Raw genomic sequence first — 1,040,875 nt, 5'->3', positions numbered from 1 at the left:
ATGCGCGCTTATTGCATGGAATCTCCATAATTCAGTTTGGTCGGTTGTTGGTCTTGGTAAAAGCGAGGAGCACTCCGTGTTGTGGGTCGTCGGATCGGTGAAAAGATAAATATGCTTCCTTACTTCGGTGAGCATACGTTTTTCCGTAGTGTAAGCGTCGTTATGCAGATTTATTGAGAGCGTTTTTTTTTACAGGGTATACGACTTCTATGTGCTCTCACCCGAGTGTGTAACATCATGAAGTTATTTCTTCTCTTATGTCAAACATAATTTTTCCCTAGGATATATAACATCCGTAGCCTACGAATGAAAAAATAAGTTCGTGGCCTATTAAGTCATAACAATGCGTTTCAAACATGATTTGGGTGGCAATGCAAATTACAGCAATGTTATTATATGTATAATCTCTATTATTCGGACTAATTGGAAACCTCTTTCCTATTCTTTCTAATTAGTTGTATAATTATGAAAACATTGTTTGCCGGTTATAATAATTGCTAATGCAATGTAATAACGTACTCGTAATAAGACCATCGGTGTGAGTTCTTCAATTTCAACTACGCTCAAACTTACAATTATAAATCTGTCATTATTTTCTATTTATTTTCTTGCGTAGCCATTAAATGATTCCCAGGAGTGCATAAGATTTGATTAAATGTTATTTTTCTGTCATGATCTTTGGTCTTCTGCTGAATCTCATGATATTAATTTTTTTAAATACCGTAAAATAAATACCGCATCATTATTCTACCACCAATATCTGTGATTATATCTAGTTTTTTTATTCTATAGGGAGAAATGCTAGAATTTTTAGATGTTATTATATGAAGCGTTATAATTAACTGAAGAGGGAAGTCCACTACGGGAGGGAAGGAGAGACAGCCAGAATATTTCTTAAATTCAACATGCAAACCCATCTTACCGGTGAAATACTTCAGTAATTATAATCATCGAGTGTATTTAATCCCGTTGCATTTCCTGGGGAGCTATCACTTACGAATCATTGACTGCCTTCGCTGCAGAGCATCTCAAGATCCGTTTTAATTGGTTAATTTTGGTGATCTACCTATAGCATTAGCCGCAAGTATAACTTGGGGGAAAATCAATTTGCGAATTTATCTCGAGATATGGTCCATTCCGATTTTTCGAGTAATAATCTTCGTTTTACTGGGTGCTCTCATGCAATTTTGACCTATCGAATATAAATGTATTACGAAACCCTCATATGAAAGTTCGTCAAATTTTAGTGACAGCAACGTTAAATATTAATTTGTCAATATTAATCTATAGTGTGGATATTAAGCTAAACGAACGAATTGAACGAGTTAACTAGCAATCGAGTACACGGTAAGAGTGAAGAATAAGAAACATTTGTTCTCGTGGTACAATGTTATACACTGCATTCGATTACTTTCATCTCACAAATACACCATTTCATTTAATCGCAACTTGAAGCTTTTACGTGGTGGAAGGGCTCCATATTAGCAATGAAAAACACTTCGTTACTTCCACAATTTATTTGAAAAGTACAAGTACAGCTCGGCTGTTGCAACACTATCATACGTATACTCAGCACGCTGAATTATTTGTGCACTTGATAATGACGTAACGCGGAAACCGGTTGTACTTTTTAAATAAATTATGGAAGCAACGAAATGTCTGTCTTTGTGAACACCATTTCGTGCCTATATCGTTCATCTTTAAAGGATCAATTGTGACTCTAACCTATTCTAGCTTGGCGATTTCTGCCGTGGTAACAAACCCCATGTATTCGTAAAATTCAGCTCTCCTTTTTTCATTCCTCTCTCCTTCACCTCTTTCCAATTCCTGCGTCGCTCCGAGCGTTCGGAGGGGCTCTAGAAGGTTGGAGTGGTGCGATGGAATGGGATGAGAGAGGAGAGAGGGGAGTTTGTGGCCGGCCAGCTGTTCGAATCGATCACGTCGGCAGCGACCGCCGCTATGCGCTGCCGCTCCTGCCGCTATGCTGTCCCCCGTCACATAATCCCGCCGAGAAAGAGTGGAGCCAGATGCCCCATCGACACGCTGACCCACTCTCGCCGTGTTTTTCCCCTTGCTTCAAGCGCGGCGCTATCGTGCTCCTTAGCGGATCCATGCACACGGTTTTGCATTGCCGCCACTGCGCTAACGCCTGAGGCAAAGAAATAACTACGCCACAAATTGTACTCTAGTATGCCGTAAAATCATCGAACCATTCGCGCAATCAAATAAATAATCGTGGGGAAATGTATACTAAGTATTTACGTTGAGAATGATAGATTTATCTCCATTGTAATTGTAAAATGTCAATACTTTACTTCAGTAGTCCATCCATTATCAATAATTAATTTCAATGTATCTGACTCAAAGTCAAAGGCATAATTTATAACCCAAAATATACGCTTGAACATCCGATTATAAATATTGAAATTTACTATAATAGAAATGGATTGACTGCCAGAATACTTCTTAAGTATTCCATGGTAACGTAATCGGTATAAAACTGTAATAATGGTAAAAGTAATAATAGCTTCCAATAATTTTAGGTGACTCAATCCTTGCTTCTTGGAAAACTTTGGTTCTGTACCTGTTCAAAGAAACATTCTAGCCACCATGACGGAATCATGAAAAATGAAATCGCTCGTGTACCAAAAACTTTCAATAATCACTTCGAAAGCTCCTTGAATATGCCTTTATAAACTTTTACTCTTGTATTTGCATTGCATTTAAAATTGTGTATCGGAGTGTAGATTCGTTGTTCCCTATTAAATTCTGAAATGAATCTGATAAGTGTGGCAATAATTGGGTGAAATAGTTCCTAATAGTATTTTTCCCGTCAGAACAATGAAAACTTTGGTGTAAAGTTCCTTCCAAGGGGCAGGTTGGTTTCCGAAGAATCCGTGATCTGAGCGCGCAGCTTTTCCATGCATACTCGCGCTCTATATGTGTCATATAACCCAATAGGGTGGTCCTTATTTTTCGATTTTTCGAATTTATTTCGGGACGCCCCCTCATTTTGTGCCAAATGGTGTAAAAACATATCCTTTAAAATATTATTGCAATTGGATAACAGGAAAAAGTGCCGCATCGCACTCAAAGTTGAGAAATTTTGGTATTTTCGGATGTTTTTCGGATATAAATGGCGATAAGAAAGCGCTGGTTTTTTTCAACTGATTTCCTATGGTAACTAACAACACACTGGACATTTGGAATGCTGCTCCTAAAATATTTTCCAATTGTGACCAGTGGTTCCCGAGATACGGCCACAAGAGTGAGCGCGCCCCACCCCAGGCAGACATTTTTGGTGCCACGCGGGTTGCTGATGCTCAACATTTGTTGAACATTCACACTCATCGTAAAACCATAAAATTCTTTAGATAAACTTTAAAATTCGTCAATAGAACCTTTAATGCTATATTTATCACTGTTTATTGCCAAAACAGGCTATTATTGGACTTAGTGATTTATTCTCCATAGGTTTTGAAATATTTTAATCAGAGGAACATTAGTGTCCGACGACTTCCCGATCTTCGCGTCGAAGACACTTTTTAAAACCAGCTTGTATGTGTAGTGCCGGCATGGTAGAATTTGGAAATGTAAATCATAAACGTCGATCTAATATTCTTAATTGGTCATTGTGAGAACATATTGTCGGCTATAAGTTGCTATGCAATGGACAAGTGCTAAGTTTTCTTTTCTATTACTTTCTAAATGCAATTTTAAATTTGCGTGCTTGCTCTAGGCTTCCATAGAATATACACATCGTATATATTCAGTTGAATTGACCGCTGTCCTTTCGCGAGCGGCTGTGGCATTTCGAGACCAAGTTTTTTATTTCATTCCATTTCTCTCATCCACTCGCGCCCGAAGCCTTCGCTTATGAAAACAATGACCCCATTGTGCAGGGGAGCGCGATGTATGGATGTGGATTATCTACGCAAATTCTAGCGGACTGTGTCAAATGGAATATTTCTGTGCGCCCCCAGCGGTTAAATGGCCACCGCTGCCGTCGCCGCCCATCGGCTTCCCCGTTTCCATAGTTTTTTTTCGCCATCATCATCCGCGCAGGACGACAAAATTGAATTTTCGCTTCGCTCACTGACTCCTGTAACCCTCTCTCTCTCTCTATCAAATTCGGTTGGAATTGGACCCCTGCCGGATTTCTCGTCTTCTTTTAAAGAGGCATGCCTAGTTCCATCGGCGGAGACAATGTGTGAGGCTACATCTCAAGTTTCTCCACCCGGTGGAAGCTGTCGTCGAAAGAAAAAGTAACTGAAAAAAGTAGGATTTCTTCCGTTGTTTCAAATGTTTCCAGTTTTTTGCTTTCTATACGTACAACGGTTTTAATGAAAGATTTTGTGCATTCCTTCCGAATGGACTGCGTGAAGAATTCTGAGGACTTCTGATGCGAATGGACCACCGGAGTGTGACTGTGTGTAAGCAGGACAAAATTCTCACTCGGCACTCAATAGCGAAACGTCGGCAGTAATGCAATTCCTGACCCGGTGGCGATCCCGCGAACTATTCACGCAACAGTTTAAATTTTTTGACATGCTGCGCGGTATGGTGGACGTTATTCATATTAGTCAAATAAGGTATTGCAATGTTTCCTCTGAATTCATTTTCGCACGGCTTTGTTACTACAACATTTTCAACTTGAAAATGGTCTTAAAAATTATTTTATAACCGCGAAACACGTCGTGCGAAAATAAATTCAGCGGAAATATTGCAATGCCTGATGAGAACTGACAGTTTTAATTTTTCTGTTGAATATCTGTGAATCGAATACTTCTTTTCGTTTCTGTGTACCAAACCAGTGTTTTTCCGTCTGTTTTAACTTTGGCATGGATGAAATATGAGGCAGAACGTGGACTTAAATAAATGTTCTGAATTGAGATGCAATAACCGGAGAAGAATCAACGTGAAAATCCGTTATTTTACTATTATCCAGTTATTGCAGCTATTTTTGTACTTCCGCTAAAGTGACTGCAAAACTGAACGTCTTCTTCACACTAAGACTTCATTCCACGAGCAATATATTTTCCTCGATTATTTTTAAGTGCGTAGTATCTTATTTCTCACTGGTTTCTCAATTTTGGTTATTTCGTACTGTTTCCCTAAGTTCTGTTTTTTTTTCTTAGACTCAGTTATTCCTTAATTCATTTTCTTTTGTGTATGAATGAAAACCTAGTGGATCTGTGCTTGGAGCTCAGCATGCAATTTGCTGTGGTGATACAAGAGGTGGCACTCTTGAGCGTTTGTAAAGCTTTGAGAAATTTTCTGAGTTTACATGCAATTAGAGGCAAAAATCACAGAACATGAAAAAGGGACGTTTTCTCTGTCTGCCTTGTTATTATGGCATTATGTGCAATGTTTACAGAAATATACATGTAGAAGGATCGGGTTGGTGTGTTGGTGCTAAAGTGCTACTTCTCACCTCCGAAGCTCAGGTTTCAATCCGGGCGGTAGTGGAGAATTTACGGAGACCGCCCAATCCCTACTTTGATGTTATGTGGAGAACATTTCAAGTATAGCACTTCACCCGTCCGATGGGACGCTAAGCCGTGATTCCCCTTGGTGCCTTTATTTATTAGCAGACTAATACCAACGCCGGGTTCTTTCCAACCTTCCTTCCATACCCTTTCCTCATAGAGCAAATGTACTCAGCTGTCGGTAGCCTCCTCCAATACCATACCATATCTTTAGAATTATTCGCTGACTTGATTTCCTATCCTCTTTAAAACATCCTGCCCAGACTCTGTCCCTCCAACGAAGGCAATTATTGGGGCAGCGCCACAGTTTCCATCCAAGCCGTTCTAGCTGTCGTCGAAAAAATTACAGCTATGAAAGAGGCGTTACTCATTTTTCTTCTTAGTGTACTGTAATGGATAACTTTGTCCCCATTTGTGTACACATGATGAACGCGGGACGCTGAATGTCGCGTTAGAATTACCGTAGAGTGGAAAAAGAGACTGATCTGACTGATGTTCAAAACTGACTGCACCTTAAAAGTTACGTCAGTCATGCTAATCAAGAATGTTCAATATTAAAAAATGTACATAAGGTGGATGAGGATTATTCCGTAACATGGGTGAGTTAATACTTTTTTCATTTTTGTAGGCTGAAGAGGATTGATTTAACTAACGTCCATTGAAATCAATCCTTTCATTTATTTGCGTTAACTCGTGCATGTTTGCCTACTTTAAAATGACATGCATGTCTTGAAATTCGATCGTGAGATATGTTGTTTTTTAAGCCTGGCTGTGGACTGAAGGAGGTTTGTATACAGTAAATAAGGAACTTCTCAGGTATTGAAAACTTAAGATCATATTGAATCTCGAACGAAATGTTTGATCGGCATCGTAGATATTCTTTTCTAGGTCAGTCGTGCTGTGCGACAAAGCAAACTGTCGCTTGCACTTTGGTCTTCATCGCTTGAGAAGGACGGGTTTTCTGTTGTCTTGTCAGGAAAGAGCTGTACTTGCAGGAGAGGAAGACCCGGAGATCGCGAGAGACGATTCATGTAAATAATGTAATGGCCGGTCTGTAGAACTTTCCTCATTTTTCCACTATATTTCAAATTGCTTTTGGGAAATAAAAAATGCTTATGATAGAAGACGTTTTATGCGGATTCAAGCTGGAATAGTGAAGAAATGAAATAATAAGCTAGAATTTTCTTTTCCTTTACAACTATAAAAAGCATTCAAAATTATTACGAGGGATGCATTCCCTCCTGTCATTGTTAACTTTAGCTCGAAATGAACATGATGCCGCCTAATGTTAGGAGAGAGAAAGTTGAATATTGGCTTTAATACTTGTGATAATGTTTCGATGTCGACAATTGGATATGATTTTGGTGAAATATTACCTTCTATACGCTAATCACCCTGTATTAGTGATAAAACTATGGGATTTTATTTTTTGTCTACATCTACATACTAACCCGAAAATAGGCGTGTGACGGGGGTTGATTATTGAAGAATTTGAGAGCAAGTGAAGCGCTAAAATGTATCCAGTGCCTCTACGAAGGGTGGGATAAAAAGTAAGTCTTCTTGAAACCTTAAGGTGAATACTGGACAACTTAGTTTGCTATATTATGAGGTAATGGTCTGATCAAAGGATCAGAAAGTCAAGAAAAAGAAAGGGGAAGAAGGGCAAGGGACCACCGCGAATAAATTACATCGGACAGGCTGTAAACGATGTAGTAGAGAAGAAATGCGTCACTATGAAAAGGCTAGCGGATAGGAGAGAGGAATGGAGAGCTGCGTCATACCAATCTTAGGATGGTTTAGTCATGATGATGATATAAATTCAAAACCAGTGGCGCCGACTTCATGGGGCCTGAGGGGGCCCGAGCCCCCTCAAAGATTCGTTAGGGGGGGCGGAGCCCCCTCAATAATTCAAGAAAATAATTAAGTTATATAATGCTTTGGGAAGTCACAGAAATATATTGGTATTTTCCCATGTTTGACGATAGATACCTTTTAAAATACATTCAATATTGTGTTAAAACAAATAATTTTTAGGTAGTAAGCAGGTTAACTGAAAACAAGTGGTGTGAATTATGATAGTGTTACGCTGCTGAGACACACTTTGAATTTAACCTCTTCCCGGGGTAAGACCCTCGATATGGGCCCCCCCAATATTTTTTATAAGTCAGCGCCCCTGTTCAAAACTGTAGGCGTTCGAGATGTGGGTGTGGAGGAGAATGGAGAAGGTAGAGTGGGCGGAAAGAAAAAGCAACGACGAAGTGCTGGACATGGAGGACTAGGAATAGAAACTATTGGAGATAAGGAGGAGTCAAAGGGTTTGGATGGAGCGAGTGCTCAGCGGAGCGGGGAGGGGATGATAAAATCAGTGTAGGTGGGAAGAAGACAAGGTAAGCGGGAAGGGGTAAAGGATTATTGGTATTAGGGATAGAAACATTATGAAATTAGCCGCATTGGAAATAGAAGAGGGCAGTTCAATTTTGGAAGAAGGTGTGTGCGGTTTCGATTCTCAAAAAGCACCATATCAACATACTTTAACTAATGGAGTACCTTTAACCCATTAGTGCCCATAATTCCCTAGTTGTTATATTTGAACAATATCTTCAAAAAATGGTCTTAGGAGTTTTTGAAACAACATATATTAAATTTAGCACTCAATAATAATTTTTTCATTGTTTTCTGAAGTGGCAACTTTAGTTGCCGACGGGCACTAGCATAGTCAAAATATGCAAACTTCATTCCATCTTCGCTATTTTTCAGTTTACCAGTGGTTTTTTGAGGTTAACTTCTTCAAAATAAATGCTGTGCTCCTATTGCAATGCAATAGAGGAGATTATGAAATATTTGCATTCGGGCACTGCTATTTTATAATATTCTTACCATTTCCTCACACAAGAATGGGATGTTATTCTGGCAAGATGGGTAATGATTTTCTGTGAATTCGATAACCTATCGCGACACTTTTAAAATGTTCTTTTGAACTTTATTAGCTTAAAACAATTGTTAATATTGCACATATATTTTTCAAATAAATCGCATTTACAAAAATGACAACACTTGATATGTTTCATTTTTACAAACAAATAAAACTTATTAACACGGACTGGCAGAAAAAACTCAAGATCATATACATTTTCAGAAAAAAAATGAAGCACAGTAATTTTAAGATGTAGTTTGTGCAATAGATTATAGAATGAATATATTGAAAATTTGAACAAAATGTATTACTTTCATTTCTTTCACAACAATGCGCCCAAAGGAACAATAGGAAATTAAAGAAACACATTTTACACACTACGAATGAAAATCTCCGAAAAATTTGTTAGCATGCAGTGGTGCATCACATTTTGTGCAAAGATACTGTGTTCTTTTTTTACAAACACGACATCGCCGATACTTTGAATTCCCCCTCCCAATTATGTGATCTTTGTGATCTCGGCGAAAATTATTTCTCGGAGAAGACGAAAATGGTGACCGCACTCCTGGTGACAACGGGGCAACAGCAAAAGATTTAAGGAGAAAAATTGCACACTGGCGCCTGAATTCAAGTTGGGGCATTTCATTACCAAATAATCTTCTATAAAGAAGCCATCCTTGGACCACTGAAATGTCTACCGCCCAGGCAAAGAATGGCCACCACCATTTCTTTGTCCTGATTGCTGTGCGATAGGTTTCAACAAATTGGTCGCAAATATCCACCCCGCCCATATTTGCATTGTACCTAGCGATTGTACCTGGAACATCAACAAACTGAATCTTTTTTTCTGCCCTGGAATACCGAGTTGATTTTTTCATAGGCTCCATGGGTTCACAATTTGAGAGAACGGTGACAACGGCGTTATCATTCCACCGTACCGCAATTAGATAAGAAGAAGTGGAAAAACCGGTAGAACCCCTGTTCGTCTTTTTCCAAGCCCTCTTGTCAGGTAGCTTCATATTTGATCCGACTCTGTTTTCTCGCAATGTCCCTGTTCCTCCCAATCTTTTTTTGGTCAACTCAGTTAAAAGTTCAACTGACGTAAATAGGTTGTCGAAATCCTCTGCTAAACCTAACACAACGTCCCCCCCCCTTGGCCCAACCCAGTGTCAGGAAGACGAGTGGATGAACCGCAGTAAGGCTCAGCATGATGTATGTAGCCTGTTGGATCAGCAGCAACCCACAGCTTGAATCCAAAGCGAATGGGTTTTCCTCTAATAAACTGTTTGCTCCCATGCCGGCCGTAATAGAGAATCATGCTCTCATCGATGCTCAAACTGTTCCCCGGTTCTATTTGTTTGAATGCCTGGTTGAGGAAATCAAACAAAGGACGTACCTTGTACATTCGGTCACTCCCATTGTTAGCATCATTATCTGCCAGGTGAAGGTAGCGAAGTAAATTTTCAAACTTGTTTCGCCTTATTGCATCCGCAACTATTTTCACGTGGCAATCCGGGTCCACCTTCCAATACATTCTCTTTTGAGAGAGGCGGTGGTATCCTGACAAAAGCATTACCCCTATTAATGAATGTATTTCGTCACTTGTTGCCTCTAAACCATGAACAAGATGTTGGGCGGCATACCGGTTGCTTTCTATGACTATACGATTCACTAAACATTCCGAAAAAATTGCTTTGAAGGCATCAAATGGGGAGTTCACAGTTTCGCGCAAATGGTCTTCCGCATTGGGGAGATATTTTGGCGATACATTTTCAATTTTGGAAGCAAAGTCCTGACAGTTTTCCTCCCAACATCGCACGGGGTAACAACGCTTTCGCTTCTTGGGCTTCTTCACGGTTAGCGTTACCGAGGTTTCACACATTTCACTGAAATTACCCCGTCCATTCTGGACCAATCTCTCCTCAGCCTCCTCGGAGAAGTCAGCATGAACCTCTGACTGCAGAATACGAGCCGGAAGATGGCTGAAGTCTCCTTCCACCTCCTCGTCAGAAAGATCGGAATCCTGATCGCTTATCATTCCCTTCTCTTCAACGGGAGGGCAAATGGCAATGCTTTCCGGGGAAACATCGTCCTCCAATAGGGCATCTAGAATTTCATTCAGGCGCAAGCCTCGTTTAATACAATTCCTATGGGCCCTAAAAGCGAATTAATAAACAATGGTGTGTAACATAGCAAATGAAACCGACCTTATTTCGATAGAATTTGCAAATAATAGTGCTTTTTCCCAATGCCAAAAAAATGGGCAACCTGCTATTTAATCAAAAATATATCGATATTTTAGGAAGATTAGAAGAACAAAACACCGAATAATGCATGAAAAGTTCAAAAGTACTCAATAAAGTTTTAATAGCTACTGTTTAAGTACTTATACTACTTTGAAACTGAATTAAATCAAAAGAATACGAATATTTGCAATTTTTGACTACGCTAGTGCCCGTCGGCAACTTAAGTTGCCATCACTTTTTACATTGGCATAGAAAAAAAACAAAACCATATTTCTACGTAATAATTTGGATAGTAATTCATTAAAGCTTTCACTATAAGTTGAAAAATAAATATTAGTGAATATAATACGGAAAAAGTCCTCAGCTAACATGATAAAGAAGATAGTCACCAGTCGTCGGCTGAACACCTGGAGGAGCTGCAGTAATCCGACCAGTACGCGAAACGCAATCGAACTGACGAGGAACGAGCAGCGCTGGCCAACAATGTAAGGTCTAGTAAAAGCACACACGAAGAATCATATGAATTGACTACTTGGTAAACGTTGTATGAGACAAAATGTAGCATGGCAACTAAAGTTGCCGACGGGCACTAATGGGTTAATAGTAGTTAGCGTGTGCATGCTTGTGTTACGCAAGGTAAAAAATAGTAAACAACCTTTTCTCGTCATCTTTTAAGACGAACTAGGTATTAGGATCATTAAGTCCGATTCGTATTAGCCCAATAAGTAGATCCCACGCATGAACATATTCGATGTTTATTACGCTATGTTGTGGATGTGCAAGCGAGGGTATGGAAAGTTCAAATAAGCTGAGAGATCCTTTCGTATTCTGCTTCACTCAACTCTCTGCTGCGTGGCGGTTGGAGGGTTGGCCCGGGGCTCAAAACTCAATTGTCACACGTGGAAACATGCTGCCTTCATTTCGTCCGCGACGTCTAACGCCCCCTGCCGTCTCCGGGGCGCAAATTCTTCCAGCAGGAGTTGGGGGCGGCAAAGGAGTGTGAGACACATTTGCCGATTGTGCCTCCGGAGTGCCACGGAGGAAACGTTACATTTGTCATCTCCCACGGGTTGTCGCGCCCACGCATTCGCTTTTCTCTCATTGCCATCTGCTCCGCACTCTCTGTACCCAATATTCTCATCATTCCCAGTTGACGATTAATCTGATTTAGTTTATTAACATCTGCTCACTAAGTGAAAGACTCGCGTGGATAATGCAGTCATTAACTTTTAATATGCCGAGGATCTCTCAGGCTTCATCTTGAACTTTGTAAGGTTTCCGACTTAGCTTTGAAGAAGAATATCATTATTTTTTAAAGTATTATTCCGATTGAGGTAGATTTCCATGGCGTATTCAAGAAGTACTCCATTCCTTATGTCTCCTCCGTATCTCATCTAGAAGCTGCCTCTACTCACCCACCACATCCAGCACTTCTTCGTTTTTCCTCCTCTCCGTTCACTTCACCTACTCCATCCTTCACTTCACCCACATCTCGAACGCCTACAATCTTCTCTCGTCCTCCTTTCTAAGTGTCCATGAGCCCGCACCGTGAAGCGCTACACTCCAGATTAGACTATTCACTAACGTTTTCTTAAAAGTCTTACATAACTATCCTCTCTTAAGTGGAAGCATTATATAGGGAAACATAATTATCTTGTTACGCTCCGCTCTGAAATATTAACTGACACCGACCATGTTTTCGATGCTTGTATCATTATCAAGAATAGTAATTAGTATGGAGAGGGGCGAGGTCCTTTCTTAGCTTATATGAACTTCCCCTCTTCCCTCACCTGCGCTATGTGCCTCACATACTGAATGAATGCCAATAAACCGAGCCTCAAATAGAGCGTGCGAGGTTCAGGCTTGATAATGACATAAGTGTCGTAACCATGGTCGGTGTCAGTATTCATAGTGGATCTCACGAAGTGGTTTATATATTCATAAAACGTAGAACTTTATTGACCTTAAACTAATTGATATCCGTTTCACCTTGCAGTATCCGCAAAGGTTTGTTTATTCCTTAAACATGTTTTTCCCTATTTCCAAATAGAAAAGACTCCTCGCCCTTTTAGTTATTATTTGATTAGTCCACGGATAATTGAACGCTACCAGTCTGTAGTAAATTAGAACTTGTGGAGTTAAAATAAGTTCAAAAACTTTCAGGCATAGCATAACTACGCATGTCCACGGAGAAACGTGTACAAATTAACGAAATTTGTAATTATTGCGCTTTTGTAAAGCCGTGTTAAGTTCTTTAATATGAGTACTTTTTTATAATACTTTTCTTGGTGCCTATGGTAACCTAATTGTGAGATAAATATGTCGAATGGTTATTCTGTGAAGTTTCCAAAATATTTTCACCAAGTTACACCGCACGCTGCTATTTAAAAAAAATATTTTATAGTTGCTTGGAATGGCATGTATATGAGCTTAACCTTCAAAAGCTGATTATTTTTCCGTTTAGTTTCGTGCACGATGGTGAATGTTTATTGGGTTAAGTCAACTGAAAATAATGTATGGCTCATAATAGCATCAATTTCGTCACTAATCCTCAGCATCGCTGCGAATTAACTGCAAAAATTTTGAAAACTTAAATGAATGGAACATAATTTTTATATCACGTGGAAATAGAAAATCCGTCACAATGCGCTGTCTTGAAGAACAAGAAATTTTCACTTTGTTCGACAGTGATTTATTTATTTTATTATTTTAATTAATGTAAAGTATTAATTAACCATGGTAATTCTGCTCATGCTTTTTTTTACTTAAGTCTCTCTACCGTTAAGGTGCGGGAAATGTTCAACATCCCTGTATAAAGTAATTACGTTAATGAACTCTTGTTTTCTGTTTAAATAAATAGTTTTTTAGTTACCGTGGTGATTCAGTTTTGGACCTAGTAGTATTGTATTCATAATGAATTTGAGGTAGTAATTTTTATCAAATAATTATGAATGATCAAATTCTCGAATCTTCCTCTCAAACTTGTTCTTCTACGTTTTCTCTCGCAGTACGAGCTTAGTTCCCCTCCACTTACGTTCCCTTTTACTGCTCGCCTCCCCATCCCCATTCCATGTGCTCAGTATTACATATGTAGTACGTAGCTCGTCTCTTTCCTTCCCTCCCGTTCCCAAACCTCCCTCCGTTCCATATTTCACTCTCGCCATCTGCCGCTAATAGGATTAATTAATGTTCTCCGACGTACGGTCCCAGCGCGGAGACAGACGCCAGTTTGAAGAGCCCTTTCGGAGGAGGAGTTGGGAGATGGAACAATCCATAAGGCCACCTAATAATAGTTGGAGAGTTGGGAGGACAGTAATGGATCCAACTGGGATAGTTTCGCTCATTGTCTAGGGGGGTCACTGGCTGTAATCCCCTCTTCCAAGTTGGTGATTGGTTTTTGAGGGCGATGCTGCTTGATCTTTCAATGGGTATGTTTCACCAGGGATCAATTCCGCTGGCAACATAAGTTTCTATTCCCGCTGAGCCTTCTACCTTTTATCGTGATTTACAATTACGTGTTATTGCACCTATCACGTCATACATATTATACGGATATTTATTATTTCGGTTCGTCGTATCACTCAGTGATTCCTGTGCGTATTTAAATAATGCATGTATTTTTTATGTTTAAATTCAATGAGTAAGTATTTATAATGTTAACTCGACCATTTCATTCTGCGTGGTTTCATTTTCCTCTCATTATTTCTATGTCTGACTGATTATTTCACCATTGCATTTGTGGGCTTTCATCAAAGCGGAAATTATTTAAGTAACCTCTGCCTCCTTTGAGAGTTTTTTTAGGTTAATTTTAGGTAGTGTATGTTCCAAAAGCCAGTCAGAAAAGGGTGGCTGGAGGAGGGGGTTCGATGCAAAGGGTCTTACAGGGGTTATATAACCAGTAGTTTTTACAAAAAAAGCTTTTAAACATTTACAGGTCTATTATACTTCCTTTATTCGAACGATTTTCGAATGCGGGCCTTTGAAATATTGAGTGAAATGTGAAGTGAAGTGTGAAGAAAATTGAAAAAGTAATGTGGAAAAATTAAAATGAAAAGTAGAAACAATTTACGAAAAAAGTAGTGCATCCGAGAATCGATTCTAGAACTTCTGGATAGAAGTCGAACACCGTAACCACCCGGGCTACGACTCCTCCTTGAAGTAGGTCCATTTCTAAGGGAAGATATTAGACCTGTAAATGTTTTACTGCGTTCTTTGTTTTAATTATTGGTTATATAACCCAACCGTATATGGGAGTCGATTCGTGGACAGCTCCCGATGGACTACAACTATACTAAGTTTGATTGAAATCTGAGACCGGTTTTCGGACACTCCCCTTGTTAGTGTGATATTGTTAGTGAATGTAGGGAAAAGGGTGGGAGTAAGGAGTCGTGGAAAACACCCTTTAATTCAACTCTTTTCCGTATGAAGGCTGAGAATACTTCAACGGAGATGGAAAACGACATCATGGCGGTAATTATGGGACTGAATACCACAGAATGAAAAATCTTCACCCGTGCATAAAGTCTCGCCATCACACATCCAGCAATGTTTGAAAGGACTTACAACGCGCACCAATAAAATGTATTGAAAACGTATTCTTCTTCGAAAGTATTGCCAAGAGAACATAAGAGTTTGGATTGCATTGCGAATCGGATGATCTATTTCTTGTATTCTTAAGCGGCAGTTCTACTACTTTATTGAGCGAAAGTTCCAATTTGAAATTCCCATCTTTCATCTTTTTAATTCATTTTTAAAAAAGGAAAGAGCAAGTACTAGATATGGTGGGCGAGACAGACGGTTTGGTTGGAGCGAATACTTGGCTTGGAGGTGGTGCTGATACAGTGTCTGACGGAAGAACGTTAAATAAAATGGGAGGGGACGGAAAAATCGCAGGGTTTGTGGGTAGAAATATTGGAATTAGGGCTTATTGGGAATTGAAGAGGGAAGTTGAATGTGACAGGTGCACAACACGGGATCATTCGTAAAATGATAAATGTGAACCTACCCTAAGCAGTAGAATACACTATATAATCCTCGTCATAAGACATCAATCAAAGAATGCCTCGATGCAACTTTTCACTCCGCTCTCTCATCTGTTAACCATTTCTTTCTTAAGTATTTCCTCTCTTTACATCCTTCACTATTTCTTCTGCTCGAATGACTCATTCTGGGACATCGTTTTCCTTTTTCCCCAACTGTATGATGTGAGTGATAATTAGAAGCTGTAGATGGAAGTAGTGAACTGGTTCCAGCTAATTTATTGTTAGGCTAACGTCATTTTGTTGAAATTATTGGTGGATGTCGATACTTCGTGGCAGTTCATTCATTGTATGATATAAAGTAAAGATACTTTGCTCTTTTTGCATAAATACTTTTGTAGAAAACGGCAAAGTATCTTTCCTTCATATCTTAACGTCATTTTATCGTCATGGTTGCATTAACTCATCATTTTTTCTATTTCAATCGACCGTTTATTTTTTTGTTTTATGCTTCGTATCGGTGACTGATGGACTTGGCCTTGCCACACCCCTTAATTCGATCGAGTATCCGGGATGGTTTGGTGCTGAACAGGTTGCCAGCCGTATTTTCGTCCTGCGGTTGTTTCGGCCCGTAATTAATCGTTGTCTGCCCCCCTCGTCCCCTGCGTCCCGCGTCGCGTGTTAGCCTTCCGCACTCCACCAAGCAAGCGAGCCACCCCGCGTGATTTGCATTTTATCGTCCCTTCCGATTTAATTAATGTATGCATGTGCAAAAAAAAGAACACACAGCATAAACTCTCCTATCGGCTGGTTTCCGGAAAACGTCCTCGCATCACCACTTAGCTCTCCATCGACGTAATTGATTTGTCTCTTACATTTTTTTAAATTCAATAATATCTATGTTTTATGTAGAACTGATAAAGTGAGTTTCCGAGCGGGGAGGGGATGTTGAAAACAGTGTTAAGAGGGTAGAATTTTGGTAAACGAGGGAGAGGTAAGAAAAGGATTTTTAGCCAAAATGGAAGGGAGTTGGCCTTATCGTGTATTAAAGTGAGGGATGTTCACAAAGTGAGGGATGACTGCCAGAATATTTCATAAATAATCCATGAAAATCTAATTCTAAAACCTTAATCAATTGAATACATAAATACAGGATTTTTTTTGCATATTTCCAGGATGAATTTTATGTTTTGCTCGGTTGATGTAAGGATTTTCCCTGGAGTTTCGAAGGTACGATGTTGGAAATGTGTTTTTTACGTCAGTTCAATGCGAAGTGGTGCTAACAAATACTAAGCTACGTGCAGGACAAAAATTCTCTCGTGAAATTATAAAAATTAGTGAATTAACCATCTTTCTCTGAAATTACCTTGCATTTTTTTTTCTTATACGCCATGATTTATTTTTTGCATAAGATAACTTGACGGATGATTTGTGGAACAGTAATGTGAAGTTCTTTATTATGCTAGTTTGAAGTGGTGTAACGAATTTGAATACTGAGTTCTTTTATCAATATGTAGATTGTTTTCTTGAAAAGTCTGAGTTTTTAATGAGTTTACCTTCTTGTACTTCACGTGATGAGCGTCAATCTTTTTTACTTTGAGCGCTGGAAAACACATTTCCATGAACTCTGTGTATGTTCTAGTCGCTGAAGTCTAAATTAAAACACTTCCACAGTCAAGAGTGAAATCAAAGTTGAAACACTCAAAATTAAAAATTCTTTTATTAAGTTAAGAAAATTCAAATTTTCCATTTCTTCTCAAAATATTTCAACTTATGGAGACTTCAACTTTTGGCAGTTTTGACGTACCACAGAATTTAGCAGGTTTCTCAAGTTCTTTGAGGTTTGAAGACAACAATTTAGCCGCAAAATTCATCACTGCGATATCTTAAAAGGACGTATATACCCAGCTGTTTTCATGTGACGCTGGGACCAATAGTTGTAAACGAAGGTAACAAACGGCACAGCGAGAGGCGGCGAGAGTCTTGTTATCTTGCGGGAGGTTGGAATGAGCATCACTTGAGGGCTGTTTGGTATACATGTGTGTTTGATGAAGCATCAGTGAGGGAAGATATAGTGTTGGTGTGGTTATGCTGCGTATGCTTTGGATTATTGATGGCTCAAACATGAAAGAAGGGAAAAATATACATGGCCTATGCATTGTATGAAAGTGTGGTAAGGAGAAGTGTTTGTATCGTGTTTCATTATTTTAGAATCGCATCGCTTGAGGGAGATTTCAAATATTGTGCATTTGAAGTAATTTGCGTGAAGAGAATTGAAGAGTTGTCTGTATTTTTGGTTAAATTTAAATTGTAATCAGGGAGGAATTTCATGTATATTACCCCATATTGAATTTTACTTCATGAATTATTATGAGGCGGTGGCAGTTACTTTCTATGCTTCTGTGATGCTGCTGTAGTACTTTGGGCGCCGTATGCCATCATATTTTCATCATCATCATCAAATCTTGACAATGAATGATTCCACTCTCTCTATGCACACACCCGGCTTCAATTCATCAAACCTAAGTGAATCACTGGTATATTGGTCTTCCTCACCGGCATATTGTTGTGAAAGTTCCCCCCCCCCCCCCCGCCGCCCCCTAGAGAACTCAGGGTTTCAAGTTTCCTCCTAGTTCTAGGCCCTGATTTCTCCGTGAGAGGGCGTCCATCCACATTTCTCGGGTTTAGTTCCGCTGGGAAATGTCAAACTTGTCCCTGACACTTACATGCCGTCTCCTCGCGAACTTAAACTCGGCCCCTGCTCGGCTCCTTGCGAGGAAACTTGTGTGACATCGGCCCCCGTCTGAGAGCGCTGTCTGCGGCCCCCTTGTGATTCCTACTTCCACGCCTTGCCAATATTCGATTGTGCCCTCTGGGCCAACATTTCTCCGCTCCAACATATTCCTGTCATTCCCACTTACTGCCGGAATCACCTGGGGAAAACATTTTTGTTTGTATGAAAGTGTAGGCTCTCTCTTCGTAGGATGTCGTGAGGAGGCTGCTTTGCTGTGATGCTTTCATAGTTAGGACTGAGAAATGCATGGCAGCTTCATAGTTTACTCCGATTTTCAGTAAGGACGAAAAATAATAAAGCATCAAAGAATTAGTTGTGTGTATTTGGTGCATGATGCGGAAAAGTTAATGAGCCCTGTAAATGGCATTCAAAAAAACTATTCATTTTCTGTACTTCGGATTTTGTTTACACAAAACTTGTTACCCTTTCATTCAATGTTTCGTCGTGAAATAATGATAAAAATTAGGTCGAAGTACTTACGCGTCTCATATATCCATAGTGGGATGGGTAATACGAGTGTGTGGGAAGGATATTTGTCAGGATCACTTCAAAGTGTTTCTTGAAGAGATAAGGCGCGTCTCATTAATTAAGGACAAACAGTTCAATTACTTGGAGGTAATCCATTTTAGGAGTTGAAATATTGGAACGATGCCATGATAAACGCCGTTGATGATGACACAGATTTAGGTTTTTAGAACTCTAGTGTACGACACTATTTACTCTGTAAAGTTTATTGGAAATAAATGGTTTAAAATTACAAGTAATTTGGATGTGGTTTATGAATGCATTGGAGTTATTTAATTCTAACAAAGATTTGGCGACAACACCCTTACAATCTCGTCATGTAAAATAATAAAATTGTTCAGGTAGTCTGGATCTTTATAGATACGGCTTTCATCAATTTTGCAGTTTTTGTCTGTTCTTATTCTGTTGTTGTTAACATAGAAGTGATATTTAATGCTAAAACGTGGTCGCGAGTAAATATAAATCGCAATTTCCTATTTTTTTCCTATTCGTTTCTTGTATTTCTTAATCTCTTAAATATGTTTTCAATTATATATTCAATCCATCAATTATTGATCAGCTATTGTTCAAATTTACTATAATACTCAAGTATTTCAAACTTAACGAAATGATTTTTTTCGAACTATTGCACATTTTGTGCGCTTTTCTGCGGTTTATCTCAACTATATCAATAAATATCGGTTTTTAACACATCATTGAATGGTAGATGCGATGAAATTTGGTCAATGCAGACTTCATTTTAGAAAATTATTTATAATTATCTATTGTTATATAATTTGCTTTGGCCCGAGAAACTAAATATGAATCACTCTTTATTATTTATTGTCTCTGCAACGAGACGTTAGGTTTTCGCTGGACATGCACTGCTTTTTTTTACTACTTCTCTAGTTTGCGTCTGGCCGTCCTTTTCCATTTTTATTCGGCTTTCTATCTTCTAATGCATAGCGAACCAAATGAAGCGAGTCAGCTTTCAAAGGCTATTACTGTTCTTTTGCCTTTCGCATACAAGATTTCCGTTTCAAAAGAATTTCATAATGTGTAAGAGGACGAGTTTAGGTCTTGTTCCGGGTTATCAAACAAACAGCTGACAGCTGTCTCATAGGTCTTGTGGCTCAGGGTTAGTTTTCACTCCCTACTCTAGTTAACCTATCACTGTTTCAGCCCATGTTTATTATTTAAGTATTCTACCGATTGAGGTAGGTTCCCACGGGCTGCTTAAGAAGCATTCTGGCATGTAACTTCACGTATCAATCTTCCTGCCGCTGATGAAAAATTAGTGATCATCGCGAGATGTTTACAATTAAAATAGTATTGCTAAGTCGTGACAAAATGCCTTCGTCGGCCTCGGTGGCAGCCAGGGTTTAAGTCCTCGCCTGCCAAACCGAAGGTCACGGGTTCGAGTCCCGCCTGGGTGGGTTGCACCTATCCTGGGCATGGGCGTTTGTGAATGTCCGTCATTCTTAATTGTTATTTCCCTGTTGTCAAGGCCGTAAATGTACTGTTTACGGGGAGATGAAAAAAATAGCCAGCACAATTATCTAACTTTAGAAAGATTCAAAATATTTGACTTGAAATTGCCCAAATTAGCATACGGTAGTTATGTTGCGGTGTTTGTTACACCTGTCACCACCAGAGACGCTGAGCTCTGTGCACTACAAGTCTAGACAGGTAAAATTACGTGGAATACTGTAATTGTAGGAGATGTGTTATTAAATTCTGGTATATTCCCTCCCCTCGAAAGTCAGCGGGATTTTTTGCTCGTAAAGAATAAATGAAGACTTTTAGCGCGAGAATGGCGGTGAGGAGGGGGATTGTTTTCCTTTTCCGAGGTTTACGAATCTGCATTAGAGTGCATCGCAAAGGCGTCGTTATTCCGCGCGCAAGCAATTAAGTGCGCTCATCTCTGTGCGCGAGTGAGAGAGCCTTCCATGGCTATCGGATGCGACCCTGGGCTGTAGTGCTTTCCGGCTTTTCTTTTTATTTGAATCTCTCTCGGCTGCTTCCTTCCTGTGCTCTCGGAGTGTCCTTCCGCCGTCAGGACTTACGCCGTTGCTACTTCGAGTCCCGTCCGCTCGTTAGGCCGTGGCGCTGCCGCAGCTTCCGTTCGCTGCTGCGCGAGAAATCCCCCTCGAATAGGATGGATTTAAGTCTCTCCCGTCTCTTTTCTTGCCCGTCTCACTGCCAGTATGCTCTATTCCTACTCCTTGTTTAACCCTGTAGTAAGTACTCCTACGCTCATGTATTTTCGCCGTGCATTTCCTAAAACGTGGACTGAGTGCTGGATTTTGGTGGCCATTTTTTGAACTAATCCCCATACTCAATTTTAATTGAATAGACAGATAAATAATTGGAAATGTATTGTTTTCATAATTTTTCCTGGGGTTTCAGACAGTTTTAGAGGGGGTCTTCATAATACTTTTTTGTCGGATCACGTCTCGTTCACCCCAAACATTTGTATGAGTGAGTGAATGAATGAAAGAATGAATGAGTGAGAGGTCGTTAAGGGGCTTTATAGTATATAGATGAGATGAAGAATACCCTGTATGATTTCTATAAAAGATTTTTTTTTAGATTTAATGGCCTGGGAAGCGTGGTAGCCCAATGGTTGGAGGACTTATCTGCTGTAGTTATGATCGCTCACCACGAGAGACGGTGATCTCTGCGCACTGCAAGATTCGACTGGGAAAATTTTATGTGATTACGGGGCTTTAAAGGCTGTGTTATTAGTCTCTGATCTAAAATCACATTTTTTTTAGCAGGGAAGAAAAAGTATCTTTGTTTAGCATTAAAAATTCCATTTTTTTTCAACTGCTTTTGGATTTTCATCCCTACCAAAACTTCATGTTAGTAAATGTTTCCATCGCCATTGTTGGGTGATTGACGTGCAAATATCAGTCTTTTTCTGTGCAGTATGGCATGATTATCACTTAAAGGATGAGCTCAGTTGTTCAATTATTTACTTGTATTTATTTATTTCTAATTTTTAAATGCATATGAACGGAGGTCATCCGAAGGGAAAATTTTGCGGCGAAGGAAGAAAACCCATCTGGAAGACCTCCTGGCTTGACCATATCTGAAACAAGGATGAAAACCTAATCTCGCCTGCGTGCCGAGAAACCGGATATGAAATATATTAATCATTATTACTCTTGAAAAATACTTAAACTAGGTAAAATAGCCCTGGCCCAGGGGAAAAGAGGGCCGGATTGTGGCGTCATCCGGGCTAAGCTAAAGAAACAAAAGTCAAGTCTCGCCGATTACGAGTCATCAGTTGGCGGTTTGCGGATATGGTCCGTTGCCAGCTGCATTATGTTCAGCTGGGCCCGAGTTATTAACTATAATTTAATAAAAGTAATATATTATTAATTATAATTTCTTCTCCGTTTATGTGTGATTGACTTGCTAGTATCAGTCTTCCCGATTACGAGCCATCAGTTGGCGGTGTAGAGAAGGCCCGTCGTCGAGCACAGTATGTTCAGCGGGGCCCGCGTCAAGTTGCAGTCTCGTCAGCGAGGCCGGGAAGATTCAAAGGGGAGGAGGGCGAGGCCTATCTCTTTTCGTCGGCCACTCCGATGCGGGAAGGTCGAGTCTCTTGAAAGGAATGCTCGCCTTGTTTCGCGTCCCCGTCAGGTATTCAGCTCCAGTGTCAGCGCCTCCGTCTTTTGTGTCGGCTCGAGGGAGGATTTTGCGGAGCGCAGGGCAGAGGGGGGGGGGGGGGCGGTTGGAGCATTCCGGGATGAGAGAGCCAGTCTTTCGCTTCAAAACCGAAGCAGCGCCTCTTTCTCTCCCCTCCTGCGTGCGACAGGCATTCTATCCGCCCTGGAACGCCAGCGACCCAGCCAACCGTCCCACCACCCTGCTTTCTCAGTGAAGAAGAAAAAATATTTATATATTTTAACTCCCCCACCGAGTTCCGCGGGGCTACATACTGTCCTTAAAATAAAGAAAGTCGACCGAGTTTGAGGAGCTCTATATCCCGACAAAAGCAACCAATTTCAATTTTAGAAAATCATGAAAGAGACCGTTTATTTATATGTACGTTGGAACTTACGAATGTATAAAAAACCTTCTGCCCTGTTGTCTTTCTTCTACGTAATATTCCTCAAAAAAGTACATCCAATAGAGAATCTTGAGGTGACAAATTTCTTCGGTGGTAATGCTGCTACTTTTTGACTGTATATATCTGACTTTGTGGCTGAGACACGGAGGAAACTAAATATGGATGGAGAGAGTTTTAAGCGAGGAGGGAATATTGAAAACAGTGTTTTAGGCTTGAATTTTGGGTAAACAAGTTCGAGGAAGGGAGAAAATGGGATTTTTTTGGTAGAATGAAAGGCACTAAGCTTTACTCTGAATTGAAGAGGGAAGTAAATATAGGGACTGCCAGAATTCTTCTTAAATACTCAATGCAAACCTACCTTATTCGGTAGAATACTTTAATAATAAATACTGTAGCTTCTTCTTCCTGCCACTCGCGCGCGGCCATCGCGACGAAGGAATTCTTGCCTCTCGTCCCCCGCACCCTCCCTCTCCTTCTCGTCTTCCACCGGTTCACTACTCCTCATTCTCCTTTCGCTTTTTTTTCACGCGCCACCTTTTTATATTTAATAAAAGACAACAGCTTCTCATCCTATCCGCCCACTCGCGTAGCAGGAGTGCGGAGGGGAAGGAATAGCACAAGCCGTCCCGATTCCATCCCTCCCCGCTCACTTTCCCCCCCACGCGTCTTGTACTCGACATTTTCCAACGGGCCTGCTTGAATTTTTTCCTGAAGATCTGCGTTTTCGACGAGACACAACATGCCAGACCTGACGATAGAGGTTCGGTTCGTGTCTGGTCCGGGCTCTTGTCGTTTACTCACAATCAGATGTGATATCGAGTTTCATTTATAGAATGATGTTTGGGATAGATGGGTTCAAACGAAGTAAAAGTCTTTCTCATTCGACTATTTTCTCTAAAATCTTAATGAAAAAAAAATCGACAGTTGAGGCCCGTTTTTCGTGAGCTGGTAATTTCCTTGGAGTTTTGGGCTGTTAAGAAGTCGTTCATAGAGACTCATTCCATGGCGGAAATAATAGCTATTTGGGTTTTAAAAACATATAATGTGAGGTGGATGTAGGAGTCCAAGGAATTGTACAGATGTGTGAGCTGTTCTGACGTGAGTGAGTGTCAGTGACGCCATCAACTCACCTGTGAAGGTCGTTGATTTTTCGTCGCGAATGACTAGATAAGTAGGAGAAGAATGAGAAAACGAAAAAATAGCGTGACTAAAGTTGCCAAACTGTCGAAACCGATATTAAAATAAAATTGGTGTACGAACCCATTCTTGCTTCCTCATTACGCCCTCTCCCTCCCGTCCCTCACCGTTTCACCATCAACTCATTATGTTATTACTATGATAACCTGATGGCAACATAATGCATTGAAACCCGGGTGGAAATTATTTTTTTATCCGTGAAATCCACAATTCCGACTTTTATCCGTGATGGAGAAATTTCGCTGGATGAATCCTGTAACATTTCGTGTTGTTAATCCTTATTCTTACGCTTTATTTGATCCTATATCTATATTGTTCATAAATTGGTGTTTATAAATGAATATCGGGGTTAGAGGTGGGTTAAACTGTTCATTTTTATGAACCGTTCACTTTGATCCTGTTCAGTAAAAAGAGCAGTTCAAAATATCGGTTCATAGTGAACGAGTAGGGTCATTCGGTAGAAAATATTGTTTATCATGCGTTTAGAGTACATGAAAGAAACGATTAAACTCCTAGTTAGATGATGCACCTGAAAAAACTAAGTCCAAAGGCTTTAATTGTTTCTTAAGTTCATGAATCGCGTTTTAAACAACATTTTTGGAGATGCATCCACATTGCACAATACAGCGCACTTAAAAACTTAAAATTTCATCGTAGGCGCCAAAAACTAAGTCCAAAGTTCATCTTGGTAAAGGGACCGAAAAAAATGTTCCACAATAATGAGTTCAATCGTTTCCTAAGTTCATGAATCGCGTTTTAAACAGTATTTTTGGGGATGCATCCACAAATCCACAAATGTTCAAAATACGAAATCAAAATGAACGCGATATCCCAACTGAACGCCCCGAGGAAACTATTATTTGATCTAATATTTCGAAAGGTTCGAATGAACTGATATTTTAAATATCAGTTCAAATATTAGTTATTTCGAACGGTTCGAAAGAACTAATATTTTAAATATCAGTTCAAATATTAGTTAGAACGAACCGTTCAGTGGCTATCCTGTTCGTTTTCGTCGACGGAGGGGAATAGTAGAGAAAGAAGGGGAGGGGCTCGGTCGTCTACGACGCACTTCGGCGGCCTTGGATGGCCTCCCTCGTAACCGCCATCTGTTGTACCCACAACGCACTTGCTCGAGTAAGCTGCAGTTCAAAATGCCTCTTGATGATCATACCTACTGTACCGAGTACGCCGCAATTGTGCAGTGCCGACATGAACAGTGAACAGGGTGATTTAGAGAACGGTTCATTTTCGAACCGGTTCATGTCAGTGAACAGTTCGTTTTGGCAGTTCGGTTCTTTTTGACCCATCTCTAATCGGGGTGAGTAAGTCAAAGTCGTAAGGAGTAAGTGATGAACGACCTTTCACCTCAGTAGACATGTAAACACTCATAATGTGCGTATCAGGGGTTACTGTGCAACACACGTTGCACATTAACTACAGATTCAGTCTTTGCAAACTGTAAAACGCAAAGCGCTTTCTGTTCATTAGTCGCCATCTTTGCTACTACCGCTTCCTAGCGGATCGCAGCGGAAACATTTCACGCACCTGTGCATTGCTGCTAAGTAACAAAACGTTTTGAGTTGCTCTTTCATTTTACATATAATTTATAGCTTTGAGTATAATGTATTCAATAGTATAAAGCGTCAAAACCCTGATATTCATTTATAAACACCCGGTATACTTCATACAAGAATGCAGCTTCTCATCCTATCCACCCTCTCCCGTTGTAGGAGTGCGAAGGCGAAGGAATTAAAATTCAATCCGTCACGAATCCGTCTTTCTACGCCCTACTTCCCCGCTGGCGCCTTTTTCTCGAAATTTTCCGTGATGGCAGCTTGAATGTATCTAGCAGTTATGCGTCCTCTATGAGGAAAAACGTGGTCGGCCGTAAACTAGGAAGGCATTCGCATTAGAGGCTCGGTTTGAGTTTGGAATAAGGTCGTGCATTCAGTTCGGATATCGCTCTCAATTATTAGAACTCGTTGGTTATAAACCCCAGACATCTCAAAGTCTTCTGATATCGTTTTCATATTAGTTCATTTAGAATTATGGAAAATGGACTTCCTAAAGCAATACTTCTCTCTTGCTCTACGCTTGCACCGTATACCTCACTACCGTGTATATTTTTCTTGCATATGCAGTGCGTTCAATTCCTCGTAGCAATATGTCTGTATGCAACGCTCCTGGAACTGCGAATAGGACCAGGGTAAGGAAGTGCCCCCCCCCCTATCCTGAATGTGTTATATTCGCATGCCGGGGGATAAATCTGAGATGAGTACCCGTTCTTCTCCATTTAGCACTCTCTTCAATCAGCTTAGTAAAACCACTTGTCTGTTTCCACACACTTTTATTTAAACCGACCATGGTTTCGGCAACTCGTGCCATTATCAAGGTTACCTTAGTGATTAACACTGTGGTATTCCATTATAAATTTTCCTGGATGTCACACAATTACTTATAACACTTATATTTTACAGAGAGCGACCCGGGTTTCAGTGAATTATCATCATCTTCAGGCGCAAATTAAAGATTAAAAAAATATAAATAACAAATTAAAAACTTGCGCCTGAAAATGATGATAATTCATTGAAACCCGGGTCGCGCTCTGTAAGAAATAAGTGGTATAAGTAATTGTGTGATATCCAGGAAAACTTAGGATAGTACAACTTTTTTCTTTGGATTTGGATTGTCGTACAGCTGAGGCTCCATCGTAACTACTTCTCCGCTAAGCCGTCCGTTCTGCATATCGACAGTCCTTTTTGGTCTCCTGGGGATGTGAGTCCTGGGCGGTAAAACGTGAAATGATTTGTGAAAAATCTTTGAAGGTTTGCGCTCAAAAGAGGCATGAGCTGAGTGGGTTCTATTAATCAATCCCTTATCGAATGCCGTGTATCTTTGATGAATCAGATATGTCAGCGTTCGCGTATCAGGGCGCTACCGTTTTCCTAATCTTCTCTTTCCGCGTTTCGGCGTGATTAATCGCGCGAAAAATCTCTTTCGCCGCTGACGCCTCGTTGTCTTAGGAAAAATAATTTAGTTAAAAATTGGTATCTCGTCGAATAGCGTTCACTATTTCCCCTGCCAATTAAGAGTAGTCTGTACGGTAAATTTAGATTTTAATGAATTTGTTTCTTAATTTCCCGTGTACGATTTAGTAAATAGTATAGCTTTCAATCATGATATTTATTTTTCAAATGCTGCATATTTTGAAACTTTTCCCACCAGGCGGAAAGCTTAGTACTTTAATGTCAACACCGCACCACATCGTTCGTCAAAACAAGATAGTAAATTAAATGTTACAAGTAAATTTCCTCAAATACTTTTAACTTCGCTTTACGATCGGTTTCAAAACGTTATTTATTATCCTCTGCATTACCTTACCATATGTTTTGCATTATCTCATTGCAGATAGTACAAAATATGTTGAACACGGCCGTTAAGTGAAATTAAAGTATTTTCGGAAAATTGCCCGTAAATTTTTATTTACGAACAGTTTAGAATTGCATCGGGTAAAGCCTTTTAACATCTTTAATGGTCGTTAAATCAAATTTAAGCGCGGGGCGAACATATTTTTTACTGCGTGTTCTTGCCCGTGTCAAAACTAAATTTTACAGGCCATTAATTCTCTTGTTATAATAAGAGATAGTGTATTGATCGGTGCAAATACATTTATTTGCATCTTCAAATATTGATTTTTCTTTGCAAGTATTTTATGCCGACAGCTTGGCTATTTTACATGTTTCCTCATTAGCTAGGCTCACGCAACATGCTGGTATCTCTGCGAAGCAAGTGCGATGAGATAGTGACCACAATGAGGATTGTAGTACGTCATGTTTTTCTGGTGCATCACGTTTTGGACCATTGGACATAGGAAACTCATGAACTTTAAACGCATGGTTAACTGTAGCTGACTTCAATTGCCCTCCATGGCGCTGTAACTCGCGAAAGTATTCTGAGAGGTGGGGAGACGCTATAACTTAGGTCTACGTTGAAACAACGAAAGTAAAGGGGAAGAAGAGATATCCCTATCGTCCAAAAACCTCCTGCATTCGTTATCACGAAAAATAATAATTTTTTTCAATTCCACACTTTTTTATCTCTTGGCCTATTTTCGACTATTTAATATAATTTAACTTAAATGAAGACTGTGAGAGTCTCTTTGCCTTCCTGTAGTTCTTTACGGTTGCCAAAGCTGAAGCACAAGAAAATAATACTTAAACTTGCTATTAGTTTTTGAGAGGCGGGTGCTTAGGGAAATATATGGTCCTGTCCGGGACGAATTTAATGGAGAATGGAAAAAACGGCACAATCAGAAACCATAAAATCTTTTTGGGGACTCTGCGATTGTAGGATTATTAAAAGGTGGGACATTGGTTTGGATAGGACATGTGCAACGGATGAATAACGAAGGGTTTCTTAATCTCCATCTTGAGTTGGTTAAATTTTCGATACCTGGGTCGTAAAATAAACAAGTGTATTATTTACTAAAAGTAGTATTTTTCGTGGGAGTGAAGGGATCAGAATTCTACAAAGTTAATGATTCGATGCTTTCTGATACTAAAAAGCTCATAGTTGGGCGTCTTGCGTGTGTTTTCATTAATGCCAAGCTCGGGTTTTCAAAAATCGTTCGTTCACCATTTCTTTCTTATTCCCACTTTCTTGTAAGCCAACCCTTCATTAATCCCAATGGAGTTTAAGGCGGAAGGACGGGTGGGGTGAATGGGATCCGAGCTTTGAAAGGAATACTTTCGAAGGTTGAACCCTTTGATTTCCGTGCAATCGAAATAGCGGCCGGGGCTTTTAATTTTTTTGATAATTTCTTTATTAATTTTTAGTATTGTTTTTGTGTGTGAATTTTTGTTTGATGTGGCGGGAGGAAGGTGGTGGCCAAGTGTGTTTGACTGCTGTTTTAAGGGTCCAGGGTCAGGTAAAGGGAAATAAAATAATTATATTATATTATAAAAGTTAATGCTTCGTAAATATTTCTAAAATTATGTACATTCCAATACAGATTCAAGCTTATGGGTACATGAGTCTTTTGCCTGTTGTTGGCATCACTTTTCGTTAAATAATAATAATGTTGTATTCCTACAGATCATTTAATTGAATAAACATTATTTTAATGAAGAATCTGAACATATTACTGCATTACAAAAATTTCTTCCCAATGGAGCCCAAATGTTTCGATGCATATACTTAACAAATTTCCACAATTCGTGACGTGTCAAACGATGGTAGGCTTTACTTCGTAGTTTTAACAAGAAGAATATAGAAGTCTCTTGCGTGACCCGTGACCGTAGGTGGGTCAGTTGTTGAACCTTCAAATAATTCCTGTATTTGATCAAATCTCTGACGTCATCCCAATTTGGAAGTACGGAATAACCCCTGTGTATGGGAATCCTGTCATTTGTATGACTGTGAAAGGATTGGGTGTTAGGGGAAGAAAGGGTGCACGTCACTCACAAGGAACTTCCTTTTTCGTGAAAAGGCCACGTTGAGTGGCATTCGTTGCCCTATTCATACCGTCTGCTTCAGAGGGGTCCTTCACCTCTAATCTAAAGCAACCGCCGCTCTCTCTCTCTCTCTGACCATATGCGCCCACCATTCACGCCTCCATTCACGTCACTTTCCTCTTCTCTTTCCCTTGCTCGAAGGGTTTTTCTTTCCTCTCATCGATCTCTTATGTAGCACGGCTTCCCTACGTTTCAGTTGCCACGTATCACTTTGAGTTTTCTTGATACAATGACGTGTACTCTGGTGTGTCCTCCAACCGGGAAAATCTGGAATACTCAGGGAATACGGTGAGTTTCCTAGATAAATCAGCTACTGCCGCATGCAGCGTCTGGTGAAAAATGGCCTAATGTGTTGAATAATCGCGACTTACTCAGAGGAAACACTGAGAGAAGAGCAAAAAATAAAATCCTCTTCCGGTAACTTGTTGTTAACCTGCCACTTGTGGATGGTTGTTTGGAGGAGGCGTCTGAAGCTGAGGTTCCGTGTACTCTCTACTGTTGTAGGCTCTCCTAGACTTACGAATAGGATACGTTCCAAATGCTACTTCGTAGATCGGATTGATTGTAAGTCATAGATGGCGTACACCGGGATCAAAAAATCTACAAGCCCAAATCTGGTTTTACCACTATGCTAAGCCGAATGACTTAGATTCGCTTTGTGAAGTACACGTAATTTTTATGCTCGAAACTTTTGCCTAAAAATTACGAAACAATTAATACTAAATTAAAACAAAAGAAAGGACTGCTGAGAATGAATTCGTGATTGCAATGCGTAGCCGCAATTTGCGTGCGATTGTCGAAGAATTTACAGGAGAAGAAATTTTAGGGATATTTGGAAACTAATTTTTCAATAGAATCTTGGTCGTAGCTTCGGATGTTCGTATGTCATATTAACGATCCTTAATAGGGGGAATATCTATGCATGCATTGAGTACGTAGGGTAGGGTAAGTATTTAGGGTATGGATAAATACTTAGAGTGATAGTGCAATGTAATTCGAGCAGCGATAGCAGTATCAATAAGCTCCTTAACTAAAATCGCATGCCCCTCGCATTCATAGATTCATAGTATCTGGATAATGCCTCAATTCTCTCTCCCTTGGATATTACCCTGCGCACGGTTCCGGAATTCTTGGAATTTTCTAGTGTCGCTATTGACTTAAATTTGGCTGCGTGCTCTCGAATATTTTTAATCATGCCATTTAAAAATCTGGTATTCGTAGAAGCTGAGACGCTACGCCCACGAAAAAGCCAATGCTCCACCAACCTGTATTGCCTTTTCTTGCTCATTAAGAGCCCTGACTCTGCAGAGAATCGAAATTTGAAAATTTTAATTCCCTCTCGCCAAAATGTAGCCATTTTTTAGTTTAGAAGGGATTTTGGAGTAAATTCCGACAACCTCCTTAATTACTTGATGTCTAAATACATTTTATTGCGCCAATTCAACCGAAAGACGTGAGAAAATTAATTTTTGCTGTGTTCAATTCAGTTCTTTTGGAACATATCTGGTATCGTATTGCTTTTTGAGTATTTATTGGCGCTAATATTCGGTATTTCATATACATCTGCATGCCACATGTACATCATAACCTGCTAGCCACCTTAATAGACATCTGGCGGTAGGTGTTAGGACACCAGATGTTGAAATATTCGAAAATACAAAGAATAACTTGGTACCCGTTTTTATTTTTGACTTCTTGAGTTTGACATAGCATTTCTTGAAGTCTTTTATTGTTTGACGGAAAACAAATACCTATATCTTTCCGTTCAGTTAAATACAGGATGTTTCAAAAAGAATATACGTATTTCGAATGCATATCTTTATTGAACTTTAACACTATGATTTTTTATATTTTAAGAATATGGAACTTTGCACACTTATTTACGAACTTCAAGATTAGTTTAAGTATACCGGGACTAGCCATGGTGATAACTTTACTCGAGTCACCCGCTCTGCACAAATAGTGCGAAAAATCCACATGAGAAAAAATCATTCGCCTTTACCGGGATTGGAACCCGGATCCCCCTATTTCTGGTCGATTGATTTACCCATTTAAGCTACCGATTCATCATTCCTCCCTTCACAAGGAAGAGTGACGCTTCGGTAGCTTAACTGGCTAAAGTAGTAGACCGGAAATCGGGGAGGGGGGGATTCGGGCTCGAATCCCGATCAAGGCGAATCATTTTTTATTCGCACAATTCTCAAAATTAAATTATAGATGTTCAAGTTGTCCTCCATCAGAAACACGAACAATATCACATCGATGCTCAAACTCATCCCAATCTCGGGCAAGCATATATTTCGTTATTGTTGTTATGGCAGTACGAATCCGGTTCTTCACCACTTCCAGGTTCTCGTGGATTGGTGGTATATAAATGTTATCTTTAACGAAACCTCCAGGGAAGAAATCACAGGGTGTCAAATCCGGAGACCGTGGAGCCCAGGTGAGCAATGCTAAGTCGCCAGCTCCTTGATGTCCATGTCAGCCCCGACTACCCTAAAATGCCCTGATTGCATCCCCCATTTCTTTGCCAAAATAGTTAGAAATAGAGTCCCTCATTAACGCATTATGTCCTCTGATGCTGTATTGTCTTCTCTTTCATTGTCCAATCTGCACAATCTCAGACTTAAAACGGACTTCAAATTTCTACATAACATCTTAAACTTTACTTTCTACAAACATCGTCTTCTGACTGCCCTGAACTCTCTAAAATCTCTGTTGAATTTTAGAATACTAACTCAATCAACCCGCTCGCTCTCCCAATACCCAGAATCTCCCTGACCAAGCGCTCAACTTTATATCGCCTCTCCTCCCTTCTAAATTCGCTCATAATCTCACCTTGTAGCATAACCAGAATAGAAGTGACATTGACCGCATGTGTTCGTCTTTGTAGAAACAGTTTCGCCGGAAATCAGCTGGCCTCATCAGGTTGTTATGGATTGGTTGATTGTTGAAGGTTTGCGTGGATTTCTTATTCTCTATCGGTATCCCATTATCCTTTCTTCTTACTTTTCAATCTCGCCCATGTTCTCATAGATATCGTGATCCTCCTGTCTATCTTCTTTCCTTTATCGGTTTCATCCTTTTTCTCTAACCGGAATGTTTACTTTTGCGTCCAACTCCTGTACGTTTTTTTCCTTCGATTTTCCTGCCATATTTCTTGATGGAGTCAGTCCATGGCTCCCCCATTACGTATCATTGCCCTATCCCATCGCTGAAATTCGTTTTGTCGAATCCTCTCTTTTTTATATTCTCGTTTTATTTTCGGGCCGTCATTTCTTTACTTGTACCACCTTCCATATTCAGGCCAATCACTCTCCTGCCCTTTGAATTCTTCGAGCCCGCACCAATATATTCTTCAACTCTTTTCAAATCGCCGCTTCTAGATTCTGGAATTCCCTACCGATAAATATCCCTTAAATCCTTTGAAGAAAGGTCATGCTGTTATTTTAAGTCTCGTATTTAAGTTTGTCCACCATTTTTCGTTTTTGGTGTCGTTAAAACACTCTGTTTGCATGTGTGTTTGTCACGATTTATTTAAACTTCTATTTTTTTATTACTGGTTTTTAATTATTTGTTGTGCTGTTGTCAAAGTATTTTAGTTAGTGTTCTTTATCATATTTTTAAAACCTAAAAATCATATTTTTTATCTCTGACATTGACAGTTTTGTTAAAAATAATATTTAATAATTTCTACGATGTGTAATTTCTTTTATTAGCTCCTACTGGTTACCTTTAGCATTAAAACATTCGTTCTTTCCATGTTTATTTCCCCCCTCCAGTCTTTGAGTTTCGTGCTTCATTTTTCTGTGCTTCTCTGCTTTTTCTCTATTAGTTATATCTCTGCTTTTTACTTGAAATGGCAGAGAGTATCCGTTGAAGATCAATTGGTAGTTAAGAATGAACATATATATCTTTGCAATCATTGAAGTAGTGCTTAACTGTTGACAGTAGGTTTTGCGAATATCATTTAAAGTGTATGAGATCACTTTTAAATATATATTGAACGAAATTTTAGGTCTACTTCATATACCCCAGGATTTGAGTACCAAGCAAAATCTATGAAATCGCTTTTGAATGATTGCCCTTTCATGCCTGGAGCATAAAGGAAAAGCGATTGAATTTTCTAATGTTCGAAAAACTTATATAAAATAAACTATTTAGAGAAAAATGCTGGAAATTGCATTATTTGTTTACGCCTGGTTGCTACGGTTGATTTCTATTGTGGAAAATGGATTAAAATTGATAAATTTGGATCTAAAAATGCAGTAACAAACAGCAAACCTTTTAGCATAGAAGAATTGAATAAAAATATAAATATTGCCTCCATTTTGCCGGTCAATCCTATAAATGTTCACTTAATATTTCGTGTGGAATTAACTTTAAAAAGTGGCATACAAACAATTTGAACATATTTTCATGCCTTTTTTATGAGAGCCTTAACTTTTAAAATTGATGGGGTAAAAGAAGCACCTGCAAACAATGTTCCTCGCAAAAAAAATCGTTTTTCTTTAATGTAAGTAGATATAAATGTCGCAAAGAATATGCCCCGAAAATTTCGTGTCCGTATCTTCAGCAGTTTTGGCCGTGCGTTAAATGAGAGAGCGAATCCGTCTGTCAGTGTGACAGGACACGTTTCTTTATAAAAGAGATACGTATGCAAATAAATACGTTTCGACGGAAACACATGCATACAGACATACATATACATGCGAGCGCTCTCCCGTCCTCCGCTGTTTCCAATTCCCCGGATCCATCTCGCCATTTTGCCTAACAAATTCGATTTCGATATTTGCTGCGTATTCCTCTCTCCTCGTGTGGGGAGCGTCTGGGCCCATAACCCTCTCCGAATCCCTTTCTCATTCTTCCGTCTTCTCACCCTCTTTATGCCTTCCCTTTTCTCCCCGCATTTCGGGACCGAACGGTGTTTTTGTCACTGAGTTTGGGGGGAGTTACTGTTCCGTCGGATCCGACGTTTTATAGCTCTTAAAGAGGAGTAGGCTGGAGTTTACGGCCGTCATCCAAGAGCCTGCTTAAGCAAGTTGAGAGCTAAGTTAGTTGTTATGAATCGAAACTTCTTTTTTTATCTGTGCTAAGATTGTCCTCCTTGACTCCGACGTCCAGATGAAGAGGTGAATTTTACTGTACCGCCTGATGTCATCGGTGATTTTTAAACAATTGGATGAAAGTAAGGAAATGCTGTCGTATTTAATCTTGTTAGCGACATTCTCTTTAGTGTCACGTTTGATTCCGCTTCAAGTACAATTGTAATCCGTTCGAGTAAATATTTAAAAAATAATTAAAGGAATGATGCTGAAATATGTGGTAAGTAGTAGATTATAGTAGGGACGAAATGTTTTCGCATTTCCACTATTTTTATTATAATATTCTATGTATTATGCCATCGCGTTACCGTCAAGTGCGGGTGAATTGTAATATTTTTATTTTTATTTTAATTCAAGTATTAACTCTACTCGAGTCATGTCAGTCTTGCTACAACTGGTCTTAAATACGTTATCCAGGGTTACGGAATACTTACTTTGAAAATCCTTTGGAAATTGATGTATATTTATGTATGCCGTCCTGTTGAATTATGAACATTTTCACTTTCAAAAATTTTAAATCTCGTGCCTCATGAATCTTGCATTACAAGGCAATATGATGTGAAGAATGTTGATACTTCTATTGAAAAACTAGTTTCTTTAACTTTTCGTCATCTTCAGGGAATGCTGAGGCCGCTAAGGTCGTCGAAAACAATCGTAAGTGGAGTAAAAAAAAGTCGGCTCAATCAATTTTAACTCCTTCTTTGATGCCGTTACTCATGCTTAAGCCTGGAAAATAATTTCAATTATATAACTATTGCGCCTTTTTAGGGTCTTTCTTTTTGGCAACAAGATGTATAGTTACGCCTCACTAACGAGCCAAAGAAACAGCTAAGGCCGCGATTAAGATCATCCTCACTTCACGATGTGAAAATGGTTAAAAAAATTCAATTGTAGAGACCTAATTACATTATTAGTTATTGTCCGTTGTAAGTATTGTCGTCCTACATTTTCGCCAAAAAAACAAAGTTAAATTTGGCCTTATATCGAAGCCAGGTATAAACGGTTTGGCATAAATATTAACCATTGAAGTTTGTGTTTAAAATCCTGCTTAATTGCGACTAGATTAGTGAAATTTTGCCGTAAAATATTTATGCCGAGCTGTAATCGGTTTGGTCTAAATGGGAAATATTTCATCAAATGTAATCTCACTGTTAACCGGGGGACAAATGCAGGATCAACGGACAATCATAAAATTATCTCCATATTGCTCTTTGGAAAGGCAGAAAATTTTCCTGAAAGAAACTGACATTGATCGTGGAGGAAGCAATTTCTGTGCATTTTTGTGCATTTCTAACATTAGTTCCGAACCAAATTAGTGTGGTTGGCGAAATTTTGTAGAACCTTGTGACAGGTAACACGATTGCAGAAAACCGCTTGTACGGTCCGTATAATTTTATTCTCTAGGTTTCAATAAATTATGTCATTTTCAAGGTGAAATATTGAAAGTGTAATGGAGTGCACCGTCAACCCTCTGGATCATGAAAATTTTGAAGGAAGGTTTTCCCGCCTTTGATTGTACTTTTGTAATTTGAATATTGAACGTGTATTTGGAAAGGAAAACATTACACATAATAAGAACACCTAAAAAGTCCTTTTTAAAAAAACTACTATTGTTTTATAGTTCAAATGAAAGCTTCATTGATGAAAACTTTTGTCGGGATTCCCACCGGCTGCGGTATTGGGTTAATTCTCCTAACGTTTCAATGGCTGAGTCTGCCATCGTCTTCAGGGGTTTACTCTTAAACTTAAACTTCAGGGGCTTAAAAGAGTAAACCCCTGAAGACGACGACAGGCACAGCCATTGAAACGTTGGGAGAATTAACCCAATACCACACCCGATGGGAATCCCGAGAAATTTTTCATCAATCTATACGCCGGAAAACCTAAAATTTTACAAAAGCTGCATTGTTTCACTTGGCAATATTACAGTCAAGGAAGGGCGCGGAATACACCCTCCGATTATTTCTCTACCTCAGCTCATGATTGTGGTATCAAGTTCGAGCGAATTATCAATTTTGTCGTCATAACGACTATCTTAAAGGGTATGGTGGTGGTATTTCTTTTATTATTTTTGATGGAAGTGTCTGGCGAGGGTTTTTTTTTGAGAGGGACGTGGCTTCCTTCCTTCCGTCTGCTTTTAGACGTGTGCTCCAAAGGGTGTGGCCTGGCTGGTGCTCTCCGATGGTGCCTGGTGTGTGTGTGTGTGTGTGGTAATGTGTCGGGAGTGTTGCGGATGTGCGGGAATGCGCGGCCCTGAACACGGCACTCCACTCCGCTCCTCTCCCGATCCCCTCCCCCGCACTCGTCGCTACAACGGACACCGCCGCCGCCGCCGCCGCTAGAATTGCGTCAGAGCGTTCCCAACCGGTTTGTGTCACGTACGACGGATAAGTTCCAACTCCTCAACGCCCCCCTCCCTCGCCCCCGCACCCCAACACTTGCTGCCTCCGAGCAGAGTGAGCTCCACGCGAGTCGAAAGTGCTTACGAGTAGTGCGGCGCGAATTCGCGTGCTTAAGTTGTATTTAAGTCCCGAAATGCTTCAGTCTCTCACAATATCTCTCCTTCAACCCTACTCACCTCAACCCTACTTCAGTTATTGCGCCTGTTTTTGTTCTCATTGTGCAAGTTCCCAAAAAGATGGGCCTGATTCTAAATGTGTTTATTCTGAAACGTTTTCGACATTTTTGAGAAGTGGTTTCCCGATGAAATACTGCAATGAAATCATTTATGACTTTATGTCATTCATTAACATGATTCATGGCATACAATAATCATCAGCGATAATGGAATGAAATAATAGGCACCCTAGAAGAGTGGTGAGGTTGCCATCCGATGCATAAGGCAGTACAGACACAAAAATATCTAAAAATCAAGGCAATTTTATGCACAGAAAAGTATTTATAATTAGAAAAATATTAAAATAATTGCTTGGTAGTAACAAAATTGAAATAATTTTTCAAAATAATTTAGTGGATACTTAAATTGCCAATCAAACCATACCTATCCTAGAGTTTAAAAACTTTTAATATTCTTTTTCATAAATAACCCTGCTCTCGGGATCCCCGCCGAATCAAGTCTCCATATCTACTGACGTTTGGGTGGAGTCGTTCTTTTTCGTAGTTTTCAGGGCTTGTTGATCATAGATCTTCTCCCGGTTGTAGGTTCGCATGGAGTCTAAAGCGAATCTCCCCTTCTGTCGCTCATCTCCAAATTTTATTTCTCTCTGCAAAATATCATGAAGGCATTTTCAATTCCATTCTTTCTATAAATCCTTTTTTCTTCCTCCCTATTCCTTTATTCTGACTTGGATTTAAACATCCCCTCCCCGCCTAATAGTCGGTCCTTGAAGTAATTATTTCCTTATTATGAAAATTTATAAATTTCTTTCACCTCAAAGCTTAATGATCGATTCTTGATAAGTTCCTCTTTGGGTGGGAAGCATATGTTTTCATTAGTATGAATAGGTTCCATCTGCAGACCATGTAATTAAGAATACGGCTTTGGTAACTGGCAGGAATTTTATTCAGGACGCCGTCAACTCAAATTTACATTGCGGAAATAATATTATTCACTTTATCTTTTCCGACTTAGAACTGGGAGAGTGTATTTGACACAAGGATCCAACATCTTATCAGATCTTTATTGCCTTTTCTTGCCTAGCCAGGCTCTTGTCTACATATATTTACTCCTTAGTACCTCGGCCAGGTACAGCTCCGGTGGTCACATCGTTAGTATTTTTTTCATACGGTCAAGACGCACGCTTTCGGATTTTGGAGGATATTACGCCGCGATATTTTCATGCTTGCAGTGTCATGCGCCAACTCCCATTATTTCGTTCTTTTTTTGGAGAACAGGGAGGTGCTGTACATTCTGATATTTTTTCCAATTTCCTGAGTGTTCCGTCGGTTCCACCAGTAAAAGGTCACTGGTGTTACACATTCGCCTAAAATAAAAAAGCTGAAAATTTTTCATGCATGGCATTTTTGAGATTTGAACGTCTGAGCTATGATTATCGTCCGCCACCTCTAAATTTGAGAGCGCCGAAATTCTGTTGAATATCTGAGAAGCAAAATTAAGTAAAGAAAATATCAAATCAATAATATATATATATCACTTTTTATCCTTTGTCATTATTCCGATAAAGGCACTGGCTGTTTAAAATTCAAGAAATTTGAATTAAAAATCAACCGTTTCTTAGGAATGTTCATTATATTCGCGTCCTCATATCTATGCTTTGACCCAGGCATTTGGCCGTAGACATCTGTATTCTATAGGAAATAGAAATAGAAGGAACTTAAGCCGAGATCCTTGCCTTTCCATCAGTAGGTAAATATTTTAGATGAACAAAGCTAAGCCAAAAACCGGATCTCGACCAATTCCCTATCACTAGCGTCCCTTTATAACAGCGGACAGTTTAGGTTAGGTAGTGAAAATTGCCTTGAGTATGGTGTACGAGTTGCTACCCGAAACGTTGGCAGTATTAAAGTCACTCACCCGGTGTACAGCTCGAGAAGATTTTATCACTGCAATTCGCCGGGAAAGCGTGAATTCTTAAGCAAGGGTTATTTATTTTTCCTCTCCATCCGTTTTCCCAGAGGTATCCGCTCAGCGTCTGTGAGAGAGCAGGCGGCTGGGCGCGTTGGGTTCTTGGGCGCTCAACAGTTCGTCGCTTTTAATCTCTCTCGTGGGCCGGTCCCTATCGTAAACTCCGCCGCTCGGCAAATGTTTGATATCTCGTTCCGAGTGCGCGCGCCCCTTCCGATGGAGGAGATGCCGAAGCGGGAGGAGGAAGAATATATATGTGCGGAGGGGGAGCAAATCTCCTTAATGCCCTCTCGCATTCAAATTGATTTCCTCGCTTGGATACACATCTTGAATGCGTATGCATTTCTGGGAATTTAATTCGGAAGCATCTCTTGGCTTTTTTCCTTTTTCCTTAGCTTCCATAGAATATTCTTAGGCTTCCAATTTCACGTTTTATTTCCACTTTACATCGACCAACGGAGATAAAACAGATATGCGTGTATACATACATACCGGAGGTAAAACGTGGACTCAAAAAGATGAGCTTACGGTGTATTACAATGAAAGTCATAAGTATATCGCTAACAAGAAAAAATAGTTCACTTGTTAATTGGATATTTATGGTAAAATAAAATGATAAAACTAATTGTACTGCCTTGTCTTGGTTTATTAATAAAAACAACTCGTTTCGAAGCTTAGCGTCGCCATCGCGTCAAATAGAAATAACAAGTGAGTACCGCCGCAGCTGCGACGATGTTGTGTATAATCAGGCTTAGAGGAGGAGGGGGTTAGAAAATTTGTAATATTGTTAAACATTATATTATATTGGTTATTATCGTTAAAAGTTATATTTTTTCGGTTAGTATTGTTAAAAATTATGTGGTATTGTATATTTAGGAATTTTAATTCGAGTAGGTCTTAGTGGTGTGATTCCAATGAAATCGTGCTGGTCGTAAGGTCAACGCCATATTTCATTGATCCTTTTAGTTGCGAAAGAGGATGTGCTCGTGGATTGATATGGCTAACCGATATGGATGTAGTGCTTGGTTTACCTCGATAAGATTTGATTTAGCTTTTTTGTTATTCCTGTCTTTTCTCTAATTCAGATTGTATTTGCCCTGATAAAAAATTAAAACTTGTAAAATACCGAAAGGAAATCGGGGTCTGATATTTTTTGCAGCCAAACTCATAGGCCCCCTTGTAATTGTGCGAATGAACACAGTAATTCGTTCTAATGCGCTGTCATAACGCGCTCCCGATAGTAAAATGTAGAAATAGGCGAGCGAAAAAAAAAGGTTTTTCAAAGCTAAAACTTTTTGTTACCAGTATAGAATTTAAAAATATCCCACAGTGAATACGGTGTGTAGACCTTTCGTGGATATTCCGGCCCTAAAAGCCTTTCAGTAATGCATTCTCCTATTTCCCCATGGCTATTATACGGCGTCCTTGCGTTAAACAAAAGCAGTGCTATAATCGCTCTTGTGTCGAGCTAAAGGTCGCCTTTCTCCAATGCTGCCCGTGATTTCAAGCCGGATCGCATTGCTCGGGTTTTCCTCCTTCCCACCCTTCCAATTTCGCATCATTAAAATTTTCCTAATGGTCAGCAGGCTCTCGCCCATATGCTCGCTGGCTGGACTGCGGGATATCATTCGGCATCCAAATGCAACGGCGAACATCATTAAAAAAAAAAAGAAATTCGTGTGTGTGTGTTTGGGTGGTGTTATCTGAGTGCACGTGTATAATTCTCGTAATGGCGTGGTATAACATGGCCCCGCATCGGTGCAATAAGCTCATAGCGTGTTCTAAATTATAGGAGTGAACTATGAGTGCCGCCTCATGGCTATTTGTATGTGAAAACCTGGGATAATTATCATTTGGCGAATGCAAATTTTTTAATATTCTTTCTCCCCCGATGGGTAAGGGTAGGGTACTTTTTTATTTAAAGCATTGGTTGAGTCTTCCGTCTCCAGTTTTTGCGACAATTTGCCAATCTCTAGAAAATATATGGCAAGGGTATCTATAAATTATCCAATAATTCCACTGAATTTGTTCCTGATTTTGTCTAAAGTGTTACATTATTTGAAAACTCATTTATAATATAATTTAAAATTTATCTGGGAACCGATGTGAAAATAACGATTTCGGTGGCATACATCATCTGCATATTATGATTGTCTCTTTGCGGATTTCGTTTCACTCTCTGATTCAACTGTGTGTGAGGTTGATTTGGATTTGTTTGAGCCCTAGTTGAAGCTTACTCTAGACTATTCCACAGGCGTTTGATATCACACATTCAGGGTAGGGGGACCTGCTCGTTACCATGGGCAACCTCGAGGTTTTTTTTGGGAGTGTCCGAAGTCTTCGGCAAATAAGGACATTAGGAATATTTGTTCTCATGTCCCATGTGTCTATATCTTCCCATGTGTTCTAGTGACTAGGCTATCTAGTATGTAGGCCTGGGTTCGATTCCCGATATGCCAGCATTTTTATTTGTAGATCCCGCTGAGGGATAATGAATTTTTTTCGTCGTACATATATGTCTTTACCAAATGATTGTTACAATTTTTGTTGAGCCTAAATGGCTTTAGATAAGCCAATGTTAATAGTTCCTAGTCTCCAACTGGCATTTTATAGAATGATAGTCAGTATGAGTCATTCCTGTAATCGTTCTTTTCAGACCGTAGAGTGGGTTTTGTGAGAAAAAGCGAAGGTCGGGTTAACTGTTGCCAGGTCTCTTCGTTGACTTACCATTTATATCCAGTAATAAATGTGCAAATGTCGACGTTGGAATCGGATATTTTACATCATATCCCCCCGGTGGCCTGGTACTTTGAATAGGAGCTTTACTCGTGGCGTTCAGTGCACGCGAAGAAAGCAATACAGAACGGGGGGGATACACTTCACTTTCTCCGTTACGACCTCATTTGTTTATGGCTTACTTAATTTTTTCTATAATTGTGGGTCACGAGGCGCCAACCAGACTTTTGTGTGACTCTCGACCTCCTTTTCGCGTGGCGTCTCGCTTTTGTTTATTTTTCCGTTTCCCTCCGGCAGAGGCGCGGGGAGCACGTCAGGGACGTGGTTGAAGCACCACGGGCGCGGCGCGGCGCCCGGGGCGGAACGTGCCGCGCCTCGGAGTGCCGGATGTCGCTGAAGGGGACGGGGAAAGCACGAACCTTTCGGTTTTTCTCCCGCGTGCAGCAGGAGCATTTAAAATGGATTGGATGTCCAGTCCTCCCTCGCGACAGGAACTTCCTATGAATAGACTGGGATCGTTATCGTGTTTTTTTCCGACCACCGCAGATTGAATGGGTTTTGTGCACGACTCCGTTTAAAATTAAGGAAATGTGGAGTATTTTTAACTTCCAAAGTTATAATAATACCCATACAATCGTAGTGAACTCAAATAATAAGTCATGTAAAAGGCGAAAGAAGGGTGAGAAAAAAAACACTCCTTGGGGTATTTAGGGGAGGAGAGGCACGTGACGTTTACTCCCCCCGAGACGTTTAAAACAATTGACAAGATTTTTAATATGGTTATTTTTTTACGGTTGATGGCGTTCGTTTTATTTTGTGTATTACGGAGCCTCAATCTTTTAATTTAATATTTATTACTTTAATACCAAAATCAAGAGAATATTTTCTACAGTAATTGTTGTATTTTTTTTAAATCTCAAATATGAGGTGACCTGTCAGACCCTTGTGCCCCCCCCCCCCCCTCCGAGAAAATAGTCCTGGGTCCACCCATGAAAACACTCCTGTATTTCTCAGCATCAACAGTCATAACGGTGAATTGAAGTCCAAATGATCACCGTATTATTTCGTTTGACGTTTGGCTGTAGTTACATATGTAAATAAATGGACCTTTGTTGGATATTTTGAGCTGAATTGTAACGGCTGGAAATGAATGGGGCCATCAAGTAAATGACTTATCATTTGAAACACCTCAGGTTATCCTGGTGAGTTGAATGAAACACTTTTTGGCTTCCAACCGGGTCAGATTTGTATCTAAGTTCTGAATCGACGTTTTGACAGCTTGTTCTGCTATCGTCCTCGGTGAATGAATTTGAATAAATTGGTACGTAACAAATAGTAGAGGACGATAGCAGAACAAGCTATCAAAACGTCGGCATGGGACCAAATCTAACCCGGTTGAAAGCCTGAAATGTTTCGTATCACTTACTTATTTCATTAATTCTCCAATTCTGCTTGTGAGGTACATGCAGTACACCTATTTTAGTTTTGTACTAGTTGAACTCGGGGGTCTTCAGGGCGAGTGAAACGTCGGCATTATGGAGATTTCCACCCGGTGGACAGCCCGTGTTCAATTGCAAGACAGCACTCGCTGGGAAACAGCGAGATCATACCTATTTTAGTCGTTTTTTTTTACAATTTCCGTTGTACCCACGCCAGACTGTTTCTTGATCGCGATGATGCTTAATGGGTGGTTCGTCGTGTCTCTTCGCATTCCTATCTGCGTGGTCCTTTATCATCTTCCGCTTTCTCCTGTTCGGCTCTGTTTGCGCCGAGTTGCTGGCGGCGGTGGGTGCGGCGACAGTCGACTGGTGAGGCGCATAAGCTCTCGGAGGGAAGTTGTTAATCTTTGCGAAATGGATCGCTCTTAGTCCCCGCTCGTGTGGCCTCGCTAAGTCCACGCCACCCGGAGTTGAGAAAGGAGCTCAGCCCCTGGATAAACGCTGCGGTCCTCTCGCTAGGTGGCAGTTGCGTCGCAAGGGGCGGGGAAGGGCGTGTACACATATACTTCTCGCTCGAGCGAATTTGTGGCCAGACCTCTTTTCTCTTGCTAAGAGTTTCCCACCCTGAAACCTAAGTGAAGAGAATTTTGTGAAAATTTCTAAATTTCTTTTTCTTCCAGTTATGTTCTACCCACTGGTGAGGAAGGAGACGCTGCTCTAACCGGAGTGTTCAAGCAATGCTTCAGGAGGTGGAAGGGAGACAATTTTATGCATCCTTTGTCTATAAAGATGGGGTGGCAACTTCTTATTTACTGAGCTATGGCAGCGCAAACATATTTTTCGATGCTCTTTGCAGTAGCCATGGTAACGGTTTTTTTGGGGCTTCAGCCTTTTCGACATTTTATTCAATACTCTGGATTTTTGAGGACATTTTTTAGTTGAGTGTGGACGAAAATGTGCGATTATAATTGACCGAAACAATTATTCCCAAAATAGGTGAATCAGCGCTGTTGATACGCACTCAAAGCTATCGTTTAATTAAATTCAAAGATTAATTGTTTCAGGCAATTATAATAGCACACTCTCGTCCAAACTCAATTCCTTAATGTCCTACAATATCCGGAGTATTAAATAAAATGTCGAAAAAGCTGGATACCCAAGAAAAACCGTTTTCATGGTAACGGCAAAGTGCATTCAAGTAAATGTTTACGTTTATGTAATAGCTCGGTAACTAAGGAGTTGCGACCCCATGTACGATATCGATACCTCCACTGCATAAACGCTCAACAATCGCCCACCGAATAGAATTCGCTCATCTAGCTAGCCCTTACTTATAGTACTAGATGAGCGGATTCTATTTGGTGGGCGATTGTTGAGCGTTTGTGCAGTGGAGGTATCGATATGGGCAAAAAAAGGTTTAAAATTGTCTCCCCTACCACATCTTGAATTATTTCAGATTCCTCCTGAAACTGCCTGTGTATTATGAAAATTTTATCTGAAACTCCGAAAATGTCCTCAATCTTTGATGTATATGTTTCTTTGTGTGTTAGAAAATGTTCTCTACTACGTAATTGTGTGTGTGTGCCGTTTTGACGAAAAGAAATTACCCAGAGTAAATCTTCACTTGATGAGTGTGATAAAAAATACATTGAAACTCCATCATGCTAAGCTTTTAGTAGTTAAAGGCTTAAATAGAGTCATTGTGCTATGATTAAACCAAATGGAGAGATCTTAGGCTACTGTGGCAGGAAAAAAACTATTCATTTTAATATTAACCCATTAATTTCGATGTCATTTTAATCAAAACATTAATTTCATAGTAAATCGTAAGTGGAAGAAGTAATTTAAACTATTATTTTGAAATGTTGTCATTTAGAATTAATTTTGAATCAAGTAGTCACGGCAGTACCTCCTAAACGTGTAGATCAGTACTGTAGTAGTAGTGTAACGTTCTCTTACGCTGGCTGGGATGTTCGAGTGTCAAGTATCGCACGATGTGGCCTGTTGGTCGGTGCGTTTATGCACGTGAGAAATGGCTGGGTTAAAGGTGGAACTTGTTGTTGGTCCCATCCATTTTCATTTGGGTTATGTACAAGGTTAAACCCCCGAAAGCAGCGGAGAACAGCCAGATTATTCCCCTTGAATCGTTGGCTGCCGCATTTCGTGAAATCTTATCGCCTGTGAAATAGCGCAAAACGTCAAAATGAGACTTGTTTAACAACTTAACTGTTCTAATGGATTGTAGGTTGGAAAGAATACTCTTTGTTACGAGTAAAGGTGTGGTAGGTCTAATTTTTTGTGCTATTCAGTCTGTTCAGAGTTGATTTTTTCGAGATTTGAAACGATTCTCATTATAAATTCTTCATAAAATTCAGCCCAATCGAAAGGGAAATTTTTAAATTCATCCCGGTATTTGAATTAGAAAACGCGAAAATCACGTGGCAGAGAGATTTCTATCCGTCTATACCTTCTTTTATCGTAAAAATTAGTATTAAAATTCGCAGGTATCGAATCATGATTTATTTTCTCATTGGCCTTTGTTGTTGTATCAGTGTCCATTCTTTATCGACATTACCTTCGATTATATTTGCCTATGTCACGTAATAATCCTCCACTTCAAATCCAGATTCACTCATTGCTGTCTCCAGGGTACCTTCGATCTTTGCTATTTGCGTCAAGGTTCTCATTTTTACCCTAAGCAAGTTCCTTCAATTATCATTCAGCATCTGCATGATTACCCTCAAGCCACGGCAAGAGTGGTGCAATGTGCCGGTACCATTCAGGGAAAAATACAAACATTCAATGTCGTGGTAACACGAAAGTTCGCCATAATTCATGGAGCATATCTTTGGAAAAGGTAAATCGAGAAAAGAATATCTGTGGGAGATCTTAGCAGGAAGAGGATACAAGGGTGTTAAGAGAGCAATTTGGATGCTCAATAACCTTTGTGCTTCGGAGAAAAAGAAGACATCGTAAAAAAGATGAAATATTTGAGCATTTTCATGCCTTCAAATAAACGCTGCTTACCGTGATTTCCCAGGTTGTTCTAACGGTATGCAAGGAGGTATCTTGTGTAGGCTATAAATGAAGTATTCCATCGGGATTCAAACTCTCGCCCTCGGGATTTGAGGTCTCTCAGCATGTCCCCCAAGTTTTCCTTTTGGTTATGGGCTGAGGGATGGGAGGTGGTGGTCCATGCAAGGATCATTTCGGGGAAGGAGACGGGTTGGCGTGTCTGGCCCTTCGTTGGTTGGCTACTTGTTTGCAAGGGCCTCTCTCGTGTGAGGGCTTTCTTGCGAAGGGTGCGAAGGCGGGGCGAGGGAGTGGCGAGATAAGACCAACCAAGTCAACCAACCCTCTCACTTCCTCCGCACCCCCGTCTCGACCTTCGCAAGGCAAGGAAAGGGGTGGGTTTCGGGGTGGTGGGGGGGTAGGAAGAGTCTCGGATTTCGGGTAGTTGGCACGGAAAGGCACTAGAGTTTTGCTGTGGAGTTCACTTTCGCTGTTTGGTGGCCCCCGCTGGATCGTAAAAGGGGTATTTTTTCGGTTTTAAGGAGGCGGCGAAAAGGGTTGGAAGGGTGTGGGTATATGGCGTGATGTGGACGGAAGCAGTTAAGTTGGTAGGTATATGGGGAAGGCGACGGACAGCTTAGTTCATTTGTTACGTTGGTAAGAGTGGGGGAGGAAGGAAGGGGGGAGCGAAACCCGGCGTCAGCATTAGTCTACTCTTAACGGAGGATGCAGAAGAGACCTCGTCTTAACGTCTCATCTGACAGACGGACTTCTGCTCTTTGAAGTGATAACCACGAGGCAATCGAGGTATTTGGAATAGGCGACCTGCAGTTCTTATGATTTGCTCAATAGGAATATGGCTGGTGTGGAAGTAATGATCGACGAAGATGTCGTATTGCCCACAAATTTTATTATAAAAAGGCACTATTCGTGTATCAGGTACTGATGATAATTGTGTAACAATTGAAACACATGTAGTAAACTGTTATAATACAATTTTTGGGCAATACGATTTCTTCGTTGATCATTAGATAAATTGTTCCTCGTTGGTATTAGCCTCTCCTTAACGAATAATTTCAAGGGGTTACCTCTTCCCATACGGCAACTTAGTGTTGCTTTTACTTGAAGTCCCCTCCACAAAGCAATCAAGTTAGGGTTGGGGCAGTCTCTGAAAAATATCTGCTACCTCCGAGGTGTGAACTCTGTGCCATTTGGTGGGAAACCGACTCCCAAGCCACTGCAACAACCCTATCGCATAGATTTCAGTGCTGGTGATATAAATAGGGAAGGTTATATTGGGAGAAGTGGAGACGAGGAACGGAAAGGAATGAAGATGCTTCTTTAAAGAATTAAGATTATCTTAAAGGCCCGAATATTTCCAGATTTTGTAGAAGTTTGTAACCATTTTGTTAGATCTATTCAAAAGTATTTTTGAAGAATAATTTCTTTTTTTTATTATAATGAACTTTTTGGGGTCCTACCAAGTAATTTTGCTGTCCTAACTTATCGACCCCTTCTTGTCGCTTCTTATGAGAGTTAGTGATTTCACCACATCCCCTTAGGAGAATAATCGAGCTACAGCAAAAATTTTGAAGTTACCTACATTAAGGCCTCAAAAAGTTTATTTATGCGAAGAAAGATCTGGTGCTTTCCCGACGAATAAACTGACTTTTTTTCGGGTTTCCATCCGGCTGAGAGTGTCCATTTTCTCCAATGTTTCGAGGTCCTATCCTCGTAATGAGGGAATGATGCTGGTGGCATGACCGAGGCCAGTATTTATACATTTTATCGCAGTTGTGGTCTCTTCTCATTGGTCGGCACCGATTTTCGTCCTCCAATGTACGATATTTGGAGGAGGCGACCGACAGCTGAGGTCATTTGCGCCATGTGGGAAGGGTATGGAAGGAAGGGTGGAGAGAAACCCGGCGTTGGCATTAGCCTGCTCTTAACGAAAGGCGCCAAGGGGACCACGGCCTAACGTCCCATCCGACGGACGGAGTGTTGCGCTTGGAATGCCCTCCACACAACATTCAAGGATCGGGCAGTCTCTGAAAATTCTCTGCCACTGCCGGGATTTGAATCCGATCCCGCCGGGTGGGAAGCCAACACTCTAGCCATCACACCAACCCGATCCCCCTCGTCCTCCAATGACGTAATAGTTATTAGCCCCCGACGGTTACTCAACGCGTACCTATATTTGTTTGATTTGTGATGGACCCTTTCCCCGACTATAGTGTCTGGGTCCGTGTGTGGAATCTCAGTCAACGCCGGGGTTTGAACCCGGAGCCACGATGTGGGATGCCACGCCGATTCGAACCGCACTCCCAAAGGCTTAAGGGATGCGAGGGTGGGTAAGGGTGTAGAAGAGGATGAGAGCACTCCAGTAACCACAGCAGCCCGATCCCCTTGGTGTGCTGGAAGGAGGTGGTTTAGTTTCCCAGGAGATTGTGTGGAAGTTGGGTTTTCTTTCGCATCGAAAGGGATGAGGAAGGATGTAAGGGTTCTCAAGGCGACCGCCTTTAGGAACGAGGAAAGGGTTTTACAAGGAAGAAGGGTTTTATGTCAGACCCTGTGGAGCCGCTCCCCCTCCCTGCGGGCGTTGACCGCATTTTCAATCCCGACTGTGCGCTTTGAATCGCTGTTCAAACCGTCGGGACGGACGGAGGAGAGCTTTAAATGTGATTGGCTTCGTGATGGATTAGTCATCAGTTCGGAAAGCCGTTGGCGGGATGGAAATTTGGGAATGATTTGTGGATTATTGCCGTGCGAATGTGTTTTGGCCGCTCTAAGCCACTCCATCGGGATTATTAATTTTGAATCGGTTTGTCCACTGAGGATTTATTTTCCTAAAAATAATTAAATCGAATAGCCACATTTTAAGGTGTGGTCGCGCGAAAGATTTTTCTCGTAAATCAACTTCTGTAACTTCCCCGCCATCCGCATAAATTGGCGTTTGGTGGGTGTCACATGCCAAATACGTGTGAGAGAATTCAGAAAAAGGGAAGTAGGTGGGCATTCAAGGTGCTAGTGAGTTCTACCAGGCATGTAAAGGGATTATTAAAGGGAAAGTTATTCATTTCTGTTACGTATCGATAATTTTTACCCTAACTTTTTAGGTCAAAAAATAATAATTTCTAATGTGAGATTAATGTATTCCAAATGTAGGAGAGAGATATTTAATATCATTGATTTTTTGTTTGAAAATGTTCTGACTTTTCCTTGACTTATAGTTATCACCTCAATACTACCTTCCAAGCCGCGTCGCGTCGGCGTAGTGTACCAGGACAGGGTGAGGGCAATTTGGACATTAGACGTTGGTGAAAAGAGAATAAAAAAAGAAAGAAAAATTTGCGTGTTTTCCAAATTTGTTTGCATGCATAAGTATTTCTAATTTCTGAGTCGGCTATATGATGCGACTACTTATTGTTCTTCTTGCTGCACTTCAATATTCCCCTATGTTTTATGCACTGTTGAAACCAATGGTCGTTTGTTTGTGAAAAAATGTGAAGCCAAAATGTGCACTGGGTCCCTTGTCGTATTTATTGAAGTCGTTTGTTATTCAAGGGAAAAACGATACCCTACACCTGCCTGTTCGGCAAAGTATCTCTTATTTGGTCGTTTTTTTCGGACCTAGAAACACTGTTGGGTTCTAATATAATGCTCTCCTAGTCTCTCTGAATGATATCTATTCTTGATTTATCTAGAAAATTAAGCCTATGCCGTAGCATCCGAGTCTCTAGCGGCTCCCATGAGCTGGCTGAAAGCGAAATATCCCACCACTCACCTCCAGGAACACGGTTCTAATGGATTGTGATGGGCGGGGTTACATAGCTACCAATCAAGTAAGATACAAATATGGCAGATTCTAATGATCATTCAATGTCTACTTCACTGATTCTATAAAACTAAATATGATTATGAATCATATTTGTAGACGTGAAAATATTTTTATTCCGATTCATAGTCCAACTTTTGGGTCACATTTTGGTGGAGTATGAACCTGAAGTAAACCTTAGAGTCGTTCTTGTTCGCTGAAATATTTTCCTTTTTAAAAGTGATTACATTGTCATAATAACGAGTACAAAATAAATAGAAATCGGCGCAAAGAAATTCTTTCTCCGTCAATTAGCCTTGACGGCGCAATTTGCCTTCCATTATCACGACTCTTACTTGCATGCACTGGCAAATATGAATTTCATATTAATTTTCCGATCTCAAAATTTCTTTTCATTTGTATGTCTCCTATCCCTCGGAACTAACCCTGGAATCTTTCCCTCCAGGCAACGTCATAAATTGGCTGTTCCATTCTAATATTTTATTTCACTGTTGAATTTCATTTGATCCATTCCAATTTATCGGCAGTTCATTAAATTATCGGTTCTTGGATTCTGAAGTGGGATTCTATTGCATGGCCTGTCGAAGAGTATAAATCGTTTTCAGCCGAATTCAATTTGAGTTGAGCGTAATGAATAATTCATAAATTTCAAACGAATCCTTGAGAACGTGTAACTTCGATTTCGCCAAACAATCGAGCTTTGATGAACAAAATAGACTCTGATTGCTATTAAGTATTCATTATTCGTGAGGTTAGTAATGGCACCAGAAAAATTTCCTTCTCTATTTCGTTTCATGACAGTATATAGGACACTTTTGTTTTCTTGATTGTTTGGAAATCATCCTCCACTTTTTAGAGTTCAAATTTAGGGCATTGCATCGTTTGAATGCCTTGGACTTCATATTTCACATAGAGAGAACTCTGGCCCTTCTCGATGTGAAGGATATTCTATGTTTGGATTTCTTTGCTCACTGTAATGAGATATGGGTGGTTTTGAATACGAAGGATGATCAACTGTGCAAGATCTGAAAGTAAAGGAGCTTAATTAACTCCATCAACCCTTACTCTTTGTGACTTTTGTGGCGTTTTAAATTGGGTAAATATGCGCATTTTTACTCTGTCTGCATTTGTACTTAGTGACTGATGATTTTACATCACATCATACCGCATGTTGCCTGTAAATGTGAACCATGGAATATTACCAACGATTTCTATCACATCTCTATATTTTAATTGAGTACTTGACGATTTGATGTGTATGCATGGTTTAAGTATCGTACATCATTGAAACAGCGTTAAAATAATAAACTTTAATGAATTAGAGACAGGATTTGGCATATTAATTTTTTGGAAAGATTATGCGAAGTATTGGTAGAGCTAAGTATTTAATATTTAACGTTTTACTACCATTTTTAATCAGAATGGAGCCTTTATCATTTGTCATTGGCCGCTGTGGGTTGTAAAATGAAAATATTAATTATTATTAATAGGAATGGTGGTTGGAATGTTTTGCTTGTATAGTTAGTGGTATGATTTCCTTGAAGCATATGTATTTAATCGACTGCTCCAGTCAACAAATCGAATTTAAACGTCTTGTTAGCATTCGTGGTAGGGAGAAATGAATATTCGGTTGCAGGTATAGGGTTTATTTGTTAGAATACTCTCTTTCATATATAGTCGAGGAAAGATACGCAAAAATAAAGAAATTTTTGCGTCCTGGACGGATCGGAATGCGGTTTTTTGCATTCGCTTGCAAAAATTATTTGTAAAAAAGTTACCATATTTTCATTTGGGAGAAACCCTTAGTTGCATTGTTGCAGGCCAAAATGCACTCGGAAAATGCAATTTCTGAGACGCCCTTTGGAAAACGTAATAACTTTGTAGAAAAGAGTCAGAACTGGCCCGGAACGGGTACTCGGGGGTTTTTGAGGTCGCTGATCACGATTATGATGTTCAAATTGACACCCGGACCACCTGGGACTCAGGAACACCGTCGAACGTCATCTCCGTGGAACTGTCCCAGAGTTCATGCGGGAAAGGAAAAACAAGCGGCATCCGGGGTTTTTTTGGGTCGCTGAATTCAAATATGGCATCGGCGAACCTCCCCCGGACACCTGGTGCACCAGAACCTGGACCTGGACGTCATCCCCAAGAACTTTCTTGACAATATCGACAAAAACAACCCGAAAATTATCGGAGGCGTGTTTTTTTGAGGCGCTAAATCCACCTGGTGCGATGACGGAGTTGATAGCGATGACTGTGGTGTAAGCGATGACGGCAGTGAAAGTGATGACGGTGGTGATGGCAATGACGGCGGTGAAAGCTATGACGAAGGTGATAGCAATAACGTCTGTGATAGATATGACGAATGTGATAGCGATGACGTTGGTGATAGTGATGACGGTGGTGATAGATATGACTTTGGTGATAGCTATGACGAAGATGATAGCGATGTCTGTGTAGATAGCGATGAAGGCAGTTAATAGTGATGACGGCGGTGACAGTGATGACGTAGGTGATAGCGATGACGAAGGTGATAGCTATGACTAAGGTGATAGCGATGACGTTGATGATAGCGATGACGTTGGTGATAGCGATGACGTAGGTGATAGCGATGACGTAGGTGATGGCGATGGCGAAGGTGATAGCTATGACTAAGGTGATAGGGATGACGTCGGTGATAGAGATGACGAAGGTGATAGCGATGACGAAGGTGATAGCTATGACTAAGGTGATAGCTGTGACTTAGGTGATAGCGATAACGGAGTTGATAGCGATGACTGTGGTGTAAGCGATGATGGCTGTGAAAGCTATGACGAAGGTGATAGCGATAACGTCTATGATAGCTATAACGAATGTGATATTGATGACGGTGGTGATAGTGATGACGGTGGCCGATGCCATATTTGAATGCAGCCACCCGAAAAACCCCCGGGCGCCGAGTTTCTTTCCTTGCCCGCTAGAATTTTGGGAGAGCCCCACGGAGAAGACGTTCGAGGCCAGGGTACGGCGCACTAGGTGGATTTAGCGCCTCAAAAAAACACGCCTCCGATAATTTTCGGGTTGTTTTTGTCGATATTGTCAAGAAAGTTCTTGGGGATGACGTCCAGGTCCAGGTTCTGGTGCACCAGGTGTCCGGGGGAGGTTCGCCGATGCCATATTTGAATTCAGCGACCCAAAAAAACCCCGGATGCCGCTTGTTTTTCCTTTCCCGCATGAACTCTGGGACAGTTCCACGGAGATGACGTTCGACGGTGTTCCTGAGTCCCAGGTGGTCCGGGTGTCAATTTGAACATCATAATCGTGATCAGCGACCTCAAAAACCCCCGAGTACCCGTTCCGGGCCAGTTCTGACTCTTTTCTACAAAGTTATTACGTTTTCCAAAGGGCGTCTCAGAAATTGCATTTTCCGAGTGCATTTTGGCCTGCAACAATGCAACTAAGGGTTTCTCCCAAATGAAAATATGGTAACTTTTTTACAAATAATTTTTGCAAGCGAATGCAAAAAACCGCATTCCGATCCGTCCAGGACGCAAAAATTTCTTTATTATAGCCTTTTTTCGCGTATCTTTCCTCGACTAATAACTCCTACCGTTATTATTCAAATTCAAATGTTATTTTCTATCGAGCTGTAAAATAACATATTTGCCCGAGCATAAAATAATGGACCAATCCCAGCCATCATTATTGTTGAAAATCTCGCTTCAAATGTTTTGATATCTAGATTAAAGCAAATTATTGAGTGAATGAGATTGAAATGCTAATTCGGTTACATTCACTCATTTGAAAAACGGGAAAATTAAATTTAATCGGCGAAACATTTTTGAGCACGACCGCGATGCGGTATTCATTTTTTTCCCAGTTAAATGGCGTATTTTCGAATGCGGCGGTTCTAACTGCTGCAGTCCGCCGGTTATAACAGGTTGGCCTCGGGTAATTTTGCGTTTTCTATTGCGGGATATGTACTCCGTAATGGAATTTTCTGTGGGGAATATGTACGGTTTGATTCATTACGTTTAACCGCACCGACTTTAATTTCGTGAATGCTGGATGAATTAATTCTTATTTTTCATTATCACGCTTAATAATTGCGGTGGCCATCGAGGCGAATGTTTACCGTTTGAATTCATTTGAAACATTTTGTGGGAGTTTATTTTTTTTTGGTTCCATACCTATCAATTGCCATTATATGTGCTGGCATTGAAAGTCTTCGTTTGGTTTCTCATTCATCGCACCCTTTCCCTGGCAAGTGAAAATTCAGAAATTATTGGAAATCGTGCTCAGAGAATGAATTATGAGTACCATTAATCACGTATTTATTGCGTTCGATTTTGCGCGGTGGCAAATCAAGCCGCGATTAAAGAGAAAATCAGAGGATTTGGGGGCATAAATGATATCTCGTTGCATAATTTAATGCTTTTACCGCGAAGGACGAAAATTCTGCTCTGGTTAAATTTTTCGATATACCAATTTATGGCACGCAATTAACTCATCCATAATTCATCGATAGTCTTCTTTATGCATACTCATACCAGTCGAATTTAAAAGTATTTTAGTATTTTTATCGTTAACGTGTCGGTCGTGGGATTGTATTAGCGTAAGGTATTAACGTGACTCGAATAACAACGCGGATATTTGATGTGCATATTATTTTTCGGGGAAATTAATGTCACGCATATGGTGGGGTATAATATCTTGTCCATTTTTCTATTTTTACCCAAAAATTTCTCTTCGCAATGTGTATTCTTTGAGTTTTTGATTTTGTGCGGCGAAATAGCATTGCGTGTTTTCATTATTCACGGCGATGAATGTGCGTAAGAGGTGGCTGACTTCTCTCCCGCATTCACAAACTCGGTGACGGCAGCCTCCTCTTTCTACCAAAGAAAAAAAGCGTGTAACTATGAGATTGCAATCAATTACGATTGTATTGCTTTTCCAGTGAGCAGAGTGTTTTTTTATTGTTCTCGCTACTTATTTTTCGAAATTGCACACTCTTCTAGGTTACTTTTCAAATAGGATGTATACTCTTCCTCTGTTTTACTTCAAAAAAGTAGTTTGCGCTATCAAATTTACTTTTGAACCAAAAATAAATGTTTTCGGGAGAATTTCTGGTGAGAATTCCCTGGACTGTTTATCAGAAAAATGTTTTTTCTGTTTAGTTTGTTGAGAATGTACATTACCAAAAAAAGAAGACTCGGAAAATGTTTTGCGGTGATAAAGAAATTGATTTTATGTAATTTTTTTAGATGTCTAATGTAGGCTTGGACGTGGACTTTAGCAGGAATCTTCAGAATTTGCGCTAAGATGTTTGTGTATGCTAGTCTTGGTAGTTGAAGAAGTTAAGGAAATCAGTGCACTTTTGGAACACCCTGGTTGAATTAAAGTAAAATCTTTTGTGGAATTTCTGCATTACAATTATAAATGGGAGGATCAATTTGAGTTTCTTAGATGGGTAGTATATGATTTTACTCTATAAAATAATTGATGGTAAAAAGAAAGTTAACGCCTGAATGCGTAATCAGTCTTTCTTTTTTCGTAGTGAATAAAGTGGTGTTCAAATCATGCACCCTTATTCCACAAGCTGTATTGCAAGCATCTCCAAATCCTAAGTGAATCCTAATGGTTCGCGGAATTGACTGCGAAATATTGTTTAGACAATAGAACGACGCAGTGGAAATCTCTGCTAGCGGCGGAAAAAATAGCCTGTATCGAGTTGGTGGTTTTGAAACACCTGTGATGTTTACATTTACTCTGATTTTTGTTGTATAGCTACTGAATATAGTGTATTCTTTGATAGATCACAAGGTATATTCTTATATTGCTTGGAAAGATTTATGTTGCAATTCAAGTTGCTGTGAAACATTTTGAGGAGATGTTATTTTTTTCGTACCTGGGATATTTTGGAATGAAAGAAAAGGGATTTGGAAAACAGTTTTATGAATTTTCCGTTCAATAAATCCCAGATCTGAGAGAAAATAGATTCCAGTTTTCCTTCAGAAGAAAAGACAGACGAGTTCCTTTTTTGTCGCCTCATTTTTTTGTCTGCATTGATCATATCTTGTGTCAAACTCAATTTCCTATCCCTAGTCCGTCTACTTTCATCCCTTTCTTCCCTATGCCATTTCGGGGATCACAGGGAAGAAAGACTCCGGCTCTCCGTGTATTTATTATTTCCCCTGGAATCAAGACTAAGATTATGTCTCTTTTTTTAGAGAAATTTCTAAGATTACTCCAACGCTTTGAGCTAAACTGCACTCTGAGCTCTTATCAGGTGTAAATATTGAGGACATATTCAGCCAGGTTTCCACCGTGTAAGTGGCTTTCAATGTTGGGAGAACACCCTTGTAATTTGAATGTGGGTTTCGAAAAAGGGATATAAAGTAAACAGCGATTCAAAATAAGCTTCTATCTTCTTTTCAAACTTCTGCATTTGAATCCAAAGCAGTTGTGAGTAACATCATATCGAAAATGAAATAGTTGTTCATGAAATTGGTAATTTATTTTTTGTTTTTCAATTAGAATGCCGGACAACACTTTTCTAAGTTCTTTAAACGGTGAGTTCCTATATTATCTACCATTCATTATTAGAGTTGTGCTTAACAACTCATAACATAAACGCTGCGAGTGACTCTTAAACTATTTTGCTTGACTTAAATAATCGTAAAAATCCTTAATTTTTACTGGTAATTTTTCATTTTTTAATAATTGCATCTTTATTCCTTATAATATAACTATTATATTGAACGTACTCGATCATGTGGGTAACTGATAGATATTCGACCGTTGGGTTTTCAGGGCATTTTTTGATGCAAGTATTTATTTGAATATAAGTATTTATATAAGAATTGACAATAATGTGCTGCGGTTGGCTGTCTTGTGTGCCTTCTTTCAGATATCCCAATTTGGTCGGAGTTCAAGGGGGTGTTCTGTCGTATAAATCCACGCTAGAGTTAGGTTTAACTAGACTGCGTGACGCGATTCGTTAACCGGAATAAGCGAAGAGATGGCTGGCTGCATGCGTAGTGTACGGACGTGAGAGACGGCCAAATTCTCTTCAAGTTTATTGTTCACAGAAAACCAATCGGGATCCCTATATACATGAAGATACACCATTCGAAAATAATAGAAGATACAAGGAGGAAGATTACCGAGTAGAGAACACATTCGTCCACTTGAGAAGATTTTTATAGGATTTCAATATGTAAGAATTATTGTTTCAGAATATGTTAATTAAGCTTTCGTTGCATGAATACTTATAAATTAATATAATAAAATGTATTATTATTTAAAAAACTTACAGAAGTCTAAAACACATCGCTGCGTCTTCATCCAATTCTCCGGACAAATTATTCACCAACCGAAGTAAAAGATAACATGTCCACATTCTTTACATAAGCTATTGCTTGGATTGAACGTCTCGCTTAACGACAGTCAATTATTCCAGGAGTCGTGGGCCGTGGCCAAAGTGATCATCAACACTGCATCAATCAAAATACAGTGAAATACAACTAAAATCACTTTCAACGATAATTCAGGTGACATGAACCTAGATAACAAACCGATAAAAAACCGATATCTTCACAGGAAATACGTGACCCGTAAACCGCGAACCGGTGGAGAACTCGAGACTAATTCTGGCAAGTTATAAAATATGTAAATAAAAATTTTCCCGCTGAAACGAGGACACACTTGAGGCTTTTGAGGTGTGGGCATTGTGGCATCCCACACCTTGCTCGCCCGGATATCTAGATAGAACCGGGGGGAGATGTCTCAAAAAAACAAAAAAATATATAAATCCGCGTGGATCCCTCCCGCATGGGACCAACGGGACAAGCCTATGTCACTCTTTTCGTACAATTGACGGACAATGAAAATATTCCCCTTCTTAGGAGATAACTGCGGGTGGGGGGTCCCCGATCTGACCTTAAGGGTAACGTTCTGACGCTTATGCCATCATACACAGCGCATTCCAAAAAAAAAAGAAAAATGACCGGGACGAAAGGAACGGCAAGGGATATTGAAGGTGACCCGTGAAGGAGTTGAAAAAATACACAAAACTTTCAGCGAAACAAAATATAATTTAAACAATAACACTGCATACAACAAACAAACCATAACCCTCTTATGAACTAATGACGTATGAGTGGATGAATACAATTTATGACAAATCAATGATAAAACACAACAATATAAATTGATTTTCGAGATGAAATAATTGAAATGGAAAACAATAACAACAAAAATAGTTCAATTGTGAACACGCAATGAATGATACAAATTGCTTTTAGTTATTTTTTGTAGGGGAGGAAAATAATAGTCCATCCCAACGAGTGTTATAGAGCGAGTACTGAGCGGGAAGGGTATGTTGAAAACAGTGTCAAAGGGAAGAATGTTGGGAAAACGAGGGATAGGAAGGAAGAGAAAAGGATTTTTAGATGGATTGAAAGAGAGTAGGCCTCATTGTGAACTGAACAGCGGAGTCCATGTAGGGAGAGGAGATTGCCAGAATACTTGTTAAACATTCCATGGAAACCTATCTTAATGTGTTGACTAGTTTAATAGGGGATCGGGCTGGGGTGGTTGCTAGTTTGTTGGCCTCACACCCCGTAGGCTCGCGTTTAAATCCCAGCGGTGGAAGACAGTTTTCAGAGACTGCCCGATCCCTGCTTGTATATCTTGAGGAGGGCATTTCAAGCGCAACACTCCGTCCGTCAGATAGGACGTTAAGCCGTGGTCCCCTTGCCGCCTTTCATTAAGAGCAGGGTAATTCTGACGCCGTGTTTCTCTCCACCCTTCCTTGTATACCCTTCGCTCATGGCGCAAATGACCTTAGCTGTAGGTCGCCTTCTCCAAATGGTATACAATATTAGTTTAATAAAATACCTCACTTGTTGCCTTCGTGTACTTTGGAGTGTTCGCGAGATCGGTTTATTTTTCGCTTCAACCCTTTCCCATCGCAACCGTTTTGACTGCTACTTGGACGATTTCTTTGGGATTGTTCTGGCTACTCCACAGCTCTTCTCGTTCGTCCTTCTGCATCTTCATCTCCTTGTCACTCCGTTCCTCACCTCCTTTATCATCTTTGCCGACTCACCCGAAAATACCTTTTTCCAATTCCCTTCCACCTATATCCCTCCATCCCTCGCTTCTTCATCCATCCTTTCGTCCTTATCTTCTTCTCCCTCCTCTTCGCCGTGAAAGCCCTTCTCTCTCCTTTGGAACGAAAGAGGTGAAAGTTTTTTCTTCTCTCTCCCTCTCTCCGAGCCCCTCCTCGAGAACTTTTTCCATCATCATATTTTTTCATCGAGCAGGAGCCGCTGAAATTGTTATTTTTTTTCTTCCGCCCCTGCCACGATAAGTTAAGAGGGAGCGGTGAGGAATTTTTTCATATGTGAGGAATGTGTTTTCTCGCACAGTTATGCGTTTTTTTCTCACCCTACTATTCTCATTCTTCTTCTCGACTACTTTTTTTTACATATGCCTATATGGTGTTGTGGGTGTTCAGGAGTTGTAATGCGTTTTCCTTTTAAAGTAAGTTTCAAGAATATTTTTTCGTGCAAACTCGAGATACTATGACGTGTATAGAACCAGCTTTCTTTTCTTGCTTTGGTGCTGATGAGCTTTTGCACTAAGTGATGTTAAGTGTCCGTTCTCCTCTCTTCACGCCATTGTAAAAAGCAATCTCTCTATTTCACCGGTAGTTGTACTCTGATTACGCTTTTCAAATACATTAATTATTCCCATTTTCACTTACATTCAGTTTAAAAATGACCACCTTAGTGTTTGCATTGATTGAATTGTATGAACTTCATACAATTAATTTTTGGGGTAATTCGCGTCAGAACTTTAAAATGGCCGACGTTTCTTCTCCAATGCCGGAGACCTCCTCAGGGTAAATGTTAATGAAGAGATCTTCGACATAGGAGAGGAAGCGGTGGCCATTTTAACCCTTTCAGTGCCAACCGATTTTTTTTAGATACTATGCCAAAAGTGCCGAGGCAGTTTTGCTGATTTTGCAGTAGGTTAGGGAAAAAAATTAGGTCTCAAAAACAAGTAAAGGTATATGTTCAAAAACTTTAGGAAATCTTTATTATATGTGGTTTCACCTTTTTATTATATTATTTGACGAATTTTTGGTAATATGAGTTAATTTTTCTAATTTGAAGAAAATAGTTAATGCTAAAATAAAATGAATATTGACAATTGAATGATTAATTAATTATCAGCATCTTAGTGAGACATTGCATGAGGAGCGCTATAGCACTCCTGGTACTTTTCACGAGAGAGATAGGAGGAGCGGGATCGCGCTCCCCGGCACTTTAAGGGTCAATGTCTTGACGTGGGTTACCCCAAAAATCAATCGGTCTATAGGTTACAGACGCTGACTGTAATATCAGTGGATATCTTCATACCTGCGTATGGGAGAGCTTAAAAATTGGCTCTAGTGAAAATTTCTGAATGCAGGACAATCGATTGTCAATTGAAGTTGAAAATAATAAGCGTACGGACGCGGTAAGAACCCGAAGGAAATTCATGGATCATCTTTCTTAATAGGTTATAACATTTGGAGACTTAAGATTTTGACAGGCATTATGATTCACTCTTTGGAGAAAGTGGTCAACTCAATGCTCACCAAGGTCAAAGAGATGATAAGGTGTGGAAGTAGTAGAATAGAAAGTAGACTCTGTTAAGGGCCTTGTTGCTTCGATTGGATGAGTCGGGACGTCAAATAGGAGGAAGATTAAAGCTAACCAAACGAGGCGTTAGAATTGTGGCCTATAGGAGGGATTTACCAGACGCCCCTTAAAGCTGTCGGCAGGGGGGGATTAATAATGCCCAATCTAATTTAGCACATTACTGCCAGTGGAATTAGCAAAGCTAAAAATCCGTGTATTTTCTTATCCCTCGAATCCAGCTCAGTGATTCGGATACAACCCTCCTTTGATTTGGCATTCCACGAGATAATCCTTCTTTCTCTTAATAGCCTTCGCATGTTCCTTTGAAGGTCCCACAATGCTTCTATCAGTGATGAGGAGATTTATGGCTACACCACGCCTAAATATCGGTTTTATGCGGGCTCTTGGATTACCATCATTCGATCTACCATCTCTACTTAAATTATTGAACCATGTTTTGTTGTCGAATTGTCGTTGTGTGGCCTACAATAATACTAATTACCGTAGATTTTCGCTTAATGAAATGTAACTTTGTATGCAGTCACGCGCACGAATTGTAAGAAATTTACACCGCTGATGAAATTGGCCATGTGAAAATCATTGGCCTTAGTCGGGATTCGAATCCGCATCTTCCGTTAGCCGGTCTGGTATGCTACCAGTCACAAATCCATCTTCTTCTGAGGTGAATCTCATAATGTGTTTACCGAAGTAAGTGCTGACGCCTCAATTCCACACTGTGGCAGAGGAGACGGAAGTCTTGCTTAATAAGCCACTGTCGGAGAACGTCTTTAACACCATTTTCGGTAAACCCTGACTGAAATTCGCATTTGAAAAAGATAGCCTGGCAGTGTAACTGGTGGCATACTTGATCGGGAAATCCGGGTTCTAATCCCGAATTAGCCAAATGATTTTTCTCGGCGAATTTTATTCTTGGTGTGTATCACGCAGATTTGATTTGTTCAGTGACAATATTTTGACGTTACGGCTTTTATTTGTGTAGAAAACGACGGCTTTTCAAATAAACAATTGCGTTTGGTACCTATAATTTAGTATATTCGTTACCGAAGGAACAATATAATTTCAAATTCTAAGACTTCGTGAAATTGGTGAAGATATACCTCGCGGGTTTTATATAAATCTACTAGCATTCATCCAATAACATCAGGATTTTCTTTTTAATACCTTTGTATGGAAATATAAATATTCCGCCTCCCATTATTCACCCTTTAAGTTTAGTGTTTACTTCAATTCGATTGACGTTGTTACGAAATCCGGGTGTCGTCCACTGACCATAAAATTTATGCCTTCTTAAGTGTAATACATTTTAAGATGCATAAATTATAACGAATTGGTGTATATTTAATGTATTTTTCAAGTTGTTATTGAAAGTCATTGTAAAGAAAATAGACGTTATTTTCAAATTGGGAACACATAGTGCAGTATCATATTTTAAAATAAGAGATAAATTAGCCTCATTAGAACTTAATTTTATAAATGCATCTGCTGTTGTTTTTCGATTTATGTTCTTCCAAACTTTTTCTCACCTTATATTTGATAAGTTGGAATTGTATGGAAGCAGAAAATTACATGTCGCATCTGAAGCTTCAAAGCACTTGAAAGGCGTAATAAATGTATGTGTGCGAAACGTTTTAAGTTCTCTAGGTAGCAAGTTTTAAAATGACTAGGTTTACCTCCTTCGTAATATCTTCTCGCCAGTAACTTCTATTCTTTTCGGTTCCGGAGCACTAGCTTGCGGTGAGCTTATCCCTGAAACTTGTGTACTTTCTGAGAGCTTCGGCATCTCTGCCTACTTTCGTGGTTCAAAGGATTGTGAATCCACCTCTTTCTCGTCGGAGCTGGAGATTCCGTGACTCCGTCAAGTGGTGATCCACTTCGAAAACTTATCCCCTGCTCCGAGTAAGCGGGATGATTATGCCTACGGCAATCCAGGACGTCACTACGCGGAAAGCTTTATAAAGTTCGCACCTGCCTCCAGTTTTCTCGAGAATCGGCTTTATCGGTGGCTGAAGAAGTTCAGTTGAGAGTGTTGCGGTGTATTGCGTTAAAAGAGCGGAGTTGATATGGTAAAGTGCGGGGATAGGCTTCAGGCATTCCTAGCTGGTGAATAAGAAGTACTCTCTTATTCGCCAGTACGTGTAGATAGTGTATGATAGTTTTAAAGTTTCTCCACATCGAAATAAGAGCCCCAAGCATGTGGGTGTACCTAATACATGTTCTTCTCCCAGGCCTCCTGCTAGACTCTTGGGTATATTTCAGTGGTTGAGCTCATTTTTTTCAATTTTCACGTGGTTACATTTTTTTTACTGTTTTCCCTTTTCCAAGGAGGGTGATAGCGCAGTGGGTCGAGTGTTAGGCTGCTGATTGAAGGACTCTGGATTCAAATTCTTTTTTAAGCCTACGGGAATCCCTTCGCCCATAAATAAAATCGAAGGGCGAGGTGGCGAAGGAAAAGGAACTGGCCCCCTTTTACACGAGGCGGATTTTGGGGTAGTATTGGAATGTGGAGTGGATGAGCATTCAAAAGAATTGTATCTTTTGACAGTCATATTATTGTGCCGTCATTTTTTGGATGTGACCATTGAGCTTCCGTACAACAGATACAGTTACCTGGAACTATACTTATCTGCAAATCTGTTCACTTGCTGAAAGCGTTATAAAGTACAATAATCAAGTAGGCAGTGAAAATTAATTATAATTTAATCAGGAATATCAATATGGACTAAGTGGCAACGATCTAAGACTGTAGTAACTCTTGATGTAAAGGAATTGAGGATATTACTATATATTTAAATCCATCCCTCGGTGCGGAGTCTGAGGTGATATCATTGTCTGAATTTATTATTGTCATTATTTTTCTTGTTTCAATGTGCCTAGAAGGTTTTTATTCAAGCAGATAAGATTTTGCTGGCTCTCGTTTTTAATAATCCTTTGGTTAATTATTAAAATATTCTACCGATTAGAGCAGGTGTGCATGGAGTATTTAAGAAGTATTCTGACAGTATCCCCTCCCTTCATGGACTTCTCTTTTCAATTCACAAAAAGGCCTACTCGCTTTCATTGTATCTAAAACTCCTATTCTCTTCCTCCCTCTCCCTCGTTTACCCACCATTCTATTCTCTAACACTGCTTTCAACATCCCCTCCCCGCTCAGTTTTCGCTCCATTCATACCTTCAGATTCGTCTGTGTCTCAGCTACTATCATGGTTATTATTATTATTATAGTATTCTACGGATTAAGTTAGGTTTCCATGGAGTACTAAAGAAGTGATCTGGGAGTCTCATTTTCCTTCCAGCGCTGCCTTCTTCAATTCACTGTAAGGCCTAATCCCTTTCAATCTATCTAAAACTTTATTTCCTCTTCCCTCGCCTTGCCTTTCCTCGCCAACCAGTTAGAGATTCAGTAAAAAGTAGTCAAATTCGTCTCCACCCCTGGCTCACTCATGCCACTCCACCTGCGGTACAATCGTACGGTGAGGATTTGGGAGCGATTGAGGAGGAACTGCTGTCGATGAGTCCATTTGTCTTCATGCTGCTAAACTGTGTTCCCTGCAATCTAGGCACGTCATTCCGTCAGCCTTCCTCTCTCTGGTCAACACTGTTCTTTCCAAAGCGGATTCCTTGGCAGGTGCGTCTCTTCCGGCTGCTGTATATCTACCGCGCTTCGCCCATTCGCAATCTGTGTCTTTGACGCTCCGCGGAATGGATTCACGTCCCGCTCCATTTGTCTGCCCAAAAGGTTTTCGCTTTCGTGTCAAGACGACGATGGAGGGCGATTTTTTACTATTTCTATACATCTCTCACCGCTGCTGGGGGAAGGGGAGGAGGACGGAAATGAGACGAAGTGCGAAGTTTTCGGTACATGCAGTCCACAGTCCACGTTCGTGTTTTCCTGTGCGAATTTTCACACCCCAGCCTTAGTATTTCGCGGCCTAATTCATTTCTTGTAAAATGCAAGTCAAGCCGTTTTCAATTCCGTCTGCTCCCCGTTATAGAATTTAATCCCAGCACTAATTCGGACCAGTGACGCCATGTGGCAAATAATTATGCGTGTAATTCGTCACCTATTCGAAAAAGAAACACTTTTTCTCAAACATGTAGTGTTTTGTGAGGGAGCGGCCTACCCTTAATATTTAAATCAGTCACGTGATTGCGAACGATCACAATGTGCCATATTATCTGCATAATGTAGAAATCTGTTCGCAAGAATTATTCCTTAATTTGAATTCGAGTATATTTATAACATCTCGACGACGGTGTGATGTAATAGCTATCTTAGGTCACCCAAATATTTCCTTAGATTAATGCATGCTTGTTTCATGGCTTGTCCATCGATGGTAATTACTTGTAATTTATGACCATTTAATCACGAAACTATCGATAATTCAGTTTGAAGGTCAAGTTTTGAAGTGCTTGAATTTCTTTAGTTATTGATCACTTCTTCCGTTACCTAACCTCGGCGAATATAAGCTAAAGTAGAATATAGTGACAGAAATTAATGCATGGTTTCTTTGGGTTTGATTGATGAGGTCTGATTATGAGAGGACTTCCGTACTAGCTACCAGGTATCCTCATTCATTTTATGCTACTTTTCTTTCCATTTAGTTTAGTGGTTCGTAATGGCCTCCCTGGGAAGGTATTGTCGATCTCATGCAAAAATCCCTTCGTAAATGTTCATGTATTGGAAGCTCTCATCTATGTTTTATCGCACTTGCCGTTGTATGTATTGAATAAGACAGACGTTTCTTCTTAGTGTCTGTCTGCTCGTGTTTGTTTAGCTCTCGTTGGTATTATTTTCTGTCCCGCCATTCTCATAAAATTTACCATAAGATAATTTGTGAAATATTTGTTTTTGCAACGAAATATGATCCTTTTCGTGATCTAAAATCTTTCATTTTTTCATTAACTTATTCGAATTTTCATTGATAAATGTTAGATTTATGTTATATTGATTAATATTTTTTTGTTTTATGATTTTTCAGGTGAGTGGTGATTATGTTTCCACCATGATGGCCCCTGCTGTTTCAGTGAGTGTTTAACTTTATTTGTCTATGAGCACCACTTTTCTTGACGCACAAACTTATGTTAACGGAGTAGATGTATTTATTTTGTGTCGTCCGCTAACTTACCAACGGAGCTTAAACCCTGGAATTTGCTGTCCATTTTATCCTAGAATTAACCTCTTGGATGTTTGTTTCACCATGATTTTGTCTGACCCTGCTGGTTTCTCATCATATCCAAGGAAATACAAACACTAATTATGTTATTATTTCTAAGAATATTATTTATTTACGGTGTGATTCATAAAGACGAAGTGCCTCGTTAAGCGCCGTGATTTCAGGCAATCCGAATATTTTTATGCCCAGTGGGGTTGCATACACTCCAAGGTTGGAGATTGACTTTGAAATTGGCATTGGTCTTCACATGTGCTCCTGGCTAAGTGCTCCAATATACCCTCTTTGGTGTGTGATTAAATATGTGAAAAGCCTTTCATAAAAATATTGATTTGTTTTCAGTGGAAAACATTGAGTTTCACTGCGTATATTTTCCGTGAAGTGGGTTCAGTTGCTGTCGATAACTACTCATCATGATCAGAAATCGCCCGATTTCCGCAACTGTTCAGTATGCCGTAGTTTCAAGGGCGTGAGATTGTTGCTATCTTCAATCGCCTTGAAAGCTCAATGATTTTCTACTTTTTGTATTATTATATATACTTTTTTGTTGGTAAAGTACTAGTTTTTTGCATCATAAGTTTTTTAGTCGACATTAAAGCACATGGATGAAGAATAGCAATAAAAGCATAATAGTAATAAAAATAAATAATAATAATCATAATCATAATATTTGTTAATATAGGTGCGATAAAAGAATTGGCTACGTATTTAATTTTATTATTATTTTTTAAATATATATTTTTATTTAACTAAATTTATTACAACAATGAGACTTAGCAACCAAACATTGAATAAATCAATATTCAGCCCTGGTAATGAGTGCCGAGACGGAACTTGAAACGTTGGCCGTTATAAAAACATTAACCCGGTGGGAATCCCGAGAAAAGTTTACCCACATTATTCGCCGGGAAAGCATTAAATCATATTTCATTAAAGCACATCTTTACATGTTTGCAGTGGTTCATCGGATATATTTTTCGAATTTTCCCTTAAGTGGCTTTCGGTGCCGTTGATAGATTTTCTGCAATATCAAAAGTCACCTTGATACCATGATTTTTACATGTGCCATAATGTTAAGGGCGTGGGATCATTAATTGTCTTTAGTGGACTTAAGTTATAAAAATATGTTTCGTAATTGTATTAATTACTATATACTTCTCTGTTGGTTGTGTACTTAAATTTTAAGTACTATTGTTTAGGATAATTAAATAGCAGGAACGAAAAGGGTATATCATTCATACATATCCCCCTTCCTCTTATTTGTCCTACTACTAACCAGTTCTGATTCGATGAATACAAAATGAGTCAAGGGGCCGTTTGAGCCGTTATTTTTATTATCTCCGTCGCTCGTGATTCCCGTGGTGACCTTGAACTCCGATGACCTCAAGAATGCCACGAGTGGCTGTCTTAGTAACGACTAACATCCGGTACTTCCGCTTTTAGTTGCTTTTTGGAAGGTTTGGGAATATAAATCGATATAGACGTTGCTATAAAGCTTCCATTTTTTTAGAGAATAATCAATTAATATAGCTTTATTTTCAGTGCTTCAGGAAATTGCCTTTGATTTTGAGGGTTTCATTTAATTGGTTTGGGCTTTTAGAAATAGATTGTCAGCGTCCTTGATTCTTGCGGTGTTACTCATTATATAATATTCATTGGTTTGGTTTCCTTATCTTCCTAAATTACTTTTTCTTAGTGATGTTTTGTGAAAACAGATGTAATGGAGCTAGTCAAAATCCATTTTGTTGGCACATTCAAACTTGTTTTTATTTGCAAGATATAGAATTCAAGTGACATTATCTTGATAATGATATTATAATCATTAAAGTATTCTATCGATTATGATTGGTTTACGTGGAAAGTTTTGCTAGTACACGCGCTACCTTATGATTTTCCGTTGATCATCAATCATTGCAACCCGGGTGATATTATTACGTCTTTACTTCACTGTGGTGTTGCTATTAATTTAATGCTAGGTTAATACATTTATTTAATATTTGTAAAAGGAGTATCACTAAGTTACAGGAGGAGTGCAACATGCATTTTGTTGGCAGAGTGGCAAAAATCTAGTTTCAGACTCTCCAATGATCATGAAGCGATTACCTAACTCAATGATGCGTGACCAAATTTTTAAATGAATCAAATAAGAAGCCAGATTTCGGAATTTAATTTTTCTAATTTAATATTATGTAAATGTTTTTATAAGCCTTCTCACGTGTTGCCTTTGATCGCATTCCCTTTGTCCTATCACGTTAAATATTTTATTTTGAATTTTTTAGTATTCTCATTGAATTTCATTTGGGCGGACGTGTAATCTACTCATTATTTTTTTCTTTTCATTTGTTTTCAAGTATTCATTAAAATCGTCTGATCTCATTTTAATACCTCCTTTCTGAGTTGAAGGTGCGTTTTTCTCTATATTAATGTAGTGGATTAGAGGAAAACAACCATTCTGTTGTCCCTAACAGATTTGTCTCCTCATAATGTCCTTCTTGTCATGAATGTGACGTTACTTTTTTTACTCAAACTCCATTAGTAACATTCACCGGTCTGTGCCCCAGGTCGGAGAGGTCTACGCTGAAACTGACAGTGGACGTGGATGTTCCGAGCTTTTGAAAGATGTTAATCGTCGAATAGAATTTGCGACCGTGCCTTTGAATCTTAGCTAATACCTTGGATATGAGAAAATCCTTTTGATGTTCTGCTTTTATTTTAGTACTGCTTATTTGTCACTTCCAAAAGGTCATTTAATAAAGTTAGACAATGAACGCTTTCAGATGTTGAATACTGTCAGAGACTTTAGTACTCATTATTAATTTTTCCTCCAATTACGTTCTTGAGTGGAATCTGATATTATTTTTTTCATTTCAATCTGGTATATAGTTCATCTTAGTGTAGAGGTACATGTTATTAAGTGATTTTTTATTCATCCAGATGTTATTTCGGTCTATCTTTTCAAAAATCACTTGAATGAATATGCATGGTCCTAAAAATGTGAGGGATTGTTTATATTTTGTGTACAGAGACAGAGTACTCTCTCTCTTAGGTATCCAATTGTGGTGCGGTCCCTATAAAAACCCAAACCTAGGCTACGCCTTCTAGAATTAACATAGCGTGTGAGGGTAGGATCGTCAGGTAACAAAATATTTCTGATGAGGAGGCGAATATGAATGCAATGAAACCCAACGTCAAGTCTTGAAAAGACTTATGAGCTGAACTTTTGAGGAAACGCTTGAGGCGATGGATGGGAAGAGGGTAGAGATTTTTTTTAGATGGAGTAGAGCATGGAGACGGATGAAGAAGCTGCTAGTAGGAGGTTCAAGGTGTATCAATGTAGATCGTGCATTGAAGGGTGAGAGAATGTTGATTGCTAATGTTGAGGCAAGAATTTTTGGTGAACGGGGATGGTATGGAATTAGACTCTGGGTCGTGGATGGAGAAAAAAGGGAGATAGGTCGTTTAGTGAGCCTACGAGAGGTACAGCGTTGGAAGGAAGCCTTTTGGAAGAGATCGCTGAGGTAGGCCATTGCGTCTGCATGGAAATCTAAGGTATACGATGTACCCGGAGTACAGTCACAAAACGCATTGATGCCTATCGCCGGAAGTGTCGTTCACAATTTTTAATCGTCATAAGTCCAACGTTTTTGAAGTGTTCCCAAAATATTTAAAGTATCCATCTGTATGAACCCTACAGTACGCCATACATGCATGCATACCAATTGAATTCATCTTAGATTTACCATAGAAAGTATGGCAGCCCTGGAACTATGAGTAGTCGGTTAAAGATAAGTGTGGTTGAGTGTAGACCTATGGGGATGGGCTAATACTCCAGTGAAATCTCTTCTATGAAAATGGCCAACTTAAGTGAAAGTCAGGTGATCCCCAGGAATATATGCGGGATACATGATTAACCTACGTCAACTTCTGAGCTTAATTCCTCACGGTTAACAGAGGTAGAACTTCCAAAGAATTAAGTAGTTGCAAAGATAAACAAACAAAATCAGTGTACATTATATTTTCAGCTATACGTGCTTCATTATTCAATGTGGTATTGCATTCTCGTTGCCCAAATAAATCAATTCGTATAAATGTATGACCAATTTTTCACTTTGGCAACACTTAAATTTTACTGTAAGAATATGACTTGTGCCAGGACAACAGAGTAAACTTACAATCTACCCAGACGTACGTACTGGGGTGACCTCCGTGGAGGAATGAAAAAGGAGTTTCAAACAAATAATGATGCAATAAAATATGCAATTAAATATTTTATGACAATTAATTGCAAATATAGGAAACTCATTCGAATCATGTAGGCTATGCGCGGAATCCAACCCTTTCCTTTTAAGCAATAAAATTTTTCTGGATCTAAAAGTCACTGAAAAAATATGAGCAAGCAAATGTATTAAGTATAAAGAGTAGAAGCACATAAAACTCGTATTTAAGATATTATACGGTGACCGAAATCCTCCCAATATTCAACTGGCACATCATCTCATGGGAAACTAATAAAGATACAATATCATAGCTTCCAGACACATATTTTTCGGGTTTTTGGTCCCAGCAAGCACTCAAGTCTCATAAAAGCGAAATACAGATATCATTCCAATAATGGCGAAAACGTGTTTCGGGGATCTTAGGACGAGTATTCCCCCTTACGCGACTGAAATCCGGATTTTTCTTGGCAAGAAAGCGATACTTTTCCTCCGCACTGCGTAAGGAGAAAGTGGATAGTAATGGGAAAAAATGCCATCGGCAAAACGCACGAGACACTCTCGCTCAAACCACATTGCCTTTCCGATGCTTCGCAAGAGGGGAGGACTGTGTGGATGGCATTGGGACACTTGCTTTAAAGGCATTCCGACACGACTGCGCAATTCAAAATAGATACGCACTTCCCCCACTTTTCCTAGATTTTTAAAACTGTTTTTAAACGTGGCGTCCAATGACAATAAAGATCATTACAAAGATAGATCTATCTTAATAATATAAATATCTTATCTACATATATAACGAATAATCGATAAGTCTATTTTTCATCCGTGAAGGTGGGTTCGAAAGTCGAAGTTGGCAGCTATCGAAGTCGATTGTTTGGATTGACTCGTACGCGTGGACAGCGACAACGAAGCAATGTTATGAGAGCACGAGTCGTTTGTGTTCTTTAGTCTGTGTACTCGTTATCATCATGACTAGAGCGCGGAAAAAAAGTCTTTCGACTTTTTGGAAAAGTGGGACTTTTGTGGTTTTAAATACAAATCTTTGCCAATCTCATTAAATAAAACCGTTTTTAATGATTTTCTTAGAGACTTTTTGGGACTTTTTTGATGTGGCGTGACTTTTCCGATTAAAAGAGACTTTTCTGGGACTTTTTATTGAAAATACTTGCCAAAGTTAATATTTGGCTGTTGTTACCTCACTTGTTCAACTTTGTGTCGGACAAATCTTGTTAATTATGCGGTGCATACTACACGAAGCAGATATTTACCGTAAAATGTAAGCTACTAACAATTGCTGACGCGGAATTTTATTAATAGCTCCGGAAACTGCAATGAATTCTTTCGATTACTCCACCGTTCATGAAGTAAACCCATGCAGTGCTTCAATTCGAAGGTTGTTTGGTTATGTGAGGGTAGAGCTCACCACGTACTTATCCAATTGCATGTTAAATTCTCATATTGTTTCTTTCCCTGGGCCACCTCACCCTTTTTTTGCTAAGGGTGTCCAGAGACTTCACAAAGGGACATTATGAACCAACTTATTTGAACCCGGGTGGTCTGCTGACAAGGGGACAGCGCTACACTGTATGCTAGCTATCTACCTATGCATGCTTTCTACATATGTATACTATCTACACTCTACTTGTTTGCAGGAGATTAGTGAAATAATGAATAAAGTTAGTGGAAATACAAATATATGAAAGGTTATCAATAATTTCCAACGAAGTGAATGTCTCACGTTGAGTGTAGATGGTTACGAAATGAGCCTACATTGTAGAGAGGCAAACAATGCGCTCTTGGCACTCGGTCGAAGAGGAAAAATGAAGGCTCAATAAGGACTGGTGAATGCATACACATTGTATGAACACAATTCTATACGCACAAATTGTGCGAAAATCCACAGACGAAAAACCATTTAGCCAAAAAAAGTTATCACCGTGGCTTGTCCCGGTATACTTGAATAACAATTCTATATATTCGAGTAAGCCGCGTAAAGTTTCAGTCATTTGCTGAGGTCCCCAAGCGTCGCTAGACCATCGTCCGCTCGTTTGTGCAGCCCAGCCCAAGAAAATGTACAAGGTGAAAGGACAGACGTCTTCAGAAGCCAAGCAGATCGCGTATGCTTCACTATGCAAGTACCTGCAAGTAAGCTTCCTTGTTTGGAGATAATAATGCTAGAGAGAATTTACTACTTCTCCTAACCGGTGGAGCGGCGTACATGGTTAAAGCCGCCAATGTTTTGGTGTTTTTCTACCCTAAAGTGATTCACATCACTTGTAAAGTGCATGATCTTCACAGAGTATGCGAAGAAATTCGCAAAATATTTCCCACTGCAAATAAGTGGGTCTCTACTATTAAGAAGGTAGGTACTAGCTGTTAAAAAAATAAAATAAAATTTCCAATATATTACTGCAGAAATAATATTTAATATTTTCGTAGGTATTTTTGAAAGCACTATCTTGCGTGGAAATATACAAAACATTTTGCTGTGATCTGCCATTGCCTCCGAATCCAGTCATCACGAGATTTGGAACATGGCTGGAAGGTTGCGTGTTCAATGCACAACACTTCGAGAAAATTAAGAATGTAAGCAATTATTTGTAGTTATGATTGTGACTGATGAATCAATTTCATTATACTAAATAGAATTCCTGCAATTTGCTCAGTTAAAAATAACTACAACTACACGTTCTAAATAAGAAGAGGAAAACTGTCAATTTTTTACTTCAGTATATACAAAATATTGACCCTGAAGACGATGCAGAATGTATAGAAAATGCTCTAGAACTCTTTGAAGATAGAACACACCCATTGAGTATGATATGTATTTCAGCATCCTTTGGGTTGTTGGTAGAAAAAATCAAATATCTTGAATCTTTCATCCTGAGCCTCAGTGATTCGGTGTCAACAATAATGGATGAGAAGAAGAAACTTGCATGTGTAAAGGGTGAACAAGCCGTAAGTGTTTATGGCAAATTGTGCAATGTTTTGGATAAAAACGAAGGCTTCAAGTCAATGACTGGTATAGCTCAGATTCTCAACGGAGAGGTCAAGGGGCAGGCATCTAATGATTTACAAAAACTCACCTTAAGTGAAGTGGCTACGCTGCAATATGCTCCTATTACAACATGTGAAGTAGAGAGATCGTTTTCGACGTAGGTATAAACTTATTTTCACCGAACGTCGCACAACATTTACCATGGAAAATATAGAAAAATACCTTATCTATCACTACTTCATTAAATAATTTTTTGGTAATACAACTCAAAGTGAATGAAAATAAGTTTTTTTCCTTTATTTTATATCATGCAATTAATGAATACAATCTGTTATCCATAGCCTTTAACTTGACTTTAATATCCCTATTTCAAAATGAAGATAGCTATTGATCAGCTAAATAATTACAGGGGTCAACTATATTCTTAAACAATTGCTGATCATAAAAGCAAGTGTTATTCAGAATTTAACAAAATATTTTGTAAATTATGGTGATCTCCTGTCTTAAAAGTCCATAATATAACACGAAAACCCACGAATCCGCATCCATACCCTCTTTTCTCCATTAATTCAGTTAAATTCAGCCACTTTCTCATGAAAATAACTCAGACTTTTCAAGAGACTTTTTTCAAAAATATTGACGACTTTTTAGGCGACTTTTTTTGAAAAATTGGAGACTTTTTTTCCGCGCTCTAATCATGACTGGTCAACAATCCTTAGAATGGTTTGACGCAGCTCTCCACTTAATTTTCCTATCAGCTAATTTTTACATCCTTATGCAATTCTTCTTTTTCACGTCCCTTGTTATTCCTCTGTTATTAATGTATTAATTCAAGCTTTCTCTTTCCGTTTTTGCCATCTAATTGTCCCTCGACGATTGTCTTCATCAGGGCATCATGCCTCAAGATGTGGCCTATAAGGTTGTTCCGACTTTTTATCAATGTTTTCATGAGGCTTTTCTTCTCTCCTACTCTTCTTAGCACTTCCTCATTACTAACTCGGTCGATCCATTTGATTGTTACCATTCTCCTGTAGCACCACATTAATGTATTGGAAGCAGTTTAACTACGAACGCAGTTGGAGTTGATTACTGTGGATGTATCTCAAGCGGCCATTGTTGATTTTGATACTCAGGCAAAGAATGTGATTGCAGAGGGTTTTAAAAAACAGTTTGTTATTAGGGCTCAAGGGCACGCCAAAAATTTGCTTTCCTTCACAAGTGCCCCTTGGCTGGCTTTTCCTCCTTTGCCATCATGAAAGGCACTGGCACTGAAATGGACACCTCTGTGTAGATAATAAAGTCTAGATGTCGTTTTTGAGCCACAGAAATAGCAGTCTACTTCGATAGGTCAACGTATTAGTCCACTCCTGTGCCATTATAATTCGATGAATATACCTGATTAGGTCACCAAATATAATTTATAATATCCAGGAAAGTGTTGATTAATGAGTCGCATGTGCGATGACTGCTAATTCAGGCTCATCTCTTTTCAGTTTTTTGTCGAACATCGCTTAAATTCTATTTGTGATACACTCACATTATTCAGCGTGTAGAAAAACTCTACCATTAGAGCCAGCATTAGTTTGTGAGAAAATAAAGAGAGAGCCCAATTATTGAAATATCAAACCCGAGAAATATGCCGTAGAAAGCCCAATCGTTTAAACCGCAGCAAAGTGTAGTATCCTTTGAATTCGCAATATATGATCAAATTTACTTCTTCTCGCCGTTTTACATCATTTAAAAAGCAGAATGTAAATCAGACGGATTGAAAAAGTAAATTATGATGGCGTTGAATTCATTGAGAAGCAGAAACAATCGTGCAGAAAAAAACATTCTAGTGTACAAAATGCACCCCGCAATACCTCTGCGTGAGAAATTGAAAAAAAAAACAACACTAACATTTGATGATCTCTATCACTGGGTATCTAATGGTGGGACTTTGACAACAATAAGTATAAGCTCACAAGCTTTGAAAACTAATTATTCCCAAACTATTAAAGTGGCTTAAAACTGTAAGGTGTTATTGATTAAAAAAACATGAATTTTATGGACATGGCTGAATGGAACTGCAATATTTACGTATATTCTTATATACGCAGAGCTGAATAATTGTGCTCTCATTTTACTTAGATGACATATCTAAATGTAATATAAGACACGGTCTCTGGCGTTACTTTTCGGAATTGCTTCATCATAGAACAAAATAAAATTACTTTGTTCTATTCTAGACTTTATTTTAAATAGCACGACCCGGGTTTGCTATTTAAAATAAAGTTTGGAATAGAACAAAGTAATTTTATTTTATTCTATGATATCTAAATGTAATCCCGCAGCAGGCTTATTGAGATCTTTAAATGTTCCTATATGTATGGCGAACGGTCGGGAAGGGTCCTCATCTTTCCCGTTTGTCGAGGGCATTGCCCTTTCCTGGCCAATGTGTTTTTTAAGGACGTGGAATTCCCGTGGATACGATGCAGGCGAAGCGAGAATGCCCGCGCGAATTCCTCTTCCTTCCTCCAAATCCCTTTGACGCCGACCTCTTCTCCTCCTTTTAGTGTCGCAACGAAGGGTCAACCCTTTTGAATGCAGGTCAATGTCCCTTTCCCGACTTCATGTGGTTAATTATTTACGTCTCCAATCCAACTGTGTCCCTCCCCTCTTAAATTATCGCAAACTCTTGATACTACTCTTACCAGAAATCATTTCTAGTAACGGCATCTAAATTTTGGAATTCTCTCCCTGAGGATCTAAAACTGAAGGCCTCCAACCATTCATTTAACTATAAATTATACATGGCTTTACTCAATGGAGAGCGAAAAAAAACTTTTGCATAAAATACAGCCAACATATTCCGTGTGTTGTCAAATTTCAATCCTTTTTTGCGTGTCATTTCTTTATTATTTGTGTATCAAACAACTTTATAGTTATTACTTGATATTTTCATGAACTTTGTGCTTTTGATGAGCCAATTATTGTAAATTGTGTTTTGCTCCTAGGGGATACCAAGAGCATCAATAAATATCTATTCTATTCTATTACCCCTGTGACCATGTAAACTCAACATGGTTTTTGGCCTCTTCAACGACCCGCCTCCTCTGTCTGCCGTAATTCCTATTTCTATGTCTTCATACATCATCATTCATTTCTTGGTCTATCCAACACAAGTCTTCCTAGAGGTCTTCCACGTTTGAGGCTACCATTAAAAACCTGTTTTATCTTGCTGGTGCTGTCCCTTCACGATATGTAGCCTAATCATCTTAAGCGTTTGCTTTTTATTGTTGCAATTATATCCGGCTCACTATAAATATCTCTCATTTCTATATTTTTCTGTTTCTGCTAACTCCTCTTTCATAAATGGGTCCCAATATTTTCCTTTATGTTTTGTTTTCAAAGGTTTCTTTGTTGAGACTTTGCCAAATTTCGAAGGTGTTGAGTATCCTAATAGATCGTGATTATGGTTTTCTCATAAATTTTTCTGCTTAGAAGCGTGTTTAGGTCCCAGTAGCATCGACTTGCGGCTTTAATTCTATTTAGAACTTAATTTCTTCTCTTGCTGTTGATATGCTCTGAAAATTTTAATATTCAAATTCAAAATAGTTTTTAATTGGGAGCTAATGTTGGAGTTCATATTGTATTTAACCTGTCTCTGTTGAACGATATGATTTCGCCTTCTTCAGTATTAAATAAATAACTAAATTATGACAGATAATTTGTAAATTTCAAAGTATTTTAATCGCAAGTGTCATAGTTATGTGTAAGACTATGGTGACTTTCTGAAGGTGTTTAAAGGAACCCTAAGTTAAACTTACGTTAATACAGTATTTCATGAATAGGGAACATTTTCGCCCTTACCAATCTCATTATCAAATGGACATGGCTACATGATGCGTAATTTAGATTATTTTTGCGAAAATACTTAATGAAAAAATTATCTAAATGCTTTAATTAGGAAAATATATGTATATCGGTACATGTTTCGTTGTTAACATTATATTTACGAAATATTTTCACAAAGAAGTAAATTATGCGCTATATATTTAGAAATTCTATTTCTCCATTGCTTTTTTGTAACATAAAGTGTTACAATATTTATAATTAGCTAATAACAAAAAAATGTAGTAAATCGAGGTACGCGAAATCGTTTTGGAGATCGCCTGCAGTCATATGGTTGCCGACTCTTACACTGTATAGGTCTTTGAATGCGTATTTCGGAGTCTAGGCTTGGACATCTGATAATATTCCAATTTCTCCTCCCTTTTTAGGGTTATTATTATCATCATCTCCTTTCGCTCGCAGATGCTCTCCTTTTTCTCGACCGACCCTTTGGTCCTCCTCACACAGCCAGGGCCTTTTTGCTCGCGTGCCCCTTCTACCATCAGAGAGACCCCTGGTGACGGCCCAAAGGACCTCTCCCTCTCTTGAGGTCCTCCCCCCCGTCCCGTGCTGATGGGCCCTTAATTGAATTCTCGGGTTTCCCGTCCTTTGGCCGTCAGTTCATCCGTTAAATTGGACGATTCGTGTTTTTTTTACCCTCCTCACCCCCCTTAAATCTACGTCCTACCATCTCTTCGTTCCGATCTCTCTCTCTCTCTATATATATTTTTCCTATTCCACCCCCTGCCACCCCCCCATTCCTCCGACTAACCCGTCTACTTACTCCCTCAACGGTCAACTGTCCAGCTGGTCCGTCCGTCCGCCCCTGACCATTTTGTGCCCTCCTCAGTTAATTATCGAGAGCTCAAAAGTTCAAAAGGGTCGTCGCTCGGGTTTCGATCATTTATTTTTTTTCTCCTCCGCGTACCCGTTTCTCCTTCCGCGGGTCCGAATGTGCTCAACCCTTAAAGGGGTCACATGAGAAAATCTCTCTCGCAGCTCAGGAATAAAAGTGGTTTCAAGTTTCAGGTCGAGTTCTTCCTTTGCCCTAGGAATGTGGACTGGGTGATCACCTATCGGTGCATCAATGGCTACATTCTGTTCCGTTAATCGGCTCAATGGGTATACAGTGGGATGGTGGTACTCTAGTATTTAACCTGAAAAATACAATTATAATTTAAGATGTTGCATAAGTTTTAATATTGTATTTATTAAGTATCCGATGCGAGATTTTACTTTATTAATTATTCCATTTATTATACGTTACATTTTTTAAGCTTCGAAAATATCTCAGTTTAATGTCACCATTGTCGCACTTATCTTGAAGGCATGCAATTACCTTAATATATAAATATGTATGAGAAAACCGTACTTTCAAATAATTTAATCTCTAAATATTTACTTGGTTGTTTTTGCATTAATCTTGTGGAGAAAGAAACAATTTTTCTTGAATTATGCGGTTGCGGAACAGTTCTCAGCAATTATTCACGTAAAAAATGTGAACAAAAACGGAGAAGCAAAAATGAATTTGAACTCTCTGTGTAGGAACCTTTTTTATTTAATTTAAAAAAGAAATCCAATATTCTTGTCCCTTCCGCGCGAGGTCAGCATATTAATCTTTCGCGGCTTTAGAGGATTTTTCATTACCGACCCCCGACAAATGTGTTACCCAATCGCGAAAGGTATGAGCAAGTGCCGTCCTTCTGATGAAATACCGATCCTTGCACGAGGCCCTTATTGAGGTCCCCGGGGGGGGACGCCTTCCATCCCCCCCCTAAGGATTCTTTCAGCTCTACGTCCCTTAATTTTCCGTGTTACGTCTCTCGTCATTCATTTCCTCCCCAGTGACAGGTAATCAAGGGCATTCTCGCTTCGCAATCTGCGCGGAATTTAGGTGATAATGGCTAAGGTGTTATAATCCTTCAACCACCCCCTATTCATAGATGCGACTCGGATTTTATTCACCAATGGTGTAGCGCTCTAATCTAATAATAGCTATGCTAATTTGTAATACCAGTGTTGGCTCGTTCTCTCCGTAACTAATGTGGCACCACTTGTTGCCCATCAGTTACTTTTGCCGTTCTTTACCTTGCGGATATTATTATTTGAGGAGTTAGGATGATGGAGAATAGGAATAAGGAAATACTAGGATGGTAGGATGGATGAGAGAAGATGATTTATGAAGGACTTTGTATTCGGTGGCTGCTAAATTAATCATTTGGCAGTGGCCAATGCCTGCAATAACACAGTTCTACCCATAGCTTTAACAATACCCTGCTCAGAACTCCACCCTCATTATTTACGTATTTGCTCGTGATTTATTTAAGCTCCTACATCCTGAAACGGCACAAATGATCAAGGAGGCACAAGTGTGTCTCCTCTGAAAGTGGTAAGTAGGTTTTGCTACCATTTTAACCCCTTTTTAATTCTTTCTGTTGCCTCGTACTTCGTCATCCCTCTATATCTCACTGTCTTTAACGTTTCATTTCTCGTACCATTTTTGGCTGTGCGATGCTATCACCATTGATGGCAACGCATTGATTCATGATTGATTGATGGAAAATAAGAGGTTCTCGAATTACGGCATGGTATCATAGAGTACCGTTGACGATCTATTTCACTGGAAATCGACGTATCATTATACAATATCGCGGCCTAAAGGATTTTTTCTTTTCTTTATAAACGAAAAATAGATTACAATTAAAATGATAGACTTCATTTTCTTCTCGTAGAACATAATTGCAAGTAGAAGCGTGAGAAATTGATTTGGACCCTCCAAACCCCCAGAAATTATAAAAATGATAGTAAGGGCACATTTTAGGAATGTATTCATTTGTACAGAGTAAAAAACATTGTAAATTTCACATATGACTTATTTATACAATATTTTATTTAATTTTTTTTTATTTAAAACGAAGACATTTCACCAAGTCACGCCTCAAACGATCAATTTGTACAGAGTAAGTTAGGCGACTAAAAGTTGGTCCATACATTTGTTACCATTAGGTCCATTTCTTAAAAAGTTTTAACAAATGGATCTTGGGTATCCTTACCTATTTCAATTACAGCATAATCTACAAACCTGCGCACATCATTAATTTTTTAATTTTATGACATTTGTTACGTTTTATTATCAATAAAAATGTTGTTTTGGGAGGAGAGCCTAGGCTAACCAGTCTATTCGCGCCAGCAACGGACGATGTGCAGTCGTGTCTGGGGATGGTCTGGTCTCGTTGGCTGGTAATGGAAACCTCGCATGAACCCACGCACCAACGTTATTTCCCTTGGCTGTTCCAGTTGCGGTAGCACATACGTTTCCCGTTCTACGCGTGAGTTTTTTGAGTGCTGGTGTAGCCATAAAGATGACTCCCGTTTCCACCTCGTTGATTCACTTCCCTGGCAAATGAAACTGCGCTGCAATTCGTGGAAACAGTTGTATATGCGGAGTTGATGATTCCACCAGAGTACTCTGATTGCTGTCCACGTTCGCCACGTGTCCGTGATGATTACTTCGGGGAGGGCTATCCATTCATGAAACTATCACCCCCGTACAATCACAGGGCTGATATTTGCTCAGCCGTCTCCTTCCTACATTGTGGCGTCTAGGTTCCGTCTTCGTGGATAAGTAGGAACTCACCTTCTGCAATCCATCTTTTTTGTGGGTTACCTTCCCAGGACTTCGTGCTCTTCCCAAAATTGGATCCCGTGTCCACTTTAGTTAGTGTAAATATTCCTTGGAACAGTTAGAGATGGTATCGAAATAAACGATTTCATGAGGGACACTTGGGCTGTGCATTATGAGAATTGGATCCTTTATTTCTTCCCTCTTTATGTTTGTGTTGTTCTTCAAGTATACTTTTTTATACTTATATACTCCATCCATTGTTCCAAAATGAGGAGAAGACTAAGGGTTGCGTTTTTTCATCTTATGGAAGGTATCCTTCATTATGGATTTTGATAGAAAACCTTTGCTGGCCCATACACATCCTAACATTGCAATTTTTTATTTACTTGCGTGTAATTTAAGTCAGTAAGACATCAGAGAACAGTAATCCTCTCTCGTAATTTACTCTGCAATGATGAGTCACAAGAATAGATTAAGGCGTGTGTAAATCCGTCCAAAGAAGATACATGTTATGACATTATGAAACTAGTGCAAATTATGACAGCTTGTTGAGTACGTTTCTTAGGTAACACTTTGGGTGAATTGGTGAGATAATAATCAAATCAGGATTTTATTCATAATTTTTAAAACTGCTGGTTATTGTGATCAGTAAATGTAGCGTTGAAATAAATATTTATTATTTAATTAATGCGCTTTACTTTTAGATGCCTAAGTAAAATATTGGATGCATTTCAGTGTGATAGATATAGTGTGAGATTGACCTGCGGCTGGCGTTATTTGCGCTGGTGTCGTGATTTTTGGGTGTATTATACATTCTTGCCAATAGATTTCGCTGTTGAAAGCCATTTGGATACCCAACTCATCACTGCCCTATATCATTATGGGGCAACAAGGTTTAAAATCTTACTCCTAAATTTCGTTTCCGCCTTGACTTGCTGATTGGATACATCTAAACCTCCTATTAATAATTTTGCCTTAATAACCTAATAATAATTGCGCCTTTTCGTCGGGAGTTAGAAGTATCTGGCGTTAAATATGCAAAAGTAACTGTGTTTTTGGGTATTTATGGGAGGGATTTAAAATACTGGCGGGGTTTGTGGCATGCATTTCTGATGTTCTAAATCCCTGATTTACTTGAGTGGGAAACGGTCAAAATGTATTTAAAAAAACAAATCTTACCCAAACCGTTGCCTTTTCTATTGCAATCCAGAGTTTTACACACCCCACTAACCCGATTCCAGAAAATTCTCTTCTTCTTTTAATCACTCAACTTCGCCATGTCCTCAATGTGAGTGTTCATCTTCCATCTCATTTTGTTGTCGACGAGTAATCTATTTACGCCAGTCCTAGTCCTCGGTGGCTTACTTTCGTCCACATCCAATTATATCTATCTTTTTAATCTGCCATGAAGCTTAGGATATCCCTCTGTGGGTCAGTTGTGAAATATTATTCTGCGGATAAACCACTCGCTCTGCACGAGAATATTAGGAAATATATGATTCCATGTAACGTCGTAGATTAGGTTGACGCTTCCCGGAGTAGATATCATAGATATCGACCTTCCGCCGTGCGTGAAACATGGTATTAATTATATATTATGTTAAAGCGAAATATTCTATGGCTATAAAAATTCTCATCTTCGAAGAGATTTTACTCTAAAAAATATCGATTTATTACACAATTTATATCGAAATTTATTTATGTCAGGATAAATAATAATGACTCACTAACCGCAAACATTTTTAATAATTTTAGAAAATTCATTCGCCATCAAAGCTCGGTTATGAATCATAGAACAATCTACTTCTATTTTCATGTCGTTTCACTGTCATTTTATTTCAATCCTGTGGTGCATTATGAAGGCAAGTGAATAGATACTCAAAATCAGCAGGAACTATGGCGTATATTATCAAGAAATATAGAGTTAAAAGTGCAATTTTGCTGTCGGAGTAGATTTTCTTTCTTCTGTCGTAATATCTTTTACGCCCTCCGCAAAATTTCATAGGTAAACGTGGTATTTTAATGGTTAAAATGCCACTAACTGTTGTAATATGTAAATTATATTTTTTGTAGAGCAGACTTCTTTACGATGTAAGATTCAAACTTATTATTTCTTTTGCTCTGAAATCATGAGCTTTAGTCCCTTTGTATTACGAACATTCTGGAAACGTGCCGATTTATTTTTCATGTTCAAACCTTATTAACGTCCCACCCCCTCGCTCAGGCTTTATTGTACCACTCATTTTTTAATTTAATAAACTTTAAGAATTCAAAATATATTTTTCATAAACGTCTGCACATGTGTTTTTATGATATAATAAGAACCTCAAGGTGTCATATTTATAAAAATTTCATCTTATTATAATAATTCGTACAGTTTTGGTCATTATTCTTAACTTTATTCTTACTGGAAAAAGTAATTCCTATTTCAGTATCCCTCATTTTTCCTATTTTTATGCACAACATAGATTTTTGCTCGTTTCGCCTACGTGAAAGCTGCACGAAACGTGTCGAAATTTAGGTTAAGAATAAAATATGCCATCAGGAAATGGTATAATTTTTGGCTGCATAATATTGTATAAAGATTGATAAGACTTTTGCCGTGTCTAGTTCAATAGCCGTACGAGCGGGGGTCCGCCTTTATCCCCAACTACAGCAAGCATCTGATTCTACCCTCTTTCGTCGCCCCGGCAGTAACGACATTTCCTGGTTTGTGCTCGCAATGTTTTAGCGTTTTTCCCCGGGAGAGATTTCTGCAAAGGCCGAAGATTGATGTCACAGGCGATCAATCGAGTCACGAGGAAGCCAATTCCTTCCCCTCTCCCCTTTATCTCCTTCCTTCCCAGCAAACACCGCGACGTAGCCCCGTCGAGAAGATTGTTGTTACATCACCAATCACATCAAGGTCGAGTGGGAAGTGAACTTGCAGTGAGAAAAAAAATGAACGTCGATTCTTTTATATCACAAACCAACGCGGACTCATTCCGATACCAGAACGTAGCTCACCAAGTTTACCAGTATTCGCGAGTGCATTCAGGCAAAAGCTGTTCGCCTTCATAACTTCCTTCCACATAACACACTTATAGAAAAATTATGGGATTACTCAGTTCATCGGAAACGCTCTATAAGCAAAAGGTACCCAATAGAAATATTAATTCCGTTGTACCGACTTCTTTCCTGTGTCTTCGATTAAAAAAATTATCATTGCTTAAATTGATCATCATATTTATTGTGGTTTTTGTTACTCTTGGTGGCCGGCCCTCAGCCACTGCTTACAATCAATTTAAGAGGAAAAAATGTAAAAACACAGAAAAGGAGAAAATTTTAAAATAAGAAAAAATGAAAATAATAGCAAAATGGAGAAAATGGAGACTGACAGAATACTTCGTAAATACTCTATGAAAATCTACCTTGATATGCAGAATAAATTTAATAAAAAAATTAATATGTGCGTTAACTTCTTGTGAAATGCGCTCAATGCCATAAGGATATGCAGTTGAAGTCAAATATATAACATGATAGCTGAAATTAAAATGCTAATCTTTTTCAAGAAACCATTTAATTAAGTCTGTGACTTTACTTGGTGTTTTATCCCCCTGGAGGTGACAGGAAGGTAATGGAATTAACTTCTTCTCGTCTGTTTCTCCCGAGGATCATGTTTTATCCTGTTGGAATGTTATTAGCTAAGAAGAAGCCCTATGTTTCCGATACCGGTCAGATCGAATTGGTTATATCTAATATAAACTTATCCATTTATCAATCAGGGTATTAGAACTCAGGGTATGAACAGTGCTTGGCTTGCACGATACCATAGGTTCGTGAGAAACAACAAAGAAGAAAAGATCGATTCTTTACGTAGTGGCTTGGATGGTTAAAATTTTCTGTCGTTAAGCTTAATATAAGGGAAGCGTCAAAATTTAGGGAGCCATTCAGATATGTATCTCCTGAGTATTGATGTATCTCCTGAGTAGAAGGAGTGGAAGTATTAATCGAAAATTTCCTTTGGAATCATTTTTGGCTTATTCGCAAATCTTGTCTGTCTTGGAATTATTAATTCTTAGCCCGTGGTTAAATCGTTGAGGTAAGCGCCGCATTCACCAATCTTTAAATTAATAACACCTGACTTCACGGACCTCGGTAACATGGCATTGGGAAACACGGAAAAAATAGGATCGTTGTCTGCCTAGTGCCTCGTAAAGCTAAAGGTCCGGGGTTCGGTTCTCGACACTCCAACGTATTATCTGCCCACAGGATTTGTTCCATTCAGTTTTCCCTTCCAACCTTGACTAATCATGGTATTTTCCGAAAGTCTCGCGACATCATCTATCTGTCATCTCAGCCTATTTCTTATCTATGCTGGGGAGCAATTGCGGCTTGGTAGCTTAACTCGCAACGTTTTTTACCCAAATCCTTTCGGCGCATACTGCATCATTATCAAGGGTGAAACTTAACCGTACCTTTGAGAATGAACCAGTAAGTGTCGAAACCTCTGGCTTAATAAATTTGTGTTAAAAATTACAGATTCGTTATGACTTCCATCATCTCAATGAAAATGTACACCTCTTGCAATGTTTGAATCTTATTCCTCTTAATATTCCGGCGATTTCAGGTGATACGTTTCGTTTTCTCAGTGCTATGCTTTTTCTCATCCTTTCCCGTATCCGTTTCCCTTTCATCCGATTCTTCACTGGACCAAATGCGTTTCTTAAAAATCTGTCTTCATACTTTTATACAGCTCATGAGAAGCTCCTTATTTAAGAGATTTAAGAGTGATGATGAGTTTAAAGGAAATGATGTTGAGAATGATGCGTTTAAAGGAAAGTCTGTGAAAGAAGGGAAAGTGAAGAGTGATGTGAAAGTCTGATCTGGGGTGTAGCGCTTTAAGCAGCGAAAATACGAACACTTAGCCAGGAGAACGAGAGAAGACTGGAGTCTTTCCAGACGTGGATATGGAAAAGAGTGGAGAAGGTGAAGTGGTAGAAGAGGAGGAGAAATGACCTAGCGGTGGACATGGTGGGTGAGGAGAGGCAGCTTCTAGAAGAGATACGGAGGAGACAGGAGGTATGGATGAAACGAATACTGAGAGGGGAGGGGATGTTGATAACAGTGTTGGAGGGGAGAATGTTGAGTTATCGAAGGAGAGAAAGAAAGAGAACAGTTTTTTTTTAGATAGAATGAAATTAAGAGGGTATTATTGTGAATTGAAGAGGGAAATCCATGAAGGGAGGGTAGACAGCCAGAATACTTCGTTAATATTCCATGGAACCTTACGTTAATCGGTAGAATATATACTTCATTAAAAAAATTGAATTGGAATCAATTTTATTAAACCCTGTTATTTGTGTCTTTCCTGCTCCCGTCACACCCTTCCTTCTCCACACATTCCTTCGTGTCGTAATCCGCAATCACATTCCAGTCCGCAATAATTGTGGTCTTCTCAGAGTTACGTCTCCCCTGAAATTGCTCCTCTAAGGCCCGTAATATACATCGCGGATTAAACTTATGGCGATGGGCCGATCGTCTCGGTTTCCTCACTCGCGTTCGCCATCGAGAGAGCGGCTTAACGAGCCCTAATGAGACTCACACACACACTCACTCACAGACAGTTTGGGGGGGGTCACCGTCGCATGCGTGGTGTGGGTGACGAAAATGATCGCGTGTTAATTAGCGGCTTGCCACGTCCGTGATTTAGGGCCACGGGACCCGATTCGCTGGGATGCGCTCTCCGGACTAACTTAATTCCTCCGACGCAATTCGCCGTCCATCGGGCTAAATGGTGCTCGGCTCATCTGCTTGGGCATGGTTTCTTTTTTCACTCGTTTAAGCCGTAATTCTTTCCTGTAATTCGTGTTAACTGTGATCCTACGCATTGACGAGCAAAATGCCCTCACCGTTAATGATAGCGCAATAGAGAACACGATGTGCTAATTTCACTAATCACTCCCTCAACTCTCCGTTTCCATAGTGAATTTAATTCTGTACTAATGTTTGGCTTAAGTGACATGCCCTAAGGCTAGATAATCTAAATGCTAAATTACTGTGGGGAAAGGGTTATCTCCCTGGAACTGCTTTTTCAATTTACCTGGCAATCATCAGCGGAGAGTTGAAATTGCCGAGGTTCGATCCTGGGACATCATCATGACGGTCGAGCACCGTAACCACTAGACTGCGGCTCGTATATTATTTTTTTATTTAGGAATGATTTGTACTGCAAATGTTTAAATTGTGTTTTTCGCGTCAACTATTGGTTATATAACCCCATATGGGGGTGATTCGAGGACAGCTCCCTCTGGACTATAACCCCACAAAAGTTAATTGAATTCTAAGGTCCGCTTTTGGGACTCTCCTTTTGTAAGAGATTAATAAAATCTTTTCCTTCCATTTTTGGAATTATGATGTGTTGTCTGCGGGCATTTTTTACCTTCTTCATATTCCTCCTTAAATCTTTACTCCTACAGGATATTGCCATCCTCCTTCCTCCGTGTCCAATTGCCTACACCGTATAACGCCATGTTCTGTTGCTGACTCCTTTGCTAGATCTGTATTCGCTCTCTTACCGCAGTGTTCCTCGTCGACTTTTTCTTGTTTCAAATCAATGGCTCGCGAGTTCACTTTGTGGTATGGTGACATGATGGAATCAGAAATAAACTTTGTTATATTCCACACAGTATTTAATTAAAAATATCGCCTTCGACATTTTCAGGCCATTATCAGGAGGTAACAGAACTACATGTTTCTGTCACCTCTTAAGGCTGACCTTAAAAGTTCGAAACCGGTATAGTGTTTATAAATACTGTTTGGAATTTCACAAAGTTAATTTTTTTTCAAACCTTTTTCTTGCTTATTTGTACCTTATTTTCTTATGATATTCTCTTCCTAATGCCCTCCATTTAAATGGCCTTCATTCTGTGTTCATTTTCCTCCTACGCACAACTCAAATAATCAAATCGTTCAAATTAGTCAAATTTCCTTTCAAACGATAACTTTGTTTAATTATCAATGATTTTTATCGTTTATCTCCTCTCTCAAAGTAAGACTAAATTAATTAAGGTCACATTTTGGAGGAGCTGTAATGGGGACGGTATAAAAGTAATGAAATGAAAGACGTCCCTCTTAATTTGTTCGAACTAGGATTCGAAATAAAATCCAAAGAAATTCCGAATCACCGCGCAGCGACTAGCACGTGTGCTCTGCTCCCGACACGTGTATATACAGTTTGCTTTCCTTTTTCTCAGTAAACCGGAGAGGTTTGTTGGAGGGTAACGGATCTCCTGGCTCACGCGAGTGTCCCGTATGGACAGAATAGGTAGTGTGATGGAAGAGGGCGATTGCTGACTGGAGAGGCGACGGAGGAGGAAGGGGGTGGTTTATTTCTAACCCCTTTTATGGGTCAAGGATTTCAAAGCCAGCCTGCCTCCCCTTCCCCTCTCTGTGAGTGCCCAGTGCACTCTAGACCAGAGAGGCAGCTGCATTTGATGTAAAAGCTCGCCTCCTCTCATGACTTCATCCCCCGCCCCCGTCTCCTCACCCCCTGCAATTGCGGTCTCTCTCTCTCCTGTTCTGACTTATGCGACTACTCACCCCCAGTTTAATTTGTGTGCGCTTCCCTGATTAATGGAGGGACATTCTGGGCCGTGTATTAATATGTTCAACCGAGCCTTTCAATTATCTTCGTCCGTTTTTTTTTTGCCGCGTGGGGTAGTGTGCAGTCAGAGATGATACATATGTGCTTATAATGTTTTTATGAGTTAGGAAATGCTTCAATTTTTAGAAGGGATTATAACATAGGCCATTAAAATAGTGAACAATGTCTCCCAGATGGGTATTTCCTCTGATTTAGTCGGATATATATTGGTGTATCCATCACACATTTAGCTTTGAATTCCACTTCCAATTACGTCTCTATAAGTCGGTCGAAAAACACATTTCGGAGATTTTTTATGTCCTTTTGTACTCCTCTCCTTATTTTTCCGTCGGGGGAATAACTTGAAGTTAATCAGCAGCACTATCTTTCGGGAAGTGATAGGTTTCCTCACTGTGTCCTGCATTTTGATGTCCCCATTTCATGGATTTTCCCTGCGGAGTAGTCTTCAGTTGATGTGCTCGCCAGGATTCCACAAGGCACTTCAAGTAGAAGAGTCGTTTCCGACGTTTCGCGTGCGCTGGCCCTGACTCTCTCTCAACGCTGCTCAATCATGATTGGTAGAAAGCCTTCTTTCCGTATTTAAATTGCCATTTTATGTACTTCATTAGTATCGACAGTACAACGTTTGTAATACTTAAAGTATTTTCCACCTTTGGTCAAGAAGAGAATTGCGCTAGCAAAGGTGACGCTCATGATCAGGAAAGAGCGTATGAGAAGATCTTTATGTAAAATTTTAAAGAAAAGGCCAGTGAAGAGTCTGATTTGGGGCGTATCGCTCTACGGTGCCGAAACGTTGACAATTTTGATAAATGAACGAAATAAGACGAGGCGTTCGAGATGTGGAACTGGAGAAGTATGGAGAAGAGGAAGTGGACAAAGTGCTGGACATAATGGGTGAGTAGAGGAAGCTTCTAGATGAGATACGGCGCTGACAGAATGTATTGATGGAGTGTGTAATGAGCGGAAAGTAGCTGTTGAAAACAGGTTGAGAGAGTAAAACTTTGGGTAAGCGAGGGAGAGGAAGGAATGAAATAGGATTTTTGGTAGAATGAAAGGTAGTAGGCCTTATTGTGAATTGAATTGGGAAGTCCACTAATGGAGGGGAGACTGCGAGAATAGATCTTAAATACAAATAAAACACTTAAAATCTGCAAACCTACCTTGTTTGGTAGAATACTTTAATACTAATAATTACTTTACTAAGAGTGTTAAGAAAAAGATTGTGTAGAGCCTGATCCATGGTGTATTAGGTTCGCGGGCTTGTTAGGTATAACACGATTGGCTTCCCAAGTCCTGCTCGAGTATATTGATTTTCTGGCCATATCCGTAGAATGTATGCAATTATACGCCCTGGATTTATGGCTCTAGGAATTTAGGGGGAGGCGTTAGCGGCCTCAAGCATTTTGGTGGTCAGAACAGCGGCGAGTGATGGATTTGATACTGCAGATTATTCGGAAACTTGCGCTTGGAAGTACTTGTTCATGAAATATAAATACTCTGCCATGATAATACAACTTAGGCTTATGGATATTATTTGATTGTACGAGTGACTTCACTCATTTGCTGTTCGGACTTATGGATAAAACTCTGTGCACTAGAATTGATACATCAAGGCGTAGCTAACGAAAGCTATTGGTATTCTATCTCTCAGTCATTCAACCCGGATATTGGGTCGGATAGATGAGGGTAAAGCTCACCCCAGACTTAGCAAAAGTTGTGTGAATATCACTTATTCAGGGTAAGGGGGGCATTGTCTTTCACTGGGCTACTTCGCATTTCGAGGATTTCTTTACGAGGTGCCCGAAGGCATTCAACCTTAGAGCCTCTGTTCAGCTCTCAACCCTTTTGGCAACCACGCAGCCACGCAATTGAATGAAAGCTAAAGTCTCTGCTGCTCCGTCTAAATGATTCTCTACTATATTTATTTTAACTAGGGTTTTGTATAAGGGATGTCGTTGGGGCGGAGGGATAGGAAACCTGGATTGAGGACTTCAAAAAAAATAGTTGACTACTTCCCAATCTATCGCAGTATTTCCCAACTACGATATACACATTTTATGACAAAACTAATTATTTATCTTAATTTATTTTTGTTGCAAGGCATCAATAGTATTCCTTCTGCAAAGTTACTTAACCTAAACTTCGAGTAATTTTGGCTGTCCCCCTTTTACAAGCAGATAATCTTTTTAACCTGCGGTTATTGACTGTCGTCGATAGGAAATAACGAGTATAAGGGTTAAGCAGTTGAATTTGTTACTGGGAATCTTAGTTTTCCTTCTTTTAAATTAAATCGTTTTTTTTAAGCAAATGGTTGAATTGCATTTAACATCCATTACATTACCGCTCCCTACTCCCAAAATATAATCTTAATGTATTTTTAAAATAATAATGCTGACTTAGAATATATGGTTGCTTGTGTTGCAAAAAATACGGTATGCTTCGAAGTCTAGTTCACCTTTAATTTTGTATTCCCTATTTATGAAAAGAATGGAGAGAAAATTTGACAAGGGAATTCCTTGTTCTGCTTCTAAGATAGTGCATTTCAAGGTGGTAATCCAGAATTTTCAAATTATTATCTTAGAGTAAAATAAAATTACTTTGTGGATGATAGCACCACCTGATGATAGCATTAGATGCTGAAACCCGGGTCGTGCTATTTAAAATAAAGTGTGGAATAGAAGAAAGTAATTTTATTTTATTCTATATTGACGCAATTCCACGAAACAACACCCGAGATCGTGTCTTAAACTATTATCTCTTTATTGTTTGAACATTCGTTAAAATGTTTGAATCATTCATTACAAGCAATAATGGGTTACAGTAATGCATGTTATTATCTAGGTAGATAATCGGGGATAAGTGTTATACCGGTTCTTCCTTGGAGTCTTGGAATTGGTGGATAGGCGACGGAAAGACGGCCGCTGTTTTGGAATGGAAGCCGTTCATGGGCCGACCCTGGAAGAAGGAGCCAAGGGGTAAAGGGTTTGAAGGAGCAGGGTATGGGGAGCAGGAGTGCGCAGGGGTGTTGTAAAACGGAGGAACTGAATGCACGGCCGGGGACTTCTCGCCGCGAGGCTCCAACCCGAGAAAGGAAAGGAGGGGGATATATACCGCCCACCGCTCCTGCCACTCGTGTCGAATTTATGACCGCTCAGCTCCGGACTGCCGCGCCGCGGGTTTTGTCTGGCAGGAATCGGTGGGCTGCCGAGTAAATTCGTATCCCACCTTCTAACATTCCTGTGAATAAAATCGAAATCAAAAGCTATGACGGCTTGGAGGAACTCCGTGCTAATTTGAATGAAGGACACTTACTGTACGCACGATTAAAATGACATCACCTTTCTTTGACCTTACGCGCCAACTATGGCCATTTTCCCGGTGGTTACAGTTTTTTTTAATGTTCCTGTTGGTCTCTGCATTTGTCAGTGGGCCCCCGAGTAAATTCGTGTCCCGCATTCAAATAATCCTACGAATGATATCGAAATGAGAAGTTTTGACGTGGTGGAAGGATGTTAATTTGAATAAAATACCCTTCCTATATTCTTCATTTAGCTGTCATCACCTTTCTATGAGTTTGCGTGCCTACTATGGCTATTTTCCTTATCAGCAAGAGGGCTACTGTCTTTTTGCGATCAGTGGTTAATTCTGTATAAATTGGAGAGTACCCGCTAGGCTTAGTTTGCCTAAGCAATTCAGTATGGATTTATTTGAGAGATAAAAGGAGAATCTCACTAGATTTCCAAGGCCGAAAGAAGCGATTAATTAAGAGAGATGTTTTGCCGAACGGACGGATATGGGAATTCGTTTTTCCCCGAGCCGTGAAGGGATTTCCATAAATGTTTGGCAGAACTTTGTTAAAGCGTTTCCTATTTATTTGTTTGCAGCTGTTGTCCTTACACCCCGCGCCACACGCCTATTGAGGCGGCTTGCGCGGTCGTATGCAGATGTAGATGTGGATGTGTGCAGTCTTGCGCATACTTTAATACGGAGAAGAGCTTGCGCATTTATATTCCGCATGCATCATCTTAAACGATTGGTTGGAAATGTAGCTCGTATAACGATTTCCTTGCCATGGCATGATCTTGTTACATTTTCAGAGCGGCCTTCTTATTTCTTGGGTTCGTGCATCGCTGAAATTTGAGAGCCTTCTTTTCCCCCTCGGGGAGCGTACTTTGTGGAATAGGAACGGTAAGTGTAGGTACGATCCCACTGCCGTTCCTGTGCTCCAACTGAATTCGAGATGTCTTGGTGGGGCGTTTTATGACTGGAGCGGGTAATCCTCTTTAAAAATATGCCTTCGCGAATGCTCCTTTCCGTGCGATAGAGAGAGAGAGAGAGACTACGGCAGCGCGGCTGCTCACGAAACTCGAGAATTCGAACCTAATTGTGCGAATAATCTCTGGAGAGACTCGAGGTGGAAATCGTGTCGCCTCCATTCCCTTACCCCCCTTTCCCAACCCCCCAATCCACTGCTGCTCTTGGGGGAGGTGTTGCCTCTCACGCCATGCAAATTTTCTCGATCTGGAAACACGAATACGTTTCGTTGAACGGGGGGGGGAGGAAATTCACTCGATCTTTTTGTTTCGCCCCTTGACCGCTATTGGACTGAGGGCGCGGGGATCTCGAGTCTATAGATGAGAGGAGCCGGGAGTTGAGGAAGTGAGTTGGAATAGTCTGGGTGTCCCTCTGCCAATTTCCTCTATCCGGGAACACGAATGTATTTCGTTGACCAGGAGGAGTGGGAAGTCACTCGATCTTTTTGTTTCGCGCCATGACCACGATTGTGAGTGGAAATAGTCATGGAGCGTCCCTCTGCGGAGATGATTAACTGATATTCAGCCTATGTCGACTCGGGAATCCTAATCCATCTCGCTATCTCCGATATCTTCCTAGTCTATTTTTTGAAGTATGTTTCCGGTCGTATCCCAGTCTCTGAGTACTTTTGGAGAGTACTTTTTGTGTGTTAGTGTTACTTTTTTCGGAGGAAATAACGCCAGTTTTTATTTTATCGCCGTAATCCTGTAATGGTCATTTATAACGGGCATTTGTGCCTCGTAACCTTCGCCTGATGAATTATAATTTTAATCGTCTACTAGAGCTTAGGATTATAGATAGTTGCTTCAAGCTCAATGTAATGGCATTATAACGTTTTTAAATGAAAACGTACTGTAAATAATCCTCAAATACTTCGATTTTTTTACGCAACTGGTTTCAACACATTTTTATTATCGTTAACTGACGATATCTGATGATAAAAAATGTCTGGAATCCGGTCGTGCGAAAGATATGAAATTACTTGTGTGAAATTGCCAGTAGGTTTTAATTTACATATAGCCATGTAATGTTTCTATTACTTATTCTTAAATATTCACCGAGAAAATTAATTACATTTTTTTCCGAATAAATTGATGTACCATGGTGTGGGTTTAATTGCAGCGTGAGCATTTGTAGTAACGCACTAACATATTAGCAATCCTGGATACATAATATTAGCAATATATATTAGAATGACTAATTAGAGGTACCTTTATCTTATGTGAAAATATCATTTACTCGTAAAGTTTCAATTGGACTACGTATAATAATTTCGGGCTTATCATCCTGATAAGTTCTTATGTACTGGTTATGTAAGCTAGAGATATATTTGATGAAAATTTTTTCGGGATTCCCACCGGGTGTGGTATTGGGTTAATTCTCCCAACGTTTCTATGGCTGAGTCTGCCATCGTCTTCAGGGGTTTACTCTTAATGGTACTTTTTTTACGGTACTTATGTATTTATTAAATAAATACATGAGTACCGTAATTTACCATAGAACTTTTTCATCAATCTATACGCCGGGAAAACCTAAAATTTTAGAGATATATTTGTTTTAATCCCCGAGACATGGGTTTCCTCACCCCATTTCACCCTCATCAAGCGTCGCATGTGGATCGCCGGTGTTCAGGAATTCAAGGGATCGCCGGGGGGGGGGGGGGGGGGGGGGGGGGGTGTGTGGCCACACAGAAAAAGGAACGACCGGGGGCACGTGCGATCTCTGGTGGTGAGGTCAGGTTGCTGTTCAAGGTCACGGATCAAGCGCACGCGAATATTTTATCATTGGTCAATGGACGAGGTGTGCTCAGGAAATAGCGAGAATATTTGAAAAATATATATTAATTTATTCATCTACATTAATGTTGCCTCCTCCAAAAGAGTCCCTCCCATTTACATATTTGAACTTGTGCCAGAACTTCTTCCAATTCTCGAAACTCTTCTCAAACTCGATCTTTGGGAAAGCCTTTAGCTCTGTCAACTATTTCTTGTAATGTCACCAATGCTTGTATAATGAATACCTTTTAAGGTTCTCTTTATTTCTGGAAATTTTCATGCAGAGTCACGTTTGGCGTGTATGGAAGTTGGAGCATCGCTACCGTTAATTGTTTGGCCAAAACTTCACGAGCAAGCAATGAAGTACGAGCCGATATTGTTCTTCAATGATATGCGTCTATTTACGTGGCACGTGATATCGACGGATATTAAAATGAACGAGAAAGTTCCTGACATGTTGGGTGAAGATAGTCAAGAGAAGGGGGAAATGTAGATTTAGTTAGTAAGTACAGTGAGTTGCTGAAAACAGTGATAGGTGTAGCGGGTGTATGGGGATGAATATACCATGTTACTTTCATTTACGTGAGTATTTCTCCGGAGTTCCACCGGTTTTAATTTTTACATATCACCAATGTTTCAACGGGTGACTCATACTTCGTCGTCAGTGTAAATGGATTAGTTATCGAGAAATTGGTTAATGAACGATTAAAATATTCGTACTCCAATTCCATAATTTAATAAAGATTATGTATAAACCAATTAAATAATAATTACCATATTCATTCGACTCTATGACTATGGGCGAGCCGTCCGTTGAAACGATAATGATATGTAAAGAATTGAACTAGTGAAAATCCCGAGATATCTTCATCCAAATTATACGCCTGGAATGAATTACACCATATTTTAGGGTACATTCGTGTTCAGAATGAAGATTAATGGGCCATAGACGCAGCAGAAAGAAGAAATTCAATGTGGGAAAGGAGACAGGCGGAGATATCAATAAAATTGCTGTCATTTTCCATGTAAACCAATCTTTAATGCTAGATTTCTCATATTGGGGCCACCCAAATCCCGAGTTTTGTATGGTCTTAATTCCCTGATTAAATATTCAGTGTCTATAATTAGCTCAATGTTATCACAGCACCGAAAGTATTGCTTTGTCATTTTTGATTCGTGGTCGCTGACCAAGCCACCCGATGACTCGGTTAGATCTTCTTTAACCCACATCGAACCGGCATTAATCAAGCCTCTCTTTCGTGCCTCGGGGGCAAGGCCGACCCAATTTGCATTTGTTTTCCTGGAAGATATGCGATATGGCCGAGAATGTGTGTTCGGAGGAATTACGAAAAAAGAAAGACATTATCGATTTTCGGATCGATTCACCCTTTTTTTCACATTTATACATTTTCCGAAGGGAAACCTTTTTTTATTGAAATAAATTTGCGACGAATCCATCTCAATTGAATTGAGTGTCGCAATGTTTCGAATATTTCCGAATCGATAGTGCTTTGAGCTATCATTATGATTTGACTACCACCGACACGCTTCTAGGTTTTTTTTTTCGTTTGACATCATTAAAACCATTTCTACTCCAAAATGATTCGGTGAACCTAATAGAAAAATGCGGGGTTGGGTAAACCTTAATAATGGTTTCCCCGAATGAGGGCGATGTTGGTGTTTTCCTCATCGTAATTGAGAAAAAGAATGAAATATGCAATTTGCGACGTTGTTGTAATCCTGTTTTCATGTGGGCAAGAAGGAATTTTGTTTTCAATAATTAACACAAAATATTTCAGGAGGAATCTGCAGTACTTCTGGAGGTGGTTGGGTAGACAATTTCAAGCATTGTTTTGTCCTACAAGCATGGGGTCGCTGACTTGAGGTATTGCAACGCACACATTATTTTGGATTTTTTAAAATGATATTTCTTGCCAAGAAATATCATAAAAAGTTATTAAACAAGGTCAAGAATAGAAGAGGAAAAGTAATAATAATATAATTATTTTGGATGCAATTTGCCGTTACCATGGAAACGGTTTTTCTTGGATATCCAGCCTTTTCTACACTTTATGGAACTCCTTATTTTTTAAGGACATTAATTGATTTAATTTGGAGGAATATATGCGATTATAATTGACTGAAACGATTAATCCCAAATAGGTGAGATTGCGCGACCGCAGTGTTGATACTCGCGCAAAATCTTTTTAAATTAGGCACAAAGTTTAATTGTTTCAGACAATTTGAAATCGCACGTTTTCATTCAACCATGATTAATGAATGTCCTTAAAAATCCAGAGTATTAAATAAAATGTCGAAAAGACTGGATACACAAGAAAATGTTTTCACAGATACTGGAAAATTCATCCAGAAAAATGTTTCCCCTCACCTTAGCTCAGTAACTAAGGAGTTGCGACCCCATGTTTATGTAAAAAGAAAGGCACAAAATTGTCTCTCCCACCACTTCCTGAAGTATTGCAAATTCCTTCTGCATATCTTGTAGAGTGATGTGAAATAAACTTTGGCGTCATGTGTGCTTGAAAATGTGCTGTAATTACAACTTCCACGCATGCGTCAGCGTGATAGGCTCCTCGGCCTCGATCTATAACGATAGTCTATCCGCATCGAATGGAATTCTCAATCTGTGAAATGTTAAAAAAAATGACATGGTCGCATCCGTCGCAATCCATCCTAAGCAAATCATATTTAACCTGATTGAATAGACAGTGTTGGAAAGTAGTGGGACTTATTATTATATCTAAATTCTTTTATCCGTGTGAAAGAAATTACATAATACGCAGGAAGTCAGGCCGCGGCAGTAATGAGGTGTAGAGCTATGCACCAAAATAATAATGATCCTGCGTGATTTCTGCGCGAAGACGAAATCCAAGAGGGCGTCATTGAGTTGCGTGATTGATGGCGTCATTGATTGATGCCACAAGAAGGCGTGATTGATTGGAACAAAAGATATTATTTTAATGTAATAACACACGTACGTGGATACTTCGTGGGAACACTTTCATGAAGAATGGAAACGAGGATTCTTAATTTCTGTGTTCACATTTCTGTTCCTATAATTACGCGATAAAGCTCGTCATTATCACCGAATTGGGATATTCCAATTCTTTCTAACAACGGGACAATTCATTTAGGTGCAGGTAGGGCTCAACCAGGAGTGGCTTACAGGCTTGTGACTAATTTTCAACTCATTCAGGGTTTGGGGCGCTAATACCTTCACCTGAGTCACCTCATGCTCCAAGGATTTTTGTGTGGCGGGTTTTAGGGATTAATTGTTAAATCCTCATGGTAAAAGAAAGATTATTTCCGCTTTTAAGCAATAGATACTGCCAGTTATATTCATAAACTTTTTGTCATTTATTTATAAATTTATTAAAATAAAATATTAATACACTTTTTCGTAGTCATTTAAATGCGTACGACGCGTTTCGACTCACAGAGCCAATATTTGGTTCAAGAATTCATGTGTACAAGATATTTTTTTGTCTCGTACGAAATGATGGTTCTGTATTAAAATAATTGTGGGAAAGTGCAATTACATTTTACTTAAATATGTCGAAATAACATCAATCTTGAATCGAATAAAATCGGAAGATCAGAAGCGTGATGGGGTGAAATGTTTCCATATTGAAAAAATACATCCAACTTTTCACGATCATAAAATTTTATAACTAATTAAGCTTGGAGATGATGTGGTAACATTGGAATCTTGGTCATAAACTTAGGTGGAAAATTGCTATTATTTTCTTAAATCCTTAAGCAATTGAATGTATCATTTATAGAGTATAATTATATTCTCGTGATTTGTGCATTGAAGTGATTGTTTTAATATTGTGATAAACGCAATCGAGTATTCTTTTCTTTATTGGTCCATTTTTTTTGCTGCTTTGGGATACTGGAGGGTTGACACGTGCTTGTAGTTTTTCATTTTTTTCCTCCACGGTCGGTGGTTTTGGTCGGTGGCGAATCCTCTGTCCTTTTTTGACCGGGCCCTGTCGAATTGATAGCGGTCGTCGTTCAGGGAGGAGCGGTTGCCTCGTGCGGGCGGCAGTTCGATCGACGGGTGGCTTTGAAGGGATATTTTTCCAACGCGGAGGGAGGAAGCACCGCGTCGATTGCCAGAGGTGCGGGCAGCCCCCCATTCCTTTTGTGAGGGGATTTGGGGAAGACGGACGCACAATAGCGATAAATTACCCCTCAAATAACCTAGAGTCATGACATAAAAGTTCAATTTTAGTCATTTCCACTGCGTAATGTTGTCAAAAGTCGTGTTGGTATATTTGCTTCACCACCGCGTAATAATCAAATCGAAAGGTGTAGGCGAACCGATCACTGGTCACAAAGGCGTGGACAATTCGACTGTCAACTGCTAACTTAACGGTAATTTATTTTTATATTCATGATTTTGAACATTTAAAGGCGAAGTTATTAGCCTCAATTTAAGTATAGGATAGCACATAAATTCAGTTACAAAAAGTCACCGTGTGTTCAATACATTTTTGTGGATAAAAATTTAACGGGAAGTAAGTAAATATTTTGAAGTGAAATGTATTGATTTCTCCTTCGTAATTTGTTGATAAATTATTATTGTTAACTCATGTAACTGGAAGGAATCATAATCGTTTTGCATTCTATAATTCTTCGAAGCTCTAAATGGAGATTAGAAAATGAATCGGTGACGTAACAGTTTCAAAGACGTCGCTCCAATAAAATTCGGCATTGCGTGGGGGGTTAATATGGCCAATTTTCGCTCATAATAACGAGTGAAAAACAAATTTGAAGCACCAAGTTGAAATATATATTTGATATAAGATTAAAATTTTCTAGTTAACACTTTGGTAACTTGTGTTTTTAAGTACTTGGAGTTCAATATGGCCAATATTCGCTCATAATAGCAGATGAACAAGCTTGAAGCACTTAACCCATTATAACCCAATGTTGCCTCCAAGTATCATCAAACATGTGTACATTTTCAGCTCTATTCAGTAAAGATTTAAACTATGTGGTCTTTTGTGCTGTTAAGTTTAATGGCGATATATGTAGCTGCCACAATAAAGGATTAATGAACCTGTAATTATGAATGATCAGAAAATTTTGATGATGAGAAGTCTTGAAATTTAATTTCTCACAGAAGCAGCTCTGGGTTATAAAGGGTTAATAAAATATATGTTTGCAATTAGATTAAAATGATAATGTTGACACTTTGGTAACATATTTTCTATCTACTTTAATAAATACGTGCTCATATTTGGAGTTCATTACGTATTTCTTTTTGTCTACCTGCTCAAGGGTTTGATCTCACCCCGTGTCGAGTGGTAACGAAGGCACGTGGACTTTATTGGCCGCAAAAGGGGCGGGTATTCTCGAGTTGGGGCGAGTGATGAGTAGTGGGCGTTTTGATGGGGAGTAGAGGAGTGGGAATTATTTCGCGTGTGGACGGTGGGAAACAAGAGAAGGGAGTGTAAGTCGTGGGATTTCGTTGCATATGGTCAAGCATCACGCGCGGTCGGGTCATTCGGTACGATTTCTCACCCCAGTGCCTTTAACTCGTGCTCGCCGTCTGCATTTATATCTGGACACACCCTGTTCCTAAAGCTCTGATTCTTGTTTGTTCTTTTCGGTATCTTCGGTTTCCACATGCCTCTGCCTACCTCTTCCTCATAACATTTACCTACCGAGTGAGATCCCTTCTGCTCAAATCATTTTCATGGATTATATCGTTGTTTCACCCCACTGTCATTATTACTCTAGTGTCAATATTACATTTATTTAGTTAAAAAGTTATAAATATTTTTCTTCAAAAAAATTATTCTTCTGTATTTTATTGTATGCCCTTATTTGTTATCTTTTTGTGCTTACATTTTATTCTCGTCATATGTTTTTTCTTACGTGTCATATATAATGACATATTTGCTATGCATAAAAATTAATAATTTTTGTGACTAGCATTGCATTTAACCTTATAAACGTTAGCCTCCATGCTGATGTTAACCACTTAGGTTACCTGTAGGTCCTTCATTTTTTGTTATCGAAGTTGTTAATTTCGGACATTGTCGAGTAACAAACCTTAATATTCTTTACCGTTCATTGTATCATTAAACTATTTTATCACATGAGGTAGTCCTACATGAAGCATTTGACGAATCCCCACGCCTGTCCCTCATCCGGAACTTTTCTATTAAATTCACCATATGGCCTACTCTCTTTCATTCAAGCTGAAAACCGTTCTCTGGTGCACATAAAATTTTCTTGATCGTCACGAGTAAAATAATGACGATAAAAATTATGAATCCTAATTATACAGGATTGCAGTGTACTCTGAAGTAACTATACTCTTAAACTCATATGCATTTGTAGTTTAAAACATGTTTTGTTCCATTTCATCGCTGTAATAGATATTATAGTGATATATTTTTATTTCTAAACCTCTCTCCTATGTTTTCTTAAATAATTTTTAATAAATATACCCTCGCTTTACGTGAATAGGAAAAGATGTGTTAACGGAGAAGGCAAATCAATTTATTTTTTCGAGTAATATAATTTATGGTTATGCAAGGATAATCTCGATGCAATGCATTCCGTGCTTAACGTCATTTTGTGAATTATATGACGCAAGGTTGTATTAAAATTGATAGATTTTCCGAAATACAAATACCCTGGCATTGGTGTCAAACGGTGAAATCCCTAACTTTGGGAAGCGAGCAATTTTTGCATTCTTATTTCACGTGCTCACTTCAAGTACCTGCAACGTGGCATCTTTTCTCCTCTTCCGTTAATGATATTTCTTTGCCATACTTATCTTCTCAGTCATAATATTGGAAACCTTGGGAATAAATCGTACTTTATATTCATATTCATTACTCCACTCCTGCCTACCGCATTATTTTTCCCTTTCTTTGTTTTCATTTATTTTTTTATCGAGTGTCTACTTCGTCGCATATATACATTCTTTCCCAACCTATTTTCGGCTTGTGTTCGAGACTCCCCATGCGGAGTGTGGTGGAGTGAGTGCCTGCGCCTCGAGGTAAGAAGAGGTCTATTGGCCGGTTTGCAGTGGTGAATGCATTCGAAGCAGCTTGGGAGGAAGGCAATCACGTTAGGGGAGAGAGAGAGAGAGAGAGGGATGGGAGTAAAATTGAAGAGTTCAAGGGCCAAGGTCGATCTGTGGAGAAAATGCGGAATAGGGTCGCGCGCCCCAGAAGGGCCATTACAGTATCGGGGAAGCGGTGTGGGGATGAGGAGAGAGGGGGGGGAAATAAAAGGTGAGGAAGGGGTGGGATTTTGTAGGTCGTCGTCGGTGGGAAATAAGATTTGGTTCGGCTGCGTCGCGACGCGGACGGCGGAGAGATGGCGGGGGTGGGGGTAGCCGTGCAGAGGGTAGTACTCAGCGTCGACGACGTCGAACCTGTCGTCTAAGCAGGATTAGCGACAGCGTGTGAGCTCTCGAGTGTGTGTGTGTGGGTTCGTCTGTGAGGAGTGGGAAGGTCTTCGGAGGCATTTGGAGGATGCTCGATCCGTCCACACACGAGCGACGATGTAATGGAGTGGGCGGAGGGCTCTAACCCCCCACCCCACGATAGATAGGGCGGCTTAGGAGGAGTTGTGGCGAGGGAGAGAGTCTCGCGCGCTCGACGGACTGAGGTAACATCCGCGTATTCAAGGAAGGAGTGGTAATCAGGGTGTGGGAGAGCGCTCGCGTTAGAATGGAAGACGGATTATGAGAAGTGCACGCCGCCGGTCGTCTGTCCATCTCTCTACGTATGTACTCCGTCCAGTTCGCTTCATTAGAGCTGGGCGTTGCCCATTGGACGGTTTCGTAATCTGCTTCACTTTCGAGTGAGCATCGTGTTAACCCACTTACACTTGCTTCCCGATTCAGGTAGTTCTTCCGAAGATCGCTTCCCTGATACTTCACCCTTCAGCTGATCTGCCAGAATCTATTAAGTGGCATAAGAGTTCTCCTCATCCTTCATTTTTTATGAAATAATTACATACATTACCCTTGACCTGACATCAAACGAGGATTTCCCGTAGTCAAGTTCGAGTTCAGGCCAGGTTGAAACACTTTCCTGTAAAAATGCTTTGGGGAATTTAAATCTCTTGGCAGTTAAAGGTTTTTGCTAAAGCCAAACTTTTTGCTTACGTTCTCATGTCATTTTAACGTCTCGTTTTTGTATATCACTATCTTCTTTCTTAAACTTCAGCACTGCCATTATTTCTCTTCTGTTTTTTGACTATTCCCTCTGCAATCTCGCATTGAAACTTATATCTTCTTCCTTTCGGAGTAAATAACCTTTCTCCACTTCCCACTATCAAGACAATAGTGATTTAAATTATAATAGTGATTAAATGATAATTTTTTAAACAATATATCTTTATCAATATTCTTCTAAAACGACTCTTTAAAAATGTCCGCGTATTTATATTGTTTTTATCATTTAAGTTTCGTTCCTTATCTTCTATAACTTAACCATCGTTCACTTTAAGGAACTTAAATGCGATTGTTTTCAATTTTCAACCGCATGCGAACCCGTGACCCTCAACTATCTCTATGTCTGCTCAAACCACTTGCAAAGCTCATTCCTTACCTGCAGTTTAAAGCACTTCCCCCTCTCTCCATCCTTGCAAATTTTTTCAACCTCACTTCCTCTTGGCTTGCTCAGGATCAAAGCTAATTCGGCACCTGCTGATTCCGTCATTCTACGTCCATTGACGAGGATAACGAGGTCTCGTTCTTCGACTTGAGGGTTAAGGGGTTAAATATCGTCCACCTGATCAACCTCACCCGAGGATGGAAGGCGGCCTTTTCAATTCTTTTTCTTTTTTTCTCAACTCTCCTTCGACGTCGGCGTGGGCGATCGGTAGGCAGGCCACCTCTTCCGTAAGGGTCCTCAGAGGACGTCTCGGGGAAACCCCTATCGTCCGTCAGGGGCGCAGTGGAGTCATGGGGAAAGGCCGAGGGGAAGGAGGAAGGGAAATTGTCCTTCTCCCCTCCTCCCCCATTCCACCCACCCTCTTTCCCCCACCGCGTCCACCTCCTTGCCGTCGAATCGCGGATTATGTGACGTGTCCCTCCCGCCCTTCGTGACGGCTTTTTGCGGGCCGAAGTGAAGGAGGAGGGGGGGGGCTGAGAGACGGGCGAGTAGGGGGGAGGTAGGGTTGTAAAAACTAAAGAAGGGAGGAGAGAATATAAGGAGGAGGTCGCCGGAGGTGATCCTGTGGGAAGGAGAGAGGTGGTGGGCAGTTTGGGAAGACGGCGGGGGACATTCGGGTGCCGGTAGTAAGCCATCCCGAACGGGAGAGAGAAAAGTGATATGTGTTCACTGCAATGAGGAAGGGTGATCGAAAGTAGTGTTAAAGGTCGAGTATGGGTCACTGGGAAGGCTGAAGCGTGGATAGGAGTCACGGTCGTGTATCCTGGGGTGGTTGAGATGGGAGGAGGCAGATAAGTAGGCCTAGGTCGAGTGGAGAGGGTGAGCTGACAATCCTATATTCTCACCTGGATGGTTTTTAGCTTTTCCCTCGCGGGCGAGGGTGTGTTTGTGTGTTTCGCATGTGGTGATAAGCGGGGAATAGGCGAGGATTGTGTGTTCCCAGGTTGAAGGGAGGCATAGCCAAGAGTGCGGGGGGGAGAAGGAAGTCAGTCTTTGAGGGAACGCGGAGGAACCTGGGTTGTGATCGGACGCGGGGAGACACCAAGCCAGAGGCCAACCGTCTGCGGGAGAGAGCCATCCACAGTTAATATCCTGATTTGGATAGTTTGGGGAGCCTGGAGTCATACTGCCGATTCTCTACATTGTGTCGGCGGAAATTGACGCCTCGTCAGTTCGTAATTGTTGCCTGTACCCCTCAGAGGAAGTGAAATTGTGGCCAGCTGGAAATCCGTTCGTCGTCTGGAGGTATTCTTTGAGCCTAATAAGCTGGTTTTTGACGCATGAAATAGAGACATTTTGATCTCCATTTCGTGTCAGGGTGATAATACCTCCGAGTAACTTCGAGGGACATCATCCATTATCCTCGGAAGGAAGTGAAGTTGGGTTCGGAGTGCCTGTCGTGGTGTGTGGAGTGCCTACGAATTACGAGCGTCTGTGCTTTGAAGCTTAAGTTGCTTGGGGATTCACTGTAGTCCTTGTTTCTTGCCAGTGGGTGACAAATACAGCAAACTAGTTCAATGAAAGTTATCCCATGTCCACAGAGGGAGGTGAAGGCGGTGTACACTGTTAAGCGAGACCAACGGAAGTCGCTTTCCGAGTGGAAGGACTCTGTCAGTATCAATCTCCTGTTTTGGGAAGTGCTGAGCGTTGCGAGATTTTCTGTCAGATACATTTCGTGTCAGCCGGTGACATAGTTCAATGAACGTAGCCTGAAATCCGCTAAAGGATGCAAAAAAGTTGTAAGCAGTGGTGAATTTTGCGAGATTGGAGCTCTGGCATCGTGAACACTAGGAGATTAACGACAGTTTTGTGTCAGCAGATTATAAATCCCCATTGGCAGTTCGATGGAAATTACTCGGTAACCTCAAAGGCAGTTGAAGGTTGTCAAAAGAGATCGTCAGAATCGTGTAATCTATTAGTCTCCAGATAGTGAATTGTAAACCATTTCCAGACATTTTGGTTCCAAATAACAATTCCGGTGGGATAACAATTTCGATAAGCGTTGCTCAATATCACCGAAAGGAGCTAAAGGTCTCGGAGTCATATAAAGAACCCTGGAAATTCTTTAATCATATCCCTGTAAACTGGCGATTTCTGTTTTATGAACTGTATATATTTTGGTAACTGACGATCATATACGTAGTTTTATGGTAGGGCTGATACACTCGTGAGAAAGTTCGATAAACCCTTCCCCATCCTCTTGAACAGGCAGTGAAGGGGTTTTAAGTCAGTTCGAAGAGATCACGGAATTCAGTAACTCTGTTGCCCTCGCATTCTGAAGTGTGGGCTACTTGCTGGTTTACTATCTTCTCTCGAATTCTGTGCCAGCGGGTGACATATCCACCGAAGAAGTTCAATGAACTTTGTCCGTTGTCCGGTTTCTAAAGTGTAGGCTGTTTGCAGGTTTACTATCTTCTTTCGAATTCTGTGACAGCGGGTGACATATCAGCCGAGGAAGTTCAATGAACTTTGTTTGATACCCTCGAAGGGAGGTGAAGGTGGTTTAGTCATCGTTCGTATATCGTGCCCCCCAAAACGAGTGTAATGATGATGGCCTCAGAAGTCGACCTCGACAACATCTCGGTCCACCCGGGCCAGCGGTTGGCACAGCAGCACCTCTACGTCCAGGCGGTACCGGTGGCTGCCCTACCCGTTGCTTCCCAGGACGCTCCCCGGAGGAAGTATAGCGACGGGTGGTGGACCGGCGTCGGCCGCCAGTCTCTCTCTCGAAGGCCCCCCGGGCCCATCCCGGCTCTTCTGCGCCAGAGCGACCTCTGGGCGAGGGCCGTGGCGGCGGCTGCTGTCGCCGAGGCCCCTCCTTCGCGGTCCGCGGCCATCAAGGCCCGTCTCCGGGCGATGATGGGGCCGACGCCGCCCTGCGTGAGGCCCAAGACGAGTCCATCTGAGACTTCTCCCCGCGCGGAAAAGGAATCGCCCCTGGTCTTGGAAAAAGAAGGCGGCGGCGCCTCGCTGAAGACGGTGTACGGAGGTTGCTTCGGGATCGTAGACGGCTCTGGCAAGGTGTTGGGCAAGATAAAGGGCAAAGCGGAGAAAAAAGGCGTCGATTTGGACTTGGTGGAGTGTTGCGCCGTTCCGAACGGCAGGACATTCTGGTCGAGTTCAGAGAGGGTTCATAGTTCTGTGGAGAAAGGTGGGAAGGCTCCCTCCAAGACCGCCCGTCCAGCCGACAGCGGCGACTCCGATGGAAAAAAATCCAAGCTGAAACCGGGACAGGTCAGTGAATGGCTGCGATGACTACTATCAACTCATTTTATGCCCTGTTTACTCGGGTTGTCTCCTAATATCGCATTCATGGGTATTCTAATGGAAGGGAGGGCCAAGAAGTATGTGTCTTCTAAGCTCCCAATATGCCTCAATTTTTTGAAAAGTTCGATATCCGTATGTGTATTCGGATATTAAAGCAAGCCTTAATCTTCATTTCACTGCATACTGATTTTTTGACAGCACTGGCCATATTCCTGAGGCATACTCTACCTGTCAGCTTTTATGCTCCGTAATGGTATATTTGCTATACTTGGTGTTGAAGGCATTTTGGTGTGATTGTCTTTGTTGGACGGCATTTTTTCATAAAAGATTTAAGGGTAATATTTCTTTGTTGCGGTGGAAAAGGATTATGTAGCTCATCGGGGAATGACATTTCATTTGCAAAGTATTATATGTATGCATATTTGATCAGTAAATTATTACCTCACGGAGTTGAGCTACGACGTATTCTCTACAAGTCATTTCAGGATGGATTACTTCTAGTGTACAATATCTTTTCTGTCCATGGCGCCAAATTATGCTTTTATATTCTCTCCTGTGAGACTAGGCCCTTTCGACTCTCCGTAGAGTGTGTATTGGGATTGATTAACATAACTAGGTCTCAATGAACAGGGTATCGAAGGTCACCATTAAAGCTTCCCTCTAAAAGGTGTGCTTATGTGTTTTTAGGGCTTCCCAAACATGCTTCGGTGCAGAAATTACGTTACTCGGGATGTATTGGCCGAAGAAGCAAAAACATGGAATTTGGAAGAAGAAAAAAAACCGACCTCGTATTCACGTGTGCAACCTGTTGACTTGAGTAGTTAATGGTGCACAATCGTTTTTTATCAAAGGAAAGGAAGGATAAAGGAAGTCTTAGGAAATAAAATGTTAGTAATGAATCGATATATGTCATTACTCAGAATGAACAATTCTCCATCTTGTTAAATGAAACACTACTAAGTAGTTAGTTTTACTTCTAAGTTAAAAAAAGTATTTTCTAAGTTCTAGTAAAAAAATCATGTCTTTATTAAACCAATTCCATGATAAGAATGTCATTATATCTTGCAGTGTCGCTCTCTTGGTCTGCTTTCCACAATGCATCGAACTTGTATCGGGAGAACTGAATAGAATAGGCAAGAAAGAATTGGCCAAGTGTGTACAGTGTATTTCTTTACATTGGCAGGCAATATATGGCACTTTTTAGTATCTCTTTCTGTGTTTGTTATTGATTGAAAGTAAATATATCACCTTCTAATACAAGTTTGGCCTGCCATTGTGAAGTTTCGTGAGATATTTTCGTTTAACGTTTAATATTTTTCTCTTGTCATTTTTTTCAGACTACGACTTTGAGATATGGGCAGTTCATTCGGTTTCAATCTTTATCTAGGCTCACTCACTCAGTTCTGCCCCTTGTCTTGAATTATATTGTCAGTTTTGGCGTAAAACTGGGATCAATAAACGATTTCCAATGCCTTATCGTCGTAGAATTCATTGGAATTTTTGTCCAAAATAACTTTGAGGTCTCGTCATCTCCACAAAACAGAATGTTCTAGGTTTTATTTGCGCAATTTGCTATGTAAATTCCATGTGTAACTACTTCTGTATTTAGTTAGGTGCGTGAACTTTGATACGTGTCGATTATTGGGAAACATTTCAGCATAAATTGGAAACTGGGGGCTCTCAAAGCAATTATACCGATGAAAAATATTATGCTTGCTATGGAAAATTGAGGTACTTTTTGAGAAATTGCATTCCTTATATTTCGTAATTATGAATGTATTTCGCATTCCGGAAAACCCGTGCTTTTGCTTCTCGCAAAGCTTTATTTGTGTGGAAATGTGGCTCTATTGGAATTTAAAGTTTCGAACTGTTGGTCGAGTTTTTAATGCAATGAAACTAGTTTGCCCTGCAGTAATCATTGGTGCATTGTTATTTTAATAATTATTGATGAAGTGTTATAATGCTCTAAAAATAACTTCTGGTATAATCACAAAAGAATTTCAAGTTCCAAATAATACCCAAGATTTTGTAAAATTAAGTTCCCTTCGAAGTATTCTCAGCCGTCGTTTAGATTCCAGAACATGATTGTTTTTTTTGTAGTTGCTCCGTTTATTTTAGAAAATGTCAATAACGTATCTGTTCGTTTCTTTATAGTTCGTTCGCTTTTCGTGTAGTGCAGACCTATTTTATATTCATTATTCATCGCATTATATTCCCGCTGATGGAATCTGATTTCAAAATGCCTTCGGGATAGCTTGATTTTTTATCATGGTCTCGGTGGATGCAGCGTCGCTTTCGTGAATTGAATGAGATTACTTTGTTCACGAGGAGTTTATTTCCTCTGCTATGCTCGAAGTTTGCAGAGATTACTCGATTCAATTCCTTGCTTAGCCGGAAGAGACTTACCCTCTAAGGATCCATTTTTTTTCTATTTTCCGTTGTTGTATTTTTAAGCGAAACCGAAGTCGAAGCTAACGCAATTTTCAGAGTACCAAGAAATATGTTTCTGTTCCACTAATGAAATTTTAAACATGCTTTTGTATGGCCGTAATTTAATCTTTTTCAGTGTGTTTTGTCTCAATTTTTTGCATGATTTTACTCGTGAATTTTCCTCTTCCGGCATGAGGAGAAATGTGCGAAAGAGGATAAATGCTATGAGTATGAGGATAAATGCTATTCAAACATTCAACGAACGATAACATTGAATGGCAAATAGTTACATAAATTCCATGAACTCAGATTTTTATCCTCAGTTTTAATCCTCTACCTCTGTGCGTATCTTTTAAATATACAAAAACATGCGTTCGTCTGCGTTACCAGCGTAACTCTAAATTCTATCTTGGCGCAAATGCAGCTTTTCATAGTGTTTACGTCAATATCATTTTTCTATGTAACCTAATCTATAGTAATTTGACGATTCCGAATTTATATGCTCATTGAAACTTTGCCTTATATTTTGCGTAACTGATGCTATATTACATTATCCCATAAGTATGGATATAGGTAGATCCGTGCGTGTTGGGGGTGAAGAATCTAGTTGGGAGAACTTGTTCTGAGCATAATGGTATGCGAAAATTTTAATTTTTAGTTGCCTACAAAAATTGCTTTCATTGACTTTGAGTTTTTATAGCGTTCATCTCAAGTAACTGGCAATAATTTGTCAATTTTACTGGCGTTGCCATTATATTTAATATTATTTTCTATTCCGACTGTAGCAATTTTTTATACATTGTTGTTACGCGTAGAAATTCAAATTGAAAGTAGAGCATCAAAGTTTGATACCAGGAGCTATCCATACTGATAATTCTTATTTCTCTAGCGTTTGCAGAAAAGCACTCGTTATCAATATGAATTCGCGATACTTCCTCCATATCACGTCAGTTAAGTTTAAATATGTATACACCTAAAACGTAGTCAGTGCATTTTGCTTTTTATGTCTATTCATTACGTCTTATTAGTTAGTCTGCTCTTTTCAGTATGGTATCAAACGTTTTTAAGCCCCAGCGTTCTCCAATCTCTGCGATCCAAGCGAAACTTCCCAATCATAGCAATACTGGTAGACTGAGAAGAGGCATTTCTCAGTCAATCATTCCTTAGCGACTCAAAACGTTGCGGAACGCAATTTTCCATTTAGTCTCCTTAGTGGTAATAGTTCCAACCGAATTATTTTGTCGTATATGTAGCCCATTCAAATTTGAAATCGATGTCTCGTTCAATGTTCTGATTTTATCTAACTCTGAGCTCTCTCTTTTCAGGTAAATATTCCCGTTTGGAACTTCTGTCTTACTTGTTAATCGAATGGAGCGAGGAAGCCTGTGCCTCCTGATTGGTGAGTTTCCTCCTCTCCGATTGAGTGAATGCCGTGGAATGTAGATGAGGGCGCTGAAGAGGCTTAACGAATGCCAAATGATATTTTAGGCTCTCACGCCGATCGTGATGGGGCATTCATTAGAGCATGCGGTGTAAATGCTTATAGGCGTTCGAGACGAATTCACCTCCGTAGTGAATGACGTTTGCGGAGCTTCTCTTTCGTGTGTGATTTGTAAACGCTCACTCTTCCCTTACGGAGAGTATGAGCTTTACCTGAAGAAGCTTTTCAATCTATGTATTTTGAATTGAATTCAAATATCTATCTACGGTTAAATTTGAGGTCGGTGCGTTTCGTTTACCCTTCGCGAGTTCAAAATCAATGGATTACTTTCATGCATGCAGTTTCGAATATTTTTCGAACGTACGTTTCTCTACGTACCTGTCTTCATTGAAAGAGAGTATAGCGCCTTATTTATCACCTTAGGTATTGATCCTATGGAAACCCAAATCATCTGAGGGAATTCCGCGAACAACGAAAATACATGAAACTTCGAGTGAGCTTTTTAAGCAAACTTTTCTGTTTGGTCGTTTCTCTTAGAAGCTCGTGTGGTATTTCTTTGAGAAGTATGCTTTCCACTCGACTTTATCTCTGTCGAATAGCGTAATTTCTTTTTGTAATTTCCCCGGGGGAGAAATCATGCGCCTTGTCGGATGTGATAGGTATCAAATGGCTTTCCTTCGTTCTTATCATGGCATCGTTTCCTCTGACGATTTGCAACATATTTCCCATGCATGCATTTCTTTGTAGTTACATTGTATTTAACTCAGAGGCTTTAGTACGAGATTTGAATTTCACTTCGATTCTCTTAGCTACACCCTCGTTAAAATTTTTACTGGGAGTTAATTTATTTATTTTTAAATAAATGAATGCGAAAACTTTTATTCCACTTAAAATTCCGCGATAGGTCACCCTATGCCCTCGCCTGCAAGTTGAAACATGTCGAAAATAAATTTCATGTGGAATAAAAATGTTTTAGCATTCATTTATGTAAATTTTGAAGCACACTCCACAAATCTTTCGCTTGACTCATTCAATTCTTACTCAATTCAAATATATTATATATAATTTCGTTGTGTTTTCTCTGATATAAGCTGAGTCATTTCATGGTTTACTATTCTTTCTTGTGATGATAAATATCCGTTTATGTATGTAAGAGTAAAATAACAGCAAATGGCATAGGTGTTCAGCTTATTCTTCTATTAAGGATTCTTGCCATTTTGGTTTACCTTCCTTAATCGGTACTGTTTTTCCACTTATAGTAATATCGAATGTAGTTGCGTTAAGTGCTTGGCGATACTCACGAAATGTTTGTATGGAAGAACTCCGACCAGAATTTTATCGAATGGAACGGTGTGTTTGGGTTTATAGGAAGAACGTGAACTCCGATGTGATATAAAATCATGCGAAGTTAAGAGGAGAAAATTGGACAGATCCCGGGCCTCAGCAGAATCAGTTGTAAAAAAACAGTGTAAAAATCTTTTTTAGCTGTGATGGACGGTAAATATTGTGGTGTTAAATAAAATTGTGAAGGAATACATTACGTAGTCGTGAATACAATTTTTAAACTACATTGTACCAATCAATGAATGGTGATGATTACCTCTCTTCATTGAAAGGTAGGATTGCGCCTCATTTATTTTCTTAGGTGTCTGGAATTGTTAGTTAAAAGCAGATTGCTTTTGACATTTTTAAGTGATCTTACTGTCGTCTCTAGGATCCAATCTCTCTCAAAGTATTTGGACGTCTTTTCCTTACGGTATTTTTATCACCCTTTCTCTCCGGGCCGTTAAGGATCTTCCTTTGCTTTTCCTTGGAGGAAACATCTGCCGGGATTCTCGCTTATAAGGTCGTGGCGTTGCATAAAATTCTCGTGGCAATAAATGTTCAAAAAAATATATATGATCCCTTTACATCTAGAGTGACCTTTCATTAATGAAAAGCGAGTTTTATCATCCAAAGGTTTTCATTTTTCCCTTTGCCTTGTGCTGCGGCTCTGCGATGGAGAGCCTGGATAGCAAATTGATAGAAGCATCGTAAAAATACCCATTACGGTCGATTTGATTGCTAGCGTCTCTGATGATGGATCCCTTTCGGTCCAAAGCAACATTTCGTGTGTCTCGTTTTTCCATCCGATGGGTTTTCTTCCTGTGACGCATTAAAGGGAACTTACCACTCATTTACCGAATCGCACTTTTCTCTTGACTTGTTATTTTCATCCGTAGATCCCCTCTTGTTATCTCCTCTGATTAAAAGCTTTCCTTGGCATCGTGGCTTTTGTCGTTTCTTACTTGATTTTAATCGACCCTTGAACGAATGACTTCTATTGAGTTAAAACTGAGAGATTGTATCTTCATTGCGCGTGTTTGTACTTTAAAGACATTTATAATAATAAATTCATTCAATGGCTTGCAATCACTCTTGTTGTTAACTGGGAGAAAAATACTTGGGGGAGTATTGCCTCATTCACATTACGATAGTTCTAGCCATCGCACAGTGGGCTGAAATCGAAAAAAGCTGGACAAAAGTCCAAAATGACGTTTTTTGAGATAGAGACTTCGAACTTGGCGTAAATACTTATAAATGATTATCAACTATAGATGTATGTGCCATTTTACATCAATACGATCCGTTACTGAGATACAGTGGGCCAAACATGACCAACTTTTTCAAAACACGCGTGGTCTCGTTTTTCTTCAGAAACCTTTGAATTTAAGCAGGTGGTGTTGCGTTGGCATGATTTTTATGGAATAAAAAACGCAATATTCCTTTGACTTTATGCTTTGCCTATACTTTCCATGAATTTTGATGATTTTGGTTTACATTTGACTGGTTTTACAACGCAAAATGGCGGACCCGTTTTTCACGTGATATTTGACATAAAGTAGACATTATCTTTCGTTTACGAAATATATAACTCAGGAAACTCACATCACGGTGTAAAGTAGAGATTCCTCAAGACTTCTAAGCAGAAATCTTGGAAAAAAGTCTGCGACGAAGGAAATGAGAGTGATTTTTCGATCGCGAGTCAAGGCTGAGCTACACGCCGCGGGACCCTGAGGCTCGGTAACCGAGGTCGATGTTTCAAGTTTTTTGAAACTTTATTCTTGAAAATCGTCATTTTAAGCACAGAACCTAGTCATTAATGACCTAAACACTATACTGATGACATTAGCAACGATTATGGATCGACCGAATTGACCATTTAACGCGTTACTCGAGTGGAAATGCTTGGGATTGGATATTTGTCGGAACCATTCCACGAATAAGAAATATGCTTCCGGTATTGAAGTAGGGTTAAAAGATTGAGTTGGTATACTAAAGAGTGAGAAAAACAGACTGTTTTCGCGAAATGCAACTACCGTTACCCTTTTCTATTCAGACCCTCGCCGAGGTGGGTCGCGCGCAAAGGGGCGTTTTATGACGGCGTACAGCCTTTGAAGGTATTTAACAGATTCTTTCCCCAGTGGTTTTTATTTTTTAATCGGACCAAGATGTATACAATAGGGGAATGTTTTAGTGAAAATGAAAAAACCGATAAATTTAAATTCATTATTTTATGTTATTCTAAAATATATGGTGAAGAGTTAACCTGACCAGGTAAAATTTCACTTTCGGTCCTCCATCTTAAAGACAATATACGTGCCACCATGTCCAATAAATGAAAATTCAGAATCAAATCATACATATGCACTGGAAAAATGTTTGATAATGTTTGGCTCTATCCGTAAAGGATATTTAAATAAAAATACAATATACCATCAATGGAAATCCACGAATTACCTTAAACTTACAAATAAAATCAATCCGGAATCATAAATTGCGATATAAATAGAATAGATGTATTGTATGTCACACACAATTTTTCTTCCTTAAAGTAACTGAATTGTATTTGTTTTTTTATAGAGTTTCTACCATCAATCCTCCGATGAATTTTTTCCGTCACGAGCGTCTGATCCCTCTTCTACACAATCATAAAAAAATCAGCAGATCTCTTTAATCTTTTGGCATTTCCTTCGGACTCGACGGACTTGATACCAGGATAGTGAAAAGAAATGTATCAGACGTTAATAACAGTCGTTTAAAAAGGTCTTGATTCGTGCCCCACCTGGATTGCTTTCTGTTGAATCTCAGGTGGAATTTACGCATTTCGTAATCCTTCTTTAGATAATTGTCCCATAGGAAGAATCAACTCTTTTGCAAAATCGCTTCTATGCCTAAGCAGCTTATGTACCGTGATTGTTATGTAATATCAGGGATACATCTTAGTGAATAACTCCACAGTTCTCTGGCAGTAGTCCGAGAAATCTGTATAATTTAGAGTTATTCCACTTAATATTGCCCTCAGAATGATGGAAAAATGTTTGATTAGGTCTACATTGATACCTGTAATTATGAAAAATTAATTTTCTTCTGATGGTACATTACACTTTCCTATGAAAACATATAATTTAGATGAAGTATTTAACCATTTCATTAGCAAACACGCGTGAATGTTACACTTGCTTTACAGTGCATGGGTTACATATGCTATTGCAGTCTACATTTACTCAATTGACCGTCAAATCAGCGGCCAAGTCTGAGGAATCGAAGAGACGTCTTGCGGTGTTACCGTCATTCAAGTTCCCTGATACAGGCCTTGGAACATAACAATATACCACAGACTATAGACTCAGGACTTGCATTCACACGGCTAGTTCGGTCAACTATCGTTAGGACGACGGCTCGGACGATCGTAATGTGAACGAGGCATATGACTTGGCACATTTCCGGAGAGTAGCGTTAATGGACTCCACACGGGAAGTGAAGGTAGCCGACGCGACGCGACGTGCCCATTGTTGTGACGTTAGCCCTGAAGAGGTCTCCAGCAGAGGAAAGGAAACGTCATCATTTTACTGAAAGACGCAGGTTAGTCAAAAATTTTCAATTATTCAATTATGGACCGGGAAAGTTTTAACTATTTCACTCATAAATTAAATAATGTAATAAAATATGGTTTTACCCTGTAATCTAGAAAGTTTCGGATGCTTATATTGGTAATATAATATTCTCACTCGATGGTGGAAGCAGTCAAAATTTCTAATTCTGTCGTCGGTGTCATTTTTACTGGAAAAAACATGACATGTGGATGTAGAATTCGATTTTTCTCCGGTTTATAGTTTGAAGGAATAATTGTCGGGTTTACCACACGGTGTGTTTTTGGGCAACTGTCCCAACGTAAAAGGCTTGAGTCTGCCATCGTCCTCAGGGGTGGAATGAGGAGCGAAGTTCTTGTAGGTATTATATTCATTTATATCCTTAAATAAATAAATATGGGCTTAAATACTAACCGATAATCCCTTAATTTCCTCAGCACACTCTCTCACCAACACAGCACACCCTTTGGACCCTACCTCCCTACTATTTCCCCTTCCCTCGGCTATCTTTCATCCTTTACCCACTGTCTCCTACCTAACTCTGAGGAAGGTGGTAATGTGCCACCGAAAATTTAGTACTGTGAGTGTTTTTTATCTTTTTTGTGTCCTTTGATTCTGCCCAACCTGGGGTATTTTTATGTTATGTACTTATAAGAATAAATATATAAATAAATATACCGATAGGATATGAATGAAAATAATACCGAAAAGATTTAGCTCCATATTCTATCCTTGAAGACGATTGCAGCCCTCGAAATTTTGGGACCAATTACTCAAAACTACACCCGGTAGAAATCGCGAGAATTGTTCCTTCAATGCAGGATGGAGTTTCTTTAGAAAATTGGTGGGGGTGAGCCTATCTATCTCTTGAAAGAAAGATGTTCGTTTACATACGTATGAGTAAAGGTGGCGAACACATGTCTGTTGGGGACGAGGAATATCCCCTTCTCTCTCCGGATGGGGGCTCTTGCTCTCCCCCTTCACTCCGTGAGGATTCGGACGATCGCCTCGGAAGCGCCGGACGCCGCCGCCGCGTCGAGATGACGACGACATGGGTAGCACGACCCAACCACATCAACAAGTCCCTGGACCAGCTCCGGAAGGATTTCTTTTTTTTTATCGACATCGTTGACGGACGCGGAAAGATAGCAGGGGATAGAAGGGAAGAGTAGCAGGGTCTCCAAGAGAGAACGTTGAGGAAGGGAGTAAGGGTGCAACATTTGGAGAAGCGTCTTCCAAGTTTTGATGCTTGCTTTTTATAGTCAAGCTTGAATCACACAATCATTTGTTCCGTACATCTTTGTGATCGCTCGCTTTTCGCGACCGGAAAAGTGATCGCTCGAGTGATCGTTTTTCTGAATCACACGGTCCCTCCCGCCGTCGCTTTTCGCATCATTTGCGATATCACAGCTCGTTGTCATAGGACCCGTATCACGCAAATATGAAGCGTGTTTATGTTTACCTATGTCGTTCCCACGATTGTCAAATTTTGCACAACAATCGCTCCATACGGGCATGCGTTCTGATTGGCTCATTATTTGTTTTCGTGACGGTTTCAGCGACGAAAAAAGCGACCGGAGGAGTGATGAAAAAAGTGATGGGAATCCTCATCATTAGAGTGATCGCGAAAAACAATTGCGCGCGATGATTCCAAGTGATGGCTTGAGTGATCACTCGAAAATGACGGGAAAAAAATGATCGTGTGATTCAGGCTTTAGATATTTTATGAACACCGAAGAATGAGGACAGTTTTCCATAAAATATGTCCCGACAGTGTTGAGGTGGAGAAAATCGACGTGGATAGGAAATATTTTTCAGCACGCGCAAGATAGCGAGGTAAATAAATAAAATATCACTGCATGAGTGAGTAAAAATCTGGGATCTTTACTTGATTATTGGCCTCCTACACGCGGTGTTACCTATTCCGGTGTTCATCATTACACTACAAGCAGTGAAGAATATGATCAAATGTAACGAATACTGTGTCACTGAAAAGATGAGTTCTCCTTTGGCAACAAAAAAACATCGAATAAAAACTGAAGAGAAAAGAAACAAACTTTAATAAACGAGAAAAAATCTTCAATGTTGATTTTCATTCATAGTTGCGTATGTTAGGCTGGGAACGAATTTATCTCTTTGGTTGAATTTCTGCCTATACCAAGCTAGCTTTTATACCTCCCTGAGGCTTTTCTTGCCAGCATGCTTAATCATCTCGATCCTAGGTGTATGTCTATTGGTCGACCTCTGGGGAGTATTCTTTAAGGCAGTATTTTTCGTATTCCTCGGAGGTATTAAATATTCTAGCTAAACTAAATGAAATAGATTTCTCGTCTTAGCTTTAACGCCGCTTTGTTAGTGTACATTACCGTGGGAAGAATTTCGTCTTTCTGGTTCATTTTAAGAAAGAGGAGCAATATCAACAATTCCTTACATGAAAAGTTCGGAAATGTTTTTTCCATATAACATACGTAACTTCGATATTCGTGCACTTTTATACACCTCGGAAATTGAAATCTATCTTACAATCATTAAAAAAAATGAAATAATGTTAAAGTAAAATTTAATTTGAAAAAGCTATAAAGGCCGTTTTACACGGGGCACGGAATTGCGTAGGTTAGAGCTGCATTAATTTCTAAAATGGCGCGGAGACGCGCGAATGCCTGAACGAAATTAGAACGGGCTATTTTGACGTCACGCATCCACGCATTCTCGCATGTGTTCTAGCAATTCACCGCTTTACACGACGCAATTTTGATTGCGCCTTCGCACGTACGTCAGATTGCGCAATTCCGTTTACCGTGTAAAACGGCCTTAAGACTTCAAAGAAAAGGTTAGTTAAGAGTTTGATTAGGAGTGTAGCTCTCTATGGTGCGGAAACGTGGACACTGAGGAAAGAAGACGAGAGAAGATTGGAGGCATTCGAGATGTGGGTATGGAGAAGAATTGAGAGGGTGAAATGGACGGAGAGGAAAAGGAACGACGAAGTGCTGGATATGTTTGGTGAGGAGAGGCAGCTTTTAGATGAGATACGGAGGAGACAGAAGGTATGGATGGAGTTAGTGCTTAGCGGGGAGGGGATGTTGAAAATGGTGTTAGAGGGTAGAATGTTAGGGAAACGAGGGAGGGGAAGGAAAAGAATAGGATTTTTAGATAGATTGAAAGGGATTAGGCCTTACTGTGAATGAAAGAAGGCAGTGGTAGAAGGAAAGGGAGGCTTCCAGATCACTTTTTCTCTCTGTTTACTAATCTCAGCGAAGAAAGTAACAACAAATTGCAAGTAACAATGAACTCTTCAATGCGCTACATTTATGACCTAAAAAAATGGGATAGGATATTTGATACTTACGTTCGATTACGTTGGTTGAAACTAAAACAGCGTCGTTTTATACCATGTGATCCTGCTTACCTATAAAATTTTATCCACTCGTAATCCCTGTCTGCTAGATTTATCAGTCAGTTATTCCGCAGTATGATATTTTTCCTTGCGTTAATATTGTTTTGCCGAATTGTCTGTATGTTAACGGCGGTTTGCAACTAGTGAATCGTTTGTATTTCTTTCCATTTTTTCTTTTCTTTTATGAATTTAATGTCACGCTGAACCTGTATAAGTTGTACATTAATCTTCTCAAACATATTATTGGCTCAAACATATTGTTGCAGAAAATTGAGTTTAAAATTGTGTTAAATTAGAGTGTGTTATACCAATCTGTCATTTATTTGTTTGAAAATATTGTTTGTGTGACACTATTGTCATAATAAATTGTCGCCTTAATTTCTTGTAGTAATTAGTCAGTTATATCGCAGTATGATATTTTTCCTTTCGTTAATATTGTTTTGCCGAATGGTCTGTAAGTTAACGGCGGTCTGCAACGAGTGAATCTTTTGTATTTCTTTTCATTTTTTCTTTTCTTTTATGCATGTAATGTCATGCTGAACTTGTAAAAGTTGTACAATAATTTTCTCATGGGCCAAAAGGCCCACGAAATAGAAAATTTATTATTATTATTATTACTTCTTGAACACTCCATGGAATCCTACCTTAATCGGTAGAGTACTATAATAATAATAATTTTTAATTCGAAGACGTCGTTCTCTACATAAAAAAACAATGAAGTGTACCTATCAAATATTTTTCCCGTGACAAATTGAAGAAAACGACCGCTTCGCCGTTTTCATTGTTTTTCGCGTGCTCTTCTTCAATCTTTCAACCGTGGGAGTTAAACTTTTATGTTTAAACAATTTTTTATGATTCATTGTTGCAGTAGAATAAACAATGAGTAAAAGATACATTAAAGACCCCAACAAGCTTCGGCAGAATTTCATAGAAATGCTTAAAGCTCAACGTTATACCTTTTTTGCACCGATAGTAGAGCTTTGCGACTATTCTCTTATTTACTGATTCTTCGGCAATTCGCGTTACGCTTCGTAATAATTCCTTAATGTATTTTGGCCCTTAGCTTAATTACATGCAGCTTGCTTGCATGATTTATCAAATGCTTTCCTTCCATACGCTTTTATACTAGTTAAAAAAATAACGTGCTGCAGTGGTGTGGTGTTCTATCTTCCGCATCGTAATTTGTGCGGAAAATTTTCAACGCATATTATTCTTTGTGCTAACCTCGTGTATATTATGAGTTTCCAAGCTAAGCTGCTGGCTCCCTGCATGTTTTGATGAGCCAAACTTTTCCATAAATGCACTCTGTTATTCGATGCTAAAAATTCAGAGGCTATTTATCACATAAATAAGACGCGTATTTTCATCTCTTTTTAACTCCGTCGTGTTGTTAATCATAATCGTGAAAGAGCTCTCTCGTGAATTAGAATGGCTGCATCTGAATATCCATTTTTCGCATTAATATTCCCTTTTCATCCCATTGACACCGTTAAAATAATGGCCCATTGGAACTTCGACGTGCTGGAATTTCTGGGGGAGCTGTTGATATCAGCAGTGGGTAAACTTCCTGAATAATATGCCCTGTTGCGGGTTAAGCCGTCATTTCGATAAAAATCTCCCGCATAGAGAACTCTGCAGCGGATAGGAGTCGGGTTGTAAATTGGTGCGGATTTCCAATAGGCGATAACGTAGGAGCGGATTCTTTTATGCTTTTCTCCCCCCTCTCTATCTCTCTCTCTAAACAAAATAAACCAAGAAAAAACACGTGCCGTATAGCTGCAGTAAAATGAAAGCAGTAAATAATCAGGGAGAGAGAGGATGGGGCCAGTCAATCCATTCGTCTATCTAGCCTCTTTTTTTTATTTTATAGACTACCGCGGTCTTTCATCTAGTCCTTTGGATCTCTGTGAGAGATCAGCGAGTCCATTCCAGCTGATTGGCTTTTCTGCTGCGCCGGGATAGGAAATTCGACCCACGCGGAGTTAATCCTGAGGTTAATACCTTCGCTCTTCTTTCAGTGGCGGAGACCGCGGTTCTGATCCCGTGTGACGGCTCACGAGAATGCGGCTGGGCCGTCAGTGTTTCCATCGCAACGATACCTGTTTGCAAACGAAGGCTTTTACTTGTTTCCTAGGGCAACTTCCCAGACAGAATCGCTCTGAATACCGTTGTAAATTGACTCAATTGATTAGCCGTTTTAATATACTCTTCATTTGCATATTGAATTAATTGAGTTTTTCCTCATTACCTCATTTTTCAACGTTCATTAGTGTCTTGGAGTGTAGGTTTCTTAAGAATCGCATGCAAAAATTTTTACCAATGTTTCGATATATTTTTATACCTTCTTCAGGTCTTTTTTGGCAATGAATATGATTTGTTTGTGCCTTCATCAGGGATTTATGGATTTCAGGGATCTGGATATATGCATCGAATAACAGAGTGCATTGATGGAAAATATGGGTTCATCAAAACATGCAGAGAGCCCGTAGCTTATTTTGGAAACTCATAATATACCCTAGGTTAACACAAAGAATGATATGCGTTGAACATTTTCGGCACAAATAACGATGAGGAGGATAGAACACACCACTGCAGCACGTTATTTCTAACGAGAATAAAGGCGTATGGAAGGCAAGCATTTGATAAATTATGCTATCAGGCTGCGCGTGATTTAGCTATGGGGCAAAATAACTTAAGGAATTATTACGAAGCATTATGCGCATTGCCGAAGAATCAGTAAATAAGGAAATAATCGCAAAGGGGTGCAAAAAAGGTATACAGCTGAACTTTAAGCATTTTTATATAATTTTTTTGAATGGTTTTTTTTTAATGAAAATGATTTTTGATTTATAAACGAATAATTTTCATTGCAAAAAAGACCTAATGAAGATATTAATCATACCGAATCGTTCGCCAAAAATTTTGCATTTATTTCTTTAAGACCTACACTCCAAGGCACTAATAACCCTTTATGACCCAATTTTGCTTTTAAGCAACATCAAAAATGTGTAAACTTTCACCTCTATTCAGGAAATATCTAAACTACCCATTATTTTGTAGTGTAAATTTTAAAGACAAAATAGTTAGCTGCCACGATAAGTATCATTGGGTGTAAAATTTTCAAGTTTTCAAAATTAATAATTTTGAAATTTGATTTCTCCGAGAATCAGCTCTGGATTATAAAGACATAAATGTGTAGCTTTAATATCCGATTTACGAAATTACTGATATCAACAATCGTTGCGTTTAAACCCAAGGGTCATCGAATTTCTATGATACAAATTTCTCGTGATCTCGTGCTGGCTATTACTATAACACTAATGTCGGCGTTCTCGTCCTGCGGTAGTGTTTTTATTCACCTCAAGATCTAATACATGTACATATGCGAATATTTTTCATTTTGAAAATTGTGACACCTTTACGTTTCAAACGTGATTTGTCCTCGGGGAATCCAATTCGGGGTAATATTGGAGTTCACAAGTATTTCAGAGCCTGATACACTCCAATGTTATTGTGGTGGATTCTACAGTCGTCCCCCGAATGCCTTGTCTCCCATCGCGTATTTAAATGGGTCTAGTCGCCACTCGTTTCGCTGACGCTAGGGCGATCCGAATTTAAAATTAATTATTAAAATGGAAATATAATGTATTGAAGGCATTTAACTGGAAATTGAATTGATATTATCTATCTAATTGATAACTTTTCGATGCCATTCCACGCCGCTTGCAAGTTCTCTGTTGCATTCATTCAGGATTAGTGGATCGGTCTGCCCTCAACACGGCGATTGCCACATTTTAGGAATCTGTTTATATTAGTGGCGGCTTACGTCAAGCCAGAGTGTGGCCTCCAATAAGTGATCTTCTTTCTGGTAAGCATCGAAAAACGCTTCGCTTTGATCATGAAGCCACGTTAATTATTTATTGCGGTAGGCAGCTTCTCCATTCTATTGCGTCAGAGCATTACTTGTACCGTTGCGGTTAGGATTTTATCAGTATCATTTCCGTTTTATTCAGTTTGCTTTTGACATGCATTAATTACTCTCATGCCGGTTTGCGTTGTTTCTTCTTGGATATATATATATCCTTAGACTGCTTTCTCTCTTCCCTAAATACCTTTTTTTGTCGTGATTGCCATTCCAACGGAGCCGGAAGACTTTAGCGAGCGAAATCGGACCCAGGGGATGGGGGATGAAACGAATTTCCGACGTTTGCGATGCGATTGTGTGCGTGGGGGAGAGCGGAGAAAGTTCATGGGACGGATGGGAAGGCAAAGCGGAGAGGAATGGTCGGCATGTTGTGGGAATGGAGGGAAGGAAAACAGAGGAAGGGGGAGGCGATAAGGGAGGGGCAGGAGAGAAGGGAGATTGAAGGAGTAATTAGGGGGCTCGTTGAAGGACGTGATTGATGGCTGGAAGATTTGAAGGGAAATGAGGAAAGGGCATGCTCTTGTTGGTGGGAGGTACGGCAGTGGCGAAGTGAAGGGGAGACCAGGCTGCACCCTCCGAAATTCATGTAAATATGGAAAAACCATGACATAAGAATGATAGACGGTAGTAAATTTCCACACAAGTTTCTCGACCCGGTTTAGACACTTGCGTTAGTGTCATTATCAAGCTCATGACGCAGAGCGTCGAAATAGTGACACAGTGTCTAAATGATAATGACACGAAGTCTCAAAACGCGGTCGGTCATCATTGAAACTGTATGGAAATTTACTACTGTCTTTTATAAAAGTAACAGAAATGTAGTTGAATGACATCCTGTATGTATTAAAAGAAAATAGAGTTGGCACTTTTCCACAGGTTTATTGATAGGTTTATATATTCCATTGGTTTATTGATATTGATGCTGTATATGTATGCAGTCAATAAACAGTAAATACGGGAAGCTCTTGTCTAAACATTTAACAGACCTTTAATCGACTAAATACTTCGAAATAACGTTAGGAAAATGGTATGTAGGCTCTGAAGAGCGGCGAAGGCGGAGTATGTAGCACTATCAGGGCTCTAATCTCTTAGCAATGCATCGCAGTCACTGTTCGCAGGTGCAAGATCAATCAATTATTATCAATCATCTCTCTTCGCAACATTTGTCTAACGCATTCAGCGAGAGGGCTGCAGGCTCTAGCGGATGCATTAGACAAGCAGAGAGTTTGTCATGAGGAGATCAAGGTTGACATGGTAGAGTTTGTGTTATTTGGGCTGCACGTTAGAAGAAAACAGATACAGTAGTAAGGACATCAGGAAGAGAATTGCTTTAGCAAAGGTTGAACCCATGAACTGGACGGAGCTTCTGAGAGGATCGTCATGTGAGAGTTTAAAGAAAAGGCTAGTGAAGAATCTGATCTGGGGTGTAGCTTTTTACGGTAAGGAAACGTGGAAACTAAGGAAGGGTGACGAAGAAAATTGGAGACGTTCGAGATGTGGGCCTGTAGAAAATGAAGTGGACGGAGAGGAGGAGGAACTAAGTGCTAAACATGGTGGGTGAAGAGAGGCAGCTTCTATGTGAGATATGGAGGAGACAGAAGATGTGGATGGAGCAAGTACTGAGCGGGGAGGGGATGTTGAAAACAGTGTTACAGGGAAGAATGTAGGGCAAGCAAGAGAGGGGCAGAAAGAGAAGGTGATTATTAGATATAATGAAAGGGAGTACGCCTTTTTGGGAGTTGAAGATGGAGGTACATGAAGGGAGAGGGTACTGCCAGAATACTTTTTAAATAAAGCCCAAAGAATTTTTTTTAAATCTTGTGGTCTCGAAAGTAACTCAGTATTGTTGTTGGGTTGTTCTTGTTCTTGAATATATTTTCCCTCTCGCGTCCATATGTCAACCCTATTCGCTAGTTTGCTCGTCGACTGCGCCACGGGTGTGGTCCATGGGGCCCCCTCCCTCTGTTCTACTTGTGTCTCAGCTCCATTGTTCAACCCGCGTCTCGCCCTGGTCCAGTGATCTACATTTACAGCCTGGTCGAACATTTCACGAATGACGTAGAAACACAGCTGCAGCGGTTTAGAATACCACATGTCCTCGAAGGGCTCGAAAGCCCGAAGAAGGGAAATGCTATATAATGCAAATTAAAGTTTGTGGAAATAATATCTCCTCAAAATAGTGGTATTTTCTGATTTTGTAGAGTACTGAACAATTTTATGGTGTCGATTATAATTCTCTATGACGCCAAAATGTTTTATGATTACCATTACTCAACGTGGCCAACATAGCTGATGACAATTACTCTGGGAAATGTATGTGATCGTTTCCGGCTGGATGCGGTGGAAATACGATATATCCGTGATGAAATATGAAACACCACGAAGAATTTCGACGCTTAAATACAGTGATAATGGATTTTGTATTAAAGTGTAGAAAGCAATTTAATTGTTTAAGTTGCTGATGATATTTTATCAAAGCTGTTTATAGGAAAGTCTGGATACATCATAATGGTGTTCCCTGGCTTAAAAAAAGACTATGTTTACATTCATCAAATGGCAGCGATGTGATTTTCTGTGTGCTCGTTTTGACATTATCTGAAAATTATCTCAAAAATGTTGCAGTAGGCTGCTTTTTGTGTTATTCCCTCAAAATTAGCAAGTTTAAATATAATCCTCACGTTTTATCGCAAAATTATTTACGAAATATTCGCTTAGAAATGAAGAGAAAGAATTCAAAATGCAATTTATTCAAAATAATAAGTATTTCGTCTGTAAAACTTGAATATTTCTGGAGATTTTCAAAAGCCTTGCTGCTGGACAACTTGACGAAAAATTTTTAAATTGTTTTATGTGGAAAGTATTTTATCATATTCAAGGATTTTATTTGATTTTAGCTCCGTATAGAATCATATTTTTCAGCATTTTTTTTCGGAAAAACTGATAAGAAAAGTCTTAAGAAAACTCACTTTTATTGTTTGATATGAATATTCTTGGCGGGAATGTTATTTTGGTTCACTGCCAAATGTTGCAAGAAATTTCATTTGATGCCTAATTTTTGAGCTTTTTCCATTACATTGTTGAAGTTCTTTCATGCAAAGTTCAAAGAAGTCCGTAGTTGACCAGAATTTAAGTTTGGTGCGTGCTTTTTTTTTCGTCCAAGAGTCCTCCATCAAAACAGTGCGGTAAGAGGATGCCAGGCTATCAAATGAGGCAGTAACCCAGGGAATGACGATAATATTCATTCAGGTTAATCGACCTATTTAATTAGAGTTTAGAAGAATTCAATTTCAAGAAATACTTTCTGCACTGAAATAGCTGTTTCCCAAGTTGAGTTTCATCCACTTTTCCATGAAAATATTTTCCTCCCCTTGATAATGGTAGATCCAAAAGTACTCCGTAAATAAAGCTTGAAGTAATCCTACTTCAAGTGGAATTGAATGAAATATGTATGTAATTGGAATAATTGGTAGCCAACTTGCGAAGGCATGCATTTCGTTCTAGGCATTTTTGTAGAATAAGTAAGCCGAGTTTTCCCGACTATCGGATAGCCATCACCCTCAACAATGGACGTGTGATTGCGGTATGAGCTGCACTGAAAAACGAACGGTATTCAGGGCGAATTTTGTAAATATTAAGTCCTTTTCCTTGAATTAGTCGTAATTTTCCATCCCACGCAACTTGAGGAGGACTAGTTTCGAAGCCAAATTGGATACGAATCTTTTGCCTCGCTTCGAAGTAAGCATGCCTCCGGAATCTCTCGTCGCTTTCATCTAGCTTCATTAGTGAAGCGCCGCTCTCCTTTTCATATTTGTCGTCGCGCTGTCAGAGGGAGAAAAAAATGAACGTGTTCTTTCCCTTGCTTCTCTGTAGTGTCTGTAGGCGTTCTTCCCGTTCCATTCGTGGAACCGTTCTAATCTCAAGCAGCTGCAGTAGGTAATGCCAACTCCCAAGGCTTTCATCCCCGCTCAATTGCACTGCCCCTGTCTACCCTATTTAGGCGCCATTTAATTTACTCCGGAGACGCAATCATTAAACTGGCCCAACCAGGGGCCGTAATTTCCCTTTGCTCCGACCGAGTACGTAATTGGTTCGGTTATTTAGCCAAATACTACTCGAGGACTTAACTTCCACTTTGCTTCTGCATCAGTCTATGCACTTCCTCGTCCATTTTTACTTCCCCGATGTACTTGCGCTACTTCTAGGCTCTGGCCGAAAAAAATTAGGAATGATTTAGGAGTATTAGAACGTAGGTTTCCGCGGCGATGGTTTGATCTCTGCATTTCTTCAGGGTTTTCTTCCGCGTCAGCTTGTTTGTAGACAACAGTTTGACCTTCGACCTGAAGACGCTGGCAGGATAGCTAGCGAAACTATTGTCTACAAACAAGCTGACGCGGAAGAAAACCCTGAAGAAATGCAGAGACCATGATTCAGGAGTTTTCGGTGCCGGTATTTTTTTGTGGAATATTCGTCTTTACATTGTATTTTAGAAACAAAACTAAGGGGGGGAGGACGTCTGCATGCTTGTAATGCATAAAAGCAAAGTTTAAACGTCTTTAATGAATCATAGAAAACACTGTGATGGGATGTAAATATTTAACGTAAAAAAAGAAAAATTTATTATGCAAACTTAAATTCAAATCTTCAAAGAACAATATATTTTTTTAAGATGGCGGTAAGGATGGTGATGATGTGATCTTAACCGTTAGAGAATTCCAATTTTTTCGGTAATTTGGAATGCATTCCAAAAGTCTGGTTCCGCGAGATACCCATCTTATTTCGAGCGTCCTCGCTTCGCGCAGTTGTCACGGAAACCGCCAACGTCACAATCCCTCGCCTTGTTTATCCACCGACCGCGGCGTGCCCAGCCGTCGTGAGTGTGCGCGCCGCCGCTTCGCCGATGTTTTTCCGACCTGCTTGCCTTCACTGCTTATTAAGTGGGTCGCCGAAAGAGGAAGAGGGTAGCGAACGCTCTCCCTCAATAATAAATTTCAATCCTTCCTAGAGAGAGACCTCCTTGGAACGAATTTACGGTCGTGCCGTAAATCTCCGAACATCTTCCCCGCATTCCTCCGAAAGGCCCTTCCCCTAATCCATGCTCACCTTTCTATCCGCACCTTCCTCCCCTCTTTTTCCACGCCGCAACCCATTCCTCTCTGAGAAAAAACGCGGCTTTTTTGTTGAATCTACACAATTGATAAATCTACCATGTTTTGGAATTTCCACCACGACATACCCTTGCAGGTGCTTATGTTAAAATTTCAGATAAAAGCTTTTGTAAGGTATTCTTAAGATTAAGTTGGCATGGAGTTCTTCAACTTCTTATTTATTTAAGTACTGTAGAGATTAAGGTAGGCTTCCATGGAGTATTTAAGAAGTATTCTGGCTGTCTCCCCTCCCTCCCTCTTCAAATCATTATTAGGCCTGTTCCTTTTCGTTCTATCGAATTATCTCATTCTCTTCCTTCCCCTCCCTCGTTTCCCTAACATTCTACCCTCTAACACTTTTTTCGACATCCCCTCCCCGCTAAGTACTCCCTCCGTCTATACCTTCTGTCTCCTCCGTATCTCATCTAAAAGTTCCCTCTCCTAATCCACCATGTCCAGCACTTCCTAGTTTCTTCTCTTGCATGAAAATTAAACCATGTTTTTCCACGTAAAATATTTGTTAGATCATGCAAAGGATGACGTAGTGCGTTGAAAATATGGTAGTGATTTAATAAATACTTTATATGGAAAAAATAGTTTAATTTTCATTCAATATGAATAAATTCCATAAAGTATCGCTTCAAACCATCAAGTTCATTAAGTTCCTTCTCCTCTCCATCCCCCAGTCTTCTCTCTTCCTCTATCCTACGTGTTTACGTTTCCACACCGTAAAGCCCTACACTTCAAATGAGACTCTTCGCTAGACTTTTCCTTAAAATAATTTTATTGCTAGTGAAAATACTTCTTTCGCTTAGTACATGCTTCGATGTTAAAAATGCTACATTTCGCCATCAAGCGTGAAAGTTATTCAAGGAATATATTTTTCTAATCGTGAATTTTTCCAGCAGTATTTAAGTAAAAGAGAAATGAAAATGGCTGAATTCAAGTGTTCGTGTGTTATGTGTCTTTTGGAATGCCATCCGTTATTCTTATTGCTACGCTGCAGTAAATCATTTTTCTACGCTTTACGAGCTTGATAATTCACACGATATGTAGATATGCGATGAAAGTCAACCTAAATAAATTGGTAGTTAATGTGATGGTATTTTTACCCTATTGCATGATCGGCAGTGGAATCCGCTATTGATGCCTTTTGAAAAATTTCACCAGCACCGATATCGAACCATGAATCTTCTAATTTTCGGGCAACTGCGATGATCCGTATGCTGTTAAGGTTCTAAAAGCCGTGGTTTCACTCTTGGTACAGTGGTTGTTTTTTCCATGCAAAGGATTGTGATTAGTTTTTAGTATTAGCCGAGTTTATATTTTTGTCATTCACAACTTTTTATAGCTTGATTTGGTTATAATCTCCTGTAATTCATAGATACCGTGCCTAGTATTCGACCTTTCTGTTCTGATGTAGTTTTATCCTCCCTAGCTTATTGGAATTTCGGTATTTGAGTCCATCTTAATATTAATTCTTCAAAGCTATTAAATTGCTATGGCCATAACTATTTGGCCGTTATGATTTGATGGCCTGAACATCGCGGATAATTTTCTCAGTTTGAGTTATTGGCATGTCGTTGTATAATTATGCTTATGCATAATCCATCATAGGGAAATAGAAATTTCGTTTTAAAATGAACATTTCTGTGGCTTTGATTTCAGATTAATTTTTGTGACTATGCAGTGTGACCGTACATCACTATGTCACGTACGAATTATTTTCGGAGCATATTCTCTGAGTTCATTTTATGGTAAACGAAATTATTGGTTTATGTATTTCTCCATTGAAGGGATTTACCTGAATGTGTGGGCTTAGGTTAATGATTGAAAATTTATTGCCTTGTCTTTGCCGCTGCCGAAATATCGATATTTATCGAAATGAAGTTACTATATTTTTTTACTTGCTGTTTTCCTCTGAATATACGTTGCGAGAGGCATAAAATATGGATAGACGGGACAGTTTTCATTTTTATATTTGATTTGACCCCCGTGGTGAATGAAATCTATGATATTGAAAATGCATAGACTCTTATGCAATGCTTCGCCATAGCTTTCCTTGCAATAATTTACGCTCAACTTATCATAGCCTTTCAAATGAAAAATATCACAGCGTTTATCGATGCTTCATAATTGTTGAGCTTGCAGTTTATGGTGTAATAGTTCTTAATTACTCTGTAGCTGAGGAAAAATCTGGAAGCATTGAATGAATCTTTGAAAACATTTTCGCTTTGGTTATCCCTGCAATTGTGAAGATTACTCGTACGTGATATATTTCTATAGCCCATATTATTAATGAGGTTGCAAATTTTCTTTGATTTCGGATGCTATATACGTAATTCCCTCCTCCTATGCGTAAATTAGTCCTTGATCGCTTAGCCATTAATAATGCGAGCTATAATTTTGATCCCATTTGTTTTTCTATGGAACACTCCTCATGCAATTAGCTAATGAATTAATACCGACAAAAATCTTCTCCGTTACAACGATGAAATATTTTCATTTAGCTCATGTCTTTTATTTTCGAATACGTTAATGTTTGAACTGTGTCCGCGGGCATTTTAGCTCGTAAATTTGTTTTTGTTTTTATCATAGTTGATGATTTACTGTCTTCGTTTTTCTTTGTCATTCCTCACTAAATATGCTTTGTTACATTTTTATCCAAGATTTAAATGCTGAGTAGCGAGAAATATGCTTTATTCCCGTAGTTTTATATCTTTAGCCAAGATTTCTGGAGGGGAATTGTGTGCGTGGATGGACGAATTTCGATTAATTAAAGCAAAAATAAATTTTGTTAAGATTTTCAATGTCAGTTTATTTTATTACAGGTGTTAATTGATTTTGGTATATGAACCATTTATTTGAAAAGCCTTATTCTCAAATTAACATCATGATCTAAAATTTCGGCGTTGTCAAAATCAAAAACATGGCCATTGTTTAAGCTATGGCTAGCAAGAGCCCACAGTGTAGAAATGGATCACATATCTAAATCAATGAAAAGCTGTAATAAAAAAACCGACATTGAAAACCGTAGCAAAATTTATTTTTATTTAATTAATCGAAATTAATGGTAACTAGGTTTGATAATAGCTTAGTTACCTGCTATCAATAAATATGTGAAAACTAAGGTATGTCAACATTTTTGTGCATTCTTTTCTAATATTTTTTTACTATATTATTATAAAAAACTCTTTTGTGACCTTTATTTTTTGTAACAATATTGTTTATAATTGTATTTTATTGTATTCTCATCTAACAGTCTAACAAATTTTTTGCATTTTATATGACCTATACTCCAAGAATTATTTTATCATTAATTAAATGAGTTCAAGATAGGAGGAAAAAGAAAATCTAATTTAAAAATCTTTAATGTATGTAAAAACCCATTTTCCTAATAATCTCCGTAATGTGACGTGAGACCCCGTATTTTGAATGTAAGTGCTCTCATTCCATGAGCTGGATGGCTTTTCAAAAGCGGCGCTGGCTACATCTGCAGCAGCATTCTCCTGGTGGTTGCAACCCTTTTCCTCTGAAACCCGATTTCCTCGCTTCATCGATTGCCTCTGCTTCGACCCCGAGCGAGCCTCTTACCTGGTTCCACTTTTGTTATAATGGGCATCTGTGGCCTGATTCTCCAAGTTGCGCTCAAAAGTCGTCCGACGTATCTTGAATCGACCCAACGCCAAAGATGAAAATGGAAGATACATATTTATGCGGAATTTGAGACGCTGACATCAATTTTTTTACTGCCAGCCCTTTTTTTGATTACGCTTCAATGGAAATAAAATGTTATTTTTTTCGATTATTATGTGGCAGTATCAAGGCGGCTTTAGTGATATTTTAGCGGCTTTAGTGATCTCAGTAAATATACCCTTATTAGAAGGATGTTACCACTTTCCTTATTTTTTAAGCTATTAGTGTTTTTGCGTCAATGCTACATTGTCATTGTGCAGTGTGTCCAAATTTTATTGAATGATTTACATCCTCCTCAACAATGTGGTTAGACGCAACTATTTGGTAGTAAATATTGTCATTTAAGTATTGTACCAATTGATAGATTGGTTTCCATGGAGTATTTAAAAAGTATTCTGTCTCCTCTTCCTTCATGAACTTGTCGCCTTTCGTGGGCACCAGTTTCGTGACGGTGTAGCCTCCAAAGTCTCGCGTTGGCCGTGGGTGAACGCAAGAAGAGAAAAATCAAAAAAAGGAAAATTGGGCGCTAGTACGAGATTGGAGATTGAGGAATCCTTCCGCTCGCACACGGAAGAAGGAAGATGAGAGAAAGGGAATTGGGAAAAAAGAGTGATTCCCTCGAAATACTTCGATAATGCACCAGTTGTGTCACTTATTCCATCACCGGAAATCGGAACATACAGATAGAACCGGAGATGTTTAATTTACAGTAGGGCGGCGAAGGAAGAGGAGCGGCAAGGTTTGTTTGAAAGGGCTCAAACAGATAAAATAAAAAATAAATACATCATCGGATGAAGTTCGCCATGAAAAAATAATTTACTTTCCCGGGATTCGAACCCGGATCTCCCGATTGCCGGTCAGGTGCGTTAGCCAGTTACACCACCAAGCCATTTTCTCAGAGCTAACATAGCTTGTTCCTGGAGTGCTTCAAAATAAAAACTGCGGAACGGACTCACTTTCAGACCACCAAATTGGAGGTGAGAACACTTCCGGCCAAGCCGCTACCGCTGGCCGACCTCTCATGTCAGTCGCGTTGCCTGAAACTACCGTCCCCTCGGTAGCCCGACGTATCGCAACCCCCGCGTCCATGACAACGGCGACCTCCCCGGTTGCCCAGTTAAATAAAAACAAAACCTATTCGGCGGGCGCAGCCGACCCGTCTCACATATTCTACCATACCATTCCAATCCAAGTAGTGCGGTGCTTTGCATGTGTGCAGCTGCTGTCCCATTTTATATCGTTACGGGACAATCCCATCTCTAACCGAGCACCCTCGTTTTTAGAGCCGGCTTGTAGATGTAGATTTAAAAGAAAGAATTGTTGAGGAAGTCCCTGTCTCCGCTGCCAACTCCCTTCGCTCCGCAATATTTTTCCGCGTGCTCAGTTCCGCAGCGCTCCTGCGGGCTCATTTGTTTCTTCTTTGTCTCGGTCGAGGAACACGGCTGGATGTGTCTCGGGCCGGAAAGTCATCCGCCCACGCCGGAACATAAGTCTCCCGTAGCTCCGCAGCGACCGTTTCCCCTCGAGATCCCACATCGCCAAGGTATTCCTCCTCCCGCTGCGACAGATTCCCCATTTCCTCTTCGTCATTCGTTTTCCCTCCATTGTCAGAACTACCTTCTTGGTCTCTGTGTGTCTGTTACGGTTAGAAGTTTGCCATCGATTTTAAACCAACTTCTTGTTAAGTTGGAGCTCTGATATTTTCAATCAATTATGAAATCGTCTCAGGATTGACTTGGTGGAAATGCGATATATCCATGGTAAAATATTATTGATTTCTAGAATGACATTGACATAGATATTTTACATTTTATGGACACAGGGCTTTTTTGATTATTTTTTGTATTAGATTAGATTTATGAGCGATTTTGAAATTTTTAATAGCCCTGATGGACTTTTTAATGATGTTTTATTTTATATTGACTAGCCTTTGTTTAAGTTTAGCCTCCCCAAGGCATACAACACGTGGTAAGTTCATGATGAAATTGCCACTTGTAGATTATATTTTATCATGGATTTAAATTCAAGATCAGTTCTAGATGACCAATCAACTTTAAATAGTTTCATCTTCATCCGATCATTATTTCTCAAAAATTAAAAAAAAAGTAATTAGAGCCGGCTTCAAACGTAAATGTAGCGCTGCAGTAAAAAAATATAATCCAATTTCATAAAATAATTTGAAATCGATTTTGAATTGAAACTCTAAGAATCAGTTGGAAATCAGTATGAAAATGTAAAAGAAATGCACGTAAAAATGCAACGACTTACGATTTTTACCTGTTAGACTCTGGACTGTTGAGCTGCGTGGGATTGGCGGAGTTTCAATGTATTAATTTGGCAGTTTAAAAGCGCGGTGGGTGGTAGAAAACCTTATATTCTACTGAAGATCCCCATGTAGTAATATGCTTCCTTTGCAACTTGAATTATGAGGAAATGATTTAGAAATTAGGGGGATATAGTATTGTTGATGGGTGAAGCGCATTTTTTTAAACTTATCTTAACCAGTTTATTAAATCGGCAATAATTTTTACACACACCTTCCCTTTTCGCCTGCCTGCATTACGTCATCCTTGTACTTGGTCCTGGAACTGTAGGTGAAAATTCTTAGTGGGAAGAACCGAGAAGGATTTGTTATTTTTGATGATTGAAACGTATTGATCGCCTTCCATTTAAATTTTTCTTGACCAATTTGTTAAGCTATGCATTTATTTTTAAACATATCGAAGAGTTTTTTTAAGATATTATATATGAACTAGCATTCGTGCATTATTTTTTCATTTGTCAATTGAGTGTTTTTGCAGAAACTTTTATATGAATATTTTGTATGATTAACCTCTTATAAATTGTAAAATGGAACTGTATATGGAACAAGTAAAGAAGGATGTGAAAGAGAAGAAATACGTAGGTGTGAGGACATAAGCTGATGGGAGACTGAGTGGAGAGTTGCGTCAAACCAATCCTAGGATTGTTGACCAGTGATGATGATGCAGTTTGTTAAAACTATTGTTCAAAGAATTTTTCTTTTTTCCAAAACCTAATTGTATATTTTGAAAAAGGTTAATTGAACCCGTAATCAACTTTGTTATTGAATGAAGGTATACAACCTTTGTAAATATGTACTTATTTTTATTAGGTACGACACGTTTCGATGCAATGGCGTCGTTTTCGTGTTCGTGGTTGTTTATTCCCGCGCCAAATGTTTTCTCTCCTTCCCATGGCAACGGCGTCGATTCTGCAGCGGGGGACATCATTGTCTGCATTCAACGCTCTGCGATCCATGGACCCAAAGACCTTTTCCGCCTGCCATTCCGAAAGAGTGTGGCTAAATCGCGAATTTTTTTTGTTATTTTTACCATCGCGACGTCCCGTTTTATTTTTCGCCATCCCTTCCTCCGGCAATGAATCTCTTCTCCGGTCGTAAATTACCGAAACATTTTGCGTGCCGAAGGAGGAGTTAAATGGCGAATATGAGTTGTGGCCCATTTGGGGGAGGGGGTGGGGAGATGCATTGAACGGCCGTACTTAAAGGAGCGAGGTTTATTTGGCGATAAGAGTCGAGTGGTAGAGCGGGAGTTATGGGTTTTCCGGCGTCAGTTTTTAGGTCGAAGATACTTTTGTGCTCCCCCAATCGGTGGACATTATCCCTCGCTGATATAGTACCTATGAATGCCTACCCTGAATTAACCCATGTGTTAGTATTCATGGCTGCGCTTTGGATGTTTTTCATCGTTATTTATGGAAGTACTCAACCGATCATGGTATTTTTGCATTGAGTATTTACGTGGTAGTATTTTCGTGGTAATCTGGCAATTTATCCTTGGCAATGTCTTGGTAATCCTATGTACTTCCCTCTTCAGTTCACAATTCCCTCAAAATTCACAATAATTAAAACTCACTGTCTGCTCACTGGCTCAAATCTCGAATGCCTCCAGTCTTACCTCGTCCCCCTTTGTATGCAGATTTTACATATCACTATATAAAATAAAAACAAAGGGTTTTTTTCATTCCAAATGAAATTTATTTGCCGCCGGTTTTGTTCCATCATTTCTCCCCAATTTTCGTGCGTGTTCATAGCGAGTTAATTGTCTTCTTGAATTGTGCCTGGTGCTAACTTGATCGCATAATCGAATCTGGGTATCAATAAAGTTGATGCAGAATGAACAATATGTCGCTTTCGTTTTTTCTTAATTGGGTGAATGAGTTCGTGATGTTGAATGCGAATTTCGCCCAAGTTTAATAGGTCTCATGCCATAGCTCCATAGTCACTGCGGCGTCGGAAGCGAATCCTGGTTACTCTTCAAAGTAAAGTACCATTAAAGGATTCAGTCCTCGACTTGAAAATACACTTCATCGCCTCTGGAACTAACGTCGGCTGAGCGTTAGCGCTGAGTTCAAGAGCTCCCATTCCCTCACGCCTGTATCAAAGAGATATATGGCGAATGCTAGGATAGACGAGGCTAGAAGGATTCTATACCGGTCTTGTGCGAAACCTGATTTGTAGTAAGTAAAATTTTTAACAGCGCATCCATCTGAAAATTCAGAGGTGCACAGGAGTGACATAGAAAATAACCATACAACATGGGCTATTTTTTTTAGAAAAATCAGTTTTTATTTAATATTGTTTTAATTTTTTGGAACTGATTAATAATTATGAATAAATTGGAAGGAATTTTCGGATAAAATTCATGGCTCTATTTTAATTGCGAAAGTGTCATTACTTCTACTAATCCAGGTTTCTTTTAGTCCATATTTTCTTCGTCCAAGCATAATTTTTGTAAATTTCAGATTTTACTTGCAGGATCATTGATTTACTACTAAATTATTTGGTTTTAAAAATGAGTACTTCCGACTCTTCTTTCTGAATGCGATGATACATTCTAGGATTTTACAGGATGTAGAAGACCAAATTTTCAGCTAAATAAGCACTCTTCTAAATCCAACTTCTAATTTTTACCTTGGTGGCATGGGTACCATTATCGTGAGCTTCTTTTTTTGCAGAAAAAGAAGGATCAAAGTGAAAAATTACACATCTCAATGCTCGATCGATATGATTCTTGCCATGATTTTATGAAGCTATTCTCTTTGGAAATTTGAATATTTCTATGTAATTATTTTCTCATACAGCTATTGTAAAACTTTTGCTCCTATGAAAGGAAACTATATCTTTTTTTTATACATGATAAATGCTTTAGGAATAAATACAAGCTACGGGGTGGATTGCTTCGTGAAGTCCCGTGGTTAGATTCCAGAACATTTATTCTGGCTATTATTCGCCGTGGCTTACTCAAGTTAGCGAAAATATTTAGCAACTCCCGATACGATTCTTCTTTTTGCTGGATAATGTTTGCAGAAGATAACACTAAGCGACAAAAGAGGTAGAATTAAACTCTGAAATCTTGAGGGTTATGTTTTCATGGCAATAAATTTTAGCATTGCCGTCTTTAACTTTTGTTTACCAAGGATTAGCCTTTTCCCTATTCAAGGCATGAGTGTTTGTGATCGTCCTGTGTTTTTGTTCGCTAGACTCCTCCACTGTAATGACCTTAAATGCGCTATTACGTGCGCGGTGTAGATTAATAAACTAAAAAAAAAATCATTAGTTGTCAAAGCTATTCCTCGCAATGTCTAATACTACTGCAAAATATTGGGAAAGACATTGGATTCCAGTGCAGTCATTGCAATGCTGCGGACAATTTTGAAAACCGATCATAAAGTGAGCGAAGTGGCAAAAGGAATGAGCCTTTTTGGGATTACAATGTGGCCTCCTCTAGTATGTAGCCGTCTTGTTTTTTTCTCTCTCTCTTGCCATCGCTCTGGCTAGGGAGACCAGGGCTGCAAACACTCCGGACTGACGTGGATACGTTTCCTCCGCGGTGGAATCGCATTTGCCTAGCTTACCTGGCCTCGTGTGTCACTGTGCGCGTGGTCTGTTCGCCGAGAGCACTGCTCCCAGTGGTGTGAGGCCTTCTAATCTCATTAGCGCATGGGGAGGGCATTATGACGGCCGCCGGTCTGGTCGGGGGGTGCGGTGGACGGGGCTGAAGTTTGGGGCGGAGGAGGAAGCCCCTTCGGATGGCGGGGTGCGGGGGTAGGAGGGGATTCCGAGGGTGCAGCGGGGCGGGCATAAGAAGATATCCCTCTCTCCCGCGTCCGAAGGGGTGACTTAAAGAGCAGGGTTGGTCACCCGTGAAGAGGGCGTGACGACTCACTGCCATTCCACCCCTCTCACCTCTCAAATCAAAAGCATTAAAAAAATGTTCTTCCTTTGATAGTTTAAAAATTAAATATTATAATGTCATTACTCTCTGACCACTAAAATTTCTTATTTTGCATATTGCAGTAATTATCTGTAGTGTTTGTGTTTGCATACTTAATAATAGTATTTTAGGAAGTTCAACAGATTCAGGCTTCAATTGGTGTAAATTAGACATATTTAAATAAATGAAAGATCGTAGCACATTTCCACAAGATTTTTTACTGCGTACAACGTGTTTCGGGTCACTGGGCCATTATCTGGAACAAGATGATACCAGTTGTACTTACCAGTAGAGATACCAGTCTTGTACCAGATGATGGCTCAGTGTGCCGGAAGGCGTTTTACGCAGTAAAAAATCTTGTGGAAATGTGCTACGATCTTTTATTTATTCGTTTAAATAGTATTTTAGTGCTGTTGCAGTATTTATGTTGCTCAAAAATATATAGTTTTATTGTTTTTAAGGGATATAGCCCCTGGGAAATTTATAAATTTCACTCATTCTTATCTCTCCTTTTTCCCGGACGTATTACTCGACGAATATTACAATGGAGGATTCTCGGTCGGCCGTAGGCCGCCAAACATGGCGTCAATCGCCGTGCACATGAAATAATAATAAACCAGGATATTGCCCTCAGTAGCCGCAGAATTACCAAAATAATAAAATTTATATCTAGTTTTAAATCCTTGATAGCACTATGATCTTCACTGTATGTTGCATTGTATGAAATTATTGTTAAATATGGAGTTTTAACAGAAATCATTGCATTGATTGCAATAAAAACTATAAATCCATGTATTCACTCCTTAGTGGCTGTTTTTTGTGCTTTGGGTGCGTCGAAAGATACGTTATTTTCTTCTTGGCAATTAATGATACTAAATGGTAAACGTTAGGAGACCTTATGTGTGTCATCGTTCCGAATTTGGCTCTTTACTTACTGCCATCTTCATAATATTGCGATTATTCCCATCGTAACAGTGGAAATACAACGAAGGACATAGTGAAGGACGTAATGATTTATTGGCTTCTGCGTGGCAAGTCGTAAATAGGGATAAAAGAGATTTGTTATGAAACTTAAGCGACTCCATTTACGCTTCGTGGAATTCTTTCAAGCGTCGCGTGACTCCTTTGCTATGAGGTTTCTGTCATTGCATGGTAAACAGAAGCTGGGAAGTAAACATGGGCTACGTTCGAAGTACATAATAGGAAAACAAGGTGTTCTCTTTGCCGATCAAAATTAAAAATTATAAGTGCAATTGGGGAATGTGGTCTGCAGCGCAGTTTTTACTTTTTAACTGTACTTTTACTTACATTGTATTAAGTCTTGAATAATTAATTTCTTTACAGTTACTTTAAACAAGTGATATTATAGGCCCTAGTAATCTAATTAATCTGATAGAGGTTTAAACTGAAGATATACTGTATACATTGGCTGGTTTTTCTTCAACCTACGATGGGCTATAAATAGAATGCAAAGTGAATGATTTAAAATCATTTATTACGGAATATTAAGTTACATTTCGGCATAGTCGCATCGGCGATTGAGAAATTTGACGAACCTGTGTACAAGTTTTACTCTTCGTAGAATCTTTTCGTCAATTAATTTTGCCGTTTTCTTCATCTCATCTTCCGTTTGAAAACACTTCCCTTCTAGTCATATTCTAATTCCCGCGTAAAGATGGAAGTCGTGCAGCGCTATGTTGGAATTTCACGGTTGGTGATGAAATTTTCCCTTTGTTATTGCTCAAGGAGCAGTTGGGATAAGAGGAGAGGCCTTATTATGGCTCAGAACACTTAGAGAAGTGTCTCTTCTCTTGTTTTGAAAGGCTCCGCGCGACCGGCAGCGTAATGTTTCATATTGAGCAGCAGCATTTATCGTTGGCCCCGGCTTTATGAAATCCACTAGCAGTTGTAATCAATTATTTCGGAGTATTGCACTTTCTCGTCAATCGTGTGCCATCTCTTTAAGGTTAGCCCCACCGATGAACCCCTGATTTCTTCTCCCTCTACCTCGCGTATCCAGTCACGATACCCCTACAGTATCTCCTCAGTACACCCTCCATCCACACCCTATCTCTCCCCTTAATATATTTTGCAGTTTTACAGTATCTACTCAATACTTTCTCCATCCTGTTTCTGTTACAAATTACCAATCGTAGATAGCGCATCCTAGTATGGCGGTCAAATGCTTCGCTTATATTTTTGTATATTGTAAACAGATTTTTCTCTTGTAGAACAAAGATTTCCGCGGTGTGTGTTGAATTTTCTGTTACTATGGCGTCGGTTGCTGTGGTGAAGACAACAATTTTGCTGGCAGTAGTACCGATGTGGTAGTATCCGAAAACGAAGAACTTCAGATTTTCTATTTGATAATTAACAATGCGTTGAAATCATTTTGAGCAATTCTTTCAGTTGTGTAAAATGTCTTTTGGGTATCATTGCTGTTTTATCCTCCCCATCCCCTGCTCACCAAACCTCCAACCCTGAGTCTGAAATTTTTAGTATCCCCTAAATATACGCTCCACCAGCTCCCTGTATCCTCTAAGTATCCGCTTCATACGCACCCTCTATCCCCACTTTATCTCCATTATCATCCTCCTCGTTCTCTTCGGCTAGCTCTTCCCGAGCATGGCGGTTAAAAGATCTCTTCGCTTTGGCACACGTTCCGTACGTAACTTTGCGGATGTCTTCGAGGACAAAGTCCTCCTCCTCCTTCGAGCAGACTCTCGACTCCTCCGAGGAGGGCTTCCGCATTAATTCAGCCGAATCGCCCTTTTTTCCGAATCTCACTCCAACTGCTCTCATCCGCTTGTCATCTCTCCTTAAAGGAAGCGTCGAAGGATATCGCCCGGGATCCGTTCCTTTTGCGTCTCCCCTCCCCCCCCCCCAGCACCTCCCCCTCCACTTTTCCTCCGCTCTCCTCAAACAACAATTTCTGCGGAAATCCGTTTTCTACGACACTTGAGAGAGAAGGAGATGAGAGAGCCGAAGACGCGTGGTGAATCCCAAAATAGGAATTATAATCTCTTAAAAAGTCCCACTCTTTTCCGGTCGTGACACATTTTTATATATATTTCTCTCTCTCTGTCTCCCCCATTCTTTTTCGTCTCTTTTTTATATGTACATCCAGAAATGAACCCCCTCTAGCGGAAGAATCTTTCTTTTTTTATTATCGTCCCTGTCATCCCTCTCGGCTTCCTTCACCAATGGAGCAAAGAGCTTTTCGGGTCAAGAAATTGAACATCCGCGACGGAAGTGCGGAATTTCTCGAGGAAATGTCTCCTTTTCGGTTGGAAGAGATTTGTTTTTTTTTTTTAATCATTCATGGATTTATCTGACGAACCTAGATCAGCGAATAGGTGCAAGTTTTATTCGCTATCGAGTCCCAATTAGAGCGTCCTCATCAACCCCACTGAGTTCCCATAATTCCAGATGCGGGCGCCATTCAATTTTCCGTCGTCATTTTCATCAGCTGAAACGAATTCATTTCTTTGCCTTAAAATTGTGGTGGTTATTTTTTTTTGCTTTGATTTGCCAGTTATTTTTTTTAAAGAAGATTTCTCTCGGACCTTTTTTTCGTTTCGCTATTTATTGTTTACTTTTGCTTTTCCTCCTATTATGAATGTTTCCTGTTTTCCTTGAATTGAAATCTCCTTGAATCAAAATTTTAAGGTTACAAATGAAAATCAGTGTACAATCAATTAAAATTACTTACCTTTTGCCTTGGAGGTCAAGGATTAAATACACGCTTTCTTTAAGTTTATATTTCGCCGGCATCGGTGGCGGCGGGTTAAAGTCCTCGCCTGCCAAACCGAAGGTCGCGGGTTCGAATCCCGCCTGGGTGAGTTACCCTTTCCCAGGACATAGATGTTTGTGATTATTAAATGTAAAGGCCGAACAGTGCTGTTTTCGGTGGTGTGTGAAATAAATAAATAAATTTAGTTGTACCCGCAGTACCACGCGTGTGCATAATTTTGTACGTACGTGAAATCTTCATTGTGTGGAAAATAATGGCGAGGGTATAGTAAAAATTATTTTCGCATGCCTTGTCATGCTTCGTTAAGTGAAATTGTCTCTCAGTGGATGGGATACTAACGGTATGAACTTTTAATTTGCTCAATCGGGAATTCGGAGAAACAATAAATTAGCTATCAATTTAAAAGTAATTTAATGGTAAATTATTGAATAAAAAGGTATAATTAAATTTAATTGTACCTTTTTATGTAATCATCTATCTGCTGTATGCATTATTCATCCACCCAAAATGAATTTTCGGTATTTTCCCTGCATACATCACTCTATCCTTTAATTTTTCTTGATGCAGGTGGCCATTGAAATGACAAATATTGATTATTGGAGTGATCGAATGTGTATTTTCCCGTGAATCATTGCAGTTTACGAGAATATTTTTTCAGCTAACGCTATGGATTGTTGCAATTCATTGGTTTATTTTTACCTATTAAAAAATGTATTAGCTCCGGGCTGATTGCTAATTTTTTAATTGGATTCGTTATTCAATGGAATTACGATGTTCCTGAGGGTATGCTAACACGGTTAAATGAAATAAAATCTACAGTTTCCCGCATTTAATTAGCGTCAAATTTTAATAATTCGTTGCAAATGAGTTGAATATTCATGATGGCCGTTTGTTATTTTTATTGTACTTTATAATCCCCGCAAGTTGGAGAAAATTTCATTTTTATGTTTTATATTTAGCTTGAGTTACCGGATATCTTCCGTGTAATTTTCCCAGAATGTATTGGAAACTTTTTCGCCAATTAATTGCCTTTTTTCGTGCTAAATTTTTAGGTGATATTTTTCGCTCAAAGTGGAAGCGAAAATACCTTTAAAGCCCTCGTTTATTTTTAGCAATTTTCCCTCACGATCAGAAAAAGCTTTATGCGAATACCTGCTCTCGTAACTGTAAATTTGGATTCGGCTCATAACGTTGGATTATAAAATACCAAATGCATTTCCGTCGAAATTGCACTAAATTCCTTCCATGCATCATCCCTATCTCTTCATCGTTGCGAACGCCGAAAGGTTTCAAAAGAAATTAATGGCATGCGTGGATCGGCAACGATTGTTCGTGGGAATATAGAAATGGAATTAATTTTTCTTTCAGTGTTTCATGTTCGAATATTGAAGTAACTTTGCATAAAATTTTCATTATTAACGTATTTTATTACCTTTTTTCCAATTTTATTCCATAACATGGGCATAAATTTTGGATTACAATAAATTATGATTGATATTTCATGTATGTGTACTTAAAAATTCTATGCAGATTACCAAAAGTCATAAATTTAAAATCGGGCGTAAAGTTGTTCTTGTGTTTTTTATTTGCCATTCATCGTAAAATATGCAACAAATTTCTCTTTAGTTAATTAATGGGAGAGTTAGAATCGTGAACTCTTAAAAGCTGTTAAAATTTTCTTTAAGTACTCATATTTTTTATCAAATATTTGTGCCAAGAATACGTTGCAGGCCTGGCATCACATTAAAATTTTCTATTTAAAGGGCTATTTGGGGGTAATTTTCTTAAGATCCTCATTATTCTATGCCGTTCATCTTTTATTTACTTGTTTATTTCGTTTCCAATGCCCGCAATTGCACATGCGACCAACTACGTTATAACCTGGGCAATTTTTCGTGGTATTTTTGCGTCAACGGAAAAATATGCCATCTTAGGGTCATTTATTGCAGAGGTAGCTAGGCAATAGGTGGGTGTTCCTCATCATCCCTATTCCCGAGGTTATCACTCGTTTAACTCTCACTTTTCTTAGCCTCCCCTCACTTCTTAATTCCTCTCCTCCGAACTTTGATCCCTTTTCCCTATCCCCCAACCTCCTCACAAACTTGTGTCTCCCGTACGATTATCAATAGCGTCACCTCCTATACATTTTCTAAGAGATCTTGCCAATTATTTTTGTTATATTCTATTTATTTTATTGTTAACTGACCACTGCAAATTGGCTATCTGGCTGTATGTGGAAATTTTGCACGAAATAAAAAAGAATAAAATGAATAATTTATCCCTTAAAGGTTTCAAATCGCGTATATTTACACTCCGTGCGTTGGTTGTGGGAGAACTGGGAGGCTGGGTGTCTCGTTGCGTCGTACATTTTGGATGGCGGTCACGACTCAGTGGATCCCTTCGTGTGGATGCCTGGGGGACAGTGGAGGAGAGAGTGAGTGAGTCAGCCGCTTAGGGGTGGATGTTGGGGGCGCTCTTTGTGGGGGAGGGTTGAGGAGGAGAGAGGATTGAGGGCGAGACAGAGGAGAGAATGAGAATTTAAGGGAAGCGACAGCAGTTTAATACACGATCAGGCGACAATCTAGGAGACAATGACATTCCTGAAACAGAGAGTTAACATTCACAGAGATGATGCTGTGATGATAAACCTATGACTATGTCCTACGACGCAGACAAATAGTTGTCTTTAATCTTTTTTATATTTGGTCGTAATATCTGGAATTCCTAGTCGTTATCTATAAAAAAAATCTTCTCTATTTTCAAAGAGATCCTATTTTAATTGTTACCTAAGGGAGCACCTACGTCAATAAATTAAAATTATTTTGATGTTATGTCATTGCAAATTATCTGGGAAATTTTTGTCTGATTTTTCTCTTTCTCCAGATATTTACTTTATGTTCTCATCATGTACTTCGTGTAATTTTCCTTCGGTGTAATGTTTTTGCTTCTCCTTAACAAGTACATTTTTCCAGATACCTTTTTTTATGCTTGAGCGGAAATTATTATTTGTTTTTGATGTTATAAGGAAACACAGACCCAAAATCTACTTCATGGATTCATTATAATCAGAGTTGAGTAGTAGATGAGTTACTGGTAATGATACGTTTCATTTCATTTTTACTCGTAATCGTAATATTTGTAAAATATCAGTCTTAACATAACTAACCGTTGTTCAATTAAGAATATGGTTACCATTACTAGAAGCTAAGCGTGCTTTAATATTCATCTGGCACATGAATAATTTCATAGGCTCGGTATCCATCTTACTTTATTGCAATCAGCAGTCGTTTTTTCTTCTGTATTTTCCAAATTATACACCATAGTTGCTTTTTTGTAAACCATTCTTTCATATTCTTGTTTAGTTTAATTATTTTTACTATACAACTTAACAAAATAATTTACGGTGTGAATTACTATAAGTTACGTTATTAAAATAAGTAAACTACCATCTCTGGTCCTCAGTAATTGCTTCTCAAATTGAGTAGTTGACGGTAGCTAATTTGAATCGCTTTATTACGATAACTTCCAAGCGTTTAGTATCCTCCAATCTGCCTCCGATACATCAAATTAATTTGGAAGAGCGAGCCTAATTACAATCGTTAAATAAATATTTGAGCCCACCATAAATTTAACTTTAGGTAAATCCTGGTCATAATGTTATGCGTATTACTAATTCTTCTTGCGTTGAAAAAAAATAATGACGGCAGATTCATTTTCCTATAACCTTTAAACTCCAGATCTCTTCGTCAGTAATTTTGGGATTTTATCCCCTTTGGTGCTTATCTTTCAGTAAGGACTCAATTTGTATTGATTATTTTCTGCATATTTAAATGCCCGTAATTACGATATGGCTGAGCTTTCATATATATCCTAATTTTATTTTCGCAGAAGCTGTCTTCTTTCGTAGTAATACTGTTTAAGGGGTTTAAACGTGGCAGATTATATTTTTTAATTAAGGTATCCGAGAATGAAGGTGTGTTATTGAGATTTTAAATTTGAATAATTTTCAAGTTTGAGTTTACTTCTCTCACTTGTTATTTGGGAAATTTTCGTCTGCATCTTGATATGCATGCATTTCCACCAGCCGTCTCAATGGTCGTGCGGCTGTGGGCATTAGGTCACCATTTGTTAACAAATATAAAGGAAATGCTCTTACGAAGTTCTTCCTAGAATTTATGAAAGTCCTTTATCGTGCGGGGGAAAAACGAATTCCCATTCATATCCGTTCGCCAAAATATGTCTCAATTTATCGTTTCTGTCGGACCTGGGAAGGAATATAGTGAGTTTCTAATATATTTGGACGAGCTTTGTTTCTAATATGTATCTTTTTCAGTTTAGCTGGGAAAAATATACCTATTCTCAATTGCTCAAGCAATCTAAGCCTAGCGCGCAGTCTCGTGACTCTAGCAGCTCTCAGCCTAATTCGCTTATCTGTGTAACCTTTTCTGTTCGCCCGTGGCTGTTTTTGACGAATCGCGCAGCTTGCCATAGTATTTTACTAAGTTCACGGATTAAGTCTCTCTGTGCTGGCTGCATATTCAAGGTGTGGTCGAACTAGTACGTAATAGGACCTCTATTTTACACTCTGGTCCGAAAAGCTTCCTTCAATACGCTTGACGAATCCTAGCTTCTTCATGGGTCTGTCACAATTTTTCTTGCATGAGTTCCCCACGATATGTTTGAAGTTATCGTAGCTCCCAAACACTTCACTTCATCTGTCGCTTTTATGTTGACGCCTTCCTCAACATGTATCGTAGGCAAGAATTGTATCGCCGTGCATTGACGCTTATAAACTTCTGGTTCCCATTCCTGCCTCCACGCATAATCGTTGTTCAAATCCGATGACAGAATTTCAACGTTAGAGTGATCACTTATTTCGTGATAGATGACAGAGCCGCCAGAAAAGAAACGTATTTTACTGCCAATTCATAAGTATAGGTCAAGTATGTATATAAAGAGCAAAAGGGGGGCTATTACGCTTCCTTGTGGGACTCCTGATATTACTTTTAAATTACATCGTAGCCGATTCAATCAAGAACTACTTTTTTCTTGCGATCACTCAGAAAGGCGCCTATCCAGTTTACAACTGTTTCGTTCAACCCACGTGATTTCTTTTTGTTCCTTAGCGTGGCATCAACTCTGCACCTCATAATCTCTAATCCTCCCAAACGCTGACATAATCCTGTGCGAAGTGTGTTTTGAGCGGTAGATCTCAGTCCTTTTTTTCTCCTTCCAAGGGTCTAATAGGTCCGCATAGATACAAAAAATGGCCTCCATTCAACTCCCTATTGCAACGACATAAAGAGATACTGAAAAAAAGGGAAGAAAGGGAAATGTTCATTTTTTTAGGGAAACTCGTGTTTTTTGCTCGTCGTATTCGTTCACGGTTTTGTTCGCGCCATAAAGGGGAAGCGTTGACCCCTCTTGAGCTGCTGGAATCGAAGCGTGAGGGAAGGGACGGAGATTGCGGGTAATCTTCCCATTTCGCCGCGTCCTATGCCTGTCATTTGTTTTCATTTGATCCTTCATCATCGATTTTATATATTTTTTTCTCTATCCTTTCTCCCCAGCAGGGGCTCCCACCCAGGGGTCCCCGCTCGCCTTACGCCTATCTCCCTCGTATCGGGTCCTGGAGGAGAAGTGGAGGAAGGGAGGGGGCTGAGGGAAAAAAGTGCCACATTCTCTTTTTTTTCTCCCCCGCGTGCTTACCAATCCCTCGCTTTCACCCCGCTGCTCCGACACGCCTTTCTCCTTTCCCTGTTTCCCAGAGTCCCGCCTCTTTCTCGCGGTGTCTGTCCCCGTCGAGAAAATCCGCGTTTACTCCTCCGCACCCCCAAGGCTTTTCGCACCCTGCTCTATCCGTCCTTTGGTGGGGGGAAATCCTCATTTTGCACTCCGTTCTCTCGTTGCTTCCTTCCGGACTTCGCTTCCCCATCCTCTTCCTCCCTTTCCCTGGGACGTTCAAAACCTTTCTCTCGATAGCCAATTCGCGAAACCCATTTCGGTGTGATTTGGTGTTGAAACAGTCTTCGGGCGAACTTCGAAATTTTTTATTAGGATACCAATACTGTGGTCCTAATGTGTAGGAGAGAATGGGAATTTTAGATAGAATGAAAGGGATTAGGCAATATTTGAACTGAGGAGAGAATTCCATTTAGGTACAAGAGGCTGCTAGAACACTTCTTATGTACTCCATGCAAACATACCTTGATCGATTAAAATAAATAAATAATAATAAGGAATCAACTATAACTCCCATGAGAAAAGGCTTTTTTTCGTTTACGAAGTACTATTTGTATTTGTAAAAGTTAGCAATCGAAAGATTGGTTCGATGCTGCTCCCCTTTTCACAAGCCTTTTCATAGTGACCTATTTCTTCTCCTTTACATTCTGAAAGACCTTACCAATGTGACTCATTCGGGGCAGTTCCTTTGCCTTCCTTCCCATCTCCTTTTTGTATTTCCCAGAGTCCCCTTGTTCTCCCTCTTTCCGTCGCCCTGTCTGTCCCCCGGCGAGAAAATCCGCGTTTTCTCCTCCGCACCTCCAACCCCATTTTCGAACCCTGCTCTATCCGTAGGTAAAAATCCCACTTCTGCTCAGCGTTCTCTCGTTGGTTCCTTCCGAGACATAGTCACCCCATCCTCTCCCTCGGACCCTCAAAATCTGCCTCTCGATAGCCATTTCGCGAAACCCATTATGTTGCGATTTTGTAGTAATAGTGTGGCGCACTTCCCTCTTTTTTATTGCGTTAATACTAACGCAGTTCAACTTAAGGCTGGATGGCGGTACTTGGTGGAACTTGGTGACAGGAAACATAATAAAAGACATACTGCCCTCTCCCCCTCCCACCATTACCACCTCATCCCTGTCTTAACCCCCCCCCCTCCCTGGTATATATAAGCTCGCAAATTTATGTATATTCACTTTTGAAAATGACATAGTGTATTTTCGAAACCTGGGTCTGCTTTAAAACTTCTGTGGAACATACAACAGTGTATCTTTTATTGTGTTTACTAACGAATTTGCCGTATACAGAAGAGAATAGGATTTTTAGATAGAATGAAAGGGAGTGTACCTTATTTGAATTGAAGAGGGAAGTCCATGGAGGGAGAAAAGACTAGCGGAATACTTCTGTATGACTCTATGCAAATTTACATTGATCAGGAGAATTCTTAAATAGCAATTATTAATAACTTTAGCTCTCATAAGAAAAGTATTTTTTCATCTACTTTCATTTCATTAATTTTCATCTACTATGTACATCGTTTCTCATCCTCAGCATTAGTCAGCAATTTTAAGATTGGTTTGATCCAGCGTCGCTCCGTTTTACTGTTCATAATGACATTTATTCTCCAATACTTCCTTGAAACTTTCCCTATGTAACTCATTGGGGGCCGTCCCTTGCCCTTCTTCCCATCCCCCTGTCCTTCCGCGATTGTTTTCATTAGGCCATCATATTTCATGATGCGTTTTTTGAACGTAAATCTATTATTATAAAATATGTTGTTCTAATCGCTCGCAGATCTTAATTAGGCCTATCTTGCTGGAGCTTCAAAATTGGGGACAGCGCGTATCCTCATTCAGAACGACATAAATCTGTCTGACTTGACCTTACATAGCTATTATATCTGCAATTAGTACTTTCTCCTTATTTCAACCCATAGAAATGAACACAGTAACATCTCTATACAGTCACAAAAACTATTTAAATTCCTTTCTATCGATTACTATCAATGAAAGTAATTGACAATCACCCTGCGCCTCGTTTGAGATCAGCTGAAATCACACCACGACCTCCCAAAAATGCCTGATATACATTTAATGCCAGCGGGTGGTATATCTTGAGATTCAGTGATATTCAAAGATACCTTATGGTCATGTGTTTTATATTTATTTATTTAAAACCATATTTCTCTTACAAAAGGAGCGCTAATTTACAGGGAGACATTAAGAAATGAGACAGAATGAAACAGGCATGAAATGAGACAGAATGGAACAGCAATATGAAAAGCAACTACGAAGACACTGGTGGAGGGGGGAGAGCATGCAGTTTTCTGACAGATGGGACTTCTTTTGTAGGGTGGAATGTTTTCATGATAAAATAAGGTGATCTATGAAATGAGACATTGAATTACGCATTTAGGATAGCTCTGGGTTAGAGATATCCTGGGAATTGGTGGATAGAGCAAGGATTGCGAGCAGTTGGATCGAGTTGGTATTTTAAAGTCGAACAGAGAAGGGAGTTGAGGGTAATCAGTTGTAGAGTTTAAGGTATTTTGATTTAATTTTAAATCTATTTTAGGTCTTATATTATATAGGTTACTTGTTGAGAGATGAGATAGCACAGCTTCAGGGGACATATTGGGAAATGTGCATAATTTGAGTATTATGATTGTGCTAGTTGTAGTGGTTATTTTCTGATATCTTTGTCGCAATCTGGAAAACTGTTGATTGTTATGTGCGCCGAGAGAGCATCTCTAAATGGGATTTATATCCCATGGATATGAAATGAGAGGAATACTCAGAGTTCTTTCTTATGATGGCTGGATGCGCGATTTCTTAGCTTCGCTCGAGGATGGAGGTTTCGTCTGGCATCATCAATACTCGATTGCTTAAAGTGCATTTTGAATATCATAATCATGATTGATAAGAGTTACTGACTGTGTTTGGTGGCGTATTTCACTAGATGGCTCAGGGTCAAAATTATCCTAATTTAGTCGTAGTGAACCCAACGAGGTCTCAACCGCTCCGACCATTTTGACTTTATCATTCGTTCCTGCTTTCAACACGTATTTTTTTACACGTCCATAACGATGCAATTAAATATTAATTTTTCTTAAGTTTTATGAAAAGGGTGAATTGTATGCGTCATTCATATTCTTGTTGAACTTCTTCTTCGCTTTGTGCTTATACTGTGTGTATAAATTTTACATAGATATTCAATGAGGATATCAGGATTGGTACCTGACACGCAGTCTAATCTTTCACGGATATTGCTGGTAACCACGCTACCAGCACCAAAACCTACGTATTATAACTCTATAATTTTCGTCTGGCTATTTTCATGCATATGCTAAAATGATGGACGCCCATACTTCATTATAAAGATAAGAGTAATCCATGAATGTTAATTCGAAGCGTGATTTTGCGTGCGAGTGTCGAGAGTAAAAATTAATCGATTGACTGTGATTTCCATTGCATGTTACGAGAATTTTATTCCAGTTTTTAATTGCCATCCGATTTCCAAGTGTAATTAGGGACTCAATTGTTGTTTGATTGTCCATAGTTGCTCGTTTTTTGACGATCACTCAATGTTTAATGGCTTTTCGGTTGACTGAATGAGCAATTGATTGATGATGCTCAATATTTAATAATCCTTCCACTTTTGATGTCTATGAATTTTCTATTGCGCTCGATGGTTGTTGACCTTGATTGTGAATCGTTTTCTCTCGTACGTGGCTTTAAAATGGCCCATTATTCATAGCCCTTAATATGACATTTCATGGGAATTGAGGTTGATGATAGAATAAAAAAATTAACTTCGTGTTCAACACAGTGTTATTAAAAACTACCGATTTTGACCTTTTCAGGTCATTATGAACAAGCTACAGAATATTGAATTAGTTCTGCTACCTCGTTTTAATGACCTGAAAAGGTCGAAACCGGTAGAATTTTTAATAAAAAACTGTGTGGAATATAACATAGTTTATTTTTGTCATGTCACCATTGCACCAAGTTAACCGGAGAACCATTGACAATCTCAGTTCATTTCACCGCAAAAACTATTTCCCATCAAGTCAACTAATTCAATGGTTCCTCTCTCCTCTTATTTATTCCTTGTTTGTTTTCATGTCTTAATGTCATTTTTTCCATTTGATGTTGGTGTTAAAATGGAAAAGCTGCTGTATTGAAGAATGATTTAAGTAAGTTAATAAACGAATTTATTTCCCTAACCTTTTCTGTTGAGCCAAGGTGATGTGTGTTTGTTGCCATGGGTTACGTGGAGAAATACGTGAAATCAATGGAGCGAAGTATTGCTTGTCTGCCCCATTCTTCTGAGCCAATCCTGATATAATTGATAAGGTGCAGCCAGTATATTATTATCTATTCCTTCGACTGGCAGTTTCCACTAATTTTGTAAGCCGTATTATTGTAGACAACGTTTTCCATCGGACTTCCGCTCCAGCAGCATTTTCGTTCCCATGAATTTTGCCACCGCATGATCTTACAGGGAGGATAATATTATCCTGCTTTCTGGCTGAGGCAATTACTCATCCATTTTCATGTAGACCAAGCACAACATTTCATGTGAAAAGGCCTGTTTTTATCGAAAAAAAAGGTCATATTGTTTTAAATAAATATAATTGTTTCCTGTAATCGATATATTAAAATCAATTATTTCTTTCTCTTTTCAGGTATGTGATGCTACACTTGGTATCACCTTTGAATTTTGAGGCGTCACACATTTTTCGACTGAATTTTGTAAGTGCGGCTTTTTCTACTATCGCCATGTAGTTTAATGGATTTTTTTATTCTTTCTATATTGTGCCGGGACACGAAAATCATGCCTTAAAAGTAATATTTCAGTAATTTCAAATTTAACTGATTTTATTCTGTCGTAAGTTCTGTGGAATAAGTACTTTAATTATTTCATAAATTAATTGATCGTTAATCATTAAGAGGTAGCCGTGGTTGGGCGTGCTTATACTCTTTCATTAATTACGAGCAGTATCTGAAATTCTTAGAATTCTTATCTGAAATGCTTTGAATGGCACCGTTAGGTATGGAATTATGGAAGATTTATTTTTATAATTAAAATAATGGCTATTTTTGCTTAGGTTGACAAAATCTGCCTAGATTATGTACGGAATCAGTCATTTATACATTTGTGCGTTAACTCTTACCCGGGCGAATAACTCCATCTCGGTCGACGTTTCGATATTTGTCTCCGCAAACATCCTCAGGACTTCCATATGCCGTAATGCTGTCTCCTCCGTCTAGAACCTGGTGTCTACTGATTGGTCGGTGGACCCCCCTGCCCTCCTTGATCTTCTCAATGGTCGTTATCCAGGTGCTGCTTTGCTGGTAATCTTGATTTCTGTTGAGTTTGCTCATGAGTAGGTGGGTTACAGTGGACTCTTATGCTAGTCTATTCCAGTAGCCTCGTGCTCCGCAAAGATGATCTTCCGTGGCCCTCAGAAACGTCGACGGAGATGATATTGCTCACTTGGTGGGAGGCTAGAGAAACTTATACGCGATTTTTTCGTCGGGAAATTACTAGAAAAGTATTATTTATTAATTATTTTGCGTTCTTTTATATGCCTGCCTCTGAAATAGATGTGGCACTTTTGGATCTTCAATGCAATGGTTTTGAAAGATTGACAATTGAGTTCATAAATGATTATTGAACAATCAAGGGAATTAAGCGTCAACCGATTGTGCACCCATACCTTCAAGTCGAGTACAGTTTTGTGGAGCTCCACTGAATATAAACGGCACCGTTGTACTCATGCAGCTGACAATAAATTCCGTGGTGTTCCATATCGTTGGTGTACACGAGAGAGGGAATTTAAGTGATGAAATAAACGATTCTAAAAGATGAAAAGGAGATGATTTTATTAATGGAAACCTAAAAGAAATGTGAAAACACAATCGTATCAAAATGCCACCTAGAAGTCTCTTGGGATATATTTAGTTTAGTTTGAAGCTGCTCTGTTCTCTGTGGTGGAAAAAAGGGCAACCTGATCTACTTTTTTAGTCATATTCGCACGCGTTTAGCATCCTCTGGGTACTAGTTGAAATTCCATGTGGCGTGCGGGATAACACGATGGTAAAAATAAAGGGAAAAATACAAATAACGAAGCCAGAAACAATCAATGTGACCCAGCTATGCTGTACGATGCAATTAGAAGGGATGCGCTATGTTGTGTTCTTTTGTTTTAGAGTAATTTTTTCTGCTCGGGATATTTTTTTTCGTTTTTCTTTTTTCCTCCGACGAAATACGAGCTAGACTCGTTGGGATCCAAGCCGAGGCGAGTGTTTGCCAAATTTATTTACTCCTATCATTCCATTTCTCTCCCTTTTTTATACACACCATGACTATAATTGCATTTTACTTTTCCTCGCTAGAAATTAAAAACGCGTTTCGTTACTTCTTTTTTTTTCAAACCCCCTCCGAGCGAGCCGTTTAATTCACAATGTTTTTTCATTAATTCTCATCTCTGCGAGACACGGGAGAGGGAGGTGGTTTGTTTGCGTGGAAAAGAAGAAGAACTGTGTGGATTTCTTCTCTCTTTCTCTTTCGTTGCTGTGATAAAAGGAGAGAGACAGAGAGAGAGAGAGGGGACGGCGCTTGTAGTTTCGTGGGGGTGAGAGGAGGGCGAAGAAATGGAAATAAATTAAAAAAACTGATGAGGACTGTTTCGCTCCACGCTTTTAAGGTTATCATTTGGGGAAGGAGCGCGGATTATTGTTGTCGAGCCCCGTTTCCACAGTTCCCGTTTCCACAGTTCCCCTCTCGAAGTTTCGAGTTTTAATGCGCAGTCTTCGTGCAGTAACGTGAGGAGCGCGAGTATGTAAGTGGGTCACGGCCGTGACTCCAATCGCTTTCTGCGCCTGCCTTACCTTTCCGATGATTCGTTAACTTTGTGCGAGGAGAATTGGAGTAAAGAAGGAATGCAGTGACAAATTAATACTATCAAAATATTCAGCCAATTAAGATAGGTTTGCAAGTATTTACGAACTATTCTGGCAGTCTACCCTCCCTTCGATGACTTCCTCCCTCAATTCACAGTAAGGCTTACTCTATTTCATTCCATCAAATATTATCCATTCCTTTCCAACCTCTCCCTCATGTAACCAACATTATACCCTTTTAATACTCTTTTACTCAACATCCTCTCTATGCTCGGCACTCGCTCCATCCATACCTTCTTTCTTCTCCGTATCTCATCTAAAAGCTGCCACTCCTCAGCCACCATGTCCAGCACTCCGTCGTTCCTCCTCCTCTCCGTCCACTTCACCTCCTCTATCCTTCTCCACACCCGCATCTCGGACGCCTACGGTCTTCTATCGTCCTCCTTCTTAAGTATCCATGTTTCCGCACTGTAAAGTGCTACAATCCAGAGCAGACCCTTCGCTTCTTCGCCTTTTCTTTAAACTCCTACATAACGATCCTCTCATCAGCTTCTTCCTATTGCGTATGCTTTGCTAGCGTAATTCTCTTATTCGTAATCCATGCCCTTAAGACTGCATCCGTTGTCATCTAATGTGCTGCCCAAGTACTTGAATTGCCCTACCTGCTCATTTTTTTGCCCACCTACTTTATCTTGGCTTTCACATTCTTAGCTTGCGTTTTATTTTACAGAGCCGCGTAACTGTGGATATTTACTAGGTTGAGTAAATTTTTTGTCCAATTCTCTACCCTCAAAACCACCAATTTCCCTCGTTCCATTAATTATTTAGCAAATATTAATATTTTTGATGTATGTACACTGGGTAATAAGTGAAAAGTGTGGGAGATGAGAAGGTAGAGGGGAGTATAGGGATAGTGTGGAGTGGTTTGCTGAGAGAGCTGCGTGATAGCTAAGAGAAAAACGACGTTAATACGATTTGGCGAGAGAGCTTCTTGCATTTATCCCTTGAAAATATTTCAGTATTTCCCAGAAAGGGCTCTTGAAAGATAACATTTCGGATTGTGCTCACGAATAAGTACTCCAACCGAGGCACAGCATAACATTTTATCTTTCTGCCGGTTTCGGACTAATTCTGTTTCCCTGATGTAGTATTATAATCTTTATTTTACTATCCAAAGAATACTTCTTTCGGGTTCTATATTCCGGAGGAATCGAAACTGTTTACTTATCAGTCAGTAAGGGGAAGCATTAAGAGGTGTTTTTCGTTAAATTTGTGTTTTATAGGACATGGGTTGTTCTTTTCTTTGTGGCTCACTCTTGTGGTATTTATATCACTTAGTCGAAATGTATACGTGAAGCTTCTAATTTTCGTGGAAGAAATTCTGAATTTAAGAGTCAGCCTCGGGCTGGTGAGGCATTAATCCGTAAGTTGCTTGTTAGTGTGAGTTTTTAGTAGGAACGTTTTTATAATTAAGATAAGTGACTGAACCTCGTTCTCAAGAGCTACGCGATATCGATGGCTAAGTTCTAACAACACGTATCTCAAAATAGCAGGTTTTAAGGAGAGCAAAAAAACGATTAATATTTGTTACTTGCACTTGAAATTAAAAACAAAATGTTCATAAAATTGAAAAAGAAGCATTAATTTGCAAGCAAAGAGTTTTTTGGCTTTTATCTTATTTTTTAATGTTATTACGCTTCGTTTAAGATACCTGTCTTAAACTGGCCGAATTTGAGATAAGTGTTAGAACTTAGCCATCGATATACTGTATTTACTTATTCCAAACTTTCCCACACCTTACTTTCATACGCAATATAATGTTCTGCTCTGATGTCCTTGCGTTATGTTCATTTTTGATTGGTATAGCAATAGCTTCGTTTTATTTCCTCCGTTGTGTCACTGCCTGGAAATCATCCTTCGCAGAAATGTGATACTTCCTCACGATACAGAACGGTCGTACGGCCTACATACATTCACGGGGATGAGTAGAAGTTAAGACTGCTATCCTTTTTACATTAATTTGTGTTTTTAATTATGTTAGCGTGCTTTCTATTACAAATATTATTTTGCTGTAAATAATTATAAAATATTGCGCTGGTATTAAAATGTTACTGATTATATTGGCTATGACCTCAAAAAGTTTTAATTCGTCATATATGATAATTAGGTTTTATTCCTAACTAAGGCATAAATGCCTTACTTTATCGAGTATGTATTAGGAAATAAATTGTCATCGATAGTTTAGTCATAGTGACGGAAGTAGCTTCTGAATTTAAACTCCTTCAATTTTGACATTATATTTTTTTTTTAATTCGTCATTGTGCTTCTCTAGTTGTGATAGCATGTCACGTAGGCCATTCTTTCTTCCCTTGACTCAATTGTATTTTTTTAATGCTTACTGATCTTGGTCCATGGATATTTCTATATTATTTTAAAGTTTTTCGTGTGTGTCCATTGGCTCTGGATTGTTTTGTCTTCCTTAATTATTTTTTGCTTTTACCAATACTGGTAAGACTAGAGGTCAAATAAATTTGAAACGATAGCCTGATTTTGAATTTTACTAATTGCTCTATGGTAAGGTAAAAGAAATTGGAGTTGTTTTATCCTCTTGAATCCTAAAAAACCTAATTTGCGACCAGAGTTTCGACGTCCTAAACAGGCATATTCAAGACATCATATTCAAGTTCATATTACAGTGATTGAGAAACTGGCATTGGGTCTTTCTAAATGCCAAGTACGTTCAGGTAATCTTTCAGTCCGTAATACAATGATAATTGGGGCGTTTCGGTGAATATTCTCCCTTTATTCTCAATTTTGCGAGCATCCTTTCATGGTGCCCTCTTCCCTTGAAGTAGACTTATGAATGGTACAGACTCGCAGTGCACCGCACACGTGTGACTATTAAGATGCCGTTCGTTTAAATCTTCGCCGTCGGCGGTGGAGAAGGGCTTCATTGTTACGCTCCGTCGTTATGTTATCATCCGGAGTCGTCCGGGAGAGGAATGGTCTCCATGCAGCAGGAGGTGGGGTACTGCCTCATTTCTTCCGCTAACCCACTCCCCCCGCCCCACAGTCGTTTCCTCTTTCCGTGATGTCGTGAAGGCACATCTCCGCTCTTATTTCCCTTCATTCCTACTCTCCTGCGATTTGTGTTACGCAGGTACTACTTCAATTTTTCCTTTCTAATTCCGGCAAGAAAATGAGAGCGAGGAAATTTATAAAGGCGTGCTTTTATTTCAGTGCCCTGATCGGCATTAATGGGTTCCTACCATCCGCACATGGCCGACTCTAATGTATTTTAAATGGCAAAAATGCTCAAAATTTGAGTTAAGCGAGAGTGAATTTTGAGGAGAAAAAGCGTTCGTTTGGTATACAAGTAATTTAAATTCCAAGTCGTAACCTATTCCAAATTTGTAAGCTGAGAAAATATTCTAAGCTGCACGATTTACTATGTTTTCAAAAGGAGCGCAATTCCCGAAGTCCTTCTCCATATGGCCAGATGATTGATATTTTGGGTCTACAAGGTAAGTGGGTACAAACAACCACCGTTTACAGTTCATCGGGGTCTATTATACTTACCTCCCTCAAGAGAAAGTCACAGTACTTGTGCTCATAAGGCAGTTTTCGGGATTAATTTGGTGCTTTTCCTATCAATGTATGTGATTCCAAGTTGGGAATGGAGCAAAGCCTAATGGAAGTTGTACGAAGCTTAGTCGATAGGAGCTGCAAAACACCCCTCTTATGCTCTAAATTTTATATGTGATTTTCGTGCTTTCTTTGCGCTACTTAGGTGCAAAAACCCTCTGTGGACACAAGGGTTTTCCATCTCTCTATCAGTGCTTGTTGCAAGCTCATGACAGCGGTTCCGGAAGCTATTCTACCTCCGTCTGCCTGGTGAAGCAAGTCACTTTGACCTGGGGCTCTAATGTCTCGGTAGGATGGCTTCCGAAAGCGTATTTCGCCAGCAAGAAACAAAGCGTGGGTGGAGAACTCGGAAAGCCCCAGTTCCCATTCGCATTGCCACGGAAACCTTCGAAATAAAACCCTTCATTCTCTACCGCTGAACTATCGTTTTATAATTTCAAGTCTTCGGCTTATGACTATGATCATTGTTATAATTGATGGTAAGAGCACAATTTTATTGGATAGGAAGGATATGATGTTTGTTATTTGAGTGAACTTATTTTAGAAAGGCCATCGGGATTTAAGCGATTTTCTGGGATTAGTTAGAAGCTGGTATTGTTGATTTATTTGACTCAATGGAACTAATGTAATGAAAAATTACTGATCTTCAAAGTAAAGTTGAAAGTAGGTTTTGAGGGGCCTTATCATCGTTTTGTATTTTAAATCCTTTCCTCTTCCTCCAGCAATTAAACAGCTTTCACATTTATCCTCGTTGAATTCTTGGTATAGAGTCCACAAAGGGATTAAGGATTTTATTACGAACGTTTCTCAGGTATTTGACCGAAAAAATAAAAGGCCTTATCCTGAGGAAAGATATCCTTATTTTCTCCCCTGTGATCATAGGATTTTGCACTTAAATAGCAAAAATAAACTACGATAATTATAAAATTTAGATTATAAAAGGGGCCTTTTGTAGCTCCTATGAACTAAGCTTTGAATCATTGTAATTCGGCTCGACTCCAATTTCAACTTGGAATCAAATGTATTGGCACAAAAAGTACCTCATCCTATGAAATGGTTTTAAAATGTTGAATAGAGCTGAATTGGAACGTGTTTTAAAATCGGTTTGAAGATGATGGAATTGGATCAATCAGAAAGATTACGTGCAGAAAGGTTTCTCGGGTTTTCCACCGGTTGATGTCGTCCATGTCTCCCGACGTTTCGATCTGCGACTTGCTGATCATCCTCAGGGGATCTTCCGAAGGAAAACCCGAGAAACCTTTCTGCAACTGATACGCCGGGAAAATCTAAGATCATACAGAAAGATTACGTCTTTGTTTACTCCAATCGCGATGTTTCCCTCGGGCCATTTATGCATTTGTTTTCACGGAGCTTTATTAAGCCCCTCTTATTAATTAGTGTTCCCCTCTATCTGCCCTTCTTTTTAGTAAGCTAATCCCACTCCCAGTGTATTCTCGTGCGCGCTCTCTCTTCCACTTGTCTCCTCACATTCTATTTTCCTCCATCCGCTCATATTCTCTGTTCTGAGAGTCGTTAAGCCTTCGCGGAAACATCCAGAAATACCCCTCTTACTTTTCCTGGTTAGAATTTTCCGGCTATTGTCTAATCTCTCTATAGCCGCCATATAATACCACTACGGTAAAAACAAATTATGGCCGGAAGACAATGTCTAAACCTTATGTTTGCGAACTGTTTAATCTCTATCACGTGAATTCGCGATTATGCTTCAACTACTTCCTTTGTATCGCACATTCGTTATTCTTGCGACGTTGGAGAGTTCGGCGCGTTTTATTTGCCTTTTATTTTTGTCTTCCTCTCATCATCTGTGACAAGTAGGTGTTGCACCTCATTGTTGAGTTTGATTGTCGTGACTACAAGTGCCGGCTTAGCAGTGAGTCCATCAAGAATGCATTTGGGCGGTTAGCGGGTATTTCTGAATTTCCCACAGTGACATTTTTCAACTTATTCCGAATATTTTAGTTGATTCGCTCTAGAGAGCAAGTTTAATAGTGTTGTATTGATTAACATTCGATTAATGCCTTTTTGCTCAAATATTATTCGTGCATAAAAAGCTGCAAAATCAATAATTTCGAATATATTATTAATTTTCATTGTAATACATGATATTTATTGTGGTAAAATCGGTTTTTCCAATTTATTGCAACTTTTCAATAAATATTTATACTTTTTGATCTCCTTACACATTATATGGATGCCGAAAGAACGTAGCCAACGCAGACTGAAACTTGGCTTATTCACGTATTTCATCGCTTTTAACTCTTTTTGTTTCTCTATCTTTTTTTTGATTTAATTTTATGCATGATTTCTTGAAATGCTGGGAAGATAGCAGCCGTTGGTGTACCTCCTCTAAGTGAACATCCCCCCTCCCCTTTATTATTTCTCTAGCTACAGCCTTGCGCTGAAGGAGCCATTTTATCCTTAAGAATGATCGCAGCCTTTCCCGGCGTGTAGAATCGTGGAAGGCTACTCGGGATTTCCACCCGGTCAAGTTCTCCAACTCCATCTCGGCCGACGTTTCGATGCAAGAGTTGTCCATCGTCATCAGGGCATTATGCCCGGAGAGCTTGACCCGGTGGAATACCCGAGTAGCCTTCCACCATTTTATCATGAGTATGAAGTACCAAACAAAAAAAAAACATAATTATAGTATGATGTGGTGGAAGTTATTAATTATATTTAAAAAAGACGTTGCAATGTTTCCACTCAATTTATTTACATACGAATCGTTTCATTGCCGCAGCATTTTCAAGTGCACGATTTGCATTTAAGCTCTTCTAAGTTCACGCTAGAACTTGGCTGCATATGATAATCAAAATATTGTTGAAACAACGAATCCCGTCATGCGAAAATAAATTCAGTGGAATTGTTGCAACGTCGTTTTTAACTAAGAAAAATAAAACACAGCTTCACCAATTTTGGAGCAAATAGGAGAAAAATTTACTTCATGCCGGCATTGTGTTTGGTCATGGCCACGATGTGCACATTCGGGAGTCCTCTGATATCAGTTGAAGGTTGAAAAGTTATGCGAGCTCTTCTGCAGTTAAGCATCGCGTCCTGGTCATGGGATACGTTACCTGCCCGATGCCTTCGGCGGACGCTTGAGACTAATGTGTCGGGGGTGCTTTGGTCGTCGGCGACGTGCATTAGGCATTCATTCGCATCCGTGCAGCCTGGTGAGTCACGTGAGTCGCTCCTTAATCTCTTCTACTTGTGTTCTCTCTGTCGCTCGGCCATCCTAAATTGATCCCGGGATGTTCCTGCGCATCCTGCGAGAATGGAGCCTCGCAGGAGGGACAATGGGATGAAATTAGGGCAATGTGTTGGCGCACGTTGAACTGTACTAAAAGAGGGATAAAGACGTATGGGGGGGGGGAGGAGGAATGAATTATGAGAGGAGGACGTTTGTCAGTGGAGTATCTGAATTACAGGAAGTTCTCTGGAATTAATCAAACGGATCATGTACGCAAAGTCTTATCGGAATGTTACTGGTTTAATTTGCTGCTATAGCTACGCTAAATGAATTTCTCACGAAATTGCTGTAGAGGAGTATTTATTATCACTTCAATATACAGACTGCCTGGGCAACCGAGATGGATTGTTTTTATATTGGCGGCGAAGTCTCTGGAACGCCGAAACTCCCTCGAACGTTGTGGAATTTATCTGGAACAGAACGAAGAACTACCGGCCGGAGCCGAGATTTGAACGCGGGCCGTCCGGTTGGGAGTCCAACGCGTGTCCACCGGGCCTACACATTGGCGTGGCACACCATGCGCTACACTACTCCCCCCCTAAAAAAGAGAGAGAGTTGCATATCACCAACGTTTGAGCAGACTATTCGCCAATCGTCATCAGGGTGAATGGATAGTTATGACTGAACAAAAGAAAAGTTGAAATGTAGCTGAAAATATTCACAAAAATCAGGTGACTCCTGATCACCAGTGAAGATCTTGCTGGGCTCACACTCAACCATGAAAGCCTTAAAACCGTGAATTAGCCGTGAAATTCGTCTGCCGTGAAAAAAAACTAGAAAAAGCCGTGAAATTCGTCATAAAACCTTAAAAACCTGTCAAATTTGATTGTAGATCTACGATTGATGGATCGAAAGAAAAATCGATTTTTCGATCATATTTCAAGGTCAGTCACTCGCAGACACTGCCCACGCATTCATCTGCACGCGTATATTCGAAGCGCAATTATTGGTCCGTGTGAAATTACGACACACAGACCTTAAGGCTGTGATTGGAAGACAGGTAACCGAAGTGATCATCATTAACCCTGGCGAGAAATCATACACCTCTTCGCTTCCCTGTCACCCTCCATTTTCTCACTCGCAACCTTTAGCCAGACCTCAATTTTGCTAATGGTAGGCGACGTCATAAAGGCCGTTTTACACACGGAATTGTGCAATCTGGCGAAGGCGCAATCAAAATTGCGTCGTGTAATGCGATGAATTGCTAGAGCACATGCGAGAATGCGTGGATGCGAGACGGCAAAATAGCCCCTGTTCTAATTTTCATGCATTCGCGCAATTCCACGCCATTTTAGAAATTAATGCAGCTCTAACCTGCGCGATTCCGTGTCCCATGTAAAACAGCCTTAAGAGATTGCACTTTCATTGCTGCGTTTGCACTCCCGGCGTTTATCGCGTTTGCTACATTTTTAGTTAACGTGCGGCCAGTGATCGTTATTTGATCAATATTTCTTCCTAAAATGGTTTATCAAAAGACTACGCAATTTTGACCGTGAAAACATGGAAAAAACCGTGAATTTTGTATTTTATTTAGAGTGGGAACCCTGTCTTGGTGAATTCGAATATAAAGAGGACTTTCTGTCATTTTTTATTTAATCTAAGTGAGATTCCACGCATTGTTAATGTTATACCCTGTGTCTCGATTAAAAGTATTTTTTATTAACTCTGATCTCAGTGGCCTCCTTCTCAAGCCTGTCCCAGAAGTTGTATGAACGGCAGATTCATTTGGAGCTGTCGCATTTTATCTTGTGGTCCCTGTTGGTTTTGGTTGGTTGGTCACCGAACATTTTTCAGTCACACCAAAATTATCGGGCTGCCCTAGTCTTAAATGCCTCTGATTCTCTTTAATCCTGGTGGCTATCTTTCTACCGGTATCTCCCATTGAAAAGAAAAGAAATTACTTCATATTTCCGGTGTAGGTAGGTTTACGGGGCGGAATTTTTACCTAAGAGTTCCGGCAGCGACGTGGTCAATGGGCTCCGATAGGCGCAAATATTGAAAAACTTTCTTCAGCATACCTTCCTATCCAGTCATTAGTTTTAATGTCTTCTTTCTGTTCACAGTATGGTGAAAGTAATTTATAGTATGTTAGAAGTCTTCTTCTTGGAGGTCATCCATGGAGTTCTGGTAAACAACACTTTACGTAAGAGCCTTGAAAATGAAAAATAAATTCGCGGAATGGTGAACTGTCATGTATTTTATCAGCTCATTGAAAAGACATTTGCTATAAGAAGATGAGTGAATATGAATCGCTAACTGCAGAAAGGCATCGTGTCCAAGCCGGACGTTTATCTTTTTTTAAATTAAGTTGTCGCTTGATGCAAGACTAAACATTTTCTTCTAAAAGGAAGCATGCACCGAGCATGTTTCCAAAACATGTTTCCTTTCTGAAGGAAACGTTGAGTCTTGCACCTAGCAGCAACGTTAAAGATGATAAAATAAAAATCGTCCAATTTGGACTTGATGCCTGTTTGCAGTTTGCGATTCATATGTAGTAGAGACCAAGAAGAAATCTCATTACATTATGCATTAGTGATTTGTAGGTATATTTTTAATATCTCTTTGGGATTTTTCAATGAAACAGTATACTAATTCCTCGCCAGCCTTTCGAAATCAGCATTACCCAGTACTTCAATTTCTATGTGCAGAAATTACAATAGAGCTATCTTATAATTAGTTTTAAATCTAATTTATTCTTTAATTCAAGGCCTTGCAGAGACCCCATACAATGAAAATGGTGTCATGAATGTGAGCAATTCATGTAACTTATGGTTTCTAATTCTTGTTCCTTATCAATCTCAAAGAAAATGTAATTTTCGGAGACTTGTTAAAGAAAAACCATCAGTTCTATTATTGTAGTTATCAATTTATTTTTTTAATTGTGTAGCATACCTCTGAACATTTTAGAGCAGTCTTAGATAGCTTTGTACCTAACTTTTTTGTAAATATTCTTACAAATAGAAAGCAAATTGTATAACTCTTGCTAGATGAATATCTTTCAGTGATTACTGGTCCTTTTGAACTTGCCGTAGCTTCGACTTAATGCCTATTAGCGTGATTTCTAATTTTGGGTCATCTTATTCCGAAAAATGCTTAAGGTATCGCACAGAGTATCACCTCTTGTTTTTTCTAAAATCTTCTCTCGAGTTAAGGATAAAGCCCTTTTTATTTTAATTACGTCCCTAATCATGTCAAATTTTCCCTGTAAAAGGCTTCCATTTAAGGAATTAATTTCAGCTAACATTTTTATATTCGCCCCATGAACATTTCCTTCCCTGTGTAGCTTCTTTAATAAATGCCCATTAATTTTAAAAAAACATTCATTCTCTTCTTCTCATCTTGTTGTTTTACCTTTAAACCTAAGCTTTGGAGTAAAAAAAAATGGGCTAATTTATTTTCGCTAGTAAGGGGCATTATGAATTATGTGTTGCCTTATATTCGAAGGAAAGCAGAGATTAGGCATCGGTATTTCTCTATTTTTAAAATCCAAATTCTCCCGAAAAGCTCATCTTTCAGTGTCCCTTTTCCCATCCTAACTTTGTGTCAGCTTCGTATGTTTTTACTTATTTTTATCCCATTTCATTTATTTAATTTATGAATTACTCGTGTGTTCCGTGAACCATTCCACACTTTTGTGAAGCCTTATTTCGGGGTAATTCGTCGGCTCTTTTTCTCTCTGAGGAATCTCTTGTCGTCCTTGCTTTTCAGCTTGTAAGATGAGGAGATGATAAGAGGGGTGTGAGTAGAGACGGGAGCCGGAGTAAAAGTGGGGAGAATGGTGTTAAAATAGACGAGGTTTGCTGATGATCAGGTGTCGATTACATAGTCAGTAAGAGTGCAGCAGACTTCAGTGGATGCGTTGGACAATCACTTGGAGGAATACAGTATGAGTACACCATAGATATGAGCTTTGTAAAGCATCGCGATTTAGGCATGTGAGACTCAGGGTGAAAGTATGTGGCCACAAACTTCAGCGAATGGAGAAATTCAACTCCTTTTTTTTAACAGCTATCGTTCTTGTGTGTTATTAATATCAAAATTAAAATTTGTTTCCTCAAGACGTGGATTTCTCTTGTGATTTCCAGCGTTTTTACACTTCTGCAACACATCCAAAACATTCCAAATGTAAATCGAGTCAGTAACCTCAAATCGAAGTGTTAAATCTAATGGAGTACCTATGTTCCTTAATACATATGTACAACCTGTGGCGCAACTATGATTATCCTTTAGGGGTGACGTGGTCTTGGGGGGGGGGGGGACGGTGACCCCTCTCGAACGCGGGGTCCGGGTCCGAATTTGTTTTTTAAATGACATGCATGGAAATATATACTACATCATTTTTGCACTTAGTAGCAGATGCAGTTATAATATGTCAAAACAAGACAATAGTTTTTGAATATTTTTTTTATTTCTCTGAGGCTTTGGGGGTGGGGGCATCTATCCCACTCATCCCCCCCCCATAGTCACGCCACTATTTATGACTAAAAATTGTAACTGTGTGTGAAATGAACGTTGTTATTAATTTTGTATGATATTTCTTGGGATAGGCTGGTCTGGCATAAGCCACTGAATGTAAGCATTATCCGAATGTCTCCGAGTGTGATAGCCGCAGCCGTCCTCTGGTCTAATCCCCCTTCCCCTTTTTAAGCGCAACCCCCTTTCCCACCCCTCCCCCCGTCCGCCCCCTCCCGCGTTTCGTCCTTGCCCCACATGAGGGCCGCAGTACTTGCCCCCTTTATTCCGCTCCCTCGGCTGTGGACCCTCGCTCACTCTCCTTCATTTACCGCTTTGCGCATCTCGACACGGTCCCTCTCCCCTTACTTTCTTTCGTCCGAGTTGTGGAAACCCTCATGTTCAACCTACATCCAAGCGCTATTCTTCAAGCAAGGATGTCAAGGATGCGTGGTCGTAGAGATGAGAACACAGAATCACCATATAATTCAAGGAGGATGTCAATGGAGGAGGGATATTTTCAATTTTGATGCATAACATCCCATCCGACATGAGGAAAGGTCTTCAGTTATGATATTACTTTGTTTATTTATTTTGATTATATTTTATTCTCAAACCACCGGATACAGCTCTTATTGGCCATTTTACACCGGGGTGTTCAACAAATGTAACAAGTAAACGTACACAAACGACCATGCCCGGGACCGGGGAAACCTACCCAGGCGGGACTCGAACCCGCGACCTCTTGTTTGGCAGGCGAGAATGTTACCCTGCCGCCACCGAGGCCGGCAAGTTAAAAGACTAGGGCCAATAAAGTTTACCTATCGTTCTCTTGAAGTGTAGGCCTGCAAATAAGCACCTCAATACGCCAGTGTTCCGAACATTTATTTTTGTTCCTCACAGCTTATAATGAATTATATTACCAAACGGGAGAAGAAACAAAATTCTTGCTCGCAGTATATGTGTGTGATGTTACGTTATTATAGTTTACTTAAATTTGAAAATAGTACTTTATACATCTCGAATAATTTGGTGTACATAGTCATTTTTATACCAAAATTAATCTGTGACAATATAATTTAGCAACCAAAATATTACTCAATCGCATTTTGATTAATTTATATGGATACATTTGCTGATCAAAATTTTTATAATACTATTATTTTATTTACGTAAATTCTAATTTGTGATATCACTCATAGTGACTGTTTTCTTCATGCAGTGAATGTACATTGTGACTAATCTTTCATTCCACAATGTTTACATATAATCCCTAGAGGACGAATAATTATCGTTCGAAACGCTGGAATACTGAAGTGTTTTACTCATAGAGTTCTTCTTTGTTGTGTGGGTATGCAGTTCACTTCCTCCTAGCTGCTGAGTTGGCCATTTTAAATATTTTACCATGATAGGAAATTTAAAAAAAATATCTTTTAATTATTAGGTGTTTTCTTCGACAGGTGTTATTTTGAAGTAGAGCAGGTATATTAAGCTATTAATACCCTACCATGGGTCGGAAATATCAAGGGTGTCTGTTAGTTGTAGATAAAAATCGAATTCTGCGATTACTTAATTTGCATAAAAATGGTCCTACGACGATAGGCGTGCATTAAAAAAATGCGTATTCATTGTGTTTGCTGCAGATACTATCTAGCTCTTATTGAATACAAAATTCTACTGATCGGTAATCGTAATTGAATTACTCCTTGTTTTCCTTACTTTTATCATTTAGTGAATTTCATTCTCGAATTCCATTTTTTTTTGCTTCTTGCAATAAAGTGAATCTAATATTATTAAACGTAAAGTGATGTCGTATTTTTTTTTACTTCATCTTTGCAAATGTACACCGACAAAATAAGCACAGATAGGCCTCAATAGTAACAGGTCTCTCTTATCAATTCATGCGTAATATTTTCCCTAAAAGCTCCGCTATATGCGGCTAATCGGATTACTGGTTTTCAAAGAAGGGCGTGTTTTCCTCAAAAGTCTAGTGTATGGAAAATGTGTGGGGCTGCATGCGATCTGCTGTTACTTTTTATTACCAATTGAATCAATTACATTTAATGGAATTAAATTTGTAAAGACTGCTGCGGGCGGGACGTTGCAGCAAAAAGCATGGGAACATTAGTTTTGTACCCTCGCCATGAACGTGGAGAATATTTACGAAACATGATTTTAAAAATGGAGTCAAAATGTACTTCTCTGTCAACCTCTTCAGACCCCGGGAAAAAAAATCTGGGGATAAGTTTATATTTTTAAATTCAATAGTGTCAGGCGAAACGTGATGAAACTCTTTCGGAAAGGAATGGCAATGGCAGGTTCAACGTCTATTCATTCATACGACCGCTTTCGATACAGGGTACCATCATGGGGCTCTTATTATAGTCGTGACTTACGTATATACTGCGTGGAGAAAAATCTTGTTTCGAAATTTTCACCCTGGATAGCTTGATATCAATATGAACCAAATTCACTGATGAGTTTTAGGTCGAAAATGCACCATTTTTAAAACTGCTGACACTGTGAGCCAAGCGCTCCGGTTAGCCGCGAATATGCCCTGTTGCCGGATGCTCTGGACAATTGATGACTTCGAATGCTATCTCTGCCGGAGATGGCGATGTATTCGCGACATACCCAACATGGCAAGCTTGCAGCCAATCGGAACACTTCCCTCAAAGTTTCCGTTATTCAAAAATGGTGCGTTTTCGGCCTAAACATAAATAGTAACTTTGGTTCCTACGGGCATTAATTGTCCAGTGTTAAAATTTTGTGACACAATTCTTCTCCTCCTAGAGTATACGTAGTAAGATTCGGAAGGGGCGTTATTATTGAGTGGTGGGAGGTGAAGAGGCGGATAAGGAGGATTGGCTAGTGTTGATTTTGTTAGGTTTATTAGGACGACAGGATATTCAAGTTGATCAATTTTAATAATACTTAATCAGAAACAAAATGGAGAACGTCCTTAAAGGAAGACATCAATCAACAGCTTCAACAATACGTTAAGAAGAAAAGATAAACACAACGGAATGACAAGAATAAATAAACAAATTACAAACGATTTCATTGCACTTAAAGTAAGAGAAATTGCTCTGTACAACAGTTAGCAGCGTCAAGTGAGGGACCCAATAGGGGTGATGTGATCGGAGTTGTGAGGGACACTTGCACAAGGGGAGGGGCAAGTTAGGATCTTTGGATGACTGTGGCGGGTACCTGCTTTGTGGGAATGGCATGAGAGAAGGGTTTAGAAAACACATTAAGTACAGAAATTCAAGGAACATAATTGTTCGTTGACTTTTGTCACAGACTCGTAAGTTTGGCCCTGAAGAATTCCCAACTTCTCCTAAGGGTCGATTCTGTTTCTTCCCTTGTGAAGAATTTTTGATTTAAAATTACTCTCATGACCGCATTCTATAAAATTTCTGCCAAAGTTTGAGGAATGATCATTATTGATAAAACATTAAGCGGTGCATATTGACCCCAGTGTCGAAGTTTCTCCCAGTTTTACGACTGCAGATACCATTGCAATCGCCATGCCTCCGGCCACGGTGGCGGCGGGGTGTAGTCCTTGCCTGCCGAGCAGCAGGTCGCGGGTTCGAGTCCCTCCGGGGTAAGTTACCCCTATCCAGGGCATAATTGCTTGTGTACGTTAAATTGTCATCATGTTAATAACCCCGATGTGAAGGCCGTATAGAGCTGTTTTCGGTGGTATGGAAATAATAGTTATAATAAATTATACACCAATTGGTATACTACGCTTCACGTAATTTTTCTGATTCTATCTTTGGTGTAGCACAACAAGCTGCCTTAGGTTCTCAAGCTATAAAAAAACTGGGTTCTTGGGTCTTCGAACATAATTTTGCCAATTTCGATTTCTCCCCAAGTTATGGGATTCTGCGCCGCTTCACTTTGTCTACTTTTAGATAAGCATGTTTGGTTTATGGCGAGACGTTTCACATTTTTCTAGTGCATTCTCTCTATCAGTTTTTACGACTACCCGTTGGTCGTAGCAATTATTTCGATGGTTTTCAATGCCATCTTGACGGTGGTGCTCGACACAGATATCACAAGTAGTCTATCAAGCCTGGAGTGGAGGTGATAGTTTTGTATATTTCGTGATATTAGTCCCATGAACTTTTTAGTTTATTGTTACTTAATCTAATATAAATGACATTATCAGTGGGTTATGTCCTCCAAGGATACATTGGGCCCCATTGATATAAATTCAGTTCAGCTATTCAAATTTTTATGAGAATAATTATTTAAAGTATGTTACGGCAAAACGTACAATTTTCATATTTTTGTCGACTTACTTTTATAATGCTATAAACGAATAGTAACAGTGGAACTCGCGGAAAGACTGGATTAATGATTTAAAATTTACTGATTTCAGTGCTAGTAACCGTGGAATCAGCCATGTTTATTTCAAACCGAATTCTTCTACGAAAACCTATTCCGTAATGACGTTTGTACACTCTTTTCAGAATGTGCTGCATTTTGTGGCGAAAGTCGTACCGAACATGCTGTGATGTGACGAATAAAAATTGCCCTTATATGACTACCCATGATAGTTCCATGGTTCTCAGGAGGATATTTATTTTTTTGATTTAATTTTGTGAGTCATGTTTACCCTTTTTCTCGTCTCAGCTGTGTTCCGCATGTTTTGTGTACTCGTATGTCGAATTGGTTGTGCACTCGTGAAATACGCACCCTGTGTAGTTTCATTCAAATGGTTTCAAAGTCTTTCTCACTATCCCTTGTTTTCTCTGATTTTAAAAGGGATAAATCCTTAGTTGATACATTTAGTTTAAAAAAATATAATGTTTTGATTTTTCCATTGCTCTTAATTGTATTCATTGGCAAACTGAAAGACGTGGCAACGGTGGAAATTTCCAGTTAATGGAGTGTTATAAGGTAAATATTTTGTCGTGGCATACGTCAGTTCCATTCAACTACTTTTAACAGATCATATAATTTTAATTTTGGTTCTTAAAAGAACTAAAATGGTCAGTTCATACAGTCCAACTTGAAGTGTAAGTTCCACAGTAAATTGTGTTCAGTGTTGAAACTTACAGAAAGTAAATAGAACGAATTACGATTTAAGTAAATGTAGTTTCGCCGATATGACGAGTGTAATCTGTCAAGAAGATGTGGGACGATGGATATCGTTCATTCCAATTGCACCTATCGTCCCGGGAAGAATGTCACAATTAATGCTAACCATCTATCGGAAAGGTAATAAATAAATCATCTTTCGGAATGCTGATCGTCTTTTTTTTCTTTTCCTTCCGCTCGCACCTTAAAACTCGGCCGTGACAAGAGTGGCCATTAATTGCTTCGGCCGCAGCGCGACGTCGCGAAAATTCAATCTTCGGAAATTTGTTTCATCGCTGAAGATTTTAATTTCTTTCCGGGACCAATTATCTCTTCAAAAACTCCTGCTTTAATTAAAAGTCGTCACTCTTGTCCTTTCCACGCGCCAACCAAATTAATGAGATTTCCTGCACACGGGTGGGTCTCCAACCCGGAGAGGCGTTTTTTTTTTTGACTGCTTGCCACGATGATATATCCGAATTCATTCATTTTTCATGTTCCCCTGCATCCGAGCGGCGAGATTACTCGACCTTGGGGGCGGAGCATCTCTGGGAAAACGAGGTCATGTTTTCACTTGTAATGGCAAAAGCAATGGTTGCCTACTTTCGAATTCCGGGAGGCAATCTTATTGGAATATGGATTTCATGCATTTCTGAGGAACACAGGGTGAAAATGTGAAATTTTCCCATCGTTTGAGATGAATTCCACCGGAATCGTGCCCTCTTGTTTTTACCGCCAGAATTCCGAGGGCCTTCCTAGGTTAATTTATGGTTAAATGTTCTGTGGTACGCATAGGTAATAGATCCCTTCCCAACGCTGAAGTATTTTACAGAATCTATTTTGTTACTTTATAAAGATCTATGTACTCCGTGTCGTTGCGTCTAATTTTGTTGGTTTTTCTAATGAAGATATTATCTAGAAAAAATACAATCTAGAAAAAATACAAATTTTCGTCTCTAATGTGGGTACCCAAATATTTCAATTTCATTTCGGGAGAGATATGTCCCCTTAATTTAGTTACTATATTGACTTCCCTCTTGTTTCTTCTGCCTGTGGTTGCGATCACTTACAGCCTAGGATAGTGGAATAAAGAGTTGTACATGGAAATTAGCTAGCATTTTTTCGTGCACACTTTGGTTCACGCTGCTGGATTCAATAAGTTTCGTGTAGTTGTCAGATGGAAGTACGAAATGTATTGAAACCAGTCGTGTGAATATTAGTGCATATGGAAAATTTCTAGTAAGTTTTAATTTGCAATATTCCACCAGAGTAAGCCTGAATCAACAAATTGTTAAATGATTCGACGGATTGACGTAGGTTTCCTTTGAATATTTTAGAAGTATTTTGACAGTCTTCCCTCCTTTCATAAGCTTTCCTCTTCAATTCACAATTAGGCCTACTCTCTTTCATTCTATTTAAAAATCCTATCCTTCTCCTTCCTCTCCTTTGATTACCCAACAGTCTACCTTCAACACGGTTTTTAACATCCCCACCCCGCTCAGTACTCGCTCCTGCCATGCCTCCTATGCCCACCGTCATATAGAAGCTACCTCTCCTCACCCACCATGTCCAGCACTTCGTCGATCTTCCTCCTTTCCGTCAACCCCACTTTCTCCAGACCCACACCTTGAACATCTCCAGTTCTTCCTCGTTTCAGCGGGAAAATTTCATTTATTAACATATTATAGAACTTGCCGGAATTAGTCTCAGGTTCTCCACCGGTTCGGGGTTTTCGGGTCACTTACTTCCTTTGAAGACATCTCCTTTTTTTTCGATTCTTCACCTGCCCCATCTTCCACAATATTCATAAAAAAAAGAAAAAAATGAGCCCTTGTGATGATGCATTGGGGAATGGAAGCAGATGGTTTTATGTCCAGGCGAGTGGAGAGTATATCCCTAGTTCTCTTTTTTTTCCTTTTGGCCGGCGATTATCTTCTTCTCTCGTTACGGGCAGTACATAAATAACGCTTTGGGGAAACTTTTTCCCGATCTGCTGCTCTCCTTAGGAATCCGGGTGCTGCCTTTGCTCCGCTCTGCCGATGGAAAACTCCCATGATCTTCGCTCTTTCTTTCCACTTGGGTCGGCGACCCTTGCATTCAACGAACCCCTTTGCTCCGTCCTCTGCTGAACACCTACGCTTTGCGCGCGCCCCTGAAAATCAATAAATCACTAGCGAGCAGCACTCTGCCAAATCAAGGGCTTTTCTCAACAGCGACACATTCCGATATCTATTATTCCAGCCTTCCTTCAGTCGCAGGCGAGTCTCATAAATGCCTCCCTCTCTGCCTCCTTTATGTGTGTCCTTTTGTCTCCACGAATTAATTTAAAACTTCCTTGAGGGGCCTCGTGATATTTTCTGATTCTCATCAGGCCACTGGGATCCTTAACATTCCAGCCCTTTTAAGCTGGAATCGTCATCCCGTGGCAAAAATATCAACATTTGCGTAAGTACTTGGAAGATCTTATGTTTTCCCGTCAAATAATATTCGTGAATTGTTCTCGGTTTTGTACATGGGTAAGTTCATTTAATTTTACGGATACCCAATTTTTTGTAATACAGGAGAACTCGTTGTGCTTATAATAAATTAGGTGAAAAAAATTGCAATGTGTTTCTCAAATTATATAAATAATTTCTGACATCTATCGTACCGCGAACCATGCGTTATATATTTCTTGTCTCTGTCTTCCCCTTGCCATCTGAATCACACTAAATGCCCTCAGGTCGATAGTCTGTTCCCTACACCATTAACCATGTTCTCGTCATCATCGAAGGTGTTCTCCTGATGACTATTACCCCCCATTAGATTTTCGGCTGCACCGTGCGTTATTTAGACAGATAGATAGACAAATAGCTGTTGTTCGGGAAAAAGTCCATGAGTACAAAAGTAATTACAAATTACGTAAATAACTGACAGTTTTCTAGCACATCAAATACAAGATAGATGATTACAATGATGATAAACTTAAATTTTTGAAATTTCAATGCTTAATGTGATTCCATTTCATGACATAACCCAACATGGCAAATGCATGTAATGTAATTAAAAAACTGCAAATAGAGGTATGCATCAAATCGTACTTCATTTAAACACAAACAAAAGTCACGTATTCTTAACTAAACAAGTAAATAATAATACTACAGCAAAAAAATGAACCATAATAACCAGAACGCAAATTTGAAAAAAAATAAGAGCAACTTATGCTATTACCGAGACAGTAAATAATAATAATAATAATAATAATATTTAAGTTTAAAATTTTTAACAGATCTGCAAATTTTAAAATTTGTTGTCATCTTAATCCAAATACGACAAGCAGTAAAAAGAAAAGATTTACCATAGATAGTAGTGCGATTCCCAGGGATATATTACATATTAGGATCAGACCTGGTGTACATTGTAGAGATAGGGACAACTTATGAACAAATCGTTCAGATACCTCGGTGATTTGTTTTTTAAATAGAACAAACAAAAAGGGAGAAATAGTTGTTGCTTTTAGGCATTTTTTCACATGCCCATCCCAGTTTTTATCGTTATACAAACTGACATCCCGATGGTTTAAACCCTAACGTATCAGTCACTTTCTCTTTATCTGCAAAGAAAAGTCGTCCAATTTGTGTAGTTTGTCCCATTTTTTTAATAAGTCCCTTCCATGCAAAAGGTATTAATAATTTCTGACACATTCCTTGTTGCCGTCTTCGCCTTGCCATCTTAATCACACTAAAAATATCCCTCCATAGTGTGTTACCTACCTGGGTACTCTTAATTGCCACCCGGCGAAGGTATTAGCCTGATGGCTAGTTCGTCGCGTTAGATTTTCGACTGCCCCGTATGTAATTATTAGAAATCAAAGTAGCATTTAGATAATATTTCACGTACTCTACTTCATCTCATTCCTTTTTATCACTATGCAAACACGCATCCTGATAATTTAAACCCTAATTTACAGGTCACTTTCTCTTTATCTGCAAAAAGGGTCGACCAGTTTATCTAGCTTGTCCCCTTTCTTATAAAATAAGTTTCCCGACACCCATGTAATCATATTTTATTCTACACCATCCACTGCACACTTCAATCCGAATCCTACATCCATTCCCCCGTTCTCTCTTCATCTGCGAGACGGGTCAAATGTGTTCGGGTTTTGTCGCGCTCCTAATTGCGGTGCTAAAGAAACGAACTCGCCGAGATGGAGGCGTCGAATCATCCCGCCACTTTTTTCTCTCTCGCTCGCCTGCCGTCCTTCTTTTGTCTCCGAGCAGAACGAGGCCGCGTGCATTATTTTGTCATCAGGAGGGATCGTTGGCGAAGCCCGGCTCTCGCATTTCCCCGATGGGTGGCGCTCAGGCTCTCCGTGGTCTTCGCCCTCCCCCTCCCCCCCTGTGTGCACTCTTGCATCGAATGGCATTGCTCATCAGCGCGTCGATGTTTCAGCGCCCGTTGAATTGTAAATGCGTTTCAAAACAGCGTTCTCGACATGACATTACCCGGAGACTTAGAGGGAGGGGGCGTTTCGAAGTCTACATGCGCCACAGTATTTGCAAATCAAAGATGTTTGTACGCTATTACTTGGAGTACATCTACTATTTAAGTATTCTACCGTATTGTTAGTAGGTTTGCATGAAGTAATTAAGAGGTATTCTGACAAGTCTCCCATCTCTTCATGGAGGTATTCAATTCACAATAATTCACAACTACTCCCTTTCATTCCATCTAAAAACCCTATTCTCTTCCTTCCTCTCCTTCGTTTACCCAACTTTCTACCTTATAAAACTGTTTCAACATCCCCTCCCTGCTCAGTACTCGCTCCATCCATACCTTCTGTCTCATTCGTATCTCATTAAGCTGCCTCCCCTCACCCACCAAGTCCAGCACTTCGTCGGACCTCCTCCTCTTCGTCCACCCCGCCTTCTCTATTCTTCTCCACAGACATTTTAACTCTGTTGATATACATCAGGTTTATCCTCTAACACTATTTTCAACATCCCCTCCCCGATCAGTAATCGCTCCATCCATACCTTCTGTCTCATTCGTATCTCATTAAGCTGCGTCTCCTTGCCCACCATGTTTAGCACTTCGTCTTTTTCCGTCGTGCTCTTGATCATGGCTTTTATGTCAATAGTATCGGAGGCTCAAGTTTTCTATGTTAGCTTTTCCAATGATCCACTTTTATGATGCAGTGCAGTGCATTTGACCTTAAGGAGTTATTGTTTAAAAATGCTAGAAGATGAGGGCGATATGGATACTCCCTAACCTTAAGCATCATTTATGTTGATGCATTTTAACTGTTTGGGCAGCATAGTAGATAAAAATGAAGACAAGAATATTTGGAAGAGAGCGCCTGAGCGAAGGGAGGTTTTCACGAATAGAAAAGAAGTTAAAATCTTTGTCTAAAATATTTAATGAGGTTAGTGAAGGGTCGTATGTGGAGGGTAGTTCTTCAGTGCGTGAAACTTTGACCCTAAAGAAAAGGACGAGAAAGGACTGGTGGTATTCGAGAAGTAGGTCTGGCGGAGAATGGAGATAGTGAACGGAGAGGAACGAGTAATTAGGTTTTTCTTTGGGTGATTCCATCCGTCTTCCTGCTACATAACTATTCCATACTCTGCCCACGATGGTCATGGAGCCTCATTTCATCCCCTTTTCCTTCTTTTGAGGTTGTCAGTAATATTTGAAAAAGAGATAGCGAAGCAGGAGATCGTGTTGATATGGTGGCTATTGTGTTGGCATCTCATCCTGTGGGTTTGGGTTCATATCCAGGGGGTAGTGGAGATTTTCGACAAAATGCCCGATCCGTGTCGGAGTACTTAATGGAGGGCACTTTAAACGCAGTCCTAAATGATATGTAGATAGGAAGCCGTGGTTGCCATGGCGCCTTTAGTTTAGAGCCAGGCTGACGCCCTCGCCGGGTTTTTTTCTAACCTCGTCCGTCCTTCGCTTTCTCCAAGTACTTTACTATACGATATCAAATAAATACATTCGCAGGTGGAGCGTGCTGATAATGTGGCAGGGAATGAGATGTGCCAGTTTCGTTATCGTCGTAAACGGCGTAGGAATGCAGATGCAATAAACGCCTCTGCTCCCTCTCATGCTTTGTTATAGCGCTCCCTCTAGCTTTCTGTGGTTTAGAGGACTCATTATTGTCGACTAACGGATCTGACTGGTCATGGATGAAATATCGAAGCAAATGAAAATTGAAAATTAATGTCACTTTTTAATAACCATATGTGCATTCATGATGTGGTTAACTATGCGGTGAAATTTTTATTCCAGGTTAAATATAAACTAAGTGAGTGGTTTTTAGAATAAAAGAATGTGCATCAAGCAGTGAGGGAGTTCTGGGCATGTCACTTTATTGAACAGGACTGCAAATTTATACCCGGAAAAGCAACTTCTAACAATCCCTCCAGACGTCGCCAAATGCTATAGTTACCTTTTCACTTTATTCGTTAGTGTTTGACATTCTTTTTCCTCATGGCGTGGGCACGAATGATTTAATTACTCTCTTTTGGGTTGTGGAACTATTTCATTACTGATTGAGTGATATAATTTACCTTAAAATAGGAAGAGCCTACCGTCATAACCAATTAATGATGTATCCGTAAGGTGTTCACTGTCAGCATATCAGTGAATTTTTGCGCTACCAAGTGGACCATGGCTTGCTACTTTACAGAGTAGGTTATTTCTTCATATTTTTATTGCGTGTATTGTTAATTTATTTTCAGTCCGCCAGTGGTGTAACGCGATTATTATCCTTATGGAAAATTACTGCGTATTCGTTAGTTCGCATTTTATTTCATGCATACGAATGAACACCGTGATTGTAAAGGGCACAGCTAGCATAAATATTCATTTCATTCTGTAAAATAAACGCACCCTGGGGCAATTCCTTTGTGAGTATTATTCGCCACCCATGCTCTGGTTAGTAATCTCTTCACTTCGGTGAAACAATGAGTGATATTTTTTAAAAAAGTCTCCTAACGTTTAGTTTGGAATGAAATCCATTTTTTTCGGACTGCGTGCGAGGAGATTCATTTTTTTGGTCAGATTTTTATCTCACGGTTCCATTCCCTCACGTACCCTCTACTTTTCCAGTCTATGGGAGTAGGTTCTTTTTTTCGTGAAAAAATACGGAGGGGCTGATCTTTTTTTGTTTTTCATCTCTCTCCCTCTCTCTTGAGTTGGTCTTTCTCCATACCTGCATCTTTTCTCTTTTGATCATCGCCCCTCTCCCCCATTATCTTTTCGAGGCCCGTGATGCTCGTGCATGCATAACCCGCACCACGGCGATGTCGTTTTCGCAGTCATCCCGAGCGTGGTGCACGGCGTCAAAGGAGATGAATAAAGAGCAACGCACTCCGCAGCTATTCTCCCGTGTGTAGCACTGCCGGTGGACGAGTTTTGCGGCTGTGGGGGTACGGTTTAACGTTATCATTTGTATTTCGCGAGAATCGTATAAGTTGCCTTTGATACCATCGCTCCCTTGTCTTTCCTCTCGTTGTTTCAATTAAAGATAATAAATCTGAGCGTTATATTTTGAATGAGTTTCATCCTCGTGGAGGAAATATTGACAATGAGTGCGCATGCGATGCTCAAATTTTTTTCCTTTGTCTTTTTTTTCATCATTCAAAGCTATAAACCTTGGTCTTCTTCTCTTCATTCAGCGCGCGTTTTGTGTCAATAATAGAAGTGCCTAGCGACACCATGTTATCGTGACTTCTCTCTTTTACAGAGCAGGCAATCGATGTGGTTTTAGCTCTCTGGAACGTGACTGTGTTTCTAGTTCAGCCTTTCTTTTTTATTAAAGGCTCTCACGTTTGATTTTTCGTGTATCCAGTGATGCGACCGATTGGTAGTTTTTCTCTTTCTTGCTTAATTTAAGTTTAACAAGTGTCTATGACAGTGGGTCCGAAAAAGTATTCCCAGAAGCGTAGTGCATTTTATTTCAAATAGATGAAGTGGTTATGTATTGAAGTGGATTAGAGGGTGGTCTCTTGTTCCGTTATTCCGATTATTTCTTTTTTAATTGCCTTCTGAACGCCGGAAGACGCTGTACTGCTGCTGTTATTTTTGAAAAACGTAGTCGGAATAGAGAGAGGGAGAGCATTTTAAGTGATTCATAATTTTGCAGGGGTGTACTTAAACTGTTGTTGTACAGTTTTACGTACCGAATTGATTAAAAAAAGGTTTTTTTCACAGTCAAACATCGCTAAAGTTGGTTCGTAGAATTTCGACATGCCGGCGTCATTGTTAGCATATCTAAGTGGAAGTTATAAGACTTGGTAACGAAATTTGAATCCTGTGACTGAATTAAATTATTTTTTTATCGCGGCGAAATTCTTCCTTTGCTGTCTGCGTAATGTGTTAATTTTTAACTTCAACGAGGTCAATTCACTATCGGGTGTCATGCATTTTTTATATTTCTTAGATTCCTGAATATTTTTTAACTGTTAACTGTTGTATCGTAAGGAACCCTTACTCTAACTCTTTGTTTTATATTTCCTTCTAAGACGGTTTGCGTTCTTAAGGTGTCTTCTTTTTATTAAATTCAGTGTTTCTTGGCTTGAAATTCAACTCCTTAAAAAGCCTACGACTCCCCAAAATGATTGTACTAAAATTCATCCGACCGGGTCTCTAAGTCGTTGATCAAAAAATAAAGTAAGTAAATCTTTCTTGAAATCAAATTATTTAATCAAATAGCTGTATTTCAAATTGAGAAAATGCGATGCCGTAATATAAGAATTGTATTAGTGGGTGTAAAAATTGTTTTTATTGCTGTACTGTTAAGTTATTAGGCCGCTATGGGTAACAAATTGAATTACTGGGTTTTGCTGGTAGTCTCCCTTTAAGTAATTTCAATTCGTCCATCACGATTAATATGGCGTGCGAGCAATTTTTTACCCCTCATCAAATCTTTCGGGTGCATTTATTCACCATGTCTGGGGACTGAGACCGCTATATTTATGCTCGCGTCCCTGGAAAATGTTTGGATTTTGTTAGTCGCTGAATATTCAGCACACACAAAAAATAATCAAACGAGCTTTTTCTCGCCTCTATTCGTCGTTAAAACTATTAATGCCGCGTGAATAATTTTAGGTTCGTCACTCCATTTCCGTGAGCCACATTCTCGCTGCTGGAAAAAAATATTTTTTTCCTTAGTGTTCAATTGAAACCTTCTGAACAGGCTAAAAAAATAATAAAACTGAAAATCTCCGCGCCCTGCATTTGGAGAAAAGAATTTTTTGAAAAAATTCCGGTTACTACGTGGTTTTTCCCCTTCAAGGTTCGCTCTTTCCCCAGGATATGACTCCTCGGGAGAAATTTATTTAAAAGCGTTCGCGTCGCCCGTAACACCACCCCCTCGCCCCCCCCCCCCCCCGCCATACTCCTCCTCCTTGTCTCCGTGTCACGTATCCTAGCTGCCTCACTCGCTCGCTCCTATTTGGAAACCGCAGTGACCTCGCCTCCCGCGATTCATTTTTTTAATATATATATATATATTGGGGGAGGGTAAGGTATCTTTTCGCCCACTCCTCTCTCTCTTCCGCGTCGTCGCCGCTTCCTCGCTGGCCGTGGGCTTCGTCCCTCGCGAAACCTCCTTAACTCATTATAACCCGATGTTGCTTCTAAGCAACATCAAAAATGTATGTATTATATGCTCTGTTTAGAAAAAATATCTAAACTACGCATTATTTTGTGGTGTTAATTGTAATGACGAAATATTCAGCTGCCACCATAATTATGATTGATTGAAAAATTTTCAAGTTTTCATAGTGAAAAATCTTGAAATTTGAATTCTCCCAAAAGTACCTCTGGGTTAGAAAGGGTTAAATCCCATCTTTTTCCTCGTGTGAGCACTGGCGCATTTCGCGTCACGATTGTTTCCTCGACGGGAAAAAAGCCGTATTCATGTGAATTTGTCGCCTTTTTTTATACTTGTAATCCATTTAATGTCGCGAAAACGTTTTTATCATTCATTGATCTCGGCGGAAAAATACTCATTAATGCTTAAGGGGCAGTCTCACTGTGTCTTTGATTCTGGTGACAAAATTGTCGCCTGCTTTCTTAGTAGCGTTCGGGTCAGAAGTGATTTTTACTGGGATTAGGTGGTCTTTTATAGATCGATGCTGTTCTCTGATTGGCCCGTTAATTTTATCGAGTTGGCGCTATGTTTCCGGCAGGATCCATTCTTGTCATTCCTGTGCGAAATATCTTCTTCCAACAATGACAAAGGCATTATCCATCCTCGCAGTTGAAGTTTAGATTATGTTTGGATATCTCTGTTGGCTTGGATTTTCTAGCAATAGGCAAGAATCCAGAGTACTGAGAGACGCTAGTAACGCCTTTATCTTCAAGTATCGGTAGCAATATCTTGCGGAAATTCGTGGCAGACAACTTGGTTACAACAAATAACGCCATTTAGTACTTTTTCTCAGACGACCTAACTTGCAGTTTCGGCATGCCATGTTTCAAAATGTGAGACTGCCAAATAAATAGTTGTTGCGAAACGCCTGAAGGCCGCTATGCACGGCGAATGATTTCATTCGCATGATCATTCAGCATGATCATGCGCATGATCATTCACCGTGTATGACGGAACAATTCGCGAATGAACCTTCATGCGCATGATCATTCAGTTAAAATAAGAATATCTTCTATTTTGCTAGCATGATCCTGTGAATGATCACGTTATCATTCAGCATGATCATTCGCATGATCATTCACCGTGTACAGCGGCCTTAAGTTCCTCCCTTACTGACTATTACTTAAAGGTGAATGGGATGAGAACGTCGGTAAGAGGATTGATTTGATTTATAAGTAATAGTTCCCAGTATCCAAAACTAAACAAGAGATACATACGTAATCCAAAATGCCAATAAATACTCATCATTGTAATGTTAAAGCAAATATAACGTATATAAGGACAAAAATTTGTTTGTGAGATTATTTAAACTTTTTAAAGTTACACGTACTGCAAGAATTCCAAATTAAAGTGTACCATGAAAATAAAACTCCTCGAAGCGTAAATGATTGCAACATTGCAACAAGAAATGAAACATTTCCGTGGGTCCAAAAACCATCGCTTGTTGTGACGGTGGAACCTCCGTAAGACCAACATTTTTGCGCTAAAGCGCGCAGCACTGCTCCAGTTTTTGTCGACTGCTCCATCCGCTTCAAATTGACCGTTCCGGGCGGACAGAGGAATTCTCGTCTGTCCTCTCGTTAAGCGCGGATTCAACCACAGCGACGGTGGCGGTGGCCTTCGTCCACATACAAAACGTCACTGCTGTCTCGGAGACTCGGGACCGTTAATATTTTTTCTATCCCCTCCACTCAAAGCATGGGCAACAACCAACAACCCCTCAAACGCTTTCCTTTCCTCGGCAGCAGCGCAGGAGGACGAAATAATGGGCCGAAAAATGCAGCGGAAAGCAAGCCGATTTCGTGTGGACGGCAGAGAAGGGGGGGAGTTAAAAATACGGCCAAGGCTTTCCTCGGGCACGAAAACAATGGCGTGGATGATGGAAAAAATGTATAAAATGCGGTACGCTGCCTTGCCCAGGGGCTCGGTGCATGGCGGACGCATCAGCCACGGAGGAGGGGCTGGAGGAGGCAAATGAAGGGAGAGTCGACGATTCCGCGTCGTGAAAAACACACACGAGAACACCAATGCCCAGAGAACACACGATCAAGGAAATGCCACATTGGGTACAAAACATCGAATGCTCCACTTTCCGATGTTTCTTGGGACATCGCGAATCTGGGCTACTTAAAAGAGGTCTTCTTGAATAATTTTGAGTACAGGGTGGAAAATGATTTAACTCCATGCCATTAAAGGACATTTCGATGGCTAAGATCTAACAACGCGTATCTCAAAAATAGTAACTTTTCAGGGGAGCAAAAAAAAAACGATTAATTTATTTTTTACTTGTACACTGAAATTAAAAACTATGTTCATGAAACTGAAAAAGGAGCATTAATTTGCAAACAAAGAGTTTTTTTGCTTGTATTTTAATTTTTTAATGTTAATACGCTTCGTTTAAGATACCTGTCTCAAATCGGCCGAATTTGAGATACGTGTTGTTAGAATTACACATCGATTTGGAAGGGATTTGCGCAAGCAAAGGAAGCGTTCATGAACAAGAGGAAGCTCACGAGAGGATCGATATTTAAGGGTTTAAAGAGAAGGCTAGTGATGAGGCTGATCTGGAGTGCAGCGCTCTATGGCATGGAAACGTGGACACTTAGGATGGATGAAGAAAGAAGAATGGCGGCGTTAGAGATGTGGGCCTAGAGAAGAATGGAGAAGGCCAAGTAAACATTTCCCTCTTAATAACAAAGAAAGCACATATTCAAGCTGAACTTATTGCATAGCAAAAAAAGAAAAATAGTGAGGAAATAATTGCATGTTAAAGTTTCGTCTAATGAATGAAAGCAGTTACATGACAGTAATACCTTTAAGGTTACTAATACCATTAATACCTGAATCGCGTACCCAAAAATATTTAGTATATTATACTCTTTTATTGCATTCACCGCATTCAATATCATATTAGATAACTCTCTATGTCCCAATTCCCAATACCCAAGTCTTAGACCAATTATCAATACATGATATCAATTACACTTAAAAGAGAATATTTGGTCAATGAAGGCCATCTTCAGACATTGCTAAACGCTTAATTTTTGTTTATTATTTATAAATCAATTCGCAATATTCATAAATTTATTGCATAATAAAAAAGGTACAATATATCACAAGTTTACCTTTCATCTTTTTATTTCTAAGCAAACATTTTACGAGAGGATGAAAAATATATTTTTCATATAGTGAGTGAAACTAGGAATTTACATCTATCGAGGAATATTCCGGCCACCGAAATTTTACAAATTATTTCGGAGATTCCTTGTCAGTGAGCTCGCATTCTCCCGCCAGTTTTCCTCTTTCGATGTTTTATATTGGACGACGAAAAACATCAGAGTTTTTCCGATACATCGACGTCGCAGCAGCATCCTAACACACCACACGCGGACGAAATGGAGAAAGATTATAAAAGAAAAAAAAACACGGGCTAACACCACACGATGACGACACGGCGTGAGAAGAGGGGCATTGTTGCCCTGGGGGTGGGGTAGGCGTGGAAGCAGCATGCGCTCGTTAGCGCATCTCGAAGGAATTCAAATCATGGCATGCAGGGAAGTTGGGGACGAGACGACGGGCATTTTGGAAAGGGTTGGAGGGGGAAGGAAATGGAGATGGGAATATGGGTCAGTCGAGTAACCGAGAAACCCCAGTGTGAATAAAACGACATGGGGACATGAGCCTGGTCACCGACCGACGCGAACAGTCAACCATCGCAAGCGCAACATTCAATTACGTATCGCCACGCTCAAGGAGATTATTCGGTACCTAAACGATTAAATGACATGAGGATGAAACAAAAGTAGACCAAGGTTATACGGTTTTGTTAGGTATCGAGAGCTAAGAATGTGGGACTCATGATAAAATTAAGTGGGGAAAAACTTGAGCAGGTAGAGAAATTCAACCTTTTGGCCAGCACATTAGAGGAAAACAGATACAGCAGTAGGTTCATAGGGAGGAGATTTGCGTTAGAGAATTTGGCAGTTCAGCAATGGGGTGGGGGGCATCGTTTAGCAATGGGGTTCATGAACACTGAACAGGGAGGAGCTTATGAGAGGATCCGTAGATAAGAGTATAGAGAGATGGCTGGTTACGATCCCATCTAGAAACTGCTTCTAGTCACCCACCATGCCCAGCACTTTGTCATTCCTCCTCTCCGTCCACTTTTCTTTCTTCATTCTTCTCCAGACCCACATCTCTAATTCTTCCAGTCTTCTCTCGTCCTCCTTCCCAAGTGTCCATGTTTGCTCACCGTTAAGCGCTACACTCCACATCAGACTCTTCACTAGCCATTTAACTAAACTCTTCCTTACCAATCCTCTTATAAGCTCCTTCCTGTTCATGAACGACTCCTTCGCTAACGCAATTCCCATCCTGATGTCCTTAACGTTTAATTTCCTTTAATTTCTCTACCTTTTCAGGTTTTTCCGGCCTACTTTTATCTTTCTACACACATCCGTCGGAGGTAGTCGTCGTCTCAGTGTCTTCCCTAGCGTTTTCCATTCTTTTCCTCCTTATTCGGATTTCAGGTTTTTTTCTCCATGATGGGAATAGGTAGTACCCGTCTTACGTGGTGGAGGTGTTAGTGGATTTCATTATCTCTTTCGCTTCTCTAATGATGTGTGGATAAGGATTCTTCTCCTTGGCAAATACTTTTGCGTTGTCATAGTCAACAGTGTGAATAGGTCCACTCTAGGTGTGCACAGTAACTAGTCACTGCAACATGGTGCTAATGGGTTTTCTTTCATTCTCATGTCATATTTTTCTCCTGGAATATCGAGATTTGAGATGAAATATTAGCTTTTTCTATTCTTTTCCAAGCCCGTGGTAGATCGCCGCGAAAAACTGGTTCACCCCCTACGAAATCTGAAGTAGGGTTTCTTCGGGTAAGAGGCATTTATAAATCACTTTTCCACTTTATTTTCCGTAACTTTTTCGTTTCGTTGATGAAATTATTTTTTGTCGAAAATATACTGTGTGGTGAGTGCCCAATTGGAGTCTGACGTATTCTGTAAGAGACAATATTTATTGATCTTAAATTAGTTTTTATTTTTAGTATATTTCCTTACCCTTTAACAAACATTGACATGGTAATATTTTTAGATTATTTCTCCATACAAAGTACAATTTAAATTATTAATATTAGAGTTGCGAAATTTCCAATGTGCGATTTGAATGTTAGACTGCTGTTTTACCTATTATGGCAATTGTTCCCTAAATCAGTGATGTTTTTTCCGCTTCAAACCATTTATATAGATTTCATAATCAGTTTCCCATCCTCGTTGGATCAACTCCAGCATGGCGTAGTTTTTCTTCTGGTGCATTTTACTGTAGTAAGCGTGGATGTGTTGTCCCTCGGATAACACGATTAATTACTCATGTAACCGAGCTTATTTAGTGAGAGTTTGTGCTGTGTTTACTAATGATCTCCGAATTATTCTGCAATTGCCTAAATTACTTGGAACGCATGTCGCCGTAATGGTTTTAATTGTCATAAAGCGGAAACTCTCCCATCTCTTACTTTCAGGAATCTGCTTTCGTATGAACTATCCGAATACAGGTATCGAATACCCGTATCGGTTAATAATTCAAATTTTGAGTTGAAAATGTTCTTTTAAATTTAAGCACTTGAAGTAAATCATAAAGGAAGGCACACGTATAGTAATTGAATCAAAATTTGCAAAAATATTGGTTTAATTATTATGTTATGCCACGTATTTCCTGAGATTCATTGCCTATTTTGGCTAAATAATTGGTGAAAAATAAATTCAAATAGACATTAGACGGAATGGTCTGGGCTTCCACTTTTCCATGAACATTAAATAAATTAGACAAAACTCATTAATTATTCTCGAGGTAATGATCTGCTTGCTGTAATGTTAAAATTCATGAATCATCAACTTAGATCGGAAAAAACTCAAATAGATTGCGGTAGTTTACTATAGCTTAATAACACGTGTTTCTTACGAGATACATCGCTCTAAATGCAAAGGAATTAGTCTCTTAAGTTATCCAGGTTGAATGGTACATTGCATGAGGTATACTGGCTAATAAAGGGTTTAAAAAATTCGAATTCAAGGACCCATTTATGGAAAATAAGATAGCTTGAAACGTAATTTAACTAGAGTGGGATCTGAGAAGTCAGATTTTGGAAGCGAGGAATACCTCTTAGTCACATGCATCCGCTCATATATATATTTCAAAATTAAAGGCTGTTCCTGAGTTATTTTAATTTTTTTTCATAATTTTGGCCACCGTTTCAATATAATAGCTTTTCAGTGGCAGTAATTCACCCCTTGTTCCATCACGGTGCATTCGCCTTATATTTTAAGTGAAAATCCTCTTTTGGCCGTGCCGGAACTCCCGTTCAATTTCCTCTTCTTCGGCGATGTTCATATATCATTAGTTTTCCCATCAATAATGCGCTAGCGATTTTCGTAGGCATCTGAAAGAATGTGTTTTTTTTCCTCCCTTGTGCCCTAAATGCCGTCTGATATGGATTCATAACTCGTCGACTGAAAGAACGCTTTTCGTTCCCAATAAAACGCCCATCGCTTTGACAAGAAAGCTGTTTAAAAAAAAGCCCCATTGTGCTCTCAAAACGACTTCGCAAAAGAAATGAATCTGACGTTTCGACGTTTTTGCACCGTTTTATATGCGACCCAGGCGAGGTCTGCGGAATTACATCTTCTTCTTCAACGAAGAGCGTCGTCTTTTGTCCTTTCTTTTTTTTCTTCCGTCTGCTGCACCTTTTCCTCCAACCCATCCACGACTCCCTTACTCTATACAGTCACACATCTTCTCAAGTACTTTTCTGCGTCCCCTCAGTGTACGCCTATACGTTTACGAGTCTGACGAAATAAATGGAGGAGCAGAAGACGTTTTCTTCGTAGGTGGCTTTAAGTTAAATCACTTCACGGCCCAGAGCCACCATCAGGAGGGGGAAAATAAGAAAGACGAACCTATTTATAAACACAGTGCATTTGTTCGTGTTTTACTCTCTGCCGCTGTTGCGGGGATCTTATCCAAGGCTCCTACCTGATGTCGGTATTTATTTTGCGTCACCATGGAAGCTTTTGGAATAACGCGAGGCATGATTCTTGTTTGGATAGTTTCGCCTCTCATGACCTCCTAATGTTTGGCTTTGGATGGAACCTGAAGACTTTCTTGCGCGCCCGATCTCTTTATATGTATACTCACGGCTCTTTGATTCCGTTCTTAAAGCGATACCAGTTTATTCTGTGTTGCATATCGTGGGACGTCGTCGTCTGTGCTGCGGCTCCGTTAGGTTGCGCTGTTTGGGTTCACATGATGATGGCTTCTATAAATGTTCGTTTCCGTCGTTCCGCGAATTTTTCTGCGACGTCTCCAAGTTTGTATTGTATTTTTTTAAAGATAGCATCCCGTAGTATGTATTAGTTAGCTGCTTTTGATGTCAAATCGGCGCTCCAGTGGCATCAGACGTATTGCATTCATTTGCGAAAGTTTTTCTTCCTGCAACGGCATTTGGTAACTGCAATATGAAATAGCATTTACCAAAATACTCATAAATGTTGCATTCCCATCTAGTTTTCCGTGGCTGAGAATTATAATGAGGCTTTCGCGAACTGTTAATGAGATTTTATGGAGACATTTTACTATTCTGTCATAAAATTAGGTTTTCCTCCAAATTTTAATGACTTGTACAGAGAAATTCGGTTTTCCCCGAACAATTAACGCTTTTTAACCCAGAGATACATCTGGGAGAAATCAAATTTCTTGACTTTTCAAATTGAAAACGGAAAAATTTTGCACTCAATCATAATTATCGTTCCAGCTAAATGTTTCGTCATTACAATTTATAACAAAAAAATAATGAATAGTTTGAAAATTTTCACGAATCGAGACGAAAGTCTATACATTTTTGATGTTGCTTAGGATCAACATTGGCTTATAATGGGTGAAGAACTTCAAAAAATGCTTGGAAGATCTCCCTTGTTTGTGTAACTGCAGGTTTCCTAGCTCTCCCCACCACACTCTTATTGAGGCGGCCTGCGGGGTAGTGTGTTTAAGTAGATGAAAGTTAAACTTTAGGAGTTAATATTTATTGTGTGTCACATGGTTTTAGGTGATCGACAGCGTGGGATTGTTGGCCGTGATGAGATGGGAAGGAAACTAGGAATTTGTTGTAATCGCTCGGCAGAAGTGAGATTTCAACGGAAGGTGGTGGAGAGATGAATGCTCGCATCCCATCTTACGAGCGGAGGTCTCTTAATGAAGTCCCGCAACACTTCGGAAGAGGTTGAAATATACCCGAAAAGCATCTCTCTCCGCTCGGAATTGAACTCGGGCCTTAGGGATAATAGAGAAGGCAACATGCAACTCTAAACCGATTCCAAATAATTGTTACTTGCCAAAATATTACGATATAGGGCAAACTGAAACGTGGCTTTTGCCTGATCACATATCTTCAATTCCCACTTGGCGTCACGGCAGTGGATAATTAAAATCGATTGTTTCAGGCGTACCTTTGTGAAAATCCATTGATAACAATGAAAAGGTATGGTACTTATTCACACAATTTATTTAAGACGACCGGTTGGACGAGTTGAAGATTATAGGAAGCACATCAGGAATGGACTTTTAGCAAATGAGAATATTTTTGTCAACTATTCCCCCCCTGTTGGAAATTCCCCTGAAGTTGAGTAACGCTCCAACCCCAACGCAACTCACCCCTACCGAAGCGTAATTTATTTATTATAGTATTCTACCGATTAAGGTAGGTTTCCATGGAGTGTTCAAGAAGTGATCTAGAAGCCTACTTTTCCTTCTAGCACTGCCTCCTTTAATTCACTGTAAGGCCTAATCCCTTTCAATCTATCTAAAAATCCTATTCTTTTCCTTCCCCTCCCACGCTTCCCTAAAATTCTACCCTCTAACACCATTTTCAGCATCCCCTCACCGCTAAGCACTAACTCCATCCATACCTTCTGTCTCCTCCGTATCTCATCTAAAAGCTGCCTCTCCTCACCCACCATCACTTCGTCGTTCCTTTACCTCTCCGTCCATTTCACCCTCTCCATTATTCTCCTTACCCACATCTCAGCAACCAAATAAACAACAAAGTAAGTATGAAAATAACGATTTTTGTACTTGAAGATGTCGCCTCTGCGACGAAACCGGTCGTCTTAAATAAACTGTGTGATAAAGTACCATAACTTTTTATTGTTTACAATGGATAATTAGTTAATATCGCTCGTGAGCAAAGCGCTGTGTGATGCGGTATTGTGGACGAGAGGGAGAGAAAATTACTCGGCTGTTCGGGTATGGAGGAAATAATGAGGAGGAAAATAGCACGCCCTGGCTTAAAATAGAAAAAAAAACCTGGTGCATTGTGCTGGAAGAAGTGCCAAAAATCCATCGAGGTAATGAGGAGCGCTGGGAATGAGAGGAGTGAAGAAGGGGATGAAGTCCCTGGAGAATAATTAGTTGGAAGATGGGTGGGAGGGTTGGACGCCTGGCATAAATGATGGAGGGGCAGATGGGAGGGTGTATTTATAGCGCCTGCGATCGGAGGAGACGTTAGATTAGGCGATGGCCACGACCGTATGCGGGCAGCCCTAGGTCCCTAGGGTACTCTATTTCCACATGTAGTATCTACCCCGCCGTGCGCTTCAGAAGACGTATTGCGGGGATTATTAGGACATTACCCGTTATGCTGACGGAGAGATTAAGGTTTGCGAGGTAGGGTTTTTGAATTTGGCAAAATTTTTTTTCAAGTCCTTTAACGCTCGCGGGAATTAAAAACAAATTTCAATACTTATCCGTTTGGCAAAGCATCTATTGCATTTTATTGTGACCGTCCGATATAAAAGTATAGTGCGGTCTTAAAATTAATCGATTTTGGAATGATAACGATATTGAACTAGGGGCAATACTTTCTCATGGCACCTACTAAATCTTAAAGTTGAAATTTCCCGAGGTTCCCTAAATTTTCTCGACTACTTTGGCAGTTCTCCTAAGTTTTAGGTAGTTTTATTTCTGGAATATTCATCCATATAGACGATAAAAATATAATGAAAATAGAAAGCTTAGTAAAGGAGATAAAAATATTTTACTTACTATCCCCCAAGCCTCCTTAGTAGGCTTTTGGCTGATGGTGTTAAGACATTAAAATAATACGGAAAAGTGCAATTTTTTCATTTACTAACAACTGTGTATCTAAAGGACATCTGATCGTAGATTTTCAAACAACTTTAGTGTCTAGCCGCTCCCAACCTCGCATAATATCTGCGAAATGCTCTCTGTTTGCACGACGCGTCGTGGCGGTGTTTGCGGCTGTTTGCTCTTCTTTCATTTATTCACAGGGAATTCTTACTCATCGAGTTAGAATAATTTATGAGAGCATGAAGGCTTTTAAAACGAGACTCGATTCCCCCTAACACTCTCTTATTTGTTTATGCAAACTCATACTTTGTTTAATGTGTATTTGTGAGCATATTTAAACTTTTAACGAAATGGAAATGTTAAAGATATGAACTAGACTTATTTTTAGGGCCTAATGCTGCCTATTGTTTCTATTTCCCACAATAACATCGGCTTTTTTCCAGAGTCGCGTGTTTTCAACGTAAATTTCAGGTTCGGTTACTTAAGCCTGAATCACACGATCATTTCCTTTCGTCGCGAAAAGTTATCACTAGAGCGTCGCGTCGCGAAAAGCAATCGCTCGAGTGATCATTTTTCTGAATCACACGGTCCCTCCCGCCGTCGCCTTTCGCATCACTTTCGATATCACAGATCGTTATCATGGAACCCGCATCTCGAAAATATATAGCGTGTTTTGATTATCTATGTCGTTCCCATGATTGTCAAACGTTGCGCTGCAATCGCTCCATACGGGCATGCGTTCTGATTGGCTGATTTGGTGTTTCAGTGACGGTTTTAGCGAGGGAAAAAGCGACCGGAAGTGCGATGAAAAATAGTGATGGGAATCCTCATCGCGATCGTGATCGCGAAAAACAATTGCCGGCGACGATTTGCGAGTGATCACTCTAGTGATCGCGATAGTGATCACTAGGAAATGATCGATGAAATGATCGTGTGATTCAGGCTTTAACAATGAGTCTGGCGCTCTTGTTTACATTTACTCTTGAGGTCAGGCGTTGCCGTGCAACCGATTGGGTGTTAACATCATTCGGGTGGCTAGGGGTCAGTCTGTGTCGTCCGGCTGTGGGAACGCGGAGGGCGTTGGTTTCGTGAGGTCATTTCTTCTGCTGTGGGGGCGTTTTGGGAGGGCGGAAGGGCAGAAGATAACAGCGATAGGGAGGGAGGGATGGGGGCGTGAAAGAGAAGAAGGAGCGCATTGGAGAGAAAGATTAATGAGGCGACGCCCGCCCCCGCACCTCCCACTATTTATTTCATCCCCCTCGCTCCAGTCCACGCTGCTATTTTTTCAAACTCTCTCTCTCTCTCTCTCTCTCTCTTCCTACTCTGCCGTCTCTGTATCTTTCTCCCCCTCCTTACTGTCACCCTAGACATTGATGTCTACTCGAAACTAATTTTAAGAAACAGCGACGAAATTGGCCTGCGATTTATCTTTTAGGCATGACGGAGTCGCATATTAGTATTTTTTTCATTATTAAAGTATTCTACCGGTTATGGTAGTTTTGCATGTAGTATTTAAGGATTATTCCGGCAGTTCTCCTCTCCCTTCATGGAGTTCCTTCTTCTTTTAAAAATAAGGCCTAGTCAGGAAGAGCAACGAGCTTTATTCCAATCTTGGATAGCGATATGATAGAAAAATAGATCTATTTTGACGCTTGAAGGCAGCATAGCGTGTAAATCAAATCTCATTTTAATAATAGACTTATAATTAAAGTATTCCACCGATTTAGGTAGGCTTCCATGTAACATTTAAGAAATATTCAGGAAGTCTCACCTCCCCTCATGGACTTCCCTCTTCAAATGACAATGAGGACTTCTCTCCTTCTTTTCTAATTAAAAATCCTATTCTCTTATTTCCTTTCCCTCGTTTACCCAAAGTACTACCCTCTAACCACAGTTTTCAACATCCCCTCCCCACTAAGTACTCGTACTCGCTCCGTCCACATCTTCTATCTCCTCCGCATCTCAACTACAAGCTGCCTCTCCTCACCCTCCATGCCTAGCACTTCGTCGTTACACCTCCTCTTCCACCGCCACTTCCCTTTTGGAACAGTACTTTGTGTTTTGATTTTGTCCTACCATAAATACTTTTTTGTAAAAGCTCATAAACAATCATAATGCGTCTATTCAATTCAATTCAAATTATTCAGTCACCATAAGCATATGAATTATGCATGGATTTGTAAATAATATTACATGTTTTACACTTCATATGAAAAAAAATATTATGCACAATATCAAAACAGATGAAAAATAAAAATACATACAATTTACAATTTTTTGGGATCAACACGTTTCAATTATACATTTAAATTGGTTTGCTTTAGAAAATCATCTGCACTATAGAATAACTAACATAAAAGTAGTTTTTTCTCGACACACTTGAATTTAACGGAACTTTTTGTATTTTTAATATAATTAGGCAATTTATTGTACATAAGTATTCCCTGATGATCTATCCCTTTAATCGTTTTATTTACTCTGTGCTGACTTACATGGAATGCATTATGAATTCTCGCATTATGGCTATGAAGGTCACAATTTTTAATAAACATATGACTCTTAAACTGTGTCCGAAAATACGAATTTGTCTGCATGTTATTCGTTAATGCTCTCAGGTCATTCTTGGTGAAGTGCTTAAAAGATTTGATAGCTCTTGTAAAAACGAGTATAAGCTTGGATGAAAAGTATTTGTCCTTATAGCTCAAATCCGAAGTCAATTATAGTGTACGAATATGAATGAAATTAATTGATCTAAATCGATTACGATATTGGGAAAGGCAAAGTCAAATTGAACTTAATTGAAGGTTCACGCAAATGCAGGTACTCTAGGAGGGTATAGATAGGTAGGTAAGATTGGAGTATCTCGATTTATGCGATGCCTCCTCCACTATCCGTGAAAGACTCGCTCGCTCTATTCCATTCTTTCGCGTGCGCATGTAACCCTTGCATTCAGCAGCTTCCTCCCACCCATGCCCACTTTTACGCCCTGCCTTCATTATTCATGCCTTCGCTTGACTTTCGGGCGTCGTTAACCAGATTTCGCTCCTTCCTCCTCGCGTCTTCATCTCCGTCTCCTCTTCGCCCGATTATATATTTACAGCGCTAGAGCGACGGCTCCTTCGTCTTTTTCCCCACACAACCCCTCTTCCATTCGCGGGAAGCAAGCGATCCGCGCCCGCTATTTTTGCCTCGCTTGTTTTCCGTCTCCTGCAGTGCGTATCCATGCATGCGTAATACGCTGTGGCCCACTTACAGTTGCGATCTCACGGAGTTGGACTAGCGCGGACGAACTTTCGCAGCAGGCGTTGTTTCGTAGGAGTGATGTTGTCGAAATGGTGAATCACGACCCGTCCAGATATATCCCGGCACGTTGAAATTTAATTATAAGTTTTCTCTTTCTTTTTTTCAATTGAAAGTAGAACGTGTGTGACGGCATCGTGGGAGCATTTCAATATCATCTTTTTATAAATTACTTACTTTAACGTTTGCAGACCAGATTCACTTCATTTTGTAGTAATTATTTTTTGCTACAATCATTTTTAAATGATATCTCTATGAGAACATACTCTAATAGGTGGAGAGGCGTTGTTTGCTGTTTCATCAAATTCGTTTTACTGGATTCCCTGGTCAGATTTATTCTTCACATGCTCTTAGGCATTCCATAACACTTTAACCTAGACTCAATAAACTACTACTTTCATGTGCCACTTTATCAATTAACAATGCCAGTCAAGAGAATGTATTAGATCTTCATGATCAGGCCTTGTATTTTAAATTATTTTGTGTTAAAATATGATTCTTGATTTAATCGTGTTTACAGTTGTCGGAGTAGTTGGAAAATAAATAATCAAATTAATGAAAATGCTATCGATTGATTAGATTGGGAACGCCGTAAGTGCCGTAACTAGGAGTTTTGTCGTGGGGGACAATGATCAGTTTACCGCACCCTCCTCCCCTGATTCACCTCGCTCACTCCACCCCTCTCCTCCGCCACTACAATATAAATCTCCGTTAGCTATTTTTTTTAGATGGGGTAGTTGAAATTAGACGTATATTTGCTATTAAGAAGTTTCATTCATATTATTGTTCACGGATTTAATTGAAATCAATAATTATTTTAAAATAATTTAATTATAAAAATGAAGTAACTTTTTAATAAACTTAAGTTTTAAGTCCGAATAGCCTTTTTCGAATATATTCGCCGGGAAAGCATCAGATTTTACTTCAAACTTTTAAAATATTACCGCCCCCTGGAATCTGCCGCCCGTGACAGATGCGGGTAATGCTTAAGCGCACTTAGTATGGCGTGTGCAGGATTTAACGGGAAAAGGAAATCTCAGATGCGTCTCATCGCCTAGCCAATCTTTAGACGAGACTTCAAGTGGCCCACTCTGCCTGTGCCTGTTATATATATCCAGGCCGCTTCTCGCGCACCTTTCCCAGCCATTTCGCCACCCGCTTCCTCCACGGCCCTCCTGCCTTCTTCATCTTAGATTCTCGATCACTCCACCATCACCCCAACGGAATGCCACTCCTTAATCCAAATCCCCTTCCCTCCCCCTTCCAAAATAAACCCGCCCCCATATCACCCAACCTATACACCCATGTCTCATATAGCGCAATTTCGATTAGCGCAATTTCGATATAGCGCAAATTCGTTCCTCGGGGAAACATTGCAACGCAGTGTAGCCTAATGAAAAATTTTAAACGCTCTCGTGATAAAACGTGAACTTGCGCTAAGTACACACGTAATTTCTATCAATTTACGCATATTAATATTATTTCTTGCCTCAAATCTTCTTTTTTGTTTATATATTAATCGAAATTCATTGCTGTGCAATTGCCAAAAGTATTACTCGTCAATTTATCTCGTCTCCTTAACAGAATGATAATAAATAATTTAGATCGTTAATTAAGCGTGGGGCTAGTGGAAATGAGTTTTTTTTTCAGCAATACGGTTTGAGACGTATTTTTGCCGTCGTAGGTTACCGGGCGATTGACTTCGCCCTTGGGGGTCTACGCTAAAGCCTTCAAGGTCATCGGTATTCACGGGGGGAGAAATGGAGCGGTGGCCGAGTTGCGCATGAATAGCATCAACACATAAAAGGGTCCGCTATAGAGTCTCAAACACAATGGCTTCGTTCCCTCCCCGCAGTCATAGGCCTTCTGCGTCTCAGGAATACAGTTCAGCAGAAGAAGGTGATTTAGATAGAGCCATACAGAGTAAAAACCAAGAGAATATGGCAAAAAATAGGAATGCGTGTAGAAAAATCAAGAATTTATCAAGAAAAACCATAAACCTAGAAGAGGACTTTAGAGAGGTCAATTGCTTTGAAAATGGAGAGCGTCAAAGCGATATTGCGTGGAAGTTTAAACTCACGATGCCTTATTTTGAATAAAGACGAAGCTAAAATATCAGTGACCTCAGCCGCACTAACTTCAACCAAGCGGTCTACACATACGGAAAGTTCATGGTGAATCAGTACAAAAAGACGAGAGTGGTAATCGCTCCGAGACATTTAGTGAAAGCGGTTGGTTCCAGAATTTAAACGGCAAGCAGGTATTTTCAGTGCGGCGATATCAGGTGAATCTGCAAGTGTTGATAGCGCAGCCACCACAACATTTTCTGATGAACTCCAAGCTGTTATTGAAAGTGGCTCCTTTCCCCCTCAACCAGTTTTTAGTGTTGACGAGACGATATTCTTTTGGAAAAGAATGCATTCTCGTTCATTCATTTTCAGGGAAGGAAAACCTGGGTCAGGTTTCAAGGCATTTAAAGACTGTTTCACGTAGCTGCTATAAATGACTCGGAGGACTTCAAATTAAAATGATTTATCATTCATAAACTCCGCTAGCTATGAAATGTCATTTAAAGTAGCATTTTCCTGTCATTTCGATGAGCTACAAAAGGGCCTGGGTGACACAACAGTTGTTTTTAGACTAGTTTTAAAAATCGTCAACTGCCGGCAACGCATTACGATCCCCTGAGATAGCAGATGTTAGCCCACCCGCACGACAGGATGGAATTTCGAAAGCACGTAAGAATATTTTTTAACGTGAATAAAAGTCTTTGAATGCGTGAATACTATCTTTAAAGATGTTTTAAACTATAAATATTTATAGAAATAATGTTTTCTAAGGCTTTTTATGGGAATATAGATGTTTTAGAGGAAATTCAATACCAAAGACCTATGCTACCTGGAACGCATCCCTATCTTCCCTATGTTAAAACGCTCTCGTATAACGCAAATTCGTATAGCGCAAAGACCCCAAGGAACGCATCCCTTGCGCTATACGAGACATGGGTGTATTACCTCCATCAGGCATCCCCTCCCCCCAAAATCGACCTATCTCCCAGCCAATCGTTTTTGCTCAGTCCTTCTCACGGATGGAATTTCATGGCTGTGAGTCTAAGCATGAAACGGCAAGAAAGGTTGATCGTGGCTATTCTTGCAGTTCGTACCAGCTCACTTAAGATCTAAAAAGCAAAATTAATACTTAATAAATCCCTGGGCATAGATATTAAGGAAAGTTATTACATAAATACACAATGGTAGATGAGAAGAAGATCATGGATTTTTGATCGTAGCATAATGGACTAATTTTTGAGCTGTAAAAAGTCTATGATATCGAATAAAAAATCCCCTTTATGTGCACGATTTAAGTATTTTTGTGTTTCTCAATATCCACGGAGAAAGAATTAGTATATTGCGATTTGCTGGCGACTTAGCAGTTTTGAGCAGAGAATGATTTGAAGAAGACTTCGACAAATATGGAAAGACCAATGGCCGCATTTCAGCTAAAAATGCAGCATGTGTACAGCAAAATGGTGTAGGCTAGGATAGAAATTAAACTAGGGAAGCGAAAGCCAGAAGAGGAGAACGAGTTTTATTTCCTGGTAAGGCGAATAAACAACGATGGATTAAGCTTGGAAGAAATAGTAAGTATAGAGTAAGAAGTTGTCAGTAGGTTTATTTAAACTTTTCTCGGGTGCATGCGCGGGTAAGATATTTGAAGAGCATCGACGTTTCGGGTTCCGATTCGTCACCCATTCTCAAGGCTACAACATTGAAAATTTTCTCGGAAACCCGGGAAAAGTTTAAATATCCAGTTCGCCGGGATATTATAGAATCATACATGAGTTGTTAGGTTTTTTGATGGTTTGGGGAGGAGGAGTATGAACCGTAATGAGAGATATTTAATTAATAGAATTTCGCTAATTTTTTTCGTTCCTCACGTTTAGCTATTTTTCGAGAAGTCTTTTTCATACATTTGTGTTAACTATTATTGTGAATGCATTCCTCCGGATAATGTTAGTTTGCATTTGCGAATTACTCCGGCAGTCTCACCTCCCATTGTTGATCTTCATTTTCAATTAACTTTTAGGCGTATACCACTTCTTTTTGATAAATTCTTTTCTCTTCCTCCCACTACCCCACCTACGAAGTCTTCTTTCCTCTAGACTCTTTCGACCCCCCTTCCCAGCTCGGCATTCGCTCCATCCAAGTCCTATGTTTCCTTCGTTTATCATGCATGGGAAATACGTACTCGTATGCATGCTGTGTTTCAACACTGAGGTTGGTCTGGATACGAAAGGGTAAAGTTCACTTAAGAAAAAACCACCGACATGAGCATGTGATACAATCAGTTTGGAGGAGGAAATTCCTTTGCTTCGAAAATGTATGCTGGGGGTGTCACAAGGCTTCAACAGAGGCCCTGATTAATATATATCCACCTTAATAATGGACCTCATTTGTTCTTCTCTTGTTACATCACGTCCAGAGCTTTTGTCGGGATGTATCATACCGTTCCATGGTACCTGCAATACATTCCGGTACTCATTACATATTGAGAGGGTTCAACGATTCTCTTTTTAAATTTTATGTTTGTTTAGATCATCAGTTTTCCAAGAGAGCCTTTCTTTTAGGTGTTACGGTTTCCGATTGCTCTTCGCAAACTCTGTCGACTTATTGATTTCGGTCCGACCTTTCCTCAATTATCACTGCTAGATTTCCTGGTAGAATTTTGTTCATAGGTTTCCTTTGAGAATATTATATCCTTGTGTTTATTCGAAATTATCTCCTTTAAGAGCCGCTAAACCCTTTCCCCGAATATTTTTCAGGGTGGCTCGTTATTGGATTTCCGTTCTCAGAGTTTGCATCGCTTTTGTCCTGGAATTTTCAAAAGAAAAATGTAGACAGGCTTCGTAATTATTTCATAGGTAACATTATCTGCATAATGATTATATGAAAAAATCTTCGATTTCGCTTTACGAATGTTTTTCATTTCTGTCTGTTTGGCAGTGCTCTGATATAAACGTATTTTGGTGCGGAAACGTGAAATTTTGGAAATAGTGTTGAAAATGATTGAGGATTTGGGTAAATATTTATCTTACATCTATTTGTAAAAAGAATAAATACGCAATGAAGTTTTGTTGGCTAGTTGAAATGCAAAATATTGCACCATATAGAAATCTTATCGATAAAAATGTCATGGGCACAACTTGCTACGTACCTGGAAGAAGTTAGAATGAAAGATGATTTCAACTTTGAAAAGTTTGAATCATCGAAGTTAAATTGCAGTATACCCCATTAGTTCTTTGGCTAGACTAAATTCAATTTCATTTTGAAAGAAGGTACTTTTTAATGGAAGTCAATTTACATTTGCCCTTGTAAAAGTGAATATGATCCAGCAATTTTTTTTAAAGGGAAGAATATTTATTAAGCCCTGATGACGGTTTCAATGAAGGTTTTAGTTTAAAGAAATTGTAGTTGCATTTTTAATTGAAAAAATACCAACCAACATATCAGAATAAAGGATAATTTATTATTTTATAGTGGCGAATGAAAATAGTGCTGTATAATTAGTATGTCAGTATTTTTGTTGCTTTCCACCAGGCCAGCTTTTACTTATGGTATCGACATTAGGTTCTTCCGTAATTGACACTACTGTATCCCCAGTCTTTAAACTCTTAATATTATGAACATGTTGTGATACTATCACGTGCGATACACGCATTGCCAAAGCACCCTTAAAATCAATATTAGGATTGCTCAACAACTTAGTTATCCTGAAATTTAAGGCATGTTGGACAAGACATTAACCCATTATAACACAATTTTGCTTCTAAGTAACGTCAAAAATTTATAAATCTTCTGCTAGATTTAGGAAATATCTAAATTACGCATTATTCTGTGGTGTAAATTGTATTAACAAAATATTTAGCTCCCATCATAATTATGATGAAGTGCAAAATTTTCAAGTTTTCAAAATGAAAAATCTTGAAGTTTGATATCTCCCAGAAGCAGCTCTGGGTTAGAAAGGGTTAATAAGTTTGTTAAGTCTTGTCCAACAAGCCTTAAATTTCACGATAATAAAGTTGTTGAGCGTTCCTAATGTTGATGCTGAGGGTATTTTGGCATTGCGTCGATCGCTTGCAACAGTGTCTCAATAATGGAGTGCCATCACCCATTGCATTGTAGGTCTTAAAATTTCCTCTGCGCTCAAATTGTCTCCATTGGAGGGAGTTGATCCAGAATGCAGGCGCTCCACCCTGAATGGTCTTGAGTATCGGTGCACTTTCGAATGACGATGATTCGACGTTGCACCTCGGGCGCCCTTTGTCTGCTCGCCTATTTCCCTTCGAACGATTACACCTCGCCTGAATAAACCCTCCTCACTCACTGGTAATCGAGCACCTGGCCCTGCGAAATCTTTCTGCGCCCGGCCAACATCGCCGTATTCTCCTCGGTTGACGCTCTCAATGGGATTTGTGGATTGGTAGACGAGTGCGGTTGGGTTTGTGCAGGTGGGTGGGTACCTTTATAATAGGAAGTCCCTGGGTAGAGAGAGGAGCGTGTGTGGCCGCGCCATTCAGAGATGGCGCTGCAGTGTGTGTGTGTGGGTGCGGAGGATTTTCTTCCGCCCCACGTGTGTGGGCGTTCGGAGAACTCGTCGGTGAGTGCGGAGGCGAGTGGAGGACAAAAGAATGGAGAATTGCGGGAGGGGTAGAACAAGAGGTCTGCGGGTGCAATCTCCCCCCCCCCCAACCCAACCTCAATCTCATCCCCCATTCGACCTTTCCCCTCTCCCCCCTTCCCCCTAAATGTGGCTATTCATCTCGGTAATGGAAGTGACAGACCCGATCCTTGTCCTCATCCAATTCCTGTCCATCCCTCCCCAACATCACCTCCGCCGTCTCCATCTCCACCCTTTTCTCTCTTTCATTCGCTTAAGGTCATCGTTGTCCAGGGTTACAATTCTTCGTAATCCTGGGCAACGCTGCCGTTGTCGGCCGGCCAAAGTCGTCATTATTATTATTATTGATGTATTCTACCGATTAAGGTAGTTTTAAGTGGAGTATTTAAAAAGTACCTTGCCATCCTTGATGGACCGCAAGGGCCTAAAATTGCCATTACAAGAACCAAACAGCGTAGTGGTTTGCGCAGTGGCCCAGCGAGGACAAGGTCCCTGCTTCGATTCCCCGTATTGGGGAATTTTTTCCCATGGCAATAAATGCGGAAATTCAATTTGAAATAGAAAATGCGGTCGACCGCAATCGAGGTACGAATCATAACTCTGGTTACATCCACTAGGCTTCTGTATTGGGTTGTTAGGTTACGAAGGGTGAAAATCGTAGAGGAAGCGCCAGTCACATATATCTACGGCTCCATATATATTTATGAATCTTAAGATTGGTCCGAGAAACTAATTTCGATATTTTTGTTTAATACAACCTTATAATCAAATGATGATGTCTGGCTACATGGGTTTTGCCGTTGGTTTAATGCCCTTTCTTCGGTTAAAATCATTTCCGTATTTGTTTTCATTTGCGTTCTTGATCTATTGCGTTGAATTACCTTTGCGCTGTACATCTTTCAGCGTTTCATGATCTTTGTCGCATAGGAAGTCACTGGGTGCGATGGTCATGTTACCTATCATCCTTCGGTTGTAAAGCCTGTGTTGCTCTCTTGTGGTTGCAAGGTATTATTCTCTAGAGGGTATGACGGACGAATTGATTAAGTGGTCGAAGGAGTGTTATACTGATGAGCAAGTTTTACTAATCGTGGTTGAGAAGTGGATATTGCTCCTGCACTATGACGTGAAAGTGAGGCAAAAGCCGTGGATGCATAGATGTAATAATTATTTTTTACGCAGAATGTAAATTTTCAGCAGAATGTATATCTGATCCCAATGACCAATATCGGTCCATTCCATGCCCTAGAATGAAGTGCTCACTTTATGGCTATGCATAAAATCTACTAATATCGTGTTTTGCAAGTTCCACGGTATCCACGTTAGTGATTTGTAGTAGTCATTTAAGCATTAATTTTTGAAACGATTATTTTTAAGCATTAGGGAATTGGTTATTAGCCTCTCCTAACCCACCATGTCCAGCACTTCGTCGTTCCTCCTCCTCTCCGTCCGCATCACATTCTCCATTCTTCTCTAAGCCCATATGACAAACCCCTTTAGTATTCTGTCGTCCTCTTTCCTAAGTGTCCACGTTTCCGCACCGTAAAGCCCTACACTCCAGATCAGACTCATCCCTTGACTTCTCTCTCGTTTGTCGTTTTGAATGATGGAAATTTCGGGGAGAAATTTTTGTGTACAATTCATTTGGTGATGTGCCTCGAATAACGAATGCAGGTGCGTTCCGTGCATTCGCGGTCCGTTGTGAAAGAAATTCACATCCGTGCATTAGATCTTCTGCTCCCACTGCTACCTCACACCTCTTGGATTGCATCTCGTCATAATCGATTCCTTTCTCATCCCCTCGCTTGCATCCTAGCTCCTCTTCCATTCCAAGATTTCCTTTCTCCGCTGGCGTCACATCCCCGTGGGCGATTATCAACGCCCCGTCCCACTTTCGCCTCTAGTCTCGCTCTGCACTGCGTCACACCTGTCCAACGATTGTTTTATTTTTTCTTCCTTCCTTTCATTTTTTTTGGAGTCCCGTCGAAGGGGACAGCGCTCTCCACGAGTGTTGAGGACGCGTGGCGCGCCTACGTCTTCCCATCCTCGGGGCCTCTAAAGAAAGAAGAAATATAAAGATTGTCACACGGAGAGACTTAAGATTTCATTCTTTCCTGAGACTATTATGGATTAAAACTGAGAAGAAATTCGCAGAAAATCTCGCTGCTTCCCATAGAACGGCAGGAATCATATTTTTCTCTATCCTTTTCATTATTTGACTTCATTATTTTCTGGTTATAAAACACTTTTTTCCTTAGTTCGTCGCGTTAGTGCTTGAATGGCCCGACCAATGTTGGTCGCTTTTTCAAGGGATTTGCTAAGAATGGATTCTTCTTCCCATCTATATAGGTATCGTACGTGGCGGAATGGATGGTAAGGGTGGTCGACGGTTTGGATATTGATGTTTCATGATAAACAGTTGCCACTATCGGCTTATTTTTAGGACAGTGTTCCTATTAAAATTGGTATATTCCCCCTTTATTTTTAGTTTGATGGTTTTTCTCACAAGTCTTTGCTGAAATAATTTTTATTTTCTGACGATTTTCGTATTATGCCACTCGATTTTTATATTATGCAATGTGTCCCAGCGCTACGTGGTCGGCTGCTTGTTTTTTTTTAATATATGTAATTGAGATTGTGATTCTGGTCAGGTTTCAAATTAATCTAACGTGATTGAGAGAGGATTTGGGATTATTCTTATTCAGATTCGTATTATCAATTTTGAATTCAAAGTATGAAAGGTAAGGGGTGTAATCCGTCAGAAATTATTATTACCTTAATGATTCAGCTTCTCTCTCGTATGCCAAACGCAGATATTCGCCTAGGTTCTCGATTTCTCTAAAAGTCGTACGAAATTGAGAGCAGGACTGCAAATTGTAGCCGTTTTTTTCCCTACCTCACTTTACTGGGAAATAATAGTCCATTTATGTACATTTTTGATTGCATTTTTCCTCAAATATTCTTTTAGCAACTCGCAATTTACGACTATCGCGGCCCGTTCTCCCATATATATTTTTTCCCACGTTTTTGGATAGTCTCCAGCTACCCTTTTAACGTAAATATACGGTTTCCAATTCACTTGACTCAAAATTTTATTTATCCAATATATTTTACACTTTCATGCAGGGAAATGTTTCTTCCTTTTACCAAGAATTCATTGTTACGAGTGCATCCAGCTTGAGGTGCTATTTTAGAGGTAGTTGTTGCGAGATGTTTTTTTTATTCCTATTTACCGAATTAATCTCGCTTCTAGTGATTGGAAAAATAACGTGTATTGAGTACTCACGTTTGTGATGCCTCCTTCTCTATTGCGCAACAACTGTGGGTGTAAGTGTAGGATATTAATAATACATGAGATGTGCGTGTATCCTTCAGTAAATATCACCTCATCGTCGAAAATGCTTCCGCGAGTTGAGGCTGGTATTTACGCGTAAACACACGGAAAATGGTGTGTAAATATTTGGGTGGAAACGGCTGAATAGGCACGGTCATTATATGACTTTCGTTTTCTCGTCAGTAAACTTCGTGGTGGTGTAAGCAGTAGGAATGAAAATTGTAATTGGAGTGAAGCAGCAAACACTAATAGCCGTGAGCACTTATGGACGGGACAGATGTAGGAGAGGATTTTCACCTTTAAAAAAATTGAATCGCTTCTCTGTAAAGAAATTGAAGCAGACGCTCAAATTAACTTTTATGGGACATTCTCGGTCTTGGTGGATGGTGCAAATACACTTCATTGCAATGATATTCTTTGAAAAGATTATTTCTCATAACGATATACTTCTGCGGACCTTGGGTGTCCGTTTCAGTTTTTGGTGCGTAAAAAATGGTTATTTGTTGCATAGATTTTTCTAAAACTGTGGAGCATTGCTTACAATTCCTTGGTTTCCTTCCCAAAAGAACAGGTGTAGAAAATTTTACGTTAGTCGCATTTCGTTGTTTTTTGTATCAGTGTAAATTTTACTCCCGTATGCAAAACGCTTGTTCGAATCCATCTGTCGTGTGAAAATCATTTTCATTATTCTTGATCTTCTTTGTTGAATTACTTTTACGCTCGTCTTCAAATATTTGCTAGCTAATTTTGTGAAACTTCCTCATGGCTGTAACTGTATTGATAACTTTGTTTATACCATACTATAAGAATTGCTACAAGTTTTTGAACAAATGTGGAATTCGTACCAAATAAATCTGTGTGAAATAGAAAGAAAAGTTATCCATATATTTCCTCACTAATTACGCTTTTCGTCTTTCAATGTTTCGCTATTAAATGTAGCTTAGAAATAAATTCGTCATAAATTTTTCATCCTCGCCAAACGCATTTACCGTTTGTTAAAAGCGGTTCTTTCAATGAAAATCATTTGTGTTATCATTTTTCGTTTTTTCCCGGCGAACAATCGCAGTAACGTAAATAATTGCTGCGAAACCCAAGAAAACTTGACTGCAAAATCATTTCTGTTTTTCTTTGTGTTCTTGATCTGTTGCATTGAATTACTTTTACGTTGATCTTCCTCCTGCGTTTCATGATCCGTGTAGCTTAGAAAGATATGTTGTGTGGTGTGAGAGGGACTCGAGGAGCGGTCTGTCGCCTTTGAGGGCGCCCTGAGGCATTGTCCCAAGTTGCCTTTGGTGGCCTGGTTGGCCTGAAATTGCCGCGTTCCCATGTGGTCGCCCTTGTGCGCTTGATCCCTTGCCGAGGGCATGAGCTGCGTTCACCGGGAACAATTGAGGGCGGCGGAGGGGGCGAGCCGAGGATCCAAGGCGGGGCCGGGGTTATTCCATCCCCTGCCTGTCATCAATTTACCACCCTCTGCCCTGCGCCCTTACCACTTCCTGTTCCACGGAACTCCGAGACGTTGCTCCATCGATGTTATGGTGGATGTGATTGTGAAAACAGTTTATCGTGAGCAAATGGATTGAATAGAATTATGAATCGTTTTTCGCCCTTCTCCCTTATACATAAGGACCCTGTGCACTGGTAAATTTACTTCAGGGAAAGCGGTGTATAAAGCATAGAACAAGTGTTGCAAAAATCGCTCATTTTATGCCTTCGCGGTGAAAAAGAAATGTTTAAGTAGGTTAGTATTTTTCAATTTAGAAAAGTGAAGACCCATATTTATCCGAGGAAGGATTTATAGAATCAATTCCATCTAATACTCATTGATAATTTACAGAATGCTCGCAGGGGTATTTATTCGAATTTCGCTAATTTTTTATTGCATTTTTTTTAAATATTAACGTTTTTAGTGAGTTCAGAAGTATAACAGAGGCTCGTTTGATGTTTTCAGAGAAGAGATATTAGGTAGGGTTTCCAACTACCGAGGCGTTCATGAACAGGGAGGAGCTTCTGAGAGGATCGTAATGTAAGAATTCAAAGAAAATGTTGGTGAAGAGTTTGATGTGGAGTGTAGCTCTCTACGGTCCGGAAACGTGGACGCAAGGAAGGAGGACGAGAGAAGATTGGAGGCATTCGAGATATGGGTATGGAGAAGGTGAAATGGATAGAGAAGAGGTGAAACGAATAAGTGCTGGACATGTTGGGTGAGGAGAGGCAACTTTTAGATGAGATACGGAGAAGAAGACAGAAGGTTTGGATGGAGCGAGTACTTAGCGGGAAGGGGACGTTGAAAATGGTGTTAGAGGGTAGAATGTTTGGTAAACGGGGGAGGGGAAGGAAGAGAACAGGATATTTAGACAGATTGAAAGGGAGTAGGCCTTACAGTGAATTAATGAAGGCAGTGCTGGAAGGAAAGGGAGGCTCCCAGATCACTTCTCAAGTACTCCATGGAAACCTACCTTTATCGGTAAAATACTATAATAATTCCCACTTCCATTCCAACAGTGTTTTTTTACGTGATACAGTCACGTGGACTACCTTCCATCTGGTTCCTACCCTTCGACCTATCTGGCATGGGTGGCCCTACCGGGAATAATTTAGAATTAATCCCGCCAGTGCTGCTCGAGTGGCCATAGGAACGCTCAGACCTTTCCTCCGCAGCAAGGTTGTAGTCAAACGAAAAGGTGTCCTAATTTTAGCTTGAAAATGTAAATTTATTACGGCTGCGGCAAAATTACAAATTTAATGCCTGTATAAGAAAATTCACGAAAAAAAAACCTTGCGCGAAACATTAGAGTCCCTGCCCAGACCGTATTGCTACACTCAGCGTTTTGTCTATTTTCCCATTTTATTTGAGCTCGAAATGCACCTTTGTGAAGGAGCCTCGCGTTTTAGGCTCTTTGAAGTGCATATATCCCTTTTTCATGGCCTAAAATTGCGTATTTTTTATGACGATTTGGTATTTTCTCTTTGTATTACGCCAGTTTATGGCTATCAGACTGTTACCTCTTTATTGAAAATTCAGCACCATTTTTGTTATTATAAGCTCTAACTATTTCAATTCAAAGATAATTTAGCGTTCGAGCTTATAAGATATTTTCTACTCTTTTTCTCGCGCTACTTGATCACCTTTGCTAAAAATAGGTCAATCATTTGCTTGGAAAATGTTTGTAGAATTACATTTTCTTTCTTCCTATTTCAGTTCTGTTCGCAGGTTTTGTAAAAGTTGATTTGTCTCGGAAAGTGCGACTTTAACTTTCTGGCAAAGAGAATTCTCTCTCTTCCTCTGAATTTTTAATTCTATTTGATTTTTATAAAAAACCTTTTTACTATTTTTTATATTTACAAATTTTGATTGTCCTTTTTTGTACCCTTTGCTTTTAAATTGTTGAAATTTGGCATTTCTGCTTTTCGAATGCTGGTCTAAATTCAAACTTGTTTTTATTTGTTTAATTCTATAGAGGTTTCCGCATGTATTAAATACTGGTTACCTATGGAGTAAATGATAAATTTCTTTTTTTCGTGTAAAATATGCGTCAGTTTTAATAGTTTTCTCTTTTCCTTTGCAGGTAAGAATCCGACTTCTTGTTCTTCGCTTATTTCACTTCAACTGTCGTCGTTTTAATTTGAGTGAGTACAGTCGTCTACTGATTACCTCTGTTACTATTGTGCATTTACAACCATTCCAATAACTGTTAATTTTTAAAAAAATATGTCCGCCTTTTTATAGTAAGGATGCATCTGGCAGTTATACAATAAATAGTTTACTCAAACGAAAAAGTGCTGGCGAAAGTGGGTCCCTAAGGTAAAATATATTTATATCAAGAGTAATTGATTTGATTCGAACGTTGTCGGTAAGCTACTCTGGTTTTTATCTCCTGTATTCGTAATTATAGTTTGCTGTGCATTTAATTCACACGTGAAATCGATGCTGCTAAACAAAAGCTAGCTAAATCCCTTGCCATTCCATTCAACTACTAGTTTAACTGAGGTTACGGCATTAGCTTTTTTAATATCTCAAGGTAAAATTTTTTAGTCCATCAATTTCAATTTTAATGCCGTGCGCGGCAGACCAGCTGTCGGAAAATCGCCATTGGGAATTTGCGTTGCGTTGCACCCTACCCACGATGGCAGGCTATCAAATTCGTATTGCAAGCCATCCATTCGTAGCCATAAAATTCGGCTTGACTTGTCCTTTGTTGTCGCCCGATGACGGCTTTACCTCTGCGAACTCCCAATGTTTAATTGAAATTTCCGCAAATACGTATATCGTGATGGTGCTGATACGGGGTAAAGAAATGGAAGAGTTCTTTGTATGAGATGTGCTGTTGTTGTTAATTGCTTTCAGGTACAGCTATAAATGTCCTATTTTGTTTAGAAAAATATATTAGATCACAATGCGAATGTGGTGTTTATTAGTTCTCCATTTCACAGCTGAACCTCCTCAACCTAATAGACTCGTATGCCTTGTGCTAGGATAGGATTGCTTGAGCTTATAAGAACAGGTATGTTTCACAGTGGCACAAAGATTATCATCTCGTAGAATGATAAATTAAGAGAAATATTTTGCCGATCGGATTGGTCTGTGAATTCGTTTTCCACCCTATCAATAAAGGACTTAATAATATTTTGTGGAACTCATTTGTCTGATCATCTCAACTTGCATCATCTTTTATATATTTTTTAAATACCTGGTGTCCTGACACCCCTTGCCTTGTCGCCTATTGAAGAAGCTTGCGAAGCAGCTCGTAGATGTTGATAAATCCTTTCTACTTCTTACTTCATAATAATAGTCTGAATAGTACCCTTCCCCTTTTCACTCTTATCAGCCATTGAAAGGCTTCATTTGACATTCTCCCGCCTCCGCATAAATTTGGGGAGACTCGCTTCCCTTTCGTACAATCCCTCCTGATTTCTTTTAATCTCCACGATTCGATTTTGCCACCCTAACTTCTCCCGGCGACGTCCTTCCCTCAACCACTTTCGCCACTCCTAAGGTTTCCTCCCCCGATTCCCATTGCCCCGTGTGCCAAAAGTACAGGCGCTAATGACTTTCACGTTTAACGAACCAATTCACTGAAGCAGCGCGCTTATGTCGGCGCCCTCCTTATCTTCAATTCCCTCAAAGAATCGAGAGTAAATATTCAAACCTCACCGTTGGGCTGGGGGAAGTCTTAGGAAGCCTTGAGAAAAGCAGTCTTCCTGATCTCGTCGAAATTTAAAAGGACGCAAAATACCGCACTGGGAGAGGAATCAGAGGTTTGCACGACTGGTACAGTCCGTTTAAAAGTAGATGGTCCCGCGAGGACGTATGTTTTTTTATTATTATTATCATTATTATCCTTTAATTTTCTTCAGTTTTCGCTGAGTTGTTTAGTGTAAAGAGCACGGGTTCTCACCAAGGTAACTCTTTACTGTTGAATTGCGTTTAGAAATTTTCTCGTGATATGACAGGTTGAAATTATTACAGCCTTTTGCAATTTGATGTATGTATTTGGATGGAGGTTGAGTATTTTGAAAATACGATTTTGTATAATGTATATATTTTGGAATGATACCGGTAGATGAGATGAGAATTTGAGCTATATAAACCTGTTCATTATTCCATATTCTTTTTATTTCTATTGTCAGTTCTTGGTACTTATTTATTTTTCCGGCTACTGTATTTTCGATGTTATGCGACAGTGGCACATCAATATTAACTATGTTGCAAGTTCTATATTTCTTGTCAATCAATATTATATCTGGTCTATTATTAACTATAGTTTTATCTGTTTGGATAGGCAGATCGTAGTAACTTTTAAATGAGCTGTTTTCAAGCACTGTCTTAGTATCTATTAACTTGTGTTAGTGGGCCAGTTTTTAGTGGATACTTTTTGCAACTTTATTATGTCTACTTAAATATTCTGTATTAGCTAACATCTTACAGCCAGATATAATGTGCTGGATTGTTTCTGGCACTTGAAAACATCTTCTCCATTTGTCATCTGTTATGCATTTATCACCAAGGATGTACTTTGCATTATCATTATTATTATTATCATTAAAGTATTACGCGGGACGGGAAATACTGAGCGGGGAGGGGATGTTTAAAACAGTGTTAGGGGGAAGAATATTGGGTAAACGAGGGAGAGGAAGGAAGAGAATAGGATTTTTAGAAAAAACGAAAGGGAATAGGCCTTACAACGAATTGAAGAGGGAATTCCATGAAAGAAAAGGTTAAAAATAGAATATTTATGAAATAATTCATGAAAACTTAACTTAATCGATAGAATACTTTTCAAAAATCATTTTTTCAGCATCTCCTTTCTCTATGAAAAGTAAATCGTACTTAATTAACCCTTCTCATTATTTGATTATTTGATTTGTGGACCATACTCGGGAATGTGAACGACATGTCATGGAATGAACACGGAATTGTAGTCATCGTTATTTAATGATGGGAAGATGAGTTGTGATAGACTGTATCTTGAAAACAGCTTTAAAGGGTAGAATGTTGGTTAAGCGAAGGGAGAGAATAGGATTTTTTTAGATAGAAAGAAAGTGAGTAGGTCTTAAAGTGAATTATATTGAATGACTTAGATGTATTGCATCTACTTTAATCGGGAGGATACTTACGTAAAAACAACCTCCGGGATTATTCCTTGTATTCACTAACAGGTAGAGGGGCAGTGGCACAGGACCGTGTGCATACCTGTGAAAGGATGATTTTTTTATAAATTTTTCGATAAATGTAAATAATAATAACAATGTGAGTGTCAACACACTGGCTTGCAATTGGTAAGAACAGCCTTTTATTCATCTTTGTTTCGTTGAAAAATTATGACATGTATCCTGACTATGTTCAGGAATTACGCCTAGTAGATACCTCGTCGCCATCACCAAAAATACGCTGGGTGGGTGTGATGCTGTGGGATTGAAAAATAAAATAAATAAAAAGATTTCGCGGCTCTTTGGACGGATGATTGCGTGGGTGCGTGTGAAACCTTTTGTCCGGAGTGCGAATGGCAAAGAACTTTTAAACCCGTTATTATTTCCCCCCACTCGTGAGCTTATGTGTGTGTGTGACTGTGTCCTAAATTTTGAATCGCAGGATGAAACGCGTCGACGTGTTTGCGCATCTGAATCACTGAATCCTCTCATCTTCCCCCTTTTACTACATTCGCGCCTCTACAAAAGGGATTTTATGGTTATTAATAAAAATAAGTTTATCCGTCGCACTAGCCACTACATTATTTAATTTCATGAATCACGCAGCTGTTACTCTCCGAGGAATTACTTCCCAAATTACTCTTTTCGGCAGTTTATTTCCTTTAGCTTCCCCTCATGGCTCAATCTATTACTGTGCAACGGTAAACGAAGGGCGTTTTTCGCATCATTAGCGGAAAAATACATCACCACCTTCCCTAATAAATCAGTTGTCCTGATCTGAATTAAATGTAGAATGTTGTGAAAGACTACTCGGACGTACAGTCTGATGGACTTCGTCTTTGTTCGCTAGGGAAAATCCTAGCCCCTTAAGTAATCTCTATGTTTCGTCCTTAATCATGGATTTATATTCTGGAAAACTTTTCTCTTTCATTTTCTTGCTATGGTAGTATAAATATTCCGATCGGAACGTATTTGTAGACAAAGTGTCACGCGTAACACCTCTTTCATCTCTTTACATTGTGAAAGCGCTGGCGGTAGCGGGATTACCAATCCATTAGAATGAAAGTGTAAATTCGCTGTAGGTGAGGAAAAAAACACTACCTACTGGAGCGAACGATTTTCCCTTCGCTGTATATTCACACAATACGCATTCTATGCCTATGCCTGCGTTGGACGTAACTAAAGGGCGCATTATCCGTTAAAAAAAAAAAGAACTGTTGTTAATGCCTTGCATACTCACTGTTGTTTGTCCATCTACGGCCCACGGCGTTAAACCGTACTGAGATTATTTAAAACGCTAAAAAGTATTGCCGTTGGTAGGAGGAGGAAAACATTTTAATGATAACATTGTGCACGGTTCGCTGCAGATTAGTGTAGAACGTGAAGCTCAAGGGCTTGGCGTTATTTTGGCGGGTCATTGTTGGCAGCCATTATTGGTCCGGGAGAGGGCGTTTGGTGTACACCGCTTTAAAGTGGAATTATCGCTCATTTGCATGCTATCTAGTTGCACGAGTGTAATTCGCACGGAGTTTGTTTATGCCGGGGCAGAGGTTGCTCAGCTATTATTACCACGATGGCACTGAAATGGCCATAAAAGCCGTACGCGTTTTTTCCCCTCTAACTGTATTTTTCATTCATTTTTTTATGGCGTTGTGACACTACGTTTGCAATCGAACTCAAACCGACGCAGTATTCGTACCGAGGTTTATTCTAAGGATTAGTTAAATAAGATATTTTCACTGAATTTATTTACGTTGTCACAACAACATTTAACCACGAAACGCGGAAATAAAATCATAGGAAATATTGCAATGTCTTATTTAACTAACATTAAAACTTTAACCACGTCGTGACACATGTCATGCAAGATAGTTTGATAAGGATGTCCGCGGATTTGCTTTAGCTACAAGCAAAACAGGTCGTTAGTAAAAGATAACTGAAGTACAATTAAAACAGGCCGCTAGTAAACGGCCACATTTCACAAGTTATTTCTATAGCTGCATGAGTAGTAGGTTATCGTTTGTATTTTTTGTGTTAAACAATTTTGTTGATAATAGTGATTAGTTGATTAGTGATATAGTAATTCGATTTCTTTTTATTTACCTCAATTATTCAATGCTGATTGACGTCTCGGAAATTAGCTCTGAGAATGCTATGCAAAATTGTTTTTCAACGTTACGATACATTTTTTATATCATCTTCAGGGTTATGAATCATAATGGATACAATAAATTAACACATGAAGACATGAAAGATGGTTACAATTTTCTTACAATGATATAATGAAAAATATATAGAAATAATTCAATTTTACACAAATGAAAAAGAAGAGGCAAAAATTTGATATGCCTTATTTGCAAAGATTTGTGTGCCTTATTTGCAAAGTTTATCGATTGTGATTAAGCTAGTACAACATCATAGTTACCATCGATTTGGATTTATAAAATAATGATCAGTAAAATGTGTTTTTATTTAATACATTTTATTGAATAAGCTCATTACAATTTTACATATACTCTGACCTATACTCCGTGACGTTATTCATCATTAAGTAACTGAGGTCAAGAAGGAGAAATCGATTTATTAAATATTTATGTTACTATTCATTCGCATCCCTGAAGGAGGTATAAAAAATATAGTATCGAAACCTTGGAAAACAATTTTACATATCATTCTAAGACCTGTACTCCGAGACGTCTATAAACATTAGTGAGGATATCATTTAACCGCGAAAATTCCTCCTCGACCCATTTCAAACATGTAACTCCTCCTCTCATCCCCCATTCCACCCCCCGCACTCAAACTTTTTCCCGGCGATCGCATTCTCTTCCCTCGGCACGTACGACGCCAACTCTCCTTCCATCGGCCAACTTTATCGCGCGAGGCCTCGAACGAGGTTGCCTTCTCCTCTTCTCCCCTCACACGAGCATGTTCCATGCCTTCACCGCAAGATTCTTCCACGCCCTCCCTCTTGCGGAGGAGAGAGGATTTGATAAAAAAATAAGTAAGGGGTGAACGGGATAAAAAAGAGGAAGGCAACCATCCGAATCTTTTGGAGAGGAGTTTTTCTTCTTCTTCTTAGTTCGAATTCCTTCGTTCTCATCGCTTTTGCTTTCTCATCTCCGCATCCAATCTTCCCAAGTGAATATTTCGGCGTGCTCGGGTGAAAAGCTTAACATAAGAGAAGAAGAACTGGTGGAGAAAAGTAACTTTTTAAATGTTCTCGCACTAATTGACGAATGAGAGAGATTAAGAGGGAAGCAGTTACATAAAGAGTGTGCAGTGATACAATAATGGAGATGATGTAATTGGAAAAAGATATAGTCGACGAGGTAGAAAGGAAGCAACTACTCTAGTTTGGTATTGTTTGTAGGATGGATGACACCAGATTGACCAAGCGAATATTGGATTGGAGACCTCCGGAAAACTGAAAACAGGAAGGCTATGAGTGAATTGGAGACGGGAATTGCAAAGAGAAATGGGAAAAAAAGGTTGAGAAAGGTGGAGTGCCATGACAGATAGAAATTCAATCTGAGTGCAGGAAAGTGATAAAAATCGTAAACGACCTGATATTTATACAGAGTGTGTCCCATTTATCTTGACCACCCGAAGTAACGTTTTGTCCAGGTGCAAATTCAAAAATGTTTCAAGCAAATGTTCATTATCCGTCAGGGGGACATTAATTAGAATGGTTGCCTTCCTTGTAGCTTTGTTATTTACAAAGATATGAGCAGCGGTATTTTTTTTAATGGCGCCCTATATTTTTATTCGGTAATTCTCTTCTAAAGACTTATAAATGTAGCACAGTGGACTATTAACATAAACAGAACGTTATGAAAACATAAGAAACTCGTCCACTTACTGGAGTTAGCAGTAAACAAATGACAAGCCCTTCAAAACGTAACACAAAAGTCACTTTGAGCCCGGGACCACAACCGCGTCCACGTCTAGGGTGCCTTTTAAAAAAGACATACCGCTCTTCATATCTTTGTAAATAACAAAGCTACAAGGAAGGCAACCATTATTATTAATGAACATTTGACGGCTAATGAACATTTGCTTGACACATTTTTGAATTTGCATCTGGACAAAAAGTTATTTCGGGTGGTCAAGATAAATGGAACACCCTGTATATTTGTCCGACCGCGATCAAACATAATCTCCAACAAAATATCGCAAAGGATTAATAACATTAACAGGTTGGTGATATCGGGGCAAGACGGTGATTTCAGCAATCCCTGTCCCTGGAGGGTCCTCGGTTCAAATCCCGGGTGAAGTCTTGTGACATCCTCAAGCAAAAATCCTTGTTGTAGAAGTCTTGTACCCTGACATTTTGAAATCGTGCACCAAACGCTTTGTCAGGGATTAGTTCTACCCTCACCTATCCAAACACATCCAAATTAAAGTTTCGTTATTCTGGGATTAGCTGAAAACAAGGAGGCGAGTATTGTGCATTTATTTGATATAGTTACGATGAATTTTGTGATGTTGAGTTATTGGACGGCCTCGGTGGCGGCGGTATTAAGTCCTCGACTACTAATCCGAAGGCCACGGGTTCGAGTCCCTCCGGGGTATGTTTATTCTATCCAGGATATGAGTTTTCGAGCTTGTGAAGTTTTTGATTGTTGTTATCCTCGATGTAAATACCCTTGAGAACTGTTTGCGGGATATGTGGAAATAAATATCAAGCTTGACCTGGTTTTATTCTAATATGGGTAAATTAAAAATCACTTGCGATTTTCCACTTATACCTCTATCCGCGGATGTTTTCGCGGAAAATTACCGGTTACTTTTTAACACTGGGTGAAGATAATTTTTTTCACGCAATTCTAACCCACGCTAGCTAATGCCAGTATGAACCAAAATTAATGATGATAATTAGGTCGAAAATGCGCCATTTTTGAATTACAGAAACTTTGAGGCAAGCTGCACAAAGGGTAAGAAAAAGACTTTGCTATTCCACAAATTAAAATATATTTGCGACCGGGGTAGGTACGGCGTATCATCATCGCCAGATGGTGATACACCGTATCGAAACCGGTCGCAAATATATTTTATTTTGTGGAACAGCAAAGTCTTTTTCTTACCCTTTGTGCATCATGAAGGAGCTCCACCATGTTACGCCACCCACTATCGCATTTTTTTAGGCAAGCGCTCCGATTGGCTGCGAGTTTTGCCTTGTTGCCAGGTGCCTTGGATACCTTGTGATCTCGGGCAGGCAAAGCATTCGAATTCATCTGCTGTCCTGAGGATCCGGCAACAATGCAAACTGGCGGAAAATCAGAGCGCTTGGCTCAAAGTTTCTGTTGTTTAAAAACGGTGGGATTTCAACGTAAACATCATTTAGTGATTTTGGTTCATACTGACATTAGCTAGCGAGGGTTAGAGTTACGTGAAAAAAAATTTCTACGCTCGGTGTTAAAAAGTAACCGGCAATAATAACATTATTGGTCATTTCTGTTCCTAATGGCATCAGATATCCATCATTAAAATTTTCTGACATAATTTTTCTCCACCCTTAATGTTAGAATGCGCTGAAAATGCGATACTAGCTTCGTTTTTGAAAGAGATTTAAGCTCAAGTTTCTTTTTAACCGTTCGATCATCTTTTCCCTCCCTGTTTTTTGAGTGAATCTGAAGTCCTATGAAGATGTTGGCTTCCCTTTTCTTTCTCCAGTGTCATCTTCATCTTCCCCTCCCTTCCATTTGACCCAATCTCGATCACATCTTCCTCAGCCCCCCTGTCGTCTCCTGTTTCTCTACCCCTCTAGTTAAGCGTCTTCCGCACGCTTGGAGGAGCGATGGTGGTGCCATCTGTTTCCCTCCGGGTTAAAGAATCTTGTTACACGCACTCCTCCGAGACGTGCGAGTAATATTTTTCCGACCCTGATATGGCTGAATTAAAATGCCTCCCTGATACCGTTTCAACAGGGCTGCGTGTCTGGTTTGACAATGTACGAATTGTGGATTAATTCATTTTCTCGTGTAGCAGAGTCCTGGGATGATTTAAATAATATTGAATTGATATATTGTTCGTATGATTCATACTTGTCTCAAATTCTTCCTTTCCACTTTGGTTAGGATAAAATATTAGGGTGTTCCTTATTTTTGAAGTTTTCGAATTTTTTTGGGACGCCCCACAGTTTTGTTCCAATTAATGAGGAAATTAATCATGAAAATTATTTTTGCTATCGAATACCGAGAAAGCGTGCCGCATCGCACTTAAAGTTTTGAAATTTTGGAATTCCTTTCATCGCCCACCATGTTTCCGCACCGTTAAGTGCTACACTCTAAATCAAACTCTTCATTAGCCTTTTCTTTCAACTCTTAGTGAACGATCCTCTAATCAGCTCCTTTATTTTCTCTTCCTGGTTTCCTTTCTATCGTATTCGTTTTTCTTTAAATCGATGCGCAAATTGTTGAGCTCCTCAAGATTTTGAAGTTGTCAGCGTATGCATAGCTACCTATTTTTAAGATTCGTTAATTATCATCAGTCAATAATTCTAAGATTGGTTTGACGCAGCTCTCTATTCCTCTCTATATTCCACTATCATTTTCATAGCGACGTATTTCATTCCCTTTACATCACGTTTAACGTCTCCGATGTAACTAATTTGGGCCGTCCCTTGCCCTTCTTTCCTTTCACGTGTCCTTCTACGATTATCTTCATCAGGCCATCATGCCTTAAAATGTGGACAACTAAGTGGACCCGTCTTCTACTTATGGTTTTTAAAAGACTTCTCCTCTCTCCCATTCTTCTTAGCTCTTCCTCGTTACCTACACGGTCGATCCATTTTATCTTCATCATTCTTCGGTAGCACCAAATTTCGAATGCTTCCACTCTTGACTTATCTGCTGCTGTCAACGTCCAAGCCTCGCTTCCATAGAGGAACATGCTCCATATGTAGCATCTGATGATTTTTTTCGTTACTTCTATGCTTTTATTCTCAGCTGCAAGAAGTATTATTTTCTTGCAGTATAGTTATGGTATTAAGTATTGCTTGTATTCTTTTTTGAAAGATTTTTATGATTATTGCACCGAATAGTTATTTCACATGTGGGATATCCGGTGTTAATATATGAAGGTATTGCTGCCGTCAGACCTTTCTATTTCGTCCGCTTCTCAATTCTTCCCCACACCCGCTAATTTCATTTAGCTCCATATTTTAGGGGATAGTTATTGGGTATGATTTCCCACATCCATTCCAAAAGTGTTTTTAACGTGACCAAATCGCATGGACTACCTATCGTCTGTTCCTCCCGCCAGTACAGCTCTAAGGGTCATTGTAATGCGCTTGCCTCTCCACCGCCACAGGATTGTAGCTCAAAGAAGAATTTTTATATGAGCTAATCATTATTATTAGGTTGTAATCGCGTGATAGTAGAAGCGCCCGCTATCTAACAGGTGATGAATCTTCAGGTAGTCTTCGGCGAGTGCACTGAAGAGCGAAATATAAGCAGGGGAAAATTTATTCGCCTTGACCTCGAGTCCATCCGATATTCGTGAGCATACCAAATACTCTTTATCTACCTTCCTACTCGTGTTCACTCACACGTGATGCTAGTTCAGCCATTCAGCAAAGACTTACCGTACTTAAGGTCGTACGTATTATTATTACACCTTAACAGTTCTTTTTTCGTTATAAATTACATAGATATTTAAAATGATGCTCTCTGCTTCCGTCGAAAGGTGGTGCCGATGCAATTTATACGTCTGCATCTTTTTCAGCTGGGAGGATTCTGTCATAATTTACATTTTATGGATATTTTATTGCCGTTTGTATGTAATTTTATGTTTACAATTCTTCAATAATCTGATACAATGTTGTATTAAGGAACTCTTTGTAAAGTTAGCCTCTTTCTCAACCTAAAAACTTAATTTTTGTTATATGTACAAAACATCGAGCACTTTAATATGACCAAATTTTGAAATAATAAGATATTAATAAAGTAAAATCAAAACAGGATGTTGTATACCTTTCCCATGCAATAAATAATATTAATATCTTATCTTGCATTTTAATTATGTGGCATAAAAAATTCTTGCGTGTTCATAGATAGTAGTTGTACTTTTTCTTAGATAAACTGTCGGGAAACTCGCCATGGAAGGCCTAGAACTTGGTAATCGATTATTTTTAACAGTAGAAAATAATTTAAATATTAATCCTTGGGGCCATCGTTGAGCGTTTTCGAGAGATATTGATAGCTCTTTTTAAGTACTTAAGTCTTAGATTGGCCTTAAAATAGCCCCACCAGGGCACTTTAAACTTTAGGTGTTGAGTTAAGGAATCGAGAACGTTTACTTTGCCGATGAGTTGTGATAAATATTCTCCGGGCGATTGGAGGTTGAAGGGTTGGTTTTATTTTCAAGGAAGAGCGGCGGCGAAAGGAGAAGGAGCTTGGGACCTTAATTTCTTCACCTCAGCCGGGAACGAACCATTTTCCACCAACTAAGCCGGCGAAAAGTTTTTTTTATCCTCGTCGCCCGCGCGGGGACGAAAAAAGGCGTGCAGAGAGTGGGCGAGGAGAAGAAAATTGGATAGTGTAGGCAATGATGACGATGATTAAAAAATCCGGGGGAAAATACGGAGCTCCGGAGAGAGAGGATCCAGGGGACACCAGATACACCTCCACCCCTCTGCCCGTGTCCCTATCTCCATGACGATCAACCCTCTCTTCTCTTCTTCTGCACTCCCCCCCCTATATTTTTTATTCAAGAAAAGGGAAATTTATGCTCCCGGCCATTTTTTTTCCTTTTTGTTTCATTAGAAACGATAACATCTTGCGCTCTCGTTTCCGGCCTCTTTTTTTGTCCTTCTTCCTTGTCTCCTCCTTGATTCTATCGCTTGTTTTCATTTTCTCTTTCGTCACTTCTCTCCCGTTCATACCGAGGTATTAGAGGTAGTAGTACGTATATTGTATTCATAATTTAACTTGAAATGATTGCCGAGTGCCGACTTCATATTTCTTCGGTCGCCCTTTGACAGGAATTATTGCTCGCTTCCTCCTCATATTCTCCTTTTTTATTATCAGCAATGAGTTTTTCTTAACTAAATGTAATTTTGAAAGAAATCTGAAATCTTTAAAAGTAAATTTTGGTCAGATCGATTTTATGCTTACAAAATTTCCTATATCCATAGCATATACCAGAAGTCACGGGACTAGTTTAAAGAATATGACGTAAGACACAAATACTGAAAGGAATAGAAGTGAGGTAAAGACTGATGGCGAACGGAAGGGTAAGAGGCGCGAAAAAGCCATATCCGGTGCATTAAGAAGGAAAAAGACTTAAATATTTGCCTTAATTTGTTGAGATTAACAAAGGTTTTCTTAATTATCTGCTATTTTGAGAAAAAATAGTAAATAATTTGCTATAGAAGAAAAATATTTTCATTAATTATTTATTTTTTTCTCATTACCATGTAATGCATGCAAAAATTTCTTAAATTAAATTATTTTTTAATTAATGTGTTTTATTTATTTTCATTTGTTAGCGTTACTTGAGCATTTTATTGTGGCAAAATTCTAAATTACTGCTCCGAATGAATCTTAAAATATTTTTTTATCGCCAACCATGGATTTGTTTACTTCCGACCTCTGTCGATTGTTTTGCATTTATTTGAAGTAGTACTACGCCGAACCCCCATTAATGCACGAATCATGTGTTTTTCATTCTTATTTCATTAGAAACTCCTTGTAATTTAGCGTTTCTTCTCTTTTTTACATCATCAATATGTCATCTTTCACTTCGGACCCTGTAGCCTTCGTCTCTCACGCCATCTTACTTTCATTAATTTCGTGACATTGGATTGTATTCGTAATTCCACCTCTCAGTGCTTAACCTTGGTACCGGCTTAATATTTGCTTGCGGGAAGTTATTGATCGCCAATATCTTCGTTTTTAATAATCGTAAAAAGTTTATTTTTAAAGTATTTGTTATTTAATTTGAAAAAATTGTAAATATTTAATTTTATAATGTAAAACTTATTCGGATATAATATATAATGTAAAACTCATTGCGACATTCTCTTACATTTTTAATACGAAAACAACATAAATTAAAATAGTCCTTAAAATTTTAATTAGTTTAACTGTTATTTTTAAGACTTACTTTGATGTATTATTTTGGCGGTGTCCGTAATTACTCAGATTCAAAGTAAATTTGGAATTTTTGATCTAAGTTATTATCTTTTGCTGCCAACGCCTGATAATTTTCTTCCCACGGTTGACGGGTGGCTCACTGTATTTGCAAGTGCCACTTTGCTGGCCTCCATAAGAGCACAGTTCCAAGCCTGGCTCATTCATGTTCTGGCTCTTCGCAGCCGCGTCTATTTGCATGCATGTATAGAGGACCGTCTTCACACTTCACGGGCCGTTTGGCTGTTGTTTCTTGTGCCTGTCACGTATCCATCGGCTCTAACTGTGACTGCAATAGGTTGCAGTCTTAAAAGAGGCTTCCCTTGCTTTCCTTTCAGTTCCATAACGAGCGCCGCACAGTGGGCGGAAATCGGAAAATGCCGGACAAAATTAAAAAATGGCCTTTTTTGAGTTAGAAATTAACGGCGTGCAGTTGCAAACAAGAACGCCCTAATCTCCGCAGCACACATGAAATGGAGTCATACCCTTTTTGGGCGGAAATAGGTTGTAATTTTTCGCTCCATTTGTCTCCGTGTCCCTAGTTTCCTTTCCTTTTAGATGTCGTCTTACTTAGCAATACGATATACCCTATTCCATCATTTTATTGAGTCAAAGAACCGTATGTAATACGCAGTCGAGCATAATTATATTTTGGAGCGAGTTTGCTATCCAAATCAAACAGGACTTTGTTTCAACTTCTCGCATGCATAGTTAAATACTGTCTTTAACAAATGACTTCCACCTCTGATAAATAATGGAATAAGGGTATGTTTATGATACAGGATATTTAACGTATTTATTACTTAATGAACTCTGCCTCTTTCTTCGCGTCGGTAATGTTGCCATTTTAATTTTGCCATCGTTATATTACTTAAATGACAATTTTAATGATTTAATTCTTAATTAAATGCATTTTTTTTCCAAGCGTTTTTGTCATCAACCATGATATGTCGCCCATTTTGTATTTTTGGATTTTGCCATTAGATGTGAGAATTTCATAGCTAAATGTACTAATTACAATAAGTTCAACAGATTCAGGCTTCAATTGGTGGAAGTTACACATATTTAAGTAAATGAAAGATCGTAGCACTTTTCCACAAGAATTTTTAATGCGTACAACGCGTTTCGGCTCACTGAGCCATCATCTTGCCAGTCTTGTACCAGATGATGGCTCAGTGAGCCGAAACGCGTTGTACGCATTAAAAATTCTTGTGGAAAAGTGCTACGATCTTTCATTTACTTAAATAAGTACTAATTACAGGCTATAGATATCTTTGGTGTTTTAGAAGAAATTTATTTAATCTATATTTATGCCCCTAATAACCGTTTTAGTTCAATTCCACCGTGGGACAAAAGGAGCCGTTTAACATCCACCACAGCGATGAGAAATAGTTTTTCGAATTCTCTGAGAGAGGCATTGTCAGGTCTGACTGCGATCCATTAACATTTTCATGTCTTGCTAGTTTTTAGAAAAATTGCTTTTCAAACTCCGTAAGTTTCTTAAGTACATTACGAAAATGATTGTCCAAGCCTGGAACAAATTTTGATCCCAGCTTTGAAGTGAATGGCAGTTTGAGATAAAATCGGTAGAAATTTTATTTTAACATTATAATTGTTAATCAAACAAAACGTTGGTGCCTCCTCATATTGTTCTCTGAATTATCTCGAAATTACACTGTCACTGAGGTCAGCTAGTTACAAATAGCCCTAAATCCGGCTAAAATTGCTATTAAGACAATGTTTACTGTAATTATTATCACCTGAATAATATTCTATGTACTGTTTGAGTGGTGTACACGATGGATTTTAATTGGGAATCCGTATTTTTTTCTGGCAAAATTTACGAAAATTTGGTGTTGAGCATTTGTTGTGTACTGCGTAGTCACGGTAGAGCAATCTTGTTCGTGGAAAGGTGATTTCGTGAATGGCTTCGGCTGTAATGGAATGAGTTTTTTTTTGGCGTTTGCGAAAAAGCTATAAACATTTGCTGGGGCCATGAGTTACCAGCAATCAATTTCCATTAAGCCTCGGGGTAAAAAATAGTGCCTGGCGGAGCGGCCTCTTTACGTATTCTCTGGAGGTTTTTCGGGTTGCGCCACGGCATTCGAAAAAGGGAAGTAGGAGAAAAGAGGTGATTTTTTTTATTCATTTATCGCTCGCAGCGTACTCAACGGGTTTGACGGTTCGCGAGGAAATTCTTTTAAAACGATGTTGACCGCGTGGTGCACCCCCATTTGAGGATTCACATTGAATCCTTCGCCAAACGCTCACGGGAATCGCGTTGGGAATGAAAAAAATGAACGGCGCGGCGCGCGAGAATGGAATTCACATCACCAAACGGGATGAAATGATTATTAGGTCGTGTTTTTTTTTCGTAATCGTTTTCACCTCGCCGCATCCAACCGATGGAAGCAGTGATTACTTTCCTTTTGAACTTGATTCAAATTAAGGGCCCCCACGTACGTGCTTTAAGTCATTGCAAATACCATCAGTGATCGTGTGGGAAGTATCCCACAGGTGAACATTCTCAGTGAAAGTGACGTGAACGCGATGGTTTGGTAGCGTTTATCCGTAGTGGTCATTCCACGTCACATCAGCGTTGAGTTGACCCATTGGGGTCTCCGATTCGATCATTTATTTTTGCACGGGTTTCATAAGTGATTGCATGCGAAAGTCTGAAAGTGTTGAAAAAATGACGTTTTCAGAGATTTAATCAATCAATCGTCGATATTTGTGCGCTGAGAATTTTTTTTTCTTTTTGCTATAAGTATCTCCTAAACGATAATGTGAAATCGAGATTATTAGAAACATTAGTAAAAATAAGCTGAGGCAGGTTTAATATGTATGAAACCTTAAACAAAACTGTTAATGTATGTATTAAGCGTTTTGGTTTTACTTTTTCGAATCTTCCCCACAGGAATTCAAGTAGTTTTCCAGTAATTAAATGAATGCTATCCTCGGCGTGTGCTATTTAAATGCAATCGTGGTAAAAAAAGCTATATTGGTACCAATTGATCGATTTTTTTGGTGAGTACCAAGTCGTAATTTATCCCAAAATAATTTTCTTTTCATTTAGAGTCCTTCGCGAGAACGAAGATTTTTGTCGATGGATATGAAAGTGCCTGACGTTTCACTTATTTATTTTACTTCTGCCGCTATTTCTCGCCTTGGGAAAGTGTGTTTGTGGATGGATATTTTTGCCTCGTGTTTTGAATTGGCATTGGGAGCTAATGTGGATGTAACAAAGTGTAACGATAAACTCGTTTATCATCCTTTTCTCATATTTATTTGTCGAAGAAACATTTTTGGAAAGGAAGGGCTCTTGTTTTCTTGGTAATGAGAAGTGTTGAAGTGCACGTGTAGCTTTGCTTTTGCCTACCTCTTTTAACGTTTTACCGAATTATGATTTTTTTAACTTGTAATCGTGTAAACGATGCGCGAGCATAACATCTTAATGTCGGTCACGGAAAACTTGACCCCATGGTGAATCCCAGAAGAATTCCTGGAATTAGTTTCCGGGAAAGTCCTCGTTCATATGCATACTACCCCGCAAGCCGCTTCAACAGGCGTTAGTTGGGGATTGCTAAGATACCAACCGTTTACCCATAAAAAGGAAATGCACTTACGAAGTTCTGCCGAGCATTTATTAAAGACATTTGTTGTTTGGTGAAAAAACTAATTCCCATACCTATCTGCTCGTCAAGGTATCTCTCACAATTTAACATTTCTGTCGGAGCTGAATGTATAGCGGGGTTGTAATATGATTTCCTCTATGTCGCGCTGATATATTCCTTATATCTTTTCTTAATTAATCAAGCAGTCTGAGCCTAACGCGTATCCTGCGAGTCTCTAGCTGATCCCTGCTTAATTCGTTTAACATCTGCGTAACGCTTTGTGTACGCCCGAAATTTGTCTTTATTTCAATAGCAGAATTAAGAAAATACACTGATGACGTTTTTCATTTTTTCATTTAGGTTTTCATTTTTTGCATCGAGTACGTTTTCCTGTTTCATTAGCCTTTCATCGCCTGAATTTCTGCTTCAAAAGTGTTTTCTCCCGCCCTTTTGCTATTTCCCCCTTCGCCATTCACCCCTGATTCAACCTCAAAACCACCCGCTTTATTTTCCTGTGCCTTTTTTGCCCGACCGCACTTAGCGACGGATTCGGTTTTACGACGATCCGTTTATCCAATCCGCGGCTTTCCTGTGTTTGCTCGGGAACATTACGTCGGCTCTTAGAAATAAATGTGCGCCAGTGAAATGCACGCAAAAAAAACTAGAATCACTCCATGATAAATACATCCGTTCCATCCTAGGCCTCACTACAGTAATCAACATACCATATGTCAGAAACTCCTACGAACACTTAAAGAATTTAATTTTGCATCTCATTAATAATTTTTAATCCAGGCTGATTAGGGAACTGATGAGACACTTCTTACATACATTGGAACTACGGCCAAATATCCCAACTACACATACACTACCTTCATAATAATACATATACACTACCTTCACAAATAACTCTTATAGGAGTTTATACTGAGTCAAAACCTGCTTTTAATCTTAGGTGTGTAAAAATTTTATCATGGAAATAAAGTGGGAAAAGAAACAAATACGAAATTATCTTCAATTCTAGTTCAACTAAAATTTAAATTGAACACCGAAAGATAAAAAAAAATCAGTTTGGGTATTTGGGAATGTTTTAGAAAAATATTGAAAATGAAAATAATCAACTTATAATGATCAACCGTCTTTAAAAAAATAATTAAACTGCAATTTATTAACCTTTCTACATTTTATTCAAATATTTTGTTGTTCAGGTGTCAAGTTGTTGCATTTAAGTTTACTTAATCTTTCTAACCTCGTTGACGCCGACAATACCAGCAAATGCGTGAAGTATCATTCTTTATGTAAACTGGCTGGTTGGGGTGACTTCATTGGACTCGCCGTGACGGCAATTTCGAATGCCCCTTCGGCGCCATCATGGAATAGCGAGTGAATATTATATCACTAATGATGGTGTTTAGATATCGAAAAGGTTCAAAAGAATTTTGTAAGAGTTCTGACCGAATTAAGGGAGAAAATGGGTTCCGTAGGATTCCATCCACATTGAAGAGTTTTTATGTTAATTTATTGGTGATTTCCATTGAATCCTCTGTAATTGCTAGCTCAACATGGATTTTAATTGAAATTTTTCCATTTAATTCTCTTTTGATTGAATATTCAATAAAATAAAATATAGTTTGACAAACTGAATTCCATTCTAATTTGATGAAATGGAATGCCATCCATGGATGGACATGTTCTTAATTTAAACTCCTCTTTAATTGAAAATTTACGTATTTTCCTGCTGGGGATTTTATTTTATCACCTGTCCATATCTATTATTGGTTGTTATTTCCAGGGAAACGAATGAAACGAAGAAATAAGCGAATGCATAATGGCTAATATATTGTTTCGCGGCGATATTAGTTGGCTGTCATAGCAGTGGCCTGTGTCATCTATTGACACTTTTCATATTTCTATTGACATATTTCTGTTTCCCTGTGGCAAACGCCTTAACATTTCATATTACCCATGTCTTTTCCATGTCTTCCTTTTCCAAATTTGTCGTCATCTCCTGTGGCACAGATTTGAGTATTACCCAATCTCTCTGTAATTTTATGTTCTATACACGAGAGTTGAGGTAAACTCGAATGCTGTGTGAAGATTTGATCATCATCATTCGTCAACAATCCCTATATAGGTTTGACGGAGCTCTCAATACAATTCTTGTATCACCTAATCATTTCACACCTACGAATTTCTTCTCTTTAATATCCTTCTTTCCTCTTCTTTTATTTTTTTCGAGGTCTTCCTTTTCCGTTCTTGCCATCCACTCGTCCCTCGACGATTATCTTGTCTCGAGATTTGGCCTGTAAAATTGCTATTCTTCAGGAATGATATGTTATGTTCCTTCTCAAGATCACACGCAAATATAAATTAATTAACTAGTCATTGGACCAAAAGGAAGAATATTGAACATTGAGTCGAGAATTATTTCAGTATGGTGGTCATTAGATAAAACACTTGAAGTCCCATAGTTTTTCAATTTTTTTCATGCAGTTTGTGGCATGCGGTGGATAATTAATCTCTGATTGTAATCGGTGATGAGTTGGCAGAAAATCTTTCTCAATAACTCACGTTTTTCAACTCAAACGATGGTGGGGACATGTGTGGGTAGAGCTCAACCCAGACCAAGATGCAGGTGTTCGAATTTTTTAGTGGGCCAAAATCTTTTTATAGGTTTTCACACTATGTGTAGGTTATAGTAGGAAGAATTAAATCCATGATGAAGATTATCCCTTTCAAAGTAATTATCAATTTTAGCCCTTCCCTTAATCTTGTAAATATGTTTCATTCTTTAAACTTATGCATGAATGATATATCAGCGATTTCACTGATGTCGTGCCTATGCCAGTTGTGATTTTTTTTACTGCAATGTTCGTTTCGCTAACATTTTCACTTTCTCTTTACAGGTAAGATCGTTTGTCGTGCAGCCATAATCCAATCAAATCCGAGACTATTAGCGCAATTAGGCTGCTTTGCTTTTAGTCGCTTAAAGGTATGTAGTACGTGTCGCATTACGGATTCTCATTTGGAGGGCTTAACCATCAAGCCTTTGTTTCAAAACACGGTTTCACTCTGAGGTATGGTATTACCATTTGATTTTATTTCTCCTCATTCAGCCTCCTTCCTTGGTCTCTGTTTGCACTAATTGAAGCCTCATAAAAGTGAATGAATCCGAACATTTTGTGGTTAAAGCCAAAGCCGGAAGCCATGACCTTTGGAACAGTTTTTAAACGTCAGTGATACAAATCTTCTTCTTCATGAAATACCTGCTTTATAGTGACACTCGTTTATTAGTTTCGGCAAAGTTGTAAATCGTGTGCTCAGTTTTTAAGGCAAAGCACTAGAAAATGCTGGCGTATCCGTGTGTTTTCCAGTGAAAACATGTTGTGGTGTAAATATGAGGAGACGGTTCTGATTCGTCCAGAAAAAAAAGGGTTTTGACTTTACGGGCATCGTACCTAGGTCTCCCATTTCGCAACCCCCAAATGCATTTGGTGGTGCATCTGTCAGCGCAAGTGACTTGTAATGACAGATATGGTTTTGGAATCCCCGTCGGAGCAAATTATTTTCTTTATCCTCAGCTTATTTGTACTTCATTGCATCCATCGTATTTGTATCAACTATATCCCTTATTTTTGTGACGGTGATAAATCTTTTGTTTCTGTAATGATCCTTATCCTGTACACTCCGCGCGCGATGCATATTGCTAGTGTTAACAAGTCGCAATAAATCATTTTTCCTCCTAAATTTATCGCCTCTCGCGCTATTATCTCGCTAAAATTTCCCCTGGATTATATGATAGATCGGCACTCGAGGCACTGAATCATTCTTTGCGGAAGGAGGCTTTGAGCAGACTTTAAGTCTTGTATATGAGCTTGGTGAGAAGAAATATGGATGCGCTGATCTGAATAGTGAGGAAGGAGAAAGTGTGTTCAAACTACGATAGGTTCGGAAAGGAGCTTGGTGGTGGAGGTACGCGGTCTATGTCTACGACCCATGAAAGTTGGGAAATTGTTATAGATGATATTTGTAGAACAGTATGTGTACTTGATACCTGAATGCTGTAGATATTACGCTAAAATTTGGGAAAAAATGGATCGCAACCTTCTTTGTATATAAGCGAATTAGCGTATTTAACGTGCATTTATTCAGTTAGCAATGTATTCTCTTCGTTGCACTTATTGTTGTAAGATATAATAACTGTAGAGTAATTGAAGCAAATTTAGCTTTCAAAGCCCTGTTAACAGGTTTGTGCTTTTTCAGTCTCTGAATTTTCCCCGCTGTTCACTGGGATAGGCATTTTGCTAAGTTGAACGATCTTTCGGCTTTTCTAGAATTTAATTTTTGTTGATTTAAAGACTGTATAAATTTTAGCGAATTAGCGTATTTAACGTTATATTTATCCAAGTAGCAATTGAGGGTGCAAGGAAGCCTTCCTCAAAGTCTTCCTATGAGTTAATGTTTGACCTCTTACAAAGCACTTCAGTTTTGCATCGCTCATCCCCAGCTCCACATATATCTACAGTGTCTCTCTTGCTACGAAGACATCTCTTTATATGACGTAGGCACCTCATCGTGTTTTCCCTGTAACGGTCCTTCAACGATTGATGCCTCGATTTATCAGCTATTAAAGCTTCATTAATTACTTGAAATGACAAAGAAAAAATATATTTGAGCGTATTTTGTGAAATCGATATTCTGAGGAAAATCGATGGGACCTTTCAATTCGTTTTCTGAATTACACCTCCTGAATTCATAATTGAGCCCATAGAAGAACCTAGATGAAGGAATGGCCCTTATTATATGCCGCTTTTATCCCATGAATGTTAATCGGGGCATTGCGTTCTATATCTGCTGATTAATCATGAACAGCACCGAGGTGAAAAATGGATTATGAGCGAGTGCATAGCAGCGAATGAACATGGCGGAGCGGTGGGTTGAAAAAAAAAGAGGAATAGAGGTCGAATATTATTCTCTCCAACAATACGGGACGCCTCCCATTAAAGGGAGCCTAATTACATAAAAAGGGTTTCAGGGTTCTTATAGGGAAGAAAGATAAGGGAAATAGATCGGGGAGGTTCCCGTGGAAGATTTAAAGGCGCCGTTCATTTGGTTCCAAGAACCGAACGTGAGCAGAATGGAAGGCGGAGTTAATGTGCCTCTGCCCCGAGTTGGGAGATTCTTATTCAGCAACGTACGATTTTGCGCCTACCTGGCGAGTTTCTCTGCTGATAGCCCTTCCTTCGTTTTTTATATGTATATACACTGCACTTCATTCGGCTCTCTTTTGTGATCGCATCTAGCGGTGAATCGGTAGGAGTGATCAGTAGGTGCATAAAGGACATCGCTTTACGAATATCCTAGAAGTGTGTGTATTCTCTTTTATCCTGTGTATTCTCTTCTAAATGAGTCCACTATATCTTCGTTTTTGTTTTATTACTCGCTAGACTTCATCGGTCTTGCTGTGGTATATATTGGTTTGCGTCGGAGGGAGTAATGTATTGTTGTGCCTTTCATTAAAAAAAATCTCGTGCGTGCGATAATTCTCTTTTGAGGTGGTCGATGTAATTTTTTCAACTAAAATCATAGATATCTTGTATAATTTGAGGCGCGATATGGTGGAAGTTCATAATATTAGTAAAATTAGATATTGCAATATTTCCACTGAGCTTCCAGTCAGTGGAAATATTGCCAGTGGGATGGGGACCGGAAACTGACGTCACCATAGGGAATTTACATGGAGTTCTGGACTTAGAATTATCTGAGGACTTTAAAAGTGAATTTCCCGTACGCTCATAAGTTATTCTAGTGAGCGTACGGGCGAAAAAATTTTCTAAGTCCAGAGATTTCAAGATGGCGCTGGGCGCAATAACAAATGACAACACGCTATGCGCATGGAAATGAATAAAAGAAAATAATGGAATAAACTATTTATTAACCTTTAACATAAAATTGTACATCACCAAACACACCAATGGAGGCAGTATCTGGGGTCAAATTGCTTTTACAAAATACAATTAAACGATCTTCAGGCTTCAACTTCATACACCTCTTAGATGTCAAGACATTCGAAGAAACAGTTGTACAATGCCCCTTCTGATAAGATTGAAAATTATTCATTTGAATAGTTTTAAAACACCAAACATCAGATGTAGGAAAACTCTCCAGGCAACCAATATTCATTGTAACATTATTAGGTATCCTTGCAAATAAAATAGTGAGCCAATAAGATCCTTGGACATTGTGATCATTACCAACAGCAAAAGTAAACTTAAATCCAAAAAGAGTTCCAATGGTATCAGCAACCCACACGTTCACAGCTCCAGAATGATTGGCCTTCAAAACAGTACAATCCTTAATTATTTTCTCCACAGGTCTACGAGGAGCCCCTCTTCTTTGAGAACGATACTTGGGCATGTTGTACCAACACTGACGTCACATGTGACACTCAGCTCTCTCACTGAGAGAGGCCACTCTTATCGACACCGGATAGGACTGAATTTTTGTATGGTTTGGAGAATTTATCCAAATTGGCCAATGGGACACCAGCCTCACGCAATACTTAATTATTCTGAGTATGTAATTGGTTTACAGTCGGTTTGAGTCAGATGAAATAGCTATCATTGATATTTGTATCCTGTCAATTTATACTAAATTACATTTTGGGTGAATTCGAAAGCAGGCGCTCTAGGTCGCATTTCCCATTCCAGAAATCTCTCTTAATAATATTCTGCTTAATTTATCGCCTTGATATTTCATCTCATTACTTTATTTTTCGTTTGATAAGGATACTAAACATTCCTGTTTTGCGTTGCTCCTTATCGAGAATGTTAGGATTGTTCACGTGAATATCTGTTGTGAAAAATTAAATTAATCGAGGATATCATACGTAGCACTTCCATTAGTTTTTCTATACTTTTTTGTCCTGACAAATTATAGGCTCGCAAACGTGAATCATTTCAAATATTTTGGAAATGCATTCCAGGAAAAGGACACACAAGTATGGGCATCAGGAAAATAATACCTTCAACAAAGGTGGTGTCTCTGAACAAGAAGCAGCTGATGATACGATCTTTGAGTAAGAGCACAAGAGAAAATGCAAGTAGTGTGTTCTTGGAGTGCAGTGCTTTGCGTTGAGGAGATGGAAGTAGCAGGAAAGAAGACTGGAGGTGTTTGAGATGTGGGTGTGGTGAAGAATGGAGAAGGTGAAGTGGACGGAGAGGAGGAACGACGAAGTGCTGGACATGGTGGGTGAGGAGAGGCACCTTCTAGATGAGATACGGAGGAGACAGACGGTTTGGAGGGAGCGAGTATTAAGCGGAGAGGTGAAGTTGATAACCGTGTATAAAAAAGTGAGTTAAGCCAGGAAGGAGGAAGTAGAGAATGGGATTTTTGGATATAATGGAAATCAATAAGTCTTATTGAGAATACAGGTGGAAAACTCAATTTGGTTATGGGGGAAGGTGTTACGCCCAATCATTACTTAAACCTATCTTTCCAGTACAATGCCGTTAATAATGTTGAATAAACTCGAAGCCATAATGGGCATTTTTTTCAAAATAGGTTACCTTCCAATGCAGCGATGCATGACAAATATATGCTCGTGCTCAACTTATTTCGGCGGACATTTCGCCATCTTTCGCATCAACCCCTTGCGCTCAAATGACGAGTCTAGTTTGAGGTGAACTTCCGGTGCCAAATCTCGCAATTGGGAGTGTGAAACTCGTCATCAGATTTTCATAGTTTTAAGACTGTTTAGGGAAATAAATATTTTGAAATTTTTAACAATATAAAAACATTCATAATGTACACAATGAACTCATATTTCATCAAATATGATGCATTGGAAGGAATAAAATGATGTGATAGGGTAATGATAGCTGTGTTTTCGATGTATTTAACTAAATACTTAACAATATGAAAAAATAATCACTTTTTATTTCAATTTTCTACGTTGATTACAAACTACAAATGTCATTTCATTATCTACCATTCCATTTAAAAAGAACCACAGACAAAATAAATAGAGGATAGGAGCACAATACTTAGAAAATAAATTGAACTAGAAGGGGTTAATACTTCTTTCCCTCTTGCTTTGCCTCTCCTTGCTTCCTCTCAACATATTCACGGGAATTTCCCAGCGGGGCACAAAGGCGAGGCCATTACGCGGGTCATTCCTTGAAAGATTTACAACTGAACACCCTTCCAGAGATTCTCCCCGCTCGCTGTCTTGCGCGTTCTTGAAATATGAGTGAATCTTGCTACGCGGTGGCATTGGTCCGTTTGGTATGGGGTCGAAGGATTTGGTGGAAACTATTGCGAATTACATACCCAACAACACTACTCAGTTTACTGTATTTATCCCTGGTCACATTTCACCTTTTATCTTTTCCCTATTCTTTGCCATGTGCATTGCCGCTTGAAGTGGGTTTTCACTGAGTATTTTGAAGATTACTCGGGCTCGTCTGCCCTCCCAACTTGGTCTTTCTTCCGCAAATTCGTATTAAGTCCTGCTCCCTTTCAATGTATCTATAAATCTTATTCTCTTCCTTTCTCTCCTTTGTTTACCCAACATTCTTTCCTCTAACACTGTTTTCAGCATCCCTCCTCGCTCAGTGGGTACTCTCACCATCTTTACCTTCCTTCTCCTCCGTATCTCATCTTTAAGCTATCTTTAATCACACACCATGTCCAGTTCGTTCTTCGTCGTTCCTCCTCTCCATCCACTTCACATTCTTCATTCTTCACCAAACCCACATATCGAGCACCTCCTGTCTTCTCTTGTCCTCCTTAAGTTTCCATGTTTCCACACCGTGAAACGCTACACTTTTTCACACCATCTTGACTTAAATCGGTGTGACTATGGAGTTGAAAACCAAAAGAGGGAGCCGATATTTATACACACTCACTCATTGATAGAAACGTGAGATTTTTTGGATACGTGTGGGTAGATCAGACCCGGACTACGTCTACTCATAGATCACCCATTCGGAGTAGGGTGGTCAGCTTTACTTAAAAAAATGTGGGTATGGAGGAGAATTGAGGAAGTAAAATATAGAAAGAAGAAGTTAGGAAGTGCTAGACGTGGTGGGTGAGGAGACGCAACTTGCGGTGTAAATACGGTGGAGAAGGAGGACTTGGATGGAGTAAATAATATGCGGAGAGGGGGTGTTGAAAACCGTGTCATTGGGGTGAATAGTAGTGAGGAGAGGGTGGATGATTTAAAGATGAACTGATAGACAATAGGCCTTGTCGTGAATTGAAGATGGAAGTTTAATGTGGGGATGAGGAGCAGACGGAGTTGAAAACTAAATAAGAGTGTAAGTTAGCCCCAGTGGCGACGGGTTAAAGTCCTCATCTGCCAATTCAGCGGTCGCGGGATCGAGTCCCACCTGAGTGGATTTTTCACCACTCAGGACGTAATGCAAAATCAAGCAACATAAAAAAGAAGTAATGGCTTCGCCTTTTAGAATTCTGGGAAAAAACGGACCATGAAAAAAACGATATATAATTAAAAATTAATGTATCATAATTAGTGAAGTTACGTCTGTTCAAATTATTGTGGAACGAATCTTATCTTTTCCAATCTCTTTCTCGCGTTGCTGTGTGCGCATATGATCATTATATCGTCACGATCGGCGTATTATTTTCTTATCCTCTTGCTCCTCGCGTTCGAAAACTTTCATCCCTTACTTATTTTTTTACCTGTTTCTGCTTCTGGAAGACGCACGAGAAAAATGAAGAAGAAACTTGTCTTTTTCAGGCCTGGCTTCTCTTCTTGGAAGAACGATCAAGAATATTTCTCGCCTCTCCTTGTCAGTTACAGCCGAGGTTAATACGTCGTCGTCGTGGTCGCTTTTTATTTCCATTGTAGTTCTCACTCGTGGACTTCATTGAAACTGTCGATGTATCACGGAAATTTGCGCCCTAGGGTGTCCTTCAGAATTATGGCCAGGATGAATATTTCGAGTTTACTACGAAAACTCAGTTTTGCACAATTTTGAAAGGGCTTCCTCAAAATAATGGGAAAGCTCAGGAACGTGGTTGAATGGACGAGTTCTCCTGTTCGTACATTAGCTTTGATAGTCTCGAGTGAAACTTATTCTTTTTTGCGTTCTAAAGTTTTGGAATGGAAGTTTGCGGAGAAATGTAAATTATAATCCGTGATTCTATTCGCTAAATTCATTGGCTTTCTTTATCCACATTGATATATAAATAGATAATCTTAAAAAACTATCACTAGAAGACCGTATATTTTGTAGACAATGGCACGTCAGCATAGACAGAATAAAATACATTTCCTTCGCTTTTAAAGGAATTTGTGTTCCCAACGCCAATCATTTATCATTCAAAAATGCGCAAACAGCTTTACCATCAAATTATTAATGGAATAGGAATATTGCTGTGAACAATTCGATTTAGGTAGTAATGCCTATTATCTCTTCACTCCAAAGGAATAAAATACGAGATGAAAGGAATAATATGTATAAATTTGTATACCGTATTTCTTGCATTAAAAGTTTTGTAATTTACTACTGTGAAGTGAAAAATTAATCGGTGATCTTACTAATGGCTCCAGCCACCCTCGCTTTTCATTTTATTTGTTACTATATTCTCTAATGTAAACTCGGAATGGTGTTCCCATTTCAGACATGAGGGTTAGAACTGAAGTCTAGCGGGAAAGGAACAAGTCTTGTAATGTAAAGGTAGACGGGCATATGCGAAAGCAATGAGCAGGTCTATTAAAGTAATTTTATTCACTATACTTAAGAAAAAATTAAAATTATTACTATTGTTAAGCCGACGCTGGGTTGCCCTCCACCCTTCTCTCACGGCGTAAATGTCCTCAACCGTCGGTCGCCTCCCTCAATAGCCATACTAGAAAGCAGCTAAATACACGAATTAATGATCATTGAGGAAAGTTCTAGGCTATCTCATTAAATTTTGTCCGGTTACATTCACGTTGAGTGTTCATAGCTCTTTCGCTGCAAATTACCCGTGGAGAATCGCGAATTATTTCGGGAGTTGATTATACATACCGAAGTGCTCATCACATCGATTTGGATTCCCCGGTTCTGTGGTTTGGCCGGTGAAATATTTGACGAGCTCCTCTTGCAGGGGGATGGAGATGTTCTGCGCACACCCTGGTGGGACATTTTGGTGTTAGTAACTCGTTATGTGTAAATAATTTAATGTGGTCCTCTCGGTGGTGTCAGAATGTCAAAACTATCCCTGGATTTTCTATTCGCCACCTTTTTTCTCTTTGCTTTGGGGAAAAATCATTTGAATGTTTAATATATATGTATATGGAAGGGTTCTAAAGCATAAATGTTGCACGTGACATCTATGCAGGTGAAAGGGAAGTCCAAAATGAATATAACTAGAAAAATGCACTGTAGATGTTAAAATAAAATTTAATTACAATTTTTACTCAATTATTTGAATTCATGCGATGCATTTCGACTCACGTGGCTATCATCCATAATCTAATGAATAATGAGTCCTTATTATTGATTTCATCATTTCTTCGAGATAATGCGTTTCTACTTCGAGTAAATGGCATGAACTTTGGCCTCATACCCCTTTTCCATGTTCCTTTGTATCTCGACTACATTTTTCGAGTGTTGATCACGTCTCGTTATCATTAATTCTCTGTGAAATTTTCGTCCTTGTATGTCATCATACACTATTCTTATGGAAAACTTGAGGCGTATGTCACAACTTTGTTTGCCTTTTTTGTCATTCTATTCACTAACAAATTAATGGCTGCTCGTGGTTGAATTTTTGACGTGTACCTTGTTATCACCTCTTAATAATAATATCAGCAGTTTATCAACTTTCAAAGTGCAAAAGTGAGCAATAAGTATGGTCGAATCTGATGCGTTTAAATGCCGTGCGATAAGGAATTACAACCACGGAACATCGGACGAAATGCTTCCATAATATGTTTAATGATAATCCTTCAGGCATTTTATGTTTTACTTCCTTGAGTAGTCAATTTTTGTTCGGCGGAAAGCCTTTCCTAGGTACCCTTCTTTATTGTAGTTCTTCATTCAGCTGTAAAGAGAGTGAATATCTTTTGCTAGAATTCTGAGGTAATTGGGAGCAAGCATGAATTTTATCTTGGTACCACTTACGTCTCATTTAAGTGGAAATTCATCACGAGTCCAAGCATACATATAAGGCAAAACTCTCTTATTCCGCCATAAATGTAACTAAAACCAACCCCTTCAACGCCCAACGTATGCAAAATTAGCAGTCTGACATTACTAGCGTAAATATTTTCGCTAAATGTTCGTTTTAGCATTTACGTTGACCAATTTTACATTCACTTCCTCGCACAGGCCGCAGCGATACCGGGTCGTGACGTAACGCGTGGGATCTCCGATGACATTGTGTTTTCAAGCAGCCGATAAAGAGTTATTCTAAAAGACTGATATCACAGTTATAAAATGCCATTCATCCGTGAAATTTTCGACGAGTTTATTTTGGGTGGAGACCTTCTCATTCTATTAGTTTTAAAAATTGTTCATGTTCCCCATTGTCCTAAGATTTTTGTCCATTATCGATCCTGTAATTGGTTTCTTCATACTGTTTATGGCTTTATATTCAGGAACATGGAAGTGATACTAAGGTCCGTATTTTTAGTGGACCCTGTTGGGTCAACCGACCCTAGATACGTCATCAGACCCTACATAAACCGATCTCGCACTCCATATGGCCGTTTTTGGAACCAAACGGGCCCTGCTTGATTTAGGCCCGAACCAGCCCTACACCCTTCAAAAACATGGCGACCAGATGTCGTCTGCTGATCACTTCGATTAAAGAATCTACGCTACAATGGATATTAAGCGAGACGAGCTCGCACAAACCATAATTATACTACCACTTTATAGCCACCATGTTAAATAAATTATAAAATTGACTGAACTAATAAGAACAATATAGCGGCATAGAAGCATCTTGTTTTTACGAATATATAATAATATTTTTCACGTTTGGCACTCGGTATACTTTTGGAAAACCAATACTTCGTTTACGTATAACCATAGAAACGTATTTTCATGCCACTATTTGCCACATAATAAACTTAACTACGGAAGGTAAAAGTGAATGACAAACCTTGATGATACAAGGCAAGTTCCCACGTCAATGATTATATTTGCTCCGTACTTATTACTATCTTGTACAGACCGCTTTTGAAGTAATTTAAAGACAATAAGGTTCTGCTTTTGGCTCGATATGAGAGTATTTGCAGCGATAATGAAGGTACCGACACGACCTGGCGGACGATACCGATTGTTTATTTACCTTGAGCCGTTGCCCTATCAATACGCCCGAAAATTATCAGATGTCTTTTCTTAGTTTCATTGTTAGTTCCCATTACGCCATCAGAGTGGAAAATTGGCGCTGCGCCATCATCTACGTCATCTCAGAGAACTTGACGACGGAATCACCCCCACCACTTATGTAGGGTCGACTGAGAAACGCATGTAGGGGCCCTTTGTTACGTAAGGACGGATATCTTGGGTCGACTAATAATACGGTCCTAAGCTTGTGTTGCCATGGAAGCACGAGTCCTATAGTCACGTGATCCCCATACACAGTGCGGTTTCGGTCGCGTTTACCATTGCACGTTTGTGCTTGGTGCTCACTCTTCCAATATCTTTTCCATGATCTCAACCGGTGGATTTCCTCTTGTCAGTATTAATAGGGCCCACGCAGTTTCCTGCAACTTGGGAGCGCAGAGCAAGAGTTGTCGCCGTGTAATCCGTCTGCTGGGTGCCCAGTGTTGAGTGGAAAAAGGGTCAGCCTCGGGACCTGGACTTCGACGTGGGCTTCCTTCTCTCTGTGGGTGCATGGCGATATCTCAGGGCATTGCACCCGACCCGTTGGCTCTTTCGAAAACCCTTATCAATGTTGCTGCATTCAACCTTTCGTTCCTTCCATCCCCTCCCTCCAAACCTCCCCCTTCCCTTCCATTTTCCCTCCACCCATCCGTCTTCATCCGTTATTTATTTTCCCTTCCCATCGAAAACACTGCATTCGTGGGCGGTGTCCATCGGTGGCGACTTGTTAAATTATGCCGAAGCAAATCCACACCCGGGGGATGAATTATTCACGTGGTTTGTACCCCTCTCCCCGGACCACCCCCCTCTAACAAACCCCCACCCTTCTACCAATTCCGTTCACTGCCGTGTTTTTCCCTGTGCGCACAGAAACAACCCAAGTTCAATGTTGCGGATCGAAACTGGAAACATGGCGGTCGCTCTTATGGAAAACCGGGAAAGTCAAGGAATTTAGTGAGAATTCTATGTCTTGATTATTATTAAAGTTTTCTACCAATTAAGGTAGGTTTCCATGGTGTATTTAGAAAGTGTTCTTTGTTGACTTTACTCTTCAATTCACCTAAAGGCCTACTCCCTTTCATTCTATCTAAAAATCCTATTCTCTTCCTTCCTATATCTCGTTTTCTCAACATTATACCCTCCTAAATGCTGCGTCTCCTCACCCACCATGCCCAGCACTTCGTCGTTCCTCTTCTCTGTATATTTCACCTTCTCCATTTTTCTTCATTATCATTATTTATTCATCTATACATTTCATGAACGTCTCCATCTTTTTCTCGTCCTCCGTCCTAAATTTCCGTGTTTCCGCCCCGAAAAGCGCTACAATCCTCTATGCCTTGATATAGCGGGAGATCCACCTTTTATTTCAGTATCTCTTGGTATTGCTTGATGTTTCAGATGCTAACTATAATTAGTAGGTGTAATATGTAAAGTAAAATATTTTTAACGTGTTCTTAAGATTTTAAATCTATTTTCGTGAGAAAAAAATACCTCGTACACCGAGGAATCCATTTCTTCGGGTTGAAGCCGGAAACGTGGTGGTCAGGGAGGCTATGATAATGGTAGGTAGATTTCTGTGACTTGGTGTTAATTTGATATTTCTGTGGTCACCGTGACAAATGGATAGGCGTATCATCAGTAGTTAACGTGCAGATAATTTCATTCGGATTCCCATTTATTTATTCCCGTGGGAATCGATTCCTGTTGACTGGTAATCGAACCCAGGGCCATGCGCAGAACACTACAATGTCCAGTTTCCTTAATTCCCAGACAATACAAATTTAAAAATTACCTCATGACATAGTGCATGTTTCTCTGCAGTGGCCGGTAAATTTGATGACGCGCACTTCGATTCCCTACCGAAGAGAATTTTTTCTCGTGGAAATACAATTTATGAACTTATAAAATATTAATGTTTTTGCCTGTAATTTTTATATATTTTTTAATCCATCACGATTAGTTAAGCTTATGCTTATTAGCTGTTTTAATCCGTTTTTTGGCTATATTCCACTTTATTCGTGTAACGGCTGGTATTTTCGAGCGATTTTGATTGTAAGTAATTGGATTTTTGAACAATACGTTGCATCCTCAATAATCGCCCAGGAAACCTCTAGAATGACCATTTGTTTTTCATTATTTTACAGAATTCTTGTCCTATAGGCATCCATTCTCGGCGACGCTCGGGCCTGTCTTGACCCCTTTAGATATTTCAGTAGAATTTTATGCTTTGGCCACCAGTTTTTTCCGCCTATTGGCGTATTCTATTGGAGGCGTTAGATAAAAATAGATTATACCAGATTATAAATTTTTAAATAATGGTGTTACGTTGAGATATTGAGTTACGAAATGATAATAATACTCTTTATTTAATAATATTTATTTTATAGATGTTTCCTTATTATAAAAACTTTTTATTCATGTAATATTAAAAGACGGTGTGGATGGAGCTAATACTGAGCGGGGAGTGGATGTTGGAAACATTGCTAGAGGGTAGAATGTTGGGTAAACGAGAGAGTGGGAGGAAGAGAATAGGATTTTTTTGATAGAGTTAAAAGGGGTTTGCCTTATTGTGAATTGAAGAGGGAAGACCATGAAGGGAGTAGAGACGACCAGAATATTTCTTAAACACTCCATGTAAAACCTACCTTAATCGGTAATGTACTTAAATAATAGTAATAATAATATAGTGAGGTGAAAACTCATTCAGTTTATCTTGATTTGACTCTTCCCAGTCCTTCTCTTGCTGCCCTAGTGTTATTTACTTGGAAAGGGTACCGGAATATCTGTTTGATGACGTCATCTATTAATTTTTCGTCGAATCGGGGACGTTAATTCTCGAAATGCGTCGTTCCTATTTCCCAGTACCATTTAATCCCTTCCTGCCTGTCTGCGTTCTAGCATAAAGGCCGTTCTTGTACTCCACCTCCCCGAATATCCCTCAGGGTTTGATGGCAGATGTCTCAATCTCGTTCCAATGAAGGCAGACCATTAATATAATTTACCTAACTTCATTCTCTCCGTTTCTGACTTCAGCATTCCGATCCCTCCCCGGAACGTCCCTCTGAAACTGCTCCCTCAGCCCTCGCGTAATTTCATCCATTTCTGATCCTTCCTTGCCCAAAATGAGGAACGCGCTACCGTTCATCCTAATTTTCTTACATCATACACTTCCATCATACTCCTCACCCTTATTTTAAACCGTCTCTTTTTGCTAGATTAAAAAAATAAACTTTATTATATTTCGCGCAGCATTTACTGAAAATCCAACTGTAGTCGACCTTTTCAGGTCGTTACCAAGAGGTAACAGAACAACTCGATAGTCCTAATATAGTTTTTGTTTTTTTTCCGGCGAGCAATTGCATCCATCGAAACGTTGGAAGGAGAAATGGAGGACCTGATCCGGTGCGAAACCCGAGAAAACTTCATTTTTCAGTAAATACTCTGTGGAATATAGCATCGTTAATATTTGAATCTATCATACCACGAAGTGAATTCGCGCACCATTGATTTTATGTCTCTAATTCCTTCAAAAAGGCAGGTGATTGTTGCAAGATATATTTGTTATTTTATGGAATTAAGTGGATAGAGCACTTACTGATACTATTAACGAGTGCTATAAGTTACTTGAAAAGGGTACCGGAACATTACTGTCCGAAGGGTCCCGGATGGAGCCTTAGGACGCCTCCTAACATATTTCTCGTGGGGAGAGGTGGCCCAGGTAAAGGAATTGCCCCCCATATCCAGAATTTGTGAAGTTCACACGCCTGTGGCATATTTCGAAGTGATCTCAACCCTATCCCAACCAACCTTTGGTTTGAATCAATGATTGTGAAATTCCTTGAAGATAGCCAGAATACTTGTTACTTAATGGGTGAAATTCTGTAATAAATTAATAAATATTAAAGTTGTAGTTAGTGTGATAACGTAGTGGGTTTAGCAGCTGTTCGAATGATTTCAGGTTGAAATACGGGGGAAGTCCTTCGGATACACCCAAATAAATTCATCGATTGTTGATGAAGGAGGCTTCGTAAATGTATTGGCCCCCCTTCCTTGAATTTATCAGATTCACATGCCTTCGGTGTTGTCTGAGATGAGCTCTGCCTTTCTTAATCAAGCTTTGAGTTGAATTGCTTAGTGACCGGTACAGATGGACCATGTTTCGCTTGAAAATGGTTTTTTAAGTTGAATCATTATTGCTTCTTTTAGGGCGCATTTCTACCTTTTATTGTTTTTAGGGGCATATCATGGCCCATAATCCCATGATATTTGGAACAGTCAAAATTCCGTTTCTTACTAGCCAATGTGTCCCCATTAGGGAATTATGACTCTTGTTGGAATATTCTTAATTTGAGTAATAATGACCTAGTAATTTTCTACTGTAGGTTTATTTAATCCAGCCAGCTTGAAGACTCACTGTGTCGTACTCACGGATAGCGTTTGGGAATTTTATCCTCATGTATTAAATAGAATGGCCTCAGAAACCAGTTCGGTTTTATAGAAGCTGCGAGAATAAGTCTTTGTTCACTCAATCCCTCATTTAGTCTGAAAAAAATGTTTAAATAGGTTTGGGTTGAGCTCACCCCAGACTAAGCCCTAGGTGTGTGAATATTAATCATTCCGGTTTGGGCGGCAATTCCCTTTCCCTTCCCTGAGGGGTAATTGGGCGGCAATTCCATGAGGATTTTGCTTGAGGGTACCCTAAGGCTAAAACGGGATTTTAACCCTGGACCCTTCGGTTATTAGTGAAGAGCTCTACCCACTAGGCTACCACGCTCAGTTTTTACTCCTGATAACATGTGTATATTCCGCAAAGTGGAGGCAGTTACGATTTAATCATTCTTCCTCTCATCGATGAATTTCATTTTGCCCAAATATTCATGTGCTCAGGTGGTGTAGTTTGCAATTGCTTCCGCGTTATGCTATGAAACACCGATGGGAGTTGAAAATTGTTGACGAATGTTTCTGTTTGTCATTGCTTTATTGGCCGTGTTAGCTAGTGCATTCCGCGATTTCTTCGCGCCATTTCACGCGATTTAACCCTCCGGGCCGACGTCATTTATGAGCGCAGCCGAAGCTCCGTTTATTGCTTATTTATTGCGGACTCCGATCGTCACAAATGGGTGCTGTTCACTGCCGTTGTAAACTGTACCCAATATTTTTACCCGCATGTTTATACGTCTCTAATTTTCTGTGCGCGACGTATGAACAGGTTTTACTATTCGAGTAGTAGTTTTAATTTTTAATGATTTGCGTCTTAATTTTAATTTTTACCAATTTGAGTGGTAGTTTTTCCATTCACTTTTTTGAGCGTTCTGCGATATTATCTCTCTGCTGATATTTACTATTCTTAAGAGCATTTTGCCCTAGGGGGTCGAGCGTTTGGCTGCTAATCCAAAGGTTGTTTGGTTCAAATCTCGGTTGAAGCCATCAAACACCTGTAAAATCCTCTGTCAGCGACCTCAGATCTCACGTAGGCTGAATCAATAACTGAGTGATGAATGGAATTTACCGGTTCATGGAGGTTATGACAAAATATCTTACACCTACAGGCTGCAGAATGAAGTGACTTCTCTTCTTTCCAAAATTTGTCCCGCATATTGTCAACGCATCCAAGACCCTTGTCCTCGTCTTTATAATGCGCATTAGTCTTCACTTTGTGGTATACATCAACGTCCTTCCGCCTATCAGTAAAACATCCGACCTCACAATTTTTATTTGTTGAATTACATTAAGTGTGCAATGTAAATCTTATTACCTTTACGCTTTCAATGTTCCCATCGCAACGCGTTTCAGTGTTTCTCGCAATCAACTTACACCCGCCATTTTTGTATGCATGAAAGGAAATATTTTCGTTTTTTATTTTATGCTCTCCAAATGAACTCCAATAGTTTTTGTGTGTACCAATCTGTCTTTCTATTTTGCTGTGTAAACGTATATTTAATTTCGGGGCGAACGCTACTTTTCTGACCATATTCATCCTTCCGTTGAATTAAATTTTTCGCCTTTCCTCTGGAAAATTATTTTTTTCCTATTTTTCTGATACACGGTTGGATCAAGTCAAGACTGGCCTTTTTTGGGCTGCGAATTATTTTGTTGGTAGCGGAAAAAAGGGAGCTTTCAAACTCCCAGCTTTGGTGGGAGTCCTGCATTCTCTCCCGCCTTCCAGATCGGCTTTGCTGGAACCTTGACATGCATGTACCGCTCGCGTACCTGAATTCACGTCGCGGCCAGTCTCTTTTAGAACGAATAAGGCGCCGCTATCGTGCTTGGGAGGCGAGTTACGGAATGGGGTAGTGCGGAGCAGGGGAGTTTGCGGAGACCGGGGAAGGGATGAGAGAAGTTGGGCCATGTACGGGTCTGTATATATTCTATGGGTCTGGGTTTGATGTCCTTCTAGAAAAATCTAGATACACGGGTTGGTAGTGTTGTCTCTCGGTAACTACTCTATTAGTTTTTTATGTAATAGGCTGGAAATAAAGGGAATTTTATTTTTAATTTTTTTAATCGCCAAAAACCCATCCATACATTGAGACTTTTTAATCTGGCTTTTTTGAATAAAGTACTGTTTTTAACGTTCGGACGGCAATATTTCCGCTTTAATCCTCATTTTTTCTAGAACTTCTCTATGAATTGAAATGAGAGTAAACGCACTGAGAGAACGGACTCCAACAAATGCATGCTCCAGAGAAAAATCTTTCTAGTGATTGTAGGATCGCCAGAAATTGTTCGTTGGTAGGGCAGAAAGAAGAAAAACTGGGATAAATTGTTTATGTTAGGAAAGACGAAGTGCTGGACGCGATGGGTGAGGAAAAGCAGCTTCTGGATGAGATGCAGAGGAGAGAGAAGGTCACCCATCGAGTACGGGGGACATTGGAATCAAGTTATAGGGTATACTGTTGGATATACGAGGAAGAGGAAGGAAGAGAATAGGATTTTTATGTGGAATGAGAGGGAGTAGGCATTATTTTGAATTGACGAGGGAAGTCTATGAATGGAATGGAGACTTCCAGAATAATTCTTAAATACTCTATGGAAACTTATAATATTTGGTAAAATTATTTAATAATGATAATAATTCCTCGCTGTTGTAGGGCCATTATTTTTGGAACAGCTTAGGCGTAAATAAAAGCCTAAAGTGGGCTAAGAGGAACGGCGAAGTACAAGATTTGGCGGGCGATGAGAGGCAACTTCTGGATGAGATGCTGAGGATGAACATGGGAGGGATTGAATGGAGTGACTACTAATAGGGTGTTTTCCTATTATTTTTTTATTGCCTAAATCGAAAGATTATTACTCCTGGAGTACGCATTTTACAATTTTAAATTTTTAAATGACGATATCTATTTTTCGCGATTAAATGGAAAGTGAAAATTTTCAAGCGCGCGAAAACGCGACGGCTAAGTATGAATGCTGGGAAAACCCCGGCGCCGCCCTGTGAGGTGACCTTGGGGCGACGCTTTGAGCGCTAATACGATGCTGGCTGCTAGCAGGTAGCAGAGTACCTTGCTAGCAGGTAGCGCTTGGCTTAAATAAGGATTATTAATACCCTATCAAACGAAGAAAACTTTCCGACCATAGGCAGTTTTAATAGTTGATTATTAAGGAATGTTTCCCTGAGCTCTGTGCCTCATGCATGCATTGGTAATCTCAGACGACGTAAAACTCATATCTACTTGTATAGAAACTTGGCCCCTGTGACGTCACGTGGAGTGGCATCGCATGGGCGCCAATCTGAACCTTTTCAAATCCGGTTAAACTTGACCGTTGCCATTCGTCTGAACTGGGATTTCTAAAACAAAATAATTTGTAAATTATCAATATACTAATGGTGGGTAACGAATCGCAATCAATGCTTTTTGTTTCCTTTGATGAAGGAAACTACCCTATTGTAAGCGCGAAGGGAAATATTTAAACCTTTATTAGCCGTTGGAAAAGAAATTAAAAAAAAAAAAACAGGCCACCAACGGCCAACGTAAAGGTTTGTCACTCCCTCTTCTGATGCGAAGACTCGGAGACACTAAAAACATAATAAGAAAGCAGAAAAGGCCACCAATCAACATGAACAAAAACTTATCCTCGTAGCGATTCTCTTCAACGGTGAATAAGTGATCGAAATGCGAACTTTCGTCGATGCCCGTCTCAGCATCTGACGAGGCGAATTAAGGGGCGCAATGAGTACAAACATTCTATACTCCGGACCGGGACAGTTAAAAACACTTTTTATAGCCGTGACGCGCTCGTTTTGTAGAAGTTAGAAAACCCTCAGTTATTATAATTATTTTTATTTTTATATTTATTTTATAATAATTGTTTAATATTCCTGTATTTGTCGCATCATTGTCCACGATGTCGAGGGAGGGAAATGAAACGACTCTCTGTGGTTGTCATAGCTCCATCTCCTTGAAACGCCGGAGAGGCTTAGCTCAAGGAAATCGTAGGTGAACGCCTCAGGAAAAAGAGGTTATCTCGTTGCGGACTCGGGGTGCGCTAAACTGCCGAAGATTGGCTCCCCGAGACGCGGTCAACTTTCCTGCTATCACTTTTGCTGCCTTCCGGCGGCGGGGAGCGCGTAATACATAAAATGGGATCCGTTTGGGGATCTCAGGAGGGATCGGAATTGCATCCACCTCCCGTCGAACATCATAAACATTCTAGAATACGTGGTTCGGATGCGTCGACTTTTTGCGGCCGGCGTTTCTTCCGAGAGTTTGTCGGGTTGAAATACTGAGGGGCGCATCGCGGGCATAGGAATTGCGCTAAACTACAGCCGCCCCTCCGAGTTCGCGGCGGAATGCATCTTCCTTTTTGTGGCCCTACGTGTCCTGCGGGGATCAACGGCCAAAGAGCTCCCGCTGTAGAAAGCAAGGGTTGAATGCGAAGTGAATTGGCGAGACGGTTACGGTCTCTTAAACACGCAAATAATGTCGCAACGAAGAAAATAATTTTTCCCTGCAAAATTATCTGTCGTGACTGTCTGGAGCTACAGAGCTGTCACGAATGATTGTAGGGAAACAGGTGGTACACTTGACGGATATGAAAAGACGGTGAGATGTCAGTAAAAATACAGTTATTTCATCCAACATATAAGTGAGCGTCTATCCAATTGGTCTATCCTAAGCAATTATTGACGTACATTAACCTAACCGTGGTCCCAAGGAACCATATTTCTGCGGACTTCGCGCCCTGCACCCCTGATTTGCCTCGTCAGGGTCAAATTCACTTTTTTCGTCCACTTCTCGCCCGCGTGTTGTTATTTCTAACCGTGAATCGTTGAAGAAGACAAAGAACGTGGAAATAATATGGAGCTGAGAATTAAACTCTGGGAAAGAAATCGATGCGGCTGCGAAATAGATCTATTTCAATACCTCGTTATCTTATGTGGGACATTTTGCTGTTATTGTTCAGCAGAAGATCAATGGTGGCATTCAGTCCACGCCAATTTTTTTAAAAAGATTGATTTATTTTTTTTATAAACCGACCTCGACATGGGTATCAAAAGTTTTTTTTAACTGTCCCATTCCGGAATCTAGCGATTTGATCGTTGGATTATTCTTCCTCGTAAGATAATCCTCTAAAATTGCTGATACAGTAATGGCTGACGCCTGGTTTCGCTATTTGGTGGGCCCTCTTCGCATCTAAAGCGTTGAGGTGTTTTTTTTATCCCCGTCCCATCCCTTCCAACCCTTTCCCTACCCCAGAGGCGTCGTCGGGCTCCTATCGCGGCGGCGCCTCTTTCCTTTTCCCTTCCCCTCCAGCCCCTCCGCGGGTGATCGGAGTATAGAATTTTTGTATTTATCTCCTTGTCAGGTGTTGAGGCGGGCATCGACGAAAGTTCCCATTTCGATCACTTATTCACTGTTGAAGAGAATCGCTACAAGGAGTAGTTTTTTGCATGTTGGATGATTGCCTTTCCTGCTTTCTTTTTTTGTTTTTACTGTCTCCGGGTCTTCGCATCAGAAGATGGAGTAACAAGCCGTTACTGTTAAATTATTCTACCGATTGAGGTAGGTAGGTTTGCATGGAGACTCACGAAGCATTCCCGCAATATCCCCTCCCCTCATGACCTTCCCTCTTCAATTCAAAATAAGGCCTATTTTGAATATAAGTAAGTTCAAAATAAGAAGAATTTAAAATTCCTATTTTCTTCCATCCTCTCCCACCGTCAGGGAGAGGATATATTAGGGCGCACGAAAAAGTGAATAGAAAAACTAAAAACTACCACTCACATTAGTAAATTTTAAAAACTGCCTCTCAAATTATTAAAAATTAAAACTGCCACTCACATTAGCATCGTTCTAGCCTCTAAAACTATTTTCACATCCCCTTTCTTAATCGGTCAAATGCTTAAAAAATAAAAAAATACTTGATATTCTGTTTACTGGTTTGCTAACTAGTGGCCGAGAAGAAGGTTACAAGGAGCATAATCATAGGTTCACTAATATTGTATGTTTTTAGGTTGCGAGGCTATGCACTATAACTTAAGAGAATGACATGCTAATGTCATTCTCATAGTTATAGTGTAGTGTCGAAGCCTGGGTCCAATCATTAAAATAATTGTGGTACACACAATATTAGTGTACCTGTGATTAAGTTGCCTGTTACACAGTTCCACTAAATATCGTCATCCTCCCCTGAGAAGGTTACAGAATAATAGTAGCGTAACTGTCTTGTCAAGTGTTCAAACATGATTATTGACGAAGGCACCCAATTCCTTCGCTTTTGCACTCGCGAAGAGAATCGCAACGAGCTGATTTCAGTGCAAGGTGAGGGAGTTCGCTGCATTCGTCCCCTATATAGAAGAAGGGTAAAGAATTATTGTAGCGTTATGTCCGGAGACATGTGTTGAAATAGGAATATTGACGAAAGTACCCGATTCTCTTACTTTTGCACCCTTGAAGAGAATCGCAACGAGGTGGGAAAAGTGCAAGATGAGATAGATCGCAGCATTCGTTCCTTATATGGAAGAAGGGTAAAGAATAATTGTAGCGTAACTGTCCCGAGACATGTTTTGAAATAGGAATATTGACTAAAGTACCCAATTCTCTCACTTTTGCACCCGTGAAGAGAATCGCAACGAGGTGAGTTTAGTTCGGGGCGTTCGCTGCATTCGTCCCCTTCTCGAGTGTCTCTCTCCCGAGGCCTCGCATGTGAAGAGCGCCGAGTGGTGGGGTTGGTTGAGTGGCGGGTGAGGGGCGGAGGGAGGAGGGGGCGTGGCGGGCGGGAGGGAGGGGAGGCGGAAGGGAGGGGGGCGGGGTCTCCTCGAGCGCGCCTCGCCCACAGTAGGCGTCCGCCCGACTCCGAGAACGAACGTACCCAGCCGCTCCTCACTCTCTCGCCGCGTCGTCTCGTTCCCGCCCTCCCCCGCTTACCCTCGCGGCCCTACGCGGGGGGGTCGTGTGCACCCCCTCTACAATTCCCCTCTAGCCTCGGAAACACGGCCGACGAGGTGTTCCATCTCGTGTGCAGGCGCACCTTCCAAGTGGCGGCGTCTCCGCGCGAGAGATCCGTTGGCGGGATTCATGTCTCCTCGAGAAGATCTCCTGGGAAGGACACACTGCCGCGGAGGAAATTTTAACTGGTGTTCCCGCCCGGCCTGGTGCCCGGGCGCCTTGGTGTTGCGTTGGTGCCAGGCTTAAGAAGAGTGCGCGTCTCCTAGGAAGGAGCTACTGGGCCTTCCAACTGCACTTCTTTCCGGAAGCGGCCTGAGTGTTGATTCTCGCACGGGCAGTTACGTGAGCTTTGACAGTGGTGATCCCTACTCACTCGCTATCTATGGATCTTGGACATTATCATGGGTCTTGATGACAAGATTTGGCAGACAGTGTTTGTTTCCTCCTAGCCTGTCTTTATGAGCTCAATTTTCCTCGGTTCAGAACCCGTGAACCACAACTGGTGGTAAATTCATCCATTTCGGCAAGGTCTTTTTTGAGGCCATTCGCGGACTGACAACGATTGATGAGCCTTCGTCTGGAATACATGTGGAGCCTCGCACAACTGTATTCCGTTTCCGCAAGGCTTGCCTAGCCGTGATTGCTTCTTTGCATAAACACTCTAGTCACAAATTGAGTTGCCGTTGTGAAGTATACGTTGACATTTGTGTGAAATCCATATCATAACTCTTTGGCTGAATTTCTTCGTGTGCTACTTGTTTGGAATTCTTCGGGCTGGTGTGAACTGCACCTTTGAAATCAAGTTATTCTGCCACCAGGAAGCAGTTGTGATTTTCTCCGTGAAAAACAAAACGTCTGATTTGGGAGTGACCGCCCCGTTATAAATTGGTCATCCAATTTTTCCAGTTATCCGGTGTCCTGACGTGATTTACCTTTTCTTTCCTCAGCAATTTGATGACGTTCCATTGTTACCTAAATTATCCACGAGCTGAGCTACGTGTTTATCTTACATCTGGTTGCGTGGTTGGTGGTTGGAAAAACATTCATTCAATTACACCTTGCTTATTTCCCGCGCGCTGTAGCTTGGTCCCCACTTTCGCGGAGCTGTCCCTGAAAGATAATTTGACGAGAGGTCTTTAGTCTCTTCGTTCTCCCTGCTGAGAATCCCTCTTTCACTGCGCCGCGAGGGGAATTTTTAAACGCAACCATTTTGAGGGAAATGAGAAGGAGGCCGTGGCAGACGTGACTCGCTCAAACGGTTCCTTTGGCCTTCATGAGGAGGCGCACCTTCTCATGCATCGGCACCTGGGGTTTTTCACCCCTTTATCCCATTAAGGGTTTTTCTCGGAGCGTGAGTCGACGCCCTCTGCTGTTCCCAATCCCCGTTCCGCACCACGAAGGCCTCGCTCCCTCCACCGTCTTTATTATGTGCTTTCACTCTCCACCGCAAGTCTTAAAAGCTGCTTCCCACTTGAAGCGTCGCCTTGCATTTTAGTTATCCTCAACCCTTCGCTTCCTCAAAGAAAGGGCCCGTCCCTGTTTGTATCATCTTCACGTCGACACTTCCAAGCGAGAGAAAGCCCCATTTTCACGCCGATCTCTCTACATACACCTTATGCCTTAGAGAATATTTTCCCCCCTTTATCGTATTTTTATTTTCCCGCACGCTTCGAACTGTGCGCTTCCCTTTTCACGCACGCGTGTGCCGTGCGCTGCTCCTTTAATTCATCCGACACGCGCACGCCGCTTTAAAGCGGTTTTACCTCTTCCCCTGCGTGTCTGCCTCTGCGGTGCTGGCGGTGTTTCCCCACATCGCCTTCGCTATTATCCCTCCCTCTTTCCGCCTCTGTCCTTCCTCCCCGCGACCGTTCGGGCTCCTCGCCTGATACAACAACGCACACCGCGGAATATATATGGGGGTATCCCTTCTTCCTCTTGCGGAAACTTTCTCGGGGGGCTGTTTTTAAGATTCCTCCCTTCGCCTATTCGCCCCGCGATACGATTTTCCCAATCTCAAGCCGCACAAAAGGGTTTGTATCCTTCCTCTCCTTTGCCTTATCTTCACCGCGATCACCCATCCCAACCGAACCGCGTTTTTTTTCCTCCTTCAATCCTTCCTCCCTCTCACCTCCCCCACCTTTCGTCTTCCCGACTCCATTTCCCCTCCATCCACACGCACCGCCAACATAGACCCCGGTCTAACCTCCATATCCCCCCTCTCGTTTTCCCCAAGCCCAAATATATATACCTAAAGCCCTTCTCCGAACCGGAGCGACCCGCTTCCATTTGCCGACTTTGGGGAAAAGTTTTTCCAACTCGTTTTCCAGAGCGGGGTTAACGATCGTAATCACCGGGATATAATCCTTCGCCATCGACGGGGAAAGTCAAGCCCCGAATTTCTTCCTCTTTATATCTTATCAAACTCTCTCTCTCTCTTTCATTCCTCTCCAAGCATACACATTTTCTTTCCCACATTAGTTGGTCCCCTCCCATCTTTACACAAGTTTTCCTTGATAGCAGGGCACCTTTTTCTCTGTTTTCTCTCGTAACATCGTGCGTCGTTTTTGAGTCTTAAGAGGGAGCGTGGTGAGGAACTTTTTTCCGCGAATCGAGGTGTTTTTCAAAAACGCTAAAGGAGTACTTTTCCCATCTCTCTTCTATCGGACTGTCTCTTTTTAACAGTTTTCTTCGCCATCGTTAATTTAGGCGAGGCGAGAGTTTTCTTCCGACGCGAAATAGCACCCTTTTTCCCAATAAACCGATAAAATTCTCCGTGCACCGTTCTTTCTACTCGCGGGCGTATAAGCATCCGCGTCGCTAAACGTCGTCCCTCTTTCCAAACCTCTTCGCTCCTACCTTGTTCAATTCTTCCCCTCTCCTCTTCTTCCTTGTCAAGTGCCACCACCGGCGTCTCTCGCAGTCTTCCCATATTCCTTTTTTTTGCCCCCCCCCCCCCCCCAACCCACTTGAAGGCTTCCTTTTCTCTTCTTCCTCTTTCTCCCTCTGTTTACTTCTTTAAATATTCAATCTCCCTTATTTCGCTCGCTTTCCCTTTACTTCCCCGTAACATCTCCTCTCCTGCCGGCAACGGCGTGCCGACACGCTTTGCTCCTAGCAATAATACCGCGTTCCTTTCCTCTGTGTCTCACTCACCTCCTCTCATTTATTCCTTGCCTCATATCCGTGCCAAGTATTCAGAAATAAAAGTCTCGCTCTGCTCGCTCATGCCTTTCGGAAAGTGAAAGGGGTTTCGTTTTGATGGATATTTTAATATAAAACTCGTGTACGTGTCCCGCAAGGCATCTTTCCATCCCTCAAACGATTGTCGAGTGTTGAGGATCCGTCGGTCCGACAGTTTATTCTTTTTTTAACTTTATTCCGTGACTTATAGTTTTCCCTACTTTCCCGAGTTTTTCTCGTGTCCAAATCTCTCTCTCCCCGTACGCCTTCGTCCACTACTTTCTTCCTCTTCTCTTGTGTCTTCTCACTGTCTCATTCGTTTTCCTCCATTTCTTCCCTATCTTTCTCCAGTTTCCTTCACGAGTCCCTCTCTCTTCTCTGCACCACCCTTATTCCCCAAGGGTCGTTCCTAGGTCCCTTCTCGTTTTCTCCGCGGTCTAAGTGGAGCCTAAAGCGGTCGCCCTTTTTTGCATCTCCCCGTGGCCTTTCTTGTGAGGCCGAGCGAGGATTAGCGAAGGAACGCTCTCTCCCGCGTCATCTTCCTCCTCCTCCGCCGTCTTTCTCGTACACTTTCTCTCCGCCAATCTTCCTCTCTTTTCTTCTTCCTATAATCCGCCACTCTGGTCCTCTTTGCTCCTTCTGAATTCTTGAATTTTGCCTCAACATCTTGCCTCTCCTACCAAAGACAGCATCTCCTTCCTTCTTTTCGGCATCTGCTTCCCATCCGCGACATATCCCACTCCCCCCGCTCGTTCATTTTTTTTTGCTCTGCCACCCTTGAAGGTTACTTTTTCTCCCTCCAAGTTTTTCAGCCAATTGAGCTCTCTGCTGTATAATATTCTCTCAACTCGCTTTCATTCTCCTTTAAATCTTATTCGTCTTACTTCCTTCTCCATCCCGTGCATAAATTCTCCTTCAAACCCAACCGCTCCTTCCCTTGTTACAAGTAGCTCCGTTAAATAAGGTATTTCTTTTTGCCATTCTTGGCCTCTTAATTGTCTTTGACCAAGCATTGTTGTAATTCCACTCTCTGTGTTTATCCCGTGTTTCATTCCCTGCTGCGTATTTGTTTTTTTTCGCCGTCCGACGTAAATACATTTCCCGCCCTCACTATATTCGTTCCAGCGTACTTCTACTCTTGCGGGACAGCCCTCCTTTTGCCGAGTACGCGACGGTAGCAATCCGATTCCTCCCGCCCAAGACAACCCCCTCCTCACGTATTTTTTCCCCTCCGCAGAGAAACCAGTCCTCCCTCCACTCAGTCGCGCAACGACTGAGTCGAGAATTCCTATTCCGTCTTCGCTCCGTGTGTCTCTCGTTTTGGCGTTTCTCGTCGTCATAGCGACGGATATCCTCTCTGTGTCGTCCCCGCTATTCCTTTGTCTCACACCGCTCGCTCCTACTCCTCCTCCTCCCTAACGCTGCACAATCCCTCTCCACCCTTCTTCTTCCCTTCCTCTCCCGCGGTACCGTTCGTCCCTCGCCGAGTTCATCGGCGTCTCGGCCACTTACTCCTCCGGATGACGTCCTAAGGGTCGATTCATTCCCACTGTGCGTCTGCCCACAAACTCTCTTCAACGTTTTGGCGGAAGAGTTTGCCCTCTTTAAATTAGGTGAGCGCATTCTTAATACGGTATTCTCGTTGTCTAATTCCTTAAACCCTTCTATCTGAGAGCCTTTTTGCTAGTTTGACCCTCCTACAAGAAAACGCCAGATATTCTTAAGTTTATTTTTTCTCGTTAGTATCTTTTGGTGATACCGCCACACTACTCCTCTACCGGGGTGCTATCTCGTAAGTGAAATATATTGTGTCATTTAAATAATTCTCCACGGGAAACTTCTGGGAACAAACATCCTTACTTATTTTTACCTCTTTCTTGGTCCCAACATTCCAACTTGATACGAGACTTTCTCCCGATTCCTACCATATCTCCCAGATTAAGGAAATTTCCTTTGGGTTCTCCATATTTTATCTTCCTCGCCGCTCTCTAGCGTAATTGAAGTTGTTAAACAGAGTAAGTTGATTCGTCCGCATTTAATTTAAGGGAATTTCCTTTGAGATTTTCCACCTGTTCCGTGTATCCACGCGTTCTTTCGGATAATTGAACGCGTCCACCCAAAGGGAGGGATCCTTGCATAATTTTTCATCCTCTTTCTCAATCTCGGAATTGAGTAAACGTTTCGCTCGCTTTCTTCCTCGTGTTCTTTACCCTCCGAGACCGACTCGTCTCTTCCTCCCTCCATCGTCGCTCATACCTCATCCATACTATATCTCCCCAATTCCGCTTCACTTCGTTTCATCTTTATCCTCCTCCGTCGGATGATTCGCGCGCTCAAGGGGCGGGGATCCACTCGTGCGTGAACTCCGCTCGTCATTTCCCGTTCTTGTGTCTTCTTTTTCCGCGGACAGTCCCCGCTCTCCTTCCCGCCGATCATACTCCCGTCCTCCGCCCGAAGAGCCGTCACTCCGCCACTGCCTACCTGCCGCTACCCAGTCAGAGATATAAGTATATTGCTCTTTCCTCTTCCTAATCTCATTTGCGAAAGGTTCACCTCCTTTATCAACATATCATAAAAATCTCTGAAGGCTATATTCTGGCCAATAAAAGTGCGCGAATCCACATCGTAATTCCCCATTCTAACAAAATCTTTGTGAGGAAATTCGTAATATTTCCGGTCCTCCTTTCTCTACGGTCCCACTCTGATTCTTCTAACACGGTCGTTTTATTTTAAAGAAGCACATTGTGTGGTTCTTGCGTCTTTTTATTTTCCCTCACCATAGTTTGAATATTAATTTTTCTGTCCCTGGATCACTTTGTTAATGTTTAGTGGTTTTACTGTGCTTCGACTGAAAATACGTCTTCATCATTCCCATAAGGTGTCTTTTTATTGTCAGCTAAGGTAGAATAACCCCCCAATCGTACAAATCCTTTCAAGCCCCTATTTACTTCGTTTCCTTTTGCAAGCGATTCCTCGGTTTGCTCTTTGTAGTGTGTCCTAGGGATATTGCTACTTGAGTTCTCTTCGGCTGATAAGTGCTACGGGCCACACGTGTCACTCCCAATCCTCGTCACTCTTTCCCGCCCGTCTCCTCAGCTGCGTGTGATCAGCCCGGAACGAGTGCGCCCCGAAATCTTTTCCGACGTCTTCACATCGTCCTCCCATCGCACGGGCGTCAAGAAAACGAACTATTTCTGATCTCCAGAGCAAGAGCAGCGGATTTCTGCACCGTCTCCGTTACGTGTGTGCTCGGCAGTGTTGTGTGTTTGTGTACAAATTTGATGCAGAAAAACGTCTTTGACGGATAGGATTGTGACAAATATTTGTTTTCCCCGTCGAAAGGTTGTCTTACTCTTCGGGAAAATCTTCCACCAGCCTGTTGATTGTTGTTATAAGTAGCCATCTAGGGTGATATTACCTGGTTTTACCCGACCTTGTGCACCGTTTTCTCAAGAATCCGCTTACGAAAGGCGATCGGGAAAGGTTAATGCACGGCGAAGCCCAATAAATTTGAATAGCTAGAGAAGAAAGAGCCGACAAAGTTCTTTGAAGCTGAATTTTTCTCGTCTCTCAAGCCCCAAAGTGAATTGATCGCCCTTTTTATGTGGCAATTATCAAGAGAACGAGATTATATATAGAGCTCAAAGCGTCAAATTGGGCTGTATTTCAGTGACCCTTCTTCGAAAGAAATATCAAACGACTCTCGACGTGTGAGATATTTGTGATTTCTTCGAGTGTTCAAGCGTGAATAGCTTGATAAAAATCCTGCAGCAGCTCCTTGAGGAGAGGAGTTGTGCTCACTCCTGTCATAAATTCCTCGTTTTTTGTGTGCTGTGCGGAAGGAGTGAAGCGCCGTTGGGTGTCTTCCCTCCGTGGGTGAATTCGTTGCATCTGAAGAGCGCAAGACAGCGTCCAAGACGGAATCTCCAAGGCATAGGCGCGCGGTCGAAGAAGAGGGAGTCATGGCTAACCAGATCGCAGAGGTGGGTCACTTGTCAGTGGTCTTTGTTTTTCACTTTTGCGTGATTATAGATGACTTTTTAGCGAGGACTTCGTAGAACAAGTTAAATTTATGGATATTGAAATGAAAGTTAATTGCACTTTTCCACAATTATTTTAATTCGTACGCTGCGTTTCGACTCACAGAGCCGTCATCTGGTTAATAATTGGAACTTTAACATCGTCTTCAACCAGAAGTGCCAAAAAATATACCCTATAAACGTGATGTTCATATATAATGCAGTATCTTGTATCATATGGCTCTGTGAGCCGAAACGCGTCCCACGAATTAAATTATTGTGGGAAAATGCTTCTACCTTTCATCTCAATCTGTCGAACGTTCACCATATCGCGCCGGAATCAGTTGAACTTATGCTTGTAGAGTCGTTACTCGATTACTATTCTGTTTCTTTGCTTTGTGATGAGTTCTTACGTTTCAATGAGTGAACGTTCTACGTATTTGTTGCACCTGAGCGAAATAATTCCACAAGGCCGGGAGCTATTGCGTGTTTGTGTCTTCTTTTGTCCATTTTCAAATTTTTTTATTTCTCTCTCCCTTTTACAGAACATTTTTTAGACCGTATTTCAATCAATTCTTTGTATTTTCGTACCCAATACTTTTATTTTAATCATTCACTTCCTTGACCACGAATGAGTGCGGCCTTGGGGAATTATTTCACTCCAATGAGTTCATACCACTCTAAATCAAAGTCCCCCGAGACAGTAAGTAAGCTGCTCCAACGCCAGCCGATATCCAGGGAGTTTGTGGGTTCAGGTCTAAGAAAGGGGATATACTTCAGAAATTATAATGTGTACTCTAAGTATTGTTCTTGTGACCTGAATTTATTCTGATCCTTCATTGTCAGTGAAAAAATTAATTCTCATGCTAATGATTTTGGACTAATCTCTTGTATCTTTTCGTATCCATGCGAGCTCGATGTGTTGTGGTATCTAGTTGTCACGTGAGAAGACGTGTATTCCCTCTTGATAATTAATTAATTCTCCTAGGGAATGGGTAATGAAGAGGAAGATAGCAGCTTTTACTGATAAATTATGGACAAGATGTGCCATGTGCCAAAATAAGTATAACAAGAAAAAATAAGTTTTTGGTAACTTTTGAGTCCTTGCATTCATGTGATCATGCCTTAACTCGGTGGATGATGAATGAGTTAAACTATTCCACGTGTGACTGGTTGGAACATTCTTTCGATATAATAACAATATATTTGTTCTTGATCGAAGCATATAATTTTATTGGATATATAGCGTGTAGATATGGCATATGATGAGTTTTCACTTTGGTGTAATATGTTGTACTTCGCTAGCAGGACCCGAATTTTGGATGTCCGAATATGGTCGTCAGATGAAAAATACAGTTCTGTCCTACAATATCAGTGGGAAATTTAAAATCTGAGGGGGAGGGGGTCGGTAAAGAAAAAGAGAGGGTCATGACGGATTTTGGCTTCTACATTGGATGATTGTCTTCATCAAGCCGTGTCTCAAGATGTGACTTATCAGGTTGTTTCGTCTTCTTGTTAAGGTTTTCATAAGGCTTCACTTCTCTCCAATTCTTCCTAGGACTTCCTCATTACTTTCCGGCCAATCCATTCGCTTTTCATCATTCTTTTTGTTGATTAGTCGGTAGAATTTGGATCTCGTGCTATTAATGGTGTGGTTTTTTCCAATACATTTTTTATTTGTCTGCCGTTGAGAACGTCCATTTGATAGCTGAGCAATGCCGTCCCTTTGGAATATAGGTGTGTAGGTCAGAGACAAGATGAAAGATTGAGGGCAGATATATGAGTTTTGAGTGTTCCATTCGATGGCGTTAGGGAGAATGGTGGCGGGCGTTATTGGGTGTGAAAAGCCATCATTACATTTCCGCCCGTCCCAGTAATCTCTTCAGCTTTGTCAAGTGGGCTTAGAGGCGAAGGAATGGACGTGAAAGAAAGAAAGATTTTTGAAGGAGGAGATTAAGGCCCTCACGAGGCTGGACCGACGCTCTCCTCCTAATATTCTCTCTAGTCATTCCCTCCGAATTCCGATCAATTTCCTTCCTCACTGTCATCCAGCGAACGAACGGTCTCCTTTCGACTATGGATGGATGTCCGGAGATCTTGAAGGAGGCGTCGCTGCTGCGTCTTGGGGTAATCCTCGCCTTATCACTGACGTTCCCCTCATTACCCTGAGAGAGATTGCACGCCTTAACGATAATAAAGTTTTGTGAAAGGTTGAGAAGAAATAGCATCTTTTTACTTGCATTTATAAGAATTTTAGAGGTATACTCATTTTTAATGGGCTTTTTTTGGACATATTATTAAAATAAGACATTGCAATATTTCCACTGAGTTTTATTATTAGACAACGCGTTTCGTCGTTACAAACGACATTATCAAGTGTGGCAAGTCTTAAAGAGTTCCTCCTTATATATACCTTGGTGCTTGAAGGGAGGGGGTAAGGTGTAGGATGGGGTTTGGGTGACGAGAAGTGAGGATATTGAAGGCTGTGGGGGGGGGGAGGGGGGAAGGGTCGTGTTTTAGGGTCTCGAAGAGAGGCAGGGTTGGGGGGAGAAAAGAAAGGTTCCAGGATGGGTGAGGGTACCACGCACGCCTTCACCGTCTTCTTTCGCGTTGTGGTCGTCCGGATGGAGTCCTCGTCGAGATGATCTTCTTCTCCTGGGTAGTTTACCCCGTGCCCTTCTTCTATTGTTCTTCTATAGTGTGAAACGGGGGGGGGGGGGGGTTGCTGTGTAGAAAGGGTTTTTACATGATTTAAAAAACCTTTGGATACTAACGAATTTTTGGACATGATTATCTGCCAATTTTCCGTATATATTCACCCGGGTCTGTTCCCCTTCCCACGTTGAATTTCGTTCTTCAGTGCTGCACATACCATATTCTATCCTTGTGCGCTGTTGGCCTCTTCTACATTATTCGCTTGCCCAATATCCTTACCCTTTCCCCTAAGGTGAGTTATAAATTCGACCGTGGAATGTTTCATCCTCATCATCATTAGTTAACTTCCCTGAAGAAAAAATCATTCGCCTTGACCAGGATTCTGGTCAAGGCGAATTAATGTTTCGCACTACTTGTGCATTGCGGGTGACTCCCGTAAAAGTTAACACCGCGGCTAGTCCCGGTATTCTTAAACATCCCTAAGATTGGTTTGAAGATTGGCTCCATTCCCCTTTTTCCTATTGGTTAGCCTTTTCATAGAGACCTATTTCTTCTCTTTTGCATCATTTATAACGTATCCTATATAACTCATTCGGGATTGCCCTTCTTCCCTTCCTCCGGTCCTCCTACGATCGTTTTTATCAGGCCATCTTGTATGATAATGTGGCCAATTAAGTTGTCTAGTCTTCTCCTTCTAGGTTTTTTTGAAAGACTTCTCTTTTCTCCCCCTCTCAGCACTTTCTCATTACTTGGCTCGGTCGATCCATTTTATCTTCATCATTCTTCTGTAGCACCACATTTCGAACGCATCGACTCATGACTTCTCCGCTGTGGAATGTCTGTAGATCATGAATAAATGCTATCAACGCTCTTTGTTATTCTTGACAGGAGGCACCAATCAACAGGGACGAGTCATTTGTGAGCACAGTTTTTTAACGTTTACGCATAAGGAGTGAAGATACTCGTTGACATTTAGCCGAACAATTTCTATTCATGCGAATGACAAACGTGTTGAATCGGGGGTAAAATGTGTTACCTAGCACACATTTCCTCAGATTCAACACTTTCCACTTTCTCAATTACGGGAGTCGATTCTGTTTCCATAAAGTTAGGTTCGAAGATATGTTTTGTTAGCTCTTTTTCTCCAGCTCCAGAATTGGAAGAATGTGTTACTTCCATGTTGACCTCATGCTTTAGGCCTGATCTCTTCGGCAATAGATTTCAAAGGGAATGAGTTTCAAATTCTGAATTTCTCTATCGTGATTCTAGCTTAGGTTTTGATGAGAGGGTCTCATCCTGATAAAATAGTAGTACCTTACCTTAACCCTTTATAACCCAATCTTGCTTCTAAGCAACACCAAAAATGTTTAAACTTTCAGCTCTTTCCAGGAGATATCTTAACTACCTATTATTTTGTAGAGTAAATTTTAATGACGAAATATTTAGCTGCCAGTATCATTATCATTGAGTGTAAAATTTTCAAGATTTCAAAATGAAAAATTTTGAAATTTGAATTTTCCCAGAATCAGCTCTGGGTTATAAAGGGTTAAGCCAGCGTCTATTTCCTCGCCTACACCTCTGGAAATCCTCACCGATGACCATCGTGGCATCTCTGTCAACGTTTCGGGGCCAACGCGTAGATCGTTGCTGTGAGAGAATGCGCTATGGCGCCATTCGCTTGGCCGCAGGCTTATTGCTTGCCCGAGGGTCTGAATGCGTCTGATTTAGCTCGTATATCTCCGCCTGTGAACGCGGTCTTCTAAGTGAACATCTATGATGCAGAATTGATGTTGTATCTTCGAAGCCGGCCTTTGTTTGTGGTCACAAAAATTTCCATCGAAGTGATGCGTATTTGATTTGATGGGCTTCTGAATATTTCCGTGAATTGATATTTTTTCTCTTTGTGTCTCTTAGTTGGTAAATGTAAACTAAATCCTGTGCGTTACGCAAAAAATAACTCATCATGTGATAATTATAATGACGATATGGCATCATTAACTATATTCTAATTGTGTTTTATACCACGCATACCCAGCTGCTAACTATTATGACCCTTAGTGACTATTATGCCTTCAAAGGCAACTAGGAGGAATAAATGTTATAGGTTTACGTGGCTAACGTTAATTTTGTGTGATTTCATTTGAACATGCCACGTGGAGAGAGATGGAATCTCTTGAATACTCATTTATATCCTTCATTCTGGTTCCTTATATGCGATATTCGAGGCAGAAAACCTCACGGTAAATATGAATTATAGTGCTCAAAATAATGCGCTACAGCCAAAACCGTGGGACAACGTTAATGACCCGCAAGTCCGCAACTTATAATGAAAAAAATTTGTTAGCAAAATGAATAGTAATGAATATCTTTTAAAAAGTTCCGAGACCTCTCCTTCTTCATGGGTGGTACATTTGAATGAGGGAAATAAGAGTGAAAAAAGAAACTAACGCCATCAGTGGAATGAGCCCCTCACACCAATCAAAGATCACTTGATTTGGGGTTATTTCATTTCAATTTTAGTCGCATGCGCGCAAGCCGAAAATCGCTCCGAAGATTAAACAGGCAACCAAGGGTGATCTCGTCACTGTCCGCAGGGTGAATGTGTATCTAAAAACGTTGGTATTAATTCTTCGTTGGGAAATGTAAATTAGAGTCAGGACTGCAAAACCGATCATGAAAGCCTCTCTGGTTTCATCCATGCTATTTACCGGGAAAAGCGCAGATTCTTCAAATACTATCATTCTTTTCTTTGACAAGCCACTTTCAATTAGCTAAACAAAGCTTCTCGTGACAAATGCACTCGGTCTTTGGTAGCCAGAGGAACCTTGGAGATATTCGCAAGAGGTTTAAAGGTTTGTAATCTGCTGCTCACTGTGGCGAAGATCCAGTATTTGATTTATTCACGCGCATAGCGGTGGCATGCATCCTAGACTCAATTTGGTCATGACCTCGTCTCCTGGCGAATTATATTTCTTCCTCAATGTCGTTAACGTGCTGGTACCGGTTTCATTTCGCCATTTGTTGTATTTTAAGAACAGTACACTCAAATTAAATGAATGCAACAGGTAATGAAGGCTATGAGTGAGAGATAGTGCGAAAGCGTGTGAAATCTAGCTGGCCTGAGAACTGAGTGGAAAGTTGCGTCTATTAGTTTTTGTTATTGTTGACCTGAGGTGATTTTTTTATATTCTTCCGAATATATTGCCGTCAAACCTCACATGTTTGCCGCAGTGCTGTCGTCCAAATTCAATGTAATTTCAAGCTTCCTCAGAATATACATATGATTATAAAATTTATAATGTCCTAGTACGCTCCCGCGAATAATGTTTCTCATAAATGATTGAATTAAATACTATCGGTTTTCGTTTGTTTGGTTTATATGACATTATAGTATAACCTAGTATTATTTTAGTCAAGAAAACGTACTTAAACTTCTGTTATCCCACGTAATAAGTCAATAAATACCATCAATGGTCCTGTTGGTATAGGTAATAACATAGCAGTAATAATAAAGAGCTCAAAAATCTATCTATCGTTTATGCCCCGAGAAATTTTTATAAAAGGAAAAAAATTGATTATTATGAAACACTTAAAATGTACATTTTCATAGACATTATATCCTATGCTTATTTTATCTTCCGTCCGCCATTGCCGTTGGTTGTTGGGTGTTGAGAATGTTATGATAATTTTGGCACACATACAGGGTACAGATAATCGCATGAAGGAGCAAAGTTAAAGCAAAAGTGCACTAATTATATGTAATCCTTGTGAAGGCTTTCGTTGAGTGGTGAAGATTCAGCGGATAGGTTTTCGTTTCGCAGGTGAATGAAGTCGATGAAGTATTCATAGACATTAAGAATCCTTATGCAATGCCGGAGAAATTGTTTTGTACACTGATGGACTTTCTTGGGGTATACCTCGTATACTTTGCGCTGAAAAATTCAATATTCTATCAGGAAAAAATAAAACTTCACTAGTTCCACAATAATTTATAAACTCGCGATAGGGTTTCGATACAGTTTATTATCTTCTGGCGTTAGTACACACTTAATGCACAAAGATTTTACACCTTATCTACACGTGTGTTAATCGCGAGTGAATAAAATATTGTAAAAATGAGTTTTTTTCTTTCCTAATAGTCTTTAAGGAATTCCATCAAGTAATGCCTCAAAACATTGCAATTTAAGATGCTTTAATTATCCCACTTCATAATATCATACCTTTGATTTACTCGAATACAACTCGAGCAATTCGACATCCCGCTTCCGTGAATTTAATTTTTTTTAATCATTTTTATGTTAATGCCAGATGTATATGCTAAATGATCCGGATGATACTTTAATGAGCGTTAAGCTGAAGGGAAAAAGATCCCTTTTGTAATTAGCCATATCCCAGTGTATCTTAATTGGCCCCAGAAGGCTTTTGTTCCCATCGTGCTGCGCTAGTGCAGAAGAACGGAGAGATGAATGTGATTGTCTCCGCGTCTCCTTATAGGAACTCCTCACGCATGAAAATATATATCGTGGGAAACGTAAATCATTCCGCTTTATTTCCGAATTTATTATGATGTTTCGCCAAAGGGGTCGCTCGTGTGCGTGTGGGCGCGCCGGGGAATTCTTTCGTATCCCAATTAAGCGTTTCCGCAGCTGGACTCTTTAATCTTTCCAATTGCATTCCCTCGGAATTGCTCATTGAGACTTGCATTGAGAAATTAACGAAGGTGAAAAAATATTATTTTTGCGTCCCAAAATGACGATCGATCATTATTGAAGTATTCTGCCGATTGAGTTAGGTTTCCATGGATTATTTAGGAAGTATTGTGGTAGTCTCCTCTCCTTTCGTGGAATTCAATTCATTCATTCAATTCATAATTAGGCCTATTCCCTTTCATTCTATTAAAAATCCTATTCACTTCCTTCCTCTACGGAAAGTAGTAAAATTTAAAAAAATTTAAATTATAAAATCTGAACGTAGTGAATCATAACTACTTCGTGTATGAAGCTTCTCTCATTATAAATTAAGGTTTTCGTTTTTAGTGTGGGGGCCATAAGTTACAAATTATTATTATTATTATTATTTAAGTATTCTATCGATTAAGGATGGTTTTCATGGAGTATTTAGGAGGCATTCTAGCTGTCTTCCCTCCCCTCATGGACTTCCATCTTCAATTCACGATAAGGCCTCTTCCCTTTCATTCTATCCAAAAATAATCCTATACTCTTCCTTCCTTCTGGAAAGTAGTTAAATTTAAAAAAAATTGAATTATAAAACCTGTAACTTTGTGAATAATCATTACTTCGTGTATGAAGCTTCACACATTATGATTTAAGTTTTTCGTTTTTTTGTCTGGGTCATAAGTAACAAATTATTACTTTTAAAGTATTCTATCGATTCAAGTAGTTTTGAATGTAGTATTGACGAAGTATTCTGGCGCAGTATCACCCTACGGACTTCCCTCTTCTATTCACAAAAAGGCCTACTCCCTTTCATTCTATCTAAAAATCCTATTCTTTTCCCTCCCCACCCTCGTTTCCCTAACATTCTACCCTCTAACAATGTTTTCAACGTCCCCTCAACGCTCAGTACTCGCTCCATCCATACCCTCTGTCTCCTCCGTATCTCATCGAGAAGCTGCCTAACCTCACCCATCACGACCAGCACTTCTTCGTTCTTCCTCCTCCGTTTTATAAAATTCTTCTCGGTAGTGCATGCTAAAAATATAGCTACATCCCCTCTAAGTTTCAGTATGTGTTCAAAATTAAAATTAGATATATGAAGTAAATCGCAACCTTGAGTTTATTACTCTAGTAACTAGAGTCACTGGCTACTGACTGAATATTCACGAGTTATTACTGCCGATGCTTCCTCCTATCTATAATCCTCGCGTACCAAATTGCCCTGGAGAAGGAACTGACCCATGAACCTTCAATCCTGAATGTTTTACGTTCACACTTCGTGCGGATTAGTCCGGAACGAAGTTTGGAATTAACAATATTGAAATTCAACAATTAAAATCAACCGTGTACGTATTGTAAATAATTATATTATATAGATGCAACTATCATTTTTACGTTAAAATTGTTGATTAACCAATTCATAACTAAGTTCACTTAATTTTCGTTAACTTTTGGTGCATGTAGATCTGTTCGACTTTAGGCTCGAAGTTTCTCCGACAGTCAATGGGATGAATGAAACGATATCTAAGAATGCATAATTGTTTGGTATTCGTTCAAGAATGCAATGAATATACCCTGGGGTATTGATGCGAACGGAAGAGAGGTGACGTCCAAGTTTCAGATCGTTTCCTCACACGATAATACTCGAAAAAAAATCCAAAGACTCAAGCGTTTTGGAGTGGAATGTTTCCATGTTGAAATAAATACTCTCAATTTTTCAAGATTATAAACGTGGTAAATTGCAGGTATTATTTCAACAATAGAATGCATGAGAGCACTCGAATGCAATGTCCACATTGACGCAAATGCCTCCTTGGTGACATCGCCTGCCCGTTGAACATGAAAGATGTATCACCGGAAGTTTTCTATGGTATAGTAATGTTTTCAAATTAATCCTAAATCATTAACTTTTTAGGAAAAGTAACATTTAGCTTTAACAAGTTACATTGAATCGAGACGAATTGTAATCAATTCATTTTGTTATTAGCTTTCTCTGCTCTGGTTGGGTATGAAATCAACCCTAACCAACCCATTGGGTTTCACCGAGTCAATTCGGTTAGCACACAGTGAGCGAGTCCCCATTTTTCGCTCGTATATTCATCGAGGGTAAAATGGACGAAGGAATTAGTCTAAGTCTCGGTTTAATAAAGTCGTTTTGTTATTTCAATTGCTACATATTCTTTTCTGTGGATAACGAGGGGTACTGGTCCAGAGGCTTGGGAGTTTTTATTCAGGTCTAGCGTCTCCATTCGCATTTATTTTGGTCGGATCGTCGCTAATTACAGTCGCTGCAGTGTGAGCCACTTAATCATTTCCTTTACGGCCGTTTTACGTCGGGACATTCTCCGCGACACGATGGCGTTGTCTGGGCGACGCGGTATTAATGCGAGGCCCCGCCGCTAAGCGCGCTAAGTCATTTCCTTATTTCGTCCCCATTATGCTTTTCCCGGGATCTCAGCTTAATATCACGAATCACTCCCCCACGACCGGTCATTTTTCATGGAATATAACTTATTTGAAACTTAAACAAATTTTATAAACATGCAGAGAGGAACATTTTCAACATCGTCTCTATTTGTGTCATAATGTGTCATTTCACCTCTCGATTCAGCAAAATTGTTTTCTCTTAAGATCTCAGATTTCGATTGAAATTTCTGTTTGTGTCTATATCAAACTAAATCTAAATACTCTACGACCCTTTTGCGAAAAAATCGTGCGTTTTATGCGAAAGTTCACTTTTTCGCATTTTTACAATAAAAAAGCCGTGCCCTGAAATAATCTTAGGCAAGCAGGGGAGGGGAAAGAAGAGAATAGGATATTTTGGTGGAGTGAAAAGGAATAGATCTTATCGTGAACTGAAGAGGGAAGTCAATGAAGGGAGAAAAGACTGCCGGAATACTTTGTTGATAGTCCATGCAAACCTACGTTAACCGTTAGTAACCTGAATAATGATTATGACAAAATTCGAAATTGATTTTTCGAATCGCTTTGTCGTGACACGGCCACTTTAATCTCTACTGCGCTATGCAGGGCGATTGTGTGACTCGATTAAGTGACGGTATGTAGTGTATGAATTTGCGTAGTACAATGGCTTCTAGTAGATTCTATGCCCTCATATATTGTCCGAATGCACGACCCAGATCTCGGGCAATTGCAGTACAAGGCCTGTCTTTGAATTGAAAATACCTCCCGGTCCCATCCGTAATATTTATTCCCTCATTCGTGACGTATATTTTGTGTACGGTCCCGTCGTCACGCAGCTATTACCACGAGAGAAATACGTGACTAGCATAGCAAATTCAGTCATTTCGCCCGTGCAGATAAATTATTTCTGCAAATATTTTATCCCGCATATATATATGACCCTACGTTTGTGGGTTATATTATAGTTTATGAGTAGTTTTGGAAGTGAAAAATATTGTTTCATATTATTTGTATTCAATCTGGGATTTTTATATGTTTAATATGTTAAGCACGTCTAGCGCTTGGAAGTTCGGCGCCTCTATGAATTTAGGAGGTATCATTGTTAAGCCTTATCCTCTTTTATCTCAGATTTATTTATATCTTTTGAGTAGAATGTATAACACAATATTTCAAGCAAGAAAAGTTGTATTGATGTGAATTTAACCGTTAACGATGGATATCAATGTTAAACGAGCACAATTTTTCAACATTATTTCAATTTTCTTGATTCTTTTCCATAGTTTTGTCGTAGTAATAGGATTATACTCATTGTGGGTTTACCATTTTATTTATATGTATTTATTCAAGTTTAGGACGACGCATTCTGTAAATACTACGCATACCAAATGACTACGCATAATTTTTCTGAGGCAAATATTATTTGTCAGTATATTAATAAGACGGTATGAATTCTGAATTAAAACTAAATATTTTATTCTCTGCAACCCCCGTTGCTTGTTTTTATGTCTATTGCTACAGAATTTGTTATTAAGAAATATTTCTGTAATCTGAAGTAGGAAATATTATGAGCATTTTAAAATGTAGATTCAAACGTTTTAGTCTTGTTTTGCGATGACATTTGGTGTGAAATAGTAGTAGTACTAGAGGTACGTGGAAATGCAGAAATTGAATCAAGTGCGAAGCATTGTGTCTAACTGTGAGTGTGTAATAGTTAACCTTACCTATCATTTACCTATCTATCGATTGATATTTGATTGTATTCAGTTCCTAACATTAGTCCTGCCTTTAAACCACATTTGGAATTTTGTCTCAGTAGCACACCCTTATTTCAGCTGAAAATTAAATCATCATTAAATATTTCCATTTATCGATTGAATTGGGGAAAAAGTCAAGTTTTTATGAAGTCCCTTTTTGGAGCCAAAATCTAAAGTCGAATGATACAAATTTTTTCTGGTTAAAAATTTCCAGTCAGATACTTAATTGAATTTTGAAAATAGAAAATATAGATAGAAAATGTTACTTAAGCTAGTTCTCTTCACTTTCATTTGAAATTGCATTGGATGATAAAATAAATATTTTGTACTATTTTTTGCTATTTCTTCCCCTATATAAATCTATCACCTAGCTACTAGCTCATCAGTTAAAGCTTGAAAAAATGTACGCAAAATGTTTCGCATCCAAGTTTTCAATATCATAAGAAAAAAGGCGCTTTAGTATGGACTTTTTTTACCCACTGCTTGGAGGTTTTTGTAATGCTGAGGTAAGAATAGACCGCGCTATTCGCGTTTCAATTGAATTTTTTGTGCTGTCTCCACGCTCGTCTATCGAATAGAAATTAGCGTGCGATAGTGTAATTGAAAAAGTTGGGGGCAATGCTCTGGTTGGATGATGGGGCGGGGGAAAAAGTTCATTGCGTTGTGATATTACGCGGAAGAGGATGGGGACTTTGACTCCAAGGAGGCAAGAGTGGTCGAGAGGGGAGATATACCGGTTTTGCGAGAGTCTGTGATCGTCGGAAGAATGTTGAAAGGAAGCGGGCGGAAAGGACGGGAGAGAGACACTTTGAAACGCTTGTTAGCCACCGGTGGAAGTAGGAGAATCTTAATGAGAAAATTGCGTGGGACGGATCTGGCTCGGAGTTACGTGATTTAAAATCCTGCAAAAAAAATGAAAATGCCTTTCGGAATGAAAATGCCGTTGAGGAAGTGCTCGGAAAGATTCCCTGCACATGTAGTGGAGTTAATCTAGCGAAGCGTCGACACGATTGCTTCTAGGTTTTCTTTCTTTTTTGGTTATCCCTCTTAATGCTTTCATCAGTGAAGGTTAGCGCATTCGCTATCTGCTTGATTCGGCACTTCTAAAAATACTATTTTTTATCGTATGTTCGTCCTATCTAATCGCCGCAAGGTAAGTAAATATATTCGTAAAAAATTAAGAAGATTGGAAATGGAAAATTTTAAGTTGAAACACTTCTTGATAATTCTTTTATGATATTTATTTTCTCAGTATGGTATGGTATTTGGAGGAGGCGACCGACAGCTGAGTTCATTTGCACCATGAGGGAAGGGTAGGTAAGGAAGGGTGGAGAGAAACCCGGCGTCGGCATTAGCCTGCTCTTAACGAAAGGCGGCAAGGAGACCACGGCTTAACGTCCCATCCGACGGACAGAGTGTTGCGCTTGAACTGTCCTCCATACAACACTCAAGCAGGGATCGGGTAGTCTCTGATAATTCTCTGCCACCGCTGGGATTTGAACCCGAGCCTACGGGGTGGGAAGCCAACACTCTAGCCACCACATCAACCAGATCCCCTTTATTTTCTCGAATGGTCAGGGTGTTAGAAGAATATAAATGTAATCGTAATGTATTCTTTATGTGAAGTTAAACATATTTCTGTTGTTTATTCGCAATTCAGATAAAAAATGGAGAAGCTATGGGTGTGGATGGAGCGTGTACTTGGCTGGGAGGAGATGTTGAAAACAGTGTTAGAGGGTGGAATTATTTGTTGAAATTGATTGAAGAGGGAATTCCATGAAGACAGGGGAGACTGCCGGAATACTTATAAAATACCCTATGGAAACGAAATACCCGAAGTCGGTAGAACACTTTAATTATAACAATCGTACACAATTCTTCGTTAATGTTATAGGTAAGCATGGAAAAATTAATCTTGAAATTCGATCATTTATTAATACCATACATATATTTTCTTTAATTCTGAAGAGCAAAGATATACTTGCATTTTTTTGGGCAGAAAAAACTGGCCTCATCAATTTTTCTACCCGTTTGCTCCTTGCCAAAGTTGTAGTCAGTCCAAAAGTATAACTTTTTTGTTACGATATCAATGAATTTTGTGTATGCGTAATGCTATATTATTGGTTCTATGCTTCAATCCGCGCCAAACTCCATCTGCTGCTATCGAAAATTTCAGCTCCCTAAGCCCAAACAAAGTTTTGTTTGCCTGTGATCGTTTTTGAGGGCGCTGGTTTACCCTTTCTTTGCCTAGCCCTCACCCTCAGTTGTCCCTTATCCCCTCAGGGGGTCGCGAAATGGCGTTAAAGGTTGACGAAGCGGCGCAATGGTGGTTCCGCCCCTTGGGGATCTCGAGAAACATTTAATGCGGGAATAGTTTTCCGCCGCGTTTTGACTGTTCTGGGCCCGCTACTCATTGTTGGTTTGAGTTTCAAAACGTGGGTGTTGAGGACGTCGAAAATTCCCACAGTGGTGGTTGAGTTCAGAGTTGTATTATCTCAACATAGCTCGAATCGATGGGGCAAGGCCTCCAAAATTTTCCGTAAAAAGGCTGTCAATATCGTGATGATGAAGTTTCGGAATTTTGTTTTCTTATTGAAAGGCCTTATGCACGGAGATGTCATTTTGTTCCATTATATTAAAGATGAGGGCCTTTCCATTTGTCGTCAGTTATATCTTTTGATATTATGGGTGACGCTGATAAATGAATCTATCGAAAGATTTTATGGAAAACGTTATGGTATCTGATTTCTAAAATCTGCTTTACTTAAGCGTAAAGAGTCAGGATCTTTTTATGCAATTCATCAGTGTCACTAGCATGCTTATTGTTTCTTAATTACATTTCATAATTCTATTTGGGACATTGAGCTAACGAAATTCACTAACTCTTGGTTAACTATGTGGTATTCCATTATTTCCTGGATATAGACAGTTACTTATACCACTTATTGGTATAAGTAACTGTCTATATCCAGGAAATTGAGCAAACGCTTCAATTAATTTCAAAGTAAGAATAGCACGATTAATTTAAGCCTAAGACCATATCTAGTCTTCGAAAAAATATTTAATATTGCTTCTTTCCGTTCTTTCTCAATTGCAAATGCCTGATAAATCTATCTTCCTAAACATGCAAATTGTTTTTATGCGTCATTTATTTTGTCGAGCAGAATTGACATTCAGGATAATAAATGTGAAAGCTGTTGAGCTTTTCAGAAATTGTCAATTATCCCTCGTCTGTGGGTGGTTGGTTTTTGGACCGTGTACGTAATACATTCAACCTCTTTATACTAACAGCCCGCCAACCCGAGGGTCTCTGGTACCAGTTTTTCCTGGTTAGATTAATTCCTACCATGGCATAGGTAATTTATTTTAGTGATTATGACACTGGTATTAGTGCCTTATATGTCCATGTAATTTATATATTTCGGGAAAAAATAGCACAATGAAACTAGAATATTCCTTTTCACAAATTACCTGTTATTTGTTAAGTTTTTCTGCAGTCTTGAAATAATTTACCTCGGCGAAGTCCAATCATTTTAACAAAATCTATTTGCGGTGGAAGAGTGCCTTTCCCACGTCACCTTCCCGCTTTATTGTTGGGTGAACGAGTGATAGGAAGGCAGAGAATTAGATTGTTTTAGATAGAATGAAATGGAGCAGGCCTTACTTTGAATTTAAGAGGGAATTCCATGAAGGAAGGGGAGGCGGTCACAATACTTCTTAAATAATATACGGAAACCTATCCGATATTTAACAAAATAAAAATAAACATTATAATCAGTAAGCTAATCGAAAAAACAGTGGTCCATCATATAATTGTTTTTTTTCAGTCTTGGCATGTCGACTGTTAAAATCTGCATACGCTCCCCTTGCTGTCGATATTTAGGGCATCTATCTGGGTGCGGTCAGAAAATGAGAATGGCGTTTGAAAGACTTTCTCGTCCCGGGGCGCTGTCCTCGTCCGTGTCTCCTCTTGCGCGAGTAAACGCCGCCCGTTAATATCAGGGCGCTCACCTCCAGGAGCAGCAATCAATTCACACTCGTTCCATGCCTCATCATCACAGCCACCCGCTCATCGCATACGCTGCCTCTCTCATCTTTGGTTCTTTCTATTCTCTTATTTTCTGCTGCTGAATTTAATTGATATATTAGGGCTTTTAGGTTTGAGCCTAGGGTTCTTTCGGGCGTTTTTTTTAACTTACTCCATCATTTATTTTCCATTACCTTAGATATCTTACCAACCGGATCACGCAATTTTTAAGTAGAAAATTTAGCATTATCTCTCGGTGACTATATTTTTCCTCTATCGTAGCAAGGTCTCAATAGCTTCTCTATCAGATCTACGCACTCTACGATTTCGGTATAGCTTGGTATATAGAGGAGGCGACCGATAGCTAAGGTCCTTTCTGTGAGAAAAGTGGAGAGGACCTCCACTTTTCTCACAGATTCCGGCATTAGCCTTCTCTTGACGAAAGGCACCAAGGGGACCACGGCTTAACGTTCCTCTAATATGCTGCCCAAACAGTTGAATTTGAATTTCAAAAGGAAGTGGAAATTGTGATGAGACGCAGATCGGGCTAATTTGCAAAAAATGTCCTTTTTATAATTCACAATAAGGCATATGTCCCTCCATATCTAAGATGGCTTTTCTTCATCGTGCGATATCGCTTGTATAGACTTAAGTGTTATTAAATACGCATGAATTCTATTATTAATTTGCTCTTTGAATAACCTTTGTAAGCGGAGTGATGGATTGGAATTCCAAAACCGTCAATGCGTGCAGCTAAATATGAAAATTATCTTACCCTAGTACATTAATGGCTCTATATGGTGAATTCTTGCCTTAAATCTCACTAATTATGAAATATTTATTATTACGGGAGTATAACCCAGATCCTGTGTATTGAATTACGATGATCTCAAAAATTTCCACCGCGCCTAGAATCGCGGCAAGTTACTGCATAGTCTTCCCACCGTAATGGATTATCTACCCAAACAATGGGGATGATTTGTGAGCCCTGGTATAGTTCGGAGCAAACAATAGGAATGTATTCCACAACCTTGCTTTCAAGAACGCATCTCGTATTTCATAGACTCTCCATGGAAGCTTTGCGTCCTTGAACCATATATTTCCCTTTGTACGTTGGTGCAGGGATGTGCTTTGTGCTCTGGGTTAATACTTTTCGTTGCAGGTATATGGAATTGAATATCAATGCGCGTTAATGCCAGCATGTGGCTATTCAAAGTTTAGCATTTCATCCGTGGTATGAGCTGTTGCCATTATCTCCTCGCCCATCTTAATTGCTGTACTTGAAACGGTTTTTGTGGTCCAATCCTCATTTGCAAACACGGGTATGAGTTACACCAAGAAATGTATTCATTCGTTGAGCTCGTTATAGAATATCACCTCTATTTTCGCGTCCTTCTCCGAAGCGGTCGATTTTGTCTAAAACTTCTTTTTGCTTCTTAAGGATATGTACGGACTTAATGTCATTTTTATCCGTACAGTATGAATTGTCGTCTCCATCACGTTTAACTTTGGTGAGTGTGGAAACTTGTGAAGAAGAGATACATTCGTAAACTTGTTGTTACCTCTGGAAGCTTTTTCAAAATAGCAGGAAAAAGAGCATTTTATCGTGATATACGGATTGAGTTATACATCATAGAGTAGCGCAAATGTTCACCCAAATTGTTCTGGACATGAACAATACTTAACTATGGGAAATATTTAACCACGGAAAATTTATGGAAGAGCATTGGCGTAAATTGGAAGGGGGCTCAATACCTCGGGAAAAAGAGTCGATGCAGACCATCACGATGTCCCATTTCGTTACCGACCGATAGACAGCGTTTACTGGAATATTTCAGTTTACTCTAAAGGGAGAATGAATATCTGCAATCATTTTGAGACATTGTTCACTTAAACACTAAAGTTGGAGAAAAATAGACTTATAACGAACGTTTTATCTCAATTTTATGATAAATATTCATGCAGTTTTGGCGCAAAAAATGAAGAAATCACGAAAAATTAGCAAATATTGGTCCTTTATCTTTTATTTTAGGAGAGTACACTCCTTCCTATATGGTTGTAATGTTGAAAAGGTTACGTGTGTGAATTTTTTCTTTATCTTTTTCATCCGAAGGCCTTCCTACTACACACTTGGTGAATCTTAGCATCTTAAAGGCTCTACTAAATATATCTCTTATGTGTTTAGTGTCATAGCGCAGCTCTGAGAATACCCCGTGATTTCTTCGCGTTTCGGGCGTGCTTTGTTTCATCACGTCACTCTACGCTAGACGCTGCGCTCCTGTTCATCCCATCTCCTCCCGAGGCTTCCGCCTCGTTCTTCGCTTCCCTTCGTCATTGCGCGGAATTTCGCCCTTGACGAGGCTCGGCAGTGCTGTCGCACGAGGTCGACCTGTCCCTTGAGTTGGAATTTAGGAAGGAGGAGAGAGAGAGAGGAGGGCATTTTATGGGGTTTGCGAGAGCGGCATGATGGATGATGGCCACTCCCCAGGGGATGTGGAGGAAGGAGAGGGAGGAAGATAGATAAAGGCGGGAAAGGAAGCCCATTGCCCTGAGGGGTTAAAGGGGAAACGGAGAGAACAGGCCGTCGCTACAAAGTGCTGCCCTCAGACCGCTAGCAGTCCTCACGCATCGAGGTGACCGAATATCGGTGGTCGTAGGATGATCCAACCCGGTCAGGGTAATCGGTATAGTCAGGGGAATTATTGTTAAACTATTCTTAAAATCTTTCTTTGTGCCGAACTTATTATAATTAATAAAAATAATACTCTTTCGGTTCTTACTTGGAGAAGACTAAAGTAATAAAAGTGATAAATGTAGATGGTATGAGGGTAAAGACAAAAGAAGGTGAAATACAGAATGTGAGATGCTACAGCTACTTAGGAACTTTGTTAACTAAAGACTGGAAAAGTATAGGAGAAATAAAACGAAGGATAGGAATGGCGAAAGAAGTTTTCAAGAAGAAGAAAAGAGCCTTGTGTAACAAGGCACTGGAATTAAAATTGAGGAAGAGATTGGTGAAATGCTATGTGTGGAGTGTGTTTATGTATGGATGTGAGACTTGAACGATGGTGAAGAGAGACAGGGACGGGATTGGGGCGTTTGAGATGTGGGTTTGGAGGAAGATGGAGGGAATACGGTGGACGGATCGAGTTAGGAATGAAGAAGTGTTAAATAGGATAGAGGAGAAAAGAACGTTGATGGACAAAATAAATCAAAGGGTGACTGGCTGGGACATTTGATGAGAGGGAATGGAATTTTGAAAGTAGCTTTGGAGGGATCGGTGGAAGGGGTCAGAAGAAGGGGAAGGAGAAGGCTGAAGTTCATTGACAACGTAAAAATTGAAAGATACCGAGACTTGAAGGAGATGGCCGGAGACAGGAGGGAATGGAGACAGCATTGGCGCGGGAGACCTGCCGACGGGCAGAACACCACAAGATGATGATGGTTCTTACCGTGTGGTTCAGGTTTTATCCCGACGTTCCGCGATCTCTGCTCGCCAGTGGCGGATACAGATGGGGGCGCCCCCCCCCCCCTTGTGGGGCCGCCCGTATTGCCAAACATTGCAGAACCACAATTTTAACTTTTTTTATATCATAAGATGGCGTTTTCCTGTATTTTTACATATTTACTTCAATTAAAACCTCCTTAATCTTTGATGTGACTTCGTTATTTTTATTGCAATAAAGTAAAGTAAATTTTATTATAATAAAATAAGTAAAGGTAACTCAGGGTATCTTTTGCGCCCCTCCATTGAGTTTTTTCTGTATCCGCTACTTCTGCTCGCCGCTTCTTCAGAGGTCATTATAATTATTTCCGACTTTTTGCACGTTCTCAGCTGATTTACACCAACCGGAAATATTCACCCATGCTAGAGGTAAATTAGGATGAGACGCGGGTGTTATGGATGTGAATTCACTCAACTCTACAATGTCCGATCATACCGAGCACAGGAATTTCCTTACAATCGGCCAAGTCTGTATAAAAACAGCGTTTTGCCCGAGGTTGTTTGTCGGGTGTGTTTGAATTCTCAAGTTTTCAATTTCTTTGTTTTTTAACCTTTTTGATATAACTCCCTCCGCAGAGATTATAAAAGGTGGAATGCTGACTTCTTTAAATTTTAAAATACTTTATTATTATTATTATTATCATCAAGTATTATATCTATTAAGGTAGATCCCTGTAGATTAATTAAGTAATGTATGATCTTAGGTTTTCCTGGCGTATCAGGTGCAGAAAGTTTCTCGGGTTTTCCACCGGTTTATGTTCTTCAAATCTCCCTATGTTTCGAGCATTGACTTGCCGTTCATCCTCAGGAGGTCTTCTGAATGCTGAGGATGAACAGCAAGTCGCTGCTCGAAACGTCGGGAGACATGGAGAACATCAACCGATGGAAAACCCGAGAAAATATTTTGCAGTATTTAAGAAATATTCCAGCATTCTCCCCTCCATTCATGGATTTCCCTCTACAATTCACAATAAGGCCTATTGCCTTTCATTCTATCTAAAAAAATCCCATTCTCCCCCTTCTTCTCCTTCGTTTAACCAGCATTTTATCCAATAATAGTTTCAACATCCCCTGCCTGATCAGCACTCACTCCATCCATACCTTCTGTCTCCTCCGTATCTCATCTAGAAGCTGCCTCTCCTCACCCACCATGTACAGCACTTCGTCGTACCTCCTCCTCTTCGTCCACCCCACCTCCTCCATTCTTCTCCACAGACATATCTCGAACTCCTTCAGTCTTCTCTCGTCCCGTTTCATAAGTGTCCATGTTTCCGCACCGTAAAGCGGTTACACTCTAGTCATGCATAATAATTCCTCTCCTAATTCGGATAACTTTATCTTTTTTTTTGCCATTGATGTTTCACGCAAAGAGTAATATGAAATGCGAAGCTCAAGTTTGCCGCGTTCTTTTCAAATCCTTACGCCCGAATGCGTGTGAGACTCTCTCCTCGGTGAGTTGATATTTATTTCGCTCACTGTCGCTTTGAGCGCTGCGGATGTATGAATCGCTCGGATGCTGGTGCTCCATGAATGGTTCTAATGCATGGCGACGGTTAACCGCTGCGGAGTCCGCATAATTGTATTTCTCGGTCATTAAATCTCTTGCTTAATGGCTGTGTGTGTCGTTTTGGGAGATGAATGGCGCGTGGTCACTCCCTCCGATGGGAAGCAATTTGACGAAATCATTCAACCGCGTCGCAGTTTATGTGGACAAGAGAAGTGTGCTGTATCCACCAGCTTTGAATGGGTCCGAATTGCCCTCATAAAACTTGGTAAAATTACTCGAGGATTCTTTGGGACTTAACTGAGATTTGCATCGCGTCGCAATAAAAAGATCGATGAAAGGGGGTTTGTATTCGTCAATTGCATTGTGTGATTATAGATTTTGGCTGTATTGCCCCGGGTACGCAAGTCAGAATTAATATGCAATTGAATCTTCCCGCTCAATTGCAATTGCTAGACCATGTAAGGTATGGGCACTTGCTTCTGAAATCAAGTTTTTAAGAAGTACCTTTTCAGCTAATTAGAATGATATACATAAAGGCACATGGTGCCAAAATCTTGATTAATCAAGTAATTAAAATTGAATGGAAAATTATTAATGGTTCTCAATTCGTAACTTGATGTGACCGAATACCACAGCTAATCCTGACGCCCTTACACACGTCTCTTGCACAGAATAATTCATTGTATAAATGCTAAGAATTTTATTCTTGAGTCATTTACCGTAGGTTTCTTCTCAAGGATTTCAAGTCAGTAGTTTTGGCAACCTGCACAAGATTCACTAAATCTGAAAGTAACTCTTTTATTGTTTTATGAAACGCTTTCACGCCCGTAATATTAAACGACAGACGCGTGCATTGTCAATTTACATTACATCCCTGATAATTTTTGCTTAATTTCAATTATCATGAGTATGCAGTGTTAAATTTGAGAATTATATGACATTTTATCAAATTTATTTAAACGTATGAGAAGTTTTGACATTTTCTCATAAGTTTTCTTACTTTATTTTTTTATTTTTTCTGAAATTTGAAATTAATTGTTAAAAAAATACCTGAATAAAATAATCATTATCGTCATCATAATGCAGCAATAATAGATTTGGTTTGACGCAGCTCTCCATTCCGCTCTCTTATCCTCTAGCCGTTTCATAGTGACGTATTTCTTTTCCTTAACATCATTAATAACTTATCTTATGCAACTCATTCGAGGCCGTCTCTTGCTCCTCTTCCATTTTACCTGTCCTTCTACGATCTTTTTTATCAGGCCACCATGCCTCATAGTTAGACTGAGTCTTCTCCTTTAGGCTTTTAGAAGATTTCTCTCTCTCCCCCTCTTCTTAGAACTTCTAGGATTAGGACCTACTCGGTCGATCCATATCACCTTTATCGTTCTTCGGTGGCACCGCATTTCGAATGCATCCTCTCTCGAATTCTCAGCGGAACAGAAACGTATTGTGAATGCGTCATCACATCAAATTTTTAAGTCTGGGTATGATGATTTGCCCCTGGCCTCTGCTGTCTCCGCGCCAAGGAGAAACTTTCTGATTGGGGAAGTTTGAGGAGAAGGGGGGGGGCGGGGGGGGGAAAGTCTGCCATCTCCCCAGACAAATGACCCTGCTCACATAGCTCCTCGTATGCATGAGTCCCTCCCTCCAGAAGGACCGCATTTATCATTCGGAAGGGGGCGACGGTAGGTACTTGCATGAGGCAGAGGACCCGACTAGTGGGCAATCAACCAGTCCCGCGGTCACTTTTGATGGCCATTGTTGCCAAGTTTAGTGCGGGGTAATTTAGTTGAAGGGGCGACCCCTGGAGGGCGTAACTTTCGGGAGAGAGAGAGAGCCCTTTGGTAGGGCCGAAGATCGTGGGTCAGTCTTCTGTTATGCCTCTCCGACGACAGTTTTGGTGGTTGGATTCATTCTCAACCAGTTTATCTTCAGTATCCCTCCGGAATTGTGGCTGAAAATTTTGCGTTAACAGCTCACTACTCGCTTTTTATTGCCCATTGGCTGTTAGTAACATTTGGTGTGCTTTTGTGTTTCATTCACTCCACTGAATATTTGTGAATACTGTATTAGCTTGTATTATTGAACATGTACCTTGATAATTTCCTAATTTTATCTTCAGCATGCTCCCTGCGTTTTGCTTGAGGTGCTCACGTCAGGAGCTCACTTACATTGAATCTCTAAATATCTGGAGGGGGTAACATTAATTCTGGTGATGGGAATTCGGGAAACCTCGAAAATCGGACAATTGTTTCATCAAAGCCCCTCGGAAATCTACCGAAAAACAAATATAATTCTCTGTGATTAAGCACGAAGGTTTGCTTGGACAGGTGAGGGTAGAGCTCACCTCGAAAAAAGCCATAGGTTTTTGGGGTTTAAACCCTCTCGTTAGGGGGGTCAGTTCCTTTCCCTGGACCTCCCCGTACTTCGAGGATTTTAAATGGGAATATTCGAAGGCTTCCCCCAAGATTCAAACCCGGGACCCCTCTATTAGCAGACAAGCTCTCTACCTACTACTCAACCATGCTCCTACACTAATAAATTATTTTTTCATTTTTCATTTTTGTTGGAAACATTTCTCCTTGGTATTTTTTTATTTTTTTGTAATTTTACGACTCACGTTAAAGAATAGTGTGGGGATTCAAATTGTAACCAGTTTTGTGGCTTATGATTATTTTATTCCTTGCTTTCGCTTGTTGTATACATAGGTAATGAAAAAGTCGTGTGACAGCAGTGTTAGTCTTGATCTGGTATATAACGTTGAGTATAAGTAGGACCACCACCAAGTAGTGCCAATTTCTTCATTGGCTTTGTGTATATCAACAGATGTTTTATACTTGTAAAGATGTGTAAACTATTAATTGTCCCTTGATAATAAATGGGCACATTCCATTACTGTATACCCAATCAATCGTTCTATTCCACATATAGAAGCCTCCATCCTGACGCAGCACAAAGCAACAGCAAGCCTAATTTTTCGTCTATCAGCGAAAACATTAATGTTTCAAGTAAATGATACAACTATAGGACATGGCCGCTAATTAATAAAACATGACACATGCTCAGGAAATAAAACTTACAGATAATTGCGGACTTAGTCTGCAGGCGGTGCTAGATTATTGAGTACTTTCATCATTACCTTTCAGGGTAAACTAAATTTGTTGAGTTTGAGGAGAAGTTATTACATCTCGGCCCTTATGTCTGTATAGTGCACAATCCTTGTTTTCGTTTAAATAAATCGTGATAACCTAGATGGGACCTATGTTAGGCTTCATTGAGACTATCGTGAAACCCTTTACGGGTATTTTGAACCCCCTTAACTGGAATTACCTAGGATCGATGCGCGACGTATACAAAATCGTGTCCTCGATTGGCTTAAGCTTCTTCGTGAACTGGGTCGCTGCCGTTTTTGTTATTGGGCTATTCAGGGACTTAATAAGGGTACAGCAGCGTAATCCTTTCTCTTAGCAGACTCACCCTAGTTGCGGGACGAATAGCCGTTTGAGGAGGCTGCTGAAGAAATCTTTGGCGATTCCTCCATTTATCTTCTTTAAAGACTTCAATGTAGTCATTTCACACCGTTTCCCTCGAAGTTCTTAATGCTCCTAGGCTTTCCCAGGGAAGTAGTTGTAAAATTTTCCCAGAACCATCAGGGTAAGATTTTCGTTAGCGGATGTTTCGGCACTCATCTGCTCAGATAGCGATGCGCGAGTTGAGTGCCGGAACCTCGGCTTTGGAAAACCTAATCCGGTAGAGAAGCCGAAACGAATTTCTATATGTTTATAGTTATTTTGATATGCCGTTCTCGTACACGTAACTCTGAGGTTGAAAGAGTGGAAGTGAATGCATAGGTATCGAGTTACAATGACATCCCTTCAAACGCATTAAAAGGACCTTTTAAGAAAAAAACTTTCAATATATAAAATGACTCAATAATCTAGGTCTAATTTGCAGGGAAAATCTGCCATTATTTTTAAGTTTTTACTTCCTGAAAATGTTCATATATCGTTCTTGAAAATGTTCTTTCCATCTAGTAATTGTAAAATCGTAATTCCAAGACAGTGAATCGTATTCTATGAACAAATAAATCAGCGGCGATGTGTTATAATTGTAAAATTTACTTAGTACATGTACTTGATACATTTTAGGCGAAGTCGTAACCTTACTGTAGCTTAGTGCTGTGTGAGGTTGGAGGCATCTAACGATTTGATCGTTGGATCCCTCTTCCTCATAGAATGGTCCTCCAAGATCGTTAGAATATTAATTGCGTATGCTTGGTTAGCTAATAGTAGGACCCGCCCGCCTCTGTGACGGTGCGGGATTCCTCGTCCCTTCCCTATCCCCTCCCAGGAGGCGTCGTCGGGCTCCTATCGCGGCGGCGCCTCCTTCCTTGTTCCTTCCAGTCCTTCTCCTTCTGCGGGCAGAGGAAAAAAGCTCCCGCTTAGAATACCTGCCCCAGGAGTGTAACCAGCGAGCCCGCCCTGGAGTCTCGTTTCCACTGTGAGGTTGGAGGCTTCTAGTTATAGAATCCACCCATTGAATGCTGACGTCACTTACGTAGCCTTTCGTAATCTTTTATTTCGGACTACGGCGTGAAAACGATCCGCAAACAGAAAGATATTCATGAGGAAATCCATGTACCTAATTATTTGGGGCCGTGTATATGAGACTCTCTTGTTTCTTTTATCTCATAGTTTGAAGTGTGAAATACTTATTCTGCATAAAACATTGAAATCAATTCTACTTCGACTACCGTGAATGCAGCCTCAATTCAATTTAGGAGGAATATTCCTTAAAAAACTTAATTTTGCGGGTTTTCATTTTTTTAATTTTGTCGTCATCCGTTCAATGGTATTAGGCTCAACTATGTGGAAGTTAATACTCGAAAATGAAAAGGAGACTTCGTTGATTTCCACTGATTTATTTCGTCCGTACGACATGTTTCGAACCATAGAGGTCATTGATTATCTTCTCTAAGGTTCGAAACATGTCGTACGGACGAAATAAATCAGTGGAAATCAGCGAAGTCTCCTTTTCATTTGTGTCGTCATCGTTTGTAACAATAATCTAATCATGCCATGCTTCCTTGAATTTTAAATTCGTATAAAGTTTTTTAAATCAGCTTGAAGGGTTCTTCTCACATTACCGCGTCTCTCACTCGTGAAGGCGAGGAGCGAATACATGCGAGCGTAAATTACCATTTCAATATCCACTTACACTCCGAGAATAGAAATTCACAGAGAGCTCCGTTAGCAAAAATGCTCACGAAGAATGTTCGAGAGACCTCACTCGCGTTCGCGGCAAAATGCCTCTGAAATCGTGCACACACGTCGTCGCTACGAACGCCATAAATTAGACATGAAAAGAAATCATACGCTGGGGAGAAATCCGGGCCGGGCCGGGTAGCGGGTACACATAAACGTATTCCTTTGAATGCCTTCACACTTCTCTGCACGAACGGTGGGAATAAAAAGCTTCGCGCCCACCATTTTTTTTATTTAAAGGAGTAGTAAGCGTAGTTACCGTAGAGAGAAGAGAGGGTAGCTTTCCCTGGAAGCGACGCTAAAAGGCCCCCGAGAAAGGAACGGGACGCAAGCAGCAGCGGAGAGAATGAGATATGTGAGGCAATAAATTCAACCTGGAGCCTTCCCTCCTATTTTCCGTCTTTCCTTTGGTTTTATAGATTTTTTTTTCTCTCTTTTAACCTCGCTCACTTTCCTAGCGGGGCAGAGTATTTTTATCCATCCGCCGTCCGTCCACCTAAATCGTGATTAATTACGGGAGAGAAATGAGCGGAGAGGTTCGATCAAATGGGTCGAAGTAGATGGGAGAGAGCGCTAACTGAAAAGATCTTTCCATTGAACGGAAGGTAATGAATGAATGAATGAATCGATGAGGCGATGTTCACTGAGCAAACCATTCCTCGGAAGGCACGCACACCTGAGCTCAAGCCTTGCGTCGGACTCTCAAATAATGGGCGACAAATGATAAATTAGGGATAGGATATCCGATTTATTTCCTCGCTATTCGTCTGTCTCCTTCGAAAATTTCCCCGAACAGGTCACCAAACAAAGAATGGGTTCCTGTTGAGCGCGGATGATTAAAACAAGAAGAAAAATTACGACTTTGCTGTTTCTTTTACCAGGCCCAGGCGAGGCCACAATCCGGCCCCATCTTCCCCAGGGCCTGGGATCTTTTACATGCTATTTGTTTTGGTATTGAAGTCAAATACAGGAATTGGTACTAATACATTCTTTCGTCTAGTTGTCCATCGAGATTTTATAGAATTTCTCCTTCCTGGCATCTTGTTAAGCCGTCAAGTCTTTGGGTGGCCTCCTGTAGCTGTCACCGCTCAGGAAGTCATGATGCATGGTAGGAATAAAATATAGATTTAATTTAAGCATTAGAAGTTAAAACAAACCAGGTTTAAAAGACATGATAAAAACAATGAATAAAAGAAATATGTGACGTTTGAAGAAATTAAAAACTCAAAACTGAACAAATTTGTATAAAATATCAATAAAGAATCATAAAATGTTGGGATGATAAAATAATTAAAATAAGTACGTAAAAAAGAATGTGGAGAATAAATAATGAAACTCAAGCTACGAGAGACAAAACCAATTGGACTTCGCAGGGCTGGGACGAGGTGGTACCGATCCATTTTATTCACTAGATTTACTTCAAAAAAGTTACCATCGTGGGGAGTAACATGGAAATGTTATTAATTTAATAGATCACATCAAGGGGACTGCATTGAGGAGGCCCAATTCCATCGTATAGAAGGCTGATTTCTGTTGCCACTTCGGTCGCGTTTTAATCGGTTTTCAAAAATGGTGATAAGTGCAATGCGAACCCCTTCTTTCCAATATTTTGCAGTACAAGGTCTTTAATTTCAAGGAATGGCATTGAATTGTAATGAATTTTGTTGATCATATCAGCATGTGTATAAATTTCGGTTAATACCATTAATTTTTCTTTATTTTCCCGTGAAAATCGGATCAATTTGTCCGTCAGCGACTTCTGTAAACCCATGAAAATGCGCGCTGGTTGACAACATATTTAGAGGCCTAATTGGGGATCCTCTTTTGTAATATTTCTGGGTCACATCATCACCAATGTCACTTGATAGCTATAACAATAGCTAATTTTTCCGTGAAATTCGGATTGCCCTACCTGTCAGCGACGTCAGTGGAGACTTCAGTAAATTTACTTATAGGTGTGTGGCGGGGTGTATTAAGACACTAGTCATCAGCTAAAAACGGATATACTCTAACGAAGTTCAGCCTGGCATTTGTTAAAGTTCTTTACTGTTCGGGGGAAAAACGAATTCCCATGCCTGTCCGTCCGGCAAAATATCTCACATAATGCATCGTTTCTGTTGTACATGGAAATAAGTGGGGTTCTGATATTATCTCCTACGTTTCGCTCTGAAAGATATCTATTCTCAATTTCACAAGCAATCTAAGCCTAGCGCGCAGCCTTCGTGTCTCTAGCGGCTCCCATCCTTGTCCATTTTACACCTGTGTATCGCTTTCTGTACACCCGTAGCAGTTTTCGGCGAATCGCGCAGCTTTCCAATGGTATTTTATTAAGCTCAGGGATCAAGTTTTTCTGCGCCGGATGTGATGAAAGTAATCGGTGAATGGCAATTTGAAGGAAGAGCAGCGAAGGTTGGCCTCTGGTGAGATTCAGAGAGCGGTTGATAAAGGATGTAAAAGCAAGGAAATTATGTAGGTGTTTAGAGATTATCTGTTTGAATAATCGACTGGAAAGCTAGTTATGACCAGTCTTTGGCTTGGTGACTTAGGTGGTCATGAGGATCATCATCATCACTGGTCAACAATCCTAAGATTGGTTTGACGCAGCTCTCCACTCTATTCTCCTATCAGCTAATCTTATCACAGGTCATGAGGATAATTGAGGTTAAATGATAATTGTTTTTGGAGAAAAATCTTTTCGGATGTAAACAAGTTCTCTTTCAAAAGTATTGATATTTTTATTGGATACATGCCTACAACTATACTTTCCTTGGATTTTAACGGTATATTATTCGTGACTAGCCAAATTTTGGAATTTTTTTAATGGAAATTCCTAAAAAGTACATGTATTGCATTTATTTTGATTGCGTTTATTATTCGTACAAACCAGTTTTGAAAGACAACCTTCTTGCTATTCCGACGCATTATTCTCATACCCTTAAAACTAATCGAATATTGCTCGTTATAGATGCTTGCCTTGGGCTGTTATCTTCCTCTGGATGTTTCTCAGCTTGGAACCCAATTATGGGAGAGGGACGATATCGCATTTCGTCCTATGCAGTGGAAGCACAGCCTGAACGTTGGGGACTGGGGCGGTGGTGTTCCCTTACGTGTGCATATATATATGTATACAAATGTATGATGAGACGGTATTCGCCGCTCCAGAATGCATTCAGTCCCTTCGCGTGGTTCCGATGCATTTTCTCTGGCGAGGAAACCCTTACTCGGACTGTTTGAGTGCATCGTTGCCGTTGAGGAACGTTCGGAAACCCATAGCGGTCCCTCGGCCGTCTCTTGCCGAAAACGCGCGTCGGGCTGGTTATATCCAGCCACCGCTGACCCACTTCCAAGTGCTCCAAACTCGGCCGGCGAAGGCTCCCTCCCGCCGCTGCCGACGGCCGTTTATCCGATTTCACTCGAGTTTCGAGACGACCCAGGAATTCGCTGTGGGCTCATCCTTCTGCTCGACCGGCGCATGTGGAACGAGAGTGTGGGCTTCGCCTTGAGCCAATTACGTTTTCGACGGCTCTCGGATGCATGTGTGCGGTTCAATGATCCTTGGTCATCGAAACGCCTCCTATGTACCCTTAAGGTTTTATTGTTATTAAAGTATTCCACTGTTGAGGATAGGTTTACGTGATGTGCTTTACGAGTTTGCTGTGCTAGCCCAGATTGGACTCTTGAGTTCGCATTAAGGCATACCTCCTTTCATCTCGTTCATTCTCTTCGTATTCGTATTCTCTTCCTTCCCCTCCCTCGTTTACCTAACATTCTACCCTCTTAACACTTTTTATAGCATCCCCTCCTTGCTCATTACTCGCTCACTCCATACCTTCTGCCCCCTCCGTAACTCATCTAGAGCCTGTCTCTCCTTACCTACCGTGTCCAGCACTTTGTCGTTCCTCCTCCTTTCCTTACACTTCACCTTATCCATACTCCTTCACACCCACATCTCGAATGCCTCGAGTCTTCTCTCGTCCTCCTACTTATGTGTCAATGTTTCCGCACTGTTGAGAGCTACACTCAAGATCAAACTCTTCACCAACATTTTCTTTAAACTCGTACTTAACGATCCTCTCATAAGCTCTTTCCTATTCTCTTCCTGATGCTCTTACTATTGTATTCGTTTTCCTCCTGAATGCTGCCCAAATAGTTGAGCTCCTCATGGTTTCAAAGTTGGATAGCTTTCCGTGTACATAATTATTCCACTTTCACCTGTAGAATCGTTGGTTTTAAGTGTCTAGGTTTTACTGCAGCTAGATGCCTAGAGAGTCATAAAACTAATTTTTTACTCGTTTAGAAAATTCACAAATGCAGGCTTAATTATTTTTTTAAATCACGAGCTTAACTCAGATTCAATGTGAAAACTAAGAAATTAATTAATTTTCCATTGCTTAGTATCGTGCTTTACTTAAGTGAAGGCTAGTATCGTGCGAAAATTGCCGTGTCACATTCGGTGGCTGTAAAGGTGTGTCTGCTATCCGCGACGGTAATTGGTGGAGACGGGATGTGCCGAGAATTACATTCTTTAATCTTCCCTTCTAAGCCTCGCTTTGCAAATTGGATCGCCTCAACAGTTGGATTTCTCCCTGTCTCCTCATTATTCTTACGATGGACCTGGCAACTGACCTCTGACCTGTCGTTATTAGAAGCGGAGTTAACTCCTTGGTATTTCCCTCAGGGGACCAATCTTTCTTCTTTTCCGTTCCGCGTTTCCCAACTGAATCCGTGTGAATGATTCGTAAGCTTCGTTTAATTCACCGGAGGAATACCATGTCTTGCACTAGATTGTTTCGAAATTCTCTAAACTCCTTCATTATTATCATATTAAAGCTTCACCTCTTGGAGTTTTCGAATTAAAATCAGAGATCTCTGTTTGAAAAATTGGTTTTATGTGTAATGCGGAATTGAAAGTAATCAAAGTATCTGAGACTACCCCAATCGCTGTTGAAGCGAATAGAATTTTTGAGATTATCGATGATTTACCCTATCAAATGTTTTTATCTTTTCAAATATAAAGGTACCATTTAAGGATGGCTTTAGGAAAATGAATAATCCCCCATTGTGAATCTGTATCAGGATTCATTAGACTTTAAGCCTGCGTTCCATTCTTCATTTCACACTTAAGACACTACGGGTTTCGGCGAAAAATACTTCTGAAAGATAGCGACTCAGGTTACTCGGCCTTTTAAAGCAGTCGGTCTCAAAAAAGATTCCTTCTAAACCAGGATACTCCCAATATGCGTAGGCTACCCTTACATTTTGCCAATCAGCACATTTCTGAGCGTGAATCTATTTATTTAAGTCAATCGCGTCGGACTAAATATGATGACTGTCGTGCAAGCGACGCAAATTTTATTTGAAAAATATTTCAGAACATTCCATTGGTTTGAACTTAAGAGATGGGCACCCAATTAGTTTCTTTTTTTGTGAAACAGACAACACTATCGTAAATTCATCGAAGCAATTCAGTTCAAGTAGTTCGTTACCCTTTCTTTGGAAACGTAGATTAAAATGTGACATCTGAGAAGAGTCAATTGATTTCAGTTGTAATTAAAATGACTGCCGACTATCAATTCATTTTTTGTTCGTTCCAATTTTTGTCTCCACTTTTGTCTTGTCATACTCTCACTCCATGCCTCAAACATCGCCATAAAGGGCATTCCCGTTTCCTCACTCTGCAGTGCATGGTCGGAGAAGGCCGAGTTCGGCGCGGAAGGATGAAAGAAAATAAAGAAGTGCCTTTTTAAGCAATTGGGGAAAGCGAAGCAAGGGGAGAATAAGGGGATACCTCCCCCATTCCTTCCCACCTCTCTATCTACCTATCGCCGGGAAAAAAGAGTGGAAGTCTTCATTCTTGGATTCCAAAAATGTATACGTAAATAAGGGCTCCGGGCGGAAAAACTGGCTATGAAATCCATCTAACGAAAACTGGTATGAATGCATCATAGAGTAAGACACATGATGAAAATTTTAGTAATTTAATTTTCTTCGTGAGTCTTGAGGTCGTTTTACTCGGGCAACGTTATAGCGCTGGTTATAAGTGCCTTAATTTCTCTTTATGGTGTGCAATTGCAAGAATGCACAAACGAAATTAGAACAGGGGCTATTTTTACATCTCATGTTCATGCATTCTCGCATGCGTTCTTGCATTTCGCCGCTTTACACGACGCAGTTTTGACTGCGAGTTCGTAAATATGTCAGATTGTGAAATTACGAGGTGTAAAAAGGCCTTTACACTCATTCCCATAATTAATTTTCATCGTAAGTCTGACTCTATGATGCAACTCATACCAGTTTTGGCTAGACTGATGAGTCTATTTTCCAGTTTTCCGCCTAAACCTATTACCTAAACATATTTCTTGTTCTAATCTGCAGCTATTCCCGTTAGGGGTCGCTAACTAGTCGCCTCCAAGGCACTCGATCCTCGGCATCCATTTCAGTCAAACCCTTCTCCCTCAAATCATTCTCTACTCAGACCCTCCATCTTCTCTGCGGTCGTTCTCTTCCCTTTTACCTGCAAATTTCGCATTCTGTTCCCAACATACTCCTCATCACTTCTCAAAAAAACAAACCATTGAATCTTTCCCCGTTGTACCCTCCTTGAGATCTCAACCACTCCTGCCATCTCTCTTATTATCTCATTCCCAATCCTATCTCTTCTTCTTATTGTCATCATCCGTCTCGGCAATCTCATCTCTGCCACACACATTTTCTTCTCGTGGGATAAATATGCATGCCAAGTTTCACTGTCATATGACAGTGGTGGTCGCACAGCGGTTTTATTTACTTATCTCTTGATCCTGTTCCCAATCCTACACATGCCTTTGTTTGTTTACATTGCACTCTCAACCACGAGCGTAGATGATAATGTAGGAAGTGATTTTATTTTCCAGTGTAGGAATTCCTTCGAATCCAAGAATGAAAACTTTCATTCCTTTTATGCGGCGAAAAATAGATGGCGAGTGATGGGAAGGAATGGAGAGAACCTCCTTCATTTTCCCCACTGCCTCGTATTCGCGTCCTCGGGCACCTGTTTATTTTCTTTCATACCTTTCATCCCTTAGCGCCGAACTCATCCTCCTCCGCTCACGAAGTGCATTATGGCGTAACGCTTATGATGAACATTAAACGTAGGCATTTCATCACATTGCTTTCGGAATAATTAGCATTTTACAATGTAACTTTGATCAAATACAGTTAACGGAAAAGATACAGAACTCTTCCTCAAGTTTACTGCGTACCAAACGTTTCGACCGTTGGGTCATTCTCTTGTAAGCTGCAATTTATCAGTCTCTGGAGTTGTGTTTATTCTATTTGGATGAGTAGGTAGGGGTGGGAAGTGGAAGAGAAAGATTGAGTAAGGGCTGGATATACGTCATTGGGTGGTGCGCTTTGGGAATGGGTTGGCAAGGAGTGGGGAGTAGCTCATGAATAATAGTTTGTTCATTAAATAATTGCCTTCTTCTAACGCAATTTCGAATCTTTCTAAGGCTTCGGCCTTTCCTCTCCATGCGGATGAACTCCGGGTCAACTTCACGTGAATTTGTCTCTCCAAGGAGATGTTTCGCCGCGAGAGAGGTGCTATCTCCTTTTCCCCAGCATTTCCTGACCTCCTTCATCCGGGTGGTGGAGAGAGCTCCGGCCTGTCTGTTCCACTTTGTTGCAATCGTAGCATTTTATCCTAAATGTTCCGGACTCTTGAAAAGTGTTTATTTTATCTTTTGTATGGAAAAACATATTTTAAAAGGTAACTGGGTTGTAAAAACAAGTTCTAAGATTAATTTAAGGTATACGTGTATCGATTTCCTAGGTAATATCGCAGTGTCATTCTGATTGACCTATCGGCTGAAACGCGTCGGCCGGTACACAATGAACTCGTAGAAAAGAGCCGTATCCTTTTGTTAACTCAGGATGTTCTTCCACTGTAATCCCACCTGTCTCATTTATTTTCATTCGATCAAACACATCAGCGGAATGTAAAGGGTTTCGCAGACGACCCGAACTCGTGGAAAAATTGAAGCCTTGATTTCGAAAAGGGGGAAAACAAGTGGTTCCTCTTCCTTTTCCTTCCCATCTCTTACTATCTTTTTTTTCCTGTCGCGGGATAAAAAGAACGGAAAGTCTTCCCTGTTGGATTCCACGGAATGGCTTCGTTGCAAATAAAATCATTCCCTTTATTGCTACGGGTGTTGTTTCCTCCACGGATTCAGTGGGGAGTACTTCCCCGGCATTCTCTTTAACATCTTCTGCCTCTCTCATAACCCTCCGCTCGGAATTCGGGGAGGGGATGCTTGCGCTTAAGCATTTTCATACATTTCGGAGACAGAGAATATCGGCGTGTTTCACGTGCATTCGCATGCGAAGAGGATACACATGGATAATGATGAGAGACAAAAGAAGATTACTATACTTGGCTGTGTATATTTAAATTGAAACAGAAGAAATCAAATATATCTGTGAAGAACATGTAGAGAAACAGAAAGACCCACAACATCAACTATTCATGTTTGGGAAGGTTTCAATTTGTCGGGTCGATAAAATATCAGCGTTTATTACATGCATCGCTTGAAACCAATTTTGTTTCCTGCTTGAGGGTGTCGGGTATGATTTCCCCGAAAACGCAGACCTAGATGAGAGAGAGGGGGGTGAAAAGAGACGAAGGGATTACCCCCAATGGAGGAACGTGGGAAAGGAATTTCTGGGTTTCTTCCGAAGAAACTATTATATTTTGCGCTACCTCTTTTTTCCCTTGGAAATGTACCCAAAGCCAGATGTGATTCTACTACCCAACACAGTGCCTGTTGAGTTTTACCATTTTTCCACAAATTAAATCGTTATTTCTTTTGCAATTCTTTTCCAGTACACTTCGGTCTACACAGACGTAGGACAGCAGCAGTAACCTCACCAAGAAAACGTTACTGCCACTTGGCAACCACTATGGAGGGGAGAATGGATTAATGAGAATAAAATGCTCTGTAATTTTAGTGACAATTCTTTTCGTTAAAAATACTTAACTCTATTCCAGCGTTTCGGCGATATTTTTCAGCGTTAAATTTTTCACTCTTAGGCTCTTAAAAATTCAGCTGCTGTCAAATATGATACAAATAGATCGAAGCAGGCCGTCCTCGTTTCTAAGACACTCGCACTAAATTGAAATGATGAAAAAAGGATGAATAATAAAGTAGTGACTCTTGTGTTAGCCACTCGGTCAGTCGCACAGATTCAGGTACGGAAGCAGGAGGCGAGAGCAAACGAACATAAAGGCGGATACGGAGGAGTCGGAGTCGAAATCCCGGAGAGGGACAGAGAGCCAATATGTACGCAATTTGGACCGGAATATGCACCGTCGGGCATTCTGCCGCATCGCCCTTACCCCTCGCTCTCCCGTTCATGCTCATAAACATATACGTATGCATAGATACGGAGGTAGCCTTCGGCCCACGCGGCATCATTAGTGCGCCCATCCCGAGTTAGGAACATCTGCAGTGACCACGAATCGACTTCAACTGGGGAATGCTGCCGTGAGAAAAACTTATGAGGGGAACAGCATGTGAAACACTCAAAATGCGAACCAATGAGCGTCGACTAAGCCGGAAGTCACACGCATCTAGCACCGATGGGAAGAGTATTGAAAAAATGTACAATGGCTCGTTTAAAATTATTCAGGTAATTTTTTTACATTAAGCACCATTACAAATATTACTCTTTGCAAAAGTGAACGGTAGGGATACCATTAATTTGCTTCTGCACATGATGAAATTGCTGAAAATATTTTCTCAAACAGAAAGGACTAGCATGCAAGCCTGCATATTCATTATTATTTAATGCCACAGCGTAGAATAATAGGTATAGCAGAGAAAATAGTGAGGTGGAAAGTGCAGAGAAAGAAAACTAGAAGCCCTCACTGATACAAACAATCCTGCCGGAGCAGGAATATAGCGACTAACGACATGAACGTACTAAACCAACGGAGGGGGGAGGGAAGAATTGCAATGAATGCAGCTGGGTGGAGGTCCTACTTATTAAAACAATCACATTCATGGCGGGATGGAGAAAAATAAAAATTACTGCATGTGAATTAATTAAACAAAGAGAAAGGGAATCAATGAAAATACCTCTGCGGAAATCATTTAAATATAAAGGCGATATCCGCTTAAAAACAAAGGACGAACGAATTTGTATCCGGAGAGAAAAATTATACTCACGAACATTCCGCGAAAAAAAATATAAAAATTGCGCCAGGCGGCACATTCACCAATCACAAGAAATGAACAAAAACGCACTGGACTGATCCCTGAGGGTGATATCGTATGACGGCACTAAAATAATATATCACGTAGAAATCCTTCGCGCACCCTATTTCGAGCGAATAAATTCTATTACTCCGGGCGTATTAATTAAAAGCGGAGTACGTTTTGAAATACTGGGGAAAAATGGCATCCTAAATATATATATTTTCGTGCTCGTGAAAAGCGCTTCTGAATTGAAATGCCCCGAAACTCTTAACACTGGGATCATATCAGCCTGCAGCGTCACTGCTGCTGCTCAACAGAGAAAATTATATTCAGAGGGTGAAGCATATTCGGTGAGGTTTTTTGCACTTCATCATCGCCGTCGCAGAAGAGGTAAAAATATATATAAAAAACAAGCAATCCGCGAGTAGAGAGAGGGCTCAAAAAAAATAAGGCTTTAATTAAATCATCCGCAAACGAGTTCCACCCTAAAGTCCTCTTCGCTGCGAACATTTCTGCTCTCGATCCCATCCGACCAAGTTTAACGACCCCCGACACGTAAACGAAAACCCGAAAGAAAAAAGGCCCATTAAATTGGGCGATTCCATTTCATTGGCTCACCCCCTTCAACCCTTGGCTCACCTCACCCACCCCCGCGTGGATTACGATGAGCACTCTGGAGGAGGATTCTCAAGGAACGAGTGGGATCGACGAGGTTGACGGCCGGTAAAAAATAAAAATAAGACCTTCATGGAGCAATAACCATTCGAAAACTTACGGCTCCAAAAAAACCTCGGTTAAAAAAAGAAAGCAAACACACCTAAGGAATACAGGAAAACGATAAACGACGCACGTTGAGGGGAAATTGAGAGGAGACAAGATCTTGTTTAACCTCTTATAAGAGCCAAAATGAAGTAAGATGAACGCAAGTTATAGGCGATGAAGTCGTAGGTTGAGATTAGTTAGGGATGAATTGCAACGACCTCGGACTAAATCGGTAAAGAGGGACGTTAAATCACGAATGTTCTGCCATTTCAAAGCAAAAGAGATACTGACAACATTTTGGAATTGTCGGTTACAATACTACATTCACAAATGTCATACTACTCCGATGCTGGATATAATAAAAAATAGAGTAAATATATTATAGAATATACGGCTTGTTAACCGTTTTTTTCGGCGGCTTTCGTCGACAGTCGCCATTTATATTCCACCAAGGTTTTTGATTGAAGCTACAAAATATTACGGAAAATAGAGAAGCGTTACGCTAACGTTTTATTTTCATCTCAAGTTTTATATTATAACGCATAAATGGGAAATTTGATGAGAAGCGTACCATAAGTGTCATGTACAATCAAAGGGACGTCCCAGCAATTTCAATTGAAAAGTTTTGAGTGTATGTCACTTCAGGCTATTAACATGCTCGATATATTATGACCGTCTCTTTTCGCTGAAAATTTTCAGAACAAACATGGTGAAGATAGGGACAAATTAAATCCAAACCAGGGCAAAACTCTAGAACAAACATCAAAAATACAAAACTCACTGTGACCGCGACCACCAGTACATATTATTCTACGCAAGAAAAAGAGATAAATCGAGGCCCAAATTAGTTAACATACAAATCAGATCCATTCTTCCTACATCAAATTAAATATTCAACACATTGCTTTGTCCATAGTTATACCAGGGAAAAATATGGCTATCACGCCACGTTTTTTCCATGCGAAAACAGGAATTTGAAAATTGTAGTGGTCTGTGCATGGGTCCAGAAAGCTAAAGGACCGTTGTTCGATTTCCAGTCTAGGGACTTTTTTTCCATAGCTATTCAAATGAACTTCACGGCTACACAACAGGAATCGTAGTGAGAAATATTACTCACGCATTTGTTATTGGAGTGTTAAGGCCGTTTTACACGGGGTACGGAATTGCGCAGGTTAGAGCTGCATTAATTTCTAAAATGGCGTGGGATTGCGCGAATGCATGAACGACATAAGAACAGCCATCTCACGTCCACGCATTCTCGCATGTTCCAGCAATTCACCGCTTTACACGACGCAATTTTGACTGCGCCTTCGTACACACGTCAGATCGTGCAAGTACGTGCCCCGTTTAAAACGGCGTTTAGTCTTCGCTGTCCTAATGCTTTCATACTTTCGTTGTTTGAAACGTAAATATTACGTGCGAGGTGGTTTCATTAGAATACTTTCCCAGACGACGAATATATGTACATTGTACAGTCCCTCTACCAGGTGCCCCGGAAGTTGCCGATGATGTGTGTGTTTCGTGCATTGGTGGGTGGAAGGCAATCGTAGTATTCCGCCGTGTCTCATTCGCTGTTCCCTGGAGGGCTCTTTATGGCGGTGCCACCGTTAGCTGCTTGAAATGTAAGCGGAAGGCGACCCGCTTGCGTGGAATGGGGGAGTGGGTGTGGGAAGTGACGTAGGGGGCGGACAGCAGAACTGAAGACGGAAAGCAGCCCAACCAAGCTCCTTGCGCTGTCGTCGTTTTTAGTTTCACTTTTGTTTTTGAAGCTTGACGTCAGATGGTTGTAGGGAGCAATCCAAAGGCTACTGTGATTGTTGCATTCACGAATATTACAAAAGAGGATACTCTAAATGTTTTGCCAACCACCGCTCATTTAAAAGGGTTTACAAAATTCGCCACTCGCGTCGCTGACGGGCAAAGTGATCCGAGTTTCACGTGAAAATAAGGCGTAATAAGGTAAAGAGTGTTTACCGAAATTTGTGCAGGTGTATGATCTATCGCTCTTGTAATTTTTCAGTGCTATTTCTCACAATTACGAACATAATAATGCAAAATGTTGGAAAAAAGTGGATCGCATTGCACTCATCATCGCTCTGCGGACATTTTTGAAAACCGATTAAAATACGACCGAAGTGGCAACAGAAATCAGCCTTCTATGGGATGGAATTGGGCCTCCCCTTAGTTATATCACATGGCGGCTTAAGGCGGATATGTATAGTTGGTAGAGGAATATGGTAATATCTTGGTGAAAAATTGTTGAAATTTTTTTCTTTTATCCCTGAATGCGCTATAGGCTTTGGAGCTGCAAAAAGGGAACAAAATATCCGTAGGGAAGGCATTGTTCAAGGCTAATATAAGGTGCCTCGTGGTGTTCGACGCTTACTGCATAGTAGCATATTACCTTCGTTAGTGATATTTCAATGTGAAATTTCTTTTATTGAGAGGTAATTTCACTGCGATTATCAGTCTGATGTGAAAGTCATTGATTTTTTTCCAGTTAATGTGAGTAACGGATTCCAACTTACTTGCGATAAACAATATTGTCCATCTTAAAATTTTTCTGAACCAATGATATCATGGAAATTCGCGATTCTTTAGATTGAACCGATTCCACGAATCGACGACGCACGTCTAGTGGATCTGAGTGATTTTTAGTCTCACCGTAGGTGAACGTTCACCGAAATCAGTATATTTTGTTTCTATTAAAGTCTAACGCATGCCGCACTAAGTCCACATCAGTTCACAGCGATAAAAATTGATTACTTTCGGTAACCAACCTGAAATGTCAACATCCTCTTGTCTAGGACTAGAAATCTCTGGCCCCCTTGTGATTCCCTTTCCTCGATTCTCCCAAAATACGAACATGCCGAAGTCTAGATCAGCTAAGTATAATTCATTCAATAAGAACGACACATGTTTGGCAGATTCGGCCAGGTTTACTTAGCATTAAATCAGCCACAACACATTTATTTGGATTTGGATTTATCGTTCGTTATGAACGATTTAGTTAATTTTTAACGATTTCACCGGATAATAATTTTTCAGACCATTCAGTTTACTACGATGGCTCGTTCGTTTCGTGCGACTCAACTATAGTGTGAAGATAAGCGAGTTCGCTTCTTTGCTGCACAGAGAGAGGGCGTGGAAGGTGGATAGCGCTCGAGTGTGAAGCAAGGGCGAGGTCATTGGGAAGGCATTTGTGCCAGCATGCATGCATGCATAAGGGAGGCTGCCGGGTGGTGTGTTTTTGAAGGGGAGGTTATGGAGGGGTCGGGAGCGCGTTGGCAGGAACTGGCGCGCTAATTTCCCGCCAGCGAAAATTGCTCCCGCGGGAGAGAGAGAGGTGTGTGGATTTTTTACGACTATAAGGGGCTGGCAATAACAAAAGGTGCTAAACGACTCAAAGTGTAAAAGCCTGGATATACTGCGACTATAAGGGACTCACATGTTGTCGCGGGAATGGAGGGTGAAGTGCTTCTTTTTCTAGGAAGTGCGAGCTTTAAAGTTCCCATCCGCTTCTTGGAAAAAGAATATTGTGGAAAATATGCGGTGAAAGAAAATTCCCCTAAGCTTAGACCGTCGTGATTACTCGTGACTTTTCGTATTCTGCATGCTTTAAGGCGTTGAAAGGTACTTTCACTTCGTTCAATACTCGGTACAGTGGAGACCCCCGCTCATTTCTAAACAATTACAAGGCGAAATATTTCTTAAATAAAATTAACCTTTTGTTATTTACAGTACATTTCTAATCTTTAGTATTTTGCCCTTAAAAGTACAATAATTCCTTTGTGTGGGTATGGAGAAGAATGGAGAGGGGGAAATGGACGGAGAGGAAAAGGAATGACGAAGTGCTGGATATGGTTGGCGAGGAGAGGCAGCTTTTAAATGAGATACGGAGGAGACAGAAGGTATGGATGGAGTTAGTGCTTAGCGGGGAGGGGATGGTGAAAATGGTGTTAGAGGGTAGACTATTAGGGAAACGAGGGAGGGGAAGGAAAAGAATAGGATTTTTAGATAGATTGAAAGGGATTAGGCCTTACAGTGAATTAAAGAAGGCAGTGCTGGAAGGAAAGGGAGGCTCCCAGATCACTTCTTGAGTACTCCATGGAAACCTACCTTAATCGGTAGAATACTATAATAATAATAATGCAAAGTTTAAAATATAGTACACAATGTAACGTATAAATTCCATGCAATATTCAATTGTTTATTTAAAATAAATGACAGCATGGAGGAGTGACGACTGCGGATCGTGCCAGCCGCGCCTATGAGTCAGCAGCGTGGGTGCGGCGCGTCGAAAAAGGGGTAAAGGGGCGAGTTAGGGTACTCGCATAGTAAGGAGGTAGAGACGGATATTGAGGTGGAGGTAGAGGGAGTATCGCATAGTAAAGAGGTTTGCGCACGCAGTTTTTTTATAGCCTCCATCACGTACCATTCTTTCGCCGTGTGGCATCAAATATAATGGTCATTGGTTAGTTGAAACATTTTCACAATGTTAAGCGATAGTATTGGTGATGGTGACGACGTCATCAGCATGTAAGTGGTGGCTGATTGATCGTTAAGTAATCGCGAATTCAGTGCTCATCCCATAAATCAAGCGCGACAAGATCTGGGAGAATATCACCATCTGTATTATCAACTTAAGTATTACCCAGTAAATTTTCAGGAAAACATTAGGATATCAAATGAAGTGGCCCTTGAACGCACCAATCACGGAGAAGCCTCCCGATATACCTCGCGACACACCGCCCGAAAGACAAACTCGCTTGTCTTTGAAAGCGGTCCCGCGCGACCTCCTGGTGAACCGCGAGGTACACCTCTACCTCGACCTGCTGCGCGTGCCCATAACACACAATGCATTTGTGTTACCTCGAGGTACCGCGACCTCTACCTCTATCTCCACCTCCACGTCTTACCTCCTCACTATGCGAGTACCCTTACAGTCTTGTCCAGGCACGTGGTCCAATGTAGTGCATACGCTTTTTTTTAACTGTTCCGCTTCAAACTGTTTTTTTTTTTACTATCATGTCGGATAATCCGATCTAAGTTGGGTTCCAATTAGCTCGGATTAGCGGGACTCCACTGTTCTTATCTCCAACACTACGGTGGAGGATAGCGGTACTCCTTATTTCATATGCATAACTATTTTCACCTCAGGAGTGAGACATGAGCTTAAGTGCTGATGAAATCAGTGAGGTTCACATATGATAAGGCATTAATTAGCCATTCGGCGAATGGGTTTAAGGCACTGTTGATGCGTTTAAAGTGCAGTGTGAGGAATCTGGCACGAATATGAATGACAAGATGACCTAATATGGAAAGTAAGACATTGCAATATGTATTCTCTCTTGAAGAATTGCATTGTCTCATATTAATAACTTATATAATATATATAATAACTTATAGTATATTTTAAATTAACTAATATTTATAACTAACTCCCACCACATCGTGCCACATTTCATACAAATATATGTTGCTTTCCTCAGCGTATGTAGCCCTAAAATATTATGTGTGTGGATTAACGTAAAAGTAGTGTGACGTATGCTAGAGCAACGACTGAATCCATTACAAAAATGAAAGGGAGGATGCTTTGTTGTGAATTGAAAAGGGATTATCTTTTTGGGAGGGGAGCTAGGCCGGTGTTCCGTAAAATACTCCACGTAAACCTAGCGTAATCGGTAGACTACTTCAATGATTAAAATAAGAATGGGTTTGATGAACTCGATATAAGCTTACGAGGGAGAGTTGGGCAGGTGCCTTGTCGTAGAGGAGAGCATAACGGGAAATATATGCTAGAATTGGTGGCTAAACTTGGTGGCTAAGTAGAGGTATAAGCAATTAAAGGAGATACTATGAAGGCAGCGAGTTTGGATGGAGCAATGACTTAGCTGTGAAGGAATGCTAGAAACTGAAATGGGGGAAGGATGGTGGTTAAGCGTGGAAATGGGAGGGAAAGCATAGAGTTCATAAAATGAAATGTGATAGTCCTGATGCTCAACTAGAGAGAGCGGTTTTATTAGACGAGGGTGATGAGTTATCGAGTACGAAATTGTACTTTTAATGCCACCTTAACCGGTTGATTGCGTGTCACAATAATGAAGTGGGTAATGGCGTGAATGTAAAAATGATTTTTCTACATCTGTCTACATATTACTCCGCAAGTCGCCTCAATAGTCATGTGCGGCATGAGGACACCAGCCATAAAAAATAAAAATAAAATGCTCCATTGAAATTACCAAGCATTTGAAGTCCTTTATAGCGAGGGGAAAAACGAATGCCTATGAATAATATTTCTCTTAATTTATCGTTTCTCTGGGATCGGAAAATATAGTGGGGTCCTAATATCGTCTTCTCCATGTCGCTCTGAAAGGTATCTATTCTCAATTTCTCAGGCCATGTAAGCCGAGCGCGCAGCCTCTGGTTCTCTAGCGGCTCCCAGCCTAATTCGTTTAACATCTGTGTAACGCTTTCTGCTCTCCCATTTAAGGCATTTTAAATGTTCTTTATGTTCAATGTTATACTCTCGAGTGTCTTTTGAGTATGAGCTTTGTCGTCACATGCTTATATTTTTATTTATGAATTAAATTGTATGTTTATTCACAGTTTCTTTTGTCTCTTTTCAGGTAAGTGACCTGCCGTACAGACGACGTGCTATTTATCGGCAATTGCGTGAGTACCGTCATGTGACTTTGGCCAATGTTGTGAATCGGTGTGATTCTGTGATCCTACGAATCGCACAATCCCTGGTTCCTCTTCCCTCTAACCCATTATAACCCAATGTTGCCTCTAAGTAGCATCAAAAATGTATACATTTTCTGCTCCATTTAGGAAATATCTAAATTAGGCATTATTTTGCGGTTTAAATTATATTGACGAAATATTAGGCTACCCCGATAATTATGATTGAGTGAAAAATTTTCAAGTTTTCAAAATGAAAAATCGTGAAATTTAATTTCTCCCAGAAGCAGGTCTGGGTTAGAAAGGATTAAATGCAAAGGTATTAGGATCGCAAGATTCTCTTCTGTCAACAACTCCTTCAGCTGCTGACTTGTCAATGATGTAATAAAGTATTATCATCATAAAAAGACGACCAAGAGTCTGGAGGTAGTGCGACTGGCACGTAATTCGAATTCGCTTCTTGCAGTTGCTACTCTCCACTCGTCTAGTTTATAGTCATTCCGTTTACTGGGGCACCCACTTCATGGCTTCGTAACCCCGAGCCCGAGCGTGGGAGCCGAGCCCGCGAGAGATAACTGCCTTATCTCTTTCGCCATCTCACCTCAGTCATCATTTCGGCCATTCCACGTGTCCCTCGATTTCTGGCCTAGCACTGAGTCCCTTGGCTGTCCACTCGCGTGCTCCTGGCATCGGGCACTAATCAAACGACGACGGCGACTCGGTCCGGTGAGCCTGCCAAGGCAGAAGTCCCCGCCGTTTCGCCCTGGCGGTTGGTCGTAATATATCGAGTAGATATGACCGCTACGGGTGGCTGACCCATAGGACATGCCGCCGGTAGGTGATGTAGCTTCGGATGAAAGAGTGCGTTCAGGCATTTATTGAGAACATTTTTGGCTACCTTAACCCCTCAATCATTGTTTTACTGTTATGAAATGAAAGCTATATCTTCGCTATTCCACATGATATTTGTTTGCGACCAGTTTTCATATGAGTGGAAATAGGTATAAGTGATTGAACGAACTACGGCCGTTAAACAGTTGAAAGAAAATTAATTCTCCAGGGCCGTACTCTTTGGTGGGCAGATGGGAGTGAGAAGTTACAATGCTAACAAGGGGAGTAATAAACGAAAACAAGATAAAAAACTAAGAGATTAAACAAACGCGCAGCTCACTCACGCACCTCGCGGATTTGCACAAAGGAACAAATGTCCACGTAGGATTCACGAACTCACTCACACAGGTTTGTGAAGCTCTCGCTTACGACAGTGACCGTCAAACACACGGGAGTTGGGAAAGGTGGAAGGGGAGTAAGTGCCCAAGAAGTATCACCTGACACCAGGTCCTGGAAATAGGTCGCAAATAAATGACTTGCAAGTTTTTTCTTTCATTTATCGAAAATACTGAATAAATTCTATAACTTTTCGCTTGGCACAATCAAATGTTTATTGTAATGCGGTCTATTTATTTCTTGTAGTCTTTGCCAATGGTGAATTTCAAACTGCATCGATTTGCCCATATTTCGCTTTACTATTGTAAGGCTCACTTGTATTCAGGTGATTTGAGCCTAGTCAACTGTTCATGCTTCCATCAGGAAAGCAAAAAATTGTATTTTAAAAATTTTATCGACCTAGGAGCCATTTAAAAAACTCTGCTGTAATTTTAGATATTCTATCCGTTAAGGTAGGCTTAGGTGGATACCAATTTTACTATTTAATGTGGCGTTCCCCCCCCCCCTTACCTGTTACATAGAAATTCTCTTCAGTTAACAGCAAGATCTATTCCTTGTCATTTTATTCGCAATCCCTGTTTTCTCCCTTATACAATCCCTGCCTCAAAGTTTTCGATATCCCTGAAAGTAAATCCCTAAGCCATGGAGTGGGACAAGAATTTGGTGATAATCGGCTGGCTGTATTAGTGGTTGGTTGATACATGGCTGTGAGTTGCTTGTATACTATTTGGTGTACCTTGTGTCTGTGGAAGTAAGAAATGCAAAGCTATTCAAAATGTTAACTTTGTATGGAGCGTGAGTCTTACTGATACCACGTAATCAAAGGATCCGCTTTTCGTTCAGGACGTGACTGCATCAGCTGGAAGGCAGGCGAAAGTGTTGTCCCGCCAAAAACGAATCAACATGGCAAAAGATAAGAGAGAGAATATGGTCATCACACTTATTACCTACTCTTTTCTTTTTATGAAAGTATTCTACCGATTAAGATGTAGTTATAAAATATTTTGACAATAGGAAGAAAAAATAAAAGCACCTCAGGCTTCATGAATTTCGCTCGCATCACTAAGCAGAGCAACATCTGGCGTCATGGTTTCTCAAAAAAAAAGTATTTATAACGAGAATCCGAGGATCGGGCAGCAGTAGAAAAATCATGGATGAATATTCGCATACCCTAGGAATATTCGCATACCATTTTATTTTTTTTTTTATTCTGCCGATTTAGTAAGGTTTGCATGACGTATTTAAGAAGTATTCTAGTAGCTTGCGCTCCCTTCAATTCAAATATGGTCTTCCCTCTTCAATTCACAATAAGGCCTACTCCCATTTGTTCTGTCTAAAAATCCAATTCTCTTCTGGAAATCCGTGGAATTGAAGGAATTCAGTTGGAATCCTATATCTTGATTACTATTAAAGCTTTCTACCGATGAAGGTTGGTTTCAATTGAGAAAGTATTCTGGCAGTCTCCTCTCCTTTCATGGACTTCCCTCTTCCACGTTTCCAATAAGGCCTACTCCCTTTCATTCAATCTAAATATCCTATTCTTTTCCTTCCCCTCCCTCGTTTACCCAACATTCTACCCTCTAACACTGTTTTCAACATGCCCTCCCCGCTAAGTACGCGCTCCATCCATGCCTCCTGTCCCCTTCCTAACTCATCTAGAAGCTGCCTCTCCTCACCCACCATATCCACCACGTTCCTCCTCCTCTTCGCCCACTTCACCTTCTCCGTTCTTCTTCACACTCACATTACGAACGCCTTCAGGTTTTTCTATTTCTTCTCCATAATTGTCCATGTCTCCGCGCCGTAAAGCGCTCCATTAAAGAACAGACTATTCACTAGCCATTCCTTTAAACTCTTACATAACAATCCTCTCATAATATTCATCCTGTTCACGAACGCTTCCTTTGCTAATACAACTCTCTGCCTGATTACCTTAATGCAGCATCGTGATATGTTTCCTAAATAGTTGCAATTTCTCTTACTGCAAAAGTTTTTGCCAACCTACTTTTATCTCTCGTATCTCATCTTGAATTTGCTTCTCCTCATCAACCATGAACAGCACCTTGAAATTCCTTCTCCCCTCTCTCCACTTAACCTTCTCCATTCTTCTCTGGATCCACATCTCGAATACCTGAAAGCGCTGCACTCCAGATCAGACTCCTCATTCGCCTTTTCTTTAAATTTCCCATTATGGTCCTCTCATAATGCACGATTAAAACGCCCCCACCAAAAAATAATATCCTGGACCTGCCCTTTCTGCTCATTGCTCGTTCATTACATACATTTTGTCTCCTCCGTACCTCATTCCTCTCTTCGCCCACCATGTCTAGCTTTTCGTCGTTCCTCCTCCTCTCCGTCCACTTCACGTTCTCCATTCTTCTCCTCACCCACATCTCTAACGCCTCCAGTCTTCTCTCGTCATCCTTCTTAAATTTCCGTTTTTCCGCACCGTAAAATGCAACACTCCAGATCAGACTCCTCACTAGCCTTTTCTTTAAACTTTCACATAACGGTCCTCTCATAAGGCATTTTTAAAGAAGAGAATGTATCCGTCCATATTTTACTTCATTTGATGAGAATGTAATATCAATGAGTGTTGAACTAAACGAGCAGTTTCAATATCAATTTTCAATAAGCTGTTCATCGGTTTTCCGAAAGAAAATTCGGCTGAAATCGCCCTTTTTATACTGCAATGGACGCAAAAATAATCCGGACCCGGAAATCTCGATCGCCGGTACGATGTCAAATCTATTAAATCTGAAATTGAAAATCCGATTCAAATCCTGCATTTCATTGCTTTGAAGTGTAGGTACATTTTGAAAATGTAGGTCAGAGGAATTTCGGGAATTGAAAACTGTTCAAAATTATTTCTAGCGATATTAGGTTCGTGAGATAGTTCGGCATTGGCGTAAATGGCAGGAGTGGAGTTAGCATCAGATGGGTTTATTCCCAATTTGTCGATATTCGTGGAATTATTACTGGAAAAAAATGAATGTCAAGCTTAGTCTTTCAGTGAATTGAATCCTAAGTTTGTGCTTCTTCTGAAGATATTTAATCCTCAGAGCTGGCTGAGCTGTAGCTGGAAAAACTATTAAATAACCTCTTGGGAAGTTTTCCTGTATAAAATTATCGCCTTTGTCAGTTTGGAATCTTGCAGTGCAAATGTGTATTTTTAACTTAAATAAATTAAAAATTCATTTCTTCTAATACTGTTTAGAGTATTCGAAGCAATATGATATTCTCGTCGATGTAAAGACTGCGTAGATACACAACTTCTTTTGACGGTTTCATTTTTCACATTCATGATATTGATTAATTCGTTTTGTGAAAAAGTACGCCTAGGATTTTGCGAAGAAAGAAAATTACCTTTTTCGTAACTCTACGAAAGATAATTAGTTACTTAAAGTGTATTGTTTTGGATAAGAAAGAAATGGTTTATCGCTGTCTCTCTCAGAGATTAATTAATTAACTAATTACAATTCTTAAGGTGAGACGTAAAAATTAATATTATCGTAAATAATCGTTATCAGCCTCAATTTACGCAAAATGCGAAGTATAAAACGTTAACTACCGTAACCCTTATTATATCTCACTGACCTTTTGTAAAAGAAACATTTAGTTTGTATAACACAGTAAATAATAATGAAAATAGTTGTATTAATTCCTAAGCAATACATACAATAACTGACTAAGATATTTCCGTGACTAGAAGTAATTAAAATCAGGATAAAATCTGTAGTTCTTGATGTAAAAACCATTACATTGTTTGGCAAGAAAATACAAGAGAAAATGTGAAAATAAATATATTGAAAAAAATTATCTGGCAGTAGAAATTGTTTTCATTATAACAAATCCACGATCTACGAAGTTCTAACAACACGTATCTCAAATTCGGCCGGTTTGAGACAGATATCTTAAAATGAGTGTGATAACATTAAAAAATAAACTACAAGCAAAGAACAACTCTTATTTGTTTTCAAATGAATGCTTCTTTTTCAGTTTTATGAACATTTTTTTCTTTTTAATTCCAGTGTACAAGTAGAAAAATAATTGTTTTTTTGCTCTCCTGAAAAGTTGCTATTTTTTAGATACGTGTTGTTAGAACTTAGGGCCGTATTCTTAGTCGACCCTGTAGGGTCAACCGACCCTGGATACGTCATCAGCCCCTACATAAACCGATCTCGCCCTACATACGCCAAATCAAGCCCTACATATGGCCGTTTTTGGAACTAAACGGGCCCTACTTGATGTAGGGTACCCGAACCAACCCTACACCCTACAAATACATGGCGGCCAAATATCGTCTGCTGATCACTTCGATTAAAGAATCTACGTTACAATGGATATTAAGGGAGACGACCTCACACAAGCCATTTTAAAATGCACAGTAACACAGCGGAAATGTAATAATACTACCACTTTATAACCACCAAGTTAAATAAATTATAAAATTGATTGAACTACTAAGAAAAATATAGCGGTATACATCACCTTGTTTCTACGAATATATAATAATATTTTTCACGTTTGGCACTTGGTATACTTTTGGGAAACCAATACTTCGTTTACGTATATACATAGAAAACGTATTTTCATGCCACTATTTGCCACATAATAAACTTAACAACGGAAGGTGAAAACGAATGACGAACCTTGATGATGCTACGTAAGTTCCCACGTCAATGCTCATATTTGCTCCGTACTTATTACTATCTTGTACAGACCGCTTTTGAAGTAATTTAAAGACAATTACGTTCTACTTTTGGCCCGATATGAGAGTATTTGTAGCGGTAATTAAGGTACCGACACGACCTGGCGGACGACACCGATTGTTTATTTACCTTGAGCCGTTACCCTAACAATACGCCCGAAAATCATCGGACGTCTTTTCTTAGTTTCATAGTTAGTTCCCAACACGCCACCAGAGTGGAAAATTGGCGCTGCGCCATCATCTACGTCATTTCAGAGAACTTGGCGACGGAATTACCCCCCACCACTTATGTAGGGTCGACTGAGAAACGCATGTAGGGGCCTCTTGTTATGTAGGGATGGATATGTAGGGTCGACTAAGAATACGGCCCTTAGCCACCGATATAAGGACGGTGACTTTTAAGTGCACCTACTTACCATTTGATACAATATCCGTTTTCAACTCATTGGCGAGTGGTATAATTGTCTCGCGCATATCTCTATAATAGAACATGTATTGTCATAGCACGATAATACCTGTACCTTTTTAATCATTTTCATCGCTATTCTTGTTGTGTATGCCTATGAATGATTTATTGCACGAGCGCGTTACTCTGTTTCCATTCCTACTGGATACATAACCTGTGCTTTGGTTATTGTGTTGTTCCTAGAGAAACTCATATCCGCGGGCTAATTTTGGAGTACCCTTGCATGCTGTTATTATTGAGGTCTTTGATAGAATAATTACTATTTAACCTTCTGTACGCTGGAGCTTGTCTACTGTGTTCGCAAATGCCTCTCAGGTTTATCCATGTTTTCGGTCAATAGGCTAGCGTGCTTTCACGTCATACCCCGTTTTTTCGTCTCGTAATTGGCGTTAATTTACATTACTTCATGATGGAATTTTAACGCGCGAGGTAAATTCATCGATGATATTCTACGGTTTACCCATGTATTTTATGCCGTTTTTACTTTGAGCGTCACCGATTTAAATACCATTTTTATGTCGCGTAATAGCTAATTAGCATTGCGCGAACGAGGGATTTTTGCGGTGTAATTATCAGGAAAATCGTCGAGAAACGATGTTTCTGCGGGGAAATCATTAAACGCTCTGCAGTAGATTGCCTTTTTCGAAGTACTCTACTATTTTAATTCCGTGCCTAGGGCACTGACGGATCTAGGATAACGTGAAAATGGTTCGCGATGGAGCTCTGGTGAAATTAATTTACCTGCTGGAAATTTCCATTCTAATGAACTGCTGCTCCTGATGTTGAGCCCGTCGAAATTAAATCCGACGCGTGTGCTGCTTGACCCGCCCTTTTAAAAGATGCGGAAATTAATTTAGGATATGGCCCAAATTAGGAGCGAGGGATGCACTACACTTTATGACGGCAAAAGGGGTATTGCAGTTGAAGTGGAGCCTCAACTTTACAGCGTTTAAATATTCAATTTGCCCGTCCTGTCCGAAAATATTCTTTCGTTCGTGATTTTATTCTCTGGGTTCAATTAATTGTCTGCCCGTAATTAATTTCTGTTGAATGGATGGTATATTAATTATTCCATCATCCAGGGCGTGCATTATTTCAGGTTGTAACATATCTCTTGACAGCCTATTTTTTTACACATTCCTGTGTTTTGGTCCAAATTAGTAGTTAATCATTTATCTCCGCCGACGTGTCTGCAAATTTTGTGGGTTCGATAGTTTTCTGTCCGTTATTATTGTATATCCAATCTGGAAGCCCTGTAAAAGGCGCTAGATTGGCTAAAACCTTGAAAGAGAAATAAAGCGGTCGATGCACCGCCTTTGCGGTTTTCTGACGACGGCTTTGCCTTTGGTCCAACTACCTCTTCCAGGTGCCGACCTGTTATTTCTTCAACCTTATATTCCCCATCTCTTCAGCCTCGTTGGCTTGTTGTCCGCTGATTGGCTACTTCTCTTTGTGCTCTACTCCATGATTTGTGCTGAGTATATCCCGTCACTTCGTTCTCGTTATTTTGCGTTTGTAATCTACGATAGATGGTCTCTTTTATGTATGAGCGGATATAACTGTTTCTGATTCTCTGTATATTATTGTCGCCACCGAGGAGTGTATAATGTGGTAAGGTCCATATCAAGGGGACTACATATAGGAGGCCCCAATCTGTTTGCAAAGGAGGCGTTCATGAACAGGAAGGAGCTACTGAGAGGTTCGCTAAGTAAGAATTTAAAGGAAAGGCTTGCGAATAGTGTGATCTTGAGTGGAGCGCTTTAACGGCGCGGAGACATGGACGATTATGAAGAAGAAATAGAAAAGATTGGAGGCGTTCGATATGTGAGTGTGAAGAAGAAGGGAGAAGGTTAAGTGGAGGGAGAGGAGGAGGAACGACTTAAGTGCTAGACATGGAGGGTGAGGAGAGGCAGCTTCAAGATGAGATACGATGGACAAAGAATGTATCTAATGAGCGAGTAATGAGCCGGGAGGGGATGTTGCATACTGTGTTAGATGGTACAATGTTGGGTAAACAAGGGAAAGGAAGGAAGAGAATAGGATTTTTAGAGTAATCCCAGATAGAGAATTAATTCCGCTTGTGCGGCTCCAGGGTCCATAGGAATTCTCAAGCCCTTCCACCGCGGCAAGGTTATATGAAAGGGAGCAGGCCTTATTGTGAATTGAAGAGGGTAGTACATACAGGGTACTAGAGCTGGTAACCTGCCTGAATATTTTCACGCGAGCCTACCTTAATCGGTAAATTATTTTTTTTGTATTCATTGTATGTGGATATCTCGTTTCATCAATGATTTTTACATTGTTACTCGATTCTCAGATTATCGTTGAAATATTTTTTGAGGGACCATGTCACTAGATGTTGCTCTGCTTAATAATCCGAGTGAAAGTTTTGGTCCCTGGGGTGTCATGATGCTTCTTTTTTCCTGTTGTCAAAATATTTATTTTTTTAGATTAATTAAGGAGTTTTATTCTGTTTAAAACCATGTTTCACGCTAATGATGCGGGGCATCAAAAGGTCATTTATTTCTCAATCAGGGGCAGTGCTGTGATGCTTCATTAAGCTAATGGTGCCTAATAAGGGCCGGCCCACGCTTCAAAGTTCTCATTAGCGTCGATACGTATCGATTGGTCGAATGACGTGCGTCCTTACGCTGGCACGGTGACATGAAGTGAAGTTACCTTTTGGACAATTCGTAGGCTATATGTTATATATGTCCTATTTTTTAGTTTTGATTTTTCAAAATTTTATGTACTCGAAGGATTGATTGTATTGTTTTAATGAAACAACTTCTCTCAGTGAAATTTCGGAAAAATTGTCATACTGATGATGCTCCTCAGTTGTGTTTTTTTTTTGTGGCATCAGAATTTTACGATTTTTTTGGGGATTTTATTTAATGCTATTTATTGGCGTCAAATAAATTCAACATGCATCGATATAAATCTGCAACAGAGAAGTTTATCAAATCTAAAACCGACCGCATAGCCACTTAAAGCCAACTGGGGTATTTAGTTTGCAATAAGTATAGAAACGTAAAATTTCGAGATAAAATGGATTGAGGTGGGAATATTTTCTTACATTATTTACATCTGGTGTGAATCTTGTATATCGCACGCCCGTTTTTCTCAATATCCTCATGTTAACATGAATTGTTAAACTGTTTTTATTTTTTGGTGACAATTCTTGCAATGTATCGCATCTAATTTCAAACGCAATTTATGCAAATATTAGCATGGGTTGTTGCAGAAATTAAAAAAAATGTCATGACTTCAATTTTCGAGCCAACCTCCTTAATTAAACTTAATCTCACTATAGATGAAATATCTATTTATGATTATCCTGGTCCGAGGGAAACCCTAATTTAAGATAAGTTTCGACAGTCGCTATTTGAGGGTGGTATTCTATCCTATATTTCCTCATTCCTGCAGTCCTTTCTGGGAAATCTAGAGCTTCCGTCAATGGAATAGCTTCCCAATGAATGCCTTCTCGACCTCTCGGCAAGGCCTTATTCCTCGAATCCCGTAATATGCACAATGGAGAGAAAACACGTGCTTAAGTGCTAATTTGGGTTTAGAGCATGGAATACATGCATCTGGCGATTCCAAGAAAAAAGGACGTAGAGGACAGAAACCCGAGATATACCCGAACCGTATAGTTCACCGGCGATATACCAGACGAACCACCTAATTAACCTACGATTCTTACTTGGGCTCGGAGTTCAAACGCATTTTTCATATTATTAATGGAGTGATTAAAGTAGGTTGCCATGGTGTATTTAAGAAGTATTCTTGCAGTCTCCCTTCCCTTTGTGGACATTCCCTCTTAATAATTTCAACAGATTCAGGCTTCAATTGGTGGAAGATAGACATATTTAAATAAATAAAAGATCGTAGCACTTTTCCACAAGATTTTTAATGCGTACAACGCATTACAACGCAACGCACCTGATGATGGCTCAGTGAGCCGAAACGCGTTGTACGCATTAAAAATCTTGTGGAATAGTGCTACGATCTTTTATTTATTTAAAAAAATTCCCTCTTAAATTCACAATGAAGCCATTCCCTTTCAATCTATCTAAAAATCCTATTTTCTTTCTTCCTCTCCCTCGTTTACCTAGCATTCTACCCTCTAACACATTTTCAGCATCCCCTCCCCGCTAAGTACACCCTCCATCCATTCTTTTGGTCTCCTCCATATCTCATCTAGAAGCGGCTTTCTTCTCTAGATCCAACCGCGAACGCCTCCAGGCTACTCTCTTCCTCCTTCCTAATTTTCCTTGTTTCCGCACAGTAATATTATACACTCTTTGATATTCTTTGCTATATGTCATTTTTTTGTATATTAACATATTGAACGACGGAATCAGAGTAAATTTAAATTGCCTTCAACGTATAATATATGTTATTTTCTTTGAATGTGCTATATTCATGGACTTAATTCTAATTGAGGTCTTAATTGAAGTGCATTGAATACGCCTAAAAGTTCAAGTTACTGACATGTGACAAGCTATTAACATTGGAAGCAGATTGAAATATTACAATGCATGGCAGTAATAATAAATGTTTATTTTCATATCACCAAACATAGCAGTTATTGGCCTTTCATACCGTGGTTCCGTAAGAATCTAGCGATAGACGTTCACGTAAATGCACGTCCTATAAATTGAGCCCCACAAAACACCTCCCAAACTCGCTAAATTTCCCTCGGCTTGTGATGGAACCTCTCTCTTACACCCAACATTCGACCTTCTAACTCTGTTTTCAACATCCCTCCCCGCTCAGTACTCGAACCATCCATACCTTCTGTCTCCTCCCAATCTCATCTGGAACCTTTTTTAATTAGGAAAAATTAATGCTACTCTGTAGGACCATTCTGGTAGTTGCCTTGCGCCACGGAATATGCGAATGCTTGCGATTCAGATGCATAGGTAACGGAAAAATCGAATCACAGGATTAAGAAAATATTCTCTTACTAAAATTGCGAATACCATGGATTTAATTTTAATTACGATTGTTAACAGCACATTTACATAAAGAACCTAGATGACTTTATATTTTTTAGCAGAGCAACTGAAATCTACTGAGCGAGTCCTTTTTAGTCGAGTTATTCGATACTTTCGGCCACTATGAATCCCGATTTCCCAGCGAAAACAGCCTATGTCTCGTAACTGGAGCCGATTCGGTTGCGAATTAATTCTCTGAGCTCGAGTTGAGTCATTTGCTTTATCGGACGCTTCGTCGCGAGTCTGAGGGTTATTTTTTTAAATTTCTCTCGTTCGATCCCTCAATAAATCTCGATCAGATTTTCGGTCGGCCACTTTTCCCTGCCACCTGAGTACACATGAATCCGGGAGGTCGGATGAATAAATCAGCCGTCGTCCGCGGGAGGTCGCCACCATCTCCGACCCAACTTCCAATTTCGCCGCTCCGCCATCGATCACGTACTTTTTCAACTTCTCTCTCCTCTTTCACCAGAGCCAACACCCGCCGAAGATTATTACAACAGAGGAATCTCCAGTCGACGGCTGAAATTATTGTAAACCACCCCGCGTTTAAAATCGAGCTTTCAGTTCATGTAGTCTCATTCAAAGAGTTGAAATTGATACTGAATAAAAATACAAAGCCGGTTTCAAAAACTGTTCTTAGCTGAAATGAAATCCAGTTTTAATAATTATTATTAAGTAATAGTTTTACAATATCGCCACTCGCGTCGCTGACAGACAGAGCAAAATTTCACGTAGAAATAACCTATTATTGGGGATTTCCATGAATTTCCACGAGAAAAACATTTCCCTGGACCAGGGAAGAGCGTCTTTGACTTTCTGGTCCTATTCGTACACCACTACGCTATCCAGTGGCAAAGCCAAGGGGATTCCATTAAAGAAGGTCCAAGAACATGGCGGTTAAGCGTTATATCTGTTGTCGTTTCGCGCGCGTTTTATTCGGCGGCTCCACTAGGCAGCTGTATCCCGTTCAGTGTAATGGAAGTGGTCTTCTTAAGTTGACAATGGTCTCGCAATGCGTTAAATGTGTGGTTGATATAATTTATTGGCTTAGTTATGTATTATTACCATGTATTTCCGCGTGAAAAGTGGATATGGATGACTAGTAGCGCTGCGAGTGGTTATTTTGAAATCCGATTTTAATGCACTCGGAGTGATATTAATTCTAGCAACATTAAAATATATTATATTATTAAGTTCTGAAAATATTACTCTTATAATATGGGCTGTTTTACGAAATTTTATGAGTGATGGTATGATATATGAAACGCAACAATTTTAAATGCTATTTCTCGCGATTGCAATTCTTATATTGTAAATATTAAATATATATATAGATCGCTCCGCTCTCATCGCCGTGCTACGGACATTTTTGGAAACCGATTAAAATCCGCCAAAAGACGAGACATAAATCAAGTTTCCACATTACGAACTGCTAACTCCTCTTTGTAGTCCACTAGGCTAACGAATGACCCATTATCGTTGAGATTCCTTCATAATAGTAAGAAATTTTTTAATAATGAACTTTCACCATCCTTTTTAGTTTTTCATGAAGGGAAACTTGTTCCTCGGCATGAGAACAAACGACATTCATGCAGGAGAGACCCCGCATGAAACACTTTTGATTTTGGGACCACTATTTTGTTATAGCAACATACTTATTGTGTGCATGCTGCTCCACGTTCCATCGTTGCCAGGTATCTTCCCGTATTGTTTCACATTTCGCAATCTTCCACGCTATATCGATTGAGAAAAGAGTTTTTCATCTTTCTACAGCGTATCCTCGCGCCTAAAAAAAGCCATACAGTCTGCTATATTCGTTTACAATGTAATGTCCCTGTCCTATAGTGAGGCAGGTTCATGTGTACATGGCAAGAATCTTGTTTACCCTCTATATAGCCTTTCTCACACGAAGGCAATTTTCTACAGAAAGCAAACTCAACGTCTGGCCCTCTCTTGGTGGAATTTTTTGAGTTATTTTATGTGGACGTGCTTCTCCGATGAGGGTGGAGAACGATCTTATACCCTGCCCTGAATATATCGGCTCGAAATTCTTATTTCAAGGTCTCCATCTCCTTTCCGCTTTTCGTGTTTATCAGCTTGAGAAAATAAGACACCTGCAACCTTCTTAGCGTGGATACAAGCCGTGAACAAACGATTGGTAATGTGTTTACGTTGTCCTCAACTCCACGAAGTCGACCCACACTCCTCTTTCTTCCCTGCCCCATGTGTTCAGGCTATGCCTCTTAGCCAGCCCATTCTTTCTTGGTATTCTTGTTTCTCGCCTTTTTCGTTCCTCCCCAAGTGAAAGGATAATTCAAGCGTCAGCTGTCGACATTTTTTTGGTCACCACCTATTCCTTAAAATTTTTTACATCGAACAACTAGGGAGTATGAATGTACCTTTTAAGGTCTGAAAAAGTCGGAGAATGTCTGATTGAATGTGGGTGTCATGTGATCTACGTTACGGTTGGAAGGGAGTTCACCAAATATTATTAAGTACTCTATGAAAACACACCTCAACCGGTAGAATACTTCCATCATAATTAATGATAGACGTGCGAAAATGCCGGTGCTCGCTCTTTCATAGCGACGCGGCCATTGTGATTGAGTTATTGTTGCCTTATCCGCCGTTGCGTTGGTCGGCATTCCTTTGTTTTTGTGGTTCCGCGGGTCGTCGCGAGTTTGCTAGTGCGCCGGTGGGATTTTACCCGTCGTGTCCATTTGGACGTGCGTTTCCGAGGTCTTTACGAGGGCTTTTCGAGTCCCGTCACGGCACACGCGACGCGGCTTTTTACGAGCTCACGCGGCGAGGGCCTCATGAATGCTTGCTTGGCCACCCTTCAGCACCTCGTCGCCTCAACGTCAAGCGGCGACAATGAATTTGACGCGACAACAATATGCGGGCGTTGAATGGAGTCCCGCGGGTTTACGTGGCGCATTTGATGGGCCACTCCGCGGTTCGCGCGCGTTTCAGCCAATGGCGGCACGTTCGCGCGGGGGAATTGGACGGAAATGGCGTGCTGCACTTCCGGGGATCCTTTTCGAGGGAGTAGAGTTATTTTTAGCCATCGGCGGTTCCTTCTTGTCGTAGTCACCTCGCTTTCCGAGTTGTGATTTGAATGAACTCTCGAATGAGGTCAACAGCACGTGGACAACGTGTAGCCTCGGGGTCGGATTTCAGCAGTGTCCTAATTAAGTAAGAGTCAACCGGAAACAAAGTAATTGTCACTTTCATAAAAAGTTCGGAAAATATTCTTCGCTGCTTTACTCTGTTTTTCAACTCACCTGCAGTGAAATGAGTAATTGAACTTCCCATACGTTTTTGATGAAAATTTAATATGAATATCCACAATTGTTTTAAAAAAATTTGTAAATAAAGTATTCAGTGTTCATTAAGCGTTGATAGAATTAGTGGAAGGCGTCGCTTTTTTCGTAGAAGGCGTCATATCTTTTCGTAGAAAAATAAGGATTTCTATTATTATGAATATTTCTTTAACGAAGAACGGATCAATGAGCTTCATAACGTCCTTTTTTTGCCTGGAATTCGAGGCATTCCTTGAAAAAACTTGAAAAAGAATATAACTTCTTATTAACCCTTGAATGCACACGATGATATTGTCGCCCAGAATTTACGAAAAGTTGAAACCAGTTTTCATATTCGAGTTTATCTTTGTCTCCACCCCAGCTCTTATGTTACACCTTCTTTCCCCTCGGTTTTTCGGGAAAGCATTAAGCCTTATGGTTACTGCCTTGAAATTTTTTTCTGCTTCTTTTTCTTTCGGTGGAGTTTTTCCCCCCCAGACACCCTGCTCTCGTGTATAGTGTGAAAGGTTGACAACGTGCTGGCTACCTTGAATATCCCCCCTTTGAGATCAGTGTCTCCTCATAACCGATCCTCCATCGCTCCCCACGTTTGCTTCTCTCGTCCCATCCTCGAATCCCTCAGATCAGGGATACCAACCTTCCCGCGCAGAAATGGTGGGCTTTTTTTAAAAAGCATTTTGGAAGATTTTTGGGTCGTTCTTAATTGAGGTTATAAGTTGACTATTAGTAATTAAATTAGCATGCAACACATTTCTTACCATTTACACTCGCATTTTTTCAATCATTTGCATAAGTACCTCCATAATCTTTTCTACATTAATTTCTTACGCTTCTCTTTAAAACATGGTGCCTACGGCTGGTGCCGAAGATTAAATCTTCGTCTTCATACTGCTACGTAAGCCGCCGCAATGGGAGTGTGGCAGCGGGTGTTAGGAGAGCAGCTGTTAAACTATGAAAAGGAGATGCCCTAACGGAGTTCCGCCTAGCATTTATTCAATTTCTTTATTGTTCAGGGGAAAAACGAGATTTACTCCATGTATCTATTCGGCAAAATATCTCCCTTAATTTATCGCTTCTTTCGGACCTGGAAATATAGTTTTTTTGTTATCTGATGTTCTGTGTTCTTCATCTGTCCCAAGTATTTATCTTGAGGTATTCTTCTGGAGAAGTTTCCTACAATTTCTCCCTCCAATATATTTTTATCGTAAGTTTTGTGTCTATTGACTTTGCCCATCCACCTATGGGGTCTATCTCTGGCATATGATGGAACACCTTTCCTTTTCTTCACCTATTTTTCTGTTCAACTCCTCGTTTTGCTTTCTACCAATACATTTTATCTTCCACTCGTAGAAATACTTTATTTTTTACATGGTTGGTACTCACTGGGAATCTCCGTAAGCGTAAATAATGTTGGCAGTTGGCAAGCCTGCCTTCCCTCCCAACGTGCCCCCTGATTCCTCGCTTCACCACCCTTGTATCTTCCTTGCCAAACTTTTCAAAGCTCCGACGTGCTATCCTGGAAAAGGTCAGAATATATCTGGTGCCGGGACGTTAATTGAAGGCGCCTCAGTGTTATAGCCTCTCTCGGGCGACCCTTCCCTCATCTCCTCACTCCTACACACCTTAAGGTGTCCTCTCAAAAGGTTTATTTTTCAAGTGCTGCCCTCGAGATTTTAATTGAATGATTCCTCACCATATTTCGTCATGTATTGCCTTAGAATTGAAATTTTCATCAATTATTGAAAATTTCAATTCTTGAATGAAAAATTTAGACTCAAAGATAAAAGGTGGTGGTCTAAAACTTGAGCAGGTGGAGCTATTCAGCTACATATTTGAGCAGCGCATAACATAAAATTGGATATAGCAGTAAGGACATCGGGAAGAGAATAGCTTTAGTAAAAGGAGGCGTTTATGAGCAGGAAGGAGCTTCTGAGATAATCGAGGACTGACCTCGGTATTGACCACGTGTATGACACTACAAGGGTAACAGTTTAATTTTTTGCTAATGGAAGTAGTTTTATTTTTTTACACATGCCCATAAACCTTGGAAATTGCATTCTCACCCAAAAGAAAGTCTTGTTTCTCTATCGCTAAATTTTTATCAAAGAAACCCGAAATAAAGTGAAATCAAATTTTGCGTTTAGACACTCATTGTGAGGTCAAAAGGTCTGAATTATGAAGTTTAGTTGAGGTAATGTACAAAACTTAAAATCTTTTCTGAGGCATGTGCTAAATTTAATCAAATCCGCATAAGTTCAAGTAATCAAAACTTGCATACAGTTGTAGTTATCTATGTAATAGGTATATACCTTCTACACCTGTATATTTTACTTTATCATACGAGAATAAGTAAATAACAGCTGTGCTAAGGTATGATGCTTTGCAGCATGTTAGTAAAAACACTGAAAATTTTCCGCATAAAATGTTATTCGCTCTTCAAGTGTGATTTTAGTACTTCAGTATTTTTTACTATCATAGTTTCGTTTTTATTTCACATTGATTTATTGGTTGCCTTCTTTTTATTTCAGGTAAACAATCTCCTTTAAAAAGACGTGGGGCGATACTGTATGTGAGTACTAACATTGTTATGTGGTGAGATGAATTAATTTATCAACACGGTTATCACTTTTTCGTCAGAGTTATCTGCTCGTGACTTTTTCGTAGTAATATTGTCCTTTGCCCTTTAAAGATACCTCGGGATCGATCTCTTTACTTTGAGAATTTAATATTTTATTATTGCGACCCTCATCGTGCAAATTTTCGTGCTGGTTCCATTTCGTATGACTCTTTATGTGAATGCTTAACTCTTTACTGGCCAATGTATCACGTGCGATGCATCATTTCACCTGACTGTCTTAAGATATCTCCTCGTATTTAATTGCACTCTGGGCGACGTATCTCGTTGGAAGCGCGTTTTATAAAAAGTTTCGTAAACTACCGCCATCTCTTGAAGTTTTCTAGAATTATCGTGATGCTTAATGAATTTCAACATGCCAGCGAGCAGATCAATACTTAAGGAATCATTGTTTAGTTTCGTTTGTGTAATTTATTGTTAATGGCCATACCATTGTTCTTAATGGGGATTATGGAGTCTTTTTTGAATTCCTTTTTCACTATTGCAAATTAATTATTTAATCATAATAGACAATGTATCTCAGAAGACACATTCCGTTAGTTAATAATCAATCAACATTTTTTGTAACAAACCATCTGTGTTTTTCTTCATGTATACTTACTATGATTCGTTGTAAACGAATATTTTCACCTTAAAATTCGATTGAATGTAAAAGAGTAATTTCAATTTAATGACAGATGAATGAACTTATTTTATTATTGTTGTTTCATCATCTCCTCTCTCCATTTCATTGTTAAAAGCTATTTTAGATTTATTTGAAGCCTATCAATGATGGGTGTGGGAGTGGTGGAGCACTTACTGTCGTTTCCTTGAGTAATACTTAAAATTTTCGTTCTAGCACTTATTTCACGCACGTAAGAACCTTTGTAAAATGTTTGGCATACTTGCGGTTTCATAGAGTTATTTAAATTTAATGTTTTTTCTTGGAATTCGTTCGCAAAAAAAAGTTTGGAACTATTTAAATCTGCTGGCGTAATTTAGTGGAATATGAGCACATTAATGAGAGTAGTGACGACTTAGTAGTTCTCCATTCTGTGTTTATTTAACCCAACCGGTTTCGATACTTACTTCGACCATTCTATCTGTGTCTTAATCTAGGGTGCAACTCTCAAAGAAAGGCTTTGTAACTAGAGGATGACACAGTGGGGAAACCGGTTGGGTTAAATAGAATTTATGTGCAAAAATTTCAAAGGCTCGACTACTCCCATGTGTTTTATTAATAATTTTACTTAATATTTGCTGTTATAAACTTATCTTTGCCGAAGTTCCGAATTGATTTTTTTACTGTAGTGCGGTAAAATGTGTTATTTCAATCTTGCCTCGTGAACGACTGTGAAATTCACAAAGAATAATGGTCAAATAAGTTCAAGCACCGAATTTTAGGTGAATTGCCATGAGAAAAAATTGTTCTGAACTGGGAATTTAGCCGCGTACCTATGGCTTTTCGAGCTACCGCGCAGGCAACTACGTTATCCAAGTTCTTGAATTCCGGAAGGGCAAAGGTCCTTCTATCGACTTCAGGTCCAGGGGAATTTTTTCTTATCTAAAATCAGGTGTTTCATTAATATAACTCTATCGACAACTGACCTTAGTTTGTTGCCGAGATTTTCCAGCCTTAGCTCTAATTCCGAAACGGTATAATATTTCTTTATCCAGCTAATTCCACTGATGATACCTCATGAGGCCTGTAAGATTTGAGCTCCCCGTCTGAGTTTAATTCGGCATTGACTCTACATGATAAACTCCTTCCCTCAAGTTTATAATCTTTCCAGTTTCGTGAATCCCCTGCATCAAGTTGAACTCTTGAACCGAACACCCTTTTTTCAACGAGAAGTAGCTGTTCCTCGGTTCGGGCCTTCCGAAAAGAACTTTCAAAGCATTGACCTCGTTGGAAAAAAAAGAGTTGGCTGTCCGAAGTTTTAATTGCGTTCGCGGAATGTTTCGTTAATCTTTGATTTTTTTGCCTAGTTTCTTAAACTGTTTCCATCAAAATACTTTTGGTATCTTCTTTCTGCTCTTTAAGCAGCTTTATCAATGCGGGGAATCAAGTGAATTGGTGCTGCGGCTTTGTGGATAGTTCGTTCCGTAATCTTATGTAGGCGTTGCCTCTATTCACCTCCCACTTTCTTTTTTTCTACTGTGATTATTTTTTCGGTGATAATGTCTCCTTATTTCTTTCTTACCTTTAACCATGATGAAAAAACAACACAGCGTTACATTTTCCTCGCCATGGATTACTTTGAGAGTTAAAAAGTCATCTATGATACACTTACTTCTTTGTAATAACGCGTGATTAAACATCATGGATAACTCGATGATATCTGCATTTTCTTCGGGCTTTCAGCGCGTCCATTGGATTATGGCGACAACAGTTTCGCATAGTCAGCGTCTTCAGGTCGAAGGCCCTGAGAGAAAACCGGAAGAGAATGCAGAGATCATCTGATCAATGCCGTACTCATTCCATACGGGCGTATCTTGAGTTTCTAGTCCAGAAAATCGTATCCTTAAAATTTGGAGCGATGTAATCATATCTGAAATTTCGTCCATTTAATCTTACGTCAGAATACCAGTCAACAGTGGACGAAATTTCAGGTACGAGTACGATTATGTGGCGTGAATTTTACAGAATTTGAATTGAATGATTTGTTGATGTACTACTTCACAGTTAGGAGCGGACGTTATGTGTCGGTGCCGAAAAATATTTATTTTACATTCGATGTGTTCTTATTAGTATGTATTTACGTGCAGAACCTGATGGAGAATTATTTTTAACGCACACTCTGAGTGTCCGAAATAGAATTTTGATTTTATATATCTGTGTTTAGCCTTTCGAAAGAATCGGAAATCATGACTTTCTCTCCGTCAAATAGAGCGGTACAGAGTGATGACGACCTGTTGTCGATAGATTGATTGATTGAATTCGCTGACGTTGGACCCAGGAGGCACGTGTCGGTAAATCCGCGTCCTCCGCTCTTGAGTATGTTTTCATCTCGTTCGCAGAATCACTCGGTCGACGCGTTTGCTTTGCACTCAATCTTCTCTCTCTCTCTCTTCCTTCCCATTCCTCGTTTACGGTCAACGTTTTTCATCTGTTTACCACACTCCTTCCCTCCCTTTAGAGTTCCCCTACTCAATTTTATTTTTTTCTGGCTCTCACCATTTTCCATCCAGCTTCTCTCACGTATATACTTCTAGGGCTATGTGCTCATAAAAGCTTCACTTATTTCTTTTTAAATTTCGGGACCAAATCTGTTCATACATGCCCTGAATCGGTGAAATTTCTGCATATTCATGTTAAAATAAAGTTTTTTTTTCAATCCAAGTAACGATTAAACATCTGCGTTGCTCTAACACGATACCGCATACATGGCTTTGACTAAGAATTACGAGTGATTTCGTTTCTTATTAATTTTCATTCTCCTGTGTGCGGCATTTCTAAATGAGATGCGGAGGAGTCAGAAGGTATGGATGGAGCAAGTACTGAGCGGGGAGGGAATTTTAACAACAATGTTAGCAGGAATAAACCGTACAACGGTTGGGTAAACGTGGGAAAGGGATGAGGAGAATAGGATTTTTAGATAGAATAAAAGGGAGTAGGCATTATTTTGAATGAAAGAGGGAAGGAAAGTGATACTGCCAGAATATTTATTTATTTATCTCAATTACCCCCGAAAACAGCGCAGTGAGTCCTTTACATCGGGAGTTTTAACAATTAACGAAAGATGATCATACACAACCATATCCTGGAAGGGGTAACTTATCCAAGCGGGGCTCCAACCCGCGACCCTCGGTATGGTATGCGAGGACTTCTCCCCGCCGCCACTGAGGCCGACAAAATAGTATATATATTATCATGTATATTATTATTATATTTCATAAATACTTAACCTAAAACTTCATTTATTGGTAGAATGCTTTCATAATTTTTGTGATATAATCGATTATTTAATCAAATGTTCCCCAAGTCCACCCCCTGAGTATGTGTGAATCCTAAAGAAAAACATTCCTCGGGCGAAGCTGAAAGTATTTCGTGGTTTCGTGAATGCATTCAGGGGCCGCCTTGCATTCTCTTCTTGCCCAACTCTCTATCCTTATCTCTCTCTATCTCTCCGTGGGATTTCTCTGGTTGGAAGTGATTTCCACCCTCTCCCAAGTTGCATTCCTCCTCTTCCTCCTCGGGCGTAATTAGGGCTCTCTCGTCTGCGGGCGGCCGAGATTCCTTCCTTCCTTGCGGGGCGACGCGGAATTCGACGATAATCCGACGTCTCCTCTCTGCTTCGAATGGGAAGACTTTTTTTCTTCCCTTATTGGCGAGAAAGAAGCAAGGGGATCGCCTTGAGAGGAGACTCGCGTCCACTTCTAATTCTTTTTTTCATTCGCTGCGCTCGACTGGTTTCTTTCGAAGTTTCTTCCCGTAAGGTGAGAGGCCTCAATAATAATTTTATCGTTGACTAAATATTATTATTATTTTCAGTTAATGTTATTGACTTAGAATTATAATATTTATGCTAAGTTACTTACAAAATTTGTTAAGTTGCTTAGTAAACAAGACTACTTAAGTAATATCAACTTAAGTTGACTGAATATTGTTATTATTTTTTTGCAAATTGATCCTAGAGAACCGATTGGCTAGGTGGTAACGCGGAACACATAAATACTTTGTACGAACGTAAATGGGCTGGAGATCATTAGTCGAGGAGAAAAGCACGAATTGAGCGAATCTATGAAGCATATTAGCACTGTTGACTCTGCGTGGTGGGACCTATCCAACATGTTAAAAGGACCTAATTATTTGGCGAGGAAGGATCATAATTTTAGTAAAGAGACTCCGAGGAAGCTCTTAAACGCGCTCCTTCCAAAATGAGCGGATAGAAGACAGGAATGGTTTATCCGACGAAATATCGGACCCCTTCCTAATTAATTAATTAAAAAATAATTTTGATAAATTAAAAATTTATAAAGAAATTAAAACCAATTTCCCGGTATTGCTAGGATTTTGATGACGTACCTGAAATAAATTTAATTTTGAGGGACTTTTTGCATTTAGATTTTATGTTTCATATTTTGGGCTCAATATATTTTTGTACCATGTGTTACCACCTGACTTAATGGTCAGCTAATAAAATGTGTTTATAGCAATAATAAAACTAAATTTTAAAATACGAAAATCATGGCGGATCTATTCGGTGTTGTGGCTTCCCACCCTGTGGGCCTTGGTTCAAATCACGGTGGTGAATGAGATTTTCAGAGATTTTTCCATCTCTGCTTGGGTGCCTAAACAAAGTTTCTGCCTTATTCCTGATCTCAAACTTCATTCAGAAGCGTAGTATGTATTGTTACTTCGTATATTCTACCCTTTGAGGTAATAAATTTTCATAGAGCATTTTCCTATTCACTCCGCATGTCCTTCATACCCTCAATGTTTTTATATATTGATCGAAATTTTTGAAATAGGGTGGTCATTTTTCTGATACTCAGTATGGTTCACAATTTTGAAATACTTTTGAAATGGGTAGTCCAGCAGATGAAAATACCTCCGTGAAAATCCTGTCCTCCTCCGCATCTGTTTGTTTTGCTGTCCTTCTTCTCGTGCTGTCGCCTTCGGCACACCTGGGGCCCTGGCTGTCCCCTGGAGAGCCCTAGACCTTATCGATCGAATTGACCGAAATGCGTTCGGAGCAAGTGTAGCTATTGCCTCCACCTATGGCTCTCATAAGCGGAATCATTCAAACACCTTCGTGTGCTGGATTCTCCTCGTGGCTAAGAACCCATAAGTTTATCTATATTAAATTAATCTGTTTGAGAAATCTTGTATAATGTGTGGCTTTATATGGTGGAAGTTATTGATGTAAATTAAAATAAGACATTTGCATATTTCCATTGAATTTGTTTCACGCCACGAAACTGGATATTGTATCCAGAAAGGGAGATCGAGGAAATTTTTTACGGTAAAAAAATTGAACTTTCCTCCAGTTTGATAACCAATTAAAATTTTCTGACTGTTTTTCCTCGCGCAATCGAGATATCATTTTAATCTGATTGGGGGATTAACTACTCTCCTTTCGCCTGAATTTTCTCGTCGGCTCAGTCATGTTTGCTTTCAGTTCTTCCACGGTCAATTCATTATTAGACCTAGCGGAGAAGTTAATGGGATGTGTTATAGGAATTCAATTAATTGTTTTACAAGTTTTACGAAAACTATTGAGAAAGTAATTTTTAATCTTGCTCTGTGAAATGTGAAGTACACCATCGCGTTCAGCATATTGCATCGTACACGCTAACATGAGCTTACGTATTATAGTGTAAGAAACTGAAGCTAATGGCTGCGAGGAAACGTGGGGCAGACAACCGTTAGAAAGAGAAATTTCATTTGTTTCCGAGACTATTTTTCTTTCAAGAAAGTCTGTTTCCTTCATTTTTTCAATAAGTTAAATTGGCGGAAAGACTGTTGAAAGGGGTTGAAAAAAAATATCTTGCGAGTGAGGGAACCCCTTCGCTTTGCGGGAAACCGTCTCTACCTTCTGCTATTTTTCTCTTCTCTCTCTCATTGCAAACCATTTTTATGTTCGATACCGCATCCGGTAAAAAAAGATCGATTGAAGAAAAAGTGGTCGATTTCTAAATAAATAATTTCCACTCCATCGTCAATCATCGAAAAACATTGGAGGGGGTGAGAAGCAAAGGGGTACAAGTGATTTTTTTCTCAACAGAGTTTGGTAAAGTTAATTGTTAGAAGAAATACCCAAAAACTTGCCTGCCAAGAGATACGAGTGAGTCTCAGTTCTGTGCTTGCATCGAGTTGAAAATTAAATGCACTACTAAGTATCTAATTGATCTCGTTTGATTTCTATAGCTAATTTGTGTGCCTTACTTTGTATAAAAAAAGAAATCACTTGTACCCCTTGGCTTCTCACCCATTCATATATTTACATTATTGAAGTATTTTACTGATTAGGGTTGGATTTCTTGGAGTATTTAAGTAGGATTATGTCAGTCTCCACTCCCTTCATGGACTTCCATCTTCAAATCACTGCAAGACCTACTCCCTCTCATTCTATCTAAAATCCTATTCTTTTCCTTCCTCTCTCTCGTATACCCTAAATTCTACCCTCTGGCACTGTTTTTAGGATCCCCTCCCCGCTCAGTACTCGCTTAATCTATACATTATGTCTCCTCCGTATTACATCTAGAAGCTACATTTTATTCACCCACCATGCCCATCACTTCTTCATGAATGATAGCTAGATATCGTTTTAGTCAATACCGATGAAAAATAATTATTTTTTTCCGTATATTTATTTGAGCAATCACATATCTTTTACCAAAGTGGTTTTAAGTGCTTATGTCAGATTATAAAAAGTGGTTTCACTTCTTCAATTTAACGTTTTAATAGGAAAACAGTGTGGGAGGTTTGATATCATTGCTGTGTTCAAGACGATCTTACACCCTGTTACTCCTTGTATTGAGCTGTCAATGTTGACCCTTTGATCTCAGAATCAGGGACGGAAGAGAGCAAGAAAAAAGTCAACTTGGGTATGACTTGCTTGTATAAATTCACTTTCTGAACGCTTGGGGTCGATTTATAATCAACCATGATAAGTAAACTTAAAGCAGGGCCATTAACCAGTTCGTCAATTTATCCTTCTTGTTTCCCTAAGTCAATGATTTTGTGAACGATGGATTTTATAGCAATTATAGTAGTAATTCTTAATGCCCTTTTTACGCTGCAAAAATAATTATCTAATAATAATGAGAAAGCATTTATTTTCTGTAAAATACCTGATCCAAAAACATCTGTCATACAGAAAGGGCATCTTGTTAGCGATAGCGATTTTTTGGTGGTAGGTTGCATTGTTTACCTGTAGTTAAAAGGAAAATGAGACGTTGCAATATTTCCGCAGGATGTATTCGAACTCGACGTGTTTGGTCGTCGCAAAAAGATTGTCAAGTGCCGTAGCTGCGACAATGAAATGCGTCGTGTTAAAATAATATCCAATGGAAATGTTTCTTTTAACTAATATGAAGAACTACCACCACATCGCACCGCATACCATTCAAGATACCCGTATTTTGTCTGTATGTACGTGTCGATGTTGACTTCTTTATGTGAAAATGAAAATTATATTAAAATAGTTCTTGAAGTGTAGGCCAATATTGACCTACACTCCAAGAACTATTTTTGCATGATTTAAACGAGGTCAAGATTATGATATAAAATAAAATGAAAATTTCCATCCTTTCTCAATTATTACCCTATTGTTATGAATCGTGACATCAATAACACGAATCGGTTCATCGATGTCGATGTGGCTTTCGCAGACCGACCCAATTCGTCTCGAGGATTTCCTTCTGTGTATCCAGAAGCTTTTTTCCCTATTCTTCCACCCCGTGGGTTGACTTTGTCTATTCTCCCGCCCCCCACCCCATCCTTACATCTCGGCTGAAGCGGAGTTTCGGAAAATCCATCCAGCCGTCCCTCCTCCAAGCAAGCGCGTATTGACCTCAAACCCTTGTTTCCCCCTTTTTTTATTTTTCAATTTTCCTCATCCCCAGATTGCATTATTATTTTTTTCCTCCTTCTTTCCTGCTTCGCTGGTGTAATACGTGGGAGGTTTAGAGGGGGGGGGGCAATGGGGGTGGGGGCATTTTTCGTTTCCTTGAAACCGTGGCCGCGCGTTGTCCCTGCTCGTCGGCCTGTTTAATACAAATTGAGTGCTTTCAGCTTTTCCTTCGCCTCTCCTCGGAACCTATTCATTTTTTTCTCTTCCTCCATCCCAGATGGCGCTTCGTGTCCTTCGACGGTTTTCCTTATTGAGCCAAAATAAGGTCTCTCGGAAGAAATTAAGATGTGGCGTGCTTCGTGTGAAATGCGCTGGGTTTGCCGGCGTCCTTCGCATGAAGTAGTCATCGGTGGTAGTAATTTGTGTTTTTGTGTAGGTGAAGTCTCTCTCTCTCCGAGTTCCTAACTGCCTATCCTATATATATTCTGCTTTCTGGAACTGCAACGTGAAAATTTGGATTTAATAGTTGTTTCGACGTGTTCTAACGCTGTAGGATAGAGATTTTGTAGGGTGTTGATGTACGTGTACATATATATGGCCTTAAAAATGTTATCCAATCACCATTTTTTTCTGTATCTCGGAATTATTTTTTATGCTGAATTAGCCGTTTCATGAAGTGGGAGTGGTGAATTACTATTTATAGATTTGAGAATTACTTATGTTCTCTTCCGCATCGTGGAATACTTTGTGGAAAACATGTTTTGCTATCAAACCAGTTTCTTATAATAAATATTTGACCATTTTTAGACTTTTCAAACTTGTTATTCTCATTGTTTTATTATTCTATAAATATCTCAGTCTCCGCGATCTCATCTACACGAGTTTGATTGTGTACAGTTTTCATGTAGAGCTCCGGTGATATTCAAGAAAATAATATTGTGTAATCATGAAGATATACCGATAGTTTTCCATTCGTAGACCATCATATTTCTCCTTTAGATCTCCACTCATATGGTTGTAACATAATGTAAACAAGCCACCATGTTGTTTGTAAATAATTTAAAACTAACAATGGTCGTCAGGGACGGGGAGATTGTTGTGAACGGAAAAGAGGGAGTCGTGTATGGAGAGAAGGAAGAGATAGACGTGATAGAAACGATCGGGAGAAAAATTAAAGAGTGGTGTATTGTGCGACCGGAGGAAGAAATACGGCATAACCCAGGATCGGCAGGAGGAATTAAAGGACGGGGAGAAGAAGGAGGCGTCTACGAGAGAGAGAGAGACCGGAGGATAGGGATACGAAGAGCTCAAGACCCCCACACTGGTGCAGTTCATGGCGGTGGTTCAGTGAGTGGTAGTACGGATAATATAAATGGGATTGTGATAGTCATGGTGGCTTTTTGATGTTGGTTTTTGCTCCCAAGTTTCAAAATATAGAGCTTGTTTTTGAATTGTACTGATATTATTTGTTAAGATAGTAGTGGATATTTAAAAACGTTATATGGTGAAGGAATTCCATCAATAGACGATTAATTCAGTCCCTTAGATTTTGGTGTAGTGCAGACCTGGATAACCCTAATTTTTTCTCTCCCTCGTTTTATATAATATCTATCGTGCCGTATTCACATAATTCACCTGTGTTTTCACTCCGTTCTTTTACAAATCTCTTTCGACCACCGGTTCCCGTTTGCCGTTTATTTTCTCGTTCAGAGCCTTAACCTGATTATTTTCCCATGCTTTTTCTTCCGCCATTCCTTCTGCTTTTCCCCTGCACCGATATATGAGCGCCACCTACCCTCGCTCGCGTAAGCTGAAGGAGTCTTTGTTGAAAACCGAGAGAGTAGGTGTAAACCGAGGTGAGGGGAGGGGTTGGATGCTGAGGGTTGGTGTGGCAACCCTGAAATTCTCCCCTGTGTCATATCCGCAACCTGAACCCTCCTCTCATAGCACCCTTACGTGCAACGGGAATTATTTTCCTTTTTTTCTTCTTCTTCTTCTTGTAAGTGGTCCTTGAGTCTTTTTCCACTTTTTTATTAAGATGTATAATATATGTATATATGTATTATATACGTCTTTCGCTCTACCCATCTCGTGCTCCAAGCGCAAAGGCGTCAAGGAGATAATCACTTTTTTCTCGTAAAAAAAATGAGTTATGGGAGGTATAAGGAAAAGAAGCAAGGCAAGAGCCCCACGAGTCGGCGAGGAATCTTTTTTTTTGTATTCATTCTCGTGTGCTCCTCTTAAGTTCCTCGGAGTTGCATAATGCAAAGATATGTTAATAACTCTTTCCAACTCCGTGTTCTAAATGTGTATGTATCTCTCTCTTTCGCTAATCTATGCGGCAAATGTAGGTCTTAGCTCTCGCAAGGGGTCTTATGATTTCTTTGCTTTCGTTGTGAATTCCTGCTTTCATTTGATGCCTCGTTTTCATTTCTTGCTGTGGAGGAAAGGAAAGGAAACCGTGCTGCAGCTTGTACCTAACTCCGCTCTCTATCGATCGTCATGACCTTCTTTTATGTGTTGACGCGAAAAACTAATGGGAGGAGCAGTCCATTAAAAGTAAGAGTGTTTGCCTTAAAAAAAAATAGGTTCATGCTTTGGCGCAATCGTCGACACGTATATTACCCACATGTCCATTGCACGTGGAAACTATTGTTATCGGAATTGTATTTATTTTTTAATTTATGGTACTAAATTCATTATATTAGTGTTGAATATTTATTCCAAAGTTTAACTTATGAATGTAATTTTTCAGTTAGAATGAAGCATCGTTCTCATTGAAGATATTTTTTTCGTTTTTTTTTCGCGGTATTGTTTTTTATTTACTTTAATACGTGTGTTTTGACGTTTAACGTTCTCAGATTAGACCAATTGATGAAGTTTTAAACGTATGAGTTTATGCGGGGAAAATGTTTCCATTGTTATTATTTGGAGAGAATGATGATAATGTTACGAAACCATCATCATCGCGTAGGTGCGCACACTTGGTTGAAGTCCATTTTTTTTTGGAGCTGGCAAACTTGATTTTGATTCTTCGTGACAGAGGTTATGCGTGCTCTCTCCACACTCGCGGTAGATAGCTATCTCACTCATTACTTAATATCGCATTTTGCTGGGTTCGAAGGAAATTAAAATGGCCAGTCGACCGTGTACTCTGTACGTTGTTCTGTTATACAATTTTAATTAGCTAAAGGTATTATTAAGTTGAGTGCCCTGTTGTAATTTCGAGGGGTCCGGAAATTATAATATTGATAATGCCTGGCTCACATGTTGGTGTGAATTTAGTTATTCCATTAACTTCTCGATAACGTATGGAGGAGATACTTACCCACTATTATCAAGAAACTTAGGTCCTCACAGTTATCGCCAATTGGCGAAACCCAAGGTATTATTCAATCTTTCTTTTTTCAGTAGTGACTTAAAGTTATGTTCAGACATTTTTTTCCTGAAAATGAGTATAAGAACCTCTTCATAAAACAAGTAATGTTGTACTTAATAATTGTTATTTGGGGAGCATGGTGGGCGAGTGGGTGCTTAGCTTCTGATAGGTGGGTATCACACGATGTGCGACTTAGCGCACGGAAAAGAAATAGCCGTTGTACCCTGAATGTGTGATCTACTCACGCCTATGGCCTAGTCCGGGGTGAGCTCTATCCTCACCTAACCAAGTCAACATTCGGATTGAATCACAGAGTGAATGAGTGAAATCATTATTCTTACGCCTCTCTGCTCTTTAAAGTACGTCTTTGGGATCTAAAAGCGTGTTTAATTTTCCTTATTCTTATAATTAAATTTATAATAATGATCGAATCAAGAAATAATATTATATTGATGAAGAATAAAAAAATTGAAATGGTATTTAAAGGTCCTTAATGTATAATGGTATAAAAAATCTATATATATTCTTCTTCAGTCAGTTAAAATAATTATCAGAATTATCTTTGCCATTAGTTATAATAAATCCATTGTTATGCAAATTTTATCGTGTCCGTTTCCAAGATAAAGGTAAATCTTTCTGTTGTCTTCATCCTCATTCTTATGCATCCCGCCATTCACGATTGCACTACGTTGCGCATAACCATAGAGTAAGGGGAAAATTAATTTTCTCTTGTAGCAGCAAAGGCAATGTTTCCGGCGATGGAACGCGTGTTGTATTTAGAAAGCGGTGTGAAATCCTTATCGGTTCTATCTTTCCATTTATGATATGAGTACGTAAAGTGTTCTGAGCGATATTTTATCTCTTGTAACATGTGTTTTGACGCTTCGAAGTGGTTGAATTGTTTCTCATATGACTTCGTGCTATATACTTCTTTATTATAGTATTTTGTGAAATTAATTGCTCACAGAAATCCGCAAACCAATTTATAAAGCTTTCCGCAGTAATGATCGCTATTTACATAAAGACCAAAATCTATTCGTGTGTGTTTTAATTGCTTACGGCGTCAATTTATTTTATTTATTTTATTTTTATTTTATTACTATTACTTTTCATGCCTTATTTTTTATTCCTCATGCCCGTTGCTCCAGTATCTTCTATGTTCCTTCAATTAAAACATGAAATATCTCTTATTATAATGCATTAGATCATTTCTTTTCTTTGCTTGCTTCTCTTTTTGTTTGATGTCATGTGGTATCATCATTGGTTTTGGATTTTGGGTATCGAGAATTTTTAATCTGCAGCAGATAATTATTTTTTAGCCTACTTTATCCAACCTTCTTCCAGAATTTCAGGGTGTGCAGTAGTCTTTGCCTTCACAGATGTATTAGTGAACACAATTTGTTATATTCCGCGGGTGTACTTCATATAATTTCTTTTTAAAATACTTACGCTTTATGTGGTCTCTTTTGCGATTTTTTTTATCCATAAACTAATCTTTCTTGCTTAACGTAGTCGTGGACGTTTTAATCCACAGAATCCCTGGTTACCATTTGGAAAAGTAAATACTCATTGCTATTACTATGTTCCTCATTCCGTGGTTTTTTTAACTTTCCATGTGGCACTTATTTTCGTGTAATTATCGGATTGATGTTTGCGATCCAAACATTTCCTCATTTAGACACGTGAAAGGTAATCTATATACTCTGAGTTAGGCGATTGATGCTTGATGTTGAATTATTCATGCCTCCGTATTATCTCACGTATCCGTTCATTTCACATTTGATGTTGTGGGCTCTCAATAAGCGCTGGATTAGGCCTGATTACCGATCTGCGAATATAAAGCTGTGTTCCCCGAGAGAGTAATGTTTTAATGCTTATGAATTACGGAGCATCGCGGAGACCGACGGAGCGTGAAATGAAGCCTACACGGACGCTATCAGTCATAATTCAAAAACGCCAGGGAACATTAATCATTCGTATATCACCGGTGCTGTCTCCTATGCAAATTTCTGATAACTAACGGAATAAATCAAGGGATGGGACTTGGAAGACTGTGCGATGGCCGTGCCCATCAGATTAAACCGGAAATCGAATCATAAAACGGTAACAAGGCACCCCCTCTCTCCCAACGTTTTCCCTTATTTTCCTCCTCAAGGTGATTCCCCATAATTACTCCCCTGGATCAGCTCGCTTCCCGGGCGAATTTCGTGTTTGCGAAGCGCTCGGCGAAGCGTTCGGCTCCATTTGTCGTCTCATTTGCGACGATGGCGCTGCAGAAAGCGCCTTTTACATACGTAATGCTTCGAAAATGGAAGTTCAGGGATTCACTATAGGGCCTAATGACGCTCCATCGTTGTGGCTACGGGATCAGTTATTTTTTTTTAATGCTTTCTTTCTGGGGTTGAACGAAAGACGTTCTGTATTTACGGATCTGAATTTCCTCGCTTTAGCTAGTTTTTTTTTTACTGGAACTCGTAATCGCGATGGCCGGAATTGAGTTCGGGAACAAATGTCGCGAATTTCGTCTCGGTTTCATTATTACCTAATACAGGCTTTCCTATGAGTTGTGTGCTAAGTGTTTTTAAGCATACTTCGGCATTTTAAGCGTACTTTCATCGAAAATGAACTTTCATGATGTAGTGTGTAAATAAATAGGTGACTCCTCATTAAAAGTGACATGTTTTTCTTTTATTTATAAAATAAAACATGTTTCCTCTAACGAAGGGAGTCATTTTTAAATATATGTGTGAAATATACTTACTCAACGTATTTTGAACTCTGTGCCAGTACAAAATGGATCGGAAATATTTGTATTTTCATTCTGAAATATGGTTCATATGTTCTGCAGCTTAGAGGGCATATAGCAACGATCATATACCCTAGTTTGTAGTACTGTAAATCTTTGAATGTCCTATGAATTGAAAAATATTAAAACGTGATCTGTTTCGTGGGTTAAAAATACCTCACGCAACATTCGGTGACCTAGGAGTTTATGTAGAAAATATAGGCGTAGGTAAAGTTAATAAATCTTGGTTTCTATCCGTACGTGAATCGAAAAATCGCAGCAGAGTGATATGTTTTTAGAAAAAGCAGATGTAAATACCTCTTAAGGTTTTTTTTACTCCAGAGTTTGTTCTGAAAACATATAACGACGCTTTTTTATTTTTTCCAACCGTCACTCTCCACCATTTTTAAGCTCATAGGGTTCGAAATGGTGTCGGGAATAAAAATCAGGAAAAGAAGTCTGGAAGAAATAGAGAAATAAGATACTGACCAGGGATACCAGTCGCAAATATATTTCATGTAGAATGGCTAAGTGTTTCTGCTAAAGCTTTCATTTAGGTAAAATGTTAAGGATGCTCCACAAATTTACGCCTGACACGATCGATTCTATTTCAAAATAATTTCGTTGGTGTATTCTCTGGGATATCCTGAATCATTGTTATCGTTTCCTATTCTTTCTCATGGCGCATGACAAAGGCGATTGAATTTGCGGAGAAACGCTGCGTTTGTGCGATGAGATGGGCGTTTGGTTTTTTTATTTTTCGCGTTCAAAAAAAGAGAGGGAGAATTATTCGAAGACGACGTCATTGGCTCGCAATTTCGCTGACCTGTAGACTTAGAAGGCTAAGGGAGCAACTAAAGAGGCTACTGGAGGACTAAGTGCAAGCGATGACCAGATTGCTGACATGATGGCCAGCCAAGGATAACTTTCGTTTCCTTGTGACCATTTCTTCGATTTTTAACAATCTAGGTTTGTTTAAACAAAAACTCTTATCTTATACATTTAATTTATATTTTTTTAATTCCGACTGGAATATTTTAAGATCAAGCGATAAATGTGCAGGGATGTTTTAAACAGTGTTTAAGGGTTGAGTGTTGGGTAAGTGAGAGAGAGAGGAAGGAAGATAATTTGATTTTTAGATGCAAGGGTGTAGGCGTTATTGTGACTCGTAAAGGAAACTCCATGATGTGTCATCGAGACTGCAGGAATACTTCTTAAATACTACATGGAAACCTACCATCATCGGTGTAGTAGTGTTAATAAATGATTTAATATTTATTTTATTTCAAAATGTACCGTGTAGGAATTGCTGCAAAATCCCTTTCACGACAGCTTTGCCATTGAAATAAATTAATTCGGTTAAATTTTTTTAAAATCGGATAGTCAAAGAGGGAAAAGTAATATAAATCTAAAATGTAAAGTAGTGGTGTGAACCCTGGCCCTGAGTGCATGTGCATTCGCCCCATATCTCTTTATCTCTCTCTTCGCTTTCTTTGATGACGTGGTTATCCTCTCATGGGCTATCGGGTGCCTAGAGCATTCTCTGCTGTGTGGAGGTTTATTCAGGGCCTGCTTGTGAAACTTTTTATCCCAGAGGCGCTTAGTTCCAATAAACCTTGACGCATTGCACTCTTCCACCTCTAAAGAACCGCGGGGCCTAGCATCAATTCGCCGGGGTACCCCATTATATCTCCATCAAATCCGCGCTCTGTACTCCACAAAGCGGGGCCGTGAAGTTGAAGGGCCCATTCTCCTGCAGCATTTTCTAATATGGGTGGCCTGGCTGGCTCGATTCTTGAGATAGTTACGCGTTATAGCGACGGCATTTTGTTGCTGAATTGTGGGACGGAACAAAGCATTCTTCATAAATTCTTAGCTTGGCGCAAGTTTGATTTTTAATAGGTTAAAAGAAAGTCTTACTCATACCCAACAGCTCTAAATGGCGTAAATAGACCTAGCATGGACACAAGTCGAGAAAAGTTCAAATTTTCTTTCATTTGCCATGTAACTAACTAATGGCCTGTGGAATTTTTATTGCATTTTAAATAATGGAAAGGAAAAACTTTGTTATTCCATACATAATTTGACTTTTGACCTGTTTTGACGTGTGAGGTCATTCTTAAGTCATTTATTTGAGTCTAAACCGGTTGCAAATATATTTGAGAGGGAATGAAAAAGGTTTCGAATTCGCCTTCATTTTCATAAAATGTTAAACATTTTCCACAAAGTTAGGCCTAGCACAAGCAGTTCTATTTATAATTTATTCTAATTCAAACAAAAGTTTTCTTCCTTCCTTCTTCTTCGTCTTTCTAAAAGTCAAATTTAAAATCCATTGCATTCAGGTAAACCCATGAAAAAATTCAATCAAGGCTTTCTTCCGCAGTTTTAATCTAATGTAGTCAGATTTTCATTCGGCTAACATAGTTTTACTTAATTTACAGCATCGGTTCGCTAATTACTCCTTAATTAGCGTTATGATGTTAGGCTTTTGCTTTTTTCAGTTTTTTGTTTAAATGCTGTGACTGGGATGAGATAAAATCATTTAACAAATTTTTAATTTGCTTACATCACTATTTATTGTATACAATCCACATATTTTCGATCTATAGACGTGAGAGATCATAGAAATAATGCATTTTAAATGGAATTTCCGATAAATGTAGCGTATAAAGCCTTATTATTTTTGGTGGTCCTCATTGGTGTACCAGTATCTAAGGATAGGTGTATTTTGTAAGCATCGCTTAGTGATCCCTACTTTGTTGACGCTACTGTCGTATAGTGATGAATTATTCCTCCTGGACCTTTTTTCGCGACGTATTAATGAATGTTTCTGGTTTAATCTACATTACATTTTGACTTAAAACGAAGAGCCGTCTAGGTGTATTATAAAATGGACTTTCGAATTCATACGGTGTGGAGAGCCCAATATTTTGATTGATGATTGATGGATTGAAAAGTATACAGAAGGGTTTATTTCGTAAGTTTCGCTCATAAGGCGTCTGCTTCGTTTCACGTTGCTACCGTCTTAAAGAACATCCAACAAATCGCCTTAGTTCCACTTTCATATCTTCATCTAACCCGTGAAACTAGTAAGCAAGGACTGTGCGGATAGTATAGAAGGCTCATTCTCCTTTAACCTTCCCCAAGATTGGTGAGGAGGCCGGCTTTTGAGAGGCATTCTTGAGATAGTTCAACCTTTCTACCCTTTGCTCAGGAACTCCGCACCGCTGCGGGCTTCCCGTCTCCGGCGGAGTCTTAATGCCTCGCCATAAATCCATGTCCCCCCATGAGTGATACAAGGCGGCTTTATGGTTTTCGAGATAAACCGTAAGGTATAGGTTTTCACGTGTGGCACGCCCAAAAATCACCGCTTTTCCCTCACGCGCGCGGGATAAATTATTTGGTGGCCTCGCGCTGCCGCCCACCCGCCTTGCTCTGCTTTCATGCATCCTTCCTCCGCTCTCAAAGTGGTCGATATAACTCCTTATACCCTTTCCCACTCGCCCACCCTCCCTTTTTCCCTCTCCAACGAAGATACGAGTCGTTTGCTGCTCGTTCAGCCGCGAAGCAGAGCACGAGTCCGTTAATTTCCGAAGGGTTTTGTAAATATCGACCTACCACCGCGCGAAAACCAGGTGGCAGCGAATATTTGGCTCGACCGGTTGTGGGATTTTCTCGTCATATTATCGTTGTCTAAGTAAACTGGAGAACCGGGATAGACCGGGCAATATTTAAGGAATTTTTCAGGGATGGAAATACTACAAATTTCCTTAAAATTGTCGAACTTTATTGGAAGGCGTTAGCAAAGGAGGCGTTCATGAACAGGAAGGAGCTTATGAAAGGATCGTTATGGAAGAGTTGAAAAAAAGGCTATTGAAGAGTCTGATCTGGAGTATAGCGCATTACGGTGCGGAAACATGGGTACATAGGAAAGAGGACGAGAGAAGATTAGAGGCACTCGAGATGTGGTTCTAAGGAAGAATGGAGAGGGTGAAGTGGACGGAGAGGAAGAAAGGCGACAAAGTGCTGGACATGGTGGGTGAGGAGAGGCCGCTTCCAGATAAGTTACGGAGGAGACAGAAAGTATGAATGGAGCGAGTACTGAGGGGATGTTGAAAATAGTGTTAGAGGGTAGAATGTAGGGTAAACGAGGGAGAGGAAGGAGGAGAAAAGGATTCTTTTAGAAAGAATTAAAATGAGTGAGCGTTATTATGAATGGAAGAAGGAAGGGGATCTGTTGTTGTTGTGAATGTTGGAATCCCTCTTAAATACTCCATGCAGACCTCCCTGAAATGATAGGATAGCGAAAAGAAAATTCGCTTTGTAGTCGATATCTAATGAAATAAATATTACTTTTGATTCCATCAAGCTACCAAAAAGGTTTTTGGAGACCTTTATGTAATATATGTGGCTAGATAAACTAAAACTCCCATTTTTATACAGAATTAGTGCAAATTATTAGAGTAAGTACTTGTGGTTAGTGCAAATTATTAAAGTACTTGTGGTTGATTTTGATGGTCCAGTAAATAAATAAACGGCTATAGGCACCATATTCGAAGACGGGATGAGAATAATTCATCAGTTTCCACAACTATATCCGTATCATCCCACTGTGTTGTGTAATGAGGAAGTTTTGGGAGGATATCAAAAGTAACTACATGTTAAGTAAACCCTTAACCATTGGAGAGTCCCGGAGAATCAAAACGGCGAAATGTAGTATGATTGTTCTCAGCCTAAATGTCCCTGTGCTTTTAGTTATTTAATATTTAGTGATGTATTAGTTGATCTCTTTGTCTTCATTCAAATAAATCAGGTGGCATTGTTTGTATTGTTTTTTTAGGCACAAATTACGCGATTTAATTTTGAACCTTCCACTTTTTTGCGACACGTATTAACGACGTGGTCGTTTATTTGCTTATATTTATTGCCGATTTATTTTCTCCCGCGAGGTTGTTTGTTTCCTTAATGGAATCCCCAATCCCTTTATCATAAAGCAGTTAAGTGTTTTCGTCTCTCTGTTAAGCATGAAAGGATTCCCGTCCCTTAATGGATTCTCGCCTGTTGATAGGCGCGTTTTTTTGCATCTTTCGCAGCTCGCCCTTAAAATTGTAAGGCTTTTACTCCTACTTTATAACTCACGGTGGTGTTGCGTCATGAGTCATTTACTCCAAATGCTGTCTTGTTGAGGCTTTGCATTCGGATGTATTGCTAAGTGTTGATTCGTGATTAATTTCTCGGACACGTTTTTAATATCGGATGCGAATCATTTCCTCGAAGCTAATTTATTTAAATTCTCAGATGAACTGGCGATATTTTATCAGCCCGTGTAATGGAAATAAATAGCGGACCCTTAGGATACCACTACTGGAGCATAACTTGTAATGAAAAAACGAGAATCTGTGATTTTTGTGGAGGAATCATTTGCCAAAGAAAATTAGCGGAATCGATTTTATGGCACAGCTATTTATGGTAAAACTTAAATTTAGTAGTAGCTTCTTTGTGTTTTCTTTTCGAATGAGTTTTCCAATTCCAAACTAAGGAGTTTTTTCTTTTACAAATGAGGGATTTTATTTTGGCCTTCTGCTATAGTATCCCATTTTACTATTAGGGAGAAATATCGATGATAATGATGAGAATTCCAGCTATCGACTGCATCCAAAGCGGATACGACGTCGTTTTGTTTTTAGCAAGTCCGATATCTTGAAGGTCTTCATTGGAAAGGATAAGCCCGGTTGTAATGAATGGGTACCCGTGACGTGCATTCATTGGGATTGACGTTAAATTTTGATAAGCCCCGAAAGGAATAATGTACGGCAATATTTCTTTTGTTATCTCCATGCCTTCACGTCCGCCTGTGTTCTCATACAAATGGCTCGTTCTCACTTGAATTAATGAGTCTCTCTCGTTCCTCTGTGAAAGCATGCATTCGTACGCATCATCAATGCTGAATTGAGTCCATACTAAGCAGGTTTAAAGTATGAATGACATTGTTTTGCTGAGTATTAACGACGTTGAATGATGATTATTACTAGTTATTAGAATCTGAAAACGTACATTTGTTCGATTTTGATTCCCTCGTTTTGAAGATATTCTGGGGTCATAGTAAAGTTTCTCTAGGGAGGGATAAAAAGTTGTTGGAATTAAAGGCACGCAGGAAAAGGCTCTGAATCAATGCTTGCAAAGCATCTGAAGGGATTCTCATAAATAATTCTAACATTTTTATGAATGTAATGTTAAAATGCTTTATCTCTGATCAGTGTTTATTATTAAAATTGATTTCTTGCCGTTTTGGTCGAAAATATACTGTAATAAAGAATTTTAATAGACGCAATGGGTCTTATTTTCCGAATAATTGGCGCTTGACAATGAGAGCAAAGTCAGAAAATGATATTGGACTAACAATGAGTGTTAGCATTTGTTTTTATAACACCGATGAAGCTCCCGAGAGAAGTACACGTACTTATGATGAGTGTTAATCTTTCTTGCTTCCTTTCTAACGGTTATAAAGGTAAGTACATTTTCCTGACTTTAGAGAGTAAATTTCAAAGTAGGCATTTAGTCATTTACGTTATTTTCGTTTGTTACTACTTAGGTTATATAATTATTCACAAAATCTTATTCGTATTATTTTTAGTAGTTTGGCCTTGTAGCCTCATTACTTCTTCAATCGAGTTCTTTTAAGCACAGGAATAGCAAGCTTCGCAGGAATTGTCGTTAGTTAAAGAGGTATATAATAACAAGTCTTTTTTATAGATTATTTATTGACTGAAAGGGATGACCAAAAATCCGTACATTTCGGTAACAGGATATACTTTCGAAATGTTCTTCGGAAAAAAGTGAGCTTTTACTTAGTAAATAGTTGATAATGCGACTTTCCGGTGACCTATTCTGTCTTAAAAATGAGAGCGCAAAAACTGCAATGCTTCCACTTGTTCTGCGTCAGTTGATATTTGTTATTTGTGTTACGTGTAGCTATGATGTGCTCCAAATGTGTGTGGGCTTACAGTCGAATTTAGAAGGTCAAACCGGTAGAGAAGAAAAGAACGAGGAAGTGCTACGCATGGTGGGTGTTAGAAGGGGAAACCTTTCGATGAGATTCCGAGTAGGCGTAAGGGTTCGATGGAGTGAGTACGAATCGGAAAGAAGATTCTGAAAATTGTGTTTGAGGGAAAATGCTAAATATGCAGTTGAAGACAGTAGGGTTCATGGATACAATGAAAAGGAATTGGTCTTATTGTGAACTAAAAAGGGAAATTGAATCAGTTAAAAAGGAAAACCTGGATGATTCTTGAAATTCCTCATATAAATTTACTTAACTGGCAGAATGCTGATAGAAGTTTAGCCTGCATCTTTAAGTTTCATTTCAATTTAACTTTGTATCCTTTTGCTGTAGTTTATTTAATTTATCCATCACGTGTCACTGATTTACGCCATCATCAGGGAATTGAATTTTTTGTTTTTGTCCGATCCGTGTTAAAAAAAAATTCATTCCCTTTGTGATGGCATGAAGCGGTGTTTGATAAATAATAATTATAACAAAAATTCTGTATGAGAGTAAAAATTTATTCTTAAATGAAGACTTCTATTAATAAATGAAATAATCAAAGATTAGAGGCAAATATCTTCAGAGGATTTAATTCAACCAATAATAGCATTTCCGAAACTTTTTTGCTCCTTCCAGAAGCTGACGTTGAAGAACAACAGAAGCTGACGATAACACAATGCAGCAAAGAAAACCTTTTTTCTTGAGACATTTTTACCTACTGAATTAAAAAAAAAAACAAATAAATACACGCATACAAACACATAAACAAATGATTATTTATGTGTTTGTATGCGTGCCGTATTTATCACGAAGCAACAATAGGAGCAGAGCAAGCCGATAATGAGATTAGGATATGCGGCGGTTCATTGTAAACACTTCCTGGTGTTCAACCAGCAGCATCCCTTGGAATTGGCACGAAGGGAAAAAGCCATGGTGACTGAGGAACTTAGCAACAACAGCTTACCACTTGCCAAAAGGCCTCGGGCGTTCATATGAAGCGGGCAGGCGATTGAATTACGAGGGCTATGGAAGGGTTTTGACGAAGTTTTCGCTGCGTGGAGGGTGCTAATGATTTAATGCATGAAATATTTCCGCCCCAGGTCGTCCGTTTGCACGGGGTCTCTTCCTCTAATGAATTTTAATGGCTGCGTTGTTTCCCTGTACCGAAATAGCTCTCTCTCTCTCTCCAAAGAGTATTTATTTTTGTACACTTTGGGTACTTGTAGTGCTCATATACTAGCTCATGCGATATGCGAAACCAAAACTTAGATTATAGTCATGAGGCTCTTGTTACTAGCTAAGAATGCTTTCCTTCTAGGTAGATACCGTAAATTACGCAGTCTATCAAGATGCAAGGCCATAAAAACGTTTTCGAAAATTTAGGCATTTTCATGTATTTCGCACTCCAGAAAGCGGTCGGTAACGCTACAACATCGTAATACCCACAGTTTTGCTCAAATAGGAAACTTTTTCAAATAAAGTTAAAGCAAAATTAATACCATTATTAAAGTATTCTACCGATTACGGTAGGTTTGCATGGGTCACTTAAGAATTATTTTGGTAGCCTCACCTCTCATGGACTCCCTCTTCAATAGGGTAGTTTCCTTTTATCAAATTGCGATTCGTTACCCATCATTAGTGTATTCTTAATATACAAATTATTTGGTTTTAGAAACCCCAGTTTAGACGAATTTTAATGGTCAATTTTAACTTCATGTGAAAAAGGCCAGATTGGCGACCATACGACGTGGCGTCACAGGGACCTAGATTTTATACGAGTAGATAGGAGTTTTACATCATCTGAGATTACCAATGCATGCATGAGGCACAGAGCTATCTCTTAATAATCACCCACCATGCCCAGCACTTTTTCATCACTTCTCTTCTCCCTCCACTTCACATCTACATTCCTGTCCATACCCACATCTCGTAAGCGTACGGTCTTCTTTTGTCCTCCTTCGTGATTGTCAATGCTTCCGTACCGTGGAGCGCTACACAGATCAGATCAGACTCTCCACTAGGCTTTTCTTTAAACTGTTACGTAACGATACTCTCATAAGCTGATTCCGGTACAATGCAAGATATTAAAATAAAATACTTTAAACTGTAAGTTTGGAAGATGGTGAAAAGGTTTACCAGAATATCAATTAAATGGAAAAACGGTACCGGAAAATAAGAAATGGCCTAATGATAGACGGCTACTACTTGATGATATACTATTAGCTCGCAAAAATGCCCTATGAGTTGAAAGGTCCATTGCCTATGCTATGAATACTGAATAAGTACGGGCGTGAAAGATGTTACCGAATTTTTTACCGCATTTCCTTTGTTCAACTATTCTCTTCGTATATATTTCCGTATGTTGTTGGTTTAGCCTTATTACTTACTTCAACATGATTCATATTTCATGTAGGCATTATTTATGAAAAAATTTTTTTGATTAAGGAGGCTAAGATTTCTCAAGAAAAAAGGTATGTCTTTGCTGCATATTGTTATCGTCAGCTTCCGTTGTCCACGTGGTGCAAAAAATGTCGGCAATGCCTTAATTGGTTGAATGAAATCCTCGGATGATATTTGCCTCTAGTCTTTACAGTTCTTACAGACTTTATTTACAGTTCAAACTTCTATTTCTCTTTAATATTACTCATTGAGTTTTTTTTAGATACAGCGATTTTACTTACAATACACTTCATGTACACTTATTTCTGTTTATTGAGTAATTAAGCTTTGCAATTGTATATGAGGCATCGATATCATCAATTAAATCTTTATGAATGTATTTTCGAAGTTACTTTTATCAAAAAGTACAGATTTTAGATCCGTGAAAATATTCTTGTCCCTATCTAATTCGGTCATTTATTTTGTAGATTGGCTGTACTCATTGGTGGATCTAAGGGATAGAATGGTAATTTTTTCAGACTTCTACTGCAGCAATTTTGACCCCCACTTAGCGCTCCCCCCAACCCCCTTGTCCCTATCCTTGATCCGCCCCTGGCTGTACTTGTATAGCTATTATATTTGCGCAGTCATCTCATATGATAATTTGTGTTCAGTTTAACTTCCAATGTATCATCCATTGTGGAGGATATTAGTGAAAATCTTTCAGCGTTGCCATAATCTCTGCAGTTCACCTCAAGTGAAACTTAGTATTCACTACGATTCTGCGTAAGTTATACATTTTCTTTTTCAGCGAGCCGAATACACCTTTAACAGGTTAAAAGAGAATCCAGACTAGCAATTCCCCATCAATCTCTATATACGGGTGGAAAAAGGGCTCCGAATCATGAGCGTGAGGATTTTTCTCTATGGAATACACAACTTCGATAGTAGTTCTTGTCAAGTTTTGCTGTGGAAATTCAGGAAATCTCGGCGCAAGGTGGTAGACATCGCTTTGAAATAGTATCGCCCGTGAGAAAGCAGCTTCTTCGGAATGAATTTTAATTCCCGGAGCAAAAGCTGCAGTACGTTCACTTGGAAATGAAATACTGCAGTGTACGCGAATTAATCTTGCCTGGCCTGTGGTGGTGGCGGTGTTCGAGGACCCCTTCTCGCCGCGTGAATAAAAAGAGGTTCGCCGTAAGGAAGAAATTGGGGCGTGAAGGGGTAAAAATCCCATCAGTCTTCATTTTCTTCTCTCTTCTTTTCACTCTGGAGAACCTTTTGACGCACCAAACGTGCTCATTGAGAGACAAGTTCGTGTGTGTTTTTGTGTGAGGGAAAGTTAGCGAGGATTCGTGTGTTTCGTGTTAGCTGCTTTTATATTCCCCCAATTTTTACTCATTTACTTGCGGAGGCTTCGTGCGTGAGAGCAGATAGTAGTGTCTTGCATGTGCAAGCGCGCAGTAATTTATGCTCTGACCGAAGGAAAACATATTGTTAAGAAGAGATGAAAATTTCATAATATCCAGAAACAAAATAACTATGTATATGTTATAATATTAGCCTAGAGATATCGTGACTATTTTCCTTTTAGAGCAAGTAATGTGAACATTCATTGAGAAAATCCGTTGTATATACATATTTCTAATGGTTGTGATTACCCTTTGGACTCGATTTCTTAGAGCATATTCTTTGTTTCTGTTCACATTCACCCGAACTCCGATTCCATCCTTCCTTCCGTCACGATCGGTATGTAGTTCATCTAGTAATTAGGTCGTGATACTTATTCGACCTAGCCTTATCTACGTTTCTTGCGCCTTTTCTTTCGTTTGCGTTTATTTTTTTCAGCGTAGAAGCACTTTTTCAACTGTCACTTCCTTTAAAAATGTCGACTGAGGTGAATGAAAGCAAGAATATGTTTCAATTGTCATGAAAATTACATTTGGGTGCATCATTTCTCAACTTAGCTCACAAAAGTATCTATGGTATTTAGTGATTCAAAGCGCAGGTTGGTTTGGATAGGTGATGATAGAGCTCACCCCAGATTAAGCTAAAGAGTTGTGAATATCACAAATACAGGGTAGGGGGACCGGTATATTTCCCTCGGTTTATGTGTTTCCCTTGGTTTTACTCTTCAATGGATTTCCTTTGGGGTTATTATAAGGATTAGCCTGGGATATGTGCGCGAGATTTTTCTACCAGCAGCCTACTACGATATAAATCTCCTCACAAGGGAAGCGGTACAGCTGCTAATATTTGCTGATAGTCACCCTGTTTAAGACAGGATATTTTGTAACCATTTCTCTCTCGCGATAAATCACCTCCCATTGTAGCTGTGAATCCTACCTTTAATTTTTTGATCGAATTGATTTTGACGCAGGGCGAATTCCTGGAATTTCGGCTGCCTTGGCGCTCGTATTTCGTATGAGTGAGAGCTGAATCCTTCCAGGAACTGTCAGTTGAAGGCGCTCTTGGTTCAGACGGCGCACAAATGTTTCTTCATCATCATCATAAGTCAACAAACATGAGATTGGTTTGACGCAGCTTTCCATTCCACTCTCTATTGTAATATCTTTTACGCCTTTGAAAGATTATTTGGGAGTTATATTCCCTTATAATATTAGCCTCCTTTTACTTTGAGATTTCTTACAGTCCTGACCGAAGAATTTACTTTATAACCAGTGTTACTCATTTTTTTTCGCTGTTTCGGCATTATTTACGTGATCGTTTGAATACGGCTAAATCACTCAAAGTAGATGTATATAGATGGTTAGGAGAAGGGCACTATGGATCACGGTACTACAAAGAATAACTCACTGCTTTGGCTACGTAATGAGTAATAGCAGTTACGTGGGAAGCATAATGGTGGAAAAGTACCCAGAGGAACACACATGGACAAGAAACAATGACACATGAAGAAGAATGCGAAGAAGGAAAGCCTCATGGGGTAAAAATGTAGGTCCGCAGTATAACAATCTTAGGATTGCAATACTATGTATGCATATATCCCCAAGGTAACGAAACTATTTTTACTTGGCTTAAAAATGGCTTCTATAGTTATTATTTGAAGGGAAGGATGATAATTTTACGAAAATATCATCATGATGTGGGTACGTCAACTTGCTTTAAGTCCATTTTTTTGGGGCTGGAAAACTTTGTTTCGATTCTTCGTGACGGAAGTTATGCGTGCTCTCTCCTCACGCGCCGTAGATAACCATCACTCTCATTATTTAATATCACATTTAGCTGGGATCGAAGAAAATTAAAATGGCCGGTCGTCCGTGTACTCGGTTGTTGTTTTGTTATTAAACTTTAATTAGCTAAAGGTATGATTACCTTGACTGGTCTGTCGTAAATTCAATCTCACTATCTCAAAATGTTAACTCAGCTTTAAAATCTTCAATCATTAAATCAATTTGTTAGAATCCCAAAACTATTATGATGACGATAACGTTTGAATGAAACTTGATTCTCGTGTATTTTAGCTGATTTAATGGAAATTGAAATTGCAACTGAATTTAATCGAAACTTGAAGCTTCTACGTGGTGGAAGGGCTCCATATTAATAATGAAAAACACTTTGTTACTTCTACAAAATTCACAGAGTTTTCATTTTCCACAAAATTCACAAAAAAACTCTGTGAATTTTGTGGAAGTAACAAAGTGTTTTTCATTATTAATTTGCAACTGAATTCCTCGAATCTTAAGAATTACGTGTATCAGTCCTTCTTTTTATAAAAAATCATCCACAAAAGTGTTCCTTTTGCGGACTGAGTTAGGTAAATATCTAGGTTTCCATGGCTGCACTTTTATAGGGATAGTTTTTGCATAGGGAGCGAATATTGTAATTTCGAACGCCTCATATGTATTTCGTCTGAGCTGAGTTTCCTCGAATGCGGATCGTCTTGGAGAGGATCCTGTCGGAGACAGAAATAACACGCTGCGGTGAAGGGCCGCATCTCCTCTCTCCCCTGGCTGCGAGGAGGAAGTACCCTTCCCGAGGATATGCTGAGCGAGTGAATGGGCCAAAATCCCTCTCTCCTCCTCGAAGTCGATCCCTCTAAATCTCTCTCGTCTTCTTCTCCTTCTTCCCCATATAATGTCTGCGCCTCCTCCTTGGCCGTTCCGTGTGCTCCCCTGCTCCTCCGCCTCTATCGCGCGGCTAGAGCTATAACGTGGGCGTGGTCCCAATCATAGAGATGCTTCTGCGGAGAGCACAAATGTCCTTACTTTGAATCACTCAATAAGTTTGAATTGAATTTGTAATTCCTTTAATACAACATGTAACGACCTGAATTTATTTGAGCATCGAAGGAAACTTTTCTCGAAGGAAATGATGGAAATTTTGTATGAATAAATTATCCGATTGTAATGCGATCTGCCGTCGAGCGACGCAAATGGCTTTTGGAAATAAATTGAAATGCACGGTGAGTAAAAAACAAATCTAGTGGCCGGCTGAAGTGTACTCTATTCATGGCTAGGTTGTACAGATAGCTCACGAATTATACAATGGAGGAGTCTCGAATCACCTTCGAAATCTGTTCATCTACATAATACCCCGGAAGCCGCCTAAAAGGCGTGTGGCAGGGGGTGTTAGGACACCAACCGTTTACAGCTAAAAATATGAAGTGCTCTAACGAAGTTGGGACTAGCGTTTATTAAAGTGCTTTATGGTTTGGGAGAAAAACGAATTCCCATATCTATCCGTTCGGCAAAACATCTCTCTTAATTTATCGCTTCTATCGGACCTGGAAATATAGTGTGGCTCTAATATTATGTTCTCCGTGTTGCTCTTAAAGATATCCATTCTCAATTGTTCAAGCAATCTAAGCCTAGCGCGCAGCCTCCGAGTCTCCAGCGGCTCCCAGTCTAATTCGCTTAACATCTGGATAACGCTGTCTGTACGCCCATAGCAGTTTTTGACGAAACGCGCAGCCTTTTGTCACCCCCCCCCCCCCCCCCCCCCGGCGCACTGAAAAAGGTTTACAGAAGTAGAGCCAGTGTTCTCCGCACCGAAAATTGGATTAGAGAATTCTCCCGTCGGTCCCGAGATCTGTTGTTACCCACCGCGCACTTAAATGGGTTTTTAAAAATTATTAAATAAATATTATCAAATTATGGCTGTTAATAGAACATTATCTGCCGTCAGACGACACAAATGGCGACTTATGTAAATCCATATAAATGTGCGTTGGATGATAACAAGTCCAGTAGCCGGCTGTGTCGTACTATATGATAATATCCGTGGCTAGGATGTACAAATAGCTCAAGAATTATGCAATAGAGGATTCTCTAAGCGCCATCGAGATTTTTGGTCACCTCCTCTCCCCCCAGCGCACGTAAATACGTTTACAAAAGTCGTCGCTAGCGTCGCTGGCGGCTAACGAGCCGATTTTTACGATGAAATATGCTCTGAGTAGGGATATTTTTCAAAAATTATGTTCATGGTGATCTGATCGTACAAATTAGCTACTTTTCTATGATACATTCCTCGATTGATTAATATTTTATTTTATTTATTTTATTTATTTTATTTATTTTATTTATTTTATTTATTTTATTTATTTTATTTATTTTATTTATTTTATTTATTTTATTTATTTTATTTATTTTATTTATTTTATTTATTTTATTTATTTTATTTATTTTATTTATTTTATTTATTTTATTTCTTTTATTTATTTTATTCTCAAACCACCGGATACAGCTTTTATTGGCCATTTTACACCGGGGTATTCAACAAATGTAACAAGTAAACGTACACAGACAACCATGCCCTGGACCGGGAAAACCTACCCAGGCGGGACTCGAACCCGCGACCTCGCAGGCGAGAACGTTACCCCGCCGCCACCGAGGCCGGCAAAAATAGAAAATATTGAGGGGATATGGATCACTCTGACATCAGCGCCATGTTGCGGACATTTTTGGAAACCGATTAAAATGGGAACTATCGTGAGCGGCAATCTTTACGGAATTTACTGGGGCCTCCTCTATGTAACCCCCTTGGATAACAAACGCCCCGTCCAAAAATCTCCACAGTTCGATAATAACCATCCCTACCCTTCCATCGGTCGGAGGGTCGGCGCAGGTAGTGCTTACGGCTGGGGTCCCTTTTCGCTGCCAACCCTGGCAATCCCTACTCCTCTCGTCGTCGTTTCCATGCCTTCCCGTCTCGCCAAGGTTTCCACTGTTATTCCGGCCAATTATTTCCGCTCCTCGGGGCGGTAGAGTTTCCCCATTTCCCTTCGCAGCCGACCGTATTCCCTTCTGCACCACCACCGGGAGCCGCCGCTTTATGCGGGAACACGGTCGGAGCGGTATCAGTTCGAGCGGTAGAGGGATAAGGAAGCGATGAAAGACTTCAGGTCTTCCCTTCCAGTGAGATTGGTGAACTCCTTGCGACCTCGTGGGACCGAACAATTGATATTATATTTATTTATCAAGTATTCTACCGATGAATGTAGGTTTCCATGGAGTATTTAAGAAGTATTCTGGCAAACTCCCCTCCCTAAATGGGCTTACCTCTTCAATTCCCAGCTACCCTTTTATTCTATCTAAAAATCCTTTTCTTTTCCACTCTCTCCCTCGTTTACCTAGCTTTCTATCCTCTAACACTGTTTTTAACATCTTCTCCCCTCTCATTCATCGCTCCATACCTACCTTCTGTCTTCTACCTATCTCATCTAGAAGCAATCTCTCCTCACTCACCATGTCCACTTCGTCGTTCCTCCTCCTATCTGTCCACTTCTCCAAACCCTCCGGCCTTGGAAACATGGGCTATTAAAAAGGAGGACGAGAGAAGATTGGAGGCTTTCGATATGTGGGAAAGAAGTTATACAACTCTTGTACTAATGAATTGCGGAGTTTGTAGGCGATCTAATAATAATTGAGTTTTTTTCTTTCTCTTGACTTCAATTTTTAACGCTGATTTGCGTCTTGAAGTGTCGGTCTTTGAGAATAAAATGTAAAATTTTTGGCAAACGTTTCAGTATGTTTTATATCCACATCACGAATTTTTTTAAACGATTATGATTTGTTAAACAAATCTAATTCATATAAAAAAAAGCCCGAATGTCGAATCGTTGGCCAAACATTTTGCATTTAATTATTAAAGGCACTAATCAACGTCTAATAATAATAATTCTTTTGCGCATTGGCGAAATGCTAGCGTCCTCTTTTTTCTCGTTACCTCACATGTGGGGATGTCTCTCGCTGGCGGAGGGGTGTGGTTGCGTGGATACACGCTTGCCTAATGAAGATTGATGTGTCTCGCAGTTGAGGAGTGAGGGCGTGTGGTAGATGACAGGTCCTGTGGAGGGGGCGGCCTTCCTCTGTTATTACCTTTGCTCCCGTGCTGGGATGGCCTGGGGCTTACATCTTTCCTCCCTGCTCTTGCCACATGCTGTTCCCCGGAGCAACGCGCGTATCTCTTCGGCGTTCAAGGGAGATACAGCCGTCTTTATCGTGATGCTACAGGCACCATCTTTTGTATGTGACATTTATTGGTGTTTCACTGGGAATCGTACGTGATGAGTTGTCAGGCCTTGTATAGCATAACGTGACCTCCAACAGTTCGTAATAGCCCGTGAAGTTTATAATAGAATATTGGTTATTTATGTCTAAAAATAATAAGAAGTCACTGGCTCGTGTATAGGGATACATTTGGGTTTTTAGTTCCGTCATTCAAAATGACACCTTTTTGATGATACTCGGTGAATACCTAGGCAAAATTCGAATCTCAAAAAAAAAAAAAAATATTTTCGTGTAAAAATCTTAACTACTACCTACCGATTTAGTAGTTGTGTGACCATTTTTGGGCACAATGCTAAAAATGAGTGTATGACGGGATTTTGTGTCCTGTATTGTTCTTACGAATTTGGAGTGGCGGCGAAACAATTGGTAGTAAATTATGTGAAAATTGATGTAAATAATTTACCCCTGCAATCGACATTGTGTCTTTTAATAGTCGAATTTTCCGCCAAAATTAATATATAAGCAGTTGTTACAAAAAATTAAACCTAATGAATGCTGCTTAAGGGCATCAGTTTTAAACGGTTATTTGAGAAGCTCTGGTCATATGTCAGCATTCACAACTTAGGGATGATGGTTTTATGAATGCACATACACATTAAGATAAAATAACAAGTTTACTGCGTTCAAAATAGGACTCTTCCATTTAAATCAAGTGAAAAGTTTGAAAATAATTAAGAAATCGCATCTACTATAAACAGTAATGAAAAAATGTGTGATATCCCCCGCAAGAAAATTAACAATTGTATGGAATGAGAATTAAAAATATTAAAATCCTTTTTATAAGGAGGCCTTAATTTGTTGCCGGATCTGTCAAATTTGTAAATCAATTATATTTTACAAACGTTAAATTTCACTTACATCTCAAGGAGTGCGGTAGAGAAATGAGTTATGAGTGATTTCAGCTCTGTAATTCAATTTTCTGTTATTACCGTAACATTTTATTAGCATTTTCAGGAGTTTAGTGGGAAATGGGTGAACTCTACGCTGTGTATAATGAGTTAGTTCTGGATTTGCATGACCTTTTCTTGGCGCCCTAATGAGAATTCTTTGAGTGTAGATCCTTCGTCAACCGCGTAGGCTTCCTGCTCTCCAATCGAGTCTCTACCATTTCCAGAACATATTCTTTGTGTTTGAAGCTGTACGTTTTCTTGTTCCTCGACGGTTCGTATCGCTGTTTTGATCACTTTGAACTTTGCGCTTGCATGGCGCCGTGCCGCGAAAGGCTAATGAGCGTTTGATGGTGGGAATTGGCGTTTGACTCCTTGAGAAGTCAATCTTCCTGGGGGGGTTCACGGAATGGGGAACAGGACTGAGTTGAGTCTTCTTTGTGAGCTGTAGTGCGTGTGTTTTCTTTTGAACTAAACAAATGAAGGTGTGTTGGGTGGAGTCGGAAAATGCTTTGCGAAGTACGAGTCTCGAGAGGAGAAATTCAATGAGAGTGATAAATTGAGTAGTTGTGTAGAAGCGAACGGTTTTACTCGAGTCAGTCAGTCGGACAAGGACGTCGTATGCTACGGCAGCGCAATTTGAAACCATTACTGCCATTCCATTTTTTTTTCTAAATTTCGTCCAAAAAAATAGTTTTACTGCTGTTCCTCTTATGTGTTTTACGTCGTGCTTTGTCCAACCACATTTTTATCTATTTTATTCAACTTTATTTATCGAAATTCGTTCGCTATTTGGGGTTTTGATTGTATTAATTAATATGTTAATGTTTGTTTTGCTAGGTTGATATTTTAGATTGTTTGTATTCTGTTTAAAAGAACGTTGCTATTTTTTTTATAAATATAGGGGATTTTGGAAAGAAGGTTAAAGAGAGAAGTCGTGTTATAAAGAGAAGTAATAGAAAATTGACTAATTTCAAGGAAGTTTGTATTATTTGAGGGATTCCGATGTCAAATGTGCTGCCCGAGTAGTTGAATTCCTCCACCTGCTCAATTTTTTGCAAATAAGCAAATATCATCTGTTTCTACGTGGAATATCGTTGTCTGTATCTAGCTTTCTCTATTGATTATGCGTCACAATCCAATGTATTTTGGTAGACACATTTCAAGAAAAAAATGTTCTAATGCCCCGAACTGCCACAATTTCTGTGCGAACCCCAGAACTCTTGAACAAAGGGGTGGAAATAGGTGACTCGTAATGGCTACATCCATTCGCAAGACGGGAGATGAATCGATTTGGGATGGTCTCCAAGCAAAAGGCCGCGAATCCGAGAAAATTGCAGTGCAGGTTATTCCGAGGGCGAAGGTAGCCGAAACGACCGGACGCCCCGCTTAAGGGGTGAAGGTCAGCGCAGACGGCGAAAGGAAGCTATAACTTTTTACAAGGTCCATTTACTTCCGCTCGAGAGGAAAGCATTTCCCACCAAATCTCAGGTCTTTTACCTTCCAGGCGAGAGGAACCCGACGGGGGTTTGAGAACAACCTCGCAACGAGTTATTCAAAACGATCCCATCAATTTTTGGCTCGAAATATTGTGTCTCAAACAAACATGTTTGTATTTATTTATTTATTTCAAAAGCCTACACACATAAATATTGCCAATTTATAGTTGCCGAATAACAAGAAAATACACAATAACAAATATATAACAAGAAATAAAATATATAACAAGAAAAAATAACAAAATATATAACAAGAAACAAACTATGTATCTTGTTGCGGGAATCAGATACATAAAATATGCCGAGAATCAAATACATAAAATACAACGAGAAACAAATCCTTGTAATTAAAGAACACAACTGTACGTAAAACTGAGGGAATCGGAGCAGTGATAAGAAATGGGAAGTGTTGCTTTTGATGTTCAGAGAGGTAAGATAGTGCCAAATTTGTAAAGACGTTCGGGGATAGGGAAAAGGGATCAAATTTCTTTTTTAAAAAAAGTTGAATATGAGTTACTAGATAAAAACACCAATAAATATTTTTTTAAGTCAGAAATTGACGATCCGTTTAGAAACTGACAACGCGTGAAGACTAGGGCAATCTAAGTGAAATGCATTTTTTTAAATTATTTAACAAAAACCTGTGAAAACGTTTTGGTATCATTAACTGTCTAGAGCAGGGGTTCCCAAACTTTTTTGCACCCCCCCCCCCCCCCCGCTACACATATCAGCTTTCCATTTTGCAATACCCTATTTCCACGGTGCCATACATACCAACTCCTACTTGTACAAGTACTTGTACTCGTACAAGTATGTGCCTACTTGATACGGTGAGTAGGTAGATTTTTTTGTTCACAGTTGAATGCGGTAACGCAGAATGGAAAGATTCAATAATTGTACGTATGATGAAAATTAAAACAAGTATTACATGAAAAACGAATATAATTACTAATACAAAATTTAACACTGTAACACAGATACATTTTCAATTTAAGGAAGGTGAAACAATAGGCCTACCTACTTACAAAAACAAAACATAAAATCTAATTTAGTGAGATGGGTGCGCTTGCATGTTCTGGATAAGTTGACAGATCCTGGGTTGAGTTGCAGACACTGTAACCTTCAAAAACTGTAACCCTCTTTGATAAAGTGTACAACTATATTGAAACTTTACAAAAACAATTATGAAAACTTAGAAAGACTTTATTTCAAAGACCTGAGGGAATTATTTTTGTAATTTTTTTATTTATTTCATTTATTTCATTTGGGTGTCACGCCCCCCCTGGACTTTCACCACGCCCCCCAGTTTGGGAACCCCTGGTCTAGAGAGTTCTCTCCTATATCTGCCTTGTGACACATAGAAGTTTGCTTCATATTTTAAGCAAAATAAAATTTGACCGCATCTCAAAAATTACTGAAGCCCTAAGAAGTCACTCTAAAAGGTGTTAATTCATATGTTATGAACATTTATTGCGGATGAGAAAAGCTGTATTCATGCCACTCCACATTTTAGTTTGATACTCCAGTTCATTATTGTTCAATCTATTGCAATTAAGCAATTGGTGTCTATCAACTTAAAACAAAAATTTTAGGAGTAGGTTATTTACGTCAAATAAATCATTTTCTACTGATTTCGCAAACGAATAAGGTACAAAATCAATGCAATCAGCAAACAACTAACATTGGGTAGGAGTGTCCACTGCAGATATGCCATAGTTATAAAGTATATTGCAGTATTTTATGTAAAATTTAAGTGAAAATTCAACTTCTACAAGTCCCCTCTACTGGATTGAGTGATCTTATCTAATATAATGCGTGATTATTAGTATGTTTTGAGGTATATATTGTTGATCATTAGAGCAAAAAGATGTGTTGTGATTATTTTGAAGTACAGCTTACACCAAGCAATGCCAAACATTGATTTTACGCGGGGCAGCCCCCAAAATCCTTGATAGAGGTCACCCAAGGCTGTGGATAGATTCTTAGAGCATTCTACCATGCTATCAAATAGGAATATGAACCCGGGTGGCAACGCTGGAGACTAGAAAAGAAGAGCGAACGATCCTCACAAAAACATTCTGGGATATACAAGGATAAGAAAATGTGGCCGGAGGAAATGTCACATTCCGCACAGATTTTGCGGCGTCTTGTAAACCGTGAAAGGGCGGCGGGAAGGCAGTCGTGGGGGCAAGGGGGGATGCTTTAAAATGGAGGATCAGAATGGGTAACAGAGGGAAGACGAGGCCTATGTGGAGAATGGAGAAGGGAAGATGAAGGTCGGTCGACCCTTCGGGTGTAGCACGGCAAGAATGGGGAAGTGAGTCCCCGACTGAGACCCTTTCTAATGCTGAAAGGGATGGGGGGGGGGAGAGAAAAAATGGAGGAAATGGTCCAGAGCGACATTTTTCATGGAGAGGAGATGAATAAAACAAGACGCCCTCTAACCGAGAAGGGCCCTACGTCTGAAGGAGACAAGCACGACTCCGAGTGAAGGGGAAACGGAGACACATCAAAGAATTAGCCACGCGAATATAGACGTTGGATATTCGTCTGAGATGGAGCTGGGTATGAGCGGCTGATATCCCAATGCCAGAGATCTACATTCACTGCTGAGCGCGTGGCTGAGGTTGCTACGACTCCAGCCGTTAACAATTCTTCTTAGTATTTGGGCAGTACATACATTTGAGGAAACCGGATGCAGCAGAAAGGACATCTGGAAGAGAATTGCGTTGGAAAATGAGTCGTTCACTTAAAGGTAGGAGCTTTTGAGAGGATCGTTATGTAAGAGTTTAAAGAAAAGGTTAGCGAAGAGTCTGATCTGGAGTGTAGCGCTTTACGAAGCGGAAAGGTGGACACTTACGTAGGAGGACGAGAAAAGACGAGGCGTTCGACATGTGAGTCTAGAGTAGAATGGAGAAGGTTAAGTAGAGAGAGAGGAGGATGAACGACGAAGTGCTGGAAATGCTGGGTATCTTCTCTATAAGATTTTAGAACGGTTAATCATTATTAAATATTGTCATTATAAATTATTTATCTTTGAATGTTAGCTTTTCTCGTTGATTTCTTTTCGCAGAGTTGATTGTTGAAGCTGATAGAAAGTGGGTTTTAACTCCGTTTTATGAATTGGTACAAATTAAAATTGGTTAAAGTTAATTGATGCTTACAACGATCATGTACCCTTACGGAAAGATTAGGCACTCTTTGTTAAAAGTCGTGAAGTAAGCACGGTTGTGGCGGCGCCAATCTTTTTAGGGAAATGGGGATCAATTCTTTCTCCAATAGCCGTTTTCATTCTTTAAAATACGATTGTATATTTTGTTTTTACCCAACAAAAAAACAACTTTCTATTACAGTTTTTGCTATACCAGAATTCTGTAACAGAGTTGATGTACAAGGTTCTTATCATAATCATGCGAGCTAATCAGACACGTATTTACACGCGGTTTACATGGCTGCCCACAAATGACGACGGCAGCGCACCAACGATTCCCACGTCGAAAACCTGAACCTAACTACGACGTGATTCCTCAATACTGTTGTCCTCCCATTGGATGATTGCGTCACAGTGCGTGCTGGTTAAAAAAATATGGAGCTCCTCATGATCGTAACGCCATATTTCTCATTTTTCTCCCAACTTGTAATTCCATACTTGAATTTCGTGTTACATTCCCGGAATAGTTTTCACCGTTATAAATGCGAATGTGCTTCCATCTAACGTACGTCTAAAATGAGAAACGATACGGAGCTATTGTGATTTCGGTGTTCATTCCAGAAATGTTATCCGGGTGATGCGATTCTCCGCGTTGATTTGGTTAGTGACGGATTTATACCCTCAGGCAGTCGTTATTCAATCCGCCGAGTGGGGCGCTAGCTATGTGATGGGATGAATTCCTGATATATACGAGTGTATTGCGTCTCTTTATAGGATGGTCTATTGTGGGGCCTGAAATTCTCGGAATTTAGAGTTTGTCCTTATTTATCGCAGCGCCCAGCCAAGAGGCAAGGAAACACCGTGCCAATCAAGTTTCATCAATTCTTTTTTCGAGGAAATATTGGCTTCCAAGTCGTATTGTAAGCTTTCATCCTGGTTTTGCATTTTGAAAAAATTTTGTTGGGCTTCGTTCTCTGGAATTTTGAGCTCCTAGTTTTACCTATGAATCAAGGCGCAGTTGTCATCAGGCATAGAATTCTCCCCTGAATCGTTCAGCTTTCGATTTTATGCATTGTTATTTTTTGTGACATGTAACTCGTGGCGAAATATTTCTTAGTTTTGTTTACTTAATCCGATTATTGAAGAAATTAAAAAAAATTTATTGAATCATAAGTGATTAAATGCTTACTTATTTAAATTCACCAACTGATGAAGTTCTCCTTGAAAAAATATTTTACTTAGCCGGGATTCGAACCCGGATATCCCGATTGCCGGTCAGGTGCCAGTACACCACCAAGCCATTTTCTCAGAGCGAACTTCGGGATGGGTTTTACCGAACAAAATGTGGACGTCACAAGTCCACACTGTGGCACATGTGGTGAGGGTCGTGCTTACTAAGCTACTGTCAGGGTGGAAAAACCCTTATTTTTTTCGCTGGTCTGCGACGACGAATTTCAAAACACTGCAGGAACAAGTGACTTTGTATCCAGTCACGCGCATGGTTGCAAAGTTAAATACCTATAGAACAACATCAGTTGGTGTATTTATCTTTGCACCCGTGCGCGTGACTGCGTACAAAGTCACTTGTTCCTGCAGTGCCTAGCTTATGCATTTGTTTATAATAATTATGTCGCTAATTTCTAGAGGTTCTGTTTAATTCATGCTCAATTCCGAGTTTAAACCATATTATTATTTATTAGTTAAAAGTCACTCAACGCATGGTTCAGGTTCCAATAGAAGTTGGTCCTTCATTTTGGTATTTCAAAGGGACTGTCTGATTCAGAAAATTAACGGTCGAGCGATCTCTGTTTTGTCCCTGAAAACGTATCGGTAGTGCGAGGTCCGGAAAATTGATCGTGTGATTCAGGATTTATTTCGTGTGTAGCATGCGTTGATGAATGGATTTTTATTCCAGCAACTTTTATTTTGTTTCATTTTTATAGCACTCAAATTCTGCTGTTTTATACTGCAATGCCTTTGCGTTGATGGGATTTTAATTTCATCTTATGTGAAAGCATGTATTCCCGCTTCAAGGTTTTGGCCTGATTTTAATTGTGGAAGGAGTTCATTTTCAATTTAGCATTTGCAGGAGCGCCAAGAACTCCTCTCATTTCGGGGAGGAGATTATACCCGTCAACTTAATTTAAATGTATCGGTTTTTTTTTATATTTCTAAAGTGCTGATATTTTCCCCCATGTTTTTGTAGGAAGCTGCGATGGTCTTCATACACTATATTCTTCATTTTCTGCATAAAATCTCTTCCATTTGGAAGATTCGGATGAACAAGTAAAATAGAGGTGCCATGTCGTTCTCGTATGGCCACACCAAGAATGTGCAGCGAGCATATAATACTCGGCACTCAAAAGTCCGTGAACTTAATAAAATTGAAAGGAACGCTGAGCGATTCGTCTCAAACATCCACGGGGGTACTGAAAACGTTACTTAGATGTTAAGCGAACTAGGCTTGGCGCCGCTGGAGACTTGGAGGCTATGCGCTAGGCTTAGATTGCTCGAGCAAGTAATAATGTGAATAAGAATATTGTATACCTTTCTGAGGTATGCGGAGAACATCATGTTAGAGCCTGACTTTATTTTCAGTTTTGACGGAGACTATAAATTAGGAGAGTTATTTTGCGAACGTAAGGTAACAGGAAATAGTTTTTTCCCCAATAGTGAATGGCTCGATAAATGCTAGCCGGAACTTTGTTAGAGTATTTCCTTTTTCTTCGTTAAGGGCCGCCGTCCTTACACCTCTCGCCTATTGAGGCGATTTGCGGGTAGTATGTAGATGTAATTCAGGGTGGAGTTTGCTTTCCGCCCTTGTTCATCCATGTTTTCATACCCCGCGCAGCTGTTGGATGCCGGCATAAGCACCTCGTGTCATCGGCGCGGGGGTTTTCGGCTCCTGCAATAACATTACCTCCGCCGCAAAGTGGTTGGAGCATGCGAGGCCTTTCTCCAAAGTGAACATAACCCCGTGGAGGGAAAATGCTCGTCTGTGTATGCTCTCGGGTCGCCGATCACGAAACTACAAGGCGGAAAGTTAACGCCCTTATTAATGGTGGCTGGGCGAAAAACGATAGAAGAGAGAATGTTCGGTAAGGCTAGGTCAGCGGTAGATACACTCTTTCTTGTAAAATTTTAGGTTTTCCCGGCGTATAGATTGATGAAAAATTTCTCGAGATTCCCACCAGGTGTGGTATTGGGTTAATTCTCCCAACATTTCAATTGCTGAGTCTGCCATCGTCTTCAGGGGTTTACTCTTAATGGTAATTTTTACGGTATTTATTTATTTATTTATTAATATCCCTGGTTGGCGTTATTGTTATGTGCGGATGTAGCGATTAATTATGGCATACCAGGCACTGCTCAGTTGGAAGCCTCTATCTTTGTTTAAGCTCTTCTTTTCAAGGCTAATAGCAATTGTCTCCTTTATAATTCTATCCCAATACTTATTAGTGCGGCACAAAACCTTAGTATTTTTGAAGTCCATTCTATGACCGCACTAATAACTATTGGGATAGAATTGTAAAGGAGGCAATTGCTATTATCCTTGAGGAGAAGAGCTTAAACAAAGATTAAGGCTTCCAACTGAGCAGTGTCTGGAATGCCATAATTAATCGCTACATCCGCACTCAACAATAACGGCAACCAGGGATATGAATAAATAAATAAGTACCGTAAAAAGGTACGATTAAGAGTTAACCCCTGAAGACGATGGCAGAATCAGCCATTGAAACGTTGTGGGAATTAACCCAATACCACACCCGGTGGGAATCCCGAGAAATTTTTCATCACACTCTTTCTTGTTAACGAAGTTGAAATTTGAATTGTTAATTTAGTGCTCTCTTGAATGAGTGTAGTTTAGCTGTATTAATTTAGTTTCCGTGAAAATTTATGAGCAATTTTAAAGCATTCCGCAGTTTTTTTTTATACATAAATGCTACCTTAATTTTATATCAACCTCTTCGATAACTCCACTGCAAAAACGCTCAATAATCGCCCGCCGAGTCAAATTCACTCATCTAATAGGCCTAATAGTATAGCGGATTTGATTCGGTGGGCGATTGTTGAGCGTTTGTGCAGTGGAAGTATTGATTTGTCTGAGATATTTTCACAAGTTTGGATGTTGTCTTGAGAAATCTTTTATTGGAATAAATTTTGAATTGTAATCGGGCAGTTGGCGCATAAAAATCAATTATTATATGAACTTTTAGTCTCCTCTGCCGACTGCTTGAATTAAAGAATTCCTTGACTTATCATAGCGTGCCTCTGCATATTTCTTGTAAGCATTAGGTGAAAGAAAACTCCGTATCCCGTTAGAGTAAGTGGCACACTTGTGTAATTTGAAGTATCTTCATTGATTTTGTGCAACCAAGAGTACAGATTTTTCTAATTGAAGACTTATATCTCTGTTGAAACGTAAATTATCATATTGATGATCATTACGTGGTTGAGGAGAATAGAATGAGTTGTATGAAGCAGAGGAAAATGAACGAGGAAGTAATGGGCATTGTAAATGGAGAGAGGACTCAGCTAGGTGGAATGTGATGGAAGGAATTGGTGTGGGAGGAGCGTACATTGAATATACGACTCTTTTTATGGCCATCAAATGTTCGTGTTTTTCGACCTCCCTCGAAGTTTTTCATCGAGTTAATTTTTATAAAATAGCTTCTCACTAATTCAGTCCAAGCAGTGTGGAGAAACTGGAGATAAGTCTCAGGGATGTTGTTTGATTGCAGGATTGGGAACAGGATCACGAGTAAAGTATTTATAAACATTATTCGGCCACCACTGTCTTACGGCATTGAAACCTGAATCCAGGCCTGCCAATGAAATCCTACGGAAAGAAAATATATGTGGCCGAGGTGAGAATGGTGAGGTGGATGATGGGAAAAACAGGAAGAGGTAGGCTTAGGAATAAGACAATAAGGAAGATGGCAGGAGTGATTGTTGAGATCTCGAGGAAGGTGCAAGAAGGAAAGATGCATTGGTTCGGCCATATTTTAAAAATGGATGAAGAGTTGGTTGGGAACAGAATTCGAAATTTGCAGATAGAAGGAAGAGATAGAGGAGAAGACCACATTAAATAAACTCAGATATCACGTATTTTATCACTAACATGAATGCCCCTTTCTGTAATTTAGGGAGGGAGGAGAAAAGGAAGAGATATATTGGGGGGAAGTCTTATGATGGCGGTCATATACATTAAAATTGATGATGCTACATAAAGAGAAGGTGTTTTGTTGGAATTGTAGGTAAGAGCTAGCCGGAGGGTAAAGGATCTTTGAATCACAGATAGTCGGAACTTTAAATTCATTTTAAACTGTATTTATTACAAAAATCTTGTTTAAAACTTTATTTTAAGCTTTTTCTTTAACATTTATTTATTCTAAGTTGTTGCTCGCTGTACATGGATTTTTTTTGCAAACCTAGTCTCGTTATTCTCGTCACTCTCGGAGAAGAATGGAAGAAAGCGAGGCAGAATGTCACGGGCACATAACCAGACGTCTTATTTGGCTAGAATAGCAGATGGCTTGGATGGGCGGCGGCTGGGTTGGTTTTCCTCCTCTATTCCCCCGTGATATCTCATGTCGCCCTCCCCATTTTCATTCTTGCCTTCTCGCGCGCTGCCTTCTTTCCTCCGCTTTCCTCGGTTTATGCAAAACCAGTCCGCGTTCTTCGCTAGTGAGCTTCGCGGGCTGCCTGCGTGCGAAGGGAATGCGTGGGGGGAGGGGGTGTGGAAGGATTGGCGGCCCGGGGACGTGAGGAGAGAGGGAGAGCTTTTTGAAGCCATCTCTCGCCGTCTCCCAAAAATCCTTGTATTCCCAGCTCGTCGCGCGTCCTAAAGCGCTCATTCCCCGCGTCTCAGGAACACGCCGCCATCGCCCTCCTTCCCTTCACCTTTTTACATACATATTCTTAAGAGCAAGAGTAGCTTCGCGACGACGCGATCCCAAACAAATACTGTCAGTGTTTACCAGCGTCAGGCTTAAATTCGTGGAAGTTATTTCACATGTTTCACCTCTAAGCTGCATCATGTGATCAACTTATGTCGCTTATCGGTGAAAAATGTTGTGCAAATATTAAAGTAGAGGAAAACTTACGGATTATTGTTAAATACCATGTACATTCTTGCCATTCTTCGATTACCGCCTTGTAATGAACTTTTCATAGTAAAGAATTATAGGTCATAATATAGCTTATAGGTCATAATATAGCTTATAGGTCATAATTAAGCTTATAGATCAATTTAGTTAAAATCAAGCATTTCTTAATTTAAAAATTACCGGCAATTTTCCGAAAATATTGTAATGTCCTCCCACGACCATTTTCCATACATTCTGTATTATCGTTAATTTGACCTGACACTTGACGATAATGCAAAACGTATTGAAACCGCTCTTGGAAAGAGTAGAAAACTGCCGATACATTTTTATTTACTAATTTTCATAGTCATGTTCACAAATTTCATTTCTATTGAGGATTATCTGAAATGTAATGTTCCCGAGGATGTACATTCCTTTCTACATTTATTTTAATTATTTTCCACGACGGGAGTCGATAAATTTTGTATTATAGACTATAATGCATAACGTATTGAAACCGCCGCCGATTGAACGTGTGAAGAATTGCCGATGAGTTTTAATTCAATATTTTTCGTAGCATCTTTTCAGTTTCATTTCTGTAGAGGAATAGAATCCAAGTCCTCCCGAATATGTAAATTCCTTTCCAAAAATATTTTAATTTATTCCAAATATATTCAATACGTGTTACATGGAAACTGATCGTACTAGTCGTTAGACTTGACACCCAAATATGATGTAAGGCGTGTTGAAACGGCATTTTGAAAGTGCGGACATTTTTCTGTAATTTTTAATTTGGTAATTTTTCTAATATATTTTCCCGTTTCTTTTCTGTTGAGGGTTTTTTTTTTACCTGATCCTCCCGAGGATGTAGATTCCTTTCCGGTTTCACATCTCCTTTTACTCCTTGGCTCCTCCAAAATTCGCCTCTCTTCTTAACTCCTCCACCTCGACCCACGTAATCCATTCCCTTCTGCGTCTCTTTCACGGGGTAACCTTTTTCACGCAACCCCCCCACCCACTCTTATTCCACCCCTCCTCTTCCCAACCCCCCCCCCATTTCCTCCCCTCTCTCATTTCCCTTATCTCTCAATCTTCCCATCCCCCTCTCCTTCCTCCTTCCACGTTTTCTTACTCTCTCCTGCTTTCTCCACTCCTGCGGAAATCTTCAAAAAACGCCTCATTTGCATCCCTCTCCAGTCCTTTCGCGCGCCGTATATTATGGTATTTTATGCCCGAAAAGTTAGCAGCGGCAGAAGCCGTTGAACCTCCCCTGAAGTGAGTGTGGCCCCCCTCGCGACGACGACTGTTATGGCCCTTATTTCGGAACGTTTTGATCGTCGGTTTTATGATCGCATTACTTGGCTCTTAACTATCCAAGTGAGTATTCCTTCTTTAGCTGTAATTCGCAATTTTCATGAGTTTCCAACACCTTAGTTGTCACGGAAATTAGCTCAGTTTATATTTTTCCAATGATTGTATTGTAGTTTTAGTTCTGAATGTTGATGAGGTTTATTTTTTATACGCAATTCTAGTCTAAGTCTAAGATTGTGAGAAAATTAATCAATTTCGTTTTGATTCGCACTTGACTATACATTAGCCAACAAATTGTACCTAATACATACCTCTCTTGAATCAAACGTATAATCGCTGCTTTCAATGGGCTTCATGGGTACTTAGATATTTCTCAGTACGTATTTGGTTTCAAAACGAAATGATTCGCATCTCTACGGTTGGCCAGGGAAAGGAACGAGCCTCCCTACCCCGTTTGTGTGAAAATGACATGCTTGCGATCTAGTCCGGGGTGAGCTCTGCCCTCACCTAATCAAATCAACCTTCGGTTGAATCACTAAGTGATGCATTAATCTGTTGTTGACTCATGTCTCACTCAGCTATAACCGTATTCAAAGGTCTTTTGCTCGGTTAGTTAAGTACGATCTTTCTGTAATTCTTAGGGACGTAGACTTTTTCTCGTTTATTTTTCTGCACGGAGTCGTATATTTTTGTCCCTGTGCGTTGAAGTGCATGCTACGGAGTGAGTGGGTGTGGTCGGTGAAAGAACTTGAGCCTCTAGTTGAGGCTCTAACAATTAAGCTGGAATTGTGTGCCTGCGTGTGTATATATATATGACCCTCCAGCCTTCATCCGAGCGTACTGCCATGTCCTCATCCGTCCGTAAAAGCAGTGAGAGAGAGAAATAGCGAATAAAAGCGAGGTTTTCTTTTCAAAATTTCGAGTGTATGCGTGTGTCGCGCGAACCACACGAGTGGTGGAGGGCGAATGCGAATACCATCTCCAGCGCGCGTAATGGTCGTCAGTTTTTTTTTATCCTTCCTTCGTATACAAATCCCGAGGTGGCTTTGAAATGTGAACGAGGCGTAGATTTCGCTAGAAGAGGTGTTATTACTTCAAATCCACCCTCCGTATCTCATGCCTCTTCTTTTTCAAACCAGGGAGCGGTAGTATTTTTAATCAGATAGAATAGTTGTTACACATACTTCAAGAAGGTCGCGCCGCATCACCAATTGGATCTAATTTTTATTTATTTCCTTAATTCCGATATTTCCCCCTCGTATAGTCTCTATGAAGTTGTCGTTCAGATGTGTCAGAATATAAGGACAGAGGCTAAATCTGACGCTCCGCCTCATAGATCGAGCTGTTTTTTTCGTTGTCAATATGAGCGGTACCATGCTCTTCTTTCATATTTCAGTAGTCAGAAATAGTTTCATTTTTTAAATTTATTAATTGCTAATGTGTATTTTCCACCGTTTCATAGTGTTTTCGTAACATTAACATTTATGTACACTTATGTTTTGTCGTTTGACTATTTCCTCGGATTTCAGTGTGCCCATTTCTCGCCTTCTGTTGTTGGCACACAAACGATATTTTTGTTATTTTCTTCCTGATATCAATATTATTACCGTTATGTATCAGAAATCTTCACTTTTGTTGAAAGGCTCTCCTTGAATAAGTTATTCTTCCTTTGACGTCAGAAGAGCAGCTAGTGTGTTTCTCGAACATGATACCCAAGCAACAGAGCTGTTTTACTAATCCCAGTCTCATTAAACCGTTACTTAAGCTCGCATGTCTTGTTGTGACAATGACTCAACTGCAGATTCGAAATGTTGCTTAATTATGGACATGCTGGACACTATGGCCACGGAGAAAACTGCTTAAAACGGGATTTTAAATATGTGCCTACATTATTATAACAAAACAATTAAAATTAATGATTCATACGTTGCGTTTTATTAAGTTTTGAAAAAAGAAAGTCATGCAGACGCACCCGAATAGTAATTAAATAACTCTCTTTCAGAGTCTAAAAAATAATATTGGAAATTTTAGCGGTACTTTGCAAAATGCTTTGAGAACACTTATTCTGGCTCGTTCTATTCACCACTGTAGGCTTTCCCCTCCCTGTGTCGCCACCGCGGAAATCCCTCTTCTCCTCTTTTATTCCTCGAGTAGTTTGGCCGCTGCTTTGGGTGTGCTCGCAATTCCACCCCTCGAGCACGTCCCACCCTCAACTCCCACGCTCTCATCAACCCTCTCCACCGGCTCCTGCTGCCCCCGCTACTGCTGCTGCTGCCTTGGGATTTTCCGCCTCTTCGTCGTCAGTCTGCTCCTGCGTGAGCACTGCTCCTTACCGCAAATCGGGCCCTTGAGTTCCACCCCCATCACTGCGAAGCACGTGAGATGACTGAAACCATGTCGGGGGAGTTGACGCCGTGGCGGACCGCAATCTTTTTCGCGGGACTTTCCGTGTACCTGTCCCCCACTTCCTCGCTTCTCGCGTGAATTCTTGTCCAAATTTGGCGATATTTTCTGGGGAAATGTTATAATATTATACGTATAAACTTATACTATTGGACCATATATAATAGAACCACTAATTAGGTCCACTGTGTACTATAAATTCTATGCAACGTTGCAACGGTTCGTCAAAAACTGCTACGGGCGTACAGACAGCGTTACCGAGATGTTAAGGGAATTAGGCTGGGTGCCGCTGAAGACTCGGAGGCTGCGCGCTAGGCTTACATTGCTTGAACAATTGAGAATAGATTGACACAGAGAACATAATATTAGAGCCCCACTAAATTTCCAGGTCCGGCAGAAGCGATAAATTAAGAAAGATATTTAGCCGAACGGGTAGATGTGGGAGAAAGTCTTAAATAAATGCTAATCGTAATATCTTTCGAGCATTTTCTTTGAAAGTGTGAACCGCTGGTGTCCTAACACCCCCTGCCACACGCCTTGTAAGCTGCTTGCGGGGTAGTATATAGCTCTAGAATCCCTCAACATCCTCTTCCCGTGTCTAACAGTGCGCTGCTTCGTTTCCAACCAAAGGGTAAGCAAGGTGCTCTGCATGGTATTTTTCTGTATTCGTCTGTTATGTGGAGCACCCTCTCTTTCTTAGGGTCATTCTGTATATCCGAATGAATATGATCACATTGGGATAGCTGCTGAATCTTCAAGTAAATCAGGTAGTTTAGAAGTGAGGAAGCAATTCATCAGGTGCTACATGTGGAGCATTTTTCTTCATAGGAGCGATGCTTGGGATCGTTTGTAAAGGGGGTAAACGAGTGAAGTACGTCACTATGAAAAGGCTAGCGCATGGGAGAGCGGAATGGAGAGCTGCGTCAAACCAATCTTAGGATTGTTGACGTGTGATGACGATGATTCTGTCATAATTTTTGTCTAAGCAGCTATTTTTTTAATGGATAGATTGGTCAAACCAGCCTTGGGATTGTTGAGTTATGACGATGATGATGATAAACTGAATGGGTTAACTGTGGATTGAATGCATTCCAACTAATTGATTTTTGGATTTTACTCATTTTTAGTAAAATCTTCCAAAATCGTTGGCACAATACATTACGGTTTCGCTAGTAGTGGACCCTGGTCGCTTTCATAGCGGCAAGGGTTTTTCCCTATCCCCCCCTTCCATCCCTATCCCAACCATGGCGGCATCGTCGGGCTCCTTATCGCGGCGGCGCCTCCATCCTTTTTCCTGCTCATTCCACTCCCCTCCCTGGAAGCGCGGGCTTATCAGTTGTAGTACTGGGTCCCGCCTCCGGTGCGTTATGTATCCTTCAAAGAAGGTTATCACGCCCCCCTTGGGTTCTTAATCTTGTCTATTGAATACTAAAAATTCTACGCTTATTGTCAACGCTTACCCTATTCTTCCTGCATTTGTATCCGATTTTTCTTCTGGAATCAATTCAAAACTTAGCCTAACGATGAAATAAAATCGTAGGTTTTCCGAACAAACCACCTTCAGGAATTCTTCTCGGGTTCTTTTCCGGGTCATTTTTCCGTTCCTCCGTTTTGATTGATCACTCATCTGCCATGACGACGACGCTTGAGTCGATCATCAAAACGTTGGCCATGCTAAACCCGACCCGCTGGAGAACACGAGAAGAACTTCTGACCTCAACAATGTTTTGTTGAACAAAATTATGAGATTTGAACTTCTTGGATTGTACTGCCCGGTTTTTAATGAGCTTATTAACACTGCTTTGGGTGTGGAGAGGTAGTCTACAGGGCTGAGCGAATGGTTGCTGACCGAAGGGCCCGGGGTTCAAATTCAGGGTGGAGTCATTGGACACGTTGGGCATAAAATCATCGAAATTCGACGTTTTCTGGAGACAGTAATTGCCTTCCCACCCTGTACGAAATTAACACCACCAAGGCTTACAAATACAATGCGATCTTCCAGTTGAGAGTAAATATTGTGACACTACACGCTGAGACGCCCCAATCTTTTCCAGAGGCAAAATCTGTGATGTTAAAAATTATGGCAGTAGTTGGAAGCCAAAAGGATTGGGGAAGGAAGTCGATAAATGCCGATCTCTTAGGATCTTTGATGTCCTTTCCTTAACCATATAGGTCAATCTTTCTCTATACATTAGCTTTCATTTAAATTTCAATGGTGCATATTTTAATAATTGGTGTACGTGAATGTAATGAACAGTTTGTGTTGCCATAGTTCAGTTAAGGCGGAGGGACAATTTTTTTCATTTGAGAAAAGATACGGAGATAGAAGGGTACTTATAACCTTTTAAAATATTAATATAAAATCATAAAATAGTTCAACGAAAGGTATGTAGTATATAATGATGACAGGAAAAGCCGGTAGTCTTTGATCTTTCGCAGGTAGAATTAGAAGAGTAATATTCTCAGAAGAATGTCGGAGGGGCTTATATTTCCATTTTTTATTACATTAATTGGTGCGTAATTATTTCTATTATTAACTTCAGTGGGCCGTATGAAACTATACGTTTTAAAATGTAAATTTCTCTTTAACGTGATGAATATCTTTCCTCTCTGCATTGCCTGGAGGTGTGTTCAAAGATATTTCGCCCTCATCTCTGAAAAGCCCTCATCTTCACTCAGCGTTAAGGTAAGAGATATCTCAGGCGAGCAGTATTGATTTCCTTAAATAGTTTTCTATTTCCTTTTTTATGATAGCTCTTTGGGAAATGTAAAAATGTAAAGATAAGCTAATACGAGATTTGAGTTGAGAGCTTCGTAAAAAGTTCTAGGATTGTTAACTTATGATGATAAGTGGTTTCATCTTATAAAGAAAGTTTAAAACGTTTGATTCCTGGCTTATAAATAATGTCTGAAAGTATCATCTCCGCATGATTTGTGGCCACTCTTTTGAAGATAAAAGGACCTTTTAAGGAATTGTCCCTTCTCAACGGATTCCTTTTGGAATCAGAATTAGCTCAACCGTTTCTTAAGAAATAGAAAAAAGCTTTTATTTACCATATTTTTTCATCACTCGTTTTATTTCTCTTTGACGACGCTTGTCTCAAATCAGCCACTTAGAATTCGAGATCATTCTGTCCCGTATTTGCATTTGTATGCATTCCTTTTTTCTCTTTGACTTAGGAACCCCTTTTTTGTTTGTTTAACTGTATTTCTACTTCCTTGAAGAAGAAGAGTAGAACTCAAGTATGAGATAGGGTGTTGGTGGTACGCGCGACATTGCCTTACTCTTAAATTTTTTCATGCCTAACTTTGACTGAACAAGGAGATATTATCCAGCGGTTTTAATGCCATAAATGGTTTCAGTACTGTAATTTAAATAATATTTAGCTGTAATGCTGACGTAAAGGTATTGGCTCCTCCGTAAATTATTGTGGATTTTTTGTATTACAAATTTTTTTCACAGTTTTCGATATATGGACTTCAAACCAATCCACCCACTTAACTCACTACCGTACATTCTGCGATACGGTTTGACTCATGAAATCCTGAACATACTACAGTTCTGTGTTGTTTTCCTGATGCATGGAGATGTCGTAGCATAAAAAATAAATAAAAAATATCTCTTTCGCTGGAATAATTTTCAAAGTTTCATCAAGCGGAAAGTTGAAGTTGTAGCATTCAGCTGAATTATCTTTGATAGGAAGTTTTAGTAGGATGTATTCGTCTCACGTTCCTTCATAAACTTCGTTGTGTTTTATTCCGTCGTAAACTATGACGTACCGCTGGCTCTGTATTCAATAGTTTCCAGTGAACATCTCGCGTAGGAATTTGCTTCAATTCCGTGTCGTTTGAAAGGAATGTGTTTTCGGAATCAAATGAACGCAATTTGAGCCGTGATATTTCGTCGCTCCGTTTTATTCCTGCTCGAAAGGCATTGATAACCAAACTCGAATAAATAGTTCTCAATCAAAGAGAGGTAGAAAGTAGCATGCGAAGAATTATATTGAGTTTTAGCTTGACCCGTTCCAGTTCAATTTATTATATGAATATCATGCACCAATTCTCTATTTTTTTATGGAATGATTGGTAATGAAATGTTATTTTGTAGCAAAGGAGACTTTCATGAACAGGAAGGAGCTTCGGAGAGGATCGTTATGTGAGAGTTTAAAGAAAAGGTTACTGAAGAGTTTGATCTGGAGTGTATCTCTCTACGGTGCGGAAACGTGGACACGAAGGAAAGAAGACGAGAGAAGATTGGAGGCATTCGAGATGTGGTTATGGAGAAGAATGGAGATGGTGAAATGGACGGAGAGGAATAGGAACGACGAAGTGCTGGATATGGTTGGCGAGGAGAGGCAGCTTTTAGATATGATACAGAGGAGAAAGATGGTGTAGATGGGATGAGTACTTAGAGGGGAGGGGATGTTGAAACTGGTGTTAGAGTGTAGAATGTTAAGGAAACGAGAGAGAGAGGAAGGATAAGATTTAGAAGGATAGGATTTTTAGATAGATTGAAAGGGAGTAGGCCTTACAGTGAATTGAAGAAGTCGGTGCTGGATTGAACGTGAGGCTCCCAGATCACTTCTTTAGTATTTCATGGAAACCTACCTTAATAGGTGGAATACTATATTATTATTATAATCCACGTAAAACAGTGGAATAAAAAGTGATTATTATTTCATATTATAAATTATCTAGCTAAATACATCGAGAACACAGCTATCGCTTACTTCCTTCCTTGGCACTACAGCCCGGTATGGGCTTTGGCCTCCCTCAAGACGCCTGTCCATCACAGCTATCGCTACTCGTATAAAACCGTTTTATTACTTCCAATGTATCATATTTCATGAAATATGAGTTCTTTATTTACATTATGGATTTTTTAACATTGTTAAACTTTCAAAATAATCTTATTGTTTACCAAAATAGTGCTTAAATTATGAGAATCTGATGACGAGATACATTCGTCAGTGCTCGATTTGGCATCGGAAGTCCATGACGAGCTAGACTCGTCATTTCAGTGCAAGGGGTTAATAATATCATAATAATAAATAACTCATAATTTATCCGGTAGGGTGTTCGTACCTAGAGTTGGATTCGTAGGGGACTGCTGACGTCAATACTTTGGTCCCAACATACGTCGAACGTTTCTATGGTAACGTTTCAATTGTGTCACGTGACTTTTTTACGATTGAAGAATTTATGCTTATTTGTGTACCAAGAAAAATCCTTCGATGGAAGGTCAATGACCTTTCATTGGTGAGTAAAGTTAATAATATTTTAACATATATTGTATTTCATATCTATGTGTGCCTATTTTTTTCCTCCCGGGCTCATTGATGTTTAAATTTCCCACGTCACGTGATACATTCTACCCGTGTATCTGAGAGGGCGTTTTCTACCCGCCCTCTGCGTATCATCGCTCAAAACATTTTCAATGTTCATATTTCAGAATTGGTTTGACCGATAACATAATGTGACCGAAACACAATGTGTTCGATGGATTGATAATTTTATGCGCCGAAATTAATTCGTAGCAATGTAACATGACAACACAAACATTATACCCAAAGATATTTCAAGTAAGGTTTGTGGATTTATGTGCTGCACAAAATGTTGAAAAATAGTACTGATTTCCATATTTATATTTATTCAAATTTTTTTATATACTCTCATTGACTGTTCCATAATCTTCCATTTCACATTGTGTCAGTGTAAATTCACAGGAAGAACAATAAATGCTCTGCAAGTTGGCGTATTGAAGTGTTTTTTGAATACCTGCTCCTCTGTAGAAATATCTACTTTTTTTAAATTTCGGTACCTTTGTAGCTATATGAGTCGTCTCTTTTTCAATCCCCGGTGAGTATTGCCTAAATTGCCTTAACCGTAATATTTCACGTTAGTATTTGCTTGCGTGGATGTCCCACGTAACGAACGAATATAATATGGAGTTGTGAAGGGATAAATATAAGAAAGAATCGAGCTGCCATTATATGAATCCTTCAAGAGCATCAATTCTATCATATTATTGCCTATAATTGCCATGAGGAGCAAGGATACCCTCATTGAGAAATACCGTCAGACTTTCATCGTATATATCGCCTTTCCCCCGCTGCTAATATAATTGAGGTTTTCAAAATGATTACATTTGAATTTTATCGGTCAATTTTAATAATTTCTTTCTGTTTTCAGGTGAGTGTAATCCATGAACTGTTGGAAATGATTGGAACTTTCTGCTCTTGGGTGGAGTCAATGAAATATGTGAGTACAAATCTGCATCTGCCAATCGAGACGTAGACTTTACAAGAGCTTTTTGGGATGAGGAAGTCCGGTCACACCTTTCATTTGTAGCGAGCACTTGGGATCTAGCGCTGAAAGACTAAATCCGTGGACTTAATAAAATGCAAAAAAAGCTGCGCGAATGGTCAAAACAGTAATCAGCGTATAGTTATCGTCACGCGGATTTTAATGGGAGCCGCTGGAGACTCCAAGCGGAGGATGGTTTCAAGTTTAAGTAATCAGGTTTTCGTTACTGTTGATCTCATTTGCACAAGTTTTTCAGTGTATGAATCCATTTTATGTTATCAATATAATTAAAAGAAGTTGTCTGACCATATTCCTTAAACTTCTAAGGAAATTTTTTTGGAATGGAATAGTATACAATATATATTTATTATACTCTGTTTATCAGCCTTGATACAAAACACAATCATATGGAAGAAAATATGTACATGAAAATCTAGAGATGGATATAATATTTATAAACCAAAGCAAAAGGAGGAAAACAAGGTTATAAATATTTAAATTATTATGATATCAGCTATTTGGAGGGTGTGATTTATTAAGCACACTTAGTTTTTTGCATTGAGTAGGTTCATGTGATTGTAATTAAATTTAAATTCGAGTTATTTGCCAGTAAATTTTCTTAGTTATGAAGCGGTAGGTTTTGTGAAGCAGCGTCGGCATTTTCGTTTTCGCGTCGTCAGCGCCCTCTTGCGTGACTTGGCGTGGGCCCCTGCTCCACCAAAAGGGTCGCTCCCCGCTATTGTATTGTGTATTGCATCGCCACTCGTATCCACGCCGCCCTCCCTCCCATAATTCCCGCATTTCCAACCACGGCACTTTTACCTTTTATGTGAGTGCACCCTCCTCCCGCGTAATGTGCTCCACCTTGCCACCCTTTCAGACGTCCAAAAGCTCTCTCCCTCGTGCTAAAGCCCCCTGAACCACATACACCCTCACACACCTTCCCACATCACACGCAGCGTATTACACAAGTCCCACTCTCTGAGCCAGTGTCCCTCCCTCTGCGCTCCCTCGCTTGTAAGGGATGCTTTGGTTGCGCATAAAGGGCCTATATCCTCACTCTTCTTCTTCTTCGCCAAAACCTTCTCCCTTCAGCGTATACCTACTTCGCTCGAAAATCCCATCCCGCCCCTCTCAAAAGCCCTTCCCCTCGCTTCGCCTCTTCGGGTCAGGCCCTTCTCCGCCCCTGGCCATGTCCTCTCTCCCTCCCATCGTTCAGGGGAGGCAGGCAGCCGTATCCACTGTAGAGGCGATAGCTGGGACTGGGCGAGCCCATCTCCGGCCGTTTGCGTGGCCTGTTTTTCGGGCACTTCGTCAGGGGCGGCCAAGTCCTCAACTTCCACCTTCTTCTAATAATTCATCACAGAATATTGTAACAAATATCTTCTCTACTTACGTTGATGATGCTTAAAACGGAACGCCAGGTTATAAGCTGGGGAGAGGAAGGGAGAGAATAGATTTTTTATATAGAATGAAAGGGAGTAGGCGTAATTATAAATTGGATATGGAAGTCCGTCAGGGGAGGTCGAGTCTACCAGATTACTTTGTTAATACTCAATGCAAACCCATCTGCATCGGTAGAATATGTTAATAATTAAGTCTGGGGTGAGCTCATATACCAAATCCAACCTTGGTTTTGATGTACTGTGTGGGTATCAAAGATGAGATCGGAAAACGTTATATTTATTTATTTAATTTATATAACACCAAAAACAGCACTAAGGCATTTACATTGGGTTTATAAGCAAAATAAATTATGTAAATATAACTAATAAACATGTATAAAAATATAGCTTCGAAGATTTTCGCGGCGTTGATTAGATGATCTCTCCATTCTATTCGGGTTTTCACCGCGTCCGTTGTGTTTTAGTGACAACAGTTTGAAGACGCTGACTGCAATGTCGGCGAAACTGTTGTCACTAAAACAAAACGGACGCGGTGAAAACCCGAATAGAATGGAGAGATCATGTATAAAAATAATTTCATAGATAACAACTATTTTCAACATATACAATACATACAAAAGGTCGGTGTCAAAAAGATAGTCTTTTGAATTGGTTATTAAAATTGGTGCGGGAGGCAAAGAGGTCAAGAGAAGAAGTATTTGAGATTGAATTGAAAATAGAAGGTAAGCGGTAGAAGAGGGATCTATGGGATATTGCCAGACGGAAATTGGGCTGGTGTAGAGCTTCAGTATTGCGGGTTTTGCGAGCTGGAATGCGTAGTGAAAAGAATGTTAGGAGATGGATGCATCTGAAAGATCCATTCATGATGCGATAAAGAAATTTGATGTCTGATGTCAATCGGCGGTGGGTGGGGTGTAATAATCCCAGTGAATGAAGTATTTCGGCACGTGAAGAGTATCTGAGGTGAGGTGTGCGATGTCGAACTATTGCTAAGAAGAAATTGAGTGGACGAGTGAGTATTTGAAGTGTGGCATATCCATCTTTTTTTAAAGTTGCCTTTACGTAGATTCCAGGAAGAATGTAGTAGTGTCTCTGCACTGCTTCCTGTTTCCTCACTCTGGTCTTCTGCGTATGCTGAGGGTAGGAGCTATCCTTTCCTCGCCATTCCCAGTGTAGGAGAGAGTCCCGGGCCATTATCGCCCCTCCTCCAGCACACCCCTCCTTCCGCCCTCCTCCCCAAATGTCCATTTCGTCGACGAGCTATTCCGTGGTCCGCCCTCTTCTGATTGCCAGCCCGTGAGTTTGGAGTGGCTTCTTCCTCCTGCCACTCGTTTGTAGGCTTTACCAGAAGGACCTCCATTCCGTCTCGCCTTCCATGGGCGCCTCTCTTCCCCCCCCCCTGCTCCCCTGGTCACCGACATACACCACTGTCCCACACCACCCCTTCTCGCCTCACTTCCACATATCGTCGTGTCCGGGGGATTAAAAGAGGAAACTGGTGCTCCCATAAAGCGCTATGGCCCTGAAAGGAAAATTGTTGAGAGGGAGGACGTTGCGGATAAGCTGTCGGCGGCTCTGGCTGAATCATTCTTCTAAGTATTGCGCTGATATTGGAGGGCATAAAAGGCAAAGGTGAATGCTCAAGCATTAATATTTCTAGAGTATGCTATACTTTCATGTAAATCCACCCATTTTATAGCTATTATTGTTATGTGTTGCACCGATTAAGGTAGGTTTGCATGAAGTATTTAAGAAGCATTCAGGCCGTATTGAACAGGGGCTATTACTTGAATATTTATTCTTGTGCGAGGGCAATTTTGGGTGTCATGAAGGTGAAGGAACTTGTGGCAGTAGAAATGGTGGGGAATGCTAACTAACATTGGAAAAATTATTTTCGCCGTCGAATCAGTTGTTAATTATATCGGACGAAAGTACTTTGTCGCTCCAGATTATGAATGGGAATCATGGTATGAAGTGTGATTGCCAATTTAAGCCGCCTCTTACTGATTAAACACGAGAGGCGTCGTTTTTCCACTCTACGTTTATTGTACAACGGCATAGTGATCTAGGCTCCGAAGAGAATCTCCCTCATAATGTACACCGTTCATAGATGACATCGACTTTATGCACAAACTTGGGCTGATAGAATAAGGAAGGAGTTGGGTTTGAAACCGTTACATGTGCAACCCTTCGCCAGCAGTCCTAATCTCTTCGTCCTGTTTCACATTAACCCCCAGCCCCCTCCCCCACCTACCACGATTCCAAAACGTGAGAAACCCAACTCTTTCATTCCTGTTTTTACCTCCCCCTAGTTTGTGTAACAATTAATTCGATATCTGCTACGACTAATGAGCCTGGTGATGACTATTCTTTTTCTAAATTTAGGTCGCCGTATTATTATTAAGGTACTCTAAAGTCGAACTGATTGCGGGGTGGTAACATACAGCTCAGAAATCCATAAAGACCAAAATATAAAATGCTAAATAAATAAATGCTTTCTCAATTAAATATTTTCAGCCTCGTCATACAAATTCGAGTGTTAATTGGGAAGGGCTCCAATGTTTCCGCGGGCAAGCCATTGCAGTCTTCTATCCGTCATTATGGGGAGGAATATTTTAGTGTATTTGAGAGCTGCCTCGGACCCTCTGTCTTTGAATTATGACCGTACCTCACCAAATAACCAGGTGTATTGCTTTAGCCGCCGATTGTCCGAACCGCCGCTGAGGCACAGACTTGCGGGCGTACGGAGGAGCTCCGTGAGGAAGCAAGGAAGATTCCAAATGCTGAAACTGAAAATTGAACTCTACGGTTTGGTGGGCGGGGCAGTGCCTTTTTAGTTAGGTACTCGTCTGCGTTGCCATCCTCGTGAAGCATACCATTTTTTCGGAAATTTGGCACGATCCTATTTAAATGTCTTTTAGGACGTGAAAGAGTTAAGCTGCATGTTTGCCGTTAGATATAATTCGTTCGCAATGAATCACACAACCCATTCCTAAGGCTAACGAAATATCTCTGCTTTAGTCGGAGATTCCCACGTGCTCTAATGAACAATCAAAATGCATAGCAAGAACCTCTCGACTCATAAAATACTTTTTTCCCTTCAAATTTCGTCGCGTCGCATCCTGACGCGTACTCGTTACCGCCCAGAACACTATCTCCACATCCCTCCACGTATCCTACATTACTGATTGGTATCTATTAATATCTCTTTGCACAAGGACCACAAGAGCTCACATTTACGCATTATTAACATCCACTCGCCATCATAAACTCTATGTTATTTCTTATTCAAAGACTCTAATTAACGCTTCGGTATGGTATTTGGAAGAGGCGATCGACAGTTTTGTTCATTTGCGCCATGAGCGAAAGGGGAGGGAAAGGTGGAGAGAAACCCGGCGTTGGAATGAGTTTGGACTTAATTAAGGACGCCTAAGGGGCAAGGGCTTAACGTCCCATCTGACGGACCGAGTGCTATCCCTGAAGTTCCCTCCACAAAGCACACAAATGAGAATGTCTCTGAAAAATCTCCACCATCGCTAGGATTTTGTTCCAGACACACAGGGAGTGTAAAAGATAGCCACCATGGTAATCCGATCTCATTTTCTTTGAGGCCCCAGTAATTAACTCTAGCCCGTTAGCAAATTCCTCTTCTTCAAATGATAATCTCTCAGAAATACCTCTACCACTGAACACAGTTACCTCCATTTCATTAACAAATTCCTCTTTTTCAAAATAATTATCTCTCAGAAATACCTCTACCACTGAACACTCTTTCCTGACGAGTATTCCTCAAATAGCTCAAACTAATGGGTATACCAGCTCGAACTGTAAAGACCCTCTGTCTTTAAGAATATTATACTGACTTTCCTTTTCCTCAAGCGGCAGAAAAAAATGCAGTTTATTCGTTTACTGCAGAAATAAATGGTAAAATAAAAACTGTCATTACACGCAGCAAAAGAGGATGTAACGAGAAGTAGGCCTTGTGCCCTCCGTTTCATCCAGAAAAAAAAATAGAACGTCGATATCCCAATGGCCTACATATCGCGCGGTGCGAGGGAAAATTACGACTTTTATCGGGAGAACGTCATTACTGCGGCAGGGATGAACGACGAACCGCCACTTCCCCTCCCCCATCCGTCAAGCGATGCTCCGGCGACATTGCGACAGCGGCCGTCGGGGTCCCGCTCTCTCATTTGTATTTATCGCGGACGATACGGCGACGCACTAGAGGGCGGGGTGGAGTGGAGGAATGTAGAGAAGGAGGTGTAGTCGGCGTGATGAGATGAGGCTGCAGTCGAGGGTGAGATGGGAGAGAAGTTCGAGAGAAGGTGTGATTGAGTTGTTTCAGGCGTGACTGCGAGGGATTTAACATTGGAGACGTAAATATTATTATTATTATTTTTTTCCTCTTCTATTCTTGACTTTCTTTAATACATTTAATAATATTTCTTGGAGTTTAGGTCAATGTAAAACAAGTTGTAGCCAACGTTTCGATTTATTTTAAATCATCCTCAGGGCTATGAAAGAAAAAACATGAACAATATAAAATACAAAGATGACAACAATATACAATATTTTTACATAAAAATGTTACGATCGCGTTTTTTTTTACTGTATTCTATTCTGTTCTTATGTGTGTGTGTATATATGTAAATACTTTAAATTATATTACTGTATAAAAAACGCGATCGTAACATTTTTATGTAAAAATATTGTATATCGTTGTCATCTTTGTAATATATAAGAACAGAATAGAATACAGTATAAAAAAACGTGATCGTAACATTTTTATGTAAAAATATTGTATATTTTTGTCATCTTTGTATTTTATATTGTTCATGTTTTTCTCTTTCATAGCCCTGAGGATGATTTTACATAAATCGAAACGTTGGCTATAACTTGTTTTACATTGACCTAAACTCCAAGAAATATTAAAAAATTGGAGACATAAGAATAGCTTGTTTCCATAAAAAGTGTTATTGCACAACTAACTTACCCAGGCGGGACTCGGACCCGCGGCCTCATGTTTGGCAGGCGGGGAATTCACCCTGCCGCTTCCGAGGCCGGAAAACGCATCAGTCAGAACGTCAGGGAGAGAATTGCGTTAGTAAAGGTGACGTTCACGACCAGGGTGGAACTTATGAGAGTACCTTTATGTAGGATTTGAAATAAAAGGCTGGTGAATAGTCTGATCTGGAGTGTAGCGCTTTACGTTGCAGAAGTATGGACACTAAACAAGGAGGACTAGAGAAGGCTGGAGGCGTTCGAGATATGGGTCTGGAGAACAATGGAGAAGGTAAAGGGAATATGCACAAATTATTGTCGATAGTGAAATTGTAAGTAATATTTCATAGGTCTCATCCTTTAATTCGATACAGAGGCACAAAAATTTCCGGTTTTACTATCCTCGAAAATCTTAACAGTAGTGCTTAAATTGGGAGGCTTTTCATGTAAAAAGGGACATAAATATTATAAAACATAAAACTCGATATGTAGTATCTACAAGTTCGAGATATTTTTGTAAATATTTGAGTTAAGTACCGACACAAAGTGGTGGACGATTTTTTTCACCAGGAAAATTTCACCTATAGTAGAAAATACAATCCTCATTCGGAAAATTGTGCCTGAGATACCTCTTCACTTCAGGATTTATGTACATCTAGAGCATTCTGAATGAGCGTCAATGTGTGATGGATAAGAACAGTCGGTGGAATGTGTTCGGAGGCCTATTGGAGCTTGAGTGAAAAGACGAAAGGGGGAATAAGGAAAGTTCACAAGTGGATGAGAATGGAAAGGACGCACGCACATTCTCTTACACACTCACACACACAGGCGTGGCTCATCAAAATTTCATAAGACGAGGGACGTCCCTCTACAGAGGAGAGAAGAGCTCAGCTGCGACCGACCTCCCCCGGGGAGAAAACCATTGAAAAGTCAAATTCATTATCACCCACTTTCCTCGCGAACTTTTGAACTCGGAATTTTTTTACCAGCAGGGAAATTCCAACCAATTTACCTCCGTTAACATAGAAATGAAAGACCTTGCACTAGCATCTCATTCCGGATAGGGAAAGTACTTTCTCGTTCATTTTTTTACATTTCTCAAGCTCATTTTTATTTTTTATATTCTTTCGTCCTTTGTTCAAATACTTCTTAGCCATCTGTAAAATTCTTAAGTTTGGTTTCACACAGCTCTGTACTCAGTTTTCCAAACAGCTGATTATTCAGGTTTGCGAAATTCTTTCTTGCCCTTTACCCCAGTGGCGCAGCGAAGGGGGATTTTTGGGGATGAAACCCCCCCACCCAAAGCTCAGAGAAACTTTTAAGTTTAATCCATTTTACTTCATTTGATTAATATACTTATAGAAGAGTGTAAGGATTAATAAAATGTCCCACAGAAAGCCATAAAACTCACCATTTTGAACCACTTATCTTAAAAATTTCTGGGGGAGGGCCCCCGCACCTCCAGCCTATCCTGGCGGGTATACCACACACCCCAGTTATAGTTTCGTCTAAAAACCCCCCTTGCCTTAATTCCTTGCTGCGCCCCTGGTTTACTCAATTCATGCATTTCCTACCTGAAGTAAGAAATCCCGCTGCACCTTCGGAAAACGTCATTCGCGTACATTTTTAAAACTCACATAACGGTGACATGCCATACCTTGCAATTGGTGGGAAGGCATATTCTAAATATGTAGTTATCACTGAAATAAATGGAATAAAGTGTAATGTATTTACTTAACCACTATTATTATTTATTTAGCCATGCTATAATATAGGTTTATCCTCTTGAGAATGAATCGCGTGGGTAGATACCGATCGGCGTTTTTCAAATGAAGTTGTGTGGGGTTGTCAAAGTTCCGATATATATTGTATTCCTGAAAAGGAGGAAAGCAATAACATCTTAGAGCAAATAAAATATACACCAGCACTTTTAAAATAAATACCATAAATAAAATCATGAATTAATAATTATTTAAAATAAATACCATAAAGAAAATCATGAATGAATATTTTTACATTTTTCTGTCGAGTCGTATTAGGCAATCACTAATTAGAGGTTGTAAAAATATTATACGTTTCTATTCTAGCGAACTATTGCTGTCTTATGCTAGCGGTAGCCAATCGATAAGGACGTAAGAAATAAAAATTACCAACGCAGAGGAAAACCCTGAATCGGGATGGAAGCGAGACTCCCTCTTTAGTTTCCCCCCTGCTGCTCACTGAAGCGTACTTCGAGAAACAAATCCACCCTCTGAAGGGGGCGTGAACCGACACCTCGGGGAAATATCCGAGGGGGTGCAAATGGTTTGTGGATGAGCTCTGGGAAGTGAAGAGGAAGAAGCAAGAATGCAATCGGAGAAGGAAAGGGGTTGTGGAGAGAGACGTTCGAGAACAATTGGCGAAGGAGGGAAAGGGGTGGTTGCTTGTTTGGTACCCGTGCCAAGAACGCTTCCAACGCCCGCGCGTCCCCAATCAGGGGGGGAAGGAAATATATTAAGGCCTTCGCGAACGGAAATGACAAGTGACTGGGAAAATTCCGCCCTCCTCATTGAATATTCGCAAGGGGCGGTGTGGTTTGAGGGAAAGTGCTCTTATCTTATCTCAAGGTGATAGTCTCTCGCGATTAAAGATAATAGAGCCAACAAAACGGGTTGGATGATCCCATCCGTAGCACTCATAATCTTTCCTCTCCTCCAATTAAGTGCATCTTCCACGAAATCATTTTTCCTTGATTGACATCCCCCTGAAGTTAGGCTATTAACCAATACACATGAAGAGAGTTTCAAGAGAGAATATTGCGAAGAGCTTATACAGAGATTTAACTCCAGCAGGCGGTTCTTCCATCCCTTCATTACGAAGGAAAAGCGACATTGAAATTACATTTTGTAGCTCAGGTTTCGTTTAATAGCTCAGGTGGTCTTATGTTAAGCTGTACTCTGCGATGGCTGATTTTTTGGGATAGCGTAGCCTTAATGCACTATCTATATTCTTTCACTCTAGTTTTGATAGTTTGGCCAGTATCTTCTATCCAAGCTTCCCAGTATTCTCATAGAATGCGATACAAACTCCCGGAGTTTTGAGTCCAAAATTGTTCTCCACACGAAGAGGATGATTCCTTAGCTTCGGTGGTGTTTTATGAATGGTCTCTATCCTATATTTCCGGAGTATTCTGGACAGTTTTCCAGATTTAATGCCGATATATGGTATAAGTCCTTTTTTAACCGGCTCTCCTTTCTCCTGTTTAGGGTATTAGAGGAGCAGATGGTATTCTGAAGTCCTCTTGAATATCCTCTCCTTATATGGGCCGCAAAAATGTAATTACGCATAATATGATAACGCGTTGATAAATAAATGTAAAAGTTATAAGATGGCTCCCATTGAAAACGACGTTTAGCTGTCGAAATTGATCGGGAGATATACATGTAAGGCTGTGTAGAATGTACATTGTTTGTTTAGTTTGTTTAATTTACAAATTACAATATGTTTCATCAACAGTGGTCAACAATCCTAAGATTGGTTTGACGCAGCTCTCCGCTCAATTCTCCTATCAGCTAATCTTTTCACACCTACGTATTTCTTCTCTTACACATCCTTCTTTACCTGTTCCACGTATTTCATTCGAGGTCTTCCTTTACCGTTCTCGCCTTCTCCGTGTCCCTCGACGATTGTCTTCGTCAGGCGATTTATTAAGCTGCCATGTTTAATGTTCGTAATTTTCACTAACTAATTATCCTCTTCATTTGTTAAACTCTCTTCCGCTCTCCTTTTTTAGCGAAGGAAAATCGACACTGACGTTATATGTAGTAGTGGATGTTATTTGGCTGAATTATTCGCTAGCTTAAATTTAGATAGGTACATGCTGATTTTTTTCGGGATCGCCGAGTATAATGCACCGTCTATGTTCTTTCACTCCAGACAGTGTGAGTGGAGATGAGAGTGATTCCTGTCCATTTAAGCGGAATTGCGTTCCCGTCGATTGCATCCCCCGCCGCGACGGAACACTTAGGTCGTATCGCGATATGCCGTTCTCTCGTGGGTGCCAAACTGCCGTTTTTTCCTACTTCTTTTATTACGCTCCCAGGGATGACGGCCGAGTTATATTATCGTTTTACTGGCGGTAAGCATTACCGGCTAAAAGGGAAGAGGCTGCATGCGTCCTCGAAGTTGATAGGTCTTAACTCGAGGCGTGCTCAAGATTAAATTGCCCTCTAAAAGGATAGTGCTTTAAAATTTCAGCACAAGAGGCCCTTCTGTTCGTTAAAGGGACTCGATTATTTTCTCACGCTTTTAATCACGCGCGTACAGAAAGCGCCGCACGGATGTTAAACGAATTAGGCTGGGATCCGATAGAAACTCGGAGGCCGCGCGCTAGGCTCAGATTACTTGAACAATTGGGAATAGATATCTCTCAGGGCGACAGGGATCATGGTATAAACCCTTCGGTCCAACAGGAACGATAAATTAAGAGAGATATTTTGCCGAACGGATCGGTAGGGGAATTCGTTTTTCCCCAGAAATATAAACGACTTAAACAAATGCTAGGCGGCATTTGGGTGTATATTTTTTATTTTTATTTATAAACGGCTGGTGTTTTAGCAACCCCCCACACGCCTAATGAATCGGCTTGCGGGGTAGTGTATAAATGTAGTTGTAATTCATCGAATGGTTTTTTTCTAAATTATTCTTCCCTAAGAGCGTAGGTGTTGTACACATAAGCGATAGTATCTTATTTATCCTCGGTAAATTTAATTATGGCTTATTTACTTTTCTTCTGAAGATCTTTCATTGAACTAGTTACACGATAAAGATACAGGGGATGCTATTTAATAACACGATCATTTCTGTGCGTCTTACTTCCAAAGTGGATACTTCTAGAATAATGACAACAAAGAAGTATGGCTGGGAAAATATAGAAAACGCAAAAACAAAGGCGTAACGAAACATGCAACATAAATGAGGTATCGCAGCGATTTCTCGATACAATTATTTTAATTAATAAATGGTAGCAATAAATTTTATTTCCTACATAATTCACCGATAGGAAAGTTCAACTGAATATAATCATCGGTTTATATATCTCTTCATGAAAGGCTTATTATCTCTTTTTCCATGTAATGGCTGAAATCATTGTCTTTTCGCATAAATTCTCCCCTTAAATTGGCGTTCATCCTAAATCGCTTTATGCCAGGCATAAAGCCTCCTTGCCTCATCTCCCTTCCTTGCTAACCATAAGCTCATCTTCACCTTTCTGTTTTTAGATCCCCAACAAAACACCAATACCTCTTCCGTCTGCTTCACTGCTCCTTCTACCCTTCATTTCCTCTTAAGCTTTCTTGTCCTGCATATCATGTCCAGTAGTGCCCCTCTTTTCTTTGCCTTCCTTTAAATTTATTCCATTTTGTCCAATTTTTCTTCTATCTCAATCTCTCTTGGTGAAAATATTTCCTGTTCGATATAGGCAAAAAGAGAATAGGTGTCTGCTATATTGGTGGCGATTAAAAAATTGCATCATTTGCTTTCATAGAAACGTGGAACTCGGCTGTCGAACTATCGGCTTTTAAATACCTTTTGTACTTCTCATCTTTGACCAATATCCTTCTAAATCTGCGTAGAAAATACCACCAGCCACATAGCGCAGTTGCACCTATGTACTCTGTACAGTCTGGGGTAAGCTTAATTATCTTAGTGATCCCGGATGTAAATTATTTTTTTAATGTCAATGAATGTGAACCAGTGAATGCTGAACCTTTGCCCTATCACGTGCGAGAGGCAAAGTTGTTTTGCGGCCGTGGGAGAGAAATCAATCTTTTTGCTGATGAATGTGTTTTTTTTTTCATTTTATCGTCGCACGTGTCCCCAAGTGTCGCGGCTTTTTTTTCGGCCTCCATCCCACCATCAAAGAGCCTCCTCATCTTCTCCAACCACCCCCTCTTCCACTTCTCCCTTTCCACTTTCCTCCCATCATCCCCCTCCCTCCCTCAACCCCTACCTACTGTGGCCAGCGAACATAACACCACTAATACAAGCTAGGTCGTCGCGAATCTAGTAATGACGTCATTTGATTTTATATAGTGGCTTCCATTGCGTAACATTTATATTCTCGTTAAACTTGTTAATTGCATTTTTAATGCGAGGATCGGGTTGGTGTGGTGGCTAGAGTGTTGACTTCCACCCGGTGGGCTCGGGTTCAAATCCCGGCGGAGGCAGAGCATTTTCAGAGACTGCCCTATCCCTGCTTGATTTTTGTGTGGAGGACATTTCAAACTAGAACTATCCGTCCGTCGAATGGGACGTTAAGCCGTGGTCCCCTTGGCGCCTTTCGTTAAGAGCAGGCTAATGCCGACGCCGGGTTTCTCTCCACCCTTCCTTCCATACCCTTCCCTCATGGCGCAAATGACCTCAGCTGTCGGTCGCCTCCTCCAAATACCATACCATATAATTTTTAATGCATAGCAAAAGTCATCTTTGCACCTTTGTTTACTTGTATGTATTATCGTTCCCTTAATGCTCTTTATGGAGGTTATGCGAAGAACGGGTCTAACTTCGGTCAAGGGAACGATCTACATTGTATTAAGTAGTGCCATGGGCCGCAATTTGAAGGCGCGTTAGTCAGGAAAATGGCAGTATCGGGCGGAGTGAAAATTGAGTTCACCTTTAGTTTGCTTGCTAAGCTTTCGTCGAAATCCGTGGCGCTGTATGCAACGCCACCACTTTGAGGGCGCGCTCTGTATGCCTTTTGTTTCACCTGCATGGCGACCTACTTTTCCGCGTTTTTATTTATTTTTTATTATTATTCTCCAGTTCGTAACTTCTCGGTCGAATTCTAGCATCCATGTGAAGAGGGCCTGCCGCAAACCAGGGCAAACCTCATTTTCTTCGTGGAAATGACATTTTTTATAATCGTACTTTTTCGCTCTTTAAAGCGCTACTAAAAAAAGTTACTGAAGAGGAGACGGAAAGCTGCAAATTTATTTTTTATCTCTTAATATTTTTTATACGGCTAAAGCTTCAGTTTTCGGTGTTAAGTTAGAGAATGGTTTTCAAATTAGAGGGAATGTGTCTGTACGCTAGAAGTTTTTCGCTCGATGCAGAATTTTTACTCAAGCTATCCTGGGTGAGCAACTATTTAACGGGAAAAACGAATTTATGATCAAAGTAATGAGTCAAATTATTGTGTGTTTGAAGTTTTTGTTGATATACGGTGGTACTTAAAAAATAAAATTTACGGGAAATGCTTCTTGGCCATTCTCTTCTCCCATGTGTTATCGCCAATATATTTTGATTTTTATATCACTATCGGTGACATCCGTATGACGTATTTGTATATTTCTACTCTTCGTTAAGTACCCCGTTATTTTCTGTTTCAGCTCCCCGTAAAAGCCATCGTCTACCGTTTAAATTCTTAAGTAATGTATGCTTGAAGATTGGTGAGATATCGCATTCATCAACGTGGCGAGTGAAGCAATCCCTTAGCGGATGTCCGAAGAGCTGTCGCAGGGTTTTTATGCACGGAACCAAGGCCGTGGCCAGGCGGGGGGGATCAAGGGGGATTGATCCCCCCCCGAAATGAAAAATTAAATAGATACTTTATGCTCGCTTTGTGCTCACACGACGATATTATATAGCGGCGCAGGGACATCTAGTAGTCCAATGCGACTTAAGTCAATAATTATCTAAGCGAATTTGTAGGTGCAGTGTGTGTAGTAATAGTGCTGTGAATTAGTAGAGAGGTGAGTGACTTATGAACCTCCTGAGGGACCGCAGAATTGACATAGACACCGAGGAGTTAATTCATTTGGTCGCTGCAAAAAAAGCTAGAAGGCTAAATTCAATTTTATAATAATATTTTTATATTTTTTTTAAGGGTTTATAATAAATATGTATATTTAACCGTATACGCTATTTTATTTATCTTATAAAAATAATTTTATGTTTGTCAACTATTCCATAAACCCCCCCCAAATTCCCCCCCCCCCCCGAAAATATTTTCTGGCTACGGCCTTGCACGGAACCCTTGTTATAAACCGCGCTGCAATTTTGATTAAAAAGAAATTAATCAGTCTATCAGCTTAATCTCTTATTTATGATCAATCGTCCTTTGATCCTTCCCCTCCTTATTGAAACGTCTGTTAATCATCACCCATAATTCCGTCGGCATTTCTAGATAGATGTTCTTTTTCTCTCCGCACCAATTATCAAGTATGCATGGAAACGTCTGTATTTTTTTAAGCGTGTACATTATCATCATAAATCATCAATCCTTAGATTGGTTTCACGCAGCTCTCCATTCCACTCTCATATCCACTGGCCTTTTAATTGTGACGCATTTCTTCTTTTTTACATCCTTTATAACCTGTAATTATGTAACTCATTCGGGGACGTCCATTGCCCTTATTCCCTTCCACCTGTCCTGCTACGATTGTATTCATTAGGCCATCATGCATCATAACGTAGCCAACTAAGTTGTCCCGTCTTCTGATTAAGGTTTTTAGAAGACTTCTCTTCTTCGGTCTCCTTACTTCGAGGAATTTTAGTTTGATGGTGATTGAAGGATCAGTTTTTAATGTCCGGCATAATAATAGTAACATATGTGATATATGTCTCATGGCGAGCCAAATTCTTGCGTGCATTAGTTCCTCTTTCCTTTTATGGGATAGTTTGATATTGTAAGAAGCGCCTGCCGTATTCCTTGCCTCACTTCGTCTTTCCTCTCTAATGTCAGCAATTCCTCTTGTTCCAACGTTCCCAACCTGTGAATGAGATCTCCCCGTTCACTCGACCTAAGAGCGGTAATTATGACGAGAGAAGTCGGAGAGTACGCTAGGCAGTCGGCGTGTGTACACGAATGAAGGAGGATTAAAGCGTGACTGTTGCCAACATGAGTTCTTTCCCTTTTCTGTGCGATTTTCCCGATCAATCCCCGGGCGACGACGAAGAGAGGGTCTTGGCGTCTTACAATAATGATGCCAAAAAATCTCTGCCTTTTGACAACTAGAGAGGGTCTTGGCGACTTGCAATATGATTCCAAAAAATCTCTGCCTTTTGACAACTAGAGCACTTAGTCGCTGAGAAACCATCTTAACATTCGCCCTACGATGTGCTTTAAATTTATGAATCGCTCCTCATTCTTTTTCCTGCATTCCGGACAAGGTGTACCCTGGCTCCGTTTACACGCGCACACCCTTCTACTGATGCAAGTCTTCTTTGAACCTACTCAACTTCCTCTGCGTATTTCTCAGAGAATTTCGCTGATGTGATTTTGCATTCGTACAAATGATGTTGGTCATAAATCAGAGACGAGGTGGAGCGATGACGTTTCGCTCCCACGCTGCGGGATCTTTTGTGAGGGACGTCCCGCATTTTTATCTGTCCTCCTTTTATTCATCCGACTCTTTTTTTATTCTGGCCGTCTTTCTTTGCCGTCAACGGTCAATGATCGATGCGGATGTCTCGTCTTCAACTGTTCCGACTCATGCTGCGTGATTTTTTTTTCTCCTCCAGATGCGACGTCCCCCTGTGCAAAAGAAGAAAAATCTCTTTTCCCAGCCGTGTGTACCAATTCTCCTGAAATATTGTGTGACTGGGAATCTTTTATCGATGAGTTTTCCGCCCGAGATTCGCTTTAAATGTCGATAAGTTGGTATTTGGGGAAAGATTTTCGGGTTTTGCCTCTGATGTGACAAAACTGATGTTCGTCATTGTTGTTTTTCCGAGTTTTATTGATTCAATAGGTAGTTTTTTTTGGGGTTGTAAGTTCTTCAAATGTCGAGAGCGTTGAATCTTTAGGCTGTAATATTTAATAGATTTCATAAAATATCTAATTTATTAATTTAAAATTACGTAAAGTGATTTAAGTCGTCTATACTCAATGAAATTTCATTGATACAGAAAAGTATTTAAAATTTGCAAAATTACACTCAATGCATGTACAATTCATCATAGTCAATTTTCCCTAGGTAGTTTCCCTGCACTTCCGCATGGTCCGGGCTGAATACACAGTTACTGTTGCTATGATGGTTTGCATTACGAATAATGAGCATTCCACCGTTGCGTATGGGCGAGTTTTTACTCAAGTTTTTTTCATTTCTTTATTCTATTTTCCTACTATGATAATAAAGTTAATCACAGGTGAAGTGGACGGAAAGGAGGAGGAACGACGAAGTGCTAGACATAGTGGTTGAGGAGAGGCAGCTCCTAGGTGAGATTCGGAGGAGACAGGAGGTATGAATTTTTATAAAACAGTGTTAGAGGATGGAATGTTGGGTAAACGAGGGAGATGAAGGAAGAGAATAGGATTGATGAATGGAATGAATAGGAGAAGGCCTTATGTTGAATGGAGGAGGAGGTCCATTTAGTTAGGGGAGACCGCCAGAATGCTTCGTAAATACTCCATGCAACCTCTACCTACCTCAAACTGTGGAATATTTCGATAATGGCAGGAAACAGTGAGAAGGATTTTTTTTTAATTTTCGCGAAAATAACTTGTCTCTTTTTTTTCGGTTCAATCTTCTTAATTCCTGATAAATGGACCAGATTTTTTTCTTCTAGCTGGATATCGGAGCATAGCACGCGTCCAAATCAATATGGCACCCTCGATTGTTCCCTAGCAACCATGAGTAAAAAGAAGAAAAGACTGGAACCCAGTTGAGTCTTTGGCCAGAATCCATCCAGCCAATGCTCCCAGATTAACCTCCTCCCCCCTCACGCCTTCCCTTTTATTAAAACCTTCTGCGTGGAATTGACACACTTTATCCCCAAATCCACCCCTTCCCGTTACCGATGGAACCGTCGTTTTTTCTCTCTCTCGCTCTCTCCCTGTGGAACCAACCAATAGCTTTCGCCACCTCCGTTTGCCGTTCTCTTTACTTTTCGCCTCTCCATTCTCCCGATTGCTGATTGGTCGGGATCGACAGCTGGAAGTCGACTTTTCACTGCGATTGCCTCGGTGGAAATAGTTCCTTTGACTTTCAGTGCGTCTTCTAGTCTCGCTGAAGACATAATTTAGTCTCGGGATTTTCGTTATTTTCGCCGCTTTTAGAATTTTTTCTAAGGGTGTAATGTGAGGAGAACTGTGAATGTTATCATTGGTGGAAAGATCTTAATCCTCTTATGGGCATAGAACTATGACTCCATAGGATTACGGGCATAAAACTTTAAAAATGTAAATGCCTTTTGCAAGAATTAAATATTTTTTGGGTCTACTATTATAAAGAAATACTTGGAGTGAATTCTAATGGAGCGGAATAAATTCACCGAAACGGTGATATTATTTTGAAGTGAAAGAAAATACTTCCTGACCAGCACTCCACAAAGGACACAGCATAGGTATAAACATTGGTTAATAGATTTATTATGAGAAACAACTAATAGGGGAAAAAGAAGTACATCTACATTACTTTTTCATGCGACGAACTTATTCCATGTAGTGTTTTGGAAACGAACGACTTTCTGTTTATGAGCATTGGTGATGTCAGAGTAGGGGCCGAGTTTAAACCCCATCTTTTCAATACTATAACCTAGCTTTTTTTTAATACCCATTGAAGCCCCATTACAACTTTTTTCTCAGTAGTTTTTAAATACGTTTCTCACTGCCCTTATTTTGGCCATGGACGTATTAGTTTTCTCATTTTACAAGGTTTAAGACTGGTGTCCGTGTGGTCAAACCTTTCATTGATTTAAAAAACCACCTAAGTTCCAAAGAAATCCATTTCACAAATGACTAGGAGTACATTCACGCGCACGAGCGCGCCACCAAATGACAAGTGTAGGTGCGAAAAAAGTAATGTAGTTTTAATTAATTGATTACCACATTTGGGTCTCGAATTTGCTTCGGATAATAATTTCTTGGTGTTGAAGGAAACATAAATGGCCAGCATTATATTGGGAGAAATTCCAATACCAGCCTAATCAAGTGATTTTCCTCATTACTAAGTCATTCTTGTATGTAGCCCTGCGGATTTGTTTTGTGGTTACCCAAGGCTATTGCCTCACGACCCACCCTTTCTACATCTCCCTCCCCTACCTTTCTCAGTAAAGCGTCATCGTCGCAGCCGGCAAGGAGAGTTTTCCCTATCTTTGTTTTTACCCCATCCCTTCAGGAATATGCGGGAGGGCTAAACAACCCCAAAAGGTACCTACCACAGTACTAATGCAATGATAATTATGTGTTGTGTTTTAACTGATAGTAAGGAGAGCTAGACAGAGCAACTTATTTTTACAACTGCCTATGCTCGAATGGGTAGTATGAATTTGGATGTGAACTTGTCCATATTTCGATTATATTTACTATTACTGATATAAAATTGTCATTTAAGATGCGCTAAAGACTATCAGGGATGAGATTCCAGAAAAATGATGCCATTGGGGTGGTCCATGGGTAACGATAGTCTATATTTTTTGGCACTCGGCGGCGTTGACTTAGGTGGCTTTCGAGTTTATCCATCCCTCCCTTCGTCATCACCTCCCCCACCCTTTCTCCTATCTCCCTTCCCCTCCGTTCTCCCAAAACTCCTCCGTGAAATCCTCAGGGCTCTTTTCTTCCTCGACGAATTTTGACCTCAATGCCTCGCGCTGTATCCCTCTTTTGTTTTTACCTCGCCACTATCTATTCCCCCACCTACCCGACCTTCCCCCACCTCCCCGACCTCCCCCACCCTCGCTCCCCTCCTTCCCTACTCCTTCTCCGGAGGCTTATACCTATTACTCCCCTTTACTACCCACACGTTGTTATTATTATTATGATCTTGAGACATTTAAAGGCTTCAATAATTAACATAAAGGTGTATCAATCAAAGTCAAATATAAAGGTATTTTGCGTTTTGAAGCTGAGAATGTTGCTGTGTAATCAATTGTTTGGGAAAGTACTCAAAAGGAACCATTGGCACTATAATTTCCATTGATTTTTATGGTACTGGTGTTATGAAACAATATTTATAACTATCATTTTTTAAATATTAAAATTTGATAGTCATTACAGTAATAATTGGCAATTTAAGTTCCAATGATTCTTATTGCACTTGGCCACAACCTTTTTTTACGTCAACGGTGACCTTCTATTTCAAATTTAAGGCATTAGCAGTGATGATTCATGATTGCGTGGATTTATCGAAAATCATAGTCGCAATCACAATTATTTCATTCCCTTAGCGCCATTTCTACTAATTCCAAAGTTTTATGTCTAAATAAATATCGAAAATTTTTATTAAGATATTCCATCGATTAGGGCAGGTTTTCATGGAGTACTTGTGAAGTATTCTGGCAGTCTCTCTCCCTTCATGGACTTCGCTCTTCAATTCAGGCCTTCTTCCTTTCATTTTACCAAAATATCTTATTTTCTTCCTTTCTCTCCCTCGTTTACCCAACATTTTCCCCTTTAACACTGTATCCACCATCCCCTCCCCTCTAAGAACTCGCTCTATACATTCCTTTTGCCTCCTCCATATCTCCATATAATAATAATTTTACTTGTTTCCTGAAAGTTTCATGAATCATTAAAAAAATGAAAACGTGAAGAGGATTAACAGCCCCTAAAGGTATAGCGGATATAGGTGAGGTCACTTACAATTAGTGTTAGTACCAAAAAGGCAGTTATGAATGCAATAAAAATGAACAGTTTATGCACTCCAAAGAAAGGCTGCGTGCGAAGAAATCGTACAAAAGCATACAATAATAATCATAATGCATAATCATTACAGAAAGTTTCATATAAATTTCAACTAAAGTGCTCCGTGTGGACAAATACGCGGAAGCGGTTCAGAATTACAAATTTGTTGTTGCAGTTTAGCAAATAAATAACCTACGATGTGCAAAATGATTATTCAAAGAAGTAACAATCGTGTAATGCAATTTATCAACGCATGTTCTCTTACATGGAAATGATGCAAAAAAAGTTAATATCAAGAAAAGGTAAATGGGGTAAACATCATCGTAAATACCATGTACCTGTGTAATCTGACCCCTTGCTCCCCTCTCCTGCCTTTAACAGGCTTTTCGCCCTCGGCTGCTGTGGCGCCGTGGGAGGTCGGGTGACCCACAATGCACTTGGGGAAACTCAGGGGATGAGGAAGCGGGGCTTCGAAGGTGGAATTGAGCTTTTTTTTCTTCTTCTTCCCTTTTCTCGCTTTCGTCCTCTTCGGCTTTTTTTTCTCTCCACCTCCATTCTCTTCCTCATTTCTCCCTAAATTCCATCGACTCGTTTTGCTTTCGTGGGGCCGATCCAGGCCAACCAAACGGAGGCCCGCTAAAGACATTTCAAATATTGAATTTAAGGGGATGTGGCATTCGGTCTCCATTGGCATCGGGGTTTTTTACGTCGGCCTTCATTTTTTACGTCGGGCATACTATTCTCCCATTTGATACTGAGGCAGTTTTAGGGCAGTGGAGGTAATACTGCTAAACGATAAAACCGGATTAAATAAGAGAGATACACTGCCTTTTGGGTAAGTTAGAGAAATACGTTTGCCCCTGTGGCAAATACAGGCCCATAATAGTGTCGAAACTCAAAGGAATTTAATCCTAGATCTGTAAATAGTAATCCTTTCGGGTAAACGATTTCTGCTTTTACAACTTTCTTATAGATGGCTTGTTGGTATTCATGTAAATGCAGATGTAAAAAACTCTATTTTAATTTTGCTTTAAATACGTACAATTCAGGCCGCCATACAACTAATACTTCAACTCCAAGATGTTGGAAAAATATGATAAAGTCGGAAGGAAATGGTATCCTTACGCTCTTGGTTGAAAAATATGAATAAAGTACCGTTTTTTGATTAATTTCATTAAAAGATTTACTTATCATGCACATGGATAACGCATATTGTTGACTATAGTAATAGGAAGTATATGTTTAATAACGCCAGGCTTCACTTCGTGGAAGTTATTTATATTCATATTTATGCATTTGCTCTTTCTTTAAATTTTAATATTTGCACAAAATTTTTTACCGCTAAGGGGCGACATCTAATCAACTGATGATGCTTTGTGAAGAGTGTTGTACAGATATTGGATTTAGGTGGACAAGTACGAATACGTAATTATGACCTGAAATTGTGCGTGCATAATTTCTTTGATAAGTATGAGATGTGACCAAAGTCTTCGTATTGATTTAAGTATTTCTGAAGTAGTTGAAACGGAAGGGTGTGGAACTGTGGTGCGTAATGTTGCGACAAATATGTTTTATGATTTCCTTTTTTCATGGTTTTATATTTATCTGATCCAGTCCGTAGAGCCATTATCATGTTTTTTCAAATTATTAAGACTGGAATCATTATCATTATATTTTATGTGGATAATATTCTGAATATGTTAGGAAGTTAAACTTCGTGCGCAGTAGAGTATTATTTCTTGAAGCGCACTCCAAAATTTGGCTAATTTGAGACTTGTCTTTTGACGTGATTTCTATATATTGTTTGTGGATAGCAATCCGGGATATTTTAATCTTATACAGAAACGATTTTATCACTCCTAAATTTTCCCGTAGTCGAAACTTGATCCATAGGGCTAAGGTGGAAAATCCGTCATTTACTTTTGGGGGAAAATATTAATTGACCACTTGTATTTCGGATGCAGATTTCTTAATTAGCCGTCAGAGAGTGAGGATCAGTGGGTGCTTATCCTTGAGTTGAGCGTTCAAGGGTCATTAAGCAATTAATTCAACCTGTCCAGCGTTCCGTAGTTGCGTGTCAAAGTGCCTGCCGTGATCGCCTCTTGAGGAGAGGCTTAAGCCGTGCTTTGCGTGCCCTCCGAGTCTCCGTGTTCGACTGTCCACCGGCTGCAAATGCTGGACTTACAAAGAGGGGAAATGCATGTATAGCCCTGTTCTTCTCTCTCTAATGCGCAATCGAATTGCTCGCGATTGATCGTTATCCCGCTGATAGAAAAGTGACGTTTTCTTAAAGGAGATTTTTTTTTCTGCGAGCTCACGATTCAAAGGAGATAGCTGCTTAGTTTCAAATTTTTCGAATATATGATTTTAAAAGATAGTGGTTCCGTGTTCGACAGCCTTCGAGTTCACACAGCAAAAAAACTACCTTCCGTATCGCGCTGATTAATCCTACATATATTTTTTTAAATTCGATTTCAACGCTATTTCCAGCCTTCTACGTCTATTGTAGTTGCTGATTGTGAGAGGTTTCTGCTAACGAATTGTCACTTCAGTTCCTGCATGACTTTGCTGACAGAGCTGGAATTCTTTTTGTAAGGCGTCTACGTTTTATTTTTATTGCGATTATTCTAATTTTATTGCCTCATAAGTAGAATTTTTCCAAAGGAGCGTTCATAGCTATACCGTTTTCTCATTTTTATACTTATACACAAATTTTGCGATTTGAACCTGTGGAATATTTTAATTAAACTAAAAGTAAACTACGTAAAAAATCCAGCATGTGAAGCCCAAGTTGGCAGTGTGTGGGATTTAAAAAGAAGTTTATTTTTTATTTGAAAAAGTCCGGAAACACGGTACGTAGTGTGGAAAAATATTCTTGTATTTTGTATACCATTACCCATTCGAATTTCTCAGGAATAATTGTCAATTTACTCCTCTGCGAGCAATTAGATGTCCTACTTTTGCAAGGCCGGATGAGCCGAGGGGAAAAGTTGAACTGGTCCCGTATGAACCAAGAAGAATCGTTCACGGTCTGGAATGTCACTCCATCACTTCCAATATGCTGCATTCGTCACCATGGCGTGGATGTGAATGATAAACCATCGTGCGGCAAGTTAAATGACTTCCATGTGGTTGTATATTATGTACTTCAGCATGCTGTATACGTCACTAAGGGTATGTAGGTGCATGATAGATGCATCATGGGACGCGAGCGTCGTCTAACTTGGTCACTTTTGGAATGAAAGGTTGCGTACACTACATGTCAATCCATAACCTGGCGTGCAAGGTGTACCTTTATACAACAGGGGCGGAAATCAACGAAGGGGAAAAGGTGAACGTCAACCTTCGGCGTCCATGTCCGTCGGCAGCAGCAACCCCCTCGGAATCGACCCCTCGCGACACGGGGGGGAGGTAAGGCGGGCAGCTGTGTAAACTCACCCCCTTGCTCGCGTCGCAAACCCACCCTCCCCACGTAACCGAGATCGCAGCGATGGGGTCGCGTTTGTTTGACTGGCGAACGAGGTTTGTGTGCTTACCTTTATCGCTTTGTTTCCCCCTGTTTACTTATTTATTCCTCCCCTGTCCTCAGGTCGCCCAGTCTCGCAGCCGGGATAAATTTCATTTTCATTCCCCCACAGCTCCCTCCACTTCCAGTCCTCCTCTCTATCTCCTCACCTCGTCCAACTGCCTCGCTCCCTCTGCGAAATGACTTCGTGTGCGGGCATCCAGCGGGATCATCATTATCCTTCATGAAAGAAATCTATTAGCTTTCCATAGAGTATTTAATAGGCATTCTCTCAGTCTCCGCTCCCTTCATGGACATTCCTCTTCAATTCATTATCAGGGCTACTCCCTTTCATTCTCGGACTGTTAGAATTATCACGCCGGTACGAAGGTTACTCAACATATGTAGGAGTTCAAACTCATGGAGGAAGTATACTTTTAGCCTAATCTTTTTCTGATATTTGCCTTTCAATTCTGAGGTTAAGCATTCTGTCTTTGTTCTTCATTTAATATTAATATTATCAAAGTATTCTATCGATTAAACTAGATTTACAGTAGATTGGATTACAGTACATTGGAGTATTTAAGAGGTATTCTGGTCGTCACCCCCCCCCCTTCATGGAGCTTCCTCTTCAATTCACAATAAGGCCTACTCTTTAATGATTCTATGTTAAAATCCTATTCTCTTCCTTCCTCTCCCTCGTTTAACTAACATTCTACCCTCTAAAACCGTTTTCAATATCCCCTTCCCGCTAAGTATTCGCTTCTATCATCTAAAAGCTGCCTCACCTCATCCGCCTTGGCCAGCACTTTTTCATTCCTCCTCATCTCCGTCCACTTCACCTTCTCCCTCCTTCTCCAGTCCCACATCTCGAATGTCTCCTGTCTTCTTTCATCCTACTTCCTGTGTGTCCACGTTTCCGCACCATTAAGCGCCACACTCCATGTTACACTCTTTGCTAGCCCCTTCTTTGCAATCTTACGTAACGATTCGATAATTCAGAGAAGAAAAAAATGCATGCAATATTCATGCATATACAACACATGCGTAGTATATAAATGTGTGCATTATTTACGTTTGCGTGGTATTTATATAGTTGTATAAAATACTATTGAATACAGATTTTGCGAATTGCGTAAATGTGACATTAACATCTGTCGGGAAATGCATGCGTGCACTGCACATTCATATCGTACACGTGCATTGTATACAAATGTGTGCATTATTTACATTCTATATTTGCTCCGCATTTTATATTATTATTACAGTGGTTTACGTATTTAGCTACGTTTACGTGGAGTATTTAAGAAGTATTCTGGCAATCAACATCCCTTCATGGATTTCCCTCTTAAATTCCCAATAAGGCCTACTCCCTTTCATTCTATCCAAAAAGTCCTAGTATATTCTCCTCTCTCCCTCGTTTACCAAACATTCTACCCTCAAAAAATGTTTTACCTACCCGCTGTGTACTCGCTCCATCCATACTTTCTGTCTCCTCCGTATCTCATCTAGAAATTGCCTCTCCTCCCCCACCAAGTTCTGTACTTGTCTTTCCTCCTCCTCTCCGTCCACTTCACCTTCTCCATTCTTCTCCACACCAACATATGGAACGCCTCCGGTCTTCTCTCGTCCTGTTTAAAGTGTCAATGTTTCCGCACCTGAAGGCGCTGCACTCCACAGAGTAGACTTCTCCCTGACCTTTTTCTTTGCACTCTTACATAACGATTTGATTCTTCCAGAGCGGAAAAAAATTACGAATGCACCATACATATATATCCTATACGCATCCGTATTATAAATATCTTTGCATTATTTGCATTTTGTGGCATTGAAATAGTTTTAAAAGATGCTAGTGAATACGAATACAGCGTAAATGCGTTGGGGAATTTATGCATGCACCGCACATGCGTATCACACACATCCGATGTATACAAATGTGTTCACTATTTGCATTCGTGTAATATTGAAATAGTCATGAAAAAAATTATTTTGAATACGAAAGAAAGAAATGCATAAATGTGACATTTTTCATCTGGTACCAACCGTAATCCAGCCGCTTTTGTGTACATTGCCTGGGCAGTGGCAGGGGGAGCCGTGATCGGGGCACCAGGTCTAAACGTCCGATATCCCCGCTTCCACTATCCCATCCCCTTTTCCCCACCCCGTAACCCGCTCACCCCTCCCCCCTGACCATCACTCGCTTTCTGGATCAATGACCTGGTTTCGCCCGTCCTCCTCCGAGCCTCCTCGCCGCGGGCAATTTTCATAAGACATTTTTTTTCCACCCCACTTTCCACTCCCCATCCCCCATTCCTTTCTCTACCCCTTCCTCTCTCTCTCTCTCTCTCTCTCTCTCTCTCACCCTCTCTTCATCATGTCTTCTCTCCTCGAAACCACTTCATTTTCTTCAGACTCCTAAAGGAAAAAATCGTTCCCTAATCCAGAATGTTTTTTTTATAAAGCCGAGCACATCTTCGTGGGTGATTGATCGTCTCATACATATATTATTTCGTTTTAATGCGGATTGATTGGTTGCCGTTGTTATTTTGTTATTGTTTGGTTAGATGCTTTTATAGGTAGGTTTACTGATGGATCACACGTGTTCTTTTCTTTCCATATCAGTTAATAATGGATTTCTCATGATATTTTGGCTCATATTCTCTCTTCAATGCAGAGATTACGTTATCTCCATCCCTGAATCAATTAAATATCCTTGAGCGAGACTTCTTTATGTGATCTGAATGTTTGACCAGAACCATTACTAATATGAGTCCTTTGATTATGTCTCACTCATTATACTTCCTTATAAACCCACTCCATATTTTCTTAATAGCTTCCTCCATTTTCGCTTTAGAGGACACAACATACGTGTTCTACTGGTCGCATATTTTTCTCTGAAACGCCATTTTTGTAAAACTTTAGCTCTCATCCTAAAACTTTTAGAGTTAATACGATATTCATTACCGATATGTGGTATAAACATTGGAATGTTTTGCGCAGAGACGGCGAATAACATTCCAGATCTTTCGCCCTTTAGTCACTCTGTATTCGGACATTTTTGCTTCATCGCAACTTCAAGGGGAGCTGACGATGCTCTTATTTATTGTAACTTTTGTCGATTAAAAAATTGATCTAGTTTAAGTCGTTAATAGAACGAAGTCAATTTTAAAGAGATTTGATTAACTTGAATTTATTAACAAAAGTATGCTCAATGCAGACTAAGGATTTCAAGATGAAAGCAGATTTCATTCAAGTTCCGCATCCGTTTAATTTCGAACTATTGGCCCATTTTCTTACGAAGTCTTAATGGATTAAGTGCACCAGTTTTACTTCTTCGTATGAGTTCCGTAAAATCCAATCGTTTGGCATGGATCCGTCTCATATCGCAATGCGATTTTGAGAACAAGTATGTTCGCTTGGCTTTAACTTCCTCGACTTATTTTCCTCTTGCAATATCCTGTAAAAGTCGTAAAGGACTCTCAAGAGTCATGACTTCGCCTTTTGACGATATGGAATAAGTTTGGAATGATGTTTTATGACAAGTTTTTATTCTCTTGTGCATCGGTATGAACTTCCTGCTCATGTGTTCAAGATTTTTTTATGCATCCACATTGAGTTTCATCCTTCGCTTACTTGAGAGATGGTGGAATGCTCGGGGATAGTGTATTATCTGACTCGCTTAGTAATTTTCTGCTGAGGGGCGGCGAAAAACATTCCAGTTTCTACGCCCTAGAGTCGCTCTATATATGGACACCTTTACTTCATCTCACGTTAAAAAGGTTCGAGCGACGCTGCGTTGCCAATTTTAACTTTTATCGATAAAAAAAATGATCTAGTTTGTATCGTAAATGGAATTAATCCAATTTTCTAGAGAAGACTATGGAAACAGTAGGCAGTAGTTATGACACTAAGCGGAGAAAAATGCAAGCTGAGATGAAGAAGAAATCTTGGTTGATGAATAAACAAGAAAATTCTCATGGTTGGAACTAGTGAGCTATTTATACCTTGAGCGCAATTCTTATGAACAGATATTTTGGTTACGAATGCTGTTTTTATGATTAACAGTTTTTCCCAAGCGTAAAACATGGCAAATGAAACAATTAAGTGCTTTCCACGCATTTTTCAAGTACTTCTATGGATTTCAACGACAAAGAGACATTAACTTAACGTCGCTTTGTCGTTGAAATTTGTCGGGGTACTTCCAGAGACTTGCTTGGAAAAGATAAATTATTCCATTTACCATGCTTTCCGTTTTTTATTATTATTATTATTGCATAAGTTACAATTTGGAAACTGGCCAGGTGGTAACATGTATATACAAAAAGAAAAACACAACATCCCCACAAAGTCACATCTACTTCATCTACATCAACTAGACAGTTGTACAAATTTTAAAATTTAATTAAAATTTCTAAAAAAATTAATACTGCTTTTTATGCTTAAACCCTTGAAGTATTGCCTTCCTCCATTCATCAAGAATTTCCTTTAATTTATATCTGGTTTTTAATGGAGAATGGTCATTTTTCTGCTTCTTTAGTACCGTGATAGCGTATTTTAAGTGATTTCAATCGTAGATTGCTCAAAAATGAAAATTCTCATACCCTAAACCTGACACACAATCTCATGACACACAATCATTCTCAATCTGAGAAAATTATTTATATATTTATTTCAATTAATTTGTCTCGTACAGCCGTGACTCCAATTTAAAGTGGAATATTTTAACAAAATCATGAAACGAGACCAAATTCAAGGACAAAATGAAAGCTCACATTCAATTAGTTTATTAAAAAGATTCAATTAGCTGACACTTGGGACTAAGCTTGTACGGCGATATTGTTGCATAATAAGTAAAAAGGGTTGATGGCGGGAGGGAGTGAGTTTAATAGGAAGAAGTAGCGATATTAAGGTGAGCACTTTGTTGGGACCAGAATTGGAATAGGCAGATGGAGAAGGGAGACCAAGCGGCAAGCAGGTATATGGAGTTGGTATTCAACAGAGGAAGGAGTTAAGAGCAGTCGGAAGTCGAGTTTTGGCCAGGCCAGAATATAGGGCGGCAGATTTATCGAGGCCGTAAAATTTGAAAAGTTTGCTTTAAAAGTCATTTAATTTTTCTAATTAAATTATCTAGCAAATAATTATTTATTTATAAATTATTTTGCAATAATATTAATAAAATACGGTTTCTAATTTCAACCACCGCATCTCAAAAAAATAGCCTACGGTTGTATTATAAAGAGAATGGGAGTTGGAGCGAGTGGGGTCATGTTCACTAGCTGATCCTTGTCCCCCCTCACAAAACTCGTTGCTCCGGCCCTGATTTTAGGGAATTATGAATTAATTTTAAATCAATTTTAAGTCTAAGGGCTTGAATGAATACACATAGTACATCTAAAAGAAATACTTATACGCTGATAACTTATAATTATCAAGATGTATATGGAAAAAGGTTGCCTTCATACTTACCATATTCTTTTAATTTTATGCCCAAGCAATTGAGAAATTTGAGAAGAATGGCAGAAATTAATAAAAGTATCTAGGAGTGGTTAATTAATGATATTGTGAAATTGTAATCCATGAAAACTGAGCCATATATATTTATGAATATGTTACATTTCTGTGATCATTGTGATTTTTTTTACTCATATCATTGCTATATTATATTATACTATGGCTAATGTATTCATGTTGGAGGTTTTTTAAGTTTTTCTTTTTCCAATGAGATGTGCTTTGAGTTCTGTTTTATGTATGTTAATATTATTTTCCACCATGTAACATGCCGCTGGTTTGAATACTACTGAACCTTCTGACAAGCCATGTGGCTTAGAAGGTCCTGATTTAAAAATGCAATAAAGGCAAATTATTTGTAAAAAAAAATAAATGTTAGGTGAGGAGAGAGAAGGCAGTGCAGTATCAGAGGACATGCTGAGTTAACCCAAAGTTGTGGGAAGCCTAGTGAGGTACAATCTCCCTCCAGCTCCTTGATTCACATCCACCGCAGTTTAATTGGCCTGGCAGCTTCCCTGTTGATTCATCCCCCCCTTATTTCCTTCGCCCCCTCCTAACCCCCACTCCCACCCCTTGATTCTCTTCACTCCGTCTCCAGCCACGGCCTCCCTTAATGGCTGCTAAGCGGATCCTCCCCTTTCGTGTTTTGGGAATAAGTCCACCCCAGCGGAATGCGTCCCTGCGCACCATCCCAATACTCCTTTTCGTGGATTAAGATGGTGGTGGAGCCCTCAACGTTTTCAGCGTATTCTTAAGGAAAAGGAGGAACTGTACTGTCATTGCGAGGCATTGTCCTTTTCATTCTCGATATTGAAGAAGTGCATTACTTCAAAGTAGCGTATTTTTTCCGTCATTCAGCCTGTTTTAATGCAGTTTCGCTTAAGATGTCACGTTATCGCTTAAAAACCCAGATGAAAGCTGAACTTTGTGAAATCCTTCTTGTAATGCGTTATTAAATCAAGTTCTATTTTGCACCTTTGTTAACAATGTGTAAAATATGAAAATTAAAATCAAGTGAATGTTCAAAATCATTAAATCTTTTGTACAAATGGATTTATTGTCACAGATTAAAGTTGCAGTACTCCACAATGCGTTTCAAAACGCAGCTGAATGGGATTGTGCTGTTTTGCAATTTACTTCCTCGAGGTAATTTAATACAAAAATTACTTGTATAGTTAAATTCTTTATGAATTTTCCCAATTAAATTCATACTCTTTCTACCTCTCCTTCGCGCTACTAGTATTCCTCCCCTAAAGCCATGCTTTCCTCGGGGGAAGCCCGAAGGCTCGTGGAAAGGGTAATTAAACTCCCACCCTTGCTCCCTGCGTCGCATAAACTTTTCGTCCTGCACTCCCAAACCTAGAGGATGATCTCTCATTTTAATTTCAGTTTTTTTCCCTCTCTTAATTTTTCATGCGGCCCTCGTGAACGCAGTAACAAAACCTCCCGTGCTCCAACTACCCAGAATGCATTTCTCCCGGTCGGTCTCGTCTCCAGGTCGTTAACGATCCTCGCTCACTGTTGCCATCCGCATTCGTTTCCATCCGTAATCATTGTTAGCCCTCTGTAACGCTGCGCCAACTTTTTTTTAATCTATCTTCTCCTCCTTAAGTCCACCCATCTCTTTGTCACGCTGCGTTAGAATTCGGGTGGATAATTTCTGGACTTTTTTTTCACCCGTTCCCTTGGGTTCCGCCATTGAATTATGGGAAACCTGTGCTGAACTCGGAAGTGGTGGTTAACATTTGTAGGGAATACTTGACGAACCAATAGTTTTACGTTTTAATTACGCTCTTGCCTGGAGAACACTCACGGTATTAAAGGCTACATTTTTTCACTGCTCCATCTTTCATTTGTGTGTCATCCCAAATTATAATAATTATTATTATGTTTTCAAGATTGTCTTAACTTCTGTTCTTCAGCAATTTCACTCGATCATTCTGACGAATATTTCTCGGGTTCCCAGCCAAGTTAATGGTTTTATACGAGCCGACGTTTCGGGAGACGACTTGTCTCCCATCCTCAAGGCTGTGTTACTTTATGGAAGTTCAATTTCACACTTATGCGGCTTTCTTACTTACGTTGGCTTGTATAAAAGCATTAACCTGGCTGAGAACCCGAGGAATATTCGTCAGAAGTATTCACCAGGAAAAATTAAAATCGTTTATCAGTCGATCATTATTTACTAGTATGGCATCATTTTTTTGCTCTAAATGCATTCTAAACATTTTTACCTTATTTGTATATTATTTTAGTCTATTGTGTGCTATAAATATTAATTATTGGTAACAGATGATAATCATTATATGTCATCCGTCCTAAGATTGGTCTACGTTTTAGGAAGTTTGTTCATCTGATAAAAATATTAAGGCTCATTGCATGTGTGATCCCGATTTTATTTGCTATCTCTACCGCTTGTAACTGTGTAAACGTTGATACGTGGTTAATACGATCTCTTCATGCCCTCGAGAAGTGTATTCTGTTTAGATATTCTGTTATTGTAAATTGCCATGATGGCCGGAAGAGAGTATGTTTCTTTGGCGTATTCAATGTGCTTTACTTGTTGAAAATACTTAAGTAATAATGTTTATGAACTTACTCTTATATTGTATTTTCTTTTTTTACAGGTATGTACTCGTTCCAGCGACACTGTCTCTCTACCGATTTGTGAGTAGAAATAATAATCCTGAGAGTTGTTTTTTTTAAGTATTCTGCCGATAATGGTAGCTTTCTATGGAGACTTTAACGCTTTATAGCCCAATGTTGCTTCTAAGCTACATCAATAATGTTTAAACTTTCAGCTCTATTTAGGAGGTATCTAATCTAAATATAATTTTGTAGTGTAAATTTTAATGACGAAATATTTAGCTGCCAGGATAATTATCATTGAGTGTAAAATTTTCAATTTTTCAAAATGAAAAATCTTGAAATTTCATTTCTCCCAGAAACAGGGTTAGAAAGGGTTTAGAAGTACTCTGGCAGTCTCGCCATTATTCATGGACTTTCTCCTTCAATTCAAAATTAGGCCTACTCCCTTTCATTCAATCTAAAAATCCCATTCCTTTCCTTCATCTTCCTCGTTTACCCAGCACTACCCTCTTATATTGTTTCCTGCTTAGTACTCGCTCCATGGAAACCTTCTGTCTCCCCTTAAATCGTCTAATACTTCGTCGTTCCTCCTCCTCTTGGAGGGCACAGGGGCTTTCGGTTATTCCCTTGTACGACAATTGAAAAATTTTGCGAAATAACAGTTTTTGGTTTTTATCGTCGGGAGTGCTAAAAAATAACCGAATCAATGCCCTCTGACGGAGAATCTAGGTACTTAATGCTCCCGACCAGATTTTCGGAGAATGGTACTTATGCAAGAAGCAGGACGAAGTTCAAAAATCATCAGCACAGGGGTTACAGCACAAGGGGTTAAGAACCGAAGATATGCAATACGCAATGCTTTAGGTTATATAACCTCAATATAACCGGTTTTAATACTCTAGTACTCTACTCACTCAAAATAACCGGTTACCTAACACGGTTTTTTTTTCTAATAACCGCGCATCCCTACTCTCCGCCCACTTCACTTTCTCCATTCTCTTCCAAACCCTTATTTCGAAATCCTCAAGTCATCTCTCGTCCTCCCTGTATCTCCATGATTCCGCTCCGTAAATCCATGATTATTAAACATGTGAAACGAATTTATTTTTGTAAACTTAGTGAATCTAACGCTGATGGCATGCTGGAAGTAAGTGGTACCAAGAAGAGTAAAAGTTGAACATTTAAAAGTTAATATACGTTCCTGCTCCTGTCGTAGAAAGATTTAAAGACTTAACCAAACATTTAAAGTGTGGAACATATTTACCAATATTCTCTTTCCTTTTATTTCACGTTAATGGGAGGGGAAATCATTTCGCCTCACATAAAAATACTGTAATTTTGAAAATAAATGGTATTTTGTCGAACGCAATATATTTGAGATTAGATTCTTATTCAAGGAGACATTCTCTAATTACTGTTTCGAAAATTGCGCCACCTAGTTTCCGCAACTAGAAACTTTACAGACACAAATCATAATGTGCTCTATTGGCGATGCAAAGATTCTCCCCAGCGCCCCTGGCGGTCGCGCCTGGAAGCACTCTAACTCAGACACATTCGTTTCTCGTATATCTTTGATTACGTTGCGGAAATCATGGACCGCGGTTATTTGTCGGTGCCGCACTCCCAGAAAAACTCTAGAAACACCACGTACTGCAATGTTCCACAGTGTTCAAGTTATAATGCACCCGAAGTAAGCTTCCATTTTTTCCGAAGGAAGAAAGTTTACGGCAAAAGTGGGTTATAGTACTGAAGATGGGAAAACGAGTGTCCAAACAGAAATTATTTTAAGCACACATGTCCTTTACTAGCACGCGTGTTGAAGTCAGTGATACCCTGGCCTGATCAAGCTACTACGCGAGCCAACCTACCATCATCATTTTCAAAATACAAGTTCACCAGGATTGTACTGGATTGCATGGAAATTCCTATAGAAAAATGCAAGTGTCTCAAATGTAGAATTTTAACGTATTCCCAGTACAAGGGAGGTCACACTGCGAAGGTCAATCTTGGCATTGCCCCATCTGGACTAATAACTGAGATAAGTTCTTTATATGGTGGACGAGCCTCGGACAAGTTTATTGTCACTGATAGCTGCGAGTTGGACAGATTAGACTACCAAGATGGAGTGATGTTGGACAAAGAATACAGAATTTAAAATGAGTGTCGCCCGGTAGGATATTTTTGAATTTATTTTCTTGAAGTAATGTAATTTTGCAGGTGCATAAGTAACATTGCCCTCTCTTGCAGAGAAATTTAAGACTCATCCGCCCTTAATTTCTTCAGAAGAAAGTCAGTTATCTAAGGATGATGCTGACATTGCGAGAGCTAGAGGTCATGTTGAGAGAGCGATTCAACGCCTGCGGGCATATGAAATGATACTGGGTCCAATATAATGGACGCTACTCCCATATGCTGATGAAATTCTTTTTATTTTGTGTTGATTAAGTAATTTTGGACCTCCAATCATGAATATTGACAAGTTCATGTAATGCTATTACACACAAGTATTGTGTTTGTGACTAGAGAGACTGAACTGTGAATAAGAACTGAGAACAGCATTCTTTCGGGCTGCATCCGCTTCCGCTATCGAAGAACCACAACAGTTTCGCCAGCTCTCCTGCCAGCGTCCTCAGGTGAAGGATGAAGTGAAGCTTTTAGTCCTCTCTTATATAGTCAATTTTTGGCGCCAATTCGGTGGATTTCTTTCGACCAATCAGGGAACGTCCTCGTATTTGCGTTATATTACGCATATATATTACGCAAATACGAGGACGTTCCCTGATTGGTCGAAAGAAATCCACCGAATTGGCGCCAAAAATTGACTATATAAGAGAGGACTAAAAGCTTCACTTCATCCTTCACCTGAGGACGCTGGCAGGAGAGCTGGCGAAACTGTTGTGGTTCTTCGACAACGGACGCGGATGCAGCCCGAAAGAATGCTGAACTCAAGTAATCGCCTAGGAAACCTGCGTACGAACATTGAAAATAAAACTTCACACTGGTAACTTAATACTGGCATATCAAAATACATAGACTATAACATCACAGTTGAGCAAGATAAAAAAAACTAGGTGAAGACAATATTTCTGGGCAAATCAAATAGTTCAAGAATACAAAAAAACACGATGACAAACACCAAAACTGAAAAACAATCATGTAAACATAAGTTGACTCAGTTTGCATTAAAAAAATCAGTTCTATGACAAATGTCAGGAGAAAAAAATTGAAGGAAAAAGCACCTCAAGAGAGGCTTAAGAGTTAGCATAATGATCCTCCATCATTAGAGGAAGAAAATAATCAAAATAAACATTACACAATCTACTTAAGAGATTGAACACATAATCCGAATGAAAAGGAACACGTACTTTAAGATAATCATTACCAGCCTGAGAATACACAATGTAATCACATTCTGGGATGCCACTCAAAGCCATACCTATTTGAACTTGGGCAAAATAGTCAGTATTCTTCTTCAAATTAAAATTGTTGTTCAAGGTCTTCACTGCTCTTTGATCCAAAAACTCAGCTGTCGTCAAAGTCTCACCATCCTTAAATGTCTTAATTTCAACATTTCTTACTAACCTGCCATCAACCAAAGCTGTTCCATCCAAACTTGCTCTCACCCAAGGAATTTCTGGACGGACTAGAAGTCCTGATTCCACCACCTGACAACCCTCAAGCTCCTCATAACTCTTTCTCGCTACAGTTTCAAGTTTGTTGCCTCTGTCTGTGTACTTGTTACAAGTAAAATTGCTGTAGTACAAATCTGCTTAACGTTTTTTCCAGTTAGCTTTAGCATTTACCGCATAAGTGGACTGGCTGTATGCCTTAGATGCTGGGATAGACATATTTCTGCCTTTGAACCAAGCATCAGTCCTCTGCTGGGTTGCCAAAAGCGAAGCCACTTGGTCTTAGGTCACGGTAACATTTTGCTCATAAAATTCCAGCAGAACTGCATCCACACTTTGGAGTTTTATCTGGGTGAGTGCTTCCACATTCGAAATCACCTCGAAGAGACTCTCAAACAAGCTCAAGAGACTACTAATGATATGGAAGTCCTGAGACGCAGAGGAGGAGGACCGGGAAGTACAGAACGAAAGTCCTTCACCCACTCTAATCCCCAAGTAAAACATAGATATTTCACTACCAGGGGCACCTGAAGTGTATAAAGGAGGTTAATGATGCGCCAGTACTAAAAAGTTACACAACAATACGGCCACACTCTAAACTCTGATCCCTCGATAATCGATCGCCGTAATTCTGAGATAAATCAATCCACAAATCCACGGAATACGGATGCTCAGAAGTCAGGCCCGAGGTGCAAAGGACCAAAGCCTGCACATGAACCACCGACTCCTTTTCCTCACCGAAATCACAAAGCCAGCATTTAAAACTTCTTCTCCCACACGCATGGGCCTCACATACCCTGAGGTTGCTTTCATTGGCGTCCACAACCGATAACATCTTCAAGAAATTACCGTCTTCTCACGCTTTTCACGTTGGAAAACATGCAGTAAATACGACAAAGGATGGAGTGTGTCTGAGTTAGAGTGATTCCAGGCGCGGCCGCTAGGGGCGCTGCGGTAATCTTTGCATCGCCATTAGATATACCTAATTCCTGAGGTCCTTGAAGAGGGTAATTTCTAGTTTTACTCGAAATGACCATTCATATCCATTTCCTTCGTGATTCCTTCGAAATAGCACTACCCCGCTTACATTGAGTCCCTGCTAATTTTTAAGCCGGTCAACTTTCATTGTTCTACGTATTGCTCCTTATCAAGAACTCACTACCCTACCTTGAATGTTTGCAGATCTTGGACCCGTGCCTTTTAAGCTTTACCCTTACCTATTTATCTATCTATACCTAGTGTAGTTATCTTTCGGGTTGAAACATTTGAGTGAAGTTTCTTCTTTCGCTCGGGAAATACAGTGCTTTTTTTCTTACCTTTTTCCCATTGAAGTGAATGACCCCCTTTGGGAGTTTGCTCTCCGGTTCCGGGCGCGACGCCATTTTCGCTGACCGCGCGCGCAGAGGAGAACGAGTGAGTTTAACGAGTTGAATTTTATCCGCGTGCCTCGCCATTACTCAGCTCCTCAGGCGAGAGATGAATGCACGGTCGTACACACACGGACTTGTCCCCAAACGGCGAAACTTTCCTCGTGGCCCGCTGCATTTATCATCCCCACTCCCCTCTCTCTCTTTCTCTTTACGTAAACTCTTTTAACAGTCTCCTTTTTATCCTTCTCTCCTGTCCATCCGCTATTCCTTTGAAATTTTCTTCTTTCCACTTGTCCTCCGCCACGTCTAATCGCACATTGTGAACTCCATATTACTAAGAATCACTCTATGGCTATCAATATCAATTATCTTATTTTGAAACGTTTTTATAAAATTAGATCACTTTTATTATGATTTTAACTGTATCTCGATTTTTATTCAGAATTTAAAAATTAATACGGAGATTAGTCCAAAAAATGGCCACCATAGTACGATTGCAGCGCTGCGATCATTTAAAGGAAAACGAGAATGATAGAGAGTCATAGATAGCAACAACTTTGTTTTTCATCGGAGTTCGTTAAAAAATTGATTGGACAAAAATTTTCCCGCAAAAGAAGAAGAAGGAGGAGGAGGTAAAGCAAAGTGAGGGGACAGATAAGGTGGGAAATTCACAAATTGATTTTTGAAAATTGAAATTCTTCTTTGCTTTTGTGCATATCAATAATTCCACGATGAAAAATGTTAGTTTTCTTTATAGTTCGCGATATAAAACGTCGTTTTCTTTAAATATTTACTTTTTATTTTGTATTATTATTATTCATTATACACTTTGGATAGATTTCAAAAATGATTTGGATCGAGAGAGTTTCAAACTCTGAGATTCTGCGAAGAGTAGGCCTTTATTGCTCTCAAAGGAAGTTAATGGAGAAGAGGAAAAATATCATATTTTGGCCACATTCCGAGAGGGAAAAAGTACGGTATCCTCGGTATGATCTAGGAAGGGAGAATTGAAGGAAAGTGCACAAGAAGAAGAAGAAAATGTTCATGGGCACAAAACATCCAAGATTGGACATCAATTAGAGATACTGTGGACCTATTTCAACGGGCATGAGGGCCATACCTGAGCAGGCAACTCACTGAACACTGTACGGCATCAAAAAGAAGAAGACCATGCGGATAAATTCTAGAGAAAATTGAATCGTCATTTTCCCCATAAATTTAATTTAGGGTAACAATTTCATTCCTAGTTATCAAACATTTTTCTTAAATTAAATATTTTTAATTAAATTACTGTACCTACTATATTTTACCGATAGATGGGGTTCATATTTTCTGCACCATCAATTAAAATCTTTGAAAAGAATTTATGGGATATTTTGTCCCCCTTGCTTCTCGCATTGCTATTGGGTATTCTCCTAATGAAATATAGTGGTAATTTACCTTTTTTAATTAAATTACTGTACCTACTATATTTTACCGATAGATGGGGTTCATATTTTCTGCACCATCAATTAATTTCTTTGAAAAGAATTTATGGGATATTTTGTCCCCCTTGCTTCTCGCATTGCTATTGGGTATTCTCCTAATGAAATATAGTGGTCATTTACCTTTCTTGGAGTTGATTTTTCATTGGACTATCTGAAATAGTTGAAGATTATTCGAAGCCTTGAATTGTGCATCCACGTCGTTAATGTTTATTTAAGATCCTTGCTACCTATTGAAAGCCGGTGTACAACGATAGGTGTATAACGCAGAACTTAGCGTATGGGTTGCGTATTCGGTAGGACGCTTGTATGCCTATTTAATGGTACTTTTTTACCACAAATATTTATAATTATCAATCTAACTCTCGGCCTATTGCGTGATTTCATGGAACCAATTCATCATGTAAGTTGCCTACCTGGTTGACGGCATTGGACTTTGTAACAACAAAAAACAACTATATTGAACCGAATATTGTTTCGAAGTGAGACTCCAAAAGATCTTACTTCAATTCTAATAGGACTAGTAGTGCTACTAAAAGTCTTACTTCAAAAACCACGTCATTTAAACAGTTTAATCTCTAAGAATCTTATGGTCAATAAATGCATATATATTTAATTTTTAACTTATAAACTCAACCTATTCAGGCGTGATATAGTGGATGTTCAACTCTCTAAAATAAAATGTAACTGCTCTTTTCCACGATCAATCATAGTTATGTTTTTAAGTTAACGCTTCTTAAATTATTGAATAAAAGTTAGGCCTAGAAAAATTTTACTTTGATCTTATTTAAAATAAATAATAATCAAATAATTAGTCTGCTACTAGATGATGGCTCTGTGAGCTTAAAACGCGTCGTTCGCGTTATCATAATTGTAGAAATGTGCTTTTAGTTGTTGTTCTGAGTGCTTAACAATTAGATAAGTAGTAAGCATATTTAATCTGCCAGGACTCGTTTATTCTTCATAAATGATAGTAGTTGCCACATTATACAAAACTGTTTTCTGCCCTATAAACCAGTTAAATAAATGTCCAAATGAAAACAGTATTACTAAACACTTAAAATAAATGCTTTTTTGCTTTTTTAAACTCTCAACATAACAACGTAAACAATTTTCTGATTAATAATAAAACGTTATTGTACTTTTCCACACGATTAATTAATACGACCGGTTTCGTCGCAGAGGCGACATCATCAGGTACAGAATCCGTTATAATAACAGTTATTTTGTTATTGTAACGGATTCTGTACCTGATGATGTCGCCTCTGCGACGAAACCGGTCGTATTAATTAAATCGTGTGGAAAAGTACAATAACGTTTTATTATTAAGAATGCATTTTCACAAAGTAAAGCCAGAAACAATCAAGTTTAAATTTTCTGCTTGCTAAGCTCAACTCAAGTCCACCGAATACTATCAGATTCATGTCACTATAGCATAATGAAAGAAGCAAATTTATCATTTTTTAATATTGAATTCTAAATGTATATTTTGTTATTTTTATGTGCCACTTAAAACATTTTTTCCGTTTCTATTTCTAACGGTAGAGAGGTCTAGAGAGAGTCATTTGCAAGGAGAGAATTCCGGAGTGCTCATATGTGTGTGCCCCAACCCCACCCTTTATCTTTCTCTCTCCCTCTTTCTCTCTCCGCGATATACATCCCATGCTATACACTCGCGTCCATTTTTCTCCGTCCCATTCCCACAATGGCCACTCCATTTATCACGACCCACACACGCGGCCTCGTCTCCATTTCTCACGCATTTACTCCCAACCCCTCTCTCTCTCTCTCTCTCTCCTTGTGACCATTATCTTCTCCCGTGTACATGTATGGGCAATTTTTCTCTGTTTACTTTGGTCTCCCTCGCGCATTCCAAATTCGGGGCGAAAAGAACTACCCTTATATAATGTTTGTATATGTACATTTTTACTAATTTTTTTTAAATATTGCTATTTATCTTACTTGAGGTTAAGAGTCACAATTAGCGTCTTACAATTCTATACTTCTGAGTTCACTCTCTTTAATTATTTCTACAATTTTTTTCAATTCAGTCACATCAACATCATTAATAGAGTTTATAAAGGGTCCGTAATAGCCATAAATGTTTCGCGCTAATGGAGAAGGCAAAAATCAACTTAAAAGAAAATTAGTGGATCGTATTAGTCGATTCGTCTGCAAAAATCTGCACTCTCTGTTCAAAATCGACAATAAACTAACAATAGGCAAAGGAGCGCAATATAAACATATTGGCGCAAATAATAAACAAGTATCCTAGGTGATACATTATAAATGAATCTAAAACGGAATATTGACATTTTAATATTTAAATTTTAACAGCTTTAAATCATTTTCTTCTACTGCGCAGATGGCATATTATTAATTACGGTATTACAAATTACTGTAATTTCTCCTTCACAGCGAGTTTCAATAAGTTCGTGAGAAGGATCATTATCCTGCTTCTAAATTATATCATCCAAATTTTTCTGCCCAACCATACACGTATGTGCACAATTGCGTGGTTAGTCTTATAAATACCTCCTAAATACCAGCTAGTTAAATAGCAGTTCATATATCTTCGTAGACATTTAAGCAATTCGTGCATCTTTTATAAACGCAATGTTTTAAAATTCCTATATCATTCTGAAGGGACTAAAGAATTGGCAGCAATTATTGCCTCCCGAGTTTTGTGGCTTGTGCTCTATCGAAGCGACGCGATGCTTCATTCATTAGCTGCTTTTTCAATAATGAAACTATTTAGAGTGATTCAGGCTTAACCTTGTGGAATTCTACCATATTTGTAAATTACAAATTATTAGAATTTGCTTCAATCACTGTAATCTTTCCTTCACAGCCAGTTTCACATTTTGTAGCATATACGTGCATACCTGAATAAGTACCTGAAGATAATGCATAATGTATTGAAACCGCTCGTGAGAATAATTCAGTATTTCTGGAAACGTTCGTGCAGCTTTTGATTTACTATCAAGATGGATTAAGCATGGCCATCTCCATCGCCTTTTGATTAATTTCTATCATCGTGGAACACACACACTGGTGGAAAGCGCGAGAATTGTAGTGCAACCACACTTGGAGAAGTGGCTACAAGCTTTATCCTGCTATCTTTATCCTCCAAATGGTCAGTCTTTATCCTCCAACCCCATTTTGTTTTCCTACGACTCAGCCCCTCGTCTCAATCTTGGCTCACGAGTATCGTTGGTTTCTTCCGTTTTTTTATGCGTTTTATCAGCGGTCGAAAACCGTTTTCGTATCGATCGCGGTCCTTGTCTGTCACTTATAACAAGGTACGTTGACGGTTCCGTCCAGAGTGGTACCAGGGTCTCTGAGTTCGCCTCGGAAGCGCTATTTTTAGTCGACAACGTGAGGGCGCGTCGTGTATACTCCTCACCACTTCCGTCCCTCCTCACCTTTTCTCCTTTCCGAGGGCGGTTTTTTGGGTTCGTGAACAGAAGACGAAGTGATTGATTGAAAATTATTTTATTGCTAAATATTCAGCACACTTGTGGTTACTACATTATAAATGAGTCTAAAACGGAAAATTTACGTTTTAATATTTGCATTTTAACCGCTTTCAATAATTTTCTCCTACTGCGCAGATGATGGCAGTGGTGCGTAAAATCATTATCCTGCTTTTAAATTATATCATCCAAATTTTTCTTTGCTCAACCATACACGTATGTGCACAATTGCGTGGTCAGTCTTCTAAATACCTGCTGGTTAAACAGCAGTTCATACATCTTCATAGAGATTTAAGCAATTCGTGCGTCTTTTATAAAAACAATTTTTTTAAATTATTCATTTAATATTTTAAAATTATTTTTCATTCTGAAGAGTATCGTACTGTTGTAGTGTCGTACTGCTGGGTTTAATGTTTCCCACTCTAGCCACAATGCATTAAATAATAAACTAAATATCTTTTATCGGCATTAGGGTCAAGATAAGTCAATGCTGAAGTCATTCGACGAGATTTCTGCTTGTCGCTCCGCAGGCACACTTGGCGGGAGAATCAATTAAGGCGGTGTATTTAATGATATTACTACTAACCTTAAACTAACGACTTACGATCAGAAATGACTTGAGCGTGTGGTAAGGAGGACACGCAAATCCCTGCGCAGTACCCGCCTGTCGCTTGTATGATGTTTTTGCGGAGCGATCGAAGGTTGAAAAAAAAACCGCCCTCGTTCCTTACTTCCTTCGGGGTAAAATTTTGTCTTAGTCATTGTGTTTTATAATTATTTCTTAGTTGTAAAAATTGCCTCGTAGGAGCGGGTACTGAGCGGGGAGAGGATGTTGAAAACAGTGTTAGAAGCACTTTTCAACTCATCTCATCTTTCTCCTGTAATTGAAGGTAAAAGTAGACGGGCATCAGGTAGACAAATATAGTTATTCGGGTAGCACATTGGAGGAAAACGGATGCAGGAGTGAAAGCATCAGAAAAAGAATCACGTTAGAAAAGGAGGCGTTTATCAATAGGAAGGAGCTTATGAAAGGATTTTAATACAAGAGCTATAAGAAAAGGCTAGAGAAGCGTCTGCTCTGGAGTGTACCACTTAACAGTGCAGAATCATGGACACTTAGGAAGGAGGACGAGAGAATACAGGAGGCGTTCGAGATGTGGGTGTGCTGAGGAATGGAGAAGATGAAGTAAATGGAGAATAGGAGAAAATACGAAGTGCTGGACATGGTGGGTGAGGAGAGGCACCTTCTACTAATTAATTAATTGACCCACTGGTTTCGAAGTTAGCAGAGGTTTGCGTTGTTTACAACAACTCCGTTAATTTAGTGGTATAAACAATTTGTTTTCGGCAAACTGCTCATAATAGATGTTGCTTCTTTATAACAAATTTGCAAGTTACAGGAAGAAAAACTACGAGAATGCCAAGTGCTCAAAGTTGCCCAACTTGATTTTACGCGCAAAAAAAACGGGTATTTTTTGAGAAAAAATTAAGTACAACTAAAAATATTGAACCGAGGATTTTTTCAAGTACATGATACTACGCAGAAATAAATTCTCTTTCGTATGATTTTTGTTGCATTGAAATGATAGCTTCGTTTAGACGCTAGAGCTTCTCAAACTCGGGTATCTTGCTTCTTTTACAGATAGTAGATGAGTTACGAAGGAAATCGAACATGGAGCGAGTAATGAGCGGGGAGGAGATGTTGAAAACTGTGTTAGGAGATAGTTTTATTCCAGGGATAGATACATTTTCATATGGAATGAAAGGGAGTATGCCTTCATCTACATCTACATAATACCCCGCAAACCACCTAAAAGGCGTGTGGCAGGCGGTGTTAGGCTACCAGCCGTTTACAGCTTTAAAAAAAAATAAGGGCTCTAACGAGGTTGGGACTAGCGTTTATTAAAGTCCTTTATGGTTCGGGGGAAAAACGAATTCCCATATCTATCCGTTCGGCAAAACATCTCTCTTAATTTATCGCTTCTATCGGACCTGAAAATATAGTGTGGCTCTAATATTATGTTCTCTGTGTCGCTCTTAAAGATATCCATTCTCTATTGTTCAAGCAATCTAAGCCTAGCGCGCAGCCTCCGAGTCTCCAACGGCTCCCAGCCTAATTCGCTTAACATCTGGGTAACACTGTCTGTACGCCCGTAGCAGTTTTTGACGAAACGCGCAGCCTTCCTTTGTACTTTATTCAGTTCGCGGATTAAATCTTCCTGCACCGGATCCCATACGCTCGCTGCATATACAAGGTGCGGTCGGACGAGAGCGAAATAGCACCTTTCTTTTACTTTCTCATCCGAAAATCTTACCACAATACGCTTGACGAATCCTAATTTCTTTAGGGCTATGCCGCAAATATTCTTTATATGTAGATTATTATTTGGCCTTATTGTGGACTGAAGAGGAAAGTACATGAGAGGAAGGGATACTACAAGAATTCTCCTACATGCAAACTTATCTCAAACGGTGGAATACTTTACTGAAAATCCTTACTTTGGAAACTTAGTCGTTCATATGTACAGTTGCCCCAGCAAATTTCTTACCTTACTTCCGTCTTCTTGTCCTCTCCTGCTAACCTCTCGTCCGCCCCTAGTACCCTTGGAAGCAGCCAGGGGCAGCTGTACATCCGTCCACATATCTTACCTGACCTTACTTCCTCTCCCTTTTGCTCCGCCCATATCTCTCTTTGCACCCCCAGGGGGCCCATCTTTGCCGCCCCTTTAGCCAACTCTGTTCTCTCTCCTTCTCATTCCCTTATAGAGCTCCTCCTTTTCCTTGCCTTCTTGCGTCAGCTCTCTTCGCCATCCACCCTCTTACCACTTCCATTGCTGTCCGCTTCCATTACTTCCTCTCCAGCTCCTCCCCCTCCCTCGACGTCCGCCCCCACTGAAAGGAGAAATTGCTCCCTCCGCGAGTGTACTTTCGCCTTCATCTTATCCATCCTCCGCCCATTCGTTGCGTTCCGGGGTGACTTGTGCTCTCCGACCGCCCTGCAACACGACTTCCTTCTTCTCTCGCATGTGTGTAGTAGTTCGTGCTAGTCGGGATAGTTGGGCAAATGGGGAAAAGTCAGGGAAAACTGAGTTTATTACTAGATTGCAAAAGGAATTATGGAGAGAGTGTATTATCTCCTTATCCATACCCGTTGAATTTAAAAGAAAGTTTGTTTCGTTTTTTTTCTGTTGAAATATTCTTATAAATATTTAATTATCCTTGAATAATTTAAGCAGTTTTTGTAAAATCTGTTGGTAAAAACAGCCCTTTTTTCGGTATGGTACCAAACGTTAAAATATGTTTGTAAATATTGTATGAATCCGTTTGTATTTTGTAATAATAAATATTAATAATTGTATTTATTATATTTACGCTATACTGAAACATGGCGTCGCATTAATCTGATCGTTGAGTGAGATTTCCGAATACTGTTTTGATAATGTGATTAATTGTGCGAAAAATCCACAGTGAAAAAAATCAAAAGATCGGGAGACCCGGGTTCGAATCCCGATCAAGGCGAATGACTTTTTTTTTCTCTGTGGATTATTCGCACAATTTGTGCATTACGGGTGACTCCGTAAAGTTATCACCGTGACTAGTCCCGGTGTACTTAAATGTGAGTAATATATTCCTCAATCGCCCATCATATCGATTTTTTTAATGGAAGAGATTTACTTCGTCATAAGCGCTATATATTTGAAAAAGTGATTTGGCATCTCACGGCATCTGACTTTTAATCCTCCCTAAGATATCATTTACCTTTAATGGGAGGAGTATAATATAAAAATAAGAAAGGTGGAGAATTTTTTCAATTTTTGGAAAGGAAAATTATGAAATCATGAAAAATGGAACGAACCAATATACCAATAAAATGGTCTTAACTTTTTTTCAACAAAATCGAGATTACAGTTTGGATCTTCAGAGGGATACTAAAGATGTTATTATGTTTTACATTATTGGGTGAGCTTTTGTTTTCGTTTAGGAATTTATCGTGAATAATTCTTGCATAACACCCTGGGTTTGACTCCAAAATCCTGAAAAAATCACCTCGCACCCAGAGTTGGAATGTTAAAATTTTCAATTAATTTTTTTCATATGCTACTAACAGTGCTGTAGTTGGGCCGGTACGGCGTACCCCCTAAAATCCAAACTCGTTATTAGCATACCGGTTAAACTACCTTTTTAAATCTGTAAAAAATAGCCCTACTTTAAATTGTCCAATGAATTTCAAAAAGAAAAATCGGAAATGATTATTTACTTGTTCATCTCGCGGCACTACTTGGAACTAATATAAGAGTTGGAGTTTGACATTTCAATCGCGCCCGGATGTATAATGCATGTTAAGCAGTTGGCAATTTTTGGTGACCGCCCAAAATTTTTTCCCACCTACAGCACTGGCTACTATCCGTCATTATTTTGAATCAATGATCATTTGCATTCAATGCTATTGTCACGACGGATCCACGCACCGCAAGGATAGATCCACTTTTGATTATCGCACTGTATCATCATCCGTAGCCTTGTATAAATGTTGTGATATTCCTTGGGCGTGCATTGCATTGCTATTCAACAGCTGTTGTCGTATTTACTTTGGATGGAACAGTTTGTTCTCTCTTTTCTACTCCGACCACTCATTCTGGTATTATTTTTCAATTAAGCGGCGCTTAAATACTTTGATCGTCTGTTGTTCTTGTATCCGATAAAATTTGAAACGCTCCCCGTTATTAAGGCTTCCGATGTTTCAATTTCAATTCACTTCGTTCCGTGACTTGATGTTAAATTAGTGTACTAACTATCGTTTTATTTTCAAAATGCGACATCTGGTCTCGGAAATATTTCGGGTTGCTTTCACGGCTGAACCTTTTTGCTCCGTCTGAGGCCTCAGCACGTTAAGGTAAAGATAACCCGTTTCCCGCTGATTAAATTCCTCCTGCAGCGATTTGATATCAGATTTATATTGGGCGCGTTTCGTATTCTGGAGTCGCGCCCTCTCTTTGGTTGAAATTGGTGAAAGGGCGCGCGTCCAGCAATCTTTTTCTCATTTAGGCGTGACTCCCAGGTGCCTCGCCTGCCTTTCTCTCGTGCCGCTCTGATGGAGCCTCTGGGGCGATTGCGAACCAAGCGGCCGGACAAATTGTTTCCATATTACCCGTTTGTGTGTGATAGAGTTGAAATTGTTTTCTTTCCTCTCGACAATAACCTGGATGGAAATTAAGGCACATTATTTGTATTTTAACATAGGTGGAAATTAAAGTATTCCGTTTCCATCGTTTCCTTCTGTAGGCCCTATCACTTTTCTGAATATTTCACATATTTTTCTTGATTGCTAGTAATTTCACGCCAATATTCCTTAATTTTTTATACTGGTTGCCACGTACAAAGCTATGCATATGTTTAAGGTTAAGTTCTTATAATTAATGGTATGTGTAAGAATTCATTTTTCCTACAGTGCGTTATTAGGCACACAGTTTTGGGAGCATGTGGGGTGTGGTTGACGCTAATGAAAGTTATTCCGGCCAGTTTTAATTACGACATTGTTGATTGCCAAATGTTGGGAACGGGATCAGAATTTTGTGGTTTTGAATTTTTTCATTCCGATAACAATATGAGCTCTCACATTGAGCCAACGGATTTAAATACAAAAATTCACCGAATCAAATCAAGTGGCAACCAATAGGAACCAACTGCACGTTTGGAAAACTTGTCGGAATTCTTCCGATCGTTATCAAGCACATCCGGCCATACTTAAACATTTTCTTGATAGTAATGGTTAATATATTTTTGGGGATTAAAGTGATAGGAAACATTCTCTTATGACGTCACAATAATTGAATCTGTGAATCATGTATTTTTGTTTTCCTCAGTCCCAATCGCAGAAGTGCATTCCTCTGTTTAGCGTTGAAAAGTTATATTAGTGGCATTTAAAAAATTAACAATAGTAATATTACATTGGTAGCCCATTACTCATTTGTTTAGAACGTCGTGATAATAACGCGAAGGTCATGGGTTTCAATCCCCCGTGAGCCACAAACGTTTTTCGTGCCGGCCTCGGAGGCGGTGGTGTAAAGTCTATAGGTACCCTCCAAAGCGAAAGTAGCGGATTAGAGTCCCGCCTGGGTAGGTTACCCCTCCATAGCATGTTTTTGTGGAAGTCCATCGTTGTTGACTGTTTCTATCCCCTGATGTGTAGGCATTCAAATTATTGAGCTTAGAAGCGTGCTGAGTCTGAGAAAAATAACTATAAAAACCAGCACCAAGCAGTGGCCTGCATTACAGCCTGTTAGAAAAAGAGTACTATTGTGGTGCAATATCTTCTTATTCTAATATGAGGTTGACGTTTCATTGACGTTGCCGATATCGAAGTTTCATGATTTTACGGATATTCAATCATCGAATCCATTTAAGAAATTCGGGATGATTGGAGTGCTACTATATTCCTTTGGAATGTTTATGCCGTCATGTTTATATTCCCATGAGTAGTATTCCCCCAGGGCCTAGTGCCGAGGTGACGGGAGCGAACGCAGTCTGGCACGTCTTGCGAAGGTGGCTGTTGGGATGGTCCAATCGTACCATTGCGTCCACCTCCCCTTATGGGATGGGATTTATTTGGAAGGACCCTTCCACCCATCGACCTAATAAACTCCCCTTCCGAAATGCCTTGGGGGATGGTTGGAGGATGTGCCGATGAACTCTCCAAAGTCCTAGTCACACTCATCTTTGTGGGAGCAGATTGTCCCTCTGTCGTCACCCTCGGCGTCCTCCGGACAGAGTGCCGGAAGCGAAATTCGAAGCCTCTTGGAATTGACGTAAATTGAAGTTTGAAGGTTCTCTTAGCGATAGGAGTGAATTTTGGTCCCTAGCAGCTTGTGTAAGCCTGGGCGCTGTTTGTTACTTGGGGTATAATAATGATAATAATAATAAGATTTCTTCATTCGGGCGAGGTTGAGACGAAGAAGTCCCCTCTTCCACCTAACTCCTCGATAGCGTCAATGCAAACATATTAAAATTATTATATTTCAGCGCTGCACTAGTATAGTGAGTGATGGTAGTATTTATTTACCGATATTATTAAAGTATTCTTCCGGTTTAGATAGATTTGCATAGAGCAATAACGAATTGATAAGGCCGTCCATTCTCCCATCATGGACCTCCCTCTTAAATACGAAATACAGCCTATATATTTTCATCCTACCTAAAAATCTATAATAACCTATTCTCTTCCTCCGCCTACCAAGCTTTCTTCCCTCTAATACCGTTTTCGACATCCCCTCCCCGCTTAGTACTCGCTCAATCCATACCTTCTGTCTCATCCGTATCTCATCTAGAAGCTTTTTCTCCTCGCCACCATGTTCAGCACTTCGTCGTTCCTCCTCCTTTCCGTCCACTTCACCTTATTTATGTCATGTATTCGGTAGTAATGGAATGTTCTCGTTTGGGATAAATAAGGAAAATGGAGAAGCCACGTGATTTGTAAAAAAACAGCTACGGGCATACGGAAATCGTTCCACTGTTGTTAAACGAATTAGGCTGGAAGCCTAAAGAGATGGCTGCGCGCTAGGCTTAGATTGCTTGAGCAATTGAGAATGCTAATCTTTCAGAGTGACACGGAGAACGTCATATTAGAACTTCACTATATTTCTAGGTCCGAGAGAAACGATTGTTGGAAAGAGCCGAAATTTTGCCGAACAGATAGTTATAGGAATTCATTTTATCGCGAACAATTAAGGACTTTAAATACTGATTGGTGGGACTCAGTGCGCGCATTTCATTACTTTTTTATGTTAACGGCTGGTGACTTAGCGCCAGTTGAAACGGCTTGCGGATTAGTGTGTAGGTGTACAGCTTTTAGTTGATGATCTCGTATTTTCTTTGTTTGACTTTAATTGGAGTCAGCGCGCTGAACCGCTGCAGCGGTTCGATAATAATCGGCCCTAAATGATCAAAAGTGTACAATTGTACAGGTCTTCATCGCATTAGCTATGTTAAAAACATTCATCGAATTCTCGTATTTATTCGTAATTTTGAAGGATGGTCTGTTCGCACTTCGCCTGACGAACACTTACGCCTCGTTGCAAATAGAGCATTAATAGCCGACTAAACTATGTTTGGTTTGGTTTAACTCCAGCTTTCTGTGGCCGTTTCAAGTCGCCAGCGATTCAAAGCATTATTTACGAAGTGCTTAAGTGACGTGCGCCGCCTTTCATCGATGCCACTGTCGATGAAATTCGAATAAAAAGGTTGGAAAGGGAAGTGCGTGCGACTGAACCAACCCTTCAAATATTTATCGGTCCAGTTTCGAGTCGATGGCATTTTTCACGTTAAACCTTCAAACATGTAAATATTTTTATGATATTGGTGTCGTAAAACAGTATTTTTCTATCGTTTCAGCTATTTTTTATCATAAACTGTTGAAATTTATAAAAGTCAACCGTATTTGGTGATACTTAATAATTAATTTACCAGGGCTTAACTTCCAAGTTACCTGAAAGTGTCATTAAAATTATACGCATAAGCGGTAAAGATGGATGATAATTCCATGCTTTTCCAACAATGATGGCGATTTATTAGACTAGAAATAATCGAAAAGTAGTGATTTGATGAAAGAAATGTGTCAAATATTATTGAAACCTATTTTTTATATTTAAAAAATTATAAAAAACCTATCTTTATCGATTAGTTTGGATAGTTGTGGAACTATCGAGGAATTTTTTATAGATATTTGAGTGACCTCCCTGTAGCAGGAGCGTCAAGATTGTTTCAAGACAAATTTCCAATCGGAAGGTAAGTAAGTAACTTGAGCATTGACGAAGAATGGCAGGTCTCCGGCGTGGTATTGGTGATCGAAGGATGGTCAGTTTTTCCGATATAGTTCATTGTTCCATATTTCTCTCTCTCTCTCTATTTGAGGTACATGTCGGATTTTGAATCTCGGCTCGGTTCAGTAGAGGCCTCAAGGACGGATCGGGAGAGGAAATGAGGTCGCTAGTCGATTGTTATTTTTCGGAGTTGCTTCCATTCAACTACTCCCCCGATCCTCTCCACACCCTTCTCTTGTGCAGGCGCCCCTGCTGCCCCCATCGGCTTCCGTTGTCCCCTACAGCCTTCAGTGGTTCCCGTGGACTCCCATTGTCCTCTCCTTTTCTCTCCGAATTCGTCCATTGTTTCCCCACCCCCCTAAGCTTCGCCTCTTCGCCCCCTCTTCAAATCTCTCTCGTACCCTGGTCCATTGTTCCCTCTCCCATCATTTTATATCGAATACGTTCGCAGTTTGCCTATTCTACATCTGCAGATAACCCTGCAAGCCACCTACAGAGGTATGGAACCGTTTCAGGCTTGACGTGGTGGAAATGCGAAATATCCATGATAAAAACATGAACTACAAATTTCTACCAACTATGAACTACAAACATAAAACTCCACTAACATTGGGGTAGCCAGCGCCCTGATTATGTAACTGTGAGAAGGGTGAGAGCGATGTCGTTGCCAGGGGCAACGCGATTCCCACGACGGAAGGTGATAGCAGCGATTATGAAACCGTGATCGCTCCCTTTATCACGCTGCGAGCGTCATCGGCCTATCACGTTCGAAACCCATGGTGACAAGCATATGCTGACATAAAAACGAGCACTAAATGCATATATTAGCAAAAAATTATTGTTTATTTAATTTAAAAATACCCTATAATCGATTAAAAATCAATATAATTCTTAATTATTTAACTGGAGTGCTCTATTGACTTTATAGTTGTCCACGTTGTTCAATTGTTATATGCGCATTGTGGTGAATTCGATTGAGCAGCATTATTTTCACACAGCAAATTGGAAAGTACTGCTAATTGAAGTACATCCGTGATTCAAACGTCAATTACTTTATCGTCATTCATCGCCGTCCAATATTATTAATTCAATAGCACTTATCAATGAGGACATCGAGAGAATTAACAGTTGGGCGCAGGCCAATCATTTGGTTCTCAATGACAAGAAAACAACAGCAATAATTATAGGGAGCAATTATTTCTTTTCCCAATTAGACCATGAAAATCTACCAAAAATAAGACTTGGTAGCCACAATATACCTTATGAGGAAACGGTAAAAAACCTTGGAGTCATATTCGATCGAACCCTTAGCTGGAAGCCTCAAACAAATTATGCGAGGCGTAAATTTTTGGGATCACTGCATCAACTTGTCAGAGCCAGAGAAATACTTACACCCGACATACGAATTTCATTAGTTAAAACACTAGTCTTCCCTCACTTGGATTATTGTACAGCCTTATTCACTAACCAAGACGACGCAAACAATAACAGACTCCAATTGGCCATGAATTCGGCAGTAAGATTTATTTACGACTTAAAAAAATGGGACCATATTAGTAACTATTACAACCGCCTTAACTGGCTTAAGTATAAAGAGCGTCGCACCCTTCACATAATAACTCTAGCCTTTAGTGTCTTAACGACCGGTTACCCGCCATACTTGTACGAGAAATTCGTTAGAAAATCTGAGGTTCATAATATACCTACCCGTAATCATAACATTGACCTCCATATTCCAAAACATCACACGCCTCATATGAACAAATCATTCATAGTAACCGCCTCACGAATATGGAACTCTCTCCCAGCCCAAATAAGAAGCAGTACAAACATCAATAGGTTTAAACACAGCACATATGGGTTTCTGAAGAATGCCTCCTTATCCCCAAGTTAAATTTCTTTTGTTTATGTTCACTTTCTTATGTTCATATTTCTTGTTTATATTCACTGTCTTATGTTCATATTTCTTGTTTATATTCACTTTCTTATGTTCATATTTCTTGTTTATATTCACTTTCTTATGTTCATATCTCTTGTTCATATTTCTTTTGTTTGTCACCTTAAATTTTGTAATTAGTGTGTTATATCTAAGTGCGATTATTTATTTTTTTGTCGAAAATATTGTATTGTTTTTTTTTCATGCACTAGGCGATATGCACTGTTCACATTTGTCTGTATATGTATATATATATTTATTTACTTTTTTCTTTTATTTATCTATCTCAATGTGAAATGTAGAAAGCTGTACTTATATTTTCTCATGGGCCCCAGTGCCTACGAAAATAAACGATATTACTATTATTATTATTATATCGAAGTTAAATTATCAACATTTGCCAAGTACGTTCTCCAATATATCAACATCGTTAAACTCCTTTTCAATTTTTAATCATCATAAATCAACTATTAACTAACTATTCAAATTGCTAGCGCGATTACACTTCCATTATCATTTCAACATTAATTAGTTTCAATCCAAGGTCACGACTTTTCGACCATTCTCTACGATGTAGCAAATAATTTGCAGCATCTCCCGGCGAGCATTAGCATAATAGATTACGTTATCACACATCTAAAAGTAATGCTACACTTTCCCCATAACTTTACCATAATACGAGTACTTAATTATAATATTATCTATTGGCGAAGCGAAGTACTTAGCTTTGAACTGCCTCCATTTTATGCTTTACTTTTTTGTTATTGTTATTTCAAACTCTCCGCAGACGACCTATTCTCGGACAGAGATGTGTCGAAGGATTTCATTGGCTCTTCAGATTTCTCAATGATACCAACCTCACGCGCTCGTACATGTATGATACGCGCGATGACGGTGGCTTACATGATCGCGTGATACAGCGGAACGTGATAGGAGAACGTGATGGTCATCTCTCGCCGTCGTCGCTGTCACATTTACATAATCGAGGTGCAGGAATTTCTTTCGGGGGGAAGGGGCAAAAACTAGGGGGGAAGGGGAATTTTTGAAGAACCGGGTACCACTGTCGGCGTCAAAATGATGTGCCAAATGATGAATTTTTCTATGATCCATTATCTATAAAAATATTGATTTATGTGAATGCTAATAACTACTATTAATGCAATGTTGCCAAACGGGGCCACGCCGGGCCAGCGTCGGTCACCAGGGAGCAAAGTTTCGCAAGATGTGGCAACGCAGCATTCGCTCGCTGCGGCGCATTTTTTTAATGACCATATATAATCTATACTACATAAAAATCATATATTTTTGGAACATAGAAAAGTTGCGATTAAATCAGGAAGTGTTTCTATTAATTTTATTTTTTCTTTCGGGAGAAACTGTAGGACTAGATAGTGTTTAAAAATTTTCGTTAATTTACAACAAAATATGCGTTCTAAAATACGCAAAGGCCATTTTATTAATTTGCATTAATTTTTGCAGCTTATTGTGGACGATGAATGTTGTAGACGTAGTAGTTTTCCCTAGGTTGAGTTACAAAGTTGACAAAATGGCTAATTTTTTGGTGCGCGGAGTCATTTATTCCACTCGCGTGTCTTGATTTTTTAATTTTTCATTAAAAAAATTAAATTAGAATTGAGAATAAAATTTCCTTTAAATTGACGTATTATTTATTATTATGGCATGCACTCTAGTCCAAATATAAATTTGCAAAGTACAGCGGCACATCATTTTCACGCCGACAAATAGTAGAGGGTTCTAAACTAATTCTAACACTTTTCATAATAGAAAAACTTCATTTTTCATCTTTTGTACATTCATCATTTTTTAATATTTTGTTTTCTTTTATGCAGCAAAGTAATTTTGTTTTTATATTTCGGGGGACCGCCCACGTATCCTTTTTGCTACGCCACTGACCGACCATGGTTTCGACATTATATTTAATTCTCAAGGTATAGAAAGAAGTTGAATGTCGAAGCCATAGTTGGTGGTGGAGTTTTATTTTAAAGTGTGGAGATTATCATTTGTAGTTTTTTATTTTATCAAGGGCACCTATAGAGGCTAAGAGGCTAGAACATGCAAAATATGCTGTTAGAAATATTTTAAAAAATTCAGAATATGCATTAAGGAAAGCATTAGTTTGTAAGTTATACTATCAGTCACATTTCATATTTTGAAGTCCTATCGCTCCCGTTAGGGTCTCTAATCTATCGGAGGAAAAATAAATCTGAATGCTCTGCAGTCCATGTCAAGATTAAATCATTAGATTTAATCATTTACATGTCAAGCATGAAAGAGAAAAATAATAAATTAAAATTTGTTTACAAATATCCTCAAATACGCCATGCCCAGTGTTGCCATACGATAAGTTGAGGTAAAAAACGCATATGAATCGAACGAAGTGAAAATAATCAGCTTTTAAAGAGTCTTACCCTAAAAAAAGAGCATTTCTACATTATACTTAACTAGCTTATCGTAAAAAGATCCGATAAAAAAGGCTTTGTCTAGGCTTGCATAACTCAGTATGCTACCTCCGTGAGTATGAAGCATTTCAAAACAGCGGTGTAACATTAATGACATCGTATCTATTTGCATAAGAACATCATTATTAAATCATTCCACCGAATAAGGTTGGTTTTTTTTATCACACACTACACGTAAATTAAAGGGAAAACTTTTTAATTTAATATTCTAATAAAAGAATAAATGCAATGGAGTAAATTAAAAACATGAGTGACTAATCTAGGTGCACAGGACTGCATATTATATCCGAGCTTATTTTGCCTTTCGCTCGAAGAAAATTACCATTTAAAAATAATTACTGTGCAGAATGAATGGAAGGGAGTACACTATTTCCAGTGCCGATATAACAATCATAGTGTCGTAGAAGTAGAAAACCTTATTGGGAGACTAAGCTCTATGAACTGTATGCAAGTTATTTTGATAGTTGAAGTCGCCGCTGTCTGTAAATGAAAGGGTAAATTGAAGTTGAGTAGCTCTATGTATCGACTGAGCAACCTATTTCAGTACACCAGAAGTAAAAGGTACACCGTGAATTCCTACGTTGAACTATATGCTCTATTATATTTAATTGATCCATCTGCTATCCTTCCTTTTTGCAGTTTTCTCGACAGCTATCATTACTGCCTGTACGTCACCTTTAGTGGCAATAAAATCTCCATCCAGCCGAGTCCGGTGCTTTGTGTGTGTTCTTGCTGCCTTCGTCTCCCTCCGTCTCTATTCCTACTTTCTCTTCGTCGACGTACTCTCGTTGCCTGGTTTCTTATTATTATTATTTTTACCACAAGTCCCCACCTTCCTTCCCCCCCATCCTTTCTCTACCGCCTTAATCGCCCGTCATTCTACCCATTCCACCTCGGGCGTTTATTTTGGTGACCGCGTCCATTCCGAGATGGAAACGAGTTAATTACTGCCAAAGGTCTTTATTATCCATCCGTGGTGGGCCTTTGTGACTCCCCCCCAGGCATGCTGTGCTGCGCTCTAGTGTGTACGTGTGGACTCTGTGAGCCTGCCTCTTTTGCGCGCGGCTCGTAAATCCTCTCGCAGAGAACGGGGTCAGGTCAGCGGTTGGTCTTCAACCTCAATTGCGGCTGCGGGGACAGAAAGAATGAAAGAAAGGGGTGCCTGTCTCGTAATGGCGTCGCCACTTCACTACGCACTACACCGCTTGCGAGAGCTATGTCTCCTTCGGCACATGTCACTCTTCCATTCGCTTTCGTCTCTCTACTCTCTCTACTCCTCCTCCAATTACAAGGACAGGACTCCCACCCAACCGTGAAAGCCTTAAAGCCGTTAATTTTGCCTACCGTGAAAAAAAAACTATGAAAAGCCGTTAATTTCATCAATAAATAGATAGTAGTATTCTACCGATTAAGGTAGGTTTCTATGGAGTGTTCAAGAAGTGATCTGGAAGCCTCCCTTTCCTTTCAGCATTGCCTTCTTCAATTCACTGTAAGGCCTAATCCCTTTCAATCTATCTAAAAATCCTATTCTTTTCCTTCCCCTCCCTCGTTTCCCTAACATTCTACCCTCTAACACCATTTTCAACATCCCCTCCCCGCTAAGCACTAACTCCATCCATACCTTCTGTCTCCTCCGTATCTCATCTAAAAGCTGCCTCTCCTCACCAAACATATCCAGCACTTCGTCGTTCCTTTTCCTCTCCGTCCATTTCACCCTCTCCATTCTTCTCCATACCCACACAAAGGAATTATTGTACTTTTAAGGGCAAAATACTAAAGATTAGAAATGTACTGTAAATAACAAAAGGTTAATTTTCTTTAAGAAATATTTCGTTTTGTAATTGTTTAGAAATTAGCGGTGGTCTCCACTGTACCGAGTTTTGAACGAAGTGAAAGTACCTTTTAACGCCTTAAAGCATGCAGAATACGAAAAGTCACGAGGAATCATGACGGTCTAAGCTTAGGGCAATTTCCTTTCACCACATATTTTCCACAATATTCTTTTTCCAAGAAGTGGATGGGAACTTTAAAGCTTGCACTTCCTAGAAAAAGAAGCACCCCCCCCCCCCACTCCCGCGACAACATGTGAGTCCCTTGTAGTCGCAGTATATATAGGCTTTTGCACTTTGAGTCGTTTAGCACCTCCTCACCCACCATGTCCTGTACTTCGTCGTTCCTTTTCCCACATCTTGAATGCCTCCAATCTTCTCTCGTCTTCTTTCCTCAGTGTCCACGTTTCCACACCGTAGAGAGCTACACTCCAGATCAAACTCTTCACTAACCTTTTCTTTAAACTCTTACATAACGATCCTCTCAGAAGCTCCTTCCTGTTCATGAATGCCTCCTTTGCTAATGCAATTCTCTTCCTAATGTCCTTACTACTGTGTCCGTTTTCCTCTAATGTGCTGCCCAAATAGTTAAACTGCTCCACCTGTTCAACTTTTTCCCCACCTACTTGTTCATTAACTCTGGCGATAAATCAAACACTTCTTCGCTTCCCTGCCACCCTGCTCCCTCCATTTTCCCACTCACACCACCTTTAGCCGGCCCTGAATTTTGCCAACGATAGGTGACGTCATTAGAGAGATCACTTTCTGTACTGCGTTTGCATTCACTGCGTCTGTCGCGTTTTTTTTTTTATTTTTACTTAACGCACGGCCTGTGATTGTTAAGTGATCAATATTTCTTCCTAAAATGGTTCATCAACAGACCGTGAATTTGACGACATTTAATCCGGGAAAAACCGTTAATTTTATAATTTAATTACTGTAGGAACCCTGATGGACTATATATCAACCTCATAAATAAATACATGTATCTATTTATTCCTTCATACATTCACGCAACGCCAGAAGCGCAAACATGCGAATAAATTCATTGTGTAGGAAAGAAAGGGAACACTAAGTAGAAATGTTCGTATCCGTTTCTTCCCTACCCTATGTATTTATTTGTATATTTAATCATATGCATATATAGAGAAATTCTAACATATTAACCAATTAAAAGTAATAAAGCTGGTTTCAACAATTGTTTTATTATCTCTGAAAATGCTTTTCCTGTTAATCACATCTGCTAATTTGTTAGCCAATCAGCTGTTTATTAACAGACTAAAATTAAATTTATGGTAAAACTGTTTAATTTAATCTCCAAAGTTAATAAAATAATTTATTGGAGTGAATTAAAAGTATTTGTGGATAATCACCATTAAATTTTAATTTATTAATATTCTCTTCCATACTTCTCTGCGAAGACTACGTTCCTGTATATGCATAAATATACATGTATATGTTATACGTGCGTGAATTGATGGTTCAATACTCATTATTCGTCGTTCATAAAGGTCTTTTCTACAATGTTGAGGTCGTTGCCTCACTTCTACTGAAACTGAATTATCCGAGGCTTATTTAATATTTTTTGGCTTTGTACATGAGAATCACCGTCAAAATAACCATTTAGTAGTACGGTTAAAAAATAAGTGTCGACTCAAATTCTCTTTCTTTAATATTCATTGAACGCCCATGGCATTGTGTATTTCATTTATTTTTTCTTACTAGTGAATGGTGTTCATGACTAACGCCATTCCAAATTAAATCTTATGTACTCTCAACTAAATGGTTTGGCACGTACTCTTCTTCGTAAATCTACCGGTAGGTATTGTATTAATTATTTTTCACACATTTTAATAATAATTTAGTATCATTCATCCACTTTATTTGATAAATTTTTGTTCTCGACTAAATTTTAATTCCTCCTGTATTGGTCAAATTAATTATATTAAATATACAAGAATTGCCATGAGAAAAAATTCCCCTGGACCGGGAATCGAACCACGGACCTTTGGCTTTCCGGGCCTCTGCGCAGACCACTACGCTATCCAGGTTCCTTAATTCTCATGGCAATTATACCGAGGCTCATGGAACTAGGTGTTAGGCCCTCGCGGTCCATCAAGGATGGCAACGCGAGGGAGAAAGGACTTCCAAGAAGCCACAACCGGTTGAGGGCCTCAAACCTGCGCGAAAGCCGCGCAAAGCGGTATGTGAAATATTTCTAAACCTGCCGCGTGAACGGCGGTGAAATATACAAGAATTGCCATGAGAAAAAATTCCCCTGGACCGGGAATCGAACCACGGACCTTTGGCTTTCCGGGCCACTGCGCAGACCACTACGCTATCCAGGTTCCTTAATTCTCTGGTAACAAATCCGTCTGAGAAAACGCGTCCTCATGCCACTACTTTAATTACCTATTCTTCAAATGCACTCCGGTTGCCATTCAAATGCGAGCGCAAAATATGCGAATAATGCCTTCAGTGCACCGCGATCTTTGCGGGAAACGCTTTTCATTTATTTCAGCGATGGATGCATTTTCCGGTTGCATTATCGCTTCAACTTGGTGCAACTGCAAGTTTAACGAAAAGATACAGAAAGACTTTGTACGGCGCCTGTGTGTGATGTGGGCGTCGCTAAGTGACGGGCAGTTTGTTTATATTGATTGTTGATATGAAATTAATCAGTTCTGATAAGATATCGTTGATTGAAGTGTTTTAAATAAAGTGCTGCTGAATTTTAAAGTGTCGACAGCTAATTTCGATCGGAATCCGTAAAAATACTGTCTACTTTTTTAATTTCAAAACTCTACAACACGTGTTTCAAAGACAGTTTGATGTCTTCCTGTATTTCTATACCTATACTGGTCGACGAAATGTCTCCCGAAAAAGGTGACTTCATGCAAGTTGGTCGTTCGGACGTGAGCCCTTTATAGCGGCCGGGGAAGGATTTTGCTCAGGGCGTTCGGCAGGAGTTCGGCTGGGTGGCTGTGGAAATTATCGCGCTCAGGAGAGGCGAGTGAGAAAGTTGACTTCCTCTCAGCGGCGTCCGTTGTGTTCAAGTTTACTCGGCCCCTCTCGAACGGCCCGACGGAAATTCAGTGCTTACGACAACGGGGCCGTGCCCGCGCAAAGAGGCATCGTATGCGCCAACTGATGCTCTCTACGCCTGGAAAGTTGACGTGAAACTTCTGCCCATCGGAAATGCCCACCTTTGTGTGAGTGATTTTCATTGGGTCAGAGGAATGAGGTAGGGCAGACCGAAAGGACGGGTAACGCTATCTAGCAGTTGAATGGAATGTTGAGTTAAATTAAGTAATTGTTATCGTAAACTTCCTCCCTGTGACGGGATTTTTATTTTTTAAGTTTTCTACCGACTAAGGTTTGTTTGCGTCGAGTATTTTAGAAGTATTCTGTCAGTTGTCCCTCCTTTCATTGACTTCCCTCTTCAGTTCACAGTAATGCGTATTCCCTTTCATTCTATCTAAAACCCAATCCTGCCTTTTCCTCTTGCATAAAATTCTTTCCTCCAGCACTGTTTTCAACATCCCGTCCCCGCTCAGTACTCGCCCCATCCATACCTTCTGACTCCTCCGTACTTCTTCTAGAAGCCGCCTCCCGTCACCCACCACGTTTAGCACTTTGTCGTTCCTTCTTCTTTAATTTTTATCCTTGTTGTGTCAAAGTATTTGATTGGCTCAATTATTTGTATGAAGTTTGGAATGTACACGATCCGTTTTAAGTACGACTTAAATGATCGATTTTCTGTTTGATTTGATTTGTGAAGGAGACCCCTTGGTGGCCGCCTAAAGATTCCGCATCAAATGTTTTGTTGTTAAAGAAAGTATTCCCTGTAGGAAGTGTACTTTTAGTAATAAAAAGTATTTTTATTTCAGTTCACTTTATTTTCACAATGCAATGAACTTTTCCCGCATAAATTCCGCTTCAACTCTTTTTTCTTCCTCCCTCTTCTTTTTACCTTCGTTGCCGCGACAAAAAAAATCGAAAAACATTTAACAATCCGTATTAAAAACAAGAAAATATTTAGCCTAAAAATTACGGAAAACATCAAAAGATCAAAAATTTTATTACAAAAACTAGACATTACAGAAGCAAAAAAGTTATTATTATTAATATTCATATTATTTGTTTATATAATTTTTTAAATGTTCGAAACTCATATATGGGAACAAAATCACTCATCTGGTGAAATGCCTAAGGTGCTCTATTTAATTTTTTTAACCACGTCAACTTTTGCCCTCAGACCCTTTTTTCTCGCTTTCTTTTTCTCCCTGTGGCCATTGTTGGCCCTGCGCTTGATTCCATGGACGAGGGCAGCGCGGGCGTCAATGCGTTGATAACTCGCCTTCAGAAGGAAAAAGTATATAATGGCCTTCCCTTTTAAATGATGGCCTCCTGCCTTTCCAGCTTTCCTACCTTAAACCAATCTTTATTCTTCCTCTTTCACCCTCTTCTCTTCTTTTTCCCTAGTTTTCTTCTCTTTTTAGTTTTCTTATCACGTAAAATTGTACTCACACAATAGTACTCACAGATATTTTTTCTTGAGACATTTTAAGGTTTAAATAATGAACATAAGGGTGCATAAATGAAAGTATTTCATAAAGGTATTTTTTTCAGGTTAACGTCGAGCATGTTCTATTAATTAATTAATTGAAAAGTATTCTCACGATTCAGGTGAGTTTGCTTGAAATATATATTTGAAGAATTCCCCTCCCTTCGTGAACTTACCTCTACAATTCACAATAAGGCCTACTCTCTCTCACACTATCTAAGAATCCTATTCTCTTCCTCCCTCTCCCTCTTTTACCCAACATTCTACCCTCCAACACAGTTTTCAACATCCCCTCCCCGCTCAGTACTCGCTCCATCCATACAATCTGTCTCCTCTGTATCTCATTTAGAAGCTGCCTCTCCTCACTTACCATGTCCAGCACTGCACCTTTCCTCCTCTCCGCCCTCTTCACCTTCTCCATTCTTCTCCAGACCCACATCTCGGACCCCTCCAATCTTCTTTCATCCTACTTCCTATGTGTCCACGTTTCCGCATCGTAAAGCGTAACTACTCTTCACTAGCTTTTTGTTTCTTTTTAACTCTTGCATTACTTTCCTCTCAAATGCTCCTTCCTGTTCAGGACGTGTATGGTTGAGCGATCAAACATTAATTGTTAAAAGAAAAATTTAAAAGGAGGATAATGAACCTACGCCTTAATTCAATGCACTTTAAAATAGAACAAAGTATTTAAGTCGGTTGAAATATGCATATTAAAATGCCAGTATTCTATTTTAGTATCGCATATGTTTTGTATCACCTTGGATACGTATTTTTGTAATCGTTTTCGACTCTTTATAAACTCTTAATTATTGCTTTGATATTATTAGCGTGACCAACATTGTAGAAACGGTTATAGACAGTTTACTCTGAAGTATTGCATTATAAGATTCTAACTGTGCATTTAAACTTCAGGTGGCATAAATCGTTGTTTCTATTAGTATTCTACCGATTAAGGTTGGTTTGCATGTAGCTTTCTGGCAGTGTCCCTTCCCTTCATGGGCTCAAGATAACATTTCCATATTTCCCATTACTGTATCAAACGGCATAAAGGAGAGCTCGATACTGCAACCCTTCTATCTCCTCTGAACCGATAAGGAAGACGCTGAATCACAGCTAAAGGAGGAATGGGATGGTATTCCGTTTCATGCGTCACGACTGAACATGTGCCATTTAAAGAACACAATTATCTCTCCCCATCTCAAAGTCTTTTCCGCATGAATAATTCGGTCGCATTTCCGAAAGAAGGCCTCCCCAGAAATGGAAAAGGTATAACCCATACACTGCGACGGAAGCGCCTCGATATCAGAGAACGGGATACGACCGTGGCGAAGAAAATGAAACAGTCCGGAATGCGAAGAACCCGCAAACGCTTCGAAATAGGGACAGAATTGCCAGGGCACGAGATGAGATGTCCCCATTTTTCGTTTTTCATATCCGTCGGGGAGGAAAGAGAACAGGCCTCGGGAATGGAGGAAAAAGATAGGGAAATGTGCAAAGGAGACGGATAACAAAGAAGGAGGAGGAAGCAGAAAATGTGAAGCTTTGAAATAGCTTCGTATGAAAGGATATTCTCCGAGAGAGAAAACACGAATTACTAGAATGGGGAGACAATGACCAACATTCCTTAGTTTTGACGACTCGAAGTAGACTATTATCTTCGATATATTCGAACCCAAACGATGCTTTGGACGAATATATTTCAGCATGCTCCCAACGCTTCATTTCTGTATGAAAATTACTTATCTTTGTTGTCATGCATAGGGAAATCATCAACTTGATATTATGGCTGAGTTAATGGTAAAAAAAACTCATATATTTATTGCTTACATATGCGAAAGCAGAAGCATAGTAGGATAGTGTATGGAGTGCTTGGATGTTGATCGAGGGGTCCCGTGTTCTCATCCTGGTTGAGTCATCCGTCAGCGATTCGATCCGGAGTTTGGTTTGGACAGGCAAGCGTAGATCAATTCAGGCATGGCCACTTACCTGTATTACCTTACTTTCAGGGCATGGGGGCAGTTACTTTGCCTGGGTCAGTTCGGACGTTGAGAATATTAATATTTAGTGATTTTTCCGGGTATTCTTCCGCGTTTATCCATTTTGTAGGACAATATTTCGCCAACGTTCCATCGCCAAAACAACAAAGAACTTCAACCGTGAAGACGGCTACAATCTCGCCAGCGCGTGGAAAAGGGTCTTCAAAGATCCTGACCAATCAGGGCACACCTCCACAAAAAAGGTGGCAAACGGGGTGTATATAAGATGAACAACTTTCTGCATCGGCACTTCAGTGGACCTGAGGAAGCCAACTAGAACGTTGGCGAAATATTGTCCTACAAAATGGATAAACGCGGAAGAATACCCGGAAAAAATCGCTAAATATCATCATAATCTTTGCGGAAGCATACTTGGAAACGTTGAGAATAATAATTTGGAGTGCTCGAAGGCTTCACCCTGGATGAGAACACGGGACCTCTAGATCAACATCCAAGCACTCCGTCCACTATCCTACTATGCTTCTCCTTCGCACATGTGACTAATAATTATATGAGGTGTTTTTACCACTAACTCAGCAATAATATCACGTTGACAATTTTCTTATGAATGACAACGAAGATGAGTTGAGTCTACAGTTCATACAGAACTGAAGACTGTTCATACTGTGAAGATAAATTGTATTTTCGATGGATTTCAACAGGGTAGTTTCCTTCATCGAAGAAAACGAAAGGCATTGATTGCGATTCGTTACCCACCATTAGTGTATTCACAATTATTTCGTTTTGGAAATCCCAGTTTAGACGAATGTCAATGGTCAATTTTAACCTCAATTGAAAAAGGCCAGATTGGCGCCCATGCGATGCCACTCCACGGGACGGCACAAGGACCTAGATTCTGTACGAGAAGGGAAGGAGTCTTACATTGTCTGAGATGAACAATGCATGCATGAGGCACAGAGCACAGGGAAACATCTCTTAATATTCACCTATTAAAATTGCGCATTGTCGGAAAGTTTCCTTCGTTTGATAGGATGTTAATAATCCTTATTTAAGCCTAGCGCTACCTGCTAGCAGGGTACTCTACGCTACCGCCATGCTCGACAGCAAGCAGCCTGCATCGTAGCGGAGTTCATAGCCTCGCACCCTGGTGGCCTCACACAGCAGCAGCCAGACGTCACACGGGCTTTTCCCAGAATTCGTAATTAGCCGTCGAGTTTTCGCACGCTTGAAAATTTTCACGTTTCATTAAATCGCGAAAAATATATATCGTCGTTCAAAAATCTAAAAGCTTAAAATACGAACTCCATGAGTAATAATCTTTCGATTTAGGCAATTTAAAAAAATAAGAAACCACCCTATTGGATGCAATCAAAGTGCCAAGTACCTTCTTGCGAATAATGAAATGTTGGCATTGAAAAAGAAAACTTTTTATTACTTATGCTCCACGAACTTGATTTTAGCTCAAACGCTAAAATTCGCTCTGAAGGATTTTCAATCAAATAAAGGATTTTTTATTGTTATGTTTGGGAGCTCTTGTGGAGTCTAAGACTTCCAAAATGGCGGCGTATTATTATTTGAATGTAGTTCAAACTTAAACCTGTCTTGCTTCCTTTGGTTATTCATTCATTATTTATTTTTATAATCAATTTAGTCAGCTTTTAAACAGTGATATAATAATTACTTAAATAATTAAATTTTTATCTTGACTTACGAAGTCGGTGTGTGCTCTTCTTAATTAAAGGCATTATTTACACTTTCTGTGTCGCAGCGATCCATTGCGATAAAGTCGTCTTCCTGCGTATTTCAGCATTCTTTCGGGAAAGGAGTGGAGGTAAGGGCATAGAATAATGTGCGTAGAAAGCCCGCAAAAAAAGGGGGAAAACTCTTAGCAGGTCGTGCTTGCGGTTCAAAAGGTTAAGTTCCGAAGGGGATTTGGCCCAGGCTGGTTTTGTTCAATATGGATACCCCACCCTCTCTCTACCCCCCAGCGCGCCCCCCCCCCCCCTCCAACACACTGCTGCGCCCTTTTCCCTCGGCTACATTTAGGGCCGTGGCGGACAAGAGAGTGTTTTGTTGACCTTTGAAGACCTTTCGACAAAAAAATATATGAAGGATTCCCTCCACCCTTTAGACTCTCGCTTCCGTGAGAGCAACCTTGGTTCCACGTGACCCTCACCCATCATCTCCCTTCCCTCCCTCTGTTCCCTCGCCTCGTACCCTTTTACCCTTATTTTTTCCAACCTCACGGAGAGAGCACCCTCATGAATAGGCATGGCTCAGGCGCGTGAATATCACAGCGGGTCCTTCACTCATTTCAAGGAGGACCCGGGCCCGTATGCTTTCCTGAAGGCCTTAGAAGGTGGCAACTCCTCTTCTATCTGACTGAAGAGCCTCAAGTCTCACTGCTGGGTTCACCAAAAAAACTGTAACACTTCACTGCAAATTGTATGTTTAAAAATTATTAGATCACACAACAACATTTGTTTCCATTTATTCAGCCATGATCGAGAAACTCTTAGATTTTTTTCACCCGATGATGTGAAGGAACCAAAAAAGTGTCTGTCCTACGTATTAAAACAATTATGCATTCTCTCGTATCAGTGGCGTAACTATGGGGGATTAGACCCCCCAAAGCCTCAGAAATAAAAATAAATTTTTTCACCCGATGTTGTGAAGGAACCAAAAAGTGTCTGTCCTACGTATTAAAAATCATACATTCTTTCATATCGTTCGTATAACTATGGGGGATAGACCCCCAAATCCTCAGAGAAATTAAAATAAATTTTAGTAGGTAGACTTATGTTTTCCCTGTTGTGATGATTTGCCGCGGAATTAAGTGTGGAACCCAAATTTTAAGAGCGAAAATGATGTAAAATGTATTTTCAGGCATGTCCTTTTTCAAAACTTTTCCCGGGAGTTGACTGGGGGGGGGGGGGTGGGTGCAGGGGGGGTAGGGTCGCCACCTCCAGGCTCCCCCATCCAAAGCATATTCTTAGTAAAGCAACTGCTGCGAATGATATTCATTTATTTTTTATCAATTCTTATACCACCAAAAACAGCTCACTTTGGCCTTTTGTATTGGGGTTGTCAACAATACAGCATACAACGCAATCACAAACAACCATGGCCTGGATTAGGGTAGCTTACCATGGCGGGACTCGAACCCGCGACCTCTTGGGTGGCTGGCGGGGACTTCATCCCACCGCCATCGAGGCCGGTGTATGAATTTACGTATATTTAATATTACATGCATTTCTGCTATGAAATCGCTCTTAATTATGTTCTACTGGAATGCTAACCTCGGCTATTCCGTTATGATACACATGAGTCCGCTCATTAAAATAGTCACCAAACAAATATTTCTCTGTAGCAATAGTTCTTGCATTGAATGATCGATGTTGTATCCGCCCGTGAGTGGATTTAGGCATCGCCCAGCCAAAGCATTCTCGGTCCCCGTAAGATTGGCATCGTTTCACCTCAGGATACTGTTGCAGGTAATTGCGCTCCCCGCGAATTGGCCCATCTTCCGAGGGAGGGCGAGTGGTTACGTCTGCCGTGTGCAATTCCATCCTCTCCCTCTCCCATTCTGCGAGACACGCTGTCTTTTGTTTGGATTTACGAGCCTTCCGTAGCAGAGGGTTTATTTTTTTAGGAATACGCGTCTGATGGTCTTTGTACTGCTTTGCTCGCAAGTGTTTGTGCCGTCTGCGTATTATTTAAAGTGACGCTTCCGCTGTGGTCCTGACGCGATGCATCCACTCTTTTTGCTCCAGCGATCTGCTCCGAGTGCTGGGTTCTGATGTGCATCTGCGAATGTGCTTCCATTATTTCGTTTCAATTTTGTGTTCTCAACCCCCTCGTTCCTAAAAACAGCTTCCCTCCGATAATATACTTGGAGTTTGTCTTAAAAAAAACGCTTTTATTAGTGTTGCAAAAAATGAAGAGTAATGATAGAAAAAGTTTTTCTCCATTGACACGTTTAACCAAATGATACAATCAGTTGGACTTTAAAATGTCACATATTAATGAATGATTTCTGCCCATTGTGATCGGCATATTTATTTATCTTGTCGTTTTATTTGGGGAGGCTAAATGCTCATACCTTTTTTATGACAGAAAGAGCGGTCTGTTATTGTTAGCTCATTCATGGTTTACCACACTGCCATTTGTCACATCCAAATACAAGTGCTCGATTTATGGCTTTTGCTGTTCAATATCGACCGTACTTGTCTTTCGCGTTTTAATCACCGTCAATGCTACTTGATTAAGATTAATGTACGCGGAAGAAAATCGACTTGCGGTCATAATGATTATATTTTGCGACTTCGCGTGATTATCGAGGTGGGTAAGGGCGGATTTAAGCTTATGCAATGTGAATTGTACGATATCTAGCAATTAAAACCAAATCATTGTAATAATATTACTTGAAATTGAAAATATTTTTGTAAAACCAAAAAAATATTTTATGCACTGCGATTGAAATCTGCTACACTTGCGCTGCTGATGACCAGTGAAGGAATTAACGCAAAGTAATTCAGGGCATTGTATCCGCTTCTTAGATGTCATATATTTTATTATATTTACTTCGTGTGTAATGATGTGTAATTCTTGAAAGTATTTCGAATATCTCATGAAAAAAATAAGTTTTCTTGGCCCTCAAAAATGCTATCAGTTTTCTGGATTTATGAGTATTTCTTCAAATTTCGGAGCATCAATACACGTTATCACTGGGCAGGAAACCTAAGATCGGATTGGCGCAGCTCTCCACTCAATTCTCCTTTCAGCGAATCTTTTCACACCTTCGTATTCCTTTTCCTTCTCAATCTTCCTTAATTAATTAATCCACAACTTTTATTGGAGGTACTCTTTTTCCTCCCTCGACGATTGTCTTCATTGAACCATCATGCCTCAAGGTATTGCCGATTGAGTTAGTAAAGGTTTTCAGAAGACTTGTCTTCTCCCATACTCTTCTTAAGATACCCTAATAATTAATTCAGTCAGTCCATTTGATTTTAATCCTTCTCCTGTCCCATTATATTTCAAATGTCCTTGATTTCTCTGCCGCTGTCATTGTCCAAGACTTAAATCCGTAGGGAAACATGCTCGAAATGCAAGATCTGTAAAATTGTTTCCTTAATTCTACGTTTGAATTTCCTGCTGTAAGTACAGCTTTATTCTTGTGGAATGCTCTCTTTTCCTCGGTTATTCTACTGATAAATTCTTTCTTGCTTCATCCATCGCTAGTTATCCTGCTTCCCAAATAACAGGATTAATCCATCTCCTCCAATATTTTTTCCTGTGTCAATGTTAGCTTTGGATTCTTCTCTTCTTCTAAATACTAATTTCTTAGTTTTCTTTGTGTTTATTTTCATCTGATATCTTCCCGTTTTACTACCTATATTTACCAGAGTCTTATCCTAGTTTTTCTTTGTCTCTTTTTATAGGGTAACATAAAAATTAATATAATAGTATAAACGGATTACAGCTGCCATACCCGTCGGGGGGTTCGAAATGACCAGTGCATTTTATACACTCAAGCAATGTTTTATGTTTTGGGAAGCGGAAACTAAATGAAGTATTACACCGAAAAGTTTTCCCCAGTGTAATTCTGCCTCCAAAGTGGCCTAATTTCGCACGGCAGTGCTCTACCCTTTTCGATGGACAAAAAAAGTCCCATAATTAACAAAGTTTTCCCTTGGTTACGCGTTGGTTTGCAAAACTGATTACCCTAAAAGCATTGTCCAGACTTCCCGCATCGCTTTAAGTGGACCGTCATTATTTTTTATTGGTTTCCACCACCACCTTCCCCACCCCCTCCCCCCCCCTCCCGCGTTGCAGACAGCCAATAATCGACCACATTAATCGAATCAGTCGGAAGTTGATCAATTCGCATTAGCTTCTTCAGTGAACCGTTTGTGTTTTGCTGGTGAGGGAAGGCGGTATTCCGTTGGAGTTAATCATTTTGTTTTCGACATGGTTTGGTGCTCAAGATGGAGATGTAATTATAAAGAAGGAGGACCCAGCACTCTGAAATACCAATTGTGTATTTTAACTAGATTTAATTCAAAGTTTCGTTTAGTAACGAAGTTTTTTTTTGTATAGTACCACTTTCACAATATTACGCTGGAAAAAGTGATATGCGACAAAATTATACATTTTTTGTGGCGATGATGAGGTGATCAGTTTAAAAAAATATGTCTGCTAACGTGGTTAGCATGACAACAGAAGATATCTTAACTTTTCCCAACCCCAGTGCTCTATCGATTGTAGCTAATTTTAATTTTCGTCATCACTTAATTCGAAATGTGCTAATTGAAGCCTTTTTTATCTCTGGTGGGTACTAAAGGTTTAGATGATGCGAGCACTCAAAGTTTACCCTGAAACTAGTGCTGGAGGAAAGTCTGTTAGGTAAATAACAATCAAATGGGGTCGCTTTAAGTACTGTCGTCAACATTATTATTTCTGAATAAAAAAAGGTCCCCCAAATTTTTAGAGTGGACTTTGTGAAATTTTTCGAGAAGTGGTCTCGCTAATTGTGCCTTCCTCTCAACCTCATGGCTGTTCCCCTCATAATCGACTAAATGGCTCGTTTTTGCGGTTAAAGTTCGCTTATGATTTTCGCGGGGCAGAGCAAATTAGGATCGTAGGGAGTTTCTTTTATGTTCGAGCGTTTGCTCAGTGGGCACTTATACATATATGGGCTCGGGGCAATTAGTCTCCACTCGCTAAATTTCTCGTGAACGGTTCGAAACAGACGCTTCCATTCGGAAGTATCTGTGCGTGTGTACGGTCCTCAATTAAAAGTTTCAGCGTTTTATCTTCCAGAGGCATTTAAACGTCACCACGAGGCAGTTGATGGTTTTTTTTTAGAAATAGGGTGCAATCGGCGAATGGTAAGATTTAAAAATACCTCGCCCCGGTATTTTATTCGATTTAGTATTTAAATGTGCGTTTGTCTTTCATTTGAAAATCAAAAGAAAATTCATCTGAAGGAATAAAATGAAAACAAAAAATAAAAACAATTTTGGAATCTTAAAAAAAAAATTATGAAATCATATTGGAAACAAAAAAAAATCAATAACCAATTGTCAGTTTGTAAAAATTTATTAAACTGCAATTTAATAATGTCACTATATTTGATGCAAATGTTGTATTACTCAATTGACAAACAGATTTAAGTTTCCTTTTTCTTACAAACCATACAGCGAAAACCTGCCTGCAAATATATGCACTAAAAATTCACTGTTTAAGTAAACTAGCTGCATGGTGTGAGTTTTTCACCGGTACAGAAATTTAAAATGCGTCTTCGGCGCTTTCATGGAATCGTCAGTGATATCGTGTAGAGACATGCAAACATTTATCTGTACCTATAATATTTTACGATTTTTCAATAATAAAAGTTTTTATTTACCTGTGAAGACGCGTTAACGGTCAATTCCTGTTACTTCATTCTTGCATTTTCATTGATGTCGACCATGTTTTGGGTAGGTTTCCTTAATGTTACATAGAGGTTTTGGTTGAACTAGCTTCTTTGATAATTACAAAAACCTGTGTATACCCTGGTTAATGTCTCAGATATTAATCATAATCATTAATCAGTTTTATCTATGTTATGTAATTATAAAACAAACTGAAGCTGTGAAGCCCATACTCTGTGTGCTACAACGTCAGTGAATGCAATTAGAAGTTGCCATTGCATATGAAACAGGTACTAGTTCAGATAGCGATTTATGTAGTGAAGGTTTGGAATTATTCTTGTGTGTGATCAGCATATATTCGACGTTGAACAGACGTAGAAGATAGTTTGGCTCGTACTTCCCATTGAAGAATTTTATTACGCTGGAATAAAGTGATAGCCGATCTCTTATCTGTTTTAATAATAATTGGAATTCAATACCATTAAATTGCATTATCCTGAAGTTTATTTTCTCCACATACCAGTGCAACTCATGTAAATTTACCTTTGAAAACCTTAGCCCTCATTGAAGGCCGAGAGACTTATGTAAACATCGTATTACATTATATCCTGTTTGCAGTTTGAATCTCTACCCTTTAGCCAAATTCGCCTTAGTGAAAATACATGTATGGTTCTCTCCATTAATTTACTTTTTATTGATGATTTTGTAATTTTTAAGCAAAACTCATGTAAACACGAAAATCATTCATTTAAGAATTTATCGCCAATTCACGTTTTCCTCCTTGGACTTTAATGTGGTGTTGATTGAAACTCGCAAATGCCTTTTCACATCTTTTTCATTTTTATTTTTTACTATTGACGACTAAAAAGTGGTAAATGGCAATGATTAAAAAAACATGAGTAATCGCGTATAAAAAGTTACGCGGTTGAAAGTGTTTCCTTTCGTTTTTAGAGGAAATTTTCTTCTTTGGAGTCGTAATCGGCTGATTATCAACAGCCTTTCTCGGTTTCGAAGGCGCAGTGGAATTAAATTCTCTCTCAAGTCTGCTTGTCTGTCTGCTTGCCTCGCCGCCCTGCGCTGCGCCGCTCTCTCCCCTTGATTTAACCCATGAACGCTCTGCTGCTCACGGTGTCGCAGAAAGGTAAAGAGAAAAGAAAGAGGCAAAAAAAACAACAATGAGATTGGACGCGTCGGCGTGTTACCCCGTGCAGAAACCGACCGAGGATATTGTCCTCGTGTGCTCCTGGAAAACTCTAACGAAGTCTAGATAGATTTAACTAGGTAAAGAGTGAAGCCACGATCCTTAGATCCAGTGATCGAAAAAGTATTTTACATATATAATCGGGCTAAATTACTATGACACTGTCCAATTCGTAATTAATTACAATAGCAAATAACCCTTTTAAAAAGTCATCAGTAGGATTAAAATTTCCATTTTAGTCACTTTTAATTTTTCTCCTTTAAGTATATGATGCAATAGCTGTCAATACTTTCTCAAACAGGGAGGAATAGCGTGTAAGTAGGCGTTTTAATTATTATTTAATGTCTTTGTATTAAATATTATTTAGGGGAACCCGGGGCTGAATGGGGTATCAAGTTGAAAACATTAGAGAAAAACAAGAACACAACGGTTTAATAAAATTACCTCACATTTTTTAACATACTTTTTTAAATGTATTGAACACAAAAGTACAATAATATAGCGGAAAAATGTTTATTATATTTTATCCGCAAAAGCATAAAAATATGTCCGTTCTTCTCTAGACTATTACCATGCATAATGTAATGATACCAATGAATATGGAATTTATTGTGAGAAATGGAATCCAAAATGAAAGAATTAATTTATCTAAAATGGAATTTACTGTGAAAATCGTTATTTATTTTTTTCATTGTCGCTTAATAAATTTACCAGTTGAATCAATACTTAATTGTTGTTGTTGTCCTCATCTTTGGACGCCAAAAATAAAACTGTTGATAAATTTTTCTCATAAATTTTTGGAAGTATCTCTTTCACGATACCAATGCAAAATAAGTGTGATTACATAGAATCTAACAATTGACGTGCCAAAAAATCTAATGTTATCGAGAAAGCCCGTATTTTTTTACCATTTTCATTTATCTACGGGAGTATATTTCCATTCCAAGTGTGAGAATTCCATTAAGTTGGGCCTAAATCTAACTTTTTCCTTTACAATTGGGGGGCTACTACTACAAATAACAATGGATGATCTCAAATATCTATGCCCTGGGTCTAAATGGTCAACCTATCCAGGCGGGACTCTCACCCACGACCTTCAGTTTGGCAGTCTAGGACTGTACCGAGGCTTACCGGTAATTGGAACTTGTTCATATTCGGTCTGAATTTCCCCCCCCCCCCTGAAAATGTCGCTCTTTCGTCGCTTTCTCTCTCTTCAAGGTGTCCGTATTTTGCTGTATGAGAGAAAGTGTTTTTGTATCCCCCTCCAAAAGCCTTTTTTTTACGGTGAAGTTCTCGTCTCCTTTTTTTCGCATTTCGCTCTCCGTTCATCCTCGCCCTTCTCGCAGCCACCTTGAAAAGGACCCTCGCTTGCACATTCCGCGCGCTTGGAGCATATTTTTCTCCTTTTTTTATTTCCCTCCGTGTGTCTCTCCCTCTCTCTCTCGTCGTGACGACAAAGGGAAGGGGGTGGATGGGGAGAAGGGAGGGGAAGATGAGGGAGAAGGGGGGTGAGGGGAATGCCGGAGGAAGAGTGGGGAAGTGAAGAAGCACTTTCATCACATTCACCCCTTCTCCCGCTGATGACTTTCTTCCAATTTTATGTAATTCTCCGAATTAAATACACCCAAGGACGAGGTTCGCCATGAAAAAATATCTGAGTTAGCCGGAACGCGGATCTCCCGTTTGCCGGTCAGGTGTGTTTGCCAGTTACACCGCCATGCCATCTTCTCAGAGCGAACTTCGGGATGGGTTTTACCGAACAAGATGTTGACGTCGCAAGTGTCCACCGTGGCACATGTGGCGATGGTCGTGCTTTCTAAACCCCTAATCTAAGTCAAATATTTTTTCATGGTGAACTTCAGTCTTTAGTTTATTTGAATTTGCACCCGTGCGCGTGACTGCGTACGAAGTCACCTGTTTGTGCAGTTCTCCGAATTAATTTTTTAAAATTTACATTTGACTTATATTTATGGATGGGATTTAATGACCTTGAGAGAGGATCGTCATGTAAGATTTTTGAGAAAGGATGGTGAAGAGTTCGATCTGGAGCGTAGCGCTTTACGGCGCAGAAACGTGGGCACTTGGAAGGGGAAGGAGAAAAAACTTTAAGCGTTCGAGATATGGTTCTCGAGAAGAATGAAAAAGGTGAAGTGGACAGAGAGGAGGAGGAACGACGAAGTGCTAGACTGGGTGGGTTAGGAGAGGTAGCTTCTAAATTATATATGGAGCCGGCAGAAGGTTTGACTAGAGGGCAGAATGTTAGTTAACGAGGGAGAGGAAGGAAGAGAATAGGATTTTTTAGATGGAATGGAAGGGAGTGGGCCTTATTGTGAATTGAAGTGGAGGGAGATGAGACTGCCAGAATATTTCTTAAATACTCTGTACTTAAATATATATAAGTGCTATAATACTCCAAAACTACCATAATCGGTTGGGTACTTTAATAATAATTATTATAATAATTAATCAATAAATACGATAAAATTTATTCGTATTGAGGCCATGCTATTTGGAGTGCTCCTTTGATAAATATTTATTCAACATTTTTGTGGTGCGGCTTTCCAATCCAATTCCAATCATTGCTTCAATTATTCCAACTTTAGTCATCAATCCCTGTTATGGGTTGACGCAGCTCGTCATTCAAATATCAATTTAATTTATGCAACTCAAATTTGTACCACAGATAGACCCACAACACTAATAACTTCAAAGCTTTTCTTTCATCTGAGGCAACTTGTCTAATGCCCTACATATGAAAAATATGAAAGCTAACGTTTATAATTTTATTCGATAACCTTTTGAGTAATAGATTACCTATGAATGAAAATATATGAAAATTTCCAATTGTAGCTTTTAAAAAACCCTACTACTATGGAAAAATTGGATATTAATGGTTAGCAAACATATTGAATTTATCCCCTCAGTCCACAGAGAAAAGGATTGAACTTAGACCGCAGACTGACTTATCATGTGTAGTCCACAAATTTTAACAGGGAGGAATTGCCCCTTTGGCAGCTTAACTGGCTAAAAAAACTCGACCGGAAGCCGGGGGATCCGAGTTCGAATCCATGTCAGGGCGAATGTTTTTTTTCTTTGTAGAATTTTCGCACAATTTGTGCCTTGCAGGTGACTCCGTAAAGTTATTACCGTGACTACTCTCGGTATACTTCTAAAAAAAGCCGCCTTTCATTTATTTAATAACTGCCAATACTTCGAGCAGTATTTTTATTTTTTATTTTTATTTATCCTCAAACCACCGAATACAGCTCCTATTGGCCATTTTACATCGGGGTATTCAACAAATTTTAACAAGTAAACGTACACGAACAACCATGCCCTGGAGTAGGGAAACCTACCCAGGCGGGACTCGAACCCGCGACCTCTTGTTTGGCTTTTAGTTGTTGTGCTTTAGTTAGTTAGCTTTAACAGTAGTTGTGCTTTGTATATCTTTCCTGTTATCTTCGCTTCCCTCGAGTGCTGCTCTCCCGGGGACTTCCCGGAAAGGAGTGACATCAGAGGAAGAAGCTAGGGATAGGGCATTCCGCCTGAGGACGAGGGATCAGACGAAGGCAGGGTGATGCGAACGGAGGAAGCGGAAGTAGGAGGGGGAGGGCGGGGGTTGGTCGGTTGGTTGATTGGTCCAGTTGAATGCCGAGATTGGTCCGCGTTGCACGGCGTTCAATCATTCCTGCATTCTTCACCAATTCTGCTCGTTTGCGTTCTTTTTTGTTCATAATGTCGGTTCGCGGATGAAGATGGAAAAGAAGGGAAAGATTGAGTTCTGTAGGGAACAGGAAGGAAGTGCTTCATGCATGTTGTATTAACCCCTTCCAATTCGATTAATTTTCCGATTATCATGCTCCTATTCTCTATTTATTTTTTTGTGGTTCTCTTTTAAATGGTAGGTGACGAAATGATATTTTGTAATTTATAATAAACGTACAACCGTGAAATAAAATGTGATTATTAAACATGGAGAACACAATAAAATCACTTTAATCCTTCCAATGCATCATGTTTCATGTTTGGTTAAATATATCATGTTTGGTAGGTGAGGGGACTAAGTCATTTCGCTGGGATAAAGGTTAATGATAAGGGGACTCCATTAGTGTAGGCGCAAGAACATGGCGGTTAAGCGTAATACATGTTGACGTTTCACGTAAATTTTATTCAGCGGCGATACTAGGCAGCTGTAGCTTTTACTGTGTGACTTTCGCCATTAACCGTTGTGGAAGTGGTCTTATTTAGTGAATAATCGTCTCGCATGCGTTAAATGTGTGGTTTATATGATTTATTGGCTCAGTTACGTATTACTGGCGTGAGTTTCCTCTTGAAAAGTGGTAATAGATGACTGGTAGCGCCGCGATTGGCGATTTTGATATCGGATTTCAATGCAATTCTAGCGGCGGGCTTCAGAATCCTTTGATTTCGTGGTTAGTGATTTCAACAACGCTATTTCGACGGCAAAAATACAAATCTCTTGGGGCGATGGTTGTTTAAATTCATCTAAGAGCTAAAATATTATAGCCATATGGCATAAAAAGCAGCGGATTTATTTTAATTAATCGTCATCAAGTGAGTCTATTCTCTGGCTAATCTGCTGACTAGGCCCGCGAAATAATCCACTTTTTTAAGACACTAAGTATCATACACCACCTGCAGTCCACTGTCAACAATAATTATGAGATTAGAACTTGTTTAAAACTGGTTTTTAACTGCTTATGCCTTATCCGGGTTGCTATTCCACGATTATTTTCTATGATAAGGTGCCTTAAAAGGACCACGGACGCCCTTTGCAAGGCTAAGTGTGGATTGCAGTCTATCCCACTACGATATTCAAGGTACCAGGTGAGGAAGAATGCCATTGCAACGTTGATAATATAGCGTAACGTTTTAAATTTAAATACTGCTTATTATTGTTGCCAGGGAGTTGTTGATGTAAATAATAAGGTGATTTTGAGAAAATAAGTAAGAGAGAAAAAGTTGCCTGAATGAGTGAGACAATAATAAAAAGGTATTTTGAAAAAAACAATCGTCTGACGTTAGTTACGTTATCTTATAGTTAATTAGATAATTCAGTTTATCTATAAGTAATTCAGATTTACGTGTTGATGTGCTGTAATCGCGAATTGAGAAGCAGTAAACGGAAAGTACAGTGTTGAGATAAGAATGCTCTCCCTTGAATATTTATTTTCTTGCCGATATGATGGCATGGGGGGGATTTTTGTGATTCGGGTCTCGGAAGACTCCCTCCAATACGGAGAGGCAGGGCCGGTCGCTCGCTCCGATGCTTTTCCCCTTTTCCTTTCTTCCGGGCATAATGAAGCGGGCACTTCATCTGGAGACGGTTAGGAGAGAGCGAAGTGAAGAAGGCCTCTTTTGAAAACGATGCTCGCGTTATGGAGCAGGGGAGGCGGGGCGAAGAGATGGATCTCCTTTTTGTGATTTGGGATTTTGATCGGGAGATGCCGGGAAAAAAACCCTCTTTTTTCATCACGCAAGGTTTTAAAAAAAAGTGCGGCGGAAGCGGGTACCTGTTACTTCCATAGAGAGCTGTTTCAGGTGTATTGCGGTGAAATCACAACATATTTTTAAATCGAAAGGAATCTTCGATTCTTGAAAGAAGTTACCGTTCCCATCGCACATTTTTGGAGTACGTTCTTAATGCTTATGATTGCAATATGTTTTTGTATTTTACATTTGTGCTATCGTTTTGACGAAGAAAATTACTTGGAATTCTTATTTAAGCAAAAGGTTTCATTCATCGCTCATGTAGACCATTTTCTTTTAAGGTGTATCGTTAATTTTGCTTCGCGATTCGGTCTTTAAATTTTGAATTGTGCGAATAATTTTAAATTTCTTCCAAGAGTTTTTCTAATTCAAGTTATTTTCATTTAAGTAATGCTAATGCATGTGCTCGACAGAATTAAAGCAGACATGGAGACCGTCAACGCCACGCCTGTAGACCCCCTGGATTGAGCCAAGTGGAGAAGGCTTAGCTGAACAGCGGACCCTGCAATAGCGCGGGACAAATGCTAGGATGAAGAAGAGAATGTATGTGCGAGCAAACGGAGAGCGTTCTTATATCACTAGATAAATTGAATTTCTAGTTGATTAATTATGTGATAAAGTGACTATTTTATCAACGATGCCATGGCACTTCCCACCTCCCATTACCTTGATTATCGTAGAGGGATAGACCGTAGTCTATATTTTAAATATACCTTATCAGAAATCGTTACACAGATGTTAAAGTAATTAGGTTAAGAGCCGCTAGGGACTCACAAGCTGCGCGCTGGGCTAAGATTGCTTAAGCAATTGGGAACAGATATCATTCAGAGTGACATGGATATTATCATATTAGAACCCCACCTTATTCAAGGTCCGACTGAAACGATATAGTAATAGAGATATTTTTCCAAACGGATAGGCACGGGAATTCGTTTTTACACAGAACAATTAGGGACTAAAATAAATGCTTGGTGAAACTTCGCTAAAGGGTTCACTTCTATTTGTAAACGTCTGCTGTCCTCACACCCCCGCCACACGCCTATTTGGCGGCTCGCATGGTAGTTTTTAGATTGAATTGTACTTAGCGTTGTATAGCGCTTCATAGGTCTTTTTAGAAGCACCTCTCCATACCGTATTTTGTGGATCTTTTTACTTTGGCGAAATTGCGCGTTTTCGGGCGTATTTTTTTTTAGTATCTTCATCGAGGTCACTTGGAATTATTTCTTTTTTTGCGAAAGGATACCCACGCGAAGGGGCAGCTTGGGGAGGTTTGGAGAAAAAGAGTAAAATCTGGTTTAAAAAAATACTCTCCGTAGGTAGACGTCCATACGTGCGCCCGCTTCGTGAAAAAGAAACTCTCGGCTTGGAAAAGGAAGCCAAGTAGCCGTGAAGTCGCTGCTCTCGGAGACATTGTTAGCTCGGGAGAGGGAGGAAGCCCAACCAAGCAGTCTCCTCATCCTAACGGTCCGAAATTCGCTCGAGTAGTTGCACATACATACAAGGGGTGGCGCTGGCGTTCGGGCGACGAGGATGGGGTTCCTAACATTAGTCGAAATCGCCCCCAACTCCTATCTTCCAATCTCTTCTTCGAGTTCGGCCAGCCGTTTTATGCTGCAGTGCTAAAATATTTTGTCATGTGCGTAGAACCGATGTGACTGAAGTAAAGTTAAATGTCCCTCAGTACGTATTTGTACGAACATTCAAAAGGAAAGAGGAACTTACAGATATTATTTGCTAGAACCTGCCATTAGAGACGAAGCGCTGGACATGGTGGGTGGGGAGAGGGAGCTTCTAAATGAGACATGGAGGAGAGGATGAGGGAGAGGAAACAAGAGAATAGTTGCTTTTCATCTTCTGCGTAATTGGTCACTGACGATTGTAAATTGGAATCTCAGGATTAAGAAGTTCAAAAATGTGATTAAATCTCAAATGAGTGGGTTGGAAGCCAAGGGGTACAGAAATTAGGTTTAGAAAACAAAAGAGATCAATTAGATGTTTAGCAGTGCATTTGATTTTCCACTCTATGTTAGCACTGAAGTGAGAATCTCTCGTTTCCCTTGGCAACCAGGTTTTTGTGTATTTATTCTAACAATTAACGTTACCTAACTCTGTCGAGAAAAAAAATCACTTGTACCCCTTGACTTCCAATCCACTCAAAGATAGTATTGGATATATTCTTGGAATTCCACGATCCTTATTGGTGCAGAAACGCTCCACGCGCATTCATAGTAACCTGGTTCAAATCCACGACAACAGGACTTCACCCATGGAGTCCTCTCGTCCGGTCATTGCAACAGTGTCATATTCATTTCATGTGGTAATCTAATCGATGTATCCACTGCACAAACGCTCAACAATCGCCCAATGAATCAAATCCGCTCATCTAGTAGTCCTAATAGTACTAGATGCTAATCTAATACTATAAGGACTATTAGATGAGCGGATTTCATTCGGTGGGCGAAGGTGGAGCGTTGGTGCGGAAAGATTGTAATATCCGTGATAGAAATCGGCAATATTTCACTGACGTTTTATGAGATCGTTTCGTCTAACGTGACTCCGAACTTGTCTTACCGTACGAACATGTGTTATTTATGTGTTAATTCCAAGTCATATTGACATTCTTAATCATATCAGTACTCTTTGAACTATGAATATTGTCAATAATTCACATATTTTAATTGACGTTACTTTGTAGTTAACTATTAGCGAGGACTTCTCAATGCTAATTGCTAAAATATCTTATTTTTCTTCCAGGTAAGGCGTCCCACTCGCAAAGAACCATGTCTGTTTGTGCCCTCACCGTAATGTGTCATCTCAAGTAAGTAGTATTTGTCATGTAACAATGCTTTGAGAAACTGATCGTCAACATTTTAATTTCGCGATTGATGGTAGCGTCGTCAGCAAATAAACGTGTTTTACTGTAATTCGGGAGCAGAGGTTGAATCATGCCTTTTAATGTTTACCAATAAATTTGTGGCTGACAACATGCGTAGGTAAGCCTAAAGGGTTAGAGCTGTTGACTGCTGACCTAAGGCTCCCTGGTGATGCCTTCATTCATCCCCAAATAATAAATCATCGGATTGCGAGATGGCCGACAGAAATCAGCTAGCCGCCCTTCCTTAGATGTGAGTGATTCACACGCCTGTGACTTAATCCGGGGTGAGCTTTAGCCTTACCCTGTATCCCAACCAATGTATTAATTGAATCGAGTGCCTGAATATACGTGTACATAGCCACCATAAATCACCACCCTCTGGCTTTTTTCTTTCATTCGCACGCCTGGAGCAAAATCCTCATTTTCTGTGGCTAAGAAAAGTGTATAGTAGAACTATTTGATGTTAGTATCCATTAAATGTTGTTTTCTCTCTATCTTCCCTCAGAAATTTCGTCAAAAGCCTCAAGTGTTGTCAGGGAACAATATGTCTCACTTAATTGCGCAAACAAGCGCTCAAGTTTCCTATACACATCGCCGGTTACGGAGCGTTACCACCATGATCACGATCAGCAAATTGCTTTGTGCTCTCTGCAAATCCGTCATGCGCTTTTTCATTTTCCACATTGAGGCGCACATTGAGCGATGCTCCTTCCGTGCTTCGATTTCGCATTCATTACCTCGAAGACTCGGCGCACTCAGCTTTGACGTCATCCACTCTCCCTTTTCTCGCGACGCGTCGATCTGAAGGCGACAAATGAAACACGAAGTGCGCTCCGCTTCCCTTTGTGAATATGTGAGCGTGCTTGCGTCTTGGAACCAGTTCTCTCCTGCATACTCCTATAACCAGACTTCTAAATACCTGTGCGAACTGTAGTATCAATCCCCCCTCAAGGTAGTAAAATTTTGGAATTCTCCGCCGATTAGCATCAAATCATCGCAAACCCTTCAGTATTTAAAAGAAAAATTATATTTTTATTTTTAGACCCACAAGTTTCCTTGCTATTTTTCTCTATGTCTCTGGTGTAAATATTCTCTTCTAGATAGTTTTCATTATAATTACTTAAAACTTATATTTTTTATCATTGATATGGAATCTTTTTTTGTGTTATATTAAATTGTTTCTGAGCAGAATTTTATTGTGTAAGGAGAGGAGGAGTGACCTTAGCTGCGGTTGAAATAGGTGTGATTTGGTATGAAATAGCATGGAAGAAAGATCATTCGAAGAGGACGAGGTGTAGAAGATAGCTACACATAAATTTGAGGATTTTGGAGGATGTATGAGTGAGTACATTGCGTAGTATAGTTGGTATAGATAGCATAGAAAGGAAGCCTTGGAAGAAGTGCAAAGAAGAGAGGAATGCGTTGGACGACTCGACGAGAGAATAGAAATAATAATGCTTGCGTATTGGAATGGTATTTGGGATTGGATGATAATTTTAAAGTAATTTTTTCGACCTTTACTCTTCTCTCCTAAAACATGCAGTAGCATAGGCAAAATTCGTCTGTATTATTCGTAGATAAAATAAATATTATGACACAACGTAGCTGAAGAATTATTGGTAGCGTGGGTGTACATGATGATCTGGACGTTCGTCTCTAAAATCATTGCAAAATGCTGGACCGATGGTGGTATCGAAAGTCGGGAAATTTATAATTTTAAAGTTAGTTTGATTTTTTGCGAACAACAATTTTCACCAGTTTTCAATACCGTGGCTGGTATAAGGCAATGCGTTATCCTGTGAACCCGTGGTAGAAGGATCATTCGAAGAGGATGAGTTGTAGAGGAAATCATCGTATGAATTGGCGGATGGATATTGAGGCAGGGGAGAGTGAACACTAAGCATGGCGTAGGTGGAGAGGAAAGCAGCGTCAGGATTGAGTGCGTACAAAGGAAGAGAAGAGGGCAATGCGGTGGACGAATTGACAAGGGGGAAAAAGAAAATAATGTGTGCCTAGTGGATGGTGTTTGTGATTGGTTGGTGGGGTGGGAGTGGGGATGGAATTGGGAGGACTTGGCGGAAGTGGAGTGTTCTTCTTGTTGGCTCGTTTCACGGGCCGCTGGGCCGCACTGTCTCGGAAGTTTCCGTGCTGCGCGGAGGAGGCAAGTAGTTGGGAAGACGCAGGCAGGTAGAGAGGGAGAGGGGGGGTAGTAGGGAAGGAGTCCTCTTCTGCTGCAAGATACGTGGAAGGGAAGATGCGGGAAAAGTTTCTTTTTTTTTCTTTTAATGCGGTGAGTGGTGGGAAAAAAAATAAGGAGAAACGTCGCATCACTAACATACAACCTTTCACTTACTAGAAGGGTGGAAGTAATTTTAGGGTGTCCGCCAACCTGTAAAACGGGGAGAAACTGGAAAGCTCAGGGAACTTAGGTTTTTTTTGGAAAAAAAAAGCAAAGGAATGGATGAGTGTCCTGTGAAAATCCGATTTTTACCAGCATGGTTTTTTGCAGCCGTGTTGTCAAGTCTGATAATAGGGGTATCCCCCTGCGCAATGCTTAAAAATCTTAATTTTCATCGAGGTGATATAAAGACGATCGTTCGTGGTGCGAGGTGATTGATTTTATAGCGATGCGAAAAAGGATACATAGTGAATAGTTAAAAAATTAGCAAAATGAACTGCACGCGTTCAGGGCGTCTCCTATCCTGCCGCCGAAGGTCACTCCCGAAGGTTACGGATAAAAACGCGAGTGAGCGGAAAGGGTGTTCAAGTTGTAGTGAGGGTCTGCTTCGGGCTCACTGGGCCCGTCCTCCGTGATGGCCCCCTCCGTCGACATTATCTGAAGCATGGAAAGGAAAAAATAAAATGATTTTTGTTGGATTTTCTCTAATTTTCTCAGAAGCCTAAATTCTTTTTGATGGAAACTCATCTTCTTATAACTTTCAATGAAAATAATTTGCGGTCAGTGTAGTTACTTCTTGATATTTTTAACGTATGTGTCCTAACAGCTTATCCAGTGGATTCCCGCTATTTTGAACTAATTGGGACCGGAACCTGTTCGGATAAGCCGAGATAACAGTAAAAACCAATTGGAAACGCATTAGTGAATAACAAGTGTAAGCAGTGCATATAACGACATAATTGGATATGACTTTACTCACCCTACCCCTTCTTCGACTTTTATGAGCCCGTTTAAAGGCGCGGTGGTTGTCAACACATTTAGTGGTCGACTGGACAATGCTAGTATGTTTTGATAGAGTTGTATGTTTCCGTGTTTGTGACCATTTTATTTTCAATTTCGTGGTTCTCTGACCCAAATTTTTATCCCAACTTGAAGTGATTCCGGAAGTAAGTCGCCCTTTCGAGGTGAGCGGATTAAATGAATTACCTTTAGCTATCTTACCTATTGTTATATTGTGACTGCATTTAATTATAAGAGTAACTTGGCAATGTATCTGGAAATATTCAGTGTACAACGAGGGTTAGATGGAAGATTGGACTTTCTAGTCCCTACCTCTCCGTGTAAAGATGAAATATTATAATTATTATAGTTATAATTAATTATATTAATATTTGATTTATTAAATATTGTGTTATAATAATAATTATTATTATTACCCATCGCCCTATCTGGGTCGCCTACTGCGCTATGTACTCTTTGATTGTACGCTATGTACCCTTACGTTTTGCCTTGGGTTTATTTTCCAAAAACATTAAAATTATGACGTAAAATCGTTATCTCCTAGCACCTCAACAATGGGGGCTCGACCAATCCCGGGCCTCCTATTGCCGTCAATTCCTCAATCTATGATATACTCAGTGAAACTTGTAAGTCTCCCTTTGTCGCCTGCGTGTACCATTCGTCACTCGCGACTAATGTAAGTTTCGTGTTTTTTCCTTCTGTTCTCTGCTCCGTCGCCGCATGTTTTTCGCCGTCCTTTTCTTCTTCGATTCGCAGTGATGAAAAATCGTCCCTGCGGATTCAACCGTTTCTCGCGTGGTGCCCCACTGCGTATGTACTGTCCAGGGGAAGAAACGAACCAGATACGAAGCTGATGTGGGGAGGAGTATGCCTCTTTTCCCCTCCTCATTCCTCACGAAAAATTTCACTGCATTCACTTCGGCTTCGGCAGTAGAACTTATTCGCGATAAATTTTATTCTTCCGATCTTTTGAATACACGTATTTGCGTGTTCCCAAGATGCGTCGCCCGCTCTTAATTTATTTCTCTATCGTCCACTTCCTCTGCTTCGGAGGAGGGAAAAATATGAGTTAAATCCGTTGCGGTGCGGTGCCCCGGGTTCCGCATCGCTGCGATATTCCGCTCTTCTTTTTTTTTATTACTTATTCGAATCTTCTTCTCCCAGCTCAGTTTACTCCTATACCTATCACGATCTTATTCTATTTTCCTCGATGTATACTACGATAAATTTCCCTCCTTCCTACAGGATTGACCCCCGCGAACCTCACCATTTTTTTATATTCTCAAATCAGATTTTCTTAAGAATCAACTCTTTTTATGACATTTCATGTAGTTCATATGGTATGTTTTCTATCCCTACTAAAGGCTATTATTTCCATAAAAAAGTTGCAATTAAAATTGGTTGAATTATTTATATCTTAGCACGCCAAAAATAATTCAAGAATTTACGATCATTAATGGATTAAGATAAATATACACGTCCAAAAACATGCAAGACGTTTTAGTTGGATTGAAAACAAGACGCTAATAAAAAATGAAACGGAATGAGTCTTTGCTTAAATATTTAATAACTTCCGTTGAACCGGTGTAGCTCAGTAAGGCTATAAGTCCCTCAGTAATGAATTTGTTTGGTGGCCCTAAGGAACGGTTGAAGAATTTTATTTTGACGATGCATTTACAGATTTAATTAGCTAGCATCTTTTACCTTTAAATGCCTCGGGTTTATTTTCCATAAACATATTAAAATTATGACGTAAAATTGTTATCTCCTAACACCTCAACAATCGAGGCTCGACCAATCCCGGCCCTCCTATTGCCGTCCATTCCTGCTCGCATCAGTGATTGTGGGTGAAAAATGGAAGCCCGAAACGTTGGCTAACCTTTGAATTTTTTACCCGATGGTGAGCCCGCAAAAAAGTCACTCACATTATGTTATTGGGGAAGTCATGATGATGTTTCAAAGATGGGATGACAATACCATTCCTGATGAAATTTCAGTGTAGTAATATGTACTACGTTGACAATATATTAATGTCACGAGCGGGAGACGGGTAGAGATCGAGAAAGTCACATGGCATTTAACTCATCTATCGGTGAAGCCTCCAATTACCTGAAATGAATTTTTCATGGGTTTTCAGCCGGGTTTGGGGCTCTTCATATTTTGCCGACGTTTCGTCGTTCTTAGGGCTGGTTAATTTCAGGTGACGTGTTTATGTAGGTGGCTAAAGTCAATTGAGTGGTTTGGAAGACAAGGGGTACAAGTGATTTCTTTTTTCTACACAGTTAGGTACAGAAATTAGGCATAGAAAACAAACGAGATGAATTAGGTATTTGATACAGTGCATTTGATTTTCCACTTGATGTCAGCACTAAATTGAGAGTCACTCGTATCCCTTAGCAACCAATTTTTGTGTATTTCTTCTAATTATTAACTTAACCTAACTCTGTTGAGAAAAAATCACTTTTACTCTTGGCTTCCAAACCACTCAATTGTAATTTTAAGAGTTAGATAATTGTTTATTTCGAACTATGTATACTGGAAATAGTACGTTACTGGCTTTTCAACGGGAGTCCCGACGCTAAAAAGGCACAACACTACCACACATGACCTGGATAGGGGCCTTCTTTGCAAACGGGACTCAAACTCGCGACCTTTGGTTGGGTAGGCTAGGACTTTACCCTCATCGAGGCCGGCTTCCGTTATGTTTTTTTCGTCCGATGGGTACGATGGCGTTCCACGCGTTTTCTTCTGTTCAAAACCCTCCCATTATCCCTTTTATTGGCCCTTCTCTGCTCCTCCTATGTTCTTTCCTCTCCACATCCCCCTTTTCCATTCTTCGGGATCTATCCGATTCTCATTCCTCGTCCCTTTCCTTCCACGGCTTTGGCAAGACGGCTTCTGCTCTTGACAGGCGTTTGTACCTGTGTCTACGCGAGGATAGGGTCCATGCTTTTCTCGAGAAGGGAATCTTTGGGGGAGGAATTGGGATGACCGTGAAAGAGGAAGTAAATTTATAGCTTTCAAGGGAAGCTTCTTTCAGTGGGAAAATATGGACTCATTTCTCTCTATCTGTCTCTCCGTCTCTTGTATTTGGCTCGTCACTTCCCGTGTGTTTGCTATCACGGGCCAAGGAGGATTTTTATGTACACGTGTCTCCCGTGCGTCAGGACTTCATTGAATTAATTATAAGCTCATTGATTCGGCATAGGGAGGATTTAAAAAATATTCTCTTACCATGATAATTATCATCGCATATATTGTATGTGGTTATAATTTTATGACATCATCTCAAAGGGATCCTTATATCAAAAAATCATATTCATGCTAAATACAACGGATATAAGTAAAAGTCAACGCAAGGGTATAGGGAATTGAAAAAATAAATTTCTCTCTTACTATGATTTTTCTATGGGAGCTTTATTCTACGATCAAATCTACAATCCTATTATTGGTTTGACTTAGTTCTTCATTCCCTTCTCATTTCAGCTAACCTTTTCGTACTTAAGTATTTCATCTCTTTCACATCTTTCGTTACGTGTTTCATTTATTTTATCCGTGGTCTTACCTTTCCGGTCTTTAAATTCATTTGTCCAGGGGGATTGCGTAAAGGAGGCCCAATTCCATCTCATAGAAGGCCGATTTCTGTTTCCACTTCGGTCGCATTTTAATCGGCTTTCAAAAATGTCCGCAGCGTGGTGATGAGTGCAATGCGATCCAACTGTTTTGTACGGTTAGTAATTACGAGGATTATCAGTGTTCTCTTACGAATTTGAAAGATAACATCACCATGTATATACATTTCGGTTACCGCTAATAATACCGTATTTGAAATTGAAACTCGTATCACTTCGTCCGTCAGCGACGCGAGTGGCGACTTTTGTAAACTCTTCTAAATGCGCTGTTGTTGACAGCACATTTAGAGGAACCCTAAAGAATCCTCTTTTGTAATACCGTGCTTTTACCCTTAAATTCAATTAAATTACTTTGAAGTTCAATAGAAAATTCGTGATCTTTACTTCAAGAAATAGCATGCGAATATTGTATAGGTGAAATAGGTAACTCGTTATATAAGCATTACATATAAATGCAATACTTTCTGGATATTTACCCGTCCTACATCGGTACCCGTCCCTCAAGGCTGAGCCGAGTGAACGAATTTGTAAAGAGCTCTATTTTGCATTTGTCTTGTTCCCCCTTTTTCTTCTTTATTAAGCATTCCGAAGCTCTCTTTCGTGGCGTGGTCATTAGCCATCTCCTTCTCTCCCTCTCTCCTGCTGGAGTCGACTCCCGATATTCCCCAATGGGACCGAATTCCGGAGACAACGGCTTGGCGCTACGCGAAGGAATTTTCTGCCCGAGAATATTAAGCAGTGGAGAATAGCGGCGTTGGTGAGAAGAGAATTGAGTCTGGTGGAGAAGGGCAGAAGAAAGGTCATGAAGAAGGTCAAGGATCATTACTTCTGCAAAGATTGAACCCGATATGTGACCGCTTCATTCGCAAGAAATTCAGGGGAGTGAAAACTTTTGATTCAAATCGCTCTATTGAAGAGCCTTGTCTTTTTCGTCGCTGTGGTGTTTGAGCAATTGAGAGTTAAATGTGGTCCTTCGGCGACGCCGAAATTCAAAATCAGCAGCGTTCAAAAAATAATAATGCCGCAGGTATCATCCATCGGATTTAAACTTGAAGGCTACTCAGCAAATATTTTATTCGACAAATATATTTTCCATCAATTCTTGTGGATATTCTATCCATTTAATTGATTTATTTTGACTTCGATTGCTATATTTATTAGATGTAGTCAGGTTAGTATGTTGTATGATGAGGTGTAATGGTTTAATTTTTTATCCTTCAGCTTGTGTGACGTACCGTACAGCTGTACCATATATCATTAATAATTATATGATAATTACCATGGATTATTATTGCAACATAATTACCATGGTTTATTGTGTAGATAAAATAATCTATTGCACAAAATGCCTCGAGTCATTATTGTTAAATCAATAGGTGACTAGCTGTATTGTTAAATCCTTTAATTCTATGATCGAAATTGAATTGAAAGATCGGTGTAAGCAAAGCCCAGCCTCATTTATGAAAGCTTTAGTTTTTATTGTACATTATTACTGAAACGGGGCCTTACATAGTCAAGTGCATGATTTGTGTCACTTTGGACTAGTAGCCGTTTCATAGTACCTAAAACTCTTTCCATTTAACGAAGCGTTTATAGGTGTAACTTGATGAATTAGTAACGCCATGGTTCGACTTTGAAACCATCGTCTACCCTTATATTGTGCATTAGATCAGTAGTTCAATGTCTTCAGCCGTTGGGTTCAGTGCGTTACATTTTCATTGGTTGTTGATGTGTTGATCGGATAGATCCATCCATCTTGGAAACTCTTATAACACTCGTAATTTCTTGTTTTACTCATTGGAAACTCGCCGTATGCCTTCGTAAACATTTTACAGGCTTACAGTTACACTTTATTTGCTGATTATTCTTATTTTTTCAATCATTCCTTGATACATTTATTTTAACAAAAGAAAATATTGGACTTCAAGAAAAACACGTCTAAAATTAGCGGCTGCCGAAGAAAAAAATGAATACAAATGAAAATGTTATCATACTTCAGGGGCATGTATACTAACATGCTAGAAAAAAAACTTTTGAGATTCGAACTCTACAAACCCGCGAAATTTGAAAATTCCCGTTGTTTCCTGAACATACTTCGTACATTTGATTACCAAAAGATTCATTTTTCTTTTATTTGAACAAATAGTTGGAATATAGATCACGATAAAAGTTACCTGCATAGAACATCGAAAGCAAGTTCAAAGTTTTACGGTACCTCACTGTTTGTGTGGTATGCCCGTGGGGGGTGATGCATTTTATGTGCACTGCCATCCTTTCATTCCCGCATGCGATACGGCTTCGCATTTTTTTCATGGCCGGCGTCCGCTCACTTTTTTGCACCGTCATTATTTTTCGGGGTTAACTTATATTTCTTTTTGTATTATTTTATAATTCCTCCCTCCCTCCCTCTTTCTCATATTCCCCTGCTTTCCCTCTCATCTCGCTATAAGATATTCCGTTGCAGAAAGGCTTCCTCATACCTTTCACTTTTCGGGGATAAAAATAATGCCCGGAAAGAAGGAAAGAGGGAAGCGGTTTTTATTCACTCATTCATCTAATTCATCTTTGTTTTTGTTCGCTCCGCTCTTTGCTTTCTGCCCACCGCGCACTCTGCAATTCCATTCTTCCGGACGACCTTCCGGGGTTGGTTTGGCGAGCGGTAGTGCGGGATGTTTTTTAGAAAAAAAGGAAGTAAGTGTTCCGAGGATTTACGAAACATGATAAATAAAATTCCTTCCTCTCTTCTCCCCCCCCCCCCCCCTGCACATTTTTTGTGCATTTTTAAACATTTCGTTCGCGCGTTCCCCCTCTGTTCCTTCCGCCGCCGCGCTCACCGTTTGGCGGAGCGGACAATAATTTTTATCAGGTCTGTTTTGTTAGTGGTTTCAGTTTTTGTTTCCCCCCCGGAATTCAAGGAAAAGTTCTTTCTCCGTCATATTAACTCGTTTTCTATCGCAAGGTGGCTTTTTTTTCAAATCCCTTCCCCGAACTCCTGACAATTCTATTTTCACTTCTTTCTCAGTTTTGGTGGACTTCTCCTCCCCACCTCCTCCCTGCTTTGCTACTCCCACCTCTTCATTTCAAATGACTTGTGGTCTCCCTCTCACCCTGCCCATTCTATATTCTTCTCCACCCTCGTTGGCCTTCCCGTTTCTGTGATTATTTTCCCATTGTCGTTCTTCTACATCCTTTGCTAGAGTCCTCCTTCTACCTCGAGTTTTTCCCTATCGTTTAAGTTGTCTGTTTTCTCACTATCTTCTCATTGCACGTCCGTTTTCCAACCCCTTCCTCAAACTTGTCAAATCCTCCCCCTCCTCTTCCTCGAATGTGTAAAGGTGATGTTCTCATGTGCTTTGATATCTCGTACTATATCATTGCTCTGTGAACCGAAACTCGTCGCACTCATTAAAATCATTGCGCTATAGTGCAAATGTCTTTTACATCTACCTCTACGTACTGCCCCGAAATCCGCCTAATAAGGGTTTATTTCAATATGTCGAAGTGGAACTATATCACGCCTGTCAAGGTTGAATTTAGTCGGTTTATTTCATTTTCAACATCATTATTTTTCTTTCACGATGCGGAATTTTGCATCGGGGCCGGCCTCATTTTTATTTCTCTCAAAGACGAACGGATGCGTGAACAAAATGAATGTAAAACGTGGAGGAAAGGACCTTGCACCAAATATTCTGGAAAGGGAAAGTTCACATGTGAAAAGTGTGATGAGGACTCTTGCCCCATAAAGAGAGGGCACTTGCCTAACGTGAGGGGCAAGTTTCCTATGTTTTTCCCCTAAAATTTGATAAATTTCGGCATTTACTTATGTGTTATGTAGAAATAAGAAGATAAGTATAGTAGAATATACAACAGAGAACAAAATTGTGTAAATATAAAAAAAAAATTTTGAACCTAAATGAAATTTTTTTAATAGTTTATTAGATGCGTACTCTTGCCCCACATTCCCCTATTCTTGGGTATCTAGGGTCCGCCCCTGTTTCAGACGTGTCTGGGTTTCTTTTCGCCCTGCGCAATATATTTGCATCCCAAACGGGGGGATTCCCTTGAACATCCGCCTGGAGATGTAGGCAGTAGTCCTGGTAGCTCTAGCAGTAAATCCTATTGTCATCCCGCCCCCACTTGCGTGCTTTCCTAGCATTCATTCCTCCAATTCACTTTTCAGCATCCTCTCCCTCTTTCCGTTCCGTATGTCATATATGTATACGTTTCCGCTCCTGGTCAATCTGCACTGGTCGTACCTCTTACTCTCCGTATTCTTTACCGTCTCTTTTCTCTTCTACGCTCACACATAGAATGGCTACGGTATTTTTTCGTCATCCTTCCTCAACTACCACGTTTCCGCACCGTCAAGTGCTACGCTCTAGATGGTTATTCATTAATCAATGCATTAATTAGCTATGCTTCGCGGAAATATTTTCGATTTAGTTAATTCCTTGGAATCTATTTTGCCTTTTAATTACTCTCTTTTAACTGAAAGAATGATATTCATGTAAGTAACATTTAAAGCATTGCTGCAGCTACGAGATTCGTAACCATTTTTAATTGTAAGTCGCAACTTATTGCCAGCGCAGTTTTAAATATATATAGTTTTCGTCAACGAATCTTTTGTTGACAAAGCATATTTAAGATACTTAACCAACTTGCTCATGATGTCAATAAAATAATCATTTTTAGGCAACTATATTGAGTTCGGTTTCCCGAGGCTCACCACACAGCTCTTATCGCCTTATGTTTTCCTATTCAACTGGCAAACATATTTTAATTTTGCTGTGTTTAATTAAAAACATTGGCTATTCAGAGACTGGGAGGCCACGTGCTAGGCTCAGATTTTTTTAAAATTAAGAGTAGATATCTTTCTTAGGGACACTGAGAACGTCGTCTCAGTATCTTGCTGTAGATATTTCTAGGTCCAACAGAAACGGTAAATCAGGAGTGATGTCTTACCAAATGGATAGGAATTCGTTTTTCCCCCGAACAAAGAAGGACATTAATGTATGCAATGTCGAAATGCAAACTCAGGACGCTCGTATTGGTAATATATTTTTTTTGGTTGTTGTCCTGACCCGCCACATTCCTATTGAGGGGGCTTGCGGAGTAGTATTTATACGTGATGAAATAAAGTTCGCTATCCTCGTGCGTTGATAAAATGTGTAAAACCCTATGCAAACGTACTTTTTCATCGTCTTTTATTCCATAAAGTTTCATTACATTCCCTAGTTGGTGGATGGGAGGACGTTTTGGGATGAAGAGGAGCTAGCGAGGAAATGAAACGGAAAAAATGCGAGTGACGAAGCTCTAGGAGCGTCTTAATTTGCGCAAAAACTTTTCCCTCCTGCATCCCTCCCTCCTCGAGCGTAGCCATGGCGACGAGTCCTACGTGACGCCACGGACCGGCAGGAAAAAGATCGAACGCTTGGCGCTGTAATTAGCGACGGAAACTTTCTACTGAGCGATGGGAGAGAAGAAGTAGGTAACTGATAGGCTCACCACTACATCAAGAGGGCCTTTTGTAAGAGGAGGAGGCAGGAAAAATTATTCCGTGTCCCCAACTTCAGTAGCATTAGAGGAGGCATGAGTGTAAAGAAAGCTAGAGCGAGAAAGATTACGAGTTTTTTTGTGGTAAATTCGTTGAAATTAAATTTCCAAGGGAGGCGACTCCTATGGATTTGGTCCATTTTCACCTACCTTAGTGGTCCGGACAGTACAATTGATAAAATAATGTTAACAAAAGATTTATTAAGTCATAGAATATTAAAAGTTATTTTACATGAAATGATGAATTAATATTATTTGAGAAAGAATGCATCAGTCAAAATAGATTTTACATGATCAACGTGCAATTACTTCATTTTAAAAAATTTTAAGCAATAAAAATTTCCAAAAATCCTTATCAATTTTGAATAATCGATTCGGCTTTCGACCATTCGGTAGTCACTATCAACGTGGCATTGTAAAATTTCCATTTACGTTGGGAAAGAAATCGTTTTCATGTACCCTTGCTGGATAATCCGCTCCCCAGGAGTTATTACAGTTTTGATTCTCCTCGGGTGAAGGGCCTCGTATTGAGAAAAGCGCGTAGTTTCGGACAAAAATCTTCTTTCCTCTCAATTTTTGATCAAGCTTGTTCTAGGAATCTAAATTACCCGAATCGACCCGGAAATTAACTTTATTTTCGAACAATTTGAGGGGTATTAAGGAAATCACTAATGCGTCTGATAGTAGTGGTAGTGGCAATTGTAGTTTAGTAATAGGTGCCTGGGAATGCACTAGTCGGAACAGGCTAGTCTGAAAGTGAGGGCACTGGAGACTGCCGGTTGATTTTCAGTTTGCGTCTAAATAAGTCTCATCAATATCATTTCTTAAGATAAATGGAGACCTTACAGTAGGTACCTAAAGTGGAATATCATTAGCTAGGAAAAATTGCCGTATGGTAATGCCTTCATCTTGCTTTGCCAAAATAACCTGATTCAGGTTATTGTACTAAGTAAAGCTTTGAATTTCAAATTCGATGCCGCGCAAAAGTTTGCATGTGCGAAATTTATCCTTGAAAAAAGTAGGCATCCCTGCTCCTGCTAAGTACATTTCTTTTGGCCGTGAAAAGTAATTTGGAACAAGGAGTTAGGTAGTGTAGGGATTTATCACCTCTCTCCTGAGTAAATCATCAATATCGTGCTGGTTAGTCATCAAGCTCAATTCGTTGGCACAGCAAGAATTTATTGAAAAACTGATTTTGAGTAGAATATCCAGGTGATAAGATGTCGGGATTTTTCCGAGCACAACTTCAGAGTTTTAGTTCTTGCAAAAGTGTTTTTAATGTGCAAAAAGTTTGGATCCGATAAGTTGCCGTTCGACTCTTTTATAGCATTCGGGGCCAAATAACACCGTTTTCATTCATAAGCCAAGATGAGAAATACAATAACAAACGGGCACTTAAAAATCTGTGTTTCTATTATAATTATCGTCCTTAGGTAATAGGTATCATCAGCTCAGGACTTACTCTCAACAACAAACGCATTTTATAATGTAATTATTCACTCGGCTTCGTAGGTCTACAAGTTAGGCAAGTTACAATTTACAGTACCACCTACCCTTCTTATTATTATTATTATGTAAGTACTCTACCCGTTAAATTTACACGGAATATTTTACAGATAACCCTGGCCTGTATCACCTCCCATCATGAACCCTCCTTTCGAAAAATATAATTTCACAACACCTTGGCAACAAATAATCAGATTAACTGAATTGAAAAAGTAACCGATGAAAATATGTGAAGTACAACAAGTACATTAACAATAATATCTAGCGGGTAGCATCCCAGGATAACTACGAAGATTGTATCCGAATCTCTTGCGGCTCCTATCCATATCGTGTATAATCTGTGCAAAGCTGTAAATTCGCTCGTAGCAGTTTTTACGAATCGCGAAACACTCCTTTTCATTTTATTAAGTCAAAGGATTAAGTCTTTCTGCTCCCGATCCCACACTTTCGAATACTCAGGAGAAATACTGGAAAGTGTAACGAGAGGCAAATCGGAAAGTGTTGGGGGAATTCAATTTGAAAATGTCAGATGGTCATTGGGTAGAAAAATTAACGGGCCAAAATGAAGGGAATGAAAATGACTTGGGAGAATATCGGTTGTTCTCCCTTCGGATTGGACGAGGGCCGCGGGAGAGAACAGAAATTTAATCAGCTACAAATTCTTTACTCAGGGCTAATGAGGATATTTTTATGCACAGTCAACTGGCGAGCTACCCTTTACAGATAAACGCCTTCATGAAAGACTGTTTATGTCCACAGCACTGAAGTTTATCTTTTATTGTCAAAATAAAACGGTGGATGATTTCTGAATCAAAAAGTTTACGCAAATGGAAAAAATCTTTATATTTTCAACAATTCGCTCGCAGGCAAATAAGACATGCGGAAAGTAATGTGTCAATAATTCAAATTCAGATGTTTTTATAACTAGAAACGTTTAAAACGGGTACCAAAATAACGTGACTATTATCAGTTGCCATTACGCCTGTAATTTAAAAAAAATTAACAATTACCTATCACTATTTCAAAGAATGTCTTTTATGTCTCATCAAAGAAACGTAATGTTTATAAGTGAAGAGTCGAATGCGCAAAGACACGAAGTATGGAATATTTTCAGAACACATTTTACGTGTCGAATGTGAAAACATTCTATAATCTACCGATACCTGCAAAATTGTTACTTTAGTCAGTTACTCCTAATCTTTATTTCAACTGTTCACAAGTCGAGGACAATATTTATTTATTTTTATTCTCAAACCACCAGATACAGCTCGTATTGGCCATTTTACACCGGGGTGTTCAACAAATGTAACAAGTAAACGTACACAAACGACCATGCCCTGGACCGGGGAAACCTACCCAGGCGGGACTCGAACCCGCGACCTCTTGTTTGGCAGGCGAGAACGTTACCCCACCGCCACCGAGGCCGGCAATAGGTATGGTAGATTACACGGCAGGGTGTGAAAAAGTTTCAGTCATTTCAAATATCTGTGCGCAACGACGAGAAAAAATTGACGGCCAGGTTTTGCCGTCACGCAAAATGTTATCGTGTAAAATGGACCTCTCTTACTCTTATTAATTTAATTATGTATTTTTATTTTGTGTGTGTTGAGTTTAATTGTCTTATGCTCAAATTGATTTAACTATGTATTTTCATGGGTTATTTCTCAGAGTAACTCTGAGGGTCATTTGTTCATTTTATGTGAGCTGTTTATTTGTTGTCAAGGTGTTGTGATAGTTTGTTTTTCGAGACGGATTGTTGAATAAACAAAGGTGAGACGTTCAAGTTACTGAACTTGTGTGGCTGAAACTTTTCTTCTCCCCCGACTGGGTAAGGTAAATATCTGTAGCAAAGTTGATTGAAAATGATCAATGAAGCGTTAAGCTGCAGCAAGGCGGTACAGACGGACCTTTTAACCATTCGTGCGAATATCTCTGGAGAAAAATCTTGGATTCACTCTCACGACATCTGCTAATTACCAGATACGGTGGGATTAGTTTGGATGGATAAGAATTTTGCGACAAGCTTCACATTGACAGTTTTTCTTGCCTTTAGAAGCAGCAGAAGAGTTAAGGTGGAACTAATAGAAATGTGAGAATACTGAAAAGTGATGAAAATCATAATGGGTGAGGAATATAAAAGATGTGTCTCCGAAAAAAAGTAACAAAAAGACGTGAAAATGTAAACAGCCGCTTCGTGAAACGAAGACGCTTATCGAAAGGCAAGTGAACGAGAAGGACCTCGTACGAAGGTGTCTTGTGATTTACATGTGTGCATATCTACATCCGTTTACTACACCGCTAGCAGCCTTAGTGGGCGTATGGCATTGGTGTCGTTGCGATTCGCGTGTCCATCTACATTATCTGAAGTTTGAGCAATGCTTTCATTCGATCATGATTCTTGATCAGTAATCCTAAGATTCGATTTCTCTCCTCTCGATAATATTTTAACTAATCTTGTCTTCTAAACGTATTTTCTTTTCGTTGAATCTTAAATCCCTCCGTCTGGGGACTTCACTATGTTTATAGATGCGACAAAAGTTGATAAAGTGTAAAGTGTATTTTACCGATCCGATAGATGTAAGTGTTCGATTTTCCCTCGAGCAATAAAGGACTTTAGTAGATGGTAGGTGGGTCTCTCTGTAGTCAAATCACTCTAGTGCGAACATCATATTTTCTTTTTTTGTAAACGGCTATTGTCCTGGCACCCTTCGCCACACTTCTGCCGATATGGGCTTGCGAGATAATAAGATGGTATGAGAAGCGAAGGGGTACAAGTGATTTTTTTTTCTCAACAGAGTTAGTAAAGTTAATTGTTAAAAGAAATACCCAAAGACTTGGTTGCCAAGGGATACGAGTGAGTCTCTGTTCTGTGCTGACATCGAGTGGAAATACAAATGCACTACTAAGTATCTAATTGATCTCGTTTCTTTTCTATACCTAATTCCTGTACCTAACTCTCTATAAAAAAAGAAATCACTTGTACCCGTTTGCTTCTCACTTTCTCATATATAGATGAAAATGTATAAATGAAATATGGTAAAAGCATGGCTGCCCACAGTCGGCCCATGCATCGATTGAATTGGACGAAATTCCATCTCATACGAGAAAACACGCAAGTAGTCTAAAAGGGAGTATTAAAACGTTGGCGGAATGAAAAAGAAAATTCTCATCGGCACTTCAGCGCATTGAATAAGCACGTTGGAGGGGGACGTTGGGTCACGATGGAAGCACTCACTACACGAGTCGCATTCGCAAACACCGTGCAGGGCGACAGAGACAGTTGAGGGAGATGAAAAACTACAAGGGACACTGTACAAACACACACACACACAAGCACAAAAGCGAATCGGAGAGTGTGTACATCACGTGCAATCGAAATGGATTCATTACTCGAGCGATAACGAAGGAAGGAAGGAAGGCGCCGCTTCGCCCTGAATAGCTGACGAGCGGCCTCCGCTGCCTTCATTAATTCCAACGACGGACTCCCAAACGGACGGAGGCTACAAATGGATCCTCCCCACCCCCGTACCCCGCATCGCCTTTCGCCCTGGCTATCACATTAAGGCTTGACCCAGGCGGCGACGACGACGACGACGAAACAAAAGAAAAGCGTCGCTCGAACCCATTCGCGGAAGTCAGTTAATCTCGAGTACGCGAGCTGGGTTTCGGACGAGATTCCATCGGCGGGGAAGACAACACAAAGGCAGCGCAGCGGACGGGACAACGGACGGACAATTCCCTCCTCCCCTTTCTTTCATTTCTCTACATCTTCCTTCCTTCCTCCCTCTCGAACTATTAACGAATCCTGCGACGAAAATGGTGAATTATCACCAGGGATGCCGACTTACAAAAAATATTGGGCCGGGGGGGGGGGGGGGGGGGGGGGGGGGGGGGCAAACCGGGGATCTTGCCCCAGGAAATTTTTTAAGTAGTGAGTTTTTAGTTTTTTAAGCATTTTAGAAGAGTCATATGATCAACATTAGAACCCTGATAACTCGAATTTCGATATCTGGACACTCCGGGGAAAATCGACAAGCCTGACACATTTTTTCGTCACACCCATAACCAATTTTTGAGGGGGCTCGGGCCCCCTCAGGCCCCATGGAGTCGGCGCCCCTGATTATCACTTCAACACGCACCGCGGGAATCGCTCTTGCTCGCCTTAAGGTTTTAATAAACTGTTCCAATTAGGCTCAATCCATGAGTCCATTGAGAATATCATCTACGAAAAATAATATTTACCATCGTAAAATTGATTTATTACGTTGTTAATTTCATGGCTGGAAAACGATATAATGGTAAAGATAAAACAGTTGTTTTATCTTTACCACAGATTTTGATTCTTAACCGACCCAGGTTTCGACAATGTTCGCTGTCATTATCAAGGTAATATCTCATAATAATCAGCCTGATAATATTGGAAGCAGGTTGATTTTTGTGAGATGTTACCTTGATAATAACAGTGTATATTCTCAAAACCCAGGTCGGTTAAGAAATAAAATCTGTGGAAATAAACCAACTGCCGTATCTTTATCATGCTATCATTTCCGCTAGGTATGTCCTAAGATGTTAAACACAATAATGGCTCGAACGCTACGCATATAATTTTCATTCCTGAACATTTGTATCCCACAAACTATTACTATCTCACATTCGAAGTTGAATTTTTTATTATTTGCCGTTTGAAACCACAAGTTTATAAGTATATATTAGCGTAAGTTTTTAAGTAAGGTTTAAGTATAAGGGTTGTACCGGCAGATATTCTTCTTGGCACTCAAATTATATCCTTGTATAAATTTTATGCATCAGTTAGAAATCTCATAATGTATTATTTAAAGAAAAGTGAATAACATTTGATGATTGATAAATTCAGAACATAAATATTGTGCGACATATATGATAAAATTTTAGTATCCCATCATATTTTTAGATCCAATCTAAAGGAGAGAAATTTCTTCGAATAAGAGAGTTACTTCGTCGCAAACATAGGTATAGGATTTAATTCATTTTTCCTACATTTAAGGGCTAAAAATTGAGAAAAAAATGAGAAGAGACACTCGTGGTTCAAACGTCACTTGAGGACAGGAGGAGGTCATCGTGTGGGTGGCCCAAAATGCAGCGCGTGTTTGACGGAGTCTCACAGCCCTGATCACGAGTCACGGCCAATTGACGAGTACGTGGGCAGTGACCTGGGGACACTGAAGGGTAATTAGCATGCAACAAGACTGCCAGAACGACAAATCCGAGAGAAAATTGGATCTCACGGATGGGAGAAAGGTCAGAGGGAAAATTGGGCAACAGGGCAGGGAGCCTGCTTATACAGGCAGCACAGTATAAACCGATTGGCATAAGTAAAAAACCCCTTCCGTTGCGGTAAACGTTCTAATTAACCGGCAACTGCGAGAAAAGCAAAGAAGTACGTTTGACCATCTCTTCTTAACCCTTTCTAACCCAGAGCAACTTTTGGGAGAATTCAAATTTCAAGATTTTTCGTTATGAAAACTTGAAAATTTTGCAATCAATCATAATTATCGTGGCAGCTGAATATTTCGTCATTACAATTAACACCACAATATAATACGTAGTTTAGATATTTCCTAAACAGAACATATAATATGTACATTTTTGATGTTGCTTGGAAGCAACATTGGGTTATAATGGGTTAAACGCTCTACCAATACCTTCTTATTCTTAATGCCAAACTCAAGTTAAGAGGCTAGAAAATTTTAGAATACCAAAAAATACTCGATAAAAAGTAGTGCCAGCATCCACCCACTGAAAATACGAATATCGTAATCGTAATATGAATTGTCATTGGCAGAAAGAAAGAATTGAGTCTCTGAATGATCAAGTGGTAGAATTGTCAAAATTTTGTAAGAACAGCAATAACTCGTGAGTTTAAGTTCCCCGAATGAAGAATATAATGATAATTTTCCCTTCTGATCGACAAACTTCGGGTCACTGTTGTATTGACTTCTATAAGAGTGACTGGAAAAAAGATCCTCATAGGTTCATTTGCTGCAGATTTGGAAAAAAAGGCGAACAAGTGTTGTGGATTGACTACTGACCTAACAAATGACTTGGTAGGTACCGAAATAAGTCGATAACTAAATTATCCCATTTGAAGAATATTATACTAATAATTATTAATTGGTAACTTACTATGAAAGCTAAGCGATTTCTTGAACACCAGCATTTCGATTACTACGGTAAAAGAGGATTTTTTAGCTATACCTTCAACAATGCGAGACATGTATGAAAAAAATCTAAATGATTCGTAGGAGGATGAGGGTTTAATTTAGCACCAGCACCAGATTCGTTTCTATTTCATCGCGATTGCGGCCCGTAGAACACTAGGAAATGATGATGAAGGAGCTAAAAACAACATCGCATCCGCCTTTAAAGTAACCATATATACTTTTCTCGACTGAAAGCTTCGACCGTCGACTCTCATTCCTGCTTTCCCTCGCCTCCTAAGTTTGTCACGTCCACAGTAACGGCGTTTAAAGCCCCGAAGGCGCCAATAAAAGCCAGAATCGATCAATCAATCAACCCGCTTCGCCCGCCAGCCCTTCTTCTCCATCAGCGCCACCCATTCTAACACCACAGACACACACGACGAGACTTGGGACACGAAATCACACACCTATCGCACTAGGGCTCTAAAACAATCTCTTTTACGAACACGACAAATGAAACAAACTTTCCACACAGCTTTATTTTTTTTCCTTATCGATTTCAACGGCTAAACATCATTTCAAAGTGTGAGCCAATTTATGGTTGACATAATTTTACCAGTTTAATCAAAATTCAATAAATTAATTTTGGTACGTCTGTAATCAATATTTCACAATTGATAAAATAATGTCAAAAGAAGATTTATTAAAGTAAAGAATATTAAAAGTTATTTTACATGAAATAATAAATTCATAGTATTTGAGAAAGAATGCATCAGTCAAAATAGGGTTTTCATGATCAAGTTATAGCTTCATATTAGTAAAATTTTCCAAAAATCCTTAACAATTTAATGATAAATAGATTCGGGTTTCGACCATTTGGCAGTCACTATCAACGTGACTTCGTACATTTTCCATTTACTTTGGGAAATAAATTGTTTTCATGTACCCTTGCTGGATAATCCGCTCCCCAGAAGTTATTTCAGTTTTGATTCTCCTTGGGTGAAGGTCCGACTCTTGAGAAAAGCGCGTAGTTTCGGAGAAAAATCTTCTTTCCTCTCAATTTTTGATCAAGTTTGTTCAAGGAGGGTGTTGCGGGTCACCGAACCTCTGCCTGATACAGTGGGTCTTCCGGCTTTTCAGAAACTTTATCACAAGTTTAGTTAGGGACGAGAAGCTGGAGGAGATGTGTTGTTCTTTTCAATGAAAACGCTCCCAAACTCATTTTAACGAACTGCCCTGTTTTGTGCCGAAATTTTGGAGGAGGAAAGCAGATCAGATGGTTGGACCCTGGGAGTTCAGTCGGAACGGAATGGAGTGATAATGAGGAAATAGTTCGATCTTGAAAGGAATGGTGAGAAGGCAAAAATTTTAAATGATGATAGTCATTTGGATACTCGCATACTGTGAGCTATGACATAATTGGTTTACTAACTATTTTATACAAAAAGGATTTTAACCGATTTAGTTTACTGGAAAATTAGAGATGTTCTAAATGTGGGTGGTGAGAAGAATGGATTGAAGTGGATGGAGAGGAGAATGAACGGCCAAGTGCTGGGCATGGTGGGTGAGGAGACGCAGCTTCTATACTCTGTTCATTTTATCTCTGTGGGTGAGCTGGTGTGGCCAAAGCAAGTGCAGATGAGGGGAGGGAAAGTTTCTCGACATGTGACTTTGCCATTGCCAATCAGAAAACAGTAGGCGTGGCCTCAGTGAGTCGCTCTCAGACCTCCGCCGAGTGAACATCGTGAATTTGCTCGTGGAGCAGTGTTGCCAAACCTCACGCGTTTTCCATGTATGTGACTAAGTATGCCTTCCACCAACGGTGACTCATTCAGCGCGGTAGCTGACAATGTCATGGGCTTCTTTGAAACGATTATCCCCAGTGCCTTCCGAATGAGTCGGTATATTGTCTCGGCGCCGGGGCCAAAATACCTGTGGCCACCTGTGACTCACACGTTTTCAATGACAAAGTAGGGCGGCTATGTACATTTGGCAACGATTTCTTCGCTCCTTCTCTCTCTCTCGTATCAGCGAAGCCATCCGAGAATGCCCGGGATCTCACGAAAGCTCACTCGCACACATAAAGTGAACAGACTATAGATGAGATGCGGAGGAGACAGAAGGTGAGAGTACTGAGTGGGAAGGGGATGTTGAAAAGAGTTTTGGGGGTAGAATGTTGGGGGGTAGAATGTTGTGTAAATTAGGGAGAGGAAGGAAGGGAATAGAATTTTTAGACATAATAAAAGGTAGTGAGCCTTATTTTGAATTGAAGAGGGAAGTCCTTAAAGGGAGGGGATGTTTGAATACTTCACAAATACACCATGGAAACCAGCTTCATCGGTAGAATTCTTTTAATAATTATTATAATAATATCTTCTAGGATCCTGTTACTCACATTGATTTTTCATATAATTTATTAAATATCTAAAAGAACAGTAAGGTCTACACGAGTGAAAAACTGTACTTGAGATGGCGTATCGATGGCTAAGTTCTAACAGCACGTATCTCAAAAAGAGCAACTTTTCAGAAGAGCAAAAGGAACGATTCATTTTTTTAATTTTACGCTGAAATTAAAAACCGAAAAAGAAGCATACGTTTGCAAACAAAGAGTTGCCTTTCGATTGAATTTTATTTTTTAAATGTCATTACACTTTGTTTAAGATACCCGTCTCAAACCGGCCAAATTTTGAGAAGTTAGCCTTCGGTATTCTCCTTAATACTATTTTCTGATTGTAAAATAAAAAAATTAATGGTTACCCTGGTTCATGTGGGTTAATTCAACGACAAAAAAGTTAAACTTTGTCAAACAGCATAAGGGGAGCCGAAGGACTCGTATTTTGACCCTTAGTGCAAGCAGTCCGATGCGAAGAAAGCACTCATTTTTTTCCGGCGGCCTTGTAGAAAGGGAGTTCCTTCTTCAGGTCGGTGGAATATGGGTCGAGAGGAGGTTGCCTTCAAAACGCCCCCATTCGGGCTTGCCGGGAAACGAGGTGGTTACCCGCTCGGCCGACAGAGGCCCCCATGGCTAATTAGGACTGCCGCCTTACTCCTCGCTGTACTCAGCCTCGCCACAAAGCGTTTAAGCGTCGCGAGCACCGAAGGCTAGTTTCTCTCTCTCTCCTGAAGGCAAGAAATTTCGGCCTCCAATTACGTGCGGAAGGGAGGCACTCGCTTTTGGAGACTGGCTTCACGTGCACCTCGCGGCTTCTTTTTAGAGTCACGCTTTCTCCTCCTTTGAGATGCTCCCTTTCACAAACGCAGAGAATTGTACGTGAGCAATTTGATAGCAGTTTTAATTGACGTGGCTCCGATGTTTTAGGGTCGGTAAATGCTCCTTCTATGGTGAAGATTCACTCTGTTTTTCAGCATATTTATTCCCCCCATTCGTAATTATTTAGGTATAGTTTTGATTAGCTCAATGAGTGGTAATGGATAATTATTAAATTCGCCAAAATATAGTTCAAACAGATAAATCTTTGCCAAAGTAAGGATGCGGTTACGCGATCTCGTTTTTCTTCGGCACAATGCTAAAATGATATTTGCATGATGCATGTTCATTCCAACGACATAGCTCAACAGCTATTTTCTACGCAAAATCTAGTTTGAAAATAAGCATTGATTTACATATTGTAGACCTTAAAAAGGTACATGTTTACTTCTTATTCTGACCGGACTCTGTCCACTAAATTTTAATGTCACTAACTCTACTACACGTGTTTCGATTGGCTTGCAGTCATCATCAGCATAGTAGAGTTTGTGAAATTAAAATTAAGTGGACATCTTTGTGTGTCATTATTATGAATCTGAATGAAACTAAGTTGAAAAATGGATATATATTCCATCATCGCGCAGGCCAACGACTCTCACGTTTTGTGCACGAACTAATCGCGCCACGCCCATTTTCCCGGTATGATGAAAGAGCTTCTCAATTCGCCCAATTAGCCAAAACGAAGTGTATCACGTTTCCACCGCTAGGAAACGTTTTTGGGTGGTTATGCTTGTTTAGTCCAAATTTACAGTACAGTAGCTTAATCGAATTCGGAAAAACCTAGTTTAAATAGAAACATTGCAATAAGTATCTTAGTCTATATATTAATACAAGTTGGTATCACAATAAAACGGTATGTACTAATATATGCGTGTTTATTTGGAATTCACACACTTGTGAAACTATTCAAAATTGTTTAAGCGGGTCAGTCTTCGATCAGTGCGCTTCTATATGACTCTACAAAAGCAGAAAAAAGCAAACGAAGTTATTTTTGATTTTCAGCAACTGTAGGCTAGTTAGCGTTAAGCCTGCAAGTTTATGTTAAGTTCATAAAGCCCAAAGATTCTTCAGAATATCGATGCTCAATTTTTTATGCTTGTTTTCTTATTTTGTAAATAGCGAGCCAAATATTCGGGTGATTCGTTTGGCCCATTGATTTTCATGGAATAAAATCTCATTCTTGGGTTAATGAAACATTTTGTCTTGCATTTGGCTAGCCTTGGGCACTTCTGTCTTATCTGCCTTTTGTTCTAGGATACCTTCTTTATTTTTTTCTCAACAATTATATCACCTTATAAAGTGAAAAGAAGCGAAATGGCGTGAAATACAAGACATTGACAACGACGATGCGATGCGTAAGTTTTTCTCCGTCGTAGGGGAACTATTCTTTTACAAATTCTTCCGCAGCCGTCACTCGGTTGCCGTTTAGCTGTCTAGGCTGTCATGCCGTAACACTCAAACTAGATTGCCTCCGGTCCCCGGGAAAACACTGCTGGTAACTTCTTTTAGACTTTCTGGCGGACTATTATTGAGCCAGAAGTTTGGATAAAACTTTATCCGTGAAGTTTTATTCCTTTTGAAAATATTAAGTTTACGCTTTCATTTTTTCGTTTTGTTTTAATTATAATATTACTGAAGGTTTATTGTGGTGGACCCGTAAAACTTTTGAAACTGTACAGAATTAAAAATTTAGCTTGATTTAACAATTACAAAGCAATAAGAAATAATAAGAAATTCAGAAAAAAGTCAACACTCCCGTTAAAGAGTACCTAAAATAGATAGTATCTTCCATATTGAAATAATAACTTCCTCTCATTACTCAGCTAAACATGAAACAAGGAATATTGTTTATCTGGAGCAGAATGGAATTTGAGGAAAACACAATGGGGAAATTTCGCTAAGTATAAATGAAATAGTTACAGAACAGTGATGCATAGTAAAATACACCATGTCTCTTTATAATGTACCGTAATTCCAGATTGACATTTATATATGAAGAATAAAGTATTGAAATTTATATACTTGTGTACATTAATTTATTAAAGAAACATTACAATAACTCAGTTTTAGCTGCAGATAATAGTCTTTTCCTTTTCTAGGTTCCCTCTGTTTGTTGACTCTCTTAGTAACGTACATAACTACAAAATCGGCGTCGCAGCGCCATCTCTGTATCAAACAATAAACTTAGGAATTCAAATTGATATTAACATAATAACTTCATCACATAAACAGTTCATACATAATATTAATACACAGGATGAAATAATAACTACACTTAGGATACATTCTGATTGTGAAACTGTTATTGAGTTTAAAAAATGAAAGCATGATATTTAATGCGTGAAAGCTCATGCTCTCAGTGATTCAATCTTAGAATTGGTGTAATAGTTTTAGGCAGAGTTCTCCCCTACACTAATTTTAAACAGTCAGCGAATGGAAGGCAGTTCCAACGAGGAATTTAGATTTTGGGAAATCCGAAGAATTCTCTTGGAATATGAACCTGGAGCCTCCTCGATCAGCACTCAAGCGTTCTAGTGTCACCCGCAAGGCACGAAGCCTAGTTACAGTTGAAATATCCGTAAAGGTTTTCAAGGAAAATAATGAATTGAAATCAAGCTGCTCTACGGATAATATGTAATGAATATCTTTATGATTTGTGGATTCAATTGCACTCTGTAAAATATATTTGGGAAAATACTATAAGAACCATTGGTTTATGAATGCCAATGTTTTTTTCGTATTTGTTCATTAAAGCGTAAACGTAAACCACTATTGCGTAAAAAATATTTTTTTAATCAATACGAAAAATCTCAATATTAAAATGATACAAGGATGAAAGAAATCTGAATAAATGTGCAAGCAGCGAAAATAAAATCATCAATGTCAACAAACTCATCGAAGAATTTTTTTAAAATGTGTAACATAGCTACATTCATATTGGCTTGAAACAGAGTCAGAATTGTCACGATCAATTTTTACCCAACCCGCGGAATTGTCACCTAGTCCACGGTGTCAATTAACTATCTTCGAGTAAGGTAACCTTAAATCATAACCTAAAGAGGGATTGAGAGCTGTTTTCGTGGCTGACAATGAGAGCTCGAAAGATTTGACTCCGATTGTTTCCAGCTTGGACACTAGGTGCCTCTGCTCCACATCATTTCGCTGTATATCCTTGCTCTGCTTTTTGAATTCCAGCTCCGTACCAAGCCTTCCTCATCGGCTCTTGGCGACCCTCGCCTTTTCCAGCGAAGAGCAAAATTCTATTGCATTGTTTGCCAACCCGTCAGAGTTTTTATTACCATAAATTCGCCCGATTTTATTCAATCGGTGAGTGGAGCAAAGATTCACACGGACTTTTTGAAATGATAGTGCATAAGAAATGCTTTTTCGCACCTCAGATATTCTGCTTTCACGGTTTGTTAAGGTGAAAGAATACAAACGCCAACGTTTGAAATTGTTAGCATTGCTGTCTCTGTACTTGAAATCAATCGATCACATCTGTCCTGGATTTGTGATATTTGTGAATGGGTAAAAATATGTAAATTTTTATCGAGCTTTTCCGATGACACTTGAATTGTCAAAAATGTGCATTTTCTTATCACCAGTATGACCAAATGTATTCCTGGTAATAATTCTGCAGTCACCGCCGCTGTTCCTAGTGTTATTTATGTTTATGCATATTGGTTATCCAATGGTACAAAATGAGCATAGTGAAATTTCATGAATTTATTTACAAGATGCATATAAAACAGAATAGAGTTTATATTACTGGTGTATAGTATTTATGTGAAATATAATGTATTTAAAACGCCTATTGATCTTCTCATTTTTCTTTTCAGGTAAGAGGAGTGGGGTGCTTTGTGATGATATCTTGAATATCCTCCCGCTGTGATCCGGTTTGAAGTGAGTGACCATTGCCTTGTTGCAACGCTACCAAGAAGTGGAAATTAGATTCAGCTCATCTATAATATTTTGCTATTATTCATTTAAATAATAACGTAGATTTCTTCTTTTTCCGTCGTCGTTATCGCCGAGTCTTCCCAACTGAAATTTCTTTAAGAGATAGGAATAATAAGGGAAGTTTTTTCCCTCTGAGAATTCCTCTACGGCGATGCTAGTTTGCCACCGCTTTATCGGTTTATATGCTTGTTAAAAGAATAACAGCATAGAAGTTGTAATGTCATCATCTTGCGTCCGCTTATCTCTATCATGATTTCAAGCGACTTTATAATAAAGATATAATAAGCGAATTTATAATAAAGATTCTCACGTGATAATCCGTGTTTTCCGAGGTTGACTTCAGGTTCATCGAACAAATATTTTGGAAAGCAGAGGAATCATTGGTTGGGTAGAAGGTGACGGAGGTCACCTTACTTATGTCATTTTCTTGGGTGGTTTAGAATTTTTTCTCGTTGTAGAGATCCTGTCATTCCTCTTTCGAAATGGATCAATGACTCATGGTGAACTTCGCTTCATGTTGTAATTTGCAATTTACCTCCTTTCTATGCTTCTCAAGCTTCATCGTTGAGGAAGATATGAAGTAATGTACTTATAACGCAAGTGTCACCGCCAGATCGCGTTCAAACTCGGCAGTGTGTTAGAAAATGAAAGTTTAAGAGATGAGTACATTTTTTCTCAAGCGTCCAGTTTTCGAGATATTATCGGTAGTAATTTCTCCCAGTAATAGAGCTTAGAAATACAAAGAGAAAAACTCCTATAATTCGAATTATTTTTGGCAACGAAGCCTTTTCTAAGTCATATTGCTTGGAGGTATTTTGAAAATTTGGAAGGAGGAGCTGGACTTCAGAAACGTTTTTGGGGGGATTTAAGTTTTAATTTGGCTCGCGAGGAAGCTCTATGCTTCAGAAGGTTATGGAGTTTTGGTCGTAGGCATTATTAAAAAACATTCATCTCATCGGCAACGTTTTGTTCTTTAATGCGAAAATCATTAGGGCTAATGATAAACTGCTTAGGTAATGTAAAACAGGTAATGCTTAACAGTTAATTACAGTACCTTCAGTTTCAAAAAGTTGTATCCAGGTAACAAAATAATCAACGAAATGGAAATACAATGGTACAGTTTTGGTAAAATTAAAGAATAATTAAAATAATTTTTTTAAATAGGGTATCAAAAATATACATGGAAACGAAAAAAGTTATGTGTACCTTTCTGAAGCATTAAAAAAAAGTAGTCAATTACTAAAAGAGAGGAAGCTCTATGTTATGGGAAGGGGGGAACTGAGGTCCATTGCGAAAGGGGAGAGGCAGAAGCACCAACCCCCGGGCACCACGCCTTGGGGCCACTAACTTCCCAACTTATAATGGGCGATATGCTTATTTTTTTAAATTACTTTTTTGCATTAAGGGGGTGCGAAGCTAGTTCCTTGTTTTGACAACCATATCACGAATCATGATCGAGTGGTTTCCGAGTAAAAGGGGCTCTGAATGAAGAATAATGTTTTAGAGGAGTTATCTTTTAAAATCAGGGAGAAGTACTATGTTGTCGTTTCCCTCGAGATAAAAATAAAGCTAATTAGTATTAACCCCTTCCACTTCGATTACTTTTCTGAATATTGTGCTCCTATTCTCTATTTATATTTTCTGTGGTTCTTTTTCAAATGTAAGGTAATGAAATGATATTTTGTAATTTATAGTCAACGTAGAACCGCAAAATAAAATGTGATTGTTAAACATGGAGAACACAGCTATCGCTACTCGAATAATATAATTTTAATCCTTCCAATGCATCATCTTTCATGAAATGTGAATTATTCATGTATACTATGGATGTTTTAACATTGTTAAGCTTTCCAAATAATTATTTTGTTCCTCTAAATAGTGCTGAAATTATGTAAATCCGATGACGAGATACAGTCGTCATTGCGCGGTTTGGCATCGAAAAGTTCATGACGAGTTAGACTCGTCATTACAGCGTATTGGGTTACTACCCTAATATTTGTGCCAGTTTTTGCTATAAATGACGGTGAATGCTTTAATGAATATGTATGATTAGTAGAGGTATGTTTGATAAGTAAAAGCTATATTGTGGATGTCACGTTTATGTATTTCTTCAAATGAAAAGAGTTTTTACATGTCTGCATTAATCAGTTCTTATAATCCACGTAGACCGTATATATTATTCTTCGATGACCTCTTTTCAATGTTACTATCGTTTTCAATGGCTTTTTCAAATTACTTTGAAAATCATTTTATTGTGCTATAACCGGCCGCTTAATTGTGAAATCGGTGTAACCGATTTCAATGTGCGTTGTGGGTATTGACGTACTGCCTTCAACATGAGATATCTGAAATTCTAGTTGGACAAGTTTAGACCAGCCAGTCATGAATTGAATATATATGAGTAGCCAGGCATTTTCAACATTACTGCTACAAGCGTATCTAGTTATTGAGCCCCTTGCTCGCAATATTTTTTTGCATTCGGCCCCGTAAATTTGCGTGCTACGTGAAATTGCTGTGCCAGCTGAAGCCTTGGCGCTAGCGATTTCCTCCGTGAGGTCTATTCCCTGCCGGAATCTTGATTTTTGCGTGCAGGATAACCCATGGAATATAAGGTCTATGCACGGAATCTTGTTACCTTTCGTTGTGCGGCACAGTACGGAGAGCATTAGCTACAAGAGTAATGGACGCGTTCCCATGCGAAGGAGGTCCCTTTCGGGTGTCAACCGAAGTTGTTGTTGCTAGAAGAAAAGAAATTTTGTTGAGCTTAAACAAAGAAAAGAAAATGTCGTGCAATTTCTTTCTTGTATTCTTCCTTTTTTTCAGCATGCTTTTTTATCGTCACTGCTTCGTTATTGGCGCCGTTTTCCAGGAATTCCGTAAAACTTACAAATTGAGGGGTCGGGTGACTGTGGCAATGTTTTTTTTTCTATCCGGGTTCTTACCCTCTTGCTCACGCTGCTTTCCCCGCTGCCAAACTCTCTCTCACACACACACACACACTCCTCGTTTTAACTCTGCCGCGGCGCCGCCGTCTCGTTAATTGGCCGGGAGGTCTTAGAAGTTTCGCCGCCCTCCTCAGTGGCTCCTTGGCGGAGTTCAACTCCCGCCCCCCTCCCCTTCCATTCCTATTGGCGCGGGGCAACTTGGAGCAAAACCTCGTAGGATACCATTCTTGCGACGCGAGCCTGACGATCGGGATAAATTCCGCAATGACTTCCGCTCTTCTTGCCTTCCGATGGAAGATTCGATGTTGTGATTTCAGCCATTTTTGCGGCCAGCCGTTTATTGGATATAAATCGGAATTTTACCATTAAAAGCCTCGTTATCATTATTATTATTAAATTATTCTACCGATTAGCGTAGTTTACCTTAGAGTATTTAAAAAGTATTCTGGCTCTCATGCATTGGCTCAATAATCACAAAACATTAAAGTGTACTACTGAGGTAATAGTCGCGTTACCGATTTTTGATGTGACTATAATTATATTATAAGTCATGAAGATCTCTTAATCGCAAATATATCTATCAGAAGCTAATTATCTCTTCGAATATGATAAAAATGAAATTGGAGAACCATAGCACCATAAACTCAAAACCTATCATGTACAGCAATGTATTAGTGTTCATCTGATATTGTTTCGTTTATTTTGTTTACTGTGGTTACGGTGAGTGGCTTGTGTGAAGTCTGGTGCACTTAAGAAGTATCTGTTTAACTTGCAGAAGCTATTTTCAATTTAAAATGTATTCCTGAGATTCCATTGTCACGGCTAGATTTTTCTAGTCGTCATAGTTTGAATTTCCGTTCCAACTCTAACAATGTGAGGCAGGGATTATTCTCTCACTTGGGCGAGGTGAGAGTACTTTCGTCGAAAGCTTTTAGCTGCTGAGATCATTTTGATTTTCGAGCCTCTAGTACCTAAGCATCGTGCGAAATGACCTTAACTTGGAATACCCTGGTGAGGCGTTAGCATGGCGCCCTCTCTCGTAACAAGTCAGCATTCTTCCTCTCTCCTCGGATAACCCATTCTTCTTCCCCCTCGTACACCTACTCTCTCTCTCTCTCTCTCTCTTACTCTCTCCCTCCGCCCTTACCTCATGTTTTAGGCCTCATCCCTCGCTCGAGAAAATCCCTCCCTCCCTCTCTCCACCCCTTTCTCCCTCTTGCTTCCTTTCCCAAAAGTATAAAAAAAAGGAAGAGCCTCGCGGAGGATAAGGCATGCATCCCCCGAATGATTTATGGACCCTAAAGAAGCGGCAGGGGAGAGGAGGATGTAAAAAAGAATACAGGTTCCAGGAGAAAAAAAATATAATAGGTAATAAAAGCAGGAGGAAGATGGAGGAATGCCGAGGTGTACATAATGCCTTGCGTTCGCCGCTCGTCTACTGTTTCAGCGTCATTGCTGCCGACGCCTTCTCTCGTTTTATTCGCGAAAAGACTTGTGATGTGTGCATGAAACGTTTGTAGGTGTGACATGCCGAGTTTTCATAAAAAAAATGCGATGAGCAAAGATATAGTGAAAAGAATCTACCTTCTCTCATTGAGACATTTATTTATCTCCTTACATGTTTAAAAAAAACAGATACTGCATTAAGGACATCAGGAAGAGAATTTCGATACAAAAGGAGGTGTTCATTAACATGAAAGAGTTTGTGAGAGTATCGTTTTGTAAAAGTTTATCAAAAAGGCTAGTGGAGAGTGTAATCTGGAATGTAACGCTTTTGGGTACGGAAACGGGAGCACTGAGTAAAGAGGCCGAGAAAAGAGGCCTTCGAGATGTGGGTGTGGCGAAGAATTGAGAAGGTGAAGTGGACGGAGAGGAGGAAGAATGACGAAGTGCTAGACATGGCGGGTTAGGAGATGGCAGTTCGTAGATGTGATACGGAGGGGACAGAAGGTATGGATAAAACTAGTACTTAGCAGGGAGGGGATATTGAAAACAAGGTTAGAGGGTAGAATGTTGGGTAAACGAGTGAGAGGAAGAAAGAGAATTGAAGAGGGAAGTCCATAAAGGGAGAGAAGACTGCCAAAGTACTCGTTTAATTCTCTTTGGAAACACACCGTACTCGATAGAATACTATTTTATGATCACTTGCTTTTTATTTCAGATTTGTGGTCCTTTTGAGTAATAATTACTCAATTAAAGACATCCTCCCGGTCAAGAGCATGGAGTACTTGGCGATTTCACACGCCCTGCCTCCCCTACCCGTGCCACCAAATTGAACTTCCCCTCCAATTCAGTATTAGGCACATTCCCTTTCATTTTGCTAACATAAACCTCTCTCTCTACCTTCTCCTTCCATGTTTTACATATCATTATTTCCTCAAACACAGTTTTTGACAGGCCTTCCCCGCATCGTACTCGCTCCCTATGTCTCCGTCGTATCTCCTCTAAAAGCTTTCTTTCCTTTCCGAAATCAGAGCATTAAAATTGCTTGCGTCGAACCTGGAAACTTCGATTGATTTCTGCATCAAGGTGGAGGTATCAATACACTAAAATTAGCATAGATCTCAGCTAAGTGCAATGTGACGGAGGGTCTCAATAGTTAAGTTATTGCTATGTAGAAATGTTTTTATGTGGTATTCCGAGTAAGTTAACAACGTGTGATAATCGTATCACAGAGCTCTCCAATCCGCTATCATGTCCGTTTAACTTTTTTCATTTGCGCCTTTCTTCTCCATTACATCCTTTATTATGTGCCCCATGTAACTAATTCGGCGCCGTCTCTAGCCCTTCTTCTCCTCCATTTGTCTTTCAACGATTTTCTTCTTCAGGTCATCATACCTCACGATATGGCCGAATTTGATTTTCCTATTCCTCATAAAGTTTTCAGAAGACTTTTCTTTTCTCTCCTCGACCTTCGCACTTTCTCATTAACTCACTCGGTCAATCCATTTTATCTTCATCATCCTTCCTTTGCACCACGTTTCGAATGCTTCCACTCTTGACTTCTCTCCTGCTGTAACGTCCAAGCCTCGCTTCCATAGAGTAACATACTCCATATGTATCATCTGATGAATTGTTCCGTACTTATCAATTTTATTTATTTATTTATTTATTTATGCAATTGCTCACAAACTGCATTTCTGACAATTTCCAGTGACGTAGTAACAAACATGAAGTATAAACGTAAACGATCAAAACAAAGATTACAGGCTAAAAATAGTAAATAACAAACATACAAGAGACGTGGAAAGGAAGGTAGAGAAAGAGTTTTATTTATTCGCCGGGAAATGGGACATGGCGAGATTGATTTTTATTTTTTTATATTAAGTATTTACTAATTATCTTGCAACATACCCTGAGGTACCTACTTATCGGATTTTAGGGGTCCCTACTCGGCTTGGAATACGTGTGTTCCGCCGTGAGAGAGCAGGAATTCCTAAAATGTTGCATGATCCTTCAAGAGGTAGATAATGATGAATGCATGCACAGACGCTTCCGTGTGGCAGCGTATTGAAGTCGTATCCCATCCCTACGAAAGAAGGAAACGATACAAGAGGCGATAGCGCATGGCTGAGCGGAGTCAGTTGGCTTACAAGTGTGCATACGGCACGAAAATTACGCTGAGGGGATGGCAATTTTTTCCCATCGCCGGCGTAATCTCCGCCGAAACCGCACCGTGGCGCTGCCTGTCGTGGCCTCGGGGAAGCGAGATAAAGCCCCATCAGCCCCCGCGCGCGTAGGAGGCCGCTGCCGTCGAACGAGATTCATGAATGCGCTCACGGAGGCTAAGGTATCTCTCCCGTGCTATCGTATTTCCTCTTTCTTTTATTTTTTGTCCATCGTCGCCTGAATACACCTACACGCTCCTGCCTTTTTATGGATCCCTATTATATGAGCCTTCCTAGGGCATTTTCCCCTGTCGAAGCCTATAATGATTCATTTTCTTCTTCCAAGAAGTGATTGCATGGAGATCCCTTATTTGGAAGTGTATTGGAAATGATTATGGCGTAACATAAAGTCAAGTTCGTTTCATAGTCGTGTCGTACGCATAATAGCGTTTTTATCGCCGTTTTTCTCTTTTCTCTGGTGCGTTGGGAACACCATCTTTGTTGAATATACTGTCGAACGAAATTGGTACAAAATCCGTTTCTCGTGTTTGCTGCTTTTATTTTTAATTTGGTCGTTAATTCGGCTAAGAACCTCATCATGCGATTTTTTTTTCATTCTTGTGATTTTTTTAAACCTTTTGAGATAATAGAGTATTCCAACTTTTAATTACTTGCCGCTGTATACAATGTTTCCTTCAATTTTTTTTCCTCCCAAGGCGTATTTCGTGTAAATGTGGTCTTTAATTATATTTCGCTCGAAGCTTAATATTTAGCCGTGTAATTATTTCGTTAAAAGCTCCCGTGAGTTGCTTTATATTCTTAATTTTTAGAAATCACCGTCCCTGATATTAAATTATTGATTTTACATGCCCACCCAAATAAATGACGTTCCCCTGATTCGCTAATTCTTTTCACGTCAACTGTATGCAATTTTATTTCGTGTTTCCCCTATGTCAGCGCATATTACTTTAATAAGTAAACAAAAGTTTTCGTCGCACATATATATTGCCAACTTGAACTGAAATTCAGTATGTGCTTAACAGCCGTGAGCTTTCTAGCTTCATTGGTTTTATATCAGTTCTAAACCAATCAGTGTAAAATTCAAATCCTCTCTAGTATCACATGCTGAATCACCGAGGGTATCGGGTTGGTGTGGTGGCTAGAGTGCTGGCTTCCCACCCGGCGAACTCGGGTTCAAATCCCGGCAGTGGCAGAGAATTTTCAGAGATTGCCCAATCCCTGCTTGAGTATCGTGAGGTGGACATTGCCAGCGCAACACTCCGTCCGTCGGATGGGACGTTAAGCCGTGGACCCCTTGGCGCCTTTCGTTAAGAACATTCTGATGTCGACGCCGAGTTTCTCTCCACCCTTCCTTCCTTACCCTTCCCTCATGACGCAAATGACCTCATCAGTCGGTGGCCTGTACATTCCAAATAGGGTGTCAAGTTTTAACATTTTGCGAATGCATAGGAAATGAAAACAAAATAATGACATACTGGAAGGAGCTACCTCTAATTTTAGAAAATGTATACTGGGAAAGCGACAAATCAAGTCACATTGTTCCATAGCACCGGCAAGTCAACAGCTAGGCGAAAATGTTAAAAAGCTTATCCAAATCGCCTATCAAACAATGAATTTGTTTCTGCCTGGAAGATCTACGTTTGAATTTTCATCATCCTTGAGCGATATACTTCCTTCAATTCTTATATGAAACAATGGTGGCGGGATATTCGGGGTCTGCTAAGTTAGTTGTGCAGACAGCCATCTAGTGATGGAGTTTCTGCGTCTACGTGAGTGCCATGGATATTATAAAGCGAAGGAAAAATTAAATGTCAGATTCATACCGTTTTATTCTTCCCAAAATTTATCTTTCTGTCCTACTGAGCAGTGGAGATTTATACGAATATGAGGTTGGCGCAGTTTCTCGGACATTTTCGATGACTCAATATGGCGCCACAGCTTTGTATTAGCATAAATCTGTCTTATTATGTTAGACTTCAAGGAATTTTGTGCGAGAAACGAAGTATAATTAATTTCCATGAAATTTCAAAATATCATTTTTTGTCACCCATAAACTGATGACCTTGACGGGCTCTGTTGCGGCATGGTAAAGTCCTCGACTGCTAATCTGAAGGGCACGGGTTCGAATACCGCCTGGGTTATTTACGTCTGACATGGGTTTTCGTGCTTGTAGAGTTGTTAATTGTTAGGATCCTCTATATAAAGGTCATTCCGAGCTGATTTCGGGGTGTGGGGAATGGATTTTTTTTAATAGTCTTTCCAAATCATAATTTCATGTGGAAGTGGATATATTCGAAATACATACCTAGCTTTAAAAACACCTTTGCAATTGCAAAAGAGAGTCACTGAGAAAAACCATTTCAACCTCTCCGCTATTGTAGAGTATGTTTGGAGTGGAGATTATCTTCGAAGAGGCAAAACTCATTCATAGAGAGAAACGGCATTACTCCAGGTTGATACAAGAAGCTATCGGGGTCGCTGAAGCACGAGATAACATGAATCGGGAGGTGGGGTATCCTCTCCACCAATCATGAAAGAAGGCACTAATTACAGCGAACAGATACTCTGAAAGGGCGGTAGAGAGTAGGGCTATGTAAGGACAGAGTCAAATCCAGAGCAGCACCTCCGACACGAAAATTCCACAAGGTTTACTGGCAAAATTGTCGTCTGCGACAAACCTGGACGCATTATGAATAGAAAGAATATTTGAGAATAATGAGTTTTAGGGTGTCAATGAGTTTACCTCTATCGTTCGTATGACTCTATTTCCTGGAAACAGTCTATTTCTTCAGTTCTCTCCTTTCCGGATGCTAGGCCACTCTTCCCCGGTCGTCTTTCTCTCTCCATTATCCTCACTTATGCCTCTAGCGACGCACAATAGTTATGGTAATGATTCGTATTCATTTGCATCATCCGTCTCTGCAAAGTCGGCGGAAATTTGTTAAATCCCCCTCCCTCCCTTCCTTCTCCTCGACTGCCCCTCTCCTTGTGTTCCCTCCGGCGTTGTGTGACTTATCGTAGCCTCGCGTCTCTCCCCTTGAAAGGGTTTCCCAGCTCCACTCTCGCCTTGCATGGGGTGCGAATCATGAGCGACACCACCCCAACGGCTTCTTCCCGTAGAGAACTGCTTTATGCACAACTTTCTCTTTCTTTGCTCTCCGAATCGCCATCCGCGAATGGACGTGTGCGAGGCCAATGGTGCTCGACATATACCCGCTGTGAGTCCATCCAACTGTCTTCAGGTCGTTGAAAGAGTCTTCGCCACTCTACTCAGAGTTACTTGCTTCTTGTAGACTCGGCGGAGTGTTGTAGACAAAGCGTCGATGCTTTATGGATTTATTCTGCGTGTCCCCGTTGTCTCGGAAGACAAAGGACTAACGTAAAGAAATGCTCGTACCTCAACAGGACGATTACTGAATGGAATAGACTTCCTGCTGAACCGTTTAAGCCCTACCCTAGCAACATAAAGATTTTCAAGAAGAGGTGTAAAGGATTTATATTGGAAAATTAATATCATTTTATTTTAAATATTCACTATCTAGTTTCATTTTGGTCATGTTTTTTTCATTTACTATATGTTTTATTTTATTTTATATAAACTCCTACCACCTGGCAAATAGCCAAACTTGTGCAATATTGTACAAATGTAACTTGTACAATAATAATAATAATTTCGCCGGCGTTGAAGACGCCGTCATCTTGTTAGTGCAACGATTCTATACTTCAAGACTACAAATAGATTAAATGAAAATTTTCCTTCTCCCCACTTTTTAATTGCTAAATATTTGTTATTCAGACCGCGTTTCGACCAATAGGAATACTCATAACGTCATTATGAAGATCTGATGATGTCACTATGCCTACTGTCCCTTCGGTATTACGGTAATTTGTTATTCACAATTCGACGATCAGTTTTGACGCTTAGTGCCACAATGAGATCAATTTAATACTGCATTCACCTAATCTGATCATAGGGCTCTTCGTCTGTTAAAACGCGTTGCGAAAAACAAACTGTTCCATTGTTTAATTTACCCGAAGGGGCTGGCACATAGTTCTCCAAGCCGGATGCTGTTTTCCAGTGATTGAATCCATGAATTGAATCAAAGCACTTTCTCCAGATGCCTCCGGGACTACCTTCGGAGGTCAGGCTGAAATCAGAGGCGCGTCATGGGAACGGAAGTAGGTAATCGGAGGGTTCCGAGATCTACGGAGGATAAGGAGGTTTTTTTAGAGCGTTTAGTCAAACATGACTGCCTCTACTGAGTCCCAGGATCCTGTTATTATATTGATGCGCCGTGTTTTCAGCGAATTTTTAATGGACTTGAAATGCTTTTGTGCGTATATCATCCTATGTATTCGGAGAAAATATCATCTATGATTATTAATTGCAAGAATACATTTTTAAAGACATTTCCCATGTTCGCTATTATTATTTATTAAAGTTTTCTTCCGAAGAAGGTACGTTTCCATGGAGTATGTGAGAAGTATTTTGGCAGTCTTCCTTCCTTGGACTTTCTTCGTAAAGTCACCATAAGGCCTACTCCCTTACAGTCTATATAAAAATCCTACCTTCTTCTTTCATTTCCCTCGTTTACCCAGCATTCTACCCTCCAACACTGTTTTCAACATCCTCTCCCCGCTCAAAACTCGCTCCATCCATGCCTCCTGTCTTCTCCGTACCTCATCTAGAAGCTGCCTCTCCTCACCCACCATGTCCATCACTTCGTCCTTCCTCTTCCTCTGCGTCTACTTAATGTTTTCCATTCTCTTCCACACTCACGTCTCGAAGGCTCCCAGTCTTTTATCATCCTCCTTCCTATGTTTCCATTTTTCCGCACCGTAAAGAGCTACTTGATATTTTAATGCCTGATCAAACTCTTCATTATCCTTTTTGTAACTATTAAATACGGATCCTCTTTTAAGCACCTTCCTGATAATACACTTTAATCAATAAGAAAGGGATGCAATGAATAATGTGATACCGGTGGTGCTGAACGACTTATTCCGTCCTTGCGGCTAAATACTACTGCTTCTGTAGCGAATCTCTGTAGTCGAGTCGCAATCGATGAGTCCCAGTATCGCACCCTTGACCCAATAGTCTTTCCCCCCCGGGGATCCCTGAGCGTGTATCCGTGGATTGCCTTTGATGTGATATGAGTGAAAAAAAATGAAAAATTGTCTTCATAAGATGGTCATCCATGCTTTCCCTCGCTGCTGCGCGGCATTCATCCGACTCAGGGTCAAGAGGGTCTTTTGCGAGCATGAGTCGCACTCCGTGAAGGGACCCTCCAAGTGGGAGTGCCCACTGCGCCTCGCTCCCAAAGAACCTGCTTGTCAAGGGTGTGTTCTGAAATGAAGGATGCGACGTATTCCCAGGAATTTCTATCGTGCTTTGCTTAACCCTTATGGATACGTCGTATCCAAGGGTGCCTCATGTTTCATCATCATCTTATCATTTCTTATCTGGCAAATACTCTACATTTAGGACATACAGTATTCAGTATATTTATTCAACTTTATATTTAGTAAATTTATTCACATATATTCAGTATATAGTATTCAGATTATTCAATTAATATATATATACGTAAGTTAACTCTTTCTTTAAGATTAATGTTTGATAAATATTTCTTAAATTTCTTCTTCGAGAATATTCGCCTAAAGATTTCCTAATATCGCCGAAAACCTCCGAATATATCATTTTACGATCTGTTCGAGTGACTACATTGTTGGATGTAGCGATATGTTAACTATTCCGTATGTTGGAATGGCATTTTTAATATGCACGTGTATATGTTTGACTGGCATTATCATAACCAGCATTTAACTATTTGGAAAATTTTCATCAGAGTATCTGAGAGTCATTTCTGAGTTAAAATTTCAGTTTGCCTTATTTTTACATTTTCTGATTAAAACGAGATCGTTTGACGTACATTACTCGGAAAAAAACTTCGTTTTTTTTTGTAAGTGCAAGCAATCCAAGATGAATCCAAGCAATTTGTCTTCCATAGCCTTTTCTTTAAACTCTTACATATCGATCCTACCATAAGCCCCTTCCCGTTCATGAACACCCCCTTTGCTTAAGCAATTCTCTTTATGATGTTTTTAAGTTTCTTATCCTGATGTATTTGTTTTCCATCCGCTTGTGGGGTTGTATGTAGGTGTAGATGAAGATGGTACCAATTTTATGGTAACCGTTCGTTAGCTCAGAGCTTACCTATTTGTTGAAAATTCCTAGTAACTTTTAATTCACTAATAGTGCTTTGTAACGCTCTTGTCCTTTATATCGCTGTCTACGGGATAATCCGCGCTTCAAAAATTTGCAAATGAAATCCCTTACATACAACAAAAATGGCGGGAAAAGCACAACACGCGTGAACCAATCAGGTTATACCTGATCACGGATGGGGTGTATGTATACTGGACAGATTTCGAAGAACGGCATTCGGAAGATCCCCTGTGGATGATCAGAAAGTCGCTGCTCGAAACGTCGGGAGACATGGACGACATCAACCGGTGGAAAACCCGAGAAAATTTTCTGCACCTGATACGTCGGGAAAACTTAAGATCATACAATTTTTCTTGTTCGTGAACCTACGTAATCTGCTTGGCGAGCATTTTCTTACTTTTTTAAACTCTTTCTCAGGTTGGAAATGTTCAAAATTGACCTCTTCTTCGAGTTGGAATCCGAGAGAATAAGATCGTCCCTAGTTCGGAGGAAAATGCACGAGTGGTATCGACGTAGAGAAAATTGGAAATTCGCAGCCATTTCGAAGCACTCTGGATACGTCGTGCGAACCATTTTACGGCGTGCACCGATGAGGGGAGGAAAGGGGAGGCGTGGAATAGTCGGTAGGGATTGGATGAGGTTGCGAAGGTGCGGTGGAGATGCGATTTGGTGAGGCCGGAGATCTTTCAAGTGCCGGGTGGCTGAGGGGAAGGGAACGCCGGGCTAGGAAGAGGTTGCTATGCGAAAGGGATGAATGGATTTTAATCAAGGGAATACCCAGAGCCCATGCCCCCTTCCTGGAATAGTTTTTTTATTTTAATTGAGCCAGGGAAACTGCCCAGAGACTAAATCAAGAGGTGGTACCCCCTTAAGAGGTATTGCAGGTTCTCTCTTCTAATTGTTTCGTGAGCGACAGTAATTGCTTGCTCTCTCTAATTAGTGAAAAACTACTCGATGTTGGATAGCATGCTTGTTCTCTCTCTCTAAAATGGACAGCACCAATTACGTGGATTTTTTTTCACTTGTGCATTTCATTTGGAAAACTTTTTGCGTCGTTTCAGAGGCAGATTTTTCACGATGTAAGGAAATAATTGAGTCCTCAGAAGTTCGTCGGGAGATTGTGTTAAAAAGTGGACACTCTTGTGGATTTTACGTGCCATTTCCGTTCATTTTCGGGTTCATTAGAGTCATGAAGTGTGGTAAAGTACGCAGTCCTGTTTATTCTGAAGTTTTCCAGCATTGAGTCACCTAATTTAATGATTAAATTTCTCGAAATTATGAGGTACCTTTCGTCTTTCTGTTGGAAGGTTTTTGAGGTGATCCTCTTGGTTGACTTCTGGATTTTGCCGTTGCTGAAGTTTTTAAATTCTCTACAAAATCATAAATACTTTTGTCGTAGGTGAGACTATTCCACTTTCGATATGTTAGACAGAAAAATCTCGAAACCATGCTTTGTGGGTAACTGAAAGCAGTTTCGGTGTTACAAGAGCTAGAAATTTTTACGCCGTCAATTTTTACGAGATTAGTTTAAAACTCCCTTTTTCGCCGATTGTATTTCTCTTCCATCCTGCGTAAGTTTTTTTTCTTGTCTTTGGAATATCCTAGATTGATTTCATGTTCGTACACATAAGGTTGGCAGTGTTTCTTTTGTGATCAGATACAAAAAGATACTCAAAAAGGTAAAGATCTTGTCTGTGTAGAATAGTGAATGAGTTGTTCATTTGAGAAAGTACGAATACGTACACACATCCAGGATATCCAAGAACGTTATTGCTACATTTGTTCACTCTACGAGTTGCAAGTTGGTTGAGCCAGCGATTTCGCCTGGATTGTTTGAGGAAGAATGAGTTGTGAAGGAGATGAAGAGGAAGAAAAGATAGGGTTTAGTGAGGGCGCTGGATAATGTGAGTGAGTGAGTGACGAGGTTTGAGGATTGGGTGGAATCCCTCCCTGCCGACGGGAATCGGCTCTCGAGTTGAGACCGCGCGATCCCCTCATAAATTTCAACGCGGGAACGTCTGCGTTTGCATACATCACTGCTCTCGCGGTCTAACGGTGCGATGGAACTTCGAACGGGGTAATTCTTCGGGATTAAGACTTCGCAGTTTCCTCGTTCGCCGGGATTATTTACCCCTTTATATTCCTTATGTACTTACGAATCCCCTTCGGTTTCCAAAAGTTACCTTCTCCTTCTCCTTGTATCTCATGAGGATAATTCAGCACAAAATCTTATGATATTCATCTACACCTACATGCTACCCCGCAAGCTGCCTCAATAGGCGTGTGTTGCTAGGATACCAGCCGTTAACTAATAAAAAGGAAATGCTCTGACGAAGTTATACCTATTCCATCTCTAAATGAATGACTTATCTAGTTTAGGTATTTATTATAAAATCCTGAAATATACCCAACACAGCATGATTCATAGATTTTTCTCTTCGTTTCGTTTGAAGGTGTTATTGCTGTAGTTTACGCATAAATAGACTCATAATTACATATTTACACTTTTAATGTAACGTTCTACTCCGGCGATTAAACTAAATGATTAGCTTAAGTATTTGGGGGCAGTAGAAAACTCCAGGCGAGGAAATGAGGTTATTTTTCTCGTCGTGCGGTTAGCATACGATATCTAAAGGAGCAAATCAGCGCCACGATCCGTGTTAAACGTGGGGAATATTTTTATATCGCTTGCTCTACTTATTTCCGATGTCTAAGCTCGTGGACCAAGCCTTAATAACGCAGGAGTATCAGTGTGGAGAGCTGGAAGATACATATCCGAGATTTCGAACCAGCAGCAGCGTCTGATGCAATTGTATCTAGAGTGGTGAAGGCGAGGACTTACGGATTGTGGCCATTGTAACGGAATGGTGGATCTGTGTTAGGAAGGAATGGGTAATCTGCAAGCCAACCAGTAGAGTCTGTTTTTTATTGTGAATTCCCGCAGTCGGAAATTGCACTGTCGTGAGTTGAGGTCAAGGTAAATGTAACATTCATACGTTTTGAAGTAAGCAGGAGAAGTTCGTTTGCCGGGCATTGTGGGATAGGTAGATTGCTAGGATATAGGTGTAAGTTACATTCATTTTGGCCATGAGAAGTCTTCAAGTACATAAAATCGTTTCAGGCTTGATTTTGTGGAATATTGTTATACCCACGATAAAAACACAAATGGTAATTTCCACACTATTTTAATTTGACACTTAAGGACCGACCATGTTTTCGACACTTTGTGTCATTATCAAGGTTGCAATTTTCCTTGAAAATTTACGCAAAGTGTCGAAACCATGGTCGGTCGTTAAGTGTTAAATTAAATAGTGTGGAAATTACCATTTGTGTTTTTATCATGGTCTTCAAGTATGCTGTGAACTCGCCGTATACAGGGGGTCACTCTGCACCTTAAAAATGTTCCGTTGAGCATAATATATCGTGTTTGAAAAGCTTGAACTAATAATAGCTATATGCACATAGGTATTTTGTTTGCTTCAGGAAAAAACTGTTCTTTTTTCCATGAACATTTGCTTTGTTATAAGTCACACCCATCGAAAATAAACCCCCAATACCGCGTATGATATCACATAACTTAATAATGACAAAATCACTGCTCTTAGAACCTCAGAATAGATTTCATACCTTTTCAGGCATTTGGTAGCATTGATAGCTCTGATGTGGGAGGTAGATAGGCTGGCGCAGTGGTGGCAGTAAATGGGTCATATAGGTACGGAGGCACTTTCCGTCGTGCTGAGTGTGTCTGGGAGCTAAGGAACGGAGGTGGTGTTTGAAGATAGCCCATTCGGCGCTGATTTAATTGGGCGTGGTCGGGTTCATTGGATACGTACCTACAATGGGTGGGATTAGGGTTTAATAGAGCGATGGGGGTAAAGGAGTCGAAGGAAGACGAAGAGCACCTCGGGACAAGTGGAACGCTCGCTAGCCATTACATCCAATATGTAACAGTTCATTAACCTGTAGTAAGCATAATTTTCCTTCTTTTTTCATTTTTGATTTTCCTGCAAATATTATCTCCCACCTATTACGAGTGTCTTATGAAGGTATTGTGCGGGATACAAAAATACCATTTCTAATCACCGAAAGTTTGTGTTGCAAGTACTAATGAAAAACCTGTAGAGCTTAACGTAATGAAGTGAAATCTTTTTTTTTTAATTCTTCCAGTTCATGACTAATAATTAGAGATATGTGAAAATCGTACTTTCATTTTTATTTTATCGCCGTTTCAATAACAGTTTATCGCATTTTGTAGCGTCTATTTTTATATTTTCATAATGAGGTAGATGACGATGAAATGTAGTGAAACACAGTCATATGACAAAATACGGAGTATTTAAAAAAAATTATGTTGTAGAACAATAATAAATTAAGGAATAAGACGGAGGTTTAGCTTGCCCGCGCCCTTCTGTAGTTCGCGGCCACGTAGAGTCCCAGCCAACTAACAGCTGGCCAGTCGCTCACATGCTTTAAAGCGGTGGGTGTCGGCGGAGAATTTAAACTGCACTCGGGACTAAATGTACGAATTTTGCCGTCGAAAAGGCAAATTTGCGTAAAAATATCATAAAAGTCCAGTCATCGCATCTATGTTGCATTTATTTGCGCACATCGCACCTATATCGCATTTGCGATTATCACGCATCTCTAATAATAAATAATTTAAAAGGCAGTCGTGATTCAGTGCTTGTTCATGTAGCGACTGCGTGCTTCTGACCTAAGCGTATTGCTAATTACAGATATCAAGTTCACCTGCAACTTCATATCTAAGAGGTAATGTACATTTTTAATCTACATTACTTTGTAGTTACTGCAAACGTAAAAAAACGCGAGAAAGCTGCTTTTTAAAATTGAATTTTTTTGGCTCGGAATGATAAAGAAAAGAATGTGCATGTAAAAGAGCAGAAAGGATATTATATTCGTTTATTAGAGCCGGTGGTAGAAGTCGCAGTGAAGTTGCCAAGCGCAGGATACCCGGGGGAGGGGTGGGGGGGGGGGGGTGAAAAATGTGTGAAAGGCAATCACAGATGAAATGTGGTTTGCAGCAGCAAGTTCCGCGGAGTCGTGTTGCTAGTCAAAGCAAGCGTCGAATTCGCATCTCGCTCAATCCTTTTCATGTTTCTCCCGCGTCACTGTTCTCGCTGGCGCCCCAATCGACCTTTCCTCAGCGATCTCGCGAATTCAGCGATGCAGTATTCGAAATGGGAGTCACCTTACCTTGGACGTGAAAGGGATTGACTACGTGATATCATCAAAGGTGCAAGCGTGCTAGGGGTTGCGTTTTGCGCGGTCGGGGCCGATTCAGAGTCGGAAATGACGGGGAAACGCCGCGCCGGTGTCCACCTCGTCCCGTCAAATTCTTTTTTCGGCTTGGATGAAAAGAGAGAGAGAGGTCGCGAAGCCTTTTGCCCAGGAGGACTGCATGAAGGAGACCAATGAAACCGTCCCTCGGGAGATGGATATTTTTTGCCGCTTAGGGAGCCTTATAATCGGTTTCCGGAAATGTCCGCAAGGCGGCGTTTAGTGCAGAGCGACCCATTTATTCTGGATATTTACAATAGCGAAGAATAGCATTAGAAAGTTATGATTTAGATAGATCACACAATCAATAATATAAATTTAGTGTGATGCATGTACTTTGAATGACCGGCGTCACTTTTATAAATGTTTTTATTTTCGTTTCCATTTTCGTTTGTTTCATTTCTAAATCTCATCAACTCATTTACTCTACATCTACTGTTGTATTTTATTTTTTAGTGTTTTTGTGCTGAGTTGGCGCCTTGGTTACCGAGAGAAAAATGACTGATTGTTGTGGAAGAAACCATATTGATATGTACGAGATAAAGCAAGATAAAATAATGCAAAGTCATTTTGAAGTTTTCCTGTTATATAATCGCTTTGATACAATAAGTTTAGCAGTCTTAATTACAGATTATTTATTTATCTTTTAAAAATTCGGATCTCTCCGATTTTTAGTGACGTAGGTGGCGACTTTTGTAAACCTATTCAAATACACGGTAGGAGACAGCACATTTAGCGGAACAGTGTAAAATCCTCTGTTGAAATATTCGTGATTTTGACGATATTCTAGTGTTTTGTGTTGAGTTGGCGCCTTGGTTACCGAGTGAAAAATAAGTAATTGTCGTGGAAGAATTGATATGCGCGAGATGAAGAGAGATAAAATAGTGCCTAGTGAGTTTGAAGTTTTCCTTTTATATAATCGCTTTGATACATTAAGTTTAGCAGTCTTAATTACAGATTATTTATTTATCTTTTAAAAATTCGGATATCTCCGATTTTTAGCGACGTAGGTGGCGACTTTTGTAAACCTATTCAAATACACGGTAGGTGACAGCACATTTAGCGGAACAGTGTAAAATCCTCTGTTGAAATATTCGTGATTTTGACGATATTCTAGTGTTTTGTGTTGAGTTGGCGCCTTGGTTAAAAATGGATCACATTGCACTCATCACCGCGCCGCAGACAATTTTGAAAACCGATTAAAATGGGACCCAAGTGGCAACAGAAATCAGCCCTCTATGGGATGGAATAGGACCTCCTCTACGCATCCCCCTTGGTAATCCCCTTGTCCTTCTTAAAAAAAATGTCGTTCGTCAATTCCACATTTTCCCACGGGAGTAGCGCTTGTTGTGCACGTAGTTTCACTGCGTATCGGGTCACATGAGGTGGTCGTTCAATGTTTTGGCAGCACACAGCCAATCCAGAGTCGGACTCACAGCTGAGCGAGCGGTATCTAAGAGACCTAGCGTTGCCCTCGCAACGCCTCTCGTTTTCGTGAGAATAGCGTCAATGACCGGGTGTGGATTTGAACGCGATGTTTGGAGTTCGAGGTGGCCGCATGACAAAAGCGGTTTGCTCATACTTCGTAGTTGCAATGGTGTGGGACTCGCCTGCATTTACATTTACTCGCCTCTGTTGACCTTTCAACTTGCTCGTGGCGCTGCCAGAATGCTCCCTGGCTGATCCGTTTGGATTTCAAAGGTGTCGCTGTACCGCTCCGTTCGACCGCCGAGGAATGGTCTACCCAATGATGTAGATCCACTGTGTAACTAGGGCTCCTACTACGTCTGTATTCGGTTCCCGGGTCAATGGCTAAAGTCAATCTTTCAGCCCCATTCTTTTCCTATTCTTCTCCGGGGGTGTCGAACTATGTGTACCCAGCATCGGTTTGATGATAAACATGCCATGAGGGTTAATAGGGCCAGATTTTGGATAGGGTTCGGTATTAGTATTTGTATCAAAAATGTATTTTAAATAAATTTTTCATTTGGGTATGATATAATTTTATTACGGTTGATTTACTATCGACTTTCATCGTTTTTTTCATTTATCTTGTATATTACTAAATATTCTATCCATTTAACGTCAGATTTACAGTCCATTTTACTTAATTTTTGAAATTTTTGTATCTGCATGTTTATTTTTCTCATCTCAAGGCACTGACGCTCTTGTACGAACTAGTTATAAATATTTTCTGTTTTATTTGACAACTGCGAGAATGCATAATCATAAGTATCATGCAAAATTCTCAGTGTGTAAAACTTACATATTTAAGTGCATGAAATTTATCACTGTCACTCAGTGATACAACCCGGAGGTTTGTTTGAATAGGTGATGATAGAGCTCACCCTGAGCCAAGCCACGGGCGTGTGAATTTCGCTCATGCAGTGTCGGGGTGCCAGTTCCTTTCCGTGGATCACCTCACAGGTCGAGGATTTTTTTTGGTGGTGTTCGAAGGTTTCACCCGGGTCTAGAATCCAGTACCCCTCGATTAGAAGCCAAGTGATCTACCCACTTGGCTTCCACGCTCCCCGATGCAATTTGTGATTACATTTTACCCAAAGGTCATTGCATCACACTCAGTCACATTGTGAGGGATCCTTATTGAGCAATTATCAAGGCCTTACTGAGTTCTTATCGGGTCAGTGGTCCTTATTGCGTATTTTTAAATTATTATCAAAAGATTTATTTTTCAACCCGTGTACGTGTCTAGATGGCAGCAATCTATTTCCACGAAAGTGAATCAGGGCATGATTAGTGGGAGAGTGCTCGCGGTACCTTGAGTGGAGTTCGTAATCGCGAATATGTGATTTGAATGGTTTGAGAGGTAGCGCCACAGTATGTGTGTGTGAAGGGTCACTCGGCGGTGGAGTCGCCCTCTAGCGGTCAAGAGTCAAAGCGAGGGGTGGGGCGGTACTCGTTGAACTGACAGTCTCCCAGTTAGAGCATGGAAATGGGCTCTCTCAAGTCCCAGTGTCCAGTGCATGAACTTTGAGAGAATATGGACGACCACGGCGCCGTTGGAAATTGCCTCGCTTGTGATCGTAGAATCTCCGAATGAGGTAGTAGACCTAATATCGCATTTCGTCAAGAGAATTCGGTGGAAGGGAAGGATATGCTAAGACGAAATACGTTAAAATTTTCCGCATTCATCCATTTTTTCATAGATTTAAAAATAAAAAATACTCTAAAGTTGCCATCCGCTTTTCATGAGTTGTTGACGTCATTAGATTTAAGACTCATTACGAATTTAAGTATACCGGGACTAGCCACGGTGATAACTTTTACGGGAGTCACCCGCAATGCACAATTGTGCGAAAAATCCACAGAGAAAAAATCATTCGCCTTGACCGGGATTCGAACCCGGATCCCTCGATTTCCGGCCGAGTGCTTTAGCCAGTTAAGCTACCGAGGCGTCATTCGTCCGACTTGGACTGCTCGTCGCATAATATGCTCAGCAGTCCATACCACCTTGTCCGGTATAGTCCACAAATTTCCACAGGGATGAATGACGCCTCGGTAGCTTAACTGGCTAAAGCACTCGGCCGGAAATCGAGGGATCCGGGTTCGAATCCCGGTCAAGGCGAATGATTTTTTTCTCTGTGGATTTTTCGCACAATTAAGACTCATTAATTAGTACAGGAAAGGGATCACTCGAGTGTAAACAAAAATGAACGACGCGAGACCATCGAGTAATACCGAATGATTTGCAAAATTTCTGCTCATATGAAATAATTTAATGATGACAATTTTCGATGCCAAATCAGTTGTCGATTACGATCTTGTAAAATTGTTTTTTAAGTGTAGGAAATTGCATATAATTTCGTATAAAATCGTATCCGGCTCGATTTTGTGGAATTTCTTTATATCCATGGTAAAAAGAAGAACACAATGGTAATTTCCACACTTTTAATGTCACAACTCAGCAACCGACCATGGTTTCAACACGTAAGTATCATTTTCAAGGTGAAAAAGCCCAGTACTCTCTCGGTATATATACCCAGGCCAAGGTAGTAGGTGGGGGCATATGGAATTAGGTGTGGGGGAGTGGGAGGGGAAACGGTTTTGGTGAACAAGTGAGTGAAGGACTAAAACATACATCGAGTGGATCGGAGTGAAGGTCAGGGTTATATTTGTTGTACCCAAGTTGATGGCGTCACCAGCTCATGCCGGACGGGTTGCCGCTTCTCTTCTACTCCTTGGCCTTAGACATGGGCCTCGCCTCGTTTCCTTATTTATAAATTTACTGGAATGTAGCTGAATGGGGAAAGGTACTTTTTCGTCGTAACTTATCCTCTCTTCCCATCTGCCGAATTCTTTTGATGACATTCTTCTGCAGCCCCTGTGGAGGCGGAGTAAATCCTCTCCTGCCAATGTGATGGTCGCCGATGCGAGTTCCGCCTGGGTATGTCACATCCATCCAGTACATGGGTATTCGTGCTTGTACATTTGTTAATTATTGGGATCCTCGATTTAATGTCAATTGCGAGCTGTTTACGGTGTATGTGAAAATAATAAATGCTATTTCGGGTCTGAGTGAATTGACCCAATCATTGAAAGCCGCGGTTCAGTTTTCTCGTGTTAGCTCTGGGTCTCTTGTCACATCTGGCCATCTCGATGGTCCCCCCCCCCCTGCCCATTGTTACACTCCGAAAGTGCCGTTACCACGACACCGAGGTCTCGCACTTCTACACCACTCTAAACGTCCTCCCACTTACTTACTTAGCACAAAAATTTGAGTGCTCTCTCTCTCTCTCACTCTCAGGGAACCAGCCGTAAGTTATTTTTTTTCTTTGAAAGGAAGTGAAAGCTGTCCCTTTCTCCTCGTTATCCTGCTTCTTTTTATTTCCTCCGAATTCACTCTTTCTCCCTCTTTCTTCTTTTCTGTAGGTACTCCCCAAATCTCTCTCTCCTTCGCGTCCCTTCTCCTCACAGAGTCCTGCTCACGACGGCGCGTTCCCAAGAATTCTTCTCCCCTCTTCGCCTCCTCGTCCACTTTGAGCACATTCCATTTCCACAGTGCATTTTTCCGTCTTTCCTGGGTCCTGGCTTCTTTCACCTTTTTCCCTTTCAGCACCGAGACGGTGATGAGAGAATGGGATTCCGCCTTCCAACTGTAAGCTGGTTACGTCAGGCTCCTTGCCTGCGTCCCATCAAAATTTTCTTCATCCAATATCTACGTCTCCTTCTTTCTTTTTTTGTTTCATTTCAGGCCACTCCCAGTCGTGGAAATGGCAAAATTCAACTAGCGTCCCTCTGTCTTCAAATATGTTTTTTTTTCGGCTTTCAAAGGTAGTTAGCGCGACGATTTTTTTCTCGTTGCTTGCCATAATAATGGCGTCAATTTCCATGGTTCTGATAATAACCTTGTCTCAATTAAAGTAGCGAAATTAAGTTCGTAAAGTCCTCTTTTGCACTGAACTAGTAGTTTGTTCGTTCATATACTACCAGTCGTTTGTGTCTTTGAAAGGAAATGAAAGATCTGGATGATGGATATCACATCCAAGCCGGATTCGTGCCAGTGACGTCCGAATTAGTGGGCAATGGCTGTAGCATAGTTTGCTATTTCAGAGTTTCAAACATGGAAGATGTTTCCAGCTGGTCAATTATTTGTTAGACAGCGAAATGCAAAAATGAGCTATTGATAAATGATGACGACGCTCTGTTTTTTCATACGTAAAATAATGCTAGCTATTTTATTTTTCCATTTTACCACTCTCTTACTTATCGCTCAATATTGATCAATATTACACTCCCATTATCGCTCCACCGATAGTGTTTATATTCCTAAAAACTGACAAAATTTTGTCAAAAGTGAAGCTTTTTTTTAATATTTCGACTTTACCTTCAAATATTGGTTGGATACAGTTGAAATTTTTGGAGTACGGTGATTCATATTAATGTTTCATTTCCATGTTCCGAGTTCAGCCTTTTCTAACTGTTTCAGTCTTTTATCTTGAACTTCTCTTCGATTCCTGTCGGTTTTCCTATGTATATAGAAATCTTCCACCCAGTCTTGACCTCATGGATCCACATTGCAGTATTTTACAAAAATCTGACTATTCTGTCCCTAGTGCGTTTTAATTTTGGAATCGTAGATAGCGTACCCTTTGTTTATGCCTCCCAGGTTCTGGACAATCAGAAGTTTGCACTTCCATGTCCTTAGTGGTGATTAACCCGCCCATGGGGACTAGACCCTGCGACCCCTGGATCAGCAGGCGTCAGGGTCGGCATCCTTTCGGTACTATTCTAAGCTGTGATCCTGATCGTAAAAGTATCCTGCATTATTCCTGCCGCTGTCTCCTAGGGAGAAGTCCAAATCCCCGTATGCGGGCAAGGGGTTAGGTAAACCGTGGGTTCGCGGGAGAATGCCGAGAATATATAAGCACCTTTGAGGGGGCAATTTTTTCGTGACAGCAGTGAACCCCTATTGCGTGGCACACCTTGGAAATTCTTTTTCATATTGTTCTTATTGTGGATTGTTTCTCGCGCCCTTATATCATCCCCAATCCCAACTCTCTCACTCGAAAAACGGAAAAAAAATCCCCTCCCGATTCGTCTCGCAGGCCAAGTTTTTTTCCTGCCTTTTTTCTCTCTCCCCCTTAATTCTTTCTGTGTATTCATCGATCCTGCGCAATGTGTACGGTTTGTTTTTTTATGTTTCCAAGATAATGAGTCCATTAATATTGTAAGACGAGCCCTCCAATTTAAAATAACAGCGCTTCTGAGTGAGGTTTACGGTGTTCGCAAAGGGAATCCCACCGATCTCCTCTCTTCCTTTCTCTCTCCCTCTTTCTCTTTCTTATCCTTTCATCTCTTTCCCCAATTCTTGCATTCCCATTTCTCTCTTCTGTCTTAAAGCGTTCTCTGTATTATTACCAGCGTTTTGTCACTAAAATTGCCAATTTGTCTATGAATCCTATTCTCTACTTTCCCTATCCCTATAGCACGGTTTTCGATATCCCCTCTGCGCTCAGCACTGTTTCCACCCATAACTCCTCTCCCCTTCGGATCTCATCTAGTAGCTGCGTCTCCTCTCAATAAACACTATCACGAATAAAACAAATTGAATGATATTAGGTATAGCTTCGTACATCTAGGATGAACATGAATAGAAAGTGGACTAATCCCGAGCCTAATCAATTATGTTGGAAACATTATGAAAGCATTCTGCCGTTTAAAGTAGGTTTGATTGAGTATTTAAGAAGTATTCTGACAGTCTTCCCTCCCTTCATGGACTTCCCGCTTCGATTCGCACTTAGGCCGACTCATTTTCATTCCATCTAAAAATCCTAATCTCTTCCTTCCTCTCCGTCGTTTACCCAATATCCGAACACTGTTTTCAACATCCCCTCCCCGCTCAGTGCTCGCTCCATCCATACCTTTTGTCTCCTCCGTATCTCATCTAGAAGTCTCCCCTCCTCACCCACCATATCCAGCACTTTATCGTTCCTCCTCTCTGTCTACTTCACTTTCTCATTCATTTTCCACACCCAAATCTTGAACGCCTCCTGTCTTCTCTTGTATCTCTACCTAAGTGTCCATGTTTCCGCACCGTAAAGCGCTTCCCTCCATATCAGACTCTTCACTAGTCTTTTCTTTAAATTAGTACATAAAGATCGTTTCATCGGCTCCTTCCTGTGCATGAACGCCTCTTTTGACAACTCGATTGTTTTGCTGCTGTTCCCCTATTCCTCTTATGTGCTGCCCAAATGGTTGAACTAATTCATCTGCTCAAGCGTGTGACCATTATCTATTACCTTGATCCTTGCATTCTTAGCTGGGGATGTTTTACAAAACCGCATAACCTTGGACATCTCATGATTAATCTCTATGGCATACTCATATTCGCTCCTGTTCATAAATAATTGTATTCCCAATTGATTGCGCTGCGTAGAATTCCTGCGCTTGTATCTAAATGAAGACTGAAGAGGACAGCTGTTGGGAAGGGGGTGGAAAGAAAGGCCTGTTACCCTCTTGGGGAGAAATCCCCCTCCATCCTGGGAATGGTTTTATTTCCTCCCGGCTTTCGGAAGGAAGAAGGAATGTATTAGGCGGAGGAATATGCTGGGGAAGAGGGGGGGTGGGGACTTCATCTGTTTCGCCGCCGGCCTAATGGATATGCGGTACGTAATAGCGGAATCGTCTTGACTTAAAAAAATCCGCCTTCGCCGGGATATCGGCTCGGGTGAGTGGTAAGTCGGATCCCTGCAGATGGCCTGAGGATTGGCGGAGCCACAAAATGGGTTGACGACTTTCTTCTTTTTTTCCGTTCCTTTAATGCAAATTTTCGCTCGGCGTCTCATCCAAAGGATTTCGGAATGCCCGTGAGGGCCTCTCCTCGACTGTCCTGCCACCTACCCCTGGAAAGACGCTCCGCGTGGTTCTTTTTTTTCTTCTTCTCCTCCTCCTCCTTTGACGGACTTTATGGGATCCTTTCGGTGGTGATTGATGGAGTCGTTAATTTCGGTTTCCTCCCTTTTGTTCCTGCCGAGCTCGTTTGCATCCGAGACAATTGGCCATTAAAACTCCGCCGGAAAGAATTCCATCCGATTACAGGTCTGACGATACCGTCTGGTGGGAAGATTTTGTCAAATGTACCTGGTGAACGATGTACATCCGTAATTTATCCAAACCAAATACGCTAACGGTGTAAGAATGGAGATATTCGCGTTGTGCTATGGAGTTCATTTCGGGTTACTACCGCAACAGTTACAACTGTTGTCATCGTCATAGCAACCGACGCGATAGTTGAAATTGTTGTCAACGCCAAAGCAACCGACGCGGTAGTAACCGGAAATAAGGAACCTCTAATACGCTTACTCTCCTAATAACCTAGCCTTTTCCATCAACGGTAACGTGTGTATTTATTATTGTTTTTCATTGAAGTATTCAATTAGCTAAGATTGGTTCTTATGGAGCATTTTTCAAATTACCCGGATATGTCTCCCCTCCCAACTTGGTCTTACCTCTTCAGTTCACAACATCGGATTTCGCTTTCACAATATCTATTAATCCTATGATCTTACTCACCCTCCCTTGCTCGTCTTAAATTATCCCTATTGTGTTCCTTCCAGTCAAAATATAACCATAATTCACTATCATATTCATAGATAATAGCGGCTGGCGTGTTTTTCCCTGACGTATTTCTTGGTACTCCTGCAGCGCCCCTAGTATTTTTTCCAGAAATCATTTCTTAGGAGGTATTGAGAATTAGTCGTAATTTTTATGAAAAATATATGTGTGTGGAAATTAATGCACACATTGTATACGCTACGTCGATGTTCCATTTGCTAAAATATTGGCTATTAAATTGAGCGACCTAATATTTACGTTTCTACTATTTTAAGTTGGATTTCAAAATTTTATTTCTCATTTATTTGAAACCATGTCAAAAATTGTTTTTATTGATTAATACTGGTTAATTTTCTAGTGACTTTAACTATGGAACTAGTTATTCTCTGCGTTTTACCTTCAATGATACGGGCATTCCAACGTCTTGGTCTTGATCTGGTACTTGTACTACTTCCTTAGTTTCAGGAAATTGTTTTGCGCAATGTAAATCCTGGATACCAACTATGTTTGTAAATCTGTGCTTCTCATATTAGCAAGAACATGTTTGGGAACAGGATTTGCGGATTAAGTGTCTTAACCGTCATTTTGATGGCTTTAAGGTTTCATTTTCTCTTGAATTTTACGAGGCTGGAAAATGTTTTTCAGGAAGATGAAACCGTTCCGCAGTCTCATCTCGTAATGGATAGAAATGTGTTGCAGCGGAAATCTTTGAAATTACGTGATAACCACGAAGTGGCCGTTAAAGTTTTTCAAATTTTAAATCGTCCAATGCTCAGTTATTTAGTTACTTTTTCAATTTTTCGGTAAACTTTTTCAGTCTTGAAATGTGTCACTTTTGGACTATTGACCATTCATTCAAGGTCACAGCCATAAATATATTTTTAATGAAAGGGGAATAATACATTTCTGGGATGTTAATTAGATCAGGATACATCCAAGACTGTACCTTCCGAGCATATGAGGGGAGGGGACTATGAACTCTTTGCCCCCTCCCCCCGCTCACTACAGCCTTCATACATTCATCCAATTGTACTTAACGCCTTATTTGATATTGTTGACCATTTACGCTTTATTATTATATTTTTTCCATTTCATTTTTTAAGCATTGTTACTTTGTTTAACTTTGATGCTAAGCCATCAATTCGAACATTCTACGAGGAAAGATTTATTTGACTCACAGATAATCCGTCTGGTGATGTCAGATATCCAGTATTTATATAAGTATTAGCCTTTTTCCGAGGATCCTATGCATAGTTACTCACCTGTTTTCTGATTTTCCTTTCATTTCGGCTTTTTGTATTACTCCCCGTAGTATTTTGTTGTGATTTACTGAAAATTATCGATTACACACTAATTATTCCTAGGTTTTTATTGAGTGCCTGGATATTAGCCTAATGTAAACCCGTGTCTGAAGGATTGGCTGGGTGACCTGGCAATTAAATACTTAGAAAGAAGTGTGGACCTTAATTGTCTTCTGTGTTTCTAGTTCAAATGAGATGCTTCGATTAGTTGCTCTTGTATCGGCTTATATATCGAATGGAACATCGAAAACTTTGATCTTTAGTTTGGCTTAAGTGTTAATGAGTATACATTTTTACTTCCAAGTGTATATAATTGTTTTAGTTAATCTTGAGGTTCGGTTGTTGAGTGCATACGTAATTGCATATTATGTGAATTACTAAATTATTGTTTTTTATCTACGAGTTTTCAAATGAAGTCCTGAGGACCGCAAATAAATTTGTCGAAACGTTGGCAAAGAACCTAATACAAAATTTATTTGATCGAAACTCAAGATAATAGTTTTTTTAAATTAGGTTTTGCTAAAGGTCAATAGTTAAGAAACAAAGAGAAAATTACCCTTGCGCCCTGTTATCGTTTTTCCTTGCATTAGTCTTTTTTTGTTGGATCCATTCCAAAATAGCGAATGCTTCGGAGAAAGAAATCATGGTTAAAAAAATGTCCATGGGAGGCGCGTGCATCTTGGGCTCCTTTTGGGCTTGGCGCTGCGGCGGCGGCGGGGGCAAAAAATCCGCTGAGCAGGCCACTTCTCGCTCATGCAATTCATAAATGGGCCATGCGACACTCCACACAGAGACTCCGCACACGAGTAGCGATAAGCGGCTTACGCGACGCGATCGCACACACGCGATTCCCCTAGCACAGAATAAAGTCCCTTTATTCACGTATGTCTTCATTTATGTATCCGCGGGCGAGCCGCTACGTTTTATTTTCCATCCTCCGTTTTAGATCCGAGTGCCGTTTCAGTGGTATCGTGTGTGTGTCCGTTTTAAAGAAGTTCGTATGCGTCTGCGCGATTCATGAGAAGTATTTTTTCCCAACCTTTCTTTTTGGGTTCTTAACCCTTCATAACTCAAAAATGTGTAAATTTTCTGCTATTTTTAGGAAATATCTAATCTACGCATTATTTTGTGGTGTAAATTGTAATGACAAAATATTTAGCAGCCGCAATAATTATGATTGAGTGCATAATTTTCAAGTTTTCAAAATGAAAAATCTTGAAATTTGATTTCTCCCAGAAACAGCTCTGGGTTAGAAAGGGTCAATGATATTGCTGTGTAAGTGATCAGATTCTTTGATGTTAAAATTAGAAGACCGTTGTATTCTATTCTTAATGTATTTATTGACAACTTGTATTAGCATACATTTTTATTTTAGTGCCAAATACTGTTAAAATGTCAAACAAAAATAAAAGTTAGAGAATTTTCTAAATGGTTCTAATATTGTATTTTATCACAGCTATTCGAATCATAGATATTTCTTCTTGGTAAAATACTGCGCAAATTATAATCTCTTATTGTGGTCAGTATTCCAATACAGAACATGCTCTGTATTAGCAAGCTTAATATGTAAGATGGCACTATCCATATTTTTTAAATAAAACGTTCATGACGCTGGCTGGTCTCGTAAAAATATTAATTAGCTCCGAGACCCCCTGGGAAATTAACGTGTAAATGTATAATACTTACGGCTCATTTTTTACGTGGTCCCCCCACGGAACGGCTTATTGCGCAAGGAGATATTAAACGAATTGGAACTCCAAGAAAGAAAATGTGTAAAATCGATATTTTGGCTGCGAAGAACTACAAAAAAAGGAGATGCGTGTAAAATAGCAGGATTTACCCCAGTAATGGAGGTCACGAAGAAAACCAACGCTCCGAATTCATCAGAGCGATCTCGATAAGCGATTGCGCGGAGGTTTGCAGACTACCCAAGGAAAATGCTGACGTCAGCCCGCAGCTTACGTACTCATACTTGCGCAATGCCAAGTTTGAAAATTAGCTGGGAGCTATAAAGAAACGGCATTGGGGACAAATACGATGCACATATTTCAACCACGAAACAACTGCGATATTAAATCGCCGAAACGATACGATGATGACCTGATAGTAGCCCTGAGCGTGGGAGCTGAATCGGTCCCTGAAACGTCAGCAGCACGGTAACTATAACCCGGTCGGAAACCCGAGTAGCCTTTCAAGACGCTATTCTCTGAGTAAACACGAAAAAGCACGAGAAAAACTAATACGACTAATACACTACTATAGCAGTCTTCCGCGACGCATAATCTAGGCTTTAGAATTCATTTCATTCTCGCTGCTTACGGTGTATCGAGTAGGTCAAAGCATCGATGTGCCAAGGGGACCCCTTCCTTCAGTGTCACTCCCCCCACTCCATCTCCCGCCCAGCGACCGTGTCTGAATGCAACGCCGACCTGGTGGAAAGAGAATGCAACGACCCGGGGATGTAGCTCGTTTCGTAATTAATGTGTCAAGTGAAGTCCTCGCGCAAAAGCATTCCCGCTCGCGGAGTCCTTTTCATCTTATTGCATTATATTCATCTTTTCCTCTCCCCCCCCCCCCCCCTCGCCTTTTCAACCGCATCTTCGCGTCGCCATGCTGAGGGCGTGTAGGACGATAATGTCAGAATTTCAGCGGCACAGAGGAGAAAGCAGAGGCAATGGTAAGACAGAAAAGTGGAGTCGCATTAAGCTCCAACTACTGCCTATTTCACGAAAATGAAATCGTGAAAACCTATACCCCGCTATGCTGCGTGATGTTTTTCTGCGTCACATTTTATTGAGCAGTAGTTTATGCTCGCCTTCATTCTCTTCTGCACTATTTTTTTACTGACATGTGTACTACACAGTTTTACAAGAATAGATGTGGTTTCCCGCAGACGTCTGTATCCCTGAATCCCATACCATGTTCTTAAACTTCATCCTTAAATTTTGTTAAAGGAGAATTTACTGGCAATATTTCGTAATCACTAAATCTCCGGATAGTAATCTCCTAGAGATAATGTAAAATGTATTGAAATCGGTTGTGTAAACTCTGTGGAAAGTATTTGTGGAAAATTTCCATTCAGTGCAAATTTACAGATATGCTAGAATTCTACGATAGCCTCTAACAAAGAAGCCTCTAACAACTCTCTTTATTGATTCGGAAACATAATTCTCTCATTGCAGGTAAATTTGGGGGTCATATGCGCTGTGTAATTATCTATAGAGAATTAGATATATGCCCAATTAGTCCTTGATTGAATCTCTCTTTTCACTCATAGGTATTCCGTTATTTATTTTTATTTATATTCCACTCTTTGTATTCCACCTTTTTTATCAATGTATGCATCTTTCTTTTTATTATTATTAATAAGTTCCTACTCACACTTTCTGTCTTCGCGATTTTGTTTCATTGATAATATTTGGAGGTTCCAGTCTCCTAGTTCAAAGAGAGCAATATTCTTGCAATCATGCGGGAATCGGCTACAAGGACTAAGATATCAAAAAAATTTTAATAAGTTTATTTTATCCCGCAGTTTCCAGAAAATCCATGTGTTTTCATTCCTGAGGAAAGCTACCTCGGTTCCATTTTTGTTGCTTTTTGTAACTTTTCCTTGTTTTACATCGATTCGCCGTAAAAATTGTGGTAACTAAATGCTTGAAAATGCCAGCTCACCTATCACTAGTTTACAGCCGCTTTTTTTATTATAATACCCTCTCCTCTCCCTCGAACTCGTTTGGTCCCCATTTTTCTGAAGATTCGTGCGGTAATGCTTCAACTGTCTTATTACTGATCCAAAATCAGCTCTCCTTGTTTGGTGATCAACTTCAGGTTCACTGGTATCCGTTGTTGACGTTGAGTGCGGATTTTCTCTTCTATTTGTGTCGCTTGCTAATTAAATCTTTCTATCCAGGGTCTCAATTGCTCGCGGCGCATTCAAAATGTGACATTTTCCCGGTAAATACCTTAACGTGTGTTGTCTTCGTCCTTGAGTTAGGATTAACTATTTTCCCGTCGATTCTTTGCTCCTTCACTCTCGTAGATGTTAAATTTATGCCACGTCTGTTGCGAGCTGGTATTCTTTCGCCTACTTTAGTTGCGGGAGACGTATCCTGCCTCTCTGTGCAAGTTGACGCTTAATTACGTTCAACATGTTCCATGTATTTCACGGCTTTCGCTTCTTCGCTAGATGACGCTAGCAAAAGTGTGCTGCAAAAAATGCTCGTCAATACCTATTTTACTCCCTGCGAATTACTCCGAGAATAAATTTCTACCTAATCACACTACCTAGGTCAACGTCAGGCAAAGAAAGTTTTTGGGTCCAACGTGCGCGTGTATAAGAATGGCATGAGTTATCTCTCGGCGTCCATCGTCCTATTTACTCCTATTCAAGATATGATTACTTTGTTGTTGAGCAATAAGTATTACCGTATTGATATACTTGAGTTTTACATTATTTTCATGTTAGTGCAATGCATTTATTTTATGTGAAAATGAAAATTAATATTTAAATAAATGGAACTTATTCTATCTCCGACATTTTCCATATTTTTAGTCGATTTTATTGGTAAATATACTGGTTGAAATTATTTAAAAAATTTATCGAAATGTAGGTACTTAATTCGCAATTAAGATTACCTTGTATTCCATTGTATTTGCCTTGAAAAGCTACATACGCGAAGATATTTTTTAATGCTTTGTCTCTTTCATAAACGATTGAAGCCTTGAATTTAAAATCCCTATGAGAAATAAGTTTTGTAATTCTTTTATTGATGTAATTTGTTTGAACTGTATTTATCTTTTAATTCAAGGGAATGCTATAAATGGTAGTACCAATTCAACTCGGAGGACGTCTCAATGTTTAGTGCATCGTAATCCATTATTTCAGTTTTCATTTGGGTGATATCATTAAATTTAAATTAATATCCCAAATCTATCTTTATTTTAAAGAGAAATTGACAGGACTTTGAGCTAAAATCTTGGAAATTGTTATTCCTAGGAATTTTGTTCTTTTTATATCCTTGAATGCGTAACCACCAATTTTAGAAACCTTTGAATGGGCCACTATTTCTGATGGTAGATAGTAGATTTATATTAAGTCTGCTTCAACGTCAAATTCCCGTACGTGTTTCCTAGGAATCTTGTGGATTGTGAGCGAAACGCTTCGTTAATTTTAAAAATTCACTCTTTCCAAAATAAAATTTCTACTCCGCGCCAAAACCCACTCAGGACTAAATGAAACTCATGGGGTGGGTGCAGGGTGGAGACCCCCCTCGACACTCCTCTCCCCCCCCCCCCCCCCCCGGAATCCGACCCCCGGTGTGGGCGAAGAGGCGCTGTATCCAAAGCAATTGAATATGCATGCGCACCCCTCGACCCGTTTTTCCTAAGCGTATCCTTGCAGATCCACCTCCCTGCCCAACCGAGGTGTACAACGCCTCTGCCGAGCGTCGCAGGCGTAAATATTGAATGCTCTTATTAATCAGTGATGCTATACTTAATCTGCGCAGTCTCCCATGTGGGAAATGTACTGCGGAATAAAAAATGAAAATTTTAAATAAAAAAAAACAAAAACGCCGGGGAAACTGCCCTTGTCCATGTTTACGAACGAATCTTCATCATGTGTGTTACGAGAGTTTTCGACCCCTCAAGCACGCCAGCCTAGTATGAGTGTGTTTACCGTGAGCTTAAAGTCTGTTTACCCTGGTGTCCGCCCTTTCATAATTCATGACGGCGCCGCGGGTGGCGCTGATGTGTGGCGACATTTGGGAAGTTGAGTGAATGAAGCGACGAATGTGTGTCGATTTTCTTCGCTGTTTACTTCTTTCTTTCTCACCCCCCCTCCCCCCCCCCCCTCACACACGTGTACGTGCCTCCCTCTCGCTTGTTACCCTGAGAATTTCTGCGTGATGTGTCTACAATCGTGGGCGCATCGCAGCCTATGTTGCTTTGTTCTGCTCGACTGCTTGACTATGATCGGCGCACATCTAGCCTAGAGTTTATAAGGAAAATGAATTGTCTCCAACCTGTCGTACTCAAGACACGAAGATGTGTCGGAAGTGTGGTAGTTGGATGTACTGGGTCCCGGCCTCGGTGCGTTTTATCCTTGATAGGGCCCCCATGGCCCCTTATCCGTTGATAGTTGGATGTTCTTGACTTGTGTATCTCCTTTATTTCAATCAAATCCTTATTATTTCTTTCGCCTTAAGCTCTATTGGTGTAAAAGTGATTTATATCAAAACTATTGCCCATATGACTATTATAATGGAAAAGGTGAAGCGGACGGAGAGGAGGAGGAACGACGAAGTGCTGGACGTGGTAGGTCAGGAGATACATATTCTAGATGAGATACATAGTTGACAGAAGGTATGGATGGAGCGAGTACTCAGCGGGTAGTGGATGTTGAAAACAGTATTAAGAGGGTAGAATGTTGGGTTATCGATAGAGAGAAAGAGGGTGAACAGGATTTTTAGATATAATGAAAGGGTGTAGGCCGATTTGTGGATCGAAGATGGAATTCCATAAAAGGAGGGGAGACTACCAGATTAATTTTTTAATAATCCATGGAAACCAAACTTAATTTGTGGAATACTTGGTAATGATTATCAATGGCTGTAATCACATAGGGCCATCTAAACACTTGGTAAATATTTGGAAAAGTTTTTTTTATTTTTGCAATTAATAATCATAAATTAATTTATGATAATGTCTAAGTAACAGTAGGAATTACTGAAGGGAATGCGTTCAGTTATAACTTACTCTTGATTCTTAGGTATTTTCTTTTTGTGGTTTTTGGGATGTTTGATCAAAAGTCTGTTATCTTTACATACTGTTACTCTTCTTTGCCTCCATGTTTGTGCTATTGCACAATAATTTCGTGAACTTACGTACAAAAGGCATGTTTAATAATGCTTATCATTCATAGACATCCAACTTCCGAGACTTAGAAGTAAATACCCCAAGTTCCTACGTTCCTTCAAATAAGTGCCCCATATCCAATATGACTAGATGATTCCACTCTTTGATGACATTTCATGATTTTGTGGTGTTTTTTACCACAGCCCGTCTATTGTGAAACTAAATATTGGTATCAAAATGTAATTATTTCGTGTCATCTGATATCTCTTAAAGCGGGTGAGTTAAATCATTGACTCTTCGTTTTTGCCAACTGTGTTGTAGATAAGAGTGGTTATTATTTTTGCTGGTTTGGAAAATTATTTTTGTTATAATTTTCGTATATTTTTCACCCGTACCAATGCTATATTGAAAATATGATTTTGGTTTTTGCAAAAATACTTGTATTTCGAAGCATGTTTATTCTTCGTTTGGTGGTAAGTGTCAACCAAATAATCCAGTGTTCATTTAACATTATAACCTTTGAGTGTCAGAACCATCTCATACGCTCGGTTTTTATTCGTAGGAAGATAAATAACGAAAATCCAGCCGCTTTGTGCATCCTCTTCTGTCCTTCAATCCGATTACGGTAAAAGAATCGTCGGCTGTTTCCTTACTTCATGAACTAAAATCAAAGTTGTCGAGTGCTCCAAATTCGTCGTTTCTCGAGACTTTGAAGATGAGCGATGGGCCGATCACGATCTTAGCGTCAAAACGTCTCAAACTGAGGCTGCATTCCTGAGGAGATAGATGGCGGAGGGGGTGAATTTCGCGAGAGAGCTAAAAGAAAAACGACGTTGATTGCGGGAGGGAGTTGGAGGAGTCCTATTCAAGTGGCTGAAGACGGCGTGGGAGCAAGAAAGAAAGAAAGAGAGAAAATGGGGAACTTGCAAACACTTTTCTATTCATTCACACTGCTATGGAAGAATTATTTTAGTCGATTGACGTTGAATGGGACATAGAGGTAATCAGTGAAATAATTTAGTATATAGCTAAGTATTGGCTAGTAAATACTTGCTGCGATTATTTTCTGTAAGGAAAAGGTTTATTTAATTATCTGATTTCTTACTAGCTTTGAAGACTTCTATATTGTCCCATGCGGTTACATTGCTATAAAAAATAATTTTAATCGTGTGACTTAGGTATACCGAAGAGGTAATTATTTGTTATGGTTTTGAGTATTTTAACAATATAATGTTTCAGATCGACAAATTGAGTTTTTTATATTAAAGTACTGTTGTAGCCAGGAAACGTAATATGTCATATTCCATGTATGTCAGGAAGGACAGTCGTTCATTTTTATGTCTTTTATAATTTAATGTGCCAAAATATTGAATTTATTAAATACATTCTGTTTATACGATCGGAAAACATGCATGGGACTATGGCAGTCTTGATAGAAACCAGAGTTTGAGGTGACTGACGACTTAACTGTACGTTATGTGACTTAATGCCGAAGGGGTATTTCAATAAATAAAAGATCGTAGCACTTTTCCACAAGATTATTTAATGCGTACAACGCGCTTCGGCTCACTCATCGTCTGGTACAAGACACTGCAAAACACTTGAAAATCTCCTTGATACCCTTGAGGAAGTGGGGGAGGGTTTGACATCTTTGAAGAAGGGGTGGGAACGGGCGTACAGTGTGAGAGTAAGAAAGAAAGAAAGAAAAGGGGGAACATGCTAGAGTGTGTGAGTGTGTGTGTGTGTGTGTGTGTGGAGACGGCAGAGGGTGGGGTGGTTGAGTGACAGTGGATGCCGGAGATCCCCGGGGAGGAAACTTGGGAGTGTAGAGGGGAGATGTATTTTCAGGGAGGAAGACAAATATAGAGATGGAGGACTTGGTCCGCGAAGTTTACGACGAGTCTCCAACGGCTGCGAGGCCGTTTTCCAATCCACGTAGTATGCACTCATTCCCTCGTTCCCTTGCACCCTGCTCCCTTACTAATGCTCTACTGGCGCCATAAAGTGTGATCGGAAATAATGTGAACTATTGACAGTAACGAAATGTGAAGCGCAGGGTATTTTTAGGACACCTGGTGGTTATATAAGAATCAATTTCATCTTTATACTTATATTTTTGCAGGTGAAGAGCAAGAATTCACAGTGCCGATATAATATTACGTAAAAGAGCTCACATAATGAGCACAAAATTACTTAATATTCCAGTTCAAGATTTCCGAGTTTTCCTTTGCCGCCATTTTCACGTCCACTTCCCACGAGGACACGTTAACGAGGGAGCATCCGCGTTTCGATGTTCACTTAACCCTTCGTTCTCTTGCGCCCTCGCCGATTGGGTTCACCCATGCTGTCGTCACATCCTTAAGTTGACGATTGAAAAGTGCACGAAGGGTGAATAATTGCGAATTGGAAAACAGCCGGAGTCTCACTGATGGGTAACGGAGGAGATTCGGGGGGGGGGGCGTGGTTAAAAAGCGTACTAATTTTTGGGATAGTTGAGGAAGGAAAATATTAATTACTATCGAGAGTGATAATAATTAGCAGGCCATCCGGAGTTGCTCGAGAAGGATAGTACAAAGAGAAGTGGGAAAAAATTGAGATAAGACGGAGAGCGGATCACGCTGAGCAGTAAACAATTGAAAAAACCATTTCCATATAGCGCAAACGGTATCAGCGCTATAAACCCCGCTCCAGAACATCGATTGTTATGCGTGCGTAGGCCAAAAACGTCGAGTGAACACTCGTACCGCAGCAAAAAGGTTTGCACCGAGAGGATTAGCAGATAAAAGTTGTATCATTTGAGTCATTTTTTTCCCTTTTGAGAGAGTGAACAGTTTTGCCTACCCGGTACAAGAATTGGAGATAACCACAGAAATTTTATGACGTGACGTAACAATTGGTAATGAGAAAACGACGCAAAGGACGCTTCGGGCGTAAAGTAGCGCTACTGGATTTGCGAGCACATGAGATGAGCAACTTAAGTTGCAATCCGTGCAGCCGTATGGAAACGCATAGCGGACAAACAAACAGACATCCTCTTTTATTATAACATAGATATTAGATGTATTTATTCGGGCGAAGCTGAGACTAAAAAGTCCCCTCTTCCACCTAACCCCTCATTAGCGTCAATGCAAAGATATCTTTGAAAGTAAATAAATATTTACTATAGAAAAATATACATTCACAACGGAAAAATATACAGTTACAATAGAAAAATATACAATTACAATATACGCTGTTAGTGAAATGCCAAATAAGATAAACAAGTATACGTGGAAATTTTGTGTAAAAAAGATTTCTGTTTGTGGGGAAAAAGCATGAGGATAAGTGAGTATTATCCTACAGCGAAAAATACAACTGCAGGAAAACGCCCTCGCAAGAAGGGGGGCGTTAAAAAACGTACTGAGTGAAAATTAATATCATGTCACACACAATATACAACGTAATTAATGAGAATGGACACATTCAGGAGGAGTGAGCGCTCAGAGCGCTACCACTACACTTGTGGCATCTCCGGATCAATGTAACCGATTTATTCGTGATATAGTTATGTTCGACGTATTAACCCTTAGAGTGCCGGCGAGCGCTATCACGTTTCTCCTATCTCTCGCGAAAAGTGCCTGGAGCGCGATAGCGCTTACTCTTACATTCTAATTGTTCACTAATCATTCTATAGTCAATATTCGTTGTATTTTAACAGCAATTATTTTCTTTAAATTATAAAAGTTAACTCATATTATCAAAAATTCGTCAGATAGTACATTAAAAATGTGAAACCAAGTATAATAAAAATTTCCCAAAGTTTTTTAATATATACCTGAAGTTTTTAGACGTATTTTTTCCTAACCTACTGCATACTCAGAAAATATACCTCGGGACTTTTAGCATAGTAGCTAGAAAATCGGTTGGTACTGAAAGGGTTAAAAGAAAGTGTAATTGGACTTTCCAACATTTTTATTTTTTGTGTACGACACCTTTCTTCGTCACTATGGTATCAACTGGTTTTCTCATGTGTCCTGGTCGTCTGCACAAAAATGAAAAGTAGGCCATATAAAGTTGCACTCTCACCACTAGCTCCTCACGCTGCGCCACTGCATCTCGCATAAATATATGGAATATATATTTTATTTTCCTGGGATGCAAAAATCCCGCTTGAGTTCAGGTCAAGGCCGAAGAATTTTCCTCCGTGGAAATTTTGCACTTGAATGTTGTTGAGAGTGATTCTTCAAAGGTTCTTAGCTTGCTGCTTCGCCGCTATTTCTAGATATTATTCAATGGCATCTCTCTTCGAGAAAACGTGCTTTTGACATGACATCTTGTGCGTGATTACTTTTTCTCAGAAAAATTGCACCTTCTACGAGTAGGTTCACTTCGAGTCCATGACAAGAGAGAAAAGAGAAATATTTTATCTGAGTAGTTTTTTTCGCCTCTGCAGAGTGAGTTGGTAGTGAATATCGGTGTCAAACCTTGAGTGAAAAAAATCCTCTGTAAGGAATGACGTGACTTGTTTCTTGAGGTTGGTTGTCTTTGAAAAAGGCTCATGAAAAATATGGCGACCTATCTGTCGAGGCCTTCCCGTGAACCTCGCATCCTTGCCCGAAGGCTGTGATATGTACAGGCCCGAACATCCTAATATCTATTGTTATCTGTTTCATTTTAGAAGGTTTGCTTTTGTGTACGTCCATTTGTGGATACAATGAAAATTTTCGCGTATAAATGTATTTGGGATGATAATATTTGGTTTGTGCCGTAATTTTATTGGTAATGATTATCAATTAATCGCTACTGATGGCTCGTAAAGCGTGATATGTGATTTTATCCAGTATGTTGTTAAAAAAAACACGTAATTTGGAGTAATGGTAATTCTCTATTGCTTACAGGTGCCCCCATTAACAAGCAATTCAATATAAGACTTTTAGAGACAAATAAACATTTAAAACCGCTCGTCCGGGATATCCAGGTGGGACTCGAACCCGCGACCTTCGGTTTGTCAAGGGAGGCTTTATCTCCGCTGCCACCGAGGCCGGCAGGCTTACTTAATTATCTTCCATTTGTCTGGTTATTTTCTTCCCTAGGATACTGTAATGCATTGATGTTTTGAAGAAATGAGATGTGATCCATAATGTAAATTTGAATATTTCTTGCCATAAGAATACTGTGGGAAGTGGCGAAACTACGTGTTCCTTTGTTGTAATAATTGATTTACATTCCGTCCTAAATAATACCAATACTTTCCCTAATGCATAACTATTTTAAAAATATGAAATAAGTACTTGCAATTTTCCACGAATTTAAAATTTATTACGACCTGGGTCAATGTTACTACATCATCTTCTAGGTGCAAGAGTAGTGTCGAGCATTGAATTTATACAAGTTCCAACAGGGGTGAGGGAAGGTAAGGGGAGAGACGAGGGGGAGGAGATAAATTGACTGCTCTGCCCTCCATTTAAACCTAGAAGATGACTTAGTACCATCTAACAATAAATTTTATAATCGTGGAAAAATTGCAAGTACATATTTCAATTTGAAAAATCCATCACGCTTGAATCTTAGGATTTTTATGTCAAATGATTATGATTTTTCTCGGAAAATGTGGATGTGCGACGAGGTATATAAGTTAAACTTTGTTGACGTGTGCTATAGGAATATACCATTGGAATAAGCGCATACTCCGTGCTTCGCGTAGGCCGCTCAAATGAGGATGGAGGAGGTACCCGACCCGTGCCTACATCTCGGAGACTGCTGCCCGTTGCCATGAGACCCCGTCCCTCCCCCTTTACTTCGCCCTGTCGCTCCGGGCGCTTTCATTTCTTCTGCGCGCTTTCCATGAACAAGCGGCGACCCAGATTCGACGAGGAATATGTACATGTGTCGAGAGGGGGGGGGTTCGGGTTGAGAGAGAGAGAATGGGGTTGTTTAACGCTCACCCCACTCCCTCACGTGAGGTGTTCCCGCAGTGCACACCGTGAAAGAAGTTATCAAAACGCGACAGCCTCGTTTTTTTTATTCTTCGAGAGGCAACGATATTATGAAGGGTAATCGACGCTTTGCCGCTATTCTAGAAAGAAATAGTATTACAAACTCAGTCTTCATCGTTTCACAGGGCCTGATGATAAGAGTATAGCAGTATTATTAAAGTTAATTGCCACTTGCAGGATATTCTAGTTAAAAATGGAATGCCTGATTCGATCATCAGTATTTTAAAGCGCCAGATGAGTGAAGTATAGAAATATTCTGCCGTTAAATAAATACAGGGCGCGGCAACATGACTTCCTTATTTAGAATGCGCGTAATTTATTCAGTTGATGCGCTAGTCAGTAGCGATGCGCTAGTCAGTAGCGGAGCGCTAGTCTCGTTCGAGAGGCGTGATTATAAAGTTTTGTTCCCACCAAGATCAGTCTCCATCACGCATTAGAACACTTGGGAGCGAATGCCACCTACCTGATTTGATCTTTAAAAGTGCATCAAACCGAACTTTAGTCTCCATCACGCATTAGAACACTTGGGAGCGAATGTCACCTACCTGATTTGAGTCTCTCTATGAAAAATAAGCAAAAAATTCTGATTCGTGCAGTGGGATTTATTAAGTTTTGAAAAAAGGAAGTAAAGTTGCAATACCCTGTATTCTACTCCATAGTTTCAATACCCTCTGCCTTAGATAAGTCAATAAGTTAGACCTCACCTTCGAAGACTTCAAATCTCCGGTTATATCCATTCATTAGCTTGTCTGTTGGCCTGCCTCCCTTCAAACCATACCTTAGCCCCCTAATCCTTTCCCCATCACCCGTTTTCATGAAATCCTTCTCTCAGGGAGTTATATGTAAAGGGAGGCATCTAGTACTGGTATTTGCCAAAAGTGACTTAATGGGTGGGGAGAGAATAGCCCGATTAGAAAACTAATCCTGAAGATTCGAGCATTTACAATATTTCAGTATCAGAGGTATTCAGCTTCACTAGCGAAGCCAATTAGTCCTGTTCCGTTTGATTTCTGAGTACGTGCGTAGATGAGACTTTTTTTTATGGAGACTATGTAACGAATGCGAAATTTATGTATTCACGGAAAGTAGTTTGTGAACAGTATCAAGGAATCCAACGAATTACATTTTTAGGAATTCTTTCCCAATTAGCAAATGTTTAACGGAGTTGAGTTTGAGAGGAGCATCGTAATTATGGAAGACATCAATAAATTCGATTCGATAATAAATTTGATAGCCTTTACTTGGCATCCCGGTGTGCTTTCTGGTTTGTCCAATGCACTCTTCTTCGAAAAGTCTTATTTTGAATAAATAATCCGTTAGGGAAATCATGGGTTTTCATATCACAATGTAAGGAAACACGTCTTACTCCTGAAATGGCTACCTAACCACCAATAACAACAATGGAGAATAGCAAAATAAACAACGTACTAAAACAAAGACGTAGCATAAAAAATCCGGCGCAAAAATAGTCACGCGACACTCATAACTTGATAGTTAACAGCGGCATCACTGAAAGAGTGTCACCAAAGTGCGAATTAACTGTTCTGTCCTTTCTTTCTTCGCGGCCGTCCCTCCCAATTCTCCGCGCCACCAGTTCGCTCTGGCGGGTGGAGTGATGCGACCAACGCTTAGCACTCCTTCCATCCCCCCAAACCCTTCCCTTTTGCCCTTAATTGACCGAATCGCGCGCGGCCGCCACGGTTGATTCCCTGAACTATATCCCCCTCCACCCTCAGCCACTTCACAAGAATCCCGTCCCCTCATCCGCAGCCCCCCCGGATTCCAATCGAACCGCCCTGAAATCCTACCGACGACGAAGAAAATCACAAGTTCCCCTATCTGTCGAAGAGGTGACGCTGGAGTGCAAGAGGGGTGGGTGCCTCTCCACTTTATCTTAGGAAAAGAAAAAGTTAGTTCATTCGAGGATCGGATAGATAGCGGGAGAGGTTAAGGGTGGAAATATCCCCTGCCCATCCCCTTCCTCCTTTGGGAATCGGGGAAGTTTCACCCTAATGAAGTTGAGGCCATTTTCTTCTTGTCACTACCGACCACCTCCGGAAAATCGCATCTCCTGTCTGACTTAGACCAAATAATCTTTTTACCCCATGATCGTTGTTTTCTTTCGTGAATTGATGTCTTTTAAGTTGTAATTGACTCGTAGAAAAAAATTATAGGTGGAAATTAGGAGTAAATTATTAGTAAATCTCTTAGCAAAGTAACTTATTTATTCGTACTGATGTTCCCGCCATCTTTTTAAATTGTTTACTAATAGTTTCCGTGATGGAAGACGTCATCTACTGTGAAAATATATCACGCACTTGGTCTTCTCCTTCTCCTATGTTATTATTAAAATCTTTCTGTCATTAACCACTTTTGCTAATGCTTCAGAAAGATTATGGAGTTTATTTTGTAATTTATCCATAATTGCAGTGCGAAAATGTTCTATATTCGGACAAATCTTCATTATAGCAGGTCAAATATGGATTATTAACAACTATTTATTCCCTGTATTTCCATTCAAGATGGAGTACATCCTTAAGCCTGAACCACACGATCATTTGTTTCGCCATTTCCGAGTGTCCACTCGGAAATGATCGTCTCGCGTAATTGTTTTTCGCGATCACTTTAATGATGAGGATTCCCATCACTTTTTTATCACTCGTCCTATCGCTTTTTCCTTCGCTGAAACCGTCACAGGAACACCATATCAGCCAATCAGAACGCATGCCCGTGTGGAGCGATTGCAGCGTAGCGTTTGACAATCGTGAGAACGACGTAAGTAAACATAAACCCGCTATATATTTTCGTGATGCGTGCATGTGGGTCCTATGGCAACGATCTGTGATATCGGAAATGATGCGGAAAGCGACGGCGGGAGGGACCGTGTGATTCAGAAAAATGATCACTGGAGCGATCACTTTTCCGGTCGCGAAAAGCGATAGCTCGAGTGATCACTAAGAGGGTCGTAACAAATGATCGTGCGATTCGGGCTTAAGTGACGGCTAAATAAAGAAAGCGAACAACGCATCCCACCAAGATTACAAAAGGAAGGAATAACTAAATCCCAAGTCTTAACATGTTTCTAGGAATAGCATTGCAATTAAAGCTTTAACATGTTATGAATACCGGAGAGGAAAGGTATTATCTTACTTTTAGGGTCAAATACTCCCATTACCATTGCTATTTCAATGCACTCTTAATCGTACAGATTCTTCTGAGTTTCGGACTTTGAAGAGATAAAATTAAAAAGGAACCATTGGTGAGTGGATATCTGTGATCAGGTCTTTGAACATATAGCACGAAATCACACTAAAAATGAAACTGCATTTACGGATAATACTAATACAAAAATATAAACAGAAATACGGAAGAAATGCCGCTAACGAAGAAGGATCGAAGTAAGAACTAACGAATCTATCGTCAAAAATTATACATTAACCCTATTAGCAACGTTAAGGGTACTTAGAATTGGGCGCGAATTTTTCTAAAACAGTTTTATACCTTTTCCCTTTAGTTTACCATTAGCTGATTGGTGTATTGTCGACTAGAATTATAGAAAGGCAACCGAATTAAATATTCGCTGCGAACAAATACTACAGCATTTAGAACAGGAGTTAGTGATGGATGAACATAATTATTCTACACCGCCGAAAAAGAGTAGACATGACGGTTCATGATAGAAAAACTATAAATTCTTTGCCATGAGCCCAGATTATTGAGAAATTTTACCGACAAAAAATGCAGCGCCAAATCTTAATTTTCGCTTCCATAATGTCGGAGCTACAAGAGTAGAACCTAAATATTATTTAGCAAAACTCTGAAAAGAATACCCACCCTGAGTGATTTTTAGCATTCGATCTTACTGTTTAAAGGACAATGACATAGCTTATGATCCTGTCACAGTGGCAATGGCGATTTTTACCTCGCTACATTAATAATCACATCCTTTACAATCATTATAAAGAAGGTAAGTTATCTCCGAATTTGAAGGGAGGGAAACTGAGTGAGACTGATTTGATGAAATTAAAATGGGAGTCGAAAGCTTAAAATCTTTAAACAAATCTGTTTGCACGTTCGCCCAAACTCCCTGAATCTAGTCAGAATGGAAGAGCCTTGCGGAAGAAAATTCCTTTCCGTTGGAGGTACACTAAAATTAACGCTTCCCCAAGAAGTTGTATACTCTGAGCCCAAAAACTGGCATCGGTACTGAATTTGGAATCTCTGAGCAATCATCAATTTGGTTTCCAACTAACGGGAAGCCAAGCGATCTACAAAACACGGGGAACTTCTCTAATGTTAGAGTAATTAGCTTGATAAAATATACTTCTTAGTTCACAAATTTACACGGAATAGGAAGGTGAATTTGGAGAGTTTAAATCCAAAAGGAAGAGGAAAAAAACGTATTGGGCTGAATATATCTCAGATGCTTTCGGGGAAGCAATTTAATTGTAAGAATCCTGGAGTGCTTATTTTTAAACAATAGAAAAAATAATTTAAATCTTACTTCCTTAGAAATAGAAGCAAGGAAGCGCTCAATATTGCCAGTGAGAAGTATACGAAGAAGAATACGAAGAAGAATAAGGGGGAGAAATCACAAAAAACCTAAGTTTCGGTTTTGTACTGCGAGCAAAGAATTGTTGCTAAAGACTCATTTTCTTCGTATAAACTTAGGTGTCGTGAAAACCTCTTTCAAACGTATTTATTTGTCTTGATCAACGCAATAAGTGTATTTTTCAAATGAATCCTTCCTCACCTCCTTTAAAAAAATCTCCTTTTCTCTACACAATCCCTTCGTAAACCCTTTTACAGAAGTTGCAGTCAGACGTTTCAAGTTACACGCATAGGATAGAGGACTCAATCATCACGAGACGCATATTTGATATGGCCTTTAGTCATCGATAGCTCAAATTAATAGCTGATTGGCACCAACACCAAGTAAAGAAACTTATGGTGGCTTCACTTCACCCGGTGTTAAAAACTCGGCGTCGAAAAACCACGGGGATAGATAACAAGACCTCATCGCTCCAAAAAGGTTTCGTTAAACTTTTGAGCCGATAATCTCCGAAGGAAATTAAGATCCCCTTTTAATTTGCTAGGCAATCTCTTCGAGGGCTTCTTTACCTTTCGCCCGGGGGAGTGTGAATTATTGGGGGCGTAAAACCCACCGTCCCCCACCACGAGCAAATGAAGGGACAGAATGGAAGGGGGGGGGGGTTAAGAAGGGTTCCTTCTTAAATTCTCCACCAAAGAAAAAGGAAACCCTACCCATCTACACCAGGTATACATATACCAACCGTCCTCCGATTACCCCTATAAGCATTGGCACAAGCAGAAAATCACAATGTGAAATACCGTGTGCCTGCAAAATTTTCTCGCTGTGATAGAATAAATGGAAAAGGTGCGATACTCAGATAGAAATGGAAACAAGGATGTATTCAATATTGCTGGCGAGAAGTATATGAACCTTTTATAAGGGAGAAAAATCCCAAGAAGACTTATGTTTCTGTTTCGTATAGTATTGCTAGCAAAGAATTATTACTAAAGACTCCTCCTGTTTTTCGGTCTGGTCTACTTCATTCCAATGCAAGAATGCGAATGAGGATTATTTATTCCTGTGGAACACTTTTCTATTCACTCACACTGCTATAGAAGAATTATTTTAGTCCATTGACGTTGAATAGAACATAGGGGTATTCAGTGAAATAATTTAGTATTTAGCGTGGTAGGTAATGGCTAGTAAATACTTGGTGCTATTTATTTCTGTAAGGAAAATATTTATTAAATTATCTGATTACTTACTGGCTTTGAAGGTTTTCATATTGTCCCATGCGGTTACATTGCTTTGAAAAATGATTTTAGCTGTGTGACTTGTACAGAAGAGGTAATTATTTGTCATCATTTTGAGTATTTTAACGCTGTAATGTGTCAGATAGACAAATTGAGTTTTTTTATATTAAAGGACTGTTGTAGCCAGGAAACGTAATATGCCATATGCCATGTATGTCAGGAAGGACTGTCGTTCATTTTTATGTCTTTAATAATATAATGTGCCAAAAGATTGAATTTAATAATTATATTCTGTTTATATGATCGGGAAAAAATGCATGGAACTATGGCAGTCTTGATAAAAACACGAGTCTGAGGTGACTCACGACTTAACTGTACGTTAATTAGCATAATTTTCTTATGGTGCTAATACTTTTCCTTTAATTGGCAGTCTGATCTTCTTCTGCTATTTAATCAAAAGTTAGTTGGCTTGTGATTGGTAGTTCTTGTCTCTATTTCGGAAAGTTCAGCAAATACTAACCTCTAGGCCACTGCTTGCGGTGTCCCTCTAAGTGACGGAAATCGGTGAGCGGGTTTTTCCGCGGTCGCTGGTGTCCTTTTTTCTCCGGTTTCCTGTCGCGGTTTTCGGGTGTCGTTTTTTTTGAGCGTGTGGTTTGCAGATCGGAAGCGTGTCGTCTATCTTTTTTTTATTCTAGTGCACGTAGGCGATATGCAAATCGGGAATCACTATCCTCGTTTTAAATCTATCTCTTTCTCTCGTCCTTTTTGCTCGTGGTCTGCATTTCCTCTTCCTCCTCCCCTGCTATTTCGGTCGGTTTACATTTCGTCCTCCTCCCATCATAAAGGTCCCGGTTCCAATTCTAACGCTGGTGGAAATATCTTCCTGCGGTTTCAATCTTTTTGTTTTAGGGATATATTTTCCTAAGCTTCCGCATTAGACTCGACATAATTGTTATAAATGGTAGTTATTTTGACTAATGTCGGCTTCAAAATGTTATGCTGCTGTACTTTAAACATTTAGATAACGATCTACGTAAGGGTACTTAACGTGATTTACGCATCATTTGAGAGAAAATTTATGTTTTAATTTAATAAACACGATTTATGAACAAATGCATGTACTTAAATGGAGTAACGAACACTAAAATTCTTAGTTTCTCAAATGATAATGATTATGAATTTTTTAATAGGTTGTAAGGTCACGAAAATCCATCAATACTAAAAACTGTTTTGCAAACTGGTTCCATCTCTCTATTTAATGATTGAGCGAGAGTATGGAATGATTTTTATTCAATAACAATTAGTATAAATAATTAAATGAGTGTAAATGGTTTATTCTTGTTAAACAGTCATTAACATTTCGATGTTTCTCTTTTCAGGTAAGAAATTTTGTCTCTCTTGGTTCATCGTCCTGTAACATGTGAGTACGGAGATTTAGAAATTATTATATACACATTTTAGGGGTTTCACTAGTAAATTATTCATCTGTAACTCCTTCTAAGTTATCAAATTGGCTACATGTTGTAAGCTGGCCTTACACATCTTAGTTACTAATTCTACAATGGAAACGAGACACCTAGGGCGGGCTCACGGGTTACACTCCTGGGGCAGGGATTCTATGCGCTAGCTTTTTTCCTCTGCCCACGGGAGGGGAAGGTCGGGAAGGAACAAGGAAGGAGGCGCCGCCGCGATGAGAGCCCGACGACGCCTCCGGGGAGGGGATAGGGAAGGAAGGGAAGGGACGAGGAATCCCGCACCGTCACAAAGGCGGGCGGGCCCTACCAACAGCGAAACGCAATTAATACACTACCAATCCTAGTGGATTTTATGAGGAAGAAAAATCCATCGATTGAATCAGTAGATTACTAATTCTACAGTCGACCATTGAGGCTCGACTCGTTCAGCGACTGCGAAGCTCTGCGAAAATAATATGAATCGATTGAGCTCTTGAATCGATTGTGCGAAGTTGAAGTAGTTCGACAATTTTTAACGCTGGAGGATTCTATGGCTCTGGTTATATCGCCAGTGGAAAATGTTTATTTAACTTCGCAGGAAAGGAAATGTAATTCCAGATTGGTTTTTCAATGGTGAGCCAAAATTTAAATTGATTTTCTTTTAAAAGAGAGGGGAATGACACGGTGAGGAAGACAATAGAATTTATTGTTCGGATGAAAGAAGTATGTCTAGCTGTGGATCGAAGAGGTTCATTTAGGTAGGGTAGACTTCTGAAATAATTCGTCAATGCACCATGCAAATCTACCATAATCGATGGAACACTTTAGATAATAATGCTTCAGGTAGGTTATGGAGTTTAGATAGAAGGTAATGTTTAAAGATAATTCAGCTTATTGCCAACGTTTCGTTTTTTATGATTGCCGAGGTTAATCCGTTTTATTGGCAGTAAAATATTTCTTAATATTATGACTCTTTTTAGACACCCAATTTTATTTTACATGGAATTATCATTATTGCTTTTTAATTGTTTTTAACATTTCCTAGTATTGTAACTCAATTATTCTTCTTAATCATACGCGATGTTGTTGTCTCTTTTAACTTATTTATTCAACTGCACTGGTAACTAGTCAACAACTTTTTCTTACAACGTTGACAACCCTTTACATTTCGTTAAATAATTACTTTTAACTTAAACACCTAGTATTCTTGTAGTTCTAATCCCATTCAAGTTTACCGGCAATGGTTTCATTAATTAATTATAATATACGTCTTGAATGAAATCCTGCTTTCATAGTTGATGTTTAGCATAATTTGCGTAAAGAATCTTTTTACATAAGTTTTTCATTACCTCTCTATTCTGATTGCCTTCTGCCGGAAACGATGCACCGACGTTTAGGTATCTTTTAATGCTAGAGTTAGACATTTTTAACTGATGATAAAATCCAATGGAGAAACCTATTTATACTTTAATGAGGAAAAATATCAAAAAACGGGAGAAGTTACGTCATATTAAAGTAATTATCTAGATCAAATCTTCTCCTTGATTCACCGTATTCCAGGGAATGGCAAGTTTGATTAAAATTAAAAAAGGGAGAAAAGCTACAGGTTTTCGGGTGAAGAAAATACTTTTCTCGAATGTTCCGAACTAGAAATCAAGGAAACTTGGATTGCGAATATTCCAGTAAAGGAAATAGTGCTCGAACTCTTAAGGCAGAACTCATTAAACTTAACATGATTTTATTAAAAGTTGAAAATTTCACCTTGTTTCTTTTTCCGGCTCGAAAAAGAAGTCATTGCTCCGAAAAAGTGCAAATTTCATGTAGTTTATTCCGGAAATTGCTGGCATTAGTCGTAATCCGCAAACTTAGTTCGCGAGCTCATGTCAGGTGTCACATGCACGCGATAAGCGAGCGGTAGAATGTGCCAATTTTTCAAGCACCCAGAGTCAATCTATCTCAGTAGCTCTTTTGCCTATGCGAAATTTTTTCCGTCTTCCTCTGCTAGTGGTTTACTTTTCCCAAACTGTTAGGAATCGTTAGAGCCATGAAAGTTTGACGTTAAGTTGAAGCTGCTTGAAAAAAGTCGATCGTCCAAAGTTCGAAGCTGAAATGAAGGCTTCCTCGTGATATAGCGTGCTGTTGGTAAAAAGACGAGCGCTGCCCAACTGTAATAAAAAACTATATTCTTCTCGTTTACCCATCATGCTTGCTTTATATATATGTATCGAGAGTCTCATCTCTTGTTCTTGCATACTATCTTACGTTTTAAGTGGGCTGCAATTTTTTTAATGGGCAGTAAATATTGCCGTGATGTATATATTTTGAAGCTTCATTTATTTAAAGTTGCAATTTTATTTGCCGAGATATATTTTTGGAAAAATGTTTTTTTTGCAGCGTCATCAGTACCGATAAGAGTCATTTTATTGGCAATAAAATATTTCTGGGAGTTGCGTATTTATAGCCATTCAAGTTCCATTAGATATATCTGTATTGCCTGTAAAATAAATAATGGAAGGGACTTTTTAGCTGCTATTTTGAGCACCGGTAGACACCATTTTATTGGTCGTAAAACTTTGCTGAAAAATTTGTATTCCTTTAACGACTTTGATACCAATATGCACTTACCCATTTGCATTTTGAACTTAAAATGGGCTACTGCGTTACCAAAGGCAGTATCAAAGTCATAATCTGCCTACAAGTGGACAAATACCTTTTATCAATTGTGCAACAAACTTTTATTCGTTACTTTTTACTATAATTAGGAGGAAATGGAAAACTAAATAGTAAATAATTTGTTGTGAACAAGTCGCTACCTTGGTTTGACAATGTTCTAACCGACATTTTTGCAAAATTTGGTGTTTTCACTCAAGATAACTAAGTTTATGTTTCTCTATGTGCTCACCGGTTTTTATTCCTCTATGTAAAATAATAACAGATTTAGAACAGTGACAAAGTTCCAACTGCAAGGAGAAAAAACTAATATTTGGCGTGACAAGGTTCTAACTGCATTTTACTTAATTTATTACTCATATAAACATGTAAATAAATAAAATAAATAACATATTTTCTTAAAGTAATAATTACTAGTGTATCTAGTGGATCACTAGTGTATGTGCCAAAAATCAAAAATAAATTCCTATTAATAATAGAAATAGAGCAGTTTAAAACTTTAACAAGGTTTTTCTCAAAACCAGCTGAATGTCAGTTAGAACCTTGTCAAACCAAAGTAGCGAAGTGTGAAACATTTAAAAATTAATATTTTATTTCACTTATACCCATTTTGATTACATTAAAGATTCGTAAGGTACATGTAATCAGTTATTCTGGAAAATTGCCAAATTTTGTGGAAATATATGGAAATTTAGGTTTGGTATTTTTAGTGACCAATTCATTGGTACTCGCTCAATCTAGAATGCTGTCTAGCATAAATATGTATGCCTTATAATACCTAAGCATTTCACTTAAAGGGGCAGTATTTTTAGTAATTCTTTCTGTTATGTTGTAATTGATTGTAAGAGTATCCGGCGAAAATATGTGGAAATACCTTATCTCTGTGGTATGATGAGAGTGAAAGACGGTTATAATTTACCACTCAATTGTATTATTTATTGACCCACTGCTCACTGCTTTCACGTATTCCTGAATGTCTACGCTATTTTATCACCTACGCTATTATTGCGTTATTGAACTATGCTACGAATTTTGTATGACCTCCCCTATTACCTCCTCAGTCAAACTCTCTTTACCTTCGTCCCCCTTCTGTCCTTCTTCAAAACGGTATAAGGAGACGATTAAAAAACGCTACTTGTAGTCTGAGTTTTTTTTTTCTCTCGGCCTCTATCTTTTACGGTAATTTAAATCTTGGAGTATAGGTCTTGAATAATTTAAATGCAAGTTTTTTTTCCAACGTTTCTGTGTATCTATATACCTTAATCAGCGATATGAATGCATGATACATAAAGGCATAAATATTTATTTACACATTTATTACAGTGTTTTTACTTAAATAAAAAAAACTCAGTTGAAAATTAATTATAAAGAAGAGACTAGAAATTTGGCATACCTTTTTATAGCAACGAATTGGCTTTGTGTATCGATGGTAACTAAGTTAATGTAGTTCATAGTTACCTAACAGTTTTGATTAATTAAATAAAAATAATTTTGCTTAAAATATCGATATCTGATCTTTTATTAGAACTGTTTTTGTTTTTGGAAATACGATATCTCGTATGTATCATAATTTTTAAACAATATTTTTAAAATTACGTTCAAAAAGTAAAATTCTTGTATTTTCGAAGTCAAATCTTTGACTATTGTTTATACTGTGGTTTTCAAGGGCACGCATTGTAAATTCTATCGTTTATGGATAATTCGTGTTGGGAATCCTCTTCTTTAAAAAATGGGTAGTCTTTCCTACGAGACAAATAATAGCGAAATGTTGATACAGGTTCAGTCAACATTAGAATTGTGTTGAAATTTACCAATGACTTTCATTCACTTCCCATTGTAGTTGTTTGTTTGGAGTCGTATACCTGCGATGTAACCTTCTTAAGTGGCTACGAGCCGGAGCGATTCTAAGAATGAAGTCGATAGGAGTGTCTTTGCCTGCACTGGAAAGCCAGAGAGCACCCTTCCTTCTTTCTGTATCCCTCGCACCTTCATCCGTTCCACCAGTCTCTCTTCTTTTCTCCGTCCTCTGCTCCGCAACGGCTTATTGGTCGGAATTACGACCGCCTGCCGCCGGAGAGAGAACGATCCCACGTTTGCCCTCACTGGTAGAGGCTCAGGGGCCACGGATTCCCCTATGAAAAAAATTGTATAAACCTGTTTCAAAATTTTATACATTCTTATACATTGCCATGGCAATGAAACAGGTTTATACAATTTTTTCATAGGGGTTGCTTCCATTTCGGGAGAGTTCTTTTCCTCTTGCTAGGCGGAGCATTGGGGAATTACATGAAGAATGAGCCGCAAATAAGTGTGTTGACTTCCCAATATTGTTTTGCGTTATTATTTTTGAGCTGAAATCACAAATCGGAACGCAATATATATATTTTTTTTAATTTTAGTCGAGAAAATTTCGTCGTCCCACTGATATATACTGTGAGGAAAAAAATTACCTTACGATGAATTTAGATTAAATCTTAGTCTTTAAAACGTTAAATGCATTTGCGATGGTTTTTTCTATTGTCTATTTAATTCTTTGCGGTCTCGCTACTATTTCCAATGAGTAGAACACGAGCGTTCTTTTACAGTTTAAGGAAATTTTGTTCTTTTATGGTATGTATGTCATTAAGGAAGGTTGCATAAACGCAACATAAATTCTGGTAAATTTTTTAAACCTACTCAATTAAGCTTTCTTTACAATTCGACCAGAAGTAAATGAAAAGTATGGTAGAAAATATGTTGAAAATAAGTTACACTGAAAGTTCGACCGAGGATTAAAGAAGTATTTGCAATGACCGCAAGAGTAAGCGGACCTTGATCCTTCTGTGCTGAGGAACTCAAGTCCAGTACGCTTGTCAAAACACAAAGACGACCTTTCTAGCCGTGTAGTGCGGAATTGTTTTCGTCGAGCATGTCGACATCCTCCTCATGCTCCTTGCCATTATCACGCACGGTTGCATTTGTGCATGCGAAAGTCCCGTGTGTGAGTCTCCGTTCAAAAGCGCAGCTTTGAGTTATTCCAAACTCGTCACGCTATGCTCATCCCGGCCACAAAAACCGCACTTTTTTCCTCTTTAAATACGTCCCATGCATGTTTGATGCTCCTAATTAATTATGCATCACAGAACTACGCATCAACTTCTCCGCGTATGGTTTCTTACAATTCGACCATAAGCAAAGGAAAGTTATGGCAACAAATATGAATAGAGGTTTTTTTATTTCTCTCGACCTCTGTGTTTAGCGTAGATTAGTGTCTTGGAGTTAGGTCTTTAAGAATTAAATGAAAATTTTTGGCCATTGTTTCGGTATATTTTTATGTACCTGACTCAGGGCTTTTTTTAATGAATATGATTTGTTTCTATACTATTCACATTCAAAAATCATATTATTGCAAAAAAAAAAAGCCCTTATTAAGGCATAAAAATATATATATCGAAACGTTGGCCAAAAATTTTGCATTTAATTCTTTAAGACTTTTACTCCAAGACACTAATCAACGTAGCAAATATTTTCAAAATAATAGTTTCCTTCATCAAAGAAAACGGGAGGCAATGATTGCGATTCGTTACCCACCATTAGTGTATCCATAATATACCAATTATTTGGTTTTAGAAATCCCAGTTTAGACAAATGTTAATGGTTAATTTTAACCTCATTTGAAAAAGGCGATATTGGCGCCCATGTCATGCCACTCCACGTGAGGTCACAGGGACCTAGTTTTTATACTAGTAGATAGGATTTTTACATTGTCTGAGATTACCAATGCTTGCATGGGGCACAGAGCTCAGGGAAACATTTGTATATAATCACCTAATAAAATTTCCTAAGGTCGGAAAGTTTGATGTGGTATTAATAATCCATATTTAAGCCAAGCGCTACCTGATAGCAGGGTACTCTACTCTACCGCCTTGCTCGGCAGCAAGCAGCCTGCATCGTAGCGTTCATAGCCTCGCACCCAGGTGGCCTCACACAGCAGCATCCAGACGTCACACGGGCGATTCCCACAATTCATACTTAGCCGTCGCGTTTTCGCGCGCTTGAAAATGTTTACTTTTCATTTAATCGCAAAAAATAAAAATTGTCATTTAAAAATCTAAAAGCGGGAAATATGTACTCCAGGATTAATAATCTTTCGATTTAGTCAATTAAAAAAAATGATAGGAAACTACCCTATTAAAACAGAAAGTTTGACCGAGTCTTAAGGAAGTATTTCAATGGACACAAAAGTCATTATTTGGACCTTTTTTTCAGGTGAAATTAAATTTAAAAGAATGAGAGAGGCTCAATATCTTTTCATCTTATTACTGTTGTAATGTGTTATGTTATAATTCTGTTATTAATTATGATTTGTAATTATTCTGTTAGTAATATATTACGTTATAATGTAATATATTTTATAATTCTGTCTTTTGTAATCATTCCAACCATTGTGTTTTTTATGGGCTGCTTGATTTGATTGGCTTGGTGACTGACACCGTTTTGAACTGTTGCAATTAATTTCATTTCCTAAGTCTTCATTATAGGGAAGTGCAGACAAAAGAGTCAAAGTATTTCTCCACGGAATAAATTTTTCCAGCAACAAATGCTGGCATTGTTAATAGATTTTTGGTAGTTGGTAGGCATCGTAGTTGAAATGATGACGGATGCCTGTGAATCACTAAATGAAGCTTCAAAATATGTACCTCGTAAATACTCGTAAATGCGGAAAGTACGTTCGTCTCCTTTCGAATATACTAATTGAAATTCAAGGAAGGAGAGTCCCACGGGAAATTTTATTTTAAGATTGCGCGTTTTAATTGCTTAAAGCAGAAAAAAATTATCGGCTTTAGGTTTCCGTTGTTTTTTTAAGAATCAAAATTTTCTGTAAACGCGACTATAAACAGTATTTTTTTAAATATCTACTCGCATATTAATCTATAATGCAAATGTTTCTTCTTGGCCCTTCAAAGAATTTTTATCATTCAATCCCAATTACTTTTTCTCCTTTTTTTTAATGCTGAAATGGTTGGAGGAGAACATATTTTTCAGTACTCTATTTTCCTCGTTCCCCCCACGCTCCTGTACGCGTGGAATGCTAAGTGGGAGCCATGATTTATTCGGCCGCACCCATTGTGTTGGGCGCCCGGTGCCAATGTAGAACAGAATAAAAAGAAGAAAAAAATGGGAGATGGTCCGCGTTGGTGGTATTGGCTCGAATCTGAATTTATAATCTTCGGAAGCCCTCCGCGTGACACCACCTCGCCTGGTGCGTTTCATGGCTCCGCGCGGAGGTCACCTGGGTCGCGCGGCTATGTGCATGTGCTTCGCTCGCTCTACTAGGCGCATTCATGGCGGAATCAATACTTGAGTGAGGGAGGCCACGAAGAGGAGGAAGTAGGGGTGCGATTTGGAATGGGGGTGAGATTCTCTACTGGTGTACATATTTTTCAGATTCCACTCTGCACATTGTATGTTTATCATCATCATAATCGTAAGTCAACAATCGTGAGATTCGTTTGACGCAGCTCTCCATTCCACTCTCCTATCCTCTAGCCTTCTCATAGTGACGTATTTCTTCTAATAATACCGGGAGGTTCTGGGTTCGTGTCCCAGTCAGGTAGCATTTTTACCCTCTGATATTCTGGCTTTTTGAATCTACCACAGCACCGTTGTCCTCTTCCTTTTTTATCATATTTTCCTATCCCTTTTTTCCTTACCTCTGAATTTATTTGAATAATTAATAATAATTTATTAACTCCTACATTTTGTTTTTACATCTGAATACAAAAATAACAAGAGAAGGAGCTTAAGGTGGTCTCTAAGGTCATAGGACCAGAATTGAGCCACCATCAAATAACAAAATATATGCCAATAGAAAAATAATAAGGCAGTAAATGATACAAGAGTGTTTTAAATAAACAACATCAAAATAAGTTTTCAATTGTTTCTTGCAAGAAAAGCCAGTCTTAACATTACATTTGAGGATTTATTTTTTTAAATTCTAGTGGGCAGTAAATGAAATAACTGTGGCCCCATGTAAAGAAAACAGCGTTTATATAGTCTATTTTGAATCCTTTATAACCTGTCCTATGTAACTCATTCGGGGCCGTCCTTTGCCCTTCTTCCCTTTCACCTGTCCTTCTACGATAGTTTTTATCAGGCCATCGTGACCCATAATGTAGCCAACCAAGTTTTCCCATCTTCTCCTTAAAGTATTTAGGAGAGTTCTCTTTTCTCCCACTCTTTTTAGCATTTACTCATTGCTTACTGGGGCGATCCACTTTATCTTCATCATCCTTCGGTAGCACCACATTTCGAATGCTTCCAATCTTGACTCCTCTGCAGCTGTCAACGTCCAAGCCTCGCTACCATAGAGTAACTTACTTCATATGAGTTATGTGATGAATTATTTCCATGCTTCTATGCTTGTATTCTCATCTGTAAGATTCTTTTTGTAGAATGCCCTCTTCGCGCTATTCTGCTGACTATTTCTCTATAAGTATTATCATTTTATGTTAAAATATTTCTTGGAGTGTAGGTCAACGTATGTTATGCAAAAAAGTTTCAGCCAACGTTTCTGTTTATTTAAAACAATCATCAGGGCTTCAATATGCTCTGAGTTTCCTCTTGTATTTCTTCTTAAATTTTCCATTTTCGAAGTCCAAAAAATGGGTCAAGGTTTGATGTTGTTATGCAGCTGTTCTTCGGATTCTTCTCCTTGTACTTCTATATTGTGGTATGAGATGACGGTGATATTAAAGTGATGAATAACTTTCCTCCTTGGTTGATTAAAGAATTGTTTTTTTCCTTATCTTGACCTCGTTTAATTCATGGTAAAATAGTTGTTTGAGTGTAGGTCAATGTATTTTATGCAAAAAAAAGTTGGCTAAAACGTTGGCTAAAATTTTTTTTGCACCTACACTCCAAGAACTATTTTAACATGAATTAAACACGGTCAAGATAAGGAAAAAAATAAAAAATAATTATCAATTAAGTCATTCTACTGGTTAAGCCATGTTTACGCGGAGGAGTTTGCGAAAAACTCAAAAACCATAGTTACTCGCTTTCTTCCTTGGTCAAGCATCCTTCTAATAACCTAAGGAAATAAAATTTGTTCTTTTCAGTCCAATTTTCAGGAGGTATTGCGTATAAAGTTCTTTATCGTGTAGCAGCATGCGAATAAGTGCAGTTGAAAGAGACTATTTCGCAAAATTCACGAAAATTACACGAACTTTATTTTCCGTGGTGCAATATGTAACTCAGTATTTATTTTGAGCCCCGAAGTCGCGGCAGATCCACCATAATGGTCCGCGCGGCCGTAAAAAACCGCGCGTGCGTGCAGGCATGACGTGGAAGTCTTGTTGCCATGGACGCGTGCGGCTGGTGGGTGCTGCTTCCTTCGCATACCAATCAGAACTCGCCGGTGAGACGGATCCGCGAGCATCGTGTCCCATCTCTCTTAGTACATTTATTTTGTCCCTTGCCTCTTGTTTTAATTTTTATAAGCATGAAAGATTAAGGTCTAGGCCCTCTTTTATTAACAACCAAGAGGAAAAAAAATATTCCCCTCAATAAGGAGGCGTCATACCCCTCTGTAGAAATTTGGAAGTAAAATAAAAAATTTGGGAAATTCTCTGTGGAATTTTTGCGCAATATGTTCACTGTGGGTGAATCCGTGGAGTTATAACCGTGACTAGTACCGTTTAACTTGAATTTATCCTAGATGCTTAAAATTTCAAAACAGACTAAGAACTTTATGTGACACACCTTTTATGTAGGTATTAAGTTTGTTATTTTCTATACTACAACGTTATATTTATATTTAAATCAATTTTGATTAATTAGATTGCAATATATTTTGCTTAAATCATCAATATAAGTCCTTTTATTAAAGTACTACATATAAGCCGTCAGAAACCTGCCCCTTTTACCGCTAAATACCTGCTTACTCTTACGCTTGTGGAAATTCAAACCCTAGGTACTTTATGGCCTCGTCAACCAGCCGCCTCCAAGCTCTCCCTATGCTGTTCTCCACCATCTCAATGTCAGCACCATGAGGCCCGAGAAAATGGCGGTTTAAGCGCTGTATCTGTTGCTGCTTCGCGCGTTTTATTCGGCGGCGCCAATAGACAGCGCTATCTCGTTCAATTTTTTTCTTTTCGCCACTTATCAGAGTGGAAGTGGTCTTTTTTAGTTGTAAATCGTCTCGCATGCGTTACCTGTGTAGTTTATTTGCTCAGATACGTATTACTGCCGTGAATTTCCTCGTAAAAAGAGGACGTAGGTGGCTGGTACCGCTGCAATTTTGAAGTCTGTTTTTAATGTGCGCGGACCGACTACATCATAGTGGTGGACTTGAGAATCCTATAGTTAATGTAATAATGGTGGTCATCACGCAATTTTCTCACGCCATTTGCCACTTGGTCGACTCATCTCGGTCACCCTCGTGGGCGCTTACCTTCCAAATATCCTCTCCATAGTCTTAATAATTCTTTCCCCTTCTCATCTTATGGCAGGACCAAGCCATCTGACACATTTTCTTCTTACCACAGATACAAATATCAGGCCATCTGTATAAATATCTAAGTTTCAGTATAGGTTCACCGCTGGCTATATCGCGGTTAAAGCTTTGGATAACGGAAAACAGCGAGTTAAATTAACGTCATAAGGCCTGGACCGGATATGGATGCCGCAAGCTGGAGGTTTTATTGCGTTATTAGTCAGTCCTTTTTTTCAGGAGACCTTAGCCCTGCTCCCCATTGTCATGGTTCTTCTTATCTCTGCCTGTATCATCGTCTCCTTTCTCCTGCGTTTTCTATTTCTTCCTCTATTCTTTTGTCAGGTTTTCCCACACGCCAACCATTCTTGTTTTTTTTTTCTTCTGGAACAATCGTCTCGGGAAGAGGAGAAGGAAAACTTCAAAACCCTCCGCCGAAAATGGAATTCGATTCCAAACACTTGTGGCGAATTTTTTTTTTTTTATCCTCTCCTTCCCTTCAACTACCTCGCAGCTCAGAGTCGAACCTCCGTTTTTTCTATTTCCTCTTTTTCCATCGTCTCCCTTTACTCTCCATCCTTTTTCCGTTCTCATCCCTTAACCCCCTCTTTATTCCACCGATATCTGTCCGCCATTCGATTGTAAATCCTTTTTTGTTTTGTTTTTTTAAGTTATGCATCCGAGTGGTCTCCCTCGTCCCTTCTATCTTAATTATTTGCATACTACGTCTCGTGAGGCTGTCATGGAGGTATTTTGGTGAAATGGGAATTTCCGTCACTGTGCAAGCGTGCTAATTTGTCCTCTTGTCATCACGATATTAGGAGCGAGAACTAGGTTTCATTGTACAGGTTTATGTCCACGAATGTTGCTATGGAGGAGACTCCAATCGGCCTCTTAATTATGTTTAAAAATCGTTTGTAACCTAGAATTGTTGCTTAGGTTTGTGAAGTTATATTTATGAGCAAATATAGTGGTCATGCGTTTGAACCGTGTCGGCCATTTTTCTTCAGCAAGGCTAGAACAGCTCTTTATAATACGCTTTCAGATATACCAGCCGTACCACGTCTTGTTCTAGTCGTGAAGTTCACCCTGAGTCTAAAACCGTGGCGTCACTCCCGGAAACTAGGGAAAGTACGACTATTATTACTAAAGTATTCTACGGATTAAAGTAGTTTTCCATTGAGTATTTCACAAGTATTCTGGCAGTCTTCCCTCCCTTCATGGACTTATCTCTTCAATTTTAAATAAGGCCTACTTCCTTGTCCTCTGCCTAAAAATCCTATTCTCTTCCGTCCTCTCTCTCTCTCGTTTATCCAACATTCTACCCTCTTAACTGTTTTTCAATATCCCCTCCCCGCTCAGTACTCGCTCCATCCATACTTTCTGTCCCCTCCGTATCTCGTCTAGAAGCTACCTCTCCTTACTCACCATGTCCAGCACTTCATCGTTCCTCCTTCTCTCCGTCCACTTCACCTTCTTCATTCTACTCCACACACACACACATCTTGAACGCCTCCAGTCTTCTCTCGTCCTCCTTCTTAAGTGCCCGTTACATAAGTGTTTTTCCTTACAAGTACGCCCAGTATACCTCAGAATGGATTGGATTTCGGCCCATATCTCCCAATCATTTTGGGGGGGTTTGAGCTTCCCCCTCCCCTCCTCTCAACGGATTTTACTTCTAAAAATCCTTGCCCCCTCTCAATGATATTACCATTTTAGTGCTTGAGTGTACATTTTATGTCTCCATTCAATTTGACTTGTGAACTTAAATATTTATGTGTAATAAAAGTTGGCAGTATTAGAGAGTAAAATAACATTCTAAGCAGAATTAAAACAGCGGATAGATGCTACTGGGGCCTAAACAAGCTTCTCAGCAGCAAATTACTTAGGAATAAATCCAAAATCAGGATCTATTTTACTATAGTTCTAACTATAATGCTCTACAACTGCGAGAAATGAGGAAATATTGTCAGGAGTTAGAGGAATCAGAGAAAAATAGAGAATGGAGAGAGATTTAGAGTTATCCGGATATAATTGCAACAAAAAAAGCAAACGTAAATAATGGTTGGATCAAATATTGAGAAGGGACGACACCATCATGATAAAGCAAGTTTTTAATGCTAGACCCACTGCTAGAAGGGAGGCTAAGACTGCGTTGTAGAAACCAAATACTGAAGTATGTAGGGACAATTGGATCAGAAATAAACATGACGGCAAATAGAGAAGAGTGGAGATAGGATAGGCCAAAAACCATCTTGGGTTTACCTGGTCACAACAATAGTAGCAGTTATTAAGTAAGTGCGTACATTTTCCATTATTTACCCCCTAGTTTTAGACCGTCCCCCTCCTTTCCTTTTCATTCTCCCTGGATTCTCCCACCCTCTCCACGTCCTGAGGGCAAAACGCTTTTGCCTATTTGCCTTTTTCGTTTCCGGCAGTCTGGGGTCCGAGATTTGATTGAATTCGAGAGAAGGAAAGGGTGGGTGTATCAGCGCCCAGTGAATATTTTTCGTGGGGCAATGAAATTGGGAAATAATGAAATGACGTCGGTGATCGGAAAAAAGATGTCCTTGATGGAATGGAATGGCGGTTGGTCGTGATCGGTCGTAGTGCCGCTGGGGAGTGAATCCTGGAGCAGACCCGACGTCGAACAGTTTGGGGTTCAATGCCCTCGAGTCCTGCATGAATAATTGATCGTAGATTCCTATTTATATTGTTTCTGCTTCCATTGCCTAAGTTTGTGGGTAGTACTCTCCCTGCTTCTTTTTTATATTACCTGCATTAATTTGTTGGTTTTGCATTCTCCTATGATCACATAAATAGATTTCGTGTCTGCCTTCATAATATTTATCTCAGCCATATCTTTTTTATGCGCCAATTTTAGAGATAAACTACGATATGTCTTTTTTCAAAAAAGAAGTTATTCTCTCGCTGTGTTGATTCTCCTAAAGGAGCATATATTTTATAGAATACGAGCAATGCATGATAGTAGTGACCATTCAAACTCACTTTAGGAGTACATATCTCGATCGGACGTAAAATATTTGTACCAGAAGGTTCAACTCCTGACTATTTTATACCCCATCGAGGTAGAGCAGTGTCTCGGCATGATTTGGTGGAAAGTTTCACCGTGTTTTGATTTCCTTGTACCATAATGCAATTGTCCATTTCTCCTCATCCTGTGCCAGTTCCTTTGCCTTCCTTGGCAATTGGAGCGAGTACTGAGCGGAGAGGGGTGTTGAAAACAGTTTTAGAGGGTTGAATGTTGGGTAAACGAGGAAGAGGAAGGAAGAGAATAGAGTTTTTGTGTAGCATTAAAGGGATTAGGGCTTATTGTGAATTGAAGAGGGAATTCAATGAATGGAGTGATGACCGTCTGTGGAAAAACAAAGCTTAAATTTATTCATCCAAATTGTTCAGCAAATTCTACAAAGTATCGTCAGAAACCACCAACTTTGTCAGAAGACTTCTTAAATATTCAATCAAACCTAACTTAACGGTAGAATACATTAATAATAATGGTTCCCACGTAATTCATTAGTGTCGTAGGTTGGTCAATACACAATATTCATCTTAGATGTATGAAGCTACGCCGAATAGCATCCAGATTATTCGTTTTATTTGTATTTATGTCCCATCTATAGTTCATTTATCTTTTCCTTCAGCCGTGAATTACAAATTTTGTGTTGATTTTCTTCCAATTGCAACGCTAAATGAAAGCTGTTGTACTTAATACCTTGTCAGGCAAGTGACAAAAGTGTTTGTATTTTTATTCTAACGTTCAAGAATTTTTCGCTTACAGTTTGTTGTCTTATATTCAGCCGTGATCGAGAGAGAGTGTACGTGGGGGTAAATACGCCAGCTGTTGTGTTGATAGGGATTTCCTCGGTGTAATTCATTGTTGCGGCGCACTTCTAAAGGCGAGGGAACTTGTAACAGCCACGTAAAACGTTGATTTTTAAAAGTCCCTCCGCTGAGTGTTAACGACATACTTACCCCATGCTTGTTATGTGGGCATATGCTTGAACTATCTCAAACGCATGTTCGTTCTTTTCTTCTCATCTCTAAACACAACTGTTTCCGTTAAAGTTGCGCCCACGCGCTCCGGCTTCTTGTGAATGTGTATGCACAAGCCGAACATGGCTATCATTTCTGTGCCGCGTGGAAAACGCGGTGGAAGTGTGGGACCTATATTTGCGCCATATATTCACGTGTAAAACCTCCTCCTGAATGAAAAAAATACTCCCTCTTCCATACTATGATCGTAGATTTATATAGAATCACTAGCTGACCCAGCAAACGTTGTTTTGCCTTATATGTTTGTAGTGAATATATTGGTGCTCAAATAAAAAATAACTGATTTATTGTAAATGTGTGGGGATGTAGTATATGAATTAAAGAGATATGGAGCGTTGTGAACGACGACGACCTGTAAAAATAACAAAACACTAAACATTCATGTTTTGAATACATTGTACTTTTATTATCTAATCAATCAATTTCAAATTACATCTCTCTAACAAATTATGACAACTAGAAAAAATAAGCATTATCAGTCTCTGCGCAATGGAGTGTACGATATTTTTAGTGAGTGAGAATTGTTCGCCCATACCCCTCAGGTGCGAAGAGGAAGGAAAAAGGAATAAACGCCGCCGCGATGAGAGCCCGACCACTCCTCCAGGGTAGGGATAGGGACGGATAGATTGGGATGGAAGAAACCCGCGCCATCATTAACGCGTTTACCGCATGCGAAAACAATCTTTGCGGTCCCTACAGAAATGAAAGAATATTCTATAATTAGGAATATTCCACTGATTTTTCCTTTGATATCGCGATCTACAACAATTTAAATGGTGGACGAGGCCATTGCATCCTGTGGGAGAAGGTAGTAGGTTCTCACCCAAAGGAGGGTTTCTTTTGCCCGCCACAGTCCTTTCGGGGCTCCCATGGTCCTCCCATTTATAATTGGCGGCGGTGCCTTTTCAAAAAGTACCCCAGGCTCCGGAAAACGAGCTGGCACGTTTAAATATGCACACACTTTTCGGCTTCGTGCATGATCGCCGCCCTAGCGCCTATCGTCAAGTCTATTCATAGTCGAGTAGGTACCGAGGTAGTTGGTTGCGCGCCTCTGACTGACGAAAAAGAAAAACAACTGGCGATCGCTCCTTTTCTGCGCCATTTTTATATTCACGTTGTAAGCCCATTTTTGTCGTGAAAGCGCGCAGAGTGTACGGAACTTAAAATACATTTGATGCGGGGCTAGAGAAGTGCTGCACGCTGTAAAGTTAAAATGGGGCCCTGTGTAAGGAAAATTTAATGTGTGTGGACCTTTCAGAAAAAAACTTCCATTCATCTTGCGGAATGCCCGATGATGAGCGAGGTAATTTTAGAGCTCGTGTCCATTAAAAAGTCTGTTTGCTCCTCTTCATCACGGTTGGTAATGGCGTTTGAGAGAAAAAAGTGAGCATTCTTTCTTTTATCTTCAGAATGCTGCGGCGAAATAGTTTTTTAATGCCTTGCCGAGAATACTTGGCTGCCGAGTTCCGAACGCACAGTATTACTGTGAGATTTTGTTCCGCGGAAATGCCTCTCGTTATGCATGCTCTTCAATTGAAACGGAGAATCTTTGTGCTTGTTTAAACGCAGAAATTCCTCTATTTGGGATTGTGGTGATAAATAGGGCTCTCATGGAAGAGGGCTCTCACTTGTGCCGTTTCGCCGGAGGAATACGTCGGATCTGCCTGGAAAACTATCCGACGCGCATTTTAGTCGTTTTTTGTTTCCTAATTTCCTTTTTCCCGTGCGAATGAATGCCTCGTCAAGAAAACGGAGCGTAAAATATTTTCTCTCAGTATTTCGGCTGAGAATTTTGGGTACTTTGAGTTTTAAATCTTGAAAATATTTGATATATTATAAGTATTAATTATCTGGCTAGAAATTCAAATGCGATACTGATTAGGAAGAGTATACGCACAGAAAACTTTCTAAGTAAAATTACTAAGGGATGTAATTAAATTTCAGTAATGATAATTGAATAATTTTTAGATCGCTTAGACTGTTCGTGTGAATGATAGTTAATTATGAGAAATGATAAGAAGAACTCCTTCGGTATTCAAGCCGTATTTGAGCCTACGCTGAGAATGTGCACGTGGTTATTATTCTCGGATAATAAACTCGTATGCTCCAATGCTTAATGATTCCGAGGATTCAGAATGCATCTTTTGTTTCTTGTGCTCAACCAAACTTAACAATATAGCTTCTCGGAGGAAGACTAGTGAATAAAAATCTTCGAAGGCCATATTTACTGTGTTAAGTGGAGCAAAATTCGGGATATGCATATGATCCCTATACAGTTGCCTTTGAAGTTATAACTTGTAGCGGTTTAGTTGCCTTGTTATGGAACGTTATTTTGAAGCTGACATAGGTATCTCCTTGGCTGTTGCTTGTTTAATCTCGCGGAAATGGTTGAATCTGCGTACAGAGGCTTCTCCGCCACTCCTCTATTCAAAAGAAGAATTTTCATCGGTAGTTTAATTTAATTGGTAGACTGCCTGTCTCTCTACGGTGCGGAAACGTGGACGTTGAGGAAAGAAGACGAGAGAAGATTTGAGGCATTCGAGATGTGGGTATGGAGAAGAATGGAGAAGGTGAAATGGACGGAGAGGAAAAGGAACGACGAAGTGCTGGATATGGTTGGCGAGGAGAAGCAGCTTTTAGATGAGGTACGGAGGAGACAGAAGGTATGGATGGAGCGAGTACTTAGGAGGAAGGGGATGTTGAAAATGGTGTTAGAGGGTAGAATGTTAAGGAAACGAGGGAGGGGAAGGAAAAGAATAGGATTTTTAGATAGATTGAAAGGGAGTAGGCCTTATAGTGAATTGAAGAAGGCAGCGCTGGAAGGAAAGGGAGGCTCCCAAATCTTTTCTTTGGTACTCCATGGAATCGGTAGAATACTGTAACAATAATTCCCTATTGTTCCATTGATAATAGCTTGGGAAGGCCAGAGCCGTTTGTGAGTTTTAATAAGTTAAGGAATAATGAAACGAAGTGTATTTTTGGTATCACTACTCTCTCGGCCTCCCATTCATCCTCACGTCCAGATTGCAAGGGAGATACTCGAGAGTTTCCGCGGTTGCGAGGGAGACAGAGATATACGTGTGTCTATCCATTCCGTCCTCTCGTATTTCCCGGCGCACCCGAGTGGCAGCGCGCGCTCTTTTCACTTCACTTGCTCGTTCCGCCAAAAACTAAAGTGATTCTGAGGATCCGTACGTGTGATCCTCCACGATTTAATATCGGACGCGTTTCCGCGCGTTCCGGCGGCCGCTCCTCGCCAGGCCATTCCTCACTCGCCGCCACTGACAGCCGCGCGTGTGTGTGTCCCTGCTCTTTGTGAAAGGTGAAAGCAACCAAATCCAGGTCGGCTTGTTTGCCTTCTCGCACGAATTTATTTGCTCTCAGGGGATCGGGTTGGTGTGGTGGCTGGAGTGTTGACTTCCCACCCGGCGGGCTCGGGTTCAAATCCCGGCAGTGGCAGAGAATTTTCGGAGACTGCCCGATCCCTGCTTGAGTGTTGTGTGGAGGACATTTCAAGCGCAACACTCCGTCCGTCGGATGGGACGTTAAGCCGTGGTCCCCTTGGCGCCTTTCGTTAAGAGCAGGCTAATGCCGACGCCGGGTTTCTCTCCACCCTTCCTTCCATACCCTACCCTCATGCCGCAAATGACCTCAGCTGTCGGTCGCCTCCTCCAAATACCATACTTATTTGCTCTCACGTCCCGCCTTAACCCGAATTTCGTCTCTCGTTTTTTTTTCTGTCGCTTCCAATTCTGTTCGTGTGGTTCATCTAAAGGAATTCGGCCTGTAAGGAAGCAAATGAGGAGAGAATTAGATACTTCTTCTCGTTATTCATTTTGGTTTTTGTTCGTTTCGGATGCAATCTTTTCATAGAAAACCCATGGGTAATTAATGGTATTTTAGTCGGATATATTTGATAGCTCACCGCTCACTTTCTTAAGAAGGAATAACCCCGGTATATATGTATACATATAAACCCATACATGCACGCAATAAATTGGAAACTCTTCTTCGAGGGAAGTTTCATATTTAACGATGATATATATTAGTTTTTCCTACTAACGCTTAAGAATGAAGAAATTATATTTTACCGGCAGTGAGCTTGATGCTAGTTTCTCTGTTCTTTCCGATAATTTCCAAATATCAGGATGAGGATCTTGATGCGACTATCATTAGAATATAAGGAGTGATTGTGAAGCATTCAATAATTTGTTGCAAAACCGCAGAGAGTTGAACAAGTAGTCAATGGGAGATGAAAAAATCACAATGGTGTGAAATGGGGAAGTTAATTTCTCCACTGGCCGAAAATATTGTATAAAAGTACTAGTCGCGTTGGCCGGGCATGATGCAGTGGGTCGTACTTTTCCTGACTGTTCCTTTATTTGGATTTCTTGTTTACAGTCACTGTTAGTAGTGCGCTGCAGTTGGAAATCCTTACGTATTAGGTGTTACAGCTTCGATCCATTGCAGAACCTTTCCTACGTGCAAAACTCGTCGTAACCTGGTGAATTGTCGACGATGCTTTGCGTTTATATCGGGGAACACCTGTGAAGATGATTAGTCTTGACGTAATCCTCGTGAATTCGGAATGATGATGTGAGCGTGCGGTTCCGATGAGCGCTCGTCCCTTCTAAGTTCCGAAGTGGAATTCCGGTGGGTTGGCGAGAATGAGAGGGGGGGGGAAGGGAGCGAAAGAAAGTCGAGAAAGGCGAGAACGTTAAAGAGTGGTAATTGCTGCGGATCCGTCCAGGGAAGATTTTCGTTTAATTAAGGCCATTTGGAATTCATGGACGGGGCGGAGTTGGTGGCTGGAAGGCCAATCTGTAAAGGGGAAAGGAGGAGCTCTGGCTGGCTGGCTGGTTTTGCAGAAGAAAGGGAAATTATTTCGCGGGAAAAGGAATGGTTGCTCAGATAAGGCAAACAGGGTGCGGGAGTTATGGAGGGGGGGGGGCGTGTTGGACAGCGGGGAATGTGCGCGTTAGCTCCGGGGAGTTGTTCTAAGTAAATGGAAACTTCTCATCCCTCCGCCATTCGTTATTCCTTCTCCCATTCCTCCTCACCTTCGCTCTATTTGAAATGCCCCCTCATCAATAAGAGTATTAGTGTTTCAGGACTGTTTCTTTTAAATGAATAGCGTGTTCAACCACGTTTCCTTTAATTTCACATTTTTACTCCGTTTCTTTCGCAAGGTTTTGACTAATATTTCATCAGAAGATTAAGAAATTGTATTTTAAATTAGATCTCTGCGTGAAGAGACTGTCTCTGCTTTCAGGCGGTTACTGATGTAAGTATTGGATCTAAATTTCATAGTAACTTTACATGTTTTCAGGCAGGAAGACAAGAACTATCAATGCAAAATTTGTCTTTAGTTTGGTACCCATTTTTATACAATCGTAAGAAATAATATTTGTTTCAAATGGAATGTATCTGAATCAGCACCAAGTTAAATTTGAAAGTAAGATGGATACAAGTTTCCATTCTACCTAGTTGGTGAGGAGGTCATTAGCCTCATAAGGTCGCAAGTAGTTACTTTTTTTTAACAAAGGCTGCGTATTTAGGATTTTTGTTTTTAGATTTAGAATTGAGAACCCTCCCCTTTATATACGCCACAGGATTTATGTTTAGGTGGGTGGGTTTAGGTGATTTCTATGTGTGAAAATTGCGTGGTTTCACAAGTTTCCATCTATCGATCCTTTCCCTCTTTTGCTCCACCATGGCTCCCGCCCTCATTTTTTCTCTCCATGGCGTACTTCAAGGTGGATAATTTTATTTCATAAATGTGTGACTAATAAATGAACATAATATGTGCATAATATATATTTTTGTACATATTTTTCTGTTATCTTTCGAATGATACGTTTTATTTACATACTCATGTGCTTTTTCAAATCCTGCAGTTGTTCCATCGGAAGTAATTTGAGGGGAAATGAAATGTTTGGGCGAAGTTTTAAACCTAATTCTTCATTACTATAGGCAGGCGGGGACGAGACTTGTTTCCTTGGGGGTTTAAGGGGAGGTGGAGGGGTTGGAATAAATTAATTCCTCTCTCTCACGAACGGATCTCAATGAGATAGGTTGGGAATGGCTGACAGTGCAGATGCCTGCGACGGGTGACACTTCCCTCTTCAAGGACCATCACGCTATAAGTCGGTGCAGATGTAGGAAACATTGGTCGCTTAGATACTTCCCCTCATGAAACGTTGCTTCTCCTCCTTATCTTTGGTTTCCCCTTCCTACTGAAGAATAATTTTTCGACCTACAGCTCTGGAGGAGCAATAAAACATTGAGCATTCTTTTAAGTAATTTCTTGAGTGGCTCTTAACTGGTGGTAGCAAAACTTAGCATACCACTGCACCTGGATTTAGGCAAGTCTCGCTTGTCATTCAAATTTTGGGGATGTTTTTTGCTGTGATAGCGAAACGACACATCGAACCCAAGTTAAAAATCGCCAGACGAAAGCCAAAAATTGCTTTTTTTAGGTTTCTTCCTCTCCACTTTATATAACCCTATACCCATCACTCCAATAGTCACCCCCATCCCTCCACCTCACCTCGCATAGTCCTAAGATATCTATTCTCCTTTTATCCATTTCCCTTTTGATATTTTATAACTTCCCCGTCCCCATCATAGTCCCTACATTTATAGCCGACTTCTTCTTCTCCATCTTCTTTGTCTTCTTTTCTTCCTTCTTCATTGCTGCTGCTGCTGGTGATGACGATAAGTCTCTGCAAGGATTTCGCATGTTGACGACCCTGAGGGCCTTGCCGTCCTCCCTTTGCGGACGGGTCCCGGTCGATGAGTTTCCCAGGCTCATTTGATTGTACTTCTTGTTTTCAGGGACGAGATAGTTGGTAGGGTTTCCCACTTACATTCCAGCAATGTTTTTCACGTGGCACCATCACGTGGACTACCTTTCGTCTGGCTCCTACCCTTCGACCTATCTGGCATGGGTGGCCCTACCGGGAATAATTTAGAATTAATCCCGCCAGTGCACCTCTAGGGGTCATAGGAACGCGCAAGCCTTTCCACCGCCCAAGGGAAAGGTTTTTTTAGGTGGCTTCTTGTAATCTGGAAAGAAACCAAGCACAAATAATTGTCGATTAAGCAATAGAAAGTCATTTCTCTAAGGTACCAATCGTTACCTTGATGCAGAGATTCAAAAACTATCCCTGTCGACCGTTATCATACGTCTCCTGCGCTCGCTTGCGCCCTTTCACCACTGGACGCGGGCGGCGGCGGCAGGTCATGCAGGTCTGGGTTTTACGGATGAGGGGACTCGGCGGAATGGCCCTTCCTCTCTTTCGTCCGTGTGGTTGCTCTCCACTCGAATCAATTGATGCCGCTCCATCGGCCACCTCCCCTCCTCCTCACGTGACCGCTCCCGCATGGTGTGGAAACGCGTGTTTTATCGCACTCGGAAGTGGAGCCCATTTTCAGAAGAAGAAAGTCATCCTCGCTTGCAAATCCTAACGTCATTTTTCACCCAGGCTCTCTTCTTCTTCCCCCATATACATATTAGAGGAAAGCCGATACAGCAGTAAGGACATTTGGAAGAGATTTGCGTTTGCAAATGAAGCGTTTACGGGAAAGAGCTTGTGAGAGGATCGTAATGTAATAGTTCAAAAGACTGTTTGTAAGAGTCTGATCTGGAGTGTTGCCCTTTTTACGATGCGGAAACGTGGACACTTGGGAAGGAGGACGAGAGAAGACTGGAGGCGTTGCAGAAGAATGGAAAAGGTGAAGTGGACGGATAGGAGGAGGAACTACGAAGTGCTGGACATGGTGGGTGAGAGGAGGCAGCTTCTATAAGGATACGGAAGAGATAGCAGGTGATGATAATGGTAATTTATTATATTTGTCTTCAATTGAATACCTGTGGAGTAGCTAAAATTTATGGTGAGATAATATTTCAATATCTCTACTTGCCTTGTAGAGCATTGCGTGGCTTCAGTACAAAATCGCTTCATCGAACCCAGTTTCTCTGTGATTTACTATTATCCATATTATAATGGATTGTGTCTCTCGTTCTGCGTGAATTCTTCATATATTTCTTTTTACTTTAATCCCTGTTCATTACCACATGTTTGTAAATGAAAATTTTGCACCAAGTTTTCATTTACAGTAAATTTCTAATCAAGGGAAATGGGAAATATTTTTAATTTGTGCTAATCCACCATTTGTTAGTCTGGGGCCAAATTTGACATTGTTACTGTGCAACTGTTTGACGTTTTGACAGTTTAATTCGCCCCGTGCGACGCAATTCAGCGTTTTCATTTCTCTGGGGCAGTAATTTTTCGAAAACATCCAACAAATATCGACGTGATTAACATTATATGCATGTAAAATGACTGTCATTATATTTTCGCGCTTTGATTTGATTTTATCAAATTGTTACTGTCATTTGCATTCTGCTCTCATCGAAGATAATTTAAGCAGAATGCTCTGTTTGCTAAACCGTTTAAAAAGTTTTGAATTTATATATATTAGTTTATTCATTGGTTTATTATACGAAAATTTGATCAGTGCTCTTGTTCACCGACAACGTTGATTGAAGCTTGTCACTTCGCATTTACGGCTTAATTTTACCAAAGGAATTCTATCTTTTTTGTATTTCCCATTGTAAATTTCGTTAACTAATAGCCTGTTCGCGTTTCTTAATTCATGGAATAATTTTAGCCTGGTAAATTCGGATACTGTCACGTATTCATTTTCCTGTGTAGTTTGGTTAAAATAGCGTTGACGGGCTGCATGGAACATCTAGGGTGAAAGAATGAATAAAAGAGCTCATTTTCTAAATGTAATGTAGCTCTGTTGGAATCACAGTAGAGTTAGTAGTAGATTTGCCGAAGCATATAAAAAGTATACATTTTATTAGTTGGGTAGTTTTTCCTGATCTCAATTTTCCCTTATTTCTTGATTTCGGTCAATGTATGAGAAATAATTGTTAGAGGGAGATATTGATTCTACATTATACCCCCTATCGTAAATGAAAAACAAAAATTAGCCTGATTTTCCGCCCTCCTAGCACTTACAGAAATCTATACTTTAGCCAAAAAGTGGAATATTAGAGTTGAGGAAGAATGCATGCCGCCGATGGTGAATGCACGACTTCTGCACACTATTCTTTTCGGCATCATACGCTAGAGAATCTATGAACAATTCTGTGACACATGGTCAGCATTTAATGGTTAATGCTGACGCATCAGGAATCGCGGACTTCGTGATATTGTGAATCGCTGGTGCAAAATACTTTTGGTTCAGTGATGCGCAGTGGTTTAATAATCATCAGCTCAATGGCAATTCTTTTCCGTCACCACAAACCGCACAAGCTGGTGATCAGCTCTTTCTTTTCTTCCCCCGCATTCGTATCAGATGGCGTTCCCTTAACAGACCACGTTTCTTCGACCCAGTCCGCGAATTTCCACTTGACTCTTGTTAAATGCTAATCGTCTCCATCCCTCTCCGACAACTTTTCCCTGAAGATCGACCCTCCAAACCCGGATCGTGACCTTTCTCCGCGCGTGGACCGTTCCATCTACTCTCCGCGTCTCCCTCCGTTGGGTGTCTATGCAAATCGCCCCGAATAACGCCCCACCGCTCCTTATAATAGGGTCGTTTTCATGCTTCCACTCACTCCCTTAACGTACATCTCCGGAGCGGCGATGGCGTCTCCCCGCGAAGTTTCAACGGCGCAGGTTTTTTTTCCCTTTTCACGGGTTGTTTCCTCCACCCGCGTGTGCGACGGGGCAATTATGTACCTACAGGGTTATCGAACCCTCCCTCACCTTACCGCAAATTCCATCCTGGCATCTATTTTGTATGGTCAAGTAGAGGGTCACGAAGTCTCGTATCAGGAAGAGAATTGAGGCGTTCATTAACGGGAAGGAGCTTATGAGAGGGTCATTGTGAAAGATAAAATCTTCACGGGAAATCAGCCGGGTAAGGATGGACATTGCTGCCAACGTTTCAATGGCCTTCTCTGCCATCGTCTTCAGGGCGAATGATGGACCTGGTTAGTGCCGGGCTTATATTCACCGTTGCACAGTGGGCTGAAATCGAAAAAAGCTGGCCAAAAATCATATCTTCCATATTTTTATAATTAGCTCCACAAAATTTTTCCTACTATTCATATTTGGGTCATGTAACATGAATATAAAGACATTTTGCCGAAAAATTGATCCTGGGAATTTTTTTAAACAAATTCGTGGAGACGGAAAAAAAACAAAAATCGACTATTTGGACGGCTTCAGTTAAGAGGGAACTTTTAATTGAAATTAATAGTTAGGAATAAAAAAGTAAGTAGTTTAACATGAAATTTAATAGTTTAAATAAAAATGTTCATATTAAATACATAAATTATTTTTTTAAACATTATTAATGATTTAGTCAACTAATTTTCCGTTAACACTTTGAAAGGACACACATAAGAAATCACCTAGCAAAAAATTTATACCATAAACCAAAATGCCACATAAAATTATTTATGAGCCATAATATATTAGCATAAATATATAAAACATAAGAAAACATTAGGGATAAATTTACCAGCCCACTACCAGTTTTCATCGGATTCCCAGCCGTCACTGTCCTCATCAGAAGGTGGCTCCTCTAATACAAGTAAGTTTCGTATATCCTTTGAAACATTTCTTTTAGCATTTGTACAAACATAACTATTGGATATTAGATAATCCGAAGTAAGGAGGAGCCTTCGGAAAAGATCTCCTATTTCTTCTAAGAGCAAAATTTTTCGCGTGTGGTGCGCTCCGAATCTTCTGATATCTTTGTGGAGAGATTCCAAAGCCCTCCGAAGAAAATTGGCCAATTGGAAGCACTGCTGCCTTGGCAAGTGATGCTGCATGAAACTGCACTTTGTGCACCGTGGGAGGCATGCAGCATTATCACGGATACATATCCACAAAAAGGGATGCAGTTTCTGAGCAGTACTCGCTGAAATTGGCGTAATCTATCTCAAGTCCAGATGTCAGAGCTTTTAAAATAGAGGCAAACCTTGAGATGAGTTCCTCGTTAATGCCTATTTAAAAAGGAATAAAAGTCCTCACCAAATCCTTCTTCCAAAAAATTTTAAATATTCATAACAAATTTTGGAATGAAATAAAAATCTATATAATATGACGTTTTGATGGTAAACATACCGGTAATTTCTGATGTTAGCGTAGGTTCAGAAAAAAACGTCGGGATGTGTTCCCATCATTAGTCATGCCTAGACCATGCTTTAACAAGGAGCCTCAAGAAGAGATTCATGCATATCTGTTGGGAGCGGTATATCCTTCTCTAAACAACATGGAAATTTTACTACAAACCTGACACTGGTTCTCTTGCATTCTTTCCATATCTGGATATACCCATTGAAAACGTATTTATCCATGACATTCTTCAACACTTCCCTTGTCTTCTCGTCTTTCCCCAATTTTAACTTATCTTAAAGATATCGAAGGGCCAATTCACGTTTTGACGACAGCGCATTTCCACTTTCATTAATAATAACGTCATGTATTTCTTTGCGGGTTACTTTCATGCGCTCCATTTTCTCTCATCCGAAATATTAACAATCTAAATCACCGCGTAAGGAAAGCGAAATTAGAACATATTTCCCTAAGTAATACACACGATCACAGAGATATTTTACTTGGAAAACGTACCTTTTTATCGTTCCGAGATATCCTTCACTAATGGTAGTTCGGCCTCAACGCTGAAATTTCACGATATAAGGGAAAAAAATCCTCGTTCTTCGCTTCCATGGGACAAGCACGCACATCCTTTCGCACTCACGAAGACAAACTGACTACTTTTCTCGGTAAAATCGTGGAAGAGAATAGTTTTCAACCAATTGGAGAGAAGCATTTGTGGAAAACCCCGTGCGAAGGGAAGCGATCCTCAACAGTGCAATAACCCTTTCATAGATCGAGGCAATAATGAAATAAGCGGCATTTCTACAAAAGGACAGTTATGAAACGAGTACAGAACTTCTTTAACGCCAGATAAGAATCATAACACGGTGGTCGGGTTTTCGGGTACAATAGGGATTAACGTGGTCGGCAGGGTAGTGCCCGCCGCCACTGCGCGGGCGGCGCTCCGCCACACGTGTGCCCTTTCCAGTGTTTGAGCTGATGGGAGTTATAAAAGGCCAAGAAGAGTACGGATAGCAGAATATGCAAGTGTATAGTGTTAAGAATTGAGCTTTTCAAGAATTAATATATAATTCTTTGCAGCCGCCCGCTTCCCGGGACAAGAATCTGACTTGCCGGCGCAATCGTAGAGTCCATTATATGACTTATGAAGGAAATCGTAATGTGCCCTTGGAAAAATTGGAACTATAAGACTAATATGTCATGCTAAATGTATACAGAGTATATAAGTGTAGACAAATGTAATTTCGCTTCACTTTTGGCGAATTATCGTCGACTACAGCTAAGTCTGAACAAAGGTTAGCATCTAACCACCGTGTCGGGCGGTTGGACATTCATGCACGTAACTTGATAGGAGAGGCGGGGAGGCAAATTGGGGCAGGATTTTTCAATTGATAACTAAAGTTGACACTTCATTTTATAATGTGGTGCTAAACACTCCGTGAAGCAAAGTGAAAAACATCAAGTTTTTCTCTACATTATGTTAAAAATACGTGAAAAATAGGACATTTTAATTGTTTAAATAAAACTTATAAATATTATCGCTAGAATTAAAACTTTCACTACAATGGGTTCTAAAAATGTTAATTTCTATTATGTAATGATTTAAATTTAGGCATTTTTAAACATAACGCAACAGTAGAAAAAAACTTCAGTCAATTTTTTCAAAAAATGGGGAAAAAATTTTGCAATCATTTTTCATTAAATTGACAGATGTCTCCTGCTTTAAGAAAATTAGTTATAAATAAAATTATTTCAGTAATGTGGTCACTGATCATTCTATAATTTTAAAATATAATAGTTTTTTCCAAATTAAAAAGTGAAAAAAATCATTTTTGGCCAGCTTTTTTCGATTTCAGCCCACTGTGCGTTGGGGAGGTCATGTCGTCTGTGATTGGTCAGTTTTTTTAGGTATCTTTCCTCCTCTCAGCTTACTCATTCTTTTTATCATGGGATTCAACGATTTTCTGAGGTTGAAACCCGCGTCTCTATTCATTTTATTATTTGCGATTCGTATTTCAATGGCTTCTTTTGTAAGACGGTCCCAATATCCCTTTGCCTTGCAGAGGATTTTTGTTTCATTGATCTTGATGGTATGATTGTATTTAATGCAGGCTGATTTGCCGTGAAGACTTTATCAACAGCATTCGCCGGGAAAGCACCAAATCCTTCTTCATTATGAAAGATTTTGAAAGAATGAAGAAAAGGCTGAAGGCTCTGATACGGAGTATAGGTACGCTTAACGGTACGGAAAATGGATAATTAGCAAGGAGGGCGAGAGAAGATAGGAGGCGTTCAAGATGTGAGTCTGGAGAAGGAAGTTGAAGGAGAGGAGGAGGAACGACCTAGAGGTGGACATGTTGGGTGAGGAGAGGCAGCTTTTAGGTGAGATACGGAGGAGACATAAGGTATAGATGGAGAGTGTGCTGAGCGGGAAGGGGATGTTGAAAACAGTGTTAGAGGGTAGAATGTTGGGTAAACGAGGGAGATGAAGGAAAAGAATAGTATTTGTAGATAGAATGAGATGGAGTAGGCCTTATTATGAATTGAAGAGGGGACTGGAGTGAATACTACCTTAAATAATTTATTGAAACCCTCCTTAGCAGGTAGAATATTTTAATAATCAATTGCATTTTATAATAGGGGATGTTGAAAACAGTGTTATAGGGTTGCATGTTGTGTAAACAACGGGTAGAATATGATTTTTAGATAGATTGAAAGGGAGTAGGCCTAATTGAGAATTGATGAAGGAAGTCGATGAAGGGAACGATTACTGATTAAATACTTTTAAATAGTTCATAAAAACCACTAAATCGCTAGAATACTTAAATAATGAGTGACCCCACGAGACAGCCAGCGGCTAATTGGTGGTTTTACAATCTTAACATTGTTATAATTCAACCCTCCACATCTCCTTATCCCATGCCAGTTCTTTTACCTCCTTAAGGCTCTTTTTCCTCTAATCCTTCTTGATCTTTAATTGGCAATTGTGCCTTAGTCTTCGTCTGGGGACTTTTCCATCATTTTTTCCTTCCATTATGTTTTAACAAATCGTTTCCGGGTTGGTAGGGAAGCATTACTATATGTTAAGAGATTTTTCTTCTTGATAAAAAACTCTTTTTGCTTGTCTGTTCTGCTTGTCACATCCTCTTTTCAACTATCAGTCCCTTGTTAATTTCACTATCATTTTTACTGAGGAGGTACTTGGACCCGAAGTTAGGAATGGAATGGTGAGGATAGCGCTCACCCCGGACGAAGTTGAAAGCATGTCTATTTGCCACATTCAGGGTAGCGGAGCCAACCCCTTTCCTTGGACTACTCTTGGTTTTTTTCCTTCTCTGCAAAGCGCATCGTGAAGCGTAATGCCTGAGTAATACTCCTGTGATTATTATACCCTCGGAGGATTTCATTTTTGAGCAACTATCATTTAGGACAACCACGACGTTTAAACCCAAGTTAGACATGTAAAGTGTTCACCCAAGTCGAGGTGTAAGTCGTGATTCTGTCGTGAGAACACAGAGTCCTCTACATTGCGATGTTTTAACCATACGGTGGAGCCTTTTCAATCCGCCATTCCACCCCGTGTATGGTCGGCTTGTGTAATTGTGTAGACGTTTGCTCCAGCCTAAGAAGTATTTAGGTTGCTTTGCGCATTCAAGGCATGAGTAGGGTTTTGGTTGTGCACCGAACTGTTCCAACAGAACTAGAAAAGGTTTTCTTTCGAATAAAAGCATTCTTCGATCACATTATTACGGTTTTGCTCAGAATACTTTCTGTCCTTACCTTCTTCCCGTCCAATCGCCCAAAAATCAACAAATATCGCATAACATTTCGAAAAAAAATATTTCGGCCTAATTCCCCAAGAGAGCCAATGAGGACATGGACCAAAAATGGCCTAAATCGCCAAAGAAAATTTATTTTCAACTTCTCCGTAAACAGCACAAAGAGGCCTTTACAACGGAGGAATTAACAACACAAGACACAAACGTCCTTGCCCTGGATAGGGACCACCTATCCAGGCGGGATTCGAACCCGCGACCTAGGGTTTGGCAGGCGAGAACTTTACCCCACCGTCACCGAAGCCGGATTTGTGTTGGGCTATGCGACGACTCTACCCTGTTAATTAAATGTCGAGGATGTATTACACAGAGGAGACTGGGAGAACGTTGATGGTAATGCCATCTTTGACCTGCGACCTCGAATGTTCCCTCCGCGCGGTGGCGGTCGATCAAGGTGGAATTGGGATGAAAGGTCTCCACTTTAACGAGGGCTCACCACCTCCGATGGATTCCACAGCGACTTCATCTTTCCCTCGTTACTCCCTCTAGCGTCAACCCCAATCCCTGACTTCCCCCTCAACCCTTTGCAGTTAACTACCACCCCTAATCCCTCTCCTCCCTCCCAATATACCTTCCTCTGAATGTGGAAGAGTTAATTGTCGAGCCCTCAAGACGAGGGGGAGACTTGTATCGTTCCTGGGTTCGCCGACGAATGGAATATCCAATGCTCATTGTAATACATGGCAATCGCAGCTAATTCCCTAGAAAACGGCAAATGAAAATTCAGTGCGAAGCGCCTTCTCAATTTATTTTATTCTAGTTTAATTTCGAGAAAATTGGTTTGCTTTTGTCATCCTTTCTTATTGATGACTAAGTTCAGTCAGTTTTTTTCCATTACACTACTATCAGTTTACCTAAGTTACTTGAATCGATGTGGCCAGCATGGACTCAACGTGAATAGTATAATAATTGTAATGACATGAATAATGATTTTTTTCTTTAAAGAAACAAATGGGTTCATGATTTCTGTCGATGATAGATGTTAAGCTAATAATAATGGTTAAAATATGGTTCAAAGAGTGCAATTCAATAGCTTTAATCATATATAAACTCGATGTTGGCATCTCCATGTGAATCCGTGGAAATTTGAGGAGTTCCAAAAGCAATTTCAAGCAGGTGTTTCCTTAAAAGCAGGTTTTTTTTAACCGAAGTCGATAAAAATGATAAGGTTGGTCTACATAAAATCTATGAAAAAACACGCACTTAGAAACAGAAAAGTAGTCTTCCTAACGTTATTGAGAAGGAAATAAACGTGAAAGTAACCATGTTGCGAAGGAAATATTTCTTTTCGAAACCGGTTTATAAATATAAATAACGTTAAGGTAATTGGAGGTTACTTTTCTGTTTCGCTATTGAGGCCGCAGAGCTCACCTCATCATTCCTTACATGTACTTTTTTCGCGATGCATCCTGATAAAATGTCTGCCCTTAAAAACTTATTCGTTGCATCCCTCTTGGCTGTTGTCGGAGCGTTTCCCCGCTGGAAACAGAGTACCCCACTCATCCCCGTTCATCCTTTCCCATAACGTCCCCCGGGAACGGGATAAGGGAAAAGCCCCCACCACCATCTCACACGCGAGAAGAAAAATGGATGAAAAAATAACAGGAGAGCGGGCCGACCTTCCGTCGACCTTGAACGGGGTAGGTAACCCACTCCTTTCTTCGTGCGGTAAACCCTGCCGTAAGGGTCAAGTCCACTATTCCCTTCCCTCCCTGCATCGTGCACTCCGTTATCTGATATTCTTCCCTTTCTCTCTGTGTCTCCCAGCCCAGGCGGAATACCCTCCTCCTCGTTCTCCGCTTCTTTTTCCCCTCAACGGCGGAACATTTCCACGGGCCTCTCCCGCACGCGATCCCACTTATCTCCCCCGCGGCCTCCGCCTTAAAACCCTCCCGAGGAACTGTTGTGCTCCGCCGATCGCCTCCTTTCCTTTCCTCCTCCCGGCCGTACTCTACAAGGAGTGATATCTTCAGTGAGGCTGGTTTAGATCGAGATCAAGCCTTCTCCCCCTCCTAATCTTGCGCATCCACCCTCGAGCCACCCGCGTTCTTTCGCCTTTCTTCAGCTTTAGCCCGTCTCCCGCTTCGCCTCATCTCGTTTATACATGTTGTCTCCTCCCATTACTCTGTTATCTGTAGGTCGTGAGGAGCGGTATCCTATACCGTCCATGGAAAGCAGGCTTTCCCGAAGGGATTTAGCGTATACCTACTTCTTCCCTTCACGACGTGTAACGGTCGAGGATTTCAAAAAGGAATATGCAGTGGTTCCCACTTTCACTTTTTTTTGCGTCTCTGCAATGACAGGCCAGGATAATCTGCTAAACGATACCTGTAAATAATAACAATAATGTAGATTTACTCCATAACTGTTTACATTGTTTAAGTACAAATAATGCGGAGTTTTAGTCAGCCTCAGAGGTATCCATTCAAGAAGGTAGCAATCGAGACTGCTTTCTGTACATAAATACACGCCATTGCTGGTGTTATTACACAAAAACTGAAATTTTCCCTACCTGTATGTGTATACAAACAAGAACCATTTCGTTTATGCCAGTCTGTGAACAATGACAGAATAGGTACATGTTCCTTTTTTTACAACACATCAAGCTATATCATTTAAACACTTAACGTTAGTTACAATTTGGAATGTAATGTGAGTTTTAAAAAATAATACGAAAATCGAATTTGAATCTTAGTATCCATTCCTTTATCAGCTTTATATTTTTTTCTTTTCTGAAATTTTTAAATACTCCTGTTTATCCTTTAATAGTTTAGGTCCTAAGCAACAAAAGGACCTCTTCGACACTGTTAGGTTTGGTTTTGGAGTCATTGCACATCGCTTTCTTCTTAAATAGGATTCATCTTTACCGGTAAGAGTGGGAAGTAACCTATCTAAATATGAACTCCTGATGTTTAGATCATATATATTCAAACATATTTGCCGACGTTTCGTAAATATAAATTGTATTTTCATTATTTATCATATGAAAAGAATCAGCATCTAAAAAATAGTATTTCACAGTGAAATTCATATTTCTTAAATAACATACAGTTTTGTGCGCCTGTTAACCATGCAATTTATAAAAACACACTTTCAATTTTGATAAAATCTGAAATTCTATCTGCAGAATGTAACTCAACAAAAGACCATTCAAATAAATGGTTTATATATATTCGTACACACAAAAAAATAATAAAAGAACTGATATTGAGGGTTTATGAAAATTATGTTGTAATCTTATTAAATAAAATTGATGCAAATATAAGGAATATAAATGCAATATTGTAACAGCGATTAACAAAATTACTAAACAATAACGTATAAAGAAAGTCAAATCGATTTTCCCTTTTTTATAATTGTTAACGTATTTGTGAAAATGTTTTATCGGATATTTTTTCACTTAAAGATTGACTTTTAATACTTAAGCACTATATTATTTGATTTCTCTCTCACATTTTCAAATAATAAGCCTTTGATATGGAAAATAATATTTCCACGCTCGGCAAATATGTTTTATTTTTTATAAATAACCTGAACCTCAATAGTTCATATTTAAATATAAACAAGAGGTTAAGAACAAAATAAATATGTTTCAAAGCTGGCTTAGCAGGTAGAATGCTTTAATTATAACTCTTTTTTTCTAGTCTCATCTTCCATGATGCGTATTATATCCCCCTACCTCCTCGCCGATATCATCATTTCCTTTCCTCCGTGCCATACTACGAGGAGTGACATTCTCTTTGAGGATTGTCCAGATGGAGATCAAACCATCCCTCCTAATCTTTTTTCATCCAACCCCGAAGCACTTCTCACTAGATGCCTTTCTCCATCTTCATTCCTCTTCCTCCGCCTCCACTCGTTTACACATATTGTCTCCTATAACTGTTGTTAATTGGTGGTAAGGGTTGGTCTCCTATGCTGCCGTGGTAAAGCAGGCTTTCCACAATGGGATTGAATGTTTTTTTCCATACGGCGTGTGACGGTTGAGGATTTTAAAGGGAATGGTACTTTGCCTATTTTTTTGCGTCAATCCATTGACAGAACGGAGTAATCTGCTGAAATCTCTATACTCCAAACTTACCTTGACCAGTTATAATAATGATAATAATTATTTATTTACTCTTACATTTTGTTTTTACATCTGAATACAAAAATAACAAATAGAAGGAGCTTTAGGTGGTCTCCAAGCTCATAGGACCAGAATTGAGCCACCATCAAATAACAAAATGTATGCCAATAAAAAAATAATAAGGCAGTAAATGATACAAGAGTGTTTTAATTAAACAACGTCAAAATAAATTTTCAATTATTTCTTGCGAGAAAAGCCAGTCTTTAGCAAGTCTTAGCATTACATTGGAGGCTTTATTTTTTGCAGTAAATGAAATAACTTTGGCCTCAAGTAAAGAAAACAGCGTTTTATATAATGCTAACTTAGCTCTGTTTGCTGCTACAAATGACTCACTCCTAAAATTATATTTATATTTATCACATCCACTCGACATATTTCCACTTCTGGCAAAAACCAATTCAAGCACTTTGAATAAATACAAATGCCTTAGTGGCACCAAATTTAGGGCCACAAACAACGGAAATGAGTGCTCATAATAATTTTTAGACGATATTACCCTAATTATTTTTTTAGCAAAACGAGTGCACACTTAAGTGTGCTCATGTATCCACTGCCCCAGCAGATTATATCATAAGAAATTTTAGAATGAACAAGACATGATAAATGGATTTTTAACTGGAAATGGACATTTGTTTCGTAAGTAGTAAAATTATCAAAGTATTCTACCGATTAAGGTAGGTTTCCATAGATTATTTAAGAATAATTCTGGCATTCCTTCATGGACTTACATCTACAATTCACAATAAGGCCTACTCCCTTTCATCCTATCTAAAAATCCTATTCTCTTCCTTCCCCTCTCTCGTTCACCCAACATTCTACCCTTTAACACTGTTTTCAGCATCCCCCTCCCCGGTCAGTACTCGCTTCATCGACACCTACTGTCTCCTCCGTATTTCATCTAGAAGCTTCCTCTCCTCAAACGCCATACATATTCAAATTCACCTAATATCATAATCAAGTGGAGACTTCCGACTTAGTGGAGGGTTTGAAAGCATTCGTTTTTTTCGCATTTACTCTTCAAACTGGTCCAAATGTATAAGTAAAATTGTTTTCACGCAATAATAACGCGTGCTTCTCTTTTGATATAAAGTCTGATAATCCGTTTGGACTTTTTTCAAGGCACGCAGGTCTTTTCGACGAAAGCAGGAAAGCGCATTTATTTATTCGTTTGTTTTTATTCACCCCGCCGCCAGCGTTACGCTCTCCCGGGAACGTCTGCCACCGCCAGGATCCCGGCATCTTCTCCCGGAATCAACCAACAAATCATCGTCTTCATTTTTTTTTAATAATTTTATCCATCTGTGCCATAAATCTGGAAACGATATTACTGGCTTTGTCCTTGTTATATGGGGCGGTGAATTTTTTTCCTTCCGCAAATCGTTTTTCAGCTGTTATTTAAGATTTTATTTTATATATTGTACATAACATCGCGCAATTCCACCAGGTTTTGCGGAAGTATATTTTTATAAACTCCGCCGTTGACGCGCTCACCTACCCACTTCACTTGGACATTTAAAACAATTTATAATATATCAGCTATAGAAAATTTAAGCAAACTTTATTTTTATTTAATTAATCAAAATTAACAGGTAACTTTGAATTGTATTGTCTCGATAACCATCAGTATACATTGAAAAAATATATATGTCAAAATTCTATTCTCTTATTTTTTATTAATTTACTACTGAATTTTATATTACTGTAAAACATATTGTTGAAAGCCTTTATTATTTTTATTTAGCAAAATGATACACTCATTTTCTTTCCAAGCCCCAGTGATGGTTTATAAAAATACTAAGCGTGGTCATAACTTCTATTTCAATATTAATACGTACACTCCAAGATTCAAACTCAATGTTAAATAAGTTCAAACGTATCCTATGAAACCTACAAAACCTATACTTAGAAAAATATAGTTTAAGTGCTCTTATGTGATAAACTCTGTTCTATATATTTTTTTCATTTTGTGACTTATTTTATGAGACATTCCCCCCGTTCCCTTTCACCGTGCCTTCCACAGTTTTTATCTTAAATAACCAAGTTGTGAGATGTATTTTTTCCGCTATCTTTCCCCATTCATTTTTTTCCTAACGATCGGTTTTCACGCTTATCACGGAGTGCTTCTTCTATGGAGAAGCTCGGAGGAATAGGTGTTGAATCTTAAGCTCGTCACTCGTATATCACGATGTCCTACAAGCAGTAGCTATTTTTCGTCACCTCCCATCCAGCAAAATGAAGATTGGCTGGCGAAAGGGACAAGTGAGACGAGGATGTCTAATGTGGCTTGCTGCCTCGGCGGAAAGCGAAGCTGCATGTCGTCACAATGTCCATAAAAGTTGGGGACATTTTTTTTTCTTTTTCATTCTAAAGAAAATGGTACGCATACAGCAAGAGTGCCAATTTAAAGTGCACTAATGGCAATTAAAATTTAACAAAGGAGCTAATAATATGGCAAATCAAACACAAACAAAACTGAATAGCAAACCTATACGGTGGAAACATCCGTAATATTTAGCAATTTATAAAGGCCGGTAGGAGGGTTGAGTGGAGATCTGTTTCAAACCAATCTTAGGATTAAGGACTGATGAGGATGACTTAATGATTCGAAGGAGACACTACAAAAACACGTCAGCAATATCCCTTCCGTCACTGGATCTTAATCCCACGCAGACATACATACTCCAATCAGACCTCAACTGATGACCCGTTTTCAAACACGAGTCACTTGACTTCTGAACGCCACCACACAAGTCTTTCACAAACTCCCAGATTCTCGTCGTTTCAACATTTACCAACAATTGTTTCAACAATTACCAACGCGTCACCTAGAAACGGATGTTTTCCTCCATTGTAAAGCATCGCAGTGTTGCTATGGCGGCTCGAGTGTTATGTTACAATGTATTAGCGTGATTACCTAGTAAGAACCTAATTTGAAAATTGATCGAAACTACGAGAAACTTGAACTATTTTGCGATCGTAGAGGTGAGAAATTATAGAAATTGAGGTTGCCTGATTGTTATTGTATTTGGTCACCGAACGAAGGGTCCCTGGTTCTATACCAGACTGAAGGTGACTCCGACCAAAATCTTCACTGTGGTGGCGTAGGGAAAGCAACTATCCTTCTACCTCGACTGTGTGAACTTAGCCCACCTGTGGCTTAGTGTAGGTTGACCTCTACCTTACCTCTCAAATCAACCCTGGAATTCAAACCCAGAGAAGCGAGAAATTGTCATTGCCTTTCCCTAGCAGAATTGCTTTTGAGTCGACGACGATTTCATTATATTCAATCCTGTGATCCCTTTGCTTTCGATCGAAACAATTGAACAACGAGTTTCGAGTTTTTTTTTCATCAGCGTGCGACGAATTCGTTGGAAAGTAAATGGTGTGAAAAATCCGGGAGAAAGCTCTTCCGCCTGATAAAAGCGATTCGTGCGATCTGAAAAGTTGCCTCATCGAAAAGTCCGTTTGAGTGGTCCGTGGCGCACACGTGTGGCTTAAGAGAGCTCATATTGCAGGGGGCTTTCCACACCCCCTCCTTCGTACCCCCTTTGTGCTTGACGCCTGCGGTTTTTCTTCCGATCACTCTGCGAGAGCAGCTTTTGAGCCCGCAAAGCGTGCAAAAGGATTCGGCGGCCGTCTCCACGCCACGTTTTATTATTTCCCGACAGTTGAGTTTTAATTTTTTTTCCGTCCGCGTGCCCCCAAACCTCATCCCTTTGTGCACGCCCTTTGAAAGATGATTTTTTCTTTTTGGATTAAATAAATAACTTTTGCGCTGAAAACATTACATGTTCATCCCCCGACGGGGACGAAGTGGTTATCTAAGGTGTCCAGCGGCAACGTGGTCAAAGGGCCATTGTTAAAAGCAAATTACCGATTTAGAAAAGTGAAAGAAAAGATTACGTGAGGATTGTTTAAGAACTATTTCAACCAATTTAACGTTCTTTTCCGATTTCTGTGTAAACACGTTCACAATTTTATTCTTGTCTACCGTAATAACGAGCAGTGTTTCAAAGCTTAAACATTTCTCAAAATTTTCTTTAGACAAATAGATGTTCAAACCGATATTTAGGTTATTGAATTACAGAAAACTCACTGACAAGATACTCTGACGCACGGAACGGTCAGCATTGTACGTGAGCAAACTCTTGAGCCCTCGCTGGGCTTGGGGCCCCAGTATTGATTACCACCCGCCCTTGATCCACGGAGAGATAGATAGAGAAGTAAAAAAAAAATGCGTTCGCGGCCTGCAGCTTCAAGAAACTTCCATCCCACTGGGATGCCGGTAAATTGAGATTAAGCGCCCTTCCCTTATATTTATCGGATTATGCGTCGTCAGCCCTCGTGAATCGTGTGAAAGTAATGCAGTGCTACTTCTTTCTTCCTCTTTCCAAAGAACCCTTTTGGCTACGAACCACAACCACTCTAAATCGCCGATAAATATGCACGCATACGCCGACGAGTGAAGTGGTCTAGGGCATGATAAATTTTCAGGAAAAAAAGATTGGTCTGATCTCTTAGTCCCGGTTTGATAACCTATGTCACGATATTTTTTATTTTATAATGCACCATGTGGTGGAAGTTCTTAATATTAGTTAAATAAGGTATTGCAATATATCCACTGAATTTATTTTCCCACGACGCGTTTCGTTGATACGGCAAAAAATATTGATCGGCGTACTCATGTTTGAGTGACTGAGAAAATTAATGCTGCTATTAAAGCCAACAAATGTTAAGAACATGAAAAAGGCTCAAGCGAATAGTATACAGCAATAATTTTGATTTGTATTCTTACATATACCTTACTTACTTATCGGCATTTAATTTCTTCACATGACGGTAGAGTATCTTCAATTCTAACGTATTATTGAATTAAAATTTACTGGCAATTTTCCACAAATAGTTTAATTTCTTTTCGAGTCTGGTTTCAAAATATCATAAAAAATGTTGCAATGATTACTTAATTATTTTGACCAAAATTCGCGAACAAGCGGTGAAGTGTGGGCCGAAAATCGCCGAGTTATCGTCTAACGTTAGCGGCTCCCACAAACTAAGTAAACAACTAACAAGGCTGAGAATTTTATCACACTTCGGGGGCATGCATATCTACGTAATAAAAAATTGACAGTCGAACTCTTCAAACTCGCGGGAAATTTAAAAATTAAATTTCCATTATTGTCTGAACACTCATCTTAGTGTTTATTTTAATCATGTTCTTAATTCTGAACTCGGGTACTTCTCTTTTATGAATCTTTAGAACTTCTTCAATCCCTTCCATCATTGAACCATTACTTTTTCTCCCAACCAGCGTACCTGCGAAATTCTTTCCAAGGTTCTTCACGCCCTTGCTTTCTGCGTTTCGGTTCCCAGAGCCATCTGTCGGTTGGATTGGCAATCCTCACCCGGTCACACTTCCCATCTCTCTCTCCCGGGGAGTGTGGAGGAGAAGTTTTTTTTTCTTTTCGGAAGAAAGCCGCACACACCTTTTCCTTTCCAAAAATGTTCGCTCAACCTTCGATTAGTTCCGAGTTTGGAAGTCTCTCTCTCTCTCTCTCTCTAAGGAAACTTCCCAACCCACACCAACGGCAGGAAAGGCTCCGGTCCCGTCATGCCTTGCTCGAATGAAATCCGTCCGGAGGTAAAGCCTTCCTTCTTCTCGGAGCACTTTTTATCTCGCCAACCCTTCACGCGTCACCTTATCGTCACGCCCTTCTTCGAGTTGCTACCCGTTGGCTTTGGGAGGGTGGGGGGGGAGTGAGGAACTCTCTGCCCTTTTGCTTGATTATTTCGGCTTAATGGGGAATTTTTCAATATGTCCCCTTTTCGCCGTGATCAACTCTCCTTTCATGAAAGGTTCCCCCCTTTTCAAAGGAAGGGAATAAAGTTTTGAGTCTCTCTTGTATATCTGTGTCGTTCATGATTGAATCGTTCATTATTGAATCGTTCATTTTGAACGGTTCGTTCCCCGGAACCATACCATATGAATTGAATCACGGTACAGTGGAGTTCCGCTAATCCTAACAGCTCCTAGACGAAATTTGTTTCAAATAAAATTATCCTATCGTTTTTTATAGCACAGAAATTTTCCTTAATGTTAATTTTTTTCTTTAATGTTTCCCTTAAACAGTGTAATTGCTTTATGTATTAATTGTAAAATATAGTACTCAATGAAAAGTATAAACTGCGTACAATATTTAATATTTGATTTAAAGTAAATCACAGTTACGGGAAGTGACGACAGCAAGCGTGTCCATCGCGCCTATGAGTCAGCAGAGGCGGGAGTGCGTTTCGTCGAAGGAGGGGTTTAAGGCGAGAACAGTCTTGCCCATTTACGCGGTCCTATGCACGGCGAACGCTTGCGATTGGGTTTCCCATTTCAAACCGGTTTTTACTTTTATTTTGGCCAATCCGAAAAGGGTTCGTTTCCAATTAGTTTGGATAAGCTGGACTCCACAGTGTTCGTTTGAAATGGAAGATAATGAATCATATGGTTGATGCAGTTTGATCCGATCATGTTGTTGATTAAGTATCGTCGCATGAGGGCTATCTCGCGGAAAAGAAGTTCATCTTCTGATGTATCCCAATCTTCTGGGCCTAAAATAGCGGTGATAAAACAATAATAACGAACACAGTCATGGCCTTTTCAAAATATCAAAGATGTCATGAATAAATTAAGAGTAAAAAATAGCGTTTCAGGCAAATGTGTTGTTGAAAGTGATGTAGGTGAAACATTTATAAAATTAAAAAAAAAACTGCATTAGAAACAACTTTACATTTTTCTCTCGAAAATTCACTTCTAAAATTTCAACTGTAAAATCTGTGTTATTTCTGAAATTTGGTGAATCACCGTCGACATTATCTACAGATACATATTGCGCACTCTTCGATTGACTTAAATTTCATTATTTTTTCGCTCGTTATATTTCGGATTTATATCTTTGCCGCGTGGTCTACTTGGTAGAGTTATTCTTGAAATCGTTACTTGATACCTTAGGCATCTCGTCGCTTTGAAATCGTGGCATATATCCCAGATATCGTCGTACAAATCTTCTTTATTGAGAATTTGGGCGAAAGCACATGGCTGGAAACGTCGAAATGAATCAAAATGTCCATCTTTTGTGTATTTCTATGATTTTGTTCATTTTGAACGATTTGAAAAAGAATCAAGTCATTGTCATGGATCAAATCACGTGAACAGAATCCTCGAATTTTAATTTTTATTAAAAAAATCTTATTTCGTCAGGCTCCAGGGTAAGCTTTTCAATGCTCATGGGCTATGTGATGTCTAATTTAGTGCCAAATTAATAATAATTTACTCTTAATTAACAAAACTACTCGAGACCTTCTCTTTCTCATAGAACTTCCAATTCCCAACGTCCATTGCTGGCATAATGGCGTCGCTACTGGCGCTGCTGTATTCCTCCGCGCTTTGTACCCTTTCGTACGCGCTTCGTAGCGGACATTGACATGCTTCGTACACGCTTCGTCGACCGGCCGTACATGGATGTATCCATTGACGAAAAGCGACGGTATCCCCTTGGTCAATAGATACTATCTGGATACGAATTAGATACGGGGGCTGCTGTGCCGTTTGGGTACTCTCCGTGGATTTGTCTCGCTTTATACTGTGATGAAAAGTCAATCCGCTATATTCCTATATCGAGATATCCGGGCAAAACTTCACGTGTTGTTAATTTCGCTCGTTCGGAAAATTGCTCGTGCAAAGATTGAGTGAATTTTTCTCTTTGTGTGTGCGTTGGAAGGATTTGGATTTACCGGAAGGAATTGGTTTTTTATATGATCTAGTGCGTTTTTCCTTTTCTTTCGTCCATTTGAAAAATTAGGTGTCGTGTATCATTTCGCGTGCGATTTTGACTTCTTTGGACCAGAAAAACCGAGCGAAATCAATTTATAGCTTCATGCATTACTTCTCATTCAGGCCATAAATTCACTTTGAAAGATTCAGAATTTTTTCCGCTCGATATATTTCGTTTTTATATTGGAGCCGCTTGGTCTAGTCGGTGTAATTATTCTTACAATCGTTGCTCGGGCATTTTTTCGCTTTGACAATGTGGTAGATTCCTAGATATTGTCGAACATCTTCTTTATATAGAGAAAATTTGGTGTGCAGTTTTATTTAATATCGAAAACATTTTGTCATTTCTACTCTCTGTATTCATAGTATGTGATTTCACCAAAAATTTCCCAAATCATGAATCATCTTATTTTCAACAGACATTCGAACCTTCTTTCTCATCAGTCTTTTACGCTGAAGAAATCAATACATTTTTACCTACTGACTATTTTTGTTGTTAGGAGTTTTTGTGAATAGGATACATTCTTGTAAAGGAATTTAACGAGAAGTAAGCGTGATGCCAAAAAAATTAGTGCTGTTTTAATTGAAATTGGAAATTTCGAGCAATAATGGAGTGGTAAATCTGAAAAATCAGCCAAGGCTCATTTATCTAGAATATATCCACAGTATTTATTTGCAAGGGAAGCTTATAATTTGTTGTCGCCGTATCCTTTATTTCAATATACATGTTATTTATTGATGATATATTTTTAGAGAACATTCACTTGTGATTTAACCCGTAGATTGGTTTGTGAAGGTGGGGGTAGAGCTCACCCCATGCTTAGCCACAGGCGTTTGAACATAACGCATTTGGGGTGGGTTGGTCAGTTGCTTTCGCTGACTCACCTCGCAATTTGAGCATTTCATGTGGGGGTATCCAAATGTTTCGCCCGAGATTTGAATCCGGTACCCCTCGATCAGTTGTCTAGCGCCCTACGCACTTAGTCAACGCGCTTCCCAGAATAAATTATTATAGTTTTTACTTTGGTGCTATTAAAAAAAATATCGCTGTTTCAAAATTGCGTGTTCAGTAACCGCAAATCATAGAGAAATTATCGTTTCCTATAAGAATTGAGTGGGTGAGAATCCAAGAAATACAAGTGATTTTTTTCTCAGTTGAGTGAGGTAAAGTTATAATGGTGTTGGAATAATATAATAATGTTAGAATAAATACACAAAAATCTGGTTCCCAAGGGAAACGAGTGAGTCTCTGTTCTCTGCTGACATCAAGTGGAAAATCAAATGCTCTATATCAAATATCTGATTCATCTCGTTTTTTTCTCTACCTAATTTTTGTACATACCTGTGTTTTAGAAAAAAGAAATCAACTGTACCCCTTGGCTTCCAAACCACTCAATTAATAATTTTTTTTAATTATTCCTATTGTACTCTTAGCCGTTACGTTTATTCACACAGCAATAATGATGTTGAAGTATTTTGTGTCGTTATTGCGCCCGAGTGTGATTTTAATTGACAAAACGGAACAAGGAATTTCGAAAGAGATATCTTCGTTTCGGGAGCGAAACATTCCAGTTCGCATTTCAATCATTCTCTCCTTATTTTTTTCGTCATCGGCTTCGCCTTCATCCCCGCCACCATTCTCCGCTTATAATCGCAGCGCCCCGAAGGGGTGGGGTGGCGTGGCTCTACAGTGGTATCATTTTTAGGCCGTGGCTGCGCGGCTTTGATTCGGATACTCTGTGCATGAAAATTGGCACGACGGAGGGAATCTGTGAGATTGACGCGGCCCTAGTCGGTGTTTCTCCTCGCCTTCTCACTCCGGCGATCGCGGTAAAAGGGATTCATGCTGCCGGCTTTCATTCGCGACCTGTGAGTGTGTTGACAGAGAGCATTTTTTTTCCGTTTTATTTTTTCACATTTTATTTTCAATTCATGCCTCTCCGGTCACGGAATCTTTTTGCTGGCGGGCGCAAAAATTTTGCTTACTTCGTTGAACCCCCACAGTAGCAGTACGGGTGTTCTCTTTTGACTCTCTCACACACATAACCGAGTTGTTCGCCGCCTTATTCGGCATTTGTTTTATTTTTTCCTCCGTCGGGATTTTCCGGGAACGAATCAGTCGAGGGAGGTTAATGGAATGGAAGTCGTCGTGTTGTGTCACCACCACCCAAGCGGAAGAATATTCATTTGCAAAATTTTCTCTGAATTCATTCCCGAAAAAAGTCTAGGACAATTCATCAGATGCCGCACATGTGGAGCATGTTTCTGAAGGGGAGCGAGGCTTGGACTTAAACAGCAGCAGAGTAGTCAAGAGTGGAATCATTCGATCTAAGATTAAAAATAAAAACCGAAATAATAATGATGGACCAAGTAAGTAATGAGAGAGTATTAAGAAGAGAGGAAGAATGGATAAGTCTTCTGAAGGCCTCAAGGAGAAGACGGGGCAACTTAGTTGGCCACATTATAAGACATAATGCCCTGATGAAAACAATCCTAGGACAGGTGTAAGGGAAGAAGGGCGAGGAACAGCCCCGAATGAGTTACATAGGACAGGTTATAAAGGATGTAAAAGAAATGAAATTATTCGCTATGAAAAGCTTAGCGGATCGGAGAGAGAAGTGGAGGATTGCGTCAAACCAGCCCTACGATTTTTTCTTTTCCCTACGGTGATGATGTGTTGAAATAAACAAGCTTTTTTATGGGCGAAGTTATTTTGTATGATTTAATGGCTGATTTCGTATCATTAGTATTGTTAAAGTTAATAAATGCCTTTATATTTATCAACGCTTTGACGGCAGCTTCTCTTCGAGTTGCTCCCTACCTTATTCGGCATTTGTTATTTATTTCCTCCGTCGTGATTTTCCAGGAACGAATAAGTCAAGGGACGTTGATGGAATGAGGAACCAGCCTATATATTGGATGGAAGGTCTAGCGTATATATTTCCCGAAGGGTGCCCATACTCATAGCATAGCATAAAAAGCTTAGCAGTTAACATTAACATTTATAAATCGAGTTGTTTACATTTTTATTAACATTTTTGTAACGTAATAAATACAAAGTTATTTAATATGGATCAGTTTCACTAAGTAACGCCTCAAAATCTTGATTAAACAAAAAGGCGTTCTTGAATAAAAATTTGATAGTACTTTTAACAAAATTATCTCCCAGATTTTCTAGGAACGAATCAGTCAAGGGAAGTTAATGGGATGAGGAAGCAGCGTATATATTGGAAGGATGGTTTGGCATTTATATTTCCCAAAAGGATGCTCTTACTCAAACCATAACATAAGAAGCATAGCAGTTAACATTAACGTTAATAAATCTAGTTGTTAACATTTTTATTAATATTTTTTTAAATTAATAAATATAAGATTATTTTATTTAATATGGATCAGTTTCACTGAGTAACGCCTAAAACTCTTGGTTAACGAAAAAGGCGTTCTTGAATAAGAATTGGATAGTACTTTTAATAAAATTATCTCCCGGGCACGTTGTCTACAGTACATCACTTTAATCCATTGTCTTGAAAAGGAGCATGTCGTACCTTCGGACTGGTGCGCTTAAATACCTAACAGCGAGTGCTCATGGAGAGAGGAGGTTGAAGCGGAGGAAGAGATTATCCCTCCACCGCGTCGGAGTAGATAGATGCCGTAAGCCTGGTCGTACCTGCTCATCTCTCCCTTAAGTCTCATCGGAATGTATAACGCCAGCACGAAACGGCATTATTTTAATGGAGTCGCCCCCACCGGCCGTAGTAATAATCTCATTGGCTCCGTTATTAAAGTTTGCGTGTTCCGTGCAATTCCTTCACCCTCCCACCGAGATTCCCTTTCGACCAATGAGAGGCTCAGAGGTGGGGGCCAGGACATCGTTCAACTTTTATTACGGAATCCAAATTAAGTTTTCGCCTCCACCGCGGTTTTGAGATTGTAATGAGGTCGAGGACAACTGGGTTGGTTCCCACGCTTTCATTTTTTATCATTCTCTACAATCCCCCAACCTCGAAAGAAATAGAATTCTATTCAAATTTGAAAGAGGGTGTTCCTCTAGATCCGCTCATTCGCTAACTCTCGCCGCGGAATAGGACGGGAGTTGCAGCATGCGCGCGGAATGTGTTGTCATTTCTTTTTCCGGCCGAGACGACCGTTGCGATAATTCCGGTCATAAATTAGCGGGGCAAGAGGGTTCTCCAAGTATGGAAATGGCTAATTTTTTTCGTGGGGTGTTCAGAAAATAACAGGAATTTTTCAATATCGCGGGTTTGGAGAGTGGTGTGGTCCTTTTTTTCTCTCTAATTATTTTGATATATATGCCCCTGAGGTATGATTAAATTCTCATCTGTCTGTGGCAGCCGCTACGGTTAGATGTGTTTTCATGGGCTCAGCGATTTTCGTTTGTTAAACAAAGTGGATCAAAAAATGATTGCAAAGGAAAGAATTATCAGAAAATGAAGGGTAGCAGAGTGTTTGAAATGTTTACAAAGGCCTTCGGTGAGTCTGCTGTGAGTAAAACAAGAATTATATGTGGTATAAGCGTTTCCAAGGCGTTAGTGAAGACGCCGAACATGGCGAACGCCCCGACTCATCACAATGTGGGACTCTTGTGAAGGCGAAAACATTGAATGGACGAAAAAATAAATATTTTTTTACAGGATACTAAATTCCTGTTATTTTCTGTACTCGCGTCGTATTTCCAAAGGTATTTCTTTCTGCCTCCTCTCGGTGTTTAGGGAACTTAAACTCGTCATCTTCATACCCGTCTAATTTTATGCGTCTGTAAAATTTCATGCTAACTCTGCCTGGATGTAAGAAGCTCTCTAGAGCAGGGGTCCCCAAACTGGGGGGCGCGACTCCCAAATGAAATAAATAAAAAAAATACAAAAATAATTTCCTCAAATCTTTGAAATAAAGTCTTTCTAAGTTTTCATAATTGTTTTTGTAAAGTTTCAATAAAGTTGTAAACTTTATCAAAGAAGGTTACAGGTAATTATATTCGTTTTTCATGTAATAATTGTTTTAATTTTCATCATACGTAAAATTATTGAATCTTTCCATTCTGCGTTACCGCATTCAACAGTGAACAAAAAAATCTACCTACTCATCGTATCAAGTAGGCACATACTTGTACGAGTACAAGTACTTGTACAAGTAGGAGTTGGTATGTACGGCACCGTGGAAATAGGGTATTGCAAAATGGAAAGCTGATATGTGTAGCGGGGGGGCATTCAAAAAAGTTTTGGAACCCCTGCTCTAGAGTTTCACACAAGGTAATTCAGGGAATTAATTCCAACGTTCCGGTGGCTGTCTGCCTCTATCTTTAGGACTAAAAACGATATTTTTATCTCGTAAATTAGTTATTTTTGTTGTTAACAGATACTTTTACTCATCATCATCATCTGCAGCTCTAAGGTCCGGTGTGGACCTTGACTGCCTCCATTATTTTCCTCCAATCAGTTCTTCTATTTGCTTTCTCTCTCCATCTCGTAGCTCCACTTAGCCTTCAAATCGTCCTTCACATCCTGAAGCCATTCCGTGGTCAACCTCTCCCTCTGGCCCCTTTCACCTAGCCACTAAGCATTAGCCTGGGCATTCTGTCCTTTTCCTTCATTTCTACGTGGCCCAACCATGCCAGCCGAAGTGAAATGGCAAATCTAACTATATTCATCTTCTAGCATTTCATTAATCTCTAAGTACATTTTAATTCTCCATCTTACCCCCTTAGTTAGTGCAGAGTTTGATCTAGAGTGTAGTTCTCTGCGGTGCGGAAACGCGGACACTGAGGGAAGAAGACGAGAGAAGATTGGAGGCATTCGAGATGTGGGTATGGAGAAGAATGGAGGGGGTGAAATGGACGGAGAGGAAAAGGAACGACGAAGTGCTGGATATGGTTGGCGAGGAGAGGCAGCTTTTTGATGAGATACGGAGGAGACAGAAGGTATGGATGGAGTTAGTGCTTAGCGGTGAGGGGATGTTGAAAATGGTGTTAGAGGGTAGAATGTTAGGGAAACGAGGGAGGGGAAGGAAAAGAAAAAAAGTATTTTTATTAAGGTTGAAAGGGAGTAGGCTTTACAGTGAATTGAAGAAGGCTGTGCTGGAAGGAAAGGGAGGCTCCCAGACCACTTCTGTATTACTCCATGGAAGCCTACCTTAATCGGTAGAATGCTATAATAATAATCTTTCTCACTGTGGTGCTTTTTGTACTCGCTGGAAGAATGAAAGGTGCTCGTATTTGGTAGAGGCTAGCTGCTATCCAATCTTTACCATTCATTTCCTCACTAATTAGGTATACTATTGAGTTACACTTACGTAATCCGCTTAGCTACGTAAATGAAAAAAGTATTTCTTAAATAGACTTATAGAGCACTACTGAGTACATTATCCGCTATAGTTGATTAGAAATGAAATTCGTTAATCTGTATCTATGAGTCGTCAGTAATTATATCTCCATTTTAAAATATAGTCATTAATTAAAATTTCTCCCTGAATAAGTAAATTAACCATATTTTTAATCACGTCACCAACTCATTAAAAATGGTGGGCAACTTTCGCGTCCTTTTATTTTTTACTTAAGAAAATAATGGCTGCATGAGGATGATTATTTGGTCGTAACTTAACTTTCCCTTCCATTTACCGAATACTTTAAATAAATAGCTATTGCTGACCTGAATGAAAGACCCCATTATTTATCCCTATAATTCAAGAATAGCTTGATGTACAGCGGATTCATCCGTGTATTTCTCAGAAGAGAACCGTAGCTTTTGTGCTCCGAGGCAGAATTAAACATGCTTACTAAAAAGCTTCTCCTTTCCAATCCATCCAAAGCTGTCGAAACTCTTTTTTGGAGTCCTAAGATTTATAATTCTTTGATTAATGCGCCCATCCAACATTCATCTCTGAAAAAGCTCTTTTTGGACTAAATTTATTTTCCTTTTATTTCAAATGTCATCGCATACATATGCCTAAATATTCTCCGCTTGTGTCATTTCCCATGTCCTTTAATACATATCCATTCTATTCACAAGTATTTTGGCTCTGGAAGCCTATGAATAACTGAATGAACCTCCTTTCAAATCCCTTACTTATTATTCTTCCTCCAGAGGCTTTCACTTTCTTTTACCCCGACTGTGTTTATCAATGCGAGAGTAATCTGCTGTGAATTGTTGGCTGTCGCATTGAAATGCTGGGGGAATAAATTTACCCTTGATGTGGATAAACACCATTATTCTCAGTCTTGACTTGTACCCCCTGAACATGTACATCAGCTTATGAGACTCTTACAGAGATGACTTTGGACGCGTCTGTGATTCTTTGACTTGATTATTATTTCTTTGGTTTTTTATGGTAAGCTTTAATTTTATTAGTGCAATTTTGCATTAGCGGTTGGCTCCGTATGATTAGCAAGCCTCTAATCGCGGTAAACTTCCTGTGCCGCTTAGGAAAATTCAGATACGACTCTTTTCTGCCGTAAGTTAGGTTGGGCATGGGTCAATCCATTTCAAATCACCCAGGCAATGTTGCTCAACATTTTTAATTATCCTGATTTTTTTATCATTGGTTCCCTACAAGTAGACAATCACAAATCACCATTTGAAAAAAATTCACAAGCCATACTTTTTTTTTGGCATCCAATTTTAAAAGGGCGGCTGGGCAAATTTTGATGAAAAATGTGCTTTGCATAAAGTTTAATTTCGAAGCTAATATAGAAGACATCAGAATAATTCAGAAACCAGTGTGTTCATCATGAAAAGAACTTTTGGAAACCATTTTTTTAATTTTTCTATCATAAAAGACAGTCAGTCAAAATCTTTCCGTAAAAACTCGGGACGCACTTGTGGGAATAAGCTGCAGTACAAAATTATTACAACAGATGGCGATGGCGAGGTTGCATGAAGTGATGTTATGTTGGAATAATTTGAACCCTTGACTGTTCCTGGTAGGTGGTGAACTGTGAAATGAGTTCTTCACCATATATCGCTGTGTATATGGGTCAAAGCTTGGGCGACACTGTAACCTTCTTTCTAAAAAAATCCTTGAGCATGTTTCGAGAAGGCTCCGAATGTGGATTTATGGAAGTAAATCATCCAAAGAGGACGAAAGGTACATATTGAAATTCACTTTTTATTTTTCACATCATTTATTACAAACTTAGCTTTCATTATCAAACAACTCTTGGGTGAGTATTCTCTTGTGTACCATAGATAATGTTTCAAAAAGCTGAATCCGGTCGTTTGTTTTAGAAGTGTGCAAATACATACGTAGTTTATGTTTTTCAATGTGGCTTAGTTCCTTTTCGATAAAATATATGCTGCCAAAACTCATCATCATCATAAGGCAACAATCGTAAGTTTGTTATGGCGCTACTCTCCATTCAGCTAGCCTCTTTGTTGTGGCGAATTTCTTCTTTTTTACGTCCTTAATAGCCTGTCCTACGCAACTCATCCGGTGCACTCCCTTGCCCTTCTTACTTTCCACCAAGGGGCGTATCTATCCCTCCATCCAGGCCCTCCCATCCCTCCAAAGCTTCGGAGAATTAATAATATTAACACTCTTTTCTAGTTTTGACATATTATAACCGCATGCGCTCAAAGTTAAATTTCAAGTGCGTAAATGATGTTAAATGTATTTCCAGGCATGTTATTTTTCAAAAATTTTCCCGGACTACCCGTTGCTCATGGGGGGGGGGTCGTCCCCCATGCCCTCCCATCCCGCCCGAAGCATATTCCTTGTTACGCCACTGCTTCCACCTGTCCTTCTACGATTATTTTTATCGTGTCTCATAATGCGGCCAACTAAGCTGTCACCTCTCCTCCTCAAGGCTTTTAGAAGACTTCTCTTTTCTCCCACTCTTCTACAGACTTCCTCAGTACTTAGTCTTAACACTTTCTCAGGGCAGTCGGTCGATCCATCGCATCTTCATGATGATTCTTCTGTGGCACTATATTTAAAATGCTCCCACTCTCGACTTCTCTACTGCTGTCAACGTCCAAGCCTCACTCCCGTAGAGTAACATGTCCCATGTCTATAAGCATCTTATGAATTGTATCCTCACTTCTATACGCCTATTTTTAGCTGTAAATAGGGTCTTCTTTTTGTAGAAAGACCGCCTCTCCAGCCAATACTGTGTGGTGAAAATGAGGAAGATGATAGAGGAAGGACTAACTACATACAGAGGACCCTGGCGTTAGGTAGGGCTCAAACAGGGTCCTATCCTAAGGGAAAATGTCCGACTTGTCTTTTTTGTGGGAGAAACAGTCAAGTTGGGAGAGAGAGGAATAATATGGAGAAAAGGATGAGAGGGGGAATTTACTACATGGAATAGGGAGAAACAAGATAAGGGAGAGGACAGCAAACAGGGGCGGCTACAAGGGAAGCGTGCTGAATTAGGATATGCGAGTCGAGAGCAAACAGGTCGCGTGGGAGAGGACGCCAGGGGTGGAAACGAGACGAGGAGGGTGTGTGGAGAAGGAGAGTGAAAGGGAGAATGGATAGAGGAAAGGTCGAGACGAGGCGAAAGAAGTGGAGAGGGAAATCGAGAAAGAGACAATTTTGAGTGCCGCAGCGCAGTTTTCATATTTCACCGGTATATTTCGACAATGATGGGCATTAGTATATACCGAATTGACATTTACCGAATATCTGTATTTTTTTCGTGAGTTTGCTGGCAGACTCGCGCATAAATGCAGGTAATGTTTTACTCACAAAATAAATTCAGCTGAGCTGAATAAATTAGCTGAACTAATTCAAACATCATCTGACTAAATACAGACTTGATATAGCGGAAGTTTGGCTAATAAAATAATATGTAAATGGACTTTTCCGCAATTATCTTTGTTCTTTGCAAAACTGTGCTAATATTTCGTCAATACGCTATTTAAATCATGGAAGGTATGGATCAGCCGTTGACTACTAGAGTACTGACCAATCAGCGCAGAGGGGGAGATCGGCCAGTGCTATATAAGACGGCAAAAAATCAAAACTTCTCACCTTCGACCTGAAGACGAAAGCAGAATGGCTTTCGAAACTGTTGTCAACCATAAACGACAGACGCGGCTGGAGAACCCGAAAATTAGCAGTCATCGCGAACAACGCCGCGGAAACCTACGCACGAATTTCACGGAACCCTTTTGTTTACATGTGATGTGGGCGTTTTCCTTTGTTACCTGGCAACCTTGCCCCCTACCCCTTCTAGCTGTCAACGGACAACTCTCGGCGGCCGGACTGTATATGGCAACCTGCCAGTTGCATACTGACCTAACTAACTTCATGTGGGTCATTAAACTATTTTATATAACATAATAAACTCCGCGTTGCTGCATACGAAGAATATGTTTTTCTTACCTTCAGTGCATCAATATTTGGTTTATAAAACTGGGCAAAACAGAGGGCCAACTCCTGCCCCATGGCAATCACTCTCAAGTAATGACTAGCAAATTTATGCGGGCATGATAAACTGCATTTGAAAATTTTATTACAAATAAACCAAGTTCACATAACCACATGATGGAGGAATATTGTATTGTCCTTCCCAAAATCTTAACTAATGCAGGTCTTATATATTTACCAAGTAAAATAAATAGTAGCAGGTCTAGTTCTTCCAGATCCATATCCTGTCAACAAAACGATAACACAGCCACCACCTCAAAAATATGTAGAGAGAGGCAGAGCAGAGGAAAGAAAGACTCGGAGAGAGAGAGAGAGAGAGGGTGGAAGAGATGTGCTACCACGCACGCGTGCATAAATGCGAGTGTGAGCGAGGCGGAGAGAAAGGTGTCGTTTGTTCAGCTGCTGGAAGAGGGCGCGCACTCACTCACTCACTCTAGTGCTAATGACCCTCCCTCCCCTATTCCCTACCACTCTGCTGCCCCCCCCCCTCCCCCACACCCCCTTTCACCCTCTACGAACTGTCATCGCATTTTCATTGGGTTGTTATCGTTACTGTGAAGGCATTCTACCTAAGCACTGCATGAAAATGTTGACTCAGCACGTATTTACGCGCGCGGATGCGAAGTAATGCTCACTGAAGGTGATATTTGCCGTGGAAAAAAGCATTGGGGTTAGCGGGGGGAGATTCGATTCCGATCTCCCACATGCCGGTCAGGTAAAGTACCAGTTTTTTTTATTATTAGATTTTTTTATAAATTTGGTCAAAAATTTGATTTTGAGATTACCACGAAGGATTTTGTGCTTTCCTGGCGAAGTTTGCTTATGAAGTCTTATGAAATAATCATCCGGGTCAAGATTTATGTTGAGATGTTGAGATTATTTGAATAATTTCGATCGATAAGCTAAGTTGGTTCTTCTTCGGAATGCTTCATTATAATATAATAGACTTTTTTCTCATTGAGAAGGAGATATGCACATGCGTAAATTAATTAATTAAGCAGTAATTTACCTCTATCTTCTTGAGATCAAGTGTTAACATAGCAGTGATTATCTATGAAGTGAAATCGTTGACTTGTAAGTTTTTCTTTTCTTTTTTATCCAAGGATGTCTCAAATTAAACGCATGTGAGAAATTTTTCAAAATGGGTGCATTTTTAAAGAAACTTTTCGTCCACCTTAAAGGCCCGCTGCTTTTTTTGCAGTTTTTAAAGGAATATGTTTACGGATTACCGATTCAGATGAGCCATTCGTTCCTTCATAACATCGTCACGAGTTAACAGTTCGATGGTTGGTTTGACGCAGCTCTCCATTCCGTCCTTTCAAGTGCTAACCATTTCTCATTTGCGTTTTAAATATTCTTCTCTTTTAAATCCTCCATAACTTATCCTGGGTAACTCATTCTGGGCCTTCCTTTACCTTTCTTCCCTCCCACCTGTCCTCCGACGAATGTCTTCATCGGACCGTCATGCATCATTATGTGGCCCATTGACTCATTATCGCCTAGTAGAACCGTATAGTACCAGCTGGTTGTGTAATATTGGACGTACCTTAAAGTTGTGAGCGTATTAAATTGACAAGTGTGTTTTAAAATTCACTCTTCCTCAAAGTTTGCTTCCGTTAAGCAATATTTAACGCCTATATACAGCAGTTTGGAAATTGAAATTTTCCATTGGGATAATTTTGGATGATTTACGTTTTCTGTGAAAAATTGTAGCTATTTAACGTTTTCCAGATTAAAATTTGAATTTTGAAATGTTTACTAAATTCGATTATTATACCACTTACATTATACTCATAGACCTCCTCTCCGTAAGTATTAAACGTACCTTAAAGAATATTTAGTTCATATAGCATGTAATATATAAGAATTATTAGTGCTAAAAGAATAAAATTTGCACTTAATTATCCAGAATTGAATTGATTTTAAAATATAAGATAGCAATAAGATTCGGTGGAATTTTTTTGAATTCGGGCGTTACCGAGTTAAGTTGTCTCGTCTTCCTCTTTTAAAAAGGTTTCTAAAAGACTTCTATTTTTCCCATTCCTCACAGCACGTGCTTATTACTTACTCATTAAAACCATTTTCACCGTTCGGTAGTACAACATTTCGTATTCTTCCACTCTTGTACCTTCACATAACCAGAAATGAAATCATTCACGCGTAAGGACAATAAAAATTAGATGGCGATCGTAGTATGTATTTCTCCATGACCTCGGTGATAAGACCCGGTGTTCTTCTGGGTTACTCTCCTCCCCATGTCCCGGTTTCATCATCATGCTGTTTAAGCGCCACCTGAGGAAAGCGTCACATCACCTTCTAGAGTATTATGTGGAGGCAGTTTCATGATGGTCCGCTCTCGAAGTCATATCCTGCTCCATTCCAGTGAGGAGCGCGCCAAGTGGGGCTTGCGCCTGAATTTAATCCCAGGCGCGGATATTTTCTCGTCTGAGGGAATAATTTTGAAAACGCGGCGTGTGCTGGGGCGACAATGGTCTCGAGATGAGGATACGTTGGTTGCAAACGAGATGCTGGAGAGAAGAGCATCCACGAATGTACTCGAGTGGATGCCGCACGTCTGCTGGCTATGAGTTCGCTTACACCTCGCGTCATTCCCCATGCCAAGTTGCCCGTAAGGAGTCCCAGAGCTCATAAGAATAAGCGCATCTTTCAAGTAAAGAAGGCGAAACTGCTTAATTGCGTCATCTCTGCAATTCTGGTGGATATATGTAAAATAAAAGTTTTCATCAATTCATTCATGAAGACAAGAAGCTGACGGCTGAAGGAAATGAGCACGTAATGATTTCCCTTGGATGGCGCTGATGGAGGGAAGGCAAAATACGCTGGAGGTGATTTTCTTGCAAATAGTAAAAAATAACTGTACTGGGAAAACTATGGCAATGATATGATTAGGAAAGTTACATGGGTGGGGTAAGAAACGTTTTGGTGGGATTCCGTAATTCCGTTATGATATTCTCACCAAGTTAAACATTTTATCTGTTAAGTGTTAATTTTCTGCATACCTTATAGTGATGAGGTGTGATCACATTGATGAGTCTAACCGCCCTAGCTATAAAGGCTAAACGCTATACCGGCTATACGTCTGTACTTAAAAATTGTTAGCTAAATTTGCGTATGAGCCTATTTACTGTAAAAGGACATACATATTGCTGAAAACGGGTAGTTGTAACAAATTAAAGAGCCATACCGAGTTAATTTTCTTTGTCGTATGTGCTAAATATTTTTACCGAGAGGCCTCCAAAGACGATCAAAATGATTCTCCATTAATCGTGTCATGCACAGCTTAAAACTGGCAGTTAGTGGAGCAACAACTTCGAATGAAATACTTCGGAGCTTTAATAGGGAAGGGCAAAAAAACTGAAAAAAACCTACTTTTGTAAATGTAGAGCAAAAAATGGTGTACCATAGCTCATGATGTGTGCGAATTATTCATTACTACAAAGTCAACTTGTTTCCAAAAGTTTCAGTCGAAGGTCCTGAAAGTTTGCTTTCAAATATTTTTAGCTTCACATTCATAGAAATTTTCTGGGTCCTTTGTGAAGTCGGTATTCTTGTTACCGAAAAGGATAACGATTTAAAAAAAGGAAGAGCTTTCGAATAATGCAAAAGTTAAGTTCATCTTTGAAGACTCCGTCTTAATCGGTTTTTTTTGTTGTTGTTTGTACTTAGTAAGGGAACTAGTTCGTCAAGAATTGTGAGATATACAATCCTTTCCCTCCCTGTCAGTCCCACAATTGCATCGTTTCCTTTTGAATTTGACTATTTCTGGCACTCGTCGCTAACGATTTTTCAAGGGAGAGAAAAAAATTGAAGGTTCATTTGCATCGCTCAAATTGCGTCTTGAGCGTGCATTTTCAATTATTCGTTCTCGACGACTCGCTCCCGCCCGGTTCAAAGGGAGAAAGAAAGCATTCCTCTTCTCAATGACGACGTCGGAGAATTCGCTCCAAGTAGTAGTAGGAGGAGGAGGAGATAGACTTGAAAAATGAAGGGTGGGGCCGGGGAGAAAGGGAACATTTCTCCCCTGGGAGTCGGAAAGATTTCTCTTCAAAAAGAAATGTGCCACCCGTCTTCCGCATCCTCTGACTCCTTGAATCTAGAACAAAAAATCTCTCCGCATTTGACACTTCATTTCTGGCCACGGTTCCGCAACTAATGTCAAAGAACTAATTCATAAAACTCAATTCCTAGAGGCTAAATACGACGGTCACATAGTGTGAATCTTCCCCAAGAGATGGAACTACCTTTGCGTTTTTTGATAGTAACTCCCTCGCAGGTTTGCAAATAAAAATGCTTTTCGTCAAAAACAATAAATTCATACAATTTTACCATTTTGAAACTTTCAACTACCTTATTATTTTATTTGATTACGATAGAAAAAATTGGTCTGTCACCTGCATGTCTTGACAAAGGTTTCACGTCGATAGTTTGGCCCACCTCGCTACAGGCGGTGAAACCGTATTCAAGGCACTTATCTTTCGCCTTGAATTCCCTTGAACCAGGATGAGCAAAGGGCGGACGGTAAAGGAATTATGAGAATGTAATCATAATGAGACACAATTATTCGCTTGGGTTTTTATGGAACAGTTGGAAATAATTATCAAAACTAGGAATAATTTTCCTATCTGCATAGTTCATTATATTTATTTTAATAAAATTCCTCAATTTTTAATGTTTTTCAAATGTATTTGACTCTTTGGGTTGCGTTTTTTGTATCCACATCACAGTTGTCCTTGTTTCTAAGTTCGTATACCCTTTTAATCCCTCCCCCTTCCCTTAAAATCCAGTCTAAACAAGGTCTACTGAATTTATCTCTCCGAAAAACACCCAAAAATACTGAAATTTCAAAACTTTAAGTGCGATGCGGCACGTTTTCCCGGTATTCGATTGCAAAAATAATATTCATGATTTATTTTCTCACCAAATGGAACAAAACTGGGGGGCGTCCCAAAAGACATTCGAAAACTTTTATTTTCGTATTAGCCACTATAATTCAGTGAAAACCCAGGCGTTGCGTTGGAATCGCTGTTAGAGGCCGTGCGTTCCGATTGGCTTATATTGGGTACCTGCGATGGTTTCAGCGACGGAAAAAGGGACGCGCGGAATGATGGAAAAATGGATGGGAATTCCATCCCTGGAGTCATCGTGGAAAATGATTGCGTAAAACGGTCATTTTTCCGCCATCATTGGAGCGATCGCTCGGAAGAAATGATGGCTTGAGGACATTAGTTTCGAAGCCATGGTCAGTGATAAAGTGCCAAAATGGTACAGAAAAAGTGATGTGCGCGTGACTGCGTACAAAGTCACTTGTTCCTGCAGTTCTTTGAAATTCGTCGTCGCAGACCAGCGACAAAATAAGGGTTTACACCCCGACAGTGGCTTAGTAACCTTCGCCACATGTGCCACAGTGTGGACTTGTGACGTCAACATCTTGTTCGGTAAAACCCATCCCGAAGTTCCCTCTGAGAAAATGGCTTGGCGGTGTCACTGGCTAACACACCTGACCGGCAACCGGTTTCGAATTCCGGCTAAGTCAAATATTTTTTCATGCCGATCTTCATTCTTTGATGTATTTAACTTTGCACCCGTGCGCGTGACTGCGTACGAAGTCACTTGTTCCTGCAGTGCTTTTATCTTTTTATAATTCATTTTTCCGCAAAGCAAAGTTACAAATGCGGAAAATTCCTCTAGTATTTTTCAACTCCCGTCATTTTTATCACCTTTTTTTTATCTTCATTGCTCACTACCTTCCGTCACATTTTTAAGCGATCAACGTTCTGAATATTTTCACGGTGTTTTTATCAGCTGAGAGTAATCCATCGCCGTTATGTCTTTCTCCCTCAACCCCGTTGTCACCTTTTCACGGATATGAAGCTCTCCTTTTCTTGTTTTAGGCGTTTCTAATTTGGAAGGATTTCTTTTGAGCCCACTTCTAATCTACTTTCCTATCCAATTTCTACGTCTCTCTCAAATGGCTTCGTGTGCTTTCCTGGCGAACGGAAATATCATTCTATTACTCGGGTTCTCCTCCGGGTCAGATTTTCCGCGGCCGGTGATTCGATGCTCAACTCGCGCACCACCAGCGGGGCAGATTCACACATATCGAAACATCGGCCATGGAGCCGACCCGGTGGAGAACCCGAGAATAAAATCCTTCAATCTATTTCTATGCGCCTGGGGCACTCTTCCATTTGGTGATTCAATGGTCATTTAATGCAAATAATGAACAAAAAATATTTACTGAGGTCAGCCAAAGGGTAACTAGGAAGATGGACGGTAACTAGGCTTATTTCACAAATAAGCGGGTGGGAAGCCAAGGGGTACAAGTGATTTTTTCTAAACAGAGTTAGGAAAAGAATTAAGATATATACAACAAATGAGATGAATTAGATATTTGATGTAGTGCATTTGCTTTCCACTAGATTTCAGCACAGAACAGAAACTCACTCGTATCCCACGGCAACCAAGCTTTTGTGTATTTCTTCTAACTATTAACTTAACCAAACTCTGCTGAGAAAAAAATCACTAGTACCCTTCGCCTCCTCACCCCCTCAAATACAACACTCCGAAAACTCTACCATCGAGGAAGACAAAGCTGAATATCCATAAAACTTCTTTCCCCTCCTCTACATTTGTTTCATTCAAAGCGGTTACAAATACTTTGTTTTAATATGTAATGATTTTATACATGATACATATTATTATGTGATAATTTCAATTTCATATTGATTAACTGATTGTATCTCTCTCTTTTCAGGTGAGCAATCTGATTGGCATTCTATCAAGATGTATGGACGATTCTTATTGACGTGTTTGTGAGTATATTCATTTTTACTTGGTAAGATTGAGTTGCAACTCTGTAGTGTCTATTTCGTTCCGAAGTTTCGTTGCGATGCTTTTCTAACATTTTCCGGACCGAGGCAAGATGCCGATGTTACATCTGATTTGACTTTATGCTAATTGTCTTTCATTATCGCTGATTGTTAGCCAATTAGGCGCGGATGAGATTATAATATGTAGTACCTATTCCGTATGCTATTATGGATATTCTGGTCCTCTTAAAACTCGTGGTAAATATACTCACTACGTTTTTCTAGTTTACTCTAATTTAAGCTTCCAATATTTTGTCGATGACTGAAGACAGTAAGTCCATAAATATCAAAACTGTCTTCCAAAAAAATGCCTTTAAATTTTCAAAATAAGCACTTAAGAGGACGCATTATTCTCGCCCAAACGAACGAAAGTCTCTCTTTAACGACAATAATCACTCATTTTCTTACTAAAAATCCATTTTACTTGGCATGGGCAGTAAACAGAATTGTAAAAATCCGTACATTCTGCTTCAACCAATTAAAGTGGCACACAACTGTAACTCGATCGGTCGTGGAAATATCGCAGGCTTTCCCGGCGTATTGTCCCGAAGGTTACTCGGGATTTCCACCGGGTCAGGTTCGCCATATCGGCCGACGTTTCGATGAAGTTTTCATTTCCTGAGACTTGGAGAATCTGATCCGGTGGAAATACCGAGTAATCAATCGGTTGTATTTTATCATTTTTCTCGACGCATTACTAACTAAAAAAACCTGGTGTGTCATCTTTTAACTTTCAGGGCATGATATAGAATGAGGTTGATGCATTTATCTCAAATATGAAAGTTTCCCCTATAAAATTTCTCGCACGTATTTTTTTATACATGAAGTGTAGGGAAAATTCTGCCCTGGAAATTTTAAAAGAACAACGTAAGAAAGGACTAATTCATAGCGATAAATAAAGAGAAATAACGACCTATCGAATTGTGTGATCGTTCTCTAGCTACACGGACTCTAAATTTAACGAGAGGATGGACCACTCGGTGTTTCTCACTGCTCTTTCTACTCTCCCCAGTCCCAGACACAGCCCTGACTTCCTTCAATTCCCGATGGAATGCTTTCCGTCTTCCGCGCTAAAACCACTCGACTTTTGATCCTCCCTCTCTGCAACCCGCCTATCGTGGTCCACCTCGTGCGATGAGTGCCAATTTTTCGCCGGAGGGAGAATATTTTATCTTCGTTCATCCTCATACCTCCCCGCCATTCACTTTATTTCTTCGCTTCCCCTCTCCTGCCTGCCTATCGCGTTTCCGCCGTGGCAGTCGCCTAGGGACCCATATCCAACTCCCCTTCCCTCTCTTCAGGGGAGAGTTGTTAGCGGTGGTGAGCGACCGGAATTCCACTCCGTGTAAAAATAAAAAAGAGTCGCCCCTGAAGTGCGGCAGACTACTGTGTTTCCTTGGCAAAGCGTTGAGCGTTGGCAAAAAATTAGGTATAAAGAACAAACGAGATGAATTAGACATTTGATTTTCCACTCGATATCAGCATAGAACTGAGACTCACTCGTATCCCTTGGCAACCAACTTTTGTGTATTTCTTCTAGCAATTAACTTTACCTAATTCTGTCGAGAAAAAATCACATGTTTTCCTTGGTTTCTCACCCCCTCATATATAATTTAGGATTAACGAAAAAATTAGCTTCTCAGATTCGTAGAAAAAATTAGCATATACCAGATGCCACGCGTCATTCTTCTGCGGCATTATTACAGCAAACTGCCGCACTCACTCTATTGAAATTGAGTCAATTGAGTCACATGGCCGAATAGGTTTCTCTTCTAAAGTTAAATTCTCAATTCAATGTTATGTCCTCGTAATTTAGTTTCATAGCGAGGTGTCTTCACGGTCTTAACGGTTGGAACTCAGATATTTGGTAACGGCTTCGTTTTACCTTTCTCCGTCGAGAGTCTGTTTAAATTTCAAATACTGTCGTTTTTTTAATCCTGTCGCGAGTTCTTTGTGGTGGTGATTGATGCTGCATGGAAACGTTTTATAGTCTGACGATATCTCTGTTCATTTTCTCCCCTGCCGATGAGAAGTAAAGCTCTTGACGTTCTGTCGTTCGACGTTTCGACAGTCTGTTACTAATAATGTCGTATGGCATTCTGTTTCGTTTTTGAAGCCTCTACTTTCCTTCTTCGGACTCCCTCTTTCTCTGTGGTCGATACGCGTTTTAATTTTGTTTGCGAATATGTCAGCGGAGGTGTCAGTGAAGGCTGAGGAGAGTAGATAATAAAAATGGAAGCCGTCAAAAACTTCGACGGCTTTCGTTTTTAAAACCCCGTGGCCTTGAAAAACCCACTCTGGGTGATTTCAATAAAAATTTGCGGGGACCATTTTTTATATTTTTGCTTTATATGACTCGGAAATGGATTATTGAAACCGTTTGAGGCCGTCGAGAGAGGAGAATGGAGAAGGAGTGGGTGAAATGAAATTTGGTTCGCTTCGCCACCGTCTTTTTTTTTTTCATTAATATTCTCTCTCGGGTGACTATCGAGGCGCGAATCTCTTCCCATTTTTTTTTGGAAACTTTGTCTCGAACGCCTCTGTGTGGGAATCGGGTCCAGTTCAATTTTCAATCGCGAAGTGTGGCTTTTTGAAGTAGAGCTTTAGATGGCGGAGGATCCGTTTACCAATCCCAGTAATCGCGAAGGAATTTATGGGTATTTCGCTGATTATTATTATTATTGAAGGAAATTACCTCGTACTGGCCAGCGTCGTACCTTTACGGAGTCACTTTGAGTGAACCTACCTTCAGCAATTCAGTGCCTTATTACATCGTTACTATGGCAACTTATGTTGTCTTGATGACGATGGATCAACAGCAGTAATGAATCCCTTGATCCTGAAAAAAAGCAATGATAGGCAAGCATATTACGGTATCATGGTCTATCAACAGGTTCCTAGGAAAGGTCACCGAAAGATAATAAATTTGTCACTTTTTTCATGAAAGGTAGATGTGTTGATGACTGTATCCTTTTCATATCAGTGATAAATAACCGCTTCGTCGAAACTAATCGTCTACATATCTATCATTTTGGCAGAAAAATTACTTTAGACTTTGCCAGCCGATTTATTTTTATTTTATAGTTTCTCTTAGCTTCTTCAGAGGCTTCAGAGGACTTTAGGTGTGGATGGAGAGTAGAAGGATATTTTCCAAGGTAAAAAATTAAATTTTATGCGATGCCGAGAAGATTATATTGCAGAGAAGGTGATCTAGTTTGTGTGTTGGCTTCCAGTCGTGTGCAACCGGGTTGAAATCCTGGCGGTGGCAGATATTTTTTACGGAATTTCCGATCTCTTTGCGCTTTGTGAAGGGCATTTAAAGCACAGGACTGCAGTCCGCCGGATGTGACTTCGTGCCTTAGTCCCTCTACCCCTTTTGATTAGAGCAGACTGATATGTGATGATATATTTGGTGGTATTTTTGCTTGAATCAAAAAGTATCCAAGCTGGTAAATCCTTGTCGATGATTTCAGCAATTAGATGTTACCTATCGATTGAGATTATAATAAGAGCTATATTATTCGTATTTTAACCCATCAGTAATACCTGTATTTTATACCGTCGGCCTTTTTTTGTCGAAATTGTATCATTTTTTCATATTGCACTTGTTTTTTTTATTTATGGTGGGAAGAGAATGACTTCTCTTTTTTTGTATGCTCATATAAGAGCTATTTGTTGTATGTGGTTATATCAGTTTAGAGTTTCTATGCCTGCTTCTATAAAAATCTATCCAAGCGCGTAAATATCCGTCAACAATAAGTTATTAATTTTTATTTATAAAATAAATTTATTTTAACAGCTGCATTATTCGTATTTATAACCCTTCAACAGTACCTGCATTGTATACCGTCGGACTTTTTTTGTCGAACTTATATCATTTGTACGTATTTCACTTACTGTTTTATTCATGATGGGTAGAGAATTGCATCTCGTTTATTTGTATTCTCATTTAAGAGTTCTCTGTTGTTTGTGGTTAAATCGTTTAGAGTTTAATATTTTCGGTAATGAGGGTGAGATAGAATTCTCTCTGATTTGTGGAAACGATGCTGCTTTTTTTATAATAAATAATAAAACAGAAGAGTGATATCGGGCGTGCCGCAGACTATTTCATTGCAATTTAAACGTTTTGAAAGAGTGTAGCGGTGCATGCGATCCAGCGGTGTGGCGTTTCCATGCAGATGCATCTCACACGTACCTGGCTTCCCCATTTTTCCATTTCATTTGTGAACTCGACCTAGTTTTCCTGCTTGATAATTTAGTAATAGCTGAACCATTTCGCTCGCCTGCGCAAAACAGCCAGTTTCAATCCAATTCGTGGAATGTAGGCTGGGCTGTTTTCGTTCGTTTTGGGCTGGAGTAACCAAAACGTTCCTGGCATTCTGACGCGTTTAAATTGTAAAGTTTTTAGAAAATCCCACTTTTAAAGAAAGAAGTAACTCCGCTTAATTATATTATATGTGCCCCACCACTTCATTATACTATATGTGCTCCCCCTCTTCATTATACTATATGTGCCCCACCACTTGGGCCGAGAATGTTACTCACTGCCTAGTCTTCTCGGTCTGTCCTCCGGGTGAGCAATTCAGTAGCTGCCAGCCATGGAGGTTTCCGTGCGTGTCTCAAGCATTAGTTCTTACCGTTCTCAGGTGAAGCCTGGGGACCGTAATACCGTCCTATCTCAGTTGAAATACAGAGGCTCTTATGATAAATATGGCTTCGGAAACTCAATGTTTCGTCTAATTACTGTACGACAATTTTTTTATTTAAAATAAATAAATTTGAGCTTAGATTGCTTGGACAATTGAGAATGGATATCTTTAAGAGCGACACGGAGAACATAATATTAGAGCCGCACTATATTTCCAGGTCCGACAGAAGCGATAAATTAATTAAGAGAGATTTTTTGCCAAACGGATTGATATGGGAATTCGTTTTTCCCCCGAACCATAAAGGATTTCAATAAATGCTGACGTAATTTCCTTAGCACTACCTTGTTATTTTTAAACGTCTGGTGTCCTAACAACCCCTGCCACACGTCTTTTAGGCGACTTGCGGGGTATTATGTAGATGTATTGTAGAATTGACATACGAGTACTGAAATATCAAGCCAAATGATGCGGATGATTTATTGCTAATTTTTCCAAATGGCCTTTGCAAGACTGGTTAAGAATAAGGAGGATAGATGGATAATTAGAAGAAGGAAAGGGAGTAAGCCTTATTTTGGATTGGAGAGGTAAGTGCAAGTTGGGAGGGGAGAATATTTCGTAAATACTCCCTGTAAACCTACCTTAACTGATAGAATACTTGAATAATGATAATATTAATATGTATTTCGCCGCAGTGAACATAGGCTTAACTTTCCAGATTATAAATGGAAGTATTACCATTATTGTCACGGTATTCCCTGTGTAAACCCAGGCGCTCCTTTTCCCCAAAACTCCTGGGCCCCATCTCTTGACCCCTCCCACTCAATACCTCCCCCTCTTGGCGAATTTCAAAATGGCCCAAGACCCTTCCCATCATGCCACTTCCCTTCGTTCCCGCCCCCGGACAAACGCGGAGACCACGAACAACGCAAACTCAAAATGAACACCCCCCATCCCCCCGCCCCCTTTCATAAAGGGTGGCCCACGATATTAAAACCGCATTCAGCTCCAGGAGATGAGGAGCAAAGAGAAAGGAATATCGTGAAGAGATTGCGTTAGATTTGAATATCGAGATGTGAATATCGCAGAGGGTCGAGACCGCATCGCCATTACCATGGAAATTGAAACAGCCGGAAAAACCTCACTCGTCTCATTGTTGGTTATATCTTCAAACAAAATTCCGATGGAGCGGCTATTTGTCTGAAATGAACTGTAGAAAAGTATGCCCTTATGCCAATTAAAATAAACAATTAAGTTTTTTTTCTTCTTATCTTGACCTCGTTTAATTCATGGTAAAATAGTTCTCGGAGTATAGGTCAATGTATGTAATGCGAAAAAGTTTTAGCCGTTACGTACGTAAGTAAGTACGTTACGATAGAGTTTTTTTTACAATAACAGCTTATATTATTGCAAAAAAACTCTATCGTAACATTTATTTGTGTATAAATATTGTGTATCATTGTATTTTATATTCTCATGTTTTCTTTTATATGATGATGATAGTTTAAAAATAAACTGAAACGTTGACTATATAAATAATATATGCTTTATGAAATAAACGATTATATATTATTGTAAAAAAAACTCTATCGTAACATTTATTCATGTAAAAATATTGTATTATGTTGCATTTTATATTGTTCTCATGTTTTCTTTCATAGCCCTGATGATAGTTTAAAAATAAACTGAAACGTTGGCTAAGACTTTTTCGCATTACATACATTGACCTTTACTCCGATAACTATTTTACCATGAATTAAAATAGAAGTTAAAGTCTCCAATGCCGGTTTTGTCAGTCGGCTAGTTAACCATCATCGAGGAGGAGGATGTGTCCTAACCTGTTCGGGGGCCAGATAAAGAGTTATTTAGCTCTCTTATCCGTGATCGAACAGGTAATTTCTTTTGTGGAATTTCTCATGTTTAATATCATACTGTTGTGAAAATATGTGACGAGAATGCTCTTATTTTTTCACGTCCTGAACTCTTCATCGCTAGAACAATGTGAAATGGAACTGCAATCGCTCATGAAGTAATTACTGCACACGGTGTAGTTTTACCCCCTCATCGAATTCGATTTATAATCGTATTTACATGTGTGATATTGCCGTAAAATTGGGATAATATTGTTTTGACATGCATTTCCTCGTGCATGATTGATTGGTTTGGCCTCGTATTTGGAGCTATGTACTCGTTGTTATGATGGTTAATAAAAATGAGCAGTTAATAATGAACTGAGTTGGTACTCGATAAAGTTGCTGCATGGTACATTGATACATGAATGTGTTATGATTTCTGCATATATCAAACTCTTATTCTGTCGAGGGGGAGCGTGGAGTCCCGGGTTCGACCCCTGGTGACACCTACCTCACTAATTTTCACGGTGTGGGTTGGACCTAGGAACGGAGCATAAACTCACACTCCCTAGAGCTTACCCCCTAAGGTTGTTTTGAGCTAAAAGAAGCTATTTTTTCGATCTTATTCCGATTCATTGCTTCAAGGCGAATATTGAAGCATACCGAAGCGATGCGGTACATATAATAATTTTTACATGTCTTATCGTCGTAATTGGAGGTAATCTACCAAATAGTCGGTTCTCTTGGTAGTAGAGCAGATATTTGTTCAAAAACGTGTCATAGTTTGTAGTTTAACCGAATTTCCATTTTATTAAAGTTTGACTTCCCTCTTAAATTTATAATAAAGCCCACTCCCTTCTATTTTATCTAAAAATCCTATTCTCTTCCTCCCTCTTCCTCGTTTACCTAGCATTTTGCCCTCTTAACGCTTTTTTCAACATCCCCTCTAAGCAATCGCTCCGTCCATAACTCCTGACTCCTTCGTATCTCATCTAGTAGCTCCCTCTCCTAACCTCACTTCGCCGATCAATTTCCATTTATGTTTGTAAATCAGCAAAGGCTTTACCTTCCGTTATATGATCCCCGGTTTTTATTTCCTTCTCCTTCAGTTACTTTTCATTCTTTCCTTTATAAAGAAAATAAGCATCTATTCGCCTCTCTTTACTCGTTCCGTTCCATTCCCTACTTCTTTCATTTATAATAATCTCTTTTCACCCACCATAGCCAACACTTCCTCGTTGGTTGTTTCCTCTCTCTTTGTCTCCTTCTCCATTTATTCCGAACGCTTCTAGCCTGCTATACTTCTTACTCAAACTCTTCGGTTTTACCCACTCCCATAAGTGATTTATAATCACTGAGCAGCAACGAAGTTTTGTATTGCCATTATCATCCATTTCCTTCCAAGAAGTCCTTCCAAATTATTTTAAAACCTACAGCTCTTGGATATGGAATTCGATTATGGATTTTCTAGTCGGATCTAATCTCATGAGTTCCTTATCTCCTGTCGAAAATTAATGTTCCGGTTTAAAATGAAGTTGCAGGAGTGGAAATTTACTCATTTCTTCCATTTCGCAATGCTTCAGGCATTTCAAAGATTCAGAACATGGAAATCTTCAACTTTTCTGGGTAATCGAGTGGGTGAAGTTTTAACGGGTTTTGCATCCATAAAGGGATTTAATTCCACGCCGTTTTAATGACTTAACTTTGCTACCGCCCTTGAGCATCGAACAATTTCGAGGTAGCTCTAGGCACGCCGCTTAGTGAATCTAAGAGAGGGGCAAAACTAGTAAAAACTTTATCTGTGGTGCGAAATATCCGCAAGATCTTATAGTATGCCTTAGTGAAATAGTTCTCATTGATTAAAGTTATGCCTTCGCGAAGTCATCTACAATTCTTCCACTTCTCTGTTGGCTGTGTTTGCTGAACATTTTGAGGTTTCTTAGTGACATGACGTAATTTAGAAGGGCCGTTGGCATTGGGTGTAATTATTTTTTCAGTAGATTTTGGTTTAGCATGTTCTTATCAGTTCCACGAGTTTGCCGACCGCCTTCCATGAAGACTTAGATTAATGGTAATAATGGGCTATACGCGTATGAAGTAAAATAAAGTTTAAATTCGTTATCGCTGTGGACTGGCGGTTTTCCGCAAAATTGTTTAATTATAACCGATTTCGATGGAGTTGATATTCGCGTAACGTGATGACGGTACCTGACAATAAGTGAGTGCAATATCAAAGTCATCATAATTCAAAATCCTAAGATAGGTTTGACGCAGCTCACCATTCCGCTTTCCCATCCGCTAGCCTTTTCATAGCGACAAATTTCTTCTCTTTAACATCCTTTATAACCTGTCCTCTGTAACTCATTCGGGGCTGCCTTCTACACGGCCATCTGACCTTCTACGATAGTTTTTATCAGGCCATCATGTCTCATAATGTGGCCAACTAAGTTGTCCCGTCTTCTGTTTAGGGTTTTTTAGAAGACTTCTCTTTTCTCCCCCTCTTCTTATCATTTCCTCATTGCTTACTCGGTCGATCCATTTTATCTTCATCATTCTTCGGTAGCACCACACTTCGAATGCTTCCACTCTTGACTTCTCTAATGCTATCAACGTCGAAGACTCGCTCCGGTAGAGAAACGTACCCTATATTTGAAGAATGATCGTAGGCTTTCCCGGCGTATAGAATTGTGGAAGGTTACACGGGATTTCCACCGGGTCAGATTCTGCAACTCCATCTCGGCCGACGTTTCGATGGGCGAGTTGTCCATCGTCTTCAGGGCTTGCATCGTCTTCAGGCCATGCCCTGAAGACGATGGACAACTCGCCCATCGAAACGTCGGCCGAGATGGAGTTGGAGAACCTGACCCGGTGGAAATCCCGTGTAACCTACCACAGTACCCTATATTTTACCATCTGATGAATTATGTCCTTACTTCTTCCACTCTTATACTTTTATTTTCAGCTGTAAGTAGAATAGCGCGTCGTTAATGATCAGTGATGTATTTCAAAGGTGATAAATCCATTCGTATCGGAAATTTTTCGTATTCAAAGTTAACAATTACTTCCGCGATCGTTTCCCGTTTTTTTCTCCTGCATGCATTACTTCCCTATTTGAGTTTTACCTATGAACTATGCTATTCTTGGGCTTAAATATGACTTATCCTTTACCGCAGAGTATCTTTCAGCTCCCAACCTCTTCATCGAACCTCTGTATCTGTGATTTCTTGTATTAATATCACCTTGACTCGATCCCTGATTGTTTTACGCTGCAATCGCGCGTCTGCTTTAGATAAGCACTTTTAAGTAGTCTTAATGCACTCTTCTATTACCATTTTTAATGCTCCATTGTTACCTGACCTGACTGGAAATGGCCTTTTGGTATATGCTTTTCTGGATATGTTATTCTATATTTCTGAGTTTGTGCCCACATTTCCAATTACGTTTATGAATTTAGACAAATACGGACGTAGTTTGGAATTTCATTAAGTCACCGCCGAGTGTAGGTACGGCGCGCGAGTAACGACTCAGTTAAACGGCTCAATTCCACGGGAATGGTTCATGTCATTGGTGTTGCCTCTTCGTGTGAACGACAGTTCAACGATTCATTTGAAGATCCAAGAGCTCTCCGAACCATTTTCAATCGGAATACAGGATAACCTCCGAGTTGCTTCCCATTCGTTCTTATCATTCATTATCACCCTGAAATGATAGGAACGTTAACCTAATATTTTTTTTTCTAATTAATATGTTAGACGTCCGTTAGATTTAGCCATAAAACTTTCACGAAGAGATTTCATTCATTCATCGCGCAGTTTTTCATTCCGAATCACGAATTTCGTGTCGTAATCGAGGGTTGTGTGCCCATAATACCACGAAGAAGGAGCACCTCTCTAAAACTCTAATAGTTATCACTAGAAGGAGAAATTAGTACATTTGGGAACCATATTTACTTCACTCATGACGGAGCGATCTCATTCTACTGTTATTTTTTATTAAAGTAATCCTACCGATGAAGTAAGTTTAGCATTGGGTATTTTTCCTATTAAACTCGGCCTATCCTACCTCCCAAATTGACTTTTCATCTTCAAATCACAAAAAATGTCTATTCCCTTTCAATCTATCTATAAATGTTTTTCTCTCTCCGTCCCTAACGCTTAAAAAAATGTTGGCATATTTAGAGCGGTTGGTAAGGATTGGGAAGGGAAGTTTCAAGTTGGATTCGGCTTCCTTATTTCCTCAGGAACCTCTTTTCTACCTGTAGAATTTTACTAATCAGTCATTCGAGTGATGTCTTTCAATTCGGTCGCTGTCAAAGGAAAAAAAAAGACTCCCCCTCTTCTTTGCTTTTCCCTCTGTCACGAAGCTTGTTTACTTCTCCTGACAGGTTAATTAATCGTGTGGCTTTTAGCGTCTGGCTAAAAATATCTTCTCGGAAGGAAGTCCAAAGTCTTTTCCTTTCTTCATTTCCCTTTTACTTTATTCTTCAAATTCGTAACACTCCTGTGCTGATTGCCTGTGTTTTAACTCTTTCATTTAAGCGGAAAGTAGCGGTGAGTTCGGTGATTAAGAAGTCCAATGTAATGTATATGTAGTGCTTTTTACCAGGATGTATACCGTTTCTTTAAGCGAGAAAGAGTTTGAACATGAAAAAGTCCCTCTTTGATCTTATTGCGTAATGGGTAAGATCCTTCAGTTTTACGAAAGGGAGATTTATCATTGAATTTGTTGGTGAAATCAAAATTTTCCTTTTCGGAAAAGCATGGTTTCTTCAACGTAGAATTCATGTCCCAAATAACGGGATATTAGATGTAGATATTGATTTATTTTTTCCATAATGGTGTAGGCTGTAAATGATATCCATTATTAATTATCCGTTGAGGCGAAACACGTTAATTGGGAAATTCCTTAGAAGATAATCTTAATCATTGTCTATGACGGATTAGATACCTTCTTCAATGAAGCGATTTTCCCCTGTGTCGTTCGTGTTCTTTACCGTTAGCATGAGGAAGTTTCCGAACTGTATTAGAATTATAATTGGTAGAACGCCTTGACTACTTCGACTAAACGTATTCAAAGCGCATAAATGACTCACAAATTCTATTGATAAAAGATTACTGTCTTTTCGCGAGCTTACGACATTAAAATATTCACAAAACTAAGGTGAATGTTGCACTATTTATTTCTTACGGTACAATATGCTTCGGCCATTCATTCATTATGCGTGGATCGCAAAGGAATAACGTTCAATTATTCCACCTTTTTTTAAATTTGAGAATATTCTGGGCAAAGTTCCACGTTTTATTTTCCATTTTTATTTCCCTATTACCAGAAATAGTTGAACTTTGCGCCAATTCCACTCATTATTTATAATTTATTCCATTTATTATTAAATTTTTCGCTGCACTGCAGCTACATACATAGTTACCGCTGTATTGTTAGGAGGGTTGTTTTGGCTCATCCGTGGGTCAATAGAGTGGGAATGGCAGGGATGAACGTGGTCATAAAAACAATTGGGTGTATCAGTTTTAGCAGCCGAAACAATGCATATTTGCTATAATATATCCATCTTATGTATGTCTCTTTCTTCTGCTTTTATACCATCTCTGGTGTGAATTCTGTCAGATGTCCTACTGCTGGGAGGTGGACTGCGAACTGCGACTTCCCTTCCTTTTTTATGACTCTATTTAATTCATTTATATATTTTAGAGCGTAAAAAAGTCATTAACACCCCAAAAGAGCACTCTTTTGGTGGATTTTCCATCCCATGGCAGCACTCACAGGCAAAAATATCTAAGAATCAAGGCAATTATAAGCGTAGAAAATAGTTCATTATTGCAAAAATATCAAAATCAGCGCACAATCACAACAGAATAAAAGTCACTGTAATAAAAAATTCTATGGAGACTTGAATTGACTTAAATTAAAGACTTACAGTTCATTTATATCGGCCTCTAAAATCACTTTTTTTTTGCCCCTATTAGTTTCTTCGTAATACTCCGCGACACGGCTATATAAGTGGCACACGTGTAGATAGGCATGAATATATTATTACATTGAGGAAAGAGACATTTTTCCTGTTTAGCGCTCGCCCTTTATGCATGTAATCATTTCATTCGCTGCGTCGAGGAACGAGAAGAGAAACGAGCCGCCACCGCGCGCTGGTTTAAAAAATATATAAAAAAAGAGAAGAAGAGGAGCGAATAAGCATGTCGCACTGCGTCGTTAAAAAATGCAGCCCGTAAACCGTAACACTCGATTTTTTCCTTTTCCTCGCATCCGTCCCTCGGTCGAAAGGAGCTAAAATTTTCACTTCTTTCCCCCCTCTAATTTTTTATCTTTTCACGTTTTTGCGATGAACTATCGCGTTTTTGCGTGGTCTGAGCTGAGGAATTTATTTAATTTTCGATCGTCCCCTTATCTTTGGCCGTCCCAACAACACTTTGCATCTCCTTTGCGCCGTTCAATTGCATGCTTTCTGGTGCGCTCCATGTCCCGTTTGTTTTTTTTTCTCGGACGGACAAATTAAATAGAAAAAAAAGAAGTCCCCGATGAATGTAGGCTTTCAATTAACTTGGGACGGCACAACTTGGGTCTTCTCGGGTTCCAGAGACTTTGATTATATCTGAAAGAGAGAGAGAGAGAGAGCTCTGGCGTTCGCACACACAATTTTCTGCTCTTTTCTCGTGGCGCGTCGCTTCCATTAAGGATCGCCGTAGTTTTTCGGAGTTCCCCGAATTTCTGCATCCTCCACGGTTGCGTTTATTCTTAATTATAAATTCATTCACCTTTAAAAAGAGGGGGCACCTTACTTTCTGGTGCACACGCTTTTATATAATGAGAAATAAAAACAACTGCACAAGTTTGAAAATAGATTTCAGGCAATCAGACCATGGTCGGGATTAAAATGTTATATACTGAGAAATTTAAATAGTTGTTTCTGTTACCACTTACGTAAAAAAGTGAGAAAAATTAGACCTGCTATGCTCCGCTTACATTAACTTGGCTTGGAATAAATTGACTAATAGTGAAACAGATAATAGGGTGGTTTCCTATTATTTTTTTATTGCCTAAATCGAAAGATTATTACTCCTGGAGTACGTATTTCACGCTTTTAGATTTTTAAATGGCAATATCTATTTTTCGCGATTAAATGAAAAGTGAAAAATTTCAAGCGCGCGAAAACGCGACGCATAAGTATGAATGCCGGGAAATCTCTCCGTACGTCGTATTTCTGGTTCCCCCTCCCGCCCGGTGAGGTGACCTTGAGGCGAGGCTTAGCGCTGATACGTCGCAGGCTGCTAGCGGGTAGCTGAGTACCCTGCTGGCTGGTAGCGCTTGGCTTAAATAAGGATTATTAATACCTTATCAAACGAGGAAAACTTTCCGACCTTAGCCAGTTTTAATAAGTGATTATTAAGATATGTTTCCCTGAGCTCTGCGCCTCATGCATGCATTGGTAACCTCAGACGATGCATAACTCCTATCTTCTCCTATAGAAACTAGGTCCCTGTGACGTCACGTGGAGTGGCATCGCATGGGCGCCAATCTGGTCCTTTTCAAATGAGGATAAAAATGGACCATTGCCATTCGTTTAAACCGGCATTTCTAAAACGAAATAATTTGTATACTATGAATACACTAATGGTGGGTAACGAATAGAAATCAATGCCTTTCGTTTTCTTTGATGAAGGAAACTACCCTATTATGGACATATTACTTCAACTGCAGCTCGAACCGCGCATCAATCTCGAAATCTATTCAAGAGGAGATATTTTTATGTCTCTCGATAGACAAAGCTATCAGCCTTGCCACTCTTCTATTCTAAGGAAAATTCAGATATTCTAAACTCATCGGCGGGAAAGCTAAGTGGCATTACGCCATTTTAAGTTTATATGAACCAACAGACGCTTTTTTCCAGTTTTCAACTCAATATTTACGCTAGTTTGTCAAGTTTTTGTGGGAAAGCCTTTACTTTTTACCTTATAAAAAGCTTTCCTCTAAGTTCTGCGTCGAAATTGGCGTTGCTTTACGGAAAGAAAGTGAGGTGGCAGTGATAGTAGAGCAATCCTTAAATCGCATGCTGAGATAAAGGATGGGAAAATGATTTTTCCTTGCTCTCAATATATCTCAATATTTATCGAATGCATTCCAGACGGTTGTATAAAGTGTTAAGTATGATTGAAGTACCATTAGGATTATGCTGAGAATCAGCAGCATAGTGCTACGGGGAAGTGTAATTTTTGCCAGGTTTTTACAAGAAATATCTTAATGAGAAAATAGCCTTCCAAAAATTCGCATGAATAAAAATCTCGACTATCGGCACGGCGGCTAGTCGACTTGGCTCATCCAAAATAAAACCAGCGATGTGTCTTTCAATGAACGCGATGCAAAATAACGAACGCCCCCATTCTTATGTTCTCGTGGGGGATTATTTTTTCATCCCCCAATCAACAATCGAACGGACACTCACAAACACTTTTAGGCAAAAGGTTATCGTTCATTTAAAAAAAAGGAGAGCATTGCGCGCTTTCCTCGCACACACCTCGTGACTCTCCACTTCCTCCTCCCCTGGCATTTCTGTCCATACAAAATTACCAATCCCCGCTCGTTGCGCGTTGTGTTCTGGTCGCTTGAATGCTGTATGAGTGGCTGGTTTCCTCGTCGTCAGAAATCACTCCTCGTCGTCCGCTATGGGGCGAAAATTCTTCCTAACAAATAGAGTGCCCCACAGTCGCTTCGTTTGACACTCCAGCTTCTTCTCTCGTGTTAAACTATTCTTATGCTAGTTGCGCTTGGTCGTGCAAGCTTTTGCGTCTGTTACAGGGCGCATCATCAGGCGATGAAAAACCATTCATCGCCTGATGATGCGCCCTGTAATGGTCGCGAAAGCTTGCACGACGAAGAGCAACACGGAGCTGCACCCGGAAGCCGTTAGCAACGATGCCTCTCGCTGCGAAAACCTACGTTCAAAGCTATTCTTATGCTTCGCGTACACTGGTGACCAAGTATCGAAACTTTCACCATCTGCAGCTCTACAGCCCGGTGTGGGCCTTGGCTTCCTCTGTCATAAGCTTCCATTCAGGTCTTCTTTTTGCTTTCTCTCTCCATCTTGTAACTCACATTGCCTTCAAATCATGCTTTACATCCTGGAGCCACCTTTCCCGAGCAGGGATGCCGGCTTACAAAAAATATTGGGGGGACCAAACCCCCTCAGATCTTGCCCCAGGAAATTTTATAAGTTTTAAGTTTTTTTAAGCATTTTAGAATAGTTATATGATCAACATTAGAACCCTGATAACTCGAATCTCGATATCTGGACACTCAGGGGAAAATCGACAAGCCTTACACATTTTTTCTCACACCCATGACGAATTTTTGAGGGGGCTCGGGCAATAATTGAAAGGCAAAATAAGGTTTTCTCCCCACCGTTTCGAGATCCTGTATCTATAAATTTCATCGCAGTTGTGGTCCTCTTCCATTGGTTGGCGCCGATTTTCGTCCCCAAATGACTTGATAGTTTTCAGTAATTATAGGGCGAAAATCGGTGCCAACGAATGGGAGAGATCACAACTGCGATTGGCACAAGTATAAATAGAGACCTCGGTCATGACACCAACATCATTCACATGACCTTCAGTCGTAGACCGAAAGCGGGCACTGGAAATCCGATTTACTACGGTAATAAGGAAATAAAAAGAAAAGAAACCGCAAAATTTCAAGGAGTCGTCCTTGACAAAAAACTGATCCGGAACTATCACATCTCCAGCTCCGCAGCAAAGGCCAAAGCCGCAGCAGCTGCCCTCGGTCCACTGCTACCAAAGAAATCCAAGCTGTCACTAAAAACAAAAGTCAAGAAAGTTGCCTCAAACCGCTACTAACTTACGCGTCACCAGTCTGGCTGATGGCGTCGAAAACTCATCCAGCTAAAATCCAAAAAACCCAAAACATCCTCATCAGAAAAATTGCTGCTGCTCCATGGTTTATTAGGAACAGAGACATCCGCAAGGACCTGTGCATTACTCCGATCCTCTAAGAATTAAAAGAAAATTTAATATCCTTCATAAAATCACTCAGTCGTACCGACAACGAAAAAATAATCAACCTTTGGAATTACGAACCGGACTCAAGGCAAAAACACAGAACACAGAATTCAGCATTCCTCCCAAACCATATCCCCTCTCCCTAAATATTCTCACCACGACAAACACTATAGTCAAAAACTGAAAAAACCTACCTGAATTGAAAATTTTAGCAACCCACTGGAGACAGCCAGAAGGCTGGGACTAGTGCAGCACAAAAAACAGAAATTACGACGAGGCGAGGCACCAACATCATTCCCTCATGACGAGGAACTGGTTGGATCTCGAACCTTTGGTGATAATGAACACTCTCACCCGACGGGAAACCCGAGAAAACCTAATTCAGTCTATTAGCCGGGAAAATACCTTATCTTTTTTTTAAATGAAAGGCAGTTGAAGCAGCAATTAACTGCGCCTTAGACGAAAAATCCACCGACAGGGAATGATCCCGGGCCAAGGCGAATGATTTTTTTCTATGAGGGTTTTTCGCACAATTTGTGCAATGCAGATAACTCCGTAAAGTAATCACCGTGGCTAGTCCTGGTATGCTTTAATGCGCCTTAGACGTTATCATGAGGTCCTCTTAATTTTCTCCAAACAATTTCCGTCTACAACTATCGAGAACTACTATACTCATGCTAGTAGTCTGACCGAAAACGTCACCCATAACGTTTGCATCGCACATAACCTAACTCCAGCATTCCGTGGTATTGCACACACATTAGAGGTGATGTGCGCAGACATGTTTCTCTGCCGCTGAACGTGAGTCTCGACTTCTGATTACATCCGTGCCTTGAATGGACTCATCCTTCCCCATACTTTTTTATTCAATCTCCGAAATATTTGGAGGATTATTTTATTCATTCACTTGTTTATTTTCCCGAAGGACGGCCGGCTATAATCGTGGCGCGGCGTTATTACATCCATGTGGATTTGTATGTGATTATCTGTAAGTGGAGCGAGCGAGTTCAATCTTGGACCTCGCGGGATATAATAACATCCAGCCTCCGCCCCGCCATTCCCTCCCCATCCTCACCACCCCCCACCCCTCTGTCCCTCCCGCCACCCTCCCACATTGTTATTGGCCAACATTCTCTTTCCTTTCTCTTGCCCTCCTGCGATCACTGCCTACCCCCTGGGGTTAACGCCCACCCCTTCCCCAATTTCAAGCTATTTTAAAATGCTAATAATTATTAAAATATTCTACCTGCTAAGGTGGGTTTCTATGAATTATTTACGGTAGTGTTCACTCCCGTCTCCTCTTCAATTCACAATAATGGCTACTCCCTTTCATCCTATCTACAAATACTATTATTTTCCTTCCTCTCCCTCGTTTACCCGAATATTATACCCTCTAAAACTTTTTTCAACATCCCCTTCCCGCTCAGTATTTCCTCCATCCATACCTTCTGTCTCCAACGAATATCCTCTAGAAGCTGCCTCTCCTCACCCACCATATCCAGCACTTCGTCATTCCTCGATGTATTTAGCTAGATAATTTACAATATGAAATAATAATCACTTTTTATTCCACTGTTCTACGTGGATAATAATAATAATATAGTATTCTACCGATTAAGGTAGGTTTCCATGAAATACTAAAGAAGTGATCTGGGAGCCTCACTTTCAATCCAGCACTGCCTTCTTCAATTCACTGTAAGGCCTACTCCCTCTCAATCTATCTAAAAATCCTATTCTTTTCCTTCCCCTCCCTCATTTCCCTAACATTCTACCCTCTAACACCATTTTCAACATCCCCTCCCTGCTAAGCACTAACTCCAACCATACCTTCTGTCTCCTCCGTATCTCATCTAAAAGCTGCCTCTCCTCACCCACCATATCCAGCACTTCGTCGTTCCTCCTCCTCTCCGTCCACTTCACCTCATCCACTCTTTATCCACACCCACATCTCGAACGCCTCCAGTCTTCTCTCGTCCTCCTTCTTAAGTGTCCTCGTTTCCGCACCGTAAAGCGCCACCTCCAAAGTGTTGCCCAATCCCTCTAATTGCACTACCTGCTCAAATTTTTACTGACGCGTCCACATTATAGGAAAAGGGAAATGATGGACTTCTAAGGTCTTCTTCCTGCAGTATTCAAAATTTTCTCATAAAGTTTTCTTAATTCAATTGCTAATAAACTTTTTTGGGTTCTAATCCACCTGAAATGGGCGATTTCTTGTTAGAAGCAGTAATTTTCATTTATCTATTAATTTTAATTTTTGATTATTGACAGTGAAAAATTCAATTCCATGGCAGGTACTTACTTTATGTTGTAGGAAATAATATTAATGACAGTTTATTGCTGCATCATGTGCGTTTTCTCTGGATTAAATAAATTTTGAGCATAATAAATCTAAAGTTTACGAACTATACTAAGAGAAGTTTTCATTACACCTTCAGTGATACAGGGATTCAAGCATGTTTAAATGAAAGGAAACAAAGAGTGGCTTTTAGTCCCCCTCTTACCCCCAGCACCACCCTCTCACCTCCCTCTCGCGTATCGTGGCATTGGCCTGCCTCCCCCTTCCCTTTCTCCCACCCTTGCGACCCCTGCCTGCCCTCCGGGCGCTGAATATTCCACCACTCCCCCAATTCTAATTATTTTAAAATTCAAGCATGAAATATTCTCGGGCATCGAAATTGCAAAGGTATTTTTACAGAATTAAAATTTTTCCAAAACTATAACTTTTTTTATAGATGAAAAACGTGTTTTGAATACTAGTTATCAAAAAAATTATTTTATTAGCTTAAAGCGGTATTTTACATTTCAAATTATTGTTTTAATTAAAAATTATGTTTCTTTGTGTATATCAAAACGTTCTGATTGCTGTTCATCATGTTGAAAATGTTTACCGGGTTAAAATCATTTTTTGCCCAGCTATCATTCTGATGTTTATATGATAACGATATTAAATATTATGCCATTAGCGATACAGAAATTCAAATGCATGTAAATGAAGGGAAACAAACGGTACTTGAACACAAAAACTCGTATAATCCTACCCATCTACTCTCCAAGCGCCTCCCAGCGTAAATGCCCGCCCCTCTCTCAGAGGAATAATAGTATTTGTTTAAATATACGAAAATTTTTAGACAGGAATGAAAATTAGCTTTAAATATTTTACCGTGGATATTTGAATATTTTTAAAAGTGTTAGACACATTTTAATTGCTAATATATGTTTTGAATAATAGCGATAAAAGTTTTATTTTTCATTTGCAAAATTATTTTTTTCAACTATAAGTAGTGAATATTTTGTAACAAGTTGATGATCGCTTTTATTTGTTAAGAGGTATATTTTACTCTATGAAATCATATTATCGTACCTGTGATACTTAAAATACATGGAAAATAAAAATTGATTGTTTATTTCACCGTTTGTGGAAAGTGTACGATATCTTTCGAGTTTTTATATTGAGGTCTCTAAGGTAAATTTACTAATACGCTTCCATCCCTATAAGATTTCATTTGTGAGACATATCAGCGGGCTAATATTCCATCATTCTTTCATACAGAAGAAGTTCTTTTCACCTCTGTACAATTTTGTTACTACAATCAATTATGGTTGTACAATCAATGTTTATGTCACTATAAAAATGACAAAAATTTTCAAGATTCAAAAATAGGATGATGTCAACAGTAAATCTTGATGTTTGCGTGAAATTAATTACTAAATGTAATCACGTTTGCTGATTAAATAGAATTGAATTTTCATTTTTCAATTTTAATAATTTTTGTCTGTATTAGTAACTATGTTGAATTTTGCGTGGTGTTTTGCTTCTCTTGGGCAAGCGCCGCCCGTGGCGGCTGGCTGTTTTCCCCGCCGTTTGCTCTGCCTCCGACCCCCTTCTTGCTACTCCTCGGCCCTGCCTCTGCGACCGAATGAAAAACTGGACGTGGCTTAATCAAACTCTCTCTATTTTCGAGCCAACAAAAGGGACGTCACTGTGGATGAAACCCAATCATCAATGGGGGCAGCAAACCCTGCTCACCACCCCCTCTCCTCACCCCCTCCCCTCGCCTCCCGGCCGAAATGTCCATTCATATCCCACCCTCCAGTCGCTTTCTCCTGTATTCCTCAATTTTTCCCCCCGGATGGACTAGCAGCGGTGGAATAAATAAAATTTTCAATGTAAATGGCAATGCTGGCTTTGTTTTTCCACACAAAAAAACATTATTTTAACGACCCGGGTTTAGAGGTAAGAATCGAAGTAAGGCTTGATGTTCAGAAGATGAAGTTTTCTTACTTCGAAACCCAGTTCCTTTATGTAAAGTTTACTTTGTTCGGAATAAAAAATTCCATAGTGTTATTTTCATGATGAAATGATACCATTTAATCATGCCAGAGATGGTCAATTATGAATAAGTTCTCAACGGAAAAGCTATAGAAAATAAATTTTAATGTGGTTCTCTTATAAAAAGAGAACTAATTATTGTTGGATGTGCTGTAAAATATATTCTTAGGCAACCGAGGGTGATTATTTTCTATTTCTTAGGAAGTGAAGTTGATCGTATAAAATATACATAATATTGTTATTTCCCCTCTATTTAATATTTTGTTAAACTCGTTTCCTCCGCTTGACCATTGCAAGTTATGTAATGATAGCGTCTGTTGGCGAAATTTTTGTGCCAAAATCAAATTTCACAAAATCAGTACTGACCCATGTCTAACGATTCTCTAATATTTATTTGCATAAAAGGCAGAGGGAAGACTTTAAGGATAGCTTGTCAGTTTTCTTGCTTCGATGATACGACAAAAGGTGATATATCCATAGTATCGAAGGACTGAAAAAAAAGAATGGAGTTTTGACATTTTCTGACTATAATTTGCCATTAACGCGACAGACTTTGAACTGCCGGTGTGTTTTTTTTCATGTTAGTCCATCATAGCCGTTATATTACTTGGATTGGTGCTATATGTCTTGCGAAGGTGTGAATAGGCATTAACTTGGAATAATAAGGTAAACTTTTTCAACGAACTCCAACTTCTGTTGAGGTATAATATTTGGAGTCCTCTACGTTCCGAGTTACTTAAACATATATTCTTAAGTAATTAGGGTTTACGCTGTCGTGTTCGTCTGTCCATTTTAAAAAGTATTTAGTCCGCGGTCCTGCGACTATACTAAGAATCTATCTGGACCGGCACTATAAAATATTCCAGCTGTAGATACGAGGAAGGAAATCGAGGAAAATAGGTGGATGTACTGATATGTTGGTTCTTTCGGTTTATTTGTTGGTGTACTCAGATGCCTAGTTATTTAACAGTATACATAGATATTTTCTTTTTTCATTCTGTCAACATGAATAGTTTAGTTTATACTGTTATTGACGCTAGATTAAACTATCAATATTTTGAACTCTAATTTTGTTAACCGTGTTTAATATTGAAAAGCTTTGGAGCTTAATTTTAAAATTACTTTTCCTTTTTTTAAATTTGTGATTTCTTAAATGATGAGGTTTAATTTTTTTAGGTTTGTGAAAATCCTAATTATTTTTATAACTAAACATTTTTTGAAAATAGTAATGTAGATATATATTCAATTCGAGGAATCAAGCGAGATGGAGAGGAATTGATTCATAATGAAAGATGATTTGCAATTTTCCACCAAAGGAAAATTGCAAATAATCTTTCATTTTGTAGATATATACGCTATAATCATTTTAAATTATGCGTGATTTGGATAAATATTAGTGTCATATTTTTCCTTGCTGGGCATTTTTCTTCTTCCGCAAGTAGGTGCATACAAAGTCTCTTTGGTTGAATTCCCTATGCAATGGTCCCCGAATCCGCAGTTGCCGTTTTTTGTCCGTCTGTCCCACATCCCAAGCCATCCTGGACATCTCTGTTTTTTGCTCTCCCAATTCGTTCTTTTCCTCCTCTTCTAGTCGGTCTCTGAAGCCCGAAAATAGATTGTCGAAAAGTGACGCAAAAAAATTACCATCCCGACTGCTCCCGGCTGATAATAATTCGCGCTCTTCCTACCTCCAAATTGTTTGCCCAACTTCTTGCATTCCCCGTCGCTCCGGTTCCGCGGTATAGATTGAGAAGAGCAAAGTGTACCTATTCCATTTGTTGCGTGAATATAAATTCCTTTATTTGAACGAATATTCAATGAAAAAAATTAATGGTAGTGAAGGCTATTCGAGTTCTCCACCGGGTAATCTCCTTCATGGCTGCCGACGTTTCGTGGTACGAGTCGTACTCCATCTTCAGGGCTGAGTGTCATTTCTCGGAAGGTGTTCGCCTTATATAGCGTGCCGGGATGTCAGGTTCCCTCTGATTGGTCCTTGGTATTAGCCAATCGGATTTTATTCAATACGGGTTTCCATACGTTACTGAGGGAGTAACCGCCATCTCTATTGAAGTTCTTGTCCGTTAGCCGGATCTCTATGGCCTCCTTCGTAATTCTTTCCCAATAATTCTTTTCTCGAGAGATGATCTTCACATCTCCCCAATGAATGGCGTGGTTTTGGTTGATGCCGTGTTCGGCCACTGCAGATTTTTCCGGCTGGGTTTGCCTGAAATAGTGATAGCATCCGATCTTTAAAAAAAATGAAATTAATTTCAAATTACGTTCGTTTCTTCTGCTTGTCGCACTTTTTTCCCTCGTGGTTTTACAAGCCAAGGGTTGATTATCTAAATTATGATTTAAATTATTCCTTTTTAGCAAACGTGGCTGATTGTAAAATGAATCTTTAGCCATGCTAAGGAATCTGAAATTTACAAAATAGCTCTTAATTCGTTCTCGACCTGTAAATAATATTGGCAACACCTGTCACGATGCTGGGGCCCTTTGGTGAATTAACTTCTAAGTAAAGTGCTATGAATCACCTTCGGATAATTTCCGCCATTGGGGATTGAAACTAGATTCATATCAGTTAAAAATTTAGGTTATTTTCAATTTCGAGAGCACAGAATGCACTAAAAACTTAATCTATTTCTTCAACTAGAGAAGTGACTTATCTTCAGATAAGTTGTACCATAATTTGTCGTTGCTGAAAAGGCAAAATAAATTAAAATCTGTTCTTAAAAATTGAATGGCTCATTAAAATCGTATTATCTTGGTGGGTGACAGTGGCTGTTAGTTAATTTTTAACGGTAAAGCAATTGAGAAACTCATAAGAATATGCTATTTAAGGAGCAAAAGTTGTCATAGCGTTATCGCTTATAACATGCGCAATATAGCATACTCTGTTTTTGCATCCATTTGGAATATTATTACTTTTTTAAATAATACATAAGAAGTTATTAACAGGCTATCTATTTCCCTCCGTGTGAAAGAGATTTTGTGATAAAAGACAAACCATAGAAAATCATCTAATAGGGTAGTTTCCTTGATCAAAGAAAGCTTTTGGTGAGTCTGCTGTGAGTAAAACAAGAATCATAAGTGGTATATGCGTTTCCAAATCGTTAGTGGAGACGACGAACATGGCGAACGCCCCAGCACATCACAATAGGTTAGTTTCCTTCATCAAAGAAAACGAAAGGCATTGATTTCTATTCGTAACCCACCATTAGTGTATTCATAATATAAAAATTATTTGGCTTTGTAAATCCCAGTTTAGACGAATGGCAATGGTCAATTTTAACCGCATTTGAAAAAGGCCAGATTGGCGCCCATGCGATGCCACTCCACGTGACGTCACAGGGACCTAGTTTCTATACGAGTTGATAGGAGTTTTACGTCGTCTGAGATTACCAATGCATGTATGAGGCGCATAGCTCAGGGAAACATCTCTTAATAATCACCTATTAAAACTGGCTAAGGTCGGAAAGTTTCCTTCGTTTGATAAGGTAATAATAATCCTTATTTAAGCCAAGTGCTACCTGCTAGCAGTGTACTCTGCTACCTGCTAGCAGCCTGCATCGCAGCGGCGCACATGACCTCGCCCCAAGGTCTCCTCACTTTGCGGCAGCAGGAACAAGAATGACGTCACGCGGGCTTTTCCATTCATACTTACCCGTCGCGTTTTCGCGCGCTAGAAATTTTTCACGTTTCATTTAATCGCGAAAAATAGATATCGTCATCTAAAAATCTAAATGTGTGAAATGCATACTCCAGGAGTAATAATCTTTCGATCTAGGCAATAAAAAAATAATATGAAACCGCCTTATTGTACCATTTCCGTGGGAATCAAGGAACCCGTAGTAGTCGACGCAGTGGCCAAACTTTTAATAATACCAAAGCTTTAAGGCTTGATTCCTGGCCCGGAAGATTTTGTTCTGCGGCAGTTCATGTGTACTTTCCGCTGATTAACTCCTGGTCATAATTTCGGCCTTTCGCCTCTTGGAAGCGTTAATCGCGGTTGAATGTAAATTGATAACCGCGTTTAATCTGCTTAACGGCCTATCCTCTCTCCCGAGCCCTTTCTCCGAAGATTAACCAGCACGGATCCGTCTCGTCTTCTCTCCTGGGCGTATAGGTGCACTCAGCTGGGTCCTCTAAGCACCTGGGGTCCGTTCATCAACGACGTCAGAATCATAAAGCAATTCCTCGGAGAGACGGCTCATTCGCGGATGACACGAAGGTCTTTGGCGAGTTGAGGCGGGTTTATATAGAAATGTCTAGCCATTAATTATCCGTGCGAAACTCTAAACGTGATATTACTGTAATTGTACGTTAATGGCGGCTTTCATAGAAATACTTGGAACACAGTGAAATTAGCGCGAATAATGCCATGAGTTTTAAATTGGACTTCCATAGAGTAAACACGGCCTTGAGGATGGGAGACAAGTCGTCTCTCGATACTTCGGCTTATATAAAAGCATTAACCTGGCTGAGAACCCGAGAAATATTCATCAATGCCATGAGGTTTGAATGATTTTGAAATAGGAGAAAATTTGAGCCGTCTACTGAGGCTCCGATCCGAGAACAACCCATTGTAAGCAGTAGTGGTAGTACGACCTCACTGCGGGGCGTAGGGCGAGCCTTCGGACTAGCCCTAGCCGGTCGACTCCCAGTCCGTCGTGTGAAGGAAGGAATCTAATTGCGGGCTCCCTATATATTTGGGAGAGCAAGGAGATCCAGGCTTTTTTCTTGGGATTCGCCCGTTGTGGCATGTTGTGCCCTCTCACCTCAACGCCGCTCCGGGGCCGCCTCGCCGCCAGACACCGCCAAACTACGTAAGCTTGGGAGCCCTTTCTTTCCCACTTCCCAGATTATTCCCTTCACCCCTTCTCCTTTCTTCCGTGTGCCGTGGTCGACTTTTTGGCAGGGTTTGTGGTTTGCCTGAAGTTCTTTTTGTGACAATAAATTGCATTTTTTTAAATGTATTACTGCCTGCTTACTGCCACCCACCTTCACCAATAGTTCAAATTAACGTGAAATTTTGGAACCCTCAGTATCGTTTTCATTTTTTTCTTGCGTTTTGAAACCGTATTTTGTTACTTCTAACCGTTTATCAAGTGGACTCCATTAACTGAGGCGCAAGAACATGGCGATTAAGCGCTACATATATACATTGCCGTCTCACGCGCATTTTATTCGGCGGCGCCACTAGGCAACGATATCTCGTTCAGTGAGACTTTCGCCATTTACATTAGTGGAATTGATGCCTTTAGTTGGAAATCGTCTGCCATGCGTTAAATGTGTAGTTTATATAATTTATTGGCACATTTACGTATGACTGCCGCGCATTTCCTCGTGAAAGTGGATATCGATGACTGGGAGCGTCGGGAAAAGCCAATTTTTCAACCCGATTCGAATGCGCGCGCAGCGCCAACAATTCTAGCGGCGTACATGAGAATCCTCTGATTCGTGGCGTTAATGGAAGAAGACACCTTGGACTGAAACACAGAAACAAGAAGAAATACCTCGACTCAATTTCAATACCTTATATGCGGTTCTTTTCTTTTCTTTTTAGTTTTAAGTTTCTTCGTAAATTTAAGTTTTCTTTTCTTCTTAACTTTTCTTTTCTTTTTAACTTTTCTTCCTTTCTTTTCTTTCTTCGTAAATTCTTTTTTTTCCTTGTCTTCTTAACTGTAAGTATCTTCCTAAATTTAAGTTCTTTTTAATGGGCATCTCTATGAATCCATTAAGCTATTTTTTTCGTTAATCCTATTTTATATTTTGCTAATTATTTCTAAAAACCGGCATTTATCGAGATTGGTGTGGTTCGAAAGATGACGAAAAGTTGAGCGGCATAGTTATGCACGAAGTAGTCAACGCTAACTCACGAGTAAAGTTTTTTTTCGTCGTGCATGCACCTCTGAAGGAGACCCTCCCTTGCTCTCGACGCGGACGTGACTCGAGGCTTAGTGTGCGGAGAGCAAACTTTGAAGCACCCGCCTAATCGCTGCAAAAGGGTTTATCCCCGGTAGCTATCGGATAATTTTCAGTCATCGTTTGAAAATGGGTCGCTTTTGAAACAGAACGCATGGAAATCATTCACAAGGAACTAAAAATTTACTTGGCCTTAAAAGTAACACTGGTGCATCAAAATAGATGGAAAGGCTTTGCGACGTTTGCCGACTATATCATGAGGGCGTTATTAGCTTCTGTTAAAGGAATTAGAAAAAACTTCACCTACCATGAAGTAACCCATAAACTAAATTTATGATTTTTTTAGAAGTATTTAACAACTTATCTTTTCCACCCCGGAAAGAGATTGTGTGATAAAAGATTGGATAGTAGAAAATATATCTTAAAAACTGTCCATAAAGAATGCCCATGTGATATATTGAGTAATATGTAGGGCAAAATTTCATATCAAATTTTAGAAAAAGAGAGCAAGTTTAAAACGCGAACTAAAATAGGAAGATAGAAAGTCAAATTATTAGAAGTGTTGGTCTATTCGCTTTAAAACGCGTGCTTACGCAAATTTACATCAAAATCTATCTGTAAAAAGAAAATCACTGTTGAGTCAACCCATTTCAATTTATTCCAAAATGATGCATTTACGAAGGAGCGGTGACGTCGGATTATTTTCCAACCCCTTTTCCTCGAAGATGCTCAATTTTTCTCCGAGGAAATTTATCCAGGTCTTTTAATGTCTCAAATTCGTAATAACCGCTCTTTGATTGACGATACCTCTGCATTTGTCCAGCACTAAGGATTTCATTGTCCCATTTCGGTCGCTTGGTTCAGTGTGTGATCACCATGCGGCGCCACTTGCAGCACCCCGCGTAATGGCGTCGGCTCATCTTGGACGTTTTGCAGCCCCGTTTTAATGCGCTGCAGTTTCTCCGCCATTATCCTCAGCCCTTCCCTCCTCACTGCTCCCCGAAGTCATTAAAAGAGTGGCGCGGTGGTTTTAAAGAGCGTGGGAAGGGTGCAGCGTTGGGGTGAAAGTGGTCTTCTGGATGCATCACTGCGCACCTCCCTACTAATCCCCTGTCGAGAGTGCAACGCGGATAATTCTCTGCGGAAATAAATAAAAAATAATATATTCACGCGACGCCTTAAGCGTAAACATTCAAATAAATTCAGAGGTAAGGAAAGAAAGAGATAGGAACACATAATGGAAAAAGGACGAGGATAACGGTGCTGTGGTAGAACTACTTGTACGTCCACCAATATCATTCACCTCCTTCGTTGCAATTTCTGCCCCGCTTTCTATATCGGCCAATGCACAACCCCCCTCAATCTTAGAATTAATAATCACCGCGCCTCCTACTGTCCATCATCCCCCCACGCATCTCTACCAGTACCTACACATTGTTTGTCGCACGACTCCGTCTTCAATCAATGCTTCAAAGTTTCAGTTATTGCCTCCCTCCCTCCCACTGACTCCGCCCTCAATCGCCACACCCTCGAATTGGCGTGCATTTGGCACTTTCAAGCCAATAGCTTTCCGGGTTTGAGCGTCGCATCCTAACGTCTCTTCCTAATCCCCTCTCCCCATACACCTCTCCCCTCTTTTCCCTTTTCCAACTCTCCTTTCCTCCCCATTCGTACAGAGGTTGAGAAAGAAGTTAGTACTTCGAAAGCTTCCGAGTTTATTTTCCCGTGTGAGTGTTTCTCTTTTGTGTTTCTATGTTTATTTATATTGACTTTAACTATTTATACATATAAATATACATATATACACTTTGATTTGGAAAAATGAGATGCACTTAGCACGTAATATAAATAGTTCAAGTCAATATCAATAAACATAGAAACACAAAAAAAGAAACACTCACAAGGTTATATATATGTATAAATAACCTCTCTCCCTATCTCTTTTTTTCGCTCTTCCCTTCATTCTCTCTCTCTCTTTATGAACGTATACGTGCATTTACTGGCGCTTGCTTTGAATCGCCGAGTAAAACGGTTCACAAGGAGACCGCCGTGGCGCCACCGTTGTGAAAGAGAAAACGCTCGAGGAAAAACTTGAAGCGGGTACTTGGCTTAGCTTTTTTTTTGAGCGCGCGCTTGTGTGCATATGCTACTGCGCTTCCAGTACCTACCTCTCTTGTTTCTTCTGCTCGCTTTTTTCATATCTTATTTTTTTTGTATCCTGTCTCCATTATTTCTGTCCATTATTCCTACGCTTCCTTTTCATGCCGCGAACTTCAAAGTCGAAAAGCCGTGGAGATTTTTTTCAGGGTGTCTGACGGGAACTGGGTCGCCTCTCTATTGCTAGGATGTGCCTATGTTTTTTTTTCTCTCTCCCCACAGACCTGTTATATCCCTAATAGGATGAATTTGTCATCATCTTCCTTTTAACTTTTTCTAACCCAGTGAAATCAAATTATTTAGATTTTTCATTTCGTAAATTTGTAATTATCATGGTAGCTAAATATTTCATCACTACAATGCACCCAACAAAATAATGCGGAGCTTAGATATTTCCTGAAGAGAACAGATTATTTATGCATTTTTGATGTTGCATAGAGGAAACATTGGGTTGTAATGGGTTAAATGGTGCACTCTATTTTCCCACGGCTAGGAGTTTTGTTCAATTTTATGAAAGGTTATGATGACGGAGAGGTGAAGGAAGGAGGAGTTAAGAGTTACACTTGATGGATGAGGAGAGGAAAGTGCTGAATAACGTGAAGTGGCAGCTTTGATGTTGTGTGGATGGTTCGTGAACTTCAGAACGAGGAAATGCGATGAAGGATGAGATGAAGGGAAGAATGTTTGGCGAGCAGTGTAGCGGTACGAAGGGAAAAGTCGAATGGACTGCACAGAGGAGGCTCAATTTCATCTCATTGAAGGCTGATTTCTGTTGCCACCCAGGTCGCATTGTAGGCAATCAGTTTTCAAAAATGTCCGCGGCGCGGTGTTGAGTGCAATTTGATCCACTTCTTTCCAAAATGTTGCATTATAATGTTTGTAATTCCGAGGAATACAATTGAAAAGTTATGAATTCCATAGATCACATCATCCTGTGTATAAATTTCGGTTGATACCCATAATTATACCTTATTTTCCCGTGACACTCGACTCAATTTTTCCGTCAGCGACGCGAGTGGCGACTTTTGTAAACACTTTTAAATGTGCGGTGATTGACAACACATTTAGAGGACGACTTGAAGATCCTCTCTTGCTATTTCGTGGGAAAAGTTTTTGAAGACGCGATGAAGAGTAGTAGATGCGGACTCACATAGATTTGAAGCATTTAGGGAGGTAGGTGGTAATGGCCGTTCTGTTTCCCTGTCATTTTTTTGAAACTATGACTACCCATCGAACGGCCGAACGGAGTTTGATTCACGGGCGATATGTGGTATCAAATCATATCAGTATTGACATTTGTTATGACATTCAGAAATTATTATTTCTGTTAACCCATGAAAAGTACTGATTATGATGCTTTGATTAGGAATCTGGCGAAAAGGAATCTAAAAATTAAAGGTAGTTGGATGAAACATTACTATCATACTTTCATTTTTCCGTATGTTTTTTCAAGCTTTCCCGTACATTTGTCACTTTGATTTTATATTAACTTTTAAGTTATCGTCAATATTTACAGTGTATTATCGCGATTTTTGGTCAAATCTTCATTTCTCCTAATTCTACTGATACGCCGTAGCATAAATGCCGTCGTTATCTGTGACTCTGAGATCCCTCACTCACTGGCTTCCTCTTACATACCACTCCATCAAAATTCTCTCCGCTGATGTCGTTCTGTCAATGTAGCATCATACGACCTCCATCAGAAGACGTCCTCTCTGAAACCCTCTTCATTTTCCCCAAATTGCAAAAAGAGCAGATGTGGCGGCTATGTTAGTGATATAATACGTGATATCTGAGTTTATTAATTAGTGATATTTCTTGTTGTTTCTTTTTTGCACATTATTATTTAATTCTTTGTTTAAAGATTCCGTGTAAAAGGTCTTCTCGACTGCTCTTCCTGCAAATAAAAATTATCTATTTCTGAATACATACTTATTCGCGAATAAAGCTATTATTTATTTTTTTTAATCCACGAATAAAGACTTTTTTAAATTATTTTTGTATTGTTTCGTGCTGTGTATCGGTCGTGCAACGTTCTTATTCCTCACCTTCTCTTCTCCCAGCCGATGCTGCGTTTCATAACTGCGTTGGCGACGTTGATTTTTCCCCCTTCCTTCTGAGTGAGAGCGGATCTGCAACCCGTACGATCGCATTTATCGGAGTATTTAATGCATCTCTGAAACCAGCTGCCCGTAAAAATCTGCAATTATGCGCGGGGGCGGGGGGGGCTTTGGCCGGTTTCATTTTCTTCTGTAGAATTATGCATTTTGCTGGAGATAAACCAGGTGAGGGTATGCAAAATAGCGTATTCCTTCACATTTGAAATTAATGTAGAGTCGTCATTCTATAATAGCTTTTTAGGGCTGAAAATGTAGTTGCTTCTCTCACGATAACGGCCACCATTGTATTTCTAGGAGAAAGCTCGTGTATGGAGAATCCTCACTAATAGAGGACCTACTGTTTTATGAGGCACAGTATTTTTATGGCTAAAATGTTAGTAAAATGATTAGGGTGAAGAGTATTTCACAGTAAACCTGAGAAGCTTGCATAGCTGGAGAATACATACTTATCTGGATAGAATAGAATAGATAGCTGCATTGAAAATATAGCTGGATTTCTATTATCTCTACTGGAAGCAAAAGTTTATTTTAGAAAAATTTGTAATAATCAGTAATCGTTGTAGTTGAATAAACAGAGTATGTTTTGGAACCTTTTTTTGTGAATTGAAACAAAGGCTCACATTCTAAATTTCCTCTGTATTTTTTCGACGGGCTTCTTTTCGTATTCCCCTTTGTCTTGAATTTTGCCTTAAATAATACTTGTGCCTAAACGCTATTTTATTGAGGGAAGCAAAAATTGCAAGAATGATTACTTCGTAGCTTCAAGGGCTCCAGCATTTTAACTTGTTACCGAATTGACATAACGCTTATTTATCTGTTTCCATTTACAACTTTAAAACATTTTTACTGATGGATATTTTTTTTAATTGCGGCTACTCTCAACATTGCAGGCTTTGTGTTAGGGGGATTTATTCCCTTATTGTTTTAACTGCGGCTGATTTTTTTTAACACTCGTGTATGACATTTTGGCTTTGCACCTTATTACAATTCGTTTCTAGTGTAGAAATATTATAGAGAATTACATTTATTTATGATTACAATTAGTGTGGTATTACAATAAAAAACTTCGAAGTTCAATCACTCTTCAAGGCTAAGTCAGTGATATGCCATCGTATGAGGTGGGACATGACAATTTCCCGTATGACTGTTCCCGTTGCCCGCTGAACCGAAGGTTTTGTGCTCGAGTCCCGCCTGGTTAGCTTACCCTTATCCGTGGTATGGATGATTTAGTTGTAGTTTATCCATTGTTATTTGTTGCAGCACCACGATGTATTGGCCTTATTGTTCTATTTTCAGGGTGATGAATATAGAAATATAAATAAAGGAAAGCGTGAAGGTGTACATTCACCATTTTTTTCATTTGCACTACTATATCCTTCGCAAATGTACACGGCTACATCCGTTATCCTGAATAAGCCTTCCTTCTCCACATAATTCTAGTAGTAATGTTAGCCCGCATCACATCGATTTTACCCTCCATAAAATACTCGTAGACTCTTCTCTCGGTATCCGTAAAATGAGATTCAAAATGGGATTAATAACCTGCTGTTTCAATTCACTTAAGCTCGCATATTCAACGCTATCTTCGCAGCGTAGAATTTCGCATCCGGTCCACGGGCGCACGCTGCAGTCGAGTAAAAAGCCCGACGTCCCCATCTCCGATATTTTTCCCATCGCCGCGTCGTCGTCATGACGGCACTAGTGCCTCTCATCCGCCGCCGCGCCGCTATTACTGCTCCCCTGCTTTGGCTTATCACCAAAACATTCCCTCGCATTCGAAACAAGGGAAATGGTTCGAAATCCCTTTCTTTTATATGCGCCGGCGTGAGTTACGTGCTTCTGCTGCAAAAGCGGTGAGTTATTAATTAGGCCTCCTGATGCAGCGTTCGGAATTATCCTCGTTCGTCGCGTTCAAAAGATATTTCCACTCCGTCGTCCTGGTCTCTATCCTCTTATTGCCTTCCATATCTGCTGTATTGCAGCAAGAAGCCTTTCACTGAATGTATTCATGTTCGGAGAAATCTTCCTTTGTCTGTGGAAATTGTACTCCGATGCGTTGGCGTCGTAATTTACTTTCAAGATAGTCATATTCCTAGGATGAAGGAGAGAGAGAGAGAAAAAAAATTGAAATGCACGCTGCGAGGTTTAAATATGATTTTATCCTTTGAAGATGGGAGTGGAGGCGTTTTGGAAGTTTTCCATCCTCCGTTAATTTGAGCTGTAGTCATTTTCCTTTTTGTTTTGAAACGGGTTTGCGTCTATGCATCGTGAAGTACTTTTTTCGGACATCGGGAGTACGAATATTATTATCACGTTCGCAGAATCGTTAAAAGAGCTCGTTCGCAGAGTTGGGTATTGCTCTTCCTGAAAGTGTACAACCTGGAAATTGCATGATGAAATGCTCAAAAAAAAGAAGTACTTAATTGTGAATTGCGTTGATTTATACCGTTCATCCTGTGATGGGTGAGTAAAATAGTAATTTATTATTCAGAAAATAAAGGTAATTAACCTTCCAGAAGTTTTATAAAAATTATAAATTAATGGTTTCCCATTGTTTTGATTAAACTGTTTACATATTTCTGCGAGTATTGCGTAGAATGTCCGCAATGTGCATACAATCTCAGTATATACAACTTTTAGTGTGCCGAATTTGAGAGCATAAAAATATTTTCTGCTCAAATAATATTTTCTTTTAGGCTTCTATTCGTTTTATCAACGAGAAATAGGAAATGGATATAGTTAGCCATTTTTTTGACTCAGCCCACCCTGAGGGAGGTAGCTAGCTGGAAGTATTTCCCGGCCGGATCGGTTCGCCTCCCGTTTCAATCGATAATGCGTCGCATAACTTTTAAGTGAGCTCGCACGTAAATGCGCGCATTAGCCTAATGATGAATGCTATTTTCGTTATTCGCGAGCATGAGCGATTCCTTTCCAAACTTTTCCTCTCAGTCGGGCGAGAGGAGAAAGTTTCACAACTCCCCAAACCTCATGAATTATTCACCAGTTGGGCGGGCTATAGAAGCATGTTTCATATATATAACTAATGTATATGGCTTGCATATATAAATATATATCTATCTTCTGGCTTAATAAATTATTCATCCGCAATGTGTATTGTCCTCGTTTGGAAACTTTTCCTGCCAAAAAATTTACGTATGCTGCGGTTTTGTATGCAATGCGAGAAGTTATTAAAGTTCTGTCGAGTTTTTTTTGTCAATACGAACACTAATTCTAATACGATCTCATCTCCTTCTTTTTCAGGTAAGACCAGACGTTTTCGTGGAGGCACAACTAAATTTTGAAATGAAGAGGTTTCCTGTGAATGAGTGAGTAAAATAGGAATTGAGTCTGCAACACGGCAAGTATTCACCCTGTAGAAGGTTTTATACGAATTGTAAATTAATGGTTTCACGTTGCACTGATTACATATTTACGTATCACTGCAAGTATTTCGTAAAATGTGCGCAACATGCAGTTAATATTAGAGATTTATCAATATTTTCAATTTTATCATTTTTTCCAAATTCTTCCTATTAATAGCCATGGGAAAAATCCCCCTAGATCAGGAGTCGAACCACAGACCTTTGGCTTACTGGGCCATTGGAATTAAATAACCTGGATAGCTTAAATGTTCTGCGTCGTGGACCGGAAAGCTAAAGGTCCCTGCTTCGACTTCCGATCCTAGGGGATTTGTTTCAATGGCAATTAATGTTAATTTCACCTCTTTTAACACGGCAGGCGCTGCATAAACCAACAATCTTTCTTAATAGTTTAATTATAGTGGTGAAAAAGTATTTCAGCGGTCTTATTTGTCTATAAAACTTCGTTATAATTATCAAGAAAAATTCTATTTTATGTTGCCTCTGTAGATAAAGTCGAGAAGTAAAGCAAAAACACAGACATTCATGCCTTGAGAAGTGGAAATCTCTACCAGCAAGGCTCGAACAGGTGACCCTTAGAGTCATTGACGGGATTGACATAGAGGGATTAACTTGTATAAAGTGAGATAAAATTTCGAAGAATACAATCAGTATATGTATAAGCTTTCCCATGCGTAAAATTTTATTTTTTGCTCGTTAAGGCAGTATGATTTGGAAAGTTATTTCTTTTCCCGTACAGACGTTACTTTTGTATGATTTAAATTTCATTTCCATCAAGATACTGTTTCATTATTTGGCACGCGTGAATTATTAAATACCTTATCTTTTTGCATCAATTTAGTACCTTTTCCCACACTGCATTTTAATCTACACTTTTTTGTTCCGCCCCGCGCTGATGTATCAACGGACAAAAATGTTCCCTCATTATTTAGATTCACGTGGTTCTTTATTTTCATTGAGACGGGCGCGTTGGTGACATGAAGGCACTTTTTGAGCACCATAGTTTTGTTGTCTTTATAAATAAGCCCGCCGACGATGTTTTCAGTGGCTCCCGTCGGTGATATGTGAAAGGGTGGGAAATTGGGCCAGGGCTCTCGCACAAAGGGCCTCTCTGTTCCCACCGATGTATCTGGAAATCTTTATGGCTGTTTGCGCCTCGCCCGTGAAGCGGTGACGAGTAATGTGCAACATTTCGCATCCGCTGACTCCTTGAACTCTTTTGAAGTGAAGTCCCCGAAACGGTCGTTCTCTGTACTGTTACACTTCGGGAAAAATAATTTCCTCCCGTCGCGGTCGCTAGATGGCTCTGATAATTCCGTCAGGCAAAGGCTAAGTACAAATTGTCGCTTTTGTACTTGTCGAGCCGAGCGCCTGTATGGCCGAGTACCTGCGTCCCAGTACATTCAATGCGCAGTGCGATTTTCATCTTTCTTTTATAATTAGTGGCTAATTACTTTCATGTGACTCGTGCCTCGGTTAGGAAAATGCCAGAGTAATTCAAGGATGTCACATTTTTATCATGCCCTCGCGACATTCTGATGAAGTGTTTAGTTATATTAGCGTGGCATTCATGAAAATTAATTATGCTTGCATTCCCTCGGCCTTAAAAATTATCTCTGTGTGCATTATGATTCTAGAGCTAGATGAAAATGAAAATTACTGGTCGTTGCGTGTTGCTTTTTTCTTATGTTGGATGCAAATATTTCCGCTGTTCGTGTAATTAGGCAATGAACTCCAAATTTAACCGTTGCGTGTACGTCACTTCAAGCATAATCGTAAAATTACGCGACAGTACTAACTAGACCTCGCTTCCTAAATCTAAATTGTGATTTCTAATGTATTTAATGTATGGCAATAATTTAATTTTCTCATAATTTTAACATGGTAGGGATTCGATTTACCTTTTTTTTAAATTAAATTGATTATTATTCCAGTATTCAATCCACACAGTTGGGTTTTTTTCTACATCCTCACCGTAGTTTAACAAATTCTCAAAATAACTTATGTATAGTGATGATTATTTTCGGAGGGAGTGACCAGCGTTCCATTGAAATAAACGTTACTCTGTTCGAATGGAGATTGTTGAATAATGTTTACAACAATCGGCTGAATGGTGTCGGAATTTGTGTAATCAACTGTACTTTTCCTGGACGTAATTGTAGGACAGAGTAACAATCTGGCACTCTTTAATTGCCGCACAATTTACTTCGAAAGCTTTTCTTTTATTTGGATCAAACTCCCTCGCATGTGAATAACCTTTGGAATCGATTGTACTTTCTGTTAGCTCAATCCAAAAGGGGTGTGTTTTTTTGGGTTACTAACTCCTCTCGAGTTTTGTTTTATGGCGTCTTATTGATCACGTTCGGCATGGGAGACCACAGCATGTAAGACATTCCGACTCGAATGATAGTGGTTTTAGCCTAAGTGGGTGTTTTTTTTCGACGGATAATTTTATGCTCTGCTTCGTTATCCTTTGAGAAAACAGAGACAGAGCGAGCGACGTATAAATGTAGCCGTCGCCGGCCCTAATCGTCAAATTTTGGTCTTAACGGCCCTGTTCTGTATGTTTTATTCCCGCTAGTGATTGTCATTGCTGAAATTGCTCTTCCCCGATGTTCGCGTGAGGCTAATGATAGTCGCGTCAGTGGGTCAAATTTGTCTGCATCCAGACCTCGACATTAATGAAGGGTCTCGTGCGTTGCTTATGGGCTGACCGTGACAGAATCGCTCTACCCTCAGTTTTTTTCGTGCCACAATATGATGAGTGTAACAAAAATGTATTGTCACTGTCCTGTAGAATAAACCTTGGCTGTAAGAGGTCAACAGCTCCCTGAGAACTTGATTTTTATAGTAAATATAATAATAAAAAGTATAAAAACTACACTATAAATTTCAAATGAGAAGTTCGTGAATCCCCTTCACATTGACAACGGGAGCATACCAACTTAAATGCGACTTATGAATAGTATATTTTTTTCAACCTAAATTTTAATACTACTTAAAATGTAATTGTTTCGTAATGAATAGTTTCATTCCAATCAGGTTAAATATATGAAAATCATTGGCTGTTAACGTTCACAGTCGTGAAATAACTATATCGCTTACTTTTTTACCATTTGGTATGTGACGGCAAAAATAGTAAATTGTGGCTGCGTGGATTCGTCAAAAAAAACGGGTAAGAAAGGACATGGATTTTATTGAAAAAAACTCTATTTACTACTGAGAATCTGCAGGGAAACGAAATGACAATTAATCCAGCGCGTAGTGGGGCGAAATTTAAAACTGCTGACAGAACACCGGAGATTTTTCAGATTAGCGCAACCAGAAAAGTCGGCCGTGGCCGAACACAGCATTAATGAAGACCATGCTATTAAATGGAAAGATACAAAAATCCTTTGCCACGCACAACGTTACTGGGACCGCATAATTAAGGAAGCAATAGAGATCCGCCTCAATCCCAAACGTTTCAGTCGAGACACCGGCTTTCATCTAAGCACTACATGGAGACCTGTAATCAGCTGTATGAAAAACATAAGGGTTAAACGTGAAGAATTTCAAAAGACCTACAGCCAATCGGACGACACCTGAGCCGCATTGTTGTCCTCGGTAAACGGTCGATCCAGCTCAGTGTGAAATTGGACTTCCATAAAGTAACACAGCCTTGAGGATGGGAGACAAGTTGTCTCCCGAAACGTCGGCTTTTATAAAAGCATTAACCTGGCTGCAAACCCGAGAAATATTCGTCAGCTGACCTAGCTCCTGAAATCGGTTTATCTTTTTTTTTAGCCACTTAGTAGAAACTCTCAGGCAAGTTTATAAATGCGATCTGGCCACATTCACTGTCCTATTTTAATCGTCAACACGTGTACATTGAAAAGAGACAACAGTAAGATTTATTTTGATAAACCATGCAATATAATATACCGTAAGTTGTTTGTTTCAGCTCCCTGGCTCATAATGAAAGGACATTTCTTACGCTTTGCCCAGGTTTTCTTCGATTTCAGCCCCCTGTTCGCTGTCTTTATTTCATTCCGGGGCACTTTCGGCCCTCTGCAGTTTGGTGGTATGTTAATAAAGGGTCGAATTATGAAGTATTTAATCCATATTTCTTCTCTTTTTTGGCTCGTCCTACGCTCTCCCAATTTTTTATTCATCCTCATCAAAGACCGAATAGTAAAGCTAAGTCGGTGGCATGGTTATGTCACGACTTTTATCTTTTCAGCCCATGATTTTTATCTCTTTTGACCGTTTGTTTCCTGAAAGAAACAATTAATTTTGAATGCTTGAAATTTCAGTTTAAAAAATTTCCTTGTGCTTCATTGAGCTTAATCTGTTTTGGGCAAAGTGTAAAAGAGAATGCACGAGCCTCAATTTTATCACTTATAGTCTCGATGTCTGTTTTTTTTCCTTTTCCGTGCAAGAACTCAATACACTGTGAATTTTTTTATTATTTTACAGAATTTTATATTTATGAGTGAAAAACAAATTTATTATTTATAAATATTTTTATTTATTATTTTATTATTTATTAATTTATTATTCAAAAATATAGTACTCGTAAATTACGATATAATTTACGAGTACTATATTTTTTGGAAGATGTGTTGGATAAGCTTCTACCATGTCTTCAGTTCAGATGTTCTGGACTCCTGTGAAAACGTAAAAATTTGATTGAATAATTAAATGAATTTGCTTAACATTGAAATGAGCAATAACTCAAAAAATTTAAAATAAATTATTGACTCCATTAAGCTATTTAAACTAATTATTGATGACCTAAGGTGTTTTGATTTACAGGACGTTCAAATTAGTTTTTCATATGCAAAATGCATCCCTAACCGTAGAATAATTGAGAACCGCATGCTTTGTAGTGAGTATAGCTTTTGCATGAAATGCCTCTATGCAAAGGTTTGCCGTAGCCTTCATATTCCACAGTTTTCAATACTTCAATACTCCGAACGATGTCTCGTGACAGAGACTCCAAATCGCTTTTGGGGGCACGTGCGTGTTTTTCTTACGCGATCCTATCTGTCGACGATCTCGGCGTCCTGCCTTCTGTTTGAGAAACTGAATTCGTGCACATGGGGGTCAGCGGAACCCTCGAAGTGGCTAGCCGGTCATTAAAGGAAAGGGTGGAACAACAGCAGCTGAGACAAAAGAGGAGCGATAAGAAATGCAGCGATCGCTTCTTACGTCGGATCGAAGGATATTGCGTGGAAGTGAAATTCTACACGCGAAGGGTTTACGAAAAATCTTTAGGTGAAATATTGCATCTTCTAGGAATAATACTGTGGACAGAAGATCTTAACAACATATTAAGCGCAATCGTTGAAAAAGATAACTTGTTTTTCTTACAATTCGCAATCATTTTAACTCGTAGGGAGAAACTTAGCTCAATTTGTACACAATTCATCAAAAGGAGGCATATTTGATGAAATAAATATTACGTCTGCAAGTTTGAAAAGCGTAATGGTAATAATATTTTGGTCACATATTGCGAACTGTACCTGAAACCGTTCAAAATTCTTAAATCCGGAAGTGATGGACGCATTCCAGGCCTTTGAACTGATTGACCCTTTTACATTTAGAGGGTGCTATTGACCTCCATCTAAAATGTGTAAAATGTAGAATCGATTTGGTAGCAGGGAGCGTTGACCCGGCGAACGAAGAGAAAGAAATTTTTAAAAAGCTTGTAGGTTGACTTGTGCCTACAAAGGCGTTTGAAAGGTGGAGTTGTTCCCGTAGGAACCTTAAAAACGGTAACGCCTGAATTAAAAATTTCATCCCAACTTCTTCGTAATATTCAATTTTAAAATCTGATTGATTAGATGCAAATTTAATACTTTTAGCACTAATAGTCTTGAAGATGCAGCCTGGTACAATGTGGCACCGCTAGGACCTTAAGGAATCAAAAATCGAAATAAATAGGCGTTAGTAATTTCACATTTTAATTCCAGAAACTAAAAAAAAAAACTTCTATTTAACATAATAAATTATCAAAATTACTCAAAAATGTCAAATCTTGCTTACAAAAGGCAAACTTTTCTGAAAAACGTAATTATAAATACGCTTATTAGTATAAAACTCTCAAAATCCCGAACAAATTACAATAAATGACAAAAAAAATTCGTTTGGTATTGTACTACCAGCTGGTATCATATGGTACCGCTAGGCGATAAAGGGTTAAAATACAGCCCCGAATTCGAGCACGGAGGGTGTCCGCGCGGAACCCTCTCTGCGGCCGGTGAAACCGAAGCCAGTCATTAAAAGAAAGCATAGAGTTTAGTGTAGAGTATTTATGAAAGAAAGGGTGAAAAGACAGCAGCGAAGCGATAAGAAATGCAGTGATCGAAGCAGAAGTGGAATCGAAGGATATGCCGTGGCCGCTTGCCTCCGAAATTCCTCACGCGAAGTGCTTTGCGTGAAATAATAAATGTTTTTCATATAATCAAGAACTAAAGGCGGTTTCACATTGTCAAATGCATGTCAAATTCCGTTTGAGACTCGTTGAACAAGCTTCCTCGAATGGACATTACGTCATGTTAGTCGTGTCCTTTCAATTGTGATTGTTTAAGCTTTTTTTAGATTAAGGGGCACTGATTTCCTATTAATTCTCTAACTTAAAATTTCCAGGTATTTTCTATGGTCATTGCATGTTATTTTTCCTCCTCGTCATGCATTGTTACATGTATGTGTTATATTTTTATAATATTTAGTAACTATATAATGCTTCGTAACCTGCCGTCCAAGCAGAAGTTTATTTATGCCATCTCGTAATTTCAATTTGCCATCGCTCTACTTAATACTTTTACCACTTAGCACAATTTTCTGTAGTTACTGTAGTAAAATCGTGTAATTAGTTATGTAAATTAGTCTTGAATGCACTTGAATCCCTTCGTTTCCATCAAAATCGTCTTGTCTTGGACGGCTTTAATTTCTATTGAATCTCGAGTGGTGTTGGTTTAATAGGTGAAGGTTTTCAGCCTTTCTAGCGCTCCCTTGGAGATGGGATATTAATAAGTATTGACATCATGGCCGCTATCATTAAATTTTTACGAGAGGCAAAGGTGTTTATATTAAGTGAATCACCACATGAAGCCGATGAAAGTTGACACTGCAAGACGCTAAATCAAATTTTTTGGCCGTGCGTAAAATTTTGATTTTAATTCTCTCTCGGTCTCGCTTTTCGTTGTGCCTTGGTCAATCGTGTTTACTATCGTCATTCAAGTGAATTCAAGCTTTTTACAACAGTGTGAAAGGTATTTCAACTCTTTTAAAGATATGTTGAATAATCATTCTTGAAAGACCTTCTCGAATGGTCGTGAATATCATTTTAGCGTTCAAGATGACTTTTTCCACGTTCCTTTTTCAAGGCATCTCGAATAGTGTGAAAGATGCTCAAGTTCATAACAACAGATCAGTTGTAATAATTGTTGGACTATAACTCGTTATTATTACGAAGCGCAATGATTTAAACCCTTCGAAGAAACCTGAATAGCGAAAGTCAGCGATGTCTACCTCAGTTCAATTGTGTTTCAGACATTGTGTTTCAGACTACATATAGTACGTGTTTCACACTACATACATTTGCCAATTCCTTTTTGCTTTTTGTGAACGTGGTAAATTATTATTATGTATGTTTTTATCTCTTGAAGTGCAATTTTTATTGCACATGCCTGTTTTTGTTCTCTTTGGCATATTGTGAAGTCGTTAAATCGTGACCAGTGCTTTCAAATGGGGATTTGGCTATATTAAGTTGTTAAAGTTGTGAAGAGCTTCCACTTCGAAGATATATACTAAATAATTTATCCTTCTTGTTGAAGATAGTCAAACGGAATTGTGACTGTTTAAGCTTTTTTTAGGTTAAGGGGCAATGATTTCCTATTTATCCTGTAACGTCAAATTGCAAGGTATTTTCTAAGGTTGTTGAATGTTATTTTTCCTCCTCGCCATGCATTGTTACATGTATTATTTATATTTTTTTATATTTAGCTACTATGTAATGCTTCGTAACTTGCCGTCCAAGCAGAAGTTTATTTATGCCATATCGTAATTTCAATTTGCCATCGCTCTACTTTATACTTTTACCACTTAGCACAATTTTCTGTAGTTACGATAGGAAAATCGAGTAATTAGTTTTGCAAAATCTTCACATTAATCGCGAAGATGATCAACGAACTGGAAGATTACCGAAGCTTGAGAGTTTGGCTCATATATTTTTCACCCGTTTCCATGAACCACACCTCACCCATCCATTCATGCTCGCCTCTATCCTTTACCGCCAACTCCCTCGAGTTTCGTCCTCCCTCTTATCTTCGCGGTGTTTGTGGAACGACGTTTTTGTGTGGCCGAGATTTCTCGGTCGACGTACCGCAGCGCCCCTCTCGGTGGAAAGGGCGAACCACGGGGAACCGCTGAGGATTCATTCCCCCTTTTTGTGGTACTACATTCCCTCCCCAAGCCTCATCCTTGCGTGAAAGTCGCCCAAAAGGCTCAAAAATACTTTAGCATGAATTCTGTACGTGTGACTGCTTTTTTTTGTTTTCCTATCCTTTTTGTCTCACTCTATGCGGCTTTATTTACTAGCTGTCTCCAACTGCCAGCACAGCATTCCAAGTATTTTATTACGTCGCTATAGCGTAGAAGCAGTATTTTGCTCTCACCAACCTTAGCACTGGTTTGTATAGAATGATTCTGTAGAAATTTTTCTTTGATTATAAAATTGGTTATTTTCTTCTTCATATTTCAAGAAAACTCATAATCACTGGTCAACAATCCTAAGATTAGTTTTATGCACTTTTCTAAAATAACTCAATTCTCCGATTGTCTTATATTTGCAATCCTAAATATTTCTTCTCTTTCACGTCCTTCGATACCTGCTACATGTATTTTATTCGAGGTCCTCCTTTTCCGCTCTTTCTATCCACTAAGTCCTCGACCATTATATTCATCAGGCCGCAAGACTTGCTAAAAATATTTTATGCATAAATTTCCCGATTTTATGAACCCAGCGTTTACTGTCTCATACCCGCATTCTTTAATTCTATGCAATAAGTGCTAGATATGGTCAGAACGTTTTTTTTTTCTTCCTGAGATGTTTATACCTTATGCGAGACATATTCGAAAAATATTATTATTAACCATTATATAAATTTTTAAGCCATTATATAAGATTAAAAATATTATTCTTAGCCATTATTATGAGAAACTGTTTTTAGTTTAATGATCCAATGATGGAAAGGTACTCGTTTGAGAAGTTCCGACGCATTCAGTGTATATACGTGTCATGAGGGTGTTGTTAAACGTACCTATACTTTAGAATAACTAATGAAGGAATTCCCGTTCACATTTGAGATTTGCATTTATAGGAACGGTGTATATATTTTTTCTAGCCTTTGGAATTCTCCATGTGAAACCAGTGTTTCCTATGTAGACATGTAATAAAAACTCCTTTTGATCTTAAGTAATATTGGCTCCACGCCAGGGCTTTTTTCAACGCCATTTCATCTTGTAGAGCGAACGACGCCATGGGAAAAGCATTGAGCTAATTTAGGATGGGCAATAGATGACAGGGGGATATTGGTTATTTTAAGTGCCTCTCGTTTTTGATGGACGCTGTTGCTTTCTTCCTGTTCCGCGCTCTTCCTAGAAAGCTCCGACCTATTGCTGTTTCATATTTGCTAATGGTCTCCTCGCCGTAAAAAAGAGTCCACAGTTTGCGGCCCTCTTTCCTTCCTCCATGTGTGTGGGGTGAATTCCACTTTGAATGCGAGCGCAAAGTTGCTTGCCTCGCTCAGTCCACTCGCCTTCGACCTGCAGCCACCCCCTTCCCTCGTGGATCGATGTGGTGACCCCACGTGTTGAGGGACCGTTTGAGAAGGGGGTGGGTGGGTGGGCTGGCAGGTGGAAATCAACCCCCAGAAGGGGGTGGGTGAACGTGTCGGGGAATATCCGAGGAGAATCTGAAGGGAAGAGTGGAGGACGGTTATGTCAGAAGAGGACCGGACGCTAAGGGAGCCCTACACTTTTCGATACGTGAGAAAAGAAGGGAAATCTGGCGTGTAGATATCGGGGTACAGAGTGGGAGAACCTCCACTCCCTGCGTAGCTCCAATAGCTTATGATAATTATTATTATTATTTCGGGCTTAGTCTATTAAAAATATATAATGCAGTTACCATTAGAAGAGAAGAAAATTAATAAAAATACATCAAGAATAAATTATGAAATTGAAATCGTAGACGTATTAAATAAAATAAAAATATTCTACCGCGTGGATGTAAGTAGTTCGTCCCTTTTTATGATATAAATCCATTATTTGGAATCAAAATAAAAATACCAAATTAAAACACTATGCAACAAATTATAAGACAGCAAAAACTTGATATAGTCTCTCTCAAGCAAAATATTGGTATTCTTCATATATTGCGACTTCATGAATACGAAAATGATACTCAAAGCGTCATATTACCTACATAGTTTGCACAAATCGATCACATTTGCAATCACTGAGAATGCAGCATTATAGTATGCACTCTAACATAGGCGGATCCAGGGGGGGGGGCACGGGGGCACGTGCCCCCCCCCCCCCCCAGACCCTCAAAAATATGCAAGATTTTTAATACGGTCCCATTATGATTGCGTTCGTTTTATATTACGAGGTATCGTTGTGCCCCACCCAGAACAAAATCCTGGATACGGCCTTGCTTGTGCCCCTCCCAGAAAAAATCCTGGATCCGCCCCTGCACTCTAAAATCTCCTTAAAAGTTTTATTTGTAAATAAATCTTGGTGAAAAATTCCTAAGTAACATTATTTCGTTTCTGAGAAACTTATTGCATGACTTATTGCATTTTTCGAAGTGCAACTAGATGGTATCAATAAATTTCTGGCTTCACTGGTTATGCGTGTGTGACACTAATATCACCAAAGCATACGATTTACGGCAAAACTGTAAATGATGCTGTGTTTAGAACATCCTTTTTGTATTCAGGAGACATAAATATTGAAAGAGAACCTAATTTGTGTGAAGGATTCTTCGTCATTGCGCAGCGTGGTCATCATGCAATAGGTGCCTTCTATGTAGAGGGCATTAGAAAATTGTTACCACGCTATGAATACCGTCGGAACGGCGATTATGTAGAAAACTAGCTGGGTAGTGTTACTAAATGTTGCTAATGTACTATTTTTAATTCTGTTTTGGATTTTTAACCTATTGAACCTTGAAAAAAAAACAACTCTCGAAGAACGTCGGGAGCATTGTAATTTTATTTCGCCCTTTCTCTTGAAAGTGTCCTTTGAGGATAACGTCGCCAAGGAGATTTCCAATCACGTAAGTTCTCAATACACCCTTCGCTCTCCCTTTCTGTCGCTGTAAATGTTAACGTATTTTCCAGATCGGGCATTTTATGTGAGCTCATCCATTGAGGTTGCCAGGGAGATTAAATAAAAACCTTTCGTCGAGCAGAAGTGAGCAATACATTTGACTGTTGCGGCAATTTTCCTTTCTTACCCTAACGATCGTAAAGACGTTTGGCGCCCAGATTTTCACCCGTTTTCGAGCGCCGTTGACCTTTAATGGAGGTCGAAGAACATGGAAATCCCATCAGTCCTCTTTTTCCCGTTTTACTGCGACGACGATATAGAAATTGGTATGAAAAGAGATTGGTCGACAATTCATCGCCCTGATCGTGGCCTTTCACGACGTTTATGAGGTTCTATCACCAATTATTCTGAATTCTCCCTCGCTCTTTGTGTCACTGAACCCGAATTTTTGTTAGGGTAAGTATTAAGGCTAGTGCAAGCCCCGAAAACACCTTTTTATTGCATGCATTTACAAGAAATTGTATAGCATCTCGATCCAGGAGAGACTCGAGGTAAAAGTAGGCGAGTAAAAACTTGAGCAGGTAGAGCAATTCAGCTTTTTCGGTAGGACATTAGAGGAAAAGGAATACAGTGGTAACGAATCAGGAAGGGAATTGCGATGGCAAATGAGGCGTTCGTGAAAAAGATGGAACTTAAGATAGGATCGTTATGTGAGTGTTAAAAGTACAGGATAGTGAATATTCTAATCTGGAGTGTAGAGCGTCAGAAACGTGGACTCTTAGGAAGGAGGACGAGAGGAGACTGGAGGCGTTTGAGATGTGGGTGTGGAGACGAATGGATAAGGTGAAATGGACGGAGAGGAGGTGGAACAACGAAGTGCTAGACATGGTGGGCGAGGCAAAGGGAGGAACTTCCAGAAGAGAATTAGATGAGGCAGAGTGTTTGGTGGGGGCGAGTTCCAAACGAAGAGAGTATGTTATTCATTAGTCGTGTTGGAGGGATGAATGTTGGATTAGCGGATGCAGGGGAGGGGATATGATATATGTGAAGGGACTCTTTCCAGGCTCATGTGAGAACTGAATGCTCGCGGGTTAAAAACTCCAACGCCAACGTTTTGAAGACCGCGTCGCTCATCGTCTGCGGGGCAGCCTAGTGTGGGGATCGAACAACCGGGCTTATATAGCAGCGGTTTAATTTTTAATTATAGCTTAGAATATGGTTTTAAGATGCAATGAAACGAGTTTGGCTTCGTTTCACATTAATGAGGGAATTTGTATGTATGTAATTCTTATGCGTTTATGTAAGAAAGTTAGTTATCATTGGGTACATTTTTGCAATATCACAAGTGAATGCAATCGGTAAGATAACAAATCACTGAATACAAAAAAATTAATTTACTTTTCATGTATGTTTGCACCAGACCTGTACAAGAAGTGTAAGATGGTGGCCCCAAAACTATTCAATAAGGAGTACCTATATATTCCACAATTATTAAAGTGTTTTCTGATGTAATATATTTGAATATAAATGGAATAAAGTTATATTATTATTATATTATTAAAAATTATTTTTCTTATTTTTACTATTATTATTATTATGTTGCATTTGTGTTTTGACGTGATCCAGAACATAAAACTTTATATGGCACCTGTTAGTTAAATTTTTAATTTTGTAATTTGACAAATTATATTGCTTAAATTATAAAAGACAAATTATATTGCTTAATGTGGCATCTGCTGAAAAGCAAATTTCGGCCTAACGGAACCAGAATGTACACGATTTCAATTGAAAATTTAAATGATTGTATAAAACAAGATTTCTTGTATACATATATAGTAAATAAATTAATTATTAAATTAATTTTTTTAATATATTATAATTTTATTGCGAAAATGGGATTTCAATGAGAATAATGATTGGTGAATCACTCTTCATCAACATGCCTTTACCGGTGGTATTCCTTAAATGACAGTTGATAATCTTCAATCAATTACCTTTAGAGTTGCAACACTCTAAAATGCCGCTTACGACCGCGTGTTCCGATTCAAATTTCGGTTCGCGAGTGTCCATCGAAATATATGCAAATATCGAAATACGCCACGCCCCCTGCGCCCTCCGTGATCTGAATGTTTCCTCGTGCCTACAGCAGAGCACGTTTTGCCGTTCTATGCCGCCCCTTCGGTTTACTGGCACTGCCGTTGGCCAATTCCTGACTCCTCATGAATAAATCCTCGCTAATCACCACGCCGGATTTTCGCTGTTGTCCCAGCGCGAGCTATCACGTTGAGTACGCTTTAAAAAAAAAAATTCGCGCTCAGCGTTGCTGTTGTGATTGGCCGGTGGGTCATCGAGGTCTATGAAAAAGAAACGACTTGGAAGCGCGGTGATGTTGTGAAAAAAGCCTTTTCGTACGAAAATTGTCGAGGGGCACGTGGGCGTTTTAAGTTTGCACGTGTCCCGTGAGTAAAGATCCCTTCTCTCTCGAGATTCATGGCGTTTTTCGAAAACGGAAAATCCTTTTCAATGATATTTTTCGTAGCGATTCAAAAATTTGGATTTTTTTCAATTGACGTAAAAATAGGTGGCTAGTACGGTTTTTTCTTTATAACTTCTATTGTATGTAACCGATTGCCAATTTCGAACTCTGTGAATTTGTGATTACGAATTAAAATTAGCCATTTCCTTTCGAAAAATAATTCATAGCTACTGATTCCCGGGCACTTTTCTCATTTAAAGGCGTAATAATACTGTATGTGTTGAATTATGCTAGATTTTTATGAGTGTAGAACAAAGAAATAGGTTTATCGTGTTACTTCTTTGCCGGAATCGACTAATAGTTTGGCATCCAAGTTTCCATTCCCTCCGAGGAGAGAGGTTTGTGGAGAAATGTAAAAATTATTTCGGAAACACTTTGCTTTTTCCACATTAAAAAATGTTTTTAATTGGTAAGTGCAAAGTGTTTCACTTCATATCCCATAATGGATCTCCACGAAGTATCTGCCTCTTCCATTCAATTTTAAAATTTATTTCAGCATGGAGATCAAATTTTTGGGAAAAAAACTCGTCCTCCCGTTTTTTTCATTTATTCCTACTTCAAGAATGGCGTCTTCTAGTTGGTAGATCTAAATATAACAACCATAATACCCTACTTCTTGTAATGGTGATTTGGTATACAAGTTCGCCCATGCATGTGCGTACTAACTGGCCATTATCAACAAAACTATTTTTCCTTTACTTTTATGTGTTGCTCCGACAGAATTTCATCAACAAATAGCCAGTTTTTAAACTATGAATCTAAAAATTGAAATCAAGAATTGGTTATGAATCACAGAGGCACAGTAGAACCGCGTCGAGACTCGCTTTCTCCTTCCGCTAAGAAATCCGTCGTTGATTACTCACAGGTCCCGAGGTTTTTCAGTGGCTCTGATAGCAAAAAAAAATTGATTATTAATCGTGCAGTCATGGCACGGCAAAATAATGGTCCACCTGACCGAAATAAACTGCATTGATGTGCAAAATTTCAGTGCGCACGTGCTGTGAAAATTATATTCATAGAATTGGCTTTATAATGTATGTATAGGTTTCAAATATTCACGAATAATTCATTGATGAACATCCCCATGAAATAATCATTTGCCTTTAACTGAATTCGAACCCGGATATCCAGTTTCAGTTCAAGTATGCCATCACTATTTAAGCTATTTAGTTTTTGGTTATGGAGTGATTGAAATATAAAGAAAAATAATTGCGTTCCTAAGACAAAAATGAAGCTCGCACCCAGAATCGTATTACGTTTTGAATTTAATTTTTCTGTTGTTAATTCTGAAGTATCTTCATCAAATAAAATGGGTGCTTCTATTAGTAGGTTTCATGGCCAGTGATCAGGAGATGCGGTGTGTATATTTTTCTTAATTATTAAAAAAATGAGGTAAATTTTTTTCTGTCGTTAATTCCGAAGTATCGTCATCAAATGGAAACGACGATTCTATTAGTAGGATGCGTTCCCTGTGATCAGGAGATCTGGTGCATAACTTTTTATTAAAAATAATGAGGTAAAGAATAAAAACATGAGATTTAGGCATAATTTTGGCATGGGTCTTCTTAATTATTTCCTTGTTCCTCATGGTTAATTTTGTTATTTCTCATGATTCTTCTTCTTACCTGAAAATTCCAAGATGGTATTTAAGTTTTTGAAGGAATAATTCACTTCGAAAAAAGAGCGCTCGAGCGGCCGTTGGCCTCATTGAATTCCGTCGTGTGTGTGTGAGGGCTCAAATGATCCGGGAGAGAGGGCGCTGTGTGTGGCGCGGCGGGGGAAAATTTGAGCTCGCCAATTGTCATCTCCTCACTTTCCCTTCACCTTCCTCCCCTTTGGGAATCCGCGTCACCCTATGCCTACCTCCCGCCCCACCTCCTTTTCCTACCCTGCCCCCGGGTCACGTGACGAGTGCGCGCGGGGAGGCGCCGAGGGGGGAGGCCGCGGAAAACCTATTACTTCCTGTTTGTGATTCCCCGGGCGCCCTCCCTCCCTCCCGTTGGGGATTTCGAGGGCGCGTCCACACACACACACACACACCCTGTCGCAAGGGGGTTGGGTTTGGGCTGTTTTTTTCAGAGGAGGAAAGAGTGTGTGGATCAGTGCGGAGCTAATTGAATCAGCTCGGTGGGAAACGGAAGGGGTTTGTGGGTAATGCGATCATTTTTCATGGTCCCACCCTATCGCATCCACGCATCAAAACGCGGCACCGAGGTGTGTGTTTGTGTGTGTTGAGTGCGTGAATGCATTGGGGAGAAAGAGGCGTACCTTAAACTCTTTATGGGGACTCCAGCCACGGTGGCGCATTCTTCGCGTACCCAAGCCTTTAATGTACTTACAATCGCGTCTCTTATGCTTCTAAAACCGTTTAAAACGGTTGAAAATATATTTCCATTTTTCCATTTGAAACTGAAGATACTGAAATTGCGTATTTAGAAGGAGCTGTCTCGGTGGCAGCGGTGTTGGAGGTCTCGCTTGATATCCTGTGATGATGGGCAGGTGTGCATGGGCATCCTCAATTTTGGCTAAATTCAAACTCTCCTCTGCATAATCCAAGTATCGATGGCTAACAATAAGTTTTAACAACACGTATCTCAAATTCGGCTGGTTTGAGACATGTATCTTTTAAAAAAGTGTAATGACATTTAAAAAATAAAATACATGAAAAAACAACTCTTTGTTTGCAAATGAATGCTTATTTTTCAGTTTTATGAACTCTTGGTTTTTAATTTTAGAGAACAAGTAGAAAAATGAATCGTTTTTTTTTTATCTCCTGAAAAGTTGCTATTTCTGAGATACGTGTTGTTAGAACTTAGCCATCGATATACTGAATTCTATGGAACATATAGTGACGTATACCTTCTGGAGGCTCACGCCGGGCACATACTTATCGGAAATATTGTGGGTTTTTTTCTTTAAAAAATCGTATTTTCATCATTTTTGAGATTTTGTTCTTGATTGCGTACACTTTTTAATCTCTTCGTATTTTACTCTTCCGTGACTCACAAGGCGAGATTTTCTTCCTGTCTTTTTACCAACCTTTCCGTAAGTAATCACCGCGTTTGTGACGTCGATAATACGCTTGTATTGAAGGATCCCATTTTGCTGTACAAATTAACGCATTAATGTGCATTTTATCGTTCCCTATCTCCATTCAGTTTTGTCCCCATTTTCACGCACCTTTTATCGGAATCGATCCACTTGTTTTGTTTCCACTCTGTTAATTTTTCAAATAATTTTCATTGCAACACCCATCTCCGAGTTGTCGGAGGTTATCCAGCAGTTTGTGCTGGAATGATACAAGTTTTGATGTGACATTCCCTCTGATTTAATGGAAAAAAAAGTTTTTGTTGTATTTTTCAAAGAAAACCTCTTTATTGCTTATGGAAACATTTAGAGGTGTGAATTTAGTTGTGAAAATTTCTGTGAAGACGTGAAACATACTATCTATTTTTTATTTAATTTAATCCATTAAGTATGTAAAGTGCCAATTTTTAAGCTCCTGATGTTAGATAGTTCATGAATAAGTATTTTAGGTAATATTTGCTCACCCTCCTGAAAATCTTAGAGCAAGTCATTTAACCCTATTCTTAGTCTTTTCCGCGGTCAAAACTTCCTTGAATGTGTTTCCATTGTATGTCTGTATCACTGGTCTTTAAGTGCCTTTAGCAACAGCATCTTACCCTTGTTAAATTGGTTCTCTTAAAATCGGACGTTTGCGAACCTATCCGGCACGAGGGTGGGTTGATGTCGCTGTTTTTGTGGTCCCTTAGTTTTTCAGTACAGGGTAATCCGTGTGCGGTATGTAGAACTGGAGAAGAATGGAGAAGGTGAAGTGGACGGAGAGGAGGAAGAACGACGAAGTGCTTGACATAGTGGGTGAGGAGAAGCAGATTTTAGATGAGAAAGGGTGTAGGCCTTTCTCTGAATTGAAGGAGGAAGTCCATGAAGGGAGAGGAGACTGCAACAAGACTTCTTAAATACTCCATGGAAACTTAACTTTTTCAGTAATCTTCTATATATATAACAGAAAGTCGAAAATCGTGTTAGTTAGAACACTTGTAACTCGAGAACGGCTGCACCGATTTCAATGAGATTTGGTTCTTTGGATTCGTCTCAGGCGGGGTTAACATATAGGCCATTAAAAAAGGATAATTTCACACAAAAAATTCATCTCTTTCCTATGGGCATGCTTTTAGGAGTTATAGTAACACAACAATTGATAAGTCGGTCAAAACTACAAATTAAATAATTTGTTTTGTTTTTACCACTTTAATAACTGAATTTAGTAACAATATAACATTTTAATTACTAATTCGAGCTGATTGTAAGCCCAGCCGTGGCCCAGCTCGAGTTGACACTTCACTACCGTGTTTGTAAACAAATCTCCAAGCAATTGTTGACAAACGGTAATGTCCGTGTTCCTGTCGAGGAATCGAGTAGTTTTAACTCATAACCTTGAAATGATTGCAAATTAGTTTCAGCGGGAGGTGAGCTCATCAACAAAGAGTTCCAGAATATGATTGATCACCAAAAGAATCAAAGATGGTTGATTTAGCGAGCAAGAACGAAGATGTGGATGACTAAAACGAGGTAAATTCAAATAGTTCGTACTCTGCATGGATTCGAATCTTTTAAATGTGTAACAAAAGAAGACGAAATCACCAACTATCTATCTGAATATTTTAAGTCCTTGGACGTACCTGGCTTACCAAGGCACGATTTACAGAAAAATGTAGTTTCTGTGCTCATGATCTTTCGAAGCCTAAACCAACCATAACTATCCAACGGAACGTGTTTGATCATTAAAAAAATTGGTGATGAATGTGATTCACGCAACTTTACTCAAAGGAAAATTCAAAGGTTAGGAAGTCCTCATTCCGTAGATTCCATGATCTCAACTCATATGCCCTTTTGAGCTTAAACGTATTCAATTTACAATTCGTGTTGCATTCGTGATAACGATTAAAAAGTCGCATGGTCATTCTTTCAGTTTTTGTGTTGTTTGTGCTCATGTGCTAATGAAAACCCATGATTTTCTCATGGTCAATTTAGCGTGCTATGTTCACGAGTCGATAAACCATCCTCTGTATTTCTTCCTTCGCTTCAAGTGATAGGGGGTTTTGGGCGTAGCTAATACCACGGGTCTGTAGGGTACCTATAGAAAACTCGCTAAGGTAAGCGGGAAGTGTGGGGGCACTTACCCCTGACATTTTTTAAGATAAATGGTTCAAAATAGTGGGTTTTGTGGCTGTGCGAATAGTTAAATATGTTTTGTTTGTTAGTGATCCGTCCCCCATATATTAATAACAAAATCTTTCATAAAAAAATTCTCCAAGCTCTTGGTGGGGGGTTTATCCCCCAAAACCTCCCCTCGCTGCGTCACTGCTTTGCTTCGCTATATTTATTTAGCTTCATCCGCTTCATCTTGCGCCTGATAACAAAACAAAAACTGTTGTTTCTCAGAAGGTGCTTGACGCAAGACATTAAACCCGAATGTGTAGGGCTCACCGTGGTGCGTTTACGCATGCAGTACGTTTACGCAGTGCATTTTTTCCAAACAGAGATACTAAAACTGGCGCGCCTTAAGTCATTTAATGCGAATGCTGCTTCATAGGGGCTTTTCTTGCACGATTTTGAGCATCAGTCAAGCGTCGGTCTGGGGTCGTGTCAACCTGCCCCCTGAATGGGCCAAGTGCAACAGACTTGGACCTAAAAACATTTTTTTACAGCTAATAACGAAAATAGCCAACAACTGAATGCGTATAATTTTTATTTCATGAACTGCTTTATTAAACCACAATGCCCAAAATTTCTTAAGCTAAAACGTAAGAAAATTTGTTGAAAAAAATCCGCGTAAACGTGCTCCGATTCACCCTATGTAGATTCAATAAAGAAAATGTCTTTCTGACAAGCAATTTTGGTACTCATTTACGTAGTTTTATTGAATTTGTATCCTTATTTTATTATAATAAATTAAACATGATTAAAAACGATACAGCCGCTCCTGATTTATGAATGGTGTAAGTAAACTGTAAGTTTATTGGTTGTTAGGCGGTACGAAGTTCGCCGGGTCAGCTAGTATTCGTTAATAAAATAAAAATAAATAGGGGAATGCGATACCCTTCAACGAAATTCGCGGTGGAAATATCGCTCGTGGAAAATTTAGAAAACAACATGGAACGCCTCCTCGAATATTGTTTTAAGTATTGGATACTGGTGACGAATGTAATTTCATCGGAAAACAACGTTGATGTCTGACATTATTTTTAAGGTTACTCGGGAACTATGTTAGGGGGGTGGGTCACCGCCTCTAAATCCTCTCCTGTTGGCAAGCCCCGAGTGTTTTTACCGCTATTCGAGCTTGCGGAGTACGAAGTAGATGGACACTTACTTATGTTGAAATTTGCTTTCAGTATTTTAATTAAAAATGAGCTTATCCATTCTAGAATATAGTGAAAGCAAAGCATCACAAAGCCAAGGATCGCACGCGAAGAAATAAAGCTGATCCGCAAAACTGAGAATGGCAACATCAAATAAATGCAGAAACGACTTAAAATATCTTAACTCTCTGCTGTACAGTCAATATTCTTTTTGAGTGTTTAAGGGGCGTGGTAGCTCAATAAATAAAGTACTTGTCATCTGACGTAAAGGTCCTGTGTTCAAATCCCGGCTGAAGATTTCAGATCCACCTGAAAGAAAATCCTCCGTATTAGGTAGCTCTGGGGAAGGAACTTGCCTTTTACTCTCAATGTGACTCATTCCTTCGTCATCAGAGCCTTCTAGATTGCTCTCTCATATTATTACATGGCAATATAGAGGACTCTGTTCGTCATTGTATTAGCCATCTATCATCCGTCTCTCAACATTCTCTGTGTTGGCATTTGTTGAACAGTGATATCAAGCCGGGGATAGCTCAACGATAGCATGTATCGCACGCTTTGTGCTGCGTTGAAATCGCTAATTAGTATTGGTGGTCTCGGATTTCAATTCCTGGTGCTATGTATTCTGATGGGACGACGGAATGGGAATTGCTTCCATTTCCGAAAGAATCGAAGTGGTGGATTATAGTGTGTGTTGGTGTGTCTGTTTTTACGGTCCCCCTGATCGTATTTCATCCGAGCGCTCCCGTTTTCCTTTCTTTTTTTTTAATCCATCCCTTTTTTTTCCTCTCAATGTCCACTTTCCTTTATCGGCCCTCGGTGTGCGTTCCGCGAATCGCTCCGAGCTTTTATCGTCCTCATCGACGCGTCGTGCATTAATTCACGCTGAACTCAGTCTCTGACGGTTTAGACTCCGAATAATGCGTCGCCCGTGGCAACCCGGAGGAGTTTGAAAATCCCCCATTTCCAGCAGTGTCCAGTGAATGGTCGTCGTCGAATGATTGAAAAATAAAAAAAAAGCAGGGAAAAGGGCTTTATTAGATACGATGCCGGCGTAATCGGTGGTTTTGCCAACTTAACGATGTCGGGTTCATCCTTTTCATCGGCAGCTTTGCGTTTGGTCTTCGTCTGCACAGATCTCCGGTTTGTTTACTCAGAAAGCTGGGGGTGTGTGTTCGATAGCGAAGCGTGAATACGGATGTGTTGAAGCTTTCCGTGGGACTTAAACGTTGTATAGCGATTCCGCCAGCTGGTATTTCTACGACGTCGCTTTATCTCCGAAATATGTCGTCGAATACCGTTAAATTTAGCCGATTCAGGCGTGATATAAAGGGAGTTCGACAAATCAAAGTGAACGGTAATTATACTTTCCAGAAATTATGGAAATATAACCACATAATCGTGGAAAAGTGCAATTACATATTATTTAATGTAAATATCGTTAATATGGAGTTACTTAGTGACTCATAATCATGGTATGGATCATGGTAACTGAGTATAGATAAAATTTTGATCGCATAAACAGCAGATGCTTTACTGGGGCGTAATGTGGTGCCAAAAGTACAATTTTGAGGAATCATGAAGAGCTTACTCTGAACCACTAGTTTGCACGCGCGCCATGACTCGCGCTGCGCATGCGCAATTCTCATTAACTTTTTGAAAATCATGTAATGAATCCGGTCCTCATATGTAAACATAAGCAGCGTGACGTTAGTGATCCGGGTTAATGTTGGGATCAAATGCCTCAGTGGTTAAATTTACATAGGGAAATATCTGTTTACGCATGAGATTGAAGCTTTAAACAAACAGTAGCTTGTATTGTTGCACAAATTGTAGCATCGCTCAAGGTTGTTGCGTAGTTAGTGTAATGTGAGTACAGCATTGAAACCCCCGAATTTAACACTGCTACGGTAAATTGGAAAAATTAATAAAATAACTATGTACATTCATTGATTTTATTAAAGGTATGATACCGGCATTAGATGGTGAATGTTTAATTTAATAGGATTTAAAATGTTAATCCAATTAAACTAGTGTAAGTAAACCGAATCGTCGCAAACAGCCAAATTCATTCAGCGATATTTCCAGTCGCCGGAAGGTTGGAGGGGCTGATGATCTTGTGAATTGGGTTCTCTCCATTTCAATATTGGCCTCATACGCAGAAGCCAAAACTCACCTTTGTCTACTCTGAAATATTCCTCTTTGTTTACTCTGAAATATACCTCCAAGCTCGTAGTTGATTTTGTTGTTGTTTTGATGTTGTGTTTTCAGTCTTTGTTTGCAAAGAAAGGATACATTGCTTCCAATACTTTTCCATGAAACTCTGTCTTGCTTTTCTGGCCTCTTCGATGGAGTAGGTGACTTTTTTAATACAAAGGATTGGCTTTCGCAAATTATCACTTGATTACGGTTAAATTCATTGAAATTGGCGAAAGCTGGATTCATGGGTCCGCTACCTAGTATTTTGTTGTGGATCAATAAATGTTTCCGAAACGTTCTTGTTCCCTTCTTTTGGTCCATATGGCATGAAGCTGTTTCGATCTGGGTGAAGAAAACGAAACGTATTTGAGCATGATCTCACTTTCTTGACCAAACGACGCGAGATATAACCCGAAAAACCAGCCTCTCCCATGCAAGTTCACGAGATCCTACCTACTTTCGAGGTTCCATTTGTTTTTTTCCTAGATCTGTATTGACATGAGACGTGTTAAGTTTGTAAGGTAGTCCTCTAAATGGAATTACGCTACAAAGGCCCCGGAAAAAGGGAAGATTGGCATTCAAAAATGCTGGAGAAGCGTAATAACTTTTCTGAGCTCAGCATACGTGAGATTTAAAACAAAAGCACCTACTGGAAAATAAATATGTTCCTTCGTCTTAAAAGGGAGAGTAATATTCATAATTTATTATCTAAAAATTAAATATTTCAGTGATGCGGTATGTTTGATGCGTCGTCACCATAATGGGGTGCATGTATTGTTTGCTATCTGTGAGCAAGCTAATTCCCTTTCGTCGGAATTATCCTTGCGTTGTCCTTTCGATCCACGTTTAGAAGGGACTGGGGATGTTCATTCTCGTATAGGAATGGGATTTGGAGTGCAAATGCGGTGGAGTTTGCCGTGTCACTTTTCGACCGCGGTTTATGATCGGATACGTGATCCGCCCATTGTGCGCTCGTGATACGGCAGGCGTTTGGCTGTGTGATGGTAATCTGCACGATGATGCCTTCCTGATCATCTGTGAAATCCCCGCTGAAAATCTTGGAATCAACTGTATTTTCTCTTATTATTCGATGCATTTGAAGTCATTATATCAACAATGTTAATTATTTGTTAGCAGACTGTCTCTAAGCAGATAGTTCTTGTAATATCAGTTGATTTTTAAATAAAAAAGGTGGTTTTAACGAAAGAAATTATAGCACGAATACAAGGATCAAGAACTTTGCTATTTCCACATAATATTTTATTAGCACCGACCATGGTTTCGTTACAGAGTAACATTATCAAGGTGGAGGTGGAGGTACACTCTGTAACGAAACCATGGTCGGTGCTAATAAAATATTATGTGGAAATAGCAAAGTTCTTGATCCTTGTATTCGTGCTATTATGGATTTCCACCAAGTTACGCCCTCTACGATTAATTATATGAAAGAAATTATATAATATATAGTTTTCTTTATTAAGGCGGTTTTTTTTTTGGAATACACGAGGGAAAGTCAGTCATTATCCGCAAGCAGTTATATCTTTGTTTATTTTGGTGGTACTGTATGTTGATGATGCATGCTTTGTTTATTTGTTGTTATGTCTTTGCAAGTTTCAAGGTGCTAGGTTCTTTTTGTTATCACCTCGCAATCTGAAGACCAATTTTGATCAAGTGTGTATTTTAATATTTTTAAATTAATAGCTAGCTCGTTATAGTATTGAAAAATTACCTATATTATCCCAAGAACTTTGATCTCCACTGATTCAATCTGCGAATGCTGGATATGCCATATCATAAGACAGTACTTCCGTGAAGAACAGTATTAATGGAGGGTTAATTTGAAGGTCGAGTCCCTTGAGGGAACCCAGACCCCAGTACATCATTGGACATATAACAAAGTATACAAGGAAGAGAAACCGAAAGGAACATTACCCAGGGAAAGGGAGAACTGTGGGACCAATGTATTCAAATCATAGGATTTTAATACTTGAATTATTGTTCTCAGTAACAGTAACAAATTTGACTTCCTTATGACCGTTTGAAGTGTATTCATTCAGGGGCGAATACTTGAGTAATCACATTAAAAAAAAGGCTTCATGAATAAATCTAAAGCACAAATTCAATGATTAGATCAACAATGATACTCCTTATTTTTTTAAAGCATAAACATTGGAAACAAGTTAATTATTTGGGAGAACGCTGTGCAATTTTCTCATATTTCATGATTCTGAGGAATATTGTCGTTGAGAGGTATTACCTACACTCCTGGCGCGTGCAAAAAAGTGGTGGAAAACCCATACGTCGCAAAACAACGCCCCTGGAAATGGTTGGACAGGGCAGGGTGCGGGAAATGGGAAGTCGGGGAAAGAAACGAGCAGGGCAGTTTTTGCAGGAGCGGCTTTTTTTTCCGAATTCGATGGCTCCGCCCGCTGGTGATTTTTCGTCGGAAATCATGGGAGATGGACCGTTAGCGTCAAATGCCCCCTAGGGCACGCGATTCGGGGGGAGGATAGGAGGGGGGACTACTCTCCTTGCTTCCTCTTTTTTGTCATTTCCAATGGCTTCCAGCTCTCTTTATCGTCAGCTGTAGCGTTGACATTGGCTGGCACTGGTCCCCTTGCTCCGTTTCCTAGGTATTTCAACCCCTTTCCGCCAGTACATACATAAAGGGAGGGAAAAATAAAATATATTTCCTCATCGTGTATTGTTTTGCTTTTCCATGCGTCGCGCGTATTTTGTAAGGTTGAGTATATTATCTGCGTATTTCATCTCTTAGCTTCATGATTGAGAGATTAAAATGCATTTTTTACTCCACTAAATAGTGACTTATTACTCTTTAAGCAATGTTATGTCTCGTACTATCATTGAAGTATTCACTCGGTTAATGTAGGTTTACATGGGAGTATTTTACTCCTGTCACCCCTCCCTTCATGGACTTTTATGGATTTTTTTATAGTTAGGCATACGAAAAAAATATGACTTTCAACAGCATCGTCAAGGATCACAAATTGGAGAAAAATAAATTACAAGCATTTTAATACTATTATAAAATTCAATAACTAACTTATATACTTTCCAGCTTTCTTTATCGTCAGCTGTAGCGTTGGCATTGGCTGGCACTGGTCTGGTTTCCAAATGTCTATCTTCCTCTTCCTCACATACCAAACATTCTTCCATCGAAAACTGTTTTAACGTCCTCTCCTAGATCAGTACTCGCTCCATCCCGACCTTCTGCTTCGTGAAAAAATCGATACAATCTAATAATTTAATGGCTACTGGACATTACTTATGAATCTTTTTATTCGTAGATTTCATAGTTTTCCTCGTCTCTTTTCAATTTTGTGAATATTTCGTGCCACAATAAATATTCTCTTGGGAGGTCACCTTGATTTTCTTTAATTTCATGTTATGTCTTTGATGCGTGCCATTTTTGTTTTCAGATCATATGGTCAGGTGCTGTATTGCTTTTATGTGGTTAAAAATGAAATTGAAGTTACCCATAATGTGATTTTCTTCAATTTGATCTATTTTGGCGGATGTACTAATTGTGTTATGTTGTTACAACTTCTGTTTCTATCACTTCTAAAATTATCTCTATATATTTTGTTACGTCCTAGATAAAACAGTTAATTTAAAGTTGCCTTAAATCTTCTTTGGGGTGCGTTTTCTTCGTCCAAAGTTTTGACGAAAGAATGTAAGCTCAGCTTAAGTCACGCCCGATGAGGATTTGAAGTTCATATTCGTTGAACGTCCGTCGGTCTTGACGTAAATCATTCTTTCGGCGATTTTTTCTCTTAATCCTTGGCCATAGATCCTAGAGGCGTCTTTTACTGTGGCTCATCTTGCCTGGGATCACAGATTGGACGTGCAATCGAACAATAGACCTAACTCTTTCGGAATAGCGCAATCCGATGTTCGTTTTTTTTTATCTCTCCGGAGCGTCGAGCGGGCTCTGGAGGCGTCGCACAAAAGCGCGGAAGTGTCGCCGAGAGAAGGGAGTTGGGCGAGCGAGCTGGCAAAGATTGACCTAATTTTTAGTATCATACGATCCACTCCTGAGCGTATCCTTGTGTAGGAATAGGCGGTGACTATCCCGTGACTCGGTCCAATTAGGAGGCTTACCCCGTGGAGGGCACAGAGCGCTGCGAGAAAAATTGCTCTCTCCAGGGATTTCTAGGATCGTCACGCGGAGCGAGGTGGAAGCTCCCTAATTACACTCGGGATTTTTTTCAGGTCCTTTCTTTCTCGCTCCTTTCCACCCTTTTAGTTTCCGCATTCTTGTGCCGTTTCCGCAGAAATATATATCTCTGCGTCCTCCCGAGTTCACTTGTCCTTCGTCAACTTCGGGACGTTGAGAGACCAATTAATGTTATCCGTATTGAGTTAAATATGAACGAGAGCGCTGGGTTTGGTTGCGCCGTAATCGAAATCTGTGGAAAACGAGCTATGTACACTGGCCATTGTTTTTTTTTTTCATCGGAATTAAATGACGAGCTGGACTCGTCATTTCAACGCGTGGCGTTGGTTGAATTAAAACATTATTTGAACGAACAAACCTCATCCACTGAAATTTTAGTTCGGGGGTTGATCGCTTGGGGTATTTTTATTTTCTCCGCATGTTCATGTCTTTTCAATTCTTACCCATAAGTTACGCTTCGACTAGAAGATTTAACTCAAGTCCTTAATTTCATCCTTGTTTAGGCTTTCGCGGTGTGGTCAGGATTCAGCGTGAAGGTTTTCGGGGTTACTACCGCGTAAATTCATCTCTGCAGACGACAGTTTCGCTGGCATTGCAGCAGCCTTCTTCAGGTCAAGGAAATGAATTTGACCTGAAGAAGCATTATGCAATGCCGGGGAAACTGTCGTCTGCAGAGATGAATCTACGCGGTAGTAACCCCGAAAACCTTCACGCTGAATCCTTAATTTCATCGTTTGTTTTCTTTCTATACTGGTTTCTACGACATTCTTCTTTGTTTACCGCAGTGGAGTTCATAAGTTAGTTATTGAATTTTATGATGGTATTAAAATGCGCGCAAATTATTTATCCCAAATTGTGATCCTTGACGACGCTGTTGAAAATCGTATATATTTTTTTCGTATGCCTAATGATAATGAAATCACATACACAAAAATTCCGCTAAAAGTGAATATTTCCTCCGAGAAATTACTCGTGTAGTACTTTCTATGATATTTTCAATGCATGGTCTAACGGTACTCATCATATATCCCCATGAACTAGACTTTTCTTAAATTAAGTGTAAGATATTGGCCGAAGGAATATATTTTTTCCAATTTTTATTGAAAACATTTACCTAAGCAATTTAATGATCAATTTATCACGGAAACTATTTTTATTTGGTATTCAGTGTAATATTATGAAACACTTTGCAGAGTCTCGCTACAATCTGTTTCTTGTGCGAGAATTATATTTTCTTTCTTGCATTTCACTGCCTGTCACGGATCCGAGATTACGCGATGCTCTATAAAAAAAACTGAGCTATTTTTATTTTTTCTGTCCGCCTGCCGGGCCTCTCCGGGACTCTGCTGGCGGTGGTTTTGTGGACGTGAAAGGGTGAATATCGGGGTGAGGTCGTGTAGGGGATCTTTCGCGGATTAAAGCGTTTCCATCGTTACGTCGAGTTATATCCTTGACGCACTTCCTTTCACCATCCGACCTGCCCATCATCATCATCATCAGCAACTGCGTGTTTTTCTTCCTTCTATTTTTTTTAATTCCCGCGTATATGCGTTCCCGTTTATCAGGTTGTTGTTTGAATGTGATGGCCTCAGAAGAGAAGTCCGTCGAATATCCCTCCTTCCACAAACAACGCTCCCCTTTCCGTCCTATGTCGAATTTGCATGCGCATTATCTCGCGTTAACATTTGTCCGATGCAGTTTGTTTTACGGTTTGCGGATCTCGCGTACGTAATACCCCTCCCCCCCTTCTTTCCTTTCCTGTCACTCGTGACTCGTTCGCGAGCTTCGGCCGGGCGTGACGCCGCCCGTGACATACTTTCGTCGTGAATGCGACGTGATTAATCTGCAACGGAGGGTTATAAATCTTCATCGCTGGTTCTATGCGGCGTTCCAGGGGTAAAAATAGTGCACGCCTATCGGGGGCTCCGCAGCCTTTTAACGAACCCGTCATTGTCGTTCGTTTTGACGTCCTTCGCGTCGCGCGTGCAGCGCTCGGGGGCTTTAACCCTGATGAATTATTTCTCGGGAAATGAAGACGGAGCGAAGTTGTGCGCAACGATAAACCGCGGCTCACCACCAATCACGATGTGATTCGGCTCCCAATTGTGTCGCCGCGCGTGTGGGTTTACCAGCGCTCCGGATCTCTGTGAAGTATCCAATTTGTGCCATTAGAGGAGCTGTTATGACCCTTTTTCTGTCGAAAATAATCGTATTTTTCCCTGTTAATTTTAGTGGTCCATGCTGCTCTAATGGATACGTTAGACACGTGTTTCGAGGGGTATGGCGTGAGGATTGATTACAAGAAGACCAATATTTGCGGTTTTGTTAATCAGTATTAGCTAGGAATGTTAACCTCAGGTTGAATGTAGGCAAGCAAGTACTTGAGCCGGTAGAGCAGGCAGCACATTAGAGGAAAACGGATACAGCAGTAAAGCCAATCAACCCACTAGTAGTTTTTTATTGGTACTAGTTTTTATTGGTTACAGAAGTAACTGATAGCTTCTTAAACCTGATATCTTAAAATGAGTCATTGAGCTAGCACCTTTTTATGTTGTCTTTTGTTTTCTATTTTAATCTTGTTTCATTTTATACCATAAGCCTATACATTTACTGTGAGATTTTGACGAAGAATAACCGTTAGAGTTGTTATATCTGCGTTGAACCACTATCTATTGCTCATGGTTACGTACGTGCACTCGTTTTCAATTCTCATACTGTTTTACTGTTCATTGGAATTTATATTTTTTATATTGAGGCGACATTTAAAAAATAGCCAAGGAAGTACTTCTTCACGTGTAGTACTCTGGTATATCCTTTTCATTTGACGGGGTTATATTCTTTCATCATTGTCTATATTGAAATAGTAGACTTTATTTTCCTTCCTTCTCTTCATATTTTATTGAGACACATTTAAATACCGCAAACTAGGTTGACTTTGGACCAGTTTCTCCAGATTTTCGCTTATAAAGCTTGCGATTAATTTTTTCATTTAGAACACGTTTACCAATAAAAAGTTTAAATTTTTTTCTCTCATTTCTAATTAGTAATTCTGAGATTGGTTAAACTTTAAACCAACAGATTAGTTCTGAGTATGGTCTAATGTCACCCCCATGCTCGGGGTGGCTTTGGACCAATACGTTCTTGCATTAAATTTGAACGGGCCATGCCTTTTGGCAAAATTTCTCCCCATTTTTATGCACATACAACATGATTAGAATTGATTGGGCTAAGAAATGTACACCTTAATACAAACTTAGTGACATTTATTGGCTGAAAAAACAAATCACTTTTGGATGTAAAATTTCGAAGTGTACAATGAGCAGTGACAGCATGTGCCTTATTATGGTTTCAAATCGACAAAATACAAGTTGGTTTTCCAGGAGATGAGTTCGGGCTCTTATATTTTCCTCAGTACAAACTGTTATAGATATCAAATTTCATCTTGCACAGTAGGCCACCTCCAGTATCTTCCTAACCCTTTCCATAGTACTCACAAGGTATTATTTCCTATCAAAAGAAGTGATTTTTCGTGGAAGTACTGCTCTTCCATAATATACTCTTGATCATCTATCTGACAGCCACATCGTCTCCCACCCTAGATTTTAGTTCTCCGTCGTCGTTTGTGGCAGAGGTGGGAAGTGCAGTTTCTGCCTCTCTCCCCCCTTCATCATTTTCCGAAGTAAGTTGGAGTGAAAGATAGCTACTATCAGAAGAATCATCGTATGTCACCTCAGTTTCACTTGTCTCGCTGTTGTCTGAAATTTCAGTCGTCTGTGTGTTCAAATGAGGTGGTCCAAAGACACCAGTAAAACTGAATACTTTCAAAGACTAATTCTCACAAAATCAATGAATATTAAAAAATACGACTGCATCTCAGGATATTTACCCTTACGCATGCAGCTTTCAATTTAATATACGCTATATGGACTCAGAAGCACTCGCGTGCAGCACCAGCAGAAGTTTTGACAGGATTTCAAACATGGACGTAAACAGACAAAATATATTACATCGTATTCCAAAGAGTAGAACGTACTTGCAGGTGTGACAACCTTTCCATGGTGTTCAAACTTAATTACAGAAAGCTAAAGCAACTGCCGTTAACCGCTAAATTTGTGCACTAGAATAGAATGATGGCGGGTTGATTCGAAACCAGTGTGGTCCAAAGTCGCCTCATTTTACGGTATTAACATTATTTTGAAAACCTCTGCGTTTGTGAGATGACGCGGCAATGTTACCCAACCATATGAATGTAGACGTAGAGTAAAAAAAACGACTGACAAATGCTGTTTGAAGCTAGTTAGCCAAAGCTCTTCTTCTCATTTTGTGGAGAGAATTTTGCGCGTGAATAACATTGACCAGCTGTCCTCTTTTATTTTCACTTATTGATTTGCGTTAAATGTGCTTCGTTTTCGATCAATATTCATGTCATTTCCCAAATGCGAAAATTATAAACCTTTAAAGAAAACACTTTCCCTAAAACCTCGAGATTTTACTCTGCGCGTTTGATAGATAACTTTTCGATGTTTAGTATTTTTATGTACTACTACCTCTTTCTTTACTGGTGTGATTTTAATTTTGATTGTCGTTTTTTAAGTGTCGGCACCGCTTTCATTTTCTAAATGTATAAACATGTTTTTTCTCAAGGGAATGACTTTCCGCATAACCTCAAGTTATAATTGTACTTTGGAAGTGTGCGCGCCTCTTTAATTATTTTGCTCGGCCACTTTCTTCCTTACTCCATCCTGCAATGGACTGCTGTTCATTTTCCTTGTTCAGAGAGGCAAAAAATATAATGCCATTTTTGAAGTGCGTTGATCACAGCTTTCGTTTTTTCCCTCTGTGGAAACGTTTCTAGAAGCCCTCTAGTTTTCAGAATACCCCCTTCGTTTGAAGCTCTTACTCTAACATTTTTTTGTTATTTCGAGTGGGTTTTCTACTTTCATTCGTACCGTTTCTTTTTACTGGACTGAGTAAGTCTCCGCTTCGGGATATTTGGTGATTTATCTTGGGCTGCTGCCGTTCATGGCCCTCCTCACTTTTTCTCGTTTTTTGACCAGACGAAGTTCACCGGCAGACCCTTCCGGCGCCTCTAGACGGTTGATATATAAGTGCCAATATGCTCCGAGTTCCTTATACACTTTTCCTTCGATTCTCCTTCTCGCAACTGCTCCGTATCTTATTTTTTCCAAGAGGGAAAGAAAATGCGCTACTGTACATACTTACATATAGAATGGTGAGCTTCCCAATTGCCATCTATTGGTCGCTCTTGTAGGCCCATGCAAAAGGGATATGCTGTTTGGTAGAGCATCCAACGTAAGTTGGAAGGTTCGGAGTTCGAGTCCCAGATAGACATCATTTTTACCCTCTGATATCTGGCTTTTATCATCTACCACAGCACCTATATTCTTGTCGTTTTCTGTTCTGTGTTCTTATCTTTTTCTTTCCCCTTCTGTGAATTGATATTAATGTTTGAATACGCTTGTGTCGTTGTGCGAATGAACGAAGGAGTATTTATTTACTAAGGGAGTATATGGATATATGGCCGTCTATTCCCATGATCTTCAGTCTTTATCGCTTCATTCAAATCCTTGTACTCTTCTGACGAAGTTGTGCATGCAACGAAAATGTAGAACTAAGTTTATTTATTTTATTTGTGGCTGTATGTTTTATATTTGTGCTTTTCCAAATTGAACAATATATATGTATCGCTCCTGTCAGATCCGTTTCCTTTCCCGCAGTTTCGTGGGGCGCAGTATTTCGTCCACCTCTCCTTTCATATACACTCGGAGCCATAACTTGCGCCCCTTGCTTTTCTTGCACCGTCGGGAGCGAGCAAACGCCTCTTCCTCACCCCATAAATTCACTTCACCCCCTTCCCTTTCCTTCACCCTCCCACCCCCTTACTTCCGATGCCTCCAAACTTGAGCCTGGAGTAATCTAGGGAAAGTACCCTCCGCCTTTGAGCTGAGGTCGGCTAACTGCGACCTGCGGGCTGCATTTACCAACAGAAACACTGCCGCGCGGCACGCAATTCTATTGGCTATTTATTTATTTTTGCATTCTTGATCAGGTATCCGCAACATGAGTTTCCGAGGTTCACCTGGTTGTACTCCATGTTTTCAGGGATGAGATAGTTGGTAGGGTTTCCCACTTCCATTCCAACAATTTTTTACGTGGTACCATCACGTGGACTACCTTTCGTCGGGCTCCTACCCCCGATTTATTCACCATTTCATGTTTGAATGCACAAACTTCAATTATCAATTCGTACAGTTACATTTTATTAATATAATAATATATTTTTCGTATTTTTTCTGCAAATATTTTATTACAATAATTTCACAACATCATTTTTAATTGGTACCGTATTTCCCATCCTTTCTCCCCTTGACTACACAATTCTGGATCCCTCATATCGTATTTTACAAGCATGGATACTTGACTGTATATTCATACAAGTACTTATTTTAAAATTCTTATGTTACTTGGCCATGCTTTCAGTATTTATTCGCTTTTTGTCACGTGTCTCAAAAAGCATACTTTTCTATGCTCTGGAAATTATATCCTGGAATGTAGGCACATAAGATCATGGTAATGACGTGGGGTTGCCGAAACTGTAGGATATAATAAACTCGTATTTCCAGCTCGTGCAGGGCTTTTTGAAAAAAGAAATAGAGAGATAGGTACTCATTTAGCTTCTTTTTGCTGGAAAATATAATGAATGATCACTTCTCTAGCTAATTTTTGATTAACTTTTTAAACTGATAACAATTTAACGGTTAAATATTATTTATTTTTTATATTAGTACTTTGATGCAGGAGCACTAGCTCTTGTTCCTGCCAAACCCACTGCCTCTGCATCTCCTCAAAAAATTTCATATCCTCGTCGACAACCTTCAGCTCTTTCTCTTTCCTTTCCTCTCCGTCCATTTCACCCTCGTCGATTCTGCCTCACGTCTTTATTTCGATAGCCTCCTGTCTTTCACCATCCTCCCCTCTCAATGTCCGCGTTTCCTTCCCGTGTAGCGTAAACTCATGATAAGAGTCAACACTAGTCTTTTCGTTGCGTAATCACGAAACGAACCTCTCATCAGATGATATTTCCTGAGCATTTTCCCCTCCTTGCCTTACGCAAACTTCTTCCTGACATCCTTACTGTTATTTACGCGTATCTTAAATGTGCTGTCCGAATAGTAAACTTCAGATAACTTATAAAAATATTTTTGTCGGCATAAGTTATTTTAAATTTTTTTCAAATTACCGTTGGCTTTTATATTGATATGGGCGTGAAAAATTTACAAAACAAAATGCCTAATATGCTTTATAATATCAATTAATAAGCGTAGTACGGCCTCGCATTAGTGGAAATAAATGAAACTACCCAAGGGCGTACTAATAACTGGATAAGTACGGTATTGAGTATAAGAAGGGGTTAGATTTAAGGGGGTGGGGGAGTAAAATCAATGTGCAAAATAAAACTAGATTAGAATAGAAAACAACGGAACATTGACGTACATACTAGCTCGCCCTCTCACTCGCCTTGCAGATTTACCAGAGGAACGAATTTCCGGGTAGGTCTCTGGCACACACGAGCTCAGGCTTTTAAAGCTTTCACTCACGCCAGCGAGCTCATCCAAACTAATAAAAAATGATGTATTGAAAAACCAAGTACCAAGTACACGCTTTCTCTAGAACTTCGCAGTTAAGCTTCGAGGAACAAATTCCACTTAGGTCTCAAACGCGCACGTACTGAGGTTTGCGAACTCATCACTTATGCTGATTACCGCCATCTGACTGATAAATATACTGAAATTGTGTTTTGGGAAATTTTACGTGTGCCTACATTCATACTTACTCCTTTGCCTCCCTTCCAACAAGATCATTTCTTATCAAATCCCATGTCTCGCCCGATTTTAATAATATAGGTATTCTTATTCTAAGTACAAGTAATACTGTAAAAATATCGGTCATTTTCGCGTCAGCTGCCCGAGGAAACTGCTTGAGCACTGTTGCCCAAGCTTTGGAGACCGTCATTCGGGGGCCGTCATAATTCTGTCAACCATAGGCTAGCCCTTCCTCCGTCGCTATTTCCTCTTTCATTGACCTTCGCCCCTTTGCCCCGCCCCTGTAGGGCAGTGGCCCCCGACGCCCTTGGACTGCAGCCGCCGATGATTGAGTTACGGCGTTTGGAAATCGAATGGATCCCATGTGCTCCCGCTTTTCTCATCCCCACCCAGATGAGGTCGAGGTTTATTTAAGTTATTTCCGCCGACGTTTTCGGCCCTTATGATTTCACCGTTGTTCAATCGTTGCTCCTTGTAACGCGTTTAATTTTTATTAATATATTTTCATATTTTTCCAAGTAAATTATATCAAACATCATTTGAATCATTTAATTTGGCACATCGTCAATTGGTTAAATGGAAGAAGCTTGAAGGTGACAGCCGATCATATTTATTCCATACAATCGGTCGTGGTTCCGCCAATTCTGTTCATGTATTCAATTGAAATGTATTATGTCGCTTCCTTATACTTTTTATCTCAATTTTAACCATCTCATCTAGAGTAGTCCGATTAATTACATCTGCTGTGACGTTTTAAATATCACGTTTACTGTCTGGCATTACTTGGTGGAACTCCATATTATATTCTTCGCTTTCACATTCTCTTGAAAAAGCGACCAGCATCGGTCGGGAAACGTTGTAGCCATCAGAAAATTGACGCGACGACATAGCCCAAAAGTTTATTTTTAATAACATCCATATTATATGTAAATTAATCAATCGCTTAGTCAATCATAAATGTTTTGCAGATATCCTCTTATATAGCAAAACAAACCGACCGCGGTTTAAAAAGTTCGACTCCGGTCCTATATATTTATATTTTCGATTTCGTATGTACGGACTTAATTCCGTCGACCACCTCCTTGCCATTCCACTCCGTTGCCATTTCCGCTTACATCGACCGCCACCTCTGCCCCTCGCCCCCCCTCCCCTCTACCCCCCGTCGCCCCCCTTTGGCCCAGCGTCGCCTTACCGCCCTTATATGTACTACAGCCGCCGATGATTGAGTGACGGCCCTTGGAAATCGAATGGATCCCATGTGGTCCCGCTTTTCTCATCTCCACATGTCCCACGCACGCTTTATATTGCTCATCCGCCGCCCAGCGGAGTAAATCACGTTTCCCCGCTCCTCCTGTTTATCTCTCCCCCACCCCTCCCCCGCCCCTCCACCGCAAATATATATTCCCCGCACATATTCCTCCCCTCATTCCCCGAGGTTATCATTGAGGGCGTCTCAAATCTTGTATTTACTTTTTTTTTAGAATGGTAGGACTTGGTGTATGTTTGTGTGTTTGAATTCGTTGGCAATCACGCTACGAGGTGTGTTCAGAAAATTACGGGAACTAAATTTTTAAATTTTTCGCGAGTTTGGAGATTCCGATCGTCAGTTTTTTTTAATATCGGTATACATGCCCCTGATTGATAAAGTATGACAAAACTTTCAGCCGTATTCATTTTTTTACTTTTTCTGTGGCTGTCGCGAAGGTTAGACGTGTTTTTATGAGCACGGACTTCATTGCTTGTTCGTGAATTTTTGGCCAAAAAACAAACAACCTCCATGCTCGCCAGACATTGCTACGTGTGACTTTTTCCAATATCTAAAAATGAAGAGAACCTCAAAGGGCAAGGCGTTTTACAAGCATAGATGATATTAAAAGAAATCACTGACAGAGCTAAAGGAAATGAAAAAGGTCGAGTTTGTGAATTGTTTCGAGGATTGAAAGAAGCGCTGGCGCTAGTGTATAATATCTAACTGGTAATATTTTGAAGGAGACAGCATTAATGTAGACGAATAAATATATTTTTTTTTGTCAAAAAAAACTGAAATTCTCGTCATTTTCTAAACACTCGTACTTCGTTTTTTTCATCGATCACCGTATTTGAGGAGTCAGAAAACTTTTCCGAAATAATACTTCTAGTTTAGGAATAAATGAATCACTTGATGCGTTCCTCACTCACTCCTTACTTCCAACTATGTTGGATTGGTACAGTATAGTATTTGGGAGACGACCGGCAACTGAGATCGTTTTCGTCGTGAGGAAAGGGTGGAGAGAAACCCGGCGTCGGCATTAGCCTGCTGTTAGCGAAAGGCGCCTACGAGGCCACGGCTTAACGTCCGATTCGACGGACGGAGTGCTGCGCTTGAAGTGCCCTCCTCACAACAATCAAGCAGGTCTCGGATAGTCTCTAATACTTCTATATCAACGCCGGGATTTGAACGCGGGGCCACGTGTTGTGAAGCCAACACTAGCCACCTCACGAACCCGATCCCCCGAACATGTTTTGATAATGTTATGACGAGGTTGATTATGACGTAACAGTGTGAAAACCATGGTCGGTCATAAATTTTCTGTTAAATAAGTTAATACTTTGCATATTCGACAGATTTTTATCCGACAGTGACCGCAGTTTCAACTACTTAGCGCCATAGTGATTCTAACTAAATCTGTTTAATTAGCTTTTGTTGGATTAGTTTAACACACTACTAATGAAGACTATTAGTGTGTGAACCTGACGCTCAGTTTTTGAAACCGTGGTCACTGTCGCATGAAAATCTATGGATTATATATAATAAGTATTATTTAATTCTATATGAAATTTTTCCACCAAGTGACGCCTGAAGGAGTTCATAAGTCAGAGTTTTAAAGCGTCGTGGTTTGGCATATCAAGAGACTTTTCTTTATCTTTGTCGTGCATGCGCATTAAATCCGTAAACGTCAAACAAAAACTCTGATACATAAAAAAATTTGACATCTGCAGTAGATATCATGTTTGTTTACTATCAATGTGGATGATTTTGATGGGCTAGATCTAAAGGTGACCTTAGAATTATTTTATAAAGACGGGCTCGTGAGTTATTTTGCTCTATGTTAGTTCATCTTTCCTCATAGCAATTACAGAACATTGATACTCGTTCGTAGATTACTCTGGCAGAGCGAAATTTCAGAATTAATTGAGTTCGAATCTCATTATCATTGTGGAATAAGGTGGGATAGGTGGCTCGTTGGAACGGTATGGAATTGAACAGATGCGTTAGCCTTAATTCGAGGATAATATTGATGTTCGATTTCTGGAAGTAGACTCTTATTTACTTTTAATCTAACAGGGAAATGAACCCTTATTCGTAAGCACTGGCATTGTAAAGTAGAAGGCTCGTTGAGTTTTGTGATTTTTACTTTCGCTGCCTGTGTTGAGGCTTTTCGCAATGTTTAACCCTTTTTCCATTGAAATTTTTTGTGCTTCACATTCCTACTTTTTTAAAAAAAGAAGGTTGAAATGCATTTTTTCATGAGTTAATTTTTTGAGATTACCAATACCAGTGATTTCTTCATGGATAACTTTTTTCTTTTTTCGTGATCGTACTTGACATGTTTGCTAGGAGGCTGAAAAATGAGTGCGTTTTAAATTTGTGGGATGACATTGTGTATACACTGCCCCAACGTTAATAAAATCCAGCCCTAATACGGCGGACTTTTTACATTTATGCAACTCGGTTTGTAAATGAATGAATTTCAAATTACATCATTGCAAATTTTGTTTGCAGAGCGTTAAAGTGGCCTCGGAAACGTCAATCTACGCTTGCAAGCACCCGACCGGCTGATTTATGTGCACTGGAATCCCGTTTAACCAATATTGACTCGAATTTTGTTTCGCCCGCGTACATTTTTATCATCGAGAGCCCATGTTACGCCACAAATTTCATCCACTGCTTTGATAGGTGTACCCTCGCTTAAATATTATCGGATTTCGTTCATTATCCCTGCAATCTTCGACGAGGCATTTTTACTGGCTTTGAGTGAGCATCGTTAATTAAATAATGATCATTTAGCTGCATGACTGTTCCGAAATTCTCGATTCTGGTTTTTTCGACGTTGCGACATTCGCATAACGTTCTTCTTTTTTATCATTTACGGTTATTTCCCATTTTTTCCATACTCAAATGAGGTGGTTCATTGATTAAGTAATTATTAATTATTCTACCACAATTTTTTTCCTGGGAATTGGTGATTTGTACTGATTTTAATGGATTGAGCTTAGGGTTCATTTTGAAATAAATTTAGAGGCTTCTAGATGTGATAAGAAAGAGATGTTGTGCAAACCACTAGGAAGAAGAATATGTTACAGATAAATTGATAATTGGCTTGACACACTCTTCAGCTTGGTTGAAAAAACTACATGTGATGTGCATTACTGCGCTTAATATGAAGCATTTATATTTTACTTGCATTTCCAACAGTTTTCACAAAAATATTGCAGAGAAGAGTATTAAAGTGACACTCATATAGAAAAAGAATGAAAGGGAGAAGGCCTCATTGTGAATTGAAGAGGGAAGTCGATGAAAGTAGTGGAGACGGCCAGAATACTTCTTAAATATTTAAATAAACTCATTGCAAACTTTGGTACCTTCATCGGTTGAATGCTTTAATAATAATCTAAGATTGCAATGGGTCTTACTTGGATCGACACATAGTTCGAACGTGTGACCTTAAGCGTTGGTTTTAAAGTCCGCGTAATAGGGTAGTTTCCTTCATCAAAGAAAACGAAAGGCATTGATTACGATTCGTTACCCACCATTAGTGTATTCATAATAAACAAATTATTTGGTTTCAGGAATACCGGTTTAGACGAATGGCAATGGTCAATTTTATCCTCATTTTGAAAAATGCCAGATTGGCGCCCATGCGATGCCACTCCACGTTACGTCACAGGGACCTAGTTTCTATACGAGTAGATGGGAGTTTTACATCGTCTGAGATTACCAATGCAAGTATGAGGCAGAGAGCTCAGGGAAACATGTCTTAATAATCACCTATTAAAACTGGCTAAGGTCGGAAAGTTTTCTTCGTTTGATAAGGTATTAATAATCCTTATTTAAGCCAAGCGCTACCAGCTAGCAGGGTACTCTGCTACCTGCTAGCATCCTGCGTTGCATCAGTGGTCAAAGCCTCGCCCCAAGGTCACCTCACTTGCGGCAGCGGGACCAGAACGACGTCACACGGAGTTTTCCCAGCATTCATACTTAGCAGTCGCGTTTTCGCGCGCATGAAAATTTTCACTTTTCATTCAATCGCGAAAAATAAATATCGTCATTTAAAAATCTAAGAGCGTGAAATGCGTACTCCAGGAGTAATAATCTTTCGATTTAGGCAACGAAAAAATAATAGGAAACCACCCTATTAAGTCATCTGCCTGCCACTACCCTCTCCCCCTTATTCTTTCCCAGGAATCTGTGCCCGTCATCTTCACCCCCATGGCCCTCGTAACCTCTCCCTCGCCCCTTTCCTTCCCTTCCATGCCCAAGTGTCCCCGCGTGCGTTTCTTTATCGCGTGGCTCTCTGCCCTTCATCATGTTAACCCACCCCTTCCTTCCCCTCTACCCTCTCGTTAGTATGCTAAGCCTGTGCCCCTCCTCTTGCGATATATCTCCCTGAATCCCGCCTTCGCGGGGGTTTTATCGGCGAGAATTGTCCGGCGCTGGCAGCGTGTATGGAGGAGAGCGGAATCGACAAGATTAATCGGTGAGAATCGGCGTGATTAATCGCCGGCGGCGGCAGATGAGTGCGAAACTGGACCCTCTAATGGAGGCGCAGGAGGAGAGAAAATGAAGTCATCGGGTGATTTTAATAAGGCCGAAAATTCATTGCTCCCTATTTTATCTTCTCTCCGTGAGAGAGGCGTAATCAGTCTAGTGCGTGCAAATCGTAGGGTCCGTACTTGCGTAAATATTTTCGAAATTACAGGAAAATTGAAGCACTGCTTACTTAAAATCTCGTTGTTTTAATGTAAAATGAATTAAGTGATTAACAGATTACTACTCGTGTTTCGATTGTTACGCAACCATCATCGGGTACCTGCGTAACAATCCCTAATGATGGTTGCGTAACAATCGAAACACGAGTAGTAACCTGTTATAATAAATTAGTGGGAAATACGACATCTCAGTTGATCATTGTTAACCTCATGTTTAAATCACCGTTCATGCCCTACTCCAGGAACGCCATATTGAATGGTGCTACGATGTGATCATTGGATTGATATAACTCTCTTGGGTTTGTTGTTCCTTGCGCTGTCCGGCTAGAACGCATGGATGTGGAGATCAAGCATTCCTGTTGACTCACCTTTCCCTCTAGGATTGGAAAATACTTCCAGGATTGTCAATAATCCGGATTATTGGATTACACTTATTGGATTCACTCCTCTTTACCGTTCACGGAACTTGTCATAGTTCATGCAATGCGCGTAGGCGTCAATTTAATTACTTCGGAAGGAATTTTCTCTTCTCAGTTTTTATTTGCTCCCACTCATATATTAGTTTATCTCATGACATATTACAGAATATAATAATCATGTATATTTCGCTTAACGATGTATTGAAATTATGGAAGTACATGTCCTTGGTTTAAATTGGAGGTTATTTTTTTAAGAGAATCCAAATTTGTGTGCAATTATAGTCTGCCACGATCCTTGAATACGTATTTAATGTTTCCTGTAGACTAATTGTTTTTTATCATCGCCATTCCTTAAGTTTCTACTGGAACTTATCCACTCAAACTTTGCAAATTATTGCTCTTATCTCGTTTGCCTTAAATTGTCGACGGCCTCGCTAGCGGCGGGGTAAAGTTCTCGCCTGCCAAACAAGAGGTCGCGGGTTTGAGTCCCGCCTGGGTAGATTGTCCCTATTCAGGGCTTGGTTTTTCGCGGGCGCATTTAATTTTTAAATGAGTTGAAGACCCCGGTTTAAAATGGCCAAGATGTGTCGTCTTCGTTGGTACGGGAATAAATAAGAAAAAATTTAGTCATATTTCAATTTTTGGGTCGCATGAGGCATCTTGAGGTGTTTTATTAGCCAATATTTTTCATCATCTGCTATTTTATTGCAGTTCGGTTCAAGTTTTCGTGGATTTACGTAGCAGTCATTGGTGATAAGCACCTTCCGATGGTACCCAGGTGTAGGTATCGGGCAGGATATGCATGTATTTACCGGAAACAGGCGTTTCCCTCGATACAAGAGGCGTTGCCCGCGCCGTATGTGTCAGCCGCTAAGCATCTGGCGAAGGAGTGCTCTGGAAGCCATCTCTCGGCCGATTTCCGAAGTGCGCCCGTCTCTGCGTTTGACTTTCCCCGTTAGCTTCTTATTCCATACGAGGCAACGAATTCCACCCTTGATTCTTTTCTGGAGAGATATCACGTCTTTTTACCATTGCCTCCGAGAATTTACCATTTTTCTGACTAAGGAGTTAATTTTTTTAAATGTGTACGACGTTGGAAGTTATAGCTGCCGTGGTTTTAAATAATGACCCCTCAAAATTAGAAAATGGAAGTAAAATATGACATACCTGCTCTAACATAGGTATTTTTAAATATTTTAACCTGTTCTCACCTTTCCTTATTGCTCAGTGTAACCTCCATTGGCCTCTTACTAGGGATGCGTGAAAATCGCAAATGCGATATAGATGCGATGTGCGCAAATAAATGCGATATAGATGCAATGACTGGACTTTTATGATATTTTTACGCAAATTTGACTTTTCGACGGCAAATTTCGTACATTTTGTACCGAGTGTAGTTTAAATCCTCCGCCGATACTCCCCGCTTAAAGTATGTGAGAGACTGGCCAGCTCATAGTTTGCTGGAACTCTACGTGGCCGCGAACTACAAGTGGGCGCGGGCAAGCTACACCTCCGCCACTATATGTATTATTCCTTAATTTATTGTTCTGCAACATAATTATTTAAAAGATTCAGTATTTAGTCATACAACTGTGTTTCATTACATTTTATCGTCATCTACCTCATTATGAAAATAAAAAATAGACGCTACAAAATGCGATAAACAGTCATTGAAAGTGCGATAAAATAAAAATGAACGTGCGATTTTCACGTATCTCTACCTATCAGCCGTACCTGGAATCGAATAATTGTAGTGACTGCAGAGCCGGAGTTCAATTCTCAGTGGTTAATTTTAGTTTTTTTTAAGAGATTCCGTTGTCCACTTTAATGCCGTGAAGAGAGATGCGGGGAGATGAATGAGTGAGCGATTGGATAGTTGAATACCTATTCTAGTGATTTTCAAGAATAGTGTAGTTTCCTTCATCAAAGAAAACGAAAGGTATTGATTGCGATTCGTTACCCACCAATAGTGTATTCATAATATACAAATTATTTGGTTTTAGAATTCCCAGTTTAGACGAATGTTAATCGTCAATTTTAACCTCATTTGAAAAAGGCCAGATTAGGTCCCTTGCGATGCCACTCCACATGACGTCAAAAGGACCTAGATTTTATACGAGTAGATAGGAGTTTTACATCGTCTGATATTACCAATGAATTCATGAGACACAGACTTCAGGAAAACATCTCTCAATAATCATCTATTAAAACTGCCTATGTTCGGAAAGTTTCCTTCGTTTGGTAAGGTATTAATAATCCTTATTTAAGCCAAGCGCTACCTGCTAGCAGGGTACTCTGCTACCTGCCAGCAGCCAGCATCGCAGCGGCGCACAATATCCTCACCCCAAGGTCACCTCACACGGCGGAGGCGGGAACCAGAAGGACGTCACACGGGCTTTTCCCAGCATTCATGCTTAGCCCTCGCGTTTTCGCGCGCTTGAAATTTTTCACTTTTCAATTAATCGCGAAAAATATATATCGTCATTTAAAAATCTAAAAGCGTGAAATACGTACTCCAGGAGTAATAATCTTTCGATTTAGGCAATAAAGAATAATAGGAAACCACCCTGTTGGTAGAAGGGTTGGAAAAACATTTTCATGAACACATAAACGTGATTGACTATGGGAAAAGTATTTTTTTTTAATTTCAGCAAATAGCCGCGATTTAAACGTTTACGGAATCAAATCAGATGATCCAAGCGTGATGAAGTGAAATTTTTTTACATCTTGAAATAAGTACTTGCAATTTATCACAGCCACAATCGTAGAAAATTGAAAGTGCTCATTTCAGTACTTCACGGAATCGCCCGAAAATTATAATTTTTTTAGGAGTAAAAGTAATTCGCTATAACCTGAACATAAGCTGTAGAGGTAAAAAGGGTTCGCGGTAGCTTAACCCTTTAGAATACGCGGGGCTCATGCGGGATATCCAGGTTCGTTTCCAGGTGAGGGCGAGTGAATTTTCCCTTGTGGAATTTTGGCGCCTAGTGAAAACAAAAAGTATAACATTTTGAAGGACCGAGCTGAAAACAAAGGTTAGTCTTGAAATCAGCGCAGTTGTTATTTGAACAGGCGGAGCTTTATATGGTTTCTTGCGAAGTGTGGGGGAGAAATCTAGGTCAAGTACTAGGTATATTAAGAGATTAGTGCTAACTAAGGAGGATCTTAACGGCAAGAGAAAGTGTATGATGGAGTACTCGTGTTTTATCGTAAGCAGAAGTAAAACCGCCCAAGCGTTCGTAGGATATGGTGAGTTTCCAGCCATAGGTCGAGAAGCGGCTATTAATGAGGATTAAAAGTCATTAAATGGACAGAAATTGTGTAATTGAGCCGTGTGGGACCTTTGGATAGAACTTGGAACCTTTAATTTCCGCTAAATCCCTATTTAAAATGCGTGCATTCAGCTGCTTTTACTGCCTCTGTAGGAAAATGGGACCTCTATGTTTGATTTGATGCTAAAAATTATTTTAATCTATATAAAATATCATATATCAGCTCAGTATTTTTTTCATTAGTTATAAGAATCAAATAAGGAAAAAATCGTCACAAGGCCAATATAATCGATGACTGATTGCTGATTCACGTGGATTACAATTTCCTATCAGGAGGTACTTAAGTAGCCATGCTAGCTTAGTTTACAATTGACCGTAGGGTAGAAAGAAATTAATTAATTTTTTCACTAGTTACTGTTTTTTTTAATATTTTTAGGTGATTTTAAATTTCACTGTAATTTTTTTCCTTGCTACCAGCTATATTCTTCCCTTATGATATGTAATTTTTTCCGGCCTCGGTGTCGGCAGGGCAAAGTCCTCGCCTGATAAATCGAAGGTCGGGGGCCGAGTCTCGCTTGGGTAGAATGCCCCTATTCAAGGCATGGCTGCATATTTGTGTATGTTTATTCGCTAAATGTCACGGAAACCCCTATGTAAAGGCCAGATAGCGCTGTTTTCGATGGTGTGGCATTAAAGAAATAAATTTATAATGATCACTTTCTATTGGGGCCGGTCTGCGTAATGTTCACTTATTTTTCTATGTATTTTACCCCTGATTATCAGAAATTAAACTCGTTCTTGCGTAACGTATCGTATTTTTATACCGGCTTTTAAGTAAATCGGAGAAACTTAAAATTTCAAGCTGGGACAACATTCTGAAATGTTGCTAATAGGCACGTCAAAAAATTGAAGGCTGCAAAATTTTGATTTAAAAGGTAGCTATCGAATATGTCTGCGGATGATAATAATTGTAATGATTAAAAATTGTACAATCAGCAATTGCGAGTGACGATGTTGATGATCTCAGGAAATATCCATGGACGTGCTTCGGGCAGCAGAAATTAACATCACGTCAGGAAGCCCTACACTGATAGGTTATTTTCTGTGTGCAAGCACGGCTTACTCTGATTCCCGCTAAATAGTCTTGGCGTAGTGCTAATGAAAGCTTAAAGAGTCATTAGACTAAGCGATCGGCTCTTGGTACGGTGGACAAGGAGAAATTCAATCTTCTCTGTGCACTACGCGTGTGATTGGTCCAGCGGCGGTAGCAGATTCACGGGTGGGAATTTCGCTTGTTTTGTACTGCAAGGGAAGGCGGCCCATTACCCAATTAAGTAAAAAAATCGACGAAAAATGGACACAATTGACGTATTGAGGACGTGTTTGAGAAAGGCGTGAGTCATGAACGTTATCCGTAGTCGTAAATATTATCGCAAATTGTTATTACACATGCTGCACAATTTCCTGAAAAGAAAAACCTTTCCTCTCCAACCGCACGTTATAAAACAACATTTAAGTAGTCTATTTTTGTTTTTCTCCGGGTTCCCACTGAACTTTGAGTAATATGCATGCTTCAAAAACATTTCAGTAGGCTGTTTATTTAATATGACGTCCATTGTATACCAAAATATTTCGTAATCGCCTCCTTCCTCGAATAGCCCGTCCCGAGATTTACGGCGACCTAATCAGAATTACCGGATGTAGCCATAACACTGCTTTTCTCTCTCTATTAGAAGGAACAAGGGATATTCGCCGTCGGAAATTCCTATTCGGTGATCGTGGCTTAGAGCTAAGCGTTAAGCAAGCACGCCTCTCGTGAGCGCGTTCAGTCGACTGCCGGAGCTCGCAATTATCGTTTCTCCTTCTCTAGTGGCGTGCGCTGTTCCTCTCCCGCGTGTTAGCACGTCTGCACTTCCTTCACTTGTGTCGGCTGAAGCACCGCAATGGCTTACAATCGCCGTCTGAATTCTTCCGAATTACACCAGGTTCTGCCTTGTTTATCTACTGGTACCTCTCTTAAAATTGAATTATGTTTAACAGGACAGTTTTATTAAATCTTGCTCGCTTGATGTTCTTTCTCGGCGTATTACTTTTGTAAATCTTATTTATTATGCCCATAAAACTGACTTGCAATTTTCTACGTTAATTTCACTCGCACTACCCTTTGTGTTGTGTTGTTGTACCTATTGTGTTGTCTCGGTGTACAGCGTCTTGGAAGGTAACCTTGATTTATCACCGGGTAACCGTTGCCATGGTTACCGACGTTTCGGAAACTTGATCCTCTGGGGTTATGATGGGAGCCGATTCGGTTACCGAAACGTCAGCAGCCATATTGTCAACATTAATAGGGAGAGGAACCAGACTCACCTGCCAAGATTACTCCCTCTCCATTTCGTATCATCATCAGGTGACTGTGATACCAAATATGTTGAAACTGGTTGTTGTGAGTTAAATCATTACGAAAATTTTCCTGCCAGTTTTATATCAATAGGCTAGGCTTCCACCAGACACAGATTGAAAACTCTCGCTACGTCAAAAACTTACACTACGAGGCACAGGTTTTAGAAGTTCAGCCCTCCCCCTCTTTTCGATATTTTTCCCTTGTGGCGACTACCCGCGATACATCGGCTGAAGAGACCTCTAGCCCAGGGGCAATTATTCTCTGATACTCCATTTTTCGATGTAATTATGTTTCATAATTTCTGCCAAAAAAGCAAGGATGAGTTTTACTTTCAGCATTTTACGAAATATATAACTTATTTAATGAAATGTTTGGTTTTCCGATGCGTGCGAATCGACAACAAACTAACAAAGGCAACCCGCATACCGCTGTGGTTTTCCGCGGCACAAATTTCTGGCTTGTGCTATCTTGAAATTTTCAGCACATGAACGTTGGACTCGTGCCAACATTTGACCGTACCTAATTTTTAAAGTGTCACTTCAGAATGTTCTCAGATGTTAAAATTTTCAGATTCGGGCAAGTGTTAAGGCAAACGTCTACTCAAGATACCCTGAAAATTTCAAAATGACTGCGTAAGTTTAAAACGAGTACTTTGAGAACAAAAAAAACTAAATACGACGACCGGTGGAGTGGGAGTGATGCGTCCTCTTAATTGTGTGAGGGGTATAATAATGTGGATTATCACATTTCAGCAAATGGGTAAAACTGTGTATTATCGACGAATTTTGTAATGGAATAAACCTATAGGCTACGTATTTCACAGGTTAAAATTTATTTTCGCCTTTAATTTAAGACTTAAAACTCTTTAAAAGTGACTGCGTGAGTCGAAAAGGCGATGCTCGTTTTCCCGGGTTTCCTCCGCGTCGATTCAATTTCCTTGTCAGGTCCTCCGGGTTTTACAGCATACGTCTTCAGCTTTTCAACGTCGAAATCCATAGGAAGGCGTCAAACCTGAATAAGACTGGCTCTGATGCTGGTAAAACTGTTGTGTGTGAGAAACGTACGTGGGGAGAACCCAAAAAAAGAAGCTGTGCCTCTTTTAAAACTCCACAAAAGCCGTGATACATTTCTGTGCCAGTCAAATCTTTGATCAATGTCATTTTTTTATATTGATTAAGTATTCAAGTTGTTCAATGCCACCACCTTGAACTATTATCATTATCAGTGCTACAAATCATATCTCTATTTGTTTCCTTTTGTGAAGCACCAGTAATTTTTAACTGATAAATTCTTAATATTAATTCTTGACCACTCTATCACAATGGAATGGTTTCTTTTTATGGAGCTATGGGCAATAAATTTTTATCTACTGCATCTATAGATATATATTTGCATACGTTTTCTTTCTGTGACATTTTCATCATCATCAGCCCTGATGGCATTTATGGGTTAATACCAATTTGGTAGTAACTATCAGCGCTGGTGAAGATGATGTTAAAAAAAACTAAATTTTTGCACATTTATGTTGCTATGTTTAACGTAGGCATTCATTTTTCCACAAGTTTGACTTATGATTTCTCCCTGCAGGTGATAGCCTTCATATGCGGTCTCATCGTCATCATTCTGATGATCATGGCGTTGGCCAGCACAGATTGGCTGATGGCTGCTGGGTGGCGCCAGGGCCTCTTCATTCACTGCATTGGCGAGAATGCTCCAACACCCCTGCCCTTCAACCAGCAGGCGCCACCAGACTGTTACCAGGCAAGAGACGTCGGTATGTATCGTGCATTTTATCACTCCCATGATTTTCTTGTTTCTTTTAAGTATATAGGTTTCAAGAAGACAATCGTGTAATCCCTTTGGAGAAGGTAATGCTGGTGGAATCTGTAGTAAGGCCTGTTTAACGATACATTAACACGTACGAGTTAATGTCTGTTTGCATGAATGATTTTTGTGGACCGGAACGGAACATGTACGAATGCATGAACCAAATTAGAACAGGTTCTAATTTTTTGTGCATGCATTCGCACAAGTTGGATGGTTACACTGTGCATTTTGGCATTCATACATTTAGACATTAACCCGTAAGTGTTTATGTACCGTGTAAACAGGCCTTTAGTTGTTTTTAGATGTACTCCATTTACTGTTTCTGTTATTGCCTGATGTTCTGTGGCTGTTGCAGGTTGCTTTTTCTGAGGGAATATGGTAACTTTCCTGAGGAGGGTATTTATAGTGGGTCATGAAGGAAAAATTGGGGTAAAAAGAGTTTACATTTGATTTGACTTCAAGGATGATGCAGCTGATTATGGAGGCCATATTCCCTGATGAAGTTTGCAGTCTTTGCATTTTCTTATCTCGAATGCCATCCGGATTAGCCAGTGTTTGAATTTTTTCCCTTTTGAGATTACTCTTGTTTTTCTGAAGTTACGTACATCTTGTAACTGTAGGTTGCATTCACTGTTACCACTGCCTTTGGGGGATATCCAACCTGAATGGTGTGCTGGTGTTCTTCTAGTCGGGATTAAATGAAACAATTGGTTTTGCCATTTTATTTCTTGTGATAGAGTTGGCAAGTTATCTCAGACATGCTATGTGGAATCTGTCAGTAAGAAGAGGAAGTACTTAGGGCAAGCAGTAGATTGTATGGTTGGGTAAGAGTTGGGAATACAAATGCCCTAATATTTAATATGTAACAGTGGTCTGTCACTGTGGAATTGCTAGTTGGGAGTTTTTTTGACAGATAGTCAAACCATACATTGGGTCAACCAGATATGTTTTTGGGTTGCCAGTTTTCTCTAATCACTGGTAAATAAGTTCTACACAATTGTAACTTGCCAAATCACTTATAATTCACAGTCATGAAATGAACTAATACCATTATCTTTAGAAGCAGGCATTTTTTTAATCACCTGTGATTACAGAACATTAATTCGAAATTAAATTGAAGCCTGGAATGTTCCATTTATTTCTTTCATTGTATATTTTGGCTTCAGATCATTACCATTCATAAACAGTTTTTAATTTATTGGAAAAAATTTATTTTCACCAAAATATGCTAAATATATCACCGATAGAACCCACCAATCACCATTTATATTTAAATTCTGGGAAGATATCTTCATGTCCCCAGTTCTCCTCAAAAGTGACCCTAATATGTTATATGCCTAGATCCCCTGTGCTTTGTCATGCATAGCTTAATTCCATGTTTAATAAATCCTATACCATGATATTCTCATTGGAATACACACCTTGTTTTCTTTAGTTGCGTACATAATTGTGTTGTAATTATAGTGATCTCATAATGACAGTGTCTTTGTTTTGGTGATCCACAGCCTATATTCGAGCAGCTGCAGCCCTGTGCATAATCACCCTCATCACTGATGTCTTTGCCACCATCCTCACTGGTTTGGGACTCAAAAGCAAGGACCACCGAACCAAATACAAGTACTACCGTGTGGCTGTCTACATCATGGTCCTCTCCTGTGAGTGTTTTTGTTTATTTGCATACATTTTCCTTTTCAATACTTTTCATAATTACCACTTGGAAGCTCTGCTCAGTGAGCTATGTGTTCATGATGCTGCTTAATCATATGTTGTTTGCATAGCCTACACCTCTGAATTTCATTTTGTGTTAGAATACAGATAGAAGTATTATTATGGAAGAAATAATTTTGAATGTAGTAATTGGCTTTTGTTTGCACCAGTTCCTTTTCCTCCATTATCTGCCAGAACATTCTCAACTTAAACTCTTCCGTAGGTTTCTGCAATGATGATTGTGATGAGTGGAAAATTTTAGGTTCTCCAGCAGTATTTTTGCTGGTTTATTGGGACAACAGTTTTTGAAACAGGATGGCTTTCAAAACCGTCATCCTACTAAAGTAACATGTGGATTGGGAACCCAAAATCTTGCATTTATCATTCTCAACTTTAGTTAAACTTCAGTTCGAATAGAGATGTTGGTGAAAAAAGTTCATTTGAATTCAGCTCTTGATGTTTTTGGCAAGAAACTTGTTTATTGGGGCTTGTATAACCTTTGTAATTCTTTCTTAACATTGAATATTGTGGCATTTTCTTTGCAGTGATTTCCATCCTGATTGCCCTAGTCGTCTACCCAGTGTGCTTTGCTGCTGAACTGAATGAAGGTCTGTTGAAAAATCAGCCATGCACTTTGGTTGTCTGTTGTCAATTTGGTTGTCAATTGTCTGTTGATGAATTTTTGACAATAGGAATCAACTGGTTTTTCACTTACAATGCTGTGCAGTGCAAAGAGAAATGTGGAATGCTACTAACAATTAAAATCAAGAGGGGATCCAGGATTTTTTTCTGGGGGGGGACAAGGGTCTGATAGGCAAACGGTCTTCTCTTATTTGAGATTAAAAACAGCATACAACAATTACTGTACGAAATATATTTGTAAGTCGTCTTTGCCGATGGTAAATGGGTTCAGGGAAAACAAAGCAGGGAACAAGTCCTAATGCTCACACAAAACCAACTCAACTTTATTCCAACCAAGTCGTACACTACTATTATGCTGCCCAACTACGACTGCCTCCCCTACCCGCCATCAGCCCACATCCGTGGAGTCACCGAGAGAGATCGTTTCTCAAGCATCTCTTCCGATGACTACAGGAATGTGCTAAAGGCTGCGTTTCGGATGAAGTCCTTTTCAAGGCGGCTCTCCATCATCTCGTAGCTTTTAATAAACCTAATGAAAGCCACGCTTACATACTCTTTATTTTAATATAAAAGTATTAATATGAAAATTTTAATTATGTAGTTACATATGTAATAATGAGTGTTTTCGAGTCCTCTCCCACGTGTGCGATGTTTTTTTCCGAGCGCTGACCGCTGACTGGCAAATGGCCAATGACCAGCAAATCTTGGTCCTTGACTTGGGCTCTAGACTTGAATGATTGAGGCTGCATAATATGCAAAACAAAACGAATGTAATGATAATGGGACCGTAATAAAGATCTTGTCTACTTTTAAGCATCTCAGGGAGGCACGTACCCCTGTGTCCCCCCACCCCTAAATCTACCATATGATTAAAATGCTTCTGAGAACCCATCTCTATGATAAATTGAAAATCATTAATTAAGCTAAAAAAAAAGTAAAGTATAACTTATACGTATGACAGAAAAAAAACAATCAGGTTATTTTGTGATTAGAACAGTCCTTGAAAAATTCGTTGACACTATAGTTACTTTTTATGCGCAGAAAAACGTTCAGCTTCTTTTCGGATGTAGCTTTCAAGAGAGCATTTTTAATGCTCAGGGTTAAAAGGTTAAACACTTTTGCAGCCATGTGAAAGGGAATCTTGTTGTTCATTGTGGCCAATTGGCAATACATACCTACGTACATCCTCACTGCGTCGAGTGCAATGCCCATGCCCTTGATCATTGGTGGTGAGTTGTTTCAGATTATCTTTACATCTATGCCTACATACATAAGGAAAGTACCATGAGGACTTTAAATTGTTCAAATTAAGGTTTGCAAGTTTGCCATGGGAGTCTCTTTGCTATGTAGCTAATAGCTTTTTCCTTTGCAAGTACGCCAGGTGATGATTCCTATAAAGTGATTCCATGACACAAATTTGTGATGGTAACTCAAGGGCCCTTCTGTGCATCATTCCTTGTAAATCTCAATATCTTTGCCATTCCATCATTACTCATCCGATTTCCTTCCATCACAATGCCTGTTTACCTCCCCCTCCCAAAGGGGTGTTCATCTTTGCTTGCTCAAGGGTATTCTACTAGGCAGTTGTTTGCAATGAAGCATTTGTTAAAAAAAAAAGTAAAAATAAGTTTATGATTTAAGAAGACCTAAATATATTTTGCAACAGATTTTGCTTCAGGCAATAGTCTGCCATAACCTCTGGCAAATTCTAAAAATTAAGATCAAGAAACATGTGAATTTAACAATGTATTGCAGGTCTGATGTGTATTGCACCTACTCCTGACATCAGTCTGCTTAATATTCATGTGAAGAAATGCCCTATCTGTTTGAGCTTTTCTTACGGGTATGCTCATAATGTTGCCATTGCTTCTCGTTATTGTATAATGAACTCCTGGAGGTGCAGCCCAAGCAGAGCCAAAGCACATTTAATGCACCTTTAATGTGCATTCATAACAACATCAAATGCACCTTGGAAATGCACATTCAAAGCACATTTTTGTCCTACTTTTTATGTGCATTTAATGCACATTAATCCAGCATTTAAAGCACACTTTTAGAGTGGTCCACTAGATGGTTATACTATATGAAATTACATAATAGCAATTCTTTCTCTTTGAGAGTAAAGGTAAAATTATGCAAATAATTATTCCAATTCTTTATCATTGCCAACACTTACTTATGGTACAACAAGGGCTCCAAGAGAACTAAGTTCATTGTTGTTGTTATTGACAAAGATCTAACATAGCCCTGACAATGCACCATTGAAACAAAACATCTACATAGAGTGAGTACTGAGAGGGTAGGGGATTTTGAGTGTTGGAGGGTCGAATGATAGATAAACGAGGGAGAGGAAGGAAGAGAATAGGATTTTTAGATAAAATGAAAGGGAGTAGGCCTTATTGTAAAATGATAGGGAAGTGTTTGAGGAGACTGCCAGAATACTTATTAAATACTCCATGGTAACCTAACTTAGACTTGGTAGGATACTTTATTAAATAATGCCCCTCTATGGCTCCCAAGTGTAATATGTGGGGTAAAAGTGTTGTAACCAAATCATGTCAAAGCACCACCAGGTGAGTAACACAAAGAATCTAAGAAAGGAAAGAAGTATGCCTGGGCAAAAACAACTTTGCAGGCTGTGAATTATTAAATCATATCTAAATGTATATCATTTAATGAATGTGTTTCTTGACCATTATGAGTGTAGAATTCTTTGAAATAAGTAAGTACTATTTTATTGACCAAGATAAACTAGAACTTGATAAAGATAAACAAATGTATAATGCAATATATATGAATCTCTACAAACATATATCCCACTATTTCTGTGCCTTTTGGATTATAATGAGCAAGTGATTTTGATGTTGCATGCATCACTACAAATATTTATAATTGATGGGTTATTATTAAGGTTTGGACTTCAGAATTATTCGTCAACCGTTCACCAATGTTTAGCTCTGTCATTCGAGTGTCCTCAGGCGAAGTACAGCAACATTAAAATAAAACAAAATTAATCAACTTAAATCAAGTAATTGTATGATAGCATTGTATGGAAAACATATATATATATTTATTTTATACTCTTTACAAAAATTTTTGCATTCATCCCTCCCCCAGGTAACCGCACTGTCTGGGAATTCGGCTGGGCATATGGAGTCGGATGGGGAGCAGCCATCTTCCTGTTTGGTGGCGTGGTCCTGCTCCTCTGCGACAAGGAGTCGGAGGAGATCTACTATAAGGAGAGGAAGATTGTGCATGACACGGACTCACGAGCCTAGTGGGTCCGGCAGGGAACGGTGCTGCCTCCCCCATCGCCAAACCTAATTTCCTCCACCCGCCCCCATTACAACCCCCACGCCCTCCACCACCAGCACGCCTTCCCCATGGTCGCTCTCTCGGCCCCGCCCCCCCTACAACACCCCCCTCTCGACTTCCCGTCTGACGACGACGACGACGAGGAGGGTGGCGCCAAGGGACGGCGGCGACGGAGAGAGCAGGCGCGACAGCAAGGCGGCCGCAAGAGGCGGCGGAGACACTGGGTGGGCCGCAAGCGTAGCGCAGAGCCCAGCCAGCCTCCCCGCCCCATGCTGCCAGATGTCACGCTCTAAGAAGGCGGCGCAATGCAGCCTGCAAGTTCCTCTTGGGGAGAGAAACATCTCGTCTCCCCCTCAACTCCTACCCCAACTTCTACGATCCTCGTGATAAGGAAAGTCCAATGGTCATCTTGGCGATTGTGAAGAGGAGAAATAACCATTGTTTACACCAGATGGATGATATGCAATGAGTTGGCTGAGCTTTACTTTATTGCAGCTTTCGTGTCATTGCTCTCAACACCCATGTCGATGACATAATGTTAATTCAATGTGTATTTTCACATAATTTTATTTATACCCATTTTATCTTTATCCTGATCATCATTAATGTTTACTTTTATTTATTTTGAGGCAAGAACTCAATCTGTTATTCATAGTATGCAGCATGAGATGTTTGCCTTGCGACCAGATACCAGTCTCAAAGCTTTATATGACAAAGACATGTTGTTTGATTCCTGTGTTTAAATTGATTGTTGTTGTGATGATCTGCCCAGAATCATTAGAAACCTTAACGTTGGACTGAGGTACCTGTCTCCTCGCAAAATGCCCCTATAAGGGCCTTCCAAATTGTTAATAACGAGCTTAATACAGAACTGATTAGATTGTCAAGGGAAACATGTCTAGCTTATGCATAGCAATCTAAATATTTGAAGCTAACTGGTACCATGTCGATACTAGAATAATGTTTCCAATAATTTCAATGTCCTCCTTTTTTTGAGATCTAATTTTTGTTTTAATCCCGTTGGCTTACTATTCAGAAAGTCATTTTTTATAAACTTTCTGATTTAAGATACAACATTTCAGTGCTTAGCTTGCAGCCTGATTATAACATGTAATTGGCTCATTGCATCATATGAGAGTGAAAATTGAAGAAGTGGGAGCAGTGAGGATAAAGAGGACCAGCATTGTAGTGCATCTGTACTTCCCATTAAAATCGTAACCCTTTCCCTAACAAACCCTTAACCATTTTCCCCTCCCAGTGGCTTGCGTGCATGATATCTGAATGTTGTGTGTGTTTGTACAGTTGCTCATTGGCATGTTTGAAGTTTGTTTTTTTTTAACTGTGAGCAACTTCTCCCAAACTTGATTTCTAACCAAAATGTTTTGAATGAATCAGGAGTGTGTATGTGTGTATGTAGTTTTCGCTGTGAGAGTGAACGTGTATGCGAGTGCCCTTCTAATGCATGCATGGTCCTGGAAATGTGTTAGCAAGCTACTTCATCAAATTCAGTCCGGCGTTGGCGAGAGCAGAGGCCGTCCCCCTGCCTAGTGATCCTCACAGATCACCGATACATAAAAACAATTGAATACTCATCGTGAAACAGCGTAAGAATAAAAAGGAAATGTGAATCGAGTGAGCTTATAGCAGCCACACATTTTTATATAAGTCTTTTGCTTGATGCTTTTATGAAAAGGAAGATTCAGATTCGTCAGAAGTGAAATGTCGGCATGCATGCATGCCGACATGGCAATCAAGATGTGGATAGTTATGTCACCTTCCACGTTAAATTTACCTCTAATTGGCTTTTTCTGTTGTAAATGCCTACAGTGTAAAAGCAATGTTTCAACATCTAGGCCATCTTTAGATGTGTATTGAACATCAACTTAAAAATTAATTCAGAGCAGTGAAAAATATGTATGTAGGAAAAGTGTTCTATAAATAAGGTGTTATTGTCAACGGAGAATTGAAGATATAGTGGCACTGCTATTACCAGCAAAAAGAAGTGGAGCCAAAATCTCAAATTACTATAATTTCCAAATTTTATTTGTCAGAAGCAAATTTTAGCTTCTTGGAATGCCTTTGGCCATCTTCATCAGCCTTAGTAATGGATGTTTGATGAGGAATAAATGGCCTTGCGAAATTTGGTCTTCAAGCAAAAATGATTCCTGAAGAGTTTATGTTGCATTGGCAATGAAAATGTACTCCTGGTGGTTACTTAAATGAATTCGATAAAAAGAAGTATGGAATACAATAGTATAATTGCAGTGTATCTTAATGTATCATTATTTTTCTAAATCAATAACTGTGACTTTTTTGACATGGTTAACAATTAAAAGTTTTTACTTGTATAGAGTAGATGCTAAAAACTTTAAGTTGATGTGAATGGTAAATTATTTAAGGTGGCATGTTAACTAGATTTAACCATTCCCAAGGGATTTATGGTCAGTAGTATTTGTGTATTTCCTAACGTTTTCAAATTGACTGCATTACCTCTTTTGGCAAAGAATCTGATTCAAGTTCTCCTGTTTCATATATTACATGTATTTTGGTGGGTGGGACAAGTGAAATCATTTGGTTGGACTTTCAGTTGACTTGATTTTTTTGAAGCTAGCCTCTGTATTGTTTGTTGTGTGTCTGATTGTGAATATTATTTCCTTTTATGAATTTCAATCGACTTGACTTGTGGTTTAAAATTTGACTTTTGGTAATTTTTCATTTTCAATGAATGTGGGTTATTGATTCAATTCTTGATGAAGATATTTATTACATTATTGCTTTTCTTGAATAATGGTCTTTGTCTTACAAAACAAATCGGCAACGATATCAAATTTGACTTTTTGTTCATGCAAAGTACAATGGCATCTATTTTATATTTAAACATTGTAGATATAATTGGGAATTGGGCCAATAGCCTGTATCCTTAACCTATTAGTAGATGTATGAAACTTGATCCTATTTAATTAAATGGTATATTCAATATTTAAAGAATGGTTTTTATACTATGGAACTTCAGCAAGGTTGACCGTTTGTGAATAAGTTAAATGTAAAACTCAATGCTTATACCTAATGTTTTATAGTGTTTGTACTAACAGTGCATTTTTTGTTCCATATGTAATTGGAATGCATAATAGAAAGTAATGTGAAATTGGTCCTAATGTTTACACCTAGTATATGCAAAATTAGAGAATTTTTATAATACAAAAATAGCTCTTTTTTAGTTTTATAATATTCTGGCAGCTTAATCTAGTCAGATACTTTAGTTTGCTGCACCCTTGAATATCTTTGCACAATTCAGAATCACTTCCCCCAATTTACTTTATGTATTTCCGTATCGTTTTTCATGTTCCTTTTATCACTCCTTGCTGTGCATTTCAATGATTATGTTTTAAAATGCTTGTAATAAAGTTGTTACATCTCTGACATTTATAATTTTTTCACAATTTTCTGTAAGCATCAAGAGCAGCAATGTGCTATTTGGTGCTAAAATTCTTTCTACCCATTAAATTTTATGACATATCACTTAATAAATGTGCATTTTACTTTCCATGCCAATGAAATATTGAACCGCAATTCATGTATATTTACCTTGGTCAGTAGTCAATAAAGGTATCATCCATTCATTATATGCACCATTGGTGAAAATGGAATGAATGCCTGGATAGAAAACCTGACTGCAGTTGTATGGAGAGTGACTATTCAAACCACGAAGGCAAGAATAATGTGAGATTAGATTGACAGACATACTGCAAGAATTGTACAGAATGAGAATCTGGAGAAAAATCTTTGGGCCACCTCTTCCATAGGGTGGTCTTCCCTTTCTCTAGAAAGATCTAATCTCAGGTTTTGCTAGTGGTAGCTCTTGCTGCCTCTATCATTATGTGAGAATCGTGTGTCCGAAATCCTTTCAAACCTAACCCTAAGTCAATATGATAACCAGTCATCTAAGCATGATTGCAAGGTTATATAAATACTGTTGCACTTACATAACACAATATTAACAAACAACAAATCAGTAGCACATCATGTATTTGATAATATCCTAACAAGGATCAGGGGCGGGTCATTGTTCTGGAGGGAGATGGGTTTGTTACTTTGCAAGCCCCCTTGGTGGTATGCATTACCTCTCTGCAAAAATGTGTGGCAAGTCTGATGAGTGCTGACAAATGGCTTTCGAATATTTATTAATTATTTTTAAATACATTTTGTGTCATGATTTCAAATACTCAGGAGCCACCTTAAAGATTTTAGTCTTCTTAATTTTTCCTAGTAAGGGGGCCATCTCCCTAACTTAATCTGCCACTAACTAGGTGATCCTTCCCAAACTCCAACCCCTTCTGATGATGTGGTGTAAAAAGTCTGTTGAGTTATAGACCTGGCCTCTGAAGATTAACCTGAATTCTACTATTAAGCCTGAATTTTACTATTAAGTTGTTCAAGATGTGATTGCAAGGATGGATATTCAATGATTGCCAACATTGCATCTGGAATTGTACTTCAGGGCAAGGCCCACACCAGGCTGCATATAGCCACTAGGAAAGAAAAAAGAAGGGAAAGGAATTCAAATTTTGAGCCTTTCTGCTTGTAATGGGAGTGCACAGAATGATCAAAAAGGAAGTCAGGAATTGGCAATTAATCTTTCATCTGTGGATGTCTGGAAAGATGGGGAAAAGCCTGAGGTATTCCTATCTTCAAAGAGTGAGATGGAGTCCTTGTTGAAAATCATAGACTTCCAGTAAGCTTGATTTCCATAGTATGTAAATTTTAATAAAAACAGTGGCTAATTTCTCATGCTGTTTCTGGGACAGTGAAAATTGGTCATTTAATCACCAGCAAGGATTTCGAAAGGGTCACTCAACTGATACCCAGTTGCTAGGGTTTGAAAAGAAACTGTTGGATGAGACTATGTAGGTTTCCATAGTGTTCAGGTTCCAATTTCTCCATGTTTCCAGTGCAACCGCGTCGGTTTGTTGGTGATGACAACAGTTTCACTAGCACTGCTGCCAGCGTCTTCAGGTCGAAGATGATGCCAGTCCACGATTTTTGTCCTCCTTATATAGGGGGTCAGTCCCGCCAGTTGTGGCAGCCGCTCTCTTATTGGTCCACCTAATGAGCCTCCTCTAATGGGCATCCAGATGGTAGCCGTCATCTCTGTTAAAATTGTCCATCCGGGCTATCTCAATGGATTCGCGGATGAGTCTGGGAAAATATCTGCCTTCTTTCACTATTATCTTGGCGGCGTCAAACTTAATGTCATGTCCCGGGGTCAAGGCGTGCTTCGATATGGCAACTGTTGGATGACTTTATGGATGTGGAAGTAGAACTCGATGTGGTTATAGTTGGCCTTTCTAAAGCATAAAATTAGAAGAACCAAGCATGATGGAGTGGTGTCTAATAATGCAATGAACACTTGCAATTTTCAACTATTATATTTCTAAAGCAGAGCAGATAATGAACAGCTTTTGGAAAAAATGAGGCAACTGCCATTGCATGTAAATGAAAGAGCAGTGGAAGATCCAGAGAGGGCTAGATAAAATGTTAATTTTGTCCAGTGCCTCCCAACCCCCACTACTGATGAGAGATTATCCCCCCAACCTACACCCTACTCTCTAACCTGGATCTGCCACTGTGGAAGAGTCATCTTGTGGATTAACAAATTTTTCTGAGGTAGAAACCCAGGTGGTGAAAGTAGATGGAGAATATGAACTCAGAACTAAGAAAGGTAACATTGGGTGTCCCTCAAGGAAGTGTACTTGAACCTTTTGATTTTTAATTACATAAATATATAATATGGGAATATTAAAGCCAAACTTAGAGGGAAAAAATTATCTCCAGTTTAAGACCAAGTGCCAATCAGGAAGGACCAATGCAAAGATGTATTTGCACCTAAATTGAGGAATACTTGACTAGAATGATCTGCCAGCAAAGTTTCTCAAACCCTACCAAAAAAAAACAAAAATTCATTTAAGAATAGGTTAGGGAAGGATATTGTTAACATTTGACTGTGTGATACTATTGAGGAGGGAAAAATTTATATTGCTATCTCGCATGCATACAGGTTGTGTTTCAAAAGTAGTGCAATTGAAGTTCCTGTGCAGTAGGGTAGTTTCCTTCATAAAAAAAAACGAAAGGCATTGATTGCAAATCGTTACCCTATGTTAATGTCTTCATAATATAAAAATTATTTGGTTTTAGAAATCCCAGTTTAGACGAATGTTAATGGTCAATTTTAACCTCATTTGAAAAAGGCCAGATTGGCACCCATACGATGCCACTCCACGTGACGTCACAGGGGCCTAGATTCAATACAAGTAGTCAGGAGTTTTACATCGTCTGAGATTACCAATGTATGCATGAGGCACAGAGTTCAGGGAAACATTTCTTAATAATCACCTACTAAAATTGCCAATGGTCGGAAAGATTCCTTCACCTGTTGGGGTATCCTTATTTAAGCCAAGAGCTACCTGCTAGCAAGGTACAATGCAGCCTGCATCGTATCGGCGCTCATAGCCTCACACCTAGGTGGCCTCACACTGCGGCGGCTGGAACCAGAATGACATCACACAGGCTTTTCCCAGCATTCACACTTAGCCGTCGTGTTTTTGCATGCTTGAAATTTTTCACTTTTCATTTAATTGCAAAAAGTATATATCTTCATTTAAAAATCTAAAAGCATGAAATATGTACTCCAGGAGTAATGATCTTTCAATTTAGGCAATTAAAAAAAGTAGGAAACCACCCTATTCCTATAGGTTGAAGTGGGAATCAATCACTTGTAGCAGGTGGGGTCAACACTAAGCTTTACAACAAAACCAGGTTCAGTGCTCTCCAAGCTGTGGAAGCAGCAAGATGTCAGTTATTGTATATCTCTGCATGTCATCTGACACGAAAAAAATGGAATTGACAATCGAGCAAAGTTTAAGTTTTGTGCAAACCTGAAAAATCTCTTAAGGAGACTAACAAAATGATTCGTGAGGCTCTGCTCTGTCCTATTCACAAGTTTAAGGTGATTGAAGGCCTTTAAAAATGGGCCAGGAAGAGTTAAAATCCCCAATATGTAAAGAATGAGCAAATCAAAAGTGAAAACAGTGTTCATTGTCTTCTTAGACAGTAAAGAAGTGGTCTATTAGGAATTTGCTTCTTAAAGACAGACAATTAATTCTGTCTATTATATATATGTGTATTAGAAAGACTCTGAAAAAGGGTCATTAGGACGAGAAAAGACATCTCCACTACCTGGGAGATTCATCTCTATTAAGCACCTTGCCACAATGCACTACGAGTCCATGAGTTCCTGGCAAAGCATGAGGTTCAAATGCTGCCTCAACCCCCTATAGTCCCGAAGTTACCCCAGCAGACTTCTTTCGATCACCTCAGAGTAAGGAATTCCCTGAAATGAACCGATTTTTCATCCTTAGAAGAGACACAATCTGTTGTGACAAGGACCTTGCGAGAGGTTCGCAAAAAAGCCTTCCTGGGCGAGTAGCGGTCATGGCAGAGTCGCTTGAAAAAATATGTAGAAGCCAAAGAGTAGTAATTTGAATAATTTAAAGTGATTGTGCAAATATGTTCAATAAATTTCTTTTTTTTTTAATAATTGCAATGCTTTCAGAATGCACCCAGTATGTTACCCCTGGGCCAATTGCTCACTGGGAACATTTTTAAATAATAATAATAGAGCCTTCCTTAGAGCACATTTAATGAATGGAATGAAGCTGTCTGCCTTTCCTGAAAATATTTTTATTTTGAGTACAGTGGATGTAATAATGTATCAGCATTAATAAAAAGTATCTGGGAGACAAGGTAAGTCATACTAATCCTACAGAAAAATTAGATAATGCCTAGCTGGCCAAATGGGGAATAGCTAATTGGCTTGGAGTAGCTTGACGAAGGCAGATCCAAGTAGGGCTCCCAGAAAACTCTGGCTTAAGTTCTTCACAGGGTTGTTAACTTGTACCCAAAAACACAGTTCATCAAAATAATTTGGGTGGATGGATGGGAAATATTTTGCTACAGTGAAAAAGATCTCCCCCATTTTGCGATCATAATAAGAAAATGCAAAAGTTGTTGACCATTTTTAATGAGCAGTTGACTTAATTAGCTTTCCAGTTCATTTACTTGTTCTGGGAGAACCTTCCCAGTGAGAAATGGGTGGTGGAATCCACGTGGAGAATTAACGTGGATACCACGTGTTTTTGGTCGTGGAATCAACGTGGAACCCACGTGGAAATTTGGTGGAAAAATTAAAACAGCAGTTGGTGCTGTCCTAAAACCATTAAAACCTCAACCACTCTATATCTAAACCTTCTATATATGTGTCTACGATTTTTCATGTGCTCTCATGGCTGCCTTTCCACGAATTATATAAAAATAGAATGTGCGATACATTTTCACATAACTAGCGTGGTTTCAGGATGATAAATGACGCAATTTCACCAGAGAGTTAAGTTCCACAAATTAGAAATTCTGTTTAACATTTTATGATAATCACCACAAATCCACTTGAAATCAACGTGGATTCCACGTGGGTCCAACCACTCAATATCCACCACCACCAAATATCCACCACTCAACGTCGATTCCACGTGGAGTCCACCACCCATTTCTCACTGGGTTAATACATATTGGGGAGGAATTGGTGTAAAGAGTGTGAATTGTGATGAACCTCACAAGGTGGAGGTGTAAATGAGTAGTGATCCTGCTCAGCCTGAGCCCATAACATCATAAACTTATCTGCAAAAAGGCTACAGCCATTAATTTAACACCACCAATAGATTGAGGAGAAGACATCAAATTGAGCAATAGAAAAATATGTGTCCTTTTCTTTTTCAAACACTGCGGCAACTGGCAATCATAGAAAATTTAGGAAACTAGTGGCATTTTGGGGTAGGGTAAGGCCGTAACTGGCAGTTGGGGAAGAGGGTGTCTTGTAGGTACTTACTTTTAATATAAGAAATAATTATTGATAAAGTAGATTGATGGAATTTAAAAGTAATATACATATCTAATATGAATCTTGATATGCTAAAAGAATATATCAAGTATATCCTCTTTGTAGGATAATTAGGTGAATTAGACCATTTCGCGACGATCGCGGCAAATTTAACACCCTAAAAAACTTCATTCAAATGAAATTTTTCTTATCATGCAATTAAGGCTCAAGAGAAACTAATTATAGTGTCTCATCAAAAGGAAAATTGGCCAAAAGCTAATTGTCACATTTTCCTAGGTTATATTAAGTAGATACGCACATTATATGGAGGATTGTTAAAATGATTTCAGTAAGTGATGAAGTATTATATTTATACCATATAATTACGTAGACGAAGTTTTCATGAGAAGAAAATTGCAGCCTGCGGGGGTAGCAACATACGAATAAACGCCCTTGGGCTAAGGTAATAGTTACTCCTGAAAGGTAGACGGTTTGGCAATACTTAAGGCTAAGAATTTTGGACTCGCTTGACGATGTAGGAAGCGGCAATTTGTCAACATTCACTCACAATCAGTGCGTTGTGTACGGGGAGAATTTGACGCTTGCTTGTTCGTGCATTGCACTGCATGAATTGCTGACTATTCTCGACTAACCTAGGAGTCTTTCTTCTTCTTCTTGCTAGTGTAATGAATTACGGTTAAAAATGTCATCGACATTAGGCGGTGGTCGTTTTAATTGCTTGATTGTTTTGCCGAGCTGTAAAGAAGGTAATGTTTTCATAATTCTTTTCGTAGTTAACATGACACTCTGTGGCTCATTTTAAAACGTAACTGTGGTATTCGATATTTTAGGTGTGTCTTCTCAGTCGTTCATTCAATGTTTTACCTTGACCCACTCGGCCTTCACTGCTCAAATTGCTACTCCTGGGGTAATTATATTGTCAATGTGAATATTTAAATAATCGGTAACCTCTTGTATTATTTTAACGCATTTTTGTATCAATTCAAGGGGAAAAATCCTGAGTTCTTGACTGAGGATGAGCAGAGTCGGAAATGGCTGAATGAATTCCGGACGAAGGCGTATGCTGTACCATTGAGCCTTGAAATCATAGATGGTGAGCTACTACTTAGTTGAGCATGCTTATACAGGATGCTTTAACTTGTTACCCTGCTAATGTGCTATCGACGTTAGTATGTTATATGGGGGTTGAAATTTTTACATTTAATTGATATGAATGATGACAGTCCTCTATTTTCTGTTAATACTCAATGATTTTTAATGGGTCATACATACCCCCATGAGCATGTGTCCCGAGTTCATCTTGCAACGAGGCATAGGCCTTCTAATATCCTGAATTAAAATGTAACGTTATTTTCCATTTCTCCTCAGCCAACAGGTATTCCTGTTTGCTAATACCTCATGCTCCTGGCGCTGCTATTGATTTGGCCAACAATTCGGACCTTGGTGAAATTCTAATGCATTTCATTAAGGAAAAAAGTGAGTGACACCATTCTTAAGTCATAACTTGATATTAAGTTGGAAATATTGTCTGCTAATGGTTGTCATTTTCATTTAATTTTTAACAGAGCTTGTTTGTGCTATCGGAATGGGTGTTACAGCATTACTGTCTGCCAAGGATCCGAACACCGACTCTTGGGGATTCAAAGGATATGCTGTCACAGGGGTAAGTAGTGTCACTACCATAAGCTTCAAGAACTTGCATTATTGTAAATACTCTGTTAATGCTTGATGATGTATAATACCTTTTCATTGAAGGTATACTCTTTTCGTGATGAAGCTTTACGGTAATCTGAGAGACTGAGAATATCCAAAATGTTTTCATTAACATTTACTATGTGCAGTAGTTAGATGTATCATCCATGTTATGTTTCTGAGGAAGCTAGGAAAAGCAGCATTTAACCTAAATCCCATTCCAATTTGACGTGTTTTGGAGGCTGGGTAGTCTGGCTAGTGTTAATCGTCCAGTTTGCACAAATTTGCAATGGCTGCCATGCATTTACATGTGACTCCGTTGAGAGTAAAGTTCAGATATTAGTCTCTTGAAAATGATGAATTGGTTTCCGGGTACATTGCTCCGCATTCTGGTGGGATTGTCACTGACGTATCCCCTCCGTTTCTCGAGGCCTCTTCAGGATGGAATAATCCCTCTGTGCATTTCAGGCGTATTTATGTGGGTTAGAGTGGATGGGATTATTCCTAATGAACATTCTTGCTTTCAAAATTGAAAGCTTAAGTATTGCTTCTACCTATTTTACCCAGTTCCCCTTTGCAGACTCTGTGAATGACCAAGAGAGGGAAAGGTGTACATACTTATTCACTGTCATTGTGGTATTCATGGTCTTATTCGCTGGTAGGCAAGTAAATACATTTGTTGTATTAATCCTTTTACTGCCAGCCCATTTCGAGTGGGATGTGCGAAGACTGCCAAGGCTATTTTCCGGACTTTGCAACATTTCAGATTTTAGAATTTTTCATCCACTTAATTTTATTAAATACATCTAGATTTTTTCCCAATACTTAAGATATATTTATATCTTATAACCATAGATGTATGATGGGGGTTTACTTGCATTACAGCCGTTGAAAAGGCCACAATCACGAAATAAAAATCGGCCCCTGGCAGTTTTCGCTCAACCAGCGAGAGCCGATATATCAGCCTGGTGGCAGTGAAAGGGTTGAATGACAGAATAGTTTAGAATTCAGGGAAATAGTTTTTCTTTTTGAGCTCGTGTGCCAGTTTGATGGAGATTTTTACATAAAATTTTGGGGTGAAAGAGGTGTCTTCTCAAAACATGGAGTTTAAGTTTTTGGCAAGTTTTTTAGTGGGAACTGGTATGAAGGACACCTCTGGCTAAATGGGGTTTCCTGCTCAACCCTTTGCGGTCCAACGTCGACGCTGGCTCGACAAGTCTAGTGCTAGGAGCACTAGGCTTGTCATAGCATCAGGTCTAACTTCTAGTTGACAGCAAATCAGGTAATCTATTAACAGTAGCCTGTCCGACCAATCCTTACGCCCTACTCTGCCCGAGCGGGTCAATTTGACCCAATATGACCATGTTTGCATATTTTACTCAAAATACTTAATTCCTTCCCAGTTTAATTATTAATATTGTTTGTAAAGCATTTGAGAGGGTAGTAGAAAATTTAATTAGACTAAAAATATTAAAATTGTAGTTGTTCAACAATTTCTATGGTGTTATGGGAAACTAGCTTCCACAAATTTGTGAATACCTATCACTTTTCCTCTGATGGGTTTGGGAGGTGCCATGAATTTCAATGGTATTAGGTTAAAAAGAAATTACAGTAACGTTTTTACAAAATATGGGTATAAAACACACCGTTACATTGAATAAAAAGGAAAAGTAGAGAGGGTTCAAATGAATTTGATAGTCTGGTGGTGAATGAATGAGAAAAAAATGTTAATAATATCAGTCCTAACTTTTGCACAGTAGTAAACCAAAATAAATAATTAAAAGTCATGAAATATGAGTCTAAAATTTTTCTTCCTTTCAAAATAATCAACATAAATGTTCTCTTTTGGGTCATATTGACTTTGAGCTGGGCATTCTAGTGTTTAATCATTGCCCTTGTATAAATAGCTTCACCTTGTGATGCGGAGCTCGACTCGAAGTTAGACTTGATGCTACTACAAGCATAGTGCTCGTAGCACTAAACTCGTCAAGCCAGCCTCGACGTCGGGCCACAAAGGGTTAATGAATTTTTAGACATTCCACATTATCTAGTAGAGAAAGGGTTCATTTGAGTCAATTTTGATTTCTCTCTGTTATTGAAAATTTTTCAGTTGCTCAGCGTTGTGTTAACTGCACTGTGGTAGGATGAGGTGGGGTCTGTGGTCATTATGGAAGTGTTACTCGTGGAGATGATATGGTCAGTGGCGGCTTGCTCATAAGGACTCTCGGACGCCGTCCCTCCCAATGATTTGAAAAAGGAAAAAAAATTAAATACCCATTCAATTATAATTATACATCTAATTCACCAAAGTATTTTTTTCAATCGGATACATAAAAAATGTAGGAAAAACACGCAAACAGTGTGAGAAGTTCGCATTTGTAGCCCCGGGGCGCTGGTCAGAACATCCCAATCCTTTACTATGCAGTTATATGAAGAGTGGTAGTGGTGGGGGCTGCTGGTGCTATGACGTGTCTAAGCTTGTGCCTTATGGAAGTCTTGGGACGCCGTCCGACCATGCGCAAAGCGACTTATCTAGTGAGTTGACACCGCCGTGCCACCCAGCGGCCTTATAATCTTGGTGTTGCAGAATACCTTGTTTTGGTGATTAGTTGACTTATTATGTTTAAATTGTTTTAATGTAAATAGGCCTAGTTGTACATAGTTGATTTAATCGATTCAGTGATTTTTAGTGTTTTAGTGAGTCAATATGGTCTCTAGATTGCCTTAAAAACTCACTAAAATACACAAAATATTAATAAATTTTGACCCCTTGGTGGAGTGTGCCCCTCCCAGCATTTGACTCACGAGCCGCCACTGGATATGGCTGCACTTGGTTTAGTAGTCACTAACGACCCATGGTAGCTAAAATGGTCCCTAGGAATTTGTAGCTAATAGGCAACATGTCGTAAAACTTAGGTTGAATACGCTTCTGTGTATAAATATATTATTGAACGCGGTAACTGCATAAGACCTAAGGTCCATATTTTGAAAGTTAGTATGTTGTGGGAAGAAGGCAGGAATCATTGCTAAGAATTAATACCTACCAACAAACTTTTGGCTGTAAAAGCGATAGTAAGATCATGGCCCTTTCTATCAGGTTTTTCACCATGGGAATAAGTCGCAATAATTTGCTTGAGAATACGGCATATAACCCTGACCCACTCTTACTTATTCACACAAGAGAAAGAACTGCCTTTGTATCATGATGGTTTTTCTCCTGTGAGCATGCAACAAAAACTGAAGTAGTGAAATGAATAGTTGCTGTTTCAACTTGAATATAAAACAAATGGTGTATTGAAAACCATCTTACAAGAAGATCTTGTTAGACGATTCCCCGGATAGTCTTACACAATTAGGTATTCTCCTTTTTAAAAGAAGAAAACGTTTTTAATAAATTATAACCATTGTTTTAAAACAGTCTTGCATCTTCAAATTAAAACTTAAAAAATAACCAATTGGTAATAATAATCGGTAATCCAATAACCAATATTGATATCAATAACGCATTTATATGCTTAAATAATGATTTTATTAGTGCAGAGACCCTATCTGTTGATCAACCCAAACAAACCAATACTGCTGATAATACAAGAAAGGGCACAATGCACCCTCATAACAGATAACTAAAGAAATTGATATTTCTGATGATTCAGATCTAAATTACGATGATGTATAGGAAGGTGAGGGTGTAGGTTGTAAGCAGGTGATGCACTGATTGGCAGAGCGGTCCTTGCTGTCTCCAGGGTTTTTTGCCCCATACTCTTCTGTCATTGGACAACTATGGCCAGCTCGACTGTGCCTTGATACTTGGTGGCCATATTTGTAGACCAAGCAACATTTAACCGATGAAGGAGTGACTAGCAATGGTGGTCTTGGGACCAGTTCATTGGAGCATGGTAGACTTACGGGTGGATGGCTTGACTATTGACAGAATAAGAATAAGATTGCCAAACTAGCCATTATGTATTGTTTAGAGAGTTCACTATGATGACAGTTTGGGTTTCAAATTTTGTATTTCTTTTGTCTGTCATCTGCAGAGCAAACAATCCACAGTAATGACTTGTGCGAAGTATTCATTACTTATGGGTGATTTTCGTTTTACTTTCATTTAATATAAATATGTACGCCCTAATGTGTATTTTGATGTAAGAAGCCATTCCAGCATGTGATTAGGCTGGTAATTTTATAATATTTTCGATTTAAATCATATCTCCCTTAAGCAGCTATGCATTTAGAGCCCCTAATGCAACTAAAAAATGGCATCCAAATTTCCCTCTGCCAGCCTTTCGTAAATGAGGTTATTAATTTTTAGCTGTTCAATTGCTTCCTCATCCTGGTGCTGGCTTTTGTTGCTGTTAGACAGGTTATGAAGTATGTAACTCTCAATTTTTATGTGGTTGGATTTTAATAATATTAAATGTTCCTTACAGTCTTCGGTGCTGGAGCTATCTCGATGGCCTGATTTTACTGAGCTTCCAACCATTGCTGAGGATGCGTTGAAAGATGCTGGAGGAGCGTATTCTGCTAGCTCAGAGCCTAATTGTGTGCATGTCCAGGTGAGTCAGAGTGGTAATATGTGCTATGAGACTTTCCTCATTAATTTTTATAAGTGCTCTTATATTTATTTTCTCTGGCTTAAGTTTGATATTTGTTTTAAATGGTTAGGGAGCATTTACAAGGAGTCAGAACTCTGGGACCAAAAACGAACCCTTTCCATCAACAGCATACTGAAAATTTGTGTACGAAGAACTACCTACTCATGGTAAAAATTTGAAATTCATCCTACTCATATGTCTCATGATTTTTGGTACCTCTATGCATTTTTGGCTGCTGCATATGAATCCGCGATTTTTCAACAATATTGCTGCTGGGAAATATGTAACTTTTTCATGGACGTATTGAAAATTCAGGGCCGCTTTATCAATTAGGCACAGTAGGCACTGTGCCTAGGGCCTACGGACTTTTCAAGGGCCTACGAAAGCCAGAACATAAAGTGAAAACAAGTTCAGAATGCCAGTAAAATTTAATAATGTTTCTATTAAAGTAACTATATATAACCGCGTGAGATGAGCACCAGAGCAAGTCAAGCTGCAGCGCTATCGATCTGTAAATTACAGTACGTTAACTTTTCGGCTCTTTGCCTTAGCAAAGTCACATATGACGTCCTCAAATGTCATTCCCTCATTAAATCCTTTTCAATTGAAAGTAATGCCAGGGAGAATAGTCGTGTTTGCCCCATCGCTGACCAAAGATACGTTTTTATGAATTTGAGTTTAGAAAAGGAACGTTCCCTTTCAGCACTTGTTCCAAAAATTGAAAGATAGATTTGGAAAGCAATATTTACATTTGGAAAACTTTTCACCAACCTATTCTGTATTTATGCTGTAAGCATTTCAGTCACAGTTTTCTTGTCAGCAAACATCCGTGAGAACAAAAGAAATTCATCAGTAAATACCTCTTCCAGATCTGATGGATACACCTCAATTAGTGACTTGGCTTTAGAAACTGTTTGATCAGTTGACAGAGATCTGTCCAGAAGAAAGTTGAACCTTTCATGTAGTGTTGTGTGAGCTGCTTGCTGTTTGTAGTAATAAGTCTACCTATGATAACATAAAAAGACTGAGTACGGAATGTTTCACTTAGACTCATGCCTAAAACCGGATCATTATCATCCACAACCTCATCATGAAATCGGTGTCGTTGTCGTTCGCGTTGTGTGCACTCTTTATAGTCCGTTTGTGAGAGCTCTTTTGCTTTACCTTCGTACACGTCAAATTTATTGCGTGTATCATGAAAGTTAAGAACAAGACTGTCATACAAGTTGATGATGGTCGTTTACTCAATTCCAGGCTCCTGTAGAGCTTTGTTGACGATATCAATTTTTTGGAGCAAGTCTTTCCAAATCACACACATTAACACTGCCTCGAAATAGTCCAACTTCTCCGTGAGTGCTTTGGCATCATGAACAGATGCTGGTGGTTGACGTTCACTTGTAGCAGCATCAGACAATGCTTGTCGAATTTCCTTATAATTGGCATAAAAAGCTCTAGTAGCGTCACTTCGTGCTGACCACCTTGTTGCTGATAGCCCTTGCAACATAAAGGTTTTTTCTTTCAGGCACTTGTCAATTTTAACCATTGCTGCAGTGAAAGCGAAAAATACTTGTAGACTGACTGAACAATAGCAAAATAGTTGACTGCAGCTGAACAGCTGTCCACAGCAGATGAGCCTACCAAATTTAAACTGTGGGCAGCGCATGGCATCCACTCCGCTAATTTATTTATCTCTCTAAATCTAGCTTGTACTCCAGAATAAATCCCACTCATATTACTCGCATTTTCATAGGACTGCAATCTGCAATTGTCGATATCTATACGATGAAGTCTGAGAGTACTCACCAACAGATCGAAAAGGTATTTACCATCGTGTTGTTCAATTGGAATGAACTGAAGAAAATGCTCTACAACAGTTCCACTTTTGAGAACATAGCAAACAACAACTGTCAGCTGATCCGCATGACTGATGTCAGGAGTAGAATCAATACTAATTCCATAATATTTAGCATTCTTAATTTCAGACAGTATCTGCGTCAATACTTTGGATCCCATTAACTCAATAAATTCATCACATATACTGGCAGAAAGATATGATAAATTCCCCTTTCAAGGGTTTCCATGTCTCTCAATGTGTTCCTTTAGAAAGGGATCAAATCAAGGTCCGTGCAACCAAGGTAATTTCCATTGTTATAACAGTTATGTGAATCGCTGTCACCGCGAAAAGCTAACCCTCTTTTAGCAAGAAATCTTATCACAGCAACTATTCTCTTGAAAACATCAGTCCAGTATTTGCACAATTTTTGCTTCTCCTTTTGCAGTTTTTCGTCAATTCTAGATGTCTGTTGATATTCTAACATCCTTGACAGAGTAGCAATGTGATCCTTCGACTTCTCATGTGATGTAATCCTTGCAATGGCATTTTTCCAGTCATCAAAACCATCGATAAACTGATTTGCAAACCCGGTGTTGTAGTCAAAGAGCTTGCATACATGACAAAACACTTTACCCGTTGAAGGAGAATAGAGAAGCCAGTCTCGCTTGGCAATTTCACCATTTGTTAACATTCTAGCAAAATTTTTTTGCGTGCATATCTGATCATGTCACCAAATTTTCTGCCCTTTAATGTAAAATCTGACTCCAACTTTTGTGAAGGAAGATGTTCAGCATAGTAACTTCTTAGATGTGCAGTTATCTCCCAATCAGCTGGATCACGGGAATAATTGTATTCTTTGTCATGCAGCTCATACTTCAAACCGGCATCTCCTACTGACCCTAATATACAGTCTGAGTCTGTAGGCAAATCAAACACAGCAGCTTCAGCATGACCCATAACACAATTTCCAGATACATTTTCCTTTGTAACACTTGTTTCAGTTGTTTCACTTTTTTCAGCGCAGTCTGGCAACATTATTTCTGGTATTGCGGGATCGTTGGTGTCCATTGTGGCCGAAGAAGTTAACGAATTGTCATTAACACTTGTATTACTAGTTTTACCAGTAATGCAATTAGTTTCTCTGCTCATAAATTTCAGCAACGAACCCTGAATTTTTTTCAATGCTTTTTCTTTCTCCTCCTTTTTCTTCCACTTCTCAAATCCACCCTCGTGTTTCCTCTTGTATCCATCAGACATGGTTATTTAAAAGTACTTTTGTTACTTTAAAAAAAAATTAAGAAAAAAGAAGCACATGATTAACGATAAACAACGAATGCGAAGCGCATGATGTAACACCGGAATTACTACATCATCACTGCATAGAATAATTGACAATGCGGAAAGTTTATTTAGATTTCAAATCGCAAAGAAGTGTGGGTGCATTTTTGAAAAATATTAAAAATGAAGTTGGGGAGGGCCTACGACTTTGAAAGTGCCTAGGGCCTACGATGACCTTAAAACGGCCCTGGTGAAGGATATAATATTTGATAATCCTGCTCTGCTCTCTGTACTCAATTTGAAATCATAATATGTACTTGCCAACTGTGTCGAGTGCTTTTTCACTCAACTCTCTTCTCCACACACCTTCCAATGGCCATCCAACCTTCTCTACTCCCCTCCTGCAATATGTTTATATGATGTCCTCCAACTATTATCGCATAGCAGGGTGTTGATGCGAAAAAAATCACACTCATCTATATTAAAATGTTGAAACTGGTCCACATATCCCATCTTGAGTACCTTTATCATCACTCGATTCTGAGCATTTTCTCCTAGAGTTGCACCCACCCACCCAGTGTGAGAGTGAGTGTTCTTCCCTATGTGCGCGAGTGGTATCTCAACCAAGACAACCTTAGTGGAGCCTTAATTGCCCTTGCAGTAGTGAAAGGTTTCCAGTTGAGGGGCTGGGGTGCTCCCTGCTGCAAATTATCCCATTTCTGCTATCCAGCACAGTAAATCGATTGGTATTTCATGAGATTTTTAATGCTACGGCGGAGTGAGTTCATCTTCTCATATCACTATTGAGGCCAGCTAATTTTCCCTCTTTAATGGATATGTATGTAGTCAGTTAGGCTTCCTTCTCACAACAGAGTCTTTCCATTGCATTCACATTCCAACTGTGTTTTTCATGTGACACCATGACATGGACTACCGTTCATTATGCTCCTATGATAACAATAAGACTCACATATCTAGCAAAATGCAATGAGGAGAAACTGGAAGTTACAGAATAGGTTTCATGTGAGAGATGTGATTGGGAGATGATGGGGGTGTGCGACATCTCAAAGGCAAGACTGTCTTTACGTGGAAGTGCTTACTGTTGAACTGACACTTAAAGCCAGTCGTAATCTCCACCTTGAAGTCAGAGGCAAACTTAGCATTTGAAGCACTTATCAATGCTTTCCTAAGTTAGAACCCTGAAACTCATCTCGTAAACATATTGCTGATCTGGTATTAATTAATCACAAATGTTTTTACCGATTATATTTACCTTAAAATTTGTTTCCTGTTTCAGGTGGACAGGCATCTAGTTACTGGTCAGAATCAAGCATCAACATTCACGGCTGTTCAAAATCTAGTCTTGCTGTCTAATCAAAGGTCAGTGCTGAGAAAGTTGGGGGACTTAGTTTAAACATTTGGTTTAAGACAGTACATATTTATTAGTGTAGTGATTATGCATTAGTTAAAGCTTAATTTTGGAATAGAGTAATTAAGTACCGAAATTGGCATGTGTAATATCAAAGCCACTGTTTTACCTATCCAATAATGTCTGCTTTTCTTTGTCATTTGTACTATGGGGGTTAGTAAAATTATATTTTTTGGGTCATTTTCAATCACAACCAATTCCTGCATGCAATTCTAAAAAATATCTGACTATCATTTAGTTCCTGCATGTTCCTTAAGTTAGGATAGTTTAACTGATTAATTAGATGGCACAACTGAAGTTCAGCACAGGTTCTCAATTGCTCTGTTTTATCATTTTCAGGCAAGCCAAAATGAATAAGTAGGGAAGAGGATTTTTAATCAATGGTCTACCAATCCTGGATTTTTCCTTGCCAAAATGGTTTGGATTTTTTTGTTTCATCAACTTTATTTGTTGCAAATGCTCATTTTATCTATTGCTGTCTTATGATATTTTAATGAAGTTCTTGCATAATGTTCTAAACGTTGTGTTATGTGAACATATTTTTATTAAATTTTTAGCCATTCTGTGCTCTTTCAAGTAGGTGTTTTTATATTTTCTTTAATTAAGTGACGTAATTAGGTGGGGGGTCAGGGGCACCTTACCCAAGGTTCACTCTGGGGGCTTATTCTGTATTTCCAATTGAAAATGACCACATTCTGAGAGCTGCTGGAAAAGTGCCTTTTCTTTTTCGTTAACTTCATCAGAAATTGCTCGTTAACTTCATAAGAAAGGCATCAAGGATGTCACGATGGAAATGGACGGTTCCCATTGAATTAAGCTTTTACTCTTAGACCATTGGCAGTCACTTATTGAACTTCCAAACAATGCCAGTGTTAGGCTAAATTTGAGATCCAAACTTAGGCCAAAAGATAAGAATTAAAGAATTTAGCGGGATTGACATGCATGCGAAACAATGCAATGCATACGTAAGGACCTATCAGATGCTTTGCTGGGTGGTCACGTGAACCATCTCATCAGAAGCGAAGCATCTGATAGGCTAATGTGCATGCATCGTGTAGTTTTGTGGGCATGTGAATCCAGTTTAAACCTCCTGGGCACCTCTCACTCCTGCCAAGCCACAGGTTAGTTCTCCATACTAAGCAGGGTGGATGAAGCATTTAGACTTCTCCAAATAAAATCCCTCATGGCTACTGTTTGCCCAGGGATTGGAACCAGCTCCCCCACCTGAAAATGTAATATCATCTTACCTATGGCTCAAGACCAGTTTTGTAGAAAACATTAAGGGAAAATTTGATACTTACAGAAAAACTAGCTGAGTGCCTTTGGTTTTTTTATGAAAAGAATTGATGTGTGTTGGACACCATCTCTCTCTCTCATAAAAGTAAACGGCAAACCTCCACGCACACTATTCAGATGTTGTTGAGATGCTTCTAAGGTTACTTTTCTGTTGTCAATTTCTCCATTCCATATTTGTATCCATGTTGTTTTGATTCAGAGTTTTAATCTTTCACAATTCTTGGCTTGAGTTAACAAAACAGCAATGGAAAGCACATGGAACTACATAATGAATAAAAGCACTGCATGCTCAAAAATGTTTATACATACTAAGTAATTCAAAATCGTCCCTAGCTAATTCTCTCTGTTCCCACGGTAATTTGTTATATGGATGCCACCATTGGCCTATAGGCACCAGAATCTCACTCTGAGTGGTTAAATTATTTTTTTTTCTATTAACCAGCATTTAGTTTGGGTTGAGCTGTACCCTCAATTATCCAAATACACTAATGGGTCGTAGCACTGAATGAGTGTTAGCCTAGGGCAGTACGTGCATATATATATATATATATATATATATATATATATTTGGCAACCTGCTGGTTGCATACTGACCTAACTAACTTCATCTGGGTCATTAAACTATTTTATATAGCATAATAAACTCCACATTGCTGCATACGAAGAATGTGTTTTGCTTACCTTTAGTGCATCAATATTTGGTTTATAAAACTGGGCAAAACAGAGGGCCAACTCCTGCCCCATGGCAATCACTCTCAAGTAATGACTAGCAAATTTATGCAGGCATGATAAACTGTATTTGAAAATTTTATTACAAAAACAAAGTTCACATAACCCCATGATGGAGGAATATTGTATTGTCCTTCCCAAAATCTTAACTAATGCAGGTCTTAAATATTTACCAAGTAAAATAAATAGTAGCAGGTCTAGTTCTTCCAGATCCATATCCTGTCAACAAAACGATAACACAGCCACCACCTCAAAAATATTCACAAATTTACATTAATTACAGCATACAAAAAGGAAAATGCAGCATAGACATCTTTCTTTTTTCCATTTTCATCAAAAGATGAATGATAAATGCCATAAGACAATTTCCATGTCATACCACAGCATGAAGGAACATTAAATTATTGTGCATTCATTTCCTGAGATACCTTTCACTGCGGGGGTGGAATTTTGTTCTGATTGTCAACTTTAACCTTGGCCTCCACCGAATGAGGGACCTCAGGCAAATTGACACTCTTGGCTGAACTTGGATTAGCACCACTGTCCTGACTGTGTGGAATTGGAATAGCATTCGGGTCAGATAGAGGCAAGTTTTCATTATGGTCGCTCTTTACTTGACCTTGCTGTTGCTGAGCAACTTGCGGGCTATCCACTTTCTGACCTCCAGCCCCTTGCTGCTGACTGCCAGGTTGTGACTGAGCAGCAGCTTGCTGGTGCAAGGCAGCTTGTTGTTGCTGATGCAATGCAGCCTGTTGCTGCAAGGCTGCCTGCTGTTGCTGATGGTGGGCTGCCTGCTGTTGCTGATGGTGGGCTGGCTGCTGCTGCTGATGGTGGGATGCCTGCTGCTGTTGATGCAAGGCTGCCTGTTGCTGCTGTTGAATGGCTGCTTGTTGCTGCTGATGCATAACCTGCTGAGGATGGCCACCGCCATGAGCTGGCTGTGCGTGCATTTGAGGATGTTGCGGCTGCTGGACGTACCCCTGCGGCACCCCTTGCTGAGGATGTTGAGCATATCCCTGATGATGAACAACCTGAGGGTGAGCCTGAGGATAGCCCTGATAGTGGACTTGCTGCTGCTGTTGTTGCGGCATGTGATTTGGCACCACTGGGTGGTGGTATTGCACTTGGCCCGGATGATACCCTTGAGGTGGCTGTTGTAAGTGTTGCACTTGCCCATGATGATAACCGGGATTAGGAGCCATGTCCTCAATTCTTGAGTATACAGGCTGGGGAGGTATCTGAAAGGGAAATACGTTAATAAACTTGAGTAATGAGATGTTTTCAATCTATAGGATGCTTCAAGGGTGAACCTGGCCACTAAAATTTGATGCCTAAAATTAACTGGCCCTTATTTAGATTGCAGGGATCAAACATTAGATTCAATGGTCTACACACCCCTCTTCTCATCAACTGGTGTAGCATATTATGCTTGTTGCCATAATAGAGGCATCTGCAATTATTAAATAATAGATAAACACTTCACAGTCTATAATCCATTTAAAGTTGTTAATGCTTGCCATGAACATCACTGATGAATATCCTATACCTAAAATGGAACTATGTGTCTAAGGAGCCTGAAGAACAAGAAAACTTGTCAATTTTTAACTTAAATTAACGGAATTTCAATTTTTGTAAAGACTTAGATTGGGACTTACATTATCCTACCGGACATTTTGATGAAATCCTTTTCCAATGTCATCAGGGCTGATGATGCCACTCTAGGGTACCAGTATTACTCTCCAGTATTCTAAGAGTCAATATGTTGGGTCAATTCTGAATGGTGTAAACAGAGTTCATTTTTCTGCCATTTTCAACATCAGGTTCCATGCCCTGCTTAAGCTCAACCCCTCTCTCCCTCCCACTCTCCCTTAACACCTTGAGTGCGGCATGACGTGATATCACGTCATGGTGCGCTATCCCCTGGTGCTGATGACGTGATATCACGTCATGCGTACCCCGACGGTTCCGGCCCTCTGTAAGAGCTTGGCTCAGTTCTATTATGACCTTTTGCCCCCCTAAGTTGCTCAGCACGGATCTAGCAGCGCATTTGTGAATGCCGTTTCAAGCGATCTTTCCTGGGAGGATCGGGAGAAATTTTTTCTTTTATCTTAAGGTAAGCCAATTTCTATTCATTTTCCCCTGTACTTTGCGCTATTATTTTTATTTATTTCTATTAATGCGTGAGTATGACATATTTTATTTGAGTTTTATTTTACAAATAATATGTATTTACTATCTGGAACTTAATTATGTGTGTTTATTAATTTTTTATTCCGTTTTTATAATGTTTAGCGATAATATAGATATTTTTTTCCATCCTTCCTTTTTTTTTAGCTCTCTGCCATCTCTAGGCGAATGTACACGAAGAAGGAATAGCGGGAGCTCCTGGAAGAGAGGGGGATCAGGCATTCTCTGAAGACTCCGAGCTAGAAATTTAGAGAGGAAGAGGGTGGGGAGGAGGTTTAACCCTCACAGTCAGGTACTCCGTTGCCTCCTCCTACGCCCGATCCCATTATGTCAATCCCTGGCCCATCCCCTTTGTCCTATTCTTTCCCTGAACCCTCTAACAATACCGTCAGTCCTTCTCCATCCGTAAGTCCTTAGCGGTGGACCATTAGTTCAGTGACCCCTCAAAATATCACTTTCATGGAAAACCCAGCTCTCACCACTCCACCCCCTTCCAACGACCCAAGTGTTTTTTGCATCTCCTTTTCCCAGACACCCTCTTTCGTATACAGACATACTTTCTGATAATCTCCGAAAGAATTGGTTAGAAATTGGAAACAATTGAACTATGAAGAGTTTTACCTTCATAGGCCTAATATTTCACAATGTAGGTATTCCTATAACCAATACATCCGACTAATGGAGCATTGCTATCTTGTTTGACCTGCTTTGCTTTCGGACATACATGAGTCATGATTGATTCTTTAGCATTCTTCAAGCACTTCATTTTTCACCGAACACCGGCCCAAACGATTCAGAGCCTGAGAATTTCCCCTAAAAAAATCCATCCATTTAGATCATTTCACTCCTCCATTGATTCCCTAATAATTCCTTCCCGAAACTATGCACGCTTTTTCATTTATCGTGAACCCGCCGAAAAGATTTCCCTTTATAAATTCCGCCTTTCTGTCATTAGATCCTTTATTCTTCCATCCTACATTCCTTATCCCAAGCCACTTTTACCATCAATATCTTAATCTCACTTCCCTGAACTCATCCAAGAGGAAGATGGCAGAAAGAAGTATCAATGGTGCAAGTATTGCACTATTGCGGTGCAAGCACGCTTGGGCGTAGGAAAGAGACCAGATATCTCCACTGGCTGCAAGGATTCTCCTCTACTCTGTTCCGAGCTTTTTTCTTTCTTTCATAAGAAGGCATAAATAGTATTACATATTTTTGTATCATATATTGCAAATAGTATTATAGGTTAAATATATTGTTATAAAATTTGTGAGAGAGGTATTTCCTACATTGGTAAAGCATACATGACTGTACGTAGTTGTATATAATATATAATTTGAAATGGTCATCATTTCGATTGCATTGAATTTATTTTGGGTAAATATAATATTCTTTTCATGTCATGTGATTCCTTTTTTCAATAGTCCAGGGCTCCTACAGAAATAAGAAGTAACTAGAGATTTCTAAGCACGATGGAATTAGTCATTCCCTCGTGTAATTAGAAAACGCCATCGTTGCTTTCGGTAATCGGGTGAGTAATAAGGGGCATAGATGCTGCAAATCTATTCTTAGCAGTACGTATTATTGAATGGTTTACTCGAATTGATATTATTATGCACCAAACGAAAAATATTATAGCTGTAAACATTAACATCATTTTCCGATTTTCGCAGAATATTCGTAGTTAGAACCGCGATACGTGGCCTAAATGAAGATTACTTGTGAGATGTTTGCTTGCAAATACTATTAGTTTCAGTTTTTATGTATTAACATTTAACTCGGTCACATCATATTGCATAAATATATTATTGACTTGAGTTCAGAAGATAGTAATGAGGAAGTTATGGGTTGATTATTTCTGTTTCCACATCCATTATTATTTCGGTACTGGAATCTCCACCCCAACGACCCAAAAAGGACATGTGTCAGCGAAATCTTTCCTCATACCTTCCTCATCTTTTTGATGTGCCGATGGCACTCCCAAAAAAGCTATTCCTAGTTCTTACAAGCGGACCGACTAAATTTTACTATCACCCCTCGCTTCATCTCCATACCCTCGTCAACCTTAGAACAGCCGGCAGGAGTGGTACACGTCAAGAGACACCCTGATACACCGTCGGAAAATAATCTCGAAAGTGGAGTGCCAACCATCTCAAGCACCTGCAGTGCATAATGGTATGTGAAAACCATTTTCGTTAAATATCTAATGCTTACGGGTAGTCGTATGTGAAGAAAGGAATTGGTGACGAGAATAGTAGCTTGAGAATAAAATGTAGAAATTATTCAATATTCTAGCACCCTACCTCGATACTTGATTACTAGTAAAAGGAATATGCCGAAATATCGAGCACAGAATTACCATCCCAACCAAACAGCTGTTCACGGCGATTCCTTGTACTTATGACTTGCATTATATCCATCTAAACCAAAAATTTGACTATGGCAGTGGCAGAATACCAAGAGCTGATGTCATCATTATTTGGGCTGTTATCCATTGACTATTATCCAGTAGGATAGCATTTAACTTTGGCATTTGGTGAGTTTATTTTATTATTTCATGAGCAATACCTTCAAGTACAGTATACATTAACATAGAAATGGAAACTAGTAATATATGTCAAGTAAGCAAAAATAATATTTGAGTAAATAAATGAGACTCTCAAATAAATTTCCTTAAATGAAATTGATCAATTTGTGTACATGCAGGAAATCCAAAAATTAGATTTAATGAAATGAAGCATTGCTGAAATTAAATCGATACCTCCACAGCAAAAACGCTCAGCAATCGCCCATCGAATCTAATCTGCTCATATAGCCCTTAGAATACTATATGAGCGGATTTGATCCGGTGGGCAATTGTTGAGCCATTGTGCAGTGGAGGTATCGAAATTGATCTTATCTAACAGCTAGCCTTCATCCTGAGTAGATAATACCGAAATTATTACACCGAGTGAAACCTGAGAGCTATTTAGAAATACAATTACCTAAGAAACCACAAAATCTTATACGATTATAGCATTGATGGCCATTCGAGATAATAACCATTAGTAAAAACATTAAATCAGCTCAGTGTTTTTAATTTTCACCATGACCAAACACCACATCTTAAAACAAATTTTGTAACTTTAACCAAAGTGATAAACATGTTCACTAATAAGATTACTTCCTTTGGCAGAGATGATTTCTAAGATCAAGCATCAATTCATATTTTGATGTAAGCAAAATTATTACTGGTTATAAAATCTTTCTTATATGTATGTACTGAGAGATCTTTGATGAATGAATATTTTTGGACTAAAGAAGATAGTTACTTTGCGTTTGATGCCATTTTAATACAGATAATTGGTAACTAAATGATGTATAATTGGAAAATTTTGAATCCCTCCATCACTGGATGAAAGGCTACTTACATATCCCTGCTCCACTAATCTTCTAACTTCCTCCTGGCGTTGCCGTTCAAAAGCGTCATATTCTTCCTTCGTGTAGGCAGGGGTCTGGTCTAAACCTTCCCATCCAGGATCTTGTTCATACTCAGTTTTCTTGGTCTGAGCCAAGAACTCATCATAGCTGTAATCATTTAAGAACCACATTGTGCAGGTCAATAAAAATGAGTTAAGCAAAAGGAATTTGAAGTCTTAAATCAATTTACAAACTAACCATGTTACTATCCTCATAATTGTTAGAGATTCGGGTACATGACCTCTTGGGTCACACCTTCTTCACTCAAGTTTGGATACAAATAATAATAAGTAATGAAAAATGATACAGAAAAATATAGCATTATAATCGTTTTTGATTAACCCGGTAACGCCTGAATTAAAAATTTCATCCCAACTTTTTCGTAATATTCAATTTTAAAATCTGATTGATTAGATGGAAATTTAATACTTTTAGCACTAATAGTGTTGAAGATACAGCCTGGTACAATTTGGTACCGCTAGGCCCTAAAAGGGTCAAAAATCGAAATTAAATAGGCGTTAGTAATTTCACATTTTAATGCCAGAAACGTTAAAAAAAACTTCAATTTTGCACAACAAATTATCAAAATGTCAAATCTTCCTTAAACAAGCAAACTTTTCTGAAAAACGTAATTATAAATATGCTTATTAGTTTAAAACTCTCAAAATCCCGAACAAATTACAATAAATAACAAAAAAGTTCGTTTAGTATTGCACTACCAGTTGGTACCATATGGTACCGCTAGGCGTTAACAGGTTAATTCTGCATTGTTGAAGAACGTCTTAATTTTAGAAAAGCATTTTTTAAATATTTTTTGTCATTGTTGAAACAAAGTACCTGTTCAGATTATGTAAGCCATAGGACCAAATAAGTAGAAGGTATGCCATTATATCATCCTTTAACTCAAAACATCCAAACTTGAGTCTATTAGATTTTTTGAGCTGACAATAGATGTTACACAGTATCAGGATTAATGATGACTAAAAATTTCAGACTCACATTAGCCACTACTCTGTTTTTCTGGGAAGACAACTATAATTTTTTAAGTCTATCAGTCACACGGACTTCAATCAGTACTAGATTACTGCATGGTCAACTTCACATTCCATTCCAAAATTAACGTTCTCTAACAGCATCATTCTAAAGCTTTAAATGGCACCCTGTAGATGCTCATTGTCTCCTGAGATAGCCCACCAATATTAGTGTAAGCCACTGAAAACTTCTAAAATTTTGGATGTTTAAATAAGAGAAATGATACATCTAAATAATGAAGTACACAATTATTCAGATAAGGTAAATTTGTAGGTAAGGATATCTCGATAATCTAGTTACCCTATGAGCTTGGAGAGAATTTCACCAAGGAATTTCCTCAATTTTAATCTTGAAACTCCACTCGTTTGCAGCACAATACATGTATAATGTCACAAAAAATAAATGTACTTAGGAGCCATAAGTTATACAATTGTGGCCTTCGGGACTATGAAATGATTATTCCCACTTACTTACAATGCAGTCACTAATTTTTCACTTAACTTCCTTTCCTTTCTTCACATTTATCTCCTGAAATAATGGTAATTATATTTAAATGGTACCTAGGAGGCCTTGCCATTAGACATAAACATCAAAGGAAGAAAATTTTCTGCATAAAAAAATCTATTTGGCCAGGAGTTGAACCTCTATCTCCTGACTTCTTGTCAGATGCACTATCACTAAATCCACTACGAAATCATCACACGTAGAAAATTTTGTCAGATGACTGGCAGCCTGAGTTTGAATCCTGGTCAAGTCAATGATCTTTAAGAAAATTTCTTCCCTTGGACTTAATACCTTTGTAACTATGCACTCGACTGAACTCAAAGTCATTTGCTTTTGTGTACCTTAAGTCAGGTCTTCCATAACTAGAAAGTATTCTAAAAAAAAACTCAGATAGTTCAGGGAGTACCCACCTGATGAGACGGTCGTGGTTGGTGTCGGATTCGTTGAAGACATGCTCCCTCATACGCTCCATTTCCTCCAGTCGCTCCTTGGGGTCGTCTTCCATATTGTGTGGATCATACATTTTGTCGAGCTCCTTCTTAAACAACATCTTCACTTCATCAGCATCCCACACCCCATTGCCATCCAAGTCTACAATAATTAAGAACCATTTAGGTTTATCAGCAAACAGTAGGAATTCATCATTGGATTTTTCTGAATCATCTAAAAGCAGTGATTATACCTTATGTTTCAGATCGCCATATATTCTTACTCATTACAGATTGCATTAACTACTAGTCTGTAGTAAGGTAACTCACTTCTATACTAAAGTCTCCTTTTACGTATCTTCAATATTATATAGGATTGCTTTTAAGGAGGTATTTTGTGATAGCAAGACTCAAAGCTAGACTACTTCTTGGTTATGTGATTATTAATAAGTTTTTCCATAACAGACAATATCCACTGAGCACACAACCAACCAAATTGTCACTTTTAAATCCCCCAGATAAAATGACAGAATATCAGTTATAAAGTATGGCCTTTAAACACTATTTTTCCATCCAGTGCAAGTAACTAACTATTCAACCCATAAGTAAAGGTGAAAGATTAATTCAGTGAATACATCATTTTAATCATTCAGTGCAAAGAAAAATTACAACAGAATACATATGTTCGTACAATGAACATAATTTACTTTTTTGAGCCTAACCACTTTGAAAAAGTTATTTCAACCTCTTCCGTGAAAGATAAGTTAACTTTTTTTGCACTTACCATGAAGATGAAAAAACGTTTTGGGATTGAAATCTTCTGGATTCATGTGATCTTGTTCTTGCCACACTTCCTCCAACTGTTGCTTGCTACCCGGATGGTGGAGCTAGCATAACAAAAAGTAAGTAAATTTCAAATATTCTTCAGAAGGATTTTACACACAAAGCCTCTTATAAATAGTCACGATAAGCATGAAACTTTTTCGAAACCCAAATATCTATTTGATTCATTCAGCAATTTTAATACATCCAACTCGGGTTGATGTGCTAGCCTTAGTCTCTTCCATCAATTCCTAGTTCTCAAATATACAAAGAAAATAACAATATTCACTAGTCCCTTTCATATTCACTGTTATTAGGCCCCAAGGAAGAATATGAACACTTCCTACAAAGAACACCCCATCCATGTGCAGGACTTACAGATTTTTAAACCCTTTTCCACATGATGTCTCTGGATTTAGCATACACAAGACTGGTTCAATAAGCAGCCAGGAGGTCTAATTACCAATAAATCATTTAAAAATCAACTCACTACTGATGTTTCGAACCAGGATGAAATATCAAGCTATACAATTAATTCCATACACTGACTACTATGCAAGGAATTTTTCATGTTTACCAGTATTACTCAAATGTCCAGTCCTCAAAACTAAGCACATTACCTGAGGATGTTTCTTGTGTTGCTCATCCCATGTCTCAAACTCATTTTTAATGTTTTTTCTTTCAGCATCATCCTTGGCTGCTCTTAATCTTTCTTGCTTTTCATATTCTTTTTGAAGCTCGTACTGTTTAAATTCTTCCCGGCGTTTACGGTCGGCCTCCTCTAGTTCCTTACCAGTCTGAAAGAACAATTTATACTCACTCGTAAGTAAATTATTATTACAAACAATAAGTGTTTCTACCTGAACGATCAATCCAACATCATTCAGGCGATGTACACTTACTTGTACTATCAGCTTCCTCAAGTCCTCCACTTCGAACGTATGAGGGTTCTTATGATCCAAATGGGGAGCTATATGCAGCTTTTGTCTCTCAACGGACCTATGACCCCCACCTGTGGAATCATCTTCGCCAAGTTCTTGCTTCCTTAGTTGATCTTGTTCGTATTGCATTACAGCCAGGTGCCGAAGTCTCTCAAGCTCTTGTCTCTTTAATTCGTCAAGCTTTGTCCTCACATGATGATTAACATATTCCAGTTCCTGGGCAATTTTCCCTGACTACAAAAAGTATAATGTCATCTCTCAGATAACGCTCATAATGCAGTCACCCAAATATGATACTTACCCTGATATCCACAGCCTGCGCCTTCTCCAGCTTCTCTTTAAAGGATGGATCACTTTCAAGAGCCTGAACTACCTCTTTCAGGTACCTTTCGTATTCTATATCTCTTCCCTGCAAAAATAAAAATTTATCTTATTTCTGGCGAGGATGAGATATTGGAAAGGCTAGGAAAGCAGTACATCAAACGCGGACACAGTTGATTTATTTTGTTGAAAAATGTAACGCAAATTACTTACCCAGTCTTCCCCAGCTGGAATCTCATTTTCCTCTTCTGGCTGTTTCGTAGTTACTGGAGGTCCAACTGCTTCCCTCAATATTAGCATGCTCGATAGTAACAGTATTAAAAATTTCATTTTCACCCCTATACAAACAGCACTTAAATGTTCTGGAATACGTATGTAACAATAGCTAATTCTGTATTTGTTAGGAAATAATTTAATTCCAGCCTTATCTGAGAAATTTCACTGGTACAGCCGGTATTGTTAAGACATGACGGAGCTCATTCTGAATGATGAGCGTAAATAAACTATTTCATCATGTGAGTTAAATGTTTTGCTTCTCACCCACTGAATTTCATTTACGTGTACGTATAAGATCAACCTTGATACAGGAACACAGGTTGTGATTGGTTTACTCTTGAAACGACTTCAGCAGTAAATGAAAGTTTTTCAACGAAGTTGCCTGTTTGACTTTAATAGTGAAATTGGGCGTTGTTCATCTGTTCAGGGCAGTCGACTTCCTGTTGGCATAAATATCAGGTAAAGTATTAGATAATGTTGTTATTTAACAAATTATATGTTGATTGTGTGTATACAGTGATATGAAACTTCGTCAAATTTGCTTTTGGGTAATGTTTCTATTCCCAGTTGACTTTTGGAAGTGCCACAGATTTGCCGCTGTTTATTTCCAAACCGTGTAGTGACATTCGTTTAGTGACAAGTTTTTTTTAGTTTATATGTCTGGTGTCATCGATGCCATTTACCATGTATGCAATTCGTGCAAAGTGACGATTTGTCTTTTAGAAACCCAATATTATGCATTGATTTTCGATTCGATTCGCCGTGTAGCTGTAAGTACCCAATCGCATGGAATGCTTTTTTCCTTCCGTTATATGCCATAATATATGTGTTATATTTTTTCTATCTTTGGTCCATGTGATGTGTCCGGTGTGCATTATGTGACGTATGGGAAACGTTATCGGACGGGTCACGTGATGCAGTTCTCGATCGGTGGCCTACTTCTAGGAAAATTTATTCTTAGCTTCCATGTAAACAACGCATATTATGCTTACGCGATGGTCTGAGAATTTTCTGTTGCATTTTACAAATTGCACCTAACCATATCTCCCTACTGTGTGACTTCACTTTTGGCAGTCTCTGGCCCTCCCAGCATCATATGGCCTTATAAGTCGGGATTTATACGGTCCATCACTCCTTTCCCGACGCGTTATAATGACGTCAGAGCCGAGAAGAATAACAACTTGGCCAATGAGGGCTTTTCATTCTCCATGAAAATTATGTGACCTTCTCAAGAATAGATTCCTTGGCCAGCCCATTCCAGTCTCTGTTTTATCACTGGGTGGTAAGGGAACGGGGCGGATTGCCCCTTTTCACCTAGAAACTGTTGTACCACACAAGTTGTGCTGGCGATAGTCACTATATGGCTATTTGTTCATCAATGTGGCGGCGTTTAAAATTTTGGGAGCTTCTTCGTTGCGGGGACACTTTTTGTTGAACATTTTTCACTGCACATTTAAACTGATTGACAGCTATACTGCATTGTGTTGTTAAATAAAAATTTAGACATTTAAAGACAAGCTGGCTTAAGGTGACATATCGTCATCAGGAATAGACGGAAACCCTATGGTATATCCAAGTAAAGAATTCACATTCTATTAAAATCTCATTAGATTCCATTACCAAAGTTGCTATTACCACGGAGAGCAATCATGAAAAATGGAATTTGTATTGCACCTGTTTGTAAACGTCCCCGAGGGAAAAGCCAAATGATAAATGCTGATTCTGGGAAAGAGTTATGTTTATTTCTTCTGCAGTTTCTAGTCATTTTATTTTAATGTCCTTTTTCTGGACATGAATTACACTCACTGATGTTTTTGGCAAAAGGCATTAGAACCCATAGAATTGCTAGTGTTGTGATATGGTCCATCATGATGATCAAGTCATGTTTGGCCAGTATCATTGAATTTTCATTTGCCATAATTGGCTACCATAGAAAGTCCCTACAGTTAAATCACTGTTTGGTGGTTGGTGCTCAAAAATAGAAAACATTTTATGTAGTAATATTATTATGCAAAGGGAGTTCAGGTAATTGGTAGACTTTAACGGTTTAACTCAGCTGGCACAAATTTAGCCTTATCTCTAAATACAAGGATAGTATATATACATGCCATGATGAAACCAATATGGACACAGAGATAAAGAATGAAGAATCGACGCCGTATTTAGAGATAAATGGGAGATGAATATCTGTATTTTTGAAGATACACCTATCCTTAAGCCGTAACGACCCATTATGTGGTGGCTGCTTCACATACGATTGCTGTGCTGTTAGGTGAGATTCATGAGATTTACGAGAAAATAATGTAATAACATAAATTTGCTTTCGATGAGGAAATATTCATTGCATTATATTTCATCATTGCATGTTATTATATTGGAGTATCCCATATAGCAAAGGTGTCAACCTCATTCACCTTGACGGGCCACATTAGCCGACTCATACAGCTTGAGGGCCGCATATGTATTTCAGGACCAATAGCAGGAGAATTAAATAAAATACTACCAATGCTTAATTTGGGGATATATAGGCCCAACATACTGATAAAATGTACTAAGATCTAAACTTGAAAACTTATCCTTCAACACAGAACCACACTGGAGTTCTATTAGTTCTAATTGTAAATTTTCTGGGACTTCATCAACACTAACAGGGAAAGGATTCAGGAAGACAGATAAAATATTCTCAAGGTTTTTAAAGTATGCTAATTTTTCTAGGAACTCTGTCACTAACTTCAAAATTTGTTCACGGTATGTTTCGGCATTATTTTCAGCACGAAATTCTGGTGCGTCTTGCAGAGACTTCAGCATTGGAAAATGTGTAGTACATATTACAATCAGCTAGCTGACTTGCAAAGAGATCAAGTTTCACTTCAAATGCACAAATGGTTTCATGTAGATCGGTCACCAATTTATTGCACTCTTGCAGCTTTATATTCAGGCAATTCAAGTGTTCTGTTATGTCTACCATGAAAGCTAGATCTTGAACCCATTCATTCATTCACGTCATTTAGTTCCTGCACATCCATTCCTTTGTCATACAAAATCATCTGCATTTCACTTCGTAAGTGATAAAAACGCTTCAGTACAGCTCCTCTGCTTAACCAGCGAATATCTGTGTGATATTGCAGACCATGAAGGTTAATTTCTTCCAATAAGCTGTTAAACTGTCTGTGGTTTAGACCTCATGCACATATGACATTCACTGTCTTAAATACAACATCCATGACATAGTCCATCTTTGATATTTTACTGCAAAGCACTTCCCTGTGAATTAATCAGTGAATACTGTGAATTTGTTGGTATGAATCATTCATTGCTTGTAGTTTTTCCTTTAACTTTGTTGCTACACCAGCTTTTCTACCAACCATTTGAGGTGCTCCATCAGTAGCCAGACTCGCAGTTTTTGCCCTGTCAACATCGATTTTGTTTAATTTTCCAACGAAACTCTCAAAGATATCATCACCTGTTGTTGTGCCCTTCATTGCAACCAATTCCATGAGTTCTTCAGTCACTTGCATATTTTCACTAACACCACAAATAAATAATGCAAACTGTGGTGTGCCACTAACATCTGTGCTTTTGTCAATTGCATGTGAAAACACTGTAAACTTAGCTACTTTTTCTCTTAGTTGACTGTGAAGATCATCTGCTAGTTCATTAATTCTAGACACAATCATGTTTCGTGAAAGGCTTATGTTTGCAAACGTTTGAAGTTTTACAGGGTATATATCGTCTGCCGCCATCAACATACATTTCTTTATAAATTCTCCTTCTGAAAAAGGTTTCAATGCCACTGCTATTTCACGAGCAATGACAAATGAATGACTTCAAATCCTTTACCTCTTGGGGATTCCTATTCACGAAGAGGAATAATTTAAGTAGTCGTGCCTAGACAAGTATTGGACAGAAACTACCGCTAGATTAGGAGGTCAAGATGATAAAATGTAGAAAATTTATGTAAGAGAGCATTTTCAGAGTAGAAGAAATGCATGTGGGTAATATGGATGAAGTGCCAGTAAGTTTTGATCTTCCAACTGCAAGAGCTGTAAATCTGAAAGGAGCAAAGGAAGTGTCGATTGCGATTGAAGAAGTCATGGTGCCACGGGCCGCAGATTGTAAGGAAGCGGGCCGTGTGTTTGACACCCCTGCCATATAGCATCAAATATGTCAGAGACATCTCTCAAGACATACATGACCACTCAGACAGGTCTTCATGCCTATAAGATTGTGTCTCATGTGATGCCTTTGAGATATTTGATACCATATGGGATACTGCAATATAATAACATGCAATGGTGAAATGAATATTTCACCATTCAAAGCCAATACTGCATTAGTCTTAAAAATAAGGCTTTTTACACTCTGTCACACAATTCTCAAGTTTAGGTTCATGCCGGAAAATCCTACTGAAGGAGATGGAAAATGAACAACATTATTGGTCTAGAAATGATAAATTTAATGAATTATTCATCATGAAACAACATACATTGCACTAGAACAAGGAGAATTCTTCATATCTTCAGAGGTAAACCACAAATCTTACTGTTGAAGTCCATTCTAGCCTCATCACATCATAGCAGAGACGGATGAAGTACCTTACGTATGGTTTTTAAAAGAGCAAATTCCAAATCCATTACCGTTACCCTAGAAATTGACAGTTGCAACTTTACCGCACATCTGCTACACAATCACAGCACTGTGGATGATTCCTCCCTTATGTCCACGACAATCTGGGATGTTTTGCTCAATATGCCAAACATCTTAATACGCCTGTATGTACCGACGTAGCCCAAATCAAACCCAGCGACACAACAATGATGCCTAGGTCACATTATCACTTTAACTATTACTGCACAGGTACAGAATCTACAGTTTTTGCTCACAAACACCAGTATAAACAACGATACATAGGTGAACATGAAGCCACTAATGTTATTAACGGTAATCGAGTACTACAGCACCATTATGCGGCCAATTTCGGTGATATGGTATGGTTACACCCCGTCCCCTAATGCTTGAATTCGTGGAAAAAAGGGATATTGAACGTGGAGGATAAGCTTATCATCAAAATATCTGATTTCCCCAAGGATGAGGTCAAATCTGAGCTACCTGGGAAGATGTATCAATCTATGTTAAATCATGTTCATCATCTTGTTGCACCTTCAAGTGTTGCTTGATCCTTTCAATACTCAGGGGATCCATTGCAATTGGGTGTTTGTAAGTCTTTTGATCCGTTATCAGTCACTATAAGTCGTTGAACCTACCTGCATTGTCCCTTCCCTTACCTTCAAATAATAATTAAAATCAATTTTGTGATTGTTCAACTTCTACAGTGAAGCCGAAGGGCTGGAAAACTTCTCTCTGCTAAACCTTTAAAGCATTTATGTACTTGCAAATGTTAAAGATGAAGAGGTGGAAAGCAGAAATCCTAGAGGTGCATGTACATATGTGGATGCTCCCCAACAGTGAAGAATAAATTAATCACCACCTTTTGAATGATTTTGATGGTTAGCATGGCCTCGGCTTGAAGTGATGCTATTTCATGTATAATATTATTTATATAAATTTAATCATAAGATATCATGGAATGTAAGGGAGGACACCGTTAGGACCCACACTCCTCCATAATGGGATCTTTATATGCCACAGAACTACTTACTAGTAGTCAATTGCAACTGTTGGCCAAAGGTTGTATGTATGTTTTTGCAATTTTATCTGAAGCCTATCAGATCTTAGTCTATATATGTACACTGCAACAATTCTCAAGAATGGGTGGAAAATATGTGGTATTGGTATTGTATAGTGTAAATTGGAAAAAATATGCATTTACCCTTTGATTTTTGATGCATGCAATACTTTCCATGGGTGACCATTATTCCATTTAGCTGTCAATTATTACTGAGGTATAAGCCAGGAAATATGAACGTACATACTTAGTCTGTTTTGTAAACTTCACAGGTCATGCTCTGCAAACTTGTGTATTATAATTGGAAAAATGTCTCTACTTAGTACCTTTTATATTAGTAATCCTCTGAAACATTTGGCTTACCTGACCATATGGTAAATATAATTTTAATTATTTGTGTTCTTAGCAATTGGTAAGTTAATTTTTTATATGCTCAATAACATGTACACATGCATTCAGATGACTTCTTTTGTGATCAAGTAATATGTAGTGCCATCGCTAGATACATAATTATAATAATATTCTTTATTCTGTAGTGGACCTATGGACATTAGAATGTGTCAATACAAAAGAAATACATACATAATACAGAAAAATACATTCAGCTTTTATAAAAAAAGAGCAACCTCGTCCCTCTGCTTGGGAGTGCCAAAATTTTGATTCCTTTAGTTTCCATTTGCAGAGATCTTGCTTCAATTTGTTGAAATAGCTGTTGCAGTAGCCCGTGATTTTTTCATTGAATTCAAATAAACACTGTGGTGTCTTTGTTCTTTACAGCAGCCATGTCTAAGCCTTCAGCTCCATATGGCCCCCCTCCTGCTGCTCCCCCGAGTTATTCGCAGGCTGTTGGCGGTGTTCCACCATCCAGTCCCTTTACACCTGGAAAACCAAGTAAGTGATGTTATTTGATTGGAAGGTATAATTTTTGGACACCATAACAATCAGCGAAATTAGAAAATTGATAAATTTTTGCTTGTGTGAGAGGTAAGAAACCTATCATTATTACAAATGTAAGTCATCAAGTTATTATTTTTTTTTCAACCTGTTAGACCTCAGCATTTTTTTTGTTAGACCTAGATTCTGTTCTTGATGGAGTAGATGCAAGCAACATTTGCGGATAGTGAGATTGTGCGCAGAAATTTTGACATTTGGCTGTTTTTCTGGTTGAAACCTTCACGCATGAATAGTATATGTGTAGTATAATATTTTTGTGGTAATTTTTGTGTATATCAATTTCCCCATTGACCATTGTGATGTTGCTGTTTTTAATGTGGGCTGAAAGGAAAGCTTAAATGCAGCGGAGCACATTTACAACAAAGCTGGAAGGGCCCAATGATATTCCTTATTAAATTTTATAATGTGATTGATCGCATTTGGGTGATTCACATTAATGTTCAAATTGAGCTGTTTTGTGTAGGCTAAAGAGAGCCTGAGAGGTATTTTTTTCTTATTGTGTGCCATAATTAAGAATCTAATCGATGGAAAAGTATTTAATAAGTGTATTTTTATTGTGTGCCCAGTCCTAAAGCTTAAGTGGTTTCCTTAGTGTGAATATTTTTTCCAAAGATGATTTGTGAAATTTTCATTGAATATTACTCAAAGAAAATTTTTTTTTTGTTTAATTTTTGTGTTTGTCAACTTACATCTTCCTTGCACTTAAAAAGAAATTGTATTTGTAACATTTGTGTAATTTATGTTGGCTTATGTGTCCACTTCAAACATTGGCCCTGTGGTAACCTCTGCACCTCACCCTTACGGAATTTGTAACCTTACGATCATGCAAAGGAAGGTTAAATAATGGATCTGTTATCAGAGCCTTGATTCATGGTAGGGAATGGCTGCATTTCCACTGTTAGGAGGTTACATAAAAAGAAACTCTTTCTCAGCATACGTTCACACTGGATGTTTCTCGGGCCTCTGCTCTGGTTCTTCATCGTTGCCAACGGTTCGAAGAGCGAGTTGCTTATCGTCTTCAGGTCAGTCTGATTCAGGGATCAAACAACATCAGCCAATCATGGAACCTAATCAATAGGCGCATCCACCAATCACATCCACCTTAACTCCTGGGTCTATCTTGTATAAATGTGGTCATTTGATCCATGCACCAGACAGCCCTGAAGACGATGAGCAGTGCACTCTTAGAAGTTTTGCCAATGAAGGAGTTTTTTAAAGAGCGGAAACCCGAGAAACATTCAGTGCTGTAAGAAGAGACTTCTTAAATTGGCTCTGTTATAATTATTTCAGGTCAGCAGTAGGTCCTTCAGTAGTGCTCATAACAGTGCTTTGTGTAGTGGTGGCTGTGCCCTTTGTTATCTTTGTATCTAAACTACTTGGATCACAACAGCATTTTGTCAAAAAGTTTGTTTTTCTCATTTTACCTTCAAGTAATTGACATAACACTTTAGTGAAATAATTCTGTGGACTCTTCAACTGCACGAGGCAAGATGTGGTGGAACCATTTGATGAATGACTCAAATAAAACTTTTCTTTATCTCCACTGTTTTTGCTGTGAGAATTAACTACAGTGCAACCTCGATATAACGACACCCCACGGTGCACTAATAAACACTCGCTATAGCGAATTGTTGCTTTACCGGAGGTGGAGCAAATAATAGCCAATATACCTGTTGCGAACAGTTATACAGGAACAGGAGTGGTGCGGCGACAGATAAACATCTATCCGATAAACGTAAGCATAAATCCAGACGAAAGGCGATGTTTTTTTGCATCACTAAATTTCCTTACTCAAATAACGACTAACTATTCAAACAATTTATAAGCGCCGCACTGAATAAAAATCATGGAAAGCATTGTTTCGTCAATCATTATATTTATCGAACGACAGTTTACCACATAAATTCGAGACTGAGCACTCCATTAACTTCATTTCTAACAGATCGCTAGCAGTTACAGAGGTTAATGAGTCTTGATGAAAGTCTTCCGGCGGTGAAACCCTCGCTATGGCGAGAGCCAACACCGAAAGGGTCTCGTAAAAACGAATTTTTTAACACGCTTATTATAGGGTCAATTGACGGTGCATCGGCTATCTCTCGTTATAGCGGGGGTCTCGCTATAGCACGTACTCGCTTTAACGAGGTTCCACTGTATGCATTTTGACGAAGTGTCATCATCAGCTTGATTTGGTTCTGGTGCACGGAGTGGCTGATTTATACCATATCAGCGAAGAAAGGGGGCAACAGCGGTGGCGTAGCCAGGGGGGAGGTCCGGAATATAAAAACACCATTATTTTTCTCCATAAAAGATAAAAAAATATTGAAAAATCATGAATTTACAAAATATTTTTTTAACAAATGAAGTTTTTTTGATTATGAAAAGCATTAAAATTAATTTAAAACCCTCTACTTAGTACCCTGTTTTTCAAAAATTTTCCCCCCGATTGTGGACTCCCCCCACCCCTCCCCCCCCCAAATGAAATGCCTGGCTGCGCCACTGGGAAAGAGAAACATAGTAAGGAATAGGTCGGGGGAGGGGTTATGTTTTCAGGTGGAAATGGAAGTTGAGGGGCTCAGCACAAATATTTTATATTCCTTTGTTGACCTCAGCCATTCCACACCATTGCTTTTCCAACGGTGCCCTATCCCCCCTGTCTATCTTTGGCCCCTTCCTCCACTCCGGTGGATTATATGTATGCCATCCGCTGCATTTGCCAGAACTTATTGTCTCATTGACGTCATGATTTCCAAAGCACCCCATGAAACAAGTAACTTAATATGCAGTCACACACACACACAGGTTCATGCATACATAGTTTCTTTTTTTTATGCAGTGCTTTGGAAAACGTCTGTTGCTGAATAGTGAAAAAATAGGGTTTTATTTCTCTGATAGTATCTTTGTAAGCATAGTCTCTATCTCCGGTGCCACAATGAGGACCTGAGACACCAACAACTTGTTTGGTGAAGCCCAGTCTTAAGATTTGCTTTAGAAGATCAATTGGCTTGGTGATGTAACTGGTGGCATGCCTGACTGGCAACCAGGACATCCGGGTTTGTATCCCAGCTAAAGCAAATGATATATTTTTGAGGGAAAATTTTATCCTTGTTATATATGACCTGATGATGACGCTATTGAATTGCATAGTTAATTTCCGCAAGCGGTCGGTACGAGACATTTAATTTAGCATGGATATTTTAAGATGTGAAATAGGAAAAATATTTGTATCCTTCATTTCATCTGAGCATGTTATAATGTAGAGGAATGTCAACGGAATGAATACAAGAAGGATAGTGAAAACAGCGAGAGGAAATTCTCCAAAAGAGAAAGTAAGTGTGGGTCAGCCTAGGAAAATCTGGAGGGACAACTTGAATTTGGGGGGAGGGAAATGTGCTCAAGGAAACTGGCAAACACCCATTAAGAAGTGCCGCAGAAGAAGAGGAACAGTTTTAGAATCTTAACTATAATCCCGAATTATTTAATGTTACAAATATTAGTTAAATCTTAACTATGTGTTACCTCTCCATAATGAAGCCAAACTTAATGATAGTCCACTACTTGTTTCCATAACCAGTACTCTAACAGTGGATTATAGCTAAGGTCTATTTTTATTTCTGTTCATGTAATAGAATTCTCCACTCTCCGTCCTATGTATGTTTGCAATGTTTCTGGTGAAAATTTTAGCGTTGGTGAATCTAAATTTTGCAGTTAAGCCAGTATGGTTTCGTTTATGCATGAAGAGTTTAATTAATACCTATTTCATATGAATACAGTGTAATTCAGTTAATTAGGACACATTGAGAGTGGTATATTTAGACCCAATGGAGTGGCTGCCCCATTTATTAATAAATTGTGTAAATATATGTACATGTACATTGAAAGGCAACAAACAAGACTGCTCTAAGATTAAAATGTATTTATTGTTGGATGTTTATTAGTTTTCCTAAATTTTAATTTTAAATATGGAAAATGTAAAACTTTATTTGAAATTTTTAGAGTAAAATAAAAAAATATTCTTATTTCTCTCAATCTCCACCCATGGTCACATGCATTTATGAAAGGATATGTTCATGCTCAGCAAATAGTTTGCTGAAAAGTGAGTATTTACTATTTACTGATGTGTAGAAAGATGCATCTCTCCATATGAGTAATTAGCAAGAGCATTGTTTATTCAAATAGCTTTTTAGCTTTTTCTCTGGATTAACTTGAGGAAACCATAAAAATGCAATTCCTCTATGTATTGATTTCTGTTTTTATGGTATTGTCCCAAGTAAGCAGCTGCTCCTAATATCCAGTGGGCCAAATGAACAGGCTCTACTGTATTTACATTTCTTTCTATGTTACGTTTTAATTTTTTGTGCTCGTATTTTCGCTGCTTTTTCGTTTAATTTCTGAGTGTATGAAGTAGTCTGCATTAGTGTAGAAATTATTCCTTAGAACTATCAGTTTCCTTTAAATTACCTACATTATTTTCAGTACTGCCTGGACCTACCATTGTAACAACTGTAGTGCCTGTAGGGCCACAGCCTACCCATATGATATGCCCTTATTGCCATGCTGAAATAGATACTGCAACCAAAACGCAACCTGGTATCATTGCCTATATTTCTGGAGTTGTTATTGCTCTTCTTGGGTAAGTTCTTCTGCATGCAATTGTACAGCTAATGGAAGATTTTCCTAGCTGAAGATATAATGTATGGTTATTTTTTTACGCTCATCGCTCTAAAATTGTTGAAAGGATAATTAAGCCTTAAAATTTGTTTCTGAAGAATAGAAAAAATGCATTCTGGATATGTTATTTACCCGAATTTGATAGTTCTTTTATTTTAATGTATGAAATATCCTACCTTTTAAGTTAACATGGAATTTTAAAAAATTCAAGATTGTATCATTTCCAACATATTCAACTTCTTCCCAACTGCCATTACACATTTTCCTTGAGGAAGGCCTTTTCTGAATCTGTTATATTTCTCCTTACAAATCAGGTAACCAGCCTGGCTTGAGAGGAATGATGGATATCCATTAACTTCATTGTTTGCACTCATTCATGAAACTGGCGTGACTTTACCCCACTGTGGCACACTCTTGTATAGGGATTTAATTATATTTGAACATTCCAGCCACTTATCAGGTGTTGTATATCAATAGTACATACACTGAGAATGTTTCTGTCTTCGTACCTGCTTCAAAGAAAGAAGCAAGCCGCTTAAAATAATTGGCCAATTGGCATGGTAATTAATGAGTCTTGTTCGTTGTTGATACATAATAAAAATTCATGCAGGCTGTCAGTATTCCTCATTTTGACATGCTATTAATTCTATTTTGAATCATAGTCATCCCAAAAAGTAACCATGGGATAATTTCCTCAAAATATTCAAAATTCAGATGATATCATTCTTCTATTCACAACAATCAGTCATGGTTCATAGGAAATACCGTATAAACGTGTGTATTAGACGCACCCCTATTTTGAGCATCAGAGCTAAAGAAAAAAAAATTGCTGCATTTTTTATCCTATCGCAAAGTGTTGCAGACATATACTTTCAACAGTTATCAAAAGTTCCACTTCCAATACTAAAAATTTACACGGCATTTTTGAGGTAATTTTACACGATATGTATGGCACTCAGAGATAAGTAGGTACTCACTTGTAGTCTTAACCTCTTGGTAATCTCAGCACCGTAACCACAGCGTAGATTTCACAAAACCACCCTTGGTTCTCCATCAGCCCATGCCTTTTAAGGTTTTGTCCTTTCCAAGACCACACAGACCATAAATAATAAGAAAAATCTTCTAAGGAAAATATCAAGTTACATGGAAACGTGTTTCATCCTTACCCTGTCTCACCGACTAACCTTTTTTGGTCTACCTGCATTAATTCTCCCAGTTTATGGAGGCCAAATGCTAGGTGAGTCACTTACGGAGCCGGAAGATATATCTCTCAGCAATTTTATGACGTGCACGAGGTTCAAAAAAGAATGAGACCTAACACAATGCATATCTGACAGCGTAGTTTTTTTTAGCTCTAATTGATTGACACTAGAGATGTGCGAATAGTATCCGCGAATACTCGAATACCTCGAATACTAGAAAGTATTCGATATTCGAGGTCTCGAATAGTTATGCGAAAAGTACCGCCTCGAATACCTCGAATACTTTGAATTTTGTGTCATACACTGTTGCACGCACGTCGTTGGTAGTTGACTCGGAAAAATGTAGAGAACTCTAAGTCTTTTAGTGCACGCAGCGCCGTTTTAGCCAAGCTGACGAACTACATCAAATTCGCGGGTTAGAGCGGTGAAAAGAGTTCGACGTGGGGAACCTAAATTGATCCGGGTGAAAAAATCCAAAAATCCCTGGTTTCCCCCACCAGGAAAACCTCAGTGCCGTGGGATAGTAACTACGTAGCACAATTCCCAAAATCCGCTTCCCCCTCCATCCATCAGCCCTCGGCCCCTCCTCCGACGCTTTCCTCCTCTTCGAAATCAAGCAAAAGGCCCCAGCTCGCGCAGGTTTCGTATACATGAGACGAAGTGTTTACCATGTGTCATTTATGGCTAATAAGGACAGGCACTTATTGTTAGTTTGAATCTTTTCCAGGAGATGAAACTACCATAGGGAGAAACCCAGTGCCGTGGGATAGTAACATTGGCGCATTTCCCACGATCTGCTATCCCCCTCCATTCAGCACTCGCCTCAACCACTCTGAAGCTTTCCTCTTCTCCGAAATCAAACAAAAGGTCCTCGCTCGCGCAGGGATCGTATTACGAAGACTTCAGCTTCGAAAAAAATATCAAGTTACACGAGTACAAAAAAGGCGTGTCTCACGCCCCCCTTTTCTAACCCACTGACCTTTTCTGCCTACTTGCTTTGAAGTTCCCCATTTCTGGAGGTCCACTGCTGCATGAGTACCGTGGGATAGTTACATTAGCGCATTTCCCACGATCCGCTATCCCCCTCCATTCAGCACTAGCCCCCCTCTGAGGCTTTCCTCTTCTCAGAAATGTCCCAGCTCGCGCAGGAATCATATTACGAAGACCTTAGCTTCGAAAAAAAATATCAAGTTATACGAGAACAAAAGAAATGTGTTTCGCCCCCTCCCTCCCCCCCCCCCCCCCGCCCCTTTTCTCACCCACTGACCTTTTTCTACCTACCTGCTTCGAATTTCCCCCTTTCTGGAGGTCAACTGCTGCATGAATCACCTATTAGCCCAAAAGGTGTCTAACAATGTCTTTCGGCAATTGATATTACACCTTTGTTGGATTGAAATATTAGTAATGTGCGGGTAATTTAAAAAAGAACAAGACCAAACGCGACGCATTTCTGACTTTAAATAAGCATTTTTCGCGAGGAAGTAAATGTCAAAATAGGACGGAGACTTGGCATTCTAGCGAGACTCGATATGAGCAGCAGATCTTCTCGGAAGTTGATGCGGTATTTTTTCCGAAAACATATATCAAGTTACAATTTATGAGTGGTGCTATAAATCTTTATTGTTACAGTCCCAGACGAAGGGATATTTTCTCAAGATATTTGGTTTCTCCCTGATAGCAATTCCAATTCATCTTCTTATCTCGTGAGAACTCCCAAAGATGGACTGAAAATAATTGAAGAAAATCCGGTGGAGAAGAGCTTGTATTTTACAAAATGCCAGATTGTCAGCTAGCACTTGGCAGCAGGAGTGGGGGTAAACCGATGTTAGTTGAATTAATTATATGCCCAATTGTTTCCATAAAATTAAAATATTCCATTAATCAGCTAAATTCCTGTTCGAATCCTTTAAAGGAAATCAAAATTACTCCCCAAAATCTTGTGTTGCCTGCTGCATAGGCAACCGAGTCAAACATTCCAGCATTCATCGTTTAGTATTCGAGGTATTCGAAATTCGAGGTATTCGAATATTCGAGCAATGATTTAATATTCGAATTCGATATTCGAGTTCGAGAAATCTGATATTCGACCCATCTCTAATTGACACAAAGCTTTACATTTCCAATATGGCTACTAATATTCAACATAGTCCAAACAGCACAATTTCGGAAGAAACATGCATATCATGTGCACATTCAAACAAGACAAGATGGACATAAACTGTGTACATAACATTGTTGTGCCTTCGCCCCTTTGCTTTGAAGACAACGACGTCACATGCAAGATCAGACGGGTTCGTCCCTTGCTCCTTCACTCGTAGCCTCGGTGCTTGAAACACGGAGGGAATGCACTCCTTCCCCTCTACCTCTCCTTCAGCACTCTTCACTGACAAGCATTTCTGATTTCATCTATCTGCCATTTAGTCCAAAAATGTACACACTCATTTGAATTTTTTAAACAGCAGGTTTTATCACCAATATAATTTTCAATTGCAATAATCCTCACAATAGCGTCTGAAGATGGTTTTTGAAAAATCAGGCCCTTAGCGTAATGGAAATTACTCAAAAAGACATATGTTGACCATTAACCAGGTATTGTCCTGCAAAACTACTCGTTTCTCTAAGTTCGATATGCGATTACTATTTGCAGTATAAATGCCCACTCGTAGCAGTAAATTTAACATGCCCTCCTGAGCGAAAAACCCCACGGGATCTTTTCCATGTTCACCTCTGCGGTACCGACGCGACAGTGCGATGCTTACGAATGAGAAACGCAAACAGGCACATTGTAAGAATGCATCACTAAGGAGAAATCCCCTACCTGCCGTTTCTTTTAAAATAGGGTTTCAGATGACTCATTCACGCTGAAAACCAATGCCACTCAGTTCAGGACTTGAGACCGGGAAGGGAGGTAGGGTTCGCGAATGGGACATAAAGTGCCATTCGCGAAAGAAAGAGTTTCAACCATAAAGATGAGACGAGCATGGGAGAGCATGTCAGAAGAGATGGTCTTAGTTTTTCCTATTCGAGAAACCAGACAAAGAGTACGCCAACTATCGGCCGAATTCGGAAGTAGAGCTCTGAGGATACCAAGCAGTTACCCAAGGAAATCACTTTGACAAATCATTGGGATTGTTGGATATTTTCTGATTTTTCTAATTATATTTGCTATCATAACGTCGTAATTAATATGTTACATGCATTCATAATAATGTATAATGCCTTTCAGTTGCCATTCATTGCAAAAATTCATCATCATTTACTGTGACAGTGGTTTGAAGGATTATGGTGTTTAAGGTAGCCAACGTATTAATTTTTATTTCTACCCTAATAAGAATAGTGTTTTTATCAGTGTCACACAATTATGGTCAATAGAAAGTCTTTCAGTAATCGCCGCGAGCTAATATAGGCAATTTCAGCTATATTTGTTAATTCCTGAACATTTAATGCAATTTATGGTTGCTCCTAAAAATCGAAATACCTCATCTAAACTCAGAAAAATCTTCCTTGATATTTTCTACTTTAATATTCGCAGTGGCTCGACGATTCATCCCATTACACTTACGTTATCATCACAACAATATCCTCAATGTGTCTGCCATATTGGCAAATTACATCAGCACCTTAAGCGCCACCATCGGTAATTTGAGTCTCGAATAGTCACCAGCACACATGTACAAGTACGTTTCCCCAGCTGAAGGTTTAAGCAGTGGTATCTTTTTCATAGAGGAAGTTATCATTTTTCATTTTTTCATGTGGGATCACCTAATTTTATTGCATTTGTTTCCTTTTTTTCTCAAGGTGTTGGCTCGGCTGTTGCCTCATCCCATGCTGCATTGATGATTGCATGGATGTCCACCATAGTTGTCCCCATTGCAAGGCTTATCTGGGACGCTTCCGGCGATAATCATCATGCCATTTTCACTTTTGGAGGTCATGTTGAGGGGCATCTGTTTATATTTTAGTCAAATATACTTTTGGAATCATTTTTACTTCATCAGTGGAATGTCATAATGCATCATTATTGTCATAGATATGGACCACTATTTTTATCATACACGTATATATCTACTTTTACATACTACACACAGCTTCAGGCCAGTCTAAGCTGGAAGTCTAATAAATCTGCTTGTAGTCATTTTATTACTATTTATGATGTCATCTTTCACTCCCTGGGAGCTGTACGTGCTCAAATTGACAGTCGTTGAGCTATTGACGAGAGATTGCTACAGGATTAAGATGTATGCTGTTTGTAACAAATTTTAACATGCTTTATCACTTAATGAATTTAATTTTGTCGGAGTATCCTGTGGCATTACCTCTTGGTAAAAAGTCAATTTTATATGCTTTATCTACCAATGTTTATTGAAATACAATTTGAGTGTTAATTGATGTCTCTGCATTAGAAAAACAAGGGTATTTAATTTTCTCACCATTAACCTTTTAATTCACAATCTTGGGATGCAATCCATATTCAAGGGAGTATTGCAATGGAATGATGAAATATCTGAGCTGCTGATTGGAGGTAGCTATTTGACTTATGAAATTTTACTTTTTTGATTGGTATTTGGCATTATTTTTGCCCACGTGTAATATTCATTTATTTATTTTTTTTTACTTTTTTGGATTCAATTCTTAAAGTCTCAAAAATGCAGTGTGAGGAAGAGGGAAATTTGTTAGTCAAATTGGATTCATATTTATTCATTTTCATGGAATGGTTGTGATTTGCAAATATATCTTGATGCATTAATTTTTAATTTACAAGTACAGTCTAATCTCTCTCACAGTGTAATTTTTGCGACATTGGGTTGTAGATTTATGGAATTTGAGAACTCAGAGTTCATTATTTTTTTTGCCAACTTAATGCTGCTATTATTTATTCCCCTTATTTGATAAGATTAGGGAAAAATGTACACTATGCCTAAAGACTAGAAGGATGGAAGGGAGTCATTTTGACCCTATATGATTTCATTGTGCTTCAGTTTGCATGAGTTGACTCAGGAATTAGTGACTTTCCATCAGTCACGGCACACTAAATTCTCCGACATATTTTCACAACTTAAGCTACGACTTGCATTTTAACCTAAGAGAAGACTAGATGGGTAGACTTTAGTTTTACCAATTTTCCTTTCAGATGTAAATCATTTCAGGATCATGGATATTTTTTTCATTGCAGGAACATGGATATTATTTTTGGCTTTTCAGCAGTTTTAGTTAATTTTTACATTGCTTATTATTATTTTGAAATTTAAGGCTCTATAAAATATTTAGGGAAAATGTGGGGATTTTTTTCCTCAATAGCAACTTTTTTCAACATTAGCAAGCTCCCTAAAAAACATTCGATCTTCTGAAGGGCTTTATTTGAGGGCTTTCTGTTGGAAAAGGTGATATCATCTCGATTGAAAGTCAAAGTGAAAAAAGTGGGACAGAAGTGCTAGATACATACATACCTAGTAGCAATTCCAGGTAATTAACAATAATCTTGCAACTATGGGGATGAATGCGTCAGATGGGCACAGATTATGAGGATGTCACATCAGGAGCTCCTCGTAGAAACCATGAAACGGACTAGATGGTTGAAGTAAGAGATGCATGGATCTTTACTGTGTACTGCATGCAATACCCATGATCTGTATATCACGTGGTATGTACTATGAGATTTAGTGTTCTAATGGGATAAGAGACTACATAAGTACTGATAAATGCAAGATACGAAGAAAAGTTGCTTGAAATAAATTTTGACAAAATATGAAGCTTTTTTACAAGGTTAAATTAAGCCCAAATACACAAAATTTTGTTTTCATGGTGGCAAAATACTCAAAGTTGAATATTTACTGCAGAAGATAAACCGAAAATACCCAAATACATCAGAATGAGTTACTTGCTCTATCACTAAATGTTTTAAGCATTTAATGCTTGTGAAGCAATTATGTGCTAATGTAATGTCAGGAATGATAATAGGGTTCAACTATGACCCTTTACCAGCCTTCTAGGGTGCAAAACTAGCGTCCGTCCTTCTGGTGTCAATGTAGTGTTGGTATGGTGTTTGAAAGAGGCTGAATTGTTATTTCTGATAGTCTTATAATAATATGTTTTTCATGCGGTTGAAAAGGCGGATATGACGCAGTGTCATTGAGTAGTTTTATTGGAATTGTATGTTGAATAAACTCACTGTATTTTTTGATATCGTAAATAGTGGTTCAGTGCCCTCTCAACTATCAACTGACTGAGTTACAGCTTTGTTTAATCTTAAAAGGGAAAGAACTCAGAGATGCTGCCTGGTATCCTTTTTGTATTAGCAGTTAATGTTGATTAGAGAGGTTCTACTACCCGAACTATGATATCTCAGGAAAAGTTGTGTTTTTTAAATATTGCTTGAATAGTAATTTCCTGTCATTGATTAAATATTTTTATTGAATGTTTGCTTATGGATTATTTTGTACTGCCGATTTTGTTAACAATTTTATTTTGGGACAATAATAATAGTTGAATAATTCTTATTTTATGTCTTGTATCCTGTCTACGTTTGCTTTTAATTGAAAGTACAATTCACATATCTAATCATTTATTTCTAAGAAATGCACAAAGGGTTTAACTCCTGCTCTTTGCTCCATTTTCAATTTCTTATAAAAATTCCTTAGACCACAAAGGGATTCATGTTTTTGAGCTGCAAACAGATTGCATTCCATGCAAATCTATTTTTATCTTTATCCCCTAGCAGCATAAAATGATTTCCATTGATAAATCCAGGTCGAAAACCCCCATAATTGTTAGGTTACCTTTTGGTAGTTGGGAATTCTTTGAGGCTAGCTGTGGTGCTTCATAATTTCATGATAAAATTCAGAAATGGCTTGTTTTCAGGATTGTGCAAAGCCTGATTTACTGTTTTTTTCAATAGTCATAGTAAGAAATGGTCTACTAATGACTGTTGGTTGAATAATTGCTGATCTTTTGCAGTTTGATAAATTATTTCTTTTCTCAATATCTTCACCTTCACCAAAACTGCACCTTTACATTGGTATCCTTGGCACCAAAATCTATGTATTATGAATTGCTTTTGAAACTGAAATTTTATCACACCATATTTACTTTTAATTGTGACCTCCCACTGATAATATTAGCCAATTTTCTTCTACCTCTTGGACCATGCTGTGGTTTTTGCTCTTTAAAGTAATAGGAATGTTCACATTTTTGGGATTGCTATTTTCTTCCATGGGTAAATTTCTTCTTTTTTTTGTTTCTATCTTGTCTCTATGAAGCTCTTTAGCAGTTCCTTTTAATTACCCACTTTTGCTATAAGCTTGCTAAGAGAAATCCTCAATCATTTTTATTCCCAAGAGTAGCATAGCATTTAATGATAAACAATAAGCCTTAATTATCACGGTGCCTTTCTATCAAAATGACATTGGATGCAGGATTAGACCCTGGAGCATTTATGTTGCATGATTCTCGTTCACTCATAGTTCTAAATGTGCTTTTGAACCTGGTTTTTATGACGCGATTAATCCTTTTGTATATGGTAATCCCTCCCAAAATTTACTTGTGCAGTTTTGGGTAAATAAATTAAAGTATTATGCCCTGAATAGCTGGATTTTGGTGGATACGAGCACAATCAGGAAATATGATTCAAAGTTAATTACTTTGACAGCTAGAGAGGCATCACATTGTTTATCCATATTTCAGTGCAGAATGCCTTGTTTTGATTTTCTTATTGGTATCCTATTCAGCCACACGTGCTGCATTGAATAATCCTTTAGCTGTGCCTGAACATTGTGATGCATCATCAACTTGAAATCATTAGTTCCTAAAATTGGTGAAATTTTGTCTACATAGTGATGAAGATCTTTTCTTCATCTGATCCATCCTTTTCTTTGAAGGGTTTCTTCAGATTTTATAGAATATATATTGAAATATTTACAGAATTGTAAGCAAGCTGAAAATGGTGAATCTCAGTGTATTTTCTTGATTGTTATTTTGTGTGGTAAAATTTTATTTTCTTACAAACTCAAAGAAAGTTGCTCTGGCAAATATTTTTTTGTTGTATTTTTGGAATAGCTGATGCTCCGTGTAAAATACATCTCAGGTCTGGGGCTATGCTCATTTTTACAGCACATATCTAAGAGGTATGTATTGCTTTAATGGAAAGGTAATTTTAACCTGAGATGTTTGGATTTCTCTTTGTGCTTGCCATCCTTTGTATATACTAATTGTACCTTTACATATGAAAATGTATACATATATTTTTCTGCGCACAAATTACCGAATTTTTAACAGAAAGGCTTCTTAATTGCTGTGGCTGGAAATATAAAAGTCAACATATATTTATTCTGCTGGTTAACTGTCATTCAATGTAATTCACTTAGACACAAGAAAATAAAAACTGTATAACTTCATAGTTTTATTATTCAAAAATTTCCATTTGTGGACCATAAATTGCTTTGCCTAAATAAATATTGATACTCATAGTTGATCATGATGGTGGTTGCGATTTGTGTTTCCATAGCACACGAAGCTAGGAGGATGAAGTGATTCAGTAAACAAAACCATAAGGCTGCTTCCAGACAGTCTGAATTTTAAAGTGCCATGGACAGTATGGAACTGTGGCTTGAAATAATAGGGGGCTCCAAACATGAAGGTTGTTCAAGGTGCTGCACTGCCTATGGTTTGAAGCCTATTAGTCTCAAAGAGGAGTTATCTTTAACACGGCTGGGTGTATGCTAGGTGTTCTGCTATACATTTCATGTACATGTTTTGACTGTGGCATTTTTTACACAATGTCCATATCTTATCCACTGATTTCAAAATCAAACAAAGGCGTATGCATTATCTTATGTCTTTGAAGATCCCCTGATTGCTCGTGGTTTTTTTAGATATGCGTTATAAAAGTATAAGTATTCTCTTAATTTTGGCAGCCAAAATGTGACCTGAATGTGTGTCACAGCATGAAAATAAAAATATTTGGAAGCATATGTGTTGATACAAAAACGTGGTGCATCAAATGTCAGTACATAATTTTATTATGCATGATGATAGATCATACGTTTGTGTGGCAGGTACTTTAGTAATTTTCATAGAGGATATTAAGTAGCAATGTTGCAGTTCTAGAACAAAATAGCTGCCAGTTGGAATGCTATTCAGTTAATGCTGGATCATCCTGTTGTCTAGACTATGCTCATCATTTTATTGTCTGAATCAGTCAGTCCTAAATTGTTCTATTTTACTTCTCATCTAATGCTATGCCCATACAAATGTGTAGCCCATGCATAAATGTATATGTACTGATAAAATTTGAATGCAACTGTCTTCTTGTTTATCATGTGAAGTCAAATTACATTTTTAAAGCTACTCATATTTATTTGTGCTTAAATGTTAAAGAAAAATGAAAGTAGAAGACATAACGACAATTAGAAATTTCTTTTCGTCTGCTGTCTCATATTAATCTAGTTGTGTTTTACATTTTTCTTATGCTTTGCACACCATTAAATTAAAAAGAAGAACTTTGTGCTTTCACATTCATATTTATTCACGACCATGGTTTCAACGTTAGACGTCATCATCAGGTGAACTCTACAGAGGTCCATCACATCCTTTTATACCATATATTGCCTACCATTAATTATTATCATAGTTTATCTTCTACAAGAATCCAGGACATAGTGTACTTTGTGATGTAAATTGGCTGCAAGATTACATAAATGTTTTTTACTGTACTTCTGTGGTATAGCAACCATTTGATCATGATGTCTCCATGTTTCTGGGTTTCACCGCGTGGATTTTCTTTGAGACGGTATTCCAACCGGCGTCTTCAGGTCGACCATCGACCTGAAGATGCCGGTTGGAATGCCAGAGAAACTGTCGTCACAAAGAAAATCCACGCGGTGGAACCCAGAAACATGGAGACATCATCTAGACAACGCCGCGGAAAACTACGCATCAACTTCATTTGATCATGGTATGTTTGATCTTCTGAACAATTGTATAACTGGTAAATACATACGTACATACATGGATAAATAGGTGTGATTAGAAGACAGGTAGATTTTTGAAGCTAACAATATCAACTGAAATGGTTTTCATAGATTAATGTTGATGAAGAGGTTCAAATCAATTCGACTGATGGGCAGAGTTAGGGAATATGCAATGAGTGTGACTTCAAGTCAACCTAAATGAAAGCGTTTCAGTTCAGCACTACTTGCCCATACAGGGAAATGCTGGGCCCTTGGGCAACTGTGGTAGTACAGGGGATTGAAAACCTTTTTGGCTCTTTTGCCACATCAATGTTAAATAGCCCAAAAAGTTTTAAATCACCACAACTACTATCACCTGCTAAAGTTTTAACAAGTATTAATTCTTGTTGCTGCTTATTCTCTGCTACATCTTTCCAAATTGACTATTGGCTGCAAAATTTTGAAGTGGAGCTAATTGTTCTCTTGAAACGTCCCTTAAAGCCGTAGAACTCACCATTTTGAACCATTTATCTTAAAAATCCACAATTTATTAATCTCGCTCTTACCGCTTACCCTGGTGAGTATTCCATATCCCCACACACCCCGGTATCAGTTGCACATAAACCCCCCCCTAACCGTAATTCCCAGCTGCATCCCTGCACTACGGTAAGCGGAAGGTGCGGAGGCCCTCCCCGAGAAATTTTTAAGATAAATTGTTCAAAATGGCGAGTTTTACGGTTCTCGGTGGGATATTTTATTAATCTTTACACTTTTATGTAAGTAATATTATTCCATCTAAGTAAAATGGATTTCACTTAAAAATTTCTCGGAGCTCTGGAGGGGGGGAGGGATTATTCTCCAAAATCCTTCCCTGCACTGCAATGGAACACTAAGTCATAATCCTTGCTAAATATCAGTTGAACTAACCTTATACATATGAGCCTCTAGGGGCAAATAATCTGAAATATGTATCTGTCTTTTGGTCCAAATGTATGCATTGGCATGGCAAAGCTTAAGAGTAATCTGAGAGACTGGAAATACCGACAATGATTTCAGCCTAATGAGTGGTGTCCTTCCTCTAGTAACGTCAGGAAAATTTGGAAAGTTTGTTATCTCAGAGGCTCTCCAATGAATGTTTCAATCAAATCAACTGATTTTGGCATTTCATGGTTGAATGAAGTAATATTCATGGTAGAACGAAGGCCAAAACAAGGTACAGACTGTTCCACAATTAATTTGATACCATACATTTTTTTCAACAGCTTATCATTATTATCAAGACAAACAGAAAGATCGCATGAAGTAATGAATGGGTGGAGTAGGTGGGAGGGTCAAAGCAGGGAAGTATAACTGCAAGGAGGGTGCAGAAAGATGGTGGTGGTGAATTTATTATAGGGGGAGGGGGAATTTACAAGGAAGAAGTCAGACTTTAAAACAGGTGACGGGAAGTGGTGGGAATAATTAAATTCGTATCTTTTAAATGTTTTTATTTCTTGAGCTAAACTAATAATTTTTAAATATAATTAATGCATTACTAAAATCCACTTGTCTATACATTTCAGACCTCAGATGCGTAATGGCAGAAATATCTTGCAAACCATCTAGGCATGGCAGATTATAGTAATGTACAACTCCCTCTCCCTCACAAAACAACGACCATAATCCACCCGTTTCAGCCAAACATTTATTTGAATTATACAAGCCTTAGCATCATTTTAATTTTTCCTGTTACCTACTTTAGAAGAATGATATTCTAACTAATTTCATAATTGCCCTTTGCTTTCATTTATTGTAGCCACTTGGAAGTCTGGTTATCAGCCTGTGGCAGATCCAGGAAGGGTCAAAGGGGTCATAAACCCCTCATATCAAGCATTTTTGCAGGATATTCGTTAAGAAGGGTCTCGCAGATAATCACACGCTTTCAGTACCAACCTTTTCTGACCCTTCCTAGGAGGGACTCTGCATTATCTCGGACTCCGAGGGTAGTCGTGTTCCCTCTTTTCGGGGTTTATAGCCCTACCAAGCGGCATTGGTTCATGGTCAATCATGCTTTGTTTATATAAAATTAGCTACATGAATAATTGTTGCTTGCATGTAAATTGCGGAATTTGATTTGAATTCCTCGGTTTATTCTGAGAATCGTCAAATTTTGAACGAAGCTCTACCATCAATTTTAATGCAGCAACAATTTCCATGTTGATATTTATACTGAAATCTAGATATGAGTTAATATTTATGGTATATTTTCGTTTAAAAATTCTAAACGTTGCTCAATAGACAAAGAATTCAATTCTTAGTTTATATTTTTTGAGAAAGGAACAAATATTCATTTTGAAAACTATAACTGACTGAATGACCGCAGTCCTATACCACAAAGAGGGGTAATATAAGATGAGGGGTCTGGGTATCCTGCTCCCAGATTTCGAGGTTATGGCCTAAGTCCTGCCTTGTTGGGTCCCGAAACTAATGCTTCGCGAACCCACAACCATCATAAAAGGGCCAGAGCAAGGAAATGTATATTTTTGGCATTCGCTCTCCTGCATAGAAAAATCTGACGAAAATATGCGGCTTTCGTCTCCCGGGTCAAGAAATGTCCTGCTGCATATTTTTGCCATTAGTAGTGAAAGAGTTAAATATTTTCCATGTGACAAGATACGTTGAAATCGTTGCATTGAAAGTAGAATATTAATTATTTAGACTCATCTCATTGTATTCATCGGCTTAACCCATGAGGGAAATTTTCTTCCATTACAAATATTAAATTTGTTATATTGGAGCTATTCTGCATAGCATTGGCGAAGTGGACTGCATTTTCAGGATTTCATCTGAAACCTATTTCAATTCTAATTCTAGTCGAGTAATGTATACTATTTTCTTCTGCATTCCAGTGTACGCTCACTAAATTATGGCTAATTACTTAAGTAGTAAATTTACAAAATCATAAGTAACGCTTTTTAATTCAATCCACTTATTTCAACTTTCCCAAAGTCCATATCTAAGTAAGTAAAACTTAAAAAGAACATGCTGATTGTGGAAGTGGATTTTTGCTTCAAGAATGAAGGGATTAAGTGACTCCATTACTTCGTTGGGTGAATCCAATGAATTTCTTATATATTTAATATCTCCACTATTAAGCATGCACAGTAAGTATTACCTTTGAATAATTAGCACGGTGTAATCATCACATATTTTATAATGAATAAACAAGACAGCTTTCCTAATTGATGTCTAACATGCCCTTGCTCAATGCTCCTTCAATCCTACTGGGGTGGGTCTGACCTTGACTATTGAAATTATTTCCACTTTAATCCTAGTTGTAGATCTTATTAACACTTGAATAACGAAAAAAAATATTCTTTAAATGCGATCTCGGTACTTTTCAGAGCTCATGAAATGAAATAACCACTATAGGTAGAATTTTGACAGTGCTAAACCCCACCCTAATTAAAGCCCTTTCAAATTTCGCGCGCTTCAAGGTGAGTGTTAATTTAGATTATTAAGATTTTTGCTATCATATTCACGGGTAGGCATTGATATCATTTGATAAATCCAGTGATTTGTCAATTTGCAACAGCTATAACGACCAAACCCGTTGAAATTTCCGTACCATTGTTCAAAAGTGTGCACAAAGCATGCGAAACCGAAGCTGGCTTGGTGGATTTCGTAGCCAATTAGCTTGAAGAAAACGCTCTGGCTGTAGAACACGCCATCTGTGCAAGCGCTGAGCTGGAAAACCTACGATCATAGGTGTCCATTTTGGTCAATGCGTGTGTCCCAAGTTACGCGGAAGTAAATTGTTTATTTACTTCTTCACCTAGCCAGTATTTGTTACTAAAGTTTAAATATCATCGTCATTCTGGAGTCGTGGGTCTCTCCGATGCAGGCGCAGCAAGGTCAGCAAGCAGCCCAGCACCAACAAATCACCGGGGCTAATGTCATTCTTAAAATGAATGATATTCAGCAGCTCTCCACTGTCGGTAAGTGTTACTAATGCGAAACTGGTGGCGGATATTTTTATGAGTCACTTTATTTGATTCAATGCGTGAATGTGTGTATATTACAATATCGGGAAATACTCATCAGTAGGTGACGCCATATTGAGGCAGTGGTTAATTACTATTTATTTGCCATCTTGCTCATTGATTTCTAGATATTCCTCATTTCAGCTGTGTTCGGTGTTGTATATTACGCGCTATCCTCACGAATTGCCTTGTGGTAGAAATGTCTAATCCGTCTTTGTAGAAACGATTCAGACAATACCGTCGGGTTTTTAAGCCAACTGAGGTGATAGCACTCGATGAATTCAGGTATCAAATGATTATATTTTGCGTTCTTAGCATGCCAAGGTGAACCATCATAATAATTCATTTCGCAGTATGGGTAACGGAGAATGGAGTCGTGAAATGCAATATTTGCTGGTGTGAAGGAAGCTTCTTTTCCAGTCCTATTCCTTGTTTAGTAAATAGAAATCTGATTATGCCCAAGGTCAATTGTTATTGGAAATTCAATTTTGCAATCAGTAGCTAGCAGTCATTCGTATTATGCATATGATTCCCAATTCCAGGTTGTTTCTTCTGAATGCCAAACGAGCAGCAACACCACCAAGAACCGCCTAAGGTGTCACTAGGATCCTTGCCTTTGAAATAAACCTTTACTCTCCGCTATGATTTTTTAAATCGTTTTTTATAACACGCCTATTTCTTGGATGGTGAAGTTCTGGACTGAACCGATGTTCAGAAATTGCGTCTAGTTTTTATGTCTAGCAAGATAATGGTGATTTTCATTATAGCGTTTAATTTTGCTCTTGTCACCGTATTGGTGTATACTGTTTAAATTTTCAAAGTATTTTAAGATCTCATTCTTCACTGAATTATTTCATTGTCTGGTCTAAGGATGAAACCTCTTTTCTAATGAGTATGAAAGCGGAAGTGTGTGATTTACTTACGTTGACGTCTGTTGAGGAAGTGCCCGTTGGGGCGGATCGCGTTTAATTCTTAGTAACTAGATTTAAAGTGCTTTCACCATTATTAGTTAAATCTCACGTGGAGCTGAAATTCCAAAGCCATGGGATGATTTCCAATCCTTTCTATACGATTGCGCCATGATTTATTGTTGGATTTCCGAAGTTATCGGCAGTAAACAAGTCTCGTTGGCCTTGACTGTGATTCCCACTATGGATCTATTCCAGGAAATCCTGTAATTCCGCAGTTGGTATTTCGCACAGTTCTTATATCGTGCGTCTTCGCCCAAGTCATTCAAGCAATCTTTTTCTTGTTATATTTCGTTTTGCTGACCTTCGGTTATTTTTTGGTTGGTTTCTCAATCCTTTGGTAAATCGGTCGTTATTTTCAAGTCCATCGTATTTTTATGAGGTAGTAGCACTTGTATTTCTTTATGGAGCATCGGTGTATCATGAGATGAAAAATAGACAACTATATGCATGATGAATTTTCCATTTCCGTAGTACCTAATTGTCGTCCTGCTCTCTTGGTTCTAGGTATTGTTTTATTGTTTTTCATGTGATAAATTCTGTTCTTGATCATTCAACCTATAATTTTCTGGTACTGTTATCCAACCTTTAGATTACTTCTAAGTTTGATCAATGTTAATTAATTTTGGGCTAGATTCCTCATGATATATTAAATTGGGAAAGTTACTAATCTCAGGAAATTCATCTTATTTTGTTTGATTGTTCTAGTCAATGGCATAACACCATCTTATAAAGTCTTGGTTTTACTAAATTGCACATCTAAGATTGGCTTGTGATTTTGCTGCTATTGTATTTTCTGGTCAATGTGATCTGACTTTTACAATTTCAGACATTTTTTCTACACACTTGCCATTCACTCTCTGCTTAACTCCTATATATGCTGTATGTGCCAAGGTTTTCCTATATAATCAAGTAACAGTCTATTTCTTACAATCTTTTTCTCATATGATGTGACCTATATCCTTCACAAACTAATATTTTTGCTGATGTCCATGTTCCTCCTGTAATACCTTTCTCTGTATCACTATAGATAATACAGTGAGCAGGGAATTTATCTACTGCCCACATATTTTTCATGGCATTTTCATAATATGCTATAAGTTTCTTAAGTTTCCTGTATTTTTTCTACCTGCCCATTTTTTTAACATTAATTCCCAGGGCATGCTTTTTTATTTCAAAACTGATATACCTCAATCTATGTATGTCTGTAAAATGTTTCTGAATCTCACTTAACCTGTTCATTGACTTACCCCTCTCTCCTTATTGGGGCCATTCCATGAAAATAGGTAACTTTTGGAAATAAAAATATTTTTTTATATTTAACTTATTATATCATGATTGTCTTCTCATACGGTTATATTATGAGTATTTACTAAGAATTTTAGTCAAATATGTTTTAATATGTAGGTAACCTAGGTTCAAAGTCGTCTCTTCATCAGCTGTTCAAAAATTGCCATTTTCATAGGTTGTGTTGCCATATCAATGCTTGACTAAATGCTACTTTTATTTGTCTTGGTAATTATAATATCAAAATATAGTACAGTATAAGAGTTTCTATCACTAAATTATATTAATTTTGCGATAATATAATGGTAAAATACAGTGTTTTAAAATAGATTGTTTCTTTGTCCCGTACGTAACATAAAATAGATAAATTTATTTTTTCACTAAGTTTCTTGACAAACAGCTACTCAAAATACAATTTTCTAAACAGATTTTGTGTCAAACTAAATGATTATGATGTTGTGAAAAAATAATTAAATTTAAACATACCCTAATGTTCAATTTCTTTCTGTCCCGTACGTAACGTTACGTACGGGACACTACACAACATAATATGCAATATACATAAAAATGAATTCACTATGTCATATCATTACTAAATTTTGATAATATTTAATTCTAAAACATAAAATGAAGCATTATTTACATTTAGGCCAGAAAAGTCTAGGCCTACGGTAATTTAAATTTAAAATTGAGCTCTGGGCACTCAGGGTTGGGGAGTTTGGCATCGGTTAATAGAAGGGTCAGGTATTACGTTTATGTCATGAAATGACAAAGTGGCAGAGGAGTAGGTGCTGTGGTTGAAAGTATGCATTGTAATAAACAGAAGAACAAGTAAAATTTTAGGTGCATAGAGGGCGGGTAGAGAAGGTTAGAAAAAGTAAGGTGAATGAAATGGTAAAACATGACTGTTTAATTCCTGCGTTTCATTTGATTTTGTTACCTCAATAATCTCCGGTTCTTCATGACAAAAAGTGGGGACTTAATTTCTTTTGTCTCAGTGTGTGGTAGATCTCAGATGTGAAATCACTGGGATAGTTGTTCTCGATTAGATGTTTGGTGATACTAGAATTTACAGTCGCCTTTAGCCAACACGTAATACATGTTTCAGTGCGTGAGTGATTATAGCATATGTTATTTTTGTGACTGATTACTACGAGGGAATCAAGGTCAGAAAATAATCAATGTGGACTACATGAAGTATTTTTATTTAAGTAAGTTTACATAAGCACCACTGAGTAATGCCTGAAACTTTGAAGATAAGAAATTTAATGCTTTTTCAGAATTTAAATGGTGGTGGAAAAACCTTAGGCAACTGCTGCTGCTAGAGTAAAGAAAATGCGTAGTAAACTAAATGCAAGTGATCATGATGGGTTCTTAAAAAAAAAGTAAGAGGATAAATTAATTAAGAAAAAAGCGGAGAGAAAATATTACCGACAAAGAAAAAGTATGAAAGGGAAAAAATGACAGTGAAAAGCAGGCAAACTTAAGCTAAAATATCAAGCTCACATCAGTTCTCCTGAATGCAATTTTAGAGAACTGACTGAATGTTAAGAGTAGTGAGGATGAAAATGATGCTCTATTCAATCTGCCTAGGATTTTGCATCAGAATCTTCAGTAGTTTGTTCAAAGACAAGTTTTATTGTATTGTTGTTCAATATTTGTTTGTTCAAGGCATATTATGCTGGAGAAGATTATATAAATGATACCATCATCAAAGTAAAGCCTTGACAATGTTCAAGCAGCACCAGATATCCTTAGCTTTCACGTGATATGCAATACGAATGAAAGTTTTTCGGGACAGAAACATTTTAAAGATATCAACTTTTCTCAACTCAAGAATTTAGACCTGTTTGTTGAAGTGAAGACAGAATTCAGAGGTCAGTCGGTTCTAGTGCAATATAATGGCAATTTATTTTGAGGCAAAATCACAGAAATTGTCGCAGAGAAGCAACTGTAAGTTACAGTCATGGTACCCAGTGGCGCAGCGAGGGGGGGGGGGGGGTGTTTGGGGGATAAACACCCCCAAATCTAAATTAGTTAATTGGATTAATATTACTTATAGAAAAGTGTAAGGATTAATAAATTAATAACATATCCCTCAGAAAGCTGTAAAACTCCCCATTTTGAACCATTTATCTTAAAAAATTTATGGGGGAGGGTCCCCGTACCTCCTGCTTGCCCTGGCAGGTATTCCATACCCCCCAGATCCCCACTATTAGTCGCCCCTAAAACCTCCTCTAGCCTTAATTCCTAGCTGTGCCCCTGATGGTACCCACCAGTCCCCAGAACATTATAAATGGCCAATGCTGCCCGATTGTATTGTATACAATAGAGAGACGGAGTTGATTATAGCTATTTCTCCTCCTATATTGTTGAACAAAAAAAGACGATGGAAAATTTAACCTTAAAGATCTTAAAATATGAACTCTAGTATCTTTCTCCTTGTTTTTTTTTGTATAATACCATGGTAACAAGATTAAAGTAGCTGTACAATTTTTTTATACCTTAATTGTATTAAAATCAAGCTAAGCAAATACAAGATAATTGATCTAGAAAATAATGCTTATAAACATATGATCTTCTTATATTGTAATTGGCTTAACAACCTTTTCTGATAAATGTGTTTTTGACCATGTTAACTCTGCCTGTTTTCAATAACCTTTAACCTGAAGTGTACAATGTCCCGTACGTAACACCCTTGTCCCGTACGTAACAAAAGGTAAAAAAATTGTAACTTAGTTGAAAAATTTTTGTTAATAATGTTAAACATATTTACTTGAAGCATCCTTTTTAAGGTATATGAAAAAAAATAGCACAGCATTATGAAAATTCTAATTGAGCTGGAATATCATTTTTCATAACATGAGCCAAACAAGTGGTTGACCCAGCTTGTCCCGTACGTAACAGGCACTTATTTTTTCTTGCAACAGTTGCAACAAAATGCGAAAGCCAAAACTGTAGCTTGAAAAATAGCTTAGGTCTACACCTAACAATTTATAGCTGTTTCAATGAAACACAAAAAATATTAGGAGCAGAAATAATATTTTAAAGCTGTAAAAATTAGTACAAATGTCCCGTACGTAACGGTGGAATGGCCCATTGACAATGAGGCCCGTATGCTTAGTCGACCCTGTGGGGTCTGCCGACCCTGGATACGTCATCAGCCCCTACATAAATCGATCTCACCCTAAATATGCCACTGAGCACACACAAACCATTTTAAAATGTAGAGTAACACAGTGGAAAGGTAATACCTTATACTACCACATTATACCGATCAAGTGAAATAAATGATAAAATTGGCTGAAGTATAATAAGTACAATACAGTGGTATACATTACCTTGTTTCTGCGGATATACATTAATATTTTTCATGTTTGGTACTTTGTACGCTTTTTAGAAACCAGTATCGTTTACGCACAACCATAGAAAACATGTTTTCATGCTGCTATTTGCCACATAAGGAACTTAACTACAGAAGGTAAAAGGAAATGACAAACCTTGATGATGCAACATAAGTTTTCATGTCAATGATCATATTTGCCCCGTACTTATCACTATCTTGTACATACCGCTTTTGAAGTACTTAAAAGACAATATGAGTCTCCTTTTGGCTCGAGATGAGAGTATTTGTGGTGAAAATTAATATACCGACATGACCTGGTGGACGACACCGATAGTTAATTTACCTTGAGCTGTTACCCGAACAATACGCCCGAAAATTATCGGACGTCTTTTCTTAGTTTCATAGTTAGGTCTCATTACGCAACCAGAGTGAAAAACTGGCCCTGTGCCATCATCTATGTCATTTCTGAGAACTTGAAAACGGAATTACCCCTCACCACTTATGTAGGGTCGACTGAGAAACTCATGTAGGGGCCTCTTGTTATGTAGGGATGGATATGTAGGGTCGACAAAGAATATGGGCCTGAATGGCTATGATTTGTAAAATGCATACTCCTACGTTTCTACCTGATCCCTTTGAAGCTATTGTTGTAAGACTGTGCTGGAAGCTGCTCACATAACAACAATGTGTTCTCATACCCATTGTAGGGAAGTTGTGTATTGTGATTCTTGGGAAGTAGTCAGTACTGTATTGGAACTCTTGGCTGTGCTGTAATGGCAGTCATTTCCTTGTTAAAATATTCATAATTTTTCATTTCTATTCATCATATTTCACTCTACAATCATCCAATTTCCAGGAATCTTCTATAAAATGTGCCAATCTTTGTGATTCTAGTTGTCACAAAAATAGTTGCCTGGAAGCAACTGTTTTTTTTTATAGGAATTTTTTAAACATTTACTCAGGGCATGTCCGAAATTCACTGACTGCATTGCTACTGTGAAAGGGAATGGAAAACAGTTCGGCCTCTGTAAACAAAGTGTTGATTTCAGAACGGTCAGCAGTAGCTGCCATTGACAATTTTGCTGGAAAGTTTAAATTCTGGAATTACCACTTAGTAAATTGAATTTATAATTTGTAACCAAGAAAACTTGAGATTTGTTTAATTGATTAGATGATAATTGAGATAGAAAGTAATTTGGAATAGTTTATTATGCACCAACACAGGAATTAATTGGCTTACTCAGTATTCATGGTAGAAGCAAAGTGAAACGTTATATATGCAATACTTCACATTAAAATTTGTAAGTAATGCACTTTTAAAATATGGGCTGATATCCTGAAACTTGCAGATAACATGCATACAGTTGATAAGGTAAAGCAGTGTAAAGGAAGACGAAGGTCCTATGCTCAGTTAAAAATGCTTTTGCCTCTATCTAGAATTAGAATTTATACTTTTCCGAACCTTCCACTAACGGGAATAAGATGGAAATCATAATGGAATATCAGAAAATTTTCATGTATTTTAAATTCATGGAGTATTCTACAATGTTATGGCATATTTGTATATGGTGAATCTCACTTATCTTGGAAATGTAAGAGAAAGTACACTTGAGAAGGATTAATGAATGACTCACTCATTACACTGGTATGGCAGAACAAAAAAGTGTATGCATTGTAAATCTTCCTTTAGTTCAATACTTAATGTAACACACATACATAAATGTGCAAAAAATTTAATTCTAATTATATTTCCTCGTGTTTACTTATCTACCACTGGAATCTTGCAAGACATTAATTAAGACACCATTGGTAAATCACACAAAGTTAACAAACCAAAAATTTCACATGGGTACTTGGACATTTATTCACCCACAACTTGCCATTTTCACATCTGATACATATTTATAAGTAGAAATTAGGGGCATTTCTTCTCAGTTCATGAGAATATTCTGAATAATCGTAATAATATTTCGAATAAATGCGTACTATATGTTAGTAAAGAAGCTGTGTTACATAAATAAGCAAACAATGGCTTCTGTCAGTTTACTGCCGCTACTGGTGTTCTCGGCTAACAGTTGCCACAGTAGATTTCAAATTAGGATTGCCACCAATGGACTGACGTCATCAGTTACTGCTGCATCCTGACAGTTGATTTCGGAACAGTTTGGCAGCACTGTCAGTACTTCAAGTGAATTTCGGAACGTGCCCTGAGTTGCTCTTATCACATTTACTGATTTCTGTTAGCAGTGTCTGTTGATGGATTTTGATGTGTTTAATGTAATAAAGGAGTGTATAAAGTAGATGTATTAATGGTGATGTTGGTTACCAATAAAAATTAAACTGTTTTAGTATTTGGTGAGATTTGTTAATGCCAAGTAGAACCCATACTATTCCCATTTTTAGGTCCATGAATGGTTAATTGCTACATGTATCTGTAGTATCTCAAAAGTTTCTCTAACCATATGCTACATTGTTTCTCTGAATTTGATTATAGAAATAATGTGATGAATATTAATTCAATTACTGGTATTGCCAGCATGCCATTTAGTTGATGTGAAAACCCTTTTTAAATTTAAATATTGAGGCATTGTACCTTTGTTCTGCAATAAATATGTTAAAGAAGCATATAATTAGGTAATTATATTCCAGTGTGTTCGTTGCTCCTCTTCCGGTTTTGGTGTTCTTCTTTTTTTTTTAGAAGCTAATTTAAAAAGTTTTTCTTTGTATGTACAGATATTGATTTTAGATAAGAAATGTGGTGATGATTGACATTTATTAGGGAGGAAGGCAGAGTTGAACTTAGATTTACTATAAACGTATGAAGATAATGTAAAGGTATACATATGTATGTACATGCTATAATCAGAGTCTCCAGTGTTGTAGAAGATTGGGACATCGGAGCAAATTTTATTTTCATTGGAAATTTTGGGGAAATGTTGCATTAACTCTGGAATTTTCTGAAGTTTCAATGTATAAAGTAGCACCAGAAGTAGTATTCCTTTTTCGACTAGTTGTAAATTAAATTTTTCCATACATCGTTGTATTTTAATTTTTTTGTAATGTCATGCACCCACGAAAGTTTTAGTGAAGAATTATATTTGGAAAACCTGAAAATCTGAGGGAATTTTCAAATACTCAAAGTCTCTGATCACGTGGTATAAAGATTACAGAATCAAGGTCAGGGTATTTGGGAGAGGCTAAATTACAGGAAGATTGAAGTCTAGGAGTTCATACTTAATTTGAAAGACCTGATTCCTTTGCTCACTAGATTCTGGTTAATTGTGACACTTCAAGACAGGTGCACCTTGCCCCAACTAATTGTAAGCGGCTGTACCAATTAGGCGTACTATCCCAAGTATGGGCATGAAAAAACGTTTAAATGATAGAAAGAAGACTAAAGAATGTTTATAATGCAAATGACATTTAGTAAATATTCATTTGTTTAATAGATCTGTGAGAATAGTTTATTTATTAACATTTTTCAAGAATTTTGTTTATCTTAGCTGATAATATTTTTCACAGCCTCCGGAGACACTGGATGATTATCTTTTAGTAAGTTCTATTAAGGAAAAATTCGCATTTAATTCGTTAAGATTATGATTCCTAAATATTTTTTTTACTTAAAAACATGCCCGTACTTACTGTTCAAATCTTATCTCCTCATCCTAGGAATTTGTCTAATATACTCTGCTGCATTCTTGTTATCCTCATCACATGAACAAAGTTGGCGCAGACACCCAATGACAATATTGGGCTACCTTCGTTGCCCTCTTCCATAAAGAAGAGTCGTAACCCCTCAACAAACCTTGCATCCTGAGATATCACTCGGGTTGGCTCAGGCGCGATTTCATCTCCATCACTATCCTCACCTTCCGCTTCACCTTGTTGCCTGCATAATATGGTTTCATCCATATCATCTTCACAGTTCTCATTGGTGCCGTAGCGGTCCAAATTGCAGTCAATGTTATCGAACTCTTCATGGCTTGTTACTTGGTGCAGTTTCGAGTGGAATTCACGTTCAGGTTCTGCTGGAATGTTGAAAACTGCATTTGAACCCGCAATGATAAAAACAATATTAAATTGTTTGACAGGTGACATCTAGATTTCAGCTAGAAACATTATCGCCTGCAGAATGTTCACCTTCATAGTTACTTTGTTCGCAGTGGTTGACGATGTCAGAAGGTTATCTTCTATAGGTTCCAGAATATAATCTACTAATTTCACACGGTAAAGTGTTTTCAAATGTTTAATAAACCCCTTATCCATTGGTTGCACCAAGGATAAGGGCATCATTAAAAGAAGAGTTTTTTATTAGTTCCCGAAACATTTGAACAGCACAAAACAGTGATGCATTGCATCGCCTTTTTGGAGCCCGTTAGTCCTGCATAACTGTAACGAAGGGAGTCATTTGGTGTGTCTCAGTGACACAGTCCTATTTCATTGGCGTTATAAATGTCATCACCACAAAACTTATGGAGTAACTTGGGTAGTTAGTTCAATTTCCACTCTGCTGCACTCAGCAGCATTTTTTTCTCAGCTATCTTAAATTTTATTTAGTTTCTGGTCTTCCGTCTAGACAGCCAACCATGTGTTGCCTTGAAATGGTCATGACCTAGTTTCAAAGCTAGTTCCTCCGACTTCTTGTTTAACCCTTATACTGCCAGCCCATTTGAGATAGGATGTACGAAGACTGCCAAGGCTTTTTTCCGGAATGAGTAACATTTCAGATATAAAAATTTTTCAGCTACTTAATTTTATTTTATACGTCTAGAATATTTATACCTTATAACCATGGGGAGATTATGGGGGTTTACATAAATTACAGCCGTTGAAAAGGCCACAATCACGAAAAAAGTGAAATCATTCGGGCCGATAAATCGGCCCCTGGCAGTTTTCGCCCAACCAGCGAGGGCCGATATATCGGCCTGGTGGCAGTAAAAGGGTTAACAATGGACTGCAAAAGTAACCCTCTCATTCTCTCACAATCGAAAACCATTGGTTTAAAGTGTCATCAACGTCTGTATCCTTACCTTGACGTTTGCGTTTTTGAGGTGGTGCTTGCTTTCCATTGTGACTCCATTCTTCTCTCAGTTTATCCTGTTGCTGCAATAACCAAGCTATCGTCGATTGCAGCACCCCAGTTATCTCAGCCAAATGGTGATGATTGGATTGGGGATAATCTTTAATTTTGTCCAGTATAACAATTTTTTCAGCAAGTGAAAGGTCCTTAAACAGCATGTTACCCAATTTGTTATTGAACTCTTGGCACTTGAACAATATCACTTATTCCGGGTTCACTTAGGTCGTAGAACAGAAGATAAATCCCACCAAACATGTGCACCTCAGACACTGGTTTTAGACTGTTCGTTCTCAGTTGACTAGTTGTGAGTGAAGAGAAACTACGACTTCTGGGCATGTGTCAACTGCTGAGATGGGGATGGAAAAAAGAATAAGGGACAAAGAAACATCGTAGTCTTCCGATGGCAATAGCTTAGTTGTATAGTGGGAATGGGGAGAAGGAATAGACCACATGAGTCAGTTGAATTTTGTGCAAGGTGTTGCAAACACAAACCTCTTGGTAAGCAACATTGTGTATCTCGACCAGTCTCCTCTGCTCAACATTGGCCAGTAATTCCTATTGGCTCATACCCACTCCTATCGTGTATGTATCCTCAACATGGGTGCTGCCACTTCTTTTCATTATCATTATCCCGGTTTCATTCTATCATCTGTAGCCCAACTACCGCCACTGGAGTCCTGTCCTCATAAAAACAATACTACGTGAACGAGGTCTTATGGCCGGGAAACGGAATCCGAATCCTCTAACAAAGATTGTAACGACAAGAGCTTTAAGAATAAGGCAAGAAGAGGTACTTTTGTGAGAAATAAGACTAAATTGAAAGATTAGAATGATAAAAAACAGTATTTTGGTACAAAAAATTTTTAATTTCGTCTCAAGTATAGAGTCAATTTCGCCGACTCATGGCCCAATAAGGCGGCATGCTGTCCCAATTAACCCTCATATGGATTTACAAATTTAGTTACGTCGTTGGATTTTAGGCGCCGCGTCATTTTTTGCTATTATCTTTCAAAGTTAACTTGAATTTACAAGTTTTCTGATTAATAATGGTAAATACATCTATTATCTTCATTTCTCACCGTGTTTTTCTAGATTTAACCCATTCTTGTGGAAGTTATTACAAAAAATCTTGAACGCTGCATTCTTTTCCATTTTTTGCCGTGATGCTTTCTATTTCTTCTCCCTTTGTCTGTTATTTCCTAATGAATGCTTTAATTTCGTGTGTAATGGTTGTTTGAAATATTTTTCTGATATGCAGTGCTGGACTAACCCCGCTTTTTAATGTTTATATTTTTATGTATCTAAATACTAAAAATGAGTACCGAATAAAATTCGTTTATGCCCATATAACATAATTTTTCTTCACTGCGTCCACCCATATGTTTTATCTTTGCAGTGTATACAGAAGGATAAGTTTTTAAACGTTAATAATGAAACAGCTGTAGGTAAAGTGATAAGAGACGAGTGTTACTTTCGTGATTTTTACAGGATTCTGGCGATCAAGGCAAATCTTACGAATATTCTGGGAGTTCATAACCTGGAATCAAAAAAATATAGTCCTATGTGTTTTGAAATATAACGAATATGGTATAATTAGCGACGTGTCCAACAACCCAGCGCCGCTTCGGAGGTTGAGCTAGAAGAGCCGATATTTTTTTCCGACCGCGGAGCCCAATTCCCTCACTGAGGACGTTTCCATAGAGACGGACGAGTAAATGTGATGCGTGGGAGTGTACCAGATGAGATTTTACTCCTGGATTGGTGGGAAATCCAAGAAAATAATTTCTTAGAAGTATGGGTTATAGGTGGTAGGGAAGAAGGAACAGGCGCCTGTTTTCTTTTGTCCAGCTCTACGTGAGGGACTGAAGGAAGAATGTTCTGGGGTGACAAAAATACTTTCAAGCTGGGAGGACTTCCCTCACCTTTTCTTTCCATAGCATGTCACTCACCCAAACATTGAGACTATCCATACCTTCCCACTAAGCTTCCTTATTCGTCATTCACCACCTTCTTCCCCCCTCCTACAAAAGTTCATTGAACTTCTCTCCGCCCTAATGACCCACCCGAGCTGGACCTTCTTGGAATGAAGGGAGGGCCACCGCGAGGCGTTTTGACAAGGCTTTTGTTCCCTGTCCCTCATGCAGCGATGGAAAGATAAAGAAAAAGCAGGCTATTGTATCTAATTGTCTCCTTGCACTCCCAACCTTTTTCGCGATAAGGGTTTTCTACTCTTACCTGGCCTAACGATCTGGGTATTCCCTGATCCTTGGCAGTCGACACACTACCACCCCTTCACCTCAAAACAACCTACCTGGCATTCCTTCTCCTTTCTCCTTCTCACTCACCCCTTCACGTTACTAAAATCTCAATGAATAAAATATCTGTGCATTTGAGTACACAAAGAAACGAGAAATATATTTACAAATCTTCACTTCACGGTAAATTGTCTATTCTCCTATTCATCATGAAACGATTTTTACCATGTAAATACTGAACTAATGGCCAGGAAAAAGAAATTATTTTCTATCACACAATTGGGTTGTTATCTTGATTTCACCCCAATGGTAAATTGTCACGTCATTGGTAATTATATAAACGTCAGCAATTTTGCATTGACTATCGTAACCGCAAAGGAATATTTTCGAATGAGAGGTACAAGACATATAACAGTAACCGTGCAATGTGTTCTTCACGGTAGTCGGTGAAACCTCTGAATCTCCTGGCAAGTTACAGTTGGTCATTCAACAAGAAATATTCACACGACGGTGAGGAAGCATTATTCTACGAATTCGGATAATGCATTATGTTAAAATGTTCTTAGAATTGCTGCTTGGTGTAATTCTAAACAGAGTAACACTGGGATTTACTCAAAGGTGACTATCACCACGGCAGGTACGTGGACGCGGAGGTGCCCAAGCAAAACTAAGACGGATGCCATGGAAAAAACAACCTAGCTTAGACATCAGTTTCTATGAATAATTCTTGCAAAAAACATGAGGTTGTGTCTATGAACATTATATCGAGGCAAACATTTTGATTCTTAGCGAAAATAGAAAGCAAAATTGGTATAGTAATATTTCCTTTTGTTTAACAATTTCATTTTGTTTATAAAGTTTAGAAAATTAAATAATAATATTATAAATAGATTATAGCATTTCATGCGAAACATAATTGCTTTCACATTAACATTGAGAGTGCAGTCCCCGACGTAGCGACGAGGAAATACTGAGCGCCGCAGTGGCGCAGTAAATCCAACGACGTAACTTTTTTCATTAGAGGCCAATAAAATGTAAACTATTGATACTATGCAAACAAAATTTTATATGTAGACGAAGAAAGCAGAAAAAATAGACTACTGAAAATTTCAAAATGATCCAATGGAAAATTTTTACACCACTTTTAAAACCACGAGCGCCGCTAAGGCGCAGATAATCCATATGAGGGTTAAGCGGCTGCCACAGATAACCGGTGGACCCATTAACCGGAATCAACTGTATAAGCAATTAAATCTTAAGTTACAATTTTCATAAATTTTTAGTTTAATTTATTTAACAGGCTTCGTTTTTACACAAGATTGTATTAATCTTGTAGAAGCTCCTTGAAGTGAATGCCAGATGAGCAATTATGCAATTAGATCATTGAAAGCTATGTAGATTGGCAAAGTTCCTGAGCTTGTTACATAGTTGATGGTTAATGGCAGATGTAACCAGTGCGGTATTCAACAGTTGTCATGCATCTAATATCAATTGCCACCTTGATGTGAGCCCAAGAATGATACACATATATTATTCCTATGTTCTGTGTGGAGAAAATGGCCTGGCTCAAGCCGAAGCTTGAGCCTTTCCCAAGTGGGGTTATATGTAAATAAATGCCAGTGAAATAAAATGGTGGTCAATGAGAATGCTAACTTTTTTGTGTGAAGGTTTTTTTTTTTTTTTGTGGCAATGTGATTGAAAGAATTCTCTTTTCTTTTTAGGCCTGCTGGAATTAGCTCATCGAGAGTATCAAGCTGGTGATTATGAAAATGCAGAGAGACACTGTATGCAGTTATGGAGGCAAGAGAGTAACAACACTGGTGTTTTACTTCTATTATCCTCAATCCACTTCCAATGCCGGAGGCTGGACAAGTGAGTTTGCTGAAAGTGTTGCTGTGAATGTCTTTAATTCTCTCGCCATCTCCTAAGTACCAATATTCACATAACAGGACACATCTGCTTTATGCTGTGTTTTGTAGGTGTTAGTTTTAATAACTCTTCATCTCTGGATCTAATCCTTATATCTCGTTCAAAGACGAGCGAGTTAAGACAATGGGTTTGGTCAATAATGGATTACCAGGAAAATTAGATTGCAGGTTTTAGGTAGTGTGGTGTCAAAGTCATGTTTAGGTGCCTCATGAGTTCTAAACCCATGTCTTATTAATTCCAAACCTTGAATCATGGAAGAAGATATCTTGGGATGAAAAATTAAATTGATATATGTAGTATGAATTGGAGAAATTAACTTCAGAAAAGACATTAATGAGGCTAAGAAACTACTCAACTCAATTTCAATTAAATGTGAGTGGCAGTTGGCTGTTATTTTTTCAGAAGAATGTGGCGTAGCATTCCATCCATGATAATTTGTTCTTAACTTCCCCATTACTGTGGAGTTAATTTTTTGTAATATGCTTGATTAGAATTTATTGCTAAAAATTTCTGTAAACTGCAATGCACAAATTAAGCGAAAAATCCGCGGAGAAAAAATCATTCTCCTTGACAGGGATTTGAACCCCGTAAAGTTATCACTCCAGGGGACTCCATATAGTTATCCCTGTGGCTAGTCCCAGTATACTTTATTTAGTAAGGAAGAAACACCTCTATATGTTCGAAGTTCAGGCTTTGCTCTCTGTGCTGTGTGCACGATTTGCACTGCTTGTCCCATCATATGCCTTGCACCTCTGTCTAAAGCAATTAGGCAAGCGAAGATGGCTGTGCCTAAAACTCTTATCTGCACTGGTAATATTGCATGCTTACAGTTTCAAAAGGAGACTTTTTGAGTTGTCTTCAGCATGAAATCTAACCCAGCATACACATTGGAATGAGTTAGGGGAAGGAGAGCGTTGCCAACTAAACCCTCCCAAACATTCTGTACCAAAATACCCATTATTCAATCACCTCCTTCCTCTGAAAGAAAGAAGAAGTACGAACTCGCTCACCTCTTTCTGTACAATGCTCCTGTTATCTCCCCTCCCGTTGTTTCCCCCCCTTTCCACTTTTCTTTGGAGAGATCTCCCTTGCCCATTCCATTCCACATGAAATCTTCATTACACTTTTCCCTTACACGTTTCTCTTTCTCATGAAAGCACATGTGTCTCTTCAAGCCCACTCCTCAAATAGCCCATCAGCTGAGGCCCACACAAGGAATACAAAAATTCCTGTAATAACCCATCCAGTCTTTTGTGTGCCCTCTTGATGAGGGAAATGACTCCCAGAGTGTGGCAGAATTTTGGTGGCTTTTTTATGGTGGTCATTTTACAGTCAAGGAAGAATTCAAAATATCAGGAAAATACTAATTTTCTAGAAAAAGGAAGGATGAGTAATATCAAAATATTTATCAGTACCGTGGTAGCAAAAATTGTCATCAGAATCTGTGTGTGTAGCTGTTTCTGGAGATAACAGCTAAAGAACTCGGCTGAGTAGGAATATAGGAATTCTTAGTTAACTCAGATCCTAATGATAAATAATGTGAACAGGGAATAAGTTTTAAATTGCAGGTTAGCAGACAACTTTCATCAAGGATACGATGGTATTGGAATTATTTCAATAGGATTGCAATACTATGAATAAATAAAAACAAATACAGTGGAAGCCCCTTATAACGACAGCTGTTGGGAACAGAGAAATCTGTCGCTATAGTGAGTTGTCGTTGTTACCGAATGCAACCACATCGTCACAAAAAAATCACTCATCAGGCGTCACCACAGCTGTTTCTGCTGAGAGGCGAAAATTGCAGCATGATAGCCGTTTTAAATCATTATTTTGAACATTTAATTCACTAATGATCATATTCACATGCAATCTATGATCAAATCATTTGTAATTATGCAGGATGCTATAAGCCGAGGCATTAAGAAGTCGATTTTAAAAGTCCCAGCTTCAGACTCACTCGTACTGAACTGTGCATTATGAGCTGTTATTATCCTTATTTCTGGGATGCTCCAAATATACATGTCATAACTACCATTTATGGCTATGCATCAGACTCTTAAATGCTAAAACTTCGGAATCTGTTCAAAAATTCATACCTTCTATCTTTCCGAGTAGTAATGAAAATGATGGGTGACTGCTGCAATTGGGTGACGAAAGGAGCGTGATAAAATTTTAGGGTTCCACATGAGCATTGCAATTCTATCTTTTTCAGGTTAACGGCGGAATGAAGGTGGAAGTAATCTTCTTATGCTTCAAGTCTGCCTGTATGAATGGTTTACTATCGTGTTTCAAATCAGCCGACTCAAATGCTATCGGAATCATGAAACCGAACAGCATTACGGCATCTAAAAGCATATTAGTCATATCAATTATCCTCGGTGGAAAGGGTGAAAAACTGTTTCAAATAAATAGAAGGACAAATGATAAATGAAGTCCACTCTTTGTCTGTCTGTTAGCAATATTTATGTTTCGTAGAGATTCACGCAATCAGACGCAATATCAGCGGATGTAGAGACCTCTAGCGGGAGTAGCGCACACTTTTTGATAGGAATGCTGACTGGAACTGAAGAACGCTCGTAGTGTTAGGCGGCAATAACACAATTTTTACGTTTCTTACTTCTATTGGTGGGTGGGCTGGGCAATTGTCAATGAATAATAGTACTTTTTTATTCCTTTCACCAATCCTGGCATCAAACGCTCATAACCACTGCGTGAAGATAGCAGCCGTCATCCAAGCATTTTTATTTGCTTCGTAAGTGCAAGGGAGAGTTTTAACTCCCTTAAAACATAGGAGATGGGCGGATTTCCCCACCACGAATGGTTTTAATTTATCCGAACCATCCATATTGGCGCATAAAAGAACAGTTACGCGGTCTTTACTTTTCTTCCCTCCTTTGCAGGGGTCCGTTCGAGTGGCGAGAGTTTTGTCCGGGAGAAGGTTAAAAATATATGCCCGTCTCATCCGCGTTGTAAATATCACAGGGGCTGTAATTGTCCAAATAGTCTTTAAGTACCGGAGCCCAGCCTTCCACAGCATTAACATCAACACTTGATGATTCACCGGATAGTTTGTGAAGGGATATCCCCCTCCTATTTTTAAATTGTGCAAACCATCCATCCGAGCACTTAAAAATCTCTTCACCAAGCCTCTCACACAAATACTCAGCGTTAGCCTTCATCATTGGGCAGGTGATAGGAATCCCTGCGGCTCTTTGCTGGCAATACCACGAGAAAAGAGCAGTTTCTAGCTGCGGATGATCTCCGGGCCGCAGGTGTTTTTGGGTGCTTGGACGCCCTTCTTTAAGCACTGCCAAATTTGAACACTCTCCACTTTCACAATCTGCAATAATTCTCATTTTGGTCTTTAAATCCAAGGACTTGCGTTTACCAGCCATGGTGCAAGCAGACGGGCGGAATAATTTTTAATCTCACTGCGGAGGCGCGGGAGGGAGATGACAAAAGAGCAATGAAATGTGTACTCGAGAAATTTATTATGGAAAGAAGAATAGGAGAATACGGAACATGTGGACGTCGACGTTGGCGGAAAAAATGCCGTTTTAAAAGCATTGAATTCCAGAGATGTGGCACGTGGTCAAAAAGTCAACCTGTCGTAATTACGAATGGCGCAAGAGAGGAATTGAGCCATTATCGCTAATACGAATTTATTTTACATTTAAATCATAGGGTTTAAAATGGTTCCTTGGGTAGCTGTCGCTAATTCGAGCTTGTCGCTATATCCCGTACTCGTTATAAGGGGCTTCCACTGTAAATAAAGAAACACTTATGCCCTTTGGCAAAATTTGTGTTTCTCTGTTGTTATGTTTTTTCAAGGCCATGTGCATAAATGTAGAAATTTAGGCACTGTAATGACACGAGCATGGTGAGTCACAACAGATGTTTGCATATTGAAATTTAAGAATGTATGAATTGCCATGAATTTTCTTGCTGTTCAGAAACCACAGTTTTAAAACTCATTAAAAACCAATTGTGAGTGTTGTTGAATTAGTAAGCATGAGAATTTAGTGATATAAAAACAAACCATGTTGCGCAAGGTGAGTTGAGGTAAGTTCAATTTGTATGCCTATGCATATTCCCTCATTTTGAACTTTTTGAATTCAATGTCAGTGATTTGGCACTAAAAGATAATCTCTTTTTGATCCATGTCGTTGTTTACAGAATCTTTCATGGACAAAAACTCAATTTTTCCTACCTATGGATTTAAAGAACCCAAAATTTTGAATTTACTGGTGTTATTGCTCAAATTACAAAGCTTGTTTCCTCAAATTTCTGGCAATTTTGTGTAGCACTGTACAATGTGACTTATCTGAAGAGTAATGTTATGAGAAAGGAATAACCAAAGGAAGGGATTCCTCCCAAGAATTTATACATTTGAGTAAGTACTGTATATAACTGACTCAAATAGGGTAGTTTCCAATTATTTTTTCATGTCTCCTTTGAAAGTTAGTAATCCCTGGAGTACATACTTGTCAGCGTTTCATCTTAACTAGATGAATTCTACTTATCATTATAGAGTAGTTTCTTTCATCAAAGAAAACAAAAGGCATTGATTGCGATTCGTTACCCACCGTTAGTGTATTCATAATACATATACAAATTATTTAGTTTTAGAAATACCGGTTTAGACGAATGGCAATGATCAATTTTATCCTCATTTGAAAAAGGCCAGATTGGCTCCCATGCGATTCCACTCCACGTGACGTCAAAGGGACCAGGTTTCTATACGAGTAGATAGGAGTTTTACATCGTCTGAGATTACCAATGCATGCATGAGGCACAGAGCTCAGGGAAACGTCTTAATAATCACCTTTTAACCCGTCAACGCCATCATGCATACCCAGTACGCTTCTTAGATACAGACGGTCAGCAGTACTCCTGACCGTCTGTATCTAATATTTTTCTGCTAGGTTTTGCATTTTCAATTTTAAAAAGTTACTCTGCTTTTTGAAGAAAAGGTTTTTCATTCCAGTAAAATGTATATAGCGATTTTATGCCTTCAGGTTTTTCTTAAATGTTTCGATGAAATTCTGTTTTAAAAGAGCGAGTTGACGAAGTTTGCCTCAAAAATCAATGCCTTTCTTCAACTGTACTACCTTGAATACAGTTGCCTAATCTGAACATGAGACGTCAAAAAGTGTCAGCTACTTCAGCTTGAGATACGATATCTTCCTTATAAGCTCATCGCCCTCTCTCTGTCTTCTCCTTGTGTGTCATCACCTCGAGCCCCAAGTGTGTTTGGTCCGCCTTGTAAGCCCTAAGTGAACCTAAACTGAAAATTTATTCATTAGTTTTGAGAACGAGATATATAAAACGATAAACAATTTTTCAAGTTGCTTGAAAAATTATCATATAGTAGCGCATTACATTATGTAACTTTACAAAAATTTTCAACGATACTAATCATATATTATGAAAGTTAAAATTTTTTTTATGATAGCATGCCGAAAAGACGAAGTCATTTAAATCTCATCCGGCCACTGGGATGGGATTTAATTAAATGTCTGCCGTGCTTGAGGGGTTAAAATTGCCTATGGTTGGAAAGTTTCCTTTGTATGGCAGGGTATTAACAATCCTTATTTGAGTCAAGTGCTACCTGCTAGCAGCCTGATCGTAGCGGCGCTCTTTGCCTCGCACCAAGGTGGCCTTATACAGGAGCAGCTGCAACCAGAATGACGACACATGGGCTTTTCCCAGCATTCATACTTAGCTGTCACGTTTTCGCGTGCTTGAATATTTTCTCTTTTCGTTTAATCGCGGAAAATATATATCATCTTTTAAAAATATAAAAGTGTGAAATACATACTCCAGTAGTAATAATCTTTCAATTTAAGGCAATAAAAAAATGGGAAACCACCCTATTAATTATAATGAGAAAATCTCAATGCCACGAAAAATGCTTCAGTCTTCGAAGCATCTACGGAGATCTTACATATAACATAGATAACCCGCTGTACCCCCCTGCTGCTAGATGATGTAGCGAGTACCTGCAGCTGCTCAGCTACAGCATAAAGTTAAAGATGGCTTTGCACAAAAGATTTTTGGCTAATTGCTGTCATGACAGTACTTACCTTGATCTAGTACAAAACCTATTTTAATTCCAGAATCCTACTCTATATCTTGAAGAGTCTTACTTTTGGTTTGATATTATCGAAGTTAATAAACATGAGTCACGCTTAAAAGCTATTATCACATCCATTGGACTTATGATATGATTCTCTACAGGGCTTCTGAAGCCAGGGAGTCTGAACCAAAATCGAAGGCAAGCCATCCTGCTCTCCTAAAACATTTTCCTTTAGTTAATAATAGTAGAGTCGGAAATTAAGTTCGGCACAAGAAATTAGTTGAACATTCCTGAGAGGAATGTAACGCGTAGTGGATGAAGGCAATTAATGATGAAGTGGATCAAAAATTAAATGAATTGTGTAAAATGTGATGATAATGAATGCAAGAGGGCTCAAAATGCACCCAAATAGCTAGCTCATGTGAGCTCTTGAGTTATCCAGCATACAAATTACATTATTCATTTATGTGCCTGGGCTTTCAGGCAGAATGCTGTTGGTGATGTGTGAGGTTTTATGATGAAAAGTACTGCTTGACACATCAATGGAAAGTTATCTTCTAGGTAGTCTGTGAAAATTTATTACATCATGTTTCTCTGAGGAACATGCTTCCGAAATGCTCCAATGTTCAGTTGATATTCATTGCTTGTCTCTCATCACTCAAACTAAATCTGTGTGGCATTACATGGCAAAGAGCCATTATGGCCGCCATTCTGAGATATATCGTTCAAGGTTCAATTTGACCTTTTACATACAAGTGAAATGGGATTTGTTAATTTCAGCCACTAGTATGTAATTATCTTCTTATTTATGGGACACATACCACAGTTAGTAGATTTTGATTTCTTTAATTAAGGAAACTATCCTAATATGAAGTTAATATTTTATAGCATTGGAACCCCAAAAACATTTTATGGATAAGGTAATTACTAACCCTGCTTTTGTTGACTGCTGTTCAATTTTCAGTTCATCAGTGACAGACACACATTACATACTTGACTATTTAATTCTGTATAGTTTTTTGCTCCTGTGATGATTTTCCTGTTTTTTTTTCCATATGCTGAACTCTTTGCCAATTGCTCTGCTATTGCTTTTCTTTAATGCTATGGGTGAAAGACAGTGTTCTAGATGCATTGGTCAGCAATAATAATGAGGATCAAGTGCATAAAAAAAATAGTTTTGGCGAAAAGTAGTTGGTAGACTTATCTTATTCCGATGTAATTTTTAAAAGGCGTGGAAATATTATAAAAAATAAAAGAGTGTAATTTTGCAGCAGCTCTTGTGATTTTGATTGCTTGGTGTTCATAAGATACCTTGAGAAGTAAAAGCTGCTTTTCCTCTGATTCAGTTTTTAAGTTCAATTTCATACCTTAATTAACTTCACTGATAGTTAAATCAGGTGAGCAGCTAAGAATTAAGGCAAGGGGGGGTTTTAGGAGTAACTTACTGGGGGTATGGAATACGGGAGTCGCGTTTGCCCTCCCCAAGAAAAGTTTTAAGATAAATGGTTCAAAATGGTGAGTTTTAAAACTTTCTTGAGGATATCTTATTAATTCTTCTAATTTCTAAAAAATTCTGTAAAACTATTCTATTAGTAATTGTTATCAAATTAAGTAATATGGAATAAATTTTAAAATTCCTCGAAGAGTTCTGGGTAGGGGGTTTATCCCCCAAAACATTCCCTCGCTGTGCCACTGGGTTAAATGTGATAATAAGAATAACAATAATGTATATGCATAAAGTATAAAAGTTTGTATAAAGGCATATTAGCAAGCTAATCAACTTTGTGAAAATGGTCAGGATCCTTCCAAATGGTTTGAGCTATCCACTTTCACTCAATGCTTTCCCATAGATTGAGCAGATGAAACTCCTGTCTGACTTTGATTTGAGAATTATGGGACAATTTGTATGTTTACATTCCAGCCCATTTACCAATAAGTTGCACTGTGCAATATGACGTTTTGCCGTGTTGGATTTCAACAAGCATGTGTCGTTACGGTGCTTGAATTTTGAACTTCTTGTGCATGTAAATAACATGATGCCAAAGGGAAAGTCAATTTCTTATATCATTTCCATTGATCCTGCTTAATTTAAATGGATTCCTTCAGTATAAAAGTTATTAAGAAAGCTATGTTATTTTGTGTGTTGACATGGCACGTAGTTGATTTGTCTCTTCCATGATTTAGGTCTGCCCATTTCAGTACGCTAGCCATCAAGCAGAACCCACTCCTGGCTGAAGCGTACTCTAATCTTGGAAATGTCTACAAGGAAAGGAGCCAATTGCAGGAAGCTTTGGAGAATTACAGGCATGCTGTGCGGCTGAAACCGGATTTCATTGATGGCTACATCAATCTTGCCGCAGCCCTTGTTGCTGCGGGTGATATGGAACAAGCTGTTCAAGCATATGTTACTGCTCTTCAGTACAACCCAGTAAGTAATTCATTTTCTCTTTTTTTTTTATGAACTTTTGTTTTATTATAATTGTGATGCTGTTAGATTCCTCACAGCATCTGGAATGAATGTGTTAATTTTGGTAGTCTCTAGGTTATGACAAATTCCAAATATATCTACTGGTAGGACTTGTGCATAATTGCAATTGTAGTTTATTATAAATATTGCTGCAGTTACGTCAGCATTAGCCTACCTATTTTCAAGCCTTAGTGTTATGCACATCTATTTTTTCTTTAAATTATTCAAGCACCTCCTTTCTTCAGGTGTAATTTTCATGTATTCTGTGTTTCCTCACCAAAATTGCAAATCTGTAACTATTGAAACAATTTTAATTACGTTGTTGTGGAGCCTTTTGAGCCTTAGTATGCTCATCGATTAGGGCTTTAAAAAGTCACATCCACTTTAGTCATTTTGTTAAACAAATTGATTGAAAACAAGTTGATGGTTAGAAATTCTGTTATTTTTCTTAGGAAATGTTTTTCTTTAAATCATTATTGAATATCTATATATCATTATTTTATCTTTTTTCTCTACATTTTAGTTCAAACAATTGGAAAGAAAATGTATTATAAGATTTGCTTGCAATTGTGAATTCCTCCATTAAATTCCTGTTTGTTCACCACGAAATATTGGAAAAACGAAAATAAAATTACCCAGATCCTCATTTTAATGGAATAACATGGCTTACACGCATGTAAAATAACTTTTAAGCGGCAAAATCATGAGCCGAAGAATGAAAGACGACGAAAATCGTGTTCAAATTGTTGAAATATAGTGTTTTCCGTGCTCCATAAGCAACCTGGTCAAACTTTCCTACACTCAACACTCTTTTTTGTCCCCTTTTTTATTATTATCATTTAAAAAATTGGTTCCCGCCCCCACTCTTGGCTCTGTGCATGAATGTTGTTTAGGTCTGATTAGAGGATTTCAGCTTTTAGTGTTGGAAATATGTGATGTTTTTAAGTAATTTATGACTTAGTGGTTATGCTACTAGTGTAATGTTATCGATGGAGAGTATTTATTGCACATGGTTCCAATGAATGAGCATTTTTTTTTTCTTTTGTCCCCAGGATCTTTATTGTGTGCGAAGTGATCTGGGTAATCTTTTGAAAGCTCTTGGTCGTCTGGATGAGGCAAAGGTAAGACTTTAGCCCTCTCCTCTTTCCCTGAAAAAGAAAACCTAGGTGCTGCACCCATCTTTCCTATAAAAATCCTCATTTTCTGGCCGATGCCCTACAATGCATGCAACATTGTAGTTGGCATCTTTCCAATGATAGTTATTTTAGTATGCTTGATATATGTATGTGTGTGTGTGTGTGCGTGGGTGTTATAATAATGTGTGTGAGAAGCATGGCTGATAGGAGAAACATTTTTTTGCAAAATGTTTGTTTTCACAATTTTAATCATTTGCCTTTTGTGTTATCCTCCAGTTTGGAATTCATTTTTGCTTTTTTGAGTAACAGATTTGATTGGATCTTCCCTGAAGTGCTGCTTCCCACACACTCGGTCACAGTCCTCGGAGCACGGACACTGTAAATCCACTTTTGCTACTCTCTTCTCGTAATTCCCATTTTCAGTGTAACCCTGACATGGCTTGCCCTATTTTAAGTTTCTGTATGTCCTGGTGTAATATTTTAGTGGTGTACTGTACTTGTTCGAGGTTGGCCCCGATTCGAATGTATCGGTATGGTATGGTATTTGGAGGAGGCGACCGACAGCTGAGGTCATTTGCGCCATGAGGGAAGGGGTAGGTAAGGAAGGGTGGAGAGAAACCCGGCGTCTGCGTTAGCCTGCTCTTAACGAAAGGCGCAAAGGGGACCACAGCTTAACGTCCCATCCGACGGATGGAGTGTTGCGCTTGTCCTTCACACAACATTCAAGCAGGGATCGGGCAGTCTCTGAAAATTCTCTGCCACTGCCAGGATTTGAACCCGAGCCCGCCGGATGGGAAGCTAACACTCTAGCCACCACACCAACCCGATCCCCCTCGAATGTATCTCACCCACACAACTTTTGATCTTTATTCTCAAGTGAAATGACTGTAGGTCAACAGCTTTCAGTTACCACTCACTGTAGAAACATAATAATAGATAATATATGCTGTATAAAATTGTTAAGAATGCCTTAATTTCCCCAATTCTTTCAGCAAATGTTTGATTGAAGCCCTTGATTTTGTATCTTCTATTATCTTGTTGCAAAGGTTTAAAAAGCAGAGAAAAGAAGGTTAAACAGATAGCGTTCAATTGTCAGCCAATTTATCGTATTATTTTATTTTTGGAGATGGCTCCACTTAAAATCTTTGGTCCCAGTATTTGAGTAAAATTGATGGCTAATATTCGGACATTCACTGTATGCCATAAATAATGGCTTGATGGTAAATTCATATTCTTTCTTTAGGGAGGGGAATAAAGTTACTGGATTTTTAAAAAAGCTCCAATTTAAGTTTTGAAGATTATCTGTGCGAAGAAGTCACCGCTGATTGCCATCTTTCCTTTTTTTACATTTTTTTTCTGAGAAGATATAAGTGTAGACATACTAAGTAATAAATAAGATATGTGGTTAAGATTGACCTTACTTTTGGGAATCCTTAATTTATTCTTGTAATTCTTTTAATTTTAAAATTTTTAATAAACATTTATGTGAATATGACTGCTGGACTGAGTTGCATTTTTTCAAAGATTGGGATGGCAAACAACCCATCAAGGAACATTCATTTAATCAGTTTCTGCCAAATTTGGTACTACAAAATAATTATATTGAGAGGATGTAGACATTTATTGGCGGGTATTTGATTAAGTGCATTCCTTCATGGCACTTATATCCATCTAAACTTCAAAGTATATATTGGCATAGATTGTTTTAAATCACCGTGCTGGAGTATTATATTTTACATGGAAAGATTTATGTTATCCCTTCTTGCCCATCAATCATTAAGAGTATCTGAAGTTAAATTGCAATTATTATTTCCGTAGATTTTTATATTCTCGAAAGAAAATTATGAAAGGTTGTTTTGAGTATCATTCGAGTAATTCTAAGATTAAGGTGTACAATTTTCCCTCGCTGATTTACCATCACTTGACTGGGAACTTAAAATAGGGTTTTAGCTTTTCAAACCTGAATTTCTAACATCCTTTATCCCATCTCCTATGTAAACCTTGAAGTAGAGAGTACCAGTAGGAATTTGTATACATGCTTCCAAACCTGGCCAGAATTCTTCTTCCAATGAATCCTGTCCCTTCAGCCCATTCCTGGATATCCCAGTTGCTTTCATGTTCACAGCCTCGGGCATGCCGTGTCCTGTCATCACCTTGAACCCTCTATCCTGACCAGTATGACCTGAACCTTTTTACAGCTGTTGATATGCCTACGTCCTATGTTTTTTGTTATCTGCAGTGGCCATCATCTCCTCTGCTGACAGCGCAGAAAGAAGTTTGAGCTGGTGTGATGTTGCGCGAAGGGAGGCTACCTTGCATCCATTTCTATGTCATCTTTAATCACATGATTATTAGTTGTACCTCCATAGAATTTGAGTGAAGTCATTCTAAATTGTGGCTTAAGAACTTTTACGGTCTTTCAAGCCCATGCAATGTTTGGCATGAATAGGTGTGTGGGTGATAGAGAAATGGGTTGGGTGGTCTCCCTTACTGGCTGGGTGATGCGCGCTTGCCACCCATTTGTGCAAAGCGATTTGAGAGCGAGGCGACAGAGTGCTTGGTTTTGGCTCTTGTTGGGCCTTAGTTTGCCAAATCATTGGGTCAGATCACTAGGGAGCTCTTGCACCATGTGAATGAGCCATTTCAGGAGGTAGCAAGAGCACAAGATTGTTTGCTCCGTCCCCTCGACTCTCCCAAGAGCGCGTGCGTTGCTCCTTGAACCCTGTTTCCAACCAAAACTTAGGCTACCCTCTCAAATCGCTGGTATAACCCTCGTCGTGCGCAGAGTTAATGAGCAAGCCAAAAGCATATTTGGTCAGGTCCTCTGCTCACGCGAATCTGCCTGAAAAATGCTTTGAGAGAGTTGCCTGCGCAGCTGCGTCAAACAAGCTTTTTTTTCCTGGTCCTCACCTATCCTCATCGGCAAACAAAACTTAATATATCCTAAAATTTTTCTCACCTCTCCTATTTTAAACCTTTCAAATGACTTCAACGGGGAAGTAAGTACATGCATGTTATCTTTATAACTAACTAACTTAATTTTTAGGAGGTTAAGTTATTTTGCTCATGGAAGTAATATATTGAGCCTTAGCTCAAAAATGCATTGCTTTTTTGAATTTTGAAAGGTTTAATGTTGATCCTGTTCCATATCCTTGCCTTCTGGAGGAAAGGTTCTGGCCAAGGTTATGCTCCTGCCTTCGCTGCCAGTGAAGAAAGTCTAAATTTTTTCGAGTCTCTTGGTGTATTGAAGGTCCTGCAATATGGGCCATGCTTGCAGGTGAATGTTGGCCCACCGTGCTCCGATGCTTGTACCGGAGTCCAGTGAAGAGTGAATATGTGTGTGTCTTCATTCTGTTGTAGGGGAAAGCCCAGCAATATGTTCTGCATTAGGGGAAGTGAAATGCACATTGAATTTAAAAGAAATCAGCTTTAAAAATGGATGTTTTCAACTTCATTGCTTGGCTCTGAGGAATGAAATCTTTTGTCAAGTTACCAAATGATTTGAGATTGTAGCAAAGAGAGAGATATGTCCTTTTAAGATCAGTCAATACAATGGGAAAAGTTCAGTTCTTAAGATGTGAGTTGTATGCAGTTGTTGAAAGTAATTTAATAGTTGGGCCTATACTTATATGTTTAAAAAGTTCTATTCACTCTAAAAGCATGACATGTTTGAACTGCTGAAGAGAAGTGTAGTTAGTGGATGATTAAAAGTCAATAAAGAACCCACCAGTGCCAAGCACTTATAAATGGCCATTCATTAATTAGGGCTGAACGGGTGGTAAATATGGACAACTGAACATTGTGCTTAAAAGAAAAAAAGAATAGCAGTGCATTACATCCCTGTAAACTCACATTGCAAGCATTCCCCCTAGGGCTCCCACCTCGTTTTTGGTGATTGATTACATACCTTGTGAACAAACTACTTACTAATGTCAACTTTCTCATTTTTTCTCCCCAACCACTGTGAATAGCTGTTGTAGATGATGTTGTGGTGAGTGAGGGGGGGGTTCGCAGGAGTCGGTCCCCCCCACACCCAGAGCCAGCTGGGCGCTACGCTCTCCCTGCGACACTGGTGCCAAGTACGTTCCTCGGCCACACCGCAATATAAGACCAAAAAAGAGATGAGCGATCCAGACTTCCTCTCCCGGAGCCCATGCATGTGAAAAACACTTGAACTGCTTGTTTGAGCTCGCTCCCATTCATTTTTGCGCTCCATAAAATTGAATGGGCTCACGGCTGAATTGGCCTTGTGTTCGTGAAGAGTCAGTTGGTATTTATGAGATCATGTTAGATTTCACTTTTTTTGTATGGCTGCTTGGCCACCACTCATTTTATGGCAACGGTGGAGGAGGTCTGTGACAGGTTTTGATTTCCCTACGCTATCGATGGTGCCACACCAAGACAAAGAAGATGAAGGTAACGTATGGGCAAGATTCAGAGGGCCTTGTTCCTCGAAGTATCCCAGTGCAAGTCGTTTTTAAAGAATGTAATGTGGTAATGTTGTGTTGCCAACGAACAAGATGCTTCTTAAGCTTTATCCTACATAGACGTCTTACTGTGTCTTATTCTTCAAAGAAAACGCGTAAGCACTTGGGATAATTGGTGCAGCAGGACCCTCGCGCATGCTTCCTTTCGCGACCGCGCTTTAGCTAGGGTGCATTTGCAAGTTTGGCACTTGCATAGCCAGGGACAAGCTTTGCGTGCTGGGAATTACATGAAGGGCACCACGAAGTTGGACGGTTGACATATGCTCTTGGTGGTTCTGCGACTCCCTCAGGGGCTAAAAGAAAAATTTTTCTTTTTTCCCGTGTTCTCTTATTGCACCACATGTTTTTTTTGTCTCGTCAAAATTCCACACCCCCCTTAACGGACTCGCGACTGCCATCGCCTGCGTTGTGGGCCGTCCGCGCATCTCGTGGCCTGCCACGCTGCTGCGCGTAAGCAGGGGTGGGTGACTTTTGGCATTAGGAAACACCTTAGCGTAGTTTCCATTGCAGTGGGAAGGGGCAGGCAGTGCTTTGCCGACGTTGCGCGTAGGTTTAATAATTCTTTTCCCCTCGTGGCCCTCACTCTTCATACGACGCGAGCTGTAAGCAAACGCCCATCTACTCAAGGGCCATCACTGATCTCTTTCTTTTGTCTCCTCCCCCCCTCTGCCCACCATCCTCTTTGCTACCCGCCTTCCTCCACTCACGTCAATCTCTGCGCACTTTGTGCTATGCCTCTGTGCGCGGTCTCAAAAAAAATAAACACTCAAAAATATCACCCTCCACCGACGGGTACACCCTTGTTGGAAACATGAATACTTTGCCTCTCTCCACATCCAACCCACCATGGTTTCAATCCATCAATGGAAAACCATGGAACAAATCCCGCCCGCCATGTTACGCACCGTACCTGTTTTTCCCCTGCACTTTCCCCCCTTCCCTACTTCTCTCTCTCTCTTCCTCCTCTGCCCTGCACCCTTATGTAGGCATGCTACTTGAAAGCAATTGAGACCAGACCTGACTTTGCTGTCGCCTGGAGCAACCTAGGGTGTGTGTTCAATGCGCAAGGCGAGATTTGGCTGGCCATCCATCACTTTGAGAAAGCCGTGGCCCTTGATCCCAACTTCCTTGATGCCTACATCAACCTGGGCAACGTTTTGAAGGAGGCACGAATCTTTGATAGGTGAGTGCCATTCAGTTTTCTCTTATTGTGTGACACTTGTTTGATAGCATTCATGGTGGTGATTGTAGGTGTTGGTTATTTCAGGTGTAAATTATTTGAGGATTCTTTTATTTACTGGAAACTTTCTATAAAATCCTGCTATTTTTTTGTTGTCTTGCAAGTAAAATTGAAAAAGAAACACTTTTGGTTGTCCAGTTTGTAGGTTTGTCTGATACAATAGTGTGCACATAGCCCCTACTTTCATTTACTTGGTGATTCAACCTGAAGGTTGATTTGTGTAGGTGAGGGTAAAGCCCTCAAGCATAGCCTCAGGCATGTGCACATCAAGTGCTGGAGAGCCATGGGCCACAGGATTTCTAATGGGGGTTTCCAAAGGCTTCTCCCAAGATTTTAATCTGAAATCCTTCGATTAGCAGACAAATGCTCTACCTACCAGGCTACCACCACACGTAGCCCCATAAACATCTCAATTTTTTAAGGTTTTTGTTGTAGTGTACTCTATGCTTGTGTTGTACTTGACTCTGATTTTCTGTCATTTTAGAAATTGTCCTTTCTGCACCTTTCAGGAAATCTCTAGAAAAGAAAAAAATTTAGTTGTATGCTTAGTCTCATTCATTATTCTGTCGATATTGAATCTTGCATTCTCAGATGTATCTAAAAACATGCGTACAACCTGCCTCTAGACTCAAATCTTATTATACTAGATGTTATAAGTAAAGAGAATAGATCTTTTAGCCAAATAGAGCAAGGATTTGAATTGATGTAATACATAAGCGTGTCTGCACGCGTGTTTTATATTTTAATTGTGGTTTGAAATTAATTGAAAATTTTAGCTGGTGTAAATTTAAATAATTTGAGGAGAATCAAATGTCCAGTGTTGTTGATCATGCGGATCCGTAATAATAAAAATGAGATTTAATAATTACATTGAAAACCCTTAAAACCTTTATGGTGTAATTTTAATTATTTTCAAATTTTGGTAGTTATCAGGTAAGTACTTAGTGTTACGAATTTATTTATCGATTAATTTTCAATGTGGTGAAAACTTGAATACTTCCAGTGCATAGCTTTTACTTAATTTTGCAAAGTATTGCTTTGGAAAAACATTCTTCCCTGAGGCATCAGATAATATTAAAGTATTGTGTGTTTGTGTTAACTTTTTTATGGACATGGTAACATTAATTGAGATAAGAAAGGATAGGGCAGCTCTCTTTTTAAATACACTTTTCCATTCATTGTAGATGTCAAGTGGAAAGTCATCTCATAGTTCATTTTATATCATGTCACCTCTTGCTTCATCACATGAAATTTTATTTCTTTTTTAATTTTATACATTGATTGCTAATCATTATTATTACAGTTGTCTGAATAGAAATATCTACAAGAATAATATAGACAGCTAATAATAAGACGTGATGTACAGGATGTAGGTATCCTACATTTTATATAGACATTTGTGAGGCAGAAATATGTTAACAAGAGAAAATTTATCACAGAGTCCAATAGCAATTAAAAGAAGACAATGAGTTTATGTTTTTATGTGGCTAGTGTTAAAAGTTTCTCCTTCATTTTTAATCTTTTTTGAATGGAACATGACCAAGTAGACAAGGGACCACTTCATTGATATATAAGTTCAGTTACAAGGGAATGAAGTATAACATGTGCACTCTAATGTGATAGTTCATTTATTTAATTTGACCCTAAGTTTTCCAATGATGTTTTGGGCATACCACTTCCCCCATTTCCGTGTGCTACGTGCTCGCACAAGCATCGATAAAACATTCGAATAATCGTTAACGAATGCTAAATGCGAAATATTGTTTGATTACGAGTTGTTTTCACCATGCTTGTGTACAAAAAGTGGGTTTGCGCGTCGAAGTAGCAGTCTGCCTTTAATTTTGAATTATTGACCATAATCAATGGCCTAATGCATTTTGTGCATCCCTGTATTGCTGCTTACACCTTCTTAAATTTCTGTGATTTTTTTTTTAAAGAACCGTACTATTTCTCATTCACATACTTTTAATTTCAGTGCTTGATTTCAATGAGTTCTTTGTGAATCTCCCGGCATCACTTTCCCCGAAGGATTTAATATGACTTCACTATCTGATACCTGATCATAAAAAAAATGTTTTGAAACCGGCCTGGTAGTCAAATTAAAATATTTGTGGAAAATTTCCTATAGTTGTTAATGTGCTAATTGTATAGTATGGTGAGCTGCGAGTCAAGTTTTTGCAAATGGTTTCATGGTCTATAACAGAGTGGTTATTTACGAATATGTTTCCCACATGATGTAGTATCATTTTAAGTCCTGGCGCAAGAGGCCTGTATCGAGATAGTATATTTCTTCCTCGTAAATACAGCGTGGGTCGTATTGATTTTGTTTGTTGTCCTTAGGAAATCATGAAGGGAAGAAGGAGCGTTAGTTAAGGGGTCATTTACTTCATCGCCATATTTATTTCGTGCCTTTTCAGTATCTTGTCACTCCTATTTCATAAAGTTTATAGTTTCCTTTTCAGTGTTCCCGATACCTACTAATACTTACGGGTGTGGAGGTATTGCATACCCACCACGGTACGCAAGAGTTGCAGAGGCCCTCCTCCAGAAAAATGTTAAGAATAATGGTTCAAAATGGCGAGTTTTACGGCTTTCTGAGGGATATTTTATTAATCCTAGCACTATTCTATAAGTACTACTGATAAAATAAGTAAAATGGATTAAACTTAAAAATTTCTCTGAGCTCGGGGGGGGGGGGGGGGTTTATCCCCCATAAACTCCCCCCCCTCGCTGCGCCACAGGTGAAAACAACGCATAATCAAACAATATTTCGCACTTAGCGTTCTTTAACGTTTATTTGAATGTTTTTATCGATGCTTGTGTGCGAGCACGTAGAACACGGAAATGGAGGCCAACTGATTCGCGATGCGAGTTCAGCAGAGGGAAATGGGGGTATGTAGTATGCCCTCTCGACCTTGACCCGATGTGCGAGGCAGAGGGCGCGATTTGCTTCCAATTGGAGACGCGACGCGATTGCGTTTTCCTCATCTCGGCGTTGAGATGATGGACGTTTCGCCCCGTTCGTTAGGAGTCACATTCACGGCTGAATATGCTCGATTGTAATTGGAGTAGGCTCCACGGGCTTCCAGCCCGACCGCTTCCTCGTAAATTCGGTCTTATCCCGCCGCTAGGTCTTTTGGTCCATTTTTTCTTTCTACATACATCGCCGCTGCCTCAGTTTGGTCGCATCCCTCTTCCGTTTGTAAATTATTCGCTTGTATTCAACGTTGGAATCTTCTTTTATAATTATTCGAGTGAAGATTCGCGGGTATAAACGCAACAAACTTCAATTTGCATATTCAGGCTCGAAATGTAATGTGTTGTATCGTTAAGTACAGTATAATTTATGGAGTAAATGCTTTCTCAGGTAATTAGGTGGAATTATTTTTAGCGTTGCTGACTTATGGAATACAACCGATTCCATCCTCTTACTTCATCAGGTGCGCTAGTAAATTCTGTTATCGTTTATGAAGTCGGTGGTACGTATTCATTTATAAATATATTTTACCTGTATACTTGCCTTCAGGGCGTCTTTCCCCGTCTTGATGATCTAATTTAGTATTTTGTTGCCAAGTAGGCATTGCCTGACGGTTCCGCGTCGTGCTAGTGAAAATATATTGAGCGGAAGTGCGATACCATTTATTCTGCCATGCATGTGAGAGCCTTAGATGTTACATGTTTTATATTCCGTTCATTTTTTCAGTTCCTTTCTTGTGGGAAATTTACTGTAAACTCTTGCATTTCATGGTACCTTTGTTTAGACGCATTGTACATGAAGCGTCGCAGAAACTCTCTTTTTTAAGATTCTCTCAGACAGTTTCACTAAAGCTACTCGCGGCGGTGGCGTATCATACTTCCTCAAATTTCGTTCATTTCGTGGAATCTCATCTTGACCTTGGCATCCAAATTCTTGGAATTACACACTTTCGAATAAAATGGGATTTGTTCTTCATCCAGAAGCTTTCATCCCCTGGCTGTAATTTACTGGGAAATTTAATATTTGATTCACTAATTTTGGCAGTAATATCATCCCAGGGCTTACCCATCTGCTTTTATATTTGCGTCATTTATGTCTCTGGAGACATCGCTGCTGAATTCTTAAGATATTGTTTGCTCCAAATTAACCATGCAGCACTTGCGTGTTTCCAGAACAAAAGCGTGGCATTTTGTATTATTTGGTTTCAGCTAGAGTCTAATGGAGTTTTCATCACGCAATCACGCAGACAGTCTTCAAGCCATCATTTCACGTTTGGTATCTAGGTGAATTGGGTATTTTATTTGTGAGACAATGGTCTCTCGGTATTTATCTGAATAAAAAAGGTCACTTAATTAACGTAAGTTACCGTGACTTAACCACTTGGTGGCATACTGCTTGAAGGGAATTTGTAATAGACGCGTAACTGTTAACGCGTTTGCAAGCACGCGTCCTTAACAAATTTCTCTTCCTAATTATGTTTTTTTAACAGAAATCGAAAATTTTACATACTTAAATTTCTGGTACTTCATTGTCTTCACGATTGTCGAATATTTGATTTGCTCAAATATTTGTATGATATGGTCTACACTTACAGGCTTTTTATTTTATTTATAAAGTTTTTTTCTTTAAATAATAGAAGTGTTTTTAGAATGTCGAAATTTCCTTTTTCCTTGGCATTTACTGTGCAATTTTCATAGGTGATTTGTGAAACTGCAATTTTTCTTACTATTCAAATGGATTATTTTGAAAGTAAATGCCCCTCTTTTAAGTGACGGCGACGGAAATGTCTCATTGCTTTTTTGTGAAATATGTTGCAGCGATTCTGCTAATCAACGGCTGATTATTTCGTGCCGTAGGTGCTTTATATTATCACTCCGTAAGTCTCTGTGCTTCCGCCTAATCGCTTGGTGTTGACAACGTAATCGCCAGCTTGTCGTCATTCCACTTCGTCTTTGGAACCGTTTAAATTAAGTTTTACGTTGCCACACGAAGTTAGCAGCAGTCCCAATTTCCTGACGCGGAATTGGTGGACTTCCATTTGCTCGGAAATAGTTTTGAATTTGCTAGTGGCAATTTATATTGGTTGTGAAATAATCCGCCGCTCATCATGTGTAATTGGACGTCCTGGTCTTTCTTCAGTCCTTTCTTTGAAATCGGCACAATTTGTCTCCCTAAACTGAGATTGCCAACGTGGGCACTGGGCCAAATTTCACGAACGTACCTTCGCATTTAAGTATCCTCGATGACACTCTTCAGAGCTAAGTGGACCCAACTTTTTCCGGGTGTTTCTCACATCATACCATCCGCGGAAAATGATATATGTTTGTGTTAAGAAATAATATTTTCCGCCTCGAGGTTTTATTCCCGAACGAGTTTCAGGGCTGATTCCGACGTTTGTCTTTATTAACGTGCTCTTCTTGGGTGCAGGAACGATGCGGAGAAGTTTGTTTGGCGATCATGATAATTTCTAGGCGAAAGAGGCAAAAAATCATAAAAATAATAACCGTCGCCTAATGAATGCTTTTTGCAGTTTTGCTAATCATTTATAGTTGTAGGCCTCCTCAGTGAACAACGCGACGACGCCATGTCGTATTAAGCCTAACCCGGATAAGATTGTGTTCGATTTCCATTTCATTGCCTTTTAATTTTATGTCTACGAATTTTTGGTGTTGCCTTTATCCCAAGTCATCAGTGGACCTTTTTTTTTTCAATTTCCGTTGCAGTTGCTGCAAAAGACAGAAAACGCCGTAATTGGCGATTTAGAGCGTTATGGCGATAAAATTAGTTGCAGGTTTCCCTCGAATTCACATGAACTCTGCTGATTTTAATGAAATGATCATTTAATTCTCGAAATTCGCTTTTGATCCAATTTTCTCCGACTTCCCTGGTAAAGAATATTGGGCGACAGTAGTATATTTTTTCAGTTCAAATCTTTTTCACCTCAATAAAGTGTCCTCCCTCTAAGAGTATTCATTAGTGTGCCAGTTTGGAGTCAAGTGGTTGGAGTCAATTTCCATATCCTCGCCTGCCAAACCGAAGGTCGTAGGTTCGAATCCCGCCTGGGTAGGTGATCCCTATCCAGGGCATGGATGTTTGTGTTGTACCTACTTTGTTAATATTGGAAACCCTCGTTGTAAAAGGCCGTCATGTGCTGTTTAAGGGGAAGTTGATAATAAATAAATAAATATCGACAGTTGTGGGATCAGAGGAAGACGGCAGAAGGTTGTAAGTCGCGCAGCGAATTCTTCTTTAATTAGCTTCCCTGGATTTTCGGAAGAGGCTCATATCTTCACCCACCCTCCGCCCCATTATATTACATATTAAAGTGTGCCCATGTATTCCTATCCACTTCTCTCGCCCTCTTCCCTACGGCAGTCTTCAGCCCCTCTCATCTCCCTCGAGGCTAGCAGTTTTGGCTTCCATCCGCCACAGTTCTTTTCCGCAATGATCTAGAGCCCAATTCTTTCTTATTGTTAGTGATTTTTATCCTTATGCAGAAAACAAGTGATGATCCGATACGGAAAAAAACACTCTTAAACAACGTCATCCCCGTAAAGTTTTTTAACACAACTATAGTAACCACTATGTTTCAAATGTATTAAGATCTCAACTCCCAATCACAAGTATTGCATCATTGGTAAAAGATCCTTGACTTCGTTTTCAATACGCGTGAGTTAGTTGCACTAATGTTGCACGAATGTGTCTTGGTAATGAAAATCTTCAAAATAATGCACTTCATTAGCCTATACTTGCTTAGTGGGATTCCATTACGTTGCACAGAATGCGTAAAGTTGGTTATATTCCACGCTTTATTTTACCGTGAGGGTTTTAGCACTTAAGTGCCATTATCAAGGAAACTCCCTTTGACTTTATCATCGTCATCATCATTAGTCAACAACCTAAGATTGGTTTGACGCAGCTCTCCATTCCGCTTTCTTATCCGCTAGCCTTTTCATGGTGACGCATTTCTTCTCTTTTACATCCTTTATAACCTGTCCTATGTAACTCATTCAGGGCCGTCCCTTTCCCTTCTTCCCTTCCACCTGTCCTTCTATGATTGTCTTCCCCATGCTATCGTGCCTCATAATGTGGTCAACTAAGTTGTCTCGTCTTCCTCTTTAGGTTTTAAGAAGACTATTCTATTTTCTCCCACAATTCTTAGCTCTTCCTCATTACTTGCTCGATCGATCCGTTTTATCTTGGTCTTTCTCTGTTAGCATCGCAGCTCGAATGCTACCACTCTCGACTTCTCTGTTGCTGTCAGCGTACGAGCCTTGCTCCCGCACTCATTGCCTTTTATTTACCTATAGGTAATATTTTTTTTATATTTCCTTTCGTTTGAAAATGACAAATAGTCTTGGATTGCCCCAGTAGTGTTTTCTCTCCGAGTCGACCGCCTCCCTTTCTTGCACTGTCTGCAACCGGGCCCACTCCTTCCTCCTCCGCCCGCAAAACCCTTCCGAGCGCACGAGACCCTTTCCCTGCTGTCAAGATCCACCCACTCGCCTCCCTCGAAGAAATCCACGTTATTTACCCTCCGCGCCATCTAGATGGGGTCTAATATAAGCGCGGAAGGACGTCATCTGAAGCACTTCCCTCCCCCCTCGCCTCCATGGCCATCCGTGTATCTTTTAGACTCTTCCGACAAGCCACCGACGCCGTCTCCTCTTCTTTCCTACCCCCCCCGGACCGTATACGCTCATCCTCCTCACTATCTTGGCCCGTATAAACCCGATGCGGTCGCCCTCCAATCTCCGACGAAGTTAGGTTAGATGCCTTGTGGAATGGAAACGAATTCGAGCTCCGTACGCGTATTAAAAACCCGAATGTCACCAAACTTTGAAATTTCGGGTTACGCGAGGGTCACCGGTGATGAGTGTCATTCTTGAAATTAATTAATGATAAATGTATGCATCGCATCATCACCATCAGTCAACCGTCGTGACGTTAGTTCGGAGCGCTTTCCTATCTGCTAGCCTTTTTATAGCGAGTTATCTTCTGCTTTGCATTCTTAATGATCTGTCCTGTGTATGTCATTCGGGGACGTCCCATTCCTTTCTTTCCCGTCCACTTTTCCTTCGACGATTGCCTTCATCAGGCCTCATAGAGTGCCCAACTAAGTCGTCTTCTCGTTTGTACTCTAAGACTTCTCTTCTTCTCCTTCCCATTCCTCAAAGCACTTCCTCATTGCTTACTCGGTCCATCCATTTCATCTTCATAATTCTTCGGTAAGGCAGCATTTCGAATGCTTCCACTGTGGACTTCTCTGCTACTATCATCGTCCAAGCCTCGCTTCCATGGAGAAACATTCTCCATATGCATCATCTGATGAATTGTTTCCTGACTGTTGGAAGCTTTTGTTTTCATAGTTAAATGTTAGGTCCAGGCTCCTCTTTTATGCGGCATGCTCTTATCTTAGTTACCTTGTCCTTCCATATTTTTCAAATTATTTCTCAAATGATTCATGAGTAGATTAATTACATTAATTTTGCTCGCCGATGACGTCTTTCCCTTGATCCGATCACGTGACCATCCAACAAGAGAGTATCTTGGGAGCATATCTTAAGATGATGCAATTCGAAAGAATGGTTGAACAAACAAGTTCTCGGTTCCCTCGAGACTGTGTTGGGGCAATAAGAAGAGAATCGATTTTTTGTCATTAAATTAGACTTTTTTTCTGGTGGGCGAAAACAATGTTTTTATCAGCTTCTCCAGTAATGCGGGTATCTAATGTGACGGCTTAAGAAATCAGAAAGACCTTATCAATGTTGTTACGTACTGGGTAGCGAGAGTAATTGCGCTTTGATACACTGAACGGTTGAGGCCTTAACTTCGTAGAAATCCGTTATAAGGTTAGGAAAAATAGCAACTTTGCTTTTCTGCGTACACTTATATTGCCGTCAACCAGTTTCGATACACTATATCATTCTAGACTTGAAAATGATACTGCGCTTTGTTAGTTGAGGTAATATTTTTGGAGGGAAATATATCTGTTGCCAAATGCCTTAGTATTGTTTTTCCCTGCGATGGTCCATCGTGGTTTTCATCTGTCTTCTTTAGAAGCGATGTTATTCTTTGATGTGACGCGCTTTGCATTTTAGGATCCGCATATTCTGAACATTTTCCCTCTGTTACAGTCCATTTGTCTTTGTGCGTAGAAGTTTCCTTGTTGTAAGAGTCCGTTACATGACGTAAATATGCAGTATTTATCCTACACTGTCCCTAGTTCTCTGGGGATCATTAAATGAAGCTCGGGCATAATGTGCTCATTTTTCTCCCTCCGGCTTTGCGAAATTACGTTGAATTTTGGAAGGATTGTGGTTTGCGGGAGGAAGACCCGTTTTTCTCAGAACTGCTCCTTAGTCTGCAGAATACATTTCCGCTCCGGGCCGTAGTGTGTTTTTTCTCTCTCTCTCTCCTCCGAGGGGCGGCGGCGTAAGCCGGAGGAAGTCTTTGGAATCCCTTCGCTATTAGCTCCTTTCACCGCCCCAGCATTATGTCCGCTTGTTCTTCCTCATCCTCTTATTGTGCCATTCAAGAGTTTGGTTGCTTTTCTACAGCTTAGTGCCTTCCTTCCATCTGCTGGAATTTTTTTATTCGCCCTTTTTATTTTATCGCTGCTTGCGGATAATATATTTTTTTGGCGTACGAAACTATTTTTTATGACCAAAGCGATTTGGTCACCATATTTTCTGATTTTCGTGAAAATTTTCTCAGGAGATTCTATCATTTGTTACTCAGTTGCTAGTGACAGTTTTCCACCTTAGCACGATATTTTCCCGAGTTCATGTTTTATATAATTATTGACGAATAACACGGTATCGGATCACAAAGACCAAGTATTCGATTAAAGATCATATTTGGCTGCAGTGATGTATTCAGAAAATTAATCATTTAATTGGAGCAGTATTCGGTCTTAGGCTACCAAATCCTACAATGCGAGTTACGGTGCCTGATTTCATCCCATTCCTTCATCGTATTCTCCTGGTAGTAGATTCTTCACGAAAACGAGTTTCATTTTTCGCAGGTATAGCTTAAGATATTTAGTTCGCTGCGTAAAGTCAATAGGCCGTCCGTGATAAATTACGAAGTGATGCCCGCTAGTGGTTGGTTGTGGTGTCGTTTATCAGTGCCTTTTTATACATATATCTAGAAAATAAACTGCCTTCTACAATTTTTTTATGAAGATCGCATCGACCTGTTTGTGGTTAATACTGGGACGGCTTATGTGATTGTTAATCGTTTTCTGAATTGGTCGGAATATGGCCAATTCCTGAATGCAGGACTGACTGTATGGCCGTTTCTCTGATTTATGAATCGATCAGTATTGACCTCGTGTTGTTTTTTTTTTTGAGAGATTTAGGGGGCATTACGAATTCCCCTCCAATTTTAGTTTCCCTTCAACGATTCCCTAAACAGGGTTTTATTATTCTTGCCTCTTCCCTTTCACCAAGGTAAATACGAAGGCGATATCGTCGGGATTTTATCCGCTCATGCGATCGGCTTTAATCCACCAATGCGAAACTAACGTTCCTCTCCATTAAAATACGATCGCGGCAGTTTCCATGATTTATTTATTCGCGCTCGATTCTAACCCAAGTTTTACGCTGCTCTCCCCCCAAGGCCCCGAAATATTTCCTACTAACTTTCCCTCTTGCATTCCTTTGGACGAGTCCTCCGGCGCACTTTCTGCTTGGGAACCCATATGCCCCTCCTCTCCCATTCGTGAGATGTAACTAGTTCTCGGAATAGAATTCACGACCCAACTCCCGAAGAGTCGTTATCGCCCATCATCTTCAAAAACCTGCCTGATTTACGGGAGCCGAGCTCCAGTAGGCGTCCGTCTACATATAGTTAACCTCCCCGCTGAACAGGCACTTGTGGACGCGCAGGAGTCATCCTATGACCCTCGTGTGCAAGTTCAGTGCCCTTATAACCTTTTAATGGCCCAGTTGGTGGGAGAACTCATGACGTATTTATTGGTCTATGTTGTTAATAAAACGGTTTATCAGACTATAGTAATTCGAAAGTAGTATTCGCATAATGAGCCTCGTCATCACTATTTTCGGCTAACGAATCTATTGAATCGATAAATGAAAAGACTTCGTTTATTTGATCGGCAACTCATTTTGTGATGAAACGTTTAAGTTGCTCGGAAAAGGATTTTAAAGTTAGTGACGTCTCTCGATGCTCCTATCCTATAATTGGGGCGCTGCACACTATTTCCCCACTACTTACTTTCATTTGACATCTGATTCCATCGCTAGCTTAACCACCTTCAATGAAGAGAAGTCTGGAATTAACGAGTTGGTGGTTGAATGTTGAATCATTTTTTTACGCCGACAATTTATGTGTATCTCTGTTCTATCTCCATTATGTATGGATGAAGTAGCCATATCGGATCAAAGTAAGCAACCTCGTTCGTTTTGGATTTCGTTGGCAAATATCGAACATTAAAACGCGATCTTGTGAAGCTGCTCAACTACTTTACTCGATTATTCAAGTCGATCTGATGGCATTTTTGAATTTACTAAGTTAAATGAAATACATGGGTGGTCGGTAAAATAATAGGTTGACTTTTTTAGTTTCACTTCTTTCTCAGTTTGTGTCTGCTGATTGATATTTTTGTCGTTATTGTTTTGTTGAAAGCGTGGATGCAAGCGCTGCAGACAATCAACCCGTGGGAGAATAACTACAAGTCACTCTCTGATAGCCCCCTGGGGAGTCAAATGATTCAACGGTATATAAGTATTCCATTCATGAGTGTGGAAGTTCGGAAGTCGAAAAACAGCTGACCACTGTCATGAGCTTCGCCCGTCTAGTCACGCCTGCGATGAAATTCCTGTGCCCCGGATTCTGCGACGTGGGGAAAATTAAAACGGGGCCAAGATTAACGGACTGACATTACTCAGCGGATTTCGTGGAACAATTCCCCTTTCAAATTTATCGTATTTGGCCCGCCATTAATTATTTCGAGATATTTGTTTGGTTATTTAGATTTCTATGGTAGGTCAAGGAAACGGTTTTCAGTAATGTTCTTAGGGGACTAAATTAATTATTGGCGAACTGTAATAGAGCTCTCCTCAGGACTTTTTAAGATTTCTCGAAGGAAAAAACGCAGTTCAATATAAGTATGCATAGAAAAATCGCATTTAATTAGTCATTTATTTTGAATCTGTAAAACCTAATTTAAAATTATCTTGAATGGCATGAAATTATCGTGGCATAATCTAACAAAACCCAAACCAATGAAGAAGTAATTATTGTGCCACTTTTTATTACGTGTAATTGTTGTCATGCTAATTATTTGAAATTAATTTTTTAAACCTTCAATACCTCTAATAGCTCTGATGATTGATTAATCACAATGCGCTGTCAGCAGAGAATGTTATCGGATGCTGACTTCGTGACATTCCATCGACAACCAATTTATTAGTTGCAAAAGACCGATCCCGTAGGTAGATGATGTTCATTTACGCCCTCGCACCTTCGTGTAATGAGCGTTGGGTCGCTTTCTCGTCTGTAGTTGTAGTCGGGCATGATGAAGGGCAATCGGTCTGACGTTCAATTACTCCGTGATCACCGTCGCCGCTGGGTGATCGATCATTGCGCGTCAACGAGTGCGTTTAGCTCGGCAAGAATAAACGTAATACTGATCTGCTACCTCTCGATGATTAGGCATTGATTAATGTTCATGAGAAATGGATTGATTTATGGAGGTGATCCAATACACGAGACTAATAGACTCGTCTCTTTTTTTATCCCGTTTCGAATTCCTATCCATAATTTCATGGCAGAGGGTACAATTTGTAACGAACAGCTTGCTTTTGGGGTGATGGACAACGGAAGATTGGAAGGACCAGATAAATTATCCGAATTATCCTTACATTCAAACCGTGGAATTGCAAACAAAATGGTTTACTTCAATCACGTTAAGCAGGCCTTTGTTTTACATAAACATTGTTCGGATGTCACGGTTTATTTTTTGCCCTAGTGAAATTTAAAAAAAAGGTTATTATTTAAATAGGTTGCCGTAGCAATAGCAAATTTTATAAATTCGAAAGAACTATTCAAATAGATTTTTTACGAGTCTGCTCATATTGACTTTGGTCTACAGCGAATCTGTTTTACGTTATTTCATTTATTTTGTCTGCCGTCGTCTTCAGTCTAAGTCTCAATCGATATTGCTTCATTAATGCGCGAAATAGTTGCCATTTCCTGTCATTCGTGATATGCGATTCGAGGAATTGGGATGCAAATGAAACTTCGTGCTATCTCTCTATCTGATTGCAACTTCGTTTTCATTTTAGCCTGAGTTTTTTTTTTTTTTACGGTGGCGTTGAGATCTTCATCGCTGATGTGTTTGGCCTGGTGAGTGTGGTGCGACGTCATCGTTTCCCTCATGTCGCCACGGGTTTTATTGGCGTGTGTGCCCGCGAATTTCGACGGCGGGCGTCGCGTCGTCATTTGCAGCATTCGCTTTATCTCTCATTAAACCATCTCACGCTAGAATGGCGTCGATGCGTATCTTCGCGAGTCGCTTGTTACGTGTGCTGCGTTATCTCCCATTTTCGCATCGACGGCTTCGTTCCTGCGGGTCGGGGATGCAGCTATCTTTTCCGGCTTCCCTCATTCCTCGCCTGGGCTTGGAGGGAGGGGGGTTTACCCCCATCAGGGTTGTTTTTCAGAGTTCCGGGAGTAGTTGGGCCCTTCCCGTTGTTGGGCAAAGAGTATTCATCCGTCTCTTCTTTGTCGGCGGTTCATTATCTGCGGTCGTTTCGCCATGGAGGTGTACGGGCGTTAATTTGTCTGGAAATCCAAGGTAGACGTTGGGGAGAGAGATTCGTGTTAACCTTTCAGGTTACCACACATTGTTAATGCCGACCTGTTCAAACTGTTATAAGGAGACTGTTCATTTATGTACGCGATGACATTGTGCAATGGCTTTAAATGAAACGGGAAATCAGCGAGATATTTATCCGAAAAACAGAGGATGTGATACATGTTTATGAAACGCATAATTATTTTATGTTGAATCGGTGGAATAAGAACTGCTTTCATTAAGGAACTACGTTTTATATTATCGAATTTCAGATTGGGAGTGTCGACCAACTCCCGGTCCTAATTCTGGTCCATCTCCGTAGAAGTATTGGAAATTATGCTATGCGAAGTAATTAATTTCTATCACGAATGCGTTAATGAATTTTCGAGCTGGCAAATAGCCCTTCCAATTTTTATAAGGTTAATTCGAATTCGCGATAGACTACGTGAAGGGGCGGCTGTAAATTTAATTTCACTGTGTAAAACGACATTGATTCATTTCTTTAAAGCGAAAGGGATTTGGATAGCTAGCGATTTTTTCGTGAAAGTGTGAAATCTGAGAGCAATCGATTGTACGTACTTCATCTCTTATTCCACTCGACTAATTCATTGAAAAGTCATTTTAACTCGTTGGAAGTATTGTTTTGCTACTCTCTCATGGTGACCAAAATCAGTTAAAAAAATAAATTTACATTCAGCACGCCTAGGTGTCGCCGGTGGGCAACATTGTCCGGTGCCAACATGTAAAAAATAATGGTCCCCACGCTATGGTGCAGATTTTTGAGAATTTTTCGCAATGGCGATTGCCTTTTAAGTAAATCTGTCTATCAGGCTACAAATATACAAGAATTCCGAGTCATGGCGATTGTTTACAAAGCCGTGATTATTCCGTTATATTCCTGTAATTTTCTCCTCCATGAATATCCTTTCCTTATTCTATTTCGACCTGTATTTTGTGCTCGCAACTCGTATGCAACGCGTTCGTAACACGCTTTTAGTATGTTTGTGCTTGATTGTTTGGGTATCCCTAGCGCTGTAATTTTTGTTTGTAGTTCTACCGCCCGTTGTCTTCGTTTATCAGGTTTCACTATCTCTGTTTTAGGCTGGGGGTTCTGTTTGTTTACCAAAGCTCTTCCTGCATCAACATCTAATTTAAACCATCTGGTTTACGTTTTTTGATGTTGCTATTGGGCCGAAGTAAGCTACTTGAAATGGAAAATTAGATTAGTGACATTATCTTGTTTCAGCCTTCGCAGGAAACTGGTGTTTATCTTTGTTGTAAACATTCCGATAGGTTGTTGGTAGTCCTTAAATATTTTTCACATTGATTAAGTTTCTGCCGATTTATTTCGTTACCATGTTTTTGTCGACATTTTTAAGTCTTCTTTAGCTATAATTATTTTAATAATTCATACAGATTATATTACGGTTAAATTTCAATTGTGTACCATCTATTTTTGGCCAAATTTTCATATTTAGGATAATTATTCACCTACACTGAGATTTAGAGGTGAAATCCGTCGATTATTTAATGAATTTCCTTTTGGGATTCCCGGAAGCTGCACGAGAAATATTTTTGCGTTTTACCGATACCCCATGCATGTACACTTTAAATGTATGTACCAAAGATATGTACACTTGCATTTCCTGAGGTTTTATTCATTCGTTTAATCTATGAAAATTTAGTGGCTAAAGAATCTTGAATTAGGCGTCATTTAAGAACAAGTTGCCAATTTTTTTCTGAGGTGAGTGCCAATCTCTTATCAGATTCTATTACGTCTCGTCGGCACTATGGGTAAGTCTTGCAAATCCTTTCGAAATTGATGTGTATGAATTGTGTCCTTGTATTGAGCAAAGTGTTATTTTTTAAATAAGGGACCTTATTTTCAATTGGGAATTTCAACAACCAAACTCTCATCCATTCGTAATTTTCGAACGGCCTGTTTTCAAAACTCCCAGTACCTTAGCGGGTGAAATAATTAACTGCATTTTGGTCAATGACTTTAATTAAGTATCTTCCGGCTTGTGAAGAATACACTCCTCCGTCTTGCGTGTCTTAATAAAACGGCGGAGAAGCAGCGACGCCAGTCACTGCGACGTAGTCACGTCTGCGACAGCTAAGTAATGAATTTCATATGTTTTTGGGTCGATGGCGTACCCTCTCGTCCAGCATTCCGCCGGTAGTCTAGCTGCGCGGCGCAGTTTCCTTTTTTTTTTACCTGAGGCAACTTATTTCCACGTACGAGGATATATCCTGCTCGAGGCATTTCTGCATTTTTCTCGAAAATCTCTCGGGCGGAGCAGAATTAAGGTTCTTTGTCGTGGAGGCGCTCCCTGGGATTGGCCTATTTTATCCTGTCACAAGTGATTGTTATTGTTGTTTTGTGGAAGGTAGTTTCTTTCTCGTCGAAAATCTCCAGGGCTTGGTCTCCTGAGATGGAGAGTAAATGCGAATCCATGTTTCTGCCTCCTCTTTTACTTTTCATCTACATTCGTGGCTGTATAATATCGTGCACAAAGCCGATTAGATGCATCCATATATACCCATCGTAAGGAGTGAAAACTTGAATGTGATGGACGCATGACATACGTTAGAATTGCAATCCTCGTTCTACTCGTTCGGCTTCCATATTCGAATGATTTTTATGTTAAAAATGTTTGATATTAATGGCCTAAAGATTTTTCGTTATAATGAGAAATAAATGTGATCTTAGTTTTCGTGTGGTGTATAACCAATGCGCTTTGTATTTTGAAATACTCGAGTATTGATGATTCCAATAATATCTGTCTCTGGTACCTAAGATTGCTTTCCTTATCTGCGGTACATCACCTTGAGCCTCCTGATGCCGTGCCGTACTTGTAGGTTATTAAAGCTAATGGGAAGGGCGAATATATATTTTTTGAGGGATCATATTGCTCGGCTAATCCGCTCAGCGTAGCCCAATCCGTGGATATTGCGCACCACGACCGCAGGTTAGAAGGGTAGGATTGTAACCGGCCGAGGTAAAGAGGTGATGTGGTGTAAATGAATGCATTGCTGGTGACGGAGGTTCACTGGTTTACTGGCAGAGCCGTTAGTTCTTAGCCACCCCTGTTGAAAACCGATGGGTTTCCTTGGAAACGACTGAAGAAACCGTAAAAATTCAGCTTCTATTTTTCAATCGTGATCTAGTTCCAAGGTTTCGATGAACCCGTTGGATGATAAATATTTAATTACCAAACAGTATTTATGTGGCCATATGGCGTGCTTGAATGGGAATTTAAGAAAAAGCCGTGAAAATTTTACTACCCCGTGGATTATTTGAACTTGGGAGACGCATCCTTCGACCTCCCTCCTCACATCCATTAGCAATATCTGTGTATTTGAGTGTTGCTGTCAGTTTGAAAGTTCCCCACGAGTCCATTACTTTTCGGGGCGTATATTTATTTCGGGTAGCTTTTTAGTAGTTCCGTCGGAAGGAAGTATAACCGTGCTCGCGTCCTCGCAACTGAGAGCCTTCTGTATATATTTTTTGAACTTTTCATTTTAATGCTTCCGTTCCTTTTCCGGGGCGCGTTGTTTCCCTCGCAGCTAGGAATATGTACATAAAAGAAGCAGCTCCGGGCTTATGATGAGTCTACCTTGGCGACTGTCGGGTCTTTGGAGACCTTGGCGACCGTCCCCATGGTGTTACTTAATGTAAAAGGGCTAAGTGCACACGAGGGGCCTGGGGCATAACGGTGGATGCAGACCTGTAGCCGTCGAGCCACCACGGATCGTCAAAGGCGTGATGCGATGACATCACCGCCCCTATTCCATTTAATAGCTCGGCTCACCCGACCGTAAAGGTGTTACGCCCGCGCTGGCCTAGACAAATGAAGTACCCATTTCTTCTCCTCAGTAAACCAAATACAGCTTTCTTTGGTTATATGGTGGCAACTAAAGGGATACGTAATGGACTCATTAGCCATTTATTTTAATCAGTGTCGACTGGGAATGGGCTAGAGAAATAGATGGAACCATATTTATCCGTTTTTCGTTTCTTCAGATACTTCTCTAGATATTCGCGGCGAAAAATCGACACCCGTAACCCTTTCGCGGAGAAGTTGATGACGTCACGAGCTCATGACAAGCGGATCGCCTATCCTCTGATACTCATCGTCCTCATGTATGGACTGGTTTTCGTTATCTCTAGCGAGGAATCCTTTCCCTCAGTGTAAGTCTCTCTCTGAGCGAATAATGATCCAGAAGTCTATTAGCGTCGCCAATTCATGAAAAGTGGGCGGCAACTTCAGAATTTTCTTATTTTAAAATTGTAAATTAATGATGATTGGAGTGATGTTCCACGCCACGTTTATTTAGTCGAACCGCTGTCGACGTTTTCGGTGTCATTCTCGAGGGTACTGCGCTTACTGAGTCACACACAATCGTGTCATGTGGAAAACCACCAGTAGATTTGTTTGCCTCTTTCGTATAAAAAAACCACCATGACAGTGTGGTACCTTCCTATGGGAGTTTGGTTTGCCACTAGTTTATTCCTTAGGAAAAGATCCTTCAAGTATATGACTACAGGTGATGCAATTATTTCTGTCACTGGCAAAAGGCGTGTCGCTTTTGCGGTGCAGTGGGACATTTTTGAACTCTTTCCTAATGTTTATGCTTTTCACTAGAGAAACTGTTTCCTGTTGTCGTCAGCTGTATACATGGCAACAGCCCCGATACTAATAATACGCGAGTTCTCTGGGGGAATGTGCGATACTCGTCTGAACCGTGCTCCAAGTCCGCCATTCAACCCTCCCGGTGTTAAATTCGTCCCTGCTGGTCGTTTGGGTCGTGCGTGAAATAAAATAAAGAAATGAGCTAGAGGCATGGCTTCTTGGGCGTTACAGCGTGTGTCGGTGATCAATGTTAAATCGTAAATGTCTCTCGGCGTTGCGGAACAAATTGCACAATACCCTCTAGCGGTGCGAATTAGAAAAGGGACGAAATTGTCCCCGTCGCGTCGGTCGTTCAGTGGGGTTATAACCTCGAGAGTTTTTCCCACCCTTTATATCCCCTCCTCCGTACTCCGAAGTGGGGCTTTCCGCCCGAAAGCTATTCAGAACTAGATGAGGCTTAAGCAATCGATTCATAACTGTACGGTCTTAGATGTTTAAGCTTGATGATCTTGGATCTACACGCATAGTTGTGCCAATTCCTTTTTATACTTAGCATAGGGATGAAATTCATACGGGAATGGACGTTGGAGATTGTGATTGGCGTGTTGCGTGTTCCATGTAAATTCTGAGTCCGTAATAATAATAATAATGATAATTATCATAATTTCGATAAAAATGGGGTCATGGTTATATGCTGGTAAACATCGTGTGTCTTGCGTGTCGCTGTAAATCTACCCGAGGCTAAAAACAACCTGTAATTAAGTAATGATAATTATTTTTCTTTCAAAATGGGGGTGAGGTTGCATGTATGCTGTTAATATTGTTTGATTCACATGAAACTTAGAGCTTCGCAAATATACACGTATTTACGTATTAGACAATTACTCTGGGAAATAATATGTACATTCTCTGGATATCAATGGATTCTAGTGTAAATCGTGAGTGAGTCATCGTGTGGTACCATAGATTCATGGATCCATGCATCTGCTATAAACGTGTAAATGAACGTTGAAAGTCAGCCTTAGGTGGATATCACACTATTAATTCAAGGAATCAAAATTACTGGATTCGAGTAATTATTTAAAAACGGTGATGATGCTGAAGCGTGTGACCACGTGCAATGAAGACACTGAATTGACATTATCGTTTAATTTTTTTCGTATTCTTCCTTATGATGCAATGCTTCGGACCATTGTGGACCAAATGGCACAGTACCTTCCAGCGATGCGTACGGTAAGGAAGGACGGAATCGTGGGTCGTTCGTGTGGGTATGCGTTTGAGCGAGTAGTCTCCTTCTCCTCCTTACGCCCTTTTATCCTGTCATCTGCGAGTTTTGGAAGCGCTGACTGGAGGACGAATGTGCGTCGGCTCGGTCGTCGCCGCGAAGGGAGAGGAGGAGGAAGATGATGCTGCTATTTCGGTCCGCCCCGTGCTCTCTTCGGTTTGCCCCAAAACCGGATCCCAAAATGTTCTTCCGCTTGCCTCGCTCGGTCGCGTTTTGCGCATTGCTTCATCGGCCTTCCCGCCTTTATTCCCTCCCTCCCTCCCTCCCTGCAATTCGCCCTCCTGTGGTGCACCGAATTCTCGGCCTCTCCTCTGGAGTAGGAGGAGGTTCTGCGGCTAATTCTCGTTTAAAAGATGAACCTATTTCCGGTCGTATGCGCTGCCAAACAAAGAAAGGTCTTCACCTTTGACATCAGTTCGTGATCCAAGAAAAAATACACTGCGTGGTACATAGAATTACTTAGAAGTTTCACTTTTCATCTTTCGCTGTACTAACGAAGGTTTAGTTCTGCCGACGTTTTCAGACCTATGTTACCGCATTTACTTGCTGGAAACTGATTGTTTTATGGTGAGGTACCCATTTTTAATTTTATCGTGGTCGATATGTTATTGCGTATATTACCTAAATTATTGTCAAAACGGCTTGAAGATTTATCTTTTTTATCTATTTTATTTTTTTTACGGATAAGGATCTCATTAGAAGAGAAGTAATTTCCAGTAAATATGAATTACTATTTATACCCTCTGTTTTACTTTTGTGGTACCTACCACTTACTGGAACCAAGATATACGAAAAGAAAATTCACTTTGTCGTTCCGCATTGAAACTCAATTACCGACCATATTTGTGACAATACCCCATTGCCAAAGTCTACCTTCGTCACTAAGGATTTCCCTGTTTTTGCGACGGGACGTCAATTCAAATACGCAAATCCGAGGGGACTGCGCACAGGAGTCCATCCCATTGAAGGTTGATTTTTGTTGGCACTCTCGTCTCTTTTTAATCGATTTTCAAATGTGTCCGCAGCGGTGAGATACGTACTGAGCGATCCAGTGTTTTTTTTTAATTCTGTAGTATAATGATTACAATTACGAGGAATATCATTGAAAAGTTCATGGGTCACATTTTTAGGGATATAAAGTTAGGTTGACAGCGTCAATTATAACTCGATTCTTCGCGCAATCCGGATCGGTTTGCCAGACAGCGACGGAAGAGGCGACTTTCGTAAAACCATTTAAATGCGCGGCGGGTGACAACACATCCAGAAACCTGCTTGAGGATGTAATTGTTGTAATATTCGTGGTCCCGTATATCTTCGCACCAACTTCCGTCCGGTGCAGCATAATGATGCATTGGCTTTCCTCATCGCTGCGACGTTCGCCAACTTGCTCCTCGGGTTTGGGCGTTTCACGAGGAGATGGTTCGGGATTTTTCGTTTCTTATGATGAGTCACCTTTGTCGCGACCGCGATGCTTACGGTGCGTGCCAGGATTTGGCGTTTTTTATTCGGCGACGGTCCAGAAAGAATGAATATCCTCTTCGTTGGGTTTCGGATAGCTTCTTGTCCGCATTGATTGATGAATACCTGCGCCTACGATTCAAAATCTCTGCGAGACAAACGGTTGACTTCACCAATGTTCGAATTAGGCCTAGAAGAAAGGTTATTCGTGGTAAAAATGATCGATGATATTTCTTTTTCTTCGTTCATATCTAGTTTATTTGAATTGCATTATTATTTATCTTGATGGCGAGTATCGGATATTAAGCATTTTGTTTGTCCTTCTTTGTTTCATGTTACTTCGCAATTGCAACTTTTTAATGTAGCCATTTTATCGTAGTTTCATTTTTTAAGCGCTACTGTCTCCATTTCTCTTGACCATAGTTAAATAGGCTCGAAGATATTAAGTTTATTTTCAAATCTCCTCATTTTTCATTCTCATTTCCATTTGTATCACTGAATGATATCGTATTTGGCCTCTTTTTTATCGTTAATGTGTTAGGTCATCGTTGGGTTACGGAGCAGTGAACGTAATCAAGTTAAACTGTAATTATGTTTTTTGTTCTATAACATTAACGTGTTCATTTTTTTCCGAGTAACCTCGTAGTTATTTTATTGCATTCAAATATGTATTAGCTTTATCGTATTTTGATTACGAAGAGAATATTTTTCTTTCTGACAGGAAGTGTTTTTTCCAGTTCGCATAAGATTTAAGATCATGTTTTTTTTTGCTACATGAAATGCTCGTTACAAAAAAAATGAACGAGGCTTTTCCGCTTGCGTGTAAGGTTTCCTGTGTTCTTGTATGAATTTACGTTTGAAATATTCTTTTATTATATTTCGGTGTATCGGAGGAGTGATCTTCTCGAATAAATGCATTTTTTACTTTTTCGAAGGCTCAGGTAAGTGTCTGTTTTGACTTAAATGATAGTTGTTATTCGTCTTTTTAATTTAATCGTGTGAATAAAATTTCGATCTAGTAAATTTCAGTGTTCAGTAAACAAATGCTCTTCTTACTTGTCCGTTCACCGCCAATTTCAATGATTCAAGCGACTCTTTTCCACGTTTTGTACGTTAATTCATTTGAGGGAAAAGGCAAGACTACGAGTTTCAGCGAGAAATATTTTCGGGCGACACATGAAGTTGGCATCCTTACGAGTTGCTACGATATTGTAAATACTTCTATCGTGTGTGTCCTTCTAAATGATATGGGATCGATATCACATTAGCCCATCGATTAATTCTGTAAAACAGAAGGGTAAATAACCTCAATGGTCTTCCACGCCCATTTTTTAGGGGTGCATGCTTTCAAATTTCTCTGTCTTAATCGACTATTTTGTGCATTTTTCACTAAAGTAAGTAGCATGGACTAGTGATGACGCAAATTCTCGTGCGATTTTCTCTTCGCTGAGGTAATATTTGTGATGCCGAGCAATTTGATCGTCCGGCAGGCGGATCCCAATGTCGAAGTTGTGCGCACTCTCTGCGCTAAATGAATCGTGACCCCTTCGGAACCGCTTGAGAGCCTCCATTCCTCATCCGCCGGATATTGATTGTCGACGAAGTAATTATTTTCCCTGAGCCGGAGGTAGTACTTCGTTGCCTATCTGGATAAAAATATGAAAAGTATGATTTTATTGGAAATGGATTCAGGTGAAAGGAAATTTCCTGGCGAAGCGGAATTTTCCATCCGTCTATTCCGTGATTGCAGTACCTAGCGTGGCCGCTCAATGCAGCTATACCGGCCATGGTAATGGTTGTTGCAGTGGCGTTACTATGGGGGGGATGATTTGGTCAAGATTTGGGGGGATATAGATCCCCCCCAATGCCTCAGAGAAATAAAAATATTATTCAAAACTATTGTCTATATTTGACTTTAGTAAATTTTAACGTAACCTTTTAATGAAACCCAAATTTTAAGTGTTAAAATTATGTTATATGTATTTGCAGGCATGTCATTTTTCCAAAATTTTCCTAAAAGGGGGGTGGTTGGGAAGCCCCCCTTCCCCAATCTCATCCCCCCAAAGCATATTCCTAGTTACGCCACTGGGTTGTTGTATATATCTTCTGCCGCTAAATTTATTTTCACTCGAGATTCATGCATTGGCATTACTCTCCTGTTCGCATGAACATAGAAACGGTGCGTTCAGTAGTGTTTAATCAATTACATCCTCTCATTTTTCTTTTTTTCCGCGGAAATTCGATCTTTTTCCCATCGCTAATGTTGGATCGCGTATTTGCCAGCGTTGTAAGGGTGATGATTAATAATACTTCCTACTGAACGTGAACTTTCATTGAGCTTGATTCCTGCGCAATTGACTGTTCTTTTCAGTTCGAATATTTGTTGTGATAAGGAGATACATGCGAGATTAATATGCTTGGTGATATTGGCAAATATTTATTGCATTCATATTTCTTAATTCATTCGTGTTTGAATGAATATGCAGTCCGTTAAGGCCTTTTTATACAGATAAAATTTAACACTGAAGGGCATGTGCCCCCGTGCCCCCCTCCCTAAATCTGCCAATGTTCACATTGTTGACATAGATATCCAAGGGTATGCCATCGTTAATTGCCCAATATTCCGTTGTAAATGGTCTTAAGGGCTATTTTCGGGTTTACGCCTTGCCTTAAATTTCTGGGTAAGAATCAACAATAATAGGTTATCGGTTAACATTTTTGTTGGTAACAGTTGTCGAAAAAGTGTATGCTCTCAGCAATTGGCGTCATGCGCTCTTGCTGCATCGCAAATTGTAATTCACGAACGTTACAAAGGAATTGAAAAAGAAGACAATAGTCTCGCATATTTGAAACTAAAATACGCGTAAGTTGCCACATTTTAGTAAATTCATCAGGGATCTGGGTGGAAGCTGGGCATGGAATCTTTGCATCGCTTACCGCTATTGGAAAGCAGCAGTCGTAATGACGTCACGTGACGTCAGTAATTGTCCACGTCTCTTATCGTCAAGTGGGAATCCATTTATTTTTTGTGCTGCATCGTAATTTGCCGTAAAACGATTTTTATTTGCTCATTTTCAATTAAAACAAAGAATATTGAAGGGGACCCTTAATGAAGTCCGAAGCGCCTGTTAAGCGTCAAATGCTGCACTCGTAAATAGGTGCTACAGTGACGATATGCTGCTATACTTCTTGTTATGCTTCTCCGACATTTCGTGCTGTATGTTGCTTCCGGGTTTTATTAGAGCTGCGTACCCCATCACCTCGTAATCAGGGTATTCTATTTGCTATCCTATTTCTAACTTGTCATATTTGCTTCTAACTCGTTGCTCCTCTGCATGTATTACGCCGCACGTCGACGGAAAAAAGTTATTTACGATCTGTGTAAAATTTAGATCATGATTACGAGTTTCGTTGGAAGCCAATTTTCGAGTTTGAATAGGTAAAGGTAATTCCGTGTCGGTAATTTGAGAACCTTTTGAGTACTCGTCCAAATTTATTCAAATTCTGTGGTGGTGGTAACGAACCCATGGTAGTCACAATCAGTTCTCATCTGGCAGCTCTGGCGGGGTGTTTTACCCCCAGCGTAAGTGTGTTTCGTAAATATTTATGGATCGCCTTTCCTCGCTTTGAATACCAGAATTGGCTGCCGAAGGGATTGTTCGTGTTGGGCGGGCAAAGGAGCGTAAATTGGCATCGTTTCTCGAACGAGTGTCATCCATGCACGCCTTGCCCATCTTCCGAGCATGTCAAATTGCGTTTGCGGGCCCTTATCCTCTCATATTCGCGCGCCCGGCTGATTACCCAAGGGAGCCTCGTTTGCATATTAATTGGTTCATAAAATATTTGGCGCCTGCATTTGGAAGCGTTGGAGCTTACGAGTCTGCCGCGAGAGATTCCAATTAGCATCTAAAAATTGGTGGAATGTGATTTTTTTTCCACTCTGTGGGACGCCAATTTCGGTGGATAGAATGGTGCGGATCTTGACTCATCAGCAGTGGCGGGTAATTTCTCCAAATGCCCGATTGGGTAGTTGAAGAAGGGGATTTTCCGTTATTATATTCCAAATTGAAAGTGCCCTTATCAGTCGTGGTGGGCATAGTAACAACTCCGTTTGCTGATTTTTTAACTGTTATTTCGAAATGTTATTTTTGAAACGGGAAGATTCGATAAATTTGCCTTTGGAAGTAGATTAATTTCAAATATACCACCATTTTAATAGTTGTTTTAGTAAATAAATCTTTTGGCACCTTTTAAGAAATTCTAGGAATGCTCCCCTTCTATAAAATCGGACCGCAAATCGAGGTACTTCGAATAACCTGTAATTGCTCTATGATTTGGTTTTTCCGAGAAAAATTAATTACAGCCTAAGTGAGCTGCAATTGGCTATATCATGCGCTAGTTAGTATTATCTAATATTGGCAAGGAGACTATTGAAAAGTCGGGGAAATAAATCTTTTCGTTATGGAACAGTCTGGGAATTAGAAATTATAATTTTGTCACAACCCTCATTGCCATTATCTAATAATGGAGGAGATTTTAATAGTCCTCTTTATGTTATCGATTTATTTTATGGAATCAGGTAACAAGTGTGAGGCTTTAGGAAGGCATTCAAGCCGCTTGAAGTAACAGCGTTTAGGTCTGTACAAGCGTTTTCGCTTGCGATCTCGCGCTCATGTCCCCTTGGAAATCGACTCCACGTGTACACGCCAGTCTGGAAAGTGGGAATACCACGTGGAAAATGGCGAATTCTCACCGCGTGCCTTGTATGTGCTGGGAATGCTTCCCCCTTTGTTCTCTGAGCGGCGCGGGTTGCCTAAACATAAGGATAACGCACCATTGTCTTTTATCCCAAGTGGCTGAGCCTGCTGCTAGCGCAGTCTTGCGCTGCGATACCTTTTGCAACCTGACCTAGTTCGCTTCCGATTCGTGCCTCGCCTGGTTATTTACGGACTTTGTGTTTGTTAGAGTTCTCGGTCGTCTGTCATTTCGTCATGATACCCGCCGTTGGGAGGAAACGCTCTCTTTTGCCGTGGAATATTATTTTCCGTCCGTGTTGGGATTTCAGTATTGATAGTTTTGATGGGAGCCTTCCGTAACGGAGCCATTTATTCGTTCGTAACCTCTGTTATGAGAGTAAATAGATCGTGACGTTGGGCTTTTCGATATTTTTTCATCGAATATTATGTTATGGGTAGCCTTGTTCGCTATAGGCCTGTAATGGATTTAGGGGATCCACTAATGGGAGGACCCGGACATATCACGTGACCCTGACGGAATAAATTCCCTTAATTCACTTCCGAACGCGCTGTGTAGCTGACGTGTGGGTTGACCATCGTGTACGCTATGCATATTTAGTGGATGGAATGACGCTTTAATGCTTGTTAGACTAATGGGTTGACATGATTTCTAATCCACTTAAAGTACCACAACGATCACCGTTCTATGTCGCATGTGGCTTGAATGTTGCTGCGTTGCTACGTCTAATGCGAGCGACGATTCAATCGAATTGACTATATTTACTTTAATATTTTTATTGTGAATTTCTGCCGTTTTAAAGTAAGATTTTCTACTAGTTGTTTCGAAACCTGGTCGGTATTTAAGTAAATAAAATTGTGTGGAAGTTTACCATTTTAGGTTATTCTCATGGATGTAAAACATTTCCTCCAGATATCGCCGGACACGGTGAATTATGTACGATGTATCGCTAAGGTTTTCATCGCAAATCAGTTAAATATTACCAAACTTTTGAAGTGTCCTACATTTAACTCTATACAGGCGCTACTGATGCTTGTAAGCGATGATCTGATAGTGTTAATGATACAAAAAATAGCCTTTTAAAATTGAAGGGTAAGAAGAGAATTTTATGAGTAAGTTTTTTTAGGGGAAGTGTGGGTACGTGAACTAACTTTGGTTTTTTGATCGAATTGAAACCCGAATGATGTTACCCATATTGGACCAATTTTTTTCATAATTATTTCCGTTGAAAATAATCATCGTGGAAACCTAAATTGTAATGTGCTCTTGCGATTTCATCGATTATTATCATATATCGATGGCTAAATTTTAACAACAGGTATCTCAGAAATAGCAACTTTTCAGGAGAGGAAAAAAAAACGATTAATTTCTTTTACTTGCACTCTGAAATTAAAAACCAAAAGTTCATCAAACTGAAAAAGAAGCATTCATTTGCAAAGTATGAGATGTTCTTTGTTTGTATTTTATTTTTTAATGTTACTACACTTTAAGATACCTGTCTCAAATCGGCCGAATTTGAGATGCGTGTTGTTAGAACTTAGCCATCGATATATTATATTAATCTACGCCTATGTTGAACAAATTATGTTTCATATATTTAATAATGGACTCCAATGGAGTGCGATTATTGGGATAGAAAAGCGTTTTCAAGTTTTTTCTAACCCGGCCTATCTCTAGTTCATTTATCTGGATAGACCTGTGCGACATCATCGTACAAACAGCTAGCAGTTTTCTGGAATGTCTCACAAGTATCGTAAGATTCCATCGGCGTCTTGGAGCGCTTGCAATATAAATACCGCCCGTTGCTCGAGGCGTTTACGTCCCCTCTTTCCTGCTGAGGCGCGTCTGCTTACCCCTTGGGGGAATGAAACGCCTCTAGTGTTATCTCCCGAGAGTGACGCATTGTGGGCCATGTCTCCCGTGGACACTGCTGTGTATTGCAGTTCCGCGACCGGGGCGCGTGCTCTGACGTCAGGTGATGGGAGAGTTCCACTACCCCCTCCCCCCAGCGGGGCATTGGCCGCGCGACGCATTTCCCGTCTATTAAAGTCCCCCGCCGTGTCGTGGGCCGTCAAAAACCTCCATGCTCTTACACCGATTGGTTATCGAGCGGTTGCTGTGTGTGTGTATCAAAGGGAGATGGGCCCGACGTGTACGGGTGAAAAGGGTTCTTAGCGAGATGGCCCTCCCTAGTCCCCCATAACCCTTTGCTTTTCCTTCCTCCCACTCCCGTGTGTGATTGTATGCGTGGAGGCAAACTATGTCCCCCTAGAAGGAGCCACTCCAGCAGGGCATTAACATTAAGGGGCCGACCGGTTAAGTCGTCGGCGTTTGTAGGTCACCCTTTGACCCCATCGCTCCCCCTTCCTTCTTTGTCCTACTTTTCTCCCCTCGGTCCAGGCTCGCAGAATATTGCACGGGTACAGGTCCTCCTCGTTTCTGGATTTCTTTGAACGACCTGGAGAAGTAGAAAGGTACAAATTTCGTAGTGACTTCGGCTACCAGGTGAGATGAAAAAATCGCGTTGTTAAATGTATGTCTCAAGACTCATTATTTATTGGCGGATACGCCCAAATCCAAGTAGATGTCACAGTTTCAAAATTCCGCAGTTCCCAGCTGCTTTAGCTGTCTCCTGGGATGTGGATACGTATTAAATACTAGTATGAGATCAGTTTAGAAATGTCTTATTCGAGTTCACTGGAGGATGAAGTCTTAATACTGAGTGCATGTTAATTTTGACTGAATCAACTTTTATGATAACAGTTCACACTTCGTCTTAGCAAGTATGGTAAGTGGTAAAAGTGTTAGTTTTGAGCTTATAACTCTGCGTTTCCTATATCTTTATTTTACTTATCGAAGGCATAGATATCATGTATGTTGTATCTGTATTTTTTTGAACAATTTTCCTGAAAAACTTGCCTTTTTTTTGACTCGCTGAAAAGCGACCTTGCACTGCTGGTCATGTATTTACTTCCTAGTATAGTAATTAGTAGTATAATCGATGGAATATGTATACATTCCTTGATGAGGATTTGGTGGCGGTATTCACCTTGATTAATGTATCTTTGTTCCTTCCTACCGATAAAATGACGTTTTTGCTATTCTTTAGAAAAAACTTATTTGGATGAAAAGTTACATGGTCATATCGATATAGGTAGGCAACGTAAGCCTGATATAACAATGTGGTCGTAGAATAAATTGTCTAAACGAACCATCCTATTGTGGTATCCTTTTAACCTTCCTCTTTGGCAACGAAAGATCCGCGCAAACCCTTAGCCGTTTTGTCGAAGTTTCCTCCCGAGTGTCGGCTAATCCAAGCCCAGATGCGCCCGCCCCCGCTCACGCGCAGCCCTCGATTGCTTTCCCTTATTGGTGGCCCTTTAAGTGGCTGGCAGGTCACGGCAAACGCCTCCGCTTTTGCTAGACCGTCGCTGAACGGCCTGGTAATGTTCAGGCAGATTAATGTTTAAGTCAGCCTCCTTTAGTAATTCTGCGGTCAGGTCGTTCCACGCCAGGCAGTGCTTAATCCTGGGGCTGTTGCGTTAAGGCGAGCCTAGTCTGCGGCTTCGCCTCTCACCCATTGTGGAGCCCTCGCGGTTGAATTAGTTGCTCTTACACTGTGAAAGATGAGCAGGTGTGGGCGAGATAATGGTATAATTTTTGATAATCCTCTGGAGTTACGAGGTAGATTTATCCTGTGGTTGTTTTCTCGTGTCTGATGCTGTTTATTTGATGGGAGGCATAGCACGTAGTTCTGTGGCTTGCTGGTAATGCATTTTTTTGTTTATTTGGCTTTCGGGAGGTCAAAGATTTCCCGTTGTGTTTTGCTTTTACTCTCTTTGTACTATCTCAAATTTTAATATTATTTAAATCTTCACTGTGTGAGGGAATATGTCTAAAGGCCTGGTTACACGGTACATTAGAATGTACAAGAATCTGTACATTTTTCTGAATGGTTTTCTGAACAGATTCTTGTACATTCTCATGGACAAGATCCACGAGTAGGTGGTTACACGGTACATTTTTTCGGACATTTTTTCGTACATTTTTTAATGCGCAACAAATTATTTCAACTTCAAATATAAACCAATGGGGAACATGCAAACTTTTTTAAAAGTACTAGAATAATAAGATCCTTACCTCAAATGTACTTGCCGAAAATTTCGCGGATGAATAATGTTTTATAGCTGAGATATGAGTCTTTAAAAATAATCTTCATCGACTGTTTGAAAACACGTGACGGAGCGTGCGCGCGTTACATCACGGCCTGGAATCCACTGATGACAGACTGAGGAAGTGGATAGAAAAACTGTCTATTTAGGGACTCAAACGCAAATTTGGCGAATATAATTGCTGCTTTAACGTCAAACTTCGGATTGTGAATATATTGGGTTGCCAAGGCGTTGTTGAAATAAATAAAGGCGATTGTTTGGGTGGCTTTAGAAAGATTAAATTAAAATACGTTGATTGCAGATTGTGATCTACGTTACACACCTATATCATTTGCTTAATGCAGTAAGTATATTGTAGCATGGACCTTCAATAGAAAAACGTGTGAAAACCATATAAATAGTGTATCCCATAAAACCATATAAAGTGCCCCGACGTCTATAGTACCTCTATTTACTCGCCGGAGAAGTTTTTTGCTTGTGTTCGAAGGGACAAAAATAAGAGTAATGAGTGGTTGATGATCCACAGAATGGATTCAAATACATTATCTACATTGTCAACGGGATATCCTCAACGTAAGTACACTATTAAATCAGGGTTACCGCAGGATTTTATCAAGTTACTTATTTCACTTTGTAAACAACTCTATAAATGTACCTATCATTCTACCCATTGTAGGATCAAATTATAAGGAAAGTGGCTGTTTACGAGAATAAATACTGATTACGATTAAACCACGGTGAAAAATAAGGAATGTAATGGGCGGCCGGCCTCTCGTCACAAGGAGACCCTAACAAGGAATATTCACGAAGTGTCTTTCGCCGATATCGTTAAAATTTTGTTGGATAGTAGTGTTCCATAATAAAAGCACATTTTCAAAATTTCTCGTGCCCTTTAGCCTTGTGATATAATAAACAGGACATAATAAAGGCAGTTGAATTTTAGATTTGAAAGCGAGTGTGTCGTGATTTCTCTCCATCCTTCTCCTGTGAATCGGCGCACGCTACAGGAATATACGAGAAATATGAGGCTTTTGGCAAGGTAAATTCAATATTTATTACTGCGATGCCCATAACGTTCGCTGCATGTCAACGCAGCACCTTAAATTTCGACTCGCTTTGCAGTCGGTCTCGATTCAAAAACAGGAACTTGAGTAAATACAGCGTAAATAGTACTTGAATCTTATTTCTTTGCCTATCACATGTTTTTTATGACCTTTTAACGATCATTTGGATCTCAATCTTGGACAATTCTCGCGGTTCATACATTCAGCGCCTTTCCATCTGATCCTTCATTTTACCCATCCCCTTTTCTTGTGTTCCATTCTTTCGCTACCTATATCCAATCAGTGAGATATCCAAGTCAATCAAGATCATATCAAATCGAAATAACTATCGGGGCCGTACGTAAACAAAGAAGTCGCCTATACAAGCCAGATGAAATGAATGTGTCGTTTTCATATTCTGCCACCAGGTGACTCTGAGTTCAAATTGTATGATTGTCTGAATGAAATTAGAGCAGGCGTTCAGAAATTCATACATTCTTACATTTTGCGTGGTTACACGGTGCATTTTCGCGTTCATTCTGAGATTCAGACATTCTCACATTTTCTTGTACATTCTCATGTACCGTGTAACCAGGCCTTTAAAGGTTGTCAACGGGTTGTAGGTACGGAACATCTTTATTAGAAACTACCTGAACGGAAGTATTGTCATTGAGTTATGATTGTACGAGTAGTAGTTTCTCCGGAATTTCTATGTAGATGAAAGCTACCAAAGAATATGAAGTAAGCGGATATTTCTTGAGCATGCCGTCAGTTCTCTTTCCATGCATTCTATCTTTTATCAAATTCAATTGTCGAACTGTTCACTATTTCGTTTCCGTTCGCGGAGACTTGTGTGCCACCTCTTAAGGATTGCCGTTTATTCCATTGCTCATTATTACTCCTCTTGAGGTTGTTCCTTCATGCTTTGCTATATCAAGGCTTAAGTAGCAATAAGAGTTTGCAGTTTTATACTTGTGGGTGAAATTCCGTAATTTTTTTACCAGACGAGAAAGTGACTTTGCTACGGCCTGATTAGCCACCTGATTGCGTCAGTACCTTTGATCACGACGTCTTAGAAAATTTAATACCTCTGTGCGAGTACGGTAGTCTTTAATACCTCTGATTGTGAGGCCTCTTATAAGTTCCCTTCTTTGGTGGCTTTAATTTGCCCATTTAATTTTCTTCAGTGCTTCATCGATTATTCTCATAAATTAATGAATATAAACCGTGATTCCTTTGTGTTGTTCACGGCAATGGTTTGTGTGTGCGAGTACGTCCAGAAAATGAGATTCCTAAGCGCTCTTCTCTCCGTAAACGTTTGGCGTTTCTTTGAAGGAAGAAGATTTTTTTTTGCTCATATTTTTCAGTTATTTAAGACGCAAAGGTTTTTATCTCTTCAGTGAACGGCTGGATTCATGCTACCACCGAAGTTGTACCTCATACCCCTTCCGAACAGACTGATATTTCACGTTTGTTGGAGTTGGGGTAGTGGAAAGAATCGGGAGTTGAACAATTCCGTGAAATATCGACAGAAATCATGGGATTAAAAATAAAATCCTTTATTCAGTTTCCACCATCGTTACGTCTGCAGCGTAATATAAAATACGGCTTAAATGTTGAAGGAGATAATTAGTTTTCTAAAAATTATATTTTTCTGATTATAGGATAAGTCATCGCCGATGGAGGAAGTTATATTTCATATTATATTGTTCGTTTCACATGGGCCCAATGATCGATCATTAATCGTCGATGGATCAGCTTTGTGGAATGTCATATTAGTGAAGGTTATGTCAACTTCGTAATTTTCCGCTAAGCGATTATTTAAACCAAGAGGTTTTGACACTTATTGTGTTAATTTCGTCATAAACTTGAGAATAACGCATTAAGCGTCGAAACTGGTTGGAACAAACAAACGTTGAGTGTTAAATAACTAAATCGTTAGTTCTCCCACAAATATGATATCGTAACTTGTTATACCAAATTTTTAATACATTTACCTAACGAGAATATAAAAAAATCGACCGGTCTAGTTGGAGTATTGAAAATTTAAGCGTTGAAAAAGTTGAGGGGTATTCCTTGTTTAGAGAGGGAAAATGTTTCCACGCTATCGTGAAAAATCGGGTAATGAAGAAAATCGGCCAAATCTAAAGCAACGGGTTGGATGAGGCTGACGGGTGAAATCCCTGGAAGTCTACGGGATGTCCGGATGCTTGTTTCGTGACCTCGGCGCCGGCACATCCCGTTGAGGCTGCTGATCCGAGGATCCTTGCGCATTCACTGTTTCCCCTCCTGTCCGCTCTCTCGTGTGATTGTCGACGCTCTGCGGTTGACACCTCCTGAAAATTCCCGAGTCACAAAGCCAAAGACCCCCCTCTGATTCACAACCTTTCCCGCTAATCTCTTGTTTTTGCCGCACCGGCGTGTTTATTCCCGTCGAGTTCAGTGGCTGCCGCTTTAGTGACATCTGTTAGCAAGCGCTTAGCCGTCGTGTTTTCTTTTTTTATTCTTCTTTAAACTGTACGCACGTACACGTACCTATTACAATTGTTTGGCCATCCTCGGTGACTCGGGGATTATTTTTGCGCCCTCAGGCGTATTGATACGAGTGCGCAAAGGGCGGTATGTTTTTGTTTGCGCATTTGTGTGTACTCTTTAGTAGAGGATTCTACTCTTTAGTAGAGGTGTGTACTCTTTAGTAGAGGATTCTACTAAAGGGTACACACAGCCAGGCATGTTGTCACCCCCCTGCACATTTAAATAGATTTATAGAAGTCGCCACTCGCGACGCTGATGGAAGAGTGATCCGAATTTCGCAGGGACATGAAATATTAGGGCTTTTATAACAAAATTTATGTTGGATACGACGTAATCTATAATATTCATAACTTTTCATTGCCACTCCTTGCCTAGTTCTAATACTTGATTGCAAAGATAGAGTATGAATTGATCGCTCACCTCATCGGCGGACTGCGGACATTTCAGAAAACCTATTGAAAAGCGGACTATGAAGTGGCGGCATCTTCTGCGGGACGGACTGGCTGTCTCCTTGCGCGTAGCTACCGTCTTCTCTTTTTTCTTTAACGTGCGCACAAACGCTTCATTTCTGTGTTCAGCCTCGATTACTATGGGGCTTATTTTCTGCGCTCTCAGGAGTATTGGAGCGAGTGAGCAGAACCCGTTATAATTTGTGTGCGTATTTGTATGAGCTTTTTGAGCGAGCGACTCGGTGCGATGCGATTTTTGTTGAATCGGAGCCCGAAAAAAATCGAGGAAATCGAAACGGGAAAAATTGGAAGGTAAAAGGAGAAACCTTTCGCGTGTATTTTTAATGTGAGGTCGTAGCGGACAAATAGGGAGCACGTATCGGCTTGACGCTGAAAGGGTCCCGAAACTAAAAGCTCTGCGACCTGCATTAATGAGTTTATAACTTCGCCTTCGCCTGCGATGAGGAAAAAATTGCGGAGTAATGAGGAGCAAATTGGCTTCGTTAATTGAGCTCGCTAATGGAACGTAGGGTTGGGAAAAGGTCGGTTCATGCGTGTGCTGTGTTTGGTGCAGAGTATGGATAGTGGTGCTATCGGGTGACCTTTTTTTCGCGGTCCTCCCAACGTTCTCGGCGGAGCCGACGTGAACGGAGCACTTTGACGGTGGTGTAACCGAACGGACTCCACTGCGACACAAAATCGTAATTAAATTCATCGTTTCATTTTTAGATTGGAAAAAAGCATTTGGCGAAGAATAAAACTTCTGCATTCAAGCTCTCAGTCGCCTATTGAAAACAAATATCGGGGAAAAATGCCGTGCACTCCTGCACTGCTGTATTATTTTAGTTGAGCCTCGGTACAAGCACATGGTAGTGGTGTTTCACGTCGTATTTAGTTGACTACTCTCTAACTTCGTGAATTATTTTTGGATAAAATTTTGCGATCATGGCAGACAAAAATATCCTTGTGACACCTTCTCTTTCCTATTTTGTTTCATTGGTTGATTGAGACTTCTAGTATTTAAAATAGCTCTAAACCATGCATCTCCTGAAGAATAGCATTGTTTTGAAATCCCTTGTCGTTATTTTTACTGTAAAAGACATTTTTAATTCTGCAATCAGTTGCCGCCCTAAATTTTTGTTTCATTTGTTGTTCATAGATTTTAGGAAATGCGATAGTAAAAATAAGTTCCTTCATAGGAGTATTTTTCACATTACAGCACGGTCGTATGTAGCTAGTTATTTGGTGAGGTGATTGCGAAGTATTTCCGGTTATAGCTCATTTGCCTTGAAATCGTCAAGCACGCAGCAACGTCATCGCCTAGCTCTGCAATCACGATCTCGGTCAAGTTCTCCAGAGTGCCCCCATGGCTGGCCTCTTCTCAGATCAAACTAATTAATCTAAATGAAGATTCTAATTTGAGTGTTTTCGCCAGGTGGATGGATACGTTCTAAATTTCCTCTGAAGGTCTTGACTTGCGTGGACATAGGCGGCGGTGTTGATTGGGGACTGCCAGTTGGCTCGTGTCTCACGAAATCGCTTTTCTCATTTTTTTTTGTTAATCGGAGCTCACGCTGTTCTGAAATTACATCGTGACACGCACGGCCACAATTATGACGCATTTTGCTGAATTGTGGGAATGACCTTTCGCAAAGGGACCGTGAAACATCATATTGTGTCCCAGGTTGTAAAAACTCTGCGACCCTTTTACTTCAATTAGCTTCTCATTTGTTCTGCATGTTAATTTGCGAACGATATGGTAAGTAGTATTCACTCGCTTAGGTTACTAAACTTAGACTACCACAATTTCCGAGTTTTTTCCACAAGCGTAGGTGTTAATCCGAAATCGACTAGATAGGTTATTTTTTTAAACCGAATCCTCGTTTTGAATTTGATACGGCCCGAACTTAAGTGCCATTCATTGGTTCTTCTGCTTAGATTGTCGTATTATTATTTTATTTTAGGGTTACGCAATAGCCATCTGGGGGTTATTCCCTTACGAGTAGTGTATGGCTTCATCTTTCTTCTCGGTATCGTTTTCTCTGTTTTTAGGCCCTTGAGTTCCGATATTGAGGAATGCGTGGGTATATAATAAAATTCCCTACGGTTGTGACTTTCCTATAATGAAGACTTAAATTAGCTTTCAAATCTTTTAACTACCCGCAATTTTTAAGTCTCTGGGATGTTGCTCCGTTATTCCGCGAAGAAATGTTAACTTGAAGCGATCAACCGAGCAACATAATATTTTCGAATGATGCCCGTGTAGTCTGGCTGTTTCGTAAAGGTATGCAGTAAAAAGGGATGCTGGGAGGTCAATAGTCAATAAAATCAACCTGGTATTGCGTGTAGCCCTGAAACGGTGTCGCGGTGATGGAGCTGTGCTTTGGTTGAGCCATTTTCGTCGTTATTTGGGGTTATGGTTACGATTTGGCGCCAGTTTCGTCGTGCGCTGTTCTCTCCACGTTTTATGTTTTGCGCATGTCCTCGCTTTGGGAAATTTCGAAGCCTCTCCGCGGTTTTGTGTTTATAGCGATTCTCTGACTTAAATGTCAGCTTTTGAGAGTGTTGCACGGCACAGATTAGTCATAGCTAGCCTTAAATATGAGATTTGATGTTAACTCCTCCAACTTTTTAGTATCTTCTGAATCTCGTGCACAGCTTATGCTAAACATTTTTTCCTCCCTCATTTAGTTCCTGTCATTTTCTTCCTTCAACATTGCGTGCTCGTCGTCTCCATTTATCGGAGCAAAGTCCGTTTGCCACCGACTTCTTTTAATTGAATTCTACTCTCGTCATTGACTTTTGAAAATGAATTTCATCATATCGTACGATTTTTTTCCTATTCGTATGAATTATTTTTCTGATTTTTGATCTTGAGATTGTGTGGGGGATCTAATATGTACCCCAAAATCTACAGATAAAATTTGTTTAATTTCAACTTTTATATTTCCTGATCGCCTTCAATTTTAATTCATGCGTGAGGCACGAAATCCGTAGTATTAATCAATGTTGAACAATATGTTTTATATTTTCAGTTTTTTTGTTATTTTCAGGAAAGAAGGCGAACAAAATCAGTCGTGTACTTACTATTAGTTAAATCTTGCTGGTTATTTGCTCCGACTACTTTTACTCAAGTATTCTTACAAGCCTGAGACTAGTGTAATCTGAGTTATTTTTGGTAGATAACAATTATTTGGGCGGTCCCATCATGTACGGATTATCCAAGTTCCATTGCACGAAGTTGAGTAATCGGTGGAATTTCTCGGTATGTCCTCGCGTTTCCTCTCGTCACGCAATGATTGAACCTTCTTCGTTCATTTTTATGCGTTCAGTTGCGAAGTATAATTAATACTGTTATTTTTGAAAACACCCTTGCCGGTCATGGCTATTACGAAATACGGTCATTGAACTAAGTATTGTAATGTGGAAATCCAAGTTGTGTACTCTGTCGGAATAAGTCGTGGGGAGTATGGATTGCTTTGGTGATGCCCATCCGTTTGATCTTCCGTAGAACTTAAATTTCCATTACTTTCAGTCTTATTTGATTTTGTGTAGTGTTTCTTCACTTCTCCGAATCGGTAGTTAAACGTCTCATGCTGATATGTGCGTTCTTCTCGAGGTTGCTGCGCTTTTCTGTATTTCCAAGTGTACATATTAATCCGTCTTTTAGAGTGAATGACATTTATCTTCCCATAAGCGGTTTACGGCGTGTCTCGTAATGTAGGAGACTTAGTTCACTGTCTTTTTTCTTCCCGATTCTTCGATTTTTATATACTATATTTATATACTTAAATATTTGAAATTTTATGTACGTGGAAGAAAGCTCTGGAAACAAATCACCTATAACCTGAATCGTTAGACTTCTTAGCTGGCGTTCATGTAGACTGATGACGTAAAATATTGAATAAAGATGTTTTAATGTTTCATGTAAGTATAATTTAACATTTCATGTATAATTTCTCCGATTGGTGAATGTTCAGGCAGTGAATGGACATAAAAATTTGTTTTTTTTCTCTAACGAGCGCTAAGCTCTTTTATTTATGCATCACTTGGACTTGAGGATTTGTTTATATACTGAGAGAGACAATTGGAATAGTAAGTCAGCCTGTTAGTCCTTTGAGCGTATATTAATGCCTACGTTTCCCCTGTAGTTCCTGGTCAAAAGTTGGATTGTTGAATTCATTCATTGTTTTTTAATGCTTGTTCCCAGTAAAGTTGATCCTATGTAGTTAATGTAATAGTTGAAAATTTACATCTCTCCTCTGGATCATGTGTTGGATATTTGGTTATGAAGGTCTTAATTTCCGACCTTGGAGTTGAACTCGCTCAACCTGGTGTATTTTGTATTTCTTATTGACTTATTATTGCTTAAAGGTATTCTATTTTTTAATATTGGGGCGTATAGAGTAGATATTTGTTAACGTTTACGTTTATTGCAGATACATAAATCATTAACTTCGAGCTCCAAATTTTACTCAGCTGTATCTGGTAAAAAGACGGGCAAATGACGAGTGCTCTATTCTCTAAACCGTGAAATTTCAAGTGATAGGTTAAGCTTTAGAGGAATAATCTGCCTCGAATGAAAACCGGTCAAGCGGGAGTGATACCTCCTCTGCACCGTCGGCTAGTCTGTTTCCTGAATCCTTCCCGACTCTTCTGATCTGCGTCCTGTTGAACATTGTATGGTGAAGGAGCTCCATAGAGGAGGCTCCTATTCAATCACATAGAACGTTGATTTCCGTTACCAATTCCATCTCTTCGTAAACGGTTTTCAAAACTTTCAACTGCTTGGCGATTCCGAATTTGATAGTTCAGATCATGAAGAATGTAGGTGTTGGATAAGAGCACTTGTCAAGGCTTACTTCTCCGTGAAATTGGCATCGCTCTGCCCGTCAGCGACGCGAGTGGTGGTTTTGCAAACCCGTTTAAATGCGCGGGCAACTCATCTAATGGGAGATTGTAGAATCCTCTCTTGCGATATTCGTGCATATGATTGTCGTGCCTCGCCTCATATCCATCGATCCCAATCTTCCGTTTGTGTCCCTCGCTCCATTTGTTGTGCATGGGTGTGTTGGGGTGTTACATACTTTGATCTCGGAGCGCAAGTGTTCCCCCGTCCCTTGATGTCGCAAAATCGGAAGAGCCTCCGACGTTCCCCGTCCTCGGAGGGAGAGATTGGTCAATTTACGAGGCGGAAAACGAGGTCTCGATCGGTCGTGTATATGCCGCCCTTTCGCCCTCCTCCCTGGGGGCTTTTTAACGCGGGCCTGCCGCTGCAGGGTCGTTGTATCTCCGTCTTCTTTCCCCTTCATTAACGTCCGGCCGTGAGTGAGATGGACGGCGCGGGGTGACTCCGCCAGGCGGACTTGTCATTTGCGAGGGTTTTGTGTGTTCATTTGGGGGACGAGGAGTGTAGGGTATCCGCCCGGATGTGGTTCAGGGCTGTGTGGATCCGCGAATAATCCGGCCCCGCCCTTCTCACGTCACATTTGTTTTCTCAAGCACGGGTGTGCGTTAGAGCGGGCGGGCGTAGATAAAAGCTCGGTATATAGAAAAAATAGCGATAAGTTGCACTGAGTTCTTGGCAGTACTTGGCGTAACCCACACCTCAAAGGCGACATTCATAGAAAAAATGGCGTTGAACCTGGTTAAATTAACGGTAAAATTTACATGGGGTTTGGTTGGTTCTGAATAAACGAACATTTTCGCGAAATATGTAACGCTGTGTAGTTTTCAATTTTTTCCATGCGCTTGCATCCGTCGGTGGTTAGTTAGAACGCCTCAGGATGAACAATATCATGGATATTGTATGGAATTTAGAAGTAAATTCCGCAAATGAAAGTGACGCGTCAAAGAATTTTTTTTCGTAAACGAATACAAGTTTTTCGTGAAGGGCTAATTTACATTCATTGCTAATTTTGTCTCTAGACCGGCCTTAAAAAGATGGTGAGCTATTTACACCCTTGGGTGGGGTCGTGCGCTGATTTTCAATGTAAAATAGTTGACCGATATCAAAGTGTGGAATCGCGGGGTTCGTTAGGGACATGATACTTCTCCCCATACAGAAAGCCCTCTTGATACTCGTAAAATTTTCTCCTTTCCTAACCTCATGAGTTGTCTTTTTTAATACTTAGGATAGGGATACAGTTTTTGCTTAGTAGTTCGTCCACTGGTCGCCATGGGTTGTGCTTCCCGATTCATTCGATAGGGCAGTTTGGGCCGTGCGGTTAGAAATAGCTATCCTTGATCAAATCTCTCCGCCTTTCGTAATGTGGGACTTCTAAAAATGGGAAGCAGTGTGGACGAAGCTCGAGTTGAGATTCGTTCTCTAATATCTAATTGCGAGAAATCTTTGTATGACACCTCTCTACGAGTATGCTGGTCTAGTGGTTTTTATGTTATTTATTTACTTCTGCTATGGAAAACATTTACTTAATTACCTCCTAAACCGTTCCATTTGTTATCAGGGGCTTGTAAATTATTTCCCTCGGTCTTGTAAAAATATCGTCGCTATAATTACTTACAGCATTGTCTAAAGTGTGTAGGATTCCGAGATGTGGGCGTGGAGAAGATTGGAGGTATTGAAGTGGAAGGAGAAGAGGAGGAAAGACAAAGTGGTGGATATGGTGGGTGGGGAGAGGCAGCTTCTAGATGCGACAGGGAGGAGGCAGACGGTATGGATGGAGCGAGTACTGAGCGGGGAGGGGGTTTTGAAAAGTGGTATAGGGTAGAATGATACGTAAACGAGAGAGATGAAGGAAGAAAATAGGATTTTTAGATAGAGGGCAAGGGAGTAGGCCTTTTAAGAGCGAAGTCCAGGAAGGGAGGGGAAACTGAAAAAGTACTACTTGAATACTCCATCGTAACCTTTTTATTATCACAGTATTCTACCGATTAAGGTAGGTTTGCATGGAGTATTCAAGAAGTGATCTGGAAGCCTCCCTTTCCTTCCAGCATTGCCTTCTTCAATTCACTGTAAGGCCTAATCCCTTTCAATCTATCTAAAAATCCTATTCTTTTCCTTCCCCTCCCTCATTTCCCTAACATTCTACCCTCTTAACACCTTTTTCAACATCCCCTCCCCGCTAAGCACTAACTCCATCCATACCTTCTGTCTCCTCCGTACCTCATCTAAAAGCTGCCTCTCCTCACCCACCATGTCCAAAACTTCGTTGTTCCTTTTCATTTCCGTCCATTTCACCCTCTCCATTCTTCTCCATACCCACATCTCGAATGCCTCCAATCTTCTCTCGTCTTCTTTTCTCAGTGTCCACGTTTCCGCACCGTAGAGCGCTACACTCCAGATCAAACTCACTAACCTTTTCTGTAAACTCTTACATAACGATCCTATCAGAAGCTCCTTCCTGTTCATGAACGCCTTCTTCGCTAATGCAATTCTCTTCCTAATGCCCTTACTACTGTATCCGTTTTCCTCTAACGTACTGCCTAAATAGTTGAACTGCTCAAACGTCACCCTATAAAATACTTTAGTTGTAATCGTACAAATCAGCATTTGCTATCCTTTCCTTCGTGTTGTCTGCTCTTTATATGAGACGCGGGGTGAGGCGCGGCACTTGAATTTCTCTCGCCAGCCACGCCCCTCACTCGTTCCGCATGCATGGGCCGCACATTGGATACTGTCGTCGCGGCGGGAGCGATTGAGGAGGGTTGTCGCGGTCCTCTGCACACGCACCTCGTTTCGCCGTTTGTCTCCTCTCGTCGCCTCCCCGCAGATCGTTTCGCGCCCGCCAAAAAAGAAATGCTCCCGAAGGAGGGTTTTTCCCGCGCTCTTGGTTATGCGCGCCCCTCCCCCTTGTTCCCAGGTGCGGCGGAATTTCGGCGCCTACTCGGTTGAGGTGCGATCCATTCATGCATTGCAGCGAAATCGACTCGATTCGTGGAATGGAATCGGCGGAACGAGTCTGGAGACGGCGTTAGGGTTCATATACGGATCTTCATGCTCCCATCTTCATGCTCCCAGTTTTGGGAAAGGGTCTCGGCGTAGACCGATCAGAAAATATGCTGTGCGTTGCTCTTTTTTTACGCTGAAAGAGAAATGACTCAGTTTATTTCGAACTTGATACGCGTAAAAGTGGAAACTGGGAATTGGGTATGCAGTTTGATAGGCCATAATAAAGTTATGGGCATTGCATTTTCCTTTTTTTATTTTTACAATATCCAAACGAAAACAAATGTTTATAAAATTGATCGATTCAGTTGTAACTTGTTGGAATTGTTGAACAATCATGATGTAATTATTGAAATTTGTGCTTTCCACTGAAATTACATTTGAAACTCTTGAAGCGTTTCACTGTAATGTGCCATAGGGTGGTGAAACCCGTTGTGGGAGTTTGAAATCAAATTTAATTGGGAATTACTGGGCATTTTTCATCATAAAACTATTACTAGTTATTGGGCAATTATTAATGGGTTAAATGTGGACATTGTTTTGGCAATCGATCATTTGACTTCGTTACTTCTTTCTGTTAATGCACTCTGACGATTACATCGGCTTGTAGCCATTTTCTCCCAGACCACTTTAACGACGTCGAAGATAAATACATTTCAAGTTGTTATCGACTCGTAGTTCATTCTATTTCGAGTGTGCGGGCATTACTAACTCGGAAGGGTAGTTTTTTTCCTCATTGAAATGGCGTTTTATTTCGCCCATCAATTGAATCAGTCGTTTGTACTTATGCCTTTTGACTCGTTCATCCAATCACGTCAGTGCTGAAGCATCCCTTTTTTCTCTGCTACTTCTCGTAATTGTTGTCGTCTAGATGAATATGAGGGGAGATATGCGTTGATATTTCCGCGAAATCCACATTTCCGTCGGTGTTGTTGTGTTGGGATGGAAACTGCCGCGCAACGACCGGGGAAATGGTCTCGTCCAATCGCTCATTTATCATTTTTCCAGCCGTGGACGTAGTATCCGTTTCGGAAACGGCTTGACGTCAATTGTTTGAACGATTGCCGTGCCATCTCTCCGAACGTTCGGTCGTGTCTATCCGCAATTCTTTCCCCCGTCTGCTCCTCTCTTTTTTTTTTGTTCTCCTCCTCGTCCACCATATAATCTCGTTTTTTCCTGACGATCCCTCCTCTCTCTCCCGAGGTTTATTTTTAGACTCTCTTAGACTTGTGTCCTTTTCATTGCTCTCCATCCGGTCCTTGCCTGTGCACCCCCATACCCTTCCCTTTTTCTCTCGCCCTATCTCAAGTCTCCATCTAACTTCCCTTCCCTCTCTCCCGCCGTCAGTTCGCTGTGCAGCTCTCCTTCCTTTTCCCCCCACCCCCGTGCCCCTTTTGCGTGGAATGGGCCTCGCCATCACCATGGTAACGGCCAGACTCGAGGCCCTGTTTGCTCCTCTCTCTCTCTCTCCGTCTCCCCCCTCTCCTCCTTTCCCCCGTTCCCTTTTCCCAGTCCCTGTTCCCTCACGCTCTCCTCCCGCACCCTGTGTGCGCGTCGCATAACCTCTTTCTCTCCCTCCTTCGCATAATCCTGCTCCTCGAATCTCTCTCTCTCCGCCTTCAATTCACCCTTGTTTGCTCACCTCTCCCCCTCAGCATTCTCTCGTCTTTTTTGTCTTGAAAAATGCAAGCGCCCACCGGGTTCAACATGTAAAATGCCGTCTTCAGTGTACTCAAACGGCTTCAGCGTTTCAATTTGCATTTTAGTCCCTGGGTAATCGTGTTTTTTTCTATTAGGGTGGAATTAATGCAAATTATTTCGTTTTTTTATCGATAAGGATGAAATTCTCTAAGAGGTTCACAGCATTTAAATTTTTAAGCGCTTAGTAAGGCTTTTACTTCTTTATTCCGCTTGCATCAACAATAGAATCCTTTTACTTAAAAGAGATCAATGAGCAATTATGCTGGTTAACAATTCAGACGTGAAACGTATGGTGTTATGGGACGATTTAATTTGCATACCCGTTGTGTCGATATGGCGGGTGATATTTCCTGAAGATGTCGAACGATATGGAACGACGTCTCTGAAGGCAACCCTCAACCTCGTATCCGTCTCATTTCTCCGCTTTTATGCGTGCCCTCGTATTTAACTTGCACTTTTAGGAAAGTCGATCTTCCTCCTCCCCGAAGCGAAACTCGACCCAGGTTTTCCTCGCGTTTGGTGTGATGTACAGGTTTCTCGAGCGGAGCTTGAATTTGAGCCTTGACTTGGGAATCTTTAGGAGTAAGATGATTAATCTTCTGCGAACCGAGCTCTTGCTTCGGGCATTGTGGAAATTAATTTCCGTGAATGTATGGCTTTATGTCCGTCGGACAAACGAACTGGTTGGATTAGCGCAAACGAGCGATTTATTTTAGCTGGCAGGCGTGACTTCTTTTTTTTTAATTTCAGAAGTGTTTGTGAACAGGCAATTCGTTACTGGTCAGTTTCGTGCTATTGAATTGCAATCCTTGTCACTTGCTATTGATTCAATTTTTTTTCAATGCCACATAAATATTATCTTTTCATTCTACCCACTCGCGTTTAAAAAAGATTAAATTATTACATCAGAAGGTTTGAGAAATATCTGCAGTTAGGCATGAAATGTTTTTTTCCTCAATATTATTCGCTTACGTGCACCTCTGCACTTTCCTTCTATTATTTTTGACCGCTGTTGTAATGCATACATTTCTTTTTCGTAAACGAAGATCGGCTTGAAGTCATCTCACTCTCTGCCGTTGTGATCCAAGTGACGTAACCACCCTAATTAGTTTTTTTTCACAGGTATGTCGATAAATTTGTCTCGTGAATCATCCTTGAATCTGTGAGTCATCATTTCTGCACTATTACGTCTGAAAAGATTTTAAGAGAATGAATTACTACTCCGCATTACATCTATTTGTTGTCATTTATCGCGGACTTCATGGTAGAACCGTGAGATATGTTTCCCATAGAGTCACAGAAGTTGAATTAATACTCCCAGCCGTGGTACCCGTAAATATTCTGTGGGAAGTTTTCCACCAGACTGTGACTACGTGTTGTCCTTAAACTTTCATAAAATTTTTCGTGTATTTATTCGGGACGTGAGTGATGCGTCGTCACTGCGAGAGCAACCTACGCACCAGGAGAAAGGCTTAAGAGCAGTCGCTTGAGGCTTGTGCTCCTGTTTTTAATCTCTCGTAATCCTGTTCTGCAGCCGCAGGCATTGAAGGTTTTTGCTCTCGCCACGCAGAGTGGGTAGGCCGCGAGAATTCGTCGAGTTGAAAAGGCTTAACCGACGTGCCTGTGAATTCTTGACGAATATTCCGCCGGGAAAGGGTTTGGCACTCGTCTCACCTTAGGGAGCATTCCTAGGGGTAGCTTTTCAGTGGATAGAAGGAAAACCATCAATGTTTTCCCTGTTTATATCATGAAATGTTATGTACTTATGACTGTTAAAATGTTGGTGTAAAAAAATGTGGAATAGGTAACGATAAATACTATTGAACCCAAATTTTACTCTAACTTGATTATTGGTATAACTTGTATTTTAATCTTCAAACATATTTCTGATGATCCAAGCAGTCCGTAATGCCAGTGGCCTCGTGCTCAGTCATGCCAACGGTTGCAAAGGTGTATTCAATACATATTGACTTAAGGCGTGCAAAAATTCTTTGACTTATTTTCGAATTGTATTTTGTCCTAGTTACAGCCAACACTGTACTGCTTATTGGGAGTGCGAGCGAAATGTCACTTTTCGTAGAAAGTCAACAGGTTTTCTCCGAACTATTATTATAAGGTATTGCTTAGGCTGAAACCCATTCTAATTATGACTCCTCTTATCCTTTGCGATTCAGCTACACACATGATGCGTATTTTCTTGTGACAAATGTGGCTCTTTTTTCCGTGCTCCTAAGTCTAATTGGTGAAAATTTCTTGGAGACTTGGAGAATTGGAGACTTTTTCCTTCGGTAATTAAAGTCCTCAAGTTTTTCATTTTAGAATGCCTATGTTTTTCCATGAATGCGGAAGTTGTTTCTCTCATCATGAGTCAATCTAGCAGTGTTTACTGTAAATAACTCACTCATCGCTGCAATTTTCATGTGTTTTTGGACGTTCATTGGGACGCGAGATGCTCGCGTCGGTGAGCATTCAATTTGGCTCAGTACTCCAAAAATTACTCCAATCATTAAAGGGATGTATTTGTGTCACTTTTCTGTAAACGTAGCTTCATCGTTTCTCGAAGTATTTTTGTTCATGGAAGGCTTGAGGAGGAGTGAATTTATACTTGGGAAAAAGAGATAGGTACTTAATTATGATATCTCATGCCATAGCAATTTGACGCTTTTTTTTTACAAATTTTAGGGACGTATTTTGGATAACTCATTACTTATTCGATAATTTGCGCAGCGCAGGCTTATTTAACATGTATTTGATTTATTTTACAAACTAGGGCTATTTTTGGCCCGAAATTTAGGATTTCAAATAAATAAGCTACACTTTCAGTCCCTTGATCATCACGTAGTATTGCTGAAACTGATTTGTCAGCAATTCCAAATGTTTGCGGAATGTTAAAAATTTTGTTTATTCATTTAACAAAGATTTAAAATCACTAATTTAAGTCCAAAGTTGCGTTTGTGATTCTTTTAATGCCGTATCTTATCATCGCGAGGGACTCGTGTGCTTTTGATTTTCTTTGGCGGATGCCAGCCAGTCTCATTGCTTTCCTTCTTTCATTTCCGTTCTCCTCCAGAGTATCATTTTGATCGCCTTCCACCCCTCGTCACCGCCTCTTTACTGCCTTTAAGCTCTCGCGGATGGATCTTTTAATGTTCCCAAAGGAGGAATTTAACATCGTCAAGGCGTTACGGCAAGCTCTTTTAACGGTTACATCTCCTTTGTAGTTCCTTGATGTCGAGGAAATATTTAATAAATCTGGGCTTATCTGAGCGTTCTTTAAGCCTTTCCTCAAAGCACCTCGCCGCCAGCTCGTTGGCGATGAAATAAGGGAGCTCTCTCTGTAAACTTTTTCTCCATTATTCAAGAATAAAGGCCTGTTCATTGGTGCACAACGTGTGCTGTATTAGTAAGTTAATATCGCGGCTTAACTTGCACGACCGTATAAAGTGAGTGATTTGTCCCGTGACCGGGAATTACCATGGAATGCCAAACGTATATTTTTTGTTCTTATTTTTTAAATGTGATTGTCATGCTTTTTGAATGGTAGAGTGACTTGTTCACTTATTTTATCCATCTCCTTATGAAATGAGATCGTAAGCTTTCCCGGCGAACAAGTTGAAGGAATTCTTCCCAGGTTCTCCACCGGTTGAGATTCTCATCTGCCCAGTGGATGGTGTCCGAGTCGAGCGTTGAAACCGTCCATGGAGAAACACAACCGGTTGAGAACCCGAGAGTACCTTCAGCTCTCTATGTATTTCAATTATTTAATCTTCCCATTTTTAATGCGTATGCCAGGTGCCTCTCACGCAAGCTTTTCTTTATATTTTCATGAATACGATGCTCCGGTTATTTTGACAGATTATTTCTTTTCATGGCAGTGCTCTTGTTTCATGTTAAACGGCAATCGCCTCTACTTTTCGTCATCATTATCATAAGTCAACAATCCTAAGATAGGTTTGACGCAGCTCTCCACTCCGCTCTCCTATGCGCTAGCCTTTTCGTAGCGACAAATTTCTTCTCTTTTACATGCTTCATAAACTGTCCCTTGTAACTCACTCGGGGTCATCTCTAACCCTTTTCCCCTTCCAACTGTCCTCTTACGATTGTTCTCATCAGACCACCATGCCTCATAATGTGGCCAACTAAGTTTTCCCGTCTTCTGCTTATGGTTTTTAGGAGACTTCTTTTTTCTCCCAATCTTCGTAGCACTTCCTTATTACTTTCTCGGTCTATTCATTTGTCTTCATCATAGTTTACTTTTCGTATAGTTGAGATTTCTAGTTCCAAATGTATGAAATTTTAGAGACTCTTTAATGAGGATCCTCAATTACTAAGTCATGGAATGTCGTTTTCGTGATCACGTGCACCCACCATCAAAACGTGTTTAATGAATTGGACTCGTATATCTGAGTATTTCACAGCATTCTATTTAATGTGAACGTAAAACCTCGTTGGCACAATTAGTGGACGTCTGGTTCTGTCCGTGTCCTTGTTCAGGGCTTATTCTATTTGAATGACAAATCCAATATTCGTCTCGTGATATAGGTACTCCTCTGTGGCCTACATTACGAAGTCATTTTTATGTCTTCATCGGGTATCGGATTCCGTTATGCATTTGATTCAACTTTCTTTCGTCTCTTGTTTGTTGCGCCTTTTTTCGAGCATCGTTAGGTTAAAGAAAAGGTTCTAGTATGCATCTTCGGTATCCTGTTGTTAAATATACTCATATTTTTCTTGTATGAAATTGAGGAATTCAATTTTATTCCTGCTATAAGTATCCTTATAAAGTAATTTTGTGAATGCGACTTCACTATCGATGTGTTTTCAGTCATTCTTTATTTATTTTCTTTTATATTTAGTACAATTACTATAAAAAATTAATTTTTTGTGTCATTTCAGAACGCATTCAAATAGAGCTTAGGTCTTAATAGAAACGAAAATCCGATGCCGAGTGTACCCTAGCTTGTGGGATATTATATTCGGTGAATGCATTGAACATGGGTTTGTGGAAATCGTTAACCTCTGCGTAATTTACTATCGTAATCACAGGTTTTTCATCTCTTTGAGTTTTGGCGTTGGTCTTAAGTTTGTTTCCTATCCCTGGCTTACTTCTCTTTCCTTTCGTCATCTCTCCTTTGCCTTTCAGAACTCTTCTGATGACCTCGCCTCATTTTCACTTCCATTGCGCTATGATGGAATTCATTGTGTGTCGGCGCGTGTGCTTCTTCCTCAAGTGTTATTCTTTTTCTCTTTACCTTCTCCACATCCTTTGTAATTTCGCTTCGTATGTTTACTCCCTTATTTTCCTCCATTGTTCACCCATTGGTTCATAAGCATTCTCATCTAGCACGCTGCTTTGCGAAGTCTCCTATTCTTTTTCGGACTGTTTGTCCAACGGTTCTTGTAATCTACATAGAGCCTTGATGATTATTTTTTCCGACAACTGCTTTTCCGCCTCCGGTCTTCCTCGCTCCTTTGAGCAAAGTAGCTGCCTCTTCACCACAAATGCGTTCACCGCTCGAATTGTTCCTCGCTTGCCGTCCATTTCATCTCTCCCGCCATTCTGCGTCCTACGGAAGGTGAATATCTTAATTTCTCTCAGCTTTGACCGTTTGCCTGTTCCTACTGTTTTCAAGGCCGTACACAATATATTCCATTTCAAAAACTCTTTTGTATGGGCTGGCGGAAAAAGAAGTGTCCTTTGTGAAATGAGAAGTGGAGGTAGTGCGTCTTGCGATTGTCCGAATGACTTAAAGAAAAGCAGAATCTGCTTTGCAATATGTCGGCCAAGATTTCAATTTCAGATTTAATAGCAACTGTATAAAATATCATACCGCTTCGATAATACTTAAAGGTTCTTTCTTGTAGGCATTTATCAAGCGAGGAAGTTATTATATAATTTGCCTCTCTGATACGTTTCATGTTCCTAATTTTTCTTTTAGAGTCATGGGTACTATTTGCAAATTGGCTTAACCGGTATAAATTGCTCGTTTTGTAAAATTGTTTGAGCTATACTACATGAGGCAGTTTCTCTGAGAATTCGCTCTTCCACGCAGTTGAACCGTTACTCATTATTCTTTCAAATGTGAAATATTTTTACGATGAATGCCGTAATGCGGCAGATTAATCAATGATTTAATCCTTGTGTTGTACAGCTGTTTGGGTGACCTTATTGCCGCTGTTATTCAATTAGCATATTTAGACTTCAGGTTCTGCATGAATTTCCTAATTAGTAAAATAGGAAGTTTAAATTAAAATAGTAAGTTGGTATAATCAATAGCATGTTTCTTTTCGCGATACATAGCGGTCTTTCTCTACTTCCTCCCCTTTTTGCCATCCCGTTCACGTAAGAGACTACTCGCGTTAATCTTATTAACGGGAGAAAGTCGTATTTTCGCTCGGAGTTCGGGGTTAAATTGTTCCCGTTGTTTGAGTCTCTCCGTGTCTCCCAATTTCCTCCCCAGAGCCTTTTGGTGCCGTCAGACACCCGCGAAGTCGTGTTCCTTATTCCCCGGAGGCAATGTTTCGGGGCTGGAAGCACTAGTTTACTAATTATGGCACTCTCCTCGCGGCCTGTCGCCCCTCCCACTTTAAAAGACGACCTTCATTTCCGACCACCACCCTCCTCACAGGACTGAAGGAGAGAGAGGGGGGGGGGGGGGCGCGGAAGATTCTAATCGCTTCCCATCCTGAGCTGTCCCTCTCCGCCACAGGGTTCTCCTCGCCTCGGGAGCTGCGGTGAAAATTTTCAAGGGAGACGCATCCCCGTCTCTGATCTAACAATATTCCAAATTTGCCGCGGCCATCAAGTATCCATAAAAGGAAGGTTCTAGTCCACAGTCTCAAGAAGTCGCAAGGAAAGTGGCTTAACTTTTTTTCTCGGCGAAATTCATAAATAGTATGGAAAATGACCGAATGGTTATATGTTCTATGGTTTACTTGTGTTACCTCTTGGTATGTTGTATTTACCGTCTCGCATTCCTATTTGAGATATTTTTTCTGTAATGTTTTGTAATTAATTGTTAGTGCTTCTAACTAGTGGAATGCCAAGTTAAATCCACCATCATCTTCAAATGCTCTAGAAATCCTCCTTTCGCGCCTGTGAGTTGACAAAATATCCTCCCTTTCTCGAATACTTCGAAGGCTTCAATGTATTTGTAGGGATTTATTTTCTATCCTCTTCTATTCACTATTACGTTTTTGCTCTCCGATGACTAGGGTTCAATAAAGATGGAATTTTCTTTTTCATTTCGCTCAAACTGCGTCTTATCGCATTGTATTTACGAGATATGATGTACAATATTCAGGAGGTGCAGAAATCCGTGTTACCCTGGTCGTACTAGCCAAATCTGAATGGCAAAAAAGCATCACCCGACTAATTCACTCTTATTTCGGCATCAGTGATATTGGCTTTAAAACATGTAATTACCCCTGCTCCAGGTGCTTATTGGCTTTATTCCGCATACCTGGTGCAGAGACCCAGAAGAATTCCCAAATATTATTAGCCTGAAAATGGTGTAATATCATTTCCAATAAATATCTATTTCAATACATATTTATTATTAATTGCATTTCGCCGATTACTTAGTCTCATCCAATGACTTGTCTTCTCGATTTTTTTATCGGGTTTCGGTTTGGGGCTGTAACCGACGAAATGTCTCATAATATTATTTTCGCCGAGGAAAGACCCCCGTCTGCCTTCCCATTTCTAGCGGTTCGCCGGGATTACGCAGATTTACTGATGTCTCCTTTACTCTTCCTTGTGCCCTTGCAGGAGGCAGATTCTAATCGCTTTCCTCGCGGAGTTTTCCTCCCGTCCATCAATGCAGCTGCTACGAGGCCCCCGTCGCGTAAACACGACAAGAACCCCTTCTCTCTCTCTCTCTCTCCCTCAATAGCCACCCTCGTCTTCTTCATAAAGAAGGCGAAGCAATTTTTGCCCCCCAAACACCGCAGCGCAGTTTTTTCCTCGAGGTGTTTTTTTTTATTTATTCCACGATCTTGAGGTGACAGCCCCGAATAAAAAACCCATTCAGACGAGAGAGTATTGATCGATTTTGGGTTCGGATGTGGGGGTCTCCCCGTTATGTTTTCTTCGCCTCTGACGTTGTTATTCGATCAATTTGTGTGTGGGAAGTACTAACCGCGGTGTCGCCTTGTGCCGTTCGCTTTTTTTTTTGCGTGTCGCGTTTGCGGATGAGTTGGGGAAACATCCCGCAGTTACTCCTTTCGCCGCAGTCTCCCTCCCTCCCACTCGCAGCTTTACGAGTATCCCCGCTGTTGTACTCCTTCCGAAATGACTCGAAGCTCTCATTTAAAAAGTTATGGAGAAGTTCTCTAGGTAAGGTTAGTGCGGTTTTCCGGTGAACCGGTTCTGCGATTCTGTTCCCTTCACCTTGTGGGAAAGATGCGGTGCACCGGTTCGAACCGGTAAACTGGTTTTTCCCCAATAAGCTTCTCCACCGATGCCATATTTCGAACCGGTACATCGGTTTTCCCTCAAAAGATTCTTAACCGCCGCGCCAGTTATTTTCCGAAAGTTTCTAAGCAATAAGATAAAAAAGATGTAGTAATTTTCCACACCATTTTATTCGCTCTATCGGCTTCAACGTTTACACTTGATTATCAAGAGCTGTCAGGGCATAAAGCTCTTGATAATGACGTGAAACGTTGACACTGTTTGAGCGAATGAAATAGCGAGGAAAATTACTGCAGCTCTTTGTATCTTATCACAATGAATTTCCACTAAGTGAACTGGTCAACTATCGATCATGTTCTTAGCATTTAAATTGGGGATATTTATTTAAGTTTTCATTCCTGTATGGTCATTAGTTAGTTATTTCCATAGTCAAAATAGAAAATATTGTGATGAAGGTAATTACATTCTGTAACTAATTGAAAAGTTAAAAAAAATTGAATCAGTAGAGAAGAACTTCATCATGAAAAATACCGGTGTTATGTACTGAAATCAATGTATTGAACCCATGAACCGAAGTCTTAAACTGTTATATTCAGAACCGAGAACCGGTTCAGGATTTCCTGAACCTCACCGCCCTTATTACGAGTGTCCTCGCTGTTGTACTCCTACCGAAATAACTCCTCGCTTTCATTAAAAAGTTCTGGAGAAGTCCCCCTAAGGGTGTATTTGGCCTTGCCTTTCGGAAGAAGTCTGGAAGAAAGTGGACCAAGAATTAATTTTGTCTCTCGTCATTAATTCTTGTGTGCTCTGCTCTGCTGGGGCCATTAATTCTGCTGAAGCTTTGGTGGTGACCGAAGTCCAGGCGGAGGACAGATGGAATCGAATTATTTCTCATTATCTCATTTCTCTAATCGTGCGCCCTTTCCCATGGGAGATTCTGGGATATTGCGGCGAGAAAAGATTGCCCCGTCACTTGTTTTTGGGACGGCGATTAATCGAGGGCTCCGGTCCTTTATTACGCCACTGAAGAGTCACAGGAAGTCTTATATTCGACGGCTACAGAATGCTTTAAATAAAATGTAAGTTGGTAATGAGCTTATTAGATTCTGGCGGGGCTTGTAAATTTTTTGAAGCAACAAAAAAATTGGAAACATGTAAGCTTTAATAAGGTTTAAAAATAACGCGTGCATATTATGTGACATTATTCAAGCTATTCAATTCATAATAATTGTTTTGATTTTACGTGTGAGGGATCCCGCCAGAATTCACGACTTAAGTCTATTTCGTATGGTAAAAGTCTTAACTTCCTCTGCATTGCCAATTGGATTGAGTCTTTTATCTTGGGCTGAATTAAACTAGTGCATATTGTGATTGTGTTGTAGGTTTAAAATCTTATTGATTTTACGGCGGATCCTCTGTACAATTTGATTATTCCTGACTCAGTTAATATTTTTTCCTAGTCTTTGCGATTATATGATACGGAGGAGTATGATAAATACTAACAATGGAGATACTTGCCGGTAATGGAGGAATGTTTGCATAATGTTGAAGGGAATGTAAATTCAGCACCGAAAATATTTCCCCGCCGGTAAAATGTGCAAGTTTGCTATAGCATTGAAATTGTCAAGGAGATCTCAGTAACTTGAGTCACGCTTAAGGCCTCGCAATTTCCAAATCGTGTCGCCACCTCTTGTAAATGCATTTTATTGGAAAGGCACTCTGCATACTTAGCTTCCGGGATGCTCACTCGCCCACTCATTTCAGTGCGTTGATGTGATCCGAACATCTGCGCCGAGATGCAGACCGCGTGCACACCTCGCTTGCGATCCGATTTCATCTCACTCCTCGCGAAGATCGATCCATTTACAGGCCTCGGGTCGCCTTCTCCATCTTCGGAGAAGTCTCTCGCGTGTGTCTGTGTCGCGAATAACCTTGAGGAAGGCAGAGAAGTAGGTAGTCATTGTCTCCCTCAGAAGAAATTCCATAATTCGGCCGAATTGCCAATCCGTAATCGTCCCTCCAATGAACGTGATGGGGCGATAACTTGATTTTCAGCTCGGCTTGAGTTCCGTTCGCACTAATTTTAATTAGCGGCGTTTCTCTCTTCACTGCGACCCGTCACGAGTATTTCTCGGGCCCTCTCCTCCTCTCTCCCGAGGCGTCTGTCGTTTGTTACCGGCTTGATTTTCGCTCTTCAGCGATTCCGTCTTCAATCTCTTAATGAGAATTCCTTCTCAATCTGGGGAGGGTGGGTGGAAAAAATGAAGCATTGCTTGTCACAGACTCAACGGCGTCGGCCCATCCCGCTCTTTAATCTCGGGATTATAACTTTTCCGATCTGACTGCGACGTTCCCAAATCCTCTCTCGTTTCTTTCGTTTAGCGACTTAAAGGGATCGCGGAAAAGAGTTTCTGGTTTATCTCGTAACCTGCCATCTCCGTCAACGATTCTATGCCAGGGTTTATCTCCCATCTTCTCTCTCCATTTCCCAGCCGAACCTGTTGCCCGTTGACCAACTTGATTTAGTAACAGCATTTATTGTCCCGTCTTTGAAACGGCAATCCTGGTTGAATTCTATTTATTCTCCAAATTTATCCGACTTTAAAATTTTCTTAAGCTGTAATGTCTCTCTTTAGCTCAGTGTTACGGTTTCCATCTTAAAAGCTTATGTTCTGGGCCAAAACCGATCTGGATATGGACGTGAAATACCTGTGAAGAGTATTTCTTTGCTCATTAACAAGTATCAGTATAATATGTGGGAATATTTTATCATGCGTGTCTTTTTTCTCTCGCATCCATAACTAGGATGAAATGAAAGTATTATTCTAAGTACATTGATATCATGGAAAATTTAGCCGCTCCTGTCGTTCAATTCAAACGTCAGCATTTTACTTTCGCTAAGTATGAAGTCATTTCTTTCTATTCAATTCTTTAACAATTTTACTTCACTTACGTGTACGGGACTGAAGCTTTTTTGGCAGGAATTCTGAAGTGTCCCGTTCACGTGATTTAAATGAATTACCAGTTTGATAACCGTGAATGTACTGAGTACAATTATAGTTGATGTAATACCGTTTTTAATTTTGATGGAATAGTTCAGTGAGGGTTGTGGTAGATGGGGAATAGAGGAATTTAGATGACATTGTCCTATTACGGCAGCATTAATTAGTTATTTGGCACATGGGATAGTTGGCATCGAGATTTTCCCCGAAATAGCTTTCGTCGGTCTATTTTAGCCTCCAGTGAAGCTTAAGCAGCCAAAGCTTTGTATTATTATCGTGGAACTGTTTTCTGAATGGGAGACAGGTCTTTTGATGTTATTTTCTTCAAAGCGGCTTTTGACTATTATCCAATCGCGAGTATTGGCCGTCATGGGCCTTATTCTCACGAGTTTTATTTTCTGACCCGCCTTGATCTTCCCGGCTTTGGACGCCAGAAAATGCGGTGTTGCATGAACCATGTTGAAATGGCGTCATCTGGTGACGAGGACTTCTTAGAATTTCATGAAAGTCGTTCGTAAAGATATTTATTTCCGAGGATAATGTCGCCGGAAGGATGGAACTCCCAGTTTCATACCGAAAGAATCGATACAAATGACTTCTTTTCAACGAAATGTGTTTAATGTGTTTGCAGCTCTTCCTTCAGTCTTATCAGTGTGTCTAGGAGTGAATTGAAAACTAAAGGTACTAGATAAGGTATCATAATGATGGTATAAGATATGAAGCTATCCGTAATGATTTTTCTAATTATTAGGTGATGCTTCTAAACGGTCAAATTTTAAGTTATAATCGATCAGGTAATAGCATTAAGCCATGGATACGTTACCACCGCTCTATTGGCAGACAGCTGTAAAAACTGCTCGCACTCGATAAAATATTGGAGATAACCAATAACGAAGGTCCTTTTCCTAAGGTATTATTCAGAATTATGCCCATTTATGATCTATTTTAATTTAATGTCCGCATATAGAAAGTTGTTTTTTGGCATAATATAGTGGATTTCTACCTAACATATTGGTTAATTAAAAGTTACTCGCAATTTTCCACAGAAACTTTAACAATTTTACTTCACGACCGGTTTCAGTATGCCTGAAATTAATTCTAAATGTGTTTTGACGCAAATCGCCTATAACTTTCAATTTACCAATTCATTTCCACCGTTCAAGCGGAGCCTGTTTTGAAGATAGAAATTCTATGATGAGATTACGAAGTCGATAGATTCTGCCTTCGATTTTAATGTGTGCTATTTGGAACTACGTGGCGCGCTGTTTATCTCGCTAAGTAAGGATTGAAGCCGTGTGCGCGGTGTGAAAACGGTATCTTTCCCTCCAACGAACCAGCAGCCCGGCCTCTCGGTAATTAGAATCGCTCGCCGAATCGACGAGACTCCAAATGACTTTCGACATGCCATCCCCAGCCACGGCTTGCCAAACGAGCGGATTGTGTTCGCGTCGTTCCACAAGGGTTCATGTTCGCAGCAAAGCGATCGTGAAATTGCGATCCGGATATTTGTAGAGCCGCGTGGCATGTTTCTAGTCAGGGTACCGCTAAGCTACCTCCATAACAATCCATACCTGAGTTATCTGTACTTAGTGCGGTTGGTACATAACTCTGATTAGTTTTTCCACTATTCGGCCATAAGTATGTGAAGTTACTGTTATTAAAAACGTGACATGTTTTTCGCGGCTAATTCTTAGCATGTATTGGTTGTTTTACGGGTTTCTTTCGTGGCGTGTTCGTAATTTCATCCGGAAGTGTGTCGTTGAAACTTCGGCCGGGTTTGCAAATAAATTATTCATGTCCAATTACTTAAATCATACAAGCGTCCTCTAATCAACTCCTTTCCGTAGATGGTTGCCGAAGCTAAACGGTAAACATATTTTAGTTAGTTTTATTTCGTCCATTAAAGAACAAAGTATAGATGAAGGTATGGAATGTTGGGTAAACGAGGGAGAGGAAGGAAGAGGACAGCATTTTTAGATAGAATGAAAGGGAGTAGTTCTTAATGTGAATTTAAGGGATAAGTCCTTGAAGGGACTTATTTCTTATGCGAGAATACAGAGATGGCAAAATAGCCCGTTCTAATTTCGTTCATACATTCGCGCAATTCCACGCCATTTTGGAAATTAATACAGTTCTATACTGCGCAATTTCGTGCCCCGTGTAAAACGGTCTTTATAAACCCCATGGCAATTTACCTTAGTTGTAGAATACTTAAATAATATATAATAAGTGGCTTTCGAGCGTAGAATTTCTTAGGAAATCGCTCGATTGAAGCCTATTACTCCATAGTCTTTCCGATTCTTCTCCGGAAGTTGACTAAGTCGAGTTATAACATGTGAGTCACCTGGGGAAGAGTGTCTGTCTCTCTTTGAATCCTTCACCTCCCGCCCGCGCCGTGGGGTGATTACCTGTCGTGTTAACTGCTCGCCGTGAGCGAATGTTTGCTTTCCTTCGCGAGGACGACTTTACTGCCGCGCAGGTACTCCGTCTCATTGACGTGCGGCGCAATAAAAGACGCTGAGGATCAATCTGGCTGCGCATTGGCGCGTTATAGGCGTCGTATTTTGCTCCGCGGCGTGAAAAAGCTCTTTTCCCGAATTCACACTTGACACACGGTGACACCTACGCTTTAAGTCGGGGTTAATGAAGGTAAAAAAATATGACCTCCCTCTCATCAAACTTCATATCACACCATGAAGTTTTATTTGGGCTAGTTATAGTTCTTCTGGCTTTTCCAAATATCTTTTACTGCATTTCCTATTTCTGTGCACAGCAGAACTTTCTTTCGACTTTTTAATCCTTGATCAATCAATAATATTATAATTTTCGCGGATATCAACTCGATTATCCGTTTTACTTTCTCCTAGACCCCATTTTACGCAGAGATTGTGTACGAAGTCCGGTAATGAGTATGAGGTTCGTTTTAATTACTGAATGTAATGCTTTATTTTATTCAAAACAGTTCTAATAATTTTTTTTGGGAAAATGAGCTGATTTATAATATTATAATCATGATTCCAAACGCTTGAATTCCTGAAACGCTTCGCTACCGTTGTGATATTTTTCGTGCATTTGCAAATCCTCATTTTATTATATTACAGTATGTATTGTATCATTCTAACTTGTTGAGTACGGCTAAATAATTGGAATTGCTGAAAATTGCTGTAATGTGATAGTCATTAAAATATGAATGTAGACTTTTCTTAAAATAGTTTAAAAAAATCCACGCTTTTCGCGAGAAGTAAAGAGCTGCATTTTTATTAACAAAAATAACGCATGCCGACTTGTTGTTAATGCAATCTCTACATCGAAATTTTGCAAAAAGTGCGGACTCTAAAAGCATACTTATTGCCAAATCACAAGGTGCTATGTACGTTTCATTAGCTCGAATTACGGAAATTTTCGAAGCGTGACAGTGGAACCCATGCGAGCTCCTCTGTAAAATTTGGTGGCCAATGTGCAGCGACTCAAGCCCACGAATACGTTCGTGCGGCATTCGATTGAAAGTTCTGCGCTCTTATTGTCTTGAGTCGCGCAGTGGAGAGAACTTGAGGGGCGGGTGTGACAAAATGGCTCCACTCCAGTTTCCCCAAGTCTCTTCGATTGCGAGCGCCTCTATTCCTTTCGACATTAGACGCCCGATCCCGGGAGAGGAAGTAAAAAAAAAGAAATCTCCCATTCGATTTCCTCTCCGTCTTTCACCTCTTCCAATTCCTCCCTCTCTCATCGGCAGTTTGCCGCTTCCATTCTCTCTTTCTCTCCGTGGGGCGGGGTTGGACGAGAGGAATAATCTTTACCTTTCGAGGGTCTCTCCAGCGTTTTGTCGGGTTCTTTGGCCGAGGTGGGCCCGGATGGCTCTTGTCCCACTTCCACGCCCTCATACTCTACGGTCTCTGAATAATTTAGATCGACCACACACACTCACCCACACGTCTCTTTTACTCCGTCCAATTGATCGTCCTCACTGCGACATATTTCTCTCAAATACCCGCCTGATTAGGTAGCCGGGAAAATCTGGGGGAAGTTCCATCGTCTGGATGGAAATCATGCCGAAAATTTGGGGAATCCTTTTAGATTCCGTGCTCGATCGATTGTAGAAACTTTTATTACTAGATTATTGATTCCAATGTTTTTTTTCTTGTAAAAACATAGGGGATGCTTCGTCGTATGTGTTCCAGGTCATTGGCCGGCTATCTTTTCTCACACTGATTTTCTTAGTTAATGGCGTTCGTCAATTGTCGTTAAAATCTGAATTTTGACCGAGTATCGCGCATTCATCACAACGGTTAGCCTAGTTCTGGTTCCAATAGTTCTGGTTAACTACGGTTGAGAGTAATTATTCTACGATAAAAGTTTACCGTCCAGTGCGTTTCTCTTGAACTATATTGTTTCTTACGAAGTAGAGGGAACTCTTAATGCAACTTTAATTTAAAAAAATACTCTTGATGCAATTTTGTTGTCGAGGAGAATTTTGAACGCCTGATCAAACTAAGCCTAATAGCTAAATTATTTTGTTCAATTTGATAAATATTCCTTATCAATAAACTATAAATGATGGCAATTTTATAAATAGTATCTATCAAGGGGCAGCTATAGTGAATGCTGTGATAGTGTAAATGGTAATCATTAACACATAATTATGCCCGGTTTGGTTAGGATAGGTGAGGGTAGACCTTACTTGGCGTGAAAAGTACAGGCGTGTCGAAAACTGCGCATTCTCGGCTGGGACCAGTTCCTTTCCCTGGGCCTTTCCTCTCTCCGTGAAGACTTACTTGGGAGTGACTAGAAGCTTCGGATTTGAAACTGGGATCCGGTAGCTAAGCGCTCCAACCCGTGAGATCCCAAGCTTTCCATAAAACTTCACGTTAAAATTTGAGATTATTCAATTTTTGATTTACTTTGACCAGGATTCGAACTAGGACTTTGCGCCCAATGTATTAAAAGCTCAAGTAACTCGGGTATCATCTTATACTGTGGATTTTTCACACTTCCTGTGCGTCTCAGTGTGACTCCGCATAGGCTCTTCGCTAACTAGTCCGCGGCTGTTCCAAAAAAGTACGAATTAACGTACGTGCCATTGAAATGTTTACAGCCACCCCTAGAATTTAACCTTAGAGTTCGCGTTGTTTTGGCAAAGTGCGTGGCTTTGGAAAACGTAATTGCAAATTTATTTTCGTGATGTGAAGGGCTACCTATTTCAACCCCTTCCGTTATTTTCGTCATGGAGAGCAAAGCACCCCATTATCGGAGGAGTGGTGATGGGGTGAGAGTTGTTTGGTCGTATTCACGGGGGCCAATGGCCTGGTCGAGGTGCTCATCTTGTTTAATTTCCCTCCCCTTAATGGTTTCCTATAGCCTCCTCGGCCCTCTTTTAAAGTCATCCTCAGGATGGCCTGACACGCGTTGAATAATGTATGTCTCGCCGAAGCGTGGACGAGGAGTGTCTCCTCAAAACACGACGGCGATGCCGCGGGAGGTTTTGGCGTTTCTAATTTCTTCTGAGTGGCGTAGTGTAATTAGGGAAGGCGAACTTCCGAAGGTACTGCCGACGATGTTAAACATGGTGTTCCTTGTTTGAGAGCAATCAACCACTAGGAGGAAGGGATCTCTTATCAGCCCAAAGTGCTCATCATCGTTTTTATGCCTGTTCTACTTCATTCGTCGGCCCTCGTGGTGCTGACAAGAACTGAAGTCTGCTATTCTGCATGTGAAATTGAGTGATTTTATGTTTTCCAATGAAATATGCTTAATTTGGTATTGGAATCAGCTCGTTTTCTGGCGATGTGAATTGGGGTGAAACCCTTTTTATGCGACGTTGAAATTTTTCTCTTGATGGAAATAGTAATGTCTGTGTGGAAGATCCAGCATCAGAAGAAGCATCCGGCACCTCTTCTATGTTTAGTTAAAGACCAATGGTTTAAGTCGAGTGATCTTGTAAAATCGTATCTTTGTTTGCAATGTGTTCACGGTATAATATAGAAGTCAACGAATAGCATTCTTTCTTAGATATTTATAGCTATTTATTTAACAAAACTGTGGTTGGACTGCTCTAAGAAATATAAATGCATGTTGAGTTACATTGGAACTGTTTATGTCGTTGAGTGTTTTCTCATATGGGAAATTGAATAGCAACGTGAAAAGGAAAAAGTATGAGGAACTTAGTTAAACTTGGTTAGTGAGAGATCTTGGATCGGTATGAAACAGGTGGATGGCTTTGATTTTCGAGAGAGCGTTGGATGATTAACTTGAAACGGTATGAACTCCTTTGTGTGAGCTAATCGCTGTAGCGGAAAGTGCATCATTAGCCGTACCGCCGTGCATACATTTGGAGCATTCATTTTGTTAATTAGAAGATTTGCTCTTCGCAATTGTGGATGAGTTTATTCGGCTACTTTCAGGCACCTAAGTGCTGCGTAATTGCCTCATGCAGCGAGACAGACGAGATTCGATTCTCTTTGTTGACCTGAGAGGCCTCTGTGAAATGTAATGGTACGCGAGTTGAATGTGCAAAGGTAGACCTTTTAACGATCGCGTCTTGACATGCGAAATATCGTGATCCTTTTTATACTTCTTTTCCCGATGGTAAACAAGGGCCATACTTTATTAACTGCAATGTGATTTGACTGACTCGGTAATTATATGTGAAGTTACCTTTATTTTCAGTAGTTATTCACCAATAAAATTTTTATTCCTAATTTTTTGAAAAGTAAACTTAATTTTTTAATAAACTGTTTGACTGATTTTCTTCCATCTTATAAGTATGGCGAACGTCATGTAGCTATTACGTATATTTTTTGTAATTTACTGTGCCCTTGAGTAATTATTCTTTCTTTTCAATTTCAGGTAAGTGTGACCTATGAGACTGCATTACTGATTGAAAATTTTATCAGCTGCGGAGGATGTAAGTACAAACTGAAACTGTATTGTGATGAATGGAAACAATTGAGAAGTCAGTCACCGTTGAAATTTCTGAAGACTTACTTGCAGGCATTGCATGTTTGGGAATATTATTTTTTGGCCATCGAATAGAGATCTTGTAATGTCTTTAAGAATGGATTTTAGGTGTAGCTATAGCGCGTGATACGTAACGTATGTAAATTCGAAGCGTTATAAATGTCAATTTTGTTCAATGAATTATCTCTGTATTGATTAAAAATATAAGCGTTAGGTATTGGTATTTTATAAATCATTTCCTGTGGGGATGCGTGCAAAATAACCCAGTTCTCACTGAAAATCGCATTCGAATTATGGTGCTGGCCGCGGAAAAGTGACTTTGTCGTCGTCCTTCCGAAAATTTTCTGTCCCTCCCTCCTCCCCCAATTCTATCGTCTGGTGCAGGCTGTGCGTCACCCGCTCCAAAAGCGAAATCCTGGCTTATTTTTGGTTTTTTGATGAGGGCATCTTTCTAGAGGGTGGCCGCTGACGTAAAATTCCCGCGTACAGTGTCAATTTCGTGAGTCGTGGCAGCTGTTTTCCCGTGGTCGGGGTTTGCTGGAACAGCAGTGGCTCGCAGTAGATTGATTCGGAGGAGGTGTAGGACTCGATGATAAAAAATAAGAGGAGACTCATCTCGGCCCACCTGTCCTCGTGGCGGCCCCGCTGTCAGTGACGACCGAGGTTGACGGGCCGACCACCCTCCAGCCACCCTCCTCGGCGTCTGTTTGAACATGCTATATGCCCCCAACCATTGAGGCGAGACGCGCCGAGGGATGTGATGTTTTTGGTGATGGATCGATTCCAAAATTTTCCAATTGGAATTCTCTCATTTCGATACCTTAATCATTGAATCGAAACGAAAAGTCTTTTTCTCAGTCCACAGGAAGGCCCAAGGCTAAAATATCACTCATTGAAGGAATCTATTTCCATATGCATAAGTAATTCGTCTCCATTCAGAGCACTAATATCTATTATACCAAGGTATCTCGTGAAAAACCTGGAATGTCAGGGAAATACGGCAAAAAAGTCTGGAAAATTTTATTTTATGTCCAATCCCATCGGAGATTTTGCCTCATTCGTCAGTTTACAGACATGGCATACCTTTGATATTTTAGCATGCCGCTCCAAATATTTCATTCAGAAGGTTCTACGTAGGCGTGGAAAAGTATGTTCATTTCATAGTTTTGTGTGATTAGTTTTCAGGTTAGCATTTAAATGAAATGAAACAAATTTCATAATCTTAATGAAGATAGTTCCATATAGTCGTCATGGTCGAGTATCCAAATCGCACATGAAGAATGAAAGTCGCTTTGATAAAACAATTTGACCTCACTGGAAACTCCGGAGTCCGAGTTACCAGTTACGCCCTCAATCTAACCACCTGGTCATCATCTTTCTTAGGGAATTTCAAAGGTGGGTTTGAGGGCTTCGTATAAATGTTTATTTTCGTAAAAGAAAAGTTATTGGAAGTTATACGTAATTTAGCTTCAATTAGGTACCAAATTTTTGTTTATAGTGACGGAATGTTTCATGTGTGTCTTATTGTGCCGATATAAAGGAATATATGTGTGCATCGGTTTATGACGTTCTACGTCTTCCTTTCTCGATCTCCATGCCTTCATACCCTTCCACATTTCTTCATCCAATCCTCTTTCTGACATTTTTCTGCACCCCATGTTACCAAGCTTTTCTGCCCTTTCCCTCTTCCTCTGCATCGTAAATATAGGCATTTTTGCTTAATTTCATGACTAGGGATATAGTTTGAATTGTTTTGCTTCGAGAAGCGATGTTTATGTCATATTCATGGTTTGCAGACTTGGCAGCGGGTAGTGTATCTCTAACTTTGCTAATAAAAGGTTTTTTCCTCTCCTGAGTTTGAGAAGGAAAACTAAAAATGATCACTTAGTGTATAAAAAATCCTGCAAGACCTAATGCTGGAATGCCTAGCGTTTAATATGCTGGTAGCGTGGTAGTATTTCGTAAGTTCTGAGGAATTAGGGAATGTTCTTAAACCAGTGAGACTTCAAAAAACGATGGCAAATTAAATAGCTAATTAATAATTCTTGTCTCAGAAATTATATTCTTGGAATCAAGCCTTAAAAAAATCGGATTCATATTTTCACTTCCGGGGATTCTCGATATCGATTCTGGACCCAGAATCGAATCGGCCTCTCGCTGGTTACTTTTTTTTTTTTTGCTGTTTTTTTTTCTTTCTGGGATCGCTCGATCCGCGGCGGAGAAATATCGCCCCGTGGGTGGCTCGTAGATAGTGGTTTTCCGGGCGGACGTGTGTGGATTTTATGCACGGCGGGGTTTATTCGCAGAGTGGCGGCGCCCAGTGCGAGAGCGGAAATATTTAGAAATTGGTCCGACATGTGACGTACCTACTCTTGTCGCCTTTTTTATTGCGTCTCGCTGTATTAAAATCCTGCCTGTCGTGTTTTATCTGGTGACTCAATTAGTAATGATGTTGAATTGTAAGCTTGATGTATATTATTTAATATAAAAAAATCCTTAAAGACTCAAAGGTGGAATATTTACGGTTTAATGTGCTTGTTATACGGTAGTATTTCGTAAGCTCTGAGGAATTACGATATGTCCTTAAATCAATGATAGACTTCAATCCACGGTGGTTAATTATCTAGCATATTAATGCGAGAATAAATATTCGCGCAGATCTTATGTGGGTTCGGGTTTGGGAAGGAATTACTAAGAAAATTACGGCCCCTGAAAATGGATTGCATTATTATTTTCCTTATTCAATTCTGCGCTTATTGAACTAATTCTTTGTTTTAGAAACCATAAAAAAATAATTTTAAATTAGTGATAATGAAAAAAGTCCCGTTTTTGAGGTAGTACTAGCAAAGAGCCAAACTTTGGTAACTCGTAGCGCATTACTTTAGTGTTGCCAAAAATGGCAAAGCCTTTATCGAAAATAGTGAGAAAATATAAATCGCTCTGTACCCATTGCCGTGCTGCGAACATTTTTGAAAACTGATTTAAATGCGCCCATAAGTGAAAGTATAAATCAAGATTTTTTCAAAGAAAATATATTTATAATGCTTTCGGCATTACCCTTGGAGCTAGCATGAAATTCAAAGAACATCTTGGCTCAAGAAGAAGGGAAAATGTACATGAAAACGAAAGACAAATAAAGATGATGATAATCATCATCACTGGTCAATAATCCTAATATTGGTTTGACGCAGATCTCCACTTCATTATGTTGTAATCTACGGTAATTGTCCGTGAATTTTTTCACAGGTTGATAAAACGCCAATCTCAATTTTACAGTCCATTATTTACGGTTTTTTTATTATAGCCATAACGAGCACATAGTTCCTAGTGGCCCAACCCATCTATCACGCTTGTGAAAATGCATATTGCAAAAAAATCTCCTCTCAGCTTATCTTTTCACACCTACGTATTTCTACTCTTTCGCATCCTTCTATGTACCCACATCATATATTTTATTCGAGCTCTTCCGTTTCCGCTATTGCCATTCACTTTCATCATAAACGGTTATAGTTATGATAATTTCACTGGACAGACTGGGGATTCCTCCATGCCGTACTCTTACCTCGGGGGTTGTTGTGTACCCGCCCATCTTTTGTGTTTAGCCTGCTCGTCTGCGGTTGATTCGATCTCCAGGCGTTGTGGGGACTTAAAAGCGTGATTTCTATGGAGACTAATGACGTGCTTATCGCGCTCTGCTGGGATGGGAGCGTTCATCTCGGAGTTCGGGGCCGCGTCTTTGTTCCCTGCGTTGATTTAGCGAGTGGGAAAAGGGGGCAGGGGGGGGGGGGTCCGACCGACCCCCTTTCGACCCTGAACATTAGCGCCGAAAAACTCCTCGGCCGGCCCCGAAATTCTATTCTTGCGTGTCGGGAGCGAGGTGCAAGGGTAAACTCGGAGAACCGCCTCGGGAAGTCGCGGATCCCGAGCTTATTGCGTGCCTCCGCTGCCGCAATATTTTATATCGCAGGCCCTGACGGAGAGAGAGAGAAGGGGGGAAAGAGACGTGACTCTTATCTTCCGATAAAACCGTGGCGAGTCGGCTTTCGGAACGGACCCAAAAGGCAGCATTCCAATCCTTTTAAATTGATATCGTTCCATCCGGTATGTATGCATGCATGCCTTAGTATTATCGTTTTCAATTTTTTTTGGAAGGTCGGAAATGACATGCATTATCGTTTCCGTGAAAGGCAAGTTTCAAAAGCCCTGGGGAAATTTGAGTGAAAAAGGCGAATAAAAATGGGGTAACCGTCTCCTGTATGCCCTTTGGTTTTCTTCCAGATGATCGTATCTCCTCTGAAAAGCATGTGCCTCTTCGATGTCAATGAAATAGTCTGAAGATAATCTTATCATTATGCAAATTACTGTCCATATTTTACGTCAACTTTCAACTCGGTGTAATTTTTTCGCAGAAAGTTCATATTTTAGGGTTAGTCTGTAACCGGGCACCAACGATGATGAAGCGTCTGGCGAATATGACTTGAATAAGCTGGGGGAAATCCTGGTATTCCTGGTTTATTTGATATTTTCGAGTGGTTCATCCATTTTAGGTGCTATGCAAGACATTTCCGTTGAAGCTATTTATAAAAAGACCTATTTCGTAATTAATTTCCAAATATTTTTGAAAATACTATCTAGTATTGTAACCGATTGCTTCTTATGACTGCCTCCTATATTCATGCCGTTTTTAGGGATATCGCAACCGAGACTCGAACCGGCGAGGCTTGGATAAGTAGGCGAAAATTTTGCTATGCTGCTGTCGGAAATATTTTTTGCTGTCTTTCGAAGCGTAATCACTGATATTCCTAAACCATTTCATTAAGTATATGTTCTACAAGTCATTTTTACTTAGAATGACTGGAGAAAATTGTGATTTCTGAATTAAATATTACTTCTAATTTACGCTGTTTAAACTGTGTTATTTATAACGTGAATAAATTATTTATCAGACCAATAAGGACGTATTTTTCATGCAAAAATCACCATTGAACTCCATATAGCGCAGTATTGACCGTATATGGCACCCTTTCACCTTGAATTTCTGCAGCTATAAGTTGTGAGCAGCAAAAGTTGGCCTCGAAATGGTTTGTCTTTTCAAATTGAAGGTGCTGTCATTATTTGACTTAAATTATGTTTTCAGTTAAAAATGGAATCCCAAAGTCATCGCAATTTTTTCACCATTTATTTGCCCCTTCAATGACAAAGGCACTCTATGATTTTAAGTTCTCCTTTTTTTTTACTAAAAGGGTAAACCATCAGTCGGTATATGCATTGATCCACCTAATGTCAGTGAAGCGTCCTTCAGCAATTTGTGCAATCTCCGACTGCCCATTTTGGTGTCCTCCTACGCTATCGTGCAATACGGTACCATCTTGGTCTATTCTTACTATCTTGGTTTCGTGGGTCTTCTGTAATTCTTCGATACGGATCGGCTCCTTTTTTTCATTGGCCTCCGCATGGCGGACTGCCACGAATCCGTTCATCCCGCGTCGTGGGAGAGTTAAGGTTTCGGTGGCAGTATTTTGTGTGCTCGGGGGAATGTTGGGGGTTTGTCTTGGCCGTGGGACTCGCCGCCCCTTCTTTGACGTAATTCGCGGCTTCCACCCCCTCCCCCCTCGTGCACCCCGCACCCCTTAAACCCCTTCTCGCCTCATTTCGAATTCCCCGCATCTCGGCGGATTGCGTCCCTCTCCCTCGGCCTGTGGCTCGGGAATTTTCCGTCGAATGCGAGATGCGACGGCGATACGGCCTTCGAAGCTCTCTCTATAAAGCAGTCTTGGGCAAGGGACATCGTTGAGTCCCATTGAGGCTTGATTTTTGTTGCCACTTGAGCGCATTTTAATCCTTAATCAGTCAATCATTCAAATTTTAAGGTGAAAATATCCTTTCACATTTAAGAGTAGTAATTATGAATGTGGTGTTCATTGCAGCGAATTGTTGGTCACTTAAGTTCTCCCTTGACATTATTTCAGCGTATTGTTAGCCGGTCGTGGCCTAGGAAAGAGGTACCTTCGCCTTTTCGATTGAGGGAGGAATTTGAGAACGCATTCTTAGTGGTGGTAGGCCTCATCCGCGGTATGATGCCACAACGTCTGCTGGAATAATTAATTATAGTGCATGGGGAAAATGAGCCCGGTATCAAGAGTTGGATTGTCTATTTTCCATAGTTTATACTAGCTGACGGACCTAGAGGTGTAGTGTCGCTTTAAACTGAAATCCTCTCCCGCGTAGATGTGTGTTATCAACGTAAATATGGGTGGATCGGTGTCGGGGTATTTTTTTAAATCGCTTAGATGTCGCGTAGGTTTTACTAATCAGGAATTCCCAGTTATTTTCAGATATTCTATAATTTCTGATCCTCAATAAAGAAGCCATTGCAAATTCTTAGAACGCCAATTCTTAAAAATTTATAAGTTTTGCATGGTTGAAAATGTCTTCGTCAAGCTCCTTCCATTCCATTATAATTGATTCTTTAAATTATGAAGTACATTTAATTATATATTTTTGCTAAGTTCTTACATCTACATGCTATATGGGACAGAGGCCGTCAACGCGGTATTTTCTAATCCACGCTCATATGAGGTAAGTCCAAGGCCTCTGCGTGGGGGGTATCTGATATCGCAAGGGTGTCGCAGTATCGCCTGGCCTTGCCCCGAGAGAGAGAAACTAGGCGTGCTCGGACGGAAGCGTGTGGGTTTTTGGGAATCAAGAGTTCCTGGGCTAAAGGATTTCTGTGTCCCTTTCGAGGAATGGGGGCGGGGGATGATGTCGTGGTGCGTAGTTTGTCGTCGTCAGTGAGGGAGATGGGAAAGGGGGGGAAATGAAATATTTCCTGGCGAATAGAGGACGACGCGGCAAAAGGGGCGTTTAGGTTGGAAGGGGGAGGGTATGTGGGGGGTGAGAGTGTTGGAGGAATGCCTTAGGAAGCCTTGCTCGTGCGCCTTCCTTCCCCGTCGTCTTCGCCCCCAAATTTTCCTCTCCGCGCGTTTTTATTTTCTTGCCCGCCGCGCTCATTTTGCATTTGTTTACGTTGGCGAAGCCCAAGTGCTAGTTATTTCACGGACGGGGAGAGTTTATTCAAGTGGCCACGTGTGTTTTTGCCAACAGCGCCTAGTGTGCGCCCCTGGAGTCGGGCTTGCTCCGTAGCTTTCGTATTATGTCCTGCACCAGGTAGAGCATTGAGCGAAAGGATCTCATTCGCGGGACTTATCCTTTGAGGAAAGTGCCAGCGGAACGGGGGCTTTGGAGAGATCTTAAAGAGAGATAACCCTCTAAATAAAGGCTCTTTGACACTTATTTCCTTTTAATAGCTCACGAATTTTGTTTTCTTCTCCCTGAATCAGTTTGTTTGCTTGAGCTATTTTGCCGTACCGAACTATAGGTCCATTCGTGAGAGGGCAGTAACTGTCTTCTTCATCTCTCATTTATTTTCAACCCTTACGGAGGCGGTTTATTCCATTGAATGGTTTCGTATCAGATGTTCTTGTTTTGCTCATAAATCGAAGCTTTATCCAAGACCTGATAACTTATGCCTTCCCGATATGGATGACTTAACGTCTACCATTAGGAAAGTTGGATCTAGTTCGGTAAATCAAATGAACGTGAATATTTTCTTAGTTCCATCATCATCATCATTCCGGAAATAGGTTTGAGCCGCCCTCCATTATTTCTCCTATCAGGTTATCTTTCAACGCTTACATAAGTCTTCTGTTTTACATCCTTCATCATCTGTTCTGGAGCTCATCCGAGTCCTTCTTCTTTTTTATTTTAGTGATATTATTATCTTCTCCCGTCTCCTTCGATAGTTGTGCTGTTGTATTAGTTGGACCAAATCTAGTCGTTGTTCGATGGTGGAAATCCGTTAAGAACAAATTGTGTAAGCTGCTTTTAACTTTCGCGAATTATTGATGAGGATTGTGGGAAATCCTTGATACTTGTCTTTATTTAAGTGTGTTCCTCCATTTGTTGTTTGATGTGATGGGGTTTTATTGCTGTTGATTGAGACTCACCAACGATCGAAATCCGAATGATCATTGTTCCTAGTTACGCTTGCAGTCATCGGCGAATAATTTATCTCATCATCCCTCTGGGCTTTCCGTCCACGTTATTTCTGATTTTCTTCGAATGTCTTTCTCCTGCGAGGAAATATATCTGACGTCTTCGCTTTCGTTTAACCGAGGCAAGTCACCATGGCGAGGATAAACCTGAGTTATGAGTGTCTCCTTGGCTGTAGTTGGAATCCCTCTCTTCATTGCCGACGTAAAAATCCATTGCTCACTACGTGGGAGTTTCGCTGAAGTGTCGGCCGCTGCCTAAAATTTATTGCGTGGCCCTAGTTCTTCCGTCGAAATGACGAACACGTGCGCGAGTGTTTCGTTTTTTTTTAGTCCTATCTTTTTTTCGGCTGGAACGATCCAACTTTTCGGGCTGGCGAGTCGCACGGGAGGTATCAAAGTTCGTGACGGCCAGGGCTCCACTCGGCTACCCTGCGGATTGGCGTCGGACTCTGTTTGATGGGATGGGAGACGCTTTGCGCGACACTATTAGGACAGTCTCCAAAGACCCCGTGGCGAAAGCTACCTTCTTTCTCGAACACCCGCCACATTTCCTTGAATCCTGAGTCAGGATGAGGCATGAGTTGTAATGAATTGCCGCGATTCAATTTGATCCTAGAAAAAGGTTTATGAAATTTATTTTACTGGTTAAGACAGGTTTACACGGAGCATTTCGCGAATTACCCGGGTCTGCCTTCCTCCCAATTTCGACTTCCCTTTTCAATTCACAGGAAGGCTTATTCCCTTTCATTTCATCGATCAATCCTATTCCCCTCCCTCCTTTACCCGCCATTCCTCCCTCTCACAGGAATTTTAATATCCACTCCCCGCAGACAACTCGCTAACCCTATGTCTCCGCCGCATCTCATCTGAAGATTTACTTTCCTAGCCTACGTTGCCTAGCGCTTCTTCGTTTCTCTTCCTCTCGGTCCACTTCAACCTCAGGTTTGTTCTCAAATCTAGTGTATCGAATTGACAAGGTTACGCGTTATCTTTAGATTAAAAAAAAGCTTTCAATAATGTTCCCTCTCAAAAAATTAGTATTGATACTTAGTTTTTGTATTAATAGGAAACGTATTACCAACGTGTGACAAAGTTATTTAAATCTTAAATACAATCGCATGTCATGTACCGGTTAACATGGAATCAATTGGAAGATGACATATAGGTATCGGGGTTCGTAAAGTTTAATCATTTATTTGGGTATGTTCCTTATTAAATTTCTCTTTTTCAATATTTTGTGGGGGTTATCTAAACTGGTATTTACTAACTGTTGTCATTTGATCCAGATTTGATTGTTCTGGGAGTGAAGTATGAATTTCTGTATGTGTGCTCAGGCTCGGCGCTTCATTCGTTCAGTTCACCCTGAAAACAAACAGTAGCAGGTATCACAAACGGCTAATCAACGCCTGATCAACCGCGAACCTCACTGATTCAGGCGTCATTCCGTCCACTTTTTCTTCAGCTTCTATCTCATCCCACGCCTAACAACGCGTGCATCCGCGGTCCGGTATGGAGACGGAAACGAATCGCCAGTCAATGCGAATTCCCGATTTGGGCGGGAATGTCGGGATGAGGGTTATCCCGTGGTGAGGATGGTCGGTCCCCAATCATGAATGGGTGGGCGATCGGTGCGAGGGCACACATCCGGATCGATTAAATCTTGCGCGCAGCCGGCCAATGGGAATAACCCCGAGCGGCGGTTGAGGCAACCCGATCTCCTCGTCGCCTGGGCATCCTCACCGAATCGGGGGCCGGTGGAGGGAAGGGCAATCGTGAATGGATACCATTGCGACTCTTGAGTGATTGCTTTGAGGTCGGATTGACGACGAAAAAAGTGCCGAGGGAAGTGACAAATTTGATCATTTTTCACTCGAATATTACGATAGACGATTCCCCAGCCGGCCCCTAGATATGTAGTCCCCCACCGCACATTTGAATGGGTTTGAAAAAGTCACCTCTAGCGTCGTAAACTAACAGAGCGACACGAATTTCATGTGGAAATTAGACTCAGTGAGGGGTGTTCGCCAAAATAAATATTGATGCTGTGACCTATCAAATTCATATCTTTCCAATGCTATTCCTCGCAGTTGCAAGTACTTCACTGCATATTGGAAAAAAATTAGATCGCTTTGCACTCATCGCTGTACTGCGGGAATTTTCGAAAACTAATTAAAATGTGGCTGAAGTGGCAACAGAAATCAACTTTTTATGGGACGAAATGCGCCCTTCTTTGCGTTGTCCCCTTGCATTTTCCTCCATTATTGCATTAGGCTTGGAGCCTCTGTGGAACCAACAGTATTAACGGTAGTGTTGCTACGAGAATGCAACATGGCAGACACGTTTATGGATCTATCATTTTGACACCAATTAGCATTAATTGGACCCACAGGAGATTCTAAATTATGGATGTAACTGCGTCGTCAATTTTTTTAGCTGAAATAAAATGTTTCTTGTACCTACCGGCGATGTGTTTGCCACCTATCGATCAGAGAATCACTATATCGGGATAATAGTCTTAAGGTAATTCCTGATAAAAAGCCACTTATTTAATATGAAAAAATTGGTGACCTCGAATCCAACTCCTCTAAGTTTCGCATTTTTTCCCTTTTTTAATTTAAATGTCCCACGTCGCACGCTTGTGCAGCGCGTCGTGCGATAGTTAATAAATATATGCGGTGGACGTCTCTGGAGAGATGTAGACATTGTATGGAGAGGACTTAGTCGTAGTAGTTGAGCAAAGATGGGAAATATTGCAGTAGGAAAATATTAATAATATTTTTTCGAGTTTATGGCGGCCAGATGTTGGTTAACTCCGTTGGCTTATGGTTGACATTCCGTATTGGACGCCGGCCAAAATCAGTGCTCCAGATATCAAAGTTGGACTTAAGATTCGGAGGGCGGGAAATAGAATGGCTCCAAAAAATTCGCTCTATAGCGCTTCGGATGAAAATGGACGTGCTAAATATGATACGAGGAAGAGAAATACTCTTTCCTAGGAGGTTTTCATTACGGGGGAGAGCTCCGGGCCAAGACGTTACGAAAATATTAGGGTGGAGTCTGAAACGGAGCGTTTCGCTTTATGGCTGCTGGAGAACTTTGGACCGTGGGGTGTAAGTGAAGGGAAAGGGTTAGTCTGGGGAAGTCCGGAGGAGGCTGGTGGAAATTTCTACTCCGGACCTTGAGGGAGGAAGACAGAGAAGACCATGACGTCGGAACCCGGCGTCTTTGATCAACCTCAGATCTGTGAAATATGTTAGTTCCATTGGCTCATTCTGTGCCCAGATATTGGTGTTTAAAATTAATCGATTATGATTGTGGTGACCTTTTGAGCTATTTATTTTCTTTTGATTGTTTTTTTGATATACTTGGGCACTTAGGTTGACATTAATTTGATGAAATTGTTATAAAGAAACTATAATCGCAAAATAGGAGTGAAAATACTAGCCATGCATCCTCCGTTGATCACATTTGACTTATCAATTGCATCTATAAAATGTAAGATTTGTTTTGCCATGAAATGTAAGATTTTTAAGTGGAAATAGGATGGAATTTGTGGAACATTGGAAATGCTAAATTAATCAATTGCGTCGTACCTTATTTGTATTTGAGACTTCGCATAAGAGTTCTTGCAGCCTATCGGTTGATAGCATTGCTGTGTACCACCTCCCCTCGTTAGATTTTCGGGGGAATGTTAAATCGGTAGGAGACGCTTAAGAGGATCCGAGACGAGGAGGCATATTGTGGAGACTAACGCAAAGCATGCTACAATGAAGTTGGAGGAAAATCAAAAAGTTGTTTCTCCGGAAGAGTTGTGGATGTTGTAGTCCGTAAAAGCCTACCTATACTGCGCTAGAGCGCCTAATATTATTATCCTCTGAAAGTGAAGGGTCTGGTAGTGCAGTGCAAGTGTAGGAACATTTTATTGGGAGAGATATGTGGTAGGTTGGTGATTAATTTCTGTCATAACAAACCATTCAGTGGATTATAATTGTTTGGTGCAATTGTGTAGATTTTACCCTGAAATTTATGCCTTATAAGGTGTTGAATGCGGCGTACAAGAATAATGTTGATTACTTATTTAGCTTATTTTTTTTCAAGCGGAGGCGTGCTTCGGCTCTATAATTTTTGCCTTTAAAATTTCTAGCGCTGAAAGCGAAGTATTTGATTCCAGATATAAATACTTAATTATCATTGCTGTTAAAAGGTTTTGAAATGTCGAAGTGGAAAATTGATATTATTATTATAGTATTCTACCGATTAAGGTAGGTTTCCATGGAGTGCTCAAGAAGTGATCTGGGAACCTCCCTTTCCCTCCAGCACTGCCTTCTTTAATTCACAGTAAGGCGATAAATACACAAAATATTCAGTACTCCTTGATAGTCTTGAATGAAGGATCTGATTGACCTCTCAACTCCTATGTTTCCAACTTTTCAATCAGCATAATTTGATGATTTTCATGTTACATGCGCCAAAATTACGTTTTAATTTCCGCGCCCTGAAAATTTCGTGACCTTGAAAGGCTGTTGTAAAGTCTTATGAGAAGTTTAGCGCGGGGAGGGGATAATGAAAATTGTTATAAGGTAGAATGTTTGGTGAATTAAGGAGAGGAAGGAAGAGAGTTGGAGTTTTAGATAGGAAGAGGAGAGATAGTTTTAGAGTGATAGGAGGGAATTGTGAATTGAAAAGGAATCTACAAGTTGGCAGCGGGGTCAGTCCGGGGTAATCGGCAAATTTCTCCATGTAAACCTTTCTTGACCGGTAGAATTCTTCACCTGTAACTGAAGAGCCCGACTGAATGCCGCCTCCGAAATTTGGCGAAGAGAGATTGTGTATGGAGGGGAGAAAAGGCCACGTCTTTGCGGACGGCGCGGCGGTAATAAGCCGTAAAATAAAACCTCTCTCTCCCCCCTTTGCGGAATGCGGTAGAACGCCAAATAATAGCGTTTCTCCCTCCGTTCGATTGGACGCTAAAAGGGGCCGACTCCCGCGGAAAAATGCGCCATTATCTCGCCGGGCGCACCTTGGGAACAACGCAATCGGAGAGGGATGGCGGCTTTTCACTCCCGCAGCGGCAGAGGGGATATATGTGCGTGTGAGAGAAATGGCCCGGGTAATGGAATCCCGCCCTCCCTCCCATTATATTCTCCCCTTCGCCTCCCCGCTCGCCTTCCTCAGATTTTTGAAAATTTCACGATAATGTGATGAAGAGCCTAGGAGAGTGAGAGAGAGAGGGGGGGAGCAGGGTCTCTTATATCCATATATACGCCACCAGGGATTCTCCTCTTTGCAACAGGGTTGGTCGGGCGAGAGAGAGAGTGAGAGTGGCTTTTTGGGAGTGGGGGGTGATTTCTGTGGGCTGGGAGGAAGTCCGTGAGGATCCCCCAGCCTGTATCCATGGTAACCTCTGGAGCGAGGGCGCACGCACTGGTCCCGTCTGGAAGGGGAGGGGGGAGGAGGGCAGGTCTAGGGGCGGGGGTGAGGTAGGGCAGGTGGTGTTGGTGGTGGGGGTAAAGCAGTGCGGGGTGAGGTAGGATAGGATGGTACATCTCGTGGGGGATGATGAGGAAGGGCATCGGCGCTATTCCGATATTTTGTGTGCCGCCTAATACAAGGTTTATGAACCCTTGTTTACGCGTCTTTGTCGACTGTTTTGCTCGACTGGTACGTGAGGACAGTGACTACGAAGAACTGTGAAGAAGCTACGGATCGATTTAGGACATTGTCGATATTGTTCCCATGTATTAGCTAATTTGAAGTACTTTGAACTTTGAACGCAGTAAGAATCCGAGAACATTGAGATATCGTCTGCGCCAAACGTCGATTTCACTACACATGCTTTCGCGAATAATATCGTTACAGCTTCCTTTTTTAAATTTATTTCTTATTAGAGCTGAATGGGAATCCAAAATTTAATTTGATCTCCTCACAAAGAAGAGAAGATGGAAATATTTATTTTTTGCTGTCATTTCTTTTCTTATATTGCCTCTGCCATCACGAAGCGTATTGAGACGTAAAAGCGTAATTGGCATTCATAAATTTTGCATCTACTTTTTCTTGAAATCGTGTTATTATTTGGAATATTTAGTCCATTTTTACTAGCGTGCAAACTGCGTCAGTGCTGATAATCACCAAGCGATATCCTCGTTGTCTTCAGAGTTCGTCAGGTCAGTTGATATTGGTTTCATGGATTTTCATATCTCATAGGGACTACGGTTTGAATACGGTTTTTATTTGTGGTTTACGAAATTCATATATTCCGTCTCGAAGTATTTTTATAGTATAAGTTCCGTATTTTTTGTGTATGTTCAGTCCATTCTCGGGGACCTTATAAAGTAGAATTCAAGGGGGTAGAGTTGAACATCTCTTAGGGACCGATAGATTGTTACATAATATTCTTTTTTTCCTTTCAGAAAACGAAATTCATTCTTGGTTGGGAAATGATGAGTTGAATCCTTTATGAACTGAGATGGAAAGATATTTTTTAATTTTTAAGCGTTAATCTTTTGTGGGTATTTTGCTTCATTTATATATTGGTGCTAAGTGAAGCGATAAATCTCGTACAAGGAAAAACGTTCCGTTTGAAATGGCATTTACGTGAGAGCTTTCGTGGATGTCTGGATGACTGAGCCGAAAATATTTTCTGCTTTTATATCATTCAGACTACCATGCCATTTCCGCACATTCGTATGTAGCGTGTATATATGTATATCATCTTTTTTGTACGGGGATTTGTAAGCGGAGCATGCGAAATTCTCCTTTAAATTCTATATCTCGCCGGAAACGGCTCTGTACAGTTATTATCTTTGCTGCGCCTGTTACGTTCAGTTCGCCTGTTAACAGGCGAAGTTGTATTTGGAAAGACCATATTAATTCAACCGTGGCGTATTTAAACTAAACTCTCCTGGCTTAATTTCAGTATTCTACCGGTTAAGGTTCACATGGAGAATTGCTCCGGCCTGTCCCCCCCCCCCCCCCCTCATAACTTTGACTTGCCTCTTCAAATCTCAATAAGGCCTCTCCTCCTTCCTTTCATTCCTTCCATAAATCCTGTTATTTTCTCTCCTCTCCCTCGCTTACCTATCACTCTTCCCTCGAACACACGCTCTTGGTAGAACTCCAATATTTTCTCGTTATCCATTTGGAAGATTTAATAACGTGATGTAAACGAGAGCGATCGTTTAGCGAATATTATCGAAGTGTAGGAATTCTGTATGATGCCCTCTACTTGTTTTCGTCTCTCACCTTGCTCGTAGTTGTCGCGTTCGTTTTGTGAGAGCACGTATCTGAATCTGCATCGCTATTTTTCTCTTTCAAAATTCTAATAGATTTTTTTCAAGCTGAAATATGTTGATAACACAGTTTTCTGTGTCGGAAATGAGTAAATCCTCTCGTCACTTGCCTCATTACAGTTTGCCTCCCTCACATACCTTCGGCAGTGCAGCCATTGCGTTAAACACGTCGTCGCCACAGGTCGTAACGGAAGGGGACGGCGAAATCCTAGCGCATCACATATCCCATAAGTGCTGATATTGTTAGCACGACATCCGCCGCGCACGTCGCGAGTTTCTACGATCTCGCAGTCGAGTGCAGGGCTGCTTGCGTTGATTTCGAAGCCAGTTATTCTGTGTCTTATATTCTTTCCTAGCCATTTCAAACTAGAGGTCGGGATATAACCTTAGTTTATACAGGTTTTACGCGCGCTCCTCAATTTTCGAGCGTGGATCTTGAGTAGAAGAGGTTCCGAATCAAATCAAAGTGGATGCTAATGTCACTAAAATTCTCAATATTCTCCTCTGATCTATTGACAATCGTAATGAAAGATGATTAGCAATTTTCCACAAAAATAAATTTAATCCGACCCGAGTTTCGATGTTACTACATCATTTTCAAGGTACAATTGGTGGTAAGTGCAGTTAATTTATACATATTTAGGAGGCGGGAGTGGGAGAACTGAGGGGAGAGAGAGGAGAAATGGGATGGAAAATCCTCAAGGAGGTGGCTGGAATGGGTAGGAGTGGAAAGCCTGGGGAGATGTATTTGTGTATTATGGTGTGACCACCTCAGACACTAAAGTTATAAATGTATATATTTGCGACTTGACTTTATGGAAACATGAAATATGAAAAGAAAATTCTCTCGGTTCTTTACACTCTGAAACAGTATTTCAGAGCATGGTTTCGACAGTGTTAAGTCATTATCTAGGCGATGATACCTGTGGCAAGGTGATGACGTATCATTGCCAAGATAATGACATAACAGTGGCCAGAAATAAACTGTCAGTGTAGAGCGTACCAAGTGAATTTTCTTTTCCTATTGGCTCGGCAGGCCCTCCAGTTCTCTTGCGGCTCTCTGCCTGTATAATCCGTCATCGTTCGCTGTTCGCCCGTTGCAGTTTTTAACGAGAAGTGAAGGATGCGCCGGACGACCGCTGGGGTCAGACGTGCACCCTTGCGACACCGCGTGTGACAGCGGTAAACGCGCTAAGGTCGTGACCTCGGCCCCTTCCCCCCTCCCGTGGCCAGTGTACGTTGTGTGCGCGCGGGCAAATCTGAAACCGCGACGTCAATACGGCTGTTGCGGTGCGTCCCGCCAGAGAGGTACCTCTTACCCGCTCGCTCCGCTCCACTCCACTCCGGCCGAGCGACGCATAGCAAGTCGCCCTAATATGCTAAATGACGCGGTGGACGGTGCTTTTCGGGGTCTTGCATAAATTATCCCTCTCGTCCCCTGGACCTGGAACTCTTTCGCTGGGAAAGAGTCGAGATAATGCCTTTGCAGTTTTAATGGTCGCACTCCATGGGCAGGTGACGTGGAAGGATCTATAGTCGACGACTCCATCGCTCTCAGCATCACGGTGGAGCGGATCGGATTTTTGACCGAATTTTTCGCGTGAATACTTAGGAATGCTATCTGCGTCTCTTGTCACTAACTCAGAGAATGATTTAGCGTATATGTAATTCAGTTCGTCTTCCATGACTCATTTATGTTTATTTTCAAATAATTTTTGTGCCTATTTCATCCCTAAAAGTAATAAATGTTCTTAGTTCTTATTGAAATTGAAGTAGAATAACGGTAGTAATTTTTTTGTTCAATTTAATAATATTAGTGGGTTAGATAAAAAAATATGGGTGTTGTTTAATTGAAATGTGTTAAAAAAGTAAAAATCTATTATTTGAGTTGAATCCACAAAGACTTGGGGCAAAGAGGCAAAATCAAGCTGAAATCCGTTCCATTATCGTTTTACCCGAAGCTGAGTCATTCCAAGCCGTTTCAGTTCATTCAATTTTAAAATAAGTTTCGAAACAGTTGAAAATATTTTGCTGACGAGACATGTGTACCTTAGTTAATTTGGTAGAAGGCAGTGCTGTTTGGTTGATTTTAGTCGTGATCATTGGGAGATGACTTTCATTCATTAGATATCTTCTGGAATTAATTTAAACTAGAACCTTTCCCGTTTCTTGCTCTTGTGGTCAGTGTTTTGATTCCCTGGAATATTTGTGTTATGCCTGCTGGTTTTAGTTTAATATCATGTGGCTTCCCATCAATATGGTCAGACCGTATTTGCGGGAAGATGTCGAAACCGTATGATAGATGCAATCAACTTCGAAAGAGAAATACTCAATGTTCTTATGTCTACATTGACTATTTTACTTTGCGTTAGTTCCTGCAGGAGTTTGTTAATTTGTGTGCGAATATTTTGCCTTCTATGCTTATTTATGATGTGCTGTAGGCGGCATAAAAATTAGTTCAGCATTTTTTTACTATGAGGCATGTATGTCACACCAACTTTGGTGAAACTCTTTGCCTTTGCATAACCTTCGTCGAAAAAATTGTAAATTGTGTAAGTAAAAAGTTAAAGCATTTTTCCAGAAATTGTAATTAAAATTATTAAATTTTACAGCAAGTGCTTCGGTTCTCTAAACGTTCATCGGTGGTATACAAACAAGTGCTGTGAGATTTTATAATTTAATATGCGATTTATGAACAAATTTTACTTTTTTCACCAATCCACTGCGTCTCAACTGTGCAATGCTCGAAACAGTAACCGTTGCTTTAAAGTAATCTAATTGGAAAGCGGTAATTTTGACCGGTGGTGGATGATTCATACTGCTGGTGAATAAAAAAGAATTATATCCCATCAAAGCTTCAATTTACACTCTTCGTTCAATATTCATGATGTAAATTATTCACAGAGAATTAGAGGAGCTATTCAATCACTTCGATTCATACGGCCCGTTGTGTATGTAGATTACCGCAGATTCTTTTTACACTTCGGAAATCACGTGCGCGGTGAAAGGACGGTCCAATTAAATGAATAATCCCCTCGGAAGTGGATGCATTTTGTTATTGATTTGTCAAATGAGCTATGTTTCATTGGAAATTATTTTTTTAATCGGCCGCAGTGCAATTGAGCTCGTGCCAATCGCCGTTCGTTGAATGTCTTTGCAAATGCTAGTGATATAGGCACTGAGGGTGACTGATTTTTCTGGATTTGGGCTCATGAGAATAGACATCTCTTTTCAGCTTGTTATCTTAGAAAGATTAATGTATTTTTTGTCGATTTAGAATGAAATTATCTGTGGATAATACGAATTTTCCTAGCCTCCTCGTTGGACCCTTCATTTCTAATATTTTTTTAATCGTTTTCATGTTATCAGTAAATAATGTGTGTTTCTAACATGATACCCCGTTTCAATTTGTTAAAGGCTGCTCTCAATAAAAGAAAAATCTTGCGCTTTCCCTTTTTTCGGGGTATCCATCGGTTGGCCTGATCCATTTTCTCAACGTTTCGATTGCCGATACAGCGTTCATTCAACGTTCCGATTTTGAATCCCTGAAGACGATGGACGAGTCGGAAACGGAAAATTTGGTAGAAATGGACAGGATGAACGGTGGAGAACCCGAGACAAGAGCTCACCTTCTACTCTCAATAACTAAAAAAATATATATTTGTAAACAAATATTATGCAATTTTGACGTCAAATACCTCAGATTAACATGCCCGCAAAACCCGCATAGCGGATGCGTTTAATCAACAATAGGCATTAGGGGTTCAATGATGATACGAGTTCCTTCGGAATGATTTCCGCGTATACACATGTCGATGTATCGCCTCCCACGGTTGACGGGTACATCTCTTTCAATTGCCTTCTGCGGGATTCCAGGAATGGTTCGCCACTCTTCTGATAGATCTTCGCCATCGTCATCGGGGGCAGAACGTGAAATGCTGGCATTGGAAGACGATATTGAATGCTGCGTCATTTCCCCTTATACCCACGCCAATCTATCCAGGTGGTTGAAATGTCCTCCTTAAAGCGCAGTTCAATTGAATAATTCGATGTCTGGACAATGAAATCGATTTTCCTAGATGATAATAAAAAAATAATCCCTCGCCCTGTCACAAGTAAGTAAAGCGAAGAAATAGCGATAGTTATAGCTTACTGAATTTGTTGATGTCGTTATAGGTGTACCCGTTCACTCCCTTGAAAGTGAGAGAAGAGGATTTCTTGGTAGCTTGTGGCATCAGTAAATATCCTCGTTCCAGACTTAGAAATTGCACACGTCGATTTTTTGGTGCTAATCAATCGATCGACTAGTAATGATTCAGTAAAACGGGAATAATGGTTTCTCCCGATGTCGAACAATTGGGAAACCGCTGTTAAATGAATTTGGCGAGCAAATACTTGCGAAAAATTCGACTTGTTGCAATCCATTCGTGAATTGAGTGCCCGGGTACGTCTTCATTCTCTCTTGATAAGGTCGCAAAAATCTGGCTTCATTTTTCAACCTCCTGCCGAATTGATAGTGCGGATTGCAAGCTTGGAGTCACGCCCCTTTCCTCACCATGCCAAAACACTTGTTTGCCTCCATTTTTGGAAGACGGCCACAGCGTGTTTTTTTTATTGAGCTTCCAATTGCATCCCGTAGCACACCTGGTGTTTCCGTGTGCCAAATGCTCAAGCCGGAAAAACCAAGCGCTTCTCTCTCTCCGAGGGTGCAGGCAAATAATGCGACTCGGAATACATAACGTGGCGCGAATCGCGTTTCTATTTTTTTCTTCATTTATTTCCTTCCCTGCCGCTGAACTGGCGTCGTCGCTGCTTTTCCCTCTCTTCCCGCGTCGCTTTTGTTCTTGCCTCTCGACGTTTCCGAGGAAGACGGCGCTGTCCCGGCGGATTTTTCAAGGATCCTTCCCTCTTTGGAGTCGTGTGGATATCGTGTGTGTTGGCGCAAGCCCTCAGGGCTTGGTAGCCTCGTTGGGAGCCACATGCACGATCGCTCGCCCGAGCGTTTTATTCGTCGGTGAGCGGATGGAGTGAGCGGTCTTGAGAGGAGGGGGTCGGGGGGATTAGGAGGAGAGAGCATTGCGGCCCGTGAACATGAACATTTAAAATCCCTCTCTTCATTTAAGGATCTCAATGCTTCACGGGCGAGGATTCCCCAATCTACCCATTTGTTTCCGATGTGATTGCTTGAGGCGTCGTATTTATATCATTTCCTCGAAATGTTGAATGTGGAAAATCGTGAACGAATTCCAAAGAGTCCAATTGATTTTAAACAAGTAATTCTAAGGTTCCGTTAATCCCAAATGAATATTCGTAAATCTTCGAAATGTATTCCTAGCCTTAGTTTCAGTGAAACTTTGAAGGACCTCCTTAGAACATCCAAAAAGCACTCCATAGTTTGTAAACAAACAGCGTAATAGAAAATGCCTTTAATTTAATCACTACATGTTATTTAAAATTTAGGCGTAAGCTATGTACATTATGCAGATCCTCAGATGAAATATGCTCAAATCATCACCTTCAGGCGTCGTATTCTGGGGCCACATGCACTATCGCTCGCCAGAGTCAGTACTTGGCCGCTGGAGTACGGTTCGCGTTCTTATGGGAGTGTTTAAGAATCGTACGATAGGGCGTGAGCATGGCTATTTACAGCTTTTATCTTCATTGAAGGGCCTCTTTACGCAGTAATGATTCACATTCGTTGATACTTCCCTTCGAAGAAGTAGGATAACTCATTGACACACCCTTAATCTGTGTTTTCAAAATCTTGACTCCGTGAAAACCCATGCTACAAAGAATCGCGTTGATCCTAACTCTGAATTCTAAAATTCGGTTATTCCAAACAATTTTTCGTTTTACATAAACTAAAAATGTTAGTCTCTGTATTACTAGATTTTCAGAATAATCGAAATAGATACGTAAAAAACCTCGTAAGTTAATAAGTAAACGGTAAATTGGTAGAAAATATGTGGCGGTTGCCTATCATTATGTTAGACAATTTAAAAGATGTGGGTTGCTGTGCACTGCTAATAATTATTGAATCTTAATTGATTTTTTCTTGACCGGTTATTTTAATAATTCGGTCAGTCCCATGTAGAGTTCATCACATAAAAAATATCGCCCGTTCAATTTCGGCCAGCATTTCGTCATTTAATACGGCCATAGTCGGGGATTCTGTTTCTATAATGGCACTTGAATACGACGTATTGAAACCGAAGAAGAAACCCGATGATGCTCATATTGAGGAGCGAATCGTTGGCCGAAAATTATGTAATGTTTGTATGTTTGCGACTACTCAACCCAATCTGAATAATTATATTTTAGCACATTAATGTGACTGACTGTATGGTAGCACGAAATCGATTGAATCGAGAAATATTTGAACAGATAACGTTACAAAGCTCTTACACATTGCTTGAAATATCTTTCAGAGTGACAGGGGAAACATCATATTTAACATCAATCGTCATATTCAATATCACCTATTTATTTCTGGGTCCGGCAGAAATATTTTGCCGAAAGGATTTAAGCTCGTTTTTCCTCCAACGATAAAGGAATTCACTGAATGCATAGAGTCCGTGCATCTATTTTTTTGACGACTGGTGTCGTAACACCAGTGTCGTAGCCCCACGCCTATTGAGGTGGCTTGCGGGGTGTATTTAGATGTTTTTGTGAGTTGAGATAATATCGAACCAATCGTGAGGATCACATGTAGGAAATATTTGCTGCAGTCATGATTCGTCAAGGGTGTTGCGGGAAGATTATCGGGTAAAAAAGTGAAAGAGAGATGTTATTTCGTACTCGTCCTATTATACCTTGAAAATAATGCGAGAATTAGGCTGGAAGCTGTAAGTGACTAGTGAGTCGCTAGACTGCTGGAGCAATTGAAAATAGATATTTTGTTTGGAACACTGTGAACATCTTATTAGATCCCACTATATTTCTGGGTCCGACAGGAACGATAAATCAGGAGATATATTTTGTCGATCATGTTGGCATGGGACTTCGCTTTTCCCCCGAACAATAAAAGACTTATAGATGATAGGCGGGACTTCGTTAGATCATTTCCATTTTAATTTGTAATCGGCTCGTGTTCTAACACTCCCCGCCGATGGCTGTTGAGGCGGCTTGCTGTGTGGTATGTAAATGAAAATTCTGTGTGTTAATTATATTCCGAATAGTTCAGCGACATAAGACAACCAACCGGGTTTGGCGAGAGGGTGGGGGGGGGGGGGGGGTAGTTGAGGGTCCAGCAAGTTTTGATGCGGGGGTGCGAAGTAACGTTCCTTGGGAAGGACACCATGTCCTTTTCGGCCCACGAACCTCCATCCTCCTCCTTGACGTCATCACAGTCCCAGGCGATTCCCACACAATTCGTCACTCCTCGGAAACAGCACGTTTCACACGCCGCTCGCTCACTCATTGGTGGCTTATCTGAGAGTATTTCTCTGTACTCCACATCGCAGATGTATCGAAAATAAATGTCAGGTCTTAAATGGAGTGATCGTTAATTCCTCCAGCTGAAAAAAGCATGACATGCCTTTCATGTAACTCTTACCAATTCCGATAGTTTGCCCTTAAAAATGGATTCATATTTGTCTTCCTTCCGTACTCTGGGATTACAAAATGCATTTTCCTTATCTCGAGATCGCGTTGTACATTTGGCAATTACGTGAGAAACCCGAGGTAAAGTGCAATGTCAATCAAGTCCGTGATTAACTTCCACGAATTAAAGTCATTGGTCCGGAATTATGTGGGTATATATTTTTTTTCCTCAGTTAACAAAATCGTGTTTGTTTCTCCGTAAACGAAGTGCTTTAAAAATCGTTATTTACCTTGCACACCCTGATTAATGTAATTTCGCGGTGATGACAGCTTTCAGAGGCGTTTTTTTTAACTGTTCCGTTACCTTTTTAATGTTGCTTTCTCCGTCTTTTCCGCTTTGATTCTGATGCCATGAAATGCTTCCGCCGTCTCCCACGCCTTTCCCTCGCTCACTTGCGCTGCGTGTGAGCCTCTTTAATAGATGCGTTCGCTCACTCTCGCTTGGATTTCGCGCCCAAATCCCCTTCCACGCTGTAAATTGAATCCGCCTCGTTTTTTCACCCGGACGAGGTCGAATAGGGCAGGCTACGTAGGTGGCGTGGCGCGTCCGGCTTTTGTTTATTCATTATCCGACTCCGTTGCTGCTGCCGCGAACGCGATTAATGAAAAATTCGAACTAGCGTTTTATCATATGAGCGCTGACGGCATTACCCCTCGTGCCACCCTTAAACAATTCAAACGGAAATCCCCGCCTTTGTTGTTTTTTTTGCATTTTTACCTGGAGCTGCTCCGCTTGTGTTTGAGAGGCGATGTCGCTCGCATTTTCGCGAGGAAAACGTTCTTTTGTTCTGATTCCGAGGATTTTCTGTTGGCAAGGTTATCCACGTGGTAGGGAAACTGAACTTAGTATCATTTAATTCTCATTCTATTATTTTTCGAAATCTGCCTTTGATTGTATTTTTCATTTCAGTGTAAGTCATTTAAATGATTCGTGTTCTGTTTTTTTGTTTCATGGTTGTGAGCGCGTTGTTACATTGGCTGGAATAGAAAATTAAGTGTAAATGCATATTTATTTATATGCGCATATCGGTAAACCTGTCTAAAATTTTGATTTATGCCCGTTTCTCTATGCCTTTATTCTTAGAGTTTTACTAGACTCGAGAAATTTTTTTAAATGAACTCTCCCTGAAAGATGAGAGGTTTCATTTCATATAGGAGTGATTTAGGGAATGATTTTGTGGAATTTGTCCAATCATGGAAAATGAAAGATTGTTCTTAAGAAGTTATTTGGCTACTAAAGATAATATGGCTCCCTTCGGTGTTAATTCATTGAACCCACCGTGATATCCAGTCCAATTGCTGCTACCTAACAATCAAGCGAAGAATTTTATCTGGATGCATTTAGTGTTTAGATGACGTCGTAATCTTCGCGGTAATTGAATCCGAATGGCACGGATATATTTTCTTGACATAACTTGTAAGGCAGCATAGCGTTAAAACACGGATATTGGCCGTGGAGTTGACAAAGTGATATCTCATATACCGTGAACTCTTTTTAACATTCATGGAAGCACGACTAGGGCATCAGGGATTCACGGTTGAATTACTCTCGAAAAATGGGTGATTTCCAAATGTTAGTTGTTGTATCGTACTCGTTTAGTTCTCGGGCAATAATGGGTGTTAACGCCTTTTCATTGGCACGACAGCGTTCTGCTTCACGGCTGGTCGACGTTAATCCGATACTCGCGACTCAGGGCCAGGTATTCTCCCCCTCTTCAGCTCGAAGCGTGCTAATTAGGGCGTCGAAAAGTCCTGCTTCCACTCTGATAAGCTTCACGCTGTGAAATTCTCTCGCAAAAAAATATACAGTTCTTTTGATCAGGAGAAACTGGAGGGTTGTCGTGGAGCCGAGGGGATTGTATGGACCAAGGGTGTGCGTGTGTTATTCCTGCCGAAAATTCATCCTTTCCCTCCGTGGGCCATCTGTGGGTTTTCATTCTGCTGCGAAACCTCTGAGGAAGGCAGCGCCACAGAGTGAAAGAGAGAAAAAAGATGGCTTGGGTGTAGGCCGCAGCGTGTTGATTCGATAGCGCGTGGTTCCGCCTCGTTTCGCTTTTGTTTTGGTCGTGCAGATTTTCGTGTGAAGGGGTTCTGCGGCGGAGAGGTGGGTCGTCGGGCCGCTCCTCTCTTGTTTTGGCTACGCGAACGCGCCCCTCTTGCTGGAAGGGAGCAGGAGGAGCGTTGGGGCACTGTTTTCTTATTTTTCGGGGAATCCGAGGGCCGAGTTAGAGTGCAAAGGGGTTGAGAGGACCCACCCTTCCCTATCGAGCATTTTGTCTTTATTGCGTTGTGTTAACTTGAGCTATGCTATCGTTAATTAAGAATTACTTGCAATTTTTCACTAACACTTCTCGCTAGGTATGTATAAAAATGTATTGAAACCGGTCGTTTGAATAACAGAGGTTGTGGAAAATAAAGTTTTTATTTACAATATGTTAGAATTCCACCAGAGTAATCATGTTGCAACTCTCTATGATTCGCCATCATCTTGAAAATTTCAGGTAATGTCCAGTAAACCTTTCTCAACATTTGCCTGTTTCTCAAATAAAAAAAATGCATTTCAGAAAATGCAGTGGTTCAAAATTGAAATTTAAGGTTCAGTTAAATATTGACCAGTGGCCACTCAGAGAGCGCTGACATAATCTATATCATAGCGTTAGCTAAAAGCGAGTTATCAGTCACCAAAAGAGACAACTCCAGCGGAAAGCATAAGGGTATCCCCTTAATGAGGTTGCGCCGTGGCAACAACAATCAAAACAATCACCTCCATTTTTTTGTTTTAAAATACTACTTTTGCGTGATGCATCCATTCATTTTCAATGCGTAATCAGACAAAATAGCAATGCCGAATGAATGCGTTTTTCAATTAGTATTTTTTTTTCGGCATGTTTTGGGGGATTTTCGATGCATTTAACGTCCATATTTAACTTTCATTTGCAGTATTAATTTGCTAGTAAGTCAGCAATTTGTGTTTTGAGGTCATTACATAGTATTTTTATCTTTATAGTTTTCTTGCGGCGTGCCTAGTTGTAGCTTTTTTGACAAAACATTTTTATTCTAGTAGTAAACAACATTTTCTTCATGCAATATTGGCCGATTGTAGCTGGGAAAACAGCATTTTAAGGATTTGATTATATGGAGTAAAATTTGAAGGGAAACTTGAAATAAACGTAGTTTTTTTTCTGTGTAACGTCTTTCAATAGCGAATTTCACAACGGTGTTGATGGTATGTTTTTATACGCTCGGAATTCTCTCCCAGCCCCCGCTGGAGTCTTTTCTCTCCGCTCTCAAGGTGTTTTTATATTATTTTCGTGGAATCCGTGGGGGTTGGGGGATAGTCAAATGGGGGTTAAAAGGGGCGTGAAAGGCGGTCCGCGGAAAAGGGTCGTTTGGGAGAGAGAGTGTGGGTTACGGGCGGTGTGGAGGGGGGGGTCAAGGGTGCGTCGATGGAGGCCAATCGCACGTCGTCGGAGTGGGCGCAGCGGAGAGAAGAGGTTCCCTGCGGCAGGGCAGCGCCTTTTCTCTTGGGGAAGGGTCTGAGAGGTCGCGATCGGGGTTGGAGATACCGCTCGACCCTCCTCCTCGTCGCTACCCTGCGTTTACTTGTGGATTGGGGGCGTTCCCTCGAACCAAAAATCGCAGCTCACGGAAAGGATTCGGTCTGTGGAAGGATATGATAAGTTACAACGGATAAAGGCCGTTTTACATTGGGCACGTACTTGCACAATCTGACGTGTGTACGAAGGCGCAGTTAATATTGCGTCGTGTAAAGCGGTGAATTGCTAGAACACTTGCGGGGGATGAGAAAGTAACGCCTGTTCTAATTTCATTCGTGCATTCGCGCGATTCCACGCGGTAAAGAGAAATGAATGCAGTTCTAACCTGCGCCAATCCGTCCCCCGTGTAGAACGGCCTTCAGAAATCTTTCCCAGTCAATCATTCTCTTGCACATGTAAAGGAAGGAAACGCGAAAATTGTCGCCAAGTTTTTTAGTTTTTGTGAAGTCACAAGATTTTTTTGTTAATTACATCTTCTAGGGAGAGCGTTTAGTTGGTAGAATAAATAGAGTGTAAGCAGCAATTAATTACTCGAGGCGCAATGCGTAATTGCTTCTCAGGCGAGTGACGGATAAGCTGTTACGAATCAGCTTGTGGCGTCATCAACTCCTCTGCGAAAGTGTTAACAGTCGATTTTTCGCCACCAATAGTTCGAGAAGTCGGTGATGTATCGGAAAATAGAAAATAGAAATTCTTCTATTTTTCCATCATCACCCTAATCGACAATAGTAATAAGATGCGTGAAAGAGCATATTGCGATACGGGAACGCGATTTATGCGTGGCGCTGTAGAAAGTTGGTAGATTCCAGATCCGGAGTCAGTATGTGCAATGTATCGTAAATTTGTGAACAAATATGAGATGGGAAGGGGTTCGTTATTACGGGATGAGAATGCGATAATTGGATGCGTGCATAGTATTGCATTTCGATATATCGATATGCTACGTTGAAATGTCAAGGAACGACGGAATTGTTTCCACTGGTTTACGCGTTGCAGTAGATTGCTGTAATAACAACTCGAGAGCGGCGTCTCGGTGCTACTATCAAAACAGAAGTTTCCCAGGAGTGCCATTGCGCTTCCTGACGGCATTGGTTGAAAAACAAAAGAAGTGACGTTGCGAAGGAGAAATAATTTATATCCTCATAAGAAAATTAAAATACATATTGTCTTGCAATTGATCCCCAATAACTAATAAATTGAGGACAAGCAGCCATTAATCATATCCTGTGCCTTCGTAGTTAAATTGAAAAAAATCCGCTTGCGATATATCCATAGCCTCATACTGCGTTCGAAATTGTACTGCTTTAGCTTCGCTAATAGACTATCGAATCAAGTCCTCACTCGATTTGTGCTCGCTTCGCTCTCGCTGTCTGCGCATACGAGTCGAGCCTAGCAGACAACTTCTACAGCAGTCACCTTCGACGTTTCAACCCAGCTTTATGGCCTTCCTAAATATTACTGGGTTCGATCACCTTTCTGTGCAAGTGGCGTTGGGATGTTGAGGCTCCTTCACGTAGGTATCGGCGTGCCCAATTCTCGATACTTTTCACCCCCCATGGGCTTAAGCTCTCCTCGTGCTCTTCGCCTATCTATCCTTCCTCTTCTCTCTGTGTCCCTCGCGCCGCTGTTTCGTCCGCTCTCGGCTATAATATCGATTCATCCATCTCCTCCCCCCTCGCCCCTTCCCCCATGAGCCACGCCTCCCAATCCGCCGCCACCGCCCACCTTCTCTGCTGCCCCCGCCGGGGCCCTCGGTTCAACCCCTTTCGCCGCAACCCCCGCCGTTCTCCCTTCCCGCCTTAACGCTCTGCCGACGAAAACAACGCGTTTTATGGGCGCGCTTCTCAACGTTTTCTTGGCGTAGTGGCAATACATGAATTAGGCTCGGCCTTGCGTGTGTTGCGTGATAGTGTACTTAACTGTTAGCGTGCCTAATATGTAGTCGGGAGATCCGGGGTCGAATCCTGAATGATTTTTTCTCGAAAAAACATCTTCGTTCCTCTTAAAAATTACTTGCAGTCTTTTTTATGGAGCGTTCTGTACATTTTTGAAACGCTTCCAACGCGATCTCCATCGGAAGACTTTGTGATATGTCTTGTAGTGACCTAATATGACCTCTGATATGTCTGAAAATTCCCATTGAAATGCCGTATTTTGTCTATCTTAAAAATATCGTCGATAGCCATTCCGAGGGTGTGTAAACACGCATCAGAGGACGCTCGCAAAACTTGTTGAGACGCCATCGTTACATCAACAAGTACACCTCGTCATGTGTTGTTTCTGTACACGTACAAGGTTCAGTTTAAATCTCTCCCATGTCGTATTACGAAGGCGTGTGTTAAACGTATTTGAAGCACTTCAGCAGCAGTGCACCAACTAGAGGCGTATGAGTAGGCCTTTGAATATCGCCGGGGTTCCGCGGCCGCCCACCTCGTTTTGCCTTGGCTCCGTCCCGTCTCCCTCCGTGGAATCCCTCGTGTTATCGCCGCCCCCGAATAGCAGCTCCTCGAGAAGCTCTCTCGCGGAGCCAGGGACGTGACTGGAATGGGCTCGTTTCCCATTTGTTATTTTTTTTATCTATTATGATAGTGTTTGTTAAAGAGGCCCTTATTTCCCCTTTTTTTTTAGATCCGTCTTCTACGTATCGAGCCATTCTATGTGAAAAAATCGGCGGATTTAACCCTTTCGCAGAGAAGTTGATGACGTCACCGACACTTTCCACCATTTCTCCTCGGTCTCGCGCAACCGTTTCATGTTATTAATTTTTATTAGCAAGCGTTTGTTTTGGTCAAGGATCACGTCTCTCTGAACGAGTTAATGAGCCAAAACTCTAATTACGTCACCAACTCAAGAAGAGTGGGCGGAAATTTTCGCATTCTTTTTAGCTTTAAATTGATGAGAAAATGACTGGACGAGGAAGACTTTTTCGTCATCACATATCTTTCCCTTCCATTTACTGAATTCTTTTGCGTTGTTCGTACCGCTCAGGGAAGTCAAAATTGGGACTAGAAATTAGGGAAATGTCAGGGGGAAACTGCCGAGACGATGAAAATAAATATAAAGCGTGGTTGAAGGGGTGGAGGGTTGCTGCATTACAGAGGCGAGGTGAGCATTTTGTTCCTGGGATAAACAGGGTAAGGACGACTAGTCGTTGTTTGTTTTTTCTCACGTCTTTACCTCATGCCACAGTATAACTTGCGACATTTTTCCATGGAGTGCCCTCATACGACTGATTTACCTCAGAAATAGAGCCAGGGAAATTTTAAAAAATCAGAGCGGAAATCCAAGAAAAGTCAAGAAAAGTGATAATGGGAAGTTATGATGAACGCCGTTTTAGTTATTAGCGATTTCTGGTGTGAGCGAACGACTCCATTGGCGTGAGCCGACCTCCCCGCCGTAGTCACCGCGAGGCCGGGTTGTGGACCGAGTGGTGTGCTTGAATGGAAAAGGGGGCGTGTGCTGCTGCCCCCGCAGCCGTTGTTGTCGTCGTGCTCCACGCTGCTGCATGCCCCCAGGAGGGTAAACATTGAGGCTGTCCCGCCTCGGGGAGGAGGTTGATTTCCACCGGGGTCGCCTTTGATTAGTGCTCACTCCCTCCCGTGTGCACCGTCGTTATTTTTTATCCTATTCACCCCTCTCGTGTGGATGCCCTCCAAGTGTGCGTGGGGTGTCTCTCGTTCAGTTTTTCGGGGGTGGATTTTCGTGATTTTCTCCTCCTGGGTTGGAGAAAAGGGGTCGCCTTGAGCAGGTTGTGTGCAAGGGGAGGAGGGAAGGTTGCGTGGGCAGCCTCTCGATATGAAGGGTGGGTTTTGGAGGGAGGAAAGGGGGGCGTGGTCTAGCAGTTGCCACGGACAACCGTGAGATGTCGACCCGGTTGCCATGACAACTGGCGGGGCGCCCCGGCCTCCTCCTCTTCCTTCTCCCGTACTACCGCCGCCTCTGCGGAGGAGCGTCGAGGGCGGATGCCTATCCCACCCCACCCCCCCATTTCACCCTCATCCCCTCCTCTCTTAGCCCTCACTCCCCCCTCCCTACCCTCGGCCTCCCGCCCACCTCTCTCTCTCTCGGCCCTTCAGTGTATCGCCCGCCTCAGGACGGCGGCGGGTGCGACGATCAGGCGAGTTGGGTTCGAGCACACTGCTCTCCCCAAGCAAGATATGAGGCGTTGTCGCGCGGACACGCCGCCGGGAGACGAAGCTGGTGGATGTAGTGGCAGGGAGGCGCGCGTGAGTGCAGCGGCCACGTTGCTGTAGCGGCGGCCGGCCGCGGGGGTTCGTCGGAGACGCCTGGGAGCTGGGGAAGGGTTCGAGCTCTCCCGTGCGTGGTTGTGCATGCGACGGAAGGGACAATATCTGGCGGGAAGAGATGCTGCCGCCCCCTGGGAGAAGATAGCATTCGACTCCTCCCCCGTTCATTTCTCTCCCGAGCCCCTGCAACCCTCTTAACCCCTCGCGACCTCGCCCCCTTTTGTGTTTTCAACCTCCTCCCGCCCGCGCGAGTTTTTCAATCGAGGTGACGACGTCCAAGAGCCGATGGGAAGCAAAGGACACTCTTGACACGAGAGTTTTACAAGCGATTTTGGACAGAATATTAAAAAAAAAAATTTTATTTTTCTAATTGTCAGTCAATCAACTCTGCCTGTTTGCTCACGAAGTTAGTTGAGAATTTGTATACGTAAACGTGAGTGGAATACATAGTTGTCTCTCATGTTTCAGATCATTCCTTAAGTGTTGTCTTATCAGTGGACATGGAAGATTGTGTGTTTGATAGGTGCAGCTTTTTTTAGTGCCCCAAAGTCTCTCAATGTTGATGTGCTTGATCGAGAGTCAATGAGATGGTATTCAGTGGCTTTTGCCTGTCATATATCTGCTACTCAATTGTGCTGGAGTAAATCTTCCTGGTTGTCTTTTGAGTAACTCTGTGTTCATAAAATCTGTGGTTGTGTTGAACCAAAGAAAAGAATGTTTGACAATATTAAAGAGGCTGTGGTAATTGATGACAATTTAATGTGCATCATTCAGTATTTTGTAACTTCGTATTGTGGTCGTATCATTTGTCCTTCTGTTTGTGGGCACCTGCGTGTGTGAACGTGTACTTTTCACAATCCAGTCTATTATTGCACTCTCCAGCTGCAAGTTTGCGCGTGCCTTTTTGATCCAGTGGGTTTTGCATCATGTACACTCAGGAATTAAGTTTATTACGTCTTTTACCTGTGGAAACTTGGGAGGTGGTTGAAAAAAATGGGATTTTTAAAGACTTCACATAATTGTGCCATCAAGTAATGATTTTGCCGTACATGTTTTAATACGCAACCAAGAAGAGACCATTATTGCGATTGCTCCGAAAGACTGAAAGGATAAAAGAAATCTCGCAAAACTAGAGACAATCAAGAGTCAATTGCTCACAGAAGTGTCCAAGACTGAAATCGGTACGTCTGGGCCACAAAAGTCACAATCTCTGCTCAAAACACTCTCTAGAAAGGACCTTATTTTGGAGAGTTGAATTAACAAAAAAGAAAGGGTTGTATCTGTCCCAATGCCACCCATTTTTGAGTAGCAGTCCATAACATTTTGCGTGAGGGACATTTTACCCATTTCACTGCCCATCCCCTCCCCCTCCCGCTTTCCATGGATTACCAGTGCATTATTGTGTACACCATCATTACCATCTTGCCTCCCTCTCAACCAGTTGAGCATTCGCAGACTCTACTCCTGCAAGAGCTTGCAACGCAGCACCCTGAACACACAGGCCGAGGCTGTTTCTCCTGGATCAAGCGATGCGTTAAGAGGTCTCCTTATCAAAAAGAGATAGCTAAAACAATTCTTGAAGCATCATTTCTTTGTCATTTTCTGTTTGCATTATCTTTTATGTTGCTCTGTGTGCTGTCGTAATCGCTCTACATGCATTTGAGGGGCGCTTAGAAGTTAAAGAGGGGATCCAATTTTATAAAATAGAGAGATGTCTTGCTATGCAGTTGAAAGACTATGATGAATGATGATTTCTCAATCAACAAATGTAGTCTGCCAGGTAAAAAAAGATTGAACATTGCATGAGGTTCTAGAAACAACTCAGTACATGGAATAAACTCTCAGTCCCTTCATTTCCAATGCTGTTCACGTTTCAGTATTGACATTCACGCCATTTACCACTTTCATAATATACATTGATGTCAACGTGCTTTTGTGTGTGTGTGTTCATCTTTGCTTGGTTTTCGATGACCCTTTATCTACAGTGAAATGTATTTTTGTTTACAGAGCCGTTGCTGCGTATTTGCGTGCCCTTAACCTAAGTCCCAACAATGCTGTGGTACATGGAAATCTTGCTTGTGTCTACTATGAACAGGGGTAAGTTATATCGCTTAATTTCACTTGCTTTCAAGTATCATCCATCATTTTTTTGTATGTCTCATTAAAAATTCACAAATGAGATTCGAAAATGAATTTAGGCTTTGCATAATTCCTTTGATCCTGTGATTATTTGGATCCATGATAGAAATCATATATATATGAGGATATATGTGTCATTTTTTTCCCATTATTAAGTTAATTTCATAAATAATAATAAAATATAATTATAACTAAATAAATTCCCTCCAATTATCCAGCTTCCTCTAAAATTTGACCGTCAGTTGCTAGAAAATATTTATTCAAGTGATCCTCATTTCGTTCAATGCTCTCCAGCAAAGTGAATTTCATTGATAGAAGTAAAGCCCTGTGGGATTCAGCAATCAGCACACGCTGTGCGACAATTTATTTTTATTCTTTTTGTGAATAATTGTGCTGAATTCTTTGCCTTTGTTTTAAACTTTTGTTTTATAGCACATTTTTCTTTTCAAGAAGCATAATTGGTTCATTTTCTTCCAGTCTTAGGCCTAATTGTGTTTTTTTTTAATCATTTCAGTCTTATTGACTTGGCCATCGACACTTATCGAAGAGCAATTGAGCTTCAGCCAAATTTTCCAGATGCATACTGTAATTTGGCAAATGCCCTCAAGGAAAAGGGCCAGGTTAGTTTGCTCAAAGATTCTCGACTTTCTTCTCACTAAAAAACATATTTTCGTGAAATTATAAATTAGCTTATTTGTTGAGAAATGTAAATTGTTATGAGTGGATGTGTCAATTCCAGGTTTCAGAGGCGGAAGAGTGCTACAACACAGCCCTCAGGCTTTGTCCATCACATGCTGACTCTCTTAATAATCTGGCCAACATCAAGAGGGAGCAGGGCTTTGTTGAAGAGGCTACACGCCTTTACCTCAAGGTAGGTTTTACAAAATTTCCCTCAGCAGTATGTTCAGGATTGTAATAATTGCAGCTATGGATTGGACTTCGACACTTGTAACCTACTTGGGTATGAATTCTTTGAGGCTCGGAGCGATTCAGTAATCTGAAGATTCAGTCAAATAGGTTGTGTTTGTAGAATTCTGCTGGTTCTTCAACTGGTAATGTAGAAAATTTTCTCAGTCATTTTCAACCCAAGGCTGCCCTCTATTGCTGATGCTTTTTAACGTATACGCTGAGAAGATGGTAAGAGAAGCGTGGGACGAGTTGGAAGCTGGAGTGAAAGTGGGAGGAATGATGTTGAAATCGGTAAGGTTCGTGGATGATCAGGCACTGATTAGCCAGTCAGCGAGGGGACTACAGGCTCTAGTGGATGCGTTAGACGAGCGGTGCGAGGAGTATGGGATGAGGATTAATCACAAGAAGACTAAGGTAATGCGGTTTTGTAAAGTATCGCGAGCGAGGAATGTGAGACTCAAGATAAAAGTAGGTGGGGAAAAACTTGAACAGGTGGAGCAGTTTAACTATTTGGGCAGCACATAAGAGGAAAATGGACACAGTAGTAAGGACATTAGGAAGAGAATTGCATTAGCAAAGGAGGCATTCATGAACAGGAAGGAGCTTCTGAGAGGATCGTTATGTAAGAGTTTAAAGAAAAGGTTAGTGAAGAGTTAGATTTGGAGTGTAGCTCTCTATGGTGCGGAAAGGTGGACACTGAGGAAAGAAGACGAGAGAAGATTGGAGGCATTGGAGATGTGGGTATGGAGAAGAGTGGAGAGGGTGAAATGGATGGAGAGGAAAAGGAACGACGAAGTGCTGGATATGTTTGGTGAGGAGAGGCAGCTTTTAGATGAGATACGGAGGAGACAGAAGGTATGGATGGAGTTAGTGCTTCGCGGGGAGGGGATGTTGAAAATAGTGTTAGAGGGTAGAATGTTAGGGAAACGAGGGAGAGGAAGGAAAAGAATAGGATTTTTAGATAGATTGAAAGGGAGTAGGCCTTACAGTGAATTGAAGAAGGCAGTGCTGGATGGAAAGGGAGGCTTCCAGATCACTTCTTGAACACTCTATGCAAACCTACCTTAATCGGTAGAATACTGTAATAATAAATAATTTTCAACCCATGGAAGTTGACTTCACCATCCACATGTTGGCTTTCTTATGGATTTTCTGTCGTACCTCCTATGTAATTATTATGGAAGTCCTATCATCTGAGCTGTAATTTGGTTATTTTGTTTTTAATTTGTGCTTGTTAAGATTTTAATTTTTAATATGATTTATCTACAAGTTATGAAATGCTTAAGCTGGCGGAAGTAAATTAGCTGAAGAGTGGAAGCCTTTTTGCCATTTGCAATTTCATACTACAGTGAGTCCTCATGTAACGCCAACATGTTTAATTTTAATTCTTTTACATTCTTTTAAATGTTTTTTGTATAATATTGGTAGAAGTTGAATTTCTTAAAAAAATTTGTTCAATGCTTTCCATAGGATTACCTATATACTTACTTTAGCCTAAAGTTATGTTTTTCTGGCACAGTAAATGATTTAATACAAAGACCAACTGAGTCTAATTTTCGTTATTGGTTTTTAAACAATATCCATCTATAAAATATGTCATGGTTTGTTCATTCTTGTCTGTGACTAGAAGAATTATTTTTATTACGTTTTTCCCCTAAAAAGAGGTGTTTTCAAAAGAATTTTGCGTTGGCTGACAGTATGATTTTTACAACAAGCATTTTTAGTGGATCACCTTTATGAATAGGAAAAATAAAGAAACCAGTTCATGAGATTGCATGCTATTACTGCAATACATACAGCCACTAAATGTTATGATTCTCCTTAGTGTTTTGAAACTTAAGAATGGCTTATCTGAAAATCCAAACATTCCATAAATCGTTGGTAAGAGGTCCTGGGTTTCTTCCCAGCTTAACCTACTTGAATTTTGTCGTTCAATTGAAAACTAATCTTTCAATTCATGGAATTGACTAAACTTCCACATGGTGAAGCTCAACTACTTACCCAGCTTTGTTGTACTATGAGCTTAACTTTATGCAATCGGGTATTACGTTAGAGGCTCAGGAGATTTGCTAGTGGTAGATTGGTTACCCAATGAGTAATTACACAAATGTTGGGAAAAGTAGCTACTAATTGCTTTTGATGGTAAACGAATAGTCTTAATTTGCTATGAAACCGTATTTGATATTTGATTAGAGGGTTGAGAGCCTCATTAGCCCAGAAGAGGTCTGTGGCAGAGGAGACTTCTTCTGGGCTTCTGAGTTGGAGTATTGCCTTTTAACTTCAAAATATGGGTTAAACCAAGCATTTTTAATCATTCGGTGAAATTTTGAGTTTTAGATTGTCTTATGTACGAAAAGACTCAGTGATACAACCTTCTTTCATTGTGATTATCTACAAAATCATGTGTAGGCATATATGGTCTGGTGTTTTATTTGGAATTTTTATGGGAATTTTTCAGCCATACTTTCAATATGCTTGTCTTCGGGGTAAAGGTGATGTTAATTTGTGCAATAAAAATAAAGGAAGTATTTTTATCATTTGCAATAATATTTTTATAATTCAATATAGAAAGTATTTTTAAATTCTTAGTGTATGGTGCAGATCTGGTCTTGTAATAGTCTGAAGGTCTGTCTTCTCTGTAAAGAAAACTATTTTCAGAAGTGTCAAATACCTTGGGATAGAATTTGATGCCCAGATTAAGCTATGTACGGAATACAACCTGAAAAATACAAGTGCGATTCTCATATGTGTAATGCTTGAATGAATGTTTGTCTTTGATTGGAAAGCTCATATTTTGTCTCTTGAGGTCATCTGTGTGGTAGAGAAACATGGATCCAAGTTTTCCTTGACTTACGGGTGGATCTTGATTCTTGATTGACAGTAAAAATTCTGGAGAAAAATAACTTCAGTTATGAGACTTGGTTTGCATTTGGAAAGAGGAAAAACTATAAAATCAATAAATTAGTTAATGAAATTATAGCAAAATGATGCAAATAAACTTTACGGAGATGCGCTATCTTTATTTTATTTGGTAACAGTAAGACAGGATTTTTTTGTGTAGATATGTGGCTTCAATTGTGAAGATGTCTTTGTCAGTGGTTTTTGAATTTTTTAAAATTTTATAAGTGAATGAGGCAGCAGTGAGATATATAAAACTAAGTTTCATCTATTGAAGGTATGATAAATGAGAGCCTCGTAGATGGCCACAGACAATTCCATTACCATGGAAGTCAACTCAAAAAAGATAGATGTGAAATGTAGCATGTTCTGCTTATAGCAAACCTGGAATTTTATAGTGGTTTCTAGCTTTTATAATAACAAGTTTAGGCTACTCGGAGCTGCGTTACACTGACAATGAGTGTCGTTTTGCCGATAAGAACTGGCTATAATACACTATTGTAATCAACTTGAGGAGTCTTGAATATTGCTCGATGCTTATCTTTTATGACAAGAACTTGGACTCTCTACCCTTTGCTAATGATAAAAATTTATTGTTAGCCAATTAATGCCAAACTTTTGTTTTACACAAAATGTAACAATTATTATATTTTATTCAGGTGCTATGAACTAGTTATCATTTTTTTTAAATGTGTGCACAAAAGGCAAATGTCTTAAAAATAGATGCCAGGCCTTTGCCAACTATTATTTCAAGTTTGCCGTCATGAAGGAATGTATGTAGATGCTGTCACAGCAAGTATCTGTTCTGTGCTTGTCAAAAATCCCACAAACCAAGTTAAGAAAACAAAAAAAAACATGAAACCAGCATTTTCCTCAGCGGAAGTCAAAACACTACCATTTTTAGTTCACATTCATCTAGAATACCTATTAAGGTACAGTTAAAACAGATTGTGTGAGTTGGCCACTCTAGTTTTGGTTGATATGAAAATATGAAGTAATGTTTTTGAGCTGAGAAATGAATAATGTTAAATTAATGCCATGATAGTGGCTAGCATGTCCATCCTAGGTTGATATAAAATATTTCTATAGAATCAATGCACTTGAATTGGCCAGAGTTAATATTTCATGTTGTTATACAATTGGCTACTGGACCTTGAATATTATCTTGCCAACTATGGGAGTGAGAGCAGAAACATTATACATATGGGGGTTATAAAGTTGGTGAAAGAAGGTAGTGACAAAATTTTCATAATCATAGTCAGTGAGTATCATTTTTTGAAAAATTTCTGAATGAAAGATTAATTGAGAAAGTGATAATTTAATAAATTGTGAAAAGAATGGTAGGTACATAAATGGTGCTCGACTATTTTGGAAATAGGGTTTTTATCATGTGCTCCATGGGGTGACTTAGTGTACCCAGTTGATTTATTACTCACTTACTGACTCGGTTGCTGTCAGAAAGAACTAATGTCTGTTATTATAGTTAAAATTTGTCAGGAATGGTCCACATCATTTTATCTATTTTTTGTTTTACTCATATCAATGTCTGCTTCTCTCAAGTAGGTAGGCAGAGAGACTATTTTCAGTAACCAAAAAGGATTCCATTTGGTATGAGGCATATATTTCATTTCTTTTGGTGAAAGAATCAATATATTTTCAAATTTTTATTAGCTGATATGAAATTTGTAAATTTTCTGGCCTGGTTATTGAACCTTAGTTTGTATATAAGTTCTATAATATTACTGTTTCCTATTTTTTATATCGCTTGAGAAGGTTTAAGTGTTGTACAATCTTTTCTCATCATGTCAAGCGTTATTCATTTATTTTATGATCTGCAGGCCCTGGAAGTTTTTCCTGAATTTGCGGCTGCCCACTCCAATCTTGCCTCTGTGCTGCAGCAGCAGGGGAAGTTGAATGAAGCCCTGATGCATTACAAGGAAGCGATTAGGTACATTCCTCACATAAGTGATCAATTTTTCAGGGAATTGAAAGATTTAATCGATTGAAGGTTTTATTTTTGTATACAAATGCAGATCAAAATAATCAAGCCATATGCCTGATAAAAAAATTGATTATTTTGTATACTTGTCATGCATAGTTATTGTTTACCATTTAATTCATCTTAATGCTGTATTGTGCTCATCAATATATCATTTTTGTTCAAATTTGTTTTCATACACTCATGTGCGTTGGTATTGTGGATCAGTATGGCTAAATCTATTTTTGATGTTGAAGTAGATCCATTTTTATTTCTCTCATGTTTGCTTGCTGTATGCTTGTAGTATTTATGGAAATCAATTCTTAAATATATAATTTGAGCTTCAAAATCTGAAAACCGAGACATCCTAACTAGTGTTGTAATCTGTCTTAAAGATTCAATCCATCGTTGCTAATTATCTTGTTCCTTTCTTCCCAGGATTCAGCCCACGTTTGCAGATGCTTACAGTAATATGGGGAATACCCTCAAGGAAATGCAAGATGTTCAAGGAGCCTTGCAGTGTTACTCACGTGCCATTCAGATTAACCCAGCCTTTGCTGATGCACACTCTAATCTTGCTTCCATCCATAAGGTAATAGTCCTCATTGTCAAATTTTCATTTATTCTTTGTTGGTATTAACATCATGTGTTCTTCATTAGTAAAAATTTCACAAAATTAATTGGAAACTGTATTTTCACCTCAAGTACAATTGTAGAATAAACCTTCAATTTTGGCTGTGTTAAAGATTCAATCCATTCTAACTTGTATTTTTAATCAGAGTATAAATTTTTTCGTGGAAAATTATGTGGATACAGTAGACTCGTTTATACGAACAACGTTATTACAAAGTTCTTGTTATTATGAATCAATTCGTTGGTTCCAACAAAAAGCCTATCCAATCTATAGTAAAAGAAATGTTATAACGAAATTTTCGTTATTATGAAATTATGAACATCAGTCCCGATCCCGGCGGTTACAAAATGAACTTTATTACTAAGTTCCGCAAAAAAGCAACGGCATTCAGGTGTATATACACAATGCTACGTTATCATTGTTGATCTACGTTCAAGTTCTCTTTTTGTACTGTGCCCAAGGGCGTCAATTTTGGTTCTTTCTTCAGTTGGAGATATGTTCTTCAATATGCACGCAACATTGTATAATAAGCTTCATTCTTGTGGAAATATGGTGACCCACTCATTAATGCTCGTAAATTGGACGTATTCAGTCCTCTTCCTAAGCACATTTGATTATGAACTTTCAAAGATGCTAACATTTGAAAAATTCAAGCGCACGCGAAATTTCAAATTAAGTGCCTTTAAAGTTTGCTGATGTGACACAAGGTGGTGTTGAGGAACCCACACTTTTTTGCAATATCTGAACAAAGTATCATTTAATCCGGTGTGATGTCAGGAACTATTCAGCGTTTTGCCCATCCTTTCTTCTGTATGTACATCGTGGACTTGTGCATAATTTAATCGTATATATTATACTCTTGACTCTGAAGATTATAAGTGCGGGAGTTCGAAGGGACAAGAAATTTTGACAAAGAATGTTTTTTTTCTTTTGATGATTCCTAAAAGAAATGTTCATACGAACTTCATTATTACTAACCTCCGGTTTTTCGGTACCGTGAACTTTGTAATAAGGAGAGTCTACTGTACTGGTATGCAACATGTAATTCCCTGTCAGCAGCCTTAAGTGCTGTGAGTTACTCTGCCTAGCCATTTTCCTTACGTAGGAATCTCCTTATTCTATTTGACTTTGTTTGCATTTTTACATCACTGCTTGCTAATTCATTTTTTGGTAGTTATAGTTTTGAATAATCAATTTCTGAAAAGATATAAGAGTCAGGATAATATTTAATTTTTTTAAATCTTAGTGGGTTCCAAAACTTTCATTACATCGCTCATCTGTGGAAATTTCATGAACTTTGAGCCAACATGTATTTTGTCAGGGTTAAGGATAAATTTTTGTGTATTAAATGACTGGTAATATCACTGTGAAGTTATCACAATTTCTGAAGAACTGTTTTGGAAATAATTCAATTTGAATCTACCGTGACTTTTTTTCTGGCAACATGTTTTGCATATGCCATGATAATTATCATTAAAAAGGACTTTCATGTACTGCATAGTACTGCTCACATATAGCTTAGCTCTTGGTAGGTTGATACCTGTTTGCCCCCTAGAATGATTCCCTAGTGATTTTATGAAACCAGATTCTGAAATATGTTTATATTCCAACTTTTCTAAAAAAAAAAATTGAATTTTCCCATCTTCAGAAATTTTTATTGCAGCTAATTAGTAACTCAAATTATCTACTACTAAGTACATGGTGAAAGTTACCATGGATCTATGTTAGGTTACGGTAAAGGCAAGCCTAATGTTACAGGATGAGTTCTTTGTGTTCTATGTTGAAAACCTTAAATGCACATCTTAATGAAGGTACTTCCCATGACATAATTTAAGTGCATGAATGTGCTAAGGAAAGCAGAATCATATTAATTGGACATTGAAATGGCATGAAAATTTTGTTTGTAACTCAGTATTCAATCTGAATTATTTATTGTGTTGGTATTCACTTCCCTTCACTGACATTAATTTAATTGGACTGATTTATTTATTGTATTACTGTTGAATTTCACTTCAATAGCTAACTATTAAATGTATGGTTTTGAAGGACCATTGTTATTGTGCTAACATGTTGTGGTTAAAATATTTCCTCGTTTAGGAATGAATCAATATATTTACTTAGAAATGAATCTTCTATTTATAGGATTCTGGAAATATCCCGGAAGCTATCCAATCTTACAGAACAGCTTTAAAGTTGAAACCTGATTTCCCTGATGCATACTGCAACCTTGCTCACTGTCTGCAAATTGTATGTGATTGGACTGACTATGACATCCGCATGAAGAGGCTGGTGGCAATCGTTGGCGAACAGCTGGAGAAGAACAGACTCCCATCGGTCCATCCTCACCACTCAATGCTCTACCCATTGTCACACGAGTTCCGCAAGGCCATTGCTGCTCGCCATGCCAACCTTTGCCTGGAAAAGGTGAAAACATATGCTTAAAATGTCTTAAACTCACATCTCTTTATCATTGCTGTATAATTTATTGTTCATGTTTTAAAATTCAAGTGTAATAAAATTTGATGTGCCGAGTAATTAGCAAATTCGTCATTGCAGATTTATTGTGGAGAAGGAAATATTTTTTGCTTAAATTTCTGTGGAATCGTAACTTAGAAGTTGCGTTTCTAAGAAACGTATGAAATTCATTAATCCTCTCCCAGACTTTTCTTGGTAACTAGAGAAGATTTTTTTTTTTTTAATATCAAGAGTTTTTCATGCGGAATACATTCTGTTAATTTTCAAGTTCATATTCTGTCGTTACTTATACTTAAATTCAAACAGGTATATCTTCAGTCTGTTAGACCTTTTCATTGGCTAGGGTGTTTGTTGGCAGCGATGGCCACTCATATATTTTGTGGCACGTAGCTATGTCATGTTCGTTTTTGTGTGTATTATAGATTACTCAAAGACAGCTGAAAATGGAACAAAGGGGATTAGAATATGCAAAAGGAGCAATACATTTTCACTTTTTCTTGTAGTGATGACAAAATGTTGGTAGTGTCTCTTATTTTGATGTCACTGTGGCAGCATTCAGAGGAGGAGGCACAGTCAGGAAGTAGTTAACAGCAGTGCAAAGGTCTATTTTTGACTATCTTTACAAATAATGTCTGAAAGGACACCAATTTGGTGTTATCATGTCTGCCTTCACCACCCAAAATTTGATCCACGTATAATAATAACAAGTATATATGTATTAACTTAAGATACAATTTAGTCAATATAGCTTCGTATAATTTATAGAATATTATTATTTGGGTTTGGTTTTAATACAGTTATTTGGGCAATCCCAACTGAAATGGCTAATGTATGCTTCTCTCATTTCCATTAACAGATTCATGTCCTTCACAAACCACCCTACAAATATCCCAAGGACTTGGGGCCTGTTGGCGTTGGAGGTGCGGGAGCAGCTGGACGATTGCGCATTGGCTATGTGTCATCGGACTTTGGCAATCACCCCACATCACACTTGATGCAGTCAATTCCAGGACTCCATGATCGCTTGAGCGTTGAGGTTTACTGCTACGCCCTTTCTCCTGATGATGGTACCACCTTCCGGGGAAAGATTGCCAGAGAGTCTGAACATTTTGTGGACCTATCACAGGTGAGACAAAAAAAAAACACATTTCATAGCCATTTATGTCTTAATTTGTACTGCTGGTTCCATTTGGCCCCGGGGAAGAAAAATATTTAAAATCAGGGGTGCATTCTTATCAGCGTGAAATTTAGCAAAAAGATCTTAACACAAAGAATGTTCCATTTGAGAGTCATGTAAATAAATATCAGCAAAAATGATTTTCTTAAGGTGAACTTCAGGATACATGCCAGCGCATGTTGGATTAGTAATTTATTCAAAGTTTCAGGTAAAATTTCTTTCTTTCTGTCAGTGTCTTCCGTAAATCATGAATTTGAGCATCTCATCTTTAAAGTATTTTCATTTCCGGACAAGTTCATATTTCTATTGGACTCAATATTGCCTCTACCGTACGAAATGTAAAAATCAATTATAAGGGATTGCATATTATGTTTAACTCTGTAATTCATACTGTTTGCACAAACTTATAGTATTTAAAATTTACATAATTATATATTTTTTTGAAAAATAAGAATTTTATCTCATTAAGTGATATTTATGTAATTTTTTAGTGTTTATATTGGATGTATCCAATGCGGTATCACTAAATTTGCTGTAGGATGTATCTTAGCAAATCTGTGATTAGCTGCCGACACTGACGAAAATCTTTGTAGCAGTAGATGAATATTTTAAATGATGTGCTTCTACATATTCTTAAACCTTTGAAAAAATATCTGCCATATACCTCCAAATATAGTCCCCTTTTTTTACCAAATTGTGCTGGGGAAAGTAGTAGGGGAACGACATGTAAAAAAAAATCTTCTCGGGATACTGCGCAGGTAAGACTATATAAGAACACCGACGTTTTGGGTACCGACTCGCTACCCATGCTAACGGCTACTTATAGTACATATATATTCTTACTTATATAGTCTTACCCGTGCGGTATCCCGAGAAGATTTTTTACAAGTAGTAGGGGGTCGGAAGTGACCTGAGTGACTACAGTAAAACTGCAGTATAATGAACAAGGATATAGCAAAATTTGCTCTTACAAACTTTCTGTGGTCACGATGAAATTAGTGTGTAAAATATTGGGAAACAAAATTTTCTTGTTTCAAACAAAATGAATCAGTTTTCATGTTGATCATAAAATTGAGGAATGAAAACCTAGACCTGCGTTATGATGAAACCGACTACTGCATTATCTTCATTTTAGGAAAAGATAATGGTATTAATCTCTTCGAACTTAGAACGTATTCCTTGTGAATTGCTGATATGTTTACCATTTTAATCATAATTTGTAAGTTAATTAGAAGAATTTTCAGTGTCAATGTATTCTTTTGGCTTAATCGAAATCTAAATTACAAGCTCCAACATCAAAAAATGTCGTGGAAAATTTTAAGCTCTTGAATAACAAATTTCATGAAAACTAATGTGCTACCTTTTGAATCCCTTAAATTCTGTTATATCTTGGTTCTAATGTTGTACTGCTTTAGTATAAAAGGCTCTGTGATAAACAAAGATAATTTTCTAAAATAATCAGCTTACAATTTGTACTTATTGCCTTTGTGAAGTGTAATACCTTATCCATATTCTTTTTTCTTGCTTTCAGATCCCTTGCAATGGCAAAGCTGCTGATCGTATTAATTCTGATGGAATTCATGTGCTGGTCAACATGAACGGGTATACCAAAGGAGCACGAAATGAAATATTTGCCTTGAGGCCAGCACCTATTCAGGTATGTTTGATAAATATTAACTGAAATATCACTTTCTTTACTGTATGTGCTTTGAAGTTTCTATATTTTAACAAATACTATTTTAAAATTTGTTTTCTGTTTGGCCTTACCCAATTGAGAATACATTATTGGTGGTTTGGGTTGGATAATTAGTCATTCTTTTATCAATCATTTAATTCATTGTATTGCTATAAAATAATGTTTTTATTAAAGCATTTTGATATATGTCCTGGTCCTTAAGACATAGAATTTTCAAAGGCATTATGTACTGAGTGTGTGGTAGATTTTATGTAAAAAGTGGTGTAATATAGTAAAAATATAGAATTCTCACAGAGTAAGTATTCTAATTTTCTGTATTGAGTACTTTGTACAGATCTCTTCAAATACCAATAGAAGAGATACAGGTAGTTGAGTAGGGTTCAGTTATTTTCTCCTTGGATTCAGTCAGTCGCTCATTTATAATGTTTGGTTACCACACACTTGAATAGGCTACTGTGATAATTTTATGCAGAGCCTAATCTTAATTTGTTCAATTTTGTAAATTTTACTTACCATAGAAAAACTTTTATTACCTCCTAGTCATTAGTTTTGCAGTAAGTAATTTCATATTTTCACATGAGTATCTTCTTTTTAGGTGATGTGGTTGGGATATCCTGGCACGAGTGGTGCGTCTTTCATGGACTACTTGATTACTGATGAGGTTACATCTCCTCTGTCCCTGGCACACCAATACACTGAGAAACTTGCCTACATGCCACACACCTTCTTCGTTGGAGACCACAAGCAGATGTTCCCTCATCTTAAGGAACGGGTGATCCTCATGGACAAGGTTAGTACGGTGAACTATGAACCCTTCCTCCAAGAAATTACACTGGTATATACACTCTTGCGTGAGGGGAGCTTGGAAGCTTATTGGGCAGAGTGCTTGGCCGCGGATTTAAAGGTCCTGGGTTCAAAGATCGATTGAAGCCTTCGAAAACCTCCAAATAAATTCCTCGAATTTTGAGAGGGTCCTTGGAAAATAACTTGCCCAATATCTGGAATGAGTGGTATTCACGTTTCTGTAGCTAAGTCTGGGGTGCACTCTAACCTCACCTATCCAAACCAACCTTTGTGTTGAATCCTGAGCATTGCATATGAAGAATGACATTTGAAAGGTTTTCTGATTTGCAAAAAAAATTCACAGCAATGCAGGACTGTTTCCTGTCCTCAAGAGTAACAACCTTCGTTTTACATATTAATTTCACTGTGGAAAGTATGGAAAATCAGAGAATTTCAATGTGACTTGAAAGTCATAGGAGTTTAGGGGAAAGGAAACATCGATCTAGAAAAGTCTTCTTAGAGATAAATCAAAAATCAAGTGAATGTATTGGCTGTTTTGTTTGCTGTCACTTGATATTTCATATGGTTACTCAGTCATTGAGTTACCGAGAGCTACTCTGGTCTTAATTATCCCTTGTAATTAATCTCATGTTTCTTCCTTCCTTATTACACCTGATATAAAATTCATCCAATACTTGCCAGTATGTTCAATGTTATGCCTTTCAGGTGGTTTCATTTCACTGTTAAAATTTATTATATTTTTAAAGCGTAAATTTATTTCAGCGTTCATCTTTGAAAGTACTGAATCATATTTGTTTCACTTTTAATGGTATAAATATTCTATAAAGTGCATTACGTGAAAGTCTGGAAGTAGTGAAATTTTTCTGGAGAAGACAGGGGTTTTAGCTTGATAATAGAGGGACTACGTTGAGTTTGGTGCAAGCCTGTGTCAGGAGAGGGCGTCACCCAACAGCTATATATTGAACTGAATCTGAAAACTCTCACGCTAAAGTGGAGAAGCCTGGTGATGACTCTCCTCCACCATAACCCCACTCTTCCTACCCTCGCCTCTGCAACAAACTGTGTCAAAACAGGTTGAGTTCCCACTGTTAATCATGTTAGCTAAGTCCCGGGGAAATTCATATTTACTGTAGTTCATTCAATGAACGAAAAGAAAAACGAATCAAAAAGAATTTTGCTCTTTGATTGTCAGCTATCATGCATCGATGCATTCATCATTAGGTAGTCCTGTGTAATGAATAACCATGCTCGTAATTGATTTAGCATGCATTCATGTTCAAATTCAAGTTGTTTATTTCTGGCTAAACTTTTTTATTACTTGGTTCAAAACATGTGCTGTAATTTTAGCCTGAAATTGGTGTTATTTAAACGACAACATAATTGATAATAATTAGGTGTTATCCTCATATTAGGCCTACCTATTGGCTCTTGAGTTCTGCAAACCATTGAAGATCATTTAAAGCAAAAAAACCTGCATTATAGATGGAATATAGCCATCTTAATTTTCGGGGATAAAACATGAATAAGGGGTAAGTTGGCCCTTTTGTTAAATTGAAGTTTTTGAAGGGTAATGAATCTCGTTATGCAAATAAATTGCAGCACTCATAAATTTTTATCACTATTAGTGGAAACGTATTACAGTGGAAGCCCGGTTTTGCTAGTACAGCTTTTTACAAGAATCCCGTTTTTGCGAGTGGTAGTCTTTGTACTGCCAAATGGCCTGCGTGAAGGCGGCAGTATTCCAGCGATTTCGAATTGGTGTTTTTTTTAATGGGAAACTTAAGTGTACAACTATGCTGGAGTGGCTCTAACGGGAATGACGAATGCTATTAATTTCCATTACTCACTAATATTTTGAAGTTTTAAGCATAGATATTTCATATCTTTCGGAAACATAAGACAAATGTTAACCGTAGATTAGGTTACAATCACTGAGGTGAATAGATTAGCATGACACATACCTGTCAATGGTATCACGAGCTAAATACAGCGTGAGAGCTCCTTTCTGGTTAATACAGTCATTTAAATTCCAATTTATATTTTATAATTTTGCCCTCATGATGTGCTCAGCTGAAGCTATTTAGACAACATGGCTGGGACAATCTGTTTGAGGAACAGTTATCATACATAAATGCTCCTGATAAATTTTCACATAACTCATGTTCACTGAGTGATATGCATTTGATATTTTTTGTTTATTCCGAGATAGGAAATAAAACTTAAAGGTCATAGTAATGCATAGGCACTGGGCATCACTATGTACATGATTAGTGACTTTATGGTTGCCGTATTAACTTCCAAAACTATTAATAGTTAATAAGAATATTTTAAGAAATGGAATTGCGTGAAAATGCACACAAAAACATATGTATTGTGCGTTTGGCTCCAAATCACAGGATGATAAGCTGAATTTTAGGAGCTTTTCACCTTTCATTTGTTCTTGTAATACAGAGCTATGAAGGGGCTAAATTTGTTGGCGGGGCGGGAGCTCTCGTGGCATCGACGCAATGCAGAGTTGTTAAGGTACCCCCAATCGACTGAGGTATTCACCTGTGTAAATAAATACTCAACGGCACTACTTGGCGGGAGGTTTTTGAATTTGAGTTATAGATACAGCTAGGAATAAGTGCCTTTGCGGGAAATACATTTGACCACTGCATCATGCCGTATTTCAGTGAATGTTTCGGCCAATTTTCCGAAGTGATGGATTTACTGGTTAACATTCGAAAACTGGACAAAACTGATATTATCATCTTAACATATTCCCAAAATTATCCAAAAACTTCCACTGCATACCAAATATATTGATTCCGACTAGTTGGGCTGTTTTAACAGATTTATTCGGCGATCAAAAAATATAAGAACGGGAATAAAATCTCCGAAACTGGAGGAATCAATATTTTATATGATTGAAAATCCCCCGTTTCTTTCTTTATATATGTCGATACTCAACCAGATAATGACTGATAATGACTCTTTACCTGTTTAACTTTGTTAAATACCACGGAAACAAAAGAAAAACTGTAAATACGAACAATTATGGGACTTTGGTGGGTTAATTCAACACCTTCGGATGCAACGAGCACTCGTTTTTACGAGTGATTTCCGAGGGATTATGAGCACTCGTAATACCGGGCTTCTACTTCATATTTGAATGCGTTAAGGAAAAGCACTGTACATGAAAAATAAGGAAATTTCATCATCAAAGAAAATAATTGAATGTATTATAGTGTCATCTATCATTTGAACTACCTAGGTATCATCTTCTTTGGCAGAGTTATGATTTTAAAAATACATTCAAAATAATTTCCCTCATAATTGGTCATTTGAAGCTACGTAATGGCATAATTCAAGACGAACTTTCAGCATATTATTTTAACTATCTTGTTATGTTTGGATTGTTCATCACCTTGTGAAGCAGAATGTTTGACTTAATGAACGACTGTGATATGTCTTTTGAAAATGCATAAGAAGTATATTTCCTCCTAACTGATTGAGGCAGTATTAATATATGTAGTTGCTTGTTGAGAAATTCCCATTCCTCCTACAGAATTTTTTCAGTATTAGATTTGTTTAAATTTGAATGCCAAATTTTTGTTTTGTTGATCGGAAGTTTTGGTAATACAGCAGTTTGTGTGTGCAGTATTTACAAATGTATGTAAATAGGAATTTGGTGGGACCAGTGGTACTTGGAATAGAGAAGTTAGCATTTAGTGGGAGTTCTTAGGCAGAGGTTATTCTGTACTTTATTTGTTTCTTTAGCTATAATTTAACCTGCCACCTGGATTTTAACTGCTGTGGTTGTATTTCCCTTCCGTGAATCCTTTTAAACAGCTGTATGGAGTTAATTCTAGGGAAAACTGTGTGAACTTTTCAGCTCACAAAAATTCCACATTAGAGAAAGCCTTGATCTATACCAGCATCATGATACCATGGCATCTAACCCATAATGTGTAATGATGCCAGAATTATTTTTTTTTTTTTTTAAGTTGAAAACCATTGAGATTACCTATGGCTGGTCTGTGATTATGTCCTAAAATTTTTTGCATGTATTTCTCATGAGTCAAGAGTGATCTGTACGTTATTTAGCACATGTTTCGAGCTGACTTTACTCTTGACTCTGTTTTTGTGTGTGGTTAATAATCGGTGCTTCAATTGAACGTTGCAGCTGCTTGCAGCCAAAAAGGAAGTCCCAGATAATGTTGCTGTGATCAATGCCACGGATCTGTCTCCCATCATGGAGCACACTGATGTCAAAGAGATTAGAGAGATGGTTGCAGCACCTGCAACAGTGTCTTCAACCACTGCTGCAGCCGTGTCTGCCGCTGTCGCCTCATCATCTCTCACTGTGCGCGACACGGGAGACGTGCCTCACATCCCCGTCAGCAGGCAACAGCAGGCACCTGCCTCCCCCATTGAAATCTCTATCAAGGTTGCCGAACTTCCCACCACTACTCCTATTGAGGTTAGTATCTCATGGTCAGGAATGATGTTACTATCGATATCGCGTGTACTTCACAGATTTTTCTTTCATGCCTCCAAAGTGTAGATAGAATGCAAAAGATTTCAATTATATAAAAAAATCAGATAAAGTTCTTGTGAACTGACGTTAACTACTTGTCAAAGTATTATGTATTTATGTTTTTTAACATTGCTAATGGGGCTGGCGTCTTTGTAATCATAAATCAATTTCATCCCTTCTCTTGATGCTTGCTCTAAAATGATCAGTCTTCTAATATCTTACAGCCATCGAAACTACTGTTTTCATGGACTTAAAGAGAAATAGACTTTTCTCATACAAATGAAAGTTTATAAATGGCTTTATAAAAATGGGTGATATTCTGTTACTCTTCGTCAATTTGCTCCAGTATTTGTAAATGTTGAAATCTGTGATGAAATAAATGCTCATTTCCTTTTTACTGGTTTCATATCTAATGTTTTCAATTGCATTCAGTGGTACGAAGTTGATGAACTTGAAGTTAAAGATGATAAAATGCATGAGTGCAATTCTGATGTCTCTCATTTCAAAGTGATGGTCACATTAGTTGGTATGTATGGTGGAAAATTTTAGTGATAATGTGGAACTTGTGAGTTAAACTGAAATGTGTTTGAATACTTTAAGTGGAGTTTGTGGGATGTATATGCTCAGTTATGCTTGGTTTTATAGAATGCTTTCTTGATAAAACAAGGGAGACTTCAAATGTTGGTTGTATGGCATTTAGGTATTAATCTTGGGCATGCTTTTGTACTTTGCAGACAATGATTGCTTCTGGCCAGACTCAGACTTCAGTGAATGGAGTGGTAGTGGCCAATGGCCTGGCATTGACAACAGCAGGTGGTGGTGCAAACTGCAGGGCAGCCACAGGAGAAGAGGCTCCACGATCAATTGTCATCACAACGCGACAGCAGTACGGTCTTCCAGATGATGCAGTTGTGTACTGTAACTTCAACCAACTGTATAAAATCGATCCTCTCACTCTGCAGATGTGGGTTAATGTAAGTACCAATGTTTTGTGGAAGTATTACCTCAAAGATCAAGTCTTGTTTTAAAATTTGAAGATTATTTGCAAACTGCTGCAGTGAACTGATTTTGCACCAGTCAATTGAAGTTTTGAATTAGGACTCTTTATTTAAATCCCTTCCTTCAGTCAAGTTGATATATGATGAGATTGATGTAGCAGATGGAACTTCATTGCTCCTCCATTTTATCTTAATTTTTTTCATTTAAATGATGTTGGAAGAATCCTTCTGCACAATTTCATGAGGATTGAGTGGTGTATGTATGTTTCGCTTGAAAGATTGATCATTAAAGGGCATTGTCAACAATAAGTTTTAGTTTTCATGTTAGACGTGTGAAATTACAGGAATTTGTTTTGCAAATTTTCGAAGCCAAGTCAAGTGGCGAATGGACGTAACCACATCACTTGTTAAGCTTTGGCCTTGAAGTTCTGTGTGCAATAACAATCTCAGCATATCTTATCTTGATTGAAGGAAGAGATTTAAATGAAAAGTCCTAATTCAAGACTTTCACTGTCTGGTACAATGCAGTATTTTCGTCCCAATGGTACACTATTACAGTATTTTGGGTAACTGTTCATCTGTTTTGCATCTTCAAACTACTGTAGAAAGTATAGAACAGTGTAACAGTTAGTAACAGTGAAAATGACATGGAAGTTGTGACGGGTGCAATATTGAAAAAGAAGGAGATGCAAAATATTTATCTTCTAGTTGGATTGTAAAAATTTTGTACCATTTTCTTTCCACTAACAAGTGGTCTCATCAAGATTACTTTCTTGACTTATATACCTTTGTGATTTATGGCACAAGAACTTTTTCAAATGTTTTGAATCTCTTACAGTCACATTTTCAATCATATATATTTATTTCATGAATTTGATTGGGTTTTCTCATTATTTGACCCTTAATTCAACCATGCATCTTTTCAGCTGATGCCAATGAATATCGAAGGAAAAAAATTGTTTAGCAGTGTTGTCTACATCCAAATAACAGAACTATTCTTTGGAAATATTGTTAACCCATTAGTGTTAACCCCACCCTGCATAAAGTTATTTTTGTCAAATATTCATGTAGAAAGTAATAGGGAAGTTTCCCTCATCAAATGAAGCGAAAGGCATTGATTGCGATTGGTTACCCACCATTTGTGTATTCATGATACAAAAGTTATTTGGTGTTAGAAATCTCAGTTTAGACAAATGTTATCGGTCAATTTTAACCTCATTTGAAAAAGGCCCAAAGATTGGCGCCCATGCGATGCCACTCCATGTGACGTCACAGGGACCTAGTTTCTATACAAATAGATAGGAGTTTTACATCATCTGAGATTACCAATGCATGCATGAGGTACAGAGCTCAGGGAAACATTTGTTAATAATCACCTATTAAAACTGCGTAAGGTCGGAAAGTTTCCTTCGTTTGATAGGGTATTAATAATCCATATTTAAGCCAAGTGCTACCTGCTAGCTGGGTACTCTTCTACCAGCTAGCAGGGTACTCTTCTACCAGCTAGCAGCCTGCATCGTATCAGCGCTCAAAGCCTCGCTCCAAGGTCACCTCACACGGCGGCAGCGGGAACCAGAATCACGTCACACTGGGTTTTCCCAGTTGCACATACTCGAAAATTTTCATTTAATCGCGAAAAATAGATATCGCCATTAAAAAATCTAAAAGCGTGAAATACGTACTCCAGGAGTAATACTCTTTCGATTTAGGCAATAAAAAAAATAGGAAACCACCCTATTATGCCTATTCAAGTAATTATTCTGGCTAATAAGGTTCATTTTAACTTATTTATGCAATTTTAAAAATTTTACAAACAATAGTTTAATTAATACCGCCTGTCCGATATATCGGACGGTCAGTTTTCAGTGTTTATTACATTTTCAAAATAGTATAGAAGAATAGAGAAAATAAAAAGATTTACCTTTAGAAGAAAAATGAGATAAAAGTTATCAGCATATTGAGCAAAATTCTAAGGTGAAAAATAATTTACTTACCCTGTGCGAGTGACTGAAAATACTTTCAATGCCACGTCTCACATAAATGCTTCTCAAGTTGATAAATTCATGGAGTCAACTAAAATATTAGCAGGGAGGTGAAGACAGACATCCATTTGAACTTAATATAGCATCAGAATGTAGTGCAAGTCAATTGGAGCCAAGAAAAAAATTAAATATGAGTGTCCAATATATCGGATGCTATGCACTAATGGGTTAATCTGAAATGTGTCTGGTGCCAAGCATTCCTGATTATTGATCTTCCACTGCAATTTATTAGCACATTCTGACCAAAAAAGATTAGAGCTAAATGGTGAGATTACAGATGGTATTATTTTGCCATCAGCCAAGGGCAAAACTTCACACACTCCTGCGTTATTGCAATCCACACCAAATATACAATCCCAAATTGAAGGTTAAATGAGATAAAAAGGAATACATGAAGGCGTTGAGCAGGCAATACAGTGGCACTAGGATAAAAAGTAAGATTTTAACTTGTGATAATTTTAGTTACAAAATTATTTGTATTTTCATTTAATAAATGGAATAAGTGAGGATTTACCTGCCATAGGACTGGAATCACTTGCCATTCATATTGTAGAGTGTCATATAAGTGAAAATTTTTACCATATAAGTTGGAAATGTTAGAGAGCTTAAATATTTTTTTGCTATAAAAATTTGCATAAATGAGGTTATTCATCTGAGGACGTGTGCTCTTTGCAGATCTTGAAACATGTTCCAAATGCTGTGTTGTGGCTGCTGAGGTTTCCAGCTGTTGGTGAGACTAACGTTCAGGCTGCCGCCCAGAGGCTAGGTCTTCCTCCCGGCCGCATCCTGTTCAGCAATGTTGCCGCCAAAGAAGAGCACGTCAGGCGTGGACAGCTGGCTGACGTGTGCCTTGACACTCCACTTTGCAATGGACACACCACGAGCATGGATGTCCTCTGGACTGGCACCCCTGTTGTTACGCTACCAGGTAATTAGCGATTTAGCTAAAGGTAGTACTTCCATGTAACAATGGTTAAATTATGTTACTTCTGTAGCATTCAGGGGATTTATTCCAGTTTTCATCATACTGGAACCATCAAATTAGATCACCATTATATTCTACCATCAAATTCGATCATGTGAGTCTTTACACTGATGAGCATTGGAAGGGCTGGTTGAGGAACCCCTTAGATTGAGGCGAAGTGGGTAGTTCGTAAGAGATTTTCTTAATAAGATAATCTATTGTCTATCTGGAAGCATAGGTTAAAAAATGCTTCTTGGAATATAGGCGAAGGAATGATGCTACATACATCGTTTCTTCAGCATGCTAGTAATTTCTTAGGATGATCATTTTAAAATTCCAGCTGAATCGAAGATGGTTTCAAAATAAAAATTATTTTTTGGCAGATTTACATATTTAGGAAAAGTATGTTTTTGTCATTACATTGGGTGATCATTGAGGCATAGTGTGAATTGATCCACCTACAGATTATGGGCATTTTTAAACATTTAACGGGATTGAAAATGTTGAGGGAAATTACAGTATTGAAAAGGAGTAATTAGAATGAAGTTGAACATTAGCCAAATTCTGGAAGTGGAATCTGGGCCTGGGAAATTAGAGAATTATTGCTAAGTTAGAAAATGTATTCTCAATCATAATGTGGTAATAGGGATAAATGGATGATAGCAAATGCTCTTTTGACGCAGTGCTAAGACAGTGAAACTAATTCGTGAAATATTTGTTGATGGTATCTGAAACCTTGCGGTTAATTTTATTAGCCTACTATTTTTAAAATTATTTAACTGTAAAATTACTGAAATCAATTGAGATTTCCCTAATTTACGTGGGAATATAGGCAGATTTTGCTTGTGGCTTGGTCTTTTCCTTGGCAGTTAACTTTTTTAAATCCTCTTACCTCGTACCTCTAAATTAATTTGCTTAATTGTCTTTTCTTGATGTTGGGTGAAGCAGCAGGGGGTGTTTCTGAATAGTGATTTCCAATTATATATTGAGTTTTTTTTACTGTGCCTGAAATGTCTCTTAACTTGAAGTCTGCTCTTAATTAACAAATATGTGAAGATCATTGCTTTTTTTTCCTTTTTTCAGGTGAAACTCTTGCTTCAAGGGTTGCTGCATCACAACTTGCCACCTTGGGTTGTCCAGAACTGATTGCTAGGACCAGGCAAGAGTACCAAGAGATTGCCATAAGGCTTGGAACTGACAGGGAATAGTAAGTTATATAATCTTAATTAATATTCATTGGGTTGTTGTTTTTCCAATGATTTGAGTCCAGAGGTGATGGAATAGCTATAGGGCTGTCTTAATTTACTTTACCTCCGTTCTCATTTCTGGGGGGGTAATGCTTTTATTCGTCACTGTTATCAGGTGTTAAATACTCTCTTAATTTTTATGATATGATATCAGAACATTGAGTTGTGGAACAAAAGTGATGTATATATCCTTCAACTACCGCCTCCTCCTATGAGAGAAACATGCAAGTATTGTCGTGGCTATTGTGAGAAAGTTAAACAGATTTAAGATTTGAAATTATATCTTGTCCTTAAATTTATTTTGTCCATCCATGTAGATTTTTTTAATTCTGAATATATGTTAAGGGGCTCAAAACTATGGAATAATTATTCAGGTTGAGTATTATTTAAGCAAAGGAAAAATAATATTTTAACTTTTGTCATTGTGAATTGTTTTCCTGATAAATGGGCCAATGGTAGTTTTCACAAATAAAAACAGAGCCTTGCTGGTGGTAAAAGGGTTTTTGACTTGTGGAAATTTCAGTTCACAATTGTGGTCAAAGATCAAACAATTTTGATCTTTGACCACAATTTCCTTGGCAGTTAACTTTCTAAATTTCTTTCTAAAATAACTGTAAGTCATTGTGAATGAATTACAAAAATTGAACGTTGAAGAGTTACCTCAGCATAATGTAGCTGAAGAAATGGAAGCAATTTTCTCTTTTTTTTCTGGGTGAAATCGAAAAAAGGAAGTTCTTGAGCCTTTGTTTCCATGTTTAAAACCCCTGTTGTCATCACCCAAGTTGTAAATGAAGTGTTTTGAACACTAGTTGTGTAAACTTGTTATTATTTCTTTAGCCTTGTCTATCAGTGTGACGTAACTGCAGTTTGCTTTTAAGTGGGCTTCTGAAAAACTGGATGTGTATTACAATGGAAGTACTTCTACTGTCCCCCTCTCTGAACATAAATCTTTAAATTTGATAGGGTTCACTATTATGTGCAAATAATCACATGGAATGTATCGGGAAAGCACAAGGTCCTTCTTATTGTGATGTAAAGTGATACCCCTGAACCCTTTTATATCCAACACTTATGCGTGATGTCCTAAATGCAAGATGTCAGAACCTTTTTCACAGCCTGAAACCCTATCCCAGTACATTTTGTGTCCAGAAATATCAGTTGTAGTTAACAATAAAGGGAAAGATTTTGTTTGCTTATGGCATGGTTTAACTTATCAAACTGTGCTTGCTACCTGTACCAAAATTTTCTTCAAAATAGAGGTGTGGTTCTGCATCTATATTTTTCAGCATGGTATGTGGTCATCTTGAAAAAAAAATCACTATGCAATTGTGTCGTTATTTTTCATAAAAATTTTTTATGCACCATAATTCTTGTGATGTAATCGAGAATCCTTCATATTTAAGTGTATTATAATGATTTTTCATTCATTTGTTGATAACTCTGTACTCTATTTTAAGATGTCGCTATGTTCCATTCCAGTCTTAAGGCTATACGTGCCAAAGTGTGGTGTGCTCGATCTGAGTCTCCACTTTTTGACTGTTCAGCATATGCCAAAGGAATGGAGGGACTTTTCCACGCCATGTGGCGGCGCTACGCTCTTGGCCAGAAGCCTGACCACATTACCTGCCTAGCCAAATGAAAGACTGTGAATGTTTGAGGTGAGCCATTCACTTTGTTCCTGTACAGAATTCAATTGCATAAATTATTCTAGCTTACTGCAGATTATTGAATTATAATTTTATATAAATTAAAATTGTGTCATTTAGTTCTACAAACACAAGTATTTTGGCTTTCATTCATTCTGTACCACAGACACCAATTCATTGGTAGCTTGTTTTCCTTTGACTACAGGTAGCTCCAGCTTAACATAAAAGATACACAGTTGCTCTTAACAGCATGTATGTTTGCAAAAAATGTTTTTGAGTTACATACATTACAGTTAGGGGTATCTTTTGTGAGTTTATCAAGATTTTGGTGAGTGTTGTAGTGTGTCTTGATTCCCTTTTTGTCTCTTCTGAAAGTTTTGAAATTACTTAGGAAAACTTTTTGGGTCATTAATCGAGGTTAATGGCCAGAATAGGCATCTTATAATTATTTTAAGACTGTCTTTGAGCATTACATGGTTGCGTTTCAAAAAAGATAAAAGCATCTGGTTAACTTACAATATAAAAATAATTTTGTTTGTGACAGGCGTTAATTTGATTTATGGCTTTAATTCTGATTTATTCATTGGGGAGTAATTGTTACTCAAAACACACAGGCAGAAAAACACAATTAGAAAGTAGTACTTTCATTTATTAATTTTATTGAAAGCTAATGGTGTCAGTCAACTTTATTGATAAATCTCTCCAGTGAAGGCTTAGCTACAATTTCCTCTTCTCTAGGTAAAGGAGCCTTTAGCCAGCTATGTCTCTTTAATAAAAATCACCTTGATTAAATTCAACATTGCCCTCGATCGTATACGTTCATATTGTCCACATATACTGCCATAGGAAACAGTTGAATGTTGGGATGCGCAGTGAACATCGTGGGAATTTAAAAAAAATTTCAGACAAACGTTCGAAAAACTGAATTTGGCGTACGAAAGTCAAGTAAAAGGTGTGAATTTAGAATGTGCGAGAGTGTGAGTTGTTCGAAAATTGAGGACTGCCAAATTATTCTAATAGAGGACTGTACAAATTATTCTGAGTAAAAGTAATCATTAAGATTGCCATTACTTCTAATGTTGCTCCTGTTCGTGAAGAAATTGCTGTAAGTATTTTCTCTAACAGAGAATACATACTAACATGGAAACCAGAAATTTAATTATTATTTAATTCCATTGTATAAAATAATAATTAAAATGCTTTATTTAGGCGTAAATAAATACGTTCTCCAAAAAAATTAAAACCTGTGGATGAGGCTAATGTAGCTAGAATAGCCTCTTGATTAGCAAACGTGGAATTAAAATTTTGGCTTTTGATTACTGTAATGTAATAATTACTCAAATTCAATGATTTTGCCCATGAGCTTTGCAGTAGATTGCAAGTAAAAATGACGTAAAAAATGTATCGATTGCACGCAAAAATTATCAAACATTAGCATTAACTCCAATCCAATTACTTTTCTTTGTTTTATTACATCACTGCTCATAATTCCCTGCCCTTCATCACAAGTCATTAGGTTTGGGCGATGATAGTCGGTGAACACCAAAATGAACTGTGTTTTTTTAAGGGTATATGGTAATATGGTTCAATGAGACATAATCAGAGTTAGAAAGCTCAGGGTTATGTGTTTATGGTGGAAGACATCCAGGATGTCCCCTAGTAATATAACCATACAATCAATTGATCTACAAGGGTTAATTTTTTTGTCCTTTAATATGTCATGAATGGAAGACCAAGTGATTGATTAAAAGTTCTTATTGCTGAATATTTAGCACATTTGTGGCTGCATCACGACATAATTGCTGAGACGATTGAGGAATTACTGGCTACTGTGGGCAAGTTTTACTGTGCCTTCCTCCTGGAATGTTGCCACCAATGACTTTCAATTAATTTTGCTTTTGTCTTGAAGCTCATCGTTGTTAGAAAAAGGTAGCCACATTCCCATTACAACAAAAAGATGAAGTCACATGGCTCTAGATAGGGATTGCACGGTGGGTGATTAAAAATCTCCCATTGAAATAGCTCAAGCACCGGCGCTGAGAGTACCTTTGCCATGGATCAGAATACTTCCACTAGTCAGCATGTCTTTTCTCTTGCTTTTAATGGCAATTGACATAATCTTTCACGCTGAGCAGCTGCATTTATCGTTGTCCCCAGCTGCATGAAATTCGCAGCCAACACACTTTTTTAATCCCAACACGTGGTAGGATAACCTTTCGATTGTTGAAGGATCGCCTGATTCCTATTGGTTTGCTGGGTGATGTTTGGTGCATCCATTGATGCAGTTGTTGCTTGGTTTTGGATGTGTCATATCGAATCTGTCTTACCTCTAACCACTGTTGGTTTTGATTAAGTTTCTTTTTATTTCTCCGCTTAAAGGTAGACTTGTCAATGGTGAAACCATTGGGCAAGTTTTGTGGTTGTCACTCCCCCATTTATTTTTGGCCGTAGAATTATTTGAGGCGATCTAGTAAATTAGACTGTTACTTGCGTCAAACTGAAAACAGTGAAAATAGCTGACCTTTTTGGTATGGAGGGTTAACAGTTGCCCTATGTATCTTCCAGTTGCCTGCATGACATATTTGCTGAGAGATCGGAGGTTGAAAATGAAACAGACATTGTATTAGTGAGGTTGATCCCATCATTCTTTCCAACCAAACAAACTGAAGCTATGAACTTCCATCGATGCCATGGTGCAGCTAAGAAGCATAGCTGCATCATGGCATCTGCTTTGATATACAGTGGAAGCCCCTTATAACGACAGCTGTTGGGAACAGAGAAATCTGTCGCTATAGTGAGTTGTCGTTGTTACCGAATGCAATTACATCGTCACAAAAAAATCACTCATCAGGCGTCACCACGGCTGGTTCTGCCGCGAGGCGAAAATTGCAGCGTGATAGCCGTTTTAAATCATTATTTTGAACATTTAATTCACTAATGATCATATTCACTTGCAATCTATGATCAAATCATATGTAATTATGCAGGATGCTATATGCCGAGGCATTAAGAAGTCGATTTTAAAAGTCCCAGCTTCAGACTCACTCGTACTGAACTGTGCATTATGAGCTGTTATTATCCTTATTTCTTGGATGCTCCAAATATACATGTCATAACTACCAGTTATGGCTATGCATCAGACTATTAAATGCTAAAACTTCGGAATCTGTTCAAAAATTCATACCTTCTATCTTTCCGAGTAGTAATGAAAATGATGGGTGGCTGCTGCAATTGGGTGACGAAAGGAGCGTGATAAAATTTTAGGGTTCCACATGAGCATTGCAATTCTATCTTTTTCAGGTTAACGGCGGAATGAAGGTGGAAGTAATCTTCTTATGCTTCAAGTCTGCCTGTATGAATGGTTTACCATCGTGTTTCAAAACAGCCGACTCAAATGCTATCGGAATCATGAAACCGAACAGCATTACGGCATCTAAAAGCATATTAGTCATATCAATTATCTTCGGTGGAAAGGGTGAAAAACTGTTTCAAATAAATAGAAGGACAAATGATAAATGAAGTCCACTCTTTGTCTGTCTGTTAGCAATATTTATGTTTCGTAGAGATTCACGCAATCAGACGCAATATTAGCGGACGTGGAGACCTCTAGCGGCAGTAGCGCACACTTTTTGATAGGAATGCTGACTGGAACTGAAGAACGCTAGTGTTAGGCGGCAATAACACAATTTTAACGTTTCTTAGTTCTATTGGTGGGTGGGCTGGGCAATTGTCAATGAATAATAGTACTTTTTTATTCCTTCCACCAATCCTGGCATCAAACGCTCGTAACCACTGCGTGAAGATAGCAGCCGTCATCCAAGCATTTTTATTTGCTTCGTAAGTGCAAGGGAGAGTTTTAACTCCCTTAAAACATCGGGGATGGGCGGATTTCCCCACCACGAACGGTTTTAACTTATCTGAACCATCCATATTGGCGCATAAAAGTACAGTTACGCGGTCATTATTTTTCTTCCCTCTTTTGCAGGGGTCCGTTCGAGTGGCGAGAGTTTTGTCCGGGAGAAGGTTAAAATATATGCCCGTCTCATCCACGTTGTAAATATCGCAGGGGCTGTAATTGTCCAAATAGTCTTTAAGGACCGGAGCCCAGCCTTCCACAGCATTAACGTCAACACTTGATGATTCACCGGATAGTTTGTTAAGGGATATCCCCTTCCTATTTTTAAATCGTGCAAACCATCCATCCATCTTACAATTGTCTTCACCAAGCCTCTCACACAAATACTCAGCTTTAGCCTTCATCATTGGGCCGGTGATAGGAATCCCTGCGGCTCTTTGCTGGCAAAACCACGAGAAAAGAGCAGTTTCTAGCTGCGGATGCTCTCCGGGTCACAGGTGCTTTTGAGTGCTTGGACGTCCTTCTTTAAGCACTGCCGAACGAATTTGATCTTTTTTCTTTAAAATAGTGAACAATGTCGATGTATTAATTCCAAATCGCCTCGCTATTTCACTCTTTGAACACTCTCCACTTTCACAATCTGCAATAATTCTCATTTTGGTTTTTAAATCCAAGGACTTGCGTTTACCAGCCATGGTGCTAGCAGACGGGCGGAATAATTTTTAACCTCACTGCGGAGGCGCGGGAGGGAGATGACAAAAGAGCAATGAAATGTGTACTCGAGAAATTTATTAAGGAAAGAAGAATAGGAGAATACGGAACATGTCGACGTTGGCGGAAAAAATGCCGTTTTAAAAGCATTGAATTCCAGAGATGTGGCACGTGGTCAAAAAGTCAACCTGTCGTAATTACGAATGGCACAAGAGAGGAATCGAGCCATTATCGCTAATACGAATTTATTTTACATTTAAATCATAGGGTTTAAAATGGTTCCTTGGGTAGCTGTCGCTAATTCGAGCTTGTCGCTATATCCCGTACTCGTTATAAGGGGCTTCCACTGTATTTTATTTAAAATGCTGATATTTTCAAGATATGAATTCAAAATGGTGTATTTTCCAATCCTATCTCATTAGCATAACTGTAAATTGTCAGATGTTTAAAGTTCTTGTGTGCATAAATGCTTGCGCAAATTATGTTTAGCATATCGATTAAAGTGTATTTATTCATTTCTTTACAGCCGCACAAGGTGTGATATATGTTTAAGAGGGGATTGAGTTTGAATGGAAAGAAGGAGTTGATGAATCTGGTGCAGCGCAGTGAGTGTAAATATCTGCCTGGAGTTGTTCCTCTGCAGTCGTAGAAAATTATTATCTCCTACCAGCTATTATTATCTTCCATTCCTGAATATGTTTATTTCATATCGGCCAATGGGAAGCAAGAGGAGGAGTTGATACTTTAGAAGGGGGATGAATTTCAAGAGAAAATGAGCTGCATTAGTGTAGTCTAATTCGATGATTCATCAAAGAAGAATAATGAAAAGATGACCTATATATTGCTTTCATTATTCATGACTGAGCTATTCTCATGGTGTGATTAAATGAGTGTGTGACTGTGAAGAATGCACTCTTTATTTTTTTCCTTTGTAGACACAGGATGTTATACTAAGGACTGAGTTATTTTAAATATTGATTGTGCAGGTCCAGTGTACGATATATGCCATCATCACAGGATTGTGATTTTCAACTTAAGTTTTTCCTATTGTTTTTAATTATTGCATCCATTCTTCAGAATTACTGTAATTCTTATTGCTAATAAAAAGTGAAATCAACCTGTGTTTAGTCTCATTTGACTTGATGATATGTAGATTTATATCCAACAATCTGCTGTAGAATAAAACTATATGTACATGTCAGTAGTTTTCAGTTCATACAAGTATGTTCAAGTTCAACTTCATGTTTTATGACTCATTGGAGGAACGACTGGTTTTCTTTTTGGAGCCAAATTTGCAGCCCGTCTGTGCATAACTATGTGTGATTCTATTGTACACCTGTATGTTCTGAGACATTTTTTTGAGACATATCATCATCAGTTGTCAATGATCCTGCATTTGGTTATGTAACTCTCCTCTCCATTCTCCTGTCAGCTATCTGTTAAATCTAACGTAATTCCTCTGTTTTTCATCCTTTGCCACCTATGTTGTATGCAACGGCCACATATGCTATTTGAGATATTCCTTCACTGTTTTTCCATTCCACTTGTTCTTTTAATTTTATTGTCTTCTCTAGGTTTCCTCAAGACATGTCTTTTCCCTTTGTCTCCTCAGGATTGCAATTAAATCTTGATGATCCAATTCATCTTCATCATTCTTCTGTAACACCACATTTTAAGTACATACTTCCATCATAGGCATAGCCAAGGAATTAGGGGTTGTCAATAGACAATCCTTTCCACACTTCAACATGTTTTATTTTCTTTCCTTTAAGTTTTGTAAAGTTAACCTTCTCAAAACTTAATCAGCCCAAATTTCTCACTACATATTTAATAATACTGAATATTGTAATGTTTTCAGGTTGATTTTTTTCTGGGGTGGGATTCATTTTGCTACCCACCCATGGTTTTCCAGCCATGCCTTCTGTGGTGCTGTCAGACCACGTGCTTCACTAACATAAAGCATGCTCCATATATAAATTCAATGAATGCGTTTCCTACTTTCAAGGGCTATATTCCCAGCTGAAAGAAGATCTTCCTTCACATAAATACACAATGTAATGAAGTTATGAATGCCCACTTTCATCTCTTTAATTAACTACAATGAACAATTTTAATGGCAATGATTCATTGTATTTGCTGGATACTTCTCATGGATCAATGGTCATTCAATCTGGCGAAGGATTTATGCCTACTTAAAAATCCTTTGAAATACTAGTTGAGGAATTAGATTGATATTCATATAGGATGTGCTTGTGTAATATGTGATATGCTAACTCAAATTGGTCTCTAATGGCCTTCAGTTGAATGCATCTAGGCTTGATAAATCCTAGTTATGGGTTTATTTCATTTTTGGATGTACATATGTTAACCCTTCCCTGCCTGTGCCTATAAAAGAAATATGTTTTCTATGCTGCCAGTGGCATGAGAATATTTTAAACCTCTTCTCTTCTGAGTTCTTTTTTGGGGTGGAATTACCCTGGTTATTCTCATCACTCTGATTTGGAACCCAGCTCAGTGCCCTGCTATTACCCTGGCCACTTCACTAGACGTTTCAGTAGACGTTGCACTAGACTTCTTGATTAGCACGAGTCCACGATCAACTTATTGCATTAGCAATGTTTTTAATAAACAGGTATTGATTTTGATTTTCAATAATTAACACTTACATAAGAATAACTAACATTTTTTTTTAAGTATTGCAGAATTTTAAACAAATCTCTAGTGTTGGTAATAATGAAGTTAGTAAACACAAGGTATTTCAATTTAACTCCAGAAGTCCATTAGTAGTAACTGTTAAATTTTGTTTGAAAATTGCTTACTCACAGAACAAAACAAAAAATTAATTCCAAAATATTTAAAATTCTTTGCGAAAGCCATTGACCCTATAACCACTTTACAATGGGTTACTGCTGTGAGGATAATCGTAGATAGAAGGGGCAGGTCCAATTGCGGAGGAGTGACACTTAAGGTCTCGCTAAGCCGGGTCTCAGGGAAGGGCCTGAATGCCTCAAGCCATTGCTACCTCAACGGTCACTTCCCATTCGTCTCTAACGTTCCCATTGGATCTAACTGTCGTCTGTTCAATTGCATTGAAAAATCCATGCCGGCTAGACCCAATGCTAGGTTTCTTGCATACGAAAATGCTTGTTAGCTATTGTTGACGCTTGGTATGAAAGGGTGAAAATCACACGTTACAGGCTTGAAACCAGAAATTTTCTTATGGGGAGGAGGTGGCTTGGCAAGCTTTTATTATGGCTTGCGTAAATGTATTCCGTAAATATCTAACTTAGCGCTTGATCTTTATTTTCTTATCGCCCATTCTCTAACCCCTCTTATTAATGCTGAATGTCATTGTTTAAATTATTGATGTGAGTCTGCCCAGTCCATAAACGAAATTTCAGTACGTGCAAATCAATCAGATAGAAAAAATGACGAAGTATGCTTTTATTTTACAATTGGCATGGAGAATAAATTTTGGTAGGGCTGCGGTATTCACACCTTACCCCTGCCGATTTACCTGCCTGACATAATCACTCCGCAAACGTGAAAGTAAGGTAATGATGTGTAGTTGAATTTTGGTAGGAAAAAATGGCTGTAGTTATTAACAAAATCACATTCATAGCGGTCAACTGTATGTGATCTAATGTGACTACCCAGAAAAGATTCAAGACACTGGCTTCATTATCCTATAGTTAATGCGAACCAATCTACAGAAAACTTGACTTCATCTCATCTAGTCCTTCAATCCTGATCTATGAATCTGACTATGTGATTAACAGTGCGATGGTTAGGATCTTTGTTTGGGGAGGGGGAGAGAGGAGTCCAAAAGTAGGGGGGAAAATTTTTTAAACAGGGAACTAAGTAGAGGGTTTCAAACTTATTTTAATCCTTGTAATCGAAATCTTTGTACTTGATAATGACCTCTATGGCCGAAACATGTCGTACAGACTAAATAAATCTGTGGAATGCAACGAAGTCTCCTTTATATTTTCGTTATTTTAATCCTATAATTTTTGTTTTTTCCCGGCGAACAATTGCAGTGAAGTTTTCTCGGGTTTCGCACCGGGTCAGGTCCTCCATTTCTCCTTTCAACGTTTCGATCGCCCATCGTCATCAGGGATTCAGGAATCCAATACCAAATCCTCAAAGCCTCGGGGTATATATACAGAATTATGTGGGTGAGGGCGGTTCAGCGTCTCCTGATTGGCTGCCAGTCCCCTCGTATTTTTAAGAGGTAAAGATTTTTTTAAAAGAAAAGTTTAAGAGGTCCTCAAAGGAGGAAAACAAAATATTTTTCAATATATTTTATTAGAGAAATTTATTATTTTTCAATATATTTTATTAGAGATTATTATTACTTCATAAGAGAATACAAAATATTGAAAAGTATTTTGTTTTCTCTTATGAAGCAAAGTAATTGTGTTTTTATATTTCGAAGAGTGGGGATGCTCGGACACCCACCTCCCCCCCATCCTTACACCACTGATGATAACCATGACATATCCGGTGACTTGACTTGTATCCCTACCTGTTTGTTTACAGTGGACCTCAGAAAAGGTAAAAAAAAAGAGAGAGACCAAAAAGTTGAAAATAATTGGAATGGTAAGTAGAAATTTTACTTAAGCATTATAGCTGTGCTGAAACTCTGTCTGAATACTATTTTTTATTAGAATAAAACTGAAGAGAAATGAATTCTAATCTGAGGTAAAACATTTCTTACTTGACTGAGGTATCTTGAGAAGTTAATGGTGTTAACTTCAGGTGACATTGTGTTAGTGTTAACTTAAGAAAATAAATTACCAGTGTTATAAATTCATATTGATGACATAGTTATCTGTCGGTATATTCGGGAGTACAGCTACCCCACTTTATCTCAGTAAGTGTATGAGAAATCCAGCTATGAGTTCTATGGTGATCTCATAGAAAAAACTTGCATCGATCCAACATCGTATTCCAATTGTAAGATTATTTATATTTAGGTAATAGTCCTCGGCAGATAAGATCTTGCAGAAATATGTAAATGCGTTGAAAGCATAGTTGCCGAACTGCAATGGTAAATAGCGAATTTATTCGTCGTTTCATTGTTTTCTACAAGGTGAATGCGAGTGCTTAGAAAAATCGAATAAATCAACAGCTGTGCACATTTTCTTACTTCGTGAAAACTTCGGCTTAAGCTTTGGGTAAGTAGTAATTTAATTTATTACTGTTTGTATTAGATTACCCAACGCTCTTGGGAGAAGGGCGTGAGAGAAGGAACCCAATTTCGGATTGCAGTTTGTTTCGCTAAGCTGGCATGCTGATTGTCGGCGATAGTATACTTGCGTACTCCCTGATTTTTTACGGATAATATCTGATGTCGTTCTCGTTATTGCGAGGTCACGCGTGTACAGGTTTGTGTATCTGTTTAGCCCGTCCTTTCGACGTCCAGAATTAATTTTTGCCTTGTCTGTAACCAATTTCCTGATGGTCAGTACTCTTCGATTGTTCACTCATAAAAACGGAGGTACCTTTTGCGTTCTGTCGCGATAATTCTTTTTCTGGTATCGGCCTCGTCAGTGAGAATAAACGAATCTGATGTGCTTGCAATAATGAGACCACGAAGAATATACCGAAGAAATGACGATTTTTTCCCTCGCCGGAGTAATCGTATGCATTTCTAATGTGTGCTTTGCTTCTTATCGACTAATGTGTGCATAATCGGTCCTGGAGTAATTTTTTTCTTTATTTCTTGTCATGGTTGTCACCTTTCTACAATAGAAGATTGTGATGACGGATCGATTCCCGGAGAAGAGTAAATTTTTTGTCACGGCTATTAATGTCGACATTTCCTTTTCCTATAAATCTTCTTCATTTGCTTGCAATGTTTTTATTTAGGCTTGTTTCACACTTTCTGCGTGTTAAATTCCAGTACCAAATTTAACTGTAAATTTACTCACAACGTTTTCACGTAGGTATGTTTATTTAATATGGCTAATAGAAATACAGTTATAGTCTATGTGCACATTTGCATCTATTTGTCAAGGTTACCGAAAGTCTAAGGCTGTCTCTATATATATTGTAGTCCCATATGGTCTAGTGGCTAGGATATCTGGCTTTCACCCAGAAGGCCCGGGTTCGATTCCCGGTATGGGAACTTTTTTTTGCCGGCTTTGGTGGCGGCGGGGTAAAGTCGACTCACCGGCTAAACAAGAGGCCGCGGGTTTGAATCCAACCTGGATAGGTTGCCTCTATCCAGAACATGGTTGTTTGTACGCGTGTAATTATGAAATTTGTTCATTCTATTGAAAATTACCAATATGTACTGTATTCAGTGGTATGAATAAATATGTCGGCTTCGGTGGCAGCCTGCTCACCCGACAATCGCGGGTTCGACTCGGTCGGGAATTTCCACATTCAGTCCTTGGTTTGGTGTGCATGTCCAAACTGGTTAAATAGAGGACTTAGTATAGGAATAGATAGACTTCACAAACGGAATTTCGCTCGCAGAAATGACGGAATGATATTATTGTATTGTTGATGAAGTCAGGACGTAAACGTACTTTCATGTACCCTGGGATATATAATAGGGTATAGTTATGGCTCTCTATCTAAGAGTCCCAGGTTCAAGTCCTGAGGGAAGCATTTGAGCTCCCTCGAGAGAGATCTTTGCGGTGCGAAGTGGCCAAGTAAGGCCTACAATGAGGTGTACTCCCTTTTATTCTATATAAAAATCCTATTTTCTTCCTTCTTCTCCTTCGTTTACCCAACATTCTACCTTCTAATACATCCCCTCCCCGCTCAGTACTCCCTCCATCCAAACCATCTCCTCCAGTAGCTGATACAGAAAAAACTGAGGGAGGAGCAAAAGATATCTTGATATACATATACTTTTATCGTTATGACAAATTATCAATTCCCAGGCAAAGTTTGAGAAATTTTTATTTTAACCGATTTTACACACATACAAGACAATTCCACCTTATGAAATAATAAAAAGTTACAATTGTGGTTCTGCAATGTTCGGCAATGCGTACGGCTTCGCAAGGGGGGGGGGGCGTCCCCCATATGTATCCGCCACAGTCTCCTCCGTATTTCGTCTAGAAACCGCCTCTCTTTAATGATTTTTTTGGTACCCAAATGCACAGGCGTATCTAAGTTATTTGACTCAGTACCACGTTACCATGGAGACGCTAGAGGCGTATTTTGACCGAAGTAGTGACGTCACTCGCCCTCCATTTATCCTCACTCTATGACGAAATCAAGTACCTTCTTGCGAAATTTTTGAGAATTATTTTCCTGGCATTTAGTTATGTCATTTTGTTATCGCTGTTGTACATAACGTTGAGGATGATCGAGTGTAAGAATAAAAAGTAGGCGATAAAAAATTTCGAATAATCATGTAAAGACAAAACCCAATAACTTAACGATATTTTCATTTCTAGTATTTTTTTATCTTTTAAATTCATGGAGGCCAAGGTTACACACCAGATTCAAGGTGTTCCATACCCATTTCTTAATCATCATTATTTTAAATTACTGCTATTTCTCTATGCTGTTCATGAATTCCTTCCTCCACCTACATTATCCCTCGTTCACCTATGACCCACGTCTTATTATAATTCCTCTTGAACCTCCCGAATATTAGATATAATTATAGTTTCGGCACTGTGCGCTAATTTGAATACGCGGACTCAGATCTCGTGACTGTGATTCATAATGAATTGCGCACATTCTCTCCGCGGTGAATCACTCCCCATCGCGAAAACGCCACTCTCATTCTCGTAGTAAATTATGATAATGGTTATATATCGTTCCTGTTCGTTAGATCGTATCCTTTTTTATATGTCAACGACTTATGACCTAACATTCCCCGCCACACGCCTATTAAGGCGGCTTGCGGGGTAATATGTAGATGTAGATGATCAATGCATGGGCGTACCCAGCGAGGGGCAGGGGGAGGCAGCTGACCCCCCCCCCCCAGTAGAAGCAAAAATCGCAATAGTCTTTAAGCAAAATCAGTACTGAATTGAAACGAAAGTATTCAACAAATTTTCTTTAAACCCGCGAAAAATGATATATTAGTATAAGATATGTAGCTAAAATAAAACTATTTTTTCAAGGAAATAATCTCGTAAATCCCATGGCTTGCCCCCTAGTTATGATCCTGGGTACTCCCTTGGATCCGTGTAGTTTTAAAATTCTTCTTTTGAGGCACCCGATAATTCGTGGGACATCTGATTATAGTTTGGGCGCTGGGTGCTAATTTGGGAGGGTGGGCTCGCATCCCATTCCTGTGATTCATAATGACTTTCGCACATTCACGAGAATGTGATTGGCATCTTCTTTAGGGGGAGGGGGTGGGAAGATGATTCAAAGCGGAAATGATGCCTCAGCGAAGGAGAGAGAACCCAGGAAGGTCCGGATTATGTCATCATCTCGACGGTGATTCGCTCGCGAGCAACCCTTTCTTGGAAGTTGGCTGAATCGCCTTTCCGTGACCAACGGCGAAAGGGAAGGTCGCATTAATTGATGGCTTGAAACTTTTTTTCTCCTCGCTTTCGAGTGTTCAGATTAGTCTGGGCGATGACTCCCTCCGCTATTTTTCCCTCTCCTCCTGGGACTGTGATTCTTCTTGAAAAAAAAGAAAACAATGTCTTCCCTATGCCTTTAGCTGGTTGGTAGTAGCAGAGGCGCAGCTAGGAATTAAGTCTTGTGAGGGGGTTTTACCCGCAAGTAATAGTGAAGGGTCTAGGGGTAATGGAATATCGGCAGGGTAAGCGGGAAGTGCGGGGGCCCTCCTCCAGAAATTTTTTAAGATAAATGGTTCAAAATGGTGAGTTTTACGGATGTGCGAATAGTTTGATGTTTTGTTTTTGAGACATCCGTCCCCCTAATATTAATTACAAAATTTTTCGCATTGAAATTGAGGGTTTTATCCCCCAAACCCCCCGCCCCCTCGCTGCGCCACTGGTTAAGGCCGTTTTACACGGGGCACGGAATTGCGCAGGTTAGAGCTGCATTAATTTCTAAAATGGCGCGGAATTGCGCGAACGCATGAACGAAATTAGAACAGGGGCTATTTTGCCGACTCGCATCCACGCATTCTCGCATGTGTTGTAGCAATTCACCGCTTTACACGACGCAATTTCGATTGCGCCATCGCACGTACGTCAGATTGCGCAATTCTGTGTACCGTGTAAAACGGCCTTTAGTAGATGTAGCACTGGTAATCCGGGACCACGCGCGAATCTCACGGTCATTCTCGATAATCGTGCCTATTTTACGATAGATACTTCTCAGTGACCTCAACATAAACTTCCCCAGAACGCCTGCTTCGTAAGATCAAGTCTTTAACCTTTCTGGAACACACTGCACCAATAGCTATGATTGGATTTTCATTTTAAGGCGTATTTATGGACGTATTAATGTTATGTATGGTATTGTGATCTTAAATTTGGTGGTTGGATTTTGTAAAGATTTAGTTATTAATTACGCGGCTCAAAATTCCGTTGTCTGAAAGTTAATTTTTTCACAGGGGCAAATTCTTGATATTGTGGCATATTTCGCGGTGTTTTTTATCGATAGAAAAATTTCCTCCCACCTTCAGTCAAATAAATTGTGCAGAGAATTATTCTAAAATTTTCATTTTTTTAATATCTCCACTGAATTTTTTGGGTGTCTTAAGAAACTATATTTCCCACCCACCCTGAACGCTTGCAGAAACTATTTTTGAAAAATTTCTCTCAGTCATTTCTGTGGGGACGAAGAGCATAGCTGCTCGAATTGAATCTTTCGTCGATAACATTTGTCTAAAAATGACTATATAAGACACGGTCTTCTGCGTTACTTTGTGGAACTGCTTCATCATAAAATAAATTACTTGGTTCTATTCCACACTTTATTTTAAATAGTACGACCCGGGTTCCAATTTCCCCATGTTTCCGGTGCAACCGCGTGGGTTTGTTGGTGATGACAACAGTTTCGCTGGCACTGCTGCCAGCGTCTTCAGGTCGAAGATGACAAGAAATTGGTCGAAGAAACTGTTGTCTTCACCAACAAACTCACGCGGTTGCACCGGAAACATGGGGAAATTGGAACCTGAACACCGCGGAAACCTACGTAGTCACATAGCACAACCAGGGTTTCAGCATCTTGTGCTATCTTCAGGTTAGATGTCCTGATGTTGGGTGTCCTGATGATAGCACAAGATGCTGAAACCCGGGTCGTGATATTAAAAAAAATAAAGTGTGGTATAGAACCAAGTGATTTATTTTATTATAAAAATGACTACTTTTCTCGAAAGAATGAAATAAAAACAGTTCGCCAACTATTGAGATACAGTAGGTTCCGGGTGATGGGACCACCACTTAATTGGGGCAAATCTTGAAGAAAAGAACCCAATATGAGAATATCCAAATTTTTTCCGCTTAACTGGGACAGCATGCAACTTCATGGGCCATGAGTCGGCGAAATTCACAATACTTAACGACGAAATTTCTTTTCGTACCACGATACCGTTTTATAACATTCTCCATTTCTCCTCCATTAATTTAGTCTTCTTATTCTCATGGGTACCTCATTCTTGACTTAATCTTAGAGCTCTTAATGTTAGACCATCCGGTCGAGGATCCGGAGTTCGTTTCCGAACCATTAGACCTCTTTCAACGCAGTGTCGTTTTTAAGAGGAATACTGTGGCATTAGTTGGGCTAGGTACATAGACTAAGAGAGGACTAAGGCTGAGATAAAACACAGAATCCACGAAGTAAACGCGGAAAGATGTTAGTTAATTTTTATGATACTCAGGATGAATCAACTAGCTCTAGCATATGAAACATGAACGTCTTGGTAGAAGAATATCTCAGTAGCTTTCCATGAAGCCAATAGTGTAAACTCGTGTTTTGAGGATAAAAGGGCGTGGGCAGTGGTCAATTTTAGATTATTCTCAGTCACTCGGACACGCCACCTAATGGCCACACGCGAATGAACCCGGTTAAATGAGGAAGAAGTGGCGACACCCGTGGTGAGGGTTTACGAGCGGGTACGGGCCTTTTTTATAGCATTATTATTTGCATTATAAACCTTATTTAGTGTTGTTTATCTTATTTCAGCATTTGTTTACGCGCATATACTTCGGAAAGCAGCGAAGTTTCCCATTCAATTAGGGCAAAATTCGCCTGTACCGATATTTCCCAATTAACCTGCATCTTACTGCAATATCTAAACAAAAAAAGAAACAATGTCCTAATAATACCCAAATATTTATCTCGCGATTCTTACATACTGCAAACAGTAATTACGAAATATTTTATTGTCAGACTATTGTCTCCTTGGCACGTGGCATGGGCAATTGCTTCGTGGGTGTCTCGTAGTATGCGGGTTGCCTACACTAGTGAGTTCTGTCTATTTCCACGCATCAGGGATGCCAACTCACAAAAAATATTGGGGGGCATTGCCGCGGGAAATTTGATGAGCAGTGAGTTTTAAGTTTTTTTAAAGAATTTTAGAAGAGTCATGTGATCAACATTAGAACATCGAAAGTGTCGTTTATAGACAAATTCGAGATCAAAACCTCAATGACAACCATTTACGAAGAAATTTTTTATTAATGTTTGGACAGAAGTTGAGTATCGCTTGGACATTTGTCTAGCGACTAAGGGCGCATATATTAAAATTAATTAATTAGGTAAAAAAAGCTGTTGGGGATGGCAAGTTCGAAAAATGTAAAAAAAACAAGCTGTAAATAATACTGTTTTCGTTAAAACTTTGTATTATCTGATTTTACGAATCACTGAGACCCTGATCTCAATTCAAAATTTTTAATAGTTACGAGAAAGTCTGAGGATAGGTGTTATTTGACCTATTTTCCTCCTAAAGGGTGGTATTCGCTGCAAGGGAAAGAATTTCGGGAGGGGGGAGGCAGTCGCGGATCCAGGGTGGGGTCGCAGGAGTCATGACCCCCTCTCCCCAAATTTTATCAAACACTTTTAATTTTTATTACTTTGATAGTTTTTGTAACAGCAAATGTCTAAAATTTTCAATTGCACCTGTTTTTAAGAATAAAAACTAAATGCTTGGCTCCAAAATGCGTAAAAACTGGGTATTTCATAAATTTTATACGGGAGAACCAGTTTTCTCCAAGGGGGTTTTATATTCTCCCCGGGCTCAGGTGAAGACCCCCTCTCAAATTTGATGCTAAATACGCCCCTGGGGGGAGCTGAAGCCCCCTAAAGGCCCCCAGCCACGTACCCGCTTTCGTCCAAAAGTGGAGCAAGTAAATTTTTGAAAGGTTATTAGCTTCTTATGTATTTGTGCAGACTTCAAGAAACTCGCATAATTATTTTTTAATTTTTCAACTCATTTAATTATAATTTTTTTCGATTATAACGACTTAAAAATCGTGTTTTCTGTTGCTAAGACCGTTCAGTCGGCATTGTTGGAGCTTAGCGAGGGAGCGCGTTCGATGTGGAGAAGTTCGCCCTGTCACCGAGAGAGGACTCGTGTGTCGCCTCTCAGGAGAGCCAACTGAGTGAGTTCTTTGTCCCGGTGACCTTTTTTCTGCTTTTTTTTACTCAGCCTTGCCGAGCTCGTAGAGTACAGTGTGCGGAGGGAGCGAGGTCTCCTCTCGGCTGTTAGCCCTGCGGCAAAGCGAAGAGGAAGCAAAGGCAAGGAGATTTAGCGGCTGATAGCATGCTGGCGGATTGATTGAGCTCTCGCGAATGTCGAGGCACCCACCTAATCGATCGCCGTATGAGAGCTTGAAAGAACTGAGGATTTCCCGGCATACATCTGGCCACATTACACTCTCCAAGCCACATCTCGGATGGCGGGGCATGAGAAACTTTTACAAACATGCACCACACTACATCACTGCCTAATATTTTACAAACCATTGTCCAGCGATTGCATAGAACTTTTACTATTTGCGTGCTATGGGCGTAATATTACACCATCCATCTTTTGAAAATTCACAGTTTGCCTTAAAAAAAAAATGGCACTAGCATCTTAATAATCAATTGAAAAAAAACGAGAGTAAAATTTATTCTTTAAAATTATACTGAACGCATATTCATCGCTTCAAAGGTTGGTTGTGAAGAAGTAAAGTATACTTATAAGTCATAAAAATAAAGTATTGAAAATGGCCAGCAATGGGTTACAGATGTACAGTACTAAGGTCACCACGGCAAATGTTAAAGTTTTATTTATTATTATTATTTTAGGTGCAATGCCAATTGATAAACTTACATCCAAATTTCACTGGACGCGTACGAGTCTTTGAAATTCTCTCTCAACCAATATCTGCCTACCGTGGCCATACAGATGTCTACATTCTACCATTTTGAGCAAATGCGGCTCTTGAAGAAAGCCCGCAATTATTTTTTTTGTCTAATTGTCACAAATGTGCTGTTGAAGCTTACAATTACTTCATCCACTCATTATTTTATTTAAGAAGCCGATTGAAGTGAGCCCACTGACGGAAGGAGACGGTTGCAAAACGGAAAATCAATATGGACGACTGAAAATTACATACATGTAGCATGGGCGTACCCAGGATCAAAACTAGAGGGGGAGGGGGGCAAGCCGTGGTCGTTCAAGTTGTAACGCCGAAAAGGTTAATGAAATCATTAGGAAATTATGACAGCGCTTTATTAGTTCATAAAATTATTTGCTTGAAAAAAATAATGATTTTATTTTATTTCCATGTCTTAGACTAATTTCATTTTTATTAGAGAGAAAATGTGTTCAAAACCTTCGTTTTGAACTAAATTTACTTTCGCTACTGGGGGGGGGGGTAGCTGCCCCCCGCTGGGTACACCCATGGCATGTAGAATTAAGGCTGTTTTACGTGGGACACGGAATTGCGCAGGTTAGAGCTGCATTAAATTCTAAAATGGCGTGGAATTGCGCGAATGCATGGGTGAAATTAGAACAGGGGCTATTTTGCCATCTCACGTCCACGCATTCTCGCATGTGTTCGAGCAATTCACTGCTTTACACGACGCAATTTTACTGCGCCTTCGTACGCACGTCAGATTGCGCAATTCCTTGTACCGTGTAAAAGGGCCTTTAAAGTTAACAGGGAATGGCATTTTATAGATTCTTTTAAGTTTCCTTCATCCAAAAATATGTTTTCCCTGAAGATTCATCCTTTATATCGAGGTCACTCGTAAAAATGGGACAGCATTGGATTCTGACCTCGTTGCCACCCACTACTGCTACTGCGATACTGCTACGCGTCTACATCAGGGTCCGGACTCCCCCCCTGAAGTATAAAAACACAATTATTTTTCCCCATGAAAGATAACAAAACACTTATTGAAAAACTCATGGATTAAAAAAATATTTTTTAAACAAATGAAGTTTTTTCGATTATGAAAAGCATTAAAATTAGTTAAAAACCCTCTACTTAGTACCCTGTTTTTCAAAAATTTCCCCCTCTGATTTTGGACCCCTACCCCGAAACGAGATCAATTACATATTTAGTAGTGCAATTTGTTTTCCACTCGATGTCAGAATAGAACAGAGACTCACTCGCATCCCTTGGCAACCAAGTTTTAGTGTATTTCTCCTAACAATTAAGTTCACCCAACTATGTTGAGAAAAATATCACTTTTAGGTACCCCTTAGCGTCTCATCCCCTCAATTAATGTACGCAGGTACTGTGTGTATTCAAGAGGGCGAGTACTGCAATGAAGGATTCTCCCGTCGTCAGGCACTTTTGCCGTCACTCACCGCGCATTAAATGGGATTACAAAAGTCGCCACTGGCGTCGCTGACGACAGGCAGAATGTCGCGGAATAATAAGCTGCAATTAGGACTGTTAACCCGAATTGATATCAGCGATGTTATGATCCATCCAATCCATCGCATTTCGCCGCCGCTACTCGCGATTGCAAAGACTGTGCTGCAAAATAATAATAATGAGAATACATACATGGATCGCTCTGCTCTCATCGCCACCTTGCGGACATTTTTGGAAATCGATTTAAAATGCGGCAAAAGCGGCAGCATAAATGAAGTATGGATGAGTCGATTCCAAATTTCGATTCTCGATTCCACCAATTCTCGGGTGCCTCGTTCAGATTACGATTGCTCCAGCAATCGTCGGAACAATCGTGCATTCGCACGTCGATGGTTAAAACCTGTGCTGCCCTCTAGTGCTGACATCTAAAGTGAACGAGAAATTCACGGTTAGCAAAGCTGTTGAGGTATCCAGGGTCAAGATATTACCGCGTTCAACGTGTATTTAGCGTATAATTTTTCTTACGCTCATATTCTTCCTTCCTGGAACAAATCCAAGAAAAAATATAGCGAAGAGAGCTTCACGAACTTAACCCGGGAGTAGTCGCGCCTAACATGTAGCCTTACGTGGTCGCTGCGGGTCACTCTGACCCGCACTAAAAGAAATTGTTTTAAAGCTTAATTTACATTTTTGTTTTTTTTATAGCTTTATACATTTCAGTTCCAAGGTATATAAACTCAAACCATGTGTTTAAAAAAGACATTTTATTGCTTTTATATTTTTTTCGGAATTAAAGAAAAAGTATCACAAAAAATGAGATTTTTGTCATAGTACAAGTTTTTTAGTAATTTAACGGCTAACTAGCTTACTTACAATAATTTTTCACTCTTTAATATTGAACATAGGTTATAAAGAAATAAAAGATAAATATATGGCTTATTGTCATAAGGAAAAGTTTTCAAGTTATTGAAGCATGAAAATGTTGTACATATTTTCTTCAAAAAAAAAACGAAATATCAATGAGCCATGGTTTATCACATAGATTAAAAGAAAACTTCCACTATTACTTCATAATATTTTTCCAATAAGAACTAATATATACTTCCACAACTTTATGTCACTACAAATGTCCAGTTATTGGTTTAGTTGCATCCCAAAGTCAGTATAGTTGAGGTATCTTGGCCACGCGTGAACCTACAAAACCCACAACTTGATTAGATACACAAATTTATTTTTTATAAAAGCACATCAAAACTTTCAGGTGTAAAAATATTGTGTAGTACCTATGTGTATAATATAAAAAGCTCACCATTTATTCCATGTCAATACAGTTGAGACAAGTGGGCTTGGAGTGTTAGCCACGGACAGGGATGTTGCATGACGCACAGTTGTGAGCCGACTTGTTGCCTTGACGGTCGCTAAGTCCACACCGCTTTCTCTTGTTCAGGACTTCTACTGGAGGGCGAAAAATGTCTTCTTTTAGTATGTCCAAAATATTGATACGGGTTGACTTTGACAGAGATCCTTGAAGACGAGTTCTAAGGTGAGGTGTAACTAGTTCCGTAGCCAACTCTTTCAGCCATTTCCTTCGTACAAGTTTTCTTTCTTTGTTATTTCAGGAGCAAATGATGAGAGAGTTTAGTCCTATGATGTCTAAAATATGGTAAAATGCTGTGAGGGGCCAACAATTTGTCTTTCTGGCGACAGAGTAATTGTCACACATTTCATCAACCACATCAACTCCTCCTTTTGTGGCGTTGTAAAATGTTATTATCTCTGGTTTCTTTTGTTCTCCTGTGGCATTGTCAATACTTTTACTGTGATGCATGGTGGAGGTCAATAGAACAACCTTGTTCTTATTTGGGACATAAGATACGAGTGTTGTCAAGTTTTTGGCAAAACCAAAAATTAACGAGTGTACTTCTCGATTCTTAGTTCTCCAAAACTCTGAAGGTATCTCTTTTTTGTTTTTCCCGATTGTCCCAACTGTGGTGAGTTTTTGATTTTGCAAGAGATCATTAGAAAGGGCAGTACTAGAAAACCAGTTATCATAAGTGACGTTTCTGTTGCTTCCACTTATCGGTTCAACAAGCCTGACTACTACTGGAGATGGTGTTTGACTTATGTGTTCATGAGGTCCCGGGCGTTGTTTTCCAAGATATACTTACTTCCATGTTGAGTGCATAAAATGTTCGTGAGTCAACCAATGAAAACACCTTCAAACCATATTTCGCAGGCTTATTCCGCATATACTGCCTGAAACCGCACCTTCCACGGAAGGCCCACAACATTTCGTCAATTGTTGTGTACCTACTCACCAACAGAAAAGTTTGATTTACATTCCTTTACAACAAATTCAAAAACATCCCTGAAAGGTGCTAACTTGTCCACTTCCATCCTCTGCACTCGGGTTCTTTTATCATCGAATCTTAGCATTCGAAGCAAAAATTTAAATCGATTCAAAGACATTACACACTTGAATAGACGCACTTCTTCCCACAACTCTTCTGCGTTCAGATGTGAAGCCTTCAACACACCTGCGTAATACAATAAACCCAACAGGGCTTTAGTTTCTTCAACTGTAGTGTTTTTAGTCACGATCTCGGCCATATTTGGTGGTAACTTTAATGAAATGAAAGACGCGTAAAGATACTAAGTGGACTGTATTAACAATAGAAATGGTTCACATAACAGAATAGATGCTTCTCGGTTGATGTCACGCCAAACACTGCCCCCTTGTCTCTGAAGGTGCAGCCCTTGCACTAAGTCATGTCACACCAGGGCCTCCACCCCCGACCCCGCGGAAGGCCCCTAACCCAGTCCTCAACTCATACATCCATCATCGCGACCTCCACTCACCCCAACCCTAAGGTCCAAACCACAATTTTTGACAACGCTAATGGTCGCTGCGGGTCAGGGTGACCCGCACATGCACGACTAGGTCAACAAACGAGCGGAAACTGAAGAAACTCAACAGGGTATGGTAGCAGGGTTTTAAGGAAGCAGCTACACGTAAAGTGAAGACCGTTCGTTACTTTTCACATACAGGACAGATATAAATAGTTGCGTGCGGGTCGGAGCGACCCGCGGCGACCACTCCCGGGTTAACGTATTTCTCTTGTCGCTTCTGTTTCCGGTATCCCAGCGCCTAACCATTGTAAAGTGGCAACGTTCGGAACTACAGTAACTATTGTCAGGACATGCATTCACACGGATAGTTCGGCCAACTATCGTTTGGACGATCGCTTGGACAATCGTAATGTGAACGAGGCAGGGCAAAGAACCGGAATCGAGAATCGATCGCCTGAAGTCTATTCCGATTCTAAGAAGATTTTGAACTTGGACTATAAGCTTGGAGCATGAAGGCCGCCACACACCTGAGCCATTGTGCTCTGTACATTATTTAGTTGAATTTACCTAATTAGATTTTATTATTTTATATAAGCTGAGGATATATTACTATATTACTAATTCGCTATTAGTAATGAATATAATTTTGGGCCACTTAATTGCCTTTGTTATTTTTTTCCATTCGATTCTTGAATTTAAATTATAGAAATGCTACTGACAAATCAGAAAACCGCCTATTAGTATGAATAAGAATCGATGGAATCGAGAATCGATTTGAAAGAATCGCAATCGAAAAAAAAGTGGAATCGACTCATCCCTAATAAGTATCAACTTTTGTCTGGGACGAAATGGGGCCTTCTCCATGTGGTCTCCTGGTTCAAGACATGGAAAATCGTCTCCAAAATGACGATCTCCTTGTGCCCGTCATCTCCGGCATTCTCCAGACCTCGCCGCGCCGCCCTCTTGGAGTTCGTTAGCTCGAGCGAGTCAGCAGCGGTCAACCGTTGGGAATTCGTCCTCCATTTCGGGCGCGGAACCAGAACACCAGTTTGAGGCGGGGGAGGAGCGGTGGGGAGGGGGGGGGGAAGAGAGGGGAAGGGACCATTCCTAACAGACAAGAAGAGCAGAATGAATTTTCGTACGGATTGAATTCATGTAAGATAAGGGTTCCTGGCCTTTCAAGAATGCGAATTGTCTTGATTTCACTCTTGCTTTCGGTAATTTTTTCATGATGTAGAAGACCTCTTATTTAATTCAAAAGTAGGGTTCCTTGATTTTCACGAACGCGAACTTTTGATATTTATTCACGAGATAGTAAGGGCTGAAAACCTTTTCAAATATTTGAAAAAATCGAAGGAACGTAAAGCAAACTACACGAATATAAAAAATTGTCTATGAACAACAAACATGCACCAGGTACGAAAATTCGCTTTCACGAAAATCAAGGAGTGTCACTCAAAAGTAAAGGATATTAATGCATTGATCCCGCTATTCATTTATCTAAAATTTCGTTGGTTTCACGGGACTTTGTTTGCTATTTTCATGCTGCGAAATGGAGACTTAAAAATAAACACACAAATCTGGCAGTAAAAAGGTACAATAATTAATCCCGAAGTTCTTTGAGGTTTAATGTATTTCAATTTAATTGATTGGAAAAGCATTTCAATTCTGTCGATTGATGCGATATTTACAAACGGATAATTCATTAAGTATAAATCTTTTCTAGTAGCCGGCATAAAGAACTGGAATAAATAAAATCTATTTCATTCTCCGCCCGGTCTTATTCTGTGCATACCAGTGATTAAAACACTATCGACGAATATAATTTCTTAAATTGCATTGAATTTTGTATATTATCTATAGTGATACCTGCCATATTATCTTTGGTTTTGCAGAGCTGTTTTATACTCTTGTTCTTTTTGTAAAATTTCTTCGCCCGAGCCTTGTGCATCAACATTTCTGTTGCAGCATCCCTTGTAGTATCGCTCAAATGAGCTGTTTTCAATTACACATAAAGCACTTCACAGTTGGGGAAACATCTATTTGTGGTCAACCAAATTTTGAATTCCAACTTTCTTGAAAATATTATAAATAAAACGTACGTGACTACGGAGGTTTCATCGGTATTGAGATTCAAATTTTTCCATCTTTCGGTTATTATAGCGTCGGTGGCTATGAGACAACAGTTTCGCTGGAACTACTGCCAACGTCTTCAGGTCGAAGAAACTGTTGTCGTCACCTAACAACCGACCCGGTAGTAACCGGAAGACGTGGGAATAGGATTAATACTTGTATATAACACCTGCATGTGGATGTTTTCTGTTAATAATAGCGGAAGTGTTTATATCCTTTACATTATATTTGATTAGATTTTCCTTGTGGGAAGTATGGCAGAGGATATAGCGCGTGAGGGGGGGAGGGTTGACGGGTGAGGAGGTGGGGGAGTTAGGGGGAGAGGGCGGACCTCTAGCTAGAGCGGTCGATGGCCGACACAACCCAAAAACGAAGGCTGAGAGGGAGGAAGGATTTTCGGCGTGGGCCAACATGGCGGATGCCATCAGCACTATGGGAAACGCCGCCGCCGCCGAAATGAGGTCACCAAGTTGGAGGCTGGGTGCAGCGGCGCTCTCTATCGGGTCGGAATGGAAGCTAGAATAGTCGTGGGACTTCACACCTCTTCGAATTGACTGATCGAAGGCTTTTAAATGACTAATCTATTGCTCATTGCTCAAGTCATCATCGTGAGTCAACAATCGTGGAATTGGTTTTGACGCTGCACTTCATTACGCCAGCCTTTTCAAAGTGGCGGATTTCTTCTCTTTAACATCCTTAACAACCCATCGAATTTAACTCATTCGGAACTGTCCCTTGCCTTCTTCCCGTCCACATGTCCTTATGCGATTAAAAATATCGAGTGTAGGTCCATGGGCGTACCCAGCGAGGGGCAGGAGGGGGCTGCTGCTCCCCCAGGAGCAAAAATCGCTTAAGTCTTTAAGGAAAATCAGACTGGATTAAATCGAAAGTTTCTAACAATTTTTCTTTAATATTAGTTTAATACATGTAACTAAAATGTTTTTTTAAGCGCTGTTATAATTGTCTTAAAATGTTTGTTTCATTCATCTTTTCCATACTAAAATGTAAAATGTTACAGCTTGAACGACCATGGCTTGCCCCCCCTGGTTTTGATCCTGGGTACGCTCTTGTATAGGTCGTGAGTTTGGTTGGTTAAAAAATTCACTCTTTGCCAACGTATAGGAATTTATTGAATTGTATCTTCAGGGGTACGTACTTAGAAAAAAATCATAGTTTGTGGCAGCAAAACCTACATCCCGTACTTTATTTAGCAAAATCGGCACAATTTTGAGAGGGATAATTACCTTAGAATTCGCCACAAGGGTACATAATTATTACAACTTCATACTTGGATGAATATGAAGATTTGCATTTGTTAGAAGAAGCCTAGAAAAGAGTACAGTAACAAAATTAACGATTTATATTTAGATCAGGCGGCAATACAGTAAACGCAATGCCAATCATACTTTGAACAGATAAAGGTTGACGGGTACATCATAAATTTTCCCTATAGTGTGAACCAAATCTTCATTCCTTACAAATCAAGTTTTGGGTTAAAGCCCTAAGTAGGTCGGTGGAAATAAAACCAGAATTTTTATACGTAGATAACATGTAGCCTATAAAGTGGTTTATTCATGGTCGTTGACGACTTACAACTGGTTGTATACTCAGAGTTAATCGATAATATGCAGTGCTGTACAGTTAGGATGCATTTTTTGAGAAATTAAAGTAAACTTTGACGAATTCTTGCTTTAAAACAACCGGAAAAATAAGACAAATGCAAGGCGAAATCGGATACTATAAGTTAACTTCGGGTTTTGAACAATGAGTTATGTAAGAATCAAAACACGTGGATCTATTACTCTTCAGCTGGCGATATAAAAATCGAGCGTACATTGTCTTCGTCAAAATAAAAGTAGTGGAAATTTTTGGCATAAGGTTCAGGGATCTTTTAAAATACGGATACACCGCCTGATCTATGAATAAATCGTTAATTTTGGTGTTTTACTCTTTTCTAGGCTTCTTCTAAAAAAATGTAAATCTCCATATTCATCCAAATAAGTATGAAGTTGTAATAATTATGTACCCATATGACGAATTCTAAGGTAATTATTCCTCGCAAAATTATACCGATTTTGCCAAATAAACTATGAGATGTAGGTTTTATCAGCCACTTATGATTCTTTCTACCTACCCCTCAAGATGAATTCAATAAATTCCTAAGCGTTGGCAAAGAGTAATTTTTTAAACAACAAACTCACGGTTACACTTACGATACCTGTCTGAATGGCTGAATAAAAATTAGGGTGTTCTCTTAATCTGATGAGGAAATCACTCAATTTTGATTTCATTCTTTTGCATGTAAAAAAAAAACTTGCACCGTGTAAAGAATTATGACGCGGAGAACATTTCCTTTTTTTTCCCACGCCGAGTATTTTCATTCATCAGTTCTTCCTGCTATTTTGGGTTGCAGGAATTTGTACGAAATGTAAACGGCACGAATTGGATCGTAAGATCTAGGAAAATTTATAATTAGTGTGGTTTGAAGGTTATTCTTGCACAAACTGATAATTCAGTCAGGAGCCATTGGATTGGAAAAAATATGTTTCCACGCCAATACACCAAGAAGGTTTACATATGAAGTCTCCTAAATTCATATTAAAACCCTGAAAATCGAGCTAGCGATTGATTAGTTTTAACATTACAAAATTAGTCTTCTCTTTTATGTTTGAGATCACTTATTTTGTGTTTACAGTACACGGGAATGAGTGCACTATTCTAGTCTCGAGCTGCTCTAGTTTCACGAATTTCGCGATAAGAGAATGGGCTCTGTTTTTTTTAGTCCAGACCAACCTTAAAATACCATTTTTCTCTCATTCCGGTCTCATAATCAGTTAACAGGACGCCTACATTGGATTTATTGTGTGCAAGTTTTGGAAGTCAGCGGAAAAACTGCAATCATTTCACTCGATTTTTTATTTGGTTGGTAACTCGTAGCGTAAAAAGGATCCTCGAAAGTGGGAATGCATCGAGGCATTTTTTTCGATATTGGAGAAGAGAGTGCCAACCTATCGGATTCGCACTCGGCCGCTTACGTTCCGCGTTGGATTGTCAGTCAATCGATGCCTTCTGGGGTGCTCGCAACAGTCCGTCGCTGCGATTTCATTGAAATATCGGAAAGGAATGGATCATGGCGTCGAGGCAGTATTTGTCCTATTGTTTTTTTTTAATTTCTAGCATTATAAAGTGTTAATAAGCTTTCCCATGCAGCAATTTAATTGACATCGATTCGGGTTTTCTGCATAACCGTCTTTATTTTTGCCGACTCTCCGAAGTTCCTGTCTATCGATATGAGGGAATAAATTCCGTTCGCGACCCGGTGGAAAACCTGAATGAAATTGAGTCGTTCACGCAGACCCGGAATCGATATTAATATTTAAAAAATCATTAGATGGAATTAAAACATAAGTTTAGACGTAATAAATATCCCACTCTGCAATGCGCTCGTAAAAAACAAACAAATATTGTTCCCTATTGTTATGAGTTGGTGACATCGTTTGAGTTTTGGTTCGTTCACTCGATCAGGAAGAATATCTGAATAAGGTAAAGGATCACTACAAAGAGCCTATACAGCTGCAAAGAGGCACGCGGTGCCCATGCATGATGAAGACCGAGGAATGATTAAGTAACGGTGACCCGCACGGCATGAGTTCGTGACGTCATCAAATTGTGTGCGAAGGATCATCGAGTTTTCGATGCGGTTAGCTCGAGAAGTAGGCGTTAGATCGAAAAACCAATAAATATACTCAAGCTCTTCAGTGTAGAAAGAGGTATTGTTTCCATAGGCAACCGCAACAGCAGCAACACGCCCATTATGTGAACTCTTAATTTTTCACATCCTCCCTGATTCAACAATTAATTAAATTTGGTGAACGAACCTTCTATTCTCCAATATTTGCGGTAGAAATTCCACGGCTTAGGGAAAACTTCTTCACGGATGATATTTTATTGCGCATTATTATTATGTTCTGGTTTAGGTATTGTATCCTTAATCCGCCATTAGGCCTACCAGTGGCGTAGCGTGGGGGTGGGGGTTTGGGGGATAAATCCCCCCCCCCCTAGAGCTGAGAGAAACTTTTAAGTTTGATCCATTTTACTTAATTTGATCAATGTACTTCTACAAGAGTGTAAGGATTAATAAAATATCCTTTAGGAAGCCATAAAACTCACCATTTGGAACCATTTATTTTAAATTTTCTGTACATTATTCATCTACCATTTATCTTGTTAAACATTTTCTGGGGAGGGCCCCCGCACCTCCCGCTTATCCTGGCGGGTATACCACACACACAAGGTCTAGTTGTGCCTATAACCCCCCCCTAGCCTTAGTTCCTAGTTGCGCCCCTGAGGTCTACCGCCTATTATCCCATTAAAAAAATCTATTCTCCTCCCTCTTCTCCCTCATTTACCCAACGATCTCTCCTCTAGCAAAATTTTTTTCAACACCCCCTCCCCGCTCAGTACTCGCTCCGTCCATACCCTCTGTCTCCTCCGCATCTCATCTAGAAGCTGCCTCTCCTCACCCACCATGTCCAGCACTTCGTTGTTCCTCCTCCTCTCCGTCCATTTCACCTTCTCCATTTTCACCAGACCGACATCTCGAATGCCTGCAATCTTCTTTCGTCTTCCTTCCTCAATATCCATGTTTCCGCCTGGTAAAGCGCAACATTCCATATCAGACTCTTCACTAGCCTTTTCCTGAAATTCTTACATGACAATCCTCTCATCGGCTTTTGCCTGTTCAAGCCATGAAAAGCTTCCAAAAATGGCGAGGTTCCTCATTCGCTGAAGTAATTATTAAATGTTCCTAAACGAAGGATCGTCATTCGGGAAATAAGGAGTGCTTTTATTAATAATTTGGTCGAAGCTTTAGGCATAGTAATAGCTTTCAGTGTCTTCATACAAAAGCCGCATTTTGGTCTTGCCAACTCGCGAATGACTCATTTCGACTGGAGAAGAGGTGTTTTCGCAAGGCAGGTGCGCCCATTCAAATGAGTCAATTCAAACCCCTAGCCATTGTTTCGTCCTCGTAAATGCGTGGTACGAATATTTCCCAAGACGATAATTTTTATTCATCAGGTTTCCCTACTGCTCTCCGCAGCAGGAACCTGTTCAACGGAGTGAACACAATAGGGTGGTTTCCCATTTTTTTATTGCCTAAATCGAAATATTATTACTCCTGGAGTACGTACGTCACGCTTTTAGATTTATAAATGACGATATCTATTTTTCGCGATTAAATGAAAAGTGAAAATTTTCAAGCGCGCGAAAACGTGACGGCTAACAATAAGTATTAATGCTGGGAAAAGCCAGTGTGACGTCATTCTGGTTCCGGCTGCCGTCGTGCGAGGCCACTTTGTTGCGAGGCTGTGAACGCCGCTACGATGCAGGCTGCTGGCAGGTAGCAGAGTATCCTGCTAGCAGGTAGTGCTTGGCTTAAATAAGGATTATTAATACCCTATCAAACGAAGGAAACTTTCCGACCATAGGCAATTTTAATAGGTGATTCTTAAGACATGTTTCCCTGAGCTCTGTGCCTCATGCATGCATTGGTAATCTCAGACGGTGTAAAACTCCTATCTACTCGTATAGAATCTAGGTCCCTGTGACGCCACGTGGAGTGGCACCGCATGGGCGTCAATCTGGCCTTTATCAAATGAGGTTAAAATTGACCATTGCCATTCGTCTAAGCTGGGATTTCTAAAACCAAATAATTTGTACATTATGAATACAATGATGATGGTTAACGAATCGCAATCAATGCCTTTCGTTTTCTTTTACGAAGGAAACTACCCTATTGTTTTAACATTGCATTGATTTACCATTGGAATTACTAAATTTTGCTTTCGCATGAGTGTAGACGGAGTTTTTGTTATTCTGAGTGATACTTTTAAGACCGTCTGGTGAGTATCAGGGGATAATCTTGCATGCTGGTGATTGGCCACCCCCTGGAAAACATACAAGAGAAGCAATCAGGATATTATGTACATATATGAATGGATAACGAGTCAATATAATGAATTGGAACGTGTAGTTTGAGGAAATTTATTATTGATGTCGGTTCAAGGTTTAATTGTGGATAATTCAGCCGAGAACCAATAGAAAATACGTTTCCGCACCAAAACACTAAGAAATTTACCCTCTGCAGAGTCTAATAAATTCAAGTTAAACCGCCGAAAATCGAGTCAATGTCTGATTATTTCTTGCATTGCATAATTTGTTTTCTATTTAGTGTGTCACGGGATTGATTCTGCATATTCATTACACGGAAGGGAGCCGAGTACTCTAGTCTCGAGCTACTCTAGCTTCACGAACGTCGTGATAAGTAAATGAGCTCAGGTTTTAAAAGAGTAGGGCCAGACGAAACTCGTAAGCACCAACTCTTATCGGGCTGTGGTTAGTGATATCTGTGCCGGACTGGTTCAGCGTAAGAGCAGAGACCAGATTTGTGGAGGAAAGTCTTATCAAGAAGCGCCGGGAAACGTGGTCAAGGGGTTTGCTAATTGGGTCAGTCCCACCTCTCGACGCTGTCCACGGAAGATGTAGGGAAGTTAAAACAGATCAATACCCGAGCCGAGTCGCCGGGTGGTAGCCATGGTAGGGAAAAAAACATGAATCGTCTTTGGAAAGGCGTGACAAATTTTAATGGAGGCATCGTGTGAATGACATTAATTCGTATTTTAAAACTTCAACCATAAGTCTATAAAATACAATGATCTGCAAAGTAAGCATTTTCTACTCTTATTGAAAGATATTATCTGTCGGCAGTCATCTTTCTTTACCCATTTACTGCTTCCCCGAATACGGCACATTATGGCTTTTATACAGGCCCTGTTTGCAGGGGCGCTTTAACGCCATTGTTTTGGGGGATGGCTCACAACTTTTCGCGGTGCCTTTACTGTTATGCAGTACCTCATATCGACAATGCGTCTGAGGTCTGATATGCGAACGTATGCATTAATTTTCAAACCCTTAGCAATCTGATCACTGCAAGCCTGCCTTAGGTATTATGACTCTTCATGTCCCGTACATCTACGATGCCTATGCAATATAAAAGAAAATTTCAGCCAATTTGTGAGACGGTCAAATTTTCACGCACTATATACCATGAATAGGGAAGCTCTTGATGTACCTTATTGTAGACTTAACAAGAGAAAACAGTAATCTTCTAATGCTTAAAAAAATCGTCTCTTAAATAGGTTGCCCTCAAACACTTAGGATGCAGGTGTGACTAAATTTAAATCAGCTCAACGTTCCTGGCTTACTCAAAAACCTTTTTACTCTCATTTGCTACGCAATAGGCTAGTTTCTTTCATCACAGAAAACGAAAGGCATTGATTGCGATTCGTTACCCACCATTAGTGTATTCATAACATACAAATTATTTGGTTTTAGAATTCCCAGTTTTAACGAATGGCAATGGTCAATTTTAACCGCATTTGAAAAAGGCCAGTTTGGTGCCCATGCGATGCCACTCCACGTGACGTCACAGGGACCTAGTTTCTACACGAGTAGATAGGAGTTTTACATCGCCTGAGATTACCAATGCATGCATGAGGCACAGAGCTCAGGGAAACATGTCTTAATAATCACCTATTAAAACTGGCTAAGGTCGGAAAGTTTTCCTCGTTTGATAAGGTATTAATAGCCCTTATTTAAGCCTAGCGCTACCAGCTAGAATGGTACTCTGCTACCTGCTAGCATCCTGCGTCGTAACAGCGCTCAGATCCTCGCCCCAAGGTCACCTCACTTGCGGCAGCGGGAACCAGAACGACGTCACACGGGAGTTTTCCCGGCATTCATACTTAGCCGTCGCGTTTTCGCGCGCTTGAAAATTTTCACTTTTCATTTAATCGCGAAAAATAGATATCGTCATTTAAAAATCTAAAAGCGTGAAATACGTACTCCAGGAGTAATAATCTTTCGATTTAGGCAATAAAAAAATAAAAGGAAACCACCCTATTCTCCTCCTATGTCCTTAGTACTTTATTACAAGTCTCACTTGTGGGTAAATTGTTAGTCTAGTTTCAATGATAGAGTAACACGGAAAAATCAGCTTGATCACACAATTTTTGACCCTACCTAATTGAGTTTGAAAATGGCGGCCATTTCGGGCTCATATACTGTGCGATCAATCTGGTTTATTCGGTGGCATGCTATTGATGAAACTACACCAATAATTTACTCACCTTTGAGACTTGAAATGCAATAGTAAGAACACATGCGGTGACTTGCGTTAGCAAATGAGGTGTTCATGAACAGTGAGGAACTTATGAGAGGATCGCTATGTAAGAGCTTAACGAAAAGGCAGGTGAAGAGTTTGAACTAAGTCCGATTGCTAACATCTTTAATCCCTGGGTTTATTACAATTAGTCATCGCGGCATGACCCTGATCTTCCTCTTATGGAGTATTTCTTGAGTGCTGACGTTGAAGCATCCGGCAATAGCGCCATTATCCAAGCATCCCAATTTTTCAGATATCGTTTTTCCGTTTCCTTGATTTTCTCATTGAACCTTTTACCCAGTTCCAATATTAAAGTTTACTCGATGCATGATAGTAAACATATATTTTACAGTTATTAATCGCAAATTTGAGAGATTTGTGGAAAAATTGTGGGTGATACTGCGGTGTGATTTCCGTTATCAGGAGGTCGAGAATAAGAACACTAAGTCTATAAGAACACCTATATTATCGAAAAAGTTGTTGTGACGTTGCAATTTGTTGCTTGTTGTCATAAAGGAATGGTTTTCCACAAAATTTTATGTGTTAAGTTAACCAGTTAGGCATATTAAAAGTATTTTTGCCTCAAAAGTCAGCGACATCATTTCAAGGTAAATTTATTTGGAAAATCGGAAAAAGTTACCCTAAACACTGTCCTCTGTCGTATGCCTACTAACATCTTTCCCAGGTGTCCGCTTCGGCATCATCATTACTTTATCTCATTGAATTTTGTTATTTTCCTTTGGAAATATGTCAAGTAATCCGCACAAAGATAAAGTAGATTGAATTTTCTCAAAATTTCTCGATATTTTATACAAATAAAATGCAATATATTTAGAACAAATACATTTAATTTGATTTGAAATTTGTAATCATACAATTTCCGTCTCTTACATATTCATAACTGGCAAAGTTGTGCGATTTAAAAAAAATTTGATACGATGTTTTGAGTATTATTTTTATTATCAGGAGGTCGAATAAGTATATAAAATTTTTCGGAAAAGTTTTTGTGGCCTTGCAATTTTTTCCTTAGCGTAAATTAACCCGAAGGCTGAATTTTATTTTGATTTTTTTACTGCATTGCCTTTGTTTTCCTCCCGAAGTTTAAAATGTGGTCGCTCCTCACGAACTCCTGAAAATAATATACTATTCATTGAAACCGGTCGTGATGTGAAATTAAAGTACTGTAAGATGGGCAGACATTAAAAAGATATTAAATATATTCAAACAGTTTTTTCAGTCAACATAATTTCATTGTGAATGCTAATACCAGCACAAAATAGAGATTCCTACCGTTAGCAATGTTCCAAAGTTTGGAAGTATGGCGTTGTGGGTAAACGTCCTTTTTGGTGTATCATCAACCCACCAGCAAAAACAAGCATCATAACCATATATAGCATACGTGAGACAAGGGAATCATAGGATGGCGCATCACTGGCCCAACTTAAAAAAAAGAATCATGAGGGAATATCTGTATCATTTCTTCATCTGAAAATCATGTAACACATACTCAGCACCCCAAAAAGTAAAATGTAAAATATTTTACGTCACATAGTAACACAGTAACTGATTTTGACATATTAGTTGCATGGGCGTACCCAGCGAATGCAGAGTTGAAGCAAAAATCGCAATAGTCTTTAAGCAAAAGCAGTACTGAATTGCAACGAATGTTTTCAACTAATTTTCTTTAAACCCACGAAAAATTATATGTATTATTATAAGACATGTAACTATAATAAAAGTATTTTTTTTCAAGGAAATAATCTCATAAATAACATGGCTTGCCCCCCTCTCCCAAACCATGGCTTGCCACCCCCTAGTTATGATCCTGGGTTCGCCCTTGATTGGTTGTACGTACAAGTAGTGAAGTGGGCCGAAATAACCTCACATATGACTAAGTAATCTTGCGGTTCATATTTATCGAAAAGCGTACCTTTCCATATGCGGTGTTAAATAATATGATGAAGATGAAAATGAATAGTTCGTTTGAGTAATGCGGAAGTTCTGGAGAATGAGAGAAGTCTTTTGAACTCTTCGAACCATGTTGTCGATGCCCGGCCCAATTGAGGTTTATGATCGTAAGATGAGTGACTCCAAGGCCACAATTCCATGTTGAGGAAGAGATAGTACCGCCACGACGTCATTCATTCAGAAAAGAAATCTCTCGAAAATTTTTCTGAATGAAAAATTTGCCCTCGATACGAAGACGACGGAAGATTTATGGGCGACTGGGGGAAGTTAGGGCGTTGGGAGTCAAGGATAGCAGTAAAATAAATTTTCCGTCTCTCAGAATAATGAATTACTTTAGGGTAATGGGAAATATGAGGCTACAGTAGTTGCCGGAAAGTGTGAACCACCAGTACTCTTTCCGTAAAAAAAATATTTCTGATTTATGTCTTAAAGGACCGGGAAGAAATAAGGTAATAAAGAAATAAGGTCCAAAAAATGAAATATGATTGATGATTGGATGTTCTTTTTCTTTTTTTTGCCAGAGTCAAGTTATGCGTCAAAGAAAGTTTGTTTCTTCTATTAAAATATTCTTACACATGATGAAATATCCTGAATCACTTGAGCAATGCATGTAAATACCTGTTGGTATTCTAAAAACGGCCTTTTTCCTAGTAGGGCAACTAACTTCCTAATATTTTTACAAATATTTGTATGTGTCCATCTGTTTTTTTTGGAAGAATACATTATTATTGCTGTTATTGTAATTATTTTAGCTGAAGATAATGGAAGATAAAATAAACATTTTGAGCAGCTGCAGTTTAGTTTTTATTTTTAATATTGTTTATCATATGTATGCAATTACATTTTTGTGATATCCTTTATACTAACTGTTCGCATCTTATTAATTTTCATAGTAATGCATCGAAGCCCTCAGGAAGAACTGTCGAACTGACGTATTTTTATAACGCTTTTGCGATATAAACTAGTTTGTTGTTTGCCATCTTGTCAGGATCAAATCTTGCAACTCTTCTTCAACCCACTTTCCGATTGGCTATCAAGTTGACATTTTTTTGATAACTTAGAACCAGATGACAATGCAATATTCAATAAAAATGTAATTAACTGCTGTTCACTGTATTTCGTAGTGTCATTATGTTATGATGTTAAGTATAAATTGAGTTTAATAGTGGAACTTTTTCGTTGAATACTAAACAATTCATTTAGAGACTTATTGAAATAAGACATTGCAACATTTCCCCTGAGTTTTATTATGACACTACGCGTTTCGTCGTTACAAACAACATAATCAAGTGTAATAATGTTGTTTGTAACGACGAAACGCGTAATGTCATAATAAAACTCAGTGGAAATATTGTAATGTATTATTTTAATAATATTAAGAACTTCCGCCACATCGTGCCCAACATCATACAAGACATTTAGAGACTCATAGGCTCATGGGACATTTATTTTTAGTTTGCTATAAAAACATTCCTTTTATAAAAATTAATTTGTATTTTGTATTATTATTAATAGACCTCGTCCTCGAGAAATTTATTCGCTAAATAATTACATACAGGTCATGAATTGTTTGTCATGACAATAACTTATTTTCATAATAATGCATTGAGGCCCTGAGGAAGAAGATTACATATTCGAAACGTTGGTCTGGTGAAGTATTTTATTTATAAATCTACATCTCAAATTAATCCACTATTTTATTCGTGTCAATCATTAATTTTCATAGTAATGCATGGAAGCCCTGAGGCATGATCAGGTAAGCATTACATGTTCGAAACGTTGGCTACTGAAGAATTTATTATTATTATGTTTTATGTTCGCCCAACATATACATAATTATAGGGCGAACAATCCAAGAATATAACAACAACAAAATTGAAAATAAATTGTTCACAGCCACAAAAATAGTAACAACCATGATAACAAATGCTGAAAAATATAAACTAAATACTATCACAGTCGCGAAACATATTCTTAACATCTTTTTCAAAGCAGTACTTCTTTTGATGCAAGTCTAGATCGTTGACATTTTTGTTATATACTACACAAATCCTTCATATTGGCGTATTGGAACAATAATTTGTTTTAACCTTTGATATGTAAAATGTTCTTTTAAACCGGCTATCAAAATTTGGAACTATTATTTTTATTTTCTTCAGTAACTCGTAACATAGACCCTTATTGATGACATCATGCAGAAACAGCAGATCGTTTATGATTCTTCTATTTTGCAGGGTATGGAGACCAAACACTTTTGAAAAATCACTATAACAAACATAATTTTTGGAAAGCGGATACACATGATATAGTACAAGATATAGAAATCTTAAAAATCTCTTTTCAACCTGCTCTAGCATTACTATATGTTTCTTTAAATAGGGATTCCAAATAACTGACCCATATTCCAACTTACTTCTTACATAAGAGTAATACAATGTCTTAAGTACCATCTCTTAGTCAAAATATTTTGACATACGGTGTATAAAGCCCAACAGTTTACATGCAACCATGGTAATATTCAATATATGTGTGGTGAAATACATTTTATTTTTTATAATTTTAAATTTATAGACTTACTCCCGAAAATTATCCTCTAAGTAATTATGTAGAATTGAAGAAGTCCTAACAATTTGTTGTGTCGCTTATAATCACCAAAGATTAATAAATATTTTCCAATTTTTCGTCCTGCAGTCTGTCGTTTCCTCTCTTCCCTTAGATAATGAGAGGGGCGGCGGCTGCGGTTGATGGCGAGTAATTGAGACGTACGGGCGCACGTGGCTTTTGTGTGGAAGATGATAGCGACCTCTCTCTCACTCGCGATTAGAGCCATCATCACATCTAAGTGGCTCATGTCACTCTCGCAGACATTCAAGTGTGGGGCAGTCTTGATTGTTAATTGCTATAGCAATTTTGCACACTCTTCACCGCTGCCATTTTATCTCGGGATTTCATCAATAAAACGTGTTGGTGCCTATCATATAATCGGTCGCACGTTTTAAAAGAAGGTTTTGCTCCCTTTGAAGAGATTGGAAACTAACAGAAAAAAAACTGTGCCTCTTACAAGATGAGATAGACTGTAGAAAAAACAGATTCAGAATGCCTTTTTTTCCACAATCGAAAAGAGATTATAATGGCAGCGTTAGAACTCACAGACAGATTAGACGACTTTTAGTGTAGCCTGCTAACTTATGTACACCTTAATTCATGTTTCTTAATTTTACTATTATTTCTAACAGCATATGGTAGTATAATTTGCTCGTAAGCGTGACGTTTTTTGTACTGTGTGGTGTGCATGTGGGAGTCCAATTGCATGCTGCATGCTGGTGATTGACCACCCCCTGCCAAACACCCTAGAGGTGGCTCGCAGGGTATTATGAAGATGTAGATGAAATGGAGAGCGTTAAAGATTCATCATCATCAGCAATATTGAGAGTATTTCAGGCTTAAGCAGGTGGAATTCTAACGTATTAGTAAAATTGAAAGTTACCGACAATTTTCGAGCGTCAAACCAATCTTAAGATTGATGTGTGTTGATGATGATGAAAAATGGCCAGTAAACTCTAAGGTGCTAATCATCTTTATCATTATAATTCAACAATCCTAAGATTAGTTTGACGCAGCTCTCCATTCCCTTCTCCTATCCGCTAACCTTTTCAAAGTGATGTATTTATTCTCTTTTACGTCCTTAATAACATGTCGATGTAACTCCATCGGGGACGTCCCTTCCCCTTCTTTTCTTCAACCTGTCCATCGACGATTGTTTACATCAGGCCATCATGCCTCATAATGTGGCCAACTAAGTTGTCACGTCTTCTCCCTAAGGTTTTTAGAAGACTTCTCTGTTCTCCCACTCTTCTTAGCACTTCGCCATTAGTTGCTCGGTCGATTCATTTTATCTTCATCGCCTTTTGGTAGCACTACATTTCGAAAAGGTACTGATCATCAGCGAATATTGTACCTTATGATGATGCCCTAAAAAATGGGGACTTGTCGTGGTTGCTTAAAAATAATAGCCGTGGAATATCCGATAATTCAGCTATTCTTCAATTTCATAATGAAATTCTAAATTAAAAAGCCGATTATGGTTCAGTTTCTTCATCGGCCATAATTTTATAGGTTTAATTAGTGCAATGCTTAGCATCATTCTGTCGATTGTTTCATTTGAAGTAATTCTATATTCTGCCTTATTTAAAGATATTTTTCCTGCATAATTCCTCTTAGGTGCAAAACTTAGTAATAGGTAATTAGCGGTTTTGATTTTGAAATTAACCATACCAAAAAATAACAAAACGAAATGCAAATCTTGGTTCTCCAGGGTACTTACTTTACTTGAAAATCATGCCTACATTTAATAACAGTAATGTCGAACTTACTTCCGAGAATGACTTATAATTTCATAAAACGTTATAAATTATAATTTCATGTATTTTTTAATCTACCTACTCTCCACTCGTGTAAATGAATTATTTAATTTCAAAGATTATTAGTGCATGATATTGATAGTCAGAGCGTTGTACTTGAAGTGCATAGAACGATTTTTTTAATGGACTTGTTCAGTGCATTTCATCTCATTAGCGATAAGGCGAACCGATACATATAGTGCCTGATAGCAACGTACTTAAGCTAAAGACATTCCGTCAATCGCACGTTCTTTTTTTACCCACTGACCCAATCTAAAAAAGTAAATACCGTCATATCATATGTTCATTGAGTGATGGATTTGTTGAGTAAACAGGGAAGTAGCTTCCGTCATGAATTTCGACTACTTTTTTTCGTTGTTTTGGCGTTATCTTTATGTTTGGATTGGTGGAAAACCTTGATTTAATGATGCCAGGATTGTGAGATCTTTCTCGAAAAGCCTTTTTGGTACGATCAGTGTTTTATTATGAAAACGTCTGCACGAAACTTAAGTTAATATTCTTACTCCGAGGTTAAGTTTTTGCGGGATAAATGTTAATTAGAGAGTCCCAAAAACCCGTTGGGGAAGTGTTTCTCTTGAAATCAACGTTATCTGTATTTTTCACGTATTTCTTGGCCATAGAAGCGGTATAAGTTGCGTATATCATACATTTGGTCGAACAAAGCAATATGTGAAAAGAATGGAATGAACGAGGTGAAAAAGTTGAGTTCACGGGGGGCGTTTTAAGTACTGTACGGTTTTGGTCATGGCCATTTTTCCCATGTGCTGAAAATGTATTCTTGTCCATATTCTCCTGACATACCTGGCACTCTACATAGTCGACGCCTGACCGAGAAAACCATTTCATATCCAAAATTCCTAGCTGTCAATGGTGGCAAGTGTGATACGGTTGTGGTGTATGTCTATGATGCAAGGTCTGATACTTTGGTAATAAATATTTACGTAAGCTTATCGAAAATTAATCAGATCCAGTATTTGCGATTTCGGCCCTTTCCCTGTTTACAACTCTCTCTCGCCCTCGGGTTAATAATGCTTTGCGATACTAAAGACGATGTATTGATTATAATAAGGGGGAGGCAAGTAAGACGATTGCATGATCTTATGTTTTCCTGGCGTATCAGGTGCAGAAAGTCTCTCGGGTTTTCCACCGGTTAATCATCTCCATTTATCCCGACGTTTCGAGCACCGACTTGCTGTTCATCCTCAGTGGATCTTTTGAATGCCGTTCTTCAAAATTTGACACGTATACATACACCTCATCCATGGCCAGATGTAGCCTGATTAGTGGTCCCGCGTGTTGTACTTTTCCCGTTATTTTTGTTGTATATAACGGACTTCATTGTTGGTCTCCAAGCATTGCTGATTTGGAAGCCAGTGTTTCTGATGATGTTGTTGCGGTTTATGCGGTTATGAATGTCTTCCTTGACAAGACGGTCCCTGTAGCCATGTGCAAGGGCAAAGCAGTTTCGTCTCCTTCCAAGATCATTGTATTTGTTGAAGTATTGTACCGATTAAGGTAGTTTTGCATGGAGTATTTCATATTTATTCTGGCACTTCCCTTCTGGGACTTTTCTCTTAAAATCACATTCACATTCTGCGCTCAGCATTCATATCCGAGTACGAATTCCACGTTTCAAGTCTTTCTTACGTGGCAGGAATGAACCAGGAAGGAACTGACGGTGATGAGGAAAGGGACTCAGAGTAGTGGAATGTATTCCCGGAAGACGAAGTGTGGAGGAGAGGGAGTGAGGAGGGAGTTGTGAGGAATCGGCTATTTCCTACTCCTTCTATTTTTTAAGCAGTCTTCTCTTTAGTTTCGTTGTTTGATTGTTGAGGGAAGGAAGAGGTGGGGGAAACCAGATTCCTCTGGATGACAGTTCTCCACACTACTCCCTCATAGGGTCTATGTAGTGTATTATCAACAATCCAGAAGACTCTGTGGGAAACGGGTGGATAAAATGGATGTATGGACAAAATTTATCCTAGGGAAAGCACATTCAGGAAATTTTCGGGCAGGCATATATTGGGTCGTCTTACTCTATCATTAACCGAATATTATACATCGTACAGAGAACAATTAAAATGCTTGCGAAAGCTTCCATGGTGCGTAGAAAATGTGATCGCGTTTTCCGGGATTCCACCGCGTTGCTTTTTAGTGTATGGGACCCGCATGTAAAAAGGAATGGTTTCGTACATAAATGGAGTGCAGAAGCGAACATAGTAGTGTACCTAACTGAATTAATTTGGAATTTAGAATGGGAAAGTATAACCGATCGAAGGGAAAAATTTAGATTGAATCTTTCGCGGAAATTTCAAGTAGTACTTTTTGCCTGATGTGCAAGATATTTTAAGGGAGCCCAATTATTATGGTACAAACAATCACAATTATAAGATTAGGGAAATATATTGGCAGAACCGATATATTTAACAATAAGATGTCGTTTTTTCCGCTTACAATAAGGGTACATAATATTTGCAGTGGTTTAGCTCTAGGATAGCTTGACGCAGACTAGGAAAAATATGCTCTGCATGAGTAGTTTATAACTTATTGTAATTGCAAAAACTAGCTATCTTCATGAGATTTTTGGCATATATCGTGCATAAATCACTTAGCACTAAAACTTTTCGTTTTTCTGTTTTCTATCAATAGTTTAATTTTCATGGTAGCAAGTTCGCGTCCCAAGCACTCACTTAGTTTCTGTTCTGACCGTGTTCTTATTTCGTATCTGCTAAGCGAGCGCGTGTCTGATTAAGCCTAAGATGAGTGCTGAAAAGCCTGGTATGGAATCACCCCATGCCACGCACCCTGGTAGTGATTTGCACAGTACCTCTTAGTTGTAGATGAAAAATAATCCCAACAAACGGAGTGGCGGAAAAATAATTTGTGGGGAAACTTTTTTGACCCATAAGTTAAGAGTGGAGGTGGGAGTTCCGGTTCATTTTGAGGATTCGGTTCACGTGGTTTGATTCATGACAATAATTCGATTCTTTACATCGTTCGTAACGAACGAGATCGTAGAAATACACGATTCTTGATAGAAATACGCAATTGAATAAAATGTAAAAATCCATGACGCATGCATAGAGGATCAAAGTGATTTTGATATCATCATAGATAAACAATCAAGGGACTCAGTATATTTTATTACTATCGACATCGAATATACACCACGCGAAGTCAAAATCAGTTCACGGTGGTAAAAATAGATTTCTTTCGGCTGCCATTCACAATCTCGAGGGAAACGCTTCTAGCGATGACATTTAAATAAATAAACAACTAGATTTCAAACCATAGTGACACAGAAAAAGGGATGAATGCAAGAAGAAACCGCGTTTGTTGTTAGTGATTGAAAAAAATTTCGAAAACCACCCTGCTATCGTCTTCAGGTCGAAGGAGTGGTATCAAGTACAAACAACAAACTCGGCTGGAGTACCCGGAATCTCCTTGCATACATCATCAAGAATCCCACTGAAAAAGGACACTCAGAAATTTTTTTACAGACGTTTCAGTGGGATAACCGACTATTCTCGATGAGGGAGAGAATGGACTCGATTCCCCGGCAAGGCGACCAGCTCAACTGGATTCGGATTCATCGTTCAATTTGAACGATTTCACCTGAGAATCACGACGATTCAGTTCATTCGAAGAATCATTCATTTGAACGACTCATTCGTGAATGACAGTGCTGTAGTGCAGAAGGAAGTGGATGGGGGAGAGAGAAGGAAGTCGGAGGTTTGTAAGAGTGGGGGGGCAGACAGCCAGCCAGACAGACAGACGCAGAAGTGTGTTTTATTTTCGGATGATATCAGAGGCCAGATGGTCACTCTTCCCGCAATCAGCCCGACACATCAGGGGGGGAGGGGGAAGAAAAGGGGTCACGGAAGGGAGGGTGGGTCAGACGGACAAAGGGGGGGAGGGGCGAAGTGTTCAGGGGCTGGTTCCGCGAAAGATGGGGGTTGGGGGAGATGGTGAGCAGGTGACCACTGGCGAAGTCGAAACACCGTGCATGCACGAGGAGAAAAAATCAGGTAGACGACAGAGGTGGGTCCGACAGATAGATTTTGCAAGGAATTCTTGACGAAAAATGTTAAGGTGTTTCAGGCGATTACCTGTTGAAATGGGTGGCAATCATAAACAGGAGGGAACTCAAATTTTCCCCTGAAAAGTGTCTTACATCGAAATCGACAGTAAGTATAGGTATAATTTCTTTGGCCTCTTGTGAAAAAATTAATAAATAGTGATTGCGACTTCGATTAATTAATCGGAGATTGGCTTCAAAATGCAATAAAATTTATATTTTGCGATTATTGCTGTTTTTATGGATCTTTTATCAGAAGTATACCCATTAAGATACAAAGGTATAGAAATGTACACATGGAGATACGGCGCATGAGGGCTCAGGGGAGCCCTTCGAGGATACAACACACCGGGACCGGGAACCAAGCCAGTGGCTTATACGCCCAATCACCCGGGGAGGGGCTGGAGAGGAAGGAAAAAGGATAGAGGCGCCGCCGCGATGGGGGCCCGCCGACGCCGCTGGGAGAGGAAAGGTGCGGAAGGAACGGGAGAGGGAAAAACACCCCAACACTATAAAAGCGAAGAGGGCCCCACTAATTAACGCAACCAGGCAAAGCCATTAGTGTGCCAGCGATTTTAGAGGAATTTCCTATGAGGAAGAAAAATCCATCGATCAAATCGCTAGATACATGGACATACAATGAACACAATGTTATTCTATTCATGTATACACTTTATTATTAAATACAATAATTTTAGATTTTAATTGGGGCGGAATAGCCCGGGCGGACAGAAAAACATTTGCGTTAGCAGTTTTTTTTAAGGATTCAAAGTACATATTTTTCAATGTACAATTTAAGTATCAGTCTTTATCCGTTCTTTTGAGGTCTAAGTAAACATACTCATAATTTTTTTCTTTGCCTATCTTATAGGTTAACAGTGTTTCCACCTGTAAAAGAATTATTTAGTTGTCATCATCACTGGTCAACAATCCTAGGATTGGTTTGACGCAGCTCTCCACTCAGTTCTCCTATCAGCTAATCTTTTCACACCTACGTATTTCTTCTCTTTCACATCTCTCTTTACTTGTTCCATATATTTTGTTCGAGGTCTTCCTTTTCCATTCTTGCCTTCCACTTGTCCTTCGACGATTGTCTTCATCAGGCCATCATGTCTCAAGATGTGGCCTATAAGGTTGTTCCGTCTTCTTATTAAGGTTTTCATGAGGCTTCTCTTCTCTCCTACCCTTCTTAGGACTTCCTCGTTACAAAATGGGTCGATCCATTTGATTTTCATCATTGTAAGATGGCAATAATTTTACGAAACCAGGATACGTTCAATGAAATTTCGTGGGGAAAAGTACTAGCCGTTTATGTTATCATGATCTTCAGGAGATTTTACTGTGAGATTCGAAGTTCAGTGATACACTGTTTAGGTGTCCACGGGTTGTCATTCTTCGCGAAGTAATGTTTTGGGATTTTTATCTGCGTTAATTCATTTTTGTCTATACTACAGATTAGCTGACGAAGCCATGTGGAATACCAATCGAATTGATTGACCTCTATGCGCTATTTTTCGTGGTATTTGCATTCCAGTATCTGATTAATTGCACGAAGAATTTCTATCGATTTTGTTAAGAAATAATTTTTCACACAGCTCACTTTAAATTGACTTGATATGCTGGAATATACGGGTTCAGGCGACGTAGATTGAATTTCGTCGAAGGAAAAGATTTTTGGAATCGTCTTTTGTAGTATTTTGATTTTTTTAATTGTATTAAAATACGTTTAGTCCTTGCTATTACTTTTGTCATTAAACTATCTTCTGATGATTGAGCATTGGCTAAAAGAATCTGACTTGGTATTAAATTCCCTTATTGCTCTTCTTTTATATAATCAATGGGTCAACTTGTTGATATAGGCAATATCCGTGCTGATGAAAGTTATCGCTATGGTGACAAAAAAATCAGAGAGAGAGATTGGAAAATTTTTTCGTGGTACTTATATGGGAAATGTATTTATCCTCGCGATGGACTTTCTAAATAAGGCATAAGGACCTTTCCTTTTATCACTTCTATGTTATGTAACCGAGAGTGATTCTTTTTTGCTCTTTTTAAGTCTTGATTTATTGCGCGGAGGAATGTTGATTGCCTGTCGTTTTGTCCAAAGTTTTGGTCATAGCCTTGTATTCCCGGATATACCTACCAACTGCCAACCAAGGTCGCGGGGTTATTTTCCCCACAGGTCTGAGCAATCCTTCGTTCTCTTCTCGGATATGCAACGGTTTTAAAAGATTTATAAGCGTGTCGGTGGTGGATAAATTCGCATTAGCTGACAAAGCTTGAATTCCTATTTATTAGTCGTTAAATATTCTCAGCATAATTTTTATTTTAATTCAAAGGCAAGACTTTTTCCTTCTTCTTCTTGTTCTAAGTGCCTGAAGGCGTGTTCATGTCTCTTTCGATTGAAATCAATAGTTGTTTTTAATCAAAATAACTTGAAGATATTCCAAGTATCTTATTAAATTTAAAATCTATTTTTCGAGCCAAAAAGGGTTTTGAATGACTGATTACCGGGCTTACTGGAATTACTAATTACTGATTTTCATGCTAAAGGCAACCCGTAACTAGAAATCCGTATGGGTGCTTTTGAACTAAGTTTTGCAGCGATTAAAATTGTTAATTTTGATTTTTTTGTAAATCCATTTTCTCAAACTAATGGTTTACCCCTGGCGCTGCGTAGGTCGTTTAATTGGTGTCGAAAATTACTCACCCATTTGAACGAAGACCGTATTGAAAAAGGCTTAATTATTTCCGGCCAAACAAAAGAGGACTGTTGCACCCTGTAAAAAAACTTTAGGCCAGTCATTTAAAGTAAATATGTAGAAATTAATTTAATAGTGAGCTCTTTGCGTGAGAGTGATCGTGACGGTAGCTATTTCCCCGTTTCGTGAATAAGTGCATAATTAAATTCACGTGAGTGGTATTGAATATTGTGAAAATTTTCGCTATGGCATCAGCCCTTCACGGTTTTCTTGATCGGCAGCAACGATGTAGAGCACCAGGTATGTCTGCAGAATGTGAACAAGAATACGTTCGCCGCACATAGGAGCAATGACTTTAATAAAACACTGGATTGCACTTAAAAATCCCGCCTCTCCACAAAATGTGGAAAGTACAGAAATAATTAAGTACTGGTTAAGTAGTAGACTGAACTAGTTCAGGGAAGAGTGTACGAGGGCATGGAGTGATAATGCGATGCATAAATTTTTATTCGTGTCTATTTGAATAAAGAGCGCCCTCGTTTAAAATTAGTTAACCTAACCCTACAACTATCATGCTAACCTCCTCCCATTATTATCAATACATCGTCTCATATCATTGCCCAGCATTTTTATTCCAAGTGCGAGAGAGTCATGTAAGAAGGCAAAGGGCCAAAATCGAAAATAGTAGATCTGACTAATTTTCCATAAGCTTAATTATTTATTACCATGGAATAAGATCTTTCATCACAGAAATTCAACACGAGCAACCGCATAGCTGAATTACACCGTCCACCATTGACTATGGCTTTAGCGCTATTTCGTATCTGCAATGTTTTTCTTGATCAGGCAGCAACGATTCAGAGCGCCGGGTATGTCTGCAGAATGTGAAGAAGAATACGTTTGTCGCACATAGGAACAATGACTATAATAAAACGCTAGATTGCACTTTAAACTCCCGCCGTGAACTCAACTTTTTCATCTCGTTTATTCAATCCCTCACGAATATTGCTTTGGTCAAACAAATGCATCACATTCGCAACTTATTCCGCATCTATGGCCAAGAAATACGTGAAAAATATGTGAAACACTAATATCAAGAGAACGACTTCTCTAACGGATTTGAGGGATTCTTTAATTAACATTTATCCCGCAAAAACTTTGGCATGGATTAAAAATATCAGCTTAAGTTTCGAGCTCTCATTACAAAACACTGACCGTGCTATAAAAAGGCATTTCGAGAAGCACCTTACAATTCTGGCATCGTTGAATCAAGGCATTCCACCAATCCAAACATAAACACAACGCCAAAAAAAAAAACGGAAAAAAATCATTTGAAATTCATGACGGCAGCTACTTCCCTATTTACTCGACAACTGCATCAATAAATGTACTCTGATATGGCGGTATTTACTTTTTTAGATTGGGTCGGTGGCTAAAAAAATGTGCGATTGACGGAATGTCTTCATCTGCGCTATCAGAAACTGCAATTATAGGTTCTACTTATCGCAAATGAGATGAAATGCACTGAACAAGTCCATCAATCAATCGATCCATGCACATCAAGTATATCGATCCACGCCTCGATTCCCTTGGCGCCTTTCGTAAATAGTTGACTAAAGGTTATAGACTTAATAGAAGAAACTTATCATAGATTATCCGTAGGGCGTACTTCGCGTGAGATTGCAAGTTTATTTTGGCGTTCAAAGAAAAAAAAATGCGTAGAAACTGGCTAAATCACCGTGGCGTTTGGTCGATTTCGAATTAACGGGATAATAATGAGCGTGAAAATTTGGAAAGTGCCGTAGTCATTTGTTTTGCGTGCGCTTTGTAACCATCCAATAACTCAGCCAATCATGGAACCCAAACTCAGGCGCACAAATCACATCCGGCTTAAGCCCTTGGATCTTACATTCGCTCTATTCTCTGAATCGGACTGCCATGAAGACGATTGGCAACCCACTCTTCGAACCGTTTGCGACGCGAAGGTGGAGTTTTAAACCCGAGCGAAAGCCCGAGAAACATGAAGATATTTTTGGTTCTTTGTATAACGCCCTACGTTGTTGTCGTAGCGACAAACACGTTTTAAAGCAAAAGATGATATGTGTGGTCCTCTTACAGTGAGTTTAAAAAATAAGTTTTCGCATATAGTTTGAGCAATGAATATGACCTAATCATTGGCGTAGCTAGGGGGTGGGGACTGGGGGGTCCGAACCCCTCCCGAAATATAAAACCACAATGACTTTGCTTCATAAAAGAAAACAAAATAGTAAAAATTCATGAATTTACAAAATATTTCTTTGACAAATAAATATTTTTAATTATGAAAAGTGTTAATCCTCTACTTAGTGCCCTGTTCTTACCAAGAAATTTTCCCCCTGATTTTGGACCCCCCGAACGAAATTCCTGGCTACCCCGCTGGACCTAATGTTGAATTTGGATCTTAAAAATTTACGAGAGAATCATCGAGTGGTTTGGTTGATTTCGTGCAAACAGGCGAATTATTTGGAACGTGCAGTGTCGTATTATTCGAAGCATCGCATGCGCCTAAGCACGAATTAATCAATGCCTTCGTGTGGAAAAATGAATGTGGTCTCGCTTAAAAAATTTTATTTTTGCCATCCGGATCTCGATTGATAAAAAGAGAACGTCTTACGCGAGACCAAGGGCTCTATATCAGCAAATCAAGGAACCCAATCATTAGGGGCATCCAACAATCACATTTGGCTTGACACAAGCGCAATCGAATATAAGCCTGGTTGTTCGATACGTGCATCATACTGTCCTGAAGACGATGAGCTATGAGCTCTTTGAAACTTTTGCGAAGATTGAGAATTTGACCCGAGGGGAAGCTCAAGAAACATTCATTTATTCTTCATTCTTTAGTAAACGCCCTAAGATGTCGTCTTTGAGGAAAACACGTGTTGAGGCTGTAGGTGATACATATGTGAGATCATATTTACTTTGAGTTTTTTTTTTAACTTTCCGCATATGTTTTGAGCAATGATTATCACCTAATATTAAATTTGGGTCCTGAAAATTTCGAATGATTGCCTAGAATACGTATAACCTACCAAAGCGAAAAAGCTGGCGTAAAATATCTTGAGGTGTACGTCATGTTTCGTCGTTTGAGACGAAGATACTATGATATGTGACTCACTCTACAACTCGTCGATAATAAGGAAGTAAGAGGCAGGGAAATGTTCACATTTACTGTTTTGAGGGGGAAGACCTGAAGCAAATGAGATTGAGGAAGAATGAGTCCATATATATATATTCCTGGTAGCTGTTGGAGGCGGGTGTCGGAGATCAAATGGATGGAACGATTTATGAACAAGGAAGTAAATGGACGAGTGTTAAGAGGTGGAGAGACGCTATTTGGAGCGCTGCAAGGGAGGCCATAGCGTAATGAATCATTGTGGTCTTAATCGGATGAGATGACGTCTTACTCACTAACTCTTACTCCTGTGGCCATGCGAACCCAAGATGATTCTTGCCCTCGTCAACGACCCGCCTCCAATCTTCACTGTCTTCCGTCACTTTTTCATTCCTTTTTTACGTGTCATTTCTTTATTATTTGGGTATCAAAGAACTTTATCGTTATTACTTGATATTTTCATGAACTTTGTGCTTTGATGAGCCAATTATTGTAAATTGTGTTTTGCTCCAAGGGTTTACCCAGAGCATGAATAAATATCTATTCTATTCTAATCTGTTCACTTCTATTTCTACTGCAAGTCTACTCACATCCTTCAGTATTTGGTCTCTCCAACGTAGGCTTCGTCTTCCTACAGGTCTGCTACCATTGGGCCTAACATTAAAAACCCGTTTCATTATGCTTATACCATCCCTTCTCAATAATTGGCTCAGCCATCTAAAACGTTTGCTTTTTATTTTTGCAAATATAATCGACCCATTATAGCTAAATCTTTTTCAGTTCCCTGTTTTTTCTGATTCTCCAAACTCTCGCTTCATAAATAGGTCCAAATATTTTCCTTAGTAAATTTACCAAAGGATGAAGTTCGCCATGAAAAAATATTTGACTTAGCCGGGACACGAACCCGGATTTCCCGATTGCCGGTCAGGCGTGTTTACCAGTTCAACCATCAAGCGATTTTCTCAGAGCGAACTACGGAATGGGTTTAACTGAACAAGATGTTGAAATCACAAGTCCACACTGTGGCACAAGTGGCGAGGGTCGTGCTTACTAAGCCACTGTCGGGGTGAAGTGCTTTTCCGTACTACTTTGTTTTCAAAGGTTATGTGGTTTATTCTGACGAATTTCCTAGTGACCAAACTTCAAAGCAGTAGAATATTATAAAGTCTTATTATTATATTATATCCTGATTTTTGTTTTCTTACTAATTATAAGTAATTTGCTTGTTTATACCTCAATGGCATCTATTGGCTCAAATATTTGTACATAGAATTTAATTTAATTCTCTATTACTTCTAACTATTGATACACCTTAATATTTAAATTCGTTACAATACTTTATACTAGTAACTTCATCAAAAATAAATCGTGCACACTTAAGCATATGCAAAGCTTGCCAACGGTTACATACATATAAAAAATCTAACATAAGAAAGGTTAGAAAAATGGAAAAATAAAAACTTACCATGAGTCGTTCTAACGAGTGATGACATTAATAATTTTAGCCGAGACATCGTTGCTTATTGCAACGGTGAATAAGCAACGGTGTCTCGACTAAAATAATTAATGTCATCAATTAAATCTATGACCTTGCTGCTATCCAAGTGTGGTTCGATGCATGGCAGTTAGAATTAAAATAAAAAAATGCGTCGTAATGAATTTCTGTAAGAAAAACAACTCCCTAAAACATAGTTATATAATTCGGGGCACCCAATTTAAGGCAGTTGAATCCGAGAAATATTCAGGAGTTAGACTCAATAATGATCTATCGTGGAATAAACATATTCAGGAAATAAACGGTCAAGCTAATCGTAAAATGGGTTTTGTTAAAAGAATATTAGGAAAGTGCGGCGACAAAGTGAGAGAAATTAGCTCCTTTTCCTTCGTTAGACCCCATTTAGAATACGCTGCCAGTGTTTGGGACCCTTATGAAAACGGCTTAATTACAGAGTTAGAACGCGTGCAAAGATGAGCTGCTAAGTATGTGGAAAAAAATGTCGTTACGATAGTCATGTTAGTGTAACTGACCTCTTAGATAAACTCGGATGGGAATATCTGTCAGACCGTAGATGGAAAAATAGACTAAAAATTTTATATATATAAAGATTTAAGACCTTTTAGATAAATACAAGAGCAGTGTCTTTTCTAACGAAGTTAGCCATATCTTACGGACGCCAACATACCACGGAAGATCGGATCATATAAATAAAATAAGAGAGATAGACTGTAGAACAGACAGATTCAGAATGTCTTTTTTTCCACGATCAGTAAGAGATTATGACGGCATAGCGGGGGGCAAAAGATATTTTGAGCTACCTTTACTTTAATCGTAATGAAAAACAATCAAGTTACATGCAAAGTCAAAGGTTATTTAAACTGGTTATACACATGTACTAGACAATGCCATCAGATGATATAAAAAAGTTACAATTGTGGTTCTGTAATTTTCGCCAATGAAGGCGGCCCCGCAAGAGGGGGCCGCCTTCATTGCCCCCCCCCAATATGAATCCGCCACTGTTCCATCTTTAGTTTACTATGAGGTTTATTCCCTTTCATCCTATCTAAAAATCCTATTCTCTTCCTTCCTCTCCTTCGTTTGCCCAACATTCTACCCTCTAACACTGTTTGCAACATCCCCTTCCTCGCTCAGTACTCACTACATCCATAGCTTCTTTCTCCTCCCTATATTATGTAGAAGTTGCAAGCGTTAAAATTTAAACTATCTCCATGAAAATTTCAGATTATTTAGAGATGACACTAATCATCACTTATCTGTGTCTCAATTTTGAAATTTCCTAACAGCGTATTTTCACAAACGCATTTTTTAATATTTTTAGATGGAGGCGAATTTTGGCAGAGGGCTACTCTTCATACCCTGAAAAATTCATAAGTATTAAGCACGCTATGCGTCACGAAAGAGGGGGAAATACAATTAGCTTGGTGATGTGTTCTCTTAGCAACGCCCGTATGAAGTTTAATAAAACGGAATAAAAAGATGGGATCATAAAATTTCAGGAGCACGTGGAATCCACATTTACTTATGGCGGCCATGACGCCATAATATCTCGGTATCGGCTTAACGAACCCGACTTGCTACAGCTGGCGTGTCCAAGGTTATCAGAGTAATATTTCGCGGCAGACAAAACAAAATTCATATCCGAAACTTTCGCTTGAAGCGCAATTCAACGTTGCCGAGGCGAAAGAGTTCTGGGCTTGACAGCGGGCGATATCCGTCTTTTTTTATCAAACAAATAAATCAGGAGGAAAAGGTCGTGTTCATGAAATTCCTCCGTTCATTCAGAGAGAGTTTTTTTTTTAATCTTTCGCGCCAAAATTTATCTCTCTCCTTCAGTCGCAAAACATTTTTGCATCCATTGAGTCAAGTTTCACTCGAATGGGAATTTTCGAAATTGTATTTTTAGCCGGAAGACAAAAGCTAACAGTGTAGCGAGTTCATTGAAGTGCGGAGGTTATTCTCATTGAGGTGTGTACGCTGCGATGTCATTAAGCTGGTTCCGCATCTTACAAAACAAATGCAGAACTCCGACGTTTCTGCGTACAATATTCTTTCATGGGTGAAATACTTTGATGTGAGAGAGCTAAAATAGGTGCATACACAGAATGAAAATCTCAATAAATGAACAAAATCATTCCTTTCTCAGTTCCGTTTAGCAGAAAACAGAGCCGCAGTCATAATTTGACTTCATTTCGGCTTTAAATCTCGCACTCTCTCTCTCTCTAATAGCCAACAAAATTCAGGGCGGGATATCTACATTTTCACTGCGGGGGTTAGCACCCTTCCCTGGATACACATTTGGGTGGAGAGGACGTTAATCGTTCTGTCATTGCAGTAGATCGGGTTAGTTTCGAATTCACTGTTTTCGAAATTGTATTCATACGCATGAATAAATCGATTCCTACACGAGGGAAAATGAGTTGATGAAGAAATTTTCCCGAGAGAGATGGCTAAAAGTTTCTAAAAGTTTTTAGGCTTCACTTGGTGAAACCACACAACACATCTTTAACTATAACTATATATATCTCCATAACTCTAACTGTAGTAGAGTCTCAGGCATAATTTTTTGTGAGATATTTATATGTTTATATAGACCATTCTGTGATATATTCACTTGTTTTCATTCAGTCCCTTTATAGATAGTGACCTGAGAAAATCGATGTTAAAAGGCTTTCGGCATTGTTTGACAAGCTCTAGAAAAAAAGGAGTGCATACTCAGGGCGAAAACTTATACTACTAGTAGTTTTTTTAGTATTCAACTCAGAAATAACATTTTATTAGTGAGTCTCGTTTCCTTGATAAAAATTTATGGCGTTAAAAAGTTAGTATTGACAAATTTTTCCCGAGTTTTTACGGAAAGATTTTGACTGACTGGCTTTTATGGTAGCAAAATTTGACAAATGGGTTTAAAAATTTCTTTTCAAGATAAACACACTGGTTTTTAAATTATTCTGATATCTTTTAAAATATCTTCGGAATTAAACGTTTTGCAAAACAGGTTATTCATATAAATTTGCCCAGCTACCCTTTTAAATACGGCTGCCATAAAAAAGATGGCTTCTTAATTTTTATCAAATGGTGTTTTTTGATTGTATACTTGTAGGGAACCATTGATTCAAAAATCAGGGTAATTTGTAATGGAATGACCATAGTGTGAAATAAATCACTATGTAATGTTTCACAAAACTTAATTATTCCGACACTGGGTTTCAACAATTATATAGTCTTGATATTGACTATATTGTAGTTGAAATCCTTCCTTCGCTATCTGCATTCCTATGATTGATTGATTGATTGATTTATTAAGTCACCGTAAGCATTTGCATTATGCATGGCTTTGTCAAAGATGTTACATGTATTACACAATATGAATGGAAAAACAATGCTCAAATAACAAAACAATATAAAAAAAATATAAATACATACAGTTTACAAAAAAAATTTTTTTTTGTGAACACATTTCAATTACACACTTAAATTTTTTACATTAAAAAGTCATCCACACTATAAAATAATTTCCTTAAAAGTAGTTTTTTCACGGCACACTTAAATTTAAAGGAACTTTTGATATTTTTTACATAGCTTGGCAATTTATTATACACAAGTATTCCCTGATGGTCTATGCCTTTAATTGTTTTATTTACTCGGTGCTGACTTACATGGATTTCATTTTGGCTTCTTGTATTATGACTATGAATGTCACAATTTTTAATAAACATGTCTTGGTTTTTTTTAATAAGAGAGACTGTTTCAAGAATATATATACAAGGGAGTGGTAAGATTTCCAGTTTTTCAAAAATAGGTTTGCTGGGAGCTCTATTATTGGAATTAGTTATTATGCGATTAATCTTTTTTTGCATTTTAAATAATTTTGGTAGGAAGATAGAGGAGCCCCAAAATGGAATACCATAATTAAGAAGTGACTGCACATAGCCAAAATATATCGTTCTCAATACCTGAATACAAGTGATTTCCTTGAGTACACGGAATGCATAACAGATTTGTGCCATTTTTTGAGTTAATTTATTGATGTGTTCTTCCCATGAAAGATTAGAGTCAATCCAGATACCTAAAAACTTTGTTACCCTAAGTTCTTTTATAGGGTAACTGTTAATTATTGGATTAAAATTTATTATCTTCTTCTTAAGATTGAAATTTAAATAATGGGTTTTACTAACATTTAAAGATAGCTTATTATCGGTGAGCCAGTTCATCAAATTGTGAGGGAACAGTACGAAAGATTCAACACTTTTCTCCCCCTACATCATCTAATTTTTTTATTTCCAGGTACTGGGTGACATTTTCTTGTAAATTCTTATATTTGTAGACACCCATGCTCACATTACCTCTTTCTTAATAGGATTTCGCAGGTTTTTCACGCCCCTCTTCTTGTGTGGGCGTTTTCCTGCAGTGGTTTATTTTTCCAACAAGGACGAAAGTCAATATCCTCGGGTTTTTCCCATGCTTGTTTACATCTTTTTACGCTGGGTAACAAATGGTAACTTTATTAGCTTATAATTTTGCTTGCTGGTTGAAAAGCATACCACCACGTCTCTTTTGCGATAGTTGACTGATTGTAATTTCAAGAGCAACTTGGCAATGCATTTTACTGTAGTAATTTAATGTATGACGAGGGGTTAGATGGAAGATGGGACTTTCTTGTCCCAATCTCGCCCAATAAAGTCGATTTATTATTATTATGTATTCTCTGTCTCCAATTCACTCTTGGTCGTCCTCTTTTCAGTCTTTCTGGAGGTCTCCAATGCAATATTTGCTTGGGCCATCTGGTGTCATCCATCCTATTAACATGACCAAATCAGAGTACCTTCCTTTCTACCCCGTTGACTATATTTTTTCCCCACTTCCATGATCTTCATTCATCATCATCATAATCATTGTTATATCATTTCTAACTTTATCAAGTCTACCCTTTCTGCAGATCCTACACGTGTAATGCAGTTCTCAACTACCAATTTACATTTTCCCCCTAATTATTTTGAATTAAAATTGCCGTTCAAATTCATTTAGACACTCATTCGTGTTGTCTAGTAAGTGTGGTTTTCTTCTTCTTTCATCACTAGGGTAACCTGAAAATGGGGCACTTTGGGCGTGTTTTTAATGGATGCTAGTTTCGACTTGACTATTTGCGACAGCGGCGTGGTAACTGGAGGATGTTTGTTTCTATTTTCTTCTTTTGCTGATAAGGTGGTGCGATAGCGATTTCTCACATTCTCGGTTGCTAGGGAGTGTGCTGTCATTCACTTGTTTTTTTTCGTCGCTGAATGCGTCTGGTGGTGGGCGTATGTGGCGTGAGTGCTTGCTGCTGTTTGTTCGTGTGTTTGTTTGCTCCGCGAGAATGCGTTGCTACGGTCGAGTTTGCCGACATTCCCGACTGAACTGGTGTGAAGTCAAGGAAAATTATTTTTCTTTTTTTTTAACATCCACAACCTTGACCGATTTCCTCTGTTTGAAAAATATATATAAAATGCCTCGTCACTTCCTTCTGCCTCGCTGCCGTGGGCGCGCTCTGCCGTGAATAGTTAGAACCAAGTAGTTTGCGTCGAGTAACGAAGAAAAATTTTGCTTCTTCGTTCCATGAATTCAACTGACTACATTCATCAATGCAAAATTTCTCTTGTAACTGTCCTTTATCAGCTCCTTTAAAAAATATTGGGTTTTCTTCGTAAGTATTATTGATAATTTTATTTGATATCGAAATATTTTACGAGCTATCATTACAGCCCTTGCCAGTGCGACGAAGAATAGTGAATTATCACTAGAACATCAATGTAAATTTCGCTTATAGACTAGCTAAAGTTGTGTCATAGAACAAGTTAAAATGCCTAAATTCTCTGATATTAAGAAAGAAATAGTTTTTTTGAAAACAGTATCCTTTGATCATTTTATGCCATTCTTGCTTGGGTACAAGCAATACGCTTGCTTTCAAAAATTTTAAATTACGTAACTTATATCGAATGAGGGGTCGTGATATTATAGGAGTTTCCATTTAGAGATAATAATTGCGAAATCTTGAAAATAATCCCTGTTGTGTAACGCCCTTTGTATTTTGAAGAAGGGTAATCGGACATTTTTAAGAACTAATTTAAAATTTTATTCGTATTTCCACTTGATAAGTTGGAATTTAAAACGGTCCTACGAAATAAATTTGTGATGCGAAAGCTAAGCAAATTTAAGGAATGTCTTTCATAATTTGAATCTATTTTCATCAGTCTTTTATGATTAAAGATTTCTAATTCGATAGCATGTTAGGCCATTCTGGATATTTTATTATTATTCAGTTTTTTTATTTTTATGGCATTCAATGTAGTATCGAATTTGTGATCCATTGAGGTATCAGCTCTTTCCTTTGTTAAATGGAACACTTGAGAGTAAGTTTTATCTTGTATCCTGAACACAGTTCAATTCTCTTAATACAGTTTCTTGCATGCCTACTTTTAAAGCCTGGGAAACATTTTGCTATGATACAAGTTTGGTAATATTTCAGGCAAGATTTTTCTATTCCATTTTTTAAGTGGCTGTCTCTGGCATTTTCAACAGGAATTATGTCTGTCTTGAGCATTGTGTTTTCTAATAAACCATTCTTCCGGGATCATGTTTTGTAGTTGGTGATTGTTTTCCCACCTATTCATCGGTAAATGTATTTTATTGATTTTTAGTCTCAATAATAACTTTTTTTATGTTTTACTAGCGAAAATATTGAAGGAATTCCTTTCGGAATTGCAACGGAGCGTGAATTTTGGAACGTCAAAATTCAGAATAGGGTAGTTTCCATCATCAAAGAAAACGAAAGCTATTGGTTGCGATTCGTTACCCACCATTAGTGAATTCATAATATACAAATTATTTGGTTTTACAAATCTTAGTTTTAGACGAATGGCAATGGTCAATTTTAACCGCATTTGAAAAAGGCCAGATTGGCGCCCATGCGATGCCACTCCACGTGACGTCACAGGGACCTAGAAGCTATACGAGTAGATAGGAGTTTTACATTGAATGAGATTACCAATACATGCATGAGGCACAGAGTTCAGGGAAACATCTCTTAATAATCACCTATTAAAATTACCTAAGTTCGGTAAGTTTCCTTCGTTTGATAGGGTATTAATAATCCTTATTTGAGCCAAGCCCTACCTGCTAGCAGCCTGCATCTCAGCGGCGCACACATCCTCGCCCCAAGGTCACCTCACTTTGCGACAGGTGGAACCAGAATGACGTCACACGGGATTTTCCCAGCATTCATACTTAGCCGTCGCGTTTTCGCGCGCTTGAAAATTTTCACTTTTCATTTAATCGCAAAAAATAGATATCGTAATTTAAAAATATAAAAGCGTTAAATTCGTACTCCTGGAGTAATAATCTTTCGATTTAGGCAATAAAAAATAATACGAAACCACCCTATTCCCTCTTCGCTGCCATCCCTCTCAGAATTAAAAGCACCCTTTCTTATATTCTTAAGGCTATTTAAATTAAAATTCTTCCTGTTGTGATCTCTGTGAGATTATGCTTGTCTTGCGCAAGTTTTACTTCTTTTCTCCATATCTCCTCATCCAGCATGTCAGCATGTAGATTGTTTATACTATTTACCTTTGATTGAATTTGTTCTTCTGACGCGCGGTCCATGCTAAGGTTGCAATTTATTCAGTACAGTGTGAATCTCGTACACTTTTATTTAAAATGTCTCTGTGAACGGGAAGAACGAAGAGATACGTTCTCTTTCTATAACACGGTATTTCGCTAACTCCGATATACTTCGTGAGTTTTTCAAATACGTCGCCGAAGTTACTTGTTTAAATTCAACCGACCCAGGCGTGATATAGTGGAAGTTCGACATATTAAAATAAAAGGTAGTAGGTGCTCTTATCTCAGGTGATGGCTCTGTGAGCCGAAACGCTTAGTACGCATTAAAATAATTGCGGATAACTACAACCAACGGTCACATTCCTTTTGTTTCAATTGCTCCTGTTTATTTTTCTGCCTTGGCGAAGGGTTTCCAGGTGACGCCGATCGCCACAAACGACTCCTTCATGAAATGTTATCGGAGTTCCTCTCATTGTCAGTTATTTTATGTAGCTTTAAGGATAATCCAGTTTGGTGCGTAGTTGTTTGCATCATTGTGAAAAGGCATTCATGTGCTCGCAGCGTTTTGTGTAATGAAAACTGTATAAAATATCCCTCGTTCAACAAATTGTTTTGTACGGTTGTAGGTGCAATTATGTGAAAAATTTCCACGATGGAAATATACAAAACTTGGTAGTTTTAGTTGGGAATTTTTATTATAACACTACTTGGGTTTTAGCACCGTGTACCATCTTCACTTGAAGATTATACTAAGTATTAACACCTGGGTCGTGCTGTTATTAAAATACACGAGTGAAATTCGCAGTTTTTGTTATTCATTTCCAACGTGTGTTCATTTAAAATGGCATTTTTTTTATTTAGAAAAAAATGAATTGAGAGGGCTGAACCGGCAGTGAGTTCAAAATACGTGGAGCTATGTGGAATGCAACTAAGCGTCTTTTAAAGACTACTAATGCGTAGAGTTTCTCCCTTAGTGAAATAGTCAATAATTGCAGCGTTGACTTGGGAAAGATGGTAGCTAAAAACAATCAAAATTTCTTTTATTCATGGAGAAGGAAGTAAATTCACATGCCATTGGTATACCAAAGTCAATTGGTACGATTGAAGATAAATTGGTATCAGTTGCTACGATTGATGAAGCTTGCACACTAATGTTAGCTTCACCATGTTGGCAAACCTCTTTATTTCGCCTCCTGTAAAATTCGCATTTAGTGACTTATTTACTATCTTTACCGTTCAATGCTTATATATTTATTGATTTTGGTATATTATGTAGCAAGCCGGTTATAAATAATTTCATGAATTATATTTATTTAACCGAGTTATATTATGAATTTTATAAAGGCTGGATGCGGAAGCTAAGATTCTATTTTTTTAATCTTTATTCAGGATCGCGTGTTTATGTGACATCGCAACGTTCATCGCGTCAATATCTCCCATTAAACCGTGTCACAACATTCTGGGAAAGTGCGATTACCGCCGCAGGTGACTGTGGCTGCTTTCTCATCGTGTGATGAGACACTGCGGTTAAAAAAAATGGCGCGTGATAAATATTTATTCCCGAGAAGTAATCTCGCAAACAGTCCTCGCCACATTATGCTGCGAATTTATCCGTGAAATGTGAAGCTTTCAAACTCCTCCTCCAGGGTACAGCACATCCGCGTATATTCAGGATGGCTTTTGTTTCCAATCGACGCCTCAAATTCTCTCGCGTGAGTTAGTCATCGTATAGGTGGCAATCAGTCATCAAGTATGAGTTCGTTTTTGTCTTTCTATCGAGACATCTATGCTTTCATTTCATTCTCGGTCATTTATTAACTGGGACAAATCAATCAGTGCATTTTATTAATAAGTTCTACTCTCAAAATTTCCTAGAGAAAGTTTAGTCCATTTAAGTTAATCTGAAGGATATGCGTTGAAAAGTCATAAACTATAGTTATTTGAGCAGAAGGTTAAAAACTCGCAAAACTACTTTTTTGACTTGATTGTCGTAGTAACGATTTTTTAAGAGTAGCGAACAGATTGACAATAAAAATTTGACGCGAAGTTTACTGTTGGAAGGAAGTTTATTAATCATGCAAAAATTTTATTTGATAGTCCATAGTTATTTTCCCTTTGGCAATAACCTGCTACCTCTGCGGAAAGGCGGAGTTAAAACGTGTGCTTTACAGTTTCTGTGTTTAAAAGTAAGACTCGTGGAGTTTGAACATGAAAAAGAACACGTAGAATGAAGAAAATAGTCATTAAATTAAAGTTTTCTGGGCATTTTCTGAAAATAATTTTACTTCCCTTCACCACCGTCTTCAATTCATTTTATACCATACACCTGAAAATAACTCAAAATGTATTGGAGCACTTGTAGAAAATTACCTGTAAATTTTAATTCACTAATGAGTAAGAATTCCACCAGATCAAACGTGCAAGAACTCTCTACATGAATAATACGATCACTGAAATAAACGTGTCTCTTATGCAATTTAGAGCGATTCTACTTTTGAAGGCACTTTCGTGGGACAAAGGTGCGGCGGTTTTTTTTTTAGCTTCACCGGGGCATATGCACATGGGCATAGGTTGAACTTAGTGCATAAAGCATCGCACACGGCTCGGGATTTCTGGTTTTCGTCGAACATACGAAGGAGAGGGTTTTCTATTTTTGTCCCGGAGATTGTTTATGCGTCCGTCGGACCGTTTTTAGTAACAAGGTCGCGTCTCCTTGCCCCATCGCTATCTCGCCTGACCTAATATTGATCTTTGGCTTATTTTTGGTGGAATTCCACTGCCAGGAAATTCCTTTTTAGCTGCACCGCCGAGGTAAAATACACACTGCCCTCGTTTTGGTTAAAGTAGAAATATAAACGAAGAAGTGTGGAGTTTCTAGGATCACGGGTGATAATCACAGGTTCAATGGATAATGATGCACCACGATATCTCCACAAAAAAACAGTCTCTTGCCAGTCCATCGATCTTGAAGTGTGATCAGGGTTCTTAATACCTATTTAAATATGAGCTTTTGGGGTTAAATGTGAACTCATTGTGAAAAACATACTTGCCGTCATTAAGGAAACTTTTTTACGTTGTCAATATATCAGTTAAAATGTTTTTACGATACCTTTTTCACTGTAAAATGAATTTAAATACTTGATCATTCTTGTATTTATTGAACCCCTCTTTTTTCTTATTATGAAGGACGTTTTACACGGGGCACGGAATTGCGCAGGTTAGAGCTGCATTTATTTCTAAAATGGCGTGGAATTGCGCGAATGCATGAACGAAATTAGGACAGGGGCTATTTTGCCGTCTCGCATCCACGCATTCCCGCATGATTTCTAGCAATTCACCGCTTTACACGACGCAATTTTGATTTCGCCTCCGCATGTACGTCAGATTGCGCAATTCTGTGTACTTACCGTGTAAAACGGCCTTAAGCCTTGAAAATGGAGAATATATTTCCGAAACTTCGGTAAATATGTTTTTTTTTATGAATCATCTAAACCTCAAGAGTTCATGCTGTATAGTAAACAATAGGTCAAAAGTAAAATGAATATATTCTTACACCGCAATTTTCCGCACCTAGAATAAGACGCACTCAAGCTGTTACGAGCATCATACGAGTGTAACTACATCGACATACTACCCGAAATCCACCTCACTAGGCGTATGGCGGGGGATGTTAGCACACAAGCTGTTCACAAATATGAGAAAAATAATAGAGAAGCGCGGTTTGACTTTATACTAAATTCTATTAAAGTCCCTCACTGTTCGGGGGAAAAAGGAATTCCTATACTCTCCGTTCCGCAAAATATGTCTCTTAATTTATTGTTTCAATCGGAACTACTAATATAGAGAATTTCTTAGATGGTGTTATCCTTGTTGCACTGAAAGGTATGTGATCTTAATCAATAAATCGTAGTCTGTGGCATCTCCCAGCCTGTTACGTTTTTTTTTCATTATCATGTATAATATACGCATCTCGTTTGGAGAGTACGGCATTTCCCGAAGTATAGGCAATCCGCTGTTTGGAATAATATTGTTGTGGTAGGGATGAGGGTCCATGGGTCGCAAGTACCAATTGTTACTCGCAAATCCGTGACGTCCCATTCCAGTAATAAAACTGATTTTGTACTTCAAGCCTGGCGTGATGAAATGACATGTTATGAAAATTTGTATCGATTAAAACTTTTGATTATCTTTGTTTTATGTGAATGGCGGTCAAAACAAAAATAATAACTAGAAAACTTATTTGTGATAACACTTTGAATCTCCTTATGTCAGAGAAAAGATCTTTGCTCAATTTTCAGTCAAATTTCAAAGTATGTGGTTTGTCGAAACTTTATAGTACATAATAAAACCTCTGAAAAAACTGTATTTTGTGCAGGAATAAACATTTACCATAAACTTTCAGGTTAATCAAAAATGTAAATAGCAACCGCAATTCCATTGCTGCACTAGAAATTTTCTCTTTGAAGAAGCATTTTGACTGATGAAAAAAAATAGTTGCAGCTCGCTTTGTTTTCCTTATATTTTCCTCAGAAGTACTTATCATTATCGAGGGAAATAGATAATTAATATTATTATGGTATTATATCATCTGAATAGAACGTTACTTTTGTGAATTAAAATTTGTCCGATGTCGCTAAAAAGCATTGAAGATGTAGTATTAATCCGTGTGAGTACTTATGAAGATTCCATTGGAAATTAGTGTACTAATACTTATACTAAAGGAATACTTATAAACTTATAAAAAAATATGAATCTATGAATGTGAATTTTGATAAATAAGCAACCATAGCATATCAAAAGAAAAATTACGTTCTATAATCGTAAAAGCGAATAGAAATCCCATTCGAAAGGCAGCTGTCCATAGCAGATGTTCATCGGAATGGAAAAGCAGTCATGAAAAGGTAGAATGTATATACAAAGTTGATTGCCTCCGCAATTTAATGAACGTATCAACAAAATATTGATAAGATCTTCTCGTCCTCTCCATACATCCCATACATCGAGGAAAACTCATCGATGTTGATCTAATCACCCGATGCAAATTATCGCCGTATTTGTTTCGTAAGGGGTCCCTCAGCTCTAGCCATACGGCATATAAGGTCTTCACCGATGGGCTGACTTTTTAACTAGCTCAATGGTCTAAATTTATTGTAATTTCGCTAAATAATTTATGTTATCATGGTAACCGCGTTACTGCTTGTTTCCGATCCGCTAAATCCATAGATAACAGAGAAACTTAACTCTAATGATTTCACATAGACACAGTAATTTGTGAGCAAATTCATGACGCATTTTGAAGGGCTCCGGTGGTAATGATTTTATGACTTTAAAAAAAAGGTCTGTTCATATGCACTTCGCATAGTTTATTTTACAATTAGTGCTGGCTCTCATGCTGCTCGGGTTCATGAGTGTAATTATTTCCCTCTCATTATTGGAGAACAATTTGAATGTGAATGGAAGTGGACAGCGGAGTGGCAATCGATTGAGAGCGCGTGCTCTTTTGTGTTTTGTTTTTTCTTTTGGCGCTCCCCAGTCGCGTTAATTCGAGTGGACGGCCGTTCGCTGGAGCCAGTGGGGTGCCTGGGAAAATCATTTGGCTTCCTTTGTTATACCCATCATTCAATTTTGGAAACGCGTAATTATTTTTCACAGTTAAATAGCACTTATTATATAAGTATGTAATCAAAAGCAACCTCTCTATCTCTCTCATTATTCATCACTAACGTCAATATAAATGTGAGTTTGGTGTAGCCCATTTTTATTTACTGTCTGTTTAGGTGTGTTTTAAATAATTAGGCGAAAAATTCAGCTGATTTCCGCGGATTGATATATTAACGATTACTTCAGACCATGACCGACCGCAGGAGGAATGTAAGGAACAAGTTCAGCCATATAATAACTTTAATTTTGGTGTGTATTTAAAAAAATAGGGGAGATTTTAAAAATGAATCGAGATGCAATAGCGATTATTAGGTCTCTTGTGAATAGGAACCTAGCCGATAATGAGGACCTTCATACCTTTTTCGTGGATTTTGAAAAGGTATTTCATAGATTGGGCTGGGTAAAGTTAATGGATATCCTCAAGAAAATCTTAGGAGTAAGTTGGAGGGATAGGCGGATAATTTGTAATCTGTATACGGTCCAGACAGTCCAGATGAGGGTCGCAGCCGGAGAATCTGGGTGGGCAAGCATTGGTCGAAGTGTGAGGCGAGGCTGTCCTCTAACGACCCTGCTTTTTTAACGTGTACGCTGAGGAGATGGTAAGAGAAGTGTGGGATGAGTTGGAAGCTGGAGTGAAAGTGGGAGGAATGATGTTCAAATAAGTGAGATTCGCGGATGATCAGGCGTTGATTAGCCAGTCAGCGAGGTGGCTGCAGGCTGTAGTGGTGCGTTAAACGAGCGTTGTGAGGAGTATGGGATGAGGATTAATGACAAGAAGAACAAGGTAATGTGGTTTTGTAAAACATCGCGAGCTAGGAATATGAAAATCTTGATAAAAGTAGGTGGGAAAAAACTTGAAGAGCAATTCATCTATTTGGGCAGCACATTAGAGGAAAACGGATACAGCAGTTGGGTCATCAGGAGGAGATTTGCGCTAGCAAAGAGGAGAAGGTAAGGCGCAGTGCTGGACATGGTGGGTGAGGAGAGGCAGCTTTTAGATGAGATACGGAGGAGACAGAAGGTATGGATGGGAGGAGTACTTAGCGGGGAGGGGATGTTGAAAATGGTGTTAGAGGGTAGAATGTTAGGGAAACGAGGGAGGGGAAGGAAAAGAATAGGATTTTTAGATAGATTGAAAGGGAGTAGGCCTTACAGTGAATTGAAGAAGGCAGTGCTGAAAGGAAAGGGAGGCTCCCGGAATTCTTCTTAAGTACCTACTCCATGGAAGTCAACTTTGATCGGTAGAATATTTTAATGATATTATAAACGGGGCGGGCATTTGCGTTTAGGAGGAATGACAGATCAGATGGGCAAACCCTCCTTCCGACACTTTTCGCCATTTTAAGGCAATTCTAGATATATGTCTCTTACGGTTCAGGGACGCCGACTTGCAGAAAATATTGGGGGGGCCCAAACCGGGGATCTTGTCCAGGGAAATTTTATAAGTAGTGAGTTTTAAGTTTTTAAGCATTTTAGAAGAGTCATATGATCAACATTAGAACCCTGATAAATCGAATCTCGATATCCGGACACTCCGGGGAAAATCGACAAGCCTGACACATTTTTTCCTCTCACCCATAACGAATTTTTGAGGGGGCTCGGGCCCCCTCAGGTCCCATGGAGTCGGCGCCACTGTTACGGTTGTAAAATTAGGAAATTTAAGTTTTTCTCACGATTTTCTGTCGCGGTGTGGTGATTGAAAAACAGAGGGCGCGGAATTTGAGGGAGTGGCTGGTGACAATACTTTAGGATGAAGCAAATCCCCCATCAAAGGCGGATGCATGAACACATTTTCGAAATCCAAGATGAAATATATTTTCCTGAGGGTCGTAACTTATGGTCGTTGTCTTAAGATGTTACGATCGACTTACTTAACTTGGAAGTCCTGCGTTATGAAAAAATTGCAACATAATTTGAGATTTGATAATAAATATTTGTTTTCTAAGATATCACCCTCTTTTGGCACTTGACCATTGGCCGTTCATTCATAGCGTCCAAACTTCGCATATTACCCCTATTCCAACGGAAATAGATTGTCTCTAGCCTCTTAAGTATGAATGTAGTATAGTAGAAATCACCTTACTTTTTGTTAAAAAATTTTTTTTTTTTAAATCTTATTGAGGCATATAATAGACATAACTGACCATAGGCGGATCTAGGGGGCACGTGCTCCCCCCAGACTCTTAAAAATTATGCAAGATTTTTAATACACTCCCATTACAAAATCCTGGATACGGCCTTGCTTGTGACCCCCCCAGAAAGAAATCCTAGATCCGCACTTGTAACTGACCCAACCAAAAACCAATAGTAAGCTCTCCAGCTCGTCGATTAAGCCTATGTCATGAGGATCCCGCGTATTGGCAACGTACACTGAGGGAACACGAGGGAAAAGTAGCCCGTTTACTCTCACTTAGTCTTCGCACTTCACGAGAGTTCTTTTCACAAAATGAACAAGCAGCTACCGGTCATTTGCTTTGTACAGACGTACGGATAAATTGACAATTTTTAAAACTCTTTTTGACGGTCATAAAATGTGCGGAATAGGGATGCGACCTTCCCAAGTGTCCATGTTTCCGCACCGTAAAGCGCTACACGTCAGCGACCTTAATACGTCACGATAAAAGACTAGGTAACAATAAGAGCTACCTGCCGAGCGGGAGTGAAGCATCCTCTTAATCACTTTACGCATTTGAGAATTGCGCTTTGTAATTAGCTCTGCTATGCTGATAGCTCGCCCAAGCCAGCAGTTTGACCGAGGAATCTTTCGGGTCGATGCCTACAGCCGAGGCTTTTGATTGTGAGCGCTATCCGTATGCGATGAAAATTCGCCCGCGCGTGGCAAGTCTCGCGGTGTGAGCTTTCGGTCACCTGTCTCATTGTCGACGCGACCATGCGATTGTTTAACTCGTCGCGTCGTCTCTTTGCCATTAGCGCGTCAAATGGGTCTCGTCGAACGCAGTTAAAGCGGGCTCGTTTGTCCAACGGTGTGATTCCATGCCTGAAGCGTGTATCAATCGACAATGATCACAAAAACAGCGTCCATTTGCCGGTTGATATTCAACACTGACCCCTTCTCCATGCAATGTGTATCGGTGCATGAGAGTGTCACATATTTGTGTTTACGCAAGTAATTTACTTCAACGAAAATTTAAGTGGTTGGAACGGTGATCCCTGGCAGTAATGAAAAAATGAATGAAAAATATGTAATGTCGAGCTTAATTACAATACTGCCGTCAAGTTATTTAATGGCTACATTTACAAATTACTTCTGACTTTAAATTTACACCAGTGGATGAGATTGATGTAGCTGGATCTGTCTCTCGATCTGCGCGCGTGGAATTAAAATTTCACTAATGAGTACTAAAATATATTAACGATTATTCGGATGAGCTTTTTTTGAGTAGATTATAAGTAAAGTTATTTTTTTAAAAATGTATGGATTACAAGGAATAATTACCAGAGAAATAATCTTCAACAGTAATTCGATTACTTTTACGTCGTTCCATCACGGTGGTCTGTGTGAACTTAGTTTACTAATTGTGTCCATGAACTACTATGCTAATTTTACGCAGGAGGAAAGATAATTTACAAGTTGAGACTCAGCTCTCTCGCAGCGATGAAAATATAAATAATTAAATAAATAATAATACACTAAACTTTTGGAAGCATTAAAACATGATTTGACTGACCTCTGGTACACTACGTCAGCAAATATGTGAACATGTATATTTTTTCTTCTTCTATAATCGATCGATAAGAAAAAAATGATTTTTTTAGAAGCCGTATTGTACATTATACGCTTTTTTTATTATAAAGGAAATCTGCGCATTATAAATTTAATAACACAGTTATAATCTCACATTCCATGCGGCTTCATGAGTCAGCGGCTTCAGAAAACAGCGCAAAGCACAGGTGGTTCCAGCGCGGAAATATGTGGAAAATCGTGAGAGGAGAGAGTCGAGCTGTCAGGTAAAAAAATGAATATGAGTACTAAGTCCGATGAATTGGTAGGCGCACATAAACTTCTTGGAAAATAGATTTCTGTTCGTTCGATTTTATTTTTTATGTTTGATTTTCTTAACTGATTTGACGAGTGAAAGTGATTTTCGTGAGTGTCATCATCATATGTTTATATTTGTAATTATCGCTGCTATACATCCTTTATTACGGACAGTTTTGCCTGGGAGATGTTTTAAGAAATGCCAGGAAATATATTTTCCACATTTCATTGATATCATTGGATAAAAGTGTATGTTCAGGGTGACTTTTCCCCCGGAAAATCTGGCGATTTTAGGTAAACGTACCATGGAATGTTGATGTCCATGAAAATTGTCCATACGCATGGAAAAATCTTCTTACACCTAAAAATCAATTGATTATATTTCCTCAACCTCTTGTTCGAACATCCCTTTCTTAACACGTAATTCAAATGGTGTCAAATTTTTCTTTAGATGCACTAAAATCTCGTCAATATACTTTATTTTTAATTTAAATATTTCACTGCTCTTAAACGCAGTACTTCTCCCACAAAGATTAAAATTTGGTGTGTGTTTTAGGAGTGAAGGGAATTATCGAATGAGTATGCAGTTAAAATTTATAGGAAAGAAAGAAATGGAAGCATGGTGATGGAATCCAGGTACGTCGCGTTAACTCAAAAATATTTTTCTTTCCAAAATGAAATATTAGCCCTACCAAATTTTTTAAACCTGTAGACGAGGGTTGTATCCATAAAATGGTTGTATCCACAGCATCTAAAAATATTATGAAAATCGAAGGGCTAACTAACCGTCAAATATCGATTTGAAATTTAGAAGTTTCCATGTACTTTTTTTAAATTACAGAAAAATTGCTCTAATTATCTTTCTCAGTACATGGGCTTTAAAATTAGCCGTTGCATACCTTTCTATATTTCCTTATACGGAGATATGACGTTTAACACGAAGACATTTTCGCAAAATTTCAGTTTAACAACGTCGCAATGTCTCATAAACCGCGACGCGTTGCATGTATTACGGAGAGACGTTTTCGTTTTTCAATCTAACGAAAACTATTTGCTGTATTTGATCGAAATCGGTTACCACAATGTCAAAGGTGAATTTTGCAGATTTTCCCGTCAAATTGAGGTTGAATGGCATAACGAAAAAGATTATCCGTTGAATTACGGTGCAATGAAAGAGCTCCTAAAATTGCAAATATATGTAGTGTGGAAAATTCGGGGAAATTGATTTCGGCGTACGTGTGGCCACTGGTGCTGCACTCTTTCGTTTCATGCCTCCCGGCGAGATGGATTACGTGTCTGATCCACACGTGCGACGAGCGATGTGAAACCCTCTGGTGGTCGACGTACTCGGAGTGAGTGAGGGTGGAATACACATTCGGGAGATAAGGGAGGAGGGTGGCATGTGTGTGATGAAGAGCGCGCGCCAAAGCGAAGAGCAGCAGCCAGAGGGCGTTCGGCGCCTGCCGCTGCTGTTCAATACTTTATGCTCGCGCGCGCCGGTGCGGTCGAATATATTAGCGCATGAATCATTTATCACGCGACCCGCCCCCCATTCCCACCTCATTCCCGCCTCGCGCCATTACATTCCCCCACCCCCCTACCCTACATACATACTTGACCTGAAACCTCTCCTGTCTTTACACCTCTCCTCTGTGCTCCCTATCCGTATATAAAATTTCCGAAGGGCTATGCTTGACACTGTTCGGAATCATACCGATTGGTTTCCATTCCGAACGGCTTTTTTTCCGATTGGTTATTTTATTTCATATATGCGAGCCCTCATTAGCAGTCGTCGAAGTGACAATGATCAAACACAACGAATGCCGACCGCGATGCAACCAATCAGAAGTAACCGTTCGGAATGGGAACCGATCGGAATTATTCCGAACGGTGTCAACCACAAACCCTCCGGTACTACTGCGACAGAAACGAAAACATAAGGGAGATATTTTTTCCGTACGGATAGGTAGGTATAGGAATTCGTTCTCCCCACGAACAATGAAGGGCTTCAATAAATCCAAGATCGAACCCGGGCAGGTGGATCGACATTTTACCTGAATTTCGCCAGGTTTACACTCATGAGGCCATGTATTCGAGTCCGAGACTTTTGCACCCTGTGCATCATTAGGGGGAGGGTTTGGAAGGGAAAGAGGGGAGGTGGACACATCGCACAGTGGGTTGAAATCGAAAAAAAAAGTGGAAAAAATATTGAAATGACGTTTTCCGAGGTAAGAGCATGACACGTTGCAGCAATATTAAAAATATGGTTGGCAATCGATGAATTCGATGTCAGTTTCCATGTATATTCGCCTTTGTCTAGTTATAAGCGTGCAAATATGACTACAATTTCTTAGGGCCAGGTTACATAGTACATTAACTCGTGCGAGTCAATCTACATCAACATCTAACTACATATTATGTGAATGCATGAACGATTTTGGTGGAACGGAACATGTACGAATGCATGAACCAAATTAGAACAGGTTCTATTTTCCGTTCATGCACTCGCACAAGTTAGGTAGTCCTGGTCCATTTTGGCGTTCATTCACGCGTTCATACATTAACTCGTACGTGTTAATTATAGTATAACCAGGCCTTACCGTGCGGCGTATTTCACTTTTTTTGGAAATTTTTTAGGGATTAATATTGATGCATTTTGGGTCCCGAAACGTGTAAGGGCTGCAATGGGGAGGAGAAAGCAAAGAGACCTATACATCCATCATCCATTCGTTTGAGTAGGATAATATTCTGCGGATAGATACGTCGTTCGTCTACTGGTTCTAAGAAACCAATTGACGTTGACTATATATCCGTCGTTAGCATAGAAAAGGTTATTTATATTTTGGCACTATTAGAATATATCGGTGAAATAAAAAAATTGTATAATAATGTATTAATGTGATGCGTTATATTTATTATAGGCTAGTTTCAGAGGTTGTGACTTAGTTTGGGTGTCCCGGCGTGAAAAAAATGACGCTGGATTATTTGATGCGATTTTTGACATCAATTAGAACAGAACATCCTTATGTGATCTCTATTTGAGAAAAAAAGACACCGAATCTACTCGGTTCATCATTTACTAATATTGAATCGAAAAAAACTTCAGATCAATATCATAAAAGTGTCATAGTGTCGTGAACATGGATGGAACTCAATATGAAGCGTTTAAAGTATAAATATAAACTCTATGGCCTAAAGATTCGGGGAACAAATGAGGACTAACCGGCGACGAACATTAGCTGAGTCACCTACAAGTGGGCTCGGAGCTGGAACATTCGAAATGGACATTTGTATCAGACTTTCCAACAGCTAGTTTTAAATAGCGAGTCACAACGGATGTACACCATTAGCACCCACAGGGGCTTCTCTTGATACGCTAAATTACCATTTAGTTTTGCATCTGCACGCCTGCCATTTTTCAAAAGAAAGTACTTAACGGGCCATGTGGTTCAACGCCTTTCAAGAGTTGATTGTGTTCAGGATGATGTGATTTTTAATGATTAGGACGAGGAAGAACACTGCAAAAAGTGTATGAATTGTTAGAATGGTTGCAAAATTTCGGATTTAGAGAAAACAGCAAAAGTGCAAAATTGGTAGTGGATTGCCAATGGATTTTTTGGGACATGGGATTGATAAGAGCGGGAAATATATAATAGCGTAATAATATAATCACGCAATAAAGGAAATGGTGATATATTCAAATGGTTTTCATGTTTCCGCGAGATAATTGGCAAAATGAAACTTATATTTTAATTCATAACGCCGGACTAAGACACTTGATCTTTATTTCATTTGCATACTCAAATATTATGAATCTATCATGTTTTGAGAGGCACTCAATAGCTACGTAGTCTTAAAAATTTTACCACAGCGGCTCTAATTCTTGTCGTGAGTCAAGTTAAATTAAAATCTCTTAGACATTTCGTCCTTCATCCCCCGCAAAAAAATGCTGAGCCGTAGAGAACCAAATTTACATTTGATTATCGGTGTGACAGATCTCGAGGGAATAATGTAATTTGTGCAGTATCACTTGATTGGCCCGGCTCCGCAAAGCCGAGTCTGTGCCCCAAATGTGTCAAAATGTAGCTCGCAAACTCTCCGTTACACATCGTGTCACTCTTTCACACATATTTACGTATAATAATTTCCAATAAACGGATATTAAGACAAAAATAGTCATCATGCTCAATATACACCAATTTTGATACTTGGAACTAAAAATTGACGGGATTTGATCGAAGTATGAAAAAATGAAGAGACTTCCTAGAATAGTTAGATGCAGCCGAGTTTGACCTTATGTCATCATATTTTCCTTTCATTCCTCTTTCTCTATCAATAAAATCTATACATAAATTCATAATATTGTCATGGATTAGCGACTTTATTTAGACCTTTTAATATTTTGACGAATTTCATCAATAGTTAATCGCAATAAAAATCATTACTGCGTGCTATTTATTAATTTACTGGTATTTAATATTGGTATTTAATATATTTTTATTAGGTTTTCCATCTTCAACGGTTTTTGAAGTAAAAATTCTTGATATATTATTTTAATGTCTAAATAAATCTCAAAGCTTGAGGATTTTGCAGTCTGCTATCTCAAGCTATCTCATTGAGTTTGTAAAATGCTAATGATAATTATGACGCGATTGAACTGTGGAAGTGTTTCGTAATTTATTTTTAGTTGATACATCATCATTTTATAGGTATATCAATATGACAATGCCTAAAATAATTTCAATACATTTCAACAAGAAGTGACTTGCTTGGAACCACGAACTCCAGAAAAATAAGGGTGTGTATTCGATTTTTCATTGTTGATGGACATGTGCATCTTGTGTTAGAACGTAGGTTTCCGCGGCGATGGTCTGATCTCTGCATTTCTTCGCTGCTCAGTTATTGGCTGTCTGACTGGGCGCTCCTCTCTGATTGGCTCTCTCTTCGATGACTCTTTTCCAGGCGCTGTGAAGGAAGTATCCATCTTCTCTATTGAAATTCAACAGAGTTTTTTGAATTCCTATTGCTTCCCTGATTTGTCTAGGGAAGTATCGGCACTCCTTAAAAAAAAGCTTCTATTCTTCAAATTGGATGTCGTGGCCAGGTTCCGACCATGCATGTTCGGCGATGGCGGAGAGTTGAAACTGTTTGTTCTTGGTCGCCCTTCGGTGTTCTTCAATCCTTGCATGCATGAAGCGGCAAGTTTCCCTTTTGTAGGATTATCCGCAGGAGCAAGGCACCTTGTATATCCCCTCATATAATTCTTGCGGAATGATGTCCTTGAGCCCGGGGAGGAAATGCCTTGTCTTTGCCATACAATTGGAAACTGTTGTCTATAAACAAGTTGACGCGGAAGAAAACCCTGAAGAAAATCAGAGATCATGTGCATCTTGTGCCTATTAACACTGAAAAATCGAAGAGACACCTCATCTTTTTCCGCGAAAATTCGTCAAAAAAGAGTTCGTAGCATGAATGGTTACAAATTTCAATGTTTTTCACCACAAAGTAATAGCAGTAATCGGACATAAATCTCAAGCCTACCACAACCGATGGAATACCCGATAATATTAAAAATTAAACACAATAAAAAAACATCGAGCAAGTTCTGATATCGTGTAAGACGCTTTGGAGCGGTTTTAATAATTCTTGGTTTCATGCAGGATATTCTGTTCTCGCTAAAACCTTCTCCAGGTAAAGTTTCGTTCAATTCCGCTTCCGATGGCATGAAGTAGGATGCAGGAGGGCGCTTATCTGCTGTTTGATCGGTCTTCTTTTGTGACATTTTACTCACGTAAAATTTATCCTTTCATCTTTAAATTTTCAAGTTAAGCAGAATAGACCCTGTTTAATATTTTCCTGTATCATAAATACCTATTAAAAATGTATCCAAGGAAATATTTGCAAGAAAAAGTATTTAATTTGATAAACACGAAAATGTTAACAACGGTCCATTTTATACTACCTGAAAATCTCAAGATGATAGCAAGATTAATACCAGAGTAATCCATCAACAAAAGTGAGCCTTTTGATTTGATAATAAAATTTATATTTTGGTAAATATCTTTATTTTTTTATGAATCTAGGACTTTGCTCCCGATTATTAAGGCCTCTTTACACGATGCACTATTTCGACTCATTTAATTCTTAGTTGCGAAGGTAGAAATCCAGGTTCAAGCTATTACAGCATGCGATTAACGGGCGATATCGTGAATTTTCAGGTTACATGTAGAATTGAATGTCGCATAGAATTGGAAGCGACGCGTCGCGACGGGAGTGGCAATAACTTTCAGCGGCACAATTATGTCTACAGTTATGCCATTTTGCGTTCCATTGGCAATGATAAATACATAATCGCTAGGCAACCAATCAAGTCAGATATTAATTAGACAAGTTGAAAAAATTACCTTGAGAAGATGAAATGGAAAGGAAAATATTTCTCAATGGTCTAGCAATACCTTGGAGGCGATTTCCAATATCAATAACGGCACTAATTGGTCATAATTACGTTTCCAAGAACAACCATCTGAGATAGCAAAATCGTGATCAGCATTTCAATACCCTAATTTGATGATACACTCTATGAGGTAGGTTTAATACTGACAAGAAACAAACGCATCTTATTGTAAGCGTTGGTTGTGACCACGCTTCGCCGTTAATGCTAGAAGAAGAAAGGAATACAGCTCTCATTTCGGAAACCTTACGAAATAAATTTTGATTGTCTGCATATAATACGCAATCTATTTATCTATCAAGTTGTCCACATACATCTTATTTGCCAGTTTACTGCGGCACAACATAGCAAACTTAAAAGGACAAACACAATTAAACATAATGGATTTAAATAAATAACAATGCATTGGATGTAATCTTATTGACCTTAAGAGTTTCTATTCAGATAGGAAAGAGCGCGGTTTGTAAAACTTTGGTTAAGAAAAGAGGTCGATGGGGTCTGGAAGAGGGAAGAGAGGCGGAAGAGGATTAAACGTTTGGTCATTGACAATCTGGGAATGGTCATATCGATGGCTAAGTTCTAACAGCACGTATCTCAAATTCAGATTCAAAAAAGTGTAATAACAAAAATAATATTCAAAAAAGTGTAATAACATTAAAAAAATAAAATACAAGCAAAGAACAACTCTTCATTTGCAAATGAATGCTTATTTTTCAGTTTTATGAGCTGTTGGTTTTTATTTCACTGTGCAAGTAAAAGAAATTAATCGTTATTTTGCTCTCCTGAAAAGTTGCTATTTTTGAGATACGTGTTGTTAGAACTTAGACATCGATATGGAGGAGCGAATGCGTTCGAGTGGGTCTGCATGAAACTTTAAAAGTTAGATTGGAGATGAGATCGGGACAGTCTATGGCTGACTTTAAAATGCTATTCATTAGTTTTAAATGAGTCGCACTCAAATCTTTAACGGCATAATATAACAGGATTAGTGGGAGCATTAATGAATTTATTAATTTACCTTAAAGTTTATTTAAACCAACCGGTTTCTCTACTTTTATGTCATTCTCAAGAATTCCCAAGGCAGAATTACAAAGTACGCGTCGGTACTTGCTGGGTTACAGCGTGTGGAAAGTAACTCATTCGTGTGACCAGAGGAAAAATCTTGTTGACATTCGAAGGAGACAGAAGGTTTATAAAGGCCGTTTTACGCGGGGCACGGAATTGCGCAGGTTAGAGCTGCATTAATTTCTAAAAAGGCGTGGAATTGCGCGAATGCATGAACGAAATTAGAACAGGGTCAATTTTGCCGTCTCGCATCCACGCATTCTCGCATGTGTTATAGCAATTCACCGCTTTACACGACGCAATTTTGATTTCGCCTTCGCACGCACGTCAGATTGCGCAATTCCGTGTACCGTGTAAAACGGCCTTAAGAAGTGAGTAATAATAATTACTGCTCCATATTGCGATGCGTTTATTATCCATGGGAATATGAGAACACACATAATGATTCAATTTGCTTCTGCTCAACTTTGCGTAATAATGGAATAATAGAGGAAGTGATTATTATTAAGGTATTCTATTGCAGATTAAGGTAGGTTTCCTTGGAGTATTAAAGAAGAATCCTGTTATTCTACACTCACTTAATAGACTTCCCTCTTCAATTCGGAATGAGTCCTACTCCCTATCATTCTATCTAAACATCCTATTGTCTTCCGTCCTCTCTCCCGTTTACCCAACATTCTACCCCGTAACACTGTTTTCAATATCCCCTACCCGCACTGTACTCGCTCCGTCCGTACTTTCTGTCTCCTCTGTATCTAATCTTAGAAGCTGCCTCTCCTCACCCACCATGTCCAGCACTTGGTCGTACCTCCTCCTCTCCGTCCACTTCACCTTCTCCATTCTTCTCTAGACCCACATTTCGAAGGCCTCGTGTCTTTTCTCGACCGCCCTCCTAAATGTACATGTTTTCGAACCTTGAAAGTTCTACACTCCAGATCAGATTCTTCACTAACTTTTTTTTTTAACTCTTCTCATTTCGATCCTCTCATGAGCTCCTTCCTGTTCATGAACGCCTCCCTTGCAAAAGCAATTCTATTCCTGTTGTCCTTGGAGCAATTAATGGAACTGACTTTAAATTCCAATCGCAATATTTTGTTCGTATTCGCTTTACTTCTTTGGACTACATTTCGTCCTGAATCGTAAAAATTTCAGAATGATTAACCAAGATTTAAACAATAATTAACAGTCGAAAAAAAATCCTGGCATGTCTTGCAGCCCTTTTATCTAGTGGAGGCGCATCTCCGTCGTTCGCAGTGTGCAGCATGAATCGCGGAAGGGAGCGGAGAATTCCAAGGAGCAGAGAGGTTGGTGGCTGCGATTCAAGTGCCAATCACCACCACCAGTGGTCGCGCCCTCCGGGGGCAGCAGCAGCAGTAGTCTGTCGGGGGGGGGGCTCGAAGTGGGATGTCGCCCCTGTTGTGGGAAGGGGGCGAGTCGGGAGCAAGCGTGCTGTCAGTGGTAGGGACCGCTTTGTGCGACGCATCGTCCGAATGAAAAAACGAAAGAATGCAGGAGAGCGCGGGGAGGAGGGGGTTGCCGAGGGAGAAGAGCAGATGATAGAAAGAATGGCCCCACCCTACAACCCCTCCCCCCCGGTAAGCCCCTAAGATCTTGCTGCGCAGGGATTTTCGTCATCCCTACCCACCTCACACCCCCTTCTTTCACTTAGTGCGCATCTCTACTCTCTTCTTTTTGCGCGGTCTGCAGAGCCAGATGATCGAAATTCCATAATCTTACTTCCTTTGCACTTGAAGAGGGTTTCGGGAAACTGCGAAAAGAATCATTGAGACTGTAGTAGCCAATGAGTTTTAGTCGTATACATCCAATAATTATCTGTATTAAAATGAAAATGTAATTGCACTTTTCCACAGTTTTTTTTACTGCGTACGACGAATTTGGGCTCGCAAAACCATCATCCGCTGGTCTTGTAGCAGATGATGGCACTGTGAGCCGAAAAGGGTCGTACGAATTAAACTATTTTCAAATTTTAATGCGTCAAAATTCCACTATATCACGTCTGAATCGGTTGGAAATAATCTATATAAAATATTTCTTTATGCTAATGTTTTATTGGATCAATGCGATAATAATCATTGCCACTTATGAAAGGGAGTCAATGATTCGCATGCTAATTTCCAAAATAATTTTTGTAGTTTGTGCCGAACTGCTCTTCCACAGCGACGAGTTTCTTCAGTTTCTACGAAGAAAGAGTAACTCGGGAGTTAGAGAGATCTTTTTCTCGTTCATTAACCTTTATTTATTTAAGTATTCTACCGGTTAAGATGGGTGTGCAACGAGCATTATACAAAGTACCGCGACACCAATTTTCTCCCACTCAATTTGAACTTTCCCTCGGAATACTCTATAGGGCCTTCTCCTTTTCATTCTATTCATAAATACTATTTTATTTCTTCAATTCCCTCGCTGACATAACATTATTCTGCCTAACACTGCTTTTAACGTACCCTCCCCTCTCAGCGCTCGCTTCATCCAAAGCTTCTTACTTCATCCACAGCTCTCTCCTCAATCACCATGTCCAGCACTTTGTTGTTCCTCCTACCCTCCTTCCACTTCAACTTCCCCATTCTTCTCCATACCCACATCTCGAACACCTCCAGTCCTCTCTTGTTCTACTTCCTATGTTTCAATGTTTATTATTATTATTAAAGTATTCTACCGATTAGGGTTGGTTTGCATGGAGTATTTAAGAAGTATTATGTCAGTCTCCCCTCCCTTTATGCACTTGCCTCTTCAATTCACAATAATGGCTACTCCCTTTCATCATATCTTAAAGTCCTATTATTTTCCTTCCTCTCCCTCATTCACCCAATATTCTTCTCTCTAACACCGTTTTCAGCATACCCTCCCTGATCAGTACTCGCTCCATCCATACCTTCTGTCTCCTCCGCATCTCATCTAAAAGCTGCCTCTCCTCACCCACCATGTCCACCACTTCGTCGTTCCTTCTCCTCTCCGTCCACTTAAACTTGCCCATTCTTCATCACACCAACATTTTTAACGCCTCCAGTCTTCTCTCGTCCTCCTCTCTTAAATTTACATGTTTCCATAACGCAAAGCGCTACAATCAAGATCAGACTCTTCAATACCCTTTTCTGTAAACTCTTACATAACGATCCTATCACAAGCTCCTTCCTGTTAATAACCACCTCCTTTGATAACATAGTTCTTTTCCTGATATAATTATTGATGTATCCATTTTCCTCTAATTAGTATTTTAAGCGATTTGGAGATATTGGGAGAAGATCCTTTTCATCAGTGAATGGATTATTATTTCAACATTTGATGCTATTTTAAAGAGCATAGCCGGATAAAGAGGGTGAAAAGTGCCCCCTCCCGGATTTTTCCTGTACTTAGGGTATGCGATTTGGGATCAAATAGGACAAACCTCCCCACATTTCCAGCCCGCTAGAGGCCCACCAGGGCCGGCTAGATCGAAAATACGATTTTCACTCTTTTTTTAATATCTCGGTCAAGAATGCATATTTTTTTAATGCTGTTTGCGGAATTTGAAACCTTATTTAATAGAGCGGATTTCTAATTGTTTTCAATAACTTTGAGCGACACAAGAATATATGGCGTCGATTTGAAAATTTCTAACGCATGTTTTTATAAAATATGTTTGAGAGGGCCAAAAGGAAAAAAACGTTTTCTGGAGGTGTTTTTTAATACCTTTCGGCTGGCACATAGAAAAAATAATTTTTAAGTGGTGGAACATCGCGAAAAATGCGATTGAAAATGTGCGATTTTGGCCATTTGGCTCTATGCTCTGGCCCTCCATAACACCCCTTTTTATTTATTATAGTATTCTAGCGATTCCCCTCTGCCCTCCCTCACCCTCCTCACACCACGCTCACTTCTCATAATCATATAAGACCCCAGCGTGAGAACCCGAAAATTTTACCTTTCCAGGGTGTTGAAAAAACATATCTGGTTACAGTGACTATCTCTTTACTTTTTAGGCGATTCTCACAAAGGAAATGTGACTCTAAAAGCATCATTTGGGGGGCTGGAACGGAGGGGAATTGGTCGTATAAACCTCCAGCAGAAAAAAACTAGGTCCGTAGTTCGATTCGATTCACGGTCGGGGAGAAACACATTTTTCTATGTAAAATTTACTGATTTGGGCGTTACTTGGTGGAACGATGAGATATTCATGGTGAAACAAAAATCGAGTACTGTTCCACAACCTTTATTTGCTGTCGAAGAGTTTCACTAGTGCTCAAAGCCTCGCCCCAAGGTCACCTCACACGGCGACAGCTGGAACCAGAAATACATCACACGGACTTTTCACAGCATTCATACTTAGCCATCGCGTTTCCGCGCGCTTGAAGATTTTCAGTTTTCATTTAATCGTGAAAAATAGATATCGTCATTTAAAAATCTGAAAGCGTGAATTACGTACTCCAGGAGTAATTATCTTTCGATTTAGGCAATAAAAATAATAGGAAACTACCCTATTCAAATTTTTACTTATGATTTTATAAAGTAACGATTACTCTCACATGCTTTGGAGTAGATTAATTTTAAAATTAATTTAAAATATGTATTGATTACAAGCAAAAAATTGCCAAAGTCATAGTCTTTAACAATAATTCTCTTACTTTTGCTTCGTTTAATCACATCAGTCGTCACAATACTGTAGGTGTAGGCTGATGGATAGGTGTAAGAATTCGTTTTTCCCCCAAAAAATTATGTACTTTTATAAATAACTTTAGAACTTAGCTTGGGAGATCATGGTTGTCTAGTGGATGGTGCGCTTGTTTGCTAACCATAGGTTTCGATCCCGGGTGAAGGTCTCGGACACCTCCCAGCAAAATCCTCGATGAGCGAGGTGGCCAAGGTACAAGAACTAACCCCCCACCCTGAATGTGTGATATTTACACGTTTGTGGCTTAGTTTGTGGTGAGCTCTACCCTCATCCTTCCATACAAACCAACGGCCTGAATCACTGAGTGAATTAGTGAGAATTTAATAATCGAATTACACCATAATAACTGTCTGTGCATGAAAGGTCCTCTTCTTAGGGAAATGTCCTAGCATTACAAAAATTACCACTTAAATAATATTAATATTGTATTTCGTTCAACAATTTGTGACGCATCACTTATATTTCTCTTTCTCTCTAATTCTGAGCATATCGTCACTTCCAAATCACATCGATCAGCTTCTATAAATAAATCCAAACGGTTTTATCCTTCAGGGAGTGTACTTTGAAAGCCTAAGGCAATTGTAAATTAATGCACGACACTTTTCTAAGGTCTTTGAATGCTGAGGTCGAGAATAAATGTGTTAGTTACCAATTGGGTATTAAAAAAGCGTGCACAAATTCGAGGTGCAATTTTTTAATATTCTAGGCTCTGAAGTAAAGATTTCTGGGGTTTCGCACTGGGTCAGGTCCTCCATGTCTCCTTCCGACGTTTCGATGAGCAACTCGTCCATCGTCATCAGGGATATATACCCCGAGGCTAGGAGGAAGTGGTATTGGATTCCTGAATCCATGAATATGATTGGCGAGTTGTATTCGAAACGTTGAAAGGAGACATGGAGGGCCTGACCTGGTGCGAAAATCCCAGAAATCTTTACTTCAATTGTTCGCCGGGGAAAAAAAACAAAAATTATATCATTCTAGGCTCTGTTTTGAATTTAATTTTGATTTTCCTTCCTTCCAGGTTTATTTCGCCGATCGGACTGATTCATGATCTCACGTACATACTTCGTTGGGGAGCACTTGCTCCCCTATTCGAAGATGGTATGAATGTTTGATTTCCGTTTGAAATCAGGAAGTGGCTGAAGACGAAGGCTTTCAAATCGGAGCTTTTTCCTTCTTATTTGACCTGGGGACGTGGGTGTTATGAATCACCTTTGACTCGAAATGCATGATTTCGTTCAAAGCAGTCCTTTTTTCTGTTCACTTGTCTGAAAGATGCACGGTAAGGAATCCCAATGAATAATCACTTGAGTAAAATGAACTGGTTGCACTCTGCCTGGGTTCGCAGCATGGGGTCAGTAATTCCCGCAAGAAAGCCTTCTGACAGAATCGCTTTATCTACATGACGTAATATTACTCGGCCATAACAAACCGTGTTGAATAACTGCCTAGTACCTTACCCACCTCAGTTCTCTGCTGTAAGTTTTGAGGTGCATGTGAAGTGATTCGTGTCCCAGGAGCTGTTGATAAATTTACATTTTTAGTAGAATAATCGTGTGCGCAAGTGATAAAATTGACGGTGCAACGACAAACTTCGTTTTACAGTTACAGTTGATGGAATAATGTTGCATGAGAAGTTAAGATAGTCATGCATGCTTCGCTTAAGCCTATTTGGTGCTGCGCACTCCTGTATGAGGATTACTACCATTCCAGAACGAAGTCATCGATCGGCTTTTGTTTCCTTCCCAATGGATGATGATTTGAAGTGGATATGACTTTTGCGGTCATTCGGAAGAAAGAATGTTCACCATCTCCATCATTTCAAGTGAGTACTGATTGGACAGACTGTTTTTATGTTTTTACTCGCGATTTTGAATGTTTATCAAGAGAATGAGAGTGGCTATGTATTACGGCCTGGTTACACGGTACATTAACGCGTACGAGTTAATGTTTTTTTGCGTGATTGACCTTTGTGGACCGGAACGGAAATTGTACGAATGCATGAACCAAATTGGAACACGTTTTATATTCCGTTCATTCATTCGCATAAGTTGGGTGATTACACGGTGCATTTTCGTGTTCATTCACGCGTTCGTACATTTAGTCATTAACTTGTACCTTTTAATGTATCGTGTAACCAGGTCTTTTCTCTCGGTAATTCATTATGCAAGTTCACAGCAGCGAAGGACAAAGTATAGGGTAAAATTATTAAGAAAATTTGGAGAAGACTTTTTTTCTGAGGCGAGGTGAAGAAAATATCCATCATTTACCGTCGTATTGTATGGTAGACGTAACCACGAAAAGAAAATGAGGGAAAATATATATTGAAAACGAGATGCTTAAAATGACATTTTGTCCTCATATTTTTATTGAAAGCAACGGTGTCTCAATCAATAAAATTAGTGGCGTCACTCGCCAGGTCGACTCGTTGCATGTTTTTATTTTTATTCCATTGTTCTATCCTCCCCCTAAATCTCACGTGAGATATTTCAAAATACCTATTTTTTATTGCAAATTGGTTAACTCCCGCTTGATTGCGTTGCAGTTACGTAAATAATAATGCTTTAATAGTGCGTAGGAATGTCTAAATAAGCGTTTATCTTCCATCATCATTGCATATTCATTGTAAAGTTAAAAATAAAAAGTGATATTAGAAACTCGCATGTGGGGTTATCAAAAGTTAGTTATAATACTATTATTAAACGCGCGTTGACGTGAACCAAAGCGAGCTAAGAAATTAGAGATTTTTCATCCTCTGAAGCTATTGCCCATAGGGCTGTAAGTACACTTTTTTTCTTTGTGGGAAGTGAAAATATTGTTTTATTATTCATGCATTTATTCGTGTTGAAATTCAGCTATGATTGGATGTACCATTACTTTATTGAATATGGGTATTAAGAATTTAACTTGCTAATATCAGCTTGGTTTGACTATTAAATGTAGTTTCTGTCGCGTTGCTCTCATTTTTCAGGTTTACATAACGTTGGCTGCCCAAAAAAATGCTGGTTGAAGAACAAGAGCGTGTACATGTGTTATAAAACATTCAGTTACGCATGCGACGATTTACTTTGCGCGCTAAATAATACTGAATATGTTTTTTCATTTTTGTTTAGGTAAAAATATTATCCTTCCTTTTGGGTCTGTGGATTATATTTTATTACACTTGCTTTGTGAAATGCTGGAAAATTGACCTTCTCAATTATTAAATTGTAGAATTCGATACATTATTGGTGAAAGCTTCCTGCAATATTAGGAGTGAACGTGTAAGATGAAGCCACTTCTTTGTTAGCAGGCTTGGGATGTGTAGGCACGGGCCGAGTGTCCAAAATTTTATGTCCACTAGGACGAAGATGTTATTCAAATTTCTGTGTGCGGAACTACGGCATCAACAGCTGCTTGCAGACTGTGTTCCAGTGACAAACGCAGGGCGCTCTTCACTCAAAAACGGACGCGACGAATCAGCTGCCGAGACGTAGAGAGGAAAAAAGGGTCAACTCGGCCGTAAAGTGAGTAGGGCTATTTTTACGCATAACCCGACTCGTCATATTTTTGCGACGCGAAATTGTTAGCACGTCTAAATATTTCTCTAGTGAGCTTTCGATCTTTAAGAGATATTTCTGATAAGATTTTCACAAATGGATGTTGCGTCGCCTTTGAAAACGCTGAGCCTTCGCTGTCGGCTGAAAAAGTCTCCCCAATCATGTAAATGTTGGTTTAAGGGCGTCCATTAATTACACTACGCTATTTCGACGATTTTTCAATCCACCCCAATTTTGTGATACGTCATAAGATTTGTATTAACGTTAAATTAAGGGTAAAAGTAAAGGTGTATTTTACGGTCGCGGTGGTGTCGGGGTAAGTAAAGTCTTAGCTTGCCAAACCCAGGGTCTCGAGTTCGAGTCTCGCCTGGGTAGGTTACCCTAATCCAAGGCATAGATGTCTGTGAAATTATATCGTTATGGACCGTTTGAATACCCTGATGAAAAAGTTTTAAATTTCCTGTTTTCGGGGATATGATTAAAAAAGAGGGCGCGTGACGTCACTACCTTGTTTCCAACATACCTCGAGTTTCTCCATGGTAACGTGGTTTTGTGTCACATGACTTGCATGCGATTGGCGGAATTGTGCATTATTGCTGTCCATTTAGGGTCAAAGAATTTTTCTCGGGAAGATATGTTATCTTTCATAGGCTATAAATTTCATTTTGATATTTGTCAAACGTTTCATTCCAAAATGATTTATTTTTTAATTCCCCACGTCAAGTGGTACACGTGATGGGTTCGCGTAATTAACGACGAGAGAACTAGTACTACCTCTCTCTACTAATCCTTACTTTAAGGTCTTGACCTATTCTACCCCTCCCCAAAATCTCACGTGAGATATTTCAAAAATGTCTGTTTTTTATTGCAAATAGGTTAACTTGCGCTTGATTGCATTGCAGTTACGTAAATAAAGAGACTCTTAAAATGACGGTTACTCTTCGAAACCTGTGTCGGTTCATGTTTTAACAGTCCGTAGAAATTTCTAAATGTTCCGTCGTTATGACAGATTAATTGCTCAAGATAAAACCTGAGTCAATTGTTTTGATCCTGAGGCAAACGTTTAAAAAATTACTTAATTTAAGAACACTTGGATCGCATTATTCAATTTCATGCATAACGTGCGGCGTGAAGTCTTACTTCTTTGGGAATGACTGCTTTTCTGCGTTCCATGATTTGGTCTTTCTGGCAGCAATTTTTCATCTTACAGGAGTGTCTTTACACGAATGCACCATCTAAATAATGATCAATAATTTTGTATGAGTTACATCGTTGAATTTTCCGACAAGTAACGAAAAAAACCACTCCACCACTGGTTAGCCATCTTAAGATTGGTTTGACGCAGCTCTCCTTTCATTTCTTCTATCAACTTATTCTTACACCTTCGTATTTCTTCACTTTCACATCTTTCTTTACTTATTATTTTATTTGAGGACTTCCTTTTCTGGTCTTGCCGTCGTTTATTATTGTCAGACTTAATCATGCAGAGCATGACCATGGCGTAACTAGGAATACGCTTGGGGGTGGGGGGGGGGGGGGAATGTCCTGGGATGGCGACCTCCCCCAGGCAATGGGGGTCCGAAAAAATTTTTGAAAAATGACATGCCTGGAAATAAATTATATACATCATTTTGTGTTAAAATTTAACATAAGCAGATTCAGTTATTATATGTCTAAACTAGACAATAGTTTTTAATAATTATTTTATTGCCCTGAGGCTTTGGGGGGGGGGGGGGGATCGATCCCCTCATTCTCCCCCCCCCCATAGTTACGCCAGATGATGCAGAGTATTAATGGAAATATTGATTATTCAGAACGAATGAGAGGATAAGCTGATTTACCTTTTTTCCTGTTTATGGATGTGAATAAGAGCGGAAAGTTCCTGTGCGAATTCTGCAGTGGGCTAGAAGTATTTACAGTAATCCCTTTGGAATTACGGCGATGAAGGTCAGGAGATCTCATATCATGTAGTACCAACTCGAAATTAACGGAAGTTATCTTTTGAACACAATGCGATTTTTAAGGAAATGTTTGAGATATTTCCCGTTCGACGAGCCCAGTAACATACGTTTTAGTCATACTCTTCGTTCAAATTCAGTTTGGCCGCGGGTTTTTCTTTTGTCATCGTCACTGGTCAGGAATCCTAAGTTTGGTTTGACGCAGCTCTCCACTCACTTTTCGTGCCACCTAATACATCTACATCTACATAATATCCTGCGAGCCACCTCTAGGGTGTTTGGCATGGGGTGATCAATCACTAGCATGCAGCATGCAATTGGAGTATGCAATAATATTTTTGCACCTCAGTATTTCTCATTTTGTACCTCCTTTATCTCTTATCCATCCTCTCCTTGAGGTCTTCATTTCCGACTTGCCATCCACTTGACCCTCGGCGATTAACTTCATCAGGCCGTCGTGCTTTCAGAAATAGGCGATTGAGTTGTTCCTCCTTCGTATTAGCGTTTTCGTAAACTTTTATACTCTTCCTAGGACTTCCTCATTGCTCAATGGGTCCATCCATTTGATCCTCATCATTCTTGTGTAGCGCCACGTTTCGAATGTCTCCACTCATACTGTCGTACGAACACAGCAAGTAAGTAATATTTGCCCGCAACTGCGTCGCTGCCACCCGGATACGGTTATTTTACTAATTTGTGGCGTTTGCTTAACAGCGACAAATATAATAGTGCGAGATATCGTCCAATTAGAGTACCGAAACTTGATGTAATGTTTCCCTGTTTTGCCCGAAATTACTCACAGCTTCCTTCGCATTCCTATCGGAAAAAATTACTTTAAATATTTTTCTTCCGTTCTTCGTGGTGCGAATGACTTCAGCTGTCGCAGTCCTCACTTTAAATACCATTACCAATAGATTAGGAGTCCCTCTTAAGCATAGCATGCTCTGCCTCTTCTAAAAATTCTCAAATCCTCCGCTGATTACGGAACTCGCCTCTTCCGTGTTCCCTGTGGGTATAGCTTGTACCTCTTCGATCCGTTAACATTCTCCGTTTAGACCAGTCCATGCTTTTGGGTGGCGCCGCCTCGTGAGATTATTATAGCCCCCCTCTTCTTTTTTAATGGGATTTGGCGAAGATTCTAACGGTGCGTCGGCGAGGACGCGAAGATAACAGGAGAACGGCGCTTGCCCGCACTCAACCGCCGAGCTTGGAGCAAATTATCTCGACACGTGCTGCATTCGTGGCTCAGCAGAGAACAGGTGCCCATTCCCGACTCACTCACCCCCCTCCCCTCAAAACTCACAACCCCCCCTCTTCCTCAATTGGCCTGCCCTTTTTAACGCCGTTTTACCGGAGGAATGTTAAGGGTGGGACATGAACGTGTGGCGGAAACGTAGTACGCCGTGAGCGACGGGAGATTTCCTCCGCGGAAATAATCGACGTAGCGGCGCGACGCGCCTCCAAGAATAATTGACTCTCGTTAAGCGCAAGTCTTAATCCAAAAAACAGTATATGTATGCAAAGGTGGACTTTTTGTGTTTTACATCGGGTGAAAAATATGATTTTTGGAGAAATATTAGATGATAGCGATGTATTTTTTACTCCTGTAAGTTTTCCTAATGAATAAGTTTTTATAATGATATATTTCATTGTATTTAATTTTAAGTCTCCTATCAGCGACAGTTTAATTCATCACATATCGGAAAAAAATATTACCTTTGAGCCTCAAAAAATCTTCTGAGGCAGATGAAACTAGAACGTGCTCATAACTTCGAAGTCTTCTCTTCGTGTATCTTTTATGATTTACGATAGTTGTCTCCCATTTCCTAGAGAGATGCTGATTAATTCTCCATGAACAGGAAACGTGAAGAGATGGAAGTATAGTTATTATTAATTGCAAAGTGATTGAAATGGGCTCACAGTGTCAGCATGAATCAATATAGTACTAGGAAAGTGGGTTCAAAACCATGCTTTTGAAAAAGGTTCAAGAAGGTCTTCATCTATAACATCAGACAATTTTTCCTTCCAAAACCTTTTTATTTATTTAAAAGTACAATTTCTTTCCTCGTCTCCTTCCTTCTCATTCATCAACTCAAGATTTGTCGCACAATTTGTGCATTGCGGGTGACTCCGTAAAGTTATCACCGCGGCTAGTCCCGGTATACTTAAATCAGTCAAGAGTGACCGCCCCTATGCAGGGCCGCTTCATCAATTAGGCACAGTAGGCACTGTGCCTAGGGCCTACGGAATTTTCAAGGGCCTACGAAAGCCAGAACATAAAGTGAAAACAAGTTCAGCATGCCAGTGAAATTTAATAATGTTTGTATTAAAGTAACTATATATAACCTTGTGAGATGAGCACCTGAGCAAGTCAAGCTGCAGTGCTGTAGATCTGTAAATTACAGTATGTTAACTTTTCGGCTCTTTTGTCTTAGCAAAGGCACATATGACGTCCTCAAATACCATTTCCCTCATCAAATCCTTTTCAATTGAAAGTAATGCCAGGGAGGATAGTCGTGTTTGTCCCATCGTTGACCAAAGATACGTTTTTATCAATTTGAGTTTAGAAAAGGAAACTTACTTTAAAACTTTTTAAAAAATTTTAAGAAAAAAGCACACGATTAAAAATAAACAACGAATGCGAAGCGCATGATGTAACACCGGAATTACTACATAATCACTGCATAGAGTCTGCATAGAATAATTAACAATGCGGAAATTCATTTAGATTTCAAATCGCAAAGAAGTGTGGGTGCATTTTTGAGAAATATTAAAAATGAAGTCGGGGAGGGCCTACGACTTTGAAAGTGCCTAGGGCCTACGATGACTTTAAAACGGCCCTGCCTCTATGTGGTCAAAGTTCGGGCTTTGCTCTCCGGCTGTGGCGCTGTGCGCACGATTTGGGCTGCTCGTGGAATCGTATCCTCAGCAATCTATACCACCTTGTCCGGTATAGTCCTCAAATTTCCACAGGGGAGAACGATGCCTCGGTAGCTTAATTGGCTAAAGTACTCGACAGGGATTCGGGTTCGTATCCCGGTCAAGGCGAATGATTTTTTTTTCTCTGTGGATTTTTCGCGCAATTTGTTGCACATTGCGGGTGACTCCGTAGAGTTATCCCCGTGGCTAGTTCCGGTGTACTTAAATTATAAAACACAAATCATTAACAATATTAATTAAATAGAAACATAAATAGCAAACGTTACACTCCTCTATGTAGTCCACAGGGAGTCAACTGTCGTTTTATCTTCTGCAGTGAGACTTCCTCGTTGTTTCCGCCTCGTGGTGGGGTACATTGCATCTGCTCCTCCTTCCGTCCATTCCTCCTCATCTCCACCGACTGCACCATAAACCTCCCTCCCCCACCCACCCACGATCCTACGTGAGAATTTTTCTCATTTTTCGAAAACTCGGTCATGGGCGCCACGGAAGATTTATTCGAGATGGAGCCGTGACTTCTTCTTTACCTCCTCTGATATTTTTTTTCTTTCCTCCTTAATCTTACCTAACTCAAAAACGCTCCTCATCTTCGTGGGCGTCGCCTGGTGGAGTGGTCCATATCTTGAAGGGGCGGTATCATTAGATGCTAGCCATCATTTACACGAGGTGTTTAAGATAGTAATGACACTGATTTTGTACTAACTTAGGTTTTTATTTTTTTCGAACAATAATGTTATCCAAGCAATAAATGCTCTCATCGAATTTTATCCTCATTGGTATCCGTCTGTAAGAATCAATTAGCATTCTCCGATTTAATTCCAATAATACTCAACTATGTGAAAGAAAACGACGAATATAATCTGTAATTCCAAGTTGCACGTGTGGAATCTACGAAGTTGAAAGTGTGGATTCCTTTCGCTGCTGTGGGAAAATACGTGCACACTTCGAATTTTTTCGTGACCTACCGCTAATTCATAGAGCAATTTTAATGGAACTAAGCCCTTGAAGTCATTTTTAGTAAAGAAGCAAAGTTAGCTAAATAGCCTTCGCTCATAATTATCAATTCCATTCAGGATGTATGTGCTATCATTTATTTTGGCGTAGTATTGAGTGTTAAGGCCTGGTTAGACGATACATTAACACGTGCGAGTTAATGTCAAACTAGTTCCCCTAGGCAGCTATATACCGGCAGAGTTGTTGTTCCCACTCTTGATAGCAGCGCACTAAGTCTTGAAATGACATGGCTTTTCACTCGTCGGTCACAGTATTTTTTATGTTCTCCAGAGTTTCAAATGATGTCCTTCGAGGACATTTTTCAATTTCGGGAAAAGAAAAAGTCAAAAGGACTCAAATCAGATTAATAGGGGGTTTAGGAACAACAGCAATGCATTTTGAGGTCAAAATTCCACCAATCGATATGGCCGTGTGACACGGGGCATTGTCCTGGTCTGTCTTGTCTGCACATGAATGTCTCTTGGCAGTGATTTTTCAAATCGTCCCTCCAAATTTGATGTACGGTTAAAGTGTTTAAATTCGATTACGGTTAAGTTCACTCATCATTCTTAATGTTAAGCGACGGTCTGAGCTCACAAGATCCCTCACACTTCCAACGTTTTCGTTAGTTTTTGAAGTTGAAGTTCTTCCTGAGCGAGGTTCGTCTTAAACGTGTTCTCGGCCTTCCAAAAATGATTTTTTCCTGCGGAAAACATTTGCTCTCGATGAGATATGTGCCCCATAGGCCAGTTTCAACTTTTCAAAAGTCATACTCGCGGATTCACCAAGTTTAACACAATACTTTACCGCACAACGTTGCTCTAAATTCTGATGCTCCATTGTTGTAACACATGACAAAAACACAACTTCACTGATGGCGCCGTCAAAAATATTTTGTTAGCTGTATGGAGTTGAAACTCGCACTGAGAAAATGGAGGAGATGAATAAATCGGTCTACCACAGGACGGTAGACACAACGTTGCCAGTTCGCCCGCAGTATTGCCAGTCTCATTACTTTTCTCACACACCTCGTATATGTTGGGCAACAGATATTTCTGCTATGGGTAGTCTACCGAACATTGTGCACGAAACATCAGTTTTACTAAATATTCACTCGCCACATAACGATGTTGAATGAACTTCTCAATTAAAAAAGTATTTGAGTTCGCCGGGATTCGAACCCGAATCTCCCAGCTGCAGGTCGGCTATGCCATTAGTCACACTCCCAAGTCTGAGGAACATACTTGACCAGGAGTTGGTAGATCCGGGTTCGAATTCTGGTCTAGCCAGACGGCTTTCTCACGGCGAATTTCAACCTCCCTGCCTTCGTTGCGCAAATGACCTGAGTCGTCGGTCGCCGCATCCAAATACAATCTCATACCAGGGGCGCAGCTAGGAATTAAGGCAAGGAGGGGTTTTAGGTGCAACTAATACGTTGGTGTCTGGGGGTATGGCATACCTGCCAGGGTAATCGGGAGGTGTGGGGGCCCTCCCAGAGAAAAAAATAGGATAAATAGAGAGTTTTACGACTTTCTGAGGGATATTTTATAAATTCTAACAAAATTATATAAGTAATATTAATGAAATTAAGTAATATGGGTTTAACTTTTAAAAAATGCTGAGCTCTAAGGGGGGTTTTATCCCCCCCTCGCTGCGCCACTGTCTCATACTAACAGTATTTGTCGACAGATGATTCCAAGTAGCTGGTCCATTTTTTTTCTGAATTCATACGGCATAATATTCCACGAAAAATATTATTATTATATTATATAGAAATAATATTCCATATATTTAGTTTTCAAATTGCTCGATTCGCTGAATCGATCCTTTGAAATCATTTTAGTTTTGAAAAACTCTATCAAGTCGATTCTACTCCTTGTAATTTCGTCTGCATTCAGGCGCGTTGTATTTACGATTGGAATGGTGGGTATTAAATTTAGTGAATGGCTTTCAATTTATATTCAGTATATGTGTATTTATCTGGATGGCCAAAAAATTGCATATAATTTGCAAATTTATTCCGTAACTTTTATATAAGCAAACATTTCAGAATCTTTATTTTCATATTTTCATTAATTAGATTGATGCCGATATTTTTGATGCAGGGAGGTAATTGCTATTTTATCGCTGAAAATGTGTAATTCCTAATTTGCGTATCAAATGATGTAGGCACCAGTATTTCAAATGCTTCTGATGAATTTCAGCATACTTTCGTGTGTTTCGTGGAATTCATTTCCGCATTTTCGAATAAAAAGAACCATATGAAGGAAAATCGCAGTTGTATTTTATTTGTTCCTGGAATTGAAGAAGAAAAAAAAACTGCAGCGGGAAAATGACGACTTCTCTTGTAAAACTGAAGCTTCCCTCACACGACCCACTTTTAAAATGATTGCTTTATTATTATCGCTTATCATTGCTCTCGTCGAATTTTATACTCATTGGTATCCGTCTTTAAGAATCAATTAGCATTCTCCGATTTAATTTCTATAATACTCTACTATGTGAATGAAAACGACGAATTTAATCTGTAATCCCAAGGTTCTCGTGTGGAATCTAAGAAGTTGAAAGTGTGGATTCCTTTCGCTGCTTTGGGAAAATAGGTGCAAACTTTGAAGTTTTGAACCGATATTAATGGGACGCCTTCATGAGGTGGACATGGAATTCATGAGTTGAGAAAAGAGGAGTAAGAAAACATGTGATGTAGATTCGAAATGGATCCAGAAAATCCGGGATAGCATTTGGAAATGGAAGAGCGTTATCGCGCGTGTGACATCACAGCAGCGAGGCGGCCTGCTCTCTTTTCTTTTTCACTCTCTCTCTCTCTCGAAACACTTTCGGCAGACGATTTCGGATCGATAGTACGAGGGTCGACCTTGCCACCGTCCTTCGGGGAGACCGACACCATTCGGGAGAGATGCCCTCCCAAATGCTGCCGCTGCTGTTCTCCGCTGATAGCGGAAATTACATCCGCTCACTCTGCCTTGCTGTCGAACCAAGAGCCTCGCTCATTCCAGGTGACACGTGGATTTCGAGACATTTCAACGAGAAACGAAGTTGACGGCTTCGAGTGAAATATTACGATTTTCATGAAATAAAATCTTCGCGAGCTAGGAATGTGTGAGACTCGAGATAAAAGCATGTCAGCAAAAACTTAAGCAGGTAGAGCGGTTCAACTATTTGGACAGCACATTAGAGGAAAATGGTTTGGCCCCTTGCACACATACCGATTTAGGACGGCGTGGCGTCCACATTCTAAAGGCCGCTATACACGGTGAATGATCATGCGAATGATCACGTGATCATCCACAGGATTATGCGAGCAAAATAGGACATGTTCTAATTTTCACTGAATGACCATGCGCTTGAAGGTTCACTCGCGAATTTTTCCGTCATACACGTTGAACAATCATGCGCATGATCATGTGCATGACCATGCTGAATGAAATCATTCGTATTGTATAGCGGCCTTAATAGTGAACAATGGGTGGGCATAGGAGCTTGAACACTGACCGACCGCGTACCATCACCGATAAAAATTCGGCCGATATTTTACCAGCCTTCCAAAATCGGTGTGTGTGAAAGGGGCCTAAGGACATCAAGAAGGGAATTGCCTTAGCAAATAAATTATTGAAGAAAATCATCACAAGAATTTAATGAAAAATGGAAGGGAATGATAAGTTTAGACGAAAAAAAAATAATCTTCTCCATCAGCCATTTTACATCCATTTAATGCTGGATATGGTTGGCGAGGAAAGGCAGCTTTTAGATGAGATACGGAGGAGACAGAAGGTATGGATGGGAGGAGTACTTTGCCGGGAGGGGATGTTGAAAATGGTGGTAAGAGGATAGAATGTTAAGCAAACGAGGGAGGGGAAGGAAAAGAATAGGATTTTTAGATAGATTGAAAGGGATTAGGCCTTACAGTGAATTAAAGAAGGCAGTGCTGGAAGGAAAGGGAGGCTTCCAGATCACTTCTCGAGCACTCCATGGAAACCTACCTTAATCGGTAGAATACTACAATAATAATTAGCCATTTTCCCTCAAATTTCAATGGACACGATGCGAAAATTTCCGCTCACTTTCCACTCTCGGTATGAGCCTGTGACGCCATCAACTTATCTGCGAAAGGGTTGAGGTCGATTTTTCGTCGTGATATTTATCGTCGTCGCTTAATACGTGGCATTGAGAATGACATTTTAAATCTCTCAGTTTTGCAGTCTATTTCTTCTATTTTCTTCTCATGAATACGTCTACCATAGCACGATGGTAAACGAAGGATATGATTCACGTCGTCTGTGAAAATATCTTCTTCGAATTTCCCAAGTATGTTAAGCCTATACTTCGATCTACGCTCCTGTAAAGATTCCCATCCTAACTCGTGTAACAGACTGGAAACGCTGGACTTTTTGTCGTAACAACTCATCACAAATCTGGCCGCCCTGCGCTGTACTCGATTGATTTCAGCTATTAGTTCTACTTCGTAAGGGTCCCACACGCTAGCAGCATATTGTAAGTGAGGCCTCACTAGAGTCAGGTAGCTTATTTCTTTCACCTTTTTTGGGAATTTACCGAGAATTCTTTTTACAAATCCCAGTTTACGGTTGGCTATCCCGCATACTTAACGTATGTGTTTACCCGACGAAAGATCCCGGCTAATGGTGACCCCCAAGTATTTAACGAATAGGGTAGTTTCCTTCATCAAAGAAAACGAAAGGCATTGATTGCGATTCATTACCCACCATTAGTGTATTCATGATGTAGAAATTATTTGGTTTTAGAAATACCGGTTTAGACGAATGGCAATGGTCGATTTTAACCTCATTTGAAAAAGGCGCCCATGCGATGCCACTCCACGTGACGTCACAGGGACCTAGATTCTATACGAGTAGACAGGAGTTTTACATCGTCTGAGATTACCAATGCATGCATGAGGCACAGACCTCAGAGAAACATGTCTTAATAATCACCTATTAAAACTGGCTAAGGTTGGAAAGTTTTCTTCGTTTGATAAGGTATTAATAATCCTTATTTAGGCCAAGCGCTACCAGCTGGCAGGTTGCTCTGCTACCTGCTAGCATCCTGCGTCGTATCAGCGCTCAAAGCCTCGCCCCAAGGTTACCTCACTTGCGGCAGCGGGAACCAGAACGACGTCACACGGAGTTTTCCCAGCATTCATACTTACTCGTCGCGTTTTCGCGCGCTTGAAAATTTTCACTTTTCATTTAATCGCGAAAAATAGATATCGTCATTTAAAAATCTAAAACCGTGAAATACGTACTCCAGGAGAAATAATCTTTCGATTTAGGCAATGAAAAAATAATAGGGAACCACCCTATTCGGCATTTGATAGTGGAATCCTGTCAGCGGCGTAGCTCCTTCTTGAAGATGTATCCTTTTCCCAAAAATTAATTAATTTGGAGCGATGTAGCATATACGTTTTCAGTAGATGACTTCTGCAGTCGTTGCTATCCACATTTACGGGCCGCATCCTCAGTGCAGCGGTGTGCCTTGGCGCTCCGTTTTCCGGAGCGCGGACCGAGGGGTGGGGGTGGAGTGTAACGTGGGTGGGGTTGCTCGAATTTCGGTTCGATGTGCCGAATGTGAGAGGGACCCTGTAATGCGCATGCGCGGCCGTTAGTGATTGAGAGGAAAATTGGGAGAGAGACAGACGCGTGTGTGACGTGCGTGCGATACACGGGGGAGGAATTATTTTATATTGAAAAATATATATAAATATCAAAACTGGCACCATTCCATACAGACAAAATGGCGACAAGTTTTTTTTTCGAAGAATCGATATCATTCATCGCGTCAGAAGCATTAATTGCTAACAATCCTGTCATTGTAATAATTTATTCGAGCCGTAGGTATCTTTGCATTGAGTTGAAATAATTTCACAATTAAGATTGATTGATTAGAGTCTTGGAGTGTAGTTCTGTTAGGATTAAATGCAAATAATTTTTGCTGACATTTAAGTATGTTTTTATATCTTCACCAGGGCTTTTTTGCAATGAATAAGATTTTATTGCTTAAAGAACTACACTCCAAGACACTAATGAACGCCAATAATTGATGTCAAGGGAAAGGAAAACTCAATTAACATTTCATTTAATTGGCTGAAGTGGAAGTGTCTGGAAACGAGAATATTCTTATGCCACTTCAGTCGGAGAAAAATAAACACTACCGGAACAGGTTTTTCGATGAACTTGTCGATCATCTTTGGGGAGGAGATTACATGTTAATCGCAAGGAGGTGAGCAATATTAGCTCACCCACCCCTTCGAATGCATGCGACGTCTGGGCGTTTATTCGGTGACTGGGGCGTGACGTCATCATCTCCACGCCGAATGGAAATCTAGCCCTTCATTCTAAGCCTATGGAGGGTCATCATAAATTCCACTTCTAGTAGATGATTTCCAAGTTGATTGAAAAAGCGATGCCGGGATTGTTAATTTTTCCAATTTCAATTGATTTTTAAATTTTCTTTCTTCGGATGTTTCATGCCTCTGGTTGGATTGGCGTTGCTTCTAAGTAGCTTTCTATTCTAATTTCCTGTGCGTCAATATTTTTTCATTTTCTAAATACAAATGTTTTCACTACTTCTCCCCTATTTCCTGTACTCAACCGCATTTCAAATAAAGTACCTCTCAATGCAAATATAAAATACATGCGAAAAATCCACAGAGGAAAATTCATAAGCCTTGACCGGAATTTGTGCATTGCGGGTGACTCCTTAATAGTTGTCACCGTGGCTAGTCCCGGTACACTTAAATAAATATAAAATATTATATATATATGTGTGCATTATATATTCTGGTAATGAGCTCGTCAGTCCTTCAAATAAAGATAAAATGTCTTCAAAGTCAACTGAATACAAATGCGCAACCCAAGGAATCTTATAGTCGTTGGTAATTTTTATTCGGGTTTTCCCCGCGCACTTATTTGGTTTGTCGCCCGACGTTTCGTGGCCGTTGCTAGTCACTTTTTCTCAGGAAATGAGGGTAGTTTTGCCGTTGAGGGTATTTATGGTGGGAAGGAGGTTGAAACGGTTCGAAACGTCGGGCGACAAATCGAATAAGTACGCGGGGAGCACCCGAAAAATCATCACCAATGACCCACGAGAGCTTCAACCAAGAAATCATGTAGTCGGCTGGTTTTTTCTCTCTGAAGAAAGCCATCTTCGATAATCCGTGGAGTATTTCGAGAAGGAAACACGTTTGGTGCTGTCGTTTCTTTTAGACGTGAAGAATCCAAGGGGACGCTACTAATACTCACATGATTGCATCTAATGCACCATCCATTCCACGGAGTTGGGCAACACATTACTTAGAATGTTTTGCTTCTATTTTCCCTTACCTTTGTCCGGAACATCCGGCAATAGGGCAAACTCGCCTCGCCGGAATTTCTGTTGTTTTGTGCTGCACTAGTCCCAGCCTTCTGGCTGTCTCCTCTTGAGTTTCTAAAATTGTCGTTTCAGGTATTTTTTTCAGTTTTTTAAATTTATAGTTTTGCAGGTTGGGAAACTATTTAGGGGGAAGGTATATGGTTTAGGAGAAATGCTGAATTAGGGGTTCTGTGTTTTTGCATAGGGCCAACTCGCGGCCAACCGGTGCGTTTGACATAGTTTAAAAATGTTTCGTTTTCCAGCTAAACGTTATCAGTAATTTTGGTTCCTCCTGGGATCAGCTATCCATGGTTAAAATTTCGTGACACAACTTTTCTCCACCCTATATTTCCAGGTACAACTGAATCCGACAATTAAGAGAGATATTTTGCCGAATGGATGGGTATGGGAGTTCGGATTTTCCCCCGAACGATAAAGGATTTCCATAAATTCTAGGGGTAACTTCGTTAGAGCATTTTATTTTTATTTTTTAACGGATGTTCTAAAGGTCTAACCTAACACTCCCCGCCACACGTTTTGGAGGTGGCTTGCGGGGTAGAATGTAGATGTTTCCAGAAATCCTTTCCATCAACCAACAATGCACTGCTTACCTCCCTTTGGGATCACACAGGATCACACTCCGCCGAACATAAAAGTCCCTAAAATTGCCTTTGACCCTTCCCACGTTCCCACCCCCATCTAATCACATCCGACACTATGCCATGACCAAACCGTGAATTATCAACAACTGAAACCAATCTGACCAGAAATATTCAGTGGACAGCTGTAAAGCTGTGATGTCGAGTTTCACAAACGCCAGCGAAAATTCAGCTTATCGTAGAATGTAGATTGTAGATCACGGATCTTATGGACATGATCTCAGGACTAGCTGCGAAAGGTCAAATGCTGCTCTCCATTTCCGAAGAGCATTGACGTGAAGGGTATGCATTTAATTTACTGAAGGTTGACAAAATGTTTTGGGGTCAATAAAGTTCCCTTTTTTGTAGTGAAATCACGAGCATTCTTACCATTCAAATTTTGTCGTCGGAGTTGATGCAATAAAAACTTGCCTTTTTCCACAAGATGAATTATTTTGTCCAAACATGGTTTCGTTACCGCGTAACATTATCAAGGTGAGAGGCACAGATATAAGTATATTGCTTAAAAAATGGAGTGAGAAATTTTAGGGTGCTGAGGGATTGGTGGTTAGGGGGAGTTGGCACCTACATCTGCATAATACCCTGCGAGCCACCTCTAGGGTGTTTGGCAGGGGGTGATCAATCACTAGCGTGCAATTGGACTCCCACATGCACACCACACGGTCCAAAAAGCGTCACGTACCTATACTAACAAATTATACTACCATATGCTGTTAGAAATAATAATAAAAATAAGAAACATGCATTAAGTTTTACATAAGTTAGTAGGCTACACTACAAGTCATGCAATCTATTTATGAGTTCTATCACTGCCGTTATAATCTCTTATCGATCGTGGAAAAAAAGACCTTCTTAATCTGTCTGTTTTACAATATATCTGTTATTTTATTTATGTGATCTGATCTTCCGTAGTATGTTGGCGTCCGTAAGATATGGTTAACTTCGTTAGAAAATACCCTGCTCTTGAATTTAACTAAAAGGTTTAGTCTTTTTTTCAATCTACGGTCCGACAGAAATTCCCATCCGATCGGGCTCGGGCGGCCGGACTCGGGTAGGCATCACTGTGGGTGGGTTGGGTTGGATGAGAGAGTGGGAAAGTGGAGGGGGGAGGGGGCGTGGTTTTCATTAACTATGTCTGAATCACTATGGGTTAAAATTTCTTGCTCCTCAAGGGCGTCTAATCTGCGTCATTTCTTCTCGAAGAGCATAATGGTTGGGATGAAGTCACTGTTGTGACCCGTGTCAATGAGGTGTTTCGCGAACTGCGAGTTATCTTTCCCCAGTCCATGACACATCTGGTGCTCGGCCGCTATAGTGGAAAAACTCTTACCTTTTTGCCCGATGTAAATCGCCGCGAAGAGTTAATAAAATAAGAAACCAGCAATAAATAGTTAATATAAGGGAGACTTATGCATAACAGTAATAAAATAATTAGATGGTTTAAATACACATGCACTCAATCAACATAAAGCCAATAATATACTAATTTCATCCTTAAACTTGACCGCACCGATTCCGAAAAAGTCAAATTTTGATAATGCATCTCCACCTTGACGAAAGAGTCTTGAGAAACCACAGTAATAGCATAGAAGACGGGTTTGTATGTGTGGAACGGAGTCCGTGCCCTCCAAGTGATGAAGTTTTTGAGCCACTAAATGCCTCGTTCACATTACGATTGTCCGAGCGATCGTCCTTACGATAGTTGGCCGAACTGGCCGTGTGAATGCATGTCCTGGCAATGGTTCACGTAGTTCCGAACGTTGCCACTTTACGATGGTTAGGCGCTGGGAGACCGGAAACGGAAGCGACAAGAGAACGACGAAAAGTTCGTGAAGCTCTCTTCGCTCTATTTTTGTGACATGGATTTGTCCCAGGAAGGAAGAATATGGGCGGAAGAAAAATTACTCGGTGAATACACGTTGAACGCAGTAATATCTTGACCCTGCATACCTCAACAGCTTTGTTAACCGTCAATTTCTCGTTCACTTTAGATGTCAGCATAGGTTTTAACCATCGTCGTGTGAATGCACGATTGTTCCGACGATTGCTGGGCCAATCGTAATCTGAACGAGGCAAAAGTGAACTCTTGGTTTAGTGAGGGAGAAACTGACGGCGGAGGGACCTCACATTTCCTGAAGGGCGAAAGGAATGCGTTCGGAGATATTGGACCCATCTTCCTCTGTCTAGCCTCTATCCGCCAAACAGAAGCATTCGGGCCGTTGCCAGGGCGGGGGTTGGGGGGCAAAGGGGCGCACACCCTCCACTCATCCCCCTATCTCCCCCACCACTAAACTATAATACATCACTAACAATAAGCTATTTTTTGAGATGCGGTAGTGGAAAATACGCACCGTATGTTTTAGAAGTAAATTCAATATTATGGTTTAATTATTCACAAATTTAAAATTTTTATTAAATATTTTAATTGTACAAATTAAATATTTTTTAAACATAAGCTAAACAAATTTTGCAACTCCCTGAAATCTGCCGCCCGGGGCACGTTCTTGACATCTATTTGCTCCTCGACGATTGTCTTCATCAGGCCATCATGTCTCAAGATATAATCAATTATGTTATTTCGTCTTCTTATCGAGGTTTTCAATTACTGCTGATCGGTGGTTCCTAGGCTCTCATTCCGGGAGAAGTCTTTGGAATTTTCGGACACATCAAACTCCCCTTCCATTTAAAAAAAAACTATCCCCGATAATGCATTACTTGGCCGTGACGTGGTAAACAGAAATTTTATGTGACGAAAGAAATTAATGATCTGCTAACCGTCGAAGAAATCGGCGCCGAAAGTAGGTATGGGTCGTTACTCGTAATTCCCCATCTCCTTGACTTCTCCGCAATACTTGCGCTCGTCTTCATACACTCCCAGGGATGCCGACAAAATAAATATTGGGTGGGGGGGAAAACCGTGGATCTTGCCCCGGGAAATTTTATAAGTTTTTTAAGCATTTTAGAGTAGTCATATGATCAATATTATAGAACCCTGATATCTCGAATCTCGATATCTGGACACTCCGGGGAAAATAGACAAGCCTGACAAATTTTTTCCTCACACCCATAACGAATTATTTGAGGGGAGAAGGCCCGAACTCTGGCATGAGACGTCACTCATTATAGTGCTACCGCCAGAATAAGTAACCGTGGTGCTGACTACGACGCTGGTTCAGTCACCGCGATGAAAAGATAAGTGATGCCTATTTTACTAAGTCAATAAGAAAGTATGTAGTCTGCGGGTTCTGAGAAAATACTTACACGCATATATAAGAATATTATCGAACTGAAATATTGCGTCTAATCCACGTTTTATATAACCTCAACGTTATCCAGAAGACAGAAAATATTTTATAACTGATTCATTGACCTGTCACGTTATCTTATGTTATGGAAGTTAAACAAGAAGTATTTACGCCGAAAATAAAATATTTGTTGTTAACTTTTGGCTTAAACGCTTAAAATCCTACCCTAGAGCCTGACGAAATAAGATGTTAAAATTATAATTGCCAGTGAAACATAAGGCCGTTGACACAACTGCTATTATTACGCTCAATATGCTAGAAAAAAATGCGTATGGTCCAGTCTAAGCTACTAAAACGTACCCGTACCTGGCGCTTAAGTATTTGAAATATTATTTGGGATGAGCAAAAGTCTCAATATCACTCCAGTAGACGCTTCCATCTAATAAAAAATCCGAAAGTCCTGCCAAATCACCAGCATAAATATTTGTATAGAAAAACATGATATCTTTTAAATTACACTTCAGATCTTACTTACCGTGCATGAAGTCATCACCACAAGGAATTTTATAGTTGCAGGAAAGAAAAAAACCACAGAAATAAAATACAGATATTTTATATTTTAATTAGTCAATCACAATAATATCTGATATGCATTTTTCTTCTTACCCTTATCTAGTTAGACGAAACAAATACTGTCATTCTCTTTTGAGCAAAAATTACTTAAAAGTGCATTGTCAGAAGCCATAATAACTATCTTCAATAGTTTCTCCGACGAATGTCCACTGTCACATCATCCACTTACAAAAAACAAATCCGCATCCACCATAGTTCTATATGTCACTTCTACCACTATGTCTTTCTGTCTTCTAGATGATAGTTCGGTAACTGTGAAGAAATGGCACCTTCCTCCAATCTGGGGACCTTTAATTCAACACGAATCACCCCATCTTCTCCGGCAAGGCCACAGATTTTTTTCTGATATCACTCGATGAGAAGGGAATTTCATACACCTAAAATTAATAAATAAGAAAATACCATATAAATTACTTGGTCATTTCATTTCCGCATTCTGCATTCCGTATTTTGCATGAGAAATATATCTAATGACTAGGATAGTAAATATAGGAGATGATGATGAGACAGAACCTCAATGATTTTTTTATTTAAAACTAGAGCATAAGATAATTTGAAATGATGAAAGCCGAACACCGTTCAATTCTGGTTCATTGCACCACTCACGATTGCAAGAGAAAAACGCATATTTCCATTTACGGGGGTCCAGACACACAAATAACCTATATAAGTTCCTGACGAGACTATGAATTTCTCATGATTGAACGCTTTATGCATATACATAATATGATATTAATCTGAAAGCAAGAATTGCTAAAAATGTATGTGCTTCCCTCTGTAATATAAGGCACTGCGCCAAAAATAAAATGACTATGATAGCTTCACCGAAAATAACCTAGCTTTTCAAATCTAAATTGCTAAAGTATAGATAAATAAGCATTTTTGCTGAGTCTCCGACGAATAGCACATCAAAGGGCAACCTAAGAAAAAATATTCGATCCTGCAAACTCGGCTGCTAATTCCCCGTAACTCCTTCAACCACACGTTTACCGATCGAAAGAATAGAAAAATCACTACTAAAATACAAGAATTTTCAAATGAACTGCCGCCACAATACCTTAAATCACCACTTTCAGTATAGGAGTCATTCATCAACATCCCCAAGCCACACTGGTTAGAAATTATATCTAAAATAATTACTGCGAGAAAGGGTACATACCTTACTGTTTTTCCTGGTGGTGAAATTGTCTCCCTTGATCGCCCAATTCCACTTGGTCTTCAACTCAGGATCTTTTGAAAAGCTAAAAACTTGAACTTAGGGTCCAGTCCGGGAGTTTTCTTCGCATACTGGCACTACCCTCGTGGGAAGGCATTTTTTGTAAGAATGCCTCACAAACACGTTTCTGAAGCCGAGTGAATGAAATTCAAGTATAAAGGAAACTTCACTATCCTCCGAAACTCCAATTATCACCAACTGACACCACAAAAATCCCAGAAGTGTGGTAAAACGTAACAATAATTCACTCGTAAACAAAGTGGTCTCCAACAGCAGCCGGAACAACACTGCACTTCTCGTGCTGACGTCAGAGCCAAAACCGTCACTTGTGATCGGGCCTTCTCTCTAGGTGGCTATGGCTCGGGCCCCCTCAGGCCCCATGGAGTCGGCGCCACTGTACACCCCGGATACATGAAATAAACAAGCAATCAATGTCACTGGATATTAATTGTTATTAAAGTATAACACAATGCTAGATAATTTTAGAGCGGAATTAAAATTATTCCAAAAGTTTCCACCCTAAATTACAATTTTCAGTTGAATATGAAAAAATAATACACTTCCATTCCTTGATATGTGAACGATAAAGCAAGATGACGGATCCATTAATATACATTGGTGGAAAAAAACACAGAAATCGGACAGATATTTAAATTTTAACCCTCACCTTCCTCTTAAAATATATTAAATGTAGCCATTTAACTAATACTTAGGGCTCTAAACTTGAGTGATAAAGTTTTTCACAAAAACACTAAAAATAATGGAGACTATTCTGAAAATTAATCACTTCCCAAAAGATTCATCCACACTATAATTCACACTAACAGTGTATAATATACGTTCAAATACACAACATTCACTAAATAATATAGCCTTATCAAATGCAACAATATCCTCATGCCGTGGGATCATATATATATAAATAAATTATCCGAATAAATTATGAAAGTATTTGAGAAAAAAATTACAAAATTGCTCACAGAAATCATAACACTGTCAACAATCATCTTTTTACAAAAATAAATCGGAGACCCCTAAAAAGTAATGTAATATATAAAATTCCATGTTTCGAATGTAATAGTTGCCACAGAGGACAGGCATCACAATATATAAAGAACACCATAAATCATCGATAAATAAAAGAATAACGCCATGTGCTCTCGTAAAGCATATTGTAGGCAATAGCCATGCTTTTGATTGCGATAATGCTGAAATTTTATTTTATGAAAATAATAAAAAAAAGAATTATTAAAGAAATGAATAATATATCTAAAGATAAAAATGACTGCAACATAAGATCAGACATTAACAATCTCAGTAAAAGTTATTTTGATTTAATCAATCCAAATTGATGGTAACCATGATATTTTATTAACCTAACAACAATCGATAAACAAAACGCAAATCAGGTATGGCAACATTCTTATCTTTTATTTTTCATTTAGCATTTTTTATATTTTCATTTTATTGTTGTAAAAATGTCATTGCAAAATTGTTCATCTCTTCATGTATTAATTTATTGCAACTATAATTCATAACTCTCATGATTGAATAATTTCGAAAAGTCGGCAAAAATTTTGCATTTCATTTTACTGACCTACTCTCCAAGAAATAAATAATTACTTATCAATTAATTCGAACAGTGACTGGTGTCTTTTATTTCGGACTCGCCTATACCAGTGTATCAACTTATCTTTCTCACTCATACCTAATCCTTAAACCTCGAGTTAACACCGCAAACACTAAAAAAATTGTTCTTTATTATTTGCTCCGCTGTGTGCAGCGGATACGGTAGCGAGGCGGGCGAGGCCAAACTATATACGCGCTCTCCCCATTTCCTAAGAGCTGCGCTGGTTTGGCTGATCGTAATGGGAGCGACGCGGAACGGACGGTTTCCCTTCGCGCCGAAAACTCCATCGCGCGCCACTCCACCGCACCATCTCGCGGCGAGCGTTGTAACTGGATCGTTGGAGCGGTGGAGCGGAGCGATGACCGTTGCTGGCGTCAGTGGAATCTCGTTTGGAGCTCGGGGTAGTGAGTTTGCGGCTGCCCTTGGGAACGTCTTTTTCTTGGAACGCTGTGATCGGTGTCTTGTTTAGTGAATTATCTCTCGTAGTTGGTGCGTAGTAGCTCCAAATAAGCTTCATCCTGTCGTTCATCGTGAAAAATCATCCTTACAGTGGAATAGTTTGGAAGGATTTGAACGATAGCGTGGGCAGGAAAGTGCTTCCTGCGTTGCCACTTGTTCCACAGGTGCGGTGTTGCCATTTTGTTATTTACACACGCGGTGTGTTTGAGGAGAGTAGCATTACGTCATCATGATTCTTCGGTGCCAAACATCTAGGTGATGTTTATGAAGAGGTGAAGTGTCATTCTGTGACCCCGCATCAGTGTTTATCTCGTTCACCTTCCGTTCTGAGGCCGTGACTTAATTGGACGTGAACATCTGTGGCGTCGAAGCTCCGCCTTGTGGAAATATGAATTGGTGAAATCGAGGTGTTGGAAATACGCATAAATGATACATTTTTGTGAATAAAATGTTTGACAGCCGCTGGAAACATTTTAGAATTTTCGGGATCCTAGATTCGGCAAACCTTACGATTGTTTGTGGACCTTACAAGTGCCTTTTCCCTCGTGTAGTGTAGTTCTGTATCTGATTTCCTGGTAGGAGGATATTCAGGGGGTAGTGAAGAAGTTCTCTATCCCGGCCATCATATTATTTTCCCCGATCTAATAGCTAGCTACTGTATTAATTCTTGAGATAAACTAACCTTTGAAGTGGTGTTAAACTTGGGTAACGAACTTGTGCTACAACATAGCTTGTTTGGTTTTGTATTTCTTTGATGTTCAATAACTCGGCAGGTAAACAAGTGATAATATTTACCTGCCTATTTCTTAAGCGCTAAAAAAGGTCTACAACAGGCGGTGGAAGGGATGTTCTGATTAACAGTGACTCGTTCGATAGTTGTTTATGCTGCTGTTGAGTCTCGCCGTTCAACTGTGGAGCTCCATTGTCGTCCAAGCCAGTCCTTAAATTGTCGGGTGCAACATTGGAACGGAGCGTTGACTAGCACGTGGCCGTGAAGTCTTCCTTGGAGTACGAGATAGTGCGTTTTTCAGCTTTATTTTCGGAATCACTCGCATTTCAAGAACTATTAGCAAAAGAAATTTCGGGCAATGGATACGTCAGACGAAGAAGTGCCGCTTGTCTCCACGAAACCATTTGTCACGCGAGTGATAGAAATGTTTCGTGATCATCCCTGTTTGTGGGACCCAATGGATCCGTCGTATCGTGACAGGTACAAGAGAGACGACGCTCTCGATGAGATTCTGAAGCTGTTCCTGGAGCGGAACCCCAAAGCAACGAGGGTGACCGTCTGGAAGAGAATCCAATCCTTGCGGGGTGCATTTAGGAAAGAGAGAAACAAGGTAAGGAATCCTGAAATTGCAATTTCCAGCTATTTTTACTCTCAGTGCCTTCGTCTAAATTTAAGAGGTTTCAAACTTGGTTGAGGTTTTTTTTACGAAAAACATTCAACACTCTTCATCATCACGTAGATGTAGATCACCTGGCAACAGTAGCGTAACTATGGGGGGATGAGGATGATAGGTCCCCCCCTAATCCTCAGATAATCAAAAAAATTTTTAAGCAAATGTCTAGTTTTAACATATTAACTGCATCTGCTTGAAGCTAAATTCCAGGTGACAAAATGATGTTAAATGTATTTCCAGGCATGTCATTTTTCAAACATTTTCCCGGACCCCTCTTGGGTTGCCTGGGGGGGGGGGGGGGTCGCCCTCCCAGGCTCCCCATTTCCCCCCTCAAAGAATTTTCCTATTTACGCCACTGCAAGGAAGGCTACTTGGGTTTCCCACCGGTTCAATGTTGACGTGACTGCCGTCGTTTTGGAAATCAAGTCATTTGCAATCTTCAGGGCTTTAGTCCGGCTCTCATTTTAATCCAGTAAAGATTTATTTCCAATGCTGATAGAGCTATTTTAAATAATAATTTATTAAAAAATTACATTTTGATAAAAACTTCTCTGTGCTCACATCATATTACTGTGTTTTGAAATTACAATTCAGATTTCAAATCCTGATTTTTTTTCCACGCATTTCTTCTCAGGTGAAGATGTCCAGGATAGCTCACAGCGCTGGTTTGGGTCACATTCATGTACCGAGACTCTGGTACTACAACCTCATGAAGTTCTTGGAAGACAACGAGCCCTACAGACAAACACGCAATCCCCACATCATCGTGAAAAGGGCCATTGCAGATGGCATATTGAAGATTGAGCCTTTAAGGCCTGCTGAAGAGGTAACATTGTTGAATAATTATAGTAATATTCTGAATGTGTTTATTGTTGACAAAACTAATGGGCGGAACCTTTCTGATTATACTATATTATTGCCCCTTCGTTATTGAAAAGCAATGCTTGTACCTATATTGCACCATTTATTACGTAAATTGGGTCAAAAATGTATCCTAAAAAAATGAGTGGCACTAATAATGTTCTTTGATGAGATTTGACTTCTATATAATAGGGTTGTTTCCTATTATTTTTTATTGCCTAAATCGAATGATTATTGCTCCTGGAGTACGCATTTCAAATTCACGCTCACACACATTCGCAAAAGTGAAAATTTTCAAGCGCACGTAAACGCAACGGCTTAGTATGAATGCTGGGAAAAGCTCGTGTGACGTCGTTCTGGTTCTTGCTGCCGTCTTGTGAGGCGACCTTAGTGTGAGGATACGTGCGATGCAGGCTGATAACAGGTAGCGGAGTACCCTGCTAGCAGGTAGAGCTTGGCTTAAATCAGGATTATTAATACCCTATCAAACGAAGGAAACTTTCCGACCTTAGGCAATTTTAATGGGTAATTATTAAGAGATGTGTTTCCCTGAGCTCTGTGCCGCATGCATGCATTGGTAATCTCAGACGATGTAAAACTCCTATCTACTCGTATAGAATCTAGGTCCCTGTGACGGCACGTGGAGTGGTATCGCATGGGCCCCAATCTGGCCTTTTTCAAATGAGGTTAAAAGTGACCATTAGCACTCGTCTAAACTGGGATTTCTGAAACCATATAATTTGTATATTATGAATACACTAACTGTGGGTAACGAATCGCAATCAATGCCTTTCGTTTTCTTTGATGAAGGATACTACCCTTTTGTGAGGCTATGAAAATGAAGCTGGGAGCGTGGTAACAGAAGCATTTGCTTACATTTCCATTGGAGAATAATTGTAATAATACTATTTCGTAGGCGATGCCTTTTCGAATGCCCTGCTTAATCGTTTTGGAGAACATAAATGCTGACTATGGATATTTGACGTTTTCCTTACATTAATTATTTATTAAATATTCTACCGATTAAGTTATGTCTTTATAGAGAAATTAAGAAGCATTCTGACAGCCTCCCCTTCCTACATGTACTTCCCTATTCTATTCACCGTAAGGCGTACTACCTATCATTCCATCGAAAAATGTCCTATCACCCCGGGCTGTCTCCATTGCCAACTTGTAGATACCTTTTCCATTAATTCACAATGTCCCCTTACGTTCCATCAAAAATCCTATCCTCTTCCTTCCTCGTTAGCCCAACATTCTACCCTCTGAAACAGTTTTCAAAATCCCTTTCCCACTCAGTATTCGCACCATAGATGCCTTTTATCCCCTCCGTATCTCATCTAGAAGCTGCCTCTCCTCACCCACCATATCCAGCACTTCGTCGTTCCTCCTCCTCTCCGTCCACTTCACCTTCTCCATTCTTCTCCAGACCCACATCTCCAATGCCTCTCGTCTTCTCGCGTCCTCCTTGAATTTTAGAAAGAACTGCATAGTAATAACATCCAAGCAGGAGGACATTGCACTTCATTTATATTCTTCAAATGTAGGGGTTCGAAAAACATGCCTGGGTAAAGAGAGATCCATTTTCGTGCAAGAGCAAAATCAGCGCCAAGCTATTGTTTGTGAAAATGTTTTGATCTATTATACGTATTATAGGGTTTATTTTTCACCGATATCACCTAATGATAGAGGCTTAATGGCAGTAGTTAGGTAGGATATAATATTATAATATGTGACTTAATTTCATTAATTTGCATGATTCAGGGTGCGTTCCGAAAGTAATGCAATTATTTGTCAAAAGTAATTTTTTGAACAGATTTGCACAAAAACTTCTTATTCTTCAAAGTACTACTTGCACATTTATTCCTGTGACATCCGTAACTGATACGCGCCCTAGCAGTCAAAATCAACAGCTGGCTTGACATTTACTCAGTGAATTTTGTTTGGTATTTTATGTGCGTGCCTAATAATTACGTCAGACCGTAGTATCTGCTATGGCATTATTACATTTTTTTCAATTTATCCCACTATTTTCTTTAACTTTCTGCATTTTAGAGCACTATTTCCCTAAATGTTGCCAAGAGCAACCCAGTGCGCAGAACAACGTCTTTTATCCGTGGAGGATAATTTTTGAGTGGAGAAATTATGTAAAAGCTGGGCCATTTCATTAAAAGGGAGCCTTCAGGTGACAAAAAGGAAAGTTTTTCGATGAATCGATGTTATTTTACCACGTCAGAATCATCAACAGATAATAATACTGTAATTATAAAAATTAAGTTGACCCACGTCTTTGCATTGAGTTGAAACTAGATGATAATTAAGTTAATTTTCCGAAGTGAATATGACCGAAGACCGGAAGAATAGCGGAATGTATATTGAAGCCGAAAAAATAATTTCCGAACTAGGTTTGCCGATTGCCTATCAATCATCTATGGGGAGAAGATTAGATGTTAAACCCAAGAGGGTGGGTATAGTAAATCACCCACCCTTTCGAATTCACGTTACCTCTATGGGGCGTGAAGTCATCATTTCACCACCGAATGGGAATCTTGCCCTTTGGCTGGTTAACATCAATTCTCCTCCCAGCAGATGATTGCCCAGCTAATCGAAATACTATCTCAGAAGTGTTTATTGTGCCAAATTTAGTTGTTATTCGGACATTTAAATCCTATGATTGGTTTGGCGTTGCTTTAAAGCAGCTTTCCACATAATTCCCCCAAGAGTTAATTCTTTTGCATCAACTTACTTAATGCCTTTGTAAAACTTCAACTGTTACTCCATGAATCTCATCCAAGACCTTCCTTTACCATTCATGCTTCATGTCAATCACTCCAGTTTGAATAGGTGAGAGAAGAACTCACCACTGACTAAGCCACAGGCGTGTGAAATGAACTAATTCAGAGAAGGGGGGATGTTACTTTCTCTTGGCCACTTCCGGTGATCCATATTGTGCGGGAGGAATTAGACGTAAACAGCCCAAGCGGTGAGGGAATTCATTAACAAGAGGAGTCTCTCCGCAGCTGAGAATATTAGCATTGACGTCAGGAAGCAATTTATTAGGACTTACTTTTGGAGCATGCGTCTTTGAGGCAGCGAGGCATGGACATACACATATATGTATCTACTCACAAATACGTGTGCTTTATATTTATGACCCGATAATTATCTTTAACTTATTTATAAAACCAAGTAGTTGTGATTAAATATGGATCGGATAAACAAGAATAAGGAGGTGAGGAAGGAAGTGAGAATAAGGGATGAGACAAGGATGTGCTCCGTCCCCCGTAATTTTCAACGTGTTCTTTGTGAAAGCGGTTAGCGAAATAAAAGAGAAAGCGCCAGGAGTGAAAATAGACGGTGAAAAAGCTTGCATGCTGTGTTTAGCATTTGACGTACAGTCTTAGCAAAGACCGTGAAAGAATTTTATCCTGAAGACTGTTTTATCAAGCATAGAAAATATAATGTCGTGATATAAGGTGAAGATCTACACAAAGAAAACTAAAGTATTTGTCTTCAGTAGAATAGGAGTGGCGAAGGCCTACCTTAAACTAGGAATCCAAAAAATTGAGTTTTGCTTCTTGGGTAGTCGAGTTAGCAACGATGGACGAAGCAAGAGGGAGAAAGCCAGAAGAAAAGCTCAAGCGAAGAGGGCACTTCTTAAAAAGAGAATCCCTTTACAGCTGAGGATATAAGCGATGAAGATAGGAAGTAATTTATTTGGACTTGTATTCGGTGCATGCTTCCTCGCTCCATTCTCCTATCAGCTAATATTTTCACACCTACGTATTTCTTCTCTTTCACATCTCTCTTTACTTATCCCATATATTTTGTTCGAGGTCTTCCTTTTCCATTCTTGCCTTCCACTTGTCCTTCGACGATTGTCTTCATCAGGCCAAGATGTCTCAAGATGTGGCCTATAAGGTTGTTCCGTCTTCTTATTAAGGTTTTCATGAGGCTTATCTTCTCTCCTACTCTTCTTAGGACTTCCTCGTTACTAACTCGGTCGATCCATTTGATTTTCATCATTCTTCTGTAGCACCACATTTCAAAGGCCTCTATCCTTGCTTTCTCCGCTGCGGTCATTGTCCATGCCTCACTTCCGTATAGGAGCGTAATCCAAATGTAGGTTCTTATAAATTGTTTCCTTACTTCCATATTTAAGTTTTCCGCTGTAAGCAGGTCTCTCTTTTGGTGGAATTCTCTCTTCGCTTGGGCCATTCTACTAATAATTTATTTCTTGCTTCTCCCGTCACTAGTTATCTTGCTTCCCAAATAACAGAATTCATCCACCTCCCCCGGTGTTTGCTTACCTATTTTAATGTTAGTCTTGACTTCTTCTCTTCTGCTGCATACTAATATCTTCGTTTTCGTATGAATAATATCGTCATAACGATACATGATGGTAAAATGAAAATTATGGTCGAAGGACAGGTGGAAGGGAATAAGGGCAGAGGTAGGCCACGAATGATATATAAATTGCAGGTGATGAAGGATGCGGAGCAGAAGAATTATGTAGGTGCTCAAAGATTAGCCGAGGGGAGAATTGATTATAGAACCGCGTCAAATCAGTCTCAGAATTGATGACTGTTGATGATGATGGAAAATTGCCGGTAACTTTTAAGCTACTGATCACCAACAGACATTGTTGCAATGTACGTTACGTACCTTATAATGATGCTGTAAGAAATGGAAGCTTATTGTGGGTGCTTGAAGACATAAACCGCGGAATAGCCGAAAGTTAACTTAAGTCAGAGTTATCTCAGTAGAAAGTAACTAGGCAGAGTTAAAATTTCCCTATCTGAATAAGTAACTGATTAAAGTTGGAGTAAAATATTGTAACCTTACGTCCACCCCTTCGTTAGAAAATATTACTATAACCCTTTCTTGTAAAAGTTACCAGTGGGACCTTCAATTCAAACGAATTGTTTCAATTATTATTGACCGAGTGTCTTCCGTTTGTACCCTCCTCTTCTCATATTTCTGACAATAGCCGGGTCATTAAACATTGTACGAGTCCTTTAGGACAATGTCTGTGTGTAGTGTCGTGTTTCTGAGTGTGGAATAGCTTTCCGAAATTATTGCTGTCATTCTCCTCGACCCCGCTGGCGACGTTATGTCGCCGATTGTGTTTTAACCGGTGGATTTTACAGATTTACCCTAAATTACTTTGCCTATCCCTTTCCCTTCTCTAAAAGACATAGGATTTTGGTGATCACTTTCCTCATGTTCAATACTCAGGTATGGATTACACAGTGGCGTAACTGTGGGAGGGGGTGGGGTGAGGGGATGTATCACCCCCGCCCAAAGCCTCAGAGAAATCAAAAAAATTATTTAGAAATCTTGTCTGGGTTTGATACATAATAACTTCATCTGCTTAAAGTCAAATTTTAAGAGCCAAAATGATGTAAAATGCATTTTCAGGCGTGTTATTTTTTAAAATTTTTCCTGAACTCCCAGTTTCCAGCGGGGGTAGCCCCCACTAGCTCCCCCCTCAAGGCCCCCTCATCCCCCAAAGCACATTCCGAGTTAAGGCACTGGATTACACGATTTCTACGACGAGGCATTCGCGGACATTGTCATTAAGTGTTCTCGCGTATTCTCGTTTGAGGGTGCGATCCGATACTAGGGCGGCTAAATAATCCACTCAACACCGCATTTGTTATGATGTATTCGTCTGGGCATATTCATCGCCTTCACGTAAAACTACGCTGCCATATTTCATTCTTAGACATCTTGTTATTTTCTTCTGTTGGACAAACGTCGTACCCAAATTCGATCGGATCGACATTCACCATTAATTAACGATTAAAATTTACTGAATCATTGAATTAAAAAGTTTAACGAATGAATTTAAAAATTTGATATTTTATAAAAAGTAACGATAAATAAAATGGTTGGCTACGTAGTTAAATATTAATTTTAATTGTTATTTTTTGAAAATCCTTAATCCCAAACGTTTTGACTATAAATTTGTAATATTGTCCTTTTTTTGTGAAACTTGTGTGTGTTAAACAAAGTCTTTTTCTAAATAAAATGTTACATTTCCAGGACGATACGATCGGAATGGTTGAAGAGGAAGTGGAGGGCTGGGAGAAGGACGACGACTCAATCGAACTCGACTCGTCTGGCATGTCTGCTTCTGAACTGTCACCTGCACCGCAAACTCCACAACCATCGCAAGAACTGTCGACGAGTAATGTCAGAGAGCTGTCGACGGGTAATGTCAGAGAACTGTCGACGAGTAATATCAGAGAACTGTCGACGAGTAATATCAGTTTAAAACGTCCGCCCGAACAACAGCAGCCGGAGCCGGTCACGATCAAAATTGCGAAAATCAGAGAACTGTCGACGAGTAATATCAGTCAACTGTCGACGGGTAATATCAGTCAACGGTCGACGAATAATATCAGAGAACTGTCGACAAGTAATATCAGAGAACTGTCGACGAATAATATCAGAGAACTGCCGACGAGTAATATCAGAGAAATTTCGACGAGCAATAACAAAGAACTGTCGACGAGCAATAACAAAGAACTGTCGACGAGTAATACCAGTTCAAAACGTCCACCCGAACAACAGCAGCAGCCGGAGCCGGTCACGATCAAAATTGCGAAAATCACCACCGAACCACGGCAATCACAGGAGTCGTCAGTCGTTGGTGGGCCGTCGAGGAGACAACACGACGTGTTTGGGGAGCACGTCGCCGAAAAATTGCGTTCCTTACGCCCGGACATGGTGCCTTTTTGCCAAAAGTTGATAAACGACGCGATATTTTACGCCGAAATGAACGTTCTCGGGATTCGTTCAAGGATCATGAACAATTGAGTGAGAGTGGAATAAAACTCTTATTCTTTACTGAACTGACTGATGAACTGAGCTTATTGATGAGCTGAACTGACTGATAAGCGGAAGAACCCACCGATGTGAAAAGACTGATTTCTCAAAAAAACCTTGCAATGTTTATTTTTTGTTAATCGTCAATAGATATATTCTGAAAAAATAACCTACGATTTTTCTATGCATAATGTGGAAATGATGTTTGGTGAAACTGCATTGTAAATTAATTTGATCTCTTTCTTTTGATGACGTGATATTTTACGCCAAAGTGAATGCGCTTGGGAATGAAAAAATGCTTCAAGGAATGTGAAAGATTGGGTGAGATTAGAAAAAAGCGTCTGGGATCCGAACTATATTGATCTGAACTGACTGATAAACTGAAAATACTGATGAATGGAAGAACCTACCGTTAAGGATAGACTGATTCGTAGAAAAAAAGCCTGAAAATGTTTATTTTTTGAAAAATGTCTATAATAAATATACTCCGTGGAAACCAGCGATTTTTCTATGCATAATCTGGAAATTGTGTTTGATTAAACTCTATTGTTTATCATTTTGACCTCTTTCTTTCCATATTTTGCACAGTGCTCGGCGAGCCACCTGTAGGGTGTTTGGCAGGGGCTGTTGACCAATCGCCAGCATGCAGCAGGATCCCCAAATTCACACCAAACTGTCATAAAAATACAATAACAAAATATATGCGAGCTCACACCATTCCTGTGGCTTCATTTCCTGAGCAGAATGACTGCTGACGCGTCCCATTTATGAAATTCCATCTCTCTCTCTCTCTCTTGTTCATTCAGCTTTTCGGAGATTGCTATCATAGCCTGTCCTAAGTAGATTCTGTGGTAGAGGCAGAGAAGTTCATATAACCCCAATATAAGTGTATGCACCGTAGGAGAGAATAGCTATACTTTGCCGATGGTTGGACATTTTAAATAATAAACGTCTTTATTGGGCGAGATTGGGTCTAGAAAGTCCCATCATCCATCTAACCACTCGTCAAACATGAAATATATGCGGTTAAATATATTATCAAGTTGCTCATGAAATTAAATCCAGAGAAATTGCATTTAAGGAAATAGAAGTTCCATTGTCAATCAACGTATAAAATTATAAGTTAATAAAGTTACCATTGACCAAGTGTAAAAAGATGTTAGTGAACGTGGGAAAAACCTAAGGATATTTATTGACTGTCGTCCTTATTGGAAAAAAAAAACCCACTGCAGGAAAACGCCCACACAAGAAGGGGGGCGTGAAAAACCTGCGAAAACCTACTGAGAGAGCTAATGTAAACCTGAGTAAATATGTTTCACCGCACGTAAGCGAGTGGTGATGTTGCTTCTCTGAAGGATTTTTGCGATTCTGTCGGTGGCCCTGGAGATGTATCAGAGTGTCACGTGGGCCTAAGGCTTCCTCTCATGGTATCCGTCATTTGAACGCAGTTTCCTCTCTTTCATCGCTCTTTTTATGAAGACGTCACCGTAACCGTTTCATTTCAGAGCCCACATTCGATGTTTCATTTCACAGTTGAGATTTTGGCGCGGTGGATTAACGTTTAAAAAAAAACTTCAACTCATATCGAATAGAGTGAAGTCCGTCGATTTTTCACGGCGATTCGCTCGAGAAATCTTGGACGAATCGGAAAACGGAAAATTGTACGTCTGTTTATCTTTCAAACTCTTTCACAATTCACAGTACAAGGAAATTGGTGTGCCCATCCGTAGACAACCTATGTCGTATCTTGAGGAAAATGCCCACTGAAACTCGAACTGGCTCAATATATAGTATTGCTTATTCTCTTATTATGTTAGGCGTACTTGATTGCCATTCTTCTCGTTTTCACGTGACCCTTCGCAAATGCTACAGCTTTTACCTCACCATGCTCGTGTCCTTGAGAATTAAAAGTCAGATTTCACGCACGCGTCAAGGAATGTCCCATGAGAAAATATCGGCCATTGGGTGATAACATTTTACTGTCGGTGATAGAACCTGACCGGGACTGGAAAATACTAAGAAAGATCCGTTGCTTTCCCAGTGAACAGACTGAATAAGCTTTTCTCGGGTTTTAAGCCGCCCTAGAGTGTCCATTTCTTTCGACGTTTGGATATCCGACACTTTCCTCGTCACCAGGGATTTATGAAGAGGAACGTAACGAAATGCTGGAGAATATGGGCACTCTCACCCGTATGGAAACCCGGAAAACCTTATTTGAAAAAATACTCCTTTCTATAACTTTAATAATAATAGCGTATGTTTCTGATGAGTGATTAGTCAACAAAGACACTAGCATGTACAACATGGTCATACAATTATTTCGCGCGTAACAAAATATATGTGCACATCCATTCAAAGGCAAAACTCGCCAAAGCCTATTAATCCATACAGTAAATACATTCAAGGGAAAAATGTAAACATGCAATGAGTCGCCCTAGCGAGAGAAACCATTACTTTTATTAATCGAGACACCTTTTTTATCCTAAATTGTACGAGGAAATAATGGTATCGTTCTGCTTTTATCCAATTTCCTTTACTTTCTTCTCGTGATCACATATACCTTCTTACTTGTAAGTACGACGTTAAACGAAGTGAAATAATATTTGATGCTTCCCCGGCGATTTATGTGAGTAAACGCTGATTGTTAATTGTGACAATGAGACTTAGCAACAAAATAAAAACAAATATTACGACATTCAACAGCCCTGAGGATGAGCCTCGAGACGGAACTCGAAACGTCGGCTGAAATGAAATATTTTAACCCGGTGGGAATCCCGAGAAACGTTTACCCGCGTTAAACGAAGGATATGTTTCACGTCGTCTGAGGAAAAATGGATGAGACTCGCGGATGGACGTGAGGGTTCGCAGTGCTTACGTGTGAAAGGGAGAGTTATTAGGGGGGGCACTCGTGCACCTCGAAATTCACTTTCCAACCCCCTCTTTCCCCCCCCCCCCCTATCGACTGGTCCAACAATCGAGCCGGGAAGGAAGGAAGGGCTGCCTGGCTGGCCGGCTGATTTCGGGGTGCGTGCCAAGGGACCCCGCGGCTGCAGGAGGGAAGGTGAAAAGAGGAGGTGCAGGGGTTGGGGGAGGAATGGTGGAGGGTGCGCGCGGTGGTGTGAGGTGAGTCGCAATAAGGGTTCCGGGGTCGAGGGGATGGGAAAGGACCCTAGTAGACGCATGCGTGTATCGAAAGCCCTGGCAGACAGGGGCTGTGCTCTCGGTTAGCAACAGCGGAGAAAGGGGAGGGGGTCGAGCGGTGCGGAGGGATACGAGAGAAACCCTTTCCCCTTCCGCGCACACAAAAACCCTTTCAGAGCCTTTTTTTCTCTCCCTTCCACCCCACCCCACGCTAACGACCTTCAAAAACGCAGTTCCTCACGCACTTGTTTTTTTCCCCACGCACTCTCCATGGAAACGCACTCATCGACTTTCCCTCTCTCTTTCTCTCTCTCTCCCGTTTTTCTCTCTTTCTATATTTATATTTCTCTCTCGCCTCGTTCACGCAACTTGTGTTCGCTTCGCGCGTTATCTTCACCCCATGCGTTAGCACAACATCTGTATATCACTTGCTTGGCACAGTGCTGCCCTCAGGCGAGAAGTTTCGAAGATACAAGCGAAAAAAGAAATTCAATTCATATAAAAATAAATATTTGATTGGCTATGCTGGCGAACTTAAGATTTCGCACCACTGGCGTGACAAGGTTCTGACCCGGAACCACTTTAATTACGAGAAAATTAGGTTGACTTCCTGCAGTAAAAATAATATTCGTGTGTTGTCGCATCAAGAGTCCCATTATATTCAACTGAAAAGCAAGGAATGAGGAGCCTTCGCCTTTATATCTGACCATATCGATATCCCATCCTCGTACATCGATCTCCTTCAAGGCAATTGAGTGAATACTATCCTAAAATTTACATGCAACTTTCCACAAATGCGTGACTTTCACTTCACGTTCGGTTTTAATACATTTTATATTATTTTATATTTACGCAGACCTGGCCCAGAGAAAGAGAGCATTCCACCAAAATAACGATCTACTAGCAGCGGGAAATGTAAACGTAGAAGTTAGGAAATAATTTATCAGAACTTTCATATGGAGTATGTTTCTCTATGGAAGTGAGGCATGGACAATGGCAGCAGCGGAGAAAGCAAGGATAGAGCCTTCGAAATGTGGTGCTACAGAAGAATGATGAGGATCAAATGGATCGGCCGAGTTAGTGATTAGGAAGTCATGAGAGGAGTAGAAGAGAAGAGAAGCCTCGTGAAAACCTTGACAAGAAGACGGAACAACCTTATAGGCCACATCTTGAGACATGATGGCCTGATGAAGACAATCGTCGAGGGACAAGTGGATGGAAAGAACGGAAAAAGATGACATCGAACAAAATATAAGGAACAGGTAAAAAAGGATGTAAAATAGAAGAAACACGCAGGTGTGATAAGATTAGCTGATAGGGGAATTGAGTGGAGAGCTGCGTCAAACATGATTGTTGACCAATGATGATGTTGTGGAAAATTGCCTGCAACTTTTATGATGTATTCTTAATTCATTTTGTATTATCATCAGGTCTGAAGATAATACGAAGTGCATAGAAACATAGTTATCTTCAGCACCGAAGATAAGAAAAAATGGATGTATATTATAACCGGTCGTGATGTGAGATTTAAGTATTTGTGGAAAATTGCCTACATCATATTATTTACTAAAATGTTGGAATTCCACCAGGTTTAGGCGGAAACAACCCTAAATGCAATGATTTGGCGATTTTCCAATGTTTCACTTCAATGCCCGAATTGGCGTGCGATCCTTGTTTCGGTCCCTTTCGAGGGATTGCACAATCTGAAAAATACCGAACGATCGCTAAAAAATGATCGCTTACAGTTAAAAGTGGCAGGGATGGCTACAGTGATGTCTTTTCCGTCACTTTTTCTGTCATCGGCCCTATTTTCCCTATATCTGTCTCTGAAAAGCCTTTCGGCCAGTCGGGGTACAAAGATCGGCCAAAGCGGTGGAAACGCCGTGTTCGGTTTGATTGGCATGACAATTTTCAACTTGGAGGGGACATGCAAAAAGTATGCAATGGACGGAAAAAATGACGCATTATTATAGGCGCAATCACGCGATCTCTTTTCCCCATCCCTCAGAGTGATAGCTCCACTGATAGGTTTTCAGGGACGAAAAAAGAGTGATCGCTCGACTGATCATTTTCTGAATCGCACCGTCCCTTTTCCCATTGCTAATTCCGTCAACTTACGTAGTCACCGCTGTCATTCAATTAAAAGCCGAGTGTGGCGTTACTTCCGCTGTTAGCGGCAGTAAGTTCTGATTGGCTGAAAAACAGTGCCTACGATGGTTTCAGCGATGGAAAAAGGGACGTTCTCAGTGATGGGTAAAGGGTTGGGATTTCCATCCTTGGAACCATCGCAGAGAAGAATGATTGCGTGGAGTTCAGTCATTGTTGCGCCATCATTGGAGAGACAGCACGGAAGGTATGGGAAAAATGATCGTGGGATATAGGTTTGCACATACTTATCTGACTTTTTCATATTTGCATACGTTGTTTTTTTGTTTTCGTTGTCTATGATTACATATTTTTTAAGCTGCATTGACTTTTAATGCATTAAGAAAAAGAAATAATGAAAGAGGCTCTCTCCGATTAACTTTTGAAACACTATTTTCATCTGTTAGATGGGCATGAGCATAAAAAAATGCATGAAATTCAACCAAAATTCTGTTTGAAATTTTTTGGATGCTCACGAATACACCAGGCATACATACACACGAGTCAATAATAATAATAATAATAAAATTACAATGATAATAATAATATTTTTCTACTTATTTATAAATTGTAAAATTCATATATACAATAAATAAAGCAGTAAAGTAGAGTATAGGTAGGCCTGCATTTGAGTTACCATCATCTCTTACAGCAGCGGCTAGTGCTGATTTATGACCATTTAAAAAAAGTATAATAGCACAAAACAATTTTGATATTCAAATATACGTATGCTGTACTAGAGCGGAATAGAGAAAAGAAATTTCAAGAATTATAGATTATGGAAATCCAAATACAAAATAAATTATGAATTTAAAGAACAATAGATAACATTTTTTAGAAAAATTTGTAGGAATGATAAACTTTAACAATGAAAATACAGATGGAAATAAACAAATTAAAATTATCGAGATTGCATAACAACTTTTAATAATTTTCTCTATGTTCACTCTTTAGCATGTAAGCCATTGTTTTAGTTTAGCCGGAAACAAAGCCATAGCGTTTTGACTCAATATTTTAACCGGGAGGGAACTTTCGGTGTATGCCTGTTTGATGGCTTCATTTTTGGGCTTAGGTGATAAGTTTTCTATGTGAGGCTTTGGAAGATAACGGCATTACGTTCGAAATCCATTTTTAACCGAAAAGCGTAGCTTTGGTTGATAAAGTTTTATATTAAGAAATAGTAATAAGGTCATCCGTTTGGGTATTTTCCACCACGGCACTTTAATAAGACAGCGTAACAGTTCCGAAGAAAGCCTTCAGCTCTACCATCAGTACGTGTTGTATTGGTCGTGCAATTTGCCCTAAGTCGAAATACGTTATGGCACTTCCGGTAACTGCGAAAATCTACTACACTCATCATCTCGCGTGGCTGTTAGTTTTATTTCTCAAGGCTAATTACTGGGTGCGGTAGGTGCTGGATTCCCAGGAGTCATAAAGGAAAACGAGAAGCTCGGTAATTCAATTTGTCACTTGAAATAATAAGGTGTATCTACATTGATAGTTGAACCAATACGACCTTAATTTGGTTCCTAAACTATTCCCGAAATAAAAAATCGCTTCAAAAACAGGAAGCGTTGTTTACGTATGGTATTGTCTGTTTTTGTCGCCAGGTTCGCCGCCGTTCCTTTGTAGCAAATATATGCAGCACGCTCTCTGAAAAAGTTGAAGTCCTACTCTCCATAGCAGCTTTCAGCATCCCCTCTCTCCTTATTGTAATAATGAGCTACATCCTAATCTTCTGTATCCTCCGTATCTCCTCTAGAATGCACGGTGGTACATTTCTTGCGTATGTCGTCCAAGTATCTCCATGTTTTTGTTTTAAATGGTTTCAATATAAAGGCGACAGATGAAGTGAAGTGTCTGGGAGTTACGATAACTTCGACCCTATCATGGAAAACACAAGAAGTATTTGTGGCAAACCCCCTAAGAAACTCGAGCTCCTCAAACGTTTTGTGGGAAGATTTTCGGACGAGAAAGTGAGAGAGAGGTGCAATTTCGCACTCTTCCGGCGACACCTTGGATAAAAAGCGAACGTATGGGTTCCGACGACGAAAGATTTAATCCACGAACTCAATGAAGTACAAAGAAAATTGGCGCGATTCGTCAAAAAGTACTGCGGGCGTGCAGGAACTGTTACACAGACGTTAAACGAATTCGGTTGGGAGCCGCTACAGACTCAGAGGCTGCACGCTAGGCTTGGAATTCTCGAGCATTTGAAAATGGAACTCTATCAGAGCGATACTTAGAAAATCATTTAAGAACCCTACTATATTTCCAGGGTCAAAATAAACGATGTATTGAGAGAGATGTTTTACCTAATGGATTAGAATTCGTTTTTCCCCGCTAACAATAAAGGACTTTAATATATGCTATGTAGAACTTTGTTAAAGCATTACCTTTTTATTTTCTATCGGGTGGTGTCCTAACATAACCCGCCACACACCTATTGAGATGGCTTGCGGGGTAGTATGTAGATGTAGAAGTTTCCTTTCCTCGCCCACCGTGCCTTGCACCACAGCATTGCTTTCCTCTCCGTCCACATCACCGCCTTCATCTTTTCCAATACCACGTCTCGTAGGCCTCCTGTCTTCTCTCGACCTCTACTCATTTTCCACGTTTCCGCTCCGTACGGCGCTACGCTCCTCTTCAAGCTCTTCGCCAAGCTTTCCTTATTGCTCCGTGCACAACGTTCCCCTCCAAAAATGTTTCCAGTTCATTCATGCTTCGCTTTCTTCACCTAAGCTATTTCCTTCCTGAAGTATAAAATAAAGTGGATTATTACGAGGAGCTGCGCGCTGTGAATACTGCGCTAAAATGCCCGGGGTGGTAATAATATCATATTTAAATGTCTATATCTCTATGAAATGTTTGGAATAGATATCCTTCAGGGAGAATACCTATGCCAGCTGTCACTCGCAGAGGCAAAAAATCACTAGATGAACTTATATATCTTAAGTTTAGATTCGAGCGAAGACTTAGTTTCATAGTACCGAGGGGATAACTCAAGAGACATTGAAGGGTTGGAAAAGAATACAATGTAACGCCAGCATTACCCTCACCCAACACTCTTTAAACCTCTTTCATTCTCTCTCGCAATTTTAATTAATTTATTTTTATTTCTTTTACGTCTCACTCCACTCCCTTCTACTAGACACCCAACCCGAATTTCACCAAAATGGCGGCGGGACTCCGAAAGTCCTTTTGTAAAAAAACCGGCCAAGAGAAGATGCGTCGCACCAAGGAAGCGCGCATCCCTCCCTTCTTCTGTTTCTCTTTACTTTTTTTATTCGCGTCTCTCTCTCTCCATGGGCTTACGTTTACGGGAGTGGGGTTCCCATGGCAACCCGCGAGGGGTGAGATGTTCCGGGGAACGTCGTAGTAACTCGGCAGCTTTGATTGCGTCATATGCATCCATCCCGCCAGTGGTCGGTCGCCAGTCGATCCCTTTTCAGCGAGTAGTAGGGCGGCGGCACCCGACTTGAGGTCTCTATACGAAGCGAAAAGGAATTGCGACAAATTTTGAAGTCTGGCATTCTCCTAGTTTTTCCTTTATATCCAGACCAAAATTTTCTCTTAGGATGTCAAGAAACAACCACCATTATTTCGTCGTATTTGTACAATGATCAGGGGCGCAGTTAGGAATTAAGTCCAGGGGGGGTTTCAGGCGCAACTAATACTGGGGGTGTGGCATACCCGCCAGGGTAAGCGGGAGGTGCGGGGGCCCTACGCCAGAAAAAATTAAGGTAAATGGTTCAAAATGTTGAGTTTTACGGCCTTCTGAGGGATATTTTGTTAATCCTCACACTGTTCTATCAGCAATATTATTCCAATTAAGTAAAATAGATTTAACTTATAAATTTCTCTGAGCTCTGGGGAGGGGGGCGGGGGTTATCCCTCAAAACACCCCCTCGCTGCGCCACAGTAATGAATTACATTGAATGCACTATTTATACGAAAATATTTAGGCTTTCCTCAAAGCAGGCCTTACTGTCCAAAAGAATAAGAAAATAAAGAGGAAATAGCATTTTAAAAATATCAAAATTTTTGAGATCGTATCCAATTGAGCAAAATTTGACAAAAACGAAACAAATCAATCACAGTTCTTATGTAAGAAGCCAAAGTAAGTGGGAACGGGAAAGAAAACGTCGTAGCAATCTCTTTTGAATTCGCAAGCTAGTGTTAAAGTAGATATTTTTTTACCAATAACGGAAATATCCGTATTTTCCTTGGATTGGAATTTTTATTGCCATGTTTTCATCCCAGAGATTTGAGTATTGGAGCTGCAACAGAAACAATTACTTAATACACGTGCAACACGCTTTACAGAACTTTTTTGGATCATCCCCCTTACAATTAATAATAAAGAAGTGATTGGAAAAGTATTAAGAAAAAGTAATCGGACTCAATCACATTACACTGTCAATTTTGTGAGTAATTACAAGTTAGTTATCACAATTATTTTCAATTTTGCTCCAGTACATGATGGAGTCGCTGAAAATATTATATTAAACGGGAGTACTAACATGCAAACCAGCTTTTTAAACAGTTATTAATGCCATTGCATACAATCATAATTAAAATGCTTCTAAAAAATCCACACCTGTGGATGAGGTTACAATAGCTGGAACTGCCTTTCGATTAGCGCTCGTGGAGTTCAAATTTTTACATTTGATTACTGAAATATAACGATTATTTGTAAAAGATTTAGAGTAGATTATAAGTAAAAATTTCTTTAAAAATGTATTGATTGAAAGTAAAAATTACTAATGTTAAAATCGTCTGCAGTAATTTGATTACTTGTACTACGTTACGTCACATCATTGTTTATAAGTACCTATACGCATTCATTAATTTCCCGGGGAAATATGTATTTCCTTCTAAACGACAAATGTTGAGGAACGTGTGATTTATAATTAAAAGCGAAAAGATGGTAATTGTTTTTTGTCCATGGGGGTCCCAAGGACTTGTATGAATAGGGGTGGGGGAAGGCTATTCTTTGTAATCTGTCTCTTCCGAATTAATGGAATTTCATATAAACTAAATCTGATATAATATTTTTCGTTGGCATAATTTTGTCAACTAAATTTGTTTTAAAAATTTGCGAATGTAGCCTCAACTTTTTAAAAACTAATTGAAGGGAGATTTTAAATTTGAAAAGATAGGAATGGAATAAAGCTAAGTACAATGAATCGTATTAATACCATCCAACGGTCTCTGGGAAGTCTTTGTTGAAGTGGAGATATTCATAATCGCAATCACTCGTTATTCGTAGTTATTTGGACTTTGGTAAGTTTTTTTTATAAAAAAATAAGTCTAAAAACTTAGTTTATAAAATAAACTTTATATGGTAATTTCCAAACTTAAATATAAAACTCCACCACCGACCATGGTTGTGAATTTTTTGTCATTTTCAAGGCACGTTAGTCTAAAAACTTAATTAATATGCCGCTTTCACTCATCACCGGAGCCTAAACTCTTTCTATCTTTAAACAATATTATTACATTCAACTAGGGTGACATTTAAAATTAAATTGTTCAAAGAGTACAATTTTGTGAAAATTAGGCATATGGCCTAGGATAGCTAATTTCCCTACTTTGGGATATCATACGTATTTCATGAATTGATGCCTAATAAAACTCTTAATGTAAGAAATCTTCCTTACGTTATATCCCTCCCAAAGATACAGCTCCTTAATTTTTCTGAGTATTATTTTTGATTGAACGATGGTTTCAAATTTTTTAGACTTTCTTAGTTTTTAATTAAAATGAATTTATTGAATGAAAAATGAATAAGTTGAAAAATGAATAATAATATTATTATGAGCTCTTAAAATGATTTGAGGGAAGACAAAGTTTCTTGACAACCGTGGATCATTAGGATAAAATATGAATACATCTCGAGGCTAAAGCTATTTATGATTACAATCAGAAGAGGAGGAATAAGTGAAATGGTAATCGATGAGGACAAAGAGTCAAAGATGTGAGTCATTTTTTGAGGAGTTTATTAGAGCAGCAGATGAAAAAAACCTCCCAATTTGGCGGTAGTAAGCTTAATTCATGAAGCTGTTTTATGTCCGTTGAAATTCTCGCCGCAAAAATTAAAAGAAATAGATTTCGCTGGAAAGAAAAAAACTGTTGAAGATTCCATCAAAAGTATCCAATTAATTTATGATTTTTAAGGGGCATTCCTTTGATTTAAACTGGAGTCCGCAAATCAAATATTTCAATGAATGGCATCGTTGGAGGTGTTGATATTTCGGCAATGCTTAACAAATCTGTTAGTTAGTTAGTCTGTTAGTTAAAAAATCTGTAACAAATCTGATATCTCTCAGGAACTTAGTCCTGCATGGATTCGTTCGCCTTTATTGAAATAAATGTTCGTGGTGTTCACTTGTAACTGACGATGTTGGTGTAACCGATGAATGTAACCTTTAGAATCTAATGTTGGAGCCTTTTCTGAATTGCTTTAAATCTCTTGTGCGATCTATTATGGCCGAGTTGTGTTTCTTCATTTCGAGGTGATATCTTTCCATCCATTAAGTATGGAGAGACGACATTTTTTTTGATGTTCAAAGATAGTTCAATCCTTTCATAATTAACTCTTTCTTCTTCATAGATTTTTATAAGTTTTTCTAACAGTACTGAATAATGAGAAGCATTGGAGTAGAATTAATCAAAATATATTTAAGCCTTACTGTTTTATTTGGAATCACTCATTTCCTTAGATAAAAATATGTGTTCATTAAGGCAGCATTTTACCCACCTACGTGTTCACCCAATGCTGCCCTAAATATCTTCATTTTGTATTTAATCTTAGATTTTCTATACTTTAATTTTTGGAAGCAATACAAGTCATTTTTATTATTATGATGTAGGTACTAAGGAGAAAATGTATGAACAATATAATTAACTTTTGATTCAATTGCTCTCTGTAATTATACTACACTAAAAAAATGGCATCAAAAACATGTTCGGTTAAGCTAATGAAATATTTTCTGCGAAAATTTCGCTAGTATTTTAATGTTGACATAACTCAATTTGCCTTCATGGAAAGGTCGCAATCTGGGTGACTTTTAGCGCGTGATAGTTGTATTTTATTCTTTGCACATTACCCTTTAATTTTCGAAACTGGATATTTACTCAATGCCCTGTTCCCTTTTTTTTCATCAATTTTATCTAATTTAGCGAAATGCGCATTTATGTGAGAGAAGTGTCAAAGTGAGTGGGTACATAGAACGTGACACCTGTAATTCATTAAATCACCGTCATTTTGAACCGTGACGGAAATGTCACGCTCAAAAATTACTTTTCTCTCGGATTTTCATTTACTCTTTTGGGTTAATAATGCATTCGCGCAATTTATTTTCCGAGGGCGAATATTTCGCCGCTCTCTCTCTCTCTCTCTCAATGTCACAGTCACGATCAAAGAGTTTTGCTTCCAGGCAGGGAGAGAGGACTGCAGAACGGATTTTGCGGTCACGAGTCTGAAATATTATCTCTCGTCACTCGTAGGCCATATGTCGCCACGCGCCCGGCATCACTGAAATAGGAATCTATGGAATGCGAAAGCTGCTATTCAATGTCATTGCCACGGAAGTCCTGTGGGAGATTTCGCTTCACAGACCATTGTTGTGGGATACTCGTGGGTGTTGCATGACATGGAAATCAGAAATAGAAATGGGGTTAGGTAGGAGAATGTGTGTTGAATGAGTTGTCCATTGGTGATATATTTAAGCGTGTTTTCATTTAGTCACTTTTTTGTGTGATTGTGTATCCTAACGGGAAAAATCTTGCCAATCAAATCCAACCAACTTCCCGATTAGTAATTGACTTCAAATTTTCATTACATTTCAGAACCAGATGACAATGCACTCTTAGGCTATTTTTAGGTCTTCAGAGACTATACGAGTAGTCAGGAGTCTTACATCTTTTGAGAACACCAATGAGGCACAGAGCTCAGGGAAACATCTCTCTATAATCTCTATTAAAATTGCCTAAGGTGGTAAAGTTTCCTTCGTTTGATAGGGGAATAACAATCCTTATTTAAGCCAAGCGCTACCTGCTAGCAGGGTACTCAGCTACCTGCTAGCAGCCTGCATCGAATCAGCGCTCAAAGCCTCGCCCCAAGGTCACTTCACCCGGCTGCAGCGGAACCAGAATGGCATCACACGGGCTTTTCCCAGCATTCATACTTAGCCGTCGCGTTATCGTGCGCTTGAAAATTTTCGGTTTTTCGTTTTTTCGCGAAAAATAGATATCGTCATTTAAAAATCTAAAAGCGAGAAATTCGTACTCCAGGAGTAATAATCTTTCGATTTAGGCCAGAAAAAAGTAACCCTAAAGGAAACCACCCTATTGCTTTTGATGTACTGTACTGTTAGTGAGGGAGGAAGGTTAATTTACTGTCTAAATATCCGGCGAGAAATTTGTGAGAGCTCTTTGTATTCGTATCTTGTTAATGTATGGTGATGTTTGTGGTGCAAATTTTGCGTATTCTCAAGTAATGATTGTGCGCAATTTTGGAGGCCTTGACGAGCGTTTTCCATGTTTGTGTCCTGTTGTGAATGAGTTTTAAATGTTTGTTGAGTTTAATGATGTTTGTTTCTCCCATCCGAGATGTTCCTGCGATCGCAGTGTCATCGGTGTATGTGTGTAGTGTTGTGTTATCTGTAGATGGGATGTCGTTGACGCGTAATGTGTAGAGAAGTAGACTTAAAAGTGAACCTTGCGGAACGCCTGCTTCTATCGGCAGCAAGGATGATAGCGTTTTCGCTTCGGTGACATGAAATTGCCTTTGATTAAAATAGGCTTTCTTTAATATAGGGATGGACGGATCCAGGATTTTTCTCGGATCCGGATTCGGATCCTTGAATTTCGGAGCCGGATCTTTCGGATCGGATATTTTCGGATACAAATGCATTTTCAAATTTCTGACGCTAGGAATCCCCCGATAACTATTCAATCTCTTGGGAAGAGTCACACTATATGCCAGTCGCATTTTGCCTTTTTTATTTTCCACGTCTGAAATTCTGCTATGTAACCTCTTCGAGAGCTTTCAAATAAAACAGTTAATGAGTAGGACAAGAATCGCATGCGACGCGTCGCGACTATATCTTCGAATGCGTCGCGACGGCGCATTCGAAGATATAGTCGGAACTCTTTCCACCACTATGGGGTGTTGCATTCACTGAAGCTATTATTTAAAATTTCGGATCTAGATCCGATGTCTTCCGCGACTTTGGATCCGATGTATCCGATGAAGGGCAATATCCGCGGATATTTGGATCGGAGGTATCCGATCCGACCATCCCTACTTTAATATATTAAATGGGAATAGAATATCGGTGGCGAGGGAATTTGAGTTGATGAATTTTGTAAGGTGGGCCCTTGTGGCACACTTATTCAAACGCCCTGGCAACATATAAAAATACCGCATCGGTTGATCTGTGACTTGTGGCCCTGTGATCGGTTGAAACTTTGACTAATTTTCTCCAACAGACGGAGAATCTGGTTGGGAGCGGACATTTTCCACCGAAATCCAAGCTGATCAGGCCGGGTGGTATTATTGTCGGTAGAAAAAGATTCGAGGAGGCGGAGAACAAGGATTTCGATGATTTTGGAAAGGTTTGAAAGTAGATAAATTAGGCGAGAGTTTCCGGGAATGTTAGGGTCTTTGCCTGGTTTGGGAAGAAGAATGACTTTTGCTTGTTTCCAAGCACTGGGAAGAATTGGAAAGGAATAGCTGTGATTAAAAAGATCGGAAATAAGAAAAAGGAAGCTCGAAGATCGGCTGGCATATTTCAACTGAGTGTTAAAAATATTATCCAGGTCGGAATCTTTTCTGGGAGAAAGATGATTTAAAATATTTCGAACATCAGATGGATCTGCGATAGGAATGAAAGCGGGCGGAAAGGCGGAAGATTTTCAAAGTAGGAATTAATGGTGGGTTCAATTGGTGAATAGAAAAAAGTCAAGGGACATAGTTTTTTGCAGATGATTAGCTTGGATTTCGACTTTTTGAGCGGGATCAAAGATTTAATTATAATCGGAAGTGCGCGGGTGGAATAAATTTTTTCCGACTTTTTTAACGCTGTGATAGTTCGCCAGATTGGCTTCGCGTGACATTCAGTTAGATTGCCAAGTGTTAGATTTGCAGTATGATATTCCCAGATAATGGTACTATATTTACGGATTTATTTTTTGACATTATTTGCCAATTTGTTATAAATAACTTGATCTGGGGGTATTCGCGATTTTTGCCACTCTCGACAATAGACGGCTTTCACTAGATCAGATCACATAAATAAAATAAGAGAGAGAGAGACTGTAGAAAGGACAGATTCAGAATGTCCGTTTCCCACCATCAACAAGAGATTATACTAAACAGTTAGAACCCACAAATAGATTAAATGACTTGTAGTGTAGCCTATGCTATGTATACCTTAATGCATGTTTCTGAATTTTCTTATTATTTATAACAGCATGTTCTGTGTGTTCTAGCTTTATTGGCAGATAACCTTAAGGTTAACCTTAGGTGGCTCGAAGGGCATTATATAGATGTAGACAAACGGCGTTTTGGCGTTTGATGAACGTGACTAAGAAGAGAGGGAATTTGTGAGGCCTTTTGTTACGGGGAGTGAAGGAGCGTGAAGCGCGTTTTTTTTGCTGAGTGAAGTAAGGCGGTGATGGTTTCCGCTTGCTGATTGATTAAAGTAAGAGTGGGATTTGAAATTGGAGGGATAGTGGACAGGGAATCATTCAAAGTGGTAACAAAGTTGTCCCAGTATGTGACTGTGAATTCTGACGGCAAAATCGGCTTATCAGGTGAGGGAATTGAGAATTTTAACGGTAAGCGATCGGATGCAAATGAATAGACGAAGGAGGAAGTGAATTTTATGGGGAGATTGAAGGAAATTCCGAAATCAATAATATCGCAGTAATACCGCGGAGCATAATGAGTCGGTTGTAGTGGGAGCAGAGGAAGAAAATTTTTATTTTTGATTAATGAATATGAAATTTTGCCGTTTTTGTCTATTTTATTGCTAAGCACTGCAGGGTCCCGCCGAAGCCTAGTTCGCTCCGATGTTCGCTCTGAGAAAAGGGCTTGGTGGTGTAACTGGCTAACACACCTGACTGGCAATCGGCAAGATCCGGGTTCGAATCCCTGCTAAGTCAAATGTTTTTTCATGGCAAACTTCAGCCGGTGATGTATTTATTTTATTGCTATTCAAATAGGGATGTTTGGCATTCCAGTCGCCGAAAAAAAATCCGTTTGGGACGGATAACAGGCGCTCCAGGTTGTTCGTGGTGATGCGTTTATTAGGAATGTGGTAAACTAAGTATATGTTTAAGGGACCGGCTTTTGTGTGTATCGCGATACCAAGAGCTTCGAAGACGTCAGGGTTGGGAGAGTTCAAGAGAGAGTGAGGAAGGTTATTACGGACAAGGATTGCTACTCCTCCGCCACGTGTGATGAGGTCCAATCTGTAGATGTTATAATTGGGAGAGTAAAAAGAAAGCGTTGGTTTTAAGTGAGTTTCTTGAAAAAAGTATGATGTCAGTGTTGTTGTCGACGGCGCACTGAATGAGCTCGTGTTTTTTATTCCGTGCGCCGTTACAGTTCCATGAGATGACGTTTAATGTATGTATGTGTGCTCATTGCGTGGCATGGAGGAGCAGCAGTTGGGAAAGGAGAAATGTTTTTTTCTCTCCGTGATAGTGTGGAGAGAAGAAAGTTTGGAACTGATATCAGTGAACCACGTGAGCAATTCACTGATTTCCTTCGGTTGATTTTGCTTATTTTCAGTATAAATACGTTAACCTATGTTTCGTTGCGTTGGATAAAAAAAAGTCTAATTATAATTGTTTGTAATTGCTTAATTAATTAAAAATTAATAAAAAAAGTTACTTTTATTTCAGATTAGTTAAGACTAGTAATTAAGATTACCGAGATCGCATTTTTCACTGTTTCTTGCGGAAAAATTACGTGATACTTGCGAGGATCCCCCCCCTCTTCCCCACGTGATATTGGGTGAGAATCGGCATGACCACCTCCCACCCATCCCCTAAACGTCTCACGTAATTAATTGATATCCCCTGATCAGAGTGCTTATAGCTTCCCCTGCTTGGAATAAACCCTTTATAACCCAATGTTGCTTCTAAGCAACATAAAAAATGTTTAAACTGTGGCATTTTTTAGTGTCCCCCCCCCCCCCAAAAATTTCTGGTACCCCCCCCCCCCAGAAATTCCTCGAACTTCCTCGAACTTCCTCCGAACTTATCCGCAGAACTTTTCCCGCTAAGGATTTTTCGCGCTAAGGTTTTTTCGCGCAAAGGATTTTCGCGCAAAATCCTGTGTCGCAAAATCCTGTCTCTGGAAAATCCTGTCTCTGAAAAATCCTGTCTCTGAAAAATCCTGTCTCTGAAAACCCTGCCTCTGGAAACTCAGCCTCTGGAAACAGCCTCCGAAACAGCCTCCGAAACAGCCTCCGAACCAGCCCCGAACCAGCCTACCTGCAATGCAAGACTTATATAGGACTACTGCGGAGAAATACTTCTCCTTGGCAAGCAAGGGGAAATCGGTGCTAAGGCCTTAGTATTGCACTTGGAGTGAGAAGTTTTACCATTGTCCTATCACAAACTCTCTCTCCCTCCAACACCTCACCCCAGTATCTCCTTCCCCTCCATGTGTTCCAATGAACGATTCCTCTGATGTCTCCAACCCAGAAGTTGAGGGGAAAATTCTGGGTGCTGTGCGGTTGTCTCAAAACCAGGGAAGGCTGATTTTGTGGAGCGGCCGTGCTATGCAGAGTGGCGCCGTAGTTGAATTCGCCTGCCTACCCCTCCACTCCCTGGAAGAATCCCTCCCCTCTCATCCTGTCTTGTCCTGCTTAGGCAAGGCCCTCTTTTGATCGTGACCTGCTGGGAGACACATGTCTAGTGAGACATGAGATTTTTTAGAGCAATTTTTCTGCTGGTATTTAGCTGGTAATGTTTCCTTTGGGATCATGAATTTACTATCATTGTTTTCTGTAATACTTCTGATTTTTTTGAATACTCTACTTTGAATAGATATCGTACGGTAATAACTCGTAAATTGTGTTTGGCTACCTTTTTCTTGTGAGCTGTTTTTCTTGTTTGTGGAGTCTTACCCTGATCCAGCATGTGACCGACGGTTGGAGTATTTTCCATTGTCTGGACTTACGTGAAAAATCAACCAGATTTTACGACGTAACGTTACATATTGGTAGCAGAGCGTGGTTCGATTTCCTGTCCTTTCGTCGAGGTCTCCGAGTGCTGGACAATGGTGACATTTCTCCACTATTTCTCCACTTTTTGCAGTTTCTGGTTGTTTCTTCTCTTAAAAGTGAGTTATTTTATGTTCCATTAAGTGCTTTTTGGTTCGTGTGGGATTACGTGACTAGTGTTGCCGACTTTTCCTCGTGGTCATATGCCATTTGACATTAATGTTCGTAATGCTCGTAATGTTCTTGATAGTTTGGATAGCAGCTAGTTATTCTCGCACTATTTTTGGTGATTGGACTCTTCCAGCAGAGATAGATAGTTTTAAATCTCGCTCTTTCTCTCTCTTTTTCTCGTTGTCGTCACTTCACTTTTCAAAATGCCTGGAGGTACTCACAACCCGTACGAAAAAACTTATTTAACCACGGGCGAGGATCGTAAGGCCAGGGGTACGGCTAATGTGTCCGTAGGAAGTGAAGTTTCTAATAATGAACGGGAATCTTCTTTAGAAGTGGTTCCACCTCGCCCAACGCACGAGGAAAGCAGTGATGTTCACGTCTCTCACGAAATGTCTGCTTCTCAGACATTGCCAGTTTCTGAAGGGTTAGTAATTGTCAAACAATTACTCAGTGATTTTCCGCCATTTGAAGTGTCAAACAGTGAGAATTGGTTTAATTTCATGTTAAAAGTTAATGAAATCGTTTCTTTGTCTTTGGTTCCTCTGTCAACGTTATTGTACCTTGTAGTATCTAAACTACCTGCCAGCTCTCGTCATTTTTGGTTGTCTATGTTAAACTTGAATCTCGCATGGTCTCAAATCACAGAAAAAGTTTGGGCTAGAATTGTTAGTGACAGAGAGTTTGATCGCTTGATCACTACGAAAGTTAAGAGATTTCAGTTCCCTCGCGAAACGCCCCACGATTTCGTGTGTTCTGTGCGTAATGCCACTCAGGTGCTGGGTTTGCAGTATTCCGAGTCTTCTATTGTGCGACTCATTATTCAAGGGTTAAATCCTTTAACAAAATCTGCAATTATGTTCTCAAATCAGCCTAACACATTTGTAGAATTGGACTCTGTTATCACGCAGGCTTCTAAACATTTAATGGACTGTGCTGAATATTCCAACACTTTCCATCGTATCTCTAGGAATCCGTCTTCTGTTGCCTCTTCCAGTGCGCCTAGGGAAGTTTCTTTTCCTATTAATTGTTCTTACTGTCATAAACCTGGCCACAAAGTGAACGAGTGTCGCAAAAGACGACGATTTACTCAGCCTGCCGTGAGTTTGATGAGTGTCCGTGACAAGTGTTCGACTCAATTGCCAATATTATCTATTAATCTTCATTCTATGCCATGCCAGGCTCTAATTGACACTGGGTGTTCAGTTTCACTGTGTGATGAAGATTTCTTTGCTTCTCTGAAATGTTGCCGGAGAAAGGTTATTCGTAAGAATGTTGACGTCGATTTAATCACTGTGTCGGGGCAGCCTTTTCATATTAATTCCTCTGTCTCACTCAAGGTTCAAATAGGCAAGTTTTCTTGGAACCACGTGTTTTATCTAGCTAAAATCCCGTTTCCCGTGTTACTGGGTGTGGATTTCATTTGTAATTCAAAGATGATTATTCGTCCGGCGAACGTCAGTTTTGAAATTGCCCCGAATTCTCTTTTTTCTTTTACGGACAATTGCGAAGCGTTTAAATCGGCGCCAGTTAGTAACTCGTCCGAATCACATGTTCTGTCGTCCACTGAAATCACGTTGTGTGATAAGTTGAAGGGTTTATTGTCAAAGTATCCTGATGTGATTTCTCAAGAATTGGGGGTCACATCTGTTATGACCTACGAAATTGAACTGCTAGATTCTACTCCGATTCGATCCCATCCTTATTCATTGTCACCTCCAAAGGCAAATTTAATGAAGAAGCACATCCAATCTTTACTTGATAAGAAAGTGATTGAGGTTTCCAATTCAAACTGGTGTTCGCCAGCTTTACTAGTGCCTAAAAAGGATGGATCTGAAAGATTAGTGGTTGATTACCGTAAGTTGAACAAAGTTGTTAAATCAGACGGTTATCCAACACCTTCTGTGGAACATGCATTCCAATATCTTGCTGATGCAAAATATTTCACTGTTCTTGATCTCAATTCTGCCTTTCATCAAATACCATTATCTGAGAATTCTAAGAAATTAACTGCTTTTGTGACGCCGTTCGGAGTGTACCAGTATAATAGATTGCCATTTGGTTTTGTAAATTCTCCTCAAATATTCACTCGTCTCATTAATGAAGTATTGGGCGATTTGAAATATTCATGTGTCTATCCATATATTGATGACTTGTGTATCTATTCCAAGTCTGCTGAAGACCATGTATCTCATGTTAATGCTGTCCTCAACAAACTACGCAGTGCCGGTTTGACGGTGTGCGAGGACAAGGTTAAGCTTGGTGTGGAATCACTCACTTTTCTGGGCCATCTCATCACAAATGGAACCTTGCAAGTTGATCCTGAGAGAGTGAGACCAATTGAACAATTCCCAGTTCCCAGAAACGTGAAGGAAGTGGCCAGATTCATTGGACTTTGTGGGTTTTACTGCAAGTTTATTCCAAGGTATTCTGAAATTTCTATGCCACTGAATCGCTTGAAACGTAAAAATGTTCCTTTTCAATGGACAGCCGTTGAAAATGAGGCTTTCTGCCAGTTGAAGAAAGCTCTCACCAATCCACCAGTATTATCTTTCCCTCGATTTGACGAGGAATTTCATTTATTTGTCGATGCCAGTAATTTGGCGGTTGGTGCCGTTCTGAATCACAAAGTAAATGGTGATTTTGTCCCTGTGGCTTTCGCTAGTAAGGCACTCTTGGAACATGAACGTAAATTTTCTTCTTATGAATTGGAGTGTCACGCAATTCATTTTGGAATTCAAAAATTCAGTGTTTACTTACAAGTAAAACCATTTCACTTGTACACTGATAATGGTGCCTTGACATGGCTTTTCTCTCATCCTAAGCAGTTGGGCAAATTAGGGAGGATGGTTCTTAAATTATCCTCTTATAAATTCACTGTGCATCATGTTCGAGGATCATCTAATTCTGTCGCAGATTGTCTTTCTCGCATTGAGCCATCCTCATCTACAAATAGTCATTTAGATGTGGAATCAATCACTCATAAGGAGTCAGCTGTTCCTTATTCTTGTGTGTTACATAAATTGCCTTTGTCATTTGTCGACATTCGAAAACACCAAGAAACTGATCTCGTTCTAAAGGATATTTTCAATCAGATTAATAATAATTCCTTGAACGACAAAAACTATTTTCTGAAGGGACAGCTATTATGTTATGGGAATTCTAAAATTAAGCGAGGAAGAGCTGTTTTGCCTACGGTCTTGAGGCCTATGATTTTTCAATATTTTCACTGCTCTAGTATGTCTGCTCACTTGGGCATGGCTAAAACTTATGATAAGATTAGCAGACACTTTTGGTGGAAGGATATGAAAAGAGAGGTTTATGACATGGTCAGAAAATGCCATCTGTGTCAAACTTGTAAACCCAGAAATGCTCCACCTCCTGGCATGCTATCGTCGCACAATCCTTCTGAAGTTTGGGAAAGACTTTATATTGACTTTGTGGGTCCTTTACCTCTGACTAAAGGTGGACACCAATATGTACTTTCTCTTATTGATGGATTTTCTAAGTTTTGTTTTCTTGAGCCAGTTCGCAAGGCTACGGCCGGTTCGGTTGTTTCAATACTCACTCAAAGAGTGTTTCCAAAATTCGGTTTTCCAAAATATTTGGTTTCTGATAATGCACAAGTTTTCAAATCTCATGCCATTAAGGAGATGTGTTTGCAACTGGGGGTTAAGCAAATTTTTGTTTCTCCATACTATCCCTGTTCTAATCAGGTAGAGAGATTGCATAGAAATCTAAAATCTGCACTTGCTATTTTGTGCAATAATGCTCACCATATGTGGGACACTATGCTGGCTGACTTAAATTTTGCCTTGAACACTGCCTCTCATGAGAGCAGTGGTTATTCTCCTGCCAAAATAATTTTCGGCAGAGAACTTAAGCATCCTTTAATTAATCAGTGGGACATTCCAAAATCTTTATTCGAGAATGATCTCAGCGATAGTGACAGACAAGTCTTCCTGAATCATGTTATTGCTAATTTAAAAAAGGCCAGAAATAGGCATAAAGAATCCTATGATAAATCTCACTCCCAAATCACTTTCTGTGTGGGAGATCTTGTTCTCTGCAAGAACCATCCTGTGAGTTCTAAAGGTGAACAGAAAATGGCAAAACTGGAACCTCTGTGGAACGGACCTTTCGTCCTTAAAAAGTATCTCTCTCCTGTAACAGTTATTCTGGAAGTTTCTCCTGGGAAAGAGAAAATTTGTCATGTTTCTCATTTAAAGGCATATCATGGTGGCATTGCTAATTCCAGTAATTAAAAGGAGAGAAATATCATTGATTTTTTTTATTTTTTTTATTTTTCTCAATGAATGCTAATGTTTGCTTTCTCAAATACTATTTGATGCTTGATTTCGGTGTTGTATTTCTCTTGATTCCTAATAATATTGTTTTGAATAATGAATAATAAGTCTATTTCTATGCTTGTAATTGAAATTGTTCTGAAATATTGTATTGTACTTGCTTATTCTCATTCACTCATGTAATTTAGTGTTGGTCTACTGTGATTGTGAGATGGGGTAAGGTGGAGGAATTATGGGTGCTTGGAGGGAGAGGACGGGAGAATAACTTGGGGGGAAATCCCCGAGATGGCTCGTTTCCAGATAAGCTGTGGAGGTGGCCCCAGTTATTAAGATTCAATTGTGTTTTGTGTCACCTTTCCTCCACCAAGACTTTATGGACATTCTCACAATTCTTGACAGTGATAAGTGTCGTGATTTCGCAGTGTTCGATATTCTATCGATGGCTGAGTGATTGAATTGATCAGCTGATCTTAAGACTGCCTACTGTGTTTTAGTGTGGCTTTGGCGTTGAGTTGCGACCTTCATCGCCCGACAAGTATGAACTTTCATCTTGTCGCAACCAGCATGTAGCTCTCATTTCTATTGTTAATTGAAGAGTGAAATTTAGAGTGATTTCTTTTGTTGATGCAATATGCAGTTCTCATTTTGTTAGCATCGCCTATGATTCTTTTTGACTTGTTTAATTAATACTGAGAGATATATATACACATCTTGATTAAATTTAGTCAGTACTTGTTCAATAGCTGACATGAATACCATATGCCTTGTAAATATTAATAATTATTGGAAAATCGAGGAATTTAGTGCAATCTATTGTCATTTATGTAAATCTTGTTGAATTTTGGAGGATTCTTTATTGATAATTAATTATGGACTGATAAAATTTACAAACATGGAGGGTTTAAAGGGAGAAATACTAATGCCAATGTATATTAATTAAGTGAGACACATATTATGCTGAATATTTTTGCTGCTATTTTGATAACTAATAATTATTTAGTGAATAACCGTATATTTGAATAACCTTGTATTTAATGATTATATAAATTGGGATATATATTTTGTTGGTCGACCCTAACTTTCTCTTGGGTTGCAATATGAATTTTGGGTAGAAGTTAAAACCCATTTTTGTCAATCGTTGATTTTTGATAAGGTGGTTGAACCCAACTAATGGGACAACCCAGGGTTCTCATGAACCCAACTGCTTCACCAACCCAATCTTGCCCATTTACTAAGTGGTTGGTTATTGTATTGCTTTACTTGGTTTAAAAAAAAAAAACACAAAATATCTCTGATGAGAGAAGGAACATTTGAGTTTGGTAAAGATATCCTGGTGTTATACCAATAAAAATCTTCCCAGTTCCTTCTAGTCGCTGATGATAATTATTTGTAATTTTGATTCACTGTACACCGAAACAAGCATCACATTATGACATATTGATTATTAATTTTATTCTCTTGCTATGTAATACTAAATAATTTACTCTATATCAATTCAGCAATATTTCTTGTCTCACTCTTGTAATTATGTCATGTTACTCACTTAAGAATTCTGTTGAATTCCAAACATCACTCCTGAGGTTATTATTTACAGAGTGATAAAAATGTATGTTCTTGTCAAAACTATTTTTTGAGTGATATTTCTTGAAAACTATTGTCTCAATCAATAAACTTTTTATATTCAGTTCAATTCTAACCACTGAATAATGGTTTTTTGTGAGATTCATGGGGGTTAAACAGTGGGGGTTCATCCAGTGAAAACCAGTGGACCTGTGATGCCTCGATAAGTTTTCTAGGCATTAATCAGTTCTTGGTGGACGTGTCTTGGTCCCCAAGTTCAAGCAATTTTTGTGGTCATTTTCCCACAGAGGATGTGGCATTTTTTAGTGTCCCCCCCCCCAAAAATTTCTGGTACCCCCCCCCCAGAAATTCCTCGAACTTCCTCGAACTTCCTCCGAACTTATCCGCAGAACTTACCGCTAAGGATTTTTCGCGCTAAGGTTTTTTCGCGCAAAGGATTTTCGCGCAAAATCCTGTGTCGCAAAATCCTGTCTCTGGAAAATCCTGTCTCTGAAAAATCCTGTCTCTGAAAAATCCTGTCTCTGAAAACCCTGCCTCTGGAAACTCAGCCTCTGGAAACAGCCTCCGAAACAGCCTCCGAAACAGCCTCCGAACCAGCCCCGAACCAGCCTACCTGCAATGCAAGACTTATATAGGACTACTGCGGAGAAATACTTCTCCTTGGCAAGCAAGGGGAAATCGGTGCTAAGGCCTTAGTATTGCACTTGGAGTGAGAAGTTTTACCATTGTCCTATCACAAACTCTCTCTCCCTCCAACACCTCACCCCAGTATCTCCTTCCCCTCCATGTGTTCCAATGAACGATTCCTCTGATGTCTCCAACCCAGAAGTTGAGGGGAAAATTCTGGGTGCTGTGCGGTTGTCTCAAAACCAGGGAAGGCTGATTTTGTGGAGCGGCCGTGCTATGCAGAGTGGCGCCGTAGTTGAATTCGCCTGCCTACCCCTCCACTCCCTGGAAGAATCCCTCCCCTCTCATCCTGTCTTGTCCTGCTTAGGTAAGGCCCTCTTTTGATCGTGACCTGCTGGGAGACACATGTCTAGTGAGACATGAGATTTTTTAGAGCAATTTTTCTGCTGGTATTTAGCTGGTAATGTTTCCTTTGGGATCATGAATTTACTATCATTGTTTTCTGTAATACTTCTGATTTTTTTGAATACTCTACTTTGAATAGATATCGTACGGTAATAACTCGTAAATTGTGTTTGGCTACCTTTTTCTTGTGAGCTGTTTTTCTTGTTTGTGGAGTCTTACCCTGATCCAGCATGTGACCGACGGTTGGAGTATTTTCCATTGTCTGGACTTACGTGAAAAATCAACCAGATTTTACGACGTAACGTTACAAAACTTTCACCTCTTTTTAGGAAATATCTGAACTACCAATTGTTTTGTTGAGTAAATTTTAATGACGAAATATTTACCTACCACGATAATTATAATTGAGTGAAAATTTTCAAGTTTTCAGAATGAAAGATCTTGAAAATTGATTTTTCCCTAAATCAGCTCTGGGTTAGAAAAGGTTAAAAATGTTGACTAAGTGACTGATGAAATCAGCTATTACGAAGGCGAGAGAAGCGTTGTGTGTTATGAGGAGTAGGTGGCTGGTGGATCACATTGAGGAAGTGCCGTGGTCGGCGAAGGAGAAAGAGAAGGCGTCGTCGGTGCTGCCGCGAGTGGAAGGGAGGGGAACTTGACTGCTGGGTCAGTCGGTCATTCGGTGGAACAAAAGCCGCGAGCAGAGCGAAGCGAAGAAAGATTGCTGAGCGAAAGGAAACAGCCGCCCTCTGCGCAACCCTCGCACAATGAATACATATATGTAAACGTACAGTGGAACCTCAGTTGTACGGCGCGTCTCGGGGCTGCAGATTTTTTTGCTATGCATTAGACAAACCTTCGCAAACACCATTTACAATTATGGATAAGATGCAGAGCGGAGCACTTACGTAGAAACCGTGTTGATTAAACGGGAACGGTCTCAGAGATATTACGACAACCTTGATAAAAATCAAAATTATTGGTCTATTGCGAAAATGGGATAGGTATGACGGGTCATAATACTGCCATAAAGTTTGAGGTAGCGTAATGTAGACACGGGGATAAAGAAGTAAGAATATTGGGAAAAATCGAAAATAAAAAAATCGATAAGCTCAAAGACGATACTGCTGTTAGCAAACACCACCGCAACACTTTCAGTTATTTTAACTTTAAATTTAAAAATAATTTACTGCATACGAATTGAAAAACATTCCTGCTATCGAAATCTATTTGAGTTTGCAACTTAAAATTTTTATACGCATGTAAGTTGTTTCCATTTGAGAAATGTAGATGGGAATAATTGGATTCAGTGTCCTTCAGAAAATTGCCTTTCAACATCGTGTCCGCGTCCACGCTAATTACGTTCTGGGAAGTTGTCATTTCAAAGAATGAATTGCTTACGAAGGCACATATTCTTCCACACATTTAAAAACTTTTATCATAGCTCAGACATCATATTGCACTAAACGTCAATACGTGAAACCTAATTGTTTGAATTTTGGCCATCTTTTGGGATTTATCTCCATGTTTGATTCATTCAAGGGATTATGCAAAATATAATTCATGCATTTTTACCGGAACTCCACCGTTCATCTGTATTCATGGAGAGACATGTTATAATTAATAACTTCGTGTTCAAATGGGAGATTTTCCTAAATCTCGAGTTTAGGATGTACGTAATGAAAAAAAAATCCTCTGCTAAAATTTAGGAATCGACTCTCTTTCGACGTCAGATCTATTCGAAAAGGAAGCCGGAAGGTAATAGCCAACTACATTACTCTTTGAGATCACGTGCACGTCAAAGCCATTAAAAACTACAACACAGTATCAGTTGAATGACGCTCGATACCGAAAGAAAAAACGTCGTACTACAAGCGACAATTCATTGTTTAGGAAGCCTATTTACCAATCTTTCAAGATAAACTCAAATGACAAACGATATTGTTCTGTTTTATGGTGTCTGGGGTTTAGAAATAAGTGTAGAGAATGAAAAAAAATATTTTAAAACTCTACTGAAATCTACGGCATTACACATTTGCAGTCTTCAAAAATGCTAATTAATATTTTTTCTTACAAACCAATTATTTTAAAGAAACAGCGCGCTTCTTTAGAATAACTGCGGAAAATAAACCTATTTCTGAATAAATGAATTTAATGTTTTAGGATATTCATTTTACCTAAACGCGCAAGATAAGCTTTATTTTCTGCATTAGAAGCGCGCTAACTATGTTTATTATTTGTTTGAATATCATCTATAAAATCATCGGGCATCCTAATTTCTTTTTAGAAAGTCACCATGCACTCTGGAATACCTCCAAGAACCTCGAAGATTTTAACAAGGCTCTATATCTGACTGCAGAAAGAAAGCAATCTCTTCCACGGGACGGTTATGACTTGCTAACATGTCCAGAATTAGGCTTTTCTTCTGCTCAACCTCCGTAATTAGCTTGATGATATTCTTTCATACTTAGGACTAAATCATCTTAAGCCAAGCGGTTTTCAGATTCTTAGATGTTTTCGCTCACATCGAACATGGTTGATACGAAACGAATACTTGGCACCGTGAGCGAGAATGCATAATATCGTATTTTGCATGGGCGCATGTTTTAAATATGTTTTCCTGAGAGAATAAAATCAAATTTTTATCCTTTTCAGCGCGTTTTTATATTTTTTTTCTGCAATTCCGCAAGGACTTATAATTATTTCCATCGTTTTATACACCTTCATCCACATAATACCCTGCGAGCCACCTCTAGGGTATTTGGCATTTGGCAGGGGGTGATCAATCACCAGCATGGAGCATGCAATTGGACTCCCACATGCACATCACACGGTCCAAAACTGGGTCGGTTTTAAAACTGCTTGTGCGCTTTCTTCTTGGATCTTTCTTTCTTCTTGCGCTTATTCTTACTGCATTCCATAGGGAACATTAAACGTGGGTGTTTAGGAACATTAAAAGTGGATAGCGTTTTAGGTGGTCGTTTTATTTTGCCGTTATCACATTATAACCCGTAAGTAATACACCACCATTTACCACGATTGGCTTTCTAAATCCATTCACGAGCCAGTTATCCTTGGCGAAGAATTTTTTCACATCTTTATTTCTTTATTATGATAGTGTGCAAACTTCCTTATTCTTTGGCAGAGCTGCACAATTCTCCCGAACGAGGATTCAAAGAAAGCGATTTTTTTTTAATTTTCCGTTCCCGCTATGCGCGCTTTAATGGATACGAATGTGCAAAAAAAACTAGTGGTAGAGAGAGGGAAATCGTTGTTTTCAAATGATCAATGGAGTGTAAAATGACTGCTTGCCTTCGTCGTAAATCCCTCTTTCTGTGTCGAGAAGTTTTTTACTTGATCAATGGTGTCCCATTGCAGTCATAATAATTGACAGTAAAGGCAGGTTATGCAGTGAAAGCGATTGAGTTACGAATTACTTTTTGGGTCCTTTTTTTTTGGAAAGAGTCGTTTCTGCAAGTAATCTACTCCCGAGTCATTTCAAGAAATCTTTCAATTTTACAAATCTTCGTCATTGCTCGCCACTTCAGGGATTCATTCATATTTTGCGAGTTATTATTAAAAATCTTGATTCTTTACAATAATGCACGAAAAATTATTGCCTTCCAGAAGAAAACCTTGTTGTCTTTATAGGCTCACTTTTCTTGGAATCGGCCGTATGCAAATGATATTTATTTCATTACCTTGCATGTATTAAGAAGTCAAAGCGCTTCGTTGGTCGTGACTTACTGTGTCATCTGAGAATCAAAAGATGAGAAACACGACGTGCAAAGGCTCTTTCTCTCACCCTCCCGTGGAGTGAAAGGTCGGTCGGTGTTGCCATGTCTTTAAATGAGTTTCGCAACGACCGGAAACAAATGCTTCTTTGAGTCCACTCACTGGCAACATTGCGTAACCTAGGTAGGAAGTGGAACTGGAGTCAGTTCTCCAGTGAATGAATCGTCGAATGCCACTTTCTCTGGCACTGCCTGCGGAGGTCGAGGGTCAATCGCTGGCGAGGCATGGGAACGGAGGTGAAATTGGAGGTTTACGCAGCGGTGAGTCAAACATGACTGCCAGCGTCGAGTTCCAAGATCGCGCTAATAGGCTGATGCGCCTTGTTTTCAGCGAAATGTTTATGGGCATAAAATACTATTATACGCATATCTCCTTGTGCATGCAGAAAAAAATAAATGTTTACATGCAATAAAAAAAGACACTTCCGAAATCACGTCGAGAAAATAAACGAACTGAACACGTTGCTAAGCCTGTGCATCAGCACGGTCGGCCACTAGTGATGTTGACAAACAATGGTGGCGTACGACGACTACAATTCGTAGTCATTATGAGGAAATCAAGGGGACTCTGTTTCCTCTACCAAAACCATCCGTTCTTCGCAAGGAGGCTGGAATTACTGGAGAGGGCACCACTGGTACCGAGCGTGCAGCCAACGACGTTGGAATAGAATCGAGGCGCTGTTTCCGAGTTTTTAGCGTGGTCAAAGTTCCTCCATCTTAGTTAGACAATTTTTGGACTTAAGTTTCCAACTCATATTTTGAGGTGGCTCAGTTTTGTTTCGAAAATGCACTATAATAAGTGAAACATGCTGCCATAATCACTAGTATTTAGCCGGTAATTGTCATCAGTATTTTCCTGTTATTCGTCATACTTTTATTAATGTATACATATACTTTGTGTCCTGTTTAGTCCCTTTACAGGTGGGGATATCGTTGAAAACATACTTTTGTACAGTAGTTGCTGCATTTTCATTGCCTATACTAAATTAAATACCAATATAAGTGCAGGGGGATGACTAGTTTACACTCGTTAAATTTTATTTTCTTATAATCTGGTTTTGGAACGTAACCGTGGTTTTTCATAATAATTTTTCCCTGGGAAAAGATATTTGAGACATAACTTCGCGAAGACTACCGGAGATGTAAGGAAAAAAAAAAGATTTACAGTGTGCATTATATAGTTTATTTTAATGTATAAATGAGTTATGACCAAAGATTTCACCAAATAGTACAAGCATACACCCGTATGTGATTGTCAATGTTTTGGTGAAAGTGGGCGTGGCTTGCCCTACCCAAGCACTTGCTTTATTTACGACCTTGCGTGCAGCGAAGTGTGGCAGAAATCTTTGGCGGAAAAAACCACGCCTACTTTGACCAAAACATTGACAATCCCATACGGGTCAATGCTTGTACTATTTGGTCAAAACTCGTTAATAAATCAAAATAAGCTATGGGACTCGCACAATAAACCTTTTTTTTCCTTACTTTCGTGGTAGGCTCGTGAAGATATGTGTCAATCATCTTCTCCCCAGGAAAATGCAGTATCAATCACCACAACTACGTAGAAAAACTACATCAGCTGTAAATAAAACGTTTCCTGCGTAAATTAGCCATTTCACGGAACTTTATTTGATTTTGATGAAATCTTCTCGGGAAATCAGCCGGGTGATGATGGCCATTGCTGCCAACGTTTCGATGGCCTTCTCTGCCATCGTCTTCAGGGCGAATGGCAGAGAAGGCCATCGAAACGTTGGCAGCAATGGCCATCATCACCCGGCTGATTTCCCGAGAAGATTTCATCAACAGCATTCGCCGGGAAAGAACCAAATCCTTCTTTATTTGATTTGTTTACAGCCAATGGTAATCTAACGTTCACGGACTAGGATTATGTCTCCAAACAATAAAGGGGCAAATAAGACACAGAGTATATGCATTAGTAGTATCTAACGGCTAAATAGTATAAAAGGGCTATGTAAAAGTGATTGAGTGTGTGAGCAGTTCTCATTTAAATTAAGTAATTGGTGGAGCAAAACGCGGCGTACTCGAAAAATGTCAGTGAGAGACGAAGTCCACAAATAGGGCACCTAGTGTCCTTCATCAAAGGAAAGGAGAGGCATTGGTTGCGATTCGTTACCCACCATTAGTGTGTTCATAATATACAAATTATTTGGTTTTAGAAATCCCAATTTAGACGAATGGCAATGGTCAATTTTATACTCACTTTAAAAAGGCCAGATTGGCGCCCATGCGATGCCACTCTACGTGACGTCACAGGGACCTAGTTTCTATACGAGTAGATAGGTGTTACACATCATCTGATATTACCAATGCATGCACGAGGCACAGAGGTCAGGGAAACATGTCTTAAAAATCGCCTTTTAAAACTGCCTATGGTCGGAAAGTTTCCTTCGCTTGATAGGGTATTAATAATCCTTATTTAAGCCAAGCGCTATCTGCTAGCAGGGTACTCTACGCTACCGCCATGCTCGGCAGGAAGCAGCCTGCATCGTAGCGGCGTTCATAGCCTCGGACCTAGGTAGCCTCAAACAGCAGCAGCAAGACGTCACACGGGCTTTTCCCAGCATTCATACTTAGCCGTCGCGTTTTCGCTCGCTTGTAAATATTCACTTTTCATTCAATCGCAAGAAATAGATATCGTCATTAAAAAATCTAAAAGCGTGAAATGCGAACACCAGGAGTAACAGTCTTTCGATTTAAGCAATAAAGAAATAATAGGAAATCACCCTATTGCCAAATTAAGATGACGGTACACAGACCACGCCAAAACTAGGAAACGGCGCATCCAGATATTCCAGCCTCCTTGGTTCTTCGATCGCGCATCGAGTATTTCCCCTTCGTCATGTTTGCTTCGGAGCCAGAGTCTGAGCTATTGAAGCTGTCTGGGGAGCTAAAAATAGACGCCTCCGAAATGCACCAGGCCTGTGGTCTGTAAATACCTGACTGCTAGAATGCGTGGAGCTAGGAGAAGTTCAGTGAAATCGGAATGGGGTCAATAGGAAATGATGCATGCCACCTTTCTTGAAACTTACCATTTGAACGATTACTCAAGACTGTTCGCATTCGCCCAATCTTGAATTATTACCTCCAAGTTGCTAATGACGCAGCTCTGTTTGGGAACCAATGAACATACCCCATGATCCAGAGACTCGGAGGCTTCGCGCTAGGCTTAGGTTGCTTGAACAATAGAAAATAGATATCTTTAAGAGCGATATGGAGGACATCATGTTATAACCTCACTGTATCTCCAGGTACGACGGACGCGATACATTAAGAGAGGTATTTTGCCGAACGGATAGATATGGGAATTCCTTTTTCCTTCAAACCATAAAGAGCTTAAATTAATGCTAGTTGTAATTTAGTTTGAGTATTTGAATTTTATACGTAAACCTCTGATGTCCAAACACCCCCTGCCACATGTCTTTTTAGGCGGTAGTATGTAGTTGTAGATTATATTTGAGTGGGTTGGAAGCCAAGGGGTACAAGTGATTTTTTTCAAAACAGAGTTAGGTAAAGTTAATTGTTAGAATAAATACACAAAAACCTGGTTGCCAAGGGAAACGAGTGAGTCTCTGTTCTGTGCTGTCATCGAGTGGTGAATCGAATGCACTACTAAACATCTAATTGATCTCGTTCGCTATCTATACCTAATTTCTGTACCTAACACTGAATAGAAAAGAGAAATCACTTGTAGCCCTTGGCTTCCAACCCACTCATTTAAGTTGTGCGAACCATGTGATTTTAAAATAATCATAATGTATTGACGCGCGTTGAGTACTGCAACATTTTTCCAGGGTTGCGATGAAGTAATGATTTTTAAACCAAATGGTAATGTAAACTAACGTGTCCCTTGTCTCAGTGCGCCATCTATGTCTAGTCCGCGTTAATCGGCACTAATGCATACGCCCTCCTTGAACTGTTATGCGTAGTGTATGATTTAGAAATACTCATTGCATATTGAAATATTATGAATCATTCAACTTCGTTTTCACCGCTATTGTGTTGAGGCAATCATTGGTGAAAATAGTCATGCCCTAGATTTAGTACGTCTGTTATGCCTAGCGCGTGGAAATTTACTCCAGAGCACACACGAATTCGGTCTCTTTGACTGGGATATGATTATACGAGGCGTGTTCAGAAAATAACGAGAACAAATTTTTTTTAAATTTCTCGCAAGTTTGTGGAGTCCGTTCGTCAATTTTTAAAAACTATTTTGGTATTCATACCCCAGAAATATGATAAAATTTCAGCTATAATCATTGTTTACTTCGTCCTTGGCAGCTGCTAAGGTTAGGCGTGTTTTTATGAGCTCGGCGATATTCGGCTAACACTTCACTGTTTGTTCGTGAATTTTTGGCCAAAAGCAATACTGTAACGATGCCCCAGCCTCCATATCTGCCAGACATGGCTCCGACTTACTTTTTCTATTTCGAAAAATAAAGAGAACCGTTTTGGGCCGTCGTTTAACAAGCATAGATAACACTAAAATAAATCACTGATATAGCCAGAGACTATCGCAATGATCGAGTTCGAGAAGTGTTTCGAGGATTGGAAAAAGCATTGGGACAAGTGCATAATATTTAAGGTGGGATATTTTGAAGGCGACAACATCGATGTAGACGAATAAATTATATTTTTTCCAAAAAAACTAAAATTCCCGTTATTTTATGAATTTAGCTCGTAAATGACGTCAGTGGCGTATTGAAACGTTTTGAATCATTCAATGCCCTCGCTTAGCCTCTGACAGTTTTTAAAATCATTTCTTGTTTTAGCTGAACTAACTACACTATTATCCTGGCAACAATAACAACAATTTAAAGCATCCCAGTGACTACCGATATTAACTAGAGATACAAAAGTCATTTCGATCTTCGATTGTGCAATCAGTGGATCCGTTGCTATGGAAAAATATTCAATTTCAAAATGTTTCATGAAGTGTCATGAACAACATGAAATTTAGCGTAATAGGCCTCCTGAATGATAAATGATAAAGTAACGTCAATGGTCTCGGACAAATTTTAGATCAGCTACAAGACTAGCGAAAAAAAAAACTAAAAAAAAACCGTAATCAGCAAAAACAATCAATAACTCACACCTCCAACCTCCCGCTCCCCTCCCCCCACCACCTGAGACGGATACCTATATATATGTGAATTTAAATTCCCAACTCTTCAGAATCCCTTGAGAAAGCGACCAGCATCGGTCGGGAAACGTTGGGGCCACCCAAGAATTGACGCGGCGACATAGCCCAAAAGTTTTTATTCAGCATGACGAGTACCCGCGAAAGTTTTAACGAAGAACCAAAAAAATATTTATTTACGTGTATAATCAAAGACTCTCATAACAAACAATTTGATAACTATATTTTTGCGTCCTTCAACATATTGGGTATCTTCAGGGACGGATCCAGAATTTCTTTGTGTGGGGGGGGGGGGGGGGTGGCACAAGCAAGGCCGTATCCAGGATTTTATTCTGGGTGGGGCACAAGGATATCTCGTAATACAAAACGAACGCAATGATAATGGGACCGTATTAAAATCTTGCATATTTATGAGGGTCTGGGGGGGCACGTGCCCCCGTGGATCCGCCTATGGATATCTTCATGTTCTCCCCGTAAGGTCCTTTCGCAAAAACATATCTGGATCTAATATGACTTATTCAGAACAAGACCATTTAATATCGTATTCTTTCAATTACAACACAAACCCCGCATCAATCGAGAAAAACAATGTTTTAATATTTAAGCTGGTTTTTATGATTCTTGCTTGACATAACTATGTTCCTTATAAGTGGTTAGTTTTAAGAGAAATTTCAGCTTTTTTTCAACTAGAACCAAGAAGCAAGAACCAACAGAAGTTCGTGTTGAGTTTACAATTCCTTAGTTACCACCATAAATTTCTTTCGATCAGCGACAAATTTCTTTTCAAAAATGCTGAGATTTATTGTCATCGTTTGTTTTTACCGAAACGACCGTAGTTAATATGACTTGGTTTCTGCTGGCGCTCTTTTCGAAAATTCGCTTGTGTTTTTACGAACAGTTTAAAAATAAAGAGCTCTGGCAGTTGTAATTAATTTCATAATCATCGTATATCAATAATCCCAAGATTGATTTGACGCGGCTCCCCATTCCTCTCTTCTATCCGCTAGCCTTTTCATACTGACATATTTCATTTCTTTTACATCCTTAATAACCTGTCCTACGTAACTCAATCTGGGACTTACCCTTCTGTCCTTCTACCATTGTTTTCATCAGTGCATCATACCTCATAATGAGGCCAACTAAATTGTCCCGTCTTCCCCTATAATGTTTTTTTTAGAAAATTGGTGAATATCATTCGATTTTAATGAAATTTCGGAAGTGAGACCCACATTCTGAGTTTGTAAGCGTGTGGCTTTGCTCTCTCTTCTATGCCTAGAGCGCGCTGGCATTTAGAATTAGCTGCGCCCATCCACGAAAACCTTTTGGAATGCTAGGCAGAGAGGGATATCTATCCGCCATGTAGGTTTTTGGGTTAACACGATCCCCGTGGTCGAAAGTTGCCTCACGCCCACCCCCCATTGCCTAATCCTAGTCTCTCTCCTATCTGTGTCTATTGGTGGTGGCCATTGGTGCTGCGCGTGGGTGCACTCGTGTAAATATGTGCCATTGGGTGTAGAGGAATGCCTCCGACCAACCGGTCCCTTCCTCACCCACTCTGTTCCAAAGCCTCCCCCCGCCCCCATCCCACTTCCACCCTTGCACAAGCCACAACTGCTCCTCTCCTTTCCGTGCTGTTGTGAAAATGCCACGGCTCCGTGGTGCTAATCACGCTCGAGGTGGCTGGGAAATAAACACAAACGAACGAGTTCTGTTAACGCTTCCCCGCGACACTGTGAACATTGCGAAGTCATGAGAATACTAAATTCACTCAATCATCCTTAACTGCGTGGTATAATTCCACTATAAGGTTTCTTGGATGGATAAAACCTTTATGTTTACTCATATCGTATGACTTTTACCACTTCTATTTTTACGTAAAGCGACACGGATTTCAGATAATAATGATTGTTATTATTCATTGAATTATAATTCTGGTGATGATGATTATTCATCGAGACCCTGGTCGCTTTATGTAGAAAAAAGAAGTGGTATTAGTAGTTTGTTAGCCAAACAAACATAGCCTACATGGCGGATAGATATCCCTCTCTGCCTAGCATTCCAACATTCCATCATGCGAATACTTTTGATTTATTTAGTAAAAGTTTGGTTTTATACTTCTTCTAAACAGTATGATTATGTCTTTTAATCCAATCGATTTATTCCATGCGCTTTGGAACCTTTTTTTGTTAGTTCCCACCATGAACCGTGGAAGAAGACACTTTCGGAGCGAAAATAAACGAGGATGTAGCATGGAAATGAGGAGTTAACTCCCGAAAAGAAAACTATGCGGCTAAGAAACAGCTCATCTCAATTTCAATAACCAGTGTGCAGCAGGTTGATGTTATAGTTCGGCATGTGAACAATAGATGGCGTCCAGTTTACGCTAATTATGCCTATGAACGCCACGAGGCTTATTTTTTCATTAATTCTAAACTTATATGTATTTCTAACTTTTTTATGGCACCATCATTGTTTAGATTGTGATTCGATAGTGACGGAGTAATTTCCGAAGAAATTATCTGTAGAATTTCGTTTGGGAATTAATATTTTTGAACGTAATGTTCGATAAGTTACAGCGACTATAGGTATTGATTCGGAATCGCGTTGCCGCGGTGGAGTCCACTTAAATGCTCTCCGCAAGCAATGGGTGTTCGCGATGCGGAAGTTAAACTGTAAATACGAGAAGTTTTTTTTTTAACGCCTCTTTGTGACGGAGTGTGAGGGACGGAGGAGGTAGCATTACGAAATCGAACGAACGAGCGCGTCTTCCCAGTGTATGCGCTCGTCCTAGTGAGTGTGTGTTATATAGGCCTTCCCCGCCCCCCTCCCTGCCCGCCCCTTCCTCCGCCAGTTGACATTGTGCAAAGTAGGGCAGCCACGTGCAGGCTGGCAGGCGCTAGCTGGATGGTTGGTGGTTGTGTTGGTGCTGACGACTCCAAAAGGGGGGGGGGGGAGAGCGACACCCATTCATACACGGGGGGGAAGGGGAGTGCCGCACCATCGCCTCAAAGTGTCCACTCCCATCTGTGAAAAAAAATACCGTGCGTTATATTGGTCGAGAGGCTGCAGGAATTGTCGATAGTTGCAACCTTCAGCGCGCAAGTCGCAAGCCGACGTAATCGACGTGATTCATTCGCTTGCACCTCGGGTTCCCAATGCGTAGGAAAAAATCCCGAAAGACCAAATGCAATCGGAATGTCGTTCGTGTGGTTGTTACGAGGAGTTACCAGAAAATCATCTCATTTTATCAGAGTCGAAACGTGCGATCGTTTCCTTAAAAACACATTCATACTGACTAATTTGAAACTTTCATAAAAAAATTTGCTAGAAGAGTTTTTAGAAAATCATCTCATTTTATGAGGGTCGAAACGTGCGATTGTTTCCTTAAAAATATATTCATACAGACTAATTTGAAACTTTTGTAAAAAAGATTTGCATGCATCAAATTATTTCGAGTTCTACGATTGAATTTTCATTGAGAAGGATATTTTGCTAAAGATCAGTTTTGCATAAAATTTAGAATCACAAATAAGTATCTACTTATTGAAAAATATTTTCATTTCTTGTGTTCATAGTTTTAGGCAATAATTAATGCTAAAAAACACGCAATCAGTGTGCATTCTGATTTCTCATTCTTATCAGTTCTCCTTACAATTTTTAAGCATTTTAGCACGGGAAAATTTGTAATTTAATAAAACAATATAAGATATTTTGCGTAGGTAGCACACAATATTTTTGAGACAGCATAAAGTAAAAATTGGGAGTGCTTAAGCCATCCCTAGCACCCTCTCTGCCTACGTGCATGGCACAACTACTGTACGATATATTGACATTTATCATGGGTTGCATTGAAGTTTTTTTTATCATGTTGGCCAGACCTAGTGAACCGTAGATGTAAAGTCATTGCACTGGGAAGTTTCCCATAAGTATTATTGGCTGACCTCTAAGCTTGGGCACCTGCACTGGCCTAAGCCGAATGACCAATTTTTTATATGCATTTCTTTATGCATACCTACATCTTGTTATGCCTTGGTTTCATCGGAGCTTATCATCGGAGAAATCGTAGATTTTACGGGAAGGATTATCTAATTATTCCCTCAATCTGCCTACATGGACTTTAACACGTAATGGAATCGTCTTTTGAAATGTTTATAAATCATATTTATTTATCTCATAATGATTTTAAGGAAAAAGACGTCTAAATCTTCAAAATTCTTATCGTCATAAGCATGAAAATTTTTTTTCATCCCGTAACAAACTCTTTGCAGCCAAAAAAGTTTTAGGCTGCAGGAAAATATAAGCTGCTCAAAACTAGTTCTGTCAACGCCAAGAAAACAACTTAGAAGGTCTAAAAATAGATGAAAAATAGTGAAATATTGCAATGCGTGCAAGGGAGGGTGTTCCACTCCATGGCGTGAAGTCACGTTATCAGCATTGTTCCCTTCGAATCCACTGCAAACATTACGTTTCATTGCCACCATTATGGCCCAAGGCCTAGGGAGGGGTTTGGCAGTCGTAGACACGTGCGATGCACAACGGATTCGAGTCTACGTTGTTGGAGTTCTAACTAGGTCACGCGCGCGGAGTCGACGACGCGATGAAACAAGGAACAAGCTCTAGTAGGAAAATAGGTGAAGAGAATCAATGATTTTGTGTAGTGCTTGAATATTTTGGGCAAATACCGTTGTGGACGATATTCAAATATACGAAAACATATCCCGATACGAATGTTAAGTTTAAAATTTCAAACCGTTGCACATAGAGGTGAATTCGAAAAGCAGTGGACAAATTATGAAATGAATTTTGGAAACAATACAATGCTGGAACAATAGTCATAAATGGTTGGAAATCAATTAACATGATGTAAATTACTTACCATGAATGTTCGCCAATGTCTAACATGACGAAACATTCTAAGGTACGCCTTTTTTCAGTTATTTTGGAAACTCTTATTGATTAAGTACCTACTGATCCTGTTGGAACTATGCTATGGGATAAAAAATGGTATAATTGTGGTATTTTTTCTTTAGCTTAACAAAATTTCAGGGATTTAAGAGACATCGCTTTGTATTAACTGTTAATTATTCGGAAAACGAAAATAAATAATATATTGTTATGGAAAATAATGATTAACCAATTGAAACCAATGGAAACATATTTTCCGTTACCTCACAAAGTTTCACTGTAGTTGCCTAGTCCAGTTCTTGCTAGTAATTACAATGCAGATTGTTATTCGCTTAAATAATATACCCGCATTATATAAGCGAAAAACGATCTTCATTATGCTCGTTTATCAATTGTTTGTGAATTTGAAATTCGTTTGAATTTCATGGGCAATCAGTGAATAAAATTCTCTATTTAGGTTACCGACAGATAACGGACTCATCCTGCATTTCCGGAAATTAAAAAAAAAACAAATCAATTGTTTTTTTTACCAATTCCTCCAATCCTCTTACCCTGTGCATATCGATGTGGTAACTTGGAAAACGATAGTATTTCAGTCGAGATATTTACCTGTTAAGATGGGTGCACGTGGAAGTCGGGTCAGAGGCAGGCATTATGGGTCGTCGCTGCATGACCCAGTTTCCGCTTCTTTTCTCAACACTTCTCGCGTCCTATTTCTCGTTATCACACCCATGAATCCCACACTCTCTGCCTTCCTATTCCTCTTCATATCAGTTTAGCGCCGTTCGTAAAACACTTACATCGTTCAAGGCTATATATCGTGGTGGAGGAAATTCTTGACATACAATTAGTGTTAAAAATAGTTCCTTCGCAATGTGTTGGCAAGATTGTTTGAATAAAAAGTAATAATTTTGAATGATATGTGGCTCGATATGGTGGAAGTTATCAATATTAGGTAAATAAGATGTTTGAACATTTCCTCTGAATTTATTATCGCAAGACGCGTTTCGTTGTTGCAAAAAAGCTTAAAAATGTTGTTGTGACAACGCGACGCGTCGTGCCTTCAGTCGAAAAATTACAGTGTCGTATTTAACTAATGATCACTTGATTAATCACAAACTTAGTGTAAATTCTACTTGTATTTTTAAAATTCAACCGTGTGCATTTTCAGCTGAATACAGTCATTATTTACTGTTTTTTCATAAGATCCCTTCAATGTTTCCCTCCCAATTTTTCTTTATTCTTTGCTCATTCCCGCCCCTAATGTCTTTGTTCCCCTGCCCATTGATGGGCTTGTATATAAAGAGCTCACTTGACTGTCGGTTTAATTCTAAAAGTACAAGTGGAATGTACAAAAAATATGTGATTAATTGAGTGATTAATATGTAAATACGGAGTTCCACCAAGTAAAGCCTAAAACTATAGCAGTCGTATTTAACTGAGTAGATAGTGAGTTGGCGTGGACGGGATAATTTCCGAGGAAAACATCAGGAGAATTTCATGTGGAAATCGGTGTTTTGAAAAGTAACGCGTAAGTTTAAAAAAATACTCTTCGCAAGCAATGGTTTTTCGTGAGCTAAAGTTTCACGGTAAATTCGATAAGTTTTTTATCGCCTCTTTGTGACGGAGTGTGGGGAATATTCTTTGAAAGGTTTGGATAACGATTAGACAGTGGTTCTGTTCCGGCGTTCCCTTGCTACAATGACATTGCGAAGATAAAAAGACAAAGCAAATCAAATATGGTCCGCGAAAATATGAGCCAACAGCAGGAATACCTTAGATTTTCTTCATTCTTCATTTCGTTGCACGTCCAGCCTTTCTTCAACTACCTGATGTCCCTGTTTCATTTCCTTCACCTTTCCATTTACCCACCTCTTATCGCGGTTTTTCAGCTTCATCCCCCCTGCTAAGGGGCGTGCTTTCCTGGCTCAACAAAGTGACGAACGCTTAAAAGGAAAACCATGAACATTTGGGCGTTGGTGAGCGGCGTTGGCTGGTTGGTTGGAGCAGTCGGCTGAGAAATGAGGTCACGCGCCCAAAATTTTGGGATGGGTCGATAGCCGAGGAGAAGGAAATTGTTTGGGAAATGGAGGAAGTGTGTTATATATATTTTTATAGGGTGGTTGCGTATTATTTTTTTATGGCCTAAATCGAAAGATATTTACCCCTGGAGTACGCATTTCACGCTTTTAGATTTTCGAATGAGGATATCTATTTTTCGCGATTAAACGAAAAGTGAAAAATTTCAAGCGCGCGAAAACGCGACGGCTAAGTAGGAATGCTGGGAAAAGTCCCTGTGACGTATTTCTGGTTCCAGCTGTCGCCGTGTGAGGTGACTTGGGAGCGAGGCTTTGAGCGCTGATACGACGCAGGATGCTAGCAGGTAGCAGAGTAACCTGCTAACTGGTAGCGCTTGGCTTAAATAAGGATTATTATTACCATATCAAACGAAGGAAACTTTCCGTACTCGGGTAATTTTAATGGGTGATTATTAAGAGATGTTTCCCTGAGCTATGTGCCTCATGCATGCATTGGTAATCTCAGACAATGTAAAACTCCTATGTACTCGTATAGAAACTAGGTCCCTGTGACGTCACGTGGAGTGGTATCGCATGGGCGCCAATCTGACCTTTTTCAAATGAGGTTAAAATTGACCATTGCCATTCGTCTAAACTGGGATTTCTAAAACCAAATAATTTTTACATTATGAATACACTAATGGTGGGTAACGAATCACAATCAATGCATTTCGTTTCCTTTGATGAAGGAAACTACTCTATTATATTATACGTTCCCTTTGTTGATGCTCCTCATCGGTAGATCTGACAATCATTTCCCGTTTGAGTTTTCAATTTAAATTTTAGTAGTTTACAGGCATAGTTTGTTAACGTTTTTAACTATCCGGAAACTGATGTTTTTGCACCGGATGGTTTTTAGCTTTACATCAGTTAAATGATTAACTTTAACAAAACAAATGAATTTATTAAATGGGTGGTTTCAATGTGGAAAACTAATGTCGCTCACTGTCATCGGATAATGTCGGAAATTTGTTGAGCACGGTTGCATTCACATATATCCAAATTTTTCATACCATGCTGCTATTTTGCTAGCCTAATTCATTTCACAGATTCTTTTTTTTATTTACATGAAGTTAGTATTGAAGGTGAAATAATATAATCTAAACCCCTGATGATGCGGAAAATGCTCTTTTTCGAATCGAGAGAGAATCCATTTTATTGACACCATTTATAACTTTATCCCATAGACCCAGCATGCTTTAAATTCCGGAGAAGACATATCGCCTATTCTCCACTGGGGAAGATAACTGTTTATAAAGAATATTTGAAAGCTCCATATATATATGACTATCAGGAGGTATCTGCATTTTCATTTTCTACCCTACAAACGCTAATCTGTGAACTTGCATCCGAGTGGCTTTATCCAATCAATTAGTTAATATGATATAGTCGGGTTTACCTGGAATCGGAGTCACCATTTCTATCCTATGGTCAGTGGCGTAGCCAGGAAATTCATTCGGGGGGAGTCCTAAACCAGGGGGGGGGGGTAATTTTTTGAAAAACAGGGTATTAAGCAGAGGGTTTTGAACTAATTTTAACACTTTTCATAATCGAAAAAACTTCATTCGCGGAAGAAATATTTTCTAAATTCATGATTTTTCAATTTTTTCGCGAAGGAAAACAATTGTGTTTTTATATTTCGGACCATCCCGGTCCCCTCTGGCCACGCGACTGCCTATGTGGTCCGCAAATCGTGGAAACTACAGTCTACATGCATTTATCTTCAAGTAAGCATGCGTTCTTCCTCTCTTCATCCCATTAATTACGCTCCTCCTCCTTTCCCATCCCACCACGCCACCACACCCTTCTCCCTCCATTCGTCACTTCAGCGACTTCGCCATTCCTCTTTTCAGTATTTCTTTCGGTGAGTCTTCCAGGTAAATACTCTACTCAACTAATTATCAGTGGCGTGAAAAATGTCGCAAAAAATATTTATTTAGCTCAATTACAACTGCACTACCAAATTTTTAATTAATTAAATTTACAATTAACAATTTACAAATTTAATTTTAAAACGTAATGTGTAGGATTACAATAAATTTTAATTTTGCTCCTGTACATGAATGAATCGCTATCAATATTTTCTGTAAGAGGGAGTACTAACATGCGAACCAGCATTTTAATCCTTATTCAAATCGACTGCGTGAAAAAATAATAATAAAGGTGCTTGTTTTTGGCATAATTAATAATTGCACGCTCGAGCTTTAGAGTTAATTAGAGTTAAAAATTACTTTAGTAAAAAATAATCATGGAGTTTTACCTGGAATCGGAGTCACCATTTCTATTCTATGGGCAATGGTGCAGCCAGAAAATTCGTTCGGAGGGGGGGGGGCTCCAAATCCCGGGGGGAAATTAAAAAAAGTTAATAGGAAGTTATTATGAACGTATTTATTTAGACCTAGCCACAGCGATAACTTTACGGAATGCCCAAAAATTTCACGGAGAAAAAAATCATTCCTCATCTTGTCCGGTGTAGTACACAAATTTCTACAGAGAGATATAACACCTCGGTAGTTCAACTGTCTATAGCACTAGACCGGAAATAGAGTGATACGGGTTCTTTCCCGCTCATGGCGAATGATTTTTTTCTCTGTGGAATTTGCGCATACTTTTCTAAATAAAAATGATCGGTTATCAGTAAAAATTACCGTAAGACATGATCGTCAATTACTTTTACTTCGTTGCTTCACATTGTTGCTAATTATCTCTTCCGAAAGTTTCTTCACATCACATGGACGTACCCAGAATCAAAACTAGGGTGGGGGGGACAAAACTAGCTTAGGTCTTTCAACTAGTAACTTTTTATGCACAGAAAAGTTAATGAAAACAAAATTTTCAGGAAATTATGACAGCAATTTATTAATTTTTATAATTATTTGCTATAAAAAAATTATGATTTTGATTTTCGTTCCATGTCTTATACTAATATCAATTTTCTTAAAAAGGAAAATTTGTTCATGACTTTTGTCTTGAACTAAATTTATTTTCGCTTCTAGGGTTGCCCCCCCCCCCCCCTGACCCCCACTGAGTACGCCCATGCGACCAAATGCTGTATTTTCAATTTTTTTGCTCAGTTCCTCCTCTCTCTTTGTACTCGGTATAGGAAGCTAGCTTCCGAATTTTTGTCGATTATATAAATATTTTTTTTAATATCCCAGAGGTAATTCCCGAGAGTATATCTAATCACAAAAGCACCACAATTTCATTTATTCAAGATAGGAGGGTCAGTATTACATAGTAGAGGAATAGGAAAATGTATATCATGATGAAATCGTTACATAGGACAGTTACATATTTCCTTCTTTGTATAGTTTTGATATTTTATTTTAAGGAAGAATAATTGCGAAATAAATAATAACAGAGTTTTACCCCGTCAACTTGGTCTGCGATAATCTATATTTGGCTAAAAATGGAAAACTAGGCATTGTTTTTTACTCCTTGTTCTTCATCATCAGTGCATACTGGAAATCACGTCAAACTAATCGGATTACTGGTGAAGATTAATTTAAGTGTAATTTAAACCAGAGAAGGTTTCTTTTTATGAAAATTTAATTTATCTTGAAGTCTCTTTCTCAGTCATTATGAGTAATTGTCACACTTATGTGATAGTTACAGTGACAGTCTTTGAAAATATTGATAATTATTCCTCTAAGTCAGTCCTTCATATTTATCTGTTTGTCTATTCGACATTCGATATCCAGGGTAGAGAACTTCAGTTCCACAACCGATCTCATCCGTTTCACCGTTCCACCACAGAGCAACAATATTTTTAGCTACGTCGGATGACTTCTCAATTCCACGTAGGTCTTAGGGTGATACTATCAGCAACATACTTATCATCTCCGTTACCGAGAACGTAATTATTTTTAAAATCACAGACTAATATCGGGGACTGCTTGATCAAACTCCACCCAAATATTTATAAGGAACTAACGTATCAATTATCCGTTTACAGTATGCGAATTAGTTTCTTTACATACATATCTACTACTCGTGTGTTTGTTCCCTCCCAATAACTTTTCTGAAAAAAATATGATTCCAATT

The 1,040,875-nt window shown here is 39.6% G+C and overlaps 7 protein-coding genes and 1 non-coding gene across 12 annotated transcripts; 6 read left to right on the top strand and 2 right to left on the bottom strand.

Annotated features, from left to right (window-relative positions):
* Positions 1-9,535: 9,535 nt before the first annotated feature.
* Positions 9,536-13,813, bottom strand: LOC124159622 (piggyBac transposable element-derived protein 2-like). The gene is made up of 3 exons (XM_046535541.1): positions 13,684-13,813; positions 11,039-11,141; positions 9,536-10,559 (listed from the first exon to the last, which is right to left on the bottom strand). Exons 1-3 carry the CDS (start codon positions 13,811-13,813, stop codon positions 9,536-9,538), a joined length of 1,257 nt encoding a protein of 418 aa, XP_046391497.1.
* A 90,565-nt stretch (positions 13,814-104,378) lies between these two features.
* LOC124158516 (transmembrane protein 47) lies at positions 104,379-677,750 on the top strand. Of its 3 annotated transcripts, none has more exons than XM_046533641.1 (5): positions 104,379-106,614; positions 668,319-668,505; positions 670,064-670,213; positions 670,811-670,873; positions 674,025-677,750. In XM_046533641.1, the coding sequence occupies exons 1-5, from the start codon at positions 105,925-105,927 to the stop codon at positions 674,183-674,185; spliced, it is 1,251 nt and encodes a 416-aa protein (XP_046389597.1). In that variant the 5' UTR covers positions 104,379-105,924; the 3' UTR covers positions 674,186-677,750. The 3 variants fall into 3 exon arrangements, with proteins under 3 accessions (XP_046389597.1, XP_046389599.1, XP_046389598.1); XM_046533643.1 differs by lacking the exon at positions 104,379-106,614 and adding an exon at positions 251,937-256,093; XM_046533642.1 differs by lacking the exon at positions 104,379-106,614 and adding an exon at positions 666,247-666,315.
* A 5,932-nt stretch (positions 677,751-683,682) lies between these two features.
* On the top strand, positions 683,683-694,576 carry LOC124158515 (glutamine amidotransferase-like class 1 domain-containing protein 1). The gene is made up of 8 exons (XM_046533639.1): positions 683,683-683,918; positions 684,003-684,079; positions 684,160-684,265; positions 684,541-684,648; positions 684,738-684,835; positions 689,295-689,420; positions 693,869-693,951; positions 694,340-694,576. The coding sequence occupies exons 1-8, from the start codon at positions 683,855-683,857 to the stop codon at positions 694,359-694,361; spliced, it is 684 nt and encodes a 227-aa protein (XP_046389595.1). The 5' UTR covers positions 683,683-683,854; the 3' UTR covers positions 694,362-694,576.
* A 1,494-nt stretch (positions 694,577-696,070) lies between these two features.
* LOC124158513 (nucleobindin-2) lies at positions 696,071-706,343 on the bottom strand. Its single transcript, XM_046533637.1, has 8 exons — positions 705,933-706,343; positions 705,700-705,807; positions 705,360-705,632; positions 705,078-705,254; positions 704,420-704,522; positions 703,618-703,798; positions 701,623-701,779; positions 696,071-697,263 (listed from the first exon to the last, which is right to left on the bottom strand). Exons 1-8 carry the CDS (start codon positions 706,047-706,049, stop codon positions 696,457-696,459), a joined length of 1,923 nt encoding a protein of 640 aa, XP_046389593.1. The 5' UTR covers positions 706,050-706,343; the 3' UTR covers positions 696,071-696,456.
* Positions 706,344-706,570: 227 nt separating this feature from the next.
* Positions 706,571-723,400, top strand: LOC124158514 (cell death-inducing p53-target protein 1). The gene is made up of 4 exons (XM_046533638.1): positions 706,571-706,765; positions 712,459-712,572; positions 717,109-717,265; positions 722,304-723,400. Exons 1-4 carry the CDS (start codon positions 706,684-706,686, stop codon positions 722,407-722,409), a joined length of 459 nt encoding a protein of 152 aa, XP_046389594.1. The 5' UTR covers positions 706,571-706,683; the 3' UTR covers positions 722,410-723,400.
* Positions 723,401-732,136: 8,736 nt separating this feature from the next.
* On the top strand, positions 732,137-887,425 carry LOC124158511 (UDP-N-acetylglucosamine--peptide N-acetylglucosaminyltransferase 110 kDa subunit). Of its 3 annotated transcripts, XM_046533634.1 has the most exons (20): positions 732,137-732,426; positions 747,129-747,279; positions 755,603-755,846; positions 756,938-757,006; positions 762,495-762,691; positions 857,620-857,709; positions 858,266-858,371; positions 858,491-858,622; positions 863,397-863,506; positions 863,975-864,128; positions 866,313-866,594; positions 867,502-867,771; positions 869,354-869,479; positions 870,114-870,308; positions 874,491-874,787; positions 875,579-875,818; positions 878,560-878,812; positions 879,932-880,055; positions 881,575-881,753; positions 886,835-887,425. In XM_046533634.1, exons 1-19 carry the CDS (start codon positions 732,327-732,329, stop codon positions 881,732-881,734), a joined length of 3,300 nt encoding a protein of 1,099 aa, XP_046389590.1. In that variant the 5' UTR covers positions 732,137-732,326; the 3' UTR covers positions 881,735-881,753; positions 886,835-887,425. The 3 variants fall into 3 exon arrangements, with proteins under 3 accessions (XP_046389590.1, XP_046389591.1, XP_046389592.1); XM_046533635.1 differs by lacking the exons at positions 732,137-732,426; positions 747,129-747,279; positions 755,603-755,846; positions 756,938-757,006 and adding an exon at positions 757,825-761,437; XM_046533636.1 differs by lacking the exons at positions 732,137-732,426; positions 747,129-747,279; positions 755,603-755,846; positions 756,938-757,006; positions 762,495-762,691 and adding an exon at positions 856,820-857,153.
* A 4,944-nt stretch (positions 887,426-892,369) lies between these two features.
* Positions 892,370-892,441, top strand: Trnae-uuc. The gene has a single exon. It is a non-coding gene; the product is annotated as a tRNA-Glu (tRNA).
* Positions 892,442-985,581: 93,140 nt separating this feature from the next.
* LOC124158510 lies at positions 985,582-995,831 on the top strand. The gene is made up of 3 exons (XM_046533633.1): positions 985,582-987,514; positions 988,212-988,403; positions 994,487-995,831. Exons 1-3 carry the CDS (start codon positions 987,263-987,265, stop codon positions 995,261-995,263), a joined length of 1,221 nt encoding a protein of 406 aa, XP_046389589.1. The 5' UTR covers positions 985,582-987,262; the 3' UTR covers positions 995,264-995,831.
* Positions 995,832-1,040,875: the final 45,044 nt, after the last annotated feature.

Source organism: Ischnura elegans, chromosome 5 (assembly GCF_921293095.1).
Source record: "Ischnura elegans chromosome 5, ioIscEleg1.1, whole genome shotgun sequence".
In the NCBI taxonomy this organism is placed as follows: domain Eukaryota; kingdom Metazoa; phylum Arthropoda; class Insecta; order Odonata; family Coenagrionidae; genus Ischnura; species Ischnura elegans.
Note: the sequence above shows the minus strand (reverse complement) of the source record. Positions and strands in the feature narration are given on the sequence as shown.

What these genes read in the sequence shown, in the direction of transcription:
- LOC124159622 (XM_046535541.1), bottom strand. Translation starts at nt 13,813, where the DNA reads ATGGCGAGAGTGAAATATGGAACGGAGGGAGGTTTGGGAACGGGAGGG. An exon ending in GGCGAGCAGTAAAAGGGAAC is followed by an intron (nt 11,142 to 13,683) that starts GTAAGTGGAGGG and finishes TGCTTTTACTAG; the next exon opens with ACCTTACATTGTTGGCCAGC. An exon ending in AGGTGTTCAGCCGACGACTG is followed by an intron (nt 10,560 to 11,038) that starts GTGACTATCTTC and finishes ATTCGCTTTTAG; the next exon opens with GGCCCATAGGAATTGTATTA.
- LOC124158514 (XM_046533638.1), top strand. Translation starts at nt 706,684, where the DNA reads ATGCAATTCGTGCAAAGTGACGATTTGTCTTTTAGAAACCCAATATTA. An exon ending in CTTTACACCTGGAAAACCAA is followed by an intron (nt 712,573 to 717,108) that starts GTAAGTGATGTT and finishes CATTATTTTCAG; the next exon opens with TACTGCCTGGACCTACCATT. An exon ending in GTTGTTATTGCTCTTCTTGG is followed by an intron (nt 717,266 to 722,303) that starts GTAAGTTCTTCT and finishes TTTTTTCTCAAG; the next exon opens with GTGTTGGCTCGGCTGTTGCC.
- LOC124158516 (XM_046533641.1), top strand. Translation starts at nt 105,925, where the DNA reads ATGATGATGGCCTCAGAAGTCGACCTCGACAACATCTCGGTCCACCCG. An exon ending in CTACATCATGGTCCTCTCCT is followed by an intron (nt 670,214 to 670,810) that starts GTGAGTGTTTTT and finishes TTTTCTTTGCAG; the next exon opens with TGATTTCCATCCTGATTGCC. An exon ending in TGCTGCTGAACTGAATGAAG is followed by an intron (nt 670,874 to 674,024) that starts GTCTGTTGAAAA and finishes TCCCTCCCCCAG; the next exon opens with GTAACCGCACTGTCTGGGAA.
- LOC124158513 (XM_046533637.1), bottom strand. Translation starts at nt 706,049, where the DNA reads ATGAAATTTTTAATACTGTTACTATCGAGCATGCTAATATTGAGGGAA. An exon ending in AACACAAGAAACATCCTCAG is followed by an intron (nt 704,523 to 705,077) that starts GTAATGTGCTTA and finishes TTGTTATGCTAG; the next exon opens with CTCCACCATCCGGGTAGCAA. An exon ending in AACGTTTTTTCATCTTCATG is followed by an intron (nt 703,799 to 704,419) that starts GTAAGTGCAAAA and finishes TAATTATTGTAG; the next exon opens with ACTTGGATGGCAATGGGGTG.
- LOC124158510 (XM_046533633.1), top strand. Translation starts at nt 987,263, where the DNA reads ATGGATACGTCAGACGAAGAAGTGCCGCTTGTCTCCACGAAACCATTT. An exon ending in TTAGGAAAGAGAGAAACAAG is followed by an intron (nt 987,515 to 988,211) that starts GTAAGGAATCCT and finishes ATTTCTTCTCAG; the next exon opens with GTGAAGATGTCCAGGATAGC. An exon ending in CTTTAAGGCCTGCTGAAGAG is followed by an intron (nt 988,404 to 994,486) that starts GTAACATTGTTG and finishes TTACATTTCCAG; the next exon opens with GACGATACGATCGGAATGGT.
- LOC124158511 (XM_046533634.1), top strand. Translation starts at nt 732,327, where the DNA reads ATGCAGGCGCAGCAAGGTCAGCAAGCAGCCCAGCACCAACAAATCACC. An exon ending in GAGGCACGAATCTTTGATAG is followed by an intron (nt 762,692 to 857,619) that starts GTGAGTGCCATT and finishes TTTTGTTTACAG; the next exon opens with AGCCGTTGCTGCGTATTTGC. An exon ending in ATTTTGTGGACCTATCACAG is followed by an intron (nt 867,772 to 869,353) that starts GTGAGACAAAAA and finishes TCTTGCTTTCAG; the next exon opens with ATCCCTTGCAATGGCAAAGC.
- LOC124158515 (XM_046533639.1), top strand. Translation starts at nt 683,855, where the DNA reads ATGTCATCGACATTAGGCGGTGGTCGTTTTAATTGCTTGATTGTTTTG. An exon ending in GAGCCTTGAAATCATAGATG is followed by an intron (nt 684,266 to 684,540) that starts GTGAGCTACTAC and finishes ATTTCTCCTCAG; the next exon opens with CCAACAGGTATTCCTGTTTG. An exon ending in GCATTTCATTAAGGAAAAAA is followed by an intron (nt 684,649 to 684,737) that starts GTGAGTGACACC and finishes AATTTTTAACAG; the next exon opens with AGCTTGTTTGTGCTATCGGA.